This window comes from Phaenicophaeus curvirostris, chromosome 1, assembly GCF_032191515.1.
Source record: "Phaenicophaeus curvirostris isolate KB17595 chromosome 1, BPBGC_Pcur_1.0, whole genome shotgun sequence".
Taxonomy (NCBI): domain Eukaryota; kingdom Metazoa; phylum Chordata; class Aves; order Cuculiformes; family Cuculidae; genus Phaenicophaeus; species Phaenicophaeus curvirostris.
In genome coordinates this window covers 49,932,410-51,055,860 of record NC_091392.1, presented here as the reverse complement: position 1 = coordinate 51,055,860, position 1,123,451 = coordinate 49,932,410, and the positions used below count along the sequence as shown (strand labels likewise).

Genomic DNA, 1,123,451 nt, shown 5'->3' with positions numbered 1-1,123,451 from the left:
CTGAGTTTCATGTCTCTAATTTGGTATCTCCACAAAACGTTCACCATGCAGCAGACATATAACTAAAACCTCCAGAAAACCATCCCAGACATGAAGCATGGCAAATTCTCCCATCTAACTATTCAGAGTAGGCCCAGAATATCTGTATGAAGGAAAAATGAGGTAGGGTTGCTGGGGTAAAAACCTAGTTAATGTATTTTAAATTCGGAAAATACTTTTGAATATTAGTAGCTTGATAAACAATTCTGAAGGGAGTTTGTTTTCATTTAGGTCACACTGTCATTTCATTCAAAGGCACAATGAAATTACCCTAGCATTTATATTTAAAATGCCAAACCATAGAAGCATCAGGGCTTTTTTTTCAGTAGTCACTATTTCATAATATTTTCTGTCCTTTTCTTAAAATGTAGTTACTTCTCTTATAGAAATACAATCACTGTACAATTCTGATGTTCAGACTGCTTTTGAGCTTAAAAGCTTGCAAAACACATGGCTAAATGAACTGGAAATTATATATAATTAATATAATTAGGAGAAAAGAATTTTTAATTTCAGTTTCCTCACGGCTGTGTTTTAGCCAGTATGCAAGACAGTAAACTAGTTACCTCTGGCAGTTCTGTCTGTCAGCAGCACCATTTTGTTTGCAAACTAAAAAGCTTGTTTTGTTTCCCACATTGTTTTTTCTATAGCATATGGCATAACCTTCAAATTACATGAATATAAGGGAATAGAGCTCTCTGACTGTAACAGGGTTGTTAAGATGATAAGGTCAGTGGTAATGTCTCTTCAGCAAAATTTGATAGATATTTATCCAAATCAAAGGTGAATTTTTAATCATTATACTATGCTAATATAAAAAAACGGGCCTTTCTTGTTGTTCAAAAACTTAGGCAAAGAGAAAATAAATCCTACCCAGGGAACCTAATTCTCCTCACAGTCCCACATATATAATCTCTAGTAAGAACTGCTGTCTTAAAAGCACAGTTTCCACTACTGCTATCTTCTATAAAACAAGCTATCTTAGTGACCTAGAGAAGTTAATGTAGTAATGCATAATCTTAATACAAGTCCTGAGTTTAACTATCAGATTTTAAGGGAACAGAATCTCCAGTTGCGCACTGGGGATTTAGTTTCTTCCTTACTCGATAATTGTCACTTAGCCTGGGCCAGGATCATCTTCCCTAAATTCTCATAAATCTGTGAATGAGAATCCCCTATCACCTTCCTAGTGTTTTGCTTTTGACCTTTTTTAGTTGCCAGTCCTCTTACCCTCCTTCTTCTCTTGTCCTTCCTGTTCATCTCGGAATGTATTTTGTGATAACATTGCCAATCCTAAGTGAGAAATGATCTGGACAGTCCTCTTCAGCCTTGGCATTAGACCTGTTTCTGCAAGAATCAGGATTGGTCCTTTTCTCTTTGGAATGAAGGTAAAGCCTTCAGTCAGATTTATGACTGGTGATGAAGTACAGGAACAATCCATTACTGTACTTCACCATCAGTCATAAATCTAACTGAAGGCTTTACCTTCATTCTCCAGCAGAATGGAAAAGTCATTAAGTTATTAGTTCGGTTTTAATTCTTGTTTGTATGTGAACAGAACTAGGTAGTCAGGAATGTTATTTAATGGATGGAAGAAAAAATATTAAAATAGAAAAGAATAAAACCAGACGAAGAACCCATTTAGAATGGAGATAAAGTGTAAGGATTCTCATCACCAGAAACTCTTCCTTCCCTGCAACTGGACTAAAAGCTTCCTAGCTTAAGCTCAGTAATTTGATCCTAGAGAAAAGTTTAGCCCAAAGGAGTTTTTGGTACTGATTAGTTTAAGGATTTTGGCCAATATCTTCTTGTTCTTAAGTGTGGATTTTCAAAGAAATGGTGGTTTCAGATGGTCTTTGATGTTCTAACTCTAAATCAAAATGTTCTTACTAAAGATGAGAGCCTAGATTAAGTTATTCTAAGACTTACAGTGGGCTCCTTTATGCATTAACTTTCTTCCTTCTGCTAGAATCTATGACCCACACTTTCCACACCATAATCACAGAAAGGCATTATCGTCATTATTCCTTCATAACTACAAAGGTATTTGCAGAATAACCTCAGAGATTTATTAGAGCAACAGTCATTCCTGCTAAGTTTAAAAAGCCTTATTCAATGCTAAGGTATTTTTTATTAACTCCCTCTTCAGTTTGGCTTTCCCTCTGAAAGTTATTAAGCTTTATCTCTGACTAAATTGATTTTTTTAAGGAAACTGGTCATGCCATTTTTGTCTTACAAGGGTTCATGAAAATGTCCACATTTGACTTTTTCCTAAAGATTTATATTAGCTTTTCTTCCCTTGTACTCTGATTTAAAAAGAACTTGTTTGATTTTTCCTGCAGTCACTTAAAAAAAAAAAAAAAAAGAAAACCTTGACAGTTTTCTTTGAGGAAAAAAGGTTATTTGCTGCAGTTATTTACAGTTTAATTGCTGGTTTAATTACCATCTAATGTCTCGTTTAGTGTGACGCCCTCTACTCTGCAGGCTGAGCTGCGATAGATTACAGGAGTCACAATGGCAATAGGTTCACCTCTGTCTGGAGTTGGGCAACCTCATGCTGCTGCCAGCAGAATTGCCCCAAAAAACCGCACTGACTCTCTAGTGATGATCAGAAAACAAAAAAATGTTCTGACCAAACTTATTGTCAGTATTTTAATATTTTTGTGGGTTTGCACTCCCAGTTTTTTGCTACTGATTCATAGTCCATTGTTTCTGTACTCCCTATATGTTGGTGAACACATTCAGGAGCTGTCCTAGAAAAGGCATGAGTGCAGAGACTAAGTGCTGCTTTTGGCATATTTTGGCTCTCTTCACTATGGATGCTACCATGTCTGACCAGCTTATAGTCCTCCAAGAGGATCTCTCACCAACCAATGTACACTCACTCGAACCCTCGCTGCTGTACTACAAAGACCTGTATTTTTAGTACACAGAGGATCCATTTGAGGTTCTGTTCCTGTTTGCCGTGCTGGTTAGACAGCTACGTGAGAAAAAAGATTTGGTGCATCCAGGTGCCAAATTTCATGGTCATGAAGGTTTGCTGCTAATAACATGTTGTCATGGATTTATAAAATAACTTTGTTTAGGAGATGCCTTTAAGGGTCATCTGCTCCAATCACTTGCTCGAAGGAGATCCAGATAAACAGATTCCTCAGGGCTTTGTTTGGTCAAGTTCTGCATGTCTTGAAGGCTGAAGATTTCATAACGATCTAGGTGGCCCTCCACTGGTCTCACTCCAGAGTGTCAAGTGTCTTCCTTGTACTACAGTGCCCACAACTGACATAGTACTCCATATGTGGTCTTAACAACTACTGAATGGCAGGGGGACATTTCTTCCCTTGATCTCCTGACTTTTCTTTTTCTGCTACAGCCAAGGATGTAATTGGCCTTCTTTGCTGCAATGACACATTCCTGATTCATGTTCATGATTCAGAGTCACAGCTATAAATTGAAGAACTGAAAGGCTGTACATGTACATGCCCATCCTTGATCAGAATCAGCCAAAAATGGGGCAGCTTCTCACACCTGCTTCATGAAATTTGTGTCAGGAAGGCCATGAGCTAACTTCTGAGGGGCCAGAACCATCCCTACTGTTATTGGGCTGTGTCTCCTAGGGTGGTGATCTGCTGGTGATACAAACACCATTTATAGCTCTGAGAAGTTGGAGAAGCTGTGTAGTGCCTGGCACTGGAGGAGTATAGGGATTCCTCTGAAACCATCAGTCATGGGTGATATGTGGGAGGTCTGTGTGTATCTCTGTGATCTCAACACAAGATTCTCCTAGCTCAAACTAATGATCAAGAATGACTAATCTTGAAGGGGTAATGACTTCCTTCTTAGATCAGGATCTTCAGATAAGTACGCCGAACACTGGGCAAGTGTGATTATTCTTGTCCTGAATTTCAGTGTCATCCTGAAAACCTGCTTTCAGCTGTTCCAGGACTGGAGAGTGATGTTGTTCCACTAGCTGGAAGTAATTTCATTTGTTCAAAGTTGCCAGACAGCAAAATGTGGACAGCACTCAGATGTAGCTATAGGAGCTATATGCTGGTAGGAGGTTAGGACTTGTTTAACAGATTCTGTCCTTGTCATGGATCTCCATCTGGACTTTGAGCCATTGACTCTTTGAATACGAATATCCAAACAGTTTCGTATCCACCGTACCATCCACCCATCAAATCCATAGCTCTCTAATTTAGAGAGAAGGATGCTGTGGGGGACAGTGTCAAAGGCTTTACAGAAGTCCAGATAGGTCACATCAGTCAGCTTACCCGTGTCCACTGCTGCGGTTACCCCATCATAGAAAGCCCCTGGTGAAGCCACGCTGGCTGCCATTAATCACCTCCCATGTCCTCCATGTGCTCTAGCGTAGCTTCTAGGAGGATCTATTCCATGATCTTCCCAGGCACAGAGGTGAGGCTGACAGGTCGGTAGTTCTCAGGGTCATCTTTTCTACCCATTTTAAAAATAGACATGTTCGCTTTCTTCCAGTCACCAGGGACTTCTCCTGATTGCCATGACTTTTAAAATATCATGGAAAGTGGCAACCACATCTGCCAATTCCCTCAGGACTCTCAGATGCATCTCATCAGGTCCCACAGACTTGTAAATGTTCAGGTTCCTCAGGTGATCACAAGCCTGATCCTCCTCTACTGTGGGAGGGGGTTTACCCCCCTGGTCACCATCTTGCTATCCATTAACCTAGAAGGGGTGAGGAGAGCTGTTATCAGTGAAGATTGAGACAAAAAATTTGTTAAGTACCTCAACCTTCTCCTCATCTGTTGATACGAGATCATCATTTCCAGGCATCAGTGGGGGAACATTCTCTTTGACCTTCCTTTTTTAATTGACGTACCTGTAGAAGCCTTTCTTGTTAGTCTTCACTTCCCTTTCCAAGTTCAGCTCCAGATGCTCCTTGGCCCTCCTGACCTCATCCCCTACACAACCGGGCAGTGTCCCTATACACATCCCAGTTTACCTGTCCCTGCTTGCACTGCTTGTGCAGTTCCCTCTTCTCCCTTAGTTTAATCAGCAGGTCTTGACTCAACCATGCTGGTCTCTTCCCTTTCCCGCCTGATTTTCTGCATACGGGGACTGAGCACTCTTGTGCTTTATGGAAAGCATCCTTGAATATTTTCCAGCTGTGTTCCACTCCCTTGTCCCAAAGGACCATGTCACACGGGATCCTACCGAGTAACTCCTTGAACAGCTGGAAGTCTGCTTTCCTGAAATTTAGTGTCCTGTACTCCTCACCTGTCCCATACCCCTCTGGACTTTGAACTCTACCAGTACATGATCACTGCAGCCCAGGCTGCCTCCGATCCTAATGTTACCGACCGATGAGTTTGCTTATATTGGTGACCATAAGATCCAGTATTGCATCTCCTCAGGTGGGAGTCTCCATCAGCTGGACTAAGAAATTATCTTCAATGCACTCTAGGAGTTTCCTGGATTGCCTACAGCTTGCCATGCTACTTTTCCGGCATATGTCGGAGTGGTTGAAGTCCCTGAGTAGGATGAGAGCTTGCGAGTGTGAAGCCTCCTGTAGCTGGAGGAAGAAGACTTCTTTGGTTGGCTCTCCTTGATCGAGTGGCCTGTATTATACACCAATCACAAGGTTCCCGTTGGTTCTTCTGTCTTTAATTTTGACCCACGAGCTTTCAACCTGTTCAAGGCTACTCTTCAATGACAGCTCTTCACATTCTATCCCTTTCTTGAGATGGAGGGCTCCCTTCCTGCCTGGTCTGTCCCTTCTGAACAGCCTGTAGCCATCGATAGTCATACTCCAGTAACGGGATTCGTCCCACCACGTTTCCGTGATGGCAACTAGTAGCATGCTAGCTTCCAGCTCCTCCTGCTTGTTACCCAAACCTTGAGTGTTTGTGTAAAGGCACTTCGGCTGGGCTGCTGGTTGCATCACCTTCCCAGTGGACCCATAATTACTGATAAGGTGTTTTAGAGAAGTATTCTCCCTGACACCTGACCCCTGACACTTGTCCTCCCACCACTTGTTACAGGCTAGCTTGATGTTACCCCCCTTCCCCCTTCATATCTAGTTTAAAGCCCTGTCTAAGAGCCCTGTAAGCTCCTGGGCAAAGACCCTCCTCCCCCTCTGAGAAAGGTGGCTCCTGTCTGGTGCCTGTAATCCCAGTGCCGTGTAGGCTATCCCATTATCAATAACCCCAAAGTTATTGCAGTGACACTAGCCATGGAGCCATGCATTAATTGACTGGAAACAAAAAACATGTATAAAGTAAAAGACAGTAAATAAAGTAGCAAACTAGTACAGCAGTAATAGTATAGTAAAAAGTATATATACTATAGCAGTATAGTATAAAGTAAATTAAATACTAAGGCTAGTATAGCAGTAGTAAAACTAGTAGTAAAGCCAGTATAGAAATGAAGAGACTCTTCTTTTGGTGTGGAACACACTGTGAGTTTTAAGTTTGTTTTAGAACTAGGGTTTGTGCTGTCTGGAAAAAGATGAAAAAGGCTTTTTCCAATGTCATTCTTTTTAACATCAAGGGGTTGCTGGAATACCCTGAAGCAACATTAAAAATATGCAAGTCTTTCTCTTTCTAGAACTACATTTTTGACACAGTTTTAGTAACAGTTCCTTCTATAGTACTTTTCCTCCAGAAAATTGTGTATGTTTTATTCTCCTGCTTAAAAAATACATCAAATGCATTCTTCCATGATAGAAAGTATAGCAGAGTAATCTTTGCCTTCAGATCATACCATTTGATCCAGAGTTGGAGAGTCGGCTGAATTAGAATTCTCATAATAAGCCACAGAGAAATGACTAATATCATGATAAACATAATCTCCATAGCTCTTGCTGGAACCATCAGCACTCTCTGAGATTGAATATTATTACTATTCATCATCAATATCCTCTACCTTGGGATGTCATTTCTAAGGTGATTTTCTCATCAGTATTTTTTTTTTCCGTTTTGGTTTCTTGTCTAGACTTCTTTATCCTTGCCATAATATTTATAATGTTCCACACAGGAGCTGTAATGAAACCTTTTCTTTGCTCTGTGCCTTCGGCTTCTAATGCATTGTATAATTATAGTCCTAAAGTAGAAGAGCGAGAATCCACTAATGTAAACTTCTGGGAAGGTTTCCAGAAGTATATTCTGATTTGAATCATGTAATCAATTGCAGTGACAGACGACTATGCTTATAATGGTATACCAAGATCCCTCTGCAGATATCATGGGAATCTTGGACTTCTGTGACACAGAATTTGTAAAATGGAGCTCTAGGTAAAAGAATCTGAAGTCTGAGGATGCTTATGACCAGTTCTCTTTCCACTTCTTAATAACTGAATATATATCTCTTTTTAATTGGTATGTAACTGTGGGTATTATAATTTAAATGAAGGTAATTCAGATATTTTCTGCCCTTTGTTCTTCATAATGTCAGACTGGCGTTTGACTGGAGGCGCACAGGAGTTTTCTTATGGTGTTGGGTTTTTTTCTTTCAGTTGCATGTCTTGCTTGTATCATTTTAGTCCTGGTTCTCTACGGTTTTTCCTCCATTATTTCTTCCCTTACACCGTGTGTAATATTTAAATTGCATTTGAACTGAACTTCCTGTATATGACTCATTCTATACAGATTGCATTACTTAGCCTAAATTTGCCGTTACTAAACTCCTCAAAAAATCCATTGCTTACAAGATGACTGACAGTTTTGGGACATGTCCTTATTGTTTTTCGTTTGGACATTTTAACGGTCTCAAGGCTGGTTTAATAGAACATAAATTTCTCCAGTTAGAACTAATTTTGCACTGTGAAGCTAGTTTGATCTTTGACTATCCTAACTTCTCGAATTCAAACCTTTCAGTTAAATGCCTTAATTGGCTTCTGGTTCTCTAAATATTCACTTGATGGGATTGACCCCAAGAATACTAGCCCTTCACTTGAACATCCTGGTTTAGCAGCCTAATTTAATGTCAGCTTATGTGGCTACTCCAAAACTGCTGAATCTCAGGTTTCTTTCTAGAAATTGCCTTTATGTTTTTTTCTGTATTCCCTTGACAAATACCTGTTAACACATCATTCAGCTTTAAAACAGTGCATATATTAAAAAATAGAATAAATTTTGCATATGTGTTATGATAAGTTGTTTTAAAGAAAATTTACTGCTTTTCCTTAAAATTCAAAGAAACTCATATGTAGAGAGGCACAAAATCATTGCTTGTAGCAGCAAAAAGCTCTACATTTCTAAAAACGTTTTCACATCTCAGGGATACAGGCTGACTGTTGGTTCTTGGCAGAACGAGTGTGCTTGCAAAACTAAGGAAGTGTTGGAACCTGTGTTGCAAACATAGGGACATGTGCTTAGCGAAAGGTCATCGTGGTGTGGGAAACAGAGCCACAGATTTACACAGGGTCAAATTTACCTAAGAACGGAGATCCTCAGTACTCTTATTGAGGCTCAAACTCTAATTAATTGAAGGTAGCAGATCTGAAAATGGCAGAAAATTCCCACTGTATTCTCCTGAAATACAAGGTGGTAGAGAAGTGGAGGAGAGCACTGAAGACCCTGTAGATTCAGGTTTCTATACTATAGCTGTGTCTGTGCCAGGATACCCTGACTAGCACAGTTTCATCAGGTTTGGATTTGTAGTATGTAGGCAGTGCTCTCAGTGATACACCATTCTGCTGCTTCTGGGCTTAGGGGAGTAAGCCTAACCACACTCCATCGGCCAGTGTCTTGCATAAGAGGCTTAGAGACCACATTCACGTCAGGTCTATGCTGTCCTCAAACAGTACCTGCCATAACAGATACAAGATGCATACTAGTTAGAAAAGATTCAGTTTTAGAAACTGATTTGCGTGAGGCCTCTCCCAGTAGTTGTCAGTAGTTCCTAAGTTGGGCTAGAATCACACAACATCCTGCTCATGTATTAACTCTCAGGTGTTTTCCCTTATTAAAATGCCAGTCACATTATATCACTAGAACATGTTTAGCATAACTGTTTTGCATTGGCATCCATATGTTTCTGTTGGGTTTTTTTGCATATCCCTCTCTCTGTGATTCAATCATGTCTTCTACCATTTTTGGTTTTCAATAATTCATAGCTTGTAGTTCAAAACTTAGTCTGCATATCTTTTAAAGCAGATCTTTCTCTTTGAAATCAGAAGAAATGGCATAATCAATGTAATGTAGCTGGGATTTAGGTAATTGTGTATATGTATATGTATATGTATATACACAGAATTCAGTTACTCTCTTTTTCACAGTAAAAATATGCAAGCCAGTTGAATGACTGTGCCCCAAATCATGCTTTTTACCATTGCAGAAAACAAGTTGCTTTGTAAACAAGTTATGTAGAATGTTGCGATGTGGAATGAGTCATGCAGTTTAAACTACATTCCAAATTAAAATTAATATACCGTATTTCATTTATTCATTGTATTTCAAATGCACAGTTTTTAAAAAATGGTATGCATTGGCATTGTAATTTACCCATAGTAAAACACTACATGAAAGCAAAAATTCTGCTTCAATCAACTTAACTTCCCTTGACATTGCACACTCTTCCCAGCTCCACTCAGCCTCAGGATTTCATGAACATTTCAGATTAACTTTTTACTTGTTTTACATACGCAGTAAAGCTTGAAAAAATCAGCACCCATGTGTGAAATAACACAGGAGCAAGTAGGAGCCACAAATTCATGTATTTTTTAAATTTCATTTTCAAGCCAGTCTTTTGGGATTTAGGTTTCCATATCTTTTGTTTGAATAGTTGCAGTTGGCATTACTAAAGATCTTCAGATCATATGCAATCCAGTAACAATTCCAGTACACAGGAATTTGCATTCACTGAGCTGTTCATGTATCATAATTAGAAAGGAAAGGAAAGATGAACAAAAAGTCATTTGACCTTATATGACCACTACAAAGACACAGAATACCTTTTTCCTGCTGCCATGTCAATTATTTTAATGTAAATACTGAACAGCCAGTATCCCAAGATCCTTAGTCAAAACTACAGCGGCTTCTAAACAAAACAGAGGACTAGTAGAAAATAGTAGCAATAGTAGCATCTTCCTTGAACAGTCAGAAAACTGCTTCACTCTTTCCAAAATACTATATAGTACAAGTAAAATTAATACTACGCAACTGGTACTTCAGGCTGAATTCCTGTCTAAAACCAAATACAAGTATTTAATCTGATAATCATCAAAACGACTATGTATATTCTGGAAATTTCTCAGGAGGCCTTTGCAGGGGGTACCTTATTCTCCATGGTACTATCATCATCTCACTAACATGCACTGGCTTTCCTTAGGTGCAGCAGCTTATTTCTGCAATTTAGTAGTTTGGCATGTACATGTCACGCATTTTGGCATATGCTGAACTGGTGGGATTGCTTTATATGAGAAGGTAAATTTTTCAACTGAATTGTACATCAAGGGAGCCATTTTTTTATGTCTCCATCAACTGCTTTCATTTGAGGTTTTCTTCTATACCTTTCCTGTTACTTTTCAGTAAATGTGTCTGTTTCTTGTGGTTTAGAGCTCCAAAGCTTTTCCTGGTTTAATGTTTTCTTCACCAGTTCAGTTACATGTTCTTATTCCTCTGACTGTTTGGCTTATCATCATGTTAACTAGATCTAGAATTCATATACTCCTAAGAAATCTGCCCAGAATCTGTAAAAAACAATTGACAACACTCTAGTGTTTTCATGTCCTTGGGTTTGCACATAACCATAATGGTTCTTAACCTCTTGGCCTTTGTGATTCCTATGGAATTGTTTCACTTTGCCACAAGTTATCTGGGAGTTGGACTGGACCCTGTCCATCTCCTGGTGATAAGAGAATCCCTTACACTACTTCTTCAATGGTTGTTTTTATCATGTCACTATTTGCAGATGAAGTGGGACATGGCTCCAGTCCTGCAGACTTTACAAGAAGCCAATTTGACACCAAACCCGTGAGATCTCAAAGTCAGAAGACAGGCAAGATTAGGCATTTAGACTGTTTTGTATCTGAATAAAGTGGGAAAGACAAATTCTTCAATACTGTCACTAACATCATACTAACCAAATTATATTACCACATGGTTGACAAACTTAACCTCTTCAGCTTGGAGACTTCTGGAATGCAGATTTCTTCTCTCTAATCAGGTGATGTGCTCAGAAGATTAAATCTTTTAGTCTGAGGACAAGAAACGCATCAGCACATCTGCTCAAAGGAACAGAGTAGGAGGTTTGTCTCCTTGAAGAATAATTTTGAAACTTCTGGATGAAATAATGTCAGTGCAATAAAAAAGAATCCTACTCTGCCTAAGGGCAGTAAGGAAAACAAATGAGTGCTTATATCATAGGATCATAGAATCACCAGGTTGGAAAAGACAAACAGGATCATCGAGTCCCACCATTCCTATCAATCACTAAACCATGCCCCTCAGCACCTCGTCCACTCATCCCTTAAACACCGCCAGGGAAGGTGACTCAACCACCTCCCTGGGCAGTCTGTTCCAGTGCTTCAAAAAGTATAAAAGGAAAAGGATGAGAAGAAAGGCAGAGGAGAAAGCTTTGCTGGCTATAATAGGCATCAAGTACCTTGATCCTAAACTAGGCTCTGGTGGTTTTTCTGCTATAAAAACAACTTTCTGGATTCCAAACTGACTTTGATAACTCAGTGAATTAATAAACAGCTGCTTCTCTGATTTGGTGCTCAATAGTGAGCAGAAGGCCTATTGGACTTGTAACTGTAAGTAGGACAGACATCTGACCAGGAATGCTTTGGAGATATTTTTAAAAAAGAAGACAAGTTCTTGTTTCCTTTCCAAATAGGACTTTATTTAGGCTTGTCTACCTTTTTCTCTGATCCCCTGCCATTCATTTCTTTTACCCTTCCTATTTGTCTTCTTTTAAAGAAATCTTTCTCTAGTGTAGCTCCCCAAAATATTCTTGATTCATTGATGTTGGCAGAAAATGCCAATCTGCTTTAAATCAGATTCTATAGAAATGTATTTGTTTCAATGAAACTACAGCTGAAAGCAATTATGGGCTCCAATTTGGAATCCCTGTAACAAAATTAAAATTAAAAAATCCCAGGAGCTCTTCTAGCTACCAGGTTTGAAGTTAGTGGTGCTCACTTGGGGATTGAGGCTGCAAGTTCAAGTCCCTGTTTTATCCAATTTGGAACTGGAATTGGAACTGAAAATTGGATCTGGGTCATCTGCATTTCAGGCAAGTGTCCTGTTCAGCAGGCCAAGAAGTCAGCATCCTTTGTACAACAAACACTTTTCTTTTAAACAAATCTTGAATGAGAAGGATTCAGCTTCTTCCATGCTACACAGAGGAGGCACTTGTACCTGCCCCTTCATGCTCCTCTGCCTGTCCTAAGCCATTTGGCAGTTCCAGGAACAGACTTTTAGTTTCAATAGACCTATTCCTTTCTAGGAAGTGAATAACATCAAAAGCCTGCTAAACGGGATTGTAATACTCCAGCTGGCACTTCTGGAAGCTGTGCGCTGTCACTCACCCTGGCACTGCAGAGATTATTCTGTCTGGTCCCAGAGATGCAGCCAGGAAACATAGAGTGTTTGGGAAGATGCAGGCTTCTCACTCCCCCTTGACACCTACCCCAATCACAGCCCTACTCTACATTTCCAGATCCAAGGCTGGAAAACAGAGGAGGGAAAGAAGACAAAGGACTTGTAGCCAGATAGCAGGGGCAGCAGAACTTGCCTGAAGCAGTTTTCCTTTTCTTAAGGGAAAAGGCTGGTAAATGAAAATTTAGAAGTTCGTCATCTGTTTGAAATATTGAACTCTTGTGTTTACTACATTCTCTTCCTGGATTTGCAAGTGAGAGCTATTTTCATCCAAACTAAAATTAAAAGCACAGGCAAAATGGCATGTGTGGTAACCACCTTCTTCCTATCTCATCTAGGTCTATTATGAAGGCCTATTTTGACTTTCCTTTCTCTCCCAAAAGACAAGTTAAACTCAGTTTTTAAGGGCTTTACGGTATAATCAAACCAGCTCAGCACAGCAGGCATTCACATCTTTTTCTCATATTACTATAATGTCTGCTTTCAACTGTGTTTGTACCCCACTGCATTTTGGGAATTCTGGAGATTATAAATAAAAGCATCTTTTCTTGAAAAACCTCTTGGCAGGTTCTTTCAACAGAAGTGTTTCTGCACAACATTAGAGAATGCAGTGTAAAGTTCACTGTTATAGGAAAAATGTTCCTCCCACTTATCAAAGAATTATTTTAGTCACATTAGTTTAAGACATACCTTTAAAAGATTGACTGTTTAAAAACCACAACCACCCTCTTTGTCTTCTTGATATATGTGCTTGCTTTGCCACTTCCAGGCTATAACTTCATCATTTTGTTGCTTGTTTGCTTATTGCACGTATTTTCTAAAAGCACACAGATCAGCCTGCAAACACCGTTTGTTCACGTATAGGCATGATCTTATCATGAAGTGCCAGATGGATATAGGCAGGTAGCAAGAGAGCTGAGTGAAAACCAGAGATTTTCATTTGCACTTTCTGACAATTCTTTCTGGGAGATGAAGCGGGATTTGCTTACTCCTTCTTCAGTGAAGGCCGGATTCATACTCTCAAGCAAATCCAATGGGAAATTCATATTAGGCCTGCCAGCTTTGTCCACTGTGTGAAATGACAGACTTGTATGCAAATAAGACCATTAGGATTTCAGAGAAAATACTGATGATTCAAGCCATTTAGCTAAAATAAAAGTTTTCAGCTAACCGTGAGATGGAGACTTGGTTATATAGCACTCAAAAACTTGAAGAGTTCCAGAAAAAGGTCCACCCAAATGTAAGAAATAATGACATACTAAAAATGTCAGCTAGCTGGTTATACAAGCCACTTTTATCTGAAGTTTTTAAAGGCATGACAGGTGTCTTCTCTCCCACATTCCCATGTCAGAATGAGAAGATCAGAAGAGAAAATAGGAATTAATCATAATCGCTGCTCAAATTAAAAGATGATGACCAAAGGCCTTCTTCATTGATGAGAACAATAATATTTTCTATGGATAAAATATATACTTGCAGGAATTCTGCTGCCTGTGTACTACATGTTTGCTGACCAAAAATAAGGGCTTAATAGGCAGATCTGTGATCTATTCAGTTTTACAATACTTCGCAGTTTAGATCTGGTGTAGAGGTAGCTCAGCTGGAATTGAGACTTACTATGCACACCCACTGTGTGTTTTCACAATCTAGCAAGAGAAAATGAGGTTTTTTTAAAAATAGGGGAAATGGTGGTTTATAAAAGGAATCCTTCTTTCCCTGAAGAAACAGGGTCCCAATCATTTTCAGAGTTGATTTCAGCCGGAAATTCAACACAACGCACGCATTAGCAGGGAAGAAAAGCAGGACCATGGTTGTTGGTACATAGATATTTATAAAGATTCTCTTTTTAAAGAATTTGGCCCACAAAATGTAGGATAATTTTTACATCAGCTGCATCTTAATTCAGTAAATATTTGTCTTTACTCCTTCTATGTAAATGCGTATTCATGATTTAGCTCTTGCCAAATGCCATTGAATTAAATTAAAAATATATAGGTTGTTATTTTTCAGAATCTGTGCCTTTACAGAACATTACAACAGGAACTCAAAGAACCCACTGAGTTCCATTTTAATTTTATAATATTCTGGTTAATAATGGCTATTAAAACATCCATTAAAAGACCATCATGCTAATTTAACTGGGAACATATAATAAATGCTGTTGGAATTCTTCCATTAAATTAATGCTAGAGACTTAATGTCTTAAATGGATGCTGTTATTAACAATATCTTAAATAGATGCAGTTATTAGAAAGAGTAATGCAACATTAATTAAATGCAAGCTAGGTTTTCTCAAACAAAAGAAAAACCCTCCCTACCTAACAAATACTAAAATATTAGCAGTAACAAAACATTTTCTTCTTTAGTTCACTGTTCTATATGCCACCATTATTTTCCCTTTAGTGTAATGACCTCAGCTGTGCTATGTAATCACATGAAATGCCAAATGGATATAAAATAGATGCTACCATGCTGAAGAATGCTTCTCCATTTCTATTTCTTCCTTATTTTTCTTTTCAAATTAGTAAATGCAAAATTTAAAAGAACCAAAAAATCTTCATGTTGAAGTTTTATTTGATGGTATTTTCTCTATATTTGTTGATATAAATGTATAATTTTCAAGGCTTTTTTTTCATTCAGTCTAATTCTTAAAGTCTGTGAGGCCATAGTGCCTCTGAAAAACAAGGAATGGCCATATTTGACTGATGGTGTTTGAGTGCTATGAGACAGAAACATAAAAGTAGGACTCATCACACATGCACATCCCAGAGTCCTGAGGGAATTGACTGATGTGGTGGCCAGGCCACTGTCCATAATATTTGAAAAGTCATGGCAATCAGAAGTCCCTGGTGGCTGGAAGAAGGGCGACATTGTGCCCATTCTTAAAAAGGGTAGAAAAGACAACCCTGGGAACTACCGACCTGTCAGCCTCACCTCCATGCCTGGGAAGGTCATGGAACATATCCTCCTAGAAGCTATGCTAATGTGCGTGCTAACATGCATGGAGGAGAGGGAGCTGATTAATGACAGCCAGCATGGTTTCACCAAGGGCAAATCCTGCCTGACCAACCTAGTGGCTTTCTATGATGAGGTAACCACGTTAGTGGATATGGGAAAAAGCAATGGGAGTAATCTATCTGGATTTCCATAAAGCCTTTGACACAGTTTCCCAAAATGTTCTACTCTCTGAACTGGAAAAAAAATAAGGATTTGATGGGTGGACTGTTTGGAGAATAAAAAATTGGTTAGATGGTCTTATTCAAAGAGTAGTGGTCAATGACTCGATATCCAGATGGAGATCTGTGGCAAGTGGTGTCCCTCAGGGATCTGTACTGGGACCGGTGCTGTTTAATATCTTCATCAGTGATATAGACAGCGAGATCAAGTGCACCCTTATTAAGTCTGCAGATGACACCAAGCTGACTGGTGCAGTTGTCACGCTAGAAGGATAGGGTTTCATCCAGAGGGACCTGGACAAGCTGGAGAAGTGGGCCTGTGTGATACCTCATGAGGTTCAACAAGGTGAAGTGCAAGGTCCTACACCTGGGTTGGGGCAATCCACAGTTTGAGAGCAGCCCTGCAGAGAAGGACTTGGGAGTGCTGATTGATAAGAAGCTCAACATGAGCCAGCAATATGCGCTCTCAGCCCAGAATGCCAACCTTGTCCTGGGCAACATCAAAAGAAGCGTGGCCAGCAGGTCGCAGGAGGTGATTCTCCCCATCTATTCCTCTCTTCTGAGACCTCACCTGGAGTATTGTGTCTACTTCTGGAATCCTTAACATAAGATGTATTTGGAACTGTTGGAACGGGTCCAGAGGAGGGCCACAAAGATGATATGAGGGCTGGAGCACCTCCCATACGAGGACAGGGTGAGAGAATTGGAGTTGTTCAGCCTGGAAAAGAGAAGGCTCTGAGGAGATCTTACAGCGACCTTCCATTACCTGAAGGGGGCTACAAGAAGGCTGGGGAGGGACTTTTTACAAAATAGTGATAGGATGAGGGCGAATGGCTATAAATTGGAGAGGGGGGATATTTAGACTAGGCATTAGGAAGCAATTCTTCACGAGGAGGGTAGTGAGGCTCTGGAACAGGTTGCCCAGGGAAGTTGTGGATGCTCTCTCCTTGGAAGCCTTAAAGGCCAGGTGGGATGGGGCCTTGGGCAGCCTGGTCTAGGGAGAGGTGTCTCTATGCATGGCACGAGGGTTGGAACTAGATGATCTTTAGAGTCCCTTAAAACCTAAACCATTCTATGATTCTATGATGAAACCAAAGAAAGTGCAAAACAATATGAAAGCCAAAAGTCAAGGCTTATTACAAATACCACACTATAACATAACTTACAGATAATATCCAGGCTAATATTGCTGTTCCTCATCTTGAAAGGCAAGCTAAAGTACTCTTTTTAACGAGGGTCAGAATACTAGATAACTTTGGTCCTTTAGCTTGGAAGCCATTGCTTTTCATTGTCGTCATAGACTGGAAAAAAACCAGAGCAGAAATAAATACATGAGAAAGAAAATATGAAGATAATGCTCATAGTCACTTCTCCGATAGGGAACAAGATTTGCATCACTTTGCAGACTCATATTTCCTGACATTTGTCCTAGCATATTATGATCAAAGAACTAAAGCAGTGGCTGGGAAACACCACAGGAAGGATTAGATTAAATGATTATATGAACTTTCAAAGGAAGACAACTTCCACTTGCATCCTGGCTGCTAGAAACCTTTTAGAGTTTATTTAGAGATGCCTTTTTTTTTCAAAATAGCAGGCTCTTGTTTAGGGATTCCCTGATGATTTTAGTTTGTTTTATTGGGTATGTATTGCCCTACAGTTATCATCTCCTTGAAGAGGATGAGTTGCAAAATGAGCAGCTGCTGTGTAACCCCTTCACCAGAGCCAGCCAGCAAGAGACCAAACAGCAGAGAAGGATAGCAGCATACACAATCCACTGTAGTAATATTAGGTTGATATGTGATTAAAAATCTCAGGGACAATGCTGCAGGGTGACTCATATTTCTAATGAAGAACTATTCCAAGAAAGTAAGAAAAATGAAAAAAAATCCCTATACTCTACTGTTCAAACCACAGTTGCTTAATATATTTCAGGCAAGGAATTCAATTCAGTGAAGGCTGAGCAAATTGAACACTGAAAGGATTTTTAAAACAGAGTGGACAGCTTTATAGCCTATGTAAAACAAAAATAATCAAATCTTATTCATGTGCTAAGTGAATTACATTCAGCTCCAATGCTGCACAACAGGCATGGTCACAAGGGAATTGGAGGAGGACTGTGAAGGTAGATGGATCATAGTTAGCCCAGCAGCGACTAGAATTTGTTCCTGATGCAAAGAACAGGAAGAAAGCAAGGCTTGTATTCACATTAATAGGCCTTTCCTTCAAGCAGCAAATTATCCGACGTTTGATAAAGATTTTTTTGACTTTAAATTTTAATTTTGCTTTTCAGAATTAGTTACAACCTTGTTACCAAAAATGCATGTGGAATCTATTTGATACTATTTGGCAGCCATCGACCACTGATCTCTCTAAAGAAGCTTTTGGTTTCTAGTTTTCTCTTATGTTTCCTCTCTTCATAGAAAAAGATACCTTTTTAAAGTCATCCCTATTTCCTACAACCCACGTTATCCAAATCTTTGTGTCTTGGGGAATCACCTGTGCAGAGTGTGTAAAGGGAATACTAAATGTTATCAGGCTGGTTCCATACTTGACACCTGTTTCAAAGAGCTACACTAAGGAAAGCAGTGAAGAATCAGACTTCAGTAGCTTTTTACATGCAGTTTGTAGAGACCTTTTTTTGGCGTGGAAAAAAGAAAGTTTTAACTTTGGTAAAAATTAACTCATACTATTAATTATTAATTAATTCCTAACTTACCTGTTCATCCCAGATTATATATATATTATATTCCCTCTATATTATAGAGGGAAGAGTAGGTAAATAGTGTTTTAATGACTACCAGCTAGGAAAATTAAACATTATTGAAGTGTTTGAAGGTATTTTAAATTCTGCTCACTTAGATTCTTTAAGGTGGCACTCCAAAGTGCTCATTTTATTTCCAATTTAAAGAGACATCTGAGGAAATATTTGGTATTTTCTTACTCCTTGTTTACTATGTGTATTCATGGCTTTAGAAACAAAATCCTGGGTGCACTTACGTGAACTAATTTTAATTGAAATGTTGTAGATATTTTCTGATATTTTCATCAAAGTTAGCAAACACAAGTATAGAATAAATTTTGTCAATATTTTAAAACAGTTCTTTGAATTGTCTATCAATTTATAACTAACAGGATGGTCTTATCAAATTAAGAATGTCAACAGTATTTTAGAAGTATTTTATTCAGCCAACCCACAAATAATAATAAAACAGATTGATTAATGAATTTTAATTACATTTATGACTCTCACAAAGAGTGGCAAGATTCCACTTTGAGTGTTGTAAAGCAGGAATAGTTACAAGGCTCTCAGAAAGCTCATTTTCAGCTTTGAAATCAATGCAAAGAGAAAATACCAGCAACTTATACTTTCTGACAATGACATTCCTCATCTGTGGTAACACTAGTAGAAATAAAAAGCTCCAGCAGATGTCCTTGAAAATAGAGGAGTTCCTGAATCTGATGGCTGAGTCATTCCTCTTATTTTGTGGTTCCTCTCAACGGTAAAGCATGCTTCTGAGCTCCTTGTGAGCCAATGATTTGCAATGCCAAACTTTTCAGAACAAAGATGATCACTTCTTGAAGATTACTTAATTTTGGTGGTCAACTGTCCAGTGTCTATGAATCAAAAGGAGGTTTTTTGAGAGCTGGCACTGGGAAGCAGCAAGGCTGTCATCGAAACACTGGCTGTGGAAAACAATCTTGGGTTAGATGATAAAGAGATGATTCATTTATTATTAATAGATGAAAAGAATGCATGAAATGATAAAGAAAATTTTCTTATAAAATTATTTCTTTTCTTATTTATCCAAACTTAGATATATGTCAATAAACTGAATTAATCACTCAGTATTAGCAATCAGGGTGAGGACGTCAGGACTCACAGGTGAAGGAAGATTTAAATGCCTTCTAGTCAATGGATGTAAAACTGTCTAGAATTTATATTCCAAACAACACAGGGGTTAAATACCTGCAGGCTACAGATCTACTGGCTGGCTAACTACTTTGTGAAGGGCACTTCAGAACAAGCAGAAAGCATATTCAGAGAGGAAGAAGGACTGATTAGCAAAGAAATACTTGTTTAAGAGGTCAAAGAGTGCAGGGGCAGAAAGGATTTGAGAAATATACTAAAGTAATAAAAGGTTCTTCAAACACTCAGGCAAAAAAAGAATTAAAATATACATAGTTCCATACAGTTGGAAGAAAATAAGAGCTTTGGCATCATGTCTTTGGTAGCACAAAGAATTTATTTTATTTTTCAGAACTGGACTGTGACATAATCTAGCAGGGCAAACCTAGAGGGTAGTGTAAAAAAAAAATGGATAAAGATGCTTTCCACTAATTTTGATAGAAATACCATATGAGCTTACAAAATCTTTTCAGTAAGAAGTTTTACTATGTGATTGAATAATAGAGAAAATTAGTACTGATATTTTCAATGGAAGATAAATGTGATTCAGGGAAGTGCAAATCTGCTGTTTTGCCTGAATATAAGATGTTAGAACAATGGTAAAGGAAAGCTTGTTAGACGCATTAGAGGCAAGAAAATGCCAGTACAATATAACCAGAAATCACCAAAAGTAAACTTTCCAGAGTAGTCTGATAATGCATTTTCTAGACAAAGTCAACACAATAGGTCTTAAATATGTTAATAAGTGAAGCACTGGATAACTGAGTCAAATGCAACATTGTCAGTGATGCTGAAGAGGCCAGCCATCGATAGGTAAACAAACAGTAAATAAAAAGGCCTATTCAAGGGAAACAGACAAGTAGTGATGAAAGAATAGCAGTGGGCTGGAGGAGGAATATTAGCAGTGATATAAAGGGTCTAATTTTCTCTGATGACTTCATTAAGGAGTGGCACCAGTAATAGGTTAAAATTTTCTGGTTGTGAAACAGCAAATCATATGAGGAATAAACTAGAAAGGATCTAGAACAGCCTTCTCAGGGAGACAGACCTCTGTGCACCCTTCAGGACTAGATAAAATCACTGCTGTAATGGCAATGATTGGACCTGATGACAAAGAGGTCTCTTTCAGATATCATTGCTTTTAGTAGGATGCTTCAGAACCCCAAGTCCATCTTCAACCTTTTATTTTAATTTGCATTTCACAAACCGCATGCTAAACTGGCATAGATCTTACTTCTCGTTTGGATGCATAAGTAGTTCACATGTTCTTTGAACAGTCTGCCCACAGTATACAGATGCTCTGGTGTCAGAAAGATAGCGCTTAGGAATCTGACTGGAACCAATTGCTAGCTTTGTAGTGCCAATAAAGCCTGTAACATATGCACTGGGATCCAAAGCTCATACCAGATCAGACTGAACAAGAAAAAGATTGGTTTGGTATTTTGGCAAGGCAGTGAGGACATTGATGGAGCCTATGCCAAGGGTACGTAATCTTTGATATTTACTGTGGAATTTTTCGGCTAGGTATAAATGTACCGCCTGTTTTTACTTCTGCGTTACCAAACTTTACATGTTATAACTATTTTACTAATAGAACCCTCCTTTTTAGATTTCCTAGATGCCAAACTGCTCAGTTGGAAAAAGTCACTGTAATTAACATGAGATCTCTTTTTGATGGCTTCAGACTATCAGCACAGGCTTTCAACTGGCTGTTTCAGGCAAGATGTGAACTCAGCTGCTAATCAAGAGAGTAAGAAGAGATCTTGCATATGTTACCAGGATTTTCTGGTGGAGTCCATATTCAGTAAACAATATACCAGCTAACAGAAATGAGTGAAATCTGGTGTTCTGAAAACAAAAAGGTTTGCACAGATTGATCCCTGCTTCTTTTTTTACTCCACATTGAGAGTAACGTATGACTGAACTCAGATCCTAGTAGATTTACATATGAAAACATTTTCTTTAGGCATGATTATGATTTTAACTTGATTAGTTGCACTTCAGGAAATCGTTGCACAATTTTCCTGTTCTGCTGGAGGCATAGTTAGTGGTATGACCGCTCCCTTGTGCCAGCTCTTCAGTGAAAGCATAGCCTAAACCTATCTTTGCTGCAGAGTTATTAGGAATTCACTTGTGAAGAACTAAGTGTTTTCTGCCCTACTTGTGGGCAGTCCATTTAGCAGACACACTCCGTCTCCTAGGTTTCAAGTTTACAACAAAGCCTTCAGAAACCTAGATGGAAAAGCTGCCTTGCAGCTGCCTGTGACGCAGCTTCTCTTACTCTAGCTTTTAAACTGTTTCACTCTTCTTATTTTTCTCCCTGCTTATATATTCATACATAAAAGTAAATGTGGAATAAGTGACTGTTTTGTAAATGTAGTGTTCCAGAATGTAGAGCTGCTGTGTGCAGAGAGCATTCACTCACTGAGGGCCTGCAAGGCCACCATGTGAGCAGTAATGCAATCTTAGTATGACTGCAGGTACCTGAGGGCAGCTGTACCACCAAGTCTTACAGCTGCTGACCTTGGGAGTGCTGTGCTTACAGCAAGTCACACAAAGGCACCAGAACCAAGAACAGGTGACCTTGAGTTGTTTGAACAGCCTTCAGAGTTTTAAACAGTTCTGGTTTATTCAGTGTGACAGTCCCTGTATAATAAGGTCGGACTTGGAGATTGTGAAATATGAAGTTTCCACAAGGTTTTTTGTGAATATGATAAGGAATGTGGGTTATAGCTTTTCATGTAAGTGATTGACATTCAGTCGATCATCACTTTTCAAGTTCTGAACAGCACTGCTCATGCACACATCTTATTTCCCCTGCTATTACATGATCTCTCAGCCAACAGTGCTCAGGCAGAGCTCCTCACCTCTTGAACCCCAGTCAGTCCTTCTTTATAATTTGTTATCCTCTACCACAGTGGTCATGTTCTTAATAATCTCAGACTAATAAGATAAATACTGCTACAATGAATTATTGAATTTTCTAGTTTTCATGTTATAACTGCTGTTGTTGCAGACAAATATTTAGCAACTACAGCTTATACTTTGGGCTAACTAATATCTTTGCACACTCATTTGTATTCTCAGTATAATGTAATAGAATATATGTAATGGCCTGCCTCATTCCATTTATTACAACTAAAATATTAGAAGTTGGGAGATAAAAATACAAAATGTATAAATACAAAACTCTGACAACTATGCAAAAGCATGTCCCCATGAAACAGCTTTTTGCTAGATGTTTCTTTAGGAAGTCACCTGCACTGACTTGATAAGAATGTGGCACAACCATACACGTGTTTCTATCTTCTGCTTTAAAAGGGCCTTCAAGTGCAGGTCTCAGTCTAGTCATGAAGTTATCTGATCTTTGCTTGCACCAGTAATGAAATTCTTGAGAGAACAAAAACCTACTCCAGTTCTTTACGTTTTACTTTATACTCATTCCCACTTATACCTTCATACCAAAGACTTGAGTCAAACTTCCTTCCCTGGAGGTGTTTAAGGCACGGGTGGATGAGGTGCTAAGGGGAATGGTTTAGCGTTTGATGGGAATGGTTGGACTTGATGATCCTGTGGGTCTCTTCCAACCTGGTTATTCTATGATCCTATGTTTCAAGAGATCTTTCACATTTCCAAACCTGGACCTTTCAAGATGGGCCATTCTCATGGCCTCTCTGAATTCTCATTTCTCCATTTCCCAGCAGGTTTGTGGGCTGACCCACAGCAGAAGGTACCTAAAATACCCACCTCCACTTAGAATAACACTGCTATTCCCCACAATTACGGCTGCAGCCTGTTTTTTGTCAGCCTCCCAGTCAATCACCAGCTACAGGGTCTTGGGGATGTAACAGAGATCCTTTCTTACTTTTTTGATGAGCAGGTGAACTTGTACCTGACCCGAAACAGCCACCTGAAACTCTCTCACTGCAAATAGCCTGAAACCATCAAAAAGAGGTCTCACTGGGATGTAAAGTGGCCCTTTCCAGGCAAATTATCACATACCATTGGAAGTGTCTACAACTATTAGTTGCTGGTGCACTTACATATTCTGATGATCATTAAGGCAACTCAACGATTTTGCAAGGTGAGGAAAGATCATATTGTATGAATCTATCTTCCATTAAACCACAAGTATACAGCAAACATTTTCTGACTTTTGTCATTTGTCAACATGTTTTTATCTGAAAGGAGGCAGAATCTGAAGGAAACCCCTGCAGCAAGAATAGTTACAGAATGATCTGGAAGAAAAATATTTTTCTTGAAATTCTGTCTAACAGTATTGTACTTTGGCTGTTATTGAGGTTACAATAATCACGTGGAAAATGTGTTTTGGCTTTTATAGAATTTTTTGTCTTGATAAAGTATCACTAGGAGCTATCTGTGCCTGATAGACTGATGGAATCACATTTATGTTTGATAGAAGAAAAGTAAATGAACGCAGGCAGAAAAAAAAAATGATGCAACATTAGAACAAAGCAATCAGGTGTTCCAAAAAGACAACTTCTAAAAAAAAATAAATCATGAATATCTCCCCCAGTCAAAAGGCAAGGATAGAAAATAAGGAGAATTTGAGCTGCACCATTTGCACCAGCACTGTGCTCTCCACCCATCCTTTTCATCCATCTTCCTTTTCCATTTAACTTGACGGGGTGGGAGAATAGGCAATAAAAGGCAGTAAAGAAGGGTGAGCACAGCATTTTTGTTTCCTGGGAAATCAGTATCACTCTTCTACAAATTAGGATGCTGTAGCTGCCCGGGCTTATTCTGCACATTGAGCTAAACTGCAGTGCAAATTTTCTTCCTCCATTTGCTTATTTTAAGCACCAGCTAATTACAACTGTTCAATATACAAGATCACCCTGTGGAAACATTAAAATAATAGTCTTCTTCCTAAAATCATGACTATGAAGTATTTTTAAGGTGAATGTGGAATGTTGAATACCAGATACATTATGTATGCCCATAATGTACACAAGCATATGTTTGCGTGTGTGCGCATATGTGTGAATGCATACCTAAATACACAAGCTGACACACATCTCTCAAGGAAGGCAGTAAAGGACACTTTTCTTGGCCTTGGGGTCATGAACTTAAGGATGGCAAAAATAAACATCTTCAGCATGAATATAAAGACTCCTTTAGCATGATAGAGCTTTATTCCAGTGAATTGATCCCAATCGCTTTGTGGAACAAAATTTCTAGCCTGTTTACAATACTGCCAAATTTCAATTAACTCCCTTCACAACTGCTTTGTGCAGTTAATTTCTCTAAGCTACTGGTTATCTCTCCTTTTGCTATGGATTTGTACAGTGCTTAGCATAATGCATCACTGGTGCTTGCTATTTCTAAAAGTGAATACTGAATAAGCTAAGGAACGAGGTAGCTCTTAACTGCTTTAAAGTAAATTAGGCAGCATTCGTCATTGACAGAGTGTTTACTAAGCCCTTTGGGGAAGGGGCTTCTCTTTTTTCTTTCCTTCAAATTTTCACATCTCAGAGATTCGTGAACTGCTTATTGAATTTCAGTGTTCTGTTCATGAATCACTTAGTTGTCCGCCTGATTAAATAATAACAAGACCATTTCCATAGAAATGGACTCATTATTATGTTACTTTCAATTTTTTTAGATGGCATCTACCAGAAAAAAAAACCCAAACCAAAAAACCCCTTTGTTTTTGGATAGGGATTTAGGCTTTGGAGGGAAGCAGTCCTCCTGCACTTACTTTGTTTCAGTGTAGAAGACCCCATGTTCTGAATTGGGATGCTAATTTGTCATTTTCTTTTCCAGGATAAATGTTGTTTGTTTGACTGAGTGCAGATCATCAGATTGAACTGCTTCTGTTACAAACTAAAATTCTGAATTTTACTGTATGTAATTTATGGATGTATCTTAGACCAAGACTGAATGACCAATAACTGAAAAAGGTTAAGTATTTACAGTTTTAATAAAATATTTGGGTATTCCTAAATTAAAATATTTCCTTTTCAGTCCTTGTGCTTTCTCAAGGAGTTAATTTTGAGTTACTGCATCTCTGAACTACATTACTCAGAAGAGTACATTACCACTACTGGCATTTGGTGGTCCTATTCTGCTTTTAGACTGGATTTCCTGACAGATGTGACTTTTTGTCATTTACTTTGAGCTAAGAGGTGCCGTAATCTATTAAACAGTTCTGATAAATGAGTGACTACAGCGATGTCAAACCTGACTAACTGTTTTTTAGTAGTCACAGATAAGTTGCATGAAAAGAATTAAGAAGTGTTATAGTTTAGGGGAAATTTTAGGAAAAATAACATTTCAATTAGCATATTATGCAGTTTTCTTTCAGTTATGTATTTCTATTGTAATTCAATTGTCAAAAGCTTCTTTTTTTTTTTGGTTGGAAACTGTAATTATCAATTTCAATGCAATTCAATGCATCTTTGTTTTTCTGCCTCAGTTCATAAAACTCTTGTGCATGTACAACTGAAATTAATTGTAGTTTGTTACCAGGCTGTAAATGATTAAATATTTAACAATTTTTTGCTGTATGTTCAAGTCTGTTTCTGCAAGGACAGTGTTTTTTTCCAATACATTTGAAATAGAAACGAATATGGCAAAGTTGACAAGCTTTAGAATTTGAAGATATAGTTAGAAGATTGAATATTATAAAGATGTGAACTACATATACCTATGCTGTTGAATCTCTTAGTATTCAATATTGCTCTAAAAAAACTATTTGCATCTCATGACTTCTCAAGTTTCAACCCTTGAGTAATTCATGGAGTCAAAAAATTATACAACAGTTTAGGGTGAAAAGGACTTCCGGAGGCTGTTTTGTCTGACCTCCCAGTCAAAGGAGGCCAACTTTAAAATTAAATTATGTTACTCTGGCCCTTGTCCCAGCTGTGTACGAACAGTTCCAAGGTTGCAGATCCTATTATTCTCTCTGGGTTATATCTGCAGTGTTAGACTGCTTTTACTGTGAGAAGTTTTTTCCTTTTATCTAATCATAGTATCACTTGCTACAAATTGTATCTGTTCCTTCTCTCCCTTTCATCATGTAGCTCCAAAAAAGTCTACCTCACTCTTAGACACACACTTACATTAGGTAGTTATGTGCATTCATAATGTCTTAACATGGCCTTTTCTTCTTCAGGCTGAAAGGTATTTGCTTCTGTGATCTGTCAATGTCTAAAGAAAAGTGACCGAGCTTTATAATTTTTGAGTATAATGTAACAAAGATATTACATAAAATGTTATCTACAGTGTGTTCTGCTGAATATTCAGCATATTAGTTGGGCATCAGTTTTAGGTAATTATTGTTCCTTAATTTGTAAACATAGCTTCCTTTAATGTTAATCAACATTAGCAGCTGTGCTGTCAAAGTTAAATCTTCTCACATTTTTAGTATTAGTTATACAACTTTCTCCTGTCTTAAAAGTCATTAGGTAGACAATGTGTTCAACTGAATATGTCTTTTCTGTGGCAGGCAAAATAATTTCTCTTCACAGTTTGTAAAGGAAACTAGCTCCTTTACTAGTAAATACCACAATAATATAAAAATAATGATCTGTAAAGATCAAGGTTTTTGAAGTCCCCTTAGGGAGTGAACATTCATAATTGCCTTAGTCATTTTCAGTTCTTTGCCTTTTTGGCTATATTCTTTCTTCAAGTTGTTCATTGTTCTCAATTCAGAGAAAACACATTTCTCTTTACAATTGCATAAATGGTCCTCCTTAAACAATCTTCTGAGCAGCTCAGTCTGTACTAGCAGCATAATACAGCAAAGTCTCATAAGAAATAAAGTACTGCAATTTTTATAGGATGCAAACTGAATTAAAATTCGTGGAGTCCTGGTATGATCCCTATTTATAAACTTCCAAGTTCTGTCGGAAGAAAATGGCTTAATACTGTTTTTCAAAATTCTCACTTTCACATGGTATACAGCCAATAAGAAATACTAATTCCCTTGTGAATCATGAACAAGAAACAAACTCTTCCAAATGAAGCTGCAGGAATGCTTTGTGTTCCAGGTTCTAAATTTAGTTTGATCCTAAGAAATCACAAAAGAATAATCACTTTTAAGCTGTTGTGGTTAGCTTTTACTAAATGCATAGGTTTTCTTAGGATTAATTTTACACTGGGAAGAAAGTTTAATTAACAGTTACATTCCTTAATGTTGCTTTGCAAAGATTCGTTTGATTGTTCAACAAATTTCAGCTTGCTTTTACTCTAGGGACATAGGAACCAGATCAAGAAGTGGTTATCTCCACATGGACATTGCATCCAGCCCCCTGGTTTACCAGCTGGAACCTCCTGGTATAATGGATTTTGCCTCTTGTGAATACGGTCAGTTTGAGAGAAGCAGATGATTTCAGGGGGAAGATGGAGCTGTCTGCTGGTTGCTATAGAAAAGGTAGTCACAGCTTTAGTTTAGGTAGTTTAGTCCCATTTGTAATCTGTCTAGCAAGTGCAACCTCTTTTTTTTTTTTTTTTAATAGCCCCCAAAATGCAATAAAGTAAGTAATTTGAAAACGACAAATTATTGGTCTCAAAATGTCTGGCTGCTGATCCAGCAAGATATCTCCTGGTGATTTCTAGCCCTCTCACATTTTTCAGTGAGACAACTATTAGCAATCAAGGATATCTCAGGATGCGAGGCAAGCTGACTTTAACGAAGAAGATTGCATTCAAAGTACTTCATTGTTCCAGCAAGACTACTGAAGTGGGAACTCTGTAATTGAACTTTGAGGATTACCACCTCTGTTCTCAATTTGACATAGTTCATAGCATTTTCAAATTGGGGTATTAGAAGGGAGGAGACTTTGTATGTTTTCTAAGGGACTAATTAAGGCTGGGGCAGTGTTCTTTATTTGCAGTCATAATTTCTATTGTGGATGAATCCACAGGTGGATTCATGCAGAAAGACTGGATGTTTACACCATGATCTAAATTATATAGTGTTTTTCTATCAAAACACTGCTTTAGTGTGAATCATACTGTTGGATTCCACCTGTTGTCTAATCGCTGTTTTAGTAAATTGTGTATTTAAGCCTCAGAATAAGGGCGGACAAAAATCATTTTTTCTTCACTGTCTTGTGCCATTATCCTGCTGTTGTCTGCATTTAACAATTTCTAGTTTCATATCAGTTTCTTTTCAGAATTCATGTAAGTAAACACTATGTAGAATACTTGGTTTGCCTTATTGATTTGAAGACTAGAGGCATCTCCCTCTCCCTGTCCCCAGATGTGAGCCTTTTGACCTGGTGTAATTTTTTTGTTAAAAGCAACAGTGTCTATATGTATTTTTCTAACAACCAATACTCTTTAATTAGATGTGGACTTTTAAGAGAAAAACTTTAGATGGTGTCAGTCTTGAAGATATGCTCTCAATACACTGATGTCCCAGCCATATTTTGAAAAGAACCTTAATGTCCTGAGAAATACCTGTAGGGCTCTAAATTAACATCTCTTACTGATAATTATGGAGTTGCCTAAGTTAGCTAATGTTCCTGTAGCAGCAGCATAAAATTAAATATTTTTGTACTTTTCCACACCAAGGCTAAAATAGAAGACCAGGGAGACAATTTATCTGTAGTGCACTTGAATCACATAGGTTCCAGTAAACAAAGAGTGGAAAAAAATGACTTGTTTTATCTGCCACTGGAATTTCAAGAAGTAAAATAAAAAAGCCCTGATTTTTCAAAGGTTGTAATTAGTAACTATGTATATAACTATTTTTAAAATTGCTAAAAAAATTGGGGAAATAACTTGACATTTTTCTTGAGTTTTTAACGTATTATTATGTTTTTAAACTGAATGTGTTGCTTTTCTGGCTAGAAAAATTTGTTTTGCATCCTTCCAAATTGTAAGGCTGTTTTGTTATTGCAGGCATACTGAAAGCAAGACAGTCTGTGACTAAGCAAAAATAAATCAGCCCAATTTCCCTCTTATCAATCCATTTTCTTTAGGCTGAAGACTCCTATCTTTTCAATTGAAGGAAACAATAGTGCTTGCCTTGTTCTCTCAACAACAAAGGAATATTATCTCAACAAGGGTCATTTACCCTGGTGAATTTTTATTGGCCACTGCAGTGTCCCACTTTTACATCGTGAAGAAATGATACTGTATAGCAGCCTGTTTGGAATGACAAGTGTGGTTAAATGGTATCAAGTGATTTGGTAAAAAAAAAAAGGCAAGATTCATTTTCTACTACCTACTTTTTCCACCTACTACCTCCTGATTTAGCGCCTTGTACCAGGAGAAGCAATGCCATTAAGAGACTTCTGAAAACTAGCAGTAATTGTAGTTTGCTGGCTAAAAGCATCACAGACAGCATGGAGCTAAAATGGGGGATGGGGAAGGATACAAACAAACACAATGAGTGGCTCAAAGCATCTGGAGGCTTGAAGGAAGCAGAATGCTTAGGTTTATTTTTAAAGGTAAAAAGTGATTTCATGAAGTAGGAAAAAAAGGACTAGAGTCCCAGGTAAGTCCTAAGCTAAAGTCTGGACATCCTTTCTTGGCATCACCTGGAAATCTCCCATAGTTAGCCAGAATATCTCCTCTCTGCTCCTTGTCTCCATATCTTGTTCTGCTGCTCTGTCTCTGTGGTTGGCTATCCTTGACCAGTGCCACTCACTGATAGTACAGCTGCCTGCCTGAAGATGTTCATTCTTCACTTCTTTTAGCTTTGTAATTGAAATAGCCTATCCTTAAACCGTTGTTATCCCTGAGAAGTAGGTCATATTTTACCAGTATAATAGAAACAGTAATATGTGAAACAAAACTACATATATTCTTATTAGCACTGTTAATTAGAAAAGAAGGCTTCATTTACTGAAAGGAATCCAAGTGTGTAGGAAGGTTTGAATTAAATACAAAGTGCATTTTCAGCAAGGATATTTTTTCTGATCATTGAAACTTAAGTGCTACAGTGAATTATTTCTATAACGTGTTTTTGGGAAATATTTACTTTATGTACAAAACACCTATGAACTGTACCTCTCCAAACAATTCGGATGCTTAGTTATACAACAGTTACACACAAGTAACAAGATAGTGACAAGAGTAATGGAGAAGGTTTTATCAAAATGACTACTCCATTGCTTGAAAGGAAGGAAATTATAACAAAGGCTGCAAAGAAGAAAATTACATGTTGTCACCATTTATTTTACACAAGAGGAAAGTTATGTTTTTCTGTGCTCAGTGTAGCAGCAAATTCAAAATAGAGAGCCACGTATAAACAAAGTATAATTCCAAATAAAATAAAACTATATTCTAAGTTCTGAGTAAAAATTCAAAATGCTGAACCACCATCACAATTCTTTATTTCCTTGTGACCGTCTGAGTAATCCTTTCTAGATCAGACATAGAACATGCCTGCTCTTATATAGGACCTGGGTTACAGAATCACAGTTATCTATGGCATGAAGAAAGAGTCCATTCAAGCACCATAAATCTACCAAAACCCACTGTGAGAGGTGAAATGAATTTCAAGAATTGTACAGGATCAAATGGTGCTACTGCAGCTCTATAGCTGTCTGAAAGTTACTGTCAGAAAAGCAGAGTACCTTCAGGTTAGGTGTTCAAGCTGTCTGTTGTATGTCTTTAAAAAGGAAGCTGTGTGTTAATGCACTTACTGTGACTGCCTTTACGTGCTGAGCCAAGTAGAACTTTTTGTAAAGTCATAGATTACATGGCTTAATTGAAATCTGTTTGAAAATTAATTCTGTTAACTCAGTGCCTCTGGATTCACTGATGCAAATCTAATGGGAAAAAGACAGATTTAAGCTGATTAAAGATACTAAACATAAAGACTGAATGTAACCCATTTTTCAGTAGTCTGGATTTATTAAAGAGAAACCTACGATTAATGTCATAGAAGTTTGTTTTTCAAGGAGAAGGAGGATAACCAGAACTTATATGGGATAGTTTGCTCAGTCTTGATCCTGTTTGCATCATGCCTTGCTTAAGCTCATTAGCCCTCATGAGCATTAAGTACACAAATAATTTATTTTCAATTTCCATTTCAATACATCATGAATCAATTTTGCTTAACAAGCCACGCAGCTTAGAATCGTATGTAATTGCTTCCAAAGAGGAGTGAGACACTTTGGCAGGTATTACCTCATCTGGAATCACTGAAATCCTTCTGAAGAACCACTGAAATCTCAGGTGATCTGCTCAGCATCATGTCCAGAGATTGTTATGAGTGTGAGAAGACCAAAGAAGGTTCTTGGTAGCTGTCATACAACATGAAAGGAAGACTTCTCTCTTTCTTTGCTTCAGGTATACTGCCCCCAGCATTCACTGTGCATCAAAACCACCTACATAGTCTTAAAAATAAGACCTTTTAACCATAATTTTACACTTCATAATATGCAGCCACAGCCTTAGTAAATTTTTGTATGGGCTCCTGATGCAGTCCACAGGTTTATATCATGATTATATAGTCAAATTTTTTTTAATTTTTTTTTTTAGCACTATCCTTCTTCAGGTGTCCCTCTTGCTTACAAACATATCTCATTTATCATGAGCAAAACCCAATACAGCATTCATTTACGGTTGTGATTGTTCTGTGAGTGTGGTCTACAGGCAGAACTGTGTAGCTGATGATACTTACAGGACATTTCAACACTGAAGGCACCAGGTAGCTACAGTCCTTTCAAAAGTCCAACTTTTCTTGTCACATCTTCTATTTTCTTTAAGAAAAAAGGATGCAGAAATAAGAAAAATATCTCCCCCTCTAATAATTTATTCTGTTAATGCATACAGGAAAGTAAAGTATTGAATGAACTGAGTTCATATTTGGCTCCTTACTTATTGTCAATGAAGTTCAATTGCTAGAAAGCCTTTAAAATAGTACCTTCTTGCTCTTATTGATAATAGCAATTTGTAAATGAACTTCAGCAGGAGAAGAGCAGGACTTCAGTGCAGAAACTTGTCTAGGTACACACCACATCTTTTAAAGTTTGGCAGCAACGAAGAAACAAACATGCTTCCCTTCATTGTTGCCCTGTCAGTGTACTGGGTTTTTTAGATCAGCTTCGGCAATGACAATCTAATGGATACCAAATTACTAGTAACATAACTTTCTTCTGGTTCCTCCTTTAATAATTAGCAGTGTTTCATTATAAATCTTAGAGCTTCATTAGCTTACAGGACAAAACTTGTTGTCACATTCTGATTTGCTTTTCATTATTAAAATGAATTAATGAGGCTTCTTGAAATTTGGGAAGGTTGTCACTTCCAGCGATCTAAAAATATTAAGCTGTCTTCTTAGTAGAAAACAATAAGGCCACATCAGCAAGACTGACATTTATTTCATACTCCTACTCTAAAATCTGCAGTTAACAAGGTCAAAAAGCTTTGGGTGAGTTATGGGACAAGAATTCTTAAGATGATTTGCAGCAGGGATTTATTATGAAGCCAAAATAGTATTGTCAGGAGGAAGCAGATATGTAGTGAATATGAGCAAAAACCAGTCCATCTACTTTACATACTGTCAAGTGTTAAAGGCAAGAATGATTCAGAACTGTACAAATGTGCAATTCTGAAACAGTAGGAATGATTTCCTCTTGTGTCAACCTTTGAGAAGAAATAGCTTTGCATATATCTGTAGTGTGGAAATAACTATTTCCCCCCACTCCCTAAGGTAGGAAAGTATTACTCCGTGTTCACTTAAACTTTGCAACAAATATCTGAGATACATAAGAATAAATGTGCTGGAAATGCATCAGGCCATGCATTTTAGACTTGCCCACAAAGGATTCCGTCTTTGACATTTCCTTTGCTTTCTCCCAAGCAATGGAGGTTCCACAGGCCTTTTTAAAATTCTTCTTACACTCCACAGCTGATAGGGTTCTTCTGTGTAGCTACACATCCCCCTTGAAAAATGCATCAAAAAGAGTCAAGAGAATGATACAAGAGGCTAAAAGACAGCATGGAAATGCAGGTCTGGATGAAAAACACATCCTGAACTCCTAAAAAAGAAGCACTGAGTAAGCTACAAGGAAGCTACTCCTATCTGTAGACCATTTCAGATCTTTGGCCTCATGCAACGTGTGTTATGTAGACAACTATGATGCCAGCTCTAAGCTTGTTCCCTGCTTTTCCATATTGTATATTCTCTCATCATTTGCTTCAAGGGTACTGCCTCAATTCTCTGTGTATCAAAACCACCCACAAACTAAAATATCTAGTAATTCATCCAAAATACTTCGCAGCATACAGCAATGCAAATCCACAGGAAGTTCTGTTTCACCAAAGCCATGATGAGAGAATGCAGGGAAGGAGGGTCCTGGCATCCTGACCCTTCTAGGGCAGTCATGGAGTGACTGGGAAGTGGCTGAGTCACCCTATTTGAAAACCAATCCATATCTAATTAGTGAAGCTCTGCCACAGCCCTGGGATGTATGGCAGGGGATGAATACTTCTAGTATTATAAAAAATGCCTTTAACCAATTGAGTGAAAGCAAATTAGGCAGTAATATGCTGTGACTGTGCCTTATGAAATACGACTTATGCCTTGCTGATTACAGCTTCAGTTTACCTGCCACAGAACCCTTGTATTTACTTGTATATTTACAATTTTCTTAAATTTCACAACCACAAACTGTTTCTTCTCAGAGCACGAGGTGAGGCATACTCTGGAAACTTGCTGACAGTTGAACTGCTATCAATTCTCATAGCAAAGGGAGGAGGTTTATCTTCTTCTAAGAAACTCTCTGACTTGCTGGTAAATAGATAACCCGCCTCTCTTAACTCCTGGGAAGCATTTGACGAAAGAAAATATACGGCATCTAAACATAGCACAACAGAGCAAGTGAGGTACAAATAGAGGTTTATCAAATCACCTTGAATTTTCTCCTTCCGAACCTCCATTCTTTTACACTGGTAATAATTAATGCGGGCGGAGGAAGGAAAGGGGCTTTTCACAGCTCCTGGTAGCACAGAAAACAAAAAACAAATCGACAAAATTAGTAGCATGGAGGAAAATGTTTGTGCTCTGAATAAAATGAGACTCAGTCTCTGGACTGATTGCATGTTGAGCTGATAAAATTACTGAACATTTAAAAATATATTCTTAGCAAGCAAAATGATATTGTAGACAGGTGTGCTTCTTTGGGCTATATCTGGTGAATCTGGGAATAGGATTCAATAAGAATGAGGATGTTGTGCTTTTAACATGACAATACTAGTTTCTATATGATCTGAGAATACCATGTGTTTCTTGCCAATGCTCAAAGCAATCAGTCCAGGACACATTATTTCTTTGTACTCTCTGCTTTTATTAGTCAGCAAATATAAACATTTTTTTTTCTCTGAGTGGATGTCACTTGAATATAAACAGAAGAGCCACAACTGATTTTGAACATCTTGAAGGAACCTATTACACAAATAAAGTGCACTTTGGGCCTTCCATATTGATGAGTTAAAAGAAAGACATTTTCAAATCGATGCATGCTTGGGAATGCTGATGAGCAGTCTAGGACATATGACTAAACAGCAGTGTTAGAATGCCAGTGAGTGGTCATCTTCTCCAGGCTGTACCTGCTAAGCAACCGATAGCAATTTTATTTACACTAGCAAAGCTTCTTCCTTAGTATGTACCTTTCCTTCTTTTTCTTTTTTTCTTTTTCTTTCAGTTTTTTTCTTCTTCTTTCTCTTTTTCTTTTCCTTTTTTCTTTATTTCTACCTGAAGAATAAAAAAACCTTATTAGCACAAAAATTCCTATTCATGGTCAATCCTTTCTTTAAAGTATCCCTTAACTGAGGATTTTTGTTTGTTTGTTTCTTAAGAAGAACCAGTAAAAGTTCAGAAACATTCTATATGAATTTTGTATGGTATTATGGCAAGGAATGAGTAAACATCTTCACTTTGACAGGAAGTCAAAGTTTTTTCCCTGGACCACTGATTTCTTAATTTCTTCTTCCAAACTAAGTCTTCTTCCAAATATAAGTCAAGATTGCTTACAAATATAAGTATTACATGTGTATTGCAGATAATTTTCAAAATTTCAGTAGGTCAGATTGAAAGAGCACGTAGTATTCTAACTATTAAAACATGCGTCTCTTAAGCTATTGACATTTCCTCCTTTATGTAAGGTCCAGTCTGGTTTATTTTTGCTTTTATCTAACCACCTTTAAGACGTCATGATGTCTCAGCACTGCTGCTTTCTGAGCCTTCGAAGGGGTGATGCATGACTGTATTCCTCATGTATGTTTGCCTCTCTCAAAATGATGTTGCCAATCTATAGGAAAAAGAACAGTGCAAGGTGCCAACAACAGGAAGAGACTAAAGGCTTACATATAAAACAGGATATGCTATAACGTAGCATAGAAACTTTACGAAGCATTTATATTTCCAATGGGTATGAAAAGATGGGAACAAAATATGAGACTATATGGCTAAATATGATGTGCTAATTAGCACTGACAAATGAAGGTGTCAGCTTGGAAAAAATGATAGGGAAATTTAAAGATATTAAAAAAATTAAAAAGAGAAGTAATTAATAGCATGGTGTTTTCCCATTTTATCTATTAAGGGAGCTTATATTGAGAAAACACTAGAAATATATAAATGAAGTAAGAAGATAGATACTAAAGACAAAACTGCTGTCAGCACAAGCAAGTTATAGTTTCTTGGTCCAGGGATCATCAAAAGGAAAAATCAGTATCATCCAAGGTTAAAAGTAATGTAAAACTCTTAAGTGGCCATAACTGTCCAAACAGGAGGGAATGATAGAGTAGTTCAATTACAATGAACGTAAATTAAACACCCTTGTCAATGAGTACAAGATACAGTGACTTTTATGAAGGTGAAGTCTCCCAAAGAAGCAACTTCTATATATTGACTGTAAGTTCAAATAATATGGTTTATGCTAAAGATTGTTTTCAAAAGACAATGTCACCTTGCATTTTTCCTACAATGGGCAATGTAATGAGACCCATAAGTTCTTCTAAAAATTATATCCATGCCTTGCTATCAAAAAATGCTATCAACAAGCTATTCTTTAAATATTTTATGTAAACTTCTTCCAAATTTAGTTCCTTATATAGAAATATTTTATGTGGGTGAATATGATTTTGCAGACCATTAAAGATTTACACAGCCAGCCTTGCATTGCTGAGATCTACATTTTACTCATATTGAAAATGGTCATGTTAAACAGTCTGTTAAAACTAGTCATGCTGATGTGTCTAACTTTATTGAAGTTGTCTTATGATGTCAGAACTACTGGAGCTAGTCTCTTTACAATCCAAAAGACAAGTTGTTTCTGTCATCATTCTATTACTTTTTAAAAGAGATCTGATGGACTTAAGCATTCTTCTTATCTAACTCCTGGTTGAGAACTGAACTTCTGCACTGCCAGATAACCACTTATCTTCAAGCAACATAGTATCCTAAAAATTTAACAGGTTGCGGTTCTTAATAATTGCATCTGCTGAAGTCTCAGCCCACAGAATATGCCATATTTTATTAGAAGACTGTGTCTTCCAGAAAGATGCTTTCTTGTTTGGGAACTGCTGTGTCATTGTTCAGCTATGAGTATGTACAGGTACTGCACACATCGACATCCATATCCAAGGCTTCCTACCCTAGGTTACTCAAGGAAAAAGAGAGTGAGAACAAAAAATGTCAAGGCAGAAATGTGGTCCTCTTGAACTGCTAAATACCATAACAGTTCGCTGGACTTACTATTTAAATTTCAGTAATCATAAGCTGTGTGGTCCAATAAAGTTAATGATAAAGTATGGTTATTTCTTACCATTATTATTTTTAAAATGTCTAATTCTCAATTTCAAAGCACCATATTGGTTTTATTTGCTTTGGCCATTAATGATGACCAATGCTAAAACAAAGAGACTAGAAGTTTTAATTCATAAGAACTGAAATGATATTTTGGAGCAGTAGAAAGTTCATGTCCTTTAAAAGGTCAAATGGGAATAAATACAAAAATGACAAGATCCTGCACTTTTGTATAAGCAATATGATCTTGCCTTTGTATGGTGTCTTTTGTCTGAGAACTGTACAAACATTAATAAAATTAAAGTTTCTGCAAGCCTTGGAGTCTGCCTTTTACAGATAGAAGAAAATGGGGAATAGAATAAGTTATGGTTTAAACTCTCAGCAGTGCCACTTACATCAATCTTAGAAAGCATTGCTTAATTTATGGTATTACAGAATAGACAAAATTCACAATAGATTTACGGAAGAGATGAATAATCCAATACTAACGTAGCCAGATCCACGGCTCCTGAAGGTGCCCCCTTAAAAATTAACTGTCTTGTTCACAGCCATGCAAAGGCAGCAAGAGTGGCACTAGAAAGCTCTATTTGAATTTTTAGCTCAGGATTTACACACAGCAGTTATTCAGAACTTAGCAACCAATGGAGGCAGTAATATGCTTTTTGTATATATATAAAGACAAGACCAATTTGCAGTTTAGGTTCAGTTTCTTTAGGACAAAAATCAGTCTTACCATGGTTTATTATGAATAGCCAGCCTCTAGGAAGCCTGGTCAATTGACACTTACCTAGACACTGGGAAGTCCACCAAGCCATATTTTGGCTTGTACTCGGTAAAATTTCAGTGCTTTAATTCTGCTCTTTAGCTGGCACACAGAGCTCCCTAACAAACATATTTTCAATCTAGTTTTCAGTTATGTTTTCTTTTGCTAGAAAAAACCCCATATATATGTACCATGTGACAGGACACTGTGCAGGTCCATTCTGTAGCTACAGCAGAACACATATGTCAATCAATATGAACTGGTCTGTTTAGCCCTCTTTTCTGTCTTTCACTGGGAAAAGTTATTTAGGAAGAGTATGCAACTCTTTCCATCGCTCTTGGTTGTCTCCCAGCATCCATAATCATTGTTTGGGTGTTGCTAGACAAAATGTCAGTGACTAGCCCCCTCTAGTATCTGTGTATGGATTTTTGATTATGACTTATCAAATCACTTCACAGGCCTGATGGCGCTGTATGCTCCTACTAATTTTCTACTAGTTTCATTGAATACAATCTAGCTCTTGTACTGCAGGATTTGTTGAAGGATAGTTTGCATTCATCTTGCCCAGCAGCACCCTCTTGTTTTCATCATAATCCCTTTCCTTTTCTTTTCCTCTCCAAACTGAGAAGTCGTATTCTTTTTTTCCTCATTATGTAATCATCTGTTCCATCTCTTTAATCATTTTAGTTGCCCTTCTTTAGATCTGCTATAGCTTCTTACCACAAACACCCATTGCCAGGCTAAACTGATCAGGTCAGCCTATGTTGGGTTGGGCATCCCTGCCCTGTTTCTTTATGTGGTGTAGTCCTGCCACAGGAGCATGATTTTACATCCACTTACTGAAATAGTAAGAATGCCCTACATTCCCATCCACTGTGATTAAAATAGGTACAGTAGCTCCCATTGTATGCAAAAAGTTTTTTTCCCTTTTAACTGAAAGAACAGGAGTAAAACAGGAAGCTATTTCTTTATGCTTTTAAAAAGGATTTGGAGATGCTGGCAATCACCAGAAAATCTTTTTACTTCTTTTGTGCCAAACTTCACAAAATTACTACTTGGCCATACATTGACCCTGCACAAAGCAGGGTCAAGGTGATTGCCTGGATTAAATAAAGTTTTAAAATATAGCAAAATAATACCCAAATAAAATCCAAATCCTCAAGCTGTCTCTCATATGCAAAAATCCTTTTAATTTTCATTGTTCTTTAAAAATTGATGCCTCTAAAAAGGTAAGAAATTTCTATGTCCTTCAAGTAGGAAGAAATACAGCAACTTTACTAAATGAAATTATTAACCTGAAGGATTCAGAAGCAGGAGAGAAATGAGCTGACTATTGACTCGTTTGACTAAATACGTGCTGCAACTCCATTTCTGAGGCAACCGTATTATTGACCTGATTCTGTTACAGCTGCGTTAGCCAAGTGGTAGGGATATTACCTTGGCATTCAAAATCACAAATTCTTCCCCTCCTCTGCCACCGACTCCAGTGTGACTATGAGCATTGATTTTTCTGTCATAGTTTTTTAAACTTATCCTTGTTTTCCCTGAGTCTGCAATCTGTGCCTATAAGGGAAGCACAGTATTGCAATGTGTATTGCTCAAGAGCATGGAAGACCCAGGGTAGCTTCATGTCACTTGAATTCAAAGGCAAAAAATTCAGACATCTGAGCCACTCAAACACCTTTCTGTTCAACCAGAATAGTAGGTTCCCTTCAGCAAGTGAGTTGTCTGAATAATTTTGGGATATATTTATGCTTTCATGTAACCTAGGTTCCTTTTTTGTTGCTGTGTCCTTGCTAAAGAAAGTGTGCTCTGAACTCCTGGGGTCTCCTTGTAGTGAACCCTAGAGATAAGTCCTGACTGTAGCTCTGATAGCTCATTATTGACTTCATTCATCAAAGAGAATGGGGATGACATTGTGCCAGATATGGCATGTTCGTTCCCCAGAGATCTGCAGGTCACTCTGAACCTTGTACTGTGAAGTGCTGTCCTTCCCTTAATCTCATGTCAGCCTCAAAACATGCAATAACATGTACTCCCACTGTCAGTCTATAAATACACTGCTCTGTGGGCCACTTTTTTTCAGACACTTCAAAGCAAAAGACACAAATATATATATAGCTACAGACATATGCCTCGGAATTGCAATCAGGGTTCCAGAAGAGGCCTGGGCCAACTTGTCTGCAGTGTGGGAGCAACTAGCTGACTCTAGAGGAGGTTACTCAGAGGCGCAGGGACACAAATCACTCATCACTCTTGCCAGACAGCCAGTTTATGGCAGATGATTCCCTCAGAACCACCATACCCTCCTTGGACATACTCAGGTTCTTTATGTAGGAGATTTAAGAGCACTTTAAAATGATAGGTAGGATGAAGTGCCAGTGGTATAGCATTACTAAAGCACTGGCTTTAATGACATGCATCTATTTACTTAAGTCCTTTTCCTCAAAGCTGTTTTTCACTAGAGTGTAGTAGTTTTGGTCTCTTCACACTGTCACTGCTTCTTGGTAAAGCTTGAAAATATCACAAGGCTAAATGAGATCTTAGTTTGCCATAAAATAGACTCGATGTAGTTTAAACACAGAGCAGAAAAAGGTCTCTCTGGAAAAAATACTTGGATCTCTGCCGAAGGGACTGTGAAGTTTTCCGTTCTTCCATTAGTTCAATGTTCCAGTGCTAGACTGCAAATGACTCTTGCTCATCCTCACACGCACGACTTAAAAATGGAAATTACTCTAAATTACCAGGCAATAATTTCTCTCAGGGGTCTACTACTTTTTAATCATACTTACTTCTCTCTTTTCTCCTATTTACACCATCCTTCAAACAGTGTATTTGCTTAAGCTTGTTTATTTTCCATTATGAAATTTCTGCAGTCTGTCTGTCAGACAAAAGTATCCTGAAGGAGGTGAATGCAGAAACCAAAAAATATGCTTGTCTTAGCTGGCACACCTGTTAGCTACAACATTTATACCAGGTCAGGTACATTTACCTTGTGAGAGGCCTACCATAGAATAGGCACAATATAGATTTTTCTTTATTAGGAGAAACAGCTGATTGTTCTTCAGCTCACAGGCAATATTTCACTCTCAAAACCTGTTCTGATACCAAAGTAGTGAGCTTCTCTGTTCAGCACTGAGAGAAGCTGGAGACACAAAGGCAGGTGAAAATAACCTGTGACACATGATATATTAAGAATTTTCCTCTTGAAACCCTCAAACTTCTCTGTGCAGGAAAGCAGTTTAACGCCTTCGTTTATGTAACTTCAATAGTCCCACTTCCATTTTCACCGTCTAATGAACTATCTGCCTGTAGACACACACACAACACAAGAAAGCCATATCCTGTTGAAATTTTTGTCTTCAGAATTTGATAAGAGAGTCCAAAACCTCAATAGTTCCTTAAATATTTCTCAACAACTGATGTGAAAATATCTCTAGCAGTTGTACCCTAGAATACTAAAATTGGCGAGGGGGAAGGGGAATTTCGTAGTTTTCCAGTCACTAGAAAACATCAAGAGGGATGATGACGTTTTCTATGAGGGAAGAAGGATCAGATCATCCTTTCCACCACCCCACAGGGAAAATGGCAAAATACCACATCAGTGAGCCATTCATTCTGTACAGAACCATCATTCATTTTGCCACACATTCCACTACACTTGAAGCCCATGACCCAGAAAGAGTGGAGCCCAGCAGAAGCATGTCCTTCATAGTACTTCTTCCTTCTGCATCCTTTAAGGATTTTCTGTTTCAATTTGATTGAGAGAGTTTCTATGAGTTGATGCTGAGGGGGATAAACCAAGAAGAGGAAAAGAGCACCAAATTTATGTGGAGCTATAAGACATAAATAAATGCTTCAATGCCTTTTGGAGACACTAATCTATAAGAGGCACGCTATATCCAAGAATGCTTTAGTTTTCAGTAGCCTATTAAAAAAAAAGAGAAGGGAGAGGGTTTTTTGTTTCTGTTTTTTGTTTATTAACTTTGGGTCAGTATGACACGTTGTTTCTCAGGGAGAAAAAAACCCACCAACTCGTAAATTCATATGAAGAGCCAGGCTTGGGTGGGCTGTTGTGCATTCTTTTCTGTGACAGTGCTTACTTATTTCTGTTCCTTTTTGTTACATAAATATATGATGATTTAAAAACTGTAACATGAAAACATTAATCAGGATTTTGTGTAGGATAAAAAGGAGTGACAAGAAGTAAAACTTTCTATACAGTAAGTGCTGAGTCTTAGGAATAGCTAGGTCTATATTTCTTTTCTTCTGTTATAGATAACTACATGGAACTGCTCTCTCCTGAGGGTACATGTTTAGCAGAACTGGCCTCATTCTTTACTTAGAATCTACAGTTAGATAAACAACTGGTAGAGGAAGTATGCCAGTTTGCAATTAGTGTCATTAAACCAAGTCTGAAACAGACAGAAAAGTTGTGTTTAGCCTTGAATTTTTATAAAATTGATTCAGATAGTCTGACCTAAGCATTGTTGTTAGCACAGATGAATTCACGGAACATGTATTCAAAGCAGGCTTTGATATTGCAACTAAATTAAAATTGATTTTGTAATGAGAATGTTTAGTATTTCTTTCTTAGTTAAAAATCTCACTTCAAGCTAAGTGGCCTGGGTTTGACAAGTCACGGAAATGAAATCACTTATATGTGACAGCAGGCAAAGTCATAATGAAGAACTATATAGACACAAGAGTATCGATAACAATGAAAAAAACCTATTACACACCACATGCTGTTCTTTCCTTTGCAGTTGTGCCATTGCTAGGCAACTGAAAATGGATGAATAATAGATTTCAGTTGTATATCTATACACTTGCATTAGGCTTCATTTGGAGGATCATGAAAGGGATTTGTGAAAAACAATCATACTTCTGATCTGGAACCAATGTATCTTTACTGTAAAGAAGGACAATAAAACAGATTATTTTCAACACAAACAACTTTTTCTTTGAAAAGCACCACAGTGTACATAGGCTTTATAAAAGTGCAGCTTTCTGTTTAGTATCAAAGAATTTTCTCAAATGTTTGTGCAGTAATTTTTATTCACCGTGTCGTGATATTATGCATGCTATGCATCCCATAGTCAATGAAATCATCATTGGTGAGTAATTGGCATTTACATTTAAAAATACTCATAAAATCTCCTTCAACAGGGATTGTATGTAGCTTTAACAGGTGGTAACTCTTTTTACTTAAGTAAGTAACCTAATGACTTCTCTGTCATTTAAAATCCAGTTATTCAACTCCCACTACATTTTGTACATGCTGCAGCAGTAAGGGGAGAAAGACTGCTAGAAGAACATTAGAAGTGGCTGATAATTCACACTTTCTCTATAGCCTGCTGCTCCTTAAAAAGGGGGGAAAAAAGGAAAAAAAAATCCAGTCTCTTGATAATTAGTACCCTTTGTCAAAGCTTCAGTTACAGTTTGATGAAAAAATATTCCTAAATGTCAAGAACCATGCAGCCTGATAAATATGGATGACATTTAAAAAGCAGAGGAGGCAGTTTCTACAAAAGCAGGAGAGGGAAAAAGAAATATAATAGAAATTTACTGAGAGAAATAGTTTTTCAACCATGCATTCTCCGCATATATTGACTAGTTTGTACTTCTGGTTCTTTTTTCATGATGACTGTGACCCCTTTGTCTTATATCAAATTCCTTATCTGCATTTTGTAGTGTTTCTTCAGTGGAAAACAGTACATTTGAATAGCCCAGGCCTTTCCACTTGTAATCACTCAGTATAATTGATTGAGAAGACAGAGTCAGAGAACCCTCCAAATATTTTAAGTCTTCAGTGTTGTTTAAATTTAGCAAAAAATAACACCCTGAAAAAATGAAACGGCACGTACTCATAAATTATTGTGTGATACAGATCAATCACAGCCCTCGGTGATTACTCTGCTTGTGTCTGTCTCACAAGCAGATTCAAAGAAATTGACTTGCTGAATGTTAACAAACAGAAAGGGAAGATCTTTCACTTCTAACAACTTTGAAAACTCTCTTCTTGGAAACATTAAGAGACAAGTCTCTTCGAGCATGTTGAAGTAGAGACCTGGGTTCTCCATATTGCACATGCTGAGTGTGGCAGTACCTCCTACTGCAGTCTTTGTTGGAACAAGTCACTAAGAAAGCTATAACAGAGTGGGAGATTATCCTGTAATAAACAACTAATTGAAAACTAATGTACACTGTGAAAGAAATAAGTGAACGAGCTTTTCAATTATATGGTTAGAAACGTGTCTGTGACTGTGATGACAGTATGAGAGAGAAACGGGATGTAATGAATTCACAATCTTAATTCTCTGGTTTCCCATCCTACCAGAGCTAAGAGCATCAAGAATCTAAATGCAGTTAAACAAGAAGTCCCTGTCTTACACAACCAGCACTGACAGGATTCAGGCATCACTGCCCCAAAGTTACTGTGTTTCCTTAGGCTTATTTTTCAAGAGGTGGCAGTAGAAACAGCCAAATTTCATCCACGTTAATGGCAGCATAACTGGGCTACACTGTCTAGTGAGTGCCTGTCATGGTAATACTTACTCCCTGAGGAACCCTGCTTTCTGTAAGCTGCTCAACCAAGGCTACTTTTATCAAATCTCAGTAGCTGTGAACAACAAATAGCCTAACACAAGACAAAAATATAATGGGAAGATTTATTTCTAGTCCAGTTTTAAAATGTCCACAACCATGTTTGACTGATTTATGAGAGTAAAATACTTACATATACCTTTCCTATTTCACTGGGAATGTAAAAATTATTGCCTCCCAAATTATAGTGTTAACAGATCTTGACCCTATTATAAAGAGATGTTGAGATAGCTTCCAGATGAAAGCAGTAATATATAGCAAATTTATCTCAGATATCAAAAATACTTCAAAATACGATGCAGCTGCTGTGAGTTTCTTGATAATCTGAAAGCTATTGGAGATCTCATTAAAATTACTCTCCTTCAACCACCTCTAAGGTCTCTATCAGTTTGATACCTTATCTCAGATATATCTCCCAAAAGTTGGATTCCATAGTACTTTGCACCGCTGAACTACTATGGTATTAATTCTCCAGTAACAAGGACTAAGACCTGCACAAAAATAATTTGGGAGTTCTGTTAAGTCAACCCCTGTATCGCATCCCTAAATCCATGTACAGCTCAATCTACTTGATGCCAATATGCTGTTTACAGGGATTCCCCTTTCCTGAGCTTATTTAGGCAAAGAGATGCTTTTCAGATTATTGCAAGACTGTATTTGACCTCAGACTTCCCCAATGATGCATACTAAAGGGAAAGAAGAATTGCTGTCATAGCACTGTAGTACTTCTCTGCAGCCCAAGAGGAACGGAGTCGGTCCTCAGATATAAAGATCATTGGTGAATATCCTTTAAAAGAGGGATGAATGTATCAGCACTGATAAAGCACACAAAACCCTGTGAAAGAGAAGATATGCAGCTGTATGTATATTTTGCTAAATGATAAATGAGGAGAAAGATGGAAGAAAAAAACCAAACATTGGAAGTATTGAGTTTGTAGAAAGACACAAATCTTCAAGCCCTCTCACTAGTTATATATCCCATTTTGGCCCTGTGTTTCTGAGAAAACACAGCTGTTCTGTCAGCAATCAGCTGGCATGCAGAGGTGTGACATTTTATTAAGCATATACTGTTTTCATCAGCTGCACTATGATAAGGTCCCAAAATATGGACACAAATCACCAGTTTCAGCTGTGATCCTAATTACTGTTCCATCTGGTTTCTGGTGAAGTCAGGGAGACCTTTGCCACTGTTTTTAGGGGCACCGGATTAGACCTTTTGTGACCAAAAGTCCTGTAGTTAAGTAATACATCTATATACTTAGGTCATTTTGTCTTCAGGCTCATTCATAGTATGGCTAAGTTAAATGTCCTGCAGCACGAAAAAATACTTTTATGTTATCTCTTAAAAGAATCAGTGACATATCTTCACTCATACATAGATGCAGCAACTGTCCAGAAGCCATGTGATTTGCTATATATTGTATTTTAAGTCATAACCTTGCTTACAAAAATGTGCTCTGCCCTTGTATCATCTGTTGCATTGGTTGTAGGCTTTTGTTTTTCACTGTTGATTTCTCAAGTGAGCTTTCCTCCTAGCACTGGACTGTTTGATATGCACAGCACAGCAGTACCTTTAACTGGGATGGTACTTACACAGAGGGAAACGTGATGTTGTCATTTCCCTTCCTTCTGGGAGTGCTTTGCAAAAATTGCTTTTCATGAAAAAAAAAAAATCATTGTATCTTCTTAAGGATGTTGGAATTAAGTAGAAAAAGACTAGACAGAAGGTTATTTAAAATGTAATCCCTTCGTTTAAATATTCAGATACCTTGAAAAGAAAAAGTATAAAAGTAACGCATGTTTAAAAAATTATTAAAAATATACCTTTTTCAGATGTAGTAAGTACTTTTACATGAAACCATGTATTTGAGAATGAAAGCCATCTCACATTTATTTTTGTAGCATTGTCATCTTTTTCTAAGGCAAATGTAAGAATATCTTTGTCTTCAGGAACGGCACTTCTGCATGAACTTTGAATCCCAACCCCCAGCCATCAGCTCCTTCCTAGATTAGCTGAGTGCATTGGGTCTATTTAACCATTAGCTTTTATTGAAGGATAGATGAATATCAGTCCCTGAAGAATAGTGAATTAGCTACTGCCTTGTAGCAAAGCATTTTCTCTTTCCACTCTACAATAGGTCTGCTATAAGCACAGCTTTTCATAACAAAACTAGCAAGTAAAGTAGCAGGTCTGGAGAGGAAAATGGAAATCTTTTGGAAAAAAAAGGGTCTAATGTGCAAGGGCTCTTGCTTTCATTTTATTAACCTTACAATAAGGTGATCTTTCCAGAATAGACTTTTATGATAAAAGGATTTGACTGATGCTTATCTGGTCCAAAAATATTCTACCGAGTATTAAACAACATATGTTTAAAAACATATGGAAAAGTGAGAGCTTTAGCATCTCTTAGGGGAAAAAAGTCTCCAAAATAATTGAAATGAGGGATGTGAAACATGAAATACGGCCACATGAACCCTGAAACAAAGAACATTAAAAGCCTGATTAGGAATATTTATGGTAAATGAAATTACGAATTTCTGTTATTGCATCTATGTTTATTGCACTTATTTTCACTTATTCTTTCCCTCCATATGAGGCCAACTGAAATTACATCTGTTTAAGAAAAAAGATGAGACAGAACTACTGGCTTTTTTCCTTTAATTGAAAATATCTGTTTATTTTGAAATAAAAATATTAACATTATATTCTATTCTGAGTTAGCTCTCAGCTAAAGCTCATCCATATCTTGGCTTTCTTTCTTTTGAATCTGAAAGAATAGTCTAGCTAAGCCATCATAAATAAATCTCCATGTTTCTTCATCAAAGAACTAACAGAAAGAGGGGGAAAAGAGCTACAGATGCTGATGCTTCAGTCCTCCATAGCTACAGTACTAAAAAACTTAGAGGTAGACAACAGACATTGTAGAGGCAGAAAAATCAGCTTTCTGGGCACTATGATTCCTGCCCACCTCAACCCCACCCCCCTACCTTGAAGTGTCATAGCCCTTCAAATTTAGCCCCTTTATATTTTAGTGGCAGCGAGCAGTAGAAAGAGAAAAAAATCCACAGATTCGTTAGCTTGCATTTGGTGCAGAGAATCATGAAACACCCTCAGGGATACAGTGGAGTCCGTTTGCAGCAACAATCAAGGCCAGTGACCACATATCAGTGGTGGAAAATGGGTTTTAGAGGAAAGGTGCAGGAAGGAAAAAAGGCTGATGTCCTGGGTTTATTTCTCCAGCAACTTGTCTTCGTAAGTGACAAACTATAATTTTTCACAATGAAAGTTACTAATCTACCAACTTTTTTAAAAATCATGATGCAGATCTGAAAGACAGTGGAGAATGATTGTACAAGTGACCTGTAATGTTCCCAGGGTTGCTGGGTGCGCTCCCGTATGAGATTGTGGTCCTATGTGAAACACCAGTTTCTGTCTCATTTTCTTTGCATGTTCACACCACTGTCCAGAACCTTTTCTGGTCATTCTATCATTTTCTTTAATTCACTTGGTCTTCAGGACCCAGGAATCTAAGAGCCCAATCTAAGAGCCTAACTGTCTTTTGGAAATATCTCACTTTCTGTTTATAGATAAAGGCTAGGGAAATCAGAGACTGCTGATCTGGTATCATAGGCTGCTTTCTAATAACAAACCGTCTTCTACTGTGTGGGTTTTAAGAGGCTCAGTTTGAGTGTGCAAGGATCTGTCAATAAATTAGAGATAAAAACTCAGGCTCACATTCTATTTGCCCTAGCTTCTCTGTAATCTTACCTTTTTTTTCTGTGCTATAGATATAAAACCAAAATGAAAAGGCCAAACTCACTTTTTTACTGCATAAATATGAAAGTAACAAAAATGAAAAAAGTTGCTTCTGTTCTTTTTGGCAGTTCAGGGAAATATAGTTAACTTAGTGTTTGCAGTTTCTTGTTTAGCTTTAGCTAAATCCATAGTCGAGGAAGTACAAAGTGCATCTTACGTGGTAAATATTGGACTATGATTAGGTAAAGCCTACTGGTGGCAGAGAAGGAAATCCACACCATAATAATATTTCAAGCACCAGAACATAGAAATTTGAGTGTCTGCTTTTGAAGATACTGATTTATATATGTCACAAAGTTTTAAGCTACATATGGAACAACAGAAAACCATATTAGTGAGAGAGATAGAGACAAAAAGGAGTAGTTATGACTTGAGATGTTCTTTTCAGGAAGTAAGAAGTTTAGTCCTGCTCAGAATCGCTGGCAGCTCACTCAGCACACCAGCCTTCTCACCTTACAGATCTTGGCAGCTCTCAACGTGATCCTGAAAAGGATCTCTGAAGGAAACCATTTAAAGAGGTAGAAAAATATCTTGGGCTCAGAATGGGCTCAGACCCATGTTTAGCTTGTAGTGTAGAAACCTCTTTGCATCATCCACTGAGTCTAACCCATCATGCATCAGAAGCACAAAAGCTTGCTAAGGTCTAGAGACAAGCCTGGAATATTAAGCAGTATATCAATGTAACAGCCTAAGCCTTTCTCTGAATTAATATTTAGGACTAACCTGCTTTCCAGGTGAATTAAGGTTGAGTTAAAGTTATCTATAATACCAGAATGAAGGGTAGGCATTAAAGAATATAAGGATAAACAGATTACTACTCCCCAGATAATGAGTATTACTGTATGAGAACGAGGGTTCACTGATGAAAAAGAGTTCAGTGCCTTCCAAAATTCACTTGCGTTGCCTTGTGACTGATTAAAACCAAGAAGCAAATGAAGCAGATCTTTGCTGGATGCCAACATTGTGATTTTGGATGTTTCTGAATGTCAAAATATTGTAGTAGAACCTTAACTCCATAAAGGCTCCAAAATATTCTTACTTCATTCCCATGGCCAGCCAAGGAGTTACTAAACCATGAGATCTGAACATATCCAGAACAGGAAGTTTCATTTCATAGAACCATACAACAATAAAACTGTTTGGGTTGGAAGAGAACCTAAAGATCCTCTAGTTCCAACCGCCTGCCATAGCCAGGAACACCTTTCACTAAAAGCAGGTTGCTAAAAACCCCATCCAGCCTTGAACACTTCCAGTGTCAAACTATGACACTGAAAGCTAAGAATATACAGCAGTAGTGGTCAATAATCACAATTTTATTTTTAAAACTCTAGAGGCTTTAATCCCTTACGCACATGCAAATGTTTATCTTGCAAAAATCCATGAAGACATAGAAACACTTACTTCAAAAAGCAACAGAATTGCAGTAGTTTGATGTAGAGGGCCCTAGCTTCTGAAATGTAAGGCAATATATTATCCCATTCCTTCTCATTTGGTGGCAGCCATGGGAACTAGCAGTTAAGTAGTGACTGAAATATTCCTAGTGACATCTGGCTCATTGGCAGGTTCTTCTGGCAGTTCTGAAGTTGCCTCTAGGCTTGTCACATGGTTACTTTGTTGATGGGCTACCTACAAACACACTTTACTTGACAAAAATCATTATAAAACAACAGAGGCACATGGAATTTTTTGGAATTGTATCATAATCCCTTTGTCCAATACGGCTAACATTTCTAAGATTGACTACATATTGGAAAACTTATGGCACGGTATGTCTCAGATTTATGATGAAACATGAGAAGATTTTTATAAATGCATTTCCGCTGTATGTACCACTTTCCTCAACTATGAATTGTTCTGAAGCCAGTATTTTTGTCTGAGAGCTCTGCTGCACAAAATATAGTCCACATAGCATAATGGAAAAGCTTAAAGGGACTACATTACAGAGCAGCTAGAACAATCAAGTGTCTGTGAAAGAACTAGCTGATATACTAATCTTCAAAAGGCACTGGGTTAATAAAAAAGGGAGGCACTATAGTTACTACCATAAATGGCATTTACTTTTACCTCTATTGTGTTCTTTTCTGGACACAATTTGTGACTTTCCCATCTCTTTAGATATAAACACATATTATTTGCTCATGCAGGAGCCACAGGCCATTTTTATCATCTTTTGCCTGAATTTTCATCCTTCTTTGCAAGCTTTGATGAGTTGCATTCATCCCAGGGACTCAGAGGATAAGAGAGCGGCCTTCTTGCAGTACTTTCCGGCTGTTGTTATATCTGAGATCCCCTTCAAGCAATTGCAAACAACTGCTTCAGCTTCCTTGACGTTTTCTAGGTCAGTGGTTCAGAATCCTTGATACTAGCCTTAGGACTACAAAGATTAAACCTCTCTAGCTTAGAAGGAGCCAGTTAGGGATATTGGCCAGTTAAGAGTGTCTCTCTTTCTAAGGAGCTTAGTATTTTCGTTTCTTTTTTTTTTTTTCTTCATTTTCTCCTTACTCTTCTCCCTAAAAATCCTCATTTTATTGTTCCTGCGCCATCAGGCAAGATACAATCACACTGATAAACTTAATGTTTGACACCATATAATGAAGCCCCTGAAGGCAGTGATTTGGAACAGGAACACCAGCATGTTGTATGCTGTACTCCCTAGTACAACTTGGGCAGGTGCTGTTTGGAGATTTTCCCTAGAAAATAGTTTCCGTTTTGTGGATGGGCAAACTGCAAAGCTCGTATGTTTCCAAAATATGCAAGGATTGTTGTAATCCACTCAATATAATTAGTTTAATCCTGCACCCCAAGAAAAGAAACTATCAGAGCAAGTTATCTAAACATACCTTTGTGTCTGCTAAGGTAAGAATATTCAGCTGCAGACAAATTACTTCTAAGCAGCAATATCCTAGGTCATTATGATACTCCTCACAACAGAAATACCTATCCCTAACACCCTGCCCCTCTTGAGGGAATGACCTCCAGTGTTGGACTTTGCACTTGCATGGATACTGAGGTCAGAAGACACAGTGGTGGCACCTGGTGAAATACAGACTGGAAAACTCTAAGTAAGTTTGTTCCCATTCTGCTCTGTGAGTTAATGTTTGTAGGAAATACTGCTCTATTTGTAGGAAATACCACTTCATTCACAGCACATACATACATCCAAAAGCAGCAACTAGAAGAGAGCTGTGTTTGATATCGTGCTCCAAAAATTAACTGATGCAAGGTATATCATGCATATTTACTAGCTTTGATTAAACTTACATATCCCCCAACTTTTTAGAAGCAATAGCTAAAAACTGAGACTTTACAATAGTTTAATTATGTTGCATCCATTTCCTACTCATTCCCCAAATCTATGCAAATAAGCATCACTAATTAGTCTGCCCAAGGAGATTGCTAACAAGGTCACTGATTGATAACAGGGCCTTCTCAGTGTAAGCTGTGAAGTCTGAAACATAATTTCAAACAAGATCAGACAGAGTTCATTCCTCACTACTTTCAGGTCACTGTCAGTCACTGTTCTTTACCAGTGTATTTGTTCTTCCAGCCACAAGAATTTTAGTACTCTAAGAGATTCAGAAATGTTTCAGTAATAGACAAGACTCAAGTCACTCAAAACAGAAACACAGTTTCATGAGACTGCTTTCTATAATGTAGATATTTTTTAACGTTACAAAGTTCAGACAGGTATGTTCTAGTCTTTAGAATTTAAATCAGATTTTACTTTTTGAAAACATACATTAATTTTTCAGTCAATAAAGTACTTAATAGACACTAAAAAGGTGATATATATTTAAATGTTTTATTCTCACATATGAGACTATTCTTCACTCATAGGAAACATTGTAGTAACTTCAAAGTTTGTGAAAATTGATGATGTGGTTAAATTAAGGACCTCAACGGAATAAAGGAATAGAAGAAAGAAAATACCACCTGTGGAACAAATGCCACTCTATCTCTTTATAAGGAAATGGGAGATGAGGATTAAGATTAGGACTAACCTTAAAATCCTACCTTGATTTGTACCCCTTATTTCCCTGATCCAAGGAAAATGAACTGTTAAACTGCCAGTGACCCTTAAGATTTGCTGCCTTTCCTGTCCCATGCTCCATGTATTTCTGGCTTTGCAATGGCCAGAAGTAACAGCATGAAGGACATTTTAATTTATATACAACCAGTAATTTGTAGTAAGAAAAGCTGTAATTTTAATTAAAACATAGCTCTCATCAACAATCAGTATCTGGTATGCATAGGCAACATGGATCAATCACTTGTAATTGGTCTTATTCTCAGCTAATTGCAATATAGCTCTCAATCTAAAAAAATAAACCAATTCATAAGAACAAGGGTGTTGCGGGATGTCAGCTAGTAAACATCCAGGAAAATGGTGAAAAGATTCACTGGAGCAGTTCTGCAAATGGTTATGGACAAAACAATATGTGGAAACTATTCCATTAAAATCAGTAGGACAAGAATCAAGCATTATCTGCAGAGAAACCTAGGTGAGTATTCAGGGTTCTGCTTTCATCAGGGCTTAACAATGATGTCTTCCAGCCAAGGGGGCAAGTGACACATTTCTGGTAGATCTTTTGACAATTTCTGAAAGGTATCTCTCTACTTACTCTTCCAAGAGATATCGATTTTACATTAGTTTTCTTCAATTCTTTTCTCCATTGATTGTAGTCTCAATGATTCATACCAGAGAAATGCAGGGCTTTGCAATAAAAACATAGAGCCTTAAAAAGGTCCAAATTAGTTTAGTGCGTTACAATTATTTCCAAGATTGCATTAAAACTCCAAATTCTGATGCCCCGCTCAGTGGAAAAAAAAATTATAATAATAAATGTGAAACACGCAACAGGATTCCACTCTCCTGATAAGACACCACAAAAGATTGGCAAATGATCCCATCATTCCAGAGTAGATTGTGGTAAAGATTTTTTTTTTTTTCAGAATATTAAATTGGGGAAGTCAGTAATTTAAAGCTAAATAAATAATATTGGAGCTACATTCCAGCATGGTCCCGGGGAAACATGCTTTAATTGACCCTTCTCTGGGCAGGGGGAGTTGAACTGGTTGAACTCCAGAGGTCTCTTCCAACTTCAGCCATTCTAAGACTTTGTGATACCTTCAAATACAGCCCCTATTCACAGGCATCATATATGCAGCATAATTGCATGGTCTCACACTATTCTTTTCCTAAGAACCCTGACCTGTTCAGAGACTGATCTAAAGCTCATTGAAGAGCACACAAGTTTTTCCAATAGACTTCAGTTTGTTTTAGAAAAAATCCACAATTCATATGGTGGATGGTATCTCTTGAATGAGGGAAAAACACTGACTTCTTCTTTGAAATAATAATTATCACAGCAGCAAGACAGCAAAGAGTACGATTGCTGTCAACACAAATGATATTTAATTTATCAGTGGATAGAACATTAAAAAATCTAATTATTGTCAGTTAACCAAGATATTTAATACATATTTTTATTCACTACTCTGTGAATGAAGCCCTGTATTTATGTCTGTATTCAGTACAGAACACTATCTGCCCATTTTGACGCAAGGCTTGCTCTAAGTTACTTCAGTATCAATTTAAAATAACTTTTTCATTTTCAACTGAACTATTCCAAATCTATGCTCTTCTGAATGTAACAGGAGTGGGCCCACGGTCAAGGAGAAATCAGTTGGGCTCTTGTCTCTGTCATGATGCTTGAGTACGTAGCGAACATGAAAGTTACTCCTGCATAGGTGTTTATTTACAATTTGTAGTACTTTAAGCTGCCAAAATAGCGTTCAGTAGTTTATGATATTTGACTGGGATGGCCTCTGTGAAAATAATGAACAATAAAGTATTCATCCTTTGATACCTACTTAAATTTACTTTGCCTTTTGATTATTTTGATTACACAACAGTTCTTTCTCTCCCTTCTCATCAAATGAAACATCTGTTACATCTTTCAGGATCCAGCTCTCCACCCAGTAAGTGGTATTTCATGAAATTACTTTTTTTTTTTTTATAGTTTGTGTTTCTAGAAAACACCTAGAAATAATGAGTAAAAAAAAAAGAAAGTGAGGAACTGTTTCTGCTTAAATCCAGGAAATTAGGGTGCTGTATCTGAGTCTTGAAAAAGCATTTTTCATTGTAGAAAGCATAATATTCTTTCTGGATTTGAGCCCAATGAATTTGCTTTTATCTTTTAGCATTGCAGACATTTCGCAGAATGCCTGGGAGAAGTTGTTGAAGAGTTGATAGATGAGAGCACCTTAGTTTGCCTCACGCTTGTCTCTTATTTCCTATGATTTCTTACACTTACTAATTCAGTTTATCTCAGCTCAAGTATTGAGCTCTTGGCAGAAAGGCTGCTAATCTGCCCTGCAACTTTACAGTCAAAAGCAACAGGACCCTCAAACCTGATTGTGGTCTGGCAGCTCTGTATAAATCTACAGTAAAGGGAGTAGCTACTAGTGAGCACCACTTCCACAAAAAGCTGGTGTTTTTGAAGTTTATCAACCAAGTCAATTGAGCAATACAAATCTTTCAGAAATTTAATGAGTACTACCTAGCAGCACCAAAAGCATATTAAAAACTTGACTGAGGCAACATTTTTAGTTTCAATACTGTGAGGAGGGTATGCACCTTTTGTTAGACACTCAAGGCTATTTTTTTTTTCTTGGAAAAGACTGTAAGTTATCCTCAGGATATCACAAATCCTGAAAAAACAAAAGTTTTAAAGCTAATGGTCTTTTGTCTAGAGGGAGTAGATTTTGCTTTTGTCTTGTATAAACAGCACATATATCCCAGTATGTTATATAACTGAAAATTTTTGACCAGAAGTACCAATGCACAGTAGTTTATCTTACTTTTGGGCACAGAGGGAAAGATACTGAAATGGAATTCCCCCAGTAACAATAAACTAAAATTGTACTGCATTTTATTTTGATGACATATTGTATTATTTCAGTTGCCTTTTCACCTTATCTTCTTAGCGGAACAATTGCTTTTGGAAGACTGAGTCATATAATGAAAAGCAAGAAACACAGGAACTTAGAAGATATTTCAGAGTCAGGAAAAAAAACCAAGGACCTGCATTTTCTGTAAATCACACGGAGTAAACTATAGCTGCTATTATATTGTGTAAACTTATCCTTGAATATGCATAAAATTAAAAAAAAAATTAAAAAGAAGTAACAGAACTAGAAAATATGTTAGCATTCTCTTTTCAATAACAAGGTTCATGGATCCACTGCAGTGAGTACTTTAGCCTGCTTTGAAAACTGTGGATAGAACCAGAGCTGTTAGCCCAGGAGCTGCAGGAGCCTGCTAGCTCATCCCTTGATTTTGTCCCTAGGTGAAATAACTTCCATAAGCAGGATAATTAAAGTCAAATTTATTAAATTAGGAACTATGTTAAGTCTACTATAGGAGAAAATAAAGAATTGTTTTCAAAGTAATGGTCAGTTACTGCCACTATTGTGACATGTGGGATACTTGCTCTGTGGCTCGTTTTGCATCACTTTTCCACAGTGATACTTTCACACAGTATTCCCCTTGGTAGTAAGAACTACAAGTAAAAATGGCTAGGTACTGATCTTCATCAACTTCCAGCCTTTCCAGCACCTTCCAGGTGGATTTCAAAGATCAAAAGATGACCAGAGAAGACTTGGAAGTTCTCAGATATGTAAAGGCAAGTCATCTTTATGATACATCATCTTTATACACCTTCACTGGGGTTGCAGCACACTCACGTGGTGAAAGATCTTCAACATAGCTATCCAAGACAAATTATAATATATATATCTCCTTAGTTTTTTTTTATTTCAGTTTGTTCCTTCCCAACCACTGTGATAAATTTCACTGATAAGACACAAGTCAGATGAAAATAAGGTGCAAGTCGGAGATAACAAGCAAATCCTCATCTGTATTTGCACATGGGAAAGATCTGAGAGGTAGCAATCTTGGGTTAGAAGAGAAAGGAAGAAGGCAAGAAGTTAGAGACAATAAGGCATAGTACAATACCACTCTTCTCCAATCAACCAATTACTGTGATGGCATTCCTGTAAATTCAGGAATGAAATACACATTTTTTATGAAGAAATGGGCTTGAACAATTTTTCAGCATCAGGACAGAAAGACAAAAATATTCAAAATACTGAAGCTTTCATAACAAATCTATGTGTATCAAAATTGACAGTTCAAAATCAGACTTCATCAGATACATGGCTTTTTTTTTCACCACTGTCGGCTGGTTACTCAGCTTCATCTGTCACAAACCAACTGTCAGCTAACAGAAAGGTCACTGAAGATGGTTAACAACCATTTTGATTTGTCCAATCAAACAAAGGGTCAGCTTCTTTTTTTCAAGGAAGTAAAATCAATTACGATTATTTTTGTAGTCCCAATAGAGAAAGTTGACAGCAAATACACTTTGTTTCTTCTATGTCTTATTAAAATGTAGCTTTGATCCTTGTGACTGAACTGGTATATGAATTTACAAGTACGCAAGGGCAAATGCCAACCTAAGGCTTACAGATGCTGCCAAAAAGTTTTTTATTCATGTCTGGGCAAAATAATTATAGCCTTTTCAGATTAGCAATTTATTCATGTTCATTCAAATGCTTTAATAATGCAAATGTTTTAGTATCATGAATATATTTAGCCATGCTTTAACAAAAGAGAAATAAATGAGCCATCGTTTTCCAAACTCAGTGTTTACAGTCGTAAAATTGAAAATTGCAGTACCTGACCTTCAGTTGCATATGCCTGGCAGAAATCAAGATTTAAGCTGGCTTTTCTAATGACTCTGCACAGCCTTGACTTTCCATTAGGTTTCTGTTTTCTAACCCCAAGGTGGCTGGGAACAGTAAAGCTAAGAATCTGCATAAACAGATCCACTGTGTTATTAATTTCTTTCAAGAAATTAATGCCTTTGGCAGAGACTTTTGCAGGTTGAGAAGGACTGCTGCTTACCAAATCTGTCCACTGTAAGATCTAAAGGTGAAGGAACGACCATCTGCACATCATCCACAGAACAGGAGGCTACTTGCTGAGAATAAACAGAGAGCTCCTGACAAACAAGGAAAACTATGAACAGTTGTTTTGGAGAAGGATATAAGATTAATCTCTTACTGATGCATCCTGAGAAGCCTTTTGCAAAATTAGAAACTGATCTGGAAATAAATAAATCATAAGCCAAAGGGTCCCATGCTGCCTGCTGATTACCACCTGCTTTGAGGGTTATGGTTGCTGTAGGTGGATGTAAGTGATATATTCACTGTAATAAAAGCTAGAAATTCTGAACTGGGCAATGGGACGTAATAGGACACAACATTATTTGGAAAGACCACCTAAAGCTTCTCAATCTTCTAAGCATGTTTGGAACTGTCTGCCCCAAACAACACCCTTAGTGCCATTTAACAGATTGTCTATTCTAGCCACAAATAACCTAAACATAATCTTGGTGGTTTTTTTTTTCTGGGATATTTCCTACTGATCTGCATGCTAAAAAATTGGTCTGTGTCTCCACCTAAGATATTTGCTTTTGTCTGTAGGATTCTCTGAGGTTAAGAAAGGCAAACTAAAGTGAAAGGGTATCAAAGTGCCACTCAGAGGTGCAGTCACTGGTGCAAGCTACAGCCAAATTCTTGTCTAGGCTTCATCTTGTATGTTGCCCTTGTGGCTAACTAGGTCTACAAAAGTGGAGTAGGGATTAGAAATTCTCCAAAGCAGGTTCTATGCTTTATTTCTTGTCTCCTTTCCCTTCTTGAGTGGGAGCAGCTCATCTGGGACTGGGCTTTCAAGTGACACTCACTTGACTCAAATAATTGCCCGAATTCTCCAATGAGCCTTCCAGGAAAGGGCAAGGAGCAAAAGACGCTGATTTTTCTGTTTAGCCCATAATGTAACTATCTGAAAAAAAACAGAGGAAAAAAAAAGATTTCCACAGTGAAAGTTTCCCTCCCACAGACTGAAGACCAGTCTTACGATACAGCTGGGAATTACTCTGTTTTTTTGACCTGAGTTGTTAGTCTAAATTTTGAAGTTTAAAATTCAAAAATATGAGAAAAGGATTGCAGGTTGAGGAATTGGTAAGTCTAATTCTTCCTGCCTGCTAGGAAGAAAAAAGCTTATGGCATCCTTATAACATGCAGAATTGCCCTCCTGCGTGTGATGAATGTCTCATACTCCTTTCAGTCTACTAGTAGGCTAAAATACCACTAAAACCTGGAGAAAAAAATGGATGGATTCCAGCTGAGAAACTTGGATATAAGAACAACCTAGCATGTACTAGCCAAGCGCAAATAACTGTAGTCCTGTAGTGATCAAAGAAATCTGTTTCAGCCCCTGTGAGGTCTTTTAATGCTGCAGACTCCCATTGCATGTTCCAGACTCCAAATAGTAGGTTGATTTAAGGTTATGTCTACCTGTGTATCTTCATCTATGTAGAAGTAGAAAGTGATACAGAGCTAACAGGAGAAGACTGCAAGTCCTTAGTGATCACTCATTTACATGGAAGCACCACTGGATGAAGTAACTGGCAGCTTTGCAGAAGAGAGAGGCTGGCCAAGGATACTGGTAACTAATCAGTGAAACACCTGACAAAGCAGAAAAGGGGGTTGTTTGTCAAGAGGAGCTAACATTTATTTTTTCAAGGGGTAATGGCTAGTATTTTAGACAAGAGAAATGACAGGAAACAAACAAGTTGTGGAAGATAAAAAACCACAAAAGTAAAACTCATTGGATTTTGACCAGTCCTTTAAAAACACACCACAAGGAATAAATAAACCCCATTGCAAAGAGCTGAGAAAGGTAGGAAACTGAAACAGGGAGAGGCGTACAGGTATTTTGTTTTTCTGTCTCATCTACTCTGGGTTCTGTTCAGGTTCACAGTTCACATTCAATAGTATAAAGTCTCTTGTTCCACATGGCCTTCTGGACATGCAGTCAATACAGACGACACCATTAGCAGCAACTGCCAGCTGTTGCCTATGCTTCAGTGATATGGCACGTGTATTCCTGTTGCCCTGGAGAACATTTGCCCCAGTTGCCTTCTCTACACTTTTCTGAAGCCCATACTAGCAGACTTGTACTTTTTCTACAAGCAAATATGTTTATAGTGGCTTTTCAAGGCACTCAAACTAGTGGGAAACACTAGATAAAATAGTACTCTAACTCAGAAACCTATGCCTCAGTAACAAGACTGGCAAGGCTCAGCCCTTAACAAGACTGGCAAGGCTCAGCCCTCCCTCTGTGTCACATACCAAGGACTGAGTGCCATGTAGAGCATGCTGAAGTCCTAGCAAAGTTACTTTCTTTCCCAAAGCAGTGGCAACAACACAGATGGGATGTTCAATGCAGGTTCTGGGAAAGGCACCACATCCCTCTCTACCTTCTGCCTGAAACAGTGAGGCTCTTCATTCAGGTGCTACAGTGTGGTTCCAGTAGCACACGTAGTACCAAAGTCATTGCGCTGCAACAGCAGATAGGAATGAAATGCCTCCTTGCTCCCTCTCTCGTACATCCATGCCTATATATTGATATATAGTGTTGGAATTGGCTGTCTTGTGGGGAAATGACAGCCTGGAGATTTTAGGCTATTGCCATAATCCATCCAACAGGAACATGCTCATCATTATTGTCTCTATGTTGCTCCTTCTCTTACTTTAGAATCAATCTATTGTCATTTATGTTCTTTTCAGGACTATGAAATGGGGGAAAAAAGCAAGCGTTTCAGCGACAAACTTCTGAGCATGCAACACCATGAGAAACAATTCAGCTGCGCAAACCTCACCTGCTTTCTGGATTCACAGCTAAGATGCAGAGTGAATGTAAGCTGTTTCAAAACCTGACACTGTTTCAATAAATGTGCACTAGGTATAATATACATGTATAGTATTTATAATATGCACTATTTTCCTTACCTATGAAGTGTAAACTATATCTGAATGCAGGCTGAAATTCATATAATCCACTTAATTGTTAGCATATATATATCTTTAAAATTGCTCCACTTCCATTAAGATATTTCTTAACAGAAACTCCAAAGCATATCTGAACTGGTAATGAGAGAGAATAATTTCCTTCTGGACTGTCAGTTCAAATCCAGCCCAGACTCCTAGTAACCTGAAATTGTTATCTTCTAGATGTTATCTGATAGCTTTACTCCCTATAGAAAAGCATGCCCATTAGAAATATGCAACAGCTGGCATAAATCGGCTTCTTGCTGGCATTTGCAAGAGTGTGGCAGGGGAAAGTGTGTGGCTGGAATCTAAATGATTCCTCCCTCGAGGTGGTCTGGCCAGCACGGGTAGAGGCACTTTAATTGGAAAGGGAAACTTGAACTTTGTACTTAATGGGTGAATAAATGGAAGGCTTTGGTCTGCAGGACTGTCTGGTTGGTAGCTTTCACAAACACCTAAGTCAAATGCCACATCTGAATGAAAGAAATTAAGATGTAAATATCCAAGAGCCAGTGCAAGCCCAGGGAAATCAGAAACCAGATTTGCACTATTCTGGTTCTGTGCTTCCAAATATAACAATGCATCTTGTTTCCTCTTAAGGTAGTCTGTTGTGTTTTAAAAAAGGTACAAAGGACCTCAAATCTTTATCCTGTGATCTGCCAACAAATGAGGAAAAAAAAAGACACTTACAAAAGTGGCTTCTGCTGTAAAGGATCCGATATTTATGTATAGAGGAGTTGACTGGACACTACCATCAACAGAAATTTCTCTCTGCTGAACATGAGAGCTTTTCTAAGAATTATAAGCAGCCCATGACTGTACTTAACCGTGTTTACTCACTGATGGATTGTGTCAGTGAGGCAATTTACAGGGATCTCAGAGTGACCACTGAACTCGTCATTGAAAACAAATACTGGACATTCCATAAGTTTATCTCATACTATTTTTAAATGCAGTAGTTCAGACACATTTATACCAGTGTAATCTAAACATACAATGAACCTCCTGAGTTTGTAAGGAAATGAGGATATTGCTTTCTGGGCTGGGTGTGCACTGCAAAAGCTTCGACTCCAGCTGGGTCAGCAGCTAGCAATGGGCTTCACTGTCATCCTGAGCACCTCATGGGTCGGAAGGTAAGCTGCTAGTCAAGGACAGCTAGTGCAGGGTAATGCATGTAGTCTATACTCCTGACTGTCAGCATGTGAAGCACCAGCTGTAAGGAAACATAAATTGTACAGGTGATTTGGTTTTGCATATCAAATATGTGCAGTATATTATTCACAGATTCCATTAAATAATCCCGATGAAATCATAATGAAAAGAACATTAACATTAATAGATTTGGATGAGATGAAATTTCAGACCTTCCTAACATTCCTTTGTGGCACATACCATATCAAAAACCCCCCAACCAGCTTCCCCTTTTCGATACAAACATTAGTTTCCCCAAGGGTAATGCAGAAGGTCAGCTTAAAAGTCCCATTTTCTACAATGAACTGCAATGCTTTAAATGACACAGAACAGCATAAAAGCATTAGAGCTATTGTTTTCATAAAGCTATTCTGCTAGTGACTATTCATAGCCACCCTTCGGCACATGATTTCTTTCCTAAGCAGCTTTCCAATTTAGGTTTCCATAGACTACAGTTTGACTGAGTAGCTAGAAGAATTCATGCATGTACGTTATGAAGTTTCATTATCCAGTTTTTTTTATAAATAGCATTCGTTACAGGGTATGTTCTGTGCCTGCACCCAGGTGACATTATTTGTACTTCTTGACTAATGAGGGCTCACCACAGAAAGATCAATGTTGCACAAAATTATATCATTTTTTCAGGGCTCAGAAGAGGGCAACATTCGATGGCAAGCAATCGGACCTTCAAGGAAGCTGCATCAGTACCTGTTCAAAGTGTGAACTAATGCCTCTCCCTGGCTGGTCCGAGGCTGGCCACTGACTGCCATGCGAGGCCTCTTGGAGCTTACAACAAGCTCCTGATCACAGGGCTTATGAGTAACTGCTGATGACAAATGCCAGGATTATACAAACAGAAATCATAATCCAGGGCAGAGTCAAGACTATAAGGCATATATTTCAGTCAAGCTGGAACACTTGCACAATTTCTCACCCAGGCTCTAATAACATAGTATGCATTTAATCACTCCTTCCCTTCAGAGTGGTAGATACTTCTATAGTTACCCTTTTATCTATCTCTCTCTAACAAGACCGCATATTTCTATTTAAAATGCAACTGACAAAATCAAAATGTACCTCAAGCTTTTCGTATCTGCAGTTCTGATGCTGTAACACCTCCAGCTGACTGGGTAAACTGACGATCACATCAGAACAAATTTTCTGCAGAAAATGTAAAAGATGCAGTTTCATTATGCAGAGGTAACACACCGCTTATTCCAGGAAATTCTGCAGTCTTCTGGAAAAAAAGAAAAGCAATGAGGATATCTTGGGATAAAATATCCACCCTTGACTGCCATAAAAGACAGTTCCCTCTGGTCATTTAAATGGCCATGACATGGTCTTCACTTTGCACTTTTCTAATGTTTTCACTAACAGGAGACTTGCATCACAGTTTATCCTTCATTTTCTTGTATATTTGTACTCATAGCTTGTGAAGGCCTAAAAATAAGTATGTATAATGTCCAAGTTAAATCCATCTGTCACCAGCACTGAAGACTGCTGCATTTTAAATCACTTCAGCATACTGCTTTCGCAGTGACTCAGCCCTGACAGGGGTGTCCACCCTGAGGGTGAGAAAATGATTCAGTATTCATTAGTCTACCTTAATGCAGTCTCTCCTCAGCAGGAAAATAGCCAATCGTGTGCTTTATCTGTGGCTGTTTCTGTGATTTATCCACTGAGGACTGACCTACAATCAAGAACTTTACTTAAAACCTTCTGACAGGCAGTTAGCTGCCAGTTTGGAGATAAAGCTGGGCTAAACACTCTCATGCTAATTTCAGACTTTGCCATTATTCCATTCTGAGAGCTCACTCTGAAGTATTTGAACAAAACAAGACAAAACTTACTGCTTAGTCATGTATATTTTTTTCATAAATCAGAGAGGTTCTGTTTTCTGAAGTGATCTTGTATGTTTTTTTTCCTGGGGAAAAAAATATTGGAAGAATGACACTGCCCTTGGCACATCACTTCAGAGACATGTGCCCTGACCCTGTGCAGGATTTCAGGATGGTGTTGTAATGTAAAATTAATGCATTGAACACCTTGAGCCTTCTGGGTGAAAACTGAACTCTTTTGTTTATGAAAGTGGAAAACCAGACCCCGCTTAAGTAAAGAACACAGAGCGAGAGAGATGAGTCTGAATCACACTTCTCAAGTAAACCTGAAGGTGAAACATTTTGAAGCTCTCTGCATCAAGAGACAATCAAAAATGCTTTCCAAGGGTGGCTGATTTGATAACAAGACATGAAGAGAGGGAATAGAGTGACAGATCTGTCGGTCTGCCTATATAAAGAAGTCTTCTTTCTATTCTCTGTGCTGATATTTCCTTGTCAAACTTTTCTTCTGTTTGTAGGGGAGGAGGCAGAAGAGAGAAAGCAATAAGCTGGTTTTTGATTTGTTTTGCTTTGCTTTAAAGACACTCCCAAATATGATCTTTTCTTCTAGACTGGAATATGCTGCAATTTCTGCAATAATATTCAGAATGAACATTCTGTATCTCAGTAGATTTTCCCTGGTACCTTTACAGAGGCTTTAATTCAGTTATAATGAGACACTTAATTTTAGTTTAGAGAAGGCAGGGCCAAGTGCCTCAGCTTAGAGTGAAGGGGAAGTAAGAAGGATGGACCCAGAAGAATGTTTTAAGTTTTATTTGGCCTTGTGAATTTACATTCAGAGATAGGAAAAAAATATCACACCAAGAAAGCTAGATAGATTTAGAAGGTTCAGGTGCTTCTAAATACCTAGTCAATTTATAGATAGCAGTTTTCCATATAATCCCATGACTGAAGAATGAATGAATCTGACAGCCAGCATCTCGGCAATATGAAGACTCAGACTGATTTTTTTTTTCCAATGTCAAATCAGTGCCACTATTTTGGGGAAAAATATCTGTATTTGCAATCATTTTTCTGAGTTACTCCTGACTCCAAGAGAAAAAAGAAGAGGAAGCAGCCCATAATTAACAGAAGTATTAATGTGTTTTGATTTGTTTTAATCTCTCTCTCTTACAGACCATGTAAGTTGTGAGATATTTTTCAATAACCTTTTCCTAAATTCAGTCAAGAGTTTCCTCTGACTCAAAAGTAATATTTTTTTGTTGTTTTGGCTTTGAGGTTATTTGGTGCCTAAGAGGATCCATTGGAATAAAAAAATACAGCACTGAAAGCTAATGGTGGAATTCAGCCCATGTATGTGCACTCTAACAATTCTCTGTCCTTTGAATCAGTTTTTCTAATTGTCATACATTTTATATAATTTAGGCTCTTTCCTTTTAACCTATAAAACTTATGTTTTAAGTAGCTCTTAAAATTCTTGTGTGTGTAAAGTAATTTTCTGTATTGCATTAGATGGAGAATTGGTCTTCCCAGTGTCCAGCAGCCATTATACAATGCAGTACTCATGTCAAAAGGTCTAGTGAAACTTCTTGAAGCCTTGCTTCAGAAAAAAAAAACTTTAAAAATATTGTTTAGCAAGAGTTTACTTCTCTGTACAAGCGATAGTCGATTTGCATGCACCTGAATTTTACCGTTTTTAAGACTGACAGACAAAGCTAGTAATAATGATTTGTATGTCTGGTATGTATTGGTATTTTTGATCCTTCTGCTTTTCTGATAAGCAGATGGGAAATGGCGGAAAGCTATGAAGCTGTATGGAAGCATATGAAGCATATGGAAACATAAATAAAGCAGTGTGAAATAATGTCTTTAGCTAGCTCCAATTTTAACTCCTGTAAGCACTGCAGCAAAAATATTGGTAACATTTACTGATTATGGCTACAAAGGCAATAGTCAATCCATAAACTAAGATGAACTATGTGAGAATGGGATTTTTCTTTTATATTAAAAATATCTAATTGTGAGGAATTAAACCCAAGTAATACTTGAGTCAAAATCCCAAGTCTGACACACACCAAAGTAGTTTTATGCATTGCTGTATGGCTTGATCTCGTTTATATTTAAGGGCAAAAATTGCTTTTGAATTTTAAGGCTGGTCAAGAACTGAGACTATTAGAGTGCATCTTATGTTCATTTCACCTAGGATGACAGCAAGTTATGCATATTTGATTTGGTAACCCACACAGTAGCAGAAATTCAGTTATACAGTACCTTTCATAAGTATTTTCTACTGTTGATTTCATGTGAAAGTTGGTAATACAACATTACAGAAGTATTTTGAAGCTGTTAGTACTGCAAGGTCAGTCTGGAGCAAGAGGTAACACCTAAATTTTTCCAACTTGATTTTCACTGGTTTGGAGGTTTTTTCTTCTTTACCTGACAAGCAAATCATGTGGTGCTCATTCTACCAAGATGTAAGTACTGGGATAGCAAAAAGAACTTCAGGAAGAGTTTTAAAATGCCTTCAAAATGACCTTCACTTTTGCATGTGGGAATTAATTAAACACGTGCGCTTTTCCCCGTGTTACTTTTTTTTACTGTGGATACTGAATTAACTTACAGATACACATTTTAACCCCCAAACAAGTGGAGTTGTGTGCAATGATTCTCCTCGCAAATTACTGCCATGCCATTTTAAAAATTTTTTTTGGTGTGTTTTTTCGTGCTTCTTTAGGAAAGAAGACCTTACTCTGTGATTCATCACTCTTGACTTCAATCAAGAAATAAGGAACTGTCTGATATCTCCTCTTCTTGTGAACAGACCTCTTTAAATCTAAACAATTTCTCTTTCATATATCAATGAATCCTTCCACTCACCACCTAACTTTCTATCCTATCTGTCTGTAGTGGCTCACAATGACTTAGAAGATTGTGTATTTTTGTGATGCATTATACAACCAATACTAAAAAGCACTAGTTTAGCAAAATTCAACTTTTTTTGAACATTTTCATTCCTGCTGGGAGGATAAGACTTAATTCTATCACAGAGCAAAAATATAAAGTGATTTTGTCATCTAAAAACTGTGAAGGTCAGAAGACATGTCTATATTTAAGTTAGTGTAAAAAGAATATAACGTTAAAATTTAAGAGGTATATAATGATAAAAATAAAGCCAGAAATGTAGAAATAATGTTACTGTAGCCACTTCTTTTCCTCCTTTAAGCGAAGGAAAAAGAGAAATATTATTTGACAAAAACTTTTCTTTTAAAATAGAAAAAAAGTAAATTAAAAAGAAAAAGAGACCAAAAAATATGTATATTCAAAACACATTGGAAGACATCCTCCAAGTCCTTTGATCTCACTTTGTGGGTGCTAGTAGTATCAATTGTTGTCTTGCCACTCATATGAAATATTTTCCTGTGTGAAATCGCATCAGCGTTATCTCTCTGCTTTCTAAAGCATATTCCTATCTAAAAGGAGAAGGGAGGAGACCACTAATGCTCTGTGATTGAAACTTTACATTATGAAAGATATTCTGTTTTCCATATGGATGAGTTGCCTCTTGGAGTAGGAAGTTCTGGAATATGCATTAGGTTGCAGATTTAAAAGGACCAATTTAGAGCAAATACAGTACTATTATATTTCCCATATTTCTAGATATAAAAATAAATAGTTACCAGTGGCTCTTTTAGTTGCTTGTAACTTCTTCATGACTGTTCATAAAAAAGTCTGATATCCAGAATTTGACAGGTACTTGATAAGCTTTTCCATTTCCTCTTTGCAAGAGTTTAATTTCCTGTACTCATTTAATTGCTTGTTTTTCCAAACTTTCAAAGCCTATCCTCTTGAAAATGGATTTGCGAAAGGAGATGACAATCACTTCAGTGAATTTTAAATTATCCTGACAGAATGTAAATGTACTTTTTTCAAGACTAAAATCAAAAAATGTCTTTGCCTACAAGTATTATGTTTAGTCTCTAAATATTAAGAGTTCACCTGTAGCTATAGCTCAGAATCACAAGTGCCCATCGGTAGCTATTTGGTCTTCACCAGACAGACAAGTCACCTGACACACTTGACAATCTTCCATGGTGTAAGACAAATAGGAGGGATCCTCTTATTTCAAGTAATAAAGGCATTTGAGCTCTGTGAAGGTTGAAAAGTTTGGGTCCACGTGTCTGTGAGAGCAACTTCTTTTTTGCAGCAATGCAGTCTCTTTGCAGAGCAAAGATATAGTACAAACAGGGTAAAAAAGGATCTTAATACAGTGGATACATACAGGTTTTCTGCCTTTTTTGCTTGTTACTTCTCTATGATAGTGTCAGAATATGTTAAGAAGTGCTGAGAAATTACATGCTAAGTAGCACATCATGGTGACATAAACATACTGGTTCTCTTAATTTTCGTTTGGTATGGTTACTGTTGGTTAAATAGCTGAAACATAACCAAACTGATAATTCGATTTTAGGAGAGTCAGAGCTGAGGTTACACTGTGTGCTTTCATTCCCCATGGTAACCATGAATAGGACGTATAACATTTTTAAAGGAAATTAATTAGATTAAGAACCAGAAGTGATAGTTTTGATTTATCAATACCTTCTGTGTCATAAAAATGAGTCATTTCTTCTGTGATTAGGTGAAGAAGAGATAGGATGTCTGCACAGACATTTGATTTTATTAAACTTAATTTTGATATGTAGTTCTTATGTACTAAAGAACTTAATTTAAAGGGGAATTTCCCTCTTTATGAATTTAGATCTTTTACAATCCAGATTAAGAACAAAAGCAGTGATATAAATACTTAAAATTAGTTTGAATTTAGACTATGATCTGCTGAATTTTGTGATTGTTACTGACTCTTCTCTGCAGAATGGTTTTTTTTCAATTTAAATTTTGCTACAGCTTTTCTACGCTAACAAAATTCAGATTTTCCATTTCCTCACAACTCAACTGCAGAACAAAAGACCTACCGTCACGCTCGTTGTATCATTTGAATTAATAATACATCTAAAATACGTGTGGGCAAATAAGGTAAAAATAATTACAGAACCTCAAATACTCTCCTTTCCTTTGGCACATACTTCCCTTCCGCGTAATCTTTCCACTTTTGACTCCCTTTTCAAGATTTACATGATGCTCTTTTGCTATTACGACTAGCTGTAAATAAAGTAGATCATGATGTTGCTTTCAGAAAATATCACCTGTCTTGCTGAGTTATCACTCAATTTTTTGCTTCCTATGGAGATGTTTGAATTTACTGCCACTGATCTTGTACACGGAGGAAAACACTTTGGAGGTGGCAGCTAAGGTTGAAGCCACAGCCGCTGCATCAGAGAGCGCAGGGAACATGGAATTAAGCACCTGCTCATTTGACTGTGCTGGTTTGCATCTATTTTCAGTTCACTTTGAGTGCCAGTTGTCATTGTCTAACCTTGCTATCACAGTTACCAACAGTGTTCCTACTCTCCTCCCAGGCTGACTCTGACTCCGTTGCTCTCTGCCAGGACTCAGTCTATCAGGAGGGGTGGGAGATATTCAGGGCTCCTCGGCTGTGGGATAGACCTGCCCCACGGTGCCTGCAGGACCCAACTAAGGCAAGCAGCCTTCCAACACCTGCCTCTGTATTAACTGCAAGAGCTCTTACATGCTGGTGACACAGGAACTGCCTGCAAGTCAGAGTTCCTCCACTGTTAATAGCCACTCAGCCAAGGAAAGACTCTGTTGCTGGGCATACGAGCATCTGCTGCAGACAAAGTGTGGTCCTTCCACCTAAGCATATCCCATGTCTGTTGCAGTGGAGAAGTGAAAGTGGCTCATTTCCAGACCGTTGTTTTCAGAAAGTGGTCCTGGCTTCTCCGTGTGCTGGGTAGCCCACTGCTCCCAGGGCACGACGACTTGCTGAAAACCGAGAGCTGCAGTAACAGCATGCAGGGATGGTGGGAGTAGGTGACCACACAGCCAAATGGACCACTGTAATGCACGAGAGTGTGCCGGCTGCGGGGCATGGCTGTGACTTCAAGAAGGAGGGATTTTTTGAGAAGACATGAACAGTAATCGTGTTCTTGCACAGTGTAAAAATAGCGACCAGCAGTGGTTCCAGCTATTTAGCTCTTCAACATTATTTATGAACATTCTTCTCTCCTCCACTCCTTCTTCCCTGACAGCAAGTCATTGTGCAAATATGACATTAGAATAGGTGCTTTCACTGAAGTTAAAGTAAAGCAATGGCATTTCCTACCTCCCTATTGCAGTCCTACAACACAGACAGTGATCTAGCCTTTCTTTCAGAAAGGGAATGGGCTATGATGTGCATAAACTGTCTCTAAAAAGACAAAATCTACTGTTTGGCTGAATTAACACTAAGGAAGAGAATTTATCCAACCCTGATTTTTTTTGTTCTAAGTTCACCTTTACCATCATCCTAGTTCTTTTGTTTATTTTCACTAGGGATCTAAAGTTTGGTACATGCAGAATAAGAAAGGCCAACAAACATCAGCAAGAAAAATATTGATTAAGAATATGTTGTATCCTTGACATTTAGAACCATGTTTCTCCAAAAGCACATGAACCCCTTTATTCTTAAATGTCTGATTATTTTCTTGATGTTTTTACTGATCATCCTTTTACTGCCTGTATTCCACTTTATTTTGCTTAGGGATAGAAAGGCTGCTCAGTTCTTTAAAATGGTTTTGATGACGTCTTTTCACTATAGCCAAATCCTTATTATTTTTTATTATTATTTCATCAGAAAAAAATAGAAAAAGGAAAAAGCTTCCAGGCTTTCTGTGCTCCCATTGATATATCATTTATATGTTTACAAAACTTTCCTCTCAAAATCTATGAAAATATTTATGTGAATCATATTCCTTTAGAAAGTATTCTTTAATTGGATCCAGTAGGCATAGTATAACTTACAGTGCTAACCAAACATGAAATTATACAAAGTCTTAATTTTGAATTAGCTAGGAAAGCACAAAGTTCTGGCTCCAAGGAAATCCTTAGGACTTTTAAAACTGTTTTTGAGGCATCAGATTTTATTCTAAAACTTGGCATTCATATTTAGGTGAAATAAATATGCTAGGCTGAAGCCTTGCTTCATATTGCTATCCTCATCCTCTATTTGTATTACCTGAGAGCCTTGGAATCTCCATTGTAGGTTAATCAGTGCGTAAAAAACAGATTTTCCTTGCTTCAAAGGATGGATGCAGACAGGATATTACAAAGAAACAAGAAAATATTGTTCAGCTGTCGATGTGACGTTATCAGCACGACAACACCAGATGGATGTCATTTCAGTATAGAACTTGGATGAGAACAGTAAATTAGAAATGCAAAACATCTCTGAAGTCAAGAGGGAATACATGGGTTAAGCCAGAGGTTTGGATGTGTTGTATGTGCAGAAGTTGTGCTGGATGAACAGGAAAAGCAGAGTCCAGAAACAAGTCAGGGCAAAGACACTTTACAGAGTTTATGAAGTCTAGTAGAGATCCAATAAAAATTTAGACTGGAATTCAGTAGTTTTTGTTTTATGCAAATGCTACAATTCTGGTCAGTATCAGCACTCACTCAACTATAGAACACACATTCAAATAATGGTTGGTTGGAAAAGACCTCTGGAGATCACCTGGTCCAACACTCTTGCTCAAGTGGAGCCAATGAGAGCCGTTTGCCCAAGACCATGTCCAGATGGCTTTTGAATATCTCCAAAGATGGAGACCCCACAATCTCTCCAGAAAATCTCTGCCAGTACTGGGTCATCCTCACAGTGTAAAGTGTATCATGATATCCCAAGGGAATATCCTGTATTCTGGTTTCTGCCCATTGCCTCTTGTCCTGTCCGTGGGCACCACTGAAGAGTGCCTGGTTCCATCTTCTGCACGCTCTCCCCTCAATTATTTACGTAGATTGAGAAAATCACCCTAAGCATTCTTTTCTCCAATCTGAATGGTTCATGGTGTTTTGGTCTTTCCTCATATAAGGAATGCTCCAGTCCAAACCCATTAACTCTCTTTATGGTGATGCACTGAACTCTTTACAATATAAGCATGCATCACTTGTACTGGGGAGCCAAGCACTGGACACAACACATCAGGTGCAGCTTTACCATTGCTCCGTAGAGGGGAAGGATCACCTTCTTCAATCCACTGGCAGAGCTCCTTCTAATGCAACTCAGGATGGCACTAGCCACCTTTGCAGCAAGGGCTTTTGCTGGCTCATGTTCAGTGTTTGGTAATGTGGGGAAAAAAAACCCCAAAACTGTAGTGTTTAAGAATTTTAATTTTAAACTTGATTTTATTTTAGAAAAAGATTTATTTTATTAATGAATGTGTAAAGGAAAGTTATTTAATCTGTACCAGATCAAGAGGAATCCAAGGTCATCAGTTATGGTATTATAAACTAGTCCTTTAAAGGGCCATTTGATGGCAAATTGCCACTCCATCATAGGTTTTCACCAACCGTTGTAGTATAGAAAAGCCAGTTACATCAAGGAGAAAGGCAAAATCCTCTGCTTGTGGCTGCTTGTGCTGTTTTTGTACTCAGCTCTATGAGGCATTTATCATTACATTCATGTCCTGTGATAGGAACACAGACAGCATGTTAAAAGGTCAAGTGGATTCTTTTTCCTTATACTGAAAGAAGTGTTGCCTATGCTGCTTTTTTGGGAAGCACGATCATTGAAATCATAACTGCCTTTCACACCTCACTGACCACAAGTTTTACAAGTAAAACTAGCAGCTATTAGGTGCTATGAATTAATAGACAATGGTAGCTTTTGTAAATTTTTGTACTTTGCCATGTTTCTTATTTTCCAAAATATTTCAAAAGTTATCATGTTTAGTTGTAAATGTTGACCCTCTGTTTAGTCAGAATAATAAAGTGATGGTCGTTGAAGTATGACTCATTACTTCTGGATAGGAACATTTACACAATATTTTCATTGCTATGAAGTGCAGTTATGATTCACATCAGTCCAAACCTTCTTGAAGTGAAGATAGGAGTGACTACATTTGGAATACTTCATTCTGCTTGGTGATTTACTGGTAAGTGAGCTCAGTACTAACACTCATACTTTATAAAGGAGAAAAAAAAAAAAAAGCTGACTGCATTCCTTAAAGATTGGTGCTGCCAAAACCATATGTTCTCATTAGATGAAAATGAACACCCTTGGAGGAAAATTCTTGAAAAATCCTGTATTAGAACCTTCCCACAGAGAACAGGAGGTTGCTGACGCATTTGGTCTTGTACAGTGTACTGACAGAGACATAGGGTAAAGTCATAGGCAGAGCTTCACTCCTCAGTGAATCTTTGATTTTACTTATGCTGCAGGAAAATTGCAGTAAAAGACAATGACTTAGAATACAGTTACTGTAAAACATGTCCCCTTTAAGCTGAATTATTTGCACTGGTGTTTGAAATAGAACAACTGAGCCCAGCTTGTATACTAATGCTGGTATCTGGGATTATGTCCTTGAATTTGTGCATGATCTAACCTGGCTTCTTGCTATGTTGACCTCGCACACTGCATTCAAAGCTAGTTTCAAAGCTAGCTCAATATCTTATTGAATATCTTATTGAGTTTCTGTCTTGCAAAATTTATGTTCTTATAGTAAGGAAAAATAAAAAAAAATCTAATGCCTTTTCTTTTTTTACTTATAGGGACAACAGTCTTAACTAAATTACAAGGTTTTGATAAACCTATATAGCTTTCTTTTGATTAGTCTATTAGGGTAAAAGATAAATACATAATTTCTATGTTGAAGCATACAGATCTACTTTCTTTTCTTGATTTTTTTTGTAAAGTAAGAAGTGAATCGTGAAACAATGACAACATTCCAGGTATGCTTGAAAAGGAAAGGTTTTGACCTTACCAAAAAGCAGCATTTCATCTTCTTTTTTTTCTCCAAAAACAAACAGACACATTGACAGACATCAAGGGAACTGCTGAATTTTAAAGATGCTATATTCTCTGAGAGAATGACAACATTTGCGACTGAAATTTTTGACTGCTACTCTTTCACTTCTCTTAGAATGCACTTCTAAAAGTCACAGAGATGTCTCTGCTTGCCTTGTACAGGGCATGCCTAATATACAAGTTAGCTATGCATTAGTTCTGCCTTCTTCTACATAATGAGTCAATCAAGACAGATTTGCATTTGCCATTTATGTAAGTCTCAGAAGGTGTGAACATGGACTGAACTGCTTTTCACAGATTCATGTTTACCTTCTCTTCACTGCACTTTCATGTCACATAGCCATAACAATTACTTTTTACAAACTATTTCTCTCAGGGCACATCTTATCTAATCTAAGCCATGTAAAAGGGAGGTGCCTAATCATTTTATCTGCCTCAGACTTCTATGGAAGTGAAGAGATTAGGTTTCTGAAGTTGTTTCAATTAATTAAAAAAAAATAATCAAAGTTAGTATCTCAACCTTGAATGCACAGAAAAAGACTTAGCGGTAGTGTGGAAGCAATCAAGAAATATTTTTGCAATGCAGTTTGGCAGCACGAAGTCCATAACTTTTAAAATAGCATTCAATCTACAGAGGGTATTGCATCCATGTAGGACAATAAATACAACTACACATGCAGCAGCTCTAGACATCTCATTACAGGGAGACAATGACAGACAGGAAGAAACCCAGGGTAGGAAAACACAGATGATAATTCACATTCAAGACACACTTATGAAAATATTAGATAGGCTAAATACCTACCAGTTAAGCCAAAGAGTAAGTCAATGGAGACAGAGTCTGACTGCTATTTGAATAACACAGAGGAGATGGAGATAGGTGGGTTTTATTTAGTTGGTCAAAGCCTTGATATGAGATTTCACTGAGCTCCTAGCAACATAGGAAAGATTCAGGACACCACCAAGAAAAGGTCCCCAGTTGTATCACTCAAAGTACTGGTGTGTACTAATCTAGGTGTATCACACGTGGGTGGCAGATATAACTACCAAAAAAAACGCACTCCAAACCAATCCCCTCCATCCTTCAGAAAAACCCCACCAAAACCAAAAAGCAAACCAAAGAACTGCCTGAGTACACAAAGGGGGTGGTTTCTCACTGACACAAATGAACTCCTAACACCTAATTTTTTGTTGTAGTTATTGTCTTAATACGTTGCTGTAAATAATGGGCATAGTCAAGCTATGACAGTGAACTTCACTTCCATTGACTGAATGAAACTCCCTTCTCATAGGGGACTGACAATGAAATAACAAATAAGGCTTTAGTTTCTGAGATCCCTCAAACTCTCAGGTATAAAGGGTTGGACTTCTGCATATTGGAAGGTTGGACTATGGATGAAAGTTCATCTTTGGGGCATATGGTAGCAACATAGAGCAAATATCACTGCAGCTCTGAAAGTTTACCCGTCATGTCCAAAAGTCTGGTTTTCCAGTCCAAATGTTAACTGCACGGAAAAAAATCCACTTAATACAGAGGTACTGAGAAAATTTTTCTTGTAGGGAGTTAGTAGAGCTATACACTTTTTCCTATCCACAATTTATCTAGGAGTCTTTCTGGATCCTGAGAGATTATTCTCCAGATTCACCTCTAGAATTCTGGATAGGTGTAATTTTGAAAGCTTTGTTATATACAGACTTTTTACTCAAATATGTTGGGTGCAAGAGCAACAAGAGAACTTTTATCTAAAAAAAGTTGTAAAATGTTATCTAGTAGCAGCCATTACTTGAAAAGAATCCCGTCGTCATGAGGACTTGATTAATTCCTTCTAGTCTGTCAATCTGGGAAGAATTCATAACGTCGTATTCTATTCAGGGAGTCAGAAAGAAGAAAAGCTAAATCCTTCTGATCATTTTCAGTCAGGGAACATTCATGGGACCAGCTGCATCAGGAGGATAACAATCTGATCAGTAATGGTGCTGATTTTTGTTTCTTCAAGTGCACTCTATTTTGAGGGATCTACTAAAGATAATCAATGAATATTACAGTGATCTTAGACTCATTTTGTTTATTTAGCTTAATATATGAAAAAAAGAACAATACTGCAGACAATGCCCAAATCCAAACAGCAATTTGCAGTAACAGTAATATTTATGTAAAGTATACTGCAATGTGACTCAGTTCTCCTTGTTGAGACGTTGTGCCGTCATTACTCATGTTTACTATAACATAAAAGCAAATTTAGCTTAAAACAATCATCAAAATTATATTCCAAATATTTAAGGAAATTATGAGTTTTCTCTCCTTGTTTAAGAATACAACATGTCAAAATTTAAGACCACAAAATGTTTTATCAAAAGCCTCCAAAGAAACTTGTGACTGGCTTATGTAGAAGGAATTACAGGAAAGAGAGTGTTCATTTCAGAGATCTGCATAGCCAGAAAGAGGGGAAATAGTATACCTTTTTGTGAGGTATGGTATTAGACATAAAAGAACTAGACAGAAATTAAGGTATTTGCTAGGGAATATCCTCAAAGTTTTAAAAAGGATGTCATAATGATGAGAGAATTGCATTTAGAGGCGGGCAGATGAGAGAGGCCCAGGAGAACTGCTCAGCAGGACAGTGTACGTGTGAGTCCTGCTTGCACAGACTGGATGTCCGTGTCTGACAGCTCGATTCTGTCTTTCCAGAAAGGAGGCCCTAAGCTAATGAAAACTGCTGCCAACAACAGCCTACACAAACCCATTTGGCTGTCAAACTGCAGCAACATCAGGCTGTGAAGTTGTTTTTCCCCATTGTTGCCAGACTTATGAAGGGACTGTCACTTCGATGACTTCCTAATTTTTAAAAAAATTTTATAATGAAAAATTAGCAAATATGTATTCTTAAGTTTTTCTATTATAAGATTTATAGGGGCACAAGAGCCAATGGTATGTAGACCTCTACATCTGCATTTTTATTTTGAAAAGGCAAAAACTCAAACAAAAATAATAATCAGTGAATAAATATTTTCCTGTTAGTAGCTATGTTGGCAGTGGTTTTGTTTTCTATGACAAGCTTTCATGAACAGGCAGGCAAGACAGCTGTGCTTAGAACTGCGCACCTGTAACATAAGTCCTCTCTCTCTTCCAGCTGACTGGGGGCTAAAAAGATTTAAACAAGAAAAAAAAAATTGGCAGGGGGTTTCATTTCTGTAGAAAAATAATAGAAACATTAAACATGCTGAGCATCGTCTCACAGCTTATTAGAAAGAGTTATCAGCTTGAAAGCAATTTAGAGGCAGACACCTTATGCAGTGCAGTCATTGACAACAAGCAATCATACTGCTTCAGATTGAGAAATCATAGAAGTGAAGAAAATCACTGGAGAAGTAAAGCCAGCTAGAGCTAGGTTGGGGAAGGATGGAAATCCAAGATGATTTATAACCTTCTGAAAGGCTAATAGACAAAAATATCAACATCTACCTTCAGCTATATGATGCTGTAATGCAAATGCCATAGACTTCTAGCCTACATTCTTGTAGTCTATGCAGATGACTATTAGTACAACCCTTGTTACATAGGAGCTCAAAGATTTACAGTATCCAAAGAGGCACAAATGTGCCTCAGTTGACATAACTTTATAATGGTCAGTAAGCCTGCTAGGTGACTGATATGAGATGCAAATTAAATTTTCTCCAGAAATTCTATTTTTGCATTATTCTGAAAGAAGTGCATATTAAAAATATATCTTGTCCCTTTATAGGTCCCCAGTAAAACTATCTGCCATCTTAGCTTTCTTGGGGAATAGGTGGCCTATTGAAAACAAAATATGTCCCGAGAACTCAGATAATACTTTAGTCTCTGGACAGCTTAGCTTTTCACAGAACCATAGAATCATAGAATGCTCTGGTTTGGAAGGGACCTTTACAGGTTTTCTAGTCCAACCTCCCTGCAGGGGCAGGGACATCTTTAACTAGTTCAGCTTGCTCAGAGATGCATCCGACCTGATCTTTAACGTTGCCAGGAATGGGGCCTCCACCACCTCCCTGGGCAACCTGTTCCAATGTTTCAACACTCTCATTGTAAAAAAAATTCCTAAGACTGCCAAAATCTGAGTTTTCTGCATACTGAATGTCAGACAAGGCTCTTCTGTATTTTCCATGTGATGCTCACATACATCCCCAAAGTCAGCTGTGAGCCAGTTGTGAGCCATGCAAAGGCCTGGGGACTGTCCTAGTAGGGCCTTGACACCAGGTGCACTTAACTCAACCAGCATTAGTACTCTTGCCCTTCACTTTGGTGTTTTGTGTGAAAGGTTGGCAGCGTGCAATGGCCCCAGATGAAGAATGTGCGCTGCCTTTATCGCTAGCCCATGTCCTGACTATGCAGCTTTTCAGACACATGTGGTTCCATTGCGCATGACTGTTGAAGAGCCCCCAACACCTGAACCAATCAAATTATTGAAAAGTTATAGCTGTTCCTCATGCCAGCTTGGCAAGTCAGGATGCAATGAATTAGTTTTGATACAGCAGAGCTTCATGACACTCAGGTAATGCAAATTGTCACTAATAGGCAAAACAGTACCCTCCAGCCCTGTGTGCAATGAGGGGTGAATAAATACTTTTATGTACATAATAGAATTTAAAACTGTTGCTTTTTGTCACTGGAGTTTTTTTGAGCAGCAGTGCTGGAAAATCTTTACAGTGGAATCACAACGCCACAAGTTACTTTCAGCTGTGGTTGCTGCATAGCTGTGCACCATCTGTCACTAAGGCTCAGAGAGGAGTGCTGGAACAGCAGCTCAAAATCATTTGGGTAATATTGGCAATGGATGCACAGCAGAGCAACCAGGAGCTTCACAAGAGAGGCAACAGTTTCCTACTCTAGCCTCCTGAGAAATGGCAGGCAGAGACATTTTACAAAACAGATCTGGGCTCTCAATGAGGTGAAACAGCAGGCAGCACCACTAGTGAGAATTTGTTTAAGACAATTCACTGCATTTGTTGTATGGGACCCTGAATCTGCTCTTGCAGGTGAGGGCAGAGCCTTGCAGTGCTTTTCCTCCCCACACTCTCATGCGATCCCATTAAGAAAAATGCCAGTCTATGGGTAAAAAAGTATTTTGGCCCAGAGAATATGTTTGTGAGCAACAGTAACAGGCTCAACTGCTTTTATTGTTAATAGAAATGGGGAGAAAACAAGCATGCATCAAAAAGATAAATGGGAAGGATTTGTGATAGCTTGAAGCTCTATCTACTCTGCAATCAAAGAAAAGAAATTGGGTTTGTGATGAATGTCTCCATTTAATATACTCTAGAAAGCTGAGTTTGAATCTCATGTGCTGTGGGCTATGGGCACCAGGCTTCGTTATGTATGCAATGCAACATTGGCAGCAGTTACTTAGCACCCAGCAGGGCATTTGGCAGCTGTTTGAACCAGAAGCTGATTGCCAAGTTTAGAGAGCTGGGTAGAAAAGAGGAAAGACTGGTAAAACCCTATAGAGTCACAGGGCAAGCAGATGCCTTATTTCAGAGACTTGAGAAATTGGAGGAGAACTTCTCATTAGTTTCGCTGGGGGTTGTATAGACTTTTAGTGAAGAATCATACAAGCTGAGTAGAGAATAACAGCTAGTGGTTGGCTATGAACACTACAGGATTAGACAAAGATCTTTCAAAAAGGAAAGAAATCAGCTGGGGAGGCTCTGGAGTTTTGAAGAGATTGGAGGAACAGCTGGAATCTTCTCAAGATTCACCAGAGGCTGGTAACTTTACAAATAAAATTGATCTTGCAAAACTTACTTTAGCAGAAGATAAAAAAAATGTACTGACCAGTCAGAGATTGTTGTCTAGATTTTATCTGTAGTCAGTGGAGAGCCAGGAGCAACCACAAAGTAATTCACTCCATCTACTTCTTTCTGCCGACAACAAAGAAAGACGAGATGACTATCTTATGCTACACTGAAGCAACTCTTAAAAGACTAAATATATGTACAAAGGATGCAACTCTCAGTTGTTATTAAGCAGTATGACTTGAAAATGTGCTTTGAAGTACCCAAAAGATAATCTAGTCTCCACTTCTTGGAACCTGTTGAACATTGCCTCTTTACAGACTGAGTTGTGATTTTGTAATTGTATCTCTTTTAGAGAACAGTTTACTTAAAAGAACAAAATAATATTCAACTGTACTTTTATTAAATAACAGAAAAAAACATTTGCTGCAAGACTTCCTGTTTTGAAAACACTGACACTGTAATTACATTGTTTATTCTGGCTGTGCAGGACTTGAATGGGTGGAAACTTACTAATGCTAATAGCTGTGAGTAGAATTGTTGAACATTTCAACCTAGGAAGTCCTCATACCTTGTCCCTTTTTACTGCTCTGAGAAGATGCAGTAAGAAAAAAACCTCATAAGTGTAAAGTGAGGTCTTAGACTGAGCATTTGGGGTTGGGGTGGTGGAAACTACCTATAAGAAGAGGTAAGCAATAGAAGACTTCTTAGGGGAGATTTTTAGCAATTACGTGTTATATGCAGCTGATCCTAATTTTGGACAGATGGATGAATCTCTATGGGTCACGTATCTTCTATCAAAGAACGCTTTATGCTCTGAAAATCGACATAGCTTAGAGAAGTACAGCCTTGATTAATTTTCCAAAGATCAGCTAAAGAAATATTAGACAATTGAGTATATAGATAAGCCATTACGCTATATTACATACAGCACTTGTGTTTTATCTAGAATTTGGCTCAATCAGTCTTGGATAAATAAGAATTAACAGTTTGAGAGATATCTACCATGCATAGCAGATGGTTATCTTGCTAGCCTTTGCTCAGCCAGCTGCATTTCTCCTATATCTCAACAAATCCTTAAGAATCACACCTGGTTTTGAATGTCACAAGCTGACATATATAAATGGTTTTGTTATTCTTCTACTTAGAGAGCACTAAAACAGTGGGAAAATCATTTACCTTGGCCAAAAATTCTGTCAGTAAAAATGATATATTCAATGACAAATATTTGATACTTAGACTTGTTTTCATATTGTCTTATCATAGAATGGCTTGCATTGGAAGGAACCTTAAAGATCATCTAGTTCCGAACCCTCTGCCATGGGCAGGGATATCTGCCAGTGGACCAGTCTACTCCAGGGCCCATGTAATCTGGCCTTGAGCACTTCCAGGGAGGGGGCATCCACAACATCCCTGGGCAACCTGTGCCAGTATCTCATCACTTTCATTCTGAAGAATTTCTTCCTAATGTCTAATCAAAATCTTCCCCTTCAAATTTAAAGCCATTTCTCCTTCTCCTATCACTACATGCTCCTGTAAAAAGCCGCTCCCCAGCTTTCTTGTAGGCTCCCTTCAGGTACCAGAAGGCCTCTATAGCATCTCCCCAGAGCCTTCTCTTCTCCAGGCTGAACAACCCCAGCTCTCTCAGCCTGTCCTCATAGCAGAGGTGCTCCAACCTTCTGATCATCCTTGTGGTCCTCCTCTGGACCCATTCCAACAGTTCCATATACTTCTTACATTGACAATTCCAGAAATGGACACAATATTCCAAATGGGGTCTCACATGAGAGAAATAGAGGGGAGAAGAGGAGGCTGAGGGGAGACGTTATTGCTCTCTACAACTACCTGAAAGGAAGTTGTAGAGAGGAGGGAGCTGATCTCTTCTCCCAAGTGACAGGGGACAGGACAATGGGGAATGGCCTCAAGCTCTGCCAGGGGATGTTCAGGCCGGACATCAGAAAGACATTTTTCATGGAAAGTGTCATCAGGCAATGGAAGAGGCTGCCCAGGGAGGTAGTTGAGTAACCTTCCCTGGAGGTGTTTAAAAGATAGGTGTATGAGGTGCTGAGTGGCATGGTTTAGTGATTGATAGGAATGGTTTGACTCGATGATCCTGTGGGTCTTTTTCAACCTAGTGATTCTGTGTGATTCTGTGACCCCCAAGCTTTCAGCGTGTTTGTGGCTATTCTTCAGGAACAGCTCTTCACACTTTATCAATTTCCTGATAAAGAGGACAATGCTGTCCCCTCTCCATCCCATCCTGCCCCTTCTGAAAAGCCAGTAACCATTGATAGCCACACTCCAGTCATAGGATTTATCCCTCCAAGTTTCAGTAATGGCAACCAGATCATAGCTTTCTAGCAGCATGGTAGCTTCCAACTCCTCCAGTTTGTTGCCTGAGCTGTGTGTGTTTGTGCAGAGGCACTTCATCTGGACTGTTGGTTGTATTGCCTTCTTAGTGGAACACCCCTTATTTCCTTTATGGTGTTCCATGGAACTTTCCTTGTTTTCTCCTACTACCTCAGGAGCCCCCAGCTTATCTCCGCAAGACCTCAACTGTGCTGCAGTGTCCCCAGCATGTTCCAGGGCAACAGGTGGAGGGACCATACTAGCACCTTGTCCCTCTAAGCACAGTGTGTCCTCCTGCAGCTTACCATAGGCAAGCCTAATATTAGCCCCCTTCTCCTGCACATCTAGTTTAAAGACCTGTTAATGGGCTCCGCAAGATCCTGAGTAAAGACCTTTCTTCCTCTTTGAGAAAAGTGGCTCCCATTTGATGCCTGTAAGCCTGGTGCTGTGTAGGCCATCCCACTGTTAAAAAACCTAAAGTTTTTATGTTGACACCAGCCATGGAGCTGTGTATTAATAGACTAGGTCCATCTGTTGGACCTTCCAATGTCACTGCCTGCAACTGGAAGGAGAGAAAAGAAAAAATCACCAGACTCCACCAGAAAAAAGGCCCAGACTCCCACACGAGCCATTCCAAGCCCCTGAAGTCTCTTTTAATTACCCTTGGGCTATGTACTGCAGCTTCATCACCTCCTGCATGGAAGAGCTATAACAGGTAACAGTCTGACGGCTGTAACAGACTGGGGAGTTTCCTTTAACAGATAGTGCAATAAGATAAAAATGACTGTGTCATGTCAAAAGAGCTCTACTAGTTTACATGGAAGGTCAATAAAATGGAAAATATGACTCAAATGTAAAAAAGAAAACACTGGTACAGAAGTTAATAGTTAAATTATGTTTACAAAATTGTATTAAATTGAAATGCCTTGTAAGGCTGAATGCTGTGTGGTTAAGCATTCCTGCTAACATCAAGCAAAATAAGGTATATGTCTGTAGAAATGAGGTGGGGAAAGGTTAGGAATTAAAAAAAAATCTCATAAAATAGAAGCTGTTTCCACATGATGTGTTGATACAAGACTCTGTGAGATATAAGGCTCTGTGATAATCCTTGAGGAGTGATTCCCTTTAATCCTATATGCCCCTTTATTTATATATTTTCTTGCTTCACCTGCTTGTAACTGATAACAAACTATTTTTATGATGCAGTGGATCATGATCAGAAAAAAGAAGACTGCTAATGAAGTTCCATAATCAAAATGGCCTCTAGCAGAGAGGAGACTTACTTCATTTTCCCATGTGAGCTGTAGAATAGAGTATACTTCTAAAATTCAAACATGTTGAAGCAGTATATCTTCTTTATGTCTTTTCCTAAACATACAGTTACTGAAATGATAAGGCATACTTAAAGATAATATCTTCCAAGAGAAAAGAAATGCTACATAAAAAGCAAGTTCAGAATTCTGAGGACAGAATTTGACACAATGAAAGAAAAGGAAGAAATCAATTTCAATTTATCACTGGATCTATTTTGGAAAAAAGTCATATTCTTCATCAACATCATAAATCTTTGTTCAAGTACTTGAGTGACCATCAGAAAATTGAGAGTAAATATGTCTGTTGCATTGAAAAATAAAGAGCCAACTGGACTAAACTACTGGAAAAGCGAACATCTGGCAGATTTTGAATGTTGTGCCTACAGGTCCCATCTCACCCTGCCTGCAGTGCTGGATGTTTATTCTGTTTAATCTGGACAGACGAGAACAAAACTCGAGCTTGACTCTTGCAAAGTGTTTCAGGTACTTGAATGTGGCTTGCAGATATTACAAGGGGATGAAACAACAATGCTTGCCGCCAAACCAGTGCTGTGTTGTGCAACATGAGTTTGAATAGAGATGAGGAGATTCACAAACAGCTACCACTTTTGAAACATGTAATCTATTTTCCTTCTTTACTCTGGAGTTTATTCACTGAGTCAAGAAGCAAACCATACTAATGGTGATAACTTTACAAGTTTAAAAATTGTAAGACAGCTGGATTTCCTTAGAAGCATATTGCAAAAATATATGCTCCCACTCAAAGATATAAAACAGTGTAAAATTTTTTCTGAATGTGTTTTCATTGTAGAGATAAGGCATTATGATTTAATCATTAAATAAAGCAGTCCAAGATGTCGGAAATCATTGCTGTAGAATTTTTTAAGCTTACACCTCTTGCTAAAATATAAATTTGATGGAAATTGTATCTGGCAGTAAAATCTGGCACTAATATTTCTAGCTACTGATTTTTGATGAAAGTACCTCTTGAATCCTATCAGTCCCATATGTAAACTATTATCTATGTCTACATAGATAAACAAAATACTGACACAAATAAGTTGAGCTTGTATGTGTTTAGACCAAGATTAAACCATCCAGGTTTGGTGATGACCTCATCTTGAACCATGCAAAAGCATAAATGAGATAAGAATCCACAGGTTATCCTCCAGACAGTATTTTTGGTAGATGAAGACAGTTCATAGCACAGAAACAAAGATGAAGTGTGCTAAACCCACAGGAATTAAATTGGTCTATTTTCTTTTTCTCAAAACTCTTTACATAAAAGGTCTGGTATATAACATGACTACTTTAATAATGATACAGACCTCTCCCTCCTGGGAAATACTGATCTTTGGGTAAAGCCAGATGAATGTGTTACTACGGGATCCATTAAAGATTTTACTTGTAACATGGTAAAAATATTAATGATCTACAGTAAAACTTACTCCAATTTATCATGATATTTTCTCCTTCGCTACTAGTTCTTTGGTTAGCCAGAGGTTTTAGTGTGTAAACTGGCTGTTACTGATATGTCGGTCTCATGATGCGTCTAAAAAATCAGCTTTATCTAGATGGACTTGTTTCTTTCTCTATGTGTGTGCCAGCCAGTTACCAGATGCTGTTTAAGTGCTAAAGAAAGTTGTACACATGATATTTAGGACAGTGATCTACTTGCTATTTATATTTCTAATTGAGTCAAGCTAAATGGATTTTCAAAAGCCTCTTAAGGAAGATTCAAAGGAAGAAACAAAATCCAAGAAAAGAATAAACAATGTAAAAGATTTTTTTTCCCCTGAATAGTTATGAGCCTCAGTTTACCTTTTTGGTATTACATTGTGCAGCAGAACAAAATTTAAAGATGGCAAAAAGGAAGGGAGGGAAATTATCTTTGCTTGGGAACAGTTCGCTTTCAGCCAGCCTAACACAGCTATTTTGCCTCAAGGTTTCCAGCAGCATAAACTTGAAAGAAAGATGGTAACTAACAACAGAAACTGTAAGCGAATTTCTAACAAAACTCTATCAGCTAAATGATACAGGAATAGCCTTTTGGCTCCACATCCTAAACAAGAAGATCTGAATTGTACTATACTCACCAAAAAATATACAAAGAAACAAGATCGGTGAATTCACATGGCCAAGCATAGCATACACTTCTCCTGCCACTGAAATTCTTTTAACTGTCATATCTTCCTTCTGATGAAGCTGAACAGTGTACATTTTCTGATCACCAGATAAATTCCCCCTGCTAATGCAAAAGCAAATTGGTGGACGTAAGGACTGAAAACATAGTGCAGTGTTAGCTCCATTTGTCAGGAGAAAGGATGCACTGAAGTCTGCAGGAGAGTAAGATGTAGTAAACCATCTTTCCTTGAAAAGGGCAAACACTAACCTAAAGAATTTAAATCTTTAATGTGGCCAGCTATCTACAAACCATCTGTGGCTCGTTGAAAAGATGCACCGATTTTCAATTTGAAGCATAAGCTACTGACATGCATATGTTTTCACAACCTGAGGCTTTGTTTTCTAACTGCATAAATAAATAGCAAAGCAGTATCTCTTGAAAAGTGCTTCTAGAAAAGAATGCTGAAAAGAATAACTTTATTTACAGCTATGATTGCTTGATATTGTCAAGAATCTTGCATGCTGTATATGAAGATTTTTGTATTATTTATAGCAAATAAGTTTCATCTGTGGTTAAATGCATTCTTATTAAAATCTGTGCAATATTTAATATATCTTGGACATCACTCAATTTTTGCCTCTATTATTGCCCTAAGTAAATATATTTAAGTATCACTGTGAAGAAATTTCTGTGAGACATAAAAGAGAAAATTACACCCAAGTGATTTCCATTAAAGTACCTGAGCACTCAAGCAGAAATTCCCCAAAATTAAACATACATAACAAGGCCGCAATACCTTATCAATAAGACACAGCATTGCTGTTCCTTTATTGTCTTTAAAATTGCATATATCATTCAGTTTTCAGGTAGGAAATTACCTTTTATTCATTACTTGTTCCAGAATATTGTCTATAAACATTCTATAATCATTGATTCCTCCATGTCAATCTCATTTCTTAGAGAGATTCAGCTTGCTTCTGAACACTTAGCTTATTTACATGATGTTTAAATCTCATCCACCCACAAATCACCTTTTTTCCTAAATCCTTAGGCAAGCGTGATTTTGAGAGGTTTTTTCCCACTGCTCTTTTTACAGAAGTGGGCAATATGCATTTAACATTATCGTCACTTTGTCTCAGGTTTGCTGAAGCATAGCTTCTGTCTGCTGAAGCATAGACAACCTTTAAAGTTCATCTACCAGCTTTTGGAGACTGTTAAATAGCCACCCTACTTAGCAACAATTTTGCTTAATATCTCACATTCTTCCTCATTACTTTCCCTGCCACTCCTAATGCTGAATTTCACTGAATTAGTTCTGTATATCAGTATTTGAGATGGAATTATGATCACATAACCAGCATTGTGGCTTCAGAGAGATGAGAAGTAGGTGGCAACTTGTTTTCATTTGTTAGGAGATGAAAGTGTTTATTGTTCGAACAGAGGCACTTAGTAATATATTGTTAATTTATAATAAAAATCACATCAGCAGTCAACCATTTTACAAGATATACTGAAAATGCAACATTTCTACTGGTAGTTTAGGATTAAATTTCCAACTAACATTCCCTGTTAACTAAAAAGTAGTTCAGTAACCATCAAAACTAATGCTCTGGCTTCCTACAAGTCAATATTCTGTGGATGATCATCTTTGGTGTGTTAGAATGTACAAGACTTTACAAAGCAAATGGAGGACATTTAGAAGACATTGCTCCAGTGTGAATTCTCCATTGCTTGGTGAGGTAACACCAACCTTTTCTTTACTGGGGCAACTGCAAAGGTGTCACGACTACATAAGACTTGGCAAAGGGAATTAATCCTGACACCTTTAGTTTTCTGTCAAATGTGGTTGAAACCTGCCAAAAAAAAAAAAAAGACTTTTTTTACTGGGAGGGTAGGCATGAAAGACAAAACACAGGATCACATACAATTTTCCAAAGAAAATGTGATTTAAGTCCCCATCCCCACATCTGCCCACCAATGGCTGAAACTCTGTACTGCCAAATGCTATTACAGTTAATATCACTGATTTTAGAGGTGTTAATGGGCATGAAGATTACAGTTACTTTCTCCTCATACAGTTTGATTTCCATTAGCACGCTTGATCATCAGGCTGTACCTAACAGAAGGTGCTGAAATCTCTGAGAGTAATTCCTCATAATTTTGGCTTATAAGGAAAGAAGAATGAACCTCCCAGGCAAAGGAATACATCCATTTTCCCATGCATCCTGCTAAACACATTATTAATTTTCAGTTGGCCTCAATGGTGTACACTTTCAAATAAAATGTAATTATTTGCAAGTACGCTTGGCAAGTATGTGCTGCAGACTTTTCTATTTATTTCACTACACATAGTGTACTTCATCTTCACCTGCTTTTATTAAAATATAATCTAACAATATGTTTCCAGCTCTTAAACTGACATTTCATTAAATTTCATAGACATCTGAGCACATTTTAAATGCTAACTTCGTGTAGAGTGAATAGGATTTTTCAACTTCTCAGTAATTTGTTTTAATTTGTATCTTTCCTCTGTTTGAGCATGCAATGTCATGGGGGCTGCACTGCTGAAACATGTTTAATTGTGAAGGACTATTGTTCTTATTTCGTGATATCTGCTAGCAGTACACTACATTACACACAAATACATTTCTCTCCCCCTCCAATGGATGAAAACTTACATTTCTGCCAACAAGTACAGACTATATTTTACAATAAGTCAATAAAGAAATGGCCCAGACATGAAATAGGGACAAAAATGGAAATGTACCTATAAAGAAATGTACCTATAAAGATTTAAAGCAAAAAGAAAACCCTAACACTTGTGCAATGTTCTTTTCAGGCAGCAGAAGGAAAGAAGGATGAGGAGGCAGATGCAGGAAGCAGCACCAGGGCAGAAGCCAGGCATCCTAGAGGTGACAGTGGAGCTGAAACCCCTGTACTTGAGCTCTCTGCTTGCTGCATTGAGTGCTGCTCTGGTCTGGCATGATCAGGCTGATCTCACACCTAATCCAAAAAAAAAAAAGTGACTATGGCTGCTAAGATGGCCCCAGCTGTGGGTCAGGTCACACCTTGGCAGCTCAGCTTAGCAGCTCTGCTTTCCTGTGGCAATGGGAAAAGCTCCAGAAGTGCCTTGTAAACTGGCAGCTGTTCTGTCAGAAAGAATAAATTCCCTGATAGCAGTAGATATTAGAAGGGATTAGGTGTCTCCTTGTACTACATGTCAAACTGTGCCACCATGCACATTCCCATACTGGAGATGAGTGTTTCTGCAGAGCGCATTTTGTGGAGGCGTATACCAGCCACACTCAGACAGTGTCCTCCTGGCTGGCACAAACAACTGAAGCCACACAGGAAACATCATGTCCAATTTGTGTGGCATTAAAGGTGTGACTTGGTGATGTGATGCTGCAGTGGAGGCAATAAGACTGAAGCCTTTTGCAGAAAATGACATATTTGTGGAAAGGCTTGGAAGTGTTTATAGAGATGGATCAGCCAGGAGCACCCTATATGAGCCACTAAATGAGAAGTCAGAGGGAGCAGCTGGACACAGAGCAGAGTAGGGATTTTTCCTCCTGTGACTTGCTATTACTGCCATGGGAGTTGTGTCATCTGGACAGCACTGTGGATTCTGACTCTGCAAGCTGCAAGCTGACTGTGCAATAAAAGTGGCATACAAGAAACTGTGATTCTTGGCTGTAGTAGATCTTATATAAAACCACCATTAACAAAAATCCCATCTGATACAATCTCTGATATATTCCTGCCATTCTCTATTTAAAACTCTAAATTAGTGTTTGTAAAATTCAATAGCAATGTTTTGGCAAAGAAGCAATGTGAGAATTACAGTTTTTCAAAGTTGATCTTACACCGTATGCCTATTAAATTGAGGTGTTGTGATCTCTGATGGATCTCCTTAGTACTTACCATACCTATTAAGTTTAGGGAAGAAAAAAAATCAAGCTCAGAATTCAGTCTCAATATTTCCCCTAAATATAGCACATTTTTGTGTGTTTATTATCAATCTTTAACAAACTCATTAAAAACTTGTGTATGTAAGAAATCAAGAATGAAAATACTTTCAATTATATCATGCATCAGAAATTCATGGACTAAATAACAGTAAGTTTGCTATGAAACAGCCCTTATGCGACCTCAGCACGGAATTCCTAGAAGTAGACAGCCTCAGCCAGTAAATGAAAACAGACGTTTATGTCAAGATTTTTAAACTAAGATAGCAAACAGAACAAATGGTAAAAATATTCTGACACATTCACAGAATGCTAGAGGACTATCTACCTTATTTATTAATAAAGTCATAAATTGATTAAAGTAGATAATCTTCCCATGTCACTAGTATCTAAAAGTCATCTCAAAAGAAAAAAAGTTTAGAGATTAACTGCAAAATAAATCTATATTTTCAAAGATAAATATTAGGAGCTTCAGCACCTGTATACCTCTCCTGTTTGATCACTGCCTTTTATAATGTATTTTACAAAGAGCTTCTAGGCAGACATGTTTTCAAAGACAGGAAATGTACTTAAAGGCAATAAAGATCCATAAACATAAAGCCAGCACATCTACCACTAAATATACAAATTTGTACTTAGTACACCTAAGAAGGAACCTTACCTGATTCACTCAGGGAAATCTGCAGTACATTTTTCTCAATTGAGGTCAATCAGAGATGTGAATATAAACTAGCTTGGCTGATATTTTGGGTGAAATATCTTGAAATGGGCATTTTTTTCCTGTCCTTTATAAAAATGGTAATAAAATTATCTAACTTTAACCAAGAACAAAGTGAAGTATTAACATTTTCTCCTTCACTGGACTGACATACAAATCTCCAGAGGCAAGTCAACTCATCCAAAAGGCTTCTTTCTCGTGCCAGTGTAAGGAATGTCACCAGCCTCATGGTCACATCTTTCACAGTCACCCTGAGTAAGGATGCATATGCCCCAAAGAGGACAATGCAAGACTGTGCTCTGATGTCCTTAGACTGCAGATTTACCAAGGTCAATTTGATTCTTGGGTCAGGAAAACTGAACATATTTTAAAACCTTTCCAAATGTTTAAGGACTTTGAATATATGCACACAATCCTTCCTAGTCCTTCCATGCCTTCCTAGTCTGCTGCCACATAAAGCAAAAGAGGTCAGCACAAACCACAACTGGCAACAGCTGGGTTGAAGGGGATTCATGTGAACCAACTGGATGGATATAGTCCTCCTGGAAAGGAGCATGAACCTTCACTAGAGGTATATGTAACTCTTCAGATCTTTCCAGAAGATGCATGAATTTCATCCTGTTCTACCTAAATATAATAATAATAAAAATGTTAAATAATCAGTAAGGACATAAATACAAGTTGCTGCTCTCATTTCTGTTGACAGGAAGAGAATGAGTTACGTTTTTATTTCTTTCTTTGGAAATTGTGAGGAGCTCGGAGAGTTTGAGAACTGAAAACTGGTTTACTATGGAATAAAAATATGGTTGCAGTATCACTCTGCCCACCTACACAATGACAAGAACAGGTCAAAGCTGGAAATCTATTCCAAAGGCAAAGAGAATTTTAAGCAAAGGGGGTGGGAATAAACAAACAAACAAACAAAATTAATAAGGAGTTATAAGATACATATGACTAACTATAGCTCTTAATGAAGGCATTGGCAGTAGAAAAGTTTCTAACGGTATTACATTGACTGAAATCCTTGCAAAATGTAGCATTGAATTTAAATCTCAGAAAACACATTAAAGATGATTGTGTACTAGCTAGAAGAAGCAAACTGTTCCTTCCTGACTGTTGATGAATCATGTGAATGATGCAGTACAACAGATTGTGCAGTAACGGCCAATACTTTATGGAAGGCTGCCTTGAGATGACAATTGTACTCCATAATATGAGTAGTATAATCTTCTGAATGTAGAAGATTCTGTAGGAATGCAAGGGGTCTTTGAAAAAACAATTCCCAGACTTTACAATGAGCACAAGCAGATATTACTAACCTAATTCACAGACACCTGTGATTCTCAATCAGAGGCTTAGGAAAACAGAAATCAAACCAGAAGAAATAAAAGGAGGAAATAATTATATGCATGAGAAAAAATCCAGGTTAACATCTAAGGAGACAAGGGTCCAAATAAACTCACATAATGAAATCACATGGGTTTTTGCAAGTGAACTTCATGAATGATAATGAAGCCAAAGAAGTTATGTCAAAACATAGTTGATTTATCAAAGTAATATATAAAATATTAAATACAATGTAATATTAGCAATTCTGTGTAGTATAATAGAGGGCATACTACATAATAGTGTATACTGCATTCCTGTTAACATACTGCTGAGATTTGGCTCTGTATACTCTGGGCTACTTTTGTATTTGATTTTTTTTTTTAAAACATATAATCTGAAATTTTATATTATCACTTTCAAGAATATTTTATGGAAATTTCTGCTCACCGACTAGGATCAGCTTCTGCCTAGCAGGGTGAGAATAATTCAAATTGCATTCGTTGCTTCTGTAATTATTTTAAGTGACTTCTAATCAGGATTTAAGGACCATGCCGATACACTTATTTTTAAGTACAAACTGAGGTTTGAAGGACTTTAACTTGACTCAAGTGGCACTGATGTATGCAGCTCACGACTCATTCATGCTAGCCACCAATTATTCCATTGCATCAAGGGAAGAGAAACTAGCCTTTTTTTTAAAAGATAAATCAGTCTCTAAAATATGTCACTCTCAGAATCACAGTATCTTAAAACCTACATTATGTAATGTGATGATTTTGGAAGAAGCCAAAACAACAAATAATTTCAACTAGATCTGCAAGTCAGTGCACCTGTCAGAGACAGGTTTTCTTTAGTGAAAAATGTTCCACTGATTAAGAAACCTCTCTTTAACCCAATTTCAAAGATAGGTTGCCTGGCAGAATAAGTTGTAAATTAAAGCTCTCCAGGGGCTGTATGCTATCGACATTGCTTTTGGAAGCCATGAGATCGTGGAAATTACATATTTTCCAAAAAATCTTGGACAGTTGGTAGGTATAGATGGTAGACAATCATTTTTTGAGTATGACCATATCTCCCTCAAGCCTGAAAGAAGGTTTGGTGCAGGAGGTACTGTCTGAGGTGGGGTGACAGGAGAGCACAGCTGCGCCTCTGAGGCTCCTCTGCGGCTGCTGCCGTTCCAGAGTTCCTTGGTGTTTTGTTCAAACACCACAGGGCCACTCTGTCAGTGCAGGCAGAGGTGCTCTGCCTGTCTAGACAAGGCAAGGACAGAACACAGCACATCTCCCATCTATCTGATAATTAGAGTATTTAAGATGCATGCAAGCTACCCCATCTTCTTTCAAAGCAGCATATTGTATGCATGCCAGCTAACAAAAGGTCCTAAGAATCCCTGTTTTTTCTTTTTCTGTTCTCCAAATATGCTCTTAATGTCTTTTTTTCTGGTGATGATCAATCCAACAAGAAATTCTTGAGTTTGGGGCTAAACATAACCAATCCTGTGGAAGTGACTCAAAGCTGTTATAAAACCGGAGTGATCTTGACTTATCTCTCAGCTCATTAGAAAACAAACTGAATTAGAAAGTCCATATAATGAAGACAGAGTTGTTCCAGAACTTCTCTCCTTGCCTGTGAGTGATTAATATGTAAAGTCAGCTGAAAAACATTTTTTTCCTGGCAGGTGAAAACAGAGATAGCAGGACCAAATTCATCTCTGGTGACAATTCATTAGGCTCAATAGAGTTACACTAGGACAGCTTTTTATATTGTTTCAAAAACAAAACATAACAGAAACCTCTCTGCATCTCAGTGAATAAATATTGAACAGGAATTTCTGTCTTCATTTACCTAGGTTGCTTTAAAGGAAATAATTTGCAAAGCTATGAGACAATTTCTGTTTATCCGAAAAAATAGAAGGCTTTTATCCTCACACACCTGTGTCTTCTAGCTTAGAAAATCAATCAGCTATGTTCTGCTAAGGGTAAAGTAGTGTGTTTTTTACTAATTATGCTGAACACTCTAGTAAAGTGTTTCTGAATAGGATCATACAACACTACCACATTTAGTATGGTAACCAACAGAAGTATCTCAGAATCATAGAATGGTTTTGGTTGGAAAGGACCTTAAAGTTCATCCAGTTCCAACAAGTATTCCTAACAGCACCCATGGCAGAAGTTCTTTTCAGCTGCAACAGAAAAATTCCTCACTAGTTCTATGCTTTTGGAGGGCGATAACATGGGATTTTTTTTCTTTCTTTAAAGCAAACAATTCAATAGAGCAGGAAAACTGCTAACTCGTACAGGTCTCATTTTGAAAAGCTACCTTTCACCATCAAGACACTGTAATAATTCACAAATAATTGTGCAGTTTACGTTAATCTACAGTGGGGAATTAGTAAAGGAAAAGCATAGAGTTTTACAATCATACTCTTGCTAGTTCACTTTCCCTTTCTGAGGCATTCTCTGAACAGACAGAATAAGGGTTCAGGGGTGTAAATTCACAGAAAAAAGTTCAGACTCCTTTCCTTTTTTATCTGGTATAAAGCATATATTTATATTTATATTACCTATAAAGTCCTCCTATTCTTACACATGGATGGATTTAATGGGAATTGCAAATAATCAAGAAATTATTAGAACCTTTTATTTTAAAGGGGCTCTTCTCTGATGGTAAGTATGAGCAAGCAGGGAAGGGCCAGAAAAGAGGAATGGCTGAGAAGGAACATCTGCATTATCATTCTCTGGTCTCAGAGGTCACATTGGTGTTCCTTTTATCCTTTCTTTCATTTCAAGGTGACAGTTCACACAGGTAGCTTACTCAGGTTACAAAACAAGAAAATCCTAATATAGTAAAGAAAAGACAGCAAAAAGACAAGATTTTCTTCCCCCATTCTTTTATGAATTTAAAGAACATTTTGCCTGTTTTAAATATGCCAGAAAAGTTGGAATGTCAGAATTCCCTTAGGGATGCTGCAGTTCAAGAAGTGCTCATGCCAATATTCTGGCATATTACTTCTGTGAAACACAGCAAGAATGGTTTAAAGAACTTGATACCACCAGATTTCTGTAGTGTCACTGTTCACAACAGGATTATATACATATACATATTCTACCAAACCTGTTGCTTTGATAAAATCAACCAAACCTGAAAACTATAGGATATCTAAAATCAAAAGCATGTCATATTTTTATGGTGCTGTTGAGCTGTATTGGGTCAATTCAGGAGTCCAAAGGATAAGGTAGTGGATAAAAATTTGACAGACAGCTTGGCTGCACTTCTACCAATCTTTTTGGCATAATCAGTTTTCTTATTGCCACCACAGCAGATTTAAATTTTTTAACCTATTTCTTTGCTAAGCTGTGGATATAGTCCCTTCATTTTTGACAATGCTGGTCAAAACTGTGTTCTTATTTATATGCAGCAAAGCCATTGCCCTTGCTAGGGAAGCAAGCAAGCTTATTTTCCTACTTAACTTCCAAAAATATTGAGCATTTTTAATGTTCATGCCATTATAAAGCAATAGAAAGAGGCCTCTTAAAAATAAAAAGGAGAAATGAGATTTAAACCTGCTTCCAATCATGTTAGTTGCAGAATACATGATTTTATTAGCAACTGCATCATGCCCAGAGAGTAAATTTTGATCTTTTCTAGTTCTATCTGGAATTAGAAGCAGCAATTTTTGTTGCTGTTGTTGCTTCTGGTGGTGGTTTGGGGTTTTTGTTTTTTTGTTTTCCTGGCAGCTCTCACTCCATTGAACAGTTCCCCTTAGCAGTGAGATGAACCTCTCTGAGGTCATACCATCCACCAGCTTCCTAGAGCTGAGTAACAGCAAGATGAATTGAACTGCATTATGCTATTCTGTTCTGTTCTATCTTTCAGGGACAGATCTCAGCTCGGATGGGCACTTTAATTCAATTTAGATTCTATACTAGGAACTTCGTATATAGCCCTTCCAGCAGTGTTCCTTTATGAAAGAAGCCTGCACCTCAAAGATAACAGGTTGTCATGAAGAAAACAAGTTATTAAGACAACTTCATATTTTTTCAAAAATTTTTTATGGATATATGTTTTAATTAGTTACTAATGCCATGGCAAAGAAGTAGGGGGAAAAGACACAAATGATTCAATTTCTTTATCTGAATATTTATTTTCCTTTTCGGTCACTTGAAAGAGAAAAAAATTCCCAAGTTCTTTATCATCATTTAATTTTTCGCAAGTTTTGCAGACTCTGTGATTTGAATAAGATACTCTTTCCTACACCACACCAGACTCTAGAATTTGTTTCTGACCACCACTTCTTTTGATGTAAGAATATTTTATAACACTTACTAAACCTATCTATTTGTATTTTACAACTGTACTCCTTATTGTCTCAGTCAGACTGCCTTCAAACACTGTCCAGTACTTTTTACTGCTTAGAAAACAAACAGCTATGTCATTAGTTAAACCTCAACATCTCTTAAGCCCTGCCTAATTGCAATCCTAAGGCTCCTAGCATCATCAATAACCTCCTCCCAGTTTATAAGCAGGCACTCTGAAGAAGTCCGGCAGGCGAGCCACTCCAGACAAACTCCCCTAGTAACAAGGATGGTCTTACTATACACAAATAAGGAACTGCCATCATTTGAATAACTGATCTGGGGAAGCTGCAAATTCTGTATGTATTAACTACCTCATGGGATTTGGGGGCTGTACATTTTTAATTTAAAATCTTGGACTTTGTGTTAATCACATAATTAAGCATAATAAATTAATGGGGATTCTATATTACGAGTAAATAACACAGACAATAAAAATGCAAAAAGAACAAAAGATATCTGAAGACTAGAGCTGAAAACTATGAGAGAAATACAGAGCAGATATATTACAGAAAAATAACACAGCTCCAACTTTTCTATACAAGACAGTTTCCCCCCTTAGAACAAAATCAGGATGATGAACAAGAGAAACATAATGAAACTCTCTTCCTTTAAGCATTTTCTATTCACTAGCTTGTTTCAGTCCACGCACCTCCTCCCTCCCCAGACCTTGTAGGTTTGCATCAATATTCATCTGTACTTATTGATACAGGCTGTGCTAAGTATTTCCTCTTAATTAATTGCTTTGGTTTGTTTCAACACTGACTGACTCAAGTCCCAGCTCTCATTAATCTTCCCTGCTGACCATGACAAAGCTCTCATAAATTTGTCCCACTCACAAAGGTGGCAGATCATTTTTCAACTTCATTTCACGTTACCTTGTGTGGGAGAAGCTTTTGTTTCCTTTGACTAAGGACAGATATTGTTAAACAACTACGCAGTATTTGAGAATCAAGTGAGAGCTTTCGGTTTCGTTAGGCCAGGTAGCCTCCAAAATAACTTGATACAGAGCAAAGCATGAACCTTGGTGCAGATTGCCAAATAAAATACAGTTTTGGAACAATTGCAGAAGGATGTTTTGCTCTTGCATAAAAATTTCTTTGTTATTACAGAGAAAATATTTCGCTTATTTTTTAGCTGAAAGAGTAAAGTAAATAGATAGAGGGTTTACAGAATTTTTTTCATTTATATTGAAACAAGAAGTGAGTTGTTCAAGAACACAAAACAGGCACTTTCAAAACAAGTTCTCAGAGGGCTGACTATGAGCTACATTTCCCGATAAACTCAATTTTACAAGGCCATTACCAAATGATGTTTTGAGGCCTGCAGAACTGAGTGCTATCATTCACTGTAAACACATTATCTGCTGGTCCATTCAGGGGAAACGGTTTTGCCTCTCCTCCCTTCCATCTTCAGGAAGTCAAAGACAAAAAGATGGAGCACATCTATATGTTCACCCACATGTCAGAGAGAAATCTGGAGGCAAAGGATAGATGACATTGTGCCGTGGGATAAAGGAACAGTGAGATGTCATAAATCAGTCTTGGGGAAGACTGTGGAGACCTTCTGAAACAGCAAAAGATACCCCTGAACATTAGTTTAATCTTCTTAAAACTGTCTTTGCAGAGACAAGCTTTACACTGTCAGAAGCGGACAGAACACAGCAGTGGAGATGTGGCTAGAAGGACAACTAGAGCTATGGTCTGTCATTAGCTAAGTAGTAGGCACCTAGTCCTAACAACATCTAAGATATTTATTCTTCCATAGAGGTAACGACAAGAATAAATAGTCTATTCCTATTAAATTAAATATAAGGTATCAAATTTCCAGCTCCAGCTTTTCTGGCTTCTATGGGTAAGTCAATCAGAAAAGATTAAAGAGAGTGTACCCCTCCCGATGGATGAAAATGGTGACCTTGTATCAACAGATGAGGAGAAGGTTGAGGTACTCAACAGGTACTTTTTTGCCTCAGTCTTCACTGACAACCACTCTCCTCAATCCTGCTGGGTCAATGGGCAACAAGAAGGGGGTTGGTTACAGGGCCATAGCCCCTCCCACTGTAGAGAAGGATCAGGTTTGTGACCACCTAAGGAGCAGGAACATATATAAGTCTATGGGACCTGATGAGATGCATCCCAGAGTCCCGAGGGAATTGGCTGATGTGGTTGCCAAGCTACTCTCCATGATATTTGAAAAGTCATGGCAGTTGGGAGAAGTCCCTGGTGACTGGAAGAAGGCTAACGTTGTGCCCACTTTTAAAAAGGGTATAAAAGATGACCCTGGGAACTACTGACCCGTCAGCCTCACCTCTGTACCTGGGAAAAGCATGGAACAGATCCTCCTAGAAGCTATGCTAAAATACATGGAGGACGGGGAGGTGATTAGAGGCAGCCAGCATGACTTCACCAAGGGCAAGTCTTGCATGACCAACATAGTGGCTTTCCGTGATGGGGTCACCACAGCAGTGGACATAGGAAAACCAATGGATGTGATCTACCTGGACTTCTGTAAAGCATTTTGACATGGTCCCCCACAACATCCTACTCTCTAAATTGGAGAGATATGGATTTGATGTGTAGACTGTTCAGTCAATAAGGGATGGTTTGGAAGGTCGCATTCAGAGAGCAGTGGCCAGCGGCTTGATGTCCAGATGGAGATCGTGAGAAGTGGTGTCCCTCAGGGATCTGTACTGGGACCAGTGCTGTTTAATATCTTCACCAGTGATATAGACAGTGAGATTGAGTGCACCCTCAGCAAGTCTGCAGATGACACCAAGCTGACTGGTGCAGTTGTCACACCGGAAGGGTGGAATGTCATCCAGAGGGATGTGGACAAGCTGGAAAAGTGGGCCTGTGTGAAACCCCATGAGGTTCAACAAGGTGAAGTGCAAGGTCCTACACCTGGGTAAGGCAATTTGCAGTTACATCACAGGATGGGGGGTGATGTGATTGAGAGCAGCCATGCAGAGAAGGACTTGGGAGTGCTGACTGACAAGCAGCTCGACACGAGCCAGCAATGCGCATTCTCAGCCCAGAAGGGCAACCCTATACTGGGCTGCATCAAAAGAAGCATGGCCAGCATCTTGAGGGAGGTGATTCTGCCCCTCTATTCCTCTCCTGTGAGAACCCACCTAGGGTATTGTGTCCATTTCTGGAATTGTCAACATAAGAAACGTGCAACTGTTGGAATGGGTCCAGAGGAGGGCCATGAAGATCATCAGAGGGCTGGAGCACCTCCCACATGAGGACAGGCTGAGAGAGTTGGGGTTGTTCAGCCTAGAGAAGAGAAGGCTCCGAAGAGATCTTATAGTGACCTTCCAGTACCCGAAGGGGGCATACAAGAAAGCTGGGGAGGGACTTTGTACAAGGACAGGTAGTGATAGGACTAAGGGGAATGGCTATAAACTGGAGAGGGGCAGATTTAGACTAGACATAAGGAGGAATTTCTTCACAATGAGGGTGGTGAAGCACTGGCAGGGGTTGCCCAGGGAAGTTTGTGGATGATCCATCCTTGGAAGTGCTCAAGGCCAGGCTGGACGGGGCGTTAGGCAATCTGATCTAGTGGGAGGCATCCCTGTCCATGGCAGGGGAGTTGGAACTAGATGATCTTTAAGGCCTCTTCCAACTCAAACCATTCTATGATTCTGCATGAGTCCTAGAATACTACTTTCCCCACAGTACTAAATCCTTCTGGATGATCATCAGCAGAAGTCATCATAAATCTCATTAGAAGTCATTAGCTAAGTAGCAGACATCTAGTCCTAATTTTATGCAGGATACCTTTTTTCTTTAATAGAGAATAGGTCATGAACAAACAGCCTAAGCCCATTAAATTAAATATAAGCTGTCAAATTTCACTTTATCCTTGGGAACTTCCACTCCACTCATCCCCTGTAAAATTCTAGATAACTCTGGAGCAAATATCCTTTTCGAAAACTGACTTTATTAGCTCTTAGAAACACTAATGTAACAGTACTCTTTAGGCTGATATTGAACAGCATCCCTATTTTATTATGCCACATAAAGTTTACCTGGCAGAATTAAAAAGGGAAAAATAAGTAATTTTCTGTGGCATAGGAGAAATTTATCACTTAGTCAGAATGTTTAATTGAGGTCAAAATGAAAATCCATCTGGTTGTTGGAAGTGATATGCTGTTAAAACTTATGCAATATGATTTTGTTCCATTTTTACCTTTGGGAAAAAATATTGTATAGTGCAGGGCAGCTTTCAGACAAAGTTGAAGAATGACATTTGAATGCTTCAATAAAGCTAGAAGCACCTGAAAACAACATCAGAATGATAAGTGTTTTGCAAACCTAACCGCAGTAGGCATTACACACATCGCTGCAGTTTCGAAATACATTATTTCTAGAACAGGTAATTGAAGAAATCATGTCAAATTTCACAATGCTAGTACCAATTATATTTGCCAAGATTATCCCTTACTACTTACTCTGTTCAGACAGCAACACTTTCTTCCTTCAGGCAACCCCAGGCACATCAGGAAGACTGAGAGTTATTTAAGTGCTAGTAGTACTGCCAGCACGGCCGAAACCTGAATGTGCTGAGTTTAAAGAGGAAAAAGGGTCCAGAGAGCTGCTGGAGGGAGACTGCAAGTGAAGGGCAGTGTTGCATCTGAAGAGGGAGAAAGAAAGAGAGAAAAAGAGAATAAGAGCAGGAGGGGGAGGAATGGAGCAGGGAAAAATTCCAATCACACATCAAGTGTTCTTAATTTTGTTGTTTTGACAATTAATAGAGAGGGACATATTTTGGGAAGCCTAATTCTCTGTCTAACCTGTTTTAACACAACATATCTGGAGTAAGGCAATGCATGTTAGCTAAATGAATATTTTACTATACGGCAATGTTCAGTGTCCAGGGAAGAAAATGCATTTGATTTCAGAAGATAAACATTTTCCTTTTTCCACATCAGCTGCAGTTTAAAAGTTAATCCTTAAGCTTTTTACTAAGTGTTACCTTGTCTACACTGATCAAATGTTTCTCTACTCCTGCTGATACAACCATTTTATTAAAGACTGGATGCTTTTCTTCTCTTTACTGGTCAGATAGTATCTCCATAATCCCTAGTACCTTCTGTGTGGTACACAGTCCTGCTGATGGTAGCAGAGCTGACTGACTCTGCATCATGTGCCTTTTGATCACACAACACAGGAACTTCAAATGTGATGCCAGGAGAAAGGGAGAGAGATACAGTCCAAATGAAAATTAATTTATCCTGCCCAAGTCCAGTCTATCCCTGAGGCAAAGCAGCAGGATAATACAGAGGCAAGCTTCGCTTTACCAGCACCACACAAAGCACAAATAGAAAAAGCTCTGTGAAGTCACACAGTCCTCTGACTTATTATTCTAGAATTGTCCTTTACAGTATATTGTAAACTACTGTTTTAACTTACATAACCACTGAAGCAATCAGCAATTCCTTCAGGAATTTATTCTACAACCTACTAGGTTTCATTCTGAGGAAGTAAAGGGGTAATAATTGCAAAAGCTTGCCATCTGTCAGATTTAAAAGTCATATATAAAAAATTACATACAAAATTACATTAAAAGGTCATGGAGTATGACAAAACCAAAGTTTAGAAATGTGGAAATTAATGCTAGAGTACTTAACCTTTTGCACATCTACATGATGATATATTTTCCAGTTAAACAATTAAATACTATTTTTTTCCTACGTGACCCTGCCTTATTCAGAATGGACAGAGCTCACTTAATAAGCTGACTGTAACTGTTTTGCCTTCTTCTTATTTTTCAGGTTTCAGATTCAGCAACTACACATCAAACAAACTCTTCTGAAAATTAATCTTCTTAAAGCCTTTTCTTTGGTGTTCTTCACAATGCCATTTGAATGTTTCACATACACTATGCTCAGGGTAACCTTGGGAGCTGCCAGAAGTGGTGTTAATTCCATCTGACAGCCAAAGAGCCCAAGCATGGAGATCTCGCAATGTTTGGGTGTTCAGTGTGAGTCCCCAGAGATGAAATTTTTCAAAATACTTGGACTTACACACTACTGTATCTACCTCAAGTGTAGCTGCTACTGCATCAATTACAGTGAAGTGCGTGTAGTACTCCTCCAAATCAGAGCACATCCAAGATCAACCTCTAGAAAAAGATCAGCTTCTAGAAACCAAGGGATGAAAACAATGACAATCAGTGCAAAGCACTTGTTTAGTGCTCGGTAGACCAGCACCTCGTATTCCTTAGACTTACTCCAGTCCATTTGCAAGCTTCTGCAGCCTTATGCTCCCTGTACAATAGCTAAGAGCAAAATTCACACACTTGCTGATTCACAAACCCTCAGTGGAACCTATTCCACATTGCATGAACTAAATACATATTTGCTGAACTAAAGAAATAGGAAAAGATTCAAACAGACAGGAATTCATGGACATGCACTTGTAGTAATACATGTGAAACCAAGGGAGCCGAGTTCTGATCCAAATTCAGGTGAATATTTTCGTCAGAATGGAGGCAATTCAGCAGAAACCAGTGAGTTTCTTAGCCAAAGAATGCTGTTTATTAAAGTCATTATGGTACGTTGGCTAGTTACACAATTTAAGTCAAGTTTTCAACACCTAAGTGTATGTTCTGGACACTAGAATTCTGGAAAAATACTGGTGGTATTGCCTTTGCCAGTGGCATCCTGTGTTGTGCAAGGCTTAATCTAATAGGTAGTCTCTGAAATGGACTCCTAATAAAAAAAGACAGGCAAAAGAATGGCAATTTGTGACTCTCGGCAGCACTTAGTTGTAAGTTATATAAATAGTTATTCAGCAATTTTAAGACTTGACAAGACTTAGCTGAAGTAGGAAAATCCCTGGCACAGCCATAGTTATCTAGGGACTGAGCAAGGTCCCCACTGAGGTTCCACACTGTCAGTGTGGAAAGGAGGCAAAGTTCAACATGATGTTCAAGATGACATTGACCTATCCCACCATGTTTATACCTATTGTATAGCACACTGATAATGGCTTATTGTAGTCAATATGGTTTTGTATATGTCTTCATGTGTTTGCTCTCAGTTTTCTTGAAATCAGGTTCTAACAACTGGATATGGGAGAGATATCCAGATCAAAACTGGTACAAACTTTTGGCTTCTGATGTGGAAATTTCAAATTTTTAGCCTGAGAACTGGAATTGTCTGTCACAGACAGCAAAAACAGTGTGTATCATCAGGTATGAGTGGATTTTATATACTGTAGTATGTTCTAATGTACCTGTATTAATTTAACCGTAATGTATATCTGGTGTCAGAGGTCTTAGCCTGAACAGGGCCCTTCCCAGGATTCTGATTATGTATGATCACATCTAAAGGAGATCATACTGCCACATCCTTATTATTACCTAGTCTAAACAAAGCAAACTGGCATGAGTAGCATGTACTGCAAACACATGTACACCTAGCCATCAATAGCAGTAGCACAGCAAGAGGCCCTGAGGTCTTGCATCCAGCACTCGACTGTATAGAAGACTGTGCTTTAATGGGAACAAATTTAATGCTTTGATTCCTACCTGCTCTGAGCTTGATTCAGTGTGCCCATCTTTCTCAGCCTGCCTCTGCCTTTAGGCTGTTCATTCCTAAGACACATCTCACTTCACTAGTCCCAGAAGTGCTCCAATTTCTCATCCTACTCTCAGCTCTTTTGCATAGCCAGTGCTCACCTACCCTTTTGCACTGCCGCCTACTGCCCACTCCCTCACCCAGCAGTCCTGTTAACTAGCCTAATTTTCCTTTTCTGGTGGTTCAATCATATTTTCATTTTCTTCTACCCTAGGTTTCCTGTTGTCTTGAAAATTCTGTATGTTCCAGTTATCTCCTTCAGCCTAACTCCCCACTCGTACTGCCTGAGCATTTGTTGCTTTCCTGCTGGCACTGAAGCTTCTTTTCAGATCTATTTCTTTTTATTTTTTTTTTTTTTTCAATGTCACCACTTCCTAGATCACTCTCCAAGCTGTTTAGGAGACCAAGAACACTGACAGCCCTCAGGAGTTCCTGGTCTTGAACAGAGGTATGTGTCCCTGACAGGATCACTTCACCAAACTCACAATTTTGTGCTCCAGTCCAACTTACAGTCCAAGTTCCTCACTCTGTTTGTCACCCCTTCCCAGTGTCTCTGCCCCAGCTCTGCCTTGTCCCTCATGCATTTGAACTGGGTAGATTAGTCTTGCAAACCATTGGATCAAGGGCAGAAAGAGAACTACAGAAACACAGAAACTACCCCGTGTAGGCATGTAGACCACGCGTAATCACAGCAGACCAGAGCTGCCATAGCATGAAGAAATCCTGCTTTTTTCCATATTCAGAGAAAATGACACTTTCAGGGCATTTATACATTGGATTTTCAAGATGTGTGAGCTGTCTATAATGACTTCTTAAGTGTATGTGGGTTTTCATCTATAAAGAAGTTACTCCTCACTAAATGCCAAATCTGACTACAAGCCAGGAACTTCTGGAGTTTCTAAGCAAAAAGAGGGATCTGATCATGTATATTCTCTCTAAACTTCCTATATGTTGATTTCCCTCTTGAAAGAAGTTATTGGTATGTAAGAGCTTCAACATTCTACTAAACTCATCCACAATAAAAAAAATAAAGTTAAAGGAAAAAAAAAAGAATGATCGTCCAAAATCTGAAACTTGAAGACCAAACTAGAAAGTGGAGTATAAGAAAAACCTCCCCTAATGCGCTTCTGGAGTAACCTCTTGTATTTTAAGTGGGCAAATCAGTAGCATGGGGCTGTGATGGACAGTCAAAACAATCCAAAGCACAAACACTGGAAAGGTAAAAATCAAATCATAATTGCCTTTGACTTGCTTTAGCTCAATCATGTAGATTTAGCTCACAAATGACAGCAGTTACGAAAGTTCTACTTGAATAGAATGAACTGTGTGCAGAAGGCATTAAGTGTGATACACCCACAGAGATGTTTATCTAGCATTTTTCTACTTCTGTAAGGGATACACCAGGCTATTTTAAATCAGTAATTTTGGTTGTTTCCCTTGTAAATGTTTTTTTCACAAGTTTTAATTAACTGTATCAAGAAAAATAGCAATTGGGTTAAATAACATGCTGTGAAAATAAAACTACTCAGTAGTCAAAAAGAAATAATAATGTAAGACCTAAAATGCTAATGACATGCTATGAGTGTAATGATCAGCTGATTAGCCATTTAATTTCTCATTTGAAATCAAATTTACATACCTGACTTGTCAATTCAGATGTGACAGTAACATTAAAATTAAATATGTGGTTTGGTATTTCAGTAAATGACAGCCATCGGTTAAACAGCAATAATACTAGCCTTTGGGACAAACATCTAGAGCACATTGCCTAATTCATTTAATTTTCAAATGAACAAAGCCTGGCTCTGAATGCCCTGCTTTTCTACAAATATGCCTGGAAGGACTTGCTGTTAACTCTGGAGACTGAAAGATGGTGGCTGCAAAATGAGTCCCATTTATTATGTCAAAACCCAGCCTCTCAAGCAGAAGGTTACTGTTTAGACAGCACAGCAGCTCCCGAGATAGGATCGATGCTTTGGTTGTGGTCTGCACGGAGGTGCTAGCCAACCATGTTAGGTCTCCATGCCTCACTCTTCCTAGCAACTGGTAACTTGTAGGATTACACTCTCAAGAGGAAATATGAGATTTTAAAGCTTCTTAATATGAGAAACAGCTGCCCTTCCCTGAAAATTAATGGCTTATGCAACATTTAATTCATTATTTTCAGAAAAATTATCACTATGGATCACATATCCATGATATTTGGTTTAATGTCTGCATTGTTGTTCATGCTGTTGAGTGATTTCAGGGACATAAAGAGTAACATTTTGGGGAAAAAATAAAGATATCTCTTCCGATGCATTTTTCTGTACTGCTAATTAATGCATCGTTGATTAGGAACATGTGTTTGAGATAGCTATACTTTGTAACAAATTTCCATTATAAATTCCTATTTATAATTAGGGGAACAGAGATACATTGCAATCCATCATGGATGGATTACCACTCTGCTTTTTAAATATGGTTGAGAAATAACAAACAAAATTTTAAATCTTATTTCTTTTTAACAGAAGAATTGAATTGGACTTCCCCACAGAAAGGTTACTTTCTCTCTTTGTGATAAAGACACTTGCCTGAGATGTTAATTCACAGAGAAGGGAGAAAAAGAAAAACCTGGCAGACTGGGACTCTATCTGCTGTTAAACATTTGGAATGATGCAAAAACAGCCTAAGGAGATGTAGAACCAAGTCATAGTACAAGCTGAGTGGTGCAACTAGCATGTAGAAATCACAAGGCTATAAAGATTGTCATATAAGGCTGTGGTTTATGACATAATTATCTTTGCTAACAGCATGTGTATATAGAAAGTGTCCAGGTATATGCAAGGATGGAGAAAATATTCTTTGCCCTACGATGTTTAAAGCTTTTAGTCACTTTTGTTGGTACTTGTTTGTTCCATCTGCACAGCAATATGCTGTGCATCAACTTGTGAAAACTATAGGAGATCACCACCTACATAAATAAGAACATAAATGGGAACATTTACAGACTGAAAAAACAGACTGAAATGCTGCATTAGTTTTGCCTTTATTCCTTACTGAGTTCCACATACCTGTTTTCCAAAAATTTACAGTCATTCAGCATAGGGTATTTTCTGTGTTGTCAGTCTCACAAGCAACCTGCATTTTCAGAGACGAGGTTTGTTGTAAGCTTATTCCCTTTCACTTCTTAGGCTCTTAACTGCCCTCTGCCTGCGCGCCCCCCCCCCCCTCCCCCCCCTTTTTCTATCTGTCAAGCATTGCCATGCCATAAAAATCAGTCTGGTGGATGTGGGCATTAAAGTGCTTATTTTTTTCTGGCATATATTTATCTCAAAATGGTGTATATACATTCCACTTGCAGTAAAAGAGAAAAATCCGGCTTTGTACAGACATGGAGGACTAAAGAAAACATAGCAGAATAGACAGAGAGGCTGCAGAGTACCCTGCCTTCTGGACTCTGCACCATCCTTCTCTTAATAGCCAACCTCTGCTTTTGGCAGCAATTAGGAGGATAATTTCATAAAGAAAATTGCTGTCAGAAGATTGTAAGACTAATATATTTTGAACCGCATGTTGCTCTTGGAGAATATTGCACAGGACACAGGTTCATCTCTTTGACGCCTCCTCCGAACAAAGTGCTGTGGAAAGATTTCAGACTCTGACTGTCAACCCCTCACCTAACCACCCCAGGGACATCAATTAGCAAACCTGAAGATTATAGTGACAGCCTGAACGTTGGTGGCATATATTTCATCACAAAAGAGAGCTAGATTTGGCAGCTATGCTGCCATTTCATTGAGGAATAAGGAAAAAGCATGAGCTTTGTTTTTCAAAAACTTTCATATTGAGAAAGTTTGTGGCCACCGCCCCTTTGGTTAAACTAAAACCCAGTAAGCACTTTCAAATCCTGACAGCCAGATGGTGTGCCTGTTTCCAGATTCTACTTGCTTAATAAGCAACCAAGTTGTCACTACAGCATGCAAGAGCCATGGTTACTCCTCTGCCGCACTTCCACTCCAATGCTAAGTCACCAGAAATTGCTGAAGAGTCACCGCATTCATCTTCTCCCCAACAGCCCTAATGGCATTTTTGGAGCAGGGAGACAGCATGAGTGACAGCAGCCTTGAAGCTACTTTAATGTGTTTCACAGACACAGGCTGCCATTTGTTACCTGAGGTTCAGGAATATGTGTCAGTGTCTTAATGCCTCTTCCTTCTACTTCAAATGTGCTTTAAGCACTGCTTCACTATCCCAGAAAGTCAAGGCCAAACTGCAAGCTATTAGTTACTGCCTGGAGCAGAAACTAGCCACAAGCAGTGCAGAGAAAAGAGCTTAGTCATGCGATTATTTGCCACATCTCTGTATTCAAGTGTTTTTTGCACCAAAGAGGATTTTTTCCTCTCTTTGTTAACAAAATGCTTGCTATATAGATCTATCAATGCAACTTTTGTAATAAACCAAAAAGCCCATTGAGAGTTTGAAAACAGAAATAGATATAATTCTATCCAAGGGAACTTGTTGCAATGACAGAAAAAAATGACACCTTCATATTTATTAGTAATAACAGGTAGCACTGCCATTCCCTGTCAATGCTATCAGATGATTTGCAGAGAGATAAACATAACTGTTGATGAATCCTCACAACAAATAGAGATAGAAACTAGCACCCAAAATATGACTGATTTCTTTAAGGTACTGTGATGAATCAATGTCATTGCTTCCGTTAGATTTCTGGATCCCTAGCACTCAGACCTGGAACTGAGCAACCCAGGGACAGTGTAATCATTGCCTTTTATTCCACAGCAAGATCAGAAATGTTACAGTAAATTCAGGCTGAAGGACAGAGTAGTTCCTTAATGTATTAATGAAGAAACAGACGACTGACACTGCTGCATCCCTTTATAGTGCCTGGGATCTTTATACTTCCTTGTATAGTCATTTTTATATCAGTTAAACTCCTCATCTAAGTCTTAGTGTTATCCAACATCCTCTTTGTTGGTTTTTTAAAACTTATTTATTGCATATATCCATTCAACAGCAAGGAGCACAATAGCTATTTCCTTGGTTACAGATTTTGTCCCATGCATCTCTAGAATCAAGTGTTCCTGTTCCCTGTTTTAACCCTGTTGCCTTTTATTTTGGTAGCATCCAGATGGTTGCTCAATTTTATTTTTTTTCTTGAGGTTTTGGCATTTTTTATCTGTCTTTTGTTGATACCTGTCATTGCTGATACCTCACTCACTGACCATGGGATAGGATGGAGGGAGATGCTGCCTCAGACTCAGTACAAGCAGTCAGGAATGTATTTCTTTAAGTAAACTGATGGTACTGATAGAAATGACTTTGCAAAGTGTTTTTTGTGCTTTTTTTGCAATGTAACTGCATCTGCTGCAGGCTCATAGGAGGAGGAAGCAGCTCAGGAGATAACGCTGATGGATTAGTGGAATGAGAAACTTGTTCTGAAGACAGCTTTGCTGCTGATCCTGTTTGTCACACTTGAATGAAAAGGAGGTGGGAAAACATTAGCTTTCATCACAGCTGCTATAGGTGGGTAAACTATATACTAGGTTTGGGAGTTCTTAGAAACTGATGCCTAATCAAATATCGCTATAATTCTCTTATCGTCATCAGAATGCTCCTCAGTCTGTTTCCTCATTTTATCTAATCTGTCTTATTTTTGTATTTTCTCCTAGTTCAGTCCCAGTTCCTCCTTCTAATTTGCAGCCATTTTCTTCATCTTTTAAATGACAACTCAAACACAAGAATGCAGGAAGAGCAAGGAGCCAAAATGTCAGAGAACTGTTGCTTTCTCCCACACCTTCAGCACTCTGCCACTCCCCAGCTAGGTGACAGTGACTACATTAACTACCTTCTTGGACTTTTCTATGACTCGTGATTGTTTTTGCGTAACCACTATAAGGAACACCCACACAGAGCCTATCAGCAAGTTCAGCAATGGCAGCCGAAAGCAGTTTCTTTATTTTTTTATGAAATATTACATATATGGAAAAAAACCAAAACAAAACACCTCAAAACCCCAAAACACTACTTGATACACAATTAATTGTTCAGTGTCATGTTTTTAAGGACTGTTGAAATTTATTTTGGAGGGGAATTCTCTTGAATATGAAGCAGATAGGAAACATTCACAGAGTCAGCAAAACAATTTGATTTTAAGGAATTACTGAGACCTTATAGATTTTGGGGAATCAGCTTCACTACAACCTGCTGATAGGAAATATATGGAGAATAAAGATGATTGAGTATTACAGTGCCTAGATAGCTGGCACCTCCTCTATGCCAAACACCTTATAGCCTTCCTTAGAACACATTACCCTACCTACCCCTGATGAAGTACAAACAAATTCATAAAAATATCATTACTGGAGGAACTCTGAGAAACATAAACATAAATAACTGAGACAACATCATGACTTGCAGCCAGGCTGCAAAAAAGGGAATAACTAGAATTGCTCGTCTGAAAACTCTTATCTAGGTCTTTTGGTTTTCTAGCTGTAGGACATATATGAAACTCCACTGCACAATGACCCTGAACTCTCAGTGACCAAACTATTTTCTTTTAGAATCTGAGGCACGTAATTTCTTACTGTCTACGAAAGTCTCATACATGAAAGCTAAAGGCTTAGATCACGGTTTTGTGAACACATCACTCCATTTTTCTGAAATCAGCACAGTAAGTAAAGCAGAATTTTATCTTCTGGAACAGCTCAGAGACAAGGGGCAAAGTTACCATAATTCTTCCTGCATCCATCACTTCACTGTATTTGAAGAGTACAATGAGGTAAAATGAAAATTATAAGCTCTTAAGAAATGGGATTTTTTAAATTATCTTTTTGCTAATTTGCTTTAACTTCTAAGAAACCTAATGCAGAGACAGAAAACTGAATGATAAAGCACCTGAAATACACTATAGGCAATGTGCATCACTCGACTATTTCTTTAAAAGTAAAGTCAATTTTCTTTTCTGCTTTTAAAAAAAATAATAATGAAATGCTTTTATTCCCTGAACTGACTGATATACCAAAAGCTGCAAGTTCCAGTTTAATTTACTTGATAATAAACTTTAGCAGGGACACAGTATGTAATACTCAAAGAGGAAATTAGCATGTCACTTACTGAACAAGATAATATTCACTAGATGTGTGTGTATCTTTTGTATTCTCCTCATTCCTTGGCTTTTTCACCTCTATTCTCAGCCCTTTATACTAAGAGAGAAACATGAATGCTTATCCGCAAACACACCTTTGTAGTTCTCATTTCCTGTATAAATCAGCAACTTGTAACAAGTGACAGAACTGGCAATATTTTTCATGATCCATGCCCTCAATTAACAGCATTCCAGTGGCATGAATGCTAAGATGAATTTCTTCCTGCATTTCTCTTAAGGGGATCCAGAGTCACAAACTCAGGATGTACAAAGCCCTACAATGCTGCACCCAGTGCTTTCATTTTGCTTTTCAGTAACACTCTCAACAAATCTTTATTAGTATTTCATGCTTGTTATTGCTTGTAGCAATATTGTCCAAGACAGAGAAGTAAGCTGAGGTTTAGAAATAACTATATCTGGGAGGGATTCCCAAGTTTATTCTGTCAACATTCGCAGGCTTGAAATGTAGCTTTTTCACAACTCCTCCTGCTGCTCCTCCTTGCTCTCCCCAGGTGGATATTCCCTGTAATGCCACTGAAGCCAAAGCATCAAAGATGAGCAGTTCAGTGCCTGCGTTGCAGGAAGCCTCTGGTGGGCCAGAAGTTTTTCACAGTGCTAGTTGCAAAGCTAAAGACAAAAGTCCCTGAGGCACTTCCTAATATGACTGCCTCTAAACAAAACAATCTTCAACTGTTCTCCTAAAAAATCTTTTTAAAGATAACGTTTGTGGATTCAATACTTCATGACTTTGTGACTGTTTTCAAGTAGAATGTCAATTGCTGTAACTGAAATTTCAGTTCTCGTCTTCGCATTAATGTCTAATGCTTAATACAACAAAATAAATTTCCAGTTGAACTCAGTAGGACGAGTCACATTGCCTAAGATAGTGGTTTCTTAAAGCAGGGGACTGAGTCAGGCTCCTTTATAACCAATATTCCCCCAAGAGGGCAAAATACCGAGAACGAAGTTGAGCTAAAATGATTAAACTGTGACTTCTGGATTATCTACTGGAGGAATTATTATGCGTGAGGTGCCTGTCCTGTTAGTTCAGATGTCTAAGTGAGATGCCTAAAGCTAGTATGACTGCACAGAAATGACACAGTAAGTTGTTATAAATATCTGTGCACATATGGGCATGGACTGGCATGAGATTTACACTGTCTTCTCCAGATTTTCAAAGGCCAGGTAGAGCTTACTGGATGGTGCCAGGTCCATGGCACTGTCCCAGGTTCAGACCCTTCTGCCAGGGTAAACCAGTTACAGGATACTCTGCCTTTCACAGAGAAAACACGCATTTCCCTGGCCCCCACCTGCTTTCCCTGGATAGCACACATAACCGTACTGGATGCTGCCTCTAAGAAAGGCAAGAGGAAGTGTCCAGGGACTTAGAGACCAGCCAGCCTCACCTCAGTTCTTGGAAAGATCACAAAGCCTGTCTTTTTTGGATACATTTCCAAACATGTGAACAACAAAAAGTTTAAAGTAGTAATCAGCATGGATTTATCAGGGACAAATGATGTTCATCAAATATGATTGCCAGCTACAACAAAATGACTGTCTCAGTGAATTAGAGGAAGCCCGCAGATGTGATATGCCTCAGCTTTAGGAAATCTTTTTACTCCATATTCCACAGTATTTTCATTTGGCAGCTGAGGATGCATGAATTGGAAGAAATGATGGTTAGCTTGACAGAAAATTGCCTGCACATCTGGGCTCAAAACGTGGCAATGACTGGCTCAGCATCTGCTTGATGGCCAGCAAAGAGCACAGTACCTAAAAGGCCAGACCCTTGCTCATATCACTCAATGTCTTAATCAGCAACTTAAGTGATGACCCAGGATGCACCACTTGCAAATTTATCAATGATGTTAAATTAGGGGGCAGAATGGCAGAACTTGAATCCACGGGGACTCTGACAAATTTGAGAAGTGGGCCAAAAGAAAGTTTTGTTTGTTCAAAACAGTGAAAGTAAAATCCTGGGACAGTGTAAGCTTACACACAATTAAAGGATGAGCAACGATCCTGCTGAAAAGAAGAGTACTGGTGGACCCTATGTTACATATAATCTCTCATTGTGGGTGAGGCAAGATGCAGATCAGTCTATGTAGAGAGAAGTAGCCCAAAAGATACGATGAAGTTGTTATATCCTTCTTCCTGGAGCTTGTGAGGCTGCATGTGGAAAAGTTAAATCCGGTTTTGGATTTGGAGATCCTTTAATGGGAGACTATGAGGATATTCATGAACCTGGGCCACAAGGAAAGGTTGCAAGGCCCTTACTCTGCTGATGATTTGAAGGGTTTGTCTAACAGTAGGTAACAACTACTTCAAAGGTGGTAAATAAAGGACTTACAGAGGTTAAGTTGGTAACAAGTTTTCCTCACTATGAGGAAAATCTTTTTAGTGCAGTCCTGCATCAAGCTGGTAAACTCTGAAATCTCCATCTTTGGTGGTTTTCAAGATGCAGTTACACAAAGCCAAGACTGACCTGAGCTCATGTTGGTAACAAACTTGCCTTTTTTTTGGGGAGAATTTGCCCTAAACCTCCTCAAAAGTTCTTTTCAAGAACCTTCTGTGATGTGCACTTTTATGTTTACCCTCCTTTACTTCCTACACTGGCCAGGGATTTCTGAATCTACACCATGAATTCTGTCTGCTCCACAGAATTTAAAGATAAATAGCTTGGAAAATACCTTTTCCATGGTTGTCTGAGAGTCCTTAGCTCTGTCTCCTTTGCATGCAGCATATATAGATTACTAAAACGTGGCTCCTGTGGTGAAAGCGTTATGAACTGTAGCTGTCCATGCAAATTTGTATGCGAATTAAGATTACACAGACAGCTTAATTACTGGAACATCCTATATTTCAGAAGTTTGGCTTTTCAACTTAAGTATGGTGTATATTTCTATAACAAGCCTAACCTTTATTATCACAAGTGTTTGAACTACGCACTTTAGGAACAGACATCTTGCAGCACACTTGCACATAAGCAGCCGATAAAGAAGCCTGTTGCTTCGAGGGATGGTGCTTCAAGGTCTGATGATAGTCATTTTTGGATTTTCCCACACTTAATACCCATGCTTAGAGAGGGTGTAAGGGATATGGAAACTATGATGACTTTTGCCACCATCTTTGCCACCAGGAGAGACTGGTCTCAATTGCAATTCCAGGGAGCTCTGTACACTTTTCTTTACCCATCCGAATACGGAGCAGTGCAAGAGATGACTGAGAGAAGATGAGATTGTGGCACAGGTGACGCAGACAAGATGAGACTGTGGCATTGCTGGTATGTTTTGAGTCCAGAAAGAGTAGGACACAGTAGGTTTATTTCTCTCATAATCCCTTCCATAGCAGACACTGCTGCAAGAAGCAGCCAGGCACTGATGGTGCAGCTGGTGCTAGAGATGCTGATCTAGCTAGCGAACCAGCCTCTGCGGAACACTTGTAGACATTCATTACTTTATCACACTGCAGAATCTTCCCAGCAAGCACACATTACTAAAGGCAATTAGTAATTTTAAATAATTCTCAGTTCAGCCAAATCTAAATGCAATTTCACTGCTGAAGAATAAAATACATTCGTACCTAAGGATTTCCTACTTTCAAGTTCTAAAAGTCCCTGGGGAAAAAAACCAAAAGCAAACAAAGCAAGCAAAGGAAAAAGGAGGAAAATACTGGAAAATTTAAACGTAACATTGCTAAAAATCCTTTCCTGATTCAGATTGTAAACTGATAAAGGACAACACCACATGTGGTAGAAAAATGCTTTACTCAGAAGACTTTATTTTTAAGACAAAAAATTGCAGGTTTTTTTTTAATTAGAATCAGGTGCTCCCTTTTGGTGTCAGTGCCAGAAAAAAATGTAGAATTTGGCACAAAAATAGCAAATACAGTCAAATACGCTTTAATTATTGTACCACCCTCAAAGTTGTATTTATAAGCTGCCAGGAAGCCCCACTTATGGATCTGTTTATTCATTCGCTTTTTTTTTTTTTTTTTAATTTGGTAAACCTTCACCCATTCTGCTTTATTATTCTCACTCTTTAAAATTGCATCAGAGATAATATGCCTGTGGGTGTTCACACAGGGCCTTTGCAATTTGTCTCCTACTATTTCTCTCATTGTTGCAGAGACCATTTTAAAAATACCTATTCAGCCCGCAAAGTAAAGCATGAAGTTAGAGGAAAATAGCACTGATAATTTAATTACAAAGACTGTCATGCTGTCTGTGCAAACAGTACAGGCAAGGGTGAGTGGCTTGAAAAGATGCAGGAATTAGCCCAGTCTGCCTATCTCCTTCCCTCTTTCTTCTCTTGAGCTTTATCTCCTCATCTTCATCTCTGGACTGCTGTTCCTGTCTCCAGTTTGCTCCTCTACACACCTTCTTGTTAGTCTATTTACCCACACCATATAACAGAGAAAATTTTTCTGAACTATTGACACCTGTAGAAATTATATGCAACTGACTGTTATGAGGTGTGAGTTTTGTATTATGGCTCATCTAAAGCCTCTATCAAAGTATCACTGATTTGGGTGTGGGCTGTGGGTACACAACTGTGGATGGTGGTAGCTGCACCCCTCATCACCAGTCAAGGCACAGGCAGAGAACTTGTCCAATTCTTCCATTACATATTCTACCATATTGCCCTTGACTTGCTTTCTCAGATCTCAGTCTACCCCATTTTCCACCTTTCCCTGCCCTGCTTTGCCTAATGAATGGGTAAATAAGTTTATTTCTTGTATTCAATTGAATCTCTGTGGTCCCCTTCATCTACCCTAATGATCTAACAAGCCTCAGATCACCCTTACAATCTTGTTCGGCTGGCGAAGGCACAGGACTTGTCTTGTATCCTCTGTTGTTGGAGGATTCCTAACCTGAATCCCCAAAGATACTGAAAGTTGACAAGCAACAGGAATCACTGGGATAACATGAGGGTTAATTTCACCATGTAATTGTTGCCAGCTATTTATAAATATTACAATCCATATTGTTAGAGAACTAATCTGAACTCTAATATTCACATCCCACAAAGCGTTTGCCTTAAATGGATACTTCATTTCTCCAGGTAAAAGGCAAGCTGAGGCTTGATTGTTAAGTCCTGCTCTCTCCAGTGAATCCTATAGTAGGAATTATGATTCTTCACCCTCTCTCTCCTAAACAAATCTATTGCAATATTATTTATAGAGTGAGACTCTGAATAGAACCATGGCTGATATGTTCTCAACACTCCAGGCAGTTGTGTCAGACTCCTCAGGGATAAAATTTCCACTTTTTGATGCTTTTTGGAAGAGCTGGATTTTCTTTTGCCATAGAAATTGCAAACCTAGTTTACTGTTAGTGACTCTAACCATGAACTTGCTATAGACAACCCCATTGCTCTGGAAATTACACCAGCATCTTCTAAAATGTCATAATACTGATAGGAATAGTGGAAATCTTAAAATTATTCTCCCTGTGGAAAACATTTACAGTGACATAATGGACATATAGCCCTCCCCAAACATGCATTTTGTTTCCTTGTTTGCTGCATGATGGCCTGTGTAGAGTCCAGACTGTTCTATTAAGCTATGTTCTAGCTCTCCTCTACAATTTCCATTAACAGCTGGACTCTCTGCCCTTCCCTACCTTGTAGTTGAAAGAGCTTAGGAAAATCTGACAGATTCCTTGACATGCAGCTAGGTTTTTTAATTCTTCATTACAGTTTAAAAATCCCTACTGGGAAATGAATTTTCTATCATTCAAACTGAAGCAAGTCAGGGAGTCTATTATATTAATGGCATCTTTCATTGCTTTAAAATTCGAATGGGACAATATATGACACCATTTAAGAATAACAGAGGGGGAATAAGCCCAGCAGCCAAGGCAGTAAATGACACATTGCTCTGCACAGAGCCCAGTTTCAACCCTAAGTGCTGTAACTACCTACAGCTGAAACTACTACTACAGATGAAAATTCGCAGCCTGAGAAGGAGAAGACTTTTTCTAACTGACAGCTGTCTGCCCAATAAATAAAATGACAGATTCTGGGAATACCTACTTATGATCGGCATTCATTTTGTCACTATCGTGCTCCAGGCACCACAGAGAAATGATGTGGAGGCTTTCCCAAGGAGAAAAAAGTTTGGGGACATTATTAGGAGACTTCTCCTCCCTCTAAACAAACAGTCTTGACAGCAGTAATTATGCCTTTCAATAAGGTAAGTTACATCAGTCAGACGCTAAACTATGGTCATAATGACTGTAATAAAGTAGTGAATACCATCTGAAATTATTCATAGAAATTGCAATAATTTAAATTTTTATCTAAACTGTGTAAACATACAGAGGTAGCCAAAAAATATCCCAACCCTAAATTCAAAAAATGTACACAGAAAAATTCCTAAACTATCAGTGATTTTCCACTGCATTAAAAACTGTGAGGAAACTGTCTATGCAATCTTAATTAATTTTGTTTGATTTCATGAACTCTATTTATTACTATGACCTTTGGTTTCCTTTTAAACTTTCTTTTTATGGTAGAAAAAGGCAGTATCTTTGAATCTGAAACAGGAACATCAAAGACTGTCATCAAAGAGACAGACGCTTCAAGAAGAACAAAAAAAGACGAATCACCAACCACATCAGAGGGCTGAGCGGAACAAGTGAAGGACTGGAAAGACATACTCTCCCTAAGGATGCTGAAAGGCATCCCAGCAAAACTGTTGATACAAAAGGGAGGAGTTTGCTGTCAGGTACTGGTTTTTGTACACATCTCCTCAATTGTCTGCAAGCAAAGCTACTGCAAGTTTAAGAAGGGCTTTAGCAAAGCAGACTATGGCTTTTATTTGGTCAAAGAATTAAACCAAGGGCCCTACTTCATAAGTTCTGTATAGTGCATGCAAGGGCTTTGTAGTTATCCTGCGGTGGTGTCAGGCCCAACACTAATACTGGGAGAAGTGGTCTGTAGCCTTCCAGAAAGGGGTCACAGTAAATCAGCATATTTTTTTCCCCCTGAAAGGTGTGCCTTGCATGCCCAAACTGGATGCGTTATCTCTACTTTTGCCCTCATTATACGGAATTCATGTTGTGCCAGTTGTCCTTTGGCAGAAGTTTGCATTCTATGCCCATGCATCTTCCTTTCAGAGTGCTGTTCCCTGTCAGTAAGAAAAATACTCTTTGCTTTCTAGCCAAACTTAAAGCTCTTCATAGGGCAGCAGATGACTGTCACTTTTAGTCTTTACTGGCCTGATCTCAACTATGTCCAACAACGTGCTTCAGAAAAGGTTCCAAAATCTTGCACCCACTCCCATTGTTCTCCTCTCCTTTGCTGCTTCTATTACATCTTCTGCTAGGTTTTGTTTGTTTGTTTGTTTGCTTGTTTTAAAATAGCTACAGATTTCCTTTTCTCCCCCTACATAGCTGTCTAAATTTAATACAAACCATTCATTGCAACAGCAAAAGAATCTCTAAACATACCAGGCAAAATCTAACAGAAATAGGAATTGTGGATTCTGTCATTTCTTAAAATCTGAGTGCATAGCTCAGCTGCCTTAAAAAGCTTTTAACAAAACCTTTATTTACACAAGTTTGAGGGGCAGAGAAGTCTTCTAAAATATGAGGGGTGAATTTATGCTGAGCTGTATCAAGAATTGGCATTTAAGGAGGTTGGGAAAATGGAGTTGCCTGGAAGGGTTCGTAGCCTTTTTCTTAGTCCTTGTTCAGGCTCATGGTCATGGGATACAGCAATGCTCTCTCATTTTAACTGTACCTTTACATATATGCACATCTCCCCAGTTCTTGAATCTTGTCCATCTCATTCTTTCTTTCTCTCTAGTGCCTGCCTTTGCCATGGCTCCTAAAGATGCCTCCCACCCCCTATTACTACTGAGCAGAATCTTTGGTTTTTTTCTTTTTAATATCTCTTCCCTTCAAGGAACTTCCCGATCTCTTGTTTCAATTCCCTTTCAAATTTTCTGTTTCAAATTATTTTTTCCTGGTTCTAGCTCTCACAATTTTCCTCTGCTTTGTCTTCTCCTGTGCACATCTTCTCCCATCCCTAATTCCTCACCTTTCTGTGGTTTGGTGCAACCTCTTCCCATTAATCAGGAAAACAGATGTTTTCTAGCATTTCTTCAGGGGTCAGTAGATGAGAGATGTTCCTTGGACAAGGAGATAGCGGATCAAGTCCAGGCCATTGGCAAAGGTGAGGAACATGTGAGAATTTTGCTACCAGATTTATTAGTTACCACTGAACATATACATGGGGATTTTGGTCCAGCTATAATGGATTTTCACAAAAAAAGTAAGTCTGTCCTTCAAAATAATATAAACTCCTGTTAAATTACAGTTTTTGGCTCCAAAGCTTGGAAGCAACAGAGCTTCTCAGTCAAACAGCTGCTAGTATTTTACATTTTTAACATGGGAAAGGCATTCTTTTAATACTAATCTTAGTTCTGGAAATACCTTAAACTTCCACAAACAAATAAATGACGCACATGAGCAGGAAAAACACTATTCTGGACCATTTAAGTTATTAAGTGTTATAGACACTTAATAACAGTTTCTTACAGTACGCTGTGTAGGGCCTTTTTAATTCTAAAGGTGCATCTCTTACAGGGATAATGGTTGCCTGATATAATAGGGAGCTGAATATAGTCCTTATAAATTTAGCACAATATTTCAAATGAATGTCTTAAAAGCAGAAGTCCTTGGTGGTTGTAGGCTGTACATCTCAACACTTTGTGTTCTCATCATGTCAAATCCTTCAAGTGAAATGGCATCACATTCAGTCTGCACTAAATGCTGGTGATTCAGTGTACTGTAGTCTTCATTTTAAGTGTTTACTGAGCCAATAGTCCAACAGGGGTTTATTAAAGAGCACCCTGATGATGCAGGTCTAATCCTTTGATGGGGCCTACTGTTGGGATGTAACTCCTTTTTGATCATTTAACACTCACAGAAATTTTTCTGAAAGCCAGTTTGCCTCTTAGCCTGGATGTCTTGGACAAATTCCAGCTCTGAACAACATGCTGAAATCTCAAATTCCCAGATAGTTTCAGTGATAGAAACCAAGTTACTGTTTAAACTGTTTATTATTAATGATGACTCTACACAGTGATTGTCCTCTGCACTAGAGTTAATCACCTCTGGTGATTCCATCCTTTACCAAGTACTCATTGCCTCTATGCTCTTTGCATCTTAGGGGTGTTATGAAAAAATATCATTCCAGTCATTGTAAAGGCATTGCAGACTTTTATGTGAGAGGTGGTATGTGTTAAGTATTATTGCATTGCTTACAATGTTATTATTATATTGCTCCTTTTTTTTCTTTATTTTTTTTTTCAGTAGGGCCTCCAGCTAGATCCACACTGGTTTAAAAATGCAGTTCACAGGCATTTAGAAAGGATTTGTCTCCATGGGCTGGGAAAACAGGGTGTTAAATATTGGTGAATCTGGTAAATAAATTCATAATAACTTGACTAGCTAGGAAGCAACATTAAAAGAAGGTTGTTACATTTCCTATTTTGGTTGCAATAAACAATAGCTATAAATCATATTTAGAAAATGGAGTTGGAAAAAATAATAAAGAGAACAGGGCTTCCTAGAATCTTTAAAGGAGACTAGTCTTCCAGAATGAGGATGAGTCATCTATAATCACACATCACATTTTCTAAGCAGTTCTTTGTCAGGTGTATATGTTTAATTTCCTGCTGGGTTTTTAATTCTGCCAGATAACGTGGGGGGAAAAAGGAAAGATGTTTGAGTCATGAGAATTTTTTTGTTGTCATCTCTTCACTCCTTCTCAAAACTGTCATCTGGATGCCTCAGATTCTGATCTGTACAGTGCCAAACAGAAAGAGGTAGCTAACATTTGCAGCAATGCAATTAGACTTCTTACATTATTTTTATTTATCCTCTGCTGGAATTTTAAGACTTCCCCCTTCCCCTCTTCCCTTCCTCCCCGTTGTCCTAAAAAGGAACAGAACAAGTCTCCTGCACTAGGGCTGCAGTGCAGGCTGTGCATCTACTCTAACCTCTGGCCATTTTAAAGCTTGTAACCACAGTGCAAGGAACAACTGCAAGCAAGTGACTGTAGAAAGCTGGACACTACTCCACTGGTCAGAAAGGCATAGTGGAGATATAAGGTTGGAAAGGCTCTGATGAAAGCCTCTCCAGAACAATCCACTAAGGAAAAGTCAGGAAAGGTGAATTCTCTCCCTTCCTCACACTGCAGTAAATTGTATTTGTTAATAAGTGTGATGCACCTCTTAGGTTCTTTGCATTTTCTACTTAATACAAACAATCTCTTTGAAAAAAGGAAAAAAAATCAGTTATTTCTGCTGCTAATAGATCTTCCTTTTATTCTGTTATGATTTAGAATTTTCTTAACTGTCAGAGTTAACTGGACAAATGACTGGAGTTTTCCATATTCCCTATCTGAATATCAAGGAGTAAGACTGTGGCTGCTGAGGAAGCCCTGAAGAAAGACTATTTTTCCTTGCAACAACCTTTTCAGTAAGTTCAGTTATGATCTACAAATGGAGGTATTTCAGAATTGCTCTGTGTTCTTCAACCTAGATTTAAGTTTTATAGCTCTGAAAGGGATGTCAGGAATCTGGATCTCTCTCTCACAATGCACAAATGTGAAAACACACAGCAGCCTGCATGGATTTAAATCATCATTTAAATACTCCTAAAGCATCAGGTATCCAGCTCCCCCTTGCACACCTAAACAGGAGCTTCTCAGGACATCAGGATATGTAATCCTCTGTTAAGTGCTAAATCGGCTGCTGTTTTTCCAAGCAGAAAGAGCAATTTTTTTACTCCCCCACATTGCCCTCCAAGAAATGTGGTTTTCATAAGAGCAAAATGGAGACTCTATTTCAAGTCTGTATAAAAGTACACACAGAGAACGAGGCAAAAAAAAAATTAAAAAAAAATCAATATCAGCCCCTTTGGCAGCTTAAATTAGAAGCTTCATAATGCTTTGCCAATCTTACTGAGCATCATGAACCATACCTTCTATGTCTTTTCACTTCTTTTTCTTCCTTTATCCCTGGGAAAAAAATGTTTTCTTCTTTTTGCCCAAATTTTCACACGCCATAGGATTTTTTAATTAATAATCAAATAAAAAGATCACATCTCAAATCCATAGTTGGTAACCCTTTTTAATGAAATGCTCTTATGTCAGGTGTTCCTCATTGGATCAGATTCTCAGGGAGCATCTTTTGGTTGTATCTATCCTAAACATACTAAATCAGTGGCTTTTGTGAAAGCTCACTCCCAAGAAAAGCATACAGAGCAGGGAAAAATGATATGTGTGAAAAGGCGCTCTGAGATTGGCTGAGGGAACAGGATTTTGAGATGTTCCTGAATATATTAGAATTATACTGGTTACATCCCTCCAAAAGGACTACTAAATTTGCAGTGGCTATGTGAAAGTGCTTTTAGATAGTCAGCTAGAAAGATCAATGTGAGGGACAAATTACAGAACATTTCCTTACCAAGAGGATGCTCAAAGGCTGGAACAGACTTCCTACAGATTGGGTTGATGCCACAAGCCTGTCAGTGTTTAAGAGGCATTTGGACAGTGCACTTAATAATATGTTTTAACTTTTGGTCAGCCCTGAATTGGTCAGGCAGGTGGACAAGATGATCACTGTAGGTCCCTTCCAAGTGAACTAGTCTAGTCTAGTCTAGTCCAGCCTAAATTTACAATATGCTTTTTAAAACATCCTATGTAGTAATTCTTCAGAGCCGCATGTAAACTACAAATTTTCTAGTTATAACTAGCAAAAGACAATACTGTTGAATATACCTATAAGGAACTAAGTTTGTTTCAGTGGTTATCTGTGCATTTTATTGACCTTCACAACCCTGATTAAAACAAGAAGCCAAGTACTCCATCTTCTTGAACATGCTGCTAGAAGAACATACAGCAGAAAGGAAACAGTCTAGGAGGTTCTTGGAGTGTGTGGAAGAAAACTTCCTGACACAGGTGGTGAGGAAGCCGACTAGGGAAGGTGCCCTGCTGGGCCTGTTTGTGAACACAGAAGGGCTTGTGGGAGATGTGACAGTTGGAGGATACTCGGTGCACAGTGATCACAAGATGATAGAATTCTCAGTTCTAGGAGAATTAAGGAGGGGGGTCAGCAGAACTGTCACCTTAGACTTTTGGAGGGCAGACTGTGGTCTATTCAGAAGGCTGGTTGTTAAAGTTCCTTGGGAGACAGTGCTAAAGGGCAAAGGAGCCCAAGAGGGCTGGATGCTCTTCAAGAGGGAAATCCTGGCAGCGCAAGAGCAGCACATCCCTGTCTGCCAAAAAATGAGGCACTGGGAGAGGCTGCCAGGGAGGTGATTGTGTCACCATCCCTGGAGGTATTTTAAAGACAGGTGGATGAAATGCTCAGGGATATGGTTTAGTGGTGGACAGATGTGGTTGGACTTGATGACCGCAAAGGTCTTTTCTGACCAAGTGATTCTACGATTCTTTGACTGAAGCGGTGCAGAGCAAACGACCATTGACATAGCTTCAGAAAAGAAGTATGTAATGATTCTTGTTATTAGGGCTACCAAAATAAAACCCATATAGATGTAGATTCTAGTACGTCATTGTTTTTATTTGTTAGTCTCAACATATTGAACTGTTTAATGACATCTAAGTTTATAACTGATCGTATTGACAGCAATACAAACTAAATTTCAGTCCCTGTATTTTGGTCAGTTATTGGGTGACAGTTTTCTGATCATCAGGCAAGTCAACAGGTGTACTGCACTGCCTGCATAGCCTATACTCCTGCCAAGGGTTACAAAATGTTGAATTCTGCAGCTGTGACCTTGATGTAATAAAGAAGGTCATTTTAATGCTAGGATATCTGCACTAAGCCATATGGTTAGCTAGAAATGGTGTGATCATCACCCCAAATATGTTGCAGAAGTATTCTGGTGCCATATGCCCTTTGGTGTCTTCAGGCAGAGTCATTTATCACTCAGTAAAAGCATAATCATTTGAAGAAAAATGAACTGGAATATTTAAAAAAATTGTAAATATTAAAAAAGAAATATTCACTGCTGGATCTGAAGATCATCTCATGGACATTGCTCTCTTACATGCCCTCACCTTTGGCTTGGGATACACATTGCATTTGCTGCAATCCATCACAGAACCAGTGAAGCTAGGAACTCTCATAAGTAATAGATTAATGAGGCTAATTAGAGAACTGCAGTTTATTTATGCTTCTGTTTGCATGGCATGATGCAAACATGCCATGGCCCAGGTGCTAGTCAACTGGATGAGAAGATCCCAGATAGAGGGCATCCAGAAGAAGAAAGTTACTTCAAAAGGTTGGTGTCCAGAGCACTGACCACTGTGAAAACAGGGAAGAGACTGACTCAATGCCTCTACTGAATGCCTCTCTGTTTTCATACAGCAGGAATTGTTCTGCTTGGTGTTGCAGCATAAGAAGTCCCCCTACACAAATGGAGTTGTTTTCTTGGATTAAGTGAGTGCTGGAATAGGGATTCGAATCCCGAATAAATAATGGTTGTGTAAGAACACAGTCCGAAATAACCAGGAGAGTCAGTTCACTTGTTCTCAAAAGCTGCCCTACTATTGCTAAGCGTATTAAGAGGATTAGAATCAGGATGTGCTGAACACATGTGGAACACCTGTGATAAATGCTCTGAAAATAACTCAGCAGTACAGAGCACTTACTGGGTTGCAAATTACTTGATAAAAGCTGGAAAAGCCAAGGTTGTTTTTGATTTCTTTATCAAACCATGATCATTTTTATTTCCAGCAAACAGTGCTTTAAGGTTGAGTTTTAATGGGAATCTTATAATTAAGATGCAGAATATTTTAGTAATTGTCTTGGTTTTTTCTAACATTGTTATTCCACTGTTACATTTGAAAACATTGATGATTGGATAAAATGAAAGCACATGTATTTCACAGAATTGACAACAGAACAGTATTTAACAGAAAAAAGAATGCCCATTTCCAAGAGTTTTCTTTGATTGTGGGAAAAGTTACCCTTCCTTATAATAAAAGGACAGCTTTTAATTGGTGTGTAAAGTTTCTTCAGGTTAAGAGACAGCTTTGTCTCAGTAAGGTAATTTAAATTTTGCTTTGAAATGGGACAAGCCATTTGGGTTCCTGAATGGGATAGCCAAGCTATCATACATTTTTTTTAAAGAACCAGAGATAATGAAAGACATTACAAACAGGGACACCTAGGTAGGTGCGTGACTTTCTTTTTCCGAAAAAGCTCATTTCCTGGAAGAAAATTAACAAGAGAAATTTGGACTTGATGCACAAAAGTATGGTTTTCAGAATCATAATAAAAGATCATGAATTGAATATACTTAGAGCAATGGTTTAGAAACATGAATAATCAACTAGCAAAACTAATCTACTAATGAGATTCCCAATGAGCTCTCCAAAGCTTTACCTCTTAACTAGTGACAAGGTTTCACCCTGTGAGCTTGCATGTCTAAGGGTAATAAATGTACTTGTAGCCTCTCTACTTGTGATGTCTGCCCTTACAGTGGAGGCACATGGAAATCACCCTGAGCACTACCCAGACAGACAGGGTTCAAAAGCTGGGTTTTAACAATTCCACTTGAGTTTACAAAAACCAAACTCCCTCTGGTTATTTTTTCGGCTGAAAAATCCATCTAGAATATCCTACAGCCACAGCGTGAGCCCAGCAGCCATGGAAGGAAATGGGGAAGTTTGCTACTTCCACCAGCTTCTTCCTTCACAAAGTGCTTTTTCTGAGTAAACACTAAAAATCTCCCGGCAGCACATGTAGACTTTTGGACAATAAGAGCATACTGCTGGGAATCTGCACTTCCATATTTCCCCCAAACTCTACGAGAAGTCTCCCTGCACACCACTTTAACTACGGGATCGTATTTTTAGCATCTGTGCAACTAGTCTCCAGTGAAATACTGTGTTCGAGAGATGCACTAATTTATTTCTGCTCTTGCCAACTGACTTACCCTGCATATTAATATTAATAATCATGTTTGTACAAGTGGGTCCATTAATTCAAATTTCATTTCCTTTTCAATTGGTAATATATGTAAAGAACAGTAACAAATGCAGCATAATTTTACCCATGGTTGTTATAAGTGGGTACACAATACCATATTTATTTCCTTCTAAAAGCACTTCTTTTAAATGAGCAAAGGATTTCTCCTTTCCTCGGTGTATTGCAAAGATGTGAGAAGGTTGGGGAAGGAGAAGCCATTTAAAGTCAAGCTGGAGTTTGATGTTATTTGGGGCCTTGACCCAAAGTCAGGGGAACACTTACTTTTACCTTGTTAGGGTTTGGTATGTGCCCATAATAAGCATTAACAAAGACGTCCCAGAAGACACAGAAAGAGAAAATGTTCTAGAAACTGTGCTTTCACTTTCTCACAATAAACTGAGTTTGTATTTAACCAGTCATGGGAAAGGAAAGAACAATATTACAAAGCATGACTGAAAAAAACACCATGAATTTCAACACCAGAAAAATTTAACTCTCAATCCAAACATGCTGTGGCAAGAAAAATTAGCAAAGATTCTTTTATAAATTAAATTAGGATTATTTTACAGATTAGGAGTACAGAAGTGGGTCATCTGATAGCGGCAATCATACTTCAGTGTTAGATTGTACAGAAGGGAATGCTATCAAGAAAGTTATACCTACCTTTGGGAAACTCAAGCTGTAACACTTGAAAAACAGAATGGAGTTGTACTAGATCATGAGTTTTTATTAGGCAAGACTGAATAATGAGGAAAGAGACAATTGGATCCTCCATTGCAGGCAAAAGACTAAGAGAATCAGATGATTTTATATCTATAAGAAGAAAGGAGTGGTTATTAAGGAGTTCTTGGCAATATGACTTGAGTTTCAAAGCTAGGGCCATATAGATTCACACATAGAAAAATCCCAAGAAGCATTTCAGTCCAACATCAATACTGTCATCTTGCACAATCAATACCTGCAAGCCAAATTCAGTACTTACCTCCCATCGCAGCTGCTCCCACAAATCTGAACTATAAATTGTTTTTTCAATTGCATTTGACAAAAGCTCTCTCTATTTTTTAGAACTTTCCCAAGATGGGCAAAAAGAAGTTTTACCAGTTTCTCCAGGAAGGATTTTTATTGCCTCCTATCAAGGCTATCCTAAGATCTTCTTACCAGAATGCAATAAACCACCACAGAGTGTCCATCAGAAGAATTTTCATACTGGAATAAGCATCTTTGAACAATGGAGCTGGCCTTAGAGAGTGGAAATATCCAGTGCTACAAGGAGATCCCTCTGGCACCTACTGCAGAAAGAAGCATTGCAAAGGTAACAGAGATGAGCTGACTGTTTACTTTTCAGAAAGATCTACAAATTTTACTTTTTCCATATTGTTTAGTGGCAGTTTATTAGTTCTTTCTAAGGAACAGCTGTCATGTAGCTCAAGCCCAAAAGAGAATTTGGTAGTCAGTACTAAAATGCAATCATTGTTCAAGTTATCTTTCCCTTTGGACTAGACCACTCAGAGAAATTATTGTCAAATACTAACTCATAATGAAGTAAAACTACTGGTCAGGAGCTGTCAAGCCTATTTACTTTCATCTAGAATCTGAAAAATTGAGGTAAATACTTGCTAAGTTTATATGGTACGAAGTCCTGGGGGTAGAGTCCTGCCCGAGGGCAGGTCCAGTGTTTCACAGGGAGCGGGCTACAGGCTGATATGCAATTTCATGGCAAAGTGTTCTATGCATGATTACATGGGATGCCATTAGGTGGTTCTTTCCTCCAACAGGTTTATCTGTCTCATCAACACAGTCAAACACAATAAAAATTTAGTTCAGAAAGGTTTGTGGGACTGAATACCACTGAGTACCCTCAGTGTACCACTTAGGTTTAAAGGCTTACTGTTACATAGTAAAAACATATTATTACAACATGTCACAAAAACAGAGCAGAAGAGCTCGAGGGCCTCTGCAATAGGAAGAAATCTGTGAAGTCAAATTTGCAGGCCAACTGTTGTAATACAGCATGCAATAGGGCAAGAAAAACAGAAACAAAACCTGTCTCAAATATCTACCTTGTAGAAATATTGTTTCCTTCCCACAAATGAGTCAGCCTTCTTAAACCTGAACAAGCTACTCTAATGAAGTCCCTGAGATATTTTAGAGGCAGGATAACTCTTGTACTACTCTCAAAACCCTGTATCCAGTGCTTCAAAAGAAAAGACAAATTCACCTCTTCTCTGTTCTCCATCTTCCGCTTCCTTCCAACCAAGTTATGCATCCAGGGAAAAATTTCCCATGTAGTTTTTTCTTTCTCATTCTACCTGCTTCAAACTTCCTTTTCAGTATCCCTTCATAACAATTCTGTTTGGAAATACCCTCTGCATTTTGATTTAACTTCCAGAATCAAAACCCACACTCTGAGTAAAAACTCTCTTCAGCACAGAAGTTTGCAGATTTTCTCACTTCCTCATAACAGGCATTTAGGTATGTTGCCAGCAGTTACTTTGATAATAGCCACACTGTTTTACTGACAATTAATGTAGGCTTCCCTGTTAGACTAGTAATTAGGCCTTCAAAATGTCAGAATCTTGTCCAGGTTGAATATTCTGGATAGTAATTGTGAATAATTAAATAAAAATTTAAGTTAATGAGAATTGACAGTATCTGGCTGAAATGCAGTCTGGATACAAGTGTGATCCTGATCCCTGGTAAGGATCATGGGGGGCAGGCTGATTCATCTGTGCGAGTGCTGAGGGATGCCCTTCTCCAACTCAGTCAGCAAAATCAGTGGAGTTGCTCACCATCTGAATCAAATATTTTACACATGAGTAAAGAAAACAAAATCTGTTCACCATGAAAGGCAAAGTGAGGTCTTTCTGAAACACATAGTGCCACGGCAGTGGTTTGTGTTTACTGGTAGTCTTGACGAATGCTGCAATTAAAATGGCTGGAATAAACCTTATCCTCCAGCTGCATAGTAGTCAATGGCAGAAAGATAAAACCAGGAGGGGGAGAGCTTCAAGTTATTCCCAGGAATGGAAGTGCATCTGCAACAAATTCCTGCTTACTCAAACCAGGAAAATTTGGTTAGAGGCATCTGCTATTGCCCTTTGCCCTAATAGTATGCATATTTACAACAGACGCCACTGAATCAAAATAAATGTTTCTCACAAGTTTACCTTCCCTGAGAGGATTTGGAGAGTAATGCGGCTGCCGGTTGTTGAGGTGCACAGCTTTCCTGCCTCACGTGACTTTGAGTCAATTCTGCTTTAGAAATACTGATTTATCAGCAGATGAACATTCAACCAAGTTCTGCCAGCTAAGCTGTGAAACATTAGATGCTCTTTTTGACCCAAGCAGTTAGACAGAGGATTTTGGTTCAAAGGAAAAGCTAAGATTAGACAGATATCTCTCCTATGCAGCTTGTATATTTCTGACAAAGATTCCCTGGCCAAAACAAGCATAAAACTGTGGTATGAGGAAGTTCACATCCCTTTCCTATTTATTCCTTGCTCCTAAAAATTTAATCTTTGTTTTTCTTCTAATTGCTTCTTTTTCTTAGTCTTTCTCATATTACTGCTGCCTAGTTTGCTTGTTTTTTTCACATAGAGGCAGAGAAATACATATATTTCCCTACAAAATAAGCAGAACTCCTTAACTGTACTTTATCCACATATGCCCTGCAAGTATCCCAGGGTCAGCTGTATCCCAGAAGGTGTTGTACCACTTCCATCTTGAGCAGAAAATACCAAAGGTTATTTAAAAAAAATAAAATTGTCTATTAATAACGAAGGATATGTAATATAAATGTCAGGGTGATTTAATCCAACCACAGCAACAAGTTTTGCTATTGTCTTCCTATTTAATACATTGGAAATAAGAGGGTGATTCGATTTCCAACTTGTGCAGACGTAACTTTTCAATACACGTATAAAAGAAATCATAAAAAGTAATGACAATCTTCCTCTACTATTTAGAGGAGAAAAGACTGTTCTAAGTTTTTGAATTTCAGATAAAATATCTCTGTTTTCTATAAACTTTACTTTTAAATGAAATATATGTTCTAGCCATGGAAGAACCATCCATTTGGCAGCAAACTTATTCTAAAAGATGGAAGACTGTTTATTCTGAATCAGAAGAAATATTGTTTTTATTTTGTGTTGGTTTTCTTTTGAACTAAGCAATCTGGTTATTTAAAAAATAAACCAAGATTGTATTTCAGCCTGCCATTTTCTGCAGGAAAAAGTATCTGAATTGCAAAGTGCTGTAATCACTGGAAAGAGGAAACTGGAGTTGATAAGCTTGGTTTCCCATATAATCATTTCAGGTGAGCTGGTGACAGCTGAAATAAAATTCTGGGGATGAGCAGATGTGCCTTTAAATGGCTGAGATGGCTGAGTTCCTCTTCCCTCTTCCCAGATTTAAGGAAAAAAAGAGATATTTAGGAGTTTGATAATACGGCTTTTAAACCAAACTGTCTTTTTCATCTTAGCTAATGCACTTGACAAGTAAAGGGCTTTTCATGGAGAAAACAGAGTAAAATCCAGATCCCAGATGAAGGACTGCTTCTATGCGTGTGTTGAAGTAATAAGGAAGTCTTGAACTTGTCAGTAGGCTAGAGGGCTGAGTGCTCCCACTACAAAAAAAAAAAAAAATATTTGTTATGGGTTTGATTTTAAGTTTTTCAGTTTGTTTTGGTTTTATTTCTGCTTTTTCCACAAGCTCCTCTACAGCTTTTGGAGAAGAGAAGGGAAATTCCAGCTGTGGAAGAGCTGAGAACATGCAGATTATGTTTTTTAACTCTTCATTTTAGTCAGGGTAGGTTAGTAATGTCTAAAGTCAGCAGAAGAGGTGGCTATGAAGGTGAGGGGTTGGAAATCATGACTCTGGACATGACAGGAAGCTGGGGTGAGAAGAAGGAGGACTGGAAAGAACTGAAAAGGGAGAATAACGATTTCCCTCCCCAAAAACCAGGTTGGATAAAAGTAGATAAAGGAGAGCTTGAGGATGAAAGCTGTGACCCAAGCACCATTAGCAACACACTAGATGCTTTGAGCTAAATCTGCATTTCTTTCATCCTATTAACTGGGAAGGCCAAGTTATATTTACCACTTACTCTAATTAAAGAGCAGCATAGAGCAGCAGCATCTCTAAAAGAGATTGGGGATGAAGCCTTTACCACAAACTCTCTATATGGTTACTGCTGTCCTCTCTCCTTCTTCCCTGGCTTAGCAGGGGAAGGGTAGGGCACATCCCAGCTCTGTTTGCATTTAACCTTTCCTCACTGGCTCTGCAACCATTTGGACAGGAAAGGTGGAAAAAAAGCCTCTCCTCACTGAACTGTGAACCACAAAATGTGCAGACAGGGAAGAGTTTCAGACAGTTATATGTAAGAGTATTCTTTTGCAATCTGTGATTTAGGATCTTCAAGTAGTAGCAGAAATTTCTGGAGAAGACTTGACACACAAATACATCCAGTGAAGGAAAGGAACAAGATGCAAATACTGCCGCAAAGCCCTTTTTCTTCTTCTTGCCTGCCAGCCACAGAACAAGCTGTAATGATAGTGAAGGCTCTTGAAAAAGACCATGCCCTCCCAACCTGGAAGGATATTTCTCATAATTTCTAAAAATATGAGGGAATGTGTGAGACCACTGAGTTGGATTTTCAGTCTCTCAAAAGCTTCACTTTCAGTGACAAGTGGGCTGACTCTCTTGGGTCCTCTTGAGGGGCTGAGAGCTCCTTGCTCCCTCTTCAGTGTGCCACTGGAGCTGGCAGCCATCCTCACGCATCAGTTTTCTTTTATTCCATTGCACTGTTCATTTTATGCCTAGCATTAATTAATTAACATCAAAGATGACCCATAAAACTGCTCTACTACACCTCAGTTGGGGCAGCCCAGGGTGCGATAGCTGAGCTTGGTTCTTATTCAGGCATCTGAAGGGACCATGCAAATGTGCAGACTAAGGCACAGGGGGATCAAGTGAGTATCCTGCCTGGCAAACTGGTGCAAGATTTATCAGTCTAATGAAATATCTTCAGTGCTGCTCAGTGCCTGCCCTGCTGAGGACTGCAGGGTTGTGCTGGTAAGGGAAATGGAAGCAGGATTAGGCTCAATGCCAATGTCTTGTGGACAAAATTATCACACATGGTTTTCTTTTGTAGCTCCTTTAGAAGCCAAATTGGCCATCTCTCTTATTTCTTTTATAGTCCACTTAGAAGATAGTAGAAACTACATGTTTAAAATGAAGTTCAGCAGAATGATAGGAATGGTTGGACTTGATGATCCGATGGGTCTTTTCCAACCTGGTGATTCTATGATTCTATGAAATTCCAACTCGCATTTATAGGCATTGTTTCTTATGAATGCATTCTGATGGGTGCCTCTAACAGAAGATGGCTGCTGTGTCAGAGGTGGATAAGCAAGCCTGTCCTGAATACTCAAGTCTTGTTATGTGAGAATTTGTAGCATATTTCCCCTGAAACAAAGAAACATGACACATAAGCCAGCCAGAGATCAGCACGTATTTCTCTCCTGGAGCTACTGAGTGTTATTATCTTGGAAGGCAGCACTGCCATCTGGGGGATGGAAAACCAATATTTCAGTCACAGTTCATCTACTGTGGGGGGTGGTGAAAACATGGGAAAAATAAATAGAAGCGTGCAGTTGCTCACAAATGATTTTCTTAGTGTACACATGAATCAACAACCCCTTCTTAGATTACTGTTTTCAAACTGGGTAACATTATTTTTCCTTTAATACAAAGGTTCTGCCCTTCCAGAAGCATAAGTGGGGTCTTGCCTTTTTAATGTTTATATCATTTAACAACTGGCTACATGGTGCAAACACTGTGTAATGAATTCCTTGTAATTCCTTGAATTACAGTATTATTCCCTTTTTGCTCACTTACACCAGTAAACAAGGGCAGAGGTGATTTTCTGAGCCCAGCTAATAAACTGTTCCACAGGCCTGTCTGCTGTCTTTGAAATTTGTAACAAATAATAATGCAGACATTACCATACCCATAACTTTTGACATCCTACTGAGCCTACTGTCATATTCATTACACACAGCATTCATTCTGAAACTTGTGTCTTATTCCTAGGAAAACCATAGTCCTTTCTTCCCTCTCATCTAGGTCTGCCAGGATTTCCTCCTGTTTCACTAATAGAGAAATTGCTTTGCATACTTACATAGCTAATTATTTCTCTGATTTAGCCTGAAGTCCTTGTAGAATATAGAGTTAGCAGTCTTTAAAAAATAAAACAGCCCAAAATCACACAAAAACACCAAACCCAAAAGTCAGCCATGTGATTTCTCAACAGTTATGATTTGCTGGCATGTATCCATCTGCTTCTGATGTTTTAAACTGCCTATATGATTCCTCCGTAGCCATGCTTATACTGACAGAGTATGATCACACAAGAGGCATAAACCGACCTGAAATCACATAGAAGACAGAAGGGTGATTTCTGCTCCCACTCTGCCCTTAACCTTGTGCTTCCATCCTTTCTTTATGTTAGCTCAGCCAAAGAAAATGATCCTCCTGAAAACTTCAAGTGTTATCTATCTATCTATCTATCTATCTATCTATCTATCTATCTATCTATCTATCTATCTATCTATTTATTTTCCCACGTGAAGGTTAGCCTTCAGCCCAATCCACTGCCTGCTAGCACTAGCAGAGGGAAAAGCTGAGATCCTGCAGTTAAAATTGCTGTTCTGCGAGGTGGTGCCAAATATGTAACTGGTTAACGCTACGCATGAAACCACATCCTCCAATACAGAGTTTAAAAATCTAATAATTGAGTCATACTTGAGGTACCATATTAAAGTCCAGAAGATTATGGCATGAAAATTATGGTAGTCCATGAGTTTGCTAAAAGAACAAACCCATTTTTTTAATCTGTAAAGCATATAGAAGAAACTTTTGCTATACATCCAAGACAATATGAAACTGAAAAAGACTCTTAAGGGTGAGTCCAGAGATTTTTATGTAGATTCTGATATAAATAGATTATATAAGCACACCCAAATGGATTACGCTAAACAATATTATCTCAACAGTCTCACTGCTTATTTTTTATTTGCCATTTAACTGCAAATGACTGTCCCCTGCATGAAGCCACTTTCTTTTTATATAATTTACCGAGCTCATCTATCCTGTCTCTGCTGAAGGGTAGATAGAAAGCATTTTTAATTCTGTCTTACAGACCTCCATTTTTACACAATTCTGATGGAGCAAAACTTCACAATAAATGCTGAAGGCCCTCTTGTGCAGATATTCTTGAAATATGTCTGCCAACAGACAGGTATTACTTACCCACAGGATAGAAATGCTTTGCTGCAGCATTTGTTCTGTCAAGCTATTTGGCAGTTTGCTTAAGAAGGAAGTGACCAGAGGGTGTCTCTTGAGCCATGTGCAATTTAAGTGTGACTCCCCAGCACATCTGGAGCCAGCTGTTCCAGTTGTGGGAGCATTCAAGCCCTCAGCTGCTGGGAGAATTGATGTAGTAGGGACAGCTGAGGTCTGCCCCTGCAGCTGAAATCCTGCCTCCAAGGTGACTAAGAGCAGCTGCCTGCCCTCTTTTTCATCTCTTCTGTCAATGTGGAAGGGGTTTTGTGGATTGGGATCTTGTGAAGATTCTGGAACCTGACACTAAGGCTGGCCACTGTTGGTCCATAACATCTTAAAGAGAATTATTTTATATTTGTCATACCACAGAAAACTGCGGCTACTAATGGCTGCGAGTATTTTATGGGTACCAAATTTTACTCTAGTGTAGGACATTAAAAATGTTACATTTATACTGAACTACAAAAAAATTGCCTTCTAGCCTTCCAGTCAACTCTTTTAGGAATAAACATTAAGTGCACATGATAAGGTCCTCAAGAGGTTTGTTCATTCTTAACCAAGCCAACAAAATTCCCTTTCAGTCACAATAAATCAAGTTTTGGCCATATTACACAGAAACTAGTGTATCTAGTTAAGACTGCATAGCATCCTGTCATCTCAGGTCAGCTTAATGATTTTTTCTTCTGAAAGTCTTAAACCACTTAGAACCCAAGAAGATGCAGGTGATGTATTCAAATCTGCCCAGGGGTTTTGGACACCCAAATCTCATTAATTATAACAGGAAAGTAGTCTTTTAACTCCCAGAGGCAAGTCTGAAAACCTCAGCCAGATGGTATTGTTATTAAAGCACAGAACTGGGAGTTAAAAGCTGCTGTGAAGAGCATCACAAAGAAAACAGTGCTGTGCACAAGAAAAATTAGCATTAACAAAAAAAAAAATCCAGGCATATTGGTACATAATTCAATATCACCTGCTCTACATTTAGAAAAACCTGAGTATGAGCATACAAATCCTTATAGGTCTTAGTTCTCTTGTGTCCTGCCAATCCCTCTAAGCCAATTCCTTCCTGTCTGCTGAAGTTATTCTGCTACTGCAGCAGCACCTATGGAAGTGGCTGACATCTGTCTGGGGTTTATATTAATATCTTAAAACTACTCTAACCATCATTATCTACTGAAGGGAATCCAAACAGAAAGAGATTATATGTTTTTTCCCCCTCTGGTTTCAGCCCAGTGAGTGCAATTCATTATGAAAGCTTCATGCTGGAATCACTTCAGGATGGACTACAAACCAATGTCTATGAAGGCTTTTAATAGCTGAGGGGAAGAAATAAAAAAACTCCTAAAATCACCTTAGGACATTTTAAAGTGAATGCATCAACTATGCACTTCGTAAAAGGTCAAGGCCAGGTTCGATGGGGCCTTGGGCAGCCTGATCTAGTGGAATGTCCCTGCTGATGGCAGGGGGGTTGGAACTAGATAATCTTTAAGGTCCCTTCCAACCCAAACTATTCTAAGATTCTCTGCTTTGTGGGAATCAAGGAATTAAAAGGAGTAGAAATACTGCATAAAGGCAAAGAAAAACACAGGCAAGGAGGAAATCAGAAATTGCTTTCAGATCTAGATTTTCCTTTAAATTACACAGACCTTCCACAAAATATGATGGAGTGGCCAGATGCAGATGGAGCCATGTCTGAATCAGCACTGGAAGAATTGCTTGCTGTCAACAGAGACATTAAATTTGCTTGTGACAGCATTCATTTTCATTTGATAACATTCTGGCCCTTTAACCAGCATAAAATCTTGCAGGCAGTTTGTGAGAGCACAGCTTTTGAGACACTATAGTTTTGCGGATTGAAAGGGCGTTTCCTGCTGGTGAAGCAAACTCTGGGAGCATCTGGGGTTGTGCTATTCATAGTCCATTCAACTGTCACTTCTTTGTAGCCACTTTAAAATATAACTCAAGTTATATGTCAAGGATTTGTTAAATGTCTGCCTCCTTATTGTGAGAACCTGTTCAGCTTTCTCCTTTTTTCCATGTTATGGGATATTACTGGACTCTCAAAAACTCACACACAGACAGAGGAAGTTGCCTCTTTGAAAGAAAACTTAGCCATCATATTTCAGAAAACTTCTGTTTTGGCTTGGGGTCAAAGCATTCATAATCTACTAGCTCTGTGCATATTCCGCACACTCCAGTCCTTTGATTTTGCATCTGAGTCCCAGCCTTGGCAGACAGCATCTTGTGGGACATGGTGGGTTCTTTGAAGTGACATCTTTTTGCCAGGAATTGCATTTACTCTGAAAATGAGGGACCAGTGAAGGTGGCAAATAACAGGTAAGGTGTGGTGTTTAATTTGTGTTAATGCAAGACTGAAGCCTTTATTGGGAAAAGTTACAAGGGGTATGTGCAAAGTTATCCTGCAGTGTGCCCTTCCTGCTGAATGGCTGTGAAACAGGTTCAAAACTCTCAGTGGAAGTCATGAAACCAAGCCATACCTGTAAACAGCTGGACCTTTAAATAACTGTCACAGGATCTAGGTCCAAAGCATTGCCAAATTTACACAACTGAAGTGAGGAATTTGTAAAAGGGTTTTAGCAAACAGGAGCAGAAAATACCAAGAAACAGCAAAATAACCTTCAGAGAAATAGCCATCTGAAAGAGAAGAGAGAGAGGAATGAAGAGGCACCCTCTCTCCTGAAAGTGGTAAGGCAATGGATGGAAAGTGGAAAGCTGTGGATTGTATGGAGAAGTATCAGTATCTCATTGACCACTGACAACAGTCAGAGTTAGAATATAATATTTGACAGGTCTTTGGCCTGACCCCCTACAGCTACTCTTTTGTCATTTACTGTTGTTAGAAGATCTACATATTTATACTGATTAGTGAGAGCAAAGAGGCTGAATCTATCCATCTATTTACTTGCAAATTTGTAGGTCTTTAAAGAATTCAGGCTTAATCAAAATATGAAATGAAGGGGCAGCTTCTGAGAAACATGGAAACTTGAGTGGAAGGATCTTCTTAGAAAAGATTTATTGAGGGTTACCCTTGAGTCTATCCCAGGAAGTATGACAGTGGGACCATGAAAGGAGCCAGCCCTACAGACTTTTCAGAGCTAACAAGACATAAATGCAGTAGAGGTGAGAACAGTGGTGACCCAGCAATCTGGTCATTAGGGGACATGCAGTGGAACACCCTGTGGAAGGAAATTATACAAATACACTCCTTGGGTTTTCTGTATGTTTTTTATTTTCTTTTTCTTTTCCAAACTGAAAGTTTTCTCATCCACACATTTATAAATTATATGTTATTTTCCTTTATGATACCATATAAAACAAGATACGTCACAGAAACAGGTTTATAATGGACACACTAACGGTGCCTGAACTTTAACAAGGGATAGCTATAAAGAGGAAAAAACCCAACTCACAGAGGAAAAAAGTCCTCCAGCTTTGCATTATCTTGAAAGGCAACAAGAGAAATTTTTTTCCCATTCTCATAAGCGGTCTTGCCTGAGGCCATTCTTCTGTTCACACTGCAGGGGAAGAGTCTGGAGGGGCCATCACACGTCCCAGCTTGCCCTTTCTCTTATGTTTCCTTTTTTTGTTAAGGAGGCAGCTTTAATTGAAAATATGTCTGCTTGAGAAAGAACAAGGGTCATGAACTTGCTCTGCAGTGAGAGCCTGCGGGAGAGGACTGGCCTAGCTTTGTTAAGATGCCTTTCTCTTCAAGTTGGATGCCTTCTCTGCAGGGTTCAGTCCTGCACATACGCATATCACCCCTCCACCTCTTGCTCCCAGTAGCTCAATTGTTTTGTGACTGGTCCAGCAGAAATAAGTCCAAACAGGATACATCTTAATGATTTTTTTTCCCAATGAAGGTGAGCCAAGGCATGAGGCAGGGCAGAGAGCTTGCACGCAGGGATGCCTGTCATCCTCAGTGCACAGCCAGGTTAGTTCATCCCAGCCCTCTGAACAGTGAGGCATCTTGCAGATACCCATGCTACAATTACTATTTGTAAAATTGTCCTAGTTTATGCTGCCCCAGTAATTTTCTGTTTAATCATGGCATTTTGCCTAAGCAACGAAGAAAAATAATCCAACATGCAACACTGCAAGTCATAAACTAAGGAGAAAGCCTTCCTTAGACTGTGAAGTTAAAAAAAGCAGCAAAAGAAAAGAGAAATAAAATTCATGGTCCCGTCATCAAATTTAGTGCTAATTGTACTGGCTACAGCAAAGCTGATATTTGAAGCAAAGGCAGTCTCAGAAAAAGCGTTTACTGCTCCACTGGATTGGCCTCCTCTTTTTGTTAACTAAGCTGATCTGTCCCATTTAAAATAATTCAAGTCTTAACCCAACTAGACATGGCATTTAGAGACTTTCATACTGAAATGGAAAGGATGCTTTCTTAATGAAATTTAACCTTTTCCAAACCTTGAAGTGGACGACACTGCCTTAATTTTTGGGTACCACTGCAGAGCCTCACTGTCACCACAGACAGACCCACCTGCAACAGACCTGCCTGCAGGAGGCTTTTAGAAAGAGATCTGAGCTCCTCAAATGGCCAGTGAAACAACAGGAGGATTAGTGACACCTCATTTCTCCTGTCCACTACAATCAGCTAGGGACTTAGAAAGGACAGCTTTATTCCTTTGAAGACTAAGTTGTGTGGGGTAAATTGATTCTTTTACCCTAATCTTTCTCTAGTGGTAGGAGCTAAACTGATTCCTCCAGGTCCCTGGGAGTATCATAACAGGTTGTCTGTTGTTCCATTAGGCTGCTCCTGACACCTCTCACTGATGGCAGAGGCAGCCCAATTTACCTGTTTTACTTTTTTTTCCTGACAGAGAAACCACTACAAATATAAGTAATTCACTCTCCTTTGGAGGGTAGCAGCAGAAAGGTAGGAATAATGCTGCTGAATTACAGCTATTCTAAAGAGATTTGTTGTCCCTCTGAGCTAATACTGGAGGGCTAGCTTGTTAAATGGTATAAATCAGCACAGTCACAATTTCACCTAAGTTTCTAAGGAAAGGATTACACTGCTACTCTGAAGTGATGTCTGACCTCTATCACGTGAGTATTTCCATGTATCACTCTTGTAAAGCATTGCCAATCGAGAGCACAGTATAAATTTTGATGATGAAAAGCTTCATGTAAACAGAATGACTGGCAATGTGGCATCCACTTTGCTCTATCAAAAGTGAACGTGATGTATCCAGCATAACCCAAAGTCGCTATGAAAAGCAAACACATTTGTAATACATCTGTTAGAACAGCAACAGAAGCAAATTAACTGACTGCTACTATCTCAGAAATAGGATAGGAGCATTTTATCTGGAAGCAAAGTTCATATAAGATTTACCTCATAATCTGCTGCTTCTGTTTTATTGTCTGAATCTGAGAGGCCTTGGTTCAACAATGAATTCAAGTGCATTTTTAGACTTTGCTAAAGCAAACACAACCCTTGTAAAGCCTTCGGGCTGCCAATCTATAACCCAGTAAGGCAGGCTTTCCATTAAAATTCAGTGGTTAACTCTACTCTGGCCTTTCAGGCCCCCCACTCTGACTGACTCTCAAGGAGAAGTGGAGTCTGTCCTGATTGTGAATTTGCCCCCTTTGAAACATCTGACACTCCAGGTGCCTGAGAGCATCTCAGGCTTAGGTGAGTTAGGATGCTTTGGGTCGAATTCTGATGTTGCCAGAGGCTCCCACAGAGCCTGTGTGGAAACAACCACCCTAACCAAGAGCTGAGGGAGGCAGACGGGTTGGACAAAGCTGCCAGTAGCAGCACCTGTCAAGGGCTATGCAAGCAAAACCAGCCTCAGAATAGACCCCTTTTGAAAAGGGATGGACTGCCGTAATTTGAGCCTAAATTAGGAAAGTAGCTATCAAATTAAATAAAGACATGATTATTGTTAACCAGATCTGTGGTTGGTTAAAAATTCAAGGCAGGCATTTCCCCCCTGTAGTTTTGCAATCTAATTTGGAAGACATTTATTCCCTCCCTGCTCCACTTCACCCAACCGTGACGATCATCAAACAGAAGTTGTTCAGCTTCATTGCATGAGATGAGATGTCTGGCTCAGAAGCAGGCAAACCCTTTCCTCCCCTCCAAACTCTTTGGTAACTGAGCTATTGATCACCCTTTTTATTGCAATAGCTTAAAGTTGTAGAACAGTAGAACAGTAGCATGGAGTTGTAGCAACCTCCTGGTGACTATGTCATGGTGTGGGGGAAATGACAGGGGATGAGGGGACACAATTTTTGAAATGCAAATTAATCACAATCATTATTCTAACAGAAAATTTCCATCTGTGCTTGTAACTAGTTCTCATTTTATGTCACTGTTTTTATCACTCCCTTCAGCTAGGAAAGGAGGAATCCTGGGTTTTGATTCAGGCTTCTAATGAGAGAAGAACAGAAACCTGCTGAAAAGAGCAGAAGGTACCCATATGGGTGAGAGCAGTAGCCGGATAGACAGTGATGTAAATTAAACTGCTACATCTAATCCTTCAAGGAAACTGGGTCTGGGAGGGTTCTTAAGATACTACTGCAACGAGCAACTCTAAGCACTGATTTAGAATGTAAAAATTGATGTTTTTGAGATAAATATAACCTGGCTGAAGAGAAAGAGGTGCACCAAATGATACACTTGCCTTAGGAAGTAAAGAAATTGAGGTGAAGATGCCTATAAGACCTGCATTAATAATGTGATAACATGTGAGGCAAAAGAAAGAATAACACGGACAAAGCAGATTTTTTTTGTTGCAATAATTTTAGGGAAGGATAGTAAGAAGCCTGTATTGAGGCAGATTTTTTTCCTAAGAGAAACTGTTTCAGAATCCTATAGGGAGATATGGAGGGCATGAAAGAAAAAGCATCAAATTTAAGGTAGAAACAAGTACCCAAATTAATCATTCTGTGATCATAAGTTGCATACAAGGCAAAAAAGGCAAATATGATACAAGATCTCACATCAACAATATGGTGTACTGATTCTCAAGGAATGCTCCAGTATCTCTAGAAGCAAAGAACAAGAGTTCTGTCCTTGGTATCACTCACTGCTGGTTCTCTATTTATGAAGAACCAATGATAATAAAACTGTGATGAAATGAATAGATAACAACGTGCAGAGAAAAATTCCCTATTACAATAAATCTGTCACAATGAGGTCAGAAAATTGCAACCCACAATTTAGACAGACATAGAAATCCATTGCAGAAGATATTCTGGTAAAAAACCATCAGGACAGAGGTACGTTACATTTTAATTTTTTTGTATGCTCCACATACGTTTTCCTAGCAGGACCTCATCTACAAGACAGACTTTTTTTATTTCCTTGTGTTCAAGATACTGGCTTACAATGGGAATGCTGTAGATCGAGTGGATGCAGTATACTTTTCCTAGACCAGCAGAGGCATCAAAAACTTGAGCTATTGGAAGAGACTAGCAGAACTTGTCTTGTTAAGCTAAAATATATGAAGGATGAGGGTGGATAAGACTCTTATCTATTAATACATAAGGTGGGGGAAGAAAGAATAAATGCAGAGACACAGGAACTTTTTAAATTCAAAGGCAGTACTGGCACAGGAACAAATGAGTATAAAGCAGTCATGAATATATTTAGGCTGGAAAGGAGAAAAGGTTTCTACACATCACAGTACCGAAGCAGCTTTATAACAGGAAAAAGGGAGATCAGAAATTTAGCTAGAGTTTAAGGCAGACCTTAAGAGCTATTGTTTAATGAATGGAATTGAACATGGCAGTGATGAGAGGAGAATAAACTCAATGTGTTTCCTTCTAGTTCACTTTTTGCTATAAAAATCCCTTTGACTTTTTCTAGATTCCTAGATAAAGACTGAGTAAAAGCATTTTCTTTCATTATCACCTGTAAGTTATTTGCTAAATTACAATAATAGGAACATGAAAGGATACTAATTAAAATAATGACCTTTCTCTCTTATCTTTTCATTTGCCATAGCTCACAATTGATGTACTTGACAACAAGACAGAGATCTATTGAACCTCTACAAATAATCCAACAGTTTTATTTACTTTGCATTTGCTGGACAGAAATATAGAACTTACTTCCAAGATGTGTGGGATTATTTCTTTGTTGTAGAGATCATTGTCCCTGAATAAGTGATAAATAAGAATCAAGATGACCCCCTTCCCCTTCCCCTTTCCCTTCCTCCGCTGTATGAATCACATCATGGGATACCACAGGGAATCTTATGGTAACAAAAAATCTGTACTTGCTCTTACTGCTCTGAGGGACTGATGTCCCATATTACTAGGATAAAATCAGGCAGGGGTTTGCCTTAAGTACTTTATACTTAACTGTACTAACACAACTATCTATTGTATTATGCACTCGCACACACATACAAGACATTAATCCATTTCTAGATGCCTTCTTTTCTCCCTTGCCTTGTCACTAGATTTCAAGTATGAAACACCTGCTGTAGGAAAGCACATGTGGGAGAAATATTCTCTTGATACGACCAGGCAGCTTCATGCACCCTTCTCTTCATGTAACAGAGGTCCTTAGGAAATACAGAGACGTTCCTTAGACAGTCAGCATACACACCTAGGTATAATACACAGACCTCTGAGGATCACTGCAAACTGATGTATTCTTTACTCTATAAAGTAAATAGGGTTTTTAGCTTTTCTTTAGAGTCCACCAAGGACTAACAGAGCATTGTTGATTTCAAACAAAAATTATATGCTTAAGTACCACTGAAATCCAGTCAATGTCTCTAACTGTCTTTAGAAAGCCAATTGTCTTATCTTGTTCTGCACATTAAAGTAATTGTTTGTGTTATATAGCATATTACACAATTATATGGGCATAACTGCAATACTGTCTTAAACTCTTTTAAACTATATTGAGAATCTCTTTATGCTGCTTGATGCGAAAAACTGGTAACTATGTAAGATGAGGTTTTGAACAAGCTCCATCAGATCCTTGGAGGCATATTAGAGAGTTAAGAGTAGATTTGAACAAAATATCGTAACAAGAAAAACAATCACTTTATCCATAATGTTTATGTTACTTTCATAGTGCTTAGTTTAAGAGCTTCAACAATTTTTGTTATTACCTTCTCAATGTATCATAACCTCAATGTTCATTAGACCATTTTTGCCAACATACCGCTACTAAAACAATTGTATCTATCATTGATAAATAAAGCTGTGAGTTTTGAGAAAATAGCAAATCCTGGAAGAAAATCAGGAAATGTTAATGGAACTTTCCACACTCTCTTGAAAGAAGCATGACATAGTAATCACAATCTTCAGGGAACTAAAAGACACCTACACAAAACAATACTTAAGAACAGGCAAATTCAGAACCTGCTGCTACTTACTAACTGTGAAAGGTACACAGAGAAGAAACAGACTTAAAAACAGGAGCACTGCAAGACCCAGAGCAGAATGGTAGATGAGTTGTCTAGGTTTTAAACAAAATGCTGACTATCCTTCTCCTTTTCAGCCCTTCCTTCCTTCAGAAAGTAGCTGGAAGAAAGTCTCAAAGCCTAGAAAGAATTCCCTTAAGATCAATAAGCAGTCTGTAAAGGCAAATGTCAGTGAACTTAGTGTATTGGAAAATATAATTATGTAGTTGATGAATGAAGAAGAGGTTTAAGGAACTGTTGACTCCAGTGGGAGCCAGAAGAGTTCCTCAGCCTCCAAGTCACTGGTAAATTTGCTCTTGGGGCTAACAATGGGAAAGGAAATAAGGGCACCACTTCAGAGGAATGGGTAAAACAAAAAGCAGGCACTGTTGCAACTACCTTGTGCAGTGCTTTGAGCCTAGGTACGATTAAGATGGTTGCTATAGGTGAGACAAAGACCTAGAATAAGTTATACTGGGATTCAGAGGTTAATAAGATTGCATCAGGCCACACTAAGCCCCCTTTTCTGGGGAGGTTCAATGTTATACCTTTATGGAAATGTTAGCCTTTTTTCTTATTGCTAGGGCCTTCACTGCTACTACTACATTGAAGGGGCTGATGGAATAAACTTGACTTATCTGATCTGCTGGGAGCACCTAATTGTTTTTTTCTGTGTTACAGCTTTGCAGTCTGTTTTCTCTTTTTTTGGTTAATGTCTTCTCGAATAATACCATTGAATGTCCTCTCATTGCCTGAAGTGCTTATCTCTCTTCTTCAGTCAAACATTTTCATTGGGTTTTACTGTTGTGTTCTATGCTAAATTCTTAAAAATTGAGCTAACGTGTTTGGCTTAATTTTAAATTTTCCTCTTGCATTCATTCTTCAGGAGAAATGTTTTTAATAAACTGCTCATTATCTATCTAATTCCCTTATCATAGGGCCATGTACTCTTCCACTTTGATCTGCACACCACAGATTTCCAGATTTTGTGACGTATTTCTCTTATTAAAGTTCAGCACAAAGCAACTGCTTTGAAGTAGATGCTACCATGAACGGTAGTTTCCTGGAGTACAGAAGTCAGAACAGTCATTCAGATGACTAATGATTTGGTATACAGCCAAAACAGTTTTCCAGGACATCCGCATCAGCACTTTTGTATGATGATCATAGAAATTACTTTCGCTCTCTTGCCAAACACCTATTATACTGTTACAAGATCATGAATAGAGATCCCTTTGGCACTGAAGAGGCAATGTGATTCAAGTTAAACCTGAATCACAACCATGACAGAAATCTATTGCTATCCTGAAGTAACACTTTCCAGAAATATAACTGAAACCTGAACATTGCAAAGGCATAAAGAAACAAAATTAGATAGCAATTTATTGGGTTTTGCTAAGCCATTTTACTGAAGAAAAAAAAGAATCCACCTAAATGAAACCTTGGCAGCTCTCCTTGGCTCAATAAATTTCCTGATGAGACAAGATAGAAATGAGGAGATGCATCAGAATTTCCTGAAAGAAATATAGACATGATGTTTTCATTTGGCCTTCCTTCTAAATGAAATCTATTCATAATATCACACTGATGCTTTAAACATAAGCGTTGCCTTGAGGGAAGAACCACAACCTACAAATTGCTTCACAACAGTTCAAGCGTTAAAAACACACAGTCTTCCTGATGAGAGGCTTCTTGGAAATGAATACCATCCAACATCCTTTCTGTGCTAACTCCAAAGCTTTCTTCTGTCTATCATAACATTCTTCTATACTTTCTCTGCTTCTGTGCCTATTGTCCAGTTCTTTAAAGTATTGCTCTCAGTCCTCAGGCGTGACAATACATTTATCTAGATTGAAAACCAGAAAGTGTTTTACGAGGTAAGAATTGTTTAACAGGGTGTAGAAATGGTAGACAACAAATAAAACAAAAAATAACACTAATAACCTGAAGCCAGACCCAAAGTAAATAAAACTCCCTGAAAGATGAATAAATAGTGTCTCAAATGTATTTTGTAATAAGACTATTTTTAGATGCTTTTTAATTTAATCTATGCTCTATTATGAGGGTACGTCTTCTACAAACCCTTCTGCATCTGCAGGAAGGGATCATTCAAGTTCCTCCTTATCTGCAAGGAACATGGACTGTTTTCTTCTTAGATATTTAGAAAGCATCCCCTTTTCACATAGAAAAAGTTTCTCAATCTAAACAGTAATAATGAAACAGAATATGGATATAGACACATTCAATGCAATGACCCATTCAGCAAAATATCAACTCCTAGAAACTCCATTTCTAAGCTAACTTGGTTTCATGAGCTACAGAAAACTGAAGACATAATAGCTACCTGTTCTCAAGTGATGCAGAGATCATGAGATAGTCAGGACTTCTTAAATCTAAAAACCACATCCACTTAGAGTTAGATAAAGGATAGATAGGAAGGAGCAGAATCCTAACATATTTCAAATATGAATATCCTAATTTTTAGGTGCAGATTAGACTGGTTTTTAATTGCTTATATCTTGATTCTTAATGTTGCCAAGCTTGGATGAAAAGTAGCACAATCCCAACGGGGGTTTCAACATGACAGGAAAAGAATTCCTCCACCTTAGTACCCTGCAACCCCTATTCATAGAAGAATGTACACAACAGTAAGAGTAAATTCCCTACAACTGTGCTGCTTGCTACTTCAGACAATCAGCTGAAGATGATCAGGATTTTAGCAGGGTACAGGTGTTTCACATTCCTAGGTAAAAGAGGTTCCTCCTAGATTCATGCAGTATAACAGCATGGTATTAAGGTATTATACATGTACCTTCAGCTCTGACCTTTCAAGAATTATTCTGATGTAGCTGAAATATCTACTTAAGCCCTCCCCAGGCATTCTATCTGTTTGATATGGTGCCTAAATATTATTAGAGAAACTGTTTGGTCATACTTGGAAGGGGTGTCCCATCCACTTGTTTCTGAATGTCTATGTGTGATGCATGAGAGACAGAGAATTAAGCAAATGGGCAGGGATGGAAAGAAGGAGAAAAGAGAACAGGTGACAATTGGGAAGGTCAGCTTGAAGGATGTTAAAAAAAATCTCTTCCACACAGGGAAGAAAGTAATTTTACTCAAGTGGAAACCAGCACAGAGCAAAGAGAATCATCTTCACAAACTGTCTCTGCTCAGACAAGAAATTGGATCAGCAGAAAGCTTTGTTAATAAAAACAGGCAGAAGGGAATGCTCCAGAAAAAGGTTCACGTCCCAGATCCCAGCACTAATTACTAATAATTTTTATGCAGAACAGTGCTTTCAAACAACAAAATGTTGTAGATGGAACTTTAGTTAGCTGAGAATAATTTTGTTGTCACCAACAAGATCTTTATGGGGAAGCTGGGGCACAGCAATAATATTTGAAGTGCTCTCCCACGCTGACACAGTGACAGGATGTCCTTGTGCGTGTGGGTGGTTTTTCCACACCTGATAGCTTAGAATTATAGATCTGCAGGAAGACAGTAACTTTTGTCATCCAGCAAAGGCTTCTTACTGAGCTTTCCACTGAAAATAATGCAATGAAATGATGACAAGTGAGAGGTTTCAAACTCTGTACCCCCTCACGGTAATTTCGTTTTAATCTTTTTTGTCACATCAGTGTGATTTCTGTCTTTCAATTTCCCATCTTTACTTTCCTTTCATTTGATCCTGTATCTTGCTTTTTATTATATGATTATATGTACCTTGGAAGATTAAATGGCAGAAAACAGTAGAGTGGTTATATTGCTCTTCCCCTCACCCCTGTTTCTTTGTGTGTTTGCAGATGCCTGGAGCTTTGCCTTTTAAAAGTGTAACGCAACACAGAGCTCTGTAAGTATTTCCTGATTTATTTTATAAGTAAGATGTTAATTATATTTATTTAAATTAAACCATTTATATGCACACAGGGTACTTTCAAACCCATTTGGTTTATAAAATTGCTGCTACCATTTATTACTACACTAGTATTAATTGTTTTAATTAAATTGCAGTAATATGAATGTTAAAAACCATAAGGAATTGTACGCAATACATTCATCAGTAAACTGGGGGAAGGTAGGGGGGAAGGATGGGGCATCCAGACTGTGCTATAGTCAGTGGGAAGACTTTTATTCAGTGGATTAAGGTCTATGTGTAACTGTCAGGTATGTAAACACCTCATGCCTTCAACAGACCATGTAAATTTAGGGTCAGCTTGACAAATAAACGCTCAGGAGAGTATACTATTGTATTAATAATTTCATGATTTAAGCAGTGTTAAGGAGCGTGCAAATCCAGAACAAGAGTTAAAAATGTCCCTATTCTAAGCAAACCACGGCTCTCTGAAGACAAAATGCCTGAGGTAGGACAAGCAGGCAGCTCCTGACAGGGCTCAAAGCTCCCTGAAATTCCTGGGGAGCAGTATTTTAAGCCTTAACATTTTAAACAGATGAACACTTCCCTCAGCCCACCCTCTCCTCCTTCTCCCTAGTGCTAATATATCTTCTTTTTAAATAGCCACACTGCATCGATTTCAAAGCTTTGCTTACATGCACAGAACTGAGTGGCCACAGGAACAGGACTTTGAAGAAACAGAAGAGACAAGCAGCTGAATCCACACAGCCTTAAAACACTGAGCAGCAAGAAAGGACAAGCAAAGGGGAAACTTGAGTCTGAGGTCAGAACCAGCATTACTGACGCTCATTATTAAGTCCCCTTCTTTCCTTCAGGGACTGAGATACAGGGCTGGGCTCTTCGTCCAGTCCAAGCATCCTCGGTCTAATTGTGCTTAGAGCTTGCACAAGGTTTCTTTTCAAGGAAGGGAGAGAATGGCCAGACATTCCCTAAGACAGGCATCTTAAGCTTTGCAGCAATGCACCCGTGGTTTTTTTTTCCTAAACAGAATTCATAAATTAGTTATCAATAGACCACTCTTTCCTTGACTGATTTTCCAGGATCGTTCAGTCCACTGAAGTTGTTATGGTCTCCAGAGTGAAATCACGCCAGTCCCTTTCATCTCTGCATCAGTTTGTCATTCAGGACATATCAGTATTTTGAAATACTATCCAATATGAAGTTCAATGTCAATATAAAGTTCTATGGTTCCTGAGTAATCATAGAATCATAGAATAGTTTGGGTTGGAAGGGACATTAAAGTTCATCTAATTCCAAACCCTCGCCATGGGTAGGGACATCTTTCACTAGACTGGGTTGCTCAAAGCCCATCTAACCTGGCCTTGAACACTTCTAGGGCTGGAGCATCCACAACTTCTCTGGGCATCCTGTTCCATTGCCTTGCCACCCTCATAGTGAAGAATTTATTCCTCATAGCTATTCTAAATCTACTCTTTTTCAGTTTAATGCTGTTGCTCCTTGTTCCATCACTACATGCCCTTGTAAAAAAGTCCCTCCCCAGCTTTCTTTTAGGCCCCCTTTAGTGCTGGAAGGCTGCTATATGATCAACTCAGAGCCTTCTCTTCTCCACGCTGAAAAATCCCACCTCTCTCAGCCTGTCTCACAGGAGAGGTGTTCCACCCCTGTAATAATTTTTGTGGTCCTCCTCTGGACCCACTTCAACAGGTCCATATCTTTCCTGTGCTGAGGACTCCAAGGCTGGACAGATGGGTTCTCGTGAGAGCTGAGTAGGGCAGGAGAATCACCTTCCTTGACCTGCTGACCACGCTTTTTTTCATGCAGCCCAGGGTATGAGTGGCTTTCATGATCCCACAGGCACTCTGCAGTTCTTACATTAACCTCTTTTTCAGAAGTATAGCAATTTTTAACAAATCTTTTCACCTGAACATCAGGGTTACCAAGACGATTAAGGACTGGAGCACTTGGCCTGTGAGGAGCATCTGAAGGGAGTAGACTTGCTCAGCCTGGAGAAAAGATTGCTTCAAAGGGACCAGATAGCGCGCCGCTGGTATCTAAGAGATGGTTACCAGAAAGATGGAACCATGCCCTTTATGGAGGTGCATGGTGACAGCACAACAACAATGGTCGTAAAATGAAAATAGGAATTTCTAACTTGAAATACAGGAAAACAAAAATAAGTTTCCTAGGGAAGAGCCATGGGCAATCTGCTGTGAATTCAGTACTGACCCCACTTCACCCAGGATGTCTGGCAAAGAGACTTCAAGCATCCTTTTCAGTCTCTGTGTATTTTATGACTAGAGCTACACCAAAGGAGTAAAGCCTCAGGATGTGTGCCTGATGCTCATGCCTCCTTTGGTCAAGACAGAATATCTTTTACTCTAAAATATTGGCTTCACAGAAGATTATAGAATTTTATCACTGTTCACAGTAAAAAGCAACTGTATTTTTATTTATTACAATCTACATATTTTATGGCTAATGTTATGGCTACTCAACATTCACTAAAGGCAAACACTGAAAAAGCCCACCTCTTGAAACCACAGGGTTAATTGTTGGAGTAAAACCATTAAAACCTCTCTATTCCTTGTTACTTATTGTTATTCCTTGTTACTTCTTACCAAGCTCTGAGGGCCAAAAAAATCCCCCAAACCAACACCCATAGCTATATAACAATCAACAGTGCTTTGGGTAAAGGCTATTTCACTCAAAGGAACAGTGTCTACATACCCATGATTCTAAGATTCAGTGAGAACATGAAACAACATGTGGCTTAAAAGAAGAGATGAATTTGCTGTTACAGAATAAATAGGTGGTCAAACACCCAGACATCTCATAAAAGTGCATTATAAACTAGTATGAAATTAGATTAATAAGAACTTTATGATGAAATGAAGGACAAAAAAATGTTAAAGAAACGAACACCACACACATGAATAAGGATTAAAAAAACATGAAAAGCAGGACAAACTAAAAAAAATGTGTATGGAGGTTATGAAGTAGCCAGCAACTGTGTCCTGTGTATACTATGGCTGCAGCTGCAAAATAAAAACCCTTCGCACTCTCAAGTTAACCTTTTTAAATTATGGATTTGCAACTCTAAGATTTCCTGTTGCCATGACAGCATGAAACAGTTGTTGGCCATCATTATGGATCATGTGGTTTAGAAATTTAATTATATTGCAGTAGTATTTAGGTTACTTGGAAATCACCCTACTGTTTTTCAATGTATTTGCTCTTTAGGGCAATAACACTTCTAGTTCTTTCAAAAAGCACTCTTCTGAAGGGTGAAATATCAGAAATATAGTAGGTTCCGATCTCAACAAAATTAATCTTTCTATGAGTACAAATACTATACTGGATGTTTAACTAACACAGTCCTATAAAATTCTGTAAATCTGCACCACAGATCAGGCTCTTTTAATGTGGAATGGTGGTTCTATGACCAATGAAAATATGATATATTTTTTAGCACATATAACTCTTTCTGTTCCTGAATGTTACAGTACTAAGGGTACCATATTTAGTGTACAACACTTATTTAAGGTAGCAAACATGCTTGCAAAGAGATGGGCTTATAGTTGCAGGAGAATATCATAGAATCATGGCATCATAGAATGGTCTGAGTTGGAAGGGGCCTTAAAGATATCTAGTTCCATCTTCCCTGCCAGGAGCAAGGACCATGCTGTGAGGGTTCTTGGCTTTTGGTGTGGGTTTTTTTTTTATTATGAGGATTTTTTCTCTTCCTAGTTCCATAGTATAGCAGAGGGAAAGGAAGTGGGGACGTCTGGGTGAACTCCTTGCTGACCTTAAAGATTCAGTCCCATAAGTCCCAGGTATGGCAAACGAGAGGTGAAAACATCTCTGGCAAGCAGAGGAACAGGCAGGGTCTCCTCTATTCACAATTTTAGAGGAACAGACAGGATCTCCTCTACTCACAATTTTAGAGCAACATTTTTTCACTTCTCCTTGAGCTCTTAAAATATCTTTACACGTAATAGAATCATAGGTGTTTTTTTCTTGAATAATACAAGCAAATACATCCTCATCTTTGCAGAGGATTACCATTAGCAGTGCTCATGCCCAACCTGGAGCACAATAAAGGCACAACAGGTAAAATCATACCATTGTTTTGAGAAACACCCCACCAATGCAGTCTATACCTCATAGAACAAATTTTCACGATTAACCATTTGCCAAATAGGAAAATGGATATGAGATTTTCTGCTAGGATACCATCACTGGGAAAATGAACTCAGGCAAATACATCATGATCTGGTGTTGCAGCATCAGCTAACAGGATTAATCGGCTGATTTTATCCCCTTTGGTCTTAATTCAAACTCCTACATGTGATTATTGTAAATAGCTTAGTAGGGGTTTTTTCTAAGCAGAGTGAAACACGTACATTTGTGTACACATAAGCCTCAATCTCCCTGTCAGATAAGGGGCAGACAATCTCTTTTTCAATCAACACAGATTTTTCTATATTGAAGAGGAGTAGTGGAGAAGAAATATAAGCAACATTTGTTTCTTAATTGTTTCTATCATTAAATATGGCATATGACTGATAAGTAATAAACATGGTAATGAATTTGGCAAATTCAGGACTTTATCTCCAAATTTGAGGTGAATTGCTGAATTAATGTGAAAAAGTGAGCAGTGTATTCAAATTCTATATGGCATTCAACAGCCCCTGCTAAAGATTGTGACATATACTTATGATGTGTGAAAAGTAAAGTTGAGCCTCACAGCAAAAAGCAGCTGAAGATATACTAGTAAATCCAAGTATTCAGGAATATTTGGGAATTCAGTTCCCTACATTAGTAAACTGCTATAATGCTTTGCTGCACTGATTTGACCTGTAAAATTAGCACTATCTCCAAGAGCTCCCAAGTCTGACTTGGATGCTTTACGCTTCAGGGAACACCCCCACAGGCAGCAGGCTCACAGACAATTCATTTCCCAGGTCTGGACCCAGGCCATGCTGTGCCAGTGCCTCTGGGCCCACGTATGTTCCTGGGCACATCTAATTGACTGGTTTATGGAGTCTACAGCTTCTGAGACATGTGGGGTAACACAGGGAACTACAGGACATATTGCCATGAGAGCAAACTAGAAGCTTGGCTCAAAAGAACTTCAAAGCACTTTCTGGTGTATGTCAAGTGCTAAGCACTAGTATAATTTGATAGAATTCGGGTGATTTAAAGATGACTATATTCCTAAATATCTCTGCATATGATTTATTTAGTTTATCATATATGCATTTTTTACAGTTTATTATGTTTGCTCTGTGTAAAGTGTCCTTTCTTTTACTATCATCTGCTGTATGCAGCTATGTGAAGAACTGGGTCAAGGCTCTGTCACAAGTTATTAGGGCAAACTACAACAGCTGCTAAAAACAGAATGGGTCAGCACAGTTGTCTTTATGGGAGGAAACTTAGTCAAGGTTACTTTGCTGGGCTTCCCTATGTTCTGGCACCAGCAGTCCATCTCCACTAGGAACCTCATTCCAGCTGGTCAGCTGGAAAGAATCCCAGAAAACTCCTTGTTATATAGTGCCCTATGTCTAAGCAAATCACTTTTTTTTTTTTCCCCGATCTGAACTGATCACCTAGGGCTGAGTACATAACTGTCTGAAAAAAGTAGATTCTGTCCTAACAAGCTGACTCTGCTCTGAATGCTACCGTCCCTCCGAGCTTTCATTAAACTTGCCAATTTATTAATATTCAAAAAGCTGCATTTTTAATACCTCAGTCAACTATTTCATTTCAGGATGTTAACCCAATTATAATCTTCTGGTCCAGTTTTGCAGACTGTAGTAGCATGGGAATTACTTTGCTCCAACAAGTCCCCTGCCTTATGCTTGAAGCAAATATATTTTTCAGCTTTCCCAGAACCCTTAATAGAGCTTCCTATAAACATGATGGGACTTGCTGACACGAAAAGCTATTCAGAGGGCATGCTCAGAGCAAATTCATGCAGCAAAACATCTAACACATCCAAAAGGAATTATAGCACAGAGGGCACCTCAGCATGTTTACCCTTTCATGTAGTGCTGGTAATTTGTTTTTTCTTACTTCAGTAGTCTAAGAGTTCTCTGCAAGTGTGCACAGATAAGGCAGATTTCCATTATGTGGCATATATAATTCACAATAAATGTAAAAATATATTAAAAGTAGCCTTTCCTAAAAGCTTGCCTTTCAATCATCTGTCAGAGTATACTTATGGGGTCCACCAGAATTCAAGTTACAGACATACAAGGTGGTATTTATATATTACTTGCAGTATAAAATGCAGACCAGAAATGCTTATTCTGCCCTAAATGTGTTTTTGCTTCCATGGTTGGAACAAGCTACTCAAGGAGGCTTTATATACTTTATTATCTGTTTCCCTGGACATGCAGAATTAGTATGCAGCAAAATGAGAGGTCTCCAGAGAATACAGTGTAATTCAGCTATACCTGAAATGTAGTATGACAAGATAAGCCCCACTTTCCCAAGTAATGAAGCTGGAAAGAAAACATGTCTGTAAGTCATTTTCGTGTTATGAAGGCCAAGAAGGCCTATGAGCAGAAATACTTCTCCTCACCACCCACCCAAGGAACTCAACCTTAGGTACCACCCCACAGTGCTTATAGGCTTGTTCAATAAGAACATCTGAAACAAAGGAAAAGTCAAGATTTGGCCTATAGTTTGTAGAGCTAACCTCGTAGCTCGAAGATGCCTCTTAGCTTAACAGCCTTCATAATGCAAGATCAAACAGAAAAGCTCCATTCATTTAGCCAGCAGATTCTGTACATTTTCCAGTGTGATCCAAACTACTGAAGTTCTGTCTCTTCAAATTCTGCAGACTGTATAAAATGTAAGAATTGAGTTTTTCAGAACTTGAAGTGCAGTCATATGATTCTGCTTGTTTTGCCTGTTTAGAGTCTTATGAATTCATCCGTGTAATGAGCTCCTTAAACTCATCCTATTTGTTACAGTACTTACAAATCAGAAAAATACCTTTACATTGTTTTCTTTTGATAGGTACCAACCATGTCAACAGCATCTGTCTGCGAGCAAACAAGAATGCAAAACGTGCAGTCTGTGGTGGACCCTAGGTGTTTTCAGCAGAATTTTTAAGGGAAGTGTTTTCATTCCATCCCAGAATTCATGCCAGTCCTACACTTAAAGAAATAGGTCAGCAAGACCTACATTGCCTGGGGTTCTTATTATCCTTCTGCTGCAGTGAAACAGAGGCTATCTTCAAAAGACAGAAAATTCTGTTCAAATAGATCTAAATTTAAAAGCTTGCATTACAGATCTTGGTACGGAACAGACAAGAAGCTGACTCACAGCTGACCTTTCTCAGTCTCAGGCTCCCCCTTACTCTGATGCTTTTGGTATCAATATCAGTACAGACTATCACAGATAAACACAGGCTTAGGGAGAGAAATTTGAAGAAGCTGACAAAAATTCAAGCAACTGGTCTCTTTCCTGGGGAATAGCAGCAGTCCAGTGCATATAGATACTATTTTGCATTACTGTGCAGTCTGTAAGTTTTGACTCCCGATGGGATTTTTTTTACCTTTTTTTTGTGTGTGTGTGTATGTGTGAATAACACTGATGTAAATTCAGGGGGAGAGAGTTGAGCTGTCAAGCAGAGAGGATGCTGATTTCACAAATACATGACAATAAGACATACGGTTCTTAGAAAGGACTCTGGAAAGAGGGATGTGAGTAAGGGGCAATTCTGCTTAGGCAGTGTCTTTAGCACAAGGAGAAGATGGAAGAAGAGCTGTTACCAATAGCAGAAGCAGAGAGAGACAGCCAAGGGCAACTGGTTTTTTGCCTCCTGAACAGAACAATAGGACACAGCAACATACCTACAAAGTGTTAATCAAAGACATGGTTATGTCAGTAAGAGGAACTTACTGCAAGGGCTCACAAAGCTGATAAAGCTTCTGCAGCACCAACCTAGACATGCACTGCCCATTCAAATTCCAAATCCAGAGGTATAAGGTTTAGGATGAGAAAGTAAATATAAAATCAAAATTGCCTGAATCTCAAGGTGCAGCATAAATGTAATACACTGTAGTTTTTACTTTAGTATACTTTTGTCTGTTTTAGACATTAAAATAAATAATTCTTGTCAAGGCATGTTGTGTTGAACTAAGCCACAGAACACTTCTCTCATTTATTTCACTGGCAGGGCCAGTGCTGGTCTAAGTTTATGAAGTCAGACATCTGTATGCTTGCCTACTAAATTTACAGGCTCTTAGTCCTAACTATACCCCAGAAAAGCATGATAGAATGACCTATAAAAACAAATAAACAACTTACAGCCATTCTTGTAAAGACTGGGTAGAAATGAAAAAACAAAACTGAAAAGGCAAAGAGACCTTCCCTCACAGGTAGACTTCACTGCCTATAAAGGAAAACAGTTCTGCAGTTCCAGATTTCACCTAAATGTAGAAAAGGAGTGAGCTTATTTCTCAGCTGTTATGTGAACTAAACTCTCAACTGGACTGTAAAACTCACAGTACAGAGCTACAAACAAAAAGGATTGTGTGTCTGCTGGACTGATTCTGACAGTTCTCCACTCAGATTCAGTCTCTGGTGTCCTACATATTTTCCCATGTTTGTCTTGGCTGTTGTGGAGTCTATCTTAGAGCAGAGTGCTGGAGCTCTAGGCAATACTCCCCAGAACCCATTTCTAAATGGGGTGTGGATATACTGACTTCTTGGAAAGACGACATTTCTGTTGTTCATGCGTCACATCTAGTAGAATGATGCTTCCATTTATTTACAGCAATAAAACCACTGCTTTTTCAGAGCATGACATTTACTATTATCTCTTTGCAAAGCACGACAATCTCAGGGAATTGGAAAGAAGAGTTGGATATCGATTAAAACAAACCTGATTCATTAAAAATACTGCTGACATTTCCACTGAGCTGTGGTATTCTTTTTCTTCACATTAAACAATGTAGTCATTTAAAGCACTTAAGGTCACTGTTCTTTAAATGTGCCATGTTGAAGGTACATGCCATTTACCCATTCCTTGGCCTAATTACAAAAAAAAGAAAAAAAAAGGAAAGAAAAAAAGTTAAAAAAGCAAAAGAAGTAAAAAGGAAATGTAAGCACATAGTGGTTGGGTGCTACAACTTACATTGCTTCCCCTGCTCCAGATTTCAACTTTCCTCTGAGGAGGATTTACTGGTTAGACCCAAGCAGGTACTTCACACGCAGACTCCCTCATTAGGTAAAGTAATGACATCACAATGTGAGGACTATTTGTTTACTTTTCCCTGATATCACTTTAAAATTGCAATTACAGAAGAAGGTCCAATAAAGCACAGATGGCACCCACACAGCTCAGAAGAAAACCTATAGGTAGAGGTCCTGTGAGTCCAGCTCCAAGCATCCATCAGCTGCCTGATCCTTCTCCAGCAGCACAAAACTACACCCTGTTCTCTGCTGAAAGCAAGATTTAAGATTTCTATGATTTAACAGTACAGTTCTTACAATTTTGGTACACAGCAGGGAACTGTTTAATTCAGTGGGTTTTTTTACAATTAACGGGGGTGAACATATAAAGAATTTCCCATATCCAGTAGGGTTACTATCTCAGGAAATGTTAGTAGCAGCCCAAACATGGTAACCTTTGCCATGAGGATTACTCATGCTCTAAAATGCCAAGGGTGTATCAATTGTTTGATTTCACTTCTAACGGAATGATGGTGTTCTCTCCCTGGAGGAAAATAAATAGAATCATAGAATCATAGAATCACTAGGTTGGAAAAGACCCACTGGATCATCATGTCCAACCATTCCTATCAATCACTAAACCATGCCACTCAGCACCTCATACACCTATCCTTTAAACACCTCCAGGGATGGGGACTCAACCACCTCCCTGGGTAGCCCGTTCCACTGCCCAATGACCCTTTCTGTGAAATATTTTTTCCTAATGTCCAGCCTGAACCTCCCCTGGCGGAGCTTGAGGCCATTCCCTCTTGTCCTGTCCCCTGTCACTTGGGAGAAGAGGCCAGCTCCCTCCTCTCTACAACCTCCTTTCAGGTAGTTGTAGAGAGCAATGAGGTCTCCCCTCAGCCTCCTCTTCTCCAGGCTAAACAGCCCCAGCTCTCTCAGCCACTCCTCGTAAGACTTGTTCTCCAGCCCCTTCACCAGCTTCGTTTCTCTTCTCTGGACTCGCTCCAGAGCCTCAACATCCTTCTTGTGGTGACAGGCCCAGAACTGAACACAGTATTTGAGATGCAATACCTCCATTAGATGGAAGTTCTGGAGAGTGAGAAAAGCCAGTCTCTCACTAGGGAAACTGCCTTATAGCTCGCAAGCCTACTTTCACAAAGGGCTGAAAGCCAGATGTGTGCATGTAACCATCTAAAAGAAACATAATCTCTGGAAATTTTTGGCTCTGGAGAAATCAATAGTTAAGAGTTCAGTTTTCTGTTGAAGAATTTTATCATTTTACCAGCCCCCAATTTTTTCTCTTTTTTTTTTTTTTTAAAATACAGGTTTTCCTTTCTTATAGGATTTCATGTTTGTATCACTGACACAACAGTGGCTTAATCTGAACACATATACCTGCCCTTGTGTTGGAATACGTCCCTGACCCTTGCAGACAAACTTACCTCTTTTCCTCTTTTTGAAGGTCAGGGAGATGTTATTGAAATCCCTTGCTTTTTCGTATGTCTGTACATTGGCTAACGTAAGCCTCCCAAATACTGAGATAAAATGCTCTCAAGGAGGCCCTAACTAGGTGAGAATGAAGTAAGTCCTGCCTTGATCATTCTCCAAAGAAGAGGCCAGATTCTAATTTCCACTTAAGCCTTTGCTAAATAATAATGCCTGAAAGACCAGGAACATTATTTTTATGCTGTGATGGGCTGATAAAAGGATAGAATAAGGAATAAAAGAGAAAATCTAACCAAGATGGAATTTGCTCTGATGACACCAAATAATGTTTGCTTTCTGATAAGAGTATGTCATCTTCATTTTCTTTTTGATCAAACCCTGATGTGTCCAAGTCAGTATGATAGAAGCAGAACCAGTACAGCTCACCAGTCACTAGACTTTAACACGCAACTCAAAATATTTCTGAATATATGCATAGCACATCTCACAAATGTCTGATGAATCGGCACTGCATAAACTCCTGTGAGCAATTTCAGGATTTATAGCATCTAAATGGAGGAGGGATTGCTACACAAAAAGTCTAGCAGACAAATTTGTCTACCTTTCCTTACAGAAAGCACATTTTTAAACAGTCATCCATGAGTTGCTACCTGAGAAGCACATGACACCGAAGGGTATTGAGGTAGCTGGTGGACGTGCTTGCCAAACCCCTTTCCATCATCTTCCAGCAGTCCTGGCTGACTAGGGAAGTTCCAATTGACTGGAGGCTAACAAATGCTATGCTCATTTACAAGAAGGGTCGGAGGGAGGACCCAGGGAACTACAGGCCTGTCAGTCTGATCTCAGTGCTGGGGAAAGTCATGGAACAGGTGATCTTGAGTGCTATCATGAAGCACATGCAAGAGAACTGGGTGATCAGGCCCAGTCAACATGGGTTCATGAAAGGCAGGTCTTGCCAAACTAACCTGATCGCCTCCTATGACAAGGTTACCTGCTTACTGGATGAAGGAAAGGTTGTGGATATGGTCTTTTTGGACTTCAGTAAAGCCATTGACACAGTTTCTCACGGCATTCTGCTTAAGACGCTGGCTGCCACTGGCCTGGACAGGCGTACCCTCTCCTGGGTGGAAAACTGGTTGGATGGCCGGGCCCAAAGAATGGTGGTAAATGGAGTTAACTCCAGCTGGAGGCCAGTGACAAGTGGGGTTCCCCAGGGCTCAGTACTAGGTCCAGTCCTTTTCAATACCTTTATCAATGACCTGGATGAAGGCATTGAGTGCACCCTGAGCAAGTTTGCAGACAACACTAAGCTGGGAGGAAGTGTTGATCTGCTGGAGGGTAGGGAGGCTCTGCAAAGGGATCTGAACAGGCTGGGCAACTGGGCAGAGTCCAATGGCATGAGGTTTAACAAGTCCAAATGCCGTGTCCTGCACTTGGGGCACAACAACCTTATGCAGTGCTACAGACTAGGGGAAGAAAGTCTAGAAAGCTGCCTGGAGGCGAAGGACCTGGGGGCATTGGTTGACAGCGACTGAACATGAGCCAGCAGTGTGCCCAGGTGGCCAAGAAGGCCAATGGCGTCTTAGCTTGTATCAGAAATGGTGTGACCAGCAGGTCCAGGGAGGTTATTCTGCCTCTGTACTCGGCACTGGTGAGACCACACCTCAAATACTGTGTTCAGTTCTGGGCATCTTGCTTCAAGAAGGATATTGAGACTCTGGAGAGTGTCCAGAGAAGAGTGACAAAGCTGGTGAAGGGGTGTTAAGCCTGGAGAAGAGGAGGCTGAGGGGAGACCTTATTGTTCCCTACAACTACCTGAAAAGAATGGCCTCAAGCTCTGCCAGGGGAGTTTCAGGCTGGATATCAGGAAAACATTTTTCACAGAAAGGGTCATCGGGCACTGGAAAAGGCTGCCCAGGGAGGTGGTTTAGTCCCTATCCCTGGAGGAGTTTAAAAGACGGGTGTATGAGGTGCTCAGGGGCATGGTTGAGTGGCGAATAGGAATGATCGGACTTGATGATCCAAGAGATTTTTTCCAACCTGGTGATTCTGTGATTATTTCTATTATTATTTCTATTATTATTTATATTATTATTATTATTATAACCATTCACTAACTACGCTGTTCCCAGTTCTTCAATAACAAAGTCCACCCTAACATCACTTATCAGTGATTTTTGTTATGATTTCACTGTTGCAGTCAAATAATACGTCATGTTAACGACCATGGTCACCAGCTGAAAATGAATTCAAAGCATTTATATCTACATAGGTCACATAATACCAGAATTGCCCCTTTTAATAATATGGGAAATAAATAAATAAATAAATAAATAAATGAATAAATGGGAAATTATATATTTTGGTGAGTTACTTCTGAAACAGAAATTTGATCCTTATAAGGATATTTTAGACTCCTTGCAAGAATGAAAGAAATACATTAGATTTTTCCAACTGTGTTATAGTTGAAACTGGGCATAGAATTGGAATGATTTTGGAAATCTCAGAGTACTTAGAGTAATTCTTTATACAGAGCAAGTCTTTTCTTAGCAATCTTCACCAGGTCTTTTCCCAATCAGACTTCGTTTTTCTCCCCATTTTGCAGAGGGATCAGGTACTAGAGCTAGATCAAGAATGAGGTGAAGATGTACCACAATTCCCAGAAGTAAGACAGGAAATTTTTCCTTCCTTTAAGAAGGAAAATTATGTGACTACTGACTCCTAGAGCATCAGATAAAATAGACAAAGGAAAAGAATATAAAAATTTGATTTTGCAGCAACTCCAGTTATGAAGATATCTGCCTGGGTGCTTCAGGTATTTATGCACAAATAGCATCTTTCCTTCACTTTCTTGCTACCACACATTTCCAGCTGTCTCAGAACTACAAATTAAGATGCTTGCTTTTCAGCCAAGAGACCTGCCTTTCCTCTGAAGGAGTAACATCAGTAGATAGAATACCCTGGTAAATACAAATGCCGTAAAAAACTGCCTGCTACAAAAGATACAGATGAAAGGCATTCATATACAAACAGGTTAAAAAGCTGCAATGATTGAAAAGGCAAAGACTCTGCACAGTCTTATTTTGCAAACAAAGGGCTAGTTCCTTGCCATTATGTTGTCCCCTGAAACAGAGTTCAGTTTTGACTGTGTTTATGTAAGAAACCCAACTTGGGTAACATTGTAAGGAAGAAGGCCAGCGTGGACTTGCTGAAAATGCCTGAGATTATAGCACAAGTTTGGATGGATCATGTTGTTGCAGCTGCTAGCCAAGATGCAAAATCATGGAAATCATGGAGATACAGACAGTATCCTGCTACTTTGTCATCTTAAAACTACCTTGACCATAGTGTTCTCATATCCTAAGTACCACATTTTCTTTAAGACCTCCGGTTCATCAAATAGACAATAGCAAACATAGGGTTTGATGCTAACTTTTATACTTTCTGGTTATCTTATTTCTTTCAAAACATTGCTGGACTACGTAGTAACCTCTTAAGCCCAGGACCTCCACGATTTTGCTGCTAGAAACATGCACAGTAGAACTCTGTAAGGTCAATGATGAGGAAAATGTGTAGCAGGAAGGATGACTATTGAAATACATCAGCTACTGAAATAAATATAGGAAATAGCTGGTGGCATCAGTGAAAATGAGAAGAGATTCTGGACAAATATTCCTGAATGTTAAACTGAGGTTAATTATGTCCAGTCTAATCCTACTTTGCTCCCCGGTAAGCTTTAAGAATTTAGACAGTCTGGCAAATGAGGTGGCTTACACATCTATTTTTTATACTGTTTTTAAAGGTGTGCTGTTTGCATTCACTAAAACCATGGAGCACTGTGTATCTCTCAGCAGAAGGAGCAACTATATTTTAGTGCATATAAGTCATGGAAAGTGCCTTTGAGGTTATCATGGCTTTAGACTGGCTGCTGGTCAAACTAGTGGTGTCTGTTAGAAAGGCAAAAAACCAAACTTGCCCAACATGATGGTGGAAAGACCTTGCTCTGCAGGTCATTATCCAAGCAATTTGCCTTGGCTTCCTTGATGCTGTGTAAGAAGTGGATCTTTTAAGTCCAGTGTGTCCAGGCCAAAAAATCTAATTCTGCTAAAAGCTTTAATTAATACAGAGTCTGTGATAAAGCTTTCTAAAAACAGGAAGGAAAGGCAGGCAGGTAGTACAAACACAATTAGTATGCAGTGCTCTGAAATTTAAATTCTGTTCAGCCTAGCCTTAGTGGAAGAGCAAATAACAGAGGTGCTATCATTGCTACTGATCAGCTTAATACACCCAGGAATTGTGCAGAGAGAAATTAAGAGTCTGTTTTTCATGCCTTTCTAGACCTTTTCATGTCCTCCCTGTTCTTTTGTTTCCCTCAGTTGCTGTTTCTTATCTCTACAGATTTAGGTCCTTTGCTTCAGGGACTCTCTTTTGTGACATACCCCTCTAGTACAGTGGGGCCCTGACCTAGTTAAGGTTGTAAGAGCTAATACAGTGCAAATAAGCAATAAGAGTTTGTTTTTCATTTGTAGCAAATAATAAAACCATGTTATACATAAGACTCCCCCCCCATTTCAAAAACTTCTACTAATACGCAAAATTAATGCCATTGAAGAAAGACAGAGACAAAAAAAAAAACCCTATGAATGGACTAGGGAATAACAGAGAAAGTGAAAGTTGAAAATGATAAAAAGATTGGCCCCACTACAACAAATGACTTATGGCTCCTTGATGCCAGTCTTAAATACAGCAGTATCCATTTACAGTTACCTCTGAAGATTCAGTGAAACCTCATGGATGTAATCCTCAGTTTGTGTGGGTTTTTAGAAGCTCGATGGTGGTCAAGGAAATCATAGAAATTTACACACCAGAAAGATCTGGATCCCTCATGCCTGCATTATCTCTTAGGAGGCAGCATCAATTAAAGCTTAATAAACTATCATCCATTTAATCTCTCCAAGGGCTTATACTGAACACATCTACAAATGTATTACAAGGACTATAATAAGACCTTTTCTGTCATTGACTTTTGTTTTTTGGTTTTTTTTTGCTGCTCTGGAGTGAAAATGCTGCATTTGTTTGTTCTAAACATGGGACTCTGGTAGGGTTGACAAATAGTTTATGTCATAGAATATAAACTAGAATACCACTAGTTACTCAGGATATTAGAAGAGATTGCTTTAAAAATAAGAGAAATGACCTTGAGGAAAATACTCTCAGGGTGTGTGCCATGAATGTGCAGAATCTGTGATCCATGTGAAAAAGATGTTCCAGTAGGTACAGTGGTTCCTAAATGAAGTTGTGAGAGAAATTACAAACAGATCCTTAAAACTCTTCCAAAGAAGTTGTTGTAGTAAAAGAGAAATACCTGCCCCTGAGTACTGAGCTGCTCAAAATGTTCCTGGTCTCAAAAAAATATGTGCCTGCAGCAGTCCCTCTTGTCTCCCTGCTAAGCAGGCTTGGCTTCTCCCTTGTTCAGTGTGGGCTTTGCCAGTTTCCAGGCAGCTGCTCCAATCTGCAGAAGCAGAAAGCTAGTATAGTTCCCTTTGACAGGAAAATAGGGTACAGAAGATAAAATCGGACAAGGAATGAGAGAAGACAGTTTCTCATACAGGAGCACATGATGAGAACAGCCTACGGTGCTCAACCCCCCTGATCCTCCTCCATGCAATTACAATTCGTCAAAGCTCAGCAGCACAGGATGAACTGGGAGCTCATGCAGTTCTGCATTAGAGATCCATAGGGTTCCTTCTTGTCTGTGAGAGAATTCGAGAAAAAGAGATGGTCAGGAGAAACCTAATAAAGGAAGAGCAAGGGAGAGGGAAAACCAAGAATTGTTAGACAGGAAAGGAAGATATTACCCAAGAAGGCAGAGAGATAGGAAACAGAGGTGTTATAAAGGCAGAGAGATGGGTCTGTAATATTAGGAAGTTACTAGCACATTAAATAATAGCATAAATAAATATTAATAGAATATACACTGAGCATTTACACTGGTGAGGTCAGTCTCCTGGTGATGTTTATCACACTTCCCTGCCATGGAGCTTTCTCTGGGTTGCTGTTCCAAGTGAGATTCGTCTCCACCTGACTTATATGTTTCACTTTCAGGCACCTGCATTACTCATCCAGAGTTCCTGTTATAGTCAAGGAAGAAAAATAGATGCTTCCAAAGAGCAATTAATTTGACCTACCTTAAATGTCTTTCTTCAGATGAGATGAATCACTCTCTAGAAAAGCTATTTCTATAAAAGGAGCCAATTGTAGCTAGCTTAACATTGGGTACTGGAACCTTAATGACCTATCATTGGAAGAATGTTGCTTTGTCTGGTTTTCTACATTAGGATAAAGAAAATTCTCTATTTTCAAAAAAAGTATAAGCAAAGATGAAGGTGAGAACCTTTGCCCTACTAAATCCCTAACTCTTTAGTCTACAAATCTCCTACAAAAAACCATCTGACCTGATCTACCATCATTTTATAAAAAGGGTTCTCAGGTGACCTTATGTAACCAGTCTAGGGGAGATCACACTGCCATACATTATGTGAAGACTCAAGATTTGACCCTGAGTCAAGAGCACAAAAGTCTCAGGTATACTCCAACCTGCTAAATCCAGACTGTGGTTCCAGTGCACTGGTGCAGTGAAGGAAATGCTGCCCTAATGCACTTTCAGGAATGGATCAGGAGCCTTATAAACCTTGGCACCCACAGCATCCTGTCAGGATAATGAGCTACTGTACTAGCCTTTGTCATAATTGCAAAAAGTGTCAAATCTGCCTCACCCTGTGGTCTTTTAAATCATTCTGCTGAACAAACTAAGCATTGCTTGTACTTAAACAAGACGGCTGGCAAAGTGGTAATGATTTACTTTGGTATTTGGACCAGCTGCTTAAAATAGTCTTACAGGACATACGGCATTGTGAAGTTATTAGGAGGCTATTGCAAAGAGATGAGATATGTCGTTCTTTAATTTCACGTCTCAGCTTGGCAAACTGTATAGCCTGTCCTCATCCACACCTTTTCCTATAAAACTACTCAGAGTGTCTGGGGAAAGAAGGTAGACTGTACTCCTCCATCACATTTATAAGTAACAGTACAACAGTGAGAATAAGAAAGAAACACTTAGTTCCCTGCTTGCTTGCATAGTCCCCTAGTCTAGAAGAAAACTACTTCTTGTTCCTTTCCCTGCACTCTTAATAGAGAAATCCTTTCTTAATAACAAAGACAAGTTAATTAACTCTTCTCTTCCAGAAGAAAATAACTACATCTCTAGCACAACTTCTTTTGCTAGATACTGAAAATAAACATGTTGCCAGCAAAACTGATTTCTAAGTCCCAATAGTATGCATAGCAGTAAAGAAAGAATGCTAGAAGTTTCCTATTATTTTGTCTGTAACCCTTATGAAATGGACAAACTCCCTATCCTAATAAGCACCAGACAATCTCCAGAAGCTGTGTAGCAGTATCATTTGGCTGGAACACAGCAATTATCTAACAAAGTGGCTGCCAACACAGAAGAAAAGAAAATCTCTTGAAAACCTGTTATTTGCTGTGGGAGTCGGATGCTTCTATCTTAATACACATCTTTCTTTAAAGAGACTTCCAATTTATTTTTTTTTCTCTCTCCATGCACATTAAGACTCTCTTTACTATTTTCTCCACATATATTTATATCTACTGGAGATGGATGGTAGCTGCAGCTTTACAGTGCTGACAACGGCAATTATAGTCTTAGCCACGGAGTGCAAGATCTCATTTAGCCCATGATGCACCCCAGAGCCTGGGACTGAAACTCCATGCCTCTGGGTCTGTAATGACTGTTGAGTGCCAATATCTGTAGATTACACAAGCCATGTGGGACTTGGATATAAGTAGTAGTTTTACATGGATCTAGGAAGAGCAGGGACAGTACAAGGAGTGGTGTGCGAGTCCTGCTTCAGCTGGCATGCACCAGCCTGGCCTCCTGGCACAGATTTACCAAGGATACTTCGACTTCAATGTCTACATACCAATCAGAAACAGCAAAGCAGGCTCTGATTCCACATTTCCCACCCTGCCCCTCCTCCCCCAACTTTTTTCTCTATTCTATTATTTGAAGCACTGCTGCCCAGTTATTCTTTTTGGTAGACTTGGAAAGAATGGCAGGGATATTTTGAATTTAGAAAATAATAAATGCATTTGACTGAGCTATGTATTCTATAAGCTCTTTACACAGAGTTTATAAGCAGTCTATCTTATACCATCCCTTTTCCTTCCCTGACAAGAAATTAATTTTGCAAAAATAAAAGTTCTCACATCATTTAAAAAAACCCACTAAATTATTTCTCCTGCTTTTGTAAAATATTTTCTGATTAAATTGCACAAGAAGAGTCCTTTTTAAATAAGCATCAGAAGACTGTAATATTAAGCAAACTGAGGGTTAAAACTATCAGAAATTTTGAAGCTTGCCTGCAGAAAACCATTTTTTTGTAATAACTTTTAATAGGGAGCTGCATTGTGCACATACTACAGTTCTCAGCATTCAACTTCAAATCTTGCAAGCTGCCCTGCAGCACTATGAAGCACTGCAGAGTGGGATTTGTAGTCTACAAAAGGCACAAAATAAGAGTAACTGTTGTTGGAGCTATCTTTCAAGGAGCATATTAGCACCATTTATACCAGCGGTAGTATTCAACCTTCTTCCAAACCAAATTTTACCATAGACAGTATTCTCTCAGCTAGAAACTTGTCTAAATCTCCTCCTGTTCACTGCAGTGGCTCAGCAGTTTCTAATATTTATTTTTCTAATTGAAGACAAGCCTGGCAGAAAAGACTGTGTCTTTGTTGCAGCACATTGTTTGATGATAAGCTTGTTCTTTAATGCAGCAAGATGCTGTGTGGAAAAGATTGTCAACAGAGAGAAAGCAGTTTGATTTGAAACTCATATTTAAAGTACCCCAAATCCTGGTGACTTGGTTTTTATTGGAATCTGAATCCACATTCAGCAATACAATCTAAAATTAATTTTCATGTATGACTCCTTTTCCTTAGATAACAGCCTAAGCCATAAGTTTGAAATGTGAACATTTGAAGAGACTCTTTCATAAACCTTGACTTCAGTGAAACTGGCTGGTATTAGTCATGGCATGAAAAACAGCTGGTGAGCTGATCTATCTTGGCTTTATAAAAAGTCAGGGAAAGACAAAGTTCAGCATTAGCCCATTCTGGCAAAGAGCAAGTACCTTTTCTCTCTTTTTCTTAAAAGAAAACAAACGGTTATGACTAGTTGTAGGCCTCACCTAAGACTAGAGAACTCTATAAAGATGCTGTATGAGATAGATATTGCTTGAATTTGACTACTTTTATAACAAGGCAAATATGGCTCCAAAACAGATGATTTCTAGAGGCTGTTTTCCAGCTGGGTCCATTTTCACACTTTGTCTCCACCCACCTTCATCTGTGCACAAGCCAAAGTGGCCCCAGAAGCAACGTCCCCTCCTGTCATGGGGAGGGTCTTTGGTCCACAAGATTTTTTTCCCCTTCCTGAGCAGATGATGAATAAACTGATTTAATTACCAGAAGAGCAAAAATTAGAGGCCATAACAGACACTCCCCATGCATAGCCAAACCTAGTTCCTGCTACAGTTTTGTCTTTGGAGTTGTTACAAATGTTATTCCCCATCTGTTTGCAAAGCCAGCAGTAAGACTTCAAGTTAGGAGTCCAGATTATTTAAAGGTGATCCTTACGACTGTATCTAAAAGAAAGTAAATTCTTTCCCCACTCAAGGAATATTGCTGGGCCCTTTTCAGCTGGATATGTTTCTCCAAACCATGGCACAATGCCAAATAGCCTTACCTCATCATTTCAAGGAGCTTCCTAATGGACCTCCTTATGTGGCTGTGGGAGAAAACCCTTTTCCTTCTTTCTTACCTGAAAGCTTTTCTCTTTTTTAGCTTACAGAATGACCACAGGCTCACTAAAAGGGGATCCTTGCCATTGTCTGCTGACTTTTCTGAAGATGCCTTTCTAAGGCACTGGCCTTAATCGTTGCAAGGAGTGGTCCACTCTTAAGGCCGGCAGCCCCTGATAATATAGCAAAGCAGACACCATCCCTGGTTGCCAAGCCCTAATGCTCTCCACTGGGGCTTGCCTATACAGAGACTGGGGTGTCCAGGAAGGGTCCTCCATGGCAGCATCTTTCTCTCTCCCTCTTTGCCCTTTTTAAGCTCTGTCATAAGGCAGAGAAGACCAGTCTGCTATCTTCAAGGCAGCCGTGAGCCAGGGCCGAGATGCAAGTTCCAAAGCTTTACCTGTAGCTAAAGCCAGGTCCATGGAGGAACAGAGCTACACGATGGCTGATGATGCCACCACATGGAGTTTGGCTGTGAAGCGGTCCCCAGGGCTGATGGCTTCCCAACATTCATAGATGCTCTGTGGACTCAGGTTTGAACTCTGCAGCTCACTTCGCAGGAAAAGGCTCCCAGGAGCATCAGCCAGCAGCTTTGCTCCACTAAATACTTCAAGATTAGCCTAGGAGTCCATAAATGGAGACTGAGTGGCACCAGAGCTGATTGATGGCTTTATGATAAATCCTGGACATTATATGTTGTTTTCACAAAATGCTCAGAAAAGACCTCATCCTTCATCAAATAAAAATCTTCAAATTTTCCTGGTTTTATCTCATTTAATTTGGAAAAGCATGGCAGTCATTTCATGGAGATAGCACAGCACCTATTCCACTTTTGAGGCATTTTTCACCCATTTAAAAAGCAGGGATGTTTTCAGTTTTCGTAACAGGGATTGAACAGATGGGTGGGCAGACGGTGGGTATAAAATAGTGCTACAGGAAACAGCCAGGGAAGCAGCTTGCTCCCATCCATCCCTGCTTGTTTCTGAAAGGAAAGATGCTATTTGAGGTGTGGACTATAACGGGGCAGTGCCTCAAAAGCATAAGGCCTAATCTCATCGTGGTACCTTTACTCAACAGCATCCACTGACTTCAGTGGGAATGGGGGTACATTCAATGAAAAGAGTGATTTAAATGCTGCCAGATATAAAAAGGGCATTTTGTGCAACTGTTCTGCCTTCCATGCCACCTGGCACACTGTAGGAGATTGAACATGAAAAAAAAAAAAGGTTTTTATGTAATGCCTTTATATGGAGACCGGTACATATATTTTCAGGATGCTGAAAGCTGCAGGACAGAAAAAGAGGGGCAAGGCTTCTTAGAGAAGCAATGAATTGATAGCAGATCCAATAGTTTAAGCCTTGGTTGACCTTTTCTAGCACAAATGCAGGCTTACTGTATGCCAACAGACTTCTCATTCTATCAAGAACCTCTGGCAAGTGCCATCATCTCAGACATCAGCTTCGTTACTTCTCCTCCCCTCCAGATTCTCTGCTGGTGGGAATGTCCTTTGTGGGACCAGGTACTCCCTTGACATTTGACTGTTCCCATCTGCATCTTTGGCGAAGATCTGTGCTTTATCAGCTGCTTTACCCTCACCAGTGTCCCTGCTTAGAATCCCATACTTCTGGTTCTTCTTCTCTGTCTTGTCTTTTCAACATTGCTTCCTGTATTGCCTCCACACTGCTGAGGAACGTCTCTCTCTAAAAAAAATCACCTTTCCCTCATTACTGTCTCCACTACTGTAAATGTTCTTTTAATCTCTTACTTCTGAATTAAAGCTATGGAGATGCATATATTACAAAGGATAGGGCTAAATTATTAACCTAAAGAACTATGAATATACATACGTCATGAAGGACAGGGCTAAGAAATTATCCTGAAGAGCTTCTGTTTTCAAGAACGCAAGTCCTTCAAGTACAATTTATATGGAATACATATGAATAATTGAAGCAGACTGGTATAGAATACTAAAATAGGACAATGGCTTTAATAGAAACACCTCTGTACTTCAAAGGAGGACTTGGCAGGAATCAGGTTTTGTGAAGATGAGCGTCCTGAGCAACCTCTCTTCCTCCAATTAAGATATATTGAAAGCAAAAATTTTTACAGCATTTCCTGATTAATTCTGGAGTAAGAACGTGTATTTTCTTGTAGCTCATCATAGTCCAGATGCTCTTCTGCATTTTTAGCCTTTACTCCACAACGGCTGTTTGTAATTTTACAGCCAGGCTCTTTATCTCTGAAAAGCTGCATGTTATAAAGGTGATTAAAATTTTATGAGTAGTGGATCCTCAGAGCTAGTAAGCCTGGACAGACCTGTTCCACATCAGTGCAATCATCCTTTTGCAATACAAAGAGGTGCAATAGGGAGTTTAAATCCTAGCTGCTATTTACTTACCTCACCTTGTTCTTTTTGTAGTTCTACTGATTCAAATGCTTAACTATGTTGCATTCTTTCGTAAACATATTTACATTTTTTTTCTTGTCTTCAAAGATTTATTCTTACCCCATTATCAAGAAATATTTTCTGTTTCATCTAATTATTAATTCCAAGTTTGAACAGAATAATAAACTCATGTATACTAGAAATAATGTAAAAGCATTTATGACAACATGAAATTAGCTGATGACTCCTATCCAGCTGTCTATATCATCAACTTATTTTCCATAGTTACCATCACTTGTTACTGCAGTAGACTGAGAGAATGAAAAAATATCAGTTTTAATACATGCTTGCTATTCAACTCTTTTGGAAACCCCTTAAAAATATTTTGAGTTATAATGGCTTGTCAAGATTATTGTCTTACATCAACATTCAGTGATATTATTTAACCCAGTAATTTTTCCTCTAACAATGATCACTGGCTAGTTTTAGATATTGCATCTGATGAATTATAAAAACAGAACAAGCAAAAGAAGAGATTTTTCATACCACCAGGTAGGTCCTTGGTTTATATACAAATGCATGTACATTTATTATATATTGTCAAATATTTCCTTAAATACCTCCTCAAAAATCCTCAAACTCTTCAAACAAGTCAGTTAGTCCTGTTCAAAACAATTCAGGCTGTTTTGAACTGCGATTGAAGGATTAGTGTTTGGGGGGGTTGTTTGTTCATTTTTTGTAATTTTTTTTTAAGATCCTGGTCAAGTTCAACAGACTTTCCGGCTTTCCAAAAATCAATCATGATTTAAGAAAGAATAATCAACTTGGCAGTGTTTAGTTAAAGCAAAGATTTCACAGAATAGCTTGATTTAATTTCTGGTTCAAGAAAGTAATGTTTAAACCAAGTTTCCAGATCTGAATGTAGTTTGGTGTGATGCCTTCTCCCTCAAACAGAATTGAGAGAACATCCTATAAAGGACAAGGAGACAGCAGATGGTGTGCTATCTCCCCAAGGCAGAGACACAAGGTACCACTCCCTAAGTACAGCTATTGGCAGGTCTGCAGTGAGGTATTGCAGTATCAGAACCAGTTTTGGGAAGTGATACAAAAAAAGAAGAAGAAAATAAAAGTTCAGGCTTGCTTGAGTCTTGGCAGCTGGAAAGCAAGCAGTAAAGAAGTCAAAGGAGGCTAATTGTCTCCTCCTTCTCCAGCGAATTACAGTTCTAGGGCCATTGCAGACTGTAATACCAAATGAGTTCATTTAAGACTGGATGGGTACCTCTACATTATAGTGAAGCCTGTACTGTACTTTGATACTCAACAGGGTTTTGAAATCAGTAATGAGGATACACTGGAGGCAGTGGCTTAATGATGCTGTACTATAGCACCTTCATGTTTTATGGACTGTTTTTAGAGAAACTCAGAAGCATTCTGAAAGAAGAGCACAGACAGGTAGTCATCCTGGAATTTGTCTTCCACTATCACCTGAAAAGGGGGAGGAGGGTTGTTTGGTTCTTCTTTTTTTTTGTCTGCTTGCTTTTTGCCTGGATAATTGCTATAAGATTGATGGTCTCTCTTCTGTTAGTGCATTTCGTTAGCCTTCCACAAGGTGAAAGAGTTATATGATCTGGCTGGAATGTATGTCAATGTAATGAAAACTTACCTCTGAGAGGACAGTCTGGCTAAACTAATCTGAAGATGTTTAACAAAAATAAGGAAAAAATGAAAAGAGGAACTGAGTGCCAAAATAAGGTTTGCAAAAAAATCGATCAAGAAATGAGGAGCATATTAGCAAAAAAACCCCATTTCTCTGATTGCCAATAGAGAAAGATCAGGGACCTGATTAATGGACAAAAAGAATCAGAATTGCTTATTAAAGGGCATACATTTCAGCTAGCAGGTATTACTAAGAGTCATGGGAACATTTGCATAGCCAGCATTGCTAGAACTACTAGATAGATCCAATTTCAGACAAATTAAGTGGGCTGAAGGGCAGAAGTTTGGCAGGGTCAAAAATTACTACTCTCATGTCTGGGAAATAGGCTGTCTTGGATTCCTAGGAATCAACTATTCCAGGACTTAGAGCTATAATTGGTGTTCATATAAAAATCATAGTAGAGAACAGGATACATACCATCTTACACATAGACTGATAACTTAGAACCATAAGGAAATAAAGCATTATCAAGAAGACTTTTGTTCTGCATGACACTGCCAATACTAAGCTATCTATATCTGTTCCTGTCTTAATCCAGATGTGTTCATCCAACACAGAGAAATTTTGTATTAGGCCTCATCCTGACATATTATTAGGGTTTGGATCACAGGGTCAGAAACTCACAATAACATGTGATGTGGTGGCATCAGAGGAAAGGCCTCACTGTGATCTACTTGGTTGTGTGGACATAATCAACAGTGCACTTGTAATCATGATTTTTTCATGTTGGCTTTGTGTAAAAAGAATGAGGAATAAAAACATAATTGATAATGAGTAGTGTTCTTGGAACTGAAAACAAAGTAGATGAAATGAATCATTTGGGAAAAGTAATTTGACAGAACTATGTGAACATGACTGGAAACTTAAAATCAACACTAGAAACTATATCGCCTCTTCTTAGATGAAAACAACACAGACAGAAGAAAATAACTAGAGACAAAGTGGAAAAATATGCAAATAAAATAATATATATAAAAACATTTATGTGTTTGGTTTGTGTATATGTATGTGTACATCTATACACAAATCAGAAATATTTGTCTTCCAGTATATATAAATATTTTATAGACATATTCACAAGATAAGACCTTTCTGATATTTTGAATAAGAAGCAAAATAAGAATAAGAAGGAAAGCACGAAAGAACACTAAGGAAGTCAAAAGGAGAAGCAGCATATTGCAGGAAAGTCCAAGTTAATTGTGAGTTCATAAAGCAGAGGCTGAACAAAGAAAACTCTAAGAATTAACTGAAATGATAGAGTTGTCAATAATTGTATATATAAGGCAGAATACAGAAGTACATTTATCTGCAGTAGAAAAAGATGACAAATAACCGTAATTATGTCATACAATGATAAAATACTTTCTCTCCACCAGTAATTTTGGGTATTGTTAAGCAGCAGGGATTCAACAGGAGCAATTTACAAAACACAGAATTCCTGTATGCAAGTATTTTTCTAGAGTTGTGTGAACACTGATCACAGCAGTTTTTAGCAAGATTATACCACTTGAGAAATTCTCACAACTTTGAAAGGTATAAATGTGGCAAACAAAATAACTCCAGACCCCTCCAGAGGATGTCAGCCTCAGATAAACAGTGACACGAATGACACTAGACATGTTCAAAAACATGTGAACAAGGGTTGCACACACAAGGTAATGTTGGTCAGGTTGAATTTTATGGATTTAGAAAGTGGCATTGATGTCACTGGCTGAAATAGATTTTCGAGCTCCAAAGCTCAGACTTCAAGATGAGGTCTTATATACCAAAAGTGGGTCAGAGAAGAACCATGAGATGGTTTAAGGGTGTGAGAAAAAAAAAACCCAAACAAACAGTTCTTGGAAAAGATCCTGGGAATTTATTCAATAAGCAAGATGAGACATGGCATAGTCACAGCCGATGAGTACATCTTTGAGAAAGAGGCTTTGGAGAAGTGAAAGCTCTTCTGCACAGTGGGCAGAATGCTTGAATAGCTCCAGTAACTGATAATTGTTCGTTAAAGTCATGAGCTTGTAATGAGCACAAGTAAATATCCACCACAGTTTTGTTGCTATCACTTATATGTGAAACTTCCAACAAGCCAGCGTCAGCATGCAGTCAGTTCTGCTTGCGCCGAGTCTTCACAACCACATTGAATAAAGTGGTAGGATAAAATCACACATACTTAGCACGGACACAAGACTTTTGGCTGACCTTGCTATCCAGAAGGACAACAGGGAGTCCAAAGTTAGTATCTGTGTCTAATTAAGGTGAACTGCTGTAATACTACATGCATAAAGTCATAGCCAATCTGAGTTTTTGTGATAACAGCTAAATGAAGTTGAAGACTGTGGCTAAAACCACCTGGTGTATCAAGGAATGTGCATTTCTGCTGCCAAAACTTACCCAGCTGAGCACTACACAAAGGCACAGGAGGAAAACAGGTGGTGTGAGTCCTGGCTGCCTTTGTGCTATCGGTTTTGGACTAAATTTTTTTTCCCCCATTTAAATCATCTATGACACAAAAGCAGAAGTATCAAGTCACAACAACAGGATATTTGATCATCTTTATCTCTCTGTCTTCTGGCGAGCTGGGGGGTTGATTAAGAGGGGAGGAGACCATCTCAGTCTCCAGACAGGAGTTCTCCCACAGAGCACATGGTCCAGGGCAGCAGGTGGAGGCACATGCAGGCCTTGCCAGGCAGCATTCCGGGGCTGTATATGAGCTGTGCACTGCTATAATTAAATAGCTTTCCAGAGTAGCAGAAAAAAAAATACATTTTTTGTGTCTAGCTTTGCCCTTTCTTGCCATGGATGGGCAAGTCATTTTCAGTCAGAAGCAATACAATGACAGAGACCAATACTCTGCTACATGTCTAATGCTGGTGTTGATTAGGTAGGGACTGTGACTATTGTGTTTTAGCAGTTCACTTCATAATAACTGTACGTGGCCTTCTGCAACCCGAACATTCCTTCATTTTCAGACGCATTATTATTTCTTTATCCTGACCTTGGATGCTTGTGCCTGAGTTCCTTTGCCCAGATGTTTGTGTGAAGCAGCCTGCCTATCAACAACAAATCAAGGTTGTTAACTCATAGTTCAATTGACTGGTTGTCTTCCTCCTTTCCCACTTATAGTATAGAAATGGGAAACAAAAAGCATTATGTTCTTGTTCTCTGTTATTGTTCATAGATTATGATATGCTGTACCCTTTTACTGACATTTTTTCCCTAAGAATTCCCTGGCTATTTCACCTCCACTCACATGCTGTTAAACATTTTCTTCTTCTACTACTCTTTTCGAATTGGAATCATGATCATACAAGCTGAATGCAAAGTACTTATTCCATTCTTCAGCTCTCCCAACAATCCACGTGCCTTCTGTATCACCGCTGTGAAGTAAGTAGAGGTTTTTCACAGATGGCCAAGTGTTTACAATTAATTGAGAACTTAGCAAGTGTATGAATAATTCTAAGTGCTTATTAAATGCTGAATTAGTTACACTTGCTAATTTATTTTTCATTTACCATTATGTGTCCTTTACCTCCTTTTTTTTTTTTTTAACCCTTTGAAGATTTTACCACATCCATAGTCTGGAGGGGACTACCTCCTGACACTACAATCAAAATATGCAGTAACCCCTCCTAGATACAGAATATTACTACAGCATGAGTCTATAAAGCTGTCAAGCTCTCATCTATTGTAGTCACTAAATTTAACTGTAAATTCTTAACACTGAGCATTTTTATTAGAGGTTTACTCATCCATCTCGCATACCTTTAAATAACTGAGGAGTATCAATAGCTCAGACTTTGGGGAGCAATTAGTATGTCTTACAAAAAAACCCCTGAAAATTTGGTGAAGAAAAAGAGAATGCCTGAGCTGCAGATGGTGTATTACAGCAAAAGGCAGACACTTTTGCTCAGAAGATACGAAGATTATCTGGGAGTTCTTATTGGACAGCAGAGAAGAGATATTGAAAACAGCATACACGGGACCTGATGCCCCTCCTTGTTCTCTTTAGAGTGGAATTTCAGTTGGCTGCAGTTAGCTGCAATGTTTCATTTTACTAAATTAAAGGCACTTTTAATGGGTCCAGTCTCAGCTTCTTGGTTTCTTTTCTGATCCTCGTTTCCGAGAATCACAGAATAACTGAGGTTGGAATTGACTTCAGAAGGTTACGCCATCCAACTCCTTGCTCAAAGTAAGTCTGACTTACCAATTGAAGCAGGTTGCTCATAGTTTTTTTCTTTAAAGTTTTGAACATATCCAAGAATGGAAATCCCACAGCATTTCTTATTAAGCTGTCCCAGTGTTTCACTACCCTCATTGTGATATCTGCTCAGTTTCCTCATCCTACAATTTACCAAAACACTTGGGAAGAGGACACATGGAAACATCATATTGTATCTTCACTCAGTTTTTAATTCTAAAGATAGAAAAGACTACAAAATATTTTGGCAATTGAGAGCATCTCTGTAATAGTAAGTACTCCATATTTCTATAAACTATTGTTTCTCTAAGACCTTCTTCTGTTATTAACAACCTCTGTTTCTCAGCTGCAGTGAGAGAACTACACCTAGATAGGTTCCAGCTGTGCCACCTGGAAACAACAAAGCAGAGACCATTCACTTCTCCACACTGTTAACCATTTGAAATTAGAAGGATGTGATGGGAAAGGCTGTACAGAAGCACCCCTTAGTTCTTTAGACAAGGACTGCCTTTCCCACACGCTACTTCTGCTTCTGTAGGCTCGTCTGTTCCTTCTGCCCTACAGACAATTGCTATCACAGTCCTGACTATGACCTTAGATGACAGTTCTTCAGCTGTCACAAAAACATCCTGGCATCAAGTGTAGCCCTTGTCATGCCTGCTACAGACAGGACTAAAATAAATAATTTTAGAAAATATATTTATCCTCAAAAGTTCTCAGAAGTCACCTACCTTGACTGTCTAAGGAGCTGGCTCTTTAAGGAGTACTGGGAAGAAAGGAAGAAGCCCTTCTCTGAAGGAACATAGTTTTTCTTCCTTATTCAACCACTTGGCATCCCAAGTGCATTAATATATAACTTAGACACTATTCAAGTTTTTTCCGCATTGAAGCAGATGTGGTTTGGCTGCAGCTCCTTTCATCTCTCCCCTACTTTTTTTGGGGGGGCATATTTTTGCCCCCTCCCCTACCCAAGGCCACTGGTGTATGGGGAGCCCAGACAAAACCTGCCCCTTTCGACCCTCTGGAAGACTTAGGCAGAAAAGGAGTGTGTAGCCACACTTGAGATGTGCTGGCCACCTTGGATGAGTGAAAGGAAACAATGAGAACACTTGTGTTAATTCTTTAACTCTGGTGGATGTACTCAGACAGTGTCAAGGTTGGTTCAGTTTCTCCTCTTGGCTTGAAGCAGCCTACAACCTACGCAAGACAGCAGAATAGGGTGCAGGAACTGACTATGGATCTGAGACGTTACCATATTTGTACAGAAAGACCTGTTTCTCTGGGAGGATTCCTACCAGGGTAGATGAAATGAGGAGGAAAAAACCCATAGCATATTGTCTCCTCTGTTTAGTATTTTCTTTGTTTGGTTGGTTTGTGCTTTTGCTACCTGCCAGCTGAACTAAGCTCAGCACGTTGATATAATCAAGATGCTTGGGAAGCTGTGTGCAAGCTATATTAGAAAAAAAACATTCTGTATGTCTGAGAAGACAGTCCTTGACACCTCTGCACCTGCCCATGCAAGCCTCGGAGGAAGCCTCACACTGCAGTGGAGCTCCTCAGCTACTGCTGTACTGCTGTACTCACCTCTGACCTCTTCAGCCTCAGAGCAGCACATGTATTTAAAGAAAGACAAATGAAAATGTCTTTGGAAAACTACATGTTCTTCTGCCCCTGTTCCTCCCCATGGGAAAGGATTACAGTACAAACAGGCTATAACAGATGTTCATCATTACACAGAATTGCTCACATGCTCCTAATACAGCATTAGAACATATAGATTAAAACATAAAATAGCCTTCTCTGCTCCCTGCCTGCTTCTGCTATATTATTATCCCTATGGTCTTTCTTTCCTCATCTCCCTTGCATCTCCCACGGCAGAGTGAAATCCTTCTCACCACACAACACAAACGGTCTCACCTTTCTTCTTCAGCTGTCTGCTCCATTTATAGAGGGAATGTTTGTGAGCGAGTTGGTAGCAGTGACATGCAATGGTGCTACCCTGTCACAGCATTGCTTGAGGTGCCTCTGTTCAGCTAACTCAAAAGGAAACACTTATTTTGCATTATCTATGAAATGTTCAGATAAGGTCTAGCTAACTCTAGTATTTCTTTAGCTGCGCCACTTCAACCTCCATTTGCACTTTGTGAAACACTTCCAGGTCTGTATTGCTAAGCATAACACTCCAAATGACTGCAGAGAGGATTTTTTTCAGGGGAAGGAGAAGTTGTTTCCCATCCAACTATTGCTTTGCACTTTATGCCCCCCCAAGTAAATAGAAATAATTGTAGCCATCTCAGGAGCGCTGCTGCTGCCATCTCCTGAGAGAAGCTGGGCTGAGCGTGTTTAATGGAGTTAATGCTGCTGCTGCCAGAACATCTACATCTGCCTAACTGTGTCCTAATAAAATGGGGTGTTTTGGCTGGACTAGATTAGTTCATAGATGAGTTATATCTAAGACTGCTGTTATCAAACTAAAAATACAGGATCCAAAAATATATGCCTAACAGTTGCCTAGAAATCTCATTTGCAGACATGGCATTAGATCACAGTGTATGAGGTGATTAATCTTCTCTGCTTCCCAAAGGCACACAAGAAATCCCTGCTCTACCAGCTTACTGGGAGAGCTGAAAGTTGGAATTCAGAGACATAAATGCTTTTGAGACTCTAAGCTGAAATGATCACTTTTGTTACATTTAACCCTAAGCACAGAGATTTTGAGGAGAACTGTCACAAACTACCATAAATGTAAAGACCATAAGGAATAATTATGAAGTCTACTCATGTAATCTTAGTCACTGCTGAAAATACAATTCAGGGTCCTTATTCACTTTGGCAACATCAACAGCCTTATTAAATCCACTTTGTTAAAATCCCTGAATCCAATGATTGTTTTTCCTCTCCCTTTCTGCATATGTGAACATACATTTACATATGCTCTCACAGACAACAAGATCTTTCATATTGTCTGACAGCAATTACGTGGGTCTAAAATGCTTTCCCAACATCTGCTTTTTCACCTATTGAAAGCAGTATCCTTCACAATAAGAGCTAAAAAAACATTCTGAATGTGTAATTCTGAATTACACATTACTTACTCACCCCCTCCTCCAAAAAGGATGATACATAATAGGAATGTCAATTGGTTCTAGGGCTTTCTTCATTAGCAGCACCTTGAGACACAGGCCAATGCGTGAAGGTGTACTATATTGTCATCTGCACCCTGTTGCTGTTAATGAGACTTCTGTCCCATTCATTCCTTAACAACAATGCTCATACTGACCTTTGTAAAGTACTTTGAGATGATGCTTCGAAATCACTAAGCAAGTACTAAGTAATATTATCTGATTATTGTAAGTCTAGTGACAGCTATGGAAAAATGTTTTCTGTATTTGCCCAGAGCTAATGACTACTTAACAAATATCACTATAGTAACATGATTATTTCTACCTTTTTTTCCAAATTGCCAATGACACTTTGACTCACTTTCAAGATAAGATGTTTCTGCTTGTACTTTCTGAAACTGAATCAAATTGCCACCATTTTTTACAGTGAAAATGCACCCATCTCAGTCACAGAATCAGCAGTGCCAATATCATTCTTTTCTTCTGGCAGGTGATAAAGAAAAAGAATAAAATTCCATTGAAAAGACTTGGTCTGAGAACTAAAGAAGAGTTTTGGAGTGTCTGTTCTCACTTTCCTGTATCCTAGCTGACCTTGTGTCTCCCCTCTAACATCCCACGGAGTCTTCCTCTAGGCTACATAATACAAGCTACTTAGTTTTGGCAGAGTACTAAAAACAGTGCAAGGTTTGTTTTTTTAACTTAATATCTTTCCATCAGTAGAGAGAATGGGACATGGAAATGGACAGGAGCACTGAGAATGACCTCTCAAGTCATTCTCCTTTTTCATTGTAAACATATTGCCAAGAGAAGGGTATGGTGCTTCTTCCCAGAGCCTGCTGTCCTCTCCTGCTGCTGCAATGCATCTCACCACAACGCTGGCAGAAGAGCCAGCGCTCAGGCAGTGACTGGGAGTGGATGTTGCTGGCTGGATCACTATTGCCACACACTGCTCAGCTGTGACAGCATATGCTCAGCCTTCAGAGCCAGAAAGGGACACGATGCTGCCCTTGCACGCTCTGAGCAGCAAGCAGCCTTCTGGGGCGTGAGGAGATGGACAAGTGAAATGTGCCAGTGAGAGAAGGGAAGCCAAACTGACTGTTAATAGTAGCAGCAGTGAGAAGAGGGACATGTACAGGAGAGGCAAAAGAGAAAGAAGGGATGTGCTAAATGCCAGAAGGGCAGAGAGGGTAGACGGCAAAATTGAGAGGGAGAGAAAAGGCCTGTGATTGTGACAGAGCTATTTTCTTATCTAAAAAGGATCGAAGGGGGGAAAAAAGGCTAAAATCCAAGTGGCTGGAGCTCTCTGAGTACATGCATTACCTGCTTTGGGAATGGCAGTTCCCAGAGCAAGCTGCAATATCTGCTCCAGCAAAGCAAATCTAAACCCACTCTGCAGCTAGCATTGCCACTGCAGCCTAAACAAACTGTTAAGGAACGTGTGTTAACACCAAAAAGTGGGTTTCATATAGAAATTACCTTTGCAGGAAATTCCTTGGTTTGCTTTGTCTATGTGTGTTTGGAACACTTTCAGTAAAAGCTTATCTAAAGTATTATACTAGAAAGCAAATCTCCTTGCTTTTACTCCAGAAAGTAATTGTATGGAATAGATCAGAGCAGCCATCTGCCTTGTCCCCTACACCTTCCACACATCCTAGAAGATTTTAGACCATCTTCAACTTTAGGAGGTGTTCCTCTATGGGAGTTGTAGGTAGCACAGGTATTTCCCCAGTGTCAGAGGGATGCCAGGAAACCCTACCCACTCGGGTTGAAGTGGGAGCCTTGAGGGCTCCCAGGGGAGCAAAGAGCTGAAGCCCTGCAATAAGCCTCTTTGGCTCTGCAGCAAGAAGCTTCAGGCTATGTGTCCAAAGCAAAACTTCACCAGAGCTGTGGACTTTTTAATCCCACTTCTGAAGTAGCTGCCTGGTGAGCTGGCAGGAAATGAGGCCAAAAATATCCTCCACTTGTGGTAAGTTCAAAGTTTATTTACTCTGATATTCTTTGGTATATCATTTTGGCTTCAAAAGACAGCATTGTTAGTTGGAAACTTTTTGACCAGCTGTGGTTTGATATTCAGCAGGTCTGCTAACAAAACTGAGCACAGAGAATCAGCAGCAAGGCGACGTTTTGTGAATATGCAAATGAACCAGACACTCCTTTTTCTTTCTATCCTGCTCCCCTAGAGAAAGAAGAAGAGTACTTCACATTCTTGAGCAAATGTGGAGCTTTCTGTGAATATAACTATAATTTCTGCTCACCAGAGTATGTCCCTGGTAATTAGCCAGAGAATATCAAGGCTCTAAGGTTCATATTGAGTTTCAGCCCTGTATTTTATGTTTTGATTACTGCATAGTTCAGAAAAACCCACAAATATCTGCTAAGATGGTGTTACAATTAACTATAAAAGTTACCCATCTGATTCTGATATACGGCAAGGGAGCGTAAGCTAAATGCTGCTCTGGAGCAAGTCCAGAGAAGAGCAACAAAGCTGGTGAAGGGGCTGGAAAATAGGCCTTATGAGGAGCGGCTGAGAGAGCTGGGGTTGTTTAGCCTGGAGAAGAGGAGGCTGAGGGGAGACCTCATTGCTCTCTATTACTACCTGAAAGGAGGTTGTAGAGAGGAGGTTGCTGGCCTCTTCTTCCAAGTGACAGGGGACAGGGCAAGAGGAAATGGTCTCAAGCTCTGCCAGGGGAGATTTAGGCTGGACATTAGGAAAAAATTTTTCACAGAAAGGGTCACTGGGCACTGGAACAGGCTGCCCAGGGAGGTGGTTGATTCACCTTCCCTGGAGGTGTTTAAGGCACGGGTGGACGAGGTGCTGAGTGGCATGGTTTAGTGTTGATAGGAATGGTTGGACTTGATGATCCAGTGGGTCTCTTCCAACCTGGTTATTCTATGATTCTATGATGTTTTTCCAGCATGAAAGATTTCTTCCAGCATGCCCTGTAACATATGTTACCGCTTATCTGTCTTCCTCTAGGTGGAGTAACCTCTCTCTTGTCCTGCAGCTACAAATAGGCACTTAGGTTTTATTGCTAGCAGTTTCTCCAGAAAATGAGGAAGCTTCCTCATGTTCTGATTAGCAATGTAGTCTGAAGATTTTATTCAGCTTCACAGAATGTTACAACAGGCAATCCAGCATCCTACTAAATGCTGTGCCTAAGCTTGCAATTCAGTTATAATTCTTGAGCTTAATATTCTGTGGAGCTGCTACAAACAATGTTCAGCTGAATATTGCAGCAGTTAGTTGACCATCTTACCCACTGAAGACAGGCACTGAGGTTATAATTAAGAAAGCACTGCACAAGCTTAACACTGTATTCAGAACAGAAATTAAAGAATATCTCTTGCTTGAAACACGTGGTAGGACTAAAGATGTTCTTTAATGTCAGAGACCCTTAAGTTAGAGATAAAATTTACTGTGTGTGGATATAGTTTGTTAGACAGGCTGCTAGTCTGAAATAAGGTATTAACCAACTCTCAAACAAGCAGTATAATTTTACACTTTGAAAGATAATTTGTATTTACAAGAAAACTATAAAGTATTTGAGACACACTGGAACTACAAAAGCAGTAATACAAAGTCATTAAGTAATAATGAAGTTAATTACAGCTATTACTAAAGCAACAAAGTTTTTTTTTACACAGCTTTTAGAATTCTTATTTCCATTAGATGAAAATTACATTTGCTCTGTCATGTTTGTTCAGCTAAGATGTAAGATTTTGCCTCCAGCATGACTTTCCCCACCCACAAGCCAGACTCAGTACTGCTAGTCCAATACCGTGCCATTAGCTTGACCTGGATAAGCAGGGACAGGGTGTACTGAAGATCATGACAGTTATATGTAGAGTGTGGTAATGATGAAGCTAAATTATTCATTCTGCCACCTAATTATTTATGGTAGCTCAGGGACTGTGGCACGGAAGCCATCTCTTTATTGTATATAGCCTACATGAATGGGACAGCTTACCTGCATTAACAGTCTCACTGGAGTCTTTTCTCAGTCTGTGTCTCTTGTCTTTGCACTTGTAGAGTGCAGAACACGGAATTAGCTGGACATATTTAAATTGCATTGAACTATTAGTACTAAAATAGAGTTTACTAGTTTAAATGACTTAGTTCACCAAGTCATTGGGGTCTAGTCATACAGATAACATGTAGTTTTTCTGCTTCTTTCTTCTTTCAGAGCTATCCATTTATGGCATGATAAAATCATTAGTGCTGGTTACGTGTCACCATGCAAATATTTTATTTTGCTATATAGCAGTTACCAGGTGCCTTTTCTTTCAGTTTTGGCATTTAATTGTTAAGACACTTTTTAGTTTCCTAAATTATATAATCTGATTTAATAAAAACTGCTTACAAAACAAGTAAATACACTGACAAAGGCAAAACATGATTCTATTTATAGAATTTGTTCCTAAAAAAAAGGACTTTGCTTCGTTCACTGTGCTCAATCATTGCTATTTACCAATGTTTGTTTAAGGTTGCAATTGAACTAAGAACAGTAAATGCAATTTAGTATAAAAAGGCAAGGTCACATGGCCTAGGTCTTAGTTAATTTATCTTTCATGACAGATTCTATTTTCTGTTACTGCTATTACTACCTAGCAATACATTTCTCCCATGATAGTGCATCTGTAGCTGTTGCATCGCCAAACTTAGTGGTAGCATTTAATTTGTGTGACATTATTCAGTTATCAAGAAAAAGTAGCGCATGCTGGGAAACACAATGGCTATTTAATGATAGCATAAAAAATGGGTTCTTGTAAGCAAGAACAATATCTCAAGTCCTTTGCTAAAAATACTTTTCTTTCCAAGGCTGTGCTATCCCTTTCCCATTCCTGTTCCTGTACTGGAAACATGGATATTCACCAGGCAGGTCTCCAGACAAAGGCTAACAACTAGATATGTCAAGACAGTAGACACAGAACAAGTTTGACAATTAAATTTCATATCTTTTCCCTTAAGTAATGGCAGCTTGAAAATGTGCAAAGACTGCAGCACTGAATTATAGGAAAGCCACATTGAGATCGCTAAAGTCATCTAGTCTATTCCCCTTCCTGTGTAAAATCAGGTCTACATATGTAATTTTCAACAGAAACTAATTTAATCCACCCTTAGAGATGTGCAGTGATGGAGAAGCCACGTAACTCATCATATATTTCCTATAATAGCACACACACATGGTTTTGTATAACATCCTGATATTCATACCCAATTTAAGTGGAATATAAATATACCTGTGACATAAGTGACTCAACAATGTAGCTGCAAACCAGAAATCTTCATGGAGGGTCATAGCAGAATTCAAAAGGGGTTTGTTACTGACAGAACATTACTTAGTACCTTCACTTTCAAATTCAAAGACAAAGTAAGATAATGGTTAGCAGATTTGAGAAGTCAGGAAAAATGGTAGTGGTAAATTAGATGCCAGTTGTAGAGAATGATCCGAACCATTGGGGAGGGAGAGCTGATTTGAATATGCTCTTTGAATACAGATGAATTTGCAATCCTTTCTCTAAGGAACAAAGAGCATAGTTTATACAGACAGGATTGGATAAAGTCTTTCAAAATGATGCGACATGAAAAGAAGTCAGGGTCTTGGTAGATAATTAACTGAACACGAGCCTGCAGTAGGATGATGCAATTAGAGAGAGAATGTCAGCCCTGAAGCCTAAGCAGGGAAAATATGAAGTGGGAGTAGGAAGGTGATATTAGTTCTGTTTATAGCAAAAGTAAAATCATCACAGGAATACCGTGTGCAGTTCTCATACCCACACTTCAGAAAGGACTCATATAAATCAAAAGTAGCCAGAACATCCTGTAAAAATGCATTGAGATCTGAAAGGTATGCCTTACCATGAAATGCTAAGAATGAGAAAGCTGCTTGTCTAATCAAAAAGAAAAGTAAGGAAGATTATTACTTAAATGTAAAAGATCGTTTTTTTGACTATGGTTGCCTTTTTAGTAAAGAAAAAGGCATAACAAATGACAAGTTTAGGTATATTTTTCTTAAACAAAAAAAGATATATAGAAGATCTAATTGCAAATAAAGCCCTTAAAAGGCAAAGACACCCAGTGAATAATTAGTGACATTGACAGTGAGGTACTGGGTCTTCTACTCTGTACTATTATGGCTAAAGGTGTTTCCAAGGATATAACAATTTCAGAAAAAATTACAGACCTGCTGCTGAAATGTAGCTGAGGTGCTACAACTTACAGAATCATAATGGTCACTTCCAGCCTCAAGGTCTGTGACTAGTTGACTAACATAATTCTACTTCCTTTTTTAAAATTCTGTTAAAACATATTGATGTTTACCTGTGGAGGAGGTAGCCCTAAGTCCTTCAAGTCTGCAAGTAAGGCATAAATACTGCACTATTTTTTGTACAGGTTTACCACCATGGAAATCAATAACCTTGTATTTTGAAGATAATCTTGAGAACAGGGAGATTGTAAAGTTGTTCCTGAACTGCACAACCTGTTCCCACCGTGTAAAGAGCCATTAAAATAATCATACTGACTCACTAGAACTAGAAACAGTACTTAATTTTGTTTCCACAGAGTTCTGCCGAATACTGAAAATTACATCCTTCAGTTTGTCATTTTGTTTATGTTTTTATATTTGAAATTACATCTAACTGTTAAGTGGTCCTGACTGCAAAAACACCAGACTGTGTTTTCAATAAATAATTCCACTTTAATGGCAAAGTAATAATTTAGACAGATACAGTGCGCACACCTGCAAAAAAATATACGCAAGCTGGTTTACAAGCTAGAGGAACAATAAACCAATAGAAAATACATCATCCAGTTAAGTCCGATGACACGAAATACTTATTAGGGCTTTACAAAGACTACAAAACTTTTCAGATGATTTATTTCACTGTTTCTGTCTATTTACATGATATGTTACATCAAAAATGTACAAAATATAAAATGTGTACAGACAAATGTTTCACAAACAATTTCTGAGTTGTAAACTAGGTGGACTCACTGAGATGTATTGCAGGAAGTTTTGTATATGTGATATCGTGTGTTTGTGTGTTAAATATGGCAGGAAAAGGTTTGCAGGTTTGCTCAGAGCACAGGTACAGGAAAGAGCAGCTTTCCTGTAGTTCTTTGAGTCAGTCAAGGTGTATGTGTTGACATTTTGCATCAGAAATAGATCCATATTTGGGGGGCATGATGTTGGTCTGACTGAATCCTACATGCATAAAATCACTTAGAGTTTGATAGGGCAATAGCACCGCATAGGAACCTCTAGATTCAGTGATGCAGCTCAGTGCCATTTGGAAACTGCATTGATTTATTTTTGTTTTACAGCGAGTGGCCACAGGGTGGCCACAAAGATTTAATAGCACCAAATACACATCCTGAAGGTAACATCCATGGAGGTGTGCAATACATGTCTACACAATGCCAAAGCCCTTAGATATGTTCTTGTTTATATGCACCTATTTTAACCAGATTCCTCTTGAGGTAAGAGTGTTTCTGATTATTCTGAGCAGATTAAATGCAATCCAGTTGTAGCCTGCCGTGACATATATGCTTAAAACATACTCAGATTTCCCCCCCCCCCAAATGTATTGGCTTCATATAGATATTGAAACATGCTGATTATAGCATTGATAGCTCCTGCATAGTCATAACAACTGTAAGTACAGGACAAACACACCAGGTAATAACAGCTTTTAAGGTTTGCATTCTGTATTTGTTTGCAACATACAGGAAATCTCAGCAAGTGAAACATCTCTTAACACCAACAGAATAAAATACAATTTGTTTGTTTGTTTTTGATTTGATTTGTGCAAGGCTTTTTTCTTCTTTTTTTTTTCTTGTTTTCTTTTTTTTTTCAATATTTACAATACCCACCCAGCAGACTGTGCAAAACCAACCCACTCTTACAGTATAAACTTTTCCTCTTCCACAGTGGACATCACTGCTTCAGTGTTCTTTTATGCTGAATTCTTCATGTACAACAATAGCAATCAAAACAACATGCTAAAACTAGAAAAAAAGAAAAAAAAAACCTAAACATATATTTGTGCTCATGCTGCATCAAGTGCATCCAGCTCTGCTGGAAAAGAATTCAAAACATCCGTCCTCCAAAAACTCCATTCTGTGGGACCAAATGGGTTTGAGCTGATTTTCTCAGCATTTAGGTGGCAGTGGAAGTGGGTTTGAGTTCCTTGTGTATTTCTGAGGGTAGGCAGAGCAATCTATTCACAAGATAAAAATATTATATAGCAACTGTTCTTTCTCCTATCCATTACTTTATAAAATCATGATATACAGATATGAGGCTACTGTGTTAACTGACGTTTTCTCATTAGTAAATGAAGAAAAAAACAGTGTAAATTACCAATGGTTTAGGAATTAAACCAACTGTAAAACTGTTCTAGAAATCTGTTTTAAGGCAGTGAGACAGCACCATAAGAAATGATCCTTCTTTCACTGAAAAGGCTCAAACAATGAAGCCCTAAAAAGCCTTTAATCAGTGTTGGTTAATAATTGGTACAAAACTGTTTTTAAGGAGTGGGCAGGTGGTTAAAAAAGACCTTTGTGGTAAAAACAACTTTATAAAATCTGAGAGTTGTGTACTAAAAACTTGATGGAGCGCATCACCGTGACCATGGCAGTTAGAATTAAATTGGCACTTATCCAGCATATCACAGTCATGTTTTCTGGTGATTGCACAGTAGTGTTTGTGCTTTCTGAGTTACTAGCATCATCTTTGACTCATTTTTGGAATGGGCAGTAGCGTGCAACACAAACACCACTGCAGTCCTGTGACCAGCACCATGTGGCACAACAGAGATTAGAAGAGAATTAGAAGACTGCATGGTTCATGCAGTGCCTCAGGATAAAATAAAGGGAAAAAAATTAAAAAAGGAGTTGCACTGTAAACTTCTACAGAAAAACAGAGAGACAGACAGAGAGAGAGAGAGAGAGAGAGAGAAAGCAGAAAAGAGAAAAAAAAAATCCAGTTTGGCTAACACATGTGCAATCTGCTTAGATGCCCTTGGTCTAGGGCCCTTTCCAGTTGACAAATGGAGTCTCACTTGGCTCCACATGTATTGAAATGCCTTGAAATTAAACTAATTCAAGCTTTCCACTTCAATTTTTCTTCCTGATTTTGCAGAGTTAGGTCTCCTGCCTACTTAAAACACACCAATCTCGCTCAGGGACCTTGCCGTGCTGCTTTAATACTGGCAGTGGTCTAGTGGAAACAGATTTTACCATAATCCTCTACCAAGATTTGTTCCGTTCAGAGAGTTGATTCAAGGGATGAATCCAAAATATCGTCATGGTGGCTGGTGCTATCACTGTCACAGCTCTGTGCGCTCGAATAGTTGGCTGCCTCTTGAAGCCTCATTAGCATATTCATCTGAAAGAAGAAAGCAATGTTTACATAATCTCATCTCACTTAATGCTGCAGTGACCGTGTTAAAATTTAATTAAGCTCCCTCACTGTACGACGTGTGCTGATATCTAGCTGAGATCATACAAAAGGACTTCTGAAAGGGCATGGTGTCAGCAGCTTCTCCTGGTACCCTTTTCAGTGCCTTCTGGTCTTTAAATAGAAGTTTAAAGGTCCAAAGGGCCAGAGGGATACAATGGAGCTGCCTGATAATTCTCTTTAATTCAAGGGCGAGGCTGGCTGCAGCTGCAACACCAGCAGCGGAAGGAAGCCGTATCACAGCTGGGCATGTGGGCCCATATTTGGAGTCAGTCAAGCTTCTAGATAATTTTTGGATGGTGTAGGCATACTACATTGGAAAAGCAACTGAAAACATAATCACACTAACATAGCCCCTCTGCTAGAGAGAAATGGGGAGGGAGAAAGAGAGGGGTGGACAAAGGCCAGCTGCTTCATGAGTCCCATCTGCTGTCGAGGGGCTGACCTCAGCAGGGAAGCAGCAACAGATCCTCCTACCCAGGAGAGGAGAGCCCCCACATAATTTGGCAATTATTAGAACCTGAAGCTCATCTGAAAAATCATCAAAAAGCAGCATTAAGCCACATAAAATTACTTGGATGCTTGTCGCCTCACTCTATGTAATGATTAGGATTTTATTTATAAAACATTCACTTCTGCCAGCACACTCAGGGCTGCAAGCCATGTTGACATTGCTTTAGTGTTTTTCAAGGAACAAGCACACTGTCGTTACAAAAAGCAGGCAAAGAAAAACCAAACAGAAAGAGGTATTCTTGTATGTTTATGTATTAAGCCCCTTTTTTCCAGTTTGCTCAGGAATACTTAGGTCTCTATGGTTTCAACCTGCACAGCTTGTAAAGTTTTCTCTAGGCATTGAGCGGCTTTTAACAGTATTGAATACTACCAAGCAGCTTTTGCTGAAGGTTTAATGGGTATTCGTGATTGAGAACATGGGATACATGCGGTGGGTGTGCAGTACAGCCTGCATGTTAAATGTCTTGTTTCCTCAAGCATGATATCTGTCTCCCCATGATGTTCACTGCAGGCAGGGACGAGCCCTCCATTCACAAGTTTCAAGCTTCTTATAATTAGTCAGGTACAGGTACTGATCACAGGGTACAGGTATTGATCACAGGGTACAGGGACAAGCATGACAGGACACTGAACTTAAGCTGCCCAAGTATTTTCACCTTAGCGAAGGTGATGCATGTGTGTTGAAAGTCTGACTAATACACTCACTGGCAGCCCAAATCACAGGGTTACACAATCACCACAAAGCTTATGACTGGGACACGGGGGATCAAACAAGGTGATTTTTCTACACTTCTTCAGGATGTAAGGTGTAGTTTTGGATAACAAACACTTCTGTGATGCTGAGGAGTCATTTTCTTAGGACTGATAAGAATTAAATGTTTTTTTCCTCTGAGAAATTCCCTTTCCAAGGGCTGCTTGTATTCCAGAAGTACAGTTCTCTAAAATGATATTTTGAATTGTAATAAAGACAGCCTATAGAGAAAGCACTATACAAGAATAGCAGTTCAATATAGGCAATTTAATAGCCTGTTATCAGAGGAGGCAATGGTAAATCCAAACGTCCAGGATCATATTTAAATAAAACAATACATGGCATTGAGGGAAATCAACCTCTTTATCTTTTAATGGCACCACACTTGCATTCCTTTTACATTAAGAGTGTTATACAGTCATCAGTTTTCTTGAAATGTTCTGAGGAATGTGAGGATGGCTGTCTAATTTGCATTTCCACTAAATTCTCTATGATAGACAAGTTAGATAATGTGAGTTTCTCAGTCCTTCATTTGTAGAATACAGATGAAGGACTGCCTAACCTGGAAAGTTGTTTTTAGAATAAACTGATTAATGAGTCACTGAAGATTGGTACCTAAACATTATCATGATGAAGACTAGATAAATTTCTGGGCAGACAGGAAATGGGACATCGTAACACAATAGTGATACCTGCCCTCCTGATAGATTTTCCTTTTGGTTTCAACCTTTTTAACAAATTATAGCAGAATTCATTTTAGAAGACCATTTTGGAACAGGTACACAATAATTTTTTTACTGTACAGTGCATAACTTAACATGTGACAGAAAAATTCATATTGAAAAGCCTTTTCCTAAAAGTCAAAACCTTACCAATGGATCCCCCTCTGTATCAGTCTGTGGAACGTGCTTTGAGGTTGTTCCTTCCTTTGCTGATGCATAACCTTCATAACCAACATCTTCTGGTCTTAACTGAAGTAGCGATGGCCCCTCATGCTGTAGAGATGCAGAGCTCCATGGATAGGTATCAGCTACCCACTTGGAGGGATCCTCCCAGGGGGCCCTCTTACCATACATCTAGATAATGGATATAGCACAGGTAAGTATCCTACAGAGTTTTCAGTACCAGTTGTAACAGCAGGCAAAAGTCATCAAAAACATCCAAATAAGTGGTTTGCTTTCAGATGTGCTCAGCATTTGGATATGAAAAGACATTCAAAAGACCTAATCTCCATTAATGCTTTGTCAATATGTAGAGCGACTGCAGGTTGAAAAGAACTCCATAACTAGTGATATTTCTAGGCAATAGTGGGAGCCACAAGTTCTTGACGCAGTATGAAATCAGACCTAACTTGAGGCATATCAGTGAAATTAACTCTGACCAATATATAATAAAACATTTGAGTTAATTGGATTTTGTTTGAAATTAATTAGGAAGTGCCAGGACAGATTATTCTCTTCTAGCAAAATTGGATGTGGACACCTGCCCACACCTTACGTTTGGGATCTTCCAAAACGGTAAGATAAGAAATTCACAAAGGATAGATTTTTCCCTGCTCCGAAGAACAGAATCTGGGAGGAGGACTAGGGAAGAAGGAACGATGATATTGTAAGGAGGTCTGGTATTTCCCTTACTAACATGCACCCTTCTCAACATTGCTGTTCACAAAAAAACATGTTAGACAAGAGCCCCTTTGTTGCTGCTTTACAGATTTCCTTTAGCCATGACAATACCACACTAGGATGGGGAGCCATTCAGCAGGGCTTTCTGTGATCTCTCCCAGCTCAAACAGCCTCCCACGATCCAATGAGCAGCATAATATTGGCAGGGCATACAGTCATGGAGCATTTAGATGGGCTGCACTCCTAAGGTGAGTAAAACAGCGAAGAGTTTTAGTGCTGAAGCCAGAGAGATTAGTTGTGCTTATCGCTGCAACACCTGCTCCCAGGCACTTGCTGAGTCCAGAGCTGCAGGTTAGGCAGCCAAGTTCCCTGTATTATGCACAAGAGGTACTCGGACTCCTTCTGCCCTACACTGAGGTTAGGCTGCTGTAACAGGAATCTGCCTAAATGAGCCAAAAGGAGATGTTTCTGAGGGAGGCAGCAGGCTAACTCCAGGTTGTAGGCAGAACTTCCCTTCATCTGAGATTAACAGCGGTTAAATCTCTTCTGGAACCTTGAGCAAGGCTTGTAAATTTTGTATCTGACAAGTGAGTTTGAAAAGTACCAGGCTAGAAAGCCATTTTCTAGGAACATCCAATTACATCATATAAAATATTTCTGTTTATTATTTTATTCTATGGAAGCCATCCAAAGCAGCTAAAAATTGTAACAGTTCATGAAACAACATATTTTCTTCTGTATGCTGCCATCTTCTGCTCCTGAATTGAAGTTTCCATTTAAGTAAGTACCCTATATACTTGGGAAAATATGAGCACGAAGAATATCACTGCATTTTTATAGCTGGTCTAAACAAGTGCTGTTAATCTTATCATGGATGTTCTATCAGATGTTTGGCAGTTTTTTGCGCAAGGCATAAACACTCCATAATTCCCAGAGAGGTAAGCAGATTTAGTAAAACATGGCATCTTCAGCAGGCAAGATTCTAAACCTCAATTACATCAGTATGTCACAATATAAGGTAATAATGAAATTGCAGCTGCTTACACAGTTCTTTTACTAGTCCATAACAATCCCCTCTGCACTGTGGAGTAATTTCTTTCAGTGCCACATGTGGCAAACCCCACCCTTCCACAAGGTGGCTTTTCAGAGGACACAGAATTGTAATGCATAAATGCAAAAATAAAGGGACAAAGTGTAATAAAAAATGAAAAAAAAATCTGGATTAATTTTGAGATTTGAGGTTGCTCCAAAGTTGTGGAATGGTCCAAAATCTCAACCTACATGGGACAGCTTACAGTGCTATCTACAGCAAATCTATCCCTAGCCCCTTTTCTATCAAGGCAGAATAAACATTACTAGTTCAGTACCAGTCAATAGACCTGCTGCTAAACACCTAGCTCTGGAAAGGACAGGATGGATGGAACGGTGAAGCACTGATCTCATGGCACTGCTACGCACAGTGAGGAGTACAGCCAGGAGGAAAACTTAGGCCATATAGAGAAAGAAAAAAGGAGGAACAAAACTATGGGAAATACAACCAGGGGCAGAAGATACAAGGGCAAAAAGGAATAGACCCTCACCATCAGCAGAACCAAAGAATAAATGATCTCAATCTGTTTAGATATGGCCAGTTCACCATTTTTTTTCCTGAATGTTGAAAACATCATAATTCACAAGCTATCCTCTTGTAGGCCTGTGTGCCTACAGTTGTATATAGGTGGGAGAGGATTATGCAGACCAAAGCTATTTTCTTGCACCACTGTAAGGGCTATTAATTCTTCCATGCAGGGTTAGGCTGGGACTGCCTTGACTCAGGGAGGCAATCTGAACTGTATTTAGCATTGCTGTGAAATCTTTGAACGGTGGGAAAAGAAGAACTTTCTTTCACTCACAGAGGAGAAACTCTCTTCATAAAATACAAGATGTGCTAGTGCTGGAGCAGACAAAGCCAAATTATACATCAGAGTAAGAGCAGGTCAAAAGGAGTTCAAGGCTGATTTGTATAATCCCTCCACAGATTTTCTTTTTGCAATAGCAATGGCATTAATATTTGGATGCATTGGTTAAAAGTAGGTTGGAAAAAGCCTATGAAACTAATTAAAGAAAATTAGTTGGAAAAGAAATGATGTACCTGAAGTCCTTCTCTCACAGCTTCCAGAAGATATGGCACCAGGGAATAGTTCCAGAGGTCTGTGAACCACACTCTGGAGCCATCAACATCCATAGGGCAAGGGAGGAAGAGGCGAGGACCTGAAAAATCAAGTTGTGTATTAAAAAAGTAGAACTAGGTAATATATTAAAATTAATCTTAAAAAAGTAGTATTGGTGCAAACTCAAGTGAAGAAAATTCTAATACAGGACTACAATAAATGAGTTATCACTGTCCTGGTATTAAAAATCAACTAGTGTCACTTTATCCCATTCCAGGGTCTAATCTACAAGTTTTACGGGAAAAACTGTGTAAAAGGATTATTTCTTTGCTAGCATAGCTATTCCATTAAAAGAACTCAGGTACATGTATATCTCTCCCATCTGATAGTTTTCTGAACTAATCGTCCAAGTGTTTTCATCGCTGTCATTATGCTGCAGTGTGAAAGCAGATAAAAAATAAGCTTAGGGAAGGTGCTACTGAGGTAATCTTTCGTAAATTGAACTTTTAAAAATTATGATCATTTACTTGAAAGTCTTTAGCAAGAAAGGCAGAAGTACTGGGAAACACATTCTCTCTCATTAAACTTTCCATTTTCATTTTAATTTTTGCTGGCAACCAGATAAATTCCCCACACTGATGTTGTACTTCCCCATTGAGAGAAAAATTCTCAGCCTACATCCTTATTTCAAACCACTACACCAATGGACTCACCAATGGTTACATCTGAAGAGCTGTGTGTTTCTAGAAAGCTGTTGAGATGATGCCATGTTTTGGGGATCCAGTCAATGATTTTGATGAGCTCATTATTGCGCATGTTCTTTTCTATTTCAGTCTCAATCAGTTTTCTTCTCAGATATCTGCCCAAGAAACCTTTAACAGGCTCTGTGTGATTAGCACACAGCACCCACCTGCGTAGAAAGGATCAATGTCAAGTATCAATGAAGAGCAAATACTTCATTTCTTCTTAAACATACGGATGAAGGTAATGACATAAGCTTCTGAGTCTCGTTAGTCAGCAAGTATAAAACTGTTCCAATAACCACATTATTGCTCACTTCTGCAATAGAATCATTACACGTTTCAGCAAAAGTTCAAGACACGGCTGAAGACAAATGGATGCAAGAATCCAATTGTCTTCAGCAACTTGCTAGAGGTACCAGAAAGTATCTTATTTCTTTCGTCACAACATTCAGAGACTCCTCAATACAGAAGAGACACAGAAGCTAAAGTACTTTGCTGTGATGAGACATAAGATCAATGTTTGTTGAAGAACTGGGCTCAGAAGCAGGGAGTTGTGCAAACACGGCCACAGTAAATACAGAGTGAATGTACCTGAAATTGTGATGCAGCTCCAGATTTGGTGAAGAAGAAACTCCCTGGTTCATAGTTCCAATAATATAGGGACTGAAAAGAGAAAAGTTTTTTGAGTTTTTTTGTTTTTTTTGAGGGAGAACCCATTAAGATATTCAGAAAATGTTCTTTCTTCTTTTCTACTCTAGGCCAATTTTGAAGGACTCTCTGGATGTATTGTAGTCTTAGATTTAAAATGTATCTGAGGTGCCCCTTCTAATGTTTCTTCTTGTATGATTTTCTCCTCTGCATACTTATAGTTTATTAGAACTCATCTGTAATAAAGAAATAAACAAGGCAACTCTGTCTTCATGTACCTCATAATTTTGCAGTAGGCCTAGAGATTTAATTTCAGAAGCCAGTGAATCTCAAGAGTAAGACATATTATGTCTTGGAGTGATTTTATGAAGCAAAATCCCAGTGATGGGACTTTTACAGAAGAAACAGCCAATGGTATAGGCCAGTGAAAATTCCAGAAAACATTTTTATTCTTGCTTGGTAATAAAGGACAGTCAGCAAACATCATACTTTTGCACTGCTACAGGGAAACTGTAAGAAATGCAAGTCTGCCAGATACACAGCTGCTTCTACATGGCATGGTTTGTGGGTTCACAGATATCCCAGATTTCACTGCTGTAAAGTGAGTTTCTTCTTACTCTCCTACAAGGTTTCCTCATGGTAGTAATGAGCTTGTGTGATCTGACAGGGTGAAAGGTATAAAACCCTAATTCACTCAGGCATTTAAGTACATTCTTAAATTCTGTCATACGCTTACATCACAGTGAGATGCATGGGAGTCATATAAATAAAGTGAAACAGACACCTAAGTACAGGGCTGAAGAGAGTTAAAATTATTCAAGCAGTCAGAGCTTTGCTGACAGCCTATGGAAGTCTAAGTTTCCACTGGAATATTTTATTTTGCAGAAACAGTTTTTACTGTTTGCTTTAAATGAAAAACTTGTGTGAAAGGGGAAAGAACAGCTACTACCTACCATTTATTATATTTACAGTTGAGGAAACCATTGAAGATGTCACTTAGTGAACTGATGTGGTGGAGGTTATCGAGAATTATGACCACAGGGAGGTCAGCACCATTGTTGTCAGCGCTGCATTGCTCAGCTAGGTTTGCTAGGTATTGTCGCAGATCCTTCAGCAGAATTAACAAAAGCAGAAGAGATTAACACAATTAGATTGTTTATTTCAGTGGAAAAGACTTTGAGAAAGAAAAATAGGCTACCACAGAGTTTCCCCACTGTGGATCAATCAGCTGAAGCAGCACATGCAGGAAGACTGACTTCTTTGATGGGGCAGCACTGTAGCTACATACTAGGAAAAACAGAGGTACTATACTAAAGGCAAGTGATAGAAACATACACATTCCTATTCAGTGGAAACATGCCTTAGAAACTTGCAGATAAATTATCTTATCTTCAGTGGACAATAGGTTGTAATAAAATACACCATTACCAATGGGCTGAGATCAGCACGTTAACTGTTGGACTTCCATTGTTAGAACTGCCTCATTTACATATCACCCCCAACTGAACAAATTATCACACAATTTAGGCATATTGACCTGCTCCTTCAGATACCTCTTTTCATGACTCTCACTGAAAATCTGTCTAACCTTTTGGGGATACTATGTCACACCTCATAATAAAATTTGCTGTGTAAATTCTTTTTTTTTCTGTCTGGCTGCCATTTAGTGCTGGAATAAAAGAAAGCTTCCCATAATAAAACATTCCACATTTTTCTCAACACTCCGTTGCCCTTGAGAGTCTGGGTTATTCTAGTTTTACAGCTGTACTCTGGAGGTGTCTAGTTTTGTCAGCTTTGTGAATGCTTAGTATTATGGACAAAGTTCCTACTGCTCTTTTAATCTCTGGATCAGGCATAGCAGAATGTTTTTTTCTTTAATGGGAAGATGCAATCTTTTTTTATTTTAAGAAAGATTTTTGATTGCCTTTTTATGATCAGAGGTCTCCAGGGGATCATCATGGGTTTCTTCCATGGAATAGCACCATCTGTATTATTCAAACAAGCTTGGCATTTGGTAATGTTGTTTTTTCTTTTTTTTATTACAAACTCAGAAGTTCTACATATATATTAATAGAAACAAGGGAAAAGGAAAAAAGAAAACAAACCAAAACCATCAAACAAAAATACATACAATAAGCAATTTACCAGAAATCCAAAATCTTGCTCTTTTGTGGGACAATTTTCATTTTAAAGGTATATGGAATAACAATAAAATATAAGCACATCCCCTGCCAAAGCAAATAGCATCACAAATCCTCTGTATAAAGACAGAGAAAAGTGACCCTTTGGGATCTGTATGTTCTCCCTTCTTATATTATGTTGACCTCCATTATGATCTGTGCAAATCAGAAAGGTCTGGGCAAAACCTTTCATTTAATTTTCCCTGGGTACCAAGTTAGCAGTATACCCAGTTTAGGACAGCAAGTGAATAGTATTATGTGTGGCTAGCACAGCAGTCATGCTTGAAGCTTGATAATCTGAGCTATGTAAATCACCGTGAATGTGACATGATGCAGGAGGTAATTTTAGTTTTGTCAGCTTCCTGACCAATGCACACCAGAAACTGTAGCACTATTTGTATTTATCCAGTGCTGATTATGAAGCTTAACCCAAGACAGTAATCCAAAATCCCCATTCTGAAACCTTTGATAACAATAGGCTGCTATTATCACTATAAAAATGCAAGTCAGGCTAATATTACTATATATCCAAACCTTCTGGTGAAGGAATTACAGACACATAAAGAATTGAATTTACATAGGAATTTGACTCTGCATCTATCCTTAAGCTGGATTTCATCAAGTTGAGGGAAAATTCAGACTTCCTTCATAGTGCTTCAATGGCTTATTTAGAATAGAAAGATCTGGCCCCTTTATCTCACTGGGATTGGAGACTAAAATCTTGTAGGAAATAATGCTAAATTATCAATCAAAATAGTATACTCATTAACATCTGCATCATCACAATGAATTGGACAATAGGTTATCTTTTCATTTTTAACTTACCTTGCTTGACTTGTGATCTACATTAAAAGTTGCAATTGCATCCTCAGTTTTTTTTCTGCCAGATTTAGTTATGATATATTCAGCCAGTCTGTTAGCTAAATAGGTCTTTCCCGTACCACTGGGTCCCGACAGAATAATTCTGCGATGTTCCATGAGTAAATTAAAGTACCGCTGGGTAATTGGCTTTGGAATTAATGTGTCAAACACAAAACTGTCCAAACTGTTTTCTTCTACTCCTGGGAACAAAAGAAAAGAAAAATGGCCTGTCTTCATCTTTGCTGAGGTAGGTGTAAGGTTTGGTCAAGCACCTGATAGCATTAGTGCCATGCTCAAAGCAATGTAAGATACTTCTGCCTAAATCAAAGCCACGTCAAGAGCTTTATTGCTATGGAAATCTTACATCTTCCCACAGGGCCAAAAAATTGAACAGTGGTAGAGGGACAAGATTGGTGGGAGAGATGAAATCAAGGTAAATGTGAAGAGAAGGCTCAGTGAGGCAAAGATGTATGTTTCAGACATTACAGGCAACCATGACAAAAAAAAAGGTCAAAGTGACAGCCACAAGGGTTACCAGTTGTCACATCAATGTATGAATAGTTCTTCTGAAGGCCCTCCTTCTCCTCCAATAGCAAATCCCTACAGCTTTTGAAATGCATCCAATTTTTCCTGCGGAAATGAGTAAGGCACAAATATTTCTCATCATAATCTTTGTCTTGGCGTTGTTTTTTTCCCCACTATTCAGAAATTTCTACTTTGCTGTGATTTGGCAGTCAGGCAGAACAGGTCAGAGATATTCTTAGATTTGTCTCAAAATGCCCCACTGTGTTAGGTATTGTGCAATGTCATACAGAGAGTTTATGTGATAAATGAGTCCTTGAAGTGTAGACAAAATACAGAAAGGTCAGGCATAAGAGAAAAAATAAAGGAGGGATGGGGGAATGCAGTGAAGAATTTTACAGTATCTGCAAAAATTATTCTTGTGGTTTTACCTTTCAGGTTCACAGTGATGACATTATTATCTCCAACCAGATATCCACAAGGCAGCAGTTCAGGCACTTCTAGGCTATGGGCTCTAATTACTTCCCCTATACAATAGCTAGCAATGCAGTCAGAGCTTAAACCCAGGCTAGTAGTTGGATCCACTCGGAAAACATATTCCTGAAATTATATGAAAACATAAGACATAAAAATAGAAGTAGTTATTGAACAAAAGCTGTTTGGAAAATATTTTGATGCAGCTGAAGTCATTTGACATAGTCATAATTCTTGCAGTCACAATTCAAGACAGAAATGCCTGCAATCATGACAAAAAAGAATAACAACTTCAAGAATAAAATTTTATATAGGTGTTAGCTGTATGTCAAAACACCAATCAAAGCACAAACTTGCCAAGACAACCCAAAGAATATAGATTTTTTCATAAGTGAAAAAGAAAATTGAATTAATACTTGAGTTAATTTTTCACTGTCTTACCTTAAAGAGACGTCTGATTACACCATCTAAAACATCCCATTTTGTTTTTCCACTGACTCCAATTGATCCTATCAGATATGCATGTGGTTTTTGATCCTACAAAGAGAAATTTTTTGAAACTGGACTAAAAATGGTGGTAATTAGTTTCTATGAAGATTCATAATTTTGCCAATGAAGAAAATTAATATTATTTATAGTGTGATGCTATGCCTTTGTTAATAATCTCTGTGCCAGAAACAGGTATAGATGATATTATTTTGGTACAAATTTATAAGGAAGGAAATACAGTATCTTCTTCTGCTCTTAGACTGTATTTGTATTTATAAAGAGCTGAATATAAATAAAAGCTGCATTGTATTTGTAATTTTTTTTTTAATACAGAGCATGAAAACATGACCATGGAATTCCAAATTGATTACCTCAGCAGCATATTCACAGTTGCATCTGAAGGGGTCCACCACATAGATCTAATTTATAGCAACTTTTAAATGGCGATAGCAAATCCCGAAACATCTTGCTACTAATTTAATTGAGAATTGGTAGTGTCTGAGCCACCACAAAGGTGGAAGGCCATATATATGATACTAGTCCATGGAGAGTGCCTAACTGATTATGGATGACAGAGGAGACATGGTATTTCCCTTCAGTTCCTGGCTGAAAATACTGAAACAAGCTGAGATACTATGCTGCATGACTAGTCTGAGCTATAACTCTGCATTTACACCTATAGGTAATGGACTTACCTTGGCTCGACTATAGCTCTTGTTTATAGTGACTAAAATTTTCACACTATGACCTTCTTTGTGGGGTGCTCCATCAGTGACATCATCCAACAAAATATCTACAATAAAAGAAAGGAAGTAGAGTGGTCAACCTGACAAATCACATCAGTTATGTTCACATCATCAGTTCAGTATTTGTTCAAAGCATTTTTCAGTTCAAAAGAAAGGCTGCCATCACAACAACTTGCAATCATTTTAATCTGCACTTTTTCCTACTTCATCTTTTCTGTTGGAGATGAAAAGAAAAATTACAATTTGTCAATTTTTGAAGCAATATTAGGAGCTTTAGCCATGTAGAAATGAATAGCAGATCCATAAATCCATCTTGCATTATAGTCTTGCTTTAGCTTTCCTTCTTGGAACTTGTTCAAAATTACCATACACCCAAAAAGTAACTTTGTTTAAAACCTAAATTGTTATATCCTTGGGCAATCTTTAGAATGCTGCGAGGAGAAAACCAAGAAATCCTTGTGTTGATACATTTGCTGCTAAGTAAATTAGCATTTAATTTATCTTTCCAGCTGATTTCTTTACCTTCTGTATACATGGCATAGTTAGAGTCTTCCCCCCTGCCTCCCACCAATACAAGCTTACAAATGGTATCCATTAGAAGATCCACTTTGTAGTCCTCCAGAATTTAGGGCTCTGTATTCAGCTATTCCCCTAAGAAAAGGTTTCATTTTTCTTGGAGGAACAGAGTGATTCTGATCTGCTCTGTGCCTCTGTTTCTACCTCCTCACTAACTCCTAAAATGAAAAAGCAGAAGGATGTATTTCCTACTGAAGTCTGAACCTGCAGCTTTCTTGCAAAGCATAAAACTGCTGTATTCTTCCAGAAGCTCTTTCAGAGATTTTACTGCTAGGCATTTAAACTATCAAATTACAAGAGATTACGGATTTGCATTTTCTTCAAAGGTCAGCACAGTAATCCACCACCCTAAATCCTGCTTATTCTTATTGTGGTGATTGAAGTAAAGCATTGATTTCATGTCACAGTCTGCACAAGGTCAGATTTCACCCAAATTAAACGAGGTGCCAGTACAATTCAGTCACTTGCTCAAAGCAAACCCAAAAAAGACAGTCCAGACAGTCTTGTGCTTGTCCTTGTTTGCTGCTCTTTAATCCAGTGACTGAATTACAGGTGCCTACATCCACTGAGTCCCTCCCCAGCTTGCCACTCACACCTATCTGGAGGGTCTAGTCATACCCTTAGGAAGTGGCATTGGATAGCTTTGGTCATTTCCAGATGACCACTGGTGATTTTGGGACATTGGTCTCCCATAAAGTGCTATAGCACTCTTTAATATGATGAGCCCAAAGACCTTATTATGTCTCTCAATTCACTTCCCAGTATCATTAACCTCTCTGTATCTCAGAGACTTTTGTCCAACAGTACTCCAGCTGCCACAGAAATCCCAGAAGACTTGGTAGGAAGCTGTCACCCTTCCAATCTCTTTAGCACAGCAACAAATTTATACTCACAATGATCAAAAAGGCTGGATTCATAATCAAATGAAATCCTCCACTCCTCATTAGGCACCCTTATTTCTTTAACTTCTTATAACCAAAAGTAATTACTTTGCATGCTAGAAAAACATTCAGAACCAATAACACAGAAAGTTATGTAAAGCTTATGTTATGTTTATTTCTATATCTAGGCAGAGGTAGTGCCAAGTGACAAATTGCTAATAGCTGCTGTTCATGAAAAAGATTTGACAATTACCATTTTGAAAAAAAATGGTATTTTTTTATGTGTGTGGATGTGTGAGCAGGAACAACAGTTAAACTTTTTCTCATACTTCATTGTACACTGAGGCCCGGCTCAGACTTATCCATGCTAAAAGTTAAACCTGGCAAAATAATACGCTGGAATGTAAATAAATAAAAACAAAATCAATTTTCCTAGAAAATCTGATATTAACCAGAAGAAATATTACAATATCAATGACTGGCAAGATAATATAACTAACTGCCAATCCAAATTATAGTCAGGCAGTTTGGCACATTCCCAGCTGTACTTTTGCCTAGACTCTTTCTACAATTATTTGCCACAGTTTTATTGCTTCCAGAGAATGCATTGTACTTTCTGTGGAGTCTATGGTTAATGAGTGCTGCTTCACTTCTGCCCTGCTCCTTGTTCTAACGTTAGAGACAGCACTTCTGTTTCTTGGCTACATTATCAGAACAAGCGTAGAAGGCTTATTATCATAAAATCTATGGCATGGAAAATAATCAAATATTAATGTTCAGGATGTAGACCAAAGTTCTGCTCATTCACAGAAGACAATGAGAGTGCTTAATAAGCCAGGCAGGCTTTGGCTCCCGCGATAAATGGTGATTTGGCCCAACATAGGCTAACTAGCTACAACACATGAAAAAAATTTAAGGGATAAAGGTACCTGAGTCCACCTTCTGCTCAAGCTGCAAATATGAAATGAAGTTAATGGAGTTCACTGAATGTTTTAAACAAATAAAAAAAAGTTTAATGTACTAGGTTCATATTCACCCCACAGGGAACTGTATATATCTATACAGTTGTCAAGTATATTACTAAACATATTGTCCTTTTCAAATAAACTGTAAGCTAGATGACCAAAGAGTATTGTAAGCAAGGTAGGCAGAGAGCATCACAACTAGGAGCTAAGCAAACATAATGAGCAATCTGTTACTACTATTCAGAGCCTTCTAAAAGCTACATTTTCAGAAATGACTCTCAGCCTTCTTTCTCATCTCCATTAGTGAAAGCACATATGATGCTTACCTGAGTGATATGAGGCATTTTAACTTTTAGGCTTGTCTCTCATACATGGCCCATTAAGAAGGTGAAAATAATAAATTCTTACTAATTACTGAGGCATGCATGTGCCTAAAATATGTTTACCTGATGTAACAGCTTCTGTGATGTTTAAATTGTTCAGAGAAAGTCCTAGTGACTGCCGTGATGAGGAAGATGATGTGCTGCTTGAAGATTCTGATGGCGGCCGGGTGGGCTTTCCAGTATTTCCAGTCTCTGCTTTTAAACGATCATTTTCAGCTTTCAATATCTCAATTTCATTCTGTAGTCAAGAGAAATCAGCATAAAAACACATGAGGTTATTCTTTCAGAAAACCACAAGGGGTGGCTGTTCTGGTGCTTACTCTTTGTCTGCGTGACCTAACTGGTTAACAACTTTCACAGCAGCATGCAGGACTGCATATCAGAAGCATAACCCGGTCAGTGAAACCAGGATTGCCTTCACTTATGAAATGAAGGGAAGAAACCCCTACAACCTTTTTTTTCTAGATATCGCCGCAAGACAGTTCCTAGAGAATGTAAGCTTCAAGCCTTTGTGCTTATTCTGTGGTTGGTCAAAATACAAGTATGGTGAGAATTTTCCTAGCTATTCGCAGTTTTATAAGTTACTTTTTATTGTCAAATATCTTAGGTAACAGTCAGTTAAGAAAGGTATTGTTAAAATCATAGATATGCCAATGTTTCTAAAGTCACAGAAAATTATTACTGCCATTGAATGTAAATTTTAGGCAGTGACTTCACAGAGGAGAAATGAAATTAAAAATGGGCAATTAGAAATTGAAGGTTTAACAGTTTCATAACCTTTCTTGCTATCGAATAAGACTTTTTGTTCATTCAAACATGGAATTGTTCACATAATGGCCAGCATACTCTCTTTGATGAAAACATACAGTGACAGATGAATCAGAACAACTAGGAATTTTTTTTAGCTAAATCCTCTGTGGTGCCAAGTGATTATTGAATGTACAACAATAAAATGAAAACTTAGCCTGAGAACAGGCTGGTACCAGCTAAATCTAGCTTTCAGTCGCTTCATGAAACACAGTACAAAGCAACTGCTTATTCTTGCAGATGATTTTGCACATCAAATCTAATTCCACATTCACTAACACTCTGCTAAAAGTCCCCTTCTTTTATGAAGGCTGTTCAGCTACATTATACAAGTAAAAACACAAGGGATAGAATCACAAAAAAACAGCTACAAAAAGATCAGATCATATAGGCAAAGGTGAGGAGATTGTGAAAGGGAAGGGACAAACCTGTACAATAGTGACAGAAGGAAATAGATGAATGCACCAGATTAGCCTGTGGTTCAAATCAGGAGCTATGGCAAAATGAGTCACACAAACTCCATCTACTCTGCAGTTTATGCTGATGAATTACGTGACTCCTAGCAGTCTTCCATTCAGCTAAGCTTTAGTTTTAAGGTGCTTTGGATACATTACAGTACTCACATGTCATTCCCACAGATCCCTCCCCACAGCTCACCCCCTAACAATCCTCCAGTATGTCACAGAGCTTGGCAAATCCAAAGTGGCTGCCTGTGCTTTTAGAAAAACTTCAAAAGAAGTAGTGAAAGCATCTGAACTAATTGCCTCTGACCAGCTTTGGTAAAATTCAAACTTTAGAGGCCTGTGACTACAGCACACTCTCTCTCAGGAGTTCACCTGGTTTACGTATTCATATCCCAGACTAAGACCATAATCAGCCAATAAACCTGTTCTCCATCATTGCAATTAACTGTATTCTATCTCATACAATGCTTAAAAACTTTATAGCAGCTCCAGATCAATGGCTTTACTTATGTCTGGACAATTGAAACCCACATTTACAGACCAGTTCTTGGTTTTTCTTCCCCCTAGTTGAAGTTCAACCAAGTATTCCATAGCAATGTTGGCAACTAGTGGTGTGAGCACCTGGGAGGATGGTGGGTACTATAGATGTTTAAAGGTGTGGCTGAGGCTGCCATAGGCATGGTATAAACAAGGAAGTTTAGAAAAGCCAGAAAGCACATAAAATCTGGTAATTATGAAATCAGCCACTGTGGACATCTATACAAAAGCACCTACAGGTGCACCTGACCTAACTACTCAGCACAGAGCAATTCAGCTGATGAGACACTAGGGCTTAATTTATCTGAGTAAATGTGTATTTCCAGTGTCATTGTAAACATAGCCTTCCATGGGTATAATGCTAAACCTCTAAGTGTAAATTAAGATGTAAATACCTGAGGATGGTTCAAACAGTAAAAGGAGTCTATGCCCAAACAATTCAATTTCACCCTCTATTACTTATTGCAGGATGATTTTATGATAGCTCTCTAAGCCTTATGATTGCAGGACTAAAACTCAATTGACTACAACCGAAGTTTATCACCCAGTTCATACCTAATCATGTAAATGTGGCTTTTCTGCTCTCAATCTCAATCTCCATCCCATGACCTTGATTCTGTCTCCCAAAGACAGGTTTACAGTGCCTTCAAGAATGTCTTGGGCATCTCACTTGTCATTACAGAAAGGCCCAGATGTACTGATGGACCCATGTCATACTATGTGGACGTTGTAGATACTTTTGAGCACCCAACATTAACCTAGACACTTTTATGTGGGCAACAAAGTCCCATAAAGCTCCATGCTCTGCTGAAGAACACTGCCATTCTTTCTGCATCTTTTCAGCCTCATGAAAAGGCAAGTGTTTTGATGAAAAATGTGTTTAGGAAGGATTTGGAGCAGTGTCACAAAATAATGTAGTGAAATTTTAGTGATACTGGGTTCAATAATTTAGCTCAATTTTACATACTTTGTTTTGGCAAGCCACAGCTGGGCTGAGAATCACAAATGTGAGAGTATGAACATACCCCAGCCACCCAAAGGGCCGAAGGATTTAAAGCTCAGTAGGGATCACTTCTTGATCTGCTTGTCTGTCATGTTGCTTTCCCTAGTCATAGGGTTTAGATAACAAACATCCTTTGGGCAGGGATTACATCTCCTTCCATATCTCTAAAAGACATTTTGGTTATTAATATAAAGGCTAAGAATATAATTATTACTAGGTGACTTATCATACTTATCCTTTGGAAGTTCTGTCAGTCTAGCAATTTGCTTTATATCAATATTTTTTTTGTACCTGAAATGAAGTACTGGGAAAGGCGGGAACCATTGTCATCACTTAAGCTACTTCACTGACCTGCATGCGGTTCATGGCTTCCCGAATCTGGTCCAGATGGTGTGCAGAGCTGAGGGCTTCAAGACGAATGTCTGTTAATTTTAGCTCTTTCTCCCTCAGCTCGCTCTTTAGCTGGAGAATAATTTCAGCCTCTGCCTCTGTGCACTCACAAATCCTAAAGAGAAGCAGAAAGCAGGCAGGAGATTAAAGGAAGGTTCTCCCCCCCAAAGCAGTGTCATTACTAAGTATCAAAGTACAGAAAATGCTTGCTGCTGCTGAAACCTATGAGTGAAGAAAGAATCTTATCAAAGAAACATGAAAAGACTCAAATTGCAGATTAAAAAAATGAAAAAAAACCCTCACTAGATGAAATGTTCAGCTTGCTTTATAACTTTCCAATTTAGTTAGATAGTTTATTATGGCAAAAAAAAAGTTGTTAAAAACATTTCAGAAATCCTGTTTTTTTTTTTTTTTAAGCGTGTATCACCTATGGCTTTTAATCTGATTTTATGTCTGCATCATTTCATCGGTGCAAACTTATGGTTTTCCTAAAGAGCAATAGTTAGAATTGAAGTATGCTGATTAAACTGCACTGCTGATATTTACCATCTGTTAGGCACCAACAGTTTTCTCTGTTTTCAACGGTGCACAAAGAGAAAGTCCTTGACTTAATGATGTAGAAGATTTTGATCTGTAACCGTTTTGATTTATGATGGTTGACATTTTGCCTATAGTTTGTCATTTTTTAATGTATGGTGTCTGAAATAACAGTTTTCTTTTTACTTTCTTAAGATTAGAATAAAAGTAATCATCATGTGATTATTTTTTTGTAAGCATTAATTTTAAGGGAAGAAACCATTACATTGTGAGAAAAGTTCAAAACATGACTGGCTCAGGGATCCAAAACTGTTCAGCAACCATGTCAGATTGTTTTGCCTCTCTATGTCATTATCAGACCTAGATCTGTTGCATAACAGAATGAGTAGAATATAAAACACTAAATTTTGGCCATGTCATTAAAATAAGCAATATTTTCAGTCAATTCACTAAATGTTATTTGCTTTTTATTGCTGTCACTTTACATAGTTAATATTGGCAGAACAATTTAAATATGAAGAACATTTTATAATAATAAGTATTATTATTGTGATTATTATGACTAATATGCAAACAAAAAACACAGGTCAACTTTTAATTGCCAGAATGCATGCAAATGCATTTTGGGAAAGAAGATACAGAACTCTCGAGGTCAGCAGTTGGGTACACAACTCCATGCCCCACATTCAATTTTACCGGGATCTATGCTTGTAAACCACGTGACGGTTTTGCCTTTTCTTTGGTGCCCAGACTAGAGATGACCTGCATACACACGTATTAGAGAGATGCAATTGGAATAAAGTAAAGGTAATGATTTAGAATATGAGACTCAAGTCAAGAAAATATATAAAGAAAGTGTAAGAAAAAGGAAGATGAAGAAGTTTATGGCAAATAAATTATATGACATATTGAAGTGGGAAAATAATGAACATAAATGACAACATGCACAAATATTTTAAATTTGCGTAAAAACGAATAAAGGCATATACTGGGGATTATTTCAAAATATTATGATACAATTCTTGATTTGGTGTACCCATATCTACGCTTAAAAAATAAGAAATGAAATTTTATTTACATGCTTACATTATCTCATACAACAACTTGGACAACTGGGAAGTAACGTAACTGTTTGTTGGTTATTTTCTTTACAGTTTTTTGGTAGTACATCTTGAGAATGGATGGACAAAATGATCTTGGCAAGCCACCTTTAAATAAGATAAAAATTAGGCAGAAAGCAGGGCTACAGTTCTGAAGAAGCAGGACAAAAGCTGTCTAGAGTGGAAAGATGAGCAGAATGGAAGCAGAAAGTATGAACTGAATTCTCTTTTGCAGATTCCAGAGCTCTTCAACACTCAGCTCCTACAACTGTAAAATTATATATGGAAGAGCTGGAAGCTGTCGTAGGGCAAGGGGCCTATGATGTCGTTGCCATCACGGAAACGTGGTGGGAAGACTCATATAACTGGAGTACAGCTATGGTGGGGTATAAGCTTTTCAGGCGGGACAGGAAGGGTAGGAGAGGAGGCGGGGTAGCCCTCTTTGTAAGGGAGGACTTGGACTCCATTGAGATGGATTGTGGCCATCAGGAGGTTGAGTGCCTGTGGGTCAAAATCAGAGGAGCCCACCAGAAGGTAGATTTTGTGATGGGAGTCTGTTACAGACCACCCAACCAAGGAGAAGCAGCTGATGAGCTCTTCTATAAACAGCTGCGGTCAATCTCTAGATCAATGCCTCTCGTTCTGGTGGGAGACTTCAATCTGCCTGATATCTGCTGGGTGTGCAACACAGCAGAAAGGAAGCAGTCTAGGAGGTTCCTGGAGTGCGTGGGAGACAACTTCCTCGCACAACTGGTGAATGAACCAACAAGGGAGGGTGCCCTCCTGGACCTGCTGTTGGTGAACAGAGAAGGCCTTGTAGGGGATGTGGTGGTAGGTGGACGCCTAGGACTAAGCGACCATGAGATGATAAAATTTTCTGTTCTAGGTGAAGTGAAGAGGGTGGTTAGCAAGACGGTAACATTAAATTTCCAGAGGGCAGACTTTGATCTCTTCAGAAGGTTGGTTGGTGAAGTCTCATGGGAGACAGTACTCAAGGGCAAGGGAGCCCAGGAAGGCTGGGAGCTCTTCAAAAGGGTGGTCCTAGCAGCTCAGGAGAAAGCCATGCCCGTGGTCCGGAAAAAAAGCCGGCAGGGGAGAAAGCCAGCTTGGTTGAATAGAGAGATCTTGAGGGATATCAAGAAGAAGAGAAATGTTTATGGGCTCTGGAAGAAGGGACAGGCATCTTGGGTGGACTACAGGAGGGAAGTGAGATTGTGTAGGGAAAAAATCAGAAGGGCTAAGGCTCAGCTAGAAATCAGACTGGCCAAGTCAGTGAAAGATAACAAAAAATCTTTCTACAAATATATAAATAATAAAAGGCAGACTAGGGAGACCATACAGTCCCTATTGGACACAGAAGGAACAACAGTAACAGGGGATGAGGAAAAGGCTGAGGTACTTAATGCCTTCTTTGCCTCAGTCTTTAGTTGTAAGGAGGGTCGTTCCGTCTGTGTACTAACCCAGGAGCTAGAGGAGCATAATGAGGCTCCCGTGATCCAAGAGGAGGTGGTCAGAGCCTTGCTAGCCCGACTGGACAGCCACAAGTCTATGGGGCCGGACGGGATTCACCCTAGGGTACTGAAGGAGCTGGCGGATGTGCTGGCCAAACCCCTTTCCATCATCTTCCAACAGTCCTGGAAGACTGGGGAAGTCCCACTGGACTGGAGGCTGCCTGATGTTGTGCCCATTTACAAGAAGGGCCGCAGGGAGGACCCAGGAAACTACAGGCCTGTCAGTCTGACCTCAGTGCCAGGGAAAGTCATGGAGCAGGTGATCTTGAGTGCTATCATGAAGCACATGCAAGAGAACCAGGTGATCAGGCGCAGTCAACACGGGTTCACAAAAGACAGGTCTTGCCAGACTAACCTGATCGCCTTCTATGACAAAGTGACTCGGCTGCTGGATGAGGGAAAGGCTGTGGATGTGGTCTTCCTGGACTTCAGCAAAGCCTTTGACACAGTTTCTCACAGCATTCTGCTTGAGAAACTGTCAGCCTCTGGCCTGGACAGGCGCACACTCTCCTTCGTGGAAAACTGGTTGGATGGCCGGGCCCAGAGAGTGGTGGGAAATGGTGTGAAATCCAGCTGGAGGCCAGTGACAAGTGGGGTTCCCCAGGGCTCGGTGCTGGGTCCAGCCCTGTTCAATGTCTTCATCAATGATCTGGATGAAGGCATCGAGTGCACCCTTAGCAAGTTTGCGGACGACACTAAGCTGGGTGGATGTGTCGATCTGCTGGAGGGTAGGGAGGCTCTGCAAAGGGATCTGAACAGGCTGGACCTCTGGGCAGAGTCCAATGGCATGAGGTTTAACAAGGCCAAATGCCGGGTCCTGCACTTGGGGCACAACAACCCTGTGCAGTGCTACAGACTAGGAGAAGTCTGTCTAGAAAGCTGCCTGGAGGAGAGGGACCTGGGTGTGTTGGTTGACAACCGACTGAATATGAGCCAGCAGTGTGCCCAGGTGGCCAAGAAGGCCAATGGCATCTTGGCTTGTATCAGAAACGGCATGACCAGCAGGTCCAGGGAGGTTATTCTCCCTCTGTACTCGGCACTGGTGAGACCGCTCCTCGAATACTGTGTTCAGTTCTGGGCCCCTCACCATAAGAAGGATGTTGAGGCTCTGGAGCGAGTCCAGAGAAGAGCAACAAAGCTGGTGAAGGGGCTGGAGAACAGGCCTTATGAGGAGCGGCTGAGAGAGCTGGGGTTGTTTAGCCTGGAGAAGAGGAGGCTGAGGGGTGACCTCATTGCTCTCTATAACTACCTGAAAGGAGGTTGTACAGAGGAGGGTGCTGGCCTCTTCTTCCAAGTGACAGGGGACAGGACAAGAGGGAATGGCCTCAAGCTCCGCCAGGGGAGGTTTAGGCTAGACGTTAGGAAAAAATTCTTTACAGAAAGGGTCATTGGGCACTGGAACAGGCTGCCCAGGGAGGTGGTTGAATCACCTTCCCTGGAGGTGTTTAAGGCACGGGTGGATGAGGTGCTGAGGGATATGGTTTAGTGTTTGATGGGAACGGTTGGACTCGATGATCCGGTGGGTCTCTTCCAACCTGGTTATTCTGTGATTCTGTGATTCTGTGACTGCAGACAAAGGTTGTGAGCATTACTTTTTCTTTCTTGTAACAATCTCAGGAGTTCTAAATCAGTAGGCTGCTTTGGGCAGGAGTAACTCAGTCACGATCTTTGAACAGAGGCTGCTGAAAATTATAAGAAGTCTTGAAGATTACAGTAGTTTAAATTTTTTCTAAAGAAAGTAACGTTATCAGTATAAAAGACAAAGAAATTAATCTAAATAAATACATTTGACATGAGCTCTCCGTGGAAGGGAAGGAATCTATGTTATCCTGTGTAGAAAGGTCACAGTAACAAAAATATGCTAAAATGATCAGAAATATCAATCTTCAAAAATGTTACAGAGGAAGAAACAGAAGGCTGTGAAATGGACAGAATTTAGGAAGCTCAGATTCAGAGACCAAATAGCCATGGGAAGAACTTGGGATGAAAGACTAGATACATGGTTTTGCCCTTGATAAATTCTGAAAACACCAGTACATCTAGAGAGCATGTCAGAGAGACAGAGGGAAAAAGCAGGGTTGGAGGAAAAGAAACCGGATAAGGTTAGGAAAGCAGATAAGTGACTCATGAGTAGATAATTTTGTACAATACAAGTGTTTTGTTTAAGTTCAGGCATTTTCTATTAAGGCTTTTAGTAGTGATTTTTAAGTTGATAATGAATCAGACTCAAGGGTCCCAAACATATAGAAATCCTTTCAAAATACATATATATCTGAGACCATAAAAGTATGAGCTCCCTATGAAAAAAAACCCCAAACCCGAACACAATAGAAATCTAGATGAGTTATCCCTCAGTAGTCTTTATGCAATGTGAGAAAAGAAAAACATTTCTTGTGGAGGGGTTTCTTTTGTGGGAATATTTGCTGTCAAACTCCTATTCCTAATAGAAAAATGATTACAGTCTATAAAAAGTTAATCATAAAAGGCATCTAATGCAGGGAAATTACATTCTAAAGCTCAGCAATCAGTCACGAGACTACAATTCCCCAGGTGTTTTAAGGAAGAAAAGTCATGGCTGGATTATTCTCAATTAGGACAAGGAAAATAAGGCTGGTATCAGTAGTATGCATTTGATGGTTCAAAGATGTTGCTTTCCCCTATCTGGAAAACATTATAGGTTTAGCAGAATGAAAAAAACCAATAAGTAGAAGAATATGAATGGGATCTGAGAACTCCATAAGAAGAATATATTAGACATCTAAAAAGTAATGAGGAAATGGGGCAGCTTTTGACTGATGACTTGTTCTCAGTCCTGAAACGTTAAAGATGGTGACTTGGATAAAAAATAGAAGTAAGATCCCACAAAAAAATCCAAACTGATAAAAGGGTGGAAACAGATAACAAATGATATAGATTAGTAGCTACGAAGTCAGTAAAGTAATAACAGAAGGGATGTTTATCTTGTAATAATTCATAGTTACCTGAAAGAAAGAATGACATTTTTAATATGTCATGAAAAGAGAAAACCGTAGTACTTGGCCTTTACTGAGTGGATATGATAAAATTCTTGATGGTGCAAGGAGATCACAACATAAGCTTTTGGATATGCACTTGGAAAGAATTTTGTACTGCTAGTTGATTTTGAGTAAAGGGTGTCAAAGGATGAGATAATGACCTAAGAAAGAGCTGCTGGAAAAGTGGTATGTAAATGGAGTGAAGCTCATGAGAAACCTGGCAAATGGACAGAGAATGAGATTAAGGCTGCTGGCAATTGTTTCTGAACTGCAAATGGCCACACTTGAGGAGATCTGTTTAACAGACCATCCCATTTGGGAAGAAAGGTTTGCCAAGAGACAGACTTACGCAGATGCTGACTGTGATGGTTTCATTGATGTTGTCCCACACTCTCCTGAGCTGTGGGGCAATTTGGGTGATGAAGGAAGAGAGGAGTCCGTCAGCTCTTCTATGTCGGAATGTGAGGAAGGAGGCTTAGTGGACTTTTTCTTTCCAAAGGCCTGTTTGAAAGAGCTTCTTAGCTGGAAAATAAACATAAAGCAAGATTATTTTCCTTGTCAAGGCAATTTATATGCAGCTCATGTTTCGAAGAGTTAGTTTGCAGATGCCATCCTAGCCACTGCCTGAGGTCAGTATACAGAAGCAAGGTATTAACATATGCAACACAGTATCTCTAAAAACATGATACAGTGCTTTGGTTTGACTTTATTAATCCAGCGCAGCGCAAACATAATGCTATGGAAAGAGTGCAGGACCAAGTGGTACAGCTATGGGAGAGGAGTGCTCATTTAAAACCATTAAGCCTCAGTGGAATCCCATTCCCATGGCATTCCCTTCAAGGGCTGGCTTTAAATAACCACTTTGCATCTAGGTACAGGCAAAACCTGCTGTTACTAAATCTGGAAATCAAAACAAACAAGTCCAATTAACTAGGTGTTAATTTTCCCCATTAAAAAACTGAATGGCCAAAGTATGCAAATGCTATGGTTTGGATCACAAGCAAGAAGATTTAAGCTGCAACATAAGGCTTGCTTGGTTGTACTGCTGAGAAGAATGTTAGCTGAAAGATACATACTCTGCTGCAGTTTTCTTTAGAATAGTAAGATTTCCGAATGTACAAGCATTGCCTTTTCCCTCTAGAAGCTCTTATCCAGCATTAAAAAGGGACAGAATAGCCAAAGAGCCATTTATTTCAGGAGTCCGATGACAACAGTTTTGTCTGCAGTGAATTTTAACTAGCCCATTCATTGATACCTTTGTCTAAATGCAGAAGCTCTTCAGAGGAAAAATGTGGCTGTTTTATATTTTATTTCCAGAGAGTTGTTCTGATTAAAATTGTATAAAATTCAAAGACAAGCTGGTTCCTCTTTAAAAAATGATGTATTCAAATGTTTTATTTTCATTATATAATTGGAGAGTGGGGAGTGTGACCACTGATCGGAGAAACATAATTTAAGTCCTTTCCAGCTCACAATATCTATTGAGAAAGAAATGGATTTTGGCTACACTCCCCTTTTCTGTAGCCTAAACTTCGAGATTAAAATGAATAGAGACAAACTGAGAGACATACAGGATAATCTGTTTTTAGAAGGTATAAAAGCCTACTGCCAAAATAAATAGCAATCATGCCAAGATAGGGTTCTTTATAGATGCATGCCAAATTTTCCATGGTTTATATTCACCTCACTTCCTCTAGAGTTCACCTTGCAGAAACATGAAAGAGTGTGGAATTACAAATCAAGGGAATGAAGGCTGATCAGTATTCTAAAACAAATGTTTATGCAGGTAATATTTTTAAAACAACAAAAACATTTTTTCCAATTATTTACTGAAAGTATTTGAGTAAACCCTTAGCACTATGTGTTATTTGTGTATTCCAGTTGGGAAGCGCCTTAATTTCTGTAAACCCCATACTACTTTTACATGAGAATTCTTAACAGATTTCAACTAACTTCACGGCTGAGTAGCATATTTGGTTCAAGCCTTTGAATCAAACTTCAACTGAAGAAAAATCAAACAGGGTTTCAATGTGGCCCAGAGATGACTTTGGCCACAACAGCTATCTTTAGGAGGGTTTTTTTTTGTTTTGTTTTGTTTTGTTTTTTAAATATCCTGCCTTATGCAAATAATTCCCTGCTGATAGTCAACACTTTTTAGCTTGCTGATAGTGTCACAGCATGGATACATGTGAATTGATTTGTATCCATCTGGCCCAAAAGAATATTGTAGATAAAATGGGCCATTATGCTACTGAGGAACTAGGAAACAACATAATAGCTAAAAGATAGGTTTGAACCTGCTGAGCACTTACCCAGTTTTTCTTTTTCTTTTTCTTGGAGTCAGCATCATTACCACTGCCAATGCTTGAATGGCTTGTAGCACTGTTGATGCTGGAAACACTTTCTGAAGAATGTTGTCGCCTTATACGTAAATCTAAAGAAAAGAAAATGCTGTGAAATCCATCTGTCTCTGTTCCAATATAATAATAATTCTTGTATTTATGCAGTATCTTCCTCCTCAAAGGGAGATTGAATGAACATAAATGGTGTTACTTGCAGTGGCTTGGATTCAAGCTATTGTAGCCTGTAAGAAACCACAGGTGGGTCAAAGGATACATTTAGGTGAACACTTAGGAGCTTGTCCAAACTGAGGTCTTATTGGCATGAAGGTGATGACCTCACACAGCAATCTATGCGGGCTAAGCAGTTTCTGTTACAGCTGAATTACTTGACTTACTACTATCACATGTACTGCAGTTCTTTTTATGAGGAGTATAGGGACTGCTTGACTTGTAGCAGGCCTAATTGGTGTTCAAATGCTACCTTCTAACATTCCATGATTGAAATAAGCAGGCAGGAGTTCATTAAAAATGAATGAAACAAAAAAAAACCAAGAAATAGAGAATAACAGAATTGGTTGGTGAGGCCTTTGAGTTTCAATTTCTTACAAGTCTCTGATAACTATATCTTAATCACTGGAAAATATTCTTACAGAAAATACCCACTAATATCAAGGGGAATGACTTTTTAGATTATTTTATTACTTCCTAGAAGTTAGCTTTGCTATACTCAAATCATGCAATGAAATGACTGCAGGGCAAACATCTAAATATTGACCTCTTTAAAGAAAGATCAATGACACTCTCAAAAATGAACGCTGCTATTTTTTTCCTTCAAGAAATTCCTTTGGTGTTGCTTATCATCAGGTGCTTTTGAAGTACATATTTATCATGTGATGTTTGCCTATCTGCAATGAGACATTGATTCAGAATTTAAAATACCTGCTTTCATGCACTGATTTAGCATCTTGTGAAGGAGCTGAGCTGTTGTCAGTCTGTCTATTAACAATGAGTACAGCAATTTTCAGAGTGACATCTTATGCTGCATTTCCAAATTATAACCATGTCTAGCCATAAGGCTTCACTAGTATCTTGGGAATATTTCAACACACAGCCGCAGGAAAGGACACCCAGGAATCAATTCCTGGCCACCCAGTTCTGAGAAGACAAGACTTTAGGAACTAACTCTGTTGCAAACAGGAAGTGCATGCAAAGTTTCCAGCTCTGAAAATACCACAAATATGTCTACCATGCACTGCAGAATGCGCTTGGTCTTGCAGAGTCCCCAAAATAATAGAAAAGCAGTGACTTTGCTTTTTCTCTGGGGAGAACTCTGCACTTATTTTAATAGTGACAAAAACATACCTTTGTGGGTATGATCAGGACCATTCAAGGCTCCTTGAATAGCAGCTTGTGCAGCAGAATTCTGAGCTTTCAGCATTTCAATGGTTTCCCTTAGCTCAATAAGCTCAGATTCCTGTGGGAAGAGTAAAGAGAGCCCAAAATATATGGCACAAGAACAATGTTTGTATAAACTAAACAAAAATGACAAGGTAAGAGTGGTCAAACTGAAGTTCATGGGACTGTTTGGGCAACAACTAAGTAGAATGCATATTTTCTCTCCAAAGATATTAAAATCAACTAAAGTATTCTTTCACACTTATGCTACAGAAAATGATTGTGATACTTTTAAGGAGATCAAACCACTTTTTAATAGACTCATCTAAAAAGCTTCTTAATTGAATATTAAGAAAAAAGTTAAAAAGTTAAGTTAAGGAAAAATATTTTGAAAGACAATAAAACTCTTTAATGGATTAATCTCAATCTGATTTTGTGTATTTTTCAAAAGATTTAACTTGCTAAATAATAATTCAATTATCATATCCCCCTTTAATAGAAATTGTAAGTTGAAGTAGAATTACTGCACTTGAGTTGAGGAAGTTCTGTATTAGAATGCACAGTCAATTTTGATTCAAAGATAGCTTTTATTACTACTGCGTTATACCTATCTTTCCAGCCCAAATTTATATAATAAGAATTAAAGGAATTTAGCCTCAACAATAGAGAAAAACAAAGAAGGAAAAGAACATGTTCCAAATCTTGTGGGAAAGACGCTTGGAAATTATCTGCTTCCACGTCACTGCTTAACCTCTTCTGGAAACAAAGCCTTCTGAGGGAAATCATACTTTGTAAAACATTCAGAAGTTTTGGTTTTCAGAAAATTCCATTGTGCTTTTTGTTTAAGATGAAAACCAGCTAGCAATACAAATATTTTCTAGCTGTTTCACAATGAGTCTCATCCTATTTCATCTGTTGCTGCTCAATCAGGCTGTGAAACGTTATTTCTGTAGACAACTACACTGACTCCAGTGGTGATTAATCACTCACTGAGATATAGTTTCTTGCATACTTTAGTTAAACAAGACCTTCCTGTTTAATGGATACTACTGAAAATGAGTAAGTGCAGAAAGGAGCAAAGCTCAGTCCTGGAAGATGCTAAGGAGCCTCTTAATCCTGAGCTTGGTACAAAGGTTCAAATAAAATTTACTACCTATCAAGCTCAGATTTTTTCTCCAGTAGTTAAAACAGCACACTAAAAATCAAGATTGTTTCCTCATGAATAGGATACCCAACCTGCATTAACATTCTGAATGGAGTCCTTTTTCTCTACTTAAAGTTCTTCCCTTTGGTAATTCTACTATTCTGACAATGCTGGCAGGCTGGAATGAAGTATTCCAGTGAGTTATGATCAGTCTTTGATACAGGATCTTTCAGTATGGATTAAGCCTAAAATTGCATATGTTTTAATTAAAATCTGGAAAAGAAAGATTTTATCTTCAAACTGTTCTATGATATTGTCTGGGTAAACCTGATGCTGCACAGTTTAATTCTCCTGGTGCTTTACGAAGCCTTGACTGCAACGGCTATTAAAGAAAGATCAGTCTGTCTTATTGTCACAGCTGTCCCTGTCTCATTTCAGCAATTTTTAAACAAAACTCAAATACAATCTGCTGATTATTTTCCACATTAAAGCATCTGCTTTGGTAAACATACCTTTTGTTCGGCTGTCATTGTTAGACTTTGCAATCGACCGGTCATATTTCCCAAGCTTTTTTCGAAAGCTGCTACTAGATGAGCCTGTGAAAGAAACAGAAGATAATATTTGTCATGACAATGGCACAATTTTCCAAGATCTACTTGTTTTTAAAAAATATTTTTTCCCTCCCAGCTCATAGTCCCTGGCCTTTTCCTATTAGTTTTAAACTCAGACCGAGCTAACTTGGACAAGTGAAGCAGCCAAGTGATCCCAGCATTCTTCAAGCTTCTTGAGCCCCCAAAAAAATTAGCTGAGGTATCTCTGCCTGGAAATAAATTATGGATTCGATGCCTTGCTTTGGGTTTACTCATATTGGTCAAAAGAAATTTGCCCCCAAATACAACTCCAGGAACAATTATCTTCAGTTACTGAACACTTCAAAACAGAAATTCTAATACTTTCTCTTAAAAGGTCAATTTTAACCTCACGAATAAAACATTTCAGAGGAATCCTGAGAATCAAGCAAAAAATATCACTATCAGTTTTAAAAAGATCTTGATAATGAATATAAGATGAATAGGCTAAGTATATATGTGTGTTTTGTGTGTACAAAGTAATAAAAAACTTACAAGAAATATAAATATAACATATAAACATGTGTGCAAATGTATATACAAAAACATTCTTGAAAACCGGAAGTCCTATTTCTTAACAAGAAAAGAAATAAAGTTGAAACTGATTAAAAGATTTTTAAACAATTAAAGGTTCTTTTTATTTTCTAACATTCACCCTGTATTGTATGAAAGCAAAATTTTTACAAACAATACATCAACTCTCCATTGGTCCTAAGTGACATCAAGCTTAGTAGGCAAAGAAGTTCAAATGGACATAAAGAAATCAACAGGTTAAGTCAGCTTGTACAGTGAAGGGAAAGTAAAAAATTAATTTCTATGAAATTCCATAAAATTCCATCCCCTCTCACAACACCAAATAGTAAAAGCAGAAGGAAATATTTACCTCTTTACCATCTCAAAAGTGGTAAGAGGCAAAGTTTTCAAACACAGGCACTAAAATATACTTGGAAATATAACTCATAAAGAACATATTTATATGCACAAATGGATTAACTGAGCTTCTTCACCAAGAAAATTTATGTTTTATTAAAGCAGTACAGGCACACACAGTGTCTGGTAATTTTTTCTATTACAGATTTGCACGCTTGTATGAGCACAGTTGAAACTGTTCCAATGTATGTGGTTCTACTGAATCTGAGCTATAATCAGAAAAAGACATAGTCCAAAAAGGATTCTGTTACACTCTTGCCACCTTACTCTCTATATAATTCCTCAAATGAAAAAAGATTGTCATGCATGTAACAGTCTCCACTTCAGAGCCATTATACTGACAAATGGCTTCTGTGTTTTGTAAATGATTTTTGATTGCTATAAATATTTCAGGATCTTGTAAGCTCCTTATTTTAAATTTGTTGAATTATTAAGAGTTTACTATTTTTAAATTACATTATTAGTAAATAATTCATTTAATTGCTTATGAGTATAGTCGTCAACCCACCTGCTTTCTGCATCTGCAGGGATATTCTTAGGGATAATTCCTTTTGGTAAAGTATATGTATCCCAAGGACTGACTTTGATAAACGTGGGACTTAATATTTACATAATTTCTTAAAATTTATGTAGTAAATTGTGTACATTCCTATTGTAACATTTGTAACAGGCTATATTCTTGAAGTTACAAGTTTAAATAAAAAGAACTTTGAATATCTGTCAAATGCACCTCTGAAACCTGTCAATTAATACAAAGTTATTCTAGCTACTTTGGCAACTCCAGCCTTCAGTTGTTTTCACTACTTTATTCCTTTGAGATGATAAAACCAACTAATTTCTTGTATTATTGCTCATTTTAATAACTAGCTATATATTAGAAATATCCCAACTAATTTATGGTGGTTTAATTCCAAAGATGATGACCACTGACACAGAACACAATCGGAGACAAAGTAGATGCAATACCACAGACTTACAGCCAAATGCCTCTTCATTACATGTGTTTAAGAGCAAACTAATGGAGCTTACTGTTCCCTGCCTTGTAAAAAAATCTATGGCTTGGCTGACAGCCTGTGGTTCTGCTTTACTGTGAGAATAACAATGGGGACAGAGGGCTTGAAAAGAGGAATAATTTGCCTAATTATGCATTACTTTTGTCCATTTCTCACAATTAAACTGTGATAACCACAGTTCTTTGGTACCTAACTATGCATATTCATGCAAAATATTTTCCCATGCCAAATCTACAGCTTATATTGTACATGAATAAGCCACAAGGAATACACAGGAAAAAATAAGAACTAAAAAGTATCATTAAAAATGTCATCAAAGGTCACTGAATTTGCTAAATTATTGTCTGATAGTCTTTAGAGAAAGATAGCCATGTCACAATTATGGATTCTTACTGAAATTCAGCCTGTGATAGAGCACATTACCTTCTGGAAACAGCACTCTAGAATTTTTGCATCATAAATGTAATTGGATCAAGATGATGGGTCCTTCCTAAAGATAAAGACTATCAGGTCTTGATTTGCTAATAATAAAGAAACATAATTCAAAGGCCCATTGACTAAACGCTATTCAAGAAAAAACTTCCAGTTACCTTGTTCATGACTTTAAATGTTTATTACAACAGAATATTCTTTGTTGAAATATAAAGTATTAATTTTACATTCAGAGTAATAAACTGTGCTGCCCTTCCCCATGGTAGCAAATTTTTGTTTATTCAGCAGTCTAGAGAACTCCTACTTCTTGAAATCTTATGCAGATTTGTCCCAAAAGAAATCCTATATATAAAACCAAGAAAAGTTACTTTGAAAAAGGCTAGATTATTGGTATATTCATATGTGTGTGGAAGTATACATAGAACATATGTATGCTTACCCTATTTAAGATCAGACTTTGCATTTAAATAGTTAAATGCAAATTAATTCAGAAAAGAAAACAATTGAAACAAATAGAAAGAAGTAACTGTGACTTTAAAGATGCTCATTATAAATTAAAAATTCTAATTAGAAATGTCTTCTACACTTATAATTTATTAACTGATTTTGATGGGATTGGTAATCCTCAATTTCTGAGGGTTACTGGCTGTATCCAAAAGGATTCATTCTTTCATTTTTTTAAAAATATTTAGCAATATTTTTTAAAATTCATAGACAGTCCTCCACACCTTAGAAATCTGTGTTAGATTCAGTATTTTCATTCATGGCATATGTCATTTGAATACCATACAAAACAGCGTGAATATTGCACGTGCTTTAAATAGCACTTATTCTTACGTAAAAATTCATCTTCACAATTGAAGCATTTGTATTTGGAAATAAATGTCCTGGAATTAGAGTTAAGTAATTGGACATTACTGCAAGTGTGCCTACAGCAAAATATATTTATCTTTAACATGATTTACATATTAGTTACAGATATGATCTACAGCTCTTAACTGAAGATCCATGACATATGGATTAATTTTGACTTCTATTAACATGTGAAATTCCCATTGGATGTACTTAAAGATATGCTCAGGGAATGACTTCAGCGATAAGATGACAGATTTGATTTTAACCATTTCCTTCTTAGTAAACAAACTTAGTCAGCCAAATCCCAAATATCTCAGTCCTTATGTTTACAGCCCATCCTGAACATGACACTGGCATATCCAAAGACTACCTGCTGACACACTTTGCAATTTGACCCGTGGTGTGCAGGTTTATAAAACAAAGGTAAATAAATAAATTTCCTCCCACCTGACACGGCTGCATGAAGGGAGGTGTGAGAGGCAAGAAGGGATCGGGCTGACCGCAAGAAGCAACAGTACATCTAGTGACCTTTTCTGTTCGCCGCCTGCTATTATCTTGCTGTTTGGCTGTAGGATAGTGGTTCAGAGCTGGCCAAACAAGACTATTAGCCAATGAACCCCCTCCGCTTTCTACTGGCATCCTGAGTCTACTACAGTTTGCAAGCATGCACCCTTCAGCTTTATACAGTACAAAGCACTGATCAAAGTCCCTCCAAACAGGCTGGGTTCAGGCTGTGCACTGGAATTTGAGCCCTTGTCAGTCATGTAGGAAGTCTGCTGGTTGGACACTTTCTGCACAGAAAACAGGCACTTTCTTAATTAGTATTGAGATTTGCCCTGCAGCAACATCAAAACCGGCATGAGGGAAAAAGCCAGACTCTCAGAAAAAAACCTGTATATTAAGCATCCAAACAACAGCTGGGCCTTGCTTGAATTTAATCATATGCAGGCAAAACACTTTGGGGTTAATCAAATGAAATAAACTGCTGAAATCAAGCATAGTACTTGAGTCTAGCCAAGAAAAACTAAATAATAAATGAAACCAAGTAAGAAAAGTCTTAGTAGAGGTCTACAAAATGCCAGAAAAATGCTATAACTTCCAAATGACAGATTTTGATATAGAGCAATATATCAAGTGAAAGCTTGATGAAAAAGGTAGAATTTCAGCCTGATAGGCTTTTAATGACACATGTAATACTGTCATCAACAGCCTTTTGTGGTGAAGCAAATACAGACACAAATAGTATTGAAATTAGATTAATAAGATGCTTTTCTTTTCATTTGCATAAAATATTTTAGCTCAGTTCTACCAAGGGAGGTGGTAAACATAAACTCAAGCCTGAGATGAACTGCAAAGCAACAGGATTTCTGGCTATTAATGGTTCCTTCTCCAGACTACAGTGAGGAAGAAAGTGCATCCCTTTTTCAGACAGTGAAATTTGGGGGAGTTTAGAACTAAGGCAATTATAATTGCATGTATAGCAAAAGCATCAGAAAGGAGTAATTTTCTGGTCAGCAAAGACACCATACAAGATACTATTCATACCTGCCTGTCAGGACCAGATATATCTATAGAGAAATACACAGAGTAACCCAACTTTTTTCTGCATAAAACTTATTGCTCATTCAGGGTTTAGCCTACTGCAGTACAAATGCATCTTCATAATGAGGGCCACACTAGTACTATTCATGCAGAGAATAAAATACATTTTTTTTTTCTTCTCTGAGAACAAATTCCAGCTTTTGTGATTAGGATTATTCCTCCTTTCAGTGCCAGGGGATGGTGAAGTACATCTCTTGGATTAAGAGATAAATCATAAATGAACATATACAGGTAAAGAATTGCTAAAAGGGTATAAGCTCATGAAAATTAGGAGATTATATGAATTTTTCGTAAGTTTGTCAAATTAAATCAAGTATATGTTAGTTCTTTATCAGTTTTATCAAACATATATAATCACTGGCATTTGAACATCTATTCTGCATTTAGACTAAATTTCAGAGGCCATATCACAATTAGAAGGTTGTACATACATTGTTTTCAAGATGGATTGTATTCCTTATGTCTAGATGATACTTAATGGAATGTATTTACTGAAAGTGCTCAAATGACTGACAGGATTAGTACTCACACATCTTAAGGACTCACTTTTGATCCTGTGGACTTATGTGGAAGTGTCCTTTTAATGCTCTACATCTTCAGTTCCAGAAATAGTAGAGAATGAACTCAGAACCAGGCTTATTGCGAAATACTTCTCAGTTCTTGGTTTGTAAAGTATATATCTCATGACAGCATCCCAAATAATATTTACTTATAATATCTTGTAATAGCTACCTTTTTTTGTAAGATTGTGTTCATCATGTAGGCATCTAAATCCCTTGTTCATGCCTGGAGAATTTGAAGCCATTAAGTTTCATGCTCCTGACAAGTTTAATTTTGAGGGAATTTCCACATGTTGGGGATTTGGAAAAAGGAAAGATTTCTCTGGTAGCATTTTAAAACCCCATGTGCTAAAAGGATCAGCTTTAGGGTCACTTATAGGTTTAGAGTTTAAGGACTGTCTCCATGGAGATGGATTAGAAGGTGTGTGACACAGTCAAAAGAATTTGATTAAATTAACCTATAACATATGGCATGCCTGCACATATATATAAGCAGACAAGCACATGGATTTACAAATGTGGTACTTATGGAAAGGCAAAACTAGATGCACATGTATATATTTTCAACTGTCCTTTTGAAAGCATTATACACCTCCAGTTAGATCAGGAGAAAAGCTATGGCCATTCTTACTGGGTGTTCAGAAGTTGAGAGGCTGGTACATGGCATCAGATGCTGAACCAACACAACATGAATTATGCAGATCAAATCCAACTTATTCCTCACCCACACAGCAGAATTAGCTTGAGTGAAAACCAAGCCAAAATGTAACTATCCATTTTTAGTTGGACTAAGTTTCTTCAAAATATGGACCAAATCAAATCGTAACTTGGAGCTGATTTTGAAAATTTGCCTGTTAATGTTATTGGGAACCAGTCTGTATGGTGCTTACTCCACACAAAAGAATACTGGCCAGAAATCTAATCAATGACTTCCAAATAACACTGGGGAGAAATTGGACACAATTTGCCCAAATGAACACAATAATGGTCTCATTGCCTCAGGTGCAGAGAAGAATACGCTACCATCCTCACTGTATTGTAGTTGTTACTACATTATACGCTACAGAATTGCTGGGGTGACTGGAAAAGGATGGAGCCTGAATATTGTCAACTTTCAACTCTCCCTTTCAACAACAGCAAGAAAGAATATGCTGGTACTTTCTGTTCAGAACTAGTGAAGAAGAGAAGGGCCAACTGCTGTTCTGCTGCAGAGTAAAGCGAGGCATAATACCAAGACCCTGAGTTATCCTCATCAGAGGGGGTCCCACAGCAGCTGTAGTCCAGGCACCTGAGCACAAGTCCACCAAAAGCAAATAATTTAGTCTTCTTGAAATGGTATCACTGCTTAGAATCACAGAATGGTTTGGGTTGGGAGGTCATCTAGTCTTCTAGTCCTTTAAAGGCCATCTAGTCCAATGCCCCAACGATGGGCAGGGACATCTTTCACTAAATCAAGGGCTTGCAGGAATCAAGATGACTCCTCTGGATAACACCAGCAGCTGCTACATAACAGGGCACTCAGAGTGGATATGGGGATGTCTGTGATTCGCAGACACAGCCACAGCCCACCTCCCTGTGATACCCACCACAAGGCAGAGCTGCTGCAGCCCTGCATTTTTGGTGGAAACAAAAGTTCCCTGTGGAGAGCAATGGACTTGCTAGCAAGCACGACTACCCGAGGCATGCTGGCTTAGCTCTTCTGACCTCTTGGTGTTGGTATTGGTTTGTTGCTTTCAAAATGGGTGAGTGAAGAATTGCCCAGTCTGGCAAATTTACAAACACTGCAGGACTCCAATATTGTTTGCTTCGTTAGTGCATTCTCATAACTCAGGACAGACTGGCAATTTCTACTGCTGTAGTGGTACAAACACCCACAGGTGTTTTGCAGGCACCTGAACAAAGCAGAAATTACTAAGAGTAGCTATTCCACATTGTCATGTGCAGCAGTCCTAAGAGAATAAGCAGCTTTCGCAACTAGAGATTATTCTTCCAACACATGAACACAGTACCACTTCATCAACTAAAATAATTTCTGGAAAATAATGGCGGTACTTCTAGATTTAAATACTTAGTACACGCACATTTCAAAGAAAGGCACACTATCGGTTGCCCAAGACATCAGGAAACTGCATTCATGAAATGCAAAATAATACTCTTGCAGCTGTATCTCAGCTTTCCTTGGGAATGGTAACTATAATTATATCCTGAACTGCATTTAAAAATCATGATACCACAGATTGTTCAGTAACCATCTGGTTACTTCATCTGAAACCATAGTAACTAGACAGGATTGTAGCTCACATTCCTTATCTGGCACTGTTTTCTGATAACATGTTCAATAACTGATATTACCAGTGTATGACAACTAGAAGGAACACGAGGGATCTGCCTGTAAAATATCGCAGTTGCCATTAGTTATATTTCAACACAGTTATTGCAGAATATGAGTTCTACATATCAATACGATTGTACAGTGTGCTTCCCTCCACATCTATCTGTGTTTTACAGGGTTTGTCTTTGTGAAATGAAACTATAATGACTTCTATGAGAATCTGCACTTCACGCCCTTTACTTTTGTGCTATTTTTTTTAACTGATTCTGAGAAAAGAGTGAAACTGAACTGGATAGGACTGATGTCACATCCAAACTCTCATTTCCATTTCCATTGCATTCAATTACAAAATTTCCTCTGCCTGAAGCTGAGGCAATAACGTTAATGAAACAAATAATTTAACCCCTCCCAAAAAAAAAATAGTAAAAGTTTCCCAGACCATGTTTTGGCACTTGAATTAAGTAAGAGCTCTCAGCCAGTCTGATAATTTATTCTCTGATAGTTTATGATCGCAAGCAAAAATACTTACATTTGCTGAAAGCTGAGATGTAAGGGTAGCAACTTTCTCTTGTGATGCAACCAGTTCTCTCCGTAGTTTCTGAATTTGCTACAAGAAAAAAAGACTGCTGTCAGTATTTAAAAATTTCCTTTGGTTGGTTTTTTTTGTTAGTTTTGTTTTATTAAGGGATCACTAATAGGTTTACAATGTCTTAGTTTCACAGTTTAATCTCAGAACTATTAAAAAATACAAATTATTAAAAGTTGGCACTTAGTGCTGCTCAGACAGTTTTCTTGCACTTAACCAGTGTATGAGCTAGGATCCCAGCTAAGAGAGGACATATGGGCAAATGCTTAATTACTTTAGAGGTACAGTCTTCTGTTTGCACATGTAAATGTCATGGTTTTTTTTACCAAATCCCTTAAGTCACAAACATATCCTTATTGCAATCAATGACAGCAACCTTGGATGAGGCCTGAAATTATGAAGCACAACAGAATTTGAGTGAAGTTCGATTTGCTTGACTGCAGGAGTGATGCAACCAACATATGTTAAATGTCTACATTAGACTCAGATGAAGTGCCAAACGGTACTCCCTCACTGCCTGGCATGAAGAAGGCTTTGAGGACTGCTTCAGACACAGATTTTTGCTTCATGGATATATCTAAAATTAGATGAAGTGCAGTAATATATATTTTTTTCTATAGCACAGTACTTTCTACAGTCCCTGCAAGTCAAACACGTAGCCACTTTAATCCTTATACGTCTTTCAAAAACTTGCTTGCCAATGTAAAAAAAAAAGGTAGCTTTGAGTGTGCTTGTTGAGATGAAAATAAACTTAACTTAAGGCTCCTGTATCCTTTTGTGAAAAATAGAATTCTTAAGAAAAATATCTGTTCATATTTCAGCTAGGATTGATATCTAGCATGAAGCTAATACATTATTTTAAGCTCATTTAACCTTATCTGAGATGTCATGGGGGCTCCAAGTACTGTCCTGAACTTAAGCACAGCATGGAGTTTCACTTTGAAACCCCTTTCATATTCAGACATAAAAGAAATTAGGACAGACTGGAGAAGTAAAAAGTCTAAAACTAGTCTAGGAAAGGGATCACATAACATTCACTAGTAAAGACTGTTGCAGTACTTTAATTTTATGACTCTCATGAAAACCAACAGGGAATATTACACAAGATTTAAGAATGAACAAGTTCCTGCACATCTATGATACAAAAATAGCCAGGTAATTTACAATAGCTTGGAGCAAATGAGACAAACTATTGAGTTGTTTTCCACCCTGCACTGTCACTATTCTTTTTCCAAGTTTTCTCTTTGGTTTTCAATAGCAATTATTTGACCTTCATTCTTAAGATATGCTTTCATCATATTCCTGTAACTATACAAAGACAGTTCTCACAAAGTAATGTTCAACATCTCCTGCAAGAGCATCACTGAGCAGGCCTAGATACTAAGAAAACATCACGTAGAAATACATAAGGAAGAAATGTTGTTTCACTTCTATATACGGCCCTTTATAAAGGGCAATGAAATGAGGAACTGTCATTTACAGTACTGAGCTATGACACGCTGCTTTAGTTCCTTTGCTTTGACTTTCAGAGAAAGAACTTAGAAAATTCAGGTAGAAATTATATTGAAATATACCATGGCAAGTAAGGAAGAATATGCTTATTTCTACAAATTCCTCAAAATATCTTTGAGTTGACTTTTTCTCTGATTAGAGTAGTAAAAATAGGAACAGTGTAAATGCAGGAGCTGGAAGGCATGTAGCTCTGTGAAGTTGAGGTCCGCTCCCTGGTGCTGCATTTTATTGCTGATACTCCTTGGGACCCTTTTAATACAACAAGGACTACATTTTTGAGAAAGGCTGTAATTGTATCCAGCTGCTGACCTGTGCTTGCCACCCATTCTTACACACTGTGAGGAGAAAGAAGCTGTTCTCCATGTCATATTTGATTTATATCTGAAATCAATCTGTATTGCTCCAAAATCCATCAAAGTGGTCAGTTTCTGAAACTTAATATGATGCAAAATGTAACAGAGACAAGTTCAAAGTGAACATTTGAAGCATTTTTCTCCTGAAAGGCAGCACATTACCTTGAATTGCACAGTCCCTTAGATCCAGTACAGAGTGGCATTAAGTCTGAAATTGGACATATCACTACTCCTCCACTTTCATCAATTCTTTTCACCTTTTCAGAACCTCAGCCAGCAGGCATTCTTCAGCACAATTCTAAGAAAACACTTCTAGTGCACTAGAAGCCGCATACTCTTTAAGAAGTGGTGCAAAGAGGGTATATTTTTCCCAGTGACTCAGCAGTATAACCATGGCAGGTAAAAAATAAACTTTAAAATACTATAATGCAATACATAAAAATAAAAATGAAGAAAAGTTCTTACCTCTGAATGTGCCTTTTCTTCTGCCTGGAAGAAAACAAAGAAGAAATGGCTTAGAAACTGACTGCAGCGTAATTGCCGTAATAGAAAATAAAAGCCAGCTACACTGAAGTGAAATGAATAGCTTCACGGATCCATTACATTTAAGAAAAGTATGCAGTAAAAACAATAAATGGAATTCTTTTCAACTTAATTGGCAAAGCTCCAGCTGAAACCCCAAAGAGATTCCCAGCACACATGAAACAGTGGATAGAGGGAGAACAGGAATAGAACTGCAGAAAGTGCAGCTACATTTCTAAGATACAAAAGAAAATTTGCTATGCTGTCACTGCAGGGACTTCAGTTTGTTCCAGCAGACTTTTACACTGTAATGTTTATTATGGATCCTGGACTTGTGGTTTTCTTTACCATATACAAAGCAATAGTCCTAATAGACTAAACCTTACTAAGAGAAGTTGACAGCACACCAGTGAAACAAATACGGGGAGAAAGGTAAGGGGAGACAGTTAGTTGCACTTTAAAATAATTTCTTTCATACAGAGTACTGACTAAAATATAAAGGGCTATTAAGGCATGTTAAAAGTTTCATCTTAGAGTTAATAATAATATTTAATTGATATGTATTTTATAATGATGCCATTTACTCTGTTGTCTTTTTCAACAAGCTAAGAAACTAAATTATTGCAAGGCACAACTTTGAAAGTCACTAAATTTGTAAGCATGGGAGTAGTCTAATGTAGAAGGGACTTGGTGGACAGAAGAATGTTCCTTCAGTGGGATTCTAATGCAAAGGAATAGTGTGCCATAAGATAGGAACCATCTCATAAAATAAAATAAGAATCAGTTAATGTACTGGAAATCAATCCACCCTATGATTTGAGGTGGCCCAAGTTCAGAGAAGCAGTGTAATATTGTCTTGAAGAGAAGCAAGCAGTAAAACAAAAATGTGAGTAGAAGAATTAACTGCAGATAGCACCAGAAAGGCAAAGAAAACTCAAGACAGGAGTTCCTTAGAAGATTCCCTGGCATCAGGCAGTATCCATGTTATTAAAAATTAATATGTGCTGTTGGAATTTTAATAATTTATTATAGAAATGTTTTCTTTACCTGGCATACAGGGAGAATATTTCTAGAAAATGCCTCTTTCCATGTATCATTATCTGTTAACAGTCACTGAGAAAAGACTGCAGTGTTATAGTATTTCCCCGTGCAACACTTAGAACGACTCTTGGCTGAAACTACTGTAATACCTGGTACATCACTACATGGGAATATTTAGTATTATGATTGTATTATTTACCAGCACTGATGTGGTACACATATTGATACTAACTTGCTGATCTATGTTTGCAAAAAGGAGATCTGCCTACAGGAAAAATTGAAATTCTGTTCTCATTATACATAGTTCATGTAAAGCCACAGAGGGATCAGAAAAAGACCATGTGCCCTTGTGAATTCTCCAGTGCCAAGAAAAACAAAAAGAAAATAAAAATTGAGGGTTGGTGAGCTTTTCCTGAAACTGGCACATGGGGATACGGTCCCTCATCCTTAGACCACTGCCACCCAGACGGAGGCAGCGCTACGTGTTATTACCAGATTACTCTTTCACTGTACAAAGAAACATTTCCCCTCTCACAGAGTTCAGCAAGGTGGTTCCCACAAGTCAACTTTTGTGGGTAGTGGAACAGGTAAACAAAAGACAAAGAAGAGGATTCTGGGCATACTCAACTTAAAAAAATAAAATCTCACAACCAAATACATCTGAGAAGTTTTTTCTTAACTGTTCATGCTTATACCATTGTAACCCAGATCTCAGCTTTTGGTTCAGAATAATCTAGAAGGAAATAATTTTGGGTTTTTTTGCCATCATATCCACGCATCCCATTTTTGCAAGGATTCTTTTTTTTCTTTTTCTTGGAGACTTAAAATACTAACATTCAAATTATGTGTCCTTACATATCTCCTTTGAACTTGGCTTAGCACGGTTAATAAAGTCTAGGGATTCTAACTGTAGCTAAAGCTGAAAGCCAGTGTGAGAAATATAGCAATTAACTATGTGCAAATTGCAGTGTCTCACCTACTGAGCAGGAGGAGATGAAAATTGCAGGAAGTCTGTCAGTCTGTCATACTTTATACTACCGTGTGTTTTTCAACTTCTCTGAGAGCTAGATATATTCACTGTCAAAACTGAACCAATATTTCAGTCCTACAGTACACTAAGGTCTCTTACATGCCATAATTTTCTGCAAAACCAAATGTTTTTCTCCCTACATGTGTATCTCTACAAGCTAGATTTTCAATCTATTCAAGTAAGTCCTGAAAATCTGAACACAAATCAAGGAGAAAGTCAATAAATACAGAAAATATTACTGAACACAGAACTTCTGTCTCATTGGACTTATTCATTGCAATGGCAGCAAATCATGAGATGTTTTTCTGATTCTCATATTCTAATTCTCAAAGAAGCAATCTTCAGAGAATAATTTCAAGATTTTCAGATATCCTCTGGTAATAACACATAAAGATCTTCATCTGTATTTGGTGCTTTGTCTGAATATCTTCTATGATTAGGCTGCAGAAAAACACTAGCACCAAGGATTAAGGCAATGCTTGAGAAATCTGATAAATATATTTGACTGAAATACTTATTGAAAACGAGCCACTTTGGAATTCCTCCTTATTGATCATGGTTTGCTTAAGTAAGGTAAAAATGCTCTTGTACTCCTCCTTGGATCTATAAATAGTTGTGAGTTACACGATCCATAACCCTATGAAGCTATCTCTTTCTGGAGGAACTGGGGCACTGCACCATATCACCGAACAATGAAACATTGTTCTCTGCTTTCAGCTGGTGTGATACCAGTTGATGACCTTTTATGTTTCTATGTTCCATTTGTGCATCATCTTCTGATTGATTGCTGAAAAGTTTAAACTTTTTTCACAGGATGAGAGGGATTAAGCAGAGGAAATATTGATAAAAAGCCCCATCCTTAAAGGTCAGTTCTAGTATTTTGTCAGACTAATTCCTTTCTTGCCCTTTACAGATTTTTCTGTAACTTCCATTATCTTCTATATATAATACATAACTTATGGTGCAGGGCTTACCTGTAATGTGAATTCACAATTCTCAGTTAGATAGTTCAGAAGATTAGACTTACATTATGAATTTGAGTAAACAGTTTAAAGTTTGTTTGCAGGAAAAATACCATTCTTTAATATTGTGGGGTTTAGGAAATGCTGCCAAGATACTTGGTAATCTTGAATGATAGCAGGTTATACAAATAGTAAGTATTAGTAAAGTCTTGCTACATTACATAACATCAGAGCAGAGGAATTTCAGACTTATTGACTGATTGGGTGCTTAAAGCATCCTGTGTCACTTTATAATTTGATTTTTATCATCTATCAGTTTCATAACAGTCTTCTAAATCTTGATATCAAAGCTTTTATTATAACTTTGGACACTGCACCCCTGCAAACTGATAATAGCATCCCAGAGACAGGGAAATAGTAGTAAAGATTTTTCAACTACCGAAACATAAGTAAAAAGCTCTGCTTTGAATGTTAACTATATTTCATATGCAGCTAGTTCATATGCACTTTCTACCCCTTCAAAATAACTCAGGACTTGTTTGGACTGGAACGGTTTTTAACTCGGTGCTTAAGGCCTGGACAGACCTGTGTACCTGATGTTTTAGACATGCCCTTGTATAGACCTTTTTATGATTAAACAGAACTAGGAGAGGTACCATTGCAGTAGACATTGTGCATGGACGCAACCTACTTTCCAAGCTAACACAATTTTAGCACTGAGCTACGAAATCTACAAATTTGTCAGACTGCATGGGCTTGGTATTCCCAGGCAAAAACTGGTTTTGGCTCTGGAGTGAGAAGTTCATGTTATTCCCATGTCAGTCCATGTCTGCTGACACTACTCAACACCTGAAAATATGGAGAGGAGACAGACTATTCATGAAAGCAGATTAGTGTGTTGCTTTCCCACGAAAAAGCATGTAACTGTAGTTAGCAAACAGGTTGCAAAGCAACTGTTGTGCATCACCCAGGGAATGTCACAACATGTTTAACTCCTCCTCTATGGATGATTTCTTTTTAGTAGAACAAATTATGCAGAAGGCCTCAACAAAAATACCAAAACTATAAAACAGAGGAAAAAAAAAATCAAACCCAGGACTTCTGTTTGAGCTAGAATGCAATTATTACTCAGTATAATTAACCTAATTAATTAAGATCAATTTTTTTTTAAAGACACTCTTCTCTTGGGAAATAACATCTAAGTACTGCCATTTGCAACAAAGATGACTAGACATTTAAAATTCAAATTGTTATCTTTCTTATATCAAGGCAACCTTATGTTTTTCAAGAGGTGCACTTCTAACACTGACAGGACAAAAACACTTTATAAAATGTGCAATTAGAAAATTAGCTGAAAACAGGAAAATTCACTCAAAATTATCAACTATAGCAGCATAAGGACCTCCACTTTAAGGCAGACCATTACCTTCCCTTTAGCTTTCAAAATACACATTAAGTAATTTTAAGCAATTCTAAGCAAATTACATAAAAAGATGAAAATAATGTATTCTAAAATAGCATGACAGTATAACTAAAGTTGAAAATAAATGTTACTGTTCTATTGCCGTATAATTTTAATCCTTTTAAAGCATTTAATCCTCAAAGCATTGAAAATTTCATGAACAATGAACAAGAAAAGAAACAGGCAAAATTTTTTTCTAAAATATCAATACTCACCGTAGAATAGAGAGAGGATGTGCTGGAGACAAGTGATAATGAGGACCCATGTACTTTAAAAAAAAAGGAAAACGACATGAAATATTGACAAAAGCATAAAACTTCCCCCACATAGCTCAGTAACTAAACATCTTTTTAAAATGAGATCCAATCTTTCACAAAGAGCAACTATGAGCTGTTAGAATAGAAAAACTATTGATATTTTTTCCTGCACTTAGAAAGATTGTTCTATATAAAAAAAAAAAAAAGCACCCTTTTCTGTATATGAGGTAGGAGAGCGAGCCAGTGAGATTCAGTATTATTATCAGCAAACCAAGCGTCATTTTTGCAGTTCTGACAACAAATCACTTGATAAATACACTCTGGAAAAAACAGATGAGTTGTTTGTACATCTGTTCAAAGGTGAGCAAACTTATTTTAATAAGAGACTATGCTTTGCAAAAGAGTTCACATTTCCCTGGGTGAGCTCTCAGGCTCTCCTCAGTTGGTTTCTCCCCTCAGCACAATGCAGACTCCTGCATCCTGGCATTTGTAGTCTGCGTGAAGGAGTTACTGAGAGAGGTAGTGCCATATTTCAACTAATCTTCAGTACAGCCAGTCTCAAGAACATCAAGTGAAGATGAAAGACTTCAATTCAAAAATCACCACCGCTGGCCTCTCTGAAAATGGCATTGAAAACTAAACTGAGACAAAATCATAGAATCATAGAATAACCAGGTTGGAAGAGACCCACCGGATCATCGAGTCCAACCATTCCTATCAAACACTAAACCATGCCCCTCAGCTCTTCGTCCACCCATGCCTTAAACACCTCCAGGGAAGGTGAATCAACCACCTCTCTGGGTAGCCTGTTCCAGTGTCCAATGACCATTTCTGTGAAATATTTTTTCCTAATGTCCAGCCTAAATCTCCCCTGGCGGAGCTTGAGGCCATTCCCTCTTGTCCTGTCCCCTGTCCCATGGGAGAAGAGGCCAGCACCCTCCTCTCTACAACCTCCTTTCAGGTAGTTATAGAGAGCAATGAGGTCTCCCCTCAGCCTCCTCTTCTCAAGGCTAAACAACCCCAGCTCTCTCAGCCGCTCCTCATAAGGCCTGTTCTCCAGCCCCCTCACCAGCTTTGTTGCTCTTCTCTGGACTCACTCCAGAGCCTCAACATCCTTCTTGTGGTGAGGGGCCCAGAACTGAACACAGGATTCGAGGAGCGGTCTCACCAGTGCTGAGTACAGAGGGAGAATAACCTCTCTGGACCTGCTGGTCACACCGTTCCTGATAGAAGCCAAGATGCCATTGGCCTTCTTGGCCACCTGGGCACACTGCTGGCTCATGTTCAGTCGCTGTCAACCAACACACCCAGGTCCCTCTCCTCCAGGCAGCTTTCTAGACAGACTTCTCCTAGTCTGTAGCACTGCACAGGGTTGCTGTGCCCCAAGTGCAGGACCCGGCACTTGGCCTCGTTAAACGTCATGCCATTGGACTCAGCCCAGTGGTCCAGCCTGTTCAGATCCCTTTGCAGAGCCTCCCTACCCTCCAGCAGATTGACACTTCCACCCAGCTTAGTGTTGTCCGCAAACTTGCTAAGGGTGCACTCGATGCCTTCATCCAGGTCATTGATAAAGACATTGAACAGGGCTGGACCCAGCACTGAGCCCTGGGGAACCCCACTTGGGGTCCCTTCTGCTTCTGATTACTCTACTGAGGATGGATACACTAACAGAGAGTTTTAAAGAAGACTCTTTCTTTCTTTCTTTCTTTTCTTTTTTTTGTTTCAATAGAAATTTGTTTACTATTTATAATACGCCAGGATTTGGCAAATAAATTATTTTCTTTTATCTGTATTCCAAATTGACAATATAAGAATATTTGGATTAGCCAGACAGACTTTAACTCTATTTGTGTAACTGGGTAAATAGTTGCCACAAATATGTGGCACACTGACCATTGAAAACCTGTTACTTTCATCTAACTCTGATTTTCAGCCTCTGCTTTAAATCTCTCATCTAAACTCCCATTTTGCTCCTGTACATTGTGGCTCTATTCATTGCCTCACTTCTTTCACTATAAGCTTTCTCAGAGCTTGTATCTTAAATAAAATACATTTGACCTTCCAGCAGCATAATTTCATGTTAATCTCTAATGACCATAAACTGCTGAAAACTGTTTATTATTGCTGCACTGACTTTCATTTACTCAAGTTGATCACGGTTATGCACTCAGCTGGATATGAAACATGACCGATGAAAAAGCTTTCATCAAAGCCACTAGTGACCTATTATTGAAATTCTAGATTTATCACCTCTTTTTCTATGCATAAATTATTTGCCTTGTTTTCTTTATTATTATACCAACGTTTCCTCTGATAATTCTCCTGCTTCTCAGCAAAAGGTCTGTAGTTATCTCTGTCCTTGAATTACATGATATGCTACTGTGCAGTCAGGCATCCTCTCTGTGCTGACAACTCACAGCTTGATCTGTCCTGCACCCTGCTGCTAGTATTACATACCCAGATGTCTGCCTGACATATCATCTAAAATACAGAAGAACAAATTGAAAAGTAAAAGTATTAGTTGCCTATTATTTTATCTAGGACTTTTGTTCCCCCTTTTATCTCATACCTATGAGCTTTGAGACTGGGGGAAGACTTTTTTATTTGCTTGTTATAAAGACCATTTATACTGTCATCACTTAGCAGTAAGCAAGACTGATGAGATGATGTTACAGAATAAATCTCCTTTAAATTTCAGTGGGTTTTTTGTTTGTTTATTTTAATTAAAGAGTGTGAGAACTTTGCACTTATGGGAATTCTGCAAATAATCAGACTTCTTTTACCAGAAAATGTAATGCTGAAGAAAATGCTACAGTGCAGTTAAGTAGGAGCTGTTAGATGTTCTGTGGTTAAAAGAACAAAACCCAAAACCAGCACAAAAAATAGTCCCCAAGTTCCAGGTGTTGTACATAGCATTAAAGACACCAGTACAATAGTAATAATCTGCATTAAAAAAATACTAAAGTCAGATTAAATGCCAGAGTTTAGATACAGAAATTTGCATAGTGTTTGCTGTAGGAGGCTGCAGGAAAGTTGGGAAATCAAATGAATACAAAAATGCATACTAAGTAGTACTTAAGAAAAGGAAATACAGACGCAGGACTAAGTAAGCATGGAATTGTACTTGTCAAAGTATGCTCAGACACTTGAAATTTAGAGGAAAAAATAATAAAATAGTTTTCCAAGAATGGCTTGCTTGCTTCTAAAATTTCTGATAAAAGGTTTAAAGACACATAACAGACAGCATTGCATATTACTGTGTGAAAGAAATATTCCACACTCTGGTGTAAGAAAATCCTGTTAGTCCAGCTCAACAGAATTTTCAAAGGCTTCAAAAAATTATTCAAGCTTTTATGTTGTAGAAGAAATATTTTAAAATTGTACTACATTTTGGAGGTTTCAGGGTCTATTCATTGACCCAAACAGTAAATTCAGTCTTACCTTCTTCCATGCTGTCCCTGAATGAACCTGAATGACTAATTGCTCGTGGTCTCTCTTCTAAGGACGTAGCACTGCCACATAGTTGGGAGTCATCGTACAGATCAAAAGAAGTGTCTTGTGCAGGGATACTGTTTGAACGCATCATACTGGGTCCGGGAAGGTTAAACTGAGATAGGTTGGTTGGACTCACTGAAATACAAAGCTTTATTAATAAAGCACATTTCTATTACATGAATTTTGGTTCTTTCACAGAAATGCGAAAAAGATGATCTATGAGAAGCTGGACTGGGATGAGACTAATTCTGTAAAACACATAGTAACACTAACACTGGTGTCTGAATACACACTTGTTCACTTTGACAGCCCAAGACAGAAATCAATGGGAGAAAATCAAAAGTTAAAAGTTAGCAGTTAAAAAGGAATAAGGAGTTGTAAGTATTTTTTATTAGTCGCTCTACTACTAAATCAGTTTCTGCATTTTTATTGTTATCACGTACGTATATTACTGACTGCTTTTAAGACTATCTTTTATTGGCATATGGTGAATACATTTATCCTTTGATATTCCTACTACAGGCCAGTTGAATCTCATCATAAAGGGTTATTTGAATACCCTGATTCTCTTTATTTTTAAAAAATGTATTGAAACATTGGCTCAGCTTTGCAGAGTGCACCTTGGAGTAATTTCTTCTGTGCATCCACAACTCCAGTTACCGTTCATAAGGTTCACATTTCTACCCTTTTTTTAAGGTTTTTTTGGGTGTGAAAGCTGATTTTTAAGATTGAATGGTATCTAATGGCCAACAAGCCCTGGTGATTCTATGATTCTATATAGGAATGGTTGGACTCGATGATCTGGTAGGGTCTTTTCCAACCTGGTGATTCTATTCTATGATAATAAGTATGAATATTCTGATCACTCATGGTTGAACTCCAGAACAGTGCTGATGAATATATTTCAAGCTTTTACAAAGTTTGTTTGCAAGAAAGCCTAGTTACTGTTCACCTGGATCTCATGAATGCAGTGCCTAGGAGGAAAAGCTGTCTACCCAAATTTAGCCTACATATTTGGACTTTTATTTTAGATCATGCAAGATATGCCTTATGTCATAAACTACCAAAGCAACTGTGTTGTAAAAGCAAATTAATCCACAGGGTTATGATAATGGAAACAAGAAAAGGACAATGAGAAAATAAATGTTACCACCCCCCTCTGATCTTATTGCTCTCTGCTGCGAGTATAAGAACTATGAACAAAAAGAAAAAGAAGATAATTGTAAGCAGAAAATGATAGAGTGAGAGAAACACTTTAAAAAGAGCTGTCTGAAACTACTGCAAGTACACAGAGGTAATTCAAAGCAGTGGCTTGCTTAGCAAGGATCCAATTTCATTTTTAAAAGTGGCTTTGTTCCACTTCTTTTTCCGAAATATAATAAAGACCATCATTTGTATGTCTGATCAAATTGCTTTTGAGTGACTGTAACCTATAGATGCTATAAGCTGTGACAGAGTGATGGGAGTGTGAATGCTTCAAAGGTTCCTGCTAATTCCCCAGTAAAAGCCTAAAATACAAAACCTCATTGTGAACCTAGGTATGTGTCCAGAACAGTGAAAATAAATGTTTTTTTATTAAACGTTACAGGAAAAAAAAGAAAATTGTTAACAAAACTAAGTTTCTGTTGGATTAACTTGAAACAAGACTTAGAAGAGTCAAATCTAAATCTTGACTTGTAATCAAATAAATCTAAAATGTGACTCACACCCTATAATATTGTATTGTAATCAAGGATAGGACATGGATTGGGCCAGTGTAGCTAGAGCCAGGTCCAGCTGGCGAAACACACTGGAAGACCTATGTCAATGTAAACCTGTATATGGGAAAAAAAGCATTGTTTAGTGTCTGGGTTGCCATTCACTAAAATCACTGAAAAGAACCCTACTGACTACATCCTGAAAGATGAATAACTTTGAACGAGAAGCTGATTTCCAGCTCTGCCTCAGATTTTCTTCTCCTTGAACAAGTCATAGAGAATCTGTGCTTTTTCTCTGTATCTAAAAGAGGAGGTACCCTGGCCTATGCCATGAAGACTACTGTGAATTTCCCTGCATTAGTGAGGTGGCACAATATGGTGATAGAGATGTTCATATAAATTATGAAGTCTGTCAATCTAAGAAATATGAAAGGTTGAATTTTATGACGCTATTCTAGAGTGGGAGAAAGAGTGAAAGGAAATGGCATTTACCCAGGTTGGAAAAGTGATATTTTCCAGTTGCAGATGAAGACATAGCTGAAGGAGAAACAAGTGGGGACTGACTGCCAGTGTCTTGCAGGCCTCCGGTTGAATGGGAGCGTAGCCATTCCTTGCCTTCCTCCTGACTCGTCTGCCGGGATGATGGAGTGTATCTGAAAAACCACAGCTGACATGCTTAAAACAATGACAAGGTGACAATTTGGAAAGAAAAAGGTGTCATGTAACTACCCTTCACCAGTTAGACAGAACAAAAGCTTTGGAAAGTCTACTCAAGTAATTATCACCAGGGATTTTAACAAGGTTAAATTCAGAATCTTAGTACAACAGAAAAAGTACAGGACTTGAAGACCCTTTTCTCTTTATCCCCCTCCCCAAAATACCTTTCCCTTCCTTTGCAGAGATATTATAATAAACCATAGAAGACAGACAACTGTGCTGACAGGAAAGGATTTTCAAGGCTATAGGAAGTGTACAGGTTGATGCAAAAGCTCGGGAGCTGTACGGCTAGGATAGGTAACGGACAGACTCGAAGCCAAGAAATGTGAGTAGATGCTTACAAAATTACATCTGCTACAGATCATGTGGGCAATTGGTTAGAAGACAGGAGTAAAACAGGCCAAAAACTCTGAATAAGGAGTTTGCAACAGTAAGGACAGTTACTCATGGTTATACAATATGATCTGCTGCTCTGAAGGCTACTTGGCTTTATGTCCTGCCCAAAACAGGTGGTGGGAAAGAGGTAGGAAAAATCCACAATTAGCAGAAATAAATTCTCTGGAAGAAAGAATTCTGGCAAACAATTCATTCATCGACTGTTTCCTATGGCAAACCAATAAAATAAGTGCAACTTAACACTTGGGCTAAGAGGGAGAACTGGTAACTCACTGCCCCAGCCTCTTTTGGCTGGGCTGGAAGAAAAGCAATCCTGACAGTGGTTAAATATTAAAACATGCAAGCATTGTGGGTCTTAATCAAGAGACTGCTTTCAGCAATGTCTGTAATAGCCTGCTTCATTCAGCACAATCTCCTGCTAAGAAATGAGCACCTTCCTAACCACTGTCATGAGTCATCAGTGTTCCCCAAACAGCAGAGCAGAAAGGGCTTTTGATATTCTGGCTTCAGGCTTGTGAGGCACAAGTATTTCTGCTTAGAAAGCAGATTAAATGAACGTGTAAGTTCTCATGTTGCGTTTGGGGTTTTGTACAATATTTTACAGCATTAAAACATCTTGTCCTGATTAAATATTTACTTCCTTTCTCCTTTCAAAAAGACAGCTATGATCTTTGCTTATAAATGTGGTAAAGCAGAGTTACCCAGTGGTTATCAGATCAGAAAGACGGCAACATGAGAATTCAGGATCTGGGTCTTGGTCTGGGATCTCTGCATATTAAAATAAAACTGATGGTCTTTCTCGGATAACTGATCAGGCTTATATGCCTATAAGCTGTTTTCCTGCTCCATTTCACTTTCAGCTTTCAGCCACCATTACAGTTGCACAGCCACAAACCTCAATCATCCCATTGTACCTTTGCAATGCCTCTTTCACCTCTTCCAGCTTTTCCATTCCCTCTGAATCCAAAATGATTGTTTTGGGATAACGGGAAATTTGATTAAATTCTTAATAGGAACAGCTGGTGCAGAAGAGCAGAAGGTGCTTTCTAGTGACAACACCTTAGCACTACTTTAAAATTCCATAAAATTTACTAGTAACTCAAGAGATTTAATGGTGTAATTTCAGTGACTGGAAAGTTGTAGAGTGTCTGTGTGCAGGCACATATTTCTTTGCTTGCCAAATCTCCTTCCTGGATTAGGGAGATAGGCTGCCATGCCTAACGAGACCAGACAAGTTAATTAATGATCCCCCCTTTTAACTGGGGAGCGAAGAACAGAGTGGATGACTTCTGTTTACTGTGAAGAAGACAGCTCTAATTAGTGGGGAATTAGTAGCAAAGTTGGACAAAGTTGGTCCCTATTCAGCAATGCTAGCAGAAGAAGGAGACTAGCTACAGCATGGCTCGTTTTATACTTGAAAACTTTGGATATTAAAATCAGCGTTTTCTTACCCTACCCTTTACTGGATTTTCAATTCAAATTGCATAAGTGTTTGCATTTAGAGTTCAAGTTCAGATCCACCTCTAAAACCTTGTTCTTCTCAATGTTTTCAACAATTAGTCCTATTGAATCGCAACAGCATCTCGTTCTGCCTCATCTAGTTCTCTAGGATTCAATGCCTTTTAAGATTCACTGCATAAAGAAAATATCCATAAAACTTTCCATTAAAGGAAATTTATTCATTAGGCAGATTTGGATATAGAAAGTCCATTGTTAAAATCTGTGTTTTCTGGTTTGAATTTAAATACCAAGAATTCTATTGCAAACAGGATCAACAAAAGGAGAAAGAAAAGGAAACACAGTGTAGAAAAGGTTACAGGAAAACAGAGAAGCTGCAGTCATGCTTAAAGAAATATATACCTTAATCCCTTTTTGGGTAGTGTATTTCTGTCAAGCTGTATGCTGTTAAAACAAAAAAAATCCCTAAGGAAATACAGTAAACAGGACTGTTCAGAATTACAAACTTTAAAGGTCTAGATTTGTATGCATAACAGAAGGTCATTTAATGCTTTTTTAATATATCTTTCATGATAAACCCCTGACTCATTGGAGGGACAATAGGACACAAACTGCTTGACATTCATTTTTCACTCAGATATGCTCTGGTCTGGGTCAATAGTAATTTGGAGACTGTTCAAGTCAGAAGGAAGTTCTTCCTTACCATTTCTAACCTTCCTACAGCTTCACCCTGCAATCTGTGTGAGAATCATATGGTCACAGTATGAATCTTTATTTTTCACAGCTGCCCATGATGCCAATAGATTTCCGAAAGAAATGAAGGTTGTGGCACCTGCTAAGAGGCCGCATGGCACTGCCAGAAGCCAAATGACAGCTCTGCATGCAGAAAAACATGATAGATATACAGATAGCTGGCTTTCTGTTGTTGTGGGGCTCACATAGCAAGGTGATGGGGACAGTGAAAAGTGGCACCAGAGCAATGCTGTTCCATATTTCCACAAACACGGTGGCAGAATGGACGATTACCAGAAATCTACGGCTGAAGTTTTTCTAATTTAAAGCCCATCACTAAGACAATACCCACTAGGCCTACTGCAAATAAGTCATTTGAATAAGTCATTTGGGCATCTCCTCATAAAGACTTGGTAGCTCTGTCCCTGACTAGCGTGGATTGAATTTGAACTAGTTTTCATCAAGTAAGTGTTGCAATGTTAAGAACGAAAGTTAGCATCACCATATGGATTAAATTGCAAAATGGTTTTAGAAAGATTCCGTATTACATATCATAATCACACCTCTGAGATCAACAGTACCTTAGGACCATTCCTATGCAAGAAAACTCTCATGTCATTATTAAAAGTCATTTTCCATTGTGCGCGGAATGCTGGGCACCTTACTGTCACGTAATCTTGATCCAAGCAGGTGTAGGCAGTGAAAACACTGTTGGTATTAAACATCTAGTACCTTTAGTGCTCAGATTAATGGAAGTAAACCACTTTCACTACCAGAAAGTTTTATAAGCCATTTTACTAGTTTAATCAAGAGCTTGTTCTGCATGGGGAGTAAGCAAGTGGAAGGATAAACATAGGATTTCAGCACAGTCCCAGCAATCCATATGAGAGTAGTCATTTCCAGCATTTTGCTCCCAACTTAACTAATAGGACCAAGAATGGCTGGTAAAAATGCAACATAAATTTGAATGCATGAATCACTTTTTTTTTTTAGTTCCTTAGAGAGAGCAATAAGGTCTCCTTCATGTACCTTTACGCATCTCTAAATTTCAAACCAAATAAGCATCATCATAAGAACCACACCAGTTTCCTCTTTAAATACTTCAAATATCCTAATGAACAATACATTTTCTACTACTTTAACTTGAAGTTCTATGTATTTCAAAATAATCTATAACATATTATCTAAAAAATAAAGGAACCAAACGATGCTCCTTTAAAACAATCCACAAGCCAAAATTTAAAATTAAGTCAGATAAATAAGCTAGTAGTGACCATAGGATTTCACTAAAACATTTTCAAAGTCAGATACTCAAAAGAAATAGGGGTGAATATTCAACATGAGCATGGAGTTATTGCAACTACATAAAAGTGAGTGTAGCAAACATTCATTCTGTGTTTTTAAAATACTAAATTTCATGAAGATGCTCCTAGATTTCAGATAATTGCATGAAACCATTAACCATGGTTCCATATAACTACCAGCCCAATAACTGCCCATATCTTTTTGGTATCTGAAAGCATTCCTTCACCAAAACGTGGGTATATTACTCCTACAGAAACTGTATTTTTGGTAAATAGAACTGAACTGACCTTAGTATCTCTAAAGATATGAAAAAACCCCAGTCCTTTCCTGAAAGAAGCAATGCTTACATGGAAATCTGCCTCTTCAGCTCAAAACAAATGCTGATACAAGACGAAGATGAGAATATCATAGTATTCCTGAAACTCCCCTTTGCCATGTCAGTTGCAAAAAGCAGTCTTGCAGGAAGATGTATGCAGATGTAGGCTGACATTATCAACCCCACTGTATCTCCGCTTTATCTTTTCCTTATTTTGCAGTGCTGAAATCATCTGCAAGTTCCTTGGGGAAAATTACAGGGAGCCTTACAGTCCTCAATATCCTACCTGCCCTTGGTGCTAAGGTTAACATGGGAAAGGGTCATAATGCCGTATCCTTGGCTTATATCTAATTGTTGCAAAGCTAAGAAGCACCAAGGGAGATCTAGGACAGGCTGAGCCAAGCTGATATGGCTCTTACAAATGAGTTTCTATGAATGGCTGAGCACACAAGAAAACTTGATACATGATGCACTCTTTCACACCTTCAAACCACAACCATAAACTATGATGATGATTTAAAACAATCGGAAGTCCTGAAGAGCTTAAGTGGATTTTACTGTGATTTTATGGTCCCCATAGCTAAACATTCCTTTAAAGTAAACCAAAGCAAGCCAGTCACATAATTAGAAACCACTTTCCCTCTGCTAATCTTAAAATTCAGCCATTATTGCCATTGAGATAACTGTATTGCCATTGAGATAACCTACAGTTCCTGTATTTCCTCATTTTTTATGCATCCCTTGCTATGTTGCTCAGACCAAGCAGAAGAAAGACACAGATCTGCAATGCCCAACAGCAGTTTAGGATTCAATAGAACTATTGGTGATGTGTCCGCATGGAAAATGTTATCAATTAAAGCAGTAATATTTTAACAATTAACCCCAGTAGATGGTTTTATTTTAGAGTATAAATACTTGTATAATTTCTGTTAACCCCTCTAAATTGTTGTAAAATAAAATACAAGTGTCCTTCCACATAAGGAGTTACACTGATATGACAACAGTCAACTTGTCTAAATAAATACTTTTAGTGTAAAACCATCAAGAGTCTGGAGGGAGATGCCAGTTTTGCTGAAAAGACAAATATTTCGCTAGTATTTACAGAACCTATTTTCTGGTTATTAAAATGCAAAAGAATCTCATCAAATGACACAGAACTTTGACAATGTATCAAGCCAGCTGTTATCAGGGAGCTCTATGTTTATGCCATACCATGGCTTAGTGCGTAGCCTGAAGATTGCATGTAGGCAGCATTTGATCATCCCTGGAGTGACGGATGTGTCAGCAAATGTAGCAGAGACCTTGCAGATTTGCTCTCTTCATAGCAGGTGACTGCTTTTTTGAAGGCAATTGAGGGCTACGCTCCTTAGCAAAAAGCAGATGCACCCCGAGATTTTTGTCTCATTTTCTAGGTTCTTTCCAGTTGCATCAACTCTTTCCTAAAACTTGATGTTCCAAAGTCTCCAAGTTCAAGTTTTAACATAAAAAAGGAGAATGAAGTAACTACTTCCTAAGACTTACATGTAATACTTTCATTTTTAAAATGCTGGGAAACACTTCGTTCCACCAATGGCACTACAACACTTTAGACACTGCCTCCTTTCTTTTCCATTTTGTATCTGTGCAAATATATCCTGTCCTGTTATATCCCTTCAGGCTAAGAAACCATTGATAAGTAGTCTTTGATGACTCTTTACCTACCAGTCAATCAATCACCTTACTTTATTTCACTCATTTGCTTATGAAAGTGTTATTTGAAATAGCACCATAAGACTTACTAAGTTCAGGATTTCTTATTGTATCTACTAATTACTTTCCTCTACTCACAAAGTCATTTTTCCTGCAAATGAATTAAATTAGTCTTATTTTAAAGGCTCTTAATGACTAATCCCATGTTATCTGTTACTTAACTCACTCTGTTTAAAATTCTCTGTATCCTTCCAGGAACCAAGGCAAGGTGGTCCTCCATCCCAGCCCTCCTCACTCCTTCCTCAGCACAGACCCTTTGAAAGCTCATTTTCAGCCCTCATGACTGCAGGACTATTTCAGACTGTTTCTGAAGCAGGGAAGTGAAAAGTTCATCAGGAACAGTAAACTGAAATGATCTATAACCTTTTCATTCCCTCTTAGCATGCTTGCCATTAAATGAAGTTTAGCTATCAAATTGCAGTTAATGCTTCAATGAAGCAAAACCATATTTATTCATATAATCTGCTAATAGCTTTCTCTTCTTTTAGCTTTCCACAGGCTTTCTCTGTATAGACTTTATGTCACTTTCTAGTTGTATCTCATTTTGTGCTTTACTCTTTTTGATTTTGCCTCTACATTGTATTACTATATCCCACTATACAGACTGCTCATTTAGTCTTTTGGAGGCTCTAAAGTGACCAAAGAAAAAGAATAAGACTCTTTGCAGACGATTTCTTACGCCATGCCAGTCTACAACTCCTATTGCCAGAGACATCTCAAATATAACCTGAGTTTACAAAGTAGAAAGGACGTAATCTGTTGTCAAAAGTATCTATCTCTAACATTACAAACCAATGCTTTTGTTGTGAAAAAATACTTTGATGCATGTAGGTTTTAATGTATAAAACAGTTTAGAAATAATACAGCACTTGTAACAGACCTTTCAGAAAAATCAAACTGCAAAAATGCTATTGGGGATGTCATTCAAGAAATCACACCATTTTCTCTAGGTACGTGTATTTGTTTTGAGGCCAGATCAACATGATAAACGGCTCTCTCTGGACTTCAGTCATAATATACCCATAGGAAGAAATCTGAAACTTGAAACAATTGCCAAAGGCAAAGTATTTGGAGCCACTGAAATTAAGTCACTGAAAAAATACATAAAGTATTAGTAGTAGGGGTTGCTCAGGAGCTTATGCCAAACTGTTAACATTTTAAATGCGAAGTCTAACATCCTCTGTAGAAATATAATCTTTGGCATAAATTCATACTCTTCCACATCATTCTACTGAACTCATCATCAATACATGTAGCACTAAATATTAGTGAAAGTTTTAATAAGCTAAATATTAATAATTAACATTCTAAGAAATATCATCACATTCGGTTCATGGCACACAACACAAATTTCTATTTAAAACTTGAAGGCACAGTGCAAATTACAAGTTGCAATTATACCAGTAAGAGGTGTGATTTTAGCTGATATAGTAATACTTTTACTTTTTGTTGTTACTTTTGATTTTTTTTCACTGAAAGTGAAATATTTCCATGAAAAGGATTGGTATTGAAAAAAAATCTCTGGTTTTATATAAAGGGAAAAAAATCTTAACATTGTATATAAAAGATCTTTTTTTCCAATAAATGATTGTGTAGTTAAAAAAAAAAGTTTAACCTTAAAACATTTAAAATATTTCTGACTGATTCAGTGTAATTTTGATTTTTGGATCAAAGATAAATACGATACTTAATATTGACTTTTCAGTCCCCAGGTAAGATAAGGGTTTCATTATCAGGTCTTGAAAACTTTCACGGGAAGTGAAAAATGTTTACTGCCTAGCCGAGATTACTTTTTTGTCTCTTGCAAAAGTCAAATAAACATTTCACAAAATTAATTAAATAAATAAATAAATAAATAAATAAACAAACAAATAAATCATAATAAAAAAATCTTGATACAACTGCATCAGATTGGTTGCACATCTTTAGAGCATAACGTAAACGGTAAAACATCAGCATATCAAAAAGACCTTTAACAGAGTGGACAAAATTCCTTTATTGCTTTCTTTTGTTCCAGACACTTGCCAGGACTTTGCATATAGCGAGGGGCTCATCTTGTGAAATGCCTCTCTGCTAATGAAACTGCATTTTAGTAAGAATCCATGTAATGATTACTATGTACAAAGCAGCTTGCCAGGGCAAAGTATTTTAAGGCAAGAACGGTCAGGTGAAGGCAGGCCCACCAGCTCTCCCTGTGCTTTGAGCCACTGGGGAAAAAAGTGGTGGGTTTCCACTGCTGGAGATATGTTAGCAAGAGGGCAGTGATACAGCTTTGGAGATGCCAATTGCTGGGACAGAAGGCAGATCCAGCATGCCGTAATCACTATGTGGCTGTTAGATGTGCTTTTAATTAGACAATTTTCCCCTTTTCTCTGGCTGTTCTCCAGAACAAGGGAACCAAAAAAACTTCTCAAGAGAGAAAAAGTGCTTGCAAAACCTTAAAAGGCATTTGATTCCCAACTTCCCAATGCCTTTCGGCTTTCTTTTCTTCTTTCCTTCCTTTTTTACACAAAGGACTAATTTGCTAATTAGACAGTGTCCCTTCAGGAAAACAGGAGGAGGGTTTATTGGTTTGGCTTCTGTCCTTTTGCCTCTCACTGGTTTTGTGGTCACTGTATCTATAGGGAAGCTCACCTTTCCGAAAGAGTAGATCTGACGCTTCCAGTCCTCATGAGCAGGCTCTGAACCTCCTGAGTGCTTGTTGTCAGTCCAGAGAGAGAGCCATGATGGCTAAGAGGAAGGTCAATAGACTCGGAACTGGTGTGAAGGCTAGTCATGGACTGGTAACTTGGTGTGTCCTTACTGCCCGCTGAAGAGCTGCTCAGGTTTGCAGCCCAGACAAGACCACCTGATGTGAAAGAATGCACTGAGGCGGGACTGGAAGCCAAGGAGTGACTTAAGCTTACAACATCTGCATTTAAGTCCGAAGGTTTACTGAAGAGGGGGCTGCTGCTACCACTTTGCCCACCTGCACTGCCCATGCTGCCTGTGCCCGAGGATGGCGATTCCAGGCTGCCTTGCCGTGCCAATGTGGTACTAGGGCTGGGCATTGCCGATGTGGGTTTCACACCTTCAGTACTGGGTGCAGAGGCAGCTTTACCACTTGCCTTGGCACCAAACAACCTAAATGTAAAACAAATAGCTTTAGAGAAACTAATAGCCACATTAAACATTAATGGCGTAACATCCTAAGAGCCAAACTACACATTTTTAATTACCGCTACTAAAATCATGCCTACCTAGTTGATCAACCGCATCGCAAAATTAAATTTGCTTAAGCATATCACAATATCAGAGTTTGTTTCATTAGCAACAGCTCTCATTCACTCCTGTTCAGATGTGCTCTTTGCACATACAGACTCTCCCAGAGAGAAGCAAAATAGTCACGTTTTTGTCTTATTAGTGCATAAACAGATTACACTTTCACCCAAATTCAGTATTTAAGCATTCTACAGCTAAGCCATTAGCTTTTAAACCCCTTACTTCTCAAATCAGCTAAAATGATTGCAAAAACCACTTGCGGAATCCTTCATTGTTTAATAAACATCTAAGTATTTGTGTAAAATTTCCCTTTGTTGTTGTATTGCACAGATGGTCATGCAGTCACTAGTCATGTAGCAGCCATTCAGACAGAATAAACTGCACCAGAGCTAAAAAGGCTCTGTTTGACCCCAAGGAAAGTCATGACAGAGGTGTACTTCATATAATTGCTTCTAGCAATTCTGTAGAAGAAAATTTACAGGAATGATGAAGAAAAAACAAAACCTAAATGCTTTAAAACTGTTGAAATAACAGGTTGCATGATGGCTTAATGTCTCGCTGGAAATATTTTAAGATACAGTCAAGGTGCAGCTCATATATTAGTAAGAAATAAATGCAAAATTTATTGTGATGTGAAGTAATCATGGCTAACAACATAAGAATCTGTTTGAATTATTACCAAGCCTACAAAAGCCAGCTGCAGCTCCCCAGCAGCCTGGAGATGCTGTTTTGGTAACTATGCACGAGAGGGCACTATTGGCTTTTTTCTCCAACGGTGCAAATGCTCCATTCGAATTTATACTTCACCGAGATTTATGCTTCCAGAACTGCTACAATAGGATATTTCCAATTGAAAATTAATTTCTTTTTTTTTGGGAGGGGAGGGTGGGTGGGTATGAAAGATGTAGAAAAGCTGAAGCTGCCAGCAAAGCGAAAGTAAATGTTTTATGTATCTGTATAGCTCTTCAGTTCTCCAACCAGGCTATTATGGCATTGACTTTCTAGTAACAGAGTGTTTTTATCACAGTGCAGGAGGAAACTTTTTTATGCCTTCATATTCAGTAACAACTTAAAATCATAGAATATCTCAAGTTGGAAGGGACCCATAGGGATCACCACATCCAACTTCTACTATCCTGCAAAATGTTGTTATAGGAATGTACCTACAATACAAAGAGTTCAAGGAACAGCCATTTCAGATCTGGGGAGGTCTTTAGACATTAAAGAAATAATTGCATTTTGTGACAAAACATGACCCTTTCATTTTTTTTTAACTTGGTTTTCTGTTTGCAATAAAATATGCCCTTAAAAAGACTTTCTGCCCAGTGCTTTAACACATTGAAAATCTCTGCCTTATATACTGCAACTTCAGGAATTCATAGAAAAGCACTAACCTTCGAAAGGTCGGTGAGGCAATATCTGGGTATTTGGACCCTGGCTGCCTAAGTCCTGGTGTGCCAGAAGCGCTTGCTGAAGTTGGGCTGGATTTGGGGGAACTAGAGAGCGAGACACTCTCAGAATCAGATACAGCCACTTTCTCTTTTTCCTTGTCTGTCTGGTTGATGGTGACAGGGCTGGACCGCCCGGATCCAATCTTGCTTGGCTCTCGCAGTTTGGTGGCAGCAGCACCTGCAGACTTGCTGCTGACATTGGAGTCAATGCTGCTGGTGCTGGAACGGTGGCCACCCCTGCCAGGGATCCCACTGCCGCTGGATTTCGATGGGCGAGGCAAACTTCGATACTGCAGAGTTGTCTTTGAGTTTACATGCAGGATGCCATCATCCTGGTTCTGGGAACCATCTAAGCTTGTTTTCCGCCCTGCATTGGACTTCCCACCGATGGCTGAAGATTTTGGCATTTTTCCTAGAGTCGCCGACCCACTCGTGATTGTTGCTCCGCTTGTGGTGATTATGGTAGAAGATCCCATCCCAGACTTCTTGAATCCAAAGGACCCAGTAGCAGTTGATCTTCCAATGCCAGAGGGAGGCTTTTTTCCTTCATCACCACTGCTTTTTCCTGCATCTGATGGAGAGCGCTGAATGGAGGCTCCTTTCAAAGGTGTTTTCACTTTTTCTGAAGCTTTTGCATCATCTGTTTTTCCTAAATAAAGGTATATTTGAAAAGGTCACTTGTGTTTATGCTGAAATATCTCAATATCTAATTTTAACACTATATGGTTACAATTTCAAAATGAAAAAAATACACATATAGAAAAATTACTCAAAGAAAACTAATCAATTTGGTCTTTAGTTCTCATCAGCAGTCAGTAGCAGGTATGACACATTATAGGTAAGCATTAAGTATTGAAGCTTGAAATTCCCCTGAGAACTTTCACTTTCACATAAAGCTGGAGAGCATAGACGTAGAAAATTATCCTGAATGAACTACGAAGTTTTTTGCTGTTAATAGTATTTCTGTATGAAATAAATAATATTTGAAAATAGAATATGACATATAACATTTACAGAAGTAGGACATTAATTATGAATGTAGAAGTTAGTGGAACTTGTTGAGTTCTTTGGTTTTCACTGATTACATGTTTTAGCTTATTGGTAAGGTTGTTCTGGCTTTAATTACATAAAATTATCAAGGAGAGATTATGCTATCATGGCACAAATTGTCTTGATCTATAACAGTAACAATTGCATGTGTTCATAGTCTTTGTCATACACTTGATATCTTTTCCAAATTTTTTATTTTCTGAGAAGCTATCTTCCATACTGCACAGACATATACTCATTTATTTCTACCTAATGCTATTATGACATTCAGAAAGGTTTAAATACCATATTCTCTTTTGTCTTAAAAGAAAATATCCTCTTCTTATTTTACAAACAGACAAAAAAATATAATTTCTCTTCTAATTTCTCTTCAAGCACCTACTGTATGCACCTAATAAGGAACAAATATTCAGCATAATGAAGTATTTAATTCACTCTTCAAGTGATTATGGAAGTTTTGGAGGCGGCTGGCTTGATTTCTCCTAAGCAAATAAACTGTAATAAAGAGCAACACTTACAAGTCAGAACTAAATCCAGCCACACTTTTATCCAGTGTGCATTTTATGCTACACAAACACACGCACATGCCAAGATATGGATCAGACTCCTACACAGTGAACGCACAGACTGTCGGTATATGCTTTAAAAATTAAGGCCTCAGTTCTGTGTTGCACAGCGTCTACCTGCCCATCTTCAGCAAAACAGATATGGGAAGCAGCTTGGCATTTGGTAAGCCTTTTAGTATCTCCCTTTTAAATTGCTATTACAGGTGTAATTTCTGCATCCACATGTATGAACACTGAACATGGCAATGCTCCTCAGGGATTTATAGACCAAACTGACCAATGTTTAGCAATTCCAAATTGCAAGGATCTGAATTTATTCTGAGATCTTTGTTAGTTGCCTTTACAACTGGGAGCTAAAGTACCCTCACGCAGTATTTCCTTATGACATAACAAAGGTCTAGCAAATGTCCTACAAAGAATTCATCTAGCACTGATGAAAGTGTGTAAAAATTTTTTTTTTAGTTTGGAAACTAATTTTGAGTCCCCTCACTTGATTGCTACATCTTTTTATCTCAGCATCAAATCTTCGGCTGTTTGTATGCATATGTTCAATTATCAAAGGTACAGGTTATCTAGAGAACAAGGATAAGGCAGAGATGAGTCCAAAAATACCTTTAAGAATTCCTTAACAGTGGCCGACATACTTAGATGATAGTAAAGCAAAATGCACTCACAGTTTCTGTTATGGATACATTTATGTGTGATTAATAAACTACTGCTATGCAGAGAAACAAACTAAGAGTTATTGAGAGAAACAAATTAGTATATTATTGCAATACCAGCTTGCAGTCATTTATGGGAACTACTAATACGCTCACAGTTCCTTGTATCTGTCACACATTTACAATATCCATTAATTATTTTTATACTAATTTTTACACTAAGATTCCCTACTGCTAAAAAATGAAGTCTAAGTATAAAGCCTTAATTTTCAGTGTTGTAACCTGAACTACGGAAGTTTCATACCCGGGGTCTTGAGTGCACTTGTTCCTGCTTTGTGCCTGGACTGAGTTGTTCCTACTTGCGCAGTCATGCCTCTCCTCCAGGATCCAGTCTGTGAAACAGAGAGAGATGCTTTCTGGCCCGCCTTTTCTGACTCTTCAGACAGTCCCGAGGGAAGGCCTTTCCACTTGCCACTGCTCTCTATGCTGTTGTCAAAATCTTCTTCTGGTTTCTTCAGTTCTTCAGTGCTGCCCCAAGTTTCACTGTCTGTAACTGAGCGCTTCTCCGAGTCTGTCTTCAGCTACAAGAGATTTGCATGAAAAATGGTCAGTCTCAGAATCTTCAGTATTTGCTGATTTCTTACATCATAAGAGGGGAGGATGATTAGCATATTGATTTATTCATAGCAAGAGTCATAGAAACTTATCTTTTAAAACATTAGCATCCTGGTCCCCAAAATTCTAAAACATCCCCATTTTGTAAAGATCTTTTTCTTTTTTTCTTTTATTCTCAAAAGATTTCAGCTCTTGCCTTCATAGATAAACCGCAATGAAATCAAACATAATTTAATCATCAGAGGTGATACTCTCATCACTCCTCAACTCCCTCTTAATTTCACTGTGCTGTGAGGTTTTATTAAACTGAATGACAGAATTCCTAAATATATTATTAAAATCATCTCAGTCTCATTTCATGCCTTTTCCAAACCCTCCAGCAGCACCAGCACTGGCTATGTTGTGCCACCAGTAGAAAGGAGTAACATCTTCAGCAAAATTATTGGTGCTGTAGTTGATGGCTTTTCTATCGGTTTGTCTCCACTGAAACAAGTTACATCCAACAAGAGACTCGCTTTAGCTATATTAGTTAGCAGAGCATTCAGAAGAGTGGCTTACACAAGCAGTACCCCCCGTGGGGTGGAGGTAACCGGCTGGGGTCACACTTGCTCCAAAACTCAGACCCATATGAGAACTTAACACCCCTGTAGCTTCTGCTTTCCCTACTGTCTGCTGATAAGGGTGTGCCACAAGGAGAAGCCCAACAAGACAGTCGAGGTAGAAGCTGTGAAAGAGGCTTAAATAGAAATGTTGGAGACTGATCCTACCCTCTGTGTTTGACAAGACTTGTGTTCTTTGTGCTGACAGGCTGTCCATTGTAACCCTTCCTCCTGTGTTTTCCTGCAGACTCCTGACCTTGGCCTCAAGCCTTATTTGCACATCATCATCTCACCAGTGCTGCTTACCTCTGCCCCTCTTTAACAGTAGAAAAGTGATGCTACTCTCAGGTATCACTCATTGTTACTGTTGTCTGATATAACTGCAGCGCTATGCTCATACAGCCAACCTAATCAGCAGTGCAAACTGGATCACATTCAGGGGAGGCCTTTTATTATTCTGTGTTGCCACAACTGCTTCTCCACAGAGATCCCTCTGTGCCTGTTTCCTAGGCACTGCTCTCATAAGTAGGATTAATACTGATTAGATGACCAACAGAATAATCAGTTGCTGTTTAGATATTTGTCATTTGAAGCGTATAAAATGCAAAAGCTGTCTGCACTACCATAATATCCTATGTGCTTTGGAGAGGCTAGCACTGATTTTGGGTAAGGATTGATGGGAAAGGAGCCCAAGCAAACATTTATACAAATATTGGAGGGTCCATCAGAAGAGAGTTTTCACTAGTGTTATTATTACAACATGTGTAGTGTTCCAAGAACTTTTCTCATAAATGAATGGTTATAAACATGAAGCTATACATTTTTAAAGCAAACTGCATCATTTCCAAGAAATTACAATACTTTCTAAGACTCTCTTCACCACTATGGGATCCAAAAAGCAGTATTAATCCTCTTTTAATATGAAAACAACAAAAACATATGCAATGTCTGCACTGCTCCAGTCACTTAAAAAGACTGTAAAAGAGAACTCTGTGTTGTATGAGTACATCTGACACCTGGAGAACAGCTGGGAAAATACCCATATATTGTGCTTATCTCAATTTCTGGCTGAGATTGTAGACTAACATGGAGTATACTGCTTTCTGATTAATCTGCTGATAATAAAGACAGACGTGATAAAGGTCTGTTCCTAATTTTCATAACATAAAGCACCTCTGGCAGGAAAGCAACATTTGAACATTTGCTTCATCTCTTTCTGTCACTGGTCAAATTGCAAATAGCATCTGTTTGAGTATCTAGAACATGAAATCATTCAAATGAAAAACCCACATAGAGTTAGTCAACCTGAGATTTCCCAATCATGATGATGATGATGATGCAGTGGACAAGTAAGCCAGGACTAGCTGGTCATCACTCTTGATGTGAAAGGGAAGAGGCTGCTCTCCAGTTAGCAACCACAGGAGACCCTGACAGGGTGGGAAAGGCAACCATAAGGGCTGAAGAATGCTGGCCTCTGTATGAGGACCTTTGCATGAGTACAATATTGGCCTGAAATCTCTCTTGCTGCAGATTAAAAAAAGTAATCTTCAATCTCAGAGTAACTTTATTTCCCCATTGCCTTGAGGAAATGAAAAATGTGTGTTTTCTCCTGTTAACATAGTTTGCCACATTGTACGTCTACAAAATACTGGCTTCCTGCAGGAGTCCAAATGAAATTGGGGGTGTCAGTCTTGTATCCTGAATGACAGAATCATAGAATCATAGAATAGTTCAGGTTGGAAAGGATCTTAATGATTATCTAGTTCCAACCCCCCTGCCACACCTCCAGAGATGGGGCATCCACAACTTCTCTGGGCAACCTGTTCCAGTGTCTCACCACTCTCATCGTGAAGAAATTCTTACTTATATCAAGCCTAATTCTGCTCTTCTCCAGGTTATATATAACCCCTCCTCCTATCATCACAAGCCTTTATGAATAGTACCTCCCCAGCTTTCTTGTAGGCCCCTTTCAGGTACTGGAAGGTCGCTATAAGATCTCCTTGGAGCCTTCTCTTCTCCAGGCTGAACAACCCCAACTCTCTCAGCCTCTCCTTGTATGGAAGGTGCTCCAGCCCTTGGATCATCTTTGTAGTCCTCCTCTGGACCCGTTCCAACAACTCCATATCCTTCCTGTGTTGAGGATTCCAGAACTGGACACAGTACTCCAGATGAGGTGTCACAAGAGAGGAATAGAGGGGCAGAATCACCTCCCTTGACCTGCTGGCCACGCTTCTTTTGATGCAGCCCAGGATATGGTTGGCCTTCTGGGCTGCAAGCACACATTGCCAGCTCATGTCGAGCTTCTCATCGACCAGCACCCCCAAGTCCTTCTCTGCAGGGCAACTCTCAATCACGTTATCCCCCATCGTGTACTGAAAACAGGGATTGCCCCGACCCAGGTGCAGGACCTTGCATTTGGCCTGGTTGAGTACTTGACATCAAATCACTGGAGGCAAAACCTCTTCCCTGATGCTGAATGTTCAGTCTTGAAGTTCCCCACTTGTAAACAGGAGATAAGATGGCAGAGAATATCTTTCCGTGTGACTAACTCTACTGTTTTACTTTCCTTTTTTGGGGGGAATTGAGTTCTGCAAGCATTCTGTATTGGCTTTTTCATCACTTGCAATTCTGAGGGGAGCTGGGAAGAAATACTAGGATACTCGGCACATGGGCTTTATACACACACGCACACATATATGTATTACATATACAGCTTGTGACTGTACCCAGCTCAGAACTCTATTTTGACATTATGAATTGTCAGCATGTAGGCCCGTGGGACACTTTCATTTTTGGACCTAACGGTGCGAGAAGAGAAGCTCTGCCACCTGTGTGCTCTCCCTTTCAGCCTTTCTTCTCCCAGCAGAGAGAAAAAGGAAGGGACAGCACAGTCTATGTATTTCTTCCTTGACATGTGTCAGCTCATGAAAGGTGAAAACTATCTGCTATCTGCTCAAAGATATATTCTCTCCAAATACAATTAAGTGGATAGAAATCCACATCACAAATCTAGTCACATTGTGCTTTTTGTGTTAGGATGCAGTAGTGGCTGAGGGCTTCCTGAGGCTGGGACCAGTGGGATCTCTCCCAGGGCAGGCAGAGCAGGGTCTTTCCAACTGGCACCTTTGACAGTGGGATGTGCTCTGGGAGCAGGACATCTACGATGTCAGTTGACAGGTCAGGATTGGGCTCTGCCTGTAGAGGTCCATGGGCTTCTTGCACACAAATGTGATAGGGGAATTTGTAACATATGAATATTTCAATTGTTTCGGAGGCATTATTACTAAACATGTTTTTCCTGTTATCCCACATGCTTCTGGGACATTGCAAGAAATAGCAAATAAAATATACTTACCTGAGCATGAGTGTTCTTCCTTGAAGAGGCAGTTATATTGGAATAAGAGCTGACAGATGAGGTGGTGTTTAAATCATCTGTGCTGAGGTTGTCAAGAGTGTCACTGAGGCCACTACTAACTGAGCTGCTGTCATCCCAGCTGCAGAGAAAAGGGCACATGTACTTTACATACTGCGTGACAATAAGCAGAAAGCATCTCAAAATCAATAGATGCAGTTACTTATTCTTCAAGAGGTTTACCAGATAATTTTCAGTAATATTTCCTAATGTACAATGAATATTAGTTTTCAGAATTTTAATTAATTATCCACTCATTGTCAAGTAGTTGCTTGTTCAATTAATGAAAGGCCCAGGTGCCTTTTAAAAAACTAACATCAGATCTGAGCAAGCACTGGTGTAAGTCATTAAAACAGGTTGTTTCATGCTTCATTGCAATCACATTCAGTATACTGGCAGCGAAATCCATTAAACCTACCTAGTACTGCTAGCCAAAGCATTATTAATAGCTTGGAGAAAGCCTGATGGATTTCCAGGTTACAGAAAAATAAAAGGAGTATCTCTTCTGCAGCCTAATCACCTGTCAGCAGGAAGCCAGTATTTCCAAAAGTTTTATTTTCTTGCCATCAGCCTTTGTCTAGTGGGTGCAATGCCATCAAAATAGGACTCCTTGGCAATGCAGTCACCAGAGTTGACAGAGAACATGTTATACATCTCTCAAGAAACACAGGCTGTCAACTCTTTGGGAGACTGAGGCAGAGGACGCAAATGAGAGAAAAGCTACTCTTATAGAAATGTCATTTACTTACTCTCACAAAAGCCTTGCTTTTGCATGGAAAGGAGGTCTGTTGTGTTTCACAAACCTTTCTCTACACAATTGCTTCTCCATAATGTTACATTAGGATTCTTAGGTTATTGCTATATACGGCCATATATATATATATATATTCCCAGTTTTTTCTGCATCTCAACCTGTTAATCTTGTTCTGTGTTATTCCTAGGCTACAGAGTTTCAAAAATATTCACCTTATCACTTGCAGTGTGATCTGTCTTCTATAGGTTTAGCTATTTAAAGTCAGATATCTCATTTAAGCTATTTATCAATGTGCCCTGTCTAACCAGTAAAAAGAAGCAGGCTCCTCAAGGAGGCAATTCATTCTATTTTAAAGCATCTCAGGTTTGCAGGATGAACTGCCCACTGCAGGTACCTCTTCATGTCTTTCTTTTTCCTAGAGAGGAGGAGAATGATAAAGCCTGTTCTAGCCAGATAATTTCTGGGGAGACAAAGCTAGGTGATATATTTATTTGTGTTAGTAAAGTTCAAAACACAAGAAAGAATACATAATACCCTTGCTTTGCTGTAGCCTGTGTTAGGAGCTGATTTTTAGGTCAGATTCTAAAGTCCTCCCAGGAAATTTTAAAATTCAGTCCCACAGTCCAGTTAAAGCTGAGTACTATTGCTACCAGTCATTCAACGTGAACAAGGAAAATACTTGTGAATCCCCATTTTACAAGTGGTGATATGGGAGGATAAATTCACTTTTCCACTTGTTCATGGAAGGCTTTAGATAGTCGACAACAGTGACAGCGAACTGCATGGTACAAAATGTGTGCTGATATACCAGAAAGTTCAGTGCACTAGTCTGGTATCATAGCAACTGCAGCAAGCATTTACCTTTGTTTGGTGAAAGGTAGAAAATCACATTAGTAAGACAGCTCAGTAACAAGATAAACATATTTCAGAGAGTAAGAGTTTCTTACAGTGCTGCACTTTCTACTGTTGAGTATAATGACTACAAATAAATGCATCTTCTGCCACATTTCCAGGTAATAGACACATGAGTGATTAAATAATACAATTTAATATCTAAGCAATTATAATATCTTACTTTACAGGCTGCCCACATTCATCTAAGAACCATTTCTGAGGCACTAATAATTTACACTTTCTATATTTTCCAATGTCTAATGTTACGTGGAATTTCACTGATGCTAAAAGTCATTTTTCGAATGCTATGTACTACATGGGAATATACCTTGTATAACAGTGTTAAGACCGATAACTTTGAAGACAGATCTAAACATAAATAATGTTAAATGTGGTTAGGTTTTAGAAAAGATAATATGCCCACATTAAAAGATACTTTAAGAAAGGATTAATAAAATCATAAGCCAGATCCAAAATGAGATATATTGGGTACTTTCACAAGCAACATAAACTTTTAATTTATGACTTTCATATCAATTAATATTTGACCATCAATATTCTGAATGTACTGTAAGACCCTGTGGACCAAGATCAATGTTTAATTCTGTTTCTCCATGTTTTTTATTTTATTCTATTTCCATTTCTAGTACTTCATGTCATGCTCATTTTTCTCTGTAAGAAGATTCAAATTTTCTGAATTCTGAAATAGTTCAGCTTCTTGACAAAATATAAACATGTTCTCTACAGCTGAAGTTTTCTGGAAAAAATGACAATGATCACATTTCCTTTATATTATGGCTTCTCTGCAGTATTTCAGACTCATCAAACCTCACTCACCAGTGGATTATTAGTAGGTGCTGGGAATGCTCATGGCCATCTTCTAAGATATAGATAAGATTACTTTGACACCTCCACTATTGACCTTTCAGAGCCATCACTATATTTGTCTGGATTTTTTTTCCTTTTACGATAGGTGTTCAAGAATTTTCTCAATCTGTGGGCTAATATTAAGTATGCCTGTGAAAAACAGGAATATCCAAACACTTTTTCCCTCCTGTACGGCATTTTTCTAAGGTCTGCTAGAGAAACTGATTCCTAAATGACACAATGTTTTATAACAACCTTTTGAAAATACATAGTAGAAATGGAAATCTAAAACAAAAGAGATCATATCAGCCACCCTTTGGTAATGAAGATCACTGTCCTGTGCTTATTTTAGTGCATTATCCAGAGTTGTTTTAACCTGTTCATGTAGCTAAACCTTTTATCTTTCAGCATCTAGTGGCTCCAGCTTTTCAGCCTTTCTTCCCCATGTCTAGATAGCACAGTTGCTATTAGATGAGTTAATATAATTTTTGGATAATGAAGATACCTTGCTTATAAATTGGAAAACAATCTTGATCATTCTTATTAATTTCTCCTTTAAACTAGTAAAGGTACGACAAACAAATCTAGTAAAAGAAGAACAGTATTCATTGTAAAACTGTATCTAGGGGACTTAATATAGGCTTTTAATGCACTGGCTAAGATTCATCCTTCATTTGCATTTTCTCTTTCATTTACTTTTGTTTTTTTCAAGCATCCTATAGAGTTTATGACAGGTCAGGTCACTACTGCTGCTTACTAATGCCTGACACCACTTCCCTGTTTTTGCTACTTAGAACACTGGCAAAGTGTTGTACTTTTCTTGTTAAGTGGCAGACTTAGGTGGATTTCTTTAAAAGAAAGTATCAGTAAATGCAGTTCAGCTATCTGGGAGACAGGTTAAGAGAAAAATGCCTTGTTTTGACAAGTTCCAGAAACCTTTTCTTTGAGAAAATTCTGGATCCCAAGAGGAACTGGAGAAGAATCTTGCAATTTAGCAAGCCATAATCTTCACATTACACAGAATCACAGAATCACAGAATAACCAGGTTGGAAGAGACCCACCGGATCACCGAGTCCAACCGTTCCTACCAAACACTAAACCATATCCCTCAGCACCTCGTCCACCCGTGCCTTAAACACCTCCAGGGAAGGTGACTCAACCACCTCCCTGGGCAGCCTGTTCCAGTGCCCAATGACCCTTTCTGTAAAGAATTTTTTCCTAACGTCTAGCCTAAACCTCCCCTGGCGGAGCTTGAAGCCATTCCCTCTTGTCCTGTCCCCTGTCACTTGGGAGAAGAGGCCAGCACCCTCCTCTCTACAACGTCCTTTCAGGTAGTTGTAGAGAGCAATGAGGTCTCCCCTCAGCCTCCTCTTCTCCAGGCTAAACAACCCCAGCTCTCTCAGCCGCTCCTCATAAGGCCTGTTCTCCAGCCCTTTCACCAGCTTTGTTGCTCTTCTCTGGACTCTCTCCAGAGCCTCAACATCCTTCTTGTGGTGAGGGGCCCAGAACTGAACACAGTATTCGAGGAGCGGTCTCACCAGTGCCGAGTACAGAGGGAGGATAACCTCCCTGGACCTGCTGGTCACGCCGTTTCTGATACAAGCCAAGATGCCATTGGCCTTCTTGGCCACCTGGGCACACTGCTGGCTCATATTCAGTCGGCTGTCAACCAACACACCCAGGTCCCTCTCCCCCAGGCAGCTTTCTAGACAGACTTCTCCCAGTCTGTAGCACTGCATAGGGTTGTTACGTACATGCGTTTTGCTGTTTCTAAGATAAATCCTCTCAAATCTGGATAATTTATAAATCTCCTAAAAAAATGCTGTTTGCATGTGCCTGGCAGAGTCTTCCTAGTTTTTTTTCCCAGCTAACAGGCCAAAAGTTCCTTCTCAGCCAGTGGTGTGTTGTGCAGTTCTGGGTTCAAATGAGTAAATGGAGAGCAAGTAAACAGCTCAGCAGTCACTACTCATTGTGAATGTGCATAACAACACAGATTTTAATCACACAATCACACATAACATTTTTTTCTCTAGAAACAATTAATTCAGCACTTGTAAGAGGTCTGCTCTAGGGATGAATCTGAATTTTGCATTAAAGCAAACTGCATTCTGTCATTTTTAAAAACTTTGAAAGACTTCTGTAACAAAAGCACTTTACAAAGCATGACTGAAGCCGCTGGTATGCCAGACTCCCTGCAACCTGCAAGATATTAGGTGGCTGCTTCAACCAACAATTTTAACAAGTCAGATACCTATAGAGTGCTTCCAATTTTGTTAAGAGCTTAGCAGCTGACTTGCAAAGATGTAATGCATGTAAATGTGTGCTGCAGTGGTATCTCAAAATTTAGGTTAGCAGTAACTGAAACTGTATATCAAAACCCAGCAGCTATTTTTGGCATTACTATTACTGTACCTCAGGTTACCATCTGTAAAATGGACACAATACATATACAAATGAGTTTGATTACACAGCCTCTGATAACTATGGATACTCACAAAATAACTTTAAAATTGAATACCCTCAGCTTACACCTTATACAAAATAAGGACTCTAGATGTTGTGGGGAGTTGTTGACCAAACCACAATTGCCTGAAAATGCATGGGCACAAGAAATCTGAATTAAGGTTACACCGGCTCCCTCACCTTGGGAGCAAGAAAAAGCATTCAAATCATGTGTCAGGCACCAAGTGTCCCTTCCATCTCCAGCTAGATTTATGGCCATGGTGCTACAATCATCATCCAGAAATATACCTCATGGTCTTTTAACTTTCCCAGACTCATTGCAGTAACATTACCAATATTCTTTCCGGCCAGAGGGTCTGTATTTTAGTTTGATGCACTAGGTGTGCCTACGTGATTATTCACACAGGGGAAAGACGCGATGTCATGTAGAGAGACATGGACAAGCTGGATAAGTGGCCCTGTGCAAACCTCATGAGGCTCCCACAAGGAGCCTCATGTTGGGGCAATCCACAGTTTCAATACAGGATGGGGGATGATGTGATTGAGAGCAGCCCTGCAGAGAAGGACTCAGGGGTACTAATTGATGAGAAGTTCGATATGAACCGGCAATTTGTGCTCACAGCCCAGAAGGACAACCATACCCTGGGCTGCATGAAAAGAAGCATGGCCTGCAGGTCAAAGGAGGTGATTCTGCCCCTCTATTCCTCTCTTGTGACACTTCATCTGGACTACTGTGTCCGGTTCTGGAATCCTCAACAGAAGGAGGATATGGAGCTGTTGGGACAGGTCCACTGGAGGGCTACAAGGATGATCAGAGGGCTGGAGCACCTCCCATGTAAGGAAAGGCTGAGAGAGTTGGGGTTGTTCAGCCTGGAGAAGAGAAGGCTCCGAGGAGACCTTAGAGCAGCCTTCCAGTACCTAATGGAGGCATACAAGAAACCTGAGGAGGGACTTTGTATTACAAAGACATGTAGTGACAGGACTAGGGGCAATGGGTATAAACTGGAGAGGGGCACATTTAGGCTAGACATAAAGAGGAACTTCTTCACTACAAGAGTGATGAGACACTGGAACAGGTTGCCAAGGGAAGTTGTGGATGCCCCATCTCGGGAGGTGTTCAAGGCCAGGCTGGATGGGGCCTTGAGACACCTGATCGAGTGGGAAATGTCCCTGCCCATGGCAGGGGGGTTGGAACTAGATGATCTTTAAGGTCCCTTCCAACCCAAAGTATCCTGTGATTCTATGATTCTATGATTTGCACTAGCTAAAACACATCCTCTAATTCTAACCTGCATCTTTCAAATCTGAACAGTTCTTGCCCATTTAGAAGCAAGAAATAACACTTCTGCTGGAGACGGCAATCACTTCTCCCCAATAATCCTCTCATTGACCTTTCTACTGCATAGCTGTTCTAGAAATAGCAAGGTGTTAAAAGTCAAAATACCCAGTGCTTAACATCAGTATGTAGAGTTGAATGAAGATTATAAACACATTCTCACACTTATTCCTATGAATGGAAAGATAAATTGCACTCAGCTGTGCTCACGACACTTTTCTGTTTGTTCTCCACAAGTACTTGGGCTTCTTTGCTTGAAAAAAAATTGTAATTCTGAGTCTGCATGCTGAAGAACCAAAGAATAATTCATATGGGATAATATGGTTATTTCACACAGCAGGTGGGCAAGCAACAGAGCTTTGGGGCAAGTATGCAATGAAACAAACCAGATAATAAATACTTGCTGTACCCTACATAATGAAGACCTGCAGAAATATGCAACAAATTTTTCTAGATGTTTTGCATGATGGCTGAAAATACAAAATGCACTGCATTGGGAGAGCAACAAGCACTACAGGTACTACAAGGGATTCAGAGAATCTGAAAAATGCATTGAGCAAAACAACCTTTAATTGCTTTTTACAGAAACTCTGAGCTTTGAAATCATGAAAATACTTCTAAACACTTCTAAGTCGTTCATTACTACAGTGGGTACATCCAGGGGAGTGCCCACCTGTATTTCTGCAGCTGGGAGGAAAGGTCTTGGAGGACTAATCAGATAGCTGAGATCAACAACAACAAAAGAGTAAGAACTCAGGGCTAAAGGGGAACTTAACTCCTGAGAGTGTGTTTGAGGATCTACAAATCCATAATAACAGCAGATCAAAGATGACTAGCAAGGTATTATCCCATGAGAAATGAAACACAAACAATTGCTTTAATTAGTATAGCCCATTTCTCAAATGATATGCTAGTATACTACTGCAGAGGCGATGACTGGAACACTCTCCGTTACCCTGGATATTTATTTAGATTAGCCAGTAGTGCACCCAAAGAGCAAAATACTGAAAATCTAGCCAACTATGAAGTGAGTGGCTAGCCAGAAGCTAAGGCAATCAGTGTTAGTAAAGTGCATCTACATTAAATGTGACTTAGGGGGTCAAAGGTTGGCATTGTCCCCCAGTCAGCAGACAAAGGTAGGTACATCCAAAAAGTAAGCTGGAAGGACTGGAGAGATATGAGCGATGCGAAGAATTTAAAACAGATGTTCACCATAAAAAGCCTGAACTTAGTACACCTTTTCCTATTCTACTCATACAAGTTAAGCCCTGCAAGAGGAAGAAAGACCTCATTGACCATCGGTCTGCACTGAAGCTATTCCCACGCACATAAAATCCATAAAACAGGGAATATGATGCATAAATCAGCCTCCACAACACACTCCACAGAGGTGGACATTGCTTCTAAACAGCGCACCAGTAAAGTGAACATTAATATGCAGTCTATTCTGCTGCCATGAACCATCTTTTCTGATATCCATATTTCAGGACATGTTTCAGGAGAATAAGGCAAGATTAAGCCTGAAATAAAGACTTTATAGCTACTCTCCTAATTGACTTTTGAGAACAGAAATGATCTCTCAGCTCATTAAGAAGAAAAGATAAGAAAATAATTGGACTATTTTACTTAAAGCAACTCCTCACTAGCATGTCAATATATCAGCTGGCCAACTTTCTCCTTCAAAGTTGAATTCATCATGAACTAATCCATTTTAAATCTTTTACTGCGAGCTCAACTGCTCATTATTCATAAAAACAGCTACACTGACTCTTCACAGACAGATTCAAGATGGCACAGAGTTCATAAAATCAATACTTTCTTGCAAGCCACAGACTGTAAAAGCCAAATCCCAGGCCCTGAATCAAACCAGAAACTTGCAGGGGCTATAAATTTCATTATAGCTATTCTATCCTCATGGCTAAACGAAAACATAGCCAGTTGGACTCATACTTCACCTTTTCCTCAGCAAGTGTAATGCATTACCTGTCATTCCCAAACAAGGCAACCACTGAAGCTTTAATTCTGAATTACTTTGAGGTCACGGATAGAAAATCACGTCATGTACATTTCAAAATGGATGCATTCAGCATATTCCAAGAAAAACCGTTTACAATTAAAAAGAAAAGCAATGCATTTATGCATCTGTTTTCATGCAGTATCACTCTGGGAGGATTTTTCATTTCACATTTGATTTTTTTTTTATAAGAAGATTCAATTAGAAAATTATATCCTACTACAGAAATTACTTTTAGCCCACGAGCACAATTAGAACAAAATGCATTTTTGCAAGGTCAATGTATTTCCATATTTCTTCTTCCAAGCATTTAATAAGTGCTTTAAGAAGCAATTTGGTTTTAGAGCCTTCAGGAAAAAAAGAGCTGATGGAAGATTTACATTTCTTGTGATAATTATACACACCTTGCAAAACCTGCATACCCACACCTCAGGATCTGAATAAGCCTTTGCCAGAACCCCTTCTGGTTTCCACTTATTTCTGAATACAATACTTAATCTGACATGATAGGGACAGCAGAAAGTCATTAACTAGCTCTAAATTCATAACAGAATGTCTCAACAATGAGAAGAAAGAACTTTGCAAAATGGAATTTAGGCAAGTGTTACTTGAATAAAATAATAAATATTCAACTAGAAAAGATTATTTTTTTTCCTGGAATGTACAGTTCTTTTTTAGTATGAGGCAGATAAACAGCATACATTTTTAATTACATTTCAAACAGTGTATGGAAAATAATAATATATGGGCTGAAGCAAGATGTAAGGAAGTAATTCCATCAAGAACTGTTGACAATATCATAACAAACCAAGGGAGAAAAGCTTTTGATGGAATTATCTTACTACTGCTGTTTGTTATGTTTTTAATACACTTGTTTGGATTCAAGAGATGTTTAAATTTTTCAAATGCAGATTCAGACAAGTTAATTAACATCAGCTGAATGGACATAAATAAACAAATTACAGTGGCTATGCAGTTCTTCAGAAGATACAAAAGCTGTATAAAACTCTATTCCTTGTTACCTTGTCACTTTAAGAAGTAAAAATGTCTTTCTTCACTTTATATACAGTCAGTTCACATCCCCCAAAAGTAAAGGGAGAAACTAGATCCCACAAGCATAAACAAACATCTGATGGGATCCACATTTGTATTTGAAGGAAAATCATACTGAGACAAGCACCTTAAACACTGAGTTAAGGTGAATTTGCCATTCACTTTTGCAAACTGCCAGTTAGAGCTTCAGCTGGGAGGAAGGCGCAGAAAAATCAAAGCTCTTTACTGAACCTTGTCTTTATAGTATTTGAAGAAACCAAACAGATCATTCTGATAATTGTTCAGAGGCAAACTCCCCACAGTAATTATTCATGTGATGTGAAAGTCGTGATTTACCAGTAACCTCCTCTGCTGTGCATAGTCTCTCACATTTAAGAACATTTGTTGCTAGAACTATTTGTCCTGGTTTTGCTTATGTGCAGAAACAGGGAGGTTTTCTTTCATGCTTGTAACTGATGAAGCTCAATCTGAAGTAAGAAATGTACATAACTATGTTAGCAGAATGATGAGAAGTAAATCTCCATTCATTTTGATCATGATACTTATGCTATAAATCTCATGAAATAGCAACATTTAAAACCAACGATTTTATGCAGCTTTGCTGTTGGGGTAAAGCAAGGGTTGGAGTTGGTTTTGGCTTGTGAGAGACATTTGCTACCTCACATTGTCCTTGAGACTAAAATAAAACCGTTATAATTAATTTACACTTTTTCATGGTTTGTTTTTTTTTTTTAAATCACCCTTTACAATTGTAAATTGTCAGTAACAACTTGGTACCAGACACCTTCTATCTCTGTCACCTGGTTGCAGCACTCCCTGATAACCTACCTGACCACTGGCATAATGTGGTCCCAGAGCTTGTGGCCCTGCACTGCAGTCTGAGGAGTGGGGAGAACACCCATGAGCACAACGCCTCCCGCCACAAGTGAGCAAAGCTAGAAATGCGGCCCTTTTGAAAGCATGGGATGAATTTTATCCAGGAAGCAACTGCAAGGAACAGCCTTCCTTCTGCACACCCTTGTTCAATGTAGTTTTTCCTTGCAGATGTCAAGACAAAGTGCTGGTTTGTTCAGTTTAGCAACAAGTTGTGACTGTAGGAAAAACTGCTAGTTTGGTGCCTGAAGGGGTTCTCAACAAAAATCTTCACCCTGGAATCTCTTTGAGAGCTTGATCTGCACACATATGTTCAGATAACACAGGGTAACTCTATTATCTGAAGCCTAATAGGCTTACTTGCTGCAGTCAGCATCAGTACAACAACCTGTCTGAGAAAGTAGAAGCGAAGCAGAACACAAAGCTGTTTCTTCTCCTGGTTTTGTTTGCCAGGACTGTCACTCACACTTGTGGCTTGTTTCTCAGATTTTGCTGAGTAAAGACCCAATTACTGCTTTAGTAGAAAGTAGGGAGGGACTTTCTCCTGCTTCTGCATGACCTGATTTTCAGCATCATTTAGTAAGGAATGAAAGCTTCAATGCTCATGCTGTCTGCACATATGGCCTTCAGGCCCTTGCTCATCACTCCTACCTAGTCACAAACTACTGGCTGTTTTCATTCAAATTTTGCAGAAAACACAAAAGCTCAAAAAATTACAGTTTGTTATGGAAGTACACAGCAAATGAAAACAGAGGCAAAGAAGTCTTCCTGAGAAGAAATGTGTAATATGAAATAACTATATCAGACATACATGATTCTGTACACTGCTTTAAAAGAAAAAAAAAAAAAAAGGTTCATCCAGTTTAGGCATATCGTTATTCTCTTTCTAATAAATAGGTTCATGGAGCATTTTTATTTAGGCCTTTTATCAGCGCAGTTTTTCCATGTGAAAAAGAGAAAATAATACTATCATGGATAGGCGTGAAGTCTGCAGTTCTGCTGAAAAGAACACAGAAAGGACTAGAGTCCTTTTTTACCACCTGCTTGGAGAACTAGGAATGAAAACATTCATCTGCAATGTTGCAGAAAGAATTAGGATGCAAGAAAGACATCTAAAGATCAGACAGCAAGAGACTGTGGAGAGACTTCCACTGCCTGGAAGTGTTCAAGGCCAGGTTAGATGGAGCCTTGAGCAGCCTTATCTATTGGGAGGTGTCCCTGACAAAGGAAGAGGGTGTGGAACTAGACGATCTTTAAGATCTTTACAACCCAAACCATGATTCTATGATTAAATATGATGGATTGCAGCAGAGACAGAAAAAAGCTCAAATCCTGCATGAAAAAAGCATGGATGTTACCTACAAAGGTCAAAGCTCTAGACATTAGCAAAGAGCAGAGAGTTTGGAGAACTGAATTACTGCATCATCTCTATCCTAGACGTACAGCTGAGACAAAGGGCACTACAGACAGTGGCACAGGGCCTGCAGCAAAAATCCTCCCATGCAATTCTAGCAGAGAGTCTATTGTCTTTACATTATTCAAGTGCTTTGTGTAATTTTCACTTGAAACTGCCTTGCTCTCTTCCATTTAACCTAAAATTCAGATAATCTTTGCTCTTTGACAGACCACATAAAATTATCAGAAGCAGTGGAAATTAAAGGGCATGGTGTATTGCAAAAGTGAGAACAGACTATAGCTGGCTGAAAACTCTAGAGTAAATGTACCTCTTAAAATCTCCAGCACATAAAATATGTAGTACTATACATCACAGCCCTTCTACAAAAAAACCCGACGTATATATTATCTACAGTTTTTTACCCCTATAAAAAGTTTTCATTTCCATATCTAATCCCACCAAACTTCAACTCCCAGGAAAAGTACAGAATTACTAGCATAAACATTTATCACAAAATGTCCTAAAATAGCTTGGAAGGAGTACAACTGGGGTAAAGGGATAGCTAATCTTATATTGGGCAACAACCAAGACTGTTGTGCTAAAACATGAAGACACGACCAACTATGAGAGGAGAAACTTTTACATATGTATTTAATTGCTACAAAATACATCCAGATCCCATTTTCTCCTTTCAGCAGAAACCCCTGCAAAACACACTGCTCCCTTTTTTTGGACGATATTACTTCACTCACTGCAAAAGCAAAGAAACAGCAGTAACATAAAGGCAATTCTTCAACTGTCTCATTACTTTTTGTGACTTTTTCCAAAGGAGCAGAAAAAAAAAGAGAGAACAGTCCTCACTGTCACCCCTGACCTTCCTCCAGTTTTTGCTAACTCACTGGCTTAATAAAGGTGCTTGCTCTTTTATCCTTCACTCAAAGCTCTGATTTTCAATTGACACCTCTCATGTTGCCATTGCATCAGAGAGAATTGCATATGAACTTCATGTGGTACTCCTAATTTTCTGATCATGAGATACTTAAATACAGATGATTGTTACAAATATGATAGCTAAATGAGTTAAAGATTCACTTTTAATAACTGTATTAAAAACAGAGATTGGAAAGAACACCTGCAAGCTATTCCAAAGCAAAGTGACCATAGGGTACTCCACATTCAGCAGTGGAGCACTGTGTGTGGTGCTCCCCTCCCTTTGGTATTGCTTCTCTTTGCCTGCAGAGGGACCTGATCCATGCACAGGATTAAGTGCACACTAGCTTTTAGCCTCAGATTCATTCTTCAGAAACCTAGGCATTGAGCTAAAACGTCACTGGAATTAATGGTGGTGAAGAGTAAAAATAAGAGAGTTCCAAACCAAAGTCCAAGCCTGAAGCCAGCTGCAGTAGTCTACGAATAGACTTGTCCATGGCTTGACCAGCTGTTACAAGTATTTCCAAAACATCACAGGATTCTTGTTACATTATGATGAACAGGCAGATTCCCATGGCCCACTGTTTTTTTTTTTATTCACTTATTCCGGCCTTTCCTTTGGAAAAAAAAAGAAATTTATGTCTCCCTCCTCTTATTAAGATATAACTACAAGTCAGTCATGGTCTATCGGTAACATGGTAAAGTCTAGGAGTCTCCTAAGACTGATGAGCTGCTCAGCTTCCACTCTTTTGCTATAACACCATTACTAAAAGCATTGGGCATAGCTGAACACGACAAGCTGCTGGTTCAGGCCTCTGTTCATAGTCATATCTGTCAAATAAACTGGCTTACACTTGGGAATGTTGGAGTTTGCAGCCTTGGAAAATAAACAAGCCATTAAGAGCTCTCCCAAGTCCATCCCATTATATCTTAATCTTTTCCACTATCAAAATAGCCTAGTAGTAGAAGTCAGGATGTTTCTTTGTTAAAAAAATCCACAGCCAAACCCTGACATGTACTGATATTTCATTCTCTGTTTACTATTCTTTTATCTTATCAAGTACTTCAGTTTAGGTTTTTCAAACAAATTTTTGGCTGAGTTTTTGATTGCTTACTTTTTATGATACAAAAACTACTACCAGAATCTGTCTGAAGGAAATATTCGTGATTTTATTTACAGTTCTATTACTAAAAGTAATTTCTTTTAAAATCCTTTACTTGGGACACTCTTGGGGGGTCTCTTGGGGAAGAAACAAAACAAACTGAGATACAAACTATCTTGACAAAATAGCTTTGAAATGGAAAAGCAGCAACTGAGAAAAATTTAAAATATTTCACAGAGCGGCCCACAATTAAATTACTGAGCCTAGTTAGTCTTTTTAAAAGGAATTAGGAATTCAAAAGGATAATGCAAATATATGTTTTTATATTAGAAGAAACATAAAAATACCATTTATGTTCTGAGGTATAAATCACCCCCAATATCCTTGCCCCAGGATTAGTGTTTTCCTAGGACTTTCCTTTGAGGAAAAGAGATTTCTTTTGTTATTAAACCATAACTTAGAGGGTTTTCAGCACTTCTTCATGAGTGATCAAAAAATAGGATATTTTATGATGCTATGTAGCATCATTTTTATTTATGATGTATAGGATTTGGGTAGAGATCAAAATTCTCAAGCACAGATGTCAAAAAATGTAACATCTAAGCAGCTAAGAACATCATTAAATGGCCTGATTTTCTCAGTTATTGCATATCCTTCAGACTGTTAAGCGACTGTCTGCCTAAAATTATAGAGAATAATACAGCTGAGCAGGGAAAGTGGAAGGACTCCTACTGCTTTTGCTTCTATTTAGCACTTCCAGATAAGATAGATTAATTTAACCCTTTACATCAGCTGAATGCATTTTTTATCCTCTTCTTATATTCAAAGTTTGATGGAGGAGGAGTTGATTTACTCCAGAGTTTACACACAGCTGCTTTTTATTTCTCTGAAATCAATGAACTTTATAAATACTGAAGCAAATTCAATGGGAAACTGGTAAAATTCTCTGTTTAATTCTGCTTGAAAAGATTCTTTCATTTCAAAGTTAATAATTCCTAAGCCAGGTTCTGAATGTACATTACGTCAAACTTGACAGCTTTTCTCAAAGAAAGGTTGTGGTAGACGATTACCTTAGGGAAGCAAGATCTGATGAATATTCATTCATTTGATTTACTCTCTCTTTTGTACATGTACTATGTTCCCCCTGTAGAAAGGCTGAGTGACAAACAAGTAGAAACACTGAACTGCCTTTTCAAGATCAGGTCTGCCCTGAACTAAGCTCTGCAGTTCCATAGCAATATATATGTGGCACCACTCAAATAGTATCTAGCTTAATAAAATCAGTTGAAGTTTGGGATGCATTTATTTTACATGGCACTCTCCACACTATTTAGTTTCTGGGCTGAGAAGGACTATCTATAATGATCCACAATTATTCCCCAAAGAGTTTCAGAAAATTTCTATTTGTGCTGCAATGTACAGCAGTATAAGAGAAACATATACAGCTAGTAAAAACTCTCAAATTCTTTACCCTTGGAACGACTGAAGAGAGAACATAGCATGAAGCTGGTATAAGAAAAAACATAACCCAGAGAGAGGAATCTAGTGCTGTATTAAACAAAGTTAGTTGTCTTATGTGAGACCAGACCATGAGCTCATCAAATTCAGGTATCACCCTTCATGCTGCTGTGGACAAGGCTTGCTAACCCAGGTACCATTAGAAGCAAACAGAAAGCTGGCAATCACTTCTTATTTCTTTTAATTCAGGCTTCATTTTGCAAACTGTCATTTTCTCATGCACTCCCATTAACATATAATATTCTTACTTTGTATGTAGGCTTAAAAGCACAGCCTAGTAAATTTGCAATGTGCAGCACTGTGAAAGATAAGTCTTTGAAATGGCATGACATTTCAGGGTGAACTGCTGAGATGTCATTTTTCTAGCAAGCTGTATTTCATAGCCAACATTACCTTGTGCAACTGAGTGAGATTGTCTCCTAGGGCTACTATATGCTACGTTTTTTTGTGAACCTTTACAGAACCTACACCCCAATGACTAATCATTCAAAGTAATGATATCTTCAGTTACTCCCATATAAATGGGATGCAAAAGTTATGAGGATTGAACATGAATTCTCAGTAAGATGCAGAAATATGCAGAACGCTGCATGCCACTTAAAAAATAGAATAAAAACCTAAACAAGCTTTCCATAGCTCTGTAAGTAGATAAGGGTCTTCCACTTTTTCCCTGCTCACCAGCAGTGCGGCACTTGCTCAAGATTTTCTATTTGGAAATGTCACAAACAAATAACATCGGGAGCAGGAAGAAGGAAGGAGAGAAGCTGACAGTCTCATAGACATGACAGCTGCCTGGCAGCAGTGATTAGAAGCCAGGAGCAGTGTTGGTAGGCAAAGATAAGCGGGAGACAATAAGCAAATCCTACTTATACCTGCCAATGACTAGTTTACCCAAGTCCAAACCTCTCTTTGTAGGCTAGATGTGACTTCATCTCCCTCAGTGACAACCCTCCCTTGTGTACTGCAGCCATGACCTTTTCCTACAAGGCTCAGCAGCACTAATCCACCCTGTCAGCCTTCCCAGGAACCACTTCTATCTTTAACCTTTGTACAAAAACCTTAGGTTTCCTAGTAAGCAGAATTAGTAGCTGCTGCCAGAATCAAATCATTAGGACCAAATGAATTCATTGACATTGTTGTCACTACAACGAATAACCTAATCCCAACAGCGGTAAAAAATATTGATTAAAAGGAAAGATTTTAAAGAAGTGGCTGCAGTTATTTTCAAGAAAGTGCCTGCAGAAAAATGGAACCTGAAAACAGTGTTCTGAAAAATTATCTTACTTTGATTCAAGTTGAATTATTTCACCTAACTTTGTTCTTTCTATTTTCTAGTCAGTTTACTGTGAATTGTTCTAATTTAATTCAATATTCAGATATTTGATGAATGAAAATATCCTTAAACATTTTTCTGCTACTGTAGTGAATATTTTGTCACTATTCTACGAATATTTCCATTAACTTAATGACATATTAATGGTGCAATCAATATTAAAAATATCATGAGTGACAACAGTCACTGTGAAATACTGCATTTCTCCTCTTTCCCCATGTTTTACGTGCCAAAAAGAAGTTAGAAATTGATAAATCTCATTTCACTTTATTATTTTGCCTAGCAAAATGTTTATTGCAACATCGTCTGTGGGTTATCGTTCAATACACAGACAACCTACAGTGTGCACATGGTTGTATAATACTATAAAGTGAGTCAGGAGATTCACCTCCTTGATTAGATAAGGAGGTCTTTTGGTGTTCTGACATAGCAGGCCTGAGAGGCCTCTCTCTTATTTTATGGTGGAAATTAGCAAGGGTTATTAAAAGCTTTATTAAACATTTTTTCCCAGATATCTATAGCAAATGCAAGGGAACAGCAACATGCCTGGTGTGTTTTGTTTCATCACATCTTGGCTGTTTGTCAAATATAAGATGTTCCTCTCCGCATGTGAGGATTATGTAAATAACATGCGCTTGAAAAAATTGAATAAAGTGTCAGGATCACTAAGCAATGACTTACTGATTCCCTGTTCATTGCATTCCCATACTGTGGTTCTGCAGTTAACTTCTCAAATTGACTGATACTGCTTTCCTGCCTTTGAGAATTCACTAAGCATAATTTTCCAGCATTTCCCTGTGTTTCCTTTTAAAATGCTAGGATGTTTTTTTTCCAGTTACATCAGATGATACAGTTACCAGGGAACATTTCTCCCTGTTGTTGTTAGTGAGTGCTAATTGTACCTTGACAATTAATCACTGCCTTACAAAAAATCAGTGGAATGCTTTATCAAAATGTACGCAAACATTACTATCTAATAAAAGCATTTTTTCTAATTCATATTCAGTTATGTTATTAAATCAGTCACCTTCCTTATTCGATTGTGATCTGTTTATTACTGTTTTTCTTGAACTCAGATTATATTCCCGTTTCCTTTGACTCCTGTCCCTAATATTGATTCGCTACGCTTTTTTGCTTTGCGTGTTCTGCTTTCCTGATAGTTATCTCACATACATGTCTTTAAATTTCCTGCCTTCTACCATTTACTGTTATTTTTTATTTTAGTATTTTATGTTGCTGCATTTGAGAAAATCTACATAAAAAAACAACCCAGGGAGAAGAGGCAACTTAAGGATATGTGGGGGGCAGGCCATAAAATTGTTACTAAGGGAAATAGAAAATGCAAGGTGAGAACAGACAGCCAGATTTCGCTATTTAGCAATAGTACAAAATTAGACCAGGTGGAACAACAAAGGAGCCTTCCAAACCAAATCTTTAATTTCACAGCCCCACCTTCTCAGTACAAAATACCCTCAATTAACTTTTTCATTAACAGGTTCATTCCATGTATTTTAAGCAGGCTAATTCAAGGAGGAGTTCTGCTGAAAAGAAAATCACATTTAGTCCTCTGAAAGAAAAGCATGATGGAATCATTAAGGAATAGTATTAGGTGATGTCTTTGACTGAATTTGAACAATTGCTGTATAGTTAGTTTTGTAAAGGTTGCTTTGAATGATTATTACTAATAGTTACCATAAGATGTATTATGGTACATTCTAGCAAGAATAATTCAATATTATTGTTGAATATGCTGCTTGTACACAGGAACAACATATAAATAACAGCCTTTGCCCCATACGTTTATTGTTTTAATAGGATTTAGGACATAACCAGATGAGAATATGACCAGGGTGAGCATAGATGCATCAATAGTGACCAGACACGGAACTGAGCAATGAAGCCAGATGAAAAAGCCAGACAAAAGTTGTTTGCCTAATCAATAACATGAGAAGTAAAGATGAAAAGGACAGATTTATTACAGTTAATAGGGAGAATACATTTTCCCAGTGCAGAAGTAAGGCACGGGTAATATATGAATGCTTCTGAGGCAAATAGCGTTATAAGCCTTCTGAAAACTGACCTCTGACTGACTAAGAGGGGTGGATGTCCAGTCTACAAACCAGAAGACTCAGTAGTCTGATGTTTAAGACAAATATAACCCCTTTTCCTCTATTTCCCTAATTGCAAAACAAGGAAAATAATCAGCACTGGGATGCTTGTGGTATCAGTTAATATTTGTATATGAAGACAACAATACCAAATATTACACATTCCAAAGAATGGCCATGACAGTATAACAGAACATTTCCTTTCCTTGTCATTGCAGTGAAAGGAAAATACCAGCATATGCTGATTGTCCATTTCTACTTCTGATATATACAGTAAAATACAATGTCAACGAGGTCTAAAATACAGCACCATGCTGTCAAGTAGAAATTGGTAAGTAATTAGCAGCTCCAAATGACACTGACAGGGCAAGTTTTTAATTATCTAATTCATCAGACTGTAAGAACTAAAGCAGCTTCTTCACCTAATGCATCTTTGCAGTATCCTTTGATGAGTAATTTTACTGTATCTATAATCACTAGGAGAATGTTTTCACTGCCTTTTTTTCACATAGTGTCATTATTTATCTGTAAACTTCCTCAGATGACTCTTACACTTTATCCTTCATGAGACAAAAACTGAGCATGTTGTGTCCTGCGAAGCATTTAAGGTCACATCCTCGTAGCTTTTAACTCCCATCAGTTTGCTAGGTGATATTCAGACAAACAGCTTTAGGTACAGAGTTTACATGGATGGCAACAGCATGAAGAGGCAGTGCAGCTGGTGAACTCCACTGCTTGCTTCACCAACAACATGCTTATACAGAGAAACACTGACATATAGGTGTGTATGTGAGTACACGCTCACACCACATGGATAAACACTTGCAAGCAGGATATGTTGAGGTATACATCAATAGGTTTCCCTGTGAGTCGGTTTGGAAATATAGATTGTGCCCACCCTGGCACCTCTCAACAGTTCCACTGTAGTATAATACACTGATATATATATTGTTGGTGACTTACCATGATAGACTTTCCACAGAACAGGTAAGCAACATTTTGACTTCATTCAAATCTTGTGTGGCTTAGGGAAGCGGTATGGTAAAGAAAAAACCCTACATTTTGCCTACTGGAAACCGTAAGTGACATAGTATTAACCCAAGAACTTTAGACCTTTGCCCTGCTTACCTGCTCAATCAGAGGTTTATGCTTGGTTGGGGTCTTACTGATTTTTTTTTTTAGGTAAAACAATTAAAACCAGGTGTCTTGACATAGATCATACTTACTTAATAATGACTTAATAATTCCATCAGTTCTGTGTGTTGTTTACCTGATACACAGCTGTTAAGTTTACTGTTTTGTATCAGATAAGAGAGGAAAGATCAGTCTTTTGTAGAGGCAAAGACAACTCACATTGTAGTAATTTTCCTGCCTTGTTCTCTGTTTCTTCTATTAGAAGGTCCACTAATAATTAAAGCCCCGAAGCACCTGCACATAATACAAAGAGTCTGGCAAAAACCCAAAGAGTGTTCATCCTTTTACAAAAATACTGCAAAATATACGTTATTTCTTCCCAAAAAGCAAAGCAGAGTTTGCATTTAAATTATACAAGGGGCAACAGCCATTCAAAACAGCTGGTTGCTGTGAGGATGTTTAGTTGAAACCTATCTCTGTTTGATATTAAAAATGAAATCATTCTTAGGCTTTGAACTTGAATGTCAAAGCCTATGATACAACAAATGTTTGCTGAGAAAGTAGGAGACCTCTGGCTATCTGGGTTTTTAGCAATAAATGTACCAGGATCTCAGTCAGGGAGATAAGGGAAACGGCTTCAATAAATCGCTGCCAGAACAGCGGCCAATCACCCTGGATCTCTCCTTCGTATCCTGAAGCTCTCTCATCTCCCATAAATGTCATCATGAGTTAAAGCCAGAACAAATCAAAAGAGCAGGGTTACTGCTTGGCTGAAACTGCACAAAAAAAACCCAACCAGAAAACAAAAAAACCCAACCCCCCCAAAAACCACAAAAAAAACCCCCAACAAAACCAAAACAACACAAATGAACAACAACAAAAAAAATCCTCTATCATCTAGAAAGCTTCAGGAAGACATAGCAGCAAAAAGGTACACCTAATCTAGCTCATAAATTACTCCAGTTAGGCTCCCAAGATTCACAGGTAACTCACTAATATAAAGACGATGATGGCTGTAAGTGGCTTTGATATATAGAGGGAGGAAAAGACAAAGAAAAAAACCCCTCACTACAAAGAAATTATTTCCCCCTTTCTGCATTAATTGATGATGGCAACACTTGAGCTGGAGAGCAGAGTAGCAAGTGAGAGCTGAAATAAAAATATAGCTGCAGACAGCAAAAACATTTGAAGCCTATTGCCATTAAGTCCCTGCCAACTTGGGAAACTGTCATAGAATCATAGAATCACCAGGTTGGAAAAGACCCACTGGATCATTGAGCCCAACCATTCCTATCAAACACTAAACCATGCCCCTCAGCACCTCATCCACCCATCCCTTAAACACCACCAGGGAAGGTGAATCAACCACCTCCCTGGGCAGCCTGTTCCAGTGCCCAATGACCCTTTCCATGAAAAATTTTTTCCTAATGTCCAGTCTAAACCTCCCCTGGTGGAGCTTGAGGCCATTCCCTCTCGTCCTGTCCCCTGTCATTTGGAAGAAGAGGCCAGCTCCCTCCTCTCCACAACCTCCTTTCAGGTAGTTGTAGAGAGCAATGAGGTCTCCCCTCAGCCTCCTCTTCTCCAGGCTAAACATCCCAGCTCTCTCATCGTCTAGCTTTCTTAGCCATTCTTATTTGTTACCATACACTTTGCAGTGCTGAAGAGATTTCCTTGAATGTTCCACACCGGCAGCATTTATCAGGATGTCAAATGCTTCTTTCCAAATTGAGTAGTGGCAACAGCCTTTTGTGTTTTTTTCCTTCATTCCTAATTACTGTTTCTCTCTCTCAGTGCTCATTACACAACTGTATTGGAATGAACCCAAGCTTGCCGAGATCAGCAGAAGAGGTTGAAAGGTAAGCTGGAAAAAGGCAGAGCTGTTGGAACAGGTTCACTGCACCAACATGATACCACAAAATCAAATTGAAAAGAAATGGCAATCATCTTCATAAATATAACTGGACAGCAAAAAGAGGTTCTTGTATTTACTGAAGCAACAGAAAAGGAAGGAAACAATGGTGAAATTTCAAAATCGAACCATTGCTGAGGTATAAACTCACCATTAAAAATACAGTGGCATTAAATTTAAAAGAGGGGATCACTATAGGAAAGACTTATAGCTAATTACTGATTAACCGATAAAATCAAATAGCTATCAACAAGGAGAACCAGAGTTTATTTTGAATTACAGTCTACCCTAGAAAGATAAAACTACAGGAAATAATTTGGCATTTTCCTCTTTGCAAAAAGCAAACAAACCCAACAGATGCTGAATGTAAGAATGCAAGTAGCTGGAATATGTAAAAGAACCCAAGCAACACAACTGCTAGAGTACAGGAAAGCTGCTCAAGCCTAAAAGACACCCCAGGAGGTATAATGGAATTCAATACTGCTTCAAAGGAAAAATGTAAGGGGAGAGAAATGACCAACGCGATTTCAGAGTTCAGAGGTTAAAATAGTCCTTTCTTGTAAAATGAAAATGGGGAGGAAAGCAATTACTGATATGGCTTCAGCCAAGTCTTGCAGAGAAGAGATAACGCCAGAGAAGAAGCATCATGAAGAAATGCTATCCAAATGGGAATACAGAAGGCTTTTATAAAATATCAGAAGAAAAAAACTAGCACTAGGAAGAGAAACCCATTAATGAAGGGATTCTGTCTTTAAATTAGGAGTGTCTTAGAAATAACTGAGGTGGTGGCTTTTTTTTTTTTTTAAAAAAAAAAGTCTTTAGCAAGAAAAACTAAAACTTTGGCAAAACTTTGGCTTTAAAATCTCTTGCTTTACCACTGATAATTTTCAAAAAAGATTTCTAAGATTTCTTTTAAAATTCGCAGAAAAATAGCAGATGGAATAGCTTCATAGACAAACATCAACATAATACTAGCTTTCAGGAAATGCAAGAATGATTCTAGATGTTCTTTCCCAACAAATTATTTTTGTTTCTGCCAAAAATGAGTTACTTAAAAATACAAAAGAGAAAGTATACTGGGAAAACAAAAAAGCTTTGTGCTTGCTAAATTAGTGGAAAAGTAAAGGAACCTGAACATTAAAGGCTACAACTTGCTACACAACACACACTATTTGTTTTGCATTAAAACAGTTGCTGCCATACATTTTTGTAGAAGCTCCGATATTAGCTTTATGAGATTTTACTTTGATTATCATATGAAGGTAACAGACTCTTAGGGCTTGCACAAAGTCCTGATGGCTCTGGCACACAGACTTTATCACAAAACAGCTACTAAATATGTATCAGACAACTTTGAAACTGCAGCACAAAGGAAAACTAACACCACTATTTTGCCACTGTAGCATATGACTCAAAAGTACTGTGCTGATAAATGTCTTTTCACTCCTGACATAATATAGCACTGATTTATCTAGACTTAATAGTTTTCCTCCCTTATCTCATTAATCTGGTTAAAATCTTACACTCATCTACTACAGCTTGAATTCCTTAGGCCGTCCCAATTGTATCCAGCACACATCGAATGCTTCCAGGCCACTTCTGGATTTCTACAACGAAAGGATGAAGCTAATGAAATGCTTCTTATAATTGAGAACATTCTAAAGGGTTCTTGAGTGACCATTTGGCTACACATAGCAGCTGGCAAGAGGTGAAGCATGAAGTTCAGGGAGCCACACCACCTCTGCTGAGCTCTTATGTCACTCTGAGCTGCCAGCAGCGTTGCAGGGACACACAGGGCTCTCTGAACTTGGCCAACATTCTCTGCAACAAAGGGCTGTTCATATTCCTCTGAAAGAAGCCTAAACATTCATGCCAAAACCAGATGCAGCAGAAATATTGTATATTTGTCAGTCAAAAGCCTATAAAATAATTTCAGAGTATTACAGCACAGTTGGTTGAGGGTGTTGCATAGTCTTGTTTTGCTGACTTACTAACCAGAGCAAAAGGGCAGCCACACAGCTGCACACACTGTACTTGTCATGACACCTATACTCTTGAGAACAGTGGTCTCCTCGGTATCTTTTATGCACAGCTTCATAATAATTCTGCTTTGACACCTACTTTGCAACATGGTTTCCATTTTCTTCATGAATAAGTCCTTTCTCTGGTGTGTTCCTGGAAGCTTCTTGCTCTGGGTTCAGTCTGGCCAACAGGTAATTTTCTTGACTGCCCTTTTAATGTGTGTTCCATTTGAAGAACTGCTCAGGGAAGTACTAAGTCATTCTGAGTATTCTCTGGCCAATCATAAAACCAAACATTTTTTGAAAAGTTTTTAATGGCAAATGTAGTATTGATTGTCAGGTATACACTGGAGACCCACAAGAAAGCAGCCTTCGTGTGGGAGCCCAGTGTAGAAGCTGTTCCATCTTTCTTAGTGGGGCCAAGTATTAAAATGAATATAACAAATGTTAAGCTGATTGAATTTATTGCAGACCCACAATATTTTCATGAGACTGTTTCAGAAAAAACACATACACATAATATAAAACCACTGTGTTTCAACATACTAGTGTTTATTCTCCTATGCGGAATAGAAAAAGATAGGGAAGAAGAGTAAGATTCATGTCTGAGTTTCTTTACAGAGTGAAGGCTTTCTGTGGCATGTGAATTAATCTACAAATTTCTCTTGAGGGAATTCTCCAGGGTCAAATGAAAAGAGAAAGTAATTTGCTCAATCTACAACCTAGCACCCAGTGCTTGAATTTAATCATGTACCACTCAGGAAAATCTGACAATATGTTTGCGATAATCTCTACATTATGACACACTTTTGCAAACAATATTTTGGAAAAGCTTTCAAAGATAAAACAGAAGACAATCAATTGTGGAAGATTCAGTTCTTTTAAGATCAGTCAGGTGTATTTCTGTTTGGCTAAAAGGTGAATAGTAAACATGTAGAAATTTAACACTGTTCTCTGAAAATCTAGTTTTATTTACAGTTTTGTGACCCCCATAATACAAGCCATCCTGACATTATCAGACTGCTTAGAGTCTTCAATCATTTTTTTTCCTAAATTTCCCTGGTTTTCCTTTTTAGAACATATTTTTTTCCTAATAGCTAGGATCAGTTTTTCAAATACAAATCCTATAAATCCAGGAGTGAGATACTTAAGCTTGGTTCACTCTTCCTAAGATTTATGTTGGGCTTTTACCCCATGTTCTTGCAAAATACAGCTGAGATAGCAGGAACAAAACATAAAACTGCTATTCAAACAAGATGAGGTGGTTTCCCAGACACTGGTAGAATGAATAGCAGAATTTTCTAAGAAATTAACTTGGAGTCTTGATTAGTCTCAATATATTAATTATTTTACATAACAATGATACAACTGTCCTTTGTTGTCTGCTGTATTACATGAATGACATACCATAGCACTGATAATTAATCCTATTTTTTTTTTAAAAAACGTTAGTCTAAAACATCACAGCTGCAGAAAGGAGAAAAAACGATGACTTCATATCCTCTGTGAATTTCCCTTGAGCATGAGACATATGGAAGGCAGCTTTGGTTGTCCACGCTACTAGTATAAGACAGCTACCAGACTGTTCTATACCCTACCTAGTAAATTTTACAGGAGCTTTTAGAAAATATATAAGGGAATATCTGGATGTAGTTATTATGATTTTTCTTCTAGGGCTACCCACGATATGGGTGGTGGTGGGGGGACACAAAACAGGAGGCTGGAAAGGAGGGGAAACCCTTCAAAGCCAGCTTTTTAAGGAGCATTGATTTTCTAGAAGGATCACACACACAAAAAGTTTAGTTAGAGAATATTTACAGGAAGCTGCAGCTGGTGATCAATTCTTAATCTTACTTAGGTTATGTTATAAAGATAGAAATTTCTTTTAAAAAACTATGATTTACTGAAAAATAAAGAATAAACTATTTTTCTTTTTTTTTTCTTTGATTTAAAAGTTGAAGTGTTGATAGCAATTTGGCATCTTATTAAGGCCACAACTATGAACCTAGAAATGCACTGCTGTCTTCTTGAAACAGAAGCTGAAAGACCTTATTCTTTTGGCAATTCAATACTTAGTGAAATTAACTCAGTATTTAGGTTTCACTGTTATTTTCATGGAGGAAGGACAATAGCTAATGTTTTCAGAGTGAGGTATGGTAGCCAAGATACTTGCTGTATTCCTGCAGCTTCAAGAGAACAAATAACATTTACAAAACACCACACTGCTAAGTTCTCTCTTGTATCAGAACCAGGGCTAGTGAGAGAAATAGAACTCCTGTCAAGGAAATGGTTATAGCTCCCTCAGTAAGCACTAATCAAACCCAACACAGACTGAGGACCAATACTGTGTACGGCATTGCTGACTAGATACCTGTGGTATTTCTTGCCTTTGAGCAGAGTTGTACCAACGAGTTGCAGTAGGTCCAAGAATCTGACAAAATATCACCAAAGTAGCAGTCTGAAATTAATAAACTATCTCTCGTAAATTTTCTGTCATGTGGGCTGTTCTTATTGCCCACACTGGAAATCAGCACAAATTGAGCTGGAATTCCTGGGGCTCACTTACTACTACTCAGCAATTCAGTGGCGCGGTGGAATGACACTCATACACACAAGCCCAGCCTTCTTAAAATTTCCTACATCACCAATCCAATAGAATCATTCCAAAAGTAAATATAATGGGTAAATTTATGGAAAATAAGTTGTCTAGGGAAAGCAATTTAAAATCTATTTAGAATATTAGTTTTCACCTTTATCTGGAAGGCTATAGTTTATCGTTGTCAACACACTTTATTTTTAATGAAAAAAATATTTTCCCTACATGCTTTTACATTGAGTTTATCCACTTTATAGTCAACCATTTCTCAAGAGTACTGCTTTATCATTAATTTAAATTATTTAAGAAAGAGAAAGAAAGATGTACAAGACAGAGGATCATACATGTCTTTCTATCCTGAACAAAGGGAAAATACTTTTAAAATAGAGCCAATTCAGTTATTTTTCATGCATCAAAAGATTTGGGTCACACGTGGAACACTGAGGCAATTCTTTTCATGAAGGGGAAGGCTTTTAACTCAAAAAGGAAAAACAAGAATTCTTCAACCTTAAAGTAATATGCTGATTATTCAATAGCTTTACAGTACTGTTTCCTAAAATGGAGGCTTGCTAAAATCCCTCACAGGGTAACTCCTTCCACTGGATGACAGTATGTCATGTCATGCTGTGACTGATGTAGCTACATAGATGCATGTCACTTCACTGCAGTGTTCTGCTACCATTTCTTTTATTTAAAATGAAAAAAACCCAGCACTTCTTTTTAATTCTTCAAACTAGTCATATTTCATCTTAGCCCAAAAGCTAGTTGTCTAGCTACGCTCCTGGTACAGTCAATAGAAAGAGATAAAAGCTTCCAGATGGTGGTTCATGAGTCACGATGATTATACACCTTTATAGATCACTTGCCTCTGATAAAGCATTACATGTCCTCCAGTCACCCCAGACACAGACCACTCACTAAATATTGTCAACTTTGGTAATTAAATCTGGCCATAAATATCTTACAGAAAGATCCAGGCTTGTTTAAAAAAAAAGCAAACAAAAAACCAAACACCAAGATAAGTACACTCTACCTTTGTTCCTCATGTCTTGTTCCAAAAGCTCACAATCTTGCTCCTAAAATTTTGTGTGCATTTCTAGTTTGAATCAACAAAATTTCAGATTCTATGCATTGGCTATCAATATTAATCTGTTCATTAACACACAGTCTGAAGATGTGATGCATAACAATGTTTTCCTGTCAATTCAGTCTTTTTTCCAGAAACTGGTTCAAATCCTTTCCATTTGAAATGTTTTAATTTCAGTTTTAAGTCAGTATACTGATTTCCTAATAAAAAAATGTAGGATATTGTAATATGGTTAAAGTTGGAAGGGACCTTAAAGCTCACCCAGTTTCAACTCCCCTGCCATGGGCAGGAATGCTTTCCACTAGATCGCGTTGCTCAAAGCCTCGTGCAGCCTGGCCTTGAACACCTCCAGGGATGGGGAAATCCACAACTACTCTGGGCAATCTCTTCCAGTATCTCACCATCCCCACAGGAAAAAAAAAAAAAAATTCCTAATATTTAATCTATATCTACCCTCTTTCAGCCTAAAACCATTACCCCTCATCCTATCACTACACTCGCTGACAGAGAACCCCTTCCTGGTTTTCCTGTAGCCCCCTTTAAATACTGGAAGGCTGCTATAAGGTCTCTCTGGAGCCTTCTCTTCTCTTGGCTCAACAAGCCCAACTCTCAGCCTGTCCTCATAGAGCAGGTGCTCCAGCCCTATGATCACCTTCATAGCTCTCCTTTGGACCTGCTGTAATAGATGTCCTCCCCATGCTGAGGACTCCAGAACTGACTTTGGTTTATATCAGTAAGATTTATCTCTAGATAAAACACTTCGAGGAGTGACAGAACCTGTTCTGTCAATTATTATACTTCTCAGGGCTATGCAATTATTTCCAACACCACATATGTTTTTAAACTGCAGTAAAGTAATTTTTGCTTTTGTGAATCTATCTACATAGCAGTTAATAGGTTTAGCAGCCAGTTCATATTATATTCGGCAGTATAAAACTGATCTAAAGCATAATGCATCCGAAAGGAATATAAGAGAAAGTTTAGTACATTGGAAATTAAAGCTGATGCACGCAGGAAAAAGACAAAAAGCTTATTTGTTCAGGTAAATTGTAATTAGGCAAAGCTATTTTTAAATATAACTAAAAGAATGTATTTTAGATTATTCCATCCACTAATCAGGTTTGAATTATAACTATACTGTATTCTTTTGTAAAAAAAGTCTTCTGTAAAATGCATTGAGGGTTCCACTCATTAAGTCTACACATCTGATCCTGCTTCGATTGTTTTGACAATCTTTTGTTTACAAAGGAAATCTTTGAAGACTTAATATTTGAACAATTAGACACAGATGAGATTAGTGCTGTCACTTCAGAAGAAAACAAACTCCAAGCACATTGCCGTACCAGACATTTCCCTGTGCAGAGCTGAGGTTGTCACACAGGGCTCTGAAGGGACAAGAAGGCTCCATAACGGTGCTTGGAGAACAAATTGAAAAAAGGAGGATCCTCTTTTCCTCTCTCCATCAAAAGAAGACATTGTTAAGATTTATAGGTAAAATGTTGATACAAGAAAATGGAGGGATTTCTCTTTTAGGAAAAAGGTTAACACATGTTGCGCTCCACAGCAGGCATCCCACAGCAAGGGGTATTCTTTGCCCTGGCTGAAAGTGTTTCTGCCACTCTGCATACTTCCCAGCTTTCCCTTCATGCTCACTTCCTTTGAACACTATCTTTGCCAGCCTACGGGGTTGAAAGTCTATTTCTTTTTCCAGAAAATAAAAGGCTCCCATGTTTTTTAACCTGCACAGCTTTAGATATATCCTTCTTTTAATCTTATCTTATCATAGATAACCCATGGCTAGCTTTTGGTTGGAATCAGGCTATCTTTTTTAGCCATTAATGATGAAGTTACCTTGCAATGCAATTGCCAATCCAAAATGCGTGGAACATCACTGCCTTCCTGCCGTCCCAGGTCAGAGAGCAGCACTGTTTGGCTCTAAGAGCAGCATATTGCAAGGGAAAGGGTCAAACCTTGCAATTTTCCTCTTTCACACTGTAAGTGGCCCTACAGCTCAAGCAATAAACAGGCATTTGCACCCTCAAGATGCTAAGCTTAATTTAAATTTATCCTTCCTTTCACCTACCTGTTCTGTCCATTTAGCATGTAGGAGGAAGAGCAGGTGTACAAACCAACAGTCACAGGAGATCATTTTACCTCTTTCTCATTATCTCTTGTGGGTACAAAAAGTGCATCATGATCTGGCTTTCCTTCTAGTTTCTTGTTCCCTATCATTTTAGAGGTCTGCTGAAACTGCCAAATCAAAATGCTCTTTAAAGTGAACTTATACCTAATAAATCTAAGGTGAAAGATTTGTATAGTGTTACAAATCAACTGTTTTCTATTAAAGTGTTAATTGGAACATTCTTATAATTTGTCTGCCAAGCATGCGTGAATTGCGCACCAAGAGGTACCTCGATCTGGTAAGCAGCTATTATGAAAAAAAAAATTTCTTTAGTAAATAACTTAAGTACGAAAAAAGAATATTTTATTCCACAAGGAAACAGGTCTCTCTGAGGCAATTTAGAACAAAAGACAATTTGGTGATCACAAGCAGCTGTGCCTACAATACTAAATCATCAAAATCACACTTTTTATATTCAGTTTCATGGAGTATCTGCCTAAAATACTTTGTGATTGTTGATGTTAGAACTGTCATCTCAACTGCCCCTATTTTGTTGCAAATGTCAATATTATATTTTTTTATAGCCACACAGGAGAATAAAGTTACATTTTTTCTTTTAGCCATCAAACAAATCAGGATGTTTTAAAGAACTTCAATTGTTTCTTGACTTTAGGACTCAAATATGTATCACACATGAGATTTAAGTTTGTTAATTTTATATTCGAGCCTAGGTATTTTGGGTAATGATTTAAATCTTGATACCCATGTTTTGTGCTAACACAAAGGGTGCAGAACATCAGTCTTTGCTGACAACAATGAAGTACACTAGTGGACCAAAATTCTGCTAGTCCTGAAACTGCAAACTGCATCTTCAGTAGTTGCTATTAAACACATTGGTACTCTCCTCAGAAGCAAATTACAATCAAAATAAAGCATTTGCATTTTTCCTGAAGGGAAGTATTAGCAATGTGTTAACATATGATAAAACCCAGCCTCACTTCAAACAATTTTAAAATATCTAAACCAAACTTTGAGGTAAGCAGAAGTAAAGAATGCCAATAGTCTGCATAACATTAATACCTAGCTCCACATCATCCACTTTGAAACAGCAGATTTGTAAGAATGCTAAACGTGTCAGCTGCAAACTGCCAACCTTTGGTTTAATGACCTGGCAAGCTCAGATCATTTAGTGTTGCCTGAGAATGTAATTCACTCCCAGTCCTTGCAAAAATTTAAAAACTTATTTCCATGAATTTCTCTTTCATATAAACTGAAATTAGTTGATGTTGTCCCTCTTTCCATCACTTGACAAAAACTGAAAAGAAGAAAACTTCATTTGTCATTCATTCCACATAATCACATGCAGCTCGGTCTTGTTTGAAAGTAAACATCTGCCATGCACCGCTCTTGCCTTTTCTAAATGTCATTTCCTTATGTAAGTTGGGTGCAAAGAAACGTGTCGGCAGACACGATGGTGCAGGATAATGACAGTTTAACATGGTAATGACAGCATGCTAACAATGCAGTTTGTTTATGTCACTGCTATTAATAAAGCATCTGAACCTAAAAATTCACACAGCTGCTAAATGTTCCCTTGTTTTGGTTTGTGGTTCTCTGGGCAATTTCTATAGATATTTAAAACAATTAAAGAAAGAGGCAACCCCACAAAATTAAATCAAAGTCCAGTTGCTCTGCTTACTTTCTATTGTCCAAATCCTTAGTCTGAAATCATGAACAGAAAAAAAGACATATTCAATACAAATATGTTTCTTTCTAAATTAATAATGCTATACCAAATCTTATCACTGAAAATTTTACTTTTCATTATGCCTTCGAAAATAAGGCATCCTCAAAGGGTTCTGAATACTTAACAACATAATGAACAAAAAAAACAGGAGTACTCCTTTTAACACAATTATTCTATTCTTTGTGCATGGATACATAAATATTTATTTTTTAGGTACGAAAATACAGCATCCTTAGTTTGCAGAAAAGCTAAAAATAAGATGCACATTGAAACAAGTATTTCTAACTCGTAACTTTCTTAACAGCCTAAAAGACGCCAAAATGAGGAAAGATTTACACCAGAGATTATGAAAATGCAGGATCATTTGAGAATAATAAAAGTAAATGGTAGGAAATATTAACAGCAACAGCTGTGAAAAGAAATTATGGAAGATTAAAAGTATAGAAGAGAGAAACAATAGTAAAAACTGTTTAAAATTTAAATTGCTTCATGAGAAAGGGTCTTTAATTATGGTTTCTGGAGATATTTCAGTAATAACTGCATAAACAGTGAAGTATAGATATTTATAATTATTTCAGTATCTCAAGAAACTACTAATAGTGCAAAATCACAGACAGAAAAATTATAGCAGATTACACGACTGGATGAACCATGCTGACTTTAAGGTCTATAATGACTTTTTCTTAGCTTGTGAAGAGAACAGCAATCCCAGGCATACTTAGTGGTGAAGACAGATACAAAGCTACGGGACATATCCCTCCACAAGATGGTTTTGCAGCAAAACTCAGTTTTGTCCAAGATATTCTGAGACAGTAAGAAGCAGATGTATCTTTTTTTCTGTTTTGTTACCTTATACCTGTGGGATCAATGCTTGTATTACTGCCATAGACACCGGCACACTGAGTTGGACACAGATGAAATGTTAGGAGACAGAGAAAAGGGTAGAGAGCTGACTGTACACAGTGAATATCACTAATACTGCACTATATACAATTTCTTTAATTATCCATAGTAAATTCTGCTCTGCTATCAGAGGCAGCAAAGTGAACAGGTAATAGTTGCAACACGGCATAACAGTGTTTGCATCAACACCAAACTGAAGGAACACATGGCAGAAAGCACAGCATTACGGCAGTGCAGACATACACTATCCACATCCAGATGCAGAAGCATCTGGATAGAACAGTAATACATAAAATATAACTGTCCATTGAACAACATTCCAAAGGGTTCAATTACAAATGGCATCAGCAATTTCAATGTGCTACCAAAACTTTTCAGCATGAGAACAGGCATTGCATTCTGTCAGGATTTTAAGCTACTGTTCATGATTTCTCTCAGCCTTTTCTGACTCTACCAACTCTATGAATCAGTGCTCCCAGTTCAACATTCGTTTGAACTCCAGAGAAGTTCCTTTTACAAAAGCACAATATTCCATCTCAAAGAGATGACTTATAGTCATTCATGCAGGAAGTTAGTTAATAAACTACAGGCAAAATCTGGAATTATTTTATTATAATTATGATTAATAACATACTATGGTGATTATGGTTTGAGTGAGAACAAACAGGCCCACTTCATCTAGTCTGAAATAACTGCCAGATCTTCTGCACATGTGACAGATGGAGGAAGCATTTTAAAGATGCCTTGTGCACAAGAACTCTGTAACATGGGCTCAGATTCAACAGCGACGTATCCGATGCAGGTCATGACAAACACACACTGAGCACAGTAAGCTACCTTTAAAGCTTTGGTTTAAGAAAAGGTGAAAAAACCTGGATAGTACATTCAAGGGATGTGAGGGGAAAGTGGTTGCACAACTCGTGTTGACTGTTGACTGATGAAGGTGAAGGGAACTATGGCTTTTGATGCGCTAAATCCAGCAGGCATAGGAGGTGGAAGGACAATGGTTAAACTCAGTGGAACTACATATATTTCTTAAAGGGCTTGTTTAAACTTTGCTAACAATTTTTGTGGACAACCCAGGGTGGTTTGGAAACATTGCAACTTACTTTTCAATAAACCTTATTCTTCCCAACAACATAATTCATTTTGTGTCCTTACATCTAATCTCTTTTGGCTCATCTTACTTTGAAAAGGGTTTTGAACTCCAAGAATGTTCCTCGAATACTCCCTCTAAGAGTCCCAGAAGGCAAATGCCAGAGTGTAGAGGAGGAAGACAGAACAATAAATGAAAAGTAATATCATACAACTGAGAACTCTCCCAGCCACATCCCAAGTTACACCCGCTGCAGAGAATCCATCTTCCTCTCTAATTAGTTTCTTATGGTATTTGAGGCAAGGTAAATTGCAAAGAATACACATTTTTGGACAAAAAGAGTCCAAATTAGGAAAAAATATCAGAAGAAGAATGATACAAACACTGATATCTGATGTTACAGAATCACTAGGTTGGAAAAGACCCACAGGATCATTGAGTCCAACCACTCCTAGCAGCCACTAAACCATGCCCCTGAGCACCTCATCCTCCTGTCTTTTAAATACCTCCAGGGATAGCAACTCAACCACCTCCCTGGCCAGCCTGTTCCAGTGCCCAATGACCCTTCCCATGAAAATTTTTTTCCTAATGTCCAGCCTAAACCTCCCCTGGCGGAGTTTGGGGCCATTCCCTCTCATCCTGTCTCCTGTCACTTGGGAGAAAAGGCCAGCACCCTCCGGTCTACAACCTGCTTTCAGGTAGTTGTAGAGAGCAATTAGGTCTCCCCTCAGCCTCCTCTTCTCAAGGCTAAACAACCCCAGCTCCCTCAGCTGCTTCTCGTAAGACTTGTTCTCCAGCTTCTTCACCAGCTTCGTTGCTCTTCTCTGGAATACGCATGTTGCTGTAGTCTCTTCAGCCTTTCGTTGAACCATTACAATGCTTTCCCTTGAACAACCAAATACGCTATGTTCTTTTCTACACCAATGTGCTTTCCAGAGCAGTAAGCAATCAACACTTAATCCCTGGCTTATGTCGCATTCATGAATTTAACTTTTTCTGAAGTTGTTCAATTTAATGTTATTATTTGGATGAACTCCCTCAGGCTAGATTTCTACATGGAGATCCTTCATGGAGATGCAGGTGCTATCTGAAACCAATTTAGAGAGGAATCAAACTGGGGATGTGATTGCCTCTTTACATCAGTTCCATAAATATCAATGAATTATTCCAGATTTATCCGTGAAATGAGAATCCGTCTGAAAGTGTACATTTCACAGAAATGGCATTACTCAGAGATATCATCAGCCCACCTAACTGACGAATATTGTACTGCCAGCTCACAAAATGTTCTAAAATGTAAGCAGAAGTTGTAATTTAGGTTGTCAGTTTTCATGAAGAACACGGAGTTACAGTCAGGAAAAGTTGCTGGGTCTAGTGATGAACAGAAGACTGAACTTCTCTCTTGGCTGCTAATATAGATCAGGTATTTGCAGCATATCATTATTTTTCACCTGCACAAAGGTGACAACAGAGTCCTTCACAACAGAAAGGCCAGGGTAAATCATGCCAATTATGAAGAAGGATATTAGTATAAATGATACCATAGAGAAAATGCATGTCCTTCACATATATACAGGTATGATAGAGGAGAATAATCCTCTTTCAGGGAAGTTCCTCATACCGGTGGCAAGGCATACCTTGAATCCTTGACACAAACCCCATTATTTTTTGTTCAGAGTAAAAAAAAAAAACATCTAAAATACTATTGAGATAAGATGAAATCACAGATACCCATGCTGTTGTGAAAGACCAAAATCTATCCCACCAAACAAAGGGAGAGTCTCAGCAATATCTGTATTGCTTTTTCCCACCTGATATAATATCATACATACGACACACATTGTTGAAAAGTAGCATGAACAATTTTGTGTGTGTTTGAGCTAAAACAATTTGTTGTGACCCAGTTTAGAAAGTATACCTTTTGTTATCACCAGAACTCATAAAAATATTTTTTTCCATGTGAAAACACCATTTTGTTGCTTCAAGGAATAGCATACACTTACACACAAAAAAAATCTATGTCAACAAAGCATGGTTAAGGTTGTAAAAACAAGGATGGAAAAGTCAGAAAATGCCACAATTGACTGAATACCCATAATATAAATCCCTCACGCCTGTGCATTCTGATAGTTTTTAATTCTGTGATAGCATATAGCATGCTCCATGACACCGTGTCTAGAGGGTCCAGAAGAGCACAGAAATCCAGATTTCATTCTTTGTGTAAGGAAAAGCAGTCATTATAGAGTAAATCCTACATCACATCTCTAGGTTTTAAGCTCAAAAATTACTTTGGGGCTTGCTCATGCAGCTTGCTAACGTCAAGAGCAGTTTGCAAATGCACAGTGAAGATGGACTATATTGAGATTTTAGCTGTTGAGATCAAATATATCTTTCCTGCCTGAATACACATGAATTCTATTTTTTTAAAAAGCCTTGTCTCTTACATAAAATTGGTCAACTTTTCTTTCAAGACCCAAAATAATCTCCTGACAAAATTGAAATCCCTGCTCCACAAACTGGCAAATGATAGACTCAGAGATGAAAGACAGAAACAGCAGAGTAGGTTTTAGCACATTTTTAGCCAGTCTGACAAAGTTGTATAAACAGACCTAAACAGATTTATGTACTGGGAAATGCAGTTCTCAATTAGAACTGATGATCATTTCCCTGTGGTTTCACATGTGAAACCTCTATGTACTTGCATACTATATAAAACAAACTAACACATACATTACTACATAATACTTCAAAGCAAAACAAACACAAAGTGTTTGAGTAGTATCTAGATTTTGAGGCATACTAAGAAAAATTTTAAAATCCCTTAATTTGGACCTCTTTTTTTCAGAGAAAATGTGCCTGATTTGAAGCCTGAGTGTGAATATTGCATGGTGGGAAGAGCTCTAAAAATTTCACTCCCAGGTGAACAAAAGATATAGAGACATAGAAAAATGTGGGTGCTAGCAGCATTCTCTGTCTTTAACTACATGACTCTCAACCTCTATATTTTCCACCCCCTCTCCCACTTTGAGCTTAAGGTTCTGGTTCTCACATACAGAGCTCCACAAAAGTCCCTCCTGCCCACATCACATTTCTCATTTTCTCATTCTGTTACCTCCTGAGTTCTATCCAAATTATTTTCTTAAACGCCTACCGTACACTTTCTCTGGTCTTTGCATCACGTCAATGCTTGCATTCCAAAGAACTGAGCCATGTACATTTGAATTGCTAACTAGAACAGGCTTTTTTCTGCAAGGTCAACAAATGCTAATATGTCAGTTAAAGCAAACTTCTTTTTTAAATTATTGGTTCTCTACATGGAAATGACCTTCTTTACCCTGATATACTATATGCACTGTTTGACTAATGCAGGCTATCCCTGGCCTGTGTCAGAAGCATATTTTCCCCAGAAAACTCTGAAAAGTAAAAATTATATCACACATAGATTAATATCCCAGAACTTCTTCAATTAATTTGCTGGGTTTGTAAAAACAGAGCTGCTCCATGAACCTTTTCTCCCTTCCTGATTAAATACATTTTTTCTTCCTTAAAGAAAACTTGATTTTAAAAAGAGGGAACTGAAATCAACCCCCTAAAAATGACGACTGCCAAATTTCACAGCTGCTCCTTATCTCTATGATGGTCAGACCAAAACCTCAGAGCTGACAGCCCTAAGTTCTGCAAAAGTTGGGTTATGAGTTTTTGTTTCTCAGGCACGGATACAAGCCACCAATATGAATCTACTTTAAGCTCAAGGAAAAGAAACAGAAAACACTTGCCTAATCTGCAGAAGTACTAGTGGGAACATGGTTTTAAGCTCACACTCATGTATACATGCATAAGGGCAGGAAAGTACTGTTCCTTTTTTTACAATGCATAGGCAATGGGATATAAGCCCACTTCTCTCTTCCCACTGCTCACAGGTACTATCTTCTTCTGACATGCACACAAGGCAAAATGGGTAGAGAAGACCAGGGCTCTGGTTCAAGCTGACTCCAAGTGTATGTTCTGACCCACACAGGCACAGCACACGCATGCTCTCTGCTGCCTTGAGATCATGTACATTCTCCCTGTGTTCATCAATTGACAAGGCAACCTGTAAAAATCATGTCCCATTTCAGAGGTACAAGATTTCCCATAAGGTCTGGGCTTCTGTATATTTTCTTTTCCATCTTTAACAATAAATACTTCTTAAGTCCCAATCCCATTTGAGAAATTTGCTTTTTTTGCCACTCATTGTAGTATTTGACATATTATGTGCTCAGAAATCCTGCAATTTGCTTTCTCTTGCTTTTTGTTATGAAGAAAGTGATGATATATTAACAGGTATGTAGAATGAAAAATATCTGTGATGTTCAGATAGCTTTTTACTCAGGAAAGCACTGTTACCTGTCTGCATCCACAGTCACGTCATGCACCCCTCTTTGAATGACATCTCGAGAGGCAGCTAGGTCTGGTATTCGGTTCAGACTTCTTGTATACAGGTTGAGTCCTCCATCTGTCATGTACCTGAAAATAAATGTGTGGTCAATAAGTGCGAAATGCAGCCATCTGGCAACATGTTTCACTGTAAAGTTAATGGACTGTGGAATTCAAATATTTAAGGTATGGACTGTCCTATTAGATGGTAGACTTCCACTAAATATTCTCATTTTGTGTGCTTAGTGCAGGGACATGAGATATATGACCATTTCCTAGGATAATTTATCTTTCTGTGATGGGTTACAGGCCAATCTGTTTTATTAAAATATATTTAGATTAAAAATCTCGTATATTTTCCAAAAAATTAAGTATATTTTAATTACTGCATGTTGTCAAATAATAGCACAACATGCAAGAAGCGTAACTCCAGTTAAAAAAGAAAAAAAGGAAAAAAAATCAGTAGCATCCATCTAAACAGGAACAGAAATTGAGGACTTAAATCCATAGTCCCTGCTAGTATGTGATTGTTCAGATATGGAAAAGCCCTTACAATGACATTTAAAAGAATCAGTTTTATCTGTTTTCCTTTAGCTTGATTCCTAATATTTCACATTATAATGAATGACTAACTAATTGAACAGTGAGCGTAGTGCTGCCTACTCACTACAGAACCATTACAAGTTTCTGAATTTCAAGCAGCAGCAATAATTTCTGTAAGGCTCGATACCTCTGTGAGAGGTCTTGGTGCCTATAACTAAGCAGTACCACAGCCTGTCCTGCTCTCAAGAGCTGTCCGTTATTTTCTCAAAGGACCTTTCATCAGACTATCTCCCCTCTTAAGTTCTTGGCTTTTAGTACTACTCTAGCAGTTTTGGTAACCTTATTGTAGCAACCTAGAACAGAGGTTGCATCAATTCATTTATGAAGGGCCATGCACATGTCCAGCACTTAAAACATTAGTATACATACACAGGAAAAAAAAATACATATCTCAGTGAATCTGCTTAAAGTAAATCTACAGGCTTACTGAAATAAGTGTAGCCCCAATGCTAGGATGATTGCTAAAGTGATCAGCTGGAGTTCACTCCCAATTCAAATAATCTTTAACACAAGTTCTCCCTGAGCCATGAACCACTGCCGCTTAAATTCATCTTTTGGTTGAAGTGTGTGTCCAAGTACACAAACATTAAACTTTAATAACTCCACACAGACTCCTAAGCTCAAGCCAACACACACACACACTCTGTCAGTGCTCCAGATGTTCTGTTGGCCCTCTCCCTGAAGTTCCTTCTGGAAACTGATTTAATTGAAATCAACTGTCCCAGAGACTGTGGGACTAATAGAGCAGCCTGGGAGTGCAGCCTCCACCCCCCTCCACCCCCAAGGCTCAGGATGGGTGAGCTGGTGCAGATTTTGAGAGCAAAGCTGCAGTAGCATAGCCCTGTGCGACAGCTACAGTTTGAGATGCATTATGTCCTGGGTGGCAATCTGGATGAAGACAACCTCGGGTGCGTTAGAACACAAAGCATTGGTTTGCTCATTTTTAACTAAACTCTAAGGCACTTCATGCACTGGTAAGATTTGGCCTGCCATTTAGAAAGGGATTTCTGAATCCCTTCTGGTATCTGGAGTCTGCAGAAGACAACTTCACATTTGTTTTCAAAGGTAAATTAACAGCTGCATTCATACTCTAGATTTATCCTTTTATTAAAGACAAAATTTAGACTTGAAAGATTATTTAGCTAGGAGTGAATTATGCAGTAAATTCCAAGGCTCTGGAATTGCATATTAAATTTAGCTGTGGTTTGAACACAATCCTGTCTATATGTTTTTTTTTGTCTCTAGGTACAGTTTGAATGGAGAGACTCAAAAAGTGCAACAGGCCTTCCTCATGCTAATTTGTAATTACTGCTGCATTTCTGTCCCCAAGTGTTTACAGTAATTAAACTGAAAATGGAAGAGACATAAAAGAGATAAGACTTTACATGCCTCAATGAATCCTGAATTTTCAGAGCTTATTAATTTAACATTTACTGCACCTAAAAATACTGACTGAGCACATTGTAAGTGTCTATTGAGTCATACCTATTACAGATGCAAAGAAAAGTCACAGAAGATGACTACATTTATTCTTTAATGTGAGAAGATAATTAATACAACTCACCAGGCACTGCAAAGGATACCCCATTTTTTTTTTCTTTTTACTTTTTTAAAAATAAACCCATGCATCCATCAAAGGCAGCATTTATATTTCCTTTATGATATAAGGTCTTAATACATTCAAGTATTGCATTTTCCCTATGTCTTTTCTCTATTCTAGCACACATGAATATGGCATCCTACTTGACAGCCACTAATGCTATGCTGTGGACAGCCTTGTCAGCACTGTTCCATTCACAGAAAACTGAGACACAGCATCAGGGATATGGAGGAATACGCTTTCTTTATAGTTACCTTTTTTCTAGAGATCTATCTTTAGATGGTGCTTGAGGTGAGACACTACCCCAGAGAGCTTTGATCACAGACTTACATTTGCCCTTAGGCAGGTATCACATCCCATTTTGTCAGCCACCATTCTCTAATCATAGCTATACTTCAAAATAAAAGATTAGACTGACAGCAAGAGTCCTAAATTTGAACAGAGTAAAATAGTGTGGTGTGACATGGCCACGTACTCTATGGGACTTCTGTTCAACCCAACAGTACCTCATCCACCAAGCAGCCTTGAGATGACGACAACAACAACATTGACCAGTAATAGAAGTATGAATAGAACAGTAACATGGCTATTTCTTCTTCTTTTTTTTTTTTATGATGCTTTAGGAGTTCTAACATGCATAGAAGAGAAGTGACTTCACTAAGATTCATAAGAGTGATATAACAATTGTTAAATAGTAATTTGAAACACAGGGGATGCAGTACCCTGAAGCCAGCAGATTAAACAAAACAAAACAAAAATTAAAATAACAATTATTTTCATTCTTCCTCCTGGGTATACTAGGACAGTGACTGTTCTTCTAAGAAAAGATAATCCTACAGCTCAGAGGACATGCACAGTTGAAAAACTGCAGTAAAGGTCTATCACACAGACTACACCAGACAATATCTGAAGTAGAAACAGAGAAAGTCAGGCCTGTAGGCAACTGCTTTTCATCAGCTTTATCTAATACCATATCTACCATCTCAAATAAACATCAAGATACTGAATGAAGACTCATCCTAGGGCAAGCAGTGAAACCTGACAGTTTACCAGATAACTAAGGAATTCCACTAAGTAATAAGAAGTACCTGTGCTCTTAAGAAGTCATATTGATATTAAAGGAGATAACAGAATATGAATGCAGGTGACAACATCACTGGCAATTTAGAGACATTTTTTTTCTTTTTTTTTTATCTGTATATTTTTATGCAGCAAACATAATGCAACTTCCACTTCTGTGCCAGAATTTGTTAGAAAAACTATTAAATCTGCTACTCATGCATTAGTTCAAGTGGGGAAAAAGTGCTACTTACCCACTATTAATGTCATCAGTTCGGAGGCTTTTCCCAAGAATGTCCCCATCGCTCATGTAGCCACCAACGTCAACTTCAGAGGACATGTCCAAATCCCCACTTCCTTTCTCATTCATATCAATCTGTGAAATATTTCCAAGGCGAGAAACAGCTGCTCGTCGAAGTGGGGTGGTGTACATGAATCGAGATGGGTCTGTGTGTATGAAGCGACTTGTACTGCTTCGAGGATAACCAGCACCTAAGGATGGGGCATCTCCTGCCTGTAGCCGAGGACTGGCCTGCCCTAGCCTCCAAGTCACTGGAGTGGACCGGCTTGTCAAACTTGGTATGCTTCTCCCATTCACCTCAGTTGTCACAGTGCTGTCAAAAGTTGTCTCCAATGTGCTGCCAAACAAAATGGAGAAGTCAGTGAATTGTGCTTTCTCTGTTCCTAAGAAATAAGGGAAAGCAAAGGATGGAAGAATAGATATTTATTTGAAAAAATTCTATGTGGGTCTGCATGTGCACATGTGTTTACGTATACAATACCTTCTACTTACAAAATAACCTAAAATAAATGTTATAGGCTTCTATGTAGATGTATATGAAAATATAACCATCTTTGTGAATGATTGCATAAGACACTTTGACAGTAAAGTATATTAAAGTCACATTTAAGTTGCTGAGGCAGTCTAGTGAACAGTATAGTTAGTGTCATAGTTAATTTTCCCCTGCAAGTCTCTAATTCATTCAGCAAGTAGTAATAGTCTCCAAATTTTTAGCAGTCTACACAAAAGCAGTATACCTGTGGCTTATCTGGGTCCCTCTAAGGCTAGACATAGTTTCTTCCAAATTCTGTCTCAGGTCTGCTATATTCTTTACAGTTCTCATTCTTCGCGTTTCAGGGTCTTCCCCTGGATGGAAAGAGCAAAACGAGTATAAATTTTAGCACACGTGTGAATGGGGTTGAATAAAGGTCACACATGTATACACAGCCGAGAAGACACACATCTGATTGTAAATAGGTCTGTTCCTTTAATCTTTTAAAAAATAAAACCTCATCCTTTCAGTAATAAAACACACATATGCTTATAAATAACATGTGGTATATAAAAAAAACACTGCAAAGACTCCTGGTGAAGTGTCCCTGTTACAGCCTAAATCTATTAATGAAACTCAGATTTACAGTGTTTGGATTTTTATCCTCTGTGATCAAGGCACAATGCAGCCCCAGACCACTTGATATATTACACAGCCCCTTTTTCCTCTTTGACGTTTTACATGACTTGCTAGGAAATACAGACACACTAATTCTGCATCTGGAAAGAATTGGGATGACTGTTACAGCAACTCTTCAGTATGCACTTTATATCTAGGCTATTCCAAAGAACTCTTTAAGTCAGGGACTTAACAAAGCACCTTTCCTAAACTATAATGGTTTCCTGAAGGGGAGATTATTCTTCATACGGGATAAAAGAAATTATTCTTCTTGTGATTAAAATCTGAATGCTCTAAATACATGCATAATTTATACAATTACAGACTTTAATAGCCTTCATGGATCCATTGTGAAAAGCTAGTCTGGTGTCCTGAAGAGCAAAGCCCACAGAACTTCACTCACCTAGAACATTCTGAATCATGTTTACTTCATATGATTAAAAAAAAAAAGAAAAATGTAATAAGCCTCAAAGCAACCTCCAAAAATCACATATGAAACACAAATGTTTTCTAGAATATCTATATATCAAGGAATTTTAGTTCAGTTTTCTCTTGGAGAATAAGAGAATTTTAAGAGAAGTTCTGTGATAAAATCACTGATCTGTTCAAGGCTAGTGTTCTACTTCCTCCTGTGTCCTAAACCTGTTGCTTGAAAGAAGGTTGGCAAGAAGCATCATTATTCTCATTATACATACAATGCCGAATATAAAGTGCAAATAATTTATTTTTGACTCTCAATGATCCATTTCATGCCACATCTCACATAGTTAAGTTAATTGCACTCTTCATCCTGGAAATATTACCATCAAGAATGACACTGCAATCACTAAAATTGTCTCTAATATTTAACTCTAGATTTCAGCATTCAGCATCCAGAACAAGCTTTCAATCTAGTCTTGGAATCCTTGTGCCATTAAGGCACACTTCTATCTTTAAATATATCTAACAGGAGATTTTCTGGTGAATTTAAACTCAACATCACACAGAAGTCAAGATCAGAAATCAAACCAGAGGGAAATTACCATATAGCACTACAATATTTCACAATTTTAAAAACTAAAATACACATGCAGATATACATCTTCAAGTTCCTGTATTCTTCATTCTGTTGCCACCTTTCTTTCTTCCAGGTTTGTGTCTGAGTTTATACAAGATATAAATTCAACAATGGTGATGTGTCTGAGGAAGAGCATGGTGTGTCATAAAAGTGAGATAGGCAGGTGAAAAAGCAGGTAGGAGATGTTTTGCAAGGAGGTTAAAAAAAAAAGAAGAAGAAAAGATGGTGTCCTTTGCGGAGTAGAAAAAATGGGAAAAAAAGAAAGAGGAGATTTTAATATAGAGCTTGTAAGAAAAGTTGCACAGGACAGAGAGCTGGGAAACATTAAAATGGGGCCAGAAACAATGACAATTTTATATTTAATCAAGTATTCTGGAAAAGTAAGGAAAAAAAAAAAGTCCTATAGGAAAAACATCTGGTAAGGCAAAAACATCTCAACACAATATCTGTTTGAAAATATGGGAAAAATACAATAAGGTTAACTTGCAGCAGAACTACAAGTATGGGTTCAACATTGGTTTCCAAAAAGCACTGGATTAACATCTAGCGGACATTTATTTTAAATACAAGGGAGAATCTGTGGAAGCAAACTATATTTGAACAATAGGTCACTTAAGCTCCTGAATTTTGAGTTCTGACTGAAGGAGGAAGCCTTTAAGTTCATCAACAAACTGAGTAGCTGCTGTACCCTGTTTTGCAGCCCAGGTCCTATTGCCTAAATGCTCTTCAGGTAGCTAAGAAAAATCCGAACTCCTGACACTAAATGGAAATAAATTATTGCATATACATTCCATACATTTTATTTCTTCCCTGATAGGCAAACGATGCACGGTACTAGCCAATGTACCCTGCAGCTGCTGCTCAATGTCAAGCTATTTTTGACAGCAATGCCAGCTTGAGATGTTCCCATCCATGCTGCTCCTGTTATATATTCTGTCCTCTCTGCTGCAGTCAAACAGTGCTTCAGAAACTGCTGTTTGCTTGTTTTATTGGTCCAGATCAATTCTTCAGTGATTTCATGGTCCAATGGTCCATTAAATCTCTGGGCTGGCACCATGGAATTGATGGTGGGGTCAACACTCAGACAAAGTGGAGACAAGAACTAGAGATAGAGGCCCAGCACTGCTGCTGAATCATAGAATCATAGAATAACCATGTTGGAAGAGACCCACTGGATCATCGAGTCCAACCATTCCTATCAAACACTAAACCTCAAGACACACCTCGAGGGCATGTCCAGTCACAAAATTTTGCTCCATAAAATAAATTGTGTTAATTTTTACACGTAAAAATGCAAATGCTCACACTCAAACTCAACTTTTCATTACTCTTGTGTTTCAAGTTAGACGCGTTCAATCAAGCACCTTGCTGATCAATGTGCCCATGGATCCCATGTACTGTTGCAGAAGTTACTGCACCATCCTGGAGATTCCTGTGAGGCAAAATGGCTCATGCCAATGCTAAGCTGGAGACCATTGAGTCCTGTTAGATTGAACCTACTGTTGAAAGCCCAGACAGTTCCAAGGCAGCTTGTGCATGCCTGCCTCCAGGCAGTTGCCTATGGTGCATTCCGTTTCTCAGTGTTGCTGCCTTTGCTTTCCTCCCTCCACCAGCTGGACACAAATTCACTTTCAGAAGCACATTATATTCTGCCACAGTACCTATACGGAGGAGACCCAGGACCTGTTTGTTACCTGCCCAGGCTCCAACCAGAGATGAAACTGCAGCTTCTTGGTATTAGACAATTTCCAATTACATAAAAAAAGACAAATTCCAGGGTATAGGCAGGCAGAATTAAAGGCAAAGCAATACTTTACCTTTATATTTAGTTGAGGAACTGAATACAATTCATATTTGCAGTGACTCTGCCCTTTCCTTCCTTGTTTGTCCTTGTCAGCTGTCCTTTGCTGTATGTTAACACTGCAAATTCTTGCAGCAAAAAAAAAATGATAGCAACTGTCTTTTTTAATATATATTGTACAGTAAATCGCATAACAAAGCCTTAAGCACAATTGCAATATGAAAAAACAAAACAAAACAAAACAAAAAAAGGGTATGTTTATATGGCAAACTGCCAAAATACATTTTCACAGAGAATATTTCACTTACAGTCAAATAATGCCACAAAACCAGTGTTATTCTATCCTAGAAAGGCAAAAGGTTTGAGGTCTAATCTCTTTTGATCTCTCAGTGACAGAAAGGGCAATTTCAAAACCTACTCACCAGTTGTTTTTTTTTCTAAAAAAGATACAGCTGGAGTTTCTTCATCTTAAAATACCACATAGTACTACATACAATGTCCTCACAACTGTAACTATTAAGTGTTTTTAAAAACAACTGTTCTTTTTTATTCCCATGCTTCTCTTAAGGCTGTATCAATAGACTCATGCTGTACAACAGAAGAACAAGTCAGAAAGTATAAACAGTTGAACATGATGATTAATAAATTTCCTGCACTGAGTGCAAGATCCTCAGACTTAATTTGCACGTCACTTCACCTACACTTTCATGACTGCACTGTGGCTCCTTATCTACATCGAGCCTCCCTCTGTACAGAGGACCACAGGGATGGTGAATACGCGTTTTTTTACTGCAAGGTATCTATACCATACCTGCTAGAAGAGATACTACAATGCTTATTAAAGTAGCATTGGGACACACTGTATGGGTTCAAAGGGAGCCCAGACTCCCTCAGACACCTTGTTGCTTATTACATTGACCCACTGCCATCGTAGAGTCTATCCATATTTGCATGAACTAAAATATCAGAAGTGCACCATGGCTTGTATGTTGAAGGAAAGCAGATCTATTTCATACATGGAGAGACTGTGGTAAGTGTTACTAAGACCAGGGTACCCTGACACTTCGATCAAAATACCATTCCTCTTAGAAGAAAGTACTGACCCCATGAAATATAATCTGCTTAGATCACTTGTAGCTTCATCATTTATGTTAAAAATGAATATTCCAAAAGATTGTCCCTAGTTTTCTGCATCTACACAGTGAACTATTACAGGTGTCCTAAACTTCCAGAGAATACATTCATTGCTTCCACTGAGTAGCATATGTACACAGGAAATCAAAATAAACATTTTACAGTAATCACTAAATATCTATGTTAAATACATTATATTTCCAAAGCTCACCCATAACTGCACATTCAATAATCACATTCAGAATCATTTTAGTACTTCTGCACATTATTACAGACCAAGCAGATACATGGGAAAATGATAATTCCATTAATTGTCAAGTTTTCATAAAAAGATTTACAAATAATAAGCAGCTCCCCAGCAAACTGTCTACTCTTAGAAAGGAAAGTACCAGTTTTACTGAATAGGTGGGGAAACTGAGGTTCACATCACTAGAGAACAAGGATTTTTCAGTGACACGTGGCTGAAGAGGAGCAGGGGCAAGTGGAAAGCTCAGCTTCCTTTGCTAACAAGCCTCTAATCTGCAGGAGAAGCACTTTTGTGCATACTGGTATAGCCTAACAACAAAAGGATGTGCATAAGAAAAGAACACCTGTTTCTCTGTTATTTTGAGATGATAGATTTTAACATTAAAACACAGGAAAAAAAAAATCCTGAATGTTTAAACACAATGAGGGCTAATGTATCCACCAGCAAAGAAGCTCTAGGTGATACAGATGCTATGTAACCTTGGAAAAGCAAGCAGCCACTTAAATCATTTGACTGGCTGAAGAACAAAGCTTTGGAAATGAACACTTAGAGCACTCTTATAAAGGACTGAGAGATGACAAGTAAAGCCACTAACACAGAAGACTTTTGAAGCACCTGTGGCTGTGGACTTGAAAAAACCATTGGCATACACTAATACAATAAAATTGGTTATTTAAGCTAAAATGAAACTCTGGCACTCACAATTCATCATATAGGGATGAAATGATGAGTAAGGGGGAAGGGAAAAGCATTACCGAAGGAACAGTTTGCAGGTAAGCCAAAACATTTTATATATAAACCAAACCTTGGATTCAAGACTTCAATTTTAAATTCATGAGGATAACTGTCATTAAAAATAAATTATTTATTACTAAAATGATAGCACTTGAATATTACACCTTGTTTTTACAAACAGCTGAGGAACTATGCTCAATTATTCATAGACTGTTGCTGCCCATGCACCCATCAAAATCTATTTAGATATTATCTTCATTTTCTATCAACTTTAGAGAGAAGAGTAAGAAAGCAAGGAAGAAATGGCAAGACCCTATTTTTGCATACTATTGCAAATAAACCCAGTTCTGTCTCATAACATTACTGTCAAGATCAAAAATCTGCTCCGTGCAGATATGTGCTAGCACTTGGGTCTCCTCTTGCCATTCCTGATGTCACGCCAAAGTTAACTTACCTAAAATATCAGTATAAAGGACCTGTTCTAGGTCCCCCAGCATTGTTATTATGACATCTTCATCCAGATGTGCGGTCCCTTCACGCAAGCAGCCTTCCTCCTCCTCTGCCCAGTTCCTGCTGGGGAAGTGGGATGTGCAGGACACATTGTCATCACCAGTTTTCCCCCTCTCCTCATTGTGAAACTCAAAGCCTTCACCTGTATGTCGGTCTCCTGACCTTCTGGACGTCCTGCTTCCAGTAGGTGGTATCACTTGAAGTGCTTGGGGTACGGTGAGGCTGGAGTGGCAGAGGGAGTGCACCGATTGCGAGAGTGCCTTGGAAAGTGAGCCTCTGCCTCCAGCTTTTGTCTCCTGCTGATGGTAACTCTGGCTGGACTTGGAGGCGTTGCCAAACCAGTTCTCCCTATATGAGTATCGCCTCTTCTCCCCTTCACTGATGAGTGTGAGATTGGTTAGAGACTTCTGCTTCTGAAGACGAACACACCCTCTTCTAACCTCCTTGCTTTTAAACACTGACAGTTCAGCAGATCGCTGCATCTTTCTGGCTGGGGTTTCAGCTCAGCTAGATTTCATATTTCTGAGATGGACAGCAGTTCAGTTCTCCCAAAAGGTCTGGGAGGTGATCCCTCTAGCACTGCATGCTGCATATTCCAGGTAGCACATACTTGCACTTGTAATGAAAAGCACAGCTCAACCACGCAGTGTACGTACTGTAAATGACTAGACAGACACAGTCATTTTCTTTAAAATTATGCTGCTCTTTCTGCTAAGCCACTTCTTTCTCATCACATTAGTCTGCAGTACTTACAGTCATTTTCAGTTGGACTTCTCTCAAGCAGAAGAGAGTTGATCAAACACTCTGCTCCAGCACAGAAGTAATCCCAAAAGCCAACTGTGTTTTCCCCTTTCCATCCAATCACCAGTCTCATCAGAGCAGTGGGCCTGCATCTCTGTCTACAGCTGCTGCCTTCTGAAATCCAAAGTAGGCACAAGTGCTGTCTTGGGCTTCCCCCCCTCCTCTCACCAGATCATGACTGATCCCAGTGCACAGCTCTTCACTTTAGATGGGCTGACACAGAACTGCAAGCACAGCCTCCACGTCAGAGCTCAATAAAGAGCCAAAATTAACCACTGAAGCAAAGCTCTGCACAAGCCTCCTTACATTTTAGTATTCAACCTGCATTCCCAGATATATGACTCTTCTCTGCTACTGCAGTGAGTGCTGCTGGCTGCCATGGCAGCAAACATCCTGGTGAATTAAACCGGAGACACAGAAGCCTCTGCCCGGTTTACAGTGCCACAGGTTTCAAGACACAGCTTCACCTGAATGGGATGCTACAGTAACAGACCTAGCTCATGGTCAAATCCTATTTTTCTTCCTGAAAGGTAAGGATGACAAACTATTGCTACAATATCACTGCTATTCCCTGTGCAGGCAACAAAAAGCAGATTTGTAAATGGACCTTCAGTCTCGCAATATCTGCTCTAAACAAAAAAAACCCCAAACCCTAAGATAATAAAGAAACTATAAAAATGGAACAAAATTGTACCTACCAAGTAAGGTTTATAAAAGGAAATATTTATTTTCCTTCTCCTTAAAATATACTATGTTTGCATCTCTGTGAGATTCAGAGGCTAGTATGGAATTAAAAAGCTCTAATAAAACCATTATTTCACAGTCTTCTGAAGAAAACCTATTAATGGAATGGCAATTTTTTTTTAGAAAGCAACTCAATATAATGTCTGAACTGAGTTCATCAGTTCTAAATGCTGTTTTTAAATACATCATAAAGAGAGAAAGAAGACTTATGTTTAAATATATACCTTTTCTCAGAGGGAAAAATATATTAGTCCCAGAAATAATAGACTGGTGAACAAAGAACTAACTGAATTGCACTCTAATTTTTCAGATACCTTTTTTTTCCCTATGGACAATCAACTTAATAAAACATTAAACAGAAATCTAGAGATATGAAAATTACTGTGTAACAATATACTGCTTTTGTGAAAATACGGTGATCTCAAATCCCTATGTGAGAAAACGTGACAGGGAAGTAACCTTTAAAAATGCCACCCTAGGAATTACAGATTGTTTGCAGATTTTCTGTATGAATAAATGAGCATTAAGAGAAGCCTCAGTGTACTTCTTGCTTTTTGCTGTCTCAGTCTACACTTTTTTAAAGATATATAAGGCAAATAACATGTGGGAGAAACTTCCCAGAAATTTTAAAGGAAGGGTATATTTTTTCCTAGGTAACTCTCATAAAACACAGAACTAATCCAGAAAAAAATCCAGTAGTCTCAAGCAATTACAGTTTTCCATATTAAAATCATGGACACATTCCTAGAAAGACAGATTCAACAACAAGAAAAGATGCCACTCCCCTTCTCACCCAGCCTAGGAAGTCAAAGTAACAGGAGACAAGAATGCTGTGTCAGCCTGAGTACAAAATCATCCCAAATATTAAAGGCCTGTCACTTCTTCAACACTGAAACAAAAGGTAAGACTGCTGGGCTTACTCTTAGGGTCTGTCAGTTGCAGTGGCCACAGAGACCACTTAAAAGGTTTTAATGAATGTGCTGGTGCCTCCCTGCAGCAGAGCCCAATGCACTTGTGGGGATGCTGACATTGCTCCAGCTGAGGAAGTGGTGTTCCAGCACTGCCCACGTGTTCCCACATCGATATCCTCTGCCTGCACCGTGTGGCTGTGGCTGCCTGTTCGGGATGGCTGAGGAAGCTGTTGAAGTTGTTAAAAAGGCAGAAAAACTTATGTCTCTTCACCAAATAAGCCATGTCAAACTTCATGTTGGCAGCCACTCCAGGCTGAAAGGATCCCTGGTAGGGGCACAGCTAGGTCCTGGGTAACCCAGTGGGCCTCAGTGTCCCTGATGAACTGTTCCTTCTCCCACCTGATCTATGCACTGCAGCCCCGCTCCAACAGGACACAGGTCACAGATTACTCTCCAGTAATAGAAATGACACTTGAACTGTGTGGAAGCCACACTTGGGTAGCTGGCAGCTCCAACATCCACCTGTCTCATTTCCTTTTCAACACACATTAAAAAAAAAATAGTCAAATGCTGGGATATGGATTCACTGGTACTAATCACGCAACCTTCATTCAGCCTTTGTGTGTACTATCACCATACTACAGCCCTTAATTACAATGTTATATGAACTTTTCTCCCATTAATCCCATTGCCACACATGGCAGACAGGCCATCATAATCATCCTCAGTTACTGCGTATATATATATATGTACATTTTGGACCAAGCTCTCAGCAGAAACAACACTGAATCATAGAATCATAGAATGACCAGGTTGGAAGAGACCCACCGGATCATCGAGTCCAACCATTTATCCTTCTGCTTTACCATACCTCTCTGCAAGGTGTCACTCATCAAAAAACATTGCAATGTGGAAAATTCTCAGGTTTATTTATTGAAAAATACTTTCGTAAACCTCATTCCTCCATTTTAAATTTATAAAATATTGCAACAAGCAAATACAGCTTTCTAACTAAGCAGAGAGTATAGGAGACTAAAAGAGAGCAAATATCATCACAGAGCATTATTCCCCAATTACCTTGTATTCCCCACCCACCACACAGGAATATGTTTATATCAAGAACCATCACAGTTAGTGTAACACATTATTTTTACTGTCTCTTTCATAAAAGGAATTTTATGCATGATTTTATGAACTAATAATCTAGGGACAAATTTTGCGGTCAGATAAGACTTTCTTTGAAGTCTCAATGCATAGTTTGGACCCTTACAAATGAATTATGTAATAGATCTGCAAATGCATAAGATTATGAATCTCTTTAGCCAGGCTTACTCGACAAAAAAAAAATAATTTTGAACACTTTTCACAACTATTAATTAACTATTTCATTCAGAAACCAAAAAATAAGCATAGTAAACATAAAAGCTTGGAAACTGAATGTTTTTATGCTAATCCTGCCATGAATATTGGCCTATAACCCTTAAAATTACTTTCATTTCTGCTTCATCCCTTAGTATTTTAATGAGTCAGTATTAGTCAATTAATGAATAATTACTTAATCAAACACTTTGCATTAAACTCTTTGAACATATAAACACTTGTTAAAGCCATCTATCACTGGTTTCATAAAATAATACTTCGTAGCGACTGACATGTAAAATTTACAATCTAATATTAAATAATTAACTCACTGACATCTTTCTTCAATGCGGTTGCAGTAAAGACTGATAAACGTCACAAGTACTATAAGTAGGAAGTCTGAACTACTTCACAGAATCACAGAATCACAGAAAAACCAGGTTGGAGGAGACCCAACGGATCATCGAGTCCAACCGTTCCTATCAAACACTAAACCATATCCCTCAGCACCTCGTCCACACGTGCCTTAAACGCCTCCAGGGAAGGCGAGTCAACCACCTCCCTGGGCAGCCTGTTCCAGTGCCCAATGACCCTTTCTGTAAAGAATTTTTTCCTAATGTCCAGCCTAAACCTCCCCTGGTGGAGCTTGAGGCCATTCCCTCTTGTCCTGTCCCCTGTCACTTGGGAGAAGAGCCTAGCACCCTCCTCTCTACAACCTCCTTTCAGGTAGTTATAGAGAGCAATGAGGTCTCCCCTCAGCCTCCTCTTCTCCAGGCTAAACAACCCCAGCTCTCCCAGCCGCTCCTCATAAGGCCTGTTCTCCAGCCCCTTCACCAGCTTCGTTGCTCTTCTCTGGACTTGCTCCAGAGCCTCAACATCCTTCTTGCGGTGAGGGGCCCAGAACTGAACACAGGATTCGAGGAGTGGTCTCACCAGTGCCGAGTACAGAGGGAGGATAACCTCCCTGGACCTGCTGGTCACGCTGTTTCTGATACAAGCCAAGATGCCATTGGCATTCTTGGCCACCTGGGCACACTGCTGGCTCATATTCAGTTGGTTGTCAACCAACACCCCCAGGTCCCTCTCCTCCAGGCAACTTTCTAGACAGACTTCTCCTAGTCTGTAGCACTGCATAGGGTTGTTGTGCCCCAAGTGCAGGACCCGGCATTTGGCCGTGTTAAACCTCATGCCATTGGACTCAGCCCAGCGGTCCAGCCAGTTCAGATCCCTTTGCAGAGCTTCTCTACCCTCCAGCAGATCGGCACTTCCACCCAGCTTAGTGTCATCTGCAAACTTGCTAAGGATGCAGTCGATGCCTTCATCCAGGTCATTGATAAAGACATTGAACAGGGCTGGACCCAGCACTGAGCCCTGGGGAACCCCACTTGTTCATAGTCATACCATGAAAACCAAGCACCAAAGAGGATTACTTTATCCGCCTTTCTTTTAATTCTCATTTCATCCTCTCTATAAAGTTTTGCAGGTACATAGACATTGAGTAGTCTTGTTGAGGTAACTGGTACGTAGAAGTACATACAAGAAAGAATGTTTATGCGTGACAACAGAACTGGTCCTTATTTCAGACTCCCAAATTTCTGTCTGGGATTTCCTGGACAGAAGTCTACACATCTGTGTGCCACCTACCATACACAGAATCTACCATACACAGAATGCACTGAAACTACTGCATGGGTGACCTGTGCTTACTGACGGGGCTTGTTCAGTGTGTGTATGAGTATTGCCATGCATGCAGAGGGGATCTAAGGTGTGTCTGCAGGAAACCTTAGACTTACTACACATGAGCTGCATGAGCTGTACCACTGCTTGTGCTTGTGCAATGTGGAAACATCTGGCTGAGCTGTGGTATATTCAGAGAAAAAAAAAAAGCAGGATAAGAGTCTGAAGCACTTTAGATCACATCTGGAACAAATTCCTAGCAGAGACAGAGGAACAGTGAAGAAACTCAGATTTACAGTAGCTCAGCCCAGAAGCAGAACTGGCTTCAGGCATAATTGATGTAGGAAATTACCCTGGGCAGCACATTTATGAGGGCAAGCTAAAAATAATGAAGTTGTTCTGTTCATTAGGACAGCACTTCTCGGTCCATGCCTACAGTAGCCTCACCATCTCTGTTGCCTTCCAGCATCATTCTGTTCTCACAGCTGTGCAAGTAAAACCAAGTGTTCACTTGCAGAGTGGAAGATAGGAGAGGTTTTAAAGCTAACTGGCTCCTTTAGAAACAGGGAGAAAGACACAGCATAGGATAGATGGGCACTATCCCTACAGCTTCTCGCTTTGTCTATCTACTTCCTCACAACTGGTGTTGAGACAGTGGTGAAGGGATCCGACCTGCCTTGCTGGGCACAGAAAAAAAGACCATGACCACTTACCACTAAAGCAAGGAAATAAGCTTGATTTTGGTATCCCGAATCACTCTGGGAGAGTGGTGCCTGAACAACCACTCCTAAATCTCTCTAAAATTGTTTTGCTCCCATCCAAGATTTGCCTATACTATGGAGAAGTCTTGAACCAGCCATGCTTACAGCATTAGCTTTGATTGGCTGATTTTTTTCCCTTAAGTGGATTAGGAGCTCTGACGTGATCTGCTTGGCTACTTATGCGAGCAGCAATCTTTAGCCAAGAGTTGATAACAAACACAAGTGTGTAAATGTTCTGAAAGTAGAGCAACAGTTTACACTAAGTTATCTTACTCCTGAGCACGTTAGCCTTAGGTACAAATATTTGCCACTAGAAAAATAATACACCAATGAAGTGGAAACATAATACAGGTGGAACTGCACTTTATGAACCCTCTCCTACAAGCTGCTTAGTGATTTCTACAGATGCTTGGCCCCCTGCATGATCCTTATTGATCCTTATTGCTTACCAATGTACTGTGCTAGTGGGTTTGGCAACCGAGCTGCAAAAAGAAGCTTGAGTTAATATAAAGATGATTCCCATCCACAACGGCAGAGGAAGTTTTCAGGAAAAAATGTAATATCAAAATGAAAGAAACTCTGGATTCATCTCTCAACACCCGGAGTATAAATCACCAGAACAAGAAAATAACCCTTGCACATCTCCTTGCTAATACTGGTATAATCCCTTGATCACACTAGATTAAAGGCGCATCTAAATAATAGATTTGAATCACCCTTTCTCACAACTAATCCAACACAGAATACTCCCATAAACAGCTGCCACATGAGTAATTTTCCATGCAGGATCACCAATGACAGTATCACCAATGACTTACTGATAGTTCACCAATGCAGACAATTATCTATTCAGCAAACATTGCATTTTATCCATTCATTCTTTTTGCTGCCAACAGCCAATTATGGGTGACACACTGCATACAACCAACAGCCAGTTATGGTTTTCCTGTGTATGCAAAAAAACATTGACCATATTTTCCCAGTGGTTCTGCTTTACTGCCAGTTTTATCAGAGTTTGAATAATCAGACAAGAAACACCTCTGATGCCTAGCGACCTTTATGCCATTTTCTTCTTTTTGATGCTGTTCCATTTCTGTTAAGAACAGTAAAAGGCCAGGAGACATGATATCCCATTTGAACATTTCAGCAGGTAATAAATGGATATATTTTATTTAGCATCTCTCTGGATAATTCCTTGAGGCACCTTTTGAATTGTATAGATGTTTCAATTATACTCTTTATACAGACAAGACAAATAAGTCTGATTTCTGGATAAATTAAAAATATTTTTTTACTTTAATTTTAACAGGCATGTATCACCTCTAGGGAGTGCTTCACCAGGTTTTATCATGACATATTTATCACATATGCTAGCTGTGCAAATAAGGAATATCATATTCAAGATATTTCCAAGGAGACCGAGAAAACTGGGACAAAACCTCAGTTTCAGTATGAGTCAGCTAAATGCCAAGGCAGTCATACAAACCATGGGCATCTGATTTCCCTTCTGGTGAAGAGGTAATTTTAGACTGATGGGCCAAATGAGTGCTTTCCTCTGTAAGAAGAACTAGATGACTCATTAAAAATCCATTTGAACATGAAAAAATTTGGTGAAAAAGGGCAAAATTACAAGTGAATCCAGTGGGACAGGGTTTCACCTTTTATTCTTGGTAGAATGACAGTAAGATTAAGAATGCTAATGAAAAATACCAAAACAACAAGATCAATAAATAACCCCAAAACTCCCAAAGAAACAGCTCTGGCTAAAAGTTTCTTTGAAGGTATTCCCACACAAACTTGCAGTATAATTCAGTCCTGATGGGTAAGTCATCTGTGATGACTTTGCTTTTTGCATCCATTGGCAGAGTTGTGGACAGATCCAGGGCTGATGTAAATCAGCATGGCTTGATTGACTTAAAAGGAATTATTCACTATGATCAAAAAAAATCCTCTCATATTTGTAACCTAATAAGGACTATACCCCAGGTTTACAAGGAATTCAAGAACACAACCTTTAGCAGCTCAGTTCTAGCAGTAATTTAGAAGTCAGGTACAATACTAATAACTTGTTCATTTTCAAATTTACTGAATGTAATTTATAAAACCAAAATATATCCTGTGTAAATTGTGTCATAATTCTGATGTTATTATTTAATTTGATGTTCTTAAATCCATCATCGTGTCCAATATTCTGAAGTAGATTTTCCACTAGCTCTTCTTGGAGCACTCAGTATGACTATAACAATAATGACTTGAAACCCTAGCTTATAAAAAGTCCAGTTTCTGTAAAATGATGAAGAGTATATTTGAGAAGAAGGAACCAGTTCAGATAAGAGAACTGTGCATTCGAAGCACTAACCGTGCATGACCCAAATTTTCTGCATACATAACACCACTCACAAAGTCAGGAGTATTATTTCAACCCATTGCAAAGCTCCTGTTAAGAAACATTTGCAAAAAAAGACTTTTACAGGTTTCTCCTGACTTATTGTTACTCACCAGATATCTCCTCTAGGCACTGCTTGGCAGTCTTACTGAACGACAAATCCATTTTAGTAGGACTGGTGCAGGAGTCAGCAAGTGGTAAGGAGGTACTGTCATTTTCTGAGAGAGTTCTGAAATCAAGTAAAAAGATTGATTATCTGTCATCCATGTAGTAATGGCAACAAATGTTACTTGCAGCTCCATCTAGAACTGAATCACTATACAGTGAAAATACCATGAATGTCACATTCTTCGTGTTTTAGTTTGACTCCAGCTACTCAAATTTGTGAGCAACTAAGAACTCTCTCTGTCTCTCTCTTCAGGAACAACTCAGAGTTAATGCTGGGAAATTTGGGGCCATCTTATTTCCTCACTTTTTCTCTGCAAGAGATGTCAACCAAATATTGGCAGAATCCATTTAAATTGGTTAAGTCACATCCCCACACATATCTAAGGGAAATGAAAACTTGTAATTGCTGGAATATTAAGCGAGAAAGGCCATGTGGGAAGAAGCTTATACAAGGCTGGAATGGAAATCTGGCCTAGATATTTAAATCTCTGTGCAGCTTCTTTTGATAATGCCCCTTATATAGCTCTGGGGAAATGGGATAATACAAGTTTTTCCATTAACTTGCTAACAAATAGATCATATTTTCTTTGATGGTATACTTCTGTGCATATCGCTGTTAAATTATAAAGGGTACCCTTTGTTAAATATAGTTATTCGCTGTTGCAATAATGATAAATAGCAAGAAATACGTAAGCATATGGTTTATAATACAAAATATATGACACAATTACAATCTCTTCTAAAGAAACATCTATAGCATCTAGCTTACACAGGAACCATTGAACTACAATGACACAATATAGCAACATAAACCACATTTATACACAGCAAAAGAATACATCTAAAGATATATTAGACACTTTTGGAAATGAAATGGAGAAAACTCTTCCTTTAGAGATTAAGTTCTTCCAGCTTTCCTGACATGAGCTGCACACTTGGATGTTTGATTTCTTAAAAGACTAGTGAAACATTTATAACCTAATTTAAAAATGTTACATTTGTAGCTAAGTTCACAAAATTCAGCATAAAGTGCTTCCAATGGCCAACTAAACTGTAAATACAAACATTTAATTGAGTGATGAATGTGCGTTTTATAAATATAACTGATAAAATAAGTGACTGCTCGCTCAAAATAATTTCATTGCAACTTAATTTATGAAACAACTTTCCAGTTAACATTTTCTTCAAAGTTACTTACTGAATGGACTTATTTAGTAATTCATGGCAGTAACTGAGCGAGGAGATAATATGCATGTAGAACAGCACAGCTACTGTCATGGTAGAATCTGTTGATTAGAATCATTTAACTCGGACTCACACAGAAATAGAAATGTAAATGATGACTCATCTGATGCACTGTCTTCCTTATCAATTTCTATACTTTGGGGATACTGGAAATAGACAACTGCTGTATAAAATCTGGTTTTGGTTCTCATCTGCTAATTTTCTCTGCCTCATGCTACTGAAAAAGCAAGATCAGCATGTGTTGCAAGGTTAACTATGTCCTGTTGACCCTGAGTGTAATTTTTCATTTGGTGCTTGAGGACAGTGTCTTAAGCACCAAAAAGCCCACTCTATCTCTCCCCAACAAACATGCACTGTAATTCCACAGTCCCACTTGCTTACCCATATTGCATCAAATCATCAAAATGAATGAGGGGTACATCTACTTTCTGTGAAAGATGCTTTGAGAGGCCATGAATGCTCATGAGTACTCCTGTCTGAGTTTAGTGCTGAGTTTTAGTGCTGGATCAGTCCAGGGCTAACTATAAGCCCAAAAACACATCTCAGAAAAAAGTCCCTTATAATAATGGTCACTGTAATTGAAGTGGTCTGCCCTCTTTTGGTTAAACCTAAATCACGGAGCTGCTGAGGCTGAAGCCAGGACAAGGCTGGATTTAATTAAGAAGAACACCGCAAAGGAGTAGGTAGCTTTTGGTCATGTAAGAAGAACGCCTAGCTGAGTGGGTGTACTTTAAGTATTCCTAGCATTGTCCACAAAATGTATATGGAGTTTACATCAGTCCATCTCTGGTCAGAAACAAAAAGAGATCCTTTTTGCCTGTTCTCTTTCTGACCCTAAGGCATTGCATTTCTGACTGTATAGCTGTTCAGCCATCAATTGCTGCATCAAGAAACGCAAAGGAGAAAATCCGTCCTTTACTGGACACAAGGGGGGACATTAGCGATAAAGGATGAGGATAAGACTGAGATACTTAATGCCTTCTTTGCCTCAGTCTTTAATAGCAAGGTAAGACGTTCTCTGGGTACTCAGCCTCATGAGCCAGAAGACAGGGAAGAAGAGCAGAACATAGCTTCCATGATCCATGAGGAAATGGTTAAAGACCTGCTCGGCCAATTAGACATTCACGCGTCTATGTGGCCACATGGGAACCACCCGAGCTTATAAAGCAAGCTGGCACAAGTGCTTGCCAAACTCCTTTCTATCATTTACCAGCAGTTCTGGCTATGATGAGGGAAGTTCCACTTGACTGGAGGCTAGCAGATGTTACATCCATTTACAAGGATGGTCACAGGGAGGATCAGAGAAGCTACAGGCTTGTCATTTTGACCTCAGGGGCAGGGAAGATCATGACCAGGTCCTCTTGAGTGCTATGACACAGCACACACGAGATAACCCGGTAAATAGGCCCTATCAGCATGGGTTCATGAAAGGCAGGTCCTGCCAAACTAAACTGATTGACTTCTATGACAAGGTGACCCACATAGTGGATGAGGGAAAGGCTGTGGATATAGTGTACCTGGACTTCAGTAAAGCTTTTACCACCGTTTCTCACAGTATTCTACTTGAGAAAGTGGCCACCACTGGCCTGGACAGGTACATCATCTGCTGAGTAAAAAACTGTCTGGATGGCCAGGCCCAAACAGTTGTGATAAATGGAGTTAAAACCAGCTGGAGACTAGTCACAAGTGGTGTTCTCCAGGGCCCATTGCTGGGTCCAGTCCTGTTCAATATCTTTTTAAATGACCTGGATGAAGGCATTGAGTGCACCCTTAGTAAATTCACAGATGACACAAGCTGAAATCACAGAATCACAGAATAACCAGGTTGGAAGAGACCCACTGGATCATCGAGTCCAACCGTTCCCATCAAACACTAAACCATATCCCTCAGCACCTCATCCACCCGTGCCTTAAAAGGAAGTGTTGATCTGCTTAAAGGTAGAGAGACTCTGTAAAGGGATCTGAACAGGCTGGATTGATGGGCTGAGGCCAACAGCATGAAGTTTAACAAGGCCAAGTGCCGAGTCCTGCACTTGGGACACAAAAAGCCCACACAGCGCTACAGGCCTGGGGAAGAGTGGCTGGAAAGCTGCCTGGCAAAGATGGACCTGGAGGTGTTGGTTGACAGCTGACTGAACATAAGCCAGCAGTGTGCCCAGGTGGCCAAGAAGGCCAGTGGCATCTTGGCCTGTATCAGAAACAGTGTGGCCAGCAGGTCCAGGGAAGAGATTCTGACCCTGTACTCAGCACTGATGAGGCAGCACCTTGAATCCTATGTTCAGTTTTGGGCTCCTCACTACAAGAAAGACACTGAGGCCCTGAAGCATGTTCAGAGAAGAGTGACAAAGCTCAGGAAGGGGCTGGAGAACAAGTCTCAGGAGTGGCTGAAGGAACTGGGGTTGTTTAGCCTAGAGAAGAGAAGGCTGACGGGAGACCTTATTGCTCTCTACAACTACCTGCAAGGAGGTAGTTGTAGAGGAGGTACAGAGGTACAGAGTTACCTCCTCTGCAAGGAGGTAGAGAGATGGATGTTTGTCTCTTTGACCAAGTGACAGGTTATAGGATGAGACGAAATGGCCTCAAGCTGCACCAGGGGAGGTTCAGACTGAACATTAGGAAAGACTTCTTCACTGAAAGGGTTATCAAGCACTAGAACAGGCTGTCCAGAGAGGTGGTTGAGTCACCATCCCTAGAGGTATATAAAAGACGGGTAGATGAAGTGCTTAAGGATAGGATTTAGTAGTGGTCAGGTACGGTTGGAATTGATGATCTCAAAGGTCTTTTCCAATCTATGATTCTATGATCAACACAGAAGTGTGATATAAACCCTTCCCTGAGTAACGAATAGCCTTATATTTGAGCTATGTTCTAAGAGAAGACAGAAAGGATCTATTCCTTTTTATTAGGATATCTGTCATCAGAACAAGATTAAGTGCTTTAGATTGCCATCAGTCACCACTACCCAACATCTGCTTTGATTCTTCATCTAAAGAATGGGAACAGGTAAAATAGGACTTCAGTAATCTAGACTCTTCTCTGGCAGTGACTATTGCCTATAAAATCAATACAGACAAAGACATAACTCATTATTGACTTTACGGGAACATGGATACTTATGTTAAAAGGACTGGGATCTTCCTCCAAAAGTATGAAAAATCAGTCAGTGATTTACAACAACTAAGGAAACTTCAGCAGGATGAGTGAATCTATTTACTTAAAATAACATTTAACACAAGTTTTCACTTTTTCACAACTTGCTTGCACAAGTCGCATCAAAACTTCTGGAGATATACCAAATACCAATAAAGCACATTTCCATTATTGAGTGTTTTATTGGTTTTTTTCCCATTTCCAAAAACCTGATGCAGCTAAATGCAGGAAGACAAGTTGAAAGACACTGTGAGAAGGAATATTTGTAAAGATTTCCATTCCAAATTTTAGAATCTGATTGGTAAGAATAACTGCAGCACAAAATCCTGTTTCTGGGACATAAAATGGCATTAGAATCTAAGCGTTAAAGTAAAAATACTGAATAGTAAAGATCCTATAACACTCATAATTAAAAAAAAGTTTGATTTAATTTGTAGAAAGAAAACCAAAGAAATACAAACCATATGTAAATGTGATGCAGTTTTCTTAAATTTCTAGGCAGCCTGAAATAACAGATCTAAGAAGCACGAGATGTCCCTTTATCTTAATTGAAACTTGGAAATTTAAATATAATATAAAATAAACTTGAATTGTTATCAAAACAAGTAACAAAGGAACTGCTACACAGACTTCATTCAGCATTTTTATGTTTAACTTGGAGAAAACATCAATGATTCTAATTATCTGAGGCAACAACAGAAATCCCACAGAGGACTATGGCTTTTGTAGCAGTTTGTTCAGCTTACTTGAAAAGAACTGGTTATTTATTGTAGAAGTGATGGGCCAAAAGGTAACTGCCTAGTCCTTGGGAAGCCATGATGAAGGTACCCAAAGGAGGAACCTGAGGACAGGATCCTCACCAATAGCCCTTCTCCCTCCAGGTCTCCCCTGGGTTCCTAGCTGCCAGCCCTTCCGCAGCAGCCCTGCCTTTTGGTGCTTGCTTTTTTTTTTTTTTTTTTTCTGGAGTTGAGCTTAGCTCAGGCAGGCTGAGAGTGGTCTAGGGGTGAAACGCTTCCCAGCAAAATGTTCTAGGACCTTCAGCTCTTGGGGAACAAGGAGGTCCCAGTATAAATAGGAGCCTAACATTTCAGGTTGCTTTGTTCTAGGGTTGTCACAAGTTGTGATGCATCGGACCAAGCATGTAGATTCCTCTTTGCTTAGCTCAGCCATTCTATTTAAAAAAAAAAAAGACAGGTAAAATTGTGAAATTTCTCTTTGGCTATACTCCTGGCTTTTAATTCTTTCTGTGGGACACGTTAATCCTATGAATGACTTAAATAATCTCTGCAGGACTGCAGCAGAGATCAATCCCAAGGCAAACTAACAGCAAACTAAAAGATCTTCTACTTAACCTTATGCATTGGCCTTAATGAATGGCCCTCTATCCTCTACCCATTCCCAGCCCACTGCCTTAGAAAAAATTGAATTCTTGCATCTCTCTTGATATCAAGAAAAGTGAAAAGAATTTCAGTTTAGTCAAAGCAAATGTGTTGACAATTCTTCCAGTGCTGTGCATCTGCAGCACAGGTTAACTTAGGTAACCGTCATGAAAACAGGACAATCTGTTTTCTACTTTAATCATAGCAATCAGAGAATATATTTATTTCCAGCCTGCTAAGTTATGTGCTACCTATTTGTAAGAGCATCAAGCTCACTTAACGGGACAAATTCTGCTCTCAATCACACCTGCACAAGCTCATTCAGTTTGATTAAAATGAGCCTGTACAGGAGTAATTAAGAACAGAGTTTGGAACACTACTTAATAAGCTGTTTTTAACACAGTCATTTCCTGTCTCTAACAAAATAGCCAACCTTTGATAAACACAGATATTATCAAAGACTTGTTTGGTCTTTACTTGACATTACAAGCGATATCAGATGAATATGCTGGTTTTTTTTCCAGCATCATTCCGAGGTGCAGCTGTCTTGAATATGTATCACTGTCAGTATAACAGACTGGCAGGATTACATCTGGAATAAGAACAGTTTGATCACCCATGTTCAAGACATGCGAGCTAAATTGAGAACAGCTGCAGAGAAAGGCTAATAGGATGATCATGGGGAAGAAGAAGCCTTTCCAAAAGGAAAGAAAAGAGAAGATTTGGTATAGTCTTGCCAAAAAGAAGGAAGGAGATGGGATTATTCCCTCAGATATTTTAAAGAGAGGCATCAAAAGAAGAAAAACAACCTTATAAATTAAAGGACAACACTGGTAAAGTAATAATTGGATGCCATCTCACCATGTGGGTTGTAAACAATTTCTAACAATGAGATGAGTCATTCTCTGGAGGAATCTTCCCATTAGCAGGGAATAACAAAGTTTAATTGGTTTATGAAAAGGGTTAATATTTTTGCCAGTGACAAAAGACTGAAGAGAGTATCCTTGGTGGTCCTTTATCCCAATTTTTCCTTTTAGCCAAAGGAACAAGGACACACTTGACTGTAAGGCAATTTAAAAGAATAACTTCAGATCATAAATAGCAAACAACTGAATCATTAAGCTACTGGTTTAACTAAGCATTAATCAAGTATGTGTTTATAATGACTTCTTTGCTTATTATCGTCCTTCCTATCTCTTAAGTCAACACCTCTACACTGGAAACTTTTCTTGCACAATTACTTCAAAATTAAGCATGAGTAAATGGGAGGATTTTTTTTTTTAACACTGTGTTTTTGTCATAAGTAAAGTTGGTGAGTGGCAATGTTTAGTGCTACCTATGACTTCAAAATTTTAGTGGTGACCTTCTGCATTTTCGCAACAGTAACATAAATAAAGGAAATCAATAAAGCACCACAGTATAACTTTGAATTACCATATTTTTTAAAGACAGAGTTGCAGTATGTCTTGCAGAACAATCTATTATTAACAAAACACAATTAACTGATAGAATGTCATTTACTGAAAACTTAATTTTTACTCCACAGCCATTAAAGCTGGACATAAATATGGCTTCAGCAAACACTGCAGATGCTGTGTTTGCAGGATCCTTGAAGAGTTGTTTAATTTTTTCCCTAAGTCAGTATAAAAACATCCTGAACAGGCAGCTGGAATTGAATTACTGTGCCTCCAGAGGTGCAACCAGATTATATGCTCCTTCCCATCTGTCACAGCTCTGCACTTCTCATGCACCCTTGAAGCTATTCTCTATTACTAGAATTGCTTCAATCACCATCTAGGAAAGAGATACGGAGAAGATTTTAGTACATGTTTGTTTATTTATTACACTGATATTTCCTTTTGCTGCCTCTACCTAGTGAACAAATAATTTAGATCAGAAAGATGTTCTAGATGCCGTCTGGTCCAATGACCTGCTCAAAGCAGGTCTGGTAACATTAAGCTGTTGAGGGCCTCATTTGGTCGAGTTCTGAACATGTCTAAGAACAGAGCTTCCACAACTTCTCTGGGAAGTGTGCTCCAGTGTTTCACCACTCATAAGGTAAAAATATTTTTATTTTAAACTAGCATTTCCCCTGCTGTAATGCGCATATGTCTGGCCTGTCCTCTCTACACTAACCTACTAGGTAGCTGAAGTCAACAGTTTCTTACTGTTTAGGGACAAAAGGAGTGCTAAACTGTTTTTTTCAAGTCCAGCATTGACACTGAAAGAGTATCTCTCCAAGGTCTCAATTCAGACAGTGCTGAAACTTCTTCCAGATGTTATCATTAAACTAAAAATTTTGCCGAAGAATTGAAATGTAAGCAATGTACAGAACACAGAAGTGCAGCTCAGGATGATGAGTGGTCAGCTAATTCCCTGCAGCAGTTTCTATATTCTCAGCATTTAAAGCCATAAGCAATTCCTGAGCACCATAGCCCCTGGAGTTTAGACATTTCAAATTCTATAATCCAGCCATGGAAAAGAGACCACTAAGCTTGTACAGCTGTTTCTGAAGGAGTAAATAAAAACCCTAAACGGCAGTACACGTGTCCAGTTATAACTCAGTGCTCTCCTGTTGAAATATTCCTTTACTGTTTGAGCAAATTCACAGCAAATGTTAATTGTCAATTCATCACATACTTTATGTAGTGTTATGATGATTTACATCAACAAAGGATTTGGCCCAAGGAGTGAGGCAACACTAGTTTTACTCCTGGGGCTACTAGTTATGTTTCCCTTTTTATGGAAATAAGACAAACTTATCAGTGATTGCATGCAACAGGCTTTTCTCTGTGCAGAAAGTGCTTGGAATTATAGGTTACATTACACTTTCGAGCAATGTGTACGAAAGCCAAGAACTCTAAATACTGAGCAATGAAGGTCTCTTAAGGAGAACAATCCAGACAACTCTTTTTTTCATTGATGCCTCTTTTCTTGTTTTTGCTGTAAGCTAGTAAGCACTAAACTTCTCGGTTGCTCTGCTCTGTCTGAAATTTAAGCACTGCTAGGAAGATAACTAAATTCTATGGCAAATTTCAATATGAGTCTAAGGGACTATGGCAATTTCCATACTCCTCCAACTCTGGCTCTGTAGAAGAATGTGTAATTTAAAGTAGTGGCTGATACACTTTAAATAATTATACAGTCTCTTACACCTTTCTTTTAGTTGTCTTTCCTGCTATACCTCTCTTATCAAGCTTTCTAGCAACTAAATTACACCTTCTTCAGCCTTTCTTACATCAGTTGGACCCTGCAGTCAACTTCAGAGGGGACACATAAGGGGCTGTAAATAATACATTCACGACCACATTTGAAAATAAATAATCACTTTCTCAGGAGGATAGAAGAATTTAAATTATACCCATTTAGATTATCTCAAATGCAACTCTGACAGTTGCTGCTAATCTTTGAAGGAAGTAATAATCCCATATGAATTTCCATGCCATGACATTTAAGAAGTGTAAAAATACAATGTGATAACAGACAGGACAAAGCACCAAGAGTGCAAAGCTGAATAGTGCCATATATAATTTCAGAACCTCCTAGTGAAACAGTATTTTCTGTCTACTGTCCATTAATATATAACTCCCTGAAAACATGTTGATACATGTTATAGAATTGCATTCTCTGCTTAAGCAAAATAAATGCTGTCCTCAAAGCAACTCTTCAGAATACTTTTTTTTACTCACAAATCTACAGTAATATCCTCCTGGGCAATAATCAAACATCGCAAAATACATGGTAACTTCAGGTATCGGCAATAAACCAGAAAAAACACTAGCCAACATATCCTTGGGTTAACAGCCTAAACTCAACATAGTAGTTTATTGTAGTACAGTGCAGTAGTCTGCAGTTTTCTGGATAAAATGTAACTTCTTACATTCTTACCAGTGGCTGAGAGAGCTGGGGTTGTTTAGCCTTGAGAAGAGGAGGCTGAGGGGAGACCTCATTGCTCTCTACAACTACCTGAAAGGAGGTTGTAGAGAGGAGGAAGCTGGCCTCTTCTCCCAAGTGACAGGGACGAGAGGGAATGGCCTCAAGCTCTGCCAGGGGAGGTTCAGGCTTGACATCAGAAAAAAATTTTTCATGGAAAGGGTCATTGGGCACTGGAACAGGCTGCCCAGGGAGGTGGTTGAGTCGCCATCCCTGAAGGTGTTTAAAAGACAGGAGGATGGGGTGCTGAGGGGCATGGTTTAGGGATTGATAGGAATGGTTGGACTTGATGATCCCATGGGTCCTTTCCAACCTAGTGATTCTGTGATTCTTACAAGGAATGCAGTGCAAATGTACAGAGCCTAGATATTCCTTGTTGCTGTAAAAAACCAAATCTGAATGGTAACTATTGTTAATTAACTGACCTATACAGCTGTTCTAGCAGCTAACAAGCACACCTGAAAAACTGTGTATAAATTGTGGTGATTGCTCAGAAGACAGTTATGTTTAAGAGCAAGAAAGTGTAAATACAGTACCCCTGCTTCATAAACACTTCCGCTTGCCATATGTTCACAAAAAAACACCCCAATGTGCTGACTTTGGAAACGTGGATATATTATCCTTGGTTACGCATATTTATATTCCTCTATGAAATCATTGTGTACTATTACAAAGCCCTTGAGAATTTGAGAAACTGTGTATTTTTGGGGTCAGATTCTGCTCTAAATTACAGAGACAGACATTGAAGTAACCTCATGAAACTTGGTCTATTACTCGGGGTTTATGGCATCCTGAGATCAGACCCCGGCTCTGAGAATTTTATTTTCATGCAAGATTTAACTTCAAATACAGTCTCCTTTGCTGTTTGTTTGAAGCAAACAGACAGTTATTAATACCAAATTTTACTGGAAGATGCATGCTTCTACCACCCTTTAAAATTCAAAATACATTTTTCTTCTTGGTGAAGCTTAAAAGAATGATAAGATATCCCCACCATGCAATGAAATGTCATCAATATGTGATAAAATTGCAATTAAGCAGCACATGCATCTGAAGGCAAAGCATAGCTTCTTTTTCTCTCTCCTTACAGAAAGACACAAACTTATTTGTAGACCATCCTACGTACCATGCTGCAAAACATCTGTATCACTGAGGTTATTACAGATAATTGTAAAGAAACATGCACATTAAGCACATCCAGCAACACATTTAAGTGAAACTCAAGAGGCTACCCACAGCATATTAGAATAAAATTAACTTATACTATGCCTTTTTCTCCTCCCATACAATTTTTTAACTCCTTTTGTTCAGAATTAACTAAACAGCTTATCACTCGTCTAGACTGTTTCTGAAGCTGTGTTTAGTTGTGTGTAATATATTTACTCCCCCACAGCCTACTTCAATGCCTCTTTAATTCTTATCTAAGATTATCTATAGTACTACTTACTAACAAAACCTGCTGGTATATTTTGCTTAATAGTGTATTTTATCATTTTATCAGATGTTAAATTTACCCACAACTGCAGCTAAAGCACTCCGACAACTGACATGTGAAATGATTAATCAAATCAGCCTGGCAGTCTTTCTACACTTACTCTGTCTTCTAAGCTGTACAACAATGAAGCCTCTCAGCTTCTTCAATTGCTCTATCATATAGCAAAATAAATTCAGACAGAGGTTGATAAGTTTAACTGCTCATTTCTCTGTTCCAGACCCTTGGCCACCAGAATAGTTTATATCACCTGTAAAAATTAACTGCCTCCATGGAGTTAATCTGTACCTAGTTAATACATGAAACTGAACAGGAAGACGACCTACAAACACCAACCTTTTGTCTCCACCCAAAATGTTGAAGCATTTTTGAATACTTGCAAAAGTTTATGTATGGATTTTCCTCTAATATCCCACCAGTAATTTTACATACTCTGAAAACATCAGCAGTTTATTTTAGAATTTTTTAAGAGAACAGTGCATTTTGAGCAAATATTATTGAAGGTGAGCAAATAAATGTTAAGTTTCTTAAACTCAACAAACAAGAATATTCGCACTAGAAACCTGACTCAGCCATGACCTTTCAAAAGCAGCACAGGGAATGTATCATGTGATCTGTATTTCTAATCAAAACACCCTGCATTTTACATGGCAAATATTTGCAGTAGATTGCTTTTCTACAAGGTAGAGACTCAGAGTTCTTGGAAGAAATTGTTCATAGGGTAACATTAATTAAAAAATAATATTATGAAAACATGCATGATGCTTTGACAGAAATTGGGAGATAAGAATCATAACAGTGTAATCCACCATTCCTCAAGCTGTTTTAGCTCTCTTTCCTCAACGGTAACACAAAACCAACTTCCCAAGGTGATCTTACCTATAAATGAAAGGAGCTACTGTGGCAGTGTTGGGGTGACTGTATTGCTGTTGCTGAGGAAGCTGGACGACACCATTTCCCGTGCTTTGGCTGCTACTTGCAGCCATTGATGCTGATAGAGCCGTGGAGGATCCCGAGGTGAAAGCTGCACTTGGTTCTTTCCCTTCAGAAGAAGCAAGACCAGAGGAAGAAGCAGCCTTCTCATTAAGCTGTGATTTTGTTGTTGGTTGGGACTGGTTTCCTTTCGTAGTCCTCACTTTTTCAACCTCCTTACTTCCCATGCACGTGGATGGAGTGCTCTGCTTTGCTGTTGGAACCTTTGATCCAGGTTTTGGGATCCCACTAGAAGAAGGTATTAAACTTTCCTTCTTGGCTGCTGTCGTTTTGCTCCCCTTTGGGATTAAGCTTGCAATTTTTGAGCTCTTCTTGGTAGACGTTTCAGTGGCCTGGTCCTTCTCTTCCTTGACTGTCTTTTCAGTGCAAACTTTGTTTTTGTCCCTGTTCTTTTCCTCTTTGTCCTTTGGCTGTAGCAAAGACTTTTTATTGCTGAGATTTTTGCTTCCAGCTTTTGGAGGGGTTAACTTCGGTGATACTTTAGGACTGCTACTTGTGGAGCCGCCACTGTTCACCCCACCACTTAAGACATCAATTTCACCACACTCTGAAAAGGTATCATCTTCTCTGCCACTGTCACTGGGTCCTGAGCTCAGTGACAAAGGAGGTCTCAGAGCAGTCCTAGCATTAACCAGCTTGAATTTTTCCAGCATAGATTTTTGTCCAGATGAAGGGGGCTTCACGACTTCAGAAGGGGGTGGTTTGAGCCTGTCTGAAGATGGAGTAGGGGAGGTTGCGGGACTAGGCTGCTTCACAGAGAGCATGGTAGAGGTTGCGCTGTGTTTGACATTCATGGATTTGCTGCGCCAAGGCTTGCTGGCACTTGGAGAGGGTATGGCAGAGACCTGCTGCTGCCCAGTGCTGGTGGGATGCTGCACATTTCCATTCATGCCTGCACATGGGTGAGGGCCTTTTGGTGAATCTGCTTAAAAAAAAAACCAGAAAAACCCAAAATGGTAGAGTTATTCTCCCATCTCCTACTTGAAGCTGATATCATGCTCCTCTGGTATTTAAAACACAATTATATGTGATTTATAATAAACAAAACTAACACCTGCATGGAACATGAGGGATGCTAATAAAAAATGCCTTCCACTTACCGCCATCACAATGTTGTGCAATACTTCTATCAGCTCAAGAAAGCCTTGGATACACCTTTCTTGTAACCATGTCATTATACAAATTAAACCTTCCAATTTAATCTTTAATAAATCATAATCAGAAACAACGACAATAAAGGGAATCACGTGGTTGATATCTACTACGGGCCACCTTATGCTACAGGAGGCATTGTGCTCGCAGGCTTTCATCTTGCTTGGGGGCTTCAGTCACTCCAACATCTGCTAGAAAAGTACCAAGGTGAGCTGAAGGAAACCCTGGAGTACATTGAGGATAACTTTTTAAGCCAGGTAATAGACAGCACTACTAGAGGGGATGTAATGCTGCACCTGATGGTCACAAAAGCAGGTGAGCTAATAGGCGATATCAAGATTGGAGGCAGCCAGGGCTGCAGTGATCATGCACTGGTGGAGTTCACAGTCCTAAGGGATATGGGTGAGGTGAAGAGTAAAATCAGGATCCTGAATTTTAGGAAAGCAAACTTCCAGCTCTTTAAGGAGTTAGTCAATAGGACCTCCTGGAAAACTGCCCTTGGGGAGAAGGAAGCAGAACAGAACTGGAAGACCTTTAAGGATGCTTTCCATAGAGGCAAGAGCTCTCGATCCCCAGGTGTAAGAAATCAGGAAAGGAAGGCAAGAGACTGGCAAGGCTGAGTCAAAACATGATGGTCAATCTAAAGGCAAGAAGGAAATGCATAGGCAGTAGGAAAAGGGACAGGTATCCTGGGAATAGTATAAAAATGCTGCCCAGTTCTATAGAGATGGGGTCAGGAAGGCCAAGGTGCAGCTGGATCTGAACCTGGCAAGGGATGCAAAGAAGGGCTTCTATTGGTATGTCAGCCAGGAAAGGAAGGTCAATAAAAGCATAATGCCCTGATAGGCAAGACTTGTAAACTGGTAACAACTGATGAGAGGTACGCAAAAAGGCAACAGCCTTTTTGCCTCAGTCTTCACTGGCAATCTCCCTTCCAACACATCTTGAATGGGTAGACCACAACATGGGAACTGGAGAAGTAGGGCCCCTCACACTGTAAGAGAAATTAAGGTTCATGACCAAAAAGGGCAGAAAGGAGGACTCTCAGAACTAGTGACACGTCATCCTCACCTCTGTGCTGAGGAAGATCATGGAACAGATCCTCTTAGAAGTTATGATAAGGCACATGAAGGACAGGGAGGTGATTTCAGACAGCCAGCATGGCTTCACCAAGGGCAAGTCCTGCCTGATCAGCCTAGTGGCCACCTAGTGGATGGAGTGACTACATCAGTGGACTACAGAAGATTTATAGATGACATCTATAAGCCCTTTGACACAGTCCATGACACCCTTCACTCTAAATTGGAGAGATATGGTGGATGAGGAATCAGTTGGATGGTCACGTCCAGAGAGTAGTGGCCAACAGCTCACTGTCCCAATGGACATTGGTGACAGCTGATGTCCCTCGGGACTCTCTATTAGGACCACTACTGTTTAGTATCTCCATCAATAACACAGTCAGTGGGATCTAGTCCACTTTAAATTTGCAGAAAACACCAAGCTGAGTGGTGTAGTTGACACATCTGAGGGGCAGATGCTAACTGACAATTGACAACCATGACTTTCAAGAGTCATCTAGCCTTATTAAGAAAACCATAGCAGTGCATGAAAGGGTTAAAATCTTCTATATGAAGTTTAGATCTGAGCATCTAAACCTTATTATTCTGGGGCACCAGAGAAATGAAATAGTAATGGCAGTCAAATATGTGGTACTTCTCTCAGTGTATCTATCTTGCTACTCAGTCTCAGCACTAGAGGTGAACTAGGTGTAAGCCTGCCTATAGCATATCAAATTCCGTATGACAAGAAAGCCTTAAACAAGCAATACAAATGTAGTCCACTCCAAAAAAAGAGTGCTTGATGTGTTACATACACACACGAAACCAGTCATGCCTTGGGACCTCTCTGTCTGAATAATATAGTAGAAGACGACACTGAAGACATATGTCCTTTCAGCACAGAGTTTGAAGTTATGGGTCATTTTAATTTTTGCAGTTTCAGCCCTAAGGGCCTAGCATGGATTAGACTAGCCACTTGGAAATCTCAAGGCCATTAATACACAAAGGAAAGAGAGGATTTGGAGCACCCTGAAAGGAGAGCTGTTTTTTCTTTAACGAGAATGCAAACATAGCAAAATGTACTTCTTTGAATAGCATGTAAGAAGTTCTAGTTTAAAAATACTAAAAAAAAAAATATAAAGTGAAAAAACCAACATAGTAGAAATGTAACAGCTTTTACTTGCTTAACACTATTAACAACTGTACCTTGGCAGGCCAATCACTTTTAACAGAAGCTGTATAATTCTATCTGCCTAGAGATTTTTTGTGTGTTCCTCAGCCTGATATGCAAACACCACAGTGACAAATTTGCTCAGTCCACCTCCACGCCAGGTTCAAGCATCTCTGCTGCATACAGCAATAAGGCAAGAAAACATTAACTGGTAAGAGTTGCCTCAGAGCACTTTCTGGGACTCTGCTTACTGTCCAACTCCAGGTAGCATCATGCATATGAAACAGCTTTGGTGGGCAGCTGCAGAGCTGATACTTCCCTTGCGAGCAAGGCAGGGATTGCGTCTTGGCCTCCATTGTTTTTTTTTTTGTGAGCCTCCAATCCTGGACCAGCTCTGTGGCTGATAGCCCAGGACTGGGTGTGCACAAGGACATTCTTGCACACATCTTGCCTTGCACTAAGTCTGCCTTAATTACACGGGAGGACTGAGGTCTTTAGCTATCCCAATAGTTTTGCAGAAGAAAAACTCACCGTATGAATATGCAGAATACATGTAACAACCTGGGAACAGTGGGATGCCACTACGCTCTGTAGTATTAATTCTGTTACATTTGTATGGCTCTAGGCTGTCAGCTTTACTATTTTTTTTTTTAAAAAAAAGTGTTCTGATCAAGAATAAGAATGTATGCCTTGACATATTTCCTGCAATATAATATTAAACTCATTGCAGAGTGAAACTGTAAAAAGAAGAGTATTTACTGCTTCATCAACAGCTAGTTCTGCCACATATATAGCAAAAATACCCATAGGTTCCTGGAATCACTGATATTTATTTGATATTTGATCCCTACGCCACAAACTAAATAGCATCAAGAGTTACAGAGAACTTTAACTTGCCTTTAATCTTCAATTCTAAATGTATCCTTAATGTTTCTGTAAAGAATCTGGACTGCATACTCTCAAGAAATATTAGGTCTGTCTATATGTTTAAAGATGTGGAATAAAAAGATTTATTTCCTTTCAGCCCAAATGTACAACTTGAACCTGAACATCGCTTTAATTATTTTCTGCACATTCAGTTGGGTCTTAGCTTTAGCTGTTCATTATATGAAATCTGTCCCCACCTTGTGGTGATTTTAAAACAGAGTGAATCCAACCTAAGACAAGGATTTCATATTTTAAAATTAAATTTTGCAAATAGATCATCGTCTGTTTAGGGGATAATACCCTTATCGCTGAAATGCCTAATCAGCTTGTTATTCCTGCCAGAACCCAGCAAGACCATGACAAACAAATGGATGTTTTCAAATCTGGTTTTCAGAAACAGTTGCACAAATAAAGGATGCGTGAGGGGTTAAACTTGGGCCTAGTATATAACCACCCTTTTCTGTATTCCCATCTGTGACCTTTGCTGTGTTCAATGCTGCTGGAGAAGACAGGACCTCTGTGACAACAGGTCCCCCACTGCAGCACTATTAGGTACTGATAATCTATACAGCCTGTAGCACAGAGGTGCCCAGATCAAAGTATCCAGTTCTAGTCACTCACGATAAAGAAGGTTACTAGAAAATAGAAGAGCTGCAAGGAATTACTATAAAGATGTTTGGAGGAATGGGCGGTGTCGGGTGAGATTAAAAGAATTCAGCTTGCTCAACTGTCTCTTTCCAGCTGCCCATGAGAAAGCAGCTACCCTTTTCCAGGACAGGAGGAGAACAGCACCAGGGACAATTGTCAAAATACTGACACCAGAAGAAACAAATTGGCTATAGATGTACATACTGGTCACAGAGGAACAATAATTTGCATCCATTGGACAATGGAGTTTCAGGACAAAGTTACTCAGAGTTGGTATGGGCAAATTAACCAAATATTGTTGAAACTGAATTTGGACAAACTATATACACCATTTTATATTATTAAATTATATTGAAAAGTAGGCAATTAAACCCCATGATACAGAAACTCTTATCAACGTTCAGACAGTGTTTCTAAGCTCTAAAGTGTAAATATTTGTTTTTAAAATTTGACTTGAATTAGAGCGTTATTTCTTTGCCGGTCCCAAAATGCCACAGGTATCCACCTTACCAGCAATATCAATAATTACTTTATTTAAATAGCTTCATTTTCATAGTTTTATTTTCATCTTTATTATATCAAGTCAGACTTAGATAGATGTGAGGTGACCTGGAAAACAGATGTGTTCTTTGAAATCCATTTATAAGATATACAGATGAGTTTCAGCTAATGAGATGTTTACATTTTTGATGCATTCTGTGTTCCTGACTTAACCACGGCTGCATAAAATTACCTGCATCACAGCAATGTGTTGGGTATGGGTGAAAACTGGGCTGCACTCAGTAAAGAGAAAACGTGGATACACTCAGGGGAGCTAAGCTTCTTACTGCGTGAGCTATTCCCTAAGCAACATTCAAAGGAGATAACATTAATGACATACTAAATAATGAAATACTAAACAAAAGGACCATATCACATCTTATTTTTGATCACCTTCAGCTGTCCTTTAACTCTAACTACTTATCCATTTCCCACTGTGACTGAGTTGGAAGCCATGACATGCAGGAATGGATTTCAAGTATTACATATAACTGGATTTAAAACAAACCAACCAACAAACAAACAAAATCCCTTATGCTGTATATCTTTTCTGAGGTCTCCTTATAGCTCATACAGGAAGGTGTACAGCAAAGAAAAATGTACCTACAAATGGTCTGCCCTTGAAGAGGTTTGGAGGTCTCAGCATCTAATGACTATTTGCTTAGTGCAAGTTGTTACTTTTTCTGCTTCAGTTTATGCAGCGCTACTGCAGAATTACAAGCTATTTACTATATGATCTACATTGCAGAAATTAGCGTATGGACTGTATACCCATTCAATGGAAGATGTTAAAATTACCTTGCTTCAATCATCTGCACCACAAGCAAAATTTGAGATATAAGGTTTATTATGTGCCACAGTAAGGAAAAATCAGCTTTTCAACATATAGTGGCACATATTTTGTAAAGAGGTGTTTGTTATTATTAATTACTATTACTATTATGTTACTATTTATTACTACTACTATTACTGTTGTAAGAGCTGTAGTTTGGTTTTAAAGAAATTCTGCAAAAAACACTCAGTTCACAGAATATCCTCAAATACTTAAAAAAGAACAATCAAAAAACTACTTGGAGCTTTCATTCTCAGATTAAAAAATTAGCCACTATAATAATTAATTTAAAATATAGCATGGTTCAGTTGTTTTTCTTTTTAGGCAAAGAAATAGCATGGTGAATTCAAATAAAGATTTCCATGTGTTCTTTTAGGGTATTAGAAAAATTATCACTTTGTTATCTTTGCACTCAGAGCAGTCATTTTCTCTAATCAACTTCTGCTTTATACTCTAAAATAAACTTCTATTTGGCTTACATTCTTATGTAAAATCAATGTTCTTCCATCCGTCCTGCTGTTTTGAAAGAAAGAAAAAAAGAGCAAAAAGGAATATCTCAAATATAGTACTCTGTAGTAATGCAAAATTATATTTTGTTTCCTATAACATGAATTGAATGATTATATAAATCAAAGCCACCCCTTATCCTCTTGCAAGTGATGCCTTTACTAAAATTCACATCAAGGTTCTCATTCTCTGCTGTGAAGAATGTGAAAGTAAAGAAATCCATCATGCAAAAAGCCACGTAAATTTGCAATGCAATGCAAACTTTAGCAGTCATGAGGCAGTTTCCAAGTAATGAGCTAAGAATATTAGTATCGACAAGCACGTTTCACCTTAAATCATTTCACTCACTCACATATTTCAGTAGCAAACTTATGTCAACATTATGAAGCAATTCTACAACCTAAACTGCTGTACATACCTTTACTCAAGCAGCCACATCTCCTACTTCATAACTTCACTATCGCATTTGTGAATAATACAGTGTCTGCTCAGTTTCCACTCTGATCTTTTTCTGGTTTTAGGATGGATGTCTTGCCACAAACAAGTCCTTAACAAAATAAATGCCACTATAGAACTGTCTAAAACATTCAGTCCTGATAGTGAAAATAAAGAAATAACTATTCAAAGGTTGGTTTTATATCTTCTGATACAGCTAGGGGCAAAGTGTGTTCATCAGAATTTTGTTAAAAAAAAAAAAAAAATCTGGACAGCTGCCTGTTGCTCAGATGAAGAACATTCACTGCATACTTGTTCCTCCCACAGACCCCAAGGATGCAAACGGGTACTATGTATATTGTATCATTTTCAACTGCATTCTAACCCAGAGATATGAATAAAATGTTGTTCATTACACAAAGGGAGAAAGAAGGGGAGGAAGGGGCTGGATTAGTTATACAACTCAAAGCTGAATTTTTACATTATTCTTTCTGAGATAAAGCCCAAAGAGGCATATTTTCCAGGAAAACAGTGTCAGTGTAGGAGAAATAGAAGGACCCAAAGAACGTAGCTTGTTTGCAAAATGAAAGTTCATAGTTAAAGGAGGCAATAAAAAATGAAAATGCCTGCAAAATCTCATAACATTTGACTTAATTTCTAATCCTCTATTCAGGCTTCTATACACACCAGGTAAGGTTCTAAAGGAACAGATGTATGTAATATTCTGATGTAAATATAATACTCTTATTCTCCTTCATCAGAGGTTCAGCTGCAGTCCCCTGAAAATTATGACAGTCTTCCTTTGGGTATCAGTAGACTTGAATACGGCCCAAGACAACAGGTATGCCATATGGATTCATTTTTACTTTAGAAATATCAACCAGTGATATTCCATGAAAAAGATATAAAATATAATTATAACATCTTGAAAGTTTTCAGTCCTTAACTTTAATCCCAAATCAGCCAAAAGTCTTAATCCAGAGCCCTATCTCCACAGATCTTCTGTACCAAGTCTAAATATTAAATTCACTTCTTCGAGCCTTGTAAATGGATTTTTTTTGTTGATATTTTTTTCCTCTTGCATGTTATGTAGAATCAGCTTAGTAACTTCTAATCACTTACCTTTTTCATTTCCGTTTGCATATTGTGGAGGCTTGTTTTTGTCAATGCTGTTAAAGCTCTGGCTTCTCCGATTTAAATTAGAAGCTCCCTGGACTTTGGTACTGCTGCCTGCAGCTGGCACCCTTGAGGGTCCAGGAAGCCTGCAATGGTATAATCAGAAATCAGTTCATTTTGTGTAATGCAACATATAGAGGAGTCAGTATCCAGATTATCAGACAAGAATTTAATACCAACAACTGAAAACAATGATTTGATGTAAGCAACAATGAACAGAAGGATTTAAATTAGTTAGACTCCACAAATGAAAATAAAACCTTATCCTTACACAAACAAAGGGAAAAAGATGCTTCTAGAGTCACAAGACATATAAGAAGATGCTTTGCATTTGCCATTAACATTGCTAAAACAGATTCACCCTAACAAACCATGAAATTGCAATATCAACTTTTACTTAAATCTGTCACTTTCGAGGAGGAAATTTTACAGAAATTGACTAGAGACCCACAACAATACATAGCTGAGAAATATTTCATATGTCTTGCTCTAGTAAATGTTTCACAAATGTTTAGCATAAAAGCCAGGTTTTTAGGTATCTTTGGTTATATTTCAGAGGGCTATTGGCTAAAGCACTTCCACCTTATTATTTTAAATGAAAAATATTGAAAATATATATTTTAGCTAGATGCTACAGATGCATGTATACCTTTTAGACAGAAGTATATAATGTAGAATATACAGTTAATTTGTTAGCATTTGCTGCCATCATCTGAACCTTACTGTGTGTCTATGTTAAGGAAAAAAACATAGACTCTGTTGTCCCTGGTGTGTATAAACCTGCATTTTTTTCTGTCTGAATCTGTTCTCTGATTTAATATTCTTTAATACATGATTACTTCAAACTTCCTGCAGCACCTTTGTGGGCACTCCCACTCCTTTCCAGTTTTGTTATCTGACAGACAAAATGAAATGCTCAAATCAGCAAGAGGTTTTTGTCATAGGAGAAGAATACCTCTCTTGTTTCTCACTCATTGGAACAGTATGATTATTTTAATAGTTGCAATAAAAATTATACCAGAGTTACCAAATTCATTTAGTTTCACTGTATTACAAAAAAAGCAGCATCAGAAGGAGAAAAAAACCTATGTTACAGAGAACTAAAACCATTAGATTTCTTCCAAACTCTTTTTGTTTATTATACTGGTATAACAGTAATGTTCAAATAATGTTATTTTCATTAGCGAATGTATGTAAACAGCTCCATGTTCTCTTCCTCCTTTACAAATTTAAGCCTCAAAGAGCTAATCTATTAGTTATTTTTATGGCTCATTCTGGCTGCCAGCCTGCCCTGCTAGTCTCTGCTCTGCAGCTGTACACGTGCTAACCTTTACCATGAACTGTGAATTCGAGTGACCTTCTGTTTCCTGAAGAATGCACTAAAACAAACTTAAAAATCCATTTGCTCCTTCTCATTACCCTAATTTGACAGGTAGTAAGAGTCCTGAGATGGTTTGTCGAAGGTAATGAAAAAAGCAATGAGAAGGCATGTGCAACACTGAAAACTCATCTGTTCTGTTAAAATATAAGATACTTATGCATATATTCTGCATGCCAGAATATGAGAACTGTCACAGTAAGCACATTATACATGAGGTCATTTGCTCTACACACTTTCCAGTTTACCTCATTTGCTGTCTTTTTTAACTGAATACGGGTTTTAAATTGCTCTTGCAGAATCAGGTTAAGCAGCTAAGGAAATGCAAAGAGGAGAATAACAAATAAGGGACAAGTCACATACCTCTGAACAGGCTTCGGAAACACTGCCACAGATTTAAAGTATTAGACAATAAGACTGTTAACCCCGACATGTTGAATGTGGACAAGACAGGAGCATCAGCAATAAGGAAAACTGAAGACCTATAAATGCAGATGCAAAGCAACTGGACCGTGGTATAGCTCATTCCAAGCTATCACCAGCAACTCAAATTGCGTTAGTGCACTATACTGCAAAATGCAATCTTTATTACAGATTATGCAATTTAGAGTTCATTGTTCTCACCAATGAACTATACAGCAAAGGTATAATTAATGAGCACATTAATTATCCCCCACATAAGAAAAGAAAAAGCTAGAAACAAGATTAAGCTTTAGACCTCAGCTTCTTTCTTCTGCAGACTGGCTTGTAGATTTTAGTGCTCATGGAAATGATAAATTAAGAGTACTGATGAAATCTGAAACAGGTCACCTCCTACACACAGTTCTGTCAAATTCACTGCCAAAACAAAACATCTCATTAGCAGGGACTGTGTGCAGGCTACTTTTGACAGAGAAGAAGTCTTGGGAGTGGTTATTTTTTTCTGCTCTATTTTCTTCTTCCTGAACTTGGCTCTGTGAACTCAACTTCTCAGGTGTGTTTGCAATACATGCAAAATAGCTAGTGGGAACTGGGATGGACTCCCAAACTTCTTTTCGCTCATGACTGAAGTAAGATTTTAGGCCAGAGAGTAGAGAGCACTAAAATCACCAACTAATCCTTCACATCCAATACATTACATGCAGGATACAAAGATGCAGGATACATGACAACCAGGAATATTACTAATATAAAGTACAAATCAGATCCTTCCAGTCCACACAAGGCTTTCCCGTGGCAAAGCTCATTGCTGCAAAGCTTGCACGTGTAACATAAATACACATTGTTTAAAGTTTGTTTATGTCCAAAGGATAAAATGTCAATGGGCATATACTTGCTTGAGTATCACTAACAAGCAATAAATTAGAGATATTTAACTGACCTAGAAGCCTTTTTTTGACTGGTTGCAATTCCACTGTGATTAGACTGAGTTGCATATCTGGCTGTGAGACTGTATGAGAAGAAACAGAGAAATTGAATTAAAGAATTTCTTTGAACATGTATAGAAAGAACACACTTACCAGCAAACTATGAGTTAATGAATGCAAATTGAACATGGATATAAAAAACAAAATAAGTGGCAAAAACATGAAATAATGCAAACGTGGATTTTTAGGAGAGATGCAATGCACAGATTATGAAATAATGGACATTGTTATAACTTGTCTTATTTGCTACAAATTACCTTAGGAATAGACAATGCAGGCAAATTTTCAGTGACTGAATTACTGAAGCCTAGCTCAACTCACACAGAGTGCACCTCAAAACTTGTGCCTTTCTTTTTTTCCTTCTATCCGCAAAAAGTGCTAAGTACAAATATACAGCTACTAGTTTCTCCAGCAACAGGTCTGGGTTCACATCCCAGCAGTTAGGAACTAATTTGCTCTTCCAGATCCAATGTGGATGCAAAAATTCCCACTGAAGAAAGGTGACCACCCTGACAGCAGAGCTGTATGGAAGAAACATCCCATCATAATTTTCCTTGCTGTTACAGCAGCAGTGTTACAGGTCATGTATGTGATGCATTACCCATACCATGAATCAGAGGCTTTGTTAGGAAAGCCCTGATGTGTGCTTAGACTCACTGCTAAATTCCATAGGAAAGCACACCTTTGTCTATTAAGGCATCCAAGTAGTATTTCTGCAACAGAAAATATGCTGTGCCATAGGGCTAGAAGATTTACATTCCTTTTGACACCCAGCAAATTTATGCCTCTGTTCCTTCAGATATTTGCATAGGGGATATGTCAAATGTATGGCCAAGGTAAGATCTCCTGCCAGATAATTTCAGTTACTATGAGCAGGTGCATCCTTTGGGATCCACACAGCCTAAGGCTATAGACAGGTGCCTAAGCCAGGTGCAATCATAATATCACATTCCTTGAATTATTAAGGAAGTGAAAGAGAACTGAGTAAGCAGAAACTCCAATAGTCACAGATTGCTTTGGTTTCTTACAGTTCTGCATCTTCCAGCAATTCTTCTGAGCAGCAGCAGAAAGCAGTGCTCTGGTCCCTGTGTTATAGACTGGCACCACTTATAAGAAACACCTGGTGGTATTTAGTCTACCAGAAAAGTGTTAAGCAATTGCTGCTAGTCCACTGAAGCAGACAGCCTGAGTACTGAGTAGATAGGAGAAGCCCTCAAGGGAGAAAGGTCTTCCCACACTGGCAGAGCAGTCCTGAAGAGGTGCCCAGGGAAAGCACAAGCTAAGGAGCAATGTGAGACTTCAGTGGGATGCATGATTATTGTTACTTTATCAAATTAAGCCCAAGTAAAGGGTTCAGTGTTCCCTCTGTGCCTGCCAATTACAAATGGCACATGTGCATACAACAAATATAAGAAAGGAAAATATTTCTGTCTTAAGATGGAAAAAAGGAATCATTCGATATATAAAAGCAGCATTCAGTTCCCTGATATATATAGTCACAGTAATAACAATAAAGTGCTTTTTTAAACAACCATAAATTCTGTGGGAATTGTAGTAAATTATAATAGTATTATAATAATTAGTTTATATCTTTTTATCTGTATAGTCATTAGTATATTGAATTATATTTCACTTACAGCTATCTTTCTTAATAATGTCTGGACTTATGATGCAAATGCGACATAGAATGTTTTGCTGAAGCTGCTACATTTATGCCTGGCTTAACAATCCATCTTTTTATTTTCCACTCATGTTCCTTTCAACATATTTCAAATGAAGGAATCTAGAAATGATTAGCTGATTAACTGCATTGGCTAAACAAAGAAGTTTGTGAGAAAAATGTTATGTCAGATAAAACCTTGGTGCATTTATGTTGTTAAAGGTAAAATGATAAACAGTACAATCAACATGGACAGTGAACTGGAAAAACAGAGTGAATAGGATGCCTTCCCACAGCATATTGTAAGTTTTCTATCTCAAACAACACCATTCCAAAGTAGCTAGAAAGACCAAATAACTTAATCTCAGTGATGTTCCCAAGTTTTTGATAAGCGAGCCTACAGACAAATAGCACTTTTTTCCCCTTTTTCTTACTGACAACAATCAATACATGAAGCACCTATCTGGAAATGATTGCTAAAATGCTTTTAATTCCATGCCTGTTACTTGGGTCTCATCCGCTAGCAAATTCATGAAACATCAGCTTATAGACTGCTTTCAAGCCTTCCAGACAGGCTTGAAAGGCTTTGATGGATGTCTAAAGCATGGATGTGTGTCAGTAAAGCATCATTTTCACTGTGACTGGGTAAATTTATTTTCCAAAGTAATGTGACCAATTAAAGAGAAAAAAAAAGAACTTTAACAGCTCATAAACCAGGTGCATCAACTTCCTAATGACTTTGAGTTTTAATTCTCAATTAGCACTGGATGCACTGGGCCCATTAAAGTTTTGCACAGATGCCTGTTTCCCAGCTGCTGGCCCCACCACTACAGATGTGAAGACTCTTCTAAGCATCTACACAAATATTTACCTGCTGCCCTCCATCCTACCAAATAATTGTCTGTGGGTAGCATCTAGCAGTCAGGAAAATAAAGCTGTTTGGCTTAAAACAGTTATTTTTTTTTTATGCTTATAGATCCACAAAAAGGCTTAATAAACATGTGCCTGCATTAAAGCAGCACAGTATAAGTTTAACACAATAGCGTTTAGGACAAGTAGGGATTTATTTGCTAAAGAATTAGAAAGGGAGATTCTTCAGACCCTTAGCTGTCCACTCCCAAGACCCTTTCCACTGTCATAATACTACCACGAGTAGTCTTCCCTGACACAGTTATAGCTCAGCTCCATGGAGGAGCCACAGCAGCTGCCTGTAAAGTGCATTAGCAGGACAGGGACATACAAACTATAGAGGAAAAGAACCCTGACTGCAGAGCCGTTACGAAACCCCACTGCTCCCAGAGCTACAGTCTTGTCTTGCAGTCCCAGGGGCAACTGCAGTGCTGGACCTGGGCCAGAAATAGTCCTTCTAGCCTCTGACATCATGCTTAACTCTCTCATTTCACCTAATGCATAGGGGAGAGAAAGCAGATGCTCCTGGTTAAGCTAATCCTGTTCAAAAGGAGTAAGATGGTAAATACACATCTCATCCTGAATCCTGAGAAAGCATCTGGCCTCTGCAAACTGGATTCCAGGTGGAAATCAAGGCCCCTTTTTTTCTCTTGCTAATTCAGAAAACACTAGTCAACATAGAAGATGTGAAATAGTGACCTTGGGCTGTTACAGTTGCTGCTTCCGTGGTGAAATACCATGAGAAAAGGAAATAAACATGCTGAGACTACCCAGAAAGGAAGTTCGGCACAGAGGTATGTGTAGGGAGTATTGGAAGGAAGCTACAAAGATGTTAGAGATTGCACCGACCTTGAGTTGCTGGTGGGGACCACCAAAGGACTCTGAGCCATGTGGCCATGCAGCAGAGTCATTTCCATTGGGGAGCTATGTAACACTTTCCAACTAGACAGGGAATTATCTGAGGGCATGCCGTTGCAGGCAAGATAAAAGAGTTAACGGTCCTAAAAGGTGTAGGGAACTAGGAAATCAATACAAGTGACAATACTAAAGGTTTTTAAATGCCCTCCCACTGAAAGTGAAGTGTGATATTCAACTGAAAAGGACAAATAAGAACTAAGAGGATGAAGATGGAAGGCAAATGACTACTCAACACTGGACTAAACTTCCAGAAATGATGTTCCTGCTATACAAATGGCACAGTAAATCAGGAAAGAAGCAGCTCCTTGAAAGCATGTATATCATGTAAAGCTGAAAGATGGAGCCCCTATAAACCCAGATGCAGAGCATGAATCAACCTGAAAATCTTAGAATCATAGAATCGTTTGGGTTACATGGGACCTTAATGATCATCTAGATCCAGACCCCCTGCCATGGGCAGGGACACCTCCCACTAGATCAGGCTGCTCAAGGCCTCATCCAACCTGACCTTGAACACTTCCAAGGAGAGGGCATCCATAACTTCTCTGGGCAACCTGTTCCAGTGCCTCACCACCCTCACCATGAAGAATTACTTCCTCATGTCTTATCTAAATCTTCCCCCTTCCAATTTTAAACCATTTCCCCTTGTCCTGTCACCTCATAGTGTTGTAAAAAGGCCCTTCCCAGCTTTCTTCTAGGGCCTCTTCAGGTACTGGAAGGTCACTATAAGGTGTCCCCGGAGTCACTTCTTCAGGCTGAAAAACCCCAACTCTCTCAGTCTGTCCCCGCAGCAGAGGTGCACCAGCCCTCTGAGCATCTTCATGGCCCTCCTCTGAACCCATTTCAACAGTTCCATAGCCTTTTTAGATTGAGGATTCCAGAACTGGACACAATACTCCAGGTGGGGTCTCACAAGAGAGGAATAGAGGGGCAGAATCACCTCCCTTGATCTGCTGGCCACGCTTCTTTTGATGCAACCCAGGATATGGTTGGCCTTCAGGGCAAGTGCACGTTATTGGCTCATGTCAAGCTTCTCCTCAATCAGCACTACTAAATACTTCTCCACAGGACTGCTCTCAGTCATGTTATCCCCTGCCCTGTATTGAAACTGCAGATTGCCCTGAGCAAGTTGTAGGACTTTGCACTTGGCCTTGTTGAAGCTCATGAGGTTCACACAGGCCCACTTCTCCTACTTGTCCAAGTTTCTCTGGATGACATCCTGTCCTTCTGGTGTGAGAACTGTACCAGTCAGCAGGACGTGCCTTTGGTGAAGCCATGTTGGGTGTCTCAAATCACCTTCCTGTTCTCCATGAGCTTTAACATAGCTTCTAGAAGGGTCTGTTTCATAATATTTTAACCTCCTACTCCCCTGTGTAACCCAGGGGTAACCCATGTAATTCATGCAGCACTACCATGAATATCATCTACTTTTTATTAACAGTCTTTTGAAAGATCAAAATGATCATGTTACATCACACTGTCATTTTCCTATAATGTTAAGTGTCACATGGTGGTTCTAAAATGCCAGCTATGTGTTAACACTAGGCAGAAGGCACAGGGGTTTGCAGTATTTAATCAAGGTCTTCCTACTTTACTAGAATATTTGAATGATAATATGCAGTTGATCTTATAAAGTGCGTTTATATCCCTAGGGTGATTGCACTCCTGAACTGTTCAAGACTTTTCTATTTGAATGATACCCTGATAAAAAACTGGATTTAAAAGGAAAGAATTTTATATTGATAAAATTCCAAAGAAGATCTTGTTGCTCTATGTAATTTCTGTTTATTAATTTACTTAACAAAATCCTCAGCTGCATACTTCTCATCAGCTTGCCTGGCAAAAAACACAAGAGAGAATATTCTAAGGCTCATCTGACTCCAAATCCCAAGCCTACCTGGAGAGATGCCATAGGAAGCAAAAGTTTCCATGCTCTGCCATATCGAACAGTCGGAGCAGCTAAAAGATCCCTGATTACTCAAATAGACAGCCAAAGGAGGCTGAGGAGGAAACAGAAACCCCTGAATTTTCCCATGAACAATATTTATCAGACATTTCTTTTATCTTTTTAGCCCAGTCCTGGTGAATTGGTATATGCTTATATCAAAGTATATGTATCTGTCTATCTAAATATCTGTATTGTTAAACTGTTGGTTTTTTATATATAAATGTTATACATGTATGTATATACTATATATATATTTTATATTTTGTAGATGAGTATTTTTTATATATGATTCTCTAACACAGAAACACACATATATTTTCTCATTCACAAGAGGGAATCTATGATTCAGGCAATTCTGGTTCATACCATGTCATCTGTGCTACATTAGGTGGACATTTCTCCATTCCACTCTTTGAACTTATGTCATCTTTTACAACAAGACTGCCTCCAATTGATTCAGGCTTGGAAGGAGAGGTAAAATTGTGTTTTCAATGTTTTCCTGTTGTTCACAGTTTATAAACTCAAACTCAGAAAACCCAGGTTTGCATTAACATTTACATTCATGCAGAACATAGTGACTTGTAATAGGAATGGAGCATTCACCATGGTGACCATACCTTCTCACCCTGGTCCCAGTATTTGTACTATCGGTATTTTGTGGAATTTAATAAAAGAGTATATGAAATTACAACTTTAACAAAACAAAAAGGATACTGAATATGTAAAAAAACTGCTACCTAGCTACTGTGCTTATCCTGGACTGTAACTCACCTTAAGTAATGCAAACAGTCTTTTAAAAAATGTTAATGTTTCTGAACAAGTTGGCCAAGTGGATGACAGCGTGCTGCCAGAACTAGGACTATGCCCTTAGGGACCAGTTGTACCCTTTTATGACCTTATCTCCATACCGTTTACAATACTGCACTAGAAAAAAATTATATCAGATGATCTGTCCAGTAATGTAAGCCATTACTCTGTTTCACAGTTAGATAGAATAAGTTTGTAACAAAGTTTTCTCCTAAAGAAAAAAAAGGGGGATTGTGAGAAAGCCTGAGGCTGTCACTTTTTCAAATCTGCACTCATTGTCTTTTGAATCTTTTCATAGATTTCCAGAAAATCCACATTCATTAACACATCCTAAATATAATTGGGATTGCTATAAACCTGCATCAGTTAACCAATTAACACATAGTTAATGTTGTTCTTATTTAAGATATTGAAGTATATTTGTGAGCAGTTTGTTGGGTCTTCCTATTGATGCTAAAATAGTAAAAAGAGCCACACATTACACACAAATTATAAAACCTTCTACCACCATTCCAACATTTCAGCTATGTTCCCACTAACATTTTCAAAAAAGCAGATTAAGTGATGTATAAGTGATTTTCTTAATCTGCTAATTTATCTTATGTGATGATTTTTAAGTATAACCAAAGCTCTTACTTTTTCTTGTTTTGAAAACTTTAAGAATAGACAGTGAGAAAGCATGACAGCCACATTTTGAAATGCAGATAGAACAAGAGGCAAAGAAAGAAATATTCTTGAGCAGATGACAAAGATAATTTATAAACAGGAGAAATAATGTGCCACATCTTCCTAAAGAAAATGTTTAGACAAACATCAGGTACTTTGCAGAGAGGAAGAACTGTAGAAAATTCTAAAGAACACACAAGGGCAAGTACTAACCAGTAAAGGTCAAGGTTTTCATGATCCAGCCCACAGAATTATGTAAGAAGGTAATAGATACAAACAGTTTCTGAGAGGCTGGTAGTGAAAAGTTTAAATAAGAGATGATATGCTAAAAAAAATCTTAAAAGTTATTCAGAGGCTATAAAATGCGTTATAATTTACATTTTTATATTTTCTTTCTAGTAAGTGTTATAGCTATAGGAAAGATCACTATTTTTTAGGAATTCAAAGTCCATTTTGAAAGCTGTTTTTTTCCCTTATGTTAAGCTTAAGAAATTTTATTATCTATCTTCTTATCTTTAAGATGACGGGATAGCAATAAAAAATAAATAAAAGATACATTCTTGCTATTATTCTTGTTCTGCCTTTTCTTTATGAAGTTTACTAGAAAGGTTTTGCAATTATCTAAAAGTAACCCTTTTGTGTATAGTAAATTCTAAGTCTTTCAAACAAAATAGAAATATGTACTATGAAACTTCAAATCATGCTGATGTATCCTTTTCATATTGTTTCAAATGTAGCCATTAACAGGAATTTTACAAAAAAAAAAATCAAAATAATTGCTAATGAGATCGTGGCAGTAATATTAGTATGTAGGAGGCTATGAAGGTCTATTTGTTTTGTATTATTCTGCCAATATACCATAGCTGTAGCCTCAAAAACTTCTGAAACTGCAATAAATACCAACATGTAACGACGTGTGAGGTAAACAAAAGGGAAGTGCAAGCAGAGCCACTTTTCCTGATGACCTATATGGCGCTGATCACAGCAATAAATATCTTCTCTAATTTATGCAATTCATCATTATTAAATACCACCTATTTACCCAGGTGCAAATCAGTTAACTGATGTCCTTGATGCACAGAGATGCTATTTACTTTAGTTACTTGGACTTCAAGACAATAAAGATGAAAGAGCTTCCCTCCTGAGTTCCTTTTGACTTGAAGTGCGAGGACAGTAATGATTGCATCTTTGAGGAGTAGAACAAAATAGGGCCAAAGCTAATTGTCAAGATAGAAAGACAGCTCAGTTAAAGTAAAATTAAATCCCTAAGGTCCATTTGAAGGTAGCTGCTGCAGATCCTGGTGCAATCATATTAAGCAATTCCTTCTGCATTATCTTCCAGACACATAAAAATACATCAGATTAGTCTAATATCAGTTTGTTTGCTCAGGCCTCTAGTAGAAAACACAGAACATAAAGAAGAAATAAGATTTTTCCTAATTATTCTTCTTTGCAGGCATTAAATAATGATTCTGTAGTGAGAAAGCAGGAAACACCTGCCTGTTTCCCTTCATTAAAACCAACTAACTAACAATGGCAAGAGCTAAGGACAGCAAAGAGACTTGGTTCATTATTTTCCTTTCCATTAACCAGGATGACACAGAGCTTTAAACATTCAATTTTTTAGCCTATGTCAGTGCAATGCACTTGGTAGAGACAGTTAAGGTTATATTTTAAACCTCTAGAACACTGAAACAAAGACATTTCTCTAAATACAGAGCTGTGAAAGCAAGATTGCCATACAGATTGCCAGTATTCTGGCACGGATCTACTTAAACTCATAATCATAGCCACTACCGTTGCATTACTGTATTTTACACATCACAAGCTGTGTGTCCCATAGCTTTCATTTTTCCCCCAGTACTTCTGAGTAGGAGGCAACATGAAACCCAGTTCATTCCAGTAGTTATATATGCAACTGCCTGTAGAAAACAACTACCTAATTTTGTTTATGCGCCTAGGAAAACCAGGGTGCTCTTTTAATATAACAAATTTAACAAAATCCATCTGGACCTCAAGCTGTGCTCATCATTCCTGCATGTGACAAAATAGTTTGTCCGTCTTGGGGAATTTTGCTGACAGCTTACTGAAACCAGTTACTGCCTAATCCATAAATGAGACAGAACTTCTTTCATCCACATGTGTTTTCTCTTAGTATCTGGGTGGTTGAAAAATCATCACTGCAGAAAGTTTAGATGTATTGCCGTGATAATGGAATCCACTAGCAAAGCAAAGCATAAAAATATAATGTAACCATTGTCATCATTTATCTGTACTGAAAGATATAAATAAGGCCACCAGCACTGCATTTTTTTAACTAAATCTCAAAGCGTCAGCAAAGTCATAATTAAAGAGTGAAGTGTCTACCTCAGATTTTGAATATTCGATTCCCTCAGTTAGTCATAAAAGAACACAGGAAACTTTAGGATAAAAAGAAATCAGAAATCACATCTGAAACAATTATGTCTCTTAGATTACCATTTATTATCTACAATAGATTTTTCCACTAATCATGTAAATGATTTTAAGATTTTATACTTAGTGGTACAAAATGATAATCTTCTATGATTAAAACATATTCTTTGTAATGAAATTTCACTTACATTAAATCAACTTCCTTCATATTCTGATTGTAACCTTCCCCTGGGGCTTCTCTTTATCAGATAAACCAACCTGGCTATGAAACTTCTAGAGCCCTAATATAACTTTTCGTGCCTGTTTCAGCTTTTGTTGACAAAAAGCCCAAACGCTCTCACTGAGGTTGACACTAAAGTAGGTTGGCTTCAGTGGCAAGCAGAATGGGCTCAGACCCAGTAATAATCACAGACATTTATCATTACTGAGAACATCGTAACCTGGAAATCAGGATGAGATTATCACCATTGTCATCATCAACATTAGGACCACTGTCTTGAATTAAGAGAGTGACGCACTAGCCCTGTGCATGCAAAATTTTCTTGGCCTCTAGCAGGGCCTGAATGCTACCACTTCATTATCCTGACCATCTTCCATGGAATTTCTCAGAGGTATCTCCCTCGCCCATGTATAATCTGCATTTCTTTCTGAAACAGCGGAGACTATAACCTTTTCATACTTGCTTAATAAAGCACACACAATGGCTTTTTACCTCCTAGGAAATCAAGTTGAAATTAAGTGCCTGAGCTGGAAGCAACAAAGAAGGTAACTTTTCTGATGGAACAATCTATCCTACAGTAACTGTAATTATTAAGACACAGTTTTAAAGACTTAAATTACAATATGAAATGTTATTGCTTACTGAACATTTTTTAAAAGTACACAGTCTATAGCAAGCATCAATCCTTTTCAGTGTATATGTTCTGGTTTTGCTTACATGCCTGTGCACAAACAAACACGTGCACATCAAATGTGCTTAAATATATACAGTGTCTCAAAAAGATAGTCTTAGGTGTCTAACACAGTAGAAATATATGAGTTTTCAAGTAAAATACAATATTATATGTATCAGAAGATTATTTTCACAATAACACTTGAAAATTTAGTCAAATAAGATTTGACGACTTTTGTCATTATTGAATAAAGATGAGCGTGTCACTCAGGTATTCGCTAGTATATTTATTACCTGGCTTCTGCCATAATACTAAGATAATTTTTCTTGTTCCTCTCAAAAACCTGAAAAAAACTATTTCTAAGTAATAAAGGACCACACACCAAATTAATGGATAATAATCTGTTATGTGCATTTGCCAAGTAATTTTTCCAACATATACACCATAAGTAATTTGCTGCCTTAAGGTTTCTATGTACTGTTTTCAAATTATAAAACATTAAAAACCAGAAAGTACTAAGATTTTTTAAAAGCATATTCAGAACTGCAACAGGCTAATAACTGAGGCACAGCTGCATAATAAACATGTAATAATAAATTGCACTCGTGATTAACATTTATTATAATAGGATAAAAGAGCTCATTTTATCACTACTACTTAAAAAAAAACACCTAAAATTACTCTATTATTGATAGTAGTTAGATTGTCTATTGAGTTAAAAGTGAAGAATGTGAAATTATTACAGACTTTCAAATTTATCACTTTTCAATACCCTTCTTTAATGACTCTGCATGGTACTACTTTTTGTCAAATATACCTAAAGGTCTCAAGTGTCCTACGGGGCAGTCATATGAGCTCCTTAGGAACTTCTGAATCACTAACTCCTTCCTGGTAAATCAGACAGTCCTGTTTGTTCCTTCTGTAATTAATGTTAAGACACTGTTGCCATGAAAGCAATCATGTCATCAAAATCAGTCTTGGGAGTTATGTAATCTAACTGTCCTCATTTCAGACAGCAAAAGGCATGTAAGAGGCAAGATGAATCCCAACAAAGACATCTTTTAATTTTTAACTTTGTATTTTGGCTTCTTTCTAAACAGAAGCTTTTATTTACTCATTAACAGCTTCAAACTAAAACGCTGAAAATAGTTTTGAAATATTTTCTAAAGTATATGTTTTGATTGAAAAAAAATTAAATTAAATTACTGCTATGAAAAAAAAGTTTGCTCATTCCAACATGGAGAGTTCATACCAATTTATACCTATACATGCCCATCTATTTGTGGAAATCTCATCTTTCAGATGTACTCAGTTTTCATAGAAGGGAGAATATTTTATGCTAATTTCCTGATATGACTTCAAAATAGCGACAAATGAAAAAGACTATTATTATTATTATTATTATTATTTTTAAAAAATCTATATTTCTGTTCATTTTTTAAGTCCTGGAGCTCCTTGTTTTCCTAGCAGCTCAGAACAATAGATGTACTTAAAGCAGAAGAGAGAAATCTTCTGTAGAAAAGAAAGCTTTTGGAAGTACCCTTCTTTCTATTCAAAGGCTTTACTAAAAATATATGGATAGAGAAAACCATATTCTCACAGGCAGTACAGAAGTTTATGGTGATGAACATTGAACTTCTGTGTATGTGAAAGCAAACATAAAATCTTGCTTTCAGTTTACAGATAGGAAACAAGAAAGATGGTATCAACCTCAGTGTTGATTTTTTACAGAGAAACATTTTTCAGCTGAAACTTAGCTATGCATAGAAAGTTAATCAAAGAATGAAACTAATTTAAAATCCTGGCATTAGAGTAGAAGGTCTGAAATATATGGAAGGAAGTAGAAACTTTGTTAAAACAGCCTTAGATATCACTTTATGAAGATATGAATGCTGGGGTTCTTGACATGGAATGACTACCTTCCCTCCTAATGAAGTATATTTAAACATAGCAAAGTAGAAAGGAGAAAAAGGCACTGGAAGACCATCAGATCTTGGGAAATTATAATGAAAAGAAAGCTTTATAAAAACTTCATCCCCTCTTTTCCATCCCCTCTTTGCCTACCATTCCTGAGCAGACAATGGACTAGCGTGCAATCACTGTCTTCCAAATAGTAAACAACTGCCTTGCTCCAAGCCTTTTTGGACAAACAGAATTCCTTACAATACTACTGATGTATAAAGAAACACAGTAACTATTTTTTATTAAAAATTCACCATAGGTAAATTAGAAAAGCAGGAAATGTTTCAGTTCTTTTATTATCTTATAAACAAAACCAATAACCAAAGGTATTTGCATGAAGCTGGCTAAGGCTTTAATTTCACTGATTAAAGTAGTGAACACTTGTAGACCTACACTGAATATGTCTTCCTTATGATAGCAAAAACAATTTCTGAACCAGATATTAGTGCCTCCAATGCAGAATTAAAAATATCCTTCAGAAAGCACAAATTGACTTCAGAAAATGTTGAGAGTGGTCAGACTCTTCTATTCCCAGAATTTCCCAGATTACATGTTAATATTAAACTTCAAAGAGAAGGCATTCAAAGACATAAATTTTCAGTAGCAGGGAAAAAAAATGCATTTCACATTGTAATACCCAAAGCAAACGCAACTGTTCCTTAATATTTTTATGAAATGAGGCAACTGAAATGCCATCAACAACATTTTCCTACAAACATATTTTTACACCATTCCTAGTTTCAAGATAGAGTTCTCTATTAGGCTGAATTGTGAAATGTTTTCTAAACTGAAGAAGAAATAGATTTATTATAAACATGAAAGTGTAATTTAGACATGAGCGGACCCAAGAAGCAAAATTTCATTATTGCAGTCTGATACTTTTAATCCATCCTAGATCATTGACCTATCACATTCTAAACATTCACTTGTTCAATAAGTACACAAAACATGTTAAACAAGCAATTATAAACAAGCAGATGATAAATATTAAACCAAAAACAACAATACATGAAGTTCTTCAATAACCTAGATGTTACACAATCCTGCATGTGAATGGCTTTGTTTTAATTTCCTCAATAAAGTATACATTGCTAATACTCTTTCCATTTAAATAGATATTTGTGTTTTAAACTGATTATTTTGTCATGGCCAATGAGCAACTACCTTCTCAAAATATGTTTTCAGCTTCAATTCAGCAATTGAGAATTCTGCTGAGTGCTTTGCTTTCCTAAAACTAAATCATAAACCGACCATTTAAAAGAAAAAAATGAACATAGATTAAGGCCATTTCTTCTCCCTTTCACAAGACATTCAAACAGAATTAGGCACTCAAAAACCAGAATGTGCAGGGATACAAAGAGTCTATAATGAATTAAATCATTAATTGTGCCTTTTCCCCATGTAATTTGTGAATCATTTGAAAATGTTCCTTTAGATGTGGAACTGAGTATGTGAGACTAACAGGAAAATAACCAGAATACTAACCTCAGGGTATGTATAAGGGTCTCTTAATGTGCAATGGATGGTAGAATCAATAATGAAGTGAAAAAATGCCTTACAAATAACTAAAATTTGGACTAAATTTCATCGGGAACGCTCTCAGCTCTCACTCTACCTTTAGTCCCAAAAAATGCAAGCTTAATACCAAGCAAACACTTAAGATATTGTTTTCCTACATCCATTGCAAAATAGCTAAAAAAAAAGAGAAAAAACCAGTCTCTTAGGTCTAAAAAATGGCCTTATTTATTCATCCAATTTTATCATTTCTGAACAGATAAATATAAAGCTGTTACAAATGAGAAAATTAACTTTTTAACCTACCTTGACTGCATATCTTGGTGTGTTTTGGACTGGCTGGCTTCAGCTGGAGGTGAAGGGACTTGCTGTTGTAGCTCCACCAAAGACTGGTAGTACTGCTGCTGATGATGTTGCTGCTGTTTGTACCGAGACAAACTGAAAAACAGCCCTAAAATGGCTTTCAAATTTCCATTCCTTATTTCTGTTTAAAAAGAAACAAAATTTAAAAAGGAAAAGAAGTGAAACCATTGAGGTTTTAGACTAGGAACAGTTTTATACTAAAACATCTCTGTACATATCTATAGCTAGACATGTTTATGCCTTACATCTCTTCCTTTTTCTCTAGTATCAGGGACACGTTAGTTATCACTAATACTTCAATGTTTGTTCTTTTCTTTGCTTATTTATGTGTCATTGTTGCAATATGCACAACTATAATGTCCTCATGATATGTCACATGTATACGCTCGTAAAGAAGAGTACACCAAACAAATACCATACAAAATATGAAACAAATGCTTCTGCCTCAATAAAGCATAAAGTAACCAGAAGGGCATTCAGAAAAATCTGAATTCTTTCCAGCCTCAGGTGTACATCTCTTCTACCTCATGGCTTTAAAATACTCTTCTTGGTGTTGGGGCAAATTCTGTCCACACTGAGAGCACACAGTGACTTCTACACTCTCCTGCGTGGAAAACTGGTTGGATGGCCGGGCCCAGAGAGTGGTGGGAAATGGTGTGAAATCCAGCTGGAGGCCAGTGACAAGTGGGGTTCCCCAGGGCTCAGTGATGGGTCCAGCCCTGTTCCATGTCTTTATCAATGACCTGGATGAAGGCATCGAGTGCACCCTTAGCAAGTCTGCAGATGACACTAAGCTGGGTGAAGTGTTGATCTGCTGGAGGGTAAGGAGGCTCTGCAAAGGGATCTGAACAGGCTGGACCTCTGGGCAGAGTCCAATGGCATGAGGTTTAACAAGGCCAAGTGCCGGGTCCTGCACTCGGACCACAACAACCCCGTGCACTGCTACAGACTAGGAGAAGTCTGGCTAGAAAGTTGCCTGGAGGAGAGCGACCTGGGTGTGTTGGTTGACAGCCGACTGAACACGAGCCAGCAGTGTGCCCAGGTGGCCAAGAAGGCCAATGGCATCTTGGCTTGTATCAGAAATGGTGTGACCAGCAGGTCCAGGGAGGTTATTCTCCCTCTGTACTCAGCACTGGTGAGACCGCTCCTCGAATACTGTGTTCAGTTCTGGGCCCCTCACCACAAGAAGGATGTTGAGGCTCTGGAGCGAGTCCAGAGAAGAGCAACAAAGCTGGTGAGGGGGCTGGAAAACAGGTCTTAGGAGGAACGGCTGAGAGAGCTGGGGTTGTTTAGCCTGGAGAAGAGGAGGCTGAGGGGAGACCTCATTGCTCTCTACAACTACCTGAAAGGAGGTTGTAGAGAGGAGGGTGCTGGGCTCTTCTCCCAAGTGACAGGGGACAGGACAAGAGGGAATGGCCTCAATCTCCACCAGGGGAGATTTAGGCTGGACATTAGGAAAAAATTTTTCACAGAAAGGGTCATTGGGCACTGGAACAGGCTGCCCAGGGAGGTGGTTGAGTCACCTTCCCTGGAGGTGTTTAAGGCATGGGTGGAGGAGGTGCTAAGGGGCATGGTTTAGTGTTTGATGGGAATGGTTGGACTCGATGATCCGGTGGGTCTTTTCCAACCTGGTTATTCTATGATTCTATGATTCTAGAAAAATCAGAAAGAACAACAGTCTTGTGGATGAGCACACACCCATTTGTAAGAATTTGCAAGGAACATGAGAGAAATAGATCGATGGAAAATATCTACTATAAAAGGTGACCATGAGGTTCATGCTTACATCGTTGAACTTTCCAGGTACATGGTTTTTCTAGTTTTCTATTTCACACTGCTATGACTGATTAATGAGGGCTTCAAAACCATAGCCTTCACATGGAGCTAAAATCATAGAATCATAGAATCACAGAATAGTTTGGGTTGGAAGGGACCTTAAAGATCATCTAGTTCCAACTCCCCTGCCATAGCTACTTGTATGAAGTTTTGGTGAGCCACAGTAACATCCTCACATCTCCCATTCCTTTCTTAGGCTTTCCCCAGACTGTGATGAAGATTTTAAAAGGATAGTGTTATCATTTGGTCACAAAGGGCTCTGTGTCAAAAAGGAAACCTCAGGAGGCTATAATGAAATTATCCGCAGCACTTATTTTTTTCATAACCTCATTGTTGACTTTCTTTGGCACAGAACTTCTTGTGAAAGGTTTTCATTAGGCCTACAGCAACATTGCAGTACTTCTGCCTTCCTTGCAAATCTAAATACTGAGCTGTATGTGCTACACAGCCTTTCTGAGGTAATGTTTAAAGCAGAATTTATAAACAATGACTGTCATATTCATGTCCTTTAAACCGTATTAATTTTCTTTCAATAGGATTAGGCAAAACTTTAGTACATACATTAATGGGCCAGCAACCATGGGAGCCCTTATGCTCTCAGCCTGTTCTTCAAAAGCAAACACAATTTTGGACACTTAAATATACTTTGCAAAATGGAAATTCATTCTAAGTATCGAAACATTCTCATGTCCCCTATGGAGATGCTGCAGGATCTTTGATTGCCCATGAGACCCGCAGAGACACGCAGAAGAACTTTCTCAGAATTAGAAATCTTTTTAAGCAAGAATGACTTTTGCAGTCATGTTGATTTCAAGGAAGATCATTATTAAGGAACACAGAAAACTTGTATTTAAAATTATCTTTTAAAAGCCCCAACAAAAGCACATAACTATCCATCTTCAAGCTGTTCTAATTGTCAAAATTTTTCTGCACATGATACTGGGTTTTTTTTTTATGATTTGCATCACTTAATGCTCAGAAAAAGAACCCTTTGTTAAATCCCACTTATCACTTTTTATCCTAAAATGTTGCTCTTTTTGTGTTGAACTATATTTTTACTAGCTCTAAAGAATGTTATCAGTCCTTAAATTCCTTTTCTTTCCTGCTTCTAAAAAGGTTAATATTGGAAGTTTTCTCTAAACAGAAAAAAACCCCAGAATCTTCTAATATGTGCTCAGCACTTGTTAGGAAGAGGAGGGAACTGTTTTTCTTTGTAGCAACAGCATTACCATTTAATGTTTGTGTACTCCAGTAGAGAGTCATTAGTCAAAACCCGAAAATTACTTTTGTGCTAGACCTCCTTGCTCAAGTGTCAAAATGAGGTTGGAAAACTAGGTGTGAAATCTTCGAACCTTCTTAAGCTCATGTTTTACTGTTCCATAAAGTGTTTAGTCATTAATAAATGACCAGTAGTAAGAAGACAAATTTACAGAAAAAATTAGACTTACTCTTCCTAAAGTGGATGGATTTTAAACATAAATGTGCTGACAAAACACTATGAAGATAATTTGACAATTTCATGATAAAAAAGTCTGATTTTCTAATTTCGTCTCCTCAAGAGTAATTGTAATATTCAGGATTATACATGCTAAAAATGGTATATTTAAAGCAATCACACTTTTATGACAATTTACACAAACATTGCTACAAAGATATTACAGGATTAACATCAGATTCATGACAGATTTTGATTTAAAAAAGTACAGAAAAAAGTGTCATGCACCATGTCATGATATTAATTAATGAACCATATTCTCATCAAATTAATGCTATTTGCACATGAGATTGTTATTTCATACACAAGCAAAAATAAGCTGCACTGAAAATTTCAAGTTCTAAACAGCTTTGAGGTGAAAAGAACATGTAAGTGTTCAGTATTCTCTTCCATCAACCTATCTAGAGTACATACAGAGGTTCTTTTTAAATCAGTTAAAGAGCTTTCCATAAACTCAATATCAAAATTAATATATTATACCTATTGTGGCCATGTTAAACATTGCTAAAGTACTAGAAAGGAGGAGATGGTGAAACATAACAATTTTAAGTTTATTTCAAAATCAAATAATGGTTAGCATTCAAAATTGTTTTCTATGTGCATCTTCTAAAATTAATCTGAAATTACCATCTCTAAAAAAAATGTATTCTTTCCTTCTAGCTTTTTGTTGTGCTCCAAGCAGAATTCAAGTACAGGGTTGCATTTTATTAATACCTATTGCCTACAGCTGTCATAGGTATCAAAGGGATTTTGAAGGTGCACAGCACCTTGCAGAACTGCTTAATCTGTCACAGGACAAATGCCTGTCACAGGACAAATGCCTGTATATGTTTTAATAATTTGCAAGATAAAGTTTCCACCTGACTTAATTTTACATTATGAAGGCAAATATCACATACTAATTAAGACAATTGGTACTTTAATGGTTTTGATTTGATGTATTTATTAAAGCAGTTGTAACTGGATTAGGCAATCACTTGAGCTGACTAACAGCAAAAAGGGCTATAATATAAGCAAGAAGACCATTCACTCTTTTACTTAATACAATGTAATACTTTGACATCAAAGGAATACAATAATCTTCAGACTCATACTGCAAGCATTACTGCTAATAATAAATTTGTTTAAACAAATAGTCTTCCCTGCGTTTACTTCACTGAGCAAGATTCTTATATTGATGTTTGTTGTTTTTAACCCCATATATGACCAAGTTAAAAAGTAGATTTAGGAAACTCTGTACCTATCTAATATTATGAAGATAACACGAAAATATTAATACTACTGAAAAAAATACTTTAAAATATTGTCTAAAGCTTTATAAACATATTGAATTTCTTGCTTCAGTTTCAAGGGAAAAATTAAAAGGAAGTCTAAACTCACTTCCCATCACTGATCTATATTTGCATGCTGTTCAAGATAGCTAAGTTTGGTATTTAGGTGCAAATACCTTGTATTAAGGAAACTAGTTTCCAGAAAAAGATCCTATTATTTTTTCTGATGCTCTATTTCTCTTACCTTCTGCAGAAAGACCCTGGACATTTACACCTCTGGCTGCCAGAAAGCTGAGGCAAACATCAACATTCTCAATCTGCAATATGAACAGAAATAACAAGCAGCATGAGACTATTTGACAAAATATAAAAATGCAGGGAGGGAAAAAAAAAAAAGAAAGAAAGAAACAGCCCAGGAATGAATACTTTACATTCATCACATAGTGCAGCTCTTTACCAAAGTTTAACAAGAATGATTACTGCTAATTGGGGAATTGATATAAAGCTTTCATTGTCCACTTTGGTGCTTAAAAACAATTCATAAAGCCTGATCCAGAATGGCATGCTGGCAAATCAGCAACCCACCTACTTAACATAAAACTGGATTTTATACGCCACAAACAAGTAGCAATGAAAGCATCCATAGAAGATTAGAAGCTGAGTATATGTCTGGAGATGTGTGTGACTGAATTAACTAAAAAAAAAATAAGCAAAAACTTCCAACAAATGTGATATCAAAGATATTTCCTTGGGATGATGTAAAATTCTGTGCACAGGTTTATTCATATTTTTTCCTTCAAATCTTCTGCTAAACTTATTATTTAATGTTTATGCTCCTCTGAAGAGTGCTCGCTTAGTAAAGGACATGGTACTGACTTACATTAATGGTTTAGCAGAAATCTACAGTTACCACAGAGAGCTTCAGATAAGAGAACATGGACCAATAAAAGCATAAAATTTCTGTCTCTAAAACGAGTCACCACAGAACTAATTTGACTCCTGTCATATGTCTAATAGATTAGGGAGCCAGGATCTTCCAAAAGGTTCTCTTGAGTCACCATTCCCAGCTGGTTTCTCTAGCCCTCACAGGATGTATGAAGCAAATACTCAGATATAAATGCCAAATCTTTTAACTAACAACTTTGTCTAAACCACAAAAATAAAACAAAATGTTTAACAAAATGTGTTGAATACCTATTTTCATTGGAGCACATTAAAACAGAGAAAGGAATAACCAATGCCAGAATCATAAGCCTCCAGTAGATGAAGCCCATGTAGTTAATTGTATTTGAACATTTGCACATTTTACAATAACTCATATCAACAGTTTTCAACCATCAAAACAGGCCGGGTAAGTTCATGCCTTGAATAAAAGCTACTTGATCCTTGTCAGTAGCTTTTCTCACTGAGAAGGAGGGCCTTTTATTATTGTCATCTTTCTATGACTATAGTTTTGCTATTATTCTCAGAAAACTGTAGCTGAAAGGAATACAAAAAATCCTTTCACTACTGACCCTAGATTACATTTCAAGCTAACAGAGAATCTGTTTATCCACGGGTTACATTTATAAACTTACAAATACCTGCAAATTTTTTACATATGTGCTTTCTAAGGATAATAAGCTCCAAAGCATTAGTAAACACATTTTTAGAAAAGTCTTTTAAAACACTTGTTTTCAAGAATATGTTGCCATTTATACAGAACGATAATCTCTCTCCTAAATGAATTTAACAAAACCCCAAACCCAGAAATAACTTTGCAGCTAACACTAACTAGAGTTACTCCAAAATTGGGGTTTACCATAAAGCTTTCATAAATCCATTTGACAGGTGTCACCAACTGACACAGCTGTGAATATGGAATAACCAGCCTGAAATAAATGGAATTACTCCAACTCTGGCCCAGCGCGGCAAATGCAAGAAGCTCAGGCAGTGACTTGTCATTTTCTTAGATGCTTATATAGTTTTTCACCATAGAAAGAAAAAACCCCAAATAAGACAGGTAATTTTGTAAGATGTATACATATAACACATTTAAGTCTGTTGAAAGCTGGCTGCCCCTCAAATAGGAAGATCTGCTCCTTGCTCACCTCCTCCCAAGAATGGGGCCCTGCTGTTGCCGCCTCTGCTGAGCTTCAGCACTTCTCTGAGCACAACAGGCACTGGCTCCACACATAAAACTCACCCAGCAAAAAGGCAAACGTGTTTTAGTCACTCTGGTTTCCCGTGCAGTCAAATGAGCACAAGAGTCAGCAGAGGGAAGGGTGCGTCCCAGCCTGAGTAAGGCATGCTTTGGGATAGGAAAAGGAGGTGGGAAGGAGGGACAGGCAGATGGTGCCACTCTTGATGGCAACAGCAAGTCATGGGGCTGGCTCAGCCCTGACCTCCAACTACGCCATGCATCAGTTGTGAAAATAATGCACACGTTGAGAATATTTCTACTCAACCTTTAAATGATGTCAACTACATAAGAGAACAATTTTGGAAATTTTCCCATCCTGCAGAATTTTAAAGACATGAAGATTTGCTTGCATATTAACTGCATAACCGAGTGTCTCTTTGAACTTCCAAATCAACCATAATGCAGAAACAACTACTTCAAAGACAGGAAATTTTGCTTTACAACTATTAGAAGCCAAAAAAGAGAGAGAAAAAGAAAAATCAGACTGATACCAGTAGCATCCATTCCAAATTACTGAAAGAGTATTTCCTAGCAGACCTCCTAGTGTAAGAATTTTCCATAATGCGCAAGTGTCCTCTGCAGTAGTTCAGGAGACCATAACTATAAACCCCCTAATTCACTAGAGAAATTTGCTGTAAAAATATCACAATATTTATCTGCAGTACTGAACATTTAGTAAATCGTAAACATAATACATGAGCCTTAGCCTACATTTAAGGTGAAAAACTATCCTATAGAAATGGTACTTGGTTACTTGTGTTTGCTTCTACAGCATGTGTCTTTGGAGTGACATCTCAAACTCAGATAAAACTAGTCATTACCATTAACACCAATGACTCAGTATACTGCAGAACTACAAAGTAAATTCTTTTTTCCTTTGTACTTCACCAAGAGAACTGTAATAGGAGCCCTGAGTCCAAAGTCATTCCTCTTGGTGGTGGTGTATGTGGCAATAGCAGTGGCCAACTTTCAGACAATAGACTGTGGTTCCACTGTTAGCCTTATAATAAAGTCTTGTTTTGACTTGTGAATTGAGTAAGTTTGGTGTGGCAACTCACAGCCATATAATACATTGAAAATGTCAGAATACGACTCCGAGTCTGTTTTCTGATAATTGCTGCAGTTACTATACAACTCAAGAACTGTTAGGAAATTCGATGAGACGTGCATTAATACATTCTCAGGTTATTTTAACTTTCTTTCTTTCTTCTCCAGTCTAGAACACTTTAGCTTAAAAGCTGTCTCATTCTTAAATGTTCTGTTTCTCTAAACATTGCTTTAATTACACACTTCTTGCCTTGGCAAACCACAATTATTCTTTGAACTAAAACCCTAGCAGCCCCAAACACTTTTTTTTTTTTTAAACTCACCAACAGATGAGAGTAATTTTGCAATTCCAAATGTTCTAAGAGATTTCAAGCAACTTCCAGTCCTCAATACTGTTTCAATCAAAAGCGGTATGAATCCCTGAAGTTCATATTTATTTAAAAAGTTAGTGGTGGAGCTACTATACACTGGGGTAAACTCTTCCTAGAGCTGACGCTGCATGTGTAAAACTCTACCTGTTCATGTATCAAGGGCTGAAGATTTTGCAGCGTAACACTTAGCAGAAATGCCAGGAAACATTTGTATCTTACACATGCCCACGATTTTGTAGGGAATTTTGCTTGCTAAAAGAGCCAGTTTATAACACAGCTGATGTTCCTCATTGGTGAAAATGGTATCATCAGAATTACCAAGTGATGAAGCAGAAGACATAATTCATTACAATATAGAATTGAGAATATACAGATTGACTTCAAATCTTACATATCAAGACACAGAAAGTGACTCAAACTTGCTTCTACAGATAGATGCTGCCAAGATCAGACTGTTGCCAAACAGCTCTCCATCACCATAAATCCCTGGGGTTTTTTTTTGTTCCAAGGCACTTATATTTTATATTAAAGGTTCAAAGAAGCAGAAGAAACATAGTGAACTGGATAGCAGATCTTCCATATCAAAAATCTTAAAGCTTATAAATGGGATAAAGAATTAATGATAGAATAAACCCTCATTGTCATGTAGATATTTGTTCACTTAGATACTCAATTAAGCATGTTGAAAGCATATTACATGAGATTGCTTTTCAGAGGTAAAGAAAGCTCTTGTTGATAATACAATCACTTCCTTATCAAAAGAATAATAATAAGTAAAATAATAAGAATAATTATAAGAAATATAAAAAAGAAATTAATTATAAGAAATAGAAAAAAGAAATTAATTATAAGAAATATAAAAAAGAAATAAGAAAAATAATGAAGAATAATAATAAGTAAAATTCTGACATGTGCCTCCAGCATTGGGGGTACAGATAAACTCAGCAAAGAGGATGAAAATTCAGGAATTAAGATTTGAGGGCATCATCAGGTAGATGACATCATTTGATGCTTTTTAAATTGTCTACTGAGTTATTCTTACAACATATTAAGCTTCTTCCATAAATCAAATCCTTTTAATATTGCTCATACACACAGCATTATGGAAAAAGCACCTGAAATACTTAAACCATAACTACTAGTGAACCCCAGAACACTTCTCCATCTACATTTCAAGGGGCTGTAGTCCAAACAATGTTGTGCAAATAGGCAGCAATGTCACAGCTCTTACAGCATTAATACATTTAATGGCATACAAAGAAGACACTTTGCAAATCTGCTGTAACATACTACATTGCGTAGTTGTGGGTAATCTGCTTTTGACTGGAAGCTATTTGAAATTTTACTGAACAGAAATAAATCACTAAACTAGACTGTGGGACCCATATGCAGATAAACAGTAGTACTTAATACACAGCAGTTAGCAGACTTACAGGAAGAGCTCGTTTGTGGGATTGTATTCACCAGTGACTCAACATATAGAATATGTCTATTTACTACAATTATTTTTGCTGTTAACAAGATTAGCTTTTACCTCTTTTGTCTGGCAACAACACTTTCTTCACTTCCAAACATTATTTTAATTGTGACATGCTCTGGAGACATGTAATGATGACTAATGAGTGTTATGTTTTTCTGAATTTACAACAAGCTCTGAAAAGTATCTTGGTTTTACTAACTCTGTCTTGATAAGTTTATGACAATATAGTTTGCAAGACTATTCAGACACATAGACAAGTTAGTTGTCATTTGTCTGCTTGGAGCTGGATTCCTCCTGCTGAAGAATGGGACACCTGTATAAATACGGCGCCTTATTATTACGGAATTTTCCTATACACATATCCTCCTAGAGCACTCTTGATTATTTTGGCAGCAAAAGTAAAACAGTAATTTCTGTTAGCACATCACTCAGCACTGCCTTCCATAGCAATGCATGGGGTTTGAATATGTGCATCGTAGACTTAAGTTATATAGACTCCCCTGTAAGAAACTGGAAAATATTTCAGTGGGCATGGCCTAAACTCTGATCTTCCCTTGCCTAATAGAAAACAGTATGATATTTGTCATGTACACTCTCACAGATACCTGTTTAAGCCTCATACAGATACACACACTCTCTAAAAGGTCTCTTTTTTGGCCAAATATATAGTCTTGCACAACCTGGTACATCTAAAGCTGCTCACAGGGATTGAGAAGGACTATTTATTTCACTTTCTGTTCTATTGACTCATCCATTACACACATTGTGACTTGTTGACAACTCACTTGTGGTGTGGGAAACACCCAGATTTTTAGTTTGCTTTGTAGCTTTGTTCCTTCTGATGTTTTCTTCCCAGCTGGTTTCACTAGTTTGTATTCCTGTTTTGCCTCTCCTTAAAGCAAAGGGCTAGAAAGCTACAAGATAGAGATATTAAGAGAAAATGCTTGCAGTTCTATAATGACATATGTTTTTATCCTCAGTTTTATAACTAAGATCATTTAACAAAGCCAGACTTCATAAACCAGGGAGGCAGACATTCAGCTTTTTTCACATCGTATAAAATAGGTATAGGTCCAATACTTCCTTCATTAAAAACTAAAAATCAAACAATTCAAGGACTTTCTCCATTTCAAACAAGCAATAACTGAATTTACTGCTTGCCATTCTACTTACTTTCATGCTTTCATTGTACATATCCACACATACAATGATTTTGTCAGGCTGAGTACTGGGCCCAAATGCAATTTTTGATGATTGGCTTACACGAAAGAGGTTCAACTGAAGTGAGAAGTGTCTTTCTAGTTAAAACTGATGCACCAAAATGGATTACTCAGTCCAATGTCTTTATCCCTCTACTTATTCATTCTCTAAATGGCACACTTTCAACACAGTTTCAAAGTCTAGGTGATTGTGAAACAATATTCAATATTGAGAATCCCCTTTTGCTCATCACTTGAAAGAAGATGTTCAATACGCTTAAGTACTGCTCACTTCTTCACAAAAGATTGCAAAGGGTAATCAAATTTAAATGTAAAAAAATCTCTAATGGCTTTATAATTGTACATATTTTGTGGACAAAATGTATTGAATCTATAGAAGGTAAGCAATTATGATTTTGTGTTAAAATATGTGGTAATATTTATTTTAATTATTTATAAAAGTACCAGTCAATAACCTCAGTCATTATAAAAACACCTATGCCATGCAATACATTTGTCATTGTTGTTGATTTACATGTTTCCTGTGAAAAGCTGTTGTGAAAATTTCTTTACAAAATTTTTTCAGTGCTTTCACCACACTGTATTGCTGCATGTTATACACAACAGTTAATTTCTAGGTATTCCAAAATGGAGGATACTGCCACAGAAAATATTTTTCCTCAAATTTATCTGTACTATAGCTACAACAAAACAGTAGGGTTAAAGACCTCCAAAGGGAACAATGTGAAATAAATTCCCATAGGCTCATTTTACAAGTATTATAATTGAACTATAATAAGCTGATTATTCTCTTTTGATATTACACAGGTTAAACTAGCTAAATACATTTGAAAGCAAGCCATCTTCTTTCTTGTCTCTTGTATATTTAAAGTGGGGTATTTTTATTAACATATATATGTGTTCATACTGAATTAATACTAAAAGATTATTATTATTGAGCAAGACAGGCCGACAGTCTTATGTTTCCTTCAAGATTCTCTGTGAAGAAACTATTCATCGTATTATTATGCAATAAAAATATTCTTTGCTACTACTTAATAAAGGATACTTTGAAGAGCAGAGAATACACCCAAATTCTTCCAAATCCTGAAGTATATGCAATGACAAGAAATGTGGCCAGGAGTAATGCAAAACTTACAATGACCTTGCTGAGGAACCTCTTTAGTTTCAAATTTGCAGCCCCTGTGCAAGATGCTGATGTGGCAGGGTGTATGTTGCACAGTTCCCTTGACCAAAGACTACTGCGATTGGAGGAAATTTGCCACAAATTCTCAGTTCACCTTGTAGAACTGGGGGAAATTTGAAGAAAAGGAAAACCAGGAGATAAGCAAGCAGTAAAAAGTACAAAGAAGAGCAAAGACTGAAAAATCACATTATGTATGTTCTGATAATTTGTTTCCCATGAGGTCCTAACGTGGCAGCTTATAGCAATACTTTTTTGTAACTATACTGGAAGGCAATGTCAAGTTTCCATGAGTGGTGTAAATTTGAAAACCCACCCAGATAAAACAGGTGTTAGCAGTCCTGCTGGGAGATATTAAGTGTGTTCTGCTGACTTGCTGTTGCACGTAGCTTGTTACTTAACCCAGATGCAAGGCACATTCCCTTTTTCTATGGAAATTATAATACATTTCAGGGTGTTAAGCAGAATACACTGACAGACACACACATTCAACTTAACTTTTTTTCTAACAAACTCCTCATTATTTGCAAGAGACTAATTTAAGGAGCTTTAAATAAAAATAACTATCAATGAGCTATGTAAATCTGTCCTAAAAACTGTTCCATACTCAGCATTGACATTACAATAAGAGACCATATATGCAAATTAAAAACTGATTTACTGAAGGAATTTGGGGAGAATTTTACCTCAGAGGGTAATAACTACTGGTATGTAGAAGGCCTCCCAGGCAAAAATGTTTAGGAAATGATGCTGGAGTTTTTTAATTATTAGATATTTTTTGAAGAAAGGATTATGGTGTTACTTAAAACTGAAATACCTTCTACTTCCTTTTCCAACAGATAGCAAAGAACATACATATAAAATTCTTCCAACATGCACTCCAAACACGAAATATGACCAGTAAACCCAGAAATGTGAAAATAAATTAACTTCCCAAACACTTGGAGAATTCAGAAGACATATGCACTGACCTGCTGGTAAAAGAATGTATGAGGTCACTGTTGAGGTCAGAGTATGAGCCAGGGTGTGTATTGTTTTTAGGGAAATGCTACAGTGGGAAATGAATCCCTTTTGACACGTATTATTATCAGTCCTGTCAGGAACATGAAAGCGACAACTGGTGTTGCAGATATTTCACCTAGCCCTCCCTGCCTTGGTGCTTGGAAAGATATGGGTTAATTGAAGATAATCTCTGTAATGTAAAATTTTTTTGGTGGTTTGTTTTTTGGTTTTGGGTTTTTTTTCCTGTTTGTACACATCAACAAGTTAATGAATAATTCAGTTATTCTAAATAAACACATTAATCCTAATCCTAATTTCTAGATGTCCAGAGAGATCATTATGAACATCTCATGGCCATATTCACTGAGAAAGCAAAAAAACCCCCATTGACATACACCCCTATATAAACCATAAAAGAAGAATACAGAATCTTAGCCTGTTCATCTATACAACAGTATGATGTTGCTCCTCTTGGATTCCTTTCCTATGCACTCTTCCTTCTGTCTCTTGTCCTCCCATGTCTTCACATTAGGCTCTACAGTAGACATCATAAAGCACAAAACACAGTGATGATCATTGATCATTTCTGAAGTCTTTTTGTGCTGCTATAATAGAAATTGTGAAAAGAAAGTGTTGGATTTTTTTATAGGAATGCAATGCTGGATTTGGTCCTGAATAGAGTCCTAGATTTGTATTCAGAAAACCATGAAAGCACTTAAATATATTGTATGAATTTCTTAGAAAGCTAAAATAGGGCTCCACAGAAGCACGGGTCAAAAGAAAAGACCTGGAAAATGTTCTCTTCCAGAGCCACAAAGTAACTCACTACTTCAGCGCCCTCATCTTCGCAGGCCTGTGGCCATTGCCTCTGTGAAACAGCCCTATACAGGCACTAAGAACATAAACTGAAGATAAATACTACCACGCCGGATGGTTCTTAAGGCAATGATAAAAGAACTCTGTTTTAAAAGTTTTTGTATCACTTCAGTGAGCCTACCTACATTTTTTTTTTTAGTTATACAACACTTCTGAGCCAGCGAGCTAGCAGTATCTAAATATTTACGGAAACTGGCAACTTCTGAAAATTGGAGGGCAATATGAAAATGCATTCTTCTTCAAAACAGAGTAGCTACTCTGCATTAGGTCAAAAGAGTCTACAACACAGTGTTCATTTACTGTATTTAATTAAACCTTTGAAAGCATTCCAGTTCTCTCTTTCACCACTACTTAGTACATAGCCACTTCATTTAGCATAAGAAAAAGGCACCTTTTAGAAATATGGGCAACTATAACTAGTGACTGGATGAATTCTTTAAAAGATAAGTAAACAGATGGGGTATTTTACTGCATGCCTTGATCTTTGCAAATGGAATCCATCTAGGTGCACTTTGTACTTTCTTGAATACACCAGAAGTTAAATCCAGGCTTTCACTTTTGCTAGTGTACCTTAGCATTATATTTTATACCACAGTTAGCATAATATACAAAGAAATATTAGGTCATGCTGTACACATTTTCACACCACACTTACAGCCTTTACAGTTGCCTGTTTGCCTTATATTCATAATAATGAGAAGCGTTTCCTGCATTTTCACAAGATCTTACATCTAGATTCTCAGTCAAGAAAAATAAAAGCACCTGGAACTGTGGAAGGCAATGGAATATGTCCTTTTAAGTTCAATAAAACCAAGATTTTTTTCTTGAATTCTTAGCCAAATGTTATAATAGAAATATCAGAAGTGCTCGAGCCTATAAAATGAGGCCTGAACAAGCACTTATTGCCTGTTGTCACTTCACTTCCAGTTGTAGCCAATGAAGTGTGAAGTGTAGGAGGAAGCAATGTTTTAAATAGTTATCTGAGAGTTTTTAAATTTCAAAACACAGCCAGTATTACTTGAAAAATATGCATTTACTAGGCTTTGGATAGGGCACATATCTTCAAATACGTTAATTTATATGATATAACAATATAAATCTTGCAAAAGTGTTTATGCTAAGAAATCTAAATAGAAGCTTTATATATACAAGAACTGTGAAGACACCCTTGCACATATGTTTACTGTGGACTGTTGCTGCTGATCTGTTTACGAACAAAGTGAGAGCTGTTATAGAAAAAAAACCCCCAAATTTAAAGTTATTGTTGGGAGGAATTACTAAGAAAAGTTGTGAGTGACAGGCAAAACAGCATACAGGACTGGGATGCTGGTTAGTGAGTTACGCCTGCAGTTACAATACACAAAACTGTGGCTATCCAACTTCATGAACTACTATTTATTTCACATGCAAATAGAACTCAGCTCTCTAATGTAAAAACCCTGGGACAAAGAAAATTCTTGTGGTATATTTTCCCTAGATGAAAACGTCATCAGTACACTCCCATTGTAATTCCAGAGAAACTCTGAAGAATCAAGAGGCACGTATATTTCAAACAAGGTTCCAATTAGCTGACAACACAAGCATAAACTGAGCATATTCTAATTATTACAAAATTAAAGACTGCCAAAAGCTACAAGCTAAGATATAAACAAATTTCTATTTCAGGAAAAGTTTTCAGATTCAACATCTAGGATTTCACAGTTTTGCTGCTGGTCAGGATGCCACCTGAAAGAATCAATAAGAACTGCATAGGTAAACAAATCCTTTAAGTTGATATAAACTCTTCAAAAAGCAAAAAAAAATATTTGTGATCAGCTTTTGAAATTGAATACAATCAAGTCCTAACAAAAAAACATGTATCTTGGACCAACTTTGAAACTGAACCCTGCCCAGCCTAATTCATATCCAGACACTGGGCCAACTTAAAATAAGTTAAACTTAAAATAAGTATAGCTCTGATTTATGTCATATGATCCTCTGTTGATCATATGGTCAGCAGACTCCTCAGACTAGAATCATAGAATCACAGAACAACCACATTGGAAGAGACCCACGGGATCATTGAGTCCAACCATTCCTATCAAACACTAAACCATGCCCCTTAGCACCTCCTCCACCCATGCCTTAAACACCTCCAGAGAAGGTGACTCAACCACCTCCCTGGGCAGCCTGTTCCAATGCCCAATGACCCTTTCTGTAGAAAATTTTTTCCTAATGTCCAGCCTAAATCTCCCCTGGTGGAGCTTGAGGCCATTCCCTCTTGTCCTGTCCCCTGTCACTTGGGAGAAGAGGCCAGCACCCTCCTCTCTACAACCTCCTTTCAGGTTGTTATATAGAGCAATGAGGTCTCCCCTCAGCCTCCTCTTCTCCAGGCTAAACAACCCCAGCTCTCTCAGCCGTTCCTCATAAGGCCTGTTCTCCAGCCCCTTCACCAGCTTTGTTGCTCTTCTCTGGACTCGCTCCAGAGCCTCAACATCCTTCTTGTGGTGAGGGGCCCAGAACTGAACACAGGATTCGAGGAGCGGTCTCACCAGTGCCGAGTACAGAGGCAGAATAACCTCCCTGGACCTGCTGGTCACACCGTTTCTGATACAAGCCAAGATGCCATTGGCCTTCTTGGCCACCTGGGCACACTGCTGGCTCATGTTCAGTCGGCTGTCAACCAACATCCCCAGGTCCCTCTCCTCCAGGCAGCTTTCTAGACAGACTTCTCCTAGTCTGTAGCACTGCACAGGGTTGTTGTGCCCCAAGTGCAGGACCCGGCATTTGGCCTTGTTAAACCTCATGCCATTGGACTCTGCCCAGCAGTCCAGCCTGTTCAGATCCCTTTGCAGAGCCTCCCTAACCTCCAGCAGATCAAGACTTCCACCCAGCTTAGTGTCATCTGCAGACTTGCTAAGGGTGCACTAGATGCCTTCATCCAGGTCATTGATAAAGACATTGAACAGGGCTGGACCCATCACTGAGCCCTGGGGAACCCCACTTGTCACTGGCCTCCAGCTGGATTTAACACCATTTACCACCACTCTCTGGGCCCGGCCATCCAACCAGTTTTCCACCCAGGAGAGTGTGCGCCTGTCCAGGCCAGAGGCTGACAGTTTCTCAAGCAGAATGCTGTGAGAAACTCTGTCAAAGGCTTTACTGAAGTCCAGGAAGACCACATCCACAGCCTTTCCCTTGTCCAGCAGCCGAGTCACTTTGTCATAGAAGGCGATCAGGTTACTTTGGCAAGACCTGCCTTTTGTGAACCCATGTTGACTGGGCCTGATCACCCGGTTCGCTTGCATGTGCTTCATGATAGCACTCAAGATCACCTGTTCCATGACTTTCCCTGGCACTGAGGTCAGACTGACAGGCCTGTAGTTCCCTGGATCCTCCCTGCGACCCTTCTTGTAGATGGGCACAACATCAGCCAGCCTCCAGTCCAGTGGGACTTCCCCAGTCTTCCAGGACAGTTGGAAGATGATGGAAAGGGGTTTGGCCAGCACATCCGCCAGCTCCTTCAATACCCTTGGATGAATCCCATCCGGCCCCATAGACTTGTGGGTGTCTAGTCGGGCAAGCAAGGTTCTGACCACCTCCTCTTGGATCATGGGAGCCTCATTTTGCTCCTCTAACTCCTGGGTTTGTACACAGATGGAACAACATTCTTTACAAATAAAGACTGAGGCAAAGAAGGCATTAAGTACCTCAGCCTTTTCCTCATCCCCTGTCACTGGTGTTCCTTCTGCGTCCAATAGGGACTGTATGGTCTCCCTAGTCCTCCTTTTATTGTTAATATATTTATAGAAAGATTTTTTGTTATCTTTCACAGACTTTGCCAATCTGGTTTCTAGCTGAGCCTTAGCCCTCCTGATTTTTTCTCTACACAATCTCACTTCCCTCCTGTAGTCCACCCAAGAGGCCTGTCCCCTCTTCCAGACCCCATAAACGTTTCTCTTCTTCTTGATATCACTCAAGATTTCTCTGTTCAACCAAGCTGTTTTTCTCCCCTGCTGGCTTTTTATCAGGAACATGGGGATGGCTTTCTCCAGAGCTGCTAGGATTTCCTTTTCGAAGAGCTCCCAGCCCTCACGGGCTCCCTTGCCCTTAAGTACTGTCTCCCATGAGACTTTGCCAACCAGCCTTCTGAAGAGTTCAAAGTCTGCCCTCTGGAAATTTAATGCTATTGACCTGCTAACCATCCTCTTCCCTTCACCTAGAACAGAAAACCCTATCATCTCATGATTGCTTTGTCCTAGGCGTCCTCCTACTGCCACATCCCCCACAAGGCCTTCTCTGTTCACAAACAGCAGGTCCAGGAGGGCACCCTCCCTTGTTGGTTCATTCACCAGCTGTGCAAGGAAATTGTCTTCCACGCACTCCAGGAACCTCCTAGACTGCTTCCTTTCTGCTCTATTGTACTTCCAGCAGATATCAGGAAGATTGAAGTCTCTCACAAGAACAAGAGGCATTGATCTAGAGATTAACCCCAGCTGTTTATAGAAGAGCTCATCAGCTGCTTCTCCTTGGCTGGGTGGTCTATAACAGACTCCAATCACAAAATCTACCTTCTTATGGGCTCCTCTGGTTTTAACCCACAGGCACTTAATCTCCTCATCGCCACAATCCATCTCAATGGTGTCCAAGTCCTCCCTTACAAAGAGGGTTACCCCGCCTCCTCTCCTACCCTTCCTATCCCGCCTGAAGAATTTGTACCCCACCATATCGGCACTCCAGTTATATGAGTCATCCCACCATGTTTCCGTGATGGCAACGACATCATAGCCTCCTTGCCCTACGACAGCCTCCAGCTCCTCCTTCTTATTACCCATGCTGCGTGCATTGATGTAAATGCACTTCAGCTGAGCTGCCGAGCCTTCAGCCCTCTTTGAGAGAACAGAGTTCATTCCCAATTGCCTGGTCACTGGAGTAGCTAGCTCCAGAGTGCCCGCATCTCCCTTACCACCCCCAGGTGTGTTCTCCCCCACTTTCTGTGTGGTGATGTACTGGTGGTCCTCACTAGCACACCCTCCCCGAATCACTAGTGCCCCATGTCCAGGCTCGCTCCTGTCTGGCCTGGTCTCAACCCCCTCCCGCTGCACATCTAGTTTAAAGCTCGATTTATGACCTTAGCTAGGTTTTTAGCAAGGGCTTTTGCCCCCCTGGGAGACACACGTGTCCCATCCTTAGCAACAAAGCCTGGGGGTGTGTGAGCCACCCCATGATCAAAGAAGCCGAAGGCCCTTTCCTCACACCAGGCTCGGAGCCAGGCATTAATCGAATTCTTCTTCCTGACTTCCAGCTCCTCTCTATTTAGCCCTGGGATGGAGCAGAATAGTATTTGTGGCCCAGGGCCCTCCATCATTTTCCCAATGGCCCTGAAGTCTTTCTTGATGGCTTTGGTCTTTCTGTTTACTAAATCATCATTACCAGTTTGGAATACTATCAGAGGATAGTAGTCTGTCTCTTGGGCCAGGGAAGGAAGTTTTCTAGCTACCTCCTTCACTGATGCCCCCGTAAAGCAGCAGACCTCTCTGTGGAGCGGTTCCGGTCTGCAGATGGGTCCCTCCGTTCCTTTTAGGAGGGAGTCCCCTACAACAACTACCCTCCTCTTCTTCTTAATGGGGGATGTTTTTATCTTTTTCTGAGGATGGTGTGGCCTAGGGAAAGATTCTAAGCTGTGGGAGCCATCATCCTCATCCTCAGGAATGGATTCCACCTGCAGCACATGGTACTTGTTCACCAGGGGGATCTGGGGTTTTGCTATCTAGTTGAGGGGAGCAGTTTTCCTTCATTGAGCATTTCCTTCATGGAGGTATTTAAGGCACGGGTGGACGAGGTGCTGAGGGATATGGTTTAGTGTTTGGTAGGAACGGTTGGACTCGGTGATCCGGTGGGTCTCTTCCAACCTGGTTATTCTGTGATTCTGTGATTCTGTGATTCATGTGGCAGGAACTTGCTGCCATAGGAGTGTTTTAAATAATTCCTGCACACAACGAAGCTGCCAAATAGATTTGTGTATTTATACTACTTATTTCTGCTGAAACAAAAATGGTCATACTGTATTCTAAGGATTTGTGTATTTTCAGGTCACTGTGGATTTAAACAGATAAGTTACATAAAATAGAGAAAAGAAGATTGTGTTAACATTTTAATCAATTTGATCAAGATCCTTCACATGAGAAGGGATTAGTTAATGATGCTGAAATGAGCAGCCTTTGCGATAATTTCCCTGTTCTACTACTACCTTAAATCATTTTACCTTTGACTACCTTAATACTGTTGCCTATAATAGGGTCACCAGCTGTAATAGAGCTAATATTTGGAATGAACATCATTATTTAAATCTAGTCAGTGTCACCAAAATCTTCACTGACACAGAGTTTTGGCTGCCCAACAGTACCTAATGTCATTCCAGATCCATCGGCTCCTGACAGCAGGAACAGGTTGCCAAAGGAATAATCACAATTAATGAAACAAAATGTCTACTTTGCACCAGGTCGTATGACTGAGCACATGCACATAGGAGACACCAAACTTTTTCTGGGAAACACAGCATGCGTCACTTTGACACATCATGGAATAAATGGAGATCACAATAGTAGTGCATAAAATAATACTGAAATAGCAGGCAAAGCAGTAGCCTCTCACCACCCTAACACAATAACTTTACATATTGGAGAAAGAGAAGAATGGAGCAAAAAAAATTGCCAGGGTCAATTGTTCTTGCTGTCACCTCTCACACTGCAATTCTTAGAGAGGAATGCTGGCCTGATAGATCGCTGGCCTGATAGATCACTGCTCTGATGTAGCAGTGCATGCTCATTCGTATGTGCCAGCAACAGGGCACTGGGGGAGAAGGTGTAGGTGGAGGGGATTTGCAACAAGGTTCAAAGAGGAGTTCATTCTTTGGGTATAATTGCTGCCAAATAGTGCATGGTTAGACAAGTCTGTGTGCATAAAAGTCAAGGAACTCCAGAATGGTGAGTCTGCAAAAGACACAGTAAAATCAAGTAGATTTGGCACCCTTTCCATGGAACAGACTAGCACTTAGCTGCAGCAGATGTAGGCAGCTCCTGTTCCAGCAAAGATCAAGGGCGGAGCAAGAAAATAAATTTGGACTGATCACAGAAGATTCAGTATCCACCTACTTTCTGCTCTTTCCCTTAATTTTCTAACATTGCAATTGTATTGTATTCTGGAAATTAATGCAGTATCACTGAAAAAGCTGTATTTGCCCCCAAATCCTTGGTATTTTGGTTTCCAGCAGTAGAGCAGGGGGAGATTGTCAGGACCTTTTTATGAGTTTAACAATTACAAGTGCAGAAAGAAAGGATAGATTTTTGTTACCACATTGGTTTGTAATCAACACACTGGGACATTCTATACAACTTTATTGCCTTTGTATGTTGCAACTACTTTGCTACAGGGCCAAGCCATACTGGGTATGTATAGCCGCTAAAAGATGATTCACTGTCACCCAAGCATAATGTATCACACAATACCTGCAAAAGCCTGACAATTTGTTGGACTGTTTTGGTTTGGTTTGTTTATTCTAAGTCTAAGCATGTGTGAGCATTTAAAACTACAAAAACTGTGTCTTCTTCCTTCCCTTCTGCAGCTGAATTCACAGTGCAAGCCCTGTTCCACCCTAACACAACCAGTTACAATCCCTCTCCTTTCCCATTAATTACTACAGAAGCCACAACTTACTGCTTTCTGGCACGCTCTGCTGCTTTCTGCATTATACCACAGACGTATACCACAGACTCTTTCCCTCACAATGTTATGGACAGTTGTGTAGTTCCTGTATCTCCATTAAAACTTCTTCCCAGTTCTTGGATTTCCAAGCCTAACCAAATAACAGGTGACTATATTCATACTTGCTGTGTGGCCTCATTTATTGTTTGCAGGTCTTGTTGCTTAAATCTTAAAATTATGTTCAGCAGCTCTTTTGTAAACTTAATCTGGAATCACTGCTGGAGTAGAGAAAGTAGCTTTGGCACATCTAGAGAAGAGATGTTTGCGACTGTCCAGAAAATACAAGAGTTCATCAAAGCTCCCAGAATTTTGAAGCTCTCTCAAACCTTCACTCACAAATGAGAGGCAGGGTGAGTGACATAAATGCCTTTCAAAATGAATAAACTCACTGGTGTTCATCAGAACCACACAGGGTACTTCACACAGATGCTTATCCATGTGTGTGTGCACTATACACCAAAACACATGCCCGCATTGTCTCTTGAGAGTCTTGTATGTACTGAAATTGCAGAATTCACCATGTGTCAAGATAGGCAGTGGCAGATTGACTTTGAAAGGAGGATGACTGAGAGGCCTTGGGACTCTGCTTCAATGTTAAGGAATGTTCTTTTTGTGAAAAGTCCACTTCTCTGAGTAAATTTAAGGCTTCACAGATGTGTCTTTCCTAACTAACATACAGCACACAAAATTACAAGACAATCTAAGCAGAATTTTTGTGAAAGGAGTGGTTAGAGAATCTTTAAATAGAAGTCTTCAACTATAACTATAAGAGGACTGGCATTTTGCCACGGTTCCAAAATAATCAGACATTTGATAAAAATCTAGGAAGCTGACAAAATCTCAAGGTTACCAAAAAGCCTTGTTCGGATATACTGTAAAATAAAACCACTTCAGAGATATTGTTTATTTTCCTATAAAGCTCAAATATGCGTTTTTGCTGTTCAGCTAAATATCACGTACTTTCTTCTCTATTTTTAAATCCAGTAAACATTCTAGACATTCCTGGTATTTATAACATACTCTCCCTATAGAAGATGATAAAAATACAGCATCATGAAGCACAAATATTGACTATAATCCTCCTGCTGTTATCTTGGGAAAAATGTGTTAATTATTTTAACCAACAGGTGCTTTCTAAAATGCATGTCATAGCCAAATTATATGTACATATTTTAACTGCACACTTGTGTTAAAATTTTCCACTGCATTCCTATTAATGGAAGTTTCAAGGCCATTTATTCATCATCTCTTTGTCTAAGGATCTGTATTACAGATACATATTTGATCAAATCCAAAACTTCAGAGAATGTTCACATTATATTTTTGAGGGAAAAAAGTCAGAAAAATGAAGAGGGTAAAAAGCTAACTACAGCTGGGGGCAAATGGGAGACTGTCAACTGCATCTCTTCGAACCGTAAATACTCCAGAGTGTATACAACCTACTAGTCTTAATGCACAAAGTCCTCCAGTATTTCATCTCTGCATATCCTCCCAATACAGTTTAACAGAACGAGTTGTTGATCAAATGAAATTCCTGACAAACACAGCTGAAAGATGAAGAGAAGTGATGGATGAGATGGGCATGCCTCAGAGGCACAGAACTATTGTATTCCAGATATAAATTAGGTGGGGCGGGGGGGGATGGGGGTGGTGCACAACAGGGACAGTTCACAAATTGCTTGGCAGGGAAAAAAAAAAGTGTTGAAGGGAAATAAAAGACTTTTTTGTTTTCAGCAATCCTGGTCTACAGAAGCACAATGTGTATAACCCTAATCCTACTACCCCTAATCATGCAAACTCATCCCTAGCCTAACTTCTAAGTAGATTTCATGGAGGCTGATATCATCACAGCATAAGTACTTCTTATGACATGATTATTTCATTAACATCTAAATGAATTATTGTCCTGTGATTCCACACATCAATAGGTCAAGGAATTTGTAAGCCTAAACAAAAAGGATAATAACTGCATGCAATTTATACATAATGAATAATGTACTTCTTGCAACCAAGTACAATAATACCCAGGATGTGTTCCTGTGGCATTTTCTTTTATGACTTCAGACAGTCAAATGTGAATGACTCAGGGGAATACGCATCTCACTGCCTGATGCAAGTGAGTAACACTGAGCTGTTCTGTGAAGAACTGTCATCAATACTGTGGTTCTTATAATGTTCTCAGATCTGCTTGTTTCAGTACAGAATAAAGAAGACTAACAAAAAGCCAAACCAGAATCAAATGATACCCAAAAAGTTGCCTTCTCCTCCCCCTCCTTTCTGTGCCTGTAACATCCTTATGCAGGATAGATGAATTTTCCCATCCCTTACACTCTATTAGATCTAATGCTTGCAGCAGTTCTCCCATCCTTTCTTTGACTTCCTTTTTCCCTCACAATAAAAACACTTGGTCTTCCACAAAAAAAAAACTCTGCTTGTCTGTCTAGATCTTGCTCCATCTATATTTTCTCTTCTGTTGTTAGAGTTTGTTCACAAAAGCAGTCGGAATTACTCCTTCACTAGTTCCATGCTAAAACAATTTGCCTCTCACCTTAAACTGTTATGTTAATAGCAATAATAATATCTTTTCAGCAAAACTTGGAACAAGAATTCCAAAAACTTCATCCCTGAATGTCCTCCTTGGGAGGAGGTATGCTAAAGAATGTATAAGCTGTGTTTTACCATGACAAGTTCTTCCTAGGGAATGAGGAGCACAATATTTCTGCCTCCACTTACAAAGTCTGCGGAAGATCAGCAATTGTTGGAGCTGGGTAACATGCAAGGATAGGCTCAGCTAAACTGAGAGCAAAATGTCTTCATAAAACTCCTCTCTGGATAATACTCTGACTTGAAGACACACAAAGGTATGGACAATCTAGGCAGTTAACCAAGAGCAACTTGGAGCCCTTTGATCTATTTTGTTGTCCCAACTCTACCCTTATCAATGGGAACAGAAATTCAAGTGTGGATTCTTAATTAAGGCAGACCCGGGCCTGCTCCAAAAGGTCTCAAAGATGAGGAGGGCGTTTCACTTTACTCAAGGAAGCCCATAAGAGAAAGCTCTTATTTTAACACCAACATGTCTGCTCATCATCAGTGTGGCCACATCCAGTATAACACACCTGGCAGACACGGCGATGTGCAGAGCAGAAGAGAATTTTAAGATGATACTGGAAATTTCCATGCTAAATGTACACAAAAAGACAAAAGATAAGGTATTTGATCCTGCATTGCCAGGAAGCTGACAGAATGGAGAAGAAATTATGCTTTCTTGTCTTCTCATGGATGTACACATGCAGTGTAGAAAAAGTAAAGGCCCCTGTGTGTTGGGGACTCAAAACCATTCCCCTATGTGCTATGGGCTAGGTTTGAAGTTGTACATTGAAAACCTCTCTGGCAAATAAAAATAAGTATGTATAATTCCCGACGTGACATGCCAAATAGCCAATTATCTGGATTACAATAATGTATTATGCAGGTTTAAGTGTCATTGGCAGGAGAATCTTGTCTCTTTCTGTTCTACATCTGTATACTCTCATTCAAATTAAAATCACCTAACCAGCTGCCAATGGAAGCAAAACTTTTAGTCTTTTTCTGATCCTTTGCATATGGTCCTTTACCTAGCATCTGGGCATATTCTTCAAGTCTGCTCCCCTTCAAACACCCACACACACGTGATGACTACTTTCTTGCAGATTTTTCCTATGTAACATAGCAAAAATGTGAGCTTTCCTATCTATAAACACGGGAAATCTCTCACAGGATCATCTTTTGATTACTATTACTTTTTTCTCTGGTTTTATTGAGATAACCTCCCTAGATATCATGCTGTGAACCTGTCATGCTTTTAAAAAAGTACTTTCAGGTCTTTTGCCTCTTAAAGTCTACTCCCTTATCAAATCCCAGATACCCCTTGCCCCCCACAGGGGACAGGGGAATGATTTTTTTGTCTCTGTCTTGCCCATATTTGGAAAAGCTATTCCTTTTAACTATATTTTTAAACAGAGATTTGTACCATCCGAGGCTGTTTTCTCAGGCCTTATCCTATCTTTTATGCAAATTGTGTCTTCCCCAGATCAGTGATTAGGTCATCATCAAGAAAACTCTTATGTATATCTGGTAACATTCCACTGGTAAAGAGTGATATGAGTTGAACATACTGTTTTATTCAGAATCACAAGATCTTTCTGCAGCTTCACCATTAGATTTATATTTAAGTATCCTGACTATTTGCAAATTTTAACATCTTACTATTCATGCATTTTCCAGATCATTCTTGAACTTAAGAAATGGACCACAAGCACAGATCCTTGGGGTATACGAATCACAGAGTGCTTTTTTTCACACACTGACCAGCTATTTCTTGTTTTATATTCCTAATGAGTTGCTAATGGCATTCATGGGGATCGCCAAGTAATAGCTTATGATTGATCTTTTGCCTGCAGTTCCAGCTCATGCTGCAGCTATTCCAACCAACTTAAAAACCATAATGAAAACCTGATAGAGCTCAACGGTACTCCTCCTTTTTAAAGTGAAACACTTTTGGTTCTCTTACTCCCAATCACATGCAAATGTATACTCTCAACACACTTTGGGATATTCACCTAAGCAAGGTGAGCAAAGGCTGAGACCAGAATGACACACACTCTGTATTACTACATGTGCCATGAGGACAAAAAGGTGAGTGTTAGTGGTAGGAGACTCTCTGCTGAGGGGAACAGAGGGTTCAATATGTCAAGCAGACCCTACTCATGGGGAAGTGTGCTGCCTCCCAGGAGCCTGGGTAAGGGATATTGCTAGGAAACAAGCTGCCCAGGGAGGTGGTTGAATCACCATCCCTGAAGGCATTTAAAAGATGGGTAGACTTGCTCAGGGACTTGGTTTAGTGGCAGATAAGAGTGGTTGGACTCAGCGATCCAAGAGGTCTTTTCCAACCTGGTGATTCTATGATACTATGGAAATTCCCAGTTTGGTAAAGCCCTCAGCCCTCCATGTGGGAGGGGATGAAGCTGCAGCAAGTAGCCCAAGGGTGATTAAAGACATTTTAGGGCCTTGGATATGGCTGGTGATGGAATCTAGAGCTCAGGCTTTTTTTCTCCCTTCCCTCCAGTTACGGGCAGTGACATTGTAAGGATCAGATGCGTCCAGTCTGTTAATACATGGCTCCATGGCTGGTGTCACCATAATAACTTTGGGTTTTTTTGACAATGGGATCACCTACACTGCAACAGGTTTACAAGTATCACATGGGAGCCACCTTTCTGAAACGGAGAAGAAGGTCTTTGCTCAGGAGCTTGCAGGGCTCATTGACAGGGCTTTAAACTAGATGTGCAGGAGAAGGGGGATAATATCAGGCTTGCCTATGACAAGCTGCAGGAAGACACATAATGGTTAAAGGGATGGGGTGCTGGTGTGGGACCTCCAGCTGTTGCCCAGGGGCATGCTGGGGACACTGCAGCAGAGCTGAAGTCCTGTGGAGATGAGCAGGAGGCTCCTGAGGTAGCAGGTGCCAGGAAGGAAACCTCCACAAAATACCATAAAGGAAATAAAGGGTCTTCCACTAAGAAGGCAATGCAGCCAACAGCCCAGCTGAAGGGCCTCGATACAAATGCATGAAGCTTGGGCAACAAACAGGAGGAGCTAGAAGCTACCATCCTACTAGAATGCTATGATCTATTTGCCATCATTGAAACTTGGTGGGACAAATCCCATGACTGGAACGTGGCTATAGATGGCTACAGGCTGTTCAGAAGGGACAACCACTCTCCTCACCCCTCCTGAGTCATGAGACAACAAGATGAGGACCAGGTGGGTAAAGCCCCTCCCACTGTAGAGGAGGATCACATTTGTGAACACCTGAAGAACCAGAACACATGTAAGTCTATGGGACCTGATGAGATGTATACCTGAGCCCTGAGGGAAATGGCTGATGTGGTTGCCAAGCCACTCTCCATGTTATTTGAAAAGTCATGACAATCAGGAGAAGCCCCTGGTGACTGGAAGAAGGGTAACATTGTGCCCATTTTTAAAAAGGGTAGAAAAGACAACCCTGAGAACTACCGACCTGTCAGCCTCACCTCCGTGCCTAGGAAGCTCACGGAACAGTCCTTCCTAGATGGAAGGACCTAAAGCAGATGGATGATGGGGAGGTGATTAGTGGTAGCCAGCATGGCTTCACTAAGGGCAAGTCCTGTATGACCAACCTAGTGGCTGTCTATGATGGGGTAACCACAGCAGTGGACACGGGAAAACCTATGGATGAGATCTATCTGGACTTGTGTAAAGCCTTTGACATGGTCCCCCACAACATCCTTCTCTCTAAATTGAAGAGATATGGATTTAATGGGTGGACTGGTGGATAAGAAATTGGTTGGAAGGTCATATTCAGAGAGTAGTGTTAAAAGTGTTAATGTCCAGATGGAGGTCCATGACAAGTGGTGTCCTTCAGGGGTCTGTACTGGGACTGGTGCTGTTTAATATCTTCATCAATGTATATTTCTGTATATATTTCAATATGTCCTGCTTGGTGGAAGGCTCACCTGCAGCTCCTTCAAAGCACAGAAAGTATATCTTTAATCCATATTGCTAATGTCACCAAATATACCAGTAAAGCTAGAAAATCTTACACGGTTCAACACTGTGTAGATAAAAAGAGCTCACATGGATCCACCTGACAGTGAACATTTGAACTTGAACCGATGACACTTTCAGGGCTTCTGGGTCCTCAAAGATCTCCATATAACCCTACCCCAGACATTTTCATATGGAATTATAGGGGCCTTAGTAAAACCTACAATACTTAGCTTATATAAAATTATCCTGTTTTTCGCAAACAATTTTTAGACATGCAATGCTAATGACAATATTTTCATCCTTGAATATTGACATTCCTAGATATGAAGGGATGCTACTCAACAATACCTGCCCCCAGTACACCCCTGTTAGATGAAGTCTGAAGGCATATGTCTATACTGAAGGGGAATACTGTAGGGCAGGTACACTCTGTGACATACTTAGGAGTTCCAGTTTCCACCTACTCATTCTGTCTATGGGCTGACTCCCTGCTAAGAAGATACCTGTATGCCCCTCATCCCCTTGCAACCATGGCTCCGCCTGAGAAAAACCCAAACATATGAGCAGAGAGGGAAGCACAGGGGGCCTTTGTGGGACTACAGGGATACTATAAAGTACATCTGCACAACAAAATGCAAAGCAACGTCTACCCGTAGACATGTAGCAACTTTGTCCTACTTCAGCTTCAGGCTTCACACACTTCTTCAACTATGCTATAGAAAGTTCTCTCTGTCACAAAAATGTTCCCTGGTTAAGCAGAGATTCATTTACTCCTTGCATCTTCTTGTGAATCTACACAATCTTTATTCAGACTCAGAAAATATATCAAAAATGTTGGCATTCTTGTGGCTCTCTTCTGAAATGTTTTCAATTTACTAACATTAAAGGCATTTTCAATGAAATCAAATGTAGTGATCTTATTAGTGCTGCACATAGTCACATTGTTTCCCACTTTTAACAGACATGCTATTTACTTGCTCAAAATGGTGTCGGCTCTGCAAACTGCAGCTTTTTACTAAATCTTCATATCCATTTGGCAATGTGCTACAGCTCCAACACCTTTTCCAACTCCCTGATTTCCAGGATGTGGTAAGCAAGATCTGTATTTTTACTGAACTCAACTCACTCTGTTGGACTGTGGCATGTCTTTATCGTAAACTATAAAAATTACCTTTGAAGCAAACCTTTAGTTATATGAATTAGTAGAAAACTGCCAAAGATGAGACTTCCAAAACGAAAAATAATCTCAGTTAAATGTGTGTAACGGCATTAGGAGCCTTTTAATAAGAAGAGTGTATTCAGTCCTTTAATAAATATAAGAAAACCCCTGCCATCAACTACAATTAAAGATGCTTTTGCACATAGATGTGTACTGGTGTAGACAGTTCTCACAGGAAGTAGCAAAAGCTAATTCTAAGGAATAAAAAGTAGCTAATAAGACAACATCACTCTCTGAAGGAAAAATCAACTTGAAAACCAATATACTTAAAATTTTTGGCAACTTTGAATATATTATACCATTCACGAAACTGAAAGTACCATAAATTTCAGGAGGGAAGAACAGAAACACTAGTTTTATAAAATTCTCAAGGGTCAATACTGTAAATTTCACCACAGAAAGATTTTAAGTCCAACAGTTTTCAATTCTCTTGCATTTTCTCTGAAAACCCCAGGATGGAATAAATTTGATACTCTGTATGCTTACTACATGTTTGATATTATCTGTTTAGAAACAAAACATTGGAGATCTTCTAGTATTTTTAATATGTTCAGGAATTTAAGAAAAAACCCAAATAACTGAGTTTTCTCTTTGGACCATTAGAGAAACGCTTTATAATATATTTTCTACTCAGGACAGTATCCTGCTTTTTCTAATGATGGGGGAACTTACAGTAGGAATTAAAGAAACAAATAGCTTATAAAAGAAGTACAAAGGAATTAGCTTTTGGTTGTATCAAAAGGCAAATCCTTGAAAGACCATTAACTTCTGAAAGAAAGACAATTCTAGATTTCCTCAAGTGATGGACTTATGGAACAATTCATACAAGGAAGACATAGAAATGAGTGTGGATTTTTTTTCCGTTGAAGGGCTTGAAAGAGATGATGAGAAAAAGGCTGAAGTGTCATATTCCTCCTTAAATGCATATCTGTGAACTAAATACAGCAAGGCAAGGAGAAGACTCTATATGACACTGTAAACAATGTATATTATAATACACAGAGTTTTAAATGCTTATTATCTTTATTAAAATCACTCATAAGTAATGCCAAAATCTTTTTACCACAGTAGATCAACCCAGCAAACAAGCAAATCTTGCCAATTCTCTTGCAAGTTTCATTATGAGATTTGAATATGAAATAATCTGTTCCCCGGTACATTTCAAATTCTGTGTCTGACATCAAATGTGAGCTACAAGGTTCCTGGTAAAATTAACTATGCAGAAACTGGATGCTGCTGGGGTTCACAGGTTTTAATTTTTATGAATGTGGACCTGTGGAGCCAGTTCAGCTTGTCTGCAAATACTTTATGTATCACTGCCAAGATGAGCACAGAGTGGAAGACGTTGCCACAGACCTAACTAAAAGAAAATTAAAAAGGAAGCATTATGTGCATACTTAAAATAAACAGTAAAAGATGTTTACAAATTAAGGTGACAGCTCACTTGAATGCCTTAAAAATCAATTGAAAGTTGGAGCCATTGGCAAGAGGAGAATCAAATGATGAGTGGAACAGAATTTGGGAATACTGTTAGTGACTAATTAAGAATTGATATCAATATAATCCACAGAGACTATCGAGTGTTTCCAGCAGCAGACAATCCATGTCAGGGCTCTCTAGCTTCTTTTAAGATAACAAAACATCTAAGACATCACCTCCTGGAAAGGGTATCTAATGCTAGATGAATACAGAAAACACTTGTCCTTAGTTGCGAGTTATGAGAGCATAGATCAAGAAACCATATGTGAAAGAAAAGGGTGGTGGGACTCTTGATGTTTGTAAACAAAAAATCTTAAAGTGAAAGCAGTGAATGAATGACTAATGTGCATACTACAGGAATATCATGACTGTTGTTGGTTTGATGGCTGACGTTCTGACAAATACTGACAGGGCATATTGCGATGGCCTCTTCTCCCAAGTGACAGGGGACAGGACAAGAGGGAATGGCCTCAAGCTCCGCCAGGGGAGATTTAGGCTGGACATTAGGAAAAAAATTTTCACAGAAAGGGTCATTGGGCACCGGAACAGGCTGCCCAGGGAGGTGGTTGATTCACCTTCCCTGGAGGTGTTTAAGGCATGGGTGGAGGAGGTGCTAAGGGGCATGGCTTAGTGTTTGATAGGAATGGTTGGACTCAATGATCTGGTGGGTCTCTTCCAACCTGGTTATTTTATGATTCTATGATTCTATATTGGCATATGCCAAACATCTAAACTACCTTTGACCACTGTTACATTTTTTTCCTGCATATTACAAACACTCAAGAATCCACTGCTACAAGACAAGAATGGGCCTATCATTAACTGAGTGGGCAAACAAAATTGAGAACTGCCAAGGGAAATTACCTGAAAATGCAATAAAATAATGCCTTCAGCTAGGCCAGATAAATGCACGATCTAAAGGCGACAAATGGAGAGCAGACTCAATACCTGGGGTGTCTAGAGATGCTTTGAGAGGAAAGCTGACAAGTTTGAACTACTTCAGCAGTATAAAACTGGTAAGTCAAAAGGCAGGAAAATAATATGATTAGGCTATGGAGATAAAACAATACAGTAAAGAGATTGAATGAAAGAAGGACGAAAAAATATATTCTGTTTCTATCAAGTCAAAGTGGCTAAAAGTGATGTATTAGCACTGCGCAAACACTGACATGTGACTAGGTACAGGAGTGTTCAAAGGACCTGGTTTGAGACCCAGAGCAGCTGAGACACAGACTGGGTGAGCGGAGAGAAGTGCTTAAAGAAGGAGGAAGTTGGATGCAGGTTTTGCTGTGGCACAAGCAAGCATTGACCATGCTTCCTCCAAAACTGCAGCCAAGCTAGAGATAAATGCAGAATCCCTGTGCCACAAAGATGTGCCTGCCATCAGGGAACACACACAGATATTACAAACATTGCTAGAGTGAATAAGTTTCTCTGCAGCTCAGCTTTCTCTTGTGGAAATGAGGCTCGATAAACATCAGAATAGTGGGTCCCTAAGCAATCCTAGATGGTCACTAACCACTTACATAACCTTGGGAAATCATATCACTTTTCTATGCTTTTGCCTTTTCTTGTTTGTCTTGTCAGTTTGGAATGGCAGGTTTTAATGTGATTAAAGTAGAAAGTGATTATCTCTCAATCTGTGTGTGTAACATTACAGTTCCACGCTGGAGTTCCCAACGTTCTCAGCCAGGGCCACTAGGTGCTGCTGTAATATGAGTAATTAAAATAATAACTATTATTAAGGAAATAGCATATATTCTTACTATTGACTGTTTCAAAGAACATAAAAGTCAGAAGAAAATTATTTTAAAACTGCACATTTTTAAAAAAATAAGAACTCAAAGACACATTTACTCATTCCATTGGTACTCAAAATTTTTCCTTTTACCTTTTGTAGCTTTGCAGAAAAAAGCTACAGGTACCTTCCCCCTTTAAAAATGCACTGAATAAATGCAAGTTTTTTCTACTCCATCTCCATATTTCACAGAATCACAGAATCATAGAATAACCAGGTTGGAAGAGACCCACCGGATCATCGAGTCCAACCATTCCTATCAAACACTAAACCATGCCCCTTAGCACCTCGTCCACCCATGCTTTAAACACCTCCAGGGAAGGTGAATCAACCACCTCCCAGCTTCAGCAGTTTGCTATTATGCAAACTTATCCAAATCGTTACACTCCTAAATCCTTGCCAGCTACATAATTGCACATCTTATTCATATACAATTTGGATGTGAAAGGCAAAGTCCTCAGCATGCGAGAGCATGACTGGAATAAATGGCAATGTTACTGAGGCTCAGATTTTGTACCTGTCACTTCCACAGCCTTATAAGGAGGGTTTATCTTCTTAAATTTAGTTGACTAGCCATAAACATAGTAAAAGATTAATGAGACTCCATATGAATCACAGTCACAAAATGCTTCTTGCCTGAGAGTATTAAAATGTCTTTAAGCAGCTGCCAGCTATAGTTCAGAGAGCTATATGACTAAACTGCTATTTCTGAAAGTCTTGGAGTCAGTGCATGCAACTGGACTTTACAGTGGACAATCCAAAAGGCTATTTATATTCAAAAATAATTTGGCAAGTCTTATTCATCAAACCAGTTTTCCAGACACAAAGACTCCACTTAAAAATTTGTTCTTGGATTTACTGCCCTTAAAAATGAAGTTAAATGAAACTATCTGGATCATCATAAGAACAGGTCTGCTAAGGTAGATCTGGATTAATTAGAAGTGATGAAGTTTTGCTGCTGTATTACCTCAAGACCCAAAGTCAGCAAGCACAGAAATGAAGTGGCAAACATTAAGTACACATGGAAAAAAAGTACCAGGAACACTACATGAGAATTAGGACTTTATGGTAAATGCACGACAGAATATTCACAGTTTAAATAAATCATTATTAAAAAGCATTTTAGGACAATGCAAAGGTGTCAACATAGACTAAAAATATATTTTATTCTTACCATTTGAGACTGGCTCCGGGGACAGCCATTGATATCTTCAACCTTTTCATTTGCTAAACAAAACAGTAAGGAGAAAAGCAGAAGTAAACAATAAGATAAAACTTCCCTTTCCACCCCAGCCAAAAAAAAAAAAAAATCTAACAAACCAAAACCAAAAAGAAAAAAAAAGCAGAAGATCAGAAAAGACACAGCAATAAAGTGCACAAAGTTTTGTTGACACAGAGCTCCTTTCTCAGTAAAGCTCAGTTGTACAGTAACAACACTCTTGTTAGCAGCAGTTGCTTCCACATGCCAAATCATGCAAAGGGGGAAGTGCGAAGGAGGTCGCTGCTAATTCTTCAGCCCCTGCAAAATAACTGCTGACATGAAATCTTCCACAATTGTCTTTGCAGGGTCAGGATACAGTTTCAAGGCATCCCAGAAAGTATGAGCCACTCCAACTAACAAAATGCACACATGGGAGACATATGGTTTAATGGAGCATTCATTTCTGACAATTCAAAGTGTGTAAGATACAGTTCTGGCCATTTAAAGTATGGTTAAACATCCACTTCCAAACATGCTCACATAAACATATTTTTTAATTAAGACAAGGATGAAACACACAAATATCAGAGACATATGGACCCAGTCAAATTGCATTATTCAGCATTCATCTTATTGTTAAATACATTCAACTTGAATTATATATTCCCCCATGCAAGGAGTCAGCTCACAGTACTTCTCTCAGCCCTGGTCTTACCGATGATCTGAATGATTTCTGCTAGCAGAACTCCATCTGCAATGTCCTGTTGCAAATCCTTTATCAACCGCTTGTGGCCAGATTTTGCTAGGTAGTGGTTAGCCCAGTCAGTGTAAATCTGTGGAGGGAGGGGGGACGCAGGGGGCAAGAGAAAAGAAGACAATAAAAATTCTTAAAACAAATGTTGGCTTGCACACCAGAACTATTCTGGATCACATTCCCATTTAAGAAGTCAGCACCAAAGGAAACAATTTTTATGTCGTGTTTTTTGCTTTTTTTTTTTTAAAGGGCCATGCCCCTCCCCCCCCCCTTTCTGTTTTATTTTAACTCCAAATGATTCAGGCTGTTTTGTGAGGGTTCAAACTTGCTGTGACCAAGCAAAATTCCCCTTATGACTGTAAAGGAAACTCCTGTCATAAATCAATCACATCTACCGCAATTCTACCTCCCACTGTGATTCTACCTCTTCAAATCCCCCACTAACAAGTTTCAGTGCTCTGGGGCTACCTAAGAGAAAGTGATAGCAGAGCTGCGTGCTTGTGTTTTGGTAAGAGATCATTGTGTTGTCACTGGTGATCCCACACCAGGTGATGCCTTCAAAACACTTTCTGCAGTAACCACAATGTCCCACCATGCAGGTCATTTGTCTCCTCGGCTATGGTTCAGCATGCTGTAATGTGCATAGAGGAGACTGAGAGCACCAGATGTACAGTAGTCTCATCGCTGGAATTAAAGCATATATTCTGGAAATATGCTGTGTCCTTTCTCCGCCAAAAGAGGAGGGGGGGGGAGGGGGAGACTGACCAGCACCAAATACTTAGCAACAGACAGCACAAAAATGGCACTTATCAAGAAAAGGTTGAAAAGGACCAGCTGAACTACAACCTCCAAAATTAAGGGAGTGGGGGGGAGGAGAGGGGTTGAAAGCATTTCATAAAACATATACATGCACTAAGACAGCATTTGTTAACACCTAACAATCAGGCTCACTTGGCTGAGATGAAGCAGAAGGGACACCTTCACCTATGTACTGAAGGAAGAGTGCACCCCAAGAGGTGCTCACACCTCCTGGTGCTTCAAACATTCTGGGGTGTCCCAGCACACAGAGCAGCTCAGACTAGTGGAGCTTGGCATAGGGGCATCTCACAGCATGAAAGTATCAATGGCCCATGGCAGCCAGCACTAGTTTCCTTTTGTGGGGTGTCCGTGGCCTCTCTCCCCACCCCAGATGAAAGGACTTGTACAGACCCTCCTGCTACCGTGGGATGTTACCACTGAAAGAAGAAATATATGTATGACAGCATCACTGTAAAAGTAAATATAATAGCTATGATTCTTTCTCCACTGAGATTATTGTTTGAAAATGTTGCAACTGCATCTCTTCCATAAAAACAATATGAGCTCACTTTATAAACATCCTTTTATTTAACCTCACAGACCCTGGGGAGGAAGGGGTCAGAATCTAATTTTTCTAACACAGAAGTAGAGGCCAAAGTCATTAACTACTTGCTTAGTTCACCAAGAAAATCTGTGGCAGGGTCAGACTCAGGCGGGAAAATGGATGCAATTCCCATTCCAGAGTCATACCCAGAGAATCAACATCTGCTTTCCACCCAGCAAAAGTATCGCCACTCAGTTCCCATTCACATGCTAGTGACTCCTTCACTATCTGGGTACCTTTGGCACAATTTTCTCCCTCTCCATTAATAAAGATAGGGAATTGCAGTTTGTTTGGTCTACTCAATTTCTTCTCATATTCCTGAATGAGGATCATGAGCTGGTTTGCCACAGTTTTCTTGACAGCTTTAGGAATTTAGATAATTCCATGGTATTTAACTGTAGCAATGGATTCAGGTCTCCCATAGCCAAAGGATGCTGCTGTTGGATGTGGCACTAAATTTCCCTGCTGCCCTCAGAAGTCTGCTTCAATCACCTGTTTTCATTGAATGATATTGGGGGGTTTTTATTACAGGTATGTGACATGAAAAGGGCCATTAAAATGTTTTTAAAAGACAAGAGTCGCTAATGTAAAGTCTTTAAAGATTGTATGAACATGTTTTTAGAAAAACATGAAATCATGATGATAAAAGAAGCATACCACACCAATAGCATCATATATTCCCCACTACTAGTATTTCAACTTCAGCCACCCTTCTAAAGTAATGTCTCAGAAATATCCTCTGAGTTATTACTATAAGCAGAAATATTTTCTGTACTCCAATGAAACCGATCCACTGGAACATACAGAATTTAATACCCACTGATATTATTTTAGTTTAGTTTCACATTACAAATAAAAATACTTTACTAAGCATTTCCTTTTTCTTTTGCCACACCTACATATAATCTGGTGCACCAATCCTAATTTTGACTACAATTTGAACTATCCTTTCACTAACCAACGAAGGGAAATTTTATTCAAGCAGCTGTTTTGCAAGTATTTAGTATTCAAAGAATGGACTTCACCCACTCACCCACTCTGTTCATAATTTTCTGTTGTCATTAATTTAAAAGTGACAAACATAAAGAATGTAAACAGTGTTTTGTAAACAAAGGTTGATAATTGACATCATACCAGCAGCCAAAACAACTTTACTGATGGTCTGTATTTTGGCAGTTATATGATAGTGGAAAAAATATTAGGAGGAGGCAGTAGTAAAAGAGGAGGTTTTTTCACTTCAAAAGTATTCTTAAAAACATCAAAAGGTAAAAAGTTGTTGATGGAGACAATATAGCAAACCAACATCCAGCTGGAAGTGGAATGTCACATTTAATTTCCTTTCTTTCTGTAGGAACCACCACTTGCTTCTGTTTCTCAGAAGCATCCTACCCATAGGATGCCCATCTCATTCATATCATTATTCCAGGGACCCGACTGCTCAGGTGTCAGTTGTAAAAAAATGAGAAGCATGTAGACAGAGACGTGAAATTTTAAGGAAGTATACATGCTACTATATTCATTTTAGTTTACATTTTCTGATTCAAATATTATGGCAAATAGAAACCCCTCCCCTTTGCAGTTATTAATTATCATTTTAGCTATGAACCTCTTTCTTAAATTTTTTTTCTTAAGCTCCTTGTGCAACCATAAAGCTCCAGTGTGCATCATCATTGACAATACACAGCTCGACAAAGATAGAAGTAACGCATAACAGAATATAAACAATCAGTAACTTCATGCAACAACCTGCTTTTTACAGGTGCTCCCGTTTCATTGGGTGCTGAGTACATCTAAGGAGGAGCTGTGCAGGGTCCATCTCTTTCCAGAGTGAGCAATAGATCTTGCATTAATTGTGCAGTAATGTTACCCCCAAATCCTCTTAGATTTTCCTGTCTGAAGCTGTTTCAGACATGAGGGTTAGTTGTTGCAACACTTCCTCCCCACTCCTCTGCCTGCTCCAGTAACCCTGCCTTACAGCTACACACTGGGGCTGGCTGCTGCCTTACTCATTTCCTCTCCAAGCTTCCTCTCCTACCACCCTGCTTTACAGGCAAGTCTCACCGGGAACTAATTTGACTTCAACGCTAGGCTCCAACTGCTGACAACATACAGGAGAGCCACTGTTATCTGCGACGCAGAGAATCGGTCTCAGCAACGTCAGAACAGGACTGTGTCTTCTGCCGTCTAAGCCCCGTTCCAGTGCCTGGTGATTTAACAGTTTGCAATATGAAACAGGATTCAGTGGGGCAATCCAAGCGCGGGCACAGCCTGCTCATGTTAACAATGGTTTTGCCTAGCATTCCTCAACCACTCGTCATGCTAACCTTCAAGAGAGTAGAGGAAATAAACTCTGATACCCAAATATAGTTATGAAATTCACCTCGATACTTCACACGTAACCAAGGAGCACAGTGGAGCTGCTTGGCAGGATCCAAAATGAAACAATACATTTCGTAACACAGTAGTTTAATTAGTTTTAGTTTAAAGTGAAAAAGAGAAAGAATTTCACAGGTTACTTGCTTTCTCAGAAAATGCTTTAATCATAAACTGTGTAATTATACATCAGGCAGTGCTATAAAATGCATCCTCTTTAAAATTAATAGAGAAGTGTTACCACCCACAAAGACTGCCAAGTGGGAAATGTCAGATGGATTTCAGAAGTACAGTCAGCCTAATGCAGTAATAATGCATGACACTTTGTTAGCGTCTTCCACAAAATCAGCTCAACATGCTTTCCAGGCACAAATGAGAACATCCCTATTATTTATTACTTCTGTAGATGTGGGGAAACTGAGGAATAAAGACTTTCTCAGCAGATTTTTTTTTTAACATGGCTTGCTCAAGGGCAAACAGAGCTGGGAATACAACCCAGATACTCTGAGTTGCAATCATTTCTTCTATACGCTTCTGTATCAGGCAGTTTTATAAATAGTCTTGGTGGGAAAATGCATATTCCAAGAATCAGGATCCTTCTGCATATTTTTATTTGTTTGCTACAAAATATAGTTTCAGATCTGAAAATGGTCATCTGTTGCTATCGAGAAGACAGCTTTCCATACTTAGAGTATGCTGCTGTCACTACCTTATGTGCCAATGCTGCTGGTTAGGAAGAACAACAGTTGCTGTCAACAAAGTTATGCTACGACCTCGTGACAGATTTCCATGCCACTTAGGGGGATAGGTTATATTTAAAAAATATTTAAATATTTGTCCAGTCTATGAAGATATTTCTTTCCTAGATATGTGGGAATAAACAGATAACATCAAGTCGATTTAGATTTGATATGAGGAAGAAATTTTTTACTCTGAGGGTGGTGAGACACTGGAACAGGTTGCCCAGAGAAGTCAGAGATGCCGCATCCCTGAAAGTGTTGAAGACCAGGTTGGATGAGGCTTTGAGCAACCTGACCTAGTGGAAGGTGTCCTTACCCATGGCAGGGGAGCTGGAATTGGATGATCTTTACGGTCCCTTCCTTCCATCCTAAACCATTCTATGATTCTATGATTCTATTTTCCCTTTAAAATACTCTCTAGAAGACAACTATATTGTCATTCATTAGCACGAAAGAATTGAAATTCTCTTCCTCAGTGCTTACTCTCATGCTCTCTTCTGTGCATGATATCATCCTAATGCCCTTGAGGACTGGGAGGCTTTTAAAGGCCTCCATCTCCCAAAAGGAATCTGTAGGCAACAGCAAGCTTTTCACAGGTTTTTCTTTCCTTTTTATCTTGCAGCAAAAAAGAGTTGGAGAAATGGAAGGAAAAGTTATCTACTGCAAAAAAAAATCACTAGCAGTATATCTGGGTTGCAATGGTTCACAGCAATATACATTAGTACTTTTTAGTACAGCTGGATTCTGTCTTTTAGTCTGTATTTGGAATATATAAATACATTTCATAATCCTTTTTTTTCTTTTAAAAGATGTGGAAAATGCAGCTATTAAAAAACCCCAACACCAGAACTTTAAGACAGCCAAACTGGAAATACAGCACAGTTAATATAAGAATTATGTGGCTTTCTGGTGTAATGTATTTATTCTGCTTAAAATGTTGCCATTAAAGACAACTGATAGCACTTAGAACTTTTCACCCATAGACACTCATTCAAATCATGCTTGTAGAAGAAAAGATTGATGACTCGTTCCTGTTGTTCTCCATTATGCTAGAAAATGGGCCATAAAAGCTATATATCTGTTTCCTGGGCGGTTTTCCAGTGTGTGGCCTACCCTGGATGCTGAATACCCAGCAGAGCCTACATAACAGTCCCAGAGTCCCTGATGAAGAGGATTTGCCAGAGGGGAGGGCATGACCACAACTCTACAGTGAAGCTATTCTTGGCTGATAAATTGTGGGTAGCAAAACACGTGTTGGAGTGTCCCTAAAGCTGTTTGTATTTATAAAGAGAAGCTCGGCAATGAATTGACTAGCATTAAAATAGGGTGAGGAAATTAGATTGCAACAAGACACTTTTCTCCTTCACGCTGCCTCTACACTAAGGAAAACTTAACTGGAAGGCAGGACTTGACCTTTTAAATATTTTCTTATTAAAGGTTATTTCTTTGGGTTGCAAAAGAATAATTTATTAGTTTCAGTCCTCCGCTTAGCAAGGAAAAGGGATAACTTTGAAAACAATGGTTCACATTTAGACTGCCATAAGAGACAGACCAAGCATCCGATTTATGTCCAGATTTAACTGACTATAGAAAACATACAGCAACACTTTTTCTATAAAGCAAAGCTGGGGGCAGCACTTTTCATAACATTAAGCAAATTACATGAGAAGAAAAAACATTTACACAATTAAAAATATATGGCCAGAAAATGAAACTAGAATGACTCAATTTATAGGCAAGATGGAAGCCAATGCATTTCATTTAACAAAATGAAATTAGTATTAAATTACATTCCACAAACCCTGTTTCTGAGTCCCACCAAACAAACGAGAACAATTATGAGTTAAGGAATAGAAACTATTTAGAGGGATACGTACCAATTAACCAAAATTTCAGAATCCCTATAGTACGATTCTATTTTGTAAATAGCAGCATGTATCCATCAACACTACTCAGTAATTTTCAGATAAAAATATAATTAAACAATAATTCCACTAACCTAAGCTAAGAAAATGCATAGCAACAATACCCTTCAGCAATCACTGGCAGGCTTTAGATGACTTACTCGGCTTTAAGGGGGCTGTTTTATATTTCCAAGTTTCACTTACAGTTTGTGATCTAATCACACAAGTAACATTTGTAATGACTTACTATGTTCTCTTTCCTCCCATTTCTTACCAAATTCCAACTCTGAATTAATTTAATACATGCGTTCGAGGCCAATATTCATCAATGGCATCAGGATAAGACTTTTGATGTGTCTGTGCCCGATGAAAGGTAACAGTATACACCTCTGAATGTGTGTCTGCGTATGTATTTGTGTGTAAGGTTTGCTAAATGATTTTTATATTACACAATTAAACAAAATCCTGTTCTTTATAGAACGAAATAACTTGTTGATCCTTTGAAAAGAATCATACTCATTTGCTTTCCAGTTTAATCACACCGTTTTCTTTATTGGTTTACTCATTACTCTTCAGTCCTGTGCAATAGCAACAGAGTACCACAGGAAGGAGCCAGATACTCATCCTGCAGCTGCAGAGGACCCAAACAGCTGCTTCTCTTCAGACTTGGGCTGCTGTGAAGCGATGCTGTTTAAGGGAGCACCACCGTTATTAATACTGGACTTGAGCTTCCCGAAGTAACAGCAGACAGTACTAAGTGCCACTCAGAGCAATCCTCCAAAACAGCCAGCCTTCAGGTCTTCTGTTATAAATACTCATATACTCACCTGTACAACTTCAGAATTATTTCTTAGATATATTTTTTAACTTTAAAGTATATTTCAATATTCGTTTAGTGAAAGCACAATAAAATACAGGACTTATTATTAAACACAACTTTCACATAAATCATTGATTCAAACTCATATCTCAGTATTTTATTAGCATGAGGAAGATGAGAATTCCCTGCTGGGCATGAACGTTACAGCTAGAAGCACCACTCAGAAGGTTAATCTGCCTAGGCATTTCAGTTCAGATACAGACTGTGCTTCTAAAGACAGTCTCCTATCACTTGTGCTGTCTCAGAAATCCCCTTCATATATAAAGAAATGGAGAGATGTGCTTCAAGAGCACACTGAATGCACTCCATTCACTGGAGTAGAATTTAGTCCATGCAACAAACCAGCACTAATCCAGGTAACCCTTCATCCCCAAACTGTGTACCTTAGTACCAAAATTGTTTTCCCTGCAGAATAATACTTCCTGCTAATGTTGACATATCTGAGTCCCAGAACTGATAGAGGAGAGGAAGGATGTGATTTAAGAAGCTGTTGAATATCCTGTATGGTGGGACATACACTGAGATGCTTCTGTACAAACAAAGATGCTATAGTAGTGACAAATATAAAAGGAAGACATGCTTTGGTCTTGAAAATCGTGACGTGTGAAGAAATTATTTTGATGAAAAGGTCAGTTTCATCATTCTCTAAGACAAATAAATGAACTGAAATACATAGAACTCTCTCTCTCCTGTATGTGCGCACATGCTTGGGCATCACATAAGCTTGCCCAAGGCTTGAGCTGTGGTTGTCTGTGACAGTTCCTGGCTAAAAAGATCTCTTTTGGAAGAAACAGCTGATTTCACAAGGAAAACCTACCTGTCCAAAGGAAGAACGGTAAAAAGAAAGCCATATTTCTACTTTCCTGGACGTACAGTATAGCAATGATGGCCCTCCACATCAGAGGCCTCATTCCATTCCCCTGAAGGAGACTTCCTGTACTCTAAACTTGTGTGAATCTTATGTCTCATAAATGTCTTATTATGCTGGGATAACTTTCATGACTAGTCCTGCATTCACTTTAATAACCCACACCTAAGCAAAGTTAAGTTTCCTGTAAAGAAAAAATCACCTGAATTTGCATAGGTTTCCTTTGCGGCTCACCAATATCACGACAACACAGGAAAGTGGATAAAAAACTTCTATAATCTCAGACCTGACTGGAGGTCATTAAGAAATTTTCAGAACAAAAACATCCCTGCTTTCTTGATTCATTTTTGTTTACAAGAAGCCACTCTTGGTATTGACTAAACGATTCTTAGATGGAGTGGTCACCTGCCTTAGCAAAGCAGCAATAGGGCTCCTCACATGGAGCTGAGGAGATTCCACTGTGAAACTACTCCAGATTTTCCATCAAAGCTCATTTTAAGGATTTATAACTTGGACGGAGACATTCTTTCCACAGTGATTTGGCATTAAAGAACTTGGCCCAGGGATCAAAATAACCCCTTTTTTCCAGCACTTCTTTTTAAGTGTGGGAAGGCAAATTTCTGATATATAAAGATGCAAAAATATTAAGACATACTTTTGTTCTTTTGTTGTGAGTAAACTGTGGCAAATTAGACTGCAACTAACTCTATATTTAAAGTCACCATGTAGCTTGTACTTTTTGAGGCTTAGAAACTGATTTGAATTGTCTGGTTTCCTCTCATGTGGAAGAATAGCTTTACAAACCAAAACAAACATAATGAATTGTTTCTTTTCTGAGCTACATGTTTTGTAACAAGACACTACCTCCTGCTTAGTTTTTCTCTGAGCTTTGATGTTTAAAAGTTGTTTGTCACCAATACTATGATTTTAATATTGATAAATGTTTTGCACACATTTGGCACACTGAGGAGGTACTAGAAGTAACACAACATTAACATTAATTAAATATGTTAATGATTTCAAGCATAAGTGATCTAAGCCTCTTCTTATTGTCATTAATTTCTGTTAAAATAGGTCCTGGTGATGAATGTGTGAGTGGTATGGTCATCTGTGAGCAACTGTTATGTCTTTTGCTACTTAGCTGAAGCTTACACAGATACAGCCAACACACATACTTCTTCAGTTCAAGAAATGTAAGCCAGCATTTTGGGCCTTGAACAACTACAGACATAGCTCAGTACAGAAGGAACATCACTTTAGGGATAATTGTCTTTTGATCACCATTGAAAGCACTGCCCTCAATAAAAGTGTACCCATTCTGATGATAATAATACTTAAATTAACAATCATCCAGCAAAATACATTTTGTGTTTGAAGTAAATTCTGTCAGTCAGTAATCTGAAATAACAAAGAGAAGACAATAATGTTATCACAGCTTTGAGAATATAAGACTTTGCATCCCAAATGAGATTCACTATCATAATTTTCCTCATTTCTTAACAGCAGACCTATCTCATACACAATAATGCAGGACCATACAGTGGAAAAATAACATTTTAGATTCCTACTAAAAATTTTCTGAACACCCTTCCTTTCCTTTACAAAGGGGAAGTCTGCCTGAAAACCTCTCATGGAGGTCTCCAGCTGCACATCGCATGGAAAGAGGCAATGTTTCAAGAAGAGAGGTCTTCATGACGTGGGGCATGTCCTTCATCTGTGTTCATTCTGCATTCTCCCATGCAAATCTTCTACCACAGACCCCACCTTTTGTGTTCTGCTACATACTTCTATAGGACTGCACCGCCCCTCAACATGACATCAAAGACACGTGATTCATGATTCAATGTTTTTCCACTTATCATTTACCTCTGAAGTAAACAAAAAAACCCCTCCTAACTTAGTATTAAAAAGCCGAGTCTTATGCTGAATCCTGACATACTGATACTTGAATTTAAGGTCTGAAGACCAAAAAGGTTTAGATAATGGATTATAATTAAGACAGATAATGATCTGAAGTTTATATGTAGTGCCTTCCATTATAAGATTGCAAAGCCATTTATGAAGGACCAGGGCTTACAGATGTAAATATCCACTGATAAAAATGATCATTCAAGTTATTTATGGAGACTTTGATAGAGGTAAGGTTTATAGCTCTGTTCACAGTCACCTTTGGGTAAGCAGTGGACCCTGTTGCTTCAAACTAGTATCCAAACTGTGATATCTGTATCTTTTCTCCTACAAACAAGATGCAGATTTTTTGCTTCTTAATACTGTATCACAAGAATATAACATTGATTTTAGGGCACAGAGAGAAATGACCAGACTGAAAGGTGGAAAACACTTCCAAGCCCTGGACATACATGCAAACTGAAGAGCTTGTCATCACTGACTTCAGGCACAGACAAATACTTTAAAACTGAATGGAAACCAAATGATCTGTTATAGTCCATTACATATCATGAATAGCAAGAGGCTGATACCTAAGAAGAGAAGGGTCTTGAGAGAGCTGTGTGAAAGTTGAAGCTCAGCAACTACCTGACATTTTTCTTTTTTCTTTTCCCTTACAGCCGTCACCTGACATGTAAGTACAAAGTGTACTATTAGCTCGAGGCATATGGTGGGTTTTGGTTTTTCTTTTTACTTCAAAGCCAAACCCATATCTCTTATGACACACAACAGCTGTTGCTTTTGTGTTTGAGGTCTGTTCTCTGGGTCCTTATGACTGTACACAGGGCACCCTCTTCCTCAAGAGACTGTTCTCTGCATCTGCAACTCTTCCCTCACTGTCCTATGCTTCCATTTAAAATACACACTCTAGTGATACCCCTGTCTCTTGCATAACAGACGAGAAATGAAAGATAGGGATTGACTAGCTCACTTTGAAGGGCCACTGCCTTTAAATTTAATTAAATCCGTATCTTTTACCTCCCACACAATCACCCCCTGGGACTAAGGCTTCTGTAAAGGATTAGAAAGGGGATACTTTCATTGCAGCCACACCACTACGGAGAAAATAATTCAAGATTTGGGAAGCTGTGAGCAGGAAGCAGAGGATGAAGAGGAAAGAGACTCACTGAAAACACAAACAAATAACTGCTGGCTAGAGGTCACAGCACTCATTTTGGGCAGAGGAGATTGTGCTGCAGCCTTTCATTCTAAAATCTTTCTGTATTTTGCCATAATAATGTCAGCAAGAAACAGAAATTATCCTAGTAGAAGGAGCATCATGTCTCCTCTTAAATTTTGAGTCTCTAAGCCAGTAGCCTACCGCTATGTGTCCCACCCCACATTATGCTCAGTTGTTTTCTCAGACTGTGGTGCAAGATGTTACTAAAGGCACCACTAGCATCTCCCATAGCTCTGTATGAGAAGTCTGGCATTCCAGGAGAGTCCACATAGCTGCTCTAATCACACAGAAGCATGTGGAGTATTACTTCAGGGACTTCCATTGACAGCTCTGCATTTAGTCTACTTTTTCAAAACAAGCAAAACTGCTTTTCCTGACCTTTCCCATTGACTTTCTTACTCCCTGATAAAATAAGAGGAAAAATAATTCCATCATGCTAACTTTTTTTAATTTTCTTTTTTTTTTTTTTAAACAGGAAACGGTTATTATCAATGAATAATAAATATTTCATTCTGGAACACAGGGGGTGATTTTGCCAGCTCTAACTTTTTAAGACAGTAGGCAAGTGTTTTTTCCACCTGCCCTTTAAATAAGCCTTACTGGTAAGGTGCTTGGCTCTGTTGAGCCAACACAGCTTCTGGCCATTCTCAGAAGTACAATTTCACATCTGTACAGATCCTTAGTGTAAAAACCTGGGATGGCTCTGGACGGACCACAAGTGCTGCCAAAACAGGCAGCTGCTGAGTGGGAGTTCTGAGGATAAGAATGATGGATACAGGCACCTAAAATGCAAGTGAGGTAGGTCATAGGACCATAAATTCTTTCATGGAGGAGGGAAGGTCTCATATGTCAGAAATTACTGAACAAAGGATATCCTTTGTTAACAGTACAACCATCTACTACATTATTTAGTGAATAAAATAAGTATGGAACAGAATAGTCCATAAAACAAGGTTTTCCTTAAATTCCTAAAGCTGTTCTTGAAGGCCCCTGATAATACAGGATTACTTATTTTAGTATGACTTGTTGAATTTCTCTCACTTCTGATGGAAATGTAAGGAGAAACACTTTGGCAGAACTTCCTGAATATATACAGAACCCTAATGCATTTTTATTAATTCTTTATAAAGAATTTATAGATTTGAGATCTATGAGCTGGAAATGAAAGTGAAGTTTGAAATTTTATCAAATTAATGTACCTCTCTCAAGTTGTGCAGCCCCAAGTATTGCACCATATGGCTTTGTTTTCAGATTCCTTGGGCAGGTTCATGTTATTTCACTATCAGTAATAAAATCCCATACTTACATTAATGCTTCTTTTTATGTTTCTGTCATTATCTTGTTACAGGTTATAATGGTATTGACATTATCTGACTAATAATTATCCTGAGTCACAGCTGTAAAACTCTTTTTAAGTCTCAAGCTCTGATCTCGAATCTGTTGAAGCACTTCTGTTTCATCTGTGTCTCTGAACTGAAAAAGATGTTCCATACAGTAAAAGAAGAATGAAAGTGGGCAAATTGCTTCTCTAGTCTGTGGTTTTATACTTAAACAATCCCAGCTCAGCTAGATTCATTTAAGTGGGTCTCTCCCAAAATATTAAGTAATGTGTTGATGAACATACTGTATTTCTTCAACTTCAAAGCAACAGAAATACTCTGTTAAAAGCAGTTATCTATACCACAGTGCAGAATAGGTGACTTTGGTACCTGTTAAACATACTTATAGGATTTGGAACCCCGAGGACCACTGTAAAATGCCTGAAAATGCTGTAGTAAAATACACAGGCTAGCATCAGGATGAGAAAAGATCTTATATTGTAAGTCATTAAAAAATATTGCATACTAAAAATGGTATTTAAAATGTTCACAATGACACTCAGTGATACAACCTGGTCCTGTAAACAATTATCTTAAGAACAGGATATTTCAATTAATTGCAGTAGCATGCTCTGAATTCCAATCGCTCAACAGCTGCAGTGATACAGAGGGCACATGACAATACTGCATAATCACCCTTGCAATGATGATCAACCAAAAAAATAGTAACAGAATAAGGAACATATCTGAATTCACCTGATGTGAAGCAAAGGATATTTAAAAAACTATACCATGCACACATAATTGCATGTTGTCCACTCTGCAAAACACTTTCAATTTTACTGGACACTTTAATTTACATGAGAGGTTCACAGATGTTTTGCAGCAGTTATGAGGTAAAATAAGGTTTTTAAAAAGCACAAAATCCCCAACCTACACTTTGCATTTGGATGGATTTTTTAGCTTGTGATATGAATGAAAACCTGAAGACCCAAGAACAAAGCTGATACTCAAAAAAATTTCTTAAAGCCACAGGTAGATAGTATGGTTATCATAAAATTTGCTTAGCTATATATGTATATTCCAGTTATCGAGTGTACGCTATATAAGAAGAGTTCATGAAGAATCCTAACAAATGGCGAGACCATATGCAGATATTTTAAAAATTAGGGAAGGAGTGATGCTGGATCAGAACCTTTAGAGTTCATCAAATCTTCTGCTGTGTGTACAGCTTTCTTGGTGCCTTTGACAGAAACACACAGTGCAAACACCTAAGACTAGTTATGACCTGCCCGGCTTCTTACACCATTTAATCAGCTGACTGGGCCATCTGAAGCTGGAACAAGTGAACCTTTTTTGTGGAAAGCTGTTGGAACCTAAATTTGCAGGGAAACCCAAGCACTTCTAAACAAACATCATGTATGAATTCACTCAAAGTCAGGAGGCAGAACAAAGGCTTAAATCAACACACAGTTTTCTTTTTTCCATTGCCTAAGTTTTCTATGTTCATTGAAAGCATTTGTAAAACCAATTCAGGCTGTTCTCTGTTCCTGGTTGTAAGGTACTGGCTCCTGACCTCAGTTTACACACTCTGTCTCTGTCACTGTGACCACAGAGTATTTGAAGAATGGTGCCAGAAGCAACATGGCCTGGCCCACTCCAAACCTGTCCACGTGCCCCTCATGGGGGAAATGGCTTCTTAAACCCTGAAAGTGGTCCACTGGGAGCCTGGAGCTGCAGGACCTCTCTATTCACCTCTCCTGTGTGAGCAGACTGGAAGCGCTCTCTCAATTTGAACACCACATCAGTTTTTTTTAAAGAAGCCTCAGAGACCTTTCAAAAATAGTATTTATTCTATTTGTGTCCTGTACCGACTAGCTCTTAGTGATGATTTTCACCATCTTCAAGCTTTAGGACACTATTTGATCTGACTTTCTTCACTCATCTTTGGAAAGAATAAACTGCCCTCAGCCTGAAGAGAACCAAGATAGAAAATAATTCTTAATAATTAATTATATTTCTGTGTGAAAGATTATTTTTGCAATTACTTGGCCTTTGTCACGTGGTTCCTGCAACACAGTCTTTAAGGTAATATGAGGAACAAATACTATTAAAAAAAATCCCTACAGCCTATCTGGCAGCAGATACAAGAACCTATTCATGTCAAAAGCAGTAAATTGCATGTAAATATAGAAGACAACTAAGATAAAGGAAAAAAAAATCAAGAACATTTCTCATCATAATCTTGTCTGATGAGAAACTTCAGGAGCTCTACCACTGCAGTGAGGACAGCACTTTATATGGTCTTACCTTTAAGCTGGAATGAGATTGACTCTCAAATGCTTTGCTGACTTCAAGACATCTTCCTGTAGAACCTTCATCTTCCATAATTTGTCTACTTACTGTAAGTACTTTTTTCAGCTATTTTTCACAGATGCCTTAAAAACCAAGTCCCTTTCATCAAAAGTCCTTACATCAAAGGTTTCATTATTTTTTTTCCCCATAAGAACACTGGTCTCTCTTAAGATGTCTCTGTGATGACATATCAAAATTAAGAGATAAGTTATATCTAAGAGAGACAGCTAAGCATATGTTTTTTTTGGAGCAAAGGCAAATGCAAGGTCTCTCAGAGATTCAAGTAAGAATGGCAGAACGACTGTTTCAGTTGAGATGATGGAACATGAAGAAAACTAAAAAAGAGCTGACTAGAAGAAACAGAGAAAAAACTCAGGAACAGAAAAAAAACACCGTGGAAAACCAAAAATCACAAAATAACCTGAACACCACCAATATGCAAAATAAACAAACATATCTTTTTAAGGTTATGGCTGAATCAATCTTGTTTTTTCTTTCTTTAGAGATAGAAGGGAGTCCTCAGTTTGTGTAAAATGACATTTAGAAATTACTCATTTTTTTCTTTTTGCTGGGAATAATCTACTAAGATCTGAAATTTTTACTAGCTGTTCAAGTCACAGTGTTAGCAATATACTCAGTAAGTCCATTTACCATCAGACCACTCAAAGTTATCACATGAAGCACAGGCAGGATCCTCTTCACTCCCATCAAGAATGCCCAATTGCACCGTATACTGATGCAAAAAATAAACAACATTCTTCTCATCACAATGGAGTTAAAACACATTCATCTGATTTCCTTCATTAAAGGATGACCCTTCATTAAAATTTTTGGGTTTTGGCCTTCTCCTAGTTGTATCACAAGCAACTAGAAATGGCTCTATTGGAGACAACATATAGATAGAAAAAGGATTTTTGCATTTAGGGTAAGAACTAGGGCCTGAAGCTAAACAAACCAACAAACAAACAAAGCACATATCCTTTTGGCATTGTTGCACAAATGGAAGTGTTCATCATGGCTTATTGTAAGCTTATGGTACTAATGAGTAGCTGATGCCCTGTCTTGTTTGCAGATACTTAAAAAGCTGACTTGTTTCTACATTGGATCAATTGCTTCACTAATGCCATTCAAAACTTCCTGCTGCCCTAATCCTTTTTTCACGTGGAATTAGGAGGTATGAATTGCTTTCCCTAATACTGTTATCATAGTCAGACAGCATCAGTTCAAGAAAAGCAGGCAAGGCAAGGCACTCCCAGAAACACAGAAACTGTTGAAAAGGGAGCTCTTGGGACAGGGGGTGGCACTGAGCATGGAGTGATTCAGGGGAAGTACTGAGGTGCAGGATGTGCAATGACTAACTGTGGTGGGGAAGGAATGTCACCTCCGACGCCCACATCATGCGAGTCACTCATCCCAGAGCTTAATGACATAGAGAATGAAGGAGCAATAGCAGCAGGCATTTACACAGGAAGGAACTTCTGGAAAAGCTGGACTGCATCCAGCATCCAGCAACAGCATATATTTCCAGCACAGTTCTCTTGTGCCCTCCGCTGCTCCCCGCAGAGCGGCTCAGATCAATCAATAAACCAACTAATTGCAATGGAACACATCAAAGAGCACATACCTTGCAAAACTATGCTGCAGTATTTCTGGTTTGCTTATTTCCCCAGGGAGGTCTGCATATTTGCACAGGGAGGTGATTCGACACAGCCAGCATGGCTTCACCAAGAGCAAGTCCTGCTTGACCAACCTAGCGGCTTTCTATGATAGCGTAACCACAGCAGTAGACATGGGAAAAGCAATGGATGAAATCTATCTGGACTTCTGCAAAGCCGTTGACACAGTCCTCCACAACATCCTTCTCTCTAAGTTGGAGAGAAATGGATTTGGTGAGTGGATTGTTTGGTGGATAAGGAATTGTTTGGATTTTCGTATTCAGATCATAGTGGTCAACAGTTCAATATCCAGATGGAGATCCATAACAAGTGGTGTCCCTCAGGAGTCTGTACTGGGGCTGGCGCTGTTTAATATCTTCATCAATGATATAAACAGAGAGATTGAATGCACTTTTAGCAAGTCTACAGATGACACCATGCTGAATGGTGCAGTTGTCATGCCAGAAGGATGGGATGTCATCCAGAGGGACCTGGACAAGCTGGAGAAGTGGGCCCGTGTGAACATAATGAGGTTCAACAAGGCCAAATGCAAGGTTCTACACCTGGGTTGGGCCAATCTGCAGTTTCAATACAGGATGAGGGACAATGTGATTGAGAGCAGCCCTGTGGAGAAGGACTTCATGGTGCTGATTGATGAGAAGCTCAGTATGAGCCAGCAGTGTGCACTACCAGCCCAGAAGGCCAACCATATCCTGGGCTGCATCAAGAGAAGAGTGGCCTCCCACATGGTTAAGGGATGAGATTTTCCTCCTATACTCCACTCTCATATGACTCCACTTGGAGTATTGTGTCCAGTTCTGGAATCCCCAACACAAGAAGGGTATGGAACTGTTGGAATGGGTCCAGAGGAGGGCTATAGGTACAATCAAAGGGCTGGAACACCTCTGCTACAAGGACAGGCTGAGAGCATTGGGATTGTTCAGCCTGGAAAAGAGAAGGGTCCATGGAGACCTTATAGCGACCTTCCAGTTCCTGAAGGGGGAGTACAAGAAAGCTGGGGAGGGACTTTTTAGAAGGGCATGGAGTGATAGGACCAGGTGAAATGTCTTTAAATTGGAAGGGGAAGATTTAGATTAGACATTAGGAAGAAATTCTTCAAAATGAGGGTGGTTGCGGATGCCCCCTCCCTGGAAGCAAGGCCAGGCTTGCTTGAGCAGCCTGTCTAGGCGGAGGTGACCCTGCTTATGGCACGGGGGTTGGAACTAGATGATCTTTAAGGTTCCTCCCAATCCAAACCATTCTATGGTTCTAAGTTTCCAGATTTCATAGCAAAGGCCCAGTTTGCCGTTTCTATTTTAGGCTCTTGGGAAATTCAACTGCTTTCAGTTCTGGACAAACACAATAAGGCTACTCCTCCTGTACATATACTTTATAATAAGCATGCATTAAACTTAGACCATCTTTTGAGAAACACCAAGATTAAATCTTACAGTCAAAACACTACTACATTATAGCGAAAGTCAAACAGTACCCTGTCAACAGTGTTAACCTGATACAGCATAGAATTGCAGTCAACTGCTTCTATCAAGATCAGTTTATTCCATCTATGGAAATAAAAAACTAAATATGAGAAATAAAGTAACAGCAATAAATTACTCTAGAGCTATCCATCATTTCAATATAAAAAAATATAAACATGTCAAGCCATACTAATACATTTATACGACATGCACAGAGAACATATAGTTGAACACAATAAATTGCTTTCCTTCTCCTCTGATCACGAGCCAGCTCTGTATCAGGCCAATATTTTGGCATTAATTAATGTAGCCTTAAAACTGTTCCACCTTGTGCCAGCTGCCTAAAGTATCTGCTTTAGCTCTCATGAATTATGAGTCTGGAAGCAATCCCCAGTTACACTGCCACGATCTCACCTACCAGCAGTCTTGGTGCTCTGTGGTCAATGGCCCACTGGACTGGCTGTCCTGTTGTCCTCCCCAGGGCTCCCACCAAGTGATAATCAACTGGTGCTAGTGTTTCTCTAGGTCCTGCCAAGTCCTAAACAGTATATATCATTACTTATCTGATTATACAATAATGCAGCCTTCAGAGTCTGGAACTGGGGGAGCATATTCACAGAAAGGGTCATATTTTGATGTATTGTTCTCAATTCCATTTTAACAATGCATATATGCATAACTAAAGCTGCTGCTAAGCTTTACTTTTACGTGAATCTTTCATGAGCGAAATGGAAGGGAATTATTAGTGCAATTAGCTGTGATCCATTCAAACATCAATTCCAACTTTTTGAGCAAATCAATAATTTACTGAAAAAAATTTTTCCAGCCTGGTTTCCTAGGACATTTTTTTCATGGCACATATTTTGTTTATGCAACGGAAAACTCCTACAAGCATGTAAAAATTACTACCTTCACAGACAAACAGGATCTGAAGGGTCTTGTTGTATGTTTGTTAACAAACTGCGTACAAGTAAACTGCATACAATCTGTCGTTGCTTCTTGAAAGAGTCACTCAAATGCCTAAATGAGAGTGAAAACTCGAAGTAGCATGATAAAAGCCACTACTAAGTGGCATCTTGGACTGTTATGGGAGCAGTGTATTCTCTTGGCTTGGATTTTTGGCAGAAAGAATCTGGAAAGATTTATTTGGTAAAATCTGGACTCCATATACATTTTCAACTGCAGAATGTTTCACATGGGGTAAGAACTGAATCAGAACACTCACAGCCAAGAAGTACGCTATGTTGACATCCACTTAATGCTTACAACTGAACTGTTTCAGATTGTGGGAAAGAATGGTACTATTATCCTAAGACATACCAAAGAGGTAACTTATTGACATATGCTGATTGACGTGCAACTGTAACCTTCTTCGTACCCTCAATTTCCTTTTCAAAACAGTGGCATCCTCTGAACAGCAGCAATTCCACTTGCTGCTGGACTTTTGTTCTCCTGACTGTCCCCACACACTCATTCACTGTTGCTCCAAGAACACTTTTAGTTGAGTGAGTTTGCATTTTAAAGACACAGATGGTTGCAGAACTTTATTAACACTAAAGGGACTCTTTTAAGAGAAGCTTTATGTAAACAAAATGTGTAGCATCAGTAACCAGCTCTGAGCCACAGCATATTCTAAACAGGTACTTTTAGCCAACAGCACACATTTGCCATTGCAATTTAAACAATCCAGAATATAACCCATGGCATCCTATAAAAAAATCTATTTTATTTTCAGTATAATACCCCTTTTTGCATCAGACCAGAATAAAGTATAAAATGAGATAATCAACTCTGTTCCACAAGGCTTAAAGGATTAATAAAAGTACCTAAATGGCATATGAATAAATCTATTAACAAAACTCTCAGGACATAGTGTAAGCCAGAATCTCATTAAAGATGGTGTTAAAATTCAGCAAAGCACCTGCTTCTCAGCTTGGAAAAAGTCAATATGAATGCAGGGCAGTCAGAAAAAGGAAAAACTGCCCCAAACCAGATCAGAAGTGCTCTCTCAGCTCCTGTCTTTTCAATGTGAAGCAAGAAATCAGTCTTGAACCATGAAAGGACCACTATAAAATAAACATTTATCTTTGATTCTGAAATATCGTACAGTGTGTACATAACATTATATATTACATATATAGTGTATAAATGTTTCACATTTGCATATTGATAACAGACATTCAACAGTCTTGTCTTCTTACATATTTATCAGCAAAACAAGTGAAAACACTATGATAATCAATAAAAGTTAAGCTTTTTGAAGTTTTCTGTTTCAAAATCTTTACTGGCTTATAGTGAATGCACAGTTTCTCTCAACCTACTCAGCTAACAGGGAATGATGTTTTGCCATTAGGCAGAGGCAGACCCCAGTCTACTTTGGTTTTTCCTATGTTCCTTCTTACTGTGATGCTATTCCAGTTGGTAATATGAAAATCAGCAAGTCCCTGCAGATGTGTATCACACTATTCTGCCAGCCAGGGATCTTTTATAAATAAGTTTTAAATTAATTTTTCCCTATGCCAGAAATCATCATTAGTGGCAGACTGAAACTTAATGTTTTGTATATCAGAATGCATAATCCACTAACAATTATCTAGAGGACTGAAATTCAGTTGTACATTCCTACATATTGAGTGCTCCGCTCCATACATTGACTTTTACACAAAATATGAAAGTGGCACAATATTAGGAAATTATGAAAACTTCCAACTCCTAAAAGGAAGTACTGCAGAAAAGGAGTCGAAAACTAAAACAAACAAAAATATGAATGTCAATAACAAAACAAACAATATATACTTCTGAAAAGAGCGAAGAAGAGGCATAAACACTATGAATTATTTTCCAAGGAAAAATTCTGGCAAAAAAACTAGGAGAAAAACTTACCAACTGCCCAGCTAGTACATCTACTAAAAACACCTCTTCAGTTTTTTAACTTGGCACACCTCTGCCTGTTTAACTTCCTACCAAAGCAGACAGCACAAGGTGCTTGACAGGCCTAAATATCATAACATATTCAAATAAAGAAAAATGATAATTTTATTTTTATTGGGTGTGAAGAAAAATCTGCTGCATAAATAATCACAGGTGAACATGCTTCTTTTATTCTCTCAAAAGATGATGGAAATCCAAAGAACTGCAGCAAAGACTGCTCTAGACATACAAGGAATATATTATACTTTTAACACTCAATTACACTAGACTCATGAAACCGTAATATCATCAAAATACACATCAATTTAAGTGAGAAAGCCTTTTATAAAATACGTTAACCAAAACTGGAAAAAAATAGCATTCAAATATGGGTAAGTAAAGCACAGCTAGACAGACGTGAACCAGGCAGAAGCAGAACCATGAATCTTGTCCCACCCATCCAATCAACTTAAGAGTTCAATAAGAAAACAAGTCAGAACAGGGGGAGGAAACTAGGCCACTATGCCAAAAATGTGGTTTTGATAAAAAAATTAGTCTTGTTTGATCCAACAGCAATGTTCAAACACCTCTCAAAGCAGGGCAGATGGTGGTTTGAGCAAACTAAAAATGAGCTGTATGTACTTTCAGTCCAGTCTGTCTCTCATTATATCAGCTGTTTTCCTCTAAAGCTTCCACACGACATCAACCAGCTCCCAGCTGAAAGAGGTTCCTCACACAGCCGAAAGACACAGCTCCTTAAACAGTCAGTGCTGCTACAAAAGCTCCTGAGACTTTCTCATCACTAACAGGCCCTGGCAGCACGACAGCTTCAGTTTAAGGGAGACCTCTGTCCTCCAGTTGAAAACCTGTGGAACAATCTGAACATGTCTAGCTTGTCCATGCTTTGCCCAAGAACAGCCTGCACCTTTTTATCATTGTGGGGTATCATTCATTTTAATTGTATGGAATATAAAGGCAAAGGGAAGTGTAAGCTCTAACTTAAGCTCTAACTTAACTTGCAAGCTCACCTCACACAAATGTCTATCAGATGCATTGAGGCAAGGCTGACAGAATAAGCAGTGGGGATGGGGAGGGAGCCTACATGCCTACAGCATCTGGGGAAACCTCGGAGCATTCATGCATTCAGGTAGCAGCAGCATCCCACATGAAATCTCAGGAATCTATACTAGAATCAGCGTAAAAAGAAACAAATGACAGAAAACCCATTTCATGCTAATTATATTTCTACTCTGCCAGCTTATACAATCTTAGATGAGCTTCAAACACTTTTCTCAATAAACTGTAGGGCAAATCAAGATTTCTAAAATGCTATCAAAACTAAAAGCTCAGTATTATGTCTCTTAAAGAATAAAGAACAGTCCAAAGCATTTTAGCTTAGCATAGAGGAGGAAAATGGTTCATGAAACTTAATGCTATTCCAACATCTGGAATTTACACAAAAAATTACTCCTGCCTCCCAACAGCCTGCCCAATCCCTGCAATTCCACCAGCAAGTCCTTTCCTTTTGGCACCTGTTATGTTCCCCAAATGGCTCTTAGAGCCAGTGCAGCACCATTAATGAGGAGAGACAACTAGAGGGTTTCAATTTCCACACTGCCTCTGAAATACATTTCAGAAACAACAGCAGCTGTAATAATTTAAACTACAGCACTCCCCTATCCCAGACACCCTAAATATTCTAGAAGCAGCTAAACAAAGCACCATATATGTTACTAATTAAAGTACTAAAGCATCAAGGAGCCCTACTATACCTCAGGACCCTCCATGCAGCTATATAAACAGGGAATAATAGGTATTTCTTACTTTATAATACAGTACAAGATCTAGCCACAAGAGAGGACATTGCAGGTGGACAGAAAAAGACATATTTAGCAGAACACTAGACACGTCTACTCTGTAAGTGCAGGCACATTCAAATAAATTGTATTTCCCTGGAAATACTCTTGAGGAGTATGTGTATTCTCCCTCAGGGAATGAATCCTAGTCTCCAGCTGTGGTGTTGTCATGTTTGTTGCTTAATTACTAAACCACATGGCAAAGTGGAGCACAATGTGGGAGTACTGAGCCAAGCCACTGGAACAGGGTCTCTACCTTGCCGAAAGCAGCACCTTTGGGACATGCACAGGGCAGCAATACAGGCCACTACAGTAGATGACATCCATAGCACATCACTAGCACAGTGAATATCAGGTTTTCTTTAGGCATCATATTCAACATGTTTTAATATTCAAGTCATACAGGCTTCATCAAGACCCTTTAGCTTATTTGGCCTGGTTAGAAGTAATGTTTCAGGGCTAGTACAATAAATATAAGAAAACTTCAAATGGTTTATATCTTATTTCCTATACAATCCAAAAGTCCTCCACCTGCTCCATGTTGAGTATTGGAAGGAAGCTAGTTCATACCTATTTTGTTGGAACACAAAAGCATAATAGATTTCTAGCTGAGTCTTCTACTTAGTTTTTTTCTTTCTCACAGGTATAATTACCATGTATCTTTTAGTGCATTAATCTTGTCAGCTGAGCTGCAAATCTCATTCATGTTTTGTCTCACTTCTTTTGGATTAATTTTCAGTTATACTGAAATGCTATTTTGCCCTCTTGAGAAAGATTGTCCAAACTTTGTCCAACCAGGCTCACCATCTTCTGAAATTTCAGTCATTCAAGCCCTCACATCATGAGTGGCTCGGCACTGAACATGGTTTGATTACTAAATTAAAATATTTGCAATTGAAACCAGAAAGGGAATTAACATCAGTACAACATCTAAGTAAAAATACATCTTATTCTACAATCTGTCACCAAGAATTAACATGCTCTGCTCAGCCTATGGCACAAAGGTGAGGGGGAAAAGATACAAGGAAAACAACTACACAGGAAGCCTTCTGAAAAAGAAATTTCTGAAGATGCTCCACTCTTGAGAAAATCCTCCTCTTCCAGAGCAGTGGACGACTATCCTAGATCTAAAATACCAGCTGGTACACCATCTGAGAAATCACCACTGAAGCTACTTATCAACAACATAAAAAGAAAAAAAAAAAGTCCATAAACGCTTTCTTTCTCAAATGAATTCTCTGGATGATTTTTTTGGTAAGGGAGAAAGCTCAAATTGCCTGCAGAATGGCTGTCTGAAATGAACTGCTTCAGAAAGAGCTAAATTCTTCCTTCAGTTTGTCTTTTAAAGCATGCCCCCCAACCCCCCACTCCCCCTGCTCAGTGCAGCTGTTCATCCTTTTATCTCTTCCCTACTTCTGAATTAAGCAGAGACACACTGTTAATGTTATTTTGACATCCTCCCAATAGCCAGAGCCAACTGTGAGATAGCAAGAAACTGGATCTTTTCCTTCAGCAGGTAGAGGAGCTCCACCAAGCCCAGAAGGTGAGGCCTCCGGTCAACTAAGTGAGAGGAAAATGTGCGCAAAGGGCAGAGGAGTAAGAAAAATGCAAAACAGTAAGAAAAAGGAATCTCACTTCCTATTACGCAAGTATTAGGCACCAGATAGTAGAAAAGGGCATTCAGGGAAAAAAGTAAGAATAGGGCAAAAACTTGTGATTTAAAAAGCAATAAGGGAGTCTTTATTTTTTCTGCAACTCCTCCCCTCTGCTTACAATCCCAGCGGCGTTTTATGCAGAGAGCTCTGTGAGCTACCCTGTTTTTACACTCTCCTGAAACACTAATCTCTACATGCAGATCCAAATGAGTCCCAATAGGGGCCTCAAGATCCTCTTGCAAATGCACAGTTTACAAAAGAAAATGTTTGCAATACTTACATAGTGAATGAGGTTAACTGAAAGGCAAATTACTCATGACCCAGTCGCAAAATTAAATGCAACAGTCAAAATACACTGCTGTGTAAAATCAATATATATCTTTTCTGAGGCGAAAATAAAACCCATCCATGATGCAGCAAGGTAGTAAAGAAAGTGTGCCTGTGTTCTGCTCTCAATAGCTGGTATTAGAAGCTGGTTTCTATAGTCGGATGCGCTGACCATTCACTAGTGAAGGCAGTTACTACACAAATGCAAAAAGTTTTATGTTTTGAGCTTTATGGATGTGTGACCAAACTTAATGAAGCACTGGATTATTTAGTGTGTTAATACAGAAACAGCTGGGTGAACCAGATTCATATTTAATTAGGAAACAGCATCAGGACTCTGCCTGAAGCCACTGAAAAATTATCTGTACAATTAACTTTGTTTAAATTCCACTACAATTCCTAGACTTCTCCCTCACAAGTTTTTAAAGCAACACAACTAGTAAGAATCCTACAAAAAATAGCAAGGCCTTCAATCAGATATTCAGAAAAATATGCTGGTCATTTTTTTTCGTTGCAGACAGTTCCTATCACCTGAACAAAGAAACTTCACTGTCACAAGGAAGAGTGCTGTGCCTGACCGATGAGGAGAAGCGACCCCCAGGAGCAGGGACAAGGGCATTTCCTAGAGCAGCGGTGCAAGTTCAGCAAAGTTGGAGGCTTTCAAGTCCTGTAAATCTGAAGAGGATTTAGAGCTGAGGCAACAGTGGCCAGGCACGAAAGGGAGGCACAGGTAATGCCACCCCAGTCTTTCATGCCTCAGTCACCCTTCTTGTTTTCTATACGTCACTCTTTACTTCAATAATGAGGGTTCTTAACAATGGCGTAACTTATCCAAACGTTATGACCTTACAGGATATTTATTCTACCAAGTCAAGTTTCCCAAAGCTTAGCTTTGACTGCTTCCTTTTCCATCCCTGGTGTGATCCTGCCGTAAAGGTCTAAGATCAACATCATATCCTAATTCTTACCTGTGGCATTTCCTCTGTCTTCTCATCCAAGTTTCCAGACCCTGCTTGTTCCTTTCCTCACTTATCCACTGAAACACCTTTACCCCAGCTTTCTCCCATCCTCAGTTTCCCCCTGGTTTCCCTCCTCAGCACAGCCCGAAACTACAACCCCTTCATTATTTCATTGATGCTATTTCCCCCATATGTCACCCAGGCCCAAAGAAGGTAAGTCCTGTTGCATAGGGTAGAGATTTAATTTTCTCAGTACCTATGTCCAGTTTCACAGTGATTTCTGATTGCTGGGAAAAGCAAGGCCAGACACTGCAGCATGTTCAGTACAAGTGTAATTCCAAGTGGTCTGTTTTCTAAACTCCAAGTCTGTGCTAAGCTTGTGTGAACTGAGACTTTCCAACACTCACATCCTGTTACAATTTCAGAAGATTTTTCACAGTGAAGGAGTGAAAAGCACTTTCCTGACCCCCCAGCATTCCCTTGACAAATTTGAGTATTCTGCTCCAAACCAGAGTTGTTGCAGCTTCTTAGTGAAAGTCATAAGACTCTTCTTCGTTTATCCAGAACAGTAGTGCCTGTCTCCATTTTAACTTCATTTTTAGAAGTAAATGAAACATAATTTTATTGATATGTTTCTATAACTTCTGCTTAAAGCCAACATGTGCCTAAAAAGGATTAGTCCATGTGCTTAAAGTTGATAAACCTATAAATAGCTGAAAACAAGGCCCTGTGATCATAGAATCATAGAATCAACAGCTTGGAAAAGGCCACTTGAATCATCGAGTCCAACCATTTCTATCTGCCCCTAAACCATGTGCCATAGCACCTTGTCTATGCATCTTTTAAATACCTCCAGAGATGGTGACTCAACCACCTCCCTGGGCAGCCTCTGCCAGTGCCCAATGACCCTTTCTGTAAAAAATTTTTTCCTAATGTCCAGCCTAAATCTCCCCTGGCGGAGACTGAGGCCATTCCCTCTTGCCCTGTCCCCCGTCACTTGGGAGAAGAGGCCAGCACCCTCCTCTCCACAACCTCCTTTCAGGTAGTTGTAGAGAGCAATGAGGTCTCCCCTCAGCCTCCTCTTCTCCAGGCTAAACAACCCCAGCTCTCTCAGCCGCTCCTCGTAAGACCTGCTCTCCAGACCCTTCACCAGCTTTGTTGCTCTTCTCTGGACACGCTCCAGAGCCTCCAGCTCTTGTAGCGAGAGGCCCAGATTTGAACACAGTACTCGAGGTGTGGTGTCACCAGTGCCAGGTACAGAGGCAAAATAACCTCCTTGGAACTTCTGGCCATGCCGTTTCTGAAACAAGCCAAAATGCCTTTGACCTTCTTGGCCACCTGGGCACACTGCTGGCTCATGTTCAGCTGATAATCAATCAACACCTCCATGTCCTTCTCCTCCAGGCAGCTTTCTAGCCAGACTTCTCCTAGTCTGCAGCACTGCATAGGGTTGTTGTGCCCCAAGTGCAGGACATGGCATTTGGCCTTGTTAAACCTCATGACATTGGTCTCAGCCCATGGGTCCAGCCTCTTCAGATCCCTTTGGAGCCTCCCTGCCCTCCAGCAGATCAACATATCCTCCCAGCTTAGTGTTGTCTGCAAACTTGCTAAGGGTGCACTCAATGCCTTCATCCAAGTCATTGGCAAAGATATTGAACAGGACTGGACCCAGCACTGAGCCCTGGGGACAGAGATGACACAGTCTCCTTACGTCTTTCAATATCTGGGAGACTGGCATTGAATTTCATTGAGTTCTAGATGCTAGGTCCCTAAGTCACTTTGACAATTTGTTCACAAGCTTTACCTGAGCTTTATTTCTCTTTGGAGATGTTATGGCATGTATGTGGGATGTGACTATCTACTCACTGAAAACAAAGGGATTACTGTCTACTTTCTGCAGTCCACTTCAAAGGGTGGAGATCTCTAAACTGCAAAGTCAGTGAGTGACACTAGTCCCACAGGGATCCCTAATCCCACCCTAGGACAGTTGTGTGCAGACGCTCAGGGAGCCTACAGGAGCACGTCTCACCTTGGGAACATGACTATTTATTGCAGCGTATGCACTATCTCTCTGCAGATACAAAACTTCTACATGAAAAAGAAATAGAATCAGGACTAAAATCCACAACATACTAATTGCTCAGTGTCCTAATTAGCTAGCTGTGGGAGAGAACAATAATAAATAAGCCCTTGAGTCAGAAGCCAGATGCAGCATAAGCACCCTGCAGCTGCTGGGCAAGCTCAGGGGAGCCCCCAGCCCAGGCCCCCAGACAGGGGAAAACTGCACCTCCCCTTTGCTATGGGGTCTCTGGCATGGGCACTGTGGCAATCAAAAATGGAGTGATATGGTCCCAAAGCATAATCTATAGTTCAGCAAAAGTCTTTGATTCATTATATTGTAACTATATATCGCGTAGGGTGGGTTGTTTTTTTTCCATCCAAAATACAAGTTATAATTTTCTCTCAGTCCCAGCAGACCACAAACAATGTTCTAAAAATAAGGCTTCTTCAAGTTTCTCAAACAACTATAAAACAAGCCTATAAATGAAGCGATTGCCTAAGTAAAGTAGACTTCTCATAAAGGCTCTGTTCTCAAAAATGCTTATTGTATACCTACTCCTAAAGAAAACATCTCCCAAAAAGGTGATCTCCAGCCCCATACTGAGCTATGAAAGCACCACAAGTTCATATTTTCCTGTGAATGCAGACTACCTGCAGCATCAGAAACTACCGGAAGTCAAAACTCATCTTATGGTTAAGTAAATTCTTGTAATGGGCTGTATGGGAACTTCAGTTGAAAAAATGGGTGTGAGGAAAGAAAGGTCACCCTTAAGGAAAATGATTGAAGACTTTGAACAATTTTGAAAGCACAAGAGGGGAAAAATAACAGTTAGCAAAATCCCAAGAAATACATGAGAGGAATTTGATTATTACTGGAGAAGTCACTGAACCCATTTGTTGGCTGACATGAAGCCTGCTAGGACCCTAACACACTGTTAGCAACTTTGTGCCATTAACTGACTTACAAGGGATTGGGAGATTCTAATGTGAGCAGGTGAGCAGGTTTTTTTCAGAGAAATACATGCTGTCATATCATCAGCATAATTCCATTTACAGTAAATGCAGTAACCTCGGAGTTTAAACAATGCTCAAGTAAAAGCAGGCATGAGATTGCAGGCACAGGAAGGTTTGGGGTTTGTTTTCATCCAAAGAGACGCAGCAGCACTCGGGCTCACAGTATTTGGATCTGTTTTCCTGTTACGCTTTTCCTTCGTAATAACTGCTTTTCATTTTTTTAAAATACAGCAATAAAAACGGAAATTCCATAAAAGCTGTCTTCTTTAATATGAAAGAAAGGGGGAGGGGGGAACCAGAAAACCATATGGAAGTCAATTAAATGCTTTATTTGTTCAACAAAAAAAGGGACTATGTATTTCCTGAATTAAATTTGTTTTCATTGTCCTTCTGTGGGTAACTGCTTCAGGGAGATCATATACAATGTCAGTTCTCATTTATGACTTTTCAAAATAAGAGACTGTATTCTGCAGGTACATGGTTTTACAGCTGAGGCGAACTCCTTAAAATCTTTGCTTCGTGTTTACAGTGATGTAACTGGAAGCAGACAATGTCCTGTTACAATTACAGCAATGCAGCTCCTATACAATTCTCAACAGTTGCATAATAATAGCTGAATCCTTAAGGGAAAAGATAAATATATATATATATTAATATGAACAAATACAATATGTGTAAGTGGACAGTTTGGGACAGCATTAGATATAAGGCCTTCATGAAGAAAATCTGTAAAAAAAAATTACTTTCAGCCTTATCCATTATTGGAAATTTCATGTGAAATTGCATGTTATGAAAACTGCACAAATCTCAGTGCACTAATTCTTCCCTATAATTTTTATTCACTGAATGTTAGATATGCAGTGTTGAATTAAATATTCAGTAATTTTAATTTTAGGGTGATTTAAGAGAGAAATTAGTCACCAAAATCTTTCTTCTTTTTTGCTTTAACATTGTTTCTTCTTAATCTTTACACTTTCAGCTGATATTAGTCCTTTGGGGCTCAAATAATAAATTTTTACATGCAGTCACCTAGTATATTGCTAATTTCTTCAAAAGTAATATGAAAAGTAATTAATACCTACTGATGCTTAGATGTTCATTAGAAAGTTGTCTCACAACTTAATTTATACCCCAGAAAGTGTGGTATGTACTATAATTATATCTTACACTCATATAAATATCTGTGAGAAAAGGAAGAATGCCAAATGTTTATACCAAGGAAAACACGAAACTGGAAGACGAGGTTAGCCTGGAAGCTTTGACACACAGTTTTAATCTACCTGTACAGGATCAAAATAATATGTTGATGACAACAGCTGCAGATGGCGTGTAAGAGCAAGAGAGGGGCATAACAGTAAAAGACTATGATGGAAAGTTGGAGGAAGTGATAAAGTAAAGAATACTGCTCTGTATTAGAAAGACTCACAGTCAGCTTTTTATACAGCATCTGAGCACCTCAAAGAACATTGCTTTTTGTTCTGCACAAGTAAAAAAATCTGTGCTTGATTATTCTCTTTGAACAAATACACTGGCATGTTTTTAAAATATGGAAATGAGTGCTTCTTACTAATTTCCAAAGTTGGATTCCTTGGCCATTAAATTATCACTATATCCAAGAGAGCTCAGAAATAAGACCTCTGCATTGCTCTAGTTTTCATATGCAATGGTGAAAGAAACATGGAAGTACAAAACCATCAGCATATTCTATTAAACACAGCATTCCAAGCCAAACAAATTACAAACCTTAAAAACAGATTAAAAAAAGAGATAAAGTGATATGGAAAAAAATCATCTTGAGACACTGAATTCACTATTGTTATTTACAAATTATGTAAACTGATAAGTTTTTCCTTCACATTGCCTATCTTTGGATGCAATCATATAAGCACATATAATAGGCCCTTTAAGAAAAGTTCCAAGGGTAGAACACAAAAGCTGGGAACTTCAGCCAAGGAACACAATTTACTTTACAAAATAGAAGACTCTGAAAATGGAAATGTTTTAAATTCTACTGAAGAATGGGGAAAGCAGGGATTTTTCAAACAAACAAAAATCCAAACTGAATCATTTGCCTAATTAAAGGGCTTATGTTAAGGCATATATCTTGTCAGCAAACTCTAACCAGAAAAGAACACTCAGTTCTATAAGCTATCTATATTAGCCCATGCTCCTAGATCCTGACTTTTTGCAGTTACCTTGTGTAAAGAGACAAAAGCTAGTCTATAAGACCATTTTCAAGATATTCCTGATCTCAGTTTTGTGGAAAGAATTTCTTGAAGAAGAATTTGACTAGCAATTAGGACACAAGTAAAATCCATTTAGGAAGAGAAAAACATCATCTGTACAGAAAATTGACAGCCAAGGCACCTGTGTACATACTACGGTTGGGAGTCTTAGCTCTAAAGAGTGTGTTTTGACAGGAGTCAAGTGCTATAATGAGATCAGTAAGTTTAAAGAAAGTTAAAACATCTTATTTAAAGCTCCTAATACATTCTCTGATTCCGCAGTAAGTGACATTTACTCCCAATACACAGTTCTTTTCATTTTTGAAAATCAAAAGTTCAAATATAGTTTAAGTTACTAAAATACTGATATTTTTCAGTTTCTCTGTCTTTGTTTTATCTTAGAAACAAAATTAAATTTAATCATTCTCTGGTAAATTAATATTAAATTGCTATAGCTTTGAATATAAAAATGGGAAATTAAAATAAGAATTATTAAAGGGATGGGTAGCTAAATCATATAACATACATCCATGTGCGCATGAGAATTCTCCATGTTTCTTTATGTTATACAGCAAATAATGAGCATTAAATGTAGGAAATTAAACTGTGACTTTTAAACTACATGAATGCACAAGGAAACATCAAGACTTAAGTTACATGATTCATCACAAAATGATGTCTTCTTCTGTTATCTCCTTTCATCTGCTCTTACAGCTGTGTTTGCCTCTGCAAGTCTTTCCCGAAACTGGATAGCTATTGCCCACCTTGCTGGACAAATGCAATTCAACACAGCAGAAAACAACCTGACAAGCAGAGGCAAACAATTATTGAAAAAGCGGATAAGTTTAATCAATTCAGAGAAGTCCAGGAACCACCAGCACTGGCCCGAGGCAGAAGAGACCCTGTGGCCTGGAGCAGGAATGGAGGGAGCACAAAAATGTCTTCTCCATGCAGAAGCATTATTTCTGCTTAGCTTTATCATCAAATGCTACTTTGGAATAATACTATGCATTTGCTGTTCTTCTTCAGACTACTTCTGAAGCAAGGTTAGAGGTCATGACGAAAGTACGAAGTACTGGTAAGAAAAAGCTTATGTCCTCAAAGAATTTTCAGAAAAGCATCAGCGAAGAATGTATTAACAAGGAATATGAAAACACAGTGAACAGCATAAAACATAGTAAATAGAAAAGAATCGTAAAAAAGATTTGAATTGTTGGACTTATATATATGCGCTCTCTTCTTCACTGCCACATATTTGAATACAGGCTTTCAGAATACAGAACTATCACTTCTGTGTAGGCTTTAAGCCCATGCCTTCTCTGCAGTTACGCTGGGTGAAGATACACAACCCTCACTTTGCTCAAATCTTACATTTTTCAAAATGAGAGAAGAATCTACTTAAAAACAGCTAACAGTAGCAATTACTGAAACTTCTGTAGACAGATTAGCACCTGGAAGTTACAAAAAATATTACCTTTCCTGTTCTGATCCTTGCACTGTAACATGTTGTCAGCGCAGTTGAGTAAATGTTATGAAGCACAGCACAATGAATACAAGCGAGCAAAAGGGAACAGCATCTATGTGTATCCAAAATGCACACACCAATTAAATGAGGAAGCCTTAGGGCCATCTCTAACTCCTTTTGTTTATATCTTTTCCACCCAATAGTTCACTCTCTGGCTCATCTGTTTGCAAGGATGGGATGTAACCCAACAGATGACTAATTGTGTACAGTCAAACCCATTTTGTTGCTTAACCCCAGCAACTGCCATACGTTATTTCTGAATCTTAAGGACCCTTGTCTTCATATATCTTGCTGCAGTAACCCAGGGTATTAAAAAAATTCTTTCTCTTCTCTTTCCTTAAGCCAAATGACAATTTGCAGTGAAAGACAGAGTAAAGACTATCTTCGATACATAACTGTATGCAACAACCTAAATGTCTCTGAAACATAATAGTAGAGTTCTGTTCAGTGTTTAGTTAAAGGTCACTGTTTCAAAGCATGCTGAAGTCAATGAGAATTTTTTCAAGGATTTTAATGAGCTTTGGGTAAGTTTTAGGTTACTGACTTCTATTGCTCTATGGGATTCACTTGATACTCAGAAAGAAATACTAAAAGTTACTAAATAATCATATACCATGTAAACAGTGATGTACCCTAAAACACAATACTCAACTAGTTTCCATCTCAAAGCTCAGAAGCTTATAATAATGCAAAAGCCAGGTGTATGGCACTGACCCAGATTTACAGTGTCACATCTTACTTCAGTAGAACAGCCCAGCGTGTATTTTATAACAAGGTTATAAAATTTGATATGAGAAGTGGTAATGGCGATCTTCAACATCTAAAATGTATTTTGCAGGGGTTTGATATTAATAATTTTTTCCACTGGATGGTTTTACAGATGGACCTACCATAAAATCAGCATTCTTGTACCATTATGTCCATTGCTATTGGGTTTTGGTGAAGCATGCCATTGCCATGTGAAATTAACTATTATTTTTGCATTTATATACAGTACTGTTTATTATATGCTTATTATAGCACTGATTTCACCATGGTTTGTAATTTGATGATTCAGTTGTAGATCTACAAACCTTTATTTCATCTTCATAATACACACCTAAAAAGGAGATTTTAGGCTTCTGTAAGACTTCCTTAGAGTTCACAATAGAAACAGCAACTGAAAGCCCACCTGCACTGGATATCTAAATCTATTTTAAAATTTGGTTGAACATTTAAACAGAAAGAAGTAATGGGTTTCTGCCCACTAATTATAAATGGTTTTACTATCATGATTTACATCGAGGATTGCTGTCATTATGTTTCCCTGCTCTGCCTGAAGACTCAAATAAAGAAAATGGTGCTAGGAAAGCAGAGTTTAAACATAAGGCTGTGCATTAGTGGCTGTCCCAGTTCCTCCTGGAGAGGACAAATGTTTGGCAATGAAGACAAAATTAATTCCAACGGTATTGCGAAAGGGGCTGTCCCAGTAAATGCGGTTCAGGTCTTAACAAAGAAATTAACTGCCTGAGAATTTTCTCGCTTCTCACTTAGGGACCATTAAAAAGGTTACACATGTAACTGTTTCGCTGGTTTTGATGTACTTTGACATAGAACCCAAAAGCACTGCCAATGATCAGCCAACACTGCCCAAATACTCAGTGCCTAACACAAGGACTTCTGGGGTGGTTCAGCAGTAGGAATGTTGTATTCATGCTTCAATATCAGCACTATGAACCTCTTGCATTTCAATCTTTACATGTTTCTTTATTCATTATCTATGAGAGAGGCCAAAGCATGTTTACATATAGGTAATTAAAGTACTCCAAAACTGTCCAAATAACTAAACACAAAGTATACATTAAAAAAACACTCTTACATGAGCAAAAAGGGGGGCTTGAGAATGTAATGTGTTTTTTACAGTTATAACTTTATGATGAATCTCATGACTGAAGAAGCATTTCAGAGTGGAAAGAAATATGGTTTTGCAGGTGTACAGATGAAATCAAATAACACTAGAGATAGCAACTGTATAGTTCTCAGCATAACTGAGATATTTTCCAGACTGGTTTGAGAATCCCATTCTCAAAAATGAGATTATTCAAGGACATTTCAGAAAGTAATTTCAACATAATCCTAACCACTTTTTAAAATCTTGCACGTGTACTTTATACATAAATATATCTGCTGTCCCACAGTGTTTGGAACTGTATACCTTTTTCTGACAGTCAGTGCAGGTGCACTCAGCTGTCACCCTCTGCCTCCGGAATATTGCAGCTCTGAGACAGACAATTAGTAACTACCTTTGTTGAAGATAGTCAGTGCCCTAAGTGTGGAGAAGTCTATAGCTCCTAATCTAAGACAGAAAATCAACCCCTCTTCTATCATACTTCTGCTTTCCACTGGCAGACTGCACCTCACTGCAAAAATATAAAATTGAGATAGATGATGGCCTACTCATCATCCTGAAAATGTTACAAATTACCTAAGGTTCCAGTAGGCAAGCTGAAATTTCACATGCTGGCAAGAACAATGAACTGCTACCTGTATGGTGTTCTACACATTTATTGCTTTTTGAAGTAGGTCCAAAATTTGGAAGTCACTGCATGGAACTGTACACAAAATATTCAGTCAACCTTAATTTCCTCACATTAAAATATTTGAAAATACTGTAAGTTTTCCCCTAAAAGCACCAGTATTCCAGCCATATAATTTCCGCTTTTCAAGTCTCTGGGTACAAGGGGATCTCTATTAAAATGCTGCTATACCTCTCTGTACAGATATAGGGTTTGAAAAAGTAACATACATTTAAAGACAGGTAAAGTATCCATGGGGTTTTTATCACCATCATTAAAAATAAGCATTTATAAGTAATCGGACTTGCAAGATCTGGCAACACTACTATGAAGATGCAAATGATTAACCTCAACACTGATGCATAAAAGCAAGGCAAGGACACTGGAGTTTACCATTTGACACATCCTATTTTTAAGCAACTTGTAACAGTCATCAAAGACCTCCAAAATCTGAAAATGTGGATTTTCTCTGTTTACGCAAAGCACCTATATCATATGAAGGATAGCAAGTTTCTTAATGATGACTACATAAGCTACCACTGGCAAAGCCATCTCTTGGGTCAGGGGACAGTCTAATCTCCAAACTTATCTCAGTCACTGGTCTCCTTGCTGTGATCTCCAGCAGGGTATTAATTGGTTCCAGTTGTAGTGCAGACTTCTGAAATATCAACATCTGTTCACACGCAGGACCACACACTTATCCTACATAGGCCACTGCATAGCTAGTTATGACAAAATTGGACTTAAACTGAATGAAAGCCTTCTATAAGTAAAAGACTACGCTGTTCTTGTTGGTCTGACTTTCCATTAATTAGTTTTCTATTAGTTCCATTTAAAGTCATGATTTTAACTTCTGATTTTCCTTATTTAAACTTTTTTTGTGTTATTTTTTCCTTGAGAAGTGTTTTTTTGAAGAGCTTTTTCTTAACACATCTTAACACATTCTCTGAAAATGTCTTTAAACACAGTCAGGAAGATAATTAAAGCACCAGACAAATAAGAAAGCATTAGACTGAGCTAAGTCAAGAATGTCCAAAACCAACAGAATTGTCACTGATAAATAGTGTATTATTTTAAACCTTATTTGGATGGTAACAAAAAGTTTGAAACAGTTTTTCTTAAGAGCATTTTGACTAAAAACTAAGAAGCTGTAGAAATCCATCTATATATCTTTTAATCCCATTGAAATGCTTTGATCAGCAAACAGAAATGAATGGATATATGTACAATAAATCTAAAAAATGAATTTTACCTTCAGGAATGTGATTGTGAGGTCCCAGTAGCAAAGAAGCATCTGAAGGAGTGATGTGGAACCTTCTGCATGGGCATAGGCCTCCTGAGCTAGGAATAAGTCGACTCCTTCCACTAAATTCTCCTGCAAATCATGTTTCACTGGAGGTTTTTCATAGGCTGTGGTCTAGTGACAGTATTTAGAGAGAGCTGAATTTCATGCCAAAACCCACAAATTTAGGTTTCACCAATACAAAGGATATCATTTGAAACAATGGGTTAAATTATGCGGTAAATTAGAATCTAAGCATAATCTGCTTTTACTTTGTTTGAGATTGTCAGAATTATGATGATAATATTTTTCAAGAGCTTATCTTTCTCTTTAAACCATACGATTTTTTTTAAAAAGATGAGGTTGCAAAAAAATAGTATTTAATATAAATGCTGTGTACTTCCTCATTTTTCAGCACAATTCACCATAATAAACAGGCCCCACATGAAATTCCTACATGATGTGAAAATCCCCACCTTGTCTGCAAAATTATTGGAGCTCTGTTTTAGTTGTCTTTTGCCATATTTGGCAGGATTTGAGGTCACTATTAGCTTGATAACAAAAGCATGAAGTCATTAATATGCATTAGCTGATATAACCGAGAACTCCATGCATCAAATTATCCTTTTTTCCCCTCAAGTGATCACAGCAATTAAATTCAGCTCTGATAAATTGGAGTGAGGAGAAAAGCGAATGTGATAGTTAAGACTCATTAGGAAATAAAATGCCCTATTAGAACAGCTTGGACTCTTCATATCACAAAATTTTGACACATTAGGGCATCTGGGTGGCCTCTAGCCGAAACTGATGCAGAGTTTCCAGGATCACCATAATAGGTACAAACAGGAAATCTACTCCACTTCTCTTTCCGTACTATAACCAACCCCAGATTTTTTTGTGTCACTCAATGACCTGGTTTTCTGGATTAAGCTGAAGCATCAGCATCTCCTGGTTTCCTAACCAGTTATCATATAGTAGCAAACATCTACTAATTTATACATGGAAGTTTAATTACTTGCCTTCTACGGAGCACATCAAGAAACTCTGATATCTACAACCAAAATCGGGACAGAGAATGAAAATAAAATAAAAATTACTAAGCTAGTAGCTAAATTTTTCATTGTCAGTTTTGTTGAACTGTGCCTATGATCCTGTTTACAGGTATGGACACATCAGTCAATGCAATCTCCCAGAGTGCTGATAAAGAAGCATATTTGAGATGATTAGGCTGAGATATAGAAAATCCCAATAAACTAAGCAACGCTTACACTTTTCTGTCACTTCTGAGGTAGTGAATACTCTGTATTCAGTAGAAAGGACTCGTATATTCCTTTGACCGGGTATTTATTTGACCATGTATGTTAAACAGACACAAAGTAAACGGGCCTTAAAGCAGGACTGGAAGTCAGAGTCCACCCTTCTCAAATGAGGGGTGGAATCAGTGAGATGCCCTAGCTCCTGTTCTTCTCCAAATATAGCATTATTGGCAGTGAAGTTATTCAAATCTAACAGAAGAAGAGTAACCTCACTCTATACTTGGCTGTAGTCTAGTGATTTCAGCTCTCCTGCATGAAGTTGGAAAGGTGGGTTTGACTCCCTAAGTAGGAGTCAGAACTTCTGACTCTTCCTCTCAGGTGTCTGTAGTCATCAGACTGTTATAAAAGAAGGTATGCTAAATTTCACACATTATTATATAAAACAAAAACTGGCAAAGGTGGTCAATGCATTTGCATTAAAAATGCAAAATGCATTTTTAAGAACTTCTGATTTGTGGGAAATACCTTCTGGTCCACTGGAAAGCACATAGGTTCTTCTACCCAGGTTTTAATCTCTGACCTCTCTCAGGCAGAAGAGTAGGACAGTTTGGGCATGTTCCTAAGCCAAAAGCCATTTTCCTCATGGGCTCTAAAGTTACAATGAGACATCTGGTATATTTAAGATACTGAAGGCAAAGTTGTCAGGAGATGCTGGGCCGAAAGACTTCAATAATGCTGCTGTAGGCAGTTACATTCCTTATTCCTTATTATAGCCTGGCATGCCTTTCCATTTTCTGTGGAAAAAATCCCTTGCCTGACAAAATTTGCCATCATTTTGTTTTAATAATAACAAAAATGAAGGCTATTTCCTTGTGTTCACCAAGGATTTGACTTTCCTGCTCATTTACACGCATTTTCAATTCTCTCTCTTGGTTAATTTTTCAAGCTAAATCCACCTGGGGAGACACCTGTCTTGATTCTACATTCAATTTCAGCAAGGAATTAATGTTTTATTTCACTAAGAGAGAGATTAAGAGACTATTTCAGCATTGAACTTTGCTAACTCACTTTTATTTTTTATTTGTTACATATGAAAACTAATTCTTAGTAACTCCATATTGTTCAGAGCAGAACTCATATCTGTAATACACAATGCACTAAGATTGACAAGGACAACATAATTTCTTTACTTTTTCTCCAATTCCACTCAACCTTTTAATTAAAACTTTTACTCAAATGGAATAAAAGATTTAAAAGATAAAACCTTATCCTATCATTCATTGTAATTTCTTTTGTAAAATGCTGTGAACATTTCTCATCACTTGTAGAGATGTATCTGTAAAGCAGAATTTGGAAAATCAACCTTTATCTAAGTGAATGTCTTTAAAAGCAAATAAGTTTCTTCTGGTTTTGGTTGAATACAGGATTTTTGTTCATTTTTTCCCGAGGTCTAGAAGAGTAACTAAAAGCATATCCAAAATTTAACTTCCTTAAACTAAAAATATTTCTCCTAAATCAGGTTCATTAACCAACATAAGAGATGACTAGACACACTCTTAGACAGAAAATCCAGTATAAAAAAATGAGAGGGAGAGAAATTAACAGTCCTTGTGCTTGAAATCTCTTTCCTCCCCCACCAAAAAAAAAAAAAAAAAAGTTTAAAGCTTGGTATGTATATAAGAATGGCCATATTTGGTGGCGGCAAGAGACAGTCTTGTTCACTAACCAGTTCCTAACAAAGCCAAGAAGAGGATGCTCAAGAAAGTATGTGAAAAAAGCAAAAGCAAGTACACATAATACCTCTTCCTTATATCTGCAGTTGCTAAACATTCTCAGATAAAGAACTTTAACCAGATGTATTTTTAGATAGTTAGTAAATATCAGTGTATTTATCTTTCATGAGATTGTTTGGTCTCCTATTGACCTTATGTAAGCTTTCATTTACATTTTGTAGCAAGTGGTTTAACAGCATATACCTGTTGCATGAAGAATTGCTTTGTTCATTCCTTGAAAGTTTGGCTTCTATAGTTTCACTTGTCGCTTTCTGGTTATTTTATCAGATGAGAAAGAGGATGGCCGTGCCTTCTCCCTAAGCCATTGGCAGTCCCTTCAAGCTAATCTTGATTTCAGAGATTTTTTTAAGTCATGGATTTTGCAGACTGAATTTCACTTAGCCATTCCTCCTACAGCAATCACTCTGTATCTTTGAGCATTCTCAGCATCTTTTCCATTTCTACTTCATCCTTTTTTAGATGGAAAGACCAGACATGCAAAAAGTGTTCAGGATGCGTACTTCAAACAGAATGAATTGGTACCATGGCACGGATAGTGAAATTATATTTGCTACCTCCTTTTCTGTTGCCTTCCTAATAATTCCTAATATTTATCTTGCCTTTCTTACTATACTAAACACTGAGCTGACATTTCCATAGTATTATTGCTCATAAACTGAAGTTCTTACTCCTGATCAGTAATGACAGACTATATCATGTGTGTGAAGTTAGGGTGATTCTTCAGATGTGCCTTTGTTAAAAAAATGATCCATGAAGAATTCCATCTGCTATTTTTTTGCTCAGCTACCCAGTCTCATAATGTTCTGCAGTTTCTTCAATCAGTTACCTGAATAACTTCACAGCATATATAACTGTCAGGTAACTTCTCATCCTTTCTATTGGTCTTTTATGCACACGGTTCTAGCATCAATCCTTGCAGAACTCCAATGATAACGCTTATGCCTGTTCACCCCCAAGAGGTGGCTATACAATCCAAATTTTTGTTTTAACTGACTGTATGCAATAAAACGTAAGAGCTCTTAGCTTTAATATTATGGCTGCTTAGTTTCTCCAAAAGATTTTGATTAGGAAACATGTTGGAAACCTTTTGGAATTGAGGTTAACTCTACCAGCTAGATCTATGTTCTCCTTATTGTTTAGATCACTTCAAAGAACTCCAGATTTTTTGGGAGGCTGATCCTCCTGCTGAATCAGACCGAATGCATTGTGTTTCAGGTAATCTCCCTGGTACTGATGTTGGAGCCTCAGCTCCTCCTGCAAACTTGTTTAGAAACTGGTGTCATACGTGGTGTCATGCAGTCTGCTGTTTCTCAAGCACATTTAAGCAAGACATTACATACCACTGAATGTGATCCTTTTGAACTCGGTAGAGAACAGTGTCTTAACTTGTCAAGTTGTTACTGTTAATTTTGAGCATTTAATTCGTAATAATGTTTTCTAAATTCACCCAGGCTCATGCATAAGTTAGTTTGAGTTCCTCATAGAGAAGAGCTCTGATGAACGTTATCATTCCATAGGGGACAGAAGATGAGAAGTAGTGTAGCTTTTCTGCTACATTATCTTCTCTGAACACCCGTTTTGTACCTTGAGTACTGATTGGCTCTACTAATGAAACTAATATCAACAGCAATTACTATAACTCTAATTTTAGTTGCAATTATTTTAATTTTACTTAAAATACTGTATTTTGTATGTTGTATGTATGTACAATTAATTTTGCCTTCTCAGGAAGGTAAATTCAAAACCATTGGTAAACTGAAGACAACTTCAGCATTACTTCCAGCTGATGGCAGAGCATTCATAATTGAAGATTGAACTGCAGATTTATTTTTCTCAGCTATTAAAACTTATGAACGTTGGCTCATTTGAGTCATTATCTAGTAGTATTCTACAAATAATCAAGCAATTATCAGTGTAAATAAGACCTATAAATATTACCTCTGATCAGCTTGGCCTCTGTGCAGAGGCCCAGTCAAAGTTTCACAAACTGTCCTTATAATGCCACCGGGATTTATATTTATTGTCATAGGCATATCTTCTGCATGAGGATGAAGTACAGCTCAAAATGTAAAAAGCCAGCAAATGGGAAATAGGTTTCCAAATTGCTTACATGTTAATAATTTAAATTAGCACAATGAATTGTATTATTATTTGAGAAAAAAAATATAATGCATCTAAAGATAATGCCAAATATTTTGGCTTGTACTTGACATTTTAATTTCTTTAAAGAATGAATTTTTTCAAAATTGTTAACAACAGTAACATTCTCCAGAACTTTTCCTCATAATTTTATTGGATCAATTACTTCTGAATATCTTATTTGCAACATTGTACTGTTGTAACAAATGGAAAAAGTATGCTTGATCCTAAACAAGGCCAAACCAACACATTTTTACCATAGAAACAAACCAAAGTGTAAAACTACAACCTTCACTATAAATGGCACTTCAACCATCCATGGTACATTCACACAGCAACGTAAACCTTGGTCTTAGTGAATAGCACATTAAATATCATATACAGTTCAGATTTAAAAAAGGGAGAAATAGTAGTGATAGGAACATGGCTGTTCCTGATGGGACCTGCATTTTCTTCAGTCATGATAACAGAGCTAGTCAACATTTATCCCTCACACTGATAAGGAAAGACAATAGGCATGATAAGCAGAAGACTTATTCTTTGAACACTTTACAAATGAGTCTTTAAAAGCAACTGATATTCTTGAGAATATAGCTGGTTTTAGTTTTGATAGGAATTTCAAAAAAATAGTAAAACCAGTCAAGATGCAAGTAGGGGCATTGCATTAGGCATCCAAAGATCAAACACATTTTAAAAATATAGGGTTATTAGCAACTAGAGAGCTCCGTGAAATGAATGCTGCAGTTAAGGATGGTGTGGTTATTATTTGCTATCTGTATTCCAGTATGTTTCAAATGAACATTCAAACTCCTTTCCATTCCAAGCCTCTGATCTTACTTTCAAGTACAGCAGGCACTCTTGAAATCCTGAAAGAACAGATGAATCATGTAGGATTATCCATTGCCCCATCCATCTTTTTGAGTTCTGAATCATCAGCAGAAATCTGCTCCCTTCTCCTTTCCACAATTCACTATGAACTTTGACTTAAAATGTGAAGAGAGAAGCATGACTCAAATCTTAGAAAACAAATAAGGATAATCTAATCAGTGGGATTATAGTACTTTATCTGTATGAGGATAAATATTAGAAAGAAATGCTACATTTTGCAAGCTCCATATGCTGGACTTCTAAAATAAAAATATTCAGGATTTCAGTGAATGCAGCCGAGATGAGGATTGATCTTGAGATATATTGGGCACTGAGATGGACAAACAGCCTCTGGAGGTTCTCTCTCTCCGGCACAGTATTTTTCTCAGTACGAAATTAGACCAAGATGTAAATTAAACCCCTCAGAAACAATTACCATGCTTTCATTGAAGGACTATACAATATTTATAATTCAGATCTTGTCTTTGTTTTACAAAGTGCATCATCTGAGTAGTATAAAACACAGAGTGCTGGAAGATATGTTATATATTTGAGAGCACTGAATCTTGATTATGTCTTTTAAATAGTAATTTCCCTTTCTGGCGTTTTCAGAATGCCATAAATTTAATATTGCTTGACAAGTCTGTAATTCTAAATACGCATATACAGATAATTTCCACATATATTTATATTAAAAAGGAATTCAGGATTTATTGAAAAGCAGGACTAACAGTGAGGAAAACAAGAGATTATAAATCTTCACCTTTGCCTTTTGGAACAGTCCAGCTTTGAATTTCTATGGGAAGCTCATTTAAAGAGATGCATCTGTGTTTTTAAAGCAAAACAGTACTGCTTTTCATATGAATTGTAAAATACAATTCTTTCTAATCTATCTGATGTTTTTTGTTATCTAACAGTTAATAACAGCCACACAGAATATTCAGTTACCAAACATTACTATGAAGTATCCAGCCTTATTCTAGGAAGATGAACTACCATAATTTCCCCTTAGGGCCACAAAAACAGATTGCAAGATTTGAGTCATCAACTGCCCTTCTGTTCACATGACCCTTTCTATGAACTATTTCGCGTTAACACAGCTCATGACGCCTTCCTATCTTCCTGTCTCCAATACTTTGAACTCTCATGGAGATTTCTGGTATAAACCACCCTATCAAGCAGGGAAAAGAACAGCTGCTATTTACTTAATTTTAGCTGTCTCTTGCGTTCTCTGTTTGCAGGTGGTGGTGGAAGGAAGTAGAGAGTTCTGCCAACAGCTCTTAGACCAGTTCACTATAGCTTGGTAATTACCAACACAGACACTTGGTCATTTAAGGAGTCATAAGCACAACCAGACACAGACAGAGCAGTGTCTTCTCAATCAGAAGCTACACAGTTGCAATATGAATTACAAAGATAGGATATCTAAAGGATTTTACAGTTCTCCTGACTACACAGTGACAGCTCTTCATGCGTAAATTTACACTTCTAAGTGATTTTAAAGTTTGAAAATTTAAATAAGATTTTATGGAAAAATTGATTAAATATATTTATAGTAAATAATTAAAAAAACCAAACACATCAATACCTCAACAGCAAATGACATGTATCTTGGAATAATTAAAGTAAAAATATATGCCTCATGTAAATTTGTAGATGACCCTGCACTGTGACTGTTCCTGAACGGCAATAAGCTTCAGTTGTATTTTCCATCACTTGTTCTAATTTGTTCCTCATTTGTCACTGTATTTTCAAACACTTTCTAAAATTCAACCAGATGTGTTATTATAATAATGATGATAATGGTTATACGGAGTTTGCATTTCTCAAGTCTCTTCTTTCCCTTAAGTTCATGAGCCAAATTCTATCTTTTGGATGTGCATGTGTTACCTCCTTTTGACTGATTGAAAGTCATGTGTAATCAAGAGCAGATTTTGGTTCTTTTTTCTTGAAATTCTTTAAGTTATAGTGTTAAACATTCAAAGATGATTTTCTCTTTATCTCCATGGATATTTCTTATTTTTTCCCCTGTTAAGATGGAAAAATATTTTCCAGGAAGAAGGGAGTTTGTTTTGTTTTTCAAAAAGTCCAAGATCTTTAGTAGTCTCATAGTAAACAGTTGGAGTTACTCCCTTCATAATGTGGTTTCCATTAAAAAACCCTCTAATAACTGATTATAACTGAATTTTCTCCTCTCATCAACATTCCATTCCAATATTTCCTAACTAAAACAGAACACATAGACAGGTGATACAGACATTGTCTGCACAAAATCCTGCACTCACTTAGCTCAAATATGTGTGTTTCAAGCCAATTTAGTTAAACTCATGCAGTCTGTGCTCACACACATATTTTGGTTTACAGATATATTAGAGGGAACTTTGCAAAAGTGGTCAGTTGGATTACAGATTCTTATTTAAAGAGTGAGGCCGAGATTGAAATTGGATCCAGAGTGAACATATTTCTAATATTAAATCAATTTTGCCCTATTGTAAAACACAAGACAAAACTGAGGGATTGGTTGTGGAAACTTCCGTAGTCACAAAGCAAGCCGTCCTTTTCTATTCTTTCTTACAAAGTTCAGAGTATTATAAAAACTATCACGTCATCTAATCCTGCAGAAGTAATGTTTGCTATAAATCTTCTCAAGCTGTTCATTGGTGGTCTAGCCCTTCAATTTCATTGTGCAAAGCCAACTTTCACAAGGAGCAATATTTAAGGGCCCTTATCCTGTTATTTCATATATCTGGCTTTTAGGCACCTATTTCTCCACAGACTCATTTGCTACACTGGGGACTATTTTAATATATTCAGTTAATAGGAATATGTTTCATCCTCTATAGAGGTTTCTATTAAAAGTGCATAGGAACTTGGGGATCGTATAACTCACACTTAAATTCAAATAAACTGTTCTCCCCTCTCGATATTGTAGGGAGCATATACAAAAAGAATGGGTTTTCTTTACCTTGTAATTAGTCATCAAACTTCTCTCCATCTAAGCTGAGTATTGAGTAGTTCCCAACAGTGAGAAGGAACTACATGAGGCATGGTTTGTGCTCTGTAAATTGCAGCAGGTATTTCACTCTCCTTGCTCAGGCCACCAGATGTAGCCCGACAGGAGACTTGACCTTTCACCTTCTTAACTTTTTCTCATCTAGCAATACAACAAAATCTAATTTACTTTATAATTGTACCTACAGCTTGATCCTACAAAGAAAAAAAAATAAAAGGAAAAAAATTACTCTTATTTACTCATGAACAGAAACAGATTTTTTTTCTGAGTGCTGCCAGAAGGATGTTCCCAGTACCTGTTGTTCCTGGCTCCACTGCACTGCAGCAGAGAGACGGATGGGTATTCCCATCCAAAGCAGTGCATCTAGGACACTCTTCAAGGAAATGGGGGGTCTGTGCAATCAGACTGAGAAAACACTAAATACCATGCCTGCTGATCCTTCGTTTAAGAACAAAAGATAACTACAACACCCAACTATTAAGCAAAAAGTAGACATGTCCTCCTTCTCTCAAAGTCTGAAAGAAAGAGAAAATATAACTACATGTTGAAGCCACTGTGGTCAATGTGATATGAGATGTCTTTGGGGCTTAATCAAAGAAACAAAACCTTCTAGGGAAAAAGGCAAATCCTCAAAAGCCCCAAGTAGAAACCAGGAACACAGCTATCCGGTTTTACCAGGGAAGAACTACTTTAAGGCATCCACAACAACAGAGTTTTTCATTTAAGTAAATCTTAAAGGAAAAGCTTAAATATGCCTTCAATGGCTAAAAAGTGAAGTAAAATTGTTTGGATCATTTTCTTAAATCCCTGGGGTTGATCCAATTTGTGATCTCACTGTTAATATTTTTATTAACTGTTTTAACTACTTTGTTCTTTGTTTCTTCCCCTAGGCTCTTTTCAACACTGCTCTTAATCTTAAATTCTCTATTTAAAGCTTATAATCTTGAACAGGTAGTAAACACACTGCTCTACCTTTTAACTGCTTCTGCTTTCTTCATGTCAAGATAGATCACCTCATATTTGCTTGATGCATCAAAAATCACTGTCTCACCAGCTAAAAATCAGGCCACTGTTAATCAACACTGTTGATCAAGGTGATTCCTCAAGTAACATCTAACTTCAGCTCCTGGGGCTCAGAATATAGATTTTTATCTTAAATGCAGAATCTTGCTTAGTTTTCACTTTTCACAACCCTGTGCCTAGCTTTGAAAACAACTATATACCTTTTTCCACTGTTCATCTAGAATATATACATTCCTTAATATTAATTTCCATTCCAGAAAGTTAAATTTTTTTCTTAATTTGGAATCATCTTTCCATATTCAGATCAAAATTCATTGCAATCTTTAGTCTGCCCCATTCCAAAATATCATTTAAAATATGTTCCTCTGAGATATTAAAAAAGTTTTCTTTCAGTTGCCCAAATCATCTCTTGCCAATCTATATTCTCCTTAACCAACAAATGTTCTTCTTTTTCTAATTCCTCTCTTTGTCTTGCCAGTGAATGGAATTAATAACCTTTCCACACAGTTTCCTCCACCTCCTGGAAAAACACTTCTGCATTTGTTGACTTCTCTAATTTATTCTATACCTCTTCAAGCCTTTTCTTCTCTCCCTTCCATGATGTCCAATCATATCACTAAAAAACATAAAGTAAATACATTCCTTGCCCAAGCCTCACATAGGCTTGTTGACTTTTTTGTCCACTGTCTAAACAAATATATGCATTCAAAAAAATTATGCTGACACATAATTTGTTATTTCCTCTTCAATGTGCATATTCTTTATGTTTCCATGAACATTAGAGTCCATAAATATTACTTGGCAGTTCAAAAGTCTTTTATGCTCATATGGGCTGCAATTTTAAGTGAAAGATGTTTTGTTATATAAGGTGTTTGTTATGTAGTTTCTGTCTGTGGTGAAGAGTGGAACTGAATGTTTCAATTAGTTGGACAAAAAGGTAGCACACAACAACTGATAAGTCCAGGAGCCTCCAAACAAGCCCAATGGGGAGGAATCTGAACAAGCTGAAGTCCACAATACTCCCTCTCTCTTTCCCTCTTGCATTTTAAAAATTACTTCCAAGATTGCATAATTCTCCTCTGATGACTGACACTCTGGGGAAATACTAAAGCTCTTACAGAATCAGAAATACTCTTTCCCCCTCAAAAGCACATGCCCATAAACACCCTTCCATCTTTCTTCCTCACTCAGGCACACCATGATTGTGGAGGAGAAGGTGGATGAAGAGAAAATGAAAGGGATATTGCAGATGTGGGATGAGATGTGATAAAGAACACAGCCTGAGCATGTTTTACAAGCAAAAGAGAATTTCAAGAGGGAAGAAAGAGAGATACTGGGTGGATGAAAAATCAAGTGAAGTAAAAAAAAGTGAGAGTTTCTGAGTGAATTGTCACATGGGCAATAAAAAGAGAGACCTGGGGTAGAGCGGAAGAAAGTGAGCAATCCCTGGTCAGATGATTATAAAACCCTAATATTAACAACAATAATAATAATTTTATTGTCTTTGGAGATATCTCAACTTGATTTAGCAAGAAAACTTTCAAAGAATCATGTTTCATAAATTTTCTTAATAGCTCTCATAAGTTGAATAATAATAAAAGACAGAGAAATTTGATTAGCCAAGGAAATTTCTGACCTGTTCTTAATGATCAGAAATAACTACCTTCATGTTTCCAAAACAAAAGCACATACCTGCTTTTCATTCTGTTTGAGACAAAAAGAGGAATTGTCAGTCTACTAAAACATTTCCTTCCTTCCAAATATGTGCGTTTGTCCTCTGAAGCACCATTATGTTTCTTATTTAAAGTAGGATTTAACATTCCTCTTTTCTTCACATAGTTTCCAACTATATGGTTGTACAGAATTGTATAAAGGTAATATTGTTAGTTTAAATATATCAGCTCCAAAGGAAAATTTATGCTTAATTTCTGAGACCTAGCACAAGATCAACTTCAGTTTGCTGTAAAAGGAAGAAAAAAAGAAATTGTAATCAGGCAGCTTTCATTTGTTATACACCTAAAGACACATTATGTTATCTGTAATAGCATACTATAACTAGCTTCTTAATCTTTGTGCCTAATGTTTGAGACATGATGAATCTCATGTTTATCAGCTCTGCTTGGTTTAGCTCTCATGGTTACCTTTTGAAGTCCTGATCTTAAGTTACTTCTCATGGATGGACTCTGCAGCCACTTAAACAACTGCTCACTACAGGAATCAAATCCTTAGGAAGTTGCATTTCCCACCTCTTTTTTATTTTTTCTTTTTTTTTTCATTTAAAATTATGCAGTCATAAAATCTGTAGTGTCATTAGACCTTAGACAAAAGTAGACTTGAAATCAGCTAGAGGGATAGAAGACATTCAAAACAAGTTTAGAGGCTACGGGAAGATGAATTAATTAGTTATCAGAGAGCATGACTCTCCATGAAACAAATAAAAGGAATAACAGTTCTGCAGGTAACTGCAGAGTGTGAGAATTTAGTAAAGGAGGGTTATAATTCTGCCAAACTCTTTTACGTTCACAAGTCAGATATGCTTATATAGCAAATATAAAGGCCCTAAAACAGATCTAGAGACACATACCAAGAAACAAACTGCCTTCATTGTTTGAACAAGGGCAAAAATGCTGTACTTCAGATATGACATATATTGATGATCTAAGCCATCTAATTTTTAATGATCTCAAAGTACTTTCATGACCATGAATGTGTGCACAAAAAATAGAGATGGTAGTTCTGCTAAAGAGATAATCTTAAATGATGTCTGCACAATCTTCTACTTCCATGCGTGAACAGCACATCCCATTTACAAACTTAGGCGAGTTTTGGCATTTATTGGTGGCAAGAAATACACCTTTTCAGAGGGCTGACATAGGGTCTGCAGGTGGAAGAAAGTTATTTGTTAGTCTACTTCTCAAAAGCCTGTCAGGCCAGTCACTAATACATTTGTAGGAAATGTATGTGCTATATATTGGCATACAGAAATACATACACCATCCCTCAAAAGAATGTGCAAAGATAGTTTGTGTCATTTAGTTATGCCAACAGGTAAATCAGCAGAGAGAGAATTAACTCCTGAACTTTTAACACTGTAATGTCATCTGGCTATCATTCTATGAAAAGTTTGCAGTGTTCAGTATCCTACACCAGTAGAATTTGTTTCTTAATTAATTCTTCTACATGACTTCCCTCTCCCATGGCTTTATTTTGTATAAATCTGATGCCTAACTTTCACATCAAGGATACTCAGTTTCAAACTGTCTGATTTGAGATTATTTTCTAATGATTCTAGCTAAATTCAGGAAATAACAATGGAGTGATTTGAAGTCTATACACAGTACTTTCAAAAACTAGTGTGCTATCCATCAGAGACATAAACACAGTCATAAAGCATCTCCCATTTTTATCTTTGGTGGTTTTATTTTTAATCTGAGACTACTGAGTCTTAGCCTGAGGAATGTTTCAAATTGACATAAAGTGACAACTGGTTCAAAACTGTCATCCATTTCCTACACCCACCACTTACTCATTCCTTCATCTCCTGTTACCAGAGTCTCAACAGTACCAGACAACAGATCTGGAATAAGTTTTTCTTAATTTGGCTTCTGTAATAAGTGTGTGAATTCTCATCTATTTATCTGCATGACTACTCAATACTTGTGCTAGCTCAAGACTAAGAGGAGCCAAAGGCAGAATAACAGCCATGCTTAAGAGTTTGCAAAAGCAGGACTGGAGACTAATCATTATCCAGAAAACACAGGTGGAACAGCACTAGTGCATAATTCATTGCACATGACTTCAGCAAATACTCAAAGTAATGTGTAGATGCTAGGTAGTCTTTGAGAGATGTGTGGTTTGCAGGCTGATTGTGAGACAATTGGCTAAAATGTACATTTGTGGTAAATGTTACTGAAGACAGCACCATTTGAATTTTAGAAATAAAAACACGTTGCTCTTTTTTGATAGTTTTGACTACACACACTACATATCCAGTAGGATGCGGTACTTAAAAGCCATAATGAGCCACATAGTTTCAGTGATTGCCAGGGAATTTCCTTAACTTACATTTATAAAACCATTTTGCTTAATGTCAGGCAGCTTTCTTAAAGAGGCAGTGACACTTCAATCTGTTTAAAAGATCTGGATGTGTTGTCAAGGGTAGCTCTTAAACCGAAGTTTTAATCTTCACTATTGGCCTTCCTCACTTTCATGTGTGCTGAAAGGAACCCAACATTGACTTCAGTAAGACTTTTAAGGTATGAAACACCTGTAGGGATAGAAAAGGGTTTTGCAAGTTGCTTCATAAAATTTATCAGGCATCAGCAGAGTTCTGTTAAAATCAAATGGGTCTTTCAGTTTTAAAAATAAGATCATCCTTAGTGGTTTTCTAAAAACCCTGTAACTAGAACAGATGTCCTCAAATGAACAGATGAGTCCAGTCTATAAGCATCTTTTCCTATACCTAACAGCAGCATGAGAGAAGCAGTACGTATCAGCCAGAAAATGCCAGCTACCCAAAATGGTCAAACCCATACATTCCTCAGCTGTTACATCTGAACAAATACTATAATGATAGATACTAATGGAAGATTTAGCATAACCAGTTGGTGTCTATTACAACATCTTTTTCACCTGCCCACTCAGGAGAATGAAGACCATAATCATTCAAGAAAAGCAGGACTGTTCATAATTCAGAATCATTTGTGGTGAAAAAGAAAACTGGAACAAGGGAACTTTGAAGTCAGAATTAATAATCATTCTTTACTTTGTCCTTTTTAATATATGAGCTGTGTTTCACCTCTGCCACACTTTAAATGGATTACAGTTCGGCTAAATGACATATAAAATATCAACACTGAGTGTTCGTAGTGGGGTTCTACAAGGGACAGTGCTATATCCTCTCCCACTTAAAGGAAAAAAGAAATAAAATAAAAATATATGAAACCTAACCCCTACTTTATTGATCTAAGAAGAAACACTTAACACAAAAAGAGATACCTAGACTCAACCCAAAAAACTACCAGCTTGTTTGATTCAGACAGCATTGTCATGCTGTTTTTAATACAATATGATGCCTCATGATGCCTTTCAGGAAGTCTGCTTGAGAAAGTCTAAATTAGGGTTTGTGATGCAAACAACTAGCTCCCACTCCAAGATCAATGCCGGGTTCCCCAGAGGCCCTCAGTAGGGGACAGACAAAAACCAGCAAAGCAGCCAACACCGTTACTAAGGCCTCTTTTATTTCCTGTTGAGTGGGGAGCAAAAGCAGGTGCAAAAGCAACTCCTTCTAGCTTGCAAGACACCATGAAGGGAAGCTCTGATCTGTCTCTGGAGATCTGCTGGTGTATGAAATTATACCAAGTCTTTAAACAGACGTCAGTGGGTGGTAGAGAGGGAATCATGTCATAAGCACACAGGAACTCTGAAAGGGCTGAAGACTGCTAAGGTCATCCATCTTCCCTTCTGTAGCAAGGCTAGGAAGACCCTCTTTTAACCTGGACCAAAGTAATTTACTGCTCCATCCCAAGGCCACTATCTGGACGAAAAATCATCAGCCCTTGTTTGCTGCAACAGCAATCCTTGTGAAATTTGCTGTTTTCCTTCTGTTCACGTGGAAGGTATGCAGAAAGTGTTAGGGAAAAAAATATTCTTTGGCTGAGGAATGGAAAAATACTTGGGTCCAAAGTCCTTCATGCAGGATCGTGAGTTATTAAGACTACAGAATTTACAGCACCCTGATCGTGTACACCAGTGGCTCATAGAGCTGATCAGCTTTTACAGACTGCCATTCAATGCATGGAGACCAACATTTCCTGGTGTCCTTATGTACACACAGAGGTAGTGTGTGCAAAACCATGTTCCAACACTCTCTCCATAAGATGGAAAGCAGAGTCATGGTGATATACAGACATCCTTACTAAGTTGAATCATATCCTATACCCAAAGTAGATGCCATACATTGACAAGAAAGGAAATGAAAATATCTTTTTGATAACCTGAAGAAAGAATACACGTTTGCCACAAAGAATATGCATTTGGCTAACAGAAGTTGTGTACTGATTCAAAGATCATGCTCTTCCTGTCGACAAAGAATAGCTGAGGAGCAAAAAAATTCAGTGTTAGGACCTGCTGAAGTGTGGACAAATACAGGTTTCACCAGAAGACACAGTGCAAGAGGTAAGAAGAAACAATATTATATCCTAATATTAATCAGAAAAAAATTCCTCGTCCAAAGCAGGGAAGAGTTCTCCAAGAAAATTAGGCTGTAAGGAAGTTAAATCACCTGACTAGATCTATAAAAAAGCATCAGGTCTATTACGTTAAGATGTTACATGTTTTGAAAACTGAAGCAGTATACTTTTTTAAAGTAGTATACTGTTTTAAAGAAACATGACAGTGATTTGTAACACAGAACTACATACAACAAGCAGTACAGTCAAATCAGGTTTCAAAACCTTTCCTTATCTAGTCGATACAGATTTTCCCCTCTGTCTAAAAACAAAAGAATGTGGCCAACCAGATGGCAACCATGAGTATAATCTTTCCCTATGCAGGAATTGGAGGCAAAAAAGGAACATGACGCTCGAGTGAGACAAGGATACCTGCCAACCACCATAAGACTGCTGCTGTGCACATGTGCAACCTTCTGAAGGAAAAACGCAACTCCTAATATATGTTATAAATAAATTCTCTAAGTGCTAGGATAGTTTCATTAGAATGAATAACAACTGTGAGGCCACTGGGACTTTCAAATCCTTACCTTCTGGCAAAGAGTTAAAGGACCACATTCTGTCTTTGGAAACGCATGGCTCCCAGATGTACTCACAGATATAACACTCAGCCCAAAATGATGTCAGGTTTTGTGCAAATTTTGCCACATCTCACATCTGTTTTAACCCAAGCCCCCCAGTGTCACTTGCTGTATCAGCCTTTGATATCAGTGGTGGTTACAGACAGTAACAGTGATTCCAGTCCACCATGTGTGCCCTGGTAAAACCAAAGTAGTATTTGTAATTCAGGTTGGGAACAAGAAGCAGTTACTGTGAAGGAAGCTGGTAGTTAATATTCCTTGCATTTATGTTAGAATGAAGGATGTGCACATGAAATGAGCACAGGATAGCAAAGATGTATAAAAATGAACCCTTGGATTGGTGGTAATTAGCATTGCAGTAATTTAGTCACGTAGATAAATGTTTTGAAGTCTTTGAGAGCTAACAAATACTAGCCTCATTTGTAGGAAAGGATTAAGAATTAGCCATAGATTTTACAGACCAATCAAATACTTTTCCCAATAAACCATGAAGACGGGGTAAGCTATAGAAAGCTATTTTTAAACTGTATTGTCAACCTTAAAGCTAAATGTCTTTGTTTCAGGTGGCTTTGTCATACTGTCTTTTTATGCTATTTAAAGTAGAAGTGTTTTCAGTTCAGTAATTTCTCTTCCTTCTGTACACATTCCAACTTTCTTTATGCTAAATATGCCTTTTAAAGTGTCCTCAAATGCTGCCTGTAGTCAGCCAGCCAGTAGCATCTTGTATATTTTACATCAAGAGAATCCTTATTCTTTCCCAGTAAGAAAATCCAGAGGTTCTCATTTCAGTGAAAGCAGGACAAAAGTAAAGAATATCTACTGCAATAAGATTTAGCACACTAAAAGATTTAACAAATAAGATATGCTAATTATTACACAACCCAGTTTACAATACCATTACAATAAAGGTTACAATAATGGATGTGTTAGTGAGTAAAGACAAATGAGCAGTCCTGGTAAAATACAGTTACTGGGAAAAAAAAGGAAACTTTCTTTCATGACTATCTGGAACAGGCTGCCCAGGGAGGTGTTTGAGTCACCTTCCCTGGAGGTGTTTAAGGCACGGGTGGACAAGGTGTTAAGGGGCATGGTTTAGTGTTCAATAGGAATGGTTGGACTCGATGATCTGATGGGTCTCTTCCAACGTGGTTATTCTATGATTCTATTCTATGATTCTATCTCTATTCTATGAAAATAGCTCTAAAGTGAACTGGGTTGTTCTTTTGAGAGTCTTGAAATGGCAAGATTAAAATAAAATTCACATGCAAATCAAAAGCAGAGAGATTACTTAAAACTAGAATTAAAAATATCTGAGGATTAATTACAAATCTGTCTAAAATTTGCAAAAAATTATAAATATGTTTAGGCCTATACTCCAGGAACTTGTTAGATGTGCACTGTTTTAAAGGGACAATTTCCTTGGCATTATCAGAGTCTCACAAAGACAGTAGGAATCACTTTGTTTTAGTGGATGGAAAAAGTATTTAGGTTAAAAATAGAGCAGCTTACAGAAGTAAAAATATCTGCTAATCAAAAATTACACATCTGATTAACTATGTTCACATTAGGTAAAAATACAGTTGCAGTTAGTGATCAAATCTGAAAAATAATTATTTGTCTTCCATAAGGGAAATAAAAGGCATTTCCCCTTTCGACTTCTTTAGCGCAGTCTATTAAATTACTATGCACTGGTCTAAAAAGCAAAGGAAGTAGGATATAACCTCTGTGTTCTTGAATTTACTTCCTTCCATTGTAACACATTCTTACTTTATGTGGGATTACCCCACTCTTAAAATTAATTTCAGAGTTGACTCTTGTTCTCTTTTTTCTTTCTCCCAAACATAAAAACAAGCCAATCTAAACATGCTGAAATTACTCAGCAGACTCAGCAAACTCTGATCATATTGTCTTGAACCTCCTTCACCAATGGCACAAAACGCAGTTTTGTCAGTGTGGATTTAAAAGCAATTCATCATTGGTGCATCAGATTCACACAACAATGACAAAGGAAGCAAAGAGAATCCTTTATCTTTACCACAAAAAAAACGCTGTAAGTAATTGCAATAATACATAAAAGCCTTCTTTGCCAAAAGCGCAGTTGAGAAATGAGCTAACAGCTGCACATTTTTACTTGCTGAACTTAAGTCCATGAAATGAACCCAACACTGAGTCTAATATGAGGGAATCAATGGACTGTTGCCTTACTCGGTGCTTCTCCAAAGACTTTTGAACTGGAACAGAATTCATTTTAATGAGCATCCAACATCTGGAGAAGCCCCTTAAGAGTTACAAAAAGCCAAATTTAAAAAAAAAAACAACTGCAAGAATACCAAATCTTAACTGAGAAAACATCAGAAAGAAGGGGAAAGAAGAAAAAGAGGAAAAAGAAGACAAAGAAGAAAAAGGAAAAAAAGAAATCTTAAATTCATATCAATATAATCTGGAATTGAGTGAATTACTTTATGACCTCGAGTATAAGACATATACTTTAAATTAATTTTAGACTCAGCTGCTCCTTTGATCAGCTGATAGAACTGGTCCACCAGTAATTTGCAATAGATTTTTGGACCATGTCCAAGTAGCAAATTTTCTAATGATTTGGTGGAATGTAGTTTTACTCTATTCTGTACAAGCACAATTATACCTTTTGACAGCACTGTAAACAACCATGAGGAAAAACACTTCAAATCTCTAGAGGTTTTTTCTTATTGCCTCCTTTCTGTTTCCCACTCAGTCTTCAAAAATTGGCTGCAATGCTTTTCTGTCTGGAAAGTAAAAAGAACAGGATGCTTCTGCAACTGTATTTTACTAGTCGTATAGCTTATGCAGCAGGTGGCTAATGTAGGAAGAGTTCAAGTCAGACAGTCTATGTGCACTTGCAGACATGCAAAGTCTTTTCTAACTGAGAGATTCAGATATGTATGTGTGTGTGTATACATATATATTGGATTTCTGGCCTCAGTTAGCCAATAATTTAAATTAGGCCCTAAAAAGCTAGAAAAGTTGGACCTACTAGGTAAACCTCAGAGTAGGTCTAGATTTTACATACGCATTAAAGTCTGTCTCAGGTAAACTATTCTGAGGAAGGACAACTGATAGCATTTCACAGAATACTGATTTAAACTTCCAGAACTTGCTTTCACCACTTTGACCCTAATAAGAATGGTTGTTTGCCCAAATGAACTTTTTGATTATTCGATGACTGTATTGCATTTGCGTGGCAAGGTTTTGGTAGCATAAGGGATACAGGGGTGGTTTCTGTGTGAAGCTTCTAGAAGTTTCTGATGTCCAATAGAGCCAATGCCAGCCAGCTCCAAGACGGACCTGCCGCTGGCCGTGGTCAAGCCCATCAGCAACAGGAGCAGCACCTCTGTGATAACGTATTTAAGAAAGGGGAAAAAAAACAAATATGCAACTGCTATTGCAGTTGGAGAGAGGAGCAAGAACATGTGACAGAAACAGCCTTACAGACATCAAGGTCAGTGAAGAAGGAGGGAGAGGAGTTCCCTCAGGTGCCAGAGCAGAGATTCCCCTGCAGCCTGTGATAAAGGCTATGGTGAGGCAGGTTATCCCCTTGCAGCCAATGGAGGTCCACAGTGGAGCAGACATCCACCTGCAGCCCATGGAGGACTCAGTGCTGAATCAGGTGGATCCTCGAAGGTGGCAGTGACCCTGTGGAAGGCCCACAATGAAGCAGGTTTGCTGGCAGGACTTGTGACCCCATGGGGGACCCACGCTGGACAAGCCTATTCTTAAAAGACTGCACCCCAGGGAAGAGACCCTGGCTGGAGCAGTCCATGAAGAATTGCAGCCCATGGGAAGGACCCATGTTTGGAGAATTTCGTGGAGTTCTCTCTCCTGTGTGGAGGACCCCATCCTGGAGCAGGGGAAGAGTAAGAGGAATCCTTCCTCTGAGGAGGAAGGAGCAGTAGAGAAAATTTGTGATTAATTGATTGCAAGCCCCATTCCCTGTTTCTGTGCACTGTTTGGGGGGGAAGTTTTTAAGATTTGGTTTTATTTCTCGTTATCCTACTCTGATTTGATCATAATAAATTAAACTAATTTTCCCAAGGTGAGTCTGTTTTGCCTGTATTGGTAATTGGTGAGTGATATCTCCCTGCTGTTATCTTAACCCACAAGCCTTTCCCCTGTCCAGCTGAGGGGAAGGACTGATAGAACAGCTTTGATGGGCACCTGGCATCCAGAGAGGGTCAACCCACCACAACGGCTGAAAAGTCCGATAAAGATGAAACATTTACAAATCTCCTATCTTTTTTCTTCTTTAGATTTAAATAGAAAAATAGATAGTAATAGGCTGATAGACAAATAGGAGGAAGGCTGGAGGGAGGAGAATAAGATAAAATTTTCTGAAGTTGTCCATTTCTTTTGGCTATGATTTTAATAAACTGTGACCCCATTAAAACCACCACTCCATACACTTTTGTAATCAGTTCCTTTTTTGTAATTGTGCCAGTGTTGTATCCACTGGATATGAATTCCTGCCAGATAAATATGGCTATGCTTCAAGAAGGACTATTTTTCAAAGTGTTACCCTGAACTCTCTGGCTCAAGTACACAAATTTGAGGGACAAATGTCTCTGAAAAGAACAGTCTACAGCACTTCCAACCCTGCTCTCCTACATGACTCTTCTGCAGTTGTACAAAGGCCAACAAACATCAAATGAGACATGTAGACCGAAGCCAAATAATTCAGACTAAACTGATCAAGTTTACCCACTCAGTGCAAGATGTTTTTAGTTCATAAAATCTTTTTTTTTCTTTTGTAGGTTAATTAAAACAGCTTGACTAAAACTTACTGAAATATTACGTTCCTTGCCATTCAAAAATTGTATGAGCCAATGCCAGCAGTCCTCCCTGTTTGCTTTTAAAGCCATATGCACTTCTGTCAAAGTTTTAAACCTGCTTGAGGTATCCACAGCTGCTTCTAATATTCTGACCGTTAAATTCCCTTCTTCCTCTTCAACTGAATTGCTATGAAGTATGCCAAATGGTTAATGTTGTTTTGGTTTTTTGGCTTCTTGCATAATGCCGCTGTATTCAAACACAGGAACCGTGTGACTGAACAACAGAAACTTGTATTTCTAGATTCAAAAGTGAATTGTTTACCCTAAAAGCTGTTCTTTGCCTATTTAGTTAAGCATTGTTCATGTTGATGTTATGTACAGTTTTTACCATGAATAAGCAAAATAATGAATACTAAAAAAATATATATCTGCGTTTGAAAAGGCAAAAATGAAATGCCTATTTGGTATTTAAGGTTTATCCTGGTAACAGGAAAGAGAAATCAAACAATTTTGTCTACGCCTTTTTCGTCTCACATGTCCTGTCTGGGTTTCAGACTGCTTAAGGAATTTCTATTGATTTGGACAAGTATAACAGAAAGAATGAAGCTTGTAGGTTAATGATATAAACTATGCAGATAAGAATTTTCTCTTTTTACTGCTGCTCTGGAAAATATGTGACTTCCCACAAGCCAGATACTTTCTTAACTTTAATGAAGTCTAGCTAAATTTAGAGTATGAGTTTTCCCTCAACAGTCTCTAATATCTTCAGGATTCAGAACAAAAACAAAATCTCTTTATGACAAGCATATAAATAAGAAAACGTACAAAAATTTTGAAAGACGTTTTCAGGAAATTTCATAAGTAGCAAAGCAGTTGAGATGGACACAGAAAAATCTGAACTGTAAAAGCTGTAGAGAATATATATATATAAAATATATATGCATATGGTTATACAGAAACATATACATGTCCATATATAGTGTGGATATTATATACAGACTAGAGGGCCTAGGATAAGGGAGAACTGAGTGGGTTTTTTTCTCCTTATACGTATACTATTCTGACATTAAATTTTAAATTGATTTCTTAATGAAAATAGGATTATGGTATTGTATGCCATTCATGTACATACCTAACAGTTTTTGAGCATGCTGACTAAGTTGAGTGAAATCTGAAGGAAAGTGAAAGTTCTCAAAACTTTTACATTCTTACTTTTTTGTTTTCCTTACAAATGGAAATGGGCAGCCAGGAAAAAAAAGAATAAAAGACTTTCAATGAAGACACATTACAGTGTATGAGCTCAATCTGGTTAGATTCTGGATCTGAGCAAGTGATCCCGCAGAGTCACAAAATACTAAGAAATGAGACTCCTCCACTGTTTTCATGGGCAACATGCTATATAAAAATGTATCATTATTACCGGGACTATGACAATTTGAAATAATAGGAATAAGTAATAGAGGGAAGGTGCTAACTAGCTGTATAAACTTCATACATACTTTGTGAGCTTTGTAGAACCTCGAACTCCTGCTGGTTTAGCTATCCTCAGATAAGTCTGTAGCTGAAAACTGTATTTTAGAAGTGTTCATGGAAACCATATTCTCTAATTGCTGTTTTGAAAACAGCATACCACTGAAGCTGCTGCTGCAGTATCTAGCACAGCACCAATGAGAGCTCACATACCCATCAGGTATGACTAATCTGCAAAGACTGGAATCAGTCACCTTCCCATACGTTAAGGATCCCACAGATACAGATTATACTGTTGGAGAAACTTTCAATGGATTTAGGAAAAGAAATCTGCTCTGACAACAATCCTAGTCTTCCAAAAGGTCTAGAGCCAAAGCATCCCATGGAGAAGCCTATGCCAGCAACATCTCCCACAGGCCTCCCTTGTCAGGAGCAGACTAAGGAAAATGTTCACTCCCTTAGGCAGGGAGGGAGGAGGACTTATCTGGTGCTGTTCCTAAGTTATCCTCGCCAACCAAACCAACCGCTCACTGATGTACTTAAAAAACTGCCCCATCCAACTTTTCCAGAGCAGAAGAGAAGGGAAATCTGGGTCTTTTGTGCAGGATAAATGAGGAGTCAGAAAGCACATCCTCCTACAAAGAATAGAGAGGCTGTTTCCAGTGCTGTTGTGTAGACCATGAGATAAATTTTCATTACTCTGCATGTTATAACCACTTTCCTTAACTTGTCAAGAACTTATGAAGTTTTCTTCATTTCATATGAACACAATCCAATGCAGAAGTAGAAGACAAAAGTTCTTTTTTCTTTCTTTTGGTGGTAAATTTTCATAGTACGTTTCTGATACAGTGTTTGATAAGAGTTTTTTAAGAAACAAGAAAAGAAGCAGAATCGGCAAAAGCTTTTATATTTGCCTCATTGTTTAGTCAGATCTCGACTCTAATTAGGTCAGTTATGCAAGTGTAAAACACTCCAGTGAGTGAGTGGAATTACTCCAGTACACAATCAGATAAAAGTCAAGCTCCAATTTCCTTTTCAAATGTCTACACTGCATTTTTCAGGATTAACATCATCAGGTCTGCAAGTAGCAATATAGAAAGGGTGAGATGTTACATGCACATAGAGTCACTAGAAAAGTTTCTGGATTGTGTCTATGCTGCTCTCATGGCACAGACTGTGCATGTGAACCTTTCCATTGAGCAGTGGGATGCACAGCCCTATCCCCTGTAGCTCCTGTCTCCACAGATTCCCCATCTTCCTTCCCTGCATGTTCCTCCTTAGCATCTCTTTTATTAGTTTGAACCTTGCAGACTGTCAGATGAATTTTGGGAGGGACTTGCTACTTGTAAGCATAGTGACTTACAAACAGTGCAGAACAAGAGAAGAAAATTGGTGCTAATTTTGTGCTTTCTCTGCTTCTTCCCTCCTGCTAAGTTAAGAAGAAAAGCTCTCTTTCAAGGAGAAAGTAAAATTGCTGGCTGCTTGTTCAAGAAAGTGAATGCAGTGATTGTGGCATTTGTATTGCAGCCATTTTCATACAAACTGTTCCAGATAACTTTGCAGTATCAACCTCAATGTGTAATTTGTTTGAAAATGATTCCCCTAATCACCAAAACACTGCATAAAAAACAATCTTAGCAATTAGGGCATGCCAAATAGAAGAGACCACTGTGAAGAACATTTCGTCCATTTCTCTGAACATCCTTCCTTTGATTCATTTGAGTTGAGTTCAAATTTCTAGCCTTTAAATTCAAGCTTTTTCAAAGAGACGCAGCCCTTACACATCTATCAACTGCTAACACTGCTCCACTGTTCACAGAAAAATATCAGGGCCTCACTCCTCACTTATCCACTCTTCTCCCAGTGTACACGCTTTCTTGATGCCATCCTTAAGGCATCGAAAATCTGTAAGTTTCTCATTGACCCCTCTGAAGGGCAATTTCTGAAACAGTCAGGGACAAGGAAGCAGAAGAGTTGGGAAATATTTAAGGATGCTTTCCATAGAGCACAAAAGCGCTCAGTGCCCAGATGTGGGAAATCAGGCAGGCGAGGGAAGAGACCAGTGTGGCTAAGTCAAGAACTGCCTGTCAAACTGAAGAGGAAGAGGGAACTGCACAGGAAGTGCAAGCAAGGACAGGGAACTTCAGAAGAGTATAGGGACAATGCCTGGTTGTGTAAGGATGGGGTCAGGAAGGCCAACACGCAGCTGGAGCTTAACTGGGCAAAGGAAGCAAAGAATAAGAAAAAGGGCTTCTATAGGTATGTCAACCAGTAAAAGAAGGTTAAAGAAAGCACACACCCTCAAATGAATGAAAATGGTGACCTCATATCAAGAAAGGAGGAGAAGGTTCAGGTATTCAACAACTTTTTTGCCTCAGTTTTTACCAACAACCACTCTCCTCCCCCCTCCTGGGTCAATGGACAACAAGATGGGGATCATCTTGTTCCCACTGTAGGGGAATATAGTTTTGTGACCACCTGAGGAACCTGAACATGTCTAAGTCCATGGGACTTGAAGAGATGCATCCCACAGTGCTAAGGGAATTGGCTGATGAGGCCAAGCCACTCTCCATAATATCTGAAAAGTCACAGCAGTCAGGGGAACTCCCTGGTGACTGGAAGAAGGGTCACTTTGTGCCCATTTTTAAGAAAGGAGGAAAAGATGACCCTGGGAACCATTGACTTGTCAGCCTCACCTCTGTGCCCAGGAAAACCATGGAACAGTTGCTCCTAGATGCTACACTAAAGCCCATGGAAGACAGGGAGGTGATTCAAGGCAGCCAACATGGCTTCACCAAGGGCAAGTCCTGCCTCACCAACTTAGTGGCTTTCTATGACGGGGTGACCACATTAGTGGACATGGGAAAACCAAGGGATGTGATCTATCTGGATTTTCTGTAAAACCTTAGACACGGTCCCCCAAAACATCTTTCTCTCTGAATAGGAGCGAGATGCATTTGATGAGTGGACTGTTCCATGGATAAGGAATTGGTTGAATGGTCACATTCAGAGAGTAGTTGTTAATGGCTCGATGTCCAGGTGGAGATTCATGACAAGTCGTGTCCCTCAGGGGTCTCTACTGGGACCAGTGCTGTTTAATATCTTTATCAATGATATAGACAGCAAGATCAGGTGTACCTTCAGCAAGTTTGCAGATGACACCAAGCTGAGTGGTGCAGTTGGCACACCAGAAGGATGGGATGTCATCCAGAGGGACCTGGACAAACTGGAGAATCGAGCCTGTGTGAACATAATGAGGTTCAACAAGGCCAAGTGCAAAGTCCTACAACCTGTTCAGGGCAATCTGCGGTTTCAATACAGGATGAGGGATGATGTGATTGAGAGCTGCCCTGCAGAGAAGGACTTGGCAGTGCTGACCGATGAGAAGCTCAACAAGAGCCAACAATGCTCACCTGCAGTGCAGAAGGCCAACCGTATCCTGCACTGCATCAAAAGAAGCATGGCCAGAAGACTGAGGGAGGCAATTCTGCCCCTCTACTCCCCTCTCATGAGACTCCACCTGGACTGCTGTGTCCAGTTCTGAAATCCCCAAAATAAAAAGGGTATGGAACTGGTGGAATGGGTCCAGAGGAAGGCTACAAAGATGATCATGGGGCTGGAGCATCTCTGCTATAAGGACAGGCTGAAATAGTTGGACTTGGTTGGCCTGGAGAAGAGAAGGCTCCAAGGGAACCTTATAGTGCCCTTCCAGTACCTGACGGAGGTCTACAAGAAAGCGGGGGAGGGACATTTTACAACGGCATGGAGTGACAGGATGAGGGGAATGGCTTTAAAATGGAAGGGGGACGAGTTAGACCAGACATTAGGAAGAAATTCTTCATGATGAGGGTGGTAAGACACTGGAACAGGTTGCCCAGGGAAGTTGTGGATGCCCCATCCTTGGAAGTGTTCAAGGCCAGTTAGGATGGGTCCTTGAGCAGCCTGATCCAGTAGGATGTCCCTGCCCTGAAGGGGAGTTGGAACTAGATGATGTTCAGAGTCCCTTCCAACCCAAACCATTCTATGATTCTACTGTGGTATCTAACAAGAAATAACTTACCATACTACCACAAAGCCAAGAGAAGTTCAACATTTAAACAGTTAGATAAAAATTCTACTTATCTGTGAGCTACTTCCCTCTCTCCTCACTTATTTGAGGCTGTTTTTACACGAGGAGTGTTTTAGAATGGAATCTAGATTACTATCTCACTTGTATAGCATCTGCATCCCCAATCCTCATTTGACTACTCGACTTAATAGCTGGTGAGTCATAAGACAGTAGAACATATCAGTTTATTTCTAACTGAACTGTATGCTACATTTTTATCTGAGTCACTGTCAAGTTTATTACCATGAAGCTAAAATTTGTAGGTTATTTAGCCTTAAAAGGCTAGTTTGAAAGAGCTATTAAAAAAAAAAGCTGAAAACAGGTACAATACAAGAACATTGAATGCAAGAAGAAGAGTCCTTTAAGAAGAAGCTGTATTGTCCAATAGCTATACCACAGCTGCCACAGCAGACACAAAGGGAAAAACATCCCTGGTGAACAACCAATAAATTCCAGAGGAACTGTAATAAGGACTGAGTTCCACATGCTACAATTTCTGTCTATGGTTTAAATCTGATTCCAAAGAGCACTAAAATATTAAAAGCTTGACAATATGTTTTTCTCTGAGTTAAACTGTTTTATTCTCACTTCTAATGTAATGGTAGAAGCAAGATAAAATTTATATAGCATTATGCATTTTCTTTAGGATGATCAATACTGTTTGGTGTGATTAAGAAGCTACGAGAGGAACAACACGTCACATACAAATGCTGACTAACCTCCATTGACCTAAAGGCAAAATAAGCTATTAAAACTATGAAAAAAATTGATATTAAATAGATGATTCTCTTGAAACTGCTTTGGGCATACAAACTACTCCTAAACTAACCAGGTTTAGTAAGGTATTTCAGACTGGACCCATCAGTGAAATTTACACTGAATGGTAGTGTAAATAAAACTTTTTCTATTCTTATCCTATTCTAGAGGTGAAGAAGATGAGTTGAGTGAGCTGCTAGAAGCAAATCACATGTTTAAGAACAAAGACCCAACTTCATTATGCCTAACTGTAGATGCCAGTGTGGGAACTAAAATACCAGAGGACCTCTCAACACATGATTGAGAGAAGAGCGCCTCCTGAGGGTGACCAAAGTTTAGGGGTTTTTTTGTAGGTGTCTCTCTGCTGCCTATGAAAAAGCTCAAAATGTCAGCTGTTGTAGGAAGTTCATCAGAAAAACACGTCATCTGCCTCCTTGGTGGGATAAACCAACTTATTCTATTACATTCAGAGCTAGAAAGTAGTTTCAGAGAAGATGAATAAATTATCTGGATGTATTTAAAAAAACAACAAAGCCTCTAAAAGAAACTAGCTCCAAATTTCAGGTTGCCCAACTTGAAGTTTTAATAGGAAATTTATTTCTGTGAAAAAAGTATATTTTAAGGACCTTTAACACTCAGCTATGCAAATCAGTCATCCTTTTAACGGGCTTATTTCCCATACAGCTGTAATACTAACACAAGAGTTCACATTTTGGATGGCAGGCAATTGGCTACCTTTGCCCTTTATTTTGCAGGATATTGTCCTAATCTTTCCGAAGCCTTCTTTTTCCTACTCTGGTACAAGGCTTTAACATCGGTATTCTTGGAGATGCCTAGCTTGAAATACAGATGGCCCCAACCAAATTGTCAGCACTAACAGGCATCAATGGGGCATACTCAGAACAATCTGCAGAACCCTAGCTAAGACAGCAAGCGCAACATCTAAAATGAAAATAAGCAGACTGGTTAGACAGGTGACAGTTCCAGGACTTTCCAAACATCTCTACTTCAAGACAGTTTGCCAAGCAAAGTAGCTTACAGCTGAAGAGAGGATTTACCAGAGAGATTACAGTGACTACAGCCAACAAGCAGCACCCTCCCAGAGTACACATCCAACTTGATTAAGGCTGCATGCAGCCCTGTCACTTGCTATAAGCTTTCCTACTTATTTCAAGCTGTTAAGCAGCAACTGCAATTCCTTAATGCTGTCCTTCCCCATAAGGAATGGCTGCAGCTGGTACTTTCCTGAAAAGATGGAAGCAATACGCTGCGAAAGTATGAGAACGCTTTAATGAACATCCCATTTTTATACTGGCTGAGTTATTTGTTTTCAGATCTTGTTTCTTTAAGTACATAAGTAGATTCAAGATTAATGTCACATTTCAGAAATGCTGTGACAGCAAGCAGAGAAGGAAGGAGACTAATGCTGGCAGCTGAATGCAAGTGCTATGAAGATTCATAGCGAGATGCTGCTGAGATAGTAAACTAGAGAAATTTTTATATATATGCAAGTATACCGAGTGCTCACCAACTCATTAAATATTTCTCCTTGTGTGTACTTATAAGGCCTATACATGCATATATACAGTTGCATTGCCATATATTCAGTAAACTAATTCATTATAATAATTCTGGGTAATGAAACATTTCATTATCTCTACTATCTCTAGCACTAAGCAGAAAGTGTGAGAATATATCAAAGTGAAACATGTTTCTGTCACAGAGACATCTCCATTTCCTATGCAACTTGCTCATTTCAGTATTATCTTTGCTTGCCCATCACCCCTCCTAACCACTTCTCAGGGACCTTCCATAAGTTTATATTACCAATCTCTTTTAAGAATCAAAAAAAAATGCCTTTCTGATAAAGAATGCCAAGATCCACCACCCCTATCAGGGCTATGTCTGCTTTAGCTTTCAACGTAGCTTCAAAAGATTTAAATAACACCCTTTGGAGCACAGATGTGCAATCTGTAATAATAATGATAACATTAGTAATAAGTACATGCAAAGAGAATGTCTTCCCAATAGAAGTTCTGCACCATGAGTAAGACTCATCTCAGCTAATTTTAGATAGTGAAAATGAGGTGTTTAGCTAAACTAGATGGTTCATCTCCCCCTAATTAAGAAATAGAAGTACATACCTCCAGAGGGTGAGTCATTCTACCTTGCATAAACATCTAAGGAAAGTGAAAGGAATTGCCCTCAGGAAGTATTTCTCTCTACCATCTGGCTATAGTTAGAAGCCAACTAGCTCAGACCAGACACCAACTTTTTAACTGGCTATAATGAAGCAAGATGAATTTCGCTGTGATCAGAGGCTTCATGTGGTATTTGAAAATATCTGGACACTAACTTCTGGCCTCTGTGTTGTCTGTTCCCAGCCTTCGGCCAAGTCATTCACCCTTTCCTGATCTGACAGCTATAACTAATATTGCTTCAGTTTTCAATAATTACAAAATACACAACAGAGTTAGCAACTTTACCTCAAACAGGTTTTGTTCTGTTCTCCCTACTCTATACTGATGCTGGACTTCCTTGATATATGATGCAGGAAAAAGAGCTAGGACTCTCTTGAACTTTTCTGATTATTTTCAATTGGTCCCAAGATATTTACAGACAGGAAAAAGCAGTTCCAAACAGCCTGTCCCCTGTGGTCCACATCTTCTATTCATGCTATTTATCACATGCACTTAATTCTAACTTAACAACAGCATTCAGCAATCAAGATCTAATATTACTAAACTCAAAAAGAAATATTTCATTCAAGAAATACAACATTTCAGAACAATGGTCTCTACAGACTGGACTCTTTTGGTATGTAGAATACAAGAGAAGGCAGATATGGACTGGTAATAGAGATTCTGAGCAGATTTTTACTGAGTGCAGTTCTACTGCCAAAAATAATTTATGGGTGGGACAGAAGGAGCCTCAATTTTAATCTTTGGAGCCATGAATGTGAGCAATTCTCTATGGAGAATTTATGAACTGTTTTACTTATCAGTATTTCCTCAGAGTTTTCATGCAGTCAGATTGATTACCCTTTCCTCATAGTGTTTGTGCATACTCAAGTTTGGCTATACAGAGCATAAAATGGACATGAACTGCATACTGCACCATACAAGGAAATTAAAGGCAGTAGCATGCCAATCATAGTTATTACATTTTTGTTTAAAAACACCGTATGATACCAATCATAATAAGAATCTATAGTTCCAAATATATCAGCAACAAGCATAACCTAAATATTTGGGAATTTTTTAATTAGCTGAATTCCATAGGTCATCTAAACAGACAGAATACAAGTTAAAATAGAGATGGGAAGAATTGTTTTTTTCTGTAACGAGCTTAGCTTCCATAAAGCAATTAATTCTGAATACTTTCAGTGCACAAAGAAGCTCTTTTTGTTCCCTTTAAATACATAATTTCATTAATAAAAGTATCATATTACCTGTTTATCAGAAAATATCAGTCATCTGGTGTAAAACAGTTCAGGATACCAACACAGTCTAATATTCCCAAAAAGATGACCTTTGTCCTCAATCTACAATGCACTGCATCTTATTTCAAGAATCTCTTTCTTGGATCCTGACACAGACTGTAGCTCTGCATGCGACCAGCAAGGCGCCCACATAATAATGGATATACAAACTAATTGACCCAAGCAAACAAGGAACAGTACATCGACACATCTACTGACAGGTAAACTGATTTCCCCAATTAGTGGCACTATCAGTGGCAATTTCTGTCCAAGTTTACCTGTAAAACCTTTTTCTAGAATATCCAGCATAAATGTTAATTAAACAGTTTTGCTCTGTGGCAGTGCCTAATGGTCACTAACTAGCTACTGGATGGTTTTCTTGAGTTACGAAGAAACGTGAGTATAGAGATTTTAATAATAGATCTTCTTGGAGTTTATGTTTTGATTGAGCCTGGAATTCTCAAAGAACAAATATGAGTAAAAGACATAACACCCTTCAAGGCAGGATGCCGTTTGTTTGTTTAAAAAACACCATGCTGGTTTGTGGAATAAGTAATGGCTTGTACAGCTTGAGAATCTGTCTTGTGGTAATATAAGAGGTTACAAGTTGTCTAGCCACAATGAAAAGGGATAATATCCTTACTCTAGAGAGTAGATGGAGAAATTCCCTCTGATTTCAACAAGAACACAGCAAGTTCAGATTTTGGAAGGTTGATTTTGACATATTTTTAAATGAAGTAGTTAAAGTGATGGATTGAACAACAGACACCTCCCTTAGGACATCAGGGACATAATAAAAGCAGAGAGCTGCAGAAGAGGACAAATACATGGCAACAAATTCTAGTCTGTTTGGAAACTGAATTTTTAATAACCTAAGCATTTAAATAACTTTCTCTGCATTGATCTGCTTGGCACTGCTGAAGCATTTCATGCCCCATAGGAACTGGGGGAGGCAATGCAGCCCAGGAGAGAGACACTGGAGAGATAGACCATGGAGCTGCCTACTAGTCTCCTGCCTGCCACTCAGCATTTGGTGTGCTGAGCTGCTGCTAAGAGTGCCGTACGATACACTGACTGAAACATGCAGTCTAAATGGCAGAGGGGTCATTGCTTCTGCTGCTTTTGCCTGTTTCAGTACTGACTGAATTAATTAATTCTACAAGTAACAAAAAGGAAAAAAAAAAGTGGTGTACATCTCACTTTTATTACTATGAACTATTACAATTCTACCAATTATAGATCTTCACCAAAAAGATATTATATGATACACGTATGTGTGTATGTACATGTGTATAGCATATTCAGTCAATGATTTGCTGTATTAACACTTTCAGTCAACTCCACTCCCAACTTGTCCTGCTGCTCTGAAAAATGTTAGGGTATGCCAATGCTTAGCAAATGGCGTAACACCTCAAATTTTTCCAGAAGATCCACAATCCTTTGTTGCTCTGAAATGCAATATGCGTACATTGGGAAGATCTTTAACAGCTCAGGTCAACTACTGTATCCACGCAGAGTTTTGCAAGAAATGGACTGAATTACAAAGACAGATTTGCTACTACAACAGGAATCAATATTCATCTTCCAAAAGTCCAGTTCTTGGATATGCCAGTGATTAACAGCTTGATCAAGACACATAATACTTCTATGTAATCAGTTAGGACAAAATAACTTGTTTATGTTCTAGCTGTGTTGTGAACCTTGTGCTACTCTGTAAAGGCTAATAAGATCCTTAAAAGACATGTATATCTGAATGAATATAGCTGTTGAAAATCTTCACTTTATTGTCATCCAAACTGAAATTTTTAAAGGATAGTGAAGGAAACTTTTGTCCCTTTAGACTGAAATGTCACCCTACCTTTGCTGGGATTTATATCAGTACTTCATAATAGGAACTTACAATTTGTCTCAAATTAAATGAGATCACCTCCAACGTTCAGGAGAAAAGGGATCAGGTTTTCCATAGATGAAAATATGTCCCTAATCCCCTTGTTTTTAGGGAGTCTGCATTCTCAAGTATCTTTTTTTTTTTCTGATCTGAATCTCCTGTATTATACTCTTCTTCTGTTGCCAAATTCCTTTTAAGGATTTTTTTTTTTGAATGATAGTCTTTAGTCCAACACACCAATTCCCAATATGCTCCATCTTGTGTCCTCCCTTCTCTGAAACTTCATTGGATTTGCTTTTTCAACTTCTCTCATGACCCTACATCTTCTTCACATCATGTCCACAAATGAGGCAGAATAACCAGAAGAATGCTGCACGGACATGGTGGGGCCCTGGGAAGAAAGCCTTATTTTTCTTTCCACACATTTTTCTTTTATTCCCTGCTTCTTTGTGCTAATAGTTTATCTTATAAACTAAAACTCCTTAAGGCTGTGACTGACAGACCTGTGCTAGATTGGAAGGGATTATTTGCCTTCATTAACTGGTGACACAACCAGAAATTCATTCCAGACACCTAGTTGAAGAAGTTGAGTTGTTCAAGAGCAGTCAGTAGCTGGATGTTCTGTAAGTTAGACCATATTAAAAAAAAAAATGCATCTGGAGATGGCGTTGCCCATGAACAGACTTTCTGAATGTCAACCATTACACAGTTTCACAGAATCACAGAATAACCAGGTTGGAAGAGACCCACTGGATCATCGAGTTTCTCTACAGAGCAGCTTGCTTCTTAGGTATACGCTAATACAGAACCATACAGACTTCAGTGTTATACTGCAGTGAAGTAAAGAAACAGCAAAAACAGTGTTGTTCTCTCCTTACCTTTGTCAAGAACCCATACTTCCACAGGAACAATGTATGTTGTACAGAAAATGCCTTCTAATTGTGTCTTCTTATTACAAGCAGAAACAAAGAATGGATGCATTATTAAATTGACAGACAGGAAGCTGTTACCATCAGTAACCGATTAGGTTAAAAAAAATCAGTTTTCCTAAGGTCATTAAAAGTAAAATGTAGTTAATTAAATTATTTAGTATTAAAAAAAATCAAATATACATAGTCACCAAACAAATTTACTCTAACAGAAATGGCATTATTACCACCTTACATATGAGCTAAGTTCAAGGAGGTATTTGCTAGAAACCAGAAATTAAACTAGATTGTGGACTGCAGTCACTAGGCCATGCTCCCTCTCAGATGTATTTCAAAAGCGAATCTGAACCTGCAGCTCTCAAGCTTTCAGATTTGTTCTGCTCCTTCCTAAGAAACAGATACCTTCAGCACTTCCTTCCAGCACTCTGGCTCTGGCTGGTGAGGTGGCCAGCAATGACTAAAGCAGGCAAACTGATCAGCTGAGGAAATGTCTAAGCTCCTTTTGAATTTTTATTTGTTATTTCACATTCTTATTTAATGCCTATTTATTTCCACTACAGAGACAGCTTATATAAAAGCCCAAATCCCAAAACCAAAATCAAACCAAAAAAAAAACCAAAACCCAACATTGCCCTGAAGGAAAGCAAACAGCCTGTTTACTGCATAGTTTGCCAGGAAATCCCATTGTTGTAGCGGTGAGTAAAAGTCCTGCACCCTGAATAATATCTTACTCACCCTAAATCATCTATGAGCCATGTAGCTTTTCCTGATTAATGAAAGTGGTCAAATGTTTTAGAACACTTGCTAGGAAGTCATCTTTCTGTGCATGACCATGCTGATTACTAAGCTGTGATGGTTTTACACGCGCCCTGTAAATCAAATCCTGATGCACAACAGGAAGTTTTCACTGCCAGATCTTAGGAGGTTTAACACAGCATCAACATGCTACACAGCGAGCTGTTAAAATCGTCAAAGGGAGATATTTTGAAATGGAAAAATACAAGAGACAGCTCAACATCTATTTTTGTTCTAGCTTTTCAAATTTTTTGCAATTCATTAATTGGAGAGTTCATCAGAAGAATACATTTTGAACTGCCACTGAGAAAGATACTATAGAAACATGAAATGCTTGCCACTGTATTGAGATCAGCAGGGCAGAGCAGTAAAGGAAGTTTTGCAGGAAAATAAATATAACTAAACAAATGTCATACTGAAAGTAGGTTAGGACAATACTAATATTATACTTGGTTAACTTCTCTCATGGTTTATGCAGTTAGTACAGATGTTTAGTGGCTGGCACCTTCTCAGTTTATATATCCAGAAATACTATGATCCGTCCCTAACCACTTTAAAATTATGCTTCCCTTTGATTTGCTTATTTTTCAAGTTCTCTCAACTTGGTTAACACAGAGCATACACAAGAGTCATCAGAAATCTGCACATCTTACACAGGGGAATTATCCCTTCGCATTTACCAGACAAAACACTCTGCATTCCTTTTCTGAATTTTAAATAAGTTATGCTATCTTTCGGCCAATGTCCTCTTGCCAGTAAAAACAAGAATGAAAGGTTTGTGACCTTAAAAACATCATGGGCAAGTGAAGATTCGCACAAAATATTCCACTAGTAGGTTTGAGTATAGATAGATGCTTCCTCCTCTGCCAGCTTAATCCCCAAATACCCTCACTGTCAAAAGGCTATTGTTAAGGCATGGGCTTCCTCCAAGACCACATCCTGTGAATCAGGTCAAAGTGAAACACAGAACTGCTTTAAATGAACTACTCTTTGCGTGCCCTGTGTGCAAGTGCAAGAAAAACTACACAACTCAAAGAATTAGTGTACTAGAGAAATAAAAGACAGTGGACCTAGACCAGCATAAAATTAGCAGTTCTCATTTGTAATTGATGCCCTTATTATTTACTAAATACAAGAGTTTCTGCTACAAAGAAGCTAAAGAGTGTTTTCAAAAGCAGAGATTAGAACAAGAAAAGTCACCTCTCCTTAAAAAAGGCCTTTTATTCTGTAACTATTTATACATTTCACACCATCTTTACTAAGAGGAAAGCGTATCAAATGCATTGCACTTAGGACGTTTGATGAGTGTTATGCTACTCCACAACAGTACAATACATTCCACATCTCTTAATAAATTGTGTTAGGGTCTAAATTTTGTCAGGGACTGTGATGATCAGATATATCAAAACTGACGAATGCGTCTCCTGGAGTAAAACTCTATCTCCAACTTGGAGCCAGGCCCACACTGATGCTAGTCACTGACACTGAAATGAAGAAAAAGCCCTTGCGAAGAAAGTAGAGAAAATAACTCATTATCTGGATGTTATATTCTTAATTGATCCCTTAGAAAAGACAAATGATGGGACTGTGGTTTTGATGTGGACGCTGGGATTCAAGATATATATGACTTGAAATTCCTAGTCCTGCCACAAAGTCCCAGCCCGAGTGTGAGAAAATCATCTATTTCCCCCTTTAATGTCTCTTCTCCCTCTGCACTGTAGGGATAATATTTTTCCCTTTCTCCCACACTCTGTGTAATACAGCTACACAGGGCTGCAACTAAATTCTCCTCTGTGCGTGCACACAATCTATTGTGATAAGGCATTAATCTAATAAAAGTTTTTAGTATAAAGGTTTGGTTGAAACTCAGAAAAAAATCCACAGAAAAGACATTCTCATACGTTTTGACTTGAGGGAAAAGTGTTTCATCTGAACCGAACTTCCTAATCTTGGTAGTACCTCTCACTTTGCTGGGTGCATTGGGATGTTCCTGTCTTCTAGGGAGCAGTCTGTACATCCTATACAAAATGCAGCCAGCTGAAATACTCACTGCAGTGCTCCTGAAGGGTTATTTAAAGGATTTCAGAACCTGAAACTGAATTGGGTTCACAGAACCCAAAAGAATGAGACCATCAGGATGGCCACTGAGTCCCTTTCACGAGGAAGGAACAGTGCTAGTAATCCTGTGAAAGGCAGGTGTACAAATCTGCTTTGAAGACACTGGTGATGGAGATGAACCTTCTGCATACAAAGTGTTCCTCTGTTTAACTACCGTTACTGCTGGGAAGTTTTGGTAAAGTCTAACTAAAACCTCCTGGGATATAATATAAGCCTTTTATTTTTACCTAGAGATGGAGACAGCTTATCTCTATTTATGGTCATGGAGAACACATTACCCCAAGGGGCTGCCAAGAGTGTTGCACCAAGCAAATGTTGCTGGGTTGCTTAAAATTCCGGAGCTCTGCTGGTGCATCCACTGTGCATCAATGTTAAGACACACTTCCATTTTCAAGGAAAGGATTTTTTAATAAAGTTGTTGGGTCAGGAAATCCAAAAGCAGCTTCCCTAGGCACAGATGCAATACAAAAGTGTAAGAGTAATTGTTTTCTGCTGATGCCAAATACCAGCTTTCAACACACAAATGAATATGAAATACATTGAGTTCCACATTTGTATTTTGTAAGAGAAACGAAACAAAAGCAGTAGAAAGGTAGGTAGATGTCTTAAAATCAGAAATATACCCTTGGTAAATAACCTTCTGACCCACGATCCCAATTACAAATTACAGACAAAACGCATCTTACAACATACACTCAATATAATTTGCTCACAAATACAACAGCTTTGAGAGCTGATGTTGTGTTACTGTACAAATTTATCTCAACTGTATGAAAATGTGCTTGGTAGAGGTGATTAGAAAATAAACATGTAGCAATGAAGTTGACTCCAAGCTCACAGAGCATGAGGCTTTTACCTCAGTTATCGTACACTGTATACAGATGGTGCTGGATATGTAAAGCACATTAAAGATGCAGTTATCTGTTTGATAAAGAAATAATTCAGAGCACAAGGCAAGAAGCTAAAATTGCTGACAGTCTGAATTCCTGCCAACTGTCCTGGCTTCACTGGGGCTGTGTGAATTTTAAAAACACAAGAGTCCCAGGTGACAGCAGTGTCAATTGAAATTTCTGGCAGCTAGTTCAGTGCTTTTGAAACAATGCTGGCTTCCCATCACTAGTGGTCACTATGGGGAGAAGATAGGCGGTTTCTGGCTGCTTCTGCTGCCCTTTTTGTTGCCTTGGCTGTAGCACTGTAAATGAAACACCCGGCACAATTAGCAGCTTCCTTTCTTGCCAACCCACAAGGCAGACATCTCCAATGCACTAGTACTGAGAAAAGGAAAGGTTTGTCAAAATGGGGAAATAAACTCATTTATATATGTTTCCTACAGTCAGCATGTCAAGAAACTCAGTGGAGCTTGGCCCTGAGAGACTGGACAAAAAGGCATCCAAAGAATTGAAAGCTCAAAGAGATGTGGGATTGCAACAGATGGTCTGCCTGGGAGACATTTGGGGAATGGTGGGAAAGGGTCACACTGAACCTAAGTAAATGATGTGGAAGGGTTAGCTGAGGAAAGATGGAGATTTGGAAGTCCTTCATGGCACACATCTGGTTTTCTAATGTGCACAGTACTCTGTTGGCATAAGCAGGAGCTCCACCCATGTATGGAGAACAAAAATATTTGTCTTTGGATCTGTCTGGATAGAGGAGCCTAACTGTCTTCCAAGTTTGGTGTCTGGTGACGGGCAAGAGTTACCACATCACCAGCAAACTGCTAACAATTGATGAGGAAAAAATGGGAGGTTCTCCAGTGCGTTCCAATGTCCTCCTGCAACAGGGCTGGCTGAACGACAATGGAGGCCCTCAGAGAAAGACTGAGATGCAATAGCATGATACTAAATGAAATGGACCTCAAGAATCACCTCAACAGCAGCAGCATATTTTTGCATAATCACATCAAACTATTTAGCTTTCTTTTGTGACATTCATTTCAGTAATGTTCACTTGGTTTCAGATCCCATTCTTTGTTGGCTGTGCTCCCCAGCTAAAGCACGTCTACTCTTCTTCTCTGTTCTGCTGGTTTACAGACTGCTTCGCCTGCCTTACTGCTCAGATTTCTGTGCAGAACAAGCCAGGCACATCTCTTTCCACACGTGGACACATCATATTCAGTCATTCTGCCCCTCACTACAAGAAAGACATTGAGGTCCCAGAGAGTGTCCAGAAGGGCAACAAAGCTGGTGAAGGGGCTGGAGAACAAGTCTTCTAAGGAGCATCTATGGGAACTGGGGTTGTTTAGCCTAGAGAAAAGGAGGCTGAGGGAAGACCTTATCACTATCTACAACCACCTGAAAGGAGGTTGTAGAGAGGTGGGTGTTGTTCTCTTCTCTCAAGTGATAGTTGATGGGATGAGAGGGAATGGCCTCAAGTTGTGCCAGGGAGGTTCAGATTGGACATTAGGAAAAATTTCTTTACCGAAAGGTTTATCAGGCACTGGAAGAGGCTGCACAGGGAGGTGGTTGAGTCACCATCCCTGGAGTATTTAAAATACAGGCAGATGATGTGCTTAGAGATATGATTTAGTAAGAGACAGGTACGGTAGGACTCAATGATCCCAAAGGTTGCTTCCAGAAGGCCTTGCAGAAGATCCATTTCCTGAGTTCCTCTGAGATGTTCCTTTCTGACAGTTAGACTGTTTTATGATGAACTTGTTGGGGCTGGACTCCTCTAAGGGAGAACATGAACTACTTTCCATGCATCCTCTTGATAACTGTTCCTCCATACTACAAGAATCTTAACATTACCCCCAAAAACTGAACTATCCTGAAAAGTTTTAGGTTTACATATGTATTACTGGATCAGTTGTAGGATCTGACTAGCACTTTCCAGTAACGCATAGTGACATGAAAAATGTTGCAGTCATGACAGGAAGACTTGATTAGTGAATACAGAGAAGAATCAGTCATATGCAGAAGCCTGTAAAGATGTCTGCCAACAGGAAGGAAGAAGAAGATAAAGCAGACAGCAGCAGACAGATATCATGGACAAAGAGAAACTGAAAACAAGAAAAAGATAATATGACAACAAAGGAATAAATCAACTCAGGGAAGAAGGCTCTAATCTTATCATCCAAGTCATATAACCAAAAGACTGCAATTAATATATCAGATTCAGCTAAGAGAAAATTCAGTTTACAAGCATAAATGATAGTGCAGTGCTCTTGAAAGAGGAAAGTTTGATGATGGGAGGAAAACCTTGGGAATATTAAGCACAGCACTCCCAGGAACAGCCCCAAGAAGCTAGGCCAGAAAGCCAGCATGTGTAGCATGGCTGCTGACTCCCAGCAGCTGCTCAGCTTTGTGCCTGAAAGGATTCATGGCAGCGCCCTTGCAACTGCACCATCAAATGTGTGAGGACAGTCAAAATCAATCACGGTGACCTGGATCAAAATGCCGTTGCAGTTTTAGTACAGGACAATGCAGTGCATATTAATCATTTAGTAACCAATATAAGTTGGTTTTGCAAAGACACTCTTTCTTTGTTCCTTTAGTTTTAAGCAATTGCTTTAATTACCTTTCTACACTACCACTTGATATTTTTGTATTTTGTTACTGTTTAATAGCCCATTCTATAATGAGAACAGTCTCACAAGGCATCCTAGCATAATCTGATAATTTTGTTCTCATTAATTTATCAAGTAGTATGAAAGTGGTGGCACAGAATTATAAATAACTCTGTACCCTCCACAGTTGGAAAAATATTAGAAAAGATATTGATGTTTTCAGATGTGGGTTTGCATAAAAACACTCTATGATCCAACTGCACAGCAAACTCCATCTACTTCAAAGAAAGCCAGCATTTCACCTCATGAATCCAGCAGCTGGATTTCTTTCCTGTGTACATATATAGGAATAAACTTTTGTCTATATGATACTCAGGGAAAAAGAATGTGCTCTGGATGCTTACATTCAAATATTTTGCATGACTATTCCGATCACAAGTGTTCATGCAGTCAGTTTAAACATTACCGGGTTTAGCAAGAAAACACATGGACCTGTAGGAGACTTAGGTACCAAAGCACAAATTATGAATATTTTGAACAGAAGTCAAGTTGAATAAGCCACACACAAAATAATTGCAATCATTAGCAACTTTCTATTTGCTTTCCTAGAGTTAACTATGTTCTATCCAGTTGTGAAAGAAGTTGAACATAACCATCTCAAACTTCTTCTGCCACATTTTTTACTAAAATAATATTTTTTATTAAATTTCAAACTGCATCCTGTCCACAAAAAAAAAAAAAAAGCAAGCATGACTCCATGTGCAAGTCCAGCAAAATCATGTGATATAGGAAAGACGCCTAGCTGTATTCCCAACCAGCCTTGGCAAGGCAGTTGTGTAAGAACACCAAAACAAGTGTCAAAAGTCATGAACAATCAGGTGTGGTGAGACTGAAGGCCATAGAGGAAACAGCTGGGTGGCAATGACCTACTGTATTGACATGTATAACCCAAATTTATCTTGGAATCCTTAGCACTTATAGATAGCAACAGGATATGTCATAGTGACTACATGTGTCAGTCTAAGAGCCTTCCAGACAGGATGAGAAGGTTGGTGACCTGCAGTGCAGCATATGTAAAATATCAAAGAAAGCAATACTAAGGGCTGCAACCCAGCAGCCAGGGGCAAAAGTTAACCATGTGAATAATTTGTATTTTCTATTGTCTTTTGAAGCTATCCATCATTTTCCCTCATAAATCAGTTCTGCCTTATATCGAATGATATAAGCATATGAACAGTATGTTATATAAGTAGATTTTATTCTCAGTTGGAAACTCAGACTAGGTATGCATTACATTTTGATTTAAAGAACTTCTAGTTGGTGACTGTTATAATGAAACATTCCCAAGGTACATCACTGTATACCACAGGGCCACGCAGGAATATCACATTTGATTAGTATGTTTGCTAACCAAAACTCTATTGGAAACTGCACTCACAAATAGTCAAGCTTTGGTAAAACACAATCTGTAACGCAGAACTTGCATATAATTAGCACATCTAAACAGACATGAACCCTAACAACTCATTCAAATTCACGCTTAGAACTACTACTTAGATAACCTGGACATATTGCTGAAGCTGCCAGGCACTGAGAAACAGTGGCATGGATCTCCATCACTGATGATGATAAATAGCATTCAATAATTTTAGCTGATATTTTGAAATTTACTAGTAAGGAAAGCCTTACAATAATTTATTTGTCATAACCACTAACATTATAGTCCAGACTATATTGGCAAAAAGATTTCATGACGTGCTTAAAAGGTGAATAAAAGAACATCCTTCAAAAAAACATGCCTGGAAGAACATTGGCAAAGGGCTGCCACTAAGCTTTACTGGGAATGTTGGAATTGTGAGGGAGGAATATAAAAAGGCTGCATAAACTTCTTGAATGGTCAGCACTTCTGTAAATTCAGATGGCATAGGAAGGTTTTTAGACCATCACATGAACAAACTGGGCTTAGTCTTTAAGGATCATCTTGCAAATTGCTCAGCTGCCTCCATTCAGAAAAGAAAGAAAGATCTAATGGCTGGCAGGTAGTTTTCTGGAGGTTGCTTTCTTTCATGTTTTTTTCTTTAAAAAAACCCAGTATTTAAGATTACAAATATTGCCAAACTCTTGAAACATGAAATAGCAAATTGGGATCACAGTTTGGGTTCATCTAGCCTGTTACTTTACTCACTACCACTTCAGCAGTGCTCATAAACAGATGTCTTGGAAGTATAGGACTTCCATTAGGTCTCACGCTGACCACCAATAGTTCCCAAGTGCTTTAATATTAAAGACAAGATGCATTGTAATTTTCTTCACACTTTTTTAAAGAATCAAGAAACATCATTCAGTCAGCAAAGTAATTAGTTTGGTTTTTGGGTTTTTTTTCCTGAAAATAGAACTTGCAAATCTGAGTTAGTTTTCATGCAATAGCCATTAAAGGGCAAAAGAGGAAACATAAATAATATTTTCTATTAAAAATATACAAGCAAGCAGGAATTGCATTGTGTTGGAAAGTTGTATTACTATCTTCATGTTGCATTCATGGCATAAAAAAGGGCTGTTCATCACTTCTGGTAGAAAAGAAATGAACAGTCTGTTCCTTCTTTATATTACTATATAGCATGTCTGAGACCACTAATGCATCATCTTTGGGAGGCAAGGAGAGGTGATGCAGAAAACTCCAAGGGAAAAATTAAGTGACATGACCAAAATCTCATGGGGAAATATGTGGCAGGGATTAAGAAGGAAACCAAATGTTCAGGTTCCCAACCCTATGCTTTAACCACAAAACCAGCTTCCTTCACTAATACCCAATTAACCCAGTAAATAAAAAAAAAAAAGAAAACCATTATGTGCATCTTGCCACCTTAAAAACTCAAGTGTCCTCAAACTACATATGAAGCAACTACAAATATATGTTTAATCCCAATGTGGTAATCAGTTCCACAAACCAAAAGTACTAGAAAAGCAAGGGAAAGTAACCTCACATAACATTGCTTGCTGTAGCTGTTAAACCACACATGCAGCTCTAATTTGCTGACTGAAAGACCTACAGGAATATGTACTACTGACAAGATGGGACTCAATACTCATGTTCAAAGCATGAAAAATGCTTTCAGCTACAGCATAAAGACTAGTAGAATATTTAGCAGAACTTTTTAATGGTCAATCAAGACTCAAAAAGAGCCCCCTTGCAAAAGAAAAAAACTAATAAGTCTAAAAAATATCGTGACATCGAACTGCAGACAAACTTTTTCTTTTTTTTCTTTTTAAGTCACAATGAATCAGAGCCAGACAGGGGCTAGGAAGAAGCTATACTGCAGAAGAGAAAAACACAGGTACTTCACTAAGAAGCTGTTTTTCTGGTTCAGCAGCTACACAGCAAGAATAGCCAGATTATTTGAAAAGTGAAAAGAAAATCAATTACTTGGCTTTTTTTTAAAAGAACTTCTCTGTGGGAATAGGTGTGGGCGTGAGAGCTCTTTTTAAAGTTCATAATATAACATGAAGCAGCCAATATATATATTTTTTAAAGTGCTGTCATGTCATTGCTCAGCTTATTGGGTGCCAGAGTGATTTTTCTCTACTTGTAATTCTACTGATCCTTATAAAAATGCATCTGTGAAGCATTTAACATTAATATTTTTTTTAAAAAAGAATATTTATTCAAACAGCAACACTAAGAAAAACAAATTCCAAGCCTGCTATGCAAGTTCACTGATGACAGCAAAAGCCCATTTACCCAGCTACATCCAAGTTCTGCATGCAGTAGGTTCTATCGAACCTTTGTTTGAACAAATCAACATTTTCTGAGAACTGAGACCACAGGTAAAGTTTACAACTAACCTTGCTATCTTCGATCTCCTGGGTTTTTCCTTGAAGTGCTCTCCTCTCTCCAAAATCACAGGTTGACTTTAATGCAAGCTGACAAGAAAGCATCGAGCTCTCTGCCCCAGTAAGCTCCAAAGACTTTGGTGAGTACTGTTGCGAGCCAGAGGGGCCAAGGTTTGGTATTGGGAGGGCAGTGTGAACAGGCTTTGACCCTACGGCTGGCTGCCTTAGCTTGGAGGCAACCCCAAGTACAGGCATGGCTTCTATAAAAGTATCTTCTTTCTGCCAAAGAAAATGCTCCTGACCTCAGTCTGGTAGACTCCAGCTTCAGCAATTCCAGAACAAATACTTTAAACAAAAGTAGCAGTCATCTTTTTCAAAAACTTCTTAAAACAATAATATTACGAGTTTCAGAAGGAAGCAAAACTTTTTCTTCATCTCTCCCCTTCTCCCTCGCAGCCACTCACACGCGCTGCTCAGTGAGTCAGTGACTCTGTAAGACTAAACACTCCTCTGGGGCGTGAACTTTTCTAGAAGGTAACTGCCACAGAGCTGCCTGTCTGGGATTAAAGAACTCATAAATTCACTTTCTCTTCTTCCTACGGCATTCCAGGTCTGTGCGTTAAGTGAATGAAGGACAGGAGAGAAAGAAGACGTGAAACCTCCCCGTACTCCAACTGTCAAAACAGCTCCAAGACCACAACACTGGAAGCAGAGACCTCTTCCTGCCTACATAAATAACCAGCCCACATCTTAAAAAAAAACAAACCTCTTTTTTTTTTTTCTAATTTAAAAAAAAAAAAGGACCTGAGTAGTGGCCAAAGAAAACAGCTGTTGGAAGAGTTTTGATCCCGGAAATAATCTCAGCAATGAAGCTGTTTGTCTGATTCCTGGCTATTTTTCACTGCTGACAACCATGAGCTACGGTGTTTCGTTCCCTGTTCCTCCCATGAAATCAGGTTAAAATCATGCAAGAGCATGGCTAGGAACAGACGCTGAATCACAGTGTGGGTAACGTCTGTCTGTGCTATGAAAAATCCATACAACAGCACAGAGCAGGATATAGGAAAATCATGAGCATTGTTAGAAGATTTAGTCAATACAGCTTCTCAGAGCTGTGGGTTTTTTTGTTTCTTTCTTGGTGGTGGTGCTAAAATCATCTATTCAGTGTTAACACTTCCCTTCCTAAAAATGTTTAAAGCTCCAGGAAGTCCATGTCCAATGCATCATTTCTGCTTGTTGGTCATAGAAATATTCTTTAAGTAGCACAAATGCTTACTTAAAAGGACAACTGTAGAAATCCTTCAAGAGCCTATACCAGGGCAATCCTTTTTAACCTTTGATATACAGAAAAAAATGTGCAGAAATTAATTTTCTATGGGATTTTATCAGTCAGCATTATGGTAAAAATACTCCATATGTTTTTCTTGTTATCTTTTCCAAAATAAAACACAAAGTGATAGGATTACCTGAGTCCTAGTCTTCCACTAATGTTTACAGGGTATTAACTATGCCTTCCCTGAAGAGTATGTACTATTAACAGTGTAGATGTAAACCCAAGAGAAAATAAGTGGACTTATTAGTTCTGAAATTAAAGAAGGTAAAAGTTAGAAAAAACATTGACAAGAAAACAGAGTAAATGAGAAGCAGACCAGAAGAATCCTCTGAAAAAAAACTTTGAAATTATTTTGCAGAATAAAACTGTAATACACAGTATTTTCATCTATCTTTCATTTACAAAGACCACTGCCACACTGATTACTGACATAGTAGTTTAAAAATTCAAATCTCTATACTGACTTATAAATGATCCCATTGTTTTTTGTAAGTTGTAGGAGTGAATCTAACCTGGTTTTGGATTCTGCTGAGTTTTCTGCTGATTCTTCTGAGTGTGTGTACAGAGGATTAGCAAACTCATTTCAGTATCCTCTGCTTATCTTCTCTTTTGCTTTGCCACCGCTAACAGTAGCCACAACGGGCTTTCTGCAAGTCTGCAGAAAAGTAACAGCTCTGCATTTTAGCCAAGTTCAGCCACAGGATTCACCACTCTGCTCCAAAGGGTGGAATATAGTTGTTTGGTGTGACATTTTAAGTCTTGTGCAGAGCAAAGAGGAAGAAAGCTCCTTGTGCAGTCTGTATTTGTTCTCCAGCATCATAAAGTACTGTGGCTGTGTAAGGAATTTAGGTTTCTTAGGCACAACTGTTAACAGTTAACGCTTTAGAATGTGCACATATGCAAAGGCTGAAGTGGACCACAGGAAACGAGGGATTTATCTCTTGCGAGGTCCAAGGAGATGAAAAATACTCATGAGGACTTTTAACCAATGATCAAGACAAAGAATAAGCTAGAGTCACGAGACAAATACTTTCTTAAAAACTAGTTTGCTAAAAAGATGTAATTGAATCTTATTCTCAGGTTTATAATTTTACAAAGTAATGCATTATGATAATCTTGCTGTTCTTCTTTTGAATACGAATGATGAGGTCATGATACCCACAGTCTCTTTTGCAACCTATTTTCCCAAAACAGAAACCCTAAAAGTAATAAGTAAGGAAGCTTAGTAAGAGAGATTCTTCACCATGATGTGAAGTTGGAGTTAATCTTTCAAAATAATTGTTAATTACATTATGATTTTTAAGCTATTGCAAGGTCAGAGCCATCAACTTCAGGACTCCATGTAGCTTGAATTTATACAATGATAAAACCCAGGAGTGCTTTTGGACTGCTGTAGATACAAAGAAGAATCTACAAGATTATCAGGCAATGGAAAAGGTAACAGAGGAAAACAATAATAATACTCCATAGACAACAATGTGGTTACAAGCCTGGTTTCAAGTCTAGTCTTCCTTTTTTAGTTTTCTTTCATTCTAATTCTAAACAAAAGATAAATAAACAAACATCTGCTATCCTTAGAAATCACTTAGCTACATTTTTCACTTGAAAAGCTTTAGTATACCTCATGATGAATGTGGGGTTTATGAAGGACGTCAGGGGAAAAGAATATTTAACAGCTAAGCTTCAGTAGTGTTTTCCATGCAAACAGGAAAGCACAGGATAAAGCATCTGTGAACAACATGCACAAACTGGCACCAGATGCAGGGGGTGCTGGTGCTGATGCACGGAACGGGCAGGTGATGGTATCACAAGCAGATGTTGTCTAGGCCCACAGGGATTCTGTAAAAGGAGGAGCAGGGCATAACTGTGAGGAAGGGGCAAAGTTGGAAGCTGCAAAGAGGGGTGCCTTTTTAGGCGTTGCACTGGCAATGTGAGTTTGGTGGGATTGTCCTCGGTAGCTTTGGACCAACCAAAGCTATGCAACCATCAAGCAGGGCTGCCAGGGAGAATCCAAAGAAGGAATAAGGATGATGTAGACATGTGTGAATAGAGTACAAACAGAAAGAAGGCATATCTGTGAGAAATCAGGTGCTGAGAAGTTGCAAGCAGTGGCTATAACACGGGATCATCAAAGACAAAAGACTGCCTGGCATGAGTGACAAAAGTATTTCTGATGGGATAGAGAAAGTAGTGAGTAAAAAGATACGGCTGACAGAAACAAGTGATGCAACTTCTCTCAGCTACATGAAGCTGATAAAGACATTTGTAGAAAGGAATTGCAAAGAATCAGGTCAAGCTAAACATGTACAGAGAGAGGACCTGTAGGTTTCTAATTTACCTGCTTAGACATTTATCAGCTTAGACATCCTCAAGCCAGGCAGTTAGGGGACAGCATCTGGATTCAGGATGCAGAAGGATGAATACAGATCATGACTGAAGCTCTGACACAAAGAAGTGATGAAGTTGTGCAGGAAAGGTGAGAGAATTATGAGGGAGATAGATGACAGCTGAGCTGTGGAAAAAAAACAGAGGACAACATTTCAAGTGGGATGTTAGATAAGGAAAGAGAGACCAAAAAATGGGTAAACAGATCAAAGGTGAAAACACAATTCTTAGTAGTCTTGTCAACAGTAGTGGCAGTTCCAGTGAAATGTTGAAGACAAGACCATTTCTTTATCTAATAACAATTAAAACTGATGGCAATCTGGCTATAAAGCATGGCTCCGAAAGTGTCAAGCAATCAATGTTCTCACGGAAATTATGAGTTATGGGTTGATCTGTACCTCAAAGTAAGACAGTATGTATGCATTCAGTTTAATAATCCCCACATCTCAGAAAAAGCTGTAATGTTTATTTCATATATCAAGAGTAAATGCACCTGAAATCCAAGTCACCACATAGATATCTGTCAGTTGTCATCTTAAGGTGAACTTTTGTTCTCAAGAATTAACAGGAATAATCAGTCAGAGCACAACACCCCAGCATACTTGTCCTTCCCTTCATTGCGCCTGATACCAGAATGAGTCCCATGAAGGCTGCTTCCCTTCTGTCACCCCTTCCCCACCCCCAGCACTCAGAAAAACAGCTCACATGAACTGAACAGACAGCTGGCACTGTCTCCCAGACCACAGGAAATATCAAAAGAGGGGACACCTGCCTCAAAAGTGGAGCCAAGAGATTTGTTTGCTCCTTCTGGTCTATGATCTTCGACAAGGAAGCTGTTGCCTGTGTCCAGGGTCAAACAGGAAATGTCAGGGGTTCCAGAGACTGCAGAGGTCTGTTCTGAGACATTTCCCTACTTCATCCCACTGGTGTAACAGCTGTGTGTATAGTTTACGTGAGCCAGGCCAACTTCTGAAAGAGCCTGAATGCATCAATTCAATCACACATTTTCCTGAGCACTGATTTCAGGTAGGCAGAAAGCTTTCCCCAGCTGGGGACAGAGAACTCCTGAAAAAGCAACCAACAATAGTAAAATACTAAAGAACCTGAAATAGCTTCTGAGACTTTAAAAAACAAACAAACAAACAAACAAACAAAAACAGGTAAGCTAAGTTTAAACTTTTATAATACATCAGTGCTGACATACAGTAAGATGTACTCTGCCTGTTTGGTAGAACAAAGTGTGTTTAGTCTATCAGATAATGATGAGACAAAGTGATCAGCTCTTACTCATGTTCACAGCATAATTCTACCAACATTGCTTTTGTTATTACAAAAAGTCAGCTGAATCCATTAGTCTCAAGGTAAGATACATAACAAGTATTCTAGTCCTATCTGCAAGTACATAATGCTACTGAGTAAGCTGCTATTGTTTTTCTTAACAGTTTGGAAACCCAAAGATATTTAAGCCAAAGCCAGTTACAATCACAGAAAAAGGTGCATCCGGCTTCCGAAAGGAAATCTCTCTGCTTCAGCAGAATGTTTGGGGAAGTTTTTCAAAGAGGACAACTTTTAAATAAGAATATCGTTTTATCCTGTGGACAATTTTGGCCCTGCGAAGCTCAGCTAGGAGTTTATGGTTTTAGATTCATTAATTGCTAGAAGTGATCAGATTTTTACAATTCTTATTCATGCTGTTCATTTGTGGCACCTTTCATCAGATGTTTTCAAACTTTTATGCATAATTTAGTACCATATCTCCTTGTGAAATATGGAAGATACATTAAAACAGTCTCAAGCATAACCGTGAAGCTAAATGACCTTCCTAAGTCTATGCAGGGCCTTGATACTCTTTGGTTTATACATCTGTATGGGTTAAAAAATTATTTCTCTTTGTTAAACACTGTATTTAATCATGAAGTATTTGGCTTAAAGGAATTAACCTTAAATACTATAGGATTGGGAAATGTAAACAAAAATTTTGTAAGGATAAGAAAGGACTAATGGTAACTATGTAAGTATTTATATACTGACCTCCTGACTAGACCATGCAGCCAGCTGGTAAAGCTTAATGAAAGCGTCGGCTTTCCTCTTTGGGAGGTGGAAGAGGAAAAGAAAAAAAAAACAAAAAAGGCAGATAATCCATTTGTTCCTTCTTAATTAAATGAACCAAGCAACAAATGCTGAAGACTCTCAAAGCTGCTGTAAACTGCAGCTAACAAGGAAAACCCCTCAGTTATTTCAATTTATATAAACCAATATGAAAGATTATACACATCCTAAGAATCAAAGTGCCAACTTCTTTTTCCTTTCTTCCTTGTTTCCTCAGTTTCCCGTTTACAAACCCTCTCCAGGGCTTAGTGTCCCATGGCAGTCACTCAAGCTCCTCCAGCATGCTTCTGGCCACTGGTAGGTACCTCCTCCCTGTTGCATTTCTGCACTCTTCCCCATCTGGCTTTCTCTGAAAGGATTTCTGGCTTTGTATCCCCTTTGGTGGGCTGTGTTGAGTTACTGATTTCAACTCTTGCATGCCCTGTATCCTTCTGTCTTAGAATACACTACACGCACATGACTTCAGTGTTGCATTGCCAGAGGAGTATTTCCCTCACGTCCCATGACTTTTAAGAGTGCTCCAGCTCTCTCTAGAGTTACTGGAGAAATGTCTAAGGTAGACAACACAAAATCAGACATTTCTAGAATGCATGATTAAGTTCTTAAGTGATAACATTACTTTTAGTGGAATTGGTAAGAAACATAATCCTTGTGCTGTTTTAACGAATGTTATTAATGTTAGTGATGAAAATGGTTTTGCTCTGTTTGAAATCCTGACCAAGGCTTGAATTATCTTTTCTCACCCTCAAAAAATGGTCATCATAAATTCTCTCTGCTCTCAACACAATTTCCCATAGAACAAAATTCTCCTAATGCACATACAACCTTAAATCCTGATAGAATATTTTACAATGCTAAGGAGATGTCTGTAAATCCTAATTAGATGAGAAGGAAGTTGGCAATGTTTGTGGGTAATCAAAGCTGTTCTGACTCTTAATACTAAGTGTGAACCGCTCAGAACTTTCATCTAAAATGTCTTTAGCAAATAAACTTAGTGTGAAATTTTCTAACAAACTGTATGAATTAACCCATTAAGATAAAGAAATTGAAACTAAAATGAATCTGCTGATCATCTGCCATAAGGTAGTTGGCATAGTGGCAAAACTATGCCTTCATCTGCTGGAAAGGGAAACTTTCCTCTTACAAGCATTGGATCTGATAGAAAGTTTCAAAATCACAGCCATGCTGGCATTTACTTCAGGACTGAAGTGAAAAAGTGCTCCATAAGGTTCCCATTGGTCTATTAAAAAGAAAAAAAAAAACCACTTTAAAATAAGCTTAGAAACATCTGCTACAGTCATGAGCAGACTCTTGGCCAAGTGCGGCAACAACAGTAAGAGACTTTGAAGTCAATCAGCTCTGCTATCACCAGCAGATACCCCTGCAGTCAATGGAAATTACTGCATAGAGAGTTTGGGAGATACGGGGAAAACTTGCTCTGTCAAAAGTGAATATAGACAGCATGAAGAAAGGAACACATTTTTTAATAATAATGAAAATGGTTAGGAGTGAAAGGTTAGCAATAGGTGTTTAAAAAAATTAGAAGACTACATTAATACTTAAAGAATAGTTCATGAAAAAAAGATGGGTAGCTTTTCAGGGACTAGCTTTGATATTTGACCTTAAACAAGTGTGAGCTGCAATGCAGCTGGAGGATAAATTCCAACTCGCAATCTACTGTCTGCCTTCTTGCCTTGAGACTGTAGCCATTCAATGCTGGCTTGCATCACCCACAATTTATAATACCTGCTGTGCTAGCTATACCACCTATACACATCTGCTTCCTTGTACCTTGCTCTAGGGTACAACTATTGCTGAATACTGCCTGCTATTCCACACTGCTTATCAGTATAGATGAATGATCCAAGCTATGGTTTTGATTTCCTATTGCTCATTGCAGGCAGTCACCGTAACTAATTTTGTTATCAAGTAAGCCTTCCTACAATATCAACATTGTTGTAATTTTCTTTAACCACATGAGTATTTCATATTTATCCTGTATTTCCTGTGAACTGCACTAATTCAGGAGATACTGACAGGCATAATTTCCTATGGCACACTTAACATCTCAGCATACCTTTACCTTAATCTGGTGCTGGATAGGTGTACTGAAGGAAGTGCATGTCCCATGGCAGTGTTAGATTTATGGTTGAACTTAATGTTCTCAATGATCTTTTCCAACCTGAATGATTCTATGTTTATATGTGACCCATTTCCGTACAATTTCCTCACACATCTTCTACTTCCAATGGTCAGAAGCAAGATACTGTGGGAAGGATCCTTGCTCTGACCATTTCGGATGTCAGGTTCTTAGGTGAGGACAGGAACTGCAAAATACCTTGAAACGACACAAGGATTTTTGTTTTGTTTTGTTTGTATACGCAGATGTGCTTTTTATGCCCATGCCTTTGTGCTACTTTTCTGTTCTGATTGAGGAGTTATGGTAACACATTTTTTTGCAGCACTTCTTCACCAGAGCTTATCACCACACTCACTGTGGTTTCCTGCCCCTTGACTTATCCTTGGCTGGCTGGAGCTCTTGCAGAGATGGGTACTCATCTCTACCTCCAAAATATTAAGTAGACAGACTCTGTGTGTCAAAGAATGAAAAACCTTGGCTATGTATGGTTTAACTGTATGTGGGTGCTCTTCTCATTCAGACCAATATTGGTCCAACACATATACTAAAAATGTCAACTGTCTGCCTCTTTCTGCTGTTGGCCATATGTGAACATTTCCTATAGTTAGCCTGGAAAGCTTGTGCCTTGCTCCATTCTGCTGTGATCAGAGCATGATCCAGGCCAACTGCTGAAATGTATTCTGTATGTCACTAGACCAAACCTTCCATTTTTTTGATCAAAAGGTGTCAAGGATGAACTGCTATTTCTCACTACCAAACACCTCCCATCTGTACTATACCACATACTTGTGCTATCTTAACATAAATCTAATAGCAAACTGTATTTTCTCACTGCCGCTCTGTCTGTAGATGCATGATTCAATCTTTTGTGTGTACCTTTATGTAAATATCAGCACACATGTAACATGTCTGACAGTCATTAATGCCCTTTGAGCAATTCACCTGGTTTGCTTTGTTTCACAAAAAAACACTCAATAACACACAGCTGTCAAAAATAACTTCAAATCCTGCAGATGTTAGATGCTTCCTTCCTGCTTCTCAGCATACTATGGAGAAATATTACCTTACAGATGTGGTGGGTTTTTTTTTTAAAAAAAAAGCTAGGATTATTTATTATATTGGACTTGCTTACCTTCATGGACAAGAAAAGGGCTAGACAGGAGACAAATGATAAAACTCCTCTCTCAGCTTTCATCCTTCAGTGAGACTTTTAGAACTGTCATATGTAACAAGCATATGGCAGCCATAAAAGCAACATCAGCATTCACAAATTAAAAAAATAAAATAGAACGCAAAAAACTTTTTGTTCCACCTACAATAACCCTAGGATGAGCTATGAAGAAAGCACAGTTTTATCAAAACCAGAAGGCAGACTGAACCGGTTACTTATCTGGAATATCCAGCTAAATAGATACTATTAGTTAAAAATCAAGAAACAATAAGTTAACAGCCACCAGTGAGAATGTCAGCAGTGGCATGGACACAACGGTGACAGAGACCATTATCTATAGAAAATACCTTCATTAGAAATTCATATAGCACCACAAATAACAGTTCAATAACTGTTAACAGGCCCAGGAAGATTTTCAGCTGGTACAAAACTGTATAATTCTGCTTACTTCTCTCAGCCAAGTCTGAGACATACTAGTATAGTCTCTCTCTCTACATTTAGAATAGGTATAATTAGATTCCATGCATTATTCCTTTTTATTCCTTTATTGTTTTCTTTTACTTTCTTTGAAAGTCTTATTTTTTTCATTCCATTCCTTTCCATGCACCCAGTGAGAGCATATTGTCCAGAATAAGAACAAGATGTGTAGGCAGTATTTTTATTTTCTTTTCAGAAACCAGCATAACATTACAATTTCTGCAGTACAAACCACCTGAGAAACACTGAGATCTGTAAGTAGCAAAGCATTCAAAAATCTACTTTGACAACCTGTCAAAAGATTCTAGTCTTCTCTGAAACCTACTTCAATTTAGGAAAGACTTCTCCTTTTCCCTATATCCTACTATACAGGATTTTGTTTCTAACTCTCTTTTCCCTCTTACTGTTCTGCCATGGTTCCCTGAACCCTCTCGCTGTCCTTCACAAGTCTCTACATTTTACTCCCTCAAACTATAATCTAGAACTTTTGCTTAAATTGTTCTGCTTCCTTTTGGCCTTTTGTGGTCCTCCTTGACTCTACTGTATTTGAGCACTTTCATAGTGCTTTACCTGCCAAAGAAGTCCAATTCCTAATGCTGTCGGATGCTACTGCAAAACCAGGACTCTGTGCTTGCTTCAACATATTAGCTAAAGAAGAGGGGGGAAAAAGAAGAAAAAAAAAATGCAGTCCGGTACCTGACCTGGAAGAGGTTTTTTTTATGTGATTAGAGTTTGAATTCTAGGCTAGTTACATTATGGACAAATTGTGATTTTCTAAATTGTGATTTTCCCACACTTACAGAACTGAACTCTGTTTTTTGTTATATGGGAGTAAATTTGCAGAAAAAACTTTGAACTTCCAATGAGTAATTCTAGATTTATGCCAGAGTAATTGAGAGCAGAATGCAGCCTCTTGGTTGCTCATAAATATTACACTGTTTAAGATTTCTGTCATCCAACACACTTGTGTACATTCCAGTACTTTACCCTAACTCTCTTTTTTCCTTTAGGCTACTCTACAAGTTGGCATCATAAATATTTGGAATTTTCAACACAAATCATATTTGGAAATATTTTACATCCAAATCAAGGGTAAATGTAACTACTGATAATGTAAATATCAAGAGAAGCTTCTTTTTCTGTAGAAAATCTTTAAGCATAATACGGAAGAAGCATATTTCACCACTGACGGAAGCAGTGTGCATGACTGTCCAGCTCTTTTTCAGGTCTGCAGAACTTTTTATTGTTATTATTTTATTGATTTCTTGACTGCTGTGAGTTTGATTAGCAGGCAGCTCAAGAAGTTCTCTAAATCTGTATTTTTCAAACTGTTACACAACTGTTTTGTAATAATTCAGCTCACTACAAATAAAAATTATTTCAATAAGGTGTACTTCCTACGCTTTGGGTAAACTTTATCCCTGATATGTTTAATTAATTCCAGTGAGTTTTCCTCCAACAGGAAAGAATTTAATGTTTATATTATATGCCAACAATTTTTTAGATTTAACAGAATGTGGATCCTTCTTTTGTTATAACTTCTGTTTAAAAATGTATTCCAGTAGGTTTCTTTTTGAAACAATTTTTCTGATAAAGCCACTCTTTGTTTCCTGTCCATAGAAGCCAGTGGGCTCACAGAGATATGCCTGTGCTTGTTAGTGGCTTCAACCCACACTTATTGTCCACAAAACACCAAAGTAACTGGAGCTTAAAAATTCTAACATTGGCCAACTGAGACTAGAGAACTACTTTTCTTTGATCTGAGATTTCAAGAATCCCATTCTTTCCCCGTCTTTGATGAAAGACAGTTGGTTTCAATTTAAAAAAAAAAAAATAACACAAAACATTCAACAGGAGACTTTTCCAACAGGAAACAGAGTTAAAGTAAGTCAAACCTTAGCAAACCTTTTGCTTTTTGGATCATACCCTCAGCTGGGTATGAATATCCCCAGTCATTTCAAACTTCAGCTTAGGCCACCTCAAGTTCTCACTAATTATGTTTGGATTTACATTGTATAAATGAAAGCAAAATCTTACAGATCTGCTATTCCATAACAAGGTTTCAAATTAGGCTGTTGAAAGGTCAGAATTTTAAAGGTCTTTGAGTAATCAATTCTCACTGATTTCAAAGTGAGGGGAAAAAACAATCCCCATTTGCAGTGGTATCAGGGAACCCAAGAACCAAGCCCAATTTCCACAGAAGTCTTTCCACAGACAGAAATCTGTCCATATACTTCAATGGCCATATGTGCTCAATAGTTCTCACTCCAAGACTCTGAGGCTGGGATTATATTATATTCACTAATGTAAATCAGTTCAAAGAAAATATAGAAATTACTGGGGGTTGGAGAAACTTTAGGACCATCGTGAGATTTGCTTAAACTGGCAGGCCAAACTATTCGGCATCACTTCTATGAACTCTTTGAAACAAATTTGGCTTAAGCAGAAGCTCTTCTGAACGGATTAAAAAATTATCAAGGCTGGTTTTAAAAATATATTTATTCTAATTCTCTTATTCCACTAGCAGCCAAGTTGAAGTGAAAACTCATCTGTGAATGGAAAAGTGTCATTTGAATGGAAGCAGGTTATGTAAAGGCTGAGATTTATTACCCAGAATAAAATCTGAATGTTATATTGAAAGTGCTAGTCTGAGAAATCAGGAAAGGATTTAGAACCTGAAAGCCTCAAATGCTTTTTAAATTATTTTGTATCCATGTAAACATGTTGGTTTTCTCCTTTCCCAAATGTCCATGAGAAATGTCTTTGGGTATGTTTGCCATGACACCCCCTATATGAGCAAAATTTATATTCCCAAATATCTTCCAACTTCTAACTCCTATGCCCCAGAGTTTTGACCCTAAAGGCAAGGCTCCCAGAGTCTTTTTGAGGTCTATTACAAACCTTCTTATAGCTATTGATTTTATACAGATGAGACTATTATAGTAGCAATGGAAAGCAGTAGCAAACTTCAATACTCTTTCTTTATGTGTTTCTGTAGTAGGTTAAGAGTTGTAGCCACAGACCAGGACCCAAAAGGCTGTACATAGCACAAAAAAAAGAGCCTGTCCTTCCCTAGTGAATAGTGGGGGTGAGAGACATCATCCAGATTTTGCTGGTGATTCCTCACCATTGCCAAATAAGCCAGTATCTTAGAAGAGACCTGTACTGTGAAACCAGAGAAGACTGATAAACCATTACAACTGTGATGTAAACAAAATGACTGTGAGTGATTATGATCATTCAGCCACCAGAATGCAGATGGAGCAGAGCAGATACTCACAAAATGTGTCTACTGTACTTTCAAGAGAAGCAAGATGATAGACTACCTGTCTATCCATCTATCTGTGTCAAAAGCATTATAAAACCCTGGCCATTCATTATTTTCATGATCATTTTATTCATATACCTATGTATTGAACAAGTAAACTACTACTGTATTCTTAAGGTTACAGTAAGGGGCATTTATGAGTCATGACTTGGATTGTACAGTAGTTTCATCATTACCCATTCTGCTGTTCTTCATCTGATCAATGTAGGAAAAAATCCAGGTTATTATGCATACCTCATGACTGCATTTCAGTTCAAAATCCTATGACTTAAGCTGCCTTCTAATGGTTCCAAAGCCCTTAATTATATAGATTTCAAAATGTAGCCTATAACTATTATGGGCCCAGATTGAAATTAATACTTGGTTTTCTTTCCCCTGTTAAAAAATTCCTTACTTGCCATGTTGGTTCTTTTTTTACTTTAAAGTTTCTTTACTAAATCAAAAGTTTTATTAACAAGCAGCTCTTAAAGAGGAGAACTGAAAGTCACCAGGTATTTTTTTCTGCTTGCAGTGCAACCTGTTTTGAAACAATCACTGCGTCTATAATTTGCTAGATGTATGCATAAATTACTGTACTTAATGAGTTATTTTTAATTTTCTTTCTCACATTAAGTCAAAGGTGATGAGGTATAGATTAAAATACTCAAGTTCAATTACAGTGAAATAAGCTAATGTATACAAGTAGCCTTCATCTGTACACTAGCATAATGCACTTCCTAGAGATTTGATCTTGCAGCTCTACCACATAGTGATTTCTCATTGCCATCAGAAGTTCAGTCATCAGATGCAGACTATAAAGACAAATCCATTTCAAGCCATTCAGCAGAGCTTGCAAGTTGGAGCTTGTGGGAGTTATGCAGATAGAGGGCAGTAGCTGGCTCTGAGGTTTTAGCTAATTTGTTCACCACTCCTTGAAGCACAAAAGCAGGAAAGGAAACCACATGAAATATTACATCATCCTGCATTTCCAGGAAGGTTCTGAAACAATTAGAAACTACTGTTACAATGTATACATGTTAGTTGGTTCTTCAAGAAAGTCAGAAAAATGGTCACAGAACTGTCCACTTACAAGTGTAACAGCAGAGTACATATTTGGTTGTTATCCACTGGGCAATACAATGCATACTGAGCACTTAAAAAATAACTTTAAAAGCATGAGTGCTTATGTTTCTGGCAATGGTGATTTCATTGGGAAATGAATTTAGATAGTCCTCTAATTTTGAAGCCATACAGCCATCATGGTTTTCATTTGGAGTGGGACTCGACAAAAAGTATTTATAAAAATATGAGGAGAAAGATGGAAGTTGTTTCAATAAAGACTAGACAAAATGTATTTAGAAAATCTATATTTTAGCTCAAAAACTATTAGGAACAAATTATTCCTTCTTTACTTTTACAAGTATTTTTTATTTCTACTTCTTGTCTGTAAACTGCTTTTTCTTTTTCAACATTCTTCTTCACAACTGACCTGTTTAAATTACATTTTAAATCAGACAGTGGTCAATTTCAGTGATTATTTACAGCCAAAAAAGTACTGAAAAACTTATCTCTTCACTACATTTATTTCAAATATTTAACTCCTAATTTTGAAAGTGTTTCATTTCAAAACATTCCAGATGTTTTACTTCAGGATGTTAAAAAAAAAACTATTTAAAACATGCTAGATCAAAGAAAACACTTTTCTTTCTCTAAAACAGTTTAAAATTTTTAAAATAGATTTGCACAGCTGTAGGGCAAAAGAAGAATAGCTGATGTTGGCAAGCAGCTGTCGTGCAACACGCATGTTTCACAAACGAATCATAATTGTTTCTCTTGAAACTTGTGCTCCCCCATCTGTCTGTTGTATCCGTTACAGAGAGGAACGTGTCTCTATCAAATTATGAACTACATTTTGTATTATGTTAGAACACATGTCTGAACTTGCCCAAAGGAAAGCTATCAAATTACTTCCCAGACAGCTGCCCTTCCTGCAGAAGATGCTTGACGTCTTAATGGAAGAATGACATTGAAAAACCGTTGAGGCTGCAATTTGAAGCCTACTTACTTCTTCAACTGTTTGACCAACATTAGACCATAAAATAATGGTTTAATTTTAGACAAGGAGACAGTAGGACTGGGGATGCAACTGAATGTGGCAAGGGAGCATTTGAGAAGACCAGAAGAAGTCCCAGTTAAGGCCTGAAAGGAATCACTTCTGGGAGTGAGAGGATTAAAGAAGTAGAAGGGAATTTTGCCTATTCTAGGACACACACAAGAAATTCATCACATGCATCTTTATAGATCTAAGCCTGAGCAAGCCAGCCCTAGCTGTAATTATGCTCAACAGACAGAAACTAGAGTCTGGTTTAAGGGTGAGACTACTCAACCTCCTGAAATGCATGTCCCCTCCCACTGATCATACTGTGAGCCACCCTTAGATATTTCAGGATTTCAGACACTCAAAGTTACAGTTTCAAGTTATAAATAACGTAAGAAATAGTGAATGTAACTAGCCACACCTTCCTCTCAGGACCTGCATTCTGTCTGAAAATGTCCCCTTGCCACCAGCAGTTTCGGGAACTTAATATTTCTCTTTGTTTATTTTACTTACTCGTTTTGAAACCAAGAGTTTTGTACTCCTTGGACTGTGTACTTCTAAAAGGTAAAACCATCTTTTTTTTCCTTTATTTTTTTTTCTTCTTTTTCATTTGCTGGCATGTTGATAAATTGATGGTCCCAAACTTTCTCGACAATATTTAGCCTACAATAATGCCACAGATTTCCATGTAAGCTCATAGTGAAACTAAAAATCAGACACGATACAGATATTGAAGGCCAGCAGTGAACAAAATCTTGGCTTGGGTGTAACTCCTGTGCTAATCTGAGAACTACAGTTCTGCATCAGGTAGCACAATGAGACCTGTTTCATTTAAGGACAATATTAAGCCCAAACAGCAATAAAAAGGCAATGCCATTATTTTATTCTTAACCATACATATGGGCCCATTCAAGTGGTGAATACCATTAGAAATAACAATAACAGGATAAAAGAATTATGCTATTGTAAAATTCCTTTGTGGAGGAAATATTAGTCTCACAGAGTGTAAAGTCAGTATTAAGTCTTAAGAACTTCTGTACACACCCTCAAATTTGAACAGTTTTCTGGCAAGTGAATAATTGGTCCCAATGCAGAGCTTAAAGTCACAGGCTTGCAACAAACTCCCATTTTTCACTGATGGCTAACAATTTTATGTGCAGCTTAAAACACCCATACATGAACTGAAGATCAGCCAATTGTCTCCAGTTCTCATCTTCATTCATTCAGAAAACTGTTCCCTAAGTGTGTCCAAGCCAACACTTCACGCCTCTGACCACCTCCTGCTAGCCCCATAGTAACAATGTATGCATATCCAAGCTCTTTTTCAGAGTTTCAAGAAGTAAGGTAGTGAAAGAAGTATCTTGGGCAAATTTCACAATAATAGCTATTTGCATTAAAACAATCTGTCAAAAAGATTTCTTTAGGGTACTTCAGCTCTGGAGTATTACTGTATAATGATATCAACATACTTTATAATTTATGTGGCTAAAGGACACCAGGTCACAAGAAAATGTTATTAAAGCACTTCAAAAGGCATTTATATATAAAAACCAGAAAGTTTGTTGTATCTTGGGAATAGCTTGTATGTATTTAGCAGCAAAAACTTTTTTTAAGAAATAACAATAAATCAAAGTACTGTTTTTCCACTTGTGGTTGTGCTTTAGCAATTAAATTCTTTCTGCCTACATCTCACTCCTTAAAAACTGTTGCCTGCGCAGGTGTATAGGATGATACTACGTGCAGTAAGTCTCTTACTGCACATTTATCCTTCAGAATGTTGTTGTTTATGGATGGTCATTACAGTATATTTTGGCTCGAAGGTGCAAACTCAGTCTCAATTTCCTCTCTTTGATTTATTCTGTGTCCTCAGGATACAAGAGCTCCACAAATACCAGCCATGAAGTGGCACAGAGCTATCTGGAATATTTGTTAGGCTATGACTGTGATTAATATGACCTCAGCTGGCTTGACGTGCCTGGTGACAAAACCTGATGATAATATATATGCATTTTTGTCCAGCCAATGGATAAAAATTAACTTCTCCAGTTAGAAGGACGGTTCCACTTCCTGTCACTCCCTGTATTTATGGACCACGGACCTGTGTATAGCTTTAATTGAAATGTTTATTGATTTACAAGTCAAACTGGGTCTATGTTAAGGGCTTTAGGGAAATATCCCACTTAACCCAAGTATGAGTTCAGGCCCACTGACACTAAGAATGTAAGGAAAATCAGTGCCAATTAGATGTTAGTCTGTTTATTATCACAAAAATCCTAGACACGTAGCCTAAGAAGGGCTCTCCAGAGGATATCCTATTGACCCCCAGGCACAGAGAGGAATGAAGTACATGGGCCACACACATCAGATCACTGCTTGAGCATTTCTTCACCGTTTCTCACAAAGGGAGTTATACAGCTTTGCTAAGCAACCTGTTCCAGTACTTCACTTTCAAAGCATTTAGAAGACTTTTCCCGACACACGGTGTTTTGGTACCAGCATGTATTCTGGCTCAGGAGAGGTTTGGATGACAAGGGAGTCAGTGTACGGGGTGGCCTTTGGCAGCAGGAAATATTAAGGTTGTTTCTCTTGTAATTTGGGAAGTTGCCTTAAAATCTTTCTTGTGGGCAACACCTCAGTAAGTTTAGTCAAGTTTCATTCTGTCACTAATCATAATTTTGAAAGTCTAAATCCTCAGCCACTGATTTTATCACATCACACACTGCAGTTTTTCCACAGGATTTCAGGTCAGAATGGGGAAAAACATCCATTACTATTAATCACATTCTTTTTCATACAATGTCGCTATAGTCTTTTCTTCAACTTCTAACTTACCAATATACAGGGAAGACATGCACAAAAATAATTTGATATAATAAAGCAAAAGATGGTCCAAATACAAAGACAAACACTTTGAAATATGCATACATTTGTGTAAACTGATTGTGTAAACACTTACTTGGATGTTTCCCTTTTTTATAATCTAAGTGGAAGATTTTAGCAATATCAATTAATTAGTGGGAAATGTGCTACTAAATTTTTTGAGTGCTCTTAAGACTCCCTTTGAATTTCTCCTACAGCATAAGGTCAAAGAAAAAAATAATAATTTGATGAGGCTGTTATTTGAGATTCAATTGTATCAGTTTGACATAGTTATGTAGTCTCTCTTCAATAAAAAAAGTAAACTTCCATGATTATTAAATAACACTGCATGCAAACTGATGATTATTTTAAAATACTTCAGAGCTCAGAGCCTTGGTTAATACCTTAAAAATTAAGTAAAGAAATAGAATTACTTTATCTGTAGCCCTGGCAGCTGAATACTGTCTAACATTTACGGGCATTAGTAGATCAAACAGACCCACCATTGCTTTTATGCAGGGTAGGGCTGGCCCTTATTGCAGCCTGGACCTCTTGGCAGACCTGAGCACAGGTGGAACTGTTACTTTGTAACTTTTTTTTAAAAAAAAATAAGAGGAGATAAAGACCCTTTCTTATTCCCTACCCTGGAGTAGCAGAGATTCCTCAGCCTGTTCCAATGTGCACCAAAGTCAATACAAATCAGCTTCCTCTGCAATCAAGTCTACTATTTTTTTGATCGTGTCTGAGCCCCCATCAAAATTAAATTAAGAGAATTTGGCTTACAGGCAAGAAGCTAGCTGTGTTTCTTTAATCTATATTTCAGCAAGAGACTGGAAGTATGTATGCATGTGTATATAGATTGGTTTCATTTCCACTTTTTAAAACATTTTCTCTAACATTTATTCAGTTTTCCTATTATTTAATTCTTGGGCAATTTGGTCTTGCTTTTGTCCATGTAGAATCATGGAATCATAGAACCACTAGGTTGGACTGGCATTCCACCGTAATACACACATTTGAACGTTGATTAGAATTGAATCAATGAAAGAACCAACATGAGTTAGAAAAGACACCTGATAAAAAGGTGTATTTTTAGGTTTAGTAATGGAATGTTCACTCAAAGAAAGACTAAGTATGAATACAAGCATAATAGTTTAAGCTGCTTTGTGTCAGTTCATAGCTAGGTGTAAAATCCATGAAGACTGATGTTTTAAATTTAAAAACAAATACAGCCCGTTTCAACATTCATGGTTTCATGGTTGATAGTTCTGTGTCTCTGCATTCTTTCAAAAACACAGAAAATTTAACCAATCAATTAAATGCTCTTCAGTTTAAAGAGTAAACAAGGTAACTATGGATGAGGACCACTATTTAAAGAGTAAGAAACACATATTTTGCATCTGATACATGCCACTAGTTTTCAATGGCTTTGTACAGCTTCTAATTTCTGTTCCATTCCACATCTGAAAACTCAGATACATTTGCATGATTTAGTTTTTGTTTTTTACATGTGGACATAGCAGGAAAAGCTTGGTAACTGTGGTGCAAGAATCTGTTCAACCGATTTATAAATGCAAAGAAAATATTCTGAAAGAAGCAAGATTAGAAAACAAGGCTGTAAGAAGGGCCAGAGGTGCAGCTGTAGTCAGTTTTAAACTCTATGTTTTATTATTTCTCCATATACAACATCTTGGATACCAAATACATTACAAACAGAATTGCATGCATCTGGTGTCATGAAATGATTACCATGACATCTTGTTGAGTTTCAATCCAAAATTGCATAAAGCCATTTTAAAAGAAGAAAATTACATTTAAAGGCTTGTATGAAGCAATAAAAGATAACTGCAGGTCAAAGATGGCCAGTCCCTTTAGAGCAACATCAGTAAACACACATGTAGAAAAGGCACTGGAGGCCTAGAGACAGCTCTGTTGCAGGAAGGAAGGAAATACACTACTGACAACTCTGTTGCCATAACAGGATATCCCATTTAATAGTATCCCTCATCACAAAATGCTTTTCAGGACAGTATTGTAAATCAGAATTCACCTATATGATACAATGGCTCTAATTTAATAAACTCTATGTGTCCCTTATGTTTTGGCAAGTTATTATAAATGAAGATATGTCCACCACAACAGTAGGAAGCCCATATGCCACACAAAATAAAAGATGCCTTGCAATTTTGCACTTCATTGTACTCTTATTTCAGCAACTTCCATTTCAGTTTAAATGGGTCAGATTTTGCTGCTCCCTACAATTTTCTACACATTTTGGAATTCTGAGTTAGCATCTCCTGGAGACTTTCTGCCAGATGCGTTGCCTTCCTTATGACACTGCTTATTGTCTTGCTCTAAGGGCAGTTCTTCCTACCATGTCCTCCCCTGGCATTTCAAAGAGAAAATTTAGCTAAAACTTTTCACAGATTTCAGACTAATTACCTATTCCCTCATGAAAATAGCATTTATAGTGCCTAAGGAACTCTTAAATTGGGTAAGCTGAATTTGAGAATGGAAAGACTTAATGAAAAATCAGACATTCACTGAAATTCACACATTGGACAATGCATATTTAAGGTTTTCAGGGATTTTAAAATCTGGTTTTAATAGATTCTGAATGTAATATTTTTATAACAGTAAAGGTGACAAGCCAATAAAAACATTTGGCAAGTCAGGGTTTGCTAGAGTGGAACATAAGGAACCCAAGTTAAGATAGATACAACAATCTCACCAAGTCCATGTCTGTCCTCCTTGAAATCAATACTGATCTGTAGTTCACCATGGAAAAAGCTACAAAACTACGGTTTTGCTATAAAATAGGACTGAAAATTTCAACCCAATTTGGGCAACAGAGTCCACAAATAAAGAAAAAAGAATTAAAAAAAAAAGTTTGTTTGATTTGGATTTAGCTTATTTCATAAGTAAAATATATAACACATTCAGACTCCGAAAAGCAAAAATTCAGGCATTAAAAAGAAGGGAAAAATACATTTTTCTCCCTCCTTTACACTGTAAATTCCTACACAACCATTGTATGCACCTATAACTGTTTTCAAAATGCTACCTGGGCAAAGGAATAACTGTTCCCGAAAGCTTTGTTGAAGTGTGCGCACAGAAACCCCAAGCAGGAGACACAATTCTGCCCTAGTCTAGACCCTTTTCTCCAGACGAATGTTCTGTCTCTATAAACATGGCAGCAGCAGGGTTTCAAAACTGCTGCATTTCATTTCAAGAATTTCCAGCAGAATGCAAACTGACCTCCACGGTTATCTCATCCAGGATGCTTGTATTTTTCCAAAAACATATACAGGTCCAAATCTCTTGTTCTTTTTTTTTTTTTTTTTAAATATGTGTCAAACATTGCTAAAGGCTATTTGGCATATGTTCAGAACCATTATTAACAGAAGGGGTAGCGTGGGGTCACCTGCTTCTGGATTACTGAGATTTTTCTCTCCTATATTTATGTTATTTGCAAAGGAAGGGAAGTAAAAACTTAAAGGATCTCTTCTAATTAGGACATGGGACAAGCACTGTAATTCACTACTTCAAAATATATAGAAGAAGAAATAAAGAGAAATTTATTTCAAGACAAGAGAATTACCATATGCCATTATAAAATGCAAAAAAGGCACGTACATTATCTCCAGCAAGATTTAGAGAAGCAAAGCAATGACCTGCATAGTCTGAAATGTATTGTTTAAAACCTGAGGAATTAGTCCAAAGCAAATGCCATAGATTTAGTGCTTGTATATGTTCCAGCTAGGTGTAAAAAGGATAGAATTTTGTCTAATATTATTCACTGTCTTCTCTCCTCTGGCAAAACCCTTAGTTCACTGGCAGTGCCCAGAACTGAGACTCCCATTCTAGTGAAGAAGGATGAAGACAAGGCAAGTCTTATTCATTTGAAGGAGGTATTTAGGATGAATACTTGGGAAAAAAATCATTTTAGAATAAAAATAGTCAAAGATTACCTAAAAGAAGTGCAGAAAAGAAACTTCAAGCTAAGCAAACGCAAGGAAACAGCCTCCTGTATGCCTTCTACTAAGGTCAAACAGGCAAAGCAGCTTTTGTGACACAGAAGCTGTGGAAAATTCCTAGGAAATAAGAGATCAAAGCAAAACAAATCTCAAAAATAGGCCAATTTTTCCTAGTATTAAACTCTAGATCACCATAAGTGCCATTTGCAATTTATGATGAAACTAAGCAAATCTTTTTCTTAATGTCATGATTTTTATCACTTCTAAAGTAATAAATTCTTTCCATAGACTGATTTATTTTCTTTATTTTTAACTTTAGAAAAAGGAGGGGGAGGTGTTCTTCATCTATTATACGAATACTGTAATCAGATTAATCCACACAGAGGAGAAAAATCCTTTTCCCTAGGCCAGACTTATCACAACATAACTCAAATAAGTGGGCTACTGCAAATATAACACAAGCTCTTCTGTAGAAGCTGTACTGCAAAATAGAAAGAAGGTGCATGAGGGCCAAAAGCTGAAGCCCTACAAATTAAAAGTAGAAGTTGTCAGGAACATTAACTAATAAAACAGTGTAGCAATCAACAGTTGTAGTGATTTCTCCATCACTCGAAATATTTCACATACCACTGAATCTTTCCCTAGAAGGCCGACCATTGTTCACTACAGTTAGCAGAGAATGTTAGAAATCCAAACCAGATATTCACCAAGTATTCACATCATCTGATGACTTAGGTAACTTCAGTCTTAGAAAGGAAAGAACTCTGAAGTGAATCAGCAAATCCAAACGTAGAGGAGAGAGACTCAGTGCTAGGTGTGCATGCAGCATATTTCTCAGGTAGAAATAACCCTGATGGTGCAGACCTTTCTGTACTCCTTAACAGTAAGAGAGAAAAAAATACCAGTTGACATAACACAGGTAGAACTGGACTGTTGAAATATTTTCCCAAACTACCACAGAATGGAAATAAAGACAGGAGTTCCTCTCCTCAAAAATATATATTGTCTGTACTTAATCCTATGAACAGAGTAAGAAATACACTGAACTGGTTACTTATTGTCCTGGATGACTGAAGGAACAATATCCATCTCCAGCTTTCAACACAGAGAAGAACTAGATAGATTCAAGGAAGTGGTACTTCTGTTTTAAAGAATTTCTTTGAGTACTTCTAGCATGGATAGAACAGCCACAGGGCTGACTTCCATCCCAGGACCGTTAGTTTTATCATCCGATGGCAAGATTAATCGGCTCATGAATAGCAGATATTTGACCGAGGAGACTGTTTTTCCTAGATGTCAAAGATGGCCAAACATGGCATATGAGCATCTCTACATACACACCTCTCTCTGATAATCTAAAACAACAGACATATTAATAAAACATGTTGATGTTTTTACATAGAGGTATACTGGCAAGTTTGTAAGGAAGATTATTTGTTTTCCAAGTGAACACAGCAAGATTTCCATTTCTCATGTCAACTGTTAAAAGTGAGGAATTTAGGCTGAAATAACATTTCTGCATTGAATGGCAGAACACTAAGCAGCTACTGTTGCTCAGAGATTTTCTTAGGTTCTACTCATCCACTTTTTATTTAATTTGGATCAAGAAGCGAGAAAAAATTTTTCTCACAAGCTCATCCTTGACTAAGGCTATACAGCCTGAAAGCTTGCAGCTTCCTTCAGCACCATCAACTGTTATAATAAAAGATACCACATCTGACTACAAACCAAAAGCTCTCCTTTCATCTATGGAAGCTGAAATATCTGTAGTTGAAAGCACAATTTTCCACCTGACAAAGGCAAATGTTGAATGTTGAATTCAGAAGGCTGAAAAGACCCAAGTGTTGGGTATTCACCATCTTGATGAGATCTCATGGGGAAAAAAAGCTAAAAAGCACAAAGGCTGCACATGTCAGTTATAGTGGAAATAAAAGAAGAGAAAAAAAAAGCTGTAAAATGACAATATGCCATAAAAAAATCTAGACTGACACTTGACTGTATGCTTTGATTTGTCTGGCCCCAGTTTCTTTATGCTTTGAGATGGTTGCAGTCTGGCCCCAGGCAAATTGAGAGCAGGAACATGCTTCTGGAGGACTGAAGGCCTCTACTCGATACCTTCTCCCCATGCAAATACAAGAGCTTTTGAAGGACAAAGTACTCTTAGTACAGATTGGGACACCAGGCCGCAAAGGCCTGTTTATCCAGCAACACCAGGAAATAATGCGTATTAACACTACTGATTCAAATGCTATACTTGGACCCAAGCCACACGCACATGAAAATGTGCAGAAAATATGATGCGTAATCAGTGCGATTCTGTGGCCCATTCATCTTCCTGCAGGCTGTACAAGGAGGTACTCAGGTCCCATCTGGTTCCAGTCTGCCTTGTTCCCCTTTGTTAATGGTATGAGGTTCATTCCTAGAAGCAGAGAACCTCCCCACCTACACCAAAAGAATCCGAGTTACATCAGGTTACCCTGTGCAATTGGTGGAAGTGGAGATGGACATCAGCAGAACCATTACAGCCTTACATCTGTCTCTTTCCTCAGAGAGGGAGTATAGTAAGAGGGAGAAGTAGACATTCCCTTAGACTCCATCATGTTTACTAGAAAAACTGTATTAGGCTATCAGGATTCCTGTGAATACTGAGAGTAGAGAAACATCACCATTATGGCACTAAGTGGCCACTAGCTGAGTAAATGATAGCTCTAATTTCCTGCTAATCCTATTAAATCTGGCAGGTTTGACAGTATGTTTTTTTGAAAGAAGAAAAAGTTGTGCATTTGCACAGTCTGATGACATGTAATTTACCCTTTTTTTAAGAGATAAGGCAGATGAGAGTGCTGGGAGGATGAAGGAGAGAGAACTGACAGTCAAAAATTGCTCATGAGTTTATGTAATTATGCAACGTTCTTTCACCTAGTGGGAAACCTAGTATTAAGGTAAGAATTTTTTTTTTTCTACTCTGAGGGGTAACACATGTATTACTCCCCTTTACTTTAGCTTCCACTTGGCTGAGAAGTTTATTCTCATCACATTTTGATGTAAGATCACAAGAGAAAAATGGTGCCAGGCATGAACAGAGGGATGAACAGACTGTCAAAGGATCACTGGTGAGTAACTACCCTGATTTGTAAAACATGAGCACCACCATGGCATAGCTGCCCCATGGCACAGAGGCCACTGGAGTTAAGGAGTTAGAGTGCTTTTGTTTTAAATTCCTACATCCAGAGGTTTATAACTTGGCCATAAACTTTGGCAGACAGATTGTTATGGCTGAGCAACATAGCTCCTTCTGAAACATTAACCTGACTGTGTCATTAAATTGGCCATTACAGGAGCCTGAAAAACATACTGACAACAGAGAAACAGCTACTGTTTCAAAATAACACAGTTTAAGAGACCGCCAATTTAAAGTGTAAGGGGTCACATCATATGCATCACAGACACTGTCTCAGCTGCAAAGTTACCATGAGAGGCATTGCATGCTTCTCTTCAAAAGCACAAAGAATTGCAAAAAGCATCCATTATAAGACTGCAGTTGCACCTTCTTACTTATTATCTACACACAATAGTCTAATGCTCAAAGTTCATTGCTTTTTCAAGACCATTTCACTCTCCATATAGAAGCCTGAGGATAATATCAAATCCACATACTATTATTTAATGTACTGTTTGTAAAGTACAGAAAGAAAGTAAAGTATTCACACTACTTTTTTGCATTGAGGCAAAGTAGCCCTGAAACTAAACATGTTCCGGACTACAGTCCCCCTGACAAACAGCTGTATGCATTATTTTTAACATATGGTACCTTTGTAGGATGCAAATAACGTGCTTTGAAAAAATACTTGAGGCAAAGTATACCATTGCTTGGATAAATGTTTACACTAAGATTTCTAACTTCCATAAAGTCAAGATGCTTTGCAATATTTGGAAGAAAAAAAACAAACCAGATGCATACCTCCACCTCCAGTATAAGCTTTCCCTTGTAAAGTTACAGACCTAATCTTCAGAGTTCAGCAGTCAGATTGCTTGCATATGTACAGAGTAAAATTGTTTTGATATTGCTATAGTTTTTTAACCCCTGCAATATGTATGAATTGCATATGTTGAAACAATGTCTGAATCTGGCTTTAAGCATCTACCAAATAATTAATCTGAGTTAATATTGACTGAACTATGAATAATTGTATGATGCAAAAATGAAAACAAGCCTACATTATAAAGATTTGTGATCTCTGCACCTACTTGTATATTGAACATAATTCCAGTCTCAATGATCTTTGGAGAAAAGAAAAGTTCATTTAATATCGATCTTTAAAAAGTGCATCTACCAATAAATTATATTTTAAAAGAAGGACAAAACCACACACTCAGGAATATATAAACAAACGCACACACAAACATACAGGTAAGCAATTAAAACCAGTAATTTTTGAGCTGAACACAAGAAACATCCAAAAAGAAAAAATGTGAAAACAAACGATTATGATCCCACTGTATTACTGACTGCCATTAAATTTCTCTTTGTAATACTAATAGTGAATAAATTATTCTTAACACACAAATCCAAATTTGCCTTCTAGGTCTTTACTTACACTAGAATTAAAGAAATTGTTGATGGAAAGGCAAATTACCTTCTAACAACACAGATATTTTTCACAAATTCTAAATTAGCAAGAAAACTTTGGAAAAAATAAATCTTAAAAGAAAATTTCGCCATGTTAACACCATTTATGGCTGTTGTTGTAATAAAAAGAAACCAGATTACTCCCATTAACATTTAGAAATCTGATACGTAAAATGTTTAAATGGTTGAAATGACAGTTCAATATGCTGAAATCTTAATGGTTCAACAGTGGCAAAACCTACAGCCTCAAGTTGCACCGAACAGGATATCACACTTACGAAACGCTCTCATAAAATGATGCCAGTAATTATCAGGTGCTGTTCCATAAACTACACAACTGATAAAGGAAAAATCTCTTCCAATTTTACTAAACATTTCTTTTTTTCATGTGGTTTCATTCATAAATCCTAAGCATTTGTTCTAAACTATAGGATTTTTAAAGTAACAGTGGATTTCTTAGCATTTGAGTAATACATAAAAACAACTTGTTTATTTAAATTCAAGCAATATATTAACTTTCCTATAAAAACTGCCTTCAGTATTTGACTTAAAGGTGGTGTGTTACTGTCTGAAAACACCATCTGAAAAACACACTGTTATAAATTGGGCAGAGTGACTGCAGAAAATAAACAAAATAAGTAAAAGACCCTTATTCATTCTGGATTAAATTCAGCCCTGTGCAGAGTGCTGGCACAAGACTTGTATACTTCTTATGTCTCACTTAAGTCCCATTTTAGGAAGAAGAGCACACAAATTCATGCTGTCACAAATATTTCTTAGACTCTATAAACTATGCCTTTCCTCTCTTCAAGTATGTGAATTTCTGTCTTTACTGCACTACCAAGACCCTGATGGAAAACCAGTAAATAATTAATTCTTTTCAATATGAACTACCATAGTTATGTTCCTGATTTTTCCATGAATATGTGCACAAGTTTCAGCCACTCTTGGGATAATTTATCATTACTCTGTAGTTCTTTAATATTTTCCTAATCAGAGACTAGGGAGAGAATACTGAAGAGCTTCCAATTTTTTTTTTTTTTTTGCATTTTAGCCTTCTATTCTTCCAGGAAGACAAATTGTATCAATTGCATCACGGTAGAATGAAAATTAAATGGAAGTTTCTATTTTAGAATTCATGCAGGAGTTTACTCATGTGTTACAAAAATACTTATTTTTCCACTATTTTCCTATTGAGATGCAGAATTTGGGGACATGCCAAAGATTTTTCCAGTTGGAAGCACTCTGTCCAAATGCCTTCTGGAAGGTATGTTCCCAAAAATTTCAACTTTCCATGGAACAGTGCAGCTTTGAAGATTTAGAAACGTATGCTGCAATGAAATGGAAAAAAAATATTGTTGTTTTTCTCTGGTTCAGCTCCAGTGCATTGAAATGAGACCTCAACGTCTTACTTCAAATCACTCTGAAATCCCATTAAGCTGTACTTCCCAAGCTCAACATGCAGTGAGTGAGCGAAGGAGGCTGAGTTGCTACTTTCAAAGGAGGAATGGCTTGCTATGGCACTGCATCTCCTGCAATGTGCACTGGCACCATACTTCCATAGGGGCAGAAGAGGCAGCTGGTGAGATCAAGCAGTTTGGGAGCTGGACGGAAGCAGCAAAACAACTGCTGTAAATTGCTGGCTATGGCAATGCTGCCTGTGAGCTCTACCAGTGTAGTGTGCATGTCCCTAACAAAAATCCACATCTTCCTCCAGGAGCAGAGAATTAAATTTTGCTTATACTTCTGATCACACTGCGGAAACTCTATTCCTTCTAGGGGTATGGCTTGAAGGCAAGAGTGTTTTGCTCTCTGATAAGCTCCATTACAACCCACAACATTATAGTATGGAGCCGAAAGCAAGCCTTTGAACCAAAAAAACAACAGGGAATATTCTGTTGTCTTTAAAGTGATACATGATGCTTTCAGTACAAAAATGACATTGACATTTCCAAATCACAATTTCTAGTCCTCAAACCTACACATATAGACAAACTCAAAAATTAGTTTTTCTATCTCACATTAGCATCAAAATATACTTCTCAATATTTATTACAGACTACTCATTTTTAACTCATTAGATCTAGTAAAGTAAGCATCACAGAATCTGCGTAGAACTACCAAGAAAAACTAAAACGTATGTGTAAGACTGTAATGATAGCTACTATAATAGGCAAAACCAACCTCCCTCAACATCTGCAAATAGACTTGACATGTTATACATTGCTAGAAGCAGACTTAGCAAAGCTTGATAACCTGCCATGCTGGATGACATCCTCTAACACCACTGATTCAGTCTGCTCCCCTAATGGTTGTTACTGACTTTTCAGTGCCCGTAGGAGTATATACTTTGCTCAAAAAACTGCACAGGCTAATCTGCAATAGCATTGCTTTCATACTTCATCTCATCTAATCAACTTCTTTGAAGCAGAAATCTGTCTTGTGATTCCTGAACACTGCCAGTCCACCTGGAAAGCTACATAATTTAAACAAAAAACAAACCAAACCACCAAAACAAAACCCTATAAATAAATAATAAATTAAATAAATAAATGGCGTGGGGGGTGGGGAAGGAAGGCTTTGGTGAAGTCTTCCTAATGAGAAGAATAAAGGCCAGAGACAAGCATTCCCCTTAAACAGCAAAGACAACGTTATATTTGAGTTCTTCCTCAGACTGACAGCTGCTAGACATAGAGAAGTACAAGTTACACACCCTGAGATTGCTTCCATTTTGTGATATCTCCACTGAAATCTCTGAGATACTGAATAACTAATGCAGAAAAAAGTGTTTATTTTATGATCTGGGAGAAGATGAAAGATGGCAGTTTGGAATGCTTAGCAACAGTTGCGGCAAAGATTTGGGACTCATATGAAGAAATTGTTCCCATTAAGATGTTTACCTTTCACCCAGAATGCTGCTCACTAAAGGCACCCTCAAAACATTAAAGAAATTATCTTCATTGTTTGAACTACATTGCTGTTGATACACTGCCCAACTGTACAAAACATAATTTCATTTGGCAAGATTTATAATGAAATAAAACCATTTCAAAGAACATTCCCTTTAAATTGTCTGTGCGTTACATAGATGAAATAAATTCTTTCATTCCAAAGATAGCCAAGAATACAGTTCTCCCAGGTTTTAGACAGATGACCTACTAAAGGACAATTAAGAGCATACACTGAGGCACTGCTCTGCATAACACATAGGGGACATAGCCTAAGGACTTGCCTAAGCTAACCACTGCAAATAACTGCTTGTGACATCTGTCCCCAGCATCTCAGAAAATGTATAGGAAGAAAATGCATGTCATCTGGACTAAAATGTACAATTGGCAATGAAATAGTATTGTTCCCATATACACAAAATTAGAGTTAGGAAAAAAACAATTATCACGAGCAACAAAGAGAGAAAGAATGAAAACACATATCCCAAAATAAGAAAACAGATGGAGTGAATAGTTATAGGAACAAATAAAACAATAAAGAACCTTAAAATACTTAGTTTCCTGCACTTCCCTTCCTCAGCTTAGCTTTTTTTTTCCTCAGTGTAGTATGCTATCTCTACATAAGCAACCACGGCATCTTTTGTACAGAAATAAGCAACATCGTACAACTCTTCTTAACTTCAAGAAGTTCAGGATTTTTACCCTCATCAGTAATGTCCCATGTTGACCTTGAAACACTTTTGGTATTCACCAACAAGAGCAAAACAGCAAACCAAAATGCCATTAGTCCACACTTCCACAGCAGAGGAGGTCAGCAATGTTAGCCATGCCCTGAAACAGGCCTAGATTCCTGATAGAGCTCTGGCATCCTTGCCATAATTCTAAACAAATTACATTCTCCTCTCCTGCAGCTTGGTATTTCACATATGAACCTATGCTGCTTCAAACGTTAGACATATTTTCTAGGGTATGACTTCTCAACAGTGAGGAGAGCTGTGGTGCACTGCTGTGAGCTGAGCTCCAGGCTCCAGCAGATGTATTACCAAGGCATGGTAGAAAAGCAGGCCAATGGGCAACCCTGTCTGCTGCCTTTTTTCTCTCAGACATCCCCAAAGCTCACACATCACTGCCCATCTGTTCCCCCTTCTGCAGCTTCCCACTGGAAGTCAAGTTTGGCCACTCATGAGGAAGATGGCTCTCCACTAGTTCCTGCCACTAAGAAACTCTTATGTGAGCAACCTGGCTCATCATGGAAGGGTTCCTCTTGCTTGCAGCTCCCAGGTTTTCTGCAGAAATGGCATATATTCTCATTGGGATGACAGTCTCTTGTACTGCAGCTGCAAGTGAAGTTTTTATTATACTTTCACCCACCAGATACACTTCCACTGAACTTAAGGGAATACTAAACATCACTTCTGTGTTGGAGGACTGCAGTGTTTTCTCCACCAAGTCTTCCACATCTTCCATGCATTTTTCTCATGACACAACAATAACATTTTCTATCTTTATGACTTGAATGGGAACAAAAATACGTAATACTGACTGAATACCTGACCAATGGTAGTAGTAATTCGTGATTAAATAGAAGCATGTCTTTATAGAACAAAAAACAAATTACTTCAGTCTTCAGATTACAGGTAAGTGATGCAAAGACGCAGAGTAAAGAGCAGACCCAAGCTTTGAAGACTGCCAGATGTTTTCTTGCTACTGTTACCACTAGCATTCAGATAAAAATCGTGCACACGTCATCCCCATGCCACCATATGTCAAGCCCAACTGATGGCAGCACCATACGGTTACAGCCATTCTGTTTATTATCATGTTTAGTCAGACTGAAGAAAAACATTCTCTGTTATGACACTGATTAAATTATTAGAGATCTTGATACTGCTGAAATGCCCAGAAGGATTGATTTGATGTTTCTTTTATGAGAGAAGAATCTTAGAGCCAACCTGAATACAATGAATTGATAGTAACAGCTGATAGGAAAGAAGAATACTCCAGTTGAATGAGGAGAATCAAGACTGAGCGTTATCATATAGTGTTGCTTAATCTCAGTGTCACAAAAGACCATTTTAGCCATCAGCAGTAATCCTTAAAAGCCAGGAAGAATGCAGCTTTGTCTCTGGTTGTTTAAACTGACTCAGACAATTTAACTTCAACCCAGCTTCTCAAGTGGCTTTATCCATCTAACTTTAATCTCATAATAGTAGTCAAAAGGGACAGAAAATGAAGATAAAAATATAACTTTTAAACATAAAATATTATTATACCTTCAAAACATTCATGGCAAGTTTTCAACCCAACTTTGCCCATGTCCTGCTTTTATTCATAATAAGCAGCAGTCCAGTACTGTCAGCAGTTTAAAAACTGCGCTAATTATGGAAAAAGGAACTCTCAATTCTTTTTTAAAAAAGAGCTGCTTCTGAATTAACATAGTTATCTCCCCCTTACACATCCCCTTTCTTCTCCCCAATGTAAAAAGTCCTCATAAAACAAATTGCAGTATAAACCCAACTGGGAGAAAGGCTTTCTTCAGAACCCAAAACAAACAGAACTGAATGGCTTTGAATGCTTTTATGGGGTTTCAACAAATCAGAAGCAATTTTGTTTTTACTTAAGGAAATACAGGCTGTTCATTCCAAAACAGACATTTAGGGTGAAATTCACCCTAGCACAGAAGGTCGGTGGAAGATGTAGTCTCTACTTAGGTCCCACTTAAGCCCTTAAAACAGGAAACAAGAGGCACAGAAACCCTCAGGTTAGTCTTCCTGTGCTTTGACCCCAAAACCTAGTAAAGTATAAATGAAGAATCCCTTGCTGGCTTTCAAGGGATGAAGTAGATCCATAGTTCTCATGCTCTTGCATTACAGGATCATTTAAGACCACTAACCGCCTGGGATCTAGCCAAGATTCTGTCCTTTCCACATATTTTTAACTTATTTAAATTGAACTCAATTTTTGGCCAAATATAACCTATAACACTGCTTTTGAACTATGGTAACATTGCAGAAACAGATATCCTACAGCCACCTATCCTGAAGCTACCCGATGCCAACACACATTTTCCTTTGGAAATATGCATGCTTGATTGCATCAAAAATTGTATCAGAACGGTATGAGGGGAGCTAGATGCAAAAGGCCTGTATTAATGTAGGGTGACAGTTCTTGGTTAAGACCTATCTGTCTTGTGTCCATAATGTTTACTTTTCCTTCCCTGGTTACAGGATTTTACTTTAGCACTCGCATCATCATTTATAGACCCACAACTTCCACCCTTGTTCTCTCCTGACTTTTCCAAAAAACAGTGTGTCTATGGTTAACACCATTGCAATGGTCCTAATAATGAAGAATTTGAACTGGGAGAAAAGAAATACGTATATTTTAAAATGTAATTTCCCAAAATAGTTTTGTAATTTAAAGAAGAATGAATGGAGCCACAAGAGATGTGAGAATTGCCACTTCACTAGGAGGGAAGGCCTCTGTATGGACCACCTGTAAGTATTTCTACACTTGCAGTATATAGGAGGCCACCTCAAGAAACCAGAGACCACAGAATTAAAATTTCTCATCTGTGACAATTACAGACCGTCACATAAAATGTGCAGAGTATAAAGTTCTCTGAACAACAGATATTCTAATTAATACACAAAACCTGTATCACACCTTTTGTTTAAAAATAAGGCTTTTTAAGCATACGAAGTTTGTTGCTACAAATCCACTGAGATAACCTCAGGAGTAAAATCTGCTTCTACTCAAGGACAGCTTCTTACCAATTTTACCCAAGGAATGTTATTTGCGATGCCACAAAGTGGGGAAACAAGCATGGAAGCTTTCAGCCAGTCAAGAAACGTGCTCTGAAATAACTCAGTAATTCAGAGTTTCCCATCTGTTCTATCACCACTGGACTAGACTAAATTTCTTTCTCGACAGACCATCTATAACAACAAATTATTGTCCACTGATAACAACAAGCCAGAAAAAATATGCAATTAGCCAACTGAATAATTATGTTTTTTATTTTGTATACTTAAAATGTTAAGCAAAAAAGAAAAGACAATTACATTTTTCCCCACTTTCAACTACTGTCCTTAAATCCAAAATAAATACATTCAAAACCCTATCAAAAACAAAGCAAGGATTTGTGGAGGGCCAAGGAAAACAAAAAACTTCATATAAAAATTGAGTTTACGTGGAGATATTGTAGAGCCATACCATTTACTTTTCCATGTCCTTATCCTACAAGTCTCTGTACACTCACTCACATACATAGTCCCAGTGATTCTCTAGAGTATTCCTTGATATTGCTTTCATTAGTTCTTTTCCAAGAACAGGAAGTTCTTTAGTTCCATAGTTCAAGCATTAAGGTAAGCTTATGCATGAAGGCACGCAGAATCAGGCCCTCTAACAGATTTATATTGTCTTAAGCAAGGCAAGATTTCATGTTTTATGTCAATTGTTTTTTATATACATTGGTTTCTTGGTTCTGGAGCAGTATCAATTCCTTTTTCTTTAGCACGATTTTTGATTTTAGGTACTTCCTGTGGTGTTGGGGAGCTTTTTGGTACCTGAAATGGAGGGATTGTTGCTCAAAACACCTAATACTTTTCCCTAATGGCATAGTAACGGCTTCATCTCCAAATTTCTAGTTTTTCAGGAGGAATCTTGACCATTTTAGCCTGTTAATGTACTCTCAGTGATGCAGTTACAAATGATGTATGCCCACAGCTGTTAGCCTATACTTGGGCTAGCCAGGAGTGACAAATAATTTTATTTCCATTTACAGTGGGGTAAAATTAGAGTCAGTCTACATGTCTAATACTTTGATATTTACATCACATTCATCACTGTGGTGCATAAGCAAATACAAGAAATAAAGCATTTGAAAGCACTGACGTATTTTTTCAAAAAAAGACAGTGGCAGCTTTAAGTGATCCAGTGATCCCTTTATGTGTTAACATATCTGGCAAAACAAAGGGTCCTTTGTAGAACTTGGTGCTGCCACAGTTTGTCCACCCGTGATACCTAAATTATATTGCTCAGTTACGTGCATAGCTCATTTATATCTGAGACATGCTGCAATCCAGTTTGAAGCTGAGCAATTAGATCAAGGTTTCAAATGTATTTTTGGCATCTAATTACAACAAAAAGTACTGGAACTTCAGAATTTAAAAGCAGTTTAAAATTTACCTCATCGGAATCCCTTGAATATGCACGGGATAAAGTATGCATCCATCCTTAGGGATGGATAATTAGATAACTGTGTACAGGGACATTGATGCAGATGCAGAAGCATAAAGCAGTCTTACATCCCAGTGACCAAATCTGCAAAGGTACTCAAGCACCTAACTCCCATCGACATAAACAGGAGTCAGCTGCCAGTAATTTTGAACACCTGAATTTAATTGTAGCTTTGAAGTTACTTGTGTCTAGTTTTTAAATGTATTTCTTTCCTAATACGCTGGTAAGTGTGTTTTCAAAAGTGTCTGTATACTGACTTTCAAAGAAAAACTCAGCAAATTCCTATTTCATGATTAGACACCTTGAAAATCTAGCCTTGATTTGTAAATTGGGGGATTAGATATATCAATTAAACCCAAATTCTCAAAACATGAATGCATTTAACTGACACTGAGAGGAGGAAAGCAGATGATCCTCACAATTTTGAGGATTTTGCCTGTAGGGATTCCTCAGTTTCACACAATTTATTGATTTTTACCAAATGGTTAAGTAATTTCTGTGATTTCATATTTGCAAATTTAGTATATTTTTTTAACTTATGGTCCTCACTGACCTCCACTAAGTTACCAAAAATAGTTGCACTAATGCTCCCACTAATGAGAACTGGATTTGGTCTTTAGAAAGTGAAAGAACTACATTTTACATTAATTAGTTTTACACTACTAAGTAACTATTTGGAGGAAAGATTGCAGTAAGCAGAATTCACGCATTCAAACATTTCCACCAATATGTTTTTACAGCATTTAATATTCACAGTACTGGAAGCTATATGCTTGTCTATAAATTGATTGTTCTTGGCAATCAAACATTCTATATGTGCCAGGGAGATTTAAAAAAACCCAACAAAATAGAGCCAACATACAGCAGCATAATGACAAGATTGATTTTTAAGAAAGAGATAATGAGATATCACTGTACTGTATTTTTGGTAGGACTTTTAATAATTTTTTTATATGGCATTCAGTACAGGAATTGTTTCTAAAATCCTTCTGATTTACCAACATTGCCTCTCTCTGCAATGCTATTCCCACTTCAGAGGTGTGGAACTTGGGCACAGAGAAAACTGCTTCTTTGTAATCAAACATGACATCTTATGGCAGAGCCAGAAATTTCAAAGCCCTGCAGCTTATTTTATAGTCTTTTCTGTACTTCATTTAAGGTGAGATATTCAAATCATCTCAACAGTCTGGGCTTCTAATTGGATTTGTACCTCCAGTCAACTAGGAATTTTTAATTCCCATGCATAATTTACAATAAGAATGTGCTAGTCCTCCTTCTTAAATAATAATAAAGTTTCTAATAATAGAGTAACATCTGATGCAGTACTTCTAAGGCTAAATTTTGCTGAATGCGCTATACAATGACTTTTTTAAGAAGGGAATGCATTGTGGACTCACTGGAGCTTCTAGTAGAATGTATGAGTTCAGAAGAACAGCATCCCTTTATATTTCTTGCAGTACTTCTAAGAAAGTCTAATGCCAGTACCGTTCAACAAGGAGAAAAGAATCTATTACCTGTGACTATATTTACATTTAAACTGTCTCATAATGAGAAGTCTACTTAATATAAGATGAATCCTGAAAAAAACTTCAGAAAAATAAACTTAGCAATAGCATGACTGTTCTCAGAGCAACAGAAAAATGTTTTGAACTGCTTTGATGCACGCACAGTTTCACTCCTTGGAGTTTCAACAACAGATATTATAAGCACACAGCCAGCACAGGCTGCATCAATGTGGTGCCACAGCAGATCTACATTGGGGTTCAGTGCTGTTTCCACCAAAGAAATTGAACCAAAGGTAACAATACTGGGAAATTTTTGCCAACTCTTGCTGGCAAGTGCAGGACTCCTGTGTAGATTTTAATAACCAAGAAAAGAAAATGCATTTAACTATGCTGTAATTGAGTACTGGTATGTTAATCACCTTGAAAGGCAGCAAGTATCACCAAGTAATTTGATGTTAAACATTTCAGGGTGGTTGATGCTACCTTGTAGTGCGAAAACCAGGATGGAGCTGAAGGATCAGATCCTTCCTTCTGAGGAGCAGACTAGAAATTAAGAAATGTATCCTAAAAAACAGTCCCTGTCCTGCCAACTCACTCACCCTATTAGCTCTGTTCCCAGCAGTCTGCTTTTTGGCAAGAAAGTCCTCTCCTCTAAAACTACCATTCAAACTATTAAAAAAGCAAAAATTGTTTTGTCTGCTTTTTAGCACTTTCCAGCTATTTGTTTCAACCTGAGATATCACCGCAGTGAAGGAGTATTTTATATCAAGGTTCTTTCTGTTATGGGTAGTAATGGTAGTCATGCTCATAAAAGAGTCAAAAAGATTGTGTATTACTTTTCCAAGTCCAACTGATGGTCCCACTGCTCTCAAAAGCAGAAGGATAAGTCTTTGTATTTATGTAAGTACAGCATTGTCCAAAATGCATGAGGGTCATCTTATAACTTGTTTAATAAAATATAGGCATTTATGAGTAAAATGCAATATACCGTTTTTTTATAAGACAGCAGCTATCTCATGGGATAAGAACAACAGAGTGTTTTCTGGAATGACCCAGAGATATTTTTCATTATTTTTCATAGCTATGATGCCTAATACCTATAGATTTAGGGCAGAACTTTAGCAATTTCTTACTAATGAAGAATCTCCACAAAATTAATGGCTATCAACAGAGTAGGTAAAATGAAACAAAACTGTTTTATTCATTGACATAATCACAGCAAGTCGAAACAACAATTTTCCTAACACACATGAACTTACCCTGCCACACTTGGGCTTAAGTTAGTGAAAAAAATTTTTTAAATGCTAAATGCCTTATATCCTAATTTTACACAGGAGAACCCTTATGGCTTTACCAGAGTTCAGGAGTCTAGAAGGCTCAGCTGCTAAGTTCACTATGAAAACGATTGAATGAATGAATTTCTGACACCTCGTTTATTTAAGCAGCTCTTACACTCCACATTTAGGAGAGCAACCCCCAGAGAAATAAGTGTGTCCAAAGCAAAGAATACCTATAATTACTTCTGTGCCCTCAGCTGTATCAGAATGCATCTCCTGCAGGTTTAAAATTCATGAGAATAAGAAAGATCAGAAGAATAATCTGCAGTCTGAAGTCATTCCTCAGCTGGGAATTTCCTGGAAAATTGTGCTACTTCATGCACGTGAAAATACAAAAAAATTGTATGTATATGAATGTAAGGATGCAGAGGACTTCGAGCACTGTTTATGTGCAAAAGAGGAGTTATGTTAATTCTTGAATATTACTCAAATTTAAATCAAATAACACATACTACAAACTGGCCTCTACAGGTAGTTATAATCCCATAGCTTAAGCTAAAGTCTAGAAGATAGGAAATACCAGTCATTTCTTACAGTGAGTCAGAACCTTCCTGGCTCTCTGATTGATGCTTCAGCTTGTGAACACCTGCTTTGACTGTCCAGTTGCAGTACCCAATGGAAAGACAGGAAGTATCGTCCAGTTTTGTGCCTTCCATGCTGTTACCAAGAAAACATCCAAGTGCAATATTTAACAGAAGTCTGCATTTAAAAAGGTAAGCTGCATATGGCCAGGTGCTTCCCCAAAGAATATTTTACAGCAGTTTGTGTATGCTGATGCCCAGGGACTTGAGATTCTCTTTTCCAAAATACCTCATTCAAGCTTTACCCTCTTCATTGTCTCTCTAACTTCCACCTTGAAAGTCCCTATGAGGATGTCAGTTTAGAGGTGCTAAAAGGCTGCTTTAATAGATGACTGTATCACCATGTGTGGCTGGAATGGGAAGAAGAAGTCACGCAAACAGGAGAGGTAGAATTGTATCCAAGAGAGCATGAAATTTCATACTGTTTGTTAGTGAAACAAATACATTGACATAGTGGTCATAGAAAATAACATAGTAATGGACCAGGAATAGTACTGCCTACAGGATCTGGCTCTTCACTAATGTGATTCACTAACTTCACCAAATGATATAATACTTCGTCTAACTCTCATTTTAAAAATTCATATGAACCCTCCATTCAATTTTCCCCGGTGTTAAGACACAATATGAGTTTGATTAATTAACTTTGTCTGAACTCTGCAGCTTGGTTTGCACAGACACAACCACACAACTGGATTGAAGTGGCTGGATCACCTAGGCAGCGTACACAGTAGATGATTTCTACAAGGGGCTTTTACACAATTAAATGTACCTACCTACTATTTGTGCTTTTAAAAATCTTCTCTCTAGCCACAAAATCTTTCATGTGAACTCACTTTGTTTCATACTTAAAAGCTTATTTCCTGATATGAATTTTGGGACTTTAAAAGTATCTCAAGCTTTTTTTTTTTTTTTTTCCTATTAAAAGAGATATATATACAGAGACACATACTATTAAAATCTCTAGTAAATACACTTGCCATGATATGTCAGTGAATCTTCAAGAGTAGGTGCTCTTCTATTCGTACATTAAAAAAAAAAGCTTCCATGCTTTGTGATTTATCATTGGAAAGAGATGGGAGGAAATATTTTTCTTTCCTAACTAAATGTAAAAAAGATATAGTTCATTAAATTGCATTTGGCTGTGTTTATATGCTGCTAACAAAACACACAGAATATGTAGACAGGGGAATGCACTACTCAGTTTGTGTTACTTGATGGAAGACGTGGTGGATAACTTGTTTATGGATAACCTCCACTATGAAATTCTTTTCCTGCCATTTAGCGTGGCCAGATCTGCAATATTTTTCATTTAGAGAAAATTTCATGAGCCAAGAGACATGTCAGCTGTGGAAAAGATATTTGCAGCATCTAGAGATGGAGAAGTGCACAACAGACAAATAAATCACTCTGATAAACACTGAGTACAAAAGTATAACAAGACCTCTCAGGGAGATCCTTGTGTCTCTTCCATACAACATTGGTTTTCATGGTTTAATGGCAAACAGTGACCCAATACTCTAGGGGGACTTAGGTTTTAACATATTTCAGTAGTTTCTAAGCAACCAAAAGGAGAGAGAAAGAGAAAGAGAAAGAGAAAGAGAAAGAGAAAGAGAAAGAGAAAGAGAAAGAGAAAGAGAAAGAGAAAGAGAAAGAGAAAGAGAAAGAGAAAGAGAAAGAGAAAGAGAAAGAGAAAGAGAAAGAGAAAGAGAAAGAGAAAGAGAAAAAAAAAGGAAGGGGAGGGAATCAGAAAGGTGAGGAAAGGACTAAACTCCTAATTCAATCACCTGCACATAATCATTCTCTTATTATATGTAAGTATATATGCATAAGTTATACGCATTTCTTCCTGTATAAGTTATATGCATTTCTTCCAATAACATTTGTCAGATTTGTTTTCCAAAGTTGTGCATATAGAAAACATTTAGTTTTCCATGTACTAAAATATTAAACTGCAATATTTACTCAAAAGTGAATCCTCTGAGAAAGAGTAATTTTTTTTAATGAAAGTGTAACTACCTTAATCTTTTTGCAGCAAGACAAATCAGCAAAAATTCCATATCTTGGCATACTGATTGGAAATTTTTGCACAATTCTTTCAGAAATTATCTTCCATTGTAAGGATAAAGTGTTTGAGCATGTTTTCAAGGGCACCTGAAGACAGAATTACCTGTAAATTTGTATTCACTAATTTGTTGGGCCAGTAAAAAACCCTTTGTTCTGAAAGTAAGAAAGGAGTGGCTTAATCTAAGAACACTGAACTGAGGAGCTGCAGCGTGAATGCAAAAGAATGGAAAACAGAATGGAACAATCAGGAAGAAAAGTCTCAGATGACACTCCAGTATTTGATGCTTCAGATTTTTTAGAAATTCTGATTGTCAGAACTTGAACACTCATAGAAAATCAAACTGAGGCTAAATTTACCAGGAGTATTAAGGATTTTGGCTAATTAAGACATTTTGAACTCATGGTATCCGTCAAACCATTTGTTTGTCCTTTCTTCTAATAAAAAATGTTAAATGTCCTCAGCACAAAGTAATGCAACACAGTTCTCACGACGAAGTCTAGGGTAAGGGGAATAAAGGAGTCACCATAATGAATGTGACATAGTGTGAGGGCTGAGAAAGACAGGATCCTAATGAAGGCTAAAGCAAAGGAGGACACAATATAAACACAATCTAGTTGGCTTTGGACAAGAGCCCAGGGATGCAGACAAGGAGAAAGGAATGTGTCTCAGTGAAAAAAAAAAAATAGTCTATGGCCAAGGCCATCACAGCTGCACTCTTGTTACTCAACTAAGTCCTGAGAACAGCGTAAAAAACAGAAGTTCATTTTATATAGCTGAAGATCATCTTGGACAGAACTAACAGGAAAAAAACAAGGAACTTGAGAACAAAGCATTGGGGAGTTCATTTGACTTCAGCATCATCTGACTTGCACTTAAATTCTTATCCTCTTTATTTTTCTTAATTGATCCTTGTTAAGCCAAAATCAATTTTCTTATTCTTGTAAGTGATGATGGAAATGTCTAGTGATATATGTGGCTATTTAGGTCACACATGGAAACCTTACAGAAACTGATATATTAAAAAAGGAATTGCTTTAATAAGTTATACTACACAACCATGGCTTAGATGTGATTTTTGCAATGAACATAGTAATCGTGAAGAAATCTAAATGGCAAAGCATTTGTGGGCTTTTTTCTTGGGGGAAAAAAGCCTAGATTACTATTTCATATATGTCACTCTCTATCTTAACATTAAAACAATAACATTTTGTATTAGTACCCTTTTATTGATGGGTATCATTACAAAAATTAGCTATTTCATTATTTTGAGATGAAGGCAATAAAACATCACTTTTACAGATGAAAACCTGAAAGCAACAGATGTTACAGGTACCAAACATGAGACTTTCAGAGCCAGAGGTACAATTAACAGAATGTGGCCTTGTAGATCTCTTTCCTTGGGTTTTGCATGCATGTTCCTCTTGGTTGCAGTACACAGAAATGAGGATTTTTAACTGTATGCCTGTATTCTTCATTACCCCAATTCAAATACTGGAAAATCATACTCCACATGTCATAAGAACTATTCAGCTGTGTTCTCACTTAAATGGGAGACTTCTTTCATTTATTCATAGTGCAGACTGTAGCTGACTGAAAATTTTGGTAAAAATTGATACACTACAACTTGAAGTTTTGGTTTACCAATAGATCGAATTATGCTGTTATATCAACATCCAGATATTAAATCTGGTACAGCTAGTAGTAGGAAATGGCATGTTTTGCTTTGAAAATTTCAGAAAAGCACTAGTTCAAAGTGTGAGTAGGAATCAAGTTGGAATGACTTCCATCATCAGACATCACAACAGTAAAGACACAGAGGAACCTGGAGACCTACATTTACATGTCAGGGACAAATAGCAAAGACTTACCTACCTCTTAGAATCATAGAATCAGAGAATGGCTTCCTTTGGAAGGGAAGATTATCTAGTTCCAGCTCCCCTGCCACAGGAAGGGGCACCACCCACTAGGTCAGGTTGCTCATAGCCTCATCCAACCTGGTCTCCAACACCTCTGAGGAAGGGTCATCCATAACTTCTTTGGGCAACTTGTTCCATTGCCTCATCACCCTTACATTAAAAAATTTCTTTCCAATATCTAATATAAATCCATGCTCATTCAGCTTAGAACTTTTACCTCTCATCTTATCACTACACTTCCTGATAAAGGGCTCCTCCCCAGCTTTCTTGTAGGTCCCCTTTAAGCTCTGGAAGGCTGCTATAAGGTCTCCCCAAAGCCTTCTTTTCTCTAGACTAAACAAGCTTCAGGGGCTTTAAGTTAGTTGTTCAAATTGTTTGATTGAAATACCTATTTTATTTACAAACTATAGAACCATCTGCCTTAAATCCCAAGCTGACACTATTCATTACAACCAGAACTGAGCTGTTCTAACAACTAGAAAGGTATGTTCTCTGTGTTTTCCTCCCTGTCTGAAGGCAGAAATAGCAACATTTTCCGCTTCAGGTCTAGGGAGGAAAAGAGGGGGGAAAGTTGTGTGACAAAGCAGTATGGGCTGTAGAGCTCAGGCTTCTTCTGTTTTCTACATCCTACTTCTCTCTTCCACACTGAAATACAGATACCACTAAAGAGCTCAAAGTCAGCAACTTACCTTTGTGTGGCTAAAACAATATGAGGTAAAACAACCAACTTGTGCTGCTTATAACTTGCTGCTACTTTCCCCAGGACAAAAACGATTAAATAAAGGGAAGAAAGAGAAAGGTATGTGATTAAGGACTAGCTTGTGATACTCTACAATGCAATGAACTGTCGGTGAATTCATAGTGACTTCAGTAGTGGTGAAGGGATGTGAAAAGCCAAAGGATGCCACTTTCTCAGCCTATTGTCAGAGGAACTTCAGCAGATGCTGTCTGAGATTGTAGTGACACCCACTGCAAACAGACTGGACAGTTGTGACCAGGTAACAGGTTCCCATGGCCTGCAAGAGGTAAGCAGGCTCACAGTTTCATCCACAGTAATTTTCTGTATTTTCTTCACAGAATGCTTTTGATATCATTTGCTAGAACTACAAATGATAAAACATTACACTGTAATTTCTTTTCTCTCCAGAGTGAATGAAATTATATAAAGCTCCATGGTGAAACACGGTGAGCTTTTGTGCTTCCAAGACTATCAATTCTCTGTGATCTGCTATTCCAGATCTGTTATGCTTCACACTAATTTGGCATCTGAAGTTTGTTCTTAGAAGGAAGTAAGTAAAGAAGGAAGTAAAAAAAAATATGGAAGAGGAAGGAAGGAGGGAGGGAAGGAAGGAGGGAGGGGAGTGGAGGGGAGGAAGGAAGGAGGGAAGGAGGGAGGAAGGAAGGAGGGAAGGGAGGGAGGAAGGGGGGGAAGGGAGGAGGGAGGGAGGGAGGGAGGGAGGGAGGGAGGGAGGGAGGGAGGGAGGGAGGGAGGGAGGGAGGGAGGAAGGAAGGAAGGAAGGAAGGAAGGAAGGAAGGAAGGAAGGAAGGAAGGAAGGAAGGAAGGAAGGAAGGAAGGAAGGAAGGAAGGAAGGAAGGAAGGAAGGAAGGAAGGAAGGAAGGAAGGAAGGAAGGAAGGAAGGAAGGACAAAAACGGGAGAAAGAAAAGTAACCTCCTCAACTGTTGTCACCTTAATCTAGTGAGTATTCCACATTGGAACTTGTTATTACCATTGCTGCTGGACAGATTCACGTGTTATTATATTTTAGCAACTGGAACTTATTTTTTTCCACTTTTACGTATTTCCAGTTTGCTCAAAGACACCAAAGTAATTCATATTAGGAAAAACAGTATGATATGTTTGGTATTGCTCTCTGATGGAATTTCTTCTTCAAAATAACCTGTTCCTTCCCTAACTTTAAACTTTTCTGTTTTTCCCAGTATCTGCCATAAGATGGACTGACCCCAGTAAATATTCGACCATTAGGTAAATATTCTAGCCTCATCCCTTATGCCTTCCCCCCCTCCTTCCCAATCTAAGGAAGGTGGAAAAGCTCACTCCATACAACAGAAACCACACTCAATCCCAAATGAAGGGGTGACCTCCTAACTTTTATATCAGAATGGATTTCGTTTCATGTTTTACACCAGAGGGAGACACTATGCCAAGTTTAAATTAAGAACAAAAGTCCAAGTAATGGTGCATCACTAGTGGTTTTGGCAGTGGCAAAAAGAAGAGATAGCCTCAAAGAAAACATACCTTTTATGGAAACAAAATATAGACCACAACTGGCAAAGAGAAAAGTGCATGGACAAACAAAACTGCTGGATAAACAAATCATAATTACACAGGAAATTGGCACTCATCCTTTACAGTGGAAAATCAAAGATAAAAATGCTTCATATATTTTATATTTATGGACAAGGCAAACTTCCATCTGTCTGGCGGTATATGATTTATATTCTCAAAGAAGTCTAATATTTCCAATATTATCCCCAAATAACCAACCAAATAATCAAGCAGAAGGATCATTTAAAACAGTTGATGTCATGGAATAGCTGACTGCTTCGTGAATAGAAGGAAAATGTCTGGCCTTGGGCTGCAATATGCATTTTAGATTGAATGATTCTGATATATATAAAAAGTGGATGAGTGAGTGGACAAGAAAGAGAGGGAAGAAGGCAGGGAGGGAGAAAGGGAGGTGAAAGAAGAAGAGGAAAGAAGAAAGAAAGAGGAAGAAAGGAAGAGATAGAAAGGAATAAAAAAAAAAAAAGGAAAAAACATGAAGAATGAGAGAAAGGAAGAAAAAGGAAAAGTTCCTAAGAAGTTCTAAGTATATTAGATACTGAGTTTCTTCTTAGGTAGGTAATGCCAGTTCTAAAGGAAATTACTTTTTCCAGAAAATTCTAAAAATCGATTTCTGCTTTCAATGTTTTTGTATTCTGGAAGATTTCCTTCCTGGTTTGTTTTGCATACAAGGTGTTATCAATACTGTTCTTCATTTGACTGAAAGGAGTGTAGTCCAATGAAATTCAACAGTAAGAAGAAGAAAGTCATTATCATAAACTGAGTCAGGATAAGTGAAGCAGCCAAGTATCAACACATCCTGCCTCACATTACTGACAGTTTTTACATTTCCAAAAGCAGCTCACATATTAATTTATTTATTATGTATTCCGAAATCTATAAACCCCATTATTTTACTGTTGTCTTCCTCATCCCTTTGCCAAAGGTTACCACACCTGTGGGAGAACTGGTAGAAACAAATGTGCACATGCATCTCAGCTGTCTGAGTTCACAGGTAGGTGCAGCACTTGAACTATAAGAGAAAGGAAGCAATGAATTGCATTGGCTCATGGGCAAAACCACAACAGTTTCTGACAGCTCTACTATAGCACAGCAATGCCGTTAGGGACAAAAGGACATCACATCAATTTGAAATGCCAGAAGGCAATAAATATTAATTCCACAACTAATTCCTCATGAGCCAGGCCCCTGTATGCCCAGTAATGTTACTTTTTCTTTCAGGGGATTACTCCCGAACCTTCCTTCCGTGCACAGGAAAAAAAAGAAAACCTAAGCAGGTTACGATTCTGTCATTGTAAAAGGCTGAGCAATACTTTAAAGTGCATGCTGGATGTGTTCTGATGGGAGAATAAACACTTTAAAGACTCAACCAACATTTCTGTTTCAATGATATCAGATTATTATTTGCAATTTCTATGCTCTCCTCTACTCAGTAACGCCAAGGCTACCTTCAAAAGTTGGAAGTGCCTTCTGAATGGGCTAAATCTAGAGCTGAAATACAAAGAGCTGTAAAATACATTCCTGAATATTTAACCTAGGACACTCTTAAACAAATTCCTACTTATCCAGTGATAAGCTGGTGCTATATTTCACCAAAATGCTGAGAAGTCATGGTGATTCTGCAAAGGTATAAACAAAACCAGGTAGAATTTATCTGTAAATAATACATATATAACTAGAGTAATTTCATCACCATGTTCTTTGAGACACACAGAAATCATATTTTCTTATTCACCATCACACACAGAAATAACACTAAACACATTTTACTGTTCAAAAAAAAGTGCAATTCAATAATATACACAGCTAGCAAATGAAACACATAAACTTTAAAAAAAAACTGTTAAAACCTGCCTGTGACAGAAGCTCTGACAGCTTTTAGTAAGGGAACTATGATTCATTTTAGCTGAGACTGTGGGGCTCAGCTGAACAGGTGAGTAATAGTATATTTTGATTTGAAATAGGCTGAGTAAGACCTTTGTTCTCTAGGAAGCAGAAATAAATGCAATGATTCATAACATTTGTGTACAGTGCAGTAAGCATTCATACACCAAAGTTCTCTCACTGCTGCAGCAACAAAGCAGGACAGAAAAAGTAAGTAAAAATGCCTAAATAATTTGGAACATTTAGAAATAGAAAACGGCCATTTTTTTTTTTAATTTTTTTTTTTTCAAATGCCTTGACATGAACACTTGAATTTCCAGAATTTAGAGTGGTGGGAAAGAAAGAGAGAGACACCAAAATATGTGATGTTTCCATTTCATTCCCTAAATCCAATAGTAAGTGCCGTGTTGGTATCATGGGGGGCACCATTGATCTGCTGAGCAGTTACATGTGCCACATGAGGAAATGGCTGGGTGCTGCCATGTCCTGCATATCCCCACCCGCTGGGGCATTGATTTCCAGAGCCCTGCTCTGCTCCATTGGTCCCCTTTGTAACCTACCTTCTTGCATCATTTGCTGTAGCAGAAGCATCCCCTGTCAGGCTGCAGAGCCACCACCAATTCACACATTGGAGAAGAAGAAACGCAAGTATGAATATCTCCCAGTGAAATCAACAGACAACCACCTTCCCAGTCAGGATATGTTAGTAAACAAAATAAGCTATCAAATCACAGACTACTAAATATAATTTCAAGATTATATTCCAAGATGTTCATTTTTATTATAAGCCAGAAAACATTTTTTGAGATATAAAATTACCATAGTTAGGTGTATTAATTCATTCTTAGTTTAAAGTTTGCTCCTATTGACGTGGGGTTGGGGGGGGGTGTGTCTCTTTTTTTAAAGTTAAATTTAAGGATCATTTCAAGCATTTAGATGACATTGTATTTACAAACTTTAGTAGATAAAATATTTTGTCAAATTTATTTTAGTAAACATACAAAGAATGGAATCTTTGAGAGTCAGGATAGTCAAAGGCAAGTTTATTGACTAGCCTCATCTATGACTGATCCAGACTTCACAGTATCAGCATACTGTTAACTCTAACACAGTCAGATTTCAGCCTGATCATGTGCACTGACTTAATTTGGCTTTAAATAGGTAGCTTATAGCTTTGAAAAAGAGTGTTCAGAAGTCTGTTCAAGCCCTGGCAGCCCATCAAATGGCTGTGGCAATTCATTTTGCAAATTTGTGCCCAAAGGTATCCATTCACTGCTGAGCAAAATGTCAGTGCAGAGCTGCATCAAAGCTGCAGCATGTAGTGGAGACCGCTCAGCTACTCTCAACAGAGCTCTAACATTAACATTTATTGTGAAAATGGCTCAAGGTTTTACACCCAGTGTATATAAAACTGAGCTTCTGACAGATAATCATCATCCAAGCCCAACGCCCTTGTGAGACAGCTAACTGTAGTTTACCCAGGGATGTGTAAAAAATTACCCAATCTCCAACGTATTTCCACAAAATAGTACATGTAGAAAGTTATTAGTCAGGTTGATATCCAAAGGACAATCTTTCCAGCGTCAGGTGGCTCTATTCATGGGATAAATCCAGAGCAGAGCACACCTGTGACAAAAGGCAGATAATACAGTTTCTGTTCGGTAACTTGCATAGACATTACACAGTATGCATCTAAAAACTCATGGGAACTCCCCTGCTTTCTCTAACAGGATCTGCTTCAGTTAAAAGAAATAATTTTATATTCCTTTCCGTACTACAGTCACTCTGTTCATGTTCTGTGCCCTGTGAACGCCGAGTTATGGCTACAAAGCACAAAAGCATCAGCAGAAGGAAAATGCATAACTGTCTGATAGTTAGAAGCTTGAAAAATCCTAGTCAGGTAAAGCAGCACAACCTTAACCTCTTTCATCTTCTTCAGGGCTGCTGACTATTCTGGTGCATTTGCTTTTACATGCAGAGTTAAGAAAATGGGTGCCTAATGCCAGATGAGGATATCAGGCAGAAGAAACCTCCCATTTTGCCCTCTTCTCTGCTGAAGGCCTTTCCTAGATATCTTAAATACTCTTCTGAGGATTCTCAGCTTATGTACTTGCTTATGCATTGCGGAAGTGTAAACTGGAGGTAAGGATTGCTCCTTCCAAAGACAACAGCCTAGGAAAAAGCATCATCTGCGTTGCCATGTACCCTTATATTTTTAACCTGCCAGGACCAAGCAAGACCTGGTGGGGGTCAGTGCCAGTGTACATATCCCAACATTGCGTTTATCTCTGACTTGGAATTTAAAAATTTATTTTATGCAATATTTTACAATTTCAACAAATGTAGAGATTATATAGCTAAATATTACAATGCTCTGTCAATAATACTGACAGAATGAAATGAGTATTTCTATCTGTAGGAAAATATACATTTTGGTGAAAATTATTCCGTTGCATACATGCTAACAGTATCTATGTGGAGAGAATATTACACAGATAAACAGAGGAGCTCCTGAGTTTGTGTGTCTTTTTTGGTTTGTTGTTTTGTTTCTTTGGTTGTTTTATTTGTGGTTTTTCTGTTGTTTTGTTTTTAGGTGTTTTAGGTGGGGTTGGTTTTTGGTTTTTTTTTACTGCTAGATGTCAGTCCCTCATTTTCTACACTAGTCTAAGGACTCACATTTAACTTGCTGCAACAGAGGCTGGGCCAGTTATTCACCACACACAGTTATTCCAGGTTTCAGTTAATTGAGCAAAAGTAAACATCCTATGCATAAACAACAACTGGATTTTGTAGTGACAGGTCTCTCTCAACCTTGCCATTGAAAGCATGTAATAAGAGAGCTACTTTCAGCAATGAGTGTAATAATTCAAACAACAAAGCCCTGTGATAGTAAATCAAACATGAGATGGGCAGCATCAGTCACTGCATCCTCTCTTAAGAGATACTTTATTGAAATAGTATTCTGAGTTACTGTACAGAAAGGGAAAAGGTACCTACACAGACATGTGCTTCAGCAACTGTAGCAGTGGGCTCTCATCAAAATGACTGTTTACATTTAAGGTCTGAAAGGCCTTGCACCTTCCTGAACAAAGCTCATTCAGAATACACAGCTGGGTTGATATTCAATAATGGAATAAAGGTCTATAGGGAAAGAAAGTAGGGAATAAGTTATACTTTCTTACTGCTCCTATGCAGTAAGACTACCAAAACAAGTAGTGACTCCAGGAGTATTTATTTTAATCTTTGTATAGAACTGTTGGGTTTCAAGATGTGTAGAGTGAAGGCACATCGGTCTTCAAGCAGCCTATTTCACAGATGAGAGAACTCAAAAGTTCACTTTCAAGCCTCCACTGATCATTAAAACAGAGGTGGGAGAGGGGAGGAGGAACAGCAGCATAATGGGCAGCCTGCCATGCCCAAGTCATCTCATGTAATATAGTATGTATATATATCCTTCATCACATTTGGCTTGTAAACTCATTGCCAATTTTCTCTCTGTTTTTCATCAGCTCCTCCCACTGGGATCCAGGCAGTGCAGTAAGAGTTAACAGATGCAGCTGATATTAAAGAGTTTATAGCCTTCCAATGACAGGAATGTTGTTTAAAAAAAAAACAAAACAAAACAGCCTTCATTTTTATGAAGGTGGATAAGGTGATAACTACATACTTGTGATGTCAACCTTGAGGGAGATGCTTAGAATTACAAGGACATGCAGACATGCTATTAGAATTGCAGGGAGAGGGAGCATAGCTGCTTCTTTCACTTTCCTTTGAATTGTCACTACTCCATGATAGCCTTGACGTTTACCAGATGGAGTCAGATTTGTCTCATGCACATGCATAAGCAGAGGCAGGCTTCAGCTAAGCCACTATTTTTCCTTTCAAAATATTTGCATTAACACCTAAGCATTAAGAAAATACAAGCATGAACTAAAAGGAGAAATTTGAATCTTGATAGGAATGGTTGGACTCGATGATCAGGTGGGTCTCTTCAACCTGGTTATTCTATGATTCTATTATTCTATGATTCTTTGCAGCCATGCCATAGCTTTCTTATGTACAAGTGATTTGTAGTATTTTAAAAAATCATTTAGAAGTCTGAAATAGACATCAAAAAATTGCTATAACAAAGATGAAAGAAGTGATGATTTTAGCAGTTGAATGACTAGCTTTGTAATAATCTTCAAACTATGACCGCAATTAGCCACTACTTCTGTTTAAACCTTAAATCTAAACTCAGTGTAGCAAAGAAAAGAGAGAATAAAGAGGATACCTGAACACTTATAATTCTTACACATTTTGTTGGAATGCCTTTCCCTGATATCAATCCAAAATTAATAGGTACTCAAATATACTAAGTGCTTAACAATCATTTTGCAGAACAAAAATGAATTTTGCTTTGTGGCTTGTGTGCATTTCACTTGCATGAAAATAAAATATATGCTTTTTGGTGCCCTGATATTTCATCCAACAATATTTTAAGTGAGATTACTGAAATGTCATGCCCAATTTATTTTACTTGCCACAGTTACTGTATGAGTCAAGAAATGTGCTGAACTTTAAATTCAGATCTGTACATGTGCACCTATGTGCACATATTGGTACTTGTCCCAGCAAAGGTGCTAGCTTGATGCTTCAGCAATGAAATCAAATTGCTCATTTGTTTAAAACTACAGAGCTAAATGTTTTACTAAACTGAAGTTTACAGAAAAATATCAGACTACTGGAAAACTGACTACTAGAAATATGACTACTTTGGTTAATAGTGTGATTTTAAGAGTGTTAACATTTTCTATATTATCTATTAATAACTGGGCACCATCAACCATCTAAAAACCAATTTCTTATTAATAATAAAAGGAAATTGAATACAGCTTTTATGGAAAAACTAATTGTATGCTTCTATTAAATGTCAACAATTATTAAAAAAGTATTGGTTTTGTCTTCCATTATATTGATTTTCATATGGTAGGAAGCCAACTGAATTCCATTTGTTTTTCCGTATTTTTATCAGTATCCAAAAAAAAAAAGGAAATATCAGATTTTCTAAGAGATCAGAATGTCTCAGTGACCTTTGTCAGCTCTAAAAATCCCCTGACCTGAGAAGAAGAGTTTCCCTACAAATTTTCTTATAATAACTATTGTTCATGGAGTACAAAGGGAAGTAACACAAGTAATTAAAAGGAACCCTACATATTAATTATGCAAACCCACAAATAATACTGTTGGTAAAGCTCCCTTTTTCAATCAAGTTAGATTCTGACCTTCACTGCTGTAACCTTAACTTAGCAGAAACAAATTGGCTCCTTTACAAAAAGCAAGTAATAGCACAATATCTTTGATGAAGTTATATATCCATTAAAATTTATTCCTCTGGAATAAAGAGAAAACCAAGAAAAAAACCCCAAGACAGGTATTTGCTTGTCTTGTTGAAAACAGAAAGAAAATTCAATTATTTTGAATGGTGTGTCTACAAAGTCAGTCATTCACTAAGGGAGCTTAATTTGTTGCTGCTGGAATTTGTTTGAGAAAGCTTCAGGGGACCTAAAATACTTTTTAATAGAACCATCTAAAAGGGCAGTGGTTGCCTCTGCAAAATAATGACATTTCAAAGATGCATCAGGAAAGTAAATACACATAAAAATTACAGCAAATGTACAAATCTTATGTTGCAGAAATATTGCTGAAGTTTTCTTTAATGGCAAGAATACATGAAGACCTGCAAAAGCTACAAATGGTGCAAGAGACTTAGTATTATTTTATTTTCTACTTGGTTTTAACTGTTTATTTCCCATATCTGAAAAATAATAAATTTTGAACCTAAAATTGCTATTAAGCAATCAATGAGAACAAAAGCATGCTGCAATTCTGAAAACAAGGCGCTATAAAAGTACTTGTGCAAAGGAAGGAAATAGCATCCTTCCTACCTACAATTTACTGTGGGGATATATGGGTGCAATGTGTACTGAACTAGAAAGTAAGAAATATTATTTCTGTAAAGTAGTACTTGAAGTACAACTAACTTCATCGCTTCTGTCTCTTTGTCTGGCCCATCTCTTCTTCCCTTCCTCTAGGATTGTCTGATCCTTATGTCTGTCACCAGAGGCTGGCTCACAGCTCCATCCTTTCTACACATATCCAGTCCAAACACTGCTGTTCTCTTCTGCTGATTTCCAAACCTCCTCCTCATAATTTCTTGGCACAGTTTGTTTTCTTCCCATTGTTCAGTCTTCTAGTCCCAGTATCTTTGTGTTCCCAACCCATGCCTGCTCTCTCATCTTATTCCCCATCCAGCCTTCCAACTAAAGCAGACTTTTCCTTTAGCAGAGGGAGGAATGAGACCACTGCTGATAATTCAGGAAAGATGGTCTTGGAGAGTATTTCATCCTTCCTGGCCCTATGAAACACTGAAATTACAGGAAAAAATAGCCTAGACTTAAAAATACACAGTCACTCTGGCAAACAGTTTATGTGCAGGCTGGGCACATGCAGATGTTTCAGAATACCAGCAAAGAGGACTGAACATGCCTGATGGATCACAATTTTCAAAGGCTTATTAATCTCCCAGACCTAGATAGCTTTTCACAAGGACAAAAAGGTCCTATTTGACACAGAGGTCACATGGCTATCATCTTTTAAATTACCTAAAATAAAACATTACTGAAATTATTTCAACAGTACGAAAGAACATGTGGGGTTTTTTTTCTGTTTCTTCTAAATACATTCAGTCTCGACTGAAAGTTTCAAAACCAGCTCCAGACGGAAGATCAGCAGGCAAAACTTAATTCAAATTAAGCACAGCTTGCTTAAATTCTGGTTCAACAGTACTTCAGTGTTCCCTGAGTACCTGGATGAAAACATGTACTGCTCCCTCTCTCATTGCTCTAGTGAAGAATATTCTGCCTTTGGTATGTGTCAACCCTGCTTTTTCCCTTTCCACTTGCTAAAAGTTCAAAAGAGAAGATACACAGTCATCAGCAGGGAACATGTAAAACCAGCTGTTATGTTGCAAGTATGAATATAAAGATGTTATGCTAGTTTCACACATTCATTTATCAGTGCCTGTCTAGTAGCAATAGCTGCAAGGGAAAAACACCAACACCACATACTTAAAAGAAGCAATCTTGCTATTAACCAAAAAATTATCATTTACATCAACAGACTGTGTAGTAAGGTTTTGACTTTTGGTTTATCTAAAATATATACGTCTCTTTCAGAGTACTGTTAACAAAAAGAACAAGTGGGATATTCTATTAAAAAAAAAATCAGAGATAAAGGATATATGAATTTTCCAAAGGACTTCACATTTGACCATACTGCTGTACTGGCAGGCCAATAATACAGTATCTATAAACAGCATTTAAAAACAGTTCCCAAATATTTATGTGAAGAATCACTTTGGGATGAATATCTAGACAGACATGCAGAAAACAGGGAACAGAAAGGTGCTATGTTTTAGCATAACAGAATGAATCAAGCTATTAAAAAATTAAATTGAACTGACTAAACATGCTGAGACAGCCACGAGGAGGAGATAGTGCATGAAATTACTGAGCTAAGAAATGCATGGACTATATCCTGCTGGTTGTAGAGCTTTCAAAATGAAGAATTATATTAGTGAAAGAAGGAAAATTAAAGATGCAACAGCCTATAGTTTTAAAATTTCACAGAATCACAGAATAGTTGAGGTAGGAAGGATCTCTGGAGATGACCCAGTCCAACGCCCTGTCAAAGCAGGATCCCCTACAGCAGGTTGCTAAGGGCCCATGTACAGTCAGGTTTTTAATATCTCCAGGGTTGGTAACTCCATGACCTCTCTGGTCAACCTGTGTTACTACCTTATCTTTCTCACAATATACAACATTATACTAGATTTAAATGGAATTAAGAGAGATTTAACAATGCAAGCTGTAGTGGTTATTGATAATCATTTTATGCAATGAGTGCTTCATCGTATCTACCATGAAACTATTACGATAGCAAAATTACAGATAATTATTGGACAATGTAAAAAGCTATAGTAGTCATATCTTAAGGTAGGACAGGTACAAAAAGATAGTGCTATTACAGCAAACAATCTTTTAGACTTGGACAATACACATGAGAATAAAAAATTTCTGGATAATTTTTATTGCGTTCAATGGACTAGGATATGGGGTTTTTAGCAGCAAAATTCCAATACTTTCATATTGGCAATAGTTCCCTCTCTGCTATGAGTAGATTTGCTGTAACAGCTCAGTGCACTTCCCAGGTTTCACTCCAGTCTTTATAGAAATGAAGTTCGTACTCTTTATAACAACATCAAAATCTATAGTCCTGTGCATTTTAGAAAAGCATATTTTGTGATTCTAGTGTATGTAGTGAAATATAACTGAATGCTGTATATATACAAAATAAGACGCTGGCATTTTGTCAATATCCAAGGAAGATGTTATGGCTGAAAGTCATCCTTCCATGGTTTTATAATTAACTAAAAGGCCACAGCTTCAGTTCCGTCTCTTCCTGGCTGTGGACTGAAATAGTGGTTGTTGCCCCTTAGCAGGCAATTTGAATCAATGTATTCCCATTAACAACTTGGCACATCTGTAATCTTCCCCAGCGTGCTGGCTAAATCAGTGCCAGCAAGGACTCACAGGTTGCCATACTCCATATGGATGCAGATGTTCCTTTCAGAGCTAACCATGTTCTGTTCTTCAGAAATTTCTGCGTGCAGGGAAAGCTGATGAAAACATTTTCTCTACAAAAGATCTCAGGGCTAAAAATATGGTTTCATTTAAGGCAGAGCTCTAAGGAGAATGCGCTTGTTGCTGAAAACACTTGATTTTACTGTGTGAAATGTAGTTTTAGTTCAGTTTTCCAGTTAAAATGCAATATAACTATACCAAAAGTACAGTAAAAAACCACTTCCACTGAGAATGCGTTAACCTGTGTCTTGGAGAAATAAAACAAAATACAAATTAATTTGAACGGAAAAAAGTCTTTTCAAGTAATTTCTTTTAGCTAGAAAAACTCACCTCCCAATTAAATATCAAGGGAGTACAAGTTATACAGAGCATTGTGTAGCTGGGGTGAAAATAGAATTTAAATGACACCTCCAGCCTAATCTATATATTAAAGCAACCGTAAAGTTGCTGCCTGGGAGCATCCTTAAAAAGACTGTTTCTTGGCTCATGACCCACTGGACTTTCTTGGACCTGATGTCTCCCATACCCCATGTCTCCAAGACCCAGTTCTAAGGTTACCAAGTCCTTTCACCATCACACTTCAGGTGTGCATCTGTCAGGCATTCCAGGACAAACAACCCTTCTACTCTGACAAGAAAGCCATGGACCTGAGATTGCTTTTATCTCCAATTACAGTGCGAAAAAAAAGATGCTATGGTTAAGAGTCAAGGGATAGAATTTAATTGTGGGATACAAAAAGACAAGGTGACTGGAAAAGAAGCTGGCATACTAGAACCATAACCAGCTTGCTCAGAGCCTGCCCCTTACCACTGCCTGCAGGGCCTCTTGAAAACGTATCTCAGCATGCTGGATCCAATCTGCAAGTTAAGAGAGAAGAGAGCCTCTTGCTGACTTTGCAGTTAGGCTGCCATGGGACTCCAGGCATTAATGTTCTCCTTTTGCTTGTCTGATGGGTTTTGGGGTGATTTTTTTGCATTTTTTTTAATTTTTGATTTTGATTCTAGAGAAAAGATTGGGTCACAATTTTCTTCCCATTGGACTATACTGTATCTGGTGTCAGGGCTACTGATCGGCTCGAGCTTCATGTGTCACTACAATACCAAGTAACAAAAAAAAAGTAAAAAGTGAGGGCTGATGCAGAAAAATCAGAAGGATTTTCGAAACATCCCTATGTGGTGGCTTTGAATCCTAAAGCAGGCATTGGAAATATTCATTATAAAAAATTAGGCAAAAACTTGAAGGCAGCTCATTAAACATAGCATGTCAATTAGAATTCACAGAGAAAAGTAGCTGAAACCTGCGATATCTGACAAACAGTTTTAATTTCAAAGGAATAGGATGATATTCTGCCAGTAATGACAATGTATGGGGCTGAATACAAGAACAGTTCTGATAGTTCTTTTATTTAAACCATATCCCTATAAAAATAAGTGTGGAAACAGCTTGGATGTTCTTCAAAGAAATCAATAGGCTGCATAATAGTATAAATTAAGGCCATTTCAACCAAATTGAAAGAGAGTATTTCCATTTTATTCCATTTCTGTATTTTTTTATGTAATTTGAGCACTATTGCAGACATAAAGTAAATCTTATTAAGTCTAATCAAAACCTAATGCAATGCGTCATTAATATGAAGTACATATAAGGTATTTATCTATTTAGTATAATCAGCAAAAAGTTTGTTATAAACTGTTATATCAGATTCCTACATCTCCTCACTTAAAGTCCATTTATTAGAGATTTTTAATTCTTTATCACTCAGTCACGTATCAGTTATCCTAATATGAGTAATTAACTAAAACACAATAGCATTCAAACAGGTGAGGTCAAGAATTAGTTGTGAACTAATTTCCTTATGGAGAGTCCATCTGTTTTTTTATCTAAGAGCAATAGAAAGTACATCTGCAGGAAAACATCTTATTTCTGAGCAATTTACCCTATGACTCTTCCCAAACTCTAGTGGCATCACTGAAACTCTCAGATCTACAGAATGTAAATGTAGTATCTTCTCCACAGATTTTATGACCACTTAAAGAAGAGTTATTATTTTGTTAATCTCACCACTGGTAAACCCAGCACAAAACCCATGCAATTTTCTCATCATGTTTTCTAAGCCAACCATTTCTCAGCACAATGTGTGTATGCAGAGCTTGCATCACAAATACTTCATCCTATCTGAATGTAGGTTATTATTCACTACTATGCTTTGAAATGCTTGTGTAAATAAACAACTTATCACATTGTTCAAATGTTAAAACAATGTGAACAGAATATGTTTTGTGATGTGGCATTTATTGGTTTTCAACCAGGTTTTCCCATACTTGCTATTTTGTGCATCTGTAGTCAACCCATAGCTTGGTCTTGCAGTCAGTTGTGGAATTGCCGAGATTCAGCAATGCATTAGGAATACACCTTGCTCCTTACCTGTCTCTGAATTTATTGCCTAGGAGAAACCCAATACTTCTTTTTTTTAACATTCTGTCTCACTTACCGAGTGTTTGGGAGTTGATCTGGTCATAATAATGCAGGTCACTTTTAAAATCAATTTTGTAAGCTTCAACATTTTGCTGTGGCCATATGAACAGGACTAAAACCTTCTATTACCTTTACAATTATATAAATACAAATATAACTGTTGTTTATAGTAAAGAGAATTACTTTAGTTCCTAGAAAACACCTTTCTCTTTCTAAACTTTTTGGCTCAGTTTTCTCAGCAGTGGCTTTCAACAGCAAGTCCATGAAACTCACAGGAATTCTGCATTACTTCTAAAGAGCCTTGAAGGGCCAGCAAAGAAAAGTAAGGTAAGTATATTATGCAGAGGTTTGTACAACCACCGGAAAGAGATAAGTGTTTCAAAATGTATAGTTTAAAACCAGCATTCTAAAGCTGTACTGTAAAACATTATAAATAGTCTTTGCATGTATTGTAAATACACATTAACTTTATTCTCCCCTCCTAAACTTTACCCTGTTTTCTTACTGATGTTCTCGTTTATAGGGGTTGAAATAGGCCCTGTAAAACAAAAGTTGTTTGGTGCAACTGTACATTGTCAGGATGTAAAAAGCTGAAGCCTCCAGGAAAAACGATTGAACTTTATCATAATTCACTTCTTCGTTCTCAGCAAAACTGGCACATGGCTGCTAACAAAAAAACTTGAAATGAATATGTCAGCAAATATGGGATATTCAGACCATATGTTCTGAGCTTAGTTAATGATATACCCTGAGGTATATTAACAAAAGCTAATGGAAAATTGAATGTAATCTTGAAGCTCATCAATAATTTGTACATTTTAAAAAACTTTTCCTGGCAATAGTAAGTTTTATTTCACTTATTAAAATATTCCTATTTTTGCTGCAGTATAATAATTCTAGTCTTTTTTCTTTTATTAAGGAAAAAAGAACATGGCTCATTTTACTCAGTTATTCAACTATCGATTAAGGTTTGTGATGCTTCCCTGACAACAGGTCATATTTACTAATCAGAGAAGTAGGAGATATTTGTGAGACCTATAATGTGCTGATACATTCATACACACCTTGTCTTAACATGCATGGGTTGGATAGTTTGGTTTTTCTTTTAGCTTATGCTATTTTTCTTTATGGCTGCTATTGAGACATGTTAATTTTAACATAAACCTTCACGATGTCTTTTTTTAACTTATTATTCCATAAGTGATTATTTACACCAAGAAAAATACTACAGAATGGCTGCACCTCTGCTTTAATATCTTTTTGTTCTTTTCCTGCTTCATTGTAGATGACTGTGGTAAAATTCAAGTTGCTAATTATTCTTTTGTGATGCCTAATTGCTTCTATTGCTTTTGATCACTATTAAAATGATAGTTGCTGTCTTGAAATTACACCCTCTCTTACTAACATTCATACACAGTAAACATGGAGAGCTGAAAGCAGGTGACAAGTCATGAAATGTGCGGCCACACTGTATCCATCCTGAAGTATATTAACCCAAAGAATAGTGATAGCATCAGTCAACAGGTACAGGAAAATCATACATCTCTGTCCTTGAAGAGAAGAGTACATCTGATTCTATACTATATATCCAGCCAAAAGACTATGCTACTTGAGACATCTAAACTAATACCACACTCATTGAAGCTTTTAGGGCACATTTCCTTTCATTTTCTGCTAGATTTTCTTTGCCATTCTTACAGAGAAATATAAGAAACATGAAGGAGAAAAATATCTGATGAAAACATAAATGCCAATGAACTCAAAACCACCTGCAGCACTGGGCATTAAAAAGAACTGGTTTTTCGAAGCCAACAGTTTTATAAAACAGCACAGAGGTAAAATGCTAACATATAACATAATTATAACATAACTGTAACATTTTAACTTTTATAGTTATCCTCCACTGGTACTAATCCCATATAGTGCTCTTTAAGAAAACAATGATACTAAGAAATGGCTTTGTGTTTTAAAATACAGCACTTTTTAAAGCAAAATGGCTTTTTAAGAGTTGTAGAAAATGTTATAATAATAGCTATTCATAGGGTTCCTTTTTTTTTTTTTTAATAAGGGGAATTTCATTTTTTCATTTTAGGAATATAGACCTCAGTTTGTGAGATGCTGGGTAGCCTGGATGCATGCTACACGATATTTACTTAACATTAAAAACACTAATAGTTTCTCTATCTTCAAAGCATACATATGCTTAAGGCATAAAATGTTGTGATGCATTAGTTAATAGTTTGCAGGCTATGAAAGGAAAAAATTCATATTTGTATTTTTAATATTTTAATTAAACTACAGGGCAGTCCCTGACATCTGTCAGCAGGAAAATGGTCAAAGTGAGCTTCAATAGCAGGACGTGTCTGTTCACTAGCCATAAGAGTGTAGGGTGATATTATTTCCTAATCTGGGGCGGGGGAGGAATCCGAGCAATTGTTTAGGCCAGTTGTAGGCACAAGAACTGGAATCTAAGGCGTGCCTCATAATTTAGGGACCTAAAACGTTTATAGTCCTACAGCAACCTCCTGCTTCCAGAGTCTGCTTATTGGAATGAAAACTCTAAATCCTGTATCCATGCTTCCCTGTGTTATGTGTGCTCATTCTCCATAATGGGGGACCTGTTGGGAGGGCATGTGAGCCTCCCTCCAGCCTTTGCTTCTTTCCTGTCAAAGTTCTCCCAGGCAAGCACACAAATTACACTCCAGTCACTCATAAAGACCCCTCCAGAACAGAAAAGGTCAAGACTTGGGGCTAAAGAACTCATCCCTGAAGTAGAAACGTCTAGGCTTTAGATGCACTGAGTTTGCACAGCAATAAAATTAGACCTCATAAACTACTAGTTCACCAGCAGATGTACTAGCTGACAGCACTCTGCTCTTCTAGCCTACCTGTGCTTTTGTGCAGACAAAAACTGTGATCAGCTGAAGAGCAGATCAAGTAAAATCTGACCCTGTGATTCACACATTCACTCATCTCCCTGGAAACCACATATATTTTACATGAGACTTCCATCAGATGATAACAACAAAAAAGCCTAGAGAGCAAAGGGCATCTGTCTGAGTACTTCATGCATCTCTCCTCCAAGTGCCCTGTCTTCACAGTTTCATTCAGGCTTGCTCTTTACTAATCTAGCGTTTACCCTGCTGGGATTTGAATGAGTGCTAAGATGGAACTGAACTGCTAGTGCCGGCTGTCCTCAGCTCGGCAGCTTAAATTGTTAAGCAGCAGTAATATCCAGAAATTAATAACATACTTAGGTGGGAAGAACAGTGACTCCTAGGATCTTCAGAAACAGTCTCATTGGGAATGCCAGTGAAATCTGAATACCAGAGCTTATGCTCTGAACCAGAATAACCCCAGGAAGCCAAGGCTGCTGCCATACAAGTTTCTTTTAGGTAAAAAATGCTTAGTTAAAAATATCCAGCATTCCAATAATTTTACTTTGCTTTATAATAATTATAGTGAAAAAAAGAACTACTCCCCAAAACAAAGGAGTCTCCAGAAATGGTAATTACGCTCATTCCAGATTTCATTGTGCATTACAAAGTATTTCAGCATTATAAGAGCACTTTACTTTGGTTATTTCATAAGCCATTTGATTTGGAAATCAACTAACCAGTATAATAGTACATAATTCATGCCAAGACAGAAAATCCAAATAAGAATGAAGCCAAGATATTTCAAATAAGATGGAAACAGCTGCCAGAAGAATCCACATCAATGCAAAACAAAAATCCACTAAGCTTAGGTTCATCCATTCATTCTGAATTAGGCCAGGGAAGGAAATTAAGCCCAGTGAAAGGACAGGACAGTGTGTAGACAGGAACAAAGTACAGTGACATGCACTAGTACTGCAATGCAGTAGTAATGGCTCAGAAAAAAAAAAGAATGTTTAGAGGCAAAACAACCAACTGATAGTTTTTCATTGGACCCATTTACTCTAAGATTTCAAGGGAAAATATTTCATTTATAGCTTGGCCTAATGCCTCAAATATGTATCAGCAGCAACAGGGTGGTCGAAAGAGTAAGCCTGCTTGTAACTTAACTGATGACCTTACATTGTGATTCCTCCCCCCTTCCTGCCACATTTTGTTATGAGTCAGTTGTGTTTAGTCATAGGTGAACCTAGTGAACACATTGTTATGAACACTCATCATGTGGAAATGTACACTGTAATACCATAACAATGCACTGATAAGAGAAAGTAAGAGAATAGTATGGAGAAAAAACAAATAATAATCAAGATTAGACTGAAAATCAGCTGGTGTTATTTTTCACTTCCACAGGATTAAATCTTTTTTCCCTGCATTTTATATTAGGGATTTTTCCATCACAGTTTTACGTGACCCTGTGGCTGGGATTTCTCAGCTTCCTGGTATTCACGTTTTTTGCATTGCTTAGTTTTATCCCATAACTAGCAGCCTTCTCTTAGGGCAACATGAAATAACTCCATTCTCTTCTTGGTGTTTATATCCTTCTTAAGTGTCAGAGTTTACTATAACCCTCTTCTTGAGTTATAACAACTGAAATGAAATACACTTAAACAACAGAAATGGAATTGAAACAAAAAGGACTATAGGCATATATAGGATTACAGAAAAAGAAAGCAACTTATTTCAAGCAGAAGTTCATCTATAGATGCAATATGAAAAAAAAAAAAAAAAGACTGCATGTGTTTGTACAGAGTCCTACTGAAAGAAAAACAAATAATGCAAATAAAAGAAAAATTTTTGGAAGTGTATCATACAATGATGTAAAAGAATTAACATTTTATTTCATTCTTTGTTAGGAGGATGTTATATTAGACCTAGATGATGATATTCAGTCCTCTGTTATCACAGTAAATCACTTCACATCATCCTTTTCATAGATTTCTACCATATTCCATTTTGAAATCTCATTTTTTCCCCCAGGCTGTTTTTGAAAGCTGTACCATATCTTCACTTCTGTGATGGCTACAATTTCCATCCTTGATGCTTTTTAGGATCATTTTATGTGGACTTTTTTTTTCTTGTGACAGTCATTCACCTTTTCTTCTTTCCCTGCTCATTCCCCCCAGTCGTACGCAATGTGTATGTTCTCATAAAGAGAAATTATATTCCCTCTCAACTTCTGATTCACTTGGCTAGTCAAGGACTCGTGTAATACATAAGATAAACTGGCCATTCTCACAATCATCCTAGCAACTCTCTCTTTGTATTCTAGAATGTTTATTCTAGAATGTGCATCTTTTGGTACTATGAAAGCCAGAACTGAGAACAATATTCCAGATAACACCTTAGCGACGCCACAGACAAAGGAGTTTTCATGTCACTGTCTCCTTTGAACTTACTTAGTACAACAACTCTAGGATCACATGCAGCTTTTCATCTCACTTAGAGGTCATATTCATCTTGTGATCAACAGGTATCATTTTCTCTTCTGTCATTTTCAGATATATATTATAAATACAGCCCATATATAAATACAAAATCACTAAGCAAGGTGGCTTGTATGTTGTCCTCAATTTATTTTACTTCATGGGCATCTGAGATAGTCTTTCATGATGTTTTGATCCTCCTTTGATGATGCATCTCAAGTTTGTGATCTGCAAATGCCACTGGCAAAAACCATGTTATGCCACAGTCATTAACAAGATCCACCCCCAAACCTATCCTAGAGCAAGTCTACAAGCAACTTTTTTCAAATCCTAGTTTGGGATTTCCTCATTCACATTCCTTATACACCTTTCTAATCATGTAACAATTCCTACTATCTCTGCCTTAATAAATACTTCCCAGCTAAATATTAATTACTTTTTTTTCCTGATCTACTATATTTCCTTCAGAAAAAAGGACAACTGTCTTGACAAGACGAGAAGGTATAACCTACCTCTGGTAAATCCACGTCACTTTCTAGTTCATCATTCATTTACCTCCACATTCTTTCTTCTGAAGTATATCATAAAGCACTTTATGAAGCTTTATAGCTCCTTGGATTAATTTTTTCTTTAAATGTTTGTAAAACACTTGCTATTCTCTGTTCATCCAGTACCATCCCAAGTTTAATAGTCAGCAAAACTCCTGGCCTGTAGTTTCATGTATATCAGACTTGGGTTTTGTCCATTCTGTACCTTATGGCTAAAATATTCCAGTCCATTGACTGAAAATACAGTCTTCCTTGCCTCTTGGATATGGTAATTTTTGTTTTACGCTCTCAGTTTAGTTACTTAGTCACCTAGCCTTTGGCCCCTTGTTCAATCAATCTCCTTACTGAAAACTGACTCAAAGTAATAATTTACTTATGAGGTCACCCTGACTTTACCTTTAATCTTGATGTTACAGTCACAGTGTAATCATGTCTCATCTTTCTCCTCTCTCTTTTCATGTGACTAGAGAACTTACTGAAGTTTCTCATAAGTTCTTGAAAAACGCTTAACCCAATTTTACTTAGGAAGCTCACCTTTGTAACAAACTTCCTCCATATCTACATATCCCTTCTGAAATTTCAAATTATCTACTTCAGATGCAAAGCTTTTGTCTTCTGTGTGTGTGTGTGTAACAGTTCTAAATTGTTTTGCACTTTTGACTTAAAACAACCCCTAGTTCTCCAGCTCTCAAGTCTAGCTGACCTTGCTAGGAAGCTTTCTTAATTCCTCAGAATTTGCTTTTTAAAATATGAAAGTTGCTATAAATCTGCACTTCCTTTAAATGTAATCAACGTGTGACCAGATTAGCCAAGAATCTTTTCTCATGAAAGTTCTCCTATAGTATTGTCACAACATACCAAAATCAAATGTCAAAAATCTCTTCTTGCTGGTTCACTGGCACTGCAGTGAAAAAACAGTGTTCTTATTTCTAAGAAAACTGGACTCAACCTTTGTTAGTAACACTTGCTCTCAAATTTGTAACTAGGAACTAATCTTCCATAATGGTCTGCATTTCGCAAGTATTTAACAACTTTAGGATACCACATACTACATCAAAATCTTTATCTTAGCAGTATCTCATTTGAAACTCATGTTAAGTGAGATTGATCCAGATAAAATTGTCTCTTTGCTGTTTGCAATATAACTAGTATGTTCTGAACCCTTCAGTACCTGTGCCAGCTGTATTAGTCATTCAGCCATATTTCTGTTAAACCAACATTACCAAGTTTCAAAGTGAAGGGTTATTCCCTTTTTTTTTACATTTAGGCACAAAATTCCAAGCCATGATTTGTGGTGCACAGACAGTTTCAGGTCAAGGTAACTGTGCTCCTTTCATTATCTATATCATTAACCTGGAAAGCCCCATAAAAACTTGGTTTCTTTACCTTTGCTGCTGCTTGCTGTCAAACTTACTGCTATTTTGTCTGTTTGTCACCTTTCTACTTATTAAAAACAAGTAAGGAGACTACATAAGTTCTTACCTTCACTTTGTTTTAAAGCTTTTCATACTATTCATACCAAAGCAAGTATTCTAGTCAATTCACAGTTAAGGGATCTATTTCTGTGAATGCAATCTAAGCTTGCACAACTGGTAATTGTGCATGTACCACACTCACTACATAAACAAATTTCAATTGACATAACTTGACATTTTTATCTAAGCTACATCAGATACAATCTCTTCTTCTGATGCTGCATCTAATTCAGATGAAGCAAAACAGAATAGTGAATTTTAGGAAGTAATGCTTGCATTCTACAAGCAGTACAGTTATGTGCCTTGTCATTAATTTCTCTCCAAGTGCTCATTTCCAACAATAATATCACAATAGTCCTTTCCATCAAGTCATTAAATAAAACCAACTCATAGTGTTGAAAATCTTTACAAAAATGTTAATTGCAAATGTTTTAGTTCATGACATTGAAGCACGAATCAAAGCTCTTTTAGTCGTTGTATTTGTTGTTTGCAACACGGAGAAAGAGTTAAAGTGGAGACGAGTACAGACGTCTTTAACTTTGACAGGATAAGAGGGAAAACATTCCCATTAAAGCAAATACCAGTTAAATATAACATGAAAGTGAACCTAATTCCATATGCTTGCTTTAATGTGGTACATCAAAAGTGTTAATGGCAAGTGAGTTGACTGTATATAAAAAATATATTTACTGGCTACTCCTCTGAGAACAGGACTTGGGGTGGGGTTTTTTTTTTGTTTTTTTGGTTTTTTTTTCTGAAGTTGCTTTCCTATTCCAGAGGATTTCAAAATACAAATCTGAGTGATTGTTTCACCCACCCTGACATGGGAATACTACTTATGTGGTTTGGGAATTGACACATTGCTGGTTTCTGCCCTGAATTTCTATGTTTTAAACTGTTTATATTTCATGGTTTTGCATCTCTTGGCTAACAAAGTTTTGAGATGAACTCTGGTTTGCATTTCAGTGAAGAATGCAACCAAACATCCTGGAAAATGCATACTCAAACCAACTCTTGCATGTAAGAAGCTACCACATAAATGAATCAATTACATATTAGGAAGCAGAAATGTGCTGCAGACTTCTCTGTTCAGTTGAGTAAGGATCTTTTACCTTCTATTTAGCTTAAAATGTAACTCTACCTGAAGAATGATCAGGGAAGATCTTCCCTAGGGAGCACATGATTTAAGTTGTACTGCAGAAACTTAGAGGAATATTTGGTTTAGGATGTGCTTTGTATGCTGACCCGAACACTGTTTTGCCTTATGATATTTACTTCAATTCCACGGTCATGGAACAGTGCTTAGTTTTCCTGCAGGTTAGAATCTCTCCAAGTTCAGTAAACCTGACTAAATGGCCTGAAAGGAACTGCTGAATATCAAGTGCAGCTTTTTCATAGAGTTCACTTTTTCTGCTCCAATTACACACCAATCATTTTAAAACTACTGTTCTTTAGAATACATTTTTTCATCTACTCCTTCCATCTCATGCTTCATTCAGAATGTACGTCTAGAAGCTTTAAAAGGTTAAACTAACAGAGACACACATAGCTTGGCTTTAAGGCATTTGCACTTTCATTTGCTTCCTATTTTGCATTTAAAAAAAAAATATTAAACTGAGTTCACTTAGGCAAATCTCAAGAGCAGAGGGTTTTTTTTTCCCTTCTTTCACAGCTAACAGGCCATAAAAATCCTCCAGCTCATCCGCCAGCATATTGCCACTAGGGAACTGAGAAAAAATCCCCAAGATTTTGCTTTTCTGAACTGGAAGCTAGAATTCCCTGGAGAAGACATATTGTGGAAAATACTTAAAAGAAATAATTGCTGGCTGCCATGAGGACTTTGACAGCCCGCACAGAGCATCTCTTGAAGAGAAACAGCAGTTGGAGTAAGAATATCTGAAGGGACAGCTTTGAGATTTGACATAATTTTCACGCATTTCTGCTTGAAATTTCTGCTGCATCATGTCAGGTAGCAAGTTTTGCTGTAACCTCCAGACTGCCTTTGCACTACCTATCAGACCTGAAGAAGCTCATCTACTGATTTTCTTTAAGCTTATTTGTAATTCATGTATAAAACCTAAAATCCTATTTAGCATTCAAATCTTGTTAAAGAGAACAGATCACCATGGAAAACAGACAAAAGACAAAATTAAGCCTGTTAATAACAACAAATGAAAATAAGTGGAAAACTGAAACAACAAGAGATCTCATTTACATCAAGTGAAATATTGATCGAGTGTGGTGGACTACGAAAGCTGGAATTTTAATTTTCTAAACTGTAAGCCTTAGGTAGAAGCTTGATTTCATAACTGGATCCACATATTCTTGTACATAAGAAATCATTCTTGTTTGTTATTTTAAGCCAACAAGGCAGCACAAGGTTGTTTTGTATGCATGAGACCAAGGGGCAGAACAAGTGTTGCTACTCCAATGCCAACAGAGGACTGTGAAGTGAAGGGCACTGAACATGACTAGGCATATTTCTATTTGGGAAAAGGTTATTACAAATTAATACACGTAGAAGAGAGACTGAGGATTAAAGGGGACTAGAGGGCACTGAAATTATAGGGCCTTGACAAGGCACTTTAACTCATTTTTAGACTCAATAAATCAAATTTCACTTTCCTTTTTACTGTCAAGTACACATCAAATCTGAGAATTCTTTACAAAATATGTACCTGCTTACAATTATCTGACTTGGAAAATATTTCACCTCACATTTCTGATTCTTCTGTAACATGGGTACGCTTCTCCCACGTAAACAGATCAGTGTGTGTTTCTCAGGGCTTTTCTGTTTGATTTGGTTTAGGTTTTGGGTTTGATTTTTTTTAATAGCTTACTGACTTTATTTCTAATGTTGTTTTTCCCTTTCTGGCCAAAATATTTAACTATTGTAGACCAATAATCAATTTCTTAGAATGATACAGGACACAGAAACACTGCTTAAGGCTTAATTGGACCTCAGACTAACACCATTGCCCAGCAGTAAAGTGTCTCACTGAGTGAGAATTGTGGGCTACTTCCTCTGATACGTTAACCTGTGCAGAGGCATCAGCTGTATTCGTTTCTCTAACAGATGCAGGGAATACAAAATCACTTCCCAATTGCTTTGAAGATTAAACAACTGGCAATTCTGACAACATCCAGAAGGTGGCATATGTCACATGCAATACACTGAAACTGCACAAATGCAGAAAAAGCCCTCTGAAAAATCCTGTCACTAGTTAGCATGTCATTTATAATTCTTACTTATGTAAGGCACAGAAATAAGAATCTCAAAGTGATTAAAATGCAAAGCTGAAACACAAACCTAAAGTTGTTTCAAACAATGGAAACCATTTTTCTTGTATTCTCTTAAAATAGAACTGCTTTCAGTATAAGTTACAATTCGTCGTCTGCAGTCTTGGTATCAAAGAAGAATTTAATTAAGTAAAAAAGCCATTTTATATTATAATGATTTTATGAAACTCGATACTAATTTTCAGGACTTTGTAACATTTACAATAGCATAATGAATCTCAAAGATTGTTTAAAAAAAAATCTGAAATTTCATTCAAATTATAAAATCACTTACTTTCAGGGGTATCTAAGCATAAAGACTATTTTTAATATTTTATGCAACTAGGTCTGTAAAAATAGACTTAGAGTCTTATGGAATGTGCCAAAACAGGATGCCTGTCACATATTTTTTCCATTTTAAATGGAAACATAGCTATTCTTTAAAAGCTAGAGATGTAGACTGTGCTAACATGGGTGGAAGTAACTGATGAAATTAAGAGGGGAAGGTCACAGAATGTAACTGAATTGTCCAACCATGACTCATGACATTAATTGAGTTTTTAATGCCTTTAGGTTACCAGGCTTCATAGCTCTCAAATCCCACTTGACTCTCCATATCACCTGCCCATATTCACAACTGGACACCTCTTTCTATTTTAGAACCTTCCAAAAGCACTTTTGAATCCTGAACTTCTGGCTGTGTATCTAAGACTGTAATTAATTAACTGATTTACCAATGTTTCTTAGCCTACTAAGAGCGTAAGCAAAGTTATTCTTGAGGAAGAAAATATCTAACTAGTCAATAGTAAGAAAACAGGGGTTTTACTTTTTTTGGTTAATGTAGTCTGTGGCTTTTATTTACAGTAATCCAATTATTTCATTTTTAAGTACCCTACTGAGCCTTTTGTCCTCTAGCAGAGCAAATTGCTCTTTAATCTACGAATTTGCATAGATCAGATTATGAGTTAGGTTTCTAATACCATCTTCATCAAGACTCTTCAAAGATCTACTTATACGTATCAGAATAAAAAATTCATACCTCTTAATAGGGCTTGAAATTAAAAATTATGTGCTACCCTGTAGAAGCTCACCTCTGAATCTATTTATGAAATGGAAAAACTGTTGTGGGGTACAGATGATATAGAGTAAAATACATTAAACTTTCTTAAACCTAAGGATTTTCAAAGGGAGGCCTAAAAATAAATTAATTTTTTTCTTAATTCTTTCTGCTTCTAAATATTCTTTCGGACCTATATAAACTTTTTTTAAAGGAACAACTTCTCCAGTTCCAGGAAGAGAGCTTTAGATGTTTCTTAGCTGCTACAGGCTAATAAAAGTAAAGTTTGAATAAAGTATGTGTTTTCCTTGGTGAAAAATACAACGATATGATCTCTTTGCTCAGCAAACAGAAGTCTATGATAAATCTCATTTATTTTTAATAGGCAAGACTCCTTATTTTCAACATGACTACATAATTATCCCAGCAACAAAGCAGCGCAGCATCTTCTGGGGAACTGACACCTCATAAACATCTAGTGTTGCAAGCAAAAAACACTTTTTTTTAATAAATACAAGCAGTCAAGGAATATAATCAAAATTGTTTAAGAAATTATAAAAACTAAGAAGCTCTTCACTGATCAGTTCAAAGAGATCAAAAGAGAACAATGGCTTAGTATTCCTCAACAGCATCTTGTAGCTTCTGCGCTGAATAACAATAACAAACCCATGATTTTATGCCTAGGTCAGTTCTTTCCCTGTTTCTTCCTCTCTATAAGTCCAAACTATATTGACAATTTGTACTAACTGGCATTTTGGTATGTGTCATGGGGATATCTGGCCCCTGAGAACTGAAGCACAATTGCTAACCTATTTCATACAGAACAAACAGTTGGCAATTTTCAGTTGCTAACAGTTCGCTGTTCCTCCCAACAAGAAGGGAAGAGGTGAAAATCACAATTCTCTGAGCCTTACACCTCATCTCTATTTCTGAACTCTTGTGAGCTGGGGAAGGAATGACATGTATCATTTTTAAAGTAAATGTCTACAATAAGAGTTATGCCTTTAAAAATGCAGCACACAGGTTATTACCTCTAAGTAACATCAATCTCAGTCACCATATGTGAGAATATATTTTCCCAAGGTCAGACTCTTTGTAACATTTTCTGCCAAACTGCAGCTCAGGCTGATAGCTGCATCCGCGCGTCTCTAAAGAAAGACATTAATTGAAATATCGCATGCTGCTGCTCTAGTTACAGTAATCCTCAAGCTATCTGACTGAAAAGGGGAAGCACAGGCCTAGTCAAAATGCAGGCTAGATGATAAAATGTGAAGTAAAAACGTTAAAGATACATTCTGGTTGTCAGCGTTACATCACTCAGGCACCCACCACTGAAGCAAAGGGCAGAGGGGCTCAGCACCACAGAATCAACGAGGAGATGCTACTCATGAGTCACTGCTCCTTAGGGCTACGTGGGCTCTCCCCATGACACAAGGAGCTCAAAGATGAAAGAGTTATGACTCATGGCATCGATGGACAGAAAGACCCTCATTCTGCTCAGTTAAAAAAAAAAAAAATGTGGGTTCAGAAAGGCTCTGGTGACATATGGTCTGTGCACAATAGAGCATGACTTCAACTTGTCTCCAAGTAGGGCAAGAGCCACACTGGCCGTAATGAAATAGTTGGGTAACAGATCAGGGTAACAAGAATCAAACATCATGCAGGCGTTACCTTTCTGTTTGATTCCTACTACAACATTTCAGCCTTCACAATGTGAAGGCTGTAGCACTTTTGTCCTCTTCTCATAGCGTACTACATGCCAGTCTGCACTGAAAATTTAGGAGCAGTTTAAGGTACTGGTTATTCCTGATATTATGGACAATAAATGATAAGTATGTGCAAATTATGGAATGAGAGAAAAAACAGCAGGTGCATTCAGTTCTACATTGTTCATAATCATCCCAATTAACTGAATTAGAATTTATATGCTGATAATGTAAATTACTACTGTGAAACAGATGCAGGGAAAAAAACCCTACACTTAGCACTTCTTTGAAAACAAGAAATGTTGAATTATTTCAAAATATTTCCAAACTATCAACAAGAACTATAGAAATATCAAACTAATTACCTGCAGAAATGTCATTTGCAACATCAGCTCTTTTATTGTAGATGAAACATCTTCAATAAAAACAAACAGAAAGCTCCGGTATCTGTTCTGTAAAATTAATGTGGTTTTAAAATGCCCCAAATTCTCCTTTATATTACATGTTTTTCATGCCTACCTCAGCATATTTGAAACACTGAAAAGGTTTGTGTATGTATAAGCTCTTAATTGGCACTACTTCAGATTCATTTTATATAGAGTAATCAAAACTAATTGTAACTGTTCCTTAAACAACATTATTAAGGTATTTTTGCAAACCACGTTGCCCCACATGTTTTAAGTGGCCTAGAAGAATACAGTAGACATGTTTTTCTTGGCCTTAAGGTCTCTATTCTGGTAAATGTTGGGACACAATGACAGAGCTGGAAACAGTTTATTGGCAGAGAGTAAGTCTGACTAAAAATGCCCTTTTCGGACATGGCCAAATTACCCACAGTTTCAAGCCAGATTTGGCAAAGAATTCTGGCTGGATAAAAATCCTGGGATAGCTTTTTGGACTTTTTAGGAGCAATTTTCTAAACAAATTGTTTCAACCTTTTGTTTTGAAAGGGGATTTTCATTTCAGAATTGGCCTATTAAAAAAATATATAGAAAAAGTTATTCAACTGACATCGGTTTTATTCAGCTAAAACAAATTATGCACTCTTTTCATAATTATATCCTCCATACCAAAACACTCATAACTTGTACTGCTCTATGCCAAAACACTCCTGCAATGGCTAACAAAAGAGCAACAGAAAACAAAAGATCTAGCCATATGTTACTTTTTACCTATATACTTTCATGTATCTTCCTCCAAAAGTACCAAATTTTTGCACTTAAGTACAGTTCTCCCTTCCCTTTCCTTCCTATCCAATCCAATCCTTACTGAATTCTTTGATTTATTACTTTGTCAACGATATGGTTGGATATTGTATTAACAAAGTCAAGTGATGACGCCTTTGGGTCAGAGATAAATCTTTTTGCTGCTTATATTAACCTTTATTATGCTTATATAAATCAATGGTTTCTAACATAAGCCGTCTGAAGTAAAAGTTAAATACAACCCTGTTTATATTGCCACATGATAAATTCTGCTTGAAAAGCAGACTATTTTATTAATACTGGAATTATGATAGAAACTGAAAAAATAGGAAATTCCTGAATAGAGATGAAATATAGCACCTGTTCTCAAGCTAAGCACAATAGATCTGTTTTAGACTTGGTTGTCAACTGACACATGGTTCATTTTACTCAAATTACTGTTTATATCTCAAAAATAAGGCCAAATTTGATTCTTGCAATCTACTTTGAGCTCCCATTCATGAGGAAAGTTTTTCCTGAGATGAAGAAGCATCTTCTAAGAGCTTCTAAAGATTTTTAAATAACTTGTTTGTTTGTTCATGTTATTCATAATATAGCATGCCAAAGACTAAACAAATAAGAATATTGCAGTGGCAAAGCCTAACACTAAAAATTTTAGGAAATGTCAGAATCATGCATTTTTGTCCCACCTTAATTCACCTTGTTTATGTGTACTCTTAGGAGTTAAAGCATCATCATGCACTAGAGCAAGATCTGCCAAACCGTAAGCCAGTACTTATTACCAGGATGTAGTCCCATGAACAAACCCAAAAACACAGGCATTATCACAAGGCCAAAACCAGCAATTTTATTCAAGCAAAACTTGAGAGCCGTGTGGAACGACGCAACCACAAAACCAAACAGTTTCTATCCACAAAATGACTTCCCACAGAGAAAAGAAGGGATTCACACTTCATAATGTAGTGCATGTTCTCCTTGTGATTTCTTTGGAAGTTTAGGAAAACTACTTGCCAGATTTTTTTCCCTCTTCATATTTGTGCAGACTGTTGTATACCAGAAGTGTGTATGTGTTGGAAGTATTTAAGTACCCACTTCTGGACCCTTTGTTCACATTGCATTCTGAGTTGCTGTGAAAGTAAAAAAACTATAAAAATGCAAAATAGGATTGTTCTGAATGATGGATGCTTATTCAACTGCAAGGATAGTGACATCTATATTCATACTGTAGAGAGAGGTTCAATGTTCTCTTTAGTAATCTTCAATCATTGCTCACCACAGGTAATGTTGAGTGCCCAGCAGCTCCCCTGCCAAGGTTTGCACAGATCTCCTTCCTCAGATGAGGGGTTAGGGATTACCGTCCCCCCATCTCACACTTCAAGTAGAGATGTACCTGGCTTACTTATGTAATTTATATTTTAATTATTCTGAGTAAAATATGTGCAAAAGATAAGTAAGTAGTTACACTGACACTGCGAAGTTCAAATGTATAACGTCCCCCTTTGTTCTTGTAGCTTTCTCAACTATGTATTCAGTTAAGTAATAATCATGTTAAAATAGCAATCACACTTGAAACAGTTCACTGAAAACATCAAAATGCTAGATAATATTACAGCCTACAGATTCTTTCATAGTGTCATATAGCTTTCTTAAATAAGCCCAACTTTTAAAATATTCCTGCATTAGGATTTTTAATAAACTTAAAATAAAAGATATGGTAAGTCCAAGTAATAGATGATAACTACAACTACACAGTTTAATGAAGCTTTTTGAATGTGAAGATATTTATCCCTCCTTTTTAAATGGAATTGAATTTAAATAAGCATTCCCATCTATCAAGGAACAATGGCAATCTTCATTCATAATTTAATCATTCAAGGGAACCATAATTAAGAAAAAGCACTCCACTTTCTTACTGCTGAATCAAGAGCTACTTCAAAGTCCTTGGGACAAAATTGACAAAACATCAACCTCCTGTAATAATTTACTTCCATGAGCTATTTTGATTCCTCCTGTTAGGAGTATTTGTCTTTCAGAAAATTCAGAAAATTTGTCTTTCAGGAAATTCAGAAGTAGCATATGTGATAAGTGAGTACAATTTAAGGAAGGCTTTATGTGGAAGCCAGAGGTACATTTATATCACTTCTTACTATTGGTCCATAAAGCAGAGCACACTGTGAGCTGGCAACCATGCTGGCTTGTGGCATGGTGGTTGCACTGGTGCACTGTTCTTATCAGTTGCAGAGTAAAAAAAATCAAGAACCCTTTTCTTCAAAGAAGACAACTCTAAAATGAAACATTAGTTCTTCATCAGACACCTACACAACAGATTTTGGAATCAACAATACTCAAGAAATGCAATTTCATGAGAAATGTGTTTAGTACTTACCACTAATGTTTACTAATGTGACCTCTTTCAATGATTCATAAGAAATTACTAAGGTAGCTATTAAGATCTACTGAATCATTCATGGAACATGCTAAGCACAATTCCCTGATAATGCAAGCTGATTTGAACAGATTAAATTTTAAATTCAAAGTGCATGTGAGCTGTGAAAGAAATTACTCAATGTTGGTGAAGCTTAACTTTCTATAGAAAATAGCAGAAGCTCATCCTTTATTTGTTTTTACAGTCTGGGGAAAGAGGGGTGGGAGGCAGGAAAGCAAACCAAGAGGGCAAGAAGAAATTGAGACACTAGTAAGCTGACGAACAGGTTTTCATAATTAAATACTACTTACAGAATGAAAGCCAGCCGTATATGGAAAAATATATTGCATTTCATTTAAATATGAAGACATATTCAGGTAGAAACTGAGTTTCCCAAACTTGAATAAGGGGAAATGTGCATGTTACATTTCAAAGACCATTATACAGTACATGTGTATTTAATTTACTACCAGCTGTCTAGGTCTTTATAAATCTTAATATATAATAAAGTATTGCATATTTAATATACAGGGAAATTTTCATTATTTAATGGACATGTCCATGAAAGATAAAAAAAATCAGCACAATTTCCAATTTGTTCATATCTAAAACATCTTTAAACTAGAATAAAGGAAATTATATGCTACTGAATTTCTTAGCTTTAGCAGACTCTTCCTTTTTTTAAGTCTGAAGTTACTCTTAAGATGTTGAATTTGTTTGTGGCCTTACAATGTTATACTTCAAGGGCATAAAATGTTGACTCCATCTAGGCAATACCTCCAACATGCAGCATTCCTAGCATACAGTAACATGATTTTATTCCATAATTCCAGCTAATATTCTAAGCAGTAAACATAAATGTATATACATTGACAAGTTAATTACTCCACAGTCAAGAATTCATTTGCAAGAGTATATTAAATTGTGACTACCATCAAAGTCTTCCTGTGGGGCATTTTATCTCATTAGTAATGTGTCTGACACGTGACTCAGAATTTTATAGTCATGAGGTCAAACTACAGCATTCGCATCTATAAATTAAGAAATAATTCCCCCCAGTTCAATCAATACTACTAGTTAGCAACTGGTACACAGCATATGATGTGTTTCTATCACTTCCACATAAGTAGAAATGTGTATCATTTTGTATTTCACCATACAGAGAAAAAAAAAATCACAGTTCTGAGAACAACAATGGCGATGAAATATGAAAAACAATTATAGGCCAGAAAAGCAGAACAACAGTCAAGAATAGCTTATATAAGAGAAAAGGCAAAAGCCAGTTTTGTTTCTTTGTAACCTGTTCTTAACCTTTAGCATAACAGGTTACAGCAAACAACATGTTTGCCTGTAAATAGTTCTTAAACTATCTTGAAGATGTAATCACACACATTCCATTAAAAAAATAATTTAAAAAATTGACACAAAGGGATCAACCTTATATTTAGCCTCGGAATTTTCAATCTGTATTTTGAGTTCTGCCGAAGGGGCAGGTCATTATTCAATAAGATCATGCAGTGAGAGGCTAAGCACACAAGATGAGAATTGCAAAAGCTATTACAAGTGTGGGATAATGATTTGCTAGCTAAATTAGAGGCTGGAAGAAAAGCCTGTTGATTTATGTTCAGTCTTGATCAGACTCAGACTATATTGATTGTAGGAAGGAAACAGCCTAGGATATTACGTTAGTTTTATCTACTTTTTGGTGCTGTGGTTCCCTCCAAGTCCTTCTTTCCTTTAGAAGCCCTATATACTCCTGCTTTTCACTCTGATTGTCTTGTATCTCAAAGTGAACATGGTGACCACTGACCATCAGTCCAGGACTGAGCAGGAGAACGATTCATCATGATGGTAAACCACAGCAGTCATTGTGACAGGCTATAAGAAGAAGAAAAGGAAAAGACTACCAAATTATGTTTTCTAATCCAAGTTAAGGAACAGAGGAGGGAGCTAAAAATGAGTCACTTCCTAGAAGTTCTGTCACATATTAGGCATTCAAATATGGTGCCTGCTCTTATCTTCCAAGTTGCTGGAATTGTTTTCTACTTTAAATATAAGGGGACAGAATGAGTAAACATGGAAAATAAAGGGCAGGAAAATACAAATACAGAGTTTCTAAGATAGAGCAGTGGTGGATAAAGGGAGCAACTGGGAAAGTAAAATACTGTGGACAAATTATAGAAAAGCAAATTCTTCAGAGAAAGCATTTAAAATTAACCGTATGTTGAACAGATCTAAGCATTATTTGCACATCTGTCAAGCACATCCTATCACTGAGGTTCTTTCATGACCAAGATATACGAGGGTATCACTAGGTACTGCGGGACAAACAATTCTGAATCAGCTGAGGTAAGAAGCACCAATCTAAAGTATTAGGACATCTCACATGTTACTACCTATGCCAAAATGAACAAATGAAACACATTTGTATCAGGGTCCCTATGTTTAGGGACTATACCTTTGGTAAATTAATTTCAGCCAAGAAGAGAAAGACAGACTCAAAAACGGTATACTTAAAGGGCTGGAAGTGGCCAAAAGACTCAATACCCCTGCATGTTTTCCTTAAGTAATCTGCTCTCAGTCCTGAAAGGAGAGTGAGAAAGCATCTCCAGAGAAGAATAAGGCGGCAGAGGAAAATTCAGGAACTTCCCTGTGACAGTTTTCCCACACAAGAGAGATGATTGCCCGCAGAGATGGTCAGAGAAAAGTTACGCAAAGCTCGAAGTTTTTAAAAAGTATCACACATAAAGCTAAATCATTTTATCCTAAACCCTATATAGTGACTTTTTCAAAGGACACAACAGGCACTGCACAAACCTTCCACTTGGCATTCCTGCTATTTAGTCTCTGAAGAACAGCCCTTTCATGAGCCTGCCCTGCCAACTAAACCTTCAAATGCTGTAGTTATGATCATCACGATCAGATGCTGGACTTGTTAATTCCCTCGCTATTGTAGTGACCTTAGCTTCCCAGTCTTCTGTTCTTTTTTTTAAGTAAAGGTAGCTAAGGTAACGATACTGAGAGATTACTTACAGCAAAGCCCACAGTACTTTTCACATCACTTGTATTTCATTTTTAAATTTGAAGGCCATTAAAACAATATTCATCTTCTGTGGCTCAGGAACACATTCTAGCTAGGTCAAATGATCTCTTTTATCATACAAAGCAGACACTGTAGATCAAGTCTGTAGATACTGATCAAGTCTTCACTGTCTATTTAAGATGCAGCTCACATTGACAGCTAAGCACTGATCTGGAGATCTAAAGGCTTAGAAACAAGGCTTATTTGTTAGTTTCTCCCTCTCTCACAAAGTGAATTAGATATTAGGTTTTAATCAGGTTTTAGTCAGTGTGTCTGGATTGTTTGGCTTGGTGAAGGGTGCTTCTTTGTCTTTGGAAAATTATAAGAAGGCAAAAGGAAGCAAATTTTTAAGTGTGATTTCTGATTTATGATTCACTTTTTCTTGAACAATGCTACTTTAAGTCATTGGATGTTGGGTTTTTCGGTAACTATATATTGCCAAAATAGTTTCCAGAGCTTGGAACAAATCCTCTTTCTGAAGCACTATAAACTTTGAGTAAATAATTAACAAACTTCCAGAGCTGTATTTCTACAGCAAAAAAACATCAAGACCATCATGTCTCAAGGTTTTTATTTAAATCATCTTTGATATTATTCTAACTGTAATTTGGTGAGCAATTGCTGAATGTATTAGCTTGGTCAGATTAAAAAAAAATTACAGCAAACCATGCTAAACTGGAGGATTTTTAAAGGTTATTTCTTTTGTTGCTCACTCATCACTGTTCAAAGAATATTCTAAAATATTCTTTGCTGTTTCATGCATATCTTTCACCTTATTATAGTTTCGGCTCCCTCTTTCATCCTTTAACTCACTTAACTAGTAAAAACTGGATTGTTCCATGCTCCTTTTATAGCTCTTCATTGGCTTTTGTTTTCAGTCATGCCTGTTTTCATGGGCACCTACACAGTGCTCAAGAGGGAATTTAGTATGTGTATGCAGGAGCTAGGCTACTCCTAGTATGCTTCTGAGAATGTCCGTGGAACAGCTTACGAAGCTTATTACTGTGTTCTCTCTTAATTACATTTCCCCCTTTTTAAAAAGTTTTTCTTCTATCATTAAGTTCAATGTTTAGATTTTTCACTTCCTCATTGTGTTTGATTACCAGCTTCTTACAGAACTCCACGTTTAACAAGTTTAAAAAGAAGAAATAAAGAATTGCATTCCAGATAAAACCTTTGGAGGTAGATGGCTGGATATAATACAACCTGGACAGGAAACTTGGGAATCTTTCTTAGTTCACACAAAGATTTGCAGTCTTCTTTTTCAACGGCAGCTGTTATCAATAGTGTAAGAAACTACATTTCCAAACCTCAGACTATTTTTGCCAAATTTTGCATCAGCCAAGACACCCAGGTTAATAGCCTATCACCCATCTTTCATTTGCTACATTACCTGAGACCATCTTCTTAAAAAGAAAGAAAACAAAAAACAAAACAGATCCCTGATACTGACTAATATAAATATTAAAGGGTCATCTCTTGGGAAATGGATCTGCATTTGCATAGAAATGGAATGAGCTTTCCCACAGGTAGAACCATACAAGATTTCCATGTTTCTGAGGTATTAAAATCAGTTCATCCACTCCGAAAACAAAACAAAAAACTTCTTAAAAATTAAAGCAAACAGAAGGAATTCAATTTTGATTAAGTAGTACAGAAAAACAACTACTTATATGCTGACTGGGGCCACAGGCATATCTTGAAATACAGATGGAGAACCCCTCGTTTGTACACTTATTTGAAGGTTGGAAGAGCCGTATGTTGAGAGCACAGGATGGCACGGGGGAGCTTGGTTTATAAAATCAAAACCTATAGGACCATCCATGTATTTTCTGTAGGCACTTTCTGTCAAAACCAAACATTGTTCTTTTATTTACTGAGCTTGTTCTTACACTATGATTCTCATGATCCTATGTACTTGGGCTAATCCAGCAAAGAAACCAGCAGAAACACTCAGTCATTCTATCTGAGGGCTCAGGCATCTAATGAGAATCAAGCCCTCTTATCCTGGAGGGGCAGAGTAATTTGTGGGTGTTTTTTTTCCCGATCAAGACTTGCAGGGTCTGAGAGACTCCAGCTTCCACTTTCCCACTGATTACTTAAAACTACTAAACAGAGTGTCTTGTCATTTCATGCTTCTGAAGAATGCAGTAGGCAATCACAGTACACGCTGACTGTGTAATCTACGATGAGCTTCTCTCTAAAAACCGGTGAGAAAAGTATGAAACAGCAACTGGAACACAGTACAACTAGATATTAAGTAATGTTAAATTGAATATACAAAGTAATGTAGACAAGGAGACTGTCAGCTACAAATCATGCTCCCCTCTAGCACATAATTTCTGCAGACTAGCAAAGCAGTGGTCTAGTACACTGGGTTGTGATTTTCTTTTTTATAGAAATTGATCCTCTTCTCTTCATTAGCAATTTTCAGCTTTCCCCTGTGAGAATAGTTCTGCACTAATATATTGTTATTTCATCATTTAGACAAATACTATATAATTAGCTTTTAATATGTCTCCATGAAATCTAAATCTTTAAACATCATTGATTTCTCTGAATTCCTTCCAACTTTCTGGTGGTGGTTTATCAAGGATTCAAACCTACTCCTTGCAACTCTGCAAAATGACAGGAAAATTTATTTCTGAGATCTGTGTGTAGTAATACAGAGTGATGCAGCAGGAAAGGTGACAGACTGGGTACCATTTCTGAAGAACTAGGCATCAAAACATGGACTGTAACTTACATTTCAATTCTGATGTATAGAGTCTCTAATTGGAGAATATGGGGCTTTTCCAGGCTTGGATCAAATATTTACTGATAAAGAACTCTACAGGCTGGACAGACTAATATTATTACCTGGTAAGAATACACTAGATACATTCAAATGTTCCACATACACCAGTGTTAAATAGAAAGAGAAAATAAGTTAGCACCAATGACTTACAGTATATAATGCTGTATCACATACAGACTTCTGTCAAGTGAATGTTAATTCCTTTTTATAGAACTAAATTACACATGATCAGCACAGATCCTTAAAGGAATCAGCTGGAGGCCTCTGTCTATCATAAAAAATGGTCATATGCTGTTAATCTGTTCTGCATTCCTTATATCCCATTTTCTTTTGAAGCCCTTAATGAAATACCTTGTCAGAAATCTACATGGTCTCCCATGTTCTGCAGGGAACAGACTAAAGCGGTATCTCAGGTGGATCCCAAGGGAAAGTGTGGCAGTTGAGCTGGAGCGGTATTAGACTGTACGTCAGTGAAGGTTAGCTGTTGTTAATTTGAATTTTGTGTTAATAAATTAAGCAGTAGTCTCCATCATACAAATGTCAAGCACAGAAATGGACAGGCACTTGGTGTGAATCTAGGAAGCTGCAATGCTGGGGAGAAGAGCCCACGTACAGCATTTGAACCTGACATTTTCTGAGAGAACAGAGTATGGCAATTCAGTAATTCTCACAGCAGGACCACTGGGTCACTACAGCCTTCCTTCTACAGCTCTAGCGTAGCTCCCTCACCCTTGTTTTTGGCAACATTAAGGGGTATGAGGCATGTACAAATAGAAAAGATAATTTCTCAATGTCAGCCATTCCATAGAGGACAATAAGTGGGGGACAAGGGAAGGAGAAACTCCAGAGTGCCCTCCCTTGCACTGATGGGCAAGCCAGGAAGTGGAATAAGAAGGGCTGTTTTTAGAAAGAGGCAAGAGCTTGCTTGCTTTCTTCTGCTAACCACATCATTGCAAAGGAAGCATTGCGGGTTTGATCTGAGTGCTTCTGAGCAAAAAGAAAGATGCCTTTGATGTTGCTATAGACGCTGGCATCCACGAGTATCTAACTCACCAGGATAATCTGTCTATCCTTCCTGTAATCCAAACTAAGCAAACAACTTTTCTCAATAATGGCAAGTGTTGAAGTTAAGTACATGTATGAGTTGTACTGAATTCAATCTTAAGTACACAATTAAATGCCTTGCTGAAACGAGGTGTAAGCATTTCTGGCTGACCTGAGGCCACAGCAAGGTTTGCAGAAGCTTCTGGTGTATAATAGCAACTACAGAGAAGATTTCCTTGCTACAGACAGCATTTGGAAGGACTCTTTTCCCTTTATCTGCAAAGTAAAGCCATTCTCAAAGCCAGTTTACTGCAGCTTTTCAAAGGAGAGAGGATTAGTTCATGTATTTGTGATATAGCTAACCAATTTTTGAAGCAGTGGGCACAAGATTAAATTTAATGTCCCATGTAGGAGTTAGATTATACTGAGATATTTGGGCAGGAAGGTAACTCCATTTAGTAAACAAAACAAACAGTCACAACCACAGACCAATCTCCTCTTAAACGGTAAAAAAAAACTAAATAAGAATTCTGTAGTGATCTCGCATAAATGTGGTAAGTGAAGCCAATTAAAATGATAGCTGCAACTTGTTATTCCACACATGAACATAACATGTCTCAAGCTATAGGATGGATGCCATGTAGTATTTGCCTAATCCCATAAATGCGACTAACCATCTCCATCATTTTAAGAAACTGTTTAAATGTCACCACTCCACTACTCTTTTTCACATGTGGAAGTAACAGTAACGTCTGCCCTATAAGGGAATGAATAAAATACATGGCTTATTTAAGTGACATAGGGACAGACTGTCTCAGGCACTCAAGTGCAGACATGACCAGCATAAGAAAAATGAGCAGCACATTGATGGTTTATTAACTCCCTCATGAGTGCTTTGCCAGCCATCAGCCAAAACTCTCCATTACTAATTCAGAATTTTTCTCTTAATTGTATCAAAACATAGAACAACAATCATGTATGTTTTTCTTATTCCATTGTTAGTACTTACTATTTCTTTAAATAGATGTAAGATCTCTCATTACTGATACATATTCCTATTATATCACACTTGTTACAATGGTGAAGCTCACTTTCTTTACAAGCATGCAATTAGGCATAATCAAGCCATCAAATAGATTTCCTAAGATTTGCACAGGAGGTTTTTTATACTATTTATATTATGTAATTTATTTCTGCAAAACTTGAATATAGACTATAATTTAACTAAACACAGAAGCTATGCATATACCCTTTTAAAAAAGATGAGGCGATTTCCAAAAATCTTTTATGTACAGTATATGAAATCTGTACATATTTTATGAAAGAATTAATTTATGCTCTTTTTTCCCTGAGCAGTTGAAGAGAATGCTTTACTACAGAGAGGAAATGTGGTTTCCCTCCTTTTTTTTAGAGGCAATTAGTTTCTTTAATTAGATATCTGACCTTTAAAATTTTCTTTCTTTTCCCCGGCTGCATCAGGTGCCCTCCCCACACTGTAATCACTTTCCCTGCAGACAGCTCATCTTTTGTCCTTGACCATTCACAGCTACAAACCACAACCAGAACAGTGCAAGCAGCAAGTGATAAGATAATGGATGGGAAATTTAGAGGAATTATGCCAGTAAAGTTGATTTGGTGATTCAAAATCTTCAACATGGAGTTGAGGTGATGCACCTCTTTCTATCCTAGTCATACATGAGGGTGGGGAGAAGGCGGGGTAAGAGGGAGGTGCTTATCATTACATTTCCCCACTTCATCTTAATAACGAGATACAGCAGATGTACCCTTAACCCTAGGAGTAGCTTCATGAGATATAATTTAGAGTCTCTAAAATATATAAATACATAATCCTGGAATCTTGATATGCTAGCTTGAACACAGAAATATATTACCTGAAGTATATGTTGGACAATTAATCTCAAAGAGAGATTTTTTTTTTCCTCTCTGGTGAAACTTTCAGAAACCATTAGATTCTGCTTTCAATTACAAACCTCTGTCTGTATGCACGCCATTTGCTGTAACGTCAGTTCATGAAAACTGAAGATAAACAAGCTACCACCCAGGGGTTACAAGAAGGAAAATACAGTTTTTAACCAACAGAACATGAGATTATAGAAGGTCCAGGAAATCAAACTCATTTAAATGACAGAGAGATCAGACCAGAAATAAAACAGCTATTAGAACTTCTTTGAAACCATTCACTGAGAATTTCTTGAAGGTATCATAAAGTATCCAGAAGAAACCATTAAAGTAAGAAGAAGGAAATCTCATTGTAATGAGTCATTGTTAACTGTCTGTGAGAAGGGATACATCATTAAGCTTGAGAAGAAACATTAAGGTTTGTGCCTTCCTGCCCTAAGGTAACAAAGCAGCTCTCCAATGTCGGAAAACAATTTTCTTGGTACAAGTTCCTACTTGTGCTTTTACACTGCTGGAGCCCAAGGTGGCAGTGTTACCTTCAGGGATTGCTCTCTGCATCTCAGAAATGAGACAGAAGTACCTGAGAGTACTCAAAAAGACTCCCATTAACTGCTTGAGACCAGGTGCCTTTTCAAGGAGTTGACATGTCCCTCCTACAGAGGCAAGAGGAATATTTTCTCAGAAAAACTTTGGTCTCACCAACTTTTCAGAAGACATGCTTATTAGGAAACATCTCAAACTAATTATTAGGGGCCTGAGTGACCTGCGTGTAGAATGTATTTTCTATTCAGCAAAAGACTTAGCACTGATAGGTAACATTTTGAAACAAGAATAAGGAGAAAAAAAAAAACAAAGAAAAGGTAAAGCCATTTTCTTAAAAATGAGCTCAGTCCTGTATAATAATACAGTCAATATTTATTTCCTTAAAAATGTGTGGTTATCTTGTTAGCTTTATGATCCACTGTGAGATACAACAGCAAAGCAGCAAGCTTACTTTATATAAACAGCAGTTCCAAGCAAATCTGCCTGAACCTAATACTATTTTTCCATCAAAAATTTAGTGAAAAAGTCAGAATTCTTAGCCACTATCTTCCTGTTCTTGTTGAGTCAACAAAGTTTTTTAAATTATTTAATAACCTCAGCATCTTTTTTTTTTTTTTCTTGGTGACCACTTTGATTCTAAATGCAGAATTAAAGAAAAACAGCAGCCTGTAAATCATCACAGTATATATCATCAGCTCCATTACACAAGTCAAAAACATTCCAAGCAAAATTGAAAAGAAATCTCAGCATCACAAGAAAGCTTGGAAACTGAACTCAGGAGCTGCTCTGTTTGACTGCTCTGAAATCATAGTGGGAAGCAGCCTGTTCTAGAAAGATAAAGCAAACCATGTTACTTCTACTCAGTTTTTATTCAGACTGAGCAGGAAAAGCAGAAAATATCAATATGGAAGACCAGCATTAATGACAGCATCATTTTATCAAATTTCAGCCACCTGAAATTTTAGCATCCCTACTTGAGCTTTTCATGTAACTAATGGAAAGAGTGACTCATCCCCTGAGGGTCCCCGTATTTCTTTTTTTGTCATGCAGAGATGATAGACAACAAATACAGACTAGAAAGCTAACTTCTATATAGCTAAGCTTAGATTAGCTGTGTCTCCACATAAGTACAAAAATACTATAACAAAACTGAATGAACTCAAGCTCTAAGAATACTGTTCTCAAAAAGCCCACTGAGGCACCTGATGCATCTGTGAAAAATCAATTTTTGTAAGAGGACCAGCTTTAATTAAGGAGAAAAGGGCTGCTTTTGATAATATTTCTTTTATTATCACTGATAATCAAGAGCAATATTATCAAATTAACAAGATTTTAAATTATAATCTGTGTTTTGTTTGGAAAAATAAAGAGTATTTTCCTCAAAATTATTTATTTAAAAATACCTTATCAGATCAGAGGGTAACATTAGTAGGTAAACTTAAATTCTGAAATTTCCTACTTTTAATTTTACATTTTAGTGCGTAACTGTATTGAGCTACTAAGAAGTTTCTATAGTAGGAGTAAAAACAGAGCAACTTTAGCATACCTGCAGTCTTATATGCTACAAGGGAGGAATCTCTGGGGATACCTTATAATCAAAGCTGGTCCTCCATTAGCTCAAGGACATGGACTATTGCTACTATGAACACAGCCTTCAGAAGAAGAAACTAGTTTTTGCTGCTTGTAGTGAAACTGCATGTGGCACTTATAATTAAATAAAATTTTTGCATAAAATCGCCTTTGGTTTATGCATTACTTACAAAACTAAAACCCCATTTATTCTCTTTTTTTCCTCCAAAATACCCAAATTTCTCCATTTCTCTAATCCACTAAGAAGGACTTATTATTTAATTGAATTAGCTCTGTAAATACCAGTTTCTGTCACATCAGTAAAGAACACATGAAATCAAATAATAGAAACAAAAGAATTTGTCATCTCACTTGCAAAAAATCTTCTTTATAATATTCACACTTAGAAGAGCTTAGAATAGCTAACAGTAGGAGAGGAATTTGTGTTTTCTCCTTTTTTCATTTTGCAAGCATATACTCTTGCTGTGTCAACAATATTATACCACTTTAAAAAATAGCTGTTAGTACTGAAGGCAAGTTGAAAAGTGTATAAACCAATGATTTTACTGCTGCTTTTTTGTTTGGGTTTGTTGTGGTGGTGGTGGTGGTGAGATTTTTAAGAAATCGGGTGCTTGCAGCAAATGCTGTCTGTTGATTGTGAAGTTTATAAACAATTGTCACAATTTTCAATAGCAGGCCCAGGTGCACCATGACTGCAAGACTAGACCCCTGCCTCAAGTGTCCAAAAAAAAAACTGTAAGAGGGGGTTCACAACATTTGAATTTGATCCATAACACTAAAAACATTTACACACATCTACGCTGTATTCGTCAATGGAGGAACATTTGGACTGCTGGCATAGACAGACTAGATGGTGACAGTGAATTTGCCATCAGCTGCATATAAGCCAAGGGCTGGCATGTTATATTTCTTTAAAATGTTTTTAACAGTGACAGACATAAAGAAGAGGTAATATTCCAAAGCCCTAGATAACCACAAAATTGATGGAGAAAAGGATAATTGCTACGAGTATGTTATCAGCAAAAATGCATTACAGCTTGAAAAGGCACAAACATTGCCTGCGTTCAGGAGGCCAAGCACTAATGAGATTGCCTCTCGCAGTTGCAATTGATAAGGGAGCAGAATAGCTCTCTAATTAGGTTTACTGACTAGGGGCTTACATTGTCTTCTCAGCACTACCAAGCTGGGAATGCAACAACCTTCTGCAGTGAAAGGAAATGAGATGTCTTCCTCACTCCCCACAAAACCAAAACTATTACGAGGTAGGAGCATCCCAGTCACTTTAGCTGTTCATGGAGAAAGGGTAGTTACTTCAGTGTGTCTTTTAACAAGCCTTGAAGTTATTGAAGGTAACACTTAGGTAAGTCAGATGTTTATCACTGACAACAGTAATCTACTTGCTAATATTTTATTAAATTTTCCTCTTACCTCTGGTCCAAATCTTCCTTTCTAGGGGGTCATAATGTGTTTACCTGTAAGCAAAACTGTCTTCTGTTGCAACATACATACAGTTAAAATACTTCCAGAGACCACAGTGTCCCCTCCTATTTCAGCCTCTTTTCTCCAGGAGCATAAAAAAAATTAAAAGGACAGTTTCTATACAATTTTATCTACAAATCTTGCTGACAGCGTACAGTGTCAAACCATATCATCCTGATATCCTGCAACCACACTGATGCATATTCATACTTGAACTCAGGTGGAAATTCTGATATCCAGATGGTTCTGTGAAGGCAGCAGCACCCGCTGCTAAGGACCTTATTGTGGATTGATCCTTCTGCCTCTGATTCAAAGGGCACAGCATGACATTTATGCCAATATAACAGCTGGTTAAAATGACCAAAACTGGCTTCATAAATTCTTTATTCTTATATTATTTTGCTGACAGGAGTTTGTGGTTGAAAGTGAACTTGATACAAACCACGAGGATGGCAGCTTATAGCATTAACATTGCCTGAATTTTGTTACAAAATAGGTATTTTAATAGTGTGCACTTTTGCCAATATTCAGCTGTGTGGCTTGAAAATTTCCTCACTAGTTTCTGCATTAAGTGATAGGTTTGTTTTCCCCAATTAGAATAATTTGAGATCTCATTTAGGAAAAAATGTCATTTAGGGAAAGATCTCCATAGCATTCATAATTCTAAGCATGAATATAAAAACTGGCCGATTTTTCTCTGTGTGCAAATTTGCTTAAATTTGTTATTCAAAGTCAATGAGGTAAATCAGGTTTTGCCCAATAGAAACAATTTTTATATTCCTATTTTCACTGAGTGTCTCAGAGATCCTTGAGTGATCCAAATACTATATAGTAATATTCTCCTGAGCTCTCAGCCTTTCTAGACCACATCAGTCCTACCAAGACCTATCTCCTCATAATATCAGCAGAGAAGAAAGTGGCACATCATGTACTAGAAAAAAAGTGTGCTTTGTATTAGGGCTTCAGAGGTTAAGGTTGACTCTTCATTGAAATCGGTACTTACATACATGTTGAAGAACATGAGGGAAAAAGGACTGTACTTTCATATCTTAATAATTAGCTACATACAAATTAATTAATGGCAAGTGTAGTGTTTGGAAGCTCCAAGAAAAGCAAGTACCAAGACAGGGTGGAAATCACTGAATGCATGGCCAAGTATGACTAGAAGTGGGTAGAGAGTAAAGCAGAGTTGCAGGAATAGACAGTCACAGTGTCATGGTCACAGGTATTCAGTGTTGTCTGAAGGACTGGCTTTTATTTCTCTTTCTGCCACAAAGTTCCTGTATGTTGGTAGTCATGTAAGATAGACCAAACCCAAAAACCAAAACCAAACCCAAACATCAAGTGCATGTTCTTCATTTTCTGGATTCACACCCTAATGTCTGTTTTGAGGAAGGACTTGAGCTGGCATAGCTGTAGTAAAAGACAATGATGTATGTAACAAGTCCTATATAACTACTAAGAACAATCAGGGCCATAGCATCTCCAGCTGGACTTCTAAAATTAGCGACCACTGACTTTAGAGCGCATCAGGCACTAATCCATAAAACATTAAAAACAAAGATAGAACTAGTTCCTTCACGAGAGTGTTACAAAGGTAGTTGCAAGGGCAAATATTCAGATGTTGTAATGATATATATCAGAGTATAAGTACAAGAAAAGTAGTAACTTCAATTCTGTGTCTTAGGTGCTCAGGACACTGGCAAAAACTGTGCACAACCAGGCTCTCAGAGAACACAGTCTGGTGCATAGAAGCCCAGACAATAAATTTCAGAGGAATCAGTAGCTTTAACTTTTTTCTTTGCTAACATCTGATAATTTGATAATGTTATTTTGACAACAGTCTTTTAATATGACAACACACGTGGAGACATGATTTTACGTAAAAAAAATTTATGGCATCTATAATGCTACTGGTTTATATTTATCATGTAGTCCCAAAACAGCAAGTTTTGATCTCTCACCAGCAAGGTACCAGAGTAGTCAGCTAACACCGTACTGAAGACTACATCCATGCATACAGTACTGGAGTAAACATACAGTAAAGCATTTAAAAGATTTTAAAACATGGCAGGAAAAGACGAAAGCATTGCTGCTCGTTTTCATAAAATAATTATGAGACTGTGAACTGCTCCAGGATACTAGCCCTCCCTACAGATTTTAGAAGAAGCCTCCTAGGTACACTCCTCTCTTCCTATGCAGGAGTTGTTTGAGACGCCTCCCCTAGATTTAACCCTAAATATTTAGTAGTGGAAAATCAGAATTTGCATTCAGATTAAAACAGATTGAGAAGGTTGTCAATAAGTTTTAGCAATTATTTTGCTTAGGTAGAAAATGAGCAAGGGCAGTTACACTCTTTGCAAAGCTTGCGGTGCCATAAAAGCATAAAGAACAGTAATAGTCTTCTTTAATAAAGTATCAAGAATATAATAGCAAAATATCTAATGAAAAAATAAGCATCTAAACCTGACATTTAAAAATAAATGTAAAATATATTTTCTTAATGAAATTGGTCATGTATGACTTCATTGAAACCCAGCAATTAATTTCACTCATAGGGATTATCTGAAATGAGTTCTTCAATTAACAGTCACTAGCTGAAAAAAACCCTAAGGAGATCTTAGTCTACGTTACACTATACTACACAAATAAAGTTGGCAAAAGCTGAAAAAGCAGTGAGACAAAGGTTCTCTTTGGTTTATCGAAGGAAATCCATTATCTGTGAAAACCTTTTATTTACTAATTGTAATTTAAAATTACTATACAGTCTCTTCAATAAAGATAATTGTCTGTAGTGCATATGGCTATTTCTAAGTACACTGATTTAAAAAAAAAAATACAGGCTTCTCTCAAGTTTCAGTTTAAACCTGAAAATAAGAGACTTTTGTTGCCACATAAATCTTGTAACGGCATCACCTGAGAATCAAAGATGTACAGAAGAAGTATTGGAAGGGATGAACAACAGTGAACAGCTGTGCAGCTGCTCTGTAGAGCCCTACAGGTAACACTGATGACCCATACATACACTCCTTTTCTAGTGCATCTTGGCTGGGTGTAGCTTCACCTTTGCCTCCTTGGAGAGCCAGACTAATGCTGATCTATGTTGCTGGTCTCTAAAAGTACTGAGATCCATCCAACTGCTTTAGCATAACCTCCAAAGCAATTACTTTTAGCGTCAACTGGGCTCCCTTTAACTAGGCAGCTCTAAACCCACATGCAAGTTAAAAGTTGGCCAGGGAAGAACTATAAGACGAACCTGATGGAGCAGATGTTCATACGATTTCACAGCTCCAGTGCTAATCACTTGATGCTCTCCTGCTTTGCAGCCTCACGTTCACAAAGTCTTAGCCTTCCAAATTAACATCCCTTAGAGGAGGTATTGATTGGGGTGTCATTAGGTTTAGTCCTTGAGTATTGTTTTGAGTATGTCATTTACTCGATTAAGCATGTATTTTCCTGTCTTACTTCCACTTACATGCTTTCTTCATTCCCCTGCATACCAGCAAGCAGACCATTTACAGCAGATAGTTCTGAAATCCTTAGAATTATTTGTAGGCTATCTCCAGTCATTTTTACGGATAACACAAAATACCCTGCTGAAGATCAGGAGAAAAATAATATGCTATTGAAAAAAATTACAGAAAAACACTCCATTTAAAATTGCTGAAAGTTGCAAATGTACTTGATGGATATTAAGGTCATCTGGAATAATTTTGATGGAAAATAACTGTAATTTTTAAAGGCACTGTTATTTTTTCCTGAAGATGATCTAAATCCACTGAACCCACTGACTGATGAGGACAGTCCTCAAAAATGGTCCTTGTTTTTATTTGTGCTTGTTTGTGGAATAATCTTGTTTCACTTCTACTGAAAAAGAAGTCAATGTTATGAAGAAGAAAATAATACTTTATAAAAATTTTGTAAGTGCTAGGGATTTGTTAGATTTCAGTAAGAGAATTTAATGGATATATGAGCGATATATGTCATTCTACTATTAAAAGTATTTGGAACAAAATATTTCCACATTTAGTCTTTCTTAATATATATTTTATTTAGTATACAGAACTGAATATTTATTTTAAATCACAGCGTTAAAGAGAAACACTTATAAATTCCCATTTTTTTTGTCAAAGAGCAAGCATGCACAGCATATGAAACATTATTTGCCTGTAAAAGATATGTTGAATAGGGTATAAATAATGTGTAAAACCCAGTTCAACCTATGAATTTATAAATGGCAGCTCCCTTATAAGGTACAGAAATGGTTTGTGTTGGCAGGTACCTTAAAGATCATCTAGTTCCAACCCCCCTGCCATGGGCAGGGACACTTCACACTAGACCAGGTTGCCCAAGTCCCTATCCAGTCTGGACTCGAACATTTCCAGGGAGGGGGCATCCACAACTTCCCTGGACAATTTGTTCCAGCGTCTCACTACCCTCATCGTGAAGAAATTCCTCCTTATGTCTAGTCTAAATCTCGCACCCTCCAATTTATAGCCATTCCCTGTCATCCTAACACTACAAGCCCTCATAAAAAAGTCCCTGTCCAGCTTTCTTGTACACCCCCTTCAGGTACTGGAAGGTCACTACAAGGTCTACGCAGAACCTTCTCTTCTTCAGGCCAAACAAACCCAACTCTCTCAACCTGTCCTCATAGCAGAGGTTCTCCAGCCCTCTGGTCATCTTTGTAGCCCTCCTCTGGACCCATTCCGAAAGTTCCATACCCTTCTTATGCTGGGGATTCCATAACTGGACACAATACCCCAAGTGGAGTCTCACAAGTGTGGAATCTATGGGCAGAATCACCTCCCTCAACCTGCTGGCCACGCTTCTTTTGATGCAGCCCAGGATACAGTTGGCCTTCTGGGCTGTGAGTGCATGTTGCCAGCTCATGTCAAGTTTCTTATTAATCAGCACCCTCAAGTCCTTCTCTATAGGGCTGGTCTCAATCACATCTTCCCCCATCCTGTATTGAAACCACAGATTGCCCCAACATAGGTAGAGGACCTTGCACTTGGCCTTGTTGAGGTTCACATAAACCCACTTTTCCAGCTTGTCCATGTCCCTCTGAATGACATCCCGTCCTTCCAGAGTAACAAGTGCACCACTCAGCTTGGTATCACCTGCAGACTTGCTGAGGGTGCACTCAATCTCACTGTCTATATCATTAATGAAAACATTAAGCAGAAAATATTAAACCGGTCCCAGTACAGGCCCCTGAGGGACACCACTTTTCACGGATCACCATACAGACATCAAGTCATTGACCACTACTTTCTGAACCAATCCAAACAATTTCTTATCCACCAAACAGTCCACCCATCAAACCCACCTCTCTACAATTCAGAGAGAAGGATGTTGTGGGGGATGATGTCAAAGGCTTTACAGAAGTCCAGATAGATTACATCCACTGCTTTTCCCGTGTCCACTGATGTGGTCACCCAATCATAGAAAGCCAATAGGTTGGACAGGCAGGACTTGTCCTTGATGAAGCTATGCTGGCTGTCTCAAAACATCTCTCTGTCTTCCATGTGCTTTGGCACAGCTTTTAGGAGGATATGTAAGTTTTAAAATGTTTCTAGGTTGTATTAAGTAATTGAGACTTGAGCATACTTAAGTTATTACTAATTCCAGAACCCAGACCTAGCTTCAAATTTTCAATTGTGCAAGTAATGTAGAAACTCTGCTGTCAAGTTTTCCATAGGGCATAAATAATTTTCTAAATATTTGTTAGTCAACTTCAGTGCCTTTCATTACCTTTCATATTGCATATACATATACAGCAGCATTTAGTAGAAATCGTACTGTTAAAACTTTATCGATTAATTTTCCAGTCTTCACTAACATCAGCACTCAAGTATTTAAACTCTTTTTCTTGATGTTGATTCCAATAATTAAAAGTAAATAAAAACCACATCAAGCACAAATACTTAGCAGATATTCTTCTTAATCAACTCTGCATATTTTCCAGTGACTGAAATTGTAAGAAATGTCAGAAAATTTTCTGCATGTGCCCTATTTCCTTCCCCTTCTCACCTTTTCAACTCCACTATACTTTCAACTCCTTGTGCCACTGCATTATAAACTGTCTGCAGTCAAGATGTTAGCTACAAGGTCAACGCTTTGCAGAAGGCCACCCAGTTAGCAGTAACAGGCTACATTTTCTTTGTATAATAAATAGTGAGTTTCCTTTCATATCTTTGTTAACCTTCGAAACATTTTAAATTGAATATTTGAATGTCCATCTGTGTTCTGGGATTAGCTTTAACATTTCACACTCCAAATAAGCCAATAAATTTACATAAAGTAATTGTTTTTTCGTTGTTAAAAAGATCCAAGCATGGATCTCCTATATAAGCAATCATGTACATATATAACTAAACGTGTTAATGTGACTGCCTCAACATGTTCCGGTAATATCATGACTTCTGTTCAACAATTTTCTGGAGATATAAATATCTCTTCCTAATTATCATCTGGAAATCTGAACAGCCACCGAAGACCATATGACTTTCAATCCTTTAAGCAGTGACATATTTTCACTGCATATCCTGACAGCAAGAGGTGGTTTCAGAGAACTTACTGAAATTGCTATCATCTCATGAGTTAATGAAAACAAGACCTTTTCTACATAACTGAAAAAATCTTCCCAAGATACCACAAGTGAAATGAGATGAACTTGCCATAATTGCTTCTCTTCTCTAGCAATCCTCCCACCCCTTGTATCACTAGGGAACAAATCCTTCAAAAAATCCTTTCTTTTAATGCTGCCCACTATATACTTCCCAAACCTGAGAGCGTGACATGAGAGATGTAAATTGTATATTTGCACATTTTTAAATTGTATATTTGAGAGGATAGCTTATTTGTGATTTCTGAAAATTGTATACCTGCGATATATCCCAAGATGTACTTGAAGAAGTAGTTGTAAGCTCAGAAAAATAATACCACTGAAATGAGAAGCTGCAATAGCAAGAGCTGCCACAAACAGCCAAATGGGTTTCAGAGATGAAAAAGAAAGCTCTTGCACCCAGAGAAAACTGGACTGACTTTTCTAAATCTCAAAAAGGCAGAAAGTAAACAGAAAACCAGTTTGGAAGCTGAACCCTAGAACAAGATAACCAAGATTTTGGGGGTGGGGTTGTATTTTCATTTCAATTCTATGACATACTCCCTTTGAATTCTAAAAAACTAGGGTTTTAAGAAAAAAATATCTTCTATTAAAACTTGCTTTTTTTTTTTTTTTGCTCCATCCTTCAGGCATTTACTGTAGAAGGTCTAGGAACAACTACATCAAAGTTCTGGATTATTCAGGACATTGACATAAAGGGCAAAGCAAAATACAGATAATGTTTTCGTTAGGTGCTTGAATCGGTAAGTAGGAGATTAAAAATGGATTCATCAAACTGATATAGCTGAAGTTTCTTCAAAATGAGTATGTATCTCTGCTTATTTTGCTACTAAATGGAAAACCCAAAAACTAGGTGAGGAACTACTTCTAGGATGACTGGTAACTAATTAATCTATTAATTGTATTAGCAGAACTATATTTCTAAGAGCAACTTTAAAAGCCTTTTACTTTAAAAGCAAACCAGTATGAACTCTTTTGGCATTTCTGAAATGAAACACTTTATTTTGACTTTTTCAGAATGAGAAAATTAAAGAAATCATCTTGACTGACTTTAAACTTTTGACCAAACCCCAAAACAGTTCTATGTGTAGCTTCAGTGCGTGTGAAATTTCAGTGTTGTCCTAACCTACTACTGACTGAAACGTTGCCCAGTTCCATCTACAAGCGCCCTAAGGGTGTCAGTTATCAGATCATCCCAGAATGCAATACTCCTCATCTGGAAAGTAATTTGCATGCCCAAGGCATCTGCCATCAGTCAACCAGCAAGGGAACTAACTTGGTGGTTTTCGTAATACTTTATTGCTGCTATTGTTTTCAAGTACTTTTGCTTTCTTATCTTTCTCTGTCCAATTAGTTCTTAAAAAGAAATGTTGTTTTTCAATTTACAAGGTTCCCACTTGAATGAACAAAGGACCCACAGACCATTACATTTCAAGACAGAAAAAATAATTACCAGATCATTTGGAGATCTGAGTTAGGTTTTTTGGGTTTTTTTTAGAACACACAAAGTGAGAATACTCAAATTTCAGCAGATGATGTTAACACAAGAAAGACAGGTTTTCACCTCTTCTGGATTCCTTTCTGCATGAGCTGGATATCAGCCAACAGTTGTCCCCAGCCTATTTTACCACTGTTTACTTTAATGTAAGCAGATTAGGTTTTGTAGTTGCAATTACCTCTCTCACATTGGTTAAGAAAGATTTATAGGATGGACATCTGTTCTGATAAAAATTCACTACTGCTGAGATCTCACTAATTTACAAGCATGTTTCATATTAGAATTATAATGATTGTGTTGGTCATGTGTTTAATCTCCAAGTAAACACTTGAGATTTATTTAAAAGGGTCAGTTTGGGGTTTGCTTTTGTTTTATTTCTCTTTATTGGGCACACTGAGTATTTATGAAAACACGTCATTATCAGCTCCCAAAGTGTCTTTAATCCTTCATTCCTGATACGGATACTTCTAACTTCAAAATAAATTCTGTGCTTAGAGGATTTATAAGCAAAATTGGCCTTTCCAGCTGGAATACTTGTAAAGTTGGGGAGGACCATCCTTGCTAAATGGTGATACTGTAAGCTGGTGGCAGCTGGAAGACCTGAGTACAATGGAAATCTGCCATGAAAAACAGCAAGAGGAAGAGAACAAAGTGTGCTTGATCAAATGTATTCGCAACACGACAGTGGAGATAATGCTTTTTCACATCCATACAGAACAACTCTGAAAGGCAAACTTCTTGACAACAATAAAGCAGAAATCTTCTAGAACTGAATGGTTCAGTGTAGTATGATAATACACAGAAAAGCAAGGTGTGAAAATGATGTCTGGAGTCTGTCTCCACTTCTGTGCTCTTCAAAAAAAGATTGAGCATATACTCCTGTAGTACGAATTTAATTCTGAAAAGTAGCCAATGTAAAAGGTAGTCTCTTTCTTTTATTCCCAGCAAATTTAACACTTATGCCTTTATACTTGCCAATGAATAGTCTAACATGCTTTTCAGAGGAAGAGTTACAGCACATCTTTAATTCCAAAAAACTCACCAAAGATATAATCATGTAATGAATGACTGTACCATTGTGTAGATTAACAGATGCAAAATAAAATTCCATGAGCTACTTTAATTCCATCTCTAAATGATTGGCATTGCATTCATGATACTATTGCAATTTTTCTGCATTTGATACTACCCATTTCACTACAACCCTCAGAACTGAACCCAGTGAATGAATGGTATGGTCGTAGGATGTTGGGCACTGAGCAGACAGACTGTAAAGACACATCATTTTTTAAAATATCAGACTACTCCTACAACTACTGATAATTTTATTAAGACTCATAACAAGTGTGAAAACTGCAAGTAGGCACAGGAATGGAGACTAAATAGCTATGACACCCAGGAGAGAGACTAGAAAGGGGAATTAGTCTGCTTCTTCCCTTATTTTACAAGAGAAAAGCACGCACAGAAACAGACAAACATGGCATCATAGAATCACACAGGAAGTCTATGGAACAGCTGAGATTTCAATGCAGATCTCTATCTAGTTCCTTACTCACAGGCTTGTTTTCTTGAGGTGTAAATGAGAAGAAATACTAATTAAGGTATGGGAGTATATTCATTATAGCACTGGATCCAGGAGCATATTCAGCATTAGCAACCTAATTTGAAATAGGTTTCACCTTTGAAATGTCTGAAAAAATCAAATCATGACAAAAGAGCCACTATCTTCCCCAGTATTAATTTTAAAAAAATTATTTTTTAATGTGGTAATGTAGCACAAAACATTTTAAAAATTAAGAGCTGCTCAACCATCATTTAAAATCTCACTAAATGTCAAATTGGTTCATCTTTAATTGGATACCTACATTACAGCATACCACTTTAACACTGAAAACCAAATCAGACAGCCTTGACTTAGCCTGCAACTCAGCTGTCTGTGCTGTACATGATGAATCACTCCCTATTTTGAGCCTCTTTCCACACGCTGAAACTTACATTCATAAATTCACATTAGGCAGCTAATGGGACAGATTCGGGGTTGCTATGGCAACAGTGTGACGTGCCCTATCACTTAAGTGAGAAAATGAACACTAGTAATTATCACCAAGCAAATGGTATTTCCCCCTTTTGTATACAGTATATTTTCAATGTTTGGTTTAGCTAATGAATGGACTTGCACTTTCTACAAAGGTGGAATAAAAACCAACTAAAATGACTCTGACCTGATCTGAGACTAAAAGTGAGTCAGAATACATCACTAAGCAAAGTCCATCAGAGTTATATTTGCAAACAACATTGGCGAGACCATAGTGACATTAGGAAACTACATTTCTGAGTTCAACAGTACAGTGCATCAAATACAATGCATAAGGTCAAAAAAAGTCTCTCTCGATTTTGTTTTCATTCCGAAATTAAGATTACTTTCACTTCATGAAGCCCAAATAGTCATAAAGGATATACAACATCTACCTTCTGTGTTGCAGCAAAATACCCTGTCAGTGTTACAGCCAAAACCCTATGTGCACTTGCTTTCCCTTATTAGGTCACACTGCCCTAATAACATTTCTCATATTTAAAGGGACAGCAGAATATACAGATAGACTGATACTAAAAAAAATAAATATTGAGAAAGTCATGGTCTTATGAACTCTATTATTTTTCATCTTATTTATTTCATGCATAATTTAGAATCTGCAATACTACCTTTAAATTAATATGTTAATAAAAAAAATAAATCTGTTCATATTTAAACTGTATCATTTATTTGACTCCCATTTAAGCTCCTGGAGCCTGGAGACCTGCTCTTTTACTCCCTTTTAACATGGCAGCAGGTAATTTGAAAGTGTCCCTGTTTTCATGGTTGTTGAGTACAGCAGCTCCCACTTTTTATCTAAAGTAGCCTGAAAAAACAGACTGGTGTCAACTGAAATTGCCAATGACCAGTCTATGGTATGTCTTACAGCTTAAATAAGCATAGAGGCATAACCTGCCTTCTGCTTTATCAGAAAACTAAGGTGACATTACTCAAAGAATTTCTGAAGGACCCACCATCAAAGTATTCATAGCCTAATGTGTAGCACATCTTTAAAATTAGGAATCCGCATGATTGTAATTTAAATTTCCTTGTCAGTAACTTAAGGATGATAATAAAGGTACAAATCAAAAGACAGACATTTAAAGTTGAGACATAGTGCAGTCCTGACCTAACTTTATAGCCACCAGTATACCAACAGGCAGATCTGCCTTTCTCAGGTGTGACACACTGTAAAGTGTGCATGGAATTGTTTTTCTACCTTTGCAGACTCCCACTTTTAAAACAGCCTCAAGAGAACGAATTTAAATCCCTGTCCCGTAGTAACATCAGCATTCCATAAAATATAGGTGAAGCTCACGAGAGTCTGAAGAAACAAGGAAAATGCTTGAGTGGCAAGCATTAAAAGGAGTAAGACACCAAGGAGCTACCACAAAATGAGTAAGACTCAAAGGATGCAACCAGCACCTACTATGTCCAGCACTTCAAAAAAAATAGCAGTTAGAAAGTGGATGAACCCTGCTTTTAATGTACTATTATAATCTTTATATATTGTCAGAAAACAGCAACCTTCTAGATAGTATAAGGTGCAGGTGTAGATATTTGTGGGGTGTGAGAGAAGGAGAAATTAATTTTATTGGCTGTATCTCAAGAGGCAGGAAAAGAAAACTACAAACATGATCAGGAAGTCAGAGATTCACACATTTCCCAACTTCCCCAATACAGAGTTTACTAAATAGTCCTATTAAGTTGTGTTCTGCATATATATATATCTGTATATCCAAAGGTGATTTTCCATCTAACCAGCACTTTTTTGTCCTATTAAGTAGAGATTAGCTGCAGCTTCTCTTTTTTCCTCACCCAAATTTTTTATCTGTACATTTGCAGGAAATCTTTTTCTTCATATTTTAAAGCAAAATAATGTAATTTCTAGTCCTAAAGCTGTCTAGGGAGTTAAGGAGATTTAAGGACTACATTTCAGATAAGTAATCTCTGTTATGTGACCTTGTGATCACTGGCATTTTCTAGCCTGGACTGCAATTCCTGTGATGCCAGTGGAGACACAGTTTTTGTCTCTAAACACTCTTCATTGCAGACTCCTTCCTCAGGCAAATTTTAATCATTGGTTGCTGTTCTTCTGTGTATTTAATGATTAAACCACAGCCACTCAAAAAGGCAGATGATATGAGTTGAATTCTAATGTAGAACATAAGCAACATTTTGTAAACAAGCTAGAAATAAATTAAAATAAAGATGTAGAGTCCCCTGTTTCTACCCCAACGTAATTCTCTCTCATTGTAGAGTTGTATTCTACACTTCATAAAATTGAAGATAACTTTATCTCCCTACTTCTATGAACAATGACAGCATTATTATATTCTGATCTTTCAGATTACCCACTCTGAAACCAATGGTCTTAAATTATCTGACAGTTCATACAGTCTTCGTGCTTTTCTCACCCCAACATGCGACCAGTGGTAGCGCATAATGGGGTGGTGGTGTTGTCTCTAATTGCACAAATATATGTTTTTCTCACATAAATGATTTTACTAAATCACAGAACAAGTCCAAATGTTTACCAGAATTTCACCAAAAACAGTTACTCACACATGATTTATACAATCATAGTGACCTCTCAAAACTTATTCACAAAGCAAACATCCCAGCCGGGGTTACACATTTAAGAAGCTGTGATACAGCTGCTATCTATCAAATCTGGACAGCCTTCATAAAATAATTTATCTAAACTCTTACTTTAAGAGAAATCTTCTTACTAAACACAGAGAAGTACATTTATTTACACAAAGAAAGGCTGTTTTTTCCTGCATTTTCTGCTGCTCATAAACTGTGAACAAACAACTTAAGAATTTACTTTCTTCATGAATCTTCATTAAAAATTTTATTTTTAAAAAACCTCGATGTAAAAAGCACAGTTGGCTAGAAAACGATGGTATAATTATGAATAAAAATTATTAGTCAACTGGCACTTGAGAGTATTCTGACCAAATTTGCTGTCAGTCTCTCAGCCAAATTTTTGTGAATAATTTTGTTTCTTTGAACAGGAATCGCACTGTGAAAGAAAAATAGAATGACACACAGTGATGAGGTCTTCAATTACAGGAGGAGGGGAGAGGAACAGGGTCCCCAAAATCAGATTTCTGTCTGTGCAATCTCAGCATTCCCTTTTTGGTATAACCATTGACATTCATAAAAACTTGATGTGGACTTACAGCTTTGAATTAGCAGGGTTTACACCAAACCAGGTACTGTCTGTTCTCCCATAACTAACATAGATCATATGGACTCCACATTGTCTTCTCATGCTTATTTGAAATAAAAATAATGCACAACCATGCCTAATCTGAAGTGCCATCTTTAAGTGATGTCAGAACATACTGATAACTATGGACTCTTTAATGTCTTCAGATCTGGTTAAAATATTTTAAACTGATTATCTGTCTTGATGTTCTAAAAAAAAGCCCCCTTATTTTTTTTTTATTTTTTTTTTTTTTGCATTTTACCTCAACAGGGCTTGACTCAGGCCTTTTGGAAGCTATCTGGTGACAAACAAGGCATTCATCACTGAGCCCAAAGAACATTCAGTCCTCATTTTTCAACAGTTCCTAAAACTAGCACACATGGGCAAGTGTCTACATCCCCTCACATATTTTCTGCGATAATAGGAGCGTACACCTCCAAAGATGCTGTAAAGAGCGGAAAGGGCAGAAGAGAAATAACTACCATTCAATGACAACTCGGTTTTGATTCTTGGGGTACTATAGCAGGAAATATACTTGTATTAACTTTTCTGTCAGGTTCAAATGGGCTTAAGATTTTGCAGAAACAGAGACTACTTTCTACAGAACTGTCTTTCCATTGGCAGAATATTGGTGTGAGTAACAAGTGCCTACATTTTTCTAACACAAGCTTTATTAAATTTACCTCTCTGTTTCTTTTTTGTTCCCTGGAGTTTAAAATATAAAACAATATTGAGCAACATGAATTGTTTTTAAATTCATAGCTAATAGCCTGACAGGAGCTAGGTTCACACCAATGCAAGCACTTCTGAAAATGCCATGTTCAGATGATATATTACATTTTGAGGAAAACAAAGGGAACTGCTAAGTGAGCAACACCAAATGCACTTATTCTTATGCTTTACTTAAACACCATAGACAGTTTCACGTCAAAATACACCTACTACCTTGCCACAACATTGGATGTCTCTATCAGTCATGATCAAGACCTTTACACACCCATGAATACTTTCATTTACATAACAAGTGAAAACCAATGATTTTAAGTAAAGGGACTTAGCACAGTGCTATTGGCAGACAAATGTACATAGAGCAAGCATATGCCTACAGTATACTTATATTCCAGCAGGTGCATATCCTGAGAGTTGCACCCCTTTAACTGCTAAGAAGAAGTGGGATACTGTCAGTCGAGAGCCTGAAGAGTGAAAAATGTGAAAAGAAATTTCTGCCTCTGTATTAAAGTCAATGAGCCTACAGAAAAGAAGGAAAGAAATTGTTATTCTCTCTCCATGATATCATTATCATCATATGCAACACCAGATGCAAGAGTAGTTTAAGTTACTGATTCTGACATACACATGCAATCTTTTTTAAAAAAAAAACCACTAAATATTGTATTTCATGGAGCAGCAACAATATGAACAACATAAGCAAAACAAACGCTAGCTTTTCTAATGTAGGAATGAACATTTGCACTAACGCTCTATATATCCCAGATATACTAAAAGTTTTGAGAATGCCCTAATATATCTACATTTCATTTTCATAATCAAGTGTAAGAAATTTGAAAAAAAAAAAAAGCCTCTCTGGGATCAAGAGGTCAGCTGCAAACCTGTTTAAGCTCTTAGAGTTTCTCGGTGGTACCCTACACTTAGCAGAAGATGAATACAGTAACAAGTAGAAGAGAGCTGAATTTTCAGCCTTTCCTTGCTTTTATTCAGTGAGGGCGGGGGTGTTGGTTTTTTGAGGGATGTTGTCCTGCTTTGTAGGATTCCATAAATCCCATATGTGCTATGCGTTTGGTTCTTGTCAAGTAGATTGGTGTATGAAAACATGGGTCATTTCAAAATGAGACTAACTGCATTTAAGTGGGAAAGTAAACAGTAGCTGCAGATGGTACAGTAGCTCACTCTTCAGAAACAGTAAAATGCCATTTGCCTTATGAAGCTGCCTTTGAAAAAATAGTGACCCTACTAATACTGTCAAAGCCTCTAAACACGGGAGAATGGAAACAGCTGGCAAAGTGAGAGAAAATGCTCCTACAAAAATAGAAGTTGTAGTCTTGAAGGAAAAATTACTTTTAGGAGGAACACATGATACACCAAAGATATAAATGTTCACGTTAAAATGATTTGGAAAATTTTTGTTAATTAAAACCAGAAATGTCCTCTACATTTTTTTGACAAAAAATTTTCTGAGAAAGTTGTCCCTGAATGTACAAAGGAGCACAAGAAATAGCTCTTTGAAAGGACGGTGTGATTTGGGGCAGGCCCTTTCAGCCTTATTTCAAGAAAGGTGTAAAATGCTGAGTAGGGTACAATAAAGTGGAGGAAAGAGAAAAACAGGACCAAGAATAAAGACTGGGATACCTGGAGCCTTGACTCAAAACCCACAGTAGTTGTGACCATTAAACAATAGTAATTCTGAAGAGGAAGGACACTTACTGTATTATCTTAAGATACATTCCTGTTACTTTCCTTTTTATCCACAACTGCATTATGGGTAAGAGACATAACAAAGAGAGTTGGTGGAAAGCTCTTGATTCTTCTACACAGGTGAAACCTTAGTATTGCAGAGGTGCGGGATAGGATTAGGTCATTTACTTCTGTCCCGCACTAGTCCCACTTTAGGTGCTTTTCTCCCACCCCTATCTACCCCATCCCATATCTACTAGCAAATGATATTGCCAGTCCCATGAAGCATGTTTGATTGGTTTTGGACACAACCCCAGGCACCTGTAGCTCTCTGCTGGACTTCATCAGTCCCTGGTGCCTCACCCACAAGACTAAATGTGCGGCAGAGATTTTGACATGAACTGAGTGCTTAACAAAAGCAGCATGTACACTTGAGGCAATTTCAGATGCAGGAGCTTTCAGCCACTGTTTCTATCCTTCCTGTCTGACAGATAACCCTCCTTCTATCTCAGGCAGCAAGAACACATAGCCTACAGATTCTCACCTGGACTGCAAGACCCCACCCCAGTGGTGAGTGGCACAGACTCTGCAGAAATCTGACAGGATAACCACAAAGAGCAGCAGCTGATGCTGGGCAGTCATTGCAATGTGTTCCACTTGTGCTGCCCATTTACCAGAGCAGCTGTAATTGCTCGTTTGTCTGTTTGCACAGGACAGACATCCTGTCTGCATACCATGTGGCTTCATCCTGCCACTTCCAGTAATAACCGCATATCCTTAGCCTGTAAGAGAACAAGATCCACTCAACACTAGACAAGGGTGTCAACTGATGACTTCGGAACATGAGAAGAAACAAGCTCTGTATTTTCTCAATATAGCAGAATGAGGTTGCTCTCTACAAGGGAATATTTTATTTCAGAGGTAAACCAACCAGAAAAATCTGAAATGCCTAAAACCACAGTACAATTGTATTTGATAATATTCAGACTAGGCAAACATAAGTGAACAGCTTTAAAACTCTCAGGTGTCCTACCCTGTAGGAATTAGGATTTTGAAGAACAATAGTGTAATTTGAGAGAATTATACCAAGATGAAAAGGCAATAGGGAACACTCATGTGAAAATATCCCACAGTTACTGAACAGAAATTGGTTAATGAATGTAATCCTTATGTATGAGTGATGAAAACTGTTCATAAAATTTTCAAATGTACTCATACCATTAAAGCCAGTTACATATAGAACCATAGAATTTTTAGGTTGGAAAAGAACTTTGAAATCATCAAGTACTACCATATCTTCCCACTACGAAATCATACCCCTAAGCACTACACCTATCCACCTTTTAAATACTTCCAGGGAAGGTGACTCAACCACCTCCCTGGGCAGCCTGTTCCAGTGCTTGATAACCCTTTCTGTGAGGAAATTTTTCCTAATGTCCAACCTAAACTTCCCCTGGAGCAGCTTGAAGCCATTCCCTCTTGTCCTATCACCTATCACTTGAGAGAAGACACCAACACCCAACTCTCTACAACCTCATTTTCGGTAGCTGCAGAGAGCAATAAGGTCTCCCCTCAGCCTCCTCTTCTCTAGGCTAAACAACCCCAGTTCCCTCAGTTGCTCCTCATAAGACTTGTTCTCTAGCCCCTTCACCAGCTTCATTGCCCTTTTCTGGACACGGTCCAGGACCTGAATGTCTTTCTTACAGTGAGGGGCCCAGAACTGAACATAGGATTTGAGGTGCAGCCTCACCACTGCCAAGTACATTCATGAAAAATCACAATTAAAGCCCTTTAAACTAAAGGTAATAGCTTTCCAATGACTAAAATGAAATCCTTTTAAGTTATTTGCATTTATAAAAAATAAAATCAATGGAAACCTTGGGAAACACAGCACAAAAAGAAAAAAGTAGTACAGAAGATAAAATGATCCTTTTATGTTTTGATTAAGGGTTTGTGGATAATGATGTATTTGTAAGGCAAATATCACGGCAAGCCAGATAAATAGAAAAAAATAGTATTTTTTTTAAAATAATGTGAAAGCATTAAAACCAAATCTTTTGGAGTTGGGGGTTTGTTGTAGTTTTTTTTCAATAAAACAGAGATTTTTGAGGTTTATGTACAGACACAATGACAATATTTATGCGTGGAAAACTGAAAAATCCTTCCTAAAGTTACAAACTCCAGACATAAATTGCAGAGTACGCATCTGCCTTCCTGAGCCTTAGGGGCAGTCATCAGTCTGTCAATGGCAAATAGGAATGACTTGATATGTAAAAATTTCTTTCAACTGAAAGTTTTTTTCACTGTTTGCAAAATACTGCCATGTTTCTAGTTCCAAGCAATCCACTTCAGAAAATTCTCTCCTGCTGCAGAATGGAACTCTTATTTGCTAGCAAAAACTAATTACTTCGGTATCAATTCCTAATATTCTGTTACAGGGGTTTGTCATATCAGTGGGCTTTAACACTCAAAGACTTAAATTTAGATAGAACACATTATTTACCAGACTATGGTCTAGAGAACTGATAAAATTGGACTTGAATAGTTACGCATTTCCTAAATGGAATATGCAATTAAGAGTCCAAACAAGAGAGAAAAATCTAGTAATGAGGAAAAGAAAGGGTGTCTGCCACAAACAGTGCATGTGGGTCAGTATCAGGGGACCTACGGGAGACTTTTATCTATTTATGTGAACAGCTAAGAACCAGTTAGTAGGATCTAATTCAGGAGATGTGATCTTTTCACTTTGATATTGTCAGTAATTCTAGAAAGAGCAGTCACACCTAACCAAAACAAAAATATGCACTGAATTTATCTTGGGAAGTCACCTTCATCTGTGGCAGCATCTACTTTGTTGAACTGATGGCATAAGATTGGACCTAACGTAGGAAAACATCCCAGTTTGACAATCTCATCTGACTAGACTTGGTGCTATCAGAGAGCAGTTGCAATATATGAACAGTGTCACCGTATCTGTCTCTGGAATAAGACAGGGAGAACAATAATACAGATTCAAATGTTCTCTGTGAGACTGGGAAGCTGGAATTGGGGTAGATACTACAGAAATATTGGACAGATAGCACTGTATTTCTTCTTTCATCTTTTTAACACTGCAATGTGAAAACATGGCCATTTTGGCTTTCATACTGAAAGCTTTCCTGGGGTAAGTCAGACACTGCTTCAAGTCAAGGAAAAAAAAACAAACCTCAGTGGTTAATTTCTTTCTAGGGTTTGTGAAGTGATAATCACGTTTTTTTTCCAGGGCATTTGGAAATAGCAGCTCTCCCCAGTAATGTGGAAAGGCCTAAAAGCCGGACTGGCATTCTCTCTATCTTCTGTATCCACCTGGAGATCAGTAGAAAATATACATAGGGAGAAAATATACATGGCAATAAGAAGAACCTAAAAGCAGCACCATGAGAGATGATCCATTGATTTTTATTCTCAGGGCTGATAGCTGGAGAAGGCCACAAAGTGCTCTATTGCCATATGGCAAGAAATTATAAAAATGACTTACGATGAAATGAGGAAAATTCCTGGTGCAATCCAACATGTAGGTACTTGTGTTCATCAAACAGCTCATGAACAAAGCACCACGATGACGAATTTAGTTCTATCCAGGCAAGGTGTGCTTGAGTTTTTTTTGGTTTCTACTGTGAGAAGTCTCATCATACCCCTTCCACACGACTAATGCATATGTCTCTTAACTATCACCACCAAACAAAGCTGCAGCTTCTAAAAATGAATGATTCTCACAAAAACCATTGCACATATTGTTCTGTCTTTAGTAGGTACTCTGCCCCCACAATGAAAATTCATTATAACCCCAACTCCGCTATGTGCACCCAGCTTTTCTGACTGAGAAATTGCTTTCCTTCATTCATTAATAAATTGAGCTCCCAGGTATGAATTTACTAGTCCACGAGTACAGATAATGGGTCTCTGACCTCACCAACAGATGCAATGCTTTAAGCTGCACATATGGAGTAGCAGAAAGACCAGGGAGGGCTTCAAGAGAAATGTGGTTCAGTAACACACAACTTCATCTGAGATCAGCATTCCCCATATGCTTCAAAAAGAGCTGTATCTTGGTTACTGCAGCATCACTTGTCTTTTTTTATGGTCATTTCCATTCAACATTCTTTTGCAATGACATAAGATTGAATATACATCTTTAGTGCTTGCAACTGACTTCCCTAGCACTCTGTGTCTGTTTTCTTCACAGATGCAGGACTCTGCAGTAACTACATCCTGTTCCTTACCACCACTCGTAGAGCCCCAGTGAGGAAATACATACATGTATACATACACACATGTATATATTAATTTCCTTCTTCTTTAGGGCTGATATTAATGCATTATCATGATCCTGGAAAAAGCCCTGGGGGAGCTCTTGTCAGATCAAATGGTAGTGATCAAAATTATTAAAGAAAAATAAGAAAATAAGAGTCCAGAACAAAGGGGAGAAAAACTTCCCTTACAGAGCAAGACATATGCCTGTGGAATAGTTAGTTGGGCAAGGGAGAAGCCTCTATTAAGAATTTCTTCAGACACTGCAAACAGAGCTCTTCTATGTTTGTTTCTCATTGTGCATAGCTGGGAACAGGATGGGGAACTACCCTTGAGGGGGAATGGGCTCTTCATTATGTTCTGGGGATGTATAGGTCTATTCATACCCCTGCCTTTCCACAGGGGATTTTTATGGTGGTTTTTGGTTGGGATTTTTGTTGTGTGGTTTGTTTTTGTTGTTTGGTTGGTGGGTTGTTGGGTTCTTTTTTAATGGTGAGAACAGGACACAGCTGTTCCATTTGTTGCATAAAGTGTCCCCTCCGGATAATCAAAGAGTAATTAAGTCTGGAAGAGACCTCAAGAGAGCTCTAGTCCAATCTGCTTCTCCTAGTAGTCTCTGCTCAGATCAGGTTGCTCAGGGCCATTCCCAGATGGGTCTGGAAAATCTCCAAAGACTGCCTGCACAGCTTGTGCAGTCTCCATCTCTTCCACTACTTGTACAGTCCTCATGGTGAAAAAGCTTTTTCTTGCATCAGCACAACTTTTCTCGACTTACTCCTGGTGAACATGAGAGATCAAGAACCTGGTTCCTTCTCCTTGATGACCTCCTGGCAGGTGCTGAGGGACTGCTGTCAAGATTTCCTTTCTCCAAACTCAACAAGCCCTGGCCCCTTGCCCTTTTGTCACAGGGTATGTGGTCCAGAATCGACCATTACAGCAGCATACTGCTGAACTCACTGCAGTTTATTGATACTTTTCCTGTATAGCAGGGCCCAAAACCAGAAGCAGTAATTTAGATGCAATATGAGGAGGGCCGAGTAAAGGAGGTAATCACTTCACTTGATCTAAGTTGTGTCAGTTCACATAGCTGAGGCGACCACTGGCCACCTTTGCTGCCAAGCAGAGAGTGCTGGCCCATGCTCACCTTGCTACATATCACAATCCCAGTGTTTTTTCCAGAGCTGCTTCCTAGAGTGTCAGTCCTCAGCCTGTGTCTCTGCTGGAACCTGTTCCTTCCCAGGAGCAAGGCTTTGCATTTGTCCCTGCTGAATTTCATAAAGCTCTTGTTGGCCCGTCCTCCCAGCCTGACCAGGTCCCCCTGAATTGCAGATCTGCCTTTGGCTGAACTGGCTCACCTCCTCACCAATTTGATGCAAACCTTATGAGTAAGAACTTCATGTCCTGTTTCAAAACATTGATGAAGATACTGAGCATAACCGGAATAGATCCTTGTAGTACTCCACTGCTGTTCGCCTCCATGCAAAGTGTAATATGATCCATTAACCTTGTTCTCTAGATGCAATGATCCAAACTACTTTTTCATCCACCAGACCACAAACCAGACCACCAACACCATCGCATGAGAATGTTTTATGAGATAGCACCAAAAGCCTTGCCAAAAATCTACACTTGCTCTATGATTTCCCCTAGGACCTAAAAGTGCTCAGCTATGGCATTCTTACTAAAACTACAAATAACTATTTTCTCCCAAACTAAGAGAAACTGGCAAAAAATCTCAAGTCTCACTCTGAACCAGTGATGAAATACAGTACGGGGACAACTGAAAACAGCTGTTGGCTGCATCCTGGATTTCTCCCAGCTGTCACTTGCAAAATGGCATTTTCTCTTGTGCTATTTCAGCTGGTGTTGTAGTCCAGTTTCCATGCTGGAATTCCTCCTGGCAAGTTCCAGGACTGTGAATAACCTTGGCTTTCAACAAAATTATTCCCTACATTAGTAAGCTAATTAAAAAACATTTTCCCTGAGCATCTAATCTCAATGAGGAAGGACCCCTGAAGAAAATAAATAAGTAGTTTGATTCTCATCAGTCAGAGCAATTTTAGCTAGGAAGAAATCATATTTGTAGTGCTACTGTCAGCAGCACATATGGAGTTAGATGAATCAAAACATATTTGCATTGATTTTTGCACTGGTGTGATATCCGAGTTTCCAAATGGCACGAACTTCATGAACAGTAGTCAGCTTTGGCTGTATCTCTGGCCATCTGAGTTTACTGCTGAATGGAAGAAAGTATCTTTGGTGAAACCATGATTCCTTACAAAGACAATATTTTTTCTGCAAAAACTACTGACTGTATGGGCAGATTAGTTATATAAACAGGAAGGGATATTTTAAAATAAAAGCACAAAAGCGGTTTTAAAATTCTAAAGATGAATACTTCTTCACCTCAGGGCTTGTATGTGAACCTTTCAGAAACAAGAGCAGCATGTGTGGAAGATAGGACCTCCAATAATACAAGAACAATAGCTGACAAATTTAGATATTGCCTGATAAAAATGTTATTTTCCTTGAAAAATAACATCTATCCAATCTAAACCTAGGCAATTATTCAAGTAGCACTTCCTAAGTTCAGAGACATTCAGCTGTCCACGTTTAACTCAGAGTCTGAAAACAGCAGCTTTACAGTCTTTGCCCAAGATGATACATTTTGAGCAACGCGTAGAACAATAATCACTATGGATTTCAAGATTGTCTTAAAAGGGATTTTATGTCAGTAAGTGCTAAGTTCAAATGCCAGTGTTGTGTTTTGCTCGTAGTCAGTTAAGGAAATGAATAGTTTGCTATAGTATTGCTTACTTGGGACAGAATTAAAACATAGCGCAAAATTCACTGTTAAAACAGCAGGGCTGCGTTCATAGAAGGTATCATCTAAGCTTTACCAGAAGCCCATTACTAATTCCAGTGAAGTCAGAATGAAATCAAAGCCATAACCTAGCATCAACAGTAAAAATGAAGAACTACAGTTTCGAGAGACTTCTTTATTTCCGTTGTTCTAATCTATGAAGTCCTTTAACATTAACATAGTTTCCACATCTGATTAATTATTGATGATTTCTGTGTTCTGTAGAAACTCGAACTATGGCACAGCTATTTGTGTCTGAGAGTTCCAAACATTTTGCGTGCACACAAATACACTCACAGATACTCTGAAGCCTGGCTGCATCATAATCTTTTCTGCACTGTGTATTTTCAACAAAGCTCTGGATTGTAGAGGGAAGCATACACAGACCGCTTCAGAGATACCAGCAGTGATAAGAGATATCACAGTCAGAACAGGAAGGGGACAGACCTGAACCAAGACCTTAGGGGTGGAAAGGCAAATGTGCACGAGGCTTGTAGCACTCAAAACGAGAGGGGCACCTATGCATTTCTGGGAGTACAGGGTTGTGCATTTTATTCACAGCAAGGTTGCTGTCTCTCCCTTTCCTTGCCCCACTGCTGATTTCAGTTTCAGACACAGCAAGACTGCTCAGACACTGTTCGTTGGAAAGGTGTCTGTCCCATCCCAGGCTTAAGTGCTCCTGAACCTGCCCAGGATGGTGAGATTCTGGAAAGGAAGGCAGAAGTTCTAGGCATGGTAGGTCTGGCTGAGCTCAATCTGAGAGCACTGGAGAATTGAAAAGCAAAACAAGAGATGACCTGCCTTCTCCCAGTTTTTGTTTCTAAACCAAGATCTTATTTTTTTCTTTTCCAACTTTTAAAAAAAAAAAAAAAAGCAGTGAACTGCAGTAGTCCTCTATCCTTTGAAGGGGAAGCTGATTTTGCACCTCAGTTAAAGACATAGCAAATGCAATTAGTGCCTGAATCTCTTCCTGCCTCCCCTCCTCCAGACCTTTTCAGAGACATTTTTTCTGTCTGAGATAGAACAGTTGCTGAGAGATGATTAATTTAGACAGCTCCTTCACATTTCCCCACAGAGTTAGCTTGAAGTCACAGACATATATGCATGCATGGACGTGTTCCCTAGCAAGCAGAGAAAGGACTGTTTCTAGCAACTGATGTTCAGTAAGCAAAGAAGCTACCAAAACTTGACAGATTACCAGATAACTATGACAAAGTTCAGAAAAGTCATTAATTCAAGTTAAACACTGAAGTAGATTAATACACATAAACGAAAAAGTATCTCAGCAAGAAATATTTAAGTAGAGCAATCACAGTTTTAATCCAACTCAGCAGTCAAAAACTCCTGACATTATCCCCTAAACAGTCCATGATCCTTCCACTGCCTCCCATGACCCTTCCCAAGAACAGCACCTGCACTGCCAAAACATGGCACTGTGCCCTTCCACCAAGACAGGCAGCAGAACTGGCCTCATGAATCACTCCTTTTCTGCACATTCTGAACCTTCCCATAAAGCATAAAGCTCTTTCTAAAACAGAACTCAAATTTACCCTAAAATGTCCCCTATAATGATATTTTTAAATGTACTGGAATGTATTTATTTATAAATCTGATATTTATTCTGTATATTCTTAAAAGTATCTACAAAACCGTTTGAAGTTCACATTTCAATGTGAGTACGTCTTGGCTGAACAGCAAACAATAACACAATTTATTGTGACTTTGAGTGAAGCATCTGAAAAGCACAAATCACATTGGATAATGTCAAGAATGTAACACGAAACATCCTAGTCTAACTCTTTAAGATCCTTTACCTTTCGGTCTTCCATTATTTGCAGTATCTAAAGAACAAGATGACAATGAGTGATTTTAAACAGACAAGAGCAAATTAATAAAGCCAACATGCATGATCTGCCTGGTAATGCAAATTAAGGATGATCAGATTTCCTTACCTGTGTTCATAACAGCCTGTTTGTACTGTAAAGATAGCCTTAATTGGAAAAACAAAATATATTAGATATAAGAAATATAGCAGTTCAGAGCAGGACAGAGGTTAAAATGATCATTTTGGTTATGCATTATACCCAAAGATGTGAAAGAGTATGGGTCTGGACTCCAGTCTGCAGAATGTAACAAATATGGCACAGGTAAAGGACACTTTTGAACAAATAACTTGTGTGCTGAGTGCAAGTAGTGGTCAGCATATTTTGGTTAAGCCAAAACAGATGTCAATATAGCCAGTTTTCAATTAGTCATGGAAAAACTATCCAGGCTTCAGACTAACCATAATACATGCAGAAAGAACATTTTCCTTTTCATTTTTAACCTCATTTCATATCTTCATCTCATGTTTAGATATAAATTATGTACAGAATGCTCTTGCAGCTATTTTACATATGGTTTAAATTTGTGGGTTTGCTTTATCTTCCGTATCCCACCTTATTTATTACCCAGAATAGCACTTGATTGTAAATAAATACATTCCAAGTGTACTTCTCATTTTATTTTATTTTCAGTGGTTTTAGTTGCCGATATAATGAATCTCAGCAGACCCGATTTCTCTCACTTTTACTAGGAGATTCAAAAGGCTATAAATGAGTTATTAGCTACAATGCCTACAGAGCAAAGATCTATATCAGACATGATTGAGCAAGAAGAATGACTTATTCTTTATTAACAGAATTTCTGAATGGCCTTTAGATGTTGCTAAACTCAGGCTAGAACACCATAATCCAATCTGGCTGTGACAAAGATAGAGATAAGCATTGTAAATGCTGATCTGGAAATAAAGGTCACCTTAAAGATAAGGTACAATTAAGGATATATAAAAGCATTTATTTTAGAAAAAAAATATGGGGAGTATTCATCAAGATTTAAAAATTGCTCAGCTTATTGAAAGTGGTTGGTAAAAATCTTTCAAGACAACAAACGTAACTCTTCTGTCATTTGTAAGTATTCCATTTGCTTGTCAAAAATACTTCTACGTGATTTAGACTAAAGCTCAAACTTCATGTTTGCCTTAATTTCACTTAAATAACGCAAAACCCATATTCAGTGAAGCCTGCTTTTGGCAAAAGGAACTATGGACTCAGACTATCAGCTATACCACATATCCTTCCAAGAACTGTTTTACAGATAAAATTTCATGGTAGACACACACTTAACCTACTGCCATCATTAAAAGAGGTGAAAATTTAAATCAGGAATTGGTATGAGTGCTTGTAGGACAGAAAAAACCATCAACTTTCAACTCCTTCAAAGAGGACAGAAACACTCAATCACCACTCTGCTACCCCTTACTGAAATCCCAAATCATAATTAAAATTTTATAAACAAATATACCAGTGATTACAAAGGAAATTGACAGATTTAATGGAGAAGAGAAATTAGTTTTATTTGACTTATTGAAGTATTCATAAAACCGCAGCAATAATGAACTACAAGTTGGCAGCACTCCCTTCTGTCTCCTGAAGAATAGTGTATGTACACATCTGCATGCACAGACGAGGCTTTATTGTTAACATGCACAACACTAAAACATAGTATTTATTCTCAGTGTACTGTAGAATGGTTTGAGCTGGAAGAGACGTTAAAGATCACCTAATTCCACCCCCCCTGCCATGGACAGGGACACCTCCCACTAGATCAGGCTACCCAAGGCCTCATCCAACCTATCTTGAACACCTCCAGGGATGGGGTAGCCACAACACGTTCCAGTGCCTCAACACCTTATTGTGAAGAAATTCTTCTTTATGTCTAGTGTAAATCCTCCTCTTTTCAACTCATAGCCATTCCCCCTAGTCCTATCACTACATGCCCTTGTATAACGTTCCTCCCCAGCTTTCTTGTAGGCCCCCTTCAGGTACTGGAAGGTTGCTGTCATGTCTCCCCAGAGCCTTCTCTTCTCCATGCTGAACCACTCCAACTCTCTCAGCCTGTCCTTGTATGGGAGGTGCTCCAGCCCTGTGATCATCTTTGTAGCCTTCCTCTGGACCCATTCCAACAATTCTATTTCCCTATTATCTTGAGGATTCTACAACTGGGCACAATACTGCAGGTGGGGTCTCACAAGAGTGAAATAGAGGGGCAGAATTACCTCCCTCAATCACGCTTCTTTTGATGCAGCCCAGGGTATGGTTGGCCTTCTGCACTGTGAGCGAGCGTTGCCGCCTCGTGTTGAGCTTCTCATCAATCAGCAACCCCAAGTCCTTGTACTCTCAATCACATCATCCCCCATCCTGTACTGAAATCAGGAGTTGCCACAGCCCAGGTGTAGGGCCTTGCACTTGGCCTTGTTGAACTTCTGGAGATTCTCACAGGCCCACTTCTACAGCTTGTCCACATCCTTCTAGGTGACATCCCATCCTTCCAGTATGACAACTGCACCACTCAGGTTGGTGTCATCTGCAAACTTGCTGAGGGTGCACTCAATCTCACTTTCTATATCACTAATGAAAATTAGACAGCACTGGTCCAAGTACAGACCCCTGAGGGACACCAATTGTCACGGATCTCCATCTGGACATCTAACTATTGATCGCTACTCTCTGAATACAACCACCCAACCAATTCCTCATCCACTGAATTGTCCACCCATCTAATTCATATTTCTCAAATTTAGAGAGAAGGATGTTGTGGAGGATCGTGTCAAAGGCTTTACACAAGTCCAGATAGATCACATGCGTTGGTTTTCCCATGAATCCTTTAATAACCTACTTGGAATTCATAGGATACTCTTGACAAACCTAGCTCTATGCAACAACAAAAGACAGACTAAAACTCAATGCCAAAATGAATCAGTAAAAAAAAATCAACCAACAACAACAAAAAATCTAAAACAAATCTCAAAATACTTAACCAAACAAATTCCTTGTATCCTTGTAAGAAAACATCTTTTATAGTTTTGTGCAGGGAGGAAGGGTGTATGTCTAAATGCCAACCTGTAGCTAGTGTTTTGATACCACCAGTAAGCTGGATCCATCAGTCTCATTAGGACTCACAATTCTGCCTGGCAAATGCTGGATATTAAGGTGGAAATATGCATTGCATACCTCATATAGAGAAACCCTGACAAACCCTGATGAGTTGGACTAACTGCAATAGAAAAAAAAAAAATCAGTCAATCCACTTGCAATGACTATTTGTCCAAGGTTTCCAGATGTTTGGCAGCGCAAGATATAGCAAAGAGATGTATCCAAGAACAGTATTTCCAAAAGGGAAAAAAAGACTTGTATAGTAGACCTAGGCATGAAACGTGTATTATTGAACAGTTTGTTACAGTTCAGCATTTTATCCTAACAAGTGAAACTGAAACCTCCCTGAAAATATTTGGATCTCGTTAATGAGAAAGAAAAAGGATTATATCTCATCAAGCATTAGAAGTTATATGTTTTAACGCCCCGCAACAGCAAAGCACTAAAAATGAAATCATGACATCCGCCACATAAATATTATAATAATGGCAGATCCAAAAGGATATGGTTTATAACATAAAATCTAAGTATCTACCCACGTAAAATGTGTATATACATAGATTTATGGTTTTCCAATGCTCACGGATTTTCTTTGTGAGCAGTAACATAGGGATTACATATGATTAGCTGCTGCAGTCATTGTGAGAAGAGAAGCAGCAGCCCTCCAGCGCAGTCTGTCTGTGAGCAGAATAGGAAAGTGTTTTCTTTCTCCCTCTGAAGTAGACAGAGCTCAAACTAAAGCTATATTCAGTTCAAGACTTCAAAAAGCACATGACATGGCTCAGGTTTTAGATGAATCTTAATATACCAGCTTCGGTTACAACTGGAGGTTTTAGGTCTTCAGGCAGGCAGTACTTTCAAAAAATAACTAGGAATTAAATGAATAAATCCATGTAACTACAACATTCAATTGTGAATATCATCACAGAATTGAGAAAATCTTAAGCCAATGGTTACATTAGCCGGCTGAACAGCTCACCGTGCCCTTATTCACAGAATCACAGAATAACCAGGTTGGAAGAGACCCACCGGATCATCGAGTCCAACCGTTCCTATCAAACACTATTCATAACACATACTCAAGTTAGACAATCTATTTGGTGTCTACATACAAGGCACACAAAACCAGGTGATGCAAATTTGCTATGAAACCTTTTCCTTCTCATTGTCTGGATGCTCTGATATAATCTGGCCCCTTTAGCATTGACAGATGTTATTTAGAAGCCTAGTCATACCTGCAGGCACAGGCACAGTGCCATGCTAATCCAGAGCTGTATCTTGCCAGATCAAAGTGTAAACAACCACAAAAATGTAGCTATGGCTTCAGAAAGCTGGCTGCAAAAAACACAGGGAAGTTGTACCACTGACCATAACACAGCTGTGTGTGCGGCTGGCAACATCAACAAGCTGCTAGCATCTATAGATGACACAGTCTTTAACAGCTGAAGATACTGAAACTGGAGTGTAAAACACCCTTGGTTTCCCTCAGGTGCACAATGCTGACAGCAAACTGTAATGCCTTGCTACAGGAACAGCAACAATAAAGGACCTGGCCCAATCTTCTTTGGTCAGGCCCAACTAATGAAATTCTCGCGGCATAATCATTGAAATAGAGTGGAGCAGACTCAGGAAGAAATTGAAAAGCAAGAAAGAATGTGAGAACTACCTAAATATGAGGAACAAATAGAGATAAGATCAACTGAAAGAACGCAATGCAATCAAAGGTAACTTTTTAGAACATTAAAGGGTCAACAGGAACTGAAATCTCAGAATCCCAGTGTGGAAGCCCCACTCATTTATGTTGACTGTGCTGAAAGTAACATATATTAAATCATACGCTTTTCTAGATGCCAGATAGATTTTACACCACTTCATAGGCTTGCATGCATATTTGGCACTTCATAATGAAAAATTAGACATTTTTAGGATTTAAACAAACCCAAGGATTTACTATACTTTCCAAAGCAACTGCTGCCTCAGAAAAATTCTCTCTGGTCAAACACCCCTTCCAGGACAAAAGTCTGCCAAACCCAAGTTTAGAATATATTTACATGAAGGTTCATTCACTTCTGAAAATTATTTGTAAAAAAAACCATTAAACAAACTGAAATAGAGCAACTTGCACCAGAGAAACATTTATTTCAAGCCTAAGAAATAACTGAGTGCCTAACAGCGTCGTATCGGGTCTTCTAGAAAACATGGGTACTTCTACACTGGTTTGATTAGATCTACCTTGGACACTGAGTGCCCAGTTAAAGAGATTTCTGATTTTTACCTCTGGTTCCTTGATTGCAATTGTTTTTTCAGAGATAACCCACCATTATCCAGAATGCATGTTACACTGACACCATCCATTTCCTACAGTGCTTACAATTATTTGAAAACCCTGTTCACTTGAAGACTCATATTTGGATTTTAAAGGTATAGGATTAACTACAAAGTTTCCCTTGGTTTAGGGCTCCTCAACCCCTTTCTAATTCTCTTCCCAACCTATATTGCCAAAACTGAACACCTCTCAGTCAAAAACAAAGGAAAGTCTCCACAGGATTTTTACTTTGTGAATCCAACAGCTTTTAATTTACCTTTTTACTGGATCCAGTGACTCAAATGTGATTTGTTACCTTTCAGAACAAGTTTCTTTTCAGTGGAGACCTTGTGAAGAGAGGGCATCATGTTGTAGAGTGCGCACATTTATACATTACTTTAGTTACCTGTTGCACTTTTGGATTCTTTACTAAGCCAAATCACTGAATTTGTGTCTGAATGGTGCATTTGGCTATAAGCACCTGCAGGACATAGTCTCAAAACCAGATCATGTCAGCTTAACAGTTAAAATGAGCACAAAATTGTTAGAGTTTTCTTAGAAACATCTTAGCCGATGCTATCCTTTTTACTCCCTTTCAAAGGTGATAAAACCTGCAGGACGTCCTCCTTTTGGTCTGTTATGGCTACTCATATGAGAGCATGGTCATAAGTATTTCAGAGGCAGATCTCTGTTAGGTGGATGAAATAGGCCAGTTACTTTTAGCACAGGTTAAGAAAATTCACAAGGGATTTAGTACATGGGATCCCCATCCTCATTCCATCATAGAGACAGTCAGAAGTATCACAGACAATGTTATGATTCATGCCAGTATGGACAGCCTTTCTCCACATGACTCGAAGCAGTAAGTGATTGGCTAATATTGTCATAGCAGCCAAGGATGCTACTACTATTTACAGCAGCTCAAAAATATAATCCTGAACATCTCTAATCCCATTTGCATGTCTATTTAAATACAGCATACTGTCTGAATGGCATAATACTGGTGTCTTATCATATATATGAATTTTATGAGGCTGTTGTGAACAGCCCTAATGCGATATGCCCACATGAATTTCTCAGTGTATCAGCTACCTGCTTGAAAGTCTTAAAACAACCCAAAAGCCGAATAGCAGTAATACATATGCAAATTGAGTCATTCTCCTTTAGTGTCCTCCAAGTGTTTCTTCTTCTGTCAGTTCCTGTTCCTTATATGCATTTATTTATTTTTCTGACCTGATACAATTATTTCCAAAGAGTACATTTAAAATAAACAAAAAAAATCGTACTGTATTAAGCACACCTACCACCACCAGTGGAAGCATATTTATGACAAAAGGCTTTGACTTCTGTATCTTATTGCAGTATTAAAGAAATATTACACAGATTTACATACACACACACACAAATCTAAGTGTATAAATACATATATATGTACACTGGTAACAGAATAAGACAACAAATCATAAACCTCCTAATGTTCAACTGGTACCATTATTACAATTTTAATGAATAATTTGGCCAGTACTATAGTAATTACTGCATTTACAAAGCATTTTTAAAGCTATAACTGAATTTTCCAGCAAGATTAAATTAATATACATATGGCTGAAATTCTAATCTCTATTTCCATGTTTATCTTGTTTTTAAGCTAACAGTAAAATTTAATTTATTAGATCAAAATGGCTATCAGCAAAACCCCTAAAAAAGAAAAAGACAATCATCCTTTTTTTCACTGAGGCTCCAGCCACACGGAACTAGATTAGAAGTATGGCAAAGAGATTGTTAACATTATATCTTCGTTAGAAAGAGACATTTCAGATAAAACTCATCTGTGTTTTCAATGAGCAGTAAAACACAGTGCAAAGCATGGAAAATTGAAAATTGATAGTTAAATTCATTTAATAAAGGACAATTTGGACTGTAGCTATCAAGCCCCAGGTAAAAAATAAACTGAGAACATGAAACTCTTCTAAATCAAAAGACTGAATTTTCTGAAGAAAGATGAAAACAACATCTCTAGCTTAAAAATACCAAGTAAATTTTTACTTTGAGTGCATGGAGCCTACTCTCACTGCTATTTCAGTAGGAAGCAAATCCTATTAAAATAGTTGAGTGCGTATGTGTGTATATATATAAATATTCCTTTACCTCTAAGGTCAAAACTGCTATTCTAAAGGTAAAGGGACTAAGCTACAATGGTTTTTGAAGCTCTTATTTCCTTTTTATTCTCATCTTTCTTGGGCTGGAAGTTGGTGTTGGATCTAGATGATCTCTAAGGTTCCTACCAACTCAAACCACCCTATGATTCTACGATCTATTTTAATTCAGCAGCCATTCAGATAAATGATAATAAGCATTCTTTATAGATACATGTGTATATACCTTTCTGAACTGGGAGAAGGGGAGAGAGGGAAGTCAACATGAAAACACAGAACCACCCAAAGGTCCTTCAGAAATGTCCTCCCTTTGAACTTTTATATGGCATGCACGTGTACAGGCTCTGTAATCAACAATGTTGATGTGTTCAGATATGGTGGCAGTGCAAAGTGGCTGATAATGTACACTGGGAAGGGATAGAAATACTGAATACTGCATGTTTCCTTTGCTGCATTTGATGGCAGTGCTTACTGATACTTTTGAAAGCAAAATGTAAAACATCTGGTATCCACATTAAATGTACTGTGCTTGGTGGGGGGAAAGTTTTACATTCTACCTTGAAACTGTAAATCAAGCATTTTTTGGTTTTAGCTTGTGTGACACCAACTGCAGTAAATAACTTCTGCAGATCAGATTTTACTCTCAGTGACATGTGTGTGACTTAAAGGTCTTTACATTTTGACTTCAGCTGTTCTCAGACAACAGGCTCTTATCTTCCAGTGCAATCACATATTTAGCTAAATGCATAGTTTTCTCAAAGAAGTACCAATAATTCTACAGAGTACATTGACTTAGGCACTACTGTATACTAATCCATCAAAACTGTTTCATTTGTATTTGTACAACCACAAACAATCATGAAACCTGTATACTAGCAAAGATGCAGACACTTGCAAATAAAGGGTAATAATGGTCCCTCTGTCTTCTGTTATCAGGGCAGATTCTGTTACACACAGTTTGACCATCCATCCAAACTGTCCTGACTTTATGACTTTATCTGCCAGCTTTCAGAACACTGAGAAGAAAATATAGTAAGAATGATGGAAGAAACATTTATAGACAGAATTTGCTATGTGAGTCCCAAGCCACCAAAACACTTCTTGAAAGGAAAGAAAACTGAATTAAGACTTTTGAGTCTACATGCTCCATAAACAATTCACAACAGGAAGAAGAAACCTTTGTTAGAGAAACCTACCAGATAATAAGATAACTGATGTCAAGATGATTCTCTCTTCCTATATGGAGACTTCTAATCTGAGAATATATAACAACATTGCTACATTTTCCTATTAATTATAAAAGTTTCTGCTTTACTTGAATTTATTTTAAACTTCTGTATGTGCTTCTAATTCAGAGATCACTTCCCTTCAAACACAAGAGTTGCCTATTCATACACGGAGAAGTTCCTCAAATCTGTTGATATTCTAGTAGATCTCACTTTATTTGTGGCAAAATGTCATGAGAATACAGGACAGTCATCAAACCATAGCCTGTACTCTAGCAGATAAACAAAAAGGTCTTTTCCAGTAAATTTAAATATGTTGCCTTTTCACAATATCTGAAAGTTTTCCTTCCCTCTTCCCCTCCTTAACAGCTCAAGCATCTTATGCTTACTGGTTTCAAAGTCAATAACGCCTGAAGCCTCTGCATTTTCATTTCTCAGACAAATTTGAGCTACAATCACCCCCATGCATCATGACTGAGACAATCAGTACATTGAAAAAAATACAATGATCCTGAAGAATCATAGATATTAATTTAACTTCCTAATCTGCTCACATACATTTTGGCCTGGTACAATGATTTTAGTGCACAATACTTTTCTCCATATAATTGTGTGCTTGCGTGACAAGCACAATATGGTCAGGATTTAGATTGGAGCTGCTAGATGTTACTGTAACACAAACACTGCTGCAGCAATGTAAATATGACAAACAAATAGTTAAGCCTTTCTGTGCAGCACAATTTTCTCCTTCAAAAAAACTCTAATAATTGTCATCACCACCCATCCTCACTTTAATCAGGAGGGAAAAGCAAGATGAAAAAAAAATTTTGGCGTCTTGGCATTAATTAACAATACCACAGTTAAACATTAAATGTGTCATCTCTATTATGAATAAATATCCTTTAAGTACATTTATTTCTACAGCAAAATCTATTCTGAAATTGAAAGTGTTAATTTTGAACTCTCACATTAAATACTATCAAATATTTGTGCAATATAAAACAAACAAAAAAGAAAAGCAGAGGCTAAGAAGTTAAAAAAAAAAAGGAAGGAAAAGAACATTAGATGACACTTCCATTAAGCTACTCTTTTGCTTCATAAAGCAAGACAGAGAAAATGCTAAAAAAATTGAGGCAGATCTCTGCCATGGCTGCATCAGTGAAGATTAGGCTGGTAAGAACAAGTCTTTAACATGGCATCTTATCTTCCCCAGAGAAAGCTGACACTTCTGCTACATTACTTTCACCATGTTCCTAAATGAAAGTGTAGTTACACATGCATTAACAAACACCACCAATTTATGACATTCTGTAGCATTCTAAATTACTGACCTAACTTGAATTGTCAATTTTTTCCACACTAAAAATAAGCTAGAATATATCCAGTTTATGGTTAGACTTAAAACCTTCAAATATCACATTTTATTCACATTTACAAGCGTGCATATTTAAGTATAGTGGGGGCATATGCAGTTACAAGTAAAAAGAAGTTGTCTGACATTGGAAAGCTCTTAAAGTAGACTAGCTGCTCAAAATATGCTGCTTACCTTTGTTTAGACTGCCAGTTTTTCAATTCAACTGGTGATTTGTATGTATACTAGGAGCATCTACCATCATGGGACTTCCTGGCTCTGACTGTAACTCCAAAGAGCTTCCTGAACATAAATTGCTATGAAATAACAATGATGCTAGTAATTACTTATTCTTCCCTGGGGCAACTGCTGTCAAGGCCAAGCCAAAGACAGGTAATTGCGTGTAGCGTGCAAAAAGCCAGTGGATGCGTACCTGCAAAATGACAGCACTGAAATAGATGGATCTCCGCCCTGTGTTATAATAATGAATTATCTGGATCCATCCGTATTCTCTTATTCAAATATAAAAAAAGAGTGAAAGGTCATTTGAAAATTCCAGGTTTTTCAAGGTATGAAATGCACTCTAAATGGCATTTTTTCTAGATTTTTACTTAAGGAAGACAATCTGTTCTTTTTCCCCTATAACCTACTCCTCTATTTTCTTTTCAGTAGCCTTTAGAGCCACATTGCCTGAAGAGTTTAATGTAACCCTCAACAGAAGTTAGCTTCATGAAACTGTAGAACAAGTATTCTCATCTTCTGCGTTTATTTCCATAAGAATGGAAGTCCAGAAACTTATAACTCACAAAAAACCAAACCAAAATAACTGAATTCCGTGAAAGAAGAAAAAAAAAATTCACCTAGTATCTGCACGTATCTGAAATTGCTAGAAATATTAATATGCTGGCATATTTTCATGCAGAGAGATCTGAGGTTTACTGCAACCAGGTTTCCAAAACTAGCATGTAATGCATGTGCATGTGAAAAATGAGGCAGCTGTTGATACTGTATTGGTGCCATGAACTGTAATTTCAATACTACTCAGAAGCTCAGTTTTCTACACTGCTAAAAGATGAGGCTTCTATTAAAACCTAATAAATATAATATAAAATAAGCATCATAATTTCAGCATCACATTGTGGGAACTAAATAAAAGTACTGTACAAATAAAGTTCTATCTGATATTGAGAAAATTAGGAACAATTATAGTTGTCTCTAAGGACACAAACCTCATTATACTACCCTAAACTTCACATAAGCACTTTTCCAACAGTCTTTCCACACAGATTCTAAAAACAAATAAAAAAAATCTCATCTGCATAAATTTCTCATTGACCTTCCTCATGCTCTACCTAATAGTTGAGCTACCTTTGATTTTGAAAAAAAGAAGGGGTTTATAAGAGGAGGAATGACTCAGAAAACTGCTCCTCCTCTGTCTTGCTGTCATCTAGACTCTCCTTCTTAAGACAACTTGAGTCTTCGCTCACTAGGAGGTAGGACCAGATACATGAGCTGTAGGGTAACCACTTAATGGTGCACCCCAGAGCATACAGAACACAGGGATCTTGCAGTCTCTTTCCCCAGTTCACAGCATCTAGAAGATCGCTTCTAAAACCCTGACCCATGTCAACCCTTTCAGTTTAACTGATAGGTCTTCTTTTGTATCAAGATAGGTTGCATGTACTGTGTGTGAAAGCAGTACAGTCTACCTTTAAAGCATAACCTGGGAAGCTCTGGAAACATAATAGCCAGCGAATCTGGAGGAATCGGTCCAATTGCCAGAAGCAAAGTGACTCTATGAGAAATAATGCTTATGTAAAATACAAATATCATCCCAGGTCTTTGGTACCAGTTCAGCTTGTAGTTTCTGGCCCTTCTATTAAAGCATTCTATAACTAAGCTATGTTTATCACTGAATTTTAAAGGACATTTTTAATGTTTTCTCTGAAAGAGTAAATACTTGATCCAAATGATATTAGAGGTAATTCAACCAATGTAATCCTCATCCAGAAGGTCAGTCCCATTTAGGGGTCTCGTTCAAATTGTAATTTGAATAGTTTCTGACTTTAAAACCAATCTATATTGTTGCCTTAAAAACAAAGCCATGAAGGAACCCCCTTTTATGGTATTTGGATGCTTGGGGTTTTTTTATTCATTATTAGGAATTTTGTTTTCATTCAGGTTAACTAATGCTGTCTAAGAGGTGACACAAAAGAGTGTGGACACCAACAGGCCCACAGATTCTTTGCACAGCTTTTTCTGGCAAACTGATTTTAGATTGTTCTCATTAAGGTCAGCTGTTACAGACATCTTTAATTTTAAATTCTTGAATGTGATCTCAGGGCCCAAGCTTTGTCATTATTTGTATGCACACACAAAAGGTATACATATGTTGGCAGCTGATGGTGATTTTAACTCTCACCTGCAGCGAGTAGCTACATTTGGGTTTGTTTGGGGTTCCAGTTTTGTTTTTCATAATGAAGATCAATATTAATAGCTTTTTCTTTAAAATTTTAGTAAATAATTTAGGAAATACTTTTTGAAAAAGATGTAACATCAAAACCTGAAAGGCTCAGCAGAAAGCCTGCCAAAAGCATTGGAAAGATTCCCACTGTTATCTAAGAGGTCTGGGTAATGACACCTTTAAAGTATAATTGTCAAGTATTTTAGCATAAATCCAAACATGACCTTCACCATGTGATTGCCACCTATACTACACCTCTTAAGAAATTCATGCACAGCTGCTGATTTGATTTTGAGAACTGGTTCACAGCATGAGGAAAAAACATGATATTGCAATCAGTTATGGCACATGCTTGGAGATACAGCACCAAGACAGTCACAGAGTACCTTGCAAATATAACAAATGCTTTCTTGTCACTTGACCATGTATGGTATTAAAGGCTCATTAAAAACCCACAAAGAAATAAATATTTGAGTTTAAAAAGGAGGTTTTTTGAGAACTCACAACCCTTTGTTATTTTTCTTTATTTGAACCCTCCTGATTCAAGTGGTATATTTCTCAGAATACTGTGTCCATAGCATTCCTAAACGTGTGCTGCACTAAAGGAAGAAGGAAAGAATGACATTCAGCATACTGAAAAGACATTGTCTTAACCAGTATCTCATGACAGGAAGAAACAAGTACTTTTCAAAAATATTACACAGCAGTAATGGATTCATTTTTCCCCCCTTAACAAGGGTTCAGTTGTTTCTTGAAGAACATCCTACTAAGAAAGAGAAAAAAACCCAAAACCACAACATAAACAATTACATACATACATGTTCTGATTCCTACACAGAAGAGATTGGAAACCTCCTTTACAGGGGAGGAAAATAAAAATTAAAACCAGCACCCCCTGAAACACATGTTCCACAATTTCCTTTTTATCTCCTCTGAAATTGTTACCCAGGCAAGCAGCACAGACTGAGCTGCAAATTTAACAGTTTAAAATCTGCAACTGAACTTACCTTGGTAAAATACTAATTCCTGGAGAACATGACTTCCAGTCTGTTATGCCAGCTGTTCTGATAACAAATGACAACTCTGCCTTTCTTTCTAGCTGTACCATAAACTGGCATATCAACATAACACAACAAGATTTTTGACAGATCAAATTTGCATTGGCCACAATTATTAGACACGTGTTGTGGAGGAACGACGTTATTTATTTTAATAATTTGATTGACACATACAGATAAGTAAAGGGCAAGAAAAAGGCTAACTACTGCTAAAGGTATTTTGCATCTCTTTTTATTCTTAATCATTTGCTTACAGCAATACTAATCAAAAGAGAACAAAAACATCACGGGAGAGGAGGAGGAGGAGAGAGTAAAGCAGAAGACATTCACTATTTCAGCTTCTGATGGTCTAACATGAACTTTGAGGGCTCCATAATAACTCTTCAGAACTTTTGAATTACAGATCCACTTAGGAATTTTGCTTTTGGGATCATCTTTCTCTTCTTTCAAGTGACTAGCCATACAACAAGAGGAAATGGCCTCAAATTGTACCAGGAGAGGTTTAGATTGGATATTAGGAAAAATTTCTCTACTGAAAGAGTGGTCAAGCATTGGAATAGGATGTCCAGGGAAGTGGTGGAGTCACCATTCCTGAAGGTATTCAAAAGTCACGTGGACATGGTTTAGTAGGCATGCTGGTGCTGGCCTGAGAGTTGGACTTAATCATCTTAGAGGTCTTTTCCAACCGTAATGATTCTATGTGCTTACTGCGGGAGAACATTGTGTGTGAGACCATCCAGGTAACCTGAAGGTGCACAGGTCCATGGGACCTGATGAGATGCATCTGTGGTTACTGAGGGAACTGGTAGATGAAGTTGCTAAGACACTATCCATCATATTTGAGAAGTGGTGACAGGATCAGTGACTGAGTGACTGGAAAAGAGAAAATACACACATACCCCACCCCCCGTACAGGAGATCACATTCTACCAAGAAAAAGTTTCTACTCGTAGGGACTGAATACAAGAGTTGAATCGAGGGAAATGACAAGTAAACTGTAAAGTGTTTAAGCAAGACAGTCTTTTTTACTGTGGTCCTAAAGTGGCAGCACAACTGTATCCTGATTTGTGACTCTGCACAATCAGGAGCGCAACACATTTATTTTAAACGCTAAGCAAATATACTTGACCTTCAACCTGAGGATCTTAATGCTCTGAGAGAAATCAGTCATTCAGAAGATCTTATAATTTTACAGAAGGATAAAACTGAATTTAAGCAACTTCCCCTAAGCATACAAAGAAAGCTGACAAAGCTAGAAAAGAAACAGCTCTTTAGCCTTTCTGTCCCAACCTGTACACACATCATCCTTTCTAAAAATAATACAGCACCAACTGTAATATATCAATAGGTATATTTATATTATTAATAAGCTATTACATGACACAGATACAGATGGTGTTTCACAAAGCAGTAACTGCTCCACTCTGAATGCAAGCTAGGTTCAGGCAAACTAAATAACAACCTTCCAGAATACTGGCTTTAATATTGATCTGCTGCCTAAAAAGCATTAAAAATGACAGATGTCTAAGCTAATTTTTCTTTAAGAAGTCAACATATTTAAAAAAAAAAATCACCATCAAGAAGTCAATATATGGCTCTGTCACTATGCATTAAGTAAGCAGAAAATATTTTCATGATATCAGGACATATTTTGTAGTAACCATAGGTAAAAGCTTGTTTTAAATGATGCCTAAGTCTAGGGGCCAAATGTATTACTGCTGTATGGTTACTTGATAGTGCTCTAGACGCTGAATCACTGTGCATTCATGTATTGCAGTCTACTTTGGTTCTCATTTACAACGCTAACAGCAAGTCCAAAGTCATCTGGCCTCTACAAATCAGCCTAAAACAACATCTGCTGGAAATCCTCCATTCTAAATGACAAATCATGGACACAGTGTTTAAATAAGGCATTTTTCTAAGATAGAAAGAAAAAAAGATTATTGGCAGCTTCTCCCTAGTCCTTTTTTTATGGGTACAAATCCTCCACCATACTTACAAATAACTACACCCTCTGTCACGGACTTACTGTGCAGCTTACTAGTGGCATCAAATAAGCAATGTTTGCTCCCCCTGCTCCATGTCAGTCAGATGAAACAGGGATTGATTGTATTTTAGACTGCCTCTCCTATGAGGAATTAAGAGCAACTGCCACGTTTCTGACTGAGCTGGAGAATACAACCAGGCTCTACAAAAGGAAACAAGGGAACACACAAACTTCTCAGCAACCAAATTTAAGAAATGCAGATTTAAAAAAAAAAAATAATGAAAAGATCCCCATTTAAACAAAATAAAACTTTCAAACTGTATAATTACTTGTACTATCATTTTTAAAAGACTGAACAGCCCTAGTTAGACAGGTGACTCCTGTTCTAAGCATGGTACCTGCACACACATAAACAAACAGGGTGACAAAGACCCTGAGCTAAGGATACTGTTTTCCATAAAAATCAAGAAACAAAATGAATACAGAGAAAACAAAATACTTTAGAATATGATTACACCAGAGCTTGTTGTCCATATTACCATTTATATGCAAGCACCCACTCAAAATACTCATACACACAAATAAATGTGTAGATATGCATATTCACACCCACAATTATCTGCATGTTTGTATATACACATATACTGGGAAAAAAAAAAAGATAAGCAGGGTTAATTTGAGCAAGGGAGAAGGAAAATGAAAATAAACGTATAGAGGGCAACAAACATGCCACAAGGATAGAGGGAACATGATGGGTAAGCAGAATACATCTGACAGAGAAAGGAGAAGACAACAGCAACAACAACGAAAAGACAGGAGAAGCAAACAAAAAAATACATATATCAGGAGCCCAACTAATAAAGAAAGCCTGCTGACTTGCATTTCAACCACAGGTTTATTTTTCCTTCAAGAATAATAAATGTTAAATGAACAGCAGCTGCTTTCCTATATAACTTCAGATAAAGCCCTGGATGCCAGAAGCTATTCTTTTCCCTGACAAAACCTACATTGAGTCACTCAGGTAAAAGTGCCATTAGAATAAATAATTGCGCCCAATACTAAAAAATCCTAGAAGACATCAAGGAATTTTTATATTAAAAAAAATTATGGGTCTCACATACAGCAGCGTCTACTGACATACAGTTTTATAACATCCAAATGCACTAAAAAGACCTCATACAAATAAATTATAATATTCTAAGATTCACTTCACACTGGAGTATCCTGATTTTTTTAAAAAACAGCAAAACAGAAAAACCAAACATAGTTGTGAAGTAGAGGAAATATATTGGTATTAAACTCAGTTTTATAAACATTTTCTTCTGTTCCAGCAAAGAAGATTTGCTAAAGTACTTGCAGAAAACATACAGCGTAACTATGTTGTTTGTGTATATATACACATACTTATATTTAAATTAAAATAGATATGCATGTGCTTGACAGTAACCAACTGTGGAAAAAAAAAGGTGGTACTAAAAAGAAAATGCAAACCATTTTCAGAGTTCTCATCTGCCTCTACATTGTTTTGTGCCTCAGCACCGGAGGAAAGCTAAGACTTAGGCATTAAAAATGAAAAATGAAGCATCTCCAAACAGTATTATTTTATTGGAACACAGCATGAATGCACCTTAAACTTCAGTTTAAGGTAATAAAGCATAGTCTTTCATGGTAGCATAATACCCAGACTAAAGAGACTCATGTTTAAAGGTTTCCTGCATTATAAAACTAGTGCAGTAAGCTACTGTGACCTCAGCAATACACCTTGACCCTAACTCTGCAAGTTTTGGGATGCAGGGGCTTCGATATGTTTTTCTATTAGTAAGCATGCAAAAATCCTAGCAAACTGAATTGTAGAAGCAAGGCTTTAAACATTTCTGCATCGTTTCTCCATTTGTACCAAGCTCTTTCACCACTTCCCGTTCATTCCATTCAGAGTGCATATTTACATACTGCACCCAGGAAAAAAAAATCTGGTTTAATTTAGGACTATTTTCACAGGTGCAGTCAATTATCTCAGCAGATATTTCTACTCAGAAGCTAAAAGCCACAATCCCAGGCTGGGTTGCCCCCTCACATGTTGCTTAAGGCTAGACCAATCTAGAATGGGTCTTTTCCAACCTGGTGATTCTATGAGAAAACACACAATACAGCCTTACAACAGACTTTTTGCTTTAACATATAAAAAACACAGTCTTATGAAAGTCTTTATAGCCCTCTTACAAAGGCACATTGCAATACAGTCCCTCACTGGTTTATTTCTTCTGATATAGCAGCAGCAGATCCTTCTTCCAACTTCAAAAATTAAGAGTTCCAGAAGAATTAGAGAAGCAAATACATAGGACTATCATCCATGACAGACAGATTCAACAGTACTTGTAATTCTTTCTTAGTAGTACAAGAATGCAGAGATAACCAGGAAGATGCCGAGGCCTTGACCCGAGTTTAAGATCCAGTTAAAACCTCAAGGTAACAATACAGTATAATTTAGAAAAATTAGCCAAACACTAATGCAGTAAAAACAACAACAAAAAGTCTTCCCAAATAACTCACAAGCACAGCAGTGTCTTTCACTTAATGCAAAGGTAGAATTATCATCAAAGCAGGAAAAAAGTGTCTTCAGTTACACACATATCCAAACAGCCGTAGTCATGTTTTAGCCTTTCAGACAACCAACTTAAATCCACAACTGGAGTAAGCAGGAGGTTCAGATTATTTTAATTTACTCCTCCCAACATTTTAGGAGGAATCCAGGCTATACACTCTTTAGTCTTTGTGGCACACAGCCTGTTCACAGTAGGAAAAAAAAACCACAAAAACCAAAAAACATGAAAAGTTCAAACTTCAAGGGAAAGTAGACAAGAAAATAGATATTCACCCTGAATGCAGATTTTGACACAGGATCTTCCACAGATTTACAGAAATAATTAAGAAAAGACAACAAGCAGGATACCTCTAATGGACTTATTATGGGACCATCCTTATTTCAAAGATCAGATTTCAAGTTGTGAAAACCTCTAACGGGCTTTTTGAAGGTAGCATTTGTAAAAAGTCAAGTGGTATTGATCTTCATGAAACTGGGTGATGAAAATCCCAAAACAACATTACCATACAGGATCACTTGGAAGCCTCCATTCAGATTCTCCTCTGTAAAGCGCTCTGTGCAACTGCTTCTCAAGTTTGTGCTTCTTCTTAGAAGGGAAAAGACAGGCAATGGTTCAGGCAATGGTTGCACACCACTTCAGTAGCCCAACTCTTTACTAATCTGTATTTTATCCTCAAAATACAGCATCTTTTTCCCAGATGACAATTTCAAGACAAAAGAAGTTAAACAAATATTATTCTGTAACATTATAAAAAAAAAACAACAGTAAGAACAAGAAAATACTAAGTAGCAATTACAGTACTTTCCTTATTTTGCAATACTACTACAGAGAAGGAACAACAAAGAACTTTATTTACTAGTTTAGCTATTTATTATCACTTAAATTGTTCTTTGTCTTGAGGCTAACAAGAGCTTTCTTTGAAAAAGCAAAGAGCAACAGCAATCAAAAAACAGGATTTATGGTACAAAGCCTCTAGCCTTTTTTCTTCTATACTTGACAAATGAAAACCTTGTAGATAGTTTGTAACTATCAAAGTGTCCTGGAGCAAACAGTATAATCATGAGATAGTACCTCCATGAATTTCACTGGTTTTTGCTTCTTAGCCAGTGTATCTTATTCCAAATTAGATAAGCCCCTTTGAGACCAGATGCTTAAATTTACCTTTACATATGTAGTAATAGCAATGTAATTGGTAGAAATGGGAAATTGTGCCTCTAGTAGCAAGTGAAGACCAAGGCCAACAAAGTAATAGTATTAATTTTTTTGCAGGGGTGAAAAAAAAAATAAAAAGTAATCCAAATGATAAGCCGCCTTCTTCCTCTCTCTCTACTCTATAGCGCATATCCAAAATCATGTTGTATGTGCACATAGAAAAATAGTATTCATTTCAGCTATCTGATTACGCAAAAGCCTGCCAGCACAAACAACTGCAAAGCAGCTGATCTTCTTCCAACCAGACAGTGATGACATCCTGTACAACTTTTACCTGGTATTTTTATATAAGTTTTATTCATTTATCAGGCAGGCATTAACAGGAACAGTTTAAATATAACATTGAGGGGGAAGAAAAGCAACCAGTTAAGAAACTGAGGCATACGACTGAAATATAAAGTGCAGCCAGCACCTTTTTAAGAAAATAATTAATTAAATTAATTAAATACTCATTTACTAATCAGTATTTAATTTCTCGGCTGTTTTGGTGCAGCACTGTGTCCAAATAGTGCTCTGTAATTGAGACTATTGCAGACACTGGCTTAGAGAAGGCAATGAAAAAGAAAAAGCATTTAAAAAAATAAGTGTTTACTCCCTTATTTACATCATGGTTCTCCAACAGGAGAAAAAAATCCCTGTAAACATGTAGCAGAAGACATGAATTGCTCTATAAATTATTAAACATGGATTTCATATTTCATAAAATGACATTTAACGCCATTTATTGAGCCTGTGAGGATTTTTTTTTTTAATTGGAACAACTGCACTAGCAGAGTGCACCGAAGAATTTCAGTGAGTGAGAGGAGTCAGGTGGAGGGGCCCCAGGGAGGTTTGACAGAAAAGAAAATAATTCAAGTCTTTCAAATATAACTTTTGAAATAGAAAATTTTTGGAGTATGGAGGGAAATAGCTTAAGGGAAAGATGGAGGTAGCATAACGGGCTTGTATAGAAAAGAATTTGGAAAGCAACTGTAGTTTTATTCCCACAGCTGAGTGGGTTCTTTCTATCTTTGCCTAATTCAAAGGTATGAAAGAAGAAACAGCAAAAAGAAAACAAATCTATCCTCTCAGCCATGAAGACTCTTCACTATCTTCTTGCTTTGCTACTTTTGGTTAAAACACTGAATATACAGCCTGTAAAAAAAAATAAATCTGCCAGCTGTTGTCAGATAAGGGATAACAGTGAACATTGAGCTTAAGATCTTTCTGACTCGTCACAAAATCTTCAGCCCTCCAGTTGTTTGCAAAGCATCCCCTGACACAGATGCAGATGGGCAGGTGGACAAAAACACACAGATCATACATGCATGCATACATATATACACACACACACAAAATTGTATATACTTGTATGTGTAGGAGGGATTGTGGTGGGGAGAATGGGAGGGAGAGAAAGCTCAGTTAGAGCTGCCTCAGAGGGAGAACTAAAAACAGGATGGGAAAAATCAACTATTTTTTTGAGATAACAAGCAACGTCATCCAGATCCTAAGCTCCCAAATGAAAATGCACTACTGAATAGGAATAGTGACAATCCTGGCTTACACAATATTTAATGCCATTATTTTTAAAAACAGTCATTGGGTGACAACAACATTTGTCACACAAATTAAGACTAAAACATAAAATAGGGGAGTACAGACACAGTAGTATGAGCATATTAATGAGAACAACTTGTGCTCCTGCCCAGCTGGCTCGTTCCTGGTGACAATATCTGACTTTCTTGAAATCATAGAATCATAGAATAACCAGGTTGGAAGAGACCCACCGGATCATTGAGTCCAACCGTTCCTATCAAACACTAAACCATGCCCCTTAGCACCTCGTCCACCCGTGCCTTAAACACCTCCAGGGAAGGTGAATCAACCACCTCCCTGACAGCCTGTTCCAGTGTCCAATGACCCTTTCTGTAAAGAATTTTTTCCTAATGTCCAGCCTAAATCTCCCCTGGCCAAGCTTGAGGCCATTCCCTCTTGTCCTGTCCCCTTGTCACTTGGGAGAAGAGGCCAGCACCCTCCTCTCTACAACGTCCTTTCAGGTAGTTATAGAGAGCAATGAGGTCTCCCCTCAGCCTCCTCTTCTCCAGGCTAAACAACCCCAGCTCTCTCAGCCGCTCCTCATAAGGCCTGTTCTCCAGCCCCTTCACCAGGTTCATTGCTCTTCTCTGGACTCACTCCAGAGCCTCAACATCCTTCTTGTGGTGAGGGGCCCAGAACTGAACACAGGATTCGAGGAACAGTCTCACCAGTGCCGAGTACAGAGGGAGGATAACCTCCCTGGACCTGCTGGTAACGCTGTTTCTGATACAAGCCAAGATGCCATTGGCCTTCTTGGCCACCTGGGCACACTGCTGGCTCATATTCAGTCGGCTGTCAACCAATGCCCCCAGGTCCCTCTCCTCCAGGCAGCTTTCTACACAGACTTCTCCCAGTCTGTAGCACTGCATAGGGTTGTTGTGCCCCAAGTGCAGGACTCGGCATTTGGCCTCGTTAAACCTCATGCCATTGGACTCTGCCCAGAGGTCCAGCCTGTTCAGATCCCTTTGCAGAGTCTTCCTACCCTCCAGCAGATCGACACTTCCACCCAGCTTAGTGTCATCCGCAAACTTGCTAAGGGTGCACTCGATGCCTTCATCCAGGTCATTGATGAAGACATTGAACAGGGCTGGACCCAGCACTGAGCCCTGGGGAACCCCCTTGTCACTGGCCTCCAGCTGGATTTCACACCATTTCCCACCACTCTCTGGGCCTGGCCATCCAACCAGTTTTCCACCCAGGAGAGTGTGCGCCTGTCCAGCCCAGAGGCTGACAGTTTCTCAAGCAGAATGCTGCGAGAAACTGTGTCAAAAGCTTTGCTGAAGTCCAGGAAGACCACATCCACAGCCTTTCCCTCATCCAGCAGCCGAGTCACTTTGTCATAGAAGGCGATCAGGTTAGTCTGGCAAGACCTGCCTTTTGTGAACCCATGTTGACTGCGCCTGATCACCCGGTTCTCTTGCATGTGCTTCATGATAGCACTCAAGAGCACCTGCTCCACGACTTTCCCTGGCACTGAGGTCAGACTGACAGGCCTGTAGTTCCCTGGATCCTCCCTGTGACACTTCTTGTAGATGGGCACAACATCAGCCAGCCCCCAGTCCAGTGGAACTTCCCCAGTCTTCCAGGACTGTTGGAAAATGATTCACAGCAATACAAAGAGCTGTAGTATATACATCTCTTTCTAATCAATGCAATGGTATTTATTCAGATTAAAAGTGACCACATAAGGACAAGTCCAAAGATAACACTTCCTCTAAGTTCATGCGTGGCTGAAACAGTTTGTATTATTTCTGTAAGTGGTATCATCCTATCCTCTGCATTTCTTCATGGAGCAAGACTCCTTTTTGGCACAGAATGCTATGTTGGAGTCATCACATTATCAGTGAGGGTAGAATTACAGTTGTTTGCAGTGTTACTGTCTTTAGCCAATGTCAATTAAAGCATTTATTTTCAGATTTGTACATATTTAAGTAAAAAAAAAAAAAAGGAAATCTCATGCTTACATTCTTGCAATGCTGTATTGCAAAGCAAGATGCTGATTGTCTCTGCATCATCAGATTGCAGAAATTAAGACTGGTTCATATAGTGATCTAATAAGCAAGGTTCAAAATAATATATATATATATTTAATGAATAAGGAGATTGCTCTTGATCCTAATAGTCTCAGAAACCATTTCTGTAACTAGTACAGCAACTCAAATCCTTCTAGCTTTCCCAAATCCTTCTTACCTTTCATAGCAACCTCCATCAAACAGACTGAGTGCTATGCACAGAATTTAGAGGTGCTATTACATGTCAATCTTATTTCAAACTTGGCACCAATACCAGACAGGAATGCCTGCTCTCTTCTATCATCCAATATTTTGGCCACTGAGCATCAGACAAGGAAAGCATAAGAGAGGGAATATAAAGTATACTTTTGAGAAATAGTCCAGTCCAGCATTTTACTACTATCTCTTCAAAAGATTTGATGTGAGGGATGATATTTTTGCTGTATGCATAGTACTCTGTACCATGATATGTAACTGAGCATCAGACCTAAATGAATTTAGTTATCTTACCCAACACTGTCCTGCTACAAATGTGGCCTTTTGAGCAATACATAAAATGTCTACATTTCAATGTGCCTCACAAGACTTCTGTAGAGGTGCTGCACTGGACAAATTCCAGTTGGAATAGTTATTTCAATTCCATCTCTAATTTCAGAGGGATATTTCTCCATTGTTGCCCTAAGTTGGTTTGAGTGTTCCTCTGTACTGTTGAAACACATACAATGTCTCTACATGAAAACAGTATGGTGCAATTTTGAGATTTATAATGTTAGGGAAACAATAAGAAGAATGAACATTCCTTGTTTGTGTACATGTTAAATAGTCCACCATATTTGTACTATTATTTATAACACTGCACGTACAATGAAGAACTACCTTGAAAAAGAAGAAAGATATTATATGTATCCTGCAGAATTTGCCGGCAATCCAGAGGGGATGTAATAAAAAAAGACAGCACTGAGCTGGAAATTAAAGGGAAGATAGAAAGCATGTTTTTGTTATACTATGCAAAGAGAGAGCAAAAAAAATACAGTTTAATCAAAGACTGCAGGTACACCTGTATGGATCTTAGTTTTCTTATATAAGGAGACTTTTAGTTAATGGGACAGAGAAATTTATGAGGCTCATGAGAAAGCAGAAAGCTAATCGAAAATGGTAGAGAGCTTGCATACCTTTGAAATTTTGTTTCCTAGGGAGCTATTAAGCTTTCCTTTCTATTGCTTTTAAGTTTTGATTTAAAGGATGAAAGAAAGCTGATCTGTGCCTGAGCAGCGGTCATTCTTCTGGGACTTTAAGTCATCTATTGCTATTATTGTTCTAACCAGATTGCCAAGGCACCAGAAATCCCAGATAAATTACTAAATACTTCTTTTTGTCCACTTTACAAAATTTCCAGGAAGAAAAGGACAACGTACTTTAGGAAATACCTAGATAGCTAGTAGCTCTATGGAGACTAATATATATGGTACTTATCAATACCCCACATATGTTAACGCTTTGCTACTGCTCCACGAATGGTAGGGCTGTTCAAGAGGACATGAGCTCGCTCTGATTAATAGGCTACGACTAAAAGAAACAGAAGCACAGACTAAAGTTTCACATATAGTGCTGATTATAGCAACTTATATTTTCAGGCACAGAAACAGCATAATGAACATTTACCAATGACTCTTATATGAAATGGTTAAATCCACTTACCCTACCTTACTGAAAATGAGGACTTATACTCCCCATTTGGAGAAATCTAAATCCTTAAATCTTAAAAATACCATTAAATCAGACAGACTCTCTCAGTCTACCATGACTTGCCAAATAACTCCGTTGGATCAAAAAGCCAGCTGCTTTTTCAGAATATTTTTAACTCTATGCCTGTTAGAAGTGATAGAGAAAAAAAAAATCATTCCTATCTTTGCAGAACATGTCTCTGGCAATTTTACGGGTGCTTCAAAAGTCGGCAATTAATTATTTCAATATGTGTTTAGTGGAAGCCTTTTCAGGTAAACCCCATGCTTATCCCAAGAAATTACATATGGGTGCTGATTAAACACTACCAGCCTGGTGCCTCAGTATTCTATCCATGTCCAGACTAGTCTTTTGCAATTAATTCAATTGATTCAAACAAGTATGTGGCTGAAAAAACAAACAGCTCCTAGAGACTGCAGAGCAGAGAGATAGCTGACCAAATGAGACAGCTGTTTGAGAGGAAAAGGAGAAAAATGAAGAAATGCAAAAGGATTACAAATATTTTTTATAGAAACAGATTCAAGTGACAAAAAATATTTAAATATTTGAAGACAAAAAGCGGCAGTAGCTGGTGAATCTTAACCATGAACTAAAACGATAACTATTAATGATAGAAGTTTATTTGTCTTCACTATCACAGAATCATAAACTTGTTTAAATTTGAGCTTGGAAAGACCTTCTAGGTAAGTTAGATTCCTGATCTGCCAGGGCAGACTAAATTACTACAATGTATTTGCTAATGCTTTATTCTTGCATTACTTTAAATTCCCAAGTATCACAGCTTACACTATTTCCCAAAGGAGAATATTAAACAGTCCAATAGATCTGACTGCTCTAGGAAGTTGCTTAAAGGCTAGGCATATTGAGTTATATTTTAAGATTAATTTTACATTCTCTAAGCATTCTGTATCTATCTTTGCCAATACAGGCAATTGCTCACTCCATATATTTTTACATACTGATTGTATCCTCACAGTTTTGAACACCATCAAAAGATTTCTACTGTTAACATGAGTATCTAAGTAAATTCCTTTTTTCGGCTCAACTTTGGCTTATCTAGTTCTCAATCCACTCAAGCAGAACTCAAATAGACCTCGAGAATACCAAATATACAGCCTTCATCCAGGTCATTGATGAAGACATTGAACAGGGCTGGACCCAGCACTGAGCCCTGGGGAACCCCATTGTCACTGGCCTCTAGCTGGATTTAACACCATTTAGCTGGGCCCGGCCATCCAACCAGTTTTCCACCCAGGAGAGTGTGCGCCTGTCCTGGCCAGAGGCTGGCAGTTGCTCAAGCAGAATGCTGTGAGAAACTGTGTCAAAGGCTTTACTGAAGTCCAGGAAGACCACATCCACAGCCTTTCCCTCATCCAGCAGCCGAGTCACTTTGTCATAGAAGGCGATCAGGTTAGTCTGGCAAGACCTGCCTTTTGTGAACCCATGTTGACTGCGCCTGATCACCCGGTTCTCTTGCATGTGCTTCATGATAGCACTCAAGATCACCTGCTCCATGACTTTCCCTGGCACTGAGGTCAGACTGACAGGCCTGTAGTTCCCTGGATCCTCCCTGTGACACTTCTTGTAGATGGGCACAACATCAGCCAGCCTCCAGTCCAGTGGAACTTCCCCAGTCTTCCAGGACTTTTGGAAGGTGATGGAAAGGGGTTTGGCCAGCACATCCGCCAGCTCCTTCAATACCCTTGGGTGGATCCCATCCGGCCCCATAGACTTGTGGGTGTCTAGTCGGGCTAGCAAGGCTCCGACCACCTCCTCTTGGATCATGGGAGCCTCATTTTTCTCCTCTAGCTCCTGGGTTCGTACACAGATGGAACGACTTTCTTTACGATTAAAGACTGAGGCAAAGAAGGCATTAAGTACCTCAGCCTTTTCCTCATCCCCTGTCACTGGTGTTCCTTCTGCATCCAATAGGGACTGTATGGTCTCCCTAGTCCGCCTTTTATTATTTATATATTTATAGAAAGATTTTTTGTTATCTTTCACAGACTTTGCCAATCTGGTCTCTAGCTGAGCCTTAGCCCTTCTGATTTTCTCTCTACACAATCTCACTTCCCTCCTGTAGTCCACCCAAGAGGCCTGTCCCCTCTTCCAGAGCCCATAAACATTTCTCCTCTTCTTGATATCACTCAAGATCTCTCTGTTCAACCAAGCTGGTTTTTTCCCCTGCTGGCTTTTTTTACGGAACACGGGGATGGCTTTCTCCTGAGCTGCTAGGATTTCCTTTTTGAAGAGCTCCCAGCCCTCATGGGCTCCCTTGCCCTTAAGTACTGTCTCCCATGAGACTTTGCCAACCAGCCTTCTGAAGAGTTCAAAGTCTGCCCTCTGGAAATTTAATGCTACTGTCCTACTAACCACCCTCTTCAGTTCACCTAGAACAGAAAACCCTATCATCTCATGATCACTTTGTCCTAGGCGTCCACCTACTGCCACATCCCCCACAAGGCCTTCTCTGTTCACAAAGAGCAGGTCCAGGAGGGCACCTCCCCTTGTTGGTTCATTCACCAGCTGTGCAAGGAAGTTGTCTAGGAACCTGCTAGACTGCTTCCTTTCTGCTCTATTGTACTTCCAGCAGATACCAGGAAGATTGAAGTCTCCCACAAGGACAAGAGGCATTGATCTAGAGATTAACCCCAGCTGTTTATAGAAGAGCTCATCAGCTGCTTCTCCTTGGCTGGGTGGAAATGTTGTTCCATGTGCTCGGTATCAACTAAAATGAAGTAGGCAGGGATGGAAGATATGTGTGATGTGCATACTAATCATTCTCACTTCACCTGTCCCTTCTAAACTTTCTCTCTTGATTTGATTTTTAAGAGATTGCATGTCAAGCCTGCATGATGCATTTGACAGTAAACTACTATTTTACCCTACCAGGCAAAAACTGACTGATTCCTGGAGAGTTAGCCAGTCTCCAAATGGCTACTGGGGAGATCAGCAAAACATCCAACAAGGCTTGTTTAGTATTCCTGCTTATTAATTGTATTTAATTATCGACTAGTAATAGAGTCTTGGTGTCTGTTAAAAACCACTCTGATTTCAACTCCCTACAAAAATAAAGACTGAAGGAAATAATGTAATTCGTTCTAAAAGCAACTGGAATCCTTTCATTTTCTCATATTGGACTTTAAAGTATGTAGTTGAAAGGTTGCTGGTGAAATACTAAAACCTTTCCTTCATCTTCATCTGATTTGCATCAGCCCCTCTAAGCAAAAGGACCAAAGTCTTTGGCCAAGAGACTTTAAAAGAAAATGTGATTAAAAACTATCTCTGAACCATAGCAAGCATTCCCAGTGTTCAGAACTCCACAACACGCATCAGTGGTGTCAGTGGAGGTGCAAAGGTTATCCTTTTGGAAACTAGCAATTGTGCAAGAATATCATTACTACCGTATTCTGCATGATGGATTTCAAATCTAGGTGCACATTTTTCAATGTGAGTCAGCACAGGGACTCAGTGAAACATCCTAGACATTGTGGAACAGAAAGCAGTAAATCAATTAGCAGACAAAGTAGGTATGCCAGACTTCTAAGGGATGGAGCGCTATTTTTGCTGGGAAGCATTTTGTATATTATACTTCTGAAACAATTTTATAGGATTACACAGGATCAAGCATATAAATGGTACTTGAGGGAATGGCAGCCTGTGTATTTGTCTGTGTGCTCTCTGACATGCATCCATGTGCCCACAGTGAAGTACACTCTCAGACTTCCATTCCCAGTTTCCAGACTTTAATAAGGTCACAGCTACAGCATAATTCAAAGCCTTGGCATTGCCTGCCTGCAGCAAGCAGGTGTTTTTTAAATACCCCAAGTAACCTGGATAGTCTGTCAAAGAAACAGCCACAATGGGACTTTCTTGTAGGGGGAAAGCATTAAAATTAAGTGACTGGAGTAGCTGGAAAATTTTATATATGTATTTAATGGAATTGACTAGTGTAAACCATGCATGTGGCATCAGATTACAAATTTTTATGTTGATTTTGAAAACAGAAGAGCCCTACTGAATGATGAAATAGGGATAGGTAAGGTAGTCTTTTCTGAGTTTTAAAATGGCTACTTGCAGCGTTGCCTGTAAGAACCTGTTATTCAATCTGCTAGTTCATAGAGCTCTTTACCATTTATCTTGTGCTAAAATTATGAACTCACACACCATGCTGTAAACAGTGATACATGCATTTGCTGCTTACTGGCATTTATGTCCTAAAGTCTTCTATATTATCACACCTTTTAAATAAATTACAGTACACTGTGGGAATAGCAAATACATGCAGAAGCACAGCATTTAACCTCTACACGGTCAGAGCTGTACATCTGGCAAATCCAGCTTGAAGGAAGGAAGGACACATTTTGGATAGAGATGCACACAGTCCTCAAGCACATAAAGTTGATGGACATCTCAGACTACCCATTCAGCTCATTAACAGTTTCCTGAGGTTTTGCACTCAGCTAAAAGAATTCTTAGAGGGAACTTGTATGCCTGTTTTCTGTAGGACATCAAATTCAATTCTTACAAGGATATTTCTAAAATCCTTAAATGGTTACAAGGATATTTCTAAAATGTTTTTTTCTATCTGCACTCCCTTCTGTTAGCCTACCTCCCTTCCTTCCCCAACACTTCAGCCACAGAAATTGGACCGTTGCTTCTATGCAGTTACCCAAAGCTCTGGCCTTGTGCCTGAAACTCATTTTGTATGTATGAGGGTCAAACACCTAATATCATCCCAGTCAGAGACACCTGCTGATCCCACAAAGTAAGCTGACAGCTGGCATAAATCAATAAAACTGTCATTGCATATACACAAAACCTAAGGAGCTTGATAGTTGTGCAGCCATAAAACAAACACGCACCTATTTAAAATGCAGGTGATGGCATTTCATGGTTTTTTGAGATGAGGAGCACATCTGAGAATTCTATAGGCGAGACGGTTCATATGCTACAAAAACTGAAAATTCTGTATAGTTGTCCAGGTCCAAATCCAAATATAGGAAATTATGTATACAGCATATAGTACCCTATGAAATTATTAGAAAAGCTAAATGCCAATGCACAGTCCAAATTCTTAACGCCACCTAAAAACTTTTATATCCTTAATTAACATGGAGCTTTTTCTCCATTTGATTTTTTTTCCCCTATGCAGAAAGCAGTCCAGTGGCAATACCTTCCAAAGAAACACAACAATTGAATCCTCCCAGAACACTATTTTTGTCAAGAACATCAGCTACTCAAGAGAATTAGCTTGACTTCTGCCTGGTCTGATCCAGGTAGAACACCACTCAGGCATTCATATCAGCCAGTAACGCAGCCAATATTTCCTAATGCAATCCACTCCTATTTCACTCATTTCTGCCTATCATATTTTGAAATTTAGTTTACATCCAATGCAGCACAGAGAGATAATCAAATTACTATTTCTACTTGTGTTTCCATGTCACTTGTAAAGCATTTTTTTTCAATTATTAACCTCCTATAATTAACTCAATACTAGCACGTCAGTAATATTAAATTACTAGTAAGAATTCCTGAATGAAATGAAAATTAACCAGACTTCTGTTTATTATCATCACATTGACTTCTTCAGCATCAATGACACCACAGGGGCACAGACTTTTAGCAGCTGCAGAGCTTTTGTTGGTCATTGCACAGCTCTACAGCTGGGTAAAACATCCCCAGGCTGGCTCAAAGAAAACATTTGACCTTGAGGTACAACAGACCCTCTTTGAAATAAACTTTCTCCTCCTAAGCAATCTGAAGAGTCAGTCTCTAGAACTGAATCTGCAGGTATTAGACATGAAGGGGAAAAAAATCCTTTTGAAATAAGAGGGGAGTGGGGGAAGAGGGAACTCAAGCACACTCAATTCCAGATCAGATAACAATGGTTCAGAAACAGTTCAGCAGATGGTAAGATTAATGCTAACATTTCTCAGCTTTTCTTTTGTGCCACAGAAGGGTGCAAATTATGAGTTTGATAAAGTCCCATGCTCTACACCAGTTATATTCCATCATGTTACCTCTGTGTCTTATCCATTACAAAAAAGCCCACTCAAAGGCTGAATATATTTTCCCAGTAATTTCATCGTATGTGTTATCATGCTATATTTACTGCAGCTCTCTGCACTTTAAAGAGCTATTGGCTGTAACCAAATAACTTAGATGAACACATATAAAATCACAGAAGCACTAAATCCAAGTATTTGATTATCTAGGTCTTAAAACTGTTTTATTTATGTTGTCCATAAATTTCCCCAATTTGTATTTTCCCCAAACAAGATCAAAATTATTTAAAACATTAGCCAGCAGCTTTCACAACCAAATTTGAAAAAACCCAAACAAATCAGCCTAACAGCACTTTTTATAATAAGCACACTTGCACTCTAATACATGATTTGGATGTTAACAGCCACAGTAATTAACCTACCCAGTAATTCAAAGGGGCCAGTAAATCTCACTTTAAGACCTAGAATGAAGAGCATCACAGCCACAAAACGCTAGAAACCAGACTGCACTCTCTCTGCTGGCTGTCATTTGATGCAGACTTTACTTTAGAGCCCAGCATGCCAGGAAGACAACATCTCAACCCTACCACTCTCAGCTAGCATAAAGTGCATTAATCTGATGTTAATTCTATGTCACATATCCTGCCTGGTTCAGCAGAAAAGTGACTGATGCCTACACCAGAGCCAGATCAGATATACTCAGGTAAGTGAGACAGCAGTGCATAGAGCCTAGATGAATACATAATTCCCTGAGCTTTTATCATACACAGGCACACAGAGAGGGTGTTTATGGCCAACTTGATTTTGGAAAGGCATCATCAGTGCAAAAAAACTGCTGATAGATTAATAAGAAGTAGATCTAAGACAACGAAACATCTTTACAGTAATCTCAGAACCACCTGGGGGTTGAATAAGTCTTTTTTCCACCAAAGAGCTGCATGTTCTGAAAAATACACAAAGCCTGTAAGGCATCTCTGGTGGAGATTATATTTATGTGCAGATCTCACCATGTATGATAAGAAAAGTTTGAGAGAGGTAAGTAACAAAGCAGATGAATGAATGTGATAAAGAAGGCTTTATAGGGTTTTTCAAAACATTTTTACTGAACTTGAGTTTGATGAATTCTTCCTAATCTAACAAAACATATTACAGTTTCCATTTTTTAAAAAACTGCACAATAAAACCCCCAACTTTTTTCAGAAAAATCTGTAAGAACAATAAAGCATAGGTAAAATAGAAGACTTCAAAATGTTAAAAACATCGAATTCAAGTTTATGAAATAAGCATCAAAAAATGTCCAGACCATAGCATGAGTGAGTAAAGCAGATGAACTGGGAAGGTGAGCCTTTTGAGACAGTCTGTTGCAGAACTGGGGATTTTCCATATTGTGGAACCATGAATTTATATGCTTAAAATGCCTTGGGTACTGATGGGTGAAACTTGAAAAACAACAAATTAGCAGAGAAACAAATGATACAGAACTACTGGAAGGATGCAATAAGAAGGTTCAATCTACATATCAATTGTAAAGGATGAAAATCTCAAAACAGGTTAATGTCAGATATTTACTTCAAATCCGTAGTTCTCTGACATGAACTCAGCATTGGTAGTGAGCAAAGGTTTTGCCAAACCATTTGCTAGACAAATTCAGGGAGCTTTTGACACAAAATCACTGTACAGTCAAGCAGTATTAGAAATAAAACTACTAGATCATGAATAAATTGAGTCCCATAACAGTACATCACTGTACTGTAATAGTATGTGAGCACAGAAGACTACTTTAATCTCAAAAGCATATTAATTTCCAGTTTACTAAAAATCATCAAAAAGTTTGCAAGTGGTTCAAATATAATTAAGTAATAATCTTACCTTCTTTTGATCTTCTAGTTTATGACTTACTGGATTCCTTCCATGTTTGCTCATCTCTGAAGATAAATCCATCACATTCACTCCTTGCCTTTCAAAACGAAATCAGCTCAGCAATACAGCAAGCTAATCCAAAAAAGAGGGGCTACAAACACACAGACATGGTGTTTTTTTCCATCACACACCATCTCTGAACGTCAATGACTTGGAGAAATGACAAAGAAACCAAGCTGAGGAAAACTTCGCAGTTCACTCTTGGGACTTTCCAAATCACCATAGCGTTTTAAAAAGCTGATGCTTAAGAAGAGTAGTACTCATCCACTGCTTTAAACTCCAACTGCTATCTGTATCTTTCTTCACAGGTTTCCATTTTGCAGAAGATTACATCCTGACTATGAATCTGTTAGGGGGAAAAAAAAAAAAAAATCAAGATTGGTTTGTAATTTGCTGTCACTCTTTGTAACTGATTATCAGTTCCTCAGGTGTGTGTGGGTTTTTTGTTTATTTATTTGTCTTGGTGTTTTGTGGGGGTGTGTTCTGTGTGCGTTAATTTCTTTTTTAAAATTAATACTGTTTTGTGATTTAATACTTTGCAGGATGAACCTATGCATTATCCCACTAGTCCCCCCACCCACTCTAAACAGCAATGAGCATACAGAGTATTGATTGAGAACAGCTACTGGATTCCAGCTACAGCCATCAAGGAAAAGTCCAAGGAAAGAGAAGAGCAAAGACTATTTGACTAAAAGCAGCACAGATGATAAATTTTCATTATCATCATATACTTCAGTGCAGTGATAATACTAAGTACTAGTCAATATGACAACTTAAAAAAAAGAACAACTCTCAAAAGAAGTTCTCTTGAAGGCTACAAATGGCAGGAATGGCAGGGGGAAACAAAACAAAACAAAAAACCTACACACAAAGATGTGTTTGCCACACAGTTGAAGTTCTAACAGCAAGAAAAAGAGCCAGTGTCTCTTCTGTCATTGTTCCCAGTAAATTGTAGGATATTCATGCCTTCAGTGCCATTGAAAACCACTTGTGTTCAAACTGAATTAACTGAGTAGATGAAGCCTCCATAAAAATAATTTGAATGCCATTTCAATTCATTTTAAATGCATAATGTTCGCTGTATGCCTCCAGTAATGCATATGGAATAAGAAATATGTCTAGATAGTGCACTGAATGTACATGGTAGGTCATGCAGTCTGTCTCTAACAAAATGACATTGAAAAGGTTATTTTCTCTTGACAAAATAAATAAATCCAAAAGTCAGGGAAATTATTACTAATCTCACTATCAGCTTAAACTGTCTTTAATCAGACTCAAGGTGCAAGGGTTATTAAGCCAAAAATTGTAAACCTGATTGCTGAAGTCTGCTTCCAAAGAAAGAAAACCATATTTAGGCATCTATGAGTTGGGATATTTTTCCTCCTAGGTGTCTACGTCTGTGGTTCAGAAACAAAAACTGTGAGCTGAGCGTCAAGTCTGACGGTTTCTAGGATGATCTGAACTAACCTTCTGTATTTGCAGCAGAAGACACTTACACTTTTTCATAGAAGACGTCACTAGGCCCACACACCATGTCAAACAACTCCTACTACTTAGGTTTTTGCTTAGCTGTTGATTTCTCTGAGTATTCTCACATCTGCATTTTTTCACGCAGCAGTTAAAGGGAAAACATGTTATGCTTCATGGAGAGTTCTCCATTTTTTTAATAACATTGAATTAAAATAAACAAACACCACTTGAGGACACCTAGTCCCACCACTAAAATAGCAAGCTTTCTTTTTGTGATGCAGGTATAGACAGGAAAAAGCCTTAAGCTGCTGCCACCTGTTGGGTGATTCCACAGGAGTGGGATAAAATCAATAGTTAGACAAAATCAAGGTCTTAGTATTGATACAAAGAAATACTGACAACTTGTTACCCTATGAGATATAATTTCTGTTTCAGACCAGCAAGGAATAAAATTGTGGTTATTCTCAAGCTGCGACATGAGGCACCTTTTTCTTTTCTGTATTTATCTTAATATACATTTGAACATGATATCAAAAAAAGGACTAATCATGCAATAAGGACAAGTCCATTCCAAAAAATAACTGGAAGCAAACAGAAGATTCATTTGCCTTGTGAAATCATCAGGATGTAAATAATTGTACATCAAGCACAGACTGTTCCCATCCCCACCCAGCACCTCACAGGCACAACCCGTGATTCCTCCCATTTAACACAGTTTTGGGGATACACAAGTCCCTAATGCCAGGATACAGGACAATGAAACATGAGGTACCACTGCAGCAATCAACACGTGGATTTACACTTGTAACGATTCTAAAACTCAGTAAGATAAGTCAAAACCAAACTGCTAAAACCCAGCAGTTTCTCTGGTTCATTTCATGGTCAGATATGTAAATTGTATTACTCCCCATGCCTGGCATATAATGATATACTAGGCAATTAAGCTATTTTGTGGAACTGTATAGTGTTTTCAAGCCAAAGTTGGACAGAATGTAAATAATTTTATTTGGACTGCCCTCATTACTTCTAACATGCAAAGCACAGGGTGGCAATTCTTGCTCATTCCATTCAGCACATTACTACACGGTCTTCAGCCTTTCAACATAAACAGCTACAATTAAATGCTTTTGGCTTGCAGTTTTATCCTTTTTTTTTTTTTTTTTACAGTGGAACCTGATTTATTATTCACCATTTTACAATGATATTTAACATATACACAATCACAGAGAATTCCAGAAACCCTAATGATCACACACGAAATAACACAGATTTTACTAGCCATCTAGAAATGTAAAAAGCAAGATGAATTAGAGACTTCTACAATTTTATTCTCTTAACAGACACATAACAATCATTCAATAATAATCTCTAATCATTTACAGATACTCATAATAAAATAGCCTGGCAGCTTCGGCATTTAGCACTGCAAACACAGGCAGGCCTAAAGGAAGTGAGCGAGCTACCCAAACTAGGAGCATTCCTGGGAGCATTTCTCATTAAACACCACAAAGACAAAAATATTTTAAGATGTATTTCTGACTGGAGGTTAGTGACTTCCACCTCTAGAGACATTCCATGGAAGGTGTTCAGAGTGATTAGGCTTCTGGTCTAGGTACCCCTATTACTTGCCTAAATTCAGGTGGACTTAGTTCAGGCAATATGTGCCTTCAAAGAACTTTTTGTGTTACCTCACTATGAGCTACTCACAGACTAGTGGGGAACAACCCCAGATTACATTCTGAGGATCAACCAGAGCTATCCTTTCTGTACTATCCTTATTATCAATACAAATAGTTCTTGAAAAGTTTACACTGGCAGGATTTTCAGGAAGCATCGGCATCCTCAACCTCTCTGAAGGCCTCCTTAATATATTGTTGCTCTTGTCATTCTTCTTCTTATTATTTTGCTCTTAAGTGGCATATTCATTAAAGATTTGGTGGAAGTAAACACAAACGTATTTTGAGAGTCTGGAGGTTGCAAGTCAATCTGGTTGGGAACAAGGACGGGGAAAGGGAAGTTGTAAGCAGTTACTGTGTCTTGGCCAGTTTTAATTGTTTCTACAAAGAAGTTGCTCTACAACCTTGGGAACAATCCAGATAATAGTTTTTTTGCCCAAGTTTCCTCCCATTGTCAGCATCCTCCTGATGTATCCAAACTCCATGACTTCATAAAGTGTATTCTGATGCCTAGTGAGGATTTTGCACACCAAGACTCTGCTCTGTCACAGTTTTTGTCATCAAGGATGACGGGTACATTAGAGCCCAAACAGACTACACGCTTCCAGAATCTTATTGTGCTGCCCATGTGGACATTCTCAACTTTTTCCACAACATTAAAGAGATTTTGCAGTGAGCTTGAGGCAGGTGCAGGTATGAAACTCTTGTAATTTGTGCTTTTCCATTTTTTTTTATTTGTGTACAGGATAAGCCTACTGAGCTGCATCCTGGGTATAATCAACTGCACTGATAAGGATTTATGATTAAGAACATTTGAGAGTTGTGTTTTTATTAAAGCATTTCTGGAAATACTGATAAAGAAATTAATTTCTGGGTATGCCAATATGAAAGTCCATGGAAATTTTAGAGGGAAAGCATTTTAATTTTCACTGTTGATACCTCATTACCAAAATGAAACTTCTACTTTATTTGTAGTTACAATGGTGATCCAGAATCTGGGGGCTGGAAGGAAGCAGAAATTGAACATGATACCTTTGCACCTCTTTCAAACATGATAGTGTCTGTGCCAGAACCAAATGGCAAGTACCAGCTGTAAATCTCAGTATACAGCTAAAGCAAATGCAAGACACAAGCCAACCTAGTTCCTGCCCCTCAGTGTTGCCAATGATGGCAGATGGCTGAAAGAAGAGGTGGGAAAGTATCAAGGTTCCATGACTCCCTTAAGATGAGCAGGAGAGCATCCTCTACCCCAATGTCCTTGGTGTTGATTCTTCAGGCTATTGCAATAAAAATGAAGCTCATCATTAACATTTTACAAAGCTTTGCAAACTTTCAGTTCCACAGTGAAGACTGGCAGTTCAAGGATACCAGAGATCTAACTTCCATCCTCAACATGTTCCTATAAAACCTCTAGGTGATGAGGCACATCAGCATGGTTCTAATAATTTAACCATAGCAACAGCTCACAATGGCCTCAAAAAGGCCTACCTCTAATTATGAAAGCTTCTTAGCTTTCTTTGTAGTCTTTTGTCACAGGAAGATAGCATTTCGGGTCTCTGTATGGGTCTAACTGCAAACATAATGATCAAGGATACAAAGACTTATGAAAACAAGATGATGTTGAATCTTGCAGGATCTGAGAGCAATGCCAAAGAACACTTTTAGCCAGCATTCAAAATGAGAAGCCAGCATTTATTCTCTGCAAACACATAAGATAGAAGCGCCATAAAAAAACTTGCCTGCACAAGATAAAAGCATCCTGGGGAGGCAGCTGGTAAGCCAATAAAATATCTCTAAGCAGTGAGGCTTGCCTACAGAATTACTTGTTCTGATACAAAATTAATTTTAGTCCAAATAACAGTAAAACTGATCCAAAACCACTCCTGAATCATAGAATCATAAAATCACCAGGATGGAAAAGACCCACTGGATCACTGAGTCCAACCATTCCCATCAAACACTAAACCATGCCCCTTAGCACCTTGTCCACCCGTGCCTTAAACACCTCCAGGGAAGGTGAATCAACCACCTCCCCGGGCAGCCTGTTCCAGTGCCCAATGACCCTTTCTGTGAGGAATTTTTTCCTAATGTCAAGCCTAAATCTCCCCTGGCGGAGCTTGAGGCCATTCCCTCTTGTCCTGTCCCCTGTCACTCGGGAGAAGAGGCCAGCACCCTCCTCTCTACAACCTCCTTTCAGGTAGTTATAGAGAGCAATGAGGTCTCCCCTCAGCCTCCTCTTCTCAAGGCTAAACAACCCCAGCTCTCCCAGCCATTCCTCATAAGGCTTGTTCTCCAGCCCCTTCACCAGCTTTGTTGCTCTTCTCTGGACTCATTCCAGAGCCTCAACATCCTTCTTATGGTGAGGGGCCCAGAACTGAACACAGGATTTGAGGAGCGGTCTCACCAGTGCCGAGTACAGAGGGAGAATAACCTCCCTGGACCTGCTGGTCACGCCGTTTCTGATGCAAGCCAAGATGCCACTGGCCTTCTTGGCCACCTGGGCACACTGCTGGCTCATGTTCAGTCGGCTGTCAACCAATGCCCCCAGGTCCCTCTCCTCCAGGCAGCTTTCTAGACAGACTTCTCCTAGTCTGTAGCACTGCATAGGGTTGTTGTGCCCCAAGTGCAGGACTCGGCACTTGGCCTCGTTAAACCTCATGCCATTGGACTCTGCCCAGCGGTCCAGCCTGTTCAGATCCCTTTGCAGAGCCTCTCGACCCTCCAGCAGATCAACACTTCCACCCAGCTTAGTGTCGTCTGCAAACTTGCTAAGGGTGCACTCGATGCCTTCATCCAGGTCATTGATGAAGACATTGAACAGGGCTGGACCCAGCACTGAGCCCTGGGGGACCCCACTTGTCACTGGCCTCCAGCTGGAGTTAACGCCATTTCCCACCACTCTCTGGGCCCGGCCATCCAACCAGTTTTCCACCCAGGAGAGTGTGCGCCTGTCCAGGCCAGAGGCTGACAGTTTCTCAAGCAGAATGCTGTGAGAAACTGTGTCAAAGGCTTTGCTGAAGTCCAGGAAGACCACATCCACAGCCTTTCCCTCATCCAGCAGCCGAGTCACTTTGTCATAGAAGGCGATCAGGTTAGTCTGGCAAGACCTGCCTTTTGTGAACCCATGTTGACTGGGCCTGATCACCCGGTTCTCTTGCATGTGCTTCATGATAGCACTCAAGAGCACCTGCTCCATGACTTTCCCTGGCACTGAGGTCAGACTGACAGGCCTGTAGTTCCCTGGATCCTCCCTGTGACACTTCTTGTAGATGGGCACAACATCAGCCAGCCCCCAGTCCAGTGGAACTTCCCCAGTCTTCCAGGACTGTTGGAAAATGATTCACAGCAATACAAAGAGCTGTAGTATATACATCTCTTTCTAATCAATGCAATGGTATTTATTCAGATTAAAAGTGACCACATAAGGACAAGTCCAAAGATAACACTTCCTCTAAGTTCATGCGTGGCTGAAACAGTTTGTATTATTTCTGTAAGTGGTATCATCCTATCCTCTGCATTTCTTCATGGAGCAAAACTCCTTTTTGGCACAGAATGCTATGTTGGAGTCATCACATTATCAGTGAGGGTAGAATTACAGTTGTTTGCATTGTTACTGTCTTTAGCCAATGTCAATTAAAGCATTTATTTTCAGATTTGTACATATTTAAGTGAAAAAAAAAAATAAGGAAATCTCATGCTTACATTCTTGCAATGCTGTATTGCAAAGCAAGATGCTGATTGTCTCTGCATCATCAGATTGCAGAAATTAAGACTGGTTCATATAGTGATCTAATAAGCAAGGTTCAAAATAATATATATATATATTTAATGAATAAGGAGATTGCTCTAGATCCTAATATTCTCAGAAACCATTTCTGTAACTAGTACAGCAAGTCAAATCCTTCTAGCTTTCCCAAATCCTTCTTACCTTTCATAGCAACCTCCATCAAACAGACTGAATGCTATGCACAGAATTTAGAGGTGCTATTACATGTCAATCTTATTTCAAACTTAGCACCAATACCAGACAGGAATGCCTGCTCTCTTCTATCATCCAATATTTTGGCCACTGAGCATCAGACAAGGAAAGCCTAAGAGAGGGAATATAAAGTATACTTTTGAGAAATAGTCCAGTCCAGCATTTTACTACCATCTCTTCAAAAGATTTGATGTGAGGGATGATATTTTTGCTGTATGCATAGTACTCTGTACCATGATATGTAACTGAGCATCAGACCTAAATGAATTTAGTTATCTTACCCAACACTGTCCTGCTACAAATGTGGCCTTTTGAGCAATACATAAAATGTCTACATTTCAATGTGCCTCACAAGACTTCTGTAGAGGTGCTGCACTGGACAAATTCCAGTTGGAATAGTTATTTCAATTCCATCTCTAATTTCAGAGGGATATTTCTCCATTGTTGCCCTAAGTTGGTTTGAGTGTTCCTCTGTACTGTTGAAACACATACAATGTCTCTACATGAAAACAGTATGGTGCAATTTTGAGATTTATAATGTTAGGGAAACAATAAGAAGAATGAACATTCCTTGTTTGTGTACATGTTAAATAGTCCACCATATTTGTACTATTATTTATAACACTGCACGTACAATAAAGAACTACCTTGAAAAAGAAGAAAGATATTATATATATCCTGCAGAATTTGCCGGCAATCCAGAGGGGATGTAATAAAAAAAGACAGCACTGAGCTGGAAATTAAAGGGAAGATAGAAAGCATGTTTTTGTTATACTATGGAAAGAGAGAGCAAAAAAAATACAGTTTAATCAAAGACTGCAGGTACACCTGTATGGATCTTAGTTTTCTTATATAAGGAGACTGTTTTAGTTAATGGGACAGAGAAATTTATGAGGCTCATGAGAAAGCAGAAAGCTAATCGAAAATGGTAGAGAGCTTGCATACCTTTGAAATTTTGTTTCCTAGGGAGCTATTAAGCTTTCCTTTCTATTGCTTTTAAGTTTTGATTTAAAGGATGAAAGAAAGCATGCAGCTGATCTGTGCCTGAGCAGCGGTCATTCTTCTGGGACTTTAAGTCATCTATTGCTATTATTGTTCTAACCAGATTGCCAAGGCACCAGAAATCCCAGATAAATTACTAAATACTTCTTTTTGTCCACTTTACAAAATTTCCAGGAAGAAAAGGACAACGTACTTTAGGAAATACCTAGATAGCTAGTAGCTCTATGGAGACTAATATATATGGTACTTATCAATACCCCACATATGTTAACGCTTTGCTACTGCTCCACAAATGGTAGGGCTGTTCAAGAGGACATGAGCTCGCTCTGATTAATAGGCTACGACTAAAAGAAACAGAAGCACAGACTAAAGTTTCACATATAGTGCTGATTATAGCAACTTATATTTTCAGGCACAGAAACAGCATAATGAAGATTTACCAATGACTCTTATATGAAATGGTTAAATCCACTTACCCTACCTTACTGAAAATGAGGACTTATACTCCCCATTTGGAGAAATCTAAATCCTTAAATCTTAAAAATACCATTAAATCAGACAGACTCTCTCAGTCTACCATGACTTGCCAAATAACTCCGTTGGATCAAAAAGCCAGCTGCTTTTTCAGAATATTTTTAACTCTATGCCTGTTAGAAGTGATAGAGAAAAAAAAAAAATCATTCCTATCTTTGCAGAACATGTCTCTGGCAATTTTACGGGTGCTTCAAAAGTCGGCAATTAATTATTTCAATATGTGTTTAGTGGAAGCCTTTTCAGGTAAACCCCATGCTTATCCCAAGAAATTACATATGGGTGCTGATTAAACACTACCAGCCTGGTGCCTCAGTATTCTATCCATGTCCAGACTAGTCTTTTGCAATTAATTCAATTGATTCAAACAAGTATGTGGCTGAAAAAACAAACAGCTCCTAGAGACTGCAGAGCAGAGAGATAGCTGACCAAATGAGACAGCTGTTTGAGAGGAAAAGGAGAAAAATGAAGAAATGCAAAAGGATTACAAATATTTTTTATAGAAACAGATCTGCCAGTGCAGACTAAATTACTACAATGTATTTGCTAATGCTTTATTCTTGCATTACTTTAAATTCCCAAGTATCACAGCTTACACTATTTCCCAAAGGAGAATATTAAACAGTCCAATAGATCTGACTGCTCTAGGAAGTTGCTTAAAGGCTAGGCATATTGAGTTATATTTTAAGATTAATTTTACATTCTCTAAGCATTCTGTATCTATCTTTGCCAATACAGGCAATTGCTCACTCCATATATTTTTACATACTGATTGTATCCTCACAGTTTTGAACACCATCAAAAGATTTCTACTGTTAACATGAGTATCTAAGTAAATTCCTTTTTTCGGCTCAACTTTGGCTTATCTAGTTCTCAATCCACTCAAGCAGAACTCAAATAGACCTCGAGAATACCAAATATACAACTGCATTTCAAGATGTCAAAGCACTTTGTCAGTTGTTCCCGAGAACCTCAAAGCTGAAAGTAGATTCAAATTTTACATGAAAAGAGCTTTAGCTAAAAATAATGTGGGACAAGAAATACAGAAATACCTAAACAGTTCTCAGCTTGACTAAAAACGTACTGTAGCTACAAAGGGTTAAGGTAACAGATAAGAAATAATCCTCAAAATCGTATATAGCTGTCTGGCATATAATTACCATTAAGTACATATTAACTCCTTGTCACTATGGGAAGCATGTGGCTTTGGATTTAACTAGAACAGAGGATATGTCCAGTCTTTAATGTCAAAACTATGTGTCAAGACAGTAAGGTACTCCAAGTACAACACCACATTCCACTTGTAAACAGACTTGCACCTTGAGGAAGAGCAAAGTACCCAGTAAGACCATCTTGGATGGGACTCATCTGAACACACACAGATGCACAAGTGGGAGCTAATGGCTCAGTGGTTTCTCTGGAGTTTGAGGAAATAAATAGGCATGTGAAAAATGGGACAATTCTTTTCCAGGACAGCTCAGATGAATCATGACCTAAAAATTCCTATCTCTTTCCACCAACTACAGAAAGACAACATGGTGACTATCTAATGCACAGACTTTTGATGAATGATGTATGAAATCGGGTGAGAGGAATCTCTTCCTTCAAACCACGCATCTTGAGGGACAGAATACACAAGGCTGATACATTCAAAGCAAGCCCAATGTTAAGAAGCCATTAAAAAAACCGTAATACATATGATACACTAATACACGTGATCAAATCCTGCTCAAAATTTCCATACAAGTAAACTAGCTGATATTAGCACCTCTTCACTCCATGTGGAGACTGGTGTCTTACTTCAGGAAAAGCTGATCTTTTCTTGTTTGCCACAGCTGAAAATTTTGGTTGCTCCAGTAAGTGAGCTACTCTAGGAGAGCTATGGATCTCCTCCTTTCACCAAAAAAAAGTTGCTTACAGTCCCTTTGCTGAAAGCTGTTTCTCCTCTTCCTTAGAAGTTTAATTTTGGCTTCGCAATCAGTTTTTTCAAGAGTCTCACAAAAACTTATTCCTTCTCAGTATGAACAGCACAAATACATCTCAAGTACACCAAACCCTACCCTGGCTTTTATTTATGTTAAACAAAAGTACTGTACAGCTACTCAAATCAATGATAATCCTCACGGATACAAAAAGCAGGCTTTTCACTATTTTCTTCCAAACCTTGGAAACAGTTTTGAGAGTTGTTTTGCCTCTTAATATGCAGAACATTTCTTTTAGACAGTCTTTTCCCACTAGAGTTAGCTTGTCCTATTTCTGTGACATAACACAGTGAAGATCTCCATTTTGCATCATGCAACCTGCCCTGAAAAATAGCAATAGCAACTGTGACAATCCTACGACTTCTACCTGTGTAGAAACTACTCCTTGTATCTCAGTAATATGGATCCCTGACCCAGCTACAAGTTTTCTCCTCACCAATATCCTGTTTACATTTAGAAGTTCTAGGGTTCTTTTTCACACAGTAGGATTAAAGAAATTTAAATCAAAGGCTCTGCAACATCTTTTATAACAACATTGGTAGTATGTTCTACTATTTGCTGCATAAATTACATGAAAAAGTGCTACAGACAATGTTATTTTGTTCCTCATTTCTAAGCACTTAACAGCATGCAAGCAAATAGTACAACAGACTTTCCTCAGTTCCTGAATGCGAAGCTGTTACAGTGAATTGACACTTGTTAATCCACATTCACCCAAGTTAATTACAGGAACTATTACTTAGATTACTTTTTGACCCTGAAAAGTATATGGCCAAACTTCAAACATGAGTTTTAAACTGTTCTTAAAAGCTAAAATAGCTGTGAAATGGACACTGTTTCATGTCTTACTAGTGTAACTCTTTTAATTTACATCAGAGATTATTTTAGGGTGAAATTCCGAAGCAGATCACAGAATCACAGAATAACCAGGTTGGAAGAGACCCACCGGATCATCGAGTCCAACCGTTCCTACCAAACACTAAACCATATCCCTCAGCACCTCGTCCACCCGTGCCTTAAACACCTCCAGGGAAGGTGAATCAACCACCTCCCTGGGCAGCCTGTTCCAGTGCCCAATGACCCTTTCTGTAAAGAATTTTTTCCTAACGTCTAGCCTAAACCTCCCCTGGCGGAGCTTGAAGCCATTCCCTCTTGTCCTGTCCCCTGTCACTTGGGAGAAGAGGCCAGCACCCTCCTCTCTACAACGTCCTTTCAAGTAGTTGTAGAGAGCAATGAGGTCACCCCTCAGCCTCCTCTTCTCCAGGCTAAACAACCCGAGCTCTCTCAGCCGCTCCTCATAAGGCCTGTTCTCCAGCCCTTTCACCAGCTTTGTTGCTCTTCTCTGGACTCTCTCCAGAGCCTCAACATCCTTCTTGTGGTGAGGGGCCCAGAACTGAACACAGTATTCGAGGAGCGGTCTCACCAGTGCCGAGTACAGAGGGAGGATAACCTCCCTGGACCTGCTGGTCGATGATCTCCTCTGTATTACTAACGATAACTTTAGCTTGTCAATAAAAACCTAGACAACACAAGTCAGGTTAAGATCTAGCATCTCCTTGGATTTCAAGAAATATACTTACACAATCTATAGTTCGGCTATTTCAGACTGCCCATTGGGTAGTTTTAATCATCCCTTAAACATTATCATAAACAGCCTGTCCTCACATTGCCATTAGAGAAGTTTCAAATGAACAAATTGCTACAGTTGAGCCCTAAGCTGCTAAGACTATTTAGAAATATAAGCTCTAACATATACAGAGCAACAAAGACTACTTTCCTCAAGGAGTCCAATAACTCAGGACAATACTGCTAAATCTCCCTTCCCTCTTGTTACCACAAAGGCTACACTTAAAATGCTGACCTACAACTCACCCAGTTTGAAAGCTTACCAGAGGCTAAGTTCCTCTCTTAGACAAACACACGTTCCAGTCTTCTTAAAAGTGCCAAAAATTAACTAAGTATGCTTGAAACATGCAGCAATTAAAGAAAAAAGAAAGGCTAATTAACAACGTAAACAATTCTTATTTTGTCTGTTGAGACAGCTGTCATGTAATTTGCCCTCTCAATTATTAAAATGTGACTCATGTCACAAATGCGCTGCTGAATCAGTCCACAAACGTGCACTGCTTGCACTGCTGTATTTACATCTAAATATTGTCAGTCTCCCAGACATGACTGGTAATCAACACACAGAATATATATCATTCAAAAGATAAACAAATGTGAAGGTCAGAGATCATCTGCTTTAACAAAACAAGCACAATTACTTCACATGATGAAACACATGGACTGAGTCTTTAAAGACTGTGAACAGTGTTTCATTGGAAAATATATGCATTTCATCTGTATAATAATCTGAATTTACCATTAGCATTACTATTAACCACAAAGCATCTGTGAAATAACTCCAAGAGAAATTTAGCAGTTGGGCTGATTATGTATTTTAAGAAAATCTTGTTTCTGAAATTATAACCTCAAATTTAATTGATTTGTTCACCAGATGCTAAAACTGTTAAAAATAAGATTGAAACTGTCCTGTATTCTCAGAAGAAACAATACCTAGCTGAAGAACTTTCTGCAACTAATTGCATTATATATTTACTACAAATATTAAAGAGTTTCACCCTAAAAAATGTCCCAGGCTTGTTCATGTTCAACAACCAAAGACATCTCAGAATAAAAGGGTTATTCTGAATGTATGATTGCTTTTACAAACGTAGCCAATAAATACAGAACATTATTGCTATGCACAAAAATACTCCACAGTTTTTACAAACTCACAAATTCAATGACTGCTATTACACAGCAAGCACAAGAGGCATAATATCTCAATGTTTATATTTACTTCAATTGCTTTTCCATAACTAAAATCTATGTTTTCTTTTAATTGCTTAGATTAAGCAGCCTAAACAATCTGTACCAAAATAAAGATTGCTACTGTTATTACTGTATAATACCAACAACCACCTCAAAATACTGGTACAATACTGATGTGTTTTTAAAAATAATGCACTGCATCAAAAATCCAACAAAGTTATAAAAAGCAATATGATACAAAGAATGCCTCATTTTATAAAGGCTTATACATACCATATAATACAGTAAGAATGCATAATTTTTCATCTTGGCACTGTGAGATTCTTCACAAAAATACTGCATTATTACTACTTACATATTTCTATGTTCTTGCTGTTTGTAGATTAAAAAAAAAAAAGAAAACAACAAAATCAGAGAAGTGGAGGTTAGGGTAGAAGAAAAGGTTCAGAAAACAATGTCTCTACCCTAGGAGTGGATCACGTTGCACTGATAGAAATTTAATGGTTCTTCAGGAAGCATAATGAACAACCGCATCTCAGGAGACCTCTGTTCTCTACACACATCAAGAGTGTGTGACAGCTCATCCTTCCCAGAAATGAATACCAGGAAGAAAGCGCACTGCCTGAGAGCGTTAAACCTCCGGCATGTTAGATGCCTGCTGTCATCAGACACAAGCATCACCACGCAGCCTACCGAACTAGCTCACATATTGCAATTCATACAAAGAGACTTTTTCTCATATTTCTCAGCAATACCAATTGAGAATATCTGTTTAACCTGAGAGTGTTTGCCTTTACTAGACTGGCAGCCCACTACCTAATCCCCCATATCACTGAGCCAAGTCTGGTCTGTCCTTGGCAGGCAGTGGGGGGTTGGACAGGCAGCGAAGGGAGTCCCCTGGAGTGGAAGGAAATACACTGCTTTATCCAGCCAGATTAGGGGTGGCACAGACTGGACGCAACACTTGTGCACAGACATCCTTTGACAGAAGGTGGATTTCTAATAGTGAAACTTTGAGTACAGACATAAAAGGGAAAACTAAAATATTTGGGGTTACAGAAGCATTTGAATAAGCTTTCTCTGAAATGGGAGCAAATAGAAAACCAGCCTAACTCAGCAACTATACATTTGCGCACACAACATTCCCAGATAATAGGAAGCAGAACACAGTATTTTGCACAAGAATCATCATGAAAATTCATGACCTGGTCAATCAATGTAACTGAAACAGGCAAAAGGCTACGTGCTCCATAACAGCTTGAAAAAGGGATGGGTAAGCAAGTTTGTAAGCAATAAAACATATTCCACTATACTGCAAACAAATATTCACAACCGCTTCAGCAAGACATTTCTATGAACAACTTCTCAACAAGTTCAAATTGTATTCTACTATTTACAGTCTGGAGGAACTGATTCTTATTACTATAAGATAGGCATTAATTCACTCTGGGTTTAGCCACACTGCTTAAGATACTATTAGCACGCCATTGCTCTGCTGAGCACCCAAGTTAAATGCCAATACCTTCCCTGGACCGTTACCTTCCACTTCTACTTTCTCTCAGCTGATACACGCAGCAAACATCACTGACAGCAACACCACGGTCCCTCCAGATAAGCCATAAAAGCAATGAGTTTAATAAAAAAAGTTCAGTTTAAAGCAATTTTTAAAAAATCTGGTTGAAACGCTAGGGTCTCTGTATTATGAATGCACTTGTTTACCCTGAATATGCTTATTCATTTGTAAGAGCAAGGAGGGGGCAGAAAAAACCTCTTCTCGTTCATCCCTTTTTCTTCTCATCCCTTAATGAAATGTGTTGAAACAAATAAAGCTCATTTTCATGGCTGCCTTATAAAAGTAGCAGTAGTAACAAAGATAGCTTATCTGTGCAGTTTACCACAGATGTTACTAACACAACAAAGTCAAAATGCAAAGAACTGTATTGTAATTTATTATTTGACACTGTTTTCATTAAGTACCTACAGTGACATTTCTCTGCATAATATTCTTAAAAACAAAACACAATCAAAACAATAACAATGTTTTATAAGCAAACCACTTTCCATTCCAGCTTCTGTATCAGGATAAGAAGCATCTTAGCAGACATTTGCCCTTACAAGAAAATAATTTTCCATCTCCGCATGAAATGGGGAAAGAATTAATGGTGGTGACCATGATATATTCACATTTCACCACCTTGATTTGCAAGTTCTTTCTTTCCTTTATAAGTAAAAAAAAATAGTTGAGCTGAGTAAAATGGTTTATCCATGTTCTTCATTAGTACAGAATGAAAAATGAAATGGAGAAAGATATTCTCTGTCCCATTCACAGCAGGTAACAATCCACAGTAAAAAAAAGCTACCATTGCAAAAGCAGGTATTAACTGGCAGTTTTAGCAGAGCCAAGAGGCAATCTGGAAGCTGGAGGGAGGCCATCTAGGACAGGGCAGAAGCACTTGCAGTACTGCTGCCCACGGTGCATATGTTCTGTGTGTGGGTAACAGATCAGGCAGTGCTGTCAATCTGGCACCTCACAGAAGCCCTAAGTTCTCTTGCACAAGGATTTAAAAATAGCTCACCGTTATCATAATAAATAACTTTTCTCAAATATATTCCATTTATATCATGCTTTTCACCAGGCAATTTTCAAGTGGTTAATATTAATTAGCTCTCAAAAGGCTCCCATAAAGCATTTCAAGAATAGAGACAATCATTTCACCCACACTTTTATCCTCTGTGGCACAACGTGACAGCTTCCTAAAGAGCAAAATATAATAATGGAGAACCTAAAGCTGCTGATGGTAAGTTTTCTTAAGCTCGGATTTTCAAAGCCCCATTCAAGGCCCCAGCTGGGCTCCCATGGGCTTCTTTGAAGATTCTAGCTTTCTTAATGAACCCAAGGCTCTTTTTATAAAGACAAAAAAAAAAAAAAATCTCAGTTTTATTAAACCCTATTAAGTGAATACCTTTGCCCCATCCTTGGGTTTGTTTGGTTGTTTGGGTTTGTTGGGGTTTTTTTAAAGGTTGTGTATAGTACTTAGGTTTTCTTTGTTCACTGTAAATATTTCACACACTCCTACTTTCTAGAAGGGTAACCTATTACTAAATCTCAGAATTAGTCATATGTTTTCTTTCATGTAAAATTCAAAATTAAGTTCATATAAAAAAAAGGGTGTATTAAGGATAATGAAGGGAAAAATTGCAAGACTATATTGCAAATGTCTTCAAAATGTGTAATTAAATAATATGCAGCAGGTAGACTGTAAGTAATATTGCACAGCTGGTCTGCATGTAAAGGCTTAATGTACCAACAATGATAATTAATTTATAGTTATTTGCTATTAAGACATTGTTTTCTTGTTCATCTGTGATATTATGACACCCTAATTCGAATTTTTTAAATGGTAAACACCACAGACTTTAGTATAAGCACCAGGAAGGGCATTGGAGGAGCAACAGAAAAGGATTTTGGACTCTTCAGAACAGCAAAATACTATTTGAAAACATCTTTTATGGTTACAGAGATTGCATAGATGAATTACTGATCACAAAATGAGTGGTTGATGCTAATAACCAAGTTAAATTGGTAAAATAACCAATTAAACTGTCATCTTTTATTAAAATGCCAATTAGAGCAAAGGGTTATTAAGATACATGTCAGTCACTAAAAATGATGCATTCTACTTCTTTTACACAATGTCCTTTCTCCCAGCATCCCACAACACTAAGAGGTTTTACCCAAAATTAAACCAGGTTCTCCTGCCTTACTTTAAAACACTTGGCAATCAAACCATTCCAAAAGGTAAAAATTAATAGTGCTAAAATAATGCACAAAAGAAATTAACCAGATGTTAAGATAGGGAGATATCAAACACACACACACACACACCAAAAAAGCAAATATGCTAGCCTGAGGGTAGCCTTGGTACAGCAGCTGATGTGAAATGCAGATCCTCCTTCCCAGCCCCCCGCCTTTGGAAGGAAGTCTTTCTCAGATTTCAAGGCTTGCGTAATGAGAAGCCAATAAAACATTATAATCTGCTAATGCCTATTACCACTGTTTTGCAGGACTTCCTCTCCTTTCAATTAACCCACACATCAACTAGATCACCGTGGTTTATTAGACGATGCACAAGGATGGGGATTACACCACAACTGACATAAGACAATAACACACGAGGTAGAAACAGAGAAATAATACTTCCAACAGCCGCTGTAACTGGAGCTGAGATACTGCAATGACAGCACTAGGTCACTGGAAAAATATCTGAGTTTCAAGCTTACAAGAGGCAGTTTTCTGGCCTAACCAAAAGCTCATAGTTCTGTGATTTTTTTTTACCCTGTTGATCTCAGTGGGCTTTGGATCAAGACAGTATCATTCTTTTATCTCAGTATTGCTACTTTCAATCACATCAAGCAACAATAAACCCATACATATAAAGTGGTCCTCCAATGTGATACCATGCTACCTTCCTCCTCTTTCCTCAAACGCAAAATTTAGCAGAAATAAACAACTCAGAGAAACTTCATTCACAAATCTGAAAAGAGTTTTTTAAATCTAACAAGTATCAGCTAAATGAACAAATATGCAAGTATACATAATCACTTCGTTTCAACAAGTCCACTTCCTTGGTGTCCTCTCCACTTAACCTTCATCTGTTTTGCCACCAGACTCCCATATACTGCTTCATTTAATGATCAAATTGAATAAATGCAATTTATTTCCTGAATATGTGAACCAACTAATCTATTCGTGGCCTAATCAGCCTTACCTCCTATGGTTTTACCTTCCCACATGAATGTTCTACTGGCAATATTACAACTACTAAAAATGAGGTGAAATTACTAAAATGAAGGATTAGGTGACTCAAACCACCTCTATAAATATCTTATGAACTATGAAAAACAAACAAATGAACTAATACACTCAATACCTATTCAACATCTTTGTTTACAACTTCTTTCTCACCTATAAATTCATTTCATTACTATGTTGTATTTCTAAGACATAACAAATCTCACACTCCTAAGGTGGTAATGGTGGGTTAATTAAATTTTTGAATGTCTTTATTTTGTTACACTTCTACTTAAGGAGAATGCAACTGTATTCCAAACTGTTGTCAACTAGCAAGAGAGACGTTGCAGCTGTCTGCATCAAAATCTGCAGATCCATCACTGACAACGGCCACTTATTATACTTTCATCCATATTGTCTGTTGCATTCAATCTGCCCTCTGAAGATGAAAAAAGCAAAATGAAGAGGCAGACCTATGAAGTTTACATTCCACTTTGTTCCACCTGCTGAAATTCAGTCCCAGGGACAAAATCTGCGTGATGCACTCCAGTCAGGCAATCAAGTGTCAGACAGGTTTTATAATATAACATTTGCAGGAAAATAAATAAGTAAAGGGAGATTAGAAAACTGGTTGAAAGTTATCATTAAATCCTCAGAAAATTGTTTTCTGGAAGACCCATAAATTGCCTACTAACAGACAGGTCACTGATAGCTCTACTAAAGAGCCAGATCAACAACTGAAAAAGAGAACTCAATTGCTTTATTTTTACTGTAGACTTTCTTTAGCAGATGTTTTCTAGGCACCATAACAGCTGCCTTAATTTGTCTTTATATTTCCTCAGTTGCAACAGTGTACTTAACATATCTCTGTTCCGCCTTATTACACTGGAAGCTGAGAAATTGGCTCAAAATATCTCAGCCATGTTGGCCAGTTCACAATACTGAAAATGGCCCTTTCAAAACTTGGTCACTTCAAAATAGGTGCTCAAAATTCTGGCATCTGTAACTTAGAGACTAAATCTTCCAACCTAGTTCAGCACAAGCAGAGGGAAAGGGGGAAAAAACATGTTTACACACTCAGTGCATTGACCACAACACATCCTTACTGAAAATTAAAACAGTTCAGAGGCTGCTTTAGTTGTCACTCAACTCCACACAATTCAAAGAAGCCTGATTATCAGATGAGGAACTACAAAGTATAGGCATAGTCCAGCCAGAAGCCCCATTCTAGGAAAATATCTCAGGATCCAAATTGTGACCTGGCTGGAGATGAGATAGAGCTACAAAAAGCTCCTCAGAATTCCCATCTCTCAGAAGCAGAGCAGAACTGGGCTTGCAGCTAACTGTATATATGCATAACATTATACATTCAAAATACATGTTACAAGGTATAAGCCTCTCGGTAATGTGTTTCTTTAGATGTTAATCTGTAACGACTAAGTTAATGATGCCTAAACTGAATATTGGCAACTGAGAATATAAGAGTAATTTTTAATTGCTGTAATAGGAAGAAAGAAACCTAAAAACCATTAACATTTGACTACAAAAATAAGGCAGCGTATTTTTTGAGTACTCTGTAGTGAAAATAGACAACAGAAGAGCTGTTTCAGATCAGAAAGGTTTCAGTATATAATAGAATGTTGAAGGAAATGCATCAAAGCAGGCTGCAATGGCTAAATAAAACTTCAGTACATTAGAAACTTTGCAAGAGAAGAAAGCAAACAAGGTATACCAGCAGAAAAAAAATAAGCACAGAGCCATCTAATAATACAGCAAATAAAACGAAAAATCCACAAAAACAAAAAGCAAAAATTAGTTACAGTAAAATATGCCAAACCTAAAGCACCAGCTCTCTACTACGTACTACTGGGCATCCCTTCTTTTATTGCCTTTAGAATTATCTTTTTAACATAGCTGCCCTTCTTTTCCACTAAATCAACTGATCCATCTTTTGTGGAGTTATAATAAAGTTCTCACTAGCAGAAGACTACTAAGTCTGAGCTAGAATGGAAGTAAGAATTACATTTAATGAGTATATCTACAAGTAGCAGGCTTGCATTTTGCTTTGAGTGTAGGTTCTATAGGTTATCTTGAAGAAAATAATGTTAATTAATAACATCCTGCCTCTCTGGATTATTAAAATTTCAGCTTTAAAGACAGCAAAGGAAGCAGAACTGGCAAAAGAGTCAACAGCTAAAGAAGGCCAAAAGAAACACAAATAACTGAAGGGAAAATATGATAATACAGCTCCTGACAATGGAGTAATGAGTGCACAAAAAAAAAACCCAAAAAAAAACCACCACACCACCACAGAATTAAGAGAACTAGAGGAGATAATAAGACTGATTTTTTGACCAATGTTTTCCATTACAAATTTTGAATCCCATGATACATATAAAGTCGTATGTGCATGAATGTTAAATATACTCTTTTTTCATACTCAGTTTCAGATATTGCTTCTTCAGAAAAAGTAAGAAAACACACTACTATGATGATTCGATAGTCATGTTTATCGCCACGTGGTAAACCAATCAACTCTGACTTCACATGTTGCAGTCTGTCCCTGGGAAACAAGTTTCTCCCATTTTTTTGCTCTGTTCCATGCTTCTGCACCAGAGTCCTATTCACCTATACAGAAGAGACTACTTTTCTAGCTTTCCTTTTTGACTCAGTAATTCTCTGGTGCCACCTATCTATAAAAGATAAGCCATTTGATTTTCATCATGCAGGCATACCTACTAATATCAATGAACAGGCATTTTTAAAGGCCTAAACACATGTAAACACCCATTACTCTATTTACCTGTGTCAATGCACACACCTGAGGATAGGACACCATTCAAGAAGTACCCAGAAGAAAAATGCTGAAATCTTCACTCACCATTTCTTAGTCTGAGTTACTGCTTGAACTGCTTAGTACACAGTATGACCTGGTAAGAAACTGGTGTAATTTCAGCACAGGACTTATCATTTTAAAGTACATAAATTTCTTTTCGTACCACTATGCTGCCGCTATTTAATGGCGTGCATTTGATTTGTATACCTAAGCACACCATGCTATTGTCACCACATACAGAGTTAATTGGTGATTCCTAGCAATCAAGTCTCCCCATGCTTCATGAAACAGAAAGACATCACACATCTAGCAGAGCTTCTTGTGGTCCTCATTCATGTACTGAAACCAGAGGACTAGAGACCAACTCAGCAGAAAGAAGATTCCAGAAACAAGTACCCACAGAAAAAGATGACTGTTTCTTTCAACACTCAATACATTTTCCTGTCCCAGTGATATTTTTCTCTTGATACAGGCAACAGCCTTCCTTAGGAAAATATGTAAAATAGTGAGTCCAGAGAAGAGTGACAAAACTGATGAACGGGCTGGAGAACAGGTCTTACGAGGAGCGGCTGAGAGAGCTGGGGTTGTTTAGCCTGGAGAAGAGGAGGCTGAGGGGAGACCTCATTGCTCTCTATAACTACCTGAAAGGAGGTTGTAGAGAGGAGGGTGCTGGCCTCTTCTCCCATGGGACGGGGGACAGGACAAGAGGGAATGGCCTCAAGCTCCGCCAGGGGAGGTTTAGGCTGGACATAGGAAAAAATTCTTCACAGAAAGGGACATTGGGCACTGGAACAGGCTGCCCGGGGAGGTGGTTGAGTCACCTTCCCTGGAGGGGTTTAAGGGACAGTTGGACAAGGCGCTGAGGGGCATGGTTTAGTGATTGATAGGAATGGTTGGACTCAATGATCCGGTGGGTCTTTTCCAACCTGGCGATTCTATGATGATAAGCTTTATGAGTCTTCCAAAGCTCAGCCTAACCTCTGCTATACCAGAGCATACACATCCAACCCTATACTTCAAAGGCTTTATGCAAGGTGAGTTGTTCACAGTGCCATGTCTTTCCATACCCTTCCCGCAGCCTCTGTCCTTCAAAAGCACATGCTGCCAGTCTGGACTATGGCATATTTATATTTTCCCTCCTTGGAGACTTACAATGTTATGAATTACTCTTCACAAAGTGATTAGTATCAAACATTACAACAAATGGTGTTTTGCCAAACAGACTGCTGAAGATAAACATCCTGGGACTCCAACATCTAGATGAACTTGAAAAAAACCTCCTGGAAAATATAATTTGATTAAGAATGTTAAGGCCACAGGAAGAAAGAAAACCAACAATTTTAGCTTTAAGTGACTGGAGTATTTATACAGCTGAAAAATTAAGCAGCACAATGCACAACATAAAGCCTGAAGAACTGGTGGTGTTTATTCTTGACTATATCACACATGTTTCATATTGTCTCTCTGAGTGCAGTTTATGTGCAAAGCTGAATCAAGTAGTTTTAGCCTGTTTATTCCTGTAAGGGTAAAAAAAAAAAAACAACTACAAACAAACAAAAATCCAGAAAAATTAAATCCTACAATGTGACCACAGGCATCTTCTGGAGATGTACAAAATCTCTACTGCCTGGCCACTAGCTGAAGTGAATCTGCTCTTCGGACAGATTAGCCTGCACCAGGCTGGAATGAAGAGGGTTTGCCCATCAGGGATTTTGGTTCTAGGAAACTCAAAATTCAGCAAGCAAAAAGTGGCTCACCCCTAACAAAAAAAACCCCAGCATTTTGTTTGCAGGTTACGAGTTCAGCACTACAGTCCCCTGAGTCACAGATAGGGCCATTAGCAGCATTTCTCTTCCATCCTTTTTGCAATATCATTCTCTTGGGAAATTAATTAAAAGCCTACCCTTTTCCACACTGAGACTTGCTGAATTTCAATCTCTTTTCCTCTCCCCATGTACATTGAGGAGGTACAATAAAATTAAAGATAATCATTGTCAAGAAAAGCTAGATGTGATGCAGCACCCCAGATGTTAATAGTTTCAAGAATATCAATGTAGAGCAGTTTATATCACTGTAAGTAGTGAAGAATAAAACATAAGGGACACAGCACTGCTATCAGAAGCCTCTCAAACAAAAATAACAAAAGAAAATTAAGAAGACGACAGCTCTATATTGCTGCAAATGTTCAGAAAATTACTGCTAGCAACAAAGGACGTGTTGCCAGGATAGAGTTGTGTCTTCTCATAAAGTATATTCATATAATAGGCAGAGAGTAATTTTTCAGAGGCAGCCTGTGACAGCTTACTTGGGAATCAAGAAGCATGTACTACATGAGAAAGTTGTTAATAATAGCATCATCCCATAGGCTGACAAAAAGATCATTCATTTACCGTCCATTACACCCTCGCTGGATGATGCCTGATAGCTCCAAAGGAAAAGAATATCTGTTTATATTCTCACAAGTAAGACATTAATAGTTTTAAAATTCATATTAAATGCACAGTGAACTATTGAGCATAATGCTGAGTTGTTCTTTTAAATTCAGATAAGCATAAAGCCGCATTTATCTACTCAGTGTGGTTTTCATACTGGTGTATATCAGCACATTTTCACATGATCTCTACTAGAGAAGAATCCAAGAAAAAAAATGAAAACAAAACAGGCAACAAAAATTGGTTTGTTTGCAAGAATGCCTTTATAGGTCTTCAGATTTATTAATAACATATTCCTTGTAGCTATTACTGTATTTCCCTACCAACTATCCATGTTAGCTACAAACTATTACTTGAAAAAAAAAAAACCAAAACCACTTTTCAAGGTTTACTTATATATAACTGAGGGCTTTTTTTCCAGGTTTTTATAAATAACTGTAAACAGCAATTACTTTCAGAAGCAATTATTCTGTAATTTGGGAGTAGGGGAGGTGGGAAATCACTACATGCTCGCAACAGTATCTGTAGGAAAGAGAAATGGCAGTTAATGCTTTGGGAGGACTCCTTTTATAGGTCACATGGGATGTGGGACATGAAAAGCAGCAGGTCCAGTAATCAACTGAAAATAAGAACAAACTTCCACATTCTTCTGCACTGCCATCTGCATTTCATGTATCTATAATTCTCCACTGCATGACAGTTGCTTTAAAACTTCCAAAACTCGCGTACGTTGTAACACTTGGAGGGTTAACCACTCCTTCCCACCCAAAAATGTCATGAAAAATAGTATAGCTCTGGGGAAAACACCATTTTTTAAAATCTATTAATTTTGTTTAGGTACAAAAGCATTATCTTTCTTGACACATTACAGAACTGCTTTTTTATAAATCTCTGTAAGCACTATAAAGAAACAGTTCCAGGACCAAGTAGTTCCAACAAGAGATAGACCCATATCAAATGCACACGTTCAGAAGTGAGAACAGCACCCATACAAGTTTAAAATGTAAATTAGCGCTTGCAAAAATGCAGGTGCATATAAAAATATATAACAGTCAAATGTAAAGAGAGTATATTTCCCACTAGTGTTCAGCAGAAAGACAAAGTAGCTGTGGAACTGAAATTTCATTACATAAGCTGACAATTAAAGACAATGTTATACAACAGAGAAGTTCATGGATTTTGTATGAAGTTCCAGAAAACAGTTAATGCAATTTTTGGAAAATCATTTATGGAAATCCACTTTGTCTGTGTTGAAAAAAATACAAATAAATAAATGCCACACATACCATGGGCGTCTAATTATGAAAACAAGCTTCCCTAGCTGCACGTTTCTCCCAAACAAACCACAAGCAAAGAAATTAAATTCCAGAAATCATATAAAATCAGTTTTACAAACACACAAATAAGCTCAATCACCTAAAACAGACTCATTTAAACTTCTCAGATTGACTGCTGTTAAATGTAGTGACATTTTCAGTTACTGAAAAAGGAGGAGACATTACTACCTGACAGGCTGGTATGGCTTTCATAAAAATCAGTCATACAAAAAAATCTATTATTGAAACCAAACAGCAGTTAAAAAATGGAGAGTTATAATTGGTCCATACTAGAAGACTGCAAATCTTTTAAAAGAATACCCACAACTTTACGTTAAACAATCAAAGAACTCTTGCAGGTATGAGTAAAGCATATTTGAATTACTCCCACTGCTGAGGATGAGAAATAGAAACTGTAGCATCCAAAATAACACTGTTAAAAACAAAAAGAAACATTGCAAGTAATATGTGGATGAGGCCACTGCAGACAGGACGTAAATGCAAATTTAAGTGATAAAGAAAACATCCACTGAAGGAGAATAATATTAAGCAAACGAAATTTAAAAAGTATACATGTTAACACAGAAGTTTGCTGTGTTTTTTTCTTCTACTTTTGATATTTATAAATTTCCTTAGGAATTAATTTTACATTAAAAAACACGACTGAACTCGGTTTTAATCTGACATTGTTATGAAATACTGGAAGTATGCAAACACAAGCACAGATTAATGGGCTGCTACCCAGGAAACGAACTGCATTTCTGTGCCATGAAATAAACTTGCATGAGCCCAGACATTGCTGTCAGTGGTGGAGCTCTGAGGCTCTCACAAAGCCAAGGCACTGCTTCTTATTTTGGGAAGGGAAAACTCCACAAAAAGAATGGTAGTAAATCTACAAATGCCTTGGACAAACAAACTCAAAATTTACAATGCAAGAATACTCAATTGCGGAAAGGAAGATTACCAGAAAGTGCAGTAGAAATTGCTAACACCTCTTCACTATACAGTATCTGTCTGGGGGAAAGGACATGAGTCTGAGGTAGTTCTCAATATCATGTACTCAGAAATACATAATGAGCACTGTGGTGAAGAGGGTGGTAATGAAGTCACACTGCCAGGATGGCATCACTCAACAGCTACAGTTTCTTCTTACCAAGAGGGCATAACTGAAACCTTGGGAGCTGGCAAGAGGGCACTGATGAATTAACAAAGCCAAACGGGTAAGGAAAGTGTAAGTAACCAGTTATCTGGAGAGTGTTCAATGGACCCTGCTGATGAGTACCTCTGCTCTTCAGACTTACCAGACAGAACAATGATTCACTGTTGCTAAATTAATTTGAGAAAGGAGCTCTAACAGCCTCATTGTTGAATACTCAAGGAAGAGATGCACCTCTCAAGATCTTCTGTAATGCCCGGAGCAGCAGGCATGCCCTTTCCACCCCATCTAAACCATTCATGCACCAAATTTGCCAGCTTTTAACCTGCATGTACAGATCAAAACACTGCACTGGATTTACTGAGCACTGCATTGCAACAGGCTACAGAGACTGGAGCTTGTGAGGAAGATAGTGCTTGTGAGGGGCTCCTGCTGCCACCAGCTGAATCTGTCCCACCTGAAACCATTCCCAAAATGTCATGAAAAAGAGAGACCTGCAGATTGCATGGATGGTCCTAAACAAAGATGCAGACCAACAGCCCCTGTACTACAGCCAGGGTCTTTTCCTGTATAAAGCCTGCAAGAGTTTGAAAAGACCAGCCAGGAGTCAGACTAAAGCAAGAACTACAACTCCTCTCTAAACAGATATACATCCTGCTTGGTTTCTGTAACTTGCTGCTATAGGGATGGATCAGATATCAATAATTTTTCTGAAGCTTTGTATTACTTTTACCTTACTACTTTTTTATATTTATATGTTTACATTTAAAAAACAAAACAAAACAAAAACCAGCCAAGGAGACAGACAAAAAGAAAGATTATAAATTTTTAGTCTGCATGAAATGGAAGAAGACTTCCTAGGATCCCTTAAGGCAAAAAATCAAGAAAGTGAGCTAAAAAGAAGGCATACATGCGTATCTCAGCATGTAATTCTGCTGATTAAAGAATATTCTTCACATTAGGAAATTAGTTAAAAGTCCCTGAATCTTACATATGTAGTATATATCTCTACTTACACTAATACAGCTTTCCCTGAAGCTATATTAGTGCTCTCATTTACGAGTGCATTAAAATAAAATCATTTAGTCAACATGAGAATTAGTTACTTTAAACATGGGTCAACAGTTCTTAACTGGGGTTTGAATTATTATTCTGTGCCTTTAATTCACTGGCAGAAGGTTTGAAACAGGACAATTCTAAGAAATGCTTCACAATGGTGAACTACTTAAATGAATGAGAATTTGAAAAAAAAATTAATGTAAATTGGATTTTAGAAAACAGTGACAATCTGTTAAGACTGAATTCTTACATTAAGAAATTAAGTTCTAAATGACTTGGAGTATTCACTCAGAGATGTGGTAATTTGGCTTTTGTTTGAAGTTTTCAAAAGTTGCTTCCTTATCAACTTGATACCTCCTTGGCAACCTAGATTTTTCATTATATTTGATCATCTAAGCCATTTTTATGATAGTATTTATTTGGAATCAATTGTGTACCTGCTAGAAGCAGCAAGGATTTGTATAGAACCAAACAAAAACAGCTGCTCTATTCAGAAGTCATATTACATTATTAATAAAACAGCATAGGATCTTGCTATTCTTGTGAAAATAAAAGTAAACCAAGCCTTATTTGGCAAATGACACTGTAAAGATTAGGAAGTTGAAACACTTCACATTTTTTTTCATATAGATGTAAAATAGACTATTTGCTTTTTTTCTTCTAATTAAAAGCTGTAAAATATTACATTTTACTGTAAAACATGAATTCAGTCTCAGCTTTTGTTGTATTACGTAGAGTTTCTGTACCACATGCAAAAGAATTATTGACATGTCAAAAGAGGATCTAGAAAATCATGAAGGTCTGTAGAAATAAAAGAAATCAGGCACACTGGAAGAACAATAACATATTTTGCTTAGGTATTTTAACCAAGATAACATCTTTTTTAATATTATAGAATTCCAGTATGTGATTATATTGAGAAAATAGCAGTAATTTGGGAGAAACGAAAAGTCCTCACAAGAAGAAATGAGTGATTTCTACACAGCATAGAATTGGGAAAACCATAACAGTAATTAAACAATAGCAAAACATGGCAATGTTGTGATTTCTGAACTCAGCTTCATTGCGTTGGATCTAAACATTCACTAGACCAAATTAAAAAAAAAAAAAAACAAACCAGAACAATTACAAAGCTCACTTCCCAATGAACATGACAGGAAAATAACCAACTTCTAAATATATGGCAGCTATGTAGCTAACTTCAGAGATGAGCTCACAATCCAAATAAAATTTACATACTTTTAGACTTTGAGTTGAGATGCTTGATATTTAAAAATCCAGGTATATTTTTAGGCTTCTTGGTTTTGAGGGACTTGACCTCACCCCCTTAGGATAATGCCACTATGGCTGAATGCCATCTTCTTCCCTGCCTTTGGGATCAGGAGATCAGACTTTCACCTCAGCTGTGATGTGCAGTTTCAGTTTCTGCAAAACCCCTAGCAATAAATGAATCTGTGGACATAATAATGGTGTGAAAAATGCTCCCTAGGAATTATTCCTTGTAGAAATGCAAGATACTATTGCAGCAAACATGGCATTCATAAGAAATTCCATACTTCGTTCAGCTACACGACTTTTCCTCCTAACAACTTGGGAGGTAACAGAACAGATAGCAGTTTCCAAGTGTGCCCTGACACAAGCAAAGTTCAGCAAAGCCTATTTCTCCTCAATTACATCAAAAGGTTTATTTTTCTGAAGTGCATAGTAGCCCACTGTTAAACCTTACCAAAAAGATCAATTGCCACTTAAATTTGAAAAGATAATTTAAAAGTATATGCCCACACTAAAAGACAGACATAATGCACATAGGGTAGCTTTAGAGCTCAGACTGATACACCGCTTGACACCAAACAAAGCTACCTGACCTCAGAAAGCACAGGCATATGTAAAAGCAGAATTTCTCCTGTACTTCTATAGTCAGAGACTGTATAGGATCACAAAGTTGCCAGTACCAATTCAATCAGAGTAGAAACACCCAGGATAAACATCAGAGCAGATGGCTGGAACTGCAACATACATGATGCATTCATTCACTCCTTTATTATTCATTCTGAAGTCCCTCTTGACTAAACTGTAATTTTCAGGAAATTGTAATGATAATTGTAGGTAAATGAACAAAAACTAAACCTAATGCAAATTAACTTCATACATAAAATATTATTCATGTTGGAGCCCTGTATTTTTTGAGAAAAACAGAAAATGCAACTGATCTATTTCTACACACAGATATGAGCAGATACACAGCTACACAAGTTCTACAATTGCACAAACATAAAAGGTTATGATGGTGGTTCCACACACAATAGGGTCCATCACTCGCATCCCGCTCTTATAAAAATTCATCCCTTCAGCTGATAGAACTATAATTAGGAGCTGGAGGTTTGTTAGTGTGTCAACTTGAATGAACTGATCTGCAATGAGGCTTGCAGAAAGGAACATGACTCATAGAGTGAAAAGCGCCTTAAGCAACCAGTCTTCAGTGGACTTTGTAGCCAGCAAAGCACCGTTTCACAAGACAGAAGCACTGTGACACCTGCAAACAGAACCTTGTTTAAAACTAAGCATGTGTTAAAGTGAACTGGAAGTATTATTGTATGTGAGAAAGTAGTTTTAAACTAGTTTGAAAGTTTCCTTTTACAGAAAAGGTAAGACAAACAGCTTTTGTACAGGGGTACTATTAAGTCACTCAACTTTAACTGCATGTGAATTACAGCAATTGAAATTTAAAAGCAGAATTATTGTTCAAAAGGGAAGAAAATATTTTAAGAAATGGAAATGAAGCCTAGCAGCTGGAAAACAACAACAAAAAAAGTTGCAAGATCAAATAGCAACACTTTAGAATTATATTTGTGGAAATGCAGACAGATATAAAATAGTTGCTTAACTTGTAAATAATTTTTCTTCAGCCAGCACATTATCATGGCTTATTTTGACATTAAAGCTATGTATACATAGGGCAAATCAGTCTAATAAGACCAGCAATAGAAAAAGGCTAATAAATCATCAAGACCATCACTCTGCCTGTGTGTAGAGTGCCTGTTCTCTCTGGCACATTTTGAAGTGCCCTATTTATTCAAGGAAAACATTACGCAAACGCCTGACGTGTATCAAATACTGTGACAGACACACACAGACATATTAGTAAGTCTTGTTGCAAAGCCTCAGTTTGAAGTAGAATCCAATGCTTATCTAACCTCTGTCATTTTAGCACAGAAATTAATCATAATTATTATTGCAGATAACTTCAGGTGTGCTCATTCACCCTTCCCACCAAAAAGTCCAATCTTTTCTGTGCTATGGACCTGGTTCTTTAACCAGTTGTTTGAATTAACACAGCAAGACTGAGGAAAATACAACTCTCTTTTCAAATAAAATTTTAAACTGAAACAGGATAATAGAATCGTTTAGGTTGGAAAAGATCTTTAAGATCATCGAGTCCAACCCTCAGCCTAACACTGCCAAGCCAGCACTAAAACAGGCCACTAAGAACCCTCAGGGATGGTGACTCAACTACTTCCCTGAGCAGCCTTTTCCAGTGCTTGACAACCCTTTTGGTGAAGAAAGGTCTAAATCTCTTCTGGCACTACTTGGTGCCACTTCCTCTCATTCTGTCGCTAGTCACTCGGGCAAATAGACTGACAACCTCCTCATTACAACCTCCTTCCAGGTATTCATAGAGAACTGCAAGGTCTCCCTTCAGCCTCCTTCTTTCCATACTAAACAGCTCCAGTTCGTTCAGCCACTCCTCACAGGGCTTGTGCTCTAGACCTTTCACCAGCTTTGTTGCCCTTCTTTGGACACCCTCCAACACCTCAATGTCCTTCTTGTATCAAAAGGCCCAAAATTGAACACAGTATTAGAGGCATGGCCTGGCCAGCGCCCAGTGCAGGAGATGATCACTGCCCTAGTCCTGTTGGCCACATCATTTCTCATACAAGCCAGGATGCTATTGGTCTTTGGGCACACTGCTGGCTCATATTCAGGCAGCTGTCCATCAGGACGCCCAGGTCCTTTTCCACCTGGCAGCTCTCTAGACACTCTTCCCCAAGCCTGTAGCATTGCACGAAGGAGTTGCAACCCAAGTACAGGACCCGACACTTAGCCTTGCTGAAGTTCACACAATTGTCCTCAGCCCATCAGTCCAGTCTGTACAGATTCATCTGCAGAGCCTAAATAACCTCAAGTAGGGCAACACTCCTGCCCACCTTGGTGTCATCTGCAAACTTACTGAGGGTGCACTTGATCCCCTCACCCAGATAGTCACAAAGCAGCATGGTCAGAAAACAAACCTACTACAGAGTTATCTTCTAAATGAAATAATCGATTGAAAATAAAATAAGAGATAAGTTCTCTGATACATTGCTGATTCTCTTTGAATAGGTTTTATAGATTAGCCATAGGCAGAATATCATATGGAGCACTAAACCAACCTTACTTTTCCAAGAAATCACAGAATTACCTTCTGCTTCTAGCAAGCATTACTCTTATTCTAGTTTTAGTTACCTGTATGGAAAAGAAACAAAGTGCTAGAGGTATGCAAGTGCCAACAAGAATTTTATCACTATAATACCAGCAAAATCAAAACTAGAAACTTCTTTCAAGTTATCATTTCCTACATAGGCTGGATTCTTAATAATGGAAAAGGTACACAAAAGACATAACCACAAGTAATGATGACTTACCTGGATATGACCAAGGTCTAGTGACACTGTGAGAAAACTGTAACTCCACTTGTGAATTCATGCCATCAGATACTCGGATGATATGTTCACAAGTGCTTGAAATATAAACCTACAAGGCATATTTTTTCATGGCATGAGCTTCCAGGGATTTCTACCACAATAAGTTGTATGGTAATTGAGGATCACAAGCATATTCTAGAATTTAGGATGTGAGTCACATAACACATTAGTCCCTAAGGACAACATTGGCTTAGAAAATCAAACCCATTAAGTTAGTGCCCAAATTTGGGAAAGACTAATGTGAAGGATTTTTCACAACAATAACTATCAGTTCCCTAAGTATTTGGGCCATTTCAGAACTTCTTCCTACAGCTTAGAGGTTCAAGACTGAGGAATACTCTGGAAACTCAAGCAGCTATTCATTTTATTGGCCACAAAAAGAACAAGAAAAATAATCTGCTGTCCAACAGGTTTACAGGTGCTCAAGTGCAAGCAGTTCCCATTAATACAAATTTTAACTGTATTTATGCAGCTTGATTCAAATGAGCTGTAAGTCTGCAATTCTCAATGGCATTGGCAAGAAATAGCTCCTACCGGAATCACCAGAATTTCTCTGCTTCCTTCTGGGATATCACTTTCTCCAATGGTCTGGAAAGCATCAAGTACAACGATTCTTTGGTTGAGAGTTACCATTCTATATTTATTCTGTGGTACTGCCATGAAACTCTAGCCAAGACTATGATTTCCTGTGCTACATCACAAAGAGCAAAGTGCCTTTACTGAGAATTTTAGCAGTGTTCAGTAAGTCATGGAGAAATCCACTCAATCCACAGGAATATTATCCCTGCTCTTATTCATCACCACAGGCCACTTAAGATGTTCATTTACAGATAGACACAGATTTGCAGAGATCTATAAGCATGTAATCACACCGAACACTTTGTCCAAGCTTCTGTGCAGATCCTGCCCTGTTACTGCTCAAACCTCCAGGACATTTCAGTTTTCCATGATCAAAGACTGCAAGGCCTTCCACCTATCCATAGTTTCTACAACTCTCAGGATCCAAAAAACCTAGGATATCTCTTGAAGGTAAGCCTCATTTTTGAAGAAAGTGCTCAGAAGACAACTAAGTCATCACACCTCTCAGGCTCTGAAGCAGAGTCCAAAACTGGCCAGGAGGAATAAGGAAGGCATCTTATCTGCGTCCTGCTGAGCCCAGCTTTCAGTTTGGATCTAGCAGGCAAAGGTACAGTTCCCCGTTCTGCCTAACTTGGAGCATATGCACTGAAAATGCTACAGAATTTATGATTCTGCATAGAAATGAGGGTTCTGCTTGTTGCATCTCCCACAGAGCAGGAAGCAATTTAAAAATAGAACAAGCGAGTAAATCGTACAGATTGATTCTGGCAAGTACAGACTTAACTCCACCAAGGCTTTTCAGGAGAACTACAAGACAGGAGAAAACAGCTATCACGTTAACCAAAGCAGATGGAGAGACCCAGAAAGAAAGGTCAGCGAAGGGGACAAAGTTAAACTGACAGTAAAATTTAAACCCATAAAAAATGGATTGTACATAAGCAAACAAAGAATAGCTTAAAACAATTCTCTAGAAGTCTTTAATATTTTTTTTTCTCCTTAAGCAGCCCAGCATTGGAGTACTTCAGTGTAGTCCTGTGTCTCAAGTAGCAGTCATTCATTAGTGCAGCAACCTGACAGCCCTCACCACAAGCCAGTACACCTCCCAAAACATGAATGCAGGATATTTAGAAAATATCCTGATGTCTTTCCCCAGTCACTATTCACATGCCTGGCACTAGTGCTAGACTACTACGTGACTCTTTCACAATCTTAATTTGCTGTGGCCAGACTGGTCTCAACAAATAACTGAAATATTGCTACAGTTAGAGAGAGAGAATAAAGTACATGGGAGAACACACAATTTAACCACTTCTGATAAGATTCATTTTATGGAGGGCAAGAACTGAAGTCATACACATTTTAAGTTCTCAGTACCAATAATCCATGAATTCCTGAAGTGTCAGTACCTGATTACTGCCAGCTGACATCTCCTTACCAGACAGTGCTCCAAGACAGCAAAATGGAACACATGCTGATCTTCACAGTTGCTGTGGGTGCTGCTTCTGTGCCAAAATCCATTCCTAACACTGCCTACATGAAAGCTGCTTCATCCTAAGCATTTTCCATCAATGGTCTATTTCATAAAAGTCTTATGACCTCATAGCTTCTTTTTTAAAACATGACCATAGTCCCCAGAATAAATTTGAGATGAATAGATAAGTTCCTCTGAAATACCGCATTTACCCAAATTCAAGAGAACCCCAAATTCAAAACACAAGTCCAAGTTCTCACAGATTGTTTCAAAAATATACTTTCTAAGGCTAGCGCAATACAGCTCTCATATTTGATAATATGGGAGGCACCTAAAAAGAAGGAAGAAAATACTCAGTTTTCAAAGATCTTTTTCCAGTAGTTGTGTAATCTTAAAATAGCAAGCCACTAAATATGTTTCCTTTTAACCACAGTGCATTACTAGGAAGAGCTACTTTTCTTCTTTCCATACCCCTGAACAGCAACTAATTTCCTTCCCTTATAGTTAAGTTGTCATTTGCAACAAGAATAAATATTGAATTTTGCTGGATTACTTCCATTTTAGATGCAGAACCATTTTGAATTAAGTGAGAAGAAATATGTTCCCTAATTATAACAGTATCTGAACCAGACGCAACAGCTCAGAAACAGCACTGTGAAAATCTCAATTAATACATATACATTTGATTGGGCAGATTAAATATCTCAAATTTCCCTGCATTGCTTCCAGGCAAAAGCAAGCATGTGAGAGCTCAGCTGTGACAAACAGCACCTAAAGCAACAGCAACAACTTATTTACATGTCAACATCAAAAATTACCCTCAGTTTTTAAATACTCAGAAATAATAAAAAAAAATAAAATCTGATTAGGATAAATAACGTAAATCAGGTGCACAGACTAAGTAATTTACAATGCACAATGTGGATTCACAACCTGTGTCTACAAAGGTTGCAACTAACCATTTTTTGCTCCAAATTGCAGCAATGAGTTACCAGATGAGTTTAAAAGAATGGGTTTTAAGATAAGGAAGAAAGCCACTCCTGCTGCCATTAGGTACAGCAGGGCTATCGGCGCTGACAGCAGTCCGACTGGCACATGCTCCCAGGGAAAAAACAGAGGTGACCAACCAGACTGCCGAAGCTCTCCTGCCCTGATCTCCCAGTCTAGATTATCAGCTTGCTTCACTTTGTGCCCCATGTCCACCACGTCAGCTTGCCAAGACCTAGTCTTTGGCTACTGCATTAGAAGAAACTGCTTTGGAGGAATAGCCAGGTGCTGAAGATGCACAGGGTGGAGGAGAGGCCTGACTGCTGCCTGCTGCTACTCCACGTGGGAAGGATGAGCAACAGGGCAAAACACCAACAAAATAAAATGCCTTCTTCCCCTCCACAGCAGCATCAGCCACCTGAAGGACTTGTGCTGCAAAATACAAAGGGGCAATGCTGAAGTATGCCTGACAAGCAGAAGAGAATGAGAGGTGATGTTTTCCCCTGAAAGCCTTTCTGCATGGCGTGGGGGTGACAGCAGCAGGGGGATCATCCCTTCCGCTCTCATGTTTCTGTTTCCTTCAGCAGCCCATGGAGAGCCTCCTGGCCACCACGTCTGCTTCGATTTCATCGCTCCTGCCTGCATGCTGTTTATTTACCTCCCGCTTGTTTGTTGGTTTGTTTGCCTGACACAATGATAAAACTTAGATTTAGGTTTCCGCCTTTGACTGCTACTTTCCTCCTGTCTCCTATTGTGCAGCATCCTAAAGCACTCTCCTGCTGGAACTGGATTTTTGTCCTCTTCCCAGCTGCAAGGATGCAAGCACTCACACCACTTCCCTGCAGTCCCAAGGAACAGCAACAGCAATTAACTCCATTCACTCTGTTGAGTCCTAATTTCTATCTGATTAATGAAATGACAGTTACATCTTACTGTGGTGGCTTGGTGACAGTAACAGGAAAGAAAACCCCTGCTTTTGAAATGATGCAGTAAAACTCTACATTAATACCTGAACTGGCCAAAATTCAAAGAGTTGTACGCTCATTTGCTTTATTTTTGGTTTTTCGTTTGTTTTTTTTTTAAAGGAATCTATCCTTGTGATATTAAACATCTGAATCATTTAAGCTGGAAGAAAATAAGGGAATATGAAATCAGGGAGAAATCCTATTTTTTTCTATTAAAAACATGTCCTCGGATGGAAGTGGTTCAGATCACTTGCATTTATATGCTGACTAATTACATCCAAACTATAACAAATCCTATCTTCAGATGGGCTTTGTTTCTTTTCTTTCTTCTTCTGTTTTTTGTTGGTTATGTGTTATGGGGTTTTTTTTCCAAAAAGTATCATAAAAAAATCCCTGCTTTTAATTTTGTTTACTTACTTTTCTATTGGTTAGGCATTGAATGTAACACAAGCCACAAAGTTAACCAATATCCAACATCAGGTGAATTCTACCATTTCCTTACTGTGAGAAACTAAAGAACAATATAACTTTTATAGTAACAGATTCAGAGATATTTGGTGGGCCTGGTAAACGCCACAAAAAAAAGTAATGAAGACCGATTCTGGAGTATTGTGTCCAGTTCTGGAATCCTCAAGATAAGAAGGATATGGAACTGTCCAGAGGAGGGCTACAAAGATAATCAGAGGGCTGGAGCGCCTTCCATATGAGGACAGGCTGAGAGAGCTGGGCTTCTTCAGCCTGGAGAAGGCTCTGAGGAGATGTTATAGCAGCCTTCCAGTATCTGAAGCTACAAGAAAACTGGGGAGGGACCGTTTACAAAGGCTTGTAGTGATAGAATTAGGGGCACCGGGTATAAACTGGAGAGGGGCAGACTTGGACTATGTGTAAGGAAGAATTTCTTTGCAGTGAGAGTGGTGAGGCACTGGCACAGGTTGCCCAGGGAAGCTGTGGCTGCCCCACCCCTGGAGGTGTTCAAGGCCAGGTTGGATGGGGCCTTGGGTAGCATGTTCTAGTGGGAGGTGCCCCTGCTTGTGGCAGAGGGGTTGGAACTAGATGATCTTTAAGGTCCCTTCCAACCCAAAGTACTCTATGATTTGTTCACTTTGGCCATATTGGAACTTGTAGCTATACTGTGTTCAAAAGCAAAAATGCAGACAAAGGTTTTAGTCACACAGGTTTAGCTTACAACATGTGGACCAAATGTTTGCTACATAAACATTTATAATTCCATGTAAATCAAGTTAATCACATGCTGACAGGAATATCTGTTGATTTCATGTTTGGGTGGGTTTTTCCCCCAAGTATTTAAAATTGCTATCTTAAGAAGCCTGACATTTAGTTACAGGAAATAAATGCAATGTAATTGGGAAAATTAATTTGATATAAAGCTACTAGAAACCCCCAAATGGCTGAAAACAGGCAAGCATTTCTAATACGAATTATAGGGTACAAAAAAAAATTTTTTTGATTGCTGTCAATATATTCCACCTTGGTAGCCTCAAGGGTTATTAAAACAAAAACATGCAATAACAGGTGCTCTTGTTGAAGTGTACATCTCGTAGATATGTACATCTCACCTGCAGATGTGTGTGTGCTGCACGGGGCTTAGAACAGATGCATTGAATGGGCAAACACATGCTTTGTGACCCACTCCAGCTCACCTGCTCTTACTTCTGCAAAGGCACTGAAAAGCCGAAACAGACCACCTGCCAACCAAATCCAGACCCCCAAGAGACTTTGCTATAACATTAGGAAAGTGACTTATGGAAGGCAATTCCATTACTCAATATGGAACAGCAATTATAATTTTTCTTCAGCAATTTATGCAGTTGGTAATGGGAGACTCACAAGTAACTAGGGTAAATCTAGAAGGGAGCATCACAACCACCCAATAAATATACACTGAAATTCCTCAAAGGCAAATATTGCTGTAGAACTGTCAGCTGTCAGAGTTAAATGTGAATTTATCCCCAAAGGACAGCCACAAGTTCTTTAAAATTCAAATATTTACCAAAACACTTTTCAGAACAAACTTGCCTTGAATAGAGTGACCATTATCTTACGCTAACATTTGTAGGTAATTCCAGAGTACAGTAATACACCTGGAAATTTAACTTGATAACCTTATGAATGGATAAACAATCTTTTACTATCCTTAACTCTCTTGTCATAGTTACAATGTATCATTAATAAAATCCATTTAGTGCTTTTTTAGGGCAATGCTATATTCTCAACTAAAGCACATAGCGATTGTACTGTCAATGTAGTTTGGGGCATAGGGGGAGGACTGTCAGATTAAGTTTTCGGTATTTCATACTCCTTCAACAGTAGGGATAGTGACTAAATAGTGACTAGAACTCAAACTTAAATAGTAAGAGGGTTTTGATAAGCCTGTTGTCCTAGGCTGAAATGGTGGTGGTGGTGTTTTGTTTGGTGGGGGGTGCTTGGTTTTAAATAAAACCAGAAGACCAGGGAGAAAAAAGGTCAAACATTTTAAAACCCTGAAAAAGTGGATGGCGCATATGTTTAATAATTGAATTTTAAAAGAGTTACCATTTAGCTAAAGATAAGACATAGTTCAATATATCACTCTACAGAGATATAATAACCTGTGGTTGCTGAACCTTTTTTTTTCCATTTAGCTTCAAACTTTGATATAATAGATTACTATTCATTTAATTAAAATGCTTGGGATATTTCTGTGATAAGTAATCCTTTTTGTAGGATTTCAACGGTGAGCATCTGTTCTGCAAGTAATAGATCTATGTGCATTATCTCTCTTGCAATATTAAATAAAGAGAATATTTTAAAACATAGTAAGCCTGTATTAATGTTTTAATTGAGAACATGAGCAACTAAAATCATATGGGTAAACTGTTTGTTACCACAGTCACCTGGGCCAATAGTTCAACTTCCATAGTTTAAAATTCAGATTAAAATTATGATGTAAGGAGATTGGTTGCAAATGTGACACATCAAGAATCCTGAAGAGTTACTTCAAATACGTTTTCAGTCTAGCAGTCATACTTAAAATGGCAAAGCTGAATATGGTTTTCCACGCTGAGCTGTTTCTCCTCCTCTGTCTCATTATTTGATGTATTAGTATACAACATGGGTAGGCACCAAAAAGTAACTTACAGGCATTTATTAAATCACAATGGTTTTACAAAATTTCTAGATAAGGCAATGAGCTTATAAGAAATAGTCTCTTGGGAAATAAAAAACACAGCAGGCATCCTTTTCTTTGGGCATCTTTAAAACTTAGTTGTTTTTCATCAGATGGCACTAGGCGAAGTCTATATTGCAGCAGAAAGTTATAAGAAAAACACTAGGAACATAACACATCAAAGTATTCAGTTTCTTATTCAGTTTCTTCTACCTTCATGTGAAAGAAAGCTACCATGTGGCACGGCAGACTATCCCAAGGTATTATGCTAATACACGGACCTTTTACTGCACGGTAGCAAAAAGTTAAAATCATGAGCAATTACAGTTAAATTTCTCTAATGAATATAAACAAATTGTTAAGAGATGAAGGCACTTTCTACTGAGTCATACATATAATTTGAAACTTATAGCCCACCCTATGCTCCCATTTCACATTGGACAGGTAGCTATCAACCGAACTTCATACAATTTGAGTCTGGGAAAGGCCAGATCAAGTCCTCCAGCCTGGCTTACTATATAATGGTACACACAACACGGGCCACCACAGCTGGTCTGGAACTGAAACCAAGAACTTTTGGCAGACTAGCACAGACCTTTGAGAAAGGTGCGCAACCTTGATCCATCTCACCAAGAAGTACAGACACAGATGTTCATTTTGGTCACACAGCCTATTTCACTGACAAGGGGAAAATTTAAATAAAATGCACAAGTTATAGGAACTCAGTCCTCAGGCAGTGAAAAGAAATGTAAGAAACTGTTCAGAAAACTATTCTCCTGAAACAAATGCATTTTTCATGAAGCAATGAGAAGACAGACCAAAGCTCCTAAGAGCAAATACTATCTTGCCCTCATCCTCAGAATAAACAAAGAAGCAGATGCATTCAGCCAAAAGAATCATCGACTTTGGACACTGGAATAAAAATGGTATAGGACATTTCTAAAGGATGTCCGTGTTTCTTCTCTCTTGGAAGAGCTCAGCTCTGCAGCATAAGCAGAGATTTTTCACTTCAGATCACTATATCCAACTTAGTCCCTTTCATATCTTGGGTATTGTAGGAAGCAATAATCATCATGAACAATGCCTACCCACACTCAAATTATTAATTGCAATCATATATTAATTTTTCAATATTGCTTCAAATAAAGTGTGAATACATTTCGCATTAATCATGTCTGAAAAGTAGCTCATGAATAATTCATTCAATGATAACACCTCCAATCAATCAGAGCATGATTTAAATACATTTTACTAGTGTTGGACTAACTCTGTTCATTATTGCTTCACTGAATTTCATGGTAAAAAAAAAAAAAAAAAAAGACAAAATTGCTCCAAACTCTGCTATTATTAGCAACTAAAATCACTTTTGCACCCGAATTTCCTGCTAGAGGGAAAAAAAAATTAATCAGACTGGATACATAAAAATTCCCTGCTACTATCCAAATATCTATATAAAAATAAATAAATACTAGGGACAAATGAAAGGTCTCTGGATGGATTTAAGGATGCAAACTCACTGAGAGAGAGATGCATCCCAAATCCATTTTCATCCAAACAAACGTATGTACATCTTCCAACTGTGGTTTTGAAAGTTTACCCCTTGAAGCTTACCTGGCAGCAGCTGAAAATAGTAAGTGCTCCAAATCCATTTCATGTTATCAGAACCATGACCTCCCTGCCTCTGTCCTCCAGGAAAGATTGAGGCACATGCCATGTGAGGAAAACTGAAACCAAAATGATTATTCATTTGTGTTATCATCTTCCCCCTCCTGGATTAAACGAGGCTTCTATTACGTGGCAGACTTCTGCTTCACTAAATCCTGTTTTTGCTTTGCTTTTTCAGATTCATTTTTATCCTTCTTGTGTAAGCCTCATTGTCTTCCTTTTCAATTGTAATTATCACTTTTCAATACTAATCCTTTCCCAAGCAGCCTAGATTTTCAGCCCATTGTACTAAGCCAGATTCCTCACAATTTGATCCAGTAACTGGTTTAGTTTACCCTCTAATCCCTCATTTGCCACCTCTGAATACAACCTGGAACTTTCCCTACCGAAACAAGCCATTTTCCACAGTCTCATTACCTCTTGGTTTGTACTACTCACCTCATCTTCTCTAAAGCATAGGATTACCCATTCCTTTTCTGTCCAATAAAGCTTGTTCTTTTCTTGTTTTACCTCTAATCTTATTTTCTCAAAGGTTATTTCAAGCCTTCTTTTTTCCTATTTAATTCACATTTAATGCTCAGACATATTAGATGAGTGCTTTGAGGTGTTCCTTTGTGTGGTGTAACAAAGAAAATCAGTGATAATCACAAATCATACAAAAACATACAAACTAGAAGTATAAAAGATTTGTTCCAATGGGTCGTATGCTAATATAGTGCAGATAACCTATACTATCTCTGCACTAAGCTCTGATAAACCTCCATCCATAGTGGTACACAAAGTAGAAAAAGGATTTCTTCCTATGCATCAGCATAGAGAGACAGGTGGGAGTTTTTAATGCCTCACCTTTAGTTAAAATTATCAGCCACAAGCAGGTGACATCAGAGTATTCACATCCCACATCCATGCAAACAGTTCATGGGGTATCATTTGTGCCTACATGAGTCGAAGGCCACAAGGGGCTCCTGCAAAACATGTGCTCCCAGTGTAACCCTTGCTGCGACAGAGTCAGCACGCAGAGGTGGCTTTTCCACGCCAGCTCCTTCACAGACAGGTTCTTTGTGAGGGACAGAGCTGACACATCCTCATTTCCTTCAAGAATACCCTCAGTCTTTCCCAGTATGTCTATAACCCAAATATTTCCAGTTTACACAATATATAAATAGGCACGGCTGTAGAAGGACTCCGGATCATTTTCAGGTTTGCGACATATAGATAAACCAGTTTATAGCACCGAACAAATATTTCTTCAAAGATGTATCTTTATAAGTGAACAATCCGCTATATGCTGTACTTGCATTACATTCTTTCAGAACATCTGCAGTGATTCAAACATGCTGAAAGCAGAACAGATTGCAGGGATTTAAACCTGCATTAGCGTTAGTTTTATGCTTTTACAGTTTCATGCAAAAAGCTATGAATAACCAAAACCATTGGGGTAAGAGAGGTTAAGGGGATTGATTTGCCAGACTACATGCATTTCCATAATGCTGAAATGATAGATTTTTCCCTCAGAAACGTAAGGATTACTATCAGATGTCTAGAGGGCAAGCACCAAGGAATAGAAGCGTGAACTCTTATCAGAATATCTTTAATGTGCAGTATTGTCAGAAATAATGTAATTAAGGGTAGTAATATGGATTTGTCAAATAAATTATGCTAATTATATTATCATTTTAAAATTATAATTAAATATTCAATTATACGAAACACAAACGAGATTCAACAACTACGTGGCATGTCTTTGTCATGGTGAATGTGTTTTAAATTAACACAGAAGCTCATTAAAAGCAGCCAATTTTATGGAACTACACATGATAGCCTTACTACGTACTTCCACTAACACTGAAGTCAAAATCAATGTACAGTGCTATGAAGGGAGACACTTCCATCCCACTTATGTAAGCTGTTGGGCTTTGTTAAACTGATGTTACTGTGTTCAAATGCATGAAAATTAGGAAATCCTCTTCTTTCCATGACATGTTTTACCTAGCTTCTTTCCATGGACCTACTCTGCAGCTCCACAAACATTTCTACCGTGCCAGTGAACAAATGGCATATTTCTGTGCAGGAGTGGCCAGGACAAGCAAGCACATCTTAAAACACCTTCATCATCATAACCAGAGTCTCCTGTGGTACCTAGCCTGCCTACCTCAGTGCTCAGGGAATCCCTAAAATCTGCCCTGAAACACACTTATCCAAACATTGCTTGAGTGTTAAAAGCTGCTGAGGACCTGAGTACATATAATAAGCCATTTCAGAATAAATGGGCATTGTGCATACAGTCTGATTTAGACTGGAAAAACTTCCTTGCTTTCCCACTTTCAAATAAAAGGGATCCAAACAAGCTGCAAGTGGTTGGAAGTTTATCCTATTTATTTCCTTCATAAAGCATATTACTACACGTTTCTGTAAACATATTAAACTGAATGGAAGGAAAATGAAGCTCGTCTTTATTTGAAAAAAAAAATATTAAGGCATTATCTCTTACTAAATTTCTCTTGTATACAGTAGAAGAAATTTGGTATAAAAAGTAGAGGGACTGAATAAAAGCATTTAGTTTTTGGCTAGTTTCACAATAGCTTAACTAACTTTTTGAAAGTCATTCAAAGTACGGTATTTAAGAATCCCTAAACTCTCAGTTCAAACAGAATTTGAGGTGTATGTCAACTCTGAGAATGAAGAAAGAAATTGAAATTGGTAATGAAATCTTTCTTTACTTTGGGTAAGGTCATCTACAAATACTGCACATTTCACTCACTCAAAACATCTTTTCTCCCTGGAAATTCTAAATGTTTCTATTCCATGTCATTAAGCAGAAGTTGCATTCCACTTAAACACACAAGAATTCTACGTACCAGAAAAATATGAAAATCACCTAATTTATATATCCTGCCTTAATGAAACAGCCTCCAAAAACCATCAATTCAGATGATTCCGAAAAGGTAATACAGCATTCGTTTTATATAGACGCCTATTGCCACTACACGATATTAAAGATCAATTCCTCTTTGCACTTATTATTATCACAATCAAGAAAAGCACCACCGTGATTATTACCTTTGCATACAGTATAACATTAATTTGATTATAAGATGGCAATCTTACAAGGAAGGAATAAAACTACAAATTTGTACCCACTATTAGAACAACATAAGCTCTTCAGGACTCTAAACCTACAGCACATGCAGTTGCATCTGGCTATGCTTTCCAACATCATTAGCCTCTTCCAATGTTCCTTTGAAAACAAACTTTCAAACTGAGATGCCACAAACAGCACTGACTATAATATCTGCACAGTTTAAGCTCTGGCTCCTTTCACGGTGCTTTCCTTAAAAGATTGCCAAATATATTATTTCACTCCATATTAAGTGCCATTAATTTCCCCTCACAACAGACAAATTTGAATATTATGCAAAAACATGGCAAGGATTTTCACACTGCAGGCAATACTGTCCTCTGTCTTTCAGCAGCTGGGATACCATGCCCTCCGCTGACATATCCCATAGCTCAGCTACCCCCATATTCTCACATTTTGGATGGTGCTTTGTGTGCTTGAGGAGGTATCCTATAGTTCTGTTCAAAGGCATCAGAAATTTTATCCCCCTATTCATATCAACTATAGCAGAATTCATCAGACGTTTGGAGGTTATCAGACATTTGGAGGTTAACAGGAAATCAAGCATACTGAAGAACAAAGTGATAGGACCTGTCTCAATACTACTGAGTAGGTGCTTCTGTGCTTTAAGCTAGGGTAAAATCCAATCAACTGCTCCAGGAATAACTGGCCAAGCTTTAAAGAAACTCCAAACCTGCTGTGAAACTGCTTGGAGAAAGTTAGGAAAGCCCTTAAGAGGTAGGCTATCAACCAGAAAGAGGGAAATTAACTTGGTGGAGCTGCCCAGGAAGTTAAGACAAGAGGGTTCCCCTTTCCAGATTCATAGGAAATGTGTATTACTTATTTCTCACACTCTGTCTTTTCATACAGCTTTTGCTGACCTTCATTATATCTCATGTGAGTGACACACTTGAAAAGGATGTAAGAATTGCCCCTTTCTCAAGGTGACCACTGTGTTTCCTGAACAAGAAACAAAAACATCCACGTACAACCTTCTTCACAGTTGTCTAACAATATTTACCAAATCACTTGGTGAAGTTGGTGTTGTCTGAACCCCATTAATATTTGAAGGGGGTGGGGGGAGGAAGGGAAAAAGAGCAGAGGGGAATATTACTGTTCAGCAGCAATTTAAAAGCTGGGTGCAGTGAATGTCAGGAAAGAGTGTTATCTTTGCCCATTGAAGATACTCTCCCCCATCCTCCCAGTTGTTCCCAGGTATGATAACTGCAAATAGCTCAGTGCCTTGCAGATGAATGAGTTCACACACATGGCCTGTGAAACCATCTAATTTTACCTCTGGCAACAGAAGAAGTCTGCCACGGTTCAAGTTCATGCTAAGTGCCAACTATGATGTTGCCCAGGGGATGATATGGCTCAGTGCTCTCGGCATTGAGCCAGCACAGGTTAGCAATCTGATGAACTAGAAGGTCACTCAGAAATACGTCTGCTCTCTGCCTAGCAAGTACAAGTGCTAGCAACGATGCCAGACATTCTTATTCTAAAGCTGAGAGCTTTCCACAGCCACCCGCCTGGCACTAGCCTACTCGTGACAGCAAAGAGATAGCACACCTTAAACACTCCTTTTCATCCTCGCTGCTCTCTCCAGGAATATACTGTTCAGAGCAAGAGAGGCCAAGGACAACCATGCTCTTTTGACTTACATACTCCCTTCCCGCCTCTTTGGAAAATGTATCTGGGAATAGATTAACAGCTTGTTGACAAACAAGATCAAGAGTGGCCAGTCTGTATCTAGCCCAACATATACAAGCACGCAACCTGCTTCAACTCAGTCCTCACCTCAGAGATGTTAAATGCCTGCATTTTAAAGAAATGCAGGCATGCACTTGAAATAAATATCCAACAACCATAATCTTTTCACACCTGCATTACTCAACCAGGAAGATAATACAGGGATTTGTATCCACTGGATGAAGTGCCATAATCCAGACAATGCATTTTATATTTGCTCCTAGCTTTATTACATGCAAGCTCAAAATGTATTTTCAGACAGTTAGCATTACCTACAGTCTTTCTCTTACCTACACTGCTGTTATCCCATGGAATGAATGGTTATACAGTTTTTCAACAGTCAGAACTGGCAGATAACAGTCTAGTCTAAAGCCACTGAGATAAGTTATCCAGAGAAAAATACAGTTTATGCTATCATTTTTCTCATGCATAACAACTTGAATAAGGCTATTTTATCTGAACAGAGCACATAATCACCCCTCAGACAAGGCAGGCATACGATGTATCATCATACTTGCATTAAGTAAAAAAAAAAAAAAAAAGAAACTGAACAAGACACTAGTAAAACCAGATTTTCTGTAGGTAGGAAATGGGGTGGAGGGTGACAGAAGTTACTGCTCTCTGAAGAAAACTGGAACATAGAAATGCTTAATCAGTCTCAGTTAAGTTTGAAAAGAAAAATGCAATAGCTGTGCTTCCCCTGGTCTGCATTTTTCATACACTTTCTAATTCCCAGGAAAGTCAGTTGGACTTTTTCCACAAACTTTATGGACAGCTACATCAAAGTTTTTGCAACCACACTTCAGCCATTATTGGTACATCTAATACATCTTCTATTAAAAACAAAATCCTCCCGCTTTTCTCCTTAAAAGGTGCTAAACAGCTATGAAGTTCCTACAATTTTGCTTTACTGTGGCAAGGAAAGAAAATAAAGGGCAATAACCAGAAACAGAGGAGACAAGTGCTACATTACATTGAATATCGTATTACCACAGCTACCCCTATGCCACTTAAAACAGCATCAGGGAATTACAGCTTTACCTTTCTCCTTGTCGCTTATATTTTCTTACACCAATACCCCACTCTGGAGGAGATGGCCACTTCCTGGGTTATAAAATGGCAATCTAGACAACTTTAACATGTTTTCATGGAGTTTAGGAAAACACAAATCAATATAATACAAAAGAAAATAGCATGAAGACAGGAAAAAGTCATGGACTTTTATTCTGTCCCTTTTTCATACACCAGAAACATACAAGAGACAGAAAGTAATTGCATTTCATGTGCCTACAAAAGCTGGGATGGGGCTGTCAGTGCTTTGCATCAATTAAAGCTGCCTTTAACCGCCCTATGCCATGCAAGAGCTAACCAAATTCCTCTTTCCCCTGGGTTACGTTGGGATACCTTCCCTAATCAGTTCCTTTTAGTACATTTAACACCCGAAAACTTGACCGAGATACTTGCATTTCCACTCTTTATCTCTTAACAAAACCAAAAAGGAAAACCTATGAATATTTGAGCCCTGCTTGGTCTTTATACAAGGGGAATGAACTCTTAGAAAAACTGATTTTTTTTTCCATAACTATTACCATACCATACTTTTAAGCAATAGAATTACATACAGATGGCATGTTTCTTCATAACAGCTGAATTTGATCTCTGTTGTGATATTTTAATAATAAGGTAAAACCAGCATACACATAATAGCAGCCTGAGAAGAGTTTAAAAATAAGTCTTCTCTTCAAAAGTAATAATAGCAGCACATTCTCATCTTTGCTGCTGCTTTAGGTAATGACTTTATTTGGGTACCAACTGTCAAATTCAAGGAACCATTTTGACATGTGAGAATGTTGGAATATTTTCTATAGCAGTGATCACAACAGCCATGAAGATGACAGCAAATCACTTTTCAAGAGAAGAACAGTCAGAAAAAGGCATTTCATTCATGTTCATCACATGTTCACTGAATAACTCACCCCTCCAAGGCAGAGATTGTCTATCCATTTGAATTCTTTACTTACAAGAAATAAAATATATTTTATGTGAGGTTTTAAATATGAATGTTCTTTTTTTAGGGTATCGATACTATTAAAATGGGCTCTGACACTAACTTACAGCTATGACTCTTTTCACTTCTATTATGGAGTTCCAAATATTATAATGTTCAAAGTACCATCTTGTATATGCAATGCTGACTAAGCTTATTGTGTACTTCACAACTGTAAGAAAGTTTAGTAATTTTTAAACACTGTTTGAAATTATTACTAAGAAAAAGCTTAAGTAGTTTGAGAATGACACTATTACAAGAATGTCATTGCCATTAAAAATGCTTTACTGTATTTTAACGTAAATTCAGCATGACTTCTAAAATTATAAATGAGTATTTCCACTTTTCAGACACATCCTATCAGATAACACATTGGAACTGGTTGATAAAATTATTTCTGGAAACATGACAGTATTTAGGGAATCAAGAGATTTATACCAGTTCCTCACAAATATTTACATATATACCCCTCTCTCCTTTCTCCAGATCACAGAGATTGCTGAAAGGGTTCTCATTAGAGCTTCCCACTATCACAAGAAGCCTTACGCTTCTCCTTCAGATTGAAGATGTCCTGTCAATCTAATTCATCACTAATCTCTAACAAATCTTTTTTTCAGAAAGATGATTATGCTCCTATGCTTAAGTTTGGCAACAGCAGCCCTTCTCTTCCAACAAACACTGTAGAAGCGAGATGCCAAATGATCATGACCTGCAAGTATAACCTAAGGGCTGGCAAGGTCCATTAATATTTCTGAAAAATAAGGGGAAGTAGTAGTGCCACATTTTAAAAATTCCCTTCCTACAGTCTTACCAGGTTGTTTGGACTCAGCCCTGACCCCATCTGCAGTTACTTTAGAGCACCTGTTACAGTCCAGGCATTACCTTTGCTTCTGGGACCTAGCTGATCTTTCATAAGATTCCCATAAACTTTTTCCCCCATCTAAGGTATGTATAAATGGATTCCCATTTGACTAATTCAGAGGAAAATTAAAATAATGCTTCTCAAAGACGTCCACCACTACTTGTTGGTGATTCAAGGCATATCCCAAATAATTTCATCTTGTAACTCTACAGTTTCACTTACAAGTCTTATTCCATGGGCATTTAAATAAAAAATTAAAAATATGCTCTGCAGAAAAAAAAAAGAAAAAAAAGAAAAAGGAAGGTTGGGTTGTTTGGGTTTTTTTGTTTTTTTTTTTTAAGATAACTTGCAATTTATTTTCTTCCTTTTAAACATCACCATAAAGAAAGAAAACAGATTTTTATAAAGGCAGAGGTTTTAATTTTCTATCAGATGCATCTACTTTGAATAAGTACATGCCTTTATAGAACATCAACCAGAGTGAATAATTATTCCCCTCTCATTTGACAGAACTAACATGCTTGGCTGTATTATATATGGGATTTTTTTAGTGTAGGGATATAAATCTCCCACATTTTCTTTATATCCAAGTGACAAATATCTTTGCTTTTTCATTTCAATATGTATTGGAGCTCTGAATTCCATTTATACACAGGAATAAAACTTCTTCATTTCCCATCCAAAGATCTCCCCTTGTCAGATCTCTATTAAAGCTTTTCTTCTGGATGCTTTTATCTTTTGTTATCCTTTCTCATTTTGCCATGTATCAGTCTTTATGTAACAGCATATATTTACACTCAGCTGTATTCCATTAGCCATTACAAGCATCTCCATATGTGTGTCCATAATGCTATGGCAGCATTCATAGCAAAACTAATTGAAACAATGGAGAGTTACAATTTTCAGTTACAGTCTGTTGGTTCTGGTGTGCATACCTTTGTCAGTATAGGAAATCAGATAAGAAATACATAGGAAGTCAGAAGAGAAGGCAGGGAGGAGGGGAGGAAAGAATATTTTAGGCCAACTCATAAGATTATAAAAGTACTTAGGTTGGAAAAGACCTCTGGAGGCCATCTAGTCATCTGCCTGCACAAAGCAAAGGCAACTTCAAAGTCAGACTAGGCTGCACTTCTCTACTCCTTCCCATACTATCAATAAAAAAAAAAAAAAAAAAATTAAATTCATCAAAACATTCAGTGTTGATTTATCTGTACTCACAGCAACATTTATGGGTCCTGCAGTGGCTTTACTGGAACAGCTGGCCTCACGAGGAATATTTTCAAAAGCCCCTTTAAAATTTCTGACTACTAGCATCAGTGCTACTGAAAACATGTGCAGATTTGCCATTACTGTGACCTGAAAGTATGTAGATTGACAGAATGGACTGTCAGCTGATATGATAATAGTCAGATCTTAAATGATTTCTCCAGTGTTTATTCACACAAAGAATATTTATTCCTGTGACCTTTGCTTCTTAAAATTAAGTGGAATAATTGGAGGAACTACTCTAAAATTCAAACCCACAACATGATTATTGGCAGCTCAACTCCAGAGATTTTTACCTTTAATCCACACCTCATAAAATCTGTAATGAAAATTACAATTAAATACACCAGGCAATAATAAGAATAATAATACAGTGCTGCTTAAGAAGGCCAGTAAAGTTATTCAGTGCTCTCAATGCCATAAACAGAATGCACAAGAGAATAATCTGATAATAATGAATTCCTGACTAGCATTCATGTTTAACTTCCTTTCAATTAATATTTTTGTTAAAAAAAAAAAAGACTGAGTTACCATTTCTTATTTGAACATCAGTAGGCAAAAAGGACAACACACACGGAGCATTTATAATGCAGCTGCCACTACTGTATTAGAAATTAATCAGACACGCTTTTGAGGCAAAGAAAAACATTATTCTCGTGGAGCATTTTTCCTGTTTTCCTTCCCTTGTGTATTGTAGACAAGAAAACAGGAGACTGCAGGTAAACACATCAGCCCTCTATAGTCTCCCACCACTGTTACCTCCTCAAGTCTAATTAACTATTGTATTTTTTTCAAACCTCAGCTTATCTCCCCTACACACACAGCTTTCAAATTTGAACTCTCAAATAACACTTTTTTTTTTTCCCCTGTTCAGCCAAGCCTCAGTTACGTAAGAAGAAAATCAGAATACCCATTCCAGGGCAAGATTAAGAAAACTTTGCTTCCTGATCGGAATTTTTGAGTGTGTTTCTATAGAAATAAATGATGTAGTAACAAAATATTATTTGAATCAAATTGTCACAAACAATGTATGGTATCTATAGGTACTTATGTCACTTCCATATGCAATGATTTGGGTCTGACTTGAACTAGATACACACTGAGATCTCAGACATAAGGAATCTTTGTCCGATGGGTCCCTGATCAAGCACGACCTTTTCAGACAACCTGGACTACATCTTTTCTTATACCCAGCACCTCAAAGACAACCATAAGGGCTTTGAGTCTCCAGTGCTAGATTTTATGAGACTATAAGCTAAGACCTTTTAAAACAGAGGCAGCTCCTCTCTGGTGGGCAAGACTGGATTATAGTAAGAGACATGCCAACCTGTCTCCCCTCTGCTCAGCCTGCCCTTTCAAAAAGGATCCTTCTTGTTTGTGCTTTCACGCTCTCTGATGCTTCTTGCCCCTTCTTTCCCAAGACCCAAAGGGTCCATGTAGAGAGTCCTCCTGTGTGCTTTCTCCTTGCTGTTCCCAGGAATTGCCATCCTCCTGCACATTCATTTCCACCGGCATTGGGAACAAGCTCTCACCATCCTACCACAGGATAGTGACACTGAATCCAGCACAAAGGAGGCTGGACACAGCAAACAGTCAGCTGGCTTCTTCCTTACAGCTCCACCATAGATGAGAGAGCAAACAAAGGAATTAAATAGCTATATAGCTCATGACATCTTAATAGAGACTTATTCCTTTACCAGTGAATGATTTAACTAAGACTAGAGGACTTCAGAGTTGATATATTGTCCTGACATTCACTGCCAGATTTTAAAAGACCCATTCACTTTACTATCAGTCTGCAACTCCCCTCACATGCATGCAGCCTCTCACACAGCTCACAAAGCCCATTAAGCAGGCAGCTGAGCCAAGTCATTTGCATTTATTCTTTTGTCAGATTTTATAGGGCAGTTAAATCTATACCCAAGCTTACAATACATGTTGTGTTAGACTTCTATTGGATATTTGCAATGCACACACCCACAGGAAGTAAAAAATAAATAAATTAAAAATGGTAGAAACCCAAGTGACACAAAAATATCACAGAGACAAACAATCCTCTGGCAGCAGAAAACCAGGTACAAGCTATTTTTACATTTTTTTAAGCCTATACTACAGCTAACGATCTGCAGTAACATATATTGAGTGTTAGGGGGGTGGATGGCTGAGCAGCAGCCCCCTCCCACCAGCAAGAGACTGTCACCAGTAACTCTTCACTGTCAGTCGCTGTCTAAACAGCAGCACACGTGGATTCAACCCTGGGAATACCCATATCCCAGTACGCAAAATAAGCAATGAAGTCCTGTGCTGACTCAGTCCTATTTGTGAAATCTGTCTCTTTTTTTTCCCTATCATTTTCCATGCCCTGGTGAGAAAAAAAAGTAGACAGGCAATTTATGAATCACCATATTTCAAGATATATTTAACATGCCCATTCCTATATTTGTTATCGCTGGATTCTCTTCTCTGCTTCTCTGTTTTCATTTTTTTTCCCCTCTCTTTTTCATCAAAGCAGTTCTCATTTTATCTCTGTATAGCCAGGCACATCTGGTTCAGCTACTTGGCAAGTTCACAGAGGAGACCTTCACGCAAATTCAAACTACACCTTGTAAAAGGAAGAGTAGTGTATTATAGACTTAAAGTTCTCTACAAAAAGCCACAAGAATGTCAACAGTCTGATCTTGCCTACTATCTCCAAAGCTCTCTGTCAAAAATTTAAATTTGCAGGAAATAAGGACATGGGTAGTAGCCAGAGGATGTATATTGTTACAATTGTGCTAAAATCTGGATTCAGTTTCTAGATCTGATGTTGGTTTCCTCTGAGATTTCCCATAACCTTCCATTTTTGTCTGCAAGACCGTACACTTAAGAAATCAATACAGCCCTGCATCCTGCAGAGATTCCAGATAAGCTTTCTGAAGGCCTATGCTACGACATGGACAAGAACAATATTTAAAAAAAAAATAATCTAGGGGAAAAAAATCCTAACCAAGGGTTACCATAAACAAAGTGTAGGTTTCTTAAAGTTGTTATGATACTAAAGCTGTAGAGGAGGTCTACAAGAAAAGATGAAACAACAACAACAAAAATGTATCCAATGTACAGCATCATTTTCAGACCACAAACTTCCATTCTACACACACAAAATTGAATGAGGTTCACTTCAGGCAGGAGCAAACTCAAAAAAAATGTAATTTGCAGATGTAAACTTTACTTGAAGATGCAATACTAATTGTTAAAAAGTTGCCCTTGAGACCAAATTTTAACAGCAGCTCATATGCAAGTTGGAAAGTTAAAAGTCGCTTTCAAGTGCAAAGTCACATAAAAGAGTATATCTATATCTCAGAACTTAATAGACCCTTAGATAAGGAAATGACTCCACATCTCTACAAAGCACGCTACATTCCCATTTGTCAATAAAATAAAATAACCCTTGCACATCAATGGCAGCCAGGCTATATGTTTGATTGCTCCATTTTCTTTGAGAAGATTGAGGTACTAACATTCTCCAGGTTTTTAGAGAATAGTACCATTGTCTGCAACTGGAAGCTAACAATACCTAATGGCAGAGCACTGCCTTTAGGAGGTTCTAAATATTCACTGTTCTTGTGATCCCTTGAAATCTAAATTTGTTCATAAGAAAATTATTTCCACCATGATATAATCTTACCCCATAATTTTTTTTAAAATCTTAAGATATCAAACCAAATTCAAAGGGAAATTTAGTATTTTCACACCTTCCTATTTAATTGAAGTTAAAATTCTTAAGAGCAAAAAAGAGCTTCTCTGCAAAAGTCCAGTCTGTGAATGTCGTATTTTTTTTTCAAGCTTAATTCTAAGTAACTTCATTACACTTAACATTTATTTCCCTTTAACACCAGAGCTACGAATCTTGCCAGTGATTTTAGCACCATTATCACTATTAGTTCATTTGAAGTCAGATTTGCACCTGGCTTCTGATTGCTAGCACCCATTTACAAGTTTAAACCACTGAAACCTATTAGCATGTTCTCTGTGATGCACTTTAATTTTTATAGTAATGTATTATTAATGTAATCATCTCAACAAGGCTTATACTGGTAAACTTGGAAGGATTTGAGCTACAGAAATTTAATAAACTAAGATGTTATTTTACTATATATTATTTTACTATTAAAAGGTAAAACTTAAATAATTGACTCACTCTAGGAGAAATGTGAGTAAAACCAACAGGAAAAATAGCAAAGAAAGCAAATGACAAAGTCTGAAGGTGAAGCAATCTATGTATATAGATTCTTCTATGTGAATAGATCATTACATTTTATTGTTACAGGATTTCCATGATGAAACAAAAGTATTCCTCCTCCAAAGCCAAATATGTAAAGTGCATATATTAGATACTTGAGTTGTCATGTTACTTGTACTTGACAACGGGTAATTACTTTTTCCAGAAAAAAGTAAGGTTATTTGCTGATGAAATGCCCTTAACAGACTCATTGCCTAAGGAAAAGCAAGGAAGAATTTTTAATTTTAAAGAAGAATTTTCCAAAAGGTAGGGAAACAAGTACTGAGCGTCAATCAAATGATCATTATGGAATCCCACAGATCAGTTTTTGAAAGTTTCCTCAGCGATAAGGATTTGGTCCAAGACTTTTGTCATGAAAAGCAAGCTCATTGCAATAACTTTTTTTGCAGGAATTTGAGATTATTTCCAATTTCTTCTTAGCCTATTAAAATATGCTTCTGTGAAAATCAGCTAACTGAAAACAAGATTTCATTACTACTTATTTGCTTACGGGTGCATCTTCCAACTATTACAGACCCCCAGTTCTTCTCAACTTACTGAAGAGATAGTTTTCTAACTATTTTCCTTATGTGTTCAACTAATGATCACCTTTAAGTAATCTCATTTTAAATAAAGGTCAAAATTTTATATTCTTTAGGGTAAGTAAGGCTGCAGAAAATTAAGCTAAAGCATATGATATATTAATGCTCCAGACACCAAATCATTCTTCAGCTGGGTTTTCACCATTAGAATTAATTAGCTTTAGAGTTTTATATGCCATTGCTGGTTAAACTTTGTGTTAATTGGCTTCAGTTCAACAAGCTGGACCTCTTCAGAAATTTCAGTTTATGAAATACAGTTGTTTATCCTATCACTGGAGCAATAAGAAGAGCACACCATCTGATACCTGTAGCAGAGAAAGCAAATGCTATTTCATGCTTCACGGCATCAATTAATCACAGCAGAGGCCATGACAGATCCCATCACAGGCTGCATCACATCCTTGGGCTGGTGTATTGCAGGAGATGGTACTCTCACTCCAGGTCAGCACCAGAGCAGACAGTATTGGCAGCTTAAACACATGCTTAGAGGTGACAATGTGCTTAGCTCAGCTGAAGCCTGTCCATAAGGGTTCTGTAATGGGACTCAAATGGGACCCAGGGCAGCAATCCTGATAACTGTCATCCTACAGACCAACTCACAATCCCTTCATCCCTATGCAAGGATGAAGAGCTGCAGTTTGACATGTTGGGGCCAATAGGAAAAGATCTACCACGCCAGGGAGTGTGAGGACCGCACCTTTCTTCAGAGGCACAAGGAAACAAGCGTGATCAGCATCAGGCCACACAATGCTTACAGAGAAATTTATGTTCAAAAAAAATAGATCTTAGTTGATCTCAAACAACTGTAGCTATGCTCAAAATTATAGAAAGCTCACCACATAGAAGCTCCGAATACAAAATTCCTTCTGTGAAGAAAAGAAAGCATGTTGTGATCAATACAAGCACACGCTGTTTCCTATCAGATTGAAGGGCAGGCTGAGGCATATGAGAAGACATCCTGTGCAACCTCTAGTTCGTGCTATCCAGCACTGCCTCGGAAGAAGAAAGCCGGTATTTTTAGAAAATGATAGATGTTCATATTTCTGGAAACCAGACTCAACATACATCACCCCAGTGCTGTGAACTCCATGTTTTTTCTTAAATCTCAGGATGTGTGGGCTAATACCCACCTCAGACAGTCAGAAAACTAAAGACATGGAAGGGAAAGCTCCTACGTTATCTTGTAGCCTGCAAATACAGGTTAGTCAATATGCATTAGTCACTAGGCATGCCACATGCAATGGTTGCAGAAGAGGTCATCAGAATTCAGTATGCACCATTTGAGGGACAAAATCCAATAGTAAATGTTCACAGAATATAGATTAGTGCAAGTATAAAGCAATGCCACCTCCAAGCAGCCTTCAACTTCAGGCCTCCAAGACAAGGGTCACAGTTGAATCAGTGTGTCAGTATCTGCTGTTAACTTCTGTTAGTATGTCTAGGCCTGCTTGAAGAAGTTTATGCTTCTGGTCTGCTGACCATTCAGGAGCAACTAATTATACAAGTACTGGTGCCTAAAAAAATCAGAATAAAAATTACAGATTTTGACTTACCAACCTAGCTCTGAGTCACTCGTATTTTTCAGATCCTTGCAACAGATAATAGTATATGAACAGAGGTTTAGACCATGTAAAATTCATAGACTGAAATATAACCATATAAAAAAGAAAAAAGACAAGAAAAAAACACTTCACCTCTCCTTCCACATTCACTGAATTGCAAGGTAAAGAAATCACTGAGAGGACACATACGTAGTTAAGTATGACCCTATATCACAATAGGTCAAAATATATTCTATGCATATGGAATATCTGAAAGTCCGGCTCATTCACAGCAGCTTTCATGGCTAGAAAATCACCAAAACTGAAAGAATCATGGATCCAGTATTGTCTCAATAGGCAAACAACAGAATTTTTTCATTCTTTCATGTAAAAGAATCATAGATCAGTGCAAGTTGGAAGGGGCCTTAAAGATCATCTAGTTCCAATCCCTTGCCGTGGGCAGGGACACCTCCCACTTGATCAGGCTGCTCAAGGCCCCATCCAATCTGGCCTTGAACACAGGGCCAGCCTCCAGTCAACTGGAACTTCCCCGGTCAGCCAGGACTGCTGAAGGTGATTGAAACGGGTTTAGCAAGCACATCTGCTAGCTCCCTCAACACTTTTGGATGGATCCCATCCGGCCCCATAGACCTATGAGTGTCTAATTGGCCAAGCAAGTCTCTAACCACCTCCTCTTGGATCATGGGAGCTTTGTTCTGCTCCTCCAGCTCGCAGGGATGTACACACACAGAACAACTTTCCTTACTATTAAAGACTGAGGCAAAGAAGGCATTAAGTACCTCAGCCTTGTCCTCATCTCCTTTGTCACAGTTGTTCCATTTGCATCAGTAAAGAGTGAATATTGTCCTTGGTTGTCCTTTTACTATTGATGTATTTCTAGAAAGATTTTTTTTATTATCTTTCACAAAATTGACCAATCTGAGCTCTAGCTGGGCTTTAGACCTCCTGATTTTTCCTCTGCATTATCTCACTTCATCCCTGTAGTATGCCCAAGATGCCTGCCCCTTCTTCCAAAGTTTGCAGACATTCCTCTTCTTTTTGATGTCCCTCAAGATCTCCCTGCCTAACCAAGCTTTTCCCGACCGCCCCCCCCCCCCAACAGCTTGTTTTTCCGGCACATGGGATCAGCTTGCTCCTGCACTGCCAAGATTTCCTTCTTGAAGAGTACCCAGCCCTCTTGGGCTCCCTTGCCCTTAAGGGCTATCTCCCATGGGACTTTGTCAACCAGCCTTCTGAACAGTCCAAAGTCTGCCCTCTGGAAGTTTAACGTGAGTGACTGTTCTGCTAACCCCCCTCCTCACCTCACCTCGAACTGAAAATTCTACCATCTCATGATCACTTTGTCCCAGGCGTCCTCCAACCATCACACCCCCCACAAGGCCTTCTCTGTTCACAAACAGCAGGTCCAGGAGGGCACCTTCCCTTGTCAGCTCATTCACCAGTTGTGTGAGGAAGTTGCTTTCCACACACTCCAGTAACCTCCTAGACTGTTTTCTCTCTGCTGTATTGTACTTCCAGCAGACATCTGTTAGATTAAAATCTCCCACAAGGACAAGAGGTAGCAATCTTGAGACTTCTCCCAGTTGTTTGTAGAAGAGCTCATCAGCTTTTTCTTCTTGCCTAGGTGGTCTATAACTGACTCCCATCGGAACATCTGCCTTCTTGTGGGCTCCTCTGATTTTTACCCACAGATACACAATCTTATTATCACCATAATCAAGCTCGAGGGTACCAAAGCACTCTAACAGAGAGGGCTACCTCACCACCTCTCCTACCTTTCCTGTCCCACCTGAAGAGTTTATACCCCACCACAGCAGCACTCCAGTTATACAAGTCATCCCACCACGCTTCCATGATGGCAACTACATCATAGTCTCCTTGCCCTACAATAGTTCCTCCTGTTTACTGCCCATGCTGCGTGCATTGGTATTATGTGGAGCTTCTCATCAATCAGCACTCCCAAGTCCTTCTCTGCAGGGCAGCTCTCAATCACATCATCCTCCATCCTGTACTGAAATCGGGGATTGACCCAACCCAGGTGCAGGACCTTGCATTTGGCCTTGTGGAACCTCATGAGGTTCTTATAGGCCCACTTCTCCAGCCTGTCCAGGTCCCTCTAGATGACATCACATCCTTCTGGTGTGGCAACTGTTACCCTCCATGGACAGCTCTAAGCTTCCATGAAGCAAAGTCCTTATTTCCAAGGGAAGGATGTCTGTATGTTTTTTTACTTAAGCATAAACAATACCAGAGTCTCCAACAAAATTCTACTCCCTCATTACAGTATATAATGACAACTTTATATATGTCTGTGTATATGTATAAAAAACAAACAATACATTTTATAATAAAGATTGACTGATATAATAGGGAAGGAAATTTTCACAACAAAACAAAAATAAAATAAAATAATCTGTTGCATTTTTTACAAAACAAACAGAAAACATCCACTTCTGATTCATGATTAATCTTCTATCTGGCCCTAAAGGGCAAATATTTTATAGTTCAAAGAAGGAAACCTCCTTTTCTACACCACTGTTCCCTGACTATTCTCTGATCCCATCAGCCATTTACCAAACAGTGCATCAGCCAGAAAGTATTTCCCAGGTGAATTGTTATAGTCTGTATTCTTGACACAACACACATTTTCTATTTTTATTATTTGTTTAGATTTATAGGAGATGTCAGCCATTCTGACAGGGCCTTTTCTTTGCTCTAAAATCCTTTGCAACAGCCAGTTTCAAAATCTTATCTATATCATTGCAATAAACAGAATTGTTCATTGCTCACTGAACACTTAATTCTATAATGGTCTGCAGACCAAATAAAACACTGGAGGAACATAAACACTCCCATACCCTTTTCAGTGATTTTAGAGAGGCCTTCACAAAAACACCTCAATTACTGCATGCTCTTGTTCACCATTACAAACACCACACTCATCTTTTCTAACGCTATCAGAAACTGGCTAGATACTGTCCCTGTTAACCAAATCCCAATGCATAACTTTAAAGATCTCACTCAAACATGCAGGTTGCCAGCACAGCTCCCCACATTGCTGCTTTTCACAGAGTTTGCTCAAGACTAGGAAACTGCTGCCTCACCTCATACATCAGATGAGCGTGACTGCAGGGTGGCAGACCTGCATGCAGGACCACAGCAAGGTCAACCTGCTGAATAGACAACAGTATTTAACTTACTAGTTGAAGCAGATGAAGGACACAGTCCTTGTTACAGTGGTTATACAAAAACCTGCCAATCCAAACACTAAAATGAAAATGAGGATGGTAATAGCAGTTTTGTTGCAGGTTTCCCTAATGTATATCGACGTTGTCTAAATTTCATACTCATTCAGAAGACTGACCTATCCCTCTTTGGAAGCTGATAATACTACATTGCACTTCCCCATTTCCGTAGCTCCATCAGTTTTATGGTTGTGCTGTGCACACAGAGTCCTGATTTGTGGATATGAAGTCTTTCCTCACTGCACTGACATTCTGGGATTTGAATTCATTTTTTACTACTTCTCTAAGCCATCCAAGTACCTCCCCTTTTATCTACATATGTGAGAAAGTGCTGTACAGGGCTTTTTGAGTTATAAATCTCTTCCATGTTCATTTATAGCAGCTTTGATGTTCAGCTATTTGGTCCTTTGCGTGTTCTACCTCATTAACATAGAATGCAGACCCCCTAGTGGATAATTAGCTGAGGTAGGATCCTTGACTCCTATAGATGCATTCTTAATTTGACATTTAAATTAACATGAGATTATGGTGGTTTCACTCAACAGTCACACACAGAAAACAGTAGCAACCTACAAGAATACATACACTGGAGAAAAAAAAAATCTGTCTGCTAGATATGCTATACAAAAGCACTAAGTTATTTATGGAATTAATTCTTTTGCACTGTTCAAGGAGAAACAGATTGAGGCTATGCCCAAAAATAAATCAAGAGGAGGGAAACCTATCACAAGGCAGCAAACAACTGTTATTCAAATATTTTTCTAAATGTGGATAGCAATGGGTGATCCACTTTGCATGAAGAGCAGTCCTGAAGAAGATATCCCAAGCTGACTCTAGAAGCATTAAGGCGATTATGTCACTTGAATGAAGATTTCTTCAGCTTATTCACTTATGTACTGACAACAAACCACTTCCTACCTTACCAGCACAGCTACAAGGTTTGTCACCTTTCTCATACTGTTGCAATCTACTTAACACAGTCAAATAAGCAAATAGTGTTTATCAGATATCCATTTCCAGTAATAACTCAAAAGAATCATGGACATCTTAGATCTTATTTAGCATCCACAATTTCAATATTGCTTTTTCTGATTTCGATTGAGGAGCCACAGATCCAGATAAAAAGGCAAGGAGGAAGTCGGCTGCACAGCTGTGTGTCTTAACTGGTACTTCTTTATAACATTATATTTCTACAGGTGAAGTAGACAAATCAGGGTATATAAATTCCAGATTATCAGCATAAAAGAATAACTTCAACAGTTAATGAAACTTATCTTCACAATGGATTCACTGCATACTAGATGAAGAGATTGTCCAACTTCTTAGCCTTCTGAAAAATCGAGTTGCAAAGATGTGAAGAATGCTGACTCGGCCTGCAAATTTAAGTTGCCTACTTTCTGTCATGACTGTTCCCATACTTTGAATTGACAGGACAAAATCCAGCTTTAATGTCTGGACCAAATTAGAGGGACTACATGACACAAATCACTGATCTAATCAAAGCTCAAACAATTCTGACAGTTCAACTTGTACACTTTACACTAGATAAGGTATTGCCTTATCTGTAATACTCTCACTTTATCAGGTATTGTATCTGACATAAAACCCATGAAACTGGAATAAACCTCAGTTGTGTTTCCTCACTAATACAGCAGCAATGTGACTGCTTGAATACAATTGCTGAAGGTTTGAGATACAAGGAGGTAGGTATAAAATCTTGTCTAGCAAACTTCCCTATTTTCTTCCTATCACCATAGCATCCCTCTCCCCGCAGCTATTTTAGATCTGCTTTGCAGGGCTTAGTATACAGACAGCGACTGACTGAACTAGGTTGTTTGCTGGCTGGGGAAGTCTTGAAAATGCAAGGAGCTTGAAAAAGCAGAGTCCTTTTGGTTACAATACATAAAGACCTTCCCTCTTGACTCCAGGAACTGTACATTTGTACAAAAACTAGCAATAAACTGCTCCACTGAATATCTCTTCTTGTCTTGTATTTACTCCACTCAAGAACTCACTCCGGTGACCCAACTACCCAAAGGCACAATGTGCCATAGGGTCACTCTTTGTCCCTCTCAGCTAAAAGGCCTTTCTCAGCTACACAGAAACCACAGGCTTCTCAGCTCCTCACACAGTTTTAATAAAATGCTAATGAATATTACTGGTACAATCTAGAAGCTCAGATACGGCTGAAAACAGGAGGGAGAGCTCTCATTGCATTACATAGGAAAAACTGGTCTGGAGTGGTGTTCTGTCTACCAGGATCTCAGGCAACTCCTGCTCTGTCTTCCAATGCCATTTTTTGGCAAACTCGGTGCTGGTGGCAAGAGTAACTCTTCCAGCTGTTTCGTAATATTTAACACAACTCCCGTTTGCTATAACCACAATTTTTAATTTACTGTTTTTAATCTAATCTTTTAACTTATTTCCTCTCCTAGGAGCAAGAAAACAATCACATTCTGTCATGTGAAAATCTGCTCTCCTCCTACCCCGTGCTTTTGTCTGATTGCTGAGCTAGAAGACCTGCATGGATTTTGTGCTGTTAAGGTTATATATTCTCATTTTCCATTATTTATCTGCATTATCTGACTCTAGTTTTATGATAATTAAAGTGAACATTAAAGCAAAACTCTCCATCTCTGGTACTCTACAAAGGATCTGCATCTAAAAAAACCCACAACTTTGGTTCTCACAGTAATTCAGCTACACTGCATGTATGTATTAAGATATCAGAGCTTAGAAGTACCGAGAAGCATACAGCACTAGTAGAGAACAAGTAGGGAAAAATCACAGTTGCTTTGGTAACCATCACTCTGAATTTCCTGACTGTTTTTTCCTCCTTGCATTTAAATTCTTAGCCATAATTCTACATTAATTTAGGTGTCTGCATCGATAGTTATAAGATTCACATAAAATATAGCTTCCCCAGAATTACAAACTGACAATTGAAATGTTCTCATTCTAAGCATATTCCCATTTATATTTTAAAACATTCTCATCCAGGGCTTTTGCTGAGCTGAGACAAAACTGCTCTAGTGGTTTGACTAGGCAGTTGTACACAAGTGATAAACAGCCGTAACACCAGAGCTGCTTTAACACTCTCTTACCATTTCCTCATACACCACACATAGATGTGGCACAGGGAGCATTGGGGTGCAGCCTTGTAGAAGCTCTTCATGGCAGTTCAAAAACCAGTGTGTATCACACATGCAACAGCAACCTCTACTACTGATCCTACCTATCTGCCTTAGAAGGTTTGCTGATACATGCACTGCTAATAAAAGCAATATCTACCACTTTGGAAAGCAATGTGGGCTCCTTTTGTTTTATAGACTCTTCATGTGTTCAATTTTAATTATTAACTTTTTGACTGGCTTATAAAAAAAAAAATCTGTGTTGTACAAAATTAATACAAGATCCTTTTTTAACAATATTCCTTCCTTTCTCTGCAGAATGTCAGTACTCTACTGCTAAAAAAGTTGTTTCAATGTTCAGAGCAATAAAGAAAAAAGGAGCTACCACAAAGAATGAAGATAGCAAACCCAAGGCAAAAGCTTTTATAGAGGAAATACTATTTATAGCAGATCTTGACTAAGGAGAATGACAGAAAATTAACTGTTTACAGAAATTTCTGCCTCCAACAAACGATTTCATAGGAATGGATAAAATTGGATGGTGATTCTAGAATATGCTATGCGTTTTGTCTTAAACAGGAAAGCTGTTCCTCTCTTAGAAGAATTTTTAACAGCCAAGAATTAATGCTGCTGGGGGGGGTGGGGAGGGAGGGGAAGAAATAGAAGGAAGGAAAAAAACCCACCAAGTCACTTTTCCTCAGTTGCTCGTGAGCATTTATTTGCTTAGTTAAAAGTCACCAAGACTAATTTTGCATACTGTCTGGGCCACATTCTCTATGCTCTATGAAAGCTGTGTACCCACAAACTGCAAGGTCCTAGAATTAATGACACAATGACAAGAGCGCGGGGAAGCAAGGGCCACATCAGAACTGGGTGAGAGGAACCCTCCAGTATCCCACTGGCACTGTAACTAGATATACAAAGGAGATACCAGGTTGCCCAGATATGTCTCCTTGCCAAACCTGCAGCTCCTGGGCATAAAGGGACCATCAGAATATCAAGCTCTACATCTTCTAACATAATTTTAAAGATTGCACAAACCTTTACAAACCAGGTGCAGCTACTTTGGATTTGCAGAAGGTATAACTTGAGTTTGCGAACAACAGGGAGGAAAACAGATATCCTGTAATCTTTACCATACATAGACCTTAACACTTTCACTCATAAGTGTATGCACCAAGTATAACATAAAGCCCGTTTGAATGGAAAAAACAGCTGAAGTCAGTCACAAAATGAGAGAAACCAAAAGATAACACCTTAGACCTAAATTCCCTTAAACCTTAACCGAGTGGCATTCATTTGCATCCATGTGAAAAGACTAAGTGGAAGTTCACATCCCATACTGGGGCCCCTAGAGGCAGAGCTGCAAGCAGCCTAAGGACAGTAAACTTGGACTTCCACAGCTCAACCACAGGATCTGCCCTGTAGTTGAGAAGATAACATCTGAAAGTAGACCCAAACTACCTACAAGCATTCAAGCCAAGGCTCTCAAACTTGCTGGTAAAACTAAAAGGATTATACTACCTCTGAAACAGAGCAACTGCTGATCAAATTCAGAACCCTAGTCCTACTCCTTAAGAAGGAATTTATTTTTAAATGGTTTCACATATCTCTTCTTTTTTTTAAAAAAAAGAAAAAAAAATAGAAGAAAGAAACCTCCTGACAAGTGGGACTGAATGCTCATGGTTCAAGTCTTGCTTTTACTGCCTTGCTATTTCAATAAGACATATCAAAACAGATTAAGAAGGCTAATGCAGAATTATGCAGAATTCTGTTTTCCTACTGTAATTCTGAATTACTAAGTACTTTGTCAAACTGCCTGTACAGAACTTGGATGTATCTGGGGCATTTACCATGTAATAACCTTGGAGCATTTCTTTCCACAGAACAATCCATTATCCTACCTTTTTTTAGAACCTCAGAAATCACTCATATAGACACAATGTTTCCAAAGGAATTTTCATTCACTGAAAAATACCATTAAGATGGTCAAAACTATTCACGAATTCAACTTAAAAAAATGGGAAATAATTTTTGATGAACAAAGAACTGAACTTTTAAAGGAATGCCAAAACAATCTGTCATACTTTACTTTTTTGAGTCGGTTTCCCAGAAGCTATCTGCAAAACTGGAAAAGGAGGTACAGCTCTGCCTTGCAATTTAGAGTACGCAACAACAGAACACACAGGTTCAAATCTAGTATTTGAAGAGCTGAAGCATCTAGGGAAGTTTTCACTTCCTCTTCTCAATGCTAAAAATCAAAATGCAAAAAGATGACAGGCAACTTACAGAAAACATGTGCAGCCAAAAATAACAAGTAGACCACAACAAGTAGAGGCCAATCAGCACAATTTCCATTTCTGCGACTGCAAAGACAGTGGCCTTAGTTCCTGGGAAAGCTCCCTACCTCCATCCTGCAGCTCCCACAGCAGACATCACTGATCCTGTCACCCTCCAGCCAAACCGCACTTACTTTCCTCTAATACAACTTCTTTCCTTACTTACAAATAAACTATCAGAGTCTTCCATTTGTATCACATTTTGCACGCAGACGCATTTTGCCTGACACCACGTGCCCACAGCCCATAGCCTGTGAGGTTACGCCTTACAGACTGCATTACATTTCAGGAATGAAACACATTGGTATTCTTAGTGATATTTATTAGAGCTATCCCCCAGATGTCTAGATATATCAAGCTTGATGAATAGGAACAATTCCTATAGCTGCATGACACAAGGTAGCTCTATAGGTAGCTCAAGAGCAGGAATGAATCCAGTCCACCATGTTTTTCTTAGACAGTACAGAGTCAGGATCTTACCGGATTCCTTTGCTGAAGTGCTATAGGAGCATAACTACTGCTTAAATTAGCAAGTTAAATAGACCAGCTGAAGCCAACCAGAATATTCAAAATCAAATATGGAACTTCAGTACCTGTATTCACAAACACAAGGTGGCCATCTTCATGATTTAGTTATTAAAATGAGAGTTTCACCAAGCAATCTAACTTTTGGTATTAATACATGAATGATATTCTTTTATCACCAAACTTTCTTCACACTAGTAGAAATGCTTTAGATAACAGCTGTTGTTTTCCTGGAAACAGAGCATTCTGTCACCTAATTCCAAAGAACAAAAGTATCCACTTTCATTTTTTAAAAAAGGGAAATACCAACCCAAGTTTATCAATTATCATGAAATTACAGGACCTTTCAGAGACCTACCCTCTGGATCCCCAAGTATTTATTCTCACCCACCTTTCGCGAGCTGTTGGAAGAACCTGAATTTAATAAATCTAGTTTCCTCACTCCCACAGTAACTCAGAGATGATGCACCCACTGGCAAACTGTGGAAAGCCCAAGGACAGAGCTGGTTGGACATAGCAGCCTTTCCCGTGCAGCTGTACCTGGACCACCTGAGCCACTGAGCATAAGCAGTGATGATCTGATCAGAGCAGAAAAGCAGGCCTAGAATTAACACAGTCTCCAAAAATTTTACATTGGCAGATAATTTAGAGCCCCAAAAGGCAAATACAAGACCTGACATAGGTCTCTGCTAGTTAAAGAGAACACAAAAGAGTATCTTGTGCTATAAATCATGCTCCTGCAATTCCATAAAACATGTTCCAGTTATTTTGAAGTTAATGGAAATAACTGAGAGCAAGTTTTATCCCTAATTACTCCCCGGTGCTTACCCCTGCTACTGAAGAACTTTTTCTAGCATTCAGCCGTTAGGCAGTGACGTAGTGAAGCTAATCTCTGCACATCAAAGTACTAATTTCTTGCTTTGGACGCTTACATGTAGACATTAGTTTTGTATCTAAATCAGGCTTTGTTATGGAAAAAATGTATTCATTGAACAACTGTTCTATTCTGTATAGCTGTATAACTACATGATCACACGCACATATTACTTGGGACAAATTAAACTGATCATGCCTGTTAACTACATACATACTAACAAATTATCTGCCTAAATTCTCCCCTCTGTGGGCCAATAAATGGAAATAACACCAAGAAACAGCTTCACTTCTCCATGTTAGAGGCTCCCTATCCAGCATAAGAATATCACAGAAGGAATCAATAAGATCTTTTTGTAAATTTGTAGACAGATGACCTTTATGAGATACAGAATAGAAATATCAAATTTAAGGTCTGCCCTTTTTTCATAATCCAAATACCAATAAGGAACAGATGAAACATCTCCCAGTACTCTAGTTTCTAAGGGGCCTTTGAATGTTACAAGACAGGCAGCAGATGTAACATCTCCTGAACAGATCAAAGAAAACATGGGATTCCCTCCCCATTGCTTCATCCTCACTTCTCAGAACCTTTCATACTGGAAGGAAAACCAGTTTGTGTTTAATGAACAGGGGGCAGAGAATGCATGCACTTATTAACTTTCAAGCATTGTCCAACATGAATCTCAGGGCACCACTCAGGACCTCCAAGAGACAGGAATATCCTCAGGTACATTTCGTGCTCACACAGTGATCCCATCCTCTGTGGACACACTCTTGCTCTTCAGCAGACCTGTCACCACCCAGCTGGATGTTCAGGAACTGAACTGAGAGCTCTGAGGAGCAGCAGTACAGAGGACATACACAGCCATCACACACTGCGATGGAAATGGACAGACTACAGCTTTGAGGTGCATCCCTCTTCTACATGTGCACCACAGACATAGAAATACCCTCTTCCAGGAAAGCAAGTTAGGCACCAAGGCCGATCTTCTGTATCTGAGGGCAAATTTCACTTCCAGATCATAACTGCCTTCCACAGTAATGCATCTGTGTTAAGGCAGCAAATCCAGGGGCACTTTCAACCTCTATCCACATGCCTTCTGTACAGCCTAAGGAGAATGACTGTAGTTAACAGTGTAGTCCAAACGTAATTCATTCAGTCCACCTGCACGTATAAATCCCTTCCATAATACACATGGCTGGAATCACATCTGAATAGTCCTTTGAGAGCATAATGAGAAAACAGACTAGCTTCTTTCCCCAAGACTTTGGATAAACATAAACTAAAAGTAAATTCAGTTAGCCTTCATTTTAATGAACAAACAGGATGGTAAGCATATTAGCAAAATAGGTCAGCAGAAACAGGAAATTAGGAAAAACACAAAGCTTTGAAAGCCTAAATTAAAAATAAATGAAAAACACAAGTATACATTTTACTTTATAGCAGTTTCTCATTTGTGGTCAAAACAGCAGTAGACATTGGAAACTATCTGATTTTCACAATAATCAAGAATATGCCAATCCTTCCCATATCCCCAACCCTGAGAAAGCCTCAGGAAATCAGCAGCTCTGAGGCCTATTTATTTATGACATTAATAACTACTTAAGGATGTACTCATAAGCACAGTTCAAAGCCCACTGAAGTCCCCAAAATTGGCCCATCTCAAGAAGTGGCTCCTGAGGTTCCATTCCTGGAAGTGCTTATGAGAGCATCTCAATTACCTACACTAGATCATTTTTATTTGTAAACATTTTTTTTTCATAGAAGTGCAAACCTAGCAGTTGGAAAACTCATCCAAGCAGGGCTTCCAACAGACAAACTTTCACTAGGACAAAAAAAAAATCTACAGTTATACCTGTGCATTTCTTCAGCATTTCTAGTATGGAATTTGACTGACCAAACTTGGAAGAAAATGACCCTACAGCTGGGGATTAATTATCAACTTCAGTGATTAAATAGAAAGCAAAGTAAAAATCTATTTTTTGCTACGTGAAAGTTTACTAACCAATTGGGAAAAAAAACAGCGAAAGATAATTTTTTTTAGTCATTAAAATTAATGAATGAAACAGACTAAAAATATAGATATCAGGTCTCCTGGGTAGAAAGGTACAATTTTTATAGTCAAGTTTCTGTTCAGAACAAATGCATATTTATCGTCTCAGTTAAAGGTACTTTTCCATTTTTTTTTCTAAGACTACTGACAAATTAATTAAAAAGGTCAATAGCTTTACAGAAACTATGTGGATTAAAAAAAAGTACTTACATATAACATATATTTTACTTGGCTCATAGGACAGTATGTTCTACTGAACTTCACTTCCATAATGTGTTTAATAACAACTGAACAATAAAACAGGATATATCCACATTTTATTACTGTGTAGTCCTAATTTTTTTTTTTGGGGGGGGGGGGGGGGGGACAGTTACATATTTTTTAACACAAATATATTGTTCCGAGCTCCTGAATGTCCCAAAGGGCTGTGGCTCTTTTAATTAAGCATTTTATTAGAAATAAAAACATTCTCCAAATTATTAATCTCACACATCTTTCTTCAGCCAATAAGCTGATTGAATCTTATTTTGCCCTAATGATCTCCACCAAACACTTCCACAAAACACTAACAACTCAGGATTTTCATTAATAACAGCACTAATAAAATATAACTCCGTAGTGAAACTTTCAGCCAGATGATAAGACAGCCAACTTCTATATGCCATAAAGTTAACTGAATAGTTATCCAGTTCACAAGGGTTTTGAAAAGTAATTTTTTGAGGAATACAAAGTTATTTGAGCCTCTAGAATGAGATTACAGAGCGATAATATACTGTTATTTTTAAAGAAGCATACAGAGGTGTATATGTACACACACACACAGAGGTGAGGCTGCAAGCAGCAATTGCAATTAGTTGTACAATCTGTTACAATACTTGGTTTGGTCAATTATATCTTTCATAATCTGAACCATTTGAACTGAAATATTCTACCCACAGTGCCTACTTTCAAAAGCATTCTTTTTACATGGAGTGTTTTAGCAGAAAGATCCAGCTATTTCCCATTTAATAACTTCAATACTTAACACATGCTAAAAAGAAACAAATGAGCTGGCAGCGGTTTGACTGAATTGATTTTCAATCAATTAAATCAGGGAGAAAAGTGTTTCATGCACCTGAGGAAGATTCCCCTCTTATTCCCCCTGCACCTCTGGCAACAAGACAGACTCCTGTCTGTGGAGCCAATCCACACCTATTCCTTCCTCAGGATCTCAAAGCATCATCCTCACCAACTTGTCAGATGCTGGATGGAAGAAGGGCAGAAGCACCCTGAGAAGGAGGGGAGATGAGAAAAGCCTGAGGAACAGGCTTTCTAATATCTCGCTTCTCTAATTAGAATAATATACTTGAAGTAATAACATCTGAAAAGCTGCTGAATGTCTCAAAAGCGGAGCTAGACTTTTGTAAAAAAAAAAAAAGTGTCAGGAGCCAAAATGACATCACTGTAAAGCTAAAAAGGAAGTGCATTCAGGTGGGTCCCCATTAAAGCACAAAGAAACCATACTTAAATATTTAATGTAACCTGTCATGTGAAGAACAATATTCTACTCATACTTTCATGAATATTAATTCTGTCATGTTTTCACTCCTTACGTTTCCAAGCATTGTCCAATATTCCCAAAGCATCCAACAACACATGCACAAGTCTTAGTTTTTGTTAGCATTCAGAAGCAAAAGGCCTCATATGCCAAGACTTTCCCAAGTGAGCAGATGAAGTTTGGTCTGCTAATTTGGCCTCCACCTCTAATCCTGAGCAAAAACCCAAACAAAACAAAACATCCATAGACTAAGTCAGAAGAGGAGGGCTGCGCTCTGCTAGAAGAGAAAGGGAAGAAGGGGAATGAACAAAGAGAAAAAAGCATAGAGAACTTAAAAATCCACTATTGAAAGCAAACACAAACAAATACAAGCCCAGCACGAGCTCATGCATTTTCTGGCTTACTACAGCACACATGACAGCTGAAGCTATCTGCCCTGTAACATGAATCCCAGACAAGTGGACAGATGGGTCACTGATGCCAAGAAAGCTCGCACCATGGTGAGCCTGCTGGGTGTGGAAGTAGTACCTCACAACACATCTAGATGACCTGTCCAGGAGTGCTAGGTAAGGCCAGTTCTTGTGCCCATGTTCCACAACAAAAGGAAGCATAAAAAGCAAGGGACTGGAAGGAGAAAAAGCAAAATAAAACAAAAAAAAACAAAACCAACAGAAATACCACCCCCAATGTAATCACCTTGTTTTCCTGTTCGATAAGACAACTGAAGCCAACTACTGATCACAGAAAGCATGCAAATAATACATCGCAATTCTGGCAACTCAAATGTAAAATAATACGATGTATTAGAAAAGAATTTGTAGAAAAAAAATGCTAAGGGCACAGCAGTAATAGTAGCTTTTCCTCAAATACAATAAAGCAAAGGGAAAATTATAAGTGAGCTTGTATGGTCAACAACAGACAGCAAAAAGGGTTGCAAGACTTATTTGCACCATAAGATTTTTGAATGATACCACACTAAGTCTTTCTTTCACATAAAATGAGAAACTGTCTTTAACTAATGTGTCAGTAGAGTAGCTATAGAACAGATCGATAAAAAACAGTATCAAATTCCCAAGACCAGATGGTACCCACCCAGGAGATTTCTAAGAGTCCTTATGTGAAACTGCCACAGTATTGTCATAACTATTGTGCAATACCCCATTTGTACAATCCAGCAGTGTTTCATTGCTGGAAATCGCAATAAAGAATGGTAACATTAGATAAATGAATATCTGTGATGTACAGGAGAAGGGACAGCATGGCTTTAGTAAGAGAATTCATAACAGACAGAAATATTAAAAATTCTTTCAAGGAATTATCTAGCATGCAAAGAAAAGGTTATCCCATGGGTTTACAAAATGCCTTTCATCAAGAAGCAGGACAGCCGTCACAAAACCAGCAAGGTTCCATATCAAAAGCTCTGAAAAAACATAGATACCTAGAAACAGGAGGAAAGATCAACTCACAGATTAATGTTCTTAAAGGCAGAAGGAATATGAATGGAGAGTGTGTACAGTAACCCTGAGTAATTCTCAAGAAATTAAAACTGAAGAGATACAGGAAAAAAAAAATCTCACAGTACTAAGTAACTGAACAATAAAACGGCAAGTGAAATTCAAATGCCGAAGTGAGAGACATAGTCAAGATAAGCTTTGGCTATCAACAGGCAACAGCAGACTCCAAATTTGTTAATACCATTTAGGTACAGTAGCTCAGATTCACCAAATGTCCCAGTTTAAAACCAAAACAAAACCACAACAAAAAAAGAAAACAACAAATAACCAAATTCCTACAAAACCACTTCACACATTACTCAAGTTTGATGGTTGAACAAAGGACAACACAGAATATTAGGAAAGACTACAATAAAAAAGAAAGCTTCAGCATGTGATTATATATACACACCACATGCTCCCAGCTTGAATTATGAATGGAGTTCCGGTGTCTTTAGCTATCATCACAAAAGCCTCAGACTAGAAATAGAGGAAGGGAAAGCACATAAATTAATGGAAAAAGACTTTTGTATTAGAAGGATTACACAACATAACAGAACTGTCCAGTCTGAGCATGAGGGAGAAGACAACAAAAGTGACAGAATTCTGTAAAATCATTAATGTCTAGAAAGGTAAATAGAAAATAATAGCCTCTAATTCTAATGAGATATGATGTGTCAAATGAAATTAGAAAACAGAAGTTTGAAAAAAATAAAAACTACCACCACAAAAAACGTACTTTTTCCAGACCAAATACAGTGACACATGATGTAGCATATGTTAAAAGTCTAAAATAGGTCAAAAAACCTTTTACACAAGGTGATTGATTAAAGTTCAGCATCCAATAGAGTTCAGGCATGACATTAGTTCAGGAAGCCTGTAAATTGAGGAAATTCTAGATATGTATACAATAAACCCATACTTTGGGCTGTTGTCATCACATACCTCTTCCTTACACAGCCTTGACCAATCGTCATCACATACAGAGCAAGTATTATAAAAATGCATCCTAGGTATCGCATTGCACAATTCCTTCTTAATATTGGTAACGATGGGCTACTTACTAAATGCCGGACCCATATCAAGATGAAATAAGCTAACCAGTGCTTTGCAATACAGAAGATATATGAGATGTGGAGTAATCTTGCTCCCTGTCCAGCCTTATATATGACTTCATTTTAACAAAGATGTGAACCCTCCAAAGCAAGCTCAGCAAATAATTAGGAAGATATTCAGAAGTTTAGAAAATAGGAATCATGAAGAAACACTAAGTAAAACAGGATATGCAAGCTTCAGCAACTTTTTCTAGGAGTAAGGATAAAACTGAGATAAGTGTCCCAAGTGAACAGCAGATAAAAAAAAAAACCAAAAAAAAAAAACCCCAACAAAACTCCTGACACTGGTGGGGAGCAACTGAAGCTGATCATGTGTGCACACATGTTGGTCATACAGCCAGGTCTTACCATCCCTGTTTCTCTGGATTTAATTGAGAGATAGCTAATACACTACATTTTAAAGAAGCATAGTTCTCAACATCTGATGTCTGATACCATAAAAGCTGAAGCAATGTAGACAGTACAGCCTCAGACAGAAGTATACATGCAGATGATGGAGAGAGGGGAGCAGGATATATATATATCAGCTTTTTCCCTCAGTCTGTATTTACTATGACTGTCATGTTATCTTAATATTATTCAGAAGCAGTAAATGCATAAGTTAAATCAAAGTCCTCTAATCTTCCTTTAACTATCTTCTAATAACAGGTAATACATCAAATTAAAGCTTCAGAATCAATCCATAGATAGGAATGTTTATATTCTTTACATCTGAGATTTAGATTATTATTAACATGGAAACAAAAATGCATTAAGGGAAAAGTGACTTTCATGTACATGTGCCACAAACAGAAAAATTGTACAAAACATGTCTTTAATTTATTTTAAAATTTGAGTAAAAATCTGGCCCCAGACCACAGAGAAATCAATCTATGACAGTGCTGTGAATAATTAAACAAATAATTAGCTTTAATAATAAATGAAACATTGACATAGATCTCTAAATTGGAATTGTTCACTTAAGGTCCATGACAATTAACGATAGCTGAACTTCAACCATTTTCAAATAATGGAGTTTTAATACTATTTCCTATTAAAGCTGCCCAACCCAAGTCTATTTTTCAAAAAGGTTTAAGAAGCTTGTCATTCTTCGAGTTATGAAACTGAGTATTTCAGAAGGAGTATGCACTATTTCTCATAAGACTAGTCCATTTCTGAGCTCTTCTCCCTTGGACAGTTTTGGAGGGCACAGGAAGACCATCATTCAGTTACATATAAGGGGGCAAGTGGGGAGGGATGGAAAAAATGACTGCAATCATTTCTTTACTAAGAAAATGCAATCCAACATTCCATATCAAGCTACCACTAGAATCAATGGCAATTTTTTCCTGGTTGTTAAAATCTGAGAAAAATTAATTAAACTTAGAAAAGGTAGCACAAAAAAATCTGATTTCTTAGTAAACTTTGCTTTGACACAAATAAGAGCTTTTGATTAGGTAAGGTCACACCATCAAATTTGGGCCAGTTTTCTTTAATATTTTTAGCAATTATGTACATGAGGGGATCAAGTGCACCCTCAAAGTTTACAGATTCCACCATTCCATGCAGGAGTGCTGATCTGCTTGAGGGAAGGAATGTTCTACAGAGCTCTAGACAGGCTGCATTGATGGGCCAAGGACAATTGTACAAGCTTCAGCAAGGCTAAGTGTTGGGTCCTATATGTGAGTCACAATAAATCCACACGATGCTACAGGCTTGGTAAAGAGTGGCTGGAAAGCTGTCCAGCAGAAAAAGACCTGAGGTTGTTGGTCGACACATAGCTGAATGTGAGCCAGCAGTGTGCCCAGGTGGTGAAGGCCAACAGTACCCTGGGTTGTATCAGAAATGGTTTGGCCAGCAGGAGTAGGAAAGTGATCGTGCCCCAGTACTCAGCGCTGGTGAGGTCACACCTTGAACACTGTGTTCGCATTTGGAGCCCTCACTACAAGAAAGACATTGAGCTGCTGGAGCACGTCCAAAATAGAGCAATGGTGAAGGGTCTAGAAAACAAGTCCTAAGAGGAGCAGCTGAGGGGACTGAGGTTGTTTAGTCTGGATAAAAGCAGGCTGTGGTGTGACCTCATTGCTCTCTACAAATACCTGAAAGGAGGTTGTAGCAAGGTGGATGTTGGCCTTTTTTTCGCCAAGTAGCAAGCGATAAGACAGGAGGAAATGGCCTCGAGTGCCACCAGGGGAAGTTTAGGTTTGATATTAGGAAATTTTTTTTCACCAAAAGGGTTGTCAAACATTGGAACAGGCTGCACAGGTAAGTGGTTGAGTCACTATCCCTGGAGATCTTCAAAAGATGTGTAGATGTGGCACTTAGGGACATGGTTTAATGGTGGACTTGGCAGTGTTAGGTTTATGGTCAGAATCAATGATCGTAATGGTCTTTTCCAATCTAAATTATTCTAGGAGTCTGTCATTCTGGAGAACTTACTGTCAATCATTCTGGTTCACAGAACCTGGCAGAAGACAAAGAAATTAACTGTGTTCACTAAACACGTTACCTTGTTATTAAAGGCACAGGTACCATGTTTCCATTCCAAACAAGATTTATTGCTGTAGTCTCGTACCTTCCAAAATGCTTGAAGCATACTAATACACCAAGAAAAAGTGATCCATGGAGACTAATTGTTTAATAATCTTGTTGCATATGTTCTTTGTGAACCAGAATGTTCACATCCTGTTACCCTTTCAGGGATATTGCTCATGGTAGAGTGATTAAACACTGGGACACAGCCAGTGCAATGGATACTCATAAAAGTTGTTCTTGACATAGCACCATAAATACTATTCTGTAATGAGACAGGGAAAACATGAATCAAACTATAATAGTATTTAAATTGCAGATTTCCATACCATGGGGGAATTAAAGTTAAGAGCTGTTGCAGACAATGCATAACTGTCTGAAATAGGTGAGTAATAGCGAAGTAACTCCTCAATGACTATCCCAATGGACTGTTTCCACTGGACACAATTAATTAGTTTTAGACCTGACCAAGAACGGAAACTTGAAGCTTCATCAGTGCCTTTGCCAGTAAAAGCAGAGATATGGCTCTAGTTTCAAAAGATATTTCAACATTGGTCATAGGCTATATTTTACAATAATATCCTTAATGGAAGATGCTAGTTTGTGAAGAATCCAGCAGCACTGAAGACAGCTTTTAGCTTTCCTGCACTCACAAAGATCAAAGAAACAAATTCTTGCAGAGAGGCTAGAGAGGGAGGGAGGGGAGTATTGTCATATCTTTTAACAACCACAGCTGAAACACATATAGAGGGCTTGATAGTTTCTTTCCTCAACAAAATGCTGAGAAAAATCACTTCTCTGTAAAAAAAAAAAAAATTAAAAATCAATATCAAACTATATATCAGATCAAGATTTTGTGGAGCTAATGAGGGACCGGGCTTAAGTATTTAAAGTTCGAGTTGAGACAAGATTCAATAAACGCATTGTAATGTGACAAGTAAAATGGATGACAGAAAAGGGGTATTAATTGTGGAAGCGATGAACAGTATTATTTACAAAACATCTATTACCAGACAGAAAAGCAAAAGTAATGTACAATTATGTGAAGAATTATCCTTCTGTTGTAGAAAAAGAGGTAGGGCTTTCACTATTAATAATCACTGTTATTTCTACATTAGTAGTATGAATAATACTTTAAAATAGCCTAGAAAATCCAGTATGGATCAACGTTTTGCCACTAGATGCAGTACAAGCTAGAGCAGTAACAAAGCAAGAAGAGGAGGAGAAGGCGGCATGAACAAGCTCTTCTTCCCGTGGTCTGCCCATTCTGGCAGGGTGCACACAGTCTGTTCATATAGCATTACCACGGGTGAGAGCACAACCAGACAGCAGCTCCCAAGAAAACAACCAGGGTGTTTTTAGGCATGGTTGGAGCTATGAGCAATGCACTCGTGCACCAGAAAGTCTTCAGAAGTCATCTAAGCTTTTTCACACTTCTGCTCTGTTTTACATGTGAGCAGAAGCACTGGGGAATGAAAAAAGAGCTGGGGTCATTGTGAGAACAGGGCTGTGGAGATACAGCAGTGTGGCTGCTCCAAAGCTTCTGTCCTCCCAGCTACAGGCAAGACACCCTCAGCCCCAAGACATCCACGGAGCCAGCATTTTAGAAGTAAGTATGTAAAGAATAGTAATAGAAGTAAGTATAAAAAAAACATTTAGTTTTTCATCACAGTACTTAATAAGGGTAGCAAGAGGAAAATACATCCCCTTTTTGACATTTCTTTGAAGAGCTCATGAACATGCCAATAGAAAGAGGGGCCAACGAGTGCAAATTTGCAGCTTCATTGGGGATTATGATTTCCTGTAACTACATAAAAGTTGTCCTACTTAGGGCTCTGTGATCATCACCGCTTTCCCTGTATAAGTATATATTCATTTAAGCACACAGAGAAAAAGAGTAAAGCTTGTGTGCACACACATAATTTTGCACGACACGTTGGTGAGTCTGCGTCTGCAGGGAAACATGAACTTAACTGTGATACATATAAGCATAATGAAAAGAAAATGGCCTCAAAACAGCTGTGTATGCTTGAAATCCAATTATTACCTATGTGAGCATACAACAAAGCCGTGCCAGGCTCTGAAGCCTGCAGGCCTAAATTAGCCAAGTATTTAACACTTTTTCTCTGAAACACTGAGACAAGAGGACCAGATGTGCTACAAGGCAAAGGTCTTAAAAGCACTTCTCTTTTATTATTATTAACATCGTTAATGTAACTTTACTATTATACTAAATAGGAACATATTTGCATAAAGCAGTTTTAAGGTAAAAAGATCTAAGTTGCCAAAGCATGACCCTGTAAGATGTTGACCTTAGCCCATGGCTCTCACACTATATTTTTTATATGGACAGACTATTAAATGCAGATTTTTGTAGGCACTCTGTGATTATCTCTTCAACTCAACACAAAAAAAGCGCTCTACCTCTAGGAGGAGAGGCATGTTTTATCAGTTTAGACCTCAAGCTGGAATCCCAGCGTATCTACTAGACAAGACATCCCCCTGCTATGGTGTCCTGAGTCAGAGCACCAATCCTAGTCCCTGCCAGGAGGGTTTTAGGGCCCTGTCAGGAAGAAGCATAGCCCAAGAGGAGATTTGTGGTGTGAAACAGCTGGTGTTGAGAACATAAAATCCACAGTGGGAAGTTGACTATTTCTAAATCGCTCCATGGACTGAATACACACTGGTGACTGGAGCACATCACCTGGTTTAGTTTCAGCCTGGAAGGACTGGTCCAATCCTGTTCTGTTAACCAAAATGGAAATACAGATTTCAAAAGCAAATCCATAATTCAAGCTCAAACACTAACGTAAACAAACAATAAATACAGAGTTCACCATATTTAGGCAATCACCATAGGTCCCATGACCAAAAGGCCCATCTTCTGCTCTTTACAACTATCTTACTTCTTGATATGTGGAGCATTAGGTAATTTAATGAGAGAACAAATGAATCTACCTATTGTTTGAACCAGTAGATGTTCAGAGCATATCTACATACCAAAACCAGGTAAGGGCCATGAAACAAATATCCCTGTTAATATAAGCTTGTAATCTTTTCCAAATGCGCCAGAGTTGATGGCTTAAATTGTTTTCCAAGACTAAGGACAAGAGCCGACATTTGTTTGGGAACAGGGCATGCAAAGCACAAGAAGCAATTCCATTTCCCATACCTGCGGTATACATCACCTCCATCTTGAGCCACAGGACCATTGAGTCCAACCTATTCCTATCTAACACTAAACCATGCTCCTCAGCACCTCATCCACTCATCTTTTAAACACCTCCAGGGAAGGTGACTCAACCACCTCCCTGGGCAGCCTCTGCCAGTGCCCAATGACCCTTTCTGTGAAAAATTTTTTCCTAATGTCCAGCCTAAACCTCCCCTGGCAGAGCTTGAGGCCATTCCCTCTTGTCCTGTCCCCTGTCACTCGGGAGAAGAGGCAGGCCAGCTCCCTCCTCTCTACAACCTCCTTTCAGGTAGTTGTAAAGAGCAATAAGGTCTTCTTCAGCCTCCTCTTCTCCAGGCTAAACAACCCCAGCTCTCTCAGCCGTTCCTCATAATACTTGTTCTCCAGGCCCCTCACCAACTTCGTTGCTCTTCTCTGGACTCGCTCCAGAGCCTCAACAACCTTCTTGTGGTGAGGGACCCAGAACTGAACACAGGATTCGAGGAGTGGTCTCACCAGTGCCGAGTACAGAGGGAGAATAACCTCCCTGGACCTGCTGGTCACGCCGTTTCTAATACAAGCCAAGATGTCATTGGCCTTCTTGGCCACCTGGGCACACTGCTATATTTAAGTTCATTCTGATTTGCATGTGTGGTCTCTATATGCCACCAGCACAGTGACTGCACATGCACAAATAAGACATGGGGACAGATACCCAAGCATGAATCATCTTTTCACATCAGCTAAGATAGCAAAAAAGAAGCCCTTATTGTGCCAAACTTCACCAGCCAAAATCATCTTCCTAGCAATTCCCTGCAAGTGCTCATCTGCCAGTGCCAATCCTTGGCCTCAACTTTTTTCTGCCCTGCATTGGGAGCAACCCGCTCAGAGTGAACAAAGAACATATAGGTTCTCCTCCCTCTGACAGAAATTTGCTGCTGAAAGATCCTACTCCAGTGACCTAGAGCTATTTGAGGAGTTAAAGTTGCAACAAATTCCCACTGTGTAAAACCTGGCTCTTGTCAGAGAAAATCTTTAATTGTAGCAGTATCCTGCATTCAAAAGTGGTAATTTTAGCTATTGCGGATACCGGTTGATGTACTGTTCAGCTCTGAGGGGCAACACTTCCAACCTGAAATGCTTTATGCCATCCAAAGGGTTTTAAAGAAAGACAGGGAAATGTATATTGGACTCAGCTGTGCCAATTAAAATAAAGTAGATGAAGTTTTTGAGAGCAAAATGAAACGCTTTGTCCTCTTCCAGGTCCTTCGGCTGCAGTCTACCTCCTGCAGCACAGAGTATAAATGATTTAGCTTTCTTGTTATATATAAAATTCCACCAAACATCTTGAAAAACTGTGAAAAAAAGCACAATTAAATACTGTTACTTGAAAGCTATCAACAAGATGCTATTTTAGAGAGCATGTGTGAAATGATGTAATGCTCCTATGCTATGCTGAATTTCTATACTGTTTCATAAATTCTGCACAGATTAAATTTTATTCCAGAGATGGGCCACGAAAACAAAGCCTTCATTCAGAACACTTCTAGAACAGAGCTTTACGAAAGCTTGGTCTTATATTTGTGGACCATGCCTGTCTTTCATTCGCAATGGTTGTAAAAAAGGAAAAGCACATCCCATTGTATGTGTGTCCAAATCCATAGCTTGCAAGCAACGCTACTCATAGAACCCTCAGACATTGTACATGCTGACAGATTATGGTTGGACTCAATGATCCAGTGGGTCTTTTCAAACCTGGTGATTCTATGATTCTGATTAAAATGTTATAACCAAGATCAAAATTATATATATCAGCTTAACAAGAAGATCTGACTATGAAGCTGTCCTCCACATATTGCTTCCTCCATTCTGCAACTCCTCAGGCAGAATAGTTATCCCATATAGTCAATTCACTAACCTGCTATTGGAGAGTGTGACAATGAGTCTGGTGGCACAAAGTCACCACTTGAGTAATTAACTCATTTAATGTAATCTCTGAGCAATTAGGGCATTTGCAGCATCCTGCCTCCCGAAGTCCATCATGATGAAGGTACAGCATGAGTGGAATATACTAACTCTGGAACCCAAATATCAGAGATGATTCACACAGAAAAGATAGCAGTTATAATCAAATTACTAAGCATGAAAACAAAGAAAATCTGATTTATAAGCAAAGTCTGGCTGGCTGTTTGTCATCTTTGTTTTCTGTAGCACCTGGGGGAAATTGCAGGGTTTTTTTTTTTCTTTTACTGTCCGTTTGCTGGGTTGTGAGTTATTTTGTTTGTTTGTTTTTTTACCAAACTGTCATTTACTGAGACATGTAAAACAGAACAGAGCTTGTACAAAGCTATGTGAAAGAAAGGTTTCCTATGCATGAATTGACCAGGCAAAAGCCCAGCTCTAAAAGTAAGCTGAACAACTCATTTATCTGAGACAATAATGCTTGAAGAGGTTTTAAGAAGTGAAATATGTATAAAAACAATGAAAATACAGACCACCATTGGTATCAGTCAGACAGACCACAACACGAAACACTATATATGTGACAGTATATGGATACTGTACTAATTTGATACAGCATCATATTGTAGTCATTAGTTACTCAAAAATTTGTAGTGCAGCTCAACTGTGCTTCTAGTTACAGCCCTTGCCAAAAAATGCATGAAAGTTATGATTACCAGAGCGTCCCATTCCTTTCATGTTAAAAACTCAGCGTTGATCAGCATGCTTCCTCTGATACGGCTGCTCTGAGCAGCAATCAAGGAAGAACTCCCCATGACATGATAACAAACTTTAATTAGTGCCTATATGAACACAATTTTAAACACGCACTGGTAAATTCTAGGACAGCCACCTTCCTTGTGGGAATGAGTAGTTAGCAAAAATTTGAAGGAGTAGATATTTCTCCCAAGCAGAACCATACCTGTATAAGCACTGAATCTTGGAGAAGAAAGAGGATGAAAAAATAAGTTTAGAAAAATTATTTATAAAAAATGACGTAGCAGGAGAGACTCAGAAAAAGGATGTATATAGGAAAGATTTGACATGAAACAGCCAAGGTATTAGAAGTCAGCTACAAAAAAAAAGAACAACCTGCAGAAAACACATTTTGAAAAATAAAGTTCTAGGGAGAACATCTTAGAAGATTCTGGCCCAGTTTCTAAAGAGTCCTTCAGAGAGGTGAAAATGGAATAAATGACTAGTACCTTCTAAAATGAGAAGTGCTGAACCCTTTGCAAGGAATACATCTGTTTACTTTCCTCACTGTGTGATCCTAAAGAGATGCCCTGTCAGCACACACTTTTTGAGATTCTCTTCTCGAGCTACTTATAAGTTTGGAGAAGCAACCAGTGGTCACATGACCTCATCGGTAAAAGCCTACGTTCTCAATTCTCCAAAGAAATTCAAAAAATTAATGAAGTAAGTTACTGCAGCTTACTGTCTCAACACTCATCAGACCAATAACTATCTCTGCACATGCTACCATGCATCTGGTGTGGGCTAAGGACTTGAACTTCACTTAGGCCACAATGAAACATGCTTATACCAAGTACCATTTTTGCCCTGTACAGGCTATAGGCTAAGCATGCACATCGCACTTCACAGGTTACTGCATACCAGCTTACCCACAATAACCTTAGCTATAACCTAAACCCCAACTCATGTTTGAAAACTTACAGCTAGAGACAGTACTTCATGGGTGTTCCATCTCAAAGTCCAGAAAAACCTATGCAAGTTCAGCAGGATCTACTGTTTGAGACAAAATAGGAATGTATTGAGTTACAACAGTCCAAGCAGCGTGTGATATCCAGCCTAGGAAATTGTAAAATGTTATGGGCTGTTGCACAAAAGTCAGCATGATTAGAAGGTTATTCCTGGATAGATTTCTACTGTTACACCTACTTTTTTAACAAAGACCAAATAAAAATTCATCAATAAATAGTTTTCCATATGACTTTTTCAGTTGAAACACTGTTAAATAATGCAAAGTGCTGTTGGGATAATTTAAAATTAAATCAGATGGTATCCGAAATCTGTTCATGGTGTGTATGCGCACAGGAAGAGTGGATGCATGCCTGTGTAAGAATTATTCCCAGCAAAACACTTGCAGCACAAACACTGAACTAAGTATTCTCAAGCTACACATTCAAACCCATTTATAGGTTTTCTAGCCACAACATTAAGTAGTAAATAATAAAGAAGGTCAGCACTAACCAGGAAAAGCTTATTAAAGGTTTGTTATTAGAGAAAACTGCTGTTGTACAAAAATTAAGTTCTCATAATATAAATTAACAACTAAGGCCACCAAAATCCCAAGTTGTTATCAGAGGCAAGGTAATTGCTCTGCCTGGGACCTAGCCAAGATTAAAACATCCACATTTAGGGGTCTCTGAAAAACATTTAAGCTCCTTTTATAGGAGCTAGTCAAGGCAATGGACTTAAGTATCTGCTTCAGGAAAAACTGAATCACTCTCTAGGAGCCTGTAGTCTTGTCCCAACTTGGAGTTCAATACAATTGCCTCAATATCGGTGGTTTGCGTCATTTAGAGTGCCCAAGGGATGCCATATACCAGATGGGGTTATGGGAGACTCATGTGCCTTTGGAGTAACAGCTGGAGGCCACAAGGGATGCCCCAAATTATCTCAACTGGCACTAACTGTCTGCTCAGGATATTGAATAATCCTCTAGATCCTCACTGATTGTAACAGGAGTTAGACACCTAATCCATACGTAAGAGCTAATGATGAAGGCTTAAATTCAGGTACCATTCTCAAACTGCAATCAACCTTGAGATATACCAATATGAGCCTTCGTCTTCTGCCCTTAGCACATGATAAGAAAATGGGAAATGAAGAGTGGTTGTCTGGTGCTTAAAATCAAACAATACTCTCTCTTCAGAAGCTTACATCTATTCTTCCATCTTTCCTTCTGGTCAGCATCCAGAGATGTGTACCAGCTGCTAAGTAGGAGAATAATGACAAGTTGCATTCAAATATCATGGAAATTCAAGCTATTATACACTTCACATGCAAACAACAGAAAAATAGAGCCCTAACCACCATGTATTTAAATAACAAAGGGTTAGAGCTAGTACATGTAGAAAACACTATTTTTCAGCTTGAAGAGTTGGAGGGTTTGAAGAAGAGAGCAGAAAAGATTTTTGCAGCATATTTACCATGCTTTGTTCATAAGCATGCCTAGGAGCTTTACAGTTTGTAATCCAGTTGAAAAATGCTGATAAATCTTAATTAAAAATAGCCTAGGGTATGATGAATAGTTCAAGGTTTACTTCCAAGAGATTATTTCAGCACCCCTCAGTTCGCATAGCTTCACTGCAGAAAAACACCATTTTGCCCTTTAAAACCCCTAGCTGCAAACCTGAATTCAAGTCAGAAAAATCTGTCTACAACCTACCACTGACATTTTAAAGCCTGTATTTAGTTCTTATCTTATTACCATGCTAAATTTTATTATTAGCCTCATTTGCAGTTTCATTTAGATAACTGATTTGTGGCTATATCCTGTCTCTCAATGCTAATGAGATAGATTATTTTGAATTATATTCCAACAAGGTTCATTTCTGCCTTTCACATAATTTTTACCTCTGCTTCTTCTAAATTATTTTCAGCAGCTTTGGAAGAAGGTGTAACAGCGATTTGTCCCATTCCTGTAATTCATGGAATACAGGTAAGTAACTACCGCTGCTCACATCCTTGAAGGTATGGCCACTGAATCCTTCCCGTGGCTTTTACCAAGGGATCTGGTCAATAACAGAACATGCATTTGAAGAGCAAGATAGCTGAAGAAGAAAAGAAGGGCCAGGCTGAAGCCCAGAAAGGCAGTTGCCTCTGTGGATTTCAATGTCTGCATTTCTGTTCCTTCACGAAACACAAAGCTTGCCAGAATGATGAGCTCCAGTATGAGGAGCGTTATAAGAAAGTTACCTATTTCAATTTATCCATTATTTCCTTTGCCTCTTGCTGCATAGGTTGTCTGTCCCAGTGCCTTAAGCGATAACTGTGGTAGTAATAAGGCTGCAGACTTTCGAATTGAACCCTGTCAGTCCTTCCATTAAGCCTGCAAGACGTGTGCTGGCTTATTAATCCATGAACTTCACAGAGGCAAAACTGAAGGAACTAAAAAAAAATACATCAGCAATTCAATCATAACCACCACTCCTTTCAAGTGTGCAACATAATCATAAGAAGACACTTTCATTTTTTTTAAAAAAATGCTCAAGCCAGAAGTAATAATGATGCCCAGATAAGAAGCAAAGGTGAATGTGTCAAGGGTCCCACCAAACTGGTTGCAAGCACCGTCCTATTATGACCTCTGACGCTGGGAGGACTACAGAGTCATTAACATGCAGCTTTAAAGGCAGGAGACTATATTCACAGCCCTCATCCATCAGGTATCCTTGGAAAGACCCCTTACACTGGCATCTTTTCAACAGCTAGGACAAAGGGATGAGAGCACTAGGCAGGTTTCCTTGACTAAGTCAGGCTAAGAAAGAGCTTGGAGCTTAAGAATAAAACTAGTGCCCTCAATTTCAATTTGCCCTTGTCATTACATACTATAGATTAAATCGCAAGGATCCATGGTTGCAATACTGAAATTAAAGATTTGAAGCCATCTTGTGAGGAAAATTCAGGTGGAATTCTTGCATTTTTTAAGCTTTTTGAAGAGATTTTAAAAAAAAAAAAAGGAAATCAGAGAACAACAAACAGAACTATGTTAAAGACAAGCACTCATTACCATCTCTCATGCAAGTATTATTATATTTTGTGAACCCATGCTACCTTTTCTGGCCCTATCCATAAGGAGGACCACTGGATGAGACAATTCATTTTATACAGGCAGTTCCAAGCATGACATTCCATTACTTATGACAATATCAGCTTGCTGACTTAGTACTGTTCATGTCTTTATTTTTTTTTCTCCCATCTTTTCAAACCCTTAAAAACATGCATCAAGAAAAACAAAATCCATGGTGCAAAACTAAGACTAGCCATTCCTGACAGGGCCAAAGATACATTACCCTCAGGACCCTGACTCCAGCAGTACTCACAGTTTAGGGAGCTGAACAGCAGCAGAACATCTGCTGGATGCTTTTTATCTTGGGAGCCCTACAGCTTCCAATAACTTGTAGCTTAGGGAGTTTTTTGAGCCAAACACTGTATTGAGATCCTCCATTTCTATTAAATTGCTTTGGTTCTTTTCAAATCCTTTATAGTTTTGGCCTTTAAAATATCCTCTGGCAGCAAATTCTACACTGTACTATGTAGGGCAGTTTGCTTTTCATTTGCTTGAAATTTTACTGCTATGTAGTTTCCATGCATCTCTATTTCTTTCAAGTAGTGAAATGCCTGTTCATTATTTACCTTCCCCAAGGCAAAACATGAGCAGAGACAGTAGGCACATCCACTTTACTATACTCCGCCCATTGAGTTAGCTAAGAGTCCCCTCTTGTGAGCCACAAAAGGGAAGCAATACATGCTTTCTCAGTTGGATTTTAATTCTTGCTGATGGCAGAGTGGTGGCCAAACCCAGGGTGCCCATTGACATCATGACACAGCTCCTCATCCCTAGTTCATCCACTTGTCTCTTCTTTAACTTCCAGTTTGTCTACTCAGCACTTAAAGACAAACACTTCTTTTGCATTTCCAGCTTTCCATATGCAGAGAAGTCCTTTAGATCATCATAACCATAACTATACTCTCTCCTGCTGTCCAAGCACAAATAACAGGTGATAGAGGTGAATGAGGACCAAAAAGACAGTGTTCATAGTTTCCATCTCCTGGGCATAAACATACAGAGAGGTCTCATTCAGTCAACACTGCTCTGACACAGAAACTGCTGCACGACGCTGAAATTTTAACTTGTTTTCTGAACACTAACAAGGCACAATTGGGCTCTAAAGCCGTGGTGGAAATGGCCAATCTGATGAAACTGAAAGTTTGAGAGTTCATTTTCAGCATTTCAACTAAAGAATAGAAGCAGAACAGCAACAATAAAAACTGATCATTTGAATTCTATCATTTTTTCATACTAAAAAGCAATGCTTTATTCAAAGATGTATCATTTGGAAAGTTATTTCTTATTACATGGAACAATTAGAAAAGTCAAAAGCTGAACACAATGTTTTGATTTCCTTAAAACAGTTCTTCAGTGAAAATGAAATAATGTTTTTTGAAAAAATCTTTTTTATGGACAAATTAATGTTTGTTTTCATCCTCATTCAAAAGAAGAAAATCCAGTGCTGGCATTTCATTGAAAACAGGCATGCCAAGTTTCAGCCAGCTGTAATATTGTAAGTAAGTAACTGTGAAAACAAATTCCAGAGGCTCATAATCAGATTTGAGCTACAGTCAAAAATTATACCAACACCCCAGAAAAAGGCCCACTCACAGAATGGCAAAAATATATACAGTTTGGCAGAAATTTCAAAAAGAACTTCAGTCAGAGAACAGCTACGCTCAAGCTTCTCAGTAATGCCCCCGTGGGAGTCCAACACAAGCAAACCTACTCACTTCTCATAGACTTGCTCTGAGAAATGGCAGAGTTGCTTTTGCTACAGTTTTCATATAATCCTCTTTCCCTCAAACATCTTTTGAGACATATATGAGCCTTACAAGATTGTTACCCAAAAGCTTAATATTCAGGAAAGTTTCATGCAACTTAAGATATAATAATGCAATGTGACTGTCTACTAACAGAAAGGGCTGGGAAACAGGTATTTCGATTTATGATGTCTAAATTATTTACATTTGTACCACATATCAACAGCTAATTCATACAAATATGATGTAAACCTCTTCAGCAAAGATGTCTGCCTATCTTACTGTACTCTAAACATTGTGTTTGAGCGTTCTTCCTGGAGCTTTGATTTTGCAATGTCCAAGTCTTTTTATGACGGTGTAAGTGCCAATTTCAACACTGCACCCACATCCACCAAAAATCAGTTGATGCTTTTCTTATGAGCTCAGCAGCCACTACTTCCCTTCTTCAGTGTTGAAACTGAGTGATTTTTGTCATTTGAAGATTAAATTTTCTGTTGGATTGAGCCATGAAATTGTCTCGTACCCGTCTTATCAGCTACTAGTACGTTCAAAGATTATCTGATGAGCTGTGGTGGTTGAATGACCAGAAATCACACATACTGTGGTTTATCATCAGAAAGCAATAGTACAAGGAAAGAAAAAAACTGTTTTAAAAAGGTGATAAAATTAGTCATATGCAGTTCTCCATCTGGTGACAAGAGATGCTCAGAAATCATATATTAAATTGTGAAATCAAAATGATAATCCTAAGTCCTGCTTGGAAATTCACTACCACGTCAGTCCTGGCTAGCATATAATGCAAAATATAACAATATATATTTGCCTTAAATTAGGTAAGAAAGAGCAAAATTTGTGTAAGAAGTTTACATTAAGTCAAGGAATTACTTCCCCAGCCCAGACAAAACCTGTGCCATGGAGTATCCAACAAAAATGAGAGCTAAGAGAACACAGAGAGGCTATTTGTGTCTAGTACTGTTCCACTCCACCCAGGCAAGGGTGAGGCAAAACCCCTATGAGCCACCATGGAGTCCCTTCCAACACAGGGTACCTCAAACTTCCACTCCTGAACACAGCAACCTGATGCAGCATAGCCAATATTTTTGGGTGGTTCACTTGAGTTATCTCCTCTGAGTGAAAGATGCCTGGAGAGGAAATAATAGGGCTGGACAGCATTCAAGTTACTGCATCAAGATTGCATTAGAAAAGAACCAGCAGAACTAGTTCCACCAACAGCCTCTGACCCCTGGTGAGTACTAATACATGTGAAAAGCAGTCCGAATTCTGCTTAGAGATGACTTTCACTCTGTGGTAACACTGACATAGCAATACAGATGATCCCCCTGAACACATCCACCTCAGGGCTTGGGGACCTGCAGAAACCAACCTGGATTCCCCATGGGGACCTCAGGTTTACGATGCTTCAAAGCCACTTTAATCTCAATTTTTCATGGACATCCATGGCCAATAGAGGAGAGAGAAGATGGCATCAAGAAATATTCAAACAAGTAATACCTGCTACGAAGAAGAAACCAGACCATTTTTAAACTTTTTGTCTCTTACCTTGAGAATAAGGCTTCTGACCAGAGTTTTTACATTTTATTTCTGCCTTTATATATATATAAAAATATGCTCTACACCTAGAGAAAACAAGCAGATATACCCTCAATAATCCAGTAAATACTCACAATTACAGTTTTTAAAGAACCTAAACTTTCTGCCTTCAAATTCAGTACAGGCAAGAAAAGGGAAAAAACCATAATACTGCCAAGTTTGACCTCAAGTATGTTATGTGTTCAGAATAACAAACTTATGAAATAGTGATTCTGTTTATATAAAGTGGTAAAAGCATAAGAATAAATACACTTTTCACACTGTTGTGTGTACAGGTATTAAGAGATAATGAAAAGCTATTTAGAGTATGGCAGAATTGCTACTCCACCAGAATAGAAGGAAACTCCCTGCTAACACAGCCGATTTTTCAATACACAGTATCTACCTGCTGTTCTTTCAGTGCTGCTTTATCTTTGGAAAGAATAAAGCTTACCAGAAAGCTTAATAAAAACACCGATTATCACACGGGAAATACTCTAGAGTGAAATCCAAGCAGATGGCCTTATGAAATTTCTGATCACGTCCATATCACATTTGGAAAGAAGCACATAGGTTTACACAGGAAACGTGATTAAAAGCACCACCTTCAATATGAAGCAGAGATTTCTATAACCAGCTTGATAACCTTTTAAGTTAGTTTGCATCCAGCTGCTTATAGCCCTGCACTTTTCACTTTTGTGCCCACCATCCCACCTGTCCTGCAGCCTCAAAGAGTCTTAATGAAAAGTAAAGTGTGACACTCTTCTTCCAGATGATGGCTGGCAGAGTGACACCTAATGCAGGTCAGAAAAGCCTCTTGAGGGGGTAGAGCTAGATAAGGATTTATAGCTGAAAGTTATCAGACAACATGTAATATTAAAAATATGCGACAAGAGCATTTGGCTAAGCCACATTTGCTGCCTTCATAAACTTAGCCCTGCCTCTGGATCTATAGGACCACACTACTAACTGGCTCTCCACAAATACAGTTCATTCACTGCAGAGCAAAAGATGCAGAACTCAAATGTTTCAAGATCAATGCAAAATGGATGCTAGGAGGTCTAGTCAAGTAAGTGGAACTGGGAGGAAACTAGACAGCATAATCAGAGTGATGCTGACTCCTATTTTTTTTCCTAATATTATCTGCTGTCTGTAATTATAAAAATACAAATACTTAAGCTATTAAACATCTCTAAACTTCCACTTTAAAAAAAAGGAAATTCCTAGATCTCATAGTTTAAGAAAAAAAAAAAAAAGACATATATTGAATATATCCTGAAGGACCAAAAAACTAAAAGCCTAAAACCCCTCCAAGTTTGCTATTCTTTCAACAGCTTGGAAGTTTTTACTCAGCCTGGTGATTTCTGCAATGTTTACTGATTTCCACTTTTCTTTTGCCACCAATCCCACTCCCCAAACATAGTCAGTCCTCCACAATTGCTCTACAGAGGTTTTCTGTATAGAAAAGAAAAAAGAAAAAGCAACTTATCTTATTTTTCCATATACCAACAAAATGAGATCTTTATGAGAACTTTACATAGGCAGGAGCCTCAGTAATAGATAATTCATATACCAAAAGCCCTCACATCACCACCCCAACAGGCAGCCTATCATCTTAAGAGACCACTTTAAAGTATCCTTAAGGTTTCCAGGATGATTACGTTTGACCTGGAGCTTAAAACCACACCTGTTAAGTAACTAATTTCTGTTAGTTCATTTTGTACTCATTAAAGACATTTCAGCCCTATTCCCTTCCTCTCAGGCATATACATTAAGTGAACACACACACCTATTATTAACAGGACACTGTTTTCTAGCTTCCTACCTTAAATGGAGGTATAAAGGGCCAAGGTTGTCACTATAATTCAATTCAAAACTTCAGCCTGTCACATTTCAGAGCACTACCACTGCACCTTGAAGGTCCACTGGCATTTTGCCTGCAGTAGCCTTTGACAACGTAAAGAAGCAAACATTGCCTTAACAGGGCAGCACTTCCATTTTCAAGCTTAAATGACACTTTTTCATTGTAATTGTTATGCAGAAAATTGTTGGCAGAAGTTTCCAGGTTATACAATGTCAAATTCTCTCCTTTTCCTCAACAAACATTTGCATTACAGTGAAAATTCTCTCAGTCCTGAAGCTTTAGATTATTTTGTTACCAACAGAACTTGACTGTGCAAATTGGTTTTAAGTATGAACTTTCATACAGCTGCACAGCCATTGTTTATTAACCTCTTGCAATAAGTTTTACTATTATAACTTATTTTTTAATGTTTTTTTTCAATTATTATGTAGAAATTGGGCACAAAATATACAAACACCAAGGAGAAATACACTCTATTACAAAATCTCTTTGAAAACATTATGCATTTTCAACTGTTCCACAATGCACAGCATTTCTGATTTATGAGCCTCTCCTTGCAAATCAAAACATTAGTGTCACATAAAGTTGGATAAATACTATCTGTATTTACAGGAAAAAAAAAAAGCAGCCTGCGGTACTAACAAAGAGCAGCAGACTTCCAGTAAGGAAGCATATAAACCATCTCTGCCAGCATTACATATAGATGAAAATAAAGAGGAAAAGGTATTGCAATAGCCCACCAAAACACATACAGGTATTTTCAGTGATTCGCCGGGGGGTGTGGAGCATGAAACCAGGGTGGGATGTGAAAGGATGATGGGAGATAGCATTAAGCAAGCTATCCAGACAGCTTTTAGATCTACCTGTCACAAAAACTCACTGACTATCAGCACACTAGCCTCACTCCTTGCTATGCACCCTATGTATTTAAGGATGCATGCACACAGGTGGAGCTCCAGGCTGGAGCAGAGCCTGCCACACTCCTCATGGGGTTCAGTGTGAGCACATCTGCACATGCACTGGCATTAAATTACAGCAACAAGAGCAGCTTTCAGTTCATAAACGCAGAACACACTACAGCAGTAGTTATTAGAACTACATTGAAGCAAAAAATACTTTTCACCTCTGATCAGGAGGCTTTTTCACCCCCAGTGGATCCCAGGCTCTTGCAATCCCAGCTGCCATCTTCAAGAGGGAGATCACAGACAACATGAATGCAGACATTGTGCTTACAGTCTCCTCTCCCTACCTCTAGCACACAGGCTTTTTCTAAAGAGTTGTCCTCACTCTACTGCAGTAGCAAAGAGCTTAAACACACCACACAGGCTCCAGACGGAGTAACTTGGCTGCCAGGCTCCTCCATTCTTGGTGCTGGGTGCCCAACATGAGCATCCTAGATATTGCCCATAATTGAGAGCATCGAGTACCACCAACTCCAAACCCTTCACCTCTTTCCAGCTTACTGAGGAGCTGTAAGATGGTCCCAGGCTGGCTGGCATTAACAGCAGCAATTAGCAGCTCATTCCTGCACATGAGATGTAAAACAGGGAATTCTTTATCTGTACAGCTGCCAGGCTGGGGCAGACCTGGGGAATGGAGAGAAGAAATTACAGTGGTAGTTTGGATTAATGAGCCAGCACACATCCTGCAGGCTTAATGGAAGGACTGACAGGGTTCAATTCGAAGGTCTGCAGCCTTATTACTACCACAGTTATCGCCTAAGGCACTGGGACAGACAACCTGTGCAGCAAGAGGCAAAGGAAATAATGGATAAATTGAAATAGGTAACTTTCTTATAACACTCCTCATACTGGAGCTCATCATTCTGGCAAGCTTTGTGTTTCATGAAGGAACAGAAATGCAGACATTGAAGTTTTGAAAGGATTGGCATGAGAAAAATACCCTGTGTCAGCCTATGTTTTCTTCCCTTCCTCCTGCCACCCAAGAACCATCCACTTTTTAACTGTATTCTGACTTACAGTTGTCAGTATTAAATAAATCTTCAACAGTTAGAGATGGACAGCTTTTGCATGCACATGTTAACAGACCAAATGGGCACGCTCTGGCTGAAGGTCATGCAGCCTGACTTCATCAGCCTCTGCAAACTGATAGGGCCTTCTATAGCTCCTTTATCAAAATAATTAAAGCTTTCTCACTTAAAACTTTAAGATTCGATGTTAAACTGTACTCTTCTTCCAGCCAAAAGACAATTTAGCCCAGTACCCCAATTTCAATAGGGACCCTCACTCACATCCCATTTGTCTTAAAGGTCACCTGGAGAGTTCTAATAGTGAGGGTTCTTTCTGTTCTCTTCTCCTAATTAGGGATAGCTTTAAGTTTTTTTTGGGATGGACGTCTATAGCAGATGCATGGCGAAGAAATATAAGAAACAAGACAAGTACAGAAATTCTCATTTAGCAGCTCTTGGCAATAGTTTAGTGATCTTTTGAGCTTCAGGCTGCAACCAGACCATTTTGCTTAATAGTAACCAATGGACCTTTCTATCAGCATAAGGTATTTAAACCATTTCTCTGGCATTAACTAAGCAGTCCCGCCTTGTCTTAATTAAGGTAATTTAATTCCTTTTAAAGTATACAGAAAAGAAAGAGAACAGAATGACTAGTTAAGATGCAGTGCTGAGATTCAGAAAATCTGATTTCCTCTTTGTTCTCCTCCACATGACTCTAAGCAAGCCCACAAGGAGGGGGAAATTTTCAATAAAAATAGACATTTGGCTCGCCTTTCCAAAAGGAACATTTCCCATTTCATTTCACTGAGATTTAATACACCTTTAATAAAGAGAAAAAAGCTTCCTTTTCAGTCCTTATTTAAAGATTCTAAGAGCAGAGATCTCCTTTACTGTGAATTCAGTAATTTATGCAAGCTTATGGAGGCCCATGTTGGTGGCTAGAATTTATAAGAGTATTGTTGACATTTAAAGCCATGGAAGAGCCAAAATAAGCAGCCTACAACTCTTCAGAAAATATTTTATAGCTCCAAGATGGAAATTTCTTAAGTCCAGGAAATCAGAGAAGCAAATGCCAATAAAAATCCTATGGAGTCTCACTCCTGTAGACAAGTGAAACTCCCTGCTTCAACAGCTAGTGTAAAACAAGGAATGAGGACTGAAAATTGCTGTCTGTCTGGTTCAGTACACATGCCGGTTGTCAACAAAAGGCTATCACTTTTCCTCTCCACATCTCTCACCTTGATAGTGAAGTCCCTCCTCCCACTTGCATTTGGCATAGCAAGTAGGAGGCTAGAAGATGAGTCTGCTTAGTGAGCAGATCCAATGGAGAACTGTTTTGGTTGGTTGACTTTCAACAGGCTTGGCTCACAATTGCTAGGGACGGAGAAGGAGCAGGACTATCCTTCACTAGCAGCCTGCAGTTTCACAGGGTTAAGTGTAGCATGAAACTGCAGTCCTCAGCAAACACCTTCATCACTACAGCTGCCAAAGCCAGCAGTCCTCCCCTCTTTTCATTGCCCTTGGCCATTAATTTCAATTCCTACATCTCTTCCAATTTTTAGCCATTTCTACAGGTACGTGATGAATTAGATCAGAGAAATGTGGCATTTTTACCCAAATGGATCAGCCCCTTGAGCTGGTTCATGAAGCTGCCACAAAACCACTGGTGCTAGCAAAGGAAAGCAGCTGGTAGGGACAGAAATAAACAGGGAAATGATACTTCTTTGTCAGGGGGACTGTTAGGTAAAGCTGTTATCCAATGTGTTCAGACTACACCTCAAGTTTACAACACTTAAGGGTCATAACTAAGAAAGAAGAAATTGATAATTATATAAATAATCTCTAGATCTTCAAAAAGTGCCCAAGGGCTACTTACTTCTACAAGAAGTAATGCATTTAGATATGCATTTAGATATGTTGTTTCAACAGTTTATCAGCAATAGGAAACACATATTTGTTTTATAATTAAGTATAATACAAAGCCTACAAGCCCCCATCTGATTAGTTCACAAGGGAAATCATTCATAGCATGCCTCTGAAAAATTAAAATGCCTACTTGAGTTCACATATTGCTACTTGATCAGGTCTTGTGCATTTGTGTGGTGGCTCCTAATTGCAATCCTTTCCCCAATAAATGAGCAGTTTCTGCCATTGACACAATCCCATGTTCTAATTTTTCTTATGCTTTTGGTTTCAAGACCCAGGTGTTGCCCTTGAAAGCAAAAGAAAGCAGTAGTGGGAGCAGTGAAGTACGTTTTAGTTTTCCCAGTCTGCAGCGTCCAGCAAGTCAGAAGTCACTACATTTCAGATGTTCTCATTCAAGATATTCATCAAATGTGGTGTGCAAAGGGCATTGAAAATAAGCTTATATGGCCTTAACCTCCATTTCTTCTTTAACCTTTGCAAGCTGCTAAGCTGAAAAATGAAGAAACAGGAAGACCAGATACAAACTTTTTAAAAGGTTCATTTCTAGTCAACAAATTAATATCTTAATCACAATCCTTTCCTGGTTTCTGCTGTTCACACAGTTCTGTGTTCTAATTTTCTCCTGAAAGACATTAAAAATTTATAGGAAAAAAATTGGAAGGGATCACTTAATGGTCAAAAAAGACTGGTATACTATGAATTTAGCATACATGGATAATATGCATTTAGCAAAAACATGGAAAATCAAAGATTAGAAGTGTCTGTGATTCAAGACTTCATTACACTTTGAGAAACAGTACTCAGGATTGATTGGTCACCTCGGTGGGCTGAGGCAATGCACACCCTTTTTTTCCATATTTCATGTATTTAATTATACTGGTGTTCAGTTCAATAAACCAAAAGGCTCTAAGTCAGTGAGATCTCAATCACTAGAGATCTCAGTATTTGTTTCAAAGAGCCAAAACAGTCCCTGAGAAAGCTGGGTGGAATTGGACTGAGTGTCAAACTGCAACCACAAAGTTCATATGCTATAGACTAGGAATAGGCAAAACCAAACCATTGCAAATGTCTCCCCACTTCTCAGTTCAGCGTTTTCTAGCAGTGGTACAAACAACAAGGACTGGGGGAAGCCTAATTACAACAATGTTCAAAACAAAAGCATATAAAGTTTCAGATTGTTGCTGAACTAACAACCACATACATTTCAGTTTCTCGAGTAAAGTTATTAAGGCTTTCTTTTTGAAATTTTTATCTTTATTGTAACAGCAGGTTTTATTTTCTGTAATTAACATGAAAGACAATTTCATTTGGCAGGAAAGTTTATTTCTTGCCTACTTAATAATAGCTTTCTTTTCCATAAGAATTTAGAGAGCACCGTAAATCCACAATATTTCTGAATTAAAAAAAAAAAAACAAATCACAACAACAATAGAATTTGACTGGCACATGTAGACAGTAAATACATTCACTTAAAACTTCAGTGATAATAGAAATCTGCACAAAAGAACACTTCCATTATTGCCACTAAAATTAGAATTAAATTAATTTGAAACATCCCCCTATGCCTGTATTTCTTTCCAATACTGAAGTCTGATTTAACTCATGTTCATGATTATTTATTATGTCATTCTTACTATACAAAAATTAGAAACCTCATATCCATGAATGGATAACAAGATCTTTTGATGTGGAGACTGACATCCCTTCCTTTATATGCAAACATAAAGCCTTATTTCAATATGAACCTGACATATCAGGCAGTCTAACAATTTGTGGTGTAATTCCAGAGGCTTTATTAAGTGTTGGAATAAAGACATTTTTATACTGAGGAATTCATTGAAAAATACTACGCAGGAAAAAAAAAAGCAGGTGGTGGTGATGATGAGAGAATATGTTTAACCTCTGTAATTTCATCTCCTGACATTTAAATTAGGACCACAGCCATATGAAAACCTAAACAGCGCATCCTTTTGGCTATGATGGATTGTACCAAGACAGAAATCCTCCACAATTACTAACTGCCTCAGCATTTCACAACATGGTAAGTAACTACACAAAAACCTGCTACAACCTCTTGCCCTTTTCCCTAGTTTTGCTAAAACTCTGCCCTCTCAACATGTTGCAAACCATCCTGCCCCACTCTCTGCTCCATTTGTTTATAAAAACCAGTTTCCCACTGTGTCCAGCCCCCTCACACAGCTGAAGTCCTGAGCATTGCACTCACCTTCTGGAAAACCTTGCTGAGTATCTGCTCTAACAGAGCACGAGACAACTGTTCCCCTTCTAAAAAGTGATGCACACTGGCTTAACAATCCTGTAAAAAAGGGGAAAATTTTCCCACTGATAAGTGTGTGCAGTGAGCAGCCAATTTTCGCAGATCAGGTGAAAGGTATTATATAAAAGGACAAGAAGCATGCCTAAGATTTTGATGTACAACTTCCAAGTTGCTCTCTGTGAAGCTAAGGAGTGAACAGCAAGAATCATTTTTAATTAGTCCCAGTGAGTCATTTAATTGTTGCTTATTTTGCAGGCTGCAAGATGGATAATAGAGTTCCTGCATCACAATCTGGTATAAAAATAGGAAAGCAAACTTACACAACCACACACAAACCCAGACATATTGCTAGTAAAATTTTATTGGTGTTACGCAATATATTCCAAATGCATCTCAAATATTCTTTGAAAAGAAAAAAAAAAGATGAACATGGCAAATAAACATTTTTTCAATTAAGTGAAAGGTCTTCGAAAGTTTAGGCTGTATTCATTAAAATTGTATCACATTCTGAAATTAACTAAAAGCAACTTCGTAGGGTTTCACATTTATCGTTTTCAGTAATTTACATATAAAACACAGCCATTTGCTAATCAACATATGCTTTTTGTGCTGGCAGTACTGCAAATTCAACATGGACTCTCAAAACAAATTCAGCTGTTCTCAGGACTGTCTCTCTCACAGGACACCTCCACATCTCAGTGGAGGAGAGGAGAGAGAGGGGGCTTCCTAATTACCTGCAGCATTGCACCATCCCAGGTCCCACCTGCACACTTCACCCTCGCTCTCCTTAGCACCATGCATGGATTCCTTCCTCAGCCGCTGAGATATAAGCTGCCCTGCATCCTTCCTCAAATACACATATCAAGAGTTATTACTTGTATTTGCTGCTGTTCAGAGAAGGAGATGGGAACAATTTCAGGAAGGGGATCCAACCCACCACTGTGCAAAGCGCTGCCAGAGTGATGCATAGTCTTGCTTTGCACCTGTCTCTGTACCCTGCTTGGACACAGCTACACAGCTCAAATGTCAGATGGACTGAGCTGATTCCAGCTGAGTCAGCTGAAGTCGGGTGATGTGGGTGAGCGCATACAGTAGCCCACCAAATAATGCCTCCCTAACGCCTCCCTGACTCCTCCAGCCACCTCCTCCTCCAGCGCTGCCAGCTCAATGAGAGCAAGCTCTGTCTGTGAGCATCAAAATGGCACAAAACTACTCCCTGCAGGAAGCCCTGGAGTCTTTTGCTATTTCCATGGATTAAATAGGCTCATAGGAGCATCAAAAACCAGCACAACCAGTGCAATGAAGGGCTAAATGGTGAAGTCATAGGAAGGGGACAGGAGAGAGAGAGCAATATTCTCACTCCAGGCAGCAGCAAGGCACCAGAGTGTCTCAGTTGCTGATGAAAGAGCACTAAGACTTCTAATGAACTGGAAGTTCATTATAGTGAATGATGGAAGGTAACTACATGGAAAATTCAGAAAAAAACCCATATTGCTTAAGCAAGGCCCTGCAACATGGACTTTTCACAGTAAGTTCACATGAAAAGAGGTGCCAGTATATAAAAAGACTTCAGGATAACATATGAGGAAGGATGCACAGAGCCAATATATGGAGCCTGCTACTTCAGTGTTTTACTGGCACTGTGAGGCAATGGCAAGAGTATGTTTCTCTCTTCCATAGACATGAGCAAGTACAGTCCAAGTTTGGGAGTTGATATGTAAGGCAGGGTGATAGCCTTCCTTCAGAGCTATTTTTCTGTCTATAATCATGCTCTGATCTACTTCCCATTCATCAGATATTGTTGAGGGGAAAAATGAAAATGCATTTGCCTCCCCTGCCCCTGCAAACTGGGTATTGCTGGAATTCACATGAGCTGCATCTGCACTACTTGCTACTTGCATCAATTTTAATTCATTTTAAAAAAAGCTAGTTCTTGCACAAATTGCATAAATGACAGGATAGAAACAAATGGCTGTATACTATCTTGCAAGGGCAAGTGATTTCATCAACTCAGTCCATTGGAGTGATTAACAAACAATCAAAGTTCACCAATTTCATCTCAGTATTTCGCCTGAAGATAGTGTGAATGAGGTACTATATCTACCTTGAAGTTGTTGTAATTTTAAACTGCTTCACTTTATCACAGCTCTTCATCTGAATGACTGGTGTCAGGAACTTGCCCCTGTAGAACTAATAACGTATTGACACATTCAGCCCCTCATACTATCTTTGAAGTCTGAAAGCAATAACAAGGAACAGAGTATTTTACTTGGAAGTGGTGACAATTTGTCTAAGACCACAATTCTTCAAATGTAAACAAAACAGAAAGTATGCATTCTGTAATAAATCGATGCGATTTACTTGGGCAAGTGTTGAGGGCCAGAATGATATTTCTGGCCTCTCCACAAGAGCTGTAGGGCACAGAGGAAGAATATTAAAGGGTGTCTTTCATGCATTATTAACATTGCTGGAGACAGCCTGCTCTCTGGAGGCTAGGGGTCCAACTCTCTCTTGGAAAACCTTACCTGCGATCCAGGCTATAGCATGATGCTGCTACCTTTCTCCTCTCCGTCCCTAAAGGAATGGAGCTCCCTGAACCCCCAATGGGGTCAGCTCTATTTATAGGAGGGAAAGCCCAGAGCAGGGCCATAGGGAAATCCAAGCAAGATTTAGAGGCAGCAGCTGCAAATTTCAGAGGGCACGTGCTGCCACTCAGTTACTGGAAAATACAATCCGCATGTTCAATTCCTTCCTCACCACTGCCCTCACTGGGGCTGCTCCACCTTGCCCAATGGCCATTCTGACAGTTCTCATTGCAAAAATGAATATGGGTTTTAATTGGGGTTTAAGCCAAGACTCCCTGCTGCCCATACAGTCTTCTGAGCAAGAGCCCATGACGCTTTGAGTTTGCCTGCCCAGCTTGGGTATCTCTTGAATGTGGGTCTCCAATCAGCTGCTTGAGCTGCCCTGGCTTAAGTGAAGTTGCAGGACAAAGCCACCTAAATACATCCAACATGGCAGTGCCCTTCCAATGGTCTTCTCCAAAGGACAAAATAGACAGATATAAATGACTGGTAGGGTCATATTGTGTCAGGCTTCAAGCCATTGGGTATATCCCTAGTCCAACACCTAGTCATATAACAGCTAAGCCCATCTGTTCCCAGGGGCAGCAACAGGGATAAGCCTTCACTGTCAACATCTTCACACCCATATTAAGCTTATGCATACACAAAGTCTGGCATGCCAGTACCTCAGGAGAACATTTGAGCAGAAATGTTTCACTATTAAAAGAAATCTTCAATCCACGTCCACTTTTTAGGCCATCTTCTCTCATCTTCTTCTCCAAATCCCTCTATTTCCTCCCACAAATTACTTATCCCTATGCCAATAATTTTAGTGAGCAGTTCACATGTAGCTCTAACTTTCCCAACAGCTTTGTACTAAAAAGAAGATAACAGTAACAGTGGAGAACATGAAAAGTCAGAGGGACAGTACTCACGTCTTATGGTAACAAATTACAGGAGTCAGAAACCATCGTTAATACAGCTCAAACAATCCCCCTGAAAGCAGTATCTAGGAAGTCTGATTATTCTTGGACAGCAAGATACTTTTCCCCTTGTAATTTATTCATTACAAAGTCTAATCCTGATGCCGATAAGTCAATATCCAATCAACAGAAGAACATAATCGTGTTTGAAGACAAGAGTAAGAAAGCATGCCCAAGCCATTTCCTGCTTTGTCATAAATGATTCGAACACTGTTTTATTTTCTTTCTCCCTGGAAGCTGAATGCCGATGTCTAATATTTCAACCAGAGAAGTGCATTAAACAGTCTTTTCTCTATTGGTGTAATTAGTCAAGGACTAATTTTATAGCTTAAAAACAAGGATAAGCTGCATTAAAAATGGAAGAAATGGTGGGAAGGGCTCTGTTTTGCATGGGTAATAATAGAAAAAAAGGATGTATGGTTTTATTACAGTTTTCTTGTCCATGACCAAAGCCTCTATTAACATAAACCACAACTGAAACTATATTGAATGGTGACAAAAATGCTGCTGGAGTGGTTTTGCACCTGGCAGACTGCCCTGAAAACCTTCTCTGCACTTCAACATGTATGCTTTTTTGGGCACTCAGTGGAATAAACCACTCATGTACACACGAGGTTTTGAAATTCTGCTGTCCACCTGTGACCATCATTTTCAGCACAAAAACTGTAGTGATAATGTCTAGGGCAGGAGGGAGAGAGCAGCCTTTGTTAAAGAGTCAATGTCTTGGTTAGAAAGAAAGTTAGACATAGTTCTCCCAAAGACAAACTTCATGAAGAAAATGTCAGATCTTTCACCCAGCACTGTCCCTCCAGTAAGCTATTCTGGAGTGATCTTCCCATCATTTCCCAAGCATTTGGGTGTTTCTTTACTAGTTGCCTGAGTATAATGGAAAAATAGCGTGAGACAACTATCTCAGTGTTTTGACCCAGGAAGTTTCAAGGAGTCATTTATACACTGCAATTGAATGACCTTTCAGATTACAGACGCATCTTCAGACCTTTGATCTGGTGTGCACCAGTTAATTACCTGACTCAAGCAACTGCTGTTTCCCAGGGGAAAAGTAGGGGTTTATAACAAGCAGAAAGGAAAGAAGGAACAAATAGAAAAAGGAGATCAGTAAGAGAAGGAAAGCAGTTGGCAGTGAAGCAGATACTATTGAGCATAGAAAGCTTACAACACCAGGGAATCACAGAATCGTAGAATCATATAATCCAAGAATGCTTTGGATTAGAAGGGACCTTAAACATCATCTAGTTCCACCCCCCTGCCATAGGCAGGGACAACTCCCACTAGATCAGGCTACCCAAAGCCCCATCCAACCTTGCCTTGAACACTTTCAGAGAGGGAGCATCCACAACTTCCCTTGGCAATCTGTTCCAATGGCTCACCACCCTCATCATGAAGAATTTCTTCCTAACGTCCAGTCTAAATCCTCCCCTCTCCAATTTACAGCCATTCCTCCTCATCCTATCACTACATGCCTCTGCAAAAAAGCCCCTCTCCAGCTTTCTTGTAGGCCCCTTTCAGGTACTGGAAGGCTGGTATAAGGTCTCCCCAGAGCCTTTTCTCCTCCAGGCTGAACAGCCCCAACCCTTTCAGCTTGTAAACTTAGCAAAGGTGCTCCAGCCCACTGATCATCTTTGTAGCCCTCCTCTGCACCTGTTCCAACAGTTCCACATCTTTCTTATATTGACAATTCCAGAACTGGACACAGTACTCCAGGTGGATTCTCATAAGAGCAAAGTAGAAAGAGAATTCCCTCCCTCAACCTGCTGGCCACACTTCTTTTGATGCAGTCCAGGATACAGTTGGCCTTCTGGGCTGCAAGCGCACATTGCTGGCTCATGTTGAGTTCATCAACCAGCATCCCCAAGTCCTTGTCTGCAGGGTTACTCTCAATCACATCATCCCTCACCCCGTATTGAGACCATAGATTGCCCCTACCCAGGTGCAGGACTTTGCACTTGGCAAGTGGGAGGGGCTATGCCCTCCTGGTCCCCATCGTGTTGTCCATTGACCCAGAAGGGGCGAGGAGAGTGGCTGTCAGTGAAGATTGAGGCAAAAAAGTTGTCGAGTATCTCAGCCTTCTCCTCGTCTATTGATACGAGGTCACTATTTTCATTCATCAGTTGGGGTATGCTTTGTTTAACCTTCCCTTTCTGATTGACGCACACAAGATGTCAGAAAGGTCTTTGGAGATGAGGCAGAGGATGTTTCACTTACATTGTACAAAGCAAGTAAGACCATCCTGAACAAAACAATGGAATCGGCATTGCATGCATCCAAAGTTTATTTTATTATCCTGATTCCACTGAAACATGACAGAAGTAGAGCAATAAAACAAACCAAAGATAACTCAAAGAAACTGTTCTAAGGGCTTGAAAAGAAAAGAGGAAATATATATGGTCTCTAGAAATCTTCAGCAAATAGCATATTCATATTTATGGGACCAGTGACTGCAGTAATTCCTCCCAATGCTTTGTGGCATCATCCATCCTTCAGGGAAGGGCTTGGAGTCTACAGATCACTCCACATACTTGTCTCAGGACATCCCAGGGATCAGAAGGAAAGTGCCTGTCTGGGCACTGCCTTGAGCGAGCAGCTGCATTATCTCAGTATTCTTACCTCACTGTTTTACAAAGTGCCTGTCTGTGATGTTCCTCTGTAATTGCTGCTCTGGAAAAGTCTGCACAAGAGCTTACACAGGTCCATACTGAGAGAGCATTTTCTTCTTCTCTCATGTAATGCAAAATGCTACCTGCTTAAATTAATTCCGTTTCACTTGCATATGTGGAGGTATGTGCTAATAACCAAAACAAACAGAAACAGAGGAGGTGGCCATGAGCTAAAGAGAAGCTTTTCTAAGGCTGAGCTTGAGCAAAACACAGAGAAACTAGGACAGACTGGTAAACTTTACATTAGTACCATGGGAACCGCAGGTAGCAATGAAAACAGAAGAAAACACTTGAACAGCACTAATCTTTAGCTTGTAATCACACATTATAGACTTCATAAAGACACATGCAATTTCAGAGCTCATTGGCAGTTAGAGTTCAGCGTTTCCCAAGACTGAAACCAGTCCAGCATGAATTGTGTAACAAATGACTTCATAAAACCCATTCACGAGGCCTCAAAATCCAGGCACCAGTCCTGAATTCAGTACAAAGTTATATAAAGCCTGGTGAAACCATAGGCTGCTGTGGAAAGAAGCACTGTCACCTCCCACTAGACTCCTCCTTAGCTTCAGAAGTAGCAACCATACGACTGCAGCACCAGCTGGCGCAATGACCTGCCTAAGTTTAATCTGCCAAACCAAAGTTTCTATCCAATCAGCTCATTGAACTGACTCACTGCATTCACAGATTGCTCAACCCAATACAACACAAGCCATGGAAACAGATGAGACAGAGGAAGAGTGGGACTGTCCCTCCTGAACACAGCCTCTACTCAAACCACGTTATGTGCAAAGTCAGGCTGCACGACGAGTTATTCATAGGGGCGAGGAGGACAGTAAGTCAATCTTTGCAATTGTTTAATAACTGAGCTTTATCTCAAAGAGTCATGTTCTTACTGCAACCATGACAGAGGTCTACAGTCTAACAGCTGTTAGAGAGCAAAGACTACAGATCAATATGGAGCTCCTGAAATCTGAACTTAAATGCAGAGCAAATATAAATTTCAACACAGAAAATTTGGTAGATGGTGTCCAAGAAATTAATTTCACTTTAGGAGAATGCTCCAGCACAATACTGCACATTGCTTGGAGAGGGTAGCAAATTTAGCTCGATCAAACCAAGGAACCTGCCGTATCTTCAAAGACAACCTATTTTCACCAGCTGCACGTGTCTGAGTAGAGAGAAGATACCTGCAGTATCCAAAGGACATTGCTGTACCACTCCAACAAGCACAGATGGAAATCCTTCCAAAAAGTATGGCCCTGTAGGCTGGCCATAAATAACAAACTTCAAGAAAACCTCAAGCAAAACCATTAAAAAAATAAGTGCTTGACAACTTTCTCAACAGAGCTGCAGAATACAAGGCACACTGAAATAAGAAAGCAAGACTATTTAAAACTAGCTTAAAATTTGATTTAGACCCAAGTTCGTAAAAATCCCAAACCAGCAAAAAAGAGCAAGATCACAAAAAAAAAGCAAGAAAGAAAATCTCAGTTCACGTTACTTTTGAAATTATCACTCTAATTTTCATTTTTTGAACATCTGCAACATTTATATTTTTAAGTGACTTTTATTAACAGACATGAAACGTGGTTTGAAGCAGTCACAAGGTTAATTATCTCTTATAAAAGGAATGAGGTGTACGAAAGAAGATAAATTCCAGTTATCAAGTAGCAGAGTTGGTTTTTTGAGTGAGCAGAGTTCAGCCTGGATGAATGCAGTTGGATATAAAAGTAGACAAATCACTGTTCAAAGATTTTTTTTTTCTTGTACTGTATCTAGTGTAAGATATTCTGGTCAGCTGATAGGCCATTAAACTACTTTGGATTTTCCTTATCAGAAGAATCCATCTTTGATTCAGGTACAAATCAAACACTTTGTTATTCATACCACTGAAATACATCAATATTGAAAAATATATAAATTACTACAATGGGTCATTAAAATACCACCGAAATATCAACTGAGAAACAAATCTAGAATTTGCAATAGTGTGTATTTCTGATGACTAGCAATGCATTAACTTTGTGAAAACTTATGCAAATGAGTGATAAAAGATGGACAACCAAAAGAAAGAGGTTCAGAAAAAGACTAGAAACAAACAGAAGTATGTAGTCTAATGCGTTCATTTCTCCATCCCTTCTTTTTGGGTGTAAAAGGTCTGCTTCTGTCACTTGCCAAGCATGTTTCCCAAGTGGAAAATGCTTGCCAACAGATAAAACATTACCGTTGACAGCATGCAGGGTTGTTTTGGTTTTTTTTATTCCCTTGGGGGAGTTATCACACAAGCATTTGCCTCTGGCAACCTGTTCCAATGCACACTGTGATAACGTCTCATTTTCTTACAGGCTGGCAAAAATTAGGCCTAGTTTACATAGCCACTATCTCATGTTTTTCAGGGTCTGATCTTGGACATGGTTAATTGTGAAAACATGGCTCTTTTTACTCTCTTTGCTTTGGTTGTCAGTCACCATCGCGTATTTCTCTACTGCAAACTCTGCCTCCACCTTCTCTAAATCATATTACCGTGTGTTCTCTGAAGCGAAAGAGCCATGGAACAACAACCTGCTCGTACTTGATTTATGCTGCTGTCCACCTTTTCTCAAAACAATATATTTCACTTGGGAGCTTAGGTTTGCATGACATGATTTGCCAATTACATGATTTGCAAATGAAGTAAATTATAAAGAGAACTTCACATTAGCATACACAAGATGGTACTTTCCTTCCTGTAGTAGAAAGGGAATAATTTTATATTCTTGCAAGAAGTAGCCAGTGTTGTTTATTTTAAACCTCCTCCAGATGACAGCAAGATCATGCTGGAGCCTATCCCTTCCGTCCACATTTCTCCCCACTTCTCCATTATGCAGACAATGCCTGTGCTTCAGCTGTGGGTTATCCACCATTGATTCTCTCAAAGAATGTCCCCAAGGCAAGACTCCTGTGGCCTTGTCAGTTCCCAGGGAACCAATGTCAGTACGCATGCCTACACGCAACCTACTCACTCTGTGAAACATCTGAGCATCATATACGCTGCCTATCGGAAGCATCCCTTTACCACACAGCACTGAGTCCCATCCACAACCAGAAGCGAACTTGCTGGTGTTTTTATGTCCTGTAAAGTACTTATCCCATTTCTCCTCCCCACAGACTTCCTTCTCTAAAACTTCAGCCTATCTGTTAATACCCCACAGGATTTAAGACTCAGATGCCTACACTTTCCACCACTTTCTAGACTCTATGCTTCAGAAGCAGAACTGTCTTAGTTTGCAAATGATGACTTCCCTCAGCTCCATCATCAGGACATAGTGCTCTTTTGAACCAAAAATAAGTATGTTTAAACCAAAGAAACTTCTTTCAGCATTTCAGTGCCTTTGGACTTTATAAGAGCATTTTTAAGCCATATTTTATTTTAAAACTGTAGTAGAGAAAGATTATTGACTGCTCAGTGGCACATGTATAAATAGCGCTAATGGATGCATCACAGAGCTCTCTAACTGCAAAAACATAGATAATAATTATGTTCTCTGCCCGTTATCAGTGTTTACCCCTTTAAGCATATACACTGATGCTTACACTTCACAGAGCACAGGATAATGAAAACTCCTACAGTCACTGGCTTCCTGTTACAACAATATTGCTGGAATCTGAGGGAGTAAAGCCAATAATACCGTTGAAACAAAAGTCTTCCTGGCAGCAACATGTAGAGATGAAGGAAAGAACAAAATTCAAAAGCTATCCAAATGACAGCATGTAAAATACGTCAGAAAGTATCGAGAAGAAAAGGACAACTCATGAAATAAAGAGGAAGGAAGGGTCCCTTGCGTTTTACAGCTTCCATCTTACTGCACCGAGATTTCTGGATTATATAACCTCTGTAGTGGTTGTGCTTTTTAATGAATAAATATTAAAATGAACGACTGAATCAATACAGCTATTAATGATGACAGTACAGGCTAGCAAAGAAACTACACTCGCTAAAAAGGACAGCGCTAAAGTAGTTCTGCAAGCATTAAAATTATCAAAGTACTGAGTTTCAGAGTTAATAATCTCTCAAATAAGGTCTTCATATTTCACATTATCAAAATCATGAAGAAAGACAAGATTTCCTTCACATTTTTTCAGACTTTCTTTGCAGCAATAAGATAATTTTCTCTTCAAATGAAAGCTCAGATCCCAGAACTTAATTTTGTGGCAAAGGATGAAATCTGAAGATGCACAATTCTAGAAAATAGAAGACTTTTACTAGCTACCTACCAAGTTTGTGCTAGGAAGTTAGCAGTTTTTTTAGAAGTCTTAAACACCTTTCTATAAAAGATTGTGTGAACATAGCTCTAACTATAAAATGATACCAGGTTTTATCAGGCACATTTCTAATTTGTGATACACACAAATTGCCTAAGGAAAATTAAAAGCACCTTTCAAAAAAGAACTGAATCCATCTGTGTTTGTCCAGAAAGATACATCAATCTCCTCAAATTTCAGTCCAGAAAGAGCTTTAGGACTGTGAAAATATGGATGCACTTAACAACATAACTAAGAACTAGCATTTCAAACAAACCTCTAGCTATGACCTGCCAGAAAAAGAGAACTTTACTGCCTTCAAGCAACTGTGGTTTGGAAAGCGACCCCAACTAACATCTATCACCGTCAAACATTTAAACAAAACCACATTCTTCCTTCCTCAGATTTTCCCTCTTGCTATCCCTTATAAAGTGTAATGCCCCTTTTCTTCTGGCCTCTCCCCATAAAGCCCATGGCCCTGCATGACAATGTGCTACTGATCATCAAAACATGAGACTAAGTTATCACAGAGGATGGAGTAAGGAAGGGTAAGGAAGATGTCATATTTCTGAAGGCTAGTTTTCTTGAAGAAACACATTTCTATGTAATTTCACAAGACAAAATACTACTGTAATGCCAGCATAAAGTCAGAAGTTAAAACCTGCTTTTGCCTACCACTTCATTTATAGCTTAGTCATTACCCTATAGAGAAACACATGCTGGAGTCTTCATTTCTGTGCTTTTCACTACAAGCTTTGAGTGGTATCACCTATGCAGGAGCAGGTCTTGAAGAAATGCAGCACATGGGAAGGACCCATGCTGGAGCATCTCATGAAGGTCTGTATCCTGCAGGAGGGGGAGCTGGACCAGAGGAAGAGCGCGAGAAGGAAAGAGCAGCACAGACAAAGAGTTACAGACTGACCACAACTCCCTGTTCCCGCTCCCCTGCGCCACTCAGGAGCTGGAAGAGGTAGAACAGTTAGGAGTGAATTTGAGATCGAGAAGAAGGGGGTGGAGGAAAGTGGGTTTACTCTTATTGCTGTTTCTCCCTCTCTTGCTCCATTTTAAATTTGGAATAAATTAAATTAAATTAACCTTCCCCGAGTTAAGCCTTTGTTTGCCCAAGCTGGTAACTAGCGAGTGATCTCTCTTGTCCTTACCTCAATCCACAATCTTGTTTTCTTCCCACCCTGTTCAGGAAGGTGAATGAGAGTGGCTGTGTGGGCCTCTGACAGCCAGTGAAGATCAACTTCCCCTCCAATAATAAAGAACAAACCCCACCCATGGGAAAGGACCCAAAGAAGCAATTCTATAGCCCAGTGCCTCTTACTCCACCTTCAGCTGCCTGTACTCAGAGAATGTGACCAGGTGTGCCATATTACTGCCTATCTGATGGAGGCCCACACCCTTTACTGCTTGGAAGAAAATTCAGACTTAAAATGTGAGGACAAGTAAGGGACAGCATGTTTCCAGTTTGGCAGTTTTCCATATTATTTTCATTTGGTGTTCACACTAGCCAAACTGATTATTACCAACAAATATGTCCCAAGGAGCAGCAAGCAAATACAAACATTTTCAGCTGGTGGAATACTGCACAGCTGCAGAAGGGTAACATTTTGGGGCAGATATGTTGCAAATCCCCAGTACTAACAGCAATGCTTTAGCCAGTTGGGTTTTTTTTTCAATATGAATATAGTGTTTTGAGGGGACTCTTAAGGACTATTTTAGGGAAAGGAAGGAATGGACCTCAAAAGATCCTTGAAGCTACAAATCTTTAACTCCACCTGGCAATGGAAGATGGGATGAGTGACACTATCAGGCATCACAATGTTTGGTTTGAGGAAGTTATTTCAAACCAAGTCACACCTTTGGGTCAAGAAGCTCCACTTCAAAAGTTGCTGGACTAACAGCATATGGGTTGCTGCATGCAGGTCTTTTTCCCATTGCTTCTTCCAGAGAAATATGATTATAGATTGGTGTATGTGAGAGAGGACACACTCCCTTCTGTATCTGCTACCTCTAACACCAGTCAGTTTTCATAAAATTTAACAGAAAGTGGAAGTTGAAAAGCTACTAAGTTCTTACATTGTTTTTGAAGGCAGGTATCAGAGCAGAGATTTTACATTTGATCCACACCCTCACTGAGAGAAAAGCTAAATTCTGAGTTTGGCTTTCGACACACAAAGAAGAAAACTCTCATGACAGAGACACTATAACAGAGAATAAACTGCCTTTACTGACCACTCAAACAATTGGATTTCACACCTAGCTAGATGCCAGGGGATCCAGCCACACTACATGTGGCATGTACATGCACATCCACAAATTCTCAAATAAATCAGACTTCAAAAGCTTCACTCTTCCTGAACCTTCTTGAATGTTAAAAACTAATATGGATTTCTTCCCTTTCTTCAGCAACAAAAGCACTTTAAGCTTACTTTCACAGCATTCATATTTGGATGACCTCAAAGCTGGGGGACAGCTTCAAAAAATAAAAATATCAAGATGTCATTCAGCAATCCCTGGATTATTTGGCCCACCTGGTGCAGTTTCACTCTGCCCTGGGGAGAAAGTAAGTAGGTGTGTAAATGCAAAACATAACATTTCAAGTAATCTGTTTGAGGCGTAACAGCATTTGCCGTACTCATTCAAAACCACAGATCATTTCCATAGAGAATACTACAGGACAAAAAGACAAACCAACCCGCTACATGCCAAAACCCTCTCTGTCTTTGCAATAAAGAACTGGAAAAGGATGCAAGCACAGGGCTATGCACACCAGGATAGCCTGCATGTATCTCCTATTATAAAGGTTTAAGTAAATACAGGATTTTAATCTCATTGTCAGACTCATAATGCATGTTGCCATGTTAAGGAAGTCTCTTCTTCCACATAATGTTTCAGCAGTTTAAAACAGGATTTGAAATCTGGTAATCTATGCCACTTCATGCATTTGCTGACAGAAACACTATCCTACAATTTTAAATTATTTCCTCGGGTCGCTACAGAGTATCGCCTTATAAAACTGGGTGTTGGTACTAGTCCCTTGCAATGCAGGAGGGCATTAACACTACTACATCAAATGTGTGGTGTCAACAAGTAAATCATCAGGACGAGTTGATGAGCTGAAAATTGAACCTACCTTTCAGTATGGCTGGAAGCCTGACAGGCTTGATGGTTACCATAGTAATCCTGTGGCAGTTCCGGATTTATTGCCTTGTACTGCACAGTTATAAAGGTTCTTCAGCTACCTTCTGCATTGGTTCCAGAGTCAAGAGGAATGCTGTGATAAATGTCCACTATCCAAAAGATATATTCAAGGCGATGTAATGCAGGAAAGCGGTGCTTTAAATGTAAATCACATGCTTTTTGCCCTTTCGAGAATATTAAAGAGCGATTTCAAAGGAATGAAAACAAAGAACTCTGACCTCTGACACCATGATTCTTTGCTGCACAGATCACAATTTTCTGTGGGACCAGCTACTGCATGTTTAAGTAGCATGAAACTGAAAATGAGGTAATAAATTGCACTAAAGATAGCCTGAGTAATGCATTGATTATGAAAATAAGCACACAACTGAGCAATTACTTGAGCAGGCAGTCACAGGGTCTTGTTCAGTATATTTAGATCATTCTGTAGCCATTAGAAATTAGATTATTTCATTATATTTAATTTAAATCCCTTTATGTTTTCAGTAACACAAAAGAATATTGCTATGTGGAATAAATATGATGAACCATTAGTATTCCAATATTCACACGCTACACCATAAAGACTGTGCATTAATGTTACCAGACTGCATTAGATTTTAGTTTACCTCCATGATGGGCTTTAAAGGAAAACACTGATAATTTGCCTTTTATTACTGCCCTAAATATTGTTTGCTACTGCATTCAGCCATGTCTTGAAAAAAGCAACTTCTAGTCTTGTTAGCAAACATCACAATTCATTAAATATTCCATTATATTTTACTGGATTGTTTGTGTCCATAACTCTCTTTGATTGCACAGCAATAAAAGACTGAGGGAACACAGGCTATCTTTCTTACCAAGTGCAAAAGCACAATGCACTAATTTGTGTATTAGCAATTCCCATGTGGGTACTACGTTATTGATTCTGCCATCTAAATTCCACTGTTTGACAGGAAGGATATTGTGTGTAGGATTAATAAAATTATTTCCTCAAGCAATGTTTTTTTTAAAGCACTGGTTATGTACTTTTACTTTGAAAAAGCTTCTCTCAAACATACATTATAACATAAAAATGAAATATTTCTGTGGTGCAGCACAGTAAATACAAAGGAATATGTGCTATATGACAACAATTGTGTTATATGCCTGTGGATTAAAACATCAGGCTAAAATTGCTTTTAAAATGCAGAGGAAAATGCATATCTTATAGATAGCTGATTCACACAAAAGGACAAAGTAGTTATCTGATTAATTGAACACATTTTCTAATAACATTATAAGGCATGCTACCCCAAAGACAAACGGCAGAAGGTTCACATTCAGCTGTTCTTAAAAACACCTATGAATCCTAAATCTTGTGATCTTTGTAGTGCAGAAACAGACTATCCTCTCAACTGTTCACTTTTGTGACAAATTTTAAAATGTATTATCAGGAATCATCTCCCGCTTGTACAAAAAAAAAAAAAGGGGAGCATTTTGGCTGGCTTTTTGGCTGGCTTGTTGTATCATAGAAACATCAAGATACCCTTATGCAGGGTTCTCCATAAGAGATGGTTACAGATGAGCAGATGCCATCTATTTTCATTAAATCTGGGCTGCTCGTTGAGGCAGCTCAACCTTCATTGTTACCTCCCCAAACCCCACCCCCTCAGGAGTATCTGTTAGCTTTAAATAAAGAATGTCTTGAAACAAATATATACAGAAATATAAGAAATTTAAAAACCAAACAAGCAAACAAAACCCAACAAAAACAACAACAAAAGACCTGAAGCAGGTATAATAAAATCTCTAAAAAATATATGCATTTTCTCTCTACAAGGCCTCATCCAGCTGCAGCCTAAATACAATGAAATGTTCTTCGTGTCAGTCCATGGTTCCTGCCTCTATACATTTTTTTACCAACAGTATGCTTTTTAATGGCTTTATACGTAGACAACAGGACTGACTGAACAGGGTTCTCTATCTAGAGGCAGGGTCACTGGCAGTGGCTGCAGCCTGCGGCATGGCTTGGGGCAGGACAGAGGTGTGGGTGTATCATCCTGCATGATGACCATGGGAGCTGCCTGCCCTGCCATGTGGGCAGTGATCCCCATCCCCTCATCAACAGGCACCAGGGCACTTGCTGAAGCTCATGCCAGGGCTCCCCTGCTTCCTCTCTTCATCCCTGGGTTTTCCTCTAGTGGCAAAGGGGGTGCAGGAGGTGAACATGACTGCATCCTGGTCTTTTCTTTACCAGTGGGTTCCACGTGCCGACCAGAGATCTGATCCTCATGGTTTACACATTGACCCAGACGCATTATATCGACCAGGCCAAAATACATTATCACAACTGCTGACTAATTGTGTTTCCATCCAGAAATCGACATGCAATGGGAGGGAGGTCTTTGCATCCTCCCTGCCTGGCACCATGTGAACCCATGCAAAACCACTTAAGTCTTACTTGTGGCTTTAATGACCTTCTCCCTCCTAGTTTCAAGGTAGCAAAATATAAAGCTACAGAGCTCAAAGAATGTTTTTTGGGTTTGGTTTTTTTTTTTTCTGTATGTTATTATCTTTATAAAAAGCATGATCTAAAAGATTTCCCTCGACACCAAAGCCTGGTTAATGTTCCCCAGGAATGACAGGTTCAATCCCACATCCTTTTTTCCTCACAAATGAGTCCCAGAAAATTCATTTCTCAGTAGCTGACTGAGAAGCACAGAATCTGGCCTTATTAGAACTGAAGGTTGGCATTAATAAAACATAAGGAGTAGAAACAGATCAAATATATAAGATTCAACAGTTGGTAGTCAATGAATTCATGTTGCTCGTCAGACATCATTACATGTTATTCTAATCACCCTCACCAGGAAACATTTCAATGCACTATATTTTAAGGCAAAAAACCTGTTTGTTTCTGTTGTCTATAAAAATTACTAACAAACATAAATGCAACTATATGTTTCTTTTTCTCCCCTTTCTTCTCTCAGCCAAAAGCACCTCTCCTGCAAAGGGCAGGAAGAGATTGGGGATCAATTCTCCTTATTGATTGTATACACCAGCCAGTGCTGGGTCCTGTTGTCTCTGTGCAATGACAGCAATGTGAGATTTCCAGGCAGCAATGGTTGCTGACATCATCAGTCATTTTAATGTCGTTTTCTGTACCTCATTTATCAGCAACCATTTAAATAATGAGGCTGTGAAGGAAAACAGAACTCAATAGACACAAGCCATTGCCCATCGCTTTGCCCACTCTACACAGACTCAGGAAAAGACAGTGCTACGCTTGATGCAGAGCTTTCTACAGATCAGCGGTCTTATTGAAACACTGTTTACCATACTGCAGATAACAAAAATAACAATTTTTTGCACTGCACATGCAATCACAAGATGCAACGTGAATTGACAGTAGGACACAGCCTTTGCCCTGCTTCAGAAGCTACACAGAAACCATTAGCTTTTTCCTCTGCAGAAAAAAACACTGAGATAAGTGAAAAATGCTAGCTTGTGGATACGGTGCTGCTGACTAGTGAAAATACTTTGTTTTACTTGGTATATGTCAGTACTGACATCAGATGTGGACAGTGAGAAACTCTCAGAAATAAAAGAGCTGGGCAGCAAAATGACATCATTGTCCAGTTTAGATAAATCTGTCATTGATTTTTCCGGTGCTATGGCTCTCTAGCTGAAGAGGTTGCTCCTGGGGAATGTGGCCTGTGAAGCAAATAGAAAGACACAGGGGTCTCTTCACACACATCAATCAAGAAGGATCTTTTGTCTCCTTCTCAAGGACTATTCCTGCAGAAAGCTTTGTGATATAGAAGAAGGCCATAAGAACCATCTCTTCTTCATTGCAAGACCTGAGGAGTTTTCTAAAAGGAGAACAGACAAAAAAACCTCATCCTGCCCAGCAATTCAGGGGTAAGTGGAAGGGGTGGAAAAAACAGCAAATACCAACCAGTCAATAAAAGTTGCTGGGCTAACAGTGATGGGCTGAGGTGTCACTTGCTGGTGTAACTGGCTCATGACCTAGTACTTTTATTCACATAATACAAATCTCAAGATTTGCTCACTGATTTAAAACTGAATGATAGTTCAGATAGTTCCAGGAATCAACATAAATTGAAGACCATCTATTTGAAAAAACATAGATAGATGTGCTCTAGTTCTGATTCTGAAAGTGGTGTAAAAATGCATCTTACTGATGGTTTTAAGAATGTTAACTGAAAACTGTATTGGTTTATCCAAGGCTGTTTTACCGGTGTACCTTAAGTTATTACTATCATAGAATCATAGAATGGGCTGGGTTGAAAGGGACCTTAAAAATCATCTAGTTCCACCCCTCCTGCCATGGGCAGGGACAACTTCCACTAGATCAGGCTGCTCAAGGCCCCATCCAACCTGGATTGAACACTTCCAGAGAGGGAGCACAACTTCCCCGAGCAATCTGTTCGAGTGGCTCACCACCCTCATCATGAAGAATTTCTTTCTAATATCCAGTCTAAATCCTCCCCCTTCCAATTTAAAGCCATTCCCCCTCATCCCATCACTACATGCCTTTGAAAAAAGTCCCTCTCCAGCTTTCTTTTAAGCCCCCTCCAGGTACTGAAAGGCTGCTACAAGTTCTCCCCAGAGCCTTCTCTTCTCCAGGCTAAACAACTCCAATTCTCTCAGCCTTTCCTCATAGCACAGGTGCTCCAGAACTCTGATCTTCTTTGTGGCCCTCCTCTGACCCTGCTCCAACAGCTCCATATACTTGTTATGTTGGGGACTCCAAGTGGGGTCTCACAAGAGCGGAGAAGATATCTATAATGCCTTTGACACTGTCCCCCACAACATTCTTCTCTCTAGTTTGGAGAGCTATGGATTTGATGGGTAGACTGCTCAGTCCACTCTAAAGACTATAGAAACACTTCTGTTTCTTTCAAAATGTGGCTTAACATAGGCAGAGCCATTCCCTGTCAGTCCTTCCTTTCGAGCAAGTGAACTATGTGGACCTCACATACAAAAGGGGCTACACGGACCTCACATAAAAATGAGTGGTTTGATCATACTTGGAGCATTCAATGACAAGGTGCTTTTCAGTTCACTCATTGTTCTGACAGGGTAAGGCTAAAAATGACAAAAGAAACCCACCAGTGTTTCATAAGCAGCTGCTTTAAGACACAAGCCTGGTAGCTTCTTCCCAGGTGAGTGGTGATGCAGGTGAACTCAGCAATATATCTTGTAATGCATTTTAGAGAGAGGTAACAGTTAAAATTGGGGCATCGAGGTAGTAGGATTTGAGAAGCAGTTGGCATATGAGCAGAGGGAACTAAACCATTTAGCATTAGCTAACCTCTTGGATTAGTCATAATTCAACAGCTAAAATACCAGGCAAGTTCCAGAGCACTTTGCATTTTGCTTCTGGTTTATATGACGGTGATAACATTTGCAACTAGGAAGAGCACAAAGGGCAAGGTGCCTTCATTTCCACCACTCTGCAGCCAGTGTGAGATCTTTGATCAGACTTCAAAAGCCTTAACCTGTGCTGTTATGAGCTGAATCAGCATGTCGAGGATAAGCGGTGAGGGAATGAATGGGATACGACTAACTGAAAACCTGCTCAGTTCTGTCTGATTCTGAAAAGATTTCCTAGTAACAGTAGAGTTCAACTCATTCACATTCAAGCCCTCAAAGAATCTATTTTTTCACAGCTTCTTAGCTGTAGTGGGACAGCAGCCTGGAGGAGTGTTAACACTTTCTTTGTTCCCAGGGCCTGAACTTGGCTTAATTTTCTCATGCAAACAGATTGAAGATTCACATTTTTTAACTTGTGGCCACCTTCTTTTCTTTTTATCTAGAGTACCTTTGCTCACCAACAGATGCTTCCAATAACTGCCCTTTAACCACAAATAATTACATAAACATTAAAGAAAATACAAATTGCATTTTTGAGTGCACAGCCTTTATGCAGTGCTTACCAGAAAACAATGATTTGGTACAAATATTTCACTCAGTATTCAAAATAGCCAAGCACCTCATGATAACAGTTTTAATTTCAAAAGCTTATTCTGGTGTAACTGACTATTATGTGATTGAAAAAGCATGAGTCAGCATTTTACAACTTGAATAAATGAGCGGCTCATTTTTTGACTGCTTACAACACCAGAATTACTATATAAGTCTTCAAAACCCAGCTAGTTTACTGTCTGTTGACTTTAACGGATTGTAATTGAGTCATATAGGAGAAAGAGATGGTTCCCGGTTATGGAAAATATATACGTTTTTGGTGATGGCCTCAAATTACTGTATCATATAGGACCTCCTGCTAATAACAGAGGCAGCATTTGACAAGCGGAACATAATGCAGTGAGCATCCCTTTGCTGTTCTACCAAGGCTGTAAATGCTAAAATTATTAGAAAGTCAGAAAATACTGAAGATATTAAATGTATTACGTGCATAAAATGCATCCAGTTCCTCAAAGAGGTTATTCATAAAATTCTTTCAAAATATTTGTAGGAAATTTTTATTTGTGAGGATAATTTGAACCACGGTTAGTTTAATGGCCCACAGGAAACCACACTGGACTCAGAAACCAACCAGGGGTTGTACTGATCCAGCTAAATAGTAAACTAATATGTTGACCACCTGCACTCAAGGCATTATGGTTAAATTTGTGATGCTGATGCTTGAGTTACGAATCACAAGTGGGTGATATATGTATATATAGAAAGAAAGAAAATTTCTTTATATCTAGACAGGGAGTTGGCACTTCTGAGCTGCTGGTCTTTGGGTTTGAAAGAGTAGGCAGCAATTATAATCACCTATTATGAAGCATACTTATTCCATCGGATTATAGATTTCATTAAGTTATTACAAAGATTTCTATTGTTATGCCAGCTTCTCATTGCATATAAACTCAAATAAGAATTGTCTTGCCTCCTTCAAAAATGTCAATAGGAAAATATTTTACCCAGACAGTTGAGAAGAGTGTAATAACATAATATTATGCATGTCTCATAATTTTAAAAAGAAACATTTTATTAACTTTGTTTTGCAATAACCCTCAGAGCATCTTAGTACAAGGTGTTAAAAGGTGAGGACTCACCTTAAAAGTGTTTGGGTCTTTTTGAGAGTTGAAGTGGAAATCAGGTCCCTTAGAAATTACTTTAAGTACTATCAAATATCAAGGTAGTAATCAAAAATAAAGGCAATAGAATTTGACTCACTGGTAAGGAATTGTGCCAGTATGAAACATTATGCACCCAAAAGTCCTCCTGAATGCTAGGGGATGAGTCAGGCAACAGGAATGACAAGTCATCTTCTGCACTTCCCTGTGCCGTGACTCTTTCATGTCAGCAGAACAAGAGAGTATAGACTTGAGCACAGAGAAAGAAGTCATTTTTTTACGTTATTACCAACCCTGACTCTTTAACATGCAGTTGGATTTGTTTAACTTTATAGTGAAGAATGGTCTGCACTAATAATATGTCACTTCCAGTCGCTTCATACTATGGGGACACCACACTATTAAAACCCATGCAATATTTTCTGTTGCTGACGATGAATAAACCCCAAAAAACCTCAGTATGACATTCAACCCCCAGGTATGCTACACTGTTTTTTGCAATGGTTTTCTGTCTATGCGTATTTACATGCTATGCACTTATTCTCCAAATCTTCAAAATAAGAATGCAAAGCAGTGCCATATGGACATCTCCTCCCTTGTACCCACAAGTTTTAGGACAAGCTGGCAAAAACCTGTCAGGAAACACAATGGCTGCGAGTTATTGTTTCTTCTCTATCCCAAACAGTAGATACTACAAGAAAAAAATAAAAGCCTTTTTTAGATTCTTAAAGCAGCCGCTGAGCATCAAGCACCAGGTGCGGAGTGCCCCGACTGCAAAGGAAGTGCCCCGTTGTTATGGTAACTGGATGACAACTGTAGTGCACAGACCAGCACTGTCACCTCTGGGACTGAAATCCAGCTTGGCTGGGGAGCTGCAGCCTGCCCTGCCCCATCTCACCACTGCTGGATGGGACCTGGCTGTTGCTGCCCTGAAGTGAAGCCTGGGCCCTGCATGGCACAGGCAGGGCATTGAAACCCTCCCCTTGTTCTCTCACTCCCTCTCCACGTTTCTCAGGGCTTGCAAAGGATGCTGTAGCTGCCAGGACATTAATGCATCTGGTGAAAAGGACACAGGCAAGACATCTCCAAGCCACCACTTCTAAAGACATCCAAGACACCAAGACACCTACAGGCATTTTGGCTGACCTGGGTAGCTACACTGAATGTCTCATTTTAAACAGAAATAGAGATGTGTAGCACTCTTCCACTTATGCAAAAGATGCACAAGGCATTTTCTTTCTACTAAATATAGACACCATTCACTCTATGAAGTCTTTTGTCTCTTTGCCCGATACAATGAGTAGTTGATCCAGGAGTGTTCCCATTTCCTCCTGTGTCCTAGGTCAACCTCCCTCTCGTTCCCCCATCACCTTGCCACCTCTTCATTTGATTGTTGCTATTTTGGTACCTCTGCTAGTATTTGGATGGTGGGTTTCCTGGGACATAGCAGTGCTGTGTCAAGGCACCTCATGTGACCTCTTTGTTCCAGGCATTATCACAGACAACAGTTGCCAGAGTTTAGTTCAGCATGCCTTAAGTAAAGAGTATTTTCCTCATACTGCTCCACTATTTTTGCCACAGGCCAAACAAAGAGCTACAATGAAAGGCAAAACGGGGCCTTGTTTGACCTCATTCAAGAGCACCTGCATGCCCCTCCTGGCAGGTTTCTCAGAAGATTGCCTTCAGAAGCAGTTAAACTGCCCATGATCAGTGAGACTCCCTGGAACAGGAAAATCAACTTCCCATTATATACCTGGAAGTGAGGTGCAGTACACAAGAATGCCCTGGGGAGGAGGTGGCTGGAAAAGACAGAGCCAGAGTTAACCTGTGCTATCAGCAGTGGGGACCATTGCTTATGCAGACCATATGGTACAACTGCGCTCACACCATGGCTATGACTTAGACACACCTGAACTAACTTTCAACCACTTAGCCCTGGTGCTACCACTGAGACAGCTCAGCATGTGCATAGGGATGTTTCCTTGTCTCTTGGGTTTCCTACATGAAATTAAAAGCAGGAGCCTTGCTGCAGGATGGCACCTATTCTTCTCTGAAGGACTTGGGTACAGTCCTGAAGCTGTTCAGAGCTGGTGTGATCTTTCAGTGGTTTTACTGACTAACAGGTACCTCACAAAGTGAGACATCCTCAGTAGAGAAAAGACAACGAGCAATGGTCAGATAGGATGCAGAAGGACAGGAATGAAAGACATCTTGTTAACTTCTGCTTTGAAGTATATTTTTAAATATGATGTACTGGCCTTGATTTATTTGTGGGAGTAGAGAAATTCCTTGAAGTAAATGGGTAAAAGATGAGATCATTATAAAGATGATCAGCAGCATGTGTGCTTTTTCTCTTAATATTACTTTCATAAACCCCCAACATACTACGGTTTCTACAATAATAAAGATATTTTAGATTCCTTGAACCCCTATATTACAGCAGAAGCAGACAGTGCACAAATGTACAGCAGAAAACAATACCTGCTTTTCACAGCATTATTTGTCTAATAGATTAGCTATAATAAGAGGGTGCTGAATTTTAGAGGAAAAAAATGCTTTGCACTGTAAGCCTGCTTCTTTGAGTGTGAAAACAGGTAATATTTAAGAAATTCAAAGTGACTTTGTGGCACATATCCCACTGACCTGGCACTTGGGAGTGAGGCAGTTGGAGCATTTGTATCCACTATCTTCTGTTGGCTTCCTTGAGGCTAAAGCAACAAGTGTAAAGAAAGCAAAGATTGGTTTACATGGACATTTACCCACTACATGGGTTTACATAACCTAATCTTTTTCAGACTATGTGTAAATATATAGCAGAAGCAGAGCAAGAACTATTACAAAACCGAGTTCTGGTTGTGGTACAAGTTAAAACTTATATATATTAAAAGTTCAGCTGAGCTGACCTGCTTAGAGCAGCAGCAGTTTCTACCCACAGGATACTCTGACCTCTGGAGTGCAGCTCATTTTTCCTCTTTAATCTTCCTTTGCTAACACAGATACCACTCTGCTTTTAGCAGAACTTAAGTGATGACCCTTCAACTCCCCAGTAGTTTCCATGCATTTTTGTGAAAGTACAGAAACCTGATATTTTAACCTGAGAAAAACCGCAAATCTCATTTTAAAACAAACAAACATAACTGATAAAAATCAGAGATGGTTTCTTTCCCTTTTTTCAAGGGAAATATAAGAATGATGTCTTTTTTAGCTTGTTTGTATTTGTATTATTTTAGTTAATAGCAGGAATTTTTTTTAAATAAGCCTTCTTTCAAGAACACGTGCTTATAACACTCCCCTGCATTTTTCCATTCCCATATTCTTTTCTCCACCCTTTTCCTTGTCTCACTTCTTTCCTGCTATGAGAATTAAATTAATTTGGATCTTTCTGCTGAGAGAAGATTTATAGAGAAAACTTTGGTCTTCACAGCATGCTGTAAGCAGATCCAGGCTCACTCTGACCTTTGGTGCTTACTCAACCCGTGCTTAAAATATTCTCTGCTTTGGATTCCCACATTCACACAGGGCTATGGTAAGTGCAGCATCTTCGTTAAACCTGTGCATTCTGACTGAAAATGGAAAGGTAGCCACCAAGACAGGCCCTAGTCCCTTAAGAACAATAGGATTAGGACCTCAAAGTGTATTCAGAATTGAATGGAGAAGCACTAGAGGGTGTAGAGCATTAGTGCAATATGCTCCTGGTACTCCTTCCAACTCACAAGACATGCCGCTGTACAAAAGTTTTAGCAGTGGCTTTCAGCTTGTGTGTGGCTTATGTCACTGTCGTGCTGACCTAAATCTAAAGTTATATGAAAGCGGAAGGGATTAGCAGCTTCTGTTTCATCAACTACATTACTTTTAATGACCTGGAAGGACTCATTTGTCTTCAGTAACCTTTGGCTGCAATCAGGAGTTCCAACATCAGCACTCCCAAACAAAGTACCTCTTTTCAAAGTCATATATTGTTTACCAAAAGCTCCATAACAAACAAATTCACACTCAGTTAGTTTTACAAATGTATCTATTTAAATTCCAACTCTGATAAAACTAAAATATTAAGTAAGCAAGAAAATGCTTCATCATCACTAGGAATGGGCATTAAATTCTTGCCTATGTTTTACATGCAGCATAATCAAAGTTCAATAGAGAATATGCAAAGACTGCAAATTCATAGCAGATATAGAAATTTACATAAATAACAGATATGAATATCTGATGTTTACAGAAATAAAACTGCATGCTATGCAAACTAAGTAAAGTCTATAACACTAAAAATTATTTCATTATGCTGATTTTCCAACCCAAAGCTAGGTAAATACGTACAAGACATATCACTCCTGTAATGTAAGGGAAAACATCTATAGAAAAAACTATCTATATATGTGTGTATATATATACGTATATATAGTTATACTACATTGTTTAAAGAAATTTGGACCAAAGACTGGAGAAAAATGAGTGTTGTTTCCTCCCAGGACCTCTAGGGTTAGAATTTCACAGCTAAAAAGGGATCTGTACAATTGAATGGGAACTCAGTGCCCAAAGACCTTAAACAGCCTTAAAAAAAGGCTGATTCATAACCTCCCACTGTGAAGTGGGAACTGAGGTTTTAAAGGTCTTATGTAAAATACCAACATCGACTAAATAGAATCAATAAAATCACAAAATCATTTAGGTTGGAAAAGACCTCTAAAATCATTTAGTCCAACCATAAACTTAACACTGCCAAGTTCACCACTAAAGCATGTCCCTAAGCACCACATCTGTACTGTCTTTTAAACACCTCCAGGGACGGTGACTCAACCACTTCCCTAGGCAGCCTGTGCCAGTGCTTAATAATCCTTTCAGTGAAAAAAATTGCACTGATCAAACTGAATTTGCTTTGGAAATATAAAGGGATCATATACAAAGGTGTCAATTTACCACTCTGAGTTAAAACGTGAAATATAGTAACAGTGCCAGCCTAGTAGTACTCAACCCAATTAATTCATCGTAGAGCTAACCTGTCTCAATGCACAACTGGAAGTTTATAAACCAAATCCTGCTCTTCCGAGCACGTGTTGTTCCCACGAGGAATCAACAGGACCCTACACTTGCAGCAGAGGCAGAATCTTGAACAGTACTCATTGTTTGGTTTTTGTAAGCATAAAAGAATGGTTTCACTAGTACATGGAAAACACTGGTATCATGTCACATTAAAAATATTGTCAGCACTCACTCAAAAACATAAATGGGGAAGGGAACTTGGATAACATAGCACACAAACTTCCAAAAAATTTAAAGGAAAAACCCCCAGACCTCACCAAAAACCAAGGAGAACCAGTACCTCATATCGCCAAACATATTGCGCTCAACAAGGTCACCCTCCTAATTCAGAGAAGTCAGTTAAGCCTCTGGATGAATGCCAAGTGTTGCACTCCCAATGAAATTGCATAGACTCCAAATAAGAGGCCATCAACCACTGCTATAAATGCAATCAAATGCCTCCAAGTCTGAATAATGCCATTCAATTTTCCCTTTCCAATAAATGACCAAAACAAAGAGAGTGTTTCACTAAAGGTGTGCATTGTTTAAAAGGCTGAAAGCTGCCTTTCCTTCTAAATTTTAAAACTATTAATCAAGCAAGAAATAAACAACATGTGCAAGTCAAAGGTTAATATCCCAGGGTATTTAATGTGTGATTACCACCCACTTCTTTTCCATTAACACCATCACCTCCTCCCTGTCTTTCAACATCTCCCCCCCAACTATTCTTGCCTTGTGTCCCACTGATTCATACAACTGAAAAGTAGTAATTATTTCACACTTAATCTTCAGAAAACTGCTGTACAGAAAACAGGCTTTGCCTTCTGTTCCAAAGTCTAAAGGGAATGACCACTAGAGAGAGGCAACTGTTTCATTTCTTGCCTAAAGAGTTTGCCCAGGTTTTGTTTGGGTATTTTTTTAAGAATAAAAAGACTACTTTCACTTGTACCTTGAAGACACTGTTGTGTGAGGACACACAACAAAAATATCATAAGGAAAAGGATAATCAAGCGCTATAGAGCAAATTTTGATTTTAGAGATAATGGCATTAACCCAGGATAGATTTAAATGACTTAAATAATGTGACTGTTGACATTCACTAGTGCTTTTGAGCACACAATATGACTCTAATTATATCTGAAAAATTAATCTTTACAATTATGCTGTTTAGAATGTTTATCTGACTGGGTATATTCTTAGTAATTGGGAAACAAATTAAAACACTATCTAAAAGGTTGTTAGAAAACTTCAGTAAAAAATAAAAATTGGGCTGGGGTGGAAACAGCACAAAATTGTCCCTCTCCAGATGTATGTTATATCATAGTCACTTGAAAAAACAAAGCAAAGCAAAGAGAATGAAGCAGGTGTCATTTTTGCGCTTTCTCTACTTATCTAGAAAACATGGAGCAATATTTGAGAAATTTCAAAAACATTGCCATGCCAATAGAGGAAAAAAAAAGGTATCAAAAGTGTAACAAGTTAACTTAGAATTTGTTCCACTGTTATTTTCTGCGAGGTAGAATGAATCTATTGCTATAATGCATCTTTTTTGTTTCAGAGGTTGATTTTTTTTGTTTTGTTTTTAATTCTGCTAAAATTGTATACATGCTGCAATGTAAATCTCTAGCATTATTACTGGTGTTTACAGAAGGAAGATTCTTCCCAAGTCATCTTTTCAGCAGCAATAGCAAGGGCTGCTGTGTGTGTACTCAGAAAATATTTCTCAAACTCAATTAAGTGATCAAGCTAGAAAAGAGCAGAAAAATGCAAACAAAATCCAACCACCTATGCAGCTCAGCTGGCAGCACCTCTGACCTCTGGCTCATCAAGGCTAGCTGAACAGACTGAGCTTGCAGGTCCCTCATTAGGTTTAATTCCACTCTGCTGAAAACACGCTTTGCTGAATAAGCAGATGAATTTATAACTAAGAATATAAGTATATAAGTATATAACTTCAAGAGTGGCAGCTTACAGCAAACGTCTTTGATTTTAGCCAGTTGATATCAACTTCTGACTTTTTCCAGACAAGCATCCTGGTGAATACACTCGGATGACAACTCATATTCAAGAACACAGAAGAGTCTCCAATATACAAGTCCAGAACATGTTTCCTTAGCACTTCTGGACTTTTTAAACCACTCTACTAGGAAGAGCTGTTAAGCCTATTGCTCAAATCCCCTCCATTGTGGAGCTACTCTCCACCATCCTGGATGGGAAGGCACCACATGTGCACCGGTCTCAGTCCAGCAACATGTACATATTATAATTACCTTGGCCAACTCTAGAAGTCTTTAGAGGTTTTATAATGTACAGTGAGAAAGTTGTGTATTCTGGTGCTCTGCAAATAGATTTCTGCTGCCTTAACTTAAACGCCAGTGCCTTCATAGCTGCTATTTGCTGTCCTGCATGCTTCAGGCAATGGGTAGTAGGGCACAGACAGGATTTTCACATGCAACAGACAGAGAAAATTTATTTCAGGCTCTCAACATGGAAAGTGAGACTGGGTCACTGAACACTATCTGTCACTTTATCTCCCAGAAGCCATGAATGAGAGGGCTGGGTAGAAGGAGGATGATGCCTTAAGCAGTACAATGCTGGAACTGTCTCGTCTGCTCCCTAGGACACTGCAGGCACACCTAAAATAATTACACAGATGTGCAGCTAGAGACAGGCATTCTTATTTTTTGAAACAAACACCAAGTCATTCAGCAATTTGTGGAAGTGTGTTTTAAAAGAGAATATACATAAACATCTAGGGCATTAGACTCTCTTTACCTTGCCATTACTCACTGCTCCCAAAAGTTCATTTTTTTGTGTTTGTCTCTCCTTCTTAACAAATGCTACATATTTTCAGAAAATTAATTTGAGGATCTATAATACTAACTTAATTCTGTTAAAATATGCATTTTAAATAATTACCCTCTCATCAGGCTAACCTTGATCTATGCGGTATTTGGTGACATTTATTGAATATCCTGTATGCCAGTGCAACGATGAAACAACAGTGCATAACCTGCACAGCTACCACCAAGCTTCATCTGGCATTACTTCAAGAGTAACTCTCACACTGGGGCTACACAGATACTAACAGCTAGTTCACATCCCATGACAGAAAGGAATTGCACTAGGAGATAACACTGACACCATCGTTAATGTCAGTCTTGGACCACGCCTGTCTGTAAAAGACAGTGTGTTAGACTTACAGAGGCCACCTCTGTCTTCCTCCTGACAAAAACCTGAGAAAAACCTGCAGGTGACACCAGTTCTGTGGCTCTTGTGGTCTGAAGATTGCAGTTTCTGGAGCATCAGAAAAGTTATTTGTTTCTGGTATAACATATTGCTTGTGGTCCAAATGCCTGAGAATCTTTGCCACTTAATGGTTAGAATAAATCAAGATTTGACTTGCACGCTTTGACTGATCATCATAAAATGAAAATGGTTGGAACTCATTTCCTCAAAACCTCTGCATGGAAAACTAATGTGGTATTACCAGACAGCTGCACTTTGAAAATGGAAGGAGCATGTGATGAGACTGGAAGTAACCTGCAGGTAAATCTCAGCTACATTCAGGTCACGAACTCGACTCCCTTGTTACTTCTGAGCCTAATATTTATTTAATAGAAAGAAATAAAATGTGAGGGAAGGGAATGAATTATCCTATTTTAACATCACTGAATTATGTGCCATGAAGTTACTGCACTGAAGCTTTCATCAGCATGAGTAGAGGTTGGGTAAGTCAGGGAGGAGCTGATCTGCCAACAACAGCCTGTAGCTGTATCATAACTGTTGTTTTTAAAAGCGCTTAGAAATTTGTACACCTGGGAATTTCATGGGCCCACACCTGGTCTAAATCTGGTCTTTAATCATGTCATCGAGGCTGGCAAATTTTTGCAGTGCATCTTAATAACTGGGGAAACTGATTTTACTTTTTAGCAATCTCACATTAAAGGGATCTGTCCAATCCCACTAACACACAAAGAATGTTTCAGAACATAGCATATGAGGGCAAAATACTTTTTTTATCTTGACCACATATTTCTTCTATTGGCTTTAATATCATGACATACACATGGAGGACATGGAGGTGATTAATGGCAGCCAGCACAGATTCACCAGGGGCAAATCCTGTATGACCAACATAGTGGCTTTCTATGATGGGGTAACCACAGCAGTGGACAAGGGTAAACCAACGGATGTGATCTATCTAGACTTCTGTAAAGCCTTTGACATGGTCCCTGACAACATCCTTCTCTCTAAATTGGAGAGATATGGATTTGATGAGTGGATAAGTAACTGGTTGGATGGTCATATTGAGAGAGTAGTGGTCAATGTCACCAAGTCCAGATGGAGATCCGTGACAAGTGGTGTCCCTCAGGGGTCTGTACTGGGACCAGTGCTGTATAATATCTTCATCAATGATATTGACAGTGAGATGGAGCACACCATCAGCAAGTTTGCAGATGACACCAACCTGAGTCATGCAGTTGCTACACTGGAAGGACGGCATGTCATCCAGAGGGACCTGGACAGGCTGGAGAAGTGGGACTGTGAGAAAATCACGAGGTTCCACAAGGCCAAGTGCAAGGTCCTACACTTGGGTTGGGGCAGTCCCTGATTTCAGTACGAAATGGAGCATGACGTGATGGAGAGCTGCCCTACAGTGAAGGACTTGGGGTTGCTGGTCGATGAGAGGCTCGACATGAGCCGGCAGTGTGTGCTCGCAGCCCAGAAGGCCAACCATATCCTGCGCTGCATCAAAAGAAGAGTGGCCTGCAGGTCAAGGGAGGTGATTCTGTCACTCTATTCCTCTCTTGTGAGACCTCATCTGGAGTACTGTGTCCAGTTCTGGAATCCTCAACACAGGAAGGATTTAGAACTGTTGGAACGGGTCCAGAGGAGGGCTACAAAGATGATCAGAGGGCTGGAGCACCTTCCATGTGAGGACAGGCAGAGAGAGTTGGGCTTATTCAACCTGGAGAAGAGAAGGCTCCGAGGAGATCTTATAGTGACCTTCCAGTATCTGAAGGCACCTACAAGAAAGCTGGGGAGGGACTATTCATAAAGATTTGTGGTGATAGGATGAGGGGGAACAGGTATAAACTGGAGAGAGGCAGATTTAGACTAGACAATGGGAAGAATTTCTTCACCATGGGAGTGGTGAGACACTGGAACAGGTTGCCAAGGGAAGTTGTGGATGCCCCATCCCTGGAGGTGTTCAAGGCCAGGTTGAATGGGGCCTTGGGCAGCCTGATCAAGTGGGAGGTATCCCTGGCCATGCCAGGAGGCTTGGAACTAGATGATCTTTAAGGTCCCTTCCAACCCTAAATATTCTATGACTCTATGTTTCTATAACATAGTTCAAAGAATGTATGAAAATATGGGACTAATTATGTTGTTACTTTCACAAATATGTGAATAAAGTGTATTCCTTCACAGAGCAAATAATGCCAGAAGGAGTCCAGTCATCCAGGAACAAAGTGATCAAGGACTGTATAAGAGATGCTGTACTGGTGCTGTCACTGCACTTGGTCTCCAGTCACCAAATCACTTACTCAGTTTCAGGAGAAGAATCAAGTTAAACAATGATGATGACAAAATACACAGTAGGAGTAAAGGAAAGTCATCCCGACTCCAAAAATCAGCCCGTATTGAGACTGTAACCATCTTTTTCCATCCTCCATTCTACTGTGGGGTTGATGTTTTGAAAGAGCAGGCACTTGTACCATAGAACAGGAAGAATATCTTAAACATAGGCTTATAGTTGCTCCATAGAGCTGGCTAATAGTCTGGGCAAGGGGAGACTAGTGTTTTTGCTTATTTCAACCTACTCTGACTATGATCATAAACACAATCTTTTGAAGGAATACCTAGAGAAATTAATTCTTTCTGGAGTCTACCAGAGGTCAGTTCACAGGTGACTAATATCAAAACTGGAAACTCGTATGACATGTAATACGTACAATTGAATCCAAGTATTCAAGATCCACTGGCAGAACCACTAGGATTCAATTCTTTTAGTTGTCAAAGTAGCCAGTTAAACCTGAATCAGCACAGTGCTTTCTTCTTCAGTCTGGCAACAGATAATACTGACAAGGGTTTCAAGAGACTCAGTTGGCTCATTCCCTTATTTCAGTGGCTTACTGACTCCGAAAGAGGTTGATAAAACACAAATTCAAAGCTGTTAACTACTTGGCTACTCAGCAGTTAAGCCATCAGCTAGCCAATGTTTTATCCAGGATGGTTGCCTCCTTTTCTAAAGCAGTTTACAAAGAATAAAGCAAAAATTTAAAAGTGAACCAAACAAATGCTCAAAATGGCCAAGAGTCTGACAGAGTTTTCCAGGTAGCCAACCAGAAGTCATCAAATTAGTAATGTGACGTCCACAAGATAACTTAAGGAATTTTGTTTTCTACTCATTGTGTGAACTATGTGCAACATACTATGCAAGAAAAAGACCTGCAATGGTATAGATCTACAAAGATCTGTTACAAAAAATTATATGCATAAATTCCCCCCAAAATGAACATATAAATCAAATGCATTCAAGCTTAATCGTCTATCAAAGTACAGAAAATCAATAGCAAGGGAACAGGTTAGTAAGCAGCAGGAATTCTTAATTGATTCCTCTATGGATGAGATCACAGAAAATTATCTTACTGCCAACCTAGTGTAAATGTGTGAAATTTATATTTGGTTTCTAATGTAGTACACCTTTAAAAAAAAAATTATAGAGTTTTATTCAAAACTGACTCCACGCTAAAGACAGTGTTTAAAAACTGACTATTGCTGAAAATGAGCAGCTACAGAGACATAACAAAATGACCACAAGGACACAAGCATCATTTATATTGCACTGAGGAAAATAAGGATTTAAATATCATCAGTACACAGACATCTAGACTAACAGTGCATCTATGTTAAGCTCAAGCTACCACTTGCATCTTTTTAGCGCCACTATCACATTCAAGACTTCCACAACACCACTTTACCATTTACCAGCAAAACGAAGTCCAAGAGTAAGCAATGCAGACTCTCATTTTGCCTTCATCTCTTCATTAATAAAATGTGATAGAAAACTACATAAAACAAAGAGCATGTATGCTTCTCATATTATGCCTATACTAAGTCAAGTTACAGAGGTCTTTTCACTCAACTCCTTTTAGCTACTTATTAAAATCTAACTAAAATATCTTGTCAGTTTAGCATCTGCCCAAAAGGAGCACTTAGTGATTTGTGACATACAGTTTGCTTCTTCCTTGTCTTTGTACTAGAGTAAGAAAGAGGTTAGGCTGGAGGTAGGGCGTGTAACCCAAAGCAGGACAGTCAAAGGCACTGTTGATTCTTCGTACTGGCAGAAGTGCTGTGAGGAAGGTGAGATTACTCAGGTGGAAGAAATGTCCATAAAACTATATATGCCAGTGGAATGTGTTACCCATCCTTAGCTCTTGACAGTGAAACCAAAAGCTTAGATCTAAATGACAAAATGAAAATTTTAGCTAGAAACAGTTTTCCTGCTCTATCTCCACTTCTTCTCAACCAAAAAAAAAAAAAAAAATCCCTAAGTGAAATATTTTGGTCTTTCAACGTTCCAGTCACCCGATTGAGTTTTCCATTTCTCAGCAGTATTGAAATGTAAAAATGTTTTCAATAATTCAAAGGGAAGTTTCATTGTTTCAAACCAGAGAAGTTTTATTTAATTGTCCTAGCTTCAACTGCATTCACATCTGCTGACAAGGTCTTAGTTTCTGCCACCTTTGCTGCTTGTCCTTTCTCTTCTCTAAAGAACTTTTCTCATATTGGGAAACATAGTGTTTGCTGGACAAAAGCAAGAAATGGGGGGAAACCACATTGTTACTGTATTCTGTGAAACCCTTTTACAGAACTTTCTCAGGTAAGAAGACAAAGAAGCAGCACCCACACCAAATACAGGCAGTAAATGGGAATTCCGGACATTTCAGAGAACCACCAAAGGACAATCCTTTGAGTCACTGGTGTTGCAGCTGGCACATGCACATGTGGAAGAAGTTGCACTTAGATTCAAAGATCATCAAGCAGGTGGCAACAATAATGTTGAAACAGGATGGTATTGGAGTTAAAACTAAAAGTTCTTAATCTTTTTTTAGATTGTTGGGCAGAGCAAGGAAGGGAAAAGTCTGAAAAGCCATTGCTTTTATTTAGAAGTCGTTCATGATCTGAGCACCGTATTCTGCAAGTGATAAAAATCTCAGGAGGGTGGTTTTAAACTAGTACCAGGTTCCCTTGCACAATAGACATGAAGCTCTGAAAGGCTAACCAAACCTGAACGAGGATGATGGGTCTCACAGCCTAGAAATATTCCCTAGGTTAAGACAGACTAAGCTATTCATCAAAACGGCCTCTGTTAAGAAGAAAAGATGTGTTATTGTCATGGGGACCCTCTTCTGAAGGGAACAGAAGGCCCAGTCTGCAGACCAGACCCACTACATAGGGAAGTCTGCTGCCTACCTGGGGACTCCATTAGAGATGTACAAAGAAAACTTCCAGCTCTGGTCAGGCTCATGGATTATTATCCTCTATTGATTTTCCAAGTAGCCAGTAACAAAATCCAAACAAGAAATCTGAAGGCAATTAAAAGGGCCTTCAGGGCCTTGGGACATACGGTGAAGGTATCGGAGGCACAGGTAGTGTTCTCATCTGTCATTCCGGCTACAGGGAATGACAAGGGAAGAAGTAGGAAGACCCAAGAAACAATACCTGGCTCTGAACCTGGTGTGAGGAGCACAGCTTTGGATACTTTGATCATGGGTTGGCCTGCACAGCACCAGGCTTGCTGTCCAAGGATGGGGTGCATTTGTCCCCAAGGGGCAAAAGGATATGTACCAAGATGCTAGCAGGGCTCACTAATAGAGCTTTAAACTGACTGGATGGCCAGGCCCAAAGAGTTGTGGTAAATGGAGTTAAATCCAGCTGGAGGCCAGTCACAAGTGGTGTTCCCCAGGGCTCAGTGCTGGGTCCAATCCTGTTCAATATCTTTATCAATGACCTGGATGATGGGATTGAGCATAAATTTAGTAAATTCCCAGATGACACTAAACTGGGAGGAGGTTTCAGTCTGCTGGAGGGTAGGAAAGCTCTGCAAAGGGATCTGAACAGGCTGGACTGATAGGCTAAGGCCAGTGGGATGAGGTTTAACAAGGCCAAATGCAGAGACCTGCACTTGGGACAAAAAAAGCCCGTGCAGTTGCGATAGGCTTGGGGAGGAGTGACTGGAAAGCTGCTGGCGAGAGGGGCCTCAGGGTGCTGGTTGACAGCGAACTGAACATGAGCCAGAAGTGTGCCCAGGTGGCCAAGAAAGCCAATGGCATCTTGGCTTATGTCAGAAACAGCATGGACAGCAGAACCAGGGAAGAGATTCTGCCCCTGTACTCAGCACTGGTGAGGCTGTACCTCAAATCCTGTGTTCAGTTTCAGGCCCCTCACTACAAGAAAGACATTGATGCTCTGGAGCATGTCCAGAGAAGCAATGAAGCTGGTGAAGGGGCTGGAGAACAAGCCTTTTGAGGAGCAGCTGATGGAACTGGAGTTGTTTAGCCTGAAGAAGAGGCTGAGGGGAGACCTTATCACTGTCTGCAACTACCTGCAAGGAGGTTGTAGTGAGGTGGGTGTTGGTCTCTTCACCCAGGTGAGAGGTAATAGAATGAGTGGGAATGGCCTCAAGCTGCACCAGGGGAGGTTCAGACTGGACATTAGGAAAAACATCTTCACGGAAACAGTTATCAAGCACTGGCAGAGGCTGCCTGGGAAGGTAGTTGAGTCACCATCCCTGGAGGCATTTAAAAGGTGAGTATGCATCAGCACTTCTGTGCCATACTCCGTTCTCTTTCACTCCTACTTCCTAAGGCAATTCTTACACGCAAAGTTACCCTCTTCTTATATTCCTGGGAATTATATTTTTCAGCTTCCTCAGAGATATCTTAAAGAAATCATGGCCCAAAATACATGAGCTCTACAGGAGTCTGTATCTGCGACATGCTGATAAAGCTTCAAAATTAAATATGAGTGATTTTACTGGAGTCTTTCATTGCCTAATAGTTTGTAGTATAACTTGGTGCCTTATGCATATAGGCATGCTTTTAAATAACTACAGCGATTCTCCAGTGTATATTCCAAGATATAGTGACTCTTGCTTTAACTATTTTGGCGGTTTGGATGACTAATCAGCTTTGTCTGTTGAAAGTTAAGACTTTCCGTAAGAATATTTGGATTTGCTACTTGCAGAAGAGTGACACTGCATGAATTTGCAGTGTCCTTAAATAGATCATAGCAGCCCTTATCTTCTTAGGTTCTTCTGCAAATTCATTAGCTGATTCTTCACCAATTTTTAACCGGTGGTTTGTCAAGGTTTCAAATGTTTCCAATTTAATGTATTTCCCTCTGCTTTACTAATTTTTATGGCATAATAACGATACATTAGGACATAATCCAAGGACCAAAGATGCAAGTTTTATAGTCCAGCTGGAGTTTTACACTAAAACCTGTTCATCTGCAGTAAACAGAAATTTTTATAATGAACTATTAGACGATTCTGTTTTCAACATGCTCTTGCAAATTGCCATGTTACTGAGGACTGGTCACCTGACATTATATAATAACAGAGGCAGCCATGGAACTTCACTTAAGCCAGGTGGAACTCAGTCTACTGACCAAATAAAGCTAGGTGTTACCTACACACTTGAGAAAAAGTAAAATTTTACTGTGTGAGATAATTGACACCATTGTGAAATACAGCCAAATACGAGCAAAACAGAACCATCAGTACAGTAACTACTCCTGAAAAAGGTAATTGCACCATGATTTCAGCTTTGTAACAGTAAACTTGATTAATGCTTCATTTACAGATTTTACCACCTTCCTTGTGGAAGATATTACTTCCCAAACTTAAAACAGTGATTCTCCTAGTCTCCAGCAAACCATTTTGTTTCAAAAAGCATCCATCATCTTGCCAATGAAAATATCAATAGGACAGAGAGAAACAGTGCATTTATCTAAGTTTTCTACACAGAAGAAGGTGTATGTGTGATAAATCTAATATGAAAAATACCTCATGTTGCTTTGATGACATGTAAACATATTTGATATATTTTCCTTCCAAATCTAATTATTTAGAACACGACAGGACATCCCACTTAAACGGACTCTAGGATTATGCTTTTTGTCTGCAAGCATGGTTCTGAACGATCAAAATATCTCAGGTTTTCTGTTTGTCATTGACAGAAGATTCACTGAAATCTGGTGAAACAACAACTGCTTCTATTTCTGTCAGCACTCATTGGAGCACTCATGAACTTTAATAGCTCCTTAGCTTCTTCAAAATTTACATAAATGTTTGTCTGGTTCAGTATAAATATTCACTTTCTTTACTAATACTATTCCTTCATCAGCTTTCTCTTACTACTCACTTTCCATGTTTCTATCTAAAAGATGTCATCAGTGGGATATTCTCCAAGCACCAAATGGGACCACCTCTATTTCAAATTCCAGCCCAGCACCCACTGCCACAGAACAAGTAAACAGTGATGACTGTTACGTGATATAACAGACTAAAATTGTGATTTTTACGATTAAGCTCAGAGATGGAAAGTCATCAACATATCAGTAGACATAATGGCATGACCTTATTTTTCTTACTCACATTCCCCTTCTGTCTCTTTGGAATTAGTCTAGAAGGATATTGCTGTCTTATTTGAAACAGACCTACCAACATTAAGTGTCTGGCTGTGGAATACATTTGCTCTACAGGGCCATGAGCGTGGCTGAGTTTCTCTAGACTCCACTTAAGCACTGTGAACCGGTCACTGCAGGAATTGACACATACTGTCCTGTTCCTGAAAGACCTGAATGTCGTCTCCTTCCATATAAATTAACAGAGTTAAAGCTCATCAGGCCACAAGACTGGTTGACTCCATGTCACACAAATCACTGAAAGAAGCCACTTTTGCACATATTTTCCTCACTTCACATACATAGTTACATAGAATGGTGTGTTAGTGCTTGCAACATCCAACAGTGAGCTCCTCGGAGGACATCACGTTTACATGCAGATGACCACATGAATCAATGTTCTGAGTAGCTAGGGAGGATCAGGAAGCTCTGTCAGAAGGACTGGCTTTCTATATGCTTCTGTACTGCATAGTGTTTCTATGACGCCTTGAGACAGTCCATCTGCAGAGGACTGGAAGCACAGGGCACCAGGATCAGTGAGATTTGGGGGATGCTCAGAGATGGAGCTCCAAGTCAAATCCTGGTCTACTAATGTACAGCTGAGAAGACAGGCCAGCTCACACTCCTATAACATTATCTGCCTTCGTTGGGTTAACAGAAGAAAGACATCACGTTTGTCACTCTGTTAAATAGATATGATTCTAAATATAGATGGGAAAGTGGGAAAAAACAACTGAGTAAAGATGGGCTATTTCTATGTAGCCATTTCTAAAGACCATAAAAGAAACATTAAAGAAGACTAAAAGCAAAACATACAGCAGTTAGCATTATGTATTACATCTTTCTACAAAATGTTTCTGCAAGGAAGTTTTACCATAGTATTTCTTATAACAATTGTCAGGCAAATGCTGAGCATCTGGGTAAGGCTCTGATTTTACAGCAACAAAATCCCAAGTATTTTAACGGCAAGCATAGAGCTGGGTCTTTGCAGTGACTATTATGCTGACTAGCATAAGCTGGATGCAGAGCATAATCAAAAACACAGTAGTATTTTTGCCCCCAACCTGCTTGTTTCTCTGACATTATGCATGAAAGTTTATCTTAAAGAGATGGGACTCATTTCTCAGAAGCCAGCTTCCATCTGTGGTAACAACTTTCCATGCGTATACTTCTCTTTGCAGTAATAACTGATCTACATATAAACAAACAGTTCTGTACATGCAAATTCTAACAGCTCTCAGGCAGATTGCTTCATCAACACGTGCAGGCAATACCACAGGTGGCTAGTACAAAAAAAATGCACACGCATCAGTGCAAGTCAGATTCCCTATTAAATAAACAACTTCACATCTCCCAGCCACACACCTCTGCTCTATGTCAATGTGGAGCTTAGCTGCAAAATTTAGCATGAAATAGATAACATTTCTTTAAGAAAATCAGTAATTCTGTTTTACTACATCTCTGTTCTACCCATCAAACATAATGAATTTTTAATCCTCTATAGAATAAACCACATTAATGCTAGCCATCTAAAGCAAACATTCTCAGACCCCAAAATACAGCTGCAAATATTCTTGCCCAGGGTGCTGATCTTAGTGGCAATTTCTGGCGTTGATTCTCCTCTACTTTTCTTAAGTGCATACTGATTAAATCTGGGTGAAACAATAGCTTTATGAAGGGTTGTCTCAGTTCCTACAAATTATTGCAGCTAGCTGTTTAAGAAATGTAAAACAGAGACATTTCCTACAATGCACTTAAGCTGAAATATAAACTAATTTCAGCTATTCTCTCATAATGTTTTTAATTGGATCAATATCATTCAGCCATTTTGAAAACTGTTATAACACACATGAACTAATACATACATTCATACATACATATATAAACATACCCTTTAATACCAGAGAATAAAGGTTATGCTGCAAATCTTTTTTCTATATATGCAACATTAAAGTGTTTGTTAGAGGAGACCAAGAGGGCTGTAGGTTCCCTCATTGTGCTCAAAGTGTTTTGTTTGGGATGCATGCTCCCTGCAAGGTAACAGCTACACATCTCCTGCACTTTAATCCATACTGTGACTGACAGTGACCCCTCCTCATAATGCACTGCAGTGTTCACTGGTGAAAATGCCCTATGGCTGCTCTGAATTTGGTCCCCTGAAGTCATATTACCATAGGGGATTTTGATTTTAGCTGTGGGAGTCTAGGCTAGATAGGATGAGAACTCAGAAGAGTGAGTATATTAAAAGGTTCCTCAATTCTCAGATCTGATTTTTGTTCATATTTAAAGCCCACAGTAGGGGAAAGAGGAGAGATTATTTTTTTTTTCCTTGCAGCACTTCAGAGTCAATACATTTACCAAGATACGATCTGAATTCCATTCTGATTTGCAGAATGGTTAGCTAATTGGCAAGCACATACAATTTAAGAACTAGATTTTGTAGATTAAACTCATTACTTCAAGCTTTTTATGTTCCACTCCGAGTCCCCACATAACCTCTTCCCCTGCTGATTATCTGCCCTGCTCCCTTTTCACGTTGCATTCCCCTGCTCTGGCACTGTATCCGTCTCCTTCTTTAGAAACGGCTGCCTCACCTGTCCCTGGAGCCTCCTCCTGTCCAGGCTCCCTCTGTTGCAGCCTGGGCTCCTCATACCGCCACCACCAAAGGCTCGACCCGAGGGTTACAGCAGTCCTCCCTGAGCCACCAGCACCTCTGCATAAATTACTTGTCTCACTGAACTGTTACATTTTCCGGAATGAAGGCAGTTATCAGGCAGCAGCGGAGCTGGTTGATCTGCGTTACCCTCCAGCTGACTGCCTTTTTAGCATGCACGATCTTCAGGCCACAGACTACGCCTTTTCTTTTGTGTCTGGAAAGCCTGTAGCAGTTGCTGGGCGCTAGGAATAAACCAACCTTTGTATTGGGAGCTACAAAAACTCTTCTCACCCAAGAGGATGGCAATCCTCATCCACCTTGACTAAATAACAAGAATAAAAAAGGTCTGGGAATGTTTTGGGATGGGTAATCTTCTCCAAAGCAAGTCCAGTCTCTTATGTTAACTGTATGCTCATTATTTACATTGAAAATAAAGCTCATCAAAAGCCTGAAGTTGCCTTTACTTTGAAAGGAATATGTCATCTTCAAATATGCAAAGCAGGTTTAGCGTTGATAACCCAAGAGTAATTGACCTTGTATTTCAGCTGTTCTCACTGTGCACTTTGGCTTTTTCTGTAATAAGACCATCTTACCACCAGATGATTATTGATCATTTATGACAGAAACAAAAAGCCTTGACCGCACTCGTCTATTCATTGTGCTCAGTACAAACCGATATAAAAAATGACAACCCCCCATACACACTCCAAACTGAGCCACAGCCAAAAACACCATCTAAGGATGAAACCCAGAGGGCTAGGGAAGACAGCGAGCAACATGAACTTTTAGCAGAGACCTGCTTGGTGATCAACTACCACCTGGCTATAGAAACGGTGCTACCAAGCGAGAATGACAGCAACTGGAAGAAGTCCTCATCACCTAATCCAGACATGCTGGGGCCTTCCTCACAGAGCCCACCCGAGCTGGGGAGATGGTGTACGGCAGCGCGAGGAGGCTACGGAGCAGGGAAGGGGCCAGCTCAGGATCCACGAGGCCATCAGTGCCATTGCCAACCCAACGCCAAGGTAGCACTGAGAAGACGGGTCCCTTATTCCCAACTTCTCCGGACAGATCCGGGCGGACTGGCAGCGTCACAGAGGGAGAAGCTGCTAGACTAACCCACTCACAGGTTTGCAGGACTGCTCTGCCCCTCTCCTCTCCCCTGCCTGCGCAGGGGATGCTGCGGGTACTGGGAACGGGCAGCCGGGTGCCTGTGCCCTCGCTCTCCACAGATTTCAAGGTAAAGTGTGTGCGATTTCTCACCCTCACAAAAGGAAAGATGGTCAGGGAAACAAACTAGGGATGGGGAAGGATGGGGATGGGGAGGGATGGGGATGGGGATGAGGATGAGGATGGGGGTGGGGATGAGGATGGGGATGAGGATGGGGGGGCAGAAGGAGGGAGAAACAAAAGGAAGAATAAAACCCTCTCCGGGAAGAAGCAAACAAAGAGGGTAAGAAGAGCTCGGCGGTGTCCCCCGGGGTGTCCCCCCGGCCCCGCCGCACCCTCCCCGCAGCCCCGCGGGCTGGACCCCGCGCCTCGACGCTGCCGCCCGGGGAAGTTGGGATCCCCCCGCGGGGCCGGGGCACCTTACCTGCCGGCTGGCACTGCTCGGGCAGCGGGGGCGGCGAGAAGCGGAGCGGGGGGCGAAAATAACAACAACAACAATAATAATAAAAATAATAATAATAAAGCCACCCCGGCTCCCGAAATTGCACCGCTCGATCAGGTTACTATGGAAATCGCGGCGGAAAAAGCCACGGCAGAAGCCAGCCTCATCCTCTCCGCCTCGGCGAGGCTCCGCGGAGCCGCCGCCTCCCGCGGGCGCAGGGCTGCGCGCTCCCCGCGCCGCCAGCGGTGCTGCCCCCGCCGCACAGCTGGAATTTAAAGGGGCCGCGCTCGGGAGCCGCTGCCCCCGCCGCGGGGTGCGGGAAGGGGGGCGGGGGGGGGGGGTGCGAAGGGGAGACGGCTGCGCTTGGTTTGTCTCAAGCCGAAGTTTGGGAGCGGGAGAGGATGCGCTGGAAGCCGGGAATCCGCGGGGCTCGGGGGCGACGGGCGGTGTGCGCGGAGAGGGGCGAGGAGAGGCAGCTCGGCCTCCGGGAGCTGCCGGCGTCAGACCTGGGGATAGACAAAAGGATATCAAATGCACGGGGGGGTGCGTGTGTGTGTGTGGGTGTGAAACTTCCTATCCCTTTCCCCGGCCTGGCAACTCTAATTTAAAGACTCAAAAAGGGGCCACGAACAGCTCTGGAACGGATCGCGCCCCTCCCGTCCCGTGCTCAGTCGCACCGGTCCTGACAAATGAGCCCGGAGGCTGCAAGCAGGACCCCCTTCGAGGCTGCCCAGGGGCAGAGCTGGGCCACCAGCTGCCACCCGCAGGCTCGAGAGGACTTTGGTGTGAGCGGGCGGACAGAGCGTGGCAGCCCTTGCCAGTGCTTCCCTCTCCCTGGCTCTGTCCCTACCCTCATCCTGGGTGATGCTCCACTCTGTCCCACTGGTGTGCGAGCCACCTCCCACCACCAGCTCCCTCTGTGCTCCAGCAGTGTGTCTGATTCAGGACTAGCCACTCAGGGGACACCTTTCGCCCACCCAAGATATACTCCACAAGTTGCTGCTGATGTGGGACGGGGCCTCTAAGTTATTCCAGCTCTGAAAACTGCCTGTTTGCGGAGCTGAGGGGAACCCTATCTTTGTTCTGTTGTTGCAGACAACACCTTAAGTGCTCCAGCTACCAGATAGGAGAAATGTGGGGCAAAAAAAAAAGAAGTCTTCAAATGATTGCTTTAAACACCTATGAAGAAAAGGAGCCCTGTGCTATTGCAGGAGAAAGGAAGGCGAGAGCGGAAGGGAGGGAAGAATAAGACCAGTGAGTAACATCCAAGTCCAAAAGCTTCTCCCATGGAGAAAAATTGTGCGTATCTTCTCTTCATTTTTCCTACAAAAGCTAGAGAAGGAAGAACACATCACGGGTGGGAGATTTAGGGAAGATAGTTTGCAGTTAGTAGCCCCCGTGACACCTGTGGATCTTTAAAAAAACCTTCCTCTTTCAAACTCTCAGCCAATTGGGCCTCATAGCTCTTTATTTTACACAGGTATTCAGCACTGCTCATCAGCGTAGCCACAGCTGAAACTGTACTTTCCAGCAGTTAAATTGTACTTTCCAGCAGATCCTGAATTGTTCATGGGGTTTGAGGTGAGGGAATTAGCAAGTGGAGCCATATTTGGATGCAGGAGTTAAAAAGCAAACAAAAGAAACAGAAAAACCTCTCCTACTGAGCTGTGTGGTATTTCCCCATTCCAAATAATTCCTGGCATTTCAGCTAGCCATTTCTATTTAAGAAAACGAAGGCATAAAAACTAGCAGCCTAGTGAGAGCTTAGTCTAAAGAAATAACAAAGGCTATTTAAAAGGGCAGGAATTGACAGCCAGGTTGTCCAGGAGCCCAGTTGTCCAAATACCATAACTTGCAATATTCTTACTGGAATAAAGCAGGATGGATTTTGACCATAGTTTACACAGCACAGAAAGACATAATGGGAGATCTGAGGCTGCCTTTTCTTGAGGATGTAGGGCAGGAGAGAGGCTGGCTATCTTAAAATTAGAATAACAAAGTGATAGGTCTGTGAGAGAAGATCCCAGATGACAGACATCTTTTAGAAAAGATAACCCGTGGGATCTGTAACTCAGAGGTTATTTCTTTCAGCGCACAGAAGGCACAGAGCAGTGAGTTATCCAGGCAGTCTCTGTGCTGCAAGACTTCTCCCTGAAAGGTTAATTGAGTTAGAGGTGTAATTTTTATCCGGCAGGGATGCGCCAGCAGAGGCCTTTAATGTAGATGCAGTTCATATTGACAGAGCTACGGTTTTGTTAGTATGACATTTTTCACTGTGGCGTGGAGTAATTTTGTTATGCCAGTACAAAGATCAGACGTGGTGGTCCAACCATATCTTCTCAGCTATCTATGCAACACACTGAGCCCCCATACCAAAACAGACAGCAACCTCCCACCTCTCTTCAGCCAATGACTCATCCATGATTGCTTGTTTTCAAAAAATGGTTTTGCAAATGGATAGCATGTTTTATTGTTTCATAGGCTAAACCACTCGTCTTATGCCTCAAGCAGTTGTAGGAGCTTGTGTCTGGCAGTGCAACAGTAACTCATTCTCTAGTCCTTTAGGAAGTAGCATCCTAGAGCAGAGAAATTGTCTTGGAACTTTACTTGTTATCAAGGATTTCCTGCAATGACTTTCACAGTTTTGCAGAGAAAATATCTAATTGATTGTCTGTTTCTCATTTTATTGCAAAACATGTGACTAACAAAGCATACTGAAGAATAAAAAGGCGATTCTCAGACATCTTTAGAATGAACTGCATAGTTTATTTATAAAACCTCGTTTACATATTTAACAAAGTACTTGAGATGTTTTATTTTAAGTATTCTCAAGGTGCCTGTGAATTAATTTGCCAAATTTTGAAAAAAAAAACCAAAAAACCAAACAACTCCAAATTAGTTATATTGTAGTTCTTTTCTACACCAGATATAAATAAGTGTTTTGTTGTCATTTACATGAGATTAAGTGTAAATTTTTTTCAGTGATATTTAGGATAACTGTATCAATACAGTAATTTGAAATTGCAGTACCTTGTGTAATTAAATGTGATCAGTTATCTTAGGTAACATACATTCATGTAAGTAGAACGACCGAACAATGCCAAGCTCACAAAGGCCAATTAATGTATTATCCCTGTGGACTATGGAATTTCAATTCTTTTGAAATTACATCACTATAAATGTGTGATCTCATCACAAAGACTAAAGGGCTCTCCTACCAACCATAAAGATTTATACAGTGTTGCTAGTCAAATGCAGTAGCACCTTTTGTATCCTAAATCCCCATCTCAGACAAAAACCTGTTTATATGACTCTGGACTCAAGTGATAGCAAAAGAATATGCTTCTCCATCCTCAAAGTACAATGTATTAAAAGCAAAAGTTTGGGGTTTTTTACACCAATATAAAAAACTTTGAAAGCTCCAAACACTAATGTTTCTCTCAAAATGTTAACTCAGCCATGCTGCATATTCTCTGTATTTTCTGGTATACAATAAAATGAAAAAAAATCCTTTTTACTCAGTGTGGAAAGCACTGTAATCTGTCATCAAGCACTTCATATATTTGCATGTCCAAACGGAAAATTACAACTGAACATTTAATTACTGAAAAAGTATTTCAATGAGAATAATCTGGTAAAGCTCAGGAATTCTACTTCTCACAGGTGAATCTTGAGGGAAGCTCTGTGGCTCTGCAAAGGCACTCAGGCACCTGCATGGGACAAGTAACTGACATTTACACAACTCCTTTGAGATCTACAGATACCAGAAGTCCACTGGAGCCGTTGAACTTTAATTTTACATTCCCCAGGTGCCTACTGTGGCTATTTTTTAAGGCTCCACGACAGCACTCCTTTTCCTGCTGCTGCCAGCTGAAAGGTTCCCTTGTCTTTTCCAGTTTGTCAACCTGCTAAGCCCAGTGTGAGACTATGCTCCCCGGGTCCTGATCCCTCCCTGCCTTGGCAGGAGAAGGACAGCACTGGTGGAAGCTGCAGGACAGGTGGGAAAGCAGGTGCTGGTGGTGTAAAGGGTCACTGCGCTCTAAAGCCACTTGGCTGAGATCCAGGCTGCCTCACCATGGGACAGTATCTAGAACTGGAGGAGAATGCCTGTATCAAACTCCACATTATTGGAAAAAGGGAAGGGGAGGGAAGGGGAGGGAAGGGGAGGGGAGGGAAACTTTATCTTTCTCAAGAACAGGAAATTCCAGTCTGCATCAGGAGAAGGAAAATTCAAGGTTGCTCTGGTTTCTTTATAAGCCATTTCAGCTCATCTGTTTGTTGTTTGGATTGTCTTACCCCTCTTTTGTTTAAGTGCAGCCACCTGGTAAGCATCATACTTCTTCCATGCTTTGGCTACTGCCTCCTTTCTGGATTATTGGCTCTTTTAGGAGGTTTTCTGCATTTTTTTCCCCACAAATGAGTAAATGAGGCTTGTGATAACATTTTCTGAACGTCTATTGATATTACAGCTACCAATGGTCAGTGGCTGTATTTCCTTTAGTGTGATACTGTAGTCACCATCCACTAGTATGGCCATAGTATCTGCGAGAACACATGAACCTGAGGCAGAAACACTCCTGCTTTCAGGTGACAGGGACATCTCACAGGAGGTGATGTGTCCTGATAAATGACTTCCATTCTTTAGTTGTGACACCAGACATGGATAAATTCATGAGAATAGGTGTTCTGGAAGAAAAAAGCATTGAAAAAAAAATTAGTTGCGATAGTTTCCAGATTTCTGTTAGCACACTAATACAGCTTCTGGCTTCTGTATTCTGGGGATCTCCTGTCCATATCAGGCTGTCTAATCACCCTCCAAGATGTTTACAAGACCCATAGCTCTTTCCCTACGGGTCAAAGAATGATACCCAAAGGACTGTAATACTCACTGGAAACAAATCACGTATATTGGTTCCCTATTTACATGTACAGACACATGCACATCTATGTTAAAAGCATATAAAATCAAACACTTGAAAATTAGGAAATGACACAGTTTACATTGCCTGCCAATCTTAGTTTGGCCAACATGCCTAGGCATACTTTTAAATGAGCTCATAGGATTTGGTGTACTTTTTGAATCATGCTTACTTAATGAACACCTCCTCAATTAAATTCTTTATTTTAATTATCTGTGTTATGGTCTTATACTGTATATATCATGCTCGGTAGGCAAATGTTTTCATTACTGTACCCCTTTTTAGTATAGGCAGTAAAACATTGCCAATAAGTACGAGGTAGAGAGTTACAGAAAACACAGAAGAGGAGGGCTCCCACCTTTATTTCCAACACTGGCACTAGCTTGGAGCAGAGACACAGCGAAATCCTGAACTTGTGCTTGGAGCCTTGCATAGCCGAGATCATCATCCCCTCTTCCCTGGCGGGAAAGGCATGACTTGGCTGTCAGACTGTGGAGGCGTGAGGTGCTCAGGAGTGCACAGCATAGACTGAATCCTCAAAAAAAAGAGCTGCTAAAATGCGAGACATCCCGGCAGCATCTGTGTAAATGTGATTTTTCAAAATCTAATAGCTTGAGCAAATTTGGAAATGGGTTTTCTCAGTGAAGATGGAGTCTTCAGTGCACCACTCTTAGCTGTTAACAGAGAAGGTACTCTGAGCAGCTGGGATTTCTGAAATGACCCAAAATGTGGAGGCTTCTGTGGAATGAGAAATACATCTATGATTCATTTATTACTGGTTTTCAAATATTTGCTTTAAAACTGGAGTTATTCAAAGGAAAAAACACAACATCTTTTAATACTGGTAAAGCTGCATCTTTTTTTCTAAGCCTCATTTTCACATATAGCTGAATTTTTCAACAATTTTGATTTCATTTTACTAAATAGTCAGAAATGAGCAATATTAGAAGTATCTAAACCCAGTCTTTACACAGGAAAAGTGGGTGAAACATCCAGTTCCTCTTATATCAGCACTTGCAATCTGACTCTGAAGACGAGAAAATCTCTCCAGTTCCCTGAGCCAAATTCACAGCTTCTTCAACAGCATGTTCAACTCTTTTTATAGCTTAAGCATTTCTAGAAAATTCACTTTCTTAATTTTTGCTGTTTCTATTAGCCCCAGACCCTGTATGTTTTATAGCAGCTGCATTCAACTGAAGGGATACCCAACTGGGGATACAAATTGGCTGCTGAATGGCCCTCTCTGACTCCATGCTGTTACTTTCAACCTCAGATGACACAGAAAATGCTCTCCAGTTAACTTACTTCCAAATGCCAAAAAACCTCAGACTCCAAACTTCTAAACATAAAGCAGAAGAAAAACAAATTATTTAATTTTAAATAATACTGCTTAACAGTTACAACACAAATATTGCTATCAGAAAGCATTATAAAAAATACTTCTCCTTTAACACTGAGCAAAAGTACCCTGAAGAGTCATTTTGTAATGTTTACAGAACAGCTTATATATACTAGAATTTAACTTCTCTAGCTTTATTATTGAAAACAGAGTTTTCATGGGCAAACAGAATTTTTTTTGTAGAACTGAATCTGTCTGACAGATGTAAACATGTTTCTGTCAAATTCACTAGTCTGCGATGGATATCAGAAAACATTCTGTGGAGGCATGGACATGGTTTTACTTCCTTTATTATTCCTTTAGTTCTTCAGTTCTCAGATTATTTGTATCTCTTCTGAGTTTGGTTTTTTTTTTTTTTGTATTCCTAATATTCTGTCAAAAGTTTCTGAGTATCTTGCAGGTATATTGACTCAACCTGTAGGATGTTTAGGATTACCTTTTTAGATATTTTAACATCTCTTGAAATGTGACCACAAATAGAGGAGTATTATGGAGTACCCTGTAATTTCAGCAAGCATTCAGCTTGTAGTGTTTCTGGAACTCACTCAAGCTATAAGCAGTGCTTTACCCTGTTCCAAAAGCCCAGTCCTAGATGGAGGCAAAGCTACTTACAGTCAGTTGTGATAATTCACAGGAAGTAAACATGAATCATGTATTCTTGAAACACAAACAAACAAGAAGATATGGGCTTCAGTCCAGACCTTGAGCATTCAGCCTGAGATTTCTGCCACACATAAAATGAGATGGGAATTGAAGTAGTGGTAGCAGCAAGAGACACTAAGGATTACTCATATGGCAGCTAATGATGTTCTGGTTACTGAAGAACAAAATGCTTTCCAAGAGTGATTTCTAGCAAGCTGTACCTGGAGGAGATTCCCTTTGATATAGATGGCCATATTGTCAATCATTAAGATAGCTTCTTCATTAAATACAGAGTGGACAATTTGTTAGCAGTGTGACACTATTATTTTAAGGCCTTGTTGGTTTCACTTTCTCTGCTTGTTGGAGATGAAAGCCTTCTTCTCACTTCACCTGCCTATTTCAACTGTGTTTATTTGTAGTTACAGTGAAAGAGGACAGTAATTTCTGCTTTTATTTGAGGCTTGCCTGATTTATTCCTGTAGCTGAAGAAAAATGGCAGACGTCACCTTCCTCATTTTTGCTGCAGTTCTGTCTGGATCCTCTCTCTAGAATATCTAGCTAATTTCTTTCCCTTCTAAATGGTTGAATTCTGCTGCATATATAGAGTTGTGGTCTTTAGCATCTAGTTTGAGCAGACACTGTAAGAGGTATATACAGAGAGGAGTATTTTCTCTAGTATTCATATGATAGTTTTTCTGTTCCACATGGTCCTGCTGCAGCCTCAGCTGTAACAGTGGGTTTAGATATGGGCAGAGATTTCAAAAATGATGTGCATCACTTAGAGTCACTTAGGAGATACAACAGTAACCAGACATTTAGAAATTGCATCCTGTGAGGAAGCATTTTTTATGAAAAACCTGTAAGTAATATAGGAGCATACAGACCAGATGAGCTTTCTCTTATATCAAAACAGGTCCTAGATAAATTTCTGGGGCTCTGTATATCAAATTAACAAACAAGACTTGTGAAAATAAAACCAATAGTCAATGGCAGAATTCCTCACCTCAGTAAGACAAGTGAAATGTAAAATGCAAACTAAGTATCAGAAAGGAAAGAAAGAAAACAAGATGTAAGAAGATCCTAACTGAGGCTCCTGACTTTGTTAGATCAGCTGCTGAAGTTAAAAGGTTAGCAGAGGTTGATCTGACTGTTCATGTTTCCTCATCATTTCATTTAAGAAGGAAGGAAGATTTCTATCTCAAACTGTTACAAGCTTAAGTTCTTCTCCTCAAGCAGAACAACTAAACCTTAACACAACTTCCACGCAACAATGTGTCTCTCAGGGTGTAATTAGATTAGATCCATTTGTTTGTGTAATTGCCACCAGGGTGGAAGTTCATGTTTCTGTATTTGTGCCACTGCAATTATTTTCCTAGGAATGCAGCATCTGAATGTTAATATCCCATATATTCAGTGTAACACAGCATATTACAATATCTTGACCTTTTCAGTGTTCCATAAATTGATTGTCCAGTCGTTCCAGTCCTCCCTTGTTTACTGCCCTGGAAACCTTAAAAGAAGAGGTAACATGGTCATCTCTGAGTCATATCTCCTATGTTTATAAGCACTTTCTGAATCATACTGCTTGTCTCTTGAAGGCTTGACAGAAGCTGCATACTGTGTGCCTGAGGTACAGTAGCATATGAAACCATGCCAGAAAAGGCAGGGATAAGAGCTACAAGCTGGCTCATAAGGTCCACCACAGGTGGTCCTGTTGAAGGTCACATTGCTTGACCACCATTGTTATCAAATTGTGATCTCTCCAGTGAGTTATTCTGACAGCCAGATAAACCTCCAGCTAAATAAGTAACATGCATAACCTTCAACCAACCAAATGTAACTGTTTAATTAATGTGCTTTTCCTAAGTAAATTAAAAAGCGAGGGGGAAAGGCTTATGGTCTTTTAAGGATGAATAAAGCGGAAAGTGTAATACTAGATCTAAACAAGAATGGCAGAGAATCCTCTTAAAGCTGAGGATGCAGTGGTAATGCAAAGCAGGAAAGTAGTTATTCATTTCTAGCCATCACCTCAAACTGATAGGCGAGTAAAAAGAAGACACAAATTGGAATAAACTGCAAATGTTGGAGGAAGATGTTGGTGTAAATACAAAGAAAGAGGAATTGCCACTTTCTTACTCCTTGTTCCACATCAAAGAAGGGAGGTCTAGAGCAATAACAGCTTAGGACCAAATCTAGCTAGAGCAGAATATATTGGAGTTATGACCAAGATGTCTTTTCCCCTTTTTGCAAGATAACTCAGAACCTTCCCTCATATGCCTTTGAAGGGCTACCACATGGGTGGCTCTCTGTCTAGAGCACAGTACATACATAAAGTTTGCTCTTTCCCTCCCTGCTGAAGAGTGAAAATGCCAGTTTGGTAGTGTTCATTACAATTATTACCCTCTCAAAAAAAAACTTTTAGAACTAAATAGAAATGTTCTGAGATGGCTTAAATTCTTCCCCTGATGACAAATGAAGGAAGTTGTCCTGGGGAAGCTCTTCCACCTCCAAATGTGTCTTCAGCTCCCACGTGTACCTTAAGGTAATCCCATCCGCCCAATGAGTGCAGAGCTGAAGAGGTCAAAATTGCTTTAGTAGCTTCCTCCAGGAATAGCTCCAAACCTCTCTTTTGCCCCTTCAAGCAGTGGCAACAGCAGCAGAAAGATGTGTTTTGTCTCAAAGAACTGAGCAGACCAGGGGGAACATGCAGTTACCTGCACTATTGAAAGGTGGTGGAGCAGGCGGACACGACCTGCAAGCTCAGCATTGTTATGCTGACCATTACCTTGAAACTGCTGCTGCCATATTATTATCCTTTGCCTATATAAGCTGTTACCAAACTTTTCTTCTTTCAGATGTGCAGCACCACTTGAAGTCCCATATCTGATCTGGGAGGTGCTGTAATACTATGAGACAAACTGAGACACCCTGAAGTACACAGTGGCCTTCAATTCCCATCTCCTCTGCATGCCATGGAGAACAGTGCTGCCTTTCCAGCCTCGTGCTAAAAGCAGTATCAAGATGAAAAATAATCACTTCAGGGTGAATCCAGACAAAACAGAGCAGTCGATTCTGGGAAGAGAAAAACATGTTTAAGAATTTCCCCCTTATTTCAAAATCATAAATATTAAGATTGTTAAAATAAGTCTCAGTTTCAAGTTTTCAGACAACTTGTTGGTTTTGGATGCCCATTTACCAATCACAGCAAAATTCATACATTTCTGTCTTCAATTAATGAGAACTTTTTGACAAGCTAAGTAGAACTAGGCCACATCATTGCCACGCTGATGTTACTTCCTACAGGTCTGCTGCTGAAACTGAGGCTTTTTCAGCACTCACCAGTTCAATATGCATCAACCTTTTAACCAGCAATAAAGATCATCATATGCAGATTACTGACACAGTGACCCACGTTTTCTCTTCCTTCTTTATTTAATATAGAGCCTGAATAATGGCTTCTGTTCTGGTAACCAAAGGTTTCCTTACTACTGGATAATATTAGTTAAAGCATTACCTGTAGATAAGTTACCAGTTAAAATTTGTGCCTTAACAGAGGAAGGACATCACCCCATTATCTTCCCAACATAGTGGAAGAAGCATCAAGGTCAGCATCAAAAGCTTTTTGGTTGGTGTCAGAAGACTTTGACACAGTTTCTCACAGTATTCTGATTGAGAAACTGGCTGCCACTGGCCTGGGTAAAAAACTGACTGGATGGACAGGCCCAAAGAGCCATGGTAAATGGAGTTAACTCCAGCTGGAGGAGTCACTCCACCTGGAGGCCAGTCACTAGTGGTGTTCTCCAGGGCTCAGTACTGGGTCCAGTCCTGTTCAGTGTCTTTATCAATGACCTGGATGACAGGATTTAATGCAAATTTAGTAAATTCCCAGATGACACTAAACTGGGAGGAGGTTTCAATCTGCTGGAGAGCAGGAAAGCTCTGCAAAGGGATCTGAACAGGCTGGACTGATGGGCTAAGGCCAGTGGGATGAGGTTTAACAAGGCCAAGTGCAGAGACCTGCACTTGGGACAAAGAAAGCCCGTGCAGTTGCTACAGGTTTTGGGAAGAGTGGCTAGAAAGCTGCCTGGCCAAGAGGAACCTGGGGATATTGGTAGACATCTGGCTGAACATTTGCCAGAAGTGTGCCCAGGTGGCCAAGAAAGCCAATGGCATCTTGGCTTATGTCAGAAACAGCATGGACAGCAGGGCCAGGGAAGAGATTCTGCCCCTGTACTCAGCACTGGTGAGGCTGTACCTCAAATCCTGTGTTCAGTTTCAGGCCCCTCACTACAAGAAAGACATTGATGTTCTGGAGCATGTCCAGAGAAGAGCAATGAAGCTGGTGAAGGGGCTGAAGAACAAGCCTTTTGAGGAGCGGCTGATGGAACTGGAGTTGTTTAGCCTGGAGAAGAGGCTGAGGGGAGACCTTATCACTGTCTACAACTACCTGCAAGGAGGTTGTAGTGAGGTGGGTGTTGGTCTCTTCGCCCAGGTGAGAGGTAATAGAATGAGTGGGAATGGCCTCAAGCTGCACCAGGGGAGGTTCAGACTGGACATTAGGAAAAACTTCTTCACGGAAAGAGTTATCAAGCATTGGCAGAGGCTGCCCGGGAAGGTAGTTGAGTCACCATCCCTGGAGATATTTAAAAGTCAGGTAGATGAAGTGCTTAGGGATATGGTTTACTAGTGGACAGGTGCGGTTTGGCTTGATGATCTCAAAGGTCTTTTCCAACCTAGGGATTCTGTGATTCTATGATTCAAATTTCCATCAGCAGGCAAACAAGTATTTAAAAACAAGTATTTAAAAAACCCTAAGACATTTGTGGTGGTATGATTTGACTGACAACCAAGAAACCTGCAATAACATCAAGCTGTGACTGATTGTGAGAAAGGCATGAGAGCAGGGACAGGCACCTTCCAGAATAGCGGATGTAAGCAAGGATGGGAACATATACCTAGAAAGCAACCTTCTATACTAGCAGAGGTAAATTGCTTATATAGATGCATATATACAAATTATTTTTTTGTGTCATCAGTGAAAAATTAATATCTGCAGGCCAAGCTATGAGATTGTTTGGAGTGGGATGAAATAACAGTTAAGTGTATTATTCTGTTGTGTTATTTGTTTATATAATTTATGTTATGCCCATTAACATCCAGCTATCATGAGGGATCTGGAGTGGGCATGTTTTAAGTAGGTTAACATTGCCTGCAAAGCTTGCTGTGCAAATGGCTTGCATAGGAGACGAGGAGAGGTACAAAGCAGAGGAACTTACCCATGCTCACAAGACAGGTGGGTGCCAGAGCCAGAAAATGGACAATAAATTCACAGTACTTGCACCTTATACTTGGCAGACAGGCTATGCAATTTATGGTTTTTGAAAAGAGAAATAATAAAACATTCTTCTTTCTGTCCAAGCACTCTAACATGTAAACCCAAAGATAGTATGATTGGGAAAAAAAAAAAAAACCAAAAAAAAAACCCCAAAAAACAAAACCACCCAACAAAAAAGCCTTTTGTATCTGTAAAAAATTGTTCAGAAATTCTATCATAAATAAAAGTTATTTTGGTCATTGATTTGAGGTGTGAGCCATTGCATGCATCTACCTATTGCCTCTCCAAAGTTACATAAAGTACAAACAGTTCATCAGCTGATTTTATGCTTTAAGGCCAAAAAGATAGAGAAGGCCAAAGAAGAACTGTATTTCTTTGGGACCCGCTATGTCTTGCATTACTTGCTCTGTCAAGGTTTTCCATTGATTTCTGAGGGAGATCTGGACTGAAATAGTTTGAGAGGATGGTGCGTATGAATTTGTGCATATTTTATTGCTCAGGATACATTGCCAATAGATGACACATTTCAAGATCTTTCAAGTAGTCTGTGCTCAACACACAGTGAGAAAGGTTTTACTCATAAAACTTAGTTAGAGGGAAGTGTACCGTTTTCTTTCAGGAAAACAAGAATGAGTCATCCATGCACTCATTTGATTTCCAGATCCAAGAGTCTGCAGTCTAGACTTATGGTTTTCATTTTTCTGAACACTTAATCAGTCTCTCTGTAGGCTGCTACATCCTGATGTCAATAGGAGGTTCATGAGGATATGAAAAACAGAGCAGGAGGTAGCAGATTTTTCTTCCAGGTGAGAAGATGCAATAGTTCTCCAGAGGGCTACCTTAAAAAAAAGAAAAAAAAAGGCTAAGACCTTTAACTTGAACAATCCCTCAGTTCTCTCCATGCCTGATCCACAGAGAAATGACTGCCTATGTGTATTAAAGTCTGTATAATTCATTTACGCCTCCTCAGGGTAAAACTCTAGTGTACTCTCAAATAACAACTGCAATTTGGCTCTGAGCTCTGCAAGACCACCAAAGAACTGGGGGATGATTTGCCTAGGAGAGAGGTTGCACATGTTGACAGGTGGAATGAGGGTCTTAGGAAATGAGAAAGCGGTGATGACATATGGCATAGTGTTACATGGAGAAGTCTTGGAGGAGAGGTTTCTCTTCCTTGACTCCATCTGTTCAAGGAGGAAATCTGTAGCAGAATCCATATTTTCTCTTACTGCAAGGGCAGAGAATTAAAAAAGCCGCCACAAAGTATACAGATAAACACACAAACACACAGAGCAAACAGTAATCATTCTTTCAGCTAAATATGTCCTGGGTTATCCTTATATTTCCTCCTCACTTCCCAGCACATCCACGAGTCAATTATATTGGGAGCAAGCACTGATCAAGGTTTGCATTGGGCTTAGCTCTTCCAGATGGGAAGGTGGCAGAGTAGATCTTTCTGTTTCTTTGGTCAGGTCTTAGGAGAAACAGCTTCTTCCTGTTTCCCTTCTCTGCAGAAGAGGACATGAGGCATTTCCCAGAAGACAAGCAGGAAAGAAGTGTAGGTTGAAGAGCAGTTTCCTGGCAGTCACGCAGTGCAGTACTTTTCCAAAGATTTTCCTATGCCTCTCATGGTTGGTGTGAAACACTGCCAGAGATGGCAATGTGCAGGAGCAGGCTGTGGAAAGCATCCTGTACTGGTCCTTCATGCTGCCACCCTCAGCGCCCCTGGTGATCTCCTCCTCACAATGTCGATCGTGGATCGAGAATTAGGTTTATAAATAGGAATGGTCCATAACTCTACAGCTGCAAGCATGTATTTTCAAAGTCAATAGAGAAGTCCCTAACCAGCAGGAAAGCAGCTTGGGTTCATGCGTTCCTCCTGCAAGAACTGATTATAGCAAATAAAACAGATCCTTCAACTCAGGCTCTGAAGGATGTAGCTAATTAAAAGAAGAGACTTTAACTTCTGGGTAAAAACTACACCTGTGCACTGTGACACTTAGTGGATTGTGACACTGCCCATATGTTACCTAACCCTCAAGACAGCTGTGGTGCAGCAAATATGAGTAAAATAGCAATGTCTCCTAAAAGGCAATCCAATTTGCATCCGTACCCAAACACAAGCTATCAATGCATCTGCCATCAAAGCAGCCACTTAATTGCATGGGGTTTCAGACGCAAAACATTGTCAGATCTGCCCAAGTCTCCCACATTAAAGTCCTGAGAAAATATGCATAACCTGTCTTCATCTATTCAGTTGATATTTACCTTCAAGCAGCATATTGATTGATAGCAAGGAGAAAAGAGGGAGAAAAATAAAGTATTTTTTTAAAAAAATAGAGGAAAGAGCAAGTAGTGGAAATGAAAATAACACTCAGGAAAAGGAAGGCAGCTCCTGAAGCAGGCAGGAGCAACGCCCCGCTGCCCCACAGTGCCCATCAACATCTGCTCTGGGCAGTTTGTTGAGCTCTGTGGTTTTGGGCACAGTGCCACTGTGGAAAAACTCAGCTTTTCCCTGCTTCAGGTGCTCAGGACTTCTCATCTACTTCTACCCAGGCAGAAATAGTCTGTAATAATTACTTAAAAACCCAACCTGCCTGTCCTCAAATATTAATTCGTTATGTCCAAAATAAAAAGCTGCGTTTCATCCCCAGCTTGTTGGCTGACATTGCCTCCAGTGTGCGGAGTCTAACAGAGGAAGGTGTACTTGTCAGGACTCCACTGGCAACTTTCAGCGATGACATGAGGTTTGAATGTCAGCACAGGCTGTCAATCTTCCTTTTGTATTCTGGAAAACATGGCCAGCCGGCAGCTATTTAATCGCTTGAGTCACCCCGGTAAAGCACACTTGTTTGCTCTCCTTTTATTTTCTTTCAAGGTCTTCCAAGCCAGAAGCAGGGCAGCAGCTCCCTGAGAGCTGGAGGGAAGTAACAGCTTCTCCCAGGGACTCTAGCATTACTGTGGCAAACACAGGGGCAAATTGCCACTGCGGAACAGGACTTCTCTACATTTCTCATGCTGATGAAAATACTAAAAAATAACATGCTGATGAATATACTGAAAAATAACAGGAAAGCTTGCAATTTCTAAACAATATAATCTATTTTTCCCATGTGTGTATAATATTGTGCTACTTTCCATTTCGTTAGCTATTCTCCTTGAACAGTAAGTTTCATAGCTCTGAATTTTATTCCTGTTGTCAGTGCTTGTATCCAATGGAGGCAAGGGTTGTAAGGATATTTCGTCTCCTGTATTAGAACAACAGAAGCACTTCAGCAAAATGGACAGGCTCTCAGGATCCATCTCTGCAGATCTGGTTGATACTTATTATGATTACTGTATTAAAGACAGAGAAGTATATGAACTTAGGGAAAAATACTGAAAGTACTTTTGTCACCATCTTCGAAAAGACATCTAGAGTCATTACCAGTGAAGTCAAGCTCTTTAAAATGCAGGTTTACAAATTTTAGTAGTTACTAGCAAGGTAAAGTTAGTGCTCATGAACATTCAGTAAGGCTGCATCCTGGCCACAGCGCACAGAATCAATTTTCAGGCTCCTCATCATGTTTCCCTGAAGCATACAAAGAAAAACATTGCATCACATATAGAAATGATGTGAAGTACAATCTGATACAGAAAATACTTGAGATGAAGTTGTTCCCTAAAAAAATAAAATAAAATAAAATAAAATAAAATAAAATAAAATAAAATCTGGAAGTATAGAAATATTTCTGCTCCTGGCAGGACAAAGTAGGACCGCAATCCCAGCAAAGTGGTTCATCATCACTCCTGTTTTTCCCACGTTTCAGAAAAAAAATCCTCTAGATTTTGTAGGGTTTGGCTTTATAAACAGTTCCAGAAGTATCAGTTGTTGTTTGGTTATAGTTTTTTAATTACTGAAGTTATTATCATCATGCTCGTATACTCATATTCCTAATTTAACTATATACATTTGAAAACAACAGCAGAGGAGTTTTGTGTTAAAAGCATTAAAAAACAGCCACTAAAATTACCACTAAAAACCAGCATTTTTCCCTAGCTCTGACTCTGAATTTCTTTCTTTTGCCAGGGCGGTACTAAAGGGGGTGCTAGATAAATATTTTGTTTTTTTTCGCACAAACTCTATACATAAGTAATGGTGCATCACAGTCTTCCTCTTGGTGAAAATATAAATGTTCTAAGGGAATCGCTGGTTATATAATCCAGAATAAGTGCTTGGCTCATGCAGTAATGACTGAAATGTTACAATCCAGAGTAAAGTATTTATTATTTTCAACATGACAAAAAAATTAAAATTCCCACATTTTAATTGGGAGTGATTGCTGTTGGTTAGATCTGTATCTTGGCAAAAAAACCCCAAATTTCCATGCAAAGACCAACAAGAATGAAAAATTTAACTAGCTCCACAAATATTTAAACATGTTTAGTGTTCACAGGATGCCGAGAAGTGACAAAAAAAAGAGGAAAAGAAACAAAAACTTGGAAACACCTGCTTCTGTTAGTATCTCTTGCTTATGAGCTTGCTCCTGTCACCATGGAAGGAGAGAAGGGAGATCCTCTGGTAGCAACTCGTCCTGTCCTCAGGCTGAAGAACTGGTATGGCATAACAGAGTTTCTTGCTCTGTGCCGCGGGGAGGATGTCTGAGGCTGAAAAAAAAAAAGCCCATGTCTATCTTTTTAAGGGAGAAAGGAAGGAAGACGCAATTTTTTTAGGAGTGGTTGAGAGCTGAAAATGCGTCTTTTGAAGTTACTTTTTGACAAATGTATTGCATTCCTGGAGGAAAAATAGGAGTTTGCCAAGTTCAGACATTTTCTGTTCTCATACAACTAAAGCTACTTTGATCTAAATTTGACAAATGATGTGTATATTATAGTACTGCAACCACTTCAGTCTTTTTAGACTAAAAAACAAATAGCCTAGGGATCAAAATCTGCTCTCAGACATCCTTCTCACGAAACTCCCACTGCTTTTAAATTACTAGGTAAGTACAGCAGAGGAAAATGCAACAAGTGATGCTCTCATGTTTATATGTTTATATGGTTCAGATCATAGGTTTGTATGGTTCAGATCATGGGACGCTTGCAGTTCAGCTTGGAGGTTCTAGGTTCATGTCCCAGCCTGGATCTGGGTTCCTTTCCAGGGAAAAAGTAGCAGTGTTGGTGTTCGCATGAGAAGCTAAACCAAACTGTCTCATTTTTTTACGTGTTTTTTTTCACTTCATCTGTGGAAATAATAATGTCAATCATTTTTTAAGATGGCCTATGATGTATACAAAGGAAGATTTATAAACTCTTAGTCTGCTTAATGGTATCTTTCTCAGTAAAGTCTGATTGAAATAGTGGTAACTTTGACCAATTTATTGCCAAAATAATTGCAACACTCCCTCTACCTGGTGTATGTATTGCAATGCCAGTTTTTAGTTCAATAACAGTAAGGATTGGATGAAAGATACTGTGTATTGTGACACTGAAGTTCATCCTCTGTACATAACATTATCCTTTCTAAATATTTCCTAAAAACGTACTGTACTTACATCAAAGATGGCAATTACAGATTCAATAATCCAAATTTTAAAATTCTTAAACACACATTTGTTTGCCACATTTTAGGAGAAACTATAATATGCTCTGGTGGACACTCATGCTCCCATTCATAACATTTTTACTTTACAGCTTTCACTAATTCCCTAATTTTAATTTACTTCCTGGAAGACTGTTTTAAAATTAGTAATTTGATTCTTTAGATTAAATCTAATCCGGATGCTTAACAAAGGCAAAAATTGTTTATAAAAACCTGCTTTATTGAAATCTGATTAAAATAAAATTCAGGTGTTAAACTCTTTCATTAAAATATTGTATTTTATTGGGAAGTGTTAACAGAAAAATATTTTGTTAAGAGGGCAGGATGATTATTTGCAGAGCAAAGAAACCTGTGAAAAAGTATTTCTACTGGTTCCACTGAGAAGTGGCTAAAGGAAACTCCTTTGTGTCACATATGCCATAAATATGAACCAAACCAAATTAAAAATCCCGTCACTGATGGTGGGGGGCGTCTCACCTTCAGAACACAGAGGCAGAGACAGGTTCATGCTGTCCATGAAGAATGGCACACAGTTCCTCAGTTGCCTTTTTCCACTTCTCTGAGACAGCCTTACTAGGAGATGTAAACATATGATCACGCTAAGCAAAACCATTTTTGCTCAAGATGTTGTGTCTGACATTGGGCCATTGTTAACATGGAATAAATTTAAGCAGTTTTGAATGAAGTAGCTGTTGAGACAGCTAACAGACAGCTCACTTTGTCCACAGTCCAACAGAGTGGTGAACAATGGTGTCAAAATACTAAAACATGTACAAGAAAAGGCTGAGGAGATAAGCTCTTACACATATGTGGCCCTGACACCCCATGCAGCTCTGCCAGTGAAGCCAGGATTGTCATCTGCTGGCATTTTATTCAGCAGGATTCCAAGATCAGCATGCCTGGTATTTCCAAGAATGGGCCCCAGGTCAACACAACATTACATGACAGCAAAGGTGCTGTGGTCTTGGGCACGGAGGTAAAACCACACAGCTCCCAAAGCTCTTCAGAGACCGCACAAACATTAACATGGTGTATTATATATGCATTGGACAGTTTGTATTTGTTCTCTGGTGGTTTTGTTTGTGTTGTACTGGAGAGGATGCAGACAAGTGCATCTTCTCAGGGCACTCCCCTCAAGGATGCAGCAAGAAGTTAAACCTCAGGTATCATGCATAGCAGACCCCTGTCACCTCCCTCTCTTCTGAAAGATATTCAGAAATCTTATCTTGGTATCTGAACAAAACTCACGCTGTAATGTTAAACCATTTCCAATGCTTTGCTTAAATGTCGTTGCCATTGCTGATGGGAAGAAGGAAATCCTGCTCTCATCTTAGGTCAGCCTTGGAAAGTTGGCAAGACCAAGCTTTCCACATAACCCTCTCTGATCAGCCTGCTACAAACTCTTATAAGCTACAAAGGATTAAAAATGGAGGAAGGTAAAATTCGTAGCATGTCCAGACACAAGTCATCATTCATTGTGGCCCTGGAAACTAAAATCCTCATGGAGTTCTGTTAAAGCAGTTCACACACAAACCCAGCAGCAGCATGGGGTGCAATGGATTTGTTTCCATTTGTTTCATTTCCATCCATTACTTGATCTGGTCCTCCTTTCTCCAGAATGATTTATGCATCTCTGGTAAATATGTGAAATAGGAACAGTTTCCTGTACTCTCCCACTGGGAAATGAAACAAGAGTTAGCGCTAAAAATAATGGGTTCCTTGCACAATGCTAACTCATGAGGGCTACTATCACAACTAGGGTTAAAATGTTATTTGTTCCACTTCAGTTTTCTTTTAGAAAAGTCAAATCACTGCCTTAATTGCTTCACGCTCTCTCTTTTTTTTTTTCAGGATGATTTCCCAGGAAGAGATTTTTAAAATTTACAACAACACAAAGCCCAGAATGGGAGAGGGGAAGGAGAGAAGCCTCGGCACTATGAATATGAGAAGCTACTTTGTTTTGTGGATTTAATTTGTGTTAAGTAAGCGAGAAAAAAAACTGGTTAGTTTAATATTTCAGGAAATTATACAGTTAATGCCCCAAGAAATGTAGTGTGCCGAGGCCAGGGCACACTCCTGTACAGCCTGCCACATGGAGAGCTGTTTGCTAAGCCTGGCTGTTGCACAGTTTTTGCACAATATAATTATTTAATCTGGGGGCATGACTTTTTACCAAATAATTTTTACTATTCTAACACATAATATGGATGTTTTTTACAGCAGAATAAATGTTCTTTTGTCCTCTAATTACAAGCATATTTAGTATAACAAAGAACCAGTAGGAACTGGAAATCATTTAGCTCATCTACTCCATTCCTTTGCCTGTGATGAATTATTTCTTACATTGTGCTCATTGAAGTTTTTTCCAACATATGAAAAATACTGAAAAGTCATGTTATGTGACCAGGGGGAAATAGTAGAGAACCAGTAAATAGGATTAGAGGAACATCTGCTGGAACTTTTTTTTCTGATGAAGTATGACATTTATACCTTGGCAATGGGCAATATTCACATTAAACTGCAGATTATTTGTACAATCGAATTCTTATTCCTTTGGACAACACTACCCAGACTGTTTCCATGGCAGTCCGAGAGATTCACTCCACCCTACTGGAGAAAAAATCCTTGAACAATTAAACTGCTGGGATCTCAGTAATTTCAGGGTTTAAGCAGGATTCATAGTACCTGGGTTTTGGCTGGCTTCTTTTAAGATATATCTGCACATTCTGTTTGTGTCTTTAAGACAGATCTTTTTCTGTAAGAAAGAGAAGAAAATCATTGAACAGATATAATAAAGGCCAAAAGAAACAAAGGGAAGTAGACCACATCACTGCCCTGATTATACACACAGTAAAATCAGGGAACACCTCTGTTTTCAAGCCAAATCTTAGTTTTAAGATTTCTTTCTCTATATACACAAGTGTCTTTTCCCTGTATTGTCATAAACTCAAAAGCAGATGTGATGACAGTGCTGCAAAAAGGGGCAGTAATAGATAAATATAAATTACTTCAGGGGATTAACAGGCCTAATGAGAGTGACCTTAAATGCATACAAAACAGTGTTTTAAGCAAATGTTGGGCTATTGTGGAACAGAGGGAGCCCTATAAAATGCAAACGCTGCCTCCAAATGTAGAATCATAGGAAGGTTTGGGTTGGAAGGGACCTTAAAAGATCACCTAGTTCCAACCTCCTGTGTCATGGGCAGGGATACCTTCCACTGGATAAGTTGCTCAAAACCTCATCCAGCCTGGCCTTGACCAACTCCGGGGATGGGGTTTCCATGATCTCTGAGCAACTTGTTCATCTTGCCATTCCTTCATTGAACATGCATGTGAGCTCCCTGCTATGGACTTCTGTGGAGCTACCATTGGGGAGGTCCACAGCCCATCTGGGGTAAATCCATTTAATTGGTGACTACATAAATCATCATGTTGCCTCTTTCCGGATTTTTGTTTCAATCGAGGATGTGGAAGAGGTGAAGAGAGCTGACAGAAATCTGAAAGGCTTTCTGGGTCTGTGGGTACGAGTATGGGTGATGGAGCAGGCTGGGGATGGGTCAGCTGGCCAGAGCCAGCATCAAAGCTGGGGAGGAAACTGCTTCAGCTGACAGAAAGTTAAATATATGGAAAAAGCAAACTTTTATTCATTCTGATTTGCCCAATTCCAGACTCTTCATACTACCACAGCAAATTCTCTCCTTCTCCCTTCAAGTCCAGGACAGAGGACTCAGAGAGAGATCCCTGTCTAATATTCAAAGAGTAGCAGATATCTGTCCTCAAATTAATATATTTGGCTTTACATCCCCAGTGACTTCAGCTCCAGTTACTGCAAATGAAAGTTTTAGCCTATCCTAGGCAGACAGGCCAACAGGCTAGGGCTCTTATCTTTTGTCCCTTGTGCATAGATCAAAAAGGGTTAATACAGGACTGTGGCTTTCCCTGTGCAGGCAGCTCAGGTAGTCCTTGCACTGGTTTAATGGAATCTCTGGCACCAGCCTGGTGGGTATATAGAATTACACCAGTCAAAACGCTTTCCTAGACATCCAATGAATAATGAAAAGAGTTTAAGAGGTACTTCAACTGATCACCCTCACATCCTTCAGGGCATGGGGTTATCTTTTTGAAAGCTAAATCTGTGCAAGTTTTAAGTGGTTTCCTTAAAATGTACTTCCTTTATGGAGAAAGATGGATACAGAGCTAGGGAAAACAGTTACTTTGACATTGGTTTTGTTCCTCAGTGTAGTGTGCATATTGTGCCTATTTGACCCAGTTTCATTCTGTCGTTTGGGTCATGTGGGCCACGAAAAACCCCTAGGAAGGCTCCCAGGATAGTAGCAGCTGTATTGTTGTCTCAGACAACAACATTCCTGGTAGAGAACAGTGGCTGCCAAATGGCAATGGCGAAGACTAAAGAGGGTACAGTGACTTGGTATATCCTTGTACTTTGTTCCATGCATGGAATTTGTTTAAAAGCTTATTATAAATGGTAAAATGTTAGCTAACTTCACAAAAGTTTGCAGAAGGCTGACGGCAGACACATACCAGGGTATGTGGCTGAGCAGCTTAGATTTCAGGCTGGCAGTGTTTCTTTTCTTTCAATCCATGGTCCCTGTTGGGAGAGTATCTTGTCATGTCAGCAGTGAATATCTAATGTAGTCTTCATACTGTGCCAGTAACCCATTAGTGAAGCCTCCTAGTTATAATCCTACTCCTATCTTGCTGGCTTTGCACCTTACCTGTACAGGAGCAGCATATGCAGTGTCAAGACTTGCATTGGCTTTCTCTGTGCAATAGTAGCAGAAATAGTACCAACATAATAATATATTTTTAAGGTGAGGCTTAGATAGAAATGTGGCTGGGGATAAGAAGCAGTTCATCTGAGTAGTTTAGACCATAACTTTTGCCTCTGTTTTTTTGCCATGATGACAACCTACATGCTAGGTAACATCTCAGCAGTTCCTTAAACCCAATTAAAATAAAATAAAGGAAGGAAAGATGTCTTCTGGGTAAACTACCCACAGCACAAAACCAATATAGATGCTCAGTGGCAGTAAAAAGACTTGAACTAGTAAATTAAGATAAGAACTACCCACACAAATTCTTTTGAATGCCTTGGGGAGAGGAAGCTAGTAAGAAATTAACATGCATCATGTCTAACAGTTGAGGATTTTTGACTGGAGGGAGGAGTGGGGAGAGTATCACAGAGACAAAATTATGGATCATAGAATCACAGAATAACCAGGTTGGAAGAGACCCACTGGATCATCCAAATTTGTTTTTATTCATTCTTCTAAATAACTTTTTAATATATAAGTCTTTTGTTCAGCATGCTTTATTCAAACTTAATGAGCAAGAGACATTTCTGTTTCATGACAACAGTTGCTTAATGGGTCATTTTATTTAACTGTTGACTCATTCTTCCTATCAAGTGGTGGCAAGAGCAGCCTATCACAGCAAAACAAATTCTGCATGTGCCTGTTGTTCAGTAAATGATATCAGAATCAATTGCAAATGTTTAATGTGTATTTTCAAATATGACCCTTGCCTTTTGTTCTGTTTCAGCATCTACCTCACACATTCGTGTTAAAGATCTAGTTTCACGGACCACTGCTAATGAAGCTTTCAGATATGTTCCATTAAAGCAGGTATACTTTGTTCAATAGAAGCCACTTTTTATTGCTATTTGCTTACCTTTGCACAGGAAAATGACTTCACTCCAGTCACACGAATCCTTCGTCTCACTGCACAAAAGAGAAATCAAGTAAAAGAGCAAACTTGCACCATGGGAAAATCAAGCATTAGAAATTATGCCAGTAACAATCAGAAGAGAAAGTCAGAGTCTAAAGATGTTGGTAAGTGCTCTGTCACAAGTGCTTATCAGTACATTCAATAAGTTTTTAACAATGCTTTATGTAAATACATACACATACATGTGGTCATTTAACCTATTTAAGTAAGGGCAGTGTCAATGCAAGCAAACTATTTACAGTAAGGACAAAGAATCCCCATGTATCTGGCTTTTATAATGTAATTTAAAAGTTCAAAATATTTAGTTTTGAAATTTAAATTTAAAACATCAAAATTTTACTTATAGTAGTCCATTCATGTTACACAATTCTGATTCTGCTTCACTCATTGTGAAGCCATCTGAGAGAGTTTGAGGGTGATGATAAAATACTGGGTGGAAACATAGGACTTGTGGCTCCACTTGGCTCATTCCATATCTCTCTTCTTGAAAATCTGTTCATTTTTCTTTTTTTTTTTCTCTCTTTCTTTCTTTTCCTTAGGCAACTAATCAGTGATATCTCATCATCTTCCCCCACCCCTCCCAAGTAAATGATGGTAATAGATTAATTTCTGCTGCTATACTTTATTATTTCAGATACTGAAACCACTGGTGATCTGGGGGACAGAAAGCCAGGAGAGGACAAGGAACACAAAAGATACCTGAAGCTAAAGCATAATGGATTTAAACAAAAGGCCTTTTCATGTGGATCTTAATTAGTATAAAAAGTTTAAGAAGGGGAAAAATAAATTAATTAAAGTGGTCCATTATTGGCTACTAAACATGAACATCTGCTTATAGCTTGTAGTTCAGGGATTCTTCTGTTGCTTTGGAGGTATACAGAGATGTTTCCCTCTCCTTTACTTTTGTACCTCCTCCTCCAAACACAGAGGAGCAAACACACACTCCTTTGTCCTTATGTGCGTATCCCTTAATGACGTGCATGGGAGAGAGAAAGCAGGGACAGATGAGCCTTTCCCACTGACATCATGTGGATGTTCTGTGTTGTGTTATGTTTTGTGGTGATGCTATAGCAGGGCAGGCCACTCCTCCACTCCTCAGGACTGTTTCAGCCAGCTCTGCAAGCTGGGTATCTGGTGCAAAGCCCAGCAGACTCTGTGGAATCTTTTTTCACATCTTCAGAGCAGACTCCTAAATGCAAGCCTGGTTAATGCTCCAGCAGAGAACATCTGATTATTACATGGGGCTGGTCAGGAACAGTAATAAAATTACCTAAAGGAAAACATTTAGGATACATTATTTAAACTGCATTAGATATCTGTGCAGTCATTCCCAGGCAGAATGAATATTTCCTCAATTTGATTCAATTTTATTCAACTTAATTTACACCTTTCGTTACTTTGGATGAAAATTGCTCTGCGGCATGTCTTAGGGAAACAGGCTCTGCAAGAAATGGTGTGAGCTACTGACATCATTTCTACCACCATTGCTAGTATTAGGAAACTTTGCAATAGGAGAGAATTTTCTATTGAATAAGTTATAAACCCAAGGCTCTTCTCTGGTTGCAATTATGTGGTAAATATAATTATGACCTGAACGTGGAAGTACAGAAGCCAGCAGGAGGCAGGAACAGCTTCCTTAATGTTCAAATTTGCAATCTTTCCCTTACCACATGGAAACAAAGTTTGCAGTGCAGTCCCTCCCTCCATGATGTCTGTCCTGCCCCATCTGCACAGGCTTTTGGATCCAATGCCCACTAGCTAAATTCCACTGAAACCGTAGTGTAGGTGCGTTTGAGTCATCTAAGTCTTGGAGAATGTCTTTGCTCTCAAAAACTGCTTCATGGCAAGCAGTGCATCTGGTTTTGGGCATTTTTTTAAGCGGAGACTTTGGAGTGTGCTAGTGAGAAAAAGAGGACTTTGAGAGGCAAAAGGAGTCTGATACTCTGCCCACCTCTTCTCCCTCTCCAAATGTTGTTCCAATCATAGAGCTATTGTGCAAAAGATGGAGTATTCCCTCCCCGCTGCTTACCTTGTCAAGCTCCCCACCACTTCTAAACCAATCATAACACCTTAAAAATATCGCTCACCCCATGAATTCAGCACTGACTTTTGGGAATAAGAAACCATAGTCCTTTCTAACTGCTGCTACATGCTGTGTCTGAAGTCACTGAAAAGGGTAAGGGGTGAATAGACTCTGGATTTTAAGTTTCAAGGAATTCTTGCTCATTGTCCTCTGAAATCAGTGGAAGTACCAAGTCACTGTGATTACTCAGTACTGGTATTCACAAAAAGTGTGATCCCCATAAATATTGAATTGTGTTATTATCACTGGGCTTTCATAAATATTGGCATTCAATAATTAGCCAACTGGCTGTAAACTTGAGGATACAGTCATTAAAATGGCCATTAAGGGAACTCAAAGCAGAAAAAAAAGGTTGCTTCTTATTCATTCAGGACACTGAAGCTTAGAAAAAAAAAGACAAATTTTCATTTGAATAGGACAAACATTCTACATTTGTTATAATCTTGGTTGTAACTCTGGTCTTCTCATATACCCTTATCCAAACAATGTATTTTGGGTTTTCAATACCAGATTTGTCTATGCAGAAGCTGGGCTGTGTTTCTGCACGTCCATTCCAGAGTGCTCCAGCAAGAAGGACGTGTGCAAAAGTGTTTGCAAGGTCTCTGTACGGATTTTAAAACTTGCACTCACCTATGTCAGGTGGTATTAGAGGACAGAAATGGCTGATCCATAGCATACTTTCACAGGCTAAACACCAGTTTTTAACTGAACACTTTGCCTTTTATCTCGGGGAAAATATCCACAGTTGACTGGGAATAGACACTGGACAATTTCTAGGTTGGGCTTTTTGTTAGAAAGATTGAAACATGTTGTCAGGAAATCTGTCCTCTTGCATGAAATAAAAAAAAAATCCCTTTTCATTGCCTGAAGAATTTTAGTCAGCCTGATAATGCACTGTTCACTCAATTATTATTTTATTTAAGGAAATTACATAAGGCAAGGTCAGAATTCATGACTGCTATTATTTATTTAGTCACAACTATTTGGGGAGAGACAAGGACTTTTCAGAGCTGGGACAGAGCAGACTGAACAATTGTGCTTCCCAGTGTGCAATCTTCATTTCTAGACTTTGTCATCCATTAAAAGGTGAAACAACTGGAAAATTCCTGCCCTTCAAACATCAAAATGCACATATTCCAAAACATATTAGTGAGCATACAGCATAATGAGTGGAAGTAGAAAAGATAAATGACCAGTCTGCTGTTGTGTTGGTTATAATTATGGGGGTTGCCATGCTGCAGAAGACAAATCTACAGGTTTTTGTCTCTCCAGGAATTCCAGATGTACTGTCATTTTTCTTCATAAAAAGTTACAGTTGTCGTTATTTGCTGCTGGCTGAGAGATACCTCCATAATGAGTATAAAGACACAAGAAACTTGGAAATTCCTGGATTTCAGTCCCACAACAGGCAGGTAGAAAATCCTCCAAGGTGCTGCCATTCAACAAGTGGTCTCTCCTTGATCGCCATCAACTGCAGTTTTCCGCCCATCTCGTTGATGAGAACCAATGTCAGCAAGGATTTCAAGCAGATTATTGTTTTACACTCTGCATGAAAGATGTGCCTATTAAGAAGAAATAAGTTTAATCTGGCTAAGATCACTTTAAGGGAATGCTAGCTAATTGAAATGATTTGTAACAGTAAGTCTGAAAATGTATGGGATGAAGATTTGCAGCCAAGGAGGTGTTGGAATTTGGGCTGCTGCTGCTATCTCCAATGTTCACACTATTTTACATCTAATAATTTCACTTACACATTTTTTTATAGTGTACTGCACCACAGCTGGATGTCTACACAGACTCATGCATGTGTATGTGTACACCTACAGGGAAAGGAAAAACTGGTGGATTTTTCTAATTCGAAAACGAGTTATATATATTCATAGAGGAACCTGTTTGGAAGGAAATGTAATCTACTGGCATTTGGTTTTATGAGTGAGCATGTGTAACTGTGCAGCAATAGAATGATGAAACAGAAAGCCAGCTGATTTTTTCTTAGCACAGCATCTGACAACTCACCTCATGATGCTGCCCTTTTCAAAGCTGTTTGTTTTGCAAGGAGTGATTACAGCTAGGAAGACTGAAAGCTGGGAAACAGCTCATGTCCATGCACAAACTATCATTTTTCTCCCATTTGAGAAAGTTTCAGAGCTATGAGATGGACTTGGCAGAGGAGTCCGGCTCGTACTCTCCCATGGGGCTAAGTATAAATCAGTATGGTCTTGCACAAATCAGCACTTTGAGGACCTCCACTCAGAGCTTCAGGTCTCCAGCTGTAAAACAGACTTCATGTGACCTCCTTACTGCCCCTTTTCTTTCTCTCTCTTCCAAAGCTCTCAAGGGCAAAGGTTTTCACTTTGCCATATTTGGAAGGTAACTCTTAGGCTTTAGTTGCTTTTCATCCTGTGGCCAAATCAGTAACCTCCAAGGAGGAAACAGGTGCTAGACTGGGGTGTAAGAGCTTGACAAGTGGAGGAGAAAGCCCTCAAGCCGACCCCACTGCTGGAGGGTTTGTCCTTGCTGCTCAGGGCTAGCAAAGAAGAGGGGTTTCTCCATGGGTACCTCAAAATCTACAGGATTTCCTCAAGCTATCCCCAGGGTCGAGGTCTTGCCCTTCCTTTACTGCAGGAAAACCAGTGTGGGATGTACTGCAAGTTGCAGTGTCCTCCCCCACCAGCTCTTGTTGGACAAAGATTTAGCACTGGATCTATCCCTCAGCATGTTCTGAGGGATTTTCCATGTTTCTGCTACAGGAAGAGAGAACGGCAGGAGGGGCTGAGACTGGAGACAATGAGATACAGCCTTGCTCCAGCTGTAGCAATTACCTGTGCTGTCAGAAAAACAGCAGGTCTTAAATTTTGAACAGAAGGGACTAAATACATTCCTGGAGTAACTCCAACAATTTCTGCAGGTTACAGGAGGAAGATTTTGGCCCTCTGTGTAGTTTACCTGCAGAATTAAATATTTTCTCTAACACTGAGTTAAGAGACTGAAATTATTTCTCCAACTGAGAAGCCTGGTGTTAAAGCCAGATGAAAAAACATACCTTACTGCCATTCAAACGGGTCTCCGTATTTCTAGTGCACATTAAGCAAAACAGCACTTTTCAAATAGATGGCTTTTGCTGATGGCCATTTAGAAATTTCAATCTCAAGTACACTGAAGGGTTTCTCTATGAGTGCGAATTGCTTCATACTGCCATTTCTCAAAGGGCTGCAGGGAGACCAGAGGACTGGCTTCCTTTAAAAATCCTGCACAATCCTAGGCTAGTTCAGGGGTGAAACATACCCTCTACCATTTACTGCCTTCAGTATATGGGCAGCTGACTGCCATGTGGGGAGTCATCTGAAGAAGTTACCTTAGATTTTGACTCCAGTTGTTTCTAGCAGGTTGCATTCAGTAAGACTAAAAATATCCTGACAGCTAAAGAATTTGGTAGTGACATGTTTGCAGTGTGATGCGTAGTTCAGTGGCGTTCTCAGCATTTATTGCAGGCTGATAATTCTGGCTACGTTTGTTTCCAATGGTCACTGCCTGGGCTTCCATTCCCACAGCTGAGAGCAGGGTAGGAGGCTGGACACCACGTTCCCTGCATGGCATGAAGGCAGTGGCAGCAGGTCCCACGTCGGATGCTCCAGGCCTGCTTCTATACCCCAGGATAATGTTCCCATGATGACTGCCACAAATATGTTGCGTCTGCAAAGGGGAGGATGGAGAAAGAGGCTGAGGTTGCTTATCTGACCAGGAGGCTACTGAGCTGTGTTTCCAAGGAGGCCACTTCTGTTCAGCTTCTTTAAGTCTCATTTTACCCATCTGCTATGTAATGCTCATTTGCCCAGTGTGGTGTCAGGAGACTTCACTGATGTCTATGAATTTCTTTGATGCATGGCAGTTCTACATGAAAAATAAAATAATCAGAGCTTGTTTCTATCTGTACTCCTTTTATTTGGACATCAGCAGCTACTCAGTGTTACTGAATGTGTTCACAACAAAAGTAATTATTTATTCAATGGTCCCATGCATAGCACCTCCCCAGTTCAGAACCAGTTTCCTGGTCTTGATTTTTTGCCAATAGTATCTGCAGTTCTTTATTTTTCTTCTGATACTTCTTATGACCTCCTTTCCCCGCTTAGAACACTACAGAAATCCCTTTGTCCTCTCCCATAACTCTCTTTCCCTGGAGTACAGTTTGCAAATTATATTTGGAAAAAAAAAAGAACAAAGGAAAAAACATTATTTAAAAGTTCCCTTACCAGGGACCGTGTGTTACAAACAGTTTTAAAGAAGTAGGAAGCTGATTGTTAACAGCAAGGGGTAGTAAATCAGCTTTGCTCTAAGGATGGATGCTCACAGAGCAGCAAGTGCTCAGTTACAGGCTTCTCCTCCAAAAGCCCTGGCACAGGAATGGCTCCCATCACTTCTGCATTCACATCTGAGAGATACAAATGCTGAATGCAAAGCCACTAGTTAACAGGTATTGCCATTAATGTTTTAATTAAACAGAGAAAAGGAGATGGGAAGGGACTGACCAGTGACAGCGAGAGCAAACTGAGCACCAAAGAGCCTTGGTTTTTTTTAACACTCTTATCTCTTTGCTTCATCAGCAAGCAGGGGATCATTGTTGCTTGCCTGGCTAGTGCATATTACCAGGAAACATGATGGGGTTTTGTTTCCAGGTTGAATTTAAACCTTTGAGTAAATATGCCTGTTACTGAACAAACACATTTTAGACTTGTGTTCCTCACATAAACTTGGTTTAAATTTCTCATGTTTGATTGGTTTTGTTTTTTTTTTAATTTCTATTTATCCCATATTCCCCACTGGTCCTGAGCCCTTGTGGTTCTCCATCTGCAGAATTATATTAGCAACCACTACGGACTTAGATATTGTTATGGACATGTTGTAGAGTGGTTTTGACTTTCTGATGTCCCTGCTGGCCTGATTATGGCTGACCCCAGCATCAACCTGTTAAAGCCCCGCCATCCCCAGGGATCTGCTGGTAAGCTGCAGCTCCCACACTATGGCTGGGGGAGCAGGTCTCCAGGTGGGGGGAGTCTGTGTGTCTGTATGTGACTTCTTTGTTTTCAACAGATATATAATAAACATTGTATGAGTACGCAGGCAGAACATGGAAATGTATGTTATATGGAAAATTAAGCAGAAAACAAATCATAGAATCATAGAATAACCAGGTTGGAAGAGACCCACCGGATCATCGAGTCCAACCATTCCTATCAAACACTAAACCATGCTCCTTAGCACCTTATCCACTGGTGCCTTAAACACCTCCAGGGAAGGTGACTCAACCACCTCCCTGGGCAGCTTGTTCCAGTGCTCCCTTTCCCCATCTGCAATGAGTCCAAAAAATCTGTACTTCTGTGGGTGTCAGTCAGTGTATATCTGTTTTGCCAGAGTTTATACTGATTTGAGTTTCCTGGTTTGGGTTCCTTCAAAAATAAGGTCTTTATGAATTTCTTATGTACCTCTGAAAACACTGCTGTTACCTCTGATGCTGATGAATACAATCTCACAAAAATGGAATACAGCTGTGTTACATCTCTGTGGCCTTGTCACTGGTAATGATGGAAAGATGCTAATCCCTGCTCCTGTTCCTTAGTTGTGGACCTCATTCTCCTCTTCCATTCAACTCTGTTTTCCAGAATGAGTTTCAGCCTCTCTTTAAATCACAGTGTTTAGGTTGGAGTGCATAAACTGTAATCTCCTTTGGTGTAATTTATGAACTACTGTGAGATTTTCTGAAGATGTGGTAGATCAGAAATAAAATCTTGATAGTAATACACCTAAATAGGGGTCTTTGCATGTAAAGTATTGCTCTTGTTCTGTAAGCATGCATTTGAGTTTAGTCCAATGTGGGTAACATTGGACATCACTCACTCACTTGAGTTTTGCATCTGGGCCACTGAGGAATGATTCATGCAAAGAACCTCATAAAAGCCAATTAAGTTACAGGAGTAATATAAGGGGTGAAGGGATTCAGCTTGTGCAGGACTAATGACAGGAAGAAGCCACCACACTAGCAAGGTGTGATTCATCTCTTCTAAAGTTAGCTGCCTAAAAATGGCAAATCTTGTCTCAGCTTGTTTGCTATGCAATCAATGGAAGAGGAAGGCAACCTGCAGGATGACTGACTCACCAGTAAGGCTGTGAATTAGAAAGGACCCCAGGTGACTGAACCTTGGGCAGCAAATTCAAGCTAGACAATCACAGTTAATCAAAATCAATCCAGCCCCAAGTGACTTTGGGCTTTACGGGATTTACAAAAAGCTGCAGTGCAGACCTTGCTTCAGAAGTGGCTGCAACTGCCCCATTAAATTCAATGTCATAATCCTTGCATCAGTTTTCCCATGGGATTTAATCCTTCACAAAGCCTTGGTTTTTGTCTAGGGAGCAGGAAAGAGAAGATGGGTATGAAAGAAGGAGCTTTAAAGGCCACTGTTGTTTTAACACTTTGCTATGTTTCTTCTTTGGAGGTTTAAAAGCTTCTGGGTTATTTTAGAAGGGATGAGTGAGAATTGCAAAAGGTAAAATGCAAAAAAGTAATTTAAGAATAATATGTACATCACAGTAAGTTCATGTGACTAGATTTGTACCCAGATGTGCACTGAAGTACATGTATTTCTGCACGGCCATAGCTAAGGACAGAGCATTTCAAAAGGGTACTAAGTCAGGGAAGAGATTACATCTCTTTTCCTAGGAGAAATGTCTGGCAGAAGAAAGAAGGAGGAAAAAAAAAATAGAAAGAGCCCTATAACTACACAATGAGAAGGCAGAAAGAAGATAGGGACAGGTACTTCTTAGAAGTACCTAATGAAAGTACAAAAGGCAATGTGCACAAGCTGCAACAAAAGAGATAACTGTTTCCACGGTATTAGGAAAAAAAATAAAATATAGCGTATAGTGTTTAAACATTACCGTGTCAACCCAGACAGGCTATGTGAATTCTTGGGCATTCAAAACTCACCTGAACCATACTCTGAGTGAGGGGTTTTGACTAAGCGACAGTCACGTGAACCAATTTTTTAATATTTATGAATGAATACCCAGACAGCCAGATTTATTGATACATGATAAATCAAATACAGGGATGTTCTGAAACTCTCTTTCCTAGTCTTCCTGCAAGGTAGCAAGGTGTTTATATTCTTTTAACAACCTTCAGAGACAAGCAAGACACACAAGTGACAGCGTACATATAGCTGTACGTCTTCCCATTTAGGACAAGGAGAAGTTGTACCTAGGTCTAGATATAAACCACACTCCCTCTAATGAAAGTATGTTTTCTTTATTCACCAAACCTTGCAAATTTAAATGAAAAGCTCTAACAAAAAGCTTCTTGGCATGTAGCATCTGTAGTTAGCGTATCATAGACTCACTGCATTGACATCCAGGATCTGATAATTCAGGCAAAAGTCTCATTGCAATCAACAGGTATTTTGATCTAAAAAGGACTGTGAAAGCTGTATCACAATTTGAAGAGCAGAAAAGGTCAGCATCATCTGTTTAGGCAAGCCCTTTCAAGACCATAAGGCATTGCTAGTTTGGGGATTAGCTGCCATGAACAAGTGAAATAGAAATTGCAGGACCTAGTTTCCTTACAATCCTGCAGGAATTTCCACTGATTTGATTAAGAACAGGAATATCAGTGAATGCCATATAATTCCCTTCCTAAAAAGAAAGAATAAAACTCAGGTAGTGTAATAAAATTAGAGGATGACTACAGAAAAGCCCTTTAAACTCATTCTTCAAGCCACTCTCTCATCTGCTCACCACTGCAGATATGCAAAAGAGGGTTGGAATTATTAAAATGCTGGCACTGGTTGTTGGGGTGACTGAAATCTCCAGGAGCATGGATTGAAGGATTTTACAGTCGAGACCTGACAGGCAGGGAGAGATTAAGTTGTTGGTAAATCCACAAAGAAAACACAGAACACCTAGCTATAAGACTAATGACACAAATGCTCAGGCCGAAACTTAATCTTGCAGCAGAGTTCATTTCTACTGGATGCTTTCAGGGTGTTATCTTGCCTCAAGCAAGGAATAGTAGGACAAAACACTTGCAACTTGTCTACAAAACACTTGCAACAGTGATTATGAAACTTTATCAGTCTGACTGCAGCGGTAGGTACCATCTCTGACTTTACTCGGAGCAGCAAGGAACAAGTGTGAACCATGTGGTGAACTGCTAGTGTGGGTGCAGTGGTTCTACCTGTACAGAGGAACCACCAAGTGTCATTCTCCCTAGGACATAATTCTAAAATCTAAGGAGTCAGACAGGCTTCATGTCAAAGAAAATAAAAAAAAATGATGGGAAGGGCACCTTTACAGAGTATGATAAGACTGATCTGTAAGAAGAAGGAAAAAATCTGATGTGTAACTAGGAAAAGCATTTCAGAATGAAAGCAGTCTGTTTCCAATGAACACTTTTCCCACTGTGTCTGGAAGCTAACGTAAATTTAGAACCTGTGATAAGGTTGAATTTAAATCAATGCTGAAAATACAGGACTCTGGACCCTGGTAGTCTCTCTCCAGCTAGCAGACAGGGGCAAAGACAGATCATAGGCCAAGTAGTGACCACAATTTCTGTTAGATGATGTAGTGCTATGCTATTTTTCTTCTTGTTATAAATGAATTAATGTGAATCTTACGACCCTGCCTGCCAAGGCTTTCAGAGCACCTTTTTGGCTCCCAGCTAGAAAAAAAGCCCTATTTTGTGCTTCCTTACTCTTGTCATGATAATTAATCTTACCTTTAAACTTCTTGGAAACACAGAGCTGGTAGTTAAATAGAAGAATGGATGGTATTCAGGTTGGGTTTTGTTGTTCTTTCATGTAAATTAAAATACTTTAAAGAAAAAAAGAAAAGGGAAGAAGAAAGTACAGCCTGACAACAATTTTCTGCCTTTATTAAGACATTATGCTGCAGAGCTCCATGTAATGATAGAGCCAGGCTAAGTGGCATCCATGGTCTGGAAGTCAGGTTATTATTCTGTGTTTAACTACCAGAATGAAGCCAGAAGGCCCCAGCTGACCTTTTTTCTGGAAATCTCCTGGAGGCATCAACATGGTGTAGCAGAACTCTGCCTAGTTTTGGTGGACCTTGCACTGCATATGGAGTTGGGCATGAGAAAAATGCCTGTGGGCAATGTGCTTCTCTTAAAACAGCTAGCCAGCCCCTGCTGGAGCCTTTTCAATACATCATGCCACAAGCAGGTGGAATTCAATTAAAGCTTTTCTTTTTTTCTTTTTTTCTGAACAATACTAGATACTTAGAGGAAATAATCTGGTAAGCGTCTCTGGTTAGACTTTCTGCAGACAAACTTATATGTAACTATTTTAGACTTATTTCTCTACAAGATTTTAAAATAGTACCTTTTCTCTCCCCTACTGTAGGATTCTGTAGCACACATTTTGTCAGGGAAGTGTGCTGGGCTCACAGCTGGGTGCCACGTGGCTGCAGAGAGCCAGACACAGGCTGCATACCTGCACTTACATCAAAAGGTTTCACCTCCATTCTGGGGGGTGAACAATTCAGTAGCATTTTCTCTCACTAGAAAACAGAGATCTCAGAACACAGCCATCTGTGATAATACCTACTAATATTATGAGACCAAAATAAAACCTAGGAACTTACATAGGCTGAAAAGGTGTTGCCTACAGAAAAACTGCGTCTCTCCATGTACTGCTTCCCTGTGCGGTGCAGCAAGCGCCTCTGAACAGCTTCTCAAGTGCTGTAAGCTGTAATTTTGGACAGCTCCAAACCAAGTAATGTGTGTGTAAGCCATTCACAGCCTTGCCATTTTTAATAAACCATTTATTAGCTAAACATGGGCTGATAACAAAGACATCTATACCGAGAAGGAATCCTCCTTTGAACTGGAATTTGCACAGTTCAAAATCCCATTTCTTCAATCGTCGGATTAATGTCTATGTTATCTGTGTGTGAAGACAGTTCTACTTTGTCCCCATTGTAACAAGAGCCTTTGCACCCAGGATGTACATGTTTGTATTTGTAGGAGGATTGTATTCAAGGCAAGCACAGCTTGACTTGGGGAGGGAAATGCTGCATAATATTTGTATTACCATTAAAAAGCCCCCGTGCTGTGCATTAGGCATTATTTCTCTCATACTTGGCATGTTGTAATAGGTTCTGAGTGCTGTAATGCCCCTTTGAAATATCACTGGAAGTAAAGCCATGCAGAGAAATAGAGAGAGAAATCCATCTTGCATGCTAACCTATTCTTGAGCTCAGACCACTTCTTACGCTTCTCTTAAATTTAGGCATGGTGTTTGTATAAATTTGGAAATACGCCTATGTCTTATCTGGTTTGTAACTTAGCAACCTTTAATCTGGGTTTCTTGCTGCTCCTTATAAAGCAACTGATAAATCTAGTCAAGCGTTTACAATACTCTTGGTAGGGAGAGTATAAGGGGCTCATCAAATACATAAGTAACACCCAAAGCTCCAGTCATTTTGCTGACATTTACCTTTACGCATAAAGACAAGCACAAAACTGCCCACTGCTCAAAGTCACAATTAATCAGACTGACTGGCTTTACATTAGCAGACACCAATTTCCAGAGGGAAGGCTATGATTTGCAGACTGAAGAAGTTTCATGGAGCATGATTTGTCTGAGTTATGGTGATCTTTGATTTAATCACTGAACACAGTTAATTTGCTATCTCTTTATTTGAAGAAGGAGTTAACCAGAGGTAAAATGAAAAAGAAGCAATAAAAATGGAGAAGATTGTCTTCATGAGGTATGCTTTTTTACAATTATTTGACCCCACTGAAGGCCACAGAGCACTGCTGGGTTCAATCCTATCCACAAGGTAAGCATATTGCAGAATGTAAGACCTGGGAGCTTTAAGTGATGATGCTCTGAATGACACAATTGTCACAAGTGCTTGATATATTCATTATAGCATTTCACTTTCCTGAAAGGTGTTTCAGCATTTTGCTGTAAGATTCCCAGTCGCGCACAGGAGGTTGCCCAACAGGCTTCTCTCTGTTTGTTTTCCTCCTGCATTAATGCAGTGACATACTCATGGAATTGCATCTTGTTGCTGTGCATGCCATGGATGGCAGAGAGACATGTCGAAAGAGCACATTTAGAGGCTGCCTTACAAGTCAGGTTATTTTATACACTTGGTACACTGACGCATTTGACTCATTTCCTTTGTTCTGAACAGTGTGGGCACTTCTGAAACTGTTCAGGTACTCTTTTTCACCTGAAAATCAAACCCTGAAGTAGGGTGGGCTCCAGGAGAGCAATATCATTCCCAGCTTAAAGAATAATGGCAGGAGGGTGGCTGGTTTTTGCACTTTGGGTTTAGGAGTTTGTTTCATGGGCAGTGAGAAGGGCATTTTATTAATGCCATGAAATAGGTCCTTTGATATAAAGAAAATGAAAGTTATAGGCAAAGTATAGTTAGCCCACAAGGTAGACGTATTACAGAAAATAAGACCCATGAAACACATGGCTATTATCAACCACAAAGACTAGAAGTTATGCACAGAGCAGTTTTAAAATGACTTAAAATTTGTATTTAATATTAGTCTGTTTGTTCCTACAGGCATGTTATCACACGTTGTTACCTGTTATCCTTCAGAGTTGTACTGGGTTTTCTTGAAACAGAAAACATGGAGTTTATGCCTCCTCCGGGTGCTGCAGAAAGCAGTGAAGAGACTTGGCTTCTGCTGCAAGGGGAGTATCAAATTCATGTGCCAGCAAAATAAAACAGGCTGCTGGGTTCTGGTCTTCTCAAAGTGATGCAAAGTGATGCCAAACCAGCTTCTGGACTGCTGCTGCTGGTGCTACATGACAGTACCGTGGAAGGAGCTCCCATGCTTTGCCTAAGGAGGAAGTAGGATGGGTTGCCTCTCTGAAGCACCTGTAAACTAACACATGCAGCACAGGGAGCAAACAGGAGTACTGAGAGGTCCATGTGCAGGCGCAGAGCTGCAGTCTCCCTGGAATCTTGGAGATGAAGCAAGATAAAAGAATAGTTTTAGAAATTTTTACAGCCAACTTTTCCTTCCACTACTAGTCAACCCAGAGCCGCAAGGAAACGACTAAAGCCACAATACTGTTCTCTGGAGTTTGGACTCAGTTTCTAGAAGAAGGACCCGGTCTTTCTAATCATGGGGACATTTGTTGAGAGCAGGAACGCCTTGCAATGAAGGAAAAGTAAATTCTCCTCAGGCTCTGTTTCAGCTGCCATCCTCACTCACTCAAAGACCACCAACAAGTGAAATAACTTGTGAAGGTGCTGCAGAAGCTACCATGGGGAGGATTATGGAAGGAAGACCTCCAGGGACAAGATACCCAGCTATCACAAAGCGAGACTTTTAACTTCCTGCCAGGGCTGTTTGCAAGTAGCAGTGAGAATTGTGAGCAGGTATCACTCTTGGGCAGCAGCACAAGCTACAGGGGGCCAGGGGCTGAGTGAGAGTGACAGAGCATTCCCACGCTTCTGCTGAGTGCAGTAAAGCCTCCTGTGGCTTGCAGCTTCTACCCTGCTCCTCCTCCCCAAGAGAAGCACTGAGGTCTGCAGCATCTCTGCTGCCAGGCACATCCTGGAAATGGCAAAAGCGAATGCATGGGAAGGGATTTTTATGAATCACACAGAATCACAGAATTACTAGATTGGAAAAGACCCCCCAGACGTGAGTTGTATTTAGTCAGAACTTTTACAGTCTTTTTAGTGGAGTTCATTTAAGAACAGGAGCCAGGGTGCATGCCACTCTGGTTAGAGGATGACACAAAAAGAGGTGCTTCTACATATCAGGGGAGAAGGGTAACTCTTCTCCATCACTATCAAAAATTCGAAGTCTTGTCTAAAGCAAATGATCCATGTCAATAGCAGGCTGCAAGAGCTTGTTTATCCTTGATAATTCATTATAACCTACTTCAGCTTTCTACTGAGAGCCTATGTGAGCCCAGGTTGGGAGGGGTTTGCAAGTCTGTTTTTTGTCATACTGATTTCTGTAACTGCTGAAGAAAGATGACATTTTAGTGCTGTTCCCCCTGAACTTTGGGACTATCCGTTGCACTTTCTTATGGACCTCATCAACCGACAATGAAAGCAACTGAACCTTTGCATGGTCCCAATGTTCCCAGTACAAAATATAAATCTTTCTATGGATGAAGCCTGCATTTTTATTTTAAGCAACATGATCCATCAAAATAACTTGCTCTTCACAAGCAAAAAAGTGGTCTACAGTGCACTGACATGATTGCCTCTGACACCACTGCCAGCTCATGTAGGAGAAACAGTGAGGAGGCATGTTGGAATTAGAAAACACAGGCAAGCAGCAGCCAAGAACCACATGAGAGCACAGCTCTGTGATAGCTGCCAGTTGCATGTTCAAGTTAGCAGATGTCTGTGAGGCTTCTGAGTTTTAACATCTCCGTTCATTTTCTCAGATGTATCCTGTCTTCCTCTTGTCGGGGTTCAAGTATATGTGCCCTTATCTCCCTCCTGTGTGTTTTTATGCAGCAGTGCTGTTTCAAAATTTGTGTATTGTAAGTTAGATAAATAGATGGTATTTCCTCATATTTGCAGGAGCCTTGTGCTTCCTGCATTACTAAATGAAACACGACGTTTTGAACCTTCTGCCCTGTACCAATAACTGCAAATAATAATAATCACATTTTCTCATAGAAATAAAAAGCACTTTATAAAGAAAATTAGTATAATTTCAACCATTTTATGGATGTACATCATGTTATTAATCTCATCATCTCAGTTTAGGCCCAGGCTTCACATCTAGATAATGGAGATGGAGGTGGCATGCCCCAGAACACAGTTCACAGCCCAAATTAGCTAATGTCTAGAAGCAGATGCTGTGAATTTTCTTCCCCTTGGAAGAATAAGTGGAAGGGCTGAAGTCAGACAGTAGAATAGAGGTTGAGTTGAGCTGAACTGAGGTCTTCACTCATCAAGTCACACCACTTCTCTGCACCAGTACTAAGCAGAGGGACCAGAAAGGACCAAGCATCACAATACAATAGACAACCATTTGGATGTTTTGTAAAACAATGGGCAAGTTTTTCACATCAGCACTAAAATTTCATTGTTTCCTCAATCATTTTATTTGGTTCATTTCTTCTTTATTAAACAGATTTTTGTGTACATTGTTTATAAATGCATACAGAAATGTATCTCTAGTTAAGACATATCTTAGCTATATGTGCTTACAGGCGCTATATACATATATATCTTACCTGGACAGATTATTTTACTGAATACTATCTAACTGCCATTTGAGAGAAACTGAGTGCAAATTTTCTGCCTCAGTGTCTAAAGACCTTTTCTCATTTAACTGCAGAGGATTGTGTTGACTAGACATGCCATCAAAAAATGCAAAATACATGTTTATCTTTTTGAAAACACTAAATGCAAATCCTGTGATTTTAAACTGTTGAAGATATAAAGTATTTTAATTTTACATGTTTAAAGGCAGTTTCACTTTTCACTTCTGGGATTTTAGAAAACTGTTTTTTTCCAGTTTTGTAATGAGTAGCTATTGGAAAAAGAACTTCCTGAAAATCCAGAAATGCTTGTAAGAATTGTTTACTTCACCTCTTCATTTTCAGATAGTTGTGAACATGCAAAACAAAACCTGATGAGCTGATCATTTTTCCTGCACAAAAGAGCAGGAAAATTATTATGGTATTTTAAACAATTCTTTTTTTTTCCTATCAGAAAAACAATTACGCTTGTCACTATGAAGCATCCCCTTCTCTGGGGTGTGAGAGCAGTGCAAATAGAATCAATATTCTGCCTCAGCAGCACAGCTTCCTAATGTTGCCCCCAAACTGAAAAAAAAGAGGTGACTTTCTCCATCATCACCATTGCCTTGGATGCTCTTGGGCAGTTCAGATGTACTGGTCTGTCTCACAGAAATGTTTGAATTATTATCCATGCTCATTATTTATCTGAAAACAGTTGAAATTAACCTTGATAGTTTTCTTCTAAAAATCCAACTCCTGCAGCAACTCACCTTGCCAGGAACATAATTAAGGACAGAATTTGTAAGTTATTTGCTAGGCAGCTGCTTTGCATCCAGATACCAAGAGACTATGGGAGGGATGCTTAGCTGGCATCCTGTCTGTTCAAGCTCCTGAAAACATCCTGCTCTCACCAGGGCCCCTTTTGGCCCCCAAGGCCCAGAGCCCATGGGTATTTGAGATCAGTGGGACTGCTCAGCAAGCCTGTGTTAGAAAACTTGGATTTCAGTCAGCTCTAGTTTGTTAGTGCTGCAGGTCCCTGGCTGCATTTCTACAGGCACAGCCATCACCGTGACTCATGCCAGGGCCAGGCTGATGGCTCTGCAGTCAGAGCCAAGACCTGCTGGAATGTGATCAGGAGCACAACTGCACTCCATGGCTGACCTCAGCACTGAGCCTCGCCTGACTCCATCTGCTCCTGTTGCCATCCAACATTTCCATCTCTTCCCTCCAGTGTCAAGCAAATAACTGGGCTCTTTCACCTCCAGCTTGGTGTGATACCCCAGCACTCACCCTGCCACAGGGATGGCCTCCTGAAACCTGCTGGCAGGTCTGGATGGCAGACCTCCACCCTGGATTTCTATCTACCCTTCTATCTCTGACGTGAAACACAAACTCTCTCTTTTCTCTCTTTTCCTTTCCTTTCCACATGCCAGCCAAAGGCAGCAGCTCGTCTTTAACAAGGTGGGGATGGAAATAAGGGGGCAGGCTGAGTAAGGATACTATGAGATCCTCAGAGATTCTGATTTAGACTGAGGGATGAGGGAAAGAGTAAGGAAAAAGACACACCGCTGGTACAGACATATATTCTGTGGGAAGCCAGACCTTGCACACGCTGCCTAAAGTTGTGAGTAACTCTTGAAGAGTCAGTTTTGTTCTGTCTTCACATTCCATTCTGCCTCTGGACCACTAAACTGTAAATCAAAGGGCCCACAGAATTTGCTATGCTGGCAAGACGTGAGCTTCAGCAGCTTGTGCATCTTGAAGAGTTCTCTGGGCTCAGCACACTTAATGCTCAAGTCCCCAAGGTTTTAGGGCTGTGAAGGAGCTGCAGAGCAAAGGAACTGGTCAGACAGAAGTGTCAAAGCATGGCTCTGGAGCACAGGGACAGAGGGCACCTAGAAAGGGAAAATAGCAAGAGCTAAATGAGAACTAGACTGCACTTCCTCCAGAGGGAGAGATGATCTTAGGGTGTTCTCAGGCCCTTTGCCCAGCTTTTGGTTTGTTTGTGCCTGTGATGGGTTTTTTTTGCCTTTGCTGTACTGGTAGGATTGGAATTTGCTTAGAGCTGAGGGTATGAACTCTCTTGGGGAGAGATCCTTCTCAGCTGCTCATTAGCGTTTGTGCTGAGTTAGTCAGCCCAGATTGTGGAATCTTTCTGAGCTCCAGCAGGGTTAAACGAAGAGCTTTGTTATGTTTAGGGGATTTTTCACCTTCCAAATAGCTCGCTTTGTCATCTTGTTAGTGTGGCTACCTTGGCAGGGAGAGGATTCATTGTACCAATAGGTCTTTGCAAATTCCTGACATTCTGTATGCTTGGGAACTGTCGTGTTCAAAATTTTGATGCTCCAGCCCTTGTAAGCGATGTCTAGAGACAGATGGAAGGAGAGAGAGTGAGAGTTACAGACTGAGGAAGATATATAAGGAAAATATGATGGTGTAACACGAAGACTTTTTTATCTACACATTAGCACAGCGATCGTGTGCATCTGCAACCACCCCAAATAAGGGGTAATAAAAACTCTACCCTGCTGTCCAGGATTTCTGCATGCTCCTCTGCAAGCCCCAGAGCAGCTGACCTAGGGGAGCAGGGCCAAGTGTTGGCAGGACTAGGTTCTTTATTCCCCCTATAAAACATTACATCTCTCACACCCAGCTCCTCCAGCAAGCTGTTGAGACAAGATGCTCTGACTAGCTCCCTGCAAATTGGTACTGATGAGATTTGGGGGCTATGTCTATTCTATCAAATGAAGCAGGGTGACAGATAGCGCACGGGCCTGTGATTATCAACCTGAGTAGACAGAGTTGACACATTACCCAGCATGGATTTGGCCCATGCCAAGTGGTACTTTCATGGACAATGTCCAAGCACAGTTTGAGTGATACACCAGTCATGAACCGTTTCCAGAAGGCAGAATGCATGAAGTCACTTTTCTGTGCTTCCTCCTCCCTAGGAGGAAGCAGAGAAAGAGAGTTTTCTTACAGGTACATAGTCCAGAGTTTGTTATTTTCCTTTAGAGACAGATAACAGAGTCTTTCCTCATTTTTTAACATTTATGTACTCGGGGAGACCTCAAGTCAGATTGTAGACTTTGTTGTTGCTATTTCTATAAATTGAATGGCATAGATTCCTCTCCACCAACAGATCTCAGAACAAAGACATGAAATAACTCTTCAATTGTTCTGAAAAGCTTTTCCTACACTCAAGAGGGCCCCCTTTTAAAATCTCAAGGCTAAAAGCCAAAAGAGATGCTCCTGAGAAGCTGGACACTCCCAGTATGAGGCCATCGAAAATAAATTTCAGAGTAACTGCATTTCTAGGAAGATAGGACTGTGCTTGCGTAGACCCTAAGGGGGCAGGGAGGGTTACATGCTCAGGATAAGAAGAACAGCCACAAGAGGAAGATTTCTTTCACTGGAAGAAAACAAAAGCAATCAAAAGGAAATATTTGCAAATGCTTAAGTGTTGTCTCAGGAAGTACATTAGTATGTTGATTGAGATGTCAAGTATCTGATAAACTGCACAGGAATATGCAGTTTTATGCATGGATTTTATTTCCACATATGGTGTGGAAGTCCTATGGGGAAATTTAAATAAAAACCAAAGTTGCTAACAAAATGCTTTCAGTCTAGATTTAGTTTCCTCTGCTTTGTTGTACATGCCACTGACTGATGCTTGCATAGAAGTGCGTATTAGTCTCTCAGATGATATTCATAGCTATAAAGCTGCCTTCTTTGAGTTATGGTGTTTTAAAGGAAATTTCTTTGAATAACCTCAGTGCCTATGCATAATTTTGGCATCTCTTCAGTGGACCCTGATGGACTGGAGGAAAAGGGAGAACTGAAACATCACACATTGGTTTAAGGTCTCGTAGCTGTGCAAGCTTCTTCAGCCCCAACTTGTGTATGCCACTTTGAACTCATGGCTAATCAGTAAACTCAGTACAGTTTAGTTGGTATTTCCTAAATAATATTCCAGGTTACAAACATCCATGTTTTTCCTAAATTGATCCCAATGATAACAAAGAATCCACTAAAGAGAAAAACATCACTTATATCTTGCGTACAAGCTATACTGCCCCATCTCTGATATGAAGGGTTTGCAATTTTTCATTTCTTTGTATTTGATCTAGTTTCCATAATATTAGCAATGATGAAAGGGCTACCCAGTGGCACATCCTGTCCTTTCTTATATGGTATTTATCATCCACTGCACCAAAATGTACACATAGTAGGGCTCTGTCTCCCCTGAACCCCAGGATAAATTCCCTACCAGCACTCAGGGTCCAGCTGAGAAACTGGAAAAACTAGACTGAGCTATGGGTCACTAAATTGCAGTTAGTTTTTTTGAAACTAATATTTATGAACATTTGTTTATAATATCCAAAGTTTGTATTAAAAGATCAATTAGACTCTGGCAGGTAAAGTAAAATGTGTTAAATTACACACCATTTAATACAAACAGTATCTCTGAGAACTCCTCTGCCAGTTTATCAGCCATTATTTGTATAATCACAGAAAATCTCAAGTTGGAAGGGGCCCATAAGGATCAACGAGTCCAGCTCTCTTCTCCTCAGAGGATTGCTTAATACCACAAGCAAATGTCAGCATCTGGCTTTTCAGATACAAACTCCATCATACATCTAGTATATGTACATGTAGTACATTAGAAACTATCAATAACACCTAGTGTTTGCTCAAAACCAAAATCTCTTCCTCTTTACCTATTAGCCAAATACACTCTTTCTAGACAGTGAATCTTGTAGCAGTACCGATTTCTCTATCAAAATGCAATACAACACTTAGTAGTTGTAATAATAATAACTCCATATTTCATGTAAACACAAATGTGTCAGTTAGTCAATGTAGATACAAGTGCTCATGATCATTTACTTGCTGTATGCTAACAGGTACAGTTTTCATCAGCAGTACATATGCTTACTCATTCAAAGACAACACTTTCCCAAAGCTGAAAAAAATGACGCAAAAATAAGTAAGAGAGAGCTTTTTGATATTGTCATCAGAATAGCGATAAGCAAGAGCAGTCATTAAGCTGTCACTACCTTGAAGCCTCTCCCTCCCTTTCACATGGGGTTGGAGGAGGCAGCCAGGTTCCCCCAGGAATCATCCCAGATCCCACTCCACCTCTGCCCTCCCTCCAGCAGCAGCAGCCCCACTTTACATTCAATCTGTCCATCCTGCTGAGAAGCCTTGAGGAAATTCAATGCTGGAGCCACAGGGACAGAGCTGACTGCACAGCCCATGAACCAAAAAGACACTGTCTTAGATATGCCCAATTCTGTGCTCCAGTGGATATTTCCTTGATTTCAGGTCGAGAGAAAGCAAATTTTGCAGAAAGCAGAGCAGCAATGCCTAATCATCCATATCAGTGCAAAGACTCCTCAATTCCTTGGAGAAGAAATGCCTCTCTTCATTAAATGATGCAATGGAGGTAGAAATGCAATTAAAACCAAGATTATACTGATAGCAGTGGGCAGAAATATGAAACTGTGGAAATATAAGTAATTGGTATGGGAGAGAAGAGGCACTACAAGCCAGCCAGAGTAAGGCTAACCAAGAGGAGTTATTTACATACATAAGGAGCAAATGAAATGAAATCCCATTAACAACACAGATCTGCTGTTAGACAGGGTTGGCAGGATCATCGATCACAAAGTGCAAAAGGCTGAAGCACTCAAGCAGCGCTTCCCTCGGGTACCAAGGAGCTGAGGTGATGTCAGCCTGAGTTGGCCATGGGGACTGGCACAGTGGAGAGGACACTCCCTCCTACGTGTCCATTCAGACAGCTTTGATTCTGCAAGACTGGATAACTCACACCTATAAGAATTAACAATGGGCTGTTTGAATTATTAATGTTAATAAATCCTAGAATGATCAAAAAAACCCTACTTGCAAGGTTACAAACAAGCTTTCTTTGACATTGGTCTCTGGTCAAATCCAGGAAGATTGGCAGGGAAAACAATCAGCAAGGAGTCAAAAGAGCAAGTGATTCAATCAATATAGTATCTTTCCGTAATTTTTATAATCTACCTCAAAAGTTTTGTGACTTCACAGATTTGATTCAGTTGCTCAACTTCTATAAGGCACTAGAGCAAGACCTTCATAAAATTCTTATAAAAATTAGCTGTACAGGAAAATCAATGCAGACTCATTTTAAAAAGATTAAGGATTGCTCAGTTGGTAGATCTCAGAAAGGCGCTTGCAGTCGCTAAGGTTTTTTTGAGCAGAAGCCTCCAGGGAGCTGCTCTCTTCCCATTCAATATCTTTAATAATGATCTTGAAGAAAATATTAAATCATTGCTGACAGAATTTGTAGCAAATAAAAAGAAAGCAATGAAGAGAGAACAGATGATGGGCATAGATCAGGGTCACTTGGAAGGGGGGGGAGGTCATTTCAATGCGTGTTTCAACACAACCAAATGCAAGGTCATTCTTCAGGAGAAAATAAATCCCATTTACAAGGGGGAGGGAGGTCACATTGGAGGAAGGAGTGGCTTTTAGGTGGATTTAGTAGCTGTAACAGATAAGAAAAACAATGTAATAGCTGAAAGGCCAAATCACATCCATCACTAAATAAACAGACAAATGTGAAGGAGGAGTAAGGAAATAACATCATTTTGTTGTACATGATGTTTATTACTTCAAAATACAAAATTCACCATGAGTGGTAATGGAGCTGCCACTTCTGTTTCTCAGGTGGCTGGTCTATGTTTCCAGCTTCTGTTTTTTCCCTGCTGCTACCATGCCCTGGTGGCAGGGCCAGGCCAGGTTCAGTGCCCTGGGGGCAATGGGCAGGATAACTAATGGCAAGGCACTGCTTTTCCCTGTCCCCAGGGGGTCCATAGAGGCTGTGGGTATGGTGATATAGGATGCTATACTGCTGTATCTGGAAATTTTATAAGAGCCAGGAAAGAATGCTCAATTTTGAGAAATGTCTTCTGGTGAGAAAATCTAGAATTTTCATCTATTTTGATTACCCAAGAAAAGGATAAGAGGTGATTTTATCACAGTGTAACAGAACCTAAATGCAGAAGTCATTTAACAGCCACCAACATATGAATTTAATAGAGAAAGACACATGATCCAATGGTTGGAGACCATAGCCAGACAAAGTCAGCCTGGAAACTGTTCCATTTCAACAGGGAGGGTAAATAATAATAGAGTTCTTTCTTGCAGCTTTTAAAACACGAGGGAATATCTCACAATGATATGTTGTGATTCAAACAAAGGTTAGCGCTGGAGGGAGAAGTCATTGCATAACACTATTTGAGAGACACGGTAGATCACATAAGGCCCTTCTTCACTTAGTTTATTATTTTGGTATTTTTCCCAGGCCTCGGAACTCATCTGGAAGCCTGCTACTATCCTCCTCGGCTTTTGTTCTCCCATTCTGAGACTGTGGAATGACATGGAAAAAATGCAAATACAAATTATATACACTTTGTGGTCAGGTTTTCAAACCTGAATTTGCAGACCTATATTAAGTACTCAGAGAACTGATAGTGTTTAAGGGAATTTTTTCCAAACACATGGAAATGGCTACTTGTACTAGCATTTTGTACTCTAGCCATGAAGTAAATGTATATATAAAGATTTCTGCGTCTTCTAACTACATTATCATTATTTAACATTACAAAACTTTGGTTTGAGGCTACATCATGCAGTGGTTTCAACCTTCTCTTGAATTGTACTGCAATTACCTTATAGTTGGACTTTGGCTGTACTTCTCTGAACACACCAACTCTAAAAGTTGGGGGTTCTCTCTATGACTGAGTTAATTCCTGATCACTCAGGGTACCCAGGTACACCAACTCTGTTGAGTCTAGGCTGTAATAACACTGTCATGTATGAACCAGCCTATACTGATTACTGGTTGCAGGTAACATGGAATAGTGAACAGTAATTTTATTGTAATTGCTATGCAATTATTATGTAATTCGTGTTTGATCTACAAACTAAAACATACCCTACCTTGCCATTAATATTTTAGCTATATTTGCATGTCTCTAATAGATTTTAGCTGTAAAGTAGTGGCTAAAGGAGCACAGATTTTCTCCCAGAAATAATCTTGGTTCCAACTCCATACCACTCCTTTGAAAGGAACATTCCTTTTGCTCCACAATTCAGGGGAACAGTTAGCTCGTTTTCTGTGTTCCAAGAGATATATTTCCTGGTAAAAAGACTACCAAGAACATCAGTACCATCGGCCTCGGTGTGGTCAGGATTTACCCTAGGCAGGAAGGATCCTAAGTCCTTAGTTCTGAGTCAGATAAAACTTCCCTTGGTTCAAAAAAGGGCTGCAGGAATACAAGAATCACTTCGGAGGTTTGCCTAAGGAGTGGCATGGAAGAAAATTACAAAGTGTGATGTTTTACATAAGTCTCCAAGACTCTCTACTTAACTGTTAAGTTGACATCTCCTCAGTGCTAGCTGAGACAGCTGCAAGGCTCAGGGCTCCCCTGAAACTGCATCCATCCAGAAGCTGTTACACTTAGGATAAATACAAAGAACCAAAACAAAGAGGATAGATTGTATTTGTTGTAACATATGCTAGGGAGGACTGCTGATGTTTCAGCAACGGGTTGCCTGCTCTTACATTATGATAACATCCATGTCTATAATTCAACAACCATTATCAGTGATCATCTCCCAAAACTTTAAGTTCTTCAGTAATTAAAAAAGTAAAAATTATCTTAGTAAACTAATTTTTTAGTCAGCCTCTTCTCTTTCCCACCTCACATTACTGTAACAATTCATTCCCTTTCACTTTTTGTATACTTAAGATCTTATCTTGCTTGTCATAAGTACCATTTGTATATAAATCACTACATTTCAGGCAGAGGCAGCATGGAGAGTAGTTTCTATAGGCCCTAAACTACAGACCTATGCTGACATTAGTCACCTCCCTTGAGATTTACATGTTTTCTTTCCTGGCTAAATTCACATAAGAACAGCTCAGACTGAAAGTCCACTTACAGATTAGATTTTGTAAATACTTTATTTTTTTTTCTAAATGATTTATTTTTCCATTTACTTCAGTCTGGATTGTCTCCAGGAGTTATTCCAGAGTTAAATATAAGACCTTCTATTTCCTTTGGACGCAAACCTTAAACAAGGATTTGTAAACCTCTGAAACACTCAGTAACTCAGTACATGACATGGTATGGAAAGGGGCTTCCTTTCAGCCTCTTGGACCAGTTGGGAGTCCACGCAAGGAGACACCTGAAAGAAGTAACCCTGACTGAGCGGTGGCAGCTAGGCAGAGTGCCACATGGCAGACAGAACCAGGCAGAGAGGCTCAGCCCCACAGATATAGAAGAAAGAGTAGGCACTACTTTCATGACTACAGAAAGTGCTAATTTCGTCACAAAGCTTCCAACCGGAAGTAGCCCTTGAGTTGCCCTTTTATAAGGTCATATGTAAGATACTATTTCCTGAAGTGAAATTCAGTTCCAGACGTGATATCTGAACTCAGGATTGTAACTCACGGAACTGTCATAATTCCTGTGATAGCCCATGGAGGTCTCATCAGCTCGGCTGCTGGAGACCAGAGGATTATTTCGGCTGGCCAGCCAGGATGCATCCACTTAGGGTAAGCAACGGCACTCTCTACATGAAGAAGATCTCTGCTGTGACAGGAGCCTGGATTCACAGTTAGACACCTGGTTTTTGCTTTACCTATTAAGGAGCTGAGCATAATCTTATTGCATACCTCCTCCCAGTTTGTCCGCAGGACCTCTACATAAACATCATGGAAGGACATTGTAGTGATTTCCTAAAGTCAGCTCAAAACTGTTGTTGAAAGCGCTAACTAAAAAGCTATTCCACAACAGCAGCTATCTTTTTGCCAGATTATTCAACAGTAAGCAGTATGTATAATAAATATCCTGATTTATTTGTAATGTTTATTCAAAACGTCAGAACAAATTACTTCTATCCAATACAAACTCTGCTTTACAATTCTATCCATTTTTGTTAGGTTTTTAATACTGGTTCTAATTTGCATCTTTATGCTAAAACATGAAAATAGAGCTCCTTTCCTTGAACACCCCTATTTTTCATTAACTTCAATAGAAATGTCTCATGTAAAAGGAATGCTAGATCAGAAAGTGGTAGCAACAGCAAAAGCAAGCTGAATAATGGCATGCTAGAGAAAAGAGTGTCCTCCAGTGCTTTACAAGGAATATCCCTTGTAAATAAGGCAATATTGTGCCTAAAGCTTAGCAAATATTGAGAGCTTCATTTTAGATCCCCCAAATACAGTTCTCTGTGGGTCCCATACTAATTTCAAGAAACATTTCACCATCCCAGACTAGTAAAACAAGGAGTTGAAAAAAATCCCTCTGTTCCCTATAAGCCTTCAGAGAAAATGGATGGCAGAAATTGGTGTGAAAAAAAGGGTGCATCTTTTAGGGCAGGTAGTTACAGCAATTGTCTTAAGAGCAAATCTCTCCATGGTTTTGTTTTGATTCACATGCCAAATCAATGGGAATTTGGCTAATGACACTAACAGTTATATCTTAAAGACTGAACAGAGCATACATCAGCCGAAAAGGTGCTTCTAAAATGTAAGCTTTAAAACATTTCTAGGGCATATACAGAGCAAGTTTTCTGCTTCTACAGATGACGTTCACCATCTTTTCCTTTCACTTCATCCTCCATATTCACCTCCCTCAGCCATATGTACAAATGGCACTGTTTTTTCCCAGAACAGTTAGAAAGATTGCAACAACATTGAATGTGACCTGGTTTCAATAATACCTAATAGATGAGAATAACAAAATCCCAAACCAACAGAAAAACAGATCACATGGAATTAGTGCTGTAAACCACAAGTATTTCTGTCAGTCCTAGCACAACATCACACTAGTTACTTCTGGCACCTTTTGTTCAAATCTAGTTACATTCCTTAGCTAAAAATTTGCATTTTATTCCTGATTACATTATGTATTCTTGCTGGGAAAGTGCAGAGGACACGAATATTTAAGTATGCGAATCAAGCAATACTGCAACGCTGCCAATTTCTTTCAGTCTATTTTTTCACCAGTTCACAGGAGCTTCACACATTGCTTCCTCACCATTAATAGGAGCTATTTGCCACGTGCATCTCATGAACTCGTTGTGTAAAACTGTAAAGCATTTTGTTGGTTGTTTGTATTTACAATGCGAGAACGTGCTGCTGTGCCAGTGATTTCCATGGATGTATTGCCACTGCTTCGATCAGAGGTAAGAGCTGCCATGGCAGAGGACCTCTCCTCTACTTCTTTGCTAGACAGGGTGGCAAAACCCTTACAGACATTAATTTTCAAGCAGCTGAAATTGTTTCTAATAAATGTTTTAGTACTCTTCCTATACATTGTCATGAAGAAGCTTTAAATGTGGGCTTGAAGTAATAAAAATGAAGAACCCAGAAATACCAAGCGTAGAAAAATATAGGTCCAACATTGGGACCTACATCTTGCAGTAGCAAATAATAGTTATTTCTGCATCAGTTAATCAGTTAAAAGTGCAGAAACACATAGATGGATCCAAAGCAGAGCATGAAAGGAGAGCAAATTACTTTTGAGAGATGATGCAAAGCATGAAAAATGCCAATGCAAAGGAGAATAAAGAAATGTTCAGTGTGAAAATACTTATTACACCAAGCCTGCACAGAAAGATCGTGTTCCAGTCCAGAAACAGCTCAGGTCTCACAGTCACCTTTCGTGGCTTTGGCATAAATACCTCTAGGAATGCCCCGGTGCCTACAGTCTCCGGTTCCTGCCGAGCAGCAGCAAGCATTGTGCTGGCACGGCTAAGTGAGCTCTATTCTCACGTTTGTAGATTATTCTAAACAATGAAGAGGAAATTTCAGATATCAAGTGTCCTTGACTGTCTATCCTGAATTGTGATTACCTGCACCATTTACTGTGCTCGTACCTATACCCTGGTATGAAAACCTGAAGGAATGCTGAAGTCTGTACATTTTTCCCAGGGAAACTGAATCTTTTAATCCAAGCGTATAATAAACTTACATTTCTCTACAACCTACGTTCTTCTTAAATAACTATAAAACCTTTTAGAGGTCTAATAAGATTGATGTAAAAACAAGCAAACAAGAATCTACACTTTCCATTGACAAAGAAAACTTAATACTACTGTTTGAGCTTTCCTTTTGCTGTACTACCTAAAGCAACATTAATGATACATTGAGTAATCAGGGAAGAAAAAAAATTCTTAAAAATACATCTCCAGAAGGCACTGTTAAATAATGCATCATGAGAGGTGGGCAGATTCCCAGCTACGCCCATCCTCAAGTCCTCTCAACAGGACATCGCAGTCCTAACTTGCAAGCACATGTGCTATGAGAAGCAGTTCTCTGTAAGGGATGGCATAACCCCATCACAACCAAGGCATCTGTGACTAGGCTGTTTGAACAACATAATATGGTGAGATTAGACTAGTTTATGAGGGTGCATTAATGTTAGCACAGATCCTGGTGTTCGTGCACTCTTGCACATTGATTCTTGGCCCAGAGCAGCCAGCTTGGTGCCCAGGGAGGTGTTTCTGCAAGGCTTTTCCAGGAATCATGGGTGTTACAATGCTGTGCTGTCCAGGGGTGTTCATGCAAGCAGCCTCAGCATAGCCAGAAGGGAGGGGTCTGGGTATGACTTTTGAAGGGATGTAATTTCCACTGACATGTTCATTTGGCTTCTGTTTAAACCAATAAATATAATTAATATGGTGTCATAACATTTAAATGACTAATGATATTAAACCTAGGGTAGTTAGTAATGGTAAGCTAATCCGAAGCATATGCTTGGAGGTCAAATGGTCCTACTCCCATCTTATCTGTTCTCAGAATTTAATCCAAACCCAGTCCCAAATAAGGCATAGATGATGGATAATTCAGGCTCGAGGGAAATGTATTAAAAAAACTACATGGTAATGAACAGTCTCATGAAGGAAGAAAAATGATTTTTAAAACTTCGATCAAAACTAGTTTCTTGTATCAGTTTGGGCAAGGAAATAATTTAAAGATGAAGAAATGTAGAGCTCTGTAAGGCTGACGTGCAGAACAGGGAACAAGCTTGTGTAGATGGTGCCTATTTGGTGCAGGGCACCTTGATTGGCCATTCTATATCTGACCTGTGCAGAGCAATCAGCGCACCCCCACAGAACACACAGCCACGCAGGACTCCAGCCGAAGCCAGACGTCCAAACATAAGCCACTGAAATCCTGTGGAAGAACAAAGTCCTTTGGAAACTGAAAAGTGGTGTTCAAAGGGGTTTCCAGCAGATTAGGGAAAGGACGGTGATATTTCACCTCTAGCAAAAAGCTGAGCTGCTGTGCACAAGATCCACTCTACAGGTATCCCTCTGAGGCTTCTGGCAAGTATCCCAGGGTGTGGTTTAATCATGTAGTTTTAGCCAATTTTCAAGGGGAAAAAAGTGCATCTAATCCTCTATTTCTCTAGCTAGTGATCAGAACTGGTAGCTTTGAGAGAAAATCCTCCATCTGGCAGCCCTATTGTAAGATGGCCTGGTGGGGTTTCCCTCTTGTTCTCTTCTCTCAGTTCTCAGATCATTGAGGTGAACATCTTTTGCAAGAGACCTTATTTTTAGATAAAAAAAAAGTTATTTGAAATGAATCCTGCTCTCAGCTTTCTCTTTCATTTCTGGAAACTACCACTATGTCAGATTAAGATTGACGGCTTCCCCTCCTGGAAAAGCACAGTGAAGGACTGTCTTTACTGAATCATACTTGATTTGATGTTTCTTGTGTTTCTGTGTTCAAAATAATTTCCTACATGTAATTATACACTTAAGCAATATTTATGTGCATAAACCAGCTATACAGTTTTCCTGTTTTCCAAAAGAAATTGGCTTGCCCTAGGAATATTTTGCCTTACTGCTGTGTTTTTTGGACTAGATATTGCTATTTAAGATACAAGTAAGAAAAAGAGACTATTAAGTGTGTTTTTGAATTAATTGTATAAAAATGTTCCACATGAGGCTACACATTTTTGCATGACAAAAAAATGTTCACACGGTAAAGTGTAATTATATTGAACACACATACATGTAAAGCAAAAAATATTGGGAATTGGTACTGCTTTAATGATGTGCCAAATATTAAATGATGCCTTTTCATTCAGATTCACAGTAAATCTTCTGAATTTTGAACAATCCATGTATTACTGAGATGTTAGCATCTCATTCATCTGCTTTCTGACAAAAAATCTGCCTCTGTCAGATTTCAAGTGAATGTAACATTTAAAAAAAGAGTTTGATGACAGCCAAATCCTGCAGCGCTCATAGAGCTAAACTCTGACTGCAAATTGCAAGTGGTTAGAGACTGCAAGATAATGGTCTCCAGCCTTTGTTAAACCTTCCATCTCAGGGTTTAACAGCACTGTTCTAGAGACTACAGGGAATAGTTCTGCTTTAGTATGACTCATTTGATTATTTTGTGTGTCTGTATGTGTGTGTGTATTTCCCAGTTAACACTCAATGTGATAGAGCATACAACCCAATGACCTCCAATGAAATTGCGCGGACGTAAATGAGAATGGGACTTAGGCTGTATTATTTGTTTTGTAAAAGCCTTTGTGAATTAGCCTGCAAACAGCCACAGAGTGAGACAAACTGAACAGCTTTTAGAGCCTATGTTACAGTGTTATTTTAGTTAGTTCAGCATCTAAAGTAGGATTTTACTCATTACAATTCTTCAGCAGCCTCATTCCCCACGCAGGCGATGGAGGCTCATGGCACTTTCAGGCTGGACTGCCATAATCCCTTGAAGACAAGTGGCAGGTCTTAAAATGATGTCCCTCTGTTTAAGCAGCAACATGACCTGGATCCTTAATTTTTGCACACATGGCCCTCTGGATTGTGGCTCCTTAGAGGGGTGTGCAGCAGGAGGCAGACCCTTACATGCACCCAGAAACAGCCTTTCCCCCCCTGGGGTGGCATGGTGATTGACAGCTTACTTCAGGATTTACTCAGCTGGCATAAACCTCATACAAGATAGTGTCCCCAAGCCCTGCAGGGGAGTGCAACCTCTGTTAGGACCCAGAAATATGTCTGACCCCACCTGCTCTGGAGGAAAATTAAATGCAGGTGCTAGGACTCAGCCCAGGGACCTTCATCAGAGTTGGCAGGTTTAAATGTGCTTCCAGCCCCCAAAGCCAAGTAAGATGGCTCCATCCCAGCCCTGTGGGGAAGGGTGTGTGCCTCCTTCTCCAGAGCTAATAAATGTCAAGAGGTTGCTTGCAGGAGGAGGCTGTTTCTTTAGAGAGATGCGAGGCCAACCCTGTGTAGCTGGGAGGGGGCAAGAGCTGCCTGTAAATTAAAAGGAAATTTCTCTCTTCTTTCCCAGCCCGGGGATTCTGTACCAGAATGGCAGTGGCACATTATCCTGGTGGGCTGGATGCTCAACCTGCCAGCATGTGGACCATCAAGATGAGACCTGCGCTGTTTGCCTGGGGCCAGGCACCCTGTGCAGGTGGCCAGCAATCAGGCCTTGAGCATGCAGAAGCTGAGAAGTTTACCTCTGTGCTGGTGTGTGGTGGCCTACAAGGAAAGCACATGCAAAAATTTCTAGATGGTTCTGGTCAAGGTAAGTGAAAGCAGAAGTGCTAATTTAATCATTCTGCTGCATTTCTGACCAAAGCCCACAGCCATGATAAAATCACTTTACGGCACAACTTCATGTGATTGACAAGATGTCAAGGTTTTCAAACATGCAAATTATCCTTTTTTTCTTCCTTTAAATTTAAAACATCTTAACACCAGGCTATGCAAAGAAGATTACAAGAACTGAGCATTTGTCTGTGAGCCTGCAAGGTCCTTAATCAGAGAACCAACTCAATGACCGTTGTGAAAAGGAACCAAGGAGTAATGCCATCCAGTATAACTAGGCCTTGATATCTGGTGTTCTAGTGTGAGGTGACCTTGCCAGAGTCAGTCCTAAGCTGTGTTCTACTGGTTTGTTCCTTCCCTCCTCCTAGTTCTATCCAATGATTAATGGCAAAGTGCATTAAAACTACTCCTGAGTGCAGTCAGGAGCAGAGTTCCCACCTACTGGGGTTGTTACTCAGCTTCTTGCTTGAAGTCTTGCTCTTTATACCATTAGTTTCACCTTCTGCAATTGCACAATGTCAGCTGCCTAAGCTAAAAGGACACACTCCCAGCTTTTGTGTAAACCTTTTTTCCCCCTTCCCTTGGCCTTTTTCCCCATCCATCTTGCCTACACCATAATGAGTGTTTCTTAAAACCTGTGAACAATAGGTTTCATCCTCAGTTACACAGAAATTGGCATCAAACCCATGACTTCCAGTCCCTGACTGAGAGCCACAGCTACCACGTGAAAGACGAACAGCAGGTGACACTACCAGTTTGGAGAAAGAAAAGCCACAGCTACTACTACATTGCATGTTGTTAGTTCTCATGCTGCTAGCCAGCACTGGCATTATAAATTGATGCATTTATTGAGACTGAAGGGGATTTTACATAGGCCTAACAAAAAGGAAGATGGGTCCTATTCAGGCTGAGATATGGATTTTTCCACAGTGAGTCTGAAGCAGCGGACACTTCAAACGGTACGTGAATTTCCACAAAATAGAGTTATAGGACAGGTTTTTCCAGATCCGTAGTCACTCAACCTGCATGATGTTTCAAGCTTCCCTCCACCCAAACCAATTTTTTAAGGAGTTTACTGTTCTAAATTTCTTTATTCTGCTTGTTGGTATAAAAAGCTGCTCTCTCTAGCGTCAATGTTTGAGTCCTCCATGTCTTCCTGTGGCACTGAATTCCATAGATTATTATGCAGCGAGACATTTACTTTGTGCTCAGATTCTTTCACTCAATTAAAAATGTCTATAATAAACATTTCCAACTCACATAGTATTTGTATATGTTGCCTGGTATGCACAAAACTTCTCATTGGGGGCGGAAAGCATGGAAAATCCAATAACAAATATACTTTGAAAGTCAGGATTGTTTGAAACTGATGGATTTCTTACCACAAATACTATTCTGTCAATAACCATACCTTTTGCCAGCCCTAATTTGTCTCGGTCTATTGATTGTCCCTTGTGGGATGTTCCTGCACTGCTCCTCTACAGTTACAGATAGAGGAAAGATCACTTCTACCTATGGCTGCAACCCACTCAACCTTGCTGCAATTAATGACATGACCTGCCATCTGAAGTCATTAATGTAGCATTATGGCTATAAAGTCTGGGCAAGCTCTGGCTTGCAGGCAGGTTTACATTTAATTAACATCAGTAACACTGAACTGATAGGAACAGCCTCAGCAGAAGCACTCTCCTTTCCTCACAGCTGAGGCATGAGCTGGTCTTACACCTGCACTTGTGCTTGCTTAGACAGCCAGGAGGACTTCAGCTCTCAGATGTGCTTACAAGCAGAGCAGGCAAAGGTATAGCTGTTTAGCCCTCTTACCAGTTTTCTCACTGTTTTACTAGATTAATTGCCTGAGCTGATCCCCCCCACCAAGGTCTCTTCTGCTGGCTGGTGGCTCATGGAGCTATCTGTTTCCCTCCATACGGGGATGTTGCACAAACCCACTCAAAATCTGTCAGCTTTCCTTTGGCTTTCCTCTGGGAAAGTGATCTATACTGGGAGCCAGAGGAAGCTATGAGTTACAGTCTGGAGCCTGTCCAGGGCTGGGTGTTAGGAGCTCGCTGCATTTCAGAGCTTTTCTGTAGAAGACTTCATGTACTCGCCTTGTAAAGCAAGTATCTGCTTTTCATTCCTCAGACTGGATTGCTGAGGTAAGGCTGAGTAACTGCTGGAGGAGCTGGGGGTCAAAGCCAGGCATATATTGCAGCAGATGCAAGACCTGAACGAGCTTCAGCCATGCCTCTGAAATGGGAAAATACCTTTTGTCACAGGGAGCTTGAAGGGTAACACTGCTGATATTTGTGAAGTGCTCCAATTTCCCAACCACTCATGCTTCAGAAGAGCACATGAAGAAGAAGCGATTAGCTCCATTTCATGCAGCACAGTGCTTAGTCAGAGCAGCACAGGGCCTCTGCATGGGTGAGCTGCAAGAAGAGGATTGCTGAACAGCTGCCCGTCACAAAGCATCCTATGTACCAACTGAAGCAGGAGTTAAATGGGGAAAACACCGCGTGTGATCATGTAATTAGCAAATGTATCATAATGCTGAGGCATAAGGGAGCTAAATTAAGCTATGGATGCATAATCTAGCTTGCATGTAAGATCTCCATAAAGAGACTGTATCCCTTCTATTGTTATCGGTGGATGCTCCAGGCAATAAACAACCCTGCAGTTAGATTTCCTTGCTTGTGCACATGGCTGCTAAATTCAGCATTTATTAGTAGTGTCTGAGAGGGAGACTGGTGTAACCGATGAAAGTCTGTAGAAGGAATTTTTGCAGTATCTCAACCACCTCTCTGTAAAAATGGCTGGGAAAAAAATAACACTTATAAATCGCTGTGTGGGGGGAAGAATTTATAGTACTCTACATGGCATCTGAATAATTAGAAGATAGGATAGCTTTGAACAGAATAACTCAATAGGGTGAATGGAGGCTGCTTCCCCATATTTATGTACCATGAAGCTCAGTTTAGATAGTTGTAATTGCTTCTCTGGTAATGGCATTATGAAGCTGAATTAACGGTGTGTACAATTTATCTTTAAGCTCAATAAAGATGCTCCAGTATTCCAGGCTCAGGGAGAATATTGAGTGTGAAAGATATATATGAAAAGGGGAAGACTTATGCTCTCATTTTTCATTTTCATTATGGATGGACCTGATAACAGTCACCCTGTTTCACAGTCTGCCTGGGAAGAAGTGATTTACATTTCTGCTTTGCAGCATGTACCTTCCCTGGGTGAATGCCATAAAGGTTATTGTCCGGCTCGCTGGTCCTTGAAGACCAGCTTCCTTGCTCTGAGCCATGACAGGTCTATGGTCCACCAAGATAAAGCTTATTAATGCAGCAAGTTAGAGTGATGATAAGGGGTGTTGAGAAGAGAAGGGGTCCCCCACATACAGAAGGATGCTGCAATGCTGGTACACAATCAGAGCTGATTTACATTTGTATTTCTCACAGAAGTTTTAAAATATATACAGACTTGAGTTACCATGTAAACACAATACCAGACTCTCTATCTTTGCAGAGTATACATGCTTACGAGCTGTGGGGTGACAGTCCTAGGCAGTAGGGTGGCCTGGGAGCTTGGTCTATATCATATTCCTCCCAGTCAGGTGCAGGGCTTATTATCCCCGTCACCAAGCCTTCTCTTGTTAACTACAGACACACAATGCTGGCTTAGAACAGCAACATTTCACACTACATCCTCAGAGATGTCGTACGAGGCTACAAGGAGCACAGGTGGATCCAATTTTGCAATTTTGCCATCTGTAAGTGGAGAAGGTAATTTGTTGCCTCCCGCTGGTGCTGGGAGGTTCCATTCATTGCCATTTTGTTCTTTGCGTGCAGAAGGCGCTACACAAGTGCATGTTTGATACAGATATTTGCCAGAGGCTTACAAAGCTTCCCATATGGCATCTCCATGCAGCGCTCATGAGCTCAGATTTCCTCTGCACAGGACTGAGGAGATAAAATAGTGTCTCTGTCAAACTAGAACCCTCCAGGAATTAATTCCTGATTCCTCAGAAACATTTTAAAAGGTTTTCTTTATTTTATTTTTTTAAAGCACCAGGAAGTTTTCTGGCCTTTCAGTTTTTTGTTCTAATTCTCATCCTAAACACCACCCTTTATGTTCCTTTTCTACTCAGAAAATGAAAAACAGCTTTAGGAGGTTGAAGTGGAACAGTTGCGCTTTAAATTGTGACACTTTTGAAACAACAGTCCCATTTCCAGTTGGAATAGTTACTGTATGCTGAAAGTAATGCTTGCTTTCACTTTGTGTCTCAACCTTAAAAACACTGCTGCAGGCTTTTTCCCTAAATGTAGAGAAGGAATGTTTTTGTCTTCATCCTAGCTTTAGTAATTCCCTCTGCAAACAGAACAACGAGCGGGGGGGGGGGGGGTGGGGGGTGGGGGTGGGGAATGGGCAGTGCCTAACAAGGAGAAAACTTATCACCTGCCTTCCTGCCCCACCTCCTCCACTGCCCTAACAACAAAAATCACTTTCTGATTTTTAAGAGCCATACTAAATTCGAGATAAATCATGTTTATTTATGACTGAGAGGAATAATTTTCAGTCAAGCTTCAAGTGATACGTAAGGTCCTTTTCTCATTGAGGGAGATAGAAGCACTTCTCATCATGCTTTCATAGCTCATTAATTAATTTTAGGACATCTCTGGAAGGCAAAATATATGCATAGTGCTTCAGAAGGATGTAACATGGGGATGTAACATAATCAGTCACAGTGAGTTGTGTGACTTGACTAAACCCAAGTCTTGATACCCTTGTCTGACCTGAAGGTTAGCTGTTATTTCTCCTGCACTCACCAAAAAAGCAGCTGTAAAATATAGCTGAAGACAAAGCAAAGATTGCTAAAGAGAGTAGTGCTTGGCGTTGTTTTGTGGTTTGCCTATGGTACTAAAAACAGGACTTGTTTGCGACAGAACATTTTACCCCAAACAAAAGTTGAAAAGCAAAAGTAAATGTTTTAATAAGGAGGTTTAATTCAAACTGATGTTTTATCTAGTAAGAACACCAAAACAAACCCATAATACTTTCATTAAAGGTCACCTGTGACCGAATCCACAAAATATCTTGGCCATCTCCCCACCGCTTGTCAGTCTGTGCCTTCAGAACTGCTAGATGTCCATGTCTCAAAGTTTAAAGAGTATTTCCCCCCTACACCTACCACCTTTGTGAAGCAGAATTTCACCCACTGACAGAAGGAATATCAAGACGGTGGGTTGTTTAAGAGAGTGAGGGCAGCCCCATATATGCTGCAGAATGCAGAGCTGGGTGGCAAGAGGCATTGTGGGGCACCTGCAACTTGAGGGCTGAACCCAGTGTCCCCACACCCACGGGTGCCACAGCATGGCTGTGCCTTCCCTTGCACATGATGGGGAGCAGCCCCATTCCTGCTCCTTTGGGCCCCATTGCTTGTGAAATGCCATCTAGGATTATTTACCCAAAGCCACAATATAGACCTGTAGATGACCTGGGAGCCACACCTATGTCTTGCAGCACCCAGCAAAGCACCCTCCCCTTCTTTGCTCCAGTTTGAGAAAGAGCTCCACATGGTTAAATGGGTGTATAAAATGGTAGAGATTTATAGATTCGGGATTTTATCCAGGCTGTTACGGTGATTTAGAGTTGGGTTAGAACCAAAACCTTTGATCACACATACAGATTTGGGTGGCATTTGAAATCTGGATCCACTTCTGAAGTCTGCATCTGACTCATCTCTAGCTACAGACGTGGTGTTTTACAGTTTTATTTCTGTTCCAGGGGGAAATTTTTATGCATGCCTTGTAGCAGACAGAGGAGGTGGGGATCTCTATATGATTTATATTCAAGGTAATGCATATATAACTACATCTCTATTTCTCTAGCACATAGCAAGATACAAATTTAACTTTATTCATTTGCTGCACTAGGAAACAATGCAGCTCCCTTGGCAACACACCAGCCACAGACAGGAGTTAGGTAGAAGAGAGATTCAAAGCCAGTCTCCTAATTGACTTTTTGAAGTCATAAGCCATTTGCAGCAGTAACAGCTGTAAATAGATCAGTTTAGGGATAGCAGAGAAAAAAACCCAAACACCTCAGCAAGAATCTATATCTACGAGAATTCTGGAACGTCACATGCTTTCTGAAGATGTGCTAAAAGAAGAATTTCTTGTTTTGCTTTGGTGGACTGCTCTGCTAGCAAGACTGTTGAAAGCAAATTCCCAAACTTTTGATATTTCAAAAGGTTAAGACTTCTGTTTTTTTAAACTCAGTAATTTAATCTCTGTGTAACAGAAGATTGTATTACGCTGGAAGAGAAGTCATTTATTTAGCTGGAAATAGATGACCTTGTTGAATATGATTCACTTATCTGTGGTTTTAGGTGAACAGCTTTCTTTAAATTGATCAGGAACACAAGCTGTTCAGCTGGCTCTGACAAAAAAAAAGAAGTTATTTTCTGAAAAAAAGGCAATGGCTGCTTCTTTTTGTGGAAAATGTGAAGTCTAACAGGTGTAAAGCAGAACAAAATGAACATGAAAGCAAGAACACATTTCCATATGCTATTCTGAGAGCTCTGGGAGGGACTGAATCTGTTTCCACGTGGAAAGGTAGCAGCTGCACACCCAGTAGGATGGGATATTTCTGTTCTCCAACCAAGACATGAATCTTCCTGAGGAGCTATATCTATACTGAACTACCCTTTGAATTCTTGGGGCAAAACATCTGGATACATCAGGAGCCTGATGTCCATTTCATGCAGGAAGCAATGCCAGTGTGTACAGTGCCAGAGCTCCTTCTTGGCAGCTCCTTTATCTCTATGGCCCAGGAGAGGTCCTTCTGACCAGGCTGGTTCCTCCTCCAGACACTGCTTTACGTGTCTGCTGAAGCATCCATGAACAAGGGCAGATTTGGTGTGCTTTTTCATTGTATTCTTTTCTCAGCTGTGCCATAGGATCCTATCTACTAGCTACCAGCCTCTGGGCTGGACAGGCGCACACTCTCCTGGGTGGAAAACTGGTTGGATGGCCGGGCCCAGAGAGTGGTGGTAAATGGTGTGAAATCCAGCTGGAGGCCAGTGACAAGTGGGGTTCCCCAGGGCTCAGTGCTGGGTCCAGCCCTGTTCAATGTCTTCATCAATGACCTGGATGAAGGCATCGAATGCACCCTTAGCAAGTTTGCGGACGACACTAAGCTGGGTGGAAGTGTCGATCTGCTGGAGGGTCGGGAGGCTCTGCAAAGGGATCTGAACAGGCTGGACCGCTGGGCAGAGTCCAATGGCATGAGGTTTAACAAGGCCAAATGCCGGGTCCTTCACTTGGGGCACAACAACCCTATGCAGTGCTACAGACTGGGAGAAGTCTGTCTAGAAAGCTGCCTGGAGGAGAGGGACCTGGGGGTGTTGGTTGACAGCCGACTGAATATGAGCCAGCAGTGTGCCCAGGTGGCCAAGAAGGCCAATGGCATCTTGGCTTGTATCAGAAACGGCGTGACCAGCAGGTCCAGGGAGGTTATCCTCCCTCTGTACTCGGCACTGGTGAGACCGCTCCTCGAATACTGTGTTCAGTTCTGGGTCCCTCACCACAAGAAGGATGTTGAGGCTCTGGAGCGAGTCCAGAGAAGAGCAACTAAGCTGGTGAAAGGGCTGGAGAACAGGCCTTATGAGGAACGGCTGAGAGAGCTGGGGTTGTTTAGCCTGGAGAAGAGGAGGCTGAGGGGTGACCTCATTGCTCTCTACAACTACCTGAAAGGACGTTGTAGAGAGGAGGGTGCTGGCCTCTTCTCCCAAGTGATGGGGGACAGGACAAGAGGGAATGGCCTCAAGCTCCGACAGGGGAGGTTTAGGCTAGACGTTAGGAAAAAATTCTTTACAGAAAGGGTCATTGGGCACTGGAACAGGCTGCCCAGGGAGGTGGTTGAGTCACCTTCCCTGGAGGTGTTTAAGGCACGGGTGGACGAGGTGCTGAGGGATATGGTTTAGTGTTTGGTAGGAACGGTTGGACTCGGTGATCCGGTGGGTCTCTTCCAACCTGGTTATTCTGTGATTCTGTGATTCTGTGATACTAACTCTTAGTGACCAGACTAAGCGGTGGGTGCAAATCTACAGAAAGACTCATGTCACATACTCTGGGAGGACTTAGGCAGAAACATGTGGGTGAATTTAAGGAGCTAAACTTCCACAGTGAAAATCACTACTGAAGTGGAGACAAGACACATTTTTTTTTGTATCACGAATGGGGAGAGACAGACACCCTGAAAGGCAATGCTGAGAAGTCACCATGCTGCATGGCGAGATGTCATATATAGCCAAGAAGAAATAAGAGGAGAAAAGTAGGTCTGCGGAGCTGTCTAATTTCCCACACTGCTCTGATGGAGATTCTGAGCTGTACACCTCCTCCTGGAGCTAAACCTTTCAGCCAGGTCTGTCATAGACCAATCACAGCTGCCCAGAAGGAGACATCATCTCATGCATTTGAGATGCCTTGATATATCCAAGAAGGGGCTGGTAAAAAAAGCAAAAAACAACCTGGAGGTCCAGATTACTCTAGAGCATTGCAAATACAGACATGTTCATTCAGGCAACCAAAGCTGATCTTTGTGCACTCCAGCAAACCAATGAACAATCCGTCCATCAGTCCTTTAGAAAATCCCTTAAGAGTTGCAGAGCCGTGGCCTCATGAACTTATCATGCTTTTCAGGACTGCCTCAAAGGCTGGGGAAGTTGCTGCTTAACTTTGCCTTTCAGTGCAGAGTGAAGAGTTGTTGGCCTATGTTGATGATGCACTTAATCCCTCTCGAGATTGGGACACGCATTTTGAGCTGGTGTTACAATAGAAGAACCTTACAGCACTTACACTTAAGCTAATTCTTCAGTGGCCAACAGTGACCCAAAGAAAACTGCGGCAACTTCCACTCTGTTCTTCTTGTGTCTGCTCAGGCACAGCAGGTACAACAGCACCGCTAGCTGAACTGGTGTGGACCTCTTGTCAAAATGAGCATTACAGGATATACAAACCTTGATTACTCTGTCGACGTGGATGACCAAATTCTGCTAGCTCCAAATAATGAGAGAAATATCACCAATGTAAGACTGGAATTGGAGAGCAATTCCTGGAATTGGAGAGCAATATTCCAGTTCTGGAATTGGAGAGCAATATCTTCTCTGTATCCAGCAATGCCCTGCACCTCAAAAGTCTCTACCATGCAAACTGCTGCATTTATAAGGGTCAGTTTGTTTTTCCAGGCCCTGAGTGCCCTGCTATTAATACAGCTAAGGAAAGATGAGAGCTAGCCATTGCAAAAAGACTTCATCCCACTTTCCCCTTCTTCCTTACGCTTGCCACTTGGCAGTAGCTATCCACTCACAGGACTGTCTCTGGGCAGACAGGGAAGTGTCTGTGCCAGGAAAGTGGTGAGAGGACATGCTGAATGCAGGAAGAGCTATGGGGATGCCACTTTCAGGGATGAATAACTATTAAATCAAGTTATCTGCAGCATCAAGTTGTAGCCCCAGAAATGGCCTCTGGCTTTTTGCAGCACAACTTCCCTTCAACCAAAACCCCCATCAAAGTATCTCACATCCCCCTTTCTATCCCAGTTGCCGGATGGAGGGTACCAACCTCTGCTGCTGCAAGCAGAATAAACAGCAAGTTTCAAGTGTGATGTAGCTAAGAGCACTTGTTTGAGAAGGAGGATTCCACTGATGTTATTTATCACATACATTGCTCACTCTCTGTTCGTACATTTTTTTACCTTCCTCAACTTATTTGTGAATTCCAGAAAAATCAGCAGAGGATATAAAGCAGATAGTTTATCACCGGAGAACCATAAAGACACACACATCCTGATACACGTCAGGATAGAGGAAGTAATTTAGTCTTCTAGAGTGCGAATGCTGGTGCTCTACAGCTCACAGAAGACGGCACATATAAAAGACTTCCAAAGGCTGGTGAGTAATTCAGTGCTGACTTTTACAGCAGCGTGGAAAACTACAAACACAGCAGCTCTGCCATACTTGTGAAATGTAAAATGAAAAGATACTGATGGCTGATATCTGTAGCTGGGTTTGTTCTGCTATTTAGGTCCTGTTTCAAATGGGAAAAATTTAAAATAGTATGTTAATGCTTACACTGACAGTATTCACATGTCAAGGCTTGGACTAAAGGCATACAGAGCGATTCTGCCTCATTTACTGTGCTTCTGAAAATGTCCTGCAGGAATAGAGAGATGGCAAGGCAGCATGTCAATGTTCAATGGCTTTTAGATACTGAATTCATCCTGGAAAATAATATCTAGAAAATAATAACAACAAAAAAAAGACACAGAAGCAAAAATATGGCTGTTCAAATTATCATTTTTAAGAGGATATTTGAAAAGTAATAATCTTCCTTGGATTAATGCTTCCCTGGGTCTCCTAAATAACCTATCCAGGTTTCTAGACCTTTCTACTTTCATTTAATATCTTTTGTTTCATCTTCAGCCTTTTCCTCTCTCTTTCCTTTCAGCTATACTGTTTCTTAGTGGATAAACTCAAGCCATGTGCAAATATTCAGAGTGAAACCAGGACCAAAAATTACCTAGGCCCACAGTAGCACTGAAACATTAACAAGCATTTGTATACCTTTCCCCAAACGTTGATGTGTCAAAATAAAAATGCCTTATACTGCAAAGGCAGAGATGTAAGAGAGGGCTAAGCACCTTCATACCCCCAAAAGGAATACAGTCCTTTGTGCAGGTGGCAGGGGTAGAGGAGCACAGATTTCAGCTGCACTTATTCATCCAGTGCTCCTTGACTCACAATCCTATGTGCTCATATTAAGAACATCACCTCAAAGTCTTTTTTGAAAGGTTGAGAGCAGTAGTTTGGGAGACAGCTCACCTTGACTTTAATTGAATTCTATGTTTACATCATTTTGTATGGAAACTTGGCTTTAAATTCCACTTTTTTTCTACTCTAGAGATTGCAGAAGTCCAGGAAGCAAAGTATTATATTACACTGCAGACTGAAATTTTCTGTTTTCACAGTCAATGAGTATGATGAATTGATGCCTGTGACTGTGGAGCCAGCTTGCAGAGACACCATGTCTTCTTGATAAAGAGTTTGCTAATACTATTTGCAAGGCAGAAGCCTGGTCATTAACCATAAGCTTGATACTTTACATAGCCTTTTAGTCTCACGTCAGGATAAAAACACCAGTGGGAGTCAATTCTATCCACTAGATAAAACAATAAAGCTTGCATTATAGTGTTCTCTTCCATCACTCTGGTCATTATAGCTAATTTTCAACACAACCTGTACAACTCTGATGTGCAATGCAACTGTTCATTAGGAAGAACTAAACAAAGTTATAGCTTCAAACTATGGGCATAGTGTGCTTTACAGCACAATCCTGATAGCTCCCATAGGCAGAAGAGGTTTTTTGCCATCTCTGGCTTGAACCCACAGTAAAATTCCAGCCACTGCATTTCCCAGTCAGTGAGTGGTATCAGCTCTACACTATGCCATTTGGAGTATTGAACATACCATTCCATCATCCCATCTTGCCCACCCCCCCCGCCCTTTTTTTTCTTTTAAGTAGGGGATTGATTTGGCCAAATGTTTGATCTGGGTTTAGATTCTCCCATACAGAATTTAAGCTTCCTTTTTAACACAACTTGTGGCTGCTGCTCATGGCTCAACACAGACTAACACAGCATAACAAAAAACCTCTGTGTAAAACCCACAACTGAAATGTTCATAATGAAAGGGAGCATGTAAGCCTATGAAGCATGCTGGCCTTCCTCTAAGGCAGTTTTTTCCCCCTTATCTTCTTAAATACACTGAATCTACCTGTTCTTTTCTCAGAAAAGTATATCCCCTTGCCAGACTTTGCAAAATTATCCGACACAAGAAGGAATGAAAGAAACAGGATTTGTGAAACACTCAAGATTGCCAAGAAACCAGCTGAATGTAGCACAAAATCTGTTAGGTTCCAAATATTTAATCTTCTTTTGATACTATTGTATTACAGTCCAATACTTATTTACTGCTTCCATGACACTGCAATAAATATATACAACCTACCTGAGAAACCAACACGTTTTGCTTTTAAAGGGGACAGCATCCTAAAGAGCGTCTGCAGGCAGATTTAAACCTCGAACCATTGCCAGAAGAAGGGAAGACAACCACCTGCTGCTGCGGCTTTGGACACTGCTCCTGGAGGAACTGCCTGCTGCCATCTATTGATGCAAAGGAGGAAGGCACTGGACCAGCAACTACCCACTCGGGTCTTTCAGTTTTTTTCCTTGCTTGGGTTAGGAATCCCATAGATCTGAGACGTGGTACTCTGAGAAGTACTCGGTGACTTATGAGCACCAGAATTAATTAGCACAGCTCAAGCAAAGAGCTCACTGCAGGCAAACCTTAGCTACCTAGCCCGGCACAGCAAGGTTGAGCAATAAGCATGACTAAAAGCAAGGGGTTCATCTTCATAGGCTAAACTTCAGAGCATTAAACACCATGAATATACTTATTGCATCACCTTTCCCTTCCAGTGGAATGGGAAACATTACGATCTTGAGTTTTAAAGGGTCTGCCTTACAGAGAGGTCATGGTATCTGTTCACTGCAGCTGGAAGAAGGAATTAGATGAATTTGTGATCATCACCTTCATCCAGCACCCACAGCACTGAGGTCACTTGGCCTGGGTAAAGGAAGGTGGCAGCACACAAAGATGAGAGCAGTGTCCCATGGGAGCAGCAAACTCCTATGATACCTGCTCTGTCTGACATGGCTACAGCTGAAATCACTGGTGGAGGAAGCTTTGCTATTTAGAAGAAATCAGAGTGGTGGTTAGTCAACCCCTCTTAGAGGGCAGCTGCCTTTACCACTGTGGCTCAGGAGCAGTTTTCTTCCAGATAGAGGGAGAATTCGGGATCTGTCAAGCCTGGTAGTAGACATCTTAGTCCTAAACAGCTCAGCACCCTTGAGGTGACCTACCAAAAGGCAATGCCCAGAGTGTCAGTCAGCTGTGATCCAGGCCTCCTGTACACCCATGGTGTATGCTGGGAAAGCTCACCAACTACATGCTGCTACAAAAATCATAGGGGTCAAATCAAACAAAAAAAACAAAAAAAAAAAGAAGAAGAAAAAGCAGATTTAGGGATGGAATTTTAAGTATGGCTGGCACCTGGAAGGCCACTAACCCTTGGGCTCAGTGTAAATGGTAGGGACTTATTGAAGCTGTGACTACATCTCTGCAAGAACAGAGCACACCAAGGAGATTTATTTGATTTTCTTCGGTGACAGGCAGCAAAGGGATGGGAAGGTTTCAGTCTGAAAACAGATGCTAGAAAAATAATTGCAGAGCATTTCAATGAAAGAAGCAAGTTTTAAAAGGGAAACTCTACTCATGATCTGATCCTAGTTAACCCTTGTAAGAAGAACAACAGGAATGTCTATGAGTCAGTCCTTGTAGATCACAATAGGTTAGAGAGGAAGAAGGCAGGCAACTAAAGAGCTGTGATCCTACTGTAATGGTTATTTTACTTACTATTGGCATCCTGCTGATTCACTGCCACCATGATTTTCTTAAGACAAAAGAGATCTCCTTCTTCACTTCACCCTTATTCAGTTTGATACTGCTTTTATGTGCAGATTCAGACCCTGGATGCAGAGAAGTATGTTCCCCCAAGGAACCCAGTAGAGATGCAAAAACTTAAGTGGGAGTGGAAGGAGAATGTGGACTCACATCTATTTTGTTTTCTAATATTTCAATAACCTCCAAGTTTTTTTGTAAAGGTGGCAACTAGCACTTCCTCTGGCTACTATGAGAGGATGGTTTTCATGAATGCTGTTGTATAGATTGCATAGCTATTAGCATCAGCAAATTACTCCCCTCTATCCCTGGCTTCCATGCTATTTTATGAAAAAATCACAAGGAAATTTTCATGCTTCAAAACCTTGTCTTTGCCTTTCAAAGTGCGGGGGACAGATGAAGCAGATGCAGCAATAACAGAACATTCATGACTCTTGATTTTTGAGCCTAGGGGTAATGATAACACACCTGTAAGAAAGGGGCAACTGAAATTCTCTGTCAAGTGACAATTAAAAACCTGCACTCTTATTTGACAGGGAGGCCTAGACTTCATGTACACATTCCATTTTTCCTCATGCTTCACCTGTTTCCATTAGATTGCCTTTGGTATGTGAACACAGAGAAATTAGGTTGGCAATCTGTCTGGAGAGACAAATAAACTTGACAGGTCACCTAAGGAGAGTCCTGTACATTCTAAGTGTCACTAATTTTAGGCTCAATAAAAAGATTTGTTTTACAGATTAATTTCTCAGAGAATGAATTTTGAATTATGGAAAAAACCTAAGGCTTTATCTTGTGAGTTAGGAATAACCAGTCAGAGATCTCATCCCATCTGCTGCTTGCTCTCCAGAGCACCGAGTGACCATTTATTTAGCATTTCATTTTGGGTCTTGTGTTGATGCATGCTGAGCATGCCCCTCACCTCCATGCAGAGAGGTATTGCACAGACAGCTCCCTTGATCAGCATTACATACGATTTGAAGAACTGCAAAAGAAAAACTGACATAGAGTCAGTCCACAGCACATACTACTTACTGACACTTTCAGAAGCATGAAAATGAGAAATACTGCTCTAAACTCTCCTTTTTTATTGATTTGGGTGGTTTCAGTTTGTTGTTTGAACAATGTATGGAAAAGTCCACAGTGAATAATTTGGTAACCGCTTCTTTTCAAGGAGGAAAGAATGGTCATGTAACTCCTAAGTTGCATAGGCATATATAAAAACATTACAAGTATTGAGAAAAGTTAGAAATTAAATTTTTAGTCAATGTTTCTTTTTTATATCCTTGGGAATGTTTATGAATTCCAGTTTCAGTGTATAATATTGTTCTAGAGACTTGATGCGAAATTTGAATGGCTCAGACACCACTAAGGCTTGTAAATCATCCTATAGGACTCAAAGCAGAAAAAATTATGGGTCCTTCAGCTTATATTTTGCCTTAACTGTCAACCTATCTCTCTCTTCTTGGCAAGTGCTTTCCCTCACAACCTTCAGGAGCAGCAACATTTTTTTTTTTTTTTTTGCAGACCTGCAACAGAGAAGAGGTTTGGAATAATAATAGCACACAATAAGTCTATTCCATCCCCCTGGTAATCTGATCATGTTCTCCACTACTCTGTTTATTCCCTCGTGAGGTATGGGCACATTGTGTCTCTAGGTGGATCAGCAAGGGCACTTACATATACAACAACCTTCAGCAGAGGACTGGATCTCTGAAATGCTTTCTACAGTTTCCCACAAGGAAAATCTACATGCATCTATATTGTAGAATATTCATTTGATGCACAATGCCATAGCGGATAAAAAGCTTATGCCAACAGATCTTATAAATACACCTTGTAAATGAAATTTTAGTGTAAACAGAATAAGAGAGTGACTTAATTCCCAAAGATCCAGCCCAGGGATGATATTGCTAAGAGACTTGAACATGCTTACATCATGCTTAAAACCAGAAAAAAATAAACAAGCTGTGGATAAAGTATTGCATGGGGCAAGGAAATCTGTAAACAAATTCTTAACATTTCTTTAATCATAATTATTTAGCACCTTCCACTTACAGCTCCTTATACCTCAGAAGTATCAAAGATCCTGGGAGCTGCCTATGCACTCCCACCCAGTCACAGTACCAGAGCAACACCATTATGAGACAGAAAGAGCAAAAGCCACTTAAAAGCAATAGCTCATATTAAAATGATTATGAATGTATCCACAAGTGTATTGCATATTAAGCACTAAATTTAACTGTGTCTAACAAATGTTTCAGTAGGTGCCCTGGCTGACTGAGTCCTTTGTATAAAAAAGGCACTGATGTCATTTCAATTTAGCAACTTGGATGCCTCTTGATTTACACCCAAATAATGATGAAGATTTCTGATAACCATCAGCCATTTTTGGACTCCATGGGAAAAATATATCTCCACCTTCGTTATATCCACCTTGGAGAAAATGTAAGTTGCTAGTCTGAACTACCAGCCAGCAAAACCACAAGACAGCACAACATGTTATTTTGATTTAATATCAAAAAAACGGCCCTGAAACTCGCACTGGAGGGTCCACCCACTGTGTAAGAGGTAGCTCCTTGTGCATTGAAATCCCTGGACTGTCATCATCATTTCTGCTGGCAGCTTGCAGTGGAACAGAAAACTTCTACTGACTTCCATATAGGTCAAAAGCAGTATGGACATTAATTATATTTGGTAACTATTAATTGAAGGTGGCTTATATAAGTAACCTAGATGCTCACTTATTCTTCAGCAATTCTCTGAACCATTCCATATTTTCTCCCACAAATAATTTGCCAGTGAAGAAGGCAACACCGAAAGAAATACACAGCCATTGCATGAGGGAACTTCACCATCCTCTGGCATAGATATACACAGCAACTTTTATGGCTTGATCAGAGCTATAAGAAGGATGAAAGATACTGCGCAAGAAATAAAAAAAAGAAATGTTTCTGCTAGATGAGACCTTCCTCATACTTGATCCATCGCCCAAATCAACTATAAGCACAGCACAGTGTTGTAGAGGTCCTTCCTTAAAGCAAACAACTTTTCTAACCACATACAGCAGGCCAGAGTCAGGAATAACACACCGATGTTTCCTCAAACTGGAAATCAGAGCATTGTCATAAATGTAACAGCCGTGCTTTATTTGGACAGAACAACTGGCTCCAACTGAGTCAAATTTCTTCTTTCCACCCACCTTATAATAACTGGAAGGGGAAATAGAAAAATTATTACCTTAAAGCTTGTTTAAAAATATATTATTTCTCATGATGTTGGTCTAACTATGAGAGCAGTATATACTTTATATTCTGGATGGATGAACCATTTGACCTACTGGCAACACTCGTTTTGATGCAGCCCAGGATATGGTTGGCCTTCTGGGCTGCGAGCGCACATTGCTGGCTTATGTCCAGCTTCACATCCTCCAGGTCCTTGACGGGGCTGCTCTCAATCAAATCATCCCCCAGCCTGTATCAATACAGACCCCAGCCCAGGTGCAAGACCTTGCACTTGATCTTGCTGAACCTCATGAGGTTTTCACAAGCCCACCAGCTTGTCAAGGTACCTCTGGATGGCAACCCATCCCTTGGAGGTGTCAACCTCACCACTCAGGAACAAGTTAACAAGTTAAAACACTACAGATGTTAATTTTCTGTATCAAGTACACTATCTCCGCTACAAACAGGAATGTTAGAATCCTTCAAGTAAATGGATTTTTGTTATATCCACAGCCCCTCCTCACCTTTCAAAAAACTAGAGGAGATTAAGTAGATGAAACTACTTTTAAAATTTCTATTAGTAAGTGATGTACTGTCTACTTGGTATCACGCAGCTATAGCTGCTTGATTAGTAACAAAATACTAGTGTTAAAGCAAGGAGCTGTTGCCTAAGGCCCTGCCATACATGCACCTGCCACTCGAGTCATACTATTTCCACCTTTCTGTCCTTGCCACTTCATATATTAGGCTCAAGAAGCAGGCCTCCTTTCTTACTCCAGAAATAGCTGTCTGTTCATTCATCCAGGAACCTTGCCCTTTCCACAGGGCTTGTCAAGCACTATCAGCCAGTAGTGGGTAAACTGCTCTGCTCACAGTTATCTCTGCTGCTAATCACACAGCATTATTCATAATGTTGACCTTGGTAGATTACTTTCTGTTTAAAATAGAGCAGTGGCAAGCATCCCATGCCATTCCTCACTAAGTCTACTTCGAAGTTCTTCACAGACATCCATTTTGTTTGGTTTATATATATGTATACTCAGGCCCAGTTATCTATCATCTCCTGAGATGGTTTTATTGAGTGGTGTTCATCCTCTTGTCTATTTTTGAAAGGAAACAAACAAAAATTCACTTCCCTTCTCCCTCAAAAAAGACAGAATGAAAAACAACAGAATTTATAAACCACTATATCCTAACAAAGGATTAAAAGCGTTGCATTTTTCTTTTCAGAAGATAAAATGCTGTGACTTACTCGAAATTTCCTTTTCTGTAGTAATTATTAAGCTAGTAATTTTTTTTCAATACTCTAGAGTGGATAAAAAATAGCTCATGTAAAACATGGCAAATGGAGCTTATTGTACAATGAAAGAGGAGACTTTGAAGAGAATAATCTTTAGATTTAATCGTTCAAAGCAAGATTAGTAATATGCCATTGGCTGCAGGAACTAACTGAATAACAAATGGTAATTAGCAAGCAATCTTTCAGTATTATTCATCAATAACAACTTCATTTTATGAGGCCTCTATGTACCTTTTGTCTGATATTGAAAACATTCAGTGTACAAAAAAGTCTATTAAATTAAAGGTTTGATGAAATTCCAATAAAAAGCTATGTCTATGGCTTTAATAGGAACTGGATGTAACCACATTTGTGAAGGAAGCACTTGAGCCAGTGTAGAGCTACTGCATTAATTGTTACAACTATTGACCAAGAAAGTAACTGGTGCTGCAGACAATTAACACCTTACAGAGATGACCTATATGTGAAGAAGTATTGAAAGTTTTGGTGAATGAAAATACAGAAGTGATTAAAAAAAAAAGGCATTTAATGAGATGCAATATATTGTTTAGTATTCTTTTTATCCGTTTGGCATAAAACTGATTGTTTTTTAAAGTTCTTTAAATATCTCCATTTTCTCAGAGGGATATCCATCAGTATAATCTGAAAACATATTTTAAGATAAAACATCTTCTTTATATCTCTCCTCTGCTATTCATAGACTATCTCCAGTAAGAAAAAGTCACTCACAACCTGTTGCTTCTTCATGATGGAGGAGGGAGCTGGCATTAAATATTGTGAGAATGAGATCATCTGTCCTTTCAAATCCAAATTTACAGTTCACTATCTGTCTGAGATAGGACAGGACCAAATGCAGCAACACACATCTCTGGAAGAAGACTTTGCTAAAATGCTTGTAAATTTTTACTGAAGAGTCTCATAGTTCATCATGACTTCTCTTTAGTCGCAGTGTGAATGTAACACAGCTCTTCGGGGCAGACTGGGATCTCCAGTGGTGTCTGAGAAGGATGTGCAGTCATTACGACACTGCCATCCTTCACCCCTCTGTGGTGACTGTCAGCAAGACAGCAACTTATCTAACACAGGCCAGGCAACCAGCATTTGCGATGTTTTTACTAAAAAATACTGGGTTTGAATGAAAGTTGAGTTCTGTATTGTCTGGCTTCTAGCTTAAGTCCAGGTAAATACAGAAGAAAACACACAAGGCCCTGCTGATACGCATTTGTTAAAGCTCTCCTGTGAGCTTGGATCCCTAACTGCCTCAAGAGTCGCCTTCCTGCTCCCTGGCAGAAACTCATCAGCTCTGATGTAGATTCTTCACCTCTGACGCTTTCTCCCACTGGCTGCTTTTCTCTCCAGAAAAATCTGGGTTGAATATTTCTTGCTTAGTCCCAGAATTTGAAAGACTCTCCTGGAAAGTGAAGGAGTTCCTGGTGAACCGTGAATACCGTGGCTCAGGTAAGTGCTACAGCTTCTGATATAACACATATCCTACAGAGCCTACTGCCAATAGAGTCCACCACCATGTTCTTCTCAAGGTAATAGAAATATCCTGGATTCATTTCACGTCTCAGAATAGAGCCATCTAATGCTCTAGGCTGTCCCAACCCACATCTAGCTGCCTCTCCATTAATTTGCAAAACTTCCAGAGGTCCTATACCACACCTTACGGCCCCACATGCATCTCCTGGGTACCTTCTGCCTCTCAGAAGTCACTGAACACCTCTGTTTAGGCAACTAAATTAGGCTCTATGCCTTAACTTCTCCCCTTCTAATTCTTCCTGTTGTAAAATTATCTCCTGTGGTATTTGTCCGGAGCAAGTGTGGATTCATCCTCTAGAACCTGCTCTCCATCATTCTCTGAGCATCTCTTACCACTCAGCTGTGAAGCACACTGTGTGAGAGGTGAGGCAAGCAGGAAAATTTCACTGTCATTATCAGCAATAATCTGGTTTTACAAAAATGCATCTCAGAAAGCTAACTGCAGCTCAGTAAATATTTTCTTATTAACAGGGCCATTTTGTGTTTTGTAAGCAAGGGATCCTTTTATGAGGATTGTGACCAGCAGAAGCACAAGTCACATAAAGGAAACAAATTTATCCCAAAGAGCCTAAATCCTGTAACAGATGGGCTGGCCATGCTTGCATTCATGGGACTGGCTCCTCTCTCCGAGTTTGCATGATGTTCACCAACATATGCCAAAGGCTCTTGGAGAGGGGAGCCAGTTCCATGAACGCAAGCAAGTTTAATGCTGGATGGGCTGCTAATCCTTAAATATGCTTCTGACTTCTCAAGCTGACAGCGTCTCGATATAAAATGATGAATCTGCCAGACTGAAACCATTCCACCTCACTCAAGATTCAGCCTTCCTGAAAGACAACAGGAATGGAAAGGATGGGATGACATGAAGGCTCTAAAGGACGTTACTGAGCTGCATTACACCCAGGTGGTGGGTGTGTGTTGCCAGGTGCAATATTATTGCTTAGAGAATGAAAAATCGAGAATGTTGGGTTTTTCATTGTTTAACAAGGGTATAGTCAGACTATTACAGGCACTCAAGTTAACTGCAAATGACTGAGTTACTGTGGTTTAAGAAGCTGACTCATCATCCGAAGGATTTTAATTAGCCATCTGCATGCTTCTGGCTCGTTGCACCTGAGGAATAAAACCTATATATTTAGCTGAACTTAATACGTTTTGCCTTACTGTGGCACCAAGTTAGGAGTGTATACACAGGCCAGGTATAAGGCAATTCAACTTTCCATCTGCAGATTGATCATCTGCTCAGCCATTAATACTTTCAGGCACTCAGCTCAGCCTACCAGGAAAAGCTTATAAAATATATTGGTCTCTAAGCATTTTGTTTTCATTTTGTGCTCTGAAAATCCCTCTTTAAATCAAAGATCTCCCCTAAGCCTCAGATTCCTAGCTGGAGCTCTAAGGAAAGCTGTTCAATTTGCAGAGAGAGGTTTGAGCTTCTACACTGTTCCCATTAAATATTTTGCTGGCAAGATTTTGACTGCTGTTTGTAAATCCTCACAAGCTTAATTAGTTTGAGTCAAGCCTAGGTTTCTTTGGTTCAGTGAGTGTTCTTGAAAAAGAAGCACAATCCTAGTGAACTGTGGAATTATATAGCACAGCTCCCTCTAGAAATAGATTAAAATTCCATAACTGGAGGAGGGTCACATGATATGTTTTTCAAATGGCCAGATTCGGGTTTTTCATTAAAATTTTCTTGGATACATAGAGACTTAATACAAATGTAGATTTTCACATTTCACATTACTTAACATTCACAGGTTAGACTCTATTTTTGTTTCCAGAGCAGTTATTTTAACTGCATTCTTCCTGAAAATATTTACAGCATTAAAATCAAAGTCAAGACACTGAGAAATATTTCACTTCCAGGTAAAAGAATGTTTTCTTCCCAAAACAAATATTCACTCAGGCACAAAGAAAGAAATTACTTGCTCCCCGGACAGAATGTGCAGCCTTAGGCTACTGTGCCTTTTTGTTCCATTATGTCTGCAGCAAAGCTTAAATTGACCAGTGGTAAAAACACATTTTTTATTTTGTTTATGAACAAGCCAAAGTATTTGTCTACATAAATAGATAAAAAATACTTGACTAACGCAGTCAAAGATGTATTTGGTAGCTCTGGATTGCTTGAATATGATTGATTTTCCTGTTTTATCCTTATCTCCCTCAACAAAATAGTAATGTGGACATATATCAGTATAATTCATGTCTGGTCATTCTCAGGGCTCTAAAGAGTTCTATAATGTTTCCCCTGAAGTCAGCATATACTTTACCAGATCAGCCATTTGATGTTTTTATGTACAGCTTAAGGATTCCTTTGCCCAGTAAATCCCTTGATGTTAGCACCTGTTTGATAGACTTGTGTCACTTGGGTAGATGGTCAGTTCTCTTACAGAGACCAAAACCAAAGAATGATCCCCAGACTTTACAGTGCAGAAAAATATGAAATGGGAAATTCAGATTAAGAAGCCCTTAAGTAACAAATAATAAAATGACATATCATAAAATGAACTATCTATTTTTTGCACTTTTTTAACATACAGCTGTGGGTTGGGGATTTTCTTCCCTTCTATCAAGGAAAAGCCTAGCTTTCAGAGGTACTCAGGAAAAAAACGATATGGACCACAGGGAATCTATACTTTGTGGGCAGAAGGCGTTCACAGACAGTGGGGATCATGCATGGTAAAACATGAGATCACTACTACCTACAAGCCAGCAGAGGACAGTCACAGTCCTGTGGCTCCCATTCTGCAAGGAACCTGGTGAACAGTTTGAAATTATTGTGTACCCGGAATATGCAGGGCATCTAACTACCAGGCTAGGATTTAATCTGCAGTTAACCACTGGCTTCCTTCAGGGGGTTATCAGAAAGAGAGCTAAATGGGAGCATCTAAGCACATGGGAGAACACTGGCGGAGCTTAGAGCAGAAGCAGCCCATCTCATCCATGGATGAGTGGAGAGAAGCCCCATGTCTTAACTGCTGTGCAGGGCTCCTTTATGTTTCACATTATTTTATGTAAAAACTATGTAAAACATGTTCCTCAGTTGACATGATGAATAAGCACAAATTTTGTGGTTCATTAATTCCCAGTAGAATCATAGAATCATAGAATAACCAGGTTGGAAAAGACCCACTAGATCATCAAGTCCAACCATTCCTATCAAACACTAAACCATGCCCCTTAGCACCTCATCCACCCATGCCTTAAACACCTCCAGGGAAGGTGAATCAACCACCTCCCCAGGCAGCCTCTGCCAGTGCCCAGTGACCCTTTCTGTGAAAAATTTTTCCTAACGTCCAGCCTAAACCTTCCCTGGTGGAGCTTGAGGCCATTTCCTCTTCCCTTAACTTGAACATGCTCAGCTTGTGGATTACAAACACAGGAAGGATTTGCAAAGATCCTCTTTTCTTCAGTGGTGACAGAGGAAAAAGCAATTTTGAATCATCTGTGCTGAAGGCAAAGCTCAGGATGAGGTTGAGATCCACAATGCTGACATCAAAAATGGCCACTAGGTATATCACAAGGTCTGTTTTTCCCTTTGCATTGGTAGTTTTAGAATTTACGGGTTTTGTGCTTTCATCTGAAAGACAGAAGCTATCTTTAGAGATGATGATAAAAGATTTTCTTGAGCACAGGCTGTCACAAAAAGTTACAAAGACAAAATATTTTAGGATTTAATATAAAATCTGAAGGAAATGTCAAGACTGCATCACTTTCTGGAGGGTCCTTCTTGCCTGAGGGAGTCTGATGGACCAGTTGTTGGTGCTTTTGCTACCTGCCACTTCTTTTACACCACCTTCCTCCCAAGGACAGTGTCTTTCTGGACTTAATATATACTTGGATGGTTTCAGCCATGTACAAGCTATCCTGAGCTGCGGATGACTACTCCAGCATGTCAATCAGGACTCTGAACTAGCCACAGCTCCTCCTCAGTGGCTTAGCCTCCACAGACTGTTTGGGGCGCTCAGCTGGAACAGGCCTTAAGAATCCTCACCCACATAGCAGTCTTCTGGTGGAGTCCCTCCTTAATACTAGGAAGAATATATTAATATTCTCTCCCTTATTTTTCCTAACTGTCATTTCTAGAGTGGTGCCTGCAGGGGCTACTACTCACCAGAAAATATCAGGAGGCTACACGGTACCCTTGAAACTTCCTCTTACTGGCAGAAGGCAACCTGCTGGGGGAAGGCAGAGATAGCACGCTGCCAGGACCAGAAGGCTGCCAGCTACGCAGCTCTCCAAGATCCTCCAGGAGAAAAGCTTCCTACCCATACAAGTCCAATATCTCAGCATAATCTCTTTTGCCAGGCATTAACTAATCAGCCCAGCCAGAGCTGTACCAAGATATTTTGGCATTTGAGCTCACCCATACCCTCCTCAGGCTCCTTCCAGCTACTGCTACAGTTTCTCTGTCCGTCTGTCCAACACAAGCATTGGATGGTGTCCACCCCTTCACACTCCCTGCTGTCTAGAAAGGGAAATATAGTAGTATGACTTTGTGAAGAAGAGAAAAAGATCTTCTGTTGGACACATATGCTAGCACCGTCCCTCCAAAAGATGAGACTCATACATGGGTAAAATTTTTTTTCTGGATTTTAGAATTTGTTCAGTTAGATTATTATTATGAACTCCTCTGTTTTCCTCTCCCTCTCTAACATGACGTCTTTGCTTCACATTCACTACTTCCCCTTACGTGTCCCATGAGTGGCTGATGGGCAGTATGCATTCACAGGCACATCTAGGGACTTAGAGATGTGACTCCTGGCAAACAAAACCAAATACACAGGTTTGTTTCCTGGTTGGACAATCAGAATTCTTACCCACTCCCAGTCACCTTCCTCTTCTACAGCACCTTACAATTAGTAACTTCTAGAATGCTATAATAGCGCAAAGATCAGTATGTGCAGGAGCATATGAAATCCATTGCCTTTTGTTGTAGCAAAACCTTCTGTGATTTTTAGGAATGACAAGTAACTGTAAATATGTTTGGTTTAGGGCACCTTTTTCAAAATGGCTTTAAATGGCCCACTGGAATAAAAATATAAATATTCAGCTTACAAAGCTGAAGGCACTTACAGAACTGTGTGTTCTATTTCTTGGAATGGCTGTAACAAAGTGAAAATGAAGTGTTCTTAAAAAGCTCACAGAGAAATTAAGTTTAGCTGCATGTGTTTTCCTAAAACAGTAATCTGATAGACTTGGCTTTCCTTGTAGACAGAATTTAGACTACCAGCAACTCATACAAGGTTTACCCATGGCAAAGATCAGAAACCAGCTAGATTACTTGTTGGGAGCTGAGCTAAATCACAAATCTATTTAATGAGCTTGAAGAATGGCTGGTACTTGCTCAGAGAAACCTGCTCTTCTGTCTCCTTGAAGGATTCTCACCTGCCTTGGCAGACTGATCCCTACCCCTGCTCCAGACTAGGCTGGATAATTTGAAATGAACACATTTCTCCCCCATTTACACCACTGTGCACCACAGCAGGTGAAGCCTGTTGGTAGGACTTCCTGGGCAAAGTGAGCTGTGGGCTGCCCTGTCAACTGCGAGAGCATTGCTGTTTCATCAGTTGTGTGGCATCTGCAGCAGTTAAGATAGTAGTAGGTCAATACTTTTTGGAAGATATTCCTTGGTGATGGCCTCATTGCTCATCTCCAGCTGCCACTCTTCCACATACAAATAAAAGCACAAGGCATTGTGAACACACCTGCTTTGTGTTTTTAAGAGCATAAAAGCTCCTTCCTCTAGGAATATTACTCTTTAGTTGTTTCTTTTTTTATGGAGCTCCTTTTCTCCCTTCCTGCTTCATTTTTGTCTGCCTTTAACCTTTTGCCTTGTTAATTGATTACTCCTTCTTTGTCTCTCTTTCCTTCTTCCCTCCTTGCCTCCTCTTTGACAAAAGGTGACATGCTGCTCATGCTGGGAGCATCTACCAGATGACTGCAAAAACAAGCTCTGGCTTGCAGTCTGCTGGAGGAAGTGACAGATGCCCCTTCCAAAGTGACTGCCAAACAAATGCCAAAGAACAGAGAGATGGAAATCAAGTAATTTTTGGGCAGATATGTATCATCTTACCAGGACCTGAACAGTGAGGATCTGAGCCCCTATGTGGTAGAAGCATGAGACTTTCTGCTCAGGCTGTTCCTCTGGTCTGGCAGCACTTCTGCAGCAGCATTCCCAGGTGTGTTTTTCCTTGACAGACTGAAGATTTTGCGTCAAGACATCCAAATTTGACTTGCACCAGGTTGCACAAGTAGGGCATTGCATAAGAAAGTGCTAATATTTTGCTGTATTCATAAACAGGTTTCTGAAATGTATTATCAATATTAGCATCCTACTCCCTGCTTTGCAGAGAGACAGACTGACATGCAGCACAGTGCAGTAACTAGCTCCATGTCACACAAAGAAGTGATGACAGAACCCATACTAATGTGTCCCAGGGCTCCACCTGCTCCCCAATATTCCCAATCAGGATAATACTCGATTTTACAATTCTCTTCTACAGAGGCATCCTTCAAACACCCTGTGACATAACTACACATCAATTAACAGTCTAAATGGTCACCCTTTCACAGTCCTATAACAGCCACACAGCATACTCTTTCTGAAAGGGCCAAATCAAACAATTTTTCTTCCAATTGTTCTTCAATTGTTGTAATTACATGAGTTATTTAGAAATCGGAAGAGTCAAAGTCAAGGCCTGAAATCCATTTGCTGGATATGAATTTCTATGCACTGTCCAACAGTAACAGCTGGTTTGACACTTGATTAGAATGATGACCAGCTTGGTTGGTTTTTAATGTCTGCCTTAGGAGTCCGAAGAGCTCAAGGCTGATTGGTTAGAACTTAAGCACAAGGTTTTAAAGCCACTAAACCTGACAACATATTAGAGATGTGTTCGGCTTCAAAGCTTACATGTACTTTTGGTCCACTAAGTGGTGCAACATTACCTACTTTGCCTACAAATTATTTGTATCAATACTCTCTGGCTTTAAGTGCTGCATTTAATTTGCGACTTAAAATTACAAAAACAACTAACACTTAACAGGAAAGCAAAACTAGATCTGAAAGCCTTTCCCCTTTTAATAAAGTTTGCTACAGTAGCTATTTCATGCCTGATAACTAAAAAAGAGAATACAAGTAAGAGTGAATTAATCTTTCATACACTCCAAGCCTGGAAAGCACCATTCTGCTCATCTAGTTTGACCTCCTTTGTTTAAAAACAAAACAAAAATAACAACAAAACTCCCAGGCCATAAAATTTCATCAACATGTTGCTGAATCAAACCCATAGCTTTGACATACCAGTGCCAAACTAAAAAATAAATTCTGCCAAGCCTGCATTTTACAACACCTAAGATGTGAGAAAACATTTTTTTCTTGTCTTGAAAGGCTCATAAACCAGCTCTCCGCCACTTCTTCCTACACACTAAGCCTTGTCTTTGGCCCATCAAACAGGAAAGAGCGCTGTGTTAAAGCACAGCCTTAGCTGTTCCTAGCTCAGGACTCCTCTCTATCACAGCACCATCTGAAGATCCTTTCAGGCAGCTGTGTTTATCTGAGTAGTACAAGAAGCTGCATGTGAAAGCCAAATCTCCTTCAGATTTATATAAGTTTTGCACATACCGATATCTCTACATCAGACTAGTAAAGACACATTTAAGACATAGTCTGCTATGAAGAAAAGTTGGGCTCGTACATGGTGGCGATATCTCCGGAGTGGTTAGGCAAGTTGCATCTTCCAGACACAACTGGTCCCTCCGCCCCATGCTCCACATGAGTCTGTAGTTTCCTCACTGTGTCAATTGAAAAGAGACGGCTCTCCAAGTCAAATCTTGCTGAAAACAAAATCCTAACACTTCTTTTTCTCTCTGAGGTAGATTGAGCACTACTGTTTGTTGTCTTTTTCTACTAGGCCAATTTGAAAGACTTTTCCTCTCCCTGTCCCATCTTTCGGGACTTCAGAAATGATTTCCTTCACTCTTCTCCAATATTATACTGAGGCAACTGTTTAGCATGCCGTGCTTTACACTGTATCAGTAAAATGATCCTGATTAAAAGTGGATCCAAATTAAAACTATGCCACAAGCAGACAATTTTTAAAGCCTGGTATATCTCATGGTCTGGCTTACATTGTATCCACAGAAAAAGTTGTATCAGCACACATCAAAAAGGGTTCTGGTGAACAGCAGAATGAAGATGGGAAGGAGAGGAAAGGCCATGGAAAGACCAGCAATCCCTTGGCAGGCAGAAATAACACCCATGGGATTCCAGCCCTGTCCTTGGGCTCCATGCGGTCTTCTGAAAGAGGTAGTCCTGTTCCAAGAAGCTCAGCACTGGTGAGGCTGCACCTTGAATACTGAATTCAGTTTTGGGTCCCCCACTACAAAAAAGACATAGAGGTTTTGGAGTGAATCTGGAGTAGGGCAAAGAAGCTGGTGAAGGGGCTAGAGAACAAGTTTTACGAGGAGCCACTGAGGGAACTGGAGTTGTTTAGCCTAGAGAAAAGAAGGCTGAGGGGAGACTTATCACTGTCTGCAACTGCCTGCGAGGAGATTGTAGAGGTGGGTGTTGATAGATTCTCCTAAGTGATAAGTGGTAGGACAAGAGGAAATGGCCTCAAGTTGCACCAGGTGAGGTTCAGATTAGACATCAGGAAACACTTCCTCACAGAAAGGGTTATTGCACTGGAACAGGCTACCCAGGGAGGTGGTTGAGTCACCATCCCTGGAGTTATTTAAAAGATGGGTACATGAAGTACTCAGGGGTATGGTTTAGTAGTGGTCAGGTACAGTCGGACTCGCTGATCTCAAAGGTCTTTTCCAACCTAGGGATTCTATGATTCCGGCTTCTCTTTTCTTCCTACTTTTAGGTATTTGGTCCCTCTCCACAGTGCCAAGCGCTAGTGGAGCTGTACTGGCAGCTTGGCCAGGCAACTGCTCGTGGTCAGAAATAGTCCTTTTGTACCCAGGGACAGGAACTCATAAACCAGCACACCTGCTATAGAAGGTATGGAGTGACTATAACCTGGATTTGAGAGTGTGTGTGTTTTGATAAGCCAAATCATTCCAGAGATTTAAAGAACAGGTGGGCAAACAGCTCAGCCAACAGGGATCTCTGTAAAGGCAAGGGGCAAAGAGACTGGAATGAACAGCAAGGACAGTTACTGCACCTCAGGCACAGGAACACCAAATACACAACAAATAATCTAATTGCCTTTCCACCTGTTTTCTTTTCACTTCCATGTCAAGCTGACAAGAAATAGTAAGTATATATAACGACAAAAATCCAGGCAGAATCACATTAGTCATATCCTTTTACTCAATTCTGCTACTGTCATAGATCTTTCTATAGGAACAGAATAGTTGCAAACTGTTTCAGGAGTCTTAGAAGGACTTAAATATGGTATCTGAAGCATGTTCTTCTGTCCTTCCCTCTGATGTAACAGGCCTTTCACACTTCAGCTTGAGTTACCTTATTCAGTGAACAGATGGAACATCAATACACTTCGATTGAAATTATTTGGCCAACAGAAGGCTGCCCATTGCACTTCTTTTTTTTTTTACCACATCATATACATCACCTGTTTTTTTCACCTCTGAACTATTAACTCGCTTTTTGACTTCAGATGCCAGTGTTGTACCTATAAAAATGGCCATTAAATACAAATAAGTAGTGACAGGTATATATTTAGACCTTTTATTCTGTGAAATTCATTCCAGCAAGAGCTGATATGCAGAATTGACACTGACTGACAGCCAGTCATTCTAAATATCAGCATCCTCACAAATCAAATCTTACACGATATCACACGACATCTACACAGACAGCATGAGAAAAGCAAAACCCTGAAAGCTTCAATTAGGCATATTTATGATTGATGTGGCTCAGTTCACTGTACACACACATATACTTGTTGGATAATTTGCCCTTAGCAGGCTTTTCAATTTGCAGAGGAAGGCAGAAACTTTAACCAATCCATCTACATGTTTGCAAGACTGGTAATACAAGCCTCCTTACAAGAAAAAAAGTTGTTTCCCCATCCTCAGCTAGACGAGTTATCAACAAGTCTCGAGCAAGGTAAAGACACTCCACGCCTGTAAATACTTTGTGCTAATCTCTAGCAATGATAACAAGATTCTGACCTTGAAGCAGTGTCACCAGTCATGAGCCAGTGGCAGCAGAACCATGTGTTCTGTGATCTGCATAAAAAGCCGCATTTTTGTGTGAGTTGAATGCTTGGGAATACCTGCTGTCCTTGGACTAAGTGCAACCAGGATGCCCCAATGGATGTGGCAATAGAATACAATTTTCACTTCCAGATCACTCAGCATTACCCTCAAGTGCCCAAGGGACCTAAATTTGCTAGATACCTTTGTGTGACTTCTCCGAGGCACAGAGGAGTGCCTAGATGCAATGTAATTTGGAACATTAAGTGTCTATGCCTGAACCCCAAAGGGATCTCAGTTTCAGGTTGAATTTGGGCATTGCCAGGCTGTGTGCAGAATTCCTAAAGCCAAGGTCCTGCTGCAGGAAGGGCAGAATTAGTTATTCAGCACATGATGAGCCTGGCACGAGCCTAACACAGCTGACCGCAAGATGATTTCAAATCCTGCCTTTCCTCTGGGCCTGCAACCAGTTATTTAAGTATCCTCCTATGACCGTAACCTGATTAGAAATGCAAGACTGAAAACACCTCCTGGATTTTGGATACCAGGCTGTTCTAGTGGCTGTTGATCATATTTTCCTGAAAGTCAAGTAGGTCAGGTCTCAGGGGTATATTTTAATAATCATTATTCCAAGATAACCCAATCTCCCAGGCAGGAGTGTGACCCTCTCAACTGTGGATCCCAGAGTGAACTCAGGTCAGATTTCTAAGCTTTAGACATCCAGGTCCTTTTCTGGCTCTACTAATGTGGTGGGTTGAGCTTGGCTGATGTCAGCTGCCCACCAAGCTGCTTTGTCGCTCCTCTTCTCAGCAAGACAGGGAGGGGGAGAAAATAAGATAGAAAAAAAACTTGTGGGTCAAGATAAAGGCAGTTTAACAAAGTAAAAGCAAACACCCTGCATGGAAGCAAAGGAAAACAGAAGATTTATTCTTTACTTCCCATCATCAGGCAATGATCAGCTGCCTCCTGGGAAGTAGGGCTTCAGTGTGCATAGTGGTTGCTTTGGTATCCAAATGTCATAATAACAAATGCCCCACACCAAAATCAAAATAACATCATCACAACAGCAAACAAAAGAAGACAATTTACACACAAACCACCCCTCATTTCTTCACCACAATTACAACAAATGGAATTCCCCAGGTTCACTCTATTCTCTAACACTGTTCAGTCCATATTTTGCCCATTACTTCTCTCAGCTACTATCCTTAGCTCAAATTCCTCATGCCCCATTCTAGGCACCAAAAAGGACGGCTGGGTTGACCCTGTCTGGATGCTAGGTGCCCACCGAAGTTGCTCTATCAAACCCTCTCCTCAACTAGACAGGGAATAGAAAATATAATGAAACGCTTATGGGGTGAGATAAGGACAAGTAGAGATCATTCACCAACTGCCATGATGGGCAAAATAGATTCGACTTACAGAACATTAACTTAATTTCATACAATCGTAGAATCATAGAATAGTTGGGGTTGGAAGGGATCTTAAAGATCATCTAGTTCCAACCCCCCTGCCATAGGCAGGGACATCTCACTAGGTCAGGCGGCCCAAGGCCCCATCCAACCTGGCCTTGAACACCTCCAGGGATGGGGCAGCCACAGCTTCCCTGGGCAACCTGTGCCAGTGCCTCACCACTTTCATGGTGAAGAAATTCTTCCTAATGTCTAGTCTAAATCTGCCCCTCAGTTTATACCTATTCCCCCTCATCCTATCACCACAAGCCTTTATGAATATTCCCTCTCCAGCTTTCCTGTAGGCTCCTTCAGGTACTGGAAGATTGCTATAAGATCTCCTCAGAGCATTTTCTTCTCCATGCTGAAGAAGCCAAACTCTCTCAGCCTGTCCTCATATGGAAGGTGCTTCAGCCCTCTTATCATCTTTGTAGCCCTCCTCTGGACCTGTTCCAACAGCTCCATATCCTTCTTATGTTGAGGGTTCCAGAACTGGACACAGTACTCTAGATGAGGTCTCACAAGAGAGGAACAGAGGGGCAGAATCACCTCCCTTGACCTGCTGGCCACGCTTCTTTTGTTGCAGCCCAAGGTATGGTTGGCCTTCTGGGCTGTGAGCACACATTGCCAGATCATGTCAAGCTTCTCATCAACCAGTATGCCCAAGTCCTTCTCTGCAGGACAACTCTCAAACACACCATCTCCCATCATGTACTGAAATCAGGGATTGCCCCGACCCAGGTGTAGGACCTTGCACTCGGCCTTGTGCAACCTCATGTGGTTCACACAGGCCCACTTCTTCAGCCTGTCCAGGTCTCCCTGGATGACACCCTGTCCTTCCAGTGTGGCAATTATATGACTCAGTTTGGTGCCATCTGCAAACTTGCTGAGGGTGCACTCAATCTCACTGTCAATATCATTGATGAAAATACTAAACAGCATTGGTCCCAGTATGGACCCCTGAGGGACACCACTTGTCATGGATCTCCATCTGGACTTGGAGACATTGACCACTGCTCTTTGAATACGACCATCCAACCAGTTATCCACCATACCGTCCACCCATCAAATCCATATCTCTCCAATATAGAGAGGAGGATGTTGTGGGGGACCATGTCAAAGGCTTTACAGAAGTCTAGACAGATCACATCCATTGGTTTACCTTTGTCCATTGCTGCGGTTACCCCATCATAGAAAGCCACTAAGTTACCACTATACAGGATTTGCCCCTGGTGAAGCTGTCCTGGCTGTCTCTAATCACTTTTGTGTCCTCCATGTGCTTTAGCATATCTTCTAGGAGCATCTGTTCCATGACCTTCCCAGGCACAGAGGCGAGGCTGACAGGTTGATAGTTCCCAGGGTCACCTCTTCTACCCCTTTAAAATATAATTTATTGCAAATCAAACCAGAGCAGACTAAGGAGAAATAAAAGTCTTAAAACACCTTCCTTCCATCCCTCCCTTCTTCTCAGGCTCAACTTTATTTCCAGATTCTCTGTATTCTCCCCCAGGCAGTGTAGGGGGACAGGGAATGGGGATTGCACTTAGTTCACTACAACTCATTTCTGCTGCTCCTCAGAGTGAGGACTCCTCAGACGGAGGACTCCTCCCAGTCTTCCCCTGCTCCAACATGGGGTCCCTCCCATGGGACCCTCCTTGAACTTCTACAAAATGAATCCTTCCCACAGTTCATTGCAAACTGTTCCAGCATGTGTCCCTTCCACAGGGTTCTGTTCTTCAGGAGCAGACTGCTCTAGCATAGGTCCCTTCCACAGGGTTCCATTCTTCAGGAGCAGACTGCTCTAGCATAGGTCCCCCACTGAGTCACAAATCCAGCCAGTAAACATGCCCATCATGGGCTCCTGTCTCTCCACAGGCCCACAGGTCCTGCCAGGAGATTGCTCTTGTGCGGGTCTCCCATGGGGTCAAATCCTCCTTCAGATGCAACCACCTGCTCAGGCATGGGGCCCTCCATGGACTGCAGGTGGATATCTGCTCCACCATGGACCTCTATGGGCTGGTGGGGGACAGGCTGCCTCACCATGGTTATCTTCACAGGCTGCAGGGGAATCTCTGCTCAGGCACCTGAAGCACCTCCTCCTCCTCTATCTTCACTGCCCGTGGTGTTTGCAGAGTTGTTTCTCTCACATATTCTCACTCCTCTCTTCTCACTACTGCAGCTGATTCGCAACAGGGTTTTTTTTCCTCCCCTTCTTCAATATGTTTGCACAGGGCTGCTACCACTGTTGCTGGTGGGGTTAGCCTTAGCCAGCAATGGGTCCATCATGAAGCTGGCTAGAGTTGGCTTTAATGGACACAGGGCAAGCTTCTTGCAGCTTCTCACAGAAGCTGCTCCTGTAGATGCTCTGCTACCAAAACCTTGCCATGCAAACCCTATCCAAGTAATTATTATTTTTTGTTAATGCTGCAACAGAACGACCACGAAGCCTAATCTTGAACACAGCCAATTGTAAGCAAAGCCAGAATCTGCTAACATTTTTCATAACTACTCTCTTACATATTTGTTGAGCAAGAACAGGTGGTTCCTTAACAATCCTCCTGAGCATCTTTGGTTTCTCATTTGCACTGAACATCTAAAAAAAAAATCAGTCACTTTTCTGGGATATACTCTGATTCCTCAGTGAGTGAGAAGGGTTAGGTAAAGACACTAATGAAAGTAAATCCTGAGCTTATATTTAGCCATCCTTGGTATTCAGCAAAAAAAAAATTGTAGCAGTATCTTCCATTCAAGGTCTGGAGCCAGTGTTCCGAGTTAGGTACTGCATTCTTGATAGCGTAGGAAGTACCTCTTTTTATTCCATCTAAAAAGACAGTCACTGCACTAACCCTAATCACTTGCATTCCCAGGTACTCAGGATATATTAGAAGGACACTGGATGTGTTGAATAAGCAATTCATTCAAGTCTTGTACTGAAAATGAGTGACTTTTTCAAGGCATGTGATTGACTACCTGGTTTTTGCAGCTCTCCAGCCATTCAAGAGGAATACAGTGCTGTTATCTATTTTAAGCACTGTGTCATTTCAGACAATTGCAAACTGTGTTAGCAAGCTGCAGTGCAGGCATATTCAGAGGTTTCACACATTTACTAGAGGCCACAGAGCTTTGATAATTATTTTCACTTTTCACCTGCTCAACCAGAGTCGCTGAAAGAGATTAATTTCATGCTATAACTGAATTCCCAAAGGAACCATAAGCCTCTGATTGCATACACTGCAGCTCAAACACAGCGGCTTGTTCATACATTCTAGAGGGCTTTGGGGAATAAGAACAGCACCACCACATAAATATGCGATTTACACCTGCAAATCAACTGGTAGCCTTAACACACTTGGAGATAAATCCTGTAGTGGGATACCACAACATACCTTTCACTTGTTCATTTTTACTGTTTTAACCGACAGCTTAATGTAAAGAAAACCTTTGTACTCAGCCAGGCAGCATATTTCAAAGCACTTTCCATGCTGTGTAATTTCATCATAGAATTTGTTGCTCCAGAACACTGGCCAAAAGTGCAGGTGAGCTCAAAATGCTAAGTTCTGAGGCAGCCGCTCAACATGATGGTCTGGATGCAATTGCCTTCTCAGGAAATCCCCTGAAGTGCTAGAACTGGGAAGAATAATCAGGGAAGGGATAATTTTCAGCATATTCTGATTTCATGTATGTGTTTACTTAAGGGTTTGATATTGCCTGTTGTGGGGCAGACTTCTAACTTAATCTAGCATGGCTATTCTTATGCTCCCTTTCCTCACCAGCAACAGTTATAAGTACTGGATGACAAGGATGTTGTACAGTTTTGCTCAAGGTAACCTCCCTACATCTGTTGTCTTTCCTGTTACTGACAGAATGTCTGTACAGGGGAGTCTTTAATAAAAGGAATATCAAGTGTTTACACAAGTTAATTGCAGCCAATACGTCAAGCTAAGTGTCCTTCTCTGACCTTCCTCCAATTTCTTGCTGTCATCTTCTCCAGCGGGCATATGCCAGAGCTGTTTTTCAGACAAGGTGATGTTATCTCTGCTTTCAAGAGAAGTGTTTTTCTAAAAGGATATAAATAAGTGAGTTTGAGAATCTTTCTAGTGAAGCACTGCTCAAAATACACTCCAAAGGCTCTAGCAGAAAGTCTTATTTCCTAATTATTTCACATGAACTATATTAAGCTAAACAGTTGTTAAGTTTAAAAAAATTTTAGAAGAGAATTCACTTGGAAATTTGATTGGTTGATGAAAAAGGATATTTTCCCTTGACTTTTCCTACAGTGTACTGAAGCAAGAAATGCAAAATGGGAAATACAAACAATATCTGTCTGGTGAGTAGACAGCCTTTTTGGACTTGTAAACTAGATTAATTTCCAATCACTTGCACTGGGACTGACGAGCTGCTGTAATCACTTGGGTCTTAAAATGCACCAAATTCCTAGCAGATCCACAGCTGATTTGTGAGGCTTGTAGGGCATGCCTTGAGCATCAGATAAATGGCATTCAGTTTTTATTTAGAAGTGGCTCACAGCTCTATTCTGTACTGGCATTTTAAATCCCATTAGGCTCAGGTTCTAGTGGGTTTTTTATGGCATTGGTTGACCCCTGCCAACTCACTCACGTTCACACATGAGAGAAAGATGAAAATACTGCTCTTGGCTTACAAATGCCAGAGGAATGGAAATGCATTTAGAGAAATCTTTAAGACACATTTTGTAATATAATATACCCCACAAAACTTCTATAATAACAATAGTATCCAGTTCTCTAGCCCTGACAGGATCATTACACATAGGTATTTCAGTTTATTCCAGTTCCAAGAACCTCCTTTCATATCAAGGAGGAAATTTCAATAAATCACAGCCTTCATGTGCCAACCATAGGTACCAGCTAGCTTCTATTTCCCTTGAAGTACATCTTAAGTATAATACTAAATCCTTACAAACACCAAGAGATTCAGGATCTGCTCCTGTAAGGTGCTAAATGTCTTCATTCTTTTGCAGGTTAAATAAGCCCCTACCACGTATCAAATGCAATGCTGAAGTGTTGCTTTCTTTTAGTGCCATTATTTTTAAAAATGCACTTGTACGGGACTTCAGATATATATAGTCAGCTCTGCTCTGTTACTTATTGGCAATTTATCTGGATTACAGACTAGCCTCACCACAGGTGAAGACACATCATATGGGTCTATGCAGCACCAGCTTAGCGCTAGTTTATTACCATAGGGACAGCACTGCATGAGTGCACTTGTATTGCTCCACACTACAGTCTGGAAGCAATGCTTTTGGATGGAAGCAGTCCAGCTAGTAAACACTCCTGCTCTGCCAGACTGCAATTAATCCCCTGGAGAACTAGAAGCTGTCTTTGCTGAGAACTCCAAGAAATAAAATATTGAAAAGCAGTAAAAATGCCACTGCATATGTTATATTAAGACAGACCCAGGGCAGTTCCCAGACAAGTGGCTAGTGGCCTTGGGCCAAAAAGGAGGCATTGGGGCGAGAAAGAAAAAAAAAATGACATGAGCAACAGTAGCTTTATTATGCTATCCATGACGGAAGGAAAGAAGGAGACTGTAAACATGACCACAGGAACAAGATCCTTCACACTCCAAGAGGGTTTATTAGTTTGGGTTCAACATCCAAGCTTCTGAAAACAAAAACCTCCAGATAAATGTGACATGTCACCAGAGTGTCTGTGCAATGCACACTTCTGAATTCAAGACTTCATCCCAAAGTTCAGCTGCTCTGGAGACTGCGCCAGGCTCTATCACACAGGATAGACACTTCCAGAAACCGAGGTTTAGGGCTCAACCTGGTCCTTATTATCTGCTTTCTGTTGTCTGGGTGAAAAAGGCTTCCTACTAACGACATGGGGTTTAGGTTTTGGTGTGGCCTTTTACCTCTGCAAAAAGCTGAATCTGACTAGTGCTGGGCTTCAGATTCCTCTCTGAGGGTCAAGGACCTAAAACTTGGCATTAACATCCCCTTAAATAATTCTTTAGTTCTGGCTCCCACTCCCACTACATAAACTAGTTATTGGCAGCAGCTACAGCTGATGGTGAAGGAGTAGTTACCCCCGTTTCAGCCCTGGCTCTAGCATAGTATCTTCCCAGGCGGCAGGAACTGCTCAAGTGAAAAACACAGGTCTACTTCTTCCTCAGGAAAGCTGACATCTGGAGTTAGGTGGTCACTACGCAGAGGCTTTTTTCTGGGAACAACTTTCTGCTCTTAGAGGCTGCAGTCTGCCTAAAGTGCTCTTTAACTTCAAGTCTGGATTTAGTCAATACCTTATCAATATCCAAGAGCTTCCTTAGTCCTGCTGGCAGTAGATATTTTCCCCATCTTACTTATTAAGAACTGATATTCTTTATCTGTTTTGGTAGCCCTGCCTTTAGGAGCTGGCAACAAACAGGCTAGTTTTGGTTTAGCAAAGCCCATACACAGCATGAGTGACAAGTGGGAACTGCTCTCCTTTCTGTACTAGGCTGATGGGCAGTGAGTCCAGGATCAGTTTTGCTGATGCATGGTAACTTGCCAAAGCAGCAAGCTTTGAAGACAGACTGTAACGGACAGCTGTGCCTGCTACCTTCTCGGTGGGTGCAAACTTTAAACAGCGACAAAAAGTTAAAAACTGATAAAATTTGCGGATGAGAAGGGCTGTCATATAGGAGATATGGACAGCCTGATGAGAAGAGCCCTTTGCAAATGAAAAAAATCTGTACATATCCAGGTTATTCATTTAGGAAGAGGGAATGCAAGTTCCTTTGAACAGCAATGGAGCTATGTAGCAGTGACTTCAAAAGATGCAGAGTTCACAGCAGACAACCATTTATTTCTGAGTGCACAAGGCTGTGCTGGTATAAAGAGGACTAGTACAATCTCTATATCAGAAGCAAAGAGCAGGGCACTCTGGAAACTTCTGCAGTACGTTTTCCATCCTGACTGAAACACTGAATTTATAAAAACCAAGAGCTTCACAGAAGGACAGCCAGCTGAAGAAATCAAAATATATACTTCGATTGATACGTATACTTTGTCTGACAATATGCTTTGTGAAAAATTATGAACTCCAAAATAGAACACAATTATAAATCCCCATATGAAGTTTCAAATTTACTTCTGCTGAAGGAGAATCTTTCTGCCTGCAGTTTTCTAAGGGAGTGCAGATCAGCAGTGGACAATGATTTTGCCCCTGCATAAAGCATTAGAAAGTCTGGTACAGTAACAACAGATAAAGCTTGGGTATCCATATTTTAAAAACACATGCAATAAAACTGGGAAAGCTGTTAAAAAACCAGAAGTCATTTGAGAACATCAGACAATGGCTTTTAGGAAGAACTGAAGTCTGTTAAAATGAGCAAGAGGTGACTTGCTTATGATTGCCATGCTGTCACGGAAAAAAGCAGTACTTAAAAAGCCCTGCAGTTTAGGGAAGAAAAGCATGCCAAGAACCAATGGCTTGAAACTGAAGCAAGACAAAATCCAATTAGAAATAAAGGAGACAATGGAATCATATTTAAACAAAGAGTATTGGAAATGATAGATTCACAGTCTTTTGCTGCCTTCAAATCAATAGCACATGCTTGTCTAGAACACAAGCTTTAGCCAAGCAGAAATTCTTAAGATCTATACAAAGGTAATGAATGCAATTTAATGGCCTGCAACATACAGAATGTCAGATTAGGTGACCTAATGGTCCCTCTGGCTTTATAAGCTAGGAACAATCATGCAAGATCAAAGCATACAGGGCTGAGTAATGAAATGAGTCCAGTGTGTATGGCAGTCTAGGGATACTGTACTAAAAAATTAAGAAGTATGGGACTTTCTTCTTTCACGCCTGTTCCTCTCTAGATTTTGTTCCTCTACCAAAGGATATTTTGTAGATAGATTGCATCACTGACTATAAACATTCCTACAGAATTCTCCATGTAGCACATCACTAGGGTCATATTTGGGCTTCTTGCTATAACATTTATGATCATACTTTCCAGGTAAGATCCTGCTTTTCAAATTCATATTTTCCATGTTTGGTCTCATGAGAAACTTTGAAAAGATTGAGGTTCTCCTGTTTTGGACTGAAATCAAAGGAAATACATTCATCTGTAAGAAGATACTTGGCAGTCTTTTCCACCGTTAATTCAAAAACCCAAATGTTCAAGTGGCAGGTCCATGGAGGAAAACAGTGCTGCTGAACCACTCTGCACAATGAAATAGTAACAAATGATCACTAGAGAGAAGGTTTGAGTGTTTACAGCATGGAGCGCATCCTTCTTTGAGTTAAATTCCTAACAGATTTATAGAACTACAAATCTTTGTCTGTGAATTTTAAGCAGAAATGGTTGTGTACCAATATTTTCTTGATATTCCACAGGAGAAACAAAGGGTTCTAGAATTTAACTTTAATCAATGGGGACTGCAGCTGTGTGCATGATGTGTGGTCTTATGTCTGAATAGCCTCCTAAACTGTGAGGCCCTGATTCTAAACAGGCAAGGCAGAGGTACTTAAGCATTTTACACTAAAGGTAATCTGGCAAGACAGAGAGGGGGTTTGGACCCTGTGTCTCTATAGTATAGAAGCCAGCTGAAAGATATCCATAACCCCTTATGTTCTAGATTGAGGGTTATCCACATAAAAGATTCTATATGGCGTGCAGGAAGACAGGGCTCCAATCAATTATCACAGTGGCTTTCTACTGTAACCACGTCACACTTTAGTATTTTTTCTAATAACTTTTAAACTGCTTTGCATTAAAGACATTGATTCTTGGTTCACTTTTTACTCAAAGGTCATCAATTTGCAGCTCTAGTAGAGAAGGATGGTATGGGACATTAAGTGAACTATATCCCATTCAGAGAAGAGTAATAACTTTATAACCTTGCACAGAGCTGACCATTAATAGCAATTTAATTCCAGTATCCAGTAATTACTGGGAGTATAACACTACCTTTGTGAGGGATTCAGCTTTTTGTACAGCAGCTTGAAGTGGTGTTCAGGTGCAAGGCTGATTAGAGACGTGATTTACCTCCTTCCTTATGTGACCTTTGGCAGGTTGAGATCAGAGCCATAACAAGACTGAGGCATGGTCATGCCAGTTGCTCAGGTCCCAGAAGGAATTTCTCAAATCAGCTGAAGTGCCTACCTACACTACCCACTAGGCAAAAAGCCGGTTGTCCCCTGCAAATCTCCAACCTTAACAGGGCTGCAGCTGGATTAGGCAATGGGAAAAACCAAAGATCTGAAGCTGTTCTACCAACATGTAGCCTCAGGTTAAATAACAGCAATGCCTTCCTTGATTTAGATTCAGGGAAATTGTGTACTCTTTTTTTATATATATGACAGAGCCAAGGGACAGAGCAGCAATACTGACAGAGCTGTTTATTATAGCACTCAGAAAATGGGAGACTCTTTCAATGCCTTCCTCTGCTAGAATGACTTAAAATGTGTGTATCTTAACTACCATTTACTTAAGCCACCCAGCTGTGGTTTACCTGTGGTCCCTCTCTGTTCCTCCTGTCAGAGGTGGGGCTCTGTATCACAGTGAATATAAACTTCAAAAGCACGTGGCCTCATAGCATGGTGAGAGAAGGGCCTTGCTGGGTTCAGGTCCTACTCCCATCCCTGCTTCTCTATTTTAGCCTTGGCTACTGATGCCAAATGTCCACAGGACCACGTCTAAAGCAACCTCTTCTGTTATTGAATGTTAAATGGTTATGGCTCCTGCCCGTGCTGGTGCAGAACATGCCTAGCCAAAGGCAGTCTGAGGTCGTAGAATAGTGGGAACTTCCAAGCTGCCCCAGGGCGGAGATGACACATAAGCTACTAACAGCTTGGGGAACGACTGGCAGCAGACACCAGGCATGCCACTACCTTTACTGTTGAGAGCACTGGTGTCACACAGATTCCCTGATGGCTCAGCAATCGGGTGATTCAGTCTGGCTTTTAATGAAAATAAAACCTCATGATCTGATCTGTGTGGGGATCTGTCTTCCTCACTCATAGCTTTTGAGTTAAAATTTCAAATATCAGCCAAAACAGACAGAGAAATAATTTTCCAGTGTAACTGAACTTGTAGAAAAAGGCAGCTGGGAAAAGGATAGAGAGGAGCTACTAGGTCTTTGACCTGTCATATTCTTTGCATTACAAGGAGTCATACACATTTAAAGGTACTCATGTCTTCAAAACTATTTCCCATTCTGTGATAGAGTGTGGCAATGAAGGAGGCACAGACCTCATAGTTTTCTCTAAGCATATTCTTTTTAATCAGCATGGCATACAGGAGTCAAATTAAGAAAATAACACTGGCTTCTCTCATTCAAGCAGATCTTTATACAGCTCTTCGGTTCCCGAACTAAAGAGAGAAATAGGATGTTTTTGTGTTTGTCTATTCCACACTCTCATGACTGTTTTCAGTCATATCTCCAATCCACTTATTCCCAGGCAGTTTTTTTCCAGCCTGGCCTTCTCACATATTCAAGATTTGTCATTCTATCTGTCTAGTTTGGAACACTTGGTCTTTTTAACAATGTTTATTATAATATGCTTGGTACCAGCTCAATGCTTTATTTTAGTCCCAATTAATCTTCCATATACTTGGTGTTGCTCCCACATCACCCCCTTTTTTGTTTTAGAAGACTGGATTCACAACAAGGGTAGTGAGGACCTTGAGTTCTGTTCTTTTGAGATTGTTTCATTTCCCAGACAATTCTGAGCACTGCAAATATAAAAACAACACAAGTGCAAATGAGACCAACAAATGCCCAAATTCGTAAATTTTAATCCAGTAAACCAAAAAATATTTCTTTTTATAAGCTCAGCCATTTCACACTATCAGAAATGTCATTATACTTTTATAAACTAATTTTTTTGTAGCACTGCTAATTGTCCTTGCAAGGCTCATCTTTTATCATCCTTCCAAAGTCTTTGAGGCTAGTAACATCTCTGCAATATTCAGTGAGTGCTTCTCAACACTCAGGTATTGTGTTCCCATCTCTTTTCTTCAAAGACCCCGTCCTTGGCTTTTTTTGTCCTGTTCTCCTCTGCTTAAGGAGGTTTAAATCATACAAAATCAGTTTCTTCATGCAGCATTTGGGAATGGGAAGTTCAAAGACAGGTTACTTATGCTAACTCTTGATCTTTTTTATTGTGAGGGTGATCAAATATTGGAACAGGTTTGCCCGGAGAGGTCATGGAGTCTCCATCTGCGGAGATATTCAAAAGCCAACTATACACAGTCCTGGGCAATCTGCTCTAGGTAACCCTGCTTGAGCAGGGGGCTTGGAACCACAGGCTGCTTGTCCTGCCCTCCCCTCCTGTATGACTCTCTTATAACAGAGAAGGCCATCCCTCACATCAAGGTCTAGTATGGCATGTGTCTCCACCACTCAATGCCTACTGGGTTGCAGCCAGCAGCAGAACTAAAAGTTCTTCTTGGTGGCAAACACAGAGGCCAACCCAGTCTTGCCCTTCACTGTGTTAGGAGGTGCTTGGCCCGCCTCCATTCTTTCAGCTGGTTGTAAATGCAGCATTTCACCTGCCTCATCCTGTAACAAATCGCTACCATGGCAAAGCACAAGCAGATTAGCATTAGCAGAACAACTACCACAGGGTGCAGAAATGCATTACAGTGGCTGTGGGGGACCAACCAAAGAAAATATCCCAGCAATGATGTTCTCTCACTCTCTTAATTCATTCCATTATCTGTTTTATAACTTTTCCATTATGATGTACAGTTATTAAGATCTTTTTAGCTTCTGCCTTAGCATTTTAACATTCTTCCTGTACTGTTGCTGGCAAAAAAATGGCTAAGTATGCCAGAAAGGTGTTTGCTGGAGCAGGTGCTACACCTGCAGCCACCATCATGGTACTTGTGCTTTGTTATAGTGTTTCAGTTATCCCCAGGTGATAGGATCATCTTGTGTTGTTCTCTTTCATTTCCATGGCCTTTTATCTTCATTCAGACTCAACTTCTCCATCTGAGGCATCTGATTCTGGGTCACATTTTTCCAGCTCGTGGTAGGGTTTAATATATTGTGCAGGAAACCAATGAGGCCATGAGGGAAGAAGAACACAGGCATACCCTCTCCCCTACATTATTAGTTCAGCAGGTCCATTCCAATGATTGTTTGCCATAGGGTGCCTGTACATAACCTTTGGACGATGTGGTAATTTCTCAAAACTTGAAAAATGCCTTTCTACGGTGGTCATATTTCTACCAGAAACCAAACTCGCATTTAAAAAATTGAGGGTATAGAAAGCATTGTCTTATTAGTTCCTGAACTAAAGAGACAAACAGGATGTTTTTGGTTTTGTCTATTCCACACTCTCGGTACTGTTTTCAGTCATATCGCCAATCCACTTACTCCCAGGCAGTTTTTTCAAGCCTGGCCTTCTCACAAATTCAAGAACTGTCATCCTATTTGTCTAGTTCAGAACACCTGGTCTTTTTAATAATGTTTATTATAATATGCTTGGTACCAGCTCCATGCTTTACCTTAGTCCCAGTTAATCTTCCACATACCTGGCATTGCTCCCACAATAGAGTACTGCTGGATACATAGATATGATTTCTCCCCTGCCAAAGAGGTATTGGCTTTCTGTCACAAAAAAACTGGCACCTTCACTTCTATCTTGCATGAAAGACTGTATTTTCAAGTCTGGAAACAAATAGAAAAAAATTAATGGGAATGCTTAATTCTTAATAATATTCATGTTAAATAAAATATGCATGTATATATTTGCCCATGTATCATTCATACAAAATCGTAAAAAATCAGAGATCATTTTGGCCTGTAACAAGATTATATGACAAAAACATTGAAGAACAGGCACTTAAATGTAGTAATATACTTTTTAACTCATTCCTGCCTGTTCTAGTAGATTATCTGTGCATACAGAGATATAAAATCATCTCGGAGCGTATTATGATATATGTATTTATGGCTGCAATAATTTATCTTGTCTGATAATCAGCAAGCTTCTTTCAACTACTAGAGCCAGGAAAGGAAATATAGTGTCATAGCTTTGCTCTGTTTAACTCATAATATGTTTGCCAGCTAAGGTTTGCATTTCACTGTCAGAGGAGATTTGGACATTTATTTCACTGAACAAAACATTAGCTTATTAAATGCATTACAATACTGTGTATTGATCTTAAGGAAAAGAAAGATTAGCATTGATTAACAAATGTAGTGTATCTTGTTATATATGTTTCTCCTTTCGTGTAACAGCTTAAGATTAATCTGTTAATTCTGAACATTCTCATTTCCATATTACAGAAAAGTGATTACTGCATCCAAATCACGGCCAACACCTCCCAACAAAGGGGCTTCCTCTGTCTAAAAGCATATTATTTCCTCTGACTAAATCAGCAGCCAGTGTCCCTTCACACCCACTCTGCTTCCACAGCTGCCCATCTGGTGCTACATCTCCCTTCTCCCACCTTCGTCTATACATGCGACTCATACCCCTCATTGTACCTAGTGTCAAAGTGGTCTCCAGTACCCCCTTACACACAGAAGTGATGTCTCTATCCCTGACACTTTTCTTTTTTTCTGCTACTCGCTCACTTGCTGGGCTCCACAACACCTTCTGTGGCTGAATTCACCTAGCAAACAGGCTGGGCTACCAGCCCATCAGAGAACTGACTCACTTGCCTCACCTTCAACTGACAATGGGTTTTCTAGAACAGAGCTATTACATAACTTCAGCCACCTTCCTTTGAGTAGTCAGCAGTTCAGCTGCCAAGAATACTGTGTGCCTAAAACATCAGCAAAATTAAACGAAGGTGTCAAACTTGATTCAAATTAGTTCTCTCTTGATGACTTGTAAAGAGCATTAGTGGTAACAAAATTTACATTCAGAGGCATCCTTAACCTCGAGTAAGAAAAGTCACAAGGCCTGAGTGTTGATTAAGGTCCCAGGTCCATTCCAGCAGGAAAATTCTAGTACTACAAGCTAGAAACCTCTCAACTATAGGTGCCATATTGCCTGCATAGACTGTAGTTGATGCTGATAAGTATCTGGACTTAGCCCTCCTGGGTCTCCTGCCAACCTATAGATATTCTGTTTAATCACTTACAAATGACCAGATTTCTAAGGCCAGAAGCAATTATTGTAATGATCAAACAACCTTTTACATGCACGTGCCATAGTATTTCAGCAAGTGGCTCAAATATTACGATCCTGACCACCACGAAGCCTTTAAATAACCAGAAAGTCACTGTACGAGAGCTGCAAAAGCAGTTAGGCCTATTAAACTTTCACAGCATGCAACACTTCATCATAGATGTTATTAATTGGCAACCGATACACAAAGGTCTGAGAATGTATTTTTTTTATGTCATTTTAGTTTAGATAGATGAATAAATGGGCCAGATGGCAATTTCATGTCACTGGGGGTGCAGTACACAGGTTCTCAGACACTAAATTCTCTTCAAGACTTTCTAACCCTGGCCTAGAGTTCATGCCTGGGCACGTCAGTCTGTTATGCGAGATTTTCATTTAGATTTTCCATGACTGCACCTTTTCTGATTCACAGGAGTTTGTTTTCAGAATTCTTGTGAGTGTGAGCAATAGTAACAGTTTACTCACTAGAAATTTGTCTTTCCATATGTAACTGCCATGGATGCAAATACATACTGAGAGACATACTTTGCAATTATGGAATTAATTTTCTTCCAGACAATAGAAAGACCAAGGCTTGAGCTTTTTGTAAAGGGCTTTTTTATATATTTCTCATGAAAAGGAGGTTCTCTGCAAGTTTATATTTCAGTCACTTCAACAAACTGCAGTGCGCATGAATTTGCTGAAAAGAAAAAATGAGAGTACTTTAAGAGTGAATAAACTGAAATTAATGCAAGAGAATTAATATCTACCCATTATCTACATCCCTATGGAAAAATCTGACTTCTTCTGTTCCTCAAAACTTAACAAATCAATATTTTTATAAATTATTAGAACTGTGCTTTGGAGTTTTCTTCTGTGACAACTGACTACTAATTCATGAGCAATTTCAAAGGGAAATCCTCCCATCATAAAACAAGACAGGAATAATGCAGCAGTGCATATGTCATTAGCATAACAAAAAAATACGGTAAGTACAAACTCAATTTGAAAAGCAAAATTAATTACACTGCATGGAAGAAATTTCTCCAGAAAGGGTCTCAAGCTTAGAGCAATCACTTTCAAGTCTGAGGTAGTTCTGCAAAGCAGAAAGCTGTTATTTTGGCAACGTTTCTAACATTGTGTCAAAATGGGACAACTGAAAACTGGGCACTGCACAGCTCCGCAGGATTCGATATGTTAACTTTGGACAAGGCTGTCCCCCCACCCTTCCCTTATCTCAGGAGAGGGAAAGCTGTGAAGTAAAGTGACTCAGGCCTCCTGAAGGGTTTCTTGTGTCCGGTCTGCTCCCTAAGACGTCTGCTCACTTTATCACCCCAGCAGCAGATCTGTTCCAAGGGATGACCGAGAAGAATTACACCGTGTCCAGGGTGCCCAGGCAGGACTGTGCTGCCACCTGACCCACACGGGGCTCTCAAGTCGCTTGGAGAGAGCAGCACCCCGGAGGGAGCAGCACCAGCAGCCCTGCAGCACCCAGCCCGCTGCCTGCCACCCCGCTGCGGGGACCTGCTGCCTGGGTGGCTCTTCTGCACCCACCCACTTGATACAAGAAGTAGTTACTGTTACAAAAGGTGGAATATCTTTGGTTTAAGCTAACGTAAAGTTTCATCTAAGTAACTGTATTTTTTGAAAGTTAGACAGAATGTCCTTCCGATAGCATGTCTTCTGGCAGACAGTGTTTTCCAGACACTGCTCATTCTTTGGAGATGACAACATCTTGTGTTCAGTGTGATCCATGCTGAACAGATGTGCCCGCTCCTGCCATCGCCTCCGTGCAGCCTCTCCCCATCTCAATGCAAGGTCAGGCAGAGCTGGCTCCAGAGCTCCAAATGAGCAATAGTTTTGACTGTTGCAAAGTTCATAATAACATTAAAATTAGACCTTGGAAAATAATAGACTATGCATAAGATTTCTGGGGAAATTTATCCATATGCATGTAAGTGAAATCTATTCTGTCCCCAGCTCCTGTCTCGCTACACATGATTGATGGAGATCGCTCCCTCATGCTGCCCAGGCCTCATAAAGGATGCTTGCTTCCTAAAACTCCAAAAGGAGACTTGGACAGTTTATTTGCTGGCATTTTCAGTATCTCACCCACCCACCCCAAGTTCACTGCAAGCTGGTGACCAAGCCCTTTCTCCTCCTTCCGCCACCCAGTAGGCATTGGGAGACAGGATTGCCATCCCCTGTTCCCTCTTCCCATCACTCTCCTATTGAGAATCACCCCCACAGCCGCACACCCACTCCACAGTGCTGGGGGAGACCAGAATCCCCCTGAGCCTCCAGCCCTGCCAGCCCCTTTCCACTGTCCCCAGCCCTGGAGGGGCTTAAAACACATGCGGATGAAGCGCTTAGGGTTACAGCTTGGTAGTGGGCAGGTAGGGTTGGGCTGGGTGATCTCATAGGTCTTTTCCAACCTAGCAATTCTATGATTCTATGGTTCTCTGATTCTGTAATGCTGTGATTCCATGATTCTATGGTTCTATGATTATGTGATAGTGTGGCTTGATGATTCTATGATTCTATGATTTATGGTACTATGATTCTGTGATTCTGTGATTCTGTGGTTCTATGGTTCTATGATTCTTTGATGCTGTGATTCTGTGATTCCGTGATTCTATTGTTCTATGATTATGTGGTTATATGGTTCTATGATTCTTTGATGCTGTGATTCTATGGTCCTATGATTCTGTGATAGTGTGACTCGATGATTCTGTGATTCTATGACTCTGTGATTTATGGTACCATGATTCTATGATTCTGTCATTCCTTGACTCTATGGTTCTGTGGTTCTATGGTCCTATGGTTCTATGATTATATGATTACATGATTCTATGATTCTGTGATTCTGTGACTCTACAATTCTGTCATTCTGTGATTCTATGGTTCTATGATTCTATGATTTATGTTTCTATGATTCTGTGACTCTATGATTCTATGGTCCTATGGTTCTATGATTATGTGATTCTATGGTTCTATGATTCTTTGATGCTGTGATTCCATGATTCTATAGTTCTAAGATTCTGTGATAGTGTGACTCTACGGTTCTATGATTCTATGGTCCTATGATTATGTGATTCTATGATGCTGTGATTCCATGATTCTACGGTTCTATGATTCTGTGATAGTGTGATTCTATGATTCTGTCATTCCTTGACTCTATGATTCTGCGGTTCTATGGTCCTATGGTTCTATGATTATATGATTCTGTGATTCTATGGACCTGTGGTTCTCTGAATCTCTAATTCTATGGCCCTATGGTTCTCTGATTCTATGGTCCTGTGGCTCTCTGATTCTCTGGCCCTATGGTTCTCCGATTCCCTGATTCTATGGTCCTATGGTTCTCTGATTCTCTGGTCCTGTGGCTCTCTGATTCTGTAATTCTACGGTCCTGTGGTTCTCTGATTCTGTGCTTCTGCGGTCTTACGACCGTTCGCTCGGGTCCCCTGCGCTTCCCGCGCGCCGGCGGCGGGGCGGCGGGACCCCGGGGGGATGGGGCGGGCGTGTCGGCCGCGGCCGCGCCGAGGCCGGAGCCGCCCGCAGACAAGGGAGCGAAGGCGGCCGGCGCGGGCGGGAGCCCCGTCCCGCGCGCCTCCCGCCGCGCGCCGCCCGCCCGCCCGCGCGCCGATTGGCCGCCCGCGCGGCCGGCGCTCGCGATTGGCCGGATCGGCGAAGCGATACCGGGAGGGGGGCGGGGGGGAGCGCCTGGCGGGAGCGGCGGAGGGCGCGGAGCTTCCCGCCGCGCGCGCGCGCGCGCTCCGCCTCGCGCCCCGCCGGCCCGGCCGGCGGCTCCTCCGCTTAAGGGCCGCGGTCCGGAGGCGCCTTCCCGCCCGGCGGATGGAGGCGAGCGCGCCGCCGCGGCGGGGCCCGGCGAGGGGGCGGCGGGGCCGCGACCAGGCGGCGCACAAGGTGAGCGGGACCGGGGCGGGCGGGGCTCTGGTTGTGGCGGGTTTGCTGGGATTTCGGTGGTAGCGTTGGGTCGAAATGGGACAAACCGAGAGCTCCCGTGTCGTCGGGCGAGAGTGTCCGCTGCTGCCGGTCCCCTAAAGCCGCCGTGAGTCGGTCACCGTGAGCGAAGCGATTGTGCGCTGGCGTTATTGCCGGGTTATCAGCCGTTTTGAGCTTGCATTTGATAAGCAGAACTCACGACGCGATCTCAAGCAACCCCGCGGCAGCTGCTGGGTAAGGTGAATAAGGTGCGATGGGGATAAACTGGAGGGGGACGCGTTTAGACTAGGCATAAGGAAGAATTTCTTCACCATGAGAGTATTGAGGCACTGGCACAGGTTGCCCAGGGAAGTTGTGGCTGCCCCATCCCTGGAGGTGTTCAAGGCCAGGTTGGATGGGACCTCGGGCAGCCTGATCTAATGGGATGTCCCTGCCTGTGGCAGGGGGGTTGGAACTGGATGGTGTTTAAGGTCCCTTCTGACCGAAACCATTCTATGATTGTATGATAACAAGGCTTTTGTACAGACCCAGCATTTGGAAGCTAACCCACACCGTGCCTGACGTGACATGGCAATAGTAGAGTCCTCTTACTTAGCAACGGGTTGACCATTGATAATTCCACTTTGAAGTATTCCACATATTGTAGCACCATGTTGATGCACGTCTGCTATGTTTGCCTTCTGGCCTAGGAAAGCATGCCTGTGTCCATGCAGTCATATTCCCATCCATACAGTCATGTTCCCGGGTCAAGAGGCTAAGCGGTGCCACTCAGCAAGAAACAAGGTCATCGTTCCTCTCTTTTTCCACCAATTATCCTAGACAGTTATCCTCAGGCATACCTTGCTCGGTAATGTCTCCTGGATTAGGAACGATTCATGATGTGCTATCCATGCTCAATCTGAGTCCTCCAAGGATCACGTAGTTCTTGTCAGACTTGGCTCCTATTATCTCAGATATTGGTTTCAGTTCCTGCCCATACATTAAGTTTATGAAGCCAGCCTTTCTTGTGCTTTTGTATTTGTAAGCCATCTTGCTTGGGTCAAAGCGAATCTCCTACCAACTGCCCTTGCAGTTTTGTAGAATACAGCTAGAAGTTCATAGAGCATCGCAGCTACTGAAAAAAGTAGAGAAGCGGGTAAAAGCGTTTCTTGCCTTAGCAGGCAATTATGACATTCAAGAAATAAAGATCTGAAAGGTTGATAGTAGTTGTGTATTTCTCATGTAGTGTCACTACTTTTTTGATTGTGATAGTTGAATATTTGAGGTAGTGGAATGGCTGCTTGCTTCAGCTGCCCTCACTATGTTTGCAGAGCCATAGTGTGCAGGAACTTGAGGGGAAGATGGACTTTATCCATTACACATTAAGTGTTGATTCACTACCAAATGTGAACTTTCAAGAATACATTGAATGCCAACGCTATGGGAACTTGTATTCCAAGAAGTACCGTGGCCTCTAAACTGACCCCTATTCATCACTGTATAGTAGGTTACAACTGCCTAACTGTTAATTGTAAAATGGGGTATATTTATTACATCCTTTTTGGTGATTCATAGGTGAATATGCAGAAGTGTTCATCAGTGCTCAAAGCACAAAGTTCTCAATGTGTCACATTTCCAGTTTGAATTCTACAGAACTACTTCTAGTCAGCTTCAGTTGTTCCTAGAACTTCTTTATGCTTTCCAGCTAGACTGTACCTGATAAGATGATGTTTGGAATTGCGTATTTAAATGTCTGTATCAGCTAGTGATAGCTGAATTGCTCCAAATAAAGGGCAAAACTTAATTTGGAAAGTTCTTACAGAAAACCAATAGTAACTTAACAGTTATTTTGGGCTATATTCAGTTTCAGAATTGGACTTCTTGCAGCACATAGTAAAGTACATAATAGCAATATCCACCCTCACTGTTGTCATGTTAGTTTTTTTAAACTAACGTTTTAAAGAAAATGAAGTAGTAATCTTAGTCTGAGCAAGAAGACTTGTTCAGTTTGAGATCAATACCAAGAAGGCCACAGCAAATCTGAAGAACATACATCAAGCCTGATTTATAATTTAAAAGCAGTTTGCTGTGATTCCAAAGGCTTCACTCCTAGTTCCAGCAAGTTATAGGCTCTGCTAGCTTTCTGATGGTTGTCTGTCTACTTCGCTTTCTCTTTCACTTCGCTCAAGATGCATGCAACCATTTCAAGGGACTAGATCTAGAAACCACTGAGCAATGTTAGCTAGCATTCCAAAAGCCAGTGTCCCATTTGTACAGTATAAAGGAGTATTAAGAGAAAGCTGGACTATCTACAAACAAAACATTGATCTCCATGGGCAAAAAGTACAACTTTTTGCATGGGCATTTCTGGAAGTTCTGCTCTGTGCCAGGTCTAGGATACCTGGATCTCGGGTTTTGATATTCCACGAAGATATGAACTAAATGGTCTAAAGGAGTAGTGGTAGTATCTCTTGTTCAAAAATGGAGCAACATGCTTATGCTAGGGACTGGAGGGAATTGGAGCTTCATTCAAACAATGATGCAAATCAGATGATTAATTGGACTTTTCCTTCTAGCAGCTCTTAGCTGTAGTCAAGGAATACAGTTATGGAGATTTTCTTTGTTGTTTTGAGCATCACATAGTGCAGATGCAAACTTTGCTTCACTTGCATGTGAAGTTACATTCGCTTTAGTTTGACATTTTAGGACAGTCTGAGCTGCATCCCCAGCATGGCTTTTCATTGTGGACCATTCAAACAGAACATCATGTCTTCTTGCTAAATGTAACGTGACCGATGCATTATTTCAGTTTCGATGCAATTTGGCAATTGGTTTGTGGGCAGTGCTGCCTTGCAATAACAGGCAGAGTTTAAAAGCCTGAGAGGCCACAGATTTGGCTGGTTGACCTCAGGTTCTGTAATTCCGCGCAATATCTCCTGTGCGCTGCCTCCACTACAGTAATATGTGGAGTATTTTGCTGCTTTCAGCAAAGGCAGAAGAACTGTGCTAAATATAGCTGTGAGTGAGCCAAGGCATGAGTCACTACAATTACCTTCATAAGAACAACGAAATTGATTGTTGGACTGTTTCCTTTCCTGTTGTGCCTAAAGACCTTTTTGTTTTTAATAGGAAAACATATTTGATCGATCCAGGATGGCCCCAAAGACTCCCATCAAGAATGAACCGGTTGATTTATCAAAGCAAAAAGGCTGCACCCCAGAAAGAAATCCAATTACACCTGTTAAGCTCGCTGACAGACCACAGCCTGATCCCTGGACCCCCACTGCTAACCTGAAGATGCTTGTTAGTGCTGCTAGCCCTGACATGAGGGACAGAGAAAAGAAGAAAGAGCTCTTCAGACCCATAGAAAACAATGAGCAGAGTAACACACCTGATTCGTTACAGGTGAGACTCGGAACACGATTACTTTATGTTCAGTTAGGACTCAAACCTTCCTTAAGTTGTGCCTCAGTGTTCTTCCAGCTGGTTCTTTACTTCCTATGGAAAACTGCAGAAATGTAAAACATTCCCAAGGACAGTTGCTTACACAGCACTGGCTGAGCAGTAGGACTTTTAAAGACTAAAAGTTACTGTCTTACTAGTAAGTGACCTGAGACCTCTCAAGAACTTGAGTATCACATAAAAAGGACAGTAAGAGATCCGGTGGATCTCTTCCAACCTGGTTATTCTATGATTCTAAATGTATCATTTTCCCCAGCCTAAGTACTTCTGATGCTATTTTCTTAGCTGCATTGGAAAGAAAATTGCCAAATCATTTTAAACAGGCAGCATTTTCAAAAGCAATTGGACAACAGTGAGAGCATATTTTTCAGTATGCTTTTGAAATCCCATACCTTGCCCACAATAGCCCCACAGAGTGTTCAGTTAAGACCTCTCTCCCTCTTTCCACCTCAGCCCCCTAAACAGTAGTCAGGCAGCATGGTCAATTGTTCTATGAGATTTTTACTTGACAAGACTCAGGCAACGTGGGGGCTGACCCATTGCCACACTTTAGGGAGTCCATCCATTGAGAGGATGACATCAGGTCCTCATAAGCATCATTACAGTTTTCTTCCTTCAGACTTTTTTTTATGTGCCAACCACTGTTTTCCCTTTGCTGGTGATCATTCCTTGGTGATTTCAGTGACAGGAAGATAGTTTTGAGGTCCTCCTGCTGAAAGGCATCATTTGATAGGTACAGATTACTCTACAAATACAGATTTTTACAGTGATTATAGTCTGGACAGTTCTCCAGTTTAGATAGTTACAAAGGAACAAGCAGTTCTTTAAAGGTAATTCCTAACATAGCTTCTGGTAAGTAAAAAAAAAGTCTGTGTTGAAGGTTAGTACATTACCACTCCATGCCTGCTGAGACCATATGGCATTTTTGGGATAGCTACTACAAAGGTTTCAAATGTTTTCTCATTAATAAAGCTTACACTTCATAATTGTCTCCATGCAGAAGGTTAACTTACGAAAGATATGGAAGTATTACTGTAAGAATGTATAAACATTAAAGAATATAAAGGATACTGCTATTTCCATACCATGTAAAACTCAAAGAATTCAATCAGAGCAACAGCCTGTCCTAAGGTCACGTAGTCACAGTCAGCGAGGGAGAGTCAAGATCTCATAAGCAAGGAAACTTGGATTTCAGCAGCTGCCGCCACTTGTAAGGTTTCTTTGCAAGAGGACAACTTATTTTCTATTTTTTTTTTTTTGACACAGAAGCAGACCCCCCAAAGTTACAAGTGCAGAAGAATCCTCCATCGTTCTCATTTTCTGTGACATGTGTAATAGACATACTTCTTCACATCTTCTTGCCATCACAGGGTTGCTTTTCATTTTCCTTACAGGGACAGAAAGGACATTCAGGCCATCCTACAGACTTCACTTAAGCTAACAGTTTGCTGAAGTTGAAGGTTCAGAGACTGGGCAGTGCCTTTTATAGTCTCTTAGCATCATGCCCTCTCACCCCCCTAGTTTCTTAAATTTGTAGAGACACTGTAGAGGACAGTAAATTCTCTTGAAAGAGGTTTTGCAGGCAGCCTTCGATGGCTTGTACGTCTGATTTATTGGATCCAGTGGTGTTTGAAGGAATATTTGTCCTCCTCTCAAAAAGGAATATTTCTTCCTAGTAGGATCTTACAGTCTGCTAGTCTTGCATGTTTGGTCTTACTGCTTTGTTTCCATAACTGTTATTTTACAATCTCATAGGTAAGAGTTTTTCTGTAGATGTCTTGGATGATGAATTAAAAAGATTGCAAGCAAAAATGTTTCGCCCAGGTTCTCTGTCCTTGCAAGGAGTTTTTTTTCATTATGAGAAAGTCTGAGCTTAAATATTGCTAACATCTGAAATATACCTTCTTGGCTATGTCTCGCTTCTAAAGCTCTGCACTAAAAGGATAACATTTATTTTTTAACAGTATGATTTGGTAGACGACAACACGGTTGATGAATTTGAAAAGCAGAGGCCCAGCAGGAAACAGAAAAGCTTAGGGCTCTTGTGCCAAAAGTTTCTAGCTCGCTATCCAAGTTATCCATTGTCAACAGAAAAAACTACTATTTCTTTGGATGAAGTGGCTTCAATTCTTGGTATGTATACCTGCAAAAATGGGATAACTGATGACCTGGGGTGACCTGGGATAACCTGGCAGAGGGCCTTCAAAAGATCATCCTTCTTACGCAATACATTCAAGATCTGCCTTTGCCTGGGTCTGGAAGCTCTTCTAATCATATTAACCAAGATTTGGTAATGCCTAATATTCCTTAGTGTCTTTACTGCTTGATAAAGCTACGATTTTGAAATCTGCTTTCTAACAGTACTTTTTTACTAAACATATCTATCATCGAGCTGCTTACCAACTCTGTGGCTGTCTTGAATTTTCAGTTTGCTGAACACTGAAGGAGTTATAAATGTTATAAGGCCTCTGAAAGAGAACTTGCAAGCAACAAATTTTGTCAAAATGGAACATTTTGGGAAACAGTTGCAAACTAGTAGTTGCTTGAAATCAGTTGGGTTTACTGCCTGACTTCGATAACCTGACTGACGTTATTATCTTCATAGATCTCGTAGTTCACCAAGGTTATCTTAGCTTTAAATATTGTCTTGTGAAGGGTACCAGGAGACCTGCGAGTGTAGAATGAGAAAATGTGTTGTATTGAGGTGGCAAGAAAGTACAGGGTAGCCTGTTTGATGGGTCTGCTGTTAGTTTCATTTTAATTAAAAGATGAAAGGTATATCTGAGAGAAGTATTACATCTTGTGAGAGAGAATTCAGCCAGGACACACCAATAACAAAAAGATCCAAGCCCTCAGAGACATCTCTTAAATAGGTCGGGCTTTACAAAATTGGACTTCAACTAAATAAACATTATATCTACATTTAGAGTGGATATTTAATAAAAGAGAGGTAGCAAAAATGAAACTTGTCTATTTTGGGAAGAAGTGGAACAGAAAAGTGATGTGCTCTCTGACTCCAGTAAGAAAGTCCTTGAAATCCTAATTTGTTTTCCTTGTTATGGAGCAGGAAGTAGGAGGTAGTTCAGATGAAGTAAATAGTTAAAATACTTATTATTTTATAATTCTTCTTTTAGTTTTTTGCAGCTGCTCCTTTCTGTGTTTGCATGAGATATCCATTCTCGAGCCTTGTACAGCCGAACACGAGTAGTGCTTTATTCTACGCTGGGAGTGGTGTTACCTTGCTCTCATAAAAAACCAAAAATTTTGTGTTAAAACTTAGTATTGGGGATTTTACCTCCAGAAGGGGATATATTTGTTCTTCTCCCTTTGGTTTTCACTTCTTTGCTTGCCTGTATCCACTTGTTTCAGGGACCACAAAATTATTCACTGCTGATATTGCTGCTCTCTGTGTAATAAATTAGGGTTGTAGTACAGCTTTTATTACAAATATATAGCTTTGTTCACTGAAAACCTATAGAAAAACCATAAAGGGGCCTGTGCTGCTGGTGCCTGATGGACACTAGGATATGTGTAGCACTGTTGTTTTTCTGGAGTGTGTTTCACTCTAAGATCTCCACACAGTTGGTACTCACAAGTTGTTAATATTGCTTCGTTTGAGGCTGGTAAGTAGTATCCATATTCTCCAGATGGGTAAACAGATGCATCAAGCCTTGCTTTCCACAGGGAAGTCTTTGAAAACCTTCCCTCTTGGCTAGCACTTGTTCTGCTCAGCTGATCTTAACAATTATGGGATTTCTGGTGCAGATACTGCCACTGGTATATAGTGCTCTGTGCTGTACATAACAACCATGCTTTGAACTGCACCAGACACTCAGGATAGTGAGCAGAGCCTGTTCAAATACAGTCCTTAACCTTGCTCACATCAGTCAGGATGAACCCAAGTTGGACATATTTTATAGATCTCCCCTTGGTGCAGACACAGTCAGCACTGGACACTTGTTTCTGATGCTTTTGGGAGCAGCAGGCTTCATTCTCTGTTGCTTTGCACCTTGTGAAATCTTTGATGCTCCTTTGCTTGGCATGTGCTTATAGGAAGTAATAGTACTATTTGAAATGCAAAGGAAGAACTGCACTCCCACTGGTTCCTGTTGGAGTGGGCTTTTTTATGTACCCCGTGTCAGCACCACGCTCAGACCTTTTTCTGCTCTGTTGCTCACGTGCAATCATAGGTCCATGTCTTTCCTGTGCTGAGGACGTCTATATCTGAGCTCTGAAGCGCTCTGAAAGGAAGAGTTGGAAGTGTTCTGACAACTTCAGGGCATTCTGGATAGGTCTGAGTTAGTGGTGCTGGCCAGACTGAAGCCAGTGTAGAGTCTTGAAGCTGAAGCCAGGTATGAGCCAGCAGCTAGCAACATAGACAAAGAATATCAAACCATGGGGCTGGCTGTGCATAAGTCAATTCTTAATCATATAATGTAGTGTGTGTCCAGGTGAACACTGAAAGATGTGTTGCGAACATTCAGTATAGAGAAGAGCTGGTTCTCTGTTGCACTTATGCTGAAGAGCACATTAAAACCAGATGAGCATATATATCTTTTTATTTCACCCCCTTAAAACAGGAGTTGAGCGGAGGCGTATTTATGATATAGTGAATGTTCTGGAGTCATTACACTTGGTTAGCCATGTGGCCAAGAACCAGTACTGTTGGCATGGCCGGCACAACCTCAATCAAACTCTGAAAACACTTCAGGAAGCAGGAGAGCTGCAATATGGGGAGCTAATGGCCCTCTTCCAGCACAAGGAGCAGGACTGGGAATACAAATTTGGAGAACGGAAGAAGGAAACTATTCCAGAATCTCAAGACAGACCGTTATTGGACTTTTCAGAACCAGATTGCACCTCTGGTAAGATAACCAATGTGTGATGTGACACACAGACACAAGTCTCTTTCTCCAGTTTACTCTGTAACTTTTTCTCTTCCTTTTTAAATAATAAAAATTTTCATTTTTCAAAAAGGTGCTGTATTCCCCACGGAGTTGACAGAATTCTTCCTTCTATGATATTCGTAGGATAGGTCTCAGAACAGATTTTTCCCTTTGTTCTACAGACTGGCAGGGACTTCTGCCAGACACTCCAGTTCTTTCCCCACCCATACCTGACAGTAATGCTTTATCTTGACAGAATGTGCTGTCTTCCATTTGTTTACTCTTCATGCTGCCCATGTAATACATAATGGTTCAAGTTACAAAGTCCTTTGGAGTCACAAAATTAAAGTGATGCAAAATCAGCTTTGGAACCTGACTTTCTAAAAGCTGTTTCTGCAAGCTTTAATTTTTATTGCCTTTTGAAGAGATACTTGTGTCTGCATAACTGAATTATTTGCTGCCTTCCAAAAGATTTCTGCTTCCTGCAAGGAAATACTTTACCCCTTTTTTGTGTGAAGAACCTACTTGCTATTTTTCTGACTGCGATGGATGACATACGCTAAGAGGCATGCATATTATTTGTAACACAGCTTCTGCAAGCAGTAGAAAGGACAAGTCATTGCGGATTATGAGCCAAAAGTTTGTCATGCTGTTCCTTGTCTCCAAGACCAAGATAGTCACTCTGGACATTGCAGCAAAGATACTGATAGAAGAAACCCAGGATACAGCAGACCACAGCAAATTTAAAAGTAAGCTGGCTGTTGAGAGACAAATTAATTGGTCGGTGAGTAAAGAAAACAGGCATGTTTTAACTGACACCAGTAACAGCAAAAGCAGATAGGTACCTGTGGGTATCAAATTCAGCTCAAATATTATTTATTGGAGTCACAGGGATTTTTATGAGAGTACTTTATTTTTAAGATCATAAACATACGTCCTCTTGTGATCAACTGTGCACTCATGTACCTCTTGCCTCCAAGTGCTTGTCTTTACCCTACATGGTGCCTTTTCTGGGCAAGTGATGTCATCTCTTTCTAATCCATTTCTATCAAAATGGAGTAGGTGAGCTTAAACCTGAGTAGCTCAGATGGATAATCAGCTAATAGGAATGGTTGGACTCGATTATCTGGTGGGTCTCTTCCAACCTGGTTATTCTATGATTTGATGATTCTAAGATATGAAGAAGCAGGGACAAGCAGGTAGGAGCAGGCATGGCAGGCTTCACAGGAGGTGGCTTAAATCCATCCCTGTTTGATTTTATCCACCTTGTCTGTGAGAGCCGTGGTGATATTCTAGAATGAAATTACCGTGTAAATATGTACTGTATGCATTGTTAACGTGACTGTTTCTACCTTTCTTCTTAGCAAAGGTGCGAAGACTGTATGATATTGCCAATGTTCTCACCAGCCTAGGCTTGATCAAGAAAGTTCATGTCACAGAGGAACGAGGACGCAAACCAGCCTTCAAGTGGATTGGGCCTGTGGACTTCCCTGGAAAGACCGGTAAGTTGTGTAGCTTGCACCTCTTTTCTCTTTGTTTTGACAATCCCTTCCCAAGTGGTAAAAGGTTGTTTTCCGTGCATAAAGAATGGTTTGGCATTCATTGTCCACCCTCTGTTTATTAATTGCTGTCCAGCTTAATATTTGCCCTTGTTAGACTTTACACTCAAGAGCTGGAGCTGTGGAGGGTTGTTGAAGGATACTGTGTCTTGCTGGTAGTTTTACACTGACTTGCATATCTATGAATAACTGTTTGAATTGTAGAACAAGGGCAAATAATGCTTATATGTCAAAATCTGGGTCCACAGCTTTTCTGTGTTGCAAAATCTTGGTAATTCTGTCGTAACTAGACAGTGAATTATTTTCTTTGTAAGGGGACTTAACAAGGTAGAACAAGGCTTTCTTGCACGTGTCTCCTTGTACAAAAGGTTTGTCTGCCAGGAGGGAACGTGGGCCAGAGCATCTCTATGAGCTGCTGATTCTTGGCTGGAAGACAGAGCAAAGAAAAGCCCTTTGTAATTGGGTCAGGCTAGTTCCAAGACCAAGTAAAAGTGAAGGACAGTGTTAATGCCATCTTAGTACTCCTTCTTCTCCTGGGTGTGCACAGTGGGGTGTGGCTGCTGCTGCAGCTGCCATGGAATGGAAAAGGAGGGAAGCCCTTATCTTGACTATCAGTGCCTACCAAGCTTAGGTCTGCTTCAGTGTTGTGGGGTTTGGGATGGTATAGAGATTACCTCTTCTTTTATTGCCAAGTTTGGTAACATGACAAAAGCCTAAATAATGAGCTGTGTTCCCTGAAGAGCTGTTGTACAAAATTATGTTCCTACAGATGAGCCAAGAGGGCATAGCCCAATGTCTGATCCTTTGCCAGGGATGCAGAGAGGAGCCTGTGCCCCATATCAGATCCATGCTACTGGAAAGCAAAGGTTTACACGTCATGCTTCTTTTAATGTTGCACAGCCTTTTGAAGGGAGCAGAAGGAAAGTCAGTTCTGAGCCCAGCAGCCCGCATCAAAAGAAGCAAGGTAACTACTAAGGAAGCATGTTGGTTTGTATTCTGCTGGATATGCCCAAATGTGGGCCCAATGATTTAAAACTTGATTAGGTGAATCACCCTAATTAAATGTGTGAGTTACCCTTGGTAGGTGCTTATATTTCTTCTATCCATGTGGTGAGACTTCTGTTTTGGACCTTCCAGTCAAGTGGCTAAAGTTAGATGGGATGAATCTGTGCCGTACTGCCTTGAATCTGCAGATTGTTCTTTGGTAAATGTTTGTGTTTTCCACTATTTGCAACTATGCTACAGTTTCTTCTGTTAGAATTTGATATCAGTAAAGGAGGATTCTTTAGCCACAAAATCTTGCTTTATTTTATGGTTCCTAATACAGTGGAATTTACTGTAACTATTTCATAGGTAGCTGTTAAAACAGATAAAGCAATTACAGGGCTTTTCACAGTTCCCACATGTAGGAAATGATCATGTCAAGCATCTCTCTAGTGGGGCTGAGAGTTGTGAGTTTCTTGCAGGTTCTGGCTCTTGATGATTAGTGGATGTTATAAAAATGTGCCAGGATAGAAAAATTATATCAATTATTTTATTTGGCCAGTATCAAAATATGCTTGGTAAACTTGCCTGTTACTAATCGAATGCTCCTTTGATCTTTCAGCCTGTATTGTGAATTCAGATGAATATTGCTCCAAAATGATAAATCTAGCAGCTGTCTGCAGGCAGAAGATAGCGGAAGATACTAGGTAGGTTGTTCTTAACTCCTGTCCAGCTTCAGCTTCGTGTTTGTCATGTTTAGTTCAAGGCTAGATTGCATTGATGGGACTAGGATAAAAACTTGCCAGTCTCGTTATTGGTATTTTAATGTTGCTAGATCTGAGTGTGACTTGCTTTTTTTCTCATGGCCAATTTATATCCACCTGTACTTTTTACCACTGTTGTCCTTTAGCTTCAGTAGTTCTTTATCTCACGTGTGTTTATATAGGTCATTCCTGCCTCCTTTGACCTGTTGTTGAGGTAGGCTGAGCAAATCATGATTCCATAGAAGAGCTTTTCTGTTGCATCATTGGATCTTCTGTGCACCTATCCTAATTCGGATTTACTTGTGGGTGATGGAGTCTCATTGAGTGCAACTGAAAACATTATTATTCTGCCAAAGACCCAACAAGTCTGCTTCTGTAATGAGAAATAATACAGTGACCCTTCTTGTAAACCGTGTACAAATAATAGTGTAGGGGAAATTTTCCCACATTTATGTCCAACAATGTGCAGGTTAGTTTTCAAGTATAAAGTAGAGATTTAATTTTTGACTAAATATTTTTCCTCTTTTCATTACTTTTCTTTAGGAACAAAACTTGTGCTACAGAAACAACATTAAATTCAGGAAAGAACCCAGGCACAACCTCACCTCTCTCCTTTCTTCCAGTTCCTGGGGACTTTGATTTTTGTGTTAACACTTTGCCTCAGGCAGTGTTTCCTGTGGTTCAGGCAGGTGTTCCGAGCATCTCACTGCAAAATGGAGTCAGCAGCCAAACTCTACATCCTTCCATGCCAGCAACCTCCAAAACAGAAAATGGGAAACCTACCTTGCTCCCCAACCAACCCTTCCTGTGCTTCCCATCTTCATCCCTTTTTATGTTGTGTGGTGATCTTCAGGAAAATAATTCGAGAGAGACCCCACCCACGACAGAAGATGTGGGAAACAAGAGTGCAGAAGCTCCAGCTGCCGTACTTCCAGCTGCCTGCCAGAAACACAGCTCTCACAAGTGCACATCACCCTCTGCACCTGCAGATGATGACGAGCCAGCTGCTAAAAGGCAGGCCATGGAACAGAGTGATGTGCCCCTCTCGCTTGTAGTACCCAAGGTAAAGAAGCAAATTTCATTGTCACTTAGGCTTCCTCCTAGCAAGAAGAGAGTTTTACCCAAGACAGTGTTTTCAGAAGTGAAAAATCCACTGCAGAATTGTTACAGATGAAAATGCTACCTCCCACATGTTAAGAAAATTGTAAGGATGCTGTGTCAGGAAGTATAGGCATTAGCTGGGAAATGTTTTCACACTACCAGGGGAAATGGACTGTGATTGTTTTGCATTGCAAAGTGATGGTCAGCTATTCTTTGGAATCAGCATCTTGATCATCGTGTTCAACAAAACAGCCTGCCGGAAGGGAAGAAATCAATCTTCCCCTCTTAGCTTGGGCATTCCCAGACAGCAGCAACACTGCTTACTCCACTGAATTACAGCAAATGTGTTTTGTGCATTTTCCCCTGCTCTTCAGCCTGAGTTCCCCTCTCTCGAGGGCAGTGTTGCCCACAGCAGGCTGGTGAGAGAGATGATAGTGAAGGCAAATTGCTCTATCTCATGGTTTTCTCAACTACTGAATATGGGGGTCAGGCTCAAAGTCATATCAGCATCTGCATATAAGCCATTTGTAACAGGTGTTTTTCCTTACCTATAAAGAGAATTGAGTCCTTAAGCTCAAGGATTTCTTACCTAGTGTCTCCAAGTACTGAAAGCGAGCTACAGTACAGGGCTTAGGCATGACTAATATTGCTCTTCAAATCCTCAAACAACATTTTTAACTTGGTGAGTTGCTGAGGAATTTTGTGCTGCCACTTTGCACAGATGCACATTTTGCTCTGTAGCTGAGGAAAGAGCTTGAGGCATTATACTGTGCTGTTTCAGTTTGGACTTGTCATTTCCTCTTTTTGTTTTGCCTAGAAGTCTTTTGAGTCACCCAAGGCAGAATCTACCCCAGGAAGTGGCTGTACGTCTGCGGTACATCTAGAAGCTTTTCATCTTGACCTTGCAAGTCCTGCTGCTCCGTTGGCTGCAGACAAGGATTCTACTAGGCCTTTAGATTCTCAAGAGCAAGAAAAATGTCCTCAGAATAAAGACCCTGATGAAACTTCACCAGGAAAAGAGCATATCTGTAAAGAAAATGCCAGTCAACCTGTCCTACCACGGTATATCTATGTTCAGCCTACTGCAGGTAAGGACACCCCTGAGATCTAGAAGTACTCTCATCTTGCATCTGTTCACTGAGCTGTTCAAATAGGGAGAGCTACAGATAGGTGAAAAAGCCTAAATTTGGCATAAAATTTGTCAATAGTTCTTTGTGGTAGTTTAATAGCTCTAAATTCTCATGACTCCATAAGAACTGTTGCTTCTCTGAAAATATGGGTGTTTTTCTGAGGTACCCAAACATGAATAAAGATGACTAATGTGGGTTTTGCATGCTTGAATTGTGTAGACAAGAAGACACCTACCCAGCATGCAAAACTTGGAGAAGCTGGAAGTTTGGCAGTACGATGCCAGAATAGTGCAACAGCATCCCCCTAAGTGGGTGAATTTATTCATCTGTGAACTCTCTTACTGTCTTGTCACGTGCATCACTGGGAAAGCCCCACAAAAACTGAGGCACTGGGAGTGTAGCCAGACCTGCTTGTAGGACACAGTAGAGATGCGGAGGAAGCAAATGAAAATATTACAAGAGCATTTAGTGTCAACCATTTCTCGTGCCCGTGTTTGTATGGAGTGGAAGACTGTTTTGTGGGAAAAGGATATGTATGGCAGATTTCAATGACTGCTGTTGCAGTATTTCATTCTGTAATGGCACAAAGTCGAGTCTGTGGGATTTGAATTACAGGATGGAGACACTCAGTTTGAAAATGTTGAACCTGATGTCTCAGAAGGTCAGACAAACTAGGAACCAAAGCAGCTTCTGTTTCAAAAGTATTTCAGCTGTTCTCAGGAAAATTAGTGTCTTTGGGGTATGTCTTTGTGGCTGTTTCTTTTTTTTTTTTCTTGTTAAAAACAAAGTATATGTAGCAGAGGATATGATTCCCGTTAGTGAAAAAAGAGCTTGTTTAGCCAAGCTGTTGCTCATAACTGAAGTTAGAACCAGAAAACAGTAAGGTCTGTAGCTGGTAACAAGGTAAATGGATGCAGATCTAGGGGACAGGCAGCAGGGGGGGAGGTGGAGGCAGTTAGGGAAAGGCAGCTTGATAGAAGAGTCTCGGGTCTGTTACAGTTTTCTTCCTGGGCAGCTTATCACTTTCTTTGTTGTTATCCCTCTTTCCTGTTGTAGATGAAGTTACAATAGCTGAATAGCTGAATTATAATTTGTCAACTGTATTAATGTCTTCCTTTTTCTCTCTTTGTTTTAGGATTAAGCAGTTGTAATTTCCTGTTCCCTGCAAAACAAGCCCCTAGTGCTATCAGCCTGACTGCGAGCCAGTTACCTTCTCTGAGCGTCCCCTGTGTCATGGTGCCATCAGCAGCCCTGGCTTCCTTCCCTCTTGTCTGTTCTGCCACAATCGCCAGTCCAGTTTCCCCAGTTACTGATGGCTCTTTCTCAGCTGCTGCCTCTATGAATTTCAGTATGTCCAGCTTGGCATCAACAACACCAGTTTTTGTAGGCACGACAGCAATGGTTACCCCCAAGGTCCCACCTGCACCTTCGGTGGATCACCAGCAGCCAACTCACTCCACTCTGCACCTGAGTCCTGTGCTTGCAAGGTCTTGCACTGCTGTTAAACTGGATACCCCCATGTGCATGGGGCATCCAGTGACCCTTCTGAAGCTGCAGCAGGTAAGAATGAAAGGTGGTTGAATGATGATGAAACAGTAGTATCAGGTCACTGATGTGTCAGAGCGGTAAGTTGGCAGGCTGCGAGCTGAACCTTCTGCTTCTCAGAAATCCAAGCCAATATTATTTTTCCCCATTTGACACTATCATTGTAAGCCTGTTATGCAATGGCTGCAGAAACCATTAGGTAAACAGGAGGATTGTTTGTCATAATTCAGGGGTGAACTGGCTGCAACACTGCTCAGGTAGCCATGTCCTGGATTACCTCCTCACCCCTGTAATGGTCTTTCACAGAATCACTAGGTTGGAAAAGACCCACAGGATCATAGAGTCCAACCATTCCTATCAATCACTAACCCATGCCCCTCAGCACCTCGTCCACCCATCCTTTAAACACCTCCAGGGAAGCTGACTCAACCACCTCCCTGGGCAGCCTCTTCCAGTGCCCAATGACCCTTTCTGTGAAAAATTTTTTCCTGATGTTAAGCCTGAACCTTGCTTGGTGGAGCTTGAGGCCATTCCCTCTTGTCCTGTCCACTGTCACTTAGGAGAAGAGGCCAGCTCCCTCCTCTCCACAACCTCCTTTCAGGTAGTTGTAGAGAGCAATAAGGTTTCCCCTCAGCCTCCTCCAGGCTAAACAACCCCAGCTCTCTCAGCTGTTCCTCATAAGGCCTGTTCTCCAGCCCCTTCACCAGCTTCGTCACTCTTCTCTGGACTCTCTCCAGAGCCTCAACATCCTTCTTATGGTGAGGGGCCCAGAACTGAACACAGTATTGTACACAGAGGGAACAACTTTCCTTACTGTTAAAGACTGAGGCAAAGAAGGCATTAAGTACCTCAGCCTTGTCCTCATCCCCTGTCACAATTGTTCCATCTGCATCCAGTAGGGACTGAATAGTCTCCCTAGTCCTCCTTTTATTGTTAATGTATTTATAGAAAGATTTTTTGTTATCTTTCACAGACTTGGCCAATCTGATTTCTAGTTGGGCCTTAGCCCTCCTGATTTTTTCCCTGTATGATCTCACTTCCTCCCTGTAGTCCACCCAAGACACCTGTCCCTTCTTCCAAAGCTCATAGACATTCCTCTTCTTTTTGATGTCCCTCAAGACTTCCCTACTCAACCAAGCTGGTTTTTGCCCCAGATGGCTCGTTTTCCGGAACATGGGGATGGCTTGCTCCTGAGCTGCTAGAATTTCCTTTTTGAAGAGCATCCAGGCCTCGTGGGCTCCCTTGCCCACCAGCGTTCTGAACAGTCCAAAGTCTGCCCTCTCGAAGTTTAATGTGACTGTTCTGCTATCCCCCTCTTCACCTCACCTACAACTGAAAAAACCTATGATCTCATGATCACTTTGTCCCAGGTGTCCTCCAACTGTCACATCCCCCACAAGGCCTTCTCTGTTGACAAACTGTAGGTCCAGGAGGGCGCCTTCCCTTGTCGGTTCACTCACCAGTTGTGTGAGGAGATTGTCTTCCACACACTCCAGGAACCTCCTAGACTGCTTCCTCTCAGCTTTATTGTACCTCCAGCAGACATCCGGAAGATTAAAGTCTCCCACAAGGACAAGAGGTAGCGATCTTGAGACTACTCCCAGTTGTTTGTGGAAGAGCTCATCACCTTCTTGGCTGAGACTCCCATCACAATATCTACCTTCTTGTGGACTCCTCTGATTTTAACCCACAGGCACTTGATCCCATCATCAGCATAATCCAGCTTGAGTGTATCAAAGCACTCTCTAACATAGAGGGCTACCCTGCCTCCTCTCCCACCCTTCATGTCCTGCCTGAAGATTTTATACCACGTTTCTGTGATGGCAACGACATTGTAGTCTCCTTACCCTACAACAGCTTCCAGCGCCTCCTGCTTATTGCCCATGCTGCATGCATTGGTGTAAATGCACTTCACCTGGGCTGGCAAACCTTCAGTGCTCATAAAGGGAATAGTGTTCATTCCCAATTAACTAGTCCTTGGAATATCTAACCCCTCAGTGCCAGTTTCATCCTTACCATCATCAGATGTACTCACCCTCACTCACTGTGTGGTAACATGCTGGTGGTCCTTGCCAACACACCATGTGGAGTTCCACTTCCAGGCTCACTCCTGACTAGCCTGGCTTCCTCCCCCTCCCGCTTCACATCTAGTTTAAAGCTGTATTTATGAGCCTAGCTAGATTTTTAGTAAGGGCTTAAGTACCCCTAGGAGACAAGCATGCCCTATCCCTAGTAAGGAAGTCTGGGGTTGCTTTGTTCTTTGTTGACTAAGTCAAGGAAAGGACTAACAAAAATCTTTGTTCACTAAGTAAAGGAAACTTAATGGCAGTATCAGAACTGGAGGAAAACAATGATTCTTGTGGGTTTTGCTGATCTTTTTTTATAAAGATATTTTTCAAAAATCCACCATAGAGACAGATTTTGCAAATTAAATGAGTCTTTCACTTCCAAATTTCTCTTTTTTATCTCAAGTATGACATAAAACAGCCACATCACGGTGTGTTGCCTGAATCTTTAAAAGTATTAGCAGTGACATTTTGGCACTTCTTTACATTACATTGTTAAATCTGTGATTTGTTTCCCATTGTCTCATGCAGTGGCAAACAGATTGAACTTTGGAAGCTTTATGAATGTTATTTTATGTTTATCTTGTTCAAGCAGTAGAAAAAGAGACTGATTGGCAGCCAGTCTGATTACAGATACTAACAGTAAAGGTTATGGTGGAGTGGCACTTAAAAGAGAAGTGGCCATGGTTTAGGAGGCTAATTTTAAATCTATTTTGATGCTAACAAATAAAGAAAATGAGTTAAACATCAAGGAAAGGAAAAAGACTTGTAAGTGAAAGGACAGGATTGGCATAAGACTGAATGTGTATTAAGCAGTCATGAACACATTTAAGTTGGAAATGAGATGGAGGCTTTCAGCTTCCAGCAATGATGTACTGGCAGACAGCTCCAGAACAAAAGGCAGGAGCAAAGCCCATAGCTTTTCATGTGGAGCTTCTGAAAGTACGTGTGACATGGTTCCCTGTAGTAGAGGGTGCAGGGCTAAATGCTTACAAGCTGTCTTCTATTTGTGTGCTTGCATGTAGGCTTTGAGAAAACCCTACTGAATCACTTTGGTTTTGTTTCATAAATAGCCTTCGTCAACTCCTCTCACTCCAAAGAGCATTCGTCCTGCATGTCATGAGGCATTTTTCAAAACTCCTGGAAGTCTTGGAGACCCTCTTGCATGGAAGAAAAATGAAGGTACCCAGACCAGAAATGCCAGCTCAGTGCAGAGGAGACTGGAAATCTCTAGCACCAGCCCTGACTAACTCCACTCACTGCAAAGGCTGGGCAGATCGTCTTAGGACCGTGTATTGATTAGAAGAGAACAAGCTCTTACCTGACAAGAGGAGCGCATTAAAATATCATCACTTTTGGTATGCTTCCCTGCTATCTGTTCACCCACCGGTTCTGTTAACCACCTTCTTTACAAGTCATCCTTGGTACTGAAAACCTTTCACTGAATTGTTCTTTCAGTACTGATTTGAATTCAGATGCTGTGCTTCACATGGCCTTGTGGGCATCAAATTGTATTTGTGTTTAATTTGGAAAACTCTTTATTGCTGTGAGGAGATGCAAACAGATTTCCTTGGAGTCCCCAGGGGTTCTTTGTTCGTGGTTTTAAGTGAGATGTCTAGCACTTATCTGGGGTAAGCAATATTTTTTGCATGTACTCTACTTACCCTGAGTAAATCTGTGGTGAAAACGATGAACGTTTTCAGTTGTGAGAACTGCTTCCTTGGTTCCAATCTGTCAAATCCTGCCTCTGCAGTGCAGCCTCTTGCTATTTATTTTGTATGTTGGAGTGGGATTTAGTGCAAAAAAGGTTTTTTTCAGCTTCAGAATAAAAGATTTTCTCAGGGTAGGATTACTTGAATGTCAGTTGGTTGTTGTACAATTTGCCCAGCACTTGCGGTTAGAAAAACCTAATAATAGCTTAACACAATATGATTGAATGTATACATGTGAAAAATACTAAGACCAAAATAACTGTGAATGTTAACGTTTTTGTAATTGCCTTAATGAACTGTATTAGTTCTTGGATTTGTTTTTTCTTTTACTCTGAGCAAAATGTACAATTGCGATGTAAAGAATACAACATGTGATTCCTTAAATAAGTTTGACAAAGTAATTTGAGATTGACAAGCCAATAAGAGGGCTGCATTTAAATATGTAGTGTAGGCTTTATTGACCAAGGAACAGTGATAAGTCATTAACCACGATTAGATTCATAGAATCATAGAAGGTTTGGGTTGGAAGGGACCTTAAAGATCATCTAATTCCAGGCTACCCAAGGCCCCATCCAGCCTGGCCTTGAACACTTCCAGGGATGGGGCAGCCACAGCTTTCCCGGGCAACCTGTTCTAGTGCCTCACCACCCTCATCGTGAAGAATTTTTTCTTTATATCTAGTCTAAATCTTCCACTCTCCAATTTATAGCCATTCCCCCTCATCCTATCACTTTGTAAAAGGTCCCTCTCCAGCTTTCTTGTAGCCCCCTTCAGGTACTGGAAGGCCATTATAAGGCCTCTCCAGAGCCTTCTCTTCTCCAGGCTGAACAGCCCCAACTTCCTCAGCCTGTCTTTGTATGGGAGGTGCTACAGCCTTCTGATCATCTTTGTAGCCCTTCTCTGGACCCATTCTACAGTTCCATGCCTTCTCGATGGTATCTCATCCTTCCAGTGTGGCAACTGCACCACTCAGCTTGGTGTCATCTGCAGACTTGCTGAGGATGCAATCAAATCTCACTGTCTATATCATTGATAAAGATATTAGACAGCACTGGTCCCAGTACGGACCCCTGAGGGGCACCACTTGTCATGGATCTTCATCTGGACATTGAGCCATTGACCACTACTCTCTAATGTGATGATTCAACCAATTCCTTATCCCCCAAACAGTCTACCTGTTGTATCCATATCTCTCCAATTTAAAGAGAAGGATTTGTGGGGGACTGTGTCAAAGGCTTTAGAGCAGTCTAGATAGATCACAGCTGTTGGTTTTCCCAATGTCCATTGCTGTGGTTACCCCATCACAGAAAGCCACTAGGTTGGTCATACAGGATTTGCCCCTGCTAAAGCCATGCTGGTTTCCTCTAATCACCTCCCCGTCCTCCATGTATTTTAGCATAGCTTCTAGGAGGGTCTGTTCCATGATCTTCCCAGGCACAGAGGTGAGGCTGACAGGTCGGTAGTTCCCAGGGTTGTCTTTTCTACCCTTTTTAAAAATGGGCACAATGTTACCCTTCTTCCAGTCACCAGGGACTTCTCCTGACTGCCATGACTTTTCAAATATCATGGACAGTGGCTTGGCCACCATATCTGCCCATTCCCTCAGGACTCTGGGATGAATCTCTAGGTCCCATAAACCTATATGTTCAAGTTCCTCAGGTCCCCCCCTGCAGTGGGAGGTGCTATGCTACCCTAGCCCCCTTCATGTTGTCCATTGATCTAGGAGGGGTGAGGAGAGCTGTTGTCAGTGAAGACTGAGGCAAAGAAGTTCTTGAGTACCTCAGCCTTCTCCTTGTCTGTTGATATGAAGTCATAATTTTCATTCATCAGTTGGGGTATGCTTTCTTTAACCTTCCTTTTCTAATTGATGTACCTGTAGAAGATGCCTTTCTTAGTCTTCACATCCCTTGCCAAGTTCAGCTCCAGCTGTGCCTTGACCTTCCTGATCCCATCCCTGCACAACTGAGCAGAGTCCCTGTACTCTTCCCAGGTTCCCTGTCCCTGCTTGCACTGCCTGTGCAGTTCTCTCTTGGTCTTCAGTTTGACCAGCAGATCTCAACTCAGCCATGCTGGATCTTTAGTCAGCCACACTTAGTCAGTATGACCTGAGTCTAGTTAAGTGCCTACTTACTGGTTTACTTAAGGGGTATGTACTTGAATGCCTAGGCCTTCACTTACAGGAATTTCGTAACTAGTTAATAGTGCATTTGAGTGTACTTGAAAGACAAAGGACATCTTGTATTTTGGCCCGTATCTATCTAAACTGTAAAAAGGAACTGAAAAGAGCAGGGGTCATGAATTTTGGAAGTGGGGAAAAAAATATCTGTATTCCTTTGAAGATAAAGAGGAAGAAAAGCCTTAACAGGTAATGTTCAGAGTCCTCAAATAATGTATGGTGCTATTAATAGTATAGGACAGAATTTTACAATTTGGTGCTCTTATGCTTGGGTATGTTTTCACTGGTGCAGCAATCTCTAGTTAAATTTGTACAGTTTCCTGTTTAAAAGACAACAAGTGTTGCTGTTGACATTAGGTCACTGGATTTTTAGCAAACATAATGCTGGAATTATCAACTCTTCTCTCTTTGATACTGGTACTGGTTTTCCAAGGGTAGGTACACTGTTGGATGTGCTACTTCATTGGTCAAGGGAGGCTAGGACTTGGAGGTTGGGGATTTGATGAGGCTTTTTATTTTTATAATTAAATATGTTATGAAAATTGAGGTTTGAGATAATTCTAGTGAAGCTGGGAGTTTGAGTAATGTGGCCTTATCTTAAAATAGACTGACAATAGCCTTACAAGGAGAGCTGGTTAGCCCTCAGTGAAAGAAAATCTGTAGTAGAATTACAGGATGTTTCAGGGGTGGTAAAGTGGAATCTCCAGACTGCTACATTTTGAAGTTACTTGTTTGGTTTTTTTTAATTACACTACTGTTGTGAAAGTTTATGATTTTTACTTCTGAATTATTTCTTCTGGTATGCCCGCTTAAATTCATTTCACTTTGAAGAGCAATGTGTCTAATTGGCACGGTGCTACCCGTGCACTTCTAGTGTGCATTTGTTGCTGTTGGGCTGGAAACAGGGTAGTAGGGTTCGGGATGACATGGTGGATGTTGATTCTCCAGACCTTGTCTTTTCTCTTCCCCTCTAGTACAATGCAGCCTTTTAGTGAAATGGCAGCTGGGACCAGCGAGGAGGTTCAGAACTAATATTGGCTGTTACCTCCAGTTGAAGCATCATTGCAAAAATTGCCATACTTTGTCAGTAATGTTATTTTGTGCCATAACTAACCTAACCATACTTGAAAATGCAAGGACTGAAAATGGATCTTCAGTTTTCCAATTTCTGCTTCCAGTTTTGAGTTTCCGCAAATAAAGCAGGTCTGGAAATGAGGATCAACTCCCTCACAATCAAAGCTGTTTGATGGGTCGTGATTGTGAAAGTAGACTTGGGCCTGGGAGAGGAAGGGGAATGATTTTGTCTTGGTTTTTTTCGGTGCAAAATTCTCACTAAAATAGGAGTGGGAGCACCAAAGCAGTCCTGCAGCAGAGGGGTCAGCTGTACTTGCAGTACCTGAGCTGCTGAACTAAACCAGTGAGGAGGAAGGGTTGGTTGTCAAGAGGGAATGGGTTTACTTTTCCTGTCTTTGCCTTCACTGAAAGGTAAGAAGTAAAATAAACTAGGGACAACTCATCAGCAAAGTAGCTTTGGTAAAGCAGAATTTTTATTTGCACTGAGGCAAAGTGCGTACCCAGGATATTCTGCAGGGTTTGTGAAACCTCTCTGTCCCAAGACAGTTGCTGAGGAGGGTGAGCATGTAACTTATACTTGAATCTACCTGCCACGTTTACATTTCTGATCATCTTTTGTAAATTGGTGCTATTTCTGTATTTAAAAAGCTGTATTTTTAATGTAAAGCTGCTTCCTGTTTGTATCTTTGCACTGCTAGTTTAATATAGGTATTAATTTTATTACTGTTTATAACTGTTCTTCAGTGATTAGATGACTTGCTTTTCCTGCTCTCTAGCCATCTTTTTAGCTGTCTGCATATAGCTTTACTCCAATCACACTGTTGTGTCGAATTTATTTTTTTAATACTTTCTTTTAGCAAAATAATAAACTTCTACAGCTTAAAAATGGAATTAAAACCAAGGCTGAAGCTGTGATTTCAGTATGGAGGGGACCTTTGGAAAGAAACATCCATCCACTGTGCATCCAGGGGCGCAGTCCCTGTTGGACCTGAGCACCAAATGAGTAGCAGAGGGCAAACAGCTTGGCCCAGTGGCTCTCACATCCAGCTATTTTGACAAAGCCCGGGCACATTCCTGCTCCAGCTGTTGCAGGACCAGTGCAATGCAAACTGGTTCTTAAAGTCCTGGAGCTCGCCAGGCCAGCGCCCAATGGCCCTGGCCCTAAACCATGCCAGGTGATTCCACCATGGTCCCACCAGTGCCACGGAGACTGCCCCAGGCCCCCCGCCGCGGCTCAGCTCTCCACAGGATGGCAGCAATGCCTACCCGGCCACCAGCTGTAGGCACCCAAGAGCAAGGCAAGCCCTGATGCAGAGGCCGGTTCACCACAATCAGAAGCTGTTGTTTGCTTCTTTATGCTTATCAACCACCAACTGCTCATGAAAAAAAATTCATGAAAAAAAATAAGTGGAGAATGCAGCTAGGGCCCTGTTTCCCTTTCTCTTCCCCTTTCCTAATCAAACAGACAAAACACAGCTTGACCCAAACTGAAGATGGCTTCAATTAAAATCAATATCAAGTTCATTATTGATTTCAGCAAGCCTGATATTGCCCTCTTCCACCGCATAACGGAAGAGACATGAGTTAACATCCTGTGCCACCAACACTGACTGCAAAATGCAAGTGAGTTGCAATTGGCCGAGTTCCTCAAAACTCATTTCTAAAAGGAAGACTCAGCAACTCACTCAATATTGTTTTCAGGGTTTTTTTTCACCTATGACTCCAATAACTCCTTTTCAACTGACAAAGGAAGGATGATAAGTTTAATTAGATTAAACATGGTATGAGAAGCACTAAAAAGCCCTGACCCTATTCTAGCTGCACTGGCAGGACCATGGCCACAACTTCCTTATGGAGAAGCAGGGCTATAGCTTTTAGCAGTTCTTGTCCGCACTGGTACACTTAACCCCCCCCTTTTGAGGTAAAAAAATTTAGAGGTAAACATCGAATTCCCTCTGATTTGGTTTTCTCTATAAAAAGGGAAAATTAAAAGCGGTGCCATCGCAGATGAACAACTTAATGCTCCACAGCCTGGACTGGGCAGCCTAAAGCCAGCTGGGAAACAAAACTAACCCCCACATACTGGAATGTGTTGAATACTGCCAGCAAACCCAATCAGGGGCAGAAGCAAAAGGGAAGCCTCCAACAAGGTGCAGAGCAGAGCCTGCTACTGCCACATTCAGGGAAGTAGTTCTTCACCAGCTGTCTTGGTTAACAAGGTGATTTTCCTGGGATGTGCTTGGTCATAGCAATGCTACTTCTTTCCAGCCCAGAGAGTTCCTGAACAAGACTCTCTGGCCTACATAATAATTTAAAATTTAATAGCTCAGGATGTAAAGGTGAAAAGAAATGCTTCTTGTAAATAGGCTAATTTAAGCCATGCTGACTCTGATCCTCTGAGGAGATCCATCTGGGCAGTAAGGATTAACATCCAGATTCTTTCCAAATTCATTTATTACACCAGAAGGGTAATGAGAAATTAGGATATTTTTTTAAGCTCTTTCTCCAAGGCCTCCTGGAGCAATGAAATAAATCCTAATGGTGTCAGTCAGCACTAGCTTAAGCTCCAAGAGCCTGAAGGCTTCCCCTACTCCCCTGGGAGGCTATGGCGACTCTACCACTGAGTGTGCAAAAGGGTGCATTCCTTGTTTGCAAAATGCCATGACCTCCAAGTCTGATATCAGGGGACATCCCAGGGGATGAAAAGGTCTGCCTTAGTCAGGGTTCCTCCATTTTCCTGGATTTTCCAAATAAATAAAGTTCTCATTTTCACCCTGAACATGAGACACCAGACTTCATATCTCTCCCCCAGCTCTGTCTGGATATTTCTCACCCTGGAAGTGACAGCAGTTTGATTTCATAGATGACATTCCAAATTTGGGGGAGAGGGGTGCATGAAACTTGGTTTTATCCAAAAGCAGTTGCTTTCTTGTTTTGAAACTGACAGCTGTAAACCAACAATTTACAGACTCCCCCCTTAGATGCGGTGTAGTATTGACGGCGCTGTAGGGATATCAAACAAATCTGCAGTAAATAAAAAATACTGCAGTTTGGTGTGTGCCTGTAACAACAGCTGAGATAGGCCAATTTGGAACAGATTTAATCTTTTGGGTAGAAAAGGGGAACAATTTAAAGCCTAAAAATAAGATGTGTGTATAAAGATTTCACTCCGCAACAATAAATTGTCCAGAAGGAAACATCTTCCTTGCTTTGCTAGCCAGTTTTTCAATGTTAAGAAAAATACCTTGCCTCCTGACAGTCTCTGCCTCTCACTGATAGAATCACAGAATCACTTAGGTTGGAAAATACTTTTATTGTCCGTGAGTCCAACCATAAACCCAACAATGGCAACTCTACCACTAAACCATGTCCCTGCTTGTCACATCTACATGTATTTAAAACAGCTCTGGGGATGGTGGCTCAACTACTTCCCTGGGCAGCCTGTTTTAATGCCTCACAAACCTTTTCATGAAGAATTTTTTCCTAATATCCAGTCTTAACTTCCCCCGGTGTTCATAACCAATGAACTTGTGATTTAATAACCCTACACCCTTTAAAATCTTCAATTAGTCATGTGCCTGAAATACACTGGGAGTTTAATAAGCATAAGGTTGAAGAAGACGTCAGGGAGGAGGTAGCTTGGGCTCTGCTCTAAGGTTTGCCTGGCACCTCACTTTCATTATGGTTCCCATCATTACTGCATGGGAACCAGGACATTTTGAAAATATTGGTGAAAATTGTCTCAGATAACATATATATATGTGTGTGTATATATATACAATATATATACACAAACATATAATATATATATTAGCACAATGCCAGTGGCTCCAGTGAACTCTTGATTTACACTGTCTTGAAGGGAAGGAGGATCTGGGCTTATTTCTACTCATCATCTACTGCATGACACTGAGCAAGACAGTCTTTGACTTCTCTAATACCAGAGCAGTGACAGTCAACCAGGAATATCACCTGACCTCACAAGGGCTGAGGATCAAGCTTGTGGAGGCGGTGTGCAGGGAAAAAAGAGATGGAGAGAGGTTGGGGGCAGTCCCATTGAGGAGGCAGTAAGAAACAGTTGGGCAAATACATCCGCTGGTTTGAAAATAATTTAAGGCTTTTCTTTTCAGCCTTGCTTGGGACTTCACGTTATTTTGAGGCTGCCCCTAAGGACGTGTCAGAGTCTGCTAGCCTGGGATGGCATCAAAACCTGCCCTTTTGCTCTTGCAGTACAAACCTGAGGGTCTTGGAGTGACCTTCTCTTGCTGGCTGACCATTGATTTTTAATGTAAGATTCCTCTTTATAAGCGTTAGGCTGAAATCACATAGATAGGAGCCCATTAAGTCTATAAGACATGTACAAAATCACTTCAAAATGCATTAGATAAAAGATTATTTTTAGAGGCTGAGAAAGCGAAAGCTTTTTCAGTCTTCCCAGCATATACAATTAAAGAGGAAAGAACATTTCAGATGCAGTCAGGGAATACATTTTGCTATAATCAGATAACCACACAATGCCCTGCCAGAGTAGCTAGGGCTGAGCTCCAGGAGCCTCTGCAAAAGATAAAAGGATTCACTCAGGCGCCAGCCCCCCTCCTCCCCTAGTTAAGAGGTCTCTCCACATATTTCTTCAAGCTAGTGCAAGCTACAGAGTCCTGCATAACTCTAGTGAGTTGTTATCTCAGAGAGAAACAAGAGGACAGAAAGAAAGCACCATCCGACCATTTTTTCCTGGCAAAATCCTCACCATTTGTTATGCCAGGTAAACACACTTGTTGGCTTTCCTGTTGGCTTTCCCAAGACACAGAGAGTTTAATCAAGGAGAGCAAAATGAATCTCAGAGGTTCATAAACCTTTTAAATCTGATGAAGCCCAGGAAATCTTGGCCTGCGTTATGATTTTGCATAGAAAAAAAATTATTTTTGTAATTCTGTACAGAAACAGATAACTTCTATTTCACTTGTTTAATTTTCAGGGGGAGATTCTGCTTGGACAAAATTAAAAGGAAAACCAGAGACGCAGTGACAAGAAGCAGAATTCTTTTCCTTAGGTATTTACCCGTGTGGGGCGCTATGGGTCTGCACGGAGCAAAGAAACCTTTTTAGTACAACAGAGAGGTGAGAAATGCCCCTGAATGGATTAAAGTGAAGAGGAGAGCCAGTGAAGAGGAGAGCCCCTAGACAGAACACACTGGCTGCTGCAGGGCTAGGAGGTCTCATGCACGACAGACCCGGATTCTTCCATACATTGAGGCATTTCTGCGGATGCTTGCACAGCGCTCTCCGCCACACAGCCCCAGAGGTCACCTGTGGGGAGGAAAGGTCCTTGGATCCATATCTCCAGGAACAGACTGTTGTTTTATAAATTGTAGGCATCTGCTAACAAACCAGCACAATTCACATCTTCCACCCAACACGGCACAGCCTGTCCTCTGCTTTTGGCTCTGCAAACTCTGACTGCCTGGGCTTAGCGCTGTTGCCTTTTTTCTGCACCATTTCTCATCACTAAAATCCTCCTTGGCCAGGACAGGGGAAACAGAATATCAGCCTTTCCTCTCTGTGGTCAGCTTCCCTTAATGTAACCCAATGCCTACCACAACCGACCTCACACTGCAGGAATGGGATAATGGACAGCAAATGTCCTGTGGATCAACTGACAAGCAGGAAAATAGGTGCTGGGACTGAATAAATCTTGATTTGTTGAAATGAAACACAGGGCTAAATCCTAGTCTTTCGCTATGTCAGATTATCATTTCCAGGCATCACTCAAGCGAAACTGCTTTCAGACCTGTCTCAGAATTGGACCGTGGAAAGGAGACACAGGCAAGATTATCTGATCCAGAGCACTGGAACAGGCTGCCCAGAGAGGCTAAGAAATCTCCTTCTCTGGAGATATTAAAAAATAGCCTGGACATGTTCCTGTGCACCCTGTTCCATGTGAACATGCTTTAGCAGGTGTGTTGGGCTAGGCGATCTCCAGAGGTCCCTTCCAACCACTATCATTCTGTGATTATTAGTAGAGATAGGTGAGTCCCAAAAACTAGCAAGGGCTAGCTACTCACCCGGGAAGGAGAGCTGGGAGCCAAGTGTGGTAGCCAGGCTGGCAGAGGCAGTGGCCTCAACAAGGAAACAGGATGCTGAGTGGCACGTGTGGGTTCAGATCAGCTCCAAAGACAGTGACTGGTGCACAGTGCAGCCCAGCAATCACCTAGCTCAGCAACCAGGCTGGTCACAGGTCAAGCCAGGAAGCTAAGCCAGCAGGTTGAGGCCAAAATGACACAAGTCTGAGCCCAGGCACAGCTGCTACCCAGCTTCTGCTTATCTCAGATGGTACCAGCAGTAATGCCTTAGCTGAAAAGCAGTTCTCAAGAGAGAGGAGAGGCAGACCTTTGCTTTAGCTGCTTTCAACAGTTTTATTATCAAAGGAGATGACCTTGGACTCAGCCAGCTAAACTCCTCAGCCGAGCAAATGAGATGCCCTAAGGGTGCATGCTATTCAAGTTTAGGTGATCGATGAAAAGGCTAAAATTCACTTGATACTAGATCTCTGCAGAGCCACATCCCCACAGATACAAATCTCAATCATATATTCCAAAGGAAATAGGCTTCTCTTGAGCCAGAAGAGATTCCAAGATAGGGGAGAAGGTTAAAATGACTCTACTTAATCTAGTAATATGGTAATGAGACAAAGTGATTAATTATATTTCCATAATGAGAAAGAGACTGTGTGCAGGCTTGAATCAGCTTTAACATATCACCTTGTAAACTGACTCCATATTCACATGTACTTACTGGCATTTCTGTCCTCTGATCATTAGTGTTTCTGCGTTAAACCAAAAGGTGAAGCCTGTAATTAGGCAGGGAGAGACTGTTCTTGTCTTGGGCCCCTCCTTGGCCAAAGGGAGCCTGGCAGAGAAGATTAGTCATAACCAGATGGGGGTAAACTTCCCCTCCCCCTTCAGCAGTCCTTCAGACAGAGAGGACCATTGGATCAATGACTCACAGCATGATAAGCTGGGTTAAACTTCTTGCCAGCCAGCGGATCTGTGGTCACTCTCTATATCATATCCGCATAGCACCAGTTGAACACAGACGTTCTTGGGATGACAGCGGCAGCCACCAGTGCTCACTGAACTGTAAGCTGCCCTTGGGGTGCAAAGGGAATCTTTCACAGCCATATCTGACTACAGCTGTCTGCTAGGAAGCAGATTCAGAGTGTATCTAACTGGTGAGGTTTTGTTCTTAGCAGCTTATAGGAAAGCTGTGTTATAAGAAGACTGCATATCCCCTCCGACAGCCCAACACTGAAGGGTCCAATTGCCATACCAGAAGTGCAAGTAACCACAGCTGAAGATACTCAAGCTGTATTCTGATGGAAATTCATGTTTTGGTGTCCTTCTTATCCTTTCAAGCTGTTTCCTATCTGCTCACCAGCAGTACAGCTTGTTTACAGCAGTGTATGTTGGGGGGGGCAAAGACATTGCAAATACTTCGGAGCACAAGATGCTAAATCAAAACTGATGTTGTGGAGGCACAGAAGAATAAAAGAAATTCAGAAACCTTTGCAGTAGCAATGGCCAGCCAGCAAGTCGACTGCAGCTGAACCAGAATAGAAGCTAGGTCATTTCCATTTGAACCTAGGAAAATGTGAAGCAACTGTAAGATGCTCACAGCTTTGGAAGCGATTCTGCAAAGAGTGCAAAGTCAGCAAATCCAAGTAGTCACTTACTGAGTATTGCACTACGATGCTTTTTCATGACAGTTCCCTGAAATTGTTCACCTGGTCTTCTACGTGACTGCAGTAGCTGCTGTTCATACAGCACTGCACAACAGCTGCAGACAGTGCTGCCTCTGCCTGTTTATATTAACTGAGGGTGAAACGCTTCAATTCAAACATCCTCATTGCCAAAAGGCAATGAATCTGTAACTCAACAGTGCAATTGTTCAGGTTTCTTGTTCAGGAACAGATTTTTTCAATGAATATCCTTTTACGTAGTGACACAATTCCAAGAGACTTTAGGGATGAGTCACTCATAGGGGGCATCCATCATGCCATAGTGGAGACAAAAGAAAGTCCCACTGGGGACGTGCATTAAATTTCTCTTGAAGGAGATTAGAATTCATATTATGACATCCTACAAGGAGAGAATTTGTTGCACAATCATCAAAACTGTAAAAGGAGCTTGCTTTGATCTTTGCTTCCTAAGGTTTTCAATTTTGTGAGGCTACCATTTACACTATTAGGAGGGAATTTAAGCACCTGAGGGTGCCTAAGTCACTTCATTTTTAGGCTATGAAGACAGTGAATCCCAAGGTAAGGAAGACTCTTATTTGGGCTGTTTGTCAGTTATTTCTGTTACATCTGATTAAATAGACTGATTTTCTCTTAAGGATTGGTGAGCAGAGCAAGCTGATCTTTCTTGAGATTATGCCAGTGTTAATAAAGTTGCATCAGGAACTAATTCGGCAGTTTGGTTAAGGAAATGAAGTAAACAGGAGTTAACTTTGTACTTCTGGAAGAAAAGTAAGACAAAAGAAGAGAAGATGACTGAATTCTCTAAGTAAATTCAGGACAAGTATACCTGGAGATGCTGAGAAAATTTTTACCTAAGAAAAACATCTTGGTATCATGCTAGTAAGGCCAAGGTGTCTCATTGCAAGACATTTTTTAATGCCTTCAGTAATATGTTGTCATGTAATATTTTTTCTCACTGCATTTATTTCAATTAAAATCTGTCCTATCAACAATTTGTAATGGGAGCCATACACATTGAAAATACCTCAGCTGATGAGAAACTAAGCAACATTTCTGCTTAGCAACAAATTGATGTAAGCGTGTCACTCCCATGCCCAAACCTCTCTTTACTGTGGCCAGGAAAATAATAATCCAGGAAAACAATCCATACCAAGTATGTTGTGTTTGAAGAGCTGAGGAAAGTGCTAAATGATTTTAGCTAACAGACAGATGCAGTCTACTATCCTACTCCTACTATTTAACTATGTAGGGCTTGACTTTTTTTTTTTTTTCCAGGAAGGGCAGCATGGGGACGTGGAAGTGGTGTGGGCTCTAGGAGCAATTAACAGCACAGCTAGCAGTGTGTCTCATGAGCAGCTCAACACCATTCTGCCATGGTTCTTGATGAACTTGCAGCTGGTTCCCCTTCCAAACATCTTCTCAAGACAGAATATTAAAAATATTTACTTTGGCCCTAAGAAACCTACAATTTCCAGATAGTCCTAGGCACAGGTACATCTCGATAACGGGGATCTCAGGACAGACAAGTGGGATTACAGAAGTACTGACATGCTCGAGTTCTGCAAAGCTTTGTCCACATGAATGGCTTGCTGTTTTCTAAGCAAATACCAGTTGTGAGGATGAGCAAAAACTTTCTTAGCTCCATTTTACCATCCACAAGTCCGCAGCAGCAGCAGAACTACAGCCACTCAGTTTTGCACCACAAGAGGTTACAAGTGACTTCAAAATGATAGTGGCTTTAGATAACCAAATCTGTAATGTTGCATTCTGGAGACAAATGTGCTCATGATCCAAATATACTTCAGCCAAAATAGGGTTTTTTACATATGTATGTGACATACAGCCCCATGTGGGAGGAGTGTAGAAGGATCCTGAGAACATCAATGCATTGGCCTGCCATCCTGGCAAGCACTAGCACTGTCCCAAGCTGGAACAAATGCAGTGTCTTGTCTTAGAAACACATCATTGCTGACATTAGCTCAGATGCAAGAAAACAGGCCTCTTGGTCCAGCCAACTTGCCAGTGCCTGCCCACATTTTCCCCTTTTTTAGCCAGGTACACATATTTCTTCAGGTATAGGCTATGATGCAGCATATAACCTGTCTACTGGGCATTTATTCTGCTGCACAGGCATTTCAAGCAACTGTTAAGGTGCACAACTACTTGCCTCTTTATGAAATGCTAATAGCTACTAACCTGACAGCCTCAGATGATGTCAAAGATACTGGCTGTGCCAAGTATCAAATGATGCTACTGCCTCCAGGGACATTCTCTGTTATGTAAGACCCCCTACTCCTTTTCCCAACATTATAGGGTGATCGTATTCATATTCCTAAAAGCTGTGAATAATCACAGCTTTCCTTATTGAGCAAGGAAGTAAGTGCATGCATGAGAGAAACAGAGGGATTTTTCCCTAGTTTCTAAACAAACAGCTTAAATAACAGAGATGAAACTGTCTTGGCATTTATTTCAGTCTTCCTTGTGTTTATTGTGGATCTACACAGGTAGGAACTATTCTAGGTAGCCACAAATTTTCTGGGAGTGGAAATATCTCAATAACAGGGGGACACAGACAATCACATCTATTTCTGATCATGTTTTCCATCTTGGAGAGAAAGATAACCATTCCCCACATTTTCCGCAACATTTAAAATGCTGTATCTTTTCAAAAAGCTTTCAGCTTTTGAGAACTTTCAGAGAGAATTTTCCTCAACAGCTTTTGACATTTTTTCCACAAAGCTATCAGCTTTCACATGACAGAATAAATAGTTTCATTGTGGGTAATGTCATGCCTAAAAACTGCAGTTCCTGTAGCATTGTTCCATGACTATGCCTAACTGACATCTGCTGAACCTGTAAGTCACTGCTGGAAGAAAAATTGTCCATTCACTTATTTGCACACAAAGAACTGTTGGAGTGAGTGAAGAAGCGAAAATCTTACAGAGGGAACATAAAAAAAGAAACAGCCACCTTTTCCTCTTCTGTGCAGCACTGTGTTAAAAGGAATGAATAGAACACGCTGAAGATTGAATGAATACAACAACATATACTGAAAGACATAAACCCAGGTTTGTAATAGTGATGCTGGTGGTTTAGGAAGCTTTTCTGTTTCCTGCTTTCAGTCACTTAGGCTTCTACAGGTACATCAATCAAAAGAGGAAGGTCAAAGAGAATGTTCCCCCACTGATGGTTGGAAATGGTGATCACGTATCAACAGACGGGGAGAAGGCTGAAGTACTTAAATTTTTTGCCTTAGTCTTCACTGATAACTGCTCTCCTCACCCCTCCTGGGTCATGGGACAGCAAGATGGTGACTGGGGGGTAAACCCCCTCCTGCTGTAGAGGAGGATCATGTTCATGGCCACTTTAGGAACCTGAACATATATAAGTCTATGGGACCTGATGAGATGCATCCCAGAGTCCTGAGGGAATGGGCAGATTTGGTGGCGAAGCCACTCACCCGTTTTTAAAAAGGGTAGAAAAGACAACCCTGGGAACTACCGACCTGTCAGCCTCACTTCTGTGCCTGGGAAGATCATGGAACAGACCCTCCTAGAAGCTATGCTAAAATACATGGAGGACGGGGAGGTGATTAGAGGAAGCCAGCACGGCTTCACCAGAGGCAAGTCCTGTATGACCAACCTAGTGGCTTTCCATGATGGGGTAACCACAGCAGTGGACACAGGTAAACCCACGGATGTGATCTATCTAGACTTCTGTAAAGCCTTTGACACTGTCCCCCACAACATCCTCCTCTTTAAATTGGAAAGATACAGATTTGATGGGTGGACAGTATGGTAAATAAGAAACTGTTTGGATAGTCGTATTCAAAGAGTCAATGGCTCAACTTGTCATGGAGATCCATGACAAGTGGTGTCCCTCAGGGGTCCGTACTGGGACCAGTGCTGTCTAATATCTTCATCAATGATATAGACAGTGAGATTGGGTGCACCCTCAGCAAGTCTGCAGATGACACCAAGACGAGTGGTGCAGTTGCCACAGTGGAAGGATGAGATGCCATCCAGTGGGACCTGGACAAGATGGACAAGTGGGCCTGTGTGAACCACATGAGGTTCCACAAGGCCAAGTGCTAAGTCCTACACCTGGATAAGGCAATCTGCAGTTTCAATACACGACGGGAGATGATGTGGTTTAGAGCTGCCCTGTGGAGAAGGACTTGGATGTGTTGGTTGATGAAAAGCTCACCATGAGCTGGCAATGTGTGCTCATAGCCCAGAAGGCCAACCGTATCCTGGTCTGCATCAAAAGAAGCATGGCCAGCAGGTCAAGGGAAGTGATTCTGCCCCTTTATTCCTCTCTTGTGATACCCTACCTGGAGTATTGTGTCCAGTTCTGGAATCCTCAGCATAAGAAGGATATGAAACTGTTGGAACCGGTCCAGAGGAGAGCTACAAAGATGATCAGAGGGCTGGAACACCTTCCACATGAGGACAGGCTGAAAGAGTTGGCCTGGAGAAGAGAAGGCTCTGAGGAGATCTTATAGCGACCTTCCAGTACCTGAAAGCAGCCTACAAGAAAGCTGGAGAGGGACAATTCACAAAGGCTTGTGATGACAGGATGGCAGGGAACGGGTATAAACTGGAGAGGGGCAGACTTAGACTAGACATTAGGAAGAATTTCTTCACCATGAGAGCGGTGAGGCACTAGCACAGGTTGCCCAGGGAAGACGTGGCTGCCCGGTCCCTGGAGGTGTTCAAGGCCAGGTTGGATGGGGCCTTGGGCAGCCTGGTCTCGTTGGAGATGTCCCTGTCCATGGCAGGGGGGTTGGAACTAGATGATCTTTAAGGTCCCTTCCAACCCAAACTATTCCGTGATTCTATGATTTGGCAGTAGCCCACAAATCCACCACCCTATACTGGATTTTTGTAAATACATACTAGCTGACTGTGCTGATTGGACAATCTGTCCTTTTCTGGGCAATAACATATATCCTTTACAAATGGAAATACACAACTCTCTGGCCCCTCTAATAAGCTGCATTTATTGCTCGTGTAAAAAGCATCCTCGGACTCTGTACTGGAAGAGAGCCCCATAACCAGACACATAATTCCTGCCCTAAAAATTTATTTCAAGTTAAAATATACTCAGAGAATCATCAATAACATCCTACAGCAAAGGAGATTGCACTGGCACAGATATATTCTGTTCCAATCACTGGACCAGCTGTAAGTAAATTATCACAGAAAGTGCTTGCAGAGTCTTGAGTGATTTAATACTGGAAGAAGCAGTAAGTCAGAACAATATAAGGAACAGGCACATAACTCTACTTTTTTGGATCTGATTGGCATTCAAGCTTATGGTCTCTTTGCTTTTAGAAGGCAGGCTTGGATAGCAAGTACAAGTCTCACTTCAAAACAACCCTAATTCAATCAGGTTTGATCTGGTAGACAGCAAAGCTGAATGGTCCCTAGACTTCCTAGGAATTGCCAGTTGATAAAGGAAGCGTGTACCAAAGTTGAGTTCAAAAAGACGGAAATGATTGTAAAGAGACCAGTAGGTTGATGCAAAAACTAATTTATTTCAATAAATGTTAATAAACCTGGTTCTACATCCTAATTGTCCTGAAACTAGCGTGCTGTTTGGATAGCTTAAATGCACATTTCTGCAGCTTGAGACATTCTCATTCTTACAAAATATTCTATTTGGTTTAATTTTACTGGACTTAAAACACTTATTGGAGTGACACTGGCAATATGTTTTGAAAACTATTTTGGTGTAAAGCTTAATTTATTCTTTAATTTTCTTTCCTGGTTAAGGTAATTTATTTTACTTAAGCATATATGAACATTTCCCTTCTTAATTAGGTGCAGAGGCTAACCATGAAATTCTGCGAGGCTGAGCCCCACAGAGAACACAAGCAGTCTGTGTCACCACCCTGCAGACACCATACTAGAAGGGGTAAGATCCTCGGGGCTGGTTACTGGCACAACTGAGTGGAGACACCATTCCCTTTTGGTTTACAGGGCTTGATGAAAATATAGTTGAAGAAGGCTTGTGTGATGAAATAGTTTAAGAATACCTCTACTGCAAAACTAAAAGGATACCTGGAGGAGGAGCTGTGAGTTGTATCTCAGGAACTTAGCACCCACAGTGTATAGGGCAGGGTTGCACAGCACCTGGGATTTTCCTCCCAGCAGCCCCAGATACACTGATGGGCCGTGATGGTTTCTTGGACATCCTCATTCCTCAGCTCCCTTACCCCTGCCCATCACCCTGCCAGTCTGAAGTGGGTCACTTGTGTCTGGAGGTGCTGAACATGCAGCCCAGCCCTCTCGCCCTGAGAGCTTCCCCACGGTCTGCTGAAGGGAATTGTCCAGCCAACAGCTCCAGCAAGGAAATAGAAGCTCACCCCACGCTCCCTCACTGCCCTCCCTGGGCCACCTGCACCTGAGCCAGAAGGAAGACTGGTGAACATCCACACCGCAGGGTATCCCTTAAACTACCTAACCTGTTTGCATTCACATGACAGCTAATGTAATCTAGAGACCTGGAACAATATTTTAGTGCTGAATTCGCAAGCCCTAGTCAAAAACAGCACCCCAGAAACTCAGTAGAGTATGGGTCTCATTGTTTCTGACATACTCCTTGCAGACAAATGACCTTTGCCATATTGTGATGTCCAAAATTAAAAAAAGAGGAGGGGGGAATAAAACTTTTCACTTTATGTTTAGAGAAAGTCAGTCTGATGTGATCTGACAGAAAAAATGACTTACTTTCAATCATATAATGAGCACTGCTACAGGGCAGACTTGCCCAGGTGATTTGTCTGTATATTGCTGTATCTTAACTTGCTTCTGTTTCTTTTAAAGCTTAATCTTCAGGCTGAGTGATCTGATTAACCCGTAGTTTGAACCTAATTGCAACATTCTCATAATGTTTGTTAGTCTCACAGGCACATTTCAACTACCTCAGCTCAGGTTTAGCAGGTTTTTTCCTTTGCTGGAAAACACGTGTGAGCTCAGTCGTTCCAGAACACGAAACATTTTTCTTTCTGTGAATTTTTACCTTGTGTTACATTAGCAATTGAACTTTCCCTAAGCAACAAAACCATAATAAATGTTCGGTTTCCACTGAACAATAGGAAAATCAGAGTAGAGTCTGCTTAGCTTCCTTTGCCTGTGAACTAATGAACACAGACCATAAATGACTGTCTGCAAAATCTAGTTATCTGTCTCTGCGAAAGGAACACACGCTGCAGGAGAAAATGAGATTGCAAGGAAGAGGAAAGCTGGAGGATTAATAATTACAGGAAAGGAAACTCATTTAGGAGACTAACATGATAATTATGTAACTAAGTTTTGTTCAAGACCATTCAGATGATGAAACAGTATAGACTCAGAATCAGCTAATGACTTGCTTGAAATGCTTTAGAAGCTAAAAGTTTTTTCAGCATGACCGAATCTAGATCAAGGTAACTGTTTATTATTAAATGAATATAATTAAATGGCTTCTCTAAACATAAGGAGAAGTTTATTTTCCCCAGAAAGGCTCTTGTCTTGCTGAGAAGGTTTTTGTTTAGAGGGCATATTCTTTTAAGTCTGTTTATTTTTGTCTGCACATCTCCTTCAGTGTAACAGTACTGGAGGAGCAGTAGCAGCCTGATTGACTCCTCCAGTGACATGAGTGAGTCTTAATTCTGTGCTTCAGGAAGACAAGTAAATACAAGCAGGAAGGAACAGCAGCCTCCTAACTGCTCTTCCAAATCCAAGCCACCTTTTAGAAGTCAGCTAGCCATATGCAGAGGCCTTGAGCCAGAATGGCCGGCTCAGACCTCAGCTGTAATCCACATTATTCCTCTCACACCTCAGGAACCTAATCTGGCTCTCTGTCCCGGCGGCTGGGTGGGTGTCAGGCTGTCTGTCTTCTGCTAGATGGCAGCAAAGGCAAAAAACCTGCTGCTTCACAGCTGGGCTTGTCATCAATATATAGATGCTCATTGTTTTCCTGGTCTTCCTTCCTGGTAATCCCTCCTGGTGAAGGGAAGTAGCCTCATCCAATCTTTCGTGACCCATTTCATGTCATGCCAGACACAAAAGTGTTGTTCCCATATCTCCACGTATCCATCCCTTCTTCATGATGGAAAGGAACTCATTCAACATAAATAAAAGAACACAGGGAAATGGAGGAATGGACAATAACTGCACACTTATTTATCATTAGCACAGGGACTGTATGTCAACATATAAATCAAAGCAATGTTGAACTACTCTAAGAGTTGAGTGCTCCTGCTGTTTTCTGTGGTACTGCAGTTCCTTTTGCCAGAAAGACCAAAAAAAATTGTTACCAGTCAGCTTGAGACAAAGTCTGATCTCACTTTCCCTGGTCAAAATCTGAGGTTCAGCAATATATATGATTACTAGTCAGGCTTTTATGAACATTCATACTTTTTCAATAGCTCTTATCAAGACTTCTATTGCTTCACTGTACTAGAGAGATCTCCTGTATCATATTAAACTACAGCATAAGAAGCAGATACATTAGTTTGATATATTCATCTGGAAGCTCAGAAAAGGCACTTACAACAATACCTGTCAGTGTCTTCCAGAGATTCAGCACATAATAAACTTATGAATTTCAATCTTATTTCATTTTAATGGAATCCCCAGGTCCAGATGGAATTCTGCTGTTTGCCCGGAAAATTAGGTGTTCTAGATGATGTGAATAAATGAATGATTGAAAAAAAATCACCCTATAGTTGCTTGGAGCAACAAATCATGTTGGTGCATTCAAGGATTTTTTATCACTAGTATACAAGTTTTGTAAAAATGAACATATTCTATCCCTTAATTACTATAAAATATTAGGTACTTACAGACAGTGGACAGACAGTAGCCATCTAGAATTATAAAGATATTTAGTAGCATAAACCAGCTGTGTGTAAAGATTGATGTGAATGATGTATTTATTTACGGGACAGTTACTGAAACCCCCAACTGATGAGTAGAATGCAAAGGGCAGGATGCCCTCTTAATCTCATAAACTTCAGCATAGTTAAAGTAATAATCATATTTATGTCTTCAAAGCACTTTGTAAACACTAATTAATGAATCTTCACTGCTTACCTGTGAGGAAGATATTTTATAGATAGGGATACACACAAAGAGATGAAATGATTTATCCAAGGTCACAGACACAGTCAACATTAACAGAGATTAATACAGTTTTCATTAGAGCACATTCACACTGGGAACAGTGTCTTAAATATTTCATTAAAAAATACACTGCATACCTGTCTCATCCAAAGCAGCACAGTACTGCAGCTGTCACAACTGTCTTCTCCAGAAACAAAATGACCTTGTGCAGCATAATCTCCTCTGCCTCTTGTCAGATATGTCACACTGTCTCCTTGGTTTATTTTCACAGTATCTAATATAAAGAAAAATAATAGTACAGTGCAATTACCTACACACCCTTCCACAACTTGATATTTTTAAAGAATTCTTTATATATGAAATAAGATAATTGCTGGAGAAGGAAATGTTTTCACAGATATGGATAGTTTCTCAGGTGCCATACCTAACTGTCCAAATACAGTGCTATCTGAAAGAGTGGTAAAAACTTCAAAATTGTATGCCTGCTTTTCAAATTCACAGTTGGCACCAGCTTCAGATTTACAATGTGATAAATGCATTGGGCCAAATTCACAGGAGGGCCTGATACCAAGGACAAATGCAATGGCACCAGCCAAAGAGATGAGTGCCCTTAGCTTGCTGTAATGCTGTAATCTTCTCATCACCTCTTTCCCCTGGTCCTCAGGACTGCATGTCCTTTTGGCAGCCCAGTAGGAAAAAAAGAAAAAAAAGATAATATTCTTTTCCACTTTTGCATCTGTTTGCGATGCCTGTTTCCTTGCACACTGGGGCAACAAATCAATGTCACTTAGTCCTTCAGTCATCAAGTACAAGGTATGATTCAGTCCCACTCCTACTTCCACTCCATTGTAGTTCCATCAGTTCCCTCTATGAAAGGGACAGATGATGAAAAGAAAGTAAGAAATATTATATAGGGTGGTGTGTCAGGGCACCTCAGTCATCACAGTCACCTCCAGCATCAAATTATTTCATCTTAAATGTAAGTCTATTCCCTTGGCATATATTATTAAAGCTTCAGCTCCTTGATAATTTGATCTTTGGAAGCAGGCAAAGGGCATATAGCACGAGAGTTTAACCTGCACCACTTCTGTGATCTGCATACTTAGAGCACTGCTCAGTTTTTAATTTCCCTTGTTCAAGATCTCCATCCCAATATTGTCTTTGAAATCTATCACTGAACTATATATCTCATTGCATCCTTGCACTGTTAATTCATTCAACCCTGAAGGAAAAGAAGGAGAATATCCACTCTATTTTATTCCATTTCATATTTTCATTTTTTGAAAACTGCGTTTTTGTCTATCGTGGAAACTGGCTTTGCATCATTGTATAATTTTCTTATCTTTCTTTTGCTGAATACTTGACTGCAACCTATTTTCTTTCCACTGTAGTTGAAGCAGGTAGACTCTCAAAGGGAAAAATGAGTTTGAACGCTGACAAAATAGTATAGGGTAACTCTGAAACAAAGGATACATCTACCTGGAACATCTGTAAACTGTAAGGTAGTTACAACAAGTTTTCTTTCTTTTCCCCTCCCAAACTATGTTCCAACCTGTTCACTTTTTGCTTTGTTGAACTATAGCAGAAATAAAATTGGAGATTTATGCCAAAAAAGACAATTTTGGTTTCAGGCAAGAATTTTATGCATTTTCATAGCAAAGTAACACTAGCTCATTTCTTACCAGAGCAGATATCATTTCTTCCCATTAACTTCTGCATGTTCTGCCTCAGGTGTATGATTAATAAACGGGCAAAGTTGGATGAGTTTATTTATCCAAATAATCCTATTAAGAGTGAGGAGTCCAAAGTTTGGTAAGGAAAATAATCCACCTGTTAAGTAAAAGAAAATGAGTTCCATCTGTTTTTTCTATATTCTTAAGGCAGAATGAATAGCTATGCAGGAAAATACATTTCTGGTGCATTTTAAAATCATTACACTAAAGTTAAAAGCCATTTTCAGGCAGCAGAAAAAAGGATTTGTAGAAATTAATACTATACCAGATGCCTAGTTTTTTACAGTAGGGTGGGGAGTTTCAGTGTGACAGAACCATTACTGAGCAGTAGGTGTACTACACTTGAAAAAAATGGAGTTCTCTTTCTCTATGCCTCAGTTATTATAGATACCAGTACAGTGGCAGATTCTGTCTCCTAAATATGTTTAATTACATCTAATAGTGTTTCATCTCAGACATTACAGGCTGGAAATGAAAGGAATGCCTGGGAATAAAGAAAGCAGCCAGAATTGGATAAGAGAGAGCAATGGGCAGTCAAGGAACATTTGTAATTCAGGAATTACTTCCCAACAGGGTGAGTCATTGCTCAGTATAGTTGACTGTAATTTTTTTGTACAGTTTTTGACCAGTTCCATGAAATGGAATATTCTTTCCTGTAGATGTATTTCTACTAAGAAAAAAAACCCAAACCAACAACCTGGGGAAATCCCAGAAGAAAAAAGCAATTGCTAAACCATCCATCCAAACAACTGAAGCATTACAGATCCTATTACGGTTTATAGCAACTGGGATTAGAATATCCTCCTGATATCTTTTTACAGGCATATCTTCTCAATGCTTCCAAAGTAGTGGCTGCCAGATTAGGCCCATAGCACTGATTTCCATGGAGGCATTTGTTAAGACCTGGTCTTGGCAGGTAGGGTTCAAAGTCCATATCACTATGAATAGACCCATCAACACTGCAAATATTTTTGATTAACATCATCATTTAATGGGTAAAGAGGGCAGGTGAACCTATTTCTTTTTCAATGTTGATTTACTGAAGACTAAAACCCTGTAAGTTTCCAAACTATTTTCCAGCACCGGTATGAGTGGCTAGCATCCAAACAGTAGCTTTGTGTTATGTCTTTCTAGCTTCTTCCTCTTTTCAAGATGATAGCCTCTGAGCTATTCACCTCTTCCACCCTTCCAGTAGCTATAAATTACCTGTGTACCTTCACCCATAAAATGTGACTCACTAACATTGTTGGTAGGTAACAGTAAGGGAGTGGTGCTTGCTCCCCCTGTCTCAACTCCCTGGCTGTGCCCACTTCTCCTTCGAGATCTAAGTAGCAGGGGATGTACAGAGGTCCTTGACAGTGGGTATTACACAGAGTGTGGATGTCATGCTGATGCCTTCCAGGTCCTGCCAGGTCCCCTAGAGATGGCCTGTGCCTAGTCAGGGCAGGCACACTCTCCAGCCACACAGCCAGTCTCCAGGCAGGCTGCTGGCCACCACTCAGGCTCAGTGCCAGTGCAGCTATGGTCCTGTTAATTAATGTTCTCCGGCATCTCAAGTACAACAAGCAAAAAGTAAAACAAATGGAAAACTCTAGCCCTGAAATATTCCTGAGTGCCAGGACATTAGCACTCTACTCACTTTACAAAAAATCTTTGAGTGGATTGCAATACATTCCCGCAAGCCAGCACAGAGCAAAAATTCCTCACCACCCTTGTTCACATCCACAGATGTTTCCTTCTGCACACAGGCACATGGGTGTCCTTGGGAAGTAAACCATGTTCTGTTCTTTGGGGAAACAAGATAGCTATCTATTTATTAAAAAGAAAAAATGCACTTCAAAGTCATACGGAAACACTTGGCTACACAATCGCTGTTGTTGCTGTAATCATCCCAAGCAAGATTCCTTGCAGTAGCCCTGCTGGATCAGCCCTGCTTTGGCTGCTGGAGACCGTAGAGCTGCACCAGGTTTCTTGTGTTACATGTCTGAAAAGAAGCTGCTGAGGGGGCTGGAGAACAAGTCTTACGAGGAGCGGCTGAGAGAGCTGGGGTTGTTTAGCCTGGAGAAGAGGAGGCTGAGGGGAGACCTCATTGCTCTCTACAACTACCTGAAAGGAGGTTGTAGAGAGGAGGGTGCTGGATGAGAGGGAATGGCCTCAAGCTCCACCAAGGGGAGATATTAGGAAAAAAATTTTCACGGAAAGGGTCATTGGGCACTGGAACAGGCTGCCCAGGGAGGTGATTGAGCCACCTTCCCTGGAGGTGTTTAAAGGACAGGTGGATGAGGTGCTGAGGGGCAAGGTTTAGTGACTGATAGGAATGGTTGGACTTGATGATCTGGTGGGTCCTTTCTAATCTAGTGATTCTATGATTCTATGATTCTATGCAGTGGGCAGCACCACCTGGGCAGTTACAGCCTTCCTTGTCATTCCACAGCCTGGTTGGCTATCTATTATATGTCTTCATGTACACATGATCTGCAAAAGGGCTCTTCTGGTTACCGCAACAGTTAACTATTGCGGAACAACTTATTTCTGTCTAGATGCATTAATAATTTCTATTTTTTAATGTAATTTACATTCCCCAGATGATTTCCAGTGAAACACAGCCCACTCCAACTGTGGCCAGACATACACAGCAATCCCAGTCATCCCTAATTAATCAGTTGCCTTGAGACCCTAAGATGTTTGGACACCTCAGGGACATGCAGGAAGTTTCAAGAAAGCTATACTCTGCAAAATTAAGTAAATGCATCCACTGAAAGGCAAAAAAAATTGAGTTAATTCAATTAACTGCTTGGGATTTTCCACTTTTTCAAAATTTGCCCTTTTATTTACCCAAGTGTATGACATGTCCAATAGATGCACAATGAAAGGAAGAAGGATTTCCGATACTTAGAGAGACTGTTATATAAACATGTTACGTGCACTTGGAAACAAGGAAAGAAGGAAACTAACAGTGTGTGTTCTCAACTTCAAACAAGTGGGTAGCTCTATGTAAAAAAGTTAAATGTGTATTTAACATCTGAACAGAAAAGCCAGCATCTTTTATGGGTTCCAATATCTTTATTTCTTAGGAACAAATCTTGAGGCTTGGGATAGGTTTTTCCAGACTTACAGCAGGAAAGAGGATTTCCAGGATGCAGACAATCTTCTTTAACACCTCAGGAGTAACAGTATGGTCCAGTCATGGCCTAGAGAAGGTAAACAATAGAGAAAGAAGGGCGCTTTCTGATGGTACCTGAGGGAAGCTAAAAAATCCCAATTGCTACCCTGAAGCAGCTCTATTGACTGGTGTGTCTCAATTGTCTGGTCTCTTTGGCACCTCTTCAAAATGCCTGAAGTCATGAGGTAGGAATGCAGCCCACAGTTTTGGAAAAACCTTTCCTGATGTCGGAGCTTAAGTTTGTTTCTGCAGTGTTCCTTTTTGTTTCCAACCATATGCTGGCAACAGGTACATTTCTTAAAATATGGAAGAACTAGGGTTTATGAAAATACCCTGGTAAGGGTAAATGGAATGAGAGACAGACCTGCATGTCTTGGAATGGGAGAAGGCACAAGAAAAGACAGTGTTACCTTTCAGAATAAGTGTTTGGAGATGTCTTACATGGAGCTGAGAAGAAAACATGATGGAATCAGACCTTCTCAAACACAGCAGCTGAGGTCCAAGAGGTTTCCAGATGAATTCCAGGTAAGGAAATATTTAGCAGGAGGCAATCCAACAGGGCTATGGAAAGGCTAAGTGCTATGCTCAAGACAGTTAACATGCAGCCGCACCCACATGCAAAATAATGCACTGAAGGATGTTACCATAATCATTTCATACCCTTTCTGGAAGGCCTCAGCTGACAGGCTGAGGTTGCACAGGCTTAGGGAACAGTCCATAGGCTCATGTATGTTTGCTTCTCCAGCGGGATTGCATCATCAAGGGGGATTAGAGGAAGAAACAAGCAAAAGAGAGAGGTGGATTGACAGGACCAGTTAAGTGTTATCAGATATTTACAGGCAGATCTTCTTCCACCTAGATTTATGTTTCAGAGTTTCAAACAGTTAGCAACGGAGTCAGAGTTGTTGTATGCGGTTGTACAAAGAAGTCCATGGAAATCTTGGAATTCTGTCCCCTCAATATGTGCTCACCAGCGCAACAAACCATATTGCTCTCACAGCAAGTCTCCAAGAAGGAAAGAAGAGGAAGAAAACGGGGAGGACAGCTGCAGCATGTCGACAGTATTTAGCTGTTGTACTGACTCACTTGTGGAACAAGTGAACTATTTTTCAAGTTCAGACCTTACTCTTAGCTTATCTCTTGTCCATCTGTCCACCACAGAGTAACTGAGGTTAATGACTCTTTTATTTCCTCTGTAGTATCCTCTAGACTGTCTGGGTAGTGTGCATCAGCAATGTGACTCACCGCACCGAATCATTCAGCCAACAGAATTAACCACAACTTGTAAGCTTCATAAAGACAAAATATCTAGGACCAGACTTTCAAGGTAATAAACAAAAAGAAAGTTTTGGAGTGCCTTCATCAGTCTTGCTGAAGTAGGGCTCTCTGAAGTCCTACATAGGGCTTCCTTAGCATCCCAAGAGAGGCACCCTGAAAGAGTAATTCAGGTCTTAGGAGGACTAAATTGCATTCCAGAGTTCCTTGCCTATGGCAATAAGAGAGCTTAAGACAATGAGTCTTAATTTAGGTGCCTCATTAAATGCCTATGATGCAATGGGATGAATTTGGGCGAAAGTGTTCATGCCACTGCAACAACAGAACCCTGGCAGGATTGCTGCTCTGTTTTCACTTGGAGAAAGGCTAACTCATCATTTTCCCACGAGCCTTTGATCTCATCCCAGCAGCTCTGTTCAAGCCACTGATCCCCAACAGCACAAAATCTTCCCTTTTCAATTTAGAAAAAGAGTGGGTATAGAGATGAGTGTACCAAAAGGGTTTGGAGGCCAGAGCAAGATGGAGAATATAATTTCATATCTCTGCCCTCAGAAAGGGATATACTTCTTTCTCCTCTTACACAACTCAGAGGAGAAGATCAGACTTCCTGCTATTGCTGTAAAGGCCGAGTGTTTAACTAGACATGCTGTCCTCTTGCCTGAGGAGAGCTGCAATACACAAAGTGCATTTTAAGAAATAATTGCTTTTATTGACTGCAATTATACAAGCCAATAATAAAAACAAGAAAGGACTATTACCCAGTCCCTCCCAGCTATCAAAATTCATAACAACAAGCATCACTTTACTAAGCTATAAAGCAAATATTTTTAAACCAGCCAGAAATACCCGAAGTAGGAGTGTAACTGACCAGACTCCTAACTTTCACACACATTCATAACATTCTGCTCACCTTATCACTTCACAGTAAGTGTTTTTGTCTGGGGCGGGAGATGACTCTGTATGCAAAATTAAAGTACTGTCTCAAGTTCACACTGGCACGCGTTGAACATCGGAGACTTTAATTTATATTTTGTGAGGAAAAAACATCAAATTATTTGGACGCTAAGCTGCTATTGAGATTGAGCTATAGGATCATGGTAATGTAGGTTGGAATATACCTTGAAAGGTCATCTACTGCAACCTCTTGCCCAAAGCAGGACAGTTGCCATCCCAAGGTTCTTCCTAATGGAGAGATACATTACACTATTCCTAATGTAACCCATTGCATGCATTGCCTTATTTGCAGTGGAAGCGCCCTGTCATAACCCACCCACTATAAATATCCAGGGCTTTTTTAGCAGGGCTAACTCTAAGCCAGCTACTTCCCAGCCTGTGTTGATGGAGAATTTTATTCTGCCACAGGTGAGAAACTCTACAGTTCTCCTTGTTAAACAATTCAAGCTGTTTAGGTTGCCAAGTCCTTATGTTTAGCAAACATCTGTTGGATTGAATCTCTGCCACACATCTTGTCAGTCACTTATTCTAACTAAACATCATCTATAAATTTGCTGGTGGTTCATTCTGTGCTATCAGTCAGGTTGTTGATGAAGACGTTAAACAACCCCTCAAGTATTCCTCTCATAAATGGCCAGCAAACAAATATGAGCCAGCCTTTCAACCTAGAGGTTCTGTCCACCTAATAGTTTCTTTCTCAAGCCAATAATTTTTCATGTTCCAAATGAGAACGCTGTAGATGGTGGCATCAAATAAAGTCAAGGTGTATTACATTCAGTTTGCAATAGCCTTCAACTTCTCCACGCAGACAGTCTCACTGTTGTAGAAGGCAATCCATATAGATTGATATCGTTCTTGCCCAAGGTGCCATGACCTTTCCAGGTAAAACTGACTGCCTTCATTGCAGTGAAGTTTCCCTGAGTCCTCTCTTTTGCACTTCTTAAGCACTTACTACTAGTCTTTTTCCTTGGTCTTTCCTTTTACATTTCTTAAAGACTAACTGCTAGTCTTTTTTCTGTTGTCGCAGACCTCTTCAAATCACTGTGATTTGGCAGAGATAACAGGCAGCACACTATGGAAACACATAAGCCAATTCTTTCAGCACTCGGGAAAAATCTCATCCAACCACACAGATCTGAATACATACAAGGTCTCTAAGCAGTGCCTGCTGTGCTGTTTCCCCAATGTTATGTGCCCCTCCAGTCTCCAAATTGTGTTGATATACAGTGGTCTGGGAGCAAGTTTTACTTGTGAAAGTGAAAGCAAAGCAAGGTATTTGAATTTCTCAGCCTTTTCCATGTTGTCCAACACTAACTTGTCTCCTCCAACAGACCCACGTACACTTTTGCAACTAGAATACCTGTAGAATTCTTGGCATCCTTAAGATCAGCTCCAGGACTTTTACCTTCTGATTTTGTATGTACATAACCAAGCGATGGTTTCATACAACCCTTTTGCTGCCTGCCCTTGTATGAGTACGTGGTGTGCTCCTGTATTTGTATTGTAGCTCATCAAGAAACTCCCCACTTCACCATGCTGGCCTTGTCCTGCACCACACAATTGTTTGTTCCTCTATTTTTTTTTTGAGCTGTATTTTTTTTTTAAATCAGCCTTTTTCCCATTCAGGACTCATTACAGGGGATGCTGGCTAACAAATCCGTCAATGAGCTGAAGTCCAGCCTCCTAAAATCCAGTCTAGACTCACATTCCTATCTCTCCTCTGGATCCTGAACTCAACCATCTTGTGGTCGTGGTCGTGCACAACCATGTTTGGCCGCAGTTCTTCCCTTCCTGTGAACAACACATCAAGAGAGCATTTCCCCAATGAATAGTTTCACAATTTACCTTATAAAAGTGTCACTAGGATTCCAGGATCTTCCTGAATCACCTGCAAAATGCCAAATCACCCTTCGGACAGGTGCCTGGATCATTGCAATCCCCTCTGTGAGCACACTCTTCAGTAGTCGAGAAACTAGAAAGGTTTCTGATCTTTTATCCCAGATGCTAAGACATGGAACCACTTTTAAAACATACCATGTTTTAATAACATATAACCTAAACAAACACACTTCACCTCCATGGGGAGTGCAGATTCAGCTCTATATCTGGCTGCTTTTGTCTTCCGATACTGTCTGAAAAAATCACATTTCCTGCTACATCTGCAAGGCTCATTCTTGTGCAATGAAGAATAATGACAAATATAGCCATAGCACAGTCAGGGGCTTACAAGATGAAGTGTTTATTTTTAGAGCAAAGCTAGAGTATAAAGACCTATGAAGTTGTGATGCTGTCATCTTACTGCACTGCAGCTTTTGAGGCCTTGCAAATTCTTCAGTCATTTCAAATTGTACAAGGTTAACAGAATAAAGTGAAAAAGCTAGCAAACCCAAAACATCATTGCAGTTGTTTATTCATTGTTATTTCCCTCTAATGCATTTATTTTGTGATCTTCTCAAATAATGGTCTGAGAGTACTTGTGCTCTGCTCTATCATCCTCCCCCTTCCCAAAAGCATATGAAAAATGACTGAGTTTAACAGAAATAAAGGCTCTGTCTCTGCCTCTTTCTACTCTAACAGTTACTTTTTCATTAAGAATAAATTTCTTTTTTCCTGCTTGTATCCTGTACCTCAGGTCAGGAAAATTAGAATCCTGTTGCCCTTGGAAGCAGTGTCTCCTGCAGCATTAACAGCTTTTCGGAACCTTTTCCAATCTCTTAAATCACACCCAGTGCACGTAACAGAGGTGGATTTGTTGGCCTCCTTCTTTATCTTACACACACAGAGAGTTTCTATGACTCTTTTCAAATGTACTTTTGAGGTTTTCTTCAGCACTTTGGGTATCAAGTTATCCATTAACACGCTTTACTGAGGTCTAAATACCCAATGGTTATAACTTGGTGCTGATTCCCCAGCCTCTCTCCCTAACCAGGATGTTTATTTTCCGTAAAACTCTTACAAGTTTAATCTCCTCACTGGAATTTACATTTGTCTAGAGAACATAAATCCCCTCCCACAGGCACCTGCTAGCCTTTAACAAGGTAAGACATTGTTAGAGGGTATCTCAATCCCAAGTAAAGCCAAATTCCCATCTTCTTGAGACCCCTTTGGCTTTTGCACTGTGCTATTGATGTGGGTGCATTTTTCAGGGCCTGGAGAGTACTCAGTTCTCAGTACCAGTTAGCTTTAGCCTGCCTGAGACAGCCAATTGTGATTTTTACCAAGTGGCTGTTTAGCAAGACTTACTGCTTTTAGCTGGATTTTTATGAAGACTTATCAATAACGGAGATTAGCCCTGATTTGAGCTCTCAGAGAAAAAAAACACCGGTACAGGCACATCCATGCAATCCCCAGTGCACAGGAGGAACCAGCCCCTGAACCAAAGCCTGCTTTTGTTTTAAGGTGCCACCTGCTCCACCAGCAGGAACCACTGATTTTCAAGCCTGTGCTCAGAACAGTCACCATTCCCTCACAGGCATGTTATGCCCAGTCCAGAGAGGACAAAACTGCCTCCAAGGCCTCGGCTTTTTTTTCAGAAGCAGATGCTTCTAGTTCAATTCCCTGAGCAGATGCCAAGAGCTGAAAAGAGAGTCTCCATTGCTGTCATACTTTGTATACACTGTGCTGGCAAGAGCAGCTCTTGTCAGCGTGACTGCATCTACACTATGGCTGTTGCTGGCTTGGATCTTCTGTATTAAAACACATGCCTCTACCCCAGCCAACATTCCTGTTGCAGCCAACATTTCTAGCAAAGCCTAGTGGGAGCTCTCAGCCAGCTGTGATCGTAAGCGACCAGCAGTGTCTGTCTGCTCTTTGGTGAAAGGTCTGTCCTGGAGCATGATGTTCTAGCAATGGCTCTTCAGTAATACTTACCCAGGCGTGGAAATTCTTCCATAATATTTTTCATCTTTCAGCGAAAAGAAATTATCTCAGAGTAGTGGTAGATTTGCATTCATTCCATTGCTACTTTTCCCATGATTTGTGCCTCACCAGAAACTTTTCCTGGACCTCAGAGAGAATGGAAAGTTTGGAGGATAGTTGTTTTTAACACAAAACCATTCCAGAAATACCCATCCTCAGCCAAACAATAGAGGTTTGGCACTATCTGTCATGGTCTAGCCAGCTTCCATCTGCATCTGAGCATGCTTATGAGAAAGAGACATGCTGAGAACAGCTACTGTCACATACAACTAAGGAAAATGAAGTACAAGGAAAAGCTCTGTTCCTCACCTCCCACTGATTCCCCCACGATAAATTCTTCCAGAAAATTAATTAAAGTTTGTTGTGTCTTGAATTCTATATTTGACTGCAATTCTTTGTGCTTACATATTCTGTAAGTGCTAGAGGGAAGAAAAGAGTCATAAATTGTTGTATGTTATATTTCAGGAAACCTTTCTTCACAAGGCAATAAAAATTACCATCACTTGAGCTGAATCAGGCTGCCTCCTAGGGCTTGCCTTAACAGAAAACTTTCCTGAGGTTAGGCAAAATTTTGTTGTAACAAAATGAAATACGTGGTGCAGTGATGATCATGGGCAATCAGTGTGAATAAGTCCAGTTATCTTGAGTTCAAGGACATCCCACTAAGGGACGTAGACCTTAGAGTACAAGGATGAAAATCAATCAAACAGTAGCAACACCCAGCACAGTCAGGCAGCGGTAGGAAAGGTTGGGGACTGCATGTGCTAGAAGGTCTTTAGCTGCTCCACTTTTGCTGGCCACACCAGGCCTCAATGTAGATCTTCTCCAAGGAGAGAAGGTAATTTCGGTGGCAAGGCTTTGTCTCCAGTGCAGTAGAGCAGGGAGAGCTGCTCTGGCGATTCAGCCTGAGCTGTGGTTTATGACTATTTCATGTCACTTCCTAAGATCTCGCACATGCCAGCAGGCAAACTGTTGCTCAAGCCTATAGGAAGCCCTTGTGTTGAAGAGGAAGCACAGGTGCTCAGTGACAACAATGGCCAAGGTAAATGGAAAGGAACTCATCCATTTAACAATCAGGATATAAGACAAGATCCTGCTTAAGGCAGTTGTAATTATCATCTCCAGGAGTTTCTCAGCTCTTTCATTTTTAATAGCCCCTTAATCCCTGCCCAGTGATAGTATGCATAACAATGTTTACATAATTCTGGCTGGGATTCAGCTATGTTTTCTCCAAAAACTGGACATCTGGCATTGTGCTCGGAGCATAACTCCAGTAGCATCTTAGCTACTTGCACCCTTAGCAAGTTTGCGGACGACACTAAGCTGGGTGGAAGGGTTGATCTGCTGGAGGGTAGGGAGGCTCTGCAAACGGATCTGAACAGGCTGGACGGCTGGGCAGAGTCCAATGGCCACATGCCAGGTCCTGCACTTGGGGCACAACAACCCTATGCAGTGCTACAGACTAGGAGCAGTCTGTCTAGAAAGCTGCCTGGAGGAGAGGGACCTGGGGGTGTTGGTTGACAACCGACTGAATATGAGCCAGCAGTGTGCCCAGGTGGCCAAGAAGGCCAATGGCATCTTGGCTTGTATCAGAAACGGTGTGACCAGCAGGTCCAGGGAGGTTATTCTCCCTCTGTACTCGGCACTGGTGAGACCGCTCCTCGAATCCTGTGTTCAGTTCTGGGCCCCTCACCACAAGAAGGATGTTGAGGCTCTGGAGAGAGTCCAGAGAAGAGCAATGAAGCTGGTGAGGGGGCTGGAGAACAGGCCTTATGAGGAATGGCTGAGAGAGCTGGGGCTGTTTAGCCTGGAGAAGAGGAGGCTGAGGGGTGACCTCATTGCTCTCTACAACTGCCTGAAAGGAGGTGCTGGCCTCTTCTCCCAAGTGACAGGGGACAGGACAAGAGGGAATGGCCTCAAGCTCCACCAGGGGAGATTTAGGCTGGACATTAGGAAAAAAATTTTCACAGAAAGGGTCATTGGGCACTGGAACAGGCTGCCCAGGGAGGTGGTTGATTCACCTTCCCTGGAGGTGTTTAAGGCACGGGTGGACAAGGTGCTAAGGGGCATGGTTTAGTGTTTGATAGGAATGGTTGGACTCGATGATCTGGTGGGTCTCTTCCAACCTGGTTATTCTATGATTCTATGATCTTTTGAACAGGCAGAGAGACCTGAAAAAGCAAAGAGGAAAAGCGTAATATAACCTAAACCTTCCCACTCCTCCCAGACTTGGATGTCTTCCTACCGGCTCCCAGGGCTGGACTGTCAGTACGAGCCCTCACCCAGCTTGCTGTCTTGGCAGGGGTGCTCTCAGGCACACTGCTACTTCTGCACCAGGGAAGACATCTCCTCTTTCCAAAGCATAGACAAGTAACTCATGTCCTCAGCTCTGACGTGCCTTCCATTTCTTCTGCATCTACTGCATACATCTGCTACATGGTCCTTCCCTCCTTGGCAGCACCCACCAGCTGCCAGCGCCCCAAGGTCTCCCTTACACATAGCTGCCTGTGGCTTACTCAGCTGCCACTCTAAGATCCTGGGCCATCCATCCCTCTAGGAAAATTGACTCTTATTCGCCATTGCTTCAACAAGTTTCATCACTTCTTTCACTGTATTTGGCACAAGGCAGAGCCCCAGCCACTGGGAAGCCCCAGTATGCACCTCTGGTGTGGTTAAGGAAAGGGACAGGAGGCACAGGGGTGGGAGATGCCTTAGAGGAGGCAGAGGAGATATGTGGGAGAACATTGCTAGGGTCATGGCTGGAGATGCACTCCTGAGAGGAACTGCTCTGTGCCAGAGGAGGTACCTCAGAGGGAACATGGCTATGTGGGATCTGTGTCAGGACAGGGACACGCTTGCAGCCGGCAGACTGAGGAAAACAAGTAAGAAGGAAGGAGCACTTGAAAGAAACCCTTATGTGCAAACCCACCACCCACGCTGCCCTTTGCCTCACTGGAGGAGTTGGGGGGGATTGTGCGTGACGGCTGGTGGAAACAAGGGAAGCTGAGGATCAGAAGGTGTCTGGCTTGAGTTTAGTCTGGGGAATTGGGAAAAAAGATGGTCCCTTAAGTGTTTGTCTAATTGTCTTCTTTTCCTCAATATCCAAATCAGCAATTAACATTTTATGCTAATTTGCCAAAAAGTTACAAGAAGTAAAATCCCTAAGTTAAGACTGTTTTGCCAGTGACACTCATTAAAAATGACTTCTTTTATAATCAGTTGTTTACAACTAGTCCCACTGGTATATTTGGGATTCCCAAATCCTTTGGTGAGAGACCATGGCCTACAAACAATACTGCCCTACACTAGAGATAGACTTGAAAACCAGTTACAAGCCCCTTATTTGCCTCAATTCCCCTGAAAATCCCTTTGTGTCTTGTGCCTAGTGCTGTTCTCTGCAGATTTTTCCATTTCTATGTCCATAAATACTTGAAATGTATAGTTCATTTTCTCTGATACTATATACTACCTCAACCTGGGCAGCTTGATGCACATAGGCTGGAGTAAACTAAGAAATAGTAGGTCTTTTCCTACCCTTTTTTTTTGTTAAGAAAAAAGCTACCCAGCTGTTAGACAGGTCAAAACCCATCACCTCCAATGGATTTCTTTGCACGTTAAAGTTTGTTCCCTTCTACATGATTACTCCTCCCATGCCCTCACTTGTTGCAGAGCAATGGAGGAGCAACCCACCTCACCTGCTAGTTGAAGTATTTTGGTGTGCATAAAGAACAGTATCACCATGCACACAGAACAGCCTCATTTTATGTAGAACGTGGGGAAATAGCTGTGCAATTCAGTCGTGCATATGGAAACTATCAGCCCCAGACTTTGGCCAGCTTCACTGGAACACCAAAAAGCTCATCACCTCTCCAAGGACTATTTTCCTACAAGTCTTTTCTTGCTCCCACCCATTTAGACACTGGAGTTGTTCAAAACAATCTATCACTTTCTTCTTTCTTCCTTTAGATGAAGGGAGAGTATTTTCCTTGTCTACAAGCATAGCTGCATTTTATTACTTACACTTTTAAATGAAATTAATCCGGAGCAGAAACCTGGTCTGGAAGATTTCAGCTCAGTGGCTGAAATTTTCAGCATGTAATTAGAATCTGAAACCAGAACTGTTAAACAGGAATAGTTCAACTCTGACATTCCAAAAGGACATCCCAATGAAGAACAAGGGGAAGAAGTACTCCGTTCCAGGCTAAACATAGATATTTATCTCAGTGGGGAAAGGAAGCCTCTGGTGAATGCTGTCACTTCATTGTGAGTCCAAGGCTGGGGAAGGACTGTGCATGCAATAGCCCTGGCAGTCCTTATTTGGTGGATTTTAGGTCTCTTTCCATTTCTAGCACTGAAATAGATGCTCCCTCTTCAGCATACTTAGTATATCTAAGGTAGAAAGTACTATTTTTCCCTTTTGCAGATATGGGACTGTAGGACTGAGACAGGAGCCCTCAGAGGTATTATGGGTCCTAATTCTCCTAAAGGAGATTCAAGAACTCAAACGCACATAAGGATTTGGGACTAATCAGCCTTCAAAACCTGTATACCCACTCTGTGGCTGCAAATCAGCTTGGGTTCCTGAGCTTTGTGCTTCAACACCTAGAGATGCTTTCCTCTGTTATAGCTGCTCCTGAATTCAGAATACTTTCTTGTGGAATAAGAGAGTGAGTCCACTGCACTTACAACATGGACAAACAGGCGCAGGACATCCCTCAAATCCCATCAAAGGGTTGCTTTGATGCTTTGGCCACGATTCTGCATCAACTTGTTATCAACTGCAACACTTAAGGCTCTTTGGGCAATAGACTCGGGGCAAGCACTTGGTCAAAACCCCTGCTTTCACTGACCCTGCTGATGAGTTGTCATCATTCTTCCCTGACCATACACTCACACTGCATACATAATTTGGCATTTGCTCCTCAGACCTCATTTTTTTCTCTCCATGAGCCCCAACAACAGTGGGAAGAGCTGTACTACACAGAGAGGCACTTCTCCCCTCAGACTTCTACAGTATTATGAATGTCACAGTTAGATCCAATGGCAGCAGATTTTCACAGAATTAATTCAGGTGTTTTGGAGCTGAGCCGTTCATAAACATTCTTGAAACTTTACAGATTTATTCCTAATGTTGGTTCCTGAGAATCACACCTTCAGCCTCCAAAGCACAAAAATGCCTCTTTTGTTAAAGGATTTAACTACTCCTTAGATTTATTAGCAAAGGTGATTTTGGCCTAATTAGTCTTCTAATTTATGTGTTATCCCTTGTAGGAATATGCCCTCAGAAATTAGTAAAATGGTTTATAATATACGCTAATCACCATAATCTGATTTTGTCTTTAATTATAAATGTAATGGGGAAACTAATTGCAAGATGAAGGATATTTGTAGGGCCAAAATACATAAATCAGGAAAAGAAGAGAATCTGATCACTAAACAACAATAAAAAATATGCTTTCGTGTATATGGAAGAAAATTTATTTTCTATAGCAGAAATATCATATTGTTTCACTTATTTTAGAGCTCCTTATTGTAGCAAAACTGATTCATAAATCTAATAACAACTGAGGTTTTGGCCTTACAACATCTGCCTGGCCTGAAATGGAACACCTAATCCTGAGACAAAAGTATGGAAAACTTATTTCCAGAATAGGAGGCAAAGTATAAATAAAGCTGCAAATTACAACAGTGGTTTCCAAATGCAATTTTCTTAGTTTCAGAATTTCCTACTTACCGAAATCATGCCACTGAAGTTTCCTCTGTGTTTAAGAAATAGTTCAGGATGGTGGATCTTTTTGCAGCTTTGCAGTGTATTTTTCCCCTATCCATGGATTTAATGGACAATAACAGAAAACTAACAATTTCCTGCGCATTTATTATTTCTTTTCTTGAAAAGCACATTTTGTATGAAGTACTGTCAAATCCTATCCATGCTTTAAATTTTGCAGTGTAATGTGACTTTGCAAAGCACAGGGAGGGAGGGAGGCAGAGAGAAAAAAAATTATAGCTCTTCTATAAAGTTGTCAGAAGGGAGTCATTTATAAAAATCTTATTACACAAAAGGACATAAATTAGCAAAAATGAAGGTACTATAGCTATACACATTTTTTTAGCATAAATATTTGAAAGGGTAAATATTTTCTGAGTTGTTTGCTTTCTGGCTGTAGGAGAATTCAGATGTAGATTTGTAATTTTTTCTGGATGAAAACCAGGGTTTTTTTAATCATGGTTTTTATTATGGGGTTCTGGTTGGTTCGTTTTGTTGGGGGTTTTTTCTATCATTAGACTTAATTTAGCAAATATGAACATGTAATTACACTTTGATCACTCCAGTTCAATAAGTACCTTATTGAACACTGTGTCTACTCAGTATTTACTAACAGGCTGCAATGTGAACAGGGGAAGCCGATGCACATACTCTGCCCCTCTCAGCCTGACAGATTTGTCAGAGCTAGTCTAACAATCCTACCTATGCTGCCTTTACTTTGTGCCTGACCCTAGAATTGCATCTAGAATGGATTTTCTATCAAACAAGACCAGGTGATGTTCACACCAGTTTTCAAACATTCAGCCTTTAGCTTGGCTTGTCCCACAGGTGAGCTACACATCTTTGATTAAGTATGTGGGGAGCAATCACACCAGCTTTTCTGGCATCTTAAGAAACTTAAAATGTCATTTAATTGAATGTGCAAGTGCACATTCTAGGCAGAAGCTTTCAGAAACCAGAGTGACACCGGGGCTCTTCAGCTCTGGCCCACAAACTGGCTTCTGCAACTTAAAATAGAGGGAAAACTGCTGTCACTGGGAAGAGTACACAGTCATCTCTTGGTATAGCCTATTACTATACCTGGTCACATTCCTGACCATAGCAAAATTAGGGCAAACAGGTCCCAGCAAAGCATCTGTGCTTTGCTTAGATGTGAGCCATTTTTTTTCCACGCAAAAGTTGTTGAGGAGTCTTCATTGCATAAAAAGCTGCAGGTTATTTTTAAGCAAAAATACATCTGTATCTGACAATGTTAATGGCCTCAAGTTTAGAGGTTTAGATTGGATATTAGGAAAAATTTATTTACTGAAAGAGTGGTGAAGTATCGGAACAGGCTGCCCAGGGAAGTGGTGGAGTCACCATCCCTGCAGGTGTTCAAAAAAATTGTAGACGTGGCATTTTGGGACATGGGTTAGTAGGCATAGTGGTGTTGGGCTGACATCTGGACTTGATGATCTTGGAGATTTTTTCCAACCTTAAGAATTCTATGATTCTATAATTCTATGTCCAGCATTTTAAATCAGAGTGCATTGAAATTACTAGACAGACACTCAAATATTCCAAATTTCTTTTTTTGTACCTTGTCTGACATATTGCTGGGCAGAGAGGTGGCCACACAGGAGTCATGTGCTGGAGAAGACATCATAAAGCAGAGTACAGAAAAGAAACCTTACCTGCATGCTTAGCAGGTACAACATATGATGCAAAGAATCTCATTTGCACTACATTTTGGAATTTAAATTAAAAAAAAAAGGCAATAATTTTTTTTCTTTAATTTTGGAATAAGCAGCCTTGTACCAAAGGCCTTTCTAGATCATTAGTTGCATTTGTACCATTTCTTTCCTGGCTTCATGCCAGCGATGGATTTGTCCTAGTGAATATCATGCATATCTCCTAATCTAGGCAATATAAAGACATCTCCTAATTTAGGCAACTTATTATATATTTTAATGACTTATGCACACATGAGGGGAGATCCCAGCCTTTCAACAACTGACAGCTGAGATCCCAGCACAGCTAGGACTCGGATGCCATAACATGTTCTAATCTTCTTAAGAGAACTAACCATGCAGCAGGATGTGCCTTAAAGCTTGTTCTTAATTTTTTAATAGATTTTATTAAATAGGGAATTGGGGAATCACAACACATTCATACATTTGTTACTTCTGCTGTCAATAGGACAAAACCAGACCAGCTACACAGAATAAATTAAACATGAGCCAGTTGAAATATTAATTTAAAATAATATTCTGTATAGACATAGATCTTTCATAATGTCAAAATATTCAAGAGTTTCTAGTTGTCTGTGAAGTTGCAACACTTGCTGAATAATTTGAACAATTAACTTTCCCATGAGGTACTACAATTTGTTTCAATGAACCACCAGTCTTCTTGTTTGGCTGGTAACTTAAATCATCTGGTACTGATTACCACTTGGAACTTTAAATGGCAAGGAATTTAAGCAAAACCAACCCGTACCTTGTATAAGTGCTCACAATAACAAAACAGTATTGTCACAGTTGGGAAGCCACCAACAGCCTTATAGACAGTAACTCTCTGAACATTTACAGCCATCAAATAAGATGAGCAGCACTATCCAAGCTTGAACCAGTACTTTTTTTCAGCAAGCATACCACATTATTTAGCATTCTCTAGCACAAAGAGAGTCCAATTAAAAAAATGTCAGTAGGTCAGTGGAAGTCTCCACAGACTACAATGGGTCTTGAATCAGGCCTCCACTGATAACCTCCTAACACAGCAAAAAGGACCTTGCCAGGGCATGGCAGATGTCCTGCCCAATTCCAAGCTGTACAGTCAGGCTTAGACATTGCTTTCTCCTCCATCAGACTCTCTGAGGAGGTGGAGCACATGCAGAGTGCTGTAGACATTGCCACAAGCCACCACTAGGCATTCACCATGCAATCCAAGTGCTGTCACTGCTCATGACCTTGTCGATTTCCATAAAGTATCTACTGCATGTAAGTAAACCTTTACACAGGAAGATATTTGTGCAGATGCAATCTGTTTGCAAATGAAGCCACAAGCTAGAAGGCACTTGTACGTTTTTTAAGAAAAGTGAAACAGAAAAGGCAACCACCTATCCCTTATGGACTTCATTTGACCTCCATCTCATGTTTTTCCATGGATGTATAACTGAGCAAGACCAAATGTGGCCACACACCGTAAATTATGAAAACACATATAGAAAAGAGGCAACGCAGTGAAGAACGATATGAACAAATCTGGATGACATTTAACACAGCAGCTAATGGTCATATTGTTCTTGGGCTCCATTGAAAACTACCAGGCAGGCTCTGGAAAATATGCGCTGCTGGAAATAAGCTCAGAGTTTTTATCAAAGCTTCTTTGCAATTAGTGGGAAATTATTGTTCATTCCTCTGGAATTCCTTGAAACAAGATCACCCTGATTTCAGCCCGATACTATTCATAGCCCTGCAAACCACAGTTCTATGTGAAATGCGTTTTAATAATAAATGCAATAGCAAGTATTTATGTGGCAAGCAGTAGTGATAAAATGTTAGCACCGTTCAATAGCAGTTTCACTATCAAGGGACTTTGCTAGCTTTAATCATTACAGCTCATGAAATGAGTGTGTGAGTAGTTTATCACGGTAAATGTAGACAGGAGCAGCTAATAACTGCCTCCCAAGGCTGGTGGGTCACACCCTGATAAGCACAGCCTCGGTGCGGCAGGGTCCTGCAGTTCACATCGTAAAGGTAGGGTTAGATGGATGGAGGTGCTGTTCAAATAACCTGACCTTTTCTTTGCTCAGGAACTTCACAGCACTGTAAGTTGATTATTATTCCATGTTTTTTCGGCTGGAGTGACGGCACACACATCGGAGCAACTTGTCTGAGGCCAGGATGCTGGAGCTAAGCCAGGCAGCCAGGAGTTTAGGAAGCCTGTCGACCTCGCCCTTCCAGCACTTACAAACATCCTCCTGTAAACACGACAGTTTCTGGGTTGCTTCTCCATCACACCTCAGAAAAGGGACATCTTTTACTTCCCAAGTGCAATTTCTGTCATGGGGTCACTCAAAGTCCCACACGGAACTGGAATTATGGGACCTGGCTGATGCAGAATGGCCAGGCTACAGAGGGTGAAGGTCCTAAAATGGAGATGTGGTGAAGCCCAGCTACAGCTCCACTCCACCCTTGCTCCTTCCTTACTGCTTTTACCAAGGATGGCAGGTAAAGATGTGGAGGAAGGAGAGCAGAGACACCTGGCCAGCCTTTCTTCCTAAAGGAAAAGATCCATCTGCGTGTTATCCATGGGCTGTACCACTCTTCTTTCTAAGGGAACACTGCAAAGTCACTGCAATGTGAGAGAAAATTAGAATTAAATGGAGTCAACTCCAGCTAGAGGCTGGTCATAAGCAGTGTTCCCCAGGGGTCAATGCTAGGTCCAGCCCTGTTCAATGTCTTTATCAATGACCTGGATGAAGGCATCGACTGCACCCTTAGCAAGTTTGCAGATGACACTAAGCTGGGTGGAAGTGTCGATCTGCTGGAGGGTAGGGAGGCCCTGCAAAGGGATCTGAACAGGCTAGACAGCTGGGCAGAGTCCAATGGCATGAGGTTTAACAAGGCCAAATGCCGGGTCCTGCACTAGGGGCACAACAACCCTATGCAGTGCTACAGACTAGGAGAAGTCTGTCTAGAAAGCTGCCTGGAGAAGAGGGACCTAGGGGTGTTGGTTGACAGCGACTGAACATGAGCCAGCAGTGTGCCCAGGTGGCCAAGAAGACCAATGGCATCTTGGCTTGTATCAGAAACGGTGTGACCAGCAGGTCCAGGGAGGTTATTCTCCTTCTGTATTCTGCACTGGTGAGACCGCTCCTCGAATCCTGTGTTCAGTTCTGGGCCCCTCACCACAAGAAGGATGTTGAGGCTCTGGAGCGAGTCCAGAGAAGAGCAACAAAGCTGGTGAAGGGGATGGAGAACAGGCCTTTTCAGGAACGGCTGAGAGAGCTGGGGTTGTTTAGCCTGGAGAAGAGGAGGCTGAGGGGAGACCTCATTGCTCTCTATAACTACCTGAAAGGAGGTTGTAGAGAGGAGGGTGCTGGGCTCTTCTCCCAAGTGACAGGCGACAGGACAAGGGGGAATGGCCTCAAGCTCCACCAGGGGAGGTTCAGACTGGATATAAGGAAATATTCTTCACAGAAAGGGTCATTGGGCACTGGAACAAACTACCCAGGGAGGTGGTAGAGTCACCTTCCCTGGAGGTATTTAAAAGACGGGTAGTCAAGGTGCTCAGGGACATGGTTTAGTGGCAGGTAGGAATGGTTACACTCAGTGATCCAAAAGGTCTTTTCCAACCTGCTGATTCTATGATTCTATGGCTGAACTGCACAAAGTCTTCATGCAGCAATATCTACCTCATCTACAATCATGGTGTTGACGGGCCATAAGGATGCACTAAAAGAAAAATAGATTATTATTAGCTATGTCATTCAGTGAGAAAAAGATGGCATTAAAAGTATCACAAAGACTTGGGTTGTTTTTTCAGAGCCATGAGGTATGAGACAAAGAAGATCAATCATGAGGGAAGTAGCTGCAGTGGTGTCATTACTTCCATAGTTGTTCCTAACAGCCTGATTGTCAGTGGCATGAACAATGGGAAAGCATTGTTAATTTAATCTGGAAAATATTTTTAAGTAATTTATGCAGAAAAAAGCCTCTGACTTTCATAACAGTAAGAGTGAAGACATGCAATTACTTTAAAGGGAAAGACGTTGCTAACTGTTCCTTTGAATGGATGGGATGCATGCTGTTTCTTTTCCCAAATAACAAAAAGTGCTACTAATTTGATTAATTATGAACCTTCAGAAATTAAAAATGCAGCATGGAAATCTTGATTAGCAATCATTCCTACCCGAAGTTAACGATTATTAATGATTAACTAACAATTGCTCAAATGAGTTCCTGCAGCAATTGGATGAAATTATATAGGAAATTACTGTGCTGTGGTACAGTAGAAAAACTACTCCCCTAGTGTGTATTGATAGAAGTAAATTGCACAAAGCAAGCAGCAGAACAATTATAAAAACAAATTACTTCTGGAATTTGGGATCTTGTTTACCTTCTGTCTGGGACTGGGAAATGGACAGATAATAGCCATGAAAAGCCGTATCACCAGTGGCAAGTCTTATCATGATGGATGCTCACCCAGAGTGCCAGCCTTAGAATCATAGAATCATGGAATCATAGAATAACCAGGTTGGAAGAGACCCACCAGATCATCGAGTCCAACCATTCCTATCAAACACTAAACCATGCCCCTCAGCACCTCGTCCACCCGTGCCTTAAACACCTCCAGGGAAGGTGAATCAACCACCTCCCTGGGCAGCCTCTGCCAGTGCCCAATGACCCTTTCCCTGAAAATTTTTTCCTAATGTCCAGCCTAAATCTCCCCTGGCAGAGCTTGAGGCCATTCCCTCTTGTCCTGTCCCCTGTCACTTGGGAGAAGAGGCCAACACCCTCCTCTCTACAACCTCCTTTCAGGGTGTTATAGAGAGCAATGAGGTCTCCCCTCAGCCTCCTCTTCTCCAGGCTAAACAACCCCAGCTCTCTCAGCCGTTCCTGAAAAGGCCTGTTCTCCATCCCCTTCACCAGCTTTGTTGCTCTTCTCTGGACTCGCTCCAGAGCCTCAACATCCTTCTTGTGGTGAGGGGCCCAGAACTGAACACAGGATTCGAGGAGCGGTCTCACCAGTGCAGAATACAGAAGGAGAATAACCTCCCTGGACCTGCTGGTCACACCGTTTCTGATACAAGCCAAGATGCCATTGGTCTTCTTGGCCACCTGGGCACACTGCTGGCTCATGTTCAGTCGGCTGTCAACCAACACCCCTAGGTCCCTCTTCTCCAGGCAGCTTTCTAGACAGACTTCTCCTAGTCTGTAGCACTGCATAGGGTTGTTGTGCCCCAAGTGCAGGACCCGGCATTTGGCCTTGCTAAACTTCATGCCATTGGACTCTGCCCAGTGGTCCAGCCTGTTCAGATCCCTTTGCAGAGCCTCCCTACCCTCCAGCAGATCGACACTTCCACCCAGCTTAGTGTCGTCCGCAAACTTGCTAAGGGTGCACTCGATGCCTTCATCCAGGTCATTGATAAAGACATTGAACAGGGCTGGACCCAGCACTGAGCCCTGGGGAACCCCACTTGTCACTGGCCTCCAGCTGAATTTCACACCATTTCCCACCACTCTCTGGGCCCGGCCATCCAACCAGTTTTCCACCCAGGAGAGTGTGCGCCTCTCCAGGCCAGAGGTTGACAGTTTCTCAAGCAGAATGCTGTGAGAAACTGTGTCAAAGGCTTTGCTGAAGTCCAGGAAGACCACATCCACAGCCTTTCCCTCACCCAGCAGCCGAGTCACTTTGTCATAGAAGGCAATCAGGTTAGTTTGGCAAGACCTGCCTTTTGTGAACCATGTTGACTGGGCCTGATCACCCGGTTCTCTTGCATGTGCTTCATGATAGCACTCAAGATCACCTGTTTGGAACCTTCAAAAAAATTGTGGAGACTGTTTTCTTCAGTGCTCAGTGTCAGGCATTGTAATGATGGCATTGTTTCTCTTTAAGGGCTTTATCCATCAGAGAAATGCAGATGGGCACCTTTATGGGCAGCTGTGTAACCACTGGTTTCAAGGAGCACTACAGATCTATGTGCATTCATCCCACTGTAGGATCAGTTTTTGGCCATTTATTTTACTTAGGTGTGCTTGCAAAAAAGTGAGGAGAGAAAATATTTTATACTTTGTCAAAAAGAAAACAATGGGGGCAAAGGGGAGCAAAGAGGAAAAATTATTCAATAGTCAGAAAATTATTTTAAACAGCTATAAGACGTTAATGGTCTAATGAAAAGGAGAGATGGACCGCGAATCTACAAAACTTGTCACATGGTTGTATTTTGTTTAATAAGTGAATTTATTTTTAAGTTAATGGATGACTCACATGGAAAAATATGTTCTGAGTGTTCATCATCTGTGGGAGAGTACTGTTACAACATGCATAATGTGGTTTTGGAGAGAACAGTTTGGCTTTGTAATAAAGATGTGGGTTTCAGTGGTAAGAAAAGTCTACTTTAGTTTAAAAATCTGTCAAGGTTCCAGAAACAAAACTTTCTTTAACGGAAAAATATAACATCATTATTCCCCAGCTATTATTACGACTTGGTCTTGTCACGCAGTGAAATCCATGGTTAGTTATCCATGCTACTGAATCATTTCATAGTCTAATAGAAAGATACCATTCCAACCTTTTTATAACATTATAGTAACGCAGCTACAGTATAATCATCTTCCCTTTCACAATATATGAGGATCATAACAGTGCAGTGGGGAAAAATGCCCACATCCTAAAACTTTCATTGCCCCTTCTGGGCTATAAACCCCTTACCTACATCCCTTCCCTCCTGCATTCATTTATTCAACATGGAAATCTACCGGCAAATGAGCTCCTTATTCAAGTTTCCAAAGGCAAAAGCTTGTTTCACGGATGCAAAGTGAAGCCCAAGTTCACTGCCTCACCCCAAACCAGTTCTGTCAATGATTGCATCTGATGGGAACACTTGGACTGGCATCTGTTCACCACGGGGTGTTCATACACAGCACATGGGGAAGGTACATACTATCCTGGGCATATATCAACACATTAATGTAGATAACCCCCAGCACTTTAGGCTGAGGTGACTTGCTGAAATAGGTCAGCAGAGACACAAGTAGGATCCAACTTCTCCATAACTCAGAACCAAACCCAGATGAGCACTGAATTTGGCAATGAAGTTGGTGAAGGAGCTGGAGAACAAGCCTTATGAGAGGCAGCTGGGGGTACAGGTGTTGTTCAGCCTGGGGAAAAAGAGGCTGAGGGGAGACCTTGCCATTGTCTACAACCACCTGAAAGGAGGTTGTAGAGAGGTGGGTGTTGGTCACTTTAACCAAGTGGCAGGTGATAGGACAAGGGGGAATGGCCTCAAGTTGCACCAGGGGAGGTTCAGATTAGACATTAGGAAAAATTTTTTTACTGAAAGGGTTACCGGGCTCTGGCCAGGCTGCTCAAGGACGTGGTTGAGTCACCATCCCTGGAGGTATTTAAAAAATGGATAGATGAAGTGCTTTGGATATGGTTTACTAGTGGTCAGGTATGATTGGACTCAATGATCTCAATGGACTTTTCCAACCAAGCGGTTCTATGATTCTACGAAAATAACTGTATCAGGGCTTTTTAAATAGCCTACTCTTAGAAAATTTGTGAAAGGATGGCATTTATCACCTTGGTTATTTATTTAAAGCATTGCAATTGAAGTGATTTTTTGTAGTGTATGGTCATTGCTTGTACAGCATAACTTGGTTCCATCTGAATTTCCATTCCCAGCTGTGCTACTATCTGGAAACAGATTTTTTTTGCATTTGCAATTAAACCTAGTTTTAAGTATTTAGAGAAATGAATAGATATATTTGAAGCAAATAGTGAACTGGAAAAAGGAAAAAAGAGAGAAGGAATCTGTTTCTGAAAAACAGCCATTACCCCATTACGGGCATGTCGGCTCTGGTAGAGCTCAGGACAAGAGAAAATAATTTGTTTAATTCATTAAGAAACAACACAAAGATGAAGCATCATTGCTGCTCTTTGATCCTGACTTCCTGAGGAGTAATGTTCACGGCCAGACCAAAGATGAAAATGTCTATATGCCTCTCATCCTATATGAAAAATGTTATGTGCTTCATTTCCCCACAAAAAAATGTCCCCAGTAAGGACATGGATCTGTTAGAGCCCACAGGAGGGTCACAAAGATGATTAGAGGGCTGGAGAACCTCTCCTATAAGGACAGGCTGAGAGAGTATGGGTTGTTCAGCCTGGAGAAGAGAAGGCTCCACATAGACCTTATAACAGCCTTCCAGTAATTAAAGGGAGCCTACAGGAAAGCTGGGAAGGGGCTTTTTATCAGGGAGTGTAGGGATAGGACAAGGGATTTTAAGCTGAAAGAGGGGAGATTTAGATCCAATATTAGGAAGAAAATTTTTACTGTGAGGGGGGTGAGGCACTGGAATAGGTTGCCCAGAGAAGTTGTGGATGCCCCAGCCCTGGAAGTGTCCAAGGCCAGGTTGGATGAGGCTTTGACAGCCTGGTCTGGTGGGAGGTGTCTCTGCTCACAGCAGGGGGATTGGAACTGGATGATCTTTAAAGCCCCTTTCCAACCAAAACCATTCTATGATTCTATAAAATAAGATACCCAGAACTCTTCCAACAGGAGAATGCAGCCATTGGCAGGTACTGTAGGACAGCAGTTGCATTCCTTCAACATTACTTCCTGTTAAAAGCTATAAAGAATGCATGCATGCAATTTGGAATGACTTTGACCCAGACTGTAACTTTCTGTAATAAATATCACTGGCCATACCATAAAATACATATCTATCTATCTATACATATACGTATCTCCGAAAAGGCAACTGATTTAATGTGTATTTTTTGTAAGTAATATTCAGGAAAAAAATATGAAACTGAAAACTCCAGAGCACTTGCAGCCACACTGAAGGAGAAAAACGAACCTTCTAGTAATATTTACATTAGCGATTTGGATCAGCAATCCTGATGCAGACTGAAGCGAAATCTTAGCAGCCATCTCTAACCCATGCTGCATACAATTTGGAAAGATCAATATTTTGACACCTTTCTTTTGGATAAACCTCAAATTAATATCCAAATCCTGTGCATTACAGAGTGTTCCCAGGCACTACAGAGTGCTCTTGGTGGGATACCATTTACCCCTGCTCCCAGTAATTCGAAGACCCCTTTATGTCAGAAGCTTGTGAAGGTCTGTTTAAGACAAAAGAAACACAGGTTCCAGTTTCCTCTTGGATATCTTTCTAGGCCTGGAGAAATTCAAGTCAGATGATAGGAAACTTTTCATCTACAGACAGGAGAAATCCCAATTCCACAAAAGGAAGCAGGACACAAGTCTCCACATGTTGGAAGAGCTACACTTGATCTGGCATGTAACTGCAGTTCACAGACCAAGCACTGTCCCTAATGATGAAGTTTAAGGAAATGGCCTTAATTGGGCCCTTTGAAAATGCCCAAGAATTGAGTAAAACTGACGAGCCAATGATGACCATGGAAACAAGCCATTACAGCCATGCAGCCAAAACCAAGTAAAGCAATGAGTTGGCCAAAACACTGAATTGAAAAGAAGCTGAGCCTTCTTGTACCTGCAATGCTCTTTTGTTTTAAAACCTGTTCTAGCTACAGAGCAAACGACCTGCCTTCCTGTCCAACTCCTCCCTTCCCTTTTGCCCTTGTTTTTCAAAACATATTCTTTTGAAAAGTTTTACGGCTCACTCCCTCTCTGAGATGTCAAATACTGGTGCTCTCATTCTGTATATACCTCACTTCATGCAGAAAAGCTCTCTGATGTTAACAGCCCATTTGTGGAAATAGTTGCATGAGGACTTCAGGATCTGTCCAGGGACAGCATATGCATGTACTTTTCAAACCCTCATCAATATATTTCTCAGCAGCCTACCCTCATCTGCTGCGCTGTTTGCATGGCCTCCATTATTCCCACACAACATTCCTTATACTGCCACTTCACTTGAATTACAAACAATCCAAATGACAGAGCTGAGATTTTAAAGCCTTGACTCCAGGATCAAGGAGTTATATATGAGGATGGTGGAGTATGTCCTCCTTCTCAGGCTCCCTAAAAGGTGTAGGGGAAGTCAGGAGCCCGTGCCTCTGGAGAACAGGGACATAGGGTACTACAAGCGGCACTATCCACATCAGCCCCTTCAGCTGAGTTATCAGGAGGCCCAGATGCCCAAGCCTCAAGTAACTGCTTATGAAGGACTACATAGTACAGCCCTACACTTCAAGTAACACCGCAAGCTGATATTTAGCCATCTAAATTGTATAGACTGGAAACTTGTTGGATAAACATTTATCTTCTGCTGAAACATATTTTCACGCACAGCAGAGATTCAGAGCTCTCTTTCTCTTTCTCATCCCTCTAAAAATCTTTTAAACTTTTTTTATCAGACCACCTGCAGCACAGGGCACCAGTGACACCCACTTACTGCTCCGCTGAGTACTGGAGTGGGATCCATGTGCTGCTGGAGTAATGTTTCCCAGTGGACGCTGTCAAACTGTCATAAATAATTCCAGCATCAGGTTTGTGTGTTCAGACTCTTCAAACACACGCTAACGCAAGCCAGAATTGTACTCAGTGAGGCTCCCTTGTGACTTTAGGCAAATTTGTGTTTGCTGAGTTAGGCCTTTTGCAGCATAACTTGTTACTCAAGATGAATGAGGAGCTGTCTCCTGGAAAGCTGGATACCTGGAGACATTTTCATTGGTTGCTGTTTCAAAAAGTGTTTTGAGAAAATATGGAAGTGCTTCAGTTCAAAAGGCTGAGGATTGCAAAATATTTTATGAGTCTCAAATGCATAGATGTTCTAAGTCTACTATCTCTGCTGAACCACCTAAAATACATGCCTTGGCAGGAATGTACAGGAAGGTAGCAAAGTGTGATTTATGTGCTATGCATCCAAATGGGTAATCATGTCTTCCATGGAGAAATAAAGCCTGAAATCCTCACTCAGATCCAAGACCTGAGCCATGGTGTAGCAATACCTGCCTGTTCATCCCGCCAACCCCAATGCCTAAGCAGGGATGGCAAAATCAGGTCCTGAAGTCATGACCCTGTTCTGCAAAGCTACTAAGTAGTGCTTACAGAGCCTGCTTAAGATTCATTCAAGCTGATGGAACTTTTGGTATGTCCTTAATGCAGCCCTGACTGAATAAAAACAGTTATTGGGATCATCTGCAATAAAACCACTGTAAGTACGGAGCCCCAATTCAGCAAACTGCTCTGGACTGTGAATCAGCAGAGCCCACTGACTGCATGAGCTGCACAAGGGTCTGTCCCAGAGGCTTAACAGCATAAAAGCCTCAGCTGAGATCACATTCACAGACTTGGGACCAGTGAGGATGCTTAGACCCCTACAGCTCGGCAGTGAGGCCACGTGTACAATGCACACAGGTGCCTCAGTAAACACAGAGCAGGCAGAGCCCTGCTCAGCTCACGCTCTTGGTAGGTTACTACAAAGAGCTAGAAACCCGGAGGCAAAAGGCAGCCTTCAGCCTAGCCCCTTGGGACCCTGGCTATGGGCTGGTCCCAGGGACCTCTCTTCCTTGCACCCAACACATGGCTTTCTAAAATGGAGCAGGATGCCTGCTTTTCTTTCAAACCACGGCTGGAAGTGATGGATGGGTAACAGCTGAGACAGTAATTGGTCAGAGCCCTTGCTCAGTATCCCTAGGGCACAAATTCCCAATTTTCTGGTCTGTACACAAGAGAATGGGCCAGTCTGGGCTTGGGGTGCTCCTGATCCTGCAGAGTAAGTTCACCGGGCAGAGTGGATGGAGAAGCAGGGAGGAGCTGTGTGCTTCTACTGCCCCAGGGGCAGACACCTCTGATGGGAAAGCCTCAGGCTCCTGCCAACCTGAATAACAGCTAGGGTGCTTCTACAGGTAGTAGGTCTTGAGTAATGAACTGAAACAGCCCTGGGCATAAGGAAGGGTAGGGTGAGTTACCCCTCATCTCAACAGCGATGCCCATCTTCTGCACCCACAGCTGCCGGCCCCACTCTCACAGGGCAGCTTGGAGCCAGAGGAGGGGGACGGTCCTCTGGGACCACTGGCATCCTCTCTCCTGTAAAGAGAACTAAATCCAGGTTTCCCAGACTCTTGTTGACTGCTCTAATTGCAAGGTTATCACACACAATAGCACCAAAAGTTGCCTTCAGAGAAGCTGGCAATGGCATTTCTGGGAGAACAATCCTGCCTGTGTACTAAGTGCAGCAACGGTTGTGGGGCTGGAACACTTTGTTTAGGATCCCAGCTGGCCTTGGGCATCCTCCGCCCTGAGACAACGTTTGTGCCAGAACTGGGGCAGCTCTGGGTCTGCATAAACATGCAGTTACAGTAACCTTAAAATTAAGAACCAAAGAAAACTTTGCAGTCAGGTATAAACACAATTCTCCTTTAACTGTCCAAATCTTCTACTGAATTTAACTCCAAGCTGTTTACCTATAGACCATAAACAATGAGGTTAACACACGTGGGAAAAAAAATACGATTTGAGTTCTCCAGGTGCTATCGTATAATATAAAAATCATATCTGACATCTAGTGAACATCAGCAACAGTGACAGCTGCTGGTCTCAGATGAAAGCAGGAGTGCTGACACTGCAATGTACAAATGAAATATTGTATATTATCTGCACGTGCCCTACTTCCACCTACCCAAAATTAAGCCTTCTGGGAAGACATCCAAGAAAGAGTACACCTAATACTCAGGCCCCTTGTCTCCTGTGACAAAACCCTACAGATTGGAGCAGATTTAAGAGCAACAGAAAACCTAAAGCAAAACAAAGAAAACATTTTTAAGAGCTATGCTGAGTGCCAGAAGGCTAAACAAAGACTTTATCTACTCCCAAAATAACAAATTGGTCCAGTGCCACAAGTAGTCTAGCAGTTGTGGAAAGCATATCACTTAATGCCAACAATAACAGACACCTTCTGTCAAATATGACCCCTTTACAGAAATTTACCATATATGACTAATACAGGCAGAGAGTAGTAAATCAAAAGTCTGTTCCTCATCTATACATGAAATTATTTATAACACAGTGAAATTCTAATATTAGAGTGGTATATTGCACAATAATTTTCTTTCAAGTTTATTTATTTTCCCAACATTTCTTCCCTTAAGTATAGATGAAATAGGAAGAAAAGAATCAAACTATAAAATACCATATAAATTCAACTGCAAATGTCCTGCTAAGACAAACTACAATAATACTGACAATTGACATGAGTTATTTGAAAAGGTCAGGGCAATAAATGTAGGGAAGTAAACCATGTTGCCCTCCCAGTCCACGTGAAAACAATACATTCATATACACACACATGTGTGTGCATCTGCACGAACGCATGCAGTTTGCATCAGCTTGTGGGCTGCTCTCAGGTAAAGAGGGTTAAAATAAACCAGACAAAAGCTTTGGGGTGGAGGTAGCAAAAAGACTGGCAAGCAGAGGGGAAGATAAAGGATTAAGCAGCATGCCAAGTCCTGCATTTTCCATACAGCCTGAACAGGAGGAGCAGAGAGGCAATGAAAACAAAATGAATATAAGGAAGTGGTTTTGTAAGTAAAAAAGCAACCCCTAGAAACTGCTCTTATACACATTACTGAGGTAATTAGCATAGAAGACATCAGGAAAGGATTAAATTTACATAGATTTGAATATCTTATAAAGTTACAGTAGCTAAAATAAACAGCTCCAAGGACAAGCAACTTCCCTCATTAGAGAAGGACTTTGATTGTACTAGTCTGGAGCAAGAAGAGCAATGCCCTGACAGCAGCCAAGCTGTCACTGGTCTCCATGTACTGGGCCAGGCATCCCTTTGTTTCCCTCATGATAAAAGCTCATTTGAAACAAGAAAGCTCTACTGGTGTGCTGGGACCCCACAACCACCCATACACAAGTGTAGGGTTTCCATAATCTGTGGTGAAAGCCTCACTGAGCTGGCATAGAGTCTGCTTGAGTGCATACAATCCTACTCATGAGCCACCAGCAGAGTGAATGAAACATGGGCAAACAGACTAGAAAATATTTGGCCAAGTGCCCTTCCAACTTCTTGCCCAGATGAGAAGTCGTGTGCTGAAGGCAAGGAAGGAAACGGAGAGAGACCTTCAAGTCTCTGAGGTGCCCAAGCACCCTACAGTTAATGGGCTTTACAGTCCTGGATGACCAAAACCTGATTTAGTGTCTAACCAGTCTGCTTGTCATCTCTCCAAATGAAAGCTTTACTCTTGAAGCACACCAGTGCTTAGGCAGCGTTCCCCTGAAACGTTACATGGGTAAGAGCATGGTGGAGAGACAGGAGACAGTCTGCACAGAATTCTTCCACTATGTGCCCTGAATTCAGCAAGTACCCCCTGAATGCAGAACAGTCACAGCCTGATGGGAACTACCTATGTTCATTATCCTGACCATTATCAGCAACTCTCTCACCCAATGGTTAAATCTTCATCTTTCACTTGATTTCCCTATTAGTTCTGGCACCAGACTCCAAATGCAACCCAGGCAACTGAATCACACCATTCCCTTCTCTAAATTTTAAAGACCATAGAAAGTACTATTGAAAAGTAAAAACTGTGGTAAGCTGCAAAGCAGTTTTATTTTACCTTATGTCTTTTGCAATTAAAAAAATATTTCTTCTTGTGTTTTGCATAAAATGACTATTTTTTAGAAGACCTAATTACTTTTGATTTCTGTTAACCCTTTTGCTGGGAACATAATGCCTAACTGAAGACAGTATCTGGTTGAGTGGCAACGATTATATGCAAATAAATCAAAACAAATTTTAGGTGTGAATTTCAGACCCTTGTAATTATTCTTAGGATATTAAAAGCTGCTTTTGGAAAACGTGTACAACACCAAGGGGGCATTAAAAGGCCTAATTCATACCAAATAACCCCAGACTGGACACAAAATTCTTTTATTTCTGTTATAAAACAAACACAAAGTTTAGATTTTGGAATGCAAAACTAATATGAAGGATTTTTGATACTGTAAGGCCTGCTGAAATTTTTCAGTGCTTGTTGCACTTTTGCTCCATTGCTGTTTCTGTGGGGTTTGGCAAGCAGCTGAGACTGTAACATAGAATCATAGAATCATAGAATCATAGAATCATAGAATCATAGAATGGTTTGGGTTTGAAGGGTCCTTAAAGATCACCTAGTTCCAGCCCTTCTGCCATGGGCAGGGACATCCCACTAGATCAACACTAAGCATTTAAAACTCATTGCCCCTGCCCAGTTAGCCCATGGTTGGCTGATATTACCCTCACTTTAGAGGCTGGGGAAGACAGACAAAGAAAAGGAACAAATGCCCACCCAGACCTTCCTGAAAAACGTATAAATTAATTTGAGTTAGGGGAAGCTTTTTTGATGGTAAGGAAAAATCACCATTAAGTCCTAAAATTTCAATGAATGCATTTTTTATTGAAGTTTTTGAGTATCTGGACTGCTATAGCAAAAACATTTTAGAACAAAAAAAAATCAAAGTTTAATCTTACTGTACAAGTAGTACCATGACTTGCAAGGAACACTGAAAATACACATATTTCTGCATTCAGGAGCCAGTTTGGTGTTAATAAACATCTGAATTTTAAAATAACATTTTTTTAACCTAATACTAAAACCTCTCTCGTGCTGACGGCTGCCTGTCTCTCTTCTTCAATCTCCATGTCTCAAACAGCATTAAATGTTGGTTCTTTGTCCTCGTCCAGTGACCTTTTTCTACTAGGACTTTGCATATTATCTTCCTACTTATCTCTGTTCCAGTTTCCCTTACTATCACTTGCTTTTTTTCCCTCATTTACACATTTACCTTTCTTTGCTTCCTCTTCTCACTCTGAGCTTCACACTTTCTCTTCTGCCAGTCACATCTCCCCATTTATGTCTACAAAGCAAACTCCAGAACCCTTTTTTAAAAAAAAAAATCCTTGCTTAAGCCATACCTTTTAGACAACAAATCTTAAATGCTTGCCCTTCAGCGTCTGCTAATGTCTTCTCCTGATTTAACTTTTGGGATAAGCAGACTGTCTTTCTGACCTCCATAAACACTATATCTTTTAATTATGGAAGAACCTACATCCCAAGGTAGACCAGAAATGACCCTCTGGTAGACAATGGCAATTTACTCTGTTTTCAGGTTGTTGCAGGTAGCTATCTATCTCATTTGTGCTAGAAAACAAAGTTTACTGTAGCCCAACGTTTAGAAAGATACACTGATTTTGAACAAAGCAGAATCAGTAAGAAGTACAACAACCTCATTTCATTGCCTTGCTCAATGTAGTGTAAAAAACAAACTGACAGCACAACAAAGATAAAAGAATAGTTGATTTTTAAATATATTCCAAAGGTGACATTTGTAATCCAATTAAGGAAAATATTGTAACTTGTTTGTGCTTCTTCCTGACCACAGAATTTCACATTTGTTAAAGCTGGGTTTTCCTTTCTGAGTGATAAAATATCTGTAGTACCTTTAGGCTTGTAGATCACCTTTTTACACTTACATTTCTTGGCAAAGAAAAGGATCTGTATTTTACAAGTGCTGCAGGATGGTGTGCCCACTGTTACAGTGTGCATTACATGACCACGGCTATTGTAATTGGAAAGCAGCATTAAAGATAGTGAATGACCCAAGTGCTGAATACTCACCATGAATGCCATATAGAAGAGGCTCTGAAACCCTGTACCCTACTGGTGCTTCTGGATTTGTGCCAAGAAAAAGGAATCATTGCCAAGATTATGTGATGTGCAATAGCTAGCTAATGTGATCTTCTTAAGCGCAGCTTGTTTCCACTTGCCGTGTGTAGGAGGTCCTAAACTGTTACCTGAAGAAACCACAGAAAAGCAGAGTGCCTCACAATGATTTGCTGCTGCTCCTGCAGTTACATGATCAGCCAAAGTCAGCATTGCCACTAGAAATTTTTTCCTGCATAGTTAGTTTTAACTGGGATCTGTTGGGGATTCTGATGAATGCTCTGGCCAAAAAGAGGAAGGGAGCGTGGATGGTGATGGAAACAGGAAAGCGTAGTGGGGCCGAGGGACATGGGGAGAACCAGTGCCAATGCTAGCTAATGCTTATCCATGCTAATGGGGAAAGGCAGCATCCCAAATGAACAGTTTCTGCTTGGCAACTCACAGTGGGTGTTCCCTATGCATCATAGTTCCATAGTGCACTATGATGGCCTTTATGTTAATAGAATCCCAGAGACAACTCCAAGCACTCAGTCTTAACGTCCTTTCCTTGCTAAAACTCCTATGTATTATCAGCATTTCCATGGTACAGTTACTACCTATTCTTTCTGCTTAAAATAATTATTTGGTGATAGAAGAAATTAAGATACTCCAACCAGTGATGGAATATTAATTAATAATCGGCATTAATGGATTTAATTCATGAGGTATTCTTTTCTCCTCAGACAGCACTAGGGATGACAGTTCAGATTCAGCCCTTCCTAAGACTCATAGGAAAATGCAGATGTGAGATGTTCCTGTTGCATCACAGCTGCTGCCATGAATCCTACACAACAGGGATACGTCAGAGACAGGAACGGGTCTGCCCAGAGCTAATGGAAACAGTCTCCCTTTCTTTGGTGGGCAGAGCCTGCTGCAGATGCTTAGTTTCCAGCAAAGGAAACAGAGGTGGGCTGTAGCTTATGGCTGGCTTCTGCTGCTGCTGCCACATCTAGATTTAGAAGGACCACTAAGGTGGTGCCCAGTGCCACCCATTCCCTTGCAACGGGCTGTTAATTAAGCACAATCGCGTTTACAGGCAGTGCTGTTTTAATTCCACCAAAGGCTAAACATTGGATGAGGTATACTTTTCCTTTGCTGTTCTGCTGTTGGAAAAGAGACTTCATAGCATGCTCGCATGCTCCGCAGTGACATGTGTTTGCCATTGGAATTGTAGCCCATTGCAAAGTTGGAGGTGGATGCTTTTTTTTTTTTTGTGTTCAGATGAGAACAGGAACAATGTGCAATCCCACAAAGCCCCTCTGCAGACAGTCAGGGTAATTAAACACCACTGGTTATGAGGAGACATGGTAGAAACTACAGCCCAAACACACTCAATAGCTTATTCTCCTTGAGGCTGGGTAGGTTTCCTGCCAAAACTTCCACTCCCTCTCCCTAGATCTGACGTTCCTAGCCTGGGAAAGGTGAGGCAGCATTGCATCTTAGCATGTTGTGCTTCCAGGGGGAGGGCCACCAAAGGCATTTTGTAGCAACCCAGCATCCACAGAGATGACCTGGTTTCTAGCAGGCATCAGCATGTTGCTGGGTTTACTGCTGACCACCCCTGAGCTGTTTCTGTGGAGTCTGAAATGCTTTTCCTTTGATCGAAGGATGTAGGCAACTCCACGACAGGAACGTGAAGCAACTTGGAAATCACCCACACTCTTCTTTCTCACAACAGTTAGCAGGGACCTCTGGCCCAGGACTGCCAGTGGCTCTGGTGAAGGCTGCTCACAGGTGATATAACGGAGCCTGAAGCGGTGCTCATCTGCAGGCAGGCAGGGAATAGCACGATCACCCTCCTGTCCCGGCACTGCTCACCTTCAAGCTCCCTCTTCTTATCAGGACAAGAAGCTGCATGCAGCAGTGCTGAGGTGGCAGAGAAGGGTTTAGAGTCCCAGACATTACAGGGGAAGGAGCCAATGAGGAAAAAATAAATCACATGGGCTCTTTCTTCAGCCCAACCATGGATTTAGCAAGGCTGCCATATGCTATCTGGGTAAAGTCTTCCCAGCAACTCCCTAGACAACCTAATGGATTTGGGAAGCTTTCTGAAAGCAGCAGAGTCAGGCCATTTTACCTTACTATCCCCTCTGTGCCTGCTATCTAATATTAAAAACATTTCCCTGCCCTCCTAAAAAATCAGTAACATAGTTGTCAGAATAAGCTGTGAGGGTCCTCAATTTTTGTCCTGCACTAATGAAATCCTGTCAGTCAGTGACAGAGCTTGTACATGGCTGAGATTACCAAAGCTTTTGCCCGCAGGTTTTTCCATGGCATGGCACATGCAAGGGATAGTCTGTCCTTGTGAGCGTACAGTGAATAAACTGAGCTTTATTAAAGAAATCAATACTTTCAGCCTAAATTATGCCTCCCGCCAGGTAAGTGACATCATTACTAGTGCAGGTATTAGTATTCTGCTGAGCAAGCATCTGAAATAGAGCTCATGTTTTGCTAGGCTTTTCAGAAAGCTCCATTTGAAACCTCGGGATGTGAACATAATAACTTCAATGTTTTGCTGGGTTTTTACACTGTCGTTGCCAGATAATACCAGCAATGGTAGCACATATTGTGCTTTACCTCCCTAAATGTATTTAGGATTAGATGCAAACCATGTGTTTCTTTCATCTTTATGGGGTCTAGATAAGCCTCACATCAGGCTGAAGCACTGCGTGTAAGACCCTGGGAACAAATGGGAGCTGTGCAGGAGTTCGGATCCATCTCCCTGGGAGATCAGCAACATGCTGGGTGCAGAAAGCTTTTCTGAGCTGGAAAGGGGTCTGAGAGCCGTCAAGTCAAAACCCACTGCTCAGACTCCTTAAAATTCTACTAGCATCCATACTTCTGTCAGCAGGGAGCTCCACAGCTGTGTCCACTACTGCTCAGAGCCCCTGAAGCAAAGCCTAGAGGGAAGTGGGACCCTGGAAGACAGATAGTGCCCTACTGAAGCATATCTGGGGCATGCCAGGCGTGAGAGAGCTTGTCTGTCTCCACCTCCCAAATAATTTGTTATTTGCAGCATTGGCCTTGGCCACGTGAAAACCAGGTTCAAATCCTCAGGCTGCAACAAGGGTTTGTGCTGCAGTCTCCCATGTGGAGAGAGGCTCCCTCTCAGCCTCTCCCCATAATGTTCCTATGTGGGAGAAATAACCCAAACTTACAGCAAGAGGAGGCAACTGAACACTTGCAAGCATCGCAACAGGTATGTGCTAGATGTCCAGCACCCTGACTCCTCCACACTTCTCTGCCAGACAACAGGACCAGTGAGAGTGGAAAAATAGCTCTGTGCTATTCCCGGGCAGAACCTTTCCAGCCCTAACCTCCAGAGAAGGGGAACTATGTCAGTAGTGAGGAGCAATCACTCAGCATCCCAATTACTGAGCGATGCCCACCTACCCCATCAGCTCAGACCCAAAGCACTGGGTCACAGCCATCCCTAGGGGTCAAGGCTGGACAGTGGCAAAGCTCTCCTTATCACATCTGCACAACTGTGCTGCCCTGCTCAGAAGTGAGCTGGGTGATTTACTGACCTCGTATCACTACAAACCATTTTGAGATCTATGATAGAGCTAACCTAAGCAGTGACATATCCAGGTGACGCTCAGTCTCCCTCTACAACCCTTTTTGTGAATAACATTAGATTCTTTAGCGCTTAAGGTGAGACCAAGAATTTCTTAGTGTGGGGAACACCTGGGATGTTGCAAAAGCCTAATGTCTTTGAGGACCTGTGTTGAAGCACATACATCTCCCTTGACCACGACTTAGAACACAGTAAATTCCTTAAATTAAAAGATTAAATCTTCTTAATGTCTTTGTTTTAAAACCTTCATAGGAGAGAATTCTACAGCATCAGTCGCTATACCTTGGGAATCAAATCATGAGGTACAGTATTTAAAAACAAATTCTCCATAAAATGGAAGATCTGGATAGATTTTGAATAAAGTCACAAATCTAAGTTGGGGGTTTTTTTCCTACATTGAGAAGCATCACTGATATAAAGACTTGGTTTAACAAAGACGAAAATACTTACAGGTTTCATAAAATTATGCTAGCTTAGATCATGTTGGTTTTTGGACATCCAAATACTAATTCCTTATATTGACTGTGCAAATGCAGATTTGTAATTAATTTTATCCTAGAATTAAAATTTCCTAGAAGCAAAATTATTTATAAATATGACTAGTTATAAAGAAATCAATGAGCTTAGAAGCACAGCCTCCTCATACTGAATGTCTCTGAGATCTGTACTTTGCATTTAAAGAGCTGATCCCCAAAAAATCACAGCTGTGGTAAAGTCTCAAATTTTCTGCTGTATTTTCATTAATTTCTGCAAACTTCATTTATCTATCATCATTATATTCACAGTAGAATAAATGTAAACCACTCTTGAGATGCATAAATATTTAGATAAGGAAATCAGCTAAACAATATTCCCTTCTAGGACACAGCATATCTGGATAACTCTGGGCATTAACTGATTTCTCACTAACTGATACTTCATACAGCTCACTGGAAAATCCCTTTTACTAGTGGCAAGTTTGGGGGTTGGGCCGTGAGAAATTAACCAAGGTGCCATAGGTTTCACAGCAAGGTGGCTGACTGAGAATGCTAGTAATCAATAAGCTTTACTGCTAGCTTTAAACCATCTTTTGTAATAGGAAAATTAGCTAAATTACGCTCTTTGAAGAACATAATTAAGGTACCTCTATCAGTAATATTTGGATAAAACTAGGTCTGACAAAAACAATGTCAGAAAATGACTAAAGCCTCTGCAAAGTAAAATCTGGACTATCTAGAATAAACTTTCATAAAATAATAGCAAAGATTACCAGCAGAGCAAGCAGATTGACTCTGCCGTAAGTAGAAATGCAGGACCATGCTTACAAGATCAAACAAGGATAAGATAATCCCAGGTGAGTGGAAGGTATTTAGTGGATGTAAAAGGCCTGAGGACACTGATGTGAGACAAGTCTTTTGAGAAGGAACTAGGTCAGACAAGCTGATGATTTATTCAGCTCCCTGAAACACAGATAACAACTTTTACATAAAATTATGGCACAGATAAAACCCTAAGAATTTTGTTCTGAGGTGGTAAACATGCTTTAGGTCAATTTTACAAGGGAAGGGAGAACTGGTTTTGTGTACAGCCTGTGGGCTTTCCCATGGCCAAGAAAGCAGAAGAAAACAGAAGCACACCTTCCCACTTACAGAGCTGTCAAATCAAGAGGAGAACTGAACAGGAGCTGTTAATATAGTTGAATGTGGTTTCTCAAATATAAACTAGCCTAGTTATAAGCTGCTGAGCCTAAACTGGCAGGAACATGGGGAGTCACAGAATCATAGAATGGTTTGGGTTGGAAGGGGCCTCAAAGATCATCCAGTTCCAACCCCCCTGCCATGGGCAGGGACACCTCCCACTAGATCAGGCTGCCCAAGGCCCTGTCCAACCTTCCTTGAACACCTTCAGGGATGGGGCATCCAAAACTTCCCTGGGCAACCTGTGCCAGTGTCTCACCACTCTCACCTTCCTAATGATGGGGATGTGTCAGAGGGATGGCAAGGAGGGCGATGGGAGCAATGGGGCTGCTTGGGCAATGGGAGGGATGCTCAGGATGACAGGGTGAAGGAGTGCTGAACAGCGAGGAGGAATGCAGCAGGTTTGGATGGAGGGTTTATCTTTAAAAAAATCTGAACTATGCCCTCAGGAAAGACAGAGAAGAGAATTACTGAGGAGATGGAATATGTATGTTTATATATAAAACAAGCATGGTTTTATCTATAATATATCTATATCTGCATAGTTATATCTATAAAATATATCGATAGAAGTAGTCGTTATTAATAGAAAGTGAGCGGTGAAAGTTTTCATTCTTGTTTTTGCTTTCCTTCATTACAAGGTATTATTCACCAGCATGCCACTAACATATTAATTCACTTTGTTTCTGTAGTAATGGACTTACTGATATATTTATGTCTGTCCCTTATAGTTACTCTGCTTCTGATAGAACAACTAAATATTAAACGTGAGAATTTAGTTCCTGGATGACAGATTGCCTTCCAGCTCACTTAGCAGTACTTCACTATTGAAGAGTATTTTATTTCATACCAGTGTGGCCCCTTTGTCACAGTGAGAATTTCCTTTCTTTGAGTACAGTCAGACCTTGCTAGAACTGCAATGGTATTCTCTTCCCCTGCTTCCTTTTCTCCTGTTTATTTTTTGTACTCTGTAGGAAATGTTATCAAAAGGGAAAATCTAATAAGTTTGGAGGCTACCTGAGGAGACATGGTAAATAACTTAGCATCATCACACATAGTTCCAGCAGGGCTGGGAGCGGGACAGGTAGGACAAGAGAACACAGGCATTTCACACAATAAATGGAGTCAGCCTGCTCTGACTCATACGCCTCTTACTTGTCTGGCTTGGAGAATTCCTCTCCCTTCATGTAACCTCCAAGTCACGAAACAACAGCTACTAGTACTTCTGCTTCTCTTTGTGCTCCCTTCCTTCAAAATCTAGACTAAAATTTTTGCTATGATGCTTGAGGTCAGACTCTCAGTCTTGCTCACAGCAAACACCACCTTGTTCCACAGGAACTGATACTGGCTTTACTTACGGTGCACGGCTCTGAGATGTGCATAAATCACACACAATCTGGTCATTCACAACTCATTGCACATGAAAAAAAGAAGATCATAAATGGGAAGGAAAAGAATGCCAGTGAGTTGTGGCTGCCAGCACACAGGCTGCAACACATTGGAAGCACATTTTAAGAGGAGAGGAGAGGACAGCTAACTCTTCTTATTTGCAAGCCTGAGGTGGAGGTCATTTTAATTTCATGGTAGAGGCAGTTTGGCCCCATACATCAGCCAGCAGACAGCACGGGTTCCAGGCCACCAGCCGCCTGCGCTAACAGTCCCACAAGATGTATTTCACGCCTGACCTGCAGAGGCCATTTCACCGTGCAGCGCTCGAGTTAGAGGCTTCGCAAGGAGCTGCCTCCATGCAGCTTGCTGGTCTCCATTTCTGGTGCGCGTTTCTGTGCAGAAACAGAGCAACCTGGCACTCGCACAGGCAACAAGAAGCTGATTTGTGGTTTGACTAATAAAGAGGAGGAGATAAACTTGCATCTCCCTCTAAACACAGGGAGCTCTGTGCAGCTGAAGCACAATGGCCCTGCAGACCTGGGAGAAGGGGCTGCTTTTCAAAGGCAGCTGAAGCACCGAGTCGTTTTCTGCAGCACAAACTGGCTGGTGTGGACAGGCCTAATTGCTGTGAAAACTATTAAAGTCCTTCATAATTAGTCCATCCTGGCGCAATGGTTTGGCAGGGAGCTGCGGAGCCGATCGCTCCCCAGGGGCGCTGGCAGGTTCCCACACATGGGGGTGCCGGCTCCCAACCCAGAGAAATGTATTTCCAATCTACAACTACCTGAAAGGAGGTTGTGGAGAGGAGGGTGTTGGCCTCTTCTCCCAAGTGACAGGGGACAGGACAAGAGGGAATGGCCTCAAGCTCCGCCAGGGGAGGTTTGGGCTGGATATCAGGAAAAAATTTTTCGTGGAAAGGGTCATTGGGCACTGGAACAGGCTGCCCAGGGAGGTGGTTGAGTCACCTTCCCTGGAGGAGTTTAAAAGACTGGTGGATGAGGTGCTGAGGGACATGGTTTGGTGTTTGATAGGAATGGTTGGACTCGATGATCCGGAGGGTCCTTTCTAATCTAGTGATTCTATGATTCTAATGTCCAGAGAAATGTATTTCTGAGCCCTACAGACCTTCCCCTGTGTTTCTGGTGAAACACAACTTGGGGCTTGCAAGTATTTCACAGGGATGGTGAACGAGCTAAGAATTTAAAGAAAGAAATACTAATAAAAACCCCAGGAAAAAACACAGGTTGGGGTCCTGTCTGAGGCTGCAGCCGAGACACCTCCTGATGCCCTCCTGCCTCTCGGGGTGGCTGTAGCAGGGTCACACCTCTCGCTCCTGCACACCTGGATGTCCCGGTGGCCGGGGGGGGGGGCACACCTGGATGCTGGGGGGCACACCTGGAGCCTGGAGCCCCCTGCGGCGGGGCCGGGGGTCTCTGGGCCCAGGCCGGCGGGGCAGGGCCCGCCCCCGGCGGGGATGGAGCCGCGGGCCCGGCTGGGCCGGGCTGGGCTCGGCTCCGCCCCGGCTCTTTAAGCCGCCGAGACGGGCTGAGGCGGTCGGGGACGAGGGGAGCCCAGCGGTGAGTGCCAGGAGGGGCGCAGGTGTGGGGCGGGAATGGGATGGAAGGGAATGGGATGGGGGTTCGGTGTCCCCGGTGGGGCGAGAGGAGGGTCGGGGAGCCCCGTCCCGCCCCCTCACCCCGTCTGACTTGGGAACCACGCAGCCTGCCCCGCGTCCCTAAAATTATTGGTCGGGCTGCCTGGGCAGGAGGATTCTTTTAATCGGCCCCAGCAAGGCGAGTCGCTTCCTACGGGCTTAGCCCGACCTGCCGCGCTGAGGTGCGATTGGCAGGCGGCTCTGCTTTGCCTGGGGAGCAAAAAGGCAGCAGCCGGGGGTGCCCCGGGACCCCTCGCTCTGCTCTGAGGGCTCTCCCACACGTTGCTCGGAGAACCTTAGAGAAAAGGGATCCCGGAGCAAAGCTGTGCTGCCTGTGTCCCTGGAGCGAGCTGGAATTCTCCAGCAGCAGCTGGAAGAGCGGTCCAGGATAACGGGAGAGCCTGGAATCCCTCGGTGTCTGTCTTGGGACTGGTTTAGGCTTCTTGCGTTTAAACCCTCTGATAACAAACGCATTGGGAAGGACTTTGCAGTCGCCGTGGTTTGTTACGGCTGTTCCGGAGAGCGCTAGGCGAGTGACACGCTCTCCTCTTGGCTGGGTACGAGCTTGGCAAGATGTCAGGACTTTCTTATTAGAGGACAGTAGCTGCCAACAAACCTGCAGTCAAAAGTCAGAACGGTTGGTATGGGTAGTGAGCTCATCGGAGTAATCACCATCGGTAATCGTCTGAGATCATTGCTGCTCCTGAGCTCCCTGAAGGCCTGCCTCAACTAGCCGCAAAGGGAGCAGGGAAGCCTCAACAGAGAACTGGAAGTGGGAATCTGCTACCTGTGGAGCTCCCAGAGGAGATCTGGGCAGCATGAACCTCCAGGCTGGTGCTGAGTGCACGGCTTGTGGGCAGGGTGTGGGCTTGTCCTGTGTGCAGAGCTTCTTCAAGCCATCAGCCCTTTTCCCCCCAGGTGCCTTCCTGGCACTGCTGCCAAGGGCAGCCTTTGCTGTTGAGCAATTGGAGAAATATTGCCGTTCTTCCCAGACGACCTGTCATGGGAACATTATGGGGAGGATAAATGGAAATATCTCCTGTGGAACAGACCAAGGTCACCTTAAAGTGCTGGCTTCAATTTCTTTTTGTTTTTCATTCAATGAATTCCCAGAGCCGTTATCAGAAGATAATATATCAGAGTCAGCTAATGGTTGCCAGATCGTCTAATAAATACTTTGTCTTCCTTGGGAAGAAGAGGTGGAGCTCACCCCCTGTTGTCCAGTATTAACATGGGGCAAAGCTGGAAACCTGATCCAGGTCTTTGGCTCTAGTGTGCATGGAGACGGAATAATTGTTTGCTAATGAAATTATTCAAATAATGTAGGCTCATGTAAATGCATGAAAGAACATGGGCATGGGTAAAGTGAGAGGAAAAGACAGAAGTATTTCTTGTAGCAAATGCCATTTACATTTTGGAAAGCACACAAAGTGGAAAGGAATCTTTCCTCCTTTTTCTTTTCTTCTTTCTTTTATTTTTTTTCTTTTCTTCCCAGTCCATGCGTTCCTTTTCCAAAGCTTTTTGCAGCCTATATTCCCTTTAACTAAGGACACTCTTTGCCATGATTGATGTCAGCTGCTGTGCAGTAGCACAGCCAAGCACTTGAATAAAAGAAATGGAATCTTAATTTTTAGACTCTACAGTTGTGCCAAGAATGACAAAGGCAAAGTGGGAAATGTCATAAAACTAATTTTATGAGCTCGGTCAGGGTATTAGTGCTAAACCATGGAGCAGTAATGGTGTTAATCCCGTGGAAGTATTAAACAAAAGGATCTCTCAGTAATTAGTGTCAGTGTGCAAATGGCACTGCTCAGCCACTCTGAGGAAGTTTCCTAAGCCCTTGCTTAGGAATGTGCCTAAGATGCCCCAGTTTAGGTTAATAAACTAATCTTATTTTCCCACATGCCGTGAGTGGCTGTCTGCTTGTCTCGGACAAAGGTCTTGTAGCAGCTGCCTGGCAGCATGTCTTACTTGGGAACCACACAGCCTTCCCTGCATCCCTAAAACTGCTGAACTATTGGTTGGGCTGCCCGGGCAAGAAGATTCTTTTAGCAGCCCTGGCAAGGCGGGTTACTTAATATGGGCTTAGCCCAAACTGCTCACTGAGATGTGTTTTGCAAGTCTGCTCTGCTTTTCCTGGGGAGCCCGAGACAGCAGCCAGGGGCCTCTGAGACCCCACACTCTGCTCAAAGGTCTCTCCCATACATTACTCAGAGAACCTTAGAGAAAAGGGATCTTGAAGCAAAGTGCTCCTTTCTGTCTCCCTGTGCCATGGTGGTGCTTCCAGGTCCCCCCTGTTGTTCAGCAAGACAACTGGAGATTGGTAGTCCCCTACTTCTGCCTCAGCAGGACGAGGAGCAAAGCTGACTGAAGGCAGCAGGTTGTGGGTGTTGTGTGGGGATGCTGTCGTGTGTCTCTTCTCCCTGTCTGGTCAACACAGGAGAGCTTCTAAGGTTAACTGGAGGTCAGTTGTACTGAGATAAGTCTGAAGCTCCTGAAAAATCCCTTCTTTCCCTCCCTGATAGCTTACCTGTATCACAGTGCTGCTGGGAGGGAATAGTGAGGTAGGGTAGCGGGAGGTTCCCTCTGGCCAAACTTTTGGTCCTTGCCCAGAAATCCTGTCTGAAATAAGGGTCTGTAAGGAGCAAGGGGAGTGATGGGGCCTGAGCAGCTCCCCTGGGTTAGACTCACTGAATCAATAGTCCTCTCTCTGGCTGCTGTTGGCCTCCCTGCTTGTGAGAGATGGTCCTCTGGTGGTGAACTGCAGGGGAGAAATCCAGCATTAACCAGCTGTCACAAGTCAAGAGCAGTTCAGTGCTGACTGAGAAATGAGCCTTCGACAAACACTGTTAGCTTGTGGTGGTGGTGGGAAGAGGAAAGCCCCAGAAAAGCTAAAGGCAGTGGGCAGTGCTCTGCTTTGGTTTTTTAACCCAGGACAGTTAATGGTAGGACCAAGAGAATCTCCTGGTTGAACTGGATGGGAACTGCGGGTTATGACGTCATGAGGGCAAGAGATATGGGGGAGAGGGCAGCTCAGCTTGAGATGGGGCAGTTGCTGCTTCTGTCTTAGCGTAGGAGACTGTTTCCAAGGCTGTAGTTTGACAGGATAGGTGATGGTGCCTGTCCCTCCCTCCCATCCTTCTGAGTGACTGTTGCAAGTATGGTATGAAAGGGAGTTTTACTTTGTCTCAAAGCAGCTGTGCCTCCTGGAGCAGTTGGGTTTGGTTCATATACCTGTCATTTAACAGCGGTGGAGCTCCTGGGAAATAATCCCCCTTAAACTTCTTTGAAGTGCAGGCATAATCTCAAAGGAGTTCAGAATGTCTTTACAGCCCTAATAAGTGGTTCTCTGGTGAGGTGAACTTTGGCTTGTACTGCATCCCAAATGATTGGCCCTGCAGTAAAACAAAATGCCGTTGTTGGCACAATCGGTTGCTTCTATCAGATGAGAGGCCCAGCGGTAATGAAGCATAGAAGCTGAAACTATATCCATCTGTGGGGGGATGTTCGCTGAGGTACAGTAAAGCCCTTGTGCATGAAACTGTAATTTGTGCATATCCAATTTATTTAACTTTCAAAACCCTGAGCAGGGACAGGAGGGCACGTCTCGTGAAGACCGTGTCTCTGCTTCTCTCGCTGTTCAGCAGCCTCTGTTCCTTTTGCTGGTCCATGTGCTTTTACAAATAGCTGGAGAGCCCGCCTAAGCCTTTAAGTCTAGTCTGGGATCTAAAGGGCTGAGGAGTTGGTCTGATCACAAAAACCTCTCACAGGTTTTAAAACATTTGGCGAAAGTGCAGGTTTGTGCTCTGATATACAAACTTTGCAGATCTCATTTAAAGGAGCCTGTAACCCCCACTGTCCTCGAGCTAGGGTGGTGGAGGACACCGTGGTTAATAAACCTCTTCCCTTCTCCCCTCCTGCCTGACTTGGGGCTGCAGAGCCATCATGCCGAATTGGGGAGGAGGCAACAAATGTGGTGCCTGTGGCCGCACCGTCTACCACGCTGAGGAGGTGCAGTGTGACGGGAGGAGCTTCCACCGGTGCTGCTTCCTCTGCAGTAAGTATTCCCCTCTTGCTCCCCTGCAAAACATCTCCTGGTGTAGTTGAGGAGGGTCAAAACAGTAAGCTGCTGGCCCACACGAGATCTCTCACCTCAGCTGGCACCCCTGACGCACAGGGGATCGCAATGGCCAGTGATGGCTTTGTCCATCATGTGCTGGACCTGACTCCTGCTTTCCCATGTGCTTCCAGAGCCTGGCAGCGTCAAAGGAAAAGCTTGTCTCCTGGAGGGATGTTATCCTACCTGTCCGGTGTGGGGCAGGGTGGGATGTGCCTTTCAAAGCAGAGCAGCTCATGCTTTTCTCCTCCGTTTGCCCCCTTTCCAGCCTTCTCCTCAGCAATCTAAGGAATCTTCAAGGTAGAAACCAGGCTTAAGCGTTGCTCATGCAGAGGAGCAAGCCCAGTGGCAGAGCCCAGTTTGCACTGATCTGAGCTCATCTGGGCTTCTCCCAGTGATCCCAGGGCTGGCAGCGGCTGAAGGAACAGTTATCAAATCTCTGCCCTGCAATTCCACGCAGACCAGGACACCAGCGTGCCTGAGCACAGCCGAGTTGTTAATGCTTTAGCACAGCCAAAAGCCTAGACTTTCTTGGCACAGGGGCCTGTGGTTTATTTCAGATGAAAGGAGTCCAAAGCATTATTTTCCAGTCCAACCAACAAGCCCAGTGAGGCATTGAAAATCACTTTCTCTGCTGAAAAGACCTCTGCTTAGATGAAGGGAACAAAGGGTCACTGTGAATTGGAGGCTCCTACTTTGCAAACAAACAGCCTGTCTATCTGAATCAGAGAATTTTACCTTATTACAAACATGAGGCGTTGTTTTGTCCAGCTTGCTGATGTTTAATACCTAGAGCTAGGGTTTAGCCCTCTTCATATAAGCCACACTTAAATCTGGACCTCTCAAACTAGTTTGTTACTCTGCAGCATCGTGTCAGCACTGTGCTGTTGTGTCAGTCTCGGCACACCTACGCTCCTTTCTTTTAGCTCTACAGCAGTCACAAAAAAAAATATTAAATGTCTCAGTTGCCTCATTCTCAGCCTTTTATGGGAGTTGCTATTAAAAGAAACCTGGAACTACAGTCAAACAATGGCTCTAGTGTGTCTGAGTATTTGCTTTTCCTTAGTGCATAGTTCTGTTCGGGTTAAAGTCTGTAGACTTAACAAATATGCATTAGTTGATTTACTTATTGAATATTTGTGTCTTATAGAAAGAACGTTGGAAGTAATGAAACTCTGTCTTTTGACGACCTTAAAATTATTTTTTAACAAAAAATTCATAAGGCTTTCTTTTTCTCCCCATATTTTTATCATAGGCATAATGCTGTTGCAGACGGAAGGAGCGCGCCAGTTGGGATACAATAGAAGGTTTAAGTAGGAAATAGTTCTGCCTTCCACTGTAACCTTGAGCAAAGTGTTTGCATTGTGCTGAAGGACAATGTAGGAAAGCCAGAAAAAGCATGGTCTCACCAGTGGCAGTTGTGAAACAGCCCCAAGTCTGCCCCAAACCAGTTCTGAGGCAGGGGGGAAAACCTTGAAGGTGTTTTTTTTCCTGCCCCACCCTGGCCAGAAGGACAGGACAGGGGCTTTTCTGCACCAACAGAGTTTTGCTGTGTGCTGTATGGCATCTGTCACGGCAAACTGCTGACTGCACTATCTGAGTTTCTGAGCAGCTTCATTCATCAAACCGTAGCAAGCTTCCAGGCTTTAAATGTCACGGTGGGAGGGCATAGAGCCCTTTATAGAACTAAGCATAATTCACTAATTCAAACAACAACCTGACCCTCTAATCTCTGGTGGTCCCACAGCCTAATAGGAAGAATTGTGGACAAGGAAACCCATAATATCACTTCTCACTTGATTTTTGGCTTACTACATGTGCTGATGGAAATGGTCCCTTAAGGCAGTTTAACTTTCTTTTTTTCCTTCCAGTGGTCTGCCGGAAAAACTTGGACAGCACAACTGTAGCGATTCATGGCGCTGAAGTTTACTGCAAATCTTGCTATGGAAAAAAGTATGGCCCGAAAGGTTACGGCTATGGCCAAGGGGCAGGCACGCTGAACATGGACAGGGGAGAGAGACTGGGCATCAAGCCTGAGAGGTGAGTTGCGGGGCGTGACCCTTGTCCTTCAGTGCTGTTTCCAGAAGAGTCTTGCAGGCTGGATTTTGTTTATTTCATGTTGTCTGTTATAGAAATGCTGCAAAATAGCTCAGTATAGCCAAACACAGGGCATTTCACTTGCAGGGCACAAAGCTTCCACTGGTGACTACGTGAGTAGGCACCGTAGGAGCAGGAGTTAGCGGAGGTAAAGATGCAGTAACTCTACACATGAGCCACAGAGAACTAGATTATGGAACTGCTGATGTCTCTGCAGAGGTGACGGTGGGTCTTGAATAGCTGTCCTAAGTAAGCGGCAAATGCTAATGTTCAACATGGTCTGGCTGGGGTGGATTCAGAGAGCTGAGAATCTAGAGCTATGAGAAGAATGAAGAGCCATTTCTGGTTAATTACAACCAAATCCCAAAGTCCTATTAAATAGTAAATATTCCTGGTCTGATTAAGTTCTTGCTGTAAAGTGAAGCATGTGGGAAGAAGCTGAGGTATGTCCCAGAACTTGCTTTGTGCAAGTTCACAAATTATTGCTTGACATTTGTCTGATGATACTCTCCAGCCACGGCATAGTCAGAACTGATAAATAGTTCTGTCCAGGAGGTTCAGGGATCAGTTCAGGTTCCAGATTATAAGCAGTGGACAGGAATTTAACAGAATTATTTGTAGCCCACTGTCTGATAAATCCATGTCCTTATACAGAACTCAGCACTTCAAGAGAAGTGAAAAGGTGAAGGTTCATTAGCAAGCTAGCTTTTACAGTAGCTGATTATTATCCCTTGAAGTATGACCTTTCTTGTTTGGGTCTTTTTTTTTCCCCTACCAAATGCAATTGGATAGCATTGCTGGCTAACCTCTCCAGTCTTACAAAAGTACTCTATTCTGTACTGTTCATTGGATGCTACTCTGTTAGTGTTGTTAAGAAGAGCAAGAGGTCACCTTAGTAAAAGAGTAAAGACAAGAAACGTCCCGTTTCTTTCAGCACGCCTTCTCCCCACCGACCCACAACAAGTCCAAACACTTCCAAGTTCGCTCAGAAGTTCGGCGGGGCAGAGAAATGCTCTCGGTGTGGCGATTCTGTTTATGCAGCAGAGAAAGTAATAGGAGCTGGAAAGGTAAGGAACTGTGTGTGCCATTTTGTACCTGCTACATGGACTTGAAAGTGAGCTGTCCTATGCAGGCTGCATGCAGTAGGGAACCATCTGTGGGGCAGTTGCCTTAAAATTGCATTTCTTGCCATTGGAAATAGTCAAATCAGTCTGCTCTTCAACTTCATTGAACAAAAAGCACCTGAAATGTAGGATGAACAGTGTTCGTCTTGGATTTCAGAGGTGAAGCTTCGATACCGTCTCATGTCAGAGACTTGAACAGACTCCCCCCAGAAGAGGGAACAGTCTGGTAGTGCAGAGCTTATGATGGAGGCTGAATGTTTCAGCAGAAAGGAGATGTTCTCTGAAAGTACTGTGTAAAATGGTGTGTCAGTCTGCAAGGTTTTGTGTCACTATGGAGAGCCAAGATCTGCTCTGAATTGATTAGAGCAAGCCCAAACCTTTCAAAACACTGTCCAGAGCAGGAAGCTGTATGGAATCCAAGGCTTTGTGCCACTTGCAGAAATGCAGACGCTCTTGTCCGCTATCGGCGCACTTGAACTGGGTTTTATTGCAAGTCATCTATAAACAATACTGATGCAGGCATCTCCAGGTAATGTATTTTTTTACCAACTCAAGCATTCTGTGTATTTAAACTGTCTTTTTTTTTTTTTTCCACCCCATCCTAGCCATGGCACAAAAACTGCTTCCGATGTGCCAAGTGTGGAAAAAGCCTAGAATCTACAACCCTAACCGAAAAAGAGGGAGAAATCTATTGTAAAGGTGAGGAAGAAGCAAAGAGCGTTTGTTTATGATTCAAGACAACACGTTACAAGGGCAGATGCTGAATTTATTCCTGGTATAAAAACTTTCAGGCTCCTGTCAAGATGGAAGCGGTCTGTAAGCCATAGCAATAGAGCTGAGAAATGAAATAAATAGAATGGAAGCAGGTGATGTAGCTTATATTGCCTCAAGCAGAACACTACATACTGAGAAATGCAGCAACAGCCCTTGCTCTCTGCCTGGGTCAGAGAGCAGATCAGAGTAAGGAAACAAGCCAGCTACCATCCCACCGTGCCTCCTGGCATGGTATCACAGATATAAACTTGATTAACCCAGTGGTTTGATGACAACATATGTCTTAACAGGTATTTAGACTCGGAACAGATACACAAATTGCTTTCACAGAGTAGGTTGGGAGCTACCTGGACCAAACAGCTGTGGGTACAGAGCTTAGTCATGGCAGTTACGCAGGTTAAAAACAAAAGGGTATTAAGCGTTGCTTCCAATGATGTTTTGGTATCATTCTGATGACTAACAAAATGACCGTTAATTAAGAGCGGCACCGTTCTTAATTAACGAGCCAGAAGACTCAGCTACTTCACATTCATCTTTCTCCCAGGTTGTTACGCGAAGAACTTCGGCCCTAAGGGATTTGGATACGGCCAGGGAGCCGGTGCCCTTGTTCATGCCCAGTGAGGGGGCACAGCTCAACCCCCATCATGGCTCTGCTGAGATCCTGCTACAAGAAAGAAGAGTTTCCTAAATGTTACTAACTGCTGTGAAACAGACACCACTTACTGTAGTACTTGGGCCATACAGTGGGCAGATGAAAAAGCAGCACTCTTTTTTTTTTTCCTTGCTTTGTGTATCACACTGTAACACTTTTAATACTGAGTAACAATTCAATAAAGCTTTGCTTCTTGATACATCCTAAAGCCAAGCATTACATGCTTTGTCAGCAATAAAAAGATAAGTAAGGGGGGCGGGGGGGAGAGATGATGCTAGAGACTTTGTGCAGACCTTCACTGAAAGCCCGTGACTGAAAACTGGAAATACCAAGCACTGCTCAGGGCCTTGAGGGGTGAGAGACTGCCCTCCACTATCACCCTGTTATGCACATGTGCAAGGTCAGGAGCTGCTCCCTGCACCCTGGTGGTAAATCTTAATCTACCACTCTGGGCAGTGACACAGCTCTGGAAGTGATAGTTTGTGCACCTAAATGGCTCTCTCTGCTACAGAGCCTCTAGTGAATGGAATACAAACCTTTTTCACTGTACTAGTGTGTGGGCTTGCACATGCTTTGTGACTTAAGTGTTATTTATGTGCAGGACTTACTATGCAGAAGGAGCATCCTACCAAGACAGCTGTAGATTAATGCCATCCCTCCTCAGCAGCTGGCCTAGCTCTGAACTATCACATCAAACTCAGGTTTAAGAGAAAGTCTTGACCTTTTCTTGGTGAAGATGGTGGAGGGGTTCAGCCTCTTGAGGATGGTGCCTGACAAGGTAGCTCTGGTGCAACAATGGAGCAGAATAAAGTTCTGCTTTTGAACACTGATACATAATGTGGCTTGGACTCAAGTTGATGGGGAAGGAGTGATTGCAATTAAACATACCAGATGCAGCATCCATGCAAACACACCGGTTGGGTGAAAGCTATAACAGTCATGGTCCTTGCCTCTGCTAACGTGACTTCATTAGCAGCAGTTCCTAGAGTCTATGAATAGGAGACAATACTTCTGCCTTAACCAGCTCTTGAGTGGAAAGCTTACAGAAGAGCTTGACTTCCTTAGGGGACTGGAGCAGCTCGTACCACAACCCTGCATGGACTGAGCTGATAGCACCTGCTATTGCCCTTCTTGAGAAGCAAATGGGAGTAGTCTCCTCAACTGGAGACCCAGGATCAGCCTGCCACAAAGGTAATGTGAAAATCACAGAATCATAGAATAGTTTGGGTTGGAAGGGACCTTAAAGATCATCTAGTTCCAACCCCCCTGCCATGAGCAGGGACATCCCACTAGATCAGTACCTCGTTAGGTACTTAAGCCTAAAACTGTGATGCGAGAAATCACCCAGTTTGGGGTAAACTGCCCTATTTTTATGCAACTATCCAGCATGTAGTACAAACAGCTTAGCAAATTTTTTTTTTATTTTTTTTTTAAACCTAGGCTGAAGTTTCTTGAGCACCTGAAAACAACCTTCATTGGTGTGCTCAGGCTCCTCTGCCAAGCTCCTTTAGGGCTTGCTCTTGCCTTCAGTAAGGAGGAGGCACCTGAGAACTGGGCACCAACACTTCTTGGAAGCACCAATCGTACGTCAGGGCAGTGCACCTGAGCTCCAGCAGGTAACAAGCAGCTTTAACGGCAAGGGCTTCACTAGAGGCCAATGACATCAGTGGGGTGAAACAAGCTCTATCTCAGTGGCTGTAACCCGTGCGGTGTTCTCGGGTGGAGGTTCAGTTTCCACTCTTATCATGCCCGACAGCAGTTAAAAAAAAGAGATGAGATTTGAAACTCTCGTTTTGGAAAGCACAACACTAACTTGGTAGGGGGGGGAAACCCCTTAATGGAGTGAATTTATGGAGACATGTTCAAGACTGGGAATGCTACAATAAAATACTAAGTAAATGCATCAGGACAGTTAAGGCAGAGTTTAAAGCAACGTCTACAACTGTGGTCTGAGGTAGTGAAGCAGCACAAGCCAAAAAGCCTAATTAGAAAAATACGTAGTGGTCAAAATAATACACAAAGAGCATTTTGTACGGGTTACAAAGGAGCAATGTGGATATGAGGAAGAACAGACAGCCAGCTCAAACTGTGAGCCAAGAACTCGTGCAGTTCACAGAGGGAAAGATTACAACTGGAAAAAAACAGAAGCAGTACACATTTCAGGTGGGAGCGAGACAGGAAGAAGCAGCACAGCCCAGGAATCCTCGGCAGAAACCCCTGTGCCAGCTCACAAGAAAACTTGTAACCATAAAGACAATATACCTGTCAAGAGAAATGAGGACCCTACACTGAAGTGCTTTCACGTGGTTACCGTCAACTGTTTCAGCAGTGATAAAACAGTGACAAATCAATGCTCAGCCCAGGCTGGAGTAGTGCTTTGAGTTAGTCTCAGCCTGGGGCCCTAATTCCAGGAGAGACTGGTTTTCAAAAGTACTTTGACTTCGTGACCTGGAGATCTTAAGTAGTATGTAGGGTTGGAGGCAATGTGAACAGGGCACTATGTTCAGATGGTAACGCAAATAAATTCAACCTAGAATTGATGCAACTTTCACTGATCCCCATTCAGCAGCCCAAGGTGGACAAAACCCAAATGCAAGCACTCTGCCTTCAGAGGAAAAAAAGATTCATTTCTCGTATAGGCAGCTCATGGGAGGTGCAAGGGAGTGAACTCTAATGAAGCCATAATCAGGGTGCAGAGGGCAGGCTTCCTCCCAAATAAAACAAACCAACTAACCAGCTTTCAAGTTATTATGAGCCCACCCGTACCTCCCAGGAGCAGCAGCTGCTCTGATGGAACACTGGAAATCTCTGATGGAGATCTTCAGTCCAAAAAGTCTTTTTGAACAAAGGATGCACCTCCCCCTCATCTTCAGCAGACAGGTCAAAGGGTGGTCAGCAGAGGCGAGCCTGGGCTCAGCCTTCACCAGAACCATTGCTTGGGGAAGGGGAGAACAGCATCAACAATTCTTCATCACTGCTAATATTAAGCCCAGCAGGAAACAGAGACTTTTTTTCTCCCCATTAGGTGTGCTCTTAAGTCACAGCCTTATGCTTTAATATATATGCTGGTTATAAATATCCTGATTAAATTCCAACTTGTGGTTACCTTGTTTCTACTCAAAATCGAACTTTTAGCACAGACCAGAAGAGTGAGTGGCAGTGTTCTGTCTCCTGCAAGTACCACCTGGAAGCACCTGCCTTGGTCACATGCCCCAGCCCTATGTGAATATCTCGGTTACCCTTAGAATACATCAAATGTCATTACTGTTAAATAAGTGCTTTCGGCCACCTGAGACGCTCTCTGAAAGTATTTCTACTTCAGGAAATATTATCTTACCAGCACCTTTACTCCAAAGAAGGGAGTATCTAATTAGTGAATGTTAACTATAATTGGTAATATAAAGGTATATTTTAGCCAAACCTGGTAAAGTAGTTTACAGTATTGTGTGTCAGCACAGAATTTGGTGCATGCCCTCTTTAAAACACCTATAAATCTTTCTGGAAAGACTTTACTAAAATAAGATGCAAGAGAGCCACTACTTTCTCATGGTACAGCTTCTGAAATTGGACAGAAACAACACTGTGTGAAAGCACATCCCAAGTCAAGACAAACACTGCAACTAAGAGTCAATATTTATTTGATTAATAACTTACAAAATTTAACAGATTTAATTTATGTAAGGAGAGCTAATTTATTAAACATTTTACAGATTTTTTTTTTGTTCACAATGTAACACATCAAGATCTTGACAGTATTAAAATAATACTTGGCACAGTTATAAATAAAGAATATACAAAAAAAAATTCCATAGCTTAAAATGTAGTGATGCTGTTTTACACATTAACTGAAAAAAAAAATAGTCTGGTGGACATCAAAGAATACAGAAACCTGCAAAGAAACAGCACATGTTTAGGGCCAAGACAAAATTCCCATTTATGATATCTATGTCAGATTAAGTTGGTCTGATCTGCTGTTGGCCTGGATCAGCTTTGTTAAGTTTCAGAAGCAATGCAGTTTTGGTTCAACAAGTGAATCGTAAGTTTGATAACTTGACAGAAAAATGCTGCATAGTTGGCTCCCCCCCTGCTTGATTTTATGATTTCACATCAAAAGACTCAGTGTTAACTCAAGACAAACTACATTTTGCACTGGAAACTTCATACACCCTAAATCCATATATGCAAGTCAATTTTCACAACTACCTCCTATTGCCCAAATTCTGCAAGTCTCAACAAAACTGTTACCAGAGAGCTATTAACAAGTGAACAGTGCAGAATTCGCTACATACTACACAAAAAATCACCTCCTCTTTTGCCAGCATTTTTGACAGGGACTGCATGACACAATTCATGGCAGTTAATGATATTGGGCTAAACTAAAACCAAAACTTGTTTCACGTACTGAACTGCTCTCCTGGTGTGAGGAGATATTTAAAGTGGATTTGAGTTCTTCAAGTCAACCGACCCCCCAACAGAAACACACAAAAAAAGAACAAATATGCAGAACATTACCGGTGATTAAAATTAACACTGTGAAGTCTTCATGCTTTTTTCTGATTAGAAAAAAATATGAATAACTGATGTCAACTATTTTCACTGAAACAGAACGTGTCTTCATTAGGATTACAAATCTTGTCTGACAAAAATAGCAAAAGTTTCTTACCACCCCCACACCAAACCTCTCCCATCAAAGCTGCATCCAAGACAATGTTGATTTTTCCAGTATTACACATTCAAGTACCCTAATACTGCGCTTCTGTAAATCCTGATATCTGGTACTTGCAAACTAAGTGTGTGTCTTGAGATCAATGAACAACTACAGAAAGAATGTTTACTTGCAAATACTGAACATCAACTATTTACAGTTTCACTGCTCCTCTTACTAAGGCAAGGGCCGGGAATACCACTAGATTGCTTTATTACCTGTAATCTGCATATTACAGAGAACGCTAATTTTGCCAAGCATCAAACATGCAGTGAATTTGCAGGGCATTATGCCTATTAACAGCAATATTGAACATCACTACAAGCTCATTAGATATCTTCCTACACTTTTTTGGTTGAATAAAATGAAAATGAGCAGCTTTAAATACACTAAACACACACTCACAGAGAGAAAACTATTTGATAAATTATTTATATACAGATACACATTCTTTACACTGGTCTCAGACGTCTGCTTTCAGGTCCCTCCCCAGACTCCCCTCACAGGTTTCTTGAACCACTGGGTTGCTACAGCACTTAGAAGAGAACTAACCTCTCTCTGTAAACAATAGTTAAGGAAGCAGTGAACAATTCACTATGAGTATATGAAAACACCATAACAAAAATCAGTGCATCACATTCAATAACAGCCCCTTTGGAATGCAATTTCAGATCATTCCTTACCTTCCAAATGTATCTGTAGCATGAGAAATTAAAAAAGAAATTAAGGGTGATTTCCACGTGCCAATACACCACCTTCTTCAGAACCTTGCATTACATTTTCTGGGTATGCATGCTATTACGGGGGATTTTTTTTTTTTAAGTTTGTTTTCCATCATTTTACATCCAGACAAAATAAGCATTATCAACAACTTTGGGTTCTTCTTCTGCAGCTGCATACAATTTAAAACTACCTTGTCTTTTTAAAATTAAGATTTTTGCTTTCACATCTGTGGTTTCCCCCATGCAATTTCTCTTCCAACATGTCTCAAATTCCTCCGTACTGCACAGTATTAGCACCAAACCTAAACTGGAACATTGCTAATTTGCAGGTTGCTTACACAATTACTTCAAAGATCGTGATTTTTTTTCCATGTTTTTTCCTGAACATTATATACTTTAATCTAGTTTTACAGGTGTATCATGCATTTAAACTGGGCTTTAACTTTGACAGAAGAGCTTTCATTATTTGCACAATTGTTTATTTCAGACTATATAATCTCAGAACAGGGTTATTACAAATATTTAGTTGTACCACTAACTGGTGGCAAAAACAATCACCAAAAAGGTGGGCAATGTGTTTTTTCTCAACATTATCTGACATGCCTTACTGCTATAACTTGACACATTACAGGGGATTCCCATAAGATGATGTTTGTAACAGTACTGAAAAGCACATTTTTCAGTGTGCGTAATACTACAGAAAATCTGTATTTAAATAATCACAGTACAGGAACTACAACATAGCGATCAGTGAACTCTGCATCATGAAATTTAGTTTTATATTCTAGTTTCAGTGGAATTATTCATATTGGGAAATATTTTTTTCTTCTCAGCACAACATAGCTACTTATGTCAATACTTCAATAATCTCATGCTCTATTATGAAAGACCTTAAATAAAAAACCCAACAACAAATACTGTGAATATGCTGTTGCGAGTAATTCTCATGTTCAGAACTGTTAAAATCCCTTTTTGATCTTCCTCCTCTTCCTTATCAGGTTTGGCAGTTTATTCTGTCCATTTCCACTTTTGATAACAAAATTCTGATGAAGAGAAGGTACCTTAAGATTCATCATCAGCCCTACACATAGCATGCTACTCTTCAAGGGATGCGGATTCGAGAGAGAGAGAAAATTTTTCAGGCACCACTCAGATATGATATGCTCATAGGATGAAGGTGGTGCTACACTAGCTGGTAGCCTGATCCTGAAGTTTGGTCATATTCTATTGTGTACTGCCTTGTCCAGTCCACGATAACAGGCCGAAAAAGACCACAGCATCTGAATTCAAAGAAGTCTATAATGTTCCTTATACATCCATGGCTAAAAACAAAACAAAACCACAGGTTAGTAAGCAATATCATAGCTCATCTAACAAAGCAAGGTTTTTTTGTCTACCTACAAATTCGTTTCTTCACCCTTTAAGTTCCTAACCGCAAAAAACCAATTCAGCTTAATAATTATCTTAGTGTGTGCTTGATAAGCAAATTCTGAAATGAGAAGCAGTCACCAGACCGATAAATGTTTGATCCTTGGACACTACCAAGACACTAAATTTCTGCCACTATCTAGCAAAACCATACAGATGGATGCAAGACAAAACAGAATGAAGTGAATGTCTTCCTACAATAATTTCCGTTTTTTTTTAATATCTATTTCTGTCACACATACTAGCTCACCACCTGCAGGTCTAAGATTAATTAAGATCCTAGACAACATGAAATTAAGAGAGCATCATCTGAATTAAACAAATTATTCAAGTACTTTCTGCTGCTGAATCAATTAATTGTCAAATATTTCAGATAGCTACATCAAAATTCCAATATGTTGGGTTTTTTTTAACTTAATTACGCATGGGCTGAATAGATCACAGTTTTCTGGAAGAGATGCTTGTGTTACGATATATGCAAGAACAGGTCTAAGCAACAAGGAGATGACAACTTGATGTCATCTGACAGGTGATGTCAAGTTAGCTATTTTAAACATCCAGTGCTATTTTCAGGAGTTGTTTTTATAATAGCAGCTATTTCAGTGAAAATGGTTTCTGAATTTGACATTAATTTGGGGATAAAACCAGTAGTTTTCTCCTATCCTGTGCACCACTCTCTGTTCTTCAGGCAAAATAATTATCTGTTCTTGTTACAACTCTGATCTGTAGGAAGACTGCAACCATACAGAGATGCCTGTCTGCTTCTCACTAAAAGTTTCGTATGGAGAGATAGTTAAAAAAAACACATGAAAAAAACCCAGACAAATTTATCTAATTGCACAAAACCCAAACTGCAACAATAACTCCCAGCTCCTGTTCCTCTGGGTGCCCCCTGAAAGAGCAGCAACTCCCACAGAAGACACCGCATAGCAGCAGGAAGAGACAAGCTTCTGTCCTTTCTCTGTCCTTTTGTAACATGTCCTCAATCCACCAATATTCTAGCCTCACGTTTCATTTATATTTTGCTTTGGCTCCACAAGCTACTCCACGCCTCTGTATTCCAATCCCAGTCCTATATCATCCCTGAGCCCTTCCTTCCAGCTTGCAACCACACCAATACAGAAACCAGAATCCCAAACTACCCTTTGCTTACTGATACCCAAAAGCCCATGAGCCACCCATGCAACACCCACTTCAGTTCCTGTCATATCCTGCTTGCCTCCTCACAAACAGCTTTTCCCGTGCTCTTCCTCCTGAGCAGGAAGAACTGCCTCTTTTCTCACAGTGAAAATAGCAAGGGGAGCTAAAGCTCAGAGCAATTCAACAGCAGATTAAGTATCAGTCAGGAGAAGTGATTGCCTGGTGTGGACGTGAAGATCCTGGTCAATATCAACACTATGCAATAAACAACTACCTCTGCTTTGGGTATCTGATTTATAAACGGGATATTTATTTCCCCACAAACTCAACAGCAAAATATGACCAAAATATGAAAGCATTATTTTCTGCGTTTATGCATCCCTGTCTAGAGTCACTACAAAACGTTAATCACTTCCTTTAACTGGATAGAATGTATTACTCTAAAAACAGTACATAATTCAGCATTCCAAAAAGGGAAAATACTTAAAAAGCATTTAGCTATGTTCTGTTTCAACAAGCTGCACAATTCAAACGTATGCAATTACACAAATAAATATGTTTACACTTCAAAACTTACTTGAATGGACTTTCAATAGATGTGGTTGTAACTTTAAAGTGCTTGTATCTTCTTGCATTCATTCTTTCATTTGTAGTGATACCTAAGCAAGATATCTGAAGAGAGGAAAAAGCACAAGCATTTCAGCTGTCATAAAAACGTGAAAACAAGCCTTGCATAAGCAAGATTGAAAAAGGAGCACCAAATTTACTGGTTTATATTCCTTCTTTTGAAGAAGGAAATGTCTTGGGAAGTCATGAGGTCCCAACATAAAACACCATAAAGCAGCTGTACCAGATTTTGCAAAAGATTTCATTTTAAAAATGAGAGGCAATAAATCACAATTGTTGAGTAAACTATGACTTCTTAGTTCATAATAAAAAGATGCCTTTACTATATTGTCGGCTAAAGTGTACTGCAAATAACAGGTTCAGTTACTTTACACAGTATTTGAACCACTTTCTTTTCCTCTTGACATTCTGGTTATAGGTCCAGTAACATATTCTTCCCCATTTATAAATTTGTTGCAGTAACATAAATTTTCTGTCCACAAGACAAGAAGATGAACAGAAAAAAAAAGCGGGGGGGAGGATGTTTATTGTATTTTTTTCCTTTTTACAGAATCATCTGGCCCAAAGGCTATGATTTTCTGTAACATTTTTCCAACTACATTAGTCTAAAAGGGCATTTTACCTAAAACTGGAGTTTACTGTAATGTGATATAATTGAAAAGAAAATGTGAGAACTCCCTTAGCAGCCTTATACTGCAGGAAGACAAACCCTGTAATTCCTACTGAAATACAAAAAATCCACTCTGCTGCATGTTACAAAAGGAAGAACATTTGAGAAAGCTAAGTTTGGACTGTCTTGCCTCATTTGGATGTGCTTAATACCTCAAGCACTTTCTTCTTCTGAATATTGTAGAGAAAGGAGTATAAAACTTACATTTTTTGAAAAGTTTTACCTAAGCCTTAAAGGATTATTTTTATTTCCAGGATCTCTGGAAAGGTTACATCGGTAAGCGTCATGGTTCATTAATGATAAGCCATTATTGAAAGACTTTCAAGTCACACTGACTTGTCTTTCCTTAAAAGGATATAGAAAAAATAGGGTTTGGTCAGATAACGGTACTGAAATCACACTGAAGTACTGTAAGAAATTACTGCATCCCCTTTGAAGCTACCACCCTCTTTCTGCTAATGACATACTGCATTAATCCAAGTTCAACCCACAGATCTTATCCTCTGTTAGCCTTTGTTGTCTCCCTCTGGTCTGTTTTGCCTTTTTGTCATTCTGAGAATGTAAAGTGGAAGTAAGGTATTTAACCTCTCATAAAAAAAAAAAAAAACCACAAGTGAATGAGAAGTGAATGATGCCCAATATACAGAGACAACAGATGCCTGCCTCCCCCAGCCTGGCTGAGAGGCTGAACGCTTGGTCTTGCATAACAAATATTCAAATTTAAATGACAGAACTATTTGATATTCTTATGCCACTTTCAAGACTCAGCATTACAAACAAAGTGCTGTTCCATACCTGATACATCTGACACATGAGTAACACAGCTACCCACATGAAGTGAAAAACACTGTTTAGAAACATCCAAAACATCCATGGAGAACAGGTAGCAATCTGTGTAATATAGGTCCAAAATCCATCCTTTGCATAACTTGTCTCACAGTGGAAACCCCAGTCTAGAGAAAAAACAAAGTGTCAAAAACCATACAGAAGATACAAATTGATTGCCGTACATCAGCCTAAAGCCCACATTAGAATGCACTAAATAAGAAAATGGCAACATGTCAAAATAGTATTACTTGCTCTCTCTTCCTTTCCCAACTCCTTGAATACATGACACATGCACATGCTTGGCTGTGATGAAGAAAGAAATCTAGGACAAGAAAACCATCATCTTCTAATTTAAAATATACAATTATTAGTCAATTATTAACATGCAGTTCAATTCCAGAATAAAAATATTCAAAACTGTGTAAAAATCCACACCAATAAAGTTATTTATAAGCAATTTTGTTTTAAAAAAAAAAGCCCAAACCCACACATTTACTCACAAGAGATACATCCATAAATCATCCAGCAGATCATAAAAAGCAGGAAGAACAGGTATCCCATAAAATAGCGATGGTTCCCTGCTCCTGAAGTTGCACAAGAACAACAGGGATCCAATTACTACACTTTCAGAAGACAGACAACACTACATCACGAAGTTTAATTGGTGGCTTAGAGGTGCTACTTATTATTCTGTACAGAAACACTACTCTCCAATATTAAGCCAATATAACCTCAAAAGCAGTGAAATCTGCTCGCTTACTTATGATTTATTTTTCTAATTCGAGACAACAAAGCGATGGGCTCTTTCTTCAATTTCAACAGCTGCAATTCACATAAATACATTTTATTTGTAACCTCTTTCATGCGCTAGTAAAATTATTGATAGACAATATTTAGAACAATGTTGGTGACAGCTGTTGCAGAGCCCTGAACAGCCAGACATCAATAAATATTTTTAAAATCCCATTAAAAAATTGTCAGAATAAGCTAGCTCATAACCTAGGTTTAAACCTGCTTGATGAAGCTAGCTGAAAATAAAATGTCTAATAGAATTTGTAAAACAAATATATTTAACTGAATAGACAAGGCATAACTGCCTGGCTAAAATAATGAATGTGATAAATCCTGTTCTGCTTAAGACAGAATTTAAATGTAAGAAAATCCAGTTATTAAAAGACTGATCTATTTTTAACACTAATAGTTAAAAGTTGCCTTTTATGCAAGTACATCATAATTCTGAAGTGATCAGCATTCCTTCTGTTTGTAAAATATGTCCACTGTTGCAACCTTCCAACAGCTCTAGGCTGTAAACTAAACCCACAGAGATGCTAATAGGCTACAAAAGATTTGGCTGTCATCATCTATCAGCACAGCATTTACTTCTTCATTATGTCAAATGTTTTGCCTGCTAAAGCAAGAGCATCCTCTGGAGGCAGAAAATAATCAAGTGCTTTTAGCAAGTGAATGAAAGACTGTATAAATAAGGGATGAGGAAAAATACACAAACAACACTAGCTAGACTAAACACAAGAAATTTCCCTGAAAATCAAACAAGTTCCTTCAGACATAAAACACATTGTATTAGGAATGTCCCTAAGGTATCGGTTTCATTTGCATACTAAATTTGAGAGCTGCTAAGTTTTAGAAAAGACATTCTTTAAAAATACAGAAGTTAAATGATGACCTAGAGGTTCATCTGAGAGGCACTGGATGAGATGTTCCTTCCAGCAGTATCTTCAATGACATTAAACCAAATTCTGCTGAACAGGAACTCTGTCTGGATTTGGTATGTGTAGCATTTAAGACTATAAATGGGACAGGCACAATCTTGGTCATAGTTACAAAAAAAAAAGACTTTGGAAAAAGAAAGTGGAGAAACTGCCTTTTTTTCTGTATCTAAATTAGGACTGAGCAAACACAGCACTATTCTCTACAGTTCCGCCCTGGACTGGCAGTATCGGAGTCAGTTATCCCCCACAGTTAACACGAAGCTCGAAGAATTGCTGCTAATTTCTTACATTTGGTTGTGCTTATATTATACATAAGCAAAAACACATAATAAAGATAATTTCTTTTATTTATTGATAGAGCTATATTGCATGATTTAGGCTGTTAATTTCTTATTTTTTCCTACTTTTAGCCCCTTGGAGAAGAATTGACATTGATAGGAAAAAGCGATCATTATTCTAAACTATAAAATAATGTCTCATGTACAGGAGACCACTTTCTGAGTCCCTGCTATCAGAACAAGAATTCAATACAATGTCAGCATAACACATGTGACATAAAGATTTAATATTTGATTCTTAACTCCCTTCATGCTATTACTTGAAAACTTAATTTCTGATGCAAGTCTGCAGTTTGTGTTTGAAATGCAATTGCAAGTTTAATAAAATCTGTTATTTTTCATTTTCAAACAACCAACTATAAGAAACATAATGCCATTTCGATACTCTGCTAAAAAGATAATAAGGCATAATCACCTTTAGAGACCAGCTCACTGCAATTTTAAGTAAATTTTTGTGGGTATGATGAAAATAATTTGCTTCAATTGCAAATTTTTCAAATAGTCTGCACCCCTTGTAAACATCTTGAGAGTGTTTCAGCCTCTTTTACGTGGCAAGTTTTCTCTCCAAAGGATTTATTTTAGAGTGTCTGTACATGCTCTTACAAAATTTCTCAGTCCTATCTTTAGTAAAATTCTTATCCTTCTAATACATTCAACAGAAGACTATGTAAAACATTTCCAAATTCACCCTTTCCAGAAAAGCATGATTCATGTTTCCCTTTTTGGCAAACATATCAGGAATGCTGTTTCAAGAGTGGTTTCTGGTTTATACTCAGAGTCACCGTGTACCAATCTGAACAAGACAAGAGAAGCCAGATAAGGTCATCCAGACCATCACTCCCCCAGTTCAGGGCTGTTATCAGAGCTGTTCCCATAGTGGGATTTCTAATGCATTCTTCCCCAGCATACTTTCAAGCATCCTAATGTTTACTTGTACCTCTAGTTATGCCATTCTGTACAAGAACACTAGCAGGAGGGTTCTGTTTTTTAAAAAACATTTCCTCTACCTAACATAATCCCATTTTTCATATATACTTTTAATACTCACAAACTAAGTTTTTTTCCTCCGCTAGCTGGTTTTTATGCTTTCAGAGTTACTGATAAAATACTGGATATTTCTATCCCATCAACAAGTACTCCTCAGTCCTCGTACAAAACAAACTGTCACTAAACACACTCCAAAACCTAAGCCTACGCCCCCCCCCCGCCTTTTTGATTTAAAAAAAAATCTTAGTTCACCATTGTAAAACATCTAAAATACAAATCAAAAGTAAATTGGGTAGTGAAATCAATAGGAAATGTAAAGTAGAAGGGAATGCTATAAGCTCATCTCAGTGACACATCAGTGATGCCCTACTAGAATTAAAATGCCAGCACTGACTATTCTACTCTTGCTCTTAAGAAAAAACTACTGTGACTATCCATTATCATATATATGTATTTGGAAAAACTGCAATGAAGCATTTATTTGCTGTCAGATGTCAACAAATCCCAGATCCTAATTCCTTGCCATGATTAAACTTAACTCTGTTTGCGTCCTAAAAAAAAAATTAATGGTGAAGCTAGCAGTACTCAGTTCCTAGCTGTGAAGTTTTCTGTGCTCCCTGCATAATAAAGGCTTTCAAATAAGTTTCTGAGAAAATAAAACGGGGAATAGTAGCAGTTACAGATTTTTATTCCTGTTCTATACTTGCTCCTTCCATCATCACTGGGGAGAACGAATGACTACCTGGAGGGTCTACAAAAGGAGAACACCTCAACAGGAAATCAGTCACTCTGTATCTAACTGCTATGATCTTTACATTTTTTAATACATACACTTTCCCATTAAATTAGAAAGTTATCAGCAGAGATAAAAATTTTTATTTTATGTAATGGATAATAGCCAGTGGTGGAATCAGTACATACTACTTCTGTAGACTGTAAAATGAACTTAAGCTTTGCATCTTTGAATAATTAGAGTTTATGTTCATAAAAACATACAGGTAGGAAACAGAATTAGACAAAACAATACTGAGTATGTGTATATAATAAACAATACAAATGAGAATAATGTTGAGAATCAAATGCAGAAAAAAAAATTAAGCTCAATATGAAAATGCTTCTCCTTCTACCAAAAGTCCTCAACAGTTTTTCTCGGACTTCAGCAGAAGCCAAGTCACTTTTACTATGAAACAAGGACAAAGCCCTGCACAACATGCAAGGTAGATTTTGGAAGCTATTCCCTTCTTATCTCTTACAACAATATATTTTAGTAAACTACTCACCTACACAGTTACCCACCCACGGGCAGTGGTGATCAAACTTCGCTATACATCGATTGCACACACCACAGTGTTTGGACCTCACTGGTTTCCGTATCTGTAATGGATTTTAACATTTGTTTAGAACAGCAAAACATCCCAACAAGCTTATAGAAGAAAAAACACTATTTTTAAATACAAGTTGGTTTTCCTATTGTTAACCTCTTAGAGAACCTCCAACTTAATGCTAACTTTTAAAGCACTTTTAGTTATTAAGCTTAAGCTCTCCACAATCTACCACAAACTTCTGTATATTTGGAATCTAGACCTTTTTCTTCTCTTTTTTTTTTTCTTACAAAGTTCTCCTATCCCCTCCAGCTACCGAGCTTTGTATAGCAACCAGCTTCACTTCAGCTTTTTAACAATGAAAGCACAAAATGAGTTTGAGTTCCTTGATTCTATCAGTATCATTCATAACTGAGCTTTCATGTAAAGTGTTCCAACTTACTTTCTAAAGACAGCAACATGACTCACCAAATGGAATGCAACAAAACTTAAAACGCCAAATTACTCCCAACGATTTTTTTTAAAGGTCATGTTTTGAAAGAAATATAGAATAGCAATAAAAGAACCGACAGAAAATGTTTTGAGATATGTATGCACAGATACATATATTTTTTTAAGGTGCCATACTTGTACATAATTTTCCAGATGCAATTTTGGGAATATTAACATCATCCATGTTCTACATAGGTCAGTGCATTACAGTGTAACACTGATAATCTCGATAATTTCATATTTACTAGTTATCTTTCTAGAAAAGAACTGCATCACATTTACTATGGTTAGCTTTTTTTTTTTACTTAAACAGCTCTTTTCTCAAAATTTTCTGTAGGGAAAGCTAGGTATTAATTAGTTCAAGTAACATACTTGCTCACAATCTCTCAAGCATTACAAATTGATTCTGACCCTCTACCCGCTCCGACCCCGTCCTGATGACTCCCAAATTGAGAAATACACTTGATTTTTGAAAAAAAAATCTTACTAGAAGCACCACATAATTTCACTGTGAGTTACAGAGGTGGTGGGATGACACCTGTGATATTCATAACCTGCTAGGTGTATAACCAACCATCTTGGTAGATACATTAGGTATCTGGATTTCAACACTAGCAAGTTATTTACACAGGGATAATTTTTTTCTCTTATTGTTGTAGGTTTTTTTGTGTACAGATATATTACTTGCTGGAAACACCGCTTAAATTAAAAATTACAAATAAATCCTTACTTTAAAATTGCATTATTAAGGTAAACAATGAGTTCAGTATAGGAAGATCTAGTTTTGGCCTAACATGAAAAAAAAAAAAAGAGAAATACCAGTGTTGCAAATGACAAAAAAATACACTACCAAGCAGGTACTGCAGAATATACTGAGGTCCAGACTTCCTGTTTCTGCAAGTTCTACTATTGTCTGCAGGAAAAAAGAGAAAACAAAAGAAACAAACAATGGAATTTGGCATAGAAATGAATGCTGCCAACCACTAAAACAGAGCTACTTCTCAAGCCAAGCATTGTGAACTCTACATTGGTTTCAAGTACTTTCTAGAAACAGGAACAACTCCAGTTCAGCTGAAAGTTATTTTAAACCTATTTTGTTAAACCAATATGTATTTTTACTTCTAAATTAATTCAAATTTATACTTATTCCTGGTCTATCTAGATTTAATTAGAGAAAAAGCAAGCTTATTAACAGAAATAAAATTACCTAGCAGGATCAGCCAGTCTAAAAACCAGACTTTCTTTCCAGACGTACCCCATGAAAACCTTTAAATCTGCATTTACCTCTTTCCTCGTATGTTAAACATTCAAGAAAGAAATAATGCAAGCCAAACCTCCTTTTACAGACACTACTGCATTATGGGTCAAGGAATACATAGAAGTAGTTACCAGTTAAAGCATGCCTGTACCTTCACACTAAATGATAACTTTTCTTATTCTGTGTACTCCTTCAATATCCCCTTCATTGTTGGAATAGAAGGAACCTGTTACTCCATTAAATGGTCTCCAAATCAAAATTCAGCAACTGGAATCATGCCACCTGAGATGTAGATGAAATTTTCTGGAAGATATCCTGAAAATATTTCTTGCCAGAAGAGATTTCCTTGAACCAGAAGGAATTCGCTCAGCATAAATAGCCTAATGGCAAACAGATTGATCTACTGCTGCCTTTCAAACCATGTATATCTTATGCATCAATATGGTTTCTAACTGCAGAAGCAACAGAACAGTCATTACAACTATTTTCTCATCATAGCAATATAAACATAACTTGCTGTATTAGATGATGACCACTAAGGTGGACGTCTTGACAGAAGCTGCAGAAGCTTCCCTTCAAAACACTACATTTCTTAACTGGTCAGGAAACATTTACACAAATTTTTCCTCAAACTCATGAATAAGAGCTACAGTCAACAGTCCGGGGGTAAATCAGGTCTTAACACTTTCCCAGCTAATCTTAGGTAACTGAAGAACGATCTTTACAATTTTTCTTATACCACTTAAATAAGTGCTTAAAGTTGAACTATTTTTTCTTATTGCTTGTTTAATTTCCATTTGCTATAGTCTCCACCTCTGCATCCCTTCACATCTCCTCGCCAATCAACCACTGCCATTCAAAGCCCTCCCGTGTCCCTTTTGCTTCTTGCCAACTTCAGTATTTTACATCCCTTTCCCATTCCCCTCTGCCATCCCTTACCGCTCTAACAAAACTTGCCACTATAGGACTCACAATTACAGAACTTCCCTGACAAGAGTAACTTTTGTAAATAAACCAGATTAACGGAAAACAAAAAAAACCAAGCAAGGCATATCTACCACGATTTCAACGCTGCTGATGTAGTTTTTGATACCTTAATATATTCTGGACAATTTCATAAAGAATTCCTCTGATTTTAGTGGGAGTATACACTACACTACAGACTAATGGAAGGATGCACAAAGGAATGCATACATTCTAGTCTACATGTCTAGTGATGCTAGACACTGGGTTTCAGCATTGTCTACAAGCAAGATGCCAAGGCTCAGGAGAACAGAACTGAATAAGAGCAGATAAATCACTTAAACAGAACTCTCTTTAGAGATTAGAGCACAGAGACCCAGGAGTAATCAAGTTTGAGTCACATTTTTGTGGCTCATAAACGTTGGCTCTATTTTCTGTGCTTCTGAAGTATTAATATTTGATTTTGAAAACATAGAACAGTTTATTATTTATTTACTTATTTTAAGAGTCACTTGCGTTATTTCGTAACAGAAGGAAGGACATGACAGATCAGTAGAACAAACATCTGGAATTGTTGCTTACTACACATTTCAAAACATACTTAACTTGATCAACTGGAATTAAAAGAATTTTTTGGTTGCTTATTACAAAGCAAAAGGCTAACTCAACATATAATATTTAGAGACAAATTACAAATACATGAGAAAGCAGCACACTGCACAAAGGTAAGATGCGCACCCTGCAGTCTGGTAACAGATCATTTCACAATTTACCTAGCTGCAATGCAAGACATCCAAAATATTCATGGTTTTATATATGGATCTAACTGAACAACTTGCATTCTACAATTCCTACCTGGTTCAGCCAGGCTTTTGTAACCACGCTGAACTACTTAAGTAGATAGATCAAATGAATCGCATATTTGTGCAATTTGCTGAAACAAACCCAAAATAAGGTTGTCAATTCTTCTATTTAATTTAGTCCATTTAAAGAAAGAGAATTTAGTCTGGCCTTTACGTTGGCAAGTTTGCAAGAACAGAGGGGGAATTTGCAAAAGTAAATCTGCAAATTGACTATCAACTCAGTAATAATCTATCAGAAAAAAAGAAAAATCATTTAAGCTATCACAATTGTCTTTTAAAGGCTATTATATGTTTATTGGTACAAAAATCTGTAACTTCAAGTGTGTGATATCAATCCACAGAGGTGTTTTCAGAAATGAGCGTGTAACAGAAGCATAGAAGGGTCTTTTGGTGGGATGTGAGTTTAGAGGAAACTTGCCCAAAAGTAAACATGCAAAATGTTTCTGCTACTTGTATAATTTTGCAATATTCAATGCTGAGTTTGGCTGCTGAGTGCAATGTACTTTAACAACAACAAAAATTAGAAAAGCTAACAATAGTGTTAAAAAGTCTTGGAAAGATATCATTAGATCATCCACATTTTCACTTATATTTAAATCAAAATAAAAATATGTTATTTTTTTATCCCCGGTCAAACACTTTTAGAAACAAGTTAAGGAAAACTAGAGGTGCTTTAAATTCTGGAATTTTTTTTAGACTCAACTTAACCAACATTTATACCATAAAGGGTCATTTGTTTCAGTAAGGCAAAAATCCGAAATTTCACATTTTCATTTTCATCCAACCGCTTTTTCAACTTTTTTACCTTGAAAATCTAAGTTATTATTTTGTTACTCAAAATGAACTAAATGTAACTTTAAATGAGTAAGCACTGGAACATGAATTCCAAATGTAAAAAAAAAGAAACGTGGATGACAAGTGAAAGGAAAACCTCAGCATTTTAGACCTTTGTTATACAACCATTTATTAAAATTTATGCACCAAACAGCAAACTACTCTGACCAACTGGTTGGAGGCTGCTGAAGATCAAGTTGTATCTCATGGCCTTACCTTTTTCTTTTGTTCTTCTGTGGCTTTGATGATTCCTGGATCAGATTTCCAGGATTTCCCAAAATTGTAGAAAAGTGCAACGCTATTAGCGAGGAATGGAAGATGTATAAAGAAAAAATTGAGATGTGTTTGAAGTCAAGGAATCTGAATTTTAAAACAAAATTTGCTCTTGAAAATACCCACTGATAATTCTGAAAGAAAATGTAAATAAATTTAATTTTTACAAATGCCCTTGAGTCTTCTGAATTAACTGACAAAATTCAACGCTGCTATAAGAACAAGCTTGGCTTTCAGTACTTTCTATTGCTTGACTTGAAAACTTACTTTTAAAATACTCTTCTTCATGAGGTGTTGCTGAAGCACTTTATCCTTCTAAAGAATGAATAACTAAAGTTCAGGTTTTGTAATTATTTTTCTCTTTTAAATAAATTAAATTCCATGAAGTTTATCTTCCGAAAAGTATTTCCTGTTTTCACAATAAACATTTCATAGCTCTATTTATAACACAGCCATTTGACTGCCTATGGCTTCAGTGGCCTGACATTCCCATTAGATCACAGACAGGATGGTTCCCTAGCCATAGAAGGAATTGTGCTGCAATGACCACTGCTGCAAGGTAATGTCTCGATACCACATATCTCCAAGAAAGGGACTGCCTGAAACCTGGTCCTGGTTTAAGGCAATACCCATATTTTACATCAATGAAAGTTATTTTTAACATACTAACACATCTAATACTTAAAACTCACGGGATTTAGTATTCTCTGAAGTGTTTATAAAGTCAATTACCATATAAAGACAGAAAATAATCATTAGTTTTAAAATATATTTCCTGTGTTGAATGAGTTGCCATACAACGTGTCTAGTCTGACAACACTTCACATTTCTTCAAAGAATTAAAACATTTCTTGGCAATGATGTTGAAAAAACAAATACTCCAGACATGATTCTTCCACAAGGTGGAAAACCATTTACCCGGAAAAAACCTACAAAACACTTGACTGACTTGATTAAAGAACCCATCAGTTGTCAGTCATAACTGCAAGGAGATGCCATATTTGACAAAGCTGTGGTGGCAGAAGCCCCTACAACATTTTCCAGGCAGAAAAGACACTTAGGCATAAATCACTGCACATTTAACTTACATGACATTCTGAGTAACTTAGATGAGTATTTCTCTCTACTTTGGTAATCATTAGAACTTCTTCTGTAATTCAAGTTTAATACATTGTGTGTTTGCATTACACAATCCTGCACAGAAGACTTAAAAACAAATATTACATGGCTTGCTTTGAAAAAATTGGACTTGAAAGTCAGAACACACGTTCAAGTATATTTTACTATATATTTACAAGTATATTCTACTCTGCTCAACTTTGTACTTGGAAAAAATGTTTATTGAAAGCATTAAGCAGTATTAAGAAAAAATCACATAAACCAAATCACATAAACAAATGTACATCAAACAGATATAAGGAAATAGTAAATGAAAAACAAACAAACAAACAAAAAAAAAGAACAGTAAGTATCATCAAATCCTTCTACATTGCTCTTGTGATGTGAAATCCACATAAATACAAGTAAGGCCTCTTTTTCACTTCTGAAATGCTAACAAAGTCTCATTGTTCGTGTGAAGAGTATCCCAAATAACTTTTGTTTTCCCTTTGCTGGGGGGAAGGAATGAGCTATGAATTCATAATTTAAAAATATGGGTAAGTTACCTTAAAATTTCAATCATATCACTTACATAGTAGAAGACTTGTTATTAACTCACTTAAGTCTAATTAGTCTTTCCTAGATTATTTCCTAATAATTCCTAGATTTCCTAACTAATCTTTCATAGCAAGCTGTTTCCAGTAAGTTTATAATGGGGGGGGGAACACTATAACCTAACATTCACAGTTCTGTTTGATACATTACAGATTAAAAGCCCTGAGTTTAATATTCATACAATCTAATAACTTCTTCCTATTTGTCTTCTAAAATTACCTGCTGCCATGAATAAGATGGTTTATCCTATTCATATAGCTAGAGAGAGATGATATTTTCTTTAGAATATTAAAAGTATCACAGGGTTTTTGCCACAGAAGTGAAAACTGTTTTTTCATTAGAAGTAACTTAACCAGACATCTGTTACAAACAATAATTGAAAAAAAAAATGACTCATTCCTAATTACTATATGTCATGTCTAGACTGTTAAAGAAGATAGGGGGAAAGACAAATTATTTTCAATCCATTAGAAGGTTTTTTATAACCAGAAATTTTTTGCAAGTTTTTTTTTACTGACTAGAATTTGGACAACCCACGTAACACAACTGCCCACTGATCCAAGCTGCACAATTAGGAAGTCAGCATGCAGAATTTTTCTGAACTTACCCTTCCCCCATTTTACTCCATAAAATACAGAAAGAGCAAAAGAGACTCCCTGCAGAGTCTAAGTTTTGCTTTTGCTTTTATCACAATGGTGTCAGACAACAGTGTAAATGGTGGCAGATAAGGTACTTTTGAGGATGGAAGATATCAGGAGACTAAATAAGAAAGCAGAATTTAGTATAGATGAGCAGTAACTATGTAAATGGGAAAGACCAAGTCACCAGTAGTCTTCATTACTACCTTCAAAACCACACTTCTCATAAGTTTTAAGCAAAACCAGGGAGAAGAGATGAAAATCAATCGGACATTGAAGGAGAAAGGAAAGTTGGAACTGTCTTCTCTGGAATACTTCTGGCATCTGATGTAGATAAACAATGCCAATTGTGAGATTCTTCTCACCTACTTTAAATCACTCAGACAGAAAGGAAAAAGTCAGATCCAATCTATCTTCAGTATCAAGATATTTAAGTAAGTCAGAGAAACAGTGCCCAACAAGTGACACTTGTAAGTTTGCATTAGCTACAGAGTAGGGAATAGATTCCTCAGGGGGGACTTCATTTTATCCTCATTTACAATTACACAAGGAAAAATACATTACCATATTGTTAAGGGCTGTAAAATGCATGATAGCAGGCATTCACCTTCTGTCCTGTCACCAATTTGCTGTCTTTTATGAAGCTTCTCCAGTTCCCATCATGACAGATAAAGCAGAAACACACATGAAACACTTCTTACTTTTGGCTCTAATCAATATCCTTCAACTATGAGAACAAGTACAAGAGGTAGAAAATTATTTCAGAAAACCACTTGAAAGCAAGATCATAATTTCATGAAAGAAAAAAAAAATAAAACCCAACAAGAACCCCACAATCAATGAATGAGGTAAACATATATATGATGAGTTAATCTTGCACCCTGAACTGCAGCCTGTTTAAAAGGGCCCAAACATAGGAAGTTTGCTGCTATCACAACTACGTACCACACAAGAGCCAGAAACCAAGCCAAAACACCATATAACAAGATGCTCCCTTTCCACTAATTACAGACCCGGTAATAAAGTCCTCTTTTCGTAAAATGAAAGATCTGCAGCTAGTGTAAGCTGTCTGAGATCAATACATGCTAAGGAACCTGCCAATTCATACAACAGCTGTACAATCAGATCCAAGAACCGAGGGAGGTAACAGCAGACAACTACACAAGAAGCCTCATTTGACTAGGCATTTATTAGACAAAATCCATTTTAAATCAGCTGAAGCTCTGTAAGTGCTCTCTACCTCCATCTGCTAGCTAACATAAAATCCCGTAGTTTGCTAAAAAAAAATCACTGCCCTCTTTCCCTCCCCCCATATATATATATATATATATATTTTTTTTTTTTAAATTTAGAAAAGGTATTTAGACACAGAAACTGAACTTCCAGATAAGCTGGGCCTGGATTTTTTGGATCTCGAGTTCCTTTAGAAACACAGTTGCTGGCTTCTTTCTGCATGCCAGGCTTTTTGGTGTTTTCCTGATACTAACTTGTTAATGTGAATGGTTCTGGGCTGTTTTCTTTTTTAACTGTACCAGCTGGCTTTTTACAGTTTTTAAAAGTCTTATGCTATTGGAACAGCTTTGTGAAAGCATGAAAATCATCATGAATTCTCCTACAGCCAGTTTTCAACTAGGGATATTTTAAAAATCTGAGCAGCAGCGGTTTTCTTTCACCTAAACCCCATCAATACATGAAGTATATTTGAAACAAAATAATCAATACAGTATCATTCAATGATAAATTACTTTAAAAGATGTGTAAGTTGGCTTATGGCATCTCATTATCTCAGCATTACACCAAAAAAAAGACTAATTACTAAAAACTGTACAGTTCCATTTCCACCAAATGGAAGTGGGAGAACCAAAAAAAATATTTTTAATATTTTGGGTTACAGCAAACCCTGACATCTTAGAAAAACAGAGCAGCATAAGAACCTTCTGACATAACAGGCACTATTTGTTCAGCTGGAACTGAAAAGACTGCATGAACAACTGAGATACAAACTCAGTATGTGTACCCTGAATTTTTACAGGACACAAGAGAACCTTCTACCTATAAATGCTAATGAAAAAGAATGAAATGTGAAATTCTAGTCTTATGTTATTAAAAGCGTATTTCTAAATCCTTTTAAAAACAAAACTAAATTAAAATATAGTGATTTAGCGTGTAGGACTTTCAGGGTATTCTCCAGCTTCTCCAGAAACAGTAGAAGATTCAAGTACACTAAAAGAGCAAGACAGAACTATCCTTCGTTATGGACAAAACGCAGTCAAAGGGAAGCAGCAAAACAGTGGCAGGGAAGCACAGGACCACAGACTCATATATATCCATAAATACATAGATTTTAACTTCCTCATTCTCAGCAAGAATAGGATTTATATTTAAAAAACATAACAGACTCCAGAAACTGTTTCCAATCCAATGGAATGGAAACACAAAAAAATTAGCAGACTACTTTCATCTAAACTTTAGAATTTACTTTCAAGATTGGTCTTTTAGAAGATAGATCATTAAGCCTTGGAATTTAGAGACTCATTTTTCATGTGATCACCCTGAAATTCAAGAAAAGGCACTGCTAATATTTGGTTGTTTGTTCTTTATAATACATTGTTTTGAATACCCTTTTCTCTCATTAGGATCAAACCCAGAAGATCAGATGACCTTCCAGATACCTTCAAAATATCTGTAAGAAAAGAAAATTCTTACCTAGCACCTGAATACTAAAGTGGCACCTGCAGCAATTAAGACCTTTATATTATTTATAATATAAAGTTCCAGTAAGGCAATTAACAATAGTTGATTAAGGTTAGAAACTTGTTTATGGAGCAAAAGATGGTCAGAATTTGTGAAACTGGAACAGTTTTTATCACCCGAACATCACTGAGCATAAAGTAGTACTTGTCTGCTGCAAGTAATAATATAAAGCTGTAAAACTACAAGAATCCTTTCTCCAACCACAATGCTGTGCCTTATGCGATAAAAATAGAGCAGGCATGCAAATTTCTTTTTTTTCCAATAAAGCTACAGGGCAATTTTCCAGAAGAAGAATGAATTTGGAATCTTATTACAAAGACTTCCAATTAAAAATCACCAATTAAAGGAAGATGGCCTCAAGCACTAAGTCTCTAAAACTGCTTGTCAGAGAATTGTGTCAGCTCTAATGAAAGCAATTAGTAACTGAAGTTTTTAGACTACTACTACTGCGTACAAGATGACTGTTGCAAAGGTTTTGAGGCACCTCCCTTAAATTACAGAAGCAGTGCAGTATTTTATTGACATTCTGATGTCATACTTTATTAGGGTAGTTAATTGTCTATGGTTACTACCTCCTAGTGGACAACGAACATTATTCTGTGACAGGACCACCTCCTCAAACTTCAAGTTACACTGATCAGAATGGCTAACAGAAACAAAAATCTAAGCAATCTGGTACAAATATGAAGAAAATACAAGCTTCAGGATACAAATCTGACAATTTGCCAGCCTTAAGGAACAGACTTCTACATCAAGACAGAGGCCATCATCAAGTTGTGTTGGCTGTGCAGCCATTTTAATACGATAAAGGACTTTGAGTTAAAGTTTCACACATTCCTAGATGTGGTTCAAGCTGGTTACATTAGCAGGAGAAAGCACTGCAGCTCAACATTTGCAACCTAAGTGTGAGTTTCTACGGAAAACCTACAAGGTATGAAAAGCTGAGATTCAAAAGTGAGATGGAGTAGAATCTAAAACTGTCACAGAAACTCATATTTTCCTATTTTCCAAAAGTCAGGTTTTCCTATCAAAAAGAACAGAAAGGTAAATTCAGTCTAGACTGACACATTTAAAGCATTCTACTACAGGCCCTAAGATCTAGAAAAGTACATCTCTGTTTTTAAGCATCACTGTTTAAAATGTTTTTTATATTCTTTTTGTATTCACTTTCCTCTTTCTGCAGTTACTAATAAATTTAACTGCGTAAAAATATAGAAAATCAGGCCAGAGAGGCTGGTAGTAGGATCAGCATTTCTAAATAACTATTTCAAGACATACTCATGCTATTATTGATAGAATTATTTCTACTGTGTTTTTTTTTAGTCAACATTTTTAAGGTTTTTTCACATGTGAAACAGCAGACATCTCCAGTCCTATGGGGCGGCTATTATTCACAGCAGCACCTGTCAGCATGGAAAACAAAGGCAGCATGGAAGCAGGGTCTCCTCTTTGTTCTCAACCCAAAAATGTGAGGCTTATTTAGATAAGGTTGGAGAACATATTAACAAGATGATAAAAGGGTTGCACTGCTACTATCCTATTTCACGGTAATTCCTTTGAGAATGAAAAGAAAATACATTTCTAGAAAAGCCAAGCCAAAATCTATCATAAATATTAAGTTCACTTCAACTATTTACAACTATTATATGAACTGTATAAAACATTTAATAAAACATTAAATCTCTGTTTTGTTTTCTCTGCTATTGTAATTACAGTTCCCAAGAAAGTTCCTTAAAAATGTGACTCTATTTCCTTAAGGTGGATAACTGACATTCTTCAGTGAACTCTAAATCAATTTCTATGCCTGTGAGTACAAAAAAAGCCATATCGAGGCAGATCTAAAAAAAAAAAACTCTAAAAAGGTGGGCATACGCTGAATCTGTAACCCCTAGTGTAGTTAATGTATACATCTTCAGAGACCAAAAATACAGTTAACAAATGTATCTGAAGTTTGCATGAAATGGTATTTGCAGAATCTTTAGGAAGAACAAACTGTAAAGCTAATACCACCAGAACTGATATACATCATGAAATTACCTACTGCTTTTTCAGAAAAGCAGTGGGTAAAAATGCAGTCAATTACACCTTGTCACCTCACAGCTCGAGCGTATTTTATAGAGTTGCTTACATTTCCCTCACTTAGGAAAGCGGTAAAGCACAGGAAATTTGGCAGGCTACTGTAAGCCAATTTTAAGAAAAATCTTTCACTTGCTAAAGCAAAGCAATAGTGCACGTATATTTTAAGTGATAAAATAACTACCATTGATATAGAAAGCAACATTTAATAGAGACAGACATTTTAAAACTTTCATTAGTTTACTTACTCTTGTACACAGGACATATCTAGGTATTACTTCATACTGCTAACATGAAAAAATACTACTTATTACTCTACACAAAAAAGGATATCATTCCAAAACCAGAAGAACCACGTCACATACATCCAGAATTTCGTTGCCAAGTATATTCCCAGAGGCAGTGCACTATGCATGGAGTGATCAAAGAATGACCTGCAAAGTAGGAACAGTGTCGGATCATAAGTTTTGATGTATAAAATGCAAATCCTGAACTACTACTCCTGAAAAACACTTCCTGTTAAAATACGTACCATGTGGGATATTGCAATATACACCAAAAAAACTTTTTCTTCACTTCTGTCTTCAAAGTTCATAAGAAATTCCCATGTTCAATCTGTCCATTTGAAGGGTCATGACTGAATGCTATTTACTTCTGAAGTGAATGTCAAGAACTGGCTAAAACCACACTGTGAAAGCAGTTAGAAACCTGTGAGAGTACTAGTCTACATAGAATAATAGACTGGTTTGGATTGGAAGGGACCATGAAGGCCACCTAGTCCAACATCCCTGTAGTGAGCAGGGGTATCTTCAACTCGATCAGGTTGCTCAGAGCCCCATCCAACCCGACCTTGAATGTTTCCAGGGATGAGGCATCTACCACCACTCTGGGCAACCTGTTCCAGTGCTTCACCACCCTCAGTGCAAAAAATTTCTTCCTAATATCTAGTCTAACCTTCTCTCAGTTTCTTTTTAGTTCAAAACCGTTACCCCTTGTCCTATTACTACAGGCTCTGCTAAAAAGTTTTCCCCATCTTTCTTATAAGCCCCCTTTAAGTATTGAAAGGGCACAACAGAGTCTCCTTGAAGTCTTCTCCAACCTGAACAACCCCAACTCTCTCAGCCTTTCTTCTTAAGGCAGTGGTTCCAAGCCTTTCTTCATTTTTGCAGCACTCCTCTGGATCCGCTCCAAGAGGTCCATGTCCCTCCTGTGCTGAGGGCTATAGAGCTCAATGCAGTATTCCAGGAGTGGTCTCACCAGAGAGATATGTGGGTAGTGGTTGCAGACTACATCTACTTATGAGATTTCAGTGCTAAAGGTATTTTGGAAACCCATGCAATGAAAACTGCAAATTAAAATTACTTCAGGAAGAAAAAGTTTGAGACACCTGCGTTATTAGCCTACATGCTTTAAATGTTTCAGATTCTTTAATCTGCTGCTTCTGTTACAGCTGACAATATAAAGTTGGGAAAACAAAGATTCATTTAAAAAAAAAAAAAGCCATCAGAAGCATATTCACCCCTTCATATTCTCTTGCATTTTAAAGATTATTCTGAATATAGTTAAATATAGTTAAGATAAACTGTGTGAGTGACTAAGTTACTCCAAATTCCAGAAGAAGTTGCTAAACATACCAGAAGTCACTTTCTAAACAGCTAAGGTCCCTGAAATAAACATTCTTCCATCACTTCTTTGCATTGAACCTTGTAAGTATGAAGATACAAGTTCTCTCTACACACGCCACGTATGACAACGGAAAGCAAAGAACAGATGAAGTAGTTTATAGATCCTGAAATTCCACTGAAGCATGCATGCATGTGTGTGTGCACATGTGTATATATAAAGGAATTTACAGACGTTAAAAGTAATCACAACACAACTGAAATTCTTTATGATCAGGTAACAGATTCAAAACATTAGAAAGGAGCTGCCTTCTTTAGTCACCTCCTTCTACAACAACAGAAGCTACAAAATCTGACTTTAACTTCATTTCTATCTATAAATCTCTTCAGATTAACTGAGGTATTTGAAAACATTAAAAAAAGTAGGTTTTAATAGCACACTAGCACATATCTTTTTTTCTGTTCCTTTCTAGTAAATCTCCCCTTGACTGCATTCTGCAAAATTCGTGCAGGTAGCTCTTTGTAGACAGACATGTAGCACCCCCCTCTGGATAATGACTGAATTTCTGCTCTGCTGTTAGTTTCTATTAGCTAGCAGTATTCACCCAAGGTAATTCCAACGACTATTTGCCAGACAACAGGGCATTACAGGAGCGCAAAGTCCCAGACGACTTTTCCCAGAAACAGTAATAAAAAAAAATTCCAACACAAAATTCATGTAGCATGTTGAAGAAACACACAAAACCAGAAAGTCAAGATTATTTATCCAACAAAGATGCCAGCAAAATACTTCTTGTGTGCACAGTAAACAGACAAGTGTCCTGGTAAAACACTTACTTTGAAAGAAACTGCACCATAGCCCAAACACCACCGTACATCAGCCCTTTGATGAGCCAAGAATCAATGTCTAGGTCTGCTATAAACCCAACCAGCCAAATAACTAGGAAAGGAGTTCCCAGCATCACCTTCTGGCGAAATTCCTATATAGAAACAAATACCAGTAAGTAACTCTATTTTCAGGAACAATTTGTATAATAATATTCTATAATAAAAAGGAGTCACAAAAACTTAAACAAATTTTCAGGAAGCTTGACATAAAGGAGGGGAATCTTGATAAATGTTTCTCATTTCCTGTATTTATACATCTCCAATGAATATGCAAGACAAAAAATCTTCCTAAAATGTTATAACAAATCAGTAATTTTATTTACTTGTTTATTTTAGAAGAAATGTCTTCTACAAGCTTTGCTGTTAATCCAGAATAAAAGCAACAGCAGATCTTTCTTAAGAATCTGCCAAAGTGTATGAATGGCTACACAGCACATGATAATGTCAGTGAACTGTAAAGACTGCAGTTATGTAAGTAATAGATAAAATCATACTGAAGTGTCTATGAAGAAAGATAGGACTTTTTTTTGTCTTATACTACGTGGGTACAATTCCTGATAAAGGCACTGGACCCTTTCTAGATACTCAAGGCACAGTCACAATGCACATGTACACACAACACCATGCACAAATCACTTAAAGTCAATAATCACTGCATTATTATATTACCACAGAGTTAAAGCACAGGCTGTAGCCAGTGCTTTAATCATCAAGATGCAATTTATCTTTAAATCAAGAATTTGTAACAAATCAGTGATAGCAATACTTAATATCCAGCACAACACTGCCTGGTAAGAATATCTAACTCTATGTAAGTTATCAAACTACAGGCAGGTAGACTGTTTTTCACGCTGTTACCATTTATACCCTCATTTCTTATCCCCTCCTATCTGCAGAATTAAATAACCACCTGAGAAGAAAAGGCCTCCACATTAGAGATTCATATATTACATTATACTGTTTCTTTTATTCAATACAAAGCACTATGTGATTAGAGAGGGGATAAGAGTCCAGGATATCTAAAAAACTTGAGAGTCAGCTTTGTGAGTGTCTTCATTATCCCCAACAATAACATACCGCTTAGTACCTTCCTGATGTTTAGTTAGCACAAAACCTAAAGGTAACTGTGTGGAGGCTTAGGGTTTTCTTTCCCGGTGCCTTGAACAAAGTTTTTTTTCTTTCTCTTTTATAATTACTTTTGTCATAATAAAAAGATGTTTCCTGAAACTGAAATATGGGGAAACCACACAACCAAGCTGCTTACCTTAAAAAAAGCACACATGCCCCCGAACCAGTAGTCGCAATAATATGTAATATTGTTTTACCTAAGTGTTGTACACAAGTTCTTACCTTATCAGCTTTTAGTTTTCTCAGAAAGGACGGACTGTCGTATCCCTTTGCCTGTCTTGCTTCCTGTAGATGATTGATCATCCAAACATTTTTCCTCTGTTTTGCTAAATCAAGTGGTGACTCTCCCTGCCAGGAATATACAAGCAGGAAACATCTAATTTAAAAATAAAATGCATTCAGAGCACTTTTGAAACAGAAGACTGGCAGGTAAAAATAATACATTTTAAATCAGTTTAAGCTACGTTGTGGCACACTTTTTGTCCTGCAGTTTACTTGACACCAAGCATCATTCATTCCTTTTGGTCTTTTTCACTCTCTCATAAGTATATGTGTGTGGACAATTAGAATATTAAATGCGTGATCCTGGCAATATGTATGTCTTGACACAACAATAATTGTTGCCTTTGGCATAACACATCATGTTGCACTGTTCTACACACAGTCTTCTAGTCTGTAAATGAAAGACTGTGCTTCCCCCTCAGCTATTGACAGGCAGCAGAAATCAAGAAAAGAATAAGAACTCGTGACCCACTGGATCATGGAAACTTGCCCAGTCTAAAGCCTGAATTCTCAGTTAATTCTCTGCCTTTTTGGCAGAGTGAAGGTATCTTGGAATGTTTCTATACAGAATTTTTCCCGCAAGCGTAATATTATATTCACCTCAGTTAGCGAAGCCCTACAAAGAAAACAGGAAAGAATAAACTGACAGTTCATGTCCAACTTATTCCAAAACTCTGAGCTTTTATGGGTTGTGCTGCACATACTTTGGGTGCTACTCCAGCAATGGTCCATGCTTTCTCTTTCCCTACTTTCAGAGAGGACTGACAGACAAGGCAAAAGAAAGATACAGAGAGAGATACAGGGGCCAAAGGTGCCTACCAAACTGATTTGATTTTATAGCTTTTTAAACATTTAGGAAGAGAGCTAAATGAAAGTTATTGACTTGTCTAAAATTATAGAGGAGGCAAGAGACAACCAATTGCAGGTACCTCCAGCTTCAGTTTTGCATTTGACTCCTCCTCTCTTCTACTGGAGTTAACTCCCCTCCTAAACAAACCATTCATGGAGGCTTGAAAAATGGCTGAATCCACCATCGCTCGGCCCCCTCCTAAAAAAAAAGTGAGACAGGTACCAGAAACTGAAATTACCCAGAAAGGGCAATAATTACTATAGACAGAAGAGATTTCAAAGATTTAAAAGTACAATTACCTCCCTAAGTTCCCATTGTCTTTCTATGGGATAGAGTACTTAACTGTCATTTTTGCCTTTGAAATCTTGCTCTAAATGTCTAAACGGAGAGTAAACAGCACAGATTATGAGGTGAAGCTTTTTATTACTTAACAGGATCTTGCACTCTTTCTGTGCAAAAACTTCAACTAGCAAACTCAGTTAAAGGAAGATTAACCTTTTGACTTAACTTGGCTTCAAAGTTATTTAGCCAGATGTTTAAGAAACAGATTAAGTTAACTCCATCCCCAACAGAAATGCCTGAAATAAAACTATCATGCCTGCTTCAACACAAATTTAATGAACTGCTAATATCTGGAAAACTCTAGAGATGATGCTGTTTTAATATCACCTTATATATCCAGACTGTAAAGATTACCTGTGGACAAGCAATCCCCTCTGGGAGTTGATCTCCCAAGTAAATCCTGAAGTTGTCTTGGGGTCCAGCTGAGCATCCCTTCCACTAGAGGGCCATGAGACACCTAGGAACTGCCTAGATAAAAAGATTGAGGGAGCTTTAAGTCTTTGACTACGCTTCTCATTATCTGGTCATTTTAATATTTCCCTTGTACTCACGAGGGTGGCGGAGGGCTGACTTTCTTAGAAAAAAAAAGAAACTGGGGAACTTAACACAGTAACACATTTAGTTTGCCAGCAAGCAGTAAGGCTTCAACAGTTTATGTGAAGTTTTCAGATAAAAAGAATAATCTGAAGAGTCATTACCATAGAGAAGATTAATCGTAGGCTTCGACAGACAAGCCTACAGATACACAGCACAATCAAGAAACTATGTCTGAAGTCCATTCAATGATTCATTAACAGATTTGAAGGAAAAGAGCGAGCCTTATAGGCCTCTGTCACTCTCCAGTAAAAAAGGAGCTTCTCTTGTACTTAAATAAAGTTTACAAGTTTCCCCTTGTCCCCTCGGGACCATGATAAACTAACACCCTGTGAAATCCTGTCTTCATCTGCACAACCTGCCTGCCAGTGTGGCAGGATAATTTCCTTAATAAATATCAAACTAAAAAACCCACTCTACTTGGACTACTGAAAAGCAGCTTCCACTTCCAAACATAATTCAGAACTTAAAAAAGAAAAAGGAGTTATCTTGCTACCAAAATAGAAGTATTATTTTCTTGTTCAGCATAATATAAAGAGGGTAAATAATACAACACAGTGCTTGTATCAAGTTTTATTCCAGAATGAGCGCAACTGTTCTTCTCAAACTGTTATTCAAAAGTAAAACCAGCCCCTTACTGAGGTGATTGCTCCAATTTGTTCCAAACCCAGGCAGCCAGCAGCGTGCACCTTTGGAACACAAGACTGCCTAGAGCTGATAACAAAGTTAAAACTCACACCTCATATTTCAGACGCTTTGTAACCTGAAAAAGATGAACGGCTTTCAGCCAATGTATTCCTCTAACCTTTGCTGTCTTACCACCATTCTCAGGCAATTCCCTTGGCTATCTGAAAAATGGACTTCACTAGACAATCCTGCAGAAATCCGGAAGTGATGGCATTAGAATGCAGTCTTTCACAATTCCTTTTATTTCTGGGGAAACGTAAGCCAGACACTTAACCAGGTTTTGGCTCAAAGAAAAGTTTTTTGCTCAACAGTCAAAGGAGAAGCACAAAACTAGGTTCTTACACACCTATAAAAGTCAATCAAATTCTTGTATTTCCTATATGTTTACTATTACCCAAATGAGCACCCGTTATAAATCCACTGACAGGACGGCAGAACTGCCACTGCTAGAATGATTTTGATCCTCTGAAGATCCTAGAAACCTGGGAAGATATGCAAGTAACCTAGACTCACACACAGAAGGCAGGCAGTAGTTACTGAAACCAGGCACATCTTCTGGCAGGACTAGAAAGATATCATGATCCAGCAGGTTCAAAACCTATTTTTCTACTGACTGCTGCTGTCTGTCAATAAAGAAAACAAGACCATGAACTGCTTCAGGCCAGCAAACACTTGGCCAAACGTGAATTTTTATTACAGATTTCATAAGAGTCCAGAAATGTAGGAAAGGTTATGATCTTAAAACTCTAATCACACTAATCAGTCTGCCAAGGGAAGCAAGGTATGACATAATGGTTTCCACAGAAAATACCTTAATTTTTACCAGTAGGTAAATAGAATAAAAACTTTCCAGTGGTTTACAAGACGTGACACTAAAAGCATTATTCATCCACATGACTGACCTTACAGGCCATGAATAATTATTATATATTCAAATCAGTAGAGACAAGGGGCTAGTTGATTTGTTTTAAACATGTGAAAAGCCACGTGATTTTTCTAATGACTTTTCATTCATGATTATCAGTATTTCTGACATCCTAAAGTCAATGTAGGACCTAGAAATATATTAGCATCATTTAACTACACCCTTACAAAGACTGTTCTGTGCTGTTCAAGAAAACAGATGTGTACAGATACAGTTTTTTAGCATATTTCTATCACTTGTGGCAAAGCAAGATAGGCCCTGGCCATCTTAATCAGAAGGAAAAATAGTGAAAGACCAAATAAATTTAATTAAGTATTCAATAATTTATAAATGTAAATTTACAGCTGTATTTTCCAGTGTAACCACTCCATCTGTAACACTCCTTAAGTGGAAAATACAAATATTTGAAAATCAACTCAGTAGAGAACTGTTTTTCTAAAAGTGAATTCTTCTCTAATGCCACAGAGGAAACACACTGGGTAGTAAAGTGCATCTAATTTGATACACAAAATAGTCTGGAGACAAGGGACAAATCCATGTTCAATAGGTGCATCTTCTACTGCTGGAGAAGCACTTGCAGACTTCAAGTCTACCGTATGAATTCAAACAGCTGCTAGGCTGATCTAACAGGCTAGGGATTGGCTCTGCTAGTTCTCAATCCAGCTTCATCACTAAGAGCTTCTGGTAGAATAATGAGGCAACTTAAAGTTCAGATGCAATAAAAAGCCCATTTTCCTATTTTACTTTTAGTGGCATTTTTAAGCTTCCTTACTGCCCCTGGGAGACATAAGAGAACATTTGTTGTCTCTCTGGAAGAGGACAGAGATGTCTCGTAACACACTCCAACAAACAGTCGCCCCAGAACTTCACTAGAAGACATCCACTCAGATTTCCAATTTTGCATTCAAACACATGGGTCTTGACGCACACAGTCTAATTGCAGATTGTACACCCCGCTCCCATATATTTGCATATAACTGTTGGTAAATTATTTACTTGAGTACTTTTGAAGGTGCAGATTTAGTGATTATGCATCACTGTTGGGAAACGCTGATTCCCAAATTAAACATTAGTGGCATGGATTTTGCTCCACCTTCATGATCCCACCACACCCACAGTAATAATCTATTATTGAAATTTATCATAGGCTCTGTTATTTCTGCCTCAAACCACTTACAATAAAAACAGACCAGGTGTTTACCTTTATATTTTGAGCATCAACATTAGCTCCAGCTTCTAAGAGAAGACTAATAACTGTCGTATTTCCTGCTAGCACAGCCCAGTGCAATGCTGTGTTTTTGTGATATTTGTCTCCAAGATTAACAGAAACATTAAATGTAAGTAGTAATCGCGTTGGATCCACACTAGAAAAGAAAACTGTTGTTAGATCTACAGAAGATGAACTCAAATACATACCAACCTATTGTTTATGAGTTCAATTTCTATAAAGAACATTGATTAGGTACACTATATAACAGCAAAGTGACATTTTTTTCCTGATGATTATGAATGGCTGTAATTGCCTTCCCACAAAAGAGCAACCACAATTCCATCGCCTTTTAAAACAACTCAGTAAGACAGCTTGTTGTGGGATGTCATGAAACACATTTCGTATACAATTCTGTTTTCACATTTACCAAAACCTAACGGTATTAACAGATTTGTAAAAGCATGGACATGATTATATCCTCAGCAGATAACAGACAAAATTCATAACATGTTATACTTCCACTTCACATTGCAAAAGATTAAAATAAAATAGGTTGCTAATGCTGGTAATGCAGGTCTTCATAAAAGCTAGCCTATGTCCCTCTCAACAACAGACAAGAGATAGGCTCTTCCAAACAGATATCTAATTCAGACAAATTTGCTCTTTGGAGAAGTGTTACTTTACACCAACTTCTTTCTCATCACCTCCAGAGGAAGATCCGCTTTGTAAACTAAAGCTACTATTAGTGAGTACTTCTGCGTAATATCCTCTCTCTAGAATAGGTCATTGGTTTTGGCTGAGATCAAGGTAATCATCTTCACAGGAGCTCCTAGGGTGCTTCATTTTTATTTTTGTGTCCAAAATGTTGTCAATAACACACCATCTAGCTGTTGCTGAAGGGTGTTTGCTCTGTGCCATGGCCTATTCCGTTTCTCACGCTGCCTCGCCTATGAATAGGCTGGGGGCCCAGAAAAAGTTGGAGGGGGACACAGCTGGGACAGTTGACTCCAACTCAGCAAAAGGAAATTCCAGACCAGATAATGTCATGCTCAACAATTAAGGCTGGGCGAAAGGAGGAGAAAGTGGGGGTGTTCGGATTTATGACATCTGCCTTACCAAGTAACCATTACAGGTGATGAAGACCTTTTTTCCCGGAAATGGCGAAACATCTGCCTGCTGATGGGAAGTAGTAATAAATTCCTTATTTTGCTTTATCTATTAAACTGTTTTGTCACTTTACCTTTCCGATTCTCCTCCCCATCCCACTGGATGGGAGTAAGCAAGTGGTTGCAACGGGGCTAATTGGGCTGCTAACTGGGGCTAATTCACAACAATCGTATATGAAAAAAGATAAAGCGGAAGTTGTGGAAAGAGCATTGACTAATTAAACAATAAAACCCCTTTTCAGAATATCAAAACCAGTCACTACCCTATGCCACAGATATCAGAAGAAAGTCAAAACTGAAGTGAGACATTACCTATGTGTTCTGTAAGCTGCCCACATTAAAGGTGTCATTCCATTTTGATCCATCATATCTACATCCTAAAGAAGGGAAAGAAAAAACAAAGTTGGTGAGATAAGTAAATATGTTCAAGTTCCAGTAGATACAAGGCTTGCAATGAGAAGTGCTCTTAGACTAATAAACTGGATTGCAGAAAACCTGGCAAGCTTTAAGTACATAATAAAATAGTATTTAAAAACTGGAAACAGACATTAACGCCACCATTGCAATTCCAAATTTATTTTGGAAACTAAGTAACAGTCATGCTGTATAAGATTAGTAATTTCTATCTTACAATTAATCTTCAACATAAAAGAAAGACATAGATGATGTAAGATTGCATTCAAAAGTTGCAGAAAACTAAAACAATGCACCAATATTAGATAATATACATGAAAAACTAACACATATATCATGGCCCAAATCCTACATCCTACTGAATGCTAGCTGCATCTATTTTCCACTTACAAAGCAATTTTCCTTCAAAGTTATTTACATAACGAGATACCAAGTTAATGGATGCCAGAAAATTTTTCAGCTGAAACAAAATCCATTAATAAAAACAACCTACGCAGAAATAAAACTGATCTATAATCAAGCAGTGACTAAACCAATGGCTAATAATAAAGAAAAAACATTACATTTAACAGAATGCAGCCACAGAATGACAAAACAGCACTATCCTGACAATTCTCGTGTTTCTAGTACCCACAGCATTTTTTCCTGTTACAGATCCCTGTCTCACTAACATGGAAGTTGATAATTCCTAGATATATGGAGGTAATTAGACTCACAATAACATTTGAACAAGTTCCACAGACTTGGAATTACTCTAAGCTAACTTAATGCAAGACCTGAACTGGTTCCCTTCTAGGCAACAGAGCTATGGCAATGTTTCCTATGCTACTTTCCTCAGTCCTTATTAGGAAAATGAGGTTCAAAGTGCTTCAATAAAGTTTTTTGCTACAGAAACTATTGACAGGAAGCAGATGATCCAGGATGTGGATAATGTCACTTTCTGCCACTCTCAGAAACACAGTCTCTGCAAGTCAGTAGTCTGCCAAATGTCCAGTGCCTTGAGAACTCTACTCACTGTGCTCCTAGCCTGACCCCCGCAGAAGTTTTCTAGAAAACTCAATTCAGTTCTTCCAAATGACTGCTTTTAAAACATCCCTAGCCCGCACATACCTTTACATTTCTGAGTTTTTATTCTGTTGAGTAATAAAATATAAATTAAAAAAAACAATTGATGGAGAGGAGAAAGAACCATTACTTTATTGCACTCTTCGTTCAGGAAAGAGCTACATGCATTGAGATCGAGACCCAAGTCTGTGTGTCCTCAATATGTCTACAGACTAGAGCCTCCTGAGCCCGTTGGCACTCCTTTTAGCCTCTTGTTGCTGAGATCATAAAGAAAATCGGAACCACAATCTAACCTCAAGCTCATTTATCCTTGAGAAACATGATTTTGATTCACTGGTCACACTGTGCAAACAATCTATTCCGAAGACTGAACAAATTACTGTAACATGAACAATCACTCATCTATATATTTCATATAGAAAAACATTTGTTTGTGAAGAACAGCAGGGACCTGGTTGATTGGAAGCAAGCAAAAAGATTCCTCTTCAGTGATTCCACCTGACAAATCAAAACTACACTTTGCATACCAGGCGACGCTCAGCTGCAAGAAAAAAAAATGAGCTCCAGATTATTTCCTGCATGTAAATTTACCCAAGCAAGCTACAGCTATTATACGTATAAGCTCCAACGCAGACTGGGGCAGATCCTTTCCAAAGGAACTGTAAAAAGAGGCAAAGAAAACTAAGATTCTCTCACATGCTGTTTTATAGATGCAGCAAAGATGACATACTCGTGGATAGAAGATGCATGCTCTAACAAACCACCCATCAAAAATTCTTTGTTATTCTGCCAGATCATTACCACAACCCCACAACAAACAGAGCATTTCAGAAGAGAGGCTCTGTTGCTGCTTTTAAACAAAGAGCTCATCCCTTCAGCCGCAGGGACGTATTAGGAGACTATTTTTCTGTTCTGGTGGGTAATGATTTTTAGCAGTAACTTCTTGTTTAACTCTCGGTGACAGCTCAATCCAATAATGCCCATGGAGAGGTGTACCTACACTGTTAGGACAACAATATAAGCACTGCAGGAACCAAAGATTTCAGTCATACGTGATGTAATGACTAAAAATTGCACAAACTGTTGCCCTGTGTATGTATTTCAAGTGCGGACTCCTTGGACCACAACTGGCTCATTTTTCACCTGTTTCTGAAAGAAAATAACTTTGCATATGCAAAGTTAATCAGAGTTAATCCTAGGACACCAATACAAGACTCCACAAAAACCTTCTGGAGAGGCAAAAATACAGGAGAGAAAGAACTTCCTGCATGGAAAGGAGCTGTAGCAACTATTTTGCTGCTTAGCACTACTTTCTGAAAGAGACATGGCTAATGCGGTAGGATTCGGTACAGCAGCTAAGAGGACATCTAACTAGCAAAGGTCAAACCAGTACTGTAATACAACACAGCCTTTTCAAAAGCACAAAATGCATCAAGAGATTCCATTTAGAAAGTGCATTAAATTGCACAGAAAAGGACCAGGAATGTGATCCTCTTCAGAACCATTACTGTTCATTTCACAAAACACTGATCTTCACGGAAAGATCCATGATGCTCTTGTTCTGAATCCTATTTTCCAAGAGGGAAAGATCTCTTTCACATGAACTGCTGCTCAGGGAAAGGGGAGCCAGCTTCTAGAGAGATGACATATTTAAAAGCAAATAGTAAAGATTTATTAGGAGAGGAGATGTAAGGCTGACAACATTTCGCGGTTTCAATATAGGATGGGGGAAGATGTGATTGAAAGCCGTCCTGTGGAGGACTTGGGGATGCTGACTGATGAGAGCTTGACATGAGCCGGCAATGTGCACTCACAGCCCAGAAGGCCAACAGTATCCTGGGCTGCACCAAAAGAAGCGTGGCCAGCAGGTCGAGAGAGGTGATTCTGCCCCTCTATTCCTCTCCTGCAAAACCTCATCTGGAGTAACGTGTGCAGTTCTGGAATCCTCAACATAAGAAGGATATGGAGCTGTTGGAACAGGTCCCGAGGAGGGCTACAAAGATGATCAGAGGGCTGGAGCACCTCCCATACAAAGACAGGCTGAGGGAATCGGGCTTGTTCAGCCTGGAGAAGGGAAGGCTCCAAGGAGACTTTATAGTGACCTTCCAGTACCTGAAGGGGGCTACATGAAAGCTGAGGAGGGACTGTTTATAAAGGCTTGTAGTGATAGGACTAAGGACAATGGGTATAAACTGGAGAGTGGCAGATTTACACTAGACATAAAGAGGAATTTCTTCACTTTGAGAGTGGTGAGGACCTGGAACAGACTGTCCAGGGAAGCTGTAGCTGCCCCATCCCTGGAGGTGTTCAAGGCCAGGCTGGATGGGGTTTTGGGCAGCCTGATCTAGTGGGAGGCGTCCCTGCTCATGGCAGGGGGTTTGGAACTAGATGATCTTTAAGGTCCCTTCCAACCCAAACTATCCTATGACTCTATGATTTCCTAATTTAGGAAAGATGTGCAAGTTATTCATTGGAAGCAAAGATTTTGTAGGATTCTTGTGGAATGAACCAAGCCCAGACTCACAGGCAGCTCATCAAGCAAGGTAACACACAAAATTGGACCTACCTTGTTCTTTCAAACAACAAAAGTTCTGTTCTGAGTATTCTAGTCCATCACATGAAGAGTCAGTTTTGACAATCACGAGGAAGAGATATGACCAGACTCATAATTCTGTAAGAAATGTGCTGCAGGTTGGATCTAGGAAATAAACCCTTGGTTCAGCGTTTTGCACTGGTCTGAGCCCAGTGGAGAGAAGGAGGTAACAGGACTTAGGAACACTACTCATGGACTGCAGCACCAAAGTAACCAAGGCCACTCACTCCACTCTGGCATATCCCAACCTGGATGCCAACTACTCCTTGGCCACAGCTCAGAAGAAAGCCCCCTGTAGCTCAGGACAGTAGTTAACACATAAAATCATAACTCTAAGAATAAAAAAATATAAACCTGATAAATAAGTGATAGTTAAAACTACGAACGTGATAGTTACACCATAAGTACAAAATAGCTGAACTATAATTTTAGCTCCAGATCATTTCTTACCTACTAGCAACTTATAGTCACTCATTATCTGTGACTGAGGTAAGTTATCTCACACATCCCACAGGATGAGAATGCATTATTCAACCACCTGACATACCATATCCATATCCTAACTTGTTCCAGGGAGACATGTTTGTGTACGCTAGGCCCTGATACACCTTTCCACTTTAAGTAGAGTAAGCACAGTATCAAGTAGTCAAGTAGTATGAGCATCAAATGTCTTCAAGCTCTTTTCATTTTTCTTTCTTGCATTTTTTGAAAATAATGATCTAATATCTTAACCTAAACTTGAATGGTGCTACAAATTCTGTTGCTTGCTATCTGATTATATTTATATTCTATGCTTGCCTCAGGCTTGATTTTGACCCAGGCAACCTACTGCCACAAATAACATGAGCAAATCACAATATGGCCAGGTATTAGTCTCTCAAAATTCAGTAACAGGCAAGACTAAATAAAAAACAGCAGTTACCAGCCAAAGCTGCCTCTTGGCTGTGCAGTAGTTTGTGGCATGAAAGTGGGTTCTCTTCCAACCAGGACCAGAGGGCATCCGACCAAGAGTTCTTCCCCTACACTACACTCCAGAAGCCATTTTACCCTTGGCTGCTACAGCCCAGGAAAGGTGAAGCAGTAACACTGAAGCTGGGTTCCAGCTTTGTCTCAAAAAGGGACAAGAAGCAATTAGGAGCAACTTTTAAATCCACCTGTCATTTCTCTACATAGTTACTAAAGCTAGCTTTCATCTGATCATACAGGTCCACAAAGCCATCACGATGAGAACTAACAAAGCACAACAGCCTACAATGACCTTTATTTGGACATTTATTTAGTTGTCATTTACCAAACAGGTACTACAATTAGGTTCAGAACAAGGGCAAGTCTCCTTTCTGGACTGGAGAACCTGGTCTCAGTAAAGGCAAAAGGCAAAAAATTTTGCAAGAAGTATGAAGAGTAAGCCCACAGATGCAAAAGCAGTTTATGTTTCCAACCTCAAATCACAGCATCACAAAGAAGCTGAATTAATGGGATTACTGACTTCATGTGCACTTATTAAAGGATAATAAAAAGTAGAATCGCATACTTTCCATAGCTTCTACAGAAACCACGTAGTTTCTGTAACTGTACGTAGTACAGCCAGAGAACTATGAGTTTAGGGATAGTTGTGTTATTACTATATTTTAAACATACTAATCAATACATAATTTTAAAGTTGAACTCTTTGAAGTGCTTCCAAAAATAACTGTAAAATTAATTCAACTTTATGGCATGGAAATAATACCAAAATTATCACAGAATCACAGAATTGTTTAGATTTGAAAAGACCTCCAAGATCACCAAGTCCAACCGTAAACCTAACACTGCCAAGTCCATCACTAAACAATGTCACTAGGTGCCACATCTGCACTCTTCTAAATATCACCCACTTCTCCGAGCAGCCTGTTCCACTACTTGACAACTATTTCAGTGAAGTAGCATTTTCTAATATCCAATCTAAACCTCACAATACGAGGCTTCTTCCTCTCATCCTATTGCCAGTTCCCTGGGGGAAGACACCAGCACTAACCCCAATACAACCTTCTTTCAGGGAGCTGTAAAGAGCAGTAAGTTCTCCCCTCAGGTTCCCTTTCTCCAGATTAAAGAAACCTCGTAAGACTTGTGCTCCAGCCCCTTCAACAGCTTTGTCACTCTCCTCTGGATGCACTCCAACACCTCAATGTCTTTCTTGCAGTGAGGACCCAAAACTGAACATGATATCTGAGGTGCAGCTTCACCAGTGCTGAGTAATGAGGTTCAATCATTCCTCTTGTCCTGCGGGCCACACTACTTCTGGTACAAGCCAAGATGCTATTGGACATCTTGGCCACCTGGGTGCACCGCTGGCTCATGTTCAGACAGCTATGCTTTCCAGCCGCTCCTCCCCAAGCCCATAGCTCTGCATGGGACTTGGCACTTGGCCTTACTGAACCCCATACAGCTTGTCTTGGCCCATTGATCCAGCCTGTCCAGATCCCTAGGTAGAGCCCTCCTACCTTCAAGGAGATCAACTCTGCTGCACAACTTGGTGTTGTCTCCACACATACTGAGGGTGCATTCGATCCCCTCATCCATATAGCTGATAAAGACATTAAACAGAACCAGATGCAACACTGAGCCCTGGGGAACACCACTTGTGACTGGCTGCCAACTGGATTTATCTATGTGCACCACAACTCTTCAGGCCCTTCCATCCACACAGTTTTCTTACCCAGCAAAGAGTACGCACGTCCAAGCCATGGTCATACTTGATACCATTCGAGGGATTTATTAAGAATTAACCTTTCAAAAAACTATTGATGAGGAGAGATGTTTCCAAAATAACAGGTTTTAAACGTTAAACTAAGTTTTGTGTGTTTATGTATGTACACATTTAAACACAAAGAGCTGCTTTTGGACAAAGACGACATGCTCAAATAAACAGGACAAATCTGTACATAAACATGAGAACAAACACACAGCGATTTCATAATCACAGTAGAACATTTTAAAGGTCATTTACATTTCATTAATTCTACGCTTTAAACAAGTTCATGCATGTTAGCATAAAATCCACATACAATTATACATAATTAGTGAACAAAATACAAAACTCGTTCCTGTTAAAAATTTTTTCTCTCTAATCATTATCTCCTACAAAACAGCAATTATCTATGATGAGCCTCTTCTTGTGCCTAGCTTATCCTCTACCACACACTAAATACTGTTTTGCCAAACAGCTCTCAGATACAAACTGAATATAGCATAGACCAATAGTTTAATTTTTACATGCATAGGCAAAAATAATTTTCTGCAGCAAATTTAGTACTTGTTTTACACAGATGAAACCCATCAGTTACACAGTTATGTTCCTCCTGGCTCACTGGATAATATCTCACTTGCTATTTGAAAGAATAAGCAGAATACAGAAGTGTGAACACCATTAACAAGATTATAAAAGGAGAGGAGTGCTTTGACCTCTCTATACGGTTTACAAAGTAAACTAAATTTGTGCTCCTGGAAGAGAACTGTAGGTGAGTAAATCTACAAATTGTAACGCAGGGTGAGTAGCAAAAAGGTGAACATGGTTTTGAGCAGAATGAAGAATGGGAGACAGTGAGAACAGTAATCAATACACATGCTATATACACACATTACAGACCTAATTAATATAAGAAGCTAACAAAAAGGTTTGGGATTATTTTCTGGTTTATTTAAACACACATGCAATTAGTAACAACAATAAATAACAACTGCAGACTGAAGAGTAAAAAGAAGAGATAACCTATTGACTACTCTTTATCATTAGACTCTCTATCCATGGATAAACCAATGACTCTGTGAAGAATTCTAAAAGACTTGCTATCATTGTCACTGTTAACATTTAAAGAGTAAATCCATTAGAAACAAAAACTGGTAAAAGAATAACTGCTAGAATTTCCATACACTACAGTAGGCCAGCATGAAATAAAGCCCAGACCACTGTTAGCAGGTGGCACATCAATACTGTAGCCTACAACAAAAGACAATGAATTATTTTTATGTTTATTTAGGCAAATATTTTGCATTTCCTGAATCATACGTATAGGCTTCAATTATTTTCTTCTAATTTTGAGTAGAATCTATTTAAATTTGATACTACTTGAAATTTACCTGTCCCTTTGCTATGAGGTAGGCAACAATCGAAGTATGTCCAAACTGGGCAGCCAAATGAATACAGCTACATCCTTCTCCATCAATTAGCGACGGATCTGCCCCATATTTCATCAGCTGTACAACCATGGATAAGTGACCTTGTCTAAATGTAACAAAGCACAAAAAACAAACAACTGAGTAACTATATTCCGAAAAACTATTCAAATTTGAATATTTCAATACAACAGGTATGTTTAGCTGTTAGACTACAAGAGCTTCTGCACTTTGATTCAGACTTCAAAAACAACAATTGTCACAATTTTGATTCTGCAACTGAGTAAGCAAGCTCATTCACACAGGCAGATTCCATGTACCCAATGCATGCATCATGTGCAATAAGCTTAAGTGCATCATATACCAAAACATGAGTCAATGAAAAAAAAACTTTTATTCACGTTTAGAAATCGACTCTACTGTGACTTCTTCCAATCCACATATAAAACCTGCTGTTTCAAGAGATGCCAAACTGGCTGTATTCTCTCACGTTTTGTGGGGCATACGGTTTCTCTTTCTAATACTAAAAACAGTAGTGAAATAAAAATAGGAAGGAAAAAAAGGAAAACTGAAGGCCTCTACTTCCTCCACAGTGCATTAAAAGCTTAAGCATCTTTTTGGCATACTGAGCAGTGGTATATCCTTCTTGTTCGTATGGCGCACTAACTGTCAGCACACAGTTTCTGACATGAACAAAAAGACTTTTTGAAAGCTTTGTATGATGCTTCACAGAAAAATTGATTACAGCTAAGAATATCAGGAAATTTAACGAAGCTTTTGTGCTATTAACTTAAGAGTGCAGAGTGTGATCTATAGCAGAAAAAAATATACAAGCTAAAAATTTCAATGGAAGCTAACAAGTAAGTCCTCATCTTCAGTAAACCAATTATTTTGATACATTAAATGCTCTAAAAGGTAATTTTGTAACTCTCCTTTTGCAGTCTACAGTTATAAATATTAATATGGGCAGTGTTAGTTTCCCACGTATTTCTAGGCAGTTGTCTGAAGGAACAACTAATACTCAAAAGGCTGTCTTTAACTTTCCCAGCCATTCATCATTCTCAGGCCATCTTCTATAATACATCATACATCTGATTTTAATGCATCTTAAAAAAAAATTACACATAGAACACCTCAAGGCCAATGTCACAAAACCATGTTGCTGAACTTCAGAAGACTGACAAAAATAAGACCTCCAAAGAAAGAGTAAACCGAAGTGACTATAGACTCTAACTTCAGTTGATTCTTTTTCCTAACAAAGCAATTGTCTTCCTCTATATCAGAAAGAGGTAAGAAAAAAACCTGAATTATATGCTGAAAGCTCCCGTAGCTAAAACATACCACATTTACACGATGCCCAGTTATCTATGAGTAACTGTGCAAAGTATTCCAGAAAATACAGCAATTTCATAAATCAATCAGTAGCAGATTCAAGTTAAGAAAAAACACAGGAAAAGAAAATTCCAGAAGACTTTTCCTGACCTTGTTGCCCAGTGAAGTGGGGTAGAATTTAAATCTCCTCCAAGCTGATCAACGATAGCACCTTTTGATATATAGTATCTGGAATAACAAAAATAGTAAACATTATTGCTTATCTTGCTTAAATATAAAGTATACACACTAAGCCTGTTTGATGTTGGTGGCAAGGCACTGGAACAGGATGCTCAGTGGCTGTGGATGCCCCATCCCTGGAGGTGTTCAAGGCCAGGCTGGATGAGGCTTTAAGCAACGTTATCATGGCACAGGGGGGGTTGGAACTGGATGATCCCTTATGATCCCTTCCAAACCAAACCATTCCATGATTCTACATTACGCAAAACAGCCAATTACAGACTAGAAGATCAGAACTTTTCTTTGCCTTTATATAACCTATCTTTTAAAAGGTCATGCATATAACACTCAAATTTTTGCCTTTTTGACGTGGGCTGGAAGAACAGTGAGGTTTCTTACTGTTTTAAACATGCTGCTATTTTCTAGTTTGCTTCTTAAGTAAAACAGAATAATTGCTGTATATAAGCATAAACTGTCTTACCACAGAAGCACTTAATAAAATGGATTCTTCTAAAACATTTAGGATTTGCTGCATTAAAAAAGAATTCTGAATTAATAGTAAAAGAATATGCTGCTACAAAACCAGCAGATTTAGAGAATTTTGGCTAAAATGGCATAATTACCTACAACTACAAGTCTATTTGCAGCACCTATCATTACCGGAATGGCCCCGCTGAAGCCATTGTTCCTAAGAGACCATGCTTAAGTTATGTGTTTAGCCAAGTACTAAGATTTTTGCATACTTCTCAGTTGTTATTAATCTCAGGTGGTTTTGTCCTTTGTGTTTAAAAATATTTCTAAATGTCAGGCTAGAAATTTTTTTTCCCTCAAGAATACTTACAAAAAGACAGGCTACCTGTAGGAACAAAACACATCACCCATCTTTAACTGCAGCAACACATGCTCAGTCATTTGTACTGTTTCTGTGAACTGTCCTTCTTGCTGTTTTATATGGGACACTAAAATGACAATACTACTTTTCCTTTGTGAACAAAAATGCACACCTTCGGAAGAAATTAATGTTTTTAAAAAACAGGCCTTCCCAGGCTTCTAGTCCTTCGTTCACTACCGCATAAGACAGTTGAAAAGAAAGGTTACGACTAACAGACCTCTGAAAACTACTATCTAGCTACAGATTCCCAAGTCCTTGTACATGTCAAGTGTATGTGCCTGTTGACTTTTCCTGTATATACCTGTTAGGTATATAAGAATCCTGCTCTCTTGCCCACAAAAATTGTCCTTCAAACCCTCGGCATTGAGTTTCTGGCACCTCCATTTCCTCTAAGTGTTTCAAGACATGGCGAGAAGCATGACAAACAACGATTTTGAACACATTACTCAAAGTAACTACCTTCTTTTTCATTTGTGCTTATTGATTGAGAGTCAAAGTTCAAAACCAGCCCAATAGTTAGCTTTAGGAACAGACACTGAAAAGTGCATTAGCTGTCCATGTCCACTCTAAAAACATTTAAATGAAAAATCCATTTATACAGTTGCTTTAGAGCCATCAGACATGATGAAGTACTTCAGCAGACTTCGCAAAGTATAACAAACAACATATGCCCTAATCCGATCAATGCAGGAGAGTCCACTCCACTTGTTCCCAATGCTGGTGGAAGAAAACAGCAACATGTCTCTGGTGAAGTTAAGCTTTTGGATTTCTCAATGAGAACAGACATTTTTCTGTATATAAGGTAAAGGGACAATGTAATTTTGTTATTGTGAAGCAAAGTCTCAACTACCAAATTTTAAAGACACTGAGAAGCTATTTACTTCCCCTTGGGAAGGAATTCCTATGGAAATCTTGTCTAGAGAAAGATAGCATAGAGAAATTTATAGTCAAAGCTTGGATCCATCTCACTGATGTGACAGCCACTCATGGGTAGGTGAACATTAAACAGACGGTCTTCATTCAAACACTGCTGCCCGCAAGAACACAGAATATGTTCAGATTCTACCAAGCAGCAACGCTTACTGGTTAGTACATTTTATTTAGAAGGAAGAATTTGCAGTTTGACAACTTCGAAAAGACAAGGCGGTGATCTCCTGCCAGATGGCGCATTGAAGTAACATGTTATGTTTCCTTAAAGATGTTCTTAGACTAAATTGAGATTTATTGCTGCATTTCAGTTTCAGTACACATAAATGGAGAGATTTTTCTGCAAGACTAGACTGAGAACTTTATCTCCTTGTCTAGGTAGATCTTGCAGAAGCAATTTTGTGCTTGGTGAGAATGTCCCTTGAGAAAGGAAGAACTGGTCAATTCTAGTCTCAATGAGTCATCTAACCATGCAAGCTACAAGATGCCAGGGAGTCCTGTTTAAGCAATCTACTTATATTCAAAGCAAGCAGATCCGATAAGAGGTTGCTTTAAGAAGTAAATACTACTACTGATCTCCACATTAGAATAACTAGGTCTTCGCCAAGCATTTGAAAACTGCCCTAGGCTGCATTCAGTGGTTGTGAAATTGAAGTGCACACTGTCACTGCTGCTAGAATGAAGGGAAAGTAGAAGAGAGAGCCTTGTCTGGATAAAGTTCAATACAGAGAATGGGGAAACACTGACAGTAGGCAGCTATAGAGACAAAACGCCAATTTTCTCATTTTTAAAATTTTAGTTTAAGACAGACCAATAGATCAGTGTCTTGATGAAAAGAGAATTACGTTGTGGATGTCTGATATTCCTAATCCTACGGAAGTAAGAAAAGGCTCTGTAGTTTTCGTTATAAAATATCAATGGGCTTGTACCCTGCATCTCAAGTCTCACAATGGACAGGATGAAGACCAATTCTAATCCTGCACTCTCCACAGATGAGCTGCTAAGCAACATCACTGGGAAGACCTTATACAGTCAATACCCAATAATCAAGACACTGAGATCTGGTATCATGAGAACAAACCACTCACATTTAGATCCCATGTCTGTGACACCAAGCTCACTAGCCAACATTTTTAATGCAATCACCCACTGCACCTAATAGGCAAAAATAGTGGGAGCTTGGGGAAAGATGTGATAGGATCCAACAAAAAGAATAACAGAAAAATTTCATTCTAACGAAACAGGATAATCCAGCGTCGCTCAAAAAAAAGAGAGGGAGACCAAACACAACATGCTGGGCAATATAAACTAAAATAAATCAAGACCCCCTAAAGACACAGGAACTTAGAGCATAAGAACTGCATCAGGAGGAATACATATCAGACACAGTTAAACACATTAGTATTCATTTGCTCTCTAGTAAACAGCAGGAAGAAAATGTAATGTAGTATGTCACAGTGGCAGTGATAAATCAAAAAGGGACAAGAGTTCTGACATATTGTTGAGGAGAAGGGAAGAATTAGACACGCTAGATTTAAGAACATTCAGTTGTCAGGGCTCACACTAAAATAACTTGAAAGAGATATGGCTGGTACAACCAAAGTTATGTTGAATTAAAATTCTCAGAAAAAGTTTCCAGCACTTAAATGTAGGTGGAGAGATCTCCCTACCACGTAATGAAGACTCAACTGGAAACTCAGATAAAGATTTAAGCACAGGCTTCCACCTATCTGAATCCAACATTTTGATTTTGAACCACCTCTCTGACCAATATAATCGCTATAGCAGGAAATTATTAGCAACATGCTTGGAGAGCAAAAAGAATAGTAAAATACAACATTAAATACTCACATGCTAAAGTACCTCATTCACAAATTTTACTTCAAAAGAGCACTAATGTGGAATTTAAAATTTTATCTGATTTTACTCTGTGCATGACAGAAATTCAAATTTTTTGGGCAGGGTTTTTCTTTGTTTGGTTTGGGCTTGTTTTTTAAAGAAAAAGCTATAGGATACATAAGACACTAGTGAACCAAAGCATTATCATAACCAAGTATCACACAGGTAGATTCCCTGCACTGCAAAGTTAATACAGAAATTATACATCAGTTAAGACAGAAACATTATTATCAGTATAGACCTATTTATTTCAAATGCCTCATGTCATACTGATGTTTTTAAACAGAGACAGCTGTCTCAATGCCATTCACTTTTCAGACCTTATAAAGACATATAAAATCAGACGGAATATCTGTAATATAAATATATCTTCCAACAGCTCAAATAAGAAAAACAAATCATTGCACATAATTCATTATGCACTTAAGATGGATTTAGAAGTGAGCTCAATGTGTAACAACTACTTTCAGATGCTGTATTTTTTTTTACAGAAAAACAGCTATCTTAAAAATATTATGCATTTCAGCTATTTCACAGGACATTTTAAGAAGCAAGCCATAAAGACACAGGACAACCCAGAAGGAAAATAGAATGAAAAGGAAGAAAACAACAGGGTTTAAAAGGTACTCTCAAAAAAAGGTCATACAAGTAAACCAAGGTCCTGCATCACTTTGAGGCTTTCTCTCAGCATGTCAGGAAGCACACTGGTTACCAATTTTATGAAGGGAAGGTATCAAACACACAATTATGATTTCCATGACTATCTTCTACCCACAATAAAGACTTGAAACCTGTTGTGCTCTCTATTGTTTACATTAAAATAAATTCTTCCAGAAACACTGAATTATTTCACAGAATTGTTTAGTTTGGGAGGGACCTTTGGAGATCATCTAGTCTAACTATCCCTGATCAAACTGTCTAGATCATGTCATCTAGGATCATGTACAGTTGGGTTTTGAATATCTGCAAGGACAGAGATTTTACTATCTCTCTAGGCAATCTGTGCCAATGTTCAGTGACACAGTAAAATAAGTGTTTCTTGATGTGCAGATGGAATTCCACGCATGTTTTAATTTGTAGCCTCTACCTCATATCTTGCCACTGTGCGGTACTTAGCAAAGACTGGCTCTGTCTCCTTTACTTCCTCCCATCAGGTATTTATATAGACTGATAAGATTCCAGGCGTTATACTACCAGGTATGCCAGGTACTTCTCAATGTTGACAAGAAACTCCTTAAGGATATTACATACGTTGATAAAGTAAGCCTTCTCTCCTCTAGGCTAAGAAGTCCAAGCTTTGCAGCCTCTCCTGTCAGATGCTTCAGTCCTTTAATCATCTTTGCATTCCTGCACTGGATTCAGCCCAGCAAGTCCATATCTTTCTCACAAAGGGGAACTCACAACTTCACACAGATGTTCAGCTTCAACAGTTGAAACTAAGGATTACCATTGTCAACATGCTGGCAATGTTTTCCTTAATGAGGCCCAGCATACAATTGACACTTGCCAACACGGTCCTTCTAATCAGATCTAAATCTTTATCTATTTAATGTGGTTTTAAGACAAAGGGCACAGAAAGCCCTTTAAAAACAAGATGAGAGATGTGAACCTGAGATCTTATAGCAACTCAAGAACTGGCCTGATGAAGGTGCTGGTGATGGACAGAACATGCTTAAATGAAGAAGTTTTGCATTTGTTTTTATGTGCAAGTACACACATTTGTTAATAAGAACTGTTTTGAAAAGTGGACTGATTGAACATGTGAAGTTTATGTCAAATATTCTAGAAACCTGCTGATTCAATAATACTTTTTAGATTTAACTGCACATACTTAATTCAGTTTTATTACTGGTAGAGAAAAATTAAACCATGATCTATACACACTGATGATTTGTAAAACAGAAAATACTAAGAAATACTCCTTTAGAATTTAAGCTTTCCATGTTATTAAAGATAATAGTAAGTTTAAAAACTTAGTGTCCGATATTATGCTCCAGATTTCATAAACTGAAAAGCAAACAAATACCCTAAATTCTGTGACTTCTACAATTAAAGGCTGCTATTAATTGAGAGGTGCTGTAATGTTACGTGTTGTAACAGCCATGTTTTTAGAATGCAAATAGTTATTTAAGTCAAAACTTCTTGAAATGCTCAATGAAGTAGAAATTGTCCTTTGCATTTTATTAATCTTGCTTACTGAAAACCATTTGTTACCATCTAGCACCAAATTTACTCTCCTCAGAAAAGAAATATGGTATTTCAACAAGTATAAAGAAACTGCACGTGCAGCTGAACAGCTGCTCCACAGGTTTATCTGACATGAAATAAAACCTATCAAATGTCCTCATGTCATATGTATAATCAAAATATTACTGTCGAAACACAAATTAGGTATTTTGACCGCTGACTCCATCCCCAAATTTCAAGATTAAAAAAATGATTTTTTTAGAGAATTAAAAATATTTAACACCTTAAAAAAAATCAACACTTTTAAGGACATGATTGATTTACATTTAAGTGCAATACATACTTCACCAGATCTATCCTGTTGTTGATTGCAGCCCAGTGGAGAAGTGTTACATTTTCTTTGTCTGGTTGTCGTACATCATAACCTGCTTCCACCAACTCTCTACATCGTTCATATATTCCATACCTTGAAGAAGAAAATAAATTTTTTTCAAAGTTGTTAACTTGGCTAAAAGTGCATTTGGCAAGCTCCATACTAATTGTCACGATACAAAACCTTGAAGAGAAATGAAGCAGAAACTTTACTTTCCATTTCTAAATGATTACAGATCTCTTGCAACAAAAAATTTCTACTAGCAGAAGTTTTATTAACCAATGCAAGGTATTACAGAACATTCATGTCCACAGCAAACGACACAGTACAGCACAACAAAATATTCATAAATATTAAACCAAGTATAAATAAAACACTTCACAGGGCCTCCACTACATTTGTTTCTCCCACCCCTTTCCTCCTACTTTTCCATCTTTGAAGACCTGAAGTGCTTAGTCAACTGATTTGACAGTATATTCCTAAAATTCTGATCACAAGACCATCGGATCAGTTACAAACATTAGCAGAGCTCTAACATCGCCATCGTTCTTCTCAGATAACAAACAAATCACAATTTCTCTGATATAAGTTATCACCATCCTGGCTACTATATCACTTCAAAATCCTGCAATACGAACTTAATTATTTCACTAAAGATAACTATTAAATGTGTTATTACTGTCACTAGAAAGAAATTCTGTATACATTTGGAAAGTTGAAACAATCCAGGAAGCATATACATCAGTTAGGTATCTACCATAGGACTAATTTCAACATTATACGTTTGTCTTGATGCTTAATCTATTTTACCACGTACTTTTAGTGACAATTAGAGAAACACAGGAAGGCAAGTAAAGATCACATTTCAATGTCTGCACAACCCACAGGGATTCCTCAAGGAGGAGACTGATGTGTGGGCAGACATTGAAATCAACATCAATGCCTTGTGACATCCAACTTCCGCTAGAGCAGAATGTTAACAGCCTCTCAGTGCTGGAATTTAAGTAAGTTTTCCTTATGCTGCTCCTATGTCCGCCTCTCTGCAGAAGAGACAGCCTTAAACAGCTTAAGGCTCCTTCACTCAACTTGATCATCTTGCATAACTGATGCCAAGACCTTTTTTCCAGGGCAATTATCATTCTTACTTTTTCTTTCACGCATTTGATCAGATCCTCAGTCTGGACAGCACTCCCACAGTGAAGCTTCAAATGATTCAAATCCACAGACCTCAGGCATGCTTATGAAACCTATCACAGGCCTGAAGAACATAAATGAGCTGGGCATTATCAAAAAAAAGAAGTACTAGACACAACAGCTTACTTCTATCACGTTTTCAATTTCTTAGGAAAGCTGCATGAGAAATTATGAACAATGATAGAAACCACTATCATAGCTATAATCTTTCCAAATATTACAAAAGATGAAAACAAAGATGCATGTAAAGATGCATGCAGTACACACCAACTGGCAACACGCCTGTAAAATTTGGTCCCCAAAACTGAGTAAAAAGGCAGCAGCCGTGAATAATTTTGACAACAAAGCCTTGTTTTTAATCACTTGGAGAAAGAAGATATCTGGTGTACAAAGACTTAGAAACATGCAACCAGCCAGACAAGATACCCATACTCAGACACATGTAACTGCCAGGAAAACTGATAAGGTTCTATGCCCAGCCAATCTTGGGAGCCCCAGTCTAGATCAGCAGCGGGGACTGACGAGTACCTCTTCAAATGGCTTAACATGTTATCGTTCCTGACTTTCCCCATCTCAGCTGAAAGGGCCACTGAAACAGGTTAGGACTACTAAAGGCCAGTCAGCCAAGAAAAACGAGTGAAAAGAAGAGACAGTAGAAGAGATGGGGGAAAGGCTGACTTTTGAAAGTAAGACAGCAAATCCTGATCTTATAACAGTACAATATCACACTAGCATATTACACCATCTGTAGGAAATTGGAAATTGATTCACATAGAACAGTAAAACACCCCATTGTTGACAAGCTGTTCTACTCCAGTCAGCTGTTAAGACAACTCTTCCTATGTAGAGGAGCCTGCTGCCTTTGTTTAAACAACTAACTGAAGCTATAATGTAAGACATCATTGCCCTGCAGCCCTGTTACTAGGTTAAACTGTCACGAGCTAAAAAAATTCTACTGCCTAAGGCTGGCTTTAGCTGACTCATTCTGGTCAAATAAGCAGTACTATACAACCAGCAGAAATTATTTTAATAAGATACTCTAAGTTACTAGAAAGATACAAAGAACACAATAACACTAACATCCATGAAGTGTATGAGGTAATCATGTAAACCTTTTATGCAATGTATTGGGATTTTCCTTTACATGCACTTGTTTTGGCTGGGACTGAGCCAATTTTCTTCATATAAGGCTATGTTTTGTATTTGCAAGCAAAATAATGTTGATAACTAATCAATATTATAGCTGTTGCTGAACACTGCTCACACTGTGTCAAGGCCTTTTCCCTTTCTCACACTGCCCCACCTGTGAATAGGCCGGGATGCACATGAACTGGAAGGGGACACAGCTGGGACAGCTGACCCCAACTGACCAAAAGAATATCCCATTTCACATGTCTGCTCTCAGCACTAAAAGCTGGATGAAGGAGGAGAAAGGGGGACACTTGGAGTTATGGTGCTCGCCTTCCCAAGTAGCCATTACACTTGATGGATCCCTGCTGACCTGGATATAGTTGAACACCTGCCTGCCAATGGGAAGTAGTAAATTAATTCCTTGTTTTGCTTTGCACATGCAGCTTTAACTTTCCCTATAAACTAACTTTATCTCAACCCACCAGTTTTCTCATTTTTACCCCTCTGATTTTTTCCTCATCCCACTGGAAGGGGAGTTAGCAAAGGGCTCTATGAGGTTCATCTCCCTACTGGGATTAGATGAGTACCCTACAGAGTTCATTACACAACACAGAGAAAAGTAACCTCTCATACCTAGTCAAGCTTTTGTTATACAATGCTACTGAGCTAGGTAAAACCAAGCAGGACCATCACAGTCTTTAGGAAGTAGTGTGTCCCCATTTTGTGTGGGTTTTGGTTGGTTGTTTTTTCTTTTATTTAAAGCAAAACTCTAGTCCTACAGGTGTGATGCTGCTCTCTTTCTAAAGAATTCTGCTCAAGAGATATGAAAATGAAAGAGAACTGTGGCAAGCATGTGAATCAATTCTGTGGTCTGTTGAGGCAGCGCTGTTAGCAGTGCCCCTGCAGAAGCCCTGAGGGGATGCTCTACCTATGCTCCACTGATGTTTACAAATATCACCTCCTAGAATTCACCCATGTAAGCCCCTGGGTTCAGATGGGTTGAGATACAACAAGGAGTAGCAGGAATGGTTTTTCTTCTCCAGGAACCAGAGAAGTCACAGACATTTCCTACTCCTTGGCCACAAAACAAATCATGAAGTTCTGCAATACATCAGGAGAGCCTACCCAGGAAGAAAACATTTTCCAGAAGTTAAACTGAGAAATGAGAAATTTTTTATTTAAGTCACCATCAGTTTGTCTGTTCACTGCAAGTTATTTTGGTATCTTGAATTCAATCATAACTGGTTACAAAGGATGAACACACAAGGTATACTGTAATAACTCTTTAATTTATTCAATTGTCACAAGAGGACTTAAAAATCTAGACAGACAAAATCTGCCTGGCAAAAAAGGTTAGGAACTCACAACAATTTGCTCCTCTCTTCCTGGAAACAGCAGGCTCTCTACAATTAAATAAAACAGTCTCATGCGGTCATGGTTTCTTGAGCTCTGTCCTAGAAATGCAGCACTTTTCTCTCACACACTACCTAGTCTTCTTCCATCAATATGATGCAGCTGACTGTATCTTGTCTTCTCCAACCGTTCATGACACACTGTTAGATTACAAAATGAGAAAGTCATCTATTTCAGACACTCAGCATAATTGTGCTCATCATGTTGTTATAAAGACCTCTACGTCCTTCAAGAGAGAGGAATGGAAGAAAAGATTCAAATCCCCACAAGAGACCAACGTATTAATCTGAGCAATTTTCAGCATCTATGAATTGTAGAGGGTAACCCTGTAAACATCAATATGGAGTTCAATTAAAGCATACTATTGAGCTTGCCTTGCTCTAAAAGAAATGGGGCTAGCTCCTCCACAGCAAAAATAACATTGTGCAAGCTCGTTTCATTATTATAGTCTCCAAACCATTTCAGTAACTAACCTGTAACATTTTATTTGTTATTGCAGGTGAAAGATATTCTGAATCTAGCACTTTCAGAAATAGTTTCCTAGAAGCCTTTTGCATTTTAAGTATGTAATCTGTTTTTTAATCTTTTGTCTGTAAGCACACTGACTCTTGGAAAGAGACACTGCCAGCCTTGCTGCACGATTAACAGAAAATTTGGCCACAATTCTAGGAAGGAATTTCTCTTCAGTGAGTACATCACCATGCCAACAAACAGTATGTCAGCCAGGAGCTCAGTACCCCATCTTGCTATCACTGTAACTCAAATCCAATCTATTTTAACTGGAAATGCAATTAGTAGAAAAATTATCATTTTTTACTTTTTTGAAGTCTCATTCCCATTCATAGCATAAGGGTTAAATACTAACAAAGCCTTTCACACATTCTCATTCTTTTTGTGTTAAACAGTAAGACAGTTTTGTTCTCAACAGCAAAGGGATAACTCAGGAGTTACTTAGCAGTGATGTTGAGACACAACTAAAATTCAGCTCTTGCATATGTTCCAAAGCTTCAAATTGTCTAGACAGTTGTGGCTATAATATTACTGTGTTTAAAAAAAATCCACCCTTCATGTAAACTTCAGATAACACTTTCAAAAATGTAACTGAACTCTATGGGTCCAAATGACCAGACATAAATAAAGTCTACCCATGTCATTGTCTGCCCATTCTCTTCATTGGATAGCTGAAAAAAATCAGGAGTAATCATCACTTTGGCCAACCACCATCCAAGTTGAATTATTCCACATCTGTCCTATATTTTTTTTCTTATGATTTACCCCATGAGTGAGAAACAGTGTTCTCAAATATATTCAGCGCTTCTTTTCCCCCAAGATTCAGCATATCTCATGCTGCAGTAATTCACAATGCACACAACTTAATTTTGAATCACCTGTGTGAATAAAACTAACAGAAAGTTAACCTTGCAATTATGAAATTGTAACACTTGAGCACAAGGAATCAATCTTCCAGTAGTCACAAAAGCAATTATTAATATCATTAAAGTTTAATAACCATGTTCAGAAAGGTTATTTAACTACAAGCAAAAGGTGCCTGTTCACTCTCAACAGAGCCAAAAATGACAAATCAAGGATTAACATGTCTCAGATATTGTTCTCCTAGTCATAATCCACCATATACATCACTACCTTTGAACATTAGCTACTTTTCCTTAGATTCATGGCTTAAAAGTTTTAAAAACTAAAACAAAGGCAGCAACTTAAAAGTTATTATGTCAACACAGTACCCTTTCCAAGGCGTCACATTAAAAGTCATGACTCCAGCCTTGGATAATAAAGGGCTACTGATGCCAGAACAGACGTCAATAAACATACCCAACATATCTCCATTAATTTCACTTCTAAATTACGACTTTTTTTTTCCCCAAGACTCAGTTCCCTTGCAGTTCCAGTACTGGAGGAAGAATGAAAACAGTACACAAGCCCACCCTCCGATTTTGTAAAGGCAGAGGGACATGCAAAGGCTTTCTACTTAGTTGTAAGTGAAGAACTTACTAAGTATCAGTATGTAATCTTCCTCCATTACAATAGCAAAAGCAAGAAGAGAGGATTTTTTTACTAGTGCTTTGAAAACAGATTTTCAAATACATACCAGTGGCCTGCTTCTGCTTTCAGAAACACAGTGGAAACTTTATACAAACTAAACTGAATTTTGCTGTAACCAAATACTAGATGCCAAGAGATCACACAAAAATTGTAACATCTGCAAGACGAAGGGCTAAGGCACTATTACTTTTAATGCTACCTAGATGCCCTTGAACATGTTTGTAATAAAGCCAGTGAAAAGTGTCCTTTATATCAACACATACTAAAACCAAACACTTGCATTTTTACTCCAGTGCAAGTTTCTGCAAAATAGAGAGAGAGAGACTATTTTTGGTATTAAGTATGTCTAAGGTCCCACAGCCATTGGAAAATTTATCGAGAACATAATGGGGAAAAAATACAAATCCTGATAAACTCTTTGCAATGAGAACATGAGCTGAAGCACTGATTTCTGTACAAAGTCCTAATTTGATTTTACGAGGTTACTAGACTTGCAGCTTACAGTCTATGAGCGTGTTAATTTAATAAATGTCTGGTCTACAGACTAAGAAGATAAGCATACAAACAATTCAACAAGATACAAAGCAATGAACAAATACTTCTGGAAAAATGTGTGGAGTTGCAAGCTCTTATTTTCCCTTACTGAAAAACATAAAAGCAAATGTATTCTTTTACTAACATCATTTTATTTCTCAGTATCAAGTGCCAATAAACTCAACATCTCAAAATAGAATTCTCAGTCAAACAGCATAAATGAAGTACCAATAAGTTTTAAACCTTTTCATCCTATTAGCATCATCATGTTTAAAGTTTAAAGACCTGTATTCCCCATTTCCATGTATGTTGTAACAACAATATAACTAGTTACTTTCACAGGAGAAACTTTTAATAAATGCAGCTCATCAAATACTGCAAGAACAACAATGACTATGAAAAAAAATTAAATGACTGACTAGCTACTTTATGACGTGACTAACTGCTTCCTGCTTGGATTATCACAAAATGAATAGCAAACAATTCTACGCTACAGCAAAATGCACCATATCCCTCTCAAGAAACCTACAATTTAAGCAGCATTACATGAAATGCCAAATCATTTTGGATGACAAATCAGTTTGACTTTTTTAACAGAGGAAGATACACAACTTTATTATTATAATTAGCTATCAGATCACTCTTGAGACCAACGATTTAAATAAGGTAAGCACCTCAGCTATCATTTGAGTATATCACAGCAAAGAAACCTGTTATATTCTTTCAGGGACATTTTTAAGTGTTCTGAAAAAACCCAAACCAACTATGTTTCCAATACCATCCTGGATGCTACACATCCAAACTTGAAAAAAAATCCCACCCAAACTAAGAGACCGTAAATATTCTATTTTTGCTATGTTTTGCTTGAACTTACTGAACTCTTTGGGGAGGGGAGTTCTGGGAGTCATACAAGTAGACCTTTTTTAAAAAAGAAAAATTTGTGGCATTTTATTTACATTAGCACTGAATTAAAAAGCAAACAAAATCAACAGGCATTTTAATCTAAACGAATACTGATTTTTGAGGTCAAGTGGTAGAGGATAAGTTCATCTATTTTTCAAACATATAAAAGAGAGGTTATATTTCTACAAAAGTGAACAACTAAATTATCCAAAAATGGAAATGTACATCTTATTAACAACACTGAATTAATATATTAGCAGCATGATTTATTTTATTGCAAACCTTATGATATGTGGTGTGAATATTTTGTGCTTTAAAAGGAAAAATCTCTGAAGGCTCTTTAGTATAGCATGGCCTTCAAATCCTAAGAAATACTTAAAATGAAGGTGAGTTCTCCCTCTAATCAGGGAAGTGCTGCCTGGATACCACAACATGATCATATATGCATGCTGAAAGTTCCCCCTCCCCTGTGACATTAACCATTATTAACCATAACCATGATATGAAACCATAGTCCTCTTCGGTGAGTTGCTAACCTCTCTGTAAATCACATCTCACCACGACTGAAAAGGGACATAAAAGATAAATCACAGCTCTACCGATTCTTGATTGAAGAGACCAGAAAAGCTGAAAGTTTAGATCATCTTAAATTTGAGAGCTAACATGATTTCAAACATAAGAGCATACAAGAATGGAAATGCATAATTTGCAAAACAAATTCCACTGTCACATTTCCATGCACTTAAGCGGCACCTAATTTGATTATCCCAATATTTTCACTGCTAAAAGGCCTCTAATATTGGGATTTTAGTTCTAGTATAACTATTAAAAGCAACAGTTGCAGAGTCTGTCAGCATCTATTTCAGGGAGTTAAACTCATCACAACTCAAAACAAAAAGTGAAGGAAAGTACCTAGTTCCTAAACCTAAAAGGGGCCCGTGTCAAACACAGAGCTGCAAGCTGCTCTCTGTTGGACGAGATGCCATTTAGTAAAAAAAAAAAGAAAGAAAAATTTTCTTCAAAGTAACAATACAAGAAAAATAAAAAAATTACAAAACTGTCATCTCAGCTTATTGAGAAAAGGGGACAGTGGTTGTCATTTCTGAGTGGTAAAAACCAGCAAGCTGAGAAGTAGTGTCATGACAATTCTTCAGAAAGTCTTGTGAGTTAGCGCGTACCACAAGACTGTAGAAGACACATTTGTGTAATTTAATTGTACTAAGTATGCAATTATTAAATTTGCACAGTTTACTCCTACAATCCTTCCTCAGCAATAAACTCAGTTTCATAGCAACATCAACTGCAGAACTAAAGATGATGAAGGAATCTGCACACTCACATTCCTTCTAAGGTATAAATGATGCCATCAAAGAAACCCTTGTGTTTGCCTATCAGTGGTGCCCACCACTTACCTCTTAATCATTACCTACAGAAAATGAACATCAGTACCAACAGAAAGAAAACTATACATTCTCCTCCAGGAATTTGTTCAGGAACCACCTATATTTACAAATTACCATAATTCCTCCCTCCTGTGTTCATACAATGCTCGTAAATTTGCCTTAACAGTAATTTTGTACAGCTCACTTCTCAAATGGTCCACTAATGTATCTACAAATACAGTTCACATTCCACTTTATGTAAATAAAAATAACTATTTTACTGGTGTGGGTTTTTTTAACTAATACAGACACAGACAAATCTTACACTCAAAATCAAACTTACTGTGTGGCTTTGACAATGTCCCAAGTGCTGTAATCATCAATGTGGCTCTTCCGTCCAAGAGATTCACTATATCCATGGTTGTAATGGCTCTGAGGCTTTATTTCCTAAAAAAAGACAAACTTGCTATTAGAACATCAAAATCAGTATTACTAACATTTATCAGAAAAAAAAGAAAATCTATAAGGAAAACCAAAAAAGAGTATCCAGTTCAACACAGTGTGAAGTTACCTAAATCTGAGGGTGCTAAGCTGACTGGCCACATTTCTACATTTTTTTTTAAGCAGGTCACTGTATTCCCTAATATTTATTTCAAACACCTTCCAGAAAACACCATTTGTAATAGCAGAGTTCTGCCAAATCCTGTGCTGGAGTATTTTCTTTTTTAGAATGCTAACAAAAAGTAGCAGCCAGTATTTTTGTTCAGTTGTTTTGGATTTGTTTTGTTTTATAAATGCAAAATAGCACAGCTGAAAAAAAAGCTACTAGCCACAAACTGGCAAAGCCTCGCTCTGCTACTACAAATAAATGTTATACTTCAAACAGCACAGTCAAATAACTTCTAGAAAATAAACAGTTGGGAATGATCAATATCGATTACTACAATCTACCAATACTTTATTGATTCTTTCAACTCCAGAATCAGCTTCAGAGGTGATCTCTGTATGTTTAACCTATGGACCTCAGAAATAAATGGCATGACGATGACATGTTCTTCATCAGACACAGCTCCCTACAAACCTAAATACTTTGATGAAGAGCAGCATTTCAACCCTTAATGCCTCCCTTAGTGAAATTTACATCAAAACACTGTATTGACAAATCAGCGGGGTAGCAACACCCCAATTTTCTTTACAAACTGCATGCATGCAATAGTCAGCTCAGCAAGCTGAAATCGAACGATGAATTTTATACAGCTTCTAGACAATCTTCCATCTGTTACAAATACCATAGCTGACTGCCTCTTTATCAAACATGCAATTCAGCATAGTTACATAAAAAACTGAGAACTGTGAAGAAAAAGCCTTCCAATCACTCTTATTAAAATGTTATTTAATTTCACTGAGTTTTCCACAACACACAGTTCTATGAGCAGAAATTTTGTTTCTTTAATCTGTACCTGTAAGCACTTTTAAACACCTCATGAAAGGTGTTTAAGATTCCAGATTCCACTTAGTTATTAAAAATGTGATCGACTTTTCCATTATTACACTAGATTTTTTTTTTAAATAAAGATATTCTGAGTCAAGATAACCACAGTATAATACACCTAAGCTTAACAAAGATTCACAGTCACAAATCCCCACCACCTTCTCTCCCAAAAGGCAAATGTTGCCTCTCTAGCTTCTGTAACTAAGAGATGGTTGTAGTCTGAGGCAAATTAGAGACAGTTTTTATTTGAGACAGTGTTCTTTAAAGTGGTAACACGGGGCATTGGTAAGCAAAAAGGCCAATGCTTATACTTAAGCAAGGCCATCTTCAAGCTGACAGAAAAGGAGACCCATCAGCACGGGGGTTAATAGGGCAGGTGACCCTAAACTGACCAACAGAGTATTCCATCCTATATACGTCATACTCAGTATAAACCTGAGAGATAGAGACTCTCACTCTCTTCTGCAATGGCCAACTTCCAGTGAGTACCACGTCTGTCTGGTTGTTCCTGATCCCAGATCCATGCAATTTTTAAACCAGTTCCTGAGTCCAGCTCCCTCCTAGCTGTGGACACATTCCCTTTTGTCTGCTCTGCAATGTTTGTGGTGGCATACAGTCATCATGGGGTGTGCTGGGGCACGATCTCATATATTTCTATGCATTTTATTACTTTCTAATTATTTTCATTATTATTATTATTGTCATTTCAATAAAGCCATAGTTTTAGTTTCCAACCTGTAAGTCTTTTTCCTCTCATTTCTCTCGCTCCTTTCTGTGCAGGGTGGGTGTGGGGAATGGATTTTTGGAGACTGAACTACATAGTTTTAGCTGCCAAATTTGTCTGGGTGGGCCTAAGCCGTGACAGAGACACATTAGGTCTAGGAAGACCATTTCTTTGAAGCTGCATTTTTCTTTAAGCACACAATCCAAACTTCAGTTCCCTTGAGCCCGCACTAACCAGGTCAAGAGAGCTGCTCATTTACAAGCAGAGTAAATTTATGTCTGCCTAAAGTGGCCATTAAAGCACTGCCTTATGATACTAATGCTTGCAAAAAAATATTTATGGGAATACAGCAAAATCTTAATATTATTCATGTAAATTCAAAAAAATGTGAGAGATTGTATTCCTTAGACTCTCTTACAGCTTATCTACTACTGCTATGAAGGTAATGACAGTACCCTTAACTTTAAAAAAATATAATTTTTATCTCCTTTTGTACTGATAGCATCTCTGAACTATTTTATGCTGAAATTCTTTTGTCATATTAATGCAAAATATCCATAGTGATTAAAAAGTTACATTTGAGGTGATGGCAAACCTGACTGCCTGACACAAAATGAGTCAGAGGAACAATTCTCTCCCAATTTGCTCCCAGTACATATATCATATTAAACAAATGAGTTGTAACTGCTAAAGACTCAAGACAAATGTAAGCTTAAAGTGAACCCTACGTTTCCTGATTTACTGAGAGAGTTAAGTTTGTATTTTACATTTAAGAACAGTTGAAACAATCCCTAAAATCCTGAAAGGTATATGAACAGCCTCCAATATTGTAAAGCGGTCTTCCAACCACAATGTTCCACAACTGTGGAAAAAAGGATGACTTTAGAATTCACTGAAAAGAAGGTGTGAATACTGCTCATTTTGGAATTATCTACTCAATGTGTGCCTCAGCATCACCTAACACAGCTAGCAAACATTTTCCTTGAACACTCAGCTTTTGATTTTGCAGTCCCTTAGGCATTTCATTTTCAAATAAACAATTTGTTTATTTGTATCTCTGTTTATGAAGCCCACTGGTTTCATTAAACATTAACCTCTCAGGAAGCTAAAATTGCTGCATTCAATACAGTTAACCTTACCAGATGTCATGGCTTGATATATCAATACCTAGTCATCAACTATTAGCCACCTCTGCTTTTACAAAGGTTATATAGACCCCAGTGGAAAATAATGGAAATAATAAGATTCCACATTACTTTAGTCAAACTAGTACAACCTTACCCCAAAATGTATTTGGTCCTATCAATACAGTCACTTCAAATGGAAGTGCAAGGCTATCCTTAGTTACTTAATGCACAGCACTGGAACCCAAAAGCAAATTCTCAAAACCCACAAGTTCAAATTATGTCTTTTTTAAAGGAGAGGAAAAAAAAAAAAGAAAGAGTTCTGTAGTGGAAAACCACAATTTCTAATACTACTAAAAATACAGTCAAATAAACATCTTCTGAAGCATCTGTTGCTCAAGCGAGAAAAGAGTAAATGTAAATTCTTCTTTGTCTGTCTGGTCAGTGGCCAAGTTCTGCCATGTGTCTCTAATTATTTGGAAAGTAAAAATCAGGAAAACCAGGTAAGGACATTGTTTGATTTGACTACAGTACATTGTTGCAAACATAATCTGAAAATAGACAAGCTCTTCAAAAGCCATTAGAGTAAGTAATTCTTCAGGCTCAAGGACTGCCAACAGTATTTAAAATATACTGTAACAGTATATTTAAACAAGGACTCATCAGTAAGACAACCCAGCAGTCAAAAGTTGAAAACCTAAGCCTAAATATACAAGGATTCCAACTCAGTCACTTAGTAAAACTTGTACAGACATCAAATCTCTTCATGAGCCTATACATCCTCGCATGTGCACCTGTAGAAGACATGGCCTAGAGCAAAACCACACCAAAGCTTAAGGACTAGCACACACTTAACCCTTCAGCCACATTCTCTGGCAAGCTTTAAGTATTTAAATGTTTAGCCTAATAATTTTAAAGACTATAATTTTAAAGACTGCTATTTATCAAGATGCAGATACTAAACACAACCTCTCTATAAGTGTTGCTACCAAATATAATGGTTTCATTGCAGCCACAACCATCAAATGCTGCCACAACAGAGGCAGGCATGGCTTGAAGTCAGCAGGTGGGTCCTCTGAACAAAGCTGCCTGTGCCCAGGCATAACACACCCCGCTCTGCCCTGGCAGGACAGACTACAGCAGTGTTACATCAGAGGCCAGTTTGCCCAACACTAGTCACTCTGCATCAGCAGCTAAGTTAGAAGGAAATTCTAAGCATGACATTCAGTCAACATCTCTTGGATGTTTAACAGAAAATTAAACTACACAGAAAATACAGATTATTTCCTGCAACCTGTTGGACACAAGAGAAACTCTGCTTAAAAATCCTATATATTGATTGAGATTACTTGTCCACCATTATTAAAAGGAACAGGAATAACCATAAAAAAATTAAAAATTATGATCATGTTTACACCATGCCTTTCACAGAATTGTGTATTGTCAGCTTTACTGTTACCATTTGGCTTTTAAGTTCTCACCTAAACCAGGAAAGAATGGATTGCCTCTAATTTATATGCCCTCACATAAATTTTAGAAATATAATTAATATTCTTGAAACAACCATGATTTTTTTAAACATATGACAGATTGATAATAAAATAACAACACAACATTTTGAGCCTAGAACATATACCACATTCACATATGGCTTCAACAATATTCCCAAGTGTCAAAATATTTTTCCTCTTAAGATGAAAATATTTATTCCAGGAAAGCTAAATTTTACAATTATGATCTACTGTTAAAAACCACTATCAGCTAATTCAAAGATGAAAAGCTAACTGAAATCCAAATGCACTTATTTTTTGTTATTTTGATCTCTACTGACAATGCCCTCCTCCCAGCTCTAAGTCAGGAAAGCTAAATTAGAAGGTAGCAGAGCAGAGACCTGATTGTACTGATTTACAATAAAGGTAGCAAACACTAAATCTCCACTTACTGCATCCTTTTTCAAGGAGCCACTTCCAAACACGAGTTGAGCCAAATTAGCAGTTTACTACTGCTAAAAGAGAAAGGTCATTCCTCTGCCCACTCTCCCCCACTGCTCTTGGCTCCGTGCTCCTGCTGCCTAACTGAAGCTAGGCTTTGGTACTTAGAGCTGTGGTGGCACTGAGCCCATTCAATTCATTAGAGGGGGAAAGAAAATTAAACAAAAAAAACAGAAAGACCCTATTCTTTTACTATGACAGCAAGTTTAATCTGTTTCTCCTGTGAAAAGACAGGCTCCAGAGCCACTGGTAGAGGAAAAGCAAGTAAAGAGAAGGTAGCAGGAACATTTTGGCAGCTGTCAATTGCTAATTTGACTAAGTAACCACAGAATAACACACTCCAGCTTTTAAATATTCAAGAAAGTCTGGATGACACGATGAAGACAATAATGCTACTTCTAGAAACTGGTACAGTCAGAAGGTTGCAAGAGACAGATTTTACTTCTTTATAAGAATCAAATCCGGTTCCCCAACTACTATCAAGGGTCACTCTTTCTAAACGAGCTTCCCACTTCAGTGACTATCCTTTGACAGTGCCCTAATCACTCAGATGCATCTGTGACTAGACCGTCATTAGTCACAAAATGTGCAGATTGCTTGCACAGATGCGTAAATAATGCAGTGTAGGAAAAGACTGGGAAGAATGAGATTAAGGCTCAAAAGGGGCTTTTGGAGAAAAAAGAAACACTGTACAGGAGAAAAGGGAACCTCCTCTGGAAAACAAGACCAATAAGATGGGGAAACAGAGAATAAAACAAAATATCAAAAGTAACTACAGAAGAAAAGTAAGAAGTGCAGGGGAAAGAGGGAAAAAGTAAGCAAAGCTCCCAGGAATGAGAATTAAAATACCAGCATTCCCAATCACTTTTCTTCATAACCAAATGCACAAGTAGAGCTATGCTCATTTCCTCTCAGTACTCAAATCTTTTAATCTTTTCCAATAAGAAAACCACCAAATTAAATAAGCTTAAGGAGAATTTTGAGAACATTCTTCACAGAAAAAAAAAAAAAAGCAGTTAGACATAAAAGAATAAGATGACCAAGACTGAATTATTCCAAGATACTAATTTCATAATTCACAATTATATATAGCAGGAGGATATGAATAGGTCAGTATGACTGCTTGGACATAAGGGAGGGAGGAAAATACTGCTGCTTACAGCTGCTACACATGGCTCTGGTAGGCATTAACAGATGGCTAGGACTGCTTTTCCTTTAACGTTATGCAATATTGCTGCAAGGAAACCATACCATGATCAGACAGTCAAATTTTGAACAGTGACCAAAATAAATAACATAAAGAGAAAATATTAACAAGTTCTAAAATAAAAATGTGGAAATAGAAGCATTATTTTCCATAAAGTATTGCATACTATTGCCTTTATTTCTTAATGAAAAGATTTTTTTTTAACGATGACTATACTATTCCCATATGTGGCTGCAGTCAAAAGAATCATGATAAAATTGGAAGTGACTGCAGCCAAGTACACTCAAGGAAGCAAAATAATCCTGATGTATGCATGTCACACTTAAAGGGACTACTAGAGGTTAACATTAAAGAATTCTTTCCCCTGTATTTGTGTAATTGATTTCTCTGTTCTTCATTTATTAGAATATAGTGCTTTTTAGTAAGCTTTCCCAGTTTTCCTCCTACTTTTTTAAAAGTGCAAGAATCTACACAAATATATTTATAGTAATTTGCATATTATCAACACCCACATTAGTTTATATGCACATAAATACCAGTCACTCATGCACTGGCATTAACAGAAAAATGTTCACAACACAAGTACAAGCAAAACAACTCATTGCTCTCCTAAGAAAGATATTGCTAGCATTTATTTTAGCATTTTTAATGGCAGTTCCTCTTCTAAAGTTTATAACTTTCCTGCTCCTACCCATACACCTAAATCTGCAATACAGAAAGACACAGAAACAGAGTTTAAGTGATCACATCTTAACTTTTAGAGCCAATCACATCTAATTTTTTACAGGCATAAGAATCATAGAATGGTTTGGTCATCCAGTTCTAATCCCCCTGCCATGGGCAGGGACACCTCCCACCAATCCAGGCTGCCCAAGGCCCCATCCAACCTGGCCTTGAACACTTCCAGGCAGGGAGCATCCACAGCTAGTGCCACACCACCCTCATCATGAAGAGTTTCTTCCTAATGCCTAGTCTAAACCTTCACCCTTGTCCTATCACTCCATGCCCTTGTAAAAAGTACCTCCCCAGCTTTCTTGTAGGATCCCTTCAGGTACTGGAAGGCCTCTATAATGTCTCCCCAGAGCCTTCTCTTCTCCAGGCTGAACAATCCCAAGAGTAGCTTTTTCTTGTCTTGAAACAACAGTAACAACTAATCTGATTTACTGTTGACTGTAATCAAGTGGGAGAAGTCTGATTCTTCTCTCACATTCAAGTACAGTCCTAGCCAGAAAAAAAAAAAAAAAAAAAGAGAGAGAGAGAATTCTGCAGGGCTATATTAGGTTCATCAGTTTCAGGAGCCAGAGCCTTTAGCAGCTGTGAGCTGTTACACTGCCTGACCTGTAACGATGCATACACACCTTCAGTGAAACTAACACATTCTATAAAACTTCCATCTCAAACAGATTACATTCTCCATGAGAAAAGTGTACGACACTTTAAAAAAAAAAAAAAACCAAACAAAAAAACCCCAATAAAATCTTAACTGGTCATATTATACATCAAAACACCACACTTCAGTGTATGGCTTGAAAATACATACTGTTGGACTCACTTTGACCCTTACAATTAATGCTGGGATTCTCCCTGCCCCCCATTATAACAGTATATTATACAAAATGAGTACGACATGACAAAAAAATCCTTTAATTCAATGCCAAGTCTGTCACTGTTTTCCATTACTTTTCACACTTGACAGTATCCTGTGAACCCTGTTTGGTTCCCCTCCTAAAATTTTTTACCTATTTGCACAGTTTCTTGACAAACCATTAGAAGATGCATTTATGAAAAAATCTGGAGAGATTAATTATAGAATACATACATAATCAAAAAAAATCTGTACCCAATTCCCTGATTTTTTTCTGAAAGCAAGTTACAGTTTAAGCTGACAGTGCTTTCTTTAAAATCAGTGAAGAAGATTGAGAAAGTCTCAGCTCAAACACAATAAAGGAGTCCTTTTGCTGATAAGAGTTCCACCCACAAGCAACAGTCAGCCATCACACAGAGAATAACTCTGCTTGCCCTCCAATGCAGATCTAATTTTTTACATAATGAGTTAGAGATGCTCAACCAGAGCCCTTAATCCGACCACTCTACATAGAGGTCAGAGACCATGTGATTTAAGGCACAGATGGTAACAAGTTTTGTTTCTTCAAAGCAAGCATCCATAACCAATTGTTTTCTAGTCATTTACTTACAGATGCTCCCAAACTGAAGTCTTGTACTTCACACTACTTTTCAGAGGTCTTGTATTTGCACACATAGTGTCACAGCAGTGTTATTTAAAACACATGCATTTACTAGCATTTGTAAAGGTTGAAAAAAATTAAAGGCCTAAACTACTGTGATTTAAAGCTTAAAGTTTTGATTTAGTCAACAACTTACATTAACACGTACATACATCTTTTTTGGCTTTCTTTTCAAGGAGAGTTGAACTGTGTTCTCAGCCAAAATCTCAGGATTTCAATGGAAATAAAATTCTATTTCTTTCCAAATGATTTAAGCTCTCAGAGCATATGAACTTGTGTACCTCTCAACTTAAAAAAAAATGAAATATCTGAGACCTAGCATTAGTCGTCAGTCATCACGAGAGTAACTTAAATTCAATTATGCACTTCACTCAAAGTGCTACACTTCAAAAATGCACCTAAGTATGTACCCAGCTCAATCCTGATCCTTAACTACTCAGAGAAAAAAATACCTCTATTTAAAATTCCCAGAAAAATATATTCTGAAATTCTTCTTCAGAGATCAAGTTTCTTCATTCAGTTTTAACACATGGTAATGACATATATATACAGAAGATTCTGCTTCATTCAGCAAGTACTTGCCAAAGCCACACTCAAATGTAAATTATGCTGTGAATTTATAGCTAACTCACCTCTGAGGAACAGCGAAAAAATTAAATTAAGAATTAAAGGACTGGCAAGTACACGCAGCAGAACAAGCAGTCTACTATAGACCCCCTGTTTCCTCCTCAGCATGTACCGAAAACAAGTTAGCACAAGTTACACTCCATGGAAAACTTCAATCCACCATTCCCACGACAACCTTGAACCAGCAAGTGGAGCTTCAAACCAACAGTCAGCTACGCACACTTTCACTTATGATAAACAGAGGCTGGCTCCTCTACCACAACAAGCAAGTGCATGGGAGGTGTTTCTAGTCATGCTGACAGTCAATTTTCTGCAGCACATGAGAGCAAACACAGAAAATGTATGGTCTTATAGTTAAGAACAGTCCCACTCTACCCAGCTCCCAACATTCCAAATTGGTCATACCAGTTCACCTTCTATCTTCTGTCTCTACTGCAGGATACTGGATTCTACAATGAGAACATTTAGTGAACTCGCAGTTATTCACAGTTTTTCACATGTGTTGAATTTTATACCGATTTACTTCCCTGAACTGGTTCATCCTCAGACCAGGTAAGTATTACTGGCAGATGCGTGCCGGTGGAAGTGTTTAAAGGAAGGTTTCACAATCAGCTTAAGTGAAGCTAAAACTCCCCTCCCGTCAGAAGGGGTGGTCACGCTCACTGTCCCAGCTGTACATTCTCCATTACCTCTTACCAGTTCTCCCAACAGTGCAATAATGGTTTCAGGTCACAAACTCACAAAGCAAGAACTATTCCAATGCACCTTTTGGCTACACATTTGCAAGAGCTAACCCCAGAAAGGGTGAAGGTCTGTGTTTAGGTTCCACAGTGGCTTTAGACCAGCTTAAAATCAATTGCAAAACCACATCCTTCAAACCCAGCAATACAAGTGTTTTCAAAGCACACTGTGATGTCCTCCCCCTCTTGCTACTGCACTTCCTCCTTGAGTCATCTTCCTCTGGTTTTGAGCAGCCTTCCAAGCTCTGATCACAGCATTCTTAGTACTCTCCATTTTTTGAACCTCCCCCCCCTTACACATACAATCAAGGAAACACTTCTGAAGACCTCAGGGCATCCTACAAGTGTAGGAAGAAATTACTAGATTTCAAACTTGTGCAAGACAAATTGTAGTCTAATGTTACACTACATATATGACATGACAGGCCTGAGGGTTCAATTCAGCCAGGCTCCTTCTGACTTCAAAAAAAGTTTTCGACTTTGTTTTACAGTCTCATTTGTAACAGACCCTGGTGTTTCTCTCAAGTACAGGGATGCTGTGAAAGTCAAATGTTACATTGTCTTTGAAAGAAGAGGAAAGTGTTCATGCTGAAATACAGTTACTGAGGTTGCTCTCATCTAAACATGTCAGTACCAATGGCAATATCACCCAGTTTTCAGGCAAACAGCACACATTTTCCTCTTTAAATCCCTAAACTGGATTCTGCAAAGTTAAAATGTGACCCTCTTCCACATTTAGGTCTTTTTACTTTCCTACCCAAACAAGAAAACACGGTGAAACAAATACTGTTGAAAGATCAACATTCTGTAAAATCTAATAGAAATAAACTCTGTGTTTAACAAGTAAAAGCAAACTGAGTCAACAGAAATTTAGGTCAAACCAGGCATTTACCACTGATTCTTTAAGAGGGCCTGTTTTAGAAATTTAAACACCAATTACTGCCCCAATCAAAAGAAAATACAGTTTTTGTAAATAGCTGAAACATATTTTTAAGTGTTTTACTAGATGCCTGAGAAGCCACAATATTACAACTGAGAAAAAACCTAGAGTGATGAACAACTGCACAGTTTAGAAGGGAAGTGAGAACAACTGTAAAAAAATCATGTAAAAAAAGGGAAGAGAAGCACTGACAGTGAGCATGACAAACTAGAAAAATATAGGAAACTGAAAGGCAAGCAAAAGGCTACAAGACAACCCTATCTCCAGAAGGTCAAGCAGCATCCTAACAACAAAAGAAATGGAGAAAAGTTGTTAAGATTACAACAGAAGAATAACAGACCTATCAACGAAAACAAAAAAAAACCCCACGAAGTTTAAAAATGTTCAATAAGTGCAGAACAAAAACACCTGAGGAAAAAAGCCAGAATTTAAATCATAACCCGCTGATAAACTGCATTCTAACATAACAACAAATGGTATTAAGCTTCTTTAAAATACAGGTTATTTAGGTCAATCATATAGTCCAAAAGATGTAAATACTGCTTTTCACTAAGCCTGAAGAAACTCCAGTGATCTGTATAAAAGATAACGTGGGTTATAAGTGATTACAATTTTAAGTTATTGTTGGCTTCATTAGGTCTGATATAGACTTAACAAAAAAAAAAAAAAAGACCTGTAATGCCAAGCACCATGGCTTCAGAGAAAATAAACCCAGCACTTTCAGTTGATAAAGTAGCAGTGATGGTTAAGCACAATTAATGTCCAAAGTGCTTGGTTTAGTATTGCTTGATATTTTCATAAAGAAATTAGAATATAAAGCTAATGTGCTCTATCTTGCACATATTGAAAACTACAAACTGGCTCTGGTATGACTATTATTACAGTGGTCTGTTCTCAAATTCACTGCTACAATAGGTGTTGCACTCAAAGCAACGCCATAGACCCACTGAATGAATTAAAGAACACATCATAACAAGAGACTCAAAAGGGTGAGAAGAGCTGCAGATCACAACACCAGTGTAGGGATCTGATAATCATCAGCATGTTAAGTAAATACAGACAGACCTATATTTGGATAGATACCTCTCAAGATGTAATGAACAGAAACAAATTAAATTCAGACTCGAAGCAGGTTTAAGTCTTCAACAGATTAATTAGATTTGGAGACAACTTGCCCAGCTATACAGTACTATCTGTTACTGCAGGATTTTGTTTATTTTCCTTTTTACTTTATAAGTAGTACACTGGCCATAAGAAAAATTATTTCATCATAAAAAACTTCAATGCCTGCATCAGAAGGCTGGATTAGATCTGCAGTCTCCTATGCTCTCAAACTACAAAGTTAACCACGATTCATGAAGCAAGACTCAACTTCCAATATTAAGCATAATTTGTTTGAGACTTCATGGTTCCATCCTCCTTTACAAGTAATACAATAAACAATAACTGATCCTTGAATGAGCTCACACATGTAAGCTTAGCCCCTGGAGTGATCCTGACTAAACTATAAAGCAAGTCCCATGCTCTTATGGGACAATCAAGAACAATTTGCACGCCAACACAGCCCCAACATTATCAGCAGAATTCCACAGGGAATATAGGCAGATTGTGAAATCAAGCTTTTCGCTAATATTTTAGAGAGTTGAAATTAAATCCAAAGCTATCTACAGTAAGCTTACCTACTTTCTTCACACTGCCACCTAAGAATACAAAATAAAAATGAAGGCTTCCAGCTGGAATAATTCCTTCCAGTCTATAACTCTTAAAATTTTATTCCAGCTTTGCAGGAAGATTTTTCTGCAACTTCAGAACAAGCAAAAATAAAGCAAAACAAAAAAAAAACCCAACCAAACAAAACCAACTTCCACAGCCAAGACTTTTCTAATACCAAAAGAGATCAGTAATAACCACTAATTTCCATGTCCCTCAAACATATCTCACACCAGCTAACAATCCTGGTGAATACACTGCAGCAGTAACAGAACAAATCTTTTTTCCCAGCAGTTCTTGCTGTTTAGGAAGAGATGCAGCCCTGAACAGCTCAGGCCACATTAGGCTACACAACAACAACATTTTCCAAACAAAATGGAGCAATACAAACAAAATCCATGTTCTAAAGATTACTCCCTTCTTGGATTTCAAAATAAAACATCCAAGCCTCTCATCACTTCCCACAGAACGGTCAGAAAGTTGCTCTTGTTTAGAAGAGTATCCTCACCATTTTCCACTTGTGCCTCTCAATTTGATCTCATTCCAGTTTATTTTCCAGCAACTTGGATCTCATTAGGCACAAACTGAATAAAGCACTGCATCTCAGTAAGAAAGTATTTACGTGGGGGGGAAAAAAAGGTGCTTAGGACTATTTCATATAATGTGAACAGAATGTTTTCAAGCCTTTCACTATAAGGCATTATTAAAATCATTAACTCTTTCCCACACTCTTTACTCTTTAACAATGACTTTTAAAGACAAAACTTCATCATTAGTATTACCATGTTATCAGCTAAAAATCAACTCCTTGTTCCTAATCAGTGAACCACTTTAAAAAAAATAAATCAAGAAATAGATTACATTTTTTCAAATCAAAACATTATTCTTGAAGCTCCTGCTGAACTGCTTGCTCATATTTATATCCTAATAGTCAATAAATTTAAGGATACAATCCCATACCCATGTTCTTTATCCTTAACACATTACTTCTAATATGGCTGCTCTAAGGTGCACTTCTGTTTCACAAGCATAACTACACGTGAATTCTGGATGGTTTTGTACACTTGTTCTGTCCTCACAGCTTAGCACCTATCCATCTTGTTCAGCTGCAAGTTTTCTTAATGACAATTTTGTTATTACTTCCAAATCATTCATGAAAAAATCTTGAGACTAATAGATTAACTCCTCTAAGGCTTTCAGGAACAGTTCAGGAATAATTCTATCTAGCAACTATTTCTGAGACACAGTAGTTAGCCAGCAGTTAGCCATCCATTTATCGTCTACTGCAAGATCACTACATGAGTACTACATGAGTAATTGATGTTATTTGTTGTACTTTGCCACTAAAACAATATTTATATGCTTTGCTGTTCCCCCAGTAGTCCTACAACATTACTAGCTGAAAACAGTGGGATATCCACTGTTACACTAAACTAAACTTGCAATAAGAAGAAAAAATAAACAACCTTTGAAACAAAAGTAATTCTTCGCTATCCCTAAGAACAACTTTCCTATGACATTAATACTTCGTTCACAATATCTCATGGCAAAATGCAAAGCCCATATAAAACCAAACACTCACCTTCCAAAAAAGCCCTTTGAAAAATTTGGAAAGTAATCCGAATTGGTCAGAACAGAAATACAGCAAGAAGCGAAGCCCCATTGAAAAAAAAAAAAAAACCACAGAAAAAATATTTTTAAAATATGCATGACAGATAATAGTAGCATGAAACATAAGAAACTGGGAAAGATTGACAGTCCTGTAGAAAGCGTCAGTTTTATATGTATACAAATGTAAGAATTGAATGCATGCTTCAAGACCACTACTTAAATAAGGACATGGTGTTATTTTCTCAAGAAGTGGAAATCCCCAAGTATGAAGGCCCCTTTCCTTCAATAATGCCTGAACGCAGATGCACTACAGCATTCAGTGGGCAGTCTGTGACAATACAGCTCTGCTACAGTACAGAATCCTTAGGCTTTTAACAAACACTTTAGAAATGCTCGTTAAATACCCATACTTACCAGCAACATTAAAAACATCCTTCTCTTTTAAAGCTTATCTGCACAAAGGGATTTTAAGGACTAGGGAAACACTCACTGAAATCCATGTAAATAATACCCTGTGAATAAAGTCCAATACTCAGAATTTTCAGAAAAAACATGTAAAACCACCTCAAGACTAGTTAGACAAGTGATAGTTACTGTACATTAAAAGATTTAGGTCAGTGTTAACAGCATACAAAATATATTAACTTCCCTCCTTCCCATCTTTTGTACACACTCAACTTGACACACAAAAGGAAAGCATAAAATTCTACCAGATCTCTTAACTAGTGAAAGTCACCAATCTAAATTGAGACATTGTTGTTCATTATGAAGTAATTACTCAAGGTTAACTGAGATACTAATCTTCTTCAATCCTTAAAACTCAACAGTTTTCTAACAGTCTGTAGATAATTCTTATTCCATTTTATAGTTTTAGACTGCCCATCTAAAGTTTCCACAAGTTAAGAACATGTTCTTCCAAAGAACATCCAACAGTCTGAATCAGTACTGAAAATGCCTGTCACTACTGAAAAATTTCAGACACTGCAAATGAGGGTACATCTCCAGTCAGACAGAAGAAACATGTAGCATCAGTTTCTGCACATAACTTAAAAAACCCAAACAAAATAACAACCAAAAAATCAAGATACTTATTTGGGGTGCATCGTTTTGCTACTTAACCTTCAGAACAGACGGATCTATTTTAAAGTCATAAGTATGCACAGTTTGAAGAGGTAGAGAAGAGTGGGTAGAATAAACAATCAAACAGAGGCCTATGCAGCCTCTTCAGTCATCAAGAAAACTTGAAGTGTCATTAAGATGTTGTTTAAGGGAAAAAAGAGTGCCATCTGTTAAGCAAAAACTAGAACCTGGCATATGCACTAATCCTTTTCATAGGCTGAAAAATCAATTCTAGCAATCCTTGACGTACAAGTCGACAAGCCCACACGTAAAAGGTTTTCTAAACTGTTTTGAATATGTTTCAAAACAATCATCCTAGTCCTGCAGAATACACTTACACTGTTGACAGAGGTGGGTGGCACAAAAGAAGAGTAAAAATACAAAACCAAACGACCTCTACATGTTACGTGTGAGCATTACTACCACTGCCTGGACAACCCATCGGAAAAGACTGACTGTCTGGTTTCACAAATGACAGGAGGTAAAGGAATGGCCTCAGGTTGCTGCAGGGGAGGTTCGCATTGGACATAAGGAAAAATTTCTTCACCGAAAGGGTTCTCAGGCTCTCCAGGGAGGTGGTTGAGTCGTTATTACCTGAGGGTATTTAAAACACGGGTGGATGAAGCGCTTAGGGATACGGTTTAGCAGCGCGCGGGTACGGTTGGGCTTGATGATCTCAAAGGTCTTCTCCAAACCTAGCGATTCTCCGGTTCTATGAAAATAAACCCCACGCCCCCCGCAGGGCTGGACCGGAGCAAGCCCGGCCCGCAGGCCAGGGCCAGCCACACACGAGAGGAAACATTCACTCCACCTCCCCGCCGCCCCCGGCCCGAGCTCCCAGCGCCGCCGCTCAGGGGCCGCCGCTCACACCCAGGCCGCCGGCGGGGGCGGCCCATCCCTCCCGCCCCGACCGCTCCCTCAGCGAGGCGAGGCGCCTTCCCGAAGCCCTGAGGCAGCACCACCGCCCAGGGAGGGAGGAAGGCAGAGAAGGAGGGAGGGAAGGGCGCTGCCCTCACCTCCGGGTGCAGGATGGGGACGCAGCCCGCTTCTTTCTCGTACTCCTCCAGCGGCGCCGCCATCTTGCTGCGAGCCCGCCGCGCGCTGCATGCCGGGAAGCGCGCGGCACAGGGGAGGGGAGAGGCGGGGCCCTCGCCTCACCGCCCCGCCCCTGGTTCCCCCCCCCCGCCCCGCTCTTCAGGCCATAGAGCGGGGTGGGTTGGGAGGGACCTTAGACCCGTCCAGTTTCACCCCCCTGCCCCGGGCAGGGACACCTCCCACCAGACTAGGCTGCTCAAAATCCCGTCCAACCTAGCCTGGAACATCTCCAGCGATGGGGCAGCCGCAGCTTCTCTGGGCAACCTGTGCTGGTGTCTCACCACCCTCATGGTGATGAATTTCTTCCTCGCGTCTAGCCTGAGTCTTCCCCCCTTCCAATTTAAAGCCATTCCCCCTCAGCGTATCATAGAATCACCAGGTTGGAAGAGACCCACCGGATCATCGAGTCCAACCATTCCTATCAAACACTAAACCATGCCCCTCAGCACCTCAAATCACATCACGTCCTTGCAAACAGGCCCTCCCCATGTTTCATGTAGCCCCTTCAGGTACTGAAAGCTGCTCTAAGGTCTCCTTGGTGCCTTCTCTTCTCCAGGCTGAACAACCCCAACTCTCTCAGCCTGTCCTCATAGCAGAGGTGCTCCAGCCCTTGGATCATCTTTGTAGCCTTCCTCTGGACCTGTTACAACAGTGAGGGAACTGGGGTTGTTAACTCTTGAGAAGAGAAGAGGAAACCTTATTGCTCTTTACAGCTACCTGAAAGGAGGTTGTAGAGAGAAGGGAGCTGGCCTCTTCTCCCAAGTGACAGACAAGAGGGAGTGGCCTCAAGCTGTGCCAGGGGAGGTTCAGACTGAATATCAGGAAAAAAAAATCACAGAAAGGGTCATTGGGCACTAGCACAGGCTGCCTAGGGAGGTGGTTGAGTCCCCATCCCTGGAGGTGTTTAAAAGACGGATAGATGAGGTGCTCAGGGACATGGTTTAGTGGCAGAAAGGAATGGTTGGACTTGATGATCTAAGAGGTCTTTTCCAAACTAGCGATTCTATGAATCTATGATTTTATGTTGAGGATTCCAGAGGATTCCCCACTACTCCTGGTGAGGTTGTTCAGCACAGTCTGCTTCTGGAAGAGCATTGAAGAAAAATCCCAAGCAATGACCTACAGAAAGAGCTGTGAACCCATAGCGCTGGGCTTAGGGAAGCACATTCTGGGGTTGTTTAGCCTAGAGAAAAGGAGGCTGAGAGGAGACCTTATCACTGTCTACAGCTACCCGAGAGGAGATTGTAGAGAGGTGGATGCTGGTCTCTTCACCCAAGAGACAGGTTTTAGGATGAGAGGGAATGGCCTCAAGTTGCTCTGGGGGGGTCATTGGGAAAAATTTCTTTTCTGAAAGGGGTATCAGGTACTGGAACAGGCTGCCCAAGGACGTAGTTGAGTCACCATCCCCAGAGGTATTTAAAAGATAGGTAGATGAAGTGCTTAGGAATATTATTTAGTAGCGGACAGGTACGATTTTGGCTTGATGATCTCAAAGGTCTTTTCCAACCTAGTGATTCTATGATTCTGTGAGCAAAGTTGGTGCTAGCAGTGGGCAGCAAAGGAGGCATTCATTGCTGTGGCAAGAAGTGTGAAAATATTTAACTGCTCTTTGCCTTCTAGCATGTATTTAGGTATCATAGTCAAGTTTCCTCCAGAGATGCCACAAAGGGGATCGGCTGCCTCAAACCCTGTTTCTGCAGGCTGCTTCTCAACAGGGGGTACAGAGCAGAGCTAAAAATACTTTTGGGCATGATACAAGAAATAGTTACTATTACAAAAAAGTGGAATCCTTTTTATTTAAGCTAAAGTAGAATTAAGTCTTATCTAAATAGCTGTGTTCTTTGAAAGCTGGACAGAATGTCCCTCTGATAGCATGTTTTCTTACAAGCAGTATTTTTCCAGACACTGTTAATTCTTTGGAGATTATGTGATCTGTGCTGAATGGATGTGTCTGCTTCTGTGATCACCTCTGTTTGCAGCCTTTCCTGATCTCAAATGCAAGATCAGGCAGAGAGCTGGCTCCAAAGCTCCAAATTAGCAAGAGTTTTGACTGTTGTGAAGTTCATAAGAACATTAAAAATAATCCTTAGAAAGTAACAGAATAGGCATATGATTCCTGGGAAAATTTCCCTATCATGTCACACACCATGCATTATGTCTGCATCCAACCTGTTATCTGGCTGCGAACAGAGAGAATATGCACTGTGTCACAACTTGTTGGGAGTTCTGCTCCAGCCACAGCTGCCACCCTGGGAGCCCAGGGAGGTGTCATACTTGGTCTGGCTCAGGTGTTAGAGATCTGTGAGGACACTCCATGACATGACACCATGGCTGCAATTCCAGCGCTTGTTCTTAGGCCTGGCATGGCTTTTGTGGGCCCTGAGATGGCTCTTCTGGGGCCCCGGACAACTTCTATGGGGTCCAGGTGGGCTGCTCTGTGGGGTTCTAGGGTGGCACCTGTGGGCCTTCAGACAATTCTTTTGTGGGGCTCTGGGACAGTTTCTGTGGGGCCCTAGAACGGCATATGTGGGGAACCACGACAGCTCTTCTGTGGAGCTTGGGATGGAGCTTGGGATAGCTGCTGTGGACTCCAGGGCAGCTTCTGTGGGGTTGGGACAGCTGCTCTGGGGCCCCAGCACATCTTCCGTCAGTCCCAGGATGGCTTTTCTGGGCTCCAGGATGGGTGCTGTGGGGTCCTGGGGGCTCCTCTGGGCTCCAGGACAAAATTCTGTGGGTCCCCTGGACATCTGCTCTGGGGCCCTGGATGGCTGCTCTATGGGTTCCAGGGGGGCTGCTCTAGGCTCTGGGATAGCTGCCTCTGGGCTGGCAGCTGCTGACTAAAGAGCAAGCAGAAATTTTTTGGCAGACACTTCGTTGTCTGGAGGACCTTCTTACTTTTTGGAGATATCAGTATCAATCCTGTTGAAATTAATGTTTAGTGTAATTTCAGTTTGGGGAGATGCTTCAGCTTAATTAAGTTGTAATTTGGAATGAGAGCAAAAGGAGAACTCCCTTGTACATTTAATGTTGGTTCGGTTCCATACTAAGTGCTGTCCAGTTTTCTTTGGAAGTTATCTTCATGCCTACTAGGTAACAAAGAGAGCAAGAGAAGAAATCAAGAGAGTTTTATAACGTTTTCCCTCTCAGCTGCAAGAAGAACATTTGAAACCCCCCAACAGTTCTGAGGACATCTGGAAGAGTTTCTTTCCAACCATTCGTAATCAACTGAGCTGGTGATTTCTTACATCCTGTCACACACACTATCCAGATGGCCAAGGTATCTGCTGCAGATTCCAGGGTCAAATTACATTGTGCGAGGAAATAGGTTTGGTTTGGTTTATATTTTCTCTTCTTAGGAGCTGTGTAATATGCACACAGCCAATACAGGAAACTTTATTTCAAACTCATGTAAATACCCACCTTTGTAAATTTAAATTTTATTAAAAAAATGTTTTTCCAGTTAAAGAATGTTATTACTGGATTGACTGCTTCTTTATATTGTCGTATCTATGGTGCTCTCTTTTGCCTTTGTGGAGAAGGGACCTTTAGATAGTACATTTTGTGGTATATAATACGTTAAGCTTGTAAGCCTAAAAACTCACATTGATATTCTTTTCATTACTCTTTCCTATATCACACAAAATGTAAAAGAGAACCACTAATAAAATCTGACTACAGCATTATTAAAATGTTAAACCATAAATATCTTTTTGCTGCATAAATGTATTTTTAAATTGTCAAGGAGAAGAATGACTTAGAACTTAGAAACCGGGGGTGTGAAACAGGTCTAAAAGCACAGACTTGAAACCATAAGGTGCTGAAGTGCTAAAAGAGTAGAACAAGACACAGACTATAGAGGAGAGGATCTTTTTTAAAATGTATATGCTATTAAATATACCAAGGTTTAGATATAATTTGCAGCCTGATTTGCATAAACGAGGGGGTTGTCAGCCACCTGCAAGCCCCAGAAATATAAATCCTATCAATCACTACAGTCCTTCACTCATAATTATAATAAAAGTGAAGGTGATAAAATGACCCAAAATGTTTGTAGTGTTTTCACTACGCAGATTATTTTTCCTTGCAAGTCTAAAGAAGCCGTACTTTATCCCATGGCTCTGAATTGGATAGTAAATACACACCCTTACATCTATTTAGATATTTATACCCTGTTCTTCACAGATCTGAGCTTTTTGAAACTAATTCTGTTCTCAGAAGCATCTCTGCAGAGAATTTTGGCCATTAAACTTGAGGCCTCATCCATACGTGTAGTCCATGAGTAGCCCATTCAGTGTTCCTTTTGCCACCATGTAACCGCAGAACTAGAATACAGAATATACTATGGTGCCTCTGCACTAGAGCTCTTCATTCAAAAGCTAGCAGTGATTCAGAAGTTGAAACTAAGTTTTCCATACTTCAGTAATTCCCTGTCTTCTCATCTGTGACACAATTGCTTGAAAACATGGTTCTTCACTCTCTAACATTGTCATCAAAGAGAGGTTAACATTTGTGCAAAGTGAACACAGATACAGATCTAATAATTGGCTTTGTTTGTGAAGTTTATACCTGTTTTCCACAATCTAAAAGGCTATAAGGTTGCATGTTTTTCTGGACTCTGCCAAAAATTCAGTATCTGACCTTGAACAGTTACCTTACTCTTCTATGTTTTACTTGGCTCATTTGTAAAGCAAATAACATGTCAGCTGATACCGAGAGGTACTCCGAGAATTTAGTATCATTGCAGAGCAATTTAAGACTCTGAGATTAAAGATGCCTTGTAAATGCCAGGAATTATTGCTGATCAATGGCAGAAAATGCTCATCTGTGTGGTTGCATTGAACAGTCAATAGCTGATGTGTGAAGTGTTTTCAATATTGACCAAAGAGGTTTTATCCAGTGCTACTTACTAGGTATGCAATAGGGAGAGGTCTGTCATATTGGATAAACATGGCAAGCACCGGAAAATTGGTTTAGATTCTAATTTGACTTAAGGAAAACACAGTTCATCAATACCACGGACAAACAGTTTTTCTTCCCTTTGTTTTGCTTCACATTAATCACTAAAAAAGGTCTAGACAACTTTTAATTTTCAAGTAAGACAAAACACAGCTCAACTGCAAAGCAAGTAGTATGGAGTCTTATGATTCTCTTTTCTGCAGCATAAATTTTACCTTTTTTAATGAAGAAAAAAACTACCTTTGGCAGAGACAAGACATATTTATAGAATACCCTTCTATACATACGGTTCAGTACTAAGGATGACTGTGCAGCTATTTTAGTTCCTATCTCCCACTAAACTGTGAAATGTGACAGAGAAATAAAAGCTGTTTAATTTACAAGGGTTTTTTTATGGTGTTACCACTTAAAACTACTAAAAGCATGATTAAACAATGTTCATTTTTGCAGTTAGAGGGTTGCAAAGACAAACTATTAAATATTGCAATTAAAGCTAAGTATTTGCACTCTTGGCAGCCCAAAACTTAAAGTGAAAATATGGGAATATGTTTGCAGAAGAATAGGTGCTAAGTCAAAATTAGCCTACTTAACCCTACAAGAATGAATATATTTAGAGGAACTCTGTTTGTCCTTCCCTTTTCATGCATAGTTTTCATTAATCCTGTTCTAATTAGTGTATCATGGGTTGGATTTGCCACCATACTGAAGCATCTCTGAAATTTTCCCTTGCACAGTCACTCAAAAAACTCTGTCAAGGGCTGAAATATCTGGGGAAGCCATATCATATTCCTGTTCTCAGAGCGTGTGTGCAGAGAAGCTATGATGAGAATAAGTTATTATCTTTATTATTCACTGTCTACACTGCATTTTCTAATCATGTTACTATTTGAGTTTTGTGTTTTCTGCCTTCTAAGGGAGACCCATCATCTAAACGTACATACCAAAATGAATGTATAAAATGTGTCATTCTGCTTGGGTTTATCCAAGTCCATGCTTTCTCTCCTAGATGAAGGGCATCCTGTTCTCATAGTTTGGACTAGTTTAGGAGACTGAAATCCTGTGTTCACAGCCCCCCAGCGTGGCCTCCCCTCTGTTCCTACTTCCAGTTCTTTGAAATTTTACTAAAACATGTTTCTGCAGGGTAAGCTACTGCAGTATTACCATATTCCTGAGTGTTTAAGCGTGCACTGGGCTTAGAACCATACCCTTCTTTATAGGCTCTGTAAGTTTTTCTTCTTTGTGGGAGCCAGCATCTTTTATTTCTTCTAACATGTGCTTTGTTGAAGCTCACTTCCTTAGTTATGACAGTACACCTCATATACTACATTTGCATCATTGTCTTCCATTTCTGGTTTGGCTGTTGGAAGGCAAGCAATTTCCTTTTAATCCCATGCTGTAGAGCCTCAGCATTTTTTACAAGCTCTTACTCCCTGGGTCTTCTCTCAACAGGAAACTACCAGAGGGAAAACTCAGGAGAGACTAGTGAGCCAATTTCAACAATAGGGAGAGATTCACAAATGACCATCTTTCATCCATTGTGCACAAAATTGTGGATAAAAACTATCTTGGTATGACCATTTTTGGTTTTGAAGAGAGGTGTCTCTGTTATATATGACTGTAGCTGAGATGGGATCATGACACCATTACTGAGTTTCCTTTCATACTTTCTTATAGTTAAGATGGACTGTGATACCCTAAAATGCACAGTTTAATGACTGAGAATAATACTTAAACTGATGACTAACCGCCCTCTTCCTATGCCAGGCATAGAATGGTATCAAAAGTCAAAATAGAACCATTTTTTAAGGACAGTCCAAGTAATTTCTCCTCAATGGAAGCCACAGTTGGTGAGAAAAATGAAGACAGTTGATTTTGTCTTTCAAAACATAATCCAGATGAAAATTCTCAAAAAGCAAGCACATTAGGGGAATATTAAATACTTGTATGCACCACTGACACCAGAAATCGAAGACAGTGAATTTGGTCAGTACAATGCCTCCTGCATAGTCACTGCTTCTGTGCTAATATTTTAGGGCTCTGACAGCTGTATGGACATGAAGAAAATCTGAGTGACTAAACCTGTTTCTGTTCCCAACCATTTGCCTCCTCCTCTTGAGACAATTCATTATCCTGGAAGACAGAGCCATCAGATCATAGAATCATAGAATCACCAGGTTGAAAAAGACCTCTTAGGTCATCAAGTCCAACCATTCCTATCTGCCACTTAACCATGTCCCTGAGCACCTTGTCTACCCATCTTTTAAATACCTCCAGGGATGGTGACTCAACCACCTCCCTGGGCAGCCTGTTCCAGTGCCCAATGACCCTTTCTGTGAAATATTTTTTTTCTGATGTTAAGCCTGAACCTCCCCTGGCAGAGCTTGAGGCCATTCCCTCTTGTCCTGTCCCCTGTCACCTGGGAGAAGAGGCCAGCTCCCTCCTCTCTACAACCTCCTTGCAGGTAGTTGTAGAGAACAATAAGGTCTTCTCTCAGCCTCCTCTTCTCAAGGCTAAATAACCCCAGTTCCCTCAGCCGCTCCTCTTAAGACTTGTTCTCCATCACTGTATGTCAGACGTTGAACCACTGCAGGCTTCAGCTCTCTCCTCTAAGGCAATGTGAGTCTTCAGCATCCTGGGCTGAAAGCCATGGCAGTTCATGAGAGGATCGGGTATCCTTATTCAGGGGTGGCAACATCTGTCCACCAGCATGGCTGGGGACAGCAGCAACTTGACTGCGTGGCTGTTGTAATGTGCCACCGCATGTTGGCCAGTGCTGTTAGTACAAGAGAGCAATGGGTGATGTGATTTGCCTCGTTACTGAGTGTGGTCAGGCTCCTCTTCACACTTTATTCCTCTTTAGTCTGCATATTACTCTTCAGCCAGTGAATAGTAACATGCACAGTGGCTATATTAGGCAGTTTATTTCCATGGATCATGTGAGAGAGCCTGGTAGTGTGCTTACACCAGTTTTATAGTGATGTGTCTCTGAATTTCAGTGGTGTTCACCTTGATTTACATTGTGAGGAACAGAGGAAAGTCAGACACACTGTCTATTTATACCATTCTCTACTATAGTTTTTTAATGGAATTGTTATTTAGTATTTGAACAGAGTCAGAGAAGTGAGCACTAAATATAAGCTTCTATTAAGCATAGCACCCTTGCTCTTCAGTTTTGGTGGTTTTGTAATCTTATTGTACATTTGTTTTCTGCCAAAATTTTCTTAGTAGAAACAAATATGTATAGCCCTTGAATGACATAAAGAGATCCTATTATATCCCTAGCTGATTACCTTTGCTGATGCAATTCCATCTGCTGACAAATTCGGCACTGATTCATTAAGTACAGAAAATGAGTGGGTTTGACTTTTTATGCCTACTTTTTTTCCTTTAAGATGATGCATTTATATTTCCCACTTATTGTGTTTTGAATATCTGATCTCGATACCATCTTCTACTCATAGATGGCTTTGCCGCTACCTTTAACGTGAAAGCATCATATCTCTTTTTTTTTGTTAATTATAGACAAAGTTGTTATTACTTATTCTTCTTACAATTTAGACTGAATATATATCTAATAGGCATACTAAAGTATTTTTTTTAGCTTACCTGAGCCTGGTTTTGAGTTTTCCCCTAGAGTTCTTTCATTAAAAGCACATCCAGGAACATGCCACCTGTACCAATTCGTTCTGCTGACACATCTGTCTGAGCTTATTCATTGGGGCAACCCTGGAACTGTTGTGATAGAGCCCTGTACAACAGGTGATACTGGATTATGCTTGATATGTGTAAGGGAAGAGGAATAGACTTGAAACTGAAGACTAGATTACACTTTATGAACTTACTTTTTTAATATTTTGTTTTCATTGCCCATTTGTTCTCCCAGACCTCTCTCTGCATCCGTTGGGCTGATTATTCCAGCTGCCTTTGGAGAAGGTGCAGAACAGGTCCAAAGAATGGATTTTTGAAGCACAGGCAGCTCCTGAAATAGGAGCTCACTGCCAAATTGAAAACCAATAACAAACCAATAAATTAAAATTAATAGCCATGCCAGTTCTTTAAAAAGGTATTAATGAGAATGAAGCACTAAATATTCAACCATGGTGTCTTTTTACAGAAATATCACCTCCTCAGGAATTGGGGCTGAATGATAATATAAGATAAAAATAGCAGTTAGGGTTTTAAGTTACCATCTTTGGATGAAAGCCAATAATGAAGTATTTTTGTCTACTTTTTGTTAAATGAATTAAATATTTTCACCACTCAATTAAAAATCAAACTCAGAGAAGCATGACAGATAATACTCTTCCCCTTCCCTTTTATAAACAAAAATTTGTCAGCTGGACACAGATAATTTTCAGTGATTAGGGTGATACCCAGCCACACAATAATAGGGCACTTTTATAAATAGGATAATCAACTGTAGTCTTTACTGACACCATAGTGGGTATCTAGAGATCATTTCTAGAGATGCATTTGCCCATCGATTGAGCATGAAAGGTTGGTTGGACTTATGTAAGAGGAGGAAAAGGAATAGCACAGGAATAAAATATTAAACAAGGAAATTTTTATCAAAAGCAGTAGGAAATAAAATGAAAGAAGAGTAAAATCAGAATGCTTCTGATATAGGGGAAGGGAAGGGAAGGGGAGGGGAGGGGAGGGGAGGGGAGGGACATACAACAATCATCTAGTCCAAACCCCCAGCCACTTTAGGGCTGACCATTTGCTTTTCGTGGGAGATGTTTAATTTCTCCATAGGTGGGGTTTTTTTTGGTTTTGTGGGGTTTTTTTTTGTAGAAAACAATTAATTGGCTGTTTCAGTATTTAAATCATTCTTTGCCGGTGTTTTAGATTTGTTATGTTATTGAAATTAAGGACAGGCGGTTTAAGCCAACACCACTAGTGATAAACTTCCAAAATTGTGACAGTAAATGTTGCATGAGTTGCCATCTTATTTAAGTTTTTACTGAATTTATGGTGAATTAGTAATCGTTATACACAGGCAAGTATGCTTTGCACAAGTACGGATATAAATTAGACTGTGCTTGAAGGGGAAAGAATTGTAGCACCAGCAGTTATTTGCCCTTGAGTAAGCAAGAATACATAAGAAGCTGCAATCTCTTTGACTGACTTACTGATACATAAGAAGTAAGTAAAATACAGCAAACATTGAGGAGGCTTGGATAAAAATGGCCAGTCTGAATTGCAAACTCAAACATGCGTTCTTAATTCAGTAAAAAATGTTAAACATCATGCTGTATGATGAAATTTTAGTTCTTTTAAAAAAGAAAACTGGAATTCACAAAGTTGTATGTCTAGATGGTGTGCTTGGGGATCACTAGAGGCATCAAAATACACAAGAAGTGTATAGCTGATGGAGACCAGCTCACAGGGATGTCTTAGAGAGACTAGACGGACCACTGCTCTGGTGGCAAGTAGCAATTCTTTATTCCTCAACCAGAGTTTTTATACTCTCCTGGGAGAGCTTGTCAGTTTCTACCAAGCTTGAGTGCACTGTTTACATTACGGCTATTCTTACCGTGAGAATACAAGTTCTGCAAGTTCTACAAGTGAGGGACTACGTGTCTGTTCAAGGATTCACACATTATTCTGTTTGTGGTGGTCTTATCTTAGACCTGCAGGTGTTCTTGAAATATATTTAACTCGGGCCCTGGAATGATGAGAAACTAAGCATGTTGCCAAGAGCCCTGATAGTCCACATCCTCCCTGTCAGGAGGAGCAGCTTTGTTGTTGGCATGATATTCTGTTCCTGACCCTTTCAGTCCAGACAGAATATTGCTCTCCAGGCTCTTGGCTTTCATTATTCTGTCTTTGACCCTTTCAGGCCCCCAGAATGTCTAATAGTTCTCCTCATATAGCCAGTATAATCAAGTCTAGGAGCTGTAAGAAGTGAACCAGTTGCACCATTTTTAGAATGAATGCAGGAGAACTGAGCTGTCACATTAAAGCTAACAGCCCCGCTATGCAGCTCTCATTGCTCTGCAAAGATCTGGGTTAGGAGATGGAAATCTACAGACACGCTATGCCAAGTCTGCCTTTCTAAGCTTGCAGATGAAAATCAAAACCCATGCCTGATCAGAAACATCACAAAACATGGGGAGTGTAGAGAATTCCAGAAACCGGCAGAGGAGTTAACCTTCATTCATGATTCTTCTCTGAAACAAGTCTCTAGATGATAAGGCATTTTCAGTGCAATCACTGTGTTACCTCCCTTTGTATGCTGAGGTAACACAGTCAAAATAGCATCAATGGTTTCCACAGCTTGATAAGACAGATTTCTCTTGAATTGTGCCAAAGTTTAAGACTCTTTCAGCCTCTGTTCTCAGAAGCACTACCACTTGCGCATATTGATGGTAATGGGAGGCAGCAACACTCCTGATCTTGCAGGATCGAGACTTTGGTCACCTTAGGCTTCATTTACTGCTGATGCTTTTAGAAGTCCTTAAAAAAAAAAAAAAAAAGAAAAGAAAAAAAGCTCACTCTTACTTCAGTATGGTGGAACTAAAATATTTGGCACACAGAGAAGTGTCTAATAGATGAGTATGTAGCTGAGCTTTCAAACTGGTACAAACAACCACACACTATATGGTTACAAAGAAGTAACAGTTTGCTGTATTATAGCCTGCTGCTGCTACTTTATAAGCAATTTCTCATAGCTTTGAGTATTTGCTAGAAGCATATACGTGCTTCCAGCATGTCTTGGAAACAAATGACAAAACATGTCTGTAAAGAATGCTGCACCATAAAGTTGAATTTGATAGAGAAGGAGGGGGCTGACAGAGAAAAGAATCAATTTCATCTGCAAAGTTTCAGGTTGACATATTGCAGCTGAGAATATTCTTGCTGTTGCGTAGATGTGAGCTCCCTTGTGTAATACTATCCTAGTCCCTGCCAGTCTCAGAGGGAAAGCGGGTGATTCCATGAAGGTGAAATGAAACGTAATACAGACCTGGTTGCCATATGCTTAGTTTCTTACGAATGTCTTCATTTTTCCTGACAGCGTTCTCAGTTTTTAACTCTTTAATGATTCCTAGTACGGTGCCTACAGCTCCCACAACTCCAGGCAAAGTAGCAGACCAGTGTCTGCCTGGGCACCCAGTGGGCTGGGAGAGTGGGGCAGCCAGGCATCTCCAGCTTCAGGCACCTCTCTGGGGATGGGGATGGAACAGGCAGGACTGATGGTGCCCTTGGGGCCCTGATTTACTGAATAGATCTATAAAATCCTATCTCTGACTTCATGGTTCCTTTTCCCTTACATTGTATATGGCTAATATTGTCCCACTGTCCCTGCCTGAGGTAGTCTACTAAAGCAGACGAAACATAGATATGCTTAATCTAAATGACAATCTGCACTGTCTGTACACAGTTATCACTCCTCACAAGGTTGGGTTCTGCTTCTCACATAATACGAAAAGAAAAAAAAAAAAAAGAGAACCAAGCCCAACAGAACAACCTAGAAGCTTCTCCATGCATTACTGTGATGAGAAGGCATGGGTGGTTCTCTGTGGGATGGAGCAGATCCCAGAGAGCTCTGTCATGGGCTGACCTGAGGGCGAGGATCTCTCTGGTGCAGCACAGAGCCTCTGTGTTGTGTTGATTGAGTGGCAGAAGGAGGAACTGACTAGCACTTTTCCAGATGCAAGTTAGATAATACACTAAGGCTCCTAGCTCTGTGATTAGCAGAGCCAGTTCACATAAAAACAGCTCAAATATTTGAAATATCAAATATTTTACTATTGACCATGCGTATTAATCTACTGCTCAAATTTGTTACCTGGAAAGAATGCAGCCTCTCAGTGTTTTACTGGAGCGATAGGTGGTTAATGGAGGGGCTGGCTCAACTTCTCCCAAGCACCCTAAGTAGCTGAAAGCCATTTTCTGTGCCTGGTGGGAAGAGTTTCACATCCTGCCTGTGAAAGGTTTTGCACCGTGCAGACGTGAGCTCAGTGGGCAATGTGTTAGTGTGGAAGAGCATGCGACTGACCTCGACAGAGGCTACTGCCTCTGGCGCTCCTCTGGGCAGGGATATCACTGCAACCACTCACTCCTCTGAGTGCCAATTTTAAAAATTGGCTTAGCTCCAGCATAATGTAGGCACTTCTGAAGATAATATGTTTGTGCAAATGGATGCTGGCTTGAATTCAGGTGCTTTTTTTTTTTTTGTTGTGGTATTTCAAGCGCTTGCCACATGTACAGGAAAGAAGGCATCCAGAATGACAGAATCAATAAATAAAATACACTTGGTAGCAATAGCTTCAAACTGTAAGACTTTTGCAGACATATTTTTTCATCAAAGTCGGAAAAAAATCATGGTAGTGATTAGCCTTTTAGTGAAAAAAATAAAACCTCTCTCTTGCATGCTTGAGTAGGGACTCAGTGGAATTATGTTAAGAAAGCCTATTGAGACAGTCTTGCCAATTAATTTCTCAAACTACTGTCATCTTCCAGGTTCTCCATCGTCTCCTCTGATCCCAAAGTATGTCAGCAGTCTGTAGTCTTGGCAGGTTCACAACTTCCTAGCAGCCAGCTGATGGGACATCTCCCAAATACTGAAACTGAGAAGTCTAGCTTGATTCCTTCATGTGCTCTCTATTTCGCTCATTAATAAATGTATTCCTTAAAATATCTGTTTGGAAATGCCTGCTCTATGAATGAAAAATGTCATGTGCAATGCTCTGAAGAAGTCTTATTTATCCATGACACTGCTATTGCTGTGACTGGATGAAAAATTTTTTCTTGCTGTATTTTCAGAACCACCATTTTCAAATACAGTCTTAAGAATAGAAAATAAAAGCTGGAATGAAGGCTAGACTTAATACTAATTAGGAAGCTAATTGATTAATTTGACACCTTTATCTGAAAGCTGAGAATGTATTCCTGTGTTCGTTTGCTGTGGAAAATGCATATCACAACAGACCCATCTAAAGTATATCTGGGGATGGCACTAACATGCATTTCATGTGTGATCTTCTGGGAGGTCATGACCATCTAAGGTGGGTGAAGTATTCCAGTATACGAAGAGGACAAGGTAATAGGCGTGGGCAGAAAGAACAGCCAAAATATGAAAGCTTGCAAAATTATCTGCCATCCTGTAGCCTGTTATTCTGCAGTAAAGAGGCTGCGTAAGAGATGAGCCTGGCCTCTATGATGCCTCATAACAGAAGGAAAAAAAAAGGGATAGGTGTTCTGTTCATCTGTCATGAATCAACAAGAAGGAGGTCAACAGGAACATGAAATGAATTTTTATGAGAATGTTGGACATCAAAAACTGCTTTCTCTCATGAGTGGTTTATCACTCCAGCTCTTCTTTCTGTATTTATGTTTTTGACTTCTAGTGGGAAAAATTAAGAAGAAGCAATGAGCCTCTGCTGTCCTGGCATAAAATCTGCAATAAAATCTAGCCTCTGGAAGAAAAGCTTAAAACCCATCAGGGAGAAAATACATCCTCTTGATAATTGTTTAGCAATGGCAGAGCACTGAGGACAGTCTGAGGATATGAGGCATGAGATTATAGATATAATAAAAATGTCTGTAAAACAGAAGGTAATTGAGATGTTTTAGAATACATTCAGCAGCCATGAACTGACACAATAGGACAAAAACCTATCAGTCTGCTTGAAAGAACAGAACCAGCAGCCTTGCAGTGTTCCCTTCAAGGACAACAGCAGCTTTTATTTTTTTCTGTACTATACCTTGGAGGAGTTTCCATTTTTTTAAAGCATGATAGTGCCAGAGCAGGTTCTGTCAAACATGAATAATTGAATTTGAATGGAAATGCAGAGACTTTAAAAATACAACTGAAGACTTTGGAAAGCACTTGGAGAAAATACATGGGCTAGGTTCGCCGTTCCTTCCCTAAACTTGGCCATTCTCCTCTGAGATGAATGAAATTCTGCTGGTGCAAAACTTCAGCAATAGTAGGTGTGAGTCAGGTCCAGTATTTGCAGGGATCACCTCTTAAAAGAAAGGTGCAGTGAGTATCTTTGCAAGTACTGATGTAGACAGTGCAATTCCATGAATATCAACAGAATTCATGAGTCAACACTCTGAGATCAGAATCTGATCTTCCCTTTTGCTCCAGTGACACGTTATCACTCAGTATTTGTAGTTATTGCATTACACACTAATAAACCTCAGCGCTATCTCCAAGGGCATAGTGCAGTCTGCTGGAGCCTACTGACTTCCCAAATTGTTCATTCCTTGAAAAGTTCATCTATGGAGCGAAGCCAGATCCTGCCCTCTGCCAGTATCCTTCTCTTCAGCTGGCAGTGGTCTCAATAAATAGGTTGAGAAATAAAAAGAACAAACTAAGACAAGGTGCAAAATGAAGGGGTGGACTGCAGAGTGTGGAGGGCACATGAGAAACCAGAAAGAGACCCTTGAGTAGAAAGGAAAGAATGAGAATGAGTAAAGCTTTGGAGAAAAGAGGGAAAATGAGAGACAAACAAACCATTAAAAGAGGTAACAAAAGATAGAGAAAGGAGAGTACTAAGGAAGCAAAAGGTGTCTGGCTGCATAACAAATAGAGGCATTTCTTACTCTTCATCTCTTTAAACAAGTTTTTCTTTTTCATTAAGTGTTTGTCAATCATAAAGGCACTGACTACTCTTTAATTTTTTAGTTGTACTAAATCTTCCCCCCCAGAATGTATACAGCCTATGGGCTGGGGCAAGGGAACAAAGAAGTCATGAGGTCTCATGTGCCTGGAGTGGAATGCTAGCCATAATCTTTTCTTTCTCCATGATTAATCAGTGTTTGACTTTTAGCTTAACTGACTTTGAAATGTCAAGATTATCACCAAGGCTTTGGCCTGTTTCTGGTGTTCACAAATCCCAGGCACTCAAAAATGGAAAAGAATTTACTTTTTATTCCCTAGGACTTTTCACAGAAAGGATGTCTCCAAAACCAATGCAGACAGGATTAGAAAATTGGGCAACAGAACCTCCTTTTTACCCAAGCAGCTGCTATTGAAACTGAATACTGTGTGCACAGCGTGCCATCAGTGCCATTGCCTGAGAAGTGCATGTTTAAGAGCAGCTTTACACTCCCCATGTAAGCCTTTGAAAAGAAAGCTTCATGCAGACAATTCTTCTCATATATCTATGTCTGCATGTCTTACTCTCCCACACTAGGAGAACAAAACCTATTTATTTAATGTTCTGTTTACTCCTACTGGCTAGGCCTCATTTCACCAGAGCTGGATGATATCCAGTGAGTGGTTCAAGACACTTAAGATGCAGAAAACATCCTGTCCTGTCCAGAAAAATGCCTGAGTGTTTCTCTGATTTGAAAAGCCATTGACTATTGATGTCTCAGGATCACCAGGAAAAGAAATCAATGCTACATGCCACTAGAAGGCTAATCACCCAGTCCAGCCTTGCAAAGATGTGCAATAGTGTGCTTTCTAGGATCAGTGGTTGATGAGATTTTGAAGATAAAAATCACATTGCTTTCACTAACATCCTTTCTGCTTGCATTGATTCACTGGTTCTCATCCAATTCAAATGGCCGCTCCCTTAAAATTATTTGTTTGAAACAATGACATGTTTCATCAGAAACACAGCTTCCAAGCTATTTGAAGATTTCCTCTCCAACACCAGCAATTCATGGAAATGCTGGGTCCAAAGCTAATGCAGGAATTGAAAGATATGGATGAGAATTATCAGAATAGTATAGTTTCAAAGGATGGTATCATTCACTGTATTCAATTATTTTGGAAACGTTCTGTTTATGTTTCTGTTAATGAACCAACAAGGGAGGGTACCCTCCTGGACCTGCTGTTGGTGAACAGAGAAGGCCTTGTAGGGGATGTGGCAGTAGGTGGACGCCTAGGACTAAGCGACCATGAGATGATAAAATTTTCTGTTCTAGGTGAAGTGAAGAGGATGGTTAGCAAGACAGTAGCATTAAATTTCCAGAGGGCAGACTTTGATCTCTTCAGAAGGCTGGTTGGTGAAGTCTCATGGGAGACAGTACTCAAGGGCAAGGGAGCCCAGGAGGGCTGGGAGCTCTTCAAAAGGGTGGTCCTAGCAGCTCAGGAGAAAGCCATCCCCGTGGTCCGGAAAAAAAGCCGGCAGGGGAGAAAGCCAGCTTGGTTGAATAGAGAGATCTTGAGGGATATCAAGAAGAAGAGAAATGTTTATGGGCTCTGGAAGAAGGGACAGGCCTCTTGGGTGGACTACAGGAGGGAAGTGAGATTGTGTAGGGAAAAAATCAGAAGGGCTAAGGCTCAGCTAGAAATTGGATTGGCCAAGTCAGTGAAAGATATCAAAAAATCTTTCTATAAATATATAAATAATAAAAGGCGGACTAGGGAAACCATACAGTCCCTATTGGACACAGAAGGAACAACAGTAACAGGGGATGAGGAAAAGGCTGAGGTACTTAATGCCTTCTTTGCCTCAGTCTTTAGTTGTAAGGAGGGTCGTTCCGTCTGTGTACTAACCCAGGAGCTAGAGGAGCATAATGAGGCTCCCGTGATCCAAGAGGAGGTGGTCAGAGCCTTGCTAGCCTGACTGGACAGCTACAAGTCTATGGGGCCGGACGGGATTCACCCTAGGGTACTGAAGGAGCTGGCGGATGTGCTGGCCAAACCCCTTTCCATCATCTTCCAACAGTCCTGGAAGACTGGGGAAGTCCCACTGGACTGGAGGCTGGCTGATGTTGTGCCCGTCTACAAAAAGGGCCGCAGGGAGGACCCAGGAAACTACAGGCCTGTCAGTCTGACCTCAGTGCCAGGGAAAGTCATGGAGCAGGTGATCTTGAGAGCTATCATGAAGCACATGCAAGAGAACCGGGTGATCAGGCCCAGTCAACATGGGTTCACAAAAGGCAGGTCTTGCCAGACTAACCTGATCGCCTTCTATGACAAAGTGACTCGGCTGCTGGGTGAGGGAAAGGCTGTGGATGTGGTCTTCCTGGACTTCAGCAAAGCCTTTGACAGAGTTTCTCACAGCGTTCTGCTTGAGAAACTGTCAGGCTCTGGCCTGGACAGGCGCACACTCTCCTGGGTGGAAAACTGGTTGGATGGCCGGGCCCAGAGAGTGGTGGGAAATGGTGTGAAATCCAGCTGGAGGCCAGTGACAAGTGGGGTCCCCCAGGGCTCAGTGCTGGGTCCAGCCCTGTTCAATGTCTTCATCAATGACCTGGATGAAGGCATTGAGTGCACCCTTAGCAAGTTTGCGGATGACACTAAGCTGGGTGGAAGTGTCGATCTGCTGGAGGGTCAGGAGGCTCTGCAAAGGGATCTAGACAGGCTGGACCGCTGGGCAGAGTCCAATGGCATGAGGTTTAACAAGGCCAAGTGCCGGGTCCTGCACTTGGGGCACAACAACCCTATGCAGTGCTACAGACTAGGAGAAGTCTGTCTAGAAAGCTGCCTGGAGGAGAGGGACCTGGGGGTGTTGGTTGACAGCCGACTGAAAATGAGCCAGCAGTGTGCCCAGGTGGCCAAGAAGGCCAATGGCATCTTGGCTTGTATTAGAAACGGCGTGACCAGCAGGTCCAGGGAGGTTATCCTCCCTCTGTACTCGGCACTGGTGAGACCGCTCCTCGAATCCTGTGTTCAGTTCTGGGCCCCTCACCACAAGAAGGATGTTGAGGCTCTGGAACGAGTCCAGAGAAGAGCAACAAAGCTGGTGAAGGGGCTGGAGAACAGGCCTTATGTGGAGCGGCTGAGAGAGCTGGGGTTGTTTAGCCTGGAGAAGAGGAGGCTGAGGGGAGACCTCATTGCTCTCTATAACACCCTGAAAGGACGTTGCAGAGAGGAGGGTGCTGGCCTCTTCTTCCAAGTGATGGGGGACAGGACAAGAGGGAAAGGCCTCAAGCTCCGCCAGGGGAGGTTTAGGCTAGACGTTAGGAAAAAATTCTTTACAGAAAGGGTCATTGGGCACTGGAACAGGCTGCCCAGGGAGGTGGTTGAGTCACCTTCCCTGGAGGTGTTCAATGCACGAGTGGATGAGGTGCTGAGGGATATGGTTTAGCGTTTGATGGGAACGGTTGGACTCGATGATCCGGTGGGTCTCTTCCAACCTGGTTATTCTGTGATTCTGTGATTCTGTTTAGACTCATAGGTAGTCTCATAAGCAGACAGAGAAAGAAAAGAACATTTAAGAGAAACAGATAAGCAGGGAAATGTGACAGAAAGGGAGACATATGATTTCTCTGAGCTCACAGGGGGTGAGGCGGAAGGTGGAACTGGAAAGGAGCCTCTAGGTCATTGAATTCACGTCCCTGTGATCACACTGTGACTGCATTGACATTAGGCTCAGATGGATCCTCAGTATCCACTCCTCCACCTAAATCTCATACCATTAAGCAGTCTCTGAGACCATGTAACAATTGCAAGACCATTAGTACAAAAGGCAAAAAGCCTTAAAAATTACACCATGGCATCACTTTAAAGAGAACAGCAGAGATGCACAGCACTGCTATTAGCTGAAACAACCCTAGAGAATTTCTAGCAGATGGACCCTGCACCATGCCCTGCAGGAAAGCAAAAGCTGCTCAGCCTCTGCCAATCTGACATGAAGGAAAAGCTTAATCCTCAAATAAACCCCAAATCTGGCAATTAGTTTAGCCCTGGGAATGTGAGCAAGATATAGCAGGCAGCAACCCGAGAAGTCTGTCAGATTGTGGTCCTTACCTAGCTCTGATTGTTGCCAATCTACTACGTCAGAGAAAGCAGATTTACTGATCTTTCTCTCTCCCCATGCCTGGCTGTGCAATTGCCAAATATCCCTTATAACAGAGGATATCAGGAATAAAGAGCAAAATTTAGTGACGTATACCAGCTATTACTTTCCCTCATTTGTCCCCTGTTTTCCTGCTCCAGGCCAGACCCCAGCACTGCAGCACTCCCAGAAGCCTGGCAGGAGATTGGGAGATTCAGGCATTGGTCCCAAAACCTTGTCCTAGTTACATGATCAATGCATTGATTACCACAGCATCCCTGTGCTGGACCCAGGGCCTGTATCCCATCCCCAATCACCTTACTGGTCATTTTGGGGCAGGAAAAACTTCCAGAGCCCTCTGTAACCTATATTTTAACAGTAAAGTTACCAGGAGTGTTCTAGCATCAGGTATTAATACCTAGTTTGCATTCTGACCTCAGCCAAACGAGGCAGGGCTATACATAAACCCAGCAAAACGAAGCCAGCCCAGACCTAATTTACCCTCTCCTTCTATGTAGAGCCACAGCCTTTGGCCTTCAATATGTAAAACTGAAATAATAAACTTTAGCTCTGTCTACACATTAGGCCATCTCAAAGTCATCCAAGTAGCCCATTCCAGTGTTCACCCAAAACCCAGTCTAAAGACTGCCCAGCTCAGAAGTTACTCTCTTATACTGGCAGCACCTCTCTCTGACATCTCTAGCTCCAAATCCAGCCAAATGCTAGTCAGATAACCTTCAACAGTAGCTAAAAGCACCAGAATCCCTTTTCTGTTCTCTAAATTTGAAAATATTACAGTTTAGGACTCAGTTCAGCCTGATTCTAGACTACTTTCTGCTTGCCTAACTGACAAAGTTCCAACAAGGATGAGAGAGATGAGGTCGTAGGTCATAAGTATAGATAAAGAGAAATAGGATCTGTGCACAAACAATCCCTTTTCCAACTGCACCTGCAGTGAAATGCCAGTCCTCTCCATTGGAACCAAAATTTTCACTTGTAAGGTGTAGCTCAAGCAAGACTATCTTAGACTTAAGTTGCAATCAGAAGCACTGAAGTGCTTCTGTGAAGTGACTGAACCACAGGCAAGGATAATGCTGGGCTTTATTATAAGGACTTAAAAGCTTCATTATTTATCTCCAAAATACCAAAGGCTGTCAAGATATATTGTAATTTCATTTAACTCTCTCTGTTTCTTCATTTTCAAATAATTCCACCATTCTCTCTCTGAATAACTTGCTTGTCATTAAATAAATATACTCGGTCTCTTTAGATTATTTGCTTCAGCAAATTCTCCAAGCAAATTTACTGAGTAGTCTTAACACAGCAGTAGTGCAGTCAGTACTGCGTTGTCCCACTGGGGAGCAGTATATAGTGCCAGCAGGTATTTAATACTGGTCCTGAATCTAATAAATCCCACAGTCCCAGCTGGAGGTAGCCCATTTCTACAGTTCTGAGTTTTAAAGAGACGTGTATGTTTGCTTAGGTGAAGGGGAGCAAGGGACAATTGATGGGATGGACAAAGAAGCTGATGCCACACTTCCTCAAGGACTTCTATGACTGGCTCACCCCAGACAATGAGTTCTACTCAGAAGGACCACAGAAAGAAATCTACGTTGCCTGCTAGATGTACTCCCTTGTCGCTGAATGAAGAAAATCTTAGCAATACAACAAGAAAAGAATGGGGCTGAATATGAAAGAAGTAAGTTGTAGCCTGAAAGTGAAACTCTAAATCTTAATACACTCTGGAGGACTAGAATAAGTGCTTTCTAATTAGGTTGCATTTCACTTGGCATATTTATGGCTGTTGCTGTATGAGTAGACCGATATACAAGGCTTTTTATTAAAGGGTCTCCACAGGGAAGCATCCAAACCTGCAAGCAACTATGTTTCAGAGGTTTAACCTCTCTGACCTTTATGGTTCAGTTGAAGTTCTTCCTCCACACATACCGAACATATCATTCTGTCCAGTAAGCTTTACTTAGTCAAATACCTGCTCTATTTAATACGCAATTGCACTACTTCTTATTTGTGGTCACATTTTATCTGATTTGATCATAAAAGTTGCTGAATTATATAAAGACATGCAACAGAAATGCTAAACCCAGCTATTGAGTTACAGAAATCAGATGCAGCAAACAAATACTGTGTTCATGACCAGAAGGCTGTTGTATCTCAGAGAGCGAGTCATCCATACAGTAGTGAACACAAGCAGGTGTGCTGCACTGAAGCATGGTCTGCTGGCCCGTGCTGTGCTGCACAGATTTCTTGGTTGCAGAATAAACTTAGATGGCTGATTGTAACAGAGAAGCCTGCAGGCAGCTCCCACTCGGTGCCCGTGATTACACCCCCTGCACATCCCTGCCTTTATCTAAAACTGCAACAAGTTCTCATGTGAACATCCTTTCTATCTGGTAGTAGAAATAATTTTCTTTTAAGAAAATCTTGTAAGAGCTTGAATTAACAAAAAAAAAAGTTGTGTAACTCCTCCATGGATGGGATCTGGAGGCCTGTCTGAAGCTGCACAACTCAGTGCTACCAGCATCTGAAAGTACATCAGATTATGTATACTACCCTCACTTTCTCTACAACATTGATGCTAATAAACAGCATCTTAAACAGTACTTGTCAGAGTCTGAGTGTCTTTCTTACTGTGATCATAATGAACCAACACCTCCTGTTGTGAAGCAGTAGTTAAGAAAGTGGTATTCAAGTCTCTACTCTCACTTATTTACAGGACTGGTGTCATTGTTGCTTTAATTTTCCTCCCAAAGCATGCTTAATCAGACTGGAAAAGTTGTATCTTGCTCAAAGTGCTTCTTTCTCATCAGTTGGGAGAACCATCTTAATTTTGGTGGCTTTCGCTAGTCCTGTTGCTTCCAGTAGAGAAGGTTGAATCTGCCAATCCTAGCCCTGTCAATATATCTTTTTCCCCTCTAAGTTTTAGTGTCATCTAAATCTAACAAAGAATTTTCAGGTCACAAACCTCTGTGTCACCAACATCCTGGCCATCCAGTCCAGTGTTTCCCCGACAGATCCCTCGCTTCTCCATGGACATTCATCTTGGTTATTCAAAAGCTTCTTGAGCACTGAATAGCTGCTAAGCAAATGAGATGACTGTGTGTTTTACCCTCAGAGTGAACACTTGTCAGACTGTTTCCTTTCCCAATCTCCACTGAACTGGAATACACAGATGTTAGATATTTGTATCTGGCACTAATTAACAAGTACCACCCATCAGAGTTGCTAAACATAACCTTGCTTTTATCCTGTGGAGGAATTCAATGATTTTGCTCCATGTAGGTGCTGTGCCTTCCTTCAAGATTGTTCCTTCATTTCCTCCTTTGTTAGAGCATCGTCTTTTTTATCATTTGCTTTCAGCTGGAGATTCCCTGAGGGAAGGCCTCACGTATTTCTTCAGACATCTCCCTTGTGTCTATAAAGCACAACAGAGCGTAATGTACCAGTGCTGACTCAGTATCAGCTAAAGGGAGCGCAGCTCTCTTCCTGATGGTGCTTGCTTTGCTAATTAGCTCTGCTGAGAAACCAAAGACATTAAATCCCAGGCAAATGGCACAGTGATGCTACTACCTTGCTTTTAATGCCTAAACTGTGCATTGTGCATTTTTTTCCCTAGGCTCCTCACCTTTTTCTGCTTGCACATCTAGTTTGGGCAATCACATATGAAAGCATGTTTTCATTATTGTTTCTATGCTAATTATTCCCAAACCTGTCTCTCTGCTGTGGACCTCTCTTTCTCCAAACTGAAACCCTGCTTTTTTTCTTGGTTTGGGAAAATCCAAATAGCTCATTGACAATTGGTAGTAACTGTACAAACAAGAGATGAAAGGTTTTAGCTTGTCATTCATGATATATTCTGAAAGCATGTCATGAGTCATTCTGAAGTAAGACCAGGCTGACTAAAGCAAAAAGGGGAATCTAGCCTGGATTTCCATAAAATAATATAGGAAAATTCATAGAAATTTTATCATTGGTTTAGAGAATCATAGAATAACCAGGTTGGAAGAGACCCACCGGATCATCGAGTCCAACCATTCCTATCAAACACTAAACCATGTCCCTTAGCACCTCGTCCACCCATGCCTTAAACACCTCCAGGGAAAGCGACTCAACCACCTCCCCGGGCAGCCTGTTCCAGTGCCCAATGACCCTTTCTGTGAAAATTTTTTTCCTAATGTCCAGCCTAAATCTCCCCTGGCGGAGCTTGAGGCCATTCCCTCTTTTCCTGTCCCCTGTCACTTGGGAGAAGAGGCCAGCACCCTCCTCTCTACAACCTCCTTTCAGGTAGTTATAGAGAGCAATGAGGTCTCCCCTCAGCCTCCTCTTCTCCAGGCTAAACAACCCCAGCTCTCTCAGCCGCTCCTCGTAAGACCTGCTCTCCACCCCCCTCACCAGCTTCGTTGCTCTTCTCTGAACTCATTCCAGAGCCTCAACATCCTTCTTGTGGTGAGGGGCCCAGAACTGAACACAGTATTCGAGGAGCGGTCTCACCAGTGCCGAGTACAGAGGGAGGATAACCTCCCTGGACCTGCTGGTCACACCGTTTCTGATACAAGCCAAGATGCCATTGGCCTTCTTGGCCACCTGGGCACACTGCTGGCTCATGTTCAGTCGCTGTCAACCAACACCCCCAGGTCCCTCTCCTCCAGGCAGCTTTCTAGACAGGCTTCTCCTAGTCTGTAGCACTGCACAGGGTTGTTGTGCCCCAAGTGCAGGACCCGGCATTTGGCCTTGTTAAACCTCATGCCATTGGACTCTGCCCAGCTGTCCAGCCTGTCCAGATCCCTTTGCAGAGCCTCCCTACCCTCCAGCAGATCGACACTTCCACCCAGCTTAGTGTCGTCCGCAAACTTGCTAAGGGTGCACTCAATGCCTTCATCCAGGTCATTGATAAAGACTTTGAACAGGGCTGGACCCAGCACTGAGCCCTGGGGAACCCCACTTGTCACTGGCCTCAGCTGGATTTCACACCATTTCCCACCACTCTCTGGGCCCGGCCATCCAACCAGTTTTCCACCCAGGAGAGTGTGCGCCTCTCCAGGCCAGAGGCTGACAGTTTCTCAAGCAGAATGCTGTGAGAAACTCTGTCAAAAGCTTTGCTGAAGTCCAGGAAGACCACATCCACAGCCTTTCCCTCATCCAGCAGCCGAGTCACTTTGTCATAGAAGGCGATCAGGTTAGTCTGGCAAGACCTGCCTTTTGTGAACCATGTTGACTGGGCCTGATCACCCGGTTCTCTTGCATGAGCTTCATGACAGCATTCAAGATCACCTGTTCCATGACTTTCCCTGGCACTGAGGTCAGACTGACAGGCCTGTAGTTCCCTGGATCCTCCCTTCGACCCTTCTTATGGCTTAAGCTTAATACTTGTTCTGGAGGTCTCAGAGTTAAGCCCTTGCAACAAGGAGTAATTAGGGGAACTTGAACATTATTAGACAGGGAGGAAGCGTCGGAAATAGGTTTCAGGAAAGAACATTTATTTTGTAAAGTGAAAGGTTGAGTAAACTTTGGATCTCAGTATCTAAAATTAAATGTGTCTGTTCAAAGTTTGAGAAATAACATAGCAGTTAAATCCCGTTAATAGTTCTGGCAAAACTGGATGAGTGAACCAGACCTGTGAAACACATAATCAGAGAGAAGAACCCGCATGAGCACAGGGCAGCCCCATGGTCAAGATGCCCTGTATACACTGGAGTTGCTGGGAGAGGGAATTATGTTGTTGATGCCTTCCTTTGGCAATATAAAAACACAGCCAAAGAAAGGAAGTGTTCTTCATATCAGTGGAGTTACACCATTTAGCGCGATCTAAATCTAGGGACAACCACGTATCTGCATGCAATAGCCAGTAATTTCCTTTTATTATTGCTGTCAAAAACCAGGCTGCAGCTGTCAGATGTCCCTTAGAGAGATATTGAAGGACCTTTACGAATTACTTTATGAAGTAATTTACTTATTTCTTTTTAAAATGAGATAGAACACAGGGATTTGGTCATGCCATTGCACATATAGGCCTAGTGTGATTGCGCACATACACACACACCCCTAACACACACACACACACACACACACACACACACTCTTATCTGTATTTCGACAATGCTTTGACTACTGTAGTATTGATGAGCTAGAGACAACTGGGCGTATTAAAGGTGCCATTTGAATCAATTCTAGCCTTCTAGTCTTCCAGTCTGCTAATTATGATCTTCTAAATGGTACATTTGTGGTAAATTACCTTAAAAGTATTTACTGAATGTTGGGAGGGGGGAATGAGTAACAGTCCATTAAATCTATTATATCAAGCCTTGAAGTATTTTTTTTTTCTTTTGTAAAGCATTTCATTATAACTTAGAAGCAATCATCTACCCAGGTTCTGGTAATTACATTGCTTGTCATTAACCATGCGATATGGAATTGTGTTTATTAATGAAGTGCAATCCTGTAAACTAGGTGGACATAGCTCATGAATACTGCATACTTAATTAGGGCCTTGGTTTGAGATATCCCCCAGCTGACAGTGAGAGATGGACAACATTACCTGAGATGTAACCCCACAGAAGAGATGCACCATAAATATCTTGCTCCTTCCTTTTGTCTAAGGGAATTGGAAATAGTTTACTGGAATTGATATGAAGAATATGCAAGTCCAAAAAAAATGACATGCTTTCAAAGCTACATTGTTGATTCTCATCATGGTCTTGGACTCCAAATAATTTTCACTGAATGCTCTAAAACATTTTCAGTGTGAGTACTGTTGTTAAAATGCCAAGAATTTCCTCAGAAACTCATTTGCTCTTTTGCTTGTTGCGTTAGATAAACTAGGGCATGCCCTGGGAAAGAGAAAATTGGAAAAGCTAGCACTATGTTGCAGAGGATCTGAAGCAATAGGTTTAGATTAAAAAATATATAGAGATACTGTTTCTCAGACAGCTCTGTAAGATCCTCAGTGGGCCCAGGCTAAACAGATAGGTTGTTGAGAGTTACAGTTACAAGAAACCAGTTTTATCTCCAACAAATTAGGCAATAAAAGCATCCTTTATTAGCTATCTACAGATAATCTAAATCTCTGTGTATGTTCAATATGACTCAGTAGAGAGGGATCTTCTGCCAAGATCACAAAAGTCATAGAATAATTCAAGGTAGAAAGGGCTTCTGGAGGTCACCTAGTCCAGTTGCCTGCTCAGACAAGGTATGGCTAGAGCAAATTTCTCAGAGTCCCATCAAGTTTTGAACACCTTCAAGGACAGAAAGTCCATAACCCCTGAGGACAGCCTGTTCCTGAGGATGGATTGACCACCCTCAGCCTCAAAGTCAAGGTTTTCAAAGCCTCTGCGTGACTGCAGCCTTTCTGTGTTACTGTGCTGTCATGAAGAACTTTGAATCTCATCTCACACCCAGTGGTTTCCATAAAACCAGAGAAGTCCTGAGTGATGCAGTGAGTGGGGCTGGTTTGATCCTGCATCACCTGTCTCTGCAGTACTTACCTGCTGCAGTAGCACTTTGAGGCTCTAGGTAGCTGCTACAGTTTAGGTAAGTGGCAGAGACTACTCCCGCGGAAGCCACATGCAGATACAATAACAAATCACTATTTTTCCCACACTGACATCTTTTCTAACAAACCTAAGAATATAAAAATGAAGCCAGGTATTTTTAATGGAGACTCTTTTTTAAAAAGGAAGTTTTAAGAAAACATCACTTTGCAACAGTTTTTGTAACACGAAGAGATATCTGTATAAGCCTTGGAAATATCTTAATATTTACATTTATGTGGTGTCTTAATATCAAAATATAAACTCAGAGTTTATAAATACATAAACACAATATACAAAATATAAACCTATAAATACAATGTTCAAAATTTATATGGTGTTTTTCATTCTCAAGACTTTCAGCTTGGCTCTTTTGCCATAGTACTTATAGACAAGGAAAATCTTAATAAAATGGACCAAACTGCTAACCAGTCATTTCTGCTAAGGATGCGAGTTTGTGGGCACTCATTTCCATGTAGGCATCATGTTTCTCTCTCAGTAGTTACCATGACCCTTCACAGCTGAGGAATCCTTTCTGTTCTGGCAAACAATCTACCAGGAACCTGGCAGACACTGGTCATATAGGGGCAGAAGATCTGTAGTAGGGCTTCCAGAGACTTCCATTCTCTCTGCCTACAGCAAAGCTGTTGGGTTCAAAATTGCTTTTCAAAAGCTGATAAGAGTCAATATTTGCATGGCTTCACATAGCAGCCCTTTTCCTCTTGGGCCTGGGTTCTAACAAGAAAATTCATTTCCTGGCACATCCTGACTGAAACATCCTTTTCTTGACCCATAGCCTGGGTTATAGCTTAAATGCAGAGAATGGGAGTGGTGCAAACATCTCATGCTTTCCCAGTATATTAAGCAACTCCATCCATCCCTCAAGATGGTTTGTACCCAGGGCAGATCTATCTAGCTGGAGTTCAGGGGATGAAAAAGGTCTGTGGCAAGCCTCAATATCTACCATTGAGCAACAGCATGAACTGCAGTGACAGCTGAGCACCAAGCAGTCACTGACCCAGGTATTCGACTTGTTCCCTGAACAGCGTGCCTAGTAGTTTTGATTCTTTTCTTCTGCTCCCCCCCACAATTTTAGTGTTGCATCCTATGCCCCACTAGACTTTTCCAAATGGCACCACAAACAGCCTTCTGTCAGTTGTTCCATAACACCTGCCTTCCTGCCTGCTGAGTCAGGACAGACAGCAGGAAGCAACACAGCAAAGAATCTGATGAGACTGGGGAGCAGTGGGAGAACGAAGTAGTGAGTGGCTTAAAAAATACTCAATTTATATTTTAAGAAAGGAACACAGTACTTGTGAATTGGAGAGGGCTTTTTTACTTCTCCCAGCTTTCCCATTTATTTCATTTGCAGAGCTACTTTTAACAGCATGGCTTTGTCCCAGGCAATGCTTGCAGAGCCATTCTCTTGATGTATACAGAACTGTCAAAATCCTGCTGGCATCAGTCTCTTGAGCATCTCTTCCCTAATTCCCTATCACCCTTGACTCTTCCTGCCTTTATTATCGCGCCCGCAGTCATAACGCTTGTCAGCTAGCTGCAGAGGACACTCCCAGCCTGCTGGTGTTCTCAGCTACAGTGAGCATTTCTTGACTTTTACCTACCCAAGAAAGTTCTCCAGTTGATATTATATCAACTCTGGAAGGAGCAATAGCCTTCTGCAGGTTACTGGCAAAACTAAACCTGACAGTTCATCCCACTTGCTCTGCAGTTCCCATAGGCTGAGATTTAAACAAGTTCAGCAAGCCATTATACCGCTGGTCACTTGTTTCATTTCTTGAGGGACAGCAGTGAAAATCCCCCATCCTGTGCTCTCATTCCCCACATTTCTTCCCAGGTACAAGTTTGTTTAAGAAACCAGCTACTTACTCCAGACTTATCTGGCTTGCTAGGACCCTAGATACGTGCTCAAAGAGTTTTCCAGGAGGAGATACACTGATTAAAAAAACCTAAGCCAAGGCCACAGTTTTAAACACAGCATAGTGTGTTTCTGAGAGTGCAAGTTGCAATGCTGAGAGAAAGGAAGCATCATCTTCTGCATTAGAACCTGCTATCTCCTGGTGACTGCCCGCCAGGTACGCTCAAGGCTTCCTGCCTCATCTGCAATATCTATCTTACCCCTTCATAGAACAGAAGGGAAGAGAATGAAAGAGGTTACAACAACCACAAAACAAGGTCACCTTGACTGTTGTGGGACAAAGGGTGGTGACACCTCTCTCTCTTTCTCTTCCTCTTCTCTTTTTCTCTTTCTCTCTTTTGCCCCCTCTCTCCTACTTACCAATGCTTACTTTCCAATAGCCAGAGCAATAGCCTAAAACAATATAACTGTCAAAATCAATCATTGGAAAGGATCACCATGGGAGAGTCCCGTGTCTCAGTGTCTGGGGCAAAGTGAGGCTCGATGTGCACAGCTCAGGAGCTACCTGGGGTATCTGTGTTTGAGATGGGGCTTGTAGGGATCCTCTGTGCTGCTGGGACTGCATGGCCATTCCTTGTGGTAGCTTGTAGGCAGCTGAACACCTTCCAAGGCTGGGGCTGTGCCTTCCTCCCAGCAAGATGCTGGCTGAGTGCCTGGACAAAGGCAGCAGGACAGGGAGGCTAAAGGCACACAGCTCCAGTGCAGGATCTGGTGCCTGTGCAGGGATGAACATCTCTGTGGAGCTGCTGTATACCACTGCAGTCCACAAGTTGAGTGTAAAGGGGCAAGAGAATGGGCCTTTTCTCTTGCAGTGAAGAGCGCCCCAGAAGACTAAGCTTTTCTGCATCCCTCCCTACCCCTCGGCTGCCAAGAGAGTGAGTAATGCTGTGCAAGAATGTTGTGAACCTAAGGTAGCTTTGGACTTGGCACCTTCCCTTCATGCCATGACTACACTGCTAGGATCCTGCTTTCCCTCTCAGGCAGGATCGGCTGTGGGGAAATCACAGGTGAAGAAAGGCTGCTGACAAGCTAAGGATTGCTGGCAAGCAGAAATCAGCCAGTGGCACAGAGGCCAGATTTTGGATTAACTGCTATTGAAGTGTCCCGCAGCTGGGAAAGGCTCTGCAAGGCATTCACTGGCCTTTCCTCTTCTCCAGCATCTTCTCGTAGCTGAATGTGTTGAACGTTGCCCTGGGACAGAGGTTGGAAAAGCCGTCCTCCTCTGGTATGGCTTTCACACATGCTCCTTCTCTGTCTCCAGGTGGAATCAGGTCATTGGTAAGCTCGTCCTCAAAAGGTACAAAATCAGTCTGTGTAATATAAAAGATATTTCAGAACTGGCACTGACTCCTTCTTAACCTGTTGCCACACACAAAGCTCTGGTTCTTGCTGCCGTGCTAAAAATGATATAAAGTTAGAGCAAGACAAAAAGGGGCAAGAGTGACTGGAAATCTGGCTGGTGCAAAAGGACCTGGGGGCATTTCTCAACGGGTGCTGAATATAAGCGGAAAGGGTTCCCAGGTGGCCAAGAAGACCAATAGCATTGTGGCTTCCAGCAAGAGCAGTTTGGCCAGCAGGACTAGGGAAGAGATTATCCCTTTCTACTTTGCACTGTTGAGACCATTCCACAAATCCCAAGGGTAGTTTTGTGCCCCTCAATACAGAAGGACCTTGAGGGGTCCTAACACTTTTCTTCCGATACTGCCTCTTGCACCAAGTGTCTGCCTACAAAGGTGGTAAAAAGCACAACGATGTTGTGAGTGGTTATTTCACACTGTTTCCCCGCTTCTGTGTCACTGTAGAGAAGCTTACAAAGGGACACATTTACTTAGTCAGGAAATTACCATTCCTGCACTGCAGTGAGATTTGTAGTGCGAACACTCCATGTTTTTCTCTCAATTAAATGGTGAAAGTTTCTGACAAAGAATCTGCCTGTGTAATTTAAAAGAGGTGCATGAGCATTGGCACCATGTCCTTCTCAAAACATTGCTACCAGCAAAGCTCCCTCTTTGGACAGCATGTGTAAAACGGTATTAGTTGAGAGAAAGAACACAATGAAAACAACATGAGTGTTTGCTCAATAGGTGCTGAATATGAGCGGGAAGAGTTCCAAGGCGGCCAAGAAGACCAATAGCATCATGGCTTCCATTCCCGCAGTGTGACCAGCAGAACTAGGGAAGTGATTATCCCTTTCTACTTAGAATCATATCATAGAATAACCAGGTTGGAAGAGACCAACCGGATCATCGAGTTGGCACTGCTGAGAACACTCCTCCAATACTGTGTGCAGTTTTGTGTCCCTCACTACAGAAAGACCTTGAGGGGCCCTAATGCTTCCAAAGAAGAGCAAAAGAGGTGCTGCATGGCCTAGAGAAGAGCTGCTCGGAGGAGCAGCTTAGGAACTGGGCTTGTTTAATCTAGAAAAGAGGAAGCTGAGTGGAGACCTTACAGCTGTCTACAGCTGTCTGAAAGGAGGTTGTGGCAAGGTGAATGTTGCTCTCCTTTGCCAAGGAGCAAGTCACAGGAGAAGAGGAAGCAGCCTTAAGTGGTGACTGGGGAGAATTAGATAGGAGATTAGGAAAAGCTTTTCACTGAAAGGGCTTTCAAGCACGGGCACAGTCTTCTTGGGGAAGTGCTTGAATTGCCATTGCTGGAGGTACTTAGAAAAAGTGTAGACATGGTACTTAGGGATGTGGTTTAGTTGTGGGTTTGGAGGAGTTATGTTTCCTGTTAGACTCAGTAGATTAAGACTCTTTTCCAGCAGAAATGTTTTATCATTCTACCTCAAAATCCTTGTAGAAGTCCTCCTACTCGTCCTCATCTTCAGCTCCTGATACGAGAAAACTACTACAACAAAGGTACCCAGTATGAATCTGCTTTGGGTGCTGCTTTTCCCCATCTGCTTCACTACAGAGAATCTTCCAAAGGGACCCATTTAGTTCGTTAGGAAACTACCATTGCCATCCTGCTCTGAAATGATTTTTGCACACATTCCTTCTCTGTCTGCAAGTGAAATCAGGTCATTGGCCAGGCTGTCCTCAGAATACATCTGTGTAATTTAAAAGGGATTCATGAGAACTGGCACTGACTCCTTCTCAACCCATTACCATGCACAAAGCTCTCTCTTTAAAAACATGCATAAAATGCTATTAGGTGAGAGATGGAATACAATGGAGAAGCAGAGACAACATCTTTGGCATCTCTGTGGAGTAGGTCTTTTGAAAGACACTTAAGTATACCAGCTCAGGATAGACAGTAAACACTAGGGGAATCTACCAATGAAGACAGTCCCTCTCAGTTTGACTTTCAACATAAAGCAGAAGAACTGTCTGGCTTTCTCCTGATTCAGGCAAAGGCAAACCCATTTGTGGGGTTGCTTTTGCTCAAGAGCCTGGACGTACTTGGTGGTAATAATGAAGGATGGTCAAGTCCAATGCATACCTCAAGGGAATCTGACAATGGCTTAGAACTGCTCAGCTTGGCAGAGTACGCCAAACACTGAGTAACTACACAAGGACAATTAGTCTTGTCCAGCTTGCTTTACACTGCTTTCCTGGGCTCTCGTCAGCCAAATCACAATGACAATGAATCCTGTCCATCTTGCTGAGTTTAAATCAGAAATTCTCTTGAAATTCCCTGTTACATCAGGATTCCTGAGACTTGTATATGTGTGAAGAAGTCGATTTTATTAAGAATAATTGATTATAACAATTTGTGACTGAATGAGGGTTTGATGGTGGCTGGGGATACGATACTGTTTGTGAAAATACATTGAAAAGCATAAACAGGAGTGATATGCAGGTAAGAAATATGGGGTTACAATCAAAGTGTAGAGAGATAAGTAGCTTGATGTTAAGATGTATATTCTCAGAGCACGTAACACAAATGTCTCACCTCGATGGTGTCCTGAGGGCAGGGGGAGATGGGATGCAACCTGTCAGCGACTCAAATGTTTTGATGACATTTCCCCCCTGCAACCTTCCCATTTGTTTACATTTTTATAATAAACTTCACCATTTGGACAGACTTTTCTAAGGAGCTTGAGTGAAGTCATCACATCAAACTCTGCTGACTGGTGGAGAAAAAATTTCTTGCTTCACTTGCCAAAACCTGATGGTGCATGGCCAGTAGGAGTGGTTATGGGAGCGGTTTGCCTCAGAGGTGGGGAGGAGGCGGGTAGTCCTAGATGTGGAAGCGTGTTTTAGTATGATAATGATATTACAACGATGTTGTAAGGAGTACAGGTCAGCCGAAGGGCAGAATTGTCAGAGTACTCTAATAAGTCGCACTTTTATTTCAATGTGATTTTTATATAAAAAACCTCATTCTCGGCAGAACCTGAGAAGGCTGTTGCCCCCTTTGAGCCTGGACGTGCTGGACAGAGTGTGCAGTTGCTTTGTCTGTTGCATGTAGCCCAAGGAAGACGACAGTTCTGGCTCAGATGAGGTCAGACTGGGGGAAAGGGCACATTAAAGCAGGCAGGATACCTAGAAGCCAAATCAAACCGGGCAGCAGTGTGAAATTTCTCAATGACTACAGATGTTTGTGCCTTGAAAGCACAGCATAATCAAGGGGCCTCCTCTCTCCCATCTACGCCCTGCTGAAAGCAGGGTCATACAAGGCAGGTGGCACAGGACCATGTCCGGTTTGGAGCATCTCTGGGCATGGAGGCTCCACAACCTCTCAGTGGCACAAAGAAACCACGAGCAAGCTGAGCTGAGGCGCAGGCCTCCAGACCCTGCCTGAGCTCTGTCACGGTGTCCCTGTCTCCAGCTGTGTCTCAGCTGAGCCTCTGCCTGGCCACAGACCTCGCTGCTCCAGCCCCCGGCTGCCTTTCCGGCCTGCCCTTGGCCTCCCCGTGGCCCTGCCTGGCCATGGCTGGGCTGTGTCTGACCCTGCTGCCACCACCGGGCCTGAACCCCAGCCCGGCCTGGCCTGGTCCTGGCGCGCCCTCAGAGCTGCGGCCTCACCAGGCACTTCTTCAACCCTCTGGGCTCTCGGCTGCCCCAGCTGCCCACCCTGGCACCGCCTGCTTCTCTTGCTCACATCGGGCGAGGCTGGGCCCTGCCCTGCTGGCCATGGGGATCTCGTTGGCTCCCAGTCCGCGAGGGAGCAGTGCCCGTGCTGCTCCCTGACATCGCTCTCTCACCACCCTCAGAAGAGAAAAAGTTCTTCTTAGGTTGAGGTGGGATTCCCCCTCTTCCAGCTTGTGCCGCTTCTTCACATCTTTCCCCTCAGCAGGCTACAAATCCATCAGATCCCCGTGAGATCTGCAAAGCTTCCATGGCTACCAGAAGCCCAGCCACCATCTTTTGCCTAGACTCCCTGGAGGACTGAGGATTGCTCTTTAGAGCTCTTTTTTCTGCATTTTAAGGCAAAAGAACTCCTGGTAACTGATTGTTAGCAGTAGGTCTGTGCTAGTCCTTGACCTGGAGCACAATCCCATCTCAAGCCTCCCCAGAGGAGGGAGGTGGGATCAGATCATTGGCCAGCCTGTCCTCAGAAGCCACAGAATTAGTCTGTGTAGTATAAGAGAGGTACTTGAGAAGTGACACCGACTCTTTCTTTACCTGTTGCCATGCAAAAAACCCACTATTTTTTCCTGCCATGCTAAAAATCATATCGGTTGAGACAAAGCAAAAAAAAGGGTAAACACCTCCAGCAAAAGACATGGTGCATGGTGTAGAGAACAACTGTTTGGAGGAGGAGCGTAGGAACTGGGCTTGTTTAAAGTAGAAAACAGGAAGCTGAGGGGAAACCTTACTGCTGCCTAGAGCTACCTGAAAGTAGATTGGGTCGAGGTGAAAGTGGCTGTCCTTTTCCAAGCGGAAAGTCATAGGAGAGTAGGGAATGGCCTTAAGTGGTGCCTGGGGAGGACTAGATAGGAGATTAAGAAAGGCTCTTCACTGAAAGGGCTATCAAGCACTAGCACAGGCTTCCCAAGGAAGTGCTTGTGTTAGCAGAATGACAAACACATAACCACACTGGGAGGTTATATGTGGTGCTTTATTTCGAGGCCCCGGGAACCAGGGGTACGCACCCAGATCTGGTTCCAAAGACCGTCACATCGCGTCCGCTTTTTATTCTCTAAAAGTTTCGCAATCTATTGTATATTCAACAGGTTACTTCATTATCTAATACATATGCATAGGTAGGTTACTTCATCGCCTTATTGCGACATCAGCCTCTATTGCGCCTGCGTAGCCCCCTCTGGTGGTCGTCCTGATGAAGTAAGTAGTCTTCCTCAGATGAAGTAAGTAGTCTTCCTCGCATTGTCTTTATTACATCTTGTTCTTTTGGCAAACTCGTCGGTTTTTCTTGGCTGGACCCGCACTTATCTCCACTTGACCGCTCAGGTATATCTTTCTTGCCTCCTGAAACCTATTCTTCTGTCTTTCACAAGATTTATGATGGTCTTTTGGCTGTTGCAGGTGTATGTTCTACTTGGGTAGGGTAGCTAGTACATACTTTTCCTAAGCACACCTGGATCCTATTTGTTACATGAGGTCCTTTGAGCAAGTACCTCGGGTCTGTTGCTAGGATACGTTAAGAATCAACAGAATCATGAAATTTTACGTTCAGTAAAATCGACTGATTAGTCGATGATCAGTGTTTTATCCTACTTTAAGTGTAACTTTCCTAGCATTTGCGCTGCCATCATTGGAGGTATTCAGAAAATTGTAGATGTGGCACTTAGGGACGTGGTTTATGAGGTGAACTTGGAAGTGTTAAGATTCCCGTTGGAATCAAGGATCTTCAGGCTCTTTCCTGAACAAAATGATTCTATGATTCTACCTTAGAAGACCGAGAGTAGCAGCAGCATGGCTGTTTTGATGCTTTGATTCCAGAAACTAGGTAAAATAATAAAATGAGCCCTAATGAAGGAAAGAGAGCATCCAAGTAATCATTCTTCACAGCTTGTTCCTACATTCAGTAGTTTGGAGAAAAGATTTCTTATAGTTTGTACCACTCCATTCAATGATGACTGTCCCCTGCTCACCAGATTCCCAAGATTAAATCTTCACAATCTGCAGGGACTTGCATGTGCCGTGCTATTTACAGTCTTCCAATATGGCTCCTAAATAAAAAGGCAAAGACTTGTGACACAGCAGCATTTAATAAATGTTTTTATCGAACGGTGCAATTGTCCCCCATGCCCTGAGCATAACGGTCTGACACCATAGTCCTTAATTCATCAATGTCCTTTCGTAACTGACAAACGTCCAAGAGCTTCTTCGAAAGGCTTTCTGCGCTGTGGTACTTTTCCTTCTCTTCAGGTGAACAGCTCAGTGATTGGATTCCCAGCAGGAAGGAAAGATCTGGCTCCCTGAGCCACTCACCCTGAGCTCTCTGGGTCAGAATACTGCACAGTGCTTTCAAGTCAGACAAGCAATGGGACATTTCCTTGAACGACTGGTCTGCTACAGGCATCTTCTCCGATACTGGCTGCCTGGACTGTTCCACCTGCCGCATCTGCTCTTTCAGAGTGGCATTCTCTTCAATCAGTCTTTGGTTGTGGGAGAAAGCTTCATTTAACTGCTCTAGTTCCCTTTCTTCTTCTTCCAGTTCTTTTGTCACCTGCTCAGCTACCAGATTGTCTTGCAAAAGGTCCTCTTGCATAGACTGCATGACTAAAGTCAGTGCAGCTATGTGATTTTGCTGATTCTCTATGACCTTACTGGCTATCTCATTCTTCTTTTTGAGATATTCATTCTCACTCAGAAGCTCGTTTTTGTCCAACAGGGGAAGGCGAATATCATCTTCCAGGCATTCTTCCACTCTCTGTTGTAAACCCCGCACCACTGTGACCAGCTCTTTTTCTTTTTCCTTCTGACGCACGAGTTGCAATTCTCTCTCTCTGCACTGTGACTGGACCTCTAGGAGCTTTGTTTCTAACTCAGTCACAGTTTCATGAAGTTGCTTGTTCTTCTCTTCTAAAATCTGTAGCTGTTTAGTCTGCCCTTGTATATCATACAGCGTTCGTAGCTCAGTCAGATATTTCAATAAGGTTTCAATTTGTCTTTGTTTTTCTTTGCTTTGCTCAGACATCTTCAGGCATTGCTTTTTCAGGCTATTAATATATCGGTCTCTACTTTTAAGTTTCTTCTCCATCTTCTTCTCTTCACTAGATTTGTTTGAAATCAGTTTTATAAGTTCATTGAGTTGTAATTCCTTATTTTCAGCTGCTGCAAACTGTCCCAGAGTTGCATATCTCTGTCCAAAAGCTTCACAGCTGGCTGCCATAGGTTTGATATCTTTTTCACCATTACCATGCCGCTCCAAAATCGATCGCGAACATGCTCCGTCTCTGCCATCTTCTGGAACAATGTGATTGTCCAGCTCATCGTCGGAAGGCACAGATTCCTTCTGTGTAATTTAAAAGAGATACGTGAGCATTGGCACTGGCTCCTTCTCAACCCATTGCCACGCACAAAGCTCCCTCTTTGAAAACATGCATAAAATGTTAGAGGTGAGGGATAGCAGAGAAGGGAGAAACACCGAGAGCATCTTTGGCATTTCTGTTGAGTAGGGCTTTTGAAAGGGGCTTAAGTACACCAGCCCAAGATGCACAGGGGCACCTGTTTCTCTAAATTGTGGGTCCTATGGGCAATCATTTGACACGGATGGGATCTGCAAGAGAGCTGAGTGGTGGAAAGGCATTTCTTCTCGCAGCAGAAGCCACCTAGGTTTTCGGAGGACTCTAAGTGGCAGGAGGCTTAGCTGCATCAGTGCTCTACTAGAAATCAAGCTCAAAGGGCAGCTGCTAGGAGAGCCAAGTCATTGGATTGTCCTAACATTGTCTCAGTCCTAATTGAACAGCTTGTCTGCAGCACTGGTGCGCCAAAGTCCCCGTGAGAAGGTGTGGCAGAAGCAGCAGAGGAAAAGGAGTCCAGAAGCAAGTCAGCCCAGTGGGGCTCCACTGCCTCCTTCAGAGAAGGGCAAGAGTGACTGGAAAGCTGGCTGGTGGAAAAGGGGCTGGGGGGTGTTGCTCAACAGGTGCTGAATATGAGTGGGAAGGGTTGCCAGGCAGCCAAGAAGGCGAATTGCATCGTGGCTTCCAGCAAGAGCAGTTTGGCCGGCAGGACTAGGAAAGTGATTGCCCCTTTCGACTTGGCACTGCTGAGACCGTTCCTCCAATAGCCGGTGTAATTTTGTGCCGTAACTACAGATTTTATCATCCTACCTCAACATCCTTGGCAATGTCCTCGTCATTGTCGTCATTTTCAAAGTCTGACATGGGAAAGACATCTGCAAAGGAGGCAAAAAGCACAAAGGAGCTGTGGGTGCTTTTTCACGCTGCTTTCCCCCATCTCCTTTACTACAGATAATCTTGCAGATTTGACCTGTTTAGTTCATTAGGAAATTATCATTGCAATCCTTCTCCAAAATGGAACATGAGCATGCTCCGTCTCTCTCTGCTGGTGGAATAATGTCATTGTCCAGCCCATCGTCGGAAGACACAGAATATTTCTGTGCCTCCTACAGGCCACTCCAATCTGTCCCCATAGCCTCCTCCATGGTCAAGTGTCCTACCTTCTTTCATCGATATAGGTTCACCCTTGGGAAAGGCTGCAGCCGCCTCCATTTTTTCCTGGCCTTTTGTGCTCCACGCAGAACAACCTTCTGTCTTGTCATCTTCTGCATCATCCTTCTGATGGTCAGTAACACTATACACAGAAAGGAAGGGAATGCGTTCTGTAAAAATACACACACACTTGCATACACTTTCTGCTGGAATTCAACGGCCGTTTCTTTGCCATTCTACCTACATTCATAGACCTCTGAGAAAGGGTAACTCACACACAACTTACTGCACGACTGTAGTAGTGGAGACTGAATCACTGACTACAGGCACGTTCACGCTACTGCCACCTATTCTTGTCCCTGGAGTAACTTGTCCCTGCTGGCTACAGTCGCATCTGATAAATCCCCTCTCCCCTTCGAGGGTCGGGGAGGATAATGAGCCCACTGGAATACCGACATCTAGCTACAAGGCTTGTACCTCATCAGGATGCTGCAGTAATGCTGCAACAACTCTTCACATCATGCTCGGCTAACATCTCCTCACACCCAGTCCTGATCTTGAAGGGATTCAGGTGTTCCCACGGATAGTCTCAGGAGCCGGTTTTTTAAAGAGCTCCTAAGTGGAGTAGCAAGGGACCAAGAAAGACGGGGGTTGCATTCCAAGCACTGCACTGCTTAACTACTTCCCATAGGCATTCTCTTCTAACACCCGTGGCAGAGGGTCTCTTGGTGCTCCAGAGAGAGACTGCTCTCAGATTTGCTTCATAAGCAGAACTAAAACCAAAACAAAACCCCCAAACAAACAAGGAAAGAAAACATTAAAAACGTGCTCCAGGTCAAGTCTGCTCCGCTAAATGGTGTGTTAACACCATACTGATACTTTGCCAGAAGCCTGGAGGCAGGGAATGAACATCTTGTTTTGCTAGAGCAAATCCTTAAGCTTGCTGTCTTCCTAAAGGGACTTTTACTACAGGCACCTTTTCCTCCTGCTTCCCATCAATCCAGGCTGAGAGAGGGGCAGGGGAAGAAGAACTGAAGTCGAGATCTAGTGCCATGAAGTGTCAGGCAGCGGTTTGTAGCAGGACAAGGCATGCTCAGCTCCTAGGCATAATGCAGTTCATTCACCCACCGCTAGGCTCCCTGCTCAAAGAGACTCCTGTGCCCAGGCACGGGTCTCTGCCTCCAGCAGGGCTGCCCAGCCACCAAGCACAGCAAAAGAGACTGTGTCTCGGAAGCCAGGAGTCTCTGGACGCTACCTACATCTATGGAGACTGGAAAGTCTGTATAGAACTCTGGTTTTAACCCTGATCAGTCCCACATCGGACGTGTCCCAGAGACAGAGGGAATTAGGGATTTCTAAACAGCAACGGCACGGCTGTGTGGTGTCTTCCTGGAAGCACATGCCTTGCTCAAGCCAGGTGTTCAGTCAGACAAGAGGAAAGGAGCCATCTCTGCTTGGACGAAGGCCTGCTGAGCTCCACACAAGGTTTCTCACAGGCACCAGTCTAGCAGAGCGGAGCAGGGAAGGGCACGGCAGTGTAGGGCAGAGTGGAGCATCCACCGGCTCCTGTCCCAGCTTGGGCAGTCCTCCTCCCTCTTCCAGCCAAGGGGCTGGAGACTTAGCAACAGGCATTGCCTGATCCTTACTGTTTCTTTGCAGGCTGTCTCTTGATGTGAGGCCTCTTCCACCGCTGGTGCTTATGCGGCTTGGCCAGGTGACCACTGATGGCTACGCTGTGCAGTCCATCCTGGCCCTTCTCCTGGGGCTCGTTGGGCTCGTCGGGCTCGTCGGGCTCATCAGCCTCATCAACACCGGCCGCAGAAGCGCTGCGGCATGACAGTCGCTCCCATGCCCGCCTCAGGTGCTTGGTGAGGCGCTGCATGGTACAATGGGGATGGGGGTGGAGAGAGCATAGGGAGCGGGAGGTTGTGAGGGGAGGGTGAGAAGAACCAAGAACTGAGTCTCGTCGCTGCCAGGCAGAGAAGTGCTGCCAGTCTAGGCACAGCCCAGACCGCACTGAGGGCTGCTGCCTGCGGGGTGTCTGGACAGGGGTGGGGAGTTTACTGTGGTGTCACAAAGAGGGGTAGGGCTGGGGGTGGGGTTTGTTGGGGCGTGTCATGTCAGGGCTGGGGGTGGGGGGGCAGCAGGGGGAGGGTCAGGGTGATGGAGGCGGTGGAAGGCATAGGATCACAAGATTGAAGAACCATAGACTCATAAAATGTTTTCGTTGGGAACATCATCCATTTCCAATGCTCCTGCCAAGGGCAGGGACACCTTCCCCTAGATCAGGTTGCTCAAAGCCTACTCCAACCTGGTCTACCCTCATAGAATTTTCTTGTGTTAATTGAACATGATACTAAAGCATTGCATAAAAAGGGATGAAGCAGGCTAGCACTCGAGATGACTGATTTTCATCGTTGCCCTTTCAAATTACATTCCAAAACTCAGGAAAAATTTTCTGGATTTCAAATGTTCTGTCACTTATTTTCCACAGTATCTGACACAGAATCCTCTGGTGTGGCAACCTTGACCGCCTCACTCATTTCTAGTTAGGATTTCTAGTGTATCCAGCCAGTAAGATGGATGCCTAATCTATCAAATAATGCCCCAACCCAATTTTGACCAATTTCTTCTTTCTCTTTTTCAGCTTCTTCTTCTATTTTTCCCAATTGCGAGATATCATATTCCACATCGGCTGTGACATTAGGTATATGCACACAGCAGTGATCAGTTCGATCTTTGAGATATCCACAGACACCATGTTCTTTTAACAAGAGCATGTCTAATGCCATTCTGTTCTGCAAAGTTATTTTCGTTGTCGCCTGTAGTTGCAAGTTTAAATCTCAAAATCCCTTCTTTGTTATTTTTGCCAATCTTTCAGTTTGTCCAATTAGTTTGTAAATCATTTCTCTATTACGATACGTCGCTATTTGGGCAAAAGGGATTCTAATGCCCATCCCACTTTAACTCCTGTCTCAGGCTCCTGCCAAGTGTCATCTATGTCTTTAATATCATTTTCTATGTCTCTTTTAGCACGAATTTGTAAAGTTTCCAATTTACCTCTGAAGGGGAATCGCTTCCAAATTGGGCACAGGGTAGGCAACCCCAGAGTTATTTCTTTAACTGGACCCTCCATTGATAAATGTGTAGTCCAAGTTCCATCATTAGATGCCCAAACAAAATTACCCATACTGCGTACTGTCGAATATTTACAGTCTATTTCATTAACTGGTACTTGTATTACCTTTCCCCCGACCTTAAATCCCTGACAGGCACACCCTACTATTAGAGCCATTTTAACTGGAGGTATGGTGATCTCTTCAGGGTCTAGGTCACAATCTAAAATTTTAGAACAATTCTACCATGGAACGCTATCAATAGGATCTCTACTGATCCGGCCATTTACTGGTAATTTGTCACTACTTTGTTTTCCTGTCCATTTAAAATATTAAGATGTTTCTCCTCTGTATTGGAATTTTTGTAAAATACTTGTTGACCAAACTGTGTCCCAATTTTGTTCTGTATCATTTCTTTTCTGGCACACCCATTCCATTGTATTTCTTTCCCTCACTATTTCTTTTATTTCATCATATGAACACCATCCTACATCTTTAAATCGTCCGATACGTGTGAACTTATAGTTTGGTAATTTTTCACAATCGCTTCGACTTCCTGCAGTTCTCCACTCCCTTCTTATACTTATTTTCTGTTTTTCCTGTATGGGTGTTATTATTTGTTTACATTCGGTTTTATTTTCTTTTACCTCTGGGAGTGGGAAAGTCAATATTCCCCAGCTTATCGGTTCTCCAGCCGTTTTTGGTAAAGGCAAGCATGCTGTAATCTTACTTGTATTTTGCATTCTAGCAAAATCCTTGATTAACCCAATCATCAAATTTTTTTCAGTATCTTTCTTTTGAACATAAATCTCCTGGTGTGCCTGGGTCAGTTCTATGGCTCGTTTCACTCTGGCTTCAGTAATATTGATTTCGCTATATCCAAAGGTAGTAGCATTTTGATACTGGCATCTGTAAGTTCCCAAGTCGGATCTTTTTATCCCTTTAATAATCTGGATTAACATTCCTCCCAGTCTCAATTCTATTGAGTGTCTTTTATCACTTAGAACTGCTTTTCCTTCCTTTATCCATCCAAATTCCTCAGGCTGGGGGTCCTCTAGGAGGCAGTAAATAAGTGCCTCACTACCCAGAGGAGCCGGATAATGTGTATGCCCTGCTTTTATTCCATGGTCTTGAAGGGGATTTATTATCAGTGTTCTTTTTCCATAGTCTATATTACTTCCTGCTCCCACAAAACACCTATATTTTCCTTGGTCAGTCAAAGTTAAATTCGTCAGCTCCAGTTTTGTTTCACCTCGTATGGGATTTCGCGGATAAAACTTGTTCGATACTTTCCCTTTAAGTTTCTATGTCCCTCGTAGTTCTTGTTTGTAACCATCTAACCCCAAATCTTTGCTATCATAGATTGTTTCAGGTGCTCCACAAGTTCCAGACACCTTTTCCCAAAAAATCTGCATTAATTTCCTTTTCATTGGGACATCACTTTGAAACCTGCAAGACAGAATGGCATTTTGTCCAATGGTATACTTGCTTGTTTCTCTCTTACATGAAATTTCTAGAGATGTGACACCTATTATAGGTATCAAGGACCAAACTATAATCAAAGTCCCGTACTCGAAGTACGACATTTTACTTGCTTTTCAGCTTTAGTCTCGTTGGTCCGACTACTTCGACTCTCCAGTCCTTGGGTGCCTTCTTCACTCGTGTGTAGTGGATCCAAGAGTCTATTCCTTTTACCTTTACCACAGTGAAAGTTGTTAGCAGCACCAGGTACGGTCCATTCCACCGTTCCTTCAGTGGCTCTTCACTCCAGTCGCGGACGTAGACCTGGTCTCCCGGTTCAATTTCGTGTACTGAATTCTCTAATGACACCGGACGGTTCCAGATCAAGGCCCTTCGTAGCTGTGTCAAAGTTCTACCAAGAGATAACATATAGTTGTACACATCTTGGTGTCCTTTAATATGCATGTTTGGGTTTGGTTGTGGCGACTCATATGGTTTCCCAAAGAGGATTTCATAAGGACTCAGTCCCATCCCACTCCTAGGCTTTATCCTTATTCTTAGAAGGGCTATTGGTAATGCCTGGGGCCATTGAATTTTAGCTTCTTGGCATATTTTACTGACCTGTCTTTTTATCGTCTGATTCATCTTTTCTACTTGTCCACTAGATTGTGGTCTCCATGGGGTATGGAGACTCCAGGAAATTCCCAATGCCTTACTTACTTCTTGTACAATTGTGGCTACAAAGTGTGATCTCCTATCAGACGATAGACCTAAGGGAACCCCAAACCTAGGGATAGTTTCCCTCAACAACCATTTCACTGTTTCTTTGGCTTGATTGGTGCGACAGGGAAAGGCTTCTGGCCATCCAGAAAAAGTGTCGACCCCGACTAACAAATATTTGTACCCTTGAGCTTTAGGTAATTCTACAAAGTCTATTTGCCAATAATCTCCTGGTTCCATGCCTACTCTGATATGTCCCATTTCTACTCTCCTCCTAACCACAGGATTATTCCTCAAGCAAAGTTCACATTTTGAATTTACAGATTTTGCCATTGTTAACATCTGTGCCGAAATTATGTTTCGTTTCAGATAAGTCACTAATGCTTCTGCTCCCCAATGGCACTTTTGATGTTCTGCCTGTAGAATTGCCCGCATAATGACAGGAGGTACAATTATTTGTCCAGTTGTAGTTACGTACCATCCTTCAGAATTTAGGTTTGCTTTCATTAAATTGGCCAATTTCTTGTCCTCTTCCGAGTATTTCGGTTTCTGTGTCAGGTAATCTTGTAAAAGGCTTACCTTGGTAGGTATCAAGGCCATCATCGTCTGTACCTGTCGTGCTATCCGCCGAGCCGTTCGATCTGCTAATGTGTTTCCTTCGGCCACCTTAGAGTCTCCTCCTTGATGTGCCTTGCAATGCATGATCGCTACCTGCTCTGGTAATTGCACAGCAGATATCAAGTTTAAAATTTCTTTTTGGTATTTTATATTGGTTCCCTGCGAGGATAATAATCCTCGTTCTTTCCATAAAGTTCCGTGTACATGAACTACTCCAAAGGCATATTTTGAATCTGTTCATATGTTTACTCGTTTATCTTTGCTTAATTCTAATGCCTTTGTGAGGGCTATTATTTCTGCCCGTTGTGCTGAGGTCCCCACCGGTAGGGCCTGTGCTTCTATTACCATGCTCTGTGTGGTCACGGCATATCCTGCATACCGCGTCCCACTCTCCACGAAGCTACTCCCGTCTGTGAAGAGCTCTTGATCAGGCTGTTCGATTGGAGTATCTTTCAAGTCCGGTCTCGTTGCATATGTGTGTTCTATGACTTCTATGCAATCATGTTCCAAAGGACCATCCTCTGTTGCTGCACCTAAAAAGGCTGCTGGGTTTAACAAGTTAGTTGTTTTCAAACTTACATCATCCTGTTCAGTGAGTATGGCTTGGAACTTCATCATTCGGCTAGGGGAAAGCCAATGCCCCCCTTTTTGTTCTAAGACTGTTAACACCATGTGAGGTATATAAACTTCAATGTTTTTTCCTAGAGTCAATTTTCTGGCTTCTTGTATCAGAATTACAGTTGCTGCTACGGCTCTCAGGCAGGATGGCCAACCTGCACTAACGGGGTCCAACTGTTTAGAGAAGTATTCCACTGGTCGTTTCCAGCTTCCTAATTTCTGTGTTAAGACACCCAGTGCTAATCGTTGTCTTTCGTGAACGAACAACTGGAAAGTCTTTGTTAAATCCGGTAAGTCCAATGCTGGTGCCTTAGTCAAGGCCTCTTTTAGTTTCTTAAAGGCCTCCTTTTGAGGTCCCTCCCAAATGAGTTTAGGCAATTTTTGTGCCTCATACAGAGGTTTTGCTATAAGTCCATAGTCCATTATCCACAGCCTACACCACCCTGCCATTCCCAAGAATGTCCTCAGTTCATGCAAGTTCCGGGGTTCTGGAATCGCACAAATTGCTCTAACACGATCCGTTCCTAACCTTCGTTGTCCCTGTGTTATCTCACATCCAAGATACAATACAGTTGTGCATGCAATTTGAGCTTTTTCTCTTGAAACCTTGTATCCATTTAGGCCCAGTTGGTTTAAAATCTCAATAGTCGCTTGTGTGCATAATGATTCTTGTTCTGTTGCAAGGAATATGTCATCTACATATTGTAACAAAAGATACTGTGTTCTTGGTACCTGAATTTTTCCTTGCGTAGTCCAGATCTCCAATTTTTCGCCAGTTGGTTTCCAAAAAGAGTTGGGCTATTCTTGAATCCTTGTGGGAGCCTCGTCCACGTGAGTTGCGTTTTTCGTCCATTATATGGGTTTTCCCACTCAAAAGCAAAAAGTTTCCTACTATCTTTGTCAAGGGGAATGCAGAAGAAGGCATCTTTTAAATCAATTACTGTAAACCATTTATATTTTTCTTTCACAGATGTCAACAATGTATATGGGTTAGCTACGACTGGATGTATATCTTTCGTAATATTGTTGATGGCCCTCAGATCTTGTACTAACCTATACTCCCCATTTGGTTTCTTTACTGGAAAGATCGGAGTATTATATTCTGACTTACATTCCTCCAATATTCCAAATTTTAAAAATTTTTCAATGATTTCTACTATTCCGTATCGGGCTTCCATTTTATGGGATGCTGTTTTATTTGTACTGGCCTTGCTCCCTCTTTTAACTCCACTATTACCGGTTGAGCAGTTTTTGATTTTCCTGGTATACTTGTTTCCAAACTGTAGGGATTACTGCCTCTTTTACCTTCTTGGGTATCTGAGGTTTGGGATTTTCCTTTACTACTGAAATCTTTCCTACGTTCGATTCTGGGACTTGCATAATCAATTCTCCATTTTCAAAGCTGATTTTTTGCATTTAGTTTAGATAACAAGTCCCGTCCCAGAAGAGGAACCGGGCAGTCGGGTACATATAAGAATTCATGTGTTAATTCCTTTCCCCCAAATCGTAACTCTAAGGGTCGCATGAATGGCCGTATTTCCTCTTTCCCTGTGGCCCCCACTATTGTAGTAGTTTTGTTTCCTATTTTTCCATACAAATCATTTAAAACTGAATATGTTGCGCCAGTATCCACCAAAAATTGCACCTCTTCCCCTCCTAATTTTATTTTCACTAGGGGTTCACTGCTTTCTAAATCTAGTCAGCTTTGGTTTCCATAATTTCCCAGAACCATCTCCTTTTCTGTAGAATCCATCAAAGTGTCCAATAACACCTGAATATCATCCCAATCAGGATTCTGAGTCTTTAGAATCATTTTTATTACCCTTGCTACCTTGTCTGGGTTTTCTCGATAAACTCTAGCAGACTGTTTCCAAAGCATCAAATCTCCTGGCATAAAAGGCACCTTAACATATACCGGACCCTCTGCTCCGACCCCCTGACGCAGTGGTGCTAGTAATGCCTTAGATGGCTGACGTCCAGCCTCCCTCCCCTGGATTTCTCTTTGCCGCGTTCGATGAGAGATCGGTGTACCTGAATAAACCTGTTCCTCCTCATACTTGCATTTTCTATCCCCCCCCTTTCTGTCCCTCCCCTCATTACCCGATCCCCCCTCCCTGGGGTCTGGGGCTGAGGGGGTTATCAATAAATCAAAATCATCATCTTGCTGATGTCGTGAAGCATTTTCTACTGCTAAACATTTTATGCACTTTTTAACAATTTTTAACAATTTTTTAACAATTTGTGACTGAATGAGGGTTTGATGGTGGCTGGGGATACGATACTGTTTGTGAAAATACATTGAAAAGCATAAACAGGAGTGATATGCAGGTAAGAAATATGGGGTTACAATCAAAGTGTAGAGAGATAAGTAGCTTGATGTTAAGATGTATATTCTCAGAGCACGTAACACAAATGTCTCACCTCGATGGTGTCCTGAGGGCAGGGGGAGATGGGATGCAACCTGTCAGCGACTCAAATGTTTTGATGACATTTCCCCCCTGCAACCTTCCCATTTGTTTACATTTTTATAATAAACTTCACCATTTGGACAGACTTTTCTAAGGAGCTTGAGTGAAGTCATCACATCAAACTCTGCTGACTGGTGGAGAAAAAATTTCTTGCTTCACTTGCCAAAACCTGATGGTGCATGGCCAGTAGGAGTGGTTATGGGAGCGGTTTGCCTCAGAGGTGGGGAGGAGGCGGGTAGTCCTAGATGTGGAAGCGTGTTTTAGTATGATAATGATATTACAACGATGTTGTAAGGAGTACAGGTCAGCCGAAGGGCAGAATTGTCAGAGTACTCTAATAAGTCGCACTTTTATTTCAATGTGATTTTTATATAAAAAACCTCATTCTCGGCAGAACCTGAGAAGGCTGTTGCCCCCTTTGAGCCTGGACGTGCTGGACAGAGTGTGCAGTTGCTTTGTCTGTTGCATGTAGCCCAAGGAAGACGACAGTTCTGGCTCAGATGAGGTCAGACTGGGGGAAAGGGCACATTAAAGCAGGCAGGATACCTAGAAGCCAAATCAAACCGGGCAGCAGTGTGAAATTTCTCAATGACTACAGATGTTTGTGCCTTGAAAGCACAGCATAATCAAGGGGCCTCCTCTCTTCCATCTACGCCCTGCTGAAAGCAGGGTCATACAAGGCAGGTGGCACAGGACCATGTCCGGTTTGGAGCATCTCTGGGCATGGAGGCTCCACAACCTCTCAGTGGCACAAAGAAACCACGAGCAAGCTGAGCTGAGGCGCAAGCCTCCAGACCCTGCCTGAGCTCTGTCACGGTGTCCCTGTCTCCAGCTGTGTCTCAGCTGAGCCTCTGCCTGGCCACAGACCTCGCTGCTCCAGCCCCCGGCTGCCTTTCCGGCCTGCCCTTGGCCTCCCCGTGGCCCTGCCTGGCCATGGCTGGGCTGTGTCTGACCCTGCTGCCACCACCGGGCCTGAACCCCAGCCCGGCCTGGCCTGGTCCTGGCGCGCCCTCAGAGCTGCGGCCTCACCAGGCACTTCTTCAACCCTCTGGGCTCTCGGCTGCCCCAGCTGCCCGCCCTGGCACCGCCTGCTTCTCTTGCTCACATCGGGCGAGGCTGGGCCCTGCCCTGCTGGCCATGGGGATCTCGTTGGCTCCCAGTCCGCGAGGGAGCAGTGCCCGTGCTGCTCCCTGACATCGCTCTCTCACCACCCTCAGAAGAGAAAAAGTTCTTCTTAGGTTGAGGTGGGATTCCCCCTCTTCCAGCTTGTGCCGCTTCTTCACATCTTTCCCCTCAGCAGGCTACAAATCCATCAGATCCCCGTGAGATCTGCAAAGCTTCCATGGCTACCAGAAGCCCAGCCACCATCTTTTGCCTAGACTCCCTGGAGGACTGAGGATTGCTCTTTAGAGCTCTTTTTTCTGCATTTTAAGGCAAAAGAACTCCTGGTAACTGATTGTTAGCAGTAGGTCTGTGCTAGTCCTTGACCTGGAGCACAATCCCATCTCAAGCCTCCCCAGAGGAGGGAGGTGGGATCAGATCATTGGCCAGCCTGTCCTCAGAAGCCACAGAATTAGTCTGTGTAGTATAAGAGAGGTACTTGAGAAGTGACACCGACTCTTTCTTTACCTGTTGCCATGCAAAAAACCCACTATTTTTTCCTGCCATGCTAAAAATCATATCGGTTGAGACAAAGCAAAAAAAAGGGTAAACACCTCCAGCAAAAGACATGGTGCATGGTGTAGAGAACAACTGTTTGGAGGAGGAGCGTAGGAACTGGGCTTGTTTAAAGTAGAAAACAGGAAGCTGAGGGGAAACCTTACTGCTGCCTAGAGCTACCTGAAAGTAGATTGGGTCGAGGTGAAAGTGGCTGTCCTTTTCCAAGCGGAAAGTCATAGGAGAGTAGGGAATGGCCTTAAGTGGTGCCTGGGGAGGACTAGATAGGAGATTAAGAAAGGCTCTTCACTGAAAGGGCTATCAAGCACTAGCACAGGCTTCCCAAGGAAGTGCTTGTGTTAGCAGAATGACAAACACATAACCACACTAGGAGGTTATATGTGGTGCTTTATTTCGAGGCCCCGGGAACCAGGGGTACGCACCCAGATCTGGTTCCAAAGACCGTCACATCGCGTCCGCTTTTTATTCTCTAAAAGTTTCGCAATCTATTGTATATTCAACAGGTTACTTCATTATCTAATACATATGCATAGGTAGGTTACTTCATCGCCTTATTGCGACATCAGCCTCTATTGCGCCTGCGTAGCCCCCTCTGGTGGTCGTCCTGATGAAGTAAGTAGTCTTCCTCAGATGAAGTAAGTAGTCTTCCTCGCATTGTCTTTATTACATCTTGTTCTTTTGGCAAACTCGTCGGTTTTTCTTGGCTGGACCCGCACTTATCTCCACTTGACCGCTCAGGTATATCTTTCTTGCCTCCTGAAACCTATTCTTCTGTCTTTCACAAGATTTATGATGGTCTTTTGGCTGTTGCAGGTGTATGTTCTACTTGGGTAGGGTAGCTAGTACATACTTTTCCTAAGCACACCTGGATCCTATTTGTTACATGAGGTCCTTTGAGCAAGTACCTCGGGTCTGTTGCTAGGATACGTTAAGAATCAACAGAATCATGAAATTTTACATTCAGTCTTGGTTCCTGATTAGTCGATGATCAGTGTTTTATCCTACTTTAAGTGTAACTTTCCTAGCATTTGCGTTGCCATCATTGGAGGTATTCAGAAAATTGTAGATGTGGCACTTACGGACGTGGTTTATGAGGTGAACTTGGAAGTGTTAAGATTCCCGTTGGAATCAAGGATCTTCAGGCTCTTTCCTGAACAAAATGATTCTATGATTCTACCTTAGAAGACCGAGAGTAGCAGCAGCATGGCTGTTTTGATGCTTTGATTCCAGAAACTAGGTAAAATAATAAAATGAGCCCTAATGAAGGAAAGAGAGCATCCAACTAATCATTCTTCACAGCTTGTTCCTACATTCAGTAGTTTGGAGAAAAGATTTCTTATAGTTTGTACCACTCCATTCAATGATGACTGTCCCCTGCTCACCAGATTCCCAAGATTAAATCTTCACAATCTGCAGGGACTTGCATGTGCCGTGCTATTTACAGTCTTCCAATATGGCTCCTAAATAAAAAGGCAAAGACTTGTGACACAGCAGCATTTAATAAATGTTTTTATTGAACGGTGCAATTGTCCCCCATGCCCTGAGCATAACGGTCTGACATCATAGTCCTTAATTCATCAATGTCCTTTCGTAACTGACAAACGTCCAAGAGCTTCTTCGAAAGGCTTTCTGCGCTGTGGTACTTTTCCTTCTCTTCAGGTGAACAGCTCAGTGATTGGATTCCCAGCAGGAAGGAAAGATCTGGCTCCTCACCCTGAGCTCTCTGAGTCAGAATACTGCACAGTGCTTTCAAGTCAGACCAGCAATGGGACATTTCCTTGAACAACTGGTCTGCTACAGGCATCTTCTCCGATACTGGCTGCCTGGACTGTTCCACCTGCCGCATCTGCTCTTTCAGAGTGGCATTCTCTTCAATCAGTCTTTGGTTGTGGGAGAAAGCTTCATTTAACTGCTCTAGTTCCCTTTCTTCTTCTTCCAGTTCTTTTGTCATCTGCTCAGCTACCAGATTGTCTTGCAAAAGGTTCTCTTGCATAGACTGCATGACTAAATTCAGTGCAGCTATCTGATTTTGCTGATTCTCTATGACCTTACTGGCTATCTCATTCTTCTTTTTGAGATATTCATTCTCACTCAGAAGCTCGTTTTTGTCCAACAGGGGAAGGCGAATATCATCTTCCAGGCATTCTTCCACTCTCTGTTGTAAACCCCGCACCACTGTGAACAGCTCTTTTTCTTTTTCCTTCTGACGCACGAGTTGCAATTCTCTCTCTCTGCACTGTGACTGGACCTCTAGGAGCTTTGTTTCTAACTCAGTCATAGTTTCATGAAGTTGCTTGTTCTTCTCTTCTAAAATCTGTAGCTGTTTAGTCTGCCCTTGTATATCATACAGCGTTCGTAGCTCAGTCAGATATTTCAATAAGGTTTCAATTTGTCTTTGTTTTTCTTTGCTTTGCTCAGACATCTTCAGGCATTGCTTTTTCAGGCTATTAATATATCGGTCTCTACTTTTAAGTTTCTTCTCCATCTTCTTCTCTTCACTAGATTTGTTTGAAATCAGTTTTATAAGTTCATTGAGTTGTAATTCCTTATTTTCAGCTGCTGCAAACTGTCCCAGAGTTGCATATCTCTGTCCAAAAGCTTCACAGCTGGCTGCCATAGGTTTGCTATCTTTTTCACCATTACCATGCCGCTCCAAAATCGATCGCGAACATGCTCCGTCTCTGCCATCTTCTGGAACAATGTGATTGTCCAGCTCATCGTCGGAAGGCACAGATTCCTTCTGTGTAATTTAAAAGAGATACGTGAGCATTGGCACTGGCTCCTTCTCAACCCATTGCCACGCACAAAGCTCCCTCTTTGAAAACATGCATAAAATGTTAGAGGTGAGGGATAGCAGAGAAGGGAGAAACACCGAGAGCATCTTTGGCATTTCTGTTGAGTAGGGCTTTTGAAAGGGGCTTAAGTACACCAGCCCAAGATGCACAGGGGCACCTGTTTCTCTAAATTGTGGGTCCTATGGGCAATCATTTGACACGGATGGGATCTGCAAGAGAGCTGAGTGGTGGAAAGGCATTTCTTCTCGCAGCAGAAGCCACCTAGGTTTTCGGAGGACTCTAAGTGGCAGGAGGCTTAGCTGCATCAGTGCTCTACTAGAAATCAAGCTCAAAGGGCAGCTGCTAGGAGAGCCAAGTCATTGGATTGTCCTAACATTGTCTCAGTCCTAATTGAACAGCTTGTCTGCAGCACTGGTGCGCCAAAGTCCCCGTGAGAAGGTGTGGCAGAAGCAGCAGAGGAAAAGGAGTCCAGAAGCAAGTCAGCCCAGTGGGGCTCCACTGCCTCCTTCAGAGAAGGGCAAGAGTGACTGGAAAGCTGGCTGGTGGAAAAGGGGCTGGGGGGTGTTGCTCAACAGGTGCTGAATATGAGTGGGAAGGGTTGCCAGGCAGCCAAGAAGGCGAATTGCATCGTGGCTTCCAGCAAGAGCAGTTTGGCCGGCAGGACTAGGAAAGTGATTGCCCCTTTCGACTTGGCACTGCTGAGACCGTTCCTCCAATAGCCGGTGTAATTTTGTGCCGTAACTACAGATTTTATCATCCTACCTCAACATCCTTGGCAATGTCCTCGTCATTGTCGTCATTTTCAAAGTCTGACATGGGAAAGACATCTGCAAAGGAGGCAAAAAGCACAAAGGAGCTGTGGGTGCTTTTTCACGCTGCTTTCCCCCATCTCCTTTACTACAGATAATCTTGCAGATTTGACCTGTTTAGTTCATTAGGAAATTATCATTGCAATCCTTCTCCAAAATGGAACATGAGCATGCTCCGTCTCTCTCTGCTGGTGGAATAATGTCATTGTCCAGCCCATCGTCGGAAGACACAGAATATTTCTGTGCCTCCTACAGGCCACTCCAATCTGTCCCCATAGCCTCCTCCATGGTCAAGTGTCCTACCTTCTTTCATCGATATAGGTTCACCCTTGGGAAAGGCTGCAGCCGCCTCCATTTTTTCCTGGCCTTTTGTGCTCCACGCAGAACAACCTTCTGTCTTGTCATCTTCTGCATCATCCTTCTGATGGTCAGTAACACTATACACAGAAAGGAAGGGAATGCGTTCTGTAAAAATACACACACACTTGCATACACTTTCTGCTGGAATTCAACGGCCGTTTCTTTGCCATTCTACCTACATTCATAGACCTCTGAGAAAGGGTAACTCACACACAACTTACTGCACGACTGTAGTAGTGGAGACTGAATCACTGACTACAGGCACGTTCACGCTACTGCCACCTATTCTTGTCCCTGGAGTAACTTGTCCCTGCTGGCTACAGTCGCATCTGATAAATCCCCTCTCCCCTTCGAGGGTCGGGGAGGATAATGAGCCCACTGGAATACCGACATCTAGCTACAAGGCTTGTACCTCATCAGGATGCTGCAGTAATGCTGCAACAACTCTTCACATCATGCTCGGCTAACATCTCCTCACACCCAGTCCTGATCTTGAAGGGATTCAGGTGTTCCCACGGATAGTCTCAGGAGCCGGTTTTTTAAAGAGCTCCTAAGTGGAGTAGCAAGGGACCAAGAAAGACGGGGGTTGCATTCCAAGCACTGCACTGCTTAACTACTTCCCATAGGCATTCTCTTCTAACACCCGTGGCAGAGGGTCTCTTGGTGCTCCAGAGAGAGACTGCTCTCAGATTTGCTTCATAAGCAGAACTAAAACCAAAACAAAACCCCCAAACAAACAAGGAAAGAAAACATTAAAAACGTGCTCCAGGTCAAGTCTGCTCCGCTAAATGGTGTGTTAACACCATACTGATACTTTGCCAGAAGCCTGGAGGCAGGGAATGAACATCTTGTTTTGCTAGAGCAAATCCTTAAGCTTGCTGTCTTCCTAAAGGGACTTTTACTACAGGCACCTTTTCCTCCTGCTTCCCATCAATCCAGGCTGAGAGAGGGGCAGGGGAAGAAGAACTGAAGTCGAGATCTAGTGCCATGAAGTGTCAGGCAGCGGTTTGTAGCAGGACAAGGCATGCTCAGCTCCTAGGCATAATGCAGTTCATTCACCCACCGCTAGGCTCCCTGCTCAAAGAGACTCCTGTGCCCAGGCACGGGTCTCTGCCTCCAGCAGGGCTGCCCAGCCACCAAGCACAGCAAAAGAGACTGTGTCTCGGAAGCCAGGAGTCTCTGGACGCTACCTACATCTATGGAGACTGGAAAGTCTGTATAGAACTCTGGTTTTAACCCTGATCAGTCCCACATCGGACGTGTCCCAGAGACAGAGGGAATTAGGGATTTCTAAACAGCAACGGCACGGCTGTGTGGTGTCTTCCTGGAAGCACATGCCTTGCTCAAGCCAGGTGTTCAGTCAGACAAGAGGAAAGGAGCCATCTCTGCTTGGACGAAGGCCTGCTGAGCTCCACACAAGGTTTCTCACAGGCACCAGTCTAGCAGAGCGGAGCAGGGAAGGGCACGGCAGTGTAGGGCAGAGTGGAGCATCCACCGGCTCCTGTCCCAGCTTGGGCAGTCCTCCTCCCTCTTCCAGTCAAGGGGCTGGAGACTTAGCAACAGGCATTGCCTGAGCCTTACTGTTTCTTTGCAGGCTGTCTCTTGATGTGAGGCCTCTTCCACCGCTGGTGCTTATGCGGCTTGGCCAGGTGACCACTGATGGCTACGCTGTGCAGTCCATCCTGGCCCTTCTCCTGGGGCTCGTTGGGCTCGTCGGGCTCGTCGGGCTCATCAGCCTCATCAACACCGGCCGCAGAAGCGCTGCGGCATGACAGTCGCTCCCATGCCCGCCTCAGGTGCTTGGTGAGGCGCTGCATGGTACAATGGGGATGGGGGTGGAGAGAGCGTAGGGAGCGGGAGGTTGTGAGGGGAGGGTGAGAAGAACCAAGAACTGAGTCTCGTCGCTGCCAGGCAGAGAAGTGCTGCCAGTCTAGGCACAGCCCCGACCGCACTGAGGGCTGCTGCCTGCGGGGTGTCTGGACAGGGGTGGGGAGTTTACTGTGGTGTCACAAAGAGGGGTAGGGCTGGGGGTGGGGTTTGTTGGGGCGTGTCATGTCAGGGCTGGGGGTGGGGGGGCAGCAGGGGGAGGGTCAGGGTGATGGAGGCGGTGGAAGGCATAGGATCACAAGATTGAAGAACCATAGACTCATAAAATGTTTTCGTTGGGAACATCATCCATTTCCAACGCTCCTGCCAAGGGCAGGGACACCTTCCCCTAGATCAGGTTGCTCAAAGCCTACTCCAACCTGGTCTACCCTCATAGAATTTTCTTGTGTTAATTGAACATGATACTAAAGCATTGCATAAAAAGGGATGAAGCAGGCTAGCACTCGAGATGACTGATTTTCATCGTTGCCCTTTCAAATTACATTCCAAAACTCAGGAAAAATTTTCTGGATTTCAAATGTTCTGTCACTTATTTTCCACAGTATCTGACACAGAATCCTCTGGTGTGGCAACCTTGACCGCCTCACTCATTTCTAGTTAGGATTTCTAGTGTATCCAGCCAGTAAGATGGATGCCTAATCTATCAAATAATGCCCCAACCCAATTTTGACCAATTTCTTCTTTCTCTTTTTCAGCTTCTTCTTCTATTTTTCCCAATTGCGAGATATCATATTCCACATCGGCTGTGACATTAGGTATATGCACACAGCAGTGATCAGTTCGATCTTTGAGATATCCACAGACACCATGTTCTTTTAACAAGAGCATGTCTAATGCCATTCTGTTCTGCAAAGTTATTTTCGTTGTCGCCTGTAGTTGCAAGTTTAAATCTCAAAATCCCTTCTTTGTTATTTTTGCCAATCTTTCAGTTTGTCCAATTAGTTTGTAAATCATTTCTCTATTACGATACGTCGCTATTTGGGCAAAAGGGATTCTAATGCCCATCCCACTTTAACTCCTGTCTCAGGCTCCTGCCAAGTGTCATCTATGTCTTTAATATCATTTTCTATGTCTCTTTTAGCACGAATTTGTAAAGTTTCCAATTTACCTCTGAAGGGGAATCGCTTCCAAATTGGGCACAGGGTAGGCAACCCCAGAGTTATTTCTTTAACTGGACCCTCCATTGATAAATGTGTAGTCCAAGTTCCATCATTAGATGCCCAAACAAAATTACCCATACTGCGTACTGTCGAATATTTACAGTCTATTTCATTAACTGGTACTTGTATTACCTTTCCCCCGACCTTAAATCCCTGACAGGCACACCCTACTATTAGAGCCATTTTAACTGGAGGTATGGTGATCTCTTCAGGGTCTAGGTCACAATCTAAAATTTTAGAACAATTCTACCATGGAACGCTATCAATAGGATCTCTACTGATCCGGCCATTTACTGGTAGTTTGTCACTACTTTGTTTTCCTGTCCATTTAAAATATTAAGATGTTTCTCCTCTGTATTGGAATTTTTGTAAAATACTTGTTGACCAAACTGTGTCCCAATTTTGTTCTGTATCATTTCTTTTCTGGCACACCCATTCCATTGTATTTCTTTCCCTCACTATTTCTTTTATTTCATCATATGAACACCATCCTACATCTTTAAATCGTCCGATACGTGTGAACTTATAGTTTGGTAATTTTTCACAATCGCTTCGACTTCCTGCAGTTCTCCACTCCCTTCTTATACTTATTTTCTGTTTTTCCTGTATGGGTGTTATTATTTGTTTACATTCGGTTTTATTTTCTTTTACCTCTGGGAGTGGGAAAGTCAATATTCCCCAGCTTATCGGTTCTCCAGCCGTTTTTGGTAAAGGCAAGCATGCTGTAATCTTACTTGTATTTTGCATTCTAGCAAAATCCTTGATTAACCCAATCATCAAATTTTTTTCAGTATCTTTCTTTTGAACATAAATCTCCTGGTGTGCCTGGGTCAGTTCTATGGCTCGTTTCACTCTGGCTTCAGTAATATTGATTTCGCTATATCCAAAGGTAGTAGCATTTTGATACTGGCATCTGTAAGTTCCCAAGTCGGATCTTTTTATCCCTTTAATAATCTGGATTAACATTCCTCCCAGTCTCAATTCTATTGAGTGTCTTTTATCACTTAGAACTGCTTTTCCTTCCTTTATCCATCCAAATTCCTCAGGCTGGGGGTCCTCTAGGAGGCAGTAAATAAGTGCCTCACTACCCAGAGGAGCCGGATAATGTGTATGCCCTGCTTTTATTCCATGGTCTTGAAGGGGATTTATTATCAGTGTTCTTTTTCCATAGTCTATATTACTTCCTGCTCCCACAAAACACCTATATTTTCCTTGGTCAGTCAAAGTTAAATTCGTCAGCTCCAGTTTTGTTTCACCTCGTATGGGATTTCGCGGATAAAACTTGTTCGATACTTTCCCTTTAAGTTTCTATGTCCCTCGTAGTTCTTGTTTGTAACCATCTAACCCCAAATCTTTGCTATCATAGATTGTTTCAGGTGCTCCACAAGTTCCAGACACCTTTTCCCAAAAAATCTGCATTAATTTCCTTTTCATTGGGACATCACTTTGAAACCTGCAAGACAGAATGGCATTTTGTCCAATGGTATACTTGCTTGTTTCTCTCTTACATGAAATTTCTAGAGATGTGACACCTATTATAGGTATCAAGGACCAAACTATAATCAAAGTCCCGTACTCGAAGTACGACATTTTACTTGCTTTTCAGCTTTAGTCTCGTTGGTCCGACTACTTCGACTCTCCAGTCCTTGGGTGCCTTCTTCACTCGTGTGTAGTGGATCCAAGAGTCTATTCCTTTTACCTTTACCGCAGTGAAAGTTGTTAGCAGCACCAGGTACGGTCCATTCCACCGTTCCTTCAGTGGCTCTTCACTCCAGTCGCGGACGTAGACCTGGTCTCCCGGTTCAATTTCGTGTACTGAATTCTCTAATGACACCGGACGGTTCCAGATCAAGGCCCTTCGTAGCTGTGTCAAAGTTCTACCAAGAGATAACATATAGTTGTACACATCTTGGTGTCCTTTAATATGCATGTTTGGGTTTGGTTGTGGCGACTCATATGGTTTCCCAAAGAGGATTTCATAAGGACTCAGTCCCATCCCACTCCTAGGCTTTATCCTTATTCTTAGAAGGGCTATTGGTAATGCCTGGGGCCATTGAATTTTAGCTTCTTGGCATATTTTACTGACCTGTCTTTTTATCGTCTGATTCATCTTTTCTACTTGTCCACTAGATTGTGGTCTCCATGGGGTATGGAGACTCCAGGAAATTCCCAATGCCTTACTTACTTCTTGTACAATTGTGGCTACAAAGTGTGATCTCCTATCAGACGATAGACCTAAGGGAACCCCAAACCTAGGGATAGTTTCCCTCAACAACCATTTCACTGTTTCTTTGGCTTGATTGGTGCGACAGGGAAAGGCTTCTGGCCATCCAGAAAAAGTGTCGACCCCGACTAACAAATATTTGTACCCTTGAGCTTTAGGTAATTCTACAAAGTCTATTTGCCAATAATCTCCTGGTTCCATGCCTACTCTGATATGTCCCATTTCTACTCTCCTCCTAACCACAGGATTATTCCTCAAGCAAAGTTCACATTTTGAATTTACAGATTTTGCCATTGTTAACATCTGTGCCGAAATTATGTTTCGTTTCAGATAAGTCACTAATGCTTCTGCTCCCCAATGGCACTTTTGATGTTCTGCCTGTAGAATTGCCCGCATAATGACAGGAGGTACAATTATTTGTCCAGTTGTAGTTACGTACCATCCTTCAGAATTTAGGTTTGCTTTCATTAAATTGGCCAATTTCTTGTCCTCTTCCGAGTATTTCGGTTTCTGTGTCAGGTAATCTTGTAAAAGGCTTACCTTGGTAGGTATCAAGGCCATCATCGTCTGTACCTGTCGTGCTATCCGCCGAGCCGTTCGATCTGCTAATGTGTTTCCTTCGGCCACCTTAGAGTCTCCTCCTTGATGTGCCTTGCAATGCATGATCGCTACCTGCTCTGGTAATTGCACAGCAGATATCAAGTTTAAAATTTCTTTTTGGTATTTTATATTGGTTCCCTGCGAGGATAATAATCCTCGTTCTTTCCATAAAGTTCCGTGTACATGAACTACTCCAAAGGCATATTTTGAATCTGTTCATATGTTTACTCGTTTATCTTTGCTTAATTCTAATGCCTTTGTGAGGGCTATTATTTCTGCCCGTTGTGCTGAGGTCCCCACCGGTAGGGCCTGTGCTTCTATTACCATGCTCTGTGTGGTCACGGCATATCCTGCATACCGCGTCCCACTCTCCACGAAGCTACTCCCGTCTGTGAAGAGCTCTTGATCAGGCTGTTCGATTGGAGTATCTTTCAAGTCCGGTCTCGTTGCATATGTGTGTTCTATGACTTCTATGCAATCATGTTCCAAAGGACCATCCTCTGTTGCTGCACCTAAAAAGGCTGCTGGGTTTAACAAGTTAGTTGTTTTCAAACTTACATCATCCTGTTCAGTGAGTATGGCTTGGAACTTCATCATTCGGCTAGGGGAAAGCCAATGCCCCCCTTTTTGTTCTAAGACTGTTAACACCATGTGAGGTATATAAACTTCAATGTTTTTTCCTAGAGTCAATTTTCTGGCTTCTTGTATCAGAATTACAGTTGCTGCTACGGCTCTCAGGCAGGATGGCCAACCTGCACTAACGGGGTCCAACTGTTTAGAGAAGTATTCCACTGGTCGTTTCCAGCTTCCTAATTTCTGTGTTAAGACACCCAGTGCTAATCGTTGTCTTTCGTGAACGAACAACTGGAAAGTCTTTGTTAAATCCGGTAAGTCCAATGCTGGTGCCTTAGTCAAGGCCTCTTTTAGTTTCTTAAAGGCCTCCTTTTGAGGTCCCTCCCAAATGAGTTTAGGCAATTTTTGTGCCTCATACAGAGGTTTTGCTATAAGTCCATAGTCCATTATCCACAGCCTACACCACCCTGCCATTCCCAAGAATGTCCTCAGTTCATGCAAGTTCCGGGGTTCTGGAATCGCACAAATTGCTCTAACACGATCCGTTCCTAACCTTCGTTGTCCCTGTGTTATCTCACATCCAAGATACAATACAGTTGTGCATGCAATTTGAGCTTTTTCTCTTGAAACCTTGTATCCATTTAGGCCCAGTTGGTTTAAAATCTCAATAGTCGCTTGTGTGCATAATGATTCTTGTTCTGTTGCAAGGAATATGTCATCTACATATTGTAACAAAAGATACTGTGTTCTTGGTACCTGAATTTTTCCTTGCGTAGTCCAGATCTCCAATTTTTCGCCAGTTGGTTTCCAAAAAGAGTTGGGCTATTCTTGAATCCTTGTGGGAGCCTCGTCCACGTGAGTTGCGTTTTTCGTCCATTATATGGGTTTTCCCACTCAAAAGCAAAAAGTTTCCTACTATCTTTGTCAAGGGGAATGCAGAAGAAGGCATCTTTTAAATCAATTACTGTAAACCATTTATATTTTTCTTTCACAGATGTCAACAATGTATATGGGTTAGCTACGACTGGATGTATATCTTTCGTAATATTGTTGATGGCCCTCAGATCTTGTACTAACCTATACTCCCCATTTGGTTTCTTTACTGGAAAGATCGGAGTATTATATTCTGACTTACATTCCTCCAATATTCCAAATTTTAAAAATTTTTCAATGATTTCTACTATTCCGTATCGGGCTTCCATTTTATGGGATGCTGTTTTATTTGTACTGGCCTTGCTCCCTCTTTTAACTCCACTATTACCGGTTGAGCAGTTTTTGATTTTCCTGGTATACTTGTTTCCAAACTGTAGGGATTACTGCCTCTTTTACCTTCTTGGGTATCTGAGGTTTGGGATTTTCCTTTACTACTGAAATCTTTCCTACGTTCGATTCTGGGACTTGCATAATCAATTCTCCATTTTCAAAGCTGATTTTTTGCATTTAGTTTAGATAACAAGTCCCGTCCCAGAAGAGGAACCGGGCAGTCGGGTACATATAAGAATTCATGTGTTAATTCCTTTCCCCCAAATCGTAACTCTAAGGGTCGCATGAATGGCCGTATTTCCTCTTTCCCTGTGGCCCCCACTATTGTAGTAGTTTTGTTTCCTATTTTTCCATACAAATCATTTAAAACTGAATATGTTGCGCCAGTATCCACCAAAAATTGCACCTCTTCCCCTCCTAATTTTATTTTCACTAGGGGTTCACTGCTTTCTAAATCTAGTCAGCTTTGGTTTCCATAATTTCCCAGAACCATCTCCTTTTCTGTAGAATCCATCAAAGTGTCCAATAACACCTGAATATCATCCCAATCAGGATTCTGAGTCTTTAGAATCATTTTTATTACCCTTGCTACCTTGTCTGGGTTTTCTCGATAAACTCTAGCAGACTGTTTCCAAAGCATCAAATCTCCTGGCATAAAAGGCACCTTAACATATACCGGACCCTCTGCTCCGACCCCCTGACGCAGTGGTGCTAGTAATGCCTTAGATGGCTGACGTCCAGCCTCCCTCCCCTGGATTTCTCTTTGCCGCGTTCGATGAGAGATCGGTGTACCTGAATAAACCTGTTCCTCCTCATATTTGCATTTTCTATCCCCCCCCTTTCTGTCCCTCCCCTCATTACCCGATCCCCCCTCCCTGGGGTCTGGGGCTGAGGGGGTTATCAATAAATCAAAATCATCATCTTGCTGATGTCGTGAAGCATTTTCTACTGCTAAACATTTTATGCACTTTTTAACAATTTTTAACAATTTTTTAACAATTTGTGACTGAATGAGGGTTTGATGGTGGCTGGGGATACGATACTGTTTGTGAAAATACATTGAAAAGCATAAACAGGAGTGATATGCAGGTAAGAAATATGGGGTTACAATCAAAGTGTAGAGAGATAAGTAGCTTGATGTTAAGATGTATATTCTCAGAGCACGTAACACAAATGTCTCACCTCGATGGTGTCCTGAGGGCAGGGGGAGATGGGATGCAACCTGTCAGCGACTCAAATGTTTTGATGACATTTCCCCCCTGCAACCTTCCCATTTGTTTACATTTTTATAATAAACTTCACCATTTGGACAGACTTTTCTAAGGAGCTTGAGTGAAGTCATCACATCAAACTCTGCTGACTGGTGGAGAAAAAATTTCTTGCTTCACTTGCCAAAACCTGATGGTGCATGGCCAGTAGGAGTGGTTATGGGAGCGGTTTGCCTCAGAGGTGGGGAGGAGGCGGGTAGTCCTAGATGTGGAAGCGTGTTTTAGTATGATAATGATATTACAACGATGTTGTAAGGAGTACAGGTCAGCCGAAGGGCAGAATTGTCAGAGTACTCTAATAAGTCGCACTTTTATTTCAATGTGATTTTTATATAAAAAACCTCATTCTCGGCAGAACCTGAGAAGGCTGTTGCCCCCTTTGAGCCTGGACGTGCTGGACAGAGTGTGCAGTTGCTTTGTCTGTTGCATGTAGCCCAAGGAAGACGACAGTTCTGGCTCAGATGAGGTCAGACTGGGGGAAAGGGCACATTAAAGCAGGCAGGATACCTAGAAGCCAAATCAAACCGGGCAGCAGTGTGAAATTTCTCAATGACTACAGATGTTTGTGCCTTGAAAGCACAGCATAATCAAGGGGCCTCCTCTCTCCCATCTACGCCCTGCTGAAAGCAGGGTCATACAAGGCAGGTGGCACAGGACCATGTCCGGTTTGGAGCATCTCTGGGCATGGAGGCTCCACAACCTCTCAGTGGCACAAAGAAACCACGAGCAAGCTGAGCTGAGGCGCAGGCCTCCAGACCCTGCCTGAGCTCTGTCACGGTGTCCCTGTCTCCAGCTGTGTCTCAGCTGAGCCTCTGCCTGGCCACAGACCTCGCTGCTCCAGCCCCCGGCTGCCTTTCCGGCCTGCCCTTGGCCTCCCCGTGGCCCTGCCTGGCCATGGCTGGGCTGTGTCTGACCCTGCTGCCACCACCGGGCCTGAACCCCAGCCCGGCCTGGCCTGGTCCTGGCGCGCCCTCAGAGCTGCGGCCTCACCAGGCACTTCTTCAACCCTCTGGGCTCTCGGCTGCCCCAGCTGCCCGCCCTGGCACCGCCTGCTTCTCTTGCTCACATCGGGCGAGGCTGGGCCCTGCCCTGCTGGCCATGGGGATCTCGTTGGCTCCCAGTCCGCGAGGGAGCAGTGCCCGTGCTGCTCCCTGACATCGCTCTCTCACCACCCTCAGAAGAGAAAAAGTTCTTCTTAGGTTGAGGTGGGATTCCCCCTCTTCCAGCTTGTGCCGCTTCTTCACATCTTTCCCCTCAGCAGGCTACAAATCCATCAGATCCCCGTGAGATCTGCAAAGCTTCCATGGCTACCAGAAGCCCAGCCACCATCTTTTGCCTAGACTCCCTGGAGGACTGAGGATTGCTCTTTAGAGCTCTTTTTTCTGCATTTTAAGGCAAAAGAACTCCTGGTAACTGATTGTTAGCAGTAGGTCTGTGCTAGTCCTTGACCTGGAGCACAATCCCATCTCAAGCCTCCCCAGAGGAGGGAGGTGGGATCAGATCATTGGCCAGCCTGTCCTCAGAAGCCACAGAATTAGTCTGTGTAGTATAAGAGAGGTACTTGAGAAGTGACACCGACTCTTTCTTTACCTGTTGCCATGCAAAAAACCCACTATTTTTTCCTGCCATGCTAAAAATCATATCGGTTGAGACAAAGCAAAAAAAAGGGTAAACACCTCCAGCAAAAGACATGGTGCATGGTGTAGAGAACAACTGTTTGGAGGAGGAGCGTAGGAACTGGGCTTGTTTAAAGTAGAAAACAGGAAGCTGAGGGGAAACCTTACTGCTGCCTAGAGCTACCTGAAAGTAGATTGGGTCGAGGTGAAAGTGGCTGTCCTTTTCCAAGCGGAAAGTCATAGGAGAGTAGGGAATGGCCTTAAGTGGTGCCTGGGGAGGACTAGATAGGAGATTAAGAAAGGCTCTTCACTGAAAGGGCTATCAAGCACTAGCACAGGCTTCCCAAGGAAGTGCTTGTGTTAGCAGAATGACAAACACATAACCACACTGGGAGGTTATATGTGGTGCTTTATTTCGAGGCCCCGGGAACCAGGGGTACGCACCCAGATCTGGTTCCAAAGACCGTCACATCGCGTCCGCTTTTTATTCTCTAAAAGTTTCGCAATCTATTGTATATTCAACAGGTTACTTCATTATCTAATACATATGCATAGGTAGGTTACTTCATCGCCTTATTGCGACATCAGCCTCTATTGCGCCTGCGTAGCCCCCTCTGGTGGTCGTCCTGATGAAGTAAGTAGTCTTCCTCAGATGAAGTAAGTAGTCTTCCTCGCATTGTCTTTATTACATCTTGTTCTTTTGGCAAACTCGTCGGTTTTTCTTGGCTGGACCCGCACTTATCTCCACTTGACCGCTCAGGTATATCTTTCTTGCCTCCTGAAACCTATTCTTCTGTCTTTCACAAGATTTATGATGGTCTTTTGGCTGTTGCAGGTGTATGTTCTACTTGGGTAGGGTAGCTAGTACATACTTTTCCTAAGCACACCTGGATCCTATTTGTTACATGAGGTCCTTTGAGCAAGTACCTCGGGTCTGTTGCTAGGATACGTTAAGAATCAACAGAATCATGAAATTTTACATTCAGTCTTGGTTCCTGATTAGTCGATGATCAGTGTTTTATCCTACTTTAAGTGTAACTTTCCTAGCATTTGCGTTGCCATCATTGGAGGTATTCAGAAAATTGTAATGTGGCACTTACGGACGTGGTTTATGAGGTGAACTTGGAAGTGTTAAGATTCCCGTTGGAATCAAGGATCTTCAGGCTCTTTCCTGAACAAAATGATTCTATGATTCTACCTTAGAAGACCGAGAGTAGCAGCAGCATGGCTGTTTTGATGCTTTGATTCCAGAAACTAGGTAAAATAATAAAATGAGCCCTAATGAAGGAAAGAGAGCATCCAAGTAATCATTCTTCACAGCTTGTTCCTACATTCAGTAGTTTGGAGAAAAGATTTCTTATAGTTTGTACCACTCCATTCAATGATGACTGTCCCCTGCTCACCAGATTCCCAAGATTAAATCTTCACAATCTGCAGGGACTTGCATGTGCCGTGCTATTTACAGTCTTCCAATATGGCTCCTAAATAAAAAGGCAAAGACTTGTGACACAGCAGCATTTAATAAATGTTTTTATCGAACGGTGCAATTGTCCCCCATGCCCTGAGCATAACGGTCTGACACCATAGTCCTTAATTCATCAATGTCCTTTCGTAACTGACAAACGTCCAAGAGCTTCTTCGAAAGGCTTTCTGCGCTGTGGTACTTTTCCTTCTCTTCAGGTGAACAGCTCAGTGATTGGATTCCCAGCAGGAAGGAAAGATCTGGCTCCCTGAGCCACTCACCCTGAGCTCTCTGGGTCAGAATACTGCACAGTGCTTTCAAGTCAGACCAGCAATGGGACATTTCCTTGAACAACTGGTCTGCTACAGGCATCTTCTCCGATACTGGCTGCCTGGACTGTTCCACCTGCCGCATCTGCTCTTTCAGAGTGGCATTCTCTTCAATCAGTCTTTGGTTGTGGGAGAAAGCTTCATTTAACTGCTCTAGTTCCCTTTCTTCTTCTTCCAGTTCTTTTGTCATCTGCTCAGCTACCAGATTGTCTTGCAAAAGGTCCTCTTGCATAGACTGCATGACTAAATTCAGTGCAGCTATGTGATTTTGCTGATTCTCTATGACCTTACTGGCTATCTCATTCTTCTTTTTGAGATATTCATTCTCACTCAGAAGCTCGTTTTTGTCCAACAGGGGAAGGCGAATATCATCTTCCAGGCATTCTTCCACTCTCTGTTGTAAACCCCGCACCACTGTGACCAGCTCTTTTTCTTTTTCCTTCTGACGCACGAGTTGCAATTCTCTCTCTCTGCACTGTGACTGGACCTCTAGGAGCTTTGTTTCTAACTCAGTCACAGTTTCATGAAGTTGCTTGTTCTTCTCTTCTAAAATCTGTAGCTGTTTAGTCTGCCCTTGTATATCATACAGCGTTCGTAGCTCAGTCAGATATTTCAATAAGGTTTCAATTTGTCTTTGTTTTTCTTTGCTTTGCTCAGACATCTTCAGGCATTGCTTTTTCAGGCTATTAATATATCGGTCTCTACTTTTAAGTTTCTTCTCCATCTTCTTCTCTTCACTAGATTTGTTTGAAATCAGTTTTATAAGTTCATTGAGTTGTAATTCCTTATTTTCAGCTGCTGCAAACTGTCCCAGAGTTGCATATCTCTGTCCAAAAGCTTCACAGCTGGCTGCCATAGGTTTGATATCTTTTTCACCATTACCATGCCGCTCCAAAATCGATCGCGAACATGCTCCGTCTCTGCCATCTTCTGGAACAATGTGATTGTCCAGCTCATCGTCGGAAGGCACAGATTCCTTCTGTGTAATTTAAAAGAGATACGTGAGCATTGGCACTGGCTCCTTCTCAACCCATTGCCACGCACAAAGCTCCCTCTTTGAAAACATGCATAAAATGTTAGAGGTGAGGGATAGCAGAGAAGGGAGAAACACCGAGAGCATCTTTGGCATTTCTGTTGAGTAGGGCTTTTGAAAGGGGCTTAAGTACACCAGCCCAAGATGCACAGGGGCACCTGTTTCTCTAAATTGTGGGTCCTATGGGCAATCATTTGACACGGATGGGATCTGCAAGAGAGCTGAGTGGTGGAAAGGCATTTCTTCTCGCAGCAGAAGCCACCTAGGTTTTCGGAGGACTCTAAGTGGCAGGAGGCTTAGCTGCATCAGTGCTCTACTAGAAATCAAGCTCAAAGGGCAGCTGCTAGGAGAGCCAAGTCATTGGATTGTCCTAACATTGTCTCAGTCCTAATTGAACAGCTTGTCTGCAGCACTGGTGCGCCAAAGTCCCCGTGAGAAGGTGTGGCAGAAGCAGCAGAGGAAAAGGAGTCCAGAAGCAAGTCAGCCCAGTGGGGCTCCACTGCCTCCTTCAGAGAAGGGCAAGAGTGACTGGAAAGCTGGCTGGTGGAAAAGGGGCTGGGGGGTGTTGCTCAACAGGTGCTGAATATGAGTGGGAAGGGTTGCCAGGCAGCCAAGAAGGCGAATTGCATCGTGGCTTCCAGCAAGAGCAGTTTGGCCGGCAGGACTAGGAAAGTGATTGCCCCTTTCGACTTGGCACTGCTGAGACCGTTCCTCCAATAGCCGGTGTAATTTTGTGCCGTAACTACAGATTTTATCATCCTACCTCAACATCCTTGGCAATGTCCTCGTCATTGTCGTCATTTTCAAAGTCTGACATGGGAAAGACATCTGCAAAGGAGGCAAAAAGCACAAAGGAGCTGTGGGTGCTTTTTCACGCTGCTTTCCCCCATCTCCTTTACTACAGATAATCTTGCAGATTTGACCTGTTTAGTTCATTAGGAAATTATCATTGCAATCCTTCTCCAAAATGGAACATGAGCATGCTCCGTCTCTCTCTGCTGGTGGTATAATGTCATTGTCCAGCCCGTCGTCGGAAGACACAGAATATTTCTGTGCCTCCTACAGGCCACTCCAATCTGTCCCCATAGCCTCCTCCATGGTCAAGTGTCCTACCTTCTTTCATCGATATAGGTTCACCCTTGGGAAAGGCTGCAGCCGCCTCCATTTTTTCCTGGCCTTTTGTGCCCCACGCAGAACAACCTTCTGTCTTGTCATCTTCTGCATCATCCTTCTGATGGTCAGTAACACTATACACAGAAAGGAAGGGAATGCGTTCTGTAAAAATACACACACACTTGCATACACTTTCTGCTGGAATTCAACGGCCGTTTCTTTGCCATTCTACCTACATTCATAGACCTCTGAGAAAGGGTAACTCACACACAACTTACTGCACGACTGTAGTAGTGGAGACTGAATCACTGACTACAGGCACGTTCACGCTACTGCCACCTATTCTTGTCCCTGGAGTAACTTGTCCCTGCTGGCTACAGTCGCATCTGATAAATCCCCTCTCCACTTCGAGGGTCGGGGAGGATAATGAGCCCACTGGAATACCGACATCTAGCTACAAGGCTTGTACCTCATCAGGATGCTGCAGTAATGCTGCAACAACTCTTCACATCATGCTCGGCTAACATCTCCTCACACCCAGTCCTGATCTTGAAGGGATTCAGGTGTTCCCACGGATAGTCTCAGGAGCCGGTTTTTTAAAGAGCTCCTAAGTGGAGTAGCAAGGGACCAAGAAAGACGGGGGTTGCATTCCAAGCACTGCACTGCTTAACTACTTCCCATAGGCATTCTCTTCTAACACCCGTGGCAGAGGGTCTCTTGGTGCTCCAGAGAGAGACTGCTCTCAGATTTGCTTCATAAGCAGAACTAAAACCAAAACAAAACCCCCAAACAAACAAGGAAAGAAAACATTAAAAACGTGCTCCAGGTCAAGTCTGCTCCGCTAAATGGTGTGTTAACACCATACTGATACTTTGCCAGAAGCCTGGAGGCAGGGAATGAACATCTTGTTTTGCTAGAGCAAATCCTTAAGCTTGCTGTCTTCCTAAAGGGACTTTTACTACAGGCACCTTTTCCTCCTGCTTCCCATCAATCCAGGCTGAGAGAGGGGCAGGGGAAGAAGAACTGAAGTCGAGATCTAGTGCCATGAAGTGTCAGGCAGCGGTTTGTAGCAGGACAAGGCATGCTCAGCTCCTAGGCATAATGCAGTTCATTCACCCACCGCTAGGCTCCCTGCTCAAAGAGACTCCTGTGCCCAGGCACGGGTCTCTGCCTCCAGCAGGGCTGCCCAGCCACCAAGCACAGCAAAAGAGACTGTGTCTCGGAAGCCAGGAGTCTCTGGACGCTACCTACATCTATGGAGACTGGAAAGTCTGTATAGAACTCTGGTTTTAACCCTGATCAGTCCCACATCGGACGTGTCCCAGAGACAGAGGGAATTAGGGATTTCTAAACAGCAACGGCACGGCTGTGTGGTGTCTTCCTGGAAGCACATGCCTTGCTCAAGCCAGGTGTTCAGTCAGACAAGAGGAAAGGAGCCATCTCTGCTTGGACGAAGGCCTGCTGAGCTCCACACAAGGTTTCTCACAGGCACCAGTCTAGCAGAGCGGAGCAGGGAAGGGCACGGCAGTGTAGGGCAGAGTGGAGCATCCACCGGCTCCTGTCCCAGCTTGGGCAGTCCTCCTCCCTCTTCCAGTCAAGGGGCTGGAGACTTAGCAACAGGCATTGCCTGAGCCTTACTGTTTCTTTGCAGGCTGTCTCTTGATGTGAGGCCTCTTCCACCGCTGGTGCTTATGCGGCTTGGCCAGGTGACCACTGATGGCTACGCTGTGCAGTCCATCCTGGCCCTTCTCCTGGGGCTCGTTGGGCTCGTCGGGCTCGTCGGGCTCATCAGCCTCATCAACACCGGCCGCAGAAGCGCTGCGGCATGACAGTCGCTCCCATGCCCGCCTCAGGTGCTTGGTGAGGCGCTGCATGGTACAATGGGGATGGGGGTGGAGAGAGCGTAGGGAGCGGGAGGTTGTGAGGGGAGGGTGAGAAGAACCAAGAACTGAGTCTCGTCGCTGCCAGGCAGAGAAGTGCTGCCAGTCTAGGCACAGCCCCGACCGCACTGAGGGCTGCTGCCTGCGGGGTGTCTGGACAGGGGTGGGGAGTTTACTGTGGTGTCACAAAGAGGGGTAGGGCTGGGGGTGGGGTTTGTTGGGGCGTGTCATGTCAGGGCTGGGGGTGGGGGGGCAGCAGGGGGAGGGTCAGGGTGATGGAAGCGGTGGAAGGCATAGGATCACAAGATTGAAGAACCATAGACTCATAAAATGTTTTCGTTGGGAACATCATCCATTTCCAACGCTCCTGCCAAGGGCAGGGACACCTTCCCCTAGATCAGGTTGCTCAAAGCCTACTCCAACCTGGTCTACCCTCATAGAATTTTCTTGTGTTAATTGAACATGATACTAAAGCATTGCATAAAAAGGGATGAAGCAGGCTAGCACTCGAGATGACTGATTTTCATCGTTGCCCTTTCAAATTACATTCCAAAACTCAGGAAAAATTTTCTGGATTTCAAATGTTCTGTCACTTATTTTCCACAGTATCTGACACAGAATCCTCTGGTGTGGCAACCTTGACCACCTCACTCATTTCTAGTTAGGATTTCTAGCACAGAGTTATGAATTTGTGTTTCAAGTGTAAGCTTGCCACAGTGAAGAAGTTAATCCAGAGCTACTTTCCAGTGTCGTTTTAGCAAAGAAGAAGTGAGGCCACCTTCGGAGTAAGGAGGTATCCTTCTGTTCCTCGAGCATTCTTGATCTGTCCTACTGAGGAAAAAGTGTATTGTTTCTTCTAGAGGAACAATGCATGTATTTCTTTTTGAAGTCCCCGCTAAAGTGTGCCGGTCATTTTATGAAGCAGTTATTTACCAAACTGGAGATGAGGCAAAAGGGCCTTGGCATGTGGATATCAGAAGAACGGTACACTAGGTGTAGTCACGTCCTGTGTTGTGTACACAGAATTTTCCAACAGCTGTATCCAAGAATTCCTAGGTGGTGTTCTGCATTAATACCCTAGTTGCTTCCCCTGTGGAAGCTTTTAACAGGGGCAGGAGGTTCCTCCTCTGTTCCTTTCAGCAGCTTAGACTGGAGGAAAGCCACCATGAGCTGGCAACCCAAAGATGGAGCTGGCACCATTCATCCATCATGTACTGCAGGTAATGGACTGACAGAAGCGGGCTTTCTCACAGAAACTTCTGTAGAGGACCAGCTGTGCCTGGCCTCTTTCTCCTGGCCTCTGTTCTGTCCAGCATATCATGCACGTACCCTCTCTTGTAGGGCAGTTGAGTTGGGGTGACTGAAAATAGCCTGTAGCTTGTGCAGTGAGAATGGACAGAGATTTTTGTGATGGGGAGATGCCAGCCAGGAAGAAACTCCTTGGGAATGCAGGATGGTATATGCTTTGCATATGGAGTTCGGTGCACTTTACTCTGCCCGTTATTCTGGAGTGAAAAGGAAGTGGTGCAAGGAAGTTCAGATTCCTGTGGAATGAATGGTGTGTGGCTAGGAGAGGAAGGATTACTGAAGTACCTACTCACATCTAAGAACTTCAGGGAGAAAAATATCTAATCAGTTTCCTTCTGCGCATAGGGTCGATTGTTCTGGAGGAAGTGTGGCCAGGCAACAAGTCTGGTCTTTTAACCCCATAATACAAACTAAAGCGTCATCCATTTCCAAATCTCCATTGCTATCTCTGGAATGGGCCACCAAGCGTGATCGGCTGGTGAGTAGTCTGTGTGTGGAGTCTTGAGAGTCACGGCAGCTGTTGCTACATGTTGCACATTAACTTCTAGACAGCTGCAGCGTGGATAAGATCAGGGCAAAAGTTAGTTTCCAGTTTACTGGGATGTGGGAAACTGAAGCCTATAGGGCCTAAGAGAAACTAGAGTGGGAAGCGCACTCTGTAGAATGAGCACTGGTTGCCCTGAGACAGAAGCTCCTAAGCTGCAGTGCAGGTACAGCTGCAGAATAGAAGTAGCTCCTTTGAGAGAAGTGCCTGTCTCTAGCAGAGCTGGCAGCCACTTGGGAAGGCAGGCAGAGGCAGCCTGGTGCAAGAGCCCATGGGAACCCCAGAGGAGGAAGCCGTGGAATTTTACTCACACCCTGAGCCAGAAACAGAGCTACAGCTTGTTTGTTTCTTTCCTTTTGCTTTTAGAAAGGAAGTTGTCCATGCAGTTATTCTGATGTTTCTTTTGGAGTCTATTTCCTACTTGCTGACAGAAAGATTCTTCTTTCTGAAGTACATGGGGATTCAGCAGCAAATCAGGCTCTGAGGAGAAGGATCTGGCTTCCTTCATTTTCTTTGATGCATCCCTCCATGCTTTATACTTCTGATTTTAATTGCAGCATTGTTGATAAAGTATATGTGAGCCCTTCTGAATTATTTCCTTCTCCCTTACATGAAAGGAGGTTTTCTCTAGTGCTTGGGTTGTTAATTCTGTGTTACTCTTTCCTTGATTCCCTAGGTATTGAGACTCCACATATGTTTTGCATCCTATAATGTTGACCCATAATCTAGAAAGTGGCTTTTACTCCACTTTGATGCACAGGAAAAAGTCTCATTTTATGATGGGGAATTATACCTTAGTGCAATTAGGGCAGCAGATGCTTAATGACTGGCATAAAACCCCCCATAAATACAGCTTCCACTAAAAATCTTCTATGACAATTTACCATTATAAATATGTATAAAAGGAAGAGCAACAGTATAGCCACCCTCAAAGGACCATCCTCATTTATTTTGCTCTTTTTGTAAAAAGTTCATTTGAATTAATGTTACTAGGTATTATTACATCAATTTTACCACCCCATGGAGAAAATCTGCCAAATCCTTTGTATTTATGGTGTTGGCTTGGTGATGCAAAACATTGCCTGCTGGTCACAGAGAAAAATCTCTCCTTTTTTTCTGTGTTAAAAGAGTCTTCCTGAAAATCTCTCTCCTCTGTTGCTTTCACCAGCTATTTCTGGACACATGAATGCTGATAAACTACTTCTGCAGAACCAGAATTGCTTTTCACGTACTAAGAAGGAAGAATTGGTTACATGAACTACAGAGGAAAAATACCCTAACTTGGGTATTTCTTTGAGTAGCCTCCATTCAAAATAGTCTGGAGGATTGGCCAATGTTTTTAAATTGCTCATAATTAAGCACAATGGCCAGCAATATTGTGAAAGCTTGGTATAACTTTCTCTTGGCATAACCTTCTCTTGGCATTTCATATCTTCAGATGGCAGAATGGGATGCAGAAAAGCAGCACTGGCACAAATGTAACTGAGAACAATTTGTAGCACAATATATACTAGATGGACTATGCCATTGTTGCAGAAAATTAACTTTTCAACTTTGAGGACATAAGAAATATTGTTGTTCTGCAATAAGTGATGCTGATGATCAGCTTTATTAAGTGTCAACCTTATATGACAGGATGTACCTATTGAGGAGGGCTTGTAGAAGTACGTCTACTTTCAAGAAGTGGCTACCATGGACTTGACTGGCAGATTTTTCTCAACAGCGACTTAACTTCACTCTTCTGTGTGCATGATGAGCTCTCTGAATTCTCCTGTCACTTATGCCTTGCTGATCTGGTCTTTTGGTCCAAAGGCCTCCAGGGCACCCTCAGCCAAAGCATGAAGAAACACCCTCCCTGCTGGATGATAGTGTCCCAGTACATTAGCACATTAGGAGAGCACTGCCTGTGGCAGGCAATATCTATGTGAAGGCAATATCTATATGAACTGTGGACTACAAAGCCAAGCCACTGCACTTTCTCATGTAGAGAAATTGAAAAACTATCAGAAAACTGCAGAGGGAACATGAAAAAGATGAAACCAAGAACCTTCAAGAACCCCCTTTTTTAGGCTCTGCATGCCTGTGTATGCCTCACAGCCTCTGTGGTTAATGAACATAAATGACGCCAGCTAAAAGTGACACAAAATTAATGTAATCTTTCTGAAGTGACATTATTATAGATGGCAACTGTGGGAAAGGGATTCATTTACCATCTATGATAAATACAGTGGCTACTCCTTACACATAATGACGCTGTTCTTACGTGTCCCAAAAGGCTGTGTAATTCTGACAAAAGTTTCTGCTGCTCTAGCCCAGGGTAGTTGGGGTTTGAGAAAGTTTTCCCAAGGTTTCTTGTGGTTTAACATGCATATTGGTAAAAGCCCAAGTCTGCCACTGCAGACAATGCTGAGAAATGTTGTGGGCAGCCAGGACAAAGGAAAATTAGTTAATGTAATCCTTAAAATTTGACAGACTTGACTCAAAGTAAAAATATATTAGCCCATTCATTTTGTCCTCTCTAAATACTGAGTGCCTTTCATTTTTCCCCGTCACTTTTCTAAGCCATTATTTCACAATGTCATTTTCTACAACCAGGGAAGAAAACTTCAATTATAGCAGCAATTATTTCTTCATGAAACATTGCCCAGCTGATTTTATTACCAGGGATCCTGGTAAAATCAGTAAATAAATAATAAAACAGAGAAGTCTTTCCTTCCAAGCAGAGAGATAAGCAGATGTCATGAATTACTTATTAAAATAATGTGTATTAATATAGACAGACATTAATACAGGTGACATTTCAATGACTTTATTAAAACTTTATTATTTTATTTGTAATGGTCTTCAAGTCTTCCAGCTATCAAGTTAAGGAAAAATGTCAATCTTTTGTGTTAGAATTCCAAAGACATATTCTTCACAGAGAATTTATTTAAATATGAACTGTATCTTTGTACAAGGTGGTGCACTAAAGTCAGCAGAAGTTTTGCTGTGTGAGTGAGGTCAGCTTCTGGAATGTTCAGGACATTTCTAGAGAAGTGGCTTCTGCAATGCAGCTGCTGAGGTAGCAGAGTAGGATGTGCGCAACTTGACTCAAGTCTTTGTTTTGGACAAGTTTTCCAGAGTAAATAGCCCTTTTTCTCTAGCAGTGTTCACATGCCTGTCTACCAGAACACTGACAGCAAAGGAGATAAGAAAAAGAGGGTACTTCAATCTGCTTGTTAAAACTGGGCAAGCATGTAGGAAAGGTGAAGATTCCCAGGGCAGGGAAACCATAGAACAAGAGACATGAACCTGCAGCCCAGTGAAAAAAGGACTTGATTTGATTGGGAACAAAGATGGGAACCCATTTCCTACCCTGCATTTCTCTCCTCACTAGCCAATGTGCAAGCTCTTCTTTGTCTCCAAAATGCTGAATTTCTTTTGTGTTGTGCTACTCTAGGAGGGGGATTGGGGAATGAGGATACCCGAAAAGTCAGGCTAGGTGTTTACAAGAAGAAAGAGCCTATTCTGGCATTAGGAAAGAGCTGGGATTCAGGAACACCCCCTGCAGTATGCTTTCTTGGTGGCTGTGTTTCCCTCAGTCTATTTTATCAACACACAGGCTCATCTTCCCCCCATTTCTTGATTTCTGGCTTCCTGTGCAGGGAGCAGAGGTTCCTAACTTCTGGGTGTGGACTTCAGAATCTGGCTCCAGCAGTAAAATTTTATGGATCTACATCAGCAAGATGTATTTCAAAGGTGACATGCTGTTTAGTTACTGGGATAGCAGGTATATAAGTGAATTTGTGTATGTTGATTTGAAAAGAGACCAAAGGCACCCTTTGTATTTAAGGACAAGATTTCATCCAGAGGGACCTGGACAAGTGTGAAGTGGGCCTGTGTGAACCTCATGAGGTTCAACAAGGCCAAATGCAACATCCTTCACCTGGGTCGGGTCAATCTGTGGTTTCAATACAGCATGGGGGATGATGTCATTGAGAGCAGCCCTGCAGGGAAGGACTTGGGGGTGCAGGTTGATGAGAAGCTTGATATGAGCTGACAATTTGTGCTCACAGCCCAGAATGTCAACTTCACCCTGGGCTGCATCAAAAGAAGTGTGGCCAGCAGGTTGAGGGAGGTGATTTTTCACCCTCTACTCCTCTCTCATGAGAACTCACCTGGAGTTTTGTGTGCAGTTCTGGAATCCTCAGCATAAGAAGGATATGGAGCTGTTGGAACAAGTCCAGAGGAGGGCTACAAAGATGATCAGAGGGCTGGAGCACCTCCCAGACGAGGACAGGCTGAGAGTTGGGGTTGTTCAGCCTGGAGAAGAGAAGGGTCCAAGGGAGATGTTACAGCAGCCTTCCCATGTCTGAAGGGGGCTACAAGAAAGCTAGGGAGGGACTTTTTACAAGGGCACTTAATGATAGGACGAGGGGGAGTGGCTAAAAATTGGAGAGGGGAAGATTTAGGCTAGACATTAGGAAGAAATTCTTCACCATGAGGGTGGTGAGACACTGAACGGATTGCCCAGAGAAACTGCAGATGCCCCCTCCCAGGAAGTCTTCAAGGACAAGTTGGATGGGGATGATCTTGAGCAACCTGGTCTGGTGGGAGGTGTCCCTGCCTATAGCAGGGGGGTTGGAACTAGATGATCTTTAAAGGCCCTTCCAATCCAGCATAATCCAGTGGATTTTGATTCTTTACACCAGTTTCTGTGGTGCTAGGTACATTGTACATGCTTTAAATAAATGCAAATCATTTGGTGCCAAGTGAAAATATACGAGCATAATAAAACCCAAACAAATAAGCACTTAAAAAGTACAAACACATTTTCCTATTGTTCTACAATCTGAAAGGAGATTTTGATTATGAGGTGAGGGGTTGGAGAGGCCAGGACTTGGAATATTAAACAGCTACAACTTCCTCCTTTGCTTGAGTAATGTGGTCTTTGGTTTCCAGTCAAGGAGAAAAAATTAGTAGAAAACCGTGCATAAGAAACCTGGATATGTAATTTGTTAAAGCCTGGAAAGGTCATTCAGGGATCTGCTGAGAACACGACATTTCTCTTTATTAAACTGGGTAACACATATAAATTCTAGTACCATCTGTACCGGACATCCAGAGATTAATATAGGATTGCAGCATTATAGTTGTGATTGTAAAGCCTTTCCTCCAAAGATAAAAGAGCTTCAGAGTCATTAGTAAATGAGACCACACGGTGTTCCTCTGAGATGAGCTTTGTAAAGATGAAGCACAGAAACAGCAGTGATAAGGATTCCTTAGAGTTCCCACTTGTGTTGAAAGGTGTGGTGGAGCTGTGCATCCATTTGTGGTTTCTCACAGAAGTCTTTTTTCAGCAGCAAACAAAACACGTCTGCCAAAAAATGTGCCATACTCTGTCTGATATATTTTCACAACAGGAACATGACCACTTTTGAAACCTCACTCTTGATCTTAGGCTGTATGGAGAGATCTGTCCATCTCTGATCTCCTCAGTGCCAGGCAATGTTGTTCTCCTTGAATCCCGAAGCACACAACTTTGGCCAAAGAGTTGGGCCTTGCATGAAGAACAAATTCAGTGCCAGCTTCTGGGCAGCAGGGGTGAGAAAGGCAATCCCACATATAAGAAGCACCATTTTGGCAATTCAGTGGCAGAATTAGAAACAGAATCTTATTTCTCTCCCACTTTTCTTCTAGATATGCACAATTAACTTAAATGCTCACTACAAAGAAAACATATTTGAGAATGCCAAGGCTATATTCAGTACTACTCTTGTTTCCAGTGAAGTCAAAGGATGGGCAGCAAGGATGAATTTTCTTTTGGTCTAACTCATAGTACAAGAGAATGCCTAATTAGATAGGTAAGTGCCAAACAGACGACTTTCACTTCTTTGTTCTTTCCCTTTCATTCTCCTCTTCCATTTCTGCAGTTTATTTAGCTCGGTCTCTCTGCAAGAGCTCTACAGAGAAGGAGTAATGAAGCTACAGGTATCTTGTTAATTTAATTCCATTTCTTTATTTATTGTGCTTGCATCTCTATGAAGTGAAGGGAGAATTTCGATGATTTTATGGATGACAGAACTTTACCAGTTCCTTTACATTGCCAACACTATAACTGTCCTCAAACAACAATCAGCATAGGAAGCTGGAGGGCAAACTCTTCTAGAAAGCACAGTTGTATAAGAGAAGATACATATGTCGTACAGTCTTGTAGATGCGTAGAAAGTTGTTGTTTATGGCTTTAAAGCTGGTCAATAAAGCTTCATGACAGCTCTTGTCATCTTCATGTTTATTTTGCTTATCCATCATCAATCTCATATTTTAAATTACTTTCCTGTTCTCTTCCCTCTGCCCCCTCAGTATCCAGATGTTTCAAGCAACATCTTTGCAGCATTAGTTTCTTGCTACTTCGTATTCTGTTTCTTGTACCTTCCTGATTTACATTACCAGCTAATTATAGTGAGTTTTGCTTCCATTCTGTTTGGAAAGTGATCATTTGTCTTCCATAGTGTCACAATGTGGTTTCTTTTCATTAGGAGAACCTAATTTTTCTTGCATTCCAGACCCTTTTCTTAAAGCACCTGAAACTGTCAAATCCCTTATCCAGCATTACACAGGCCCCAGCGTTTATCCTCTTCCAACAGCTCCCTGCCCTGTTCTTCTTTCTAATTGCCTTGCTGCTTTTCACTGCTCTCTGCCACCTCCTCATCACTCCTCACTACACACCAGTTCTTGTCCTGTTGCTGCCAGGATTGGTGCAGTAGAGGGAGTACTGAAAATCCTCAAGAGACAGGCTCATTTTTCTCAGTTCTTTTGTCAAGTACCACTATGTCTGCATCAGCCAGAAGCAGCTGCTGAAGGGCTCATAGTCCCACATCTCAGTTTGGGCAACATATGTGCTTGCTGCAGATCAGATTTCCTGGGAAAATGGGTACCAAACTCTGACAAGTCTTTATGAAGTGTACGTTCACTGAGCTATCAGTGTGATTTATAACCTTTTTAAAATGTTGTATTGTCAAGAGTTAAGAAAATAGCAAATTTCTGACATGAGGGAACTCCCTTGCCAAATATCAACTTCCATCTCTGAAGCAGTAAGGCAGTAGAGAACCTTCTTTAATACAGACCCAAAATGTATTTTCCAATATTCTTTTTCTCAAAAATTTATCTTGCTGATTTTTGAAGTACTGTTGGAATTGTTTAATTTTTTGTTCTGCTTTGGCAATGAATGAATATAGATGCTACTAGTGACATCCCCAGCTCTTCAGGTGGCGTATAAGTGTTTCCTGTGCCCCAAGCTGGTCACACAAAATGCTCTTCCTGCAGTGTTGGTCCCTGGCTGACATACACTAGTTTCTTGAGGCTGTTGCCATTGCACCTAATACAAGTCAGTATATACTGTAGCTCTATGCTGGCTCCGACTGAGTTGTGCAGACAGGTGGAACAATCTTTTTTTGCAGGAAGAGCAGGAAGCTTTCTTAGGCTAGTTCATCTCCCTCCTGTCTTCGTCCTCAGACTGTCTCTCACAACATTGTAGGAAGCATTATTACATTAACCAGAAGAGCCAGAGATAGACCAAGTATGGAGCAGCACTCACTCATGCCATGGGGTTGAGTGAGGCTGCCAGGGTGGGGAATTTCTGCATGACCAGTAAAGTGGCAGCAGAAGAGTCCCCAAGCCTTCCTGGATATGGTAGCTGCTCTTACTAAGTAGAGCTGAATGAAAGGGTCCCTTCAGTGAAATACATGCTAATCTGGATGTTAGTGTGAGCCAAGAGAGGCTCTTGAGGTCACCATGAAGGACTAGATTATTACCCAAAGTCATACAGAATCTAACTGTGGTGGCGACATTTGCTGCTGTGTTACTAAAGCGCAAGATCTGTAATGCGTCCCTACCACATCACTTTCAGCTCTGCTCTGTTAAGTACTTCTTTTTTCACCTTTTTGGCTTCTGAAACTGGAGATAGCTATCTCCCTCTCCATTTATCCCTTTTTTTCTTTCTGTCCTTAGGCTTTATTAGGCTCTTGGCTTCGCTCATAAAGTATTGTTGTCCTTCACAGAGATCTAGTTCCTGATGCCATCCTGTCTCCACAACACAATCACATAATATCACAGCTCTCTTACTTACAGAGAAAAGTAACATTAAGAAATAACTGTTTGGCTGTTTATCGATGCACCTTAGTACCTGGGGGAAGATAAGAATGAGCACTCCAAACGCTACTTTCTCTGTGTCACCAACAGTTTCTGTATGAAAGGTGGATATGGGACTCTAGCTGTGACAAAGAAGCAAATATGAAAAGGCAGTATGGTGACATCCTCCAGTGTCCCACTGTATGGCTGGTATAGAATTCACAAGGTGAAGCACTGAGGAAAGGATTGCCTGTATGGAAACCAGGAATTATCGAAGTGCTTTTATTGCTGAAAGATTAATAAATTCTAAGACTGTGTCCTATGGCAAAGGAAAGATCACTGAATCAATAGATACTATTTTTTAGGGAGATATTATTCCCAAATCACTCCCTCTGCTAGCTCTGAGAGCTCCTTCCTTCTTCCTGTCTCAAATCGTATTCCATCTTCCACAACACAAGAAACCATCCCCCTTAATTCTTCACTCCCCCTGCACCCTGCAGAGAGCTTGACCATGCTCACAGCTTCGGTTCTGAGCAACAGATTCCCTTTTGTTCTTCCTCCTCCTCCTTATTACCAGGTTGCACAACAGTAAATAGCTTTTCATTTGCTGGATCAGCTGCACTGACCAGCAAGACGATGAAACTGGAATGAAGACTCTGACCTCTGCCTAGCTGCACATGGTGAAGGGTGATATTAACCCTCCATGGTGATATTAACAGCTCTGAACATTCAGATGTCAGGTTCTCATGGCACCCTTATGGCTGTACCTGAGCTTCTTATTTCTCAGAGCAAGTATAGGGCTTTGACCGTGGTGTAATTCTGAGTCTAACCCTAATGTGCAGGGCTCTGAAGCCATCAATTCCTGCTGCCTTTCTGCCAGCTCCCAGCAGCACCAGCACAGAGCAGAAGGCTCCAAATGTTGCTCTTGGTGTCACTGAAAGCAGCAAAATCTTCTGGGGCATACTAGTGCTGCTGTAGGTGAGAAGGCAACAGATGGAAAATAGGTTCAGAATCTCTGGGGACATCCATGATGCTCCAGGGACTGCAGATGGCTGGAAATGATTACAGTAAAAGCAGCAATAAAATTATTCAGAGACTCTTATCTTACTAGAGCTAAAGGAGTGACTTGGCCACCTTTTAAACAATGCTCATGACAGATGGTTGAATATCTATCGATTCAGAAGTTGCTAATGCAGGGAAGTATTGTGACAAACCCTCAATTCTGCTAATCCACAAATTCTAAACCAGCATAAAAGATGTACAGCAAGGTTCACTCAGAAATCAAGGAGTATAAATAAAACATATACATTGGTAGAGATGAATTAGTACTTCTTTATCCTTACCTAATCTGACTCATTAGCAGAACAAGAAATATATGAGAGCTGATTTTTTAAGTGACTTTCTCTCTGTTCCACTGACTCTGATTTTGAAAAGAGTGCATGAATTTTTGCAGAACCCCACTGCATCCAATCCTCTCCTTCTACCTTCATGAAAAGAAGGGGAAATGTTCCTTACTGTCCATCTATTTTAAATTCTGTTTGCATTAAGAGACCACAGACAGAAGTATTACCTTTCATTGCAGGGTCTCACAGCTGGGCTGCAATTTGAGGAAGATATAGAAGCTGGTAGAAGAGAGGGGAAGACTCCTCTACTTGCTGAGTTATCCCATCCATTTTAATAGGTTAACTTGCAGAGTAAGACAACATGTGAGAAAGGTACAAGAACTACATCTTGAAAATGAAGTATTTGACCCTGTATTTCCCTAGCTGAAAACCATTTTATTTAGTTATCATAAAAACCAGGCGACACAGCAAGTGTTAACTTTGGCACAAGTTACAAGAGCACCCAGTTGCAAGTTACCAAGAGCACTAGTTGCTGTTTCCAGTGTGGATTGGGAAGACCTTCCAAGCTGGGGTATTCTATGATTCTATGAAGTTTCTAAATCCTTCAAAAAACAATTTTAACAACAAAATGGAAATTACAGACAAAGGCCTCGCATCATGAAGGAGAATTGTTTTGCTTTGCAAAGCTTCACCTCTCAAAACCTATGTGTGTTCTGTGGTCCTGTGACTTCTCTTTTTGTGAATGGAGGTGAAAGAGCTCCACTTACGAAATAAGTATAATGGGTTTAGTAGTTAAGTGAGAATAAAATAATAATTTAAACATGCAAATCCACCTAATACAGTAGGAATATGTTAGAAAAAATAAAGATCTATCCTACTTCTACAGGTTACTCCTGAACGCAGTTGTTTACAAGAAAGATAGTAGGCCTAAGTCTATTTTGCAACTTTAGATTTGTACCAGTACTGTTAGAGTGGCTGAACATTTCAAAATAAATAAATAATACTGAAAATGAAAACAAAACAAAACACCAAACCCTACCTAATCTAGCATTTTAAAAAGAATGAGTGATTATTGTCAACAAACCTTAAAAGCAGTATTTGTTAGGTGAGATCTCGGGAGTTATTTCAAATTTTAGCTAAAAGGATGTATTTAGACAAAGAGTTCATGCTTACAGTCCATCTTCTTAGCCATCATTCTATCTATGGTATCTGAGCACCTAATAAAGACAAAGTCATCCAATGTATATGTCCTTATCTCTTGAGGCCACTGTACCAAATTTGTAGGTAGAAAGTTGAAAAAACTGACTGATTAGTTACTTGCCAACAGACATCCAGAGAATATCCATGTCAATACCTGGAGTTTAAATTCCCTGCCTTGCCTGCCAGCTCCTTTACCACATAGTGGTAAATAAGAGCTTAAATGACACCTGTAGCAACATTTTAATTCCTCATGTTGTATAATTTACTAGAGTAAGTAATACAGGAAATTATCTATTGTAAGAGCAGCCACATGAGGTCAAATCAAAGGTCTGTCTAGCCCAGTATCCTGCTTCCAGTAGTAGACTCAAAAGCTTAAATGTCCCTCTACCTGGCGTATTTTCTTATCTGATCTCCCTAAAGCACATGTCAAAACTATGTGGAAAAACACTGTCTGCAGGCTTTCATGTGTGCTATGGACAAGCTGTGGCATTCCAGCTGTTGTTTAAACCTGAGCTTCACGGACTACTACTAGCAGTACTGACAGGTAACTTCCAAATCTCTTCCAGCAGCTTTTGTTATCTACTGAACTCCTAAATCTACCAGATTTTTTAGGAATCAGCAAGTAAAAAAAGGCTGTAGATTGCTTTTTTAAAGATTAGGTTTGGGATGCTTCTTGCTGTTACCTGTTTGTGGCTAAGAAAATCCTACCATCTGCTGGAGAGAAGAAAATCTGCTTTGGTTTCTGCATCTGTAACTTCTTCCCAAAACTCCTGTGCCCTCTTTCTCTTTGTTTCAGCACCTTTCTTGTTTTGTTTTAAGTAAGATGATGGTTTAATTATCCTGTGTGCACAATCATTTGGCTAAGTAATTTTGTGTGCGTACATATGCTGATACCTCAGATGTTCACTTTATTCTTTAAGTCCCACTGCTATTTCACAATGAGACAAACACAGCCTCATAGTGACCAGAAGCTTCACAGATGGGGTGAGAGGAAGCTTACTTTATTGTATTTTTATTACTTCTTGACGTATAAGGTGACTTGATCTAGTATGTTTCTGAAAAGTGAGCTTTTCACACTGATGAGAACAGAATATGAGCAAATGAGTGTTCCAACCTACTTTTTAATATCTTACTAAGTTACTCCTAGGAAGCAAAACCAACAGTCCTACTCACACCTTTGTCTGGGAACAGAAACTATTTGAGTCAGCTCTTCAAATCCAGGTCAGTATTGCATATGGACTGAGCTGCTTGAGCAAAGCACTCTTCACAGTAGATACTGTTTCATACTATTACAAGCTATCTAAGAATGAAAAACAAAGAGAAGCCTTTGCACTCCATTATCTGCTGCAAAGTTTGCCCACAATTTCTTCTTAAAGAACACAGCAAATGCAGCACCAACCCATGCACTACTTGTCCATTGCAACAAAAGGAGCACTGTGGGAAAACTAGTGTGGTCAGGCTGCTTTTGGGGAACAAGATATCTCACTCAGAATCCAAATCTTTGGGACCCTTTTCACAGCCAGTCTTTCTTCAAGACCTCAACCTAGTATAATGCATGTGCCCGTTACATATCTAAAACATGGTTACAGTTTCCCTTCGTCTGTCCTGCCAGCTTGGTATCTATTTCTACATAGTTCAGGTTATCTGAAGAAAGAAAACATCATGGCACACACACAGAGCCTGCAGTCTACAGTAATGCATTAAATTCTACACCTTTATTAAAGAAAACAGAAGGCTGGCATATTTGCTGTCCCTAGCACATGGTGTTTATGTTGTTCTTTAAATACAGGACACCAGTTTTTACATGAAAGCACACATACATGCCTACAAGTTTGTTCATGGATCCTGCCTCCAAGTGCCAGGGGTTTGATGGGTGAATTGGTAGCAGCCAGAGCAATAGTTACGGTCCTCTTAGGTTTCTCCAGTAGCACCACCCTGACTCCTACAGCAAGCCCAAGGGCAAAGAAACCAGGAATGCTTTCCTGGATGGCCCTGCTGGAGTCACTGGGAGCTTGGCTGTATCACAGACGTTTATTGCAACTGTAGCTACACTTTTAGGCATGTAAATCCCATTGGTATTTTCTCTTCCGGCTTACCCTAGCCTTTGTGCTACAACACAGCATAACAAAAAACAGCAGGAAGCCAGGCAGAAAGAAAATTTTTTACCCCTATTGTCCCTCAGTTTAACTAAGGACCAAAATGTAACCCCAGAATCTGACATACAGATATTCAAACTCCTAGTTTTCAAACACTATGTAAAATTAACTACTACCCAAAAGCCCAACTCTTTTATCACTCTGTAAATAACAGGTCTAAAACAAAATTATTCATTCTATCATATGTAAAGCAAGGAAATCAAAAGCAAAGTGACCCATATTTTCAGCACTGTTATTCTGCTTTCTATGTATGCAGTAACATCAAAAGAAACAGAATGATTTATGGCCTAACATGTAGCTGTCTGCATTATGAAACAGTAATACAAAAAGGAGCACATAAAAGTCCAGGAAGGTAGAAAAAGTATCTTTGGTCTCATATATTATTTATCTCTTCAAGTACATAAACCAAAACAATAGGTTTCTCTCTGCATTCTGTGCATCTTATACCTAGAATAATAAAACAAAATCATGTAAAAGGACCCTTGTGTAACAATCCAAAATTCTTTCTATGTAAAGGTGAAAATCCATCCAGCCCACAGATGTACCTTTCTGGACAGACGGGGAGAAATGAAAGAAGAGTTCTGCAGTATATGCAAAGACTGAATAATAACTCTGGTAGATCAGTGAGTTCAAAGGTAATTTTCTACATAAAAGAAGTCAAGTACAAGCTGACAGGAATGGGAACGAGGGCTCTGGGAGATTTTATCATGAAGCTCCTTCATGAGTGGTAGTTGTGAGATGAATCTCCACTGATTTCTGTTCTGCCCAGTTGCAGCAGTCCAACAGTTAAAATAAACTTCAGCCTGATCAGAATGTGTTGGCCGTTAGGCAGGACATTTTTCCTGTGTCCTAGTTCCAGCTGGAAAATGGTTAATTTCCTGGTTTTGACAGGGAAAGAGTTAATTTTCACAGGAAGCTGGGAAAGGACCCAGCCAGGGCAGCTGACCCAAACTGGCCAAAGGGATATTTTATATAGTGAAGTCATGTTTAGGTTATAAGGGAGATGGTCAGTGGGGCAGGAAGGCTTCAGGTGGCTCACTGAGGCTGGGCTGGGTTCATGATGTTGTTTTGGGCTCAGTTTCCACAGCACAGTCCTCAAGTGTTTCCCTTTGGCACAGTTCCTGGCACAACTGGGAATTCTGTACCAGAAATGGCTAGGCACTGGTCTCTGGTTGGTCTGTTGTATATCACCATTTTGTATATTCTTTTTCTGTTATTATTATTGTTGTATTTTCTCTCCCTTTGTGACTCTGTTAAACTGTTCTTATTTCACTTCACGAGTTTTACCTTTTCTTTTCAATTCTCCTCCCCACTGCTCCAAGAGGGGGGAAGTGTGAGTGAACGGCTGTGTGGCTCTTTGTTTCTGGCTGGACTCCACATGGTTCTTTGTCTCTGGTTGCCTGGTTAAACCATAACATCTTGTTGTAAGATTGTTCCCACTGCTGTAGATTGTAATTTCCTTGCATCATACACCAGAAAGGGATATAATGATGGAATCTTATGATGCTTTAGGGAGTGAGTTGTTCTGATCTAAAGGCACATATGGAGCTGAAAAAAAATGCTAGAAAAAATATTTGTTTGCACCAAAATCAGCCCCTTGGTGTGCATAAGGCAAACTAAACAGGAACATGACACATTTTCTTACTGACTGTCAGAAAGCAACGTTGTAAATAATTTAAATATGTAGTTATAAGATGCTACTGTATTGCAAGGAGATGCAGGAAAGATGTAGAAATAAAAAGAATTGAAATTATTAGAACAGCTAATTCTTATGATGTTTACATAACAGTAGAAAATACACAGTGGAGTCTTGCTTGCAGAGACACCTCTATTACTTCAGCTAAATTATGACTTAAATTGGTCTATCTATCTAGTGTAATACACCTATACAGACACCCATGTTATTTTATCAGTTATTTATTTGAATAACCAGCTTGAGAAAAGTCAACATAAAACAGCTTAGGACTACCTACATATTGACCTGCACTGGTATAATTAAACAATTTCTAAAAATGTCATTGAATTCTGTGCATGGATAAGACTTAAAATATCTCACTGGACACTGCTTGGTCAAAATAGCAGAAAATACTTCTGGGGAATCTACCGGTATCAGTTCCATCATTCTGGAAACCAAGGTTATAAAAACCGCATTTTTTTCTTATAGGCCTCTGACTGAAATGACTGTAAGCATATCCTTGTTTTATAGCTGTTTGCTAGCTCTTGTTTCTTGAGACACCTAGCAATCTCAGCATCACTCAGGTTCATGTATGCAGGGCTACACATCCCCAAAACCTGACATTAAAAGAACATCAGTGTTTAAGAAATGCAGCAAGAGCCAGGAAATGACCAAGAGAAGGGTTCCTGTGCTGGTTAGTTTTATCATGTATGTGTGGCAAGATGCATTCTTCACCCAGTACAATTGCTATTTCGGATCAGGACTCCTCCCTGACACAGTGAAGATGTACCTGCCCTGGGGACATGGATACAGTAAGCAACAATAAGTAAACAATAGGTGCCTTCAGAGATCAAAACAGGGGTATTTTTAGAGTTAACATAGGCTAGTAGTAACATTCAAACACTGGAAACCTTCATTCAGTTTCCAAATCATGTTTGTAGGGTCACCATCATAAAGAAATTGTAAAGCTTTATAATTACAAAAAAAAAAATGTACCTGCACCTATCAGTAGAAATGAGAATTCTCACCTGAACCTACCCTTACCAAATCAGGAATTTAGAGCCCCTGTCTCTCACAGCCACTCAGCCTAGCCTTGCTCTATGTGTAGATTTCTTCCCCTAACTCACAAGCTCCTTTCCTCTCAAATCCTAAGGGTTTCTCTCCTCCCTATTTTTCTCTCTCAGACTGCATCATCCCATGTTGCCAGTTCTCTGCAGCTGAGACAATTTAATGTACTTCCTTCACCTGCCGCCTTGCACCCTCCCTCTAAGTAAAAATTTCCTTAATCAAAACTCAACGTGTAGTGCAATCAATCTGCATTTAATGCTATTTATTCTAGACATGACTGTAGAAAACCAAGCTAAAGCCCAAAATGCTTAACAAGCAGCATAAAAATAGCTTCCTATTAACAGCAACAGGGTAAGAAGCTGTGAATTCTTCTTTTCTGACAGTATGTTATTTATAGGAAGCAGGCAAGCACAGGGGTGACTGCAAGTGACTCCAGGCCAAACAGAACGCCGGTGAAATCTGTCAGGATATGAGCTCATCATCACTCCCTCTCACTGTAAAGCACAGAAAAAGAGAGAATAAGGTTTCCTTCCTGATCTACCAGGCTTCCAAATAGCCTGCTCTCTACCTTGATAAGAGTACAACATAAAGCAGGCATTTCTTCCTGTAATGCAGTGATCAGCCAAATGCTGAGGCATGGGTTTTCCTCAGGGTTAAGTTCAGTGTCTTGTGCTTTCTGGCAAAACCTTTGCAGTTTGAGATGAGTTTCCCTGCCACCTCCTAATGAGTTATAATGCCCAAGATGCTGAAAGAAATAGCAGGCAGATGGAGCTAGTGATTTATGCACTGTCAGGAACAGAGGATAAGTGAGAGTGTTTATGGGAGCCATCTGCAAGCTTTATTCACATATCCTACAGTCCATTCATTATATTTGGGCTTGACACCAGCAAAAGGATCCTTTAGTATACAAGTAGCAGTGAACTGTAGTGTAAATGTAGTAAGATCAGTTGTAATGAAGATTTTAAGCTCCGTGGGAAGAATAGCTTACCTCAATCTCTTGCTAAAGAAGGAAACTCCTGCTGAAGATACCCCAAGGTATCACTTATAGACATACTATTCTATATACATCTTTTCGGGACAATGTTTTCCTATATTTGAGAAACACAGTCATAAATCCTGGCATGTTTATCAGAAAGGAAAAGGAAGGAAAGATTATTCTTAAATTGTTTAATTATGTTTTCTCCTCCCCCCACCGCCCAGTACTCAAATCAGTGAACAGAAGTTGGCGCCAACTGGCAGCAAACTACGTAAAAATTCCCTGAGCTGACAGCATCCTGCCTGTAACAAGACAGAGAAGAAAATCCAGATCCAGTCATATAAGCTCCTTGCAGTTCCTGGAAGTTCAAAATGCTCCCCCCCACCTTTTTTTAATTAATCCTACCAATGGGCAGGTTTTACTGAGACTCACAGACAGGGCAGCTATCTGCAGTTATTCTCTCCCCTCCCACTTATGCAGCCCTACCCTTCATTCTCCTGCTGTCAGGAAGGCTCCCTGTTTTCCTCTCATTTGCTTTCAGGTCTCACTTCCACATTTTTCCTTCTGTGCGTATTGGTATGCCTCCCTCTGCTGTTGTTTTTTATTCTGTCCTTCACAGCTGTGTCATTTGTATGAAATCCTGCATGAACTGCAAGATAAAACACATTCTCCTAACAGGCAGCGCTCTTTCGAGGAGCACAGGGAGTGCTGGGGGAAGGAGCAGGCAGTATTGGTTCTTCTCATAGTTGTGTGGCGCTGTCATTCCACTGACTTCACAGAATCCAATCCATGAAGGCAGAAACATGTTCAGAATCACTACAATTTATTAGAAGAAATCATCTAAGGTCTGACTTGGTCGTTTTTAGTAATGAGAAGCATTACATAATGAACCTACTTCCTAAGTTAGAACTTTCATTAAAAAAAAACAAACACTCAGGAAGATATGAGTATCAGCTTTCTGGATGCAATAAGCTTCAATCTGCATCCACCCCTACCAGAGCAACTCAGTTGGAAGAGGTGGGTTCATTTCTGTGGAAGAGAAGTATCATGCAGCAGAAATATATACTGGAGAAAAAATGTAATAAAGTGTCCAACTGCAGAGGCTTTTTTTTAAAACATATGTTTTCATGGCTGTTGAAGACAATTGAAACTGTGCAAATGCTTTCCTTTAACAAATAAGTGTTGTGCGTAGGCATATGAACATGAAATTGTCTTTACACAAGCAAGAAATTATTAACTTTTTTTTAACATTTCTATTGAATATAGTCAGGCTTGTTCAAAACCTGGAATACTGTGCCAACATTCTGTATGGGATTTTGTAGCTCTGCCTGCTGGACAGGTATTTCCAATCCTCCTCTGTATTTTCTACATTCTTCTCTCTCTTGGAAAACCTTTTTAATAGAGATTGGCTTCAGTTATGCTAGCAAAAGACATTAATTCAACAAAATATGTAAGCAGATTCCAGCCTTCTTCCATCTTAGTCACATAGGGCTAAATTAAGATTGGTGGATTCCTGTGTGCCTTTCTGTTTTCCATCACACTTCATTATGGAGAAACTATTAAACATTCTGATAAGGGTAATTTGACATGATTTGTTCTGATTTATTAATGCCAGCTGTTGCTCATTACCTTGTTATCGTCTAGTGGTTACACATAGATAATTCATCTTTGCCTCTTTCTAGGAATTGAAAGTGGACTAAGCATAATTCCCTTGGTTATCTTCTCCACTTCCATCCTTTCAAAGGTGGCCACTGTGATTTCCATTTTGCTGGCCTCTAGGATTTCCCTTATCCTCGATGATGTACGTTAACTTCTGCAAACAAATAAAGGGCTCAGGTCCCCTGGACTATGGCTCACAGGCAAGCTTCATGATAACTGTACTCACACAGATAAAACCTAAAAGGAAAAGACAGTTGAGATATTTAATGCGACAGAAATGCAGAGCCATCTCGGCAACTTGCAACTAGATTTGCAGACAGTAAGGTTACAGCAGAAAGGAATGACAAGAAGTTTCCTGTAACTGAGGCAATGGTGAGTAAACACATCATATTTCATTTGTAATGTTTATAGCTATTAAACATATGCCAAAACAAAGGGCATAGCTCTCAACTTGTCAAGATCAGCATGTCAAGGTCCAGATGTGTGATACTGGCCTTAACATATTAGGAAAATAACAAAAACGTGGTGAAGAATGAAAAACAGCATTGCATACTATGGAAAGGAACTAAACCCACATGGAATTAGTTGCTTTTACATAGTTTTCTATGCAGAAGGCTTTCCTATGACAGAAATAAAGTGTCAGATAACACAGGAGCCGTTTGGTACAAGAACTAAAATAGAGAAAGTTGCTTGAGTTGCCTTTCCCTGATCACATAATGTTTTATAAGCTTCTGACAGGCTGGAGACCACATAATCACAACACACATTTGCAGAGGTGGATGGAGTCTTGATTCAATTGCCCTACTGCTAAATAAAAAATCTTAACAAGACTCAGAGATGCCTGTGCTTTGCACTGAATTAATGAATGCTTGTCTGCGAGAGGAAAATCAAATGTGACAGTAGACCTTTTCTGCCAAAATCCCCCAAGCACTGATTAGATAACCACCCTGAACAGTGAATTTATGTTTTCAGTAATGATATTCTAGAGACCAAGCATTTACAGGCTAAGCAAACTCCACTATCTACCAAGAAAATGAAGGAAGTGACACATGGTCAACACTATTTCAGGTTAACATGAAGCCTGGAAATAGAATATGCTTTGAGAATTACACATTAAGGACATACAATATAAAGACATAAAACCTACATATATTAAGGCTAGCAATCAGGGGTCAGGAGGGAGGCTTACAGCAAGACACAAGATTTAATTTGCAACCTGCTAAGGATCAATGGCAGCTGCTGCTTCAACTAAAGCATTGATCTCAACAGCTAGTCATAAGGGGACCATATTCATTGCTGCCATGGTCTAGCTGAATGGGCTTACTTAGCCGGTAACTGATACTAGGTCTGAGAAAAGGGGAGGGTGGTCTGGACTTATTCTGAGTTAAAACCACTCACTTTTGTTCAAAGTCAGGCCACAGACTGGTATTGCATCCAATATAGTAGGCAGCTATTGAAAAGATAGGGGGAAAGAATCATAGCAGACCAGAACCACAAAATTAAGCAGAGAAGAGAGCCTTGATAAAAAACCTATTATGGAAGGACCAGCAGATATTGCCCACTGAAAGAAGCCTCACAGCTATGGATGTCCCTTTCTCCTCCACATGCAGGTTATCTCTTCTTGGACGGCAGGCTTATAACTGACTATGTTCTCATCCATTCTGTGTAAGAGTCCACTGAGAAGGAAAATGCAAAGAACACATCCACAAGATGTTCTGGAAAAGAAGGTTCAGCATGGTGCACCTTGATCTAAATGTGTGCATGTCTTCCTGCAAAACTGGCATGAGGTGGAGGAATTATGCCAATGTTTTAGTCCTAGCCAGCAGCTCAGTCCCATGTAGCCACTCGCTCAGTTCCCCTCCAAGTAGGAGTTGGAAAAGTAAAAGTTAAAAAAACCATAGGCTGAGATAAAGACGGTTTAATATGGAAAGCAAAAGCAGCCTGTCCTGGTGCCTGATAACCCTTTTCATGAAGAGATTTTTCCTGATATCTAATCTGAACCTCCCCTGGTGCAACTTGAGGCTGTTTCCTCTCTTCCTACCACTTGATACTTGTGAGAAGAGACCAACCTCCTTTCAGGTAGTTGTAGACAGCGATAAGGTCTCCCCTCAGCCTCCTTTTCTCTAGGCTAAACAACCCCAGTTCCCTCAGCTGTCTCTTATAAGGTTTGTTCTCCAGCCCCTTCGCTAGCTTCATTGTTCTTCTCCGGATATACTCCAGCACCATAATGTCCTTCTTGTAGTGAATGTTTCATACCTGGGGAAGAGCTAGTCTGACAGTGCCCCTTAGACCTGACGCATCTGGTTTCTGCAGAGGCTTATAATGAAGAGTTATGAAAATCATTATTTCAAACCCAAGAGCAGACTTTCTATATGACACATGAATGTTCTACATCCTTTAGGTACCTTCTTGCACTCTTTTATGCAAGAGTAGATGCATTTTTGTTATCCATTTCCTCACAATACCAAATGCTAATACAAAGAGTTCTGAGAAAACTGACTGCAAAGGCATGTAAGCAGGTGAAACAGGTGCATTAGGTCTCCTTAATGCCAAGAATTTCCTCTCAGCAGGATTATTGGATTAGAATCCTACTGATACAGACAAATATAATCTTACCAGACTCAGTTCACTGTACATGAGAAATGTGAGGTTCTCTGCATGGAAGCTGCAGACTAAAAAGAGAAACATGTGGAAAATGAGCTTTTCCAAGACAGCAGAGGAGCTGAGACAGCTGATATTTGAAGAGGATGTGTCAGACAAGAGCACACTGAAAACTGCAAAAATGACGAACCAGATCAGAGCTAAGAATAATTGAACATCCGGGATGCAAAAGAATAAAAATATACTGGTACTTGAAAAACGCCCAAGTTGAATTAAAAATCCTGTAACATCATGTCCTAAATAACTAAATATAATGCAGAAGAGCAGGACTGACATATTGCATAGAGACAAGCTTAGACGTAAAGGAAGGAGGAACATACGTAATGGCATTCTGCAGTGCCAATGCCTGTGACAGAATTATTAGCTCAAGCATCTTATAAAATAAAAATGTGATCTAACAGTGGAAAAATAGGTTTATATTTTTATGTTAATCCAATGAAAGACTAGAGTAAATTATGGACTACTGTGGACAAGAGTAATTTCATAAGGATAGCACTTGTGTGAACAAACTGAAGACAGTGAGAATTCCTGTAATGTAATTTAGAAATACTTCAGATGCTTGCAACACACCTTTTAAAGTCAAAGTTGAAATACTGTCACCTGATTTTTAATTTTTACTAGTACAATCATGCTGAATTTAAATCAGAAATTCAAACCATTTTTAGTGATGTAAGCAGTTCCAGAGCTGCCTGCTTTATAGGCAGTGCTGAGGCTCTCCCACAGAGGGCAATGCAGGACCTCTGAAAACGTTTTCTTTCCATAAGAAGAGGCTAAAGGCATGTTAGGTGAACATTTAGCTAAACAGTCTTTTACTGTTCTGCCCAGCCCCAGCTGTGTTTTAATTATAACCAAAATCCCAATTTTAACTTTTATTTTAAAAGGTTTTTTTTTTTTCAAGATGAGAACAAACGCCTCACTTCTCTTTGAGAGACATGGGAAACTTCTAGAAAAAGGAAGGAAAGGACAGCTTCCCTAAAAACATAAAACTACTATATTTTTCATATTAATTTTTTAATACAATATTTCTAGTTTATTTCTAGCGTGTATTGTGGTTTTTTTTTCTAATTTTCTGAGCTGTCTGTGCCTACAGATGTAGCAGGAGCCTATACTATCCATTTCAGAGAAACCAAAAAAAAGAAGGAGGGGTACAGAAGGCCCCCTTGCCCGGACTGCAGAATTTTTACTTTCAGGCTCTGAATTTCAGAATTCTCAGCAACTTCAGACTCTGTGTTGCTTTTAGTCTTGCTCTGTTCTCCCTTACCAGTAAAGCCCCATGTGGTATGTGTTACCACTAGATAATGAGATAACACCTAGCAGGATTACAATGAATAATCCTCTAGTCACTCTGCAAGTATGTTGTCTGAGAATAATGCAAATTTTCTTATCTTCTTTTCTGAACAGAGCTTGTTAGCACTCCTGTAGCATCAACTAGCCCTAATCACAGCCCACAAAGATATGCAAAGCCACAAAAGAAAACACTCTGCCTTTTTGTTTTTCATGTTCCACTCTAAAGTACTTTATCTTGCTTTCTGGACACACAGTAGAGAACACATGAACTTGGGAAGGAATCATGAATTGGTGGCAGTCATAAGCTCCTATAAGCTCCACATAGACCTTGTTCTTGCCTGTAGCTGAGCCTCATGTATAATATACAGCATATAGCTCTTCTGCTCACCATTTCACCTGTCATTTTGCAAACTGGGCCAGGAAGGAGAAGCTGCAGGTAGCTGAGGTGAGACTTATGTCAGGATATTATTGCAAATTTTATCTTGTAGAGAAGAAAGGAACTAGATGAACTCTGTGTGGATCCCGAGTGTACTAATAAGCACTAATGGCTCTGAGCAGCTTCACCTGTAGCTTCCACTCACACCCACAGGCCCAGGAACTCTATTTAAGCTCATCCCTGGGCCTTCACTTTTTGTTTAAGTTGTATCTGTGTTGTACTGTTTTTCAGCAGAGTTTTGTGTGTGCTGTAGTAATCATTGATCTGGGTTGTAACCTGTGGACTGACTTCCTGGCTTAGCTTCAGCCTGGTCTCACTGCTACAGCTCTGCCGTAGTGATTGCTGTTCCTGATCCTAAACTGAGGGATTTTACCCCTGCCTTTACCTTGGACCTCCCTCTTCATCCTGATATTACTTTATGATCTGGATTCTTGGCTGAACGTGACCTTTGCCTCCAGGCGCTGTAAGAGCAGATCCTGGATGATGAGGTCCCTGTCCTGGGATAGCTAAGCTATCCACTTTGGCTCCTAGCTCACCTTCTTATTAGGGAGTAATCCTTTCCTGCTGCTCCCCAACAACCTCAAACACCAGGTATGTACCCTTAAGTTACCTGAATCCCTGCTATTTTAAAGGAAGTGAAAATACACCCTAATTAAAAGCTTATTTAAAAGATAGAACAGAGCTTTCCCCCTTTCATACATTAGTTTCCACCTCCTTTTCCTGACCCTGCATTAACAGGGGTTGGTAGCTGCAGCCTTCTTACAGGAAAAATGGATAATCCTTTCTCTGCTGCCTGTGGGTGTCCTGCTGCTTTATACCTGGTCATGTATGTTTACAACATACACAAATGCTTTCCCGAGTCCATGTATTTGTAGTGGCAGTTAAGAATTCCTTCCCTCTAACAACCTTGATGAGTGAGATACAAACTCCCACTACGCATAGGCGCTCTGTGTCCTCAATCTAAAGATGTGATACTTTGTGGTCATTTCCCCTTGTTTTCCCTATTAATGCAAAACTTCTGCAACATAGCTCTGTGCAGCCTATGAAAACATCAGCATTTATGTGATTCAGTTTAAGCCATGTGAGCAGAGGCCTGAACTCCTCTGTAAACTGTTGGCGTTTTGGTGTGCTGTCAGCCTCCCCCTGCTGTCATGGAGAATACAAGAACTCCACAAAGCCAGGAAAGCACTCTTAAGGAATGAATAACAGGACTTCACTGGTGACTTCCAGGGGCAGTAAATAGCATAGTATGGATTTACCTGGCATAGTTGCTAAGTGAACCAATACCCAGCTGCACACAACCACCTGGTACCCCACACTTTGTACATCTGAAACCACAAACTGCCCACGTGTGTTTAGCATGACTTGAAGAACTCCATGTTTTTTATGGAGCTGTAAAAGTGTGAAATATGATGTCCTTGGAAATAGTTTCAGAAGACTTGCTCTGTCACAGGGCAAGACGTGAATAAGTAATGAATTGCATGCTTGAGCAGGATGGCTTCCTCAAGCTAGACTCAGTTTGTTTGCTAGACCATGACCAGCGTTGTGAATTAAAGCTCGACAGCAAGAAAGCCTGTATGCGTAACTCTTGTCAGAGTGAATTATCTCATTCCCAGGCACTCCTTTGGGGGGAAGTATTGTTTAATTATGAAAAGCTTTGTACAAAGAAACTTCATGTCTAATAACGAAAATAAAATTGTTCCCTGTATTCCTCAACATTTAATACCTTGTTGCTGAGAAGAAAAAGCAATCTCCTGCAGTCAGACATATATCTTCCTACAGAAGCATTAAAAAGAAAAAAAGAACCAAGGAAAGAATACTCGGCCTTTTAATTAACTCAGATTATTCCAGGAACAGAATGAAAAGATTGCAAGTGGAACAGTGGCCCAAGATAATGGACTCCCAGCAACACTGCTACATAATTGAGGTACAGTGGATAATTCTATGAAAAATAGATTGAGCTAAAAGGCTTATTTTAAGAGCTGGAAACATTAATCCTTTAACAACTTCTCTGCGTCATTAGTTAGCAGGTCAGTGCTGCAGATGCCAAACGTTTTCTGAATGTACTGTCAGAACCTCCCCTTGAAATAAGTGGAAAGAAGATGCTCAGACTTTCCAGAAGTTATTCAGCATTTCACAGTTGTTTTCAGTGATGGCACATGGTAAGGAATGAAAACCTGAGCCACACAGTGATTTTATGGTAACACTTGTAAGCTGCTCATCGTGGTTTCATATTCATGTTTAAAACTGCTGGGAGGTGACACAATTTGAGATAGAAAAAAATCCAAAGTGGAATTCCTGTTGGTATCTTAACTGGCAATCATATCTCTTGCTGGTTTATGGGTATCGTTCACACCACATTTTATTTCCATTGTTACTATTTTCTGGCTGCCCAAGATATTACTTAAAACCACACCTGATGATTAATACAGTGCTGTCGTGCTGCTTGTGACTGTATTTTTTCCAGCACACTGCACAGGTTGTGGTTGCTACTTGAAGGACTAGTGCTGCTGGAGAAAAAAGGCTTTTCTTTTACAAGAAAGAAGTACAGCTCCAGCACTATGAACCCCAGCAACTCCTTCACATTATGCCTCCAAGCCTCCCCTAAAATATTTCCATTTTGCCCATTGGGTTATATTGTGCTTTTTGTTCCTTGCGGAACCCACTCGGAACATCGGTCGTATCACAGATCCATGGAATCATAGAATTGTTAAGGTGGGGAAAGCCCTCCAAGATCATCAAGTCCAACCATCAACACAATACCAACATGGCCACTAAACGCTGTCCTTTCCAGGGAGGTTATTCTCCCTCTGTACTCGGCACTGGTGAGACCACACCTCGAATCCTGTGTTGAGTTCTGGGCCCCTCACCACAAGAAGGATGTTGAGGCTCTGGAGCGAGTCTAGAGAAGAGTGACAAAGCTTGTGGAAGGGCTGGAGAGTGAATCTTATGAGGAGAGGCTGAGGGAGCTGGGATTGTTTAGCCTGGAGAAGAGGAGGCTGAGGGGAGACCTTGTTGCTCTCTGCAACTGCCTGAAAGGAGGTTGTGGAGAGGAGGGAGCTGGCCTCTTCTCCCAAGTGACAGGGGACAGGACAAGAGGGAATGGCCTCAAGCTCCGCCAGGGGAGGTTCAAAAAAAAAAATCACAGAAAGGGTCATTGGGCACTGGCAGAGGCTGCCCAGGGAGGTGGTTGATTCACCTTCCCTGGAGGTGTTTAAGGGATGGGTGTATTAGGTGCTGAGGGGCATGGGTTAGTGATTGATGGGAATGGTTGGACTGGATGATCCAGTGGGTCCTTTCCAACCTAGTGATTCTATGAAGCCCCTTGTCCACACGTTTTTCAAACACCTCCAGGGACGGTAAATCGACCATTTCCCTGGACAGCCTGTGCTTCACCACTCTTTCAGTAAAGAGTTTTTTCCTAATATCCAATTGAAACCTCCCCTGGAGCAACTTGAGCCCGCACCCTCTCCTCCTATCTCTTGTTACTTGGGAGAAGAGACTGACACCCGCCTCTCCACAGCCTCCTTTCGTGTAGTTGTAGGGAGCGGGACTGTCCCCCCGCGGCCTCCTCCAGGCTAACCACCCCCAGCCCCCGCAGCCGCCTCTCCCCAGGCTGGTTCCGCAGCCCCCGCCCCAGCTCTGCCGCCCGCCCGCCGCTGGGGGCGCCGCTGCTGCCGCGGCCGCGGGGCGGTCCCGGCGGGGCGGGGCGGGCGGTGAGCGGATCGAGCGGCGCCCGGGCGGGACGGAGGGAGGCGGGGAACGCGGCGGGAGGAGCCGGGAGCGGGGCCGGAGCGCGGCCTGAGCCGGCCGGGAGCGGGGAAGGGTGAGAGACCGGCTGCCCCCGGGGGCCGGGGAGCGACTGGGCCGCGGGAGCGGGGCGGCGGCGGGATAGGATTAGGATCTGCGGTGGGATGGGGCGGGGTGTGCGTTGTCTGGGATTGGGGATCTGCGGTGGGATGGAGTGGGACCTGCAGTGGAATTGGTCTGTGGTGGGGTGGCAGGGGACCTGCGGTGGGATGGGATGGGACCGGACCTGCGGTGGAACTGGTCTGCGGTGGGATTGGGCTGCAGTGGCATAGGGGCTGGATGGGACTGGGGCTCTGCGGTGGGACGGGATTAGGGTCAGGATGGGGTGTGCGGTGCCACTCGGTCCCCTGGCCGTGTCCCCCCCGAGGCGGCTCGGGGCTCGGTGCGGGGGCTGAGCGGCTTCTGCTGGCACCTCGGAGCCACCCACAGTCGCCCGGCTGACACCGTGAGCCCACGAGAGCCCACAGTCCACAGTCTGAAAGCAGCGGGGTGAAGTACCCAATGCAGTTAAAATTTAGCTGTGATTGTCCATAACCTCCTTTCCCCACACGCTGGGAAAATGATCGTCTGATTGAACAACTCCCTGGGGAGCGGAACCTAAATCCCTGTTATTGCTGCCAGCCCCTCGCTGCCGCTGTTCGGCATCTTCATTACGGAGCCTTGTGCTTCCAAAAGAGAATTTTCGCGTCTTGTCTAAAAGGAATTTTGTGTAACGCAGTCGTTGATAGTTCAGATGAGCTTCGGGCCTTTAAGATGATAGTCTTCGAAAATCGTACGTCGTAGGAATGCTGTGTAGAGTTCTGAAAGGAAAAAAGCTGCCAGTTCCTATGTGTCGCTGAAGATGTTTCCAACGTGAGGTATTGCTGTTTGTGAACTACTGTCCAAACAAAACAGTTCTGGCGACTGGGAACAGCAAACCCTTTCAAGCTGCTGATGTTCATCTGGAAGTTTTCTTAACTTCAGTCTTTTCAACTTAATAACAGAAAATGCAAATCTATTTGATCTGTTAAGACGTACATAGTTGGGGCCCTGGCTGGTGATGCGGGTTTATTATCAACCTAATTTTCAAAGTTCTGAAAAGACAGTACCCAATACCAAGTTGTTATTTCACAGCAAATGCTGTGAGCAGTGGGAGAAGTGTGTATGGATTGTTGCCCTCTGCTTGTCTTTGCCAGGCTCTTCAGCAGCTAGTCAGAGTTTGGAGTTGATACAGACCTGGTCTTACCTGAGGAGGTAAAAACAAGAGAAGGGAAGAACGTGGTTCACTCATCAGCTATCAAGTAATTGTAGAAGGGAAGGGACTGGTGACATTCTCTGATGTTTTATTTTAGAGTTCCCTGCAGACTTCTGAGGGTGTTTGTTGTTTTAGACATGCACTAGTTTTTTCATCAAAAATCCTGAGCTTTGAAGCAGTTTGTTTTGCAAATGTAGGACTTTCTGAAACTCAGCTGTGGAGCCCTTCTTTCCACATGCTGGTTAACTGCATTCTGCTTTGAAACTGAAACTAGTTGAGAAGAGATAGAAGTGTGTGATTGTGGTCACTTGTGGGCTCTTTGGCTTCTTTTTTTTCTGTTGTTGTGGAGTTGTAAAGATGTTGTAAGCAAACTGAATTTCACAAGACTGATATGACTTAGAGCTAGAGGTGAATAGATTCTTTTCCTGCTTTGATCATGAGTCAGGCACAGAGCTCCTTTTAAACGTACTGCTCTGTCAAATTAGTTTAAAACTGACTTCTGGTAAAGCACCATCCCGCTCATGTTTCTGCTACAACTGTGAGCTTCTAGGGTGCTTAAAACTCTGTTTTATAAAAGCTTGTTAAAGCTTGTTAATTTTCCCAACATAAGGGGGGATTTTCTGATGTTACAGGAAAAAATGGTGGTCTTGTACCCTTCTTACAGGGAGTTGAATTGGAACAGAAAGTCAGACTGATGTGCTTGTGTTCTTTCTTTAGTGTTTACTGTATTTTCTCAGGATTTTATGCAAAAGGGATATAAAAAGCTGAAATTAATAGAAATATTTTTTGGGGAAAAGAAGTTTATTGAAGATTGCTCTTTTTTAGATTGCCTTTTAAGAAAAAAAATGTTTAAGTGATCTAGAAAGGTCTTAGGTGATTGAGTACTTATCCTTCTTTTGTCTGCTTGCTTTCAAGGGAATGTTTGCAGTTAGCCAGTACAAGAGACTATGCATGTCTTCTGTTCTGTGAAGTCGTGTTCCAGCCTCTCCGTCCAGCCAGTAAATCTTTGCATAGTGCACTCAGCCAAGTTTTAATAAATGGTGTCAAGTCAGTTATTAGGCTTTCATCTCTTCACTGATGACTGTTTTACCGCCTGTCACTCCGCTGCATTTCCCACAACTTCTGTTTCTGGAAGCCTGCGGGGGGCGGTTCTAAGGGTTTTTCTCCCTTCTCACTCCCCATGCTGTGAAATCTCTGTCACTCTGGACTGTCTGTCAAATAATTTCTGTTACACTCTTGGCCTTCTCTTTCAGAGCAGAAAATGTTGCATAAATTACATGCCATCATATGGCTAAAACTTCCCAGAGGGCCAAGCAATGTGTTTTGGGTTTTTTTGTTCAAGCTTTTTTAATGAACCTACGTGGAGGTCTAAGCTA

At 39.5% G+C, this 1,123,451-nt stretch overlaps 6 protein-coding genes across 18 annotated transcripts; 2 read left to right on the top strand and 4 right to left on the bottom strand.

Annotated features, from left to right (window-relative positions):
* Positions 1-185,424: 185,424 nt before the first annotated feature.
* On the bottom strand, positions 185,425-749,250 carry NAV3 (neuron navigator 3). 11 transcript variants are annotated; one of them, XM_069858034.1, is made up of 39 exons: positions 749,155-749,250; positions 610,951-611,347; positions 385,381-385,498; positions 384,639-384,691; positions 355,539-355,611; positions 350,636-350,813; positions 336,591-336,659; positions 333,799-333,938; positions 325,293-326,331; positions 313,160-313,275; positions 298,511-298,619; positions 297,727-298,110; positions 294,181-294,300; positions 256,480-256,618; positions 252,215-252,491; positions 249,576-250,281; positions 247,555-248,043; positions 241,221-241,262; positions 238,740-238,900; positions 236,497-236,685; positions 233,014-233,066; positions 228,247-228,270; positions 225,860-225,937; positions 217,490-217,573; positions 215,801-215,912; positions 214,409-214,530; positions 212,446-212,618; positions 205,896-206,049; positions 202,797-202,971; positions 199,878-199,975; positions 199,135-199,230; positions 198,651-198,819; positions 197,662-197,897; positions 195,610-195,764; positions 194,600-194,671; positions 193,979-194,175; positions 193,247-193,365; positions 190,366-190,569; positions 185,427-188,157 (listed from the first exon to the last, which is right to left on the bottom strand). In XM_069858034.1, exons 2-39 carry the CDS (start codon positions 611,020-611,022, stop codon positions 188,038-188,040), a joined length of 6,915 nt encoding a protein of 2,304 aa, XP_069714135.1. In that variant the 5' UTR covers positions 611,023-611,347; positions 749,155-749,250; the 3' UTR covers positions 185,427-188,037. The 11 variants fall into 11 exon arrangements, with proteins under 11 accessions (XP_069714083.1, XP_069714113.1, XP_069714092.1 ...); XM_069858023.1 differs by having other exon boundaries at positions 749,031-749,167; XM_069858043.1 differs by lacking the exon at positions 749,155-749,250 and adding an exon at positions 644,777-644,793.
* On the top strand, positions 645,593-945,763 carry CSRP2 (cysteine and glycine rich protein 2). 3 transcript variants are annotated; one of them, XM_069858137.1, is made up of 6 exons: positions 645,593-645,597; positions 940,722-940,848; positions 942,780-942,948; positions 943,940-944,072; positions 944,735-944,828; positions 945,448-945,763. In XM_069858137.1, exons 2-6 carry the CDS (start codon positions 940,737-940,739, stop codon positions 945,522-945,524), a joined length of 585 nt encoding a protein of 194 aa, XP_069714238.1. In that variant the 5' UTR covers positions 645,593-645,597; positions 940,722-940,736; the 3' UTR covers positions 945,525-945,763. The 3 variants fall into 3 exon arrangements, with proteins under 3 accessions (XP_069714238.1, XP_069714243.1, XP_069714250.1); XM_069858142.1 differs by lacking the exon at positions 645,593-645,597 and adding an exon at positions 650,934-650,940; XM_069858149.1 differs by lacking the exon at positions 645,593-645,597 and adding an exon at positions 860,941-860,945.
* Positions 853,823-873,653, top strand: E2F7 (E2F transcription factor 7). Its single transcript, XM_069858094.1, has 12 exons — positions 853,823-853,947; positions 857,095-857,370; positions 859,392-859,560; positions 862,008-862,292; positions 862,904-863,062; positions 863,678-863,815; positions 864,642-864,836; positions 865,479-865,563; positions 866,164-866,683; positions 867,539-867,809; positions 868,987-869,411; positions 872,536-873,653. Exons 1-12 carry the CDS (start codon positions 853,876-853,878, stop codon positions 872,710-872,712), a joined length of 2,772 nt encoding a protein of 923 aa, XP_069714195.1. The 5' UTR covers positions 853,823-853,875; the 3' UTR covers positions 872,713-873,653.
* Positions 945,764-951,063: 5,300 nt separating the features above from the next.
* Positions 951,064-1,022,952, bottom strand: ZDHHC17 (zinc finger DHHC-type palmitoyltransferase 17). The gene is made up of 17 exons (XM_069857845.1): positions 1,022,829-1,022,952; positions 1,006,625-1,006,728; positions 997,634-997,756; positions 991,317-991,394; positions 989,799-989,943; positions 981,923-981,987; positions 980,436-980,598; positions 975,777-975,902; positions 974,376-974,518; positions 972,250-972,350; positions 964,679-964,803; positions 961,395-961,457; positions 960,011-960,104; positions 956,176-956,259; positions 955,643-955,800; positions 954,128-954,222; positions 951,064-952,304 (listed from the first exon to the last, which is right to left on the bottom strand). Exons 1-17 carry the CDS (start codon positions 1,022,889-1,022,891, stop codon positions 952,166-952,168), a joined length of 1,869 nt encoding a protein of 622 aa, XP_069713946.1. The 5' UTR covers positions 1,022,892-1,022,952; the 3' UTR covers positions 951,064-952,165.
* A 50,793-nt stretch (positions 1,022,953-1,073,745) lies between these two features.
* On the bottom strand, positions 1,073,746-1,078,018 carry LOC138725135 (centrosomal protein of 85 kDa-like). Its single transcript, XM_069866148.1, has 4 exons — positions 1,077,783-1,078,018; positions 1,076,145-1,076,278; positions 1,075,795-1,075,859; positions 1,073,746-1,074,977 (listed from the first exon to the last, which is right to left on the bottom strand). Exons 1-4 carry the CDS (start codon positions 1,078,016-1,078,018, stop codon positions 1,073,748-1,073,750), a joined length of 1,665 nt encoding a protein of 554 aa, XP_069722249.1. The 3' UTR covers positions 1,073,746-1,073,747.
* Positions 1,078,019-1,088,323: 10,305 nt separating this feature from the next.
* LOC138723846 (centrosomal protein of 85 kDa-like) lies at positions 1,088,324-1,092,603 on the bottom strand. The gene is made up of 4 exons (XM_069863676.1): positions 1,092,368-1,092,603; positions 1,090,730-1,090,863; positions 1,090,380-1,090,444; positions 1,088,324-1,089,562 (listed from the first exon to the last, which is right to left on the bottom strand). The coding sequence occupies exons 1-4, from the start codon at positions 1,092,601-1,092,603 to the stop codon at positions 1,088,324-1,088,326; spliced, it is 1,674 nt and encodes a 557-aa protein (XP_069719777.1).
* Between the last annotated feature and the right edge of the window lie 30,848 nt (positions 1,092,604-1,123,451).

Bases quoted from the DNA above. Each gene is read 5' to 3' on its own strand.
- NAV3 (XM_069857982.1), bottom strand. From the start codon at position 466,735: ATGCCTGTACTTGGGGTTGCCTCCAAGCTAAGGCAGCCAGCCGTAGGG. The intron at 355,612-384,638 runs GTAAGAATAAAA...TTCATATTGCAG, and splicing joins CCCGGAGCCAGTCTCAAATG to ATTGAGAATGTTGATGTTTG. The intron at 336,660-350,635 runs GTAGGTTAAAAA...CTTCTCATACAG, and splicing joins CACCAAGATATGCAGTCAAG to TCTCACAGCCAGATATGCAA.
- E2F7 (XM_069858094.1), top strand. From the start codon at position 853,876: ATGGAGGCGAGCGCGCCGCCGCGGCGGGGCCCGGCGAGGGGGCGGCGG. The intron at 863,816-864,641 runs GTAAGTTGTGTA...ATGTTCCTACAG, and splicing joins GGACTTCCCTGGAAAGACCG to ATGAGCCAAGAGGGCATAGC. The intron at 867,810-868,986 runs GTAAGGACACCC...TCTTTGTTTTAG, and splicing joins CTATGTTCAGCCTACTGCAG to GATTAAGCAGTTGTAATTTC.
- CSRP2 (XM_069858137.1), top strand. From the start codon at position 940,737: ATGCCGAATTGGGGAGGAGGCAACAAATGTGGTGCCTGTGGCCGCACC. The intron at 940,849-942,779 runs GTAAGTATTCCC...TTTTCCTTCCAG, and splicing joins CCGGTGCTGCTTCCTCTGCA to TGGTCTGCCGGAAAAACTTG. The intron at 944,829-945,447 runs GTGAGGAAGAAG...TCTTTCTCCCAG, and splicing joins GGGAGAAATCTATTGTAAAG to GTTGTTACGCGAAGAACTTC.
- ZDHHC17 (XM_069857845.1), bottom strand. From the start codon at position 1,022,891: ATGGCGGCGCCGCTGGAGGAGTACGAGAAAGAAGCGGGCTGCGTCCCC. The intron at 980,599-981,922 runs GTAATGTCTCAC...TTTCTTTTCTAG, and splicing joins GCAGCTTACAGAACACATAG to TGTGGATCCAACGCGATTAC. The intron at 975,903-980,435 runs GTAAACACCTGG...TATTCCTGGCAG, and splicing joins TTGATGCTCAAAATATAAAG to GGAGAGTCACCACTTGATTT.
- LOC138725135 (XM_069866148.1), bottom strand. From the start codon at position 1,078,018: ATGCAGCGCCTCACCAAGCACCTGAGGCGGGCATGGGAGCGACTGTCA. The intron at 1,076,279-1,077,782 runs GTAAGGCTCAGG...TTCTGTGTATAG, and splicing joins AGACAGCCTGCAAAGAAACA to TGTTACTGACCATCAGAAGG. The intron at 1,075,860-1,076,144 runs GTAGGACACTTG...CCTCCTTTGCAG, and splicing joins ACCTATATCGATGAAAGAAG to ATGTCTTTCCCATGTCAGAC.
- LOC138723846 (XM_069863676.1), bottom strand. From the start codon at position 1,092,603: ATGCAGCGCCTCACCAAGCACCTGAGGCGGGCATGGGAGCGACTGTCA. The intron at 1,090,864-1,092,367 runs GTAAGGCTCAGG...TTCTGTGTATAG, and splicing joins AGACAGCCTGCAAAGAAACA to TGTTACTGACCATCAGAAGG. The intron at 1,089,563-1,090,379 runs GTAGGATGATAA...TAAATTACACAG, and splicing joins ACATTGCCAAGGATGTTGAG to AAGGAATCTGTGCCTTCCGA.